At 34.7% G+C, this 1153433-nt stretch overlaps 54 protein-coding genes, 5 long non-coding RNA genes and 1 other non-coding gene across 71 annotated transcripts; 29 read left to right on the top strand and 31 right to left on the bottom strand.

The window, feature by feature from the left end:
• Positions 1 to 14139: 14139 nt before the first annotated feature.
• On the bottom strand, positions 14140 to 15637 carry Optix (optix). Its single transcript, XM_090109525.1, has one exon. The coding sequence runs from the start codon at positions 15613 to 15615 to the stop codon at positions 14794 to 14796; it is 822 nt and encodes a 273-aa protein (XP_089965651.1). The 5' UTR covers positions 15616 to 15637; the 3' UTR covers positions 14140 to 14793.
• Positions 15638 to 35591: 19954 nt separating this feature from the next.
• On the bottom strand, positions 35592 to 39896 carry LOC149902691 (uncharacterized). Its single transcript, XM_090109687.1, has 2 exons — positions 38780 to 39896; positions 35592 to 38503 (listed from the first exon to the last, which is right to left on the bottom strand). Exons 1-2 carry the CDS (start codon positions 39894 to 39896, stop codon positions 35865 to 35867), a joined length of 3756 nt encoding a protein of 1251 aa, XP_089965813.1. The 3' UTR covers positions 35592 to 35864.
• A 5892-nt stretch (positions 39897 to 45788) lies between these two features.
• On the top strand, positions 45789 to 59168 carry defl (Integrator complex subunit 7). Its single transcript, XM_090109637.1, has 17 exons — positions 45789 to 45939; positions 46010 to 46424; positions 46638 to 46750; positions 47035 to 47168; positions 47639 to 47827; positions 48460 to 48617; positions 49493 to 49616; positions 50044 to 50249; positions 50640 to 50828; positions 51534 to 51664; positions 52380 to 52612; positions 53230 to 53378; positions 54314 to 54515; positions 57246 to 57463; positions 58068 to 58152; positions 58581 to 58775; positions 59032 to 59168. The coding sequence occupies exons 1-17, from the start codon at positions 45852 to 45854 to the stop codon at positions 59086 to 59088; spliced, it is 2886 nt and encodes a 961-aa protein (XP_089965763.1). The 5' UTR covers positions 45789 to 45851; the 3' UTR covers positions 59089 to 59168.
• A 727-nt stretch (positions 59169 to 59895) lies between these two features.
• Positions 59896 to 61747, top strand: LOC149902689 (tsukushi-like). The gene is made up of 2 exons (XM_090109538.1): positions 59896 to 61028; positions 61351 to 61747. The coding sequence occupies exons 1-2, from the start codon at positions 59920 to 59922 to the stop codon at positions 61610 to 61612; spliced, it is 1371 nt and encodes a 456-aa protein (XP_089965664.1). The 5' UTR covers positions 59896 to 59919; the 3' UTR covers positions 61613 to 61747.
• Positions 61748 to 69397: 7650 nt separating this feature from the next.
• Positions 69398 to 75288, bottom strand: Vang (Strabismus domain-containing protein Vang). Its single transcript, XM_090109638.1, has 6 exons — positions 75217 to 75288; positions 74886 to 75037; positions 73334 to 74305; positions 70910 to 71091; positions 69986 to 70098; positions 69398 to 69748 (listed from the first exon to the last, which is right to left on the bottom strand). The coding sequence occupies exons 2-6, from the start codon at positions 74972 to 74974 to the stop codon at positions 69440 to 69442; spliced, it is 1665 nt and encodes a 554-aa protein (XP_089965764.1). The 5' UTR covers positions 74975 to 75037; positions 75217 to 75288; the 3' UTR covers positions 69398 to 69439.
• A 2713-nt stretch (positions 75289 to 78001) lies between these two features.
• On the top strand, positions 78002 to 83311 carry LOC149902687 (uncharacterized). The gene is made up of 4 exons (XM_090109648.1): positions 78002 to 78536; positions 81113 to 81957; positions 82526 to 82661; positions 82960 to 83311. The coding sequence occupies exons 1-4, from the start codon at positions 78077 to 78079 to the stop codon at positions 83244 to 83246; spliced, it is 1728 nt and encodes a 575-aa protein (XP_089965774.1). The 5' UTR covers positions 78002 to 78076; the 3' UTR covers positions 83247 to 83311.
• Positions 83312 to 84514: 1203 nt separating this feature from the next.
• Positions 84515 to 89272, bottom strand: LOC149902686 (SCY1-like protein 2). The gene is made up of 6 exons (XM_090109435.1): positions 89064 to 89272; positions 88160 to 88995; positions 87317 to 87989; positions 86786 to 87005; positions 86511 to 86687; positions 84515 to 86133 (listed from the first exon to the last, which is right to left on the bottom strand). The coding sequence occupies exons 1-6, from the start codon at positions 89188 to 89190 to the stop codon at positions 85404 to 85406; spliced, it is 2763 nt and encodes a 920-aa protein (XP_089965561.1). The 5' UTR covers positions 89191 to 89272; the 3' UTR covers positions 84515 to 85403.
• Positions 89273 to 90526: 1254 nt separating this feature from the next.
• Positions 90527 to 91291, top strand: amrt (TM2 domain-containing protein 2 amaretto). Its single transcript, XM_090109454.1, has one exon. It carries the CDS (start codon positions 90633 to 90635, stop codon positions 91170 to 91172), a length of 540 nt encoding a protein of 179 aa, XP_089965580.1. The 5' UTR covers positions 90527 to 90632; the 3' UTR covers positions 91173 to 91291.
• Positions 91292 to 91944: 653 nt separating this feature from the next.
• Positions 91945 to 93858, bottom strand: RpS13 (ribosomal protein S13). Its single transcript, XM_090109580.1, has 3 exons — positions 93708 to 93858; positions 93428 to 93555; positions 91945 to 92271 (listed from the first exon to the last, which is right to left on the bottom strand). The coding sequence occupies exons 1-3, from the start codon at positions 93728 to 93730 to the stop codon at positions 91967 to 91969; spliced, it is 456 nt and encodes a 151-aa protein (XP_089965706.1). The 5' UTR covers positions 93731 to 93858; the 3' UTR covers positions 91945 to 91966.
• A 1646-nt stretch (positions 93859 to 95504) lies between these two features.
• LOC149902683 (uncharacterized) lies at positions 95505 to 96406 on the top strand. Its single transcript, XR_016457460.1, has 2 exons — positions 95505 to 95787; positions 96216 to 96406. It is a non-coding gene; the product is annotated as an uncharacterized LOC149902683 (long non-coding RNA).
• Positions 96407 to 97842: 1436 nt separating this feature from the next.
• On the top strand, positions 97843 to 98427 carry ND-B15 (NADH dehydrogenase (ubiquinone) B15 subunit). Its single transcript, XM_090109392.1, has 2 exons — positions 97843 to 98067; positions 98145 to 98427. Exons 1-2 carry the CDS (start codon positions 97930 to 97932, stop codon positions 98355 to 98357), a joined length of 351 nt encoding a protein of 116 aa, XP_089965518.1. The 5' UTR covers positions 97843 to 97929; the 3' UTR covers positions 98358 to 98427.
• A 1200-nt stretch (positions 98428 to 99627) lies between these two features.
• Positions 99628 to 104295, bottom strand: Trs31 (trafficking protein particle complex subunit 31). Its single transcript, XM_090109500.1, has 5 exons — positions 104033 to 104295; positions 103595 to 103721; positions 103234 to 103317; positions 102973 to 103071; positions 99628 to 99806 (listed from the first exon to the last, which is right to left on the bottom strand). The coding sequence occupies exons 1-5, from the start codon at positions 104182 to 104184 to the stop codon at positions 99708 to 99710; spliced, it is 561 nt and encodes a 186-aa protein (XP_089965626.1). The 5' UTR covers positions 104185 to 104295; the 3' UTR covers positions 99628 to 99707.
• Positions 104296 to 108485: 4190 nt separating this feature from the next.
• Rab39 (RAS oncogene family member Rab39) lies at positions 108486 to 110911 on the bottom strand. Its single transcript, XM_090109446.1, has 3 exons — positions 110682 to 110911; positions 110261 to 110612; positions 108486 to 109252 (listed from the first exon to the last, which is right to left on the bottom strand). Exons 1-3 carry the CDS (start codon positions 110787 to 110789, stop codon positions 109044 to 109046), a joined length of 669 nt encoding a protein of 222 aa, XP_089965572.1. The 5' UTR covers positions 110790 to 110911; the 3' UTR covers positions 108486 to 109043.
• A 573-nt stretch (positions 110912 to 111484) lies between these two features.
• LOC149902679 (uncharacterized) lies at positions 111485 to 113651 on the top strand. Its single transcript, XM_090109372.1, has 4 exons — positions 111485 to 111793; positions 111878 to 111992; positions 112356 to 112548; positions 112894 to 113651. Exons 1-4 carry the CDS (start codon positions 111727 to 111729, stop codon positions 113527 to 113529), a joined length of 1011 nt encoding a protein of 336 aa, XP_089965498.1. The 5' UTR covers positions 111485 to 111726; the 3' UTR covers positions 113530 to 113651.
• Positions 113652 to 115277: 1626 nt separating this feature from the next.
• Positions 115278 to 251157, top strand: LOC149902677 (uncharacterized). Its single transcript, XM_090109639.1, has 14 exons — positions 115278 to 115580; positions 167770 to 168162; positions 240298 to 240432; positions 240710 to 240887; positions 242103 to 242354; positions 242920 to 243168; positions 243428 to 243687; positions 244092 to 244233; positions 244590 to 244730; positions 245434 to 245591; positions 246123 to 246193; positions 246300 to 249022; positions 249309 to 249461; positions 249853 to 251157. Exons 2-14 carry the CDS (start codon positions 167804 to 167806, stop codon positions 250105 to 250107), a joined length of 5076 nt encoding a protein of 1691 aa, XP_089965765.1. The 5' UTR covers positions 115278 to 115580; positions 167770 to 167803; the 3' UTR covers positions 250108 to 251157.
• Positions 137223 to 140841, bottom strand: LOC149902678 (uncharacterized). Its single transcript, XM_090109641.1, has 4 exons — positions 140608 to 140841; positions 140068 to 140185; positions 139808 to 139933; positions 137223 to 139731 (listed from the first exon to the last, which is right to left on the bottom strand). Exons 2-4 carry the CDS (start codon positions 140177 to 140179, stop codon positions 137546 to 137548), a joined length of 2424 nt encoding a protein of 807 aa, XP_089965767.1. The 5' UTR covers positions 140180 to 140185; positions 140608 to 140841; the 3' UTR covers positions 137223 to 137545.
• A 13421-nt stretch (positions 251158 to 264578) lies between the features above and the next one.
• Positions 264579 to 266162, bottom strand: LOC149902676 (uncharacterized). Its single transcript, XM_090109621.1, has one exon. The coding sequence runs from the start codon at positions 266121 to 266123 to the stop codon at positions 264735 to 264737; it is 1389 nt and encodes a 462-aa protein (XP_089965747.1). The 5' UTR covers positions 266124 to 266162; the 3' UTR covers positions 264579 to 264734.
• Positions 266163 to 284702: 18540 nt separating this feature from the next.
• Positions 284703 to 285555, bottom strand: LOC149902675 (uncharacterized). The gene is made up of 2 exons (XR_016457459.1): positions 285197 to 285555; positions 284703 to 284943 (listed from the first exon to the last, which is right to left on the bottom strand). It is a non-coding gene; the product is annotated as an uncharacterized LOC149902675 (long non-coding RNA).
• An 11233-nt stretch (positions 285556 to 296788) lies between these two features.
• On the bottom strand, positions 296789 to 312380 carry adp (WD and tetratricopeptide repeats 1). Its single transcript, XM_090109389.1, has 13 exons — positions 311937 to 312380; positions 311751 to 311862; positions 310053 to 310231; positions 306335 to 306548; positions 305342 to 305468; positions 303918 to 304027; positions 302994 to 303224; positions 302502 to 302629; positions 301527 to 301771; positions 300239 to 300395; positions 299241 to 299409; positions 298739 to 298893; positions 296789 to 297612 (listed from the first exon to the last, which is right to left on the bottom strand). Exons 1-13 carry the CDS (start codon positions 312131 to 312133, stop codon positions 297609 to 297611), a joined length of 2028 nt encoding a protein of 675 aa, XP_089965515.1. The 5' UTR covers positions 312134 to 312380; the 3' UTR covers positions 296789 to 297608.
• Positions 312381 to 314268: 1888 nt separating this feature from the next.
• On the top strand, positions 314269 to 319829 carry LOC149902673 (coiled-coil domain-containing protein 130 homolog). Of its 2 annotated transcripts, none has more exons than XM_090109665.1 (5): positions 314269 to 314358; positions 314542 to 314867; positions 315427 to 315554; positions 315940 to 316072; positions 319331 to 319829. In XM_090109665.1, exons 2-5 carry the CDS (start codon positions 314556 to 314558, stop codon positions 319808 to 319810), a joined length of 1053 nt encoding a protein of 350 aa, XP_089965791.1. In that variant the 5' UTR covers positions 314269 to 314358; positions 314542 to 314555; the 3' UTR covers positions 319811 to 319829. The 2 variants fall into 2 exon arrangements, with proteins under 2 accessions (XP_089965791.1, XP_089965792.1); XM_090109666.1 differs by having other exon boundaries at positions 314269 to 314406.
• Positions 319830 to 321306: 1477 nt separating this feature from the next.
• Positions 321307 to 367430, bottom strand: LOC149902670 (intermembrane lipid transfer protein VPS13A-like). The gene is made up of 53 exons (XM_090109685.1): positions 367290 to 367430; positions 366347 to 366747; positions 365732 to 365943; positions 365149 to 365323; positions 364553 to 364826; positions 364127 to 364373; positions 363798 to 363928; positions 363301 to 363495; positions 361782 to 361990; positions 359325 to 359469; positions 358763 to 358899; positions 358134 to 358403; positions 357577 to 357755; positions 357026 to 357255; positions 353683 to 353825; positions 352696 to 352830; positions 351889 to 352057; positions 351010 to 351156; positions 349266 to 349391; positions 348954 to 349020; positions 348698 to 348855; positions 348166 to 348373; positions 347867 to 347978; positions 347574 to 347792; positions 346844 to 347037; positions 343435 to 343563; positions 342840 to 343202; positions 342353 to 342624; positions 341776 to 341949; positions 341108 to 341421; positions 340546 to 340693; positions 340127 to 340340; positions 339714 to 339827; positions 339426 to 339513; positions 338665 to 338806; positions 338212 to 338346; positions 337737 to 337978; positions 337401 to 337537; positions 336850 to 337140; positions 336141 to 336304; positions 335255 to 335497; positions 334403 to 334675; positions 329892 to 330023; positions 329471 to 329613; positions 328107 to 329327; positions 327557 to 327761; positions 326698 to 326812; positions 325459 to 325569; positions 325040 to 325063; positions 324182 to 324324; positions 323735 to 323880; positions 323092 to 323218; positions 321307 to 322580 (listed from the first exon to the last, which is right to left on the bottom strand). The coding sequence occupies exons 1-53, from the start codon at positions 367428 to 367430 to the stop codon at positions 322446 to 322448; spliced, it is 10569 nt and encodes a 3522-aa protein (XP_089965811.1). The 3' UTR covers positions 321307 to 322445.
• LOC149902672 (uncharacterized) lies at positions 332287 to 334053 on the top strand. The gene is made up of 2 exons (XM_090109664.1): positions 332287 to 333289; positions 333748 to 334053. Exons 1-2 carry the CDS (start codon positions 332309 to 332311, stop codon positions 333958 to 333960), a joined length of 1194 nt encoding a protein of 397 aa, XP_089965790.1. The 5' UTR covers positions 332287 to 332308; the 3' UTR covers positions 333961 to 334053.
• Positions 362404 to 362487, bottom strand: TRNAL-UAA (transfer RNA leucine (anticodon UAA)). Its single transcript has one exon. It is a non-coding gene; the product is annotated as a tRNA-Leu (tRNA).
• Positions 367431 to 371822: 4392 nt separating the features above from the next.
• On the bottom strand, positions 371823 to 373767 carry fsd (transmembrane protein fates-shifted). The gene is made up of 3 exons (XM_090109474.1): positions 373510 to 373767; positions 372679 to 373277; positions 371823 to 372167 (listed from the first exon to the last, which is right to left on the bottom strand). Exons 1-3 carry the CDS (start codon positions 373541 to 373543, stop codon positions 371850 to 371852), a joined length of 951 nt encoding a protein of 316 aa, XP_089965600.1. The 5' UTR covers positions 373544 to 373767; the 3' UTR covers positions 371823 to 371849.
• A 456-nt stretch (positions 373768 to 374223) lies between these two features.
• Positions 374224 to 502150, top strand: Liprin-alpha (PTPRF interacting protein alpha). The gene is made up of 27 exons (XM_090109667.1): positions 374224 to 374743; positions 462136 to 462237; positions 464797 to 464961; positions 466562 to 466636; positions 467031 to 467135; positions 468180 to 468251; positions 470067 to 470234; positions 470835 to 470954; positions 476376 to 476501; positions 477813 to 477982; positions 478682 to 478838; positions 485577 to 485690; positions 486432 to 486515; positions 486907 to 487059; positions 487811 to 487915; positions 489334 to 489408; positions 491377 to 491555; positions 492074 to 492118; positions 493718 to 493904; positions 495251 to 495387; positions 495894 to 496013; positions 497170 to 497252; positions 498594 to 498752; positions 499059 to 499173; positions 499873 to 500029; positions 500930 to 501046; positions 501954 to 502150. Exons 1-27 carry the CDS (start codon positions 374495 to 374497, stop codon positions 502047 to 502049), a joined length of 3435 nt encoding a protein of 1144 aa, XP_089965793.1. The 5' UTR covers positions 374224 to 374494; the 3' UTR covers positions 502050 to 502150.
• LOC149902668 (uncharacterized) lies at positions 438516 to 442218 on the top strand. The gene has a single exon (XM_090109330.1). It carries the CDS (start codon positions 439124 to 439126, stop codon positions 440639 to 440641), a length of 1518 nt encoding a protein of 505 aa, XP_089965456.1. The 5' UTR covers positions 438516 to 439123; the 3' UTR covers positions 440642 to 442218.
• On the top strand, positions 482628 to 484168 carry LOC149902667 (uncharacterized). Its single transcript, XM_090109381.1, has one exon. It carries the CDS (start codon positions 482628 to 482630, stop codon positions 483990 to 483992), a length of 1365 nt encoding a protein of 454 aa, XP_089965507.1. The 3' UTR covers positions 483993 to 484168.
• Positions 502151 to 509636: 7486 nt separating the features above from the next.
• Positions 509637 to 515455, bottom strand: LOC149902665 (ribosome biogenesis protein BMS1 homolog). The gene is made up of 2 exons (XM_090109255.1): positions 514466 to 515455; positions 509637 to 512201 (listed from the first exon to the last, which is right to left on the bottom strand). Exons 1-2 carry the CDS (start codon positions 515367 to 515369, stop codon positions 509674 to 509676), a joined length of 3432 nt encoding a protein of 1143 aa, XP_089965381.1. The 5' UTR covers positions 515370 to 515455; the 3' UTR covers positions 509637 to 509673.
• Positions 515456 to 515906: 451 nt separating this feature from the next.
• LOC149902664 (protein Aster-B-like) lies at positions 515907 to 539880 on the top strand. Its single transcript, XM_090109684.1, has 7 exons — positions 515907 to 516111; positions 525374 to 525484; positions 535549 to 535630; positions 536724 to 536822; positions 538008 to 538161; positions 539260 to 539417; positions 539698 to 539880. The coding sequence occupies exons 1-7, from the start codon at positions 516068 to 516070 to the stop codon at positions 539878 to 539880; spliced, it is 831 nt and encodes a 276-aa protein (XP_089965810.1). The 5' UTR covers positions 515907 to 516067.
• A 4331-nt stretch (positions 539881 to 544211) lies between these two features.
• Positions 544212 to 549156, top strand: LOC149902663 (uncharacterized). Its single transcript, XR_016457482.1, has 3 exons — positions 544212 to 544309; positions 546707 to 546785; positions 549081 to 549156. It is a non-coding gene; the product is annotated as an uncharacterized LOC149902663 (long non-coding RNA).
• An 824-nt stretch (positions 549157 to 549980) lies between these two features.
• On the bottom strand, positions 549981 to 555741 carry LOC149902662 (uncharacterized). Its single transcript, XM_090109574.1, has 7 exons — positions 555209 to 555741; positions 554632 to 554838; positions 554435 to 554530; positions 553513 to 553608; positions 553221 to 553319; positions 551852 to 552958; positions 549981 to 551143 (listed from the first exon to the last, which is right to left on the bottom strand). Exons 1-7 carry the CDS (start codon positions 555258 to 555260, stop codon positions 549981 to 549983), a joined length of 2820 nt encoding a protein of 939 aa, XP_089965700.1. The 5' UTR covers positions 555261 to 555741.
• Positions 555742 to 558035: 2294 nt separating this feature from the next.
• Positions 558036 to 559782, top strand: LOC149902661 (uncharacterized). The gene has a single exon (XM_090109575.1). The coding sequence runs from the start codon at positions 558063 to 558065 to the stop codon at positions 558915 to 558917; it is 855 nt and encodes a 284-aa protein (XP_089965701.1). The 5' UTR covers positions 558036 to 558062; the 3' UTR covers positions 558918 to 559782.
• A 1127-nt stretch (positions 559783 to 560909) lies between these two features.
• On the top strand, positions 560910 to 582356 carry LOC149902660 (uncharacterized). The gene is made up of 10 exons (XM_090109683.1): positions 560910 to 560964; positions 561151 to 561360; positions 561757 to 562378; positions 567445 to 567601; positions 568231 to 568338; positions 569325 to 569517; positions 577470 to 577595; positions 579664 to 579832; positions 580383 to 580512; positions 582078 to 582356. Exons 1-10 carry the CDS (start codon positions 560910 to 560912, stop codon positions 582162 to 582164), a joined length of 1857 nt encoding a protein of 618 aa, XP_089965809.1. The 3' UTR covers positions 582165 to 582356.
• Positions 582357 to 590747: 8391 nt separating this feature from the next.
• On the bottom strand, positions 590748 to 595813 carry RpS27A (ribosomal protein S27A). The gene is made up of 4 exons (XM_090109210.1): positions 595707 to 595813; positions 594091 to 594223; positions 593332 to 593527; positions 590748 to 590985 (listed from the first exon to the last, which is right to left on the bottom strand). The coding sequence occupies exons 2-4, from the start codon at positions 594213 to 594215 to the stop codon at positions 590839 to 590841; spliced, it is 468 nt and encodes a 155-aa protein (XP_089965336.1). The 5' UTR covers positions 594216 to 594223; positions 595707 to 595813; the 3' UTR covers positions 590748 to 590838.
• Ip259 (NSA2 ribosome biogenesis factor-like IP259) lies at positions 594505 to 595780 on the bottom strand. The gene is made up of 2 exons (XM_090109209.1): positions 595707 to 595780; positions 594505 to 595352 (listed from the first exon to the last, which is right to left on the bottom strand). The coding sequence occupies exon 2, from the start codon at positions 595330 to 595332 to the stop codon at positions 594553 to 594555; it is 780 nt and encodes a 259-aa protein (XP_089965335.1). The 5' UTR covers positions 595333 to 595352; positions 595707 to 595780; the 3' UTR covers positions 594505 to 594552.
• Positions 595814 to 596261: 448 nt separating the features above from the next.
• On the top strand, positions 596262 to 608400 carry LOC149902657 (E3 ubiquitin-protein ligase Mdm2-like). The gene is made up of 5 exons (XM_090109309.1): positions 596262 to 596395; positions 598602 to 598664; positions 603231 to 603349; positions 603715 to 603906; positions 606151 to 608400. Exons 1-5 carry the CDS (start codon positions 596368 to 596370, stop codon positions 606832 to 606834), a joined length of 1086 nt encoding a protein of 361 aa, XP_089965435.1. The 5' UTR covers positions 596262 to 596367; the 3' UTR covers positions 606835 to 608400.
• An 8397-nt stretch (positions 608401 to 616797) lies between these two features.
• Positions 616798 to 636234, top strand: cib (thymosin beta cib). 2 transcript variants are annotated; one of them, XM_090109279.1, is made up of 5 exons: positions 616798 to 616962; positions 632813 to 632965; positions 634098 to 634211; positions 634736 to 634849; positions 635320 to 636234. In XM_090109279.1, the coding sequence occupies exons 2-5, from the start codon at positions 632824 to 632826 to the stop codon at positions 635457 to 635459; spliced, it is 510 nt and encodes a 169-aa protein (XP_089965405.1). In that variant the 5' UTR covers positions 616798 to 616962; positions 632813 to 632823; the 3' UTR covers positions 635460 to 636234. The 2 variants fall into 2 exon arrangements, with proteins under 2 accessions (XP_089965405.1, XP_089965406.1); XM_090109280.1 differs by lacking the exon at positions 634736 to 634849.
• Positions 636235 to 638153: 1919 nt separating this feature from the next.
• LOC149902655 (deubiquitinase otu-like) lies at positions 638154 to 649091 on the top strand. Its single transcript, XM_090109519.1, has 14 exons — positions 638154 to 638384; positions 638463 to 638560; positions 638635 to 638789; positions 638940 to 639401; positions 639471 to 639764; positions 639868 to 640046; positions 640642 to 640737; positions 641382 to 641472; positions 645583 to 645786; positions 646204 to 646337; positions 647308 to 647423; positions 647692 to 647790; positions 648154 to 648308; positions 648838 to 649091. The coding sequence occupies exons 1-14, from the start codon at positions 638154 to 638156 to the stop codon at positions 649089 to 649091; spliced, it is 2568 nt and encodes an 855-aa protein (XP_089965645.1).
• Positions 649092 to 654910: 5819 nt separating this feature from the next.
• On the top strand, positions 654911 to 661754 carry LOC149902654 (regucalcin-like). Its single transcript, XM_090109378.1, has 5 exons — positions 654911 to 655048; positions 656841 to 656997; positions 660101 to 660310; positions 660720 to 660932; positions 661139 to 661754. Exons 2-5 carry the CDS (start codon positions 656841 to 656843, stop codon positions 661477 to 661479), a joined length of 921 nt encoding a protein of 306 aa, XP_089965504.1. The 5' UTR covers positions 654911 to 655048; the 3' UTR covers positions 661480 to 661754.
• Positions 661755 to 662234: 480 nt separating this feature from the next.
• On the bottom strand, positions 662235 to 681322 carry LOC149902653 (regucalcin-like). Of its 5 annotated transcripts, none has more exons than XM_090109286.1 (6): positions 676623 to 676757; positions 665753 to 665909; positions 665073 to 665276; positions 664381 to 664596; positions 663383 to 663495; positions 662235 to 662494 (listed from the first exon to the last, which is right to left on the bottom strand). In XM_090109286.1, exons 2-6 carry the CDS (start codon positions 665907 to 665909, stop codon positions 662270 to 662272), a joined length of 915 nt encoding a protein of 304 aa, XP_089965412.1. In that variant the 5' UTR covers positions 676623 to 676757; the 3' UTR covers positions 662235 to 662269. The 5 variants fall into 5 exon arrangements, 4 of the variants coding, with proteins under 4 accessions (XP_089965412.1, XP_089965410.1, XP_089965413.1 ...); XM_090109284.1 differs by lacking the exon at positions 676623 to 676757 and adding an exon at positions 672791 to 672865; XM_090109287.1 differs by lacking the exon at positions 676623 to 676757 and adding an exon at positions 671787 to 671905.
• Positions 681323 to 681985: 663 nt separating this feature from the next.
• Positions 681986 to 688198, bottom strand: BckdhA (Branched chain keto acid dehydrogenase E1 subunit alpha). Its single transcript, XM_090109310.1, has 8 exons — positions 688108 to 688198; positions 686925 to 687193; positions 686348 to 686604; positions 684104 to 684269; positions 683459 to 683659; positions 682580 to 682698; positions 682341 to 682488; positions 681986 to 682124 (listed from the first exon to the last, which is right to left on the bottom strand). The coding sequence occupies exons 1-8, from the start codon at positions 688162 to 688164 to the stop codon at positions 682046 to 682048; spliced, it is 1296 nt and encodes a 431-aa protein (XP_089965436.1). The 5' UTR covers positions 688165 to 688198; the 3' UTR covers positions 681986 to 682045.
• Positions 688199 to 689576: 1378 nt separating this feature from the next.
• CycK (cyclin K) lies at positions 689577 to 694456 on the top strand. Its single transcript, XM_090109343.1, has 3 exons — positions 689577 to 690158; positions 692182 to 692368; positions 693936 to 694456. Exons 1-3 carry the CDS (start codon positions 689644 to 689646, stop codon positions 694395 to 694397), a joined length of 1164 nt encoding a protein of 387 aa, XP_089965469.1. The 5' UTR covers positions 689577 to 689643; the 3' UTR covers positions 694398 to 694456.
• A 2946-nt stretch (positions 694457 to 697402) lies between these two features.
• Positions 697403 to 714215, bottom strand: Pez (protein tyrosine phosphatase non-receptor pez). The gene is made up of 10 exons (XM_090109293.1): positions 713318 to 714215; positions 711556 to 711722; positions 711025 to 711229; positions 707899 to 708044; positions 706049 to 707519; positions 705270 to 705488; positions 704547 to 704720; positions 703165 to 703318; positions 702498 to 702673; positions 697403 to 699169 (listed from the first exon to the last, which is right to left on the bottom strand). Exons 1-10 carry the CDS (start codon positions 713948 to 713950, stop codon positions 699041 to 699043), a joined length of 3474 nt encoding a protein of 1157 aa, XP_089965419.1. The 5' UTR covers positions 713951 to 714215; the 3' UTR covers positions 697403 to 699040.
• Positions 714216 to 717587: 3372 nt separating this feature from the next.
• On the bottom strand, positions 717588 to 722824 carry Coprox (oxygen-dependent coproporphyrinogen-III oxidase). 2 transcript variants are annotated; one of them, XM_090109314.1, is made up of 9 exons: positions 722621 to 722824; positions 721990 to 722218; positions 721643 to 721708; positions 720544 to 720701; positions 720204 to 720334; positions 719428 to 719554; positions 718894 to 719057; positions 718215 to 718384; positions 717588 to 717825 (listed from the first exon to the last, which is right to left on the bottom strand). In XM_090109314.1, the coding sequence occupies exons 1-9, from the start codon at positions 722701 to 722703 to the stop codon at positions 717712 to 717714; spliced, it is 1242 nt and encodes a 413-aa protein (XP_089965440.1). In that variant the 5' UTR covers positions 722704 to 722824; the 3' UTR covers positions 717588 to 717711. The 2 variants fall into 2 exon arrangements, with proteins under 2 accessions (XP_089965440.1, XP_089965441.1); XM_090109315.1 differs by lacking the exon at positions 721643 to 721708 and having other exon boundaries at positions 722621 to 722819.
• A 53-nt stretch (positions 722825 to 722877) lies between these two features.
• Tomosyn (syntaxin-binding protein tomosyn) lies at positions 722878 to 950687 on the top strand. Of its 2 annotated transcripts, XM_090109312.1 has the most exons (26): positions 722878 to 723480; positions 882896 to 882993; positions 895704 to 895886; positions 908913 to 909047; positions 923361 to 923424; positions 924238 to 924454; positions 924786 to 924861; positions 925602 to 925756; positions 926262 to 926425; positions 927081 to 927211; positions 928675 to 928754; positions 929198 to 929421; positions 929683 to 929790; positions 935838 to 936016; positions 936655 to 936838; positions 937794 to 938499; positions 939278 to 939367; positions 942860 to 942976; positions 943223 to 943345; positions 943448 to 943557; positions 943707 to 943926; positions 944049 to 944157; positions 945064 to 945153; positions 946070 to 946165; positions 946350 to 946474; positions 948758 to 950687. In XM_090109312.1, the coding sequence occupies exons 1-26, from the start codon at positions 723358 to 723360 to the stop codon at positions 949015 to 949017; spliced, it is 4167 nt and encodes a 1388-aa protein (XP_089965438.1). In that variant the 5' UTR covers positions 722878 to 723357; the 3' UTR covers positions 949018 to 950687. The 2 variants fall into 2 exon arrangements, with proteins under 2 accessions (XP_089965438.1, XP_089965439.1); XM_090109313.1 differs by lacking the exon at positions 945064 to 945153 and having other exon boundaries at positions 722886 to 723480.
• Positions 747940 to 865607, top strand: LOC149902648 (uncharacterized). Its single transcript, XR_016457453.1, has 5 exons — positions 747940 to 748069; positions 761570 to 761593; positions 801317 to 801388; positions 830850 to 830966; positions 865463 to 865607. It is a non-coding gene; the product is annotated as an uncharacterized LOC149902648 (long non-coding RNA).
• Positions 878239 to 882193, bottom strand: LOC149902647 (basic juvenile hormone-suppressible protein 1-like). Its single transcript, XM_090109527.1, has 5 exons — positions 882074 to 882193; positions 881199 to 881332; positions 879912 to 880745; positions 879549 to 879709; positions 878239 to 879317 (listed from the first exon to the last, which is right to left on the bottom strand). Exons 1-5 carry the CDS (start codon positions 882168 to 882170, stop codon positions 878291 to 878293), a joined length of 2253 nt encoding a protein of 750 aa, XP_089965653.1. The 5' UTR covers positions 882171 to 882193; the 3' UTR covers positions 878239 to 878290.
• An 8306-nt stretch (positions 950688 to 958993) lies between the features above and the next one.
• On the bottom strand, positions 958994 to 973804 carry fmt (phosphatase 6 regulatory subunit 1-like protein fmt). Its single transcript, XM_090109682.1, has 20 exons — positions 973615 to 973804; positions 973353 to 973432; positions 972998 to 973271; positions 972644 to 972808; positions 971873 to 972068; positions 971400 to 971508; positions 970856 to 970999; positions 970570 to 970815; positions 970284 to 970529; positions 969779 to 970053; positions 969305 to 969432; positions 969042 to 969106; positions 964566 to 964811; positions 964262 to 964498; positions 964006 to 964114; positions 963475 to 963501; positions 963311 to 963366; positions 963098 to 963147; positions 961395 to 961661; positions 958994 to 960810 (listed from the first exon to the last, which is right to left on the bottom strand). The coding sequence occupies exons 1-20, from the start codon at positions 973672 to 973674 to the stop codon at positions 960149 to 960151; spliced, it is 3642 nt and encodes a 1213-aa protein (XP_089965808.1). The 5' UTR covers positions 973675 to 973804; the 3' UTR covers positions 958994 to 960148.
• Positions 973805 to 976758: 2954 nt separating this feature from the next.
• Positions 976759 to 979692, bottom strand: LOC149902644 (putative ATP-dependent RNA helicase DDX10). The gene is made up of 3 exons (XM_090109475.1): positions 979483 to 979692; positions 977075 to 979200; positions 976759 to 976933 (listed from the first exon to the last, which is right to left on the bottom strand). Exons 1-3 carry the CDS (start codon positions 979609 to 979611, stop codon positions 976780 to 976782), a joined length of 2409 nt encoding a protein of 802 aa, XP_089965601.1. The 5' UTR covers positions 979612 to 979692; the 3' UTR covers positions 976759 to 976779.
• A 292-nt stretch (positions 979693 to 979984) lies between these two features.
• On the top strand, positions 979985 to 990597 carry CtsL1 (cathepsin L). The gene is made up of 7 exons (XM_090109167.1): positions 979985 to 980118; positions 981386 to 981487; positions 982723 to 982925; positions 984346 to 984508; positions 988060 to 988265; positions 988683 to 988881; positions 989836 to 990597. Exons 2-7 carry the CDS (start codon positions 981395 to 981397, stop codon positions 989995 to 989997), a joined length of 1026 nt encoding a protein of 341 aa, XP_089965293.1. The 5' UTR covers positions 979985 to 980118; positions 981386 to 981394; the 3' UTR covers positions 989998 to 990597.
• A 210-nt stretch (positions 990598 to 990807) lies between these two features.
• Positions 990808 to 999486, top strand: LOC149902642 (uncharacterized). Its single transcript, XR_016457479.1, has 4 exons — positions 990808 to 990888; positions 995317 to 995401; positions 998405 to 998501; positions 999398 to 999486. It is a non-coding gene; the product is annotated as an uncharacterized LOC149902642 (long non-coding RNA).
• On the bottom strand, positions 994476 to 1001048 carry LOC149902641 (zinc finger C4H2 domain-containing protein). 2 transcript variants are annotated; one of them, XM_090109553.1, is made up of 5 exons: positions 1000877 to 1001048; positions 1000480 to 1000651; positions 999445 to 999623; positions 998490 to 998609; positions 994476 to 995429 (listed from the first exon to the last, which is right to left on the bottom strand). In XM_090109553.1, exons 1-5 carry the CDS (start codon positions 1000933 to 1000935, stop codon positions 995303 to 995305), a joined length of 657 nt encoding a protein of 218 aa, XP_089965679.1. In that variant the 5' UTR covers positions 1000936 to 1001048; the 3' UTR covers positions 994476 to 995302. The 2 variants fall into 2 exon arrangements, with proteins under 2 accessions (XP_089965679.1, XP_089965678.1); XM_090109552.1 differs by lacking the exon at positions 994476 to 995429 and having other exon boundaries at positions 998181 to 998609.
• A 304-nt stretch (positions 1001049 to 1001352) lies between these two features.
• LOC149902640 (uncharacterized) lies at positions 1001353 to 1012380 on the top strand. Its single transcript, XM_090109554.1, has 11 exons — positions 1001353 to 1001741; positions 1001811 to 1002278; positions 1002406 to 1002501; positions 1003226 to 1003645; positions 1003726 to 1004016; positions 1004138 to 1008172; positions 1010305 to 1010397; positions 1010461 to 1010704; positions 1010957 to 1011051; positions 1011276 to 1011404; positions 1011764 to 1012380. Exons 1-11 carry the CDS (start codon positions 1001604 to 1001606, stop codon positions 1011866 to 1011868), a joined length of 6114 nt encoding a protein of 2037 aa, XP_089965680.1. The 5' UTR covers positions 1001353 to 1001603; the 3' UTR covers positions 1011869 to 1012380.
• Positions 1012381 to 1016410: 4030 nt separating this feature from the next.
• On the bottom strand, positions 1016411 to 1027530 carry cathD (cathepsin D). Of its 2 annotated transcripts, none has more exons than XM_090109179.1 (10): positions 1027404 to 1027530; positions 1027113 to 1027199; positions 1026721 to 1026847; positions 1024837 to 1024960; positions 1020500 to 1020618; positions 1019379 to 1019488; positions 1018899 to 1018985; positions 1018370 to 1018526; positions 1017678 to 1017884; positions 1016411 to 1016578 (listed from the first exon to the last, which is right to left on the bottom strand). In XM_090109179.1, exons 2-10 carry the CDS (start codon positions 1027172 to 1027174, stop codon positions 1016417 to 1016419), a joined length of 1155 nt encoding a protein of 384 aa, XP_089965305.1. In that variant the 5' UTR covers positions 1027175 to 1027199; positions 1027404 to 1027530; the 3' UTR covers positions 1016411 to 1016416. The 2 variants fall into 2 exon arrangements, with proteins under 2 accessions (XP_089965305.1, XP_089965306.1); XM_090109180.1 differs by having other exon boundaries at positions 1027302 to 1027459.
• A 4896-nt stretch (positions 1027531 to 1032426) lies between these two features.
• LOC149902638 (uncharacterized) lies at positions 1032427 to 1046985 on the bottom strand. The gene is made up of 10 exons (XM_090109414.1): positions 1046849 to 1046985; positions 1046549 to 1046669; positions 1045753 to 1045946; positions 1043271 to 1043553; positions 1036973 to 1037249; positions 1035554 to 1036636; positions 1034906 to 1034947; positions 1034379 to 1034557; positions 1033175 to 1033447; positions 1032427 to 1032750 (listed from the first exon to the last, which is right to left on the bottom strand). Exons 1-10 carry the CDS (start codon positions 1046929 to 1046931, stop codon positions 1032628 to 1032630), a joined length of 2658 nt encoding a protein of 885 aa, XP_089965540.1. The 5' UTR covers positions 1046932 to 1046985; the 3' UTR covers positions 1032427 to 1032627.
• Positions 1046986 to 1047268: 283 nt separating this feature from the next.
• On the top strand, positions 1047269 to 1053645 carry LOC149902637 (uncharacterized). Its single transcript, XM_090109407.1, has 5 exons — positions 1047269 to 1047545; positions 1047902 to 1048046; positions 1048619 to 1048827; positions 1052362 to 1052544; positions 1053128 to 1053645. Exons 1-5 carry the CDS (start codon positions 1047480 to 1047482, stop codon positions 1053335 to 1053337), a joined length of 813 nt encoding a protein of 270 aa, XP_089965533.1. The 5' UTR covers positions 1047269 to 1047479; the 3' UTR covers positions 1053338 to 1053645.
• Positions 1053646 to 1063478: 9833 nt separating this feature from the next.
• On the top strand, positions 1063479 to 1093875 carry LOC149902636 (uncharacterized). Its single transcript, XM_090109610.1, has 6 exons — positions 1063479 to 1063645; positions 1088263 to 1088469; positions 1091568 to 1091771; positions 1093049 to 1093120; positions 1093409 to 1093621; positions 1093736 to 1093875. The coding sequence occupies exons 1-5, from the start codon at positions 1063580 to 1063582 to the stop codon at positions 1093616 to 1093618; spliced, it is 759 nt and encodes a 252-aa protein (XP_089965736.1). The 5' UTR covers positions 1063479 to 1063579; the 3' UTR covers positions 1093619 to 1093621; positions 1093736 to 1093875.
• Positions 1093876 to 1098382: 4507 nt separating this feature from the next.
• LOC149902635 (uncharacterized) lies at positions 1098383 to 1106547 on the bottom strand. Of its 2 annotated transcripts, none has more exons than XM_090109472.1 (5): positions 1106353 to 1106547; positions 1104046 to 1104255; positions 1100697 to 1100897; positions 1099166 to 1099350; positions 1098383 to 1098760 (listed from the first exon to the last, which is right to left on the bottom strand). In XM_090109472.1, exons 1-5 carry the CDS (start codon positions 1106410 to 1106412, stop codon positions 1098628 to 1098630), a joined length of 789 nt encoding a protein of 262 aa, XP_089965598.1. In that variant the 5' UTR covers positions 1106413 to 1106547; the 3' UTR covers positions 1098383 to 1098627. The 2 variants fall into 2 exon arrangements, with proteins under 2 accessions (XP_089965598.1, XP_089965599.1); XM_090109473.1 differs by having other exon boundaries at positions 1099166 to 1099347.
• Positions 1106548 to 1107087: 540 nt separating this feature from the next.
• jef (major facilitator superfamily domain-containing protein 6 jef) lies at positions 1107088 to 1118816 on the bottom strand. Its single transcript, XM_090109379.1, has 7 exons — positions 1118703 to 1118816; positions 1116996 to 1117688; positions 1110486 to 1110678; positions 1110180 to 1110347; positions 1109790 to 1109939; positions 1109451 to 1109564; positions 1107088 to 1109161 (listed from the first exon to the last, which is right to left on the bottom strand). Exons 1-7 carry the CDS (start codon positions 1118789 to 1118791, stop codon positions 1108565 to 1108567), a joined length of 2004 nt encoding a protein of 667 aa, XP_089965505.1. The 5' UTR covers positions 1118792 to 1118816; the 3' UTR covers positions 1107088 to 1108564.
• A 3659-nt stretch (positions 1118817 to 1122475) lies between these two features.
• Positions 1122476 to 1148769, bottom strand: LOC149902633 (glutamate receptor ionotropic, kainate 2-like). Its single transcript, XM_090109242.1, has 17 exons — positions 1147897 to 1148769; positions 1147276 to 1147430; positions 1143303 to 1143458; positions 1140368 to 1140719; positions 1139917 to 1140029; positions 1139326 to 1139487; positions 1139028 to 1139252; positions 1138058 to 1138121; positions 1137781 to 1137926; positions 1137383 to 1137544; positions 1137036 to 1137235; positions 1136754 to 1136955; positions 1135587 to 1135672; positions 1135429 to 1135510; positions 1135281 to 1135329; positions 1134992 to 1135107; positions 1122476 to 1123507 (listed from the first exon to the last, which is right to left on the bottom strand). The coding sequence occupies exons 1-17, from the start codon at positions 1147955 to 1147957 to the stop codon at positions 1123049 to 1123051; spliced, it is 2790 nt and encodes a 929-aa protein (XP_089965368.1). The 5' UTR covers positions 1147958 to 1148769; the 3' UTR covers positions 1122476 to 1123048.
• Positions 1148770 to 1153433: the final 4664 nt, after the last annotated feature.

Raw genomic sequence — 1153433 nt, 5'->3', positions numbered from 1 at the left:
GTTAATAATAAAATAAAAAAAAACGTGTGGCACTCGGGGACTGCCGCGGTAAAGCTATTGCATGCTATGCCTTCAAGCCACACCTCCGTGTCCGTCGGAGTGGGGAGCGTAAGGTTTTTTCGTTACGGAATTTCTGGATTCGGTCCCCGCGCTCAAGGCCCGCGATAGAAGCTATGCAATAGCTTAAAAATAAAAAATAATAAATAATTTATCTTACCTTAACTTTATATTTCGCTATAAAATCAACTAAAACACTAAACAAATTTATCAAAATTATATCTTTGACATCACATAATGTCCTATGTACCTACTAGAAATCTTAAAGTAATAATTAGAAATTATTATTATATAAAATAACTATACCTACCTATATTTTAAGTTGATACATTAATTGAAGATATCGTTTTGCAAAATATAACGTACCTACACAAGCTCTTTACTTTGCAATAAAAACTAAAGTTACAAAAACTATTTTCCCTCTTTTTATCAGATTATAAGAAACAAAATCGTGTTTAATGGCCAAATTAATTCGCACACCATTTAAATACCAATTCAACACATTGACTAATGGACATTTAGAAGTATGTAGATCACATCCTAAATCTAATTAACTATCTTTATAAGGAACCTAGGGCATGCCACAATGACTAGATTTGCATAGACCTCAATACCTAGTACCTACTTGTGCATTTTGAAATGACCTTTCATACTATAAGTAAACACGTAAACAGTGTATTTTTAAATTGCTGAAATATTTGTTTTTTATAACATAATGTTTTTTATTTGTTTAAATTAAAAAAATAACTAAATGTTGTCATGAATGTAAGAAAAAGATGCAAATATGAAAAGGGAGCATAGAATACGAATAATAACAGTTTGTAACTAATGGTAATGGTACTAATATTTTATTTATTTTAAATTATATCTCTATGTCCTACAATATCTTGTAAAATAAGAACTTAAAATAAGAACTTAATATGATTTTAAAGTCTCCTTTACAACAGCTGTTTAAATACTTATGTTTTTGATAATTTACTCAAACAAAAACTGCCAAGTTTATTCATTTTATGATAATAATAACACTTGAAAAATAACAATTTCGAGTATAATATTATGATTGTGTCGCATATTATTTTATATACTTCAAATATAATATGAAGTACTCTACACTAAGTGACAGGTTCGTTAAAACAATAGAAAATTATATTTACCCTCTATATTCTTTATTATTAAACTCTTTTGTTTTACAGAAATATGTCGCTAAAAACGTTTTAGCACGTTATTAGTCATACACTAAACTGCTGCGCATAATTTGATAGACCTTTTTTTTAAACGATAGCACTTTGTTTGCGGATCACGTTCGAGGGGTTTTCTTTTATATAGTTTATTAATTAAAAGTTTAATGAGTGTGCGTTCACCTTAACTTATTGGTATGCGACTACCCTATGTTAAGGGTCGTTGCTCATTTAGCAAATAATTAAATTTTTAAGTGAATTAAGTGGATGTTAAGTGAATGGGTAATGTAAAATTTGTTATAAGTGCCTAACTTGCATTAAATGTTTTTCCAACTACCTATAGATTAAGTAGTAACTTAATCTACAGATAAGAAAATTTAGGTAGGTACCTACCTGATTTGGAACTAAAAATATCTCAAGTTTAAAAGAGGATACGCATGTAGAAATAATACAAAGTAATATGTTTATGAATATAATTTTATTAACAATTTTTACTTTAATGACTGTATTGAAGTCGATATTTACAATTTCGTAGTCATAATATAATACATTTTTACAAATCTCTCGATTCTATAGCTATTATATGCTAAATATATTTAAATAATGCACAATATAATATATAAATATGTATATGAAATGTTTCGTTTATATTACAGATCCTTACGAGCTGGTAATCTGAATTTTTATTTCTCTTCTGCTCTCCGTAACTATGGAGACAATTAATTGGCTTTGTAAAATCTACAAAACTAAAATAATAACGTATGTATACTTTTCAGTAAATCAATCAGGTTACTTTTATAATCCCTAGAATTAGAAATTGAAAGTAATCTGTAAAAAATCATTTGACAAGTTTTCTCTATTTACCTACATGTAAAAGCATTTAAAAATAAGCCTCGCAGGAATACCTACATTTTAATAGATATTAATTCAAAGTAGCTGTAGTATCAACATGATGAAATATAAACGAAACACATCATTTGAAACGGTAATACTTAGTTACAATTTACAAGCAACAAAATTGTCATCACTTTCATAAATTCGATGAAAATGTATTGAAATGCTATGATACGGTGTTAGTTACTAATTAATATTTAAATAGTAATTGTTTTATATATTCACCTGCTTCATAAATATTTAAAAGAACCGAATTAGTGAATTTTTTACGCATTTATTTATGAAGTACTTATAAAAAATTAAATCAGTTCTTAGGCCAGTATTATCGCTAGGTATAGTTAGAGTTTATACAATTGACTATGAATTATCCCATTCAAAACTTTAGGATAATGCTTAATAGTTAATTGATAACGATTAATATAATCCTAATCTTATATATAAAAATGAATCGCAAAATGTGTTGGTAAGCGCATAACTCGAGAACAGCTGAACCGATTTCGATAATTCTTTTTTTATTATATTCCTTGAAGTACGAGGATGGTTCTTATGTAGAGAAAACGTAAACATGTACCTACCACGGGCGAAGCCGGGGCGGACCGCTAGTCTTCTTATATATAAAAATGAATCGCAAAATGTGTTGGTAAGCGCATAACTCGAGAACGGCTGAACCGATTTCGATAATTCTTTTTTTATTATATTCCTTGAAGTACGAGGATGGTTCTTATGTAGAGAAACGTAAACATGTACCACGGGCGAAGCCGGGGCGGACCGCTAGTTAGGAATAATAATAAGTACTTAAATCATCATACATTGTAAAATCAGGATAAAATGTCGTTACCTTCTAATTTTTACAAGCAATTTCACTGATAAACTTTTCAATCCTTTATTGATTAAACGCATATCACAGACAAACATACATACATGCATACAAAAATTGAATGCAACATGATGTTTAAATTGAGAGTACATTTTTTCATAAATATAAAAGTTTTAAAATGTTAAGAAAAGACAAATTTTAACGTAAGGCAGCATTTGAAACCGTGTCTTTCACTTCATCGTAGGTAAGCCTTTGACAGGCTACCTAAAAATTTTAATTTCAAATCCTACTTAGATAGGTACCTATTTGTAAAATATAAAGAAACAAGAGTGAGTTTCAGTCATAGACAACCTTGTAGACAACACATCATATTCGCTACATTGGCTACAACTATTATAAACGCCAAAATTTACGAATATGGATGTTCGTGTTTTTTATGCAAAAATAGAAGAAATTTAGAAAGAGATAGATTAGGTATAGTCTGCATTAGTACGCAATGTCTCTGTAACATCTCTGTTTTTATATACCTAAAAAATAGAATATAGATCTTCGCGCGGCTTCGCTCGTTTTGTAGAAAACTTACACAAATTATGTACGAAGACCTTTCTCAAGAACCATTCTATCTACCTCTGTCCCTGTGTATCTATGTTAAATGTTTAAAGCATTAAGTAAGCAAGCATACGGACAGACAGCGGCAGCATTGCCGTGCAATAAACTTCACGATTAATCTACAAAATTAAATGTAGAGTCCGGATGATAATAAAAGAATATTATTGATGTATGTATGATTGTACCTATGGACACAATGTTTTCATTCAAGCATTGGCGATTAATAAAGGTTTTATTTATGTTTATATTTGTTTCACTTTTCATAAACATAGCCAATACATATTATCTATAATCACTACATAGTATAAAACAAAGTCTTATACTATGTAGTGATTATAGATCTCTGTCCCTATGTGCCTATGTAGGTATACTTAAATCTTTAAAACTACGCAACGGATTTTGATGCGGTTTTTTTAAATATATAGAGTGATTCAAGAGGAAGATTTTAGTATATAATTTATTATGTTTTAGACAAAGCGGGCGAAGCCGCGGGCGGAAAGCTAGTAATAAAATAAAAATAACCTTTTGTAGCGTAAGGAGAGTAATGATTTTGACTAGCAGACTAACTGTAAACTGGTAGGTTTTCATTTGTATTTTGTGATTCTTTCAAACATAATAAACGCTTACATTTAATAGGACTTTGCAACCTACACTTTATTTCTTCTTCGTGAAATCTTAGTTACACCTTAGTTATAAAATATAGGTAGATAGTGACGTTCATTTTATAATGTGTGATAACTTTTAAATGTGTTTTGACCTGTTATACCTAAGTATTTGTATACCTAATTCAAACATATAGTTCCTATCCTGTATCCTTAAAACTTTTCGAAATCTTAAAAGAATTCTTCAGGATATTAATCAATGAAATCTTCATTTTTACGTTTTCTTATTAGATATAGATAACTACCAATGTTACTGATAGAAAAACGCTTGAAGATAATTTTTCGGATAGTATGGCAAGAGTATAAATTTAAAATTTTCTTACAACATCTATAAAACTCAAGCGCATCACACATTAACTCCATCTGTCATTTTTTATATTAATATTTTTAAAAACTTGATTCTTGCACAAAGTTGTCCATTTAAAGATTTTCAAAATAGTCTAAAAACGTCGATTAGGCATACAAACATAGAAACCTTACAAACATACAGGTAAAGCCAAAATGAGCGTGTTAAAAAAGATTTTGAAAATCGATGTATTTTGGATAACCTAGGTTTCAAAAAATAACTGCAACAAAAAAGAAGCATAAAAAAAAGAAAAATTTTTAAAGAGTAGAAAAAATTCGATCATAAACATTTAAAACACTAGCTGCGCTCCGCGGCTTCACCCGCGTGGCTCGCCGCTCTTCAGTTTTATTACTATAGTATTGTAAAGACTTGCATGTAAATGTATTATTACGTGCAAAGCCAAGTCGGGGTCACTAGTGTAAAACATACGTAACACATTTAACCTAACCAACACCATAAAAGTATGCATAACTCTTGTGCAGACGAAATGAGTCAATAAATTAACACTAACAGCAAAAAATTAATAATACCTGGCGCCGATTTATTAAAAACTATGAATCAGTACATTATGTATGTATTTATGTTTATGAATATTAATGCATTCTGAAATAGGCATTGTAATTATAACATGACATTATATGGAGAACTGGTTGGACAATGGAGAAAGCTTCAATTCAATGTTTTGTATGTACACAAAGACACAGAGTAGGTACGCATTTCATCCTGGAACTCATACATTTACTGAACTAGATTTTGGATCGTCCGCGTCGTAATACGTAGGAATTATTCTATTCATATTATTATGACTAGCTTCCGCCCGCGGCTTCGCTCGCGTGGTGTTTTGATAAAGGTATGCCTATGTTCTTTCTCAGGGTCTAAAGATTGTCTGTGCCAAATTTCATCAAAATTGGTTGAGAGATTTAAGCGGGAAAGCGTAACAGACAGACAGACAGAGTTACTTTCGCATTTATAATATTATTAGTAGGGATTAGGTGACCCGTGCCTACTTCACTGGGCCTATATTTATTTATATTTACGTTCAACACTGATGGATTTTCATACAAACTTATAGAGATGCGCCGAATAACTAGTGGTTTCACCGAATAACCGAATACCGAATACTATTCGGTTAAAACCTTACCGAACCGAATATTCGGCCGAATTATTCGGTTCAATGTTTTGATGTGTTTTTATGCGTAAACCTTAGTGCTTGCAACATGAGCGGACGTAAAAGATCGCGAGCTTGGGACTTTTTTGATGAAATGCAAGAGGACAAAACAAAAGTTAAGTGTAATTTTGTGTGATTGTGTTATTTCTCGTGGTGGAGTAGGGCGCAGTGCCAGTGAATGTTGACTATAGTTTAAAAAATAATGTCATATTCTATTAGGACTAAGTAAAAGCATTGTCTTCAGACTTCAGGATTTAAAGTATAATAAATATTAAATTTCGTCGATTGTGCAGATGCGAATTTTGAAGTTCTTTGGCCACATCACCAGAAATAAGGATTCCTTGGAGAGACTTGTGGTGCAGGGACAAATTGAAGGCAAAAGATCGCGAGGCCGCTCACCTACACGTTGGACCGACCTTATCGGTAAAACGACCCAGTCCAGCCTTGTAGAATGTGCTCGCAATGCTACCGATCGTGAGAAATGGAGACGTATTGTTGGACAGGGAGTGAACAAAGAAGTGACCACATCTAACAGGAATAGAGCACCATCACCATAACCACGACAACTCTGTCAAGAGTGCACGAATAAGAAGAAATATTAAATACTGATTAAGTGCTAATAATTATGTTGATGTAAATTTACAAAATAAACGTTGATTTGAAATGTAATGATTGTTTTATTTTATATACCTTAGGTTCAACACATTCTTCATAGGATTTCTTTTACTTGTGTATAGTATGAGATAAATCATTCATAATATGAAGTTATTTATTTAGTTCTATAGCCAAGAAAGTAGAAATACTCATACTGAATATATTCGGCACCTAAACCGAATAATTCGGCCGAATACGAATAGTGACAAAGATGCCGAATATGCCGAATACCGAATATGTATTCGGTATTCGGCGCATCCCTACAAACTTATATGTCATTTTACATTCAAATCGTGTAGGTACTTACTGTACTAGTTAACACTATGATTTACATTTTACACTATGATGAAAATGCTCACTTATATATATATATATATATTAACTACTAGCGGTCCGCCCCGGCTTCGCCCGTGGTACATGTTTACGTATTCTCTATATAAAAACCATCCTCGTACTTCAAGGAATATAATAAAAAAAGAATTATCGAAATCGGTTCAGCCGTTCTCGAGTTATGCGCTTACCAACACATTTTGCGATTCATTTTTATATATAAGAAGAAGATAGGTAGGTACCAAGTTTATCAACGCACAGACCAAAATGTGCATTGATGTTTCAATGTTGGTTTGTTAAATATGTAATGTAACTATTGCTGTATAATTAATTAGCAAACATATTCTTATAATTGACCATACTTAAGAGAACACAGCGGGGCTAAATACCAAAAACACATTTTATATTTTGATATCTATTCTCTCAGAGCTCTCGCTAGAGCATTATTTCGTGATCCTTTAGTGTAAACGAAAACTAGTATTCAGTGTTGGTCACTATTAAAACATTGCATAATCTTTTCGAACGCGTAGAGCGTAGAGCAATATTTCGTTGTTCTTATAGTAACAACGAAATATTGCTCTACGCCTGTTTACCCTAAAAGAATTTTACATAGTGAGGTTAGAATGAGCATTCGCTCGTTTGATGTAATATGCAACGTAATGAATCATTTTTTTTTCTAGGAATCTGCTATCAATTCCTCAATTTTTCGTAAGATCCATTGGCCATTTTCTCCGTCATTATACCTACGATTTTCGATACAAAAATGGTCAAATAAATGAATTATTTTTTCAATTGTTAAATAATTCATAACTAATATGAATTCTTTTTAAATGGCTTCTTTTTACAATTTCGAATGTTTCGTAGGTAATGTGATCAGTTTAATTATTTCTTGTGCCTATTGCCTACATTTCAAAAGGAAATAGATGTTCTGATTTGTAGAGATTTCAATACATAATATATTTATTAATTTTAAGTTCTATATAGATAGAGTGGTCTTTTATATTTTGACATATCTATAGGTAGATGATTTTAAAAATATCTTTAACATTTACCTAAATATTATGTGCATGCAGCTATATTAACCCGCTTTTATTAACTACACATGTATGTTTGTATTCATCCAAATCCCTTAGACTCGAATTTCCACTCTAAATCTGACCAATTTCCACTCTAAAATGGTCAGATTTAATTTAAACTTTGTGTGTTAACATTACAATTTCATGAATTTATCTAAATAATGGTGTTTTAGATTTTATTTTAGAGAATTTATTATTTTTATTTTGGTAGGTAGAAGCTATACCTACCTATTATAGCAAAAACTACACTCAAATCCACAAAAAATCTTTATCCTACATTTTACTTTTTAGACAGCTTTGAAACTGTAGTAACCATAATACAAACTTCAACGCGCATCAAACATTTCAAGATAAATTTAGTTTTTAAATGTATTTTTTTAAATACAACAATTTATTTATTAATATTTCAAAAATTATGAAACATGTGAAAGTAGGTAACTCTATCTATTCTTGACATTATCGCGATTTAGACTACAGGCCTATGTTGAAAAATTTATGGATCATTTAAACCACCAGGTGACCTATCTAGAACGATATAAGAGCATAAAATAATAAGATTCAGCACTATATGCTTGTAAGCTGTCCACCTGAGTGCAGATGAGTAAATAGTATAGATTTATTAATCATGTTTCCTGTTAATAGTGTAATGAAAATTTGGGGAGTGCCTGGCGATCTGCACTACAGGCCTATCGCAAACACAAGTCCTCTTGTTTTATGTTTAGTTGTACTTTTGCACGCCTCATAAGCGAAGCGTTGAGGTGGGTACTACTGTCGCTTCGCGCAAAACATCTGATTTTTCAAACTTAAAATGTCTTTATGTATCATACATTGCACTTGTAAGATAATACATACACACACATATTAAGAAAAAACACTATTTTTAACGTTCATGATATTTTTGATGTCATTTTTGTTATTTAAACTAGTTAAAAAACAGTTTAAAAAAGTTCTGTCTTGGACGTCCGTGTGTCTGTATGTGCGGATCCTTTTTCTTGTTAACACGATAGCGACCGAAATACTTTACTAATCGAGTCTTTTTTTTTCTCTTACGCTTGAGTATGCTCAGGAATAGAACCCTTTCATTTTTCAGGGTCTGATTCGATGTGGTTTAATTGTTATTAAATAAACAAAAATAATAATTAAAAATATTTATTAAAAAAAAATTATGAGGCGTGCACTTTTGGATTTTCCAAATTATTTTGTAACTGTAGTACAAAATAAATGATTTATTATTATTATATTATTTACATAAGAAAATATTTTGGATACTCCGCTCTTAAGAAGGCAAAGAGCTATGAGTATCAAACAATCAATTTTAGTTCACGCGATGTCACAAAGCAAGTTTCCAATAAAAATTGCATAACTACTATAAAAGGCGGTCGGTGCTCATTGATAAAGATACCTCATTTCAAAACGAGTCATCCAGTGACTGGTCCATTGTAAAAACATTACAAATATGTAATTGTAATGTGTTCTTTGAAATAATAGCGATTTCCTATACATGGTTTCCCGCCAACTGATCGCGCGGGAAACGTTGTAGGAATTTGTTCAAATGTTGTGTTTATTTATTTATGTATTTAGTCTAGCGGCTTTGTCTCAGTTATTAATCAATACTAATATTATAAAGCTGAAGAGTTTGTTTGTTTGTTTGAACGCGCTAATCTCGGGAACTACTGGTCCGATTTGAAAAATTCTTTCGGTGTTAGATAGCCGAATTATCGAGGAAGGTATATATCATCACGCTACGGCCAACAGGAGTGGAGCCACGGGGGTAAAACCGCGCGGAGCAACTAGTGAGTAATATACATTCAAATTCGGGCTGTGGGCTAATGTGTTACCTTCAACGAATTTTCGGAAAAGCTCAACGTTGCGTAAGTATCTATAATCTATATATTTCCCTGTATATTACTATTACAGTTCGCAGTGAATCCATACTAATATTATAAATGCGAAAGTAACTCTGTCTGTCTGTCTGTTACTCAATCACGTCTAAACTACTGAACCAATTTGCATGAAATTTGGTATGGAGATATTTTGATACCCGAGAAAGGACATAGGTAGGCTACCTTTTATTGCGAAATATGTACCACGGGCGAAGCCGGGGCGGACCTCTAGTTAGATATATATATATGTATATATCTGATGTGCTAAACAATTCTTTAATCTATCTCTGTAGGTACCTACTACTAAATAACATCATGTTTCGCTCAGTCGTTTACCTAATAGATACCTATGCAAAAAGTGACACTAACATAAAAAACTGACTGTGACTTTATACGCGATTTTTTGCGAACAAATTGTTAGGTATTTATTAAAAAAAGTGTTTTGTCATTGAGAGATGGCGGGAGATCGTGCGGAAAGCTGTGTCCGCCTCTACCACCGATGTGGACGTCTCAACGTGACCACGACCACTCTGCCAAGAGTGAATCGACAAAGAAGAAGAAGTTTTGTCATAAAACTCCCGTCAAAATCGATCCTCCCGATTCGGAGGTTAGCCATAACAGACAAAATATCGTTTAGCTACCGTAAGTACCTTCATACCAATACCTATATAGGTATATATAATGTACAGCATAATATAATTGGGAAAATATACCTATAGGTAGAATTTCAAAATTTTAGGTTATATATGAAGTTCCATGTAAGAGGCAGATGTATTTCACATCTGCGTAACCAATTGATGTTAGTGTTCAATGTTCATTATCAATTAGTTTTCATTATCAATGAGCTTAACAAAATCAAGTATTTTTGCTTTTTAAATCGAACCTGGAACCTCTGGGGTATTATGCTAACTATTTCACCAAGAAATCTCTCTCTATAGTATAGGTAGGTACTTAAATGATTATTAAATTATTGTTTAAAGTTAAGATGTATTAGATTATAATAAATACATATAGGTACCTAGGTATATTTATATTTTTACGACAAAAGTAGATAGCGTCATATTTTCGTCTCTACATACCTACCTACATATTTGGAAAAAACTAGGTAAATATCCAACAGTGGATCCATTTTAAATTTCAAAATTAACGTTATTAAAACTATGATTGTCTGCTGACTTCTATTATTTTTCTTCGTCAAAGTAGGTATAATTTACACAGTAATTAAAAAAAATCTTATGAATGTTGCTATGATAAAAAATAATTTATAATTATATGTGTGTATTCCCCTAACATAATTGTGTTCGCAAATTGAATAGTCGTAGATAATTATTGTAAGAGCAAAAAAATAATTATTTTTTATCGATAACTATCTTTGTTGTGTAGGAACTTTATAATAAACGGTTTAATAATTCACAAGAACTTATTTCCTGATAATGACAAATAAAGAGCAAGCTTTTGAACTTACTAGTTTTTATAAGAATTAAAGGTAGGTATTTCATAAATATTGCAAGAACAATAAAAAAAAAATGAAGTAGGAAAAAGAGTTACTACAGGGCAACTAAATACCTACTTATGAGATAAATAGAGATTGGAATGATAATTTTATCTGTACTATAATTACCTAAATAAAGTTGATAATTTGTTAGAATGTGTTTTTCTTTCCTTAAAAATAGTGGTTGGATTTTATTATTTTGAGATATTACAGTTTATAATTTAGTTAAAAAAATGTAAATAACAAACGGCGTATTTACTAAAAAATAAACAGATCAATACGTACCTATTAGACTAGGTACTCAATAATTTTCATATACCTACCTACCTACATAATATCAAGTAAAGCGGCCATTCACACCTTGCATATCATTGTACGGTAGCTCTAGTAGGCCAGTAGAAATCGACACTAAAAAACCCTAAATTCGCAAAGCACGATGTAGATTTGAATTTTTGGTATGTTGTTTGGATCAGTTAGGGTGATGTAAATCCCAATTTGCAACTTCGAAAAAGTTGTGCTCGCTGCGCACCACGTGATAAACTGCGAAAATTTTGGACTTTTTTCACTTTTTGCTCTAAAAGTCATAAACTATGCGTTTCCGACAAGTATGATTCAGTACATAAATTAAGGTTATTAAATTTGCAACAATTTAAGCCTAACCGCAGCTCTCTAAACCTTATAACGACTAAACTGTGGCCATTCGAAGATGGTTCATTTTTCCGGAAATATTGAAATTTTTAGTTTTGCTCCCGTTTGAAGCAAAATATTGGCAAAAACCGCTCGTTCTATGAGAAGTTCGTATAATAAAGTTGTAGTGCATTTAATTTTCTTTCATAAGAGCATAGAACAAAGTCTGTGAGACAAATAGTTCACTCACAATATCTGAAAAACAAAAAGAAGGTAGAAATAGATTTTTAAAGAATTGAAACTGAGGGCATATAAAATCATAAAAAGGATAATACTTTTTCATTTGCAGGATAGGTAATTAGCAAAATTACAAAGATAATTAAATTTGCAACAATTTAAGCCTAACCGCAGCTCTCTAAACCTTATAACAACTAAGCTGTGGCCTTTCAAAGATAGTCAGTTTTTCCCGAAATTTTCAAATTTTTAGTTTTGCTCCCGTTTGAACCAATATATTGGCAAAACCGCTCGTTCTATGAGAAGGTCATAAAATAGAGTTGTAGAAAATTTAATTTTGTTAATTACCTATCCTGCAAATGAAAAAGTATTATCCTTTTTATGATTTTATATGCCCTCAGTTTCAATTCTTTAAAAATCTGTTTCTACCTTCTTTTTGTTTTTCAGATATTGTGAGTGAACTATTTGTCTCACAGACTTTGTTCTATGCTCTAATGAAAGAAAATTAAATGCACTACAACTTTATTATACGACTTTCTCATAGAACGAGCGGTTTTTGCCAATATTTTGGTTCAAACGGGAGCAAAACTAAAAATTTGAAATTTTCGGGAAAAACTGACTATCTTTGAAAGGCCACAGCTTAGTTGTTATAAGGTTTAGAGAGCTGCGGTTAGGCTTAAATTGTTGCAAATTTAATTATCTTTGTAATTTTGCTAATTACCTATCCTGCAAATGAAAAAGTATTATCCTTTTTATGATTTTATATGCCCTCAGTTTCAATTCTTTAAAAATCTATTTCTACCTTCTTTTTGTTTTTCAGATATTGTGAGTGAACTATTTGTCTCACAGACTTTGTTCTATGCTCTAATGAAAGAAAATTAAATGCACTACAACTTTATTATACGAACTTCTCATAGAACGAGCGGTTTTTGCCAATATTTTGCTTCAAACGGGAGCAAAACTAAAAATTTCAATATTTCTGGAAAAATGAACCATCTTCGAATGGCCACAGTTTAGTCGTTATAAGGTTTAGAGAGCTGCGGTTAGGCTTAAATTGTTGCAAATTTAATAACCTTAATTTATGTACTGAATCATACTTGTCGGAAACGCATAGTTTATGACTTTTAGAGCAAAAAGTGAAAAAAGTCCAAAATTTTCGCAGTTTATCACGTGGTGCGCAGCGAGCACAACTTTTTCGAAGTTGCAAATTGGGATTTACATCACCCTAACTGATCCAAACAACATACCAAAAATTCAAATCTACATCGTGCTTTGCGAATTTAATGTTAATTTCCACTGGCCTATAGGTACAGAAATATTTACGTAATAGTCACTATTATAAGCAAATCCTCCTAATATTATTAATGCGAAAGTTTGTGAGGAAGTGTGTGTGTTTGTTACTCTTTCACGCAAATACTACTGAACCGATTACAATGAAATTAAGCACACATATAGAGGGTAACTTGGATTAACACATAGGATAAGTTTTATCCCGGAAATCCCACGAGAACGGGGATTATGTGGGGTTTTCTCTGAAAACGCGGGCGAAGCCGCGGGCGGAAAGCTAGTTAGTTACCTATAAAGTAAAATTTCTAAAAAGGAGCTAACACATTAATTGATATAGAATATTGTAACTTGAAAGAGAGGATAATAAATTCAATTTGAAATACCTACATACACAAACTGAAATTAAAATGTGTTAAAAAAAATTAAAAATGTTTAGTGCCCATTTGTTTATAGTGAAATAAAAATGATTGATTATGTATTGTATGTAAAAGAGAACTATAATTATTTTACGGCATTACTATGTGCAGTATTTGAAATGCTATAAATAATTTTAATTATTGTTATGGTGTTGTTGACTCTACATTTTAATTATCATGGGTAAGAGATATTACACATTATTCAATTAAGTGTTTTAAATCAAAACAGGATTAAAAATAGTTTACCTTTGAAAATGCTTGTACCTAACTACGAGAATTTTCTTTTTACTGAATTTTTTGTTAGTTGCGAAATAATTTTTTGCAAAAATTTCGAGTCATCGATATTTAAATGATTGAAATATTTTTATAAGTCTACGTAACACATGCACACAGGAATAAAAGAAGATAATCTGGTAAATAAGTTTTAATAAAGTATTCAATCTAAGGCCAACAACATACGCAAGTTCAACTTATGTACAAATAGGCCTAGCGTTATATTCACAAGTTTATAATGTCGTTCAGTTCAGTTCTATTTAATATTTACATCTAACACCATATCACAGCATTTCTCTACTAAAAGAACTAATATTTACCGATAAAATAAATTACTTAAAACATAATAATTGTTGCGTTTTACAAATCGGCTGAATAAGCAGATACGATCAGGTACCCTCTGTTAACTCTAAAGTACCGTGAACATAATTGTCTACAACTTACTCTAATTTACAACTAAAATTTGATATGATAAATAAATTCTTTAGGAAATATTGGTAAACACACAAATAAATGCGTTCGGAAAGGTCAGTTTCGTAAATCGAGAACGATTCAAATAAATATTTGTGGACTAACCGGCGCTCGCTAGATCGGCAATTTGCTCGTGCAAACATTCACTATAATAGTACGTACCTGACGCGGCCCTCAAGCACAACACTTTAACATTTAACCTATAGTAACTATACAGCTCACATCACAAGATTCGTCTATTGCATCGTCACTGAACGTCCGCGAACAGACGGCGACATAAATTAATATCACTGTATTTACACTAGCGGGCGGGCGGCCGTCACTCCTCGTCGACGTTGATCTCCGAGTCAGCCGAGTCCTCGTCGTAGGTGGAGGAAGAGGCGAACCCGCGGCCCAGCACCGCCGAGCGGTTCTTGGCGGCCGCCGCGCGGTCCCGCTGCCGCCGGTTCTTGAACCAGTTGCCCACCTGCGTCGGCGTCAGCCCCGTGGCCGCCGCCAGCTCGCGCTTCTTGGTCGGGTTGGGGTACGGGTCCTGCAGGTACCACTCGCGCAGCAGCGACCGCGTCCGCTCCTTGAAACAGTGCGTCTTCTGCTCGCCGTCCCAAATCGTCCTGGGCAACGGAAACTTCTTTCGCACTCTGTACTTGTCGACGGGGCCGAGCGGCCGGCCGCGGAGTCGCTCCGCTTCTTGATAGTGCGCCTCGAGCCAGAGGGCTTGTAATTTCGCGTGACTTGAACGTTGAAACCGGTGTCGCTCCAGGATGGAATATAGCTCTCTGTGTCGGCCCGCGTGGAACGCTACCACGGCCCGCGCTCGAAGGACCGCTTCGCAGCGCTCCAGCTCAGCGACATTCGGGTGAGCGACCGGCAGAGACCAGAGGAATCGCGCCAGCCGCTCGACATCACCACTCTCTTCCAGGGTTTCGCACACGGTCGCGACCTGTGCCGCGCTGAAGGACAGCGTGGGCAGCGGCAGCAGTGGCGTGGGCGCAGCGAGCTCGAGCGCGGACAGGGACAGCGGCGGCGGGTCGGCGCAGTTGGCGGGCTCGGCGGCTCGGTCCGGCGCCGCGGGCCCGCGGTGCGCCTCCAGGATGCGCGCGTGAAGCGCCGCCGTCGTGGACTCGTCCCAGGAGCCGCGCATCGGTACGAGTGTGCGCGGCGGAGTCGCGCGCCGTATGAGCCCGGCCGGCGAGCGGCGCTCGGGGGCGTGTTGGGCTGCGACGCGATTGGCTATCGGTTACCGTCGCGGTGGCGCGCGGGCCAATCGTGAGCGCGACCGCCCGGGGGCCGGATAGCTTTCAACCGCGCGGCGCGGCGTATCCGCCGGCCGCGTTTAACGAGGGCGGCGGGACGGGGCCCCCCGCGCCGCCATGATCCGTCACGCACACCGCGCCCGCCGCCCCCCGCGCCCCGCCCCCCGCGCCCTGCCGCACCCCGCGTCCTGCGACCGACGCGCCGTGATCCCGGTGCGTCGATACATTGCAAACCTGCAATTAATAGCCACCATACACTCATCCGGGTGGATTACGCGCATTTATTTGCCTCCTGATCGATATTAATAAACCGGTCAATTATCGTGCATAACTGTACCTGAAGATGTAAAATTAAACAGTTGCCCTTTAATCGAAAATAACTGGACATGTAAAAATGCTAAAAAGATAGATAATTATTATATCAATCATATAAGGATCTAATTGATTATGACCGCCAGTCATAACATGCTTGATATAAATTATACATACATTTTTTACTTCTTATTATTAACTTGTAAACATATTTATATTGATCATTTTATGCTTTTACATAATAAAACAATTTCCTTTTGATAAATCAACGTTTAACATGAAGCTCTACTGTGGCTCTACATTATTTTAATGTTAAAATGAAACCATTGCACACATCACAACCGCCACCAAAAATCATCTTCCAGAAAATCAACCCCAAAAACACAACACAAGTACCAAATCCGTGCAATCGCGCTACACAGAGCGAGATTTCACCGTGAAAGCTTTTCTAGAGTATTACGTTATTGAACGGCAAACCACACCCAGGCTCCAGGTGCCCCCCTCCCACCCCCCCGGGTAGTAACCCGAGGATTATATGTATTTTGTTATAATGGATTTTTATTAACTTGAGCGGTATTGTCGGGTGGAAAGGATTCGGAATTACATGTCTTGTTTAGTATTTCAGATTTATGGTTTGGAGTTGTGTGGGTAAATTGAAAAGTGTCGGTACAATAGTACCTATATCTATACGCAGGTGTATATTTTTCTGTTTTAAAGTAAATTAATTTGTCTTGTGTTGTAAATTTTTTCAGCATAAGGCCCTGCGCAGACGGCACACTTTTTGTGCGATCGAGTCTGCGGCGCACAAAAAGTCTGCATGGCGCGCAAAAAGTCGGTCGCGGATTTTTCACAGACTCAACGCACACGACGCACAATTTCGATCATTTTGTCGGCAGAGCTGTAGGGACGTAGACGCTATGGAAATCGTGTAAAGTGTGCGCCGTCTGCGTTAGCGCGCGTTGAAGCAAACGTTCAATTCTTTTCACACACTTTTGTGCGGAGCGGCGCGGTGCGGTCTGCCCGAATTACACGGATTTTTTGTGCGCCGGACTTTTTGCGCGTCGTGTGCGTTACTGCATATAATTTCATAGGTTCTATTTTCACAGACTAAAAAGTGCGTCACGGATAGTCTGTCGTCTGCGCATGGCCTAAGATGTCGTTATTAATCATTGAGTTACTATGTACTACGTAGGTACTAGAGAGGCCATCGCTACTACACTTTTTATAACACGAGTTAGAGTCAATCGTCTCAAACCATTTTTTTTTTGTTACATTGATTGGTTTTAATTGATAAGTTTATTCATTTTTTTTTTAATAAGATAAACAATATTTATTTGTTACATTGATTGGTTTTAATTTATAAGTAGGTAATAAAAGGCAGAATATTTGCAAATTGTATGACTCACTAGCCGCCCCGCGCCGCCGCGCTTATCGCACAGATTTTGTTCGTGGTGTCCTCTCTATAATAATACCTCAATGTTATTAATTACCTATACGTAGGTACCTATCTAGATAGGTATCTAGTTCTGTGGTAGATACTAATAGATTTAAATGTAGGTACCTACCTTACAAATTTAAATAGAGTCTCACGTTAGATAGAGATATCTTTGAGACTTTTTTAAATCACTATTTTTTGTTAGTCGTTAAATTATATCAGTATGAATAATATTTATCTATAACTAATATTAGATATGTAGATACCTAGGACCTAGGTACCTATATAATTACCCACAATAGGATATTGGAGTAGGTACATACCTACATAAATATCGAGATTACAATTAGGTACCATTAGATTATTAGATATCTACCTAATTATAGTAGGTAGGTAGGTACTATTTCCGTTAAATATAAATTGTTTCATTTAATTAGTGGATGATTATAGTTTCCGCAGATTAAATTATGGGGTGTGAATAATTACAATTATTTAAGCGTAACAATTTACATCACTTGCAGAATTAATTGACTTTTATAAGTACTTACTTACGTACTTTGTACGTACCTACTTAGGTACCTACCTATCTGCGTATTTGTGTTTTTTTTTAATTCTTATGCTTAGGTAGGTATAACGTTACCCATCCTAGGTTACATTTTGTCAAGTAAAAAAAGTTTAAGGTTCTGTTAAATATATTTGATAGGTAGATACCTATAGGTACAGCTGTACCTAATTAGATGATACCGACACTTTTTGAGTTTGATTTAGGTACAAGAATGTAATATCATATAAGTAGGTAGGTATTTGATCATGATGAGGTACCTACATGTTACCTATTTGATCATTCTTTTTAATATCTAAAATTTAGTGTAGGTAAGTGTTGTGTTTCAGTGTTAGATTATAGATATGACTACCGTATTTATCAACATTAATATCTAATTTTTCAATTATAATCGTTTAAAAAAAACATGTTGAAAATATGGCGCATCCAGACACCTCTACCTCAAACTCCTACATTTGAAGTACATTGTAGCAACTTTTGGAATAAATTTGAATATTCTAAGACAAACACAAGTTTCGGAATTAATGTAAGCTGCTAAGCAGATTTGCGGAGTGCACTCATCAAGGGGGTAGCTAAAAATGCTAATCTGTGGCATTTATTTTGCCAGTCTGTGGGAGCTGTCAGTTGACATAACACCCGATCGCGCCTTACCTATTTGTATTTTTAATTTAAGTTCTATTATGTTATCTACTCTCTAATTAACTGAGTAATTTTGAATAGGTGTATTGAAGATGATATCTACATAATATTACCTATTCAGAGATGTAATTTTTTTCTATCTAGCTGTACCTAATTATTTCCAAAAAAGTTAATTATGGAGAGACAAATCGAAATGAACATAGAAATTGTTATAAATATCTTTTTCTCTACCTACAATTACGAACGAACGAACTACTACTTACATGATAATAATTAATAACTAAGTTATTAGCTAAAGTCAATTTCTGTTATTTAGACAGGTAGGTACCTACATCTCCTTAAAACTACAAGATAATAATATCTATAACACATGTAAATGTGGAATCAATACAGGGTGCTTTGTTTGGATATAAAACCGGGGGTGTGGTCTGCTGTCTATGATTTATGGTGCTTATAGTGTGAAAGCTGAAAGGAATCTAATTTTGTCGAATCTATCCTAAATCCTGGACTCTACAGTTATTAGGTATTCTGTGACTCTACCAAAAAAAATGTTTTTTTTAAACCTACTATTTGTTGGTTGATATTTTTGAGCCAAACTTTCTTTTGTAAGCCAAAGTATACCTATTGCGTCAACTAAAAACATAGGTCCTACCTACATAAAATTCCGCAGCACATTTTGAAAACATCCATCAAACAAAAATAGACCTAACAAAGGCCTATTTCCAGTAAATTTCGTCGAAGAATGAACTTCGAATCTAACAAAATAATATGCAGCAGTTCAACAATATGCTATTTTGAGAATTTGAAAGTAAAATGAAGAGGCTACTGTGTCGCAACATAGTATCATTTTACTGCCTCCTCTTGCTTGAAATGTACTCAAAAACCAACTCTATTGTAAAGGCATAAGGGTTATCATTAATATAAATGGGTTTTGAAAGGGTTTAAAGGTAAATTTGTAAGGAAAACAATATGCAATATGTCTGAAGAGGTTTTACGATGGCATATCGTTTGCGAATAACTCGGTAGCCAAGAGAAGGATTGGACTCAGCTAATGGCCGATATTTATGGTTTTGAATATTTGAGATAAAATTTTATGACGCTTTTAAAGATAGATAATTGTTATAGAAAATTTTGTTTTAAAAGTATCTACCGACTTGCAATGACTTTTAAAAACTAAGTTTGTTTAAGTCATACGCCTTCGAGTCCCCTAGCTTATTTTATTGTTGAAAATATTTATGGTAATGACTTGATGAAAGACAATCATGTACCTATGCTGACGTTAATACACTGGAACAGTAGACACAAATCAAAATATATCTCAAAATTATTATACAGGAATATTTTATAATTTTGCTGCGACTGGTAGCTAGTCTGCGAAAATTCAAAATACCTGAAGATATAAGTAATAGGTAAGCAGTTAACTTAATTAATTTCTTTAGTAATTCACAGATAGGTATAAAGGCATCAGAAGACAGATTAACTAGCTTCCTAATTCTTTATAATTTTTAATACTATTTTACGGTGCATTGACATCAAACGAACATAGAGCTAGAGCAAGAGCAAGAGCTCTTTTAGTGTAAACGAAAACTCGTATTCAGTATTGTTCAGTATTAGAAATTTTCGAACGCACTAAGAACAACGAAAGAATGCTCTACGCCTAGGCCTGTTTACACTAAAATAATTTGACATAGGTGTAGGTACCTACCTATAAGTTGGGTTATATAATATAATGAGCATTCACTCGTTTATTCTAATTACACACTTGTCAAAATATTGAGCCTTACCTCATCCTAATTTCTACATACCTAACCACAAAACGATATTGTCCAAACAAAAACAATTCCCAAAATGCCAATCGAATTGAACAAATGAAATGATAATAAAGGATCATCAAACCGCTTTGTGTATAATTTAGTGCGTCCAGGCACATCGGCCGGTCGGCTGCGCTATAAGAATACCAAAAATGAGAGTCAAATGATCGGACGGGATTACTTTAGGGCCATTGCAGTGGCGGGTAACAACAAGTCTATGCGGTTAGAATAAACTTAATCTAGTAGGTATACAAAAACATTTTTACTAATATTATGAAGAGGTGAGATTTGAATAAATTTTACAGAATAGAAAAAATTTGATCACGAGGCGGGATTCGAACCCGCGTCTTTCACCATTGCAGGGCGAGATTTGTATTTTTGTATGTGATGAATAAACTCAAAACTTACAGTAGGTAATCATTTTAACATTATTTTACAATTATAAATCTGCATCTTTATATCGAGAAGGATTTATATGATATGCTATACATAATTCAACAACAGATTATGATCAAAAGGAGCAGAGCAGCCATGAAAAAATTAAATTGTGTGTCACTACACTACAAGATACCTACCTACCGTACCAATATGATGAGATGGGTTTTATCTAGGGACAAGCGATTTACCTAATGAATTATGGAAGAGATTGGACTATTTAGATGGAAGAGAAGGAAATTAAAATGTATTTGAATTGATAGGAGGATACATATAAATTTGTGTGATTTTGCGTTAGAATAATTACCACCAGAATGTATACGAATTCCACATATTTAGCGGCCACAAACTAACCCTTGCATCACGGTTAGTTACTCGGCCACAGGCGGGTCGCGGGTTCGATGTAATGGCGCATGAAATTACCGCGATGCTCACATGGCTCATGGGACATTCCGGGACATCAAAGTTGACTTCATTTGTGATATGACTAAGTGAATGCTATTTTGATTGAGGGTTTTTTAGCCCTGAGGTATGGCGGTAAATTGCATCATAAGATATGTTTTGACTTTTGACCAATGGTTTGCAAAAAAAATGCTCTAGGTATATACCTAGTTATTGCAAAAACGAAGGAATCATTTATATACCACGTACAGTATCCCTATTCCTGCCAGGACTAAAATAATGAACTCTGAAAAGAGCTTGACTGAACTAGAACTGCAATATTAAAAGCATATTTCGTTCACCATAATTATCTGAAATTTAAAACTACTAAAAATGTTCTTACAATCGAAACAAGAACCGACACATTTATTTCCAAAACTACCAAGAAAGTCACAGCTTTTATTATTACAGAACCATCTAGAACCCAATTTAGCATAACCATTTAGCTTTACCATTTGCAGTTTGTGACAGTAGATATTCATACGCAATGTGCCATTGTAAGGGAACACCTATGGGGACATTTGCAGCCTTCCGTACTACGCATATGCGTGTGGTAGGTACAAGTGGTGAGAGGTCAGCGAGTGGGTGAATTGTGGTAGTAATATTTTAGATTGTAAGTGAATTAGAATGAATAATAAGATGGTAGTAGGTATTCGATGATAGGTATACCTAAGTGATATTACAAAAAATAGCAGCTCTAGAATGTTAATATGATACTGTTAATTCGGTTTCGCGTCATTGCTTGATTTTGAATATCAATGAATGCCTTCCTTATGAATAAAACAAATTTATGCGTTATTATTTAAATAATACTACTTTTATATATTATTTTTTATATTATTTATATACTTTTATATACTTTTATATATTATTTATATATTATTTATTTATTACATAGAAAGTAAAGAAAGCCCTTATCATCGCTTATAAAGAATCTCTGCTACAATAATAACCAGAAAGAAGAATATGGAATAGAAGATTATGCTTCTAGTAAAGTATTATATTTTCTGCTTTAATAAGTAACTATACCTACTGAGTACCTACATGTTTACAATTTACGTATAGGTACATATCTGAAACTCGCGTGCCTTCCACCAAACGCAAACACCATACAATTCGAGTCGTCCTTTGTTCAGCGGCAGTTTAGCAAAAGCAATTTGATGTTTTACACAGTAGGTAGATATGGACTCGGCGCGAATATCTAAAGTCTGAACGGAACTGCGAAACGGGTTATTTCTTGAGAAATACTATGGAAATGCTTTGTGAAAATATATGACACACTACTATTGATGTTCAACGAAATGGCATGACTTTCTTTGTCTGCTGCTTTAAATGTTTTGTTATTTATGTCGTTTAACTTGATAATAAAGTATTTCATTTGCGACAATTTTGTGTTTCATTTGGTTGTAGGTACCAGCTTTTCTTTCTATAGTAACGTATATTTTTCTGTTTTCATAAATAATAAAAAGTAAAACAACTAAAACCCAACTACGACAAAAAACGACGCTGAAAAAGTATAAAACAAGATTTTCAGAATTCCACTATGTAGAGATAAATTTTCATGTTTGGAAAGGCGTAGTCACACGTTGTCAAAGTGCTACGGTAGATATTATATGTAACGTGTGACTACGCCTTTCCAAACATGAAAATTTATCTCTACATAGTGGAATTCTGAAAATCTTGTTTTATACTTTTTCAGCGTCGTTTTTTGTCGTAGTTGGGTTTTAGTTGTTTTACTTTTTATTATTTGTACTATTTTGGTGTTAAAGTGTATTTTTGGCGCATAATATTGACAAAAGTTAAATTGATGAACTAATAAAGAAGCTATGAACGAAAAGATGTGAATTATATGCAATCAGCCCATGAATACCTACAGGTAAAGTCACAAGCAAATGCTAGTAATATATATATATTCAAAATGTGCAAGTAAAAAGCTTTCAAATGATACCAAACACGGCATATTTATCTTAACTTTATTTTTTTAACTCTGTATGTTTTGTCCGCTAGAGGGCGCCACATTAAATTTTGTGAAACCCCATATAGCCTATAACCAGCGGACAATTAAGACGCTTCTAATGATATGTCATTTGTCGAATTCTGATAAGTAGTTTAGAAGTTACGAGGGAACAGATGAACATACATACATACATACATACATACATACATACATACATACATACATACATACATACATAGCCTGTCAAAATCATAACCCTCCTTTTGCTTTGCCGTAGTCGGGTAATTACCACCTTTCCACTCTACATAGGTATGCCCATAGAATATATTTTATAGTTTTGCATAGGTAGGTAGGTACCTACATATTTAATAAATCTCACAGTTTATATTATATCTAGGTATGTATATCTAAATATACCTATTCTTTAGTTTTTACCTACAATTAGGATTATTATAATATAATATGATGTTACATATGTATTTTGTAAAATTAAATTGTAAAACTGACATGATTTAAAAGAGCAACTATAGAGTTCACAGATAGAGTTTCTTGCCGGTTCTTCTCCGTAGATAGGTATCTACTGCTTTCCGAATCGATGGTAAATATTAAAAATATGTAATGACGTTTCAAAAGTGCTTCTCGAAGAAGTCTAATTGAATAAATAAATGTTTGAGTTTGAGTTTATTACTTACTTACTAAGAATTTGAAAAATTCCATAATTCGTAGGTACTTAACCCTTTTTAAAGATGAAGTAGGTGTCAATAACTCTACAAAGTAGATACCTATTAAATTGTGTTACCTACACTCGAACAACAGTTAAAATTATATTTTGACAAACATTATTCTAAAAGTAGGTATATTTATAAGCTGGCAACATAGGTAATTCACGTAGCAACAGATAGGTACCACAGACATGATAGGTACACACAATCCATCACGACTGGTCGCACAAGTTCCAAATACGCTCAATTAAAAAGCAAATTAATATTTGGCAAGCATTTGCTACCACTTAGCGGAAAATAAACGACACGCTACATTTGACAGCACAGTTATAAGCGAAACAGCGTCATTAAATGTACCGAAGCTCTTAAAATCTAAAATATTCAACATCTTTTTAATACTTTTTCAACTTCTCAGGAACCATTTCTATTGCTAATTGCGAAAACGATGTCCATTTAATGTGGACTAATGTATAGAAAACTAAAAAATATGAGTTCTCAGAAATTAGTGATTGCAATACTAAAATGTATTTCAGTCACGCTTTTTATAGTTTTCTGTTATTTAAGTTTTCAAGCTAGTTGGTAGTATTTAGATGCATTAAAGATAGTCCTTAACTAAATGCGTTGGTAACCGCAGCATATTCAGTGGTAATGCCCGGGTACGGATCGACGACCACGTTACTCTGATTCATGAGCATTCTGTAACATGTGCTTACGAAATTGTGGATATGCGAAGGTAGGTATATTATACTGTATTAAAGATGGCTTTAGAAATAGATCTATACATAGAGATAATTGACAAACGACTGGATAAACAATCTATACTAATATTATAAAGAGGAAAGGTTTGTATGTATGTATGTATGTATGTATGGTTTTCACGCATAAACTACTGAACCGATTTTGATGAAATTTGGCACAGATAATCTTTAGACCCTGAGATCTTTCTCAGGGTCTAAAGATTATCTGTGCCAAACATAGGCTACCTTTTATTGTGAAATATGTACCACGGGCGAAGCCGGGGCGGACCGCTAGTAACTAATAAGACCATAACTGTCGAGAGTCGTTATCGTATTCATAAGCTCTACCTAGTTTAATAATAATTCAGTATTACTTTTACATACTACGTGGATGCGTTTTGCATATGAATAAATAGCTTATGAAAGTCCTTTCAGTGAAATCATAATTCTTATGTACATTTACCTATATTAAATTGCTTTTATTAGTGTTTACATATTCAAGCATTTAGACACAGCTATGGTAATCAAAAGGTTGTTTTAGTGTTCTATTCGGGCCTTGATAAATAAATATAGAATAAGGCTTCATTAAATATATTTTTTACATTCATCCCAGCTGTCCAAACTTACCTATATCTCATCATCCTTTCCCATGAACGTTTAAACCTGCACCTCATAACTTTCGCAAAGCAAAACCGCACAGTAAAAAGTGTGTCACATAAACTAATCAGCTGGTGATATACGGCGACGGGGTCTAATGGGCCTGTGGGTGCTCAATCACCCTTTGTTGTGCGTCTGCGGTCTGTGACACTTCGTGTTTTTGATTAGCCCTTCGGAGATGGAAAGTTGTATGCTAGGAACGCGGCCGCTCAGGAGATAGTTGGTAAGATATATGTACTACTAGCTAACCGCCCGCGGATTCGCCCGCTTTGTCTAAAACCTAATAAATTATATTCTAAAACCTTCCTCTTGAATCACTCTATCTATTGAAAAAAACCACATCAAAATCCGTTTAGTAGTTTTAAAGATTTAAGCATACAAAGGGACATAGGGACAGAGAAAGCGACTTTGTTTTATACTATGTAGTGATATGATAAAATTGGTGTATAACAAAGTTGTTGGGAGGTCTTTGTCCATGGAGCATTAGGATACTATAATTCGTTTTATAAAATAGGACAATATTGTTAAAAGTAAACAATATGAGTTCTCAAAGTACTGAACGAAATTCATTACCTATCTTGTTTAAAACTCTAAATAGTGATCATTTATTTAAAGTCATTTATTTATTCATCATCATATATCATATATTTAGCACCAAAATCTGCTTATTTTGAATTAAATATAATCGAATGCAACTGTGATTTGAAGCAGATGTGGTGGTTTGGGAATAATATTGAATTAAATAGTGAAAGCAAAAGGGTTAAGACTTTTGAAATATTTATTAGATATATAAGTTGTGTTCGTATATCAATATAGAGGTGTGTTATTATTGACAATATTTATTATCAGACCTATACTATTTATATATTCAAAGCTCACTGCCAGGGATTGTACTTTGTTGCTTTTAATTCGAATACGACCTTTATTCACCTGAATAAAAAATGATTTAATTTCTTCAGGGGATATTCAAATAGTTAGCCCTAGCACAGATAATATAATAGATACTATACAAGTAGCCATAGTATAAGTATAATAATGTACCATGACGTATCTATAATAAGACGCAAGGAAAAAAATAACCAAAAATGAAACACGAGGCTATAACAGTGCGCTCAGTGCTACAGTCGTAAAATGGTATCTAACATCAGCATTCTTCCTGGAAACCGTCCAACTTTTACAATACTTCTCCAATAGAAAGGTTAATATTTAATGAACCATATTTACTCCCTGTAAAACAAAACCACAGCCGTTTCAATGGATTAACATTTTCACCACATTATCCTACAATATGGTTACCCCTGTCAGCTGTCAACTGTCAATCTTTGACAGGATTTGTACCCTAATATTTTCCGTCCTTCTCTAACGTTGTAGTAAAGAGGGACAGAGGATGTTTATGTTATTGAAACAGATTTAAAAATCAGTGAGCAATGGACAGCGAATTTAATAGACAGAAGGGATTTCATGAAGTCGGTTTTAGCAGTTTTAGGGTGTGAATTTTTATAGACGTCTAGACGCGTCTACAAATAATGTTTCATCTTTTGAATGTGGAATATTTTGTTCTTTAAATATTTAAATCTTTGTACTTATAATGTGTTTGTATTTGACTACAAAGATTTAATAAGATGAAAGAAAATATAAATGGATAGAGAGAAATTTATTTTATCTTAACCGGGACAATATGAAAAATTGTATTAAGAAATATGGAGATTTCCACTAAATAAAAATAATTACAACACAAAACAATAGTTATTAATTATATTTATATATTGCACGCCTCATAAGCGAAGCGTTGAGGTGGGTACTACTGTCACTTCGCGCAAAACATCTGATTTTTCAAACTTAAAATGTCTTTATGTATCATACATTGCACTTGTAAGATAATACATACACACACATATTAAGAAAAAACAATATTTTTAACGTTCATGATATTTTTGATGTCATTTTTGTTATTTAAACTAGTTAAAAAACAGTTTAAAAAAGTTCTGTCTTGGACGTCCGTGTGTCTGTAAGTATGTGCGGATCCTTTTTCTTGTTAACACGATAGCGACCGAAATACTTTACTAATCGAGTCTTTTTTTTTTCTCTTACGCTTGAGTATGCTCAGGAATAGAACCCTTTCATTTTTCAGGGTCTGATTCGATGTGGTTTAATTGTTATTAAATAAACAAAAATAATAATTAATAAATATTTATTAAAAAAAAATTATGCGGCGTGCACTTTTGGATTTTCCAAATTATTTCTTATTTTCTTCAGTTAAAAGTATTACCTAATGCATTAGCATTTAGCAGATCTACTTCTATCTTTCTAACTAAGTAGCCGACCGTTAATATTTAAAGCAAAAATTGTGAAAAATACGAGAAAGGGTAATTTATTAATCAGTAATGGACTCTCCATTGTGTAAACCAAAGTAAATCATACATTAACACGAACGAGTGTTATTTTTCTAATCCCAACCTTTTACCACATCTAATATTCGTATTATGTATTTTCAGTTTTATCAATTAGCAGTAGAGTTCAAATTTACCTAATTCGATATATATTTCAAATAAAATTTGTCCCAAGAACAATTTTCCATACCACCTTCCAAACAACATATACATCTTTAAGCGCTTGTAATAAGGGTTATATTCGTTTGGCATTTTCAGTTTTATGGGTTAAAAATGGTGGTATTATGATAGAGGGTTGAACTAATCGCTTGTGGGAGCCTGGCTTATCGGTTTACTAGAATAATGTTTATGTTTACTTAAAGCTTATTGCGGGCATAGGGTCAGTATTAAGCATAGATTTGTTTATAGGCATGGTATATTCTAATGGAGAACAGATTACAAGGGATATAAAATATACGAAAAGATTAATATCAATACAATGGGTAAAAAGCTTAGTTTCAAGGGGAAAAGTTCCAATTACAATCTATTTTTGTTTTTCAAATTCAAATTACCTACATTTATTTGCACGAATGCAGTTACATGTACCTAGTTGTTGTTATTACCTACAATATTAAAGCGCTAATTACATTCTACCCACAATATGGGTGTGTAAATACTTATTTAAATATGTATAAATAAATTAGATACCCAAATTAAACTAATTGTTCGTTTCTCAGTTTTGTACTACTTACACAAAATTATAGTTTATGAATCGAATTTAATTGAAATCAGTCCAGCCGTTATCTATTACTAAGCAACAGAACATCTTACGACAATAAACTCTTTGTTTCGTTTTTAAAAACAAACACATATTATTTCTCATATAATATAATCTGTGATAATTGACAACAGACGAACGATCCTATTGTACGCTGGACCATGATCCGTGTCAGTATATAATCTGATGTCGAACAAACTACATCAATACATCGTTTAGTTGGAAATCTGTTTTTAAAAACAAACACATATTATTCCTCATACATATAATATAATCTGTGATAATTGACAACAGACGAACGATCCTATTGTACGCTGGACCATGATCCGTGTCAGTATATAATCTGATGTCGAACAAACTACATCAATACATCGTTTAGTTGGAAATCTGTATTCAGATGTAGGCTTTTTAAAATTGTACTCTAAATAAGTTGGGACAAGTTACAAGAAATGAGAGAATTAAAATATTTTGGGATCATTATTTTGCAATCATTTATCATTTTCAACCAAACAGCTGACCAGCTATATAATTATGCATATAGCATAGATACTATATAATAGTCTATAGACTATAGACTAGCTAGAAGTCGCGGCTTCTCTTACGTTATACCCACAGGTTATACCTGTTAAAATAATGCCTGCTCTTCTCTCTAGACACTGTTTTCCAGTGGTAAGAGATCAATTTATGTTATGACGATTCAACAAAGAAATGAAATCTGAGGCACAAAACTGTATCGATGACATCGCCATACCGCTTTCGCTTATACTTTACACTCAGGCGCATACCATAAGCGGATTGCGAGGCATTATTATCACGGGCGGACGCCTCCGCGATCGACAGCGCATTGTGACCGCTCACCGCACTAATCCTGGCGATTAGACGATAATCTGTGCCAGATACTGAATTGTAGAACCTTTGTGGTAGATGTTTGAAGGAATACCTACAGTGTAAGGACATCTCTCGAAAGAAACTATGGTATGAAGGACAAAGTGTAGGTATGCTAAAAATTCGTTTCGTGATATTTCATATTGTTATGAAGCGCGAACAGCAGGATTTTTTATTGTTTTAAATAAATTAATCGGATTATTATGATACAGGATATTTTGGATTTTTTAATATATACACTTGTTTAACTGATAAAGTATACGGTAGCATTTAGAATTATCCGTAATGTTTAATTGGTCGGAATAAACGCGTTAACCTCGAAACCCAACACCAGCCTCGGGTTACAACTTAGGTATAAGTTAAATAATTTAACGAGATAATTTCATCAAGTTGTGGTTAGTTTGTATCTTTATAGCTGATTTCAATGATCTTTCATTTAGAAAGTTAAAAAACTTTTTTGGTCAAAAATTTTGTACCTACTTAGTTACCTACTTACAAAATTAGGGGGATACCCCGAAAAAACTTTTCCCAAACCATAATTTATTTCAAAATAGACGAAAACAACATATGATGTCCATAAATTATCTATACTTACCTACGTAATGTATTTATACAAAACTAGGTTTCCGCCCGCGGCTTCGCCCGCGCAGTCAAAGAAAACCCCGCATAGTTCCCGTTCCCGTGGTATTTCCGGGATTGTGTCATTTTCTCGGGATAAAAAGTAGCCTATGTCCTTTCTCGGGTATCAAAATATCTCCATACCAAGTTTCATGAAAATTGGTTCAGTAGATTAGGCGTGATTGAGTAACAGACAGACAGACAGAGTTACTTTCGCATTAATTATAATATTAGTATGGATATGCAGGTTTATTGCTGGGTACCATTAAAAAATCATCAACAAAAATCAATTCACATCATATTCACATAGGCTTTCGAGTACCGACGGTCCCTACCTCTACTCAGATGTTTAATCCAATATGCACAGTGTAAAAAAGGTATGGATAAATAAAGATTTTTATTATTTTATTTTTTTATTATATCTATAATATAAAACTACTTCAATTACCTATTACAATATGGTAACGTTGGAACGCGGTCTTTTTTGTTGAATTAGATTTTTTGGTTTAACAGCACTCTAATGCTTTATAAATATATTTTTTTTATGTACTTACCCACCAACCACCTGCATTCCCCATAAATTTTTCCTCTACATCTTTACAAAACTACACAAAATTATTAACAAATATCATGCATCTATCCAACATGGCGTCCCCTAAGCGACATAATGACAAGCGACAATGATGTCGCGACGGGGCGCTTCCGTTGCAATGGCCGAAATTATTTATTATGTTACTTTTATATTGGATACATATTTACACCATATTATACTTGACAAACATAATCTCACAATAACATGGAACGGACGATCTTAAATATATCTGTAGAAGCGCTTTTAAATGAATCAAAAGCGTCAAATAATTAGGTAATGGTACCTACAGTTAAGGTGCATACTGCATGTTTTAAAATTATGTACATATAATAGTATCTGTTTGACAAAATTAGAAATAATAATCAGAAAGCAAAACAAGTCTCACCTGACTTGACTGATAAAATGAAGCAACAAGCTTTCAGTTTATAAGTTCTTCAAATGTATTGAAACATAAATAATTTTAATTCTACTTCAAGTAGGTACCTAGTTGCGAAGTAAAGAAAATAATTAGAGAGAAATATATTTAATTTAATATTGAATATTAAGTTGAATAGATTTTTTTTATTATTACAATTATTAAGAAATTATATTGCATAGTATAGACCTATTTGAAAAATGCCTATAATAAAAAACATTAAATATAATTATCGCACTAAACCCCTTGTTAATCAAATCTCATTTAAATTCGATGTAAACACAATTGCGTGAACGTCGCTTAAAACAAACAAATCGGGGCTCATATCAAAAAACGTATAACTAACAAAACCAAACGAAAGCTTCGTACTTACAATTTTTTGTTTCTTGTAAATTCATTATTAAGCACTTAACTCTGTAATAATCCGTTATCGCTAAAAGAAATCAACATTCATACAGTAAAACTTGAACATTTCTTTGGATATTCATTTATGTATAATGGGAGAGAGTGCTAATTCACATCGCATCAGATTATAGTCCAAGAGACTTGCTTGTAATTGCTTAGTAATCGTGGTTCTTATTAATATTGCTTTTTTTTACTTGGCTAAGAAGTAATAAGAGTTATTGAAGGAAAATGCGTTTAAGAATTAAACTAATGACAACGAATAAGAGATAAATTGTAGTTTTTATTCACAATTTTCACCCTCTATAGTTCTAGAAGCTTTTAAAAGCTCAACGAATCTATACTGATAATATAAAGCTGAAGAGTTTGAGCGCTAATCTCAGGAACTACTGGTCCGATATGAAAAATTCTTGCGGTGTTAGATAGCCCATTCATAGAGGAAGGCTAAAGGCTATCATTACGCTATGACCAACAGGAGCGGAGCCACGCGGGCGAAACCGCGAACCGCAGATATAAGTGTTAGATATAGGTAGCAACTGTAGTTCGGTAGACTATTAAAAAATCTATGCTTTATTTGATATCTAAGTACTTAGAGATAGAAGATTTTGACATCCTTATTTTTATTAACTAGCTACTTAATGCAAATTTTGAAAAAATATATTGAAAAAAAAATTCAGTGTTACCATCTCTTACACTAGTATCTAGGATCGTCAGTCACGGTGTTGCCTTTGCGCAAGCACAAACATTATGCATATTCTATTGAAAGGTACATTATAACAAATGTTCACAAGATATTATATTCACTTGTATAATAACAGTTTTGTATCTACAACGTGAAAGCGTCTTTGAGTTCCATCTCTGAGATATTATTTTAATATATCTACATATTTGGTACCTACTGTTATTTTGTATAAATAGTACAAGTGTGAATGAAATAGGTAGGAATAGAAGTTGTATAATGAAAAATTGCCGAGGTAGTTTATTAGAAATGATAAATTTTGTTAAACGGTTATTATATTTTTTATTTGTAGGTATGACCGCATAGACTTTATAAAAGAAAACGTAGGTAATTACGAGAGGAATCATTTAGAACCTAGACGGAGTTCGCTGATAATAATGTCAGATAGACTTTAAGGATAGCGGTTGAAAATGAGTTTGTATTTATTTTTATCATACTCTTAGGGTAGACACAATACATAAAATTTATTTATTAACTATAATATGACTTTATTTCAAAAACCTACAGTTTTTATTAAAATGACTCTACGTTTTAATCGTGTAAGAGGCAACCCTAAACATAGACTATAATTTAATTATTTAAACGCTCAAAGAAGATTATTTAATTCCACAGGACATTTTCTATTGCCAAAGAATGGTATCAAAACCAACCCATAGCATCGAATAACACCACGAAATATGATACTAGTCTCTTATGTTAACAAAAATAAGACAAATTACAATGAAATAAAGATCATTTTTCTGTGAAAAATATACTTATAGTGGTATATTGTAAATGTCGAATTACGATCAATTATTTGACCACAAATAGAGTCAAATTACCTGGCCCGTCGCTAGTTATTTAATAGATTTTAATCTATCTCAATTTTATTGTAGAGAAAATTACAATTTTGCTTTTTTGCAAGTAGGTAGGTAGGTACCTAACTTTCTAATGATAGGATATTGTACCTAACTGTTCGAAATGTAGACGGGATATTATTTTTTTCGAATAAACTTATAAACTACCTACCTAGGTAGCTAATAGGTACTGGACTAATATGACGTAGCATGCATACAAAATTTATAGTATGGCGTAGTATACCTACCTACCGTAATATCAAGATGTTTCATAATTGCAGGTTACAAATGGACAACGAAAAGTGCCGTTTACTAATACAATTGTATGGCGCTAATAAATTTTTGTGGAACAGCAAATCCTCCCAATACCACTGCAATAAATCGCTGAGGTATGATGCGTGGGTAGAAATCAGTAAGAAAATGGATATACCTATTCCTGACTTGAAAAAGAAAATGACTACACTTTTGGCGTCCTACAGAAGAGATGTTCGTGATGGATCGCCTGCCGCGCGCGGCAACTACGTTCAACTTAAAATATATCTACATATTGGCTCGCACAGCAAATGAACGTCAACTCTGGTCGAACATTGGCTCGCGCGGCTGCCGCGCTTAATTTATACGCACCTTAACACTATCACCTTCCTACACCTTCATACATACTTCATACATCTCTATTTTTAATCTAAAATAATATGACAGTAGGTACCTACTCGATAATTATTTTAAACTCAATTATAAAACCATTACCCGTAACAAAAATTAAAAAAGAATACGCAGCGGGATAACCTACTCATATAAAAATAATATTACAACCATTTTCTATTCCACAGCGCTATTATCGCCACTCGTAACGACGAATATCTAAAAATAATAATATCGCTCATGCCCCACTGGTTACATAGTAACGTGCATATTAGTAATTTGATTTATTAGTCACCCCCATGCCGACAGCCATTACGTCGGAACGACTTCCCTTCGCTCCAATTGTACAAGTGTAATTTGTTCCTATGTATTGTAACTTATGTACGATTTACGAACTGAATGCTCAAATGTCAATTGCATTTGCAACGAAAAAAAAGTACTTTTACGCGCCTTTTTTCTTTTTTTTTAGGAACGGTTTTTGACGCACAGATAACATAATCGTTCAAGACATTGCTTTATAAATGTTTTGCTCCAGAAAAAATCGATTACAGCCTTTTAAATTCAAATAAGAATTTAAGACGATACACAAAAAATAATCTACTGCTTGGCGGGCGGAGTCTAATAGCTCGCTATCGCGAACGCGGGTGTCATTCTTGCAAACTCGCCGCGCTGCCGCTGGCCGACTCGGGACAAACATGTATGGAGTCGTCATACAGTTATAATATTCTTATACATATATTTAATTGTTGATTTATTGGTTTTATTTTCTTGCTTATAAACAAATAATCTTCTTTTTAACAACTACTTAGACATTATTAATAATTATTATTATTTCGTAATGTTTACTTTATTACAAAATAATACAGGTTATAAATAATCTTTAAAATAACAAAAAATATTGTTACTCTGAAAAAATGAAATGGTACTCAATAACGCGGACTACTGAATGGATTTAGATAGAATTTGATGCTGACGTAGATATTACGTCATGCCCAGAAATGAAAGGTAATATTTCTGAAAGAAGTTATAAACCCTAATTCTTCTCAGTCAAAGTCAAGAGTGGAAGATATCACTAATACAGTAAAACTGATGCGAAACTTTGGATGTTAATTTGTATATTTTTTTGTTAGTTGTTACTTAATCACATCAAGACTACATTACCAATTTTGATAAAATATAGCTAATTGCCTGGATTTACACAAAGGATACTTTTTATCCGAACTGAACACTTCTGTGGGATAAGACAGGATTCACGATATAAGTAATCTAATTCCACGCGGGCAAAGCCGCGGTCGGAATGATATTTTTTTAAATAAAAAAATTGTTTAAAAAAAACACAAAATATATTGACGCATGTATTTATTTTTTGCACTCTATTATAATTGTAATTATTCATTACAAATAATCAAAATAAAATAGCCAGAACAAAGTTAGGCCCTGGTAGGGTAGGTAGGCAGGTACAGCAATGTGAGACGAACACTGGCTTATTTATACCAATAATATAACGGTTTTACATTACAATAAAACCGATATTATGTGCCGAAAAGGAAAACATACAGCATTGTTATGAAGCAGTGTATACTCAACCATAGATACGGAATGATTTCCATAGACTACATACAACCTCTAGTTCCAATTTATTCCGCTAGACGTCGTCGCTGTCACCAGCAAGGTGATGGGGGAACCAAATTCATTTTTCGAATCATAGTCTTCACCAGGAAGGACTTCCTGCAATGCTGTATGTTTTCCTTTTCGGCACATAATATCGGTTTTATTGTAATGTAAAACCGTTATATTAATGTGCCTCTGGAAAACATACAGCATTGTTATGAAGACGTGTTTGTTATCTGCTGGTGAAATAAAAAGACACAACGCTATGATGAATATAAATATAAAATAAAACTACTACTTATGTTCTTATTTTTATTTTCTAACATTCAAACAATATATAGTATTTTAAATGTTTTCTTACTTGTAATCACTAAATCATGTCACATAAATATGCACAATATTTTAAGTTTAATTAAATTCAAATAATATACTATTTTAAGTAGCCTTTAACTTTGAATCAATATACAATCAATATAACGTTACAATATTCTACAAAAATATACACAATTTATTTGTTTATTAATTTTCATTGAATCTATATTCTATGATAATGTAAAAGTATTAAAAATCAAATTTCGATTATTTTCATTAGATAGTTCAATTTCACGACAATAATGTTTAAAAAATGTATTGGAGGATTTCCAATTTCCTCGTGATAATATTTCGTCTATAGGCTGATTCTCCAGCCATCCTAATGATGCTACCGCCGATCTACAGCTGCCTGGAGAAGCATTTATTCCGCTGTCTCTGAGTACAGAGCGTACCCAATTCCCAATGACTGTACGGGAAGCAGCTTTAGTTTTATTACCGAATGTTATGAATAGGTTTTTTAAATTATTAGCTTCACTACGTTTTGAATAACTCTTTTGTATTAAAAGCCGTACAAGAGTAACTGGACAGATGTTTTTATCCGGATGTTTCGCAAGTTTCCAAGCTGATTGACGAGAACTATGAGTATCTGTTTTTGAACCAAAAGCTGGTATTAGGTAGATGTTTTCACCATTATCAAAGAAACTGTTATCCGATATATTTAACAATGTAAGGTCATGAACCCGTCGGCCCGAAGCCAGTAATAATATCGTAGCTGTTCTACGAGAAATATCAAATAGGGTATCCTTTAGCGGGTTAGACGAGAGCCATTCAAGAACAGTTCTCGGATCCCATGTAATCAACGGTCTAACAGCCTTAGGATTACAGGCACCAATTGCTTTAAGGGTATGTTTAATAATAAAATTTGAAAATGACTCTTTTTCTATATGAGGACCGCAGAATGTTAAAATAGCTGATTTATGGACCAATATCGTGCTGTATGATAAATTCTCTTTGACGTTAAGGTGTATTAAAAAACGGGCGATATCCGCTGGCTTTGGACATTTTGGATTTACTGAACAATTGACACACCAGGATAGCCATCTTCTGAGGGCTGGCGTATATGTTGATAATGTGGAAACTCGCCAGCTTTTCTTTAACAGGCTCTTTTCCTGCTCAGACCAATCTTTTATTAGTTCGCCCCACCCCCAATCTTCCAAACTTTCAGGGTTAATGTCTGCACTTGTGGTGGGGGTAACAGTGTTGTTACATCTATCAGCACTTCTGGCAGGTTCCTGATCTGGTACGGATGATCCAGGGCTCTGGCCTTCAGGTCCTGGAGCCAAAACGCCTTCGGCCATTCTGGAACCACTACAAGATACGTTCCCGTTGCACTGTTTAGATGTGCTAGCACCCGTGGTATGAGGCTTGGCGGTGGGAATACCCATGCTAGCTGATACTTCCATGGCCTGCTGAAGGCATCTATATAACTTGCTGATAGATCTCTGCAGTCTATCGACACGTATTCCTGTACTACTGCAGACTTTCTTGTGGCAAACAGGTCGATTTGGGGTTGTCCCCACTTCTGGAACACTTTCGCTGTCGCTCTTGGTAATAGATGCCACTCTGCTGGACGTTTTCCTCGTGATAGCCTGTCCGCTATTATATTGTACCGTCCCGGTAGGTAATATGCGCTCACCGTTATCTTGTAGCGGTCCACTATTTGTAACAACTTGGAAGTTAGTGTTAACAAGGCTATCGATCTCGTCCCCCCTTCTTTCCGAATATAAGCAATCAGTGTCCTGTTGTCCGACTGAATTAGAACGTGTGCATTGCGCAACAGTTCTACATTCTTTTCTATAGCCGTTACTACTGCGTATAGCTCTTTTTTGTTGCAATGCCACCTTCTTTGACGGACTGACCAGACTCCTGACATAGTCTTCCCATTCAATTGGGCTCCCCAACCAAAGTCCGAAGCGTCCGTCGCCAGGAAATGGGTGGCAGGTTTTTTGTGTATTGGCATGCTGTGCCGGGTAGCTCCGCGCCACCACGTCATCTCTTGTGCCACAATAGCTGGGACTGGCAGTTTCTGTCGCGATCTCTTCTTGTTGAAGCGTCGCAGAAAGATCTGCATTCTGCGACAATGTAATCGGCCCCGCGGGATAACGAAATTTGCAAAATTCAGTTGACCCAAAAGGCATTGTAGTTCTCGAAGATTTACCTGTTGTATCTTCAGAACCTGAGCTATGGCGTTGTCTAACTTGTCTCTCCTTTTCTCTGGTAGTGACATAACATTTTTTGCAGTCTGCCATCGTATGCCTAAATATTCCAAGTCTTGAGTGGGGGTCAAAACCGATTTTTGGTAGTTTATCTGCCATCCCAGATATTCCAAGTGCCGCACGGCTTCCGCAGCCTGACGACATAACTTGGACTGGTCCTGATTGACCAGAAGGAAGTCGTCCAGATACACTAGAACTCGACAACCTTTTGCACGCAAGGTCTCCGCGACCCAACATGTTACTGAAGAGAAAAGGTACGGTGCTGACGCTAGGCCAAAGGGTAGGCACGTCATTTCGTAAAGTTGGAGCTGGTAACTTATTCTCATAAAAGGCCGGTGAGACTTGGCGCAGGCCAGGTGAAAATAGGCGGACGAGATGTCTAGCTTTATCATCCAGTCCCCAGGCTGGAGAAACTCGGGAACTGTGGAGTGCGAAATGAGGCGAAAGTGCTTTGCCTTTATAAATTTGTTCAGCTCCCGCAGGTCGAATATCGGACGCATAGTGCCGTCGCTTTTCTTCCTCAGAAAAAGCTTTGAAATAAAACTGGGAGTTCTTTTGGTGACGATCTGCAGTACACCTTGATCCAGAAGCTCCTGTATTGATTGAGACATTGCAGGGGACGGGGTTGTTGAATACTGTTTCATAATTTCCTTTGTTGGCCTTATTAATGGCGGTTTTTTTACCAGGGGCAATCGAAAGTGTGTTATTGCCGAAATTATAAACTTGTTCGCGCCCAAAGCTTGCCAACGGCTCTTGAAAGCTTTTAAACAACCCCCCCTGAAGTGTGTCGGATAGTCACTTCCTCTCTTCTTTGTTTCGAAAGGAATTATTTTTAGTTTGTTTAAAATTATTTGTTTTTTTAAAAGTACTTTGCGAATTTTTATATGTATCTGGAGTAACGTTTTTGCTCGAACGGTATTGAGCCTTGGAAGTAGAAGGTAACGAATTCTTGTACTTCTTTTTAAGTGGTTCCGTTTTTTTATAAATTTGTGATTGTGAGGGTAGTAACCAAAAGTGAGGACCGCCTAGCGATTGTATAAACGTTAAGAGTTTGGTCTTATTAAATAAATGTTCTTCGCTCGGAGGGATATTCCTAAGCGCGCTTTGAATATTTTTATCCCTAATTCCATCTAATAATCTTTTTCTCCTAATTTCGATACACTCCGCTCTTTTACCGCACACAATTTGTAATGTTTGTTCCGATAGCTTATATGACGGAGATGTAGTACCAAACGCGTCAGAAATTTTTTTAAAAAGATTATCAGGATTAAGTTCTGATTGAGAATTGTGGGCCCAATTAATGAGCTCCTGTAAGCCCGATTGTAATAGTTCCCTTTGCTGTAATAATGCATTTGTAATCGCGGCCATAATTTCTTCGGTTGATGATAAGAAATCTTTACCCTTGTTTAAAGAACACATTTCGTCATTAATTTTTAAACTACAAAAACCTGGTGCGGCTAGCATGTCCGTTAATGCTTTGGAATAGCGAATATGAGGCCACGTTGGCGAATTAAATTGTTGAAGCTCGATTAATTGACGTAATAATTTTTCATTTGCGGGCTTAAGAACTTTTTTCTCGTCAAAAACCGTTTTACATACGCCTAAATCTATTGATTTGTTTGCACTCGTTGATGGCTTCGACAAAAATTCGATATTTTCGGTTGCGGGTACTTCAACATTATTATCAGACTCAATTATGTTTTGAGCACTTTGTTGCTGCATTAAATAATTTGTAAGAAAACTGACCTGGGCATATAGTGCGTCGATCCGAGGATCGGCGGTTACCTCAGTACTCGTTTTTTGTTTCTTGGTCGTCGGCACGTCGACCTCCGGGTCCGAGTCGCTGTCACTCGAACTTGAAGTACATTTCTTCCGTTTGTTGTCGCTCCGGCTCGCTGACGAGGGCGAAGCAGCAGAACGATGGCCTTCTGAGCCCGTCGGGGCCCCAGAAGGCGCCTCGAAGTCGTTGTTAGGTGGCGAATTCATTACGAACAGTAACGGTTGACTTTGAAAAATTATTAAATTATTCACACACTAGCACTTTTGAACACTTGTACACTAGTAATGCTTATTGAAACGACCGCCTATGGCGAGAGTACACAACGCTATGATTCGAAAAATGAATTTGGTTCCCCCATCACCTTGCTGGTGACAGCGACGACGTCTAGCGGAATAAATTGGAACTAGAGGTTGTATGTAGTCTATGGAAATCATTCCGTATCTATGGTTGAGTATACACTGCTTCATAACAATGCTGTATGTTTTCCAGAGGCACATTAATAATGTATTATAAACATTAAATTAAGTTTACTTTCTAACAACAAAAATACATAATATTAGCTAATGTGAAAGCGAATCAACCAATCATCACACAAAAATGAAATGTGCACACAAATATTCATCCAAATCGGTTGAGACTGCAGCGCCATCTTCCGGGCCCAATTGTGTTTCCAGATCACCCAGGAACTCAATTTAATATACTTACACAAAATTTTTCGAAATGAAAACTCACATTACTATGTAAATATGAATATAAACCTGTTTTATTACTAAGCAATTTCCCGCACAGGTGTAGTAAGTATAAATGAAATAAATATCAACATCAAATTCTTTATACAACATACTTATCTAACCACCTTCTAAGAAATGTAATTCTTGAAATTATTTCGTATTTTTTTTAAATATAATACTACTCCAATGAGCTCCTGTTCCATATTATGTCCGCCATACTTCCACTAAGTTCACCATGATTTTTTATTTCTTTGCACTTTGTTGCTTTTTGCTAAAAATGGAATCATGCGATAAAACCAGTAGAGCTTTGATAACATACATTTTTGACTGAATAAAGGTACTTACGAAGGAGTGGATTCACATTGTGAACAATCAGTGGGTTTATTTTCCTTCTGGATTCCGGATTTCTGAAAAGATTATTTATGCTATAAATGAAAAAATCTTACACATTCGTTATGTACTTAAAACAGGGGTACATATCAAACATCGTCTATAATACAATTATCATCAAATTTAAAATAAAACCAACTTACTTCATTAATTTGTTCCAATTGTAAGCATTCTTTTTCCTCCAACCTTTATGTTTCTTCTTCTTATTTTCTTTATCGTCCCCATTTGTCTTATCGTGTTGTCACCCTTTTTTACGATTGCGCGAGCGACACAAGTTCCCCGTGTGACAGCCGTAGCGGGAATGACTCGTGCAGCGATCGGGGTAGGAAGGTACAGGGCGGCTCTCGCTATATTGGCTGGTCGCGCGCTAATTTCAAGTATTTCTTGTTTATTTCAAAACCATCGCATATTTCAAAATTCTAACACGGTAGACGTATAGGTTGTATATTTTATAGTTAATATCCAAAAAGTCGTAACTTTACGTTTGTTATTTTGAAGATGCCAGAGATTAAAAAAAAATAACAATGATAACTTTGTATTTTTTTTCTATCGAGAAAATATCATGGAATCATGTTTCTAAAACGGTAGACGTATTGTGTTACTATTGAACTTTCTTGTCAAGAATTTTCATCACGACAACTTTAATAATATAAAAATTAGGAAGGTTTGAAAAGGGCCGTAAATGTTAGAAAAATTAATTCATCACCTTAACACATTAATATTCTCCAACAAAACGGTTGTGAATATATTTTAAGATACGAAGTAGGTAAGATTATGAATAGGCTTGTAAAAAAAACAAAAGACGACATTAGCAGCTTAACATTTATTTCTTATAAAACCAAGGTGTAAAGATACGATCAAAACTACAGAAAAGGTTTATCTTAACACCGCAGAACAACTACAAAAGAGATTACACGATGTTTTGATTGCAGTAGTGGGCTTTCAACACGTCATTTTGTTTTTTTTTTACCAATCATTTGGCTTTATAGACTGTTTCCAGTGCTTCTTTTTTTGAAAATTGTTTTGGTTATTTTGAAATGAGATTGTTCTAATATGTTTAAATATTTTTTTCTTCGAGACAGAAAAATACAAACAAATTGTACCATAAATTTATGGTACCTAATGTACCTATCATATGCATAGTGTGGAAATATAGTAACTGGAAAGTATTTTGCAAGTGCCAGGTAAGTAATCAGATTGAAAAAAAGTATTTTAATTTTGAATTTAATAATGTCCGAATAGATAGGGTGTTAAATCTCGCACCAAACAAAATTTAATCATTACACACAACATTAAGATGTAGGTACCTAAATAAAAAACAACTATAATATAATATCACGATATCCATAAATAAATACAAAATAATTCTAAGAAAGTTTAGATAAACATCATGGCTTCCCAAGCTGGCGTCATCGTTGACACCAGTGGCCAAATAAAAAGTAACACAATTTATTGTGTATAGGTATTATGGCGGGATAATTCTGTATTATTCACAAATAAATAGCAGGGGACCGTGAATACCATTGTACCCGTGTCATTGTCACTCATATTATGTGCTAAGTTCACTAATGCTTTTGGGTTCCGTTTACAAATAGTTTTAAAATAATTTTAATTTTGTACATTGAATAATGTGAACTATTAATAACATTCATAAAAATATAAATAGTTCAGTATAAAAAATACGCGTTAAATTTTACTTTTGAATTTTCATATACATATAATTTTTAAATAGTCTTTAAAAACGAATTGGTTTACAAAACGAAAGTAATATATTTTTTTTTTCTTTATTTACATCAGAATAAGCATCATTGGTTGTATTTTAAATAGCTCTAACTATACGCTTGTACAATGCAAACGAAAAGTACAGAACCCAGTAGAACAAGTCGATACGAACTTTAATTTTTTTTCTATCAAAAAGATTTGTCTCCTCGAATTGGGATTAGTTTGAAATCGGCTCGCTGGCATCACGGACAAATATTTGCCTGACACTTAAAGCATCATAATCGGCCCAGGGCATGATCGCACCTATTATGATATAAAATAATATTGACATTAAAAGAGTCTATTATCTCTCTCATTCACAAACATATTATATAGTAGTCACAAGGGGTATCTTGATCTTTATAATTTATCCAGTTTTATTAATATGGTAGCTAAAAGCATAAATAATAAAGAAATGCATACAGATGATCATTGATTCTCCTTCTTTGTTATGGAAGTTGGTTAAAATATCTTAATATCTTTATCGTAGGTACCTACATAGTGCAAAACACAATATGTTTATATAATGTTACAGAAATTTGTCAAGATAGCACGGCATTCGTATTAGAGCTTCTCTAGATTGACTAAATACAATTTTTATGGTCGATATCTGCATTTCAATAAACATACATATGGTTTACAATAATTAAGAACTTAAAATAATTTTACTATCAGGTCAATTTCAAGGTGATATATTACTATTATTTGGAGTGCATTAAAATAAGTAAACCAAAATAACAAAAAAAGATATCCAACCTTTCGTGGTTTAAGATAAGCAGTGACTAATAACCAAAATACCCATGAATCTTATCACCGAACTAAGAATCTTTATGAAAAGGTGTAACACTGATAATGATGCCCAAAGTAATCCGCTCATTCAATGAACTATTGTACTTAAAACCAGAAGCTTTTACAAAAGAGAACGCGATTTTATACCTTAACGCCTTGAACAAAAGTTTGCCCAGTTTTTATGCCACCATTTGCATTAGACTTTAGTGCTGCCATTGTTAAAACTGGGTTACCAGTTTCTATTCAACTTAGTCATGTCCGGAGTCCATTACTTTTGCGTGTTTCGCACAATTTGAAAAAAAAATGTAGTGACAACACTCTTTTGTTCTTATCCGGAAGGATTTACAGCTTTGCGGAGATTAAGCGGAGATTACATTGAAACAAAAGTTACTTCGCCGATGGAGAATTCATTAAGTCGATCTTGCACAATCCGTATTTTCTCTATAGCACTTTCCCACGAAACTTTAACAAAATGAAAAGTACCAATATATTATATTACTCCATGAAAAGTAGTTAGATACTCAGAAACAAAATACATAGAATCTGTTGTAGGTATCTGTAAAAAAAACATATGTTGCCATGTGCCTATATTTTAATTAAAAAAAATATAAGTAAGTACTTTTAGTTTAAAACAGAAAATATATAAATAAAGCTTTTGTTTTTTAAAACGCACAATTTATATAGATTTCACGGTGACTTTCCCTACCAAACTGCATGAATTGAAGTTTGAATAAGAGTTTGAAACAAACGGGATCTGACTTCTGAGTCTAATTGTAATTAATTTTGAGATAAGTATAATCCAATCCAATCGCTAAAATTAATTCGATATAAAAGTGCTATTTTATATTGTTTTTATACATATAATAAAATAGCCTATGCTACTCGGTAAAGCCGTAGCTTATGAAAAAATAAGCTTTCTTTTTTCAATTTATCCGTTACATTCAAAAAAGTAGGTAGGTAACTACATATAATCCTTTCTCTGTAAGTATAGATAATAATCTATAGTGTAGATTTGTATTAGAATACAATAATTGAAAATGAGATAAATACCTATCCATACTAATACATATTATAAAATGCGAAAGTAACTCTGTCTGTCTGTCTGTTACTCAATCACGCCTTAACTACTCAACCAATTTGCATGAAATTTGGTATAGAGATATTTTGATACCCGAGAAAGGACATAGGTTTTATCCCGGAAATCTCACGGGAAGGGGAACTATGCTGGTTTTTCTTTGACTGCGCGGGCGATGCCGCGGGTGGAAAGCTAGTATACTATAAAACTGATAAAATCTATATTAGATAATAACTATAATACATACCTACCTAATATCTATACAATTCGCATCTTATTGTTCTGTGTTCATATATCTTGAAGCCAATTTACATAAAAGACAAAATTGTAGAGCTCAAAGACAAATTCGCCATTTAAAAAATCATTAACCTAAAATATACGAATAGAATACACGTTTCACGTTAATGAAAATCTTGAACCGAATTCAGCGATCTCAAAGATTACAGAGGCGGGTAATTTCCGTAATGGCGGCATACAGCTCCGGTGACACAGGCAGTTGTAATTACCCACACTCGTGTGACTAAATACCCGATACTATGGCTAATTTCAGGCTTCCATCTGAGCTACGGTGACAAACTATTTGCACGTAATTGTTTGATGCCAATTAGATGTGTTGTGTGAATAATGATAGAGATTCTCGTTCTACACAATAATATCGTTTTAATGTAGCGTAGGTAGGTACTAAAACTTAATGGTGTTCATTTACTTCTATAATTTGTAACTGCTTCCTTCCAACATATTATGTGATATTAATATTAAAATGAAAAACAAAACAAATCTTGAATATTTTATAATTTGATAAAACTACGTGGTCTCATTATGGGGTACTAATTTTTAAGATAAGTATTAAAAAAAAGGCTATGATAGAGTCAGTCACAGAATATTGGTTTTTAGGTATGTTTTATAGATAATATGTAGTATGTAAATTATATATGTAGGTAGAATATACACGACATATTATTATGATTCAAGATAACTGGTGCCATCTGTTTTCTCCATAATAAATGAACCATCTGGATCTTGGTGACATCTATAAGCCGACTAACGAATTAAAATATATAGAGGTTCCATAAAATATCTTTAGAGAGCACTGTAGTCTGTAACGTAAAAGATTTGTCAAATATTTTTCTTAAAATTTACACATTGTATTCAATAAATTGTATATTATTTACGTGCAACATTTAGTTTATTTTATAAATATTTTTTTTAAAGTACAATTTTTCAAAATATAATGCGTAAAGCGGATTAAATGACAACAAATCATTCTCCCCTCCCTCTACGCAACAAATATTTGACTGGCGAGTGGCGACTGCTGTCAAATGCCAGTTGTCATTTTGCCGTTTGAACGCCTCTGGATTTTATTTATCTTTATTTGTTGTTTTCTGAATATTTTAATAATAAACAAACTATAAAATATGATTGGTGTGAGATTAAATACATTCAACGATAATGCCGGTGAGCCGGAACAAGATGCAAATTCTGCATTAACTGAACTAGACAAAGGTAAACATATTATAACCTTGCGTATATTATTTTTCAGTCACAACCGCTGCTATAAATTATTGTTTTACAGGTCTCAGATCTGGGAAAGTTGGCGAGCAATGCGAAGCGATCGTTCGTTTCCCGCGTCTTTTCGAAAAATATCCATTCCCGATTCTAATAAATTCGTCATTTCTAAAACTATCGGATGTCTTTCGTATGGGCAATAACTTCTTGCGATTATGGGTTTTACGGGTTTGTCAACAAAGCGAGAAGCATTTGGACAAGATATTGAACGTCGACGAGTTCTTAAGGCGGGTTTTTAGTGTGCTCCATTCTAACGACCCTGTAGCCAGGGCTTTGGCTTTAAGAACTTTGGGAGCGGTGGCTGGTATCATACCGGAGCGGCAGAATGTTCACCATGCTATACGAAGAGGCCTGGAGAGCCACGACAATGTTGAAGTAGAAGCTGCTATTTATGCCACTACAAGATTTGCAGCACATTCTAAGTAAGCATTACATTTCAATCCAAATCAATAAATTTACGAAATATCTTACGATTTATCTTATATCGACAGTCGACACATACTCAATATTGTAAATAATAAGTTTCATTATACAATAACCTGCTGTTTTAAAAATTGCCAATAAACTATGAAATATTAGATAATCTTTTGTTGTTCTTGAAGTAATTCTTAATGTTTTATTAAATTTGTTTGCAGCGCATTTGCAGTATCCATGTGCAACAAGCTATCAGACATGGTAGAGTGTGAGAGTACAGGTGCAGAGCGGAGGGCTAAGCTTGTGAGAGCTCTAAGGACTGTTCATGGAGGAGGTATAATTATTTTTACAATTTCAATTTAAAAAAATGTCAATTCTGTCAGTTTCAATAAGTGTAATTGATGTTACAGTATTAATGGATTTCTTATTATTTTAATAATCAGATGTTTTTGCCTCTAAGTAAAAATATTGTGACTTACATGAAATGTTGTTTTCAATAATTCCATATTATTTATCAATTTATTTATATTATAATTCAGAATCATCAGATCTCAAAACAGTAGAGACAAAAAATACATTTTCTATTAGTTTTCCACTAACATTTTCATACTTTTCCAGCTGTTCGAGCGCAAGGGGTTTTAAAACTTCTCCGATCACTCTTGGAAAGGTTCCCTTCATCAAGTTCAGTGAGGGCAGCTATAACAGCACTTACTGCCATTGCAGCAGACACGGTTGTTCATGTGCCTGATCAGGTATATTGATATTCTGTTACTAAAACACTTTATTCAATAGAGAAAATTATTGTTAATCCCTCAGTCCCGGAATCACAGACACAATAGAAAATCTATTGTGTCGCGGCCCGATCGGGCCGCTCGGTGGTCAATGGGTTAACTGAGCACATCAAAATATTATTTAGTAGCTGTGCCCTGTGATTTTACCCGCAGTGCTCCACTCCTGTTGGTCTTAGTGTGATGATATATTATAGCCTTCCTCAATAAATGGGCTATCTAACACCGAAAGAATTTTTCAAGTTCCGTTCCGTGACGGCCGCCTCTTTTTTTTTAGTATTATACGTATATTCCCTATTTTCTATATTAAGAATCTGGATAACTTGATAATTATTTAACAATTCTGCACAAAATAAAATAAATATTTAAAAATTCATGCTTTTTATTAAAATCTGTTATAACCTAACATAACTTACAACCATCATCATTCTCAGGTGGAACTCCTCCTCAGTCTAGCAATGAACGATCCTCGATCAGCAGTTCGTAAAGCAGCCCTACTTGGGTTGCGAAAGTTGGCAGAACACGCAGCGCTATGGTCAGCTGAGTCAATACAGGATCTTGTTCGAGCGGCCAGTGAGACACAGGACTCGGAGCATACTATGCTGTGCTTGCAGGTTATGCAGGTATGAACTATGAATCATTACATTAATCTTGCATTTGATATTAAGTTGTATACCATTCAAACATAACCACTATACCATTCAATATAAGTGATGATTTTTTTATAGAATAGTAAAAATTTGATCATGAGACGGGATTCGAACCCACATCTGCGCCATAGGCGAATGTTTTTTTTTTGTCCTATTGGTTTAAAATACATGATATGAATCATTACATTAATCCATTTGATATTTAGTTTTATATCATTCAAATGCTTTATTTTATAGATGATATTTTTTTATAGAATGGCAATTTGATCACGAGACGGGATTCGAACCAACGTCTGCGCCATAGGCGAACGTTTTTTTTTTGGCCTGTTTGTATAAAACTTCTCCACGATGATATGAAAGAAAGATAAACAACCAAATACACCTAACTAATACATATTATAAATACGAAAGTATACGTTTGCTTTATTATGTTGCAATGATTTTGCATTGTGGCGATAATTAGGAAGCTAGAATAACATAAGCTACTTCATTCTACAGAAAAATCGTAAAAATCGCATTTCCATTGCAATTACCTTTGCAGGCAAAAACTAACTAGTAAACTAAACTAAACTAACATGCATTAGAATTAACATTTTTCTCTACAGATACTAGTAAAATGCCCAGCGATCTGTGCATCAGCAGGCAGTCCACGAGTGGGCAGTCCCAGTGCTCTGCGGCAGTTCTGTTCTGATGCTGCTCTAAGTGTAGATCTGCAGCAGGCGGCCATTGCTTCTGATGTGCTCACCAGGGTCGTGGTGCATTGGTGAGTTGATCATATAGATATGGGGCAAATATCTGTGCATCAGCGGGCAGTCCACGAGTAGGTAGTCCCAGTGCTCTGCGGCAGTTCTGTTCTGATGCTGCTCTGAGTGTGGACCTGCAACAGGCTGCCATTGCTTCTGATGTGCTCACCAGGGTCGTGGTGCATTGGTGAGTTGATCATATAGATATGGGGATATTGAAAATATACTGGGGTACGGTAATGTTAATAGAGCAAATTCAAATTCAAATATTTGTATATTACGTTTAGTATAAAAGTTGGGTAGTGCGAATCTATATGTAACTAGCGGTCCGCCCCGACTTCGCCCGTGGTACATATTTACGATTTCTCTACATAAGAACCATCCTCGTACTTCAAGGAATATAATAAAAAGAGAATTATCGAAATCGGTTCAGCCCTTCATACGTGATGACGTGACAACGCGTAACGGGTTTCATTTTTATATACATAATAATATATAGAATGTAAATCGTACGTGATTGTGTAGTGTATAGTTCGAACTTACATGCAATTGTAAATCGTACGTGATTGTATAATGTGTAGTGTAAACTTACATGAAACTAAATCATAAGTGATTGTGTAATGGGTAGTGCGAACCTACATGAAATTGTATGTGGGTCATGATTATGTAGTAGCACATATATGTTATCGTCCCGTTACATATTGCCAGATTGTATCCTTATAACGCATCAGGTGCTAAAAAAATTAATATATAAATACATTATATGTATATTAATCTTTTGGATTCAGAAAATCAGAAGAGTGCATAAATACCAGCTTTGATTGACGGAACATATAAAATAGCATCACATTCGGCTACATTCACATATAATAATAGCTTATTTTTTTATATTCAGTTACGAAGAAACTCTACCAGTGGAGGGAGCGGATCTCATGCTGGCTTTAGAATCTCTCGTTATTTGCACTGGATACTCGCCGGAACAGAATATAAAACCTTTGAGGATTGCCCTGCGTTGCTTGGTAAGGCTCTTGTTTTGTGTGTAAAGTGTTGTGTTAGATATATATATTATGTATATGGAAATGTTAGAAATAATCGCTCCTTGCCGATATGAGCTACAGCGACTGTTATGTGTCTGTCGTATATGTATATGTGTCATCGATACATTTATTATTATTATTTGTATAAATAAGCCACTGGTTCAAATCCGGCTCGGAGGACCAAATACGAGTTTTATGTCCAACATTCTATGCTCTTCAGAAATATACTGTATCTTTAATAGAGATAAGTTTTTATAAAACTGTTTTTTTGTTATGTTTTGTCTCTTTATTTGTCTGTGTGTGTATTGTATGAATGTACACGCAGACACAATATATTACACAAAATAACAAAGAAATAATGTTAATATTGTTTTAATGAAACTTTATTAATAATTCAAATGTTTCCAAGGTACAACTAAGCACAGCGGAACCTACATTATACGCGGAACGAACAGCCGCAGTAGTGGGGGGGCAGCTATCTATCGGTGTGGTGGGGGGTAAGGAGCCAGTGGGGGGGAAACGACAAGTAGCGTTATTGGAGGCTCTTGCAGCGTTGGCTGGATCGCACATTGCGCCTGCGTTGAGATATCTGATGCCAGCGTTGGATGCTGCTAAGTGAGTGCCAATTGACTATATAGTGCCAAAAATATTGTGTGTTATGCGTCATTGGCACAGATTTTTATACTATGTTATACATTTTTATTCATATGTTTATATAACTAGTATATTTTAATATACCGCGCATTATTGAATATTTAACTTTGCTTTCCTTGTTTGAATTGCCTTGTTTTAAATCACCCACGTTATGTTTACTGTTAGAGATTGCTACCTATCGATGAGGCCACCCTTTACTTATTTTAAATGTATGCTGTTATGTTTTTTTATTTCTAAAGAAATAAAGAATTTCCATTCATTATATTAATAGATTTAATATTCCACTATAATTATAGCTATAAACAAGGCCTTTCTGCTAAATATGCCTAAAAAATTAACCAATTTCCACAGAGAAGCAGCCCGAAACGACCCGACCTACGACGGTACGACCCTAGTACTGATCTGTACTGTGCTACTCCAAGAGCGAGCTCGTGCTGCTCTCACCATGAAGCTGCAGAGTGGATGGATGGACAGGATCCTGGAGGCCATAGCGGGGGCTGATGGCTGGACGAGATATAGAGTGGCTAGGGTTTGTTTGAGGTGGGTAAATAATAAATAACAATAACCTACCTAACTAGCTGTGCCGTTTCAACCGTGTAAGAAATATTTCCTCTATTTTTGAAGTGAAAACTTCTTTAGCGGCGTTGGGTATAAAATCTTAAACTCCCGTCAGGACACGTGACCTGATCGAAAAAGCGTAAGACGGATGGACATCAAACATGCTCAACGTTAATAATCAAGTTTTCACTTCTGCCGGCACTCCCGGAGTGCAATCCGTCTTTTTTTTTTCATTCATTGCTACTCTACTCACTTAGCGTGGTGTTTATTTTATTATTATGTAAATCGCGTTATTAATATTATTTTTTTAGCCGAGTGTGATTTTACTTTCACTCAGCCTTTTTAAACTAAATATTGAACTCAAACTCAAACATTTATTTATTCAATTAGACTTCTTATAAAAGCAGATTTGAATCGTCATAACATTTTTTAACATTTACCACCGATTTGATAAATGTAAGGCCGCCTCTGACCTCTGTCCACCTGCAAGAAAACTTCCGCAAGAAATGTCCGACAGTCTGTCTGACAGTAGCTTGCAAGTCTAATTCCGCGTTTCCACATGCAAGTAGACTTGCAAGTTGCTGTCAGACAGACTGTCCGACATTTCTCGCGGAAGTTTTCTTGCAGATGGAAACGCGGCCTAACAATGGTTACTGTGAATCTTTGAAAAAAAAATGAAACTCCCAGGTACGGTCACCACAAACTAGCGGCTGAGATACTAAAGCGTCTCTCACAAGAAGCTCCCAGCGAGTCTGCTCAGCGCTGGCTCACAGCGCTGTACCGAGCTGCTGATGCTGACGCTACGCTGTTGGAAGTCGGTCAGTGGTTTATATTTGCACTGATATTATAAAGAAAGGTTTTTCTTTTATTACGAATAAAAAATTGTATAACTTGTTCGACAGCTTTAAAATTTTGTGAAAAACTAAAAGTCGCGTTCTGCGTAGTTCCCATTCTCCTGGGATTTACAGGATAAATCCTATGTTCTATCTTAAGTCTCCAATTATTTTTTGTATCAAATATCATCCATATTGTAGGTAGACGCGAATATATTTTCGAATTTATAATATTAATTTGGATTCTACAGTAACGTTTTTCAGAATTTTATGAATTTAATTATATTTGAAATAATAATCATGGTCACTTTATTTATTTATTCATTTATTTCAGGCAACAAATGTATTTACAGTCAAAGATTTTAATATTGTTGCATTGCGTAATTATTGCAGTACTAAGGGCCGATTTTTCAATGCTTGGATAAAACTTATTCGTTGAAACATATAAAACTACTATTTTAAAAACGTATTCTAATTGTCCGTATTTGACAGTTTACGTGACATTTTAATATTATCGTGTAATACTTTATTGGACGGATAAGTTTTATCCAAGCATTAAAGCTCAATGTATGTAAAACGTGCAACATAAATACAATTGTAACTGTGTAAAACATATGTATGGTTTTTAAATAAATATCTTATTCATTTTTTTATTTTTCAAGCATTGAAAAATCGGCCTTAAGTAACATAACCTCCTCAGGTATTAGCGGTCTAGAAGAAGCAAGTGCCAAATGGGAACTGTTCGGTTCTGCCGGCGTGTCAGCCCGCGGGGGCTGCTCCGCGGGCTGCAGCGGCTGCGGGGCGTGCGAGCCGCTGGCACCGGCCTGGGCTGCTGCGAGAGCTGCTGCTTTGGCTGCACTGGCAAGAACTGCTGCAGCTGCGAGGGCTGTGTGTACTCAGCCACCTCCAGCTATAGCACTTGCTCACGCACAGGTCTGTATGTTTATAGAGGGGAAGGGAAGAACGGTGTGCACGTAGCCCGCTCCGGCTATAGCGCTTGCATATGTACCAGTGAATAAGAGAAGGATTTAGACGTAGATGGTGTAGAGCGGCTGCACTCGTTCGTACAGCGGCAGCTGATAGGGCAATATCCAGCTACCGCTGGCTATAACGCTATCGTATTCGTGGTTGGGGAGGGTGTGTGCGGGCTGGCAAGAAATTTTCCTTTGTTTTGCTCATGTTGTTCTATGTATTCGGAACACCTTTTCTAAATAAACACATTTGTGAACATATATCCCTATTATTATTAACTGGCCGGTTGGCTTGGTTGTTTGTGGCCCTGCCTTCCAAGCCAGAGGTCGTGGGTTCGATCCCCACCCGAGGCAAATATTTGTGTGATGAACATAAATTTTTGCTCTGTGTCTGGGTGTTAATTATCTATATAAGTATTTATTTAAAATGATATACATATGTACGTTTATCAGCCATCTGGTTTCCATAACACAAGCGAAAGCTTAGTATGGGATCAGATCATGCCGTGTGTGAAAATTGACCCGAAATATATATTTATTATTTATTTATTATTTATTAAGATTCCCCCCCCCCCCCAGGCGGCCCGCGACCCCGCCGCGCGTGCCGGCGCGTGCGCACACGCACTGCGGCGCGCGGCACGTGCGTTACACGCGGTAGCGGCGCGCTACGGGGCCATCGCACGCACTGCGTTCCATGCGCACACCTCTACGCTGCGGCTGTTTGATGTGTATCCTTTTTCAAATGAAATGAAAATGTGAATGAACATATGGAAATTTAAAAAAATTGGTTGTCTGTAAAGTCGGTTTACTGACGATAGTTGAACGTCACAACGTCCGATTGTGCTTCTTTGTCGCTCGCTCCGCGCTCTCGCTTGCACTTCAAGCCTTACATGGAACGCCTCAGAGCGAGGTAACGCCGCATGAGTCATGTTTTTCGTGCGTGCAGCCGGCTCTATCGAATTATAAGACGTTGTCACGTCAAAAAAGGATCTTAAAAAATATACTTTTACTACTTTTTTATTTACGTCTACACTTATTTATTTATTGTATAATAGGAAAACGCTTGACCACGATCTCGCCTGATGGTAAGCTGAGATGTGACTTAAGATGGAACGCGCTTCCCTACAAGGTACATGTTCACTCTTTTCTTGAAAAAAAGATGAGCACTTATTATAGGTCTTGGCGCTTAATGAGAGAAAAGTCGTTACGTGCGCACTAACACATTATCACGAACTGTCTTCCTTTTACTTACAGACATAATCATAATAACCATAAAATAATAATAAGCAAAATGACCAATTTTAGTTTCACGAAGTGAACAATGAGAAACTCGTAGTGAGATAGACGACCATGACCTTGCAAAGTCATGTGTCTGGTACCGTAGCATTATTAAATTTAACAATATCTATATTGTATTCATCACAATTGAATAAAAAAGACGGATTGCACTGGGGGAGTGCCGGCAGAAGTGAAAACTTGATTATTAACGTTGAGCATGTTTGATATTGTATCCGTTTTACGCTTTTTCGATCAGGTCACGTGTCCTGACGCGAGTTTAAGATTTTATACCCATTACAGAAAAAGTGCTCAACGCCGCTAAAGAAGTTTTCACTTCAAAAACTAATTTTGTGAAGTTTTGCATCTTTCCTTGACTCCGCCCCAGTTCGCAATACACCTACAGCCAGTTGGCCCAACTCATAGAGCGGATAACGATGTCACAAGTGGAACGACCAGAACTGACCAATAAGGAAATGAAGCCCACGAGTCTGGAAGAAACTATAGCTTTGACCCCAGCCGCTGCTTTGGCTGAAATATCGACTAAACTGTTCGATAATCCTACTACTGGGTCCGGGATTACGCATAGGGTAAGTTTAATGTATTTTTGGAACACTTATATTCAATATGAGGTATATTGTTAATCATAAACATGTCACTAATAGTAAGGCCAGAATTGGTCAGCAAGGAGATGAAACTCATCGAAAAAAACATATTGTACTTGACGATGGAATCATTTCAACTATACCTTTCTTCTTGTTTTCTGAATAGTTATATAGTCCATTGGAATGTTACATTTTTGACTCCGAGTGTCTTTTACTCGTCGCAATGATGAGGATTTCAATTATGATGGTATTTTGAACACGAACTAACTTAAGAGGGGGCATAAAGCAAAATAACCAATCTTCTATTAGATGATACGTGTAATATTCAAGATTTTTTTATAGAGTAGTAAATTTTAATATTTTATGTTTTTGATTAAACAGAATCGTTGAACATATCATCTAGTTTGATATATATTTTATTTTTTAGATTTGGTCGTGAATATTACACGTATCATCTAATAGAAGATTGGTTATTTTGCTTTATGCCCCCTCTTAAAGCTGAATGCGAATTATTATTGTATCTTCCGTCTAATTTGACAGAATTAATAACTATACTGACTACTGTACTATACATATTTTAATTATTGATAATAATAACAGGTTTCGCATAAGCCTTTTTTTATATACCGCCTATTGCGTATACTCAATGCCTTTATGATACTGACTATAGATTGACTGACTAATGACTGTATGTTACTGACTATTGACTATATGCAACTGACTAATGATTATATGGTACTGACAAATGACTATATGGCACTGACTATTAAATATATGCCTATCGTGGGTCGCCTCAGTGTTCAATTGGGTTCTATCAACTTATGAAGTCATTAAGTCATTTTATATGCTGGACTACTAGGCCAATAAAATAAAAAATGACATATCAGGTGATATTGAAACGTTTCAACTTATCATCACAACAGCACGCGCAGATATGGATATGGTATGATGTATGTACACCGTTATTGTCATATATTCTAGATAATATGTATTTTTAAAAAACTTTATATAATGTATGGTGACCGGTCGGCTTAGTTGCCCTGCCAAGCCAGAGGCCGTGGGTTCGATTGCCATCCGTGGCAAATATTTGTGTGATGAACATAGACGTTTGCTCTGTGTCTGGGTGTTAAGTATAAGTATTTATTTAAAATTATATATGTACGTTTATCAGCCATATGGTTTCCATAACATGAGCGAAAGCTTAGTATGGGATCAGATCGTGCCAGGTGTGAAAATTGTCCTGAAATATTTATTATTATGTATTTACTAGCTGCGCTCCGCGGTTTCTTCCGCGTGGCCCCGCTCCGGTTGGTCTTAGCGTGATGATATATAGCCTTCTTCGATCAATGGGCTATCTAACACCGAAAGAATTTTTCAAATCGGACCAGTAGTTCCTGAGATTAGCGAGTTCAAACAAACAAACAAATTCTTCAGCTTTATAATATTAGTACCTATACTCCAGTCAGTCAAGACAATCAATTCACAATAATTCCAAAAGTTTTCAAACTTCGGTCAAGTGATTGGTACATTGGGACGACAGTTAATCTCATTTTGCAACCTTGTCCGCAGTCCGGAACATTGTTAAAATTGCAATTAAATTATTTTTTGCTGTATGGTCGTGAAAAAAATTCCAAAAGTTCTGCAAACTTGGGGAAGTTTTCGATATAATATTTCATATCACGTATTTTTGCAACCGATCTCAGTGTACGGAACATCTTTTAATATTATGTTTTTTTTTTTTATTAAACCGAATGAGGTTGCAAATTTGTAATGCATCAAAATAGATGTTTTCGAAGTTTGCAACCAAGTTCCAAAACTTTTGTAATTATTCCCAGACCACCTTACTCGAAAAAATGACCACGAATCTAATATTATATTATAAAGGCGAAAGTTTGTAAGGATGTATGGATGTATGGATGTTTGTTGTACTCTTTCACGTAAACACTACTGAACCGATTACAATGAAATTTAGCACACATATAGAGGGTAACTTGGATTAACACATAGGATAGTTTTTATCCCGGAAATCCCACGGGAACGGGAACTATGCGGGTTTTCCTTTGCAAACGCGGGCGAAGCCGCGGGCGGAAATCTAGTTAAAAATAATTATGAATAAACATGTTCCGGTCAACGAAAAAGGTTGCAAATTTATACAACCGTTCGGTATATATTTCCGATTTCTGTGTCAAGTTTGCAGAACTTTTGGAATTTTTTTCACGACCATACAGCAAAAAATAATTTAATTGCAATTTTAACAATGTTTTTATTTTTGTTGTCAAATTACTAATTGGCTACCTAAAGTTTTGATTTGTCCTTTGCCTGAAGGTTGCCTGGCAGAGATGGCTTTGAGCCATAGGGCCGCCATTTGTACATTTTGAATGGTTTTGTTGTACTTTTATTTTATAAGACTCTTGTACAATAAAGAGTAAATAAATAAATAAATAAATGTTCCGGACTGCGGACAAGGTTGCAAAATGAGATTTATTGTCGTCCCAATGAACCATTCACTTGACCGAAGTTTGAAAACTTTTGGAATTATTGTTAAATTTTCGATTTCGAATGTCGATTCTGACTGATGTACTATAGATTATGATGTGGTGTTGGACTGAATGACGGACGGACTGACTGATGAACTGAACTGACGACAGACTGACGCTCAGTCCTAGTCCTAGTCATAGTAACCTATGTCTTACTCAAATAACTAAATATGATTAGCACGCGGAGGCTGTGCTAGCAGCGGTGGCCGCTGTTGGCTCGGGTCTCGGCTCCGGTGCGGCCTGGTCCCGCGACGTGTGCGGTGCGGGCGCCGGTGCGGCCGCGTGGTGCCGCGTGGCGCTGTCGCCGCCGAGCCGGCCGCCGCCCGCCGACCACGCGGCCACGCTGCCGCTGTCGCACCGCCTCGCGCTGGGGTTGGAGGGGGTCGTGCTGCGCGGGTGAGTGCACACATACAGACATACACACACTGTACACACACACACATGTGCACGCATTGTGTACTTGTGTGTGTGTGTACAAACATACAAGCGGGTGATAAGTGCAAAACGGCTATACACACATGCACATGCGGGCGATGTGTGCAGGGCCGATACAGACATTTACGCGTGATGGGCATACGCACATACAAGCAGGTGATATGTGCAGGGCGAAATACACACATGCGTGTGACTTGTGCACAGACACATACACTTGCGTGATGTGTGCAGTATGCGAACAAACACACACACGTGTGCACGTGATTTATGTAGCGCGAGCGCAAACATACATACGATGAACAAGCACACAAGCAGGTATGGTTACACTCTAACACATATACGAATATATGCAAACATAGATTGAGGACAAAAAGAACAAAAACCATACCTACATCACACAATACTATTTCAGATTAAATATCTAATAGTACATACGCACACAGTTATGTATGGCCAAAGAATGCATAGTATAAATCTGCAATGTGATTAACTTACAAATAGTTTCAACATATGCGAGATAATTTAAAACTGTTTTAGTACTAATATTTTTTTATTTATTATTTAGGAACAGTAAAAAGAAGCCGATGCGACAAGTGAAGGGTGTTCAAATAACTGTAACAGCCACCCCACACCCGCGAACCAATGAAAAGGTAAGTTAATGTATGTTTAGATCTTATATTAGTTACACCAATAAACAATACTTTTTGAAGTGAAACTTCTTTATCGGGGTAGGGAAAAAAAATTAGTATAACATTTTTTCGTTACGCGTGACAATTTTCCGTTACGCGCCATCTTTTTCTTATCGCCACACGTGATTCGAAGTATTTCTGTAATGTTGCATATAGTAAATATTTTTTTGAAAAATAAGGTCATAAAGAAGTTTCACTTCTTACGTGTGTACACTAGTACACGCACACTTTTTTTTATTTAAACATAACTTCTTATTCTTATACTGTTGCTTTTAGCCTTTTCTTGTATTGTTTTAAGCATATAAATATATTTAGCCTGAATTTTAATCGGTGCTTTTTCTTAATACCTCGTCTAATATATTTTATACCATAAATTATCCCTCTTTCAGACGGTAGAACTCAGCAACATACCGCCCATCCTCTGCGGGGTACAAACAGTGACCCCCGTACGTGACTTCTTTAGCGCACAGCAGCTTGTGAGCGTGCCGGCCGCCGGGCTCTATACTGTGGCCGTTGAGGCTGCGTTTGTTGATGAACTGGGGCAATTGTGGAATACTGGGCCTAGGACCACTATTGTTATTAAGGTAAGATACAAGAGGTGAGGAAGGGACTCAACAGTTAGTAGTAAGTGTATTTCAGTTAGTAGTCAGTGTTGAATAGTCAGTTGTCAGCGTTTTGTAGTCAGTTGTCAGCGTTTTTAGTCAGTTGTCAGCGTTTTATAGTCAGTTGTCGGCGTCAATCAGTTATCAATCTAAGTAATCAGTAATATTTAACGTTAAAAAATATTGAAATAAAGCTTGTATCTAAAAATAATAATGTAATTTTTTTATTTTATTACAGGCACATGAAGAACCAAGCACAAAGGGAAACACGCAAGCTACTAGAAGTCGTTTCTGATATTAAATTAATTATTTTGATTTTTGTATACCTAAGCCTAATTATGTAATGAATATTTCCTGTAAAATAAAGTTTTCTGTAAATAATAACTAGCTTTTTATTTCTCACTCAACACATTCACAAATTTATTGATAAAAGATGCCAATATTAAAATTATACCTTTTGTACTTTTATTACTTCTTACTAAATTTACTGAATAACAATTATCTTAAAAGTTAAAATTATTTCACTTTCAGTTCAATATAATATTATATGCTTGTGAATGCTACTTGTGAATTTCCATATACACGATAATAATGAGATCATAATATGCAAATATTTAGCCCAAATGTACATAACTATGACATCAGTGTTAAAAATCCATGCAAAATCTTGACATTTTTAAAAATTGCGATCATCCTAATTGAGAAGTCTGTCGAATACTAATTGACTTAAATCGTAAAACAAACGATAGGTATTTCCTCTTTATACTAATAGTTAAGATAAAACTAACGAAGTCATTAGTTATAAAAATCAAATACAAATTCATAGCAGGTATCATGGAAACTTTTACAATTAAAATCTCCATTGGTAGTATATATATATTAAAGCCGTTTAATCTATATACCTACTGTTCTAATTAGCGCGTATAAAAATATACCTCATTGATAACAACGTGTCGTTTTATCAGACACAAAGCAGACCAATTTTCTCTCTTTGTTCTTACAAAACAGAGAAATGACCAATAATCAGTATCAGTGATAACAGTTATCAGGTGTGTTGATAAGAAATTCGCCTTACAATATCAACTCACAACGCAATCGAACCTTGCCGAATGACGACCTATATACGATGCGTTTTTTCCTAATTCTCGCCTTTGTGGCGCATGTGCATAGAGTTCACAGTTCAACATTATGTGACAGTGATTTGTGTGTTTGTAAGCAAAATAAAAGTGAAAACGATGATATTGGTGAAGTGGTCGACTGTTCCTATTTTCCCGCAGTTTTAAAAACGAACCATAGTTTACCGAGTGCTGTGTTTTCATTAGATTTATCATGGAACAATTTAACTAGTATTAATGCGACTCCTATTTTAAAATCATCAACGCTTACCGCATTGTATTTAAACAACAACAAAATCACTGAAATTGCCATCGACGCACTTCGATTACCGCAGCTAAAGCGGCTGGATTTAAGTAATAATTATCTAGAAGCTATTCAGAAAGACACATTTAAAAATATAAACAATTTGGAGTATTTAAATCTCGCGAACAATAAATTCCACTCGCTGTCTGAACTCTCATTTCACCACCTTTCAAATTTAAATGAAATCATATTAGACAACAACAATAATTTAGGTCCAAGTCTGAAAAGCAAGAATTTGTTCGACAGAAACGGATACGGATTGACTAATAAAATACAATCACTATCTATCAGTGGTATCAACTTACGATCTGTTTACGACAATTTCTTTGTTGACGCATACAATATAAGAAGATTAATTATTTCTAATAATAACCTGACTGAAATATTTGAATTGCCGTTCACGTTAGAGTACTTGGACCTATCAGATAATCCCATTACGGAAATATCAGGTGAAGACTTTTCAGAGATGCCAGCGCTGAAAGAACTTAAATTAAATAATTTGTGGATTGAAGAAGTTCCCGCTTATACTTTCGCATTTTTACCTGGGCTAACAAGCTTGCAACTTGAAAGAAATAAAAATTTAACCACGTTCAGCGAGCTAGCGTTTGGCCAAGAAATTTTGGAAGACGCAGATGATTTTGCTCTAGAAAATTTATCAGTCAGAGGTTCGAGACTCAGCACTTTATCCGAAAAGTTAGAGGTGCCTTTTGGTCATCTGATCCACTTGGACTTGCAGGGTAATCTATGGAAATGCGACTGCAACTTGAAATGGATAAAACGGCTGCAAATTAGCAATAAAGAATCTAGTCATTTACGGTGAGTCTAATTATTTTACATTGGAAGGTCAATTAGCAAACATGGAAATTATCGCATTTCCGATATTAATGCTAATTCCAATAAATTTTGAGAAATGGTTTCTCTTTGCACGACGCGGCGACGCGGACGCAGTGAAAAATTATACAGAATCATTAATGTCAAAAATTACACTTTTAAATTATGTAAAAGCTCCGTTTTTTCCAACATAATTTAAAAGTGTCCTTAGTAACTACTAGACTATTTTCTTTAATGTAAGTGACCTTACATTAAAGAAAATAGTCCTTAATACAATTGTATATGATAACATTTCCCTTATTTTCAGTTGTTACACGCCACACGTGCTATACAACAGTAAACTAATGGAGATCAGTGAAAAATACTTGGTGTGTCAAGTCAAGCAACATTATGTTGGAGTTACAATCGGCGTAGTTACCGCGTGTGTGCTCCTAACTGCTATAGCGGCTTGGATATTCCTTTATGTGCCAAAGAACCCGGCTAAATTCATTTTTCTGAAAGATATGAATATGTCCACAGCTGGGTACAGTGCTCTACCCGTCCATATGGGTTTTAGAGATGCACCATAATTATTATAGATAGGTTGTTTAGGAAAAGGGTTCGGAGATAATAAACTAAGGCTGACATTAAATAACTACTAAATTAAGTAAAAATGAATAATTATAATTTGATGGATTAAAATTTTCAGTAAAAAGTGAAAACAAACACGGGAGTTATGAGTTACTGAGAGGAAAATTTAAAAAAAAGGATAGGACAATTTTTAAATAATGATATCCCACATAGTGAGGTGTTACATATTTACATTTGGAGAAAAATAAAGAGTATTTTATATAATTTCTCAGTATTTTATTGACAAAAAACCTATACGTATCTAGAAGGATGTTGAAGTTGTGATAGGAACAAAACAATCTTCAAATCGATTAAGTGGTTTCGGAGCCTGTTCATTTCGAACAAAAACAGAATTAAATCTTTCCTTTATAAAATACCAGCTATCTGGCTGCTTCGCCCGCTTTGTCTAAAACCTAAATTATATACAAATTATCTCTACGATTTGCATTTCGCCATTACTGTGTTGACGATATGTAAAATCTTGGTGTAGTACATAAATTGTCTTCTAAAGCAATTTGACGCATTTTTTAACGCGTTCAATATTTAATTTGGGCAAATAATAAAATCAATAATAATAAAATATTTACCATAAATTCGGATAATGCCATCACAGTTCTATATTTTTTCAACAATAGTAGTGATGCCAAAAGGTGTAAGGAAAGAAATAAATAAAAATACAGATCAAATTCACTTCATATATTTAAAAAATACAAAAGTGTACAAAGTTTACAATGATTACATAAACTTGTGCTTCGTTGAAGGCGTTTGTGCTTACAATTTATGTATTTATTATTCAGAGACTAGCTCTATACACACATACATGTAAAATTATCTAAAATTACTTATAAATATAATTACATATATGTATATTCAAGCAGGCACAAGCGTTTTACAAAAGGCTGCATTTGAGCACTGTTTTATCAGTCTATATAAAATAATGTTACGTCACAGAAAAATCAAATTAAAATAGAGATACCTAATTATTTAGATAAAAAAATTATAATGAATTAACGATGATTCACGCTACAACTTTTAAGTAATAAATCCGATTAAAAGATTACAAAATTACTTTATATTTTCTATTTAATATTTTTCAGTAATTTTAAATAAGGCGCGTACACACGATTTTTTATAAATGTTTTAAAGCGTCAGTAATCCTTTGAAATCATTCTTATACTATTACCATTCTTTGGTTATTTGAGCCATGCTTTTATAGATATGTATGTATATTTTTGAAGTAATACTTCTTTAGGCGCGTTGAGAGTAAAATTTCAAGTCGCGACATGGCAATACCGTCACGTCATGGAGTAAGGCGACGATTTCGGTATCTTTGAATCTTGCCAAAGAAGTTTCACTTCTGACACGTGTGCTCGGCACACACGCTCGTTTTTAAATTTTATTGTGATGTTTAAATGATTATTCGTTTTATAGTATTTACGCTATATAAGTATGATTTTTGCCACAACCTTAAAAAAAGATTTTAAGCAGTCTTTAGAACTTACAATATATTTTGTGATATTTGACTCTATAATTTATATTGTCGCTATTAGGATAAGTATTATTGATATACATAGTTAATTTACCAGTCGACGTTTATTTATTATTTGATTCTATTTATCCAAACATAAAAATAAAACAGAAAATGAGAAAAAGAACTATTATTTGAAAAAAAAAATATTCAATGACATTGGTCCACTGTTCTTTTGTGTTACTACACAAAATTCAAACTTAATGGCGGCTCGGAACATCGAAAGATCTTATGCGCAGAAAACAATTTTAGTTATTTACCGGAACGTTAAGGGTCGGATACCTGTGCGCTCGTATATTCGCAGCTAACCTCCGAACCGCCATCATTAAGTTTGAATCGATAATTTTGATTGTATTACATATGAAAATTTATGAAAAAGATTTTGGTTTGAACTATAATGTTAAGTATAAGAAATTGCCAGCATCAAAAAACATAATATTGGAAGAAAAAAATCCTTACTCAGAATTATATCGACATTATCAATAAGTTTAGTTAATAAACATTATAAAATTTATTAGCAATAATTGTATTCTTGTACGCAACAGCATATAAATATAGTTTATAATAAATACATTATTTCTATGATATGATCTTAATAAGATTCTACAGTGTGGTTTCCCATACATAAAGAAACTGGTTTAAAACAAAAATAACTTTAAATTTAATTTACTGGTATGTGTTATGAAAATATAAAATATTCAAGTGTTACCTTTTCCATCCTTTAAAGTAAATTCCATGACTTATTTGTTGAGTATTAAAAAATCTATTTGTTTATTTATTTAGCTACATTTTACAATTGTACACAAAACATTAATAAATGTGATTATACATTTTATATTTACATTAATAGTCAAGAAAAAATTACAAAATACATATCTTAGACTATACATTTATTACGCGTCTATATTTTTCTAAATGCTGTCCAAGAAGCCAAAGCCATCTTCCCTAAACATAATACATATTCCAATTTATATAAAATCTTTACATCAATTTGTTTTTTAAGAATTATTGTTTCATCAATTGAGATTGTAAAAACTACAACAAATTTGAAATGCAGTTTATTTATTATAATTTTAAACAAACTTTATTTTATTAGAATATAACAACTTTATTGTATTGGTTACGACCCGATACTGAATGAAACTGTTTAATTTTATTCATATTTGAAATAAAACCTTATGGTACATTTACACATTCGTGCGAACATTGCGCTCGCTTTTCGCCTCGAGATTCGTATTGATTCTTCCTTCCACATAATAAATGGGAAGACGAATGTTTCAACAGTGATTGCCACTCTTATACGAATGTTCGTCGAATATATGGTCGAGTCACGAAGCGAATTAGCGAACACAAATGTAAGGGCACCAAAAATTTTAAGATAACGTAATAATTCAAAATTCAGAAAGTCTATGGCAGTGAATTGTAAATAATACTAACTATTGGCTTATATTTAAAATACTCAAGTCTTATCACTTATATTTAATAATTTACAACTATGTTTGTGCTATAACCTTAAGGGCTTGGTCTAGTAGTGCAAACAAATGCATCCTGTCATCCTATATGTAAATAATACAAATGTACTAAGGGAAAGTTGCTCCACTTAATTTTTAAAAATTAAATCATTCGTATAATTTAATATTCGTAATAAGTACCAAAAATGACAATTTGAAACAATTTTCGTGAAAATTACACCGGGTGATTTTTTTTTATGAGTACACAAAATTTGAGAATACTTTCTATTGATATCTTCAACTTCATGTTTATATAACTGATCAACTTTTACAAAGAAATTTGGACGAAATATAAAAAAAAATAAGCTTTCCATACAAAATGCATAACTCTATACATTTTTGTCGACCTAAGTTTCTTAGTGAAAGTTGTTCAGTTTAACTAATAAAACGGATAAACAAATTTTGTATTTAATAAAAAAAATGTAATGTTTGTGTTAAAAAATTATAAAATATAAAAATACGCAAATGAAAACAAAAGATATTTATTTCTGACTAGCTTCCGCCCGCGACTCCGTCCGCGCGGATGTCAGTCTTCGCGTCTTCTACAGATTTATTATATTATGTATAATATATAGATTTATATTGATAAACCTAATAAATCTTTTGCTAGCATTCTGATGCTTTATCGGTTGCACTGGATTTATCTCTTTTTTTTCAATCGCTTGAATGATATAGGATGGGTCCTTGATGGGCATCGAATGCTGAAAGTCTCGAATCAATCAATTCTGACAGTAGGCAATTTATGTAAAATCCAATAATGGTCCATCATTTTATTTTGCCTAAACGTTACATACTTTTTTATATATTCTATTTTATATATTCTATTTTTAACGAATGATTCACTCCAGTCCAAACAGCAAATAAGCAGACTTCTGCTTCTGCAACGTTTAGTTGTCCCTGAATTTGGAAAAAATAGTCATGATTCTTATTTATGACAAAAGTGTTATTTTTTGCATTGTATTTCAAATATTAAATTTTTTTTTAACCGCATCTTCCGCATTCATGTCTTTTGCCGGAATTAGACATTTAACTTCTACTAGTCCCATTTTCCCTTTTTGATATGGGAGTGTATAAAGTAAATTTTTTTGATATTTCTCGTTATACTTTTAAAAAGTTATTATTGTCATTTTGCTCATTAGGTAAAGTAATTTCGATATCAGTTTTAAGTTTTTTGATACCTGCAATAATAACGTCATAATCGCCTGCACATACTTATCGATTACACCCTGTATACAATCCACCATCCACATTCATAATGTTTTCCTGTCCTCCTCTCCTTTACGCTGTTCACCGATACATTTTAAATGAGTAAATCTGCTACCACTGAAGGATGTTTCATTGTGATCAGCAAATTTTCACCACTGTTGTCGATTATTTGTTTTTCATTTTTAATCAGCAATTGGGAATCATCAGTTTTGTTTTTTGCAGATTGGTGATGTACCCTAACAATACGTCGAAAAGGGAAAGCATCAACGAATTATCGTTTTCGTCCTCTTTTTTTATTCTTCGCGTCTCTGTTACTTCTGTTTGTTTAGTTCTCAACCCCACTGAATTTTGATGATGTGATGATAATCCATTCGTTTTAATATTGGTACTTGGAGTTTTTTGGTAGTTTTGTAGTTAGACTAAACTAGAAATGGTGGACTAAATTTGTCAGCGCGTCTGTAAGATCAGAATATAAAACCAACATCCTGTATTTAAGTTACAAAATTAATAATCAAACAACATGCCGCTACGTTGAAAATGACTAGAAGAAAAAATTAAAACACCTCGGATCAATTTTGGAGTAAACAAATCATTTTCCCCGTATGGGGATTTCCCCGGATGAACTTGGGAAGTTCAAGTTCTCAATACAAGTTTATATTATATTTCGTATTTCTCAAACGAAAAATAAACATTTTTGGAACTTCAAAAAAATTATATTATAAGAAAATTTATGAGCTTACTTTAGTTTTAAAGAAATATATATACATCCCTTTACTGACACCCCGTAAAATAAAGAAATTGTTGCCAATCACCTTTGCAATCTATTTGGTTTCATTAACTTTATGTTCGAAGATAATTTTTTTTCTAGTAGTTACACGCGTATTTTTTTCGTTTATTTTCCATATCGAAATCAAATGTTTAAAAATACGAATATTTGCACAAAACTAAGATAAAAATAATCAATTAACAAAAATATTAAATTTAATGAAGTAGAGCAACTTTCACTTCGGTATGAAGGAAAATCGAGCGTAGAGCACACGTCAGAACGCTCCGGCCCAAGGAGCGCGACTAAAGAAATTCGCTAGGATTTTTCCTTATTATTTTAAATATTTTTTTAATATTTAAAGAATTATCAAAATTCAAAAAAAATTTTTTTTAAAGGATTAATACTCATTGGTCTTCAACCAACTCGAATAAATTAATGGAAAAAATAACTTTTAGCAGAATTTATCAATAGATTTTGTAAGGCAAAAAATGGGAAATTTAATGAATTTATAACGCTCTAATTAAGAAAATCATAAGTTTTTCGGCAATTGTATTCAGCAGTTTTTAATAACGACTATATAAGGATAATAATGCGCTGATCAGATTATGTAAATTGTAATCGGTTGCAACGTAGTGAGTGCACAAACTTAGCTCGAAATGATTTTGGGGGAAAGAGACTTATCTTGAAGGCCTGATTAAGGTAACATAAAGTAACTTTATAAATGTGAAAAAATTCACGCGCATTGCGTATATAACACTAATTGATAAACAAGGAAAAAAAATTCAGTTTATCATTTCGTTAGCCGGGAAAAAATTGTCAAATAACTTGTTGAAAACGCAATTTTGCTAGACTGCAGCCTTAATACTAACCTAAAATATGACACAATGTACACTGGTTTAAATGCTTTATTAGTCTTTATAATTTTATTGTGTACATAATATGGCGCAACAAAAAGAAAAAAAAATCAATGTTTATTTTTCTAAACATATGGTTGCAATTTTCACCAGATCATTTATGGGTTTAAAATTGCTTGAAGCATTAGAATATTCATAAAAAGTTGGAAACATGCTTGTAATAAACAAGCCATTTTTATTTTTATTATAGTATGTTGACATAATTTTATATGTACTCATTTTTATATTGATGAGATTCCTTGAGTATTTAGTTGCCTCTCTTATGGCCGTTCCCAATATCTAATCTATATTCGGTTTGACCCAACTAAAGATAGAAAAGGCTATCTATATTTTGTTTTGGTGTCCCAGTAAGCTTACTAGCGATGTGCTAACCTATCTCTGATCGCTATCTATCGTCTGGAGGACTAACTGCTTACTAGAGGCATGGACGTATAAAAAAAGACGGACGCCGTATTACGAACAAACAACGTGAAGCCACCATAGTAAGCTAGCGATCGTGTAAAGACAATGAACACGCACACACTCTCACCATAGTAAGCTAGTCGGCCGCCATTACGTCGTGAACTACCGACTGATTAACTGCGTCACTGTTTCACAAAAAATATTTAAAATGCCGTCTTGCGTGGTTAAATGGTGTCGCAACAGTACAATTTTAAATAACAAAACACAAGGGATTACATTCCACAGGGAAGCAAGTTATTTCTTTTATTTTTTAATGACAAAATTATTACGGCAAAATTTATAGAAAAAAATACAGCCGCCATTGTCATCAACACAGCTGTTGCCATGGCAACATGGCACACACACATGGATGTTTCGCCGCCATTACTAGGCTTCACTCAATGTTTAGGCGATATACCGTCCGTCTTTTTTTATACGTCCATGACTAGAGGTATATTTTTCTCTTTGAATTTGTCTATTTGAGCGTCCCAATAACGTTTTGACAGCTGTCAGCAAGTAATGGCCGTTCCCAATATCGTATCTATGGGCGTATTCAGAAAGAAAGCTTGAAACTTATAAGCGCTTATACGCGCTTATCGGTAAGCGCTTATCGGCGCTTATAAGTTTCAAGCTTTCCTTCTGAATACGCCCTATCTTACGATAGATAGAACCTTACTAGCTATCGGAGATAGCTGTCTATCTATAACCATAGTTTGAATATTGGGAACGGCCATAAAATCAGAGTAATATCAATAGTAATCTAACTATAGCTAATAATATTAATTTTTGTACGCAAAGCCCACTTAAACCAATTTAATACATGTAAAATGGCTTATTGCATGCATGATTGATTGCATGATAAACAGTAAAAATACTTCAACACTATAGAAAATGATACAGCAATTCCATACATCAATTCCATTTTCAGAGATTGCACATTCCTTAAGTCTCCAATTAAGCAAAGCTTAATTTGGTTACATGTGAAATATATAATTTACAAATATTTCATACATTTATGATTTATAAGTATGAAAAACATAATACATGCATTTGTCCAAAATATTTTCTTCAAATTTTTTATCATTTTAATTAGATTTACATTAATATAAGTATTTAGCAATGATATTACCATGAGTCAGTAATGTGATTCAGACCTTTACTTTTCAACTAAATTATTTGGGACACATGAATACACACATTCCCTTTTTTCCTTATTTAATAGATAGCCCCTATATTAAACCCATCACTACTACACAGTTACTAAGACATTTCATCAATCACAACACCACACTATCCCATGTCACTATCCCATTTCACTATCCCATACCACTATCCCGTTTCACTATCCCACTTCACTATCCCACTCCACTATCCCACTATCACACAAGTCGCATATCCTCCCTGACACAAATCTCCTCGTGTCAAACAGACGTTTCACTATTTAACCGCAGCACAAATCTATTGCTCTTTGGATCGACAACCTCCTCACTCAAGTTGAACTGAGGCAGTTGTTTGATCGTGCATATGAGTGATATATCCCCTTGTCTGAGTTGGAACTCGATATTATCTGCGAGTGGTCGAGCTAGGAGGTCATCTGATATGAGTGACCAGCGTTGTTCATGCCTCGCTTCGTTCTCTGCGGCTAATACTGGACCTTCCACAAGGAATGGTTCAAGGAACGCTCGGGGAGAGGCATCTTGGGATAGACATCTGGCGAGGTGGGCGAGTACCTGAAATGAAATGAAATAAGATGTAAATGTAAATAAGTGTCACATAAAAGTATATTTTTCTTATTTGAGTACAACTTCATAATGCCACATATGTTATTTGTCTAATGAAAAATAAACATACTGTTAAGAAATTAATTAACAAAACGAGAAAGAAATTAATTACATACTATTTTATTCAGATATTATCAACTTCTACATATTACATATTCTTAAAGAAGTGACATAAAAGCAACTTACAGAATCAGCAGAATGTCTGGGCTGCTGTCTCGTGGCCCGTAGGTACTTCTGGAGCGCCCTAGCTAACGACGGGAACACCGCTTGTGCCGCTTCGCGAGGGCCTAGCGCTCCGCCTGAAATATAAGACATAACTTTTAAATCTATTCAATTAAAAAATAATAGAGAGATATATAAGTTTGTTGTTGCACCCAATTTGACTAATAACTAGCCAGCAACAAAACGAGAAAAAAAATCAAAACACCACACCTATTCACCTTCATCCAATTTTCATCACTCGCAAACATGACCACTGACAAAAATACAAAAAAAAATCCGCGCCAATTCACTTTTACTTTCAATTTGACACCAACCTGGTCACAAACAAATAAAAACGTGTGTGGCACTCGGGCACTGCCGCGGTAAAGCTATTGCATAGCATGCCTTCAAGCCATACCTCCGCGCCCGTCGGAGTGGGGAGCGTGAGGTTTTTCGTCACGCAATTTCTGTATTCGGTCCCCGCGCTCAAGGCCCACGATAGAAGCTATGCAATAGCTTAAAAAACAAAACATCACACCTATTCACCTTCATCCAATTTTCATCACTCGCAAAGTGTATTTTCATCACTGACAAAAACACAAAAAAAATCCGCGCCAATTCACTATCACCTTCAACATTACACCTAACTGGCCACTAACAAAAAAAAAAAAACAAAAAAAAGACGTGTGGCACTCGGGAACTGCCGCGGTAAAGCTATTCCATGCTATGCCTTCAAGCCATACCTCAGTGCTCGTCGGAGTGGGGAGCGTGAGGTTTTTCGTTACGCAATTTCTCGATTCGGTCCCCGCGCTCAAGGCCCGCGATAGAAGCTATGCAATAGCTTAAAAACATTTTCATCACACACAATCCTGGCCACAAACAAAAAAAAACAAAAAAGAAAAAACTCACCATTTCCTGCCATTCGCACGCGACGCACATGCGCGAAAGCATCCTCAGCCGCTGTATGGAGCCTCGCGCGGCGCTTCCGCACGCGGCGCTCGCGCTCCGCCTCCTCGTAGTAGCGCTCGTTGTGCGCGGAGCCCGAGTCGCGGCGCCGGGACGCGCTGCCCGTGCACGAGCCTGTACCGCTCCTAGTAAAATAATTTTAATTCTCGTAAAAGTCAACAAAATATTTTTTATTTCTTTCCACCGGAGAATCCCCATGGTAAATAGATTTTTCATTGATCTAAAGAGTAGCTTATGCTACTCTCTAGCATCCTTAAACTAGGTACATATCTCTGGACATAAAAATCATATCTTAAAATTGCTCTGTTGCAAGTCACAATATGAAATAAACAGAAACAAACACAATTTCACATTTAGAGTATAAAGAATTTTCTACTGCAGGCTATGTTTTGAAATAAGAACGATATTGTTAATTTATTTACTTAATGTTAAATTTAAACGAGAACACATGCAAAACATACACATAGATCAAATTTTTCATAACTACAACATAAGTAATATTTATGAAAAAAGAAAATACATATTTAATAACTATAGTAGAGCCATTTTAATAGGCAACATTTGACAGTTCAACAAAATTCAACAATGTAACCTAGTAACGACGACATTGAATAACATGATATTTCGTTTTGTTAGAACTGCACATTTGCTTAACTTTTTTCAAATACGATTACATATTTATAATAATAATGACCGATACAAGTAATTTTAAGATTTCATTTTACTGATAAACCATTCTAAACATAATAAACAATTTCTGAATTAAAGAACTGACGTCGCTACAATTTTGTGTCAATAAACCTTTTTTCTTTTTAAATACCAGAGACGTTACTCTAAAAATCGAAATCTGACATCTAGAATCGAATGTATTGATTACTTCTGAATAAAAATCATCTTATATTAATAAATGTGTTTCAAGTTCGATTGACAAATGTTTCAAGTCAGTATCGATTAATTCACTTTAATCGATGTTTTTAAGCAGGTTACCTCTCTTCAAAGATAAAATTGATAGACGTCAAATGTTGCCTATTAAATTGGCTCAACTATAGTCTGGTCATAAGTTCTGTCATTATGTTAGATTTTCAAATTTTTAATGTTTACCGCAAATTTCTTTTTCGCGTTCGATTTTTGATTATTTTACGCGTTAAAAAACGACACATTTTATTAGAATAACGTATTTGTTACAATGTTGTGGACGCAAAAAGAAGACAGAGTCGCTGTTCTCGCTCTGCATCGTAGCGGTTACGCGCCAAGAGAAATTTTTAGTTTGCTTTAAAATTTACAAATAACACAGAGATTTTTTTATTGCACTATAAAACGATTTTAGTAAGATTCAAGAGTAGAAGATAGGAATAGAAGTGGTCTTTGTCGTACGATTTGGACGACAGCAGTGATAAATGCAGTAAAGGTGCGAATAAGGAAAAGTCCGGTGTGAAATCGAAAACAGTTAGCACTGCAGATGGGCTTTAGCACTACCACAGTTAAAAGGGTGTTGAACGAGGACCTAAGACTATGGGCTTATTGTAGAAAAACATCGCATCTTCTTAACACACGTCTGAAGAAATTAAGACTGGATAAATGTCGCGCTTTACATAAACGATACGCGAGAAAAATGTATCGTGAAATCCTGTTTTCAGATGAAAAAATTTTTACAGTGGAGGAGTGCTGCAACAAACAGAATATCAAAGTATAAACCCACAGTAGTGAAGAAGCGTGTCAACGTGTATCTCGTGTCCAATGCGGCCATCAACCCTTATCAGTAATGGTTTTCCTGGGAGTGTCTTATTTTAGCCTAACAGAAGTGTTTTTCTGTGAATAGGGTGTGAAAATAAGTTCCAATGTTTATTAAAATACGGTCCTGACAAACCTCGTAAAACCTCCTTTCAGACCATGTTAAAAAATCAACATTGGATATTCCAGCAAGACTCAGCACCTGCCCGCAAAGCCAAGAGTATCCAAAATTGGCTAGCCGCCCATCAGATTGACATCATTCGTCATGAAGATTGGTCATTTTCTAGCCCGGACCTGAATCCTCTGGATCATAAAAACCGGTAATATTTAGAGGAGAGAACCTGCGCTAAATCCCACCCAAATTTGTAGTCACTCAAAGCATCCATTATTAAAGTAGCTGCTGAAATAAACATGGACATGGTGCGTGCTGCGATAGACGACTGGCCGCGGAGGTTGAAAGCTTGTATCGCAAAACATGGATACCATTTTGAATAATTTTTATACGAAATTATTAAGTAATATGTAAGCTTTATTGCCACATATAAAACAATAAATATATAAAAGTAACTTTTTGTTTATTTAATAAAACATATGTGACAGAACTTATGACCAGACTAGGTATATTAATTTCCTTACCTTGGCTGACCAGTAGACGCATTAGTATTGGAATCCACTTCATAAAACTTTATACTAGCTTGTGCCTTCCTTTGTGACTTTGATATAGGTATCTTCTCCAAATATGGGTTATAAATTGGAAACTCTGTATAATACTTCTGCAGTACCCATACAGCCGCTCTTTGGATACTCAACTGGCCAATAGCATATGACCTACTCTCTCCATCAGGACTCCTCACAATCTTAATATAATACAGTGGTTCTAAATGCCTTATCTGCATCAACACTACAGCTGTATAATGTATAAACAATAACGTATCAGAAAAACTCGATACATATGACACTAGAGACTTATAATCATCTGCCTCCTCTCCGACTGCTAAAGCTTTCGTCGCTTCAGTAATTTGTACTATATAAAACAACCAGTACGAAAATGTACATACAGCCAGTACGACAAACATAACTGCTCTAAATACGAATATTCTTGGTAATACTGCATTTCTGGGGCGCAAGAAAACGGCCCATACACCAATGGCTAAAAGAACTAACTTAAATGCTATAGACAGCAAGATTCCTTTACATTCTCCTGTACAAGATAGCAACTGTATTCTCTGACTGGGTTGTATTGCCATATTATCTGATAGTCCAGGGAAAAACCCTATTTTCGGCAACACCACCATGGCCAAGGGGCTTACAAAGGAAACAAATGACAGGCCCAATGCCACTGTTGTTGTAAAATATCTTGAACAGACAAAACCTAGTCCATTATCTGATTCCATCGGCCAGTTACTAACATCCTCCATTGATTGTGAGCCTTCTGAAGTATTCCCAGTGACAGCAGTGGTCGTTTCTCCCCAGTTTTCATCTTGGGGAAGTATTTGTACTTCTATAACTTCCTGGCCATCTCGGCCAATTTCTGGGTTAATATTTACACTAGTTTGGAATGGCGCCATGCTACTATCTATACAGTCTTTTCTTTGTGACTTGGTGCTTCTGGAAAATAATGAAAATTATATAGATTACAATTTACTGTTGCACAAATAACTAAAAAAATTTGCTTATTAACATACACAAACTCAAGTCATTAAACTAGCTCAACTAGATATTGGACGGTTAAGTTTTATCCAAGCATTGAAAAATCGGCCCTTAATAATATTCTTATAGCCTCTGGCCCAAACTTATAATGCAATTTGTCATATAGGCTCATATAATTATTCTAATATTACAACTTTTCTTCTACACAGGTTTTATGAAAATTATGAAGTGCGGATAGCTAGTAGTAACTATATAAGAACAGCATAAGAGAGGAACTTATGAAAGAATATGTATACATATTTACTAAATATTTTATGTTTAATATTAGTATTTATAGCTTTGCAAGGAACGAAACTATAAATTCGGTTACTCGGTACGGAAAGAGTCAATGACTCTAATTCTCTCTATAATTCTTAATCACAGTTCTTCATTGAGATATATTGACAATTTTTAAATTTTAAAGCATCACTATATTAACTTCTTGTATACTTAAATAAATATAAACACTTTTATGTATTAGGCCGTTAAATAAACAAACCTTGTACTACGATGAGTATTGTGTGTCCGATGTCGAGAACTTCGCCGCGAACGGCTACTTAATTCGGATCGCACGGATTCCGTCTCCATTATACAGATATATCACAGTCACGTCCTCCCGCGCCTTACCCATGGGCTAATTTCTTTATGGACCTGCAATAATCCACCGTGTAATCACATCACGAAATCGGGGCAATTAAAATACTTGCTACTCCACAGAGCATGATTGCGGACCAAATCCAGTTTTCACACAGAACACATTGACAAAGTGCACATATTGATTGAAGTAACTAATTATAGCATTGACTGAAACACTGCGGCACGTAAATTACCATTGCATTATTGATATTTATGGGATTTTCTAATAGGAGCGTCGTTTACAGGTGTCGTCTTGGAGAATTCATATTGAGTATTGTTCGACTAAATTAAAAACAAGTCATGGACTGCTAATTTTAGTTGCTGTCTGCTTCCGATACGTATAAAACAGTATCTTGCTATCTCTCTCTTAAATATTTACGGCTGTCATATATTTTGCCGTATTATTTTCGTTTGGAAATCAAAAATTCTTTCTCAGTGCTACTGCTACCCTCAGGTGCTACCCGATTATCGTTGCAAAATTTAAAATATCAAATCTAAATGCATAAATCACAATAAATTACTGGTACTGATGAAATATGTAACATATATTATTTTTCATAGGGCATGAATTATTTCAAAAAGGAAACTAAACTTTTAAGATTTGAAAAGTATCAACATAGACTAATAGAATCTATTATATTCTATTAGTCCATGGTATCAATGAGGTAAATTCTTAAGCGTCTTATTCACGGTCAATCCCCGACGTACGTCGGCTCAAGGCCGCGGTGCTGGATGTATCCTACCATAGAATACAATTAACTCCTTATCCTACTGACGATCGTGCGCGCATCAAGCATGGCTAGGGTTGCCAACTTTTATTTGAAGAAATAGAGTATATCTGATTTTAAAGGAGGTAAATAAAGAGTAAATAAATATTTTTAAAAATGTATTTTTTTGTACTTTTTGCAGTAACTAAGAATTTTTCATTATTTTTAAATGAATTATATGAATGATGAAGAGCTCATTTTTAATTAATTTTTAATGAAGCTCGGTTTCTCTCTTCCAGCCACTTCACATTCATGACCGAAAAGACTCTTTCAGTAAATGCTAAAGTGGCGGGAACAGAGTATTTTTTTTTAAACAAACAAATTCGTCAAGATATTTTTTTTAAATAAATTGCCATTTTTCTGCAGTGGACTTTTGCATAAAATCTGTGTTATTCAACAATTCGCCTTGGAGTTCTATAAAATAATAACTTCTGAATATAAACTGTCCATGTGTACAAGGTTGATCCAAAAGTAATGATAATTGGGATTTCCTGTGTACATAAAAATCAAAAATAACCGTTTCTTGCTTGCTCATGTACTCACTAAGTTATCACAAAAAAATCATATCAATAGGCCACGTTTCCAAGTATTTACATTAATTTCTGTTGGCAACACTAATCTGCTGTACGTCCGCGCTAGCCGCTATTCACTGTCCATCTGCACGACGTTCGCGGTGGTGGGGGTGCTTGCTGGATGAAAAGTTGGTCGTGCACATCCAGCAAGATAATAATAATAATTATTGACGTACGTCAACGCTATTCACTGTCGTTTTGCGTCGTGCATCGTGTATGACCTTGGCGGGACGTACGTCAAGATGGACCGTAAATAAGACGCTTAAGACGCTTTAGATCATTAAAGCGTCTTATTCACGGTCAATCCCCGACGTACGTCGGCTCAAGGCCGCGGTGCTGGATGTATCCTACTGACGATCGTGCGCGCATCAAGCATGGCTAGGGTTGCCAATTTTTATTTGAAGATATAGAGTATATCTGATTTTAAAGGAGGTAAATATAGAGTAAATAAATATTTTTAAAAATGTATTTTTTTGTACTTTTTGCAGTACCTAACAATTTTTCATTATTTTTAAATGAATTATATGAATCCAAACATTCCAAATCTAAATTTATATATTTCGAGAGCTCATTTTTAATTAATTTTTAATGAAGCTCGGTTTCACTCTTCCCGCCACTTCACATTCATGACCGAAAAGACTCTTTCAGTAAATGCTGAAGTGGCGGGAACAGAGAGTATATAGCTAATCATTTTTTTAAACGAACAAATTCGTCAAGATATTTTTTTTTAATAAATTGCCATTTTTCTGCAGTGGACTTTTGCATAAAATCTGTGTTATTCAACAATTCGCCTTGGAGTTCTTTTAAAATAATAACTTCTGAATATAAACTGTCCATGTGTACAAGGTTGATCCAAAAGTAATGATAATTGGGATTTCCTGTGTACATAAAAATATAAAAAAACTGTTTCTTGCTTGCTCATGTACTCACTGAGTTATCACAAAAAAATCATATCAATAGGCCACGTTTCCAAGTATTTACATTAATTTCTGTTGGCAACACTAATCTGCTGTACGTCCGCGCTATTCACTGTCCATCTGCACGACGTTCGCGGTGGTGGGGGTGCTTGCTGGATGAAAAGTGGTCGTGCACATCCAGCAAGATAATAATAATAATTATTGACGTACGTCAACGCTATTCACTGTCGTTTTGCGTCGTGCATCGTGTATGACCTTGGCGGGACGTACGTCAAGATGGACCGTAAATAAAACGCTTAACAAAAGTTACTTAATGATCTAAGGGTAAATTAGACCATGATTAGACCCTATCACAAAAATCTAAATTAAGAAATTAAATTTAATGGGAAAAATAAAGATAAAATATGCACGCCTCGTATCTTTCGTATTGAATGAGTGATTTTAGCTGAAGTTTAATAATGGTAGTTGAAGAAACTAAATGGGTTTATTAATTTAAAACTAATTAGTTTGTTATCTAATTCATGGAACTATGATAGCTGTTCATTGTTGTATGAAACATAATGGAAATTGGAAACACATTCGAATGTATTTCTAAATAACTTTTTTAACGCACGCTCATGTTGTGCCATAAATTTAAACAATTTTTTGCAACTTTTTATGTACTGACAACACTAAACTGGCGGCAATTCGAAAAATATAGAACATTTGATTACGACTGAAGATAATGATAAGATAACAACACCTACTCAGAGATAAAGTGTTACCCAGATTTATTTTAGTCATGAAGTTATTGTGAAAATGGAGGAAACCAGGAACAGGCCAGAAAGACGGGAGAGGGTGGAAGACCTTCATTTGGACAGGGTGGTGGCATCACAACCAGAAATAGGACCTACACCTCCTGACGGTGGTTATGGATGGTTGATATTGTTCGCTGCAGTGATATACAATGTTACTGCACCAACCTTATTGTTGCTATATGGATTAGTGATTTTGAAATCACTGCGGGAAGAAGATCATGAAGAGGGTGAACGATTACGTATTTGGGATTTAGATACCGCCTTAGTGCCAGTTATTTTCACTGTAATACGTTTGTTATTAGAGTCATGGTGTAGGGCAGTGGCGAAGACGTTTAACATGCCGCGTTTTACAGCACTGTCTGGATTGTGTATGACCGTGGCTGGTGTTCTATTGTCAAGTTACGCGACCAGTATCTATTCTAATGACCACATTGTGAATATATTTGCAGGGATACTAATTGGTAAGTAAATAATAACACTGACTTACAAATAAATAATCACAGTTATTCTGGTTGAATTTATCAAAATCTGTTGATCCGTTTCACGGTTTACAGATAAGACATGAAATTATTTAAATATGTTTTGTAATTAGGGGACTTAATCCATTTAACTGGTGATGATGTTATTTTCCTTTACTTATTTGTTCCTGCCTCATAAAAATGTAAAATAATTTAATACGGTTATCGCAAAAACTGTTTAAAATAAAACAATGAGATCAAGGTGTTAAATATTACGTGAAAAGTCATTGAATAGACTTCAATAGTATCATTTGCGGCTTTGTTATTGAAGGTCACGACACAATAAATAAATGACAAAATCGTTATTTACTTAACTTATTACTTGCAATATGTTTCCGTAAATTAGTTCTAATACTAAAATTACTTTTACATTGTTAAATCTCATTTCATATGTATGTAGTACATTTTGGTACATTCTTCGTACATAATAATGACAAAGAAACTATTACGCATTCTGATAATTTTTCTACGATGTTAACTTTTTAGTAGGGGAGACCGGGGTTCGACGTTCCGATTTTGGAGTCGGAGGCAATATAAATGTAATAGAAATGTTTAAAATCAACGATTCCTATATAAAATGGTGTATAATTTATCCTTGTTTCAAATTGTAAACTTAAGTTCTTTGAAATAAGCATATATTATTGCTCAGGATATTTTTTCTGAAAAAAGTCGACAAGGAACAACACGCCCCACAAAGGGGCTGGTTGTTCCTCAGCTGAGGTAAGTTGTTCCGCTTATCAACTCCAGTCCCTAATTATGTAGTATTAGTTGGAAAGGTATTATATAAAATAAATTAGGTGTATAATTGAATATTCATTACAGTTTTATTTAGAAAAGTACAAAATCTTAATGTTCTTTACAAACTTTTCAACAAAATTAAAAAATGTAATGAACATAACTGCAAACATATAATAATAACAAGTGTAGTTGAACCTTATTAATAGATTTAAGAGTAATAAACATTTTTGATATTACTCAACCAACTTTGACAAACGTTTGCTTGTAAAAAAAAACAAAATTATTTATTTTAATGAAAACACAAAAATAACAAAGTTTAACATTTCGAGCTATAGTTTCTTAATTCAGTCTTATAGCAATGACTTTACTGAGATCAATAATCTAAACTTATAACCTACTCTGGAAAAACAGATCCATTTCAGTTACTTAACAATAATATTCAGAGTCGTCGTCAGAATTACAATTTTGACAAACATAAGAACGAACATCTTCAGATTTCAGGCATTTTGAATGAGCCCAATTCTTACACATGACGCATTCAATCCATTGTTCACCTGATCGTGAGTTGGAATATAAATTGCAATATATTAGACAATACCATTCCATGGTCTCTTGTCTCTTCTTCACTATTACTTCCATGATTATCTTCTTGCAGTAGTTTCCTTTTCACATTTTCTTTAACATTTGCGGATTTACTTGCCAATTTATAATTTCGCTTGTTTTTACCAGTTACTTTATTCTTTCTGACTCTTTTTTCAACTTCGTTCGTCTTTATTTTACTATTGCTCTTTACTTTCTTTTCTTCAGCCAAAGCATTCTTTTCAGGCGTATCTGTCAGTATCGCTGATTTTCTTATTCGTCGCTTAGTTGTTACACACGATCTTGGCGGTGCTTTTGGTAAAGGTTTAATTGCTTCAGGCTCAAAAGCTCAAATTAAACCTTGCCCCGTTCGGTTTTTCGGTTATAGTTTCTCATCCTAAAAGAAAGTTTTAATTTTATTATTAACGTGTTCGTTACGGGGCAGGTTGTTCCGCGGAACAACTAGCCCCCCACCAGAGGAACTTAGAACCCCAAATTTCATTTTCTAAAGTAACATCCAATTATGATAGAATACCTTTGAAAAAGCCAAAAACGATACTAAAAAGTTAATCACTATAGTTTGCTCGACAGATAATAGCAAGTAACACACAAATAGCTAGAAAATTGATTGAAATAGACCAAAAAGTATGATGACGAAAAAATTTACTTACGTGATGTTTGAGTGTCACCAATCGACTACCACGCTAACACGCGTGCAGACCGTCACTAAAATGACTGACGAAAATGCGCGATGATAAGATGTTTCGCGATGCACTTCACACTTATTGCTATCTCTTTTCTTGGCGGAGCTATTTCAATCGGAACAACCTACCCCCGGCACTTTGAACCCCGGCCTCCCCTATTTGAAGGAAAATATTTCAAAAACCTTGTGCCTTGACCTTGTTTAGAGACAACTAAACAAACCTGTTTTAGTCTGTGATTATTATTATTAATTTATTTTCATTAAAATAATATATTGTGTAAAACCAAGGTCGACTTCGTAGATGATTCTATTATACCAACGTACCTACATTTGAATATGAGTACCTACCTAATAAAAATAAAATATAGCAGACTATGAAGCTTATCTACTTTATTGCTACCCATAACTTTCTAATTAAATATGCGCCCTATCGAAATAACGCAACACTCACGATCAATTTATAATTTTTAAAAGTATTAATGAAAAATAATATTTTCAGGTATCGGTTGCGCATTGACCGGCCAACAGACAGACTTGATTATCACACACTACTTCCGAGAAAGGCTGACTATAGCTCAGCGCATAATCAAGGTGGCACCTGTGATAGGAAATGTCCTTATGCCGCTACTGATTGGCTATCTCTGCACCATTTACTCAAGCGAAATAGTCGTCATGATATTTGGAGCTATAATAATGCAAAATTGCGTGTTCCTAGCTTCGTATACAAGACCCGTATACATAGAAAGGGTGATACGTACTACATATAACATGATACGCGATGGGGCTGAAGATGACGATGAAGTTATATTTTCCAACCAAACAGAGACAGTAACTAGAACTAATCCCGTAGCAACACAAGACGAAGATGCTAACGACGTTGTAGTATTCAAATCCAGAGAAAACGCTAGAGAGATAATGGATCCCAATGTTGAAAGTGGGCAGAGTAGATTCTCATCAGATTTCAGCGCAATGTTCGATAGTTCAAGGTCCAACAGATTTTCGTCAGATTTCGGAGCATTGGACATTACCAGTTACAGTCGTATAAGTGGGTATCAAGAGTTGGAGAGTATAGATAGAGAGTCTCAACCTCAGCCTTTGTATCGAGAGACTACGGTGAACGCACCATCTAATGGTCTAGTGTTTGCTGCAGAAGTAACGCCAGGTACTGCAAGGCGTACTGCGTTCTTGAAGAAGAACTTAATAACAGTGGCTAATATGCTGAAGGATGTGAACTTTTATCTGTACACGCTTCTACATTTGTGTACCACGTATAGTGTTCTAGTGTTAAGTGTTGTTTTCCCGCCGTTGATGTGGGAGCAGAATCCAAGTTTAAATGTTTGGACGGTGGGTATTATCTTATAAATCTCTTCCCTCTCGTTTATTTACTCATGAATATTTCGCAAACAATGCATCCAGGTTGTTTTTTCGAAACGTAGGATAATTTTATAATTTAATTTAATAATAGGCACCTACTCCGTGCACAGCGAACATGAAATGCCTTTACTAATTAACTTTCAAAATAATGTCGTTTCACAATGTTTTACCAACACAAAATAATTTGAGCTAATCTTCTTATATATAAAAATGAATCGCAAAATGTGTTGGTAAGCGCATAACTCGAGAACGGCTGAACCGATTTCGATAATTCTTTTTTTATTATATTATTCCTTGAAGTACGAGGATGGTTCTTATGTAGAGAAAACGTAAACATGTACCACGGGCGAAGCCGGGGCCCGGGGCGGACCGCTAGTTGATAATAATTTATTAAAATGAATAACATGATAACATCTTTGAAATAATAATTGCAAATTCCATTTCAATGAATTATAGGGTCTTCATTTTCTTCTTCGTCTTTATTCACCATTTGAAGCAAGCATAAATAGTTTAACAAATTAATTACATAATTTTTCAGATATCATCGTTAACATCCATAGCGCACGCAGCTGCTCTTATTTTTGTTATCCTTTGCGTCTTCTTGCCTGAGAATATAAACGAAAAGGCAAAATTGTGCACTGTATTTTGTGTATGCGGCGCAATCGGATTCTATGGTAAGTTGAGGCTTATTGAAAATATCTCATCTGTATAGTTATACAATTCAAATAAAATTTCAAAAATAAGTAAAACATTAAAAAATAACTTATAACATAAAACAAACTAACTAGCAAAATTTTTAATTAACAATGATAAAAGCGTCTAAATTCCAGCACTTTTTATCACTTAACTATTCAAATTTTTATTCGTAGATACACATTTACATTTTTAAATGTTTTCGTAAAAATTACTGATACAACTGGGAATTCCCTAATTCCATAGGGCATAGACAATAACAGGACATTTCATTTACAGGTGTTACCCTATCATCGAACAAAAACTACCTAGTAGTTTGGTGCATGTTTTCCAGTCTCGCCACTGCAACGTGCGGCGTTTTACAACAATCTTTATACAGTAGTACATTAAACGAATTTAGTACAACCGCTACAGTTACTACTGCAAATACTATAGTAGCATTTATTATAATGATTTGGGCCGTTTGTTACAGCTACACGTATCGCACGTGTTTCTTTATCGCTAGTCTTTTACAGACTGTCACGGCTGCCGTATTTTTAGTTGCGTCGTTTAGACGACGGAGGTAGTTTTAGATTTCTTGCGTAGATATGGAGTTATTAAAATTTATTTTTGACTAGCTTTCCGCCCACGTCATCCCGCCTCAATCTTAAACTTAACAAATTATATTACTGTATCTATCAAAATGCCATCAAAATCTGTTTCGTAATTTTAAAGATCTAAGCATACAGACACAGACGGCGGAAAGCGACTTTGTTTTATACTATGTAGTGATTTATGTTAAGTATAAGTTTAAGTTACCAATTTGAAATGTGCTGCATAGTGCAGTACAATTGAGGCTGCACACATCTAACTTATTATGCAATAGATGTAATATATTTTTTATTTATTTTAAAGATAATGTTATAGATATAAAACTAAAATATGCGTGGAATAATAATTTATTTATAAGAGATCATAGTTAATTGATGGATAAATAATGTACAAGCATAAATTCATAAGATACAGGAATAAAATTAAATTACATATATCATTGACATACAGTATGTAAAGTACCTAATAAATAATTATTAAAACTAGGCGGTAAAATAAGCTATAGTTATAAAAATATTTATACAAATTAAGTACGGTCTACATAAAATGTGAACCAAAATTTTGCTAATGAAATAAAATATGTTTTTATACAAAATTGTATTTTCTTCAATACCTACCTTAAACTTAAAACATTTTATAGCTAATTAAGCTAATATACATATATCTTTATAACTAAGTAGTACTTTACTACACACTTTAATAATACCATCGTCATGATAAAAATAACAACTTATACAGAAATCTTAATACATAACACCATGGACGTATAAAAAAGACGGACGGTATATCGCCTAAACATTGAGTAAAGCCTAGTAATGGCGGCGAAACATCCATATGTGTGTGTGCCATGTTGCCATGGCAACAGCTGTCCTGATGACAATGGCGGCTGTATTTTTTTTCTATAAATTTTGCCGTAATAATTTTGTCATTAAAACATAAAAGAAATAACTTGCTTCCCCGTGGAATGTAATCCCTTGTGTTTTGTTATTTAAAATTGTACTGTTGCGGCACCATTTAACCACACAAGACGGCATTTTAAATATTTTTTGTGAAACAGTGACGCAGTTAATCAGTCGGTAGTTCACGACGTAATGGCGGCCGACTAGCTTACTATGGTGAGAGTGTGTGCGTGTTTATTGTCTTTACACGATCGCTAGCTTACTATGGTGGCTTCACGTTGTTTGTTCGTAATACGGTGTCCGTCTTTTTTTATACGTCCATGCATAACACTATAATAATGATATTTTTGTACACATACATAATGATAGGAATGTAGTTTTCAATCATAGCAACATTACTTATTTTTTTTATGTTTAATGCAAAAATGATAAATTACTGAACGAATTTTATAAATACTTTCATAGACTTATAGTCTTTTATTACCACAAGGTCAAACCATATAAGCCAAGGCGAATTTAATTAAGTTATTAATTAAACATTGGAAATATAAACATTATGAGTGAGTGTAATTTACTTACAAACATAATTATAATTAATATCAATCCCACAAACTATATTTTGTTAAAAGTATCAAATCAGTTCCAAACTTCTAAGACTAAATATATTTATTTATGATATATAGATGATTGCGATCGAAAACATAAATATATAGCTTGACCGCAGTTGCTGTAGGGCAGTGTAGGTATGTGCGGTGAGGCGGGGAGCGGGTAAGAAAGAGCACGAGTGTGAAGTTAGAAAGAAACGGAACGGTCGGTACACATATACAGCCCTACAGCCAGCGCGGTCAAGCTATATCATGAATGTGGTGATAAATTCGAGAATAATTTAATGGCATTTTTTTCTGAGAACGGATGCAATGTACTAACATTCCGTCAAAATAAATAAAATAAATATATACGTTAATGTGAACATTTGTATGTGGGAATTTTAACGAATCATAAGGATGTTCAGGACGGACCAAGCCTTGTTTAAATTTGTATCAAATACATATTTTGTGGAAAAAGTTACGTAAAAAGAATCATGAGAAGGCGGCATGTATGTTCGCCAATATAATTTTAAAACTATATAATAAAAAGTAAATAAATAAATTATTAAAGGAGGACAGTAAAATAATAAATAAGCTTATTATATTGATAGCGGAAACTGGTATTCTCAACAAACGAACGGGTACACTAACCAAGTAAATCCATCATTTCACTGTTACTCAGTTTTTTAGGATTATTATTGCTATTACTATTATTTTGAGTTTGACTCGGTAATAGAGATTCGAAAGCCGACCAATCTTGTTTCATACTTTGATTCCCCGCCCATTTATTATTAAAATTACCACTTGGCGTATTATTATTCCAACCCGTACTTGGCGGTAAGGCCAATTGACTTTGAAAAGCGTAACCCATTGAATTATTAACCATATTACTATTACCAACTTGATTACTACCCAGATTACTACCCATTGTATTGATTGAATAATTGTTATTCATATTCATTGTATTAGCCATTGAATTATTACTCATATTACTACCAATTGTATTACCGATTGAATTATTAATCATACCACTGCCCATTGTATTACCGATTTGATTATTACCCAGATTACTACCCATCGTATTACCCATATTACTATTACCAGTATTACCCATTAGATTAATCGGATTCCTTCCCATTGGAAAACTATTATTATTCGGGCTGGTATTTCCCATTAGAGTACCACCCATATGTCCCATAGAATTATTATTTTGTGATGGGATTGGTTTTGCCAACTGAGTAAGATTGGATTGTAGGAGTGAGCTGGTTAAATCAATAGTTTGGGGTTGTGGTGGTGGGATCGGTTTGGGAGTGGTAATGGCCGTTGGTGGCGGTTGGCGGGAGAACTTTCGAGCTGTTTCTTGCTGTTGCGCTAGGCTGAAAAGAAATTGGTTACGTGAGTAAAACAAAGGATTTTTTTTTTACTTGTACAATTATAATACAGTAGATTGGAAGAGGGAGGTTAATATTCATTGATAATTAAGAGGGAGGTTAATATTAATTGATAATTGAGGTTAATATTTATTGATAAAAGTTTTGAGATTTTGAGTGACAATTGATCCTACAAATCAAAAGAAAAATCCTATTAGATTATTTCAGGTGTCATCATACGAAAGAAAGATTCAATTTGGAAAATCTATAATAAAGTATGACTTTAAAAAGATGTCTAGAGATATTTTATTCAGAATTACCTTTATCTTTACTATGTAATTACATAACATACAATTTTAACCAATCTTAACAAATCTACTCACCGCTGCTTATCCTCCATACTTAACGACACACTATCGCTAACAGTAGGCACTTCCTTCTCTACCGGCTTGCTAAACGAGAATGGATCTATACCGAGGCCAGAGAACATCTTGTCGATGTCCGTTTGTGGCCCCGGCGCTGATACAAGCGTGTCTGAAGTTAGCGCTTGTTCCATTACCCTGGTAAATAAATTAGTTGAAAATTGGTAAGAAGTTTCACTTCTGACACGTGTGCTCACGAGCACACACACATAAAAATATGTGTTACAAAAACTTACTTAGATTCATTCTGTATAGAATTCAATTGTTCCAACTTCGTTCTATGCTCCGCTTCAACTTTCGACACCATTTGCTTGACAAGTGATATTAGTGCGTTGAATTGATTTAAAGTGAGTCCGTTTTCCACACACAGTGGTATGAGGAATGGTAGCACTTTTGTAGCCATTACTTCTTTTGTGATCCCGAGTTTTTTGTGACTTAATGTTAATTTGTAGATGCCTGAAATTGAATTAGATAAGTTAAAATATGTATTTATTACTAGACCTGATTTTTACTACAACTTTATTATTGCATCACTATTCCACATTTATTATTATTTTCTTGAAGTATGTTATTTTGATAATAATATAAGATACAGTAGAAAATTTCTGTGAGTTTTAATTACTTATTTATATTAAAAAAAATCTCTATAATGTCTTTGTTGTATGTAAACTCAAACCTAGGAACTCTTACAATGCAAAATTTCAATCTAACAAGGCAATCAAAAGAACATATTTCACAATCTATCATTACATAAATAATGAACTTACCTAATATACCCATCAACACAGCCGGTTCTCTAGATGGAATCTGCGGCAAGAACGGAATAATTTCATCCAATACCAGCCACTTATCCAAATGTTCTAACAACTTTCCCAAACACAGCAAACAATTAACTCTCACAGACAAATAATTTGTGTGCAAACAAAGCTTTTTTATACGCGGCAACAATGCATTTTTCATAGCCGGATAATCAATTAGTGACGCAAATGTTGGCAATACTGATAAACACAATTCTTGTATTTGTTGTGCGTCAGATTCTAACGCTCTATACAGCATTGGAAGTATATCTGTTTTGACTTCTTCTCCTGGCGTGAGTTTTAACAATAACTCCATTTTTTGCATAAATATCAGCAATATTTGTATCGGTTCCTGAATTAACATCACTGGCTTTAATACGGGTAATATATATTTTATGTATTCTTCTTTAGTTGAGTTTTCCGCTATTAACAAAACATTAGGTAGTACAAACGGTACCATGGGTGGATTAACAAACTCTTTAGTTAGACATGGCAATATTCGGTAAATGCATATTCTGTGAGGCATTTTCTGGATAATTTGTGGAAGGCCTTTGTAGAACTGTGATTTTTGCAGATTATCCCATTGGAACAATGAATCTAAGTAGTTTAATGTTTTCACACCTACATCTTCAAAATAGGGTATCTGTAATTAAATAATTAAAACATATAGAACAAGCTGTTACATTATTATATCAGAATTAAAATGCTTTTACCCAGCTAAAATATGTATTATAAGTTATAACAATAAACTTTAACAATAATTGAAAATAAATATGCCTTTTTACATTTAAACTTAAAAATACTAAATGTTACCTTCAAAAACTGATGTGGATCTGGTCGCAACTCTGGTGTGATATTCAACATAAGCTTCACATATTCCCTCAAACCCTCCGCAACACACAACAACCTTGACGCTGGCAAGTTCCTCATTTCATTAGCGAACCTTTTAAATTTGGTATAATCTCCAGTAATGTTGCCAAGTGTCTGATGCCCTGTACTGTGTAAAGCATAGACAAGCATGCCCATAGAGTAAATGTCACTTGCAGGGGAATGAGATGCAGATAATATATTCTCTGGTGCCAAATAATCCAGACTTGGCTGTGTTAAAGCTGGCATTGCTTGGCAATACTCATTGAACGGCCAATAAGGTGCAGCCCCTGGAGGACTCTGGTTCGACACACAGAAATCGAAACCAAATATTTTCCAAGCACCTTGCTGGTTCACTACTATTGATTCTGGACATATGTTCTGGTGCAGAAGCTTAACGTCATTGTGTAAGAATGCTAAGCCCTCAGCTATTTGCATGAGACCATATTTAATCTCAACTTCATAGAGCTTATAGTTGACTAGGTGGCTAGGTATAGGTTGTGGCATGTTTTCTGTGTTCCCTAATATATTAGCCAGACTGGCAAACACTGGTTCTGTAGCAAATGCTAAACTCTCTCTGCTCTCTTCTAAACTGTGTTGCACTGTTAATATTTGTGGGTGCCGCAACTTCGTCAATTGTATGATCCCACGTTTTAAAATGTCCAGCATTATATCTCTGTCTGCTTTTGACCATCTGTCCAATTGTTTCTTTTCAAACACGAATATTGATGCTTCCTGCTTTGTCGATTTCTTATAGCCTTTATATACTTTCCATAATAAGCCTAAAAACGAAACATAGTTAAATCTATTGTTCAATACATCTATGTTTAGTATTTATATTTACATTTACCTGGTCCAGCGCTCGCGATAAACTGAGTTGCTTCGAATTCTCGTGTTACTGGATTTCCTGGTAGTACACCCGATAACTGCGATACTGTACTTGTCACAGATGAATAGAACTTATTAAACACCTCCATGATTACAACAGTATTTCAAATTTTAAGAAACAATGAAAACATTACAGGAAATTATAGACATGAATACAAGTCCGAAAGAGGATCGAAATCTCAAAATGTCAAATCAATTAAAATGACAGTTGACAATTATGCAAAAGTTCGGAAATTTAATTGCATGTTCTATATATTAGTGTAAATAATCAATCAATAAATCTTAGCTAATTGTTACTAAATATACATTATTTAATATAGATTGACACGTTTCAATAGAAAGTGAATACTAATCCTTGACTTCTTATCTTCTTTCATTCCACAGTTTCATTCTTTGTAAATCTTTAAATATTTTGCACTAGCCAACTTTTGTAAATTGTGTCATATATGATGGTGGCAGTACACATGGGCCCAACGTGTTGGGCCAACGGGTTGGGCCAACGTGTAGAGAGCTACTTGGCGGTATGTTGGCTTCATTAGCCTAGTTGGCGCCAATATCGGCAGGCCAACCGAATGTTGTCGGTTTTTTGTGCACACATCAAAGGATCTTGGCGCGCTCCGCAAACAGCGTTCACACGTTGGTGTCTTGTTCAGTTTGTTATTACGCGTCAGCGGAGACAGTATAGTTGCGCGTCAATTGAAATTTACGTTTAACCATGTTCCGATAGCGATGGAGGCCCGAGGCGCCGATGTGGACAAGCAATGAGGTTTTACAATTCGTAGAATTGTATCGACATGAAGAATAATTTGGAATCCACGGCATGAACTACACAAAAATAAAAACCAATCTCAATAAATTCGATGTTTTATTTTCTATTTATTATATTATTCTAGATGTTTTTCTTATCTCACTTTCATACAATGCGATAAAAAAAATGAATATATTTATAAAATGAGTAAAATAGTATTAAAAAGTTACTTATTCTTAAAAATTAAATAACAATATACAATGAGCAAGGTTTTGATCAAATTGTGCTTTATTACATAAATAATATTATCATTTAATATAATAATATTATATATAATCTTTAAAGTTTCGTTTAATAGGTAATTAAAATTAAATTAAGTGTAAAATGTACACATTTTGAACATTTGAAAAAATCTTAACATAATAATGTTTTATTTATACAGAAATAAAAAAAAGGACAATAAAGATTGGAAAATGGTATCATCGCAGACGGCAGAGTACACTCATTGTTATTGATGCACATGTACGTAATAATTAAACGCACTGTATAAATAAATTGCCGCGGCTGCAAGAACTTCTACGGACTACGTCCATCCTTGAAGCGCCAATGCAGAATGATCAGTTTTTCCCAACACGTTGGCCCAACGCCTTGGCCCCATGTGTACTGCCGCTATGACGTTGACATGTTATTGATATATCAAAAATTGCTTACAAATTTGCTTTCAGAAAGTAAAATAAAGTTTTGTTAAATTATTCGCAATGATAATATATAGAGATTAAAATTATGCATTCGCATCATTTCATATTAGTTCTCATACCATTATTTACTATTTGTGTGGCTGAGAGCGACCCATATTCAAAAGAACCATACCGCCCACTGGGACCTTTGGTTAAATGTAGTTTTTTACCTTTAGAATTTCTCGACTGTGATGAGCCTGTCGATCATAAAGGTAATGAAACAGCGAAGAAAGCAGTGAAACATGGCTGTGTCAAATTCGGCGGCGTTAGATACGAGGATGTTGAGAAAACAAAAGTACAGTGCAAAGCCCTCGATGGAATCGAGTGTCATGGAAGCAGAAGTTTTCTTCGTGACGGCTTTCCCTGTGTTAGATATTCCGGTCACTACTTTACTACGACTTTAATATACAGTATTCTGCTTGGTTTTCTTGGCATGGACAGATTTTGCCTGGGACAAACTGGTACAGCTGTAGGAAAACTGTTAACTTTGGGTGGTCTTGGCATTTGGTGGATTGTGGATGTCGTGCTATTAATAACTAATAATTTACACCCTGAAGATGGTAGTAATTGGAATCCTTACGTTTAAGAAAGTCCTAAATGCTATGATATGATAGATAAAGAAACAATTGTATATTATGTCAAATCTATATTAGATTTATATGCTTTCTCTCATGTTTTGATTATTATAAGAAAAAATATTGAAAAGTAATATTATGTGAATATATTGTAATAAATCATGTTTATGAATAAATATTATGTTATATTTGATATTTTTATCTTTCATTTATTGATCTTGCTGAGATTTTTCTTCGTGTGACAGTCCTTTATCATTCTAGTAACTTATATCTCATCAGTCTGTATGTAAGCAAAACATATTTTGTTATTAAAATTTTATTGATTCTGAAAAATAGTGAGATAAATGGTGTAAATAGGTAAATAGTCATGGACAAGAATATCAATATCTTTAATTGAATTACACTATTATTATATCTGCCACAATTGTTCAATGGTCTATTTTCATTATTGATTGAAATGTTTAATCATTTACACATAAATAAATACATCAATACATTAATACATCAGCTTATCATTAAAATAATTTCATCAAAATTTTAGTAACAGATGATAATGTACTAATTTTTAGTCTAAATTTTATCTTGTTTTGAAACTCAGAAAATATTCAATTGAAATAAGTGAAGGAAAGCAGTACCTACATGAAATGTGTCAGATAAAAGAGGTCTATATTTTCAGAACAAAACTACCTAAACAATTAAATGCATTTGATTATAAATATAATAGAAAAAGCTGTCATTTATCAACTTTGATTCCTCACTGATAGTTTAAAATAAAACACCAAGTGTATTTAAGAAATTTATTAACTTAAGCCACTAAGGCAGACGCCGTGCTCGACTCATATTTCCAGTTGGGAGGCAGCACACTCTTTGTCTTATAGTAACGAGCGAGTCTGTGAATTCTTGACTCGACCAGAATCAGCCTGAACTTGCTGTCCTTGTCCTTCCTGTTGCGTTCCAAGTGCTTCCTCATGGCGACAGCTTTCTTGATCAGGTAGTAGAGATCCTCGGGTAGATCCGGAGCGAGTCCCATAGCCTTCATAATACGGAGGATCTTCTTGCCTGTGACAAATCTGACTTGTGCCACTCCGTGGGAATCCCTGAGCATGACACCTGGAATTGTAAATGTTCTATTTAGTTTGTAATATGAGGATTGTGATGTGATAGGTAGGTAGTTTTAAAAAATGACATTTCTTGGTTTGGTAATGATAATTATTATTTGTCAGATATTTGAAAAATTAAAATTAAATTTACAGATGTTAAGATAAGGGTAACATGTACATCCTGTAGAGAAAATGTGTTAAAAGACATTTAAGTTTACAAATGTCTAACAATAACAATTACATACAATATTGGGTGTTTTTAGAAAACTGGTAAAATAGGGTTAATAACACCTCTATCAAATTGTTAATAAAATCTTTTAAATTATGAGATAAACATAATGTCTTATTAGATTACATTTTACAATGACTAAAGACAGTTACTATACAGTAACTATTATTTGCTTACACTAGTAAATGCTTCTAATAGTACTCATAGAAGTAATAACCATTACCATAATTGCAAAAAAATGTAAATGTAAAGGTAATGAAATATTATCATTAGATCACAGATGTGATATTTAAAAGCTTCTTGTAATTTGCAGGTTTTAGAAGCTTGTTATAAGCCACTTCCAAACAATACTACACTGTTTCATCAAAGTTCATATATATTAATGAAATAATCATAATATTGTGATGCTTATTGCATCCTTTGCAACTAACTGTATCTAGGAATTTAGAGCTACACATAGTTTTTGATTTTTTTACACATTTAGTAATTTATTACACAAATCTTCCTATTAATGTATGTTTGTTGTTTTTTAAAACTACCATTTCTAATCTGTACATTATAAAGCAACAGCAGTAATACATATTGGAATACAGAGGTATAGAAGCTTATCAACAGACAAAATTTTAAAAAATAGTGTGGCTGATGTTTTTACTTGTAAAATTGGTGAAAGTTAATTTTTGGTGGTGCTATAGAATTATTTTACGTAATCTTTATAACTAGGTATGTTGCTTATTAAAAGACGACGGATGATTTTATAAATTTTGTCACCAGTACAATCTTACACACCTCATCGTTTAATTTCAAAGAAAATTTGTGTCGTTCGTATATAGGAAATCGAAATGTTAAACTTAGCGTGGAAAATATAATACAAATTAATTAAATCATAAATTATATGAATACCTAGTTATATACAGGAGGATTGACGGAATCTACTCACCAATTTGTGAGGGAGTAAGACCCTTCTTGCCGAACTTAAAAATGTGTTCCTTAACATCATCAGCGGTAGATTTTAACCAAGTTGGTACACTTCTGCGATAAGGCAGTGCTGATTGGGAGATACCCTTGCTGAAACACAAAAAATACACTCGTAAGGCATGCCATGTGTGCCAACATAGGTTATGTTTTCACCAAGTTTATTAAACCACTCGAAAAACTGAAACTTTGCTTTGCATGGTAGACTTATCATTTTACACGGTTTAAAAATCAAATAAAATTACCCAGGTGCGTGCATACGACCCATGGTTGCGGCTTTTTAGAAAATCGCCGATCTGACAACGACAACAAGGGGAATCAAAAAGATGGTTTCTTCTGCTCCCGGAAATGAACAAAACTGCTTTGTCTATGGTTTAGTGTTGTCGAATAGATTATACCGGTTTTTTGTTTATTTTACAGATTATTACAAGTTTTAATAATTAAATATCTAAAACTATTTCTTTTCAATAATAAAGTAAGCATTAGTTCTTTCTAGTCAATAGAAATTAAGTATGTTCTTACTATACTGAATATAAGCCTTAAATAATAAATAATTAATCATTCAATAAAAAACGAGCGCAGTTTCAACGTAATAGTATTATGTATAAGATTTTGATTAAGAAAGTCAGTGATTTTTTTTAATACGTTATTATATATTTAAAAGGTTGATATGACCATAAAGAACATCGATATTGATATCTGGGCAAGATGACTTCATCACACAGAACAGTAAAAACAAATAGAAGTGTGATGTGGGCGTGGCCCACGTGTCACAAGTGGTAAGATCACCTAACTTGCTCTCAGTTGTGCGCAGAAAAATATTCGAGTCGGTTGTCAGCTGTCAAACCTTTTTTCCATATTTATTCATTAATTAGGACGTGTTGTTCAGTATTAGAGTGCAAAAATGATAGCAGACGATATAATATCAGCAATGGAGGCATTTCATACCATCGGCAAGTCTTATTTTTATTTATTTTACATATATTTTATGTTATAACTTCGCTTGTCCTAATTTGTCAAAATTGTACACAAATATCTAGTCAAAATTAACCTTAACCTATAAGAAATTAGTACTATTATAGATTGAACAGCAAACAAGACTTTCTAGAATATTATTGCAATAAACAAACGAATGTCGGTTTAGTGATGCTTGTGGCGTATATCGACAGTATCGATACTTTAGAAAAGACAAACATTATAAATATTAAATTTTATTTTATTTTTCCTTAGCGTTCATTTGTCCAATTTATTTTATAGATTTCCCAAAGAGGCTTATTTAAAAGAGAAATGGATAAATGCAACGTGACGAGTTACGGGATTTCGAACAGCACTAAGCAGTCTAACAAAGGCCACCGTTACATCAAACCTACAGCAGTTCAAGATTTAAAATAATGCATATTTTCTGTTTGTATTTTGTAAATATAGATTTATAGTTTATACTATTCTATTCCGTTTTTTATTTAACAATAATAATATGAAAAGACGTACTTAGTAGTAATAAACATACTCCAAAATGTGACGCATTATACTATACTCATATAATAGAAAGAAATAAAAATGCACAAAAAAATATTTATTTGTGAATTATCGATAACAAGGCTGACATCCCTTAGAGCATAGCATCAGATAAATATCAACTTAATGTCATTAATGTTGAGTGACACAAATTTCAACCTTATCTCTATGTGTTGAGGTTCAAAGTTATATCTATCGAAAACTAACGCCCTCTGTTGTGGATTGTAGCTGAATGTTTTCGAATTTGGAATTTCTGAGCAATGAGAAACAAAACAGCTAAAATACCTAGGGATGTTATACTAAAATAAACCGTAACATGGTGCGTTAGGGTACATATTGAAATGCTGAATTTATAACCTAAGTCAGTTTCTACTCAAATTAATCTGTCCAATCAAAGACATAGTTTACTTGTAGTGTACTGTATAACTATCGGTTTAAATGTGTGGGTTTGGCGACACTGGTTTTCACTCAGAGGAATAAACCTATAGAGTTCTTATATTGAGACAGAACAAAATATATATTTTCTAATCTACTTACTCTTAGTCAATAACAGCATAAGTCAGATTGAGATAGCGATAGAGTATCTGCACTGTCTTCAAACGTAGCGCGCCGGCAGTCAGTTTGTTTTCCAACCAGCTGGTGGGCTCAGTGCGTCAAGTGTTTTTAACGAAATATTTAGAAAATATAAAGTGTATAGTGTTTCTTTTTATTTGTCAGTGTGCTAAAATGACTATTGTATGTTTAGCTACCGGCTATTACTAGTCGAATGGGAGTTTTGGATGAAAACAATGAAAAAATATCTTTCCATCGGTAAGTGATTTTCAGCAAATTGATAAATATTTATGTTCTAACCCTATTTGAAGGTTTTATCAAGCGCTTTTTTATAAGTTTATGTTGTAACTGTAACATTTACCCACTTTCTGGGGTTGTGGAATACAAAAGAATTAAATAATTTTTAAAAAATGTCACAATATTATCAAGTTTGGCATTTTGTTTACCACCGTAGTGTTGTAACACATCTAGCGTATATTATCGATTTATGACAAAAATCTATTTCATATTAACGTTGATTTATTTATTTTGTTTCTTATATCAGATTTATATGTAGTTGTTGTAGCAAATAATTGATGTAAATTTTCTACAGCAGGAAAATAAAAAATACCACGTTGTTTTATTTGATTTATCTGTTTAGTTTGTTGTTTCTCTTTTAGATTATTAATAAATTCATTTTGTTTTAGATTTCCAGAGCTAAATAAGAAATGGGTATAAAACATGAGACGTGTAGATTGGACGCCGTCGAAATTTGCTAGATTGTGTTCACTGCATTTCGAGCCTGCGTGTTATCAAGATGGATACTCTAGAAGAATTGTGCAATCTTACGCTTACGTTTTTTTTTGTTCCTTTAGATAATAAATACATTTGTGTGTGAGTGAATTTTTATTTGGAAATTTTTTTACACATTTACTTTAAATGTGTAACTATGTGAAAATTAAACGGTTGATTAAATGACAGTTCTCATAGATGAGAAACTACTATTGAAATACATATGTACTTAATATACATGCGTTTTCAAAGAAAAACCCGCATAGTTCCCATTCCTGTGGGATTTACGGGATCAAAAGTAAATTTTCCAAATTTCATTGTAATCGGTTTAGTAGTATTCGCGTGAAAGAGTAACAAACATCCATCCTCACAAACTTTCGCTTTATTAGTAGGATGTAAGGAAAATGTTTTCTTTAAGACTGTCCTTTTATGAACTTGTTAAAATTCATGCTGACTGTGCCTTTCTCCTCACTCCTTTAACTTTATTGATCTTTATTTTAAATTATGTAGTTATATTTCAAGTTTTAAAATTTATTTTAAAATATACTAGCTTTCCGCCCGCGTTTTTAAAGAAAATCCCGCACAGTTCCCGTTCACGTGGGATTTCCGGTATAAAACCTATCCTATGTGTGTATGTACAAAATTTCATTGTAATCGGTTCAGCAGTGAAAGAGAAAGTTATCCATTCTCGCATAATTTCGCATTTATTATATTCGTAGGATTAAACAAATAATGTATTCAACTGAAATTTATGATTAATTTTGTTTTTTTTATTATTTATTATTTCACGAAACCGTAAATGCAAAATGCATTCACGATTTTATCGATTGAAGCACATCCCATCACTATCACCTTCTATCTATATAAATACGTACCTATAGCACACCCCGGACACTCCATACAAAATGATCGTTTTGACAGTCACACTGTAGAGACTGCAAATGTGTGTGTTAACGCTTTATGGTTGGCACATTTGTGACTAGCGTAAAAAAAAATTCGCGTTTTTCTGATGAAATACACAATATCTAAAGAGTAAACAGCACAATATCTAACCATTTTCTACGAAAAACGATAATCACAAATCCAAAATAATAAAATTACTTTAAGTCAATTTGATTAATGTTGTCAATCTTCGTTGCGTATCGTCCTTGCAGAAAAATATGGCCCATTTTATGTCTGATCGCGCGGGGGTGAGGTAAGTTTAATTTTGGCGGGAGGCGGAGAGTGTCCGTTCTGTAGCGTTTAGCTACTATTATGTATTCTGTGCCTATAGTAAAAATGGTGCCATGACTATGTTGAAACGTAGCTTGTAGTCTATAGCTATCTCATTCTTTCTTACGACGTTTTCTTTAGATAGAGAGAAACAAATATATGTAAATTGTATACGCTCGATACAAGTACTCTATAGGTTTATTGCTCTGAGGGTTTTCATAGTAATATGACATTAAAGCACTTCTATATGTTTTTACTGTTCTGTGCTTCATCATCACCATATCATCACTAATCGAAACATTGTCAAACGTATTTGACACTTGCCTATTCCAAATGTCTTATGTCACGGTGACATTATTGTAAATAGCAAAAAGGCTGTATGGATTTTTAAAAGAACTCTATATAATTGGTGCTAAAATGGCCGAGAAATATGGAATATCGGAAGCCGAATTCAACCTCATCAAACAACAGGCTGCAAGGCGTGCTGAATTACGCCGTGAATTCTTAAAACAGAGAACAAACCCTTTCAAACATGCTGCGGAAGCTGGTTATGTTGTGAGTTTCATTACGTAATTTATTATTAAGCATTTTATTGAGATATATGAATAATTACTAACTTTTCTTCCTTTCAGTTCGACGAAGGACACCAAAGATTTATTTCTATGAAAGTTACGCAATTTGAACATTTTCAACCGAACCGCAGGAATGCTCTTTTTGGAATCGGAGCTATTGTGATCCCAATGTTTTTGTATGGATACATGATGCATAAAGAGCGCTCGGACCGCGAGGCGAAGGTCCGATCTGGAGAACTTCGTTATAGAGACAGGCTGTTCAAGCTCCAGTGAATTGCCATTCTGTTTAAATACGCTTAGATGTCGAAAAGTTTAATATAAATAAAATCAGTTGTTTATCTTATGTCTTCTATTATTTTCATTCAAGGAAAACTCAGTGTGTACACTTGTTGAGATGTTCTATATTCAAACAAATTTGACATTTTTTCTATTCTTAATTTATAAATTTGACATAATACACAAACTTTTGTCAGAAGTTATTATAATTCTGTCAATATAATTTAAATAAACATAAAAAAATGTGTGACTACGCTTTTTCTGATATTGAATGTAAAATAATCAAAGCTCAAATAGAGAGAAGAGCCAAATACAGGAAAGAGTTTTTGAAAATGAGAACTGATCCATGTAAACATAGTCAGGAAGCAGGATATGTTGTATGTATTAATTAATATTTAGCAGTCAACAGTATTCATTAATATTATGTACACTTATATTATGAAAAAATGAATTGCCAAATTCTGCTAATATTTTTTCGTGTTTGTCAACATCTTATCGGGCAGCAAGTTTTTTTTATCTAAAGATTTGATTCACCTTTGGTCGTACTGTAAGAAACTAGTGCTTAGTTACACGCACGCTTCGTTAAACAAGCAGACATTTAGAAAAATAAAAAAACTCACAAATTTCAACAATATAGGTTGTAAATGTTATGTAGATGGCTGTGGTGTGGCTGTGGCTTGTATAAATTGTTTTTTTTTTAGTAGATACCTACTTTAAATATAATCAAAGGAATATTTCAGTTCGACCCAGCCCTGCAGCGTTTTATGTCAATGAAAACATGTCAATATGAGTATTTCAAGCCAACCGTGGGTAACGCAGTTTGGGCAACATGTGCAGTCGTAATTCCTATGTTCACTTACGGATACCTTATCTATAAAAATCGTTCAGAAACCGAAGAAGCTATACGCAGCGGTAAACTTCGATATCGAGACAGACTTTTTAAGTTACGGTAGATTTTGAAAATAAATAAAAAGACATGTATTCACGTTTTATTGCTACAAGCGGATATTTAGATAACCAAGAAAAAATATTTAACCAATGTTTAAATGTGGAGGTTTTTATATAAGTTTGATAGTTTAATAATTAATTACATTTTTATCTGCAAAATTGATTGCAAATTTTATAATTTGCAATCAATTTTGCATTTTATATTTTTTATTTTATAATAAAAAATTTCAACTGAAAAAAAAAATTGTACACAATAATTTTACATTGAAAACAACAACTTAAAATTTTTTTAACTGAGGATAAATTGAAAACTACAGAATGACGTAAACAAAACATTTATTAGCATTTTATACATATTACACTTTAACATAAAATTACAATCTACATGTAAACTAAAGCTTATCGATCGTCCAGCGATTTGTCTCTGGCTATGACTCCATCGTCAAATTTGACCATATATGTTGTTCCCTTGTGCCAATGTGCAGTTACCTTTGCTGGCTGTAAAGGAGAAATATTTGCTTCACTACATGGTATAAAACAAAGTCGCTTTCTCTGTCCCTTTGTATGCTTAAATCTTTAAAACTATGCAACGGATTTTGATGTGGTTTTTTTAACAGATAAAGTGATTCAAGAGGAAGGTTCTAGTATATAATTTATTACGTTTTAGACAAAGCGGGCGAAGCCGTGGTCGGAAAGCTAGTTAGCAATAAAAGCAGCACAATATATTTTTGTAAGAAATAGATTCTGATGAAACTTAGGCGATTATCACACTGCCACGCACCACGCTGCATGTTGCGTGACTGCGTGTTTAACGTTACTTGTAAGTATCTCCGTTTGTATAGAAAACACGCACAGTCCAACACACTGAAAATGCAACCACGCGCGTACATGCGGATCACGCGCATACACGCGGAGACACATGGATCCCCGCGCGTAGGTGCGGGGCGAGACGCAAGGTATGGCACACCGAATCCCGCAGTGCCGCGCGTCGTGAGAGCGTTTTCACATTATCCGATCCGATATCGGATATCGGACGCCGATAGCCGATATCCGATATCGGGTACAATTTTCCCTTTCACATTGTCCGATAAAATCCTTCCGATATCATCATGAGTGTTGCCAGAAATTTTTAGAGAAAACTACACTAAATTGCCAGTTGATAAAAAAGGTATAATTAAAGAAAATTCAAATGATAGATCATAGTTGTACATACATTAAAAATAACTACGTAAAAAAAAAACAACTTCAAAAAAAGAAAAGTAAAATGTAGAAAAGATTTGATATTTAATTACTGCATATTATTTAGATGTGCTATTTACTAAATAGTTTTGAATTTTGATATCGGTCATTTGTATAGTATATGTTAACACATTATAAATTAAATAAATTTATATCAATACCTACTACAACCTAGTATTAGTTAATAGTTTTAGTAATACATATTATGTATCAGTAAATACCTTTCAAAATCTATTAAATGTATTTTTAACAAGACGTACCTAGTCATTTAGTCATTTTTTCACTATATCACTATATATATCAAATAGTTTTCATCGTAGTGGCACCATCTATTACTTGTAAGATTTATTAGTCGTTGAGTTATTGAATCATAGGTGGCGATATATTACAACAACTCTAATAAATTAGTTATGATAACTAGTTGCCATAGCCCCATAGTTGCATTTGCCCCGGTTGACCCTACATTTATAAAAGTTCATGTAGTACCTATGATAAATTTATTATGTGATACAATCTTTGTTCACATTTTCTATTCTTTTTCTTATTACACTGTAAATAATATTGTCACCCGTTCAAATATATATTTTATAATATGATAGTTGTAATTTCCTGTAAGTAAAGATACATAAATTATTTTATTGTCATAAGCAATTATTTTAGAATTAAGAGTTTTCAAATATTCTTTGTTGTTAATTCAAAATAAAAATAAAATCGGTGTGAAATCTCCTCCTTTTTTTGAAGTCGGTTAAAAACAAAGCACTCAATGACAACAATAGGTACAATAAACAGCACAACCACAGAGCACAACCAACATCCGAGTAGGAGGAGGAGCGAGGCAGAATGAGTTAAAATAAAGATGATAGAAACTAATATTTTCGAAGATAGATATTTGAATTTAAGAACGCAATATATTTTTGTTTACTTCAGTTCAGCCAATTGCCGTATATTTTAATACGGTAATTAAAATAGCTGCCGTATAAATCGTATTTTTAATGCCTATAAATACTTAAATGTGTGTTTTCTAAATAAAAAAAGGTTTCTTTTAATAGAAAGGATTTTAGGTTAAAGCAAAGAATTTTTTTTAAGATTTAGCGCCATATAAGAGTGAAAATACACAAACTAGTGCTTTTTTGCTGTTGGTATACTGCATAGAAATCTAAATAACAAGACACATAGAAGTGCTAAAATGTCATAATTCGTATGAAAACCGCTGTCGCCAAAATCAACACATTCAAACCGAAAGCTAAACAGTACACACAAGTAAACTATGCCTTTTATTGGACAGCTTGATTTTAGTGAAAACTAACTTATCTATTAAATTAAGCTTTTGAATATGTATCCTAACGCACGAATTTACGGTTTATTTTAGAATAACATCCCTAAGTATATTGAGACTTTTTGCTCCAATACGAACAAACGTGATAATAAGAATGGTCGACTGTGTCATTCATTGTTATTTCGATTACTATGGTGACGCTCGTAATACTTGTAAATATTCTATAATTTTAAGGAAAAACGGCATTATTTCTAAAAAAAAATATTTTCCGATGAAATATTATTCCTTTATAAGTATAATTACAACTTGTGGAAGAATTTCCGCAATGGGAATTGCTGAAACACACCATGTATACACTCATACGTCTCCAGAGCAACTGAACAGTGACGAATGCACTGGTGTTGTGCAAATCACCTGAGTGGCGACAAGGTCACGCACGCTTACGACTTCTAGTGTCTTGTTATTTAGATTTCTATGGTATACTGCCTTTTCGAAAATTGAATTGGCAACACTGAACATTATCGTCCGATAGCTCACGGGCATATCGGTGTCGGCTCCGATATCCGATATCGGATCGGACAATGTGAAAGACAGGCACATATTTCATACATTTTACTTCCCTCCGATATCGGATATCAGCTATCGGCTTCCGATATCCGATATCGGATCGGATAATGTGAAAACGCTCTGATGCTCAGTATTGTACGACCACCACAGAGAACGGCGAATAAATGAGGGCCGCCGTGCGTGAATCTACAAACGCACCTACGCGCGTGAGTGCGCAAAAAACCCGCACGATGATGCAGATCTGCACTCCCGCAGGAACGCGTGTAGGTACTTCGACATGCAACATGCAGCGTGATGCGGGGCAGTGTGAGGATCGCCTTAATGTAACCATTTTGTTACTTTTATGTGAAATCTCTTGTCCATTTTGAAAGTAGTAAGCCGTAAGGCGTAGGACAATTTTATAATTAAAATTTTATGTTGTGTTTATATCATAGTTTTTGCACTATATCTTCTTTTAATAAGAGTAATGACAATCAATTCATAATGTAGTCAACAATTTAACAAACTATTTATACAGTTAAGAATGGTGAATTAAAAATAAACTATTTCGTTATGTTAAAAATGGTGACTTATGTTACTTACAAATCCGCTTCTAGTGAGCACTGCTTCTATAATACCAGCATTGAATGAGGCACAGTTTAGAGACCCTTTGTCCTTTGGTACACTTATAAACTTGTTTACCTGCAAACAAATTATTTTCAGATATATTTATACATAGAAATCTATAAACATGAGAATTAAAAATGTATGTTTGTCCGATCAGTAATCAAAATATCTCCAAAATAAGGAAATATTCTATGGAAAATAAAACTTTTACTAATTATTGAATTAAATCTTACATACCAAAGCATCTTTCTCAATAATATAATAAGTCCTTTCATCATCATTGGCATGTTCCAATTTATCGGCTTCTTTACCAAATAATACCTGAAGTTTTAAAATAAAGATGTAAGTGGGTATAATAAAATAATACTAAAGTAAATTAAACAAATTAAGCAGTTGTTTCTCTTCCATTATCTAGCGTGTTAAAAGCCTAAATGAATACATCTAAAACATATGGAATCTTTGATTATTAACCACTTGACCACCGAGCGGCCCGATCAGGCCACGACACAATAAATTTTCTATTGTGTCTGTGATTCCGGGGGATGAGGCATTAAAATAATAAAAAATTCGTAAGTTTAATTCAAGTTTTGTTCCTTACCTTCCAAAGTGTTGATTTTACAAAGAGCAGCATATTCAGTAACTTTATTTCACGTTTGCTGTTCCTCTCTCTCACAAAATATAGATCTAATACTCTTGTGCCTACATCTTGGCCCAGTTCAGACAATCTGAAATTTTATAAACTCTAGTTAGTTAGAATACAGATTGATTTTTTTTAAGACCTAAAATGTAACCACATACAATAATTAACAATAGAGCAATAAACAAAGAAACATGCACATATTATATAGGGTATAAGAAATCACTATAAAATCAGAGTTCTAATACTGTTACTCTTTCTGTTTTTATAAAGAATATCAAATAAATGTATGTGTTTAAATATAATAATTCTATTGTTCGTAAGGTAGGTGATATGGTTACAGTTGGTGTCAGCCTAGTTAAAAAAATCTGCATATTCATAACAACTACAATAACTTACTTATTTTGTAGCTCTTGGATGGAATGCGAACGATTCTGACAATATTGTACTAATTCTGAAAAGAAAAGGGCGTAAATTGCTAACGAGACTTCGCCCTTGCCTTTACTAAGGGGCTTGTCGAGTATTGATGATTTTGAACGACTAGATGACATGATGATCACACCTAAACATTTAAATTATGGCTAAAACTATTCTTATTTAGTGTAAAAAATCATTATTTATTTCAGAGTTCAAGCGTAAACTCGAGAAATTGTAGCTTGACAGTTGACTCTTGACAGTTGACACATAAAAATATGTCATACCGATTTGACAAATTATAATAAAAAAAAAATGTTTTTTTTTTCTTTCCTTATTATGGCAATAAGCACTTAGCAGTTTAGCACAGGCAATAAGCGTGGCAAGACAACTATTTGCCGATGTAAAAAATTGTTACCTAAGAAATTTATGAGAAGTACTACCTAAGAGTACTACAGAAACAGACGAAAAATATTTTACTCCTCCGGCTTCTCCCTCAACTTCTTCTTAGAAAGATATGATAGGTGATAGGTCTAGATACGAGATAAGAAGCTCCGTTAGCAATCATTTGTAACAAAGTGCAATCTAAGTTAATATGGCATATATAAAGTTCTATGATAATAGAAGATTCAAACACGATGATGATGTATACTGTACCGATGCAGTAGGTCCGTAAGTCTCGGCAATAGGCTAAAATTTTTCAAATAATAGGTATATTTTTTTTGTAAAATTTCGTGAAATAGAGTCCATTGGCCATGACCCGAATCAAAGGATAGCGTTAAAATTTATGTCATTATAATTTAACAAATACATCGCAAATAATGAAATTAGGTCACCTCGTTATCTTGTGTAAATTAATTTTATTTAGTTTTGCGCATCCATACTTATGAGAAGAAGAGGTTGGTTTGAACGCGCACGCTAATCTCAGAAACTTGTTCTGGATTTAAGGATAAATTTAAAACTACCTTAATATAATAATATTACTTAATGTAGGTATATAATATTTTTGTAAACCTACAATACAGAAAAATATTGAGGTAGTTTTAATTTTATCCTAATTCAGGTTAACCAGCCTCATTTTATTAACAATTTCAGAATAACTCACTGAATAATATAATTAATAGATCAAGGACTATAATATGTATATGTCGTGGCCATATCGTAGATTTGCTCATTTCATGATATGATCGATCATTTCGTGAAATGGTCGCATTTTATGAAATGCTCGAATGTCTATTGGCCACATCATGATGTGGTTTGGGCAGATCAATGATAAGAAATCGTTTCTCGATATGGCCAACTAAACGCGCGGTTTTTTCATGAAATGATCAAAATTATTTGATCATATCGTAAAATAGTTACATTAATTATTGGTAGAGGCGCTGCAAGCGCTGTTTATGTGATAAGATGGCGGCCGCTGGCAAAAATTTAATTATTCGCAATTTAAAACTTCATAGTTCGTTTTATTACAATCCGTTCACGCCGGAATATGCATGTCCTCAAACTTCTCTACTCTATTCTTTTCTGTCCTAATTCCCCTTCCTACTTTAAATCTAATTTTAACTTCCTTACAACTGATACCTACTCTCTTAGATCTTCCAACAATCTTTTGCTTAGTTTCCCTATACACTCAACTAAATATTACACCTCCTCCTTCACTGTCACTGCAATCCGTTTATGGAACAACCTACCTGAGAGAATTCGTTGTGCTCAATCAATAAACTCTTTCAAGAATATGCTGAAAGATTATTTCCTTTCCCTCTAATTGTAGTATTTATGTAATTTTCGTATTGCTGTTTGTATCTGTAAGTATGTGTATGATATTTGTATATGTATGTATGTATGTGATTATTATATTCTATACGTATATAATATTTATGTATATGTGTTACTATATATTTTATTATTCAAATATTTATAACTCATGTTAATTATTGGCTCACACTACCGAAGTTATTATATTTTTATCCTCTACCCGACGGTTGCCTGGAAGAAATGGCTCATAGCCATAAGGCCGCCCACTGTATGCCGATTGTATCTTTTATTTTGTGTCGTCTTAATTTTGTATTTCCTATACAGTGAAGAATAAATAAATAAATAAATATGAAGAAAGTCATAGCAAATAATTTACGACGAAGAGGTTCGAGTACTATGGAAAATGCGGATATTTTATATTGAGGAAAAAATGCGTCTAAAATCCTTTACATAAATATATTTACATATCCTATGTTATTATAATTGTTCCTTTTTTTAAAAAAGCGATTCGCTTCTGGCACTCGCCGGCCGCTACCGCGGCACGCTCGCTTTGCTCGCTCGGCTCGTGCGTTCTTTATTAAAGTCTAACCTAACCTAACCTAAATGTTTTCTATTGCAAAAACCATTCGCTTCTGGCATTCGCCGGCCACTGCCGTGGCACTAACTTATATGACAATAAACAAGTTCTAAAAATATTCAGAATTTTTAAATGTTTTATGGACTTTATATATTTTATACGATCTGGCCAAATGTGGATGACCATATCGTGAAACGTTGACGATTTAACGATCTGATCAAACCATGTTGGCCATTTCATGAAATGCGACCATTTCGTGAAATGGCCACTCATATCATGAAATGATCAAATCTACGATATGACCACGACATATATAAGTAGATACTGTAAAACATATATTACGCCGTTTGCACCCTGAGTATGTAGGTACCTTTAGTTCAAAATATATTCAACTACCCTCAACTGCTTTATGAACTACCTATATTCGGTAACTTTTAAATTTTCTTGGTCGGGCCGGAATGGACATGAATATTTAAAAAAAAAAATTAAAATCTTACGTCGATTCCAAAAGGCTATTCAGGACAGTATTATTACTTTGTCCTGGGATAACAGGATTTAAGGACTCTTCTAACTCTAACCTAAAGCGAGCGCTGGTTTCCCCAATACATTCAAACGCACAAACGGTTAGCATACTTTGTGGTCATAAATCTATATTATAAATTATTCTTATTTTTAAACTAATAGTTGAAACTCTATTACATATTTTATAATAACATTATAATAATACTAAAATTTCAGTTTTTATAGAAGTACTTATCCAATCTGGAATACTTAACTATAATGATGGGAAATCAAAAATACATAGTAATTTATTTTTATCTATATTTATTAATTAAAATTAAAATAACAACATCAATTTCGTGTCACGTAATAAAATATAATACGTCCATGTACATTGGACGGTAAATCCTTTCCTCACAATATTATAGTTACACCCCAATTTTATGTTATTTGTATGTTCGCACCATTACCTTATATGCAAATTGCAAATATTTAATTTTTCGTATAATTAAATTTGTGATGTTTCATTACCAATAATTAAAGGCAGATCCTTTTTTTATCATCTGGGGACAAATCCTTGAGCTAAACAAATTCTCTTTATTGAACAAGTTCGAATTCCGTACCTGTGCTTAGGGATACTTGGCCATGCAATGGCGAGGCGTGATATTTGGCGCAAGTTGGCGCACGATATAAAGTGTTTAATATTTTGGAGGATGTAATAATTAGAAAATTAGGTGATTAACTGCATGAAACTGCTGGGACGACGTCATATTTTCCATCATCCATGTTGGGGAAATATTTGCAGTGCGCACTATAGAATACAGATAATATAACTTTAGTACTGTTTGTCTGTAGGTCAGAGTAAAAATGTTTGTATTCAACATATTCAAATAAAAATCACATGTAAGGAATAGTACACAATATACCATTTAGATTGTTCTGAAATCACAATTTATAGACTGCATATATTATGTAATAGACGAATCACGAATGTAATTCGATATCGTAATATACTATTGCGCCTTCCACGAGAAAATAAGGTGTATATCATCATAATATCTACAATAAAATACACTATTTTATAATAACGTATAATGTTAAATGCCACATTGTATTTTTCTAATGTCATCACAGTTTCAGATACAAATACAATAAATATTTTGCATTGAAATGTTTCTAAAACTTAGCGTCGTTTATTCATTATTTTATAATAAACATTTTTGGAGGTTTGAAAAATTACGAAACAAATCCATAACATGTTGCCAGAATAAAATATTTTATTACATTGCCATTTTAAAGACTCTGAAATTGATTTTATTTAACTCTTACAAAAGTATGTATGTTTCATCAACAACAACAGTACTCTTAAAGATTAGACTATACAATACAAATTGTTATTTTGCAGGTACAATTTTTTTCACTACACTTTGTAGATTTTGTTAGTACATGTTAACTTAAATTTAAAAATTGTGTAAGTAATAAAAATAAATAACAAAAGATCCAACTCTTTGGCTGTATTGTTGGGATTATGTATAAGTGCTAAGTAAAAATTATGTACATAAAATAGAAAAAAGTGCAAAATTTTCAGTTATTGGCACTATTTGTTAGAATAATTTCTTGTATGCAAATACAACTAATGTCAGATTGTTCTTGCTATCTCTTTTTACTATTGTAAGTAATTTATGTGTAAGAGCGAAATAGCGTTATAATTTCCAAATATTTTCAGACATGTGATTTATGAGCGTAATAAATTATTTGTGCAATTTTAAAGAGAAGCATATTTTTTTGCCTATTGAATCATTTAGTACTTAATTCTCATATAAAACAATAATTAGTATTAAAATAAAATTAGTTGATTAGAATGAAATCTAATTATAATATATGTTACTATAATATACACTATTTTAACATTACTGTGCATCATATCTACATTTCTTGCGGTTAATTTACGGTTATATAAATTACAAGGGTTGCCGTTGATAACAAATAATTTTTCAATATTTCACATAAGTCAAAACCAACTCAAAAACCGATATTAATCTTATACTCAACTTTAAGAATACATACCAAATCAAATTAAATAAAAATTTTAGTACAAAACGTTGCAAGTAAGGCCACCCAAACATTATTAAATCGGCAACCCCATTTATTTTACATACAAACTTAACAGCAAGTTGACTGCACCGTTTCCGCCTCTAGCAAGTTAAAGTCCATGCCATTAGGTCGGTTGAAACCCGTCTTGATGCCGTCCCACCCGTCTTCTACCTTGTATTCACCGGTCTGTATACGATTGTATACCTCTTGAGCAACTAGTATGAATGCCTGTTCGACATTTAGCCCCGTTTTCGCTGACGTTTCTACGTGATGTAAACCTGGAATATTCATATTTGATTAGAAAATTATGATATTGTTTATTAATGTTGCATTAATTAAAAAAGTGTATGTGCCGAGCATACGTGTCAGAAGTGAAACTTCTTATGCAAGATTAAAAGATACCAAATTCGTCGCCTTACTCCTTGACGTGACGGTATTGCCATGACACGATCTTGAAGTTATACTCTCAACGTTACACTTTAAAAAATGATATTGTGTATGTTTGTTTAATTTGTACTACTATATATTTCTATTATTATTATATATTTGTGTGATAGCTCATATTTTTTGTTAATATGTAATATGTAGTATCAATTAAAAAGGGTGGAAAATAAATTTTATATTGTTAATTTTACTGTAATTATTGAGGAAAAAAAATATAAATATTATGACTATGCACAATTTGACTTTGAAATAGATTAATCGAAGATGTTATCCAAATAATGTATTGCAATAATTATAATTTATTTTCTATTAGGTATCAAATAAATAAAACCAATGAAGTAAATAATTAAATTCAAGGACATATAATATTTGGAAATTGAACCTTGAACATATGCATAAGCACACTAGGTGAGGCCTACTTACATTGAATTTAAACAAACGCAAGGTCAATATACATTTAAGAAACATTGTAGATTAAAATTTAAGAAGTAGTACATTATTTGCGAGAAAAATTATATTTTATCTTCATAAATTTGTCATATTATGTGTTCCTCTTTGGTACAATATTTAGCATTTGAGAAGTTGATTTATTATTTCCTACTACACCATTTTTTCTTTCCTACTGCATACCCTTGGCTTCATATAGGACTTTTTAAAATTAAACATGTCTTTGTCAACATAATGGTGAAACAGGTAGTGAATTAGAGGTCTCCTAGTTTTTTTATAAAGATAAAAAGATATTTAACCTTGGACCTCTATGATTTAGAAATTGATATAAATAGATACAATATGTGATATAAGTAATATAAATATTGCAATTTTACTAAAAAAAATTTGCTTACCATTTTCTTCAGCAAACATTCTAGCTTCTTCACATGAGACCTCCCTCCTTGCACCACTTTTGTTGTCTGTTGCAACCAGATCTATCTTACAGCCCACAAGAGCAAACACTGGTCTGTGGGGTTCTATATGTCGTTTTGCCTCCATCATCCACAAGGGTATGTGTTCGAAACTTGATCTATTACACACATCGTACACTAGGAGAGCACCTACTGAATTCCTATAATATGATTTCGTTATTGATCTGAATCTCTCTTGTCCAGCAGTGTCCCAAAGCTGCAGTTTAATTCGCGTTCCATCTTGCACTTCGATTATTCGCGCGAAGAAATCAACTCCAACAGTGGGATCCGACAACTAAAATGTAATGCGTAATTTACATAACGTTTTCGACAAAAATATATCAACAAAAACAAAGGAAATTACCTCTGCGAATTTTCCATCTGTAAAATACTTTAGCAGAGAGCTCTTCCCCACTGTGCTGTCACCGATTAGAATAAGCCTAAACTGGTAATCAAATATAGGATCAACCATTTTCTAACATGTAATTCTTTCGTTTCCTAAAATAATTTACGTATTTAGCGTTTATTGAATATCACTGCGATTACTGCATATTACAGAATACAGATCACGCATAATATGCCAATGTCATTTGAACACATTGTCTTTGGAAATTGGAATTACAAGTGTGTCTCTGTCTACGGTTTCTCTGTCTACGGCTCGGGTCTACGGTCTACGCTGTAAAAATGTAAATTATACAGACCACGGACAGAGTATTTTACCATCTACTAAATTAGAATAATAGCATTTGTTTGAATAAGGCAGGCTTGGCCTGAAGTTTAAATTTAATTAAAGGATTATAAATTGCAAAAAGCGACGAAAAATCACAGACTCCACAATCTGGAACACGGCTGGTTCCAACTTCCAAGTTCCAGTTTGAATTCGAACGGCAACGTTTTAAAATCAGTGTACAATCGCTGTTCAGCTTGAAATTCGCGTAATAATTATAATATTTTCATGATGTGATTTGATTATTGATTCTGACAAGATTCTGACTGATAAATTGAGCAGTAGGTAGAAGGCATCAAAGGACCATGAAATTACTGAAATTAGACATTGTTGCATATTCATTATTTGATATTTCAGCAAGCGCGTTGTAACTTGTAACTCGTAAGTTGCAGGCTGCAGCTGGCAATCAAAGAGGATATAATCACTACGTTTTACTGGCAATACTCAAAACTGTCGAGAAACGACAAGCGAAGACTTTTACTAGATTTCTAATATCGCTTTTCTATATTTTTCGCATAAAAGTAGTTTTAATTATTCACAATTAGTAATAAATATAATTATGCAATAACCAGCGAACAATATATAAATAAGTCATGTGAATATTTTGTGAGTGGCGTACCTATGTGTAAATAATTTGCTAGTGTCTACAGAAATCCCGCCGATTGGTAATAAATTGTGAAACATGAGTTTTAGTCAAGGCCTAGCTAAGATTAAGGAAAATGATGATAAACATAAGTCTACTCCCATCGGTTTGTATTGAAATATTAAAAGGATTTTGAATTAATTTTGTTTGTAGTTTTATTTTGAGAGGTTATGTGGTGTTAAATTTTTAGCTAAGGTGGCGCCTGAGTTGAAGCAAAATAGCGACGCTGATACACAGATATCCAAAACATGTGCTGTGTTGGGATGTGAGGATTCGAAGAATTTCAATTCGGACTCATTTTTTCCGTAAGTCTTTGGCCATAACATTATTTAGACGAAATTTGAAAATTTCCAACAAACCTTCCCTGTGAACATGACAAACCTGAAATTGACCAGATTTAAACATTTATGTACATTCTCTTCATTTAATAACAATAATAACTACATTTATTGACCCTAAACAGATTGTTTTTCTTCCATATATTAGATCCATTATAAATAGATTAAGTTTACACTCTATCATTCTAAAATAAAATTATAAATTAAAATGGCACAGAGACAGACTGGCTATGTGATGGCTTGTTACCTAAGATTGACAATGCTTTTCTGCATGTAATTTATGATATTAAAGTTTCATAATGTACAAAAAATATCAACCACTTGTTATAGATTTCCCGAAGATCCCAATCTGAGGCAAATATGGACAGATTTAACTGGCAGGAACAATTGGACGCCAACAGATTATTCTTACATATGTGTGCAACATTTCTCTGTGGATTGCTTTGAGTGTAACGCAAATAATGTTGTAGTCCTTATGAGTAAGGCAGTGCCCTCGCTGAAGTTGCCTAAACATGTTTTAGAGGTATGTTTTTACAAGTAATAATAGAAAAAAATAAACATTTGGTTTATGGTTTTTACTTTTTGGTTTTTACCATATCTTGAATTTATTTTGCTATACTCTATTACGTCCTTGTGTATAAACTTATATTGATATTGTAGAAATCATTATTGTAACAAGAAATACATTATTGCATTTCTTCAATTATTATATAGCCAAGAAATTAATACCATTGAGATAAGTATAAATCATATACCTATAATTTACTACAACAATTTGAACTGTTTCTTAAATTTTTTATATCATCTAGATTTAACGTTAACATTAAAGAAGTCATTTAAACAAAGTTTCATACAAATTTTATTATAGGTTGAATACATAGATGAAGACACACTAGACAATGAAGATCAAGAATATTATTCCGATAATGAATATGAAATGGAATATGATGACAACGACAAACCTTTAACGAACGGACCCACACATTCCAGTAAAAATGAGAGATTAGAGAACACAGAAATCAATGTTGAGGTGCTGAAACTATTTTCGGAAGTGCAGAAAATGCAAAAACAAGCCGTACAAATGAAAGAAAAGTATAGGTATACAATGCGGGCCTACAACCGACAGAGTAGATTTCTAACTAGACTCAAAGAGGTTATCGAAATGAAGAAAAATATACTCAACCAAAAGAGACGGAAGAAGTCAAGAATATTGTTATCCTTGCAAGATAAAATGAAGGAGGATACAAACGGTTTGGTTCTAGCCATGCCCACTAGACATACGGACGACTTGAAGAATTTCGCGTTAAGTGTGTATAGATATTCCCCACAAGCATACATTTATATAAGGAATACATTAAGAACTCTATTACCAAGTACTGATATATTAGAATCATGGATTTCCTCAGGATATGAACCAAAAAATATGCTTACAAACAGTAATTTAATTAGGGTGGTGTCAGAACTGACCGATACAGAATTAAATTGTAAAGTGTCTTTACGTTAGTGTAGATAAGTTAAATTTTACTTGAATTACGAATATTTCTGATATTTTGCAGATTTCTTAAGTTTTTGAAGATTAGAATTGATTATGGACATTCACATCGTAAATACATATTTTTATGGTCATAGTGTATTTTATTTTATTCTCTTGTATATAAACATTATTTTTAATTGCACCTGCTTATTATTATTCCATATTATTATTTATATATTATTTTCATAGACAGCAGTGTTGGTCCAAACAAAAAGTGATTTGTACTCAGTTTAACGTTATCACCATTGTAGTTTCGCATTTTATTCCGATCATATTTATTAATTATGGAATCAGCAGTATGTGCTATAAGCAGATATTGTTGCCTGGCACATTTGACTAAAGAACACATTCAAATAGCAGATTTGAATGATGTTTTTTCTTTTAAAACGCTTTTGATACGTTTTTTTTTTAATCTATTGGCTAGCAAGTTTATTTTGATGTTTTTCCAGTCTACCCAGTGGTCACATAATATGTTTTTAATTTTTACGTGTTTATTACATACTAGCTTTCAGCAAGTGGCTTCGCCCGCGTAAAGAAAAACCTCAAACTTTTCGTTTTACTCACAGTTTTATTATTATGGTTCCACATGGAATTAGTCTGTCGAATTATTACATCTTCCAAGTTTTCCACCATTCCATCCATTTCGTTCTTTAATGCTCTAAGATATCGTTACTTCGTCATTTTAGTAATATGTATGTATTCTTGACGCATTTCAGAAATGGGATAATTTATGGGAATGTGATTCAGTGTAAAAATTGAAATTTTAATTCATTTTAAATTTGTAAACAGCCGATTATTGAAGGGTATTTCTTGTTTTAGTTCAACTCATAAGTTGATGTTCTAAAAATATTTTAACAAATTAATACATCTGCAAAATAAATATATGAAAATCCAATCAAAAAGATTTATTATCTTAAGAATAAGCTTTATTTAAATTCCAATATCTTCAATTATAATTGGCGATTCGCCATTCGAATAGAAATATTTGAAGAATGAATACTAGAATGCAAAACTAGAATCTCTGGATGCTAAACTTAGAATGCCCTGGCCAATTTTCGTAGAATGACTAATTGTTTATGATGAGTGTGTATTTCAAAATCGCAAAATATATCTTATGAACTGCTACATTTTGAAACCGGTTCAGAAAAATTTTTGAAATGAAATAGATATATAGAAGATAAGCAGATGTTTCGAAAACCTGACCAATGCTTATTTTATTGACCAAGGTTTGAAAATAATTGAAAGATTTCCTTAACTATAAGTAGATTCGAAATTGGATTAAGTAAGAACAGATACGTTATAGTTTTAGGTAAATAGAGCATATCAACAAGAGCCGAAACATATAATATTATATAATAAGAGATAATTTATGCTGCTCTACGAGTGAACATGCTCTGAAGGCCTGACTCTACCGTAACCGATATTACCTTTAAATTTGCGATTATTTCCTACTTTGAAGATCTACCTACGTATTCATCTGAGTAACAACTCTACAATGAGGTAATGCGGGGTTATTTGCAATGGTATATAGAGTTTACAATGTTTGTTAACAGAGTCACCTAGCCAGAAACAACGCAATGTGTTCAAGCTACGGTAGAGCAAGCAACCTGCGTGAAAGTTTGTAGAGTTTAGAGTTTGAGTTTACGGACCAGAAGGTGTCGCTTTTACAAACTGCTCGGAAAGAGATGGCGATATCGTTCCGAAGAGAACGCAGCCAAACAAACGATTCCGGTCCAGTGCTGTGATTCCTTCCTCGTGGGTGGCGGCGTGTTCGAAGTGCGAGAGTTCTTACGTCGCGCACCAACGAAAATAAATTCCCATCTGTTCAAATATTGTGCAAGTTTTTTGTTATATCCTCCAGAAAATGTTCTGAAACCGTGTGCCACCGTGCCGCCCGCTAACTTGGTGTTTTTGTTAATTTTGTGTTGTGTTTTGAGTTGAGGTGTTTTTTTGTTTTCATATCCGTGTCTTGTGAATGGATCTGTTATAACGCGATTATGAAGGCGTGCGCTTCGCAATAGGTACGTAATATCTTGCATACTTGATTTATTGGTTTCGTATTGTGAGCGTTGAAGCCTTAGATTTCATTTGAATAGTGTATTATACTGATCCGACCCGCGTCCGTCGCCACTAACTGGACTTTCGCAATCGTAATTCTTAAAGCGTGTGTTGCATTCCTTAAAAGTAAACCACTCCATAAATGACTTGTATTCAATCGGTAGTGGTACGTGTAAACCGCTCTATGTATGACCAATAGCCCAATAACAATTGTTTTATAAATTGTTCATTTATTATTCTAAGCGCGTTCGATTCATTTCTCCTACTTCGTTTAAGGTAAAGTTAATAATTTCTACTCATTACAAGCCATAGGACGTGGTTGTATTTATTTAAATGTAGAGAACTTCAGGGGTCATTAATTATAAGGCTGAGACAGCGCTAAAATTATTAACCATAAAATAAAGTATTTCAGAAAGTTTCTGTAAAATTATACCCATAACAAGTCGTCTCTAAACGTAGACAAATAAAACGAAATAGCAGCCCATTTATTTCAAGTGTAGGTAATAATTAAAACAGGTAGGTATAATTAATTTAACCTTTTTCGCGACCGTCTCTTCGCTCTAACGATTAGCGTAAAAACACAATATATATCTCAGTCAAGTTGGAAGTTAATTATTACTTACAAATTAAATAATTACATTAGATACTCTTGAAGATATTATTTATAGGATATATTATGCTCTAACTTTTTTATTCCAATTTAAACTTTACCAATTTCACACTTTACGAGGACATCTCGATTGAGATAAAAATGAGGGATCAATAAGGATTAAAAGCGATAGAACTCTTTTCAGAGATTAGTCCGAGTTCGATTCTATATCGAAAATTAGTGAAATGAGAATTTTACGCAACATTAATTTTTCGTGGGTTGTTTTCACGGGCTCAAAATGAATTTTACATTTTGGGCGTTATTATAATATTAAGCGATGCTGAATTTAATCCATCATTTTTTTCTGGAATACAATATAAGTGTTAGGGAGTCTGATGGATTCTCTGTAACGTATTTTACGTTTCACAGAGGATTATAACGTTTTTTTTTGTATTTTATCTTTGAACCGACACTGGAACACAAAATTACTAGTAATGTAGAGTTTTCTGCGTTCGTTTGTCCCTTTTCTCGCTTGACCATAAAATATAGAGCTCGAATACCTAGTTTGTTAAATGTATTCATCTATTGAATCAACTGAGACAGGTCTATGCAATTTAAGCCATAAATGTTGGTTAGACACGATTGTCTCTATATTTTGTGAATTTTATTTTATCAACATCGAATAGGTTATAAAGTTACCCTCGAAATAAAAAGGTGCTAAATCAGTACTGTTAAGTAAATAATTAAACCAAATGAAGCATAAATGAGGTCATAAACTGGAGAGGTTTAAGCAACATTGACTCCTACTGCTTGATGCCAGATGGTATTTAAACGCACATTGGAGTAACAGCGTTACACTATTGACTACTATTGTCCTGGCCGTGGTACAAACATTTACTTACCCGGGAAATGCTAGGTTTACGTACAGATTTACATCAGTTTATTCAACATATACGATGTACGATGTATTTTGAAATGTAGAGTTCAATTGTCTTTGCAAAAAGTGAACCTTAACCTATTTTCTTTCGTAAACCATCTAATAAAATATAAACTCGAACAGGAAAAATGCCCTTAAATACCACATAAGTAAACACTTTCTCAGCATTAAACACATGGATATGTTAAGTACTCTACCATTTAGAAATTAAAGATTTTAACGGATTTTAAACGCCATTTATTCATTATATTATAAACCCGATGTTTTGCACACTTTACAGCTAGTGTGGTAATATAATTGATAAATATATTTTAATATACGTAACGTAGTATCGAATACAAGAAAATATTGAGTACTCTACCAAATTCTCGCTCAATCCTGGTCAGTCCCAGGCCAGTATGTTCAAACAGATGGAACTCGATTAAACTTACGTGTTCACATTAGAAATCCCTTCCCCTGCACGGCGTCTATAATGCCGCTGCAATTAGCCGTTTAGCTGGCTTCCCATTACACCGTAGTGTAACACGTGCGAAGTATAAGTAGTAAGTAAATATTACCTGGGAATGGTGGGAACTTGGGAAGGATTGTTGCAGATTAACGTAGTTGATAGATTTAAGTTCGAGTTAATTATTTAAAGATTTACGTACAGTATTTCGGAGGCGATTATTTTAGTTAGGTTAGTTAGGAAATAACTGTATTTTGCTTATCATTTAGTTATTAAACATAAACTATAAACGATAAAATACTCTACAATTTGATACCGTAAGGCTAAAAGCTTACGTAAACTTAATAAAATTGGTTAATCAACAAAAGCTCTACCAATTAATTGTACTATGTGACAAAAACAAAACTTGTAGAAATTCGAATGGTTTGCTACAGTTTGGTGTAAGTAGTGGTCATTTTAATTTCTGCCCAAGTGGGATCCGCATGATAACCAGGGGTACGTTAATTGCTCCAGGTAGGTATTCGTCATTATCTTCTTGTTCGAGCTGGTTGCTATGCAGATTGTACGTGGTGCGTGGTGGTGTTATATTTGTTTACTTACGTAGCTCTATATCGACATGCTTGTAATATATTTAAAGTTACAGTACATTTACAGCAGTAGCGTGAATACCTTAAATACATACCTATAATTTACATACAATCTATAATTATTTAGGACCTTACTCTCTATAATCATATCTCTATCACTAAACATAATGTTTTTGCGTTATCTTCCGCTCTATCAGATATTAAATGGACTATTGTATCACGGCATAAATTATATCTTCATTCAGTGTTAGTCATCCCGAAAATGGCTAAAGTATCTATAGTTTTATAGCTTGTAAAATCTATGATGTTAACAGCCCACACAATGCGTATAAAGGTATGGGTATAACTTAGGCCAATCTCCCATTACGATACGCACAGGCGATTCAAGTATCCTGCAAGTCTCGGAGACTAGTCGCCGCGGAATATCTCACATACATTGTATGTACCGGTAGCGTAGTGTGCGAGCCTACATACAAATGTATGAGAGATACTCCGCGGCGACTAGTCTCCGAGACTTGCAGGATAGGTTGAATCGCCTGTGCGTATCGTAATGGGAGAATGGCCTTAGTCTACTATTCTCACGACTGAACCATGTAACTGGAAAACAATAGTACATAATTGTATTAAATGTTCATCACCGTTAAAAGGACTCTATAGCATTCGCACAAAGTTTATTTTCGCAAGATCGCATCTTCGTAATAGCCTTCCTGTATCAGCTGACCCATGAACGTTGTGGTTATTGTATAATTATATTTTATTATTCATTATTTACCTGCGATATGCTTGATAAGGTTAAACTGGGATTTCGCGTAAAAGGTTAGCTTTGGATTTTAATGTTTGTGTGGTCAGTTTAATTTATGTAAGAACAAAATAATTGAGTAGACAGTAGAGGTAATAAAAACAGAGCTTTTTCTCGAAGGAAGAAATGCGATAGCAATAATTCAATTCAAGTCTGTCTGTCTGTGTTCCGGTTAAACGTTTTTTAAGGTTTATTTTAACTGACAGTTAGTTGACGTAGTTGCGAGTAAAATCCAGTAGGTATTATCATTAAAATTATTGGAAAAAGTATTGATGCCCAAAATTCATTTTCCGTTAATAAAAGATTGCCCACAAAGAATTGGTTCCCGGAGAAAACGTGGGAATCGAATAGAGTTTAGCATATTTTTCTTTCGCGGATTTGAAATTTCAACAAATTAGATGGAAGGACCCACTTATAAATATAATTTGACTTTGATTAATTTAATAAGGTCCTTTCCCTTTTATTTTCAATTTATATGACCCACGGAGAGCGGAGCATTTATTAAAAAGATTTTTAATAAGTACCCGGTCAAAGAATTTAACAATGATATGTAATTTTAAAATAAATATCATTGTTAAATTACTCTTTTTCTGGGTAAAAGTTCTTTATGTTTTATTACTGATTCATGCATTTGATTATTTTACTCAAGCAATATAATTTTCACTTAATTTTCATTTGTCTCGCCTCTTGTTTGCGATATGTTCTTGTTAAAATATTTAATTATAATTTTAAAATAAGAATAACGAAGCAAATATTGATAATTAAAAATAAATTTAAGAGAAAACTTTCAAAGAGTTCAGCTGCCTTCTCATTTTTACAGAGTAAACACTTTTTAAATTCGGTTTAACGAATATAATGAGAGACTGGAGCTGCACTCAGAAGAGTAAATTTAATCTTCTCGTTTAAAACTTGTACAATCTTAATTATAATGCTACCCGATGAATTTTGAACTGCTTTTTCATTTTTGATTATCCTGTACAATTTTCTCTTAATAGAATTCAGTAATTATTCTGCGATACGTTTGGAGATAAAATAAAAATTCCGATGTTCAGTCGCTTTTACATAAACAATATACCTAAGTAAAGTTCATGATCTTGGCAACTGGCAAGCCATGGAACAGATGAGTAGAGACCTTTTCATAACAGAGACAAATTAATCGCTTTGTATCAGTAATTTTAAATGTTTGAATTGTCCATACAAAACAATTATTTTATTATCGCGTGAAAAAATTACTAAAGTAGTTATTGGTAAAACCACAGTAAAACTATATGTTAAGACAATTCTAAAATGCTTCTAGAAGGCGTCTACTGTGTAAATAAATGTTTGAGTTTTTGTTTGGGTAAAGGACTCCACAGAGGGGACATGGAATGTCCTTTTCTAGAACGTATGATATACTTTCACTATGTTATGATTGATCGATGATTGATGAACGTTTATGGTAAATGCGTTACTTTACGAAATGCCAGTTTGATTCAGGCGTGCGTTAACCTTACTATCGATACGAATGTATTGGTAATGGGGTGACAACAAGCGCGTTTTCGTATGAAGAGCTTTATCTACTGGACCAGAAAATTAATGTATGTACAGGGAATAAGTATAGACTTCTTATGTAAGTACCTATATTAGATTTTGTTCGAGACTTCGCCCAAAAGACTTAACTTTGTTATTAGGTATAAGTACCTTGAACTGATTGAAACAAAATAAGCATTAAAATGACGAAGAAGTAAATCTACACGTAAACATAAAATAACAGGTGAAAAATCTTATAACGTATTACGTAACAGACTAAAAATCAGCACTGTTCGAGCACAGAATAAATAGGTTCGGGTGTCAAAGACTCAAAAGCTCGGCAGCATGGCTGAGTCTATCCCGATTGCCACGGTATGTTTTTGATTTTTTTTTTGTGAACGTTCTCTAGTTTGAGTTGTGTCGCATGGTAGCCTGTTATCTTCCATTTAATAAAAGTTTAATAACGCTACAAGGCCTATTGAAATAGCTCAAATAAAGCCTTGACGTCGCAAAAATATATTTTCTCATATCTTCCACAAACATCGATCCAGATTTTATTATACGAATAGAATCTAACAATATATATGCAAATATAATTTACCCATAATCTATATGATCCTTTTCGTCCGTAAATGCCGTAGATATTGGATGTAAATGCTCATTAATTTTCAAGAAAGGCACGAGGGCCCTTCTGATATCCGTCATTTCATCATTCTACAGAATAGGGATATATTTTCGAATATTTTTCGCGGGAAATGGCAAAGATAATAACGGGAATAGAATTAATATAATCGCATTTCGATTCGTGTCTCGTGAACTTTTGAAAACATATTATTCTTTGACTTAATTTTGAATATAGTGTTAGAGCGTGGCTTCACTCGCACGGTATTTGGATAAAATAATGGAATCTCATCAATTCATAGAGAACCAGCATGTATTTTCAGAATAAATCTCTAATCTACCATAAGTCGCTTAAAAACTCTTTGCTCAATTGTTATTTTTCGCAAGATTTATGTAGAAAAGTTGACCTTTGCGAAAGAAAAAGGATAAAAACTTCTTGCAAGTGCTTTCCCGTGCTCTGTATTTTGTTATAGTTAAGTAAAGCACTAGGAAACTTTTAGAATATAAACTAGTTACTAGAAACTATTAAATCTACACTTCACTAACTGTTATCCGTGACTGCGTGCGTAGCGTAATAAATTCTTCATAACCTTTATTTATATAAAATCCTAAATGTATCTGTTATTCCTGGATTTATTATAGAAAATCGATGTACATATTTCCAAAAAAGGCTTAGTTAATTACTTACTTACTGCATAAAAGTTTTCTCATTAAAATCTTAAGAAAGGCAAAAGATTTAAAACTTTATGTCTATTAATTAAGTATATTATTTCACCCTTCATCTCGAGCACTTTAAAGCGTTCTCACGTTCAGTGTTGATTATGAACGCAAAATTAAACAAGAAAGTAGCAAGTTTAATCCAACATTCTACGTTATAAAAAGACCGATGTAGGGCAGCCAACACCCTTTCTTTTGAAGCTGGCCACAATCGTATTGTCCGCCTACTGCATAGGACAGGGACAAGGGACAATAATCAGTCCTTGCATGACTTTCTGGCTATGTTTGTGAAAAAAGATGCTTCTTTTCGTCCTTTAGAAGTTTAGAGTATTTATGTACATGGTACTGTGGAAATTAGTGCATTTTTCTCGTTAGAGTATAGGATGTAATGATCGAAGCTTTGAACAGATAGCGAAAATAAAAACCATAGACTATGGTAGATAGAGTCGTGTAATTTTACTCTATATTGTGCTCTATGACCATAGAGCACTAACAAAATGTTAGAGTAAGCTTTACAATAGCTAAACGAATAAATGTTGGGTACAAATGTTTAAATGAGTAATTATATGAAAGTTTTCGTGTAGGAGTCGTGGCGAGCCTTGTTGGCAATTAATTTTGGTAACGTGTGCTCTGCAAATATAATCCAGGGTGGTATTAAAATATTTTATGATATAATTAAATTATGTTAGATGGTTTTATAGGAAAAGTATAGGTGGGATAAAATACTGTTTTATTACTAGAAGCAAATAACAACTGGACATTGCAACGTTATGGACAAATAATAAGTGTTTAGGATTTTTTACTTCACTTACCTATGTACTTTAAATTTATCGTTTTGTACATACTTGAGCTTTGTATATTATCATAAGATTTGTAGACAGCAGTTACCACATTACAAGTTTCCTAAGTTCTCAACCAAACATAGTTTGGGACCAAACGGCGCGGCGTTGTGGTAAGCGTCCAGAAACATTTATTTATACAAAACTAGCTGACCCTATGCTTTTGCCAAAACACCCTTTAGTTTAACCATAGATAATAATATAATACTATACAACATACTTTTAAAAAATAAGTACAGATTAAAAATTGATGAAGCTGTTTCGTAGATTTTGGCTTGCACACCTCTTAATTCAATTTGTATAAAATGTACCTATTTAATAAATATCTGTCTATAAATTTTTCCCCGGTTCATAAACTTCCTGCGTTTTATTATTTTTCTGAGGCACCACTGCTTTCGATCTATTACTAAGGATTATTTATAGACTTTGACCCTATTGTAAGTATACGACGGGAAGTCTAATTTTATCCATTTCATCCAATATTTTTACTAACGCCATATTTATACCCCACCCACACTAGAATATAAACTTCAATGGAAATTAAACTTTAAGCCCTTTGTATAAAGTTTATATTGTACTTTCGTATAAGATTACGCTTTACGGAAGTTGTATCGCATTTAAGAATTTTTATGTACTCGTTATTAACTACATTGGTTTTGTTTATTTGTGTTTGTAATGATCTCATGTCGAAAGACTTAAAGGATTGTTTGGTTTGGCGAAGCTTGATTTCCATTGCTTCCAAATGGGTTAGGAAAATGGGAATGGATTAATATAATGGATACGTTGTGTGCAATATTTTCAAAGTTCTATAAGAATGTAAAGTATCTATTTAATATGTTAAGAGTATATAATATTTTAATTACAGCTTTACGCATACTTTTATTCAAATAGTTTTAAAAGTACATACTACTTTTTACTACTTGAAGGCTTTACAAATAATATCAGTGTAGTTGTTACCAAAGATACAATAGAATAGAAGTTTAATGATAAACAAACACTGGTATACATGAACACTCAGAAATCTAGAAGAGCTGTAGATGCGTTGAGAGCCCTAAGGTTGGTTCTTGGAACATGACAGTACTTAAACCCTTTTTATAAGAAACGAGGGAAAACGAGAGAACGCCCTGTATCCATTTTTGCATTTGCACTGTTCTGGATCGAAGGTTATGTCAATTCAAATTTATGGTCCTTTTTAATTTATTATTTCTGTTTTTTTTAACTGCCAGTTCGAAAATTTGCGTTTGTAAAAAAATCGATAACTTTTTTTTATTTCTATTATCTATGGTATGTTAATCTACGGATCAACTTCGGACTGATTGATATGGAAACCAATAAAAACATGCAAATCCGTCTAGATTAAAATGGAACACAAAGCTATTTCTAAATCCCTTGAAAATTATTGTTAATTAGACACGTACCGACTGCAGCATGTGTTAATTCAACAATAATTATGACCGCTTGAAATAAATTGGTCTACACCTGCTTTGCTTTAACTTGCTCTCATCAGCTTAATAGTTTAATGTTTTAATTGTGTTTTTGTAATAAGGGCGGAGATTTCTTAAGCATTTTTGATGAGCTGAATTGCAAGACATGAACTTAATTGTTATTGTTAGTCTAACATTAAAAAAAAATGTGTGCGTGTACTAGTGTACACACGTAAGAAGTGAAACTCCTTTATGTCCTTATTTTTCAAAAAATAATTTACTATATACTTACAACTCTACAGAAATTCGTCGAATCACGCGTGGTAGGGATAAGAAAAAGATGGCGCGTAACGGAAAAATGTCACGCGTAACGAAAAACTGTTACATTAAATTTTTTTCCAACCCCGATAAAGAAGTTTCACTTCAATAAAAGAAGTCCGTGGAAAATAGGATGGTAATATATTACGGGATACGGTCAGTAGCTTCTAAATTATTGCTCTAGATATGTAGGTAAACTTAAACGAAAGTGTTTCATTTTTTTTTTCATTATTGACAGGTCAAATAAAAAAAGTATCCTATTTATTTATTGCATTTATTCAAAATTCAATGATGAGCTAGATTTTCTGTCCAAAAGGATAAAACCTGGAAAACATAAATAAGCCCAGTTAAAACTAGTATTTTCACGTCGAGCGGAGATCTCTCGTCCGTAACTTAACGAACCTTAGCTTGTTGAAACCCAAAAAGGTCTGATGAGAAAATCCCCATTTTGCTTGTATTCCCCAGAATTGATATTTGCGGACGATATCGATTGTTATAAATAGCCTCGGTCCCGACGGATCATATCAATTTTTCACAACAGTGCCTCGATCAACGAGCCGTGTGTTGTACATGTTGCGGGGAATAATTGGGTGAAGCGGCGGCCGGCGAGGTCAGCATTTGGATGGGTGGATGGGAAAGTATAAGGTTGTTTTTTTATTATTCTTACTTGAGAAATAAAAGTCTCGTGTTTACAGCTATCCTGTTATTTATAAAACTACCTACATATCTTCCTACTTATTAGTCATTGTAAAATTTAAATTGAAAATCTAAAGAAAGAAGACTCACATACTTTCATCGATTTTCCTTTATAAAACGTGTTTCAGATTTTGAGCTTATAAAAAATTAGTCATAAATTTTATTCAAAATCTAGAAAAGTATTTATTTCTACGGATAGGACAAAAAAGGTGTGGACGAAAAAGACCCACATAGAGATATACCGCTATAAACGATGCAGCCATTTCCGCTTTAAAATTCTTTATTCTAGAGCAAAATTGCGAGTGAAAAATTGCGCTTCAAGAATTAAATTACGCAGCTATCACTGTTCTCACTTATTTTACACGTCAATTATCACATGAAACTCCCTGCAAATATGCTTTGAGCTTGTCATAAATAGCCCCGCTTCTCACAGTTTTGTCATAGACATTTTAAATTAAATTTTACTCGTGCGGGAAAGGGACTGTATACATTTAGCTAAGTTTTGTTGTCTTTTATTTTTAATATTGGAGATATCTTTCTTGCTAAGTGGCATTCAGCGAAAAATATATCAGGTAATAATATTATTATACATAAAAGAGGCAAAATCAGAACGGAAAACTGTTTTTATTTGAAATCATTTTCCCCTATAAGTTGAATATAAACAACGATTTCATTAAAACAAAATTAATTTCACAAATGATTGGCTATTAGTTATTACAAATTCTGAATAACAACATTTAGGCTAAGTGGAACTGATATAGCATGACCAAATCAATTAATTAAGAATTGTTCACGTAACTCTATGTTTGGAATAACAAAACTCATGATTATTTTCATATGAAAGAATGTAGAGCGTCCCTAATATAACTGCGAAAAATTTGCTCGACTTACCGACACAATTGTAGCTGAAACTCAAAGAAACGTCCAACTATTCACAGAATTCATTTTATTAACGCCGCACCGAGGGAATGCAGCAGACATTTTGCAATTTAAATTATAATATTATGTCTAAGATTATGTCATTACCGAGATTTGCGGGCTCTCATAATTACTCTATGTGTGGGTTACGTCTGTACTCTATGCTTTGTTGTATCTGTGATTAAAATGACAAATGCTTTATGTTGCCAGTTTCATTATGTTAATAGCCTTTTTAATTACTTTGTTTATTTTAGTAGTTCTGTGACCTGATTTCGCGGTTTGTTGTAGATTTTTATCTTAAAGCAAACGTGACATCGATAGTGATCTGTTTCATCTTGATAATACTTGAATACACTATTGGTTATTATTTAATGAGATAAGTTCTGTGAAATATTTAATAAAATGACTTGTAGAGCTAAAATTAAAATGTACCTGAACGATCTTGGGTGAAAAGTTTTTTAAGGATTGTAAAGTTTAGTATCTTATATGAACAAGTTATTTATTTCAAAATTAACTCTTATACAACTCTAAATAGCAAGAATTTGCTAAAATTATAAGGCCGTTTTGTAAACGCATTAAATATGTTAATTGAAACATTTGAAATGAGATTAAATTCCTCGTTTTAATATTGTGTAAGCCGCAGTTATATTTTAAACATAAATTGAAAATTTACATTCTTATTTAAATGTATTCTTACAAGATTCTTACAATAATAAATACATTCTCGAATCAAAGATATCGATTCCCCAGATTGACAGACGCTCGAAATGTTTATTTTTATTTACAAGTAAGCGTTGAAAGATAAATGAACACTGAAATGCCGTAACTGAGAGTGGATGAGTAGGTACTTTAAAATATTAGTTCCGACGTCAATATACGTAGGTATATTTAATTGAAGGCGCTGGAAATAATATTTTAGCTATTTTGTAACTCTTTTTTGATCCACGTGGATTTGTAAATTGTAATAGGCTGATCTAGTTATTTTACTTGTAAAATTATTTTTTTTATTATTTGTACTAAATTTCTTATAATTACATGATTATATCGAACAAGTATAGTAATATCAGAATTTTTTTTTGCTTATAAAAATGAACTTATTTGAACGATAGTTTACTGTTTAAGTGTCTATTACATATAACTAAAGTTATTTTAACATTATACATAAACGTATATGTATAATATAGGTACATATCTATCAACCCGCATTCGGCCAGTGTGGTGGATTAATCCTAAACCCCTCATGGGATAGCAGCTGTAAGCCTTGGTCTCTGCAGTTAACCCTCTACATTATGATAATGACATAGATTATACCAAGCTTTCTACGTAATAATATTCTCGACTGGCCCACATCGCAGTTTCTATAGTCTATTAACTTGAGTTTAAAAAACAAATAAAAAGATTATGGTCTCGAAGGTTCGATTGAAAAAAACTTGCGTGATACCTTTTATGTAAAGTAAAAAGTACGTAATGTTTATTTTGCTGTACGTATTACGAATCGGTTGTGAATTTTTAGTACATAATTTACTTATGTAATTATTTGGAATTAAGGGAAGATTTATTGAGGGCCTCACGCAAGTAACGATGGATTGCTAATTTTATTTTTACATTTAGCCTGTACGTGCGTGGTGAAAGACATAATTTTATTAATGCAAAACCGAAGGATGGCGTAGAATTTATTAAACTTTATTTTATGTGTTCAAAGTAATATTAAAATTAATTTTATATCAATTTTGAATCTACAAGAAAAATACTTTATTTTTTTTCTTGTTTTATTTGAATAAACATAAACCGATATAACCTGCTCTTAGATCGAATAATCTTTGTACTAGGTGCGTCAAATATAGAAACAGGGGAATAGTCGCAGCCATGACAGTTTTTCCGCGCCCTTTCTATTTTTTCGGGCTTTGATTTATTGCGTCTGGCAACACTAACAGATGTTGAGGTTTATAGTGAAACGCATTCTGCATGTGAAACTATTGTTTAAGAAGGCGCGTGTATTTCATGGTGGTAACACTGAGTGTGTTTGAAAGAGCTTTTGAAATGGAAGTTTATAAAATATTACCGTAAATTTTGCGTATTTTCTAACGTAACTTTGGGTGTACCTACCACCTACCTACCTACCTACCTATCTCTATATAAAAAATGTTGAATACTTAATATTATAAAACTGAAGAGTTTGTTTGTTTTTTTGAACGCGCTAATCTCAGTAACTACTGGTCCGATTTGAAAAATTATTTCTGTGTTATACAGCCCATTTATCGAGGAAGGCTCTATAGCCTTAGTAACTATGTACTATCACAAATATCTGGTAAGACCGAGGGGCAAAGCTAGTATCTATATGTATATATAAATTGTAAGTAAGTATTGTCGCATATTATTTGATATATTATGGGATAGGAGGAATCTCCTGACTAGGTACAAGAGTTTATAGAAAACTAGATTATTAAAACAGAGAATCTTGCTCTATATACTTATTTAAGACATTTCTTGGCTGATAAGGAACCGAACGTTTATACGCAGTCACAGATAATATAATACTCTTCTAGACGCAGCGTAGAAAAAACATTTCAATAGCGCGATTCAGAAGTGTCCGCTACACACCGTGTCTGATGTTTTATTGCACTCTATATAATTTGTTTCAGCACATGCCAGACGCATTCTTTCGATAATAACGCAACAAGTTTCATATAAAATCGATTACCGACTGACGTGTCGTAAGTCTCGTAACATGATCATTTACTTTTGCCATTTTGAAAGATTAATGTTTTATATAATATTTTGTAACGGTTTTTTATTATTGTGCTGTACCAGTTTCTCTGGTCGCTGGTGTGAAAAGTGTTTTAAGTGGTAATCTATCAAATGCTGTAAATTTGTAATTAAGAAAGTTACAAAAAATATTTTCAATAATCCGTTCCGTTTATTCACTTGTAGATAACACAATATTGATGATCTTTTTAATATAATATAAAAACTGTTTAAATATTGAAGAACTTATAATAGTCTCACTGGAAGGAGTAGGGACGAGAATCTAGTAATATGAACGTAACAAGTCCATGTACTTAGCTATATAAAAATAAAATTCACATAAATTAAACAACATCTTTTAGGTACTATCGTAATTCGTAGGCAAGATTTTTTTAATGTTTTGCAATAATGTAAGCCGCTGCCGATAGTAAAATAAATAATAATGGTCACAATCGGATTAAAAGCATGATATTTTTGTATTTCCTGTTATTTTATTGTAATTTTTATAAAAAATATTTTTTTGAAATTATAACTTCTATAGGTAGTTTCAATGAATGTAAGCACTTGTTCTTAATGCAAATACGAACCTACTACTTAGAAGTTAGAACTACCATTCTGCTATTTTTATAGAATAAAAATGAAATACATAGTGATGCAGTTGATTGCTCTGAATCGAGATTTGCCTCCATGGTTGAAATACTAATTCCTCTATCAATTTTCTGGTAGGATTCTTCTTTTTTTCCGAGGTTAAAGATTATGATAAATAATACGTATTGGCATATTTTTTTAAATGGTAACTCCACAGCGAATATACAAGTCGTTGGTTTATATCAAATGTTTGTGTAAGTGTATTTAAGTAAAGACAGCGAACGTCCAATGTTTGAGCTGAATGTATTTGTTTGTTTGTTTGCTGCATCCTATGTGGAAGCGATTGCCAGTTATTTATTTAGTCTAGAAAGTACTACTGCTGAAAATCTGTAAAGTATTTTCTATATGTGTGTTAGAAAATAAATTAAATTCATGCTATAATTATGTATCTCTATTATTATGGTTAACTAACAATAATAACATGTGTTTATACTCATTAAAAACTATGTATTACTGTAATAAGGTTGTAAAGTAGTACATATACTTATAACTAGCTGTGCCCCGCGGTTTCACCCGCATTGCTCCGCTCCTGTTGGTCTTAGGGTGATGATATACAGGGTGTAATCGTTAAGTGTGCACAGGCGATTATTCCGTAACTATAACAGATATCAAAAAACTTTAAACTGATATTGAAAGTACTTAACCTAATGAGTAAAATGGCCATAATAAATTTTTAAAAATAAAACGAGAAATATCTAAAAAATTCACTTGAAACCCTCCCATACATTTAGTATGAGATATGACTATCCCATGTACATGAGTTGATCCAAAAGAATGATAATCAATATTAAACCAGGTCATTACAGTTACAATATTTCGCTAGATAGTCTTCTAGATAATATAATATAATATAATCTAACTAGATTTTTTTTTTCCAAAACTTAGAAAAAAAAACTTTGACTTCATCCGTAAAACCCCTCAACGCGGCCATCTCTTCGCTATCGTCTTAAAATTTTTTGCTAAGACGGTGTTTCTTGAGCCGAGGAAAGAGATAGAAATAACTAGGAGCTAGATCTAACAAACAGGGTGGGTGTTCAAGCATTTGGAATGCCGATTTTTGAATGGCAGCCATTGCAACTGACGCTTTGTGATCTCGTGCGTGGTCTTGGTGAAACAACATTCAAGCCCGCAGTTTGCCATGTCTCTTTTCCTTACTAACCTACCGCAATGTTTTAATATGGTCTGTGTAGCAAGAGCCCAACATAGTGGCTACCTTCTTAAAATATTCCACCAGAATTATTCCTTCGGCGCCCCAAAAAACTGCCGCTTTAATCTATCCCACTAATTTTCACTTTGAATTTCTTCATCGTCACTTTGGAAGCTCGCATCCAGGCCATTAATTGTTTCTTGGTTTCACCATAAACATGGTGAACCCGGGTAACGTCCATGGTCACAAATCGTGCCAAAAAATTATCCTGATCTCATTAAAAATTTAGTAATTCACCCTCTAAATATCGAATTGTTGTTTCTTCTTTTTGTCGGCAAAAATTCTGGCACGCACGGTTCACATTCAAATTAATGTAAATACTTGGAAACGTGGCCTATTGATATGATTTTTTTGTAATAACTTAGTGAGTACATGAGCAAGCAAAAAACAGTTATTTTATATTTTTATGTGCACAGGAAATACCCAATTATCATTACTTTTGGATCAACCTAGTACATTTAATATGAAAGATTTTAGCGTCTTCTTTCTTTTTTTGGTTTTCTGCTTAAATTACTTCGCAAATTTGAAGGGAAGTTCATTTCGAAACTGCAAATAGAGCTCCTCATCGTATTGCACAATGAGGACGTCACTTCGATAATCTGCTATGAATACAAAACGTATGGGAAATAAAATGTATGGGAGCGTTTAATGTAACATGTTTGGATATTTCTCGTTTTATTTTCAAAAATTTATTATGGCCATTTTACTCATTAGGTTAAGTACTTTCGATATCAGTTTAAAGTTTTTTGATATCTGCAATAGTTACGGAATAATCGCCTGTGCACACTTAACGATTACACCCTGTATAGCTTATAACCTTCCTCGATAAATGGGCTATCTAGCACCGAAAGAATTTTTCAAATCGGACCCGAGATTAGCGCGTTCAAACAAACAAACAAACAAACTCTTCAGCTTTATAATATTAGTATACTTATATTGTCTGTGGTATATTGGAAAAATGTGCGTAAGTAAAAGTACCATGTTTTACATTATTTACCTTTATCCTTGATAAAGAAAAGGCGAGTAATAATAATGATGTTTCTCTACCAAAAGCAAAAACGTTCTAGCTGAACAAAATACGTAATTTTCTTAACAAGAAGCATCGATGAAGTCTAGATGTTTCTTACGCAAACTTACAGACATTATTACCCAATGACCGTTTCGAGCCTTGCTTCCTATTTATGTAATAATTCGTTCCGCTATTGTGTTGTTTCCTTAATTTATTCGGTACACTTTCTATGTAAAAAGTTTATTTATATAAAATTATGGTAATTTGTAATAAACATTGTTGGTTCGATTTCTGTGTAATTGTAAATCAGGTTCATAACAGTTTTCTGTTGTGACTTAATATGTAACAATTTTTTATAGTAAACTAACATTTTCCGTAAAAATTAGTAGTTAGATTAAGTTGTTATTAGGAAGGTATGTAGGTAGCGATTTATTCTAATGCTGGCGATAGATTTTATATTGAAAAAACCACGGGTAAAAGTAAGTACCTATTTCTTTATAGAACAATTTTTTTTATTACATAAGGTACAATACACCTAAGAATCATATTAGTCTTTGCGTGAAAAAGTAATAATGCTATGCTCCTAAACTTATGAGAAAGTTCACATTATTTTTATGTCGTCGTCGGCATGTAGTCAGTAAAGGAGGTATTGGTCCGCCTGATGGCAAGAGCTACCACCGCTTATGAACATTTTCAGAGGTCCTTTGCAGACCTTACGCCTTTACAAATGGATTGGTGACAATAAAAGGTATGGGATAAAGAAAGGATTGACGAATTGAATATAGGAAAGCACTGGGAAGGTAAAGGAAAAGAATGCGCGTCTTAAAAATTGCCTCCACCACATTAACATATAAGTGGTTGGATAGCAAAGGTTATAGTAATACATGTTGCATACATGTTGCTATATTAAACTAGAAAATATAATTAAATCGATTGCGATACAATCTTACCGCAGTCTGTCCTCCATTTATTATTGTTGTGGGAAACTGTTAGTGTGGCATATCACGAAACCAGGTTAGTGAGACATTTTAAACTTTGGTATTTGTATATTTGACCGGACAAATGTTGTTCTGATATAAATCTATTATCACTTATGGCTTCCCTTATGTTTACCTAGGTATATATTTTTATAAATTATTGAATAGATAATAGAAAATCAATCAATATTCCAAATTCAAATTCAAAATTATTAACACATTATTAATGCATTTAATAAAAATATTTAAAAAATACGTAGTTTTTTATGTTGACCGTCTCTACCTTAGTCTCTACATTGTACTACTCACATTTTACTTTCAATTATAGCGATGTGTAATTTTTATCGAAAGCCTTATTCAAGAAGTAAATTAAAACAAATTCATCTCTTATTGCTCCTCGTATCAGTAGTAATTTTATTTTAATTCCTTTAAAACTACCATATCTTAAAACTAATACCATCATATCTTTTTATAATATAGAATCATTTAACATATACAGCCAAGGTCAGAAGTTAATGTTTATGTATTTATGTCCAAGAGACAATCAGGAGCCATAAAACAAAAAAAGTATACGGGCGTGAGTCACCAAACGATTAAAATTAAAAAATGTAGGTCAAAGAAAGCAATACAGTTGCCGATATGAGCGTTGCAAGTTTGCAACAGGCTCGAGACTGTTGTCTATGGATGAATGCGCGCCATTGCGAACTGTCACTGTCACTGTCACTCACGTAGCGCGGGAACGTGCGCCGCCTGCGAAATTGCATAGAAAGGGGCCCATTAGCAGCTCTTTGAATAACTGGAGAAATACTTCTGTTACTGGATACCTGTAATATACAAGCATTTTTTCAAAATTTCATACAAATCTATTGAAGTACCTACACAAAAAATATAAAGGAATGGCTCGTTATATTTGAATCAAATTTAAACCACATAAAAATTTATAAGAAAAAAAAAAAAACATTAACACGCTTATATCATGCTTCACCTGCATGTTTTTATGATTGTATGGTTATTGGAGATGAGTGGCTGATATGGAAGGTTCGCGATAAATGATAATATATGTAAGTAATTAAAAGAATGTCAGTATGTTACCGTATTTGCGTCTATGCGCGACGAAACGGAAAATATGTCTCTAGTTCCTTTTATTTTTCCTTTCAACTGTAGAATGTCGAAACAAGTGCATTTTAAGATTACTCAAAAATAAGTTTTAAATAGCCATATCTTCGAGTAAAACCTGATAGAGTTTGAGTAGATTTTAATGTATTATTTTAAGTTAAAACAATGAGTATTGCTGAAATCACAAAAGCTAGTTTTCATTAAAGTCGTGTCTTTTGTTTTTGAATAATTGGCTTCACTTTATTGTTTATAGTGGTTAGTTACGCTTTTTCGCATTGTCTTCTCGAATTTGAGTTACAATTTAATGACTCAATAAAATTTGCTCAATTTGAATAGATAGATATGTAGGTACTAATGAAAATTTGTTAAAAAATAAAGAACATTGCCGCTTGAAATAAGTTTTGAAAGTCTTAACATAATTTAGAAGGACAAATATTAAAATTCCGCCGAGGCGCCAAAAATCCCTTAATGATAATAATTGGGCGCTTATAAACACTCAAGTTTCGAGACGTTTATTATAAAATATTTTAATTGCGCTAAAACAATAAACTCGAAGTCGTTCTATTTTCTAAAGTATACCGTCCTCAACTTGAGCAATATACGGATGGAGGCATTTAGCGGGCCCTTTTGCGTAATTATAGACTTAGTGTAAATGGGAATACAGATTATATTCGCGCTCGTCAAGGGCCTCACCTGTGCCATTTAAGAGTTGTGAACTAACGACAGCTTCCGTCAGTAATCAGGTCACGTTCCTTTTTTGAAACGCGCTTGTCGCGTTCGAACGCGCTAGATGGCGTTGAGAAATTGAGACGTGAATGGGGGTTTTTATTCTCTATGGCACGCGTATCTATTCATAGACGATTTTATTGTGGCCATAAATATTGCGGAATGCTAGAAATGATTGCAGTTCTTGAAATGGAGTCGATTTTTCCCTTTGTACGTTCCTGATATTAAACTTCCATTGAGTTGAAAGAGACGCATTAAGCGAAATAAATTTCCTTTTATTATTTTTACAATACATTTGTGAATTTTTGATATCTTTAGCCTTTGGTAAGGAGTACGTTCAGGGTTGCAATTAATAAAGGTAAAAACTGTACTTTGAACATTTAAAAGTTGTCGTTTCACGAGAAAACTGTTGCTTATAATTTAACAGTTTCAAAGCGAAATGAAATCCCAGCTGCTAATTTAATTTTCCCTAGAAGTGTTGAATATGTTTTGGTAGAATTAAGTGATTCTTGGAATAATTTCACTTCCTGTGGGTTAATTAATTCCGAGCTAGATTCTATAGTTGTTATCGTTCGATCTTTGTCAGGAAAGAGCTATTATGATAATTATTTTTTTTCTATTAACGACACGAAACTTGTGTGCGTTCAATTATAAGCATGCAATTAGGGTCATGTGGTGCATGCAAATATCGATTTTCCCGGTATTACAGTTGAATTATTTAAGTTTCAGTAGAACCTAAGGTTGCAGTTCGTTTAGTAATTTTTACAAATATTACCTATAATTAAACTTTTATACATGTAATATTATTTATACCTAGGTAAAAAGACTTCTAGAAGACTCCTAAAAGGTCCTAGAATAAGGACGGATATTTTTTAGCATATATATGTTCACAGTAATCTCCGTAACTGCTAATCCCATTTTCTTTTCCCATCAGAAAAGCTACATTACCCACGTGTGCTGTAAGCTAGTATTTACCTGTGAATGTGGAAACTAGGAATAGCCACAGATAATATTATTATTATCATACACTTTATTCAGCACGAAATGTATATGTTACGGCTAAAGGTAGGTGAGAACATAAACTTAAGATTAGCCGGCTAAACTTAGGTTTATTTTCGACGAGGTGTTAATGTTAGTTTGTTCTATCTTTAGCCGGCTAAACTTAAGTGTAACCGCAGGCCCGTGGCTAAAAATGTCGGGGTGGGTAGATTTGGTTACTATAATACATGTAAGGAACAGGGCGAGTGTTTTCTGGCACTTCGCCGGCTGCTGCCGCAGCACGCTCGCTGCGCTCGCTCGGCTCGTGCGGGTCTTAAGAGTTCTAACCTAACCTAACCTAGCCACCAGCTTTCTGCCCTGAGTCGGGGTGGGTAGATTTGGTTACTATAATACATGTAAGGAACAGGGCGAGTGTTTTCTGGCACTGTGCGGGCCCCTCAAGCCCTCCACCGGCCCGGCGCTAACCAAATCTACCCACCCCGACATTTTTAGCCACGGGCCTGCGGTTACACTTAAGTTTAGCCGGCTAAAGATAGAACAAACTAACATTAACACCTCGTCGAAAATAAACCTAAGTTTAGCCGGCTAATCTTAAGTTTATGTTCTCACCTACCTTTAGCCGTGACATATACATACAAAAAGAAACAGGCAATATAATGTAAAATCTAAAAGGCGGCCTTTTCGTTACTGAGCGATTTCTACCAGGCAACCTATGGGTAGGATTTTTAATTATAAAAAGCGGAAAACAGCAATGAAATTAAATTTCAGTAATTAGGGAACTAATATAATACATGCGAAAGTTTGTGAGTATATGAATGGATGTTTTTTACTCCTTAAAGAAAAACTAATAAACGGATATGATTGAAACTTTACAGTAATATCTATACTAATATTATAAATGCGAAAGTAACTCTGTCTGTCTGTCTGTTACTCAATCACGCCTGAACTGCTGAACCAATTAGCATGAAATTTAGTATAGAGATATTTTGATACCCGAGAAAGGACATAGGATAGGTTTTATCCCGGAAATCCTACGGGAACGGGTTTTTCTCTGAAAACGCGGGCGAAGCTGCGGGCGGAAAGCTAGCAGGTTATACATTAGATAGATAGGTTATAGTTTATAGATTGGAACAACACACGAGATATTGTTATACTTGATTTTGCCAGTGGGTTCGTCCGCGGGTGCAACAGCACAATTAGTTATACTGTTTCATAGCTTAGATGTTGAATTTCAGAGCTAGTAATACCTACCATAAAGTGAAGTCCCATGTCCCCTAGTGGGGTAAGGGGCAGATGCATTATACATCTGTTTCACTGATCGATTTTCTTTAGGGACAAGTAGGTGATCAGCCTTGTATGTCCTGCCAGACCGAGACATTTTTTTTCGCCTCCTTAGTAATACCATAGGTACATCTTAAAAGTTAAAGATGTTGAATTTTCCTAGAGAATTCTTAGTCCCGCTTTACAAGTGCCGCCCTTGGCCCAGTCTGTCTGTTTTAGTGTTGAATGCATATCGCTGCCCGGCAAAAAAAGTGTCATAACTTAAAAATGACTAATTCGAGATAACGAGACTTTTAAGATTTTTTACTATTTACTGCATTGATAATGTAAAAATTATGGGAGTTAAATAACTGAAATTTTTTTTACAAATAATATGTTTATTAACACTTCACATAGCATAAAATTTTCAAAAGAATTATAATTTTTTTTTAAGAAACTTTCAAGAAATATTAAATGTCGGATATGTTATGACTCTTTTTTTGTGGAAATTGAACATATTTTGGGAAATGATACTCTTTTTATAGGATGAAGAAATAAAACTTTATTTATAAAAATGTTTAAATTTACTTTTACAATTAAAAAGTATTACTAAATAATAAACTTCTTATCAAAAAAATCTTATGTCTAAACTCACATGCAGCAAATTGCAGGTAACAATACTTACATTATAATAATCAGCTAAAAGGAACTAAAAAAGGAACTTCTTGAATGAAACTTTAAATATTTTGATTTCTAAGTTAAAAATTAAAACAATATCAATCAAAACAAGTAACAACCCGTAAATAATCCAAAAATTATCAGAAATCTTTTGGAACAAAACATTACTTAAGGGAATTATAAAAAGATTCGTAAAACTGCGGAATGTGATTATTTCTTAATAATTCGTGAAGATCTTTTAGTTTGTTTTCTTTGAGTTTAGGTTTAGATCTGTAGGCCAATTTCAGAGTTATTTGGTTCAGATTTTTTTTTCGTGTTAAAACTGTTTCGGAATATTGATCATCCTTATAAGAAGTTTTGTAAAATAACTTAGTAGGATCATCTTGCATTAATTTAAAAACTTTTATTTCGGAAATTTTAAATGTTTTTGTTATTCCAATGTCCTCAGATAGACGCTTCAGAGAGTAAAAATCACGATATGCCATTTCTGTTACGGCGTAGGGTCTGCCCTTTTTCTTAGCGCATTTTATCGCTTCCACGTACTGACTGGGTACATAAATTGGACCCGATTTCAGTCTTTTCTGAATTTGCTTTTCAATTGTAGAATGCACGGAGTCCGCTTCATTTTGTGTGTGGCCTGTTATTAGGTATTTGTGCGTTATACATCTTATTTTAGGGAATTTCAATAATGCGAACAAGTAAACAGAAACAATAAACCGATTCTTATTCTGACCGCAGCAGTTGTCGGAGTAGAATATCAGATCTAGTCCAGGTCCATCGTAATTTAGCAGTGTATTTTCGATAAACTTGAATACACAAGATCCTATTTCATCAGCTCCGCGGTTCGCTTCTCCCTCATGCCAAAAGAAACAATCTGTTTTATCATTACCTATTTGTGAAATAGTAAAGTTCAAAGTATTAAGCTTGGATTTGTAGTAAAAAATAGACGTATTTCCTCGTGGAAGTTGTAGCACAGCCTGTAAGTCGTAAATTGCGACAATATTATCTGGTCCAACGTTTGTTTTATCTGCGTCTTTCTCTTTTCTAGACAGTTCCTTCTCTTCAATGTGTTTTAAATATTCAACTTCTAAGTTTTCCTTCGCGCTTCCTTGAGCATTTTCATATCGTACGCATAATTCGCACCTATCTTTTTTTGGCTTAAAAAAACTGATATTGAATTCTCCGTTAAATATCCTTGAATATAAAGTTTCGTTTGCATATGGCTCTTCATTCGATTCGCAAAGGGATTTATAATCTCTGTAAAGATCACTAAGTGATTTTCCTCCATCAATATATTCCCTCGATGAATCTTTTCGTATGTAATGGGATTCCATACGCGGTATTGATTCGATATGTCCTCTTATACCCTGTCGAATAGACTCCGCAACTTTTTTATGGTTACTGTGCTTACCTCTCATATCTTCTTTCAAGAAACCATCTTCAGACTTGGCAATCACAGTTCTTATAACACGATCATTAATATCTAATGTTGCTCTGAAAAAAGTTTTGCATACTCGAATAGTTTGTGCATCAACTTCAAAATAAAAACTGTGGTTAACTTTTCTGGGATGAGCTTTACCGGAAAATCTGAATGCAGGGATGATCGGTTTAATATGCTTATGAATAAAATTGCGCTGTAGAGACAAGTCTCCTAATTGCCAATAACAATCAAATATTTTAGTTCTCATGGCATCCGTTATTTTTTTAGAACACTCTAATTTGCATTTTTCACCACACGGAGGTTTTAAAGATCTTGCAGGAATATTTTTTCTTGACTTAGAACGAGAAGTGTATGGCTTTCCGGTATTTCTCATTGTTTTTGCCTTATTTGTCAACCATTCGTCAACGCAGGATTTACGTTTTTTAGTAGATTTATGCATGGGACTCTTAGCCCGCTCAGAAACTTCATTTTCGACGTTTTCTTGTTCACTAGGCAAAGAGGCAAATACCTCATTGGAATTGGATAAATTGGAACTAGAACTGCTACTGCTGTTGCTGCTACAGTTGCTACTGCTACAATCGGAAGTCGATGAAGATGAATTGGAGGATAAAGACATCCTTCGCTGGAGTATACATTTAGACGTAGATGGAGTCTGATCATCGTTTTCTATCATGCATCCGGATTGCCCAAGAGTTTCAATAGTTGCAAAAGGTTGCGTTTGTTGCTTCTGTTCCATAGCCGAGAAATGGGAATCTCGTCTAACACGCTTTCTTGCTGTTAGACGACTAAAGCTACTATCTGAGCTTGAACTTTTATTAATACAATTCATTTCGAAATTTGGGTCTTTTACGCTATCATCGCTATCTTCGAAATAAAGATTTTCTTTACATTCTGATTCCTGATTTACATCTAAAACAAAAAAAACAACAAAAATTAAGTCTCAAACCTATAAACAAAATCCTTAGCTTACTATCAATCTGCGTACCTTTACAGGAAAGTGTATCATCCACAATGCTTTGACCTTCACATTGGGTATCGACGGAGTTTTGTTCTAAAGTTGCATTTTGTTTAAAACATTCATGAGTTTCTGAAGTAGGCTTACTGTTTGTACCTAGAAATGAAAAACGGCTATGACAGAAAGAAGAGGTACATACTAAAGTCATAATAGCTGCTCACAATGTTAATTATTACGTTACACGACTTACACATACCTATAAATACGAATATTGCTGGTAAAATACTAACCTTGCTCCGGATCATCCCTTCCTATAGATATAGTTTGAACATTACTAGAAATGTTTTCTTGGTCTTCCCTACGCGCCATTTTTACCAACAATGTCGCACGACTGGTCTTCATGTTTTCCTTGAAAAATAAATCAAAATAATATAAAGTAGGTATAGTCAGGAAAGATAAAAAACAGAAAGAACTATTCGCCTCAAATCATAATATTTTTTCATGAAAACAGACAGATAACAAAATATGTCACTTGTATAAAAACACTAGTTAAGATTTTTTGCAGAAAGAACGAATTAATACAACATAAAACTTTAGTTATTGTTACGTTTTGCAATAACAATGTCATTAAATGTGTTATGACAATATTACCTTATCTTTTACTAAAACATACACCTTAAACTGTCTACTAAAGCGTACCTACACAGGTTATGACTATTTTCTTTAAAATATTAAGCACTCTACAATATTTTTTCGTCGAGAAAACTGTCATAACACAATTTGATGCACTTTTCATGTTAGAAATTCTATTATAAACTTATAAAACTTACCGATAGAAAGTCACAACACACGTTAATACACTTTTTTGGCAACACAATACACAACCGCTCTGTATCAATACAAATGTGACACTGTTCATGCCGGTCAACTGTGCAAGACGTCTTAGTGAAAAAGAGAACTTAGCTCCATCTCTCGGCAACTAAGTACAACATAATAATGACGATTTTACAGAAGGTAAATGACGCATTTGCTATTTAAATGGTACAAAGATGTCAAAACGTAACTTTTATGTATTATGACGTTTTTTTTGCCGGGCAGCGATATGAATGATAAGAAGCCCGGGGACACTATTTTTATATGTGAGAAGAAATGAGCAGAGATTGTTGAAGAGTGTAGGGCTTTTTAATTTATATCAGTGGCTATAATTATTATAGTCTTGTTAATAAAAAAGTGTAATTAAGATAGTGTAATCTTAAATATTCTTAGAATGAGCAATCGATTAAATTAGAAGGAAAAACAAAATAATTGTATACTGCTGCGTGTAAAAGCAAAAAAAAATGGTGTTATTTGTTCCGTAAATTGAAAAATTAAACGAATACATCATACTTACTTATAATATAATAATTATTACTCATTAAAGTCATACTGAATGATTGCATTATTTTATGAAATAAAAGTATCTACTAAATATATTTCGTAAATTACGTACTACACGATATATTTTTTGTATTGTAATGTTCAATGGTATGGTACAATAAATACTTTAGTAAATATATTTTAGAATAAGTGAAGTACCTATATAGAAAGGTATTTCAACCTAATATAAGTAATTTAACCTAAAAAGTATAATTCGTTCATCTGCTCATTATATTCAACTCCATCTAACAATTACTAAGCACCTTATTAGTCCATTGAATAAAAAGTTCTAGAGTGCGTGAGTTAGTAACGTAAGATGTTTCTTCGGAAACATGTCAAGAGTCCCTAGGTAATAAACATACTAAAACCCCGGGCCACTAGGAGGAGCCCCGGAGTGGGGGGAGGGGGGAAATGGGTCCATTTTTTCATTTTTCGCTTAAATCTCAAAACCGGTACATGTTAGAGAAAAACTTTCAAGGAAAAGTTGAAAGGCCATAAAATTATCTACAAGTTGTACCTACATCATTTTTTCCTATATCCTACCGTTTCTGAGTTATACGCAGTAAAACATGATTTTGGCTCAAACAATTTCCACATCAATCGATCAAAAAATATTTCTTTCTTCCAAAAAACTCAAATGTGCAACTTGTGTCCGGTACTGATAGATTGCTCTTAATTAGGTCTATAATTGGTAAAATAAACACATTCCTCCATGGAAGCCTTTAGGAGGAATCGATTGTCAAAATATTATATTAGGGCAGTTTGAGTTACTGAACTTGATCTTTTTATTTTTTTCTTCCAAAAAACTCAAAAGTGCAACTTGTGACCGGTACAGATAGATTGCTCATAATTGGGTCTATCATTGATAAAAATACCAGATTCCACCACGGAGGCGTTTACGGGGAATTGAATTTTATTAGGGTAGTTACGATACTTGAACTTTTTATTTTTTTTCTCCAAAAAAACTCAAAAGTGCAACTTGTGACCGGTACTGATAGATTGCTCTTAATTAGGTCTATAATTGGTAAAATAAACACATTCCTCCATGGAAGCCTTTAGGAGGAATCGATTGTCAAAATATTATATTAGGGTAGTTTGAGTTACTGAACTTGATCTTTTTATTTTTTTCTTCCAAAAAACTCAAAAATGCAACTTGTGACCGGTACTGATAGATTGCTCTTAATTAGGTCTATAATTGGTAAAATAAACACGTTCCTCCATGGAAGCCTTTAGGAGGAATCGATTGTCAAAATATTATATTAGGGTAGTTTGAGTTACTGAACTTGATCTTTTTATTTTTTTCTTCCAAAAAACTCAAAAGTGCAACTTGTGACCGGTACTGATAGATTGCTCATAATAAGGTCTATCATTAATAAAAATACTAGATTCCACCACGGAGGCGTTTACGGGGAATTGAATTTTATTAGGGTAGTTACGATACTTGAACTTTTTATTTTTTTTCTTCAAAAAAACTCAAAAGTGCAACTTGTGACCGGTACTGATAGATTGCTCATAATTAGGTCTATCATTGATAAAAAAACCAGAGTCCACCATGGAGGCGTTTAGGAGGTATTGAATTTTATTAGGGTAGTTACGATACTTGAACTTTTTAACTAACTACCCTAATAAAATTCAATTCCCCTAAACGCCTCCATGGTGGAATCTGGTATTTTTATCAATGATAGACCTAATTATGAGCAATCTATCTGTACCGGTCACAAGTTGCACTTTTGAGTTTTTTGGAAGAAAAAAAATAAAAAGTTCATGTATCGTAACTACCCTGATAAAATTCAATTCCCCGTAAACGCCTCCGTGGTGGAATCTGGTATTTTTAGCAATGATAGACCTAATTATGAGCAATCTATCTGTACTGGTCACAAGTTGCACTTTTGAGTTTTTTGGAAGAAAAAAATAAAAAGATCAAGTTCAGTAACTCAAACTGCCCTAATATAATATTTTGACAATCGATTCCTCCTAAAGGCTTCCATGGAGGAATGTGTTTATTTTACCAATTATAGACCTAATTAAGAGCAATCTATCAGTACCGGTCACAAGTTGCACATTTGAGTTTTTTGGAAGAAAGAAATATTTTTTGATCGATTGATGTGGAAATTGTTTTAGCCAAAATCATGTTTTACTGTGTATAACTCAGAAACGGTAGGATATAGGAAAAAATGATCTAGGTACAACTTGTAGATAATTTTATGGCCTTTCAACTTTTTCTTGAAAGTTTTTCTCTAACATGTACCGGTTTTGAGATTTAAGCGAAAAATGAAAAAATGGACCCATTTCCCCCCTCCCCCCACTCCGGGGCTCCTCCTAGTGGCCCGGGGTTTTAGTATGTTTATTACCTAGGGACTCTTGACATGTTTCCGAAGAAACATCTTACGTTACTAACTCACGCACTCTAGACCCCCCTTGGAGGGACTCATTCAATGGACTATATACACTTAAAAAGTTACAAAGGGCCGAGAACATCAGAGAAAAAATCAATCTAAGAGTACTTTTACTTGAAATACAATTAACTAGTACGTGCTCAGAGCCGCTTGAAGTTTCAACAGGATTTTGGGTGGAAATTTTTGTCTATGCTTTTGGAAGAGATTAATTATTCTTACCTCTATTAATGGTTATGATTGATTTGCAAGTTATTTAGTAATGGGAGTGTTTGAAAGGGACAATTATTTTACTTAGAAACGCAAATTATAAATTACTATATTTCTTCATCATTTCACACTATATAGCTTCATTCAGGTTTACTTTATGGCATGATATCCAGCTAACAATATATGTATTCACTGTAAAAAAATGTGTGTTCAATCTTCAACATTCTGCTCCATAACATCAAGTATCGTTTATTCCTTACACCTATTACCAGTAATAAAAAACTAAAAAGATTACTATCATGCCACAACTACAGTAAAGTTCCAAGCAGATAATCCATGGGTTTCTATAGGGGGAAGGGGGAAACCCTCACTGTATTTAATCCGGAATTAAGAGGTCGTTTCTTTCCAAATGGACATGTATTAGGGAGCAATCGGTCACTCTTTGTTAGCAACCTTTTTATTTTGATAAGGGATGACAGAGGTAGGAAATTAATGTTTTTATAGATATCATTGAATTGTCACCGATGATAGAGGGTTAGTTTGTGCTTTAGTTTTAGGTTTTCGAAGCTTGAAGTGTAATAAATCACATTAAAATGTATTATGGTCTTGAATTTTAGCCGTGTTGTTATATTTATTTAAGATATGATGTACTTAACAGTTAACAGTCTTTTATTTTTTTTTACAAGAATAATGTGTAAGTACCTAAATTTATTTTGACCACGCGGGCGAAGCCGCGGGAAACAGCTAGTCACTTTATATGCCACCTACTTAATTTTGTTAATATGTACATTGTAACGTTATTCAATAAAACTCAATTTATAGGATTTTCTCCATTATTCGACAAAAATTTAATTATAATGTCGTTCACAAGCTTCTCTTTATTTCTGTTGAGTGTTGATATATATGACGACATTTACAGATAAATAAAGAGTAATGGAAAATTACATAAAACTTGAACAAGTGCGGAAAATTTTACTTGAAAATAGCTGGGCTGGGCTGGGAAAATAGTAAACCATGCAATCAAACAAAGATCATCATAAATCAGTATATTTTGTCTATCAATATCTCAAATTTACAAAAAATCATTCATTTTATGTTAATATGTCACTACAAACATCTGGAAACGCACGAACTTTTCCAATAATAACTCTGTAATTCAAATAAAACTACACTTCTTTACAAGCTGGACGAGGTAATACAAGTTTGTAATTTCATAGAAGTTTCATATCTAAGGGTTCGATCTATCTTATCGATAACTGACATATACATTGATAGGAAACTACGTAACTCGGTTGTAATGCATCTTGCTGACATATTTTTCATCCCGTTACATTTTCATTTATATTAATACGCTTATCTTCTTGAACGTAACTTAGAGTTTTCTTAGCATATTGCAATAGGTATACATTTAGTGCTGTTTTCGTATTACAATGCAGATTTGTCGAATGTACATCATCTCTATAAGGGCAGTGGAAAATGAGGTAGAGTCGTTAGAGTGAATATCTTAGGACTTAGAATACAATAATAGACAATTGATTTTTAATAATAAATTAAAACGAAAGAATACTAAGCTAAACTAGAGTAAAACCGACGGATACGACGGTCTGTCCGTTCCATTTACATCACATACATTTCAACTATTTTTTGTTACACCTTTTATACCTTGTAAATTACATATAAGTAGATATTTTGTAATGAGGTAAGAAACTTTATATTTGTTACAAAAACCAGTAAATGTCTTCCGACCACGTGGCACTAAAACGCATGAATATGTATGGAAGATGATCCATGGGGCTGGGTGTGGAGAGGTTTCCATATTCAGCAGGCTCCCGGAAGACTGGCAATGATATATTTATTCATACTCCTCTGCATTCAACTGTATATTATTGTGTCAAAAACATATACTTAAACTTACTACTTACCTACAGGTTAGGTTAGATGCAAACGGTAGGTACGTAGGTACCTTTTATTCAAAAAGAATTTGCTATAATACAATTTTCGCCAAAGCTTCTAATGTAAAGCATCATTTATTGTATAATTCATAATTATTTACACAATAATAACGCTTCCTCTTCAAACTGACGTAAACTATATTATGTATTTCACGTGACTATTTACTAATCTGTGGTACTACATTTATTCTAACCTCATTCTTAAGTAAATTGTTACCAAGAATTATGATAATTAGCTACGTAAGAAATAAACCACATTTTTACATTTATTTAAATGCTTACGTATAAAATGTAGGTTAGGTTAGGCTAGACTCTAAAAATAAAAAAAATGAATATAAGTGTCCCCTCCAACTACGCTTACCTATAAGAAAAATGTTGATTAAAATCTATTACTAAGGTAGATTGATGAGTCGACGCGCTTCAAGATGTCGGTAAAGATTTTTATAATTTCTTATTAAAAAAATACCTACTTATTTAAACGTTGGAATTGTATAGTGAATTAATTAATTATCTATGAATATGGTGAATGTACTCTATGCTTTTTATAATTTATCTGTAAAAAGAGTTGTCAATTTAGTCTGTGCTATGAAAAAAGTTAACGATTTTCGCGCATTTCGTTCATTTCATTTCATTCGTATTTCCAAAACGTCAATCCATATTTTAATATTATAAATGCGAAAGTAACTCTGTCTGTCTGTCTGTCTGTTACTGAATCACGCCTAAACTACTGAACCAATTTGCATGAAATTTGGTATGGAGATATTTTGATACCCGAGAAAGGACATAGGCTACCTTTTATTGCGAAATATGTACCACGGGCGAAGCCGGGGCGGACCTCTAGTTAAAAATGAACGAATAAAAGCAACAGTTAACCAACACGTAAACCGTGTTGCTCGTTTAGTTGAAAGTAATGTTAAATAATGGTTTGAGACATGGAATCGTGATCGACCCTAGTCCATTTAATTATTCGGGAATGAGGTCACATTGATTGGTAGGTTTTAACGAGTGTTTGCTTGCACTTTTCGTTAGAAATAAACTTTGTGGGTATAGCAACTATTTTAATATCCATCCACGTTATTACTTTGAACCTATATGAAAACGTTAAAGACATTTCTGATTTCTAATAAATGCTTTTTTAAGAAAATAGATCCCTATAAAAATTTTAAAAAAGCACATCCAATTGAAAAGCCCCAGAGGCTAGGAAGTCGGTTTGTAACCTAGTTCATGAATCCAACTTTCTGTGATAAAAAAGAAAAAGTCTAGACCAACTTTTTAATTACATTTGTACGTAGCTTAAAAGTTTAAAACAAAGTTTGCGGTACGACTGTGTATTCTCCCGCGCTGGTTAAAAGATTTGCTTTTAATTCCTCTTGGAAAGGGAATAATGAAGTATTAAAGACTAGAACGGATTTATAACACTTTTTTCAAAGGAGAATGGGCAAATTGGGCCTGAAACTTGGGCTAAGACCAATACACACGAAATATTGTTTTTGTGATAGATCATTACACATACCTTACGAAAAAAATAAAATAAAAAAATAAATCAACCGGGTTCTTGTACAGTCAAGGCAAAAAGTTTTATTTATTTGGCTATTATTTTGCGCACAATAACGGTGTTTTTAATTCGAGTGAATTAAGTATAAATCTAAATGTCACTGGAGTGACTGAGTTTAACCACAAAAAACGTCTAACTACGTTAAATTATAATAAACACGGTATAGGTACCTGTTACAAAACATAATATTAGTGTATTTCGCTTATTAGAAGGCTTAAGATTAGTACGTATTTGTAAGTGAAAGTGAATTGGAGTAACATAAAGATATTGTCATTGTCTTATAACAGTTATTTATTGCAAAAAATATTATACACAAAGAAATAAAACTTGATGTGACTGTACAAAAACCCGGTTGATTATTTTTTTATATATATTTTTCCCGTTATGTATATGTTATGATCTATTATAAAAACAATATCTCATGTGTATTGGTCCAACTCAAGGGTTCAGGCCCAACTTCCATAGTAAAATGCCCATTCTCCTTTAATCAGACTAACACTACAGCTAGCGTTTACAAGGTAAGACTTTTATTGCGTTTAGATCTCCTAGTTGTAGGATGTACTTTCACAATTGGTGTGTTCATTAAGTTTAAATCCAAATACAGTATAATAAGAGTAGAAGATAAGTATTTTATGCGCAGATGTCTCTAGATGACTCTACTGTACATTATATTATGAAGATATTAATGATTCGAAGCTATGTTTGGTAATAATTGATGCAATCGCTTAGTTCTTATTGGAACCTGCAGTTTCAGGATTATACGTAACTAGGTTTCCGCCCGCTCCGTTTCCGTGTATCAAAATATCTCCATACCAAATTTCATTAAAATTGGTTCAGTAGTTTAGGCGTGATTGAGTAACAGACAGACAGACAGAGTTACTTTCGCATTTATAATATTAGTATGGATTAATTCGTAATTATCTTACTGTAAAGCTTCTTTCTTTTTCGCATTACTATAAAAGTTTTATTTTTTATAATAGATAATCTGATCAGTTACAGCATTAATTGCAGTAACTATGTACAACCCTCTTGACAGTTATATTTTTATTTCTAGTTTTTACATGCTTTAAAAAATGGAATTACCAGCCAACACAATACTATCTCCAGTTCATAGAACACACATTAGGGTCAGTCCCTAATAAAACAAATTGCTTTAGCGGACCTACTGATTCAGAGGCTTGATTGATGATCGTACAATGAATTTTAACGGTCCCTACAAAGAAAAATTACTCAATCAATTATTTTAGACACTTCTGTGTAAATTTTACTAAAATTATTGATAAGGTAAATTACTCTCAGTTTCCTAACAGCTAATATAAGAATGTTTATTACAAAATTGTGAACAACTTTTAGCTTTTTTTGACTGAGTTCATCTTACTCCATTTATTTTTTTTAATTAGTAATCATGTTCTATTGTTTTTACATCTATTACAAATCCTTATTTATGTTAGATGCAAAATGAATATGAGCGTGATGGTACCAGCTCCAGAAAATTGTCAGAAACCTTTTTATGTATTAAGTATTAATGTATGCTTTTTATATCATACATCTCAAAAATAAAATCCATCAGGAAACCATCTACAATTTACCAAGTCATAAAATTCGTAACCGATAACATACGTCAATATGTTGAACAATCGAAGTGTTGCCATAAGCCAACACAGATAAGCATCATATTGCGTGACAGGTTAATTATCTGTATTTTGTACAACATTAAGCAAATCCTTTTCGCGTTGACTTGCTAACTTGACTTAGCTGAAGGTTAGGTAAGGTCGGAAGTCACGAGGTTTAGTGATGTAACTTTTAAATGCGTTTCAGGAAGTTTCTGGGTGCGATTTACAAGATTTATTGTATCTTCTAGCAGTTGTAGTTTGTGCTAGAAATATCCCGATTTTATAAAAAATATATTGAGTAAATTTGATTAGTTAGGTACTAACTAACTTTAACAAGATTGAAGTAAATTTTACTAGTTTCAACATTTATTTACATCAATGTACGCGATATATTAGAACAATAAATTATAAGGTGGACAAGGCATCTGAAGACACAAAAAAATTCAATAAAATCGGTCCGGCCGTTCAGGGTGGATTCAGTAACAAACGCATAGAAGAAATACATAAATAAACATAAAAGTAACACAGTCAAAGTCATAAACACACCAAATATGACTAAAGCAGAATATCATCTAGATTCCAGGCATATATCTGCGAAGTACGTGTCTTGCATAGCTGTCTTGGGTATAGGTAACATACCATCTAAAACCACGAGAATCTTTATTACTATGTATTTACCTGTGTTTTGTTGATGAATATGAATATACATACATATAACTAACTATCATTCAATCCCAATTCCCAGTACTTAAACAAATTCTTTTTTTGAATAAAGAAGTTTCAAAAAACATTTTCAATAATTCAATACCTTAGTTCAATACCATGTTCAATACATATTGTTGGGTGTTACGATTTCACTCAAAAACTACTCGATCGATTTTAAAACTCATTTTACACCTAGAGAGCATTCATTAATTGGCTATTTTTACCCCAGGATAACTCGAAGCTAGCACAAAATAAAATAAAAACATTAATACCGATTAGAGCTGTGTTTAGACCGATTGCCATCTTACAAATAACGGGAAATAAAAATAAATCGTACTTATAACTTTTTCAGTGGAATAGCGGCGAGCGTACTTGGAAAAACCTTTTAGAAATCTAAACGTGATATTTATATTGCTATACATATTATAAAACTAATAACTTTTATAGGGTATTAGCTCTACACCCCGGCTTCGCCTGTACACTGTCGATTGATCGTGCCAATTCAGAAACCCTCGTGGGCTCATGTACAACACGTTGCTGAAAATCATCACATGATCAAATGCATTGTTTATGATTATATAAAGGACATACAGACAAACATTCATTTAAATAATAATGAACATTTAGATCTATAGCGCTACTAATTTTCCTCAAAGAGCCTTTTAAGACGATAGATTACATAATATTATGTAAAATATAACTATATTCTATGTAATATGTATGATGTTTGTGAAAATGCTGACAACTAGAAGATAACAAATCAATTCAATATATTGAATGTAAAGCCATCGTGAATAGTGTGGAAACTTAAAGCTTAGATGGAAATTCTTTGTGTTTGTGCTCAACTATGAAATCTACATCTGTATAAGCTCATTACAATTTTAAATTCGTCTTTAGTTTCCCAAGTGCCAAGTAGTAGAAGCTAATATTTGATTTGACGTCACAAAAAACTAACAGCCGTACAAATAAACGAGTTATAACATTTTATGCAAAGAATAAACTAAGAATAAGGAAAAATCATACAAATAAACACGAAATAAATGTAACCTAGTATAACTTCGTAATAAGTATTCATACTAATGCTATTCCGTCCTTATTACGGCTACCACCCTAGTATAAGTCTGACATAACCGAGTTATAACATATCTTTTAGTACATTGTGCTGTGTTTTACAAGTTTTAGAAACAATTTTCAATCTAAATTTGAGATAATAGCAATGAGAGTAATACGAGAAGTAGAAAAAGTTGAGCAAATTAATAATTTCATTACGTACCTATTGAAATGGAAAATTTTGTATGAAATGTCAAAATATACGAAATTATGAAAAACCCTTTTGATATTAATTATAATGATTTATTTATTTACAACATGCGCCAAACCATACATACATTAAACTTATTTCTAAACTTATCACAATAATATACACTTTCGTTGAAAATATAAATCTTCTAAGCCTGGAGTTGTATGTTTTGAGTAACAGTTATTTGGCAACTCTCTATCTCAAGGTGGGTTTATCTTCTGTTCTCCAGATATTGGATAGCGTTATCTATCATTTGCTTGCATATTTAATGATATATTTAAATTATTTCCAATAAATATTTAAAAAATAAATAAACAGAACATCGTATGATGAAACTTCACAACAAATTCGACGAAGTCAAACGAGCGTCAGCAAAATGACAGCACCAAGGGGTAACCGTAGACAATCTCAATGTATTAATTTTGTGAATGAATTGCGACGTTGCCGCTTCGCGCCTATTGCATAGCGTGAGCATAGATACATCGACGTTATTCCAAATTTATTTGTAAGAAATTATGACATCCTTATTCTTTATTTATTCTTATCATATCTATGCATTGCATAAGGTTTGAATAAGCAAGTTTTTATTTGTACGGCTGTAATTGTTTATTTAGATATAGTAGTGTAGTGAAGTCCCGTGTCCCCTAGTGGAGTAAGGGGCAGATGCATTAATTATCCATACATCTGTTTCACTGATCGATTTTCTTTAGGGACAAGTAGGTGATCAGCCTTCTGTGTCCTGCCAGACCGAGACATTTTTTTTTCTTCGGTTCTACGCTCATGCGTCAACAACTGTACCAAGGAGGCGGTCGTTATTTAGATATATGGGGTATCATTATTTAGGGTAAATTTTGTCGCGTCTTTTGTGTTGTTATAATTGGCTTGTAAACTTGAGAGCTTAGTAATAATACTTAGATCAATAATGTATCGTACTTAAAAAAAAAAAAAAACAATTTTCCTAAGTTGTTAAATTTCGAAATGTCCTTGTTTCTGTACAATTGAAATTAAGCTCCTCAATTGGATCGTGTCAAAATATTATTTAACTTCAAAACTAATTACTATCGATCCCTTTAAAACAGCGTTAAAATACTGAATTTCTCACTTCATTCCTATTATAAAGTAACTGAATCTCATAGAATTAGCCGAATTAAGAAACCCGACAAGGTTGGAGAGGTTAAACGATCCTCTAATTGGGTTCGTTGGACGGACAAATACTCTTTAATGCCTCTGTTTAATTAATAACTAATGTTTCAACGTTAAAATTTACTCTTTTAGGGCTACGTGGGTCCTGCGGTTTCGTTGGTAAATGATTTTTTGTTGTAATTTTAAACATTTTTAAAAATTTATTGAGAATTTCTATAACTTAAGCTGTCAGTCATAGATGGTTGCACGATGGCTGTGTTAAAATCGATCAGTTGTTTCTAATAATAAACAAAACATACAAAAATACAGTCTTACAAAATATCTATATGTATACCATCATATCAAACGGTAGCTTTAGAATAAGTTATTAATTTTATTTATATCTAGCTGTGCTCCGCGGTTTTACCCGCATTGCTCCGCACCTGTTGGTCTTAGCGAGATGATATATATATGCCTATAGCCTTCCTCGATAAATGGGCTATGTAACACAGAATAATAATTTTTCCAATCGGACCAGTAGTTCCCGAGATTAGCGCGTTCAAACAAACAAACTCTTCAGCTTTATAATCTTAATATATATAAATCTCGTGTCATAATGTTTGTCCTCAATGGACTCCTAAACCACTTAACCGATTATAATAAAATTCGCACACCATGTGCAGTTTGATCCAACTTGAGAGATAGGATAGTTTAAACATGTAGATACCACGGGCGAAGCTGGGGCGGACCGCTAGTACTAGTATAGATTAATATACCAAGTTATCAGATATAAGACAAAATTCCCAAGAATAGGTTTACCAAAATTGTCACAACATCTAAGAAGGTCGACAGGACAGTATACAGTGTATATTTGTATGTAAATGTCGCATCGACCCTCGTAAACGATTTTATTGCTGTCATACTGGGCTGAGTACAACACTCGGGAAATATGGTTGAGAATAAAATGCGTTTTATTGCTCTATTCTGGGGCCGACTTTGTACGGAAATCTTTAATAATCGTTCAGGTGAATAAAAACATTTTCTCGTGTCATCTAATAAAGTTTGTTTTATTTATCGGTTTTAAATAAACGATATTATTTATTCAAGAAGTTTAACATAACATAAATATTTTTAAATAAATTTTAATATCATGAATTATGTAATTATTACACAATATCATACTCAAACTCAAACATTTATTTGTTCGATTAGACTTCTTCTAGAAGCACTTTTGAATCGTCATAATATATTTTTAACCACCAATACTAGACGTTCAAAAACAGAAATAAAATTGTTATTATTGAGATGACCCGTTTGTTCCTAAGAGCCGGTTGTTATATGTTAGGCTTCAAAATATTATGTAGGTATTTCCTTGCTAAAGTCGTTTAAAATTCAGACTGCAAAGTACTGGTTTGTCCACTTTCCCTCTCAGACTACTTTCTAGACTGATTAGAGTCTACATTTATATAATTCTAGTTTCAATGCTTCTCGTGTTATTATTTTTTAATATCTGAGTATTCTTTATGCAGAAAATAATCAACCGCTCTGTTGCTAGATAAAACTCGTCAATGTAACAATAGCGTGATATTAATATAGCCCGTTTTATGTTACACAAACATATTATGTACTAGCTTCCGCCCACGACTTTGTACGTGCATCCCCGTTTTTCCCCGTTCCCGCAAGAATTTCGGGAAATCCTTTCTTAGCGGATGCCTACGTCCTAACATCTACCTGCATGCCAAATTTCAGCCCGATACGTCCAGTGGTTTGGGCTGTGCGTTGATAGATCACTATATCAGTCACCTTTGAGTTTTATATATATAGATAACTAGTAGCTTGTTCCGGCTTTACCTGGCTAGAACTTAATTTTATGTTTTTAAAAGTTCCTAATGCAGAAGACAAATCCGTGAAATCAAAAAGCATGAAAATCCGTTCCGTCGTACTTCAGTATACATACTACTTACATCACTTATAAATATATTACTTACTCACATCATTATGTAAATCTTGACATGTATTCCTATAGCTGTTTGTGTATCGTACATATTTAGAGCTTTTCCTCCATATATCGCGATGATAAATTTCTTACGTCGTTGTTATCATATTACAATGCATGCCGAATGTATATTTCATCGCTTTATGAGAGTCATTAGAGTGAGGCTGAATTTGGACAACAGAGTGATTTTACTATATAAAAAAGATATTCTGACTGTACTTTTGTTTAAATTTGTTAAATTTATGTGTTATGTACAAATAAATGATTTATGATTAACATTACAGACAACCAAACAGTCAAATAAAAACACATTTTATTAGTAACTAGAGGTCCGACCCGGCTTCGCCCGTGGTACATATTTCGCAATAAAAGGTAGCCTATGTCCTTTCTCGGGTATCAAAATATCTCCATACCAAATTTCATGCAAATTGGTTCAGTAGTTTAGGTGTGATTCAGTAACAGACAGACAGACAGAGTTACTTTCGCATTTATAATATTAGTATGGATTTGCGAAAGTATTTAATAATTAATAATTAATATTAATAATTAATAATAAATAATATAGATATAAAGGCGAAAGTTTGTAAGGATGTATGGATGTATGTATGTATGGATGTTTGTAACTCTTTCACGTAAAAACTACTGAACCGATTACAATGAAATTTAGGACACATATAGAGGGTAACTTGGATAACACATAGGATAGTTTTTATCCCGGAAATCCCACGGGAACGGGAACTATGCGGGTTTTCCTTTGAAAACGCGGGCGAAGCCGCGGGCGGAAATCTAGTTTAATAATAAGGAAGGTTTATTTTGATAATAGAGTCCTTTGTTTCAACTTTAGCACATTAATTATAAATTAAGGAAAGTCAACCTGATCAAAGGGTTATAAAAAAACTTCTACAGGTGTGAGGTGACGTTTGAGAATTCAGCAGTGTCGGCTTCCATTTTAGTACGGTTAGCAAAAAAGTTTAAGTAGATATTTTCGCATATTAAATAATAATGATAATAATGTGGTTTTGTTTGATAATTTCAGCCTGTATGTTCGAAGGGAATCAAAAATTCACGTTATTAAAAAAATTAATGTTCTACTATGCAATTTATATATGTAGATAGGTAAAACATCTTATGAAATAAATCAAGCTGTTTCGGAGGAGATTGGTTGCAAACACTCTGTCATAATATAGAAAGTAAATATACGTTAACATCTACGTCATGTTTTTTGACTAGAACAACATCGTTGTGGAATGAATTACCATCTGAGGTGTTTCCAAGCGTCTATGACAAAGATACCTTCAAAAAAAGGGCATACAAGTTTCTTAAAGGCCGGCAACACATTCGCGGTGCCCCTGACAACGCGAATGCCTATGGGAGGCGGGCATCACTTTCCATCAGGTGACCCGCCTGCTCGCTTGCCCGCTTAAGTATATATAAAAAAAAAATTGTCCTTAATGGCATTAAAACTTTATATATTTAAACGTTAAATACGCCCATTGGGACAAGTTGGGTCTGGAGATAGCGAATAATTATGGTCTACATGTAGGGTTGGGACGTCATGTAACTATACTTGCTTGTTTTATGTTTTACAACTTGTACACGAGTATAAGAGAACTTCCAACGAAAGGACAGTGAAAACTGGACACTGTATGTGTAAGTTCTAATGTTGATAATTACAAGGAGGTTTATCTTCTTCACCTATACTAATATTATAAAGCTGAAAAGTTTGTTTGTTTGAAGGCACTAATCTCAAGAAATGGTCCGATTTGAAAAATTCTTTCGGTGTTGCCCATTTATCAAGGAAGGCTATAGGCCATATATCACGCTAAGACCAACAGAAGCGGAGCACCGAGCAACGCGGGTGAAACCGCGGAGCGCAGCTAGTTAAAAATACGTCTGTAATCTTGAATTGCCAAAGCTTGTCTTGAATGTCTTGAATGTTGAAATTTTTAAATATTATCTAACTACTTAGATTTTATTTAATATATTTTTTTGCTATGGTCTTTTCGGTTCATTTACCTTTGGAAATGAGAAAAAATAACAAAAGGTTTGTACACAATCTTCACAATTTGTCTAATTACCATTATATTTGTTTATCAACATTTTTATATAATTAGGGAAACCTGCTAGAAATAAGACGACTGCTTATCAATTTTGGGAAACTGATGAAATTAAAAGCTTCTGAGTAAAAAATCGGGGTATCATAAGATGTTATGCTTACCTACGTATTACAAGTTATCTACTGTTTAGACCACAGGTTTAGACTTACTATGGTGACATATGGAATTTCATATATTTCGATAATGGGTATAGTGGTATAGTGCTTAAAAAACATTTTAAGCTATTGCAAGGCTTCTATCGCGGGCCTTGGCCCTTGAGGGCGGGGACCGAATCGAGAAATTCCGTAACGAAAAAACCTCACGCTCCCCACTCGACACACCGATGACCGACGGACTCGGAGGTGTGGCTTGAAGGCATGCTATGCTGTATGCAATAGCTTTACCGCGGCAGTCTCCGAGTGCCACACGTCTTTTTTTTAATTGATCACTGACAAACATTTCTATTATTAGGTATTTTATTTTAACATACTTATTTGAGAAAATTTTCATAAAATATTAGAATTAACTTAAGGCGTGAATCGGGTAGAATGACCTTTTAATACCGAAAATTAACTCTAGTTATAACCGTTTTTCTTCTTAGATTCTTAATGTACATATCTAAAAAAAATGTATATTAAAGTTTCGAATATGATAAAGGGCATGGTTGTTTTAATTTGTTTATTTTACAATCAGGTTTTTTGGAAAAAAATCATGAACTGAGGTAGATTTTTGGCCTTTAAACCAAAACGCTAAGTCAATATAACGTCAATTATTGTAGTATTTTTACAGTGTGTTTATGAAATTGAAACACAGGGCATGGTTGTTTTAAATTTTGATTCCATATCCAAATATCATTTTAAATAATTTTTATACGTACTTTTACTACGGTAGATTCGCGCCGGTCCCCCGATCCCGCCTTGTAAATCGTCGTCAAGGTCGCTAGCCCCTATTAACGCCTTAAGTCAAGTGACCCTTATTTAATTTTAAAATTTAAGAGATAAATGGCGTGGCAAGGGACACACGATTTAAATAATTAAATTTTTGAAGCCATCGTGGATTGTTTAAAACAAATTCAATTTCATCCGTCTGTTTATTATTCAAATTTATGTTATTCTGTCGAGCGGTTTGTGGAATTATTATACTTAACTAGAATTTTCTTTAAGAAGGTTCTCCATTTTAAAATGTCACTGCGTTCCGAGGATCGTGCAAGTTTTGTTTTTGAGTATAATTCTAATGTTTGTTTGTTTGTTAGTGGAAATTCTATTACGTATAGTATAATATAAACACTCTACAGAGAGGAGTAGGTAGTATGTGCAGAAAGTGTTATCAATGCGCGTTAATTTATATTTGATACTTAGCAAACCGGGCGAACTCCGTTTCGCCACCAGAGACACATTTTCTTTGCTATAAACCATACGGAGCCCGAGACCTTTCCAACGAATGCAAAACCGTGGAAATCGGTTCGTGCGTTCTGGAGTTATAGCGTCAGGAAAGAAAACCCGACTTATTTTTAGAAAAATTAGCCATTTCCGGATATAACAATTTACAGTCTACTTGTTGCAAATAACCTCCCCTACCACCTCTTAAAAGGATCCGGTCTAATTACCAGTAACCCTGTATAGTAGATAAACGGGAGTAAAACAAAATCACTATAAATACAATTTATCGAAAATAAATATTCAATGTATTTAGGATGGTACAACTGATACAAATGGGGAAAAACTTATTAACTATATACAAGATATAAAAGACAGCAGCTTATAAACTATTATTTTGTTTTTAACGAGCTTTTATAAGCTCCTGACGAACTTTGCTAAAGTTCGAGCGAACAGTTGACAGCAAAAGTTCATTTTAACCTAGAATTTTACTGGTTTCTATTCTAAAGATGAATGAATGATGATAAAATATCTGCAAAAGAGCCTTTATTAATTAATTTTTATATCAGAAATTAGGATTTTAACAGGATTATAGAGTTGATCAAGAATTTTAGAAGAAATGATTTCTCTCACAAGTCACAAACAACAATAATTCTGAAATATTATAATTTGGTGGATCCAACAACAATGACTCAGCGGTTTTTCTTGAGCGTTGAACCGTGTTAAAAAATATTGAACCTTAAATATTCAAAATTCGTGTATTTTACAAAGGAAATGACAAAAGACTCATTCAAGTTACCCAAAGCAAACTTCCTTTGTAACGTATTATTAGTTACACATCACTGGCAAAGTACACAATTGTTCCTCTCAAAACAATTTGCATTAAACCTTAGTCCCTCAAAATCGTACGATTATTATGAATTCGCGCCGAAATACTATAACAATAGAGGTCAACGCCCGCCCACCTGTCATATTTCATCTGTCTCATTCACACTTATTGCAATTCTAATTGCACATCCCTTTCTAGCTTCACAAATGGCGCAGGCAGTTAGTTTTGGTATGAATTATTGGTTTGCTACACGTCTATTGTTTATGAAATAAGATTGCAGAATCGTAAAATAAACATGCGATTTCAGAACGTTGTGTTTAACCTAAAATAGGTTTCTAGCTATAGGTACTAATCTTTCATTATTTACAAAACTGGCAAACATAGTGAATGTTTACTTTAGAAGATTGTTTGTTTCTAGGTATCCTATAGAATTTAATGAAAATATTAAATCACGTATTTGAACTTATTCCGCCATCCGCTTTTCGCTGGGGCGATATCAATCTTCGAGTTGAGATATGAGTATTCATATTTGATAAGCTGATGGTAACATTCAATGCGTAAAATGAAGAGAATTTTAGTTTTGCAGCTATTTATTTATTTCTGATTCCTTACAGCTATTCTTACAATAATTACATAATAATAAATCCTTAAATAAATCAAATACGCCAATTAAAAGGAATTCCATTATGAAGTAAATTCAATTTAAGGGCTTGGTCTAGTAGTGCAAACAAATGCATTCTGTCATCCTATATGTAAATAATACAAATGTACTAAGGGAAAGTTGCTCCACTTAATTTTTAAAAATTAAATCATTCGTATAATTTAATATTCGTAATAAGTACCAAAAATGACAATTTGAAACATTTTCGTGAAAATTACACCGGGTGATTTTTTTATCAGTATACAAAATTTGCGAATACTTTCTATTGATATCTTCAACTTCATGTTTATATAACTGATCAACTTTTACAAAGAAATTTGGACGAAATATAAAAAAAAATAAGCTTTCCATACAAAATGCATAAATAACTCTATACATTTTTTTCGACCTAAGTTTCAGTTTAACTGAAAATTGTTCAGTTTAACTAATAAAACGGATAAACAAATTTTGTATATAATCAAAAAAAAGGTAATGTTTGTGTTAAAAAATTATAAAATAGAAAAATACGCAAATGAAAACAAAAGATATTTATTTCTGACTAGCTTCCGCCCGCGACTCCGTCCTCGCGTCTTCTACAGATTTATTATATTATGTATAGTATATAGATTTATATTTATAAACCTAATAAATCTTTTGCTAGCATTCTGATGCTTTATCGGTTGCACTGGATTTATCTCTTTTTTTTCAATCGCTTGAATGATATAGGATGGGTCCTTGATGGGCATCGAATGCTGAAGTCTCGAATCAATCAATGCTGACAGTAGGCAATTTATATAAAATCTTGATAATGGTCTATCATTTTATTTTGCCTAAACGTTACATACTTTTTTATATATTCTATTTTTAACGAATGATTCACTCCAGTCCAAACAGCAAATAAGCAGACTTCTGCTTCTGCAACGTTTAGTTGTCCCTGAATTTGGAAAAAATAGTCATGATTCTTGTCTATGACAAAAGTGTTATTTTTTGCATTGTATTTCAAATATTAAATTTTTTTTAACCGCATCTTCCGCATTCATGTCTTTTGCCGGAATTAGACATTTAACTTCTACTAGTCCCATTTTCCCTTTTTGATATGGGAGTGTATAAAGTAAATTTTTTAGACATTTCTCGTGATACTTTTAAAAAGTTATTATTGTCATTTTGCTCATTAGGTAAAGTATTTTCGATATCAGTTTTAAGTTTTTTGATACCTGCAATAATAACGTCATAATCGCCTGCACATACTTATCGATTACACCCTGTATACAATCCACCATCCACATTCATAATGTTTTCCTGTCCTCCTCTCCTTTACGCTGTTCACCGATACATTTTAAATGAGTAAATCTGCTACCACTGAAGGATGTTTCATTATGATCAGCATATTTTCACCACTGTTGTTGATTATTTGTTTTTCATTTTTAATCAGCAATTGGTAATCATCAGTTTTGTTTTTTGCAGATTGGTGATGTACCCTAACAATACGTCGAAAAGGGAAAGCATCAACGAATTATCGTTTTCGTCCTCTTTTTTTATTCTTCGCGTCTCTGTTACTTCTGTTTGTTTAGTTCTCAACACCCACTGAATTTTCTATGTTATTGTGATCTTCCATTACATGTGAGTTTTGATGATGTGATGATAATCCATTCGTTTTAATATTGGTACTTAGAGCGTATACGCACTATGCGGGTAGCCGTCCGGCTGACCGCAAGCACAATTATGTACGTAATATTCATTTCTATGCGCACTGTGCGGTCTGCGGTAGCCGCATCGCAGTGCGCATAGAAATGAATATTACGTACATAATTGTGCTTGCGGTCAGCCGGACGGCTACCCGCAATGCGGCTACCCGCATAGTGCGTATACGCTCTTAGAGTTGGTAGACTAAACTAGAAATGGCGGACTAAATTTGTCAGCGCGTCTGTAAGATCAGAATATAAAACCAACATCCTGTATTTAAGTTACAAAATGAATAATCAAACAACATGCCGTTACGTTGAAAATGACTAGAAGAAAAAATTAAAACACCTCGGATCAATTTTGGAGTAAACAAATCATTTTCCCCGTATGGGGATTTCCCCGGATGAACTTGGGAAGTTCAAGTTCTCAATACAAGTTTATATTATATTTCGTATTTCTCAAACGAAAAATAAACATTTTTGGAACTTCAAAAAAATTATATTATAAGAAAATTTATGAGCTTACTTTAGTTTTAAAGAAATATACATCCCTTTACTGACACCCCGTAAAATAAAGAAATTGTTGCCAATCACCTTTGCAATCTATTTGGTTTCATTAACTTTATGTTCGAAGATAATTTTTTTTCTAGTAGTTACACGCGTATTTTTTTCGTTTATTTTCCATATCGAAATCAAATGTTTAAAAATACGAATATTTGCACAAAACTAAGATAAAAATAATCAATTAACAAAAATATTAAATTTAATGAAGTAGAGCAACTTTCACTTCGGTATGAAGGAAAATCGAGCGTAGAGCACACGTCAGAACGCTCCGGCCCAAGGAGCGCGACTAAAGAAATTCGCTAGGATTTTTCCTAATTATTTTAAATATTTTTTTAATATTTAAAGAATTATCAAAATTAAAAAAAAATTTTTTTATAGGATTAATACTCATTGGTCTTCAACCAACTCGAATAAATTAATGGAAAAAATAACTTTTAGCAGTATTTATCAATAGATTTTGTAAGGCAAAAAATGGGAAATTTAATGAATTTATAACGTTCTAATTAAGAAAATCATAAGTTTTTCGCAAATTGTATTCAGCAGTTTTTAATAACGACTATATAAGGATAATAATGCGCTGATCAGATTGTGTAAATTGTAATTGGTTGCAACGTAGTGAGTGCACAAACTTAGCTCGAAATGTCTTTGGGGGAAAGAGACTTATCTTGAAGGCCTGATTAAGGTAACATAAAGTAACTTTACAAATGTGAAAAAATTCACGCGCATTGCGTATATAACACTAATTGATAAACAAGAAAAAAAAATTCAGTTTATCATTTCATTAGCCGGGAAAAAATTGTCAAATAACTTGTTGAAAACGCAATTTTGCTAGACTGCAGCCTTAAATTTAATATTTTAAATGTTCTAAGTAGTCTTATAATGTAAGATTTGATTTAAGAATTTTTACATTTATATTTCATATATTTACATATCAGATTCTATTTCATTTCACGTAGGAATTCAATTCTTTTTTATTAGGTCTGCTCTCAGGAACACATCTGCGGAGTGGCGCATTACTTACATAAAAAAATGGTGCTACATTTCACGTCGTCTAGATTTTTTTAAATATTTTTTCTCCCATTTTGTTTTTCAGTTTAAATTATTTTAATGTTTTAATACATGCTTAAAACATTCTGGTTAATATATGTTTAAGATTCATTAAATCATATAATATAATTATTACATACCTACATACATGTACATTGTACAATGTACATACGTTACATATTAAAATACGAAGGTATCAATAATGTGTAAAAATACTTAATTTTAACTAAAAGTTACGGTACAACAACTTAACAAGCATAACAAAAAGAAAATAACATTAAATCGTAATACCACTATCATAAGTTTACGTTTATTACGCCTGTTATATCACAGATAAAATAAATAGCCGTTTTCAGGCACGAGTGTCGCTAAGGTCATCCTTTGTTACAGATAACACCTCATATTTTTTCAGGCCACATTGTATACGACTTGTTTTGACTGTCGCCGCCTAAATTATTCATTATTCTCCACGTTTTTACCAGTTCCACAAAGTTATGCGACGTTTCACCGTAAATTATTATTTGCTAAAGAAATGTTTTGAGAGCTTTGACACTTCGAATTACGCTGTGACTTTATTAAAGCAGATTTTCAAACGAAATGAAAAAAAAAAGTTCAAACGTAAACGAAATTTTATTAAAGAAAAAAAATCTACACAGATAAAAAAAACAAGGTTATAATGACGTTCGCGCGCATAGTTTGAATTTGGAACAGGCCTGTGTAAACATCCTTCAAAAGAAATAGTTCACCAAAAATGATCTTTACTGAAGAAAGCGTCGTCATCGGCTCGTTCCATATTCGACAGCTTCCAATATAGGACACGAAAGATTGCTTGTTTTTTGTTTGACGTCCTGATTATTTTTTAATCTGTTCTTTTCTGAGATAATGGATTTGTTGTAGGACGCAATAAATATGAGTTTACGCTTAGTTTACGTGATTGAAGAGAAATAAAATACATTTTTTGTGAAAGATTTATACTGATACGAATTTTTTTTTCAATAAAAAATATTTTTTAATATTCAACAAAAAATCTACTACACAAAACAAAGTAAATGTGAACATTATACAATCACTAAACACAAATGAAAATGTATGTCGAACCATGGTCGAACCCTAGAACTATATTTACGGAAGTTAAAACTCTTGTTAGTAGGAAAAGTTCAAAGTTTTGGGATCATTTTCTTAAGGATGTCCGATGGTTTTGCTACAAGTTTAGGATAAATTACGACACATTTTACTTTTAAAAAAGTAGATGTTTTTTGCTGAAAATTGTATGATTATCCGAATTTATCTGACAAGTTGTAATGAACATAAATCATCAGCTCGAAACGATATTACATTTCAAAACTTTTTATAAACAAAATCTCATTTAAAACATGAAAGAGTACATAATAATCCTCATTAGGAATAATATAACAATTTATCACTTGAACAAACAACATGCTTTTACAAAATTGGTGGCCATTTTTATTCATATTCCCGCGCTCAGCGATTACGGTTTTCGCGCGAGTTGTGTTCTTTTTTTCATAGCAATTTGGGCGCCATTTTGTGTCGAAATTTTTGACAAACAAGATTTCTCTCATCGTGTGGCTATCCAAAAAGCTATTTTTAAACACATGCAATTCACGTTTTCCAATTTTAACTGAATTTATAAAATATTATGCATATTTTAAATATGTCCTGTAAAATTGTGATTGAAAATAAACCTTTGCTTATTGACTCTAAATATTTTATAGATAATTACATAAATCTGTAATATTATAATTAAAATTCAATTTACTACAGTAAAATATTATTCGTTTCAATTAAACGTTCGTTTTTGATGAACCTTTACATAAAAATTAATATTGTGTGTCTTGATAATGTATTTAAAGTCACGCACTCATACTTAATTGATGATCACGTAAATATAATTGACACTTGATGATATATTGATATTGGCTTGATATTGGCAAATATAAATCTTCTTTATCTACAATACAGCGTAGATTTTCCGACATTAAAATGGAATTTGGATAGAGATTAGAGAGTATTAACAAAATTCAATAGAATGGAATTGTCTAAATCTGGATTAGTATATTCACTGTTAGAAATTTGGAATATTAACAAAAAAAAGGATTAATCGAATCGACGACTATTGTGCCTTGTGGTTTTATAGATTACTAGCTTTCCGCCTGCGGCTTCGCCCGCGTTTTAAAAAAAAAACCCGCATAGTTCCCGTTCCCGTGGGATTTCCGGGATAAAACCTAGCCTATGTCACTCAGAAATGATGTAGCTTTCCAACAGTGAAAGAATTTTTCAAATCTGCCAAGTAGTTTCGGAGCCTATTCAATTCATACAAACAAACAAACAAACAAAAAATCAAACCTTTCCTCTTTATAATATTTGTATAGATGTATAGATGCATGGACGTATAAAAAAAGACGGACGCCGTATTACGAACAAACAACGTGAAGCCACCATAGTAAGCTAGCGATCGCGTAAAGACAATAAACACGCACACACTCTCACCATAGTAAGCTAGTCGGCCGCCATTACGTCGTGAACTACCGACTGATTAACTGCGTCACTGTTTCACAAAAAATATTTAAAATGCCGTCTTGCGTGGTTAAATGGTGTCGCAACAGTACAATTTTAAATAACAAAACACAAGGGATTACATTCCACAGGGAAGCAAGTTATTTCTTTTATGTTTTAATGACAAAATTATTACGGCAAAATTTATAGAAAAAAATACAGCCGCCATTGTCATCAACACAGCTGTTGCCATGGCAACATGGCACACACGCATGGATGTTTCGCCGCCATTACTAGGCTTCACTCAATATTTAGGCGATATACCGTCCGTCTTTTTTTATACGTCCATGTATAGATGATGGTTGTTATGGTAACGGAACTTTTATTATTTTAAATCTCAGCGGCGGCTCAGCTATAGTTCATTGGATTAGCCACATTAAAATATATATTATTTAATTTTGTCCATTACAATTGGTATGATTGAAATATAAACCCATAGTAAAACTAAATTCGTTCAAGAAAGAAATGTTGGTTTTTGTTTGAGAAATATAAGTACTTACAAGCTAAGCTTACAAGATTACGATATAACAATCAGTAATCTAATAATTATTTTATAATCTACTAGCAATGCCCTGCGGTTTCACCCGCATAGATAGCGATATCGTTACAGTGAAAAGTCTACTATAGGTCGGACTATAGGTTTAATTTTTAATCACATGAAAATCACCTTTACCCCGTCCCGCACTACGGCCTTTTTTTTTCTTTTTTTTTTGTTTTAGTGGGGAAATCTTTCATAGATACCCACGGCCTCCGGGGGAGGGGCCGTGGGTTATGTCGGATTCCTACCGACCAAAACTCCACTGTGTTCCGTCAAGATTCCTCCGTGACCCCCGCACTACGGCCTGCTCGAACAGTATACCTACTATTTTCTGTAGATTGACACTTAAAAATTCGTTATATCTTTTGAATGGAATATCCAATTCTTTTCATTTAAAAAGTATTTTGCTGGTATTGAAACAGTCTATAATAAAACATCATTTAATGGGATAAGGATTAATATATGTGTATGGATAACATGGTTTGATTACTGTCGGCACTTCTATTTACTTTGAAAACGTAAAAAAGTTGCTGTAGTAACATAACTACTGAAGATGGACATATGGTATCGCGGACTTTCTTGTAGATATTGATCCATTCTATAATACCGTAGAACATTTTTTTGTTCTATCTTCAATAGATTCCGCAGCGCACGCGATGACAGAAGTTTTATTGAGGATATTTTTACACCTTGGGTTACATTATTGCATTTTTGGTAAGGATCTCTAATTTTTTTGAAAATGCAATATAGCCTATGTTGCTCAGTAAAGATGCAGCTTTCTAATGGTGAAAGAATTTTTGAAATCGGTCCAGTAGTTTATGCGTGAAAACCATACATACATACATACATACTTACAAACTTTTCCTCTTTATAATATTAGTATAGATGATTAATATAGGATTGTTAATCTAAATGAGAGAGAGAAAAAAGGCTCCAATTCCAGATATAAATGCTTTTATTGAGATGGACTTCATCAGATCGTTTAGGAAAAAGACGGATTGAATGCATTGAGGTATTATAACTTCGTATAGAGAGGACACCACGAACAAAATCTGTGCGACAATCGCGGCGGTGCGGAGCGCGCGTGGGGCGGCTAGTTAGTCATAGATATAAGCGATGTTTGAGACACTTGGCTCTAACTCGTGTTACAAATAGTGTAGTAGCGATGCCCTCACTAGTACGTAGTACATAGTAACTCAATGATTAAATGTGATTTATTTATTACTAGAGGTCCGCCCCGGCTTCGCCCGTGGTACATATTTCGCAATAAAAGGTAGCCTATGTCCTTTCTCGGGTATCAAAATATCTCCATACCAAATTTCATGCAAATTGGTTCAGTAGTTTAGGCGTGATTGAGTAACAGACAGACAGACAGAGTTACTTTCGCATTTATAATATTAGTATGGATATTGTTTATACTTTATTACAACCTAGAGTTTAGAACACTTTTGTTCCCAACAGCGATTGCAGAAAAACAATTGCATTTTTATAACTCTTTATATAGTGAAGTCCCATGTCCCCTAGTGGGGTAAGGGGCAGATGCATTATACATCTGTTTCACTGATCGATTTTCTTTAGGGACAAGTAGGTGATCAGCCTTCTGTGTCCTACCAGACCAAGACATTTATTTTCCTACCACCGGGAATCGAACCCAGGACCTCTCGGTGTTACGCTCACGCGTCAACCACTGTACCGAGGAGGCGGTAATGTATGTTAATATTTTATGATATAGCGATTACAATAATTGTTTAGAATTGAATTAAATTGCGATAAGAATTTTCAGCCATAATTTTAAAATTGAGAAAATAAAAATGTAGAGCCAAAACAAGGCTTAGGTATTTATTATTACTTATATCTACTTATTTACGTTATATATGAAAATGGTTTTATACTTTTATACTTGATTATAGCTATTAAATATAAATTATAAATATTACGAAAGATTATCGTGTAAACAACAACGAAACTATTTTTACGTTCGAATAGATTGTACGCATTTTTAAAATCGAAACGCAAATCAATTGCAATAATACATCGGATATTCAGTTTGCAGCAACTAGTTTTAACTTCAGAAATAATAGAAAACGCATTTTAATATTATATTGTTTATTTATTTTAAGGCTTATTAGCAGAGTGTACATCGATGAAATTACATTAAAAAATATAGAACATCATGGACAAGTGACAACCAATAATTATCAAAATCGGTTCATAAACGACGAAGTTATCCGCGAACACACATAAAAAAAATATATAGTACGGTCGAATTGAGGACCTCCTCCTTTTTTGAAGTCGGTTAAAAAATGAGCACTGCATACACTAAAAATACGTTAAACACATTAAAATATGTTAAAAAAATATTCTAACCATATTTTCCTTTCCAGATCACATTAAATATGGTGGAATGATGCGGGAGCGATGCTGCTGCAGCAGGCATCATCCTTGCCTGGACCCAGCGGCACGGCCAGTCCCAAACCGAACCGGCCCGGCGCAAGCCCCAACTTCACGAGAATAAACAGCCCCTTGACACACGATGCTAAACTCAATAGCCCCAAATTGGGTAATAGCCCCATCCTGGGCAATAATAGCCTAGGAAATAGTCCTATCGCAAATAGCCCAAACTTGAGCGCTAGTCCAAAGTTTGGGAGCCCGAAATTGGGAGGTAGTCCGAAATGCGACAGGTCTGAAGATGACGAAGCGTTGGATAGGATCCAAGGAGAGTTGAAGGAAGGCTGGACGGTGCATACGGGGAGAGATGGAAGACTCTATTACTGCAAGTAAGAATATATTGTACACTGTAGCGATAGCTTACGGGTAAAAGTCTATACATAGTGTATGTTAAATTTTTGTTTTTGTCCTGTGATTTTTATCGAGGACATTTCACATAATTTCGTTTAGTTTTAACTAGATAAGTGATTGATATTTTTAATATTATTTTTTTCAACATCCCTAGTGGAAATATTATTAGTCTGTCTTATTTATTAGGTACTAGGTGACCCCACAATCATTGTTCTGCCAGGACATCCCAATCACGTACCGGTATGAAATACAAGTACATACAAGGACCTATTCTCGTCGTATTTATCGTATTATTGTACATACAAAACTATATGAACGTCCATCGGTAAAAATTAATATGAGTGTTTTGTAAAATATTAGACGTTGAAAACGTCAGTTAAAAATATTACGATTTACGAATTGCGAATTGACCATTTCAATTTTTGTTAATAATGTCGTCAAAAAAGATATATACTTAAATATAATATTGTGAAAATAATAAAATAAAATAGTATCTACGTCGTAATCAATGCATTTTGAAGGAGAAGCGTAAGTAATTAGATATCCTAGGATATTCTAAGTTTAGTAGACTATTTATATGCAGATAACTTGGAGCTTGGAGTCTTTGCTATAGATTTATCTCTGTAGATTATATACAAATCTAAATGATATTCTATTACCATAGTTATGACAAAGACATTGATCACAGCGCGCTTCTATCTTTTAGGGTTGCCACATTCTATATTTTATAAAAAAGTGTCGCAATTGCATTTATGAGGAATTTATTTTAGGAAATGACAAATATAATAAATATTCTAATAAGTAGCAATTTTTTACAATACCTACATGTGTAACTGAATCAAGAGCCAAACACGCAATATTAATTTTTTTGAAATGGTATTTTTTTGTTTTACAAACAATATAATAATTGTTGTTTAACATTTATTAGTTTACTACATTTTCTAAGCTAAATACATATTTAGTATTATTCGTGTGACATGTAAAATTTGACGTTTTAAAGTTATAGTTTTCAATGTTATGACTACCTTTATTACCTTTTCGAATCCTAGAGAATGTGTCTCTAGAATACGAAAAGGTCATACCTTTTCTAATTCTAGAGATAAAACAAAGAGGTACTGGCTTCCTTCAAAGGCTTTTTCATGGCTTTTCCTAACCTTTTAAGGTCAAATTAGGATATTTGTCTTTAAAGAAAATTAATTAATTGCTATATATTTGTCATGAAACTTTGATGTGAGCGTTTTGATGTATTGAATGTAATCGATCGGATTTAATTAAGATGGAGTAAATAATTTAAGGCTCGTATTTTGCCTTCTTCTAATTCTATACTTTGTTCCAAGTAACACATAGAGTATAGTGTACCTACTAACCTACATATTGTATCCATACTAAAATCATAAATTAAATCATTATTGTTTAATCTTTATGCTTTAGAATGAACGAACAAATTCTCATATTACTTTTACGAAGTGTGCTCTACGCTTTCTAAAAGCGAAACTGCAAGGAAAATTCGAAACATCTAACGGGCAAATTAAAAACTATAAAGTAGGTCGCTGTAGTGGATTAAATTTTTCAATAATAGGAGCTTTATCAAAGGCTTGCAACACAATACAAACGGCTCGCGCTGTGTTTCCCGCCATTGTTTAGTGTTGCCATATTATTCGGATTAATGCGTAATATGGAAGGGTTATTAAGATTTTTATACTTTCGTGTAAGCGAGTTAATTTATAACGGCTTAAACGATTTTGTCAAGTGGCTTGCAACTTTGTTATTGCTTTGTTACATTGTAGTGCAAAGCTGATTACGTCACGTGTTTGTGGGGAAAACAAATTGCGTACTTATTGCGTAGGTATTTATGTTTTCAATGTCGAATTAAAAATAAAAGTTATTAAGTGTAATATATTTTGTTTTATTTATATAACAGTACGTATTCATTGTCGCTTTTTGTTAATGAATCTTAGGATATAAAAAATGGATCTCACATAAGAAAATAAATATGTAAATGGAACTTATAAATAATTTTGGACAATAATGATAATTAATAACCATATATGCAATTGAGAGAATTAATAATTGATAGTCCATTAGGTATATATAGGTCGAAACGACTAGAAAATATATAAGTGACCTGTATATTTATTTATTTTCAGCTCAACCAGTTATTTTATTATCTGTACTATTTGAATAATTATTATATCTTGCAACTCTTACGTAACTATTTGACATGTGCAGCCCTGAATTCAAAATGGCGGAAGCACGTCATTCGTTCCCGCCTTCTCTAGATGAATTGAATTGAGACAATGTACGCGGCATCCGTTTGCGAATTATCTGTAAGAACACTCGTTTATCCGATTATCATGATATTGGTTCCGGTTAAAATGATAACTTATAAATGTATGTATTTATTTATAAAGAGGTTTCAAATTTAAACACAAAAAGAAGGAATGGAAATTACAAAGAGGATTATGCGGGCGCTAATTAGAAAAACGTCAACACTAATTTTCCTAATTTTAAGTAAAATTTTTGCCACAATTTTCAAATCATTTTAATAAGACTTAATAATTTATCTTATTACAAGAAATAGGGGGACTTTTGAAAAAGGATTAGGCCTACAAAAACACAAATACCTTAAGTCGTTAATAAAAACAAAATCGGCAAACAGACTTTATTTAATCATTTTATCGATTGTTGCCGCGTAATTACGCTCGCAATTCACACATTTCATACACAATGGTTAGGGAGCCAGGTGCAAATTTGGTTCATTATTTCCTCTCAAGAGATAATTCGTCAGACGCATGAGAGTATAGTATTATAAAGCCTCGTGAACGTCAGCTGGCGCTCGGTTGGGGGGGTGAGCGGTTGTAGCCTCCCACGCAAAAATACATTCATTCATTCATTTCCTCTCAGCTAAAAATTTGTCACATTGTAGCTAACCCAATATCTCAACGAAAAAAAATAGTCAGCTGGTTACAACATGGTGTATTATACGTCAGCTGGTGTCTCGAACATGAAAGTTAAATTTAAAGAAAAATTTATTTTCCGTTATTTCCTCTCAAACAAAAATTTACCTGATGATAGCTTATATGTAACTGTGGATAAATATATATGTCAGCTGGCTGTATCTTGGTGGAAAAACCGTCAGCTGATACGGGAGGCTACAACCGCTCTTCCCCCCAACCGAGCTCCAGCTGACGTTCACGAGGCTTCATAATACTATACTTTGATGCATTTTACTAATTACCGCTTGAGAGGAACTTGGTCATAAAATCTGCTGCTGGCTCCCGGACCACAATACACATTGCTATTATTTCATAACCCGTTCTCATGACGTTTACTTCCTCTGAGTTTTGATTACGATTTAGAAATTAATGAATTTAAAACGTGACCTAGTTATCCTAAAATTATAGCAAACGATAGTTTTTGATAGTGCTTGTTCTTCATTTATGCAAACACTATTGAATAGATTAAGCTGTGTTTTGATATGCAGATAGATTTATTATACTTGCATGTATGACATAATAATATTGAGTGTATCATGTAATGCCTACAGGCGTTGTATTTTATAGATAGTTCTATAGACGATTGCGTGAATGTTTGTTGCTGTTTCACAAAACTTGGCACTTATATAGCTTCTGCTTGTTTGTTATCTTGTACCTATATAAACTACTGAACCAATTTATTTGAAACTGCCAATAAACATAAGAACTATTGTTAAACAATCATAAAATCTAAAGCAATACAATCACAGTCTTTATTTTCTAAACAACGCTTTACTATTGTTCTCACATCGCAATGTCACATTAACGCAATAAGGCAGAGTACTGTGACGTATAGTGGCGTATAGTCGCGTATAGTGGCGTATACCTAATAGCGTATAGGCGTATAAAAGCTCTTTTATTACGAACACTGAAACTGTAAACCTGTCTCGATTACAATCGGCTTTGTTCCATGAAAAACGATGCGACACGAGAACTCTAATCTGTGTATTAAATAGCTTGTTTTCGCTTCGATTTTGTACTTAAAGTTTATGTACCTATTGATTTTTTATACAAAATTATTGAACCTGTTGCAGTCGAAGCTGAAACATGATAAGTAATCATTTATAGTACATTTATAATTTGAATAATTGGGGAGGATAGGGTTTCATAAATCGTTGTCAATTTAGATTAAGCCGCGAAGAAAAAAAACTACTTTTATTGCCAGATAGAGCTTAATGGGTGTGAAATAAAAATAATTTTTTTATGAAAATTGTCACATGAACTGCATCAGAGGGTTACCGTGCGTAATAGCTAGTGATAAAATAGTCACTAAAAGCATTTGGACACTGTATAAATACATATAAAATATACAAGATGGAGCATCCCCGTGTTTGCACAGCTACTAGGGTCACTTCGGCTCAAGTATACCATCCACATGTATGAGTTTGTATGGGTATATCTGTGGGTATATGCTATCTATTATAATACTGTAAAAAGAAAGAATAATTTTATATATGAATCATCAGGCTATAGTTTGGTCACAATTTGGAATTTAGGCTATAATCTACCAGAGGCGAAATGCGGGTAGGCAGTTGTTAGTTGTTAACCTTTTTAGTTCTGGAGCATGTCAGTTTTCTTAAAATATTATTTTTCTTATGTGATGGAAATGCCCAAATTAATTGAAATCGCACGCTCATTTAGTTTCAAACCTTTGTTATTCAATTGCAATTTTTGTGTGCTAATGGACCCAAAAACTTAACCAATTTTGAAAATTATTAAGCTTATGCAAGATTAAAATAAAGGGCATTTGCATGTGTGTATTTCATTTACAATCGATAAAAATCAAATTGATCTACATAGATTATACATTTATGACCGAATCACATATAAGGCATAGGCTCTATTTTTTAATTATTTCCCCTGAAACCATGCGACTTATCATAACTCATCAATCGAGTAAACCAAATACACATGCTAAGTATTTATTACTGTAAGCTATCCTTCCGTCTGAAGACTTGTTAGAATATCGATCGTGTTGTAGACAACTGTTTGTGGATAATCTACGTTGTTTGCTCGCTGATTCAATGTAATTTGATGTGTGAATACATGTAAATGTGGTGCGAATGATTTTGCTTTGGTAGTGGGAAAAGTTAGAGTTGTCTGTGAATATTAGTGGAATGGAATGAAATAGTAATGTTGATAGAGATGGCGCAGTGGTTTGAATTAATCCATCAGTCCCCGGAATCACAGACACAATAGATAATCTATTGTGTCGCGCCCCGATCGGGGCACTCGGTGGTCAATGGGTTAAAAAGTTATGGGTTCGAGATATGACTAGTTTTATCTGCATTTATTAAAGTACAATGCTCAAATCGACGAACGAAGGTATAATAACTAATAAGGAAACTAGAACTGTCTTAGAACCAGAAAAATCGACTACATGTTATATTTAACAACATGCACAATGCACATGGACAGAGTGGAGGATAATGTTAAATTTGACTTTATTCAATGTTTATATTGTGAAATTGCCACCACTTAACCTCTAGGATTGCAATGGTCATCTGTATACTTAATATATTCCTGGAAAAAAAAATCTCTTCCAGAGAAAGGTAATTAAATTGCTCAATAAATTAAAAGTGAAGTCCTGTGCCAGTCCTTCTAGTGGAGTAAGTATACATCTGTTTTACTGATCAATTTTCTTTAGGGACAAGTTAAGTGATTAGCGTTATGTATCCTGCGAGACATTTTTTCCTCGTCTCCACCGGGAATCGAACCCAGACCCTCGGTTCTACGCTCACGCGAACCACTGCACCAAGGAGGTCTTATTAAATAGGTCAGCTTTTATTTACATAGTAATTATGGTTGATTAATGAATCCTACCAGCGACAGAACTTAAACAATACGCTATCAAGGCGTATATTAGCACAAAATGAAGCAAGCCACTGACTAACCGTTACAGAACCGTCGCAAATTACTTCGTCCTACATAAAACCCTTGTTTAAGTTGTTTTTGTTTAACCGTGAGTTGTTGTTTTAGTTGCATTACAAACGGTGTTTATCGCTAACTATTAAACACTTTAGTGAACACCCTGTTTATTATTAGCAATGTTCCGTTTATACAGGATGTTTTGAGAGTAAATTTCGATTATTTTAACGTTAGGCTTCGAATTTAGATACGTCTTTGCAGTTCGATGTCGTATATGTAACACGATTTATCGATCGCGTAATACTACAGAGCTGTTTTTCATGATTTATTATGTAGTAGAGTAGTAGAGTACCTAAATCTGTTTGTTTTTTTTTTTAATTTACACCAAATAATTTTACGCATTGCGAATTAGATTGATTTCGAGTTATTATTACCTATTGAATTTATATATGAAAGGTAGCCAAACTTTACAAAAGCCTATAGAAAACGTATATAAAAACTAGGTATATTTTTTCTAACGCAAGTACGTAACTTTTTTTATTATAAGCACAATAAACCACTTCTATCCAGTTTCAAGTTAAAATTCTCAAATGCTGTGATATATAACAGAGCTCAAAGCATCTTCATTTTAAACTATATAATGACCAATTCTGATCATAAGGTCTTTTAGAGCCCCCAACGAGGGATCACAGGGCTTCCCCATGAGCCTATAAAAACTTCATTAAGCTATCAAACAAGACTCGTTTACAAATTGAAATTGCACACATAAAATGAGATTTGAGAATTTGAGTAATAAGTTCATTTTAATGAAATGTTTTTTGGAATAATATTTATTTGTGTAAAATTGAACAATAGAATACCAATATATGTTTTATAGCTGTATATCTTCTTTCTTACATAAATGCCAACACTAAAGTCTAAAATGTTAACTGTGTTTGTTGTACCATAAATACCAAGATAATTTACAAAAGAACCTTCTTTTTTGAAGTTGGTAAAACATATTATTTACGAGAACATGGTCAACAATAATTTATCATCATTATTCCAACTATTGATTTATTATTACAGAAGATAGAGCCGTTCATATAAAAATGCGGGTACTTTAAAAAACTTGTATCAAAATGCCACTATGTAAAGTACGGTATTTGCATATTAGACCATGTACATGATTACTTTAACAATTCTAAGTACTGAAAATCAAATATTAGAAAGGGGCCTGCCAAGAATAATTTCTTAATATTTTCTATAATGATATAATATTTTCTATTTTCAATCAAACATGAGTATTACATTATTTTAAAAGTATAAATAACCAATCAATCAATCTATTAATTTGATTCATACGTTTTTCCTTTGTATTCACTTACTAAACTATACGCAAATAGATGCTATCTGTGATGCTATCAATTACGTAGTAACTATTTAATAATATGTGTTATTACGTCAGACGTCATAGCCACAGATAATATAATGATAGCTAAATTCTAAGAAAACCAATTGAGATCTAACTTCTAGTTTGTTTATGTAAATTGTATTATCTGTTACTAAATAAATAAATAAGTAAACGATAATGGTCATAGACAATTTTGACCCTTGAACTATATGTAAGTTGTGTTCATTTAAAAAGTAAAATGATTTAAGGGATTAAAAAGGCATTCATTATATTATTTTAACCGAGCTATCGAAGCCTTTATTACGAGCGTGGTTTGGCAGATAGTTTCTAAACTAAGTCCAGTCAAAATGTTCGTACCTACTCAGCAAAATTCATTGATGCCAATAAAATATTAGATAACACATAAATCATTGCCGTTCGTTACATATTTGTTTATTTAATTAAAGTTTTAACACAATTAATAAAGAGTTCAAGCTCCCAGCAATATTTTCATTTCCATCCTTTTATTTTAGTCCTTCACTCATCAACTAACACGTTAAAACACTCCTCCGAAACGGCTGCACCGATCCTCATGAAATTTACCTATTAAGTAGATCTAAGAATCGGTCAACAATAAGGCAGAACACAGATAGCTAAGCTAGTCTCTAGCGCAAATTCGCAAAATTGACCGATGTAAATGAAGCATGAACGATTGAACTGTATCGAGGTAACTTTCCTAACAAGAAATGAAGACCCTTATCTTCCAAGTTTCCACCTTGGTGAGAAAAATTAACATTATCAATGAAAATAATCATAAAATATTTTATTTTGTGTTATAGACCTTAAAATCCTATATCCTATCCTACTAATATTATAAATGCGAAAGTTTGTGAGGATGGATGTGTATGTGTGTGTTTGTTACTCTTTCACGCAATTACTACAGAACCGATTACAATGAAATTTAGCACACATATAGAGGGTAATTTGGATTAACACATACGATAGGTTTTATCCCAGAAATCCCACGGGAACGGGAACTATGCGGATTTTTCTTTTAAAACGCGGGCGAAGTCGCGGGAGGAAAGTTAGTCTTATAAAAATCGCAAATTCACAAAATTGACCAATATAAATGAAGCGAATCGAAATGTATCGAGGTAGGTATATTATCGTACGTGGAATGTATTCCGTATATCTCTCCCTGGTTGGAGCGGTTTGTTTTCATTACCGCGTGGCCAGAGGCGTGTATCGGAAATCGGCTAACTTGATAAAGGAACGGGAAAATATCCCGGGGAAAGTACACGGGCTCTGATATTTTACACGTGTTTTTGATCGACTTTAGAGATGGTTTTAGAACGATAGTGCAACTATCACTTGTGTGTAACATTTTAGCAATAGTACCTACTTTTAGTTATGCAGGTACTTTTTCGTAATGCAATACATAATTTTATATTTATAAACGAATGAATATCCTACTAATATTATAAATGCGAAAGTTTGTGAGGATGTGTGTGTGTGTGTGTGTTTGTTACTCTTTCAAGCAATTATTACTGAACCGATTACAATGAAATTAAGCACACATATAGAGCGTAACTTGGTTTAAGACATAGGATAGGTTTTATCCCGGAAATCCCACAGGAACGGGAACTATGCGGGTTTTTCTTAAAAAACGCGGGCGAATCCGCGGGCGGAAAGCTAGTACAATCTATATAGAAGGATTTATTGTTATTCAATTATAATTAAATATTGTAAATTCGTTCTAGTATACTATTAATAAAATAATTTATATTAAAGATATAGAAACCCACATAGAAACCCTTTATTAATCATCGAGATAGAATGTACTACGTACTAGAGAGGCGATCGCTACTACACTCTCTTTAACACGAGCTAGAGGTAAGAATCACAAGTCTCTTTAGTCTGTGTCGGACTGTGCCCCCCGCTTGCCGCGTCAACACGTGTTATTGCTCTGTTCAAAATGCCTTCGTGTTTGCTTAGATATTGTTTTAACAGTTCCCATAATACAAACAAAGCCCGAGGAGTGACTTTTCACCAGTAAGTTTCCTTATTATGAGTAAGTCATGCATTTTACTAATATTGTTATCATTTTGCGAAAAATCACCACGCGTTCTGCGTTTCGCGCCATTTTTCATAGACTAACAGCACAGACGTGACACTATCGATGAGTCTGTTAAAAAAATGTAACTGGATTTTTTTAACTATGTATATACAATATCTACTAGGAAAGATTACCGTGGTGTCTAGTACCTAAATATTTATACTTTTACCCGACTACGCAAAGTAAAACGGTAGGTTATATTAAGTAATATTTATTTATTTACCTATTTTTATTTATTAAAAAAAGCCTAATCAATAGTTGTTCCAATAGGATTTATAAATTATTATGCACAACAATTACAAATAAACACAACATTCACAGAAACTAATACAGTAAAAGTTCCTTAATCGCGCTTCCTTTATTCGTGTTTTCACTATTCGCGGATTAAAAAAATGCGACCCAATTTCTATATTCACGTCTAAAAATTTTTTTTATTCGCGGATTTAATAAGTACATACATAATAATAAAATTATTCCAATAGGTATCTTACCCAATATCCTTGTCAAATGGACTAATAAGAAAGTAAAATAGATCTTATAACAAGTTTGCCTAAAGTACATAATATTATGTTCTTAAATGATATCGCCGAGGCCTTTGACACAAGCCGCCTTTGTCGCAAGCCACCTCTGCAGCGATTGATGTTTTTGAGAATGTAAATAAACAGAATGGAAGCAACCTTATAACTCAATAAATAAAGTATATTTTTAAATGTAGTTCCGTTTATACATAGTAAAGTTACAAAAATTGTGATCGAGTAAGGGGGCGTCCATAAATTACGTGAGGTGTACCTCCCTCCCCCCCTGGTGAGATGTCGTGAGAATTTATTCAACCCCTCCCCCATCCTCGAATCTCGCGTGAGATTTTTCAAAATGTGAGTTTCTTATACGTAAACGCCATCAACATTGAATCATCGTATCCATTTAAATTACATCATGAAGCAAAAACTGATAAAACTATTGATTACTACACAAAACGACAAAAGCTTAATAAATTGATATTATTTAAAGGAAATTAAAATACATAGTTTAATATAAAATCCTCGTTTTATTAATTCCCTAGTATCAGTACCACCAGATAGTACCGAGTAAACAGATTGCACAATGTGTCGCATCTGCACGCATTGCTTAATCTTTGAACTTGAAGCCACGCCTCGCTCGTTCCACACGTACCCCACCACATCGGCCGCGCGCAATGTTTTTGTTTGGAATAACCCCTCTAGTAATATATCTCGATGTTATTAATACAAAAATATAAAGACATCAAAGCCGTCAAATCAGATATTACAAAAACGTTTATTTTCCTCCCTTATATCAAAAAGCATTTCTTTTGATCCGTGTTTTAAAAACAAAGCGTGGCTAGATAAATGATTTATCTAAAGTCCCTAAATTGTCCCTTTCTCGAGGATAAGACGACTTAATTAATTTATTTCTTTTCCACGCGTTTAATTCGTTTAAAATGTGTTTGGGGTTTTTCTGGGAAGATGTTTGTTTAGCTTGGGGTTTGTGTATTTATCTTTGCTTTATAGGTCAATACAAGTAATATTTATACTGTTTTAGTTATTAACTAGCTGGTAACGCCAATATAATTAAAATAGTAAATGTAGAAATTAAACGTTTATTGTTTGTGGTGTGTTCCTTCATCCTTCCCTACATACGAGCACAACCAATCATCGCGTGGTCACTAACCACGTGACACGTCCAATAAGACGTGAACGCGACGTTCGTGTCGCTGCAGTCAGTCGGGTTCGCTCCGTTCCTTCGCGAGGTTCGGGACTCGGCCACCGCCGGAGAGCTTCCACGAGGCTCTCTAGATCATCAGGCATTGTGCCCTTGTAACATCACCGGGGTATCCCGTGCCCCGGCCCCTTGGTCGCGCTCACCGCCGCGTGTGTGTTTGTGTGGAGTGTGGGACTGGACGCCGTTCTTGCCCGCCGCGAGCTGGAGGACCCTGACCGCGTGGCGGCGCGTGTGTTCTGGACGCTACTCCCTCCGACGAGGTACGTGCCGTGTGTATCCTGTCTATCCCTCTTTGCTAACACCACGTAGATCTGAATACAGTCCACTTTCATATCGAGAATATATTTACGTATATTTTTATATTGGCGCGACCACTAGCTGTGCCCGCGACTTTGTCCGCGTGGAATAGTGACTGCATAGTAGTTACTAATTAACACACAATTATTGAGTAAACACGTCTTGAAACACGTACTACCATAAACAACTAAATTATAAGTAAGTACTTATTTTACAGTTAAGAAATAAAATAAATAATAACACAAAATAACTGTTAGTAAAATTTATTACTAAACTGAGCTAAAAAAACTTAGGTACAAAAGAGTTCAAAATTTCCAGGGTATGGCTATCCTCCCGCTCCCATATCCTTCTACTTTCACAGACTTTCAACTTTTCCCTTTCACCCCTAGTAAATGGCAGAACCGATTTTGATGTAAACCATGTCTAATTGTACCTATATGTACACGTCATATCCTTTCGTTTGGTGCTCCATTTGGATTATTTATCCCCACTATATCACCCCTAAGGTGCCCTATATGTAATAAACAGATGAACCGATTTTGATAAAACATGACTAATTGTAATTCAGACGTCAATTGATATGCCGCTTGAGTATATTATTTGACCACATTCGATTATTCATTCCCACTTTTACCGCTATAATCCAATAAATGGATGAACCGATTTTGATTAAATACCTAGATGCCTCATTATACTTCTCACGTCATGTCATGCCCTTTCATTTGATATGCCACTGTCAAATATACCCAATTTGACAAAATTCATTTTTTTATTCCCACTTTTATACCTATATCCAATAAATGGATGAACCAATTTTGATAAAATATGTCTTATTGTACTTTACACGTCATGTCTTTCATTAGATACGTCACTTGAGTATATTTGATAAAATTCATTTATTTATTCCTACTTTTACCCCTATCCATACTAATATTATAAATGCGAAAGTAACTCTGTCTGTCTGTCTGTTACTCAATCACGCCTTAATTACTGAACCAATTTGCATGAAATTTGGTAAGTATAGGGATATTTTGATACCCGAGAAAGGACATAGGTTTTATCCCGGAAATCCTACGGGAACGGGTTTTTCTTTGAAAACACGGGCGAAGCCGCGGGCGGAAAGCTAGTATAAAATAAATGGATGAACCGATTTTGATAAAATTTGACTAATTGTTTCTGACAGGTCGTCTATTTTCATTTGATACCTATATCACTTGGGTATAACTGACAACATTCATTTTTTCCATTCCCACTTTTACCCCTATATATAATAAATGGACGAACCGATTTTGATACACTATACCTAAGAACAACTAATGTAACAAAAAAAAAACGCATCTAATTCGTTTTACCCGTTAGCGAGCTACGGTTGCACAGACGGACACGCAAACACACATAGCGGACGTAACACCCCTCTTTTTGCGTTGGGGGTTAAAAATATAATACCTACGACATAATTTAAAAGACATTTTATGTAGAAAATTTACCTAGAAGTAACCATAATGTTTAGACTTATGAGCAAAAAACGAAATAAAGGTCCTTTGATCCCCCTACTACCCCCTAAGCTAAACCCCCCCCCCCACCCCACGGTACTTTCGATATGATCATCTGGACATGTCAAGGTATAACTTTAGCGTATAATTACGTAATAAAGTTATTCATGTATAGAATGCCTTAGCAAATGTTCGCCGTGATTACTTAAATGGTCATAACTTTTTTATTTATGAACCGATTGACATGAAATAAACACTAAATGTTAAGTGAAGCTTACCACAATATATTAGTGAAAACCGCATCTAAATCGGAAAAGCCGTTTCTGAGATTAGCGTGCACGAACATACAGACAAACAGACAAACAGACAAACAGACAAAAAATTTTTTAACTACAGTTTTGGGTTCAGGATCGATTTAATAATAACACCTGCTAAGTTTTTTTTTTATATTTTCATTGTACAGACATCACTTTTCTACGATTTTATTATACAGGGTGTCCCAAAAAGTAGTGATGAACGGAAGCTGGGAGGTAGAGGACCTAGAGAGCTATCCGAATCACCCCCATGTATGTTATGCGATTTTTCGTATTTTCGGAGTTATGACATTTTTTTCAATTTTTCATCTATCGCTGAGTACGATGAGATTTTTATTTATGGTGACGTGACTTATTGCGCTAGATGCTTGATTTTTTTTTGTGTGGTAAGCTGAAAGATAGGCCAATTCAGTATGGTAACATTTACTATCGTTAGATCTTCGAATGGAATAAAAAAAGAATTAAATGCCAAGAAAGATAAAATTACCCAGTATGTTCACAACTTCAAGGGCCCATAAAAAAATAAAATCACATAAAAAAAGTTTTCCATTTGGCTTTTAAAAACTCGCTCTATCTATCAGGTAGCTACCCTAAAAATTTCATTTTATTATTCAGAAGGCTTCAATCGAAAAATTGAAATCTAAATGTGGTAAGTGCAAAAATTTTATTAACATGATGATCATTAAAACCAAATTAAAACCCATAAATAGGTGTTTAATTACCAGAAATTTTTAAAATAACCCCGCTGTTGCTCAATGCAAGTGCGACATCACCGTAAAAAGTTGTCTTTTAAATGTCTGAATGCCCTTTTATCATTTTTAATGGTTTCTTCTGCTACTATGAATTTCCGGGTTATTTCGTCCAAATTGTAGCATTCTCTCAAGTAGCCGAGGTCTTTTTAGTATCCCCATTGAAACAAATCAATGGGGTTTAGGTCGAGGGACCGTGCAGGCCAGGCTTTAAGGCAGGCGTCACCAGCGCATGCGCAGGCTGCAACGACCAATCCATCTTTCAGGGTATCTTTGCCCTTTAGCCTGGCCTCGACGGTCCCCGGACATAAACCCTATTGATTTTTTTCCGTGGGGATACTACAAAGACGAGAGACTGCCACAATTTGAACGAAATAACCTGGAAATTCATAGTAGCAGAAGAAACCATTAAAAATGATAAAAGGGCATTCAGACATTTAAAAGACAACTTTTTACGGTGATGTCGCACTTGCACTGAGCAATAGCGGGGTCATTTTAAAAATTTCTGGTAATTAAACACCTTGTTATTGGTTTTAATTTGTTTTTATTAATCATCATGTTAATTCAATTTTTGCACTTACCTCATTTAGATTTCAATTTTTCGATTGAAGCCTTCTGAATAATAAAATGAAATTTTCAGGGTAGCTACCTGATAGATAGAGCAAGTTTTTAAAAGCCAAATGGAAAACTTTTTTTATGTGATTTTATTTTTTTACGGGCCCTTGAAGTGGAGAACATACTGGGTAATTTTATCTTTCTTGGCATTTTAATTCTTTTTTTTATTCCATTCAAAGATCTAACGATAGTAAATGTTACCATACTGAATTGGCCTATCTTTCAGCTTAGCACACAAAAAAAATCAAGCACCTTCCGCAATAATTGACGTCACCATGAGTGAAAATATCACCGTACTCGGCGATAGGTGAAAAATTGAAAAAAACGTCATAACTCCGAAAATACGAAAAATCGCATAACATACATGGGGGTGATTCGGATAGCCCTTTAGGTCCTCTACCTCCCAGCTTCCGTTCATCACTACTTTTTGGGACACCCTGTATGTATTGATTGATGATGATGATGATGATGATGATGATGATAAATTCATACAATATGTTTTACAATTACAATGTATTTAAAACATAATTGATAAAAATACTCTAGTTTTACCATAACTAAAATTGTTTGAAGTAAGTACATACTTATGCTAACGACCGTTTATACCGTATTTTCAGAATTGAATATCTGCAGAATTTTCTAGAACTCCAAAACATTCTGTAATCTGCAAAGTTTACTGTAAACGACGATTTCCACAAATTTACCTGCAGGATATAGGAATCTAAGTTATAAGCTGTAAGCGATAAAGTTTAATTTACTTTATATCTTTTATGTAAGTTCGGGAACAGTTTTTATAGCTTTGAAAAGTGTATAGTTATAACTGGATATAAAATCTAGAAAATACATCTCAATAAATTTAATCGCCTGTGAATTCATTTTGTTTTTTTTCCAATTACATGCAATTGAAATATTGTTACTATAATAATTTATTTTCTATGATTCTTGATTTCTATATAATCCATACAACTTTTTAACTGCCTTCAAAGCCTGTTTAATAAAATATTTATTGTAAATAACGATTAATATTATCTATACTAATATTATAAAACTAGAAGAGTCTGTTTGTTTGAACGCGCTAATCTCAGGAACTACTGGTCCGTGAAAAAATATTTCGGTGTTAGATAGCCCATTTATCGAGGAAGGCTATAAGCTATATATCATTACGCTAAGACCAACAGGAGCGGAGCCACGCGGGTGAAGCCGCGAAGCGCAGCTAGTGTAGTATATTTTGTTGAAACCGCTACACCTTTTAACTTATCCCACAAAAACCGTGGAGTTTTGAGTCCTCAACTAATTTTCGCCTCCACCAATTGAATTTCATGCGCCATGCCTGTGTATTTATCGTTATAAAAACAGGCTTTAAGCCGATTGTGTGGACTAATCTAGCGGTTTGTCTGTTTGCTGAAAGCCAGCGTAATTGAGGAATTAATGGACATATGAAATTGGGAGGTTTTTAGGAGTTTTGTTGGGAATAAATTATTGGTGATGTAAATGTTTGGTGGATATGATGAAGCATGTTGTAGAGAGGAGATGAAGACTAATAACGATTATATTTAGGTACTAGCGGTCCGCCCCGGCTTCGCCCGTGGTACATATTTCGCAATAAAAGGTAGCCTATGTTCTTTCTCAGGGTCTAAAGATTAATTGTGCCAAATTTCATCAAAATCGGTCCAGTAGTTTATGCGTGAAAACCATACATACATACATACATACAAACCTTTCCTCTTTATAATATTAGTATAGATAGAGCTATTGCTCCGTATGTACCGGTATGTTGTCGTAATCAATGATAGTACCGATACTCTATATTTCGACTAGCTGTGCTCCGCGGTTTTACCCGCATTGTTCCGCTCCTGTTGGTCTAAGCCTTCCTCAATAAATGGGCTATTTAACGGCGAAAAAAAATATTCAAATCGCACCAGTAGTTCCTGAGATTAGCGCGTTCAAACAAACAAACTCTTCAACTTTATAATATAAAAAGTATAAATAAATTACTAATTTAGTGTTTTTGTTTTTAAGTACATAAACACGAAGATATTACTCTATTTAATATTATATATTTTAGAGCGTTGGGGTTATATTTCAGTTCTATTTTGGTAATTCTAAAATTAGATTAACGCTTACATTAGGATTATTGTTGTAAGTTGGGAGATTGATTACTTGTAGGTGTTATTGTAGTACCTAAGTCCTAATCTACATAAGATTACTAACAATAATGTCTGGAATTTTGGGTTTAATTAAATTGTAATGTTTTCTTCTCCTTCAGTGAAATGGAATAAAGAATAAATTTTGAACCAGTTTGAAATTTAATACTGTTTAATATTTTTTTTTTATTAACAGTGTTGTTCATTATGCTAGGGATCTTACAGGAATAGTGGATGATGGAAATCGAAATCCTAATAAATTGCGACTAAGTATTTATAGTGAAATTGAAGTCGTTCTTTAAATTGAATGCACATACCTATTTACCAAAATATCAGGATTAAAACTATCTATCAATTATTATAAAGCAAATTTGTTTACAAATTAAAAATACATAGTGCACTACACTAGCTATAGTTATTATCTGTATTCAATTAATTACCACACAAACAAGTTTTAATGTCTCTAGTGACAGCCCTATTGTGTAGCTGACAGCCCTGATGTGGTGTCGAAGTTCCCCGTCACCCTCCCGCAGCCAAATGTGACAGCTTGACGAGTGTTTGTTCTAGTCAGGGATGCTCAAAGTGTTCCCCTTGGGGGTGAATGGAAGTGGGGTAATGTTGTATGGAATATGTGTGATAGTGATACATTTTTAATGTTTGTGGTGTGATTGTGTATTTTATGCAATTTACAGATACGTAGAACATGTCCAATTATGATTTCTTACACGTATTAGTGATAATCAAATTATTATATAGTAACAACAATTAAAGTACCTAGTTACTTACATAACTTATTCCACTAAAGTAAATACATACCTACAGCTAGCGTGAAATATTTCATTTTATTAAAATAAATTAAACAATTATTCTAAACTTTAATACCAGTAAAGGCGAGACGAAACTAAATACTTCTTAGTTCTTACAATACAATTTAGAACGCTGAAGAAAATAAAAGCGCTCTAAACTCCTTTATATTTCAAGGCATAATAAAACTGCTATTTCACTTGTACAGGGGGTGAATAGTCAAAGTTTGAGAAGCTGTGAGTCTCAGTAATGCCTCTCCTGACGGCTCTAATTAGATTATCTCATGCCGTGAAACAATTTGAAATTGGCATGGATATTCGTCTGGATATTTATCCACAACGTTTGAGCACTGTAGCAGTTTTGGCGCGTGTTAGACGCCATTTTGTTTATTGATATCTGTGGAAGGTTCTCGAAGTTGAGGTTTTGGGGTTTACGTGAGCTATGTTTGTGAACAGGTTGTTACAATGTTTGGATAAATAATTAATGTCACAATTAACATTTTTCTCTCTGTTGTTTCAAACCAGATTCGATTTTGATGAAAATGTAGCTGTTCCCTTGTATCATTTAAAGTTAAAAATAATAATGTATGGGATATTTTCATAAAACAGTTGAAAAAAGGATATTTATTTTAGCAGATTTAAAACTAATTCCATCTGCTCTACCACACAATTTGTAAACAGCTCTTCAAAACTTAATTTCTTACAAATTGTTTATATTACGTAAACTTATAAAACGGAACGTAGAACTTGCTCCGCTTTGACGTCAATCGCTGAATTACGGCTTCTTCATTGAATTTGCTGTTTTCAAACTAGGCTTATTGGTTAACCACTTACAAAAATATGTACGTAAATAATTTTGAACAGTTTTTATAGCGGTTACGTCAGTTGGTGAGAATTGTATTTTTACAAACACCCGCAATGATGAATTTTTGAACTCAAATGATTAGATAATCTACATATTCAATTTTTTTTTCAATATTCTCACAAATTGCATGATTTGAAAGTAATTTTGACAGCAAACTTTTCAAAATGTTGATATGTATTATATTAAGTAATTAATAACAAAAACACGGGTACCTAGCTAATAATAAAACAACTTAAACATATCTCAGAAAACACAATACAAAACAAAACATAAGCATAACTTCAACATTCTAAGAAACAGCCGCAAAATCCAAACACGTATGTTATTATATACGCATAGTACGTAGCTTCTCCAAGTCATGACGTCCTTTACGGATGTTTAATGAAATTTGTGTTGAAGACGAATAGCAATAGATAATACAATATAGATGTAACTAACAACTTGAGTAAACGAAACATGTCGGTTAAATAAGTACACACTAATGTTATAAATGCAAAAGTAAATCTGTTATTTAATAAACTGAACTGTTGCGTTTGTTATCTGTATTATTATTAGAATGTACTCTAATATACACGTTGAATGCATCGGAATATAAAGAGAGATAAATGAAAAGCGGGAGATAGATATCGGCAATTTTTTAACGAAAAAACATTCATATAAATAAAATGGAATGGTGAAAAACCACTCGAGCGATTCGCGGAAAGCGAAACTATAAAAAAAGATATGTAGGGTAAAATCCGCCATTTTATTTATAAAAAAGGCGCTAAAATCCGCAATTTCATATATTGAATAAGTCTTAAACCCAGATTCTTTTAACCATCGTGAAACTAAAAGCTGAAATTTGAAAATTGAAGTGAAAGTTCTTTAGGCGCGTTGAGAGCAAAATATTAAGGTCATGCAATACCGTCACGCCCTGGAGTAAGGCGACAATTTTGGTATCTTTGAATCTTGATAAAGAAGTTTCACTTCTGACACGCTTGCTCGGCACACACGCACTTTTTAAGACATTCGTTTTTTACTTCACAAAACTAAAGAATCAGTCTGAAAACCTAACCCTTCTCTGCGGAGTCGGTTACATCAAAGCGTCGATGTTCATATGAACAGCAATTAGCCGATGTGTTTACGCATTCATCGTTCAATTAATAAAGTTGTGAAGTTCTCGCTGTCAATTAATTAGCATTGTGAGGGTTCACGGGTGCACTAGTTTGATAAGAGTTTGATGGATAATGGTTTTAGTTTTGCTGAGCTTTTGTTCTGTTGAAATTTTTATCATGCTATTGGGCTTTCTATTTCAAGTTTTTGCGAATGTATCCTTTCAATTTCTACAGTTTCAATTTCTCAGATTCTAACACACATGCATACATTGACTGAGTATGTGCATTCTCATCTTAAATGATAAAACCGCGTTTTGTACCTTTAAAACATCAGCATTTAAAAAATAACGTTTGTTCTCCAATAAACACCCTTCTTCAAGGACCTATTTCCATTCGTTAATCGTACAGAACAAGATTTATGCAAAAAATATAAAAATATTTTTTAATACAATAATGTATGGGTAAATTATATAAAATGTCTTCATTTTACTTTTAACACATTTGTACATAACCAAACTACATACATGAACGTATAAAGATATACCTAAATAAATAAAATCTTTATTTTGCCAAAAACATAAACTTACAAAAATATGTACGCTGACTCTTGAACTAGAGTAACTCTGTGTCAAAGATGGAGTGCAAGCAACGCTGGGCGCATAGCTAACTCTCAATCTACAGTAACTCACAGTTTATCAACTCAAGTTATTGTATTAATACCAGGGCCCGTAGACAAAGTAACGATTAAAAAACGATGACGAAGTTAGAAAAGGAAAAATGTATGGGATTGACATTAGATAGACCACGTGATCTAACGCGGCGTATGTCAATCCCATACATTTTTGCCTTTTCTAACTTCGTTATCGTTTTTTAATTGTTACTTTGTCTAAGGTCCCAGACTTGGCTGTTCGCCAGACTCAAGCCGACAAGCTCATGTTGTACAGACGTTTGTTAAAACAATCGTGTTTTGCGGATTAATATCTGTTTAAAAGTAATTTGTTTAAATGCAGAAGTTTGGCAAATCTTTCGCATAAAGCGGAATCTGGCTGTACATTTTAAGATAGATATCTGAATAAATATTAAAAACATTGGCTACTTTTATATCGAATACCACTCAGTGATTCAGGATTACATTATTTAATCGGCAATAATCCACCTAAGTAAACAGCTTCCACTAATTAGGTAAAAACGCTGGAAAAAATTGATATTAAAAAAAAAATTAAGCAAGTATGTAATTTCCAATTACAAAAATCAGATTTTACGTGTTAAACCACATTTAAAAATTACTTCCAATATTTATTAATAAACTCCAAATACAAAACCATTCCAACCGTTCGTCATAACTCAAATCGTAAATCGGTTCCCGCCAAATTGGAAAACCAATATGGCCGCTGCGTCTTCCGCTCCAATACATTGTGAACCGCATGGAACTCTTGACCGTAGTCCGTATGCAAATAGGCACTACATCTGTGTTCTGTGTATTTTACCGGTATATATAATCTGTGTAGAAATTTAAATCAAAATAAGAACGAAATTCATTTAAAATTTATTAAACGGGAAAACATATTTAAAAAAAAAGTTAGTAATTATTCGGTATAATGTTTTTTTAATTGAACTAATATTGCATCCACATAATCAGGAAAATAAATCTGACAAAAAAAAAACAAGAAAAAACAAATAATCTGGAGGAAAACTCACGCAAATAAATTTCCGCTCACAGGTTTAGTGTCGCTTTGAATCGAACATTTAAAGAAAATTCTTCTATATTCACTTCTAAAATAAAAAAAAATCTGGTATAAATGTCGGATAGAAACTTTCTTCATTTTCAGTCCATACGCTAGCCTCGTTTCCGTTCATAAAAAATAATACTGATCCTTTTCTGAATCTTTGATGTTCTTTCTATATTAGGGTAAAATTGACTAGAGATAAAGTTAGATTTCCAACTTCCCTAGCTTATTGAAAAGATTAAGGACAAAGGAAATATGAATTATGAAGTAATTTACCTATAATTCTGCAAATCTATACATAAATAATATACAAGCGTAGGAAAGTCAAAACTTTTCATATTCATATTCTTTTAAAAATTGAATATTTTTTTAAAAGAATATGAAAATAATTTGGAAAATCCAAAAGTGCACGCCTCATAATTTTTTTTAATAATTATTTTTGTTTATTTAATAACAATTAAACCACATCGAATCAGACCCTGAAAAATGAAAGGGTTCTATTCCTGAGCATACTCAAGCGTAAGAGAAAAAAAAAGACTCGATTAGTAAAGTATTTCGGTCGCTATCGTGTTAACAAGAAAATCCTCCGCACATACAGACACACGGACGTCCAAGACAGAACTTTTTTAAACTGTTTTTTAACTAGTTTAAATAACAAAAATGACATCAAAAATATCATGAATGTTAAAAATAGTGTTTTTTCTTAATATGTGTGTGTATGTATTATCTTACAAGTGCAATGTATGATACATAAAGACATTTTAAGTTTGAAAAATCAGATGTTTTGCGCGAAGTGACAGTAGTACCCACCTCAACGCTTCGCTTATGAGGCGTGCAATAGTATGTCGCATTATGTAAGTAGTAGTAGTAGGTACCTATAATTATCACTTACTTATTAGTAAAAAGATGGATTTTATTTTTACTTTTTTTTTGCGTTTAGCGTTTAATTCTGAAAGGATACCTAATATTACGGTCAATCCATCCGACTTGGCATAAATGCATGGTTAAAGATGTATCAAAGCCAGATAGCCTGGCGTGTCTCCAAGTCTGGTAACTACATTACTGTGCCTTTGATAAGAGTATATTTAATTCCTCAACGGGCCGTATCATTTATAAGCAAAATATTCGAGTCTGTTTGAGGGAGAAATATTTAAAGTATGTCAAAATTTACAAAATTTTAAGTTTGATACCTATCAAAAGATGGAAAAATATTTGTTGGAGAAAGAGAAATAATACTGAAACTATTTTCACTTATCGATTCTACAATTTTAAAGGAAAATACATTCTGTTATAATACTTAACACTATTCCAATTTAAGTTTCTACAGCGAATAGAATCTATGTTAATTTTGATGTATGTACCAAGGGGTCGATTAAATTATCTTCAACCCTTTGGCTAATTGACTCTCAAGTAAATTAATCAATTTTCGTTCCTTAGCACGCAGAACTTTTTTCTTAAGCCGACAATCTAATCAAGATGATAATTAAAATTAAATATTTCCGACATCGTCATTAATTTACTTCTTACCATTATAATAATTAACATAATAATATACAGTTATATTAATTGTACATAACTTAAAACCTTTTGATAGTTAAAAATATTTTCTAAAAATACACAAAAATATGTACTTTAGTTAATTTTAACCTAGGCCCTGTACAAAGTATATTGCAGTATAGATTTATTTGACGAGAAATGAAAGAAAAAGTCAATGATATACCTACATTATAGAAATAAAAATATGTTTTCGTTTATTAGGTACAATTTTTCAAATATTTAATATTCCAATATTCGTTTTAAGTTACTAGTGGTATACGCTTATGAAGCCCCAATAATGCTTTTGTGATAGTTTTTTGTCTAATTGTTAAATCGATATTCGAACCTAACTACCGTCGCTAAGTTATTAGTCATAGTTATATTTATTTATTTATTTATTTATTTAAATTAAATACACACAACAGGTCGCGATCTTGCCGGACCCATAGGCGACATATCAATTTCGGGAGCAGAACGCAACCCAACAAAATGTGTACAATTACTACTATAATGAGATACAGCTTACAGTTATTTAAAGCGTGTTACAATAAAATCATAATTAAAAATTCCATAATTAAATACTAGATATAAAAGAAAGACAATTAAAATAATTAAAATAATGCTTTCTTATACAATAATAACAAAATTACAAAATTAGACAACTAGGACATCATTTCACTATTTGACAAACATGTTCTTTAAATATGTTTATTCGATGATCAAATATATCGAAATCGGAAATGGATAAATCATTGTATAAACGGCAGAAACGAGATATAGGGTTATAAAAAGAGGTATTATTCCTGGTTAAAGATAAAGAAAAAGTATTGTTAGTCCGGAAGCGAAATGAAGCATTAAAATTAACAGTTGACAGTAGCGACGGAGAGTGGATAGATGAGTGAACGATTTTATGGAGTGTTATGAGTTCTAGCCTCTGTCGACGCTTTTCCAACGAGACAAGATTAAATTTCTCAAGAAGACTTTCGTAGCTAGATCCACTTCGTCCGATGTGGTAACGAAGAGAAACCAGCCTTAAGCAGAACTTCTGAAGTCGTTCAATGCGTCTGATGTGAATTGTATAGTGCGGTGACCAAATGACACAGTTAAATTCTAGGATTGAACGAATCAGGGTTTTAAACAAATGTAAAAGACTAGATGGTGTTTTAAAACCCTTCGTACGTATAGTACGTATAATTGTTATCAAGGGCCCATCGTAAATAGGTAGTACTTATAGAACCATAGAACATTCTAGATACGATTTGTACTGGCAGTTGTTGTTGGAAGATCTTAGTCTATTTTAGTTTTGGAAAAAGTAAAAGATTGTCCACAAAAAGCTCATTTGAAATCGATAACATCGCCGTTTTTAGCTTTACAACCTCTATAGTTTCAATATTTGTTTGCCATAACTAGACTTATACACTTACTAGCTTTCCACCCGCGGCTTCACCTGCATTTTCAAAGAAAAAACCGTATAGCTCCCAATCCCGTAGGATTATCCTATTTATTTATTTATTTAGAATTTCCAACAAAGGATACAGATTACATTTGTTACATCTAATTATTTAGTACATGGTCTTCTGCACCTTTAATTATAGGAAATTACAGCGTTCAAAATATTTATTACAATTACAATTCGTCAATTTATTAAAAATATTAGTTAAAAAAAAAATTTAAGAAACTTAAGTAATAACATTGATTATATACCACGAAAAGTATTACAATAAATAACAAATAAATAACAAATTTAAAATTACAATTATATTCGTTAAATTATTAAAAATATTATATAATCAAAATTTAATGAGCACTTAATTATACATACAAAATAAATAATTATTAAAAAAAAAAATTACAAATTTTACTCAATTATATTTATGGACAAAGCTAGTCGTCCGCTAAACGGATGAATAAAACAAATTAGTCGTCCGATCACCGGATGAACAAAATAATTTAATCGTCCGATAACATATTCTATGTATTAATCCAAGTTACTCTCTATATGTGTGCTAAAATCATTGTAATGGGTTCAGTAGTAGTTGCGTGAAAAAGTAAAAAACATACATACATGTATACACATAGGTACATCCATTCTCAAAAACTTTCACATTTATAATAATAGTAGGACACTTACGAGTAAAGCCGCGGTTTAAAGCTAGCAACAAACGAAAATGAGAAGATTGGAAACTCGCAAGCGGCGGATATTATTCAACAAATAGGTACAAACAAGCAAAAAGATTACTGCAAATTCAATAGTTTGTATCAGCGGAGTTTAGCCTAGAAAGGCACAGACTAAACAAATTAAATAGGGTAGTCTGGGGCGAACGTGACTCAACTCAGATAACGAAATTTAAAACTGTATGTCACTCTAGACTTCGTGAGATTAATTTTCCTTCAGAATTAAGAAGCTGCTCAGATGATATGTGTCGTAACCAAAATCATAAAATCCTATTAGATAACATGTATGACGAGATTATTTCTATTCTGTCGGAGGCCGCTATTAGTAGTTATAATGTTACCAAAAAGCGTAGATGTAAATACATTACCGGGTGGAATAGGCACGTCCGCGGCGCTCACGAGAAGGCTCGGCTATGTTTTCAGGCTTGGTTGTATGGGGGTAAGCCCGGGGCCGGCCGTCTTTATGATGATATGTGTGAAACAAGGCGCACTTTTAAATCAAAATTAAAGTGGTGTCAGAATAACCAACAACAAATAAAAATGGATATTATTGCTGAACTTCACTCAAACAAGAAATTTGGTCAGTTCTGGAAAAACACCAATAAAATGAATCATAAGCCGGGCCTCCCCGTCAGCGTGGCGGGAGTGCACGAGCCAAGTGAGATTGCCACCTTGTTCTCCCACCATTTCAGGGTGGACTCGCCTCTGGGGCCAGCGCGGCAGGGGCCCGATGCTGAGGAAGGTGGTGAGCGTAGTGTTTATTTTACTACGAAGGAAGTGCGTGCGGTGATCAAAGGCATGGTGAGGGGTAAATCCCCGGGTCACGACAGCCTTAGCATCGAGCACCTGCAGCACGCAGGTGTACACCTACCCAGAGTGCTTGCTATGTTTTTTACCCTGTGTTTAGGCCACTCCCATCTGCCCGATAATCTAATGCGTACTATAGTTGTACCAATCATCAAAAATAAAACTGGTGATACATCGGATGTAAACAACTATAGACCGATCTCACTAGCTACAGTGGTCGCCAAAGTACTGGACAGTCTGCTTGGTCAGCACCTGGATAAACACGTCTCGTTAAACGACGCTCAGTTTGGTTTCAGGCCCGGGCTTTCCACCGAGAGTGCTATCCTGTGTCTCAAGCAGACTGTACAGTATTACACGAGTAGAAAGACTCCAGTCTATGCATGTTACCTCGATTTATCCAAAGCATTCGATCTTGTATCGTACGATATTCTATGGGGTAAATTAAGGAATGAAACTTGTCTACCTAGGGAAATTGTGAAATTGTTTATGCATTGGTATAACAATCAAAAGAATTTTGTAAGATGGGCAGGCTCTCTTTCGGGGGAGTATGGGCTGGAATGCGGGGTGAGGCAGGGGGGGTTGACCTCCCCCATGCTTTTCAGCCTGTACGTCAACCGACTGATCGATGAGCTCAGCAGCACCGGCATAGGGTGTCATATAGATGGAGTCTGCATGAATAACATCAGCTACGCAGACGATATGGTGCTGCTGAGCCCGTCGATTGGTGCCTTACGAAAGCTCTTAAAAATTTGTGAATCCTACGCAGTGGCTCATGGGCTCAAATACAACGCGAAAAAGAGTGAAATAATGATTTTCAGGCCGGACAACAAGCGATACACATTTGTTCCGAATTTCACTCTGAGTGGTACAGCTCTAAACAAAGTCGAGCAATTTAAGTATTTGGGCCACTGGGTCACCGAAGACCTTAAGGATAGTGTGGACATTGAAAGGGAGCGCAGAGCGCTGTCTGTCCGATGCAACATGTTGGCCCGCAGGTTTTCACGGTGCACGGGGACTGTCAAAGTTGCACTTTTTAAAGCGTACTGTCAGTCCTTTTACACCTGCAGCCTGTGGGTTAACTATACACAGCGGACATACAGCGATCTGCGCGTTCAATACAATAACGCGTTCCGGGTGCTGATGGGGCTGCCGCGCCACTGCAGCGCCTCCGCGGTGTTCGCGGCGGCTGACACAGACGGCTTTGCGGCCATCATGCGTAAACGGTGCGCATCTATCATGCGCCGCACGCGCGACAGTCCCAACACCATCCTGCGCGCGCTGGCGGACCGGTGGGACTCTCCGATGCTGGCGCGCTGGATACGGCTGCACGCAGTCGTTTAGTGATTTACCGCCATCATCGGGAAGTCCACCCGGACCTGCCACTTTATGTTTATTTTAGGTTAAAAAAAAAAAAACATTCTTTATTACTAACACTAGTATGTAAGCTCGCAATTGTACTAACACTATATGGATGTAATCTTAGGATGAATCTGAAATAAATGATTATTATTATTATTATTATTATAAACTTCCTTTACAATGGTGTTATCTAGGAACTTGTCGTCTTACGTACGGACAGCAAATTCAAGTTACATTTCATTTATCTTTGTATTGAGTCCTTCATGATCGAGATTGTGGTGTGGAAGACGATGCCGTGTCCGGTATTTAAGTTGAATGGAGAACTGTAATTGATGTAAGTCTTGTAAAACTTTATTCCTAAAGAAATTACCTATATTTATTATGAATTAATTATGAATATCAATAATTAAATGTATTGCTTTATCTAACTATTGTGTAGTAGAAAATGATAAGACCTTACTTCATTATATATATTAGATCCTTATCATCACCATCACTTCAAAGATACGCGAAAAACAACTCAACAAAATTATTGCGAGTGTAGTAATAGGTAGCCTGTCAGATCCGGCTCGAAGGACCAGATATGTTATTATCTACTCTATCTTTATGTATTGAAGTTAATAATATATGTGTTTACACATTTTTACCGTTTTGTTTGTAAAAAAATAACAAATCTTTTTTGCTGACGGTACATGGCACGTAGTTGTCACGTTGTAACTGAAATACGCCGTCGGTCGTCACATTCTATTACGGCGTGGAACAGCATTGAGTAATTTATTTACATGTTGTGTGTTTGTGTTTCATATACATGTACATTTTGAAATTGTAATGAATATATTTACTTTATACGCACGTGTAGAGACAAAATACGTACACTTGTAATCCCACATAGTACAATTGAGAATTAAAATTAACAATATTAATATACAAACAATTATAGAAGGTCACCATAACGTATTATGTTTGATGATATGATATCTATAAATAATAAAAAGAACATATTATCGGAAGTTTGAAAATCAAATCACAATTGGCGAATCAATCGCGTAATAAAGATTCAGAAAATAGTAGAAACATACAGTCAATATCAGTTTGACGGTATGTTTATTTGTACTTGCTTTTTGAAGTCGCAAAATTTAACAAGACAATCCTTTCGTACTTCACTGTTCATTACTAAAATTAAATGAAGTAAATCCCGTTTAAACCCGTTAAATTAACTATGTATACACAAGCACAGCTGGCGATATTTCATCGCACCATAAACATCTGTATTCCGTCGGGAACAGAACTCCAGACCCTTCCCACGTCCACTTAGCCTAATGGTTACTGCGATATCGTTTACATTTATAGCAAAGGTTCAAGGACAAACATGTACGCTATTTTGTACGTATACAGTAGTATGTACAGTAGTAGAGCGTAGTAACACTGCTCTTACAAGTTCGCACGAAATGTTAAAAATAATAAATTCCTGGATTTCAAATGTTTCACAAGATAATTCATTTTTTTTTATGTAGAACATTGGTTTATGCAGTTGAGCGGCCCCGAGTTCCAATATCTCCAGCAGATCCTAACAAAAATATCTCGGTCAGAGCACGGAAGTTAAGTTTAGTAATCTGTGAGAGAAGCCTGATACTACACTTGTAAAGAAAATCAATCAGTGAAACCATACCCCATTACCCATACGTTTTATCAAGGCATATAATATTTTGCAATAATCTATTTTCCTACGTATTTGCATTGCTCTCTTTAAAGTAATTGAGTTAATACAATCCTTGGATAAGACTTATTCGTCGAATAACGTATTAAACTACCATTTCAAAATGTATTCTAATTGCCCGTATTTGACTGTTTACAGGTGACATTTTAATATTATCGTGTAATACTTTATTGTACGGGTAAGTTTTAACTATAGTTGAGCCAATTTAATAGGCAACATTTGACGTCTATCAATTTTATCTTCATAGGGTGGTAACCTGCCTAAAAACATCGATTAAAGCGAATTAATCGATACGGACTTGAAACATTTGTCAATCGAACTTGAAACACATGTCAATAATTTATGATGATTTTTTATTCCCAAGTAATAAATGCATTCGATTCTAGATGTCAGATTTCGATTTTTAGAGTAACGTCTCTGGTATTTAAAAAGAAAAAAGGTTTATTGACACAAAGTTGTAGCGACGTCAGTTCTTTAAATAAGAAAATGTTTATTATGTTTAGAATGGTTTATCAGTAAAATCAAATCCTAAAATTAGTTGCATCGGTCATTATTATTATAAATATGTAATCGTAATTGAAAAAAGTTAAGCAAATGTGCAGCTACAACAAAACGAAATATCTATGTCGTCGTTACTAGGTTACGTTGTTGAATTTTGTTAAACTGTCAAATGTTGCCTATTAAAATGGCTCTACTATAGCGATTGAAAAATCGGCCCTTAAACAAACAATATTTCGCACGATTAACTGCACTGTCAATCTTACTTGTATTTATGTTTCATCTTTTAATTAAATTTTACCCGAGTGAATTATATCTGCTATAATCAAGTATAAAAAATGATGAAGTTTGCAATGATACTGTCCTTCCTGATAACGCTACAAAAATACCTATCTACTTTTTCTCAGATACTTAACCTATATCCAGAAAATTATATGAAAAATGTATCCAAATATCGCAAACTTAATACGAAACCCTTCCTCAATAGTTATAAAAACAGATAAATATCGTACGTAATCGGACACAAGTCCGAAACAGATCTGGGATCAATTTTGGCCCGCAATACCGCCCGGCCATTTGTAAGAGACTTGTGGAGCGTTCAGAGATGGAATGAGCGAGCGCGATTATAATAAAATATATAAATTTATGTAAATAATACGATGTTTTTATCAAAAATCTCTTGCTACAGTTGTATATTGTAATATTTCCTAATACTTGACAACAAAAAAAAGGAATTTCAGTTTGGCTGGTTTTAGTAGGTGATTAATACCAAAATAAAATGATAAATACCAAATCAACTTGACAAAGCTAGAGGTAACTCATTTATATCTATGGCACTGAATCTGAAATTTTTAATTCAAGAATCATTTAATAGAAGTAGAAATAGAAAGGTTTTATTTGCCACCATGTAAAAAAAGATATATAAATCTTAGTAAGAAATATAACACACAAAACAGAAAAAAATATAGCAATGGAGGCAAAAAGGACTCCCCGTCAGCAAAGCAACCATTATTTAAAATGTATTGCTGCACTGATTTTCAGAAGAGGTTTGGAGATTTTAATTCAACATGGAAGTATACTCTTGTATAACAGCATGAATTCGGAGTTTAAATGCGTTAGAATTATCAACATAATAATATAATAGGTACATATTAAATACAGCTGGTGTAAATCATAATAATTTCTATAATCTCGTTCCTTAATTACACATAATTGTGTTTTGTGACGTGATAAGTAAAAAATAAGTTATATTGTTAATTAAATAATTGAAACTCCAGTTTGTTACACAAGTACAATGTCTTTAACTACGAATAACACGTTTTATAAATTTCTTATTTTCGTAGTTTATTAAGTTTTCAGTTGTAAAAAGAATCCTATAACTGATATAAGAATATTATTTATAGCTATTTTGTAAATGTATAAGCATAGATAAATGCATAATAATATTTGCTTTTGTATTTTCTATTCTTCACATGAGTGAAGAGTATTTAGGTGTTAATTAGGAAATAAATATGAATTTAACCTTGTTAATTTACAAAAATGCTTAAATGTTGCGAATTTACCGCTGATATTATGACCTATGTAATTTAAATTATTATCTCCCTTATAAGAGCAAGTTTTAGTTATAATATAATTGAGGAAACGCCAAAAATGTTCTTTATCGCTTACGCTTAGCGGATCGCTGTTCCCGTGAGCTCAGCCTAAGATCTGAAGGAGCGATTTGTTGCGACTTCAACAGATTTGTGAGATATTTGAACTAGATTCCACGGTACATTGCGGGGACAGGCCGTAATTATGTGGTGTTTAGGGCTATTTCATAAATGTCAGTGCTGCGGGTGAAGGTTTGTCTTTTACCCGACTGCGTTATGAGGGTTATGTTTTTGTATATTGCTTCAGCACGCTCGCTTTACAGCCCAAACTGTATGGATTTTGATTTATGAGGTGTCGCTGTTATCATCAGAATTGTGGAAGTGACAAAGGCATAAATTATCAGTCGGGTTTTTTGTTTTCATAATAATAATTCTTATTTGCAGGGTATTGCAAATAAGAATTATTACCTAATTAATTACCTGCGTGATAGCAATTGTTTAAAGGGTTAAGCGGATTTTAATGAAATTGAGAATATAGATCTTGAGGTAATTATTGGCTGTGAAACCAAAACTTTTAGATTTATAGGTACAAAGAAGACTTTTAGATTAGGAAAGTAGTTCTTTTTGGAATCTCTCTCTCTCTCTCTCTTCAGCCTTTTTCCGTCCATTGAGTACCAGCAGCCCTGCGTATATCGTCACTCCACCTTGCTACAAGGCGCCCTACATAATTGGAATATCTCTTATGGTATAAAATAGTCAGTATTATAATATGTACTTATATATTAGTTAGCACCTTGTTCCAAGGTTGTGCTTACTTTAAAGTTAGATATATAAATATATGAAGCTGTAAATATGACGTAAGTGTGGAATTACTTTTGTTTAAATTGCATGGTACTTAAAACAAATTAAAACGTAATTTGTCCTTTTCCATTAAAACTGTAAAATCAAATACAAGAAATCGTAATTAATTTACCGAATTACAAAACCTTAGTAAACCATGAACCTTCTACTCTGGTTCGAATTCACCACATTTGTCTATACTCTCCTAATTTTAAAATATTTATTTACAACATCGACTTTGACAATAGACAGAGGTCGTGACAACCTGTAGCGCCTTATTTATGTATTCTGGAGGGACGCTGGCTGTCGGTTCGTTGCTTCTTGATATCGAAAGAGGATATTATATTGTTATAGTATTTGATTTCAAATTTGAAATATAGCAATGGATCTAGAATAGACTATGGTTTTATTTTTGAAGTGAAACTTCTTTAGGACCGTTGAGAGTAAAATTTTAAGGTCGCGTTATGGCAATACCGTCACGTCAATCTTGCCAAAAAGGTTTCACTTCCTACACCTGTGTTCGGCACACACACTCTTATTTAATCTGTTTATCTTATAAGTGAAGACATCGTGATGAAACGATTTCAATTAATTTCAGTTCGATGTATTAAACAATCCATACTAAAGCGCGTCACACACGGTGAAGATTTTATCTTAAGATACTGTTATATTTTATATTACAGTATCTTAACGCATCCGGTATCAGCGTTCGGACCATCATTTTTCTTTTTGTCATTGCGTACTAAGACTCCTGTAGAACCGCCATCCTGTTACAAATGACCCACAAAATTTCGCGTCATTTGTAACAGGATGGCGGTTCTACAGGGGTGGGTGGTACGCAATGACAAAAAGAAAAATGATGGTCCGAACGCTGATACCGGAAGCGTTAAGATACTGTAATATAAAATATAACAGTATCTTAAGATAAAATATTATAGTATCTTCACCGTGTGTGACGCGCTTAATACTTACATATTATAAATGCGAAAGTAACTCTGTCTGTCTGTCTGTTACTCAATCACGCCTAAACTACTGAACCAATTTGCATGAAATTTGGTATGGAGATATTTTGATACCCGAGAAAGGACATAGGCTACCTTTTATTGCGAAATATGTATCACGGGCGAAGCCGGGGCGGACCTCTAGTACCATATATAAGTATAAATAATTAGACTTGAAATCATTTTATAAAACAGAGTAATCGATTGATATTATACATACATACGGATTCATTATAAGTGGATGATATCGTATTGCGTTCATGTAAAATTTAATATTTAATACGGAATGATTAAAACTCTGCCAATCCGTTCAATTTGCTACGTGGTCTAGGGAATTAATTACTGTTACAATTAAACTATGAAACATTGATTTCCATTTCATTTTATCTGCTTGTGTTTTAAGTTTATAGAATTTGTTCAACTTTAATTAAAAAAATGGTTTATGTAATGCAAAACTTTAGGAAAACATTGCCAGATTAAATAAAAATTAAATATTATACATAACTAGCTTACCGCCCACGGCTTCGCCCGCTTAGCCTAAAACCTAATAAATTATATACTAAAACCTTCCTCTTGAATCACTCTATCTATTAAAGAAAAACCGCACAAAATCCGTTGGGTGATTTTAAAGATTTAAGCATACAAAGGGACATAGGGACAGAGAAAGCTACTTTGTATTAGGTATACCTACTATATGTAGTGATTATACTTAATTATCTCTATAGCTACTTATTTTTCAAAAGAAGTCGTGTTAGTTACACCAATTATTACTCAAGAAAGGTACAACGGATTTAAATGATTTTGGTTTTCGTCTACTAATATTATGATAGAAATCGTAAAATTACCAAAAAAAAAACAATCTTACTGCCGGAGAAAGAGCGAGCAGCTAATTGCAACATAAAATGTCAATTTATTATCTGCCTATCTTCTGTTCATGGGCGTAGCTAGACATCGGCACAGGGTGGGGCAAAAAAAAAAACCGGCCAAGTGCGAGTCGGAGTCGCGCACCGAGGGCTCCGAACAAACCTACTTTTTATTATGTTGTAACTCTAAAATGTATGTTTTAGAAATTTTTCCTTTATCTGTGCTATAAGACATTGCTTTTAACCAAATTTCAAGACTCTGTGTTCACGGGAAGTACAATGTAGGTTTTGATTCCCTTGCGAATGTCGAAATTTGCGATAATTTGCAGCATAAAATGGCTGTATCCTTTGATTGCGTTGGCTTATAAGTTTGATTTTTTCACAGCTTTAAGAGACCGTAGACTTGAGTATTACGATATAAATTTCAGCTTGATAACTCTACGCGTTCCTGAGAAAAAGTGTGTTGACAGACAAACCGACAGGCAGACTTTGTTGTGCGTCTGTCTGTCTGTCTAAAAATACCTTTTTTTCAAGAACGCGTGGCGGTATCAAGCTGAAATAATAATGAATAAATCAAAACAAACAAAAGATACCTACAGCCGTTTATGTTGCAAATTTCATCCTTATATTATATGGTTTATCTGTCTAGTGTCTAATACAATAATATGATTCCTTTTTACCATAAAATATAGGTCTATGTGAATAGAAAATAAACCATTTTAAATAACTCAGTAAATAAAGCAAAACCTTGCACTTCCGTTTTCATGTTTGTTTTAGGTTAATGGTCACTTATTGACCATAAAAACACAAAATGCAGACAGATCCAGGTGGAGCTTTGCTCGCAATCTTATAGTTTTTGACCGATATCTCAAAAACTATCCACTTTAGGGCAAATGTTGCATAGACTTTTTTGTAGAAAGTAAAATTTCGCATATTTTATACCATGTAAATTTTTTTGTAAAACTTAGGTACTATTTACGGTTTATGGCCTATTTGATGAACTGGTTGATCGTTAAAATATTGGATTAATGAATAAAATGCATGTATGTACCTACATAGTTTTTAGGTCACTTTATTCTAGATACAAGTTTTGTTTGAAATTTTTTTTCTAGTGCCCATATTTTTTGAGTTGTTCCACATATAATGTAGAAATGCCGCCGCTCGGCGGGTGACGTGGCAGGCCAAAAATTTTTTATCGGATGTAATAAAAACGAAGAAGAAATTTCCAATGCAAGTGGATTTTCACCGTTTCCGAAACGCAAAATTTTTGATTTTTTTTTACTTATAGAAATTTTTTAATACATTTTCTAAAATATTTTCCTTAATTTTATTCTTGCATCCGAATATAAAATAACTACTCAATATTATTTAGTTGTACGAAATATATACGAAACATACATAGGTACCTTGAAATTTACTATTTATCGCCAAACGTTAAATAACTCAAAAAGCATTAGAAAAAAAGTTTCAAATAAAGTAATCTTAATAAATGGATAATGCATAATATGTATAATTATAGATTAATCCAATATTTAAAGAGTTACTTGCCAAAGATGATTAACCGGCTCATTAAATAGGCCATAAATCGTAAACGGAAAGTTTTACAAAAAGTTTACAAGGTATAAAAGATGTAAAATTTTACTACCTACAAAAAATTCCTTATATTTTTTGCCTTAAAATGGATAGTTTCCGAGATATCGGCCAAAAACTTTTATGTAAGATTGCGAGCGTAGCTCCACCTGGATCTGTCAGCATTTTGTGCTTTTATGGTCCCTAAAACAAAAGTGAAATTGGATGGGAAATGTAGTGAGATTTTGGCTAAATAAAAACAGCTTTGAATGGGGTAACAGTACTACACTACTTTTTCTGGCACCAAAAGTGGTTTAAATCATGTAACATAGAAGCGCAAGCTTTTTGTTTAGATCGTATTTTTTGTCTCGCCTGACAACTTTCGAGTGAGAATTTTTTAACGGATATTAGGTTTTGTAGTCAGTATCTAGGGATAATTACGTTTTTTAGATTTGGTTAGGTACCTTCCAGGTCAGAGCCAGGGTGGGGCAAGTGCCCCACCCTGCCCCACCGTGGCTACGCCCATGCTTCTGTTGTTCACTCATTGTTTACGCTATACATTCCACAAACCCGGATAAACGCAACATATTTATCCGGGAAATTATCATCCAAGGGAAATTGTCATGAAGATCCGGGACAGGGATGATTTAATAAGTGCGGAAAATATGAACAATGTACCTCATATAGATAGTTCTCATATCTATACTTAATATTATAACTGAAGAGTTTGTTTGAACGCGCTTATCTCAGGAACTACAGGTCCGATATGAAACATTCTTTCAGTGCTAGATAGCCCATTTATCGCTGAAGCGAAGAAGGCTAGGCTAGGCTTTATATCATCACTGTTAAGGCCAACAGGAGCGGAGCAATGTGGGTAAAACCGCGGGGTAAAGCTAGTGAAATATAATGGTTGGAAATGATTATCGCGAAATAAAGCACTTGGCAATAAGGACTTGAGTGAAATGCATGCTATCCCGGAGAGTGTGTGGTACAAGTTATGAGAGACACATACATTTTATATTTTTTGTTGAAGCTGTAGTAGGTAATATATGTAGATGTAATATCTGTCAGTTAGTATTTCATGAATTAATAGCTACATCAGTTTTAATTTATTTAAGCATAAAGATAAAGTTGCTTTTCATATGTATGACTTGGTATTTGACATAAGTTTCGAACGGAATATTTTGTTAAATAGATACCTTATTGTTGTTCTCCGTGCATGTTAGAATATTATAATATTTGAAAACGATGTCGATTGGAAAACGATCTATTATGTATCGTTTACCAATTTTCATAGGCATAAGTGTGATATTATATACACCCAAAGTTAGAATAATACATATTAAATTTAATTGAGCATAACATAGTATTGCACGCATCGACTGCAATGCAAATGCCTGATTGATTTAATATATAATTAGCGTAGCTTTAAAATCTATGTAAATGCTGATTCCTGTGCCCTATTGCTTATTTAATTTCACTTAATTTCTTCATGTATAATTAATACCTAACAACAGCAGACATAAAAAAGGAACAATTAATTTGCCTATCACTCAAACCGTACGCACTGCTATATTATGTCAGTATCCTCTGGGAGAGTCCTTTTCCTAACGCAGTTAAAAGGCTTTACGCCTCTAATGAACGCCTCTCGATGGGATGTACTAATTTTTATGAACGTAAGGTAACGGCACCAGTGGTGGACAAGCATCCAGTAATGGACAAAATAAATATTAAATTTAAATATTAAGACCAAAATTAACGTTATATAATTTGGCAATACTTAAAATAAAAGTTTGGTTCATAAGCTATCAAAATACGACATTTCATCTTATTCGGCCAAAATGTTTGAAGATGGCAGAACGTTATGTTTAGTTGCTGCGACTCGTTTCGAAGAAATCCGTTTTTACTAAGAAAATCCTTAAGGAAGTGAGGACACAATTTTGGTTATAAGAATTTTTGTATAAATGTCAGTAAAATTTTATATTACTTTTATTTATAGTAGTTAAGTGTACGAAATATTACACGATTTAGTATCATGATAGGTTATGTTGTTTAAATAAAATTCATCAGTGTCCATAACTGGATTTAATTCTATGGATATATCCATTTATGGACATATGTCGAAAATAAACTTTTTTTAAAGGTATTAATTACATGCGCTTTTCTGTATTGTCTTTTCTTTCTGATTAATAATATACCTATCACGACCATTTCAAACAAAGGGTTCCAATATTGTACAACAATTGTCCATGACTGGATTTGCTTTGGTTCCTATAATGGACATTGATATTTTTTGTTAAAATTACACTAATAGGTCCAACAACATAATATCTATCTAAACATGAAGAATATATTTTAGAACAATGGGTCATTATTGCTGTGCGACTCGTTCTCGGCTTCATTCTCTATCACTGCGTAGAAAAGTCGCATACTTATGCGTATTGTAACGCATCTATCATAGAGAGTTCTCTGATGAACTGTTTGGATCGTTGTCTGCTGCTAAATTTCACCACCATATAGCACACACGCTTAAATTTCATCCACACCATCTTGACAACAGTTTAAAAAAAGCTTTTTGTCTCGTGCTACAATTTGGAATCCATATCGATGGACCGATCAGATTAAGGCTGCTGGCGGATTCAGATTGGCGATTCACTTCACGAGTGTAGCGGAATGCCAGGAAACAGAGAGATATGGCGGAACATCGTGAAGCGGGTACCATCTACCCCCCTAGAGTAATATGACGAAGAAGAAGAAGTCCCAAAATGGATGGAATGGCAGTACTTTTTTTAGTTATATTTTTCATCCCTGACTTATTGAGAAAAAAAACCATATTGGTGTTTCTTAACGGACATAACTCGTATTTAACGATGCATTTGTCCAATTTTGCATAGAAAATGGGAATTAAGACTGTTTTAAATATTATAAGCATGCAAAATAATTAATAAGTACTATTTTTTATAAATACATCTCCGATTTATTTGTATTCCAATCATCATTTTCAAGATTCTATTGATAACTATAAGTCTTCTCCAAGTGTAAATAAGTGGAGAAACGACGTTAGGTACAGTCCATAAATGGGTGTTCATAACTGGATGTTGTCCAAAACTGGGTGTCCATCATTAGATTTCTCACTGTCCAACACTGGTGCAAAAAAGTGGTTTTTTAATTTATAAATAACTTCATTATATATGCATTGTAATCTTTTTTCTAACATTGGTTACGTTAAACTAACATTGAACTAAAGGTATAACTAAACAATATCCAATAAAGTTAAAAAACCTACGAGAAATTTGTAAAAAACTTCAATTTTTTCCTTAATCTGTACAAGACTGGTGCCGTTACGTTATCTGTACTGATTTTTGTTACTTATTTTTATGAAAGAGGGTTATGTTTTTGCGTTTTTTGTGCCTATAGGAACGTGAGCCTGTGATTAATGACCTATATGTCTATGTACTTATTAATTAGTATCCTATATTATAGATAAAAAATACTTTAAACAATTGTTTTTTAAGCTATTGCATAGCTTCTATCGCGGGCCTTGAGCGCGGGGACCGAATCGAGAAATTCCGTAATGAAAAATCCTCACGCTCCCCACTCCGAAGGGCTCGGAGGTGTGGCTTGATGGCATAGCATGCAATAGCTTTACCGCGGCAGTCCCCGAGTGCCACACGTCTTTTTTTTGTATGAAATAAGCTAAGTAGGTACTACACGGATTATGAACAATACTTCACTGGGTAGAAGCGTAGTTTATTCCTTAGTTAATAACTATACATATAATATGGATATATTTAAGGTTGGGTCGCCTAAGATCGGACGCATATGCCAAAAATTTTATACGAACTGTATTTTTAATTTTATTTCTCATGATTCGATGTCGTTTTTCTGTTGCGGTCAACTGTAAATTGATGACAAGAAAATATTGTTTAACCCCTAATTTTTTGGTTTGCGTAGATGCTATCTATCTAAGCAAATTTAGAGCCTAAAAAGCAGACTTTTTTCGACTTACCATAGTGAAGAAAATAACAGTTCGGCCGAAGATCGGACTATGTAGTATCTTCACTTCTATGCGTTTAATAATAATGTTCACATTAGGAAAACATCCGGACTTACGTCCATACATTGAGCATCAATGATTGAGTCAGGAAATTCCTCAAAAAATTTGACAAAGAAGTTTTTTTTTTATTGCGTTTTTTTAGTCCGGTCTTCCCTCCTCATCCTAATTAAGTTTCTCAAACTTTTATCCTCCGTGTTCTAGGACTAAATAATGAAAATGTACCTAAGGTCTGATAGTCATAGCGTCATTGGATAGTTAAATATATTAAAAGTTAATAATTATTGCGCATTATTGCATAAGGCGCAGTCAAGAGCTAAACTTCGGTCCGATCTTCGGCATTGGGAGGGAAGATCGGATCTTGGGTTGTGAACGTCCTAGGCGTAATCAAAGTATACAGATGGAAAGAGGATTCGCTAATTCTGCCCCAAAATAATTAATTACATTATTTCAATGAAAGTTCTCTCCACAATGAGCCATCAAAATTTTGTAGGTAAGATCGGATCGACGATTTTCGCCACAAAATACACCTTTTCTGCTGAATCACCTGTGTACACGTCCCGTCTGGTCGCTGGCCGGCCGCAGAGTGAAGAGAGGGGCAGAACAAAATGGCGGATCTAGTAGTGTTGGTAGCAGTAGAGAATATTGCCTAGTTTGCGAGTTATTCCATGCATCCGATCTTATGTCACATCCGATCTTAGGCGACCCAACCTTAACGGGCCGTAACAAAAGGCTTTTGTATATTGACTTAATTAACTAATTTTTAAATCACTTGTTTTTGTTTCAAGTTTTTTTTTTATTAATTGTTTCCTTTTATTATTTCAAATAATCATAGACGATTAACTGCCTAGTTCACAACACGGGAAAAAAATAAATCGTTGTTTTTCATACAATTAGTACTAATTTGAGCTGTCATTCGTAAAAATTATGAGTTCAAATCGCATTGTTTGCTTTGAAGCGTCGTTAATTATTTAAAAATGAACACGTCACGCGCAGTTCGGAACGTATTTTTTAATTACTTTCAACGGAATTTTTCAGGAAATGGTTGATGATAAAGTTTTTACAAAAATATATGTAAAGATAATTGTTTTACAGGTTCTTGAAAATCAGTTTTTAGCTAAGAAGCAATAATTATAAGATGTCGGGAAGGCGCAATATGTGTAAGTTATTATATCTTGTCTCTTGAAAATCAGTTTATAACTAAGAAGCAATAATTATTATAAGATGTCGGGAAGTGTCAATATGTGTACGTTATTGAAATGGTGTTTTAATATAATTTTTTTAATGTTTATTAGAGTTAGAGTTGTTCAACTGTTAAGTTACTGTTGGTAAATTCTAATGAACCTAATTATCGTTAAATGTATTCTGTTATGTATTTCTCATATCACACAGTTATAATTCCTGATAAGTCATACAATAACAGGTTTAAATAAATCAATACGGGATTTACTGAATTACATATTATATCATACTAGCGGTCCGCCCCGGCTTCGCCCGTGGTACATATGAAAAATAGATGTTGGCCGATTCTCAGACTTACCCGATATGCACAGAAAATTTCATGAGAATCGGTCCACCGGTTTCGGAGGAGTATGCAGACTAACATTGTGACACGAGAATTTTATATATAAGATTAATTTCAATAAATGACCATTATGCCTAAGCTACGTAATAATTTCTATAACCATAGATTATTGCCATTTAATTGGAGAAATGTTGAAACTCTAGTACATCTAGAGGGAGTAAATAAATCAATCAATCGCTAACCCCCCCAACTAACAATCAATCAATCAATCATTCAACAACCATCAACAATAAACTACTAGGTATAATCATTGATAGGAGCTATTTGTCACTTTCTCAAACTTTCTCTAATCGACTTTAGAGGTTTTACGTACTATGGTTTTAGGTTTTATGAAGAACTAGCTTTCCACCCGCAGATTCGCCCGCGCAGTCAAAGAAAAACCCACATAGTTCCCGTTCCCGTGGGATTTCCGGAATAAAACCTATCCTATGTCCCGGGGTAAAAAGTAGCCTATGTCCTTTCTCGGGTATCAAAATATCTCTATACCAAATTTCATGCAAATTGGTTCAGTAGTTAAGGCGTGATTGAGTAACAGACAGACAGACAGAGTTACTTTCGCATTTATAATATGTATTAGTATGGATAAATTGGTCTACCAAGAAACTAGATTAGGATTTTTTTCTATTCTTTATAAATTTATAGATTAGGAAGGGAAGATAATACGTGACGTTTTGTACATTTGTAGAATATTTGGAGACGTGACGCATTTCAGTGTAATTCCATTCCCAGAAGCGTTCCCTTTGATGTGTCTATACATATCTATAAATTACATATGTATATATATATATATATATATATATATATATATATATATATATATATATATATATGTGTATCGGTTTTCTTATAAGTTGTATTTGGAAGTTCCGTATAATTCATATTTACCTACCCTACCATATATATTTTATCATATGCTTATTCATGTGCTATTGATACTGTAATGTTTAATCAGAATCCGTCTAGTAGTTATTTCGTGAAAAAGTAACAATCATACATACATCCATCCTCCATCATCATCATTCATTTATTCATTTATAAGGATGGGATAATATGAAGATTGTAGTTACGTTAATGATATAATAATAATTACCTATATCATAATATCCTATTACTATTTTCGAACGTACCTATTTTAGAATTCCCTTCACGTATTGCTATGGTAGATATTTAGTTGTTTTTGTATAACAATGCAGATTTTTGGAATGTACATGCTTCATCGCGATACATGCAGTGGAAATGAGAGTTTGTAGGCCAGTGGAAATTAACATTAAATTCGCAAAGCACGATGTAGATTTGAATTTTTGGTATGTTGTTTGGATCAGTTAGGGTGATGTAAATCCCAATTTGCAACTTCGAAAAAGTTGTGCTCGCTGCGCACCACGTGATAAACTGCAAAAATTTTGGACTTTTTTCACTTTTTGCTCTAAAAGTCATAAACTATGCGTTTCCGACAAGTATGATTCAGTACATAAATTAAGGTTATTAAATTTGCAACAATTTAAGCCTAACCGCAGCTCTCTAAACCTTATAACGACTAAACTGTGGCCATTCGAAGATGGTTCATTTTTCCCGAAATATTGAAATTTTTAGTTTTGCTCCCGTTTGAAGCAAAATATTGGCAAAAACCGCTCGTTCTATGAGAAGTTCGTATAATAAAGTTGTAGTGCATTTAATTTTCTTTCATAAGAGCATAGAACAAAGTCTGTGAGACAAATATTTCACACACAATATCTGAAAAACAAAAAGAAGGTAGAAATAGATTTTTAAAGAATTGAAACTGAGAGCATATAAAATCATAAAAAGAATAATACTTTTTCATTTGCAGGATAGGTAATTAACAAAATTACAAAATTTGGGAAAGTAGGAAAAAAGATTATACGCAAATAATAATCTGCGAAAATTTTGGACTTTTTTCACTTTTTGCTCTAAAAGTCATAAACTATGCGTTTCCGACAAGTATCATTCAGTACATAAATTAAGGTTATTAAATTTGCAAAAAATTAAGCCTAATTAAAGCTCTCTAAATCTTATAGTGATTAAACTGTGGCCATTCGAAGATGGTTCATTTTTCCCGAAATATTGAAATTTTTAGTTTTGCTCCCGTTTGAAGCAAAATATTGGCAAAAACCGCTCGTTCTATGAGAAGGTCGTATAATAAAGTTGTAGTGCATTTAATTTTCTTTCATTAGAGCATAGAACAAAGTCTGTGAGACAAATAGTTCACTCACAATATCTGAAAAACAAAAAGAAGGTAGAAATAGATTTTTAAAGAATTGAAACTGAGGGCATATAAAATCATAAAAAGGATAATACTTTTTCATTTGCAGTATAAGTAATTAACAAAATTACAAAGCTAATTAAATTTGCAACAATTTAAGCCAAACCGCAGCTCTCTAAACCTTATAACAACTAAGCTGTGGCCTTTCAAAGATAGTCAGTTTTTCCCGAAAATTTCAAATTTTTAGTTTTGCTCCCGTTTGAACCAAAATATTGGCAAGAACCGCTCGTTCTATGAGAAAGTCGTATAATAAAGTTGTAGTGCATTTAATTTTCTTTCATTAGAGCATAGAACAAAGTCTATGAGACAAATAGTTCACTCACAATATCTGAAAAACAAAAAGAAGGTAGAAATAGATTTTTAAAGAATTGAAACTGAGGGCATATAAAATCATAAAAAGGATAATACTTTTTCATTTGCAGGATAGGTAATTAACAAAATTAAATTTTCTACAACTTTATTTTATGACCTTCTCATAGAACGAGCGGTTTTGCCAATAGGTATTTTGGTTCAAACGGGAGCAAAACTAAAAATTTTAAAATTTCGGGAAAAACTGACTATCTTTGAAAGGCCACAGCTGTTATAAGGTTTAGAGAGCTGCGGTTAGGCTTAAATTGTTGCAAATTTAATAATCTTTGTAATTTTGTTAATTACCTATCCTGCAAATGAAAAAGTATTATCCTTTTTATGATTTTATATGCCCTCAGTTTCAATTCTTTAAAAATCTATTTCTACCTTCTTTTTGTTTTTCAGATATTGTGAGTGAAATATTTGTCTCACAGACTTTGTTCTATGCTCTTATGAAAGAAAATTAAATGCACTACAACTTTATTATACGAACTTCTCATAGAACGAGCGGTTTTTGCCAATATTTTGCTTCAAACGGGAGCGAAACTAAAAATTTCAATATTTCGGGAAAAATGAACCATCTTCGAATGGCCACAGTTTAGTAGTTATAAGGTTTAGAGAGCTGCGGTTAGGCTTAAATTGTTGCAAAAATAACCTTAATTTATGTACTGAATCATACTTGTTGGAAACGCATAGTTTATGACTTTTAGAGCAAAAAGTGAAAAAAGTCCAAAATTTTCGCAGTTTATCACGTGGTGCGCAGCGAGCACAACTTTTTCGAAGTTGCAAATTGGGATTTAAATCACCCTAACTGATCCAAACAACATACCAAAAATTCAAATCTACATCGTGCTTTGCGAATTTAGGGTTTTTTAGTGTCGATTTCTACTGGCCTATTGTATGTTGGTCAATTTTCGAATACAAACCTAGTTTCTGTTAGGGCCAATTTTTCAATGCTTGGATAAAACTTGTTCGTCGAATAGGTTTTAACTAAGGATTTAGAAATTAGCCCTTTGTTTATTAATATTTATTAGCAAGTGTTGTCATTTTTCCGTTTTACGCCAGTATTTACTGTACTTATTTATTTGGTAAATGTTAAAAATATGCTATCTCGATTCAAATGTGCTTCTAGAAGAAGTCTAATTGAATAATTAAATGTTTGACTTTTGAGTTCATTTTGGAATCTAGAATTTTGTTTGGCATTTATAAACCATTTTTTTAAATTTCAAACACGCCTTACCCAAATGCAGAGAATAAGTTTGTGTAACAAATATTATGTGTAAGATTTCAATTTGCGTTCCGATTTAAATGTTAAGATGTCAAAAATTGGAGTTGGTTAATAAATTTTTAGAAATTATTCACAAAATTCTCTACTTTTTGGATAAACTCGTTTATGAGTTAGGGTGCTGAATTGGAAAGCACAATATTTGTTTTATTATACCTAATCAACACACCTAATATAATAAAATAATAAAACAGGGTTGTGAACTTGTGAAAATAATTTTCACAAGCCTAGCCTTTTTTTCCTAATCCCTAAATTCTTCTTGATGTGTCCTTCTATTTGATAATCGTTATGTAGATTTATAGATATAGCCACAGCAAATTAGATTCAGAATCGTCGATCAGATCGAATAATTCGTGTAGTTTTGAAAGTTACTACAGTTATTCCTAAAGGTGTCCAGATGAATATACTAAAAGCCCCCGAGGGAGGGACACAAGCCGGCGGCGGGGGAGGGGGGGAAAGGTCTCTTTTTCAAGGTTTTTGCTTGTAACTCGAAATTTTTTTCATAATATCTCTTTAGTGACTTCTACATTAATTATCTACATTAAATTTCCTATAAATTACGTCTCAACATTTTTACTGTACGATCAATACTTTAGGAGATACAGAGTATTAAAGGTAAGAAAAATAAGAAACAACATAGTTTTACAAATTTTAATGATAAAAAGAAATAACATCTTTTTTTGCACGAGTATGCCGACTTATTAGTCAAATTGTGTTTCATCTTCGTCATCTTTATCATTAACATCGATAGGGGGTCCATTAGTACAAGCTCCTAGGCAGCCGTTACAGATAAGACTACACATAATGCCCACTTTTCGGCAACTGCATTTTCCGGAACATCCACTTTTACATCGGCAAAAAATTGAATTTAACAACGCTTCAGGAGCAGGAGGATCCAAGGTCGTGATTGGTTCTAAGTATCCATCGACTCTTCGCTTCCAACCCCATATTTCAGGAGGCAGTTGGTTCCCAAGCCAGTCCTGTACTTGATGGAATACTCTGTAGGCGTGATATTTTGCTGACCCTTTGGTAGGGGGGAGGGAAGAAAGATTCGGTTTGGGCTTGGTACAAGATTTCAGAAAAACTGTGAATCGATGTCTGTTGATCTCAGACTGAGTACAGGGCGCTCGGTATACTGCAAGAAACATTTTTTCTCCGGCTTCTGCTATAACCTCCTGAGTTGACGTTGGGTCATAAAATACAGTTGCTGTTTCCTTTAGTGACGGCTTTTGATCAAAAATCTTGATAATTGATGTTTTTCCCTTCCTGTAAATAGCTGAGGTTGTATCACACCCACTGAAACTACTTCTTCCCTCCCCCCTACCAAAGGGTCAGCAAAATATCACGCCTACAGAGTATTCCATCAAGTACAGGAGTGGCTTGGGAACCAACTGCCTCCTGAACTATGGGGTTGGAAGCGAAGAGTCGATGGATACTTAGAACCAATCACGACCTTGGATCCTCCTGCTCCTGAAGCGTTGTTAAATTCAATTTTTTGCCGATGTAAAAGTGGATGTTCCGGAAAATGCAGTTGCCGAAAAGCGGGCATTAAATGTGTAGTCTTATCTGTAACGGCTGCCTAGGAGCTTGTACTAATGGACCCCCTATCGATGTTAGTGATAAAGATGACGAAGATGAAACACAATTTGACTAATAAGTCGGCATACTCGTGCAAAAAAAGATGTTATTTCTTTTTATAATTAAAATTTGTAAAACTATGTTGTTTCTTATTTTTCTTACCTTTAATACTCTGTATCTCCTAAAGTATTGATCGTACAGTAAAAATGTTGAGACGTAATTTATAGGAAATTTAATGTAGATAATTAATGTAGAAGTCACTAAAGAGATATTATGAAAAAAATTTCGAGTTACAAGCAAAAACCTTGAAAAAGAGACCTTTCCCCCCCTCCCCCGCCGCCGGCTTGTGTCCCTCCCTCGGGGGCTTTTTGTATATTCATCTGGACATCTTTAGGAATAACTGTAGCAACTTTCAAAACTACACGAATTATTCGATCTGAATAAATTAATTTTCCCATACTAATAGTAAAAGTATTATCGAAAACGCTATAGTAGTTCTAGACATTACTTCATACAAATATACTCACAACTTCATAAATACATAACAGTATATAAAATAATACAAACTGAAATATAATAAAATGAAAGGTATGAAATATGAATTTCAGTGTTAATAAATTTATTTACATTATGATCGAGTTCGCAGACATCTTCATTGATTTCTCGATACAGGTTAGGTCAATCAACTTTAAATTGCCCTTTCAATTTATTCATCTTGTAATATAATATTTCAGTTAATTTTTAAATTAATTTTATTTGGGCTCACTAAGGGTTTTCATTTTGTAACCGAATTCTGTAAAAGTTTGTTTCTTTATTCATATCGTAAAACTATAAATTATTATGTATTATTGTTCGTGCCTTTTTTCAGACACATACCTACATTTTTTTAACCAACTTCAAAAAAAGGAGGAGGTTATCAATTCGGCCGGTATGTTTTTTTTTTCTTTTTTTTATGTATGTACACCGATTACTCCGTGGTTTCTGAACCGATTTACGTGATTCTTTTTTTGTTCGATGCGGGATGGAGTCGAATTGGTCCCATAAAAATTTTATTCGGATAGGCCCAGTAGTTTTTATTTTATGAGCATTTTTGTCTGTATTTGTAAATGTTGCAAGTGCAAGTTTGAAGTCGGTTGTTTTTAACGCAGTTATTGACTTGTTCAAATACAACTATATTACACCGGGTTCTATTTTTAATAAAATAAAAATTAAAAATGAAGCAAGTGTTGCAGTTTATTATCTGACTAAACAATACAGAATGCTACGACGCAAGTGATAAATAGGGAAATGTTTCATAATGTCCGGGCATAAGTTATTACTCAACGGAGCTCAGTTTCGCGAGTCTCTATCTTCTCTCAAATGTCCAATGTAATAAAATCAATGTATAGATATTGGATATAAGTCGATGGTTTATGTACTCAGTTTAAATATCGAGTCTAATCTCACTAAGCTTGCGGGATAAATATTTATTTTGCTCTATAACGTAGCTTGGCGTTATTAAATACGAAAATATATTGTAATTATGAAAAATGCTCCTATTTATCACTTTATCGGTAACGCATAATGAAATACTGTATATAATAGAAAAAATATATCCACAGCTTCTTAAATAGCTTTGTTTGTATTACTTTGAAACATTAAGGAAAATATTGTTAAATGTCACAATCCGTTTATCTTTTAAGGATAAAATGGATAAAAATTCATAGTCATATCGAATTATCAACCTCTTTTAAGCCGTTTTACTAAGCTTGTTAAATCTACGGATTCCTAAAAAAGATAAAAATATCACGAGAACATATATTTATAGCCAACCCTTTGAAGACGGGTGACATCTAGAAATATCCGACAAAGGGCTGATTCAAAGGGCCTCTCGCAGTTAATTGGTTTTGTTCAAGGGCCCCTACAGATCCACTTAATTTCTTTTGTTTTTGAGGCTTTTTATTGTTAAATACATAGTATGCAACTTTGTAAAAGATCACATTTTACTCGCGTTCTTGTCATCGCGTTTAAGATGTTTAGATACAATGTTTCAACCGTTTAATCTTCTTTTAACTTCACGATCAAAAGCGGATAATAATCTAGAAAAGTCACACTTATCTTTAATGCATACTTCATTAAAATAATTTTAGCAATAACGTCTTGGTATAGAAGTGGTCGGTTTTCTAACAGGTTGTTTCACTTTCATCGCGGGTTAATTTTCATTTAGCCTGTTTTCCAACAATTACTAACATAGTTTTATGTCTGCTTGAGAATATAATTTAATAATTATAGTTTTAACAATATATGTAAAGACATTCAAGATAAGATATCTTGATCGTCCATACTACATTATTACCTATTTAGAAAGAAGCTTTTTAGGGCACATTATGTCACGAAAACAAAACGTGAAGGGGTTGAAAAGGAACGGAAATTTGCTGATCTCTGTCGTGAGATAATGAGATGAATACGTGGAATTGTGGGTGGAAAGCTAGTTCTTATATATTTGCAAAATATATGCAAATTTATTGTGGGCGGTGTAAATTGAAAATATTGCTTAGATTTGTAAATTAGAAGAGGCGTTGATCATTGAGTTTGGTCGAGGTTGTATTAACACACTGAGATATATTGGTGACATATCGACAGATTTATTCCTACTATAGGCAATGAGAAGGTTAGTGTTGAGGTAAAATAATTTGTCAGTCTGTCTGTTAGTTTCAAGTTCTCTTTGAATATCGTAATGGACCAAATAATAAATAAGGTCAGTTTTTGTTATGCCCGGTTGTAGGTTACAATTTACAAGCCCACTGCCCCAATTATAAACAATGCGTGGGTATTATTAAAAATGCTCTTTTTATTAAATGACCCATAACCATGACCTATACGAAATATTCATTTAAGTCACTTATATTAGCAAGCTGGCCCCGGTTTTACCCGCATTGCTCCCATTGGTCTAAGCGTGATGATATACAGCCTATAAACTTCCTCGATAAATGGACTATGGATCTAAAACTGAAATAATTCATCAAATCGACCCGTGGTTCCTGAGATTAGCGCGTTCAAGCAAACACTTCAGCTTCATAATTTTAAGTATAGATAACAGCTGAACGGTTTGATTTGTCTTCGCGTGAATTATGATACTGATATAAATAAATAAAATAATAAATAAATATTTCAGGACAATTTTCACACACGGTACGATCTGATCCCATAGTACTATAAAGCTTTCGCTTGTGTTATGGAAACCAGATGGCTGATAAACATACATATATAATTTTAAATAAATACTTATATAGATACTAAACACCCAGACACAGAGCAAACATCTATGTTCATCACACAAATATTCGCCCTGGGTGGAAATCCCGACCTCTAGCATGGAAGGAAGGGCCACTACCACCAAGCCAACCGGTCAGTCAATGACTGTTATAATAACTGTTCAAACTTTTAACAGCCTACCCGGGTGGAACCACGGCAAGCGACTAGTATATAACAATTTACATACATACGCAAGGACAATCGTATGTAAGTACGTTTCACAAACGCGTTGTCTGTTGAAACCAATCAATATTTATTGGTTAGGAATTTTCAACGCGAATGATATTTCACTTGGCGGTTTTGTTGACCCGATTTTTGATTATGTTTTTTATTGGATAGGCCTTAGCCTTTGTTTATTGATGATTATACCGCAATCAATACTGTCTGTGTGTAATGTTCACGTCAGAATATCTATTATTTGTTCTAAGTGAATTTTTCATTGGAATTTTTAAGAGTCTTTAAAACAATTGCGTAATTTTTGAAAATATTTCTTAGAATTTGTAGAGATATCATTGCACCGATTATATTATTTCTGTTCTATTTTGAGCCATGCTAATAAAAATAAATATTAAAATGCTATCCTTATGTACCTATATACAATTCGCAACTATTGATTATATCTTCTACAAAAAGACAAAAAAGAGTCCTAAGCAAAAATTTGCAGTTACATAACTACTAAAAAATAAACCACACCTTTTTGACATGTATCCCGTGCAAAACTAACAAAAATTACGCATCATTTATTACAAGTCCCAGTCTTTTCACAAGTCCCAGTGCAAAATCCGAAAAGCCAAGGTTGTAAAAACCCGCAACCCTACGCTAAGCACGTGGTGAGTACCTACTCTTGAATATTTAACGAAGTGCCTATTGTCCTGGCACAATGCTTTGCGGCTTAATGTACACCCTAAACAGCTTTGATGTTAGCTGAATACGCTTTACTATATATTTAGGTAAGATAGAGAGATAGAAGTCCTTATGTGGTATGGGGTACATGTATAGGTTTAATTTTGACGTGACAACGTCTTATAATTCGGTAGAGCCGGCTGCACGCACGAAAAAACATGACTCATACGGCGTTACCTCGCTCTGAGGCGTTTGAAGTGCAAGCGAGAGCGCGGAACGAGCGACAAAGAAGCACAATCGGACGATGTCACGTTCAACTATCGTCAGTAAACCGACTTTACAGACAACCAATTTTTTTGTCAATAGGGAGCGCTTTTTCATCACCTTTCATCCCCAATATCGATCATTAGAACAGATGCATCTGCAATATTTTCTTTACGGATAACTAGATTTCCACCTGCGCTTTGCCTAAAATCTAATAAATTATATACCTACTAAAATCTTCCTCGACAAACACTCTATCTATAAAAAAAGACGGGTTGCACTCCGGGAGTGCCGGCAGAAGTGAAAACGCGCGTAGTAGAGGGGATAGCTGTCTACTCTCCATCCGTCTTACGCTTTTTCGATCAGGTCACGTGTCCTGACGCGAGTTTAAAAGATTTTATACCCATTACAGAAAAAGTGCTCAACGCCGCTAAAGAAGTTTTCACTTCAAAAACTCATCAAAATCTATTGTGTAATTTTAAAGATTTAAGCGTCGGAAAGCTGTTATTAGTATGTGTTCCGCCTGCATTAGGATCGAATTAGGCATATATGTATAATGTATATATATAGGTATTTTTATCTGAGCCACCACGCGAGCGAACCCGCCGCTATAATTTTATAAGGTACGTACAGTCACAAAAATGTATAATATAATTATAGCTTCAGGCTTCTTTTACGTCTGTAGTCTTGTACCTCGTATTTCGCCACTTGAAAACCGCAAAATAGTTCGCCATAACTACAAACTAGAAGAGTAGAAATGCCTTTGAGGTGTTGGAGAGTCTAGACTTTACAGATTGTATGTGAAGAACTGAATTTTTCGGGTTTACGAGTATAATAGGGACGTGGATATATTCACGAGTGATAGCGGAAGCGACTTAATTTATACGTGATGAAAATAAAATCAAAACATTACTAACAAATTAAGAATACCTATGTTATATAAAATGTTACTTTGCTTCAGAATGAATCATGGTCGAGGTTGTTCATATCATATTTCGTATAATTTACATAACTTTTATTTATAAACATTTGAATTTACATTATTTTGACAGTCTTAGTGACAAATGACAATCACGAATTCATTGCCACACCAAAAAAAATCGCTCACTTATGCAGTGTTGTCACACCACCAACTCAAAGAGACTCAAGGTGTCGGGATAACCACTTACAGTGGGACTTATGCGCTAATGAGAGTTGAGTCCTGGCACTTAGGTATGATCGTGTGTATACGTTCAGTAGTTTTGGCGGTATTCGTGGACAGATTAAAGGAATAATGGTGTTATAGCGTTATATAGCCTGTTAAGAGGGGTATAAAACGTTTGGTTTTATCACGAAACATATTTTATTTTTGGTTGGATTGGTCTTGAATAACACGTATCATTAGAAGTGACTTAAATCATTTGTGGATATAGAAAGTGGGCGTAGGCTACTCACTATCTAAACCTAATAATATCAACGATTAGTAAAGTTACTACGTATAATAAAACTGAAGGTTTTGTTCGTGCTTATGTCAGGAACTACGAGCCCGATATCAAAAATTCTTTCACTGTTCCATACACAGGTTCCATATGAAGTGATCCCTAAATGCTATAAGCTATATAATATTATATGTACCACGGGCAAAGCCAGTATTAATTAATGTATGGTAGATGAAAATCCATGCAATTTTTTACTTAAAGCCAAAGAATTTTCGAGATCATTTCATATGAATGAGAATGAAATTTACCTACCTATATGATTTGAAAAGAGCATCTGATTCTTGCCGGCTAATCTCTGTAGAAACTGCTTTCCGAACCAATTTTTATTCAAACTTACGTACTTGAGAAAGAATTCTAGTTGAATAAATATGTTGGATTTGACTTTATTTTTCAGTAAAATTTATGTGAACGAATGTATATTTTTTTCAATACAACTTTTAAAAAAGAGCGTGTGCCGAGCAGAAGTGAAACTTCTTTGGCAAGATTCAAAGATACCCAAAATCGTCCTTACTCCATAACGTGACGGTATTGTCATGACGCGACCTTGAAATTTTACTCTCAACGCGCCTAAAGAAGTTTCACTTAAAAAAAATTGTTCTAGTAATCTTATCATAAATTATTAAATATTATGTAGTTAATACATGGCTAATGGTTGTTATTCCAACATGTAACAACTAAACAAACAATTTTAAGGTTTCCTTTGATTTACATAACACAAAAAGTAATTAAACGATCTGAGTACGGTTTCGTCTGAAATTGTGATTGATTGAAGATTTGTTGTGAAATTAATTAAGTAATTTAATCCTTTTTGTTTCAGGTAAGTTACATCTACATATATCATTACTGCTGTAAGGTAAAAATTAAAAAAAAAATATATTGATACTAACTACAGAAATATTGATATTACAGAAATATTGATATTACAGAAATATTGATATTACATTGATTTAAATATTCTAAAAGGTTTATAAAAATATCAATTTTTGACTCAGGATTTGTCAACCTTTTCGTTTTTAATTGATTGAAATTTAATTTGTGACAAAAATTAATTTCAATTCTTAATATATTTATCTAGCTATGAAACATTAATATAATAACTCTCTACGTAACTTGAATTTTTTAACCTAAAACCATCTCTTTCCAGTACCTAAAAATACATCATATAAAAAGTTAAAAAAATAAACCACAAAGACTCTGAGCGTAAAATTAAACATGCAATCCTGGCTGCAATATTTTCCATATATTCGACTGAACGTTTTGTGTCACCGCCAGAACGGGTCAGCGTTTTAGCTAGGTTTTTAATTGGAAACCTAGATAGATAGAAGTAGAATTTAGTTTGCCGTGTGAGAAAATAGGACTAGTAGTAGGAATTTGTTATTACTTTAATATAATGATACAATTTAGCTTTTAAAGAATTAAATTTGATACAGAAAATAATTTTTTATTGCATGGAAAAAAATATATCTAATACTAGCTGTGCTCAGCGGTTTCACCCGCATTGCTCCGCTCCTGTTGGTCTTAGCGTGATGATATATAGCATATAGCCTCTCTCGATAAATGGGCTATCTAACACCGAAATAATATTTCAAATCGGACCAGTAGTTCCTGAGATTAGCGCGTTCAAACAAACAAACAAACTCTACAGCTTTATAATATTAGTATCTAGATATTAACGTGTTTTAATTTACAAATAATTAGAGAACTATATAAACACCATTTTTTTATATAACAAATCTGAAAAGTGTCTCCTCCTTCTTTAATAATGGAAGTAAGAAAGCAAGAGTGATTACCAAAAATGAATCTTACTAATTATACAGAAAATATATTAAAGTAGATGAATATATTATCACCCTGTACAATATACCTATTATGCTTTTGGTGAAGAAAGCAGGGCCACTTAATTAACGAAAGATTAATTGCTTTTTGTAATTAAGATCCTGTAACATTCTGCAGCTAATTTATATATTACTAGATTTCCGCCTGCGGCTTCGCCCGCGTTTTCAAAGGAAAACCCGCATAGTTCCCGTGGGATTTCCCGGATAAAACCTATCCTATGTGTTAATCCAAGTTACCCTCTATATATATCTCTCTGTGTGCTAAATTTCATTGTAATCGGTTCAGTAGTTTATGCGTGAAAACCATACATATACATACATACAAACCTTTCCTCTTTATAATATTAGTATAGAAGTATAGATGGTATTTATATTTCCTCTTTTACTGGATTTTTCTAGAAGCTTAAATTCCGTGGTTAATGTAAGCAAATAAAAAATAGAATCTTGACGTTCTGATTAAAGTTTCGGATACGTAGGGAATGTGCCGATTACCATTTATATACCTACGCACGAGCAAAAAGTTTGTTATTTTATGTCCTAATGGATTATGTATGTAGAAACAGATACATGCTTTATCTTTTCTGCGAACTGACTAAATAACGCTACATAGGTACGGAAAATTAAACAACATAAATTTGTTTAATATGAGATAAGAATCACATTGATCGAATGGTAATGATGATAACATTTATAAATAAAGTTTGGCAAAAGTGCACGCCTCACACGTTTTATACATAGGAAACCTAGAAGGAAACCGTAAGAAAAAAAGTAGAAGAAATTTAAATAAGTAGTTTTCAAGATTTAAGCATAGGTACAAACACACAGAAAGCGCTAAACTAAGCTAAGCTTCGTTTTATACTTTAGCATATTTTCTTAGTTATAAGTCAAGATCCTTGAAAAATAAACTTTTTTTAACTTAAAGCCGAATATACTTAAATTTATGAAAAACAAACTCGATATAAACTTATACATGTAACATTAGTTGGAGCGACGTTGATCTGGGTCTTGCTGAGTCACAAGATGAATAGTTGCGGAGATTTCATCTCAATACATTATGTTATTTATACTGTAATGTATGTTGTACACAATAGTTTAAAATGCAAGGAACGAACTGACATTGTTAGCCTTTCTGTAGAACGGACCATTGAACTGTCCTGTGTGGAGCTGGAGCGTTATATTATTGTTTGCGTTTATAGACCCCCTTCCAGTGACTATAATATGTTTGAGACAGTCATGGAAGAAATATTAAAGCGTTTAAGTAGGAGTAAAAAAAAAGTTATAGTATGTGGTGATTTTAATATTGATATACTTTTACAAACACAAACGGCAACACGAATTGTTAATTTGTTTCAGTCATTTAATCTGTATATACTTTTTAATGAACCCACACGAATTACACCTACTTCTGCAACCTGTATTGATAATATATACTGCGACTGCAACTGTTTAGAGAAAAATATTCTCAATACACTCACTTCGGATCACTGTGGCCAGAAAGTAGTTTTTGAATGGGATTGTTTACCTGAATTTAAAAGAATTAATGTTAGGCCTATAACTAAAAAAGGCATTAATAAATTTAGAGATAATATTAATAAAAGCCTGCCCGTACTGAATGATCAATCCTGTCATAATAATCCTTGTGAAATGTTTAAAAATCTTTTTAATTTAGTGCATAATGAATTTGAAAAAATATTTAAAGTTAAATCTTTAAATATTACCAAGGATTTACCATTTAGTAAATGGGCGACACCTAGCATACATAGGTGTAGGATCGTTCTTTATGAGTTATATGGTATGAAGCAATATAATAAAGACCCATCTTTTCTTAGTTATGTTAGAAATTACTCAAAAACTTTTAAAATTGTTTGTTTTACTGCGAAGCGTTTGTATATCAGAGATAAAATACGCGACTCCGATAATAAAGTTAAAACAGTTTGGTCTATTATTAATGGTGAAATGGGTAAAAGCAAATCAAGTAATACCATAAAACTTGTTAATAATGGCATGGTTATTGACAAAAATGCTGATGTTGCGCTTGCATTTGAAGATTTCTTTAGTAGTGTCCCTGCTAGCATTACTAATAATTTAAATTCGTCTTCAGCACTTGCAGAGACCTTTTTGAGGGACCATGTTGCGGGGTGCAGCACATTATTTGAATTGCGACACGTAACTGCTAATGATATTGTTACAGCCTTTAAGACACTAAATTTAAAAAATACTTGTGATCTTTGGGGAATGTCCGTAAATTTAGTTAATAATATAATAGAAAATATTGCGAACAATTTAGCTTTTATATTTAATACTAGCTTTCCGCCCGCGGCTTCGCCCGCGTTCCCGTAGGATTTCCGGGATAAAACCTATCCTATGTCCTTTCTCGGGTATCAAAATATCTCTGTACCAAATTTCATGCAAATTGGTTCAGTAGTTAAGGCGTGATTGAGTAACAGACAGACAGACAGACAGAGTTACTTTCGCATTTATAATATTATAGGTACTACGTTCACTTGAGATGGAGTAATGAAATTATTGATTAAAACTGCAGTTCATTGAAAATCTTGGTCGGTAAAACTACCTTGTTAAGACCATAATAAAACACCTAACTTTTGAGGTTTTTGTAATTGTTACAATTACAGTTGTAACAATAAAAGCCATCTTTAAATATTATTGTTATATACTATTTAATAAAAAGAAGATGAGTAAAGTATGAAACCGTCTTTCATGTCTCGACTTAATGCAAAAAGCAATTGAGTTACCAAAATTACCAAATTTCATTTTTCTCGAACGAACACTAGAAAAGCTCAATAAAACAATTCTACCCGCAAAATCCTTAATTTCCCCAAAAACTAGGAAAATGCAATTACCTCCCACAGTGAAATATGTCCTACATAAGCAAAGGTCACATAGTTGCGTTCTCCGGATTTGTTCCCTTCGTAATTAGATACCACCGCAATTACACTTTACGTTAGACACGATAAAATGTACCCTATTTCGTAAGAAATAGAGTTGAATTTACTGTGTCAGTGTGATAGGGTTCTACAATATCTATGTCAGGTGTAAACATGGTTTGCGGTTGATTTTGTGGGCGTAAGGGTCAACTGTTTATAGTTAGTTATAGGTTTTGGATAAATGTAAGAATTATTTGAATTAGTTCAGACAGTATTGTAATTAAAAAACAGGCGTAGTGTCAAATGAAGGACAATTTGTGATGACCGTATCTCTTTTCATTTTTGTCTGTTTTGCAGAGGTTTTATAATTAATTATCAAGTATCCTGGTGAAATAAAATTAAATAATGATCATATTAAAAAAAAAAGATAAAAAACGCTACCTAACACAAATTAACTTTAAAATTTGCTCACGAACCTATCCACCCTAACCACCTCAAATAGACATAAAACTTAATGAACGTTCCCAATTAACGTTCAAAAATCGAACGCTCTTCCCGCCAATACTCGACCCCGGTCCCCGGGGGAGAAATACAATGTTAAATCGTGAAATTCACTCGGCTACAACTTCTTACGCCCACAGACTGCTCCCGATCGAAGTTTTGCACTTAATAAAATCCTTTTTGAACACTCGCTGAGTACATATCCGGTTTTCGCCGCTTCCAACCGGCCTGAACTGGATTACGTCGAGTATATTGCAGTGGAATCGTTTTTTAATGATCATTGGATGGTTTTGGTTATTATTAACTGGGCGGATATTGTTTCTGGTGTAGCGTTGGCTGAAAATAAGAAAATGGAAACGTATTAAAATTTATATGGAAAATGTAATGTGATGAAGAGTGAGTTATTAGTTAAGTATATAAGCAAAATTCTTAAATTGTAAAGCAATAGTAACTTTATTCTACGTCCGTCGTCCGAGGACTTATTTCTTTAAGAAGTACGTCCTCCCTTATCACCTAGCAAGTATATTAATTACCCAGAGCTAGTTTAACGCAAATTTCTTCGCAGGTTCTATGCTCTTATAGTAAAATAATATAAAATTCTCGTGTCACAATGTTAGTCTGCATACTCCTCCGAAACGGGTGGACCGATTCTCATGAAATTTTCTGTGCATATCGGGTAAGTCTGAGAATCGGCCAACATCTATTTTTCATATGTACCACGGGCGAAGCCGGGGCGGACCGCTAGTAGTAAAATAATTGTAACAGACTGAATTACTTTCGAATTCAAATTCGTAGTAATATCAAGGATGAATTTAAACTACAAAATGTTAATATACCTCAAAGCCTCTCTGCCATACTACTATATAAATTCTTGAAGGAAGTATTGCTTCTTTGCCGTCAGTGAAGTATTTTAATAAAATGTCCCCTGAAATTCTTGTAGAGCAAGATTCCGATTACATTTGGTCGTGACGATAAGATTGGTTTCGTCGAATGAGTTTATTTTGACTGACTGTGGAAAAGAGTGTTGGTCTTTAATTGATTGTATTATTGTATTAAGTAGATGCTAACATGATACTTAAATATACGTAAGTATCTATAAAGTATGAATATCAACATCCATTGTAGATACAATTAATGATAACTTAAAAAACTTAATGCTTAGTTTTTTCACTTTTATTACATTGACGATATATTCGACTTCAAATTATCTGATTCGATCAATCGTAATGAGAATGAGCAATTTAAGCTCTCTTACAATTATTTTCATTTTAATCGGTACATACAGGTTGCACGATGCGATATAATATCGTCATGATTTAATTTGAACCTACTATAAAACGCGTGAACGAAGAAATTTGTATATCCTTTTTATTTATAAACTGAAACCGCTAGAAGGCATTTCTTAAAAACTTGAACATTTTATTAAATAAGTTAAGTTTGTCTTACAAGAGTAATCTTTACAATATCTTAGGTCCGATGTGGTTGAGACAAATCGGGAATATTTTCTTTAAATAACTTTATTTCGTTTGTATTTTTTATTTTCTTATTATAAACATGTAATCCACACGTCCGTTTTTAAGGCTCAACGAAGGCCGTAGCACGTAGACAACTTCTGACAAGCCTGTTATTATAAAAATAAGTTATTTTCGCAAATACTTTTCTAAACATTTTTTATCTTTCATTACATTTTCTCTTGATCTCTCTATCGATCCGTAGTTCGACTGAATCGATTTTCCCTTCTTAATAAAGACGTTTGTAAATCAATATAAATGGTTAAAATTTTTCTCCTCGTGTTACAAAATTTATAGTGAACATTATTCACACAATTAGCTGTTAAAAGTAAAACAAACGAATGACGTTATCTACAGCCCTAATGCCCTACAGCTGGATGCAGTGTCAGGCGCGGTTGGATCGGAAATTAAATGCCGGTACACGCGAGTTGCCTTCACTCATGAGATTTAACCATTTTTAACTTGGTGCTAGAGCGATTTGAAATGAACTTATTTTCCCGTGTAGATGTTTTGGTAGCGGAAGATTTTCGCGTCACGGAGGAATCTTTGAGACCATTTCTTTTTCATAATATGGATTGTGGACATAGATTTTAGTTGTTTGATATTAAGAAAGGTTGTTATCAAATAAAAGTGGATCATTGAAGATTGAAGAAGTGACGATTGGATATAATATAAAAATAGGAAATTCAACATTCATTACTGTCGACATTTTGGACCCTATTATAGATATGAATCACAAATTTAAGTTAAGGTTTTCTAGTAGGTATAACAATCACTCACATACATTGATGTTTTATAAGAGTTATAAAAAAATAAAAGATTTATCCGATAATGAAATTGAATTATACGTATCTAATTAAAATTAATTGGATTTTTAGACGAATGAAATGACGTGCCCGTTTGTTTCATCTCAATATGTGTCTAATGAGTCTGCGTATTTCATTACATTTTCATCAAAAACGATTCTATTTTGACGACACTTTCACTCGCCAGTTTATAATATGTATAAAGAAAACTACTAGCTACTTTAAGAAAAGTGGAAACACAGAGAAACCCGCGGGCCTCTATAGTATGTTAACAAAAACCTCATTAGGCAGCTCGTAACTTACACCACACCCAATTTACCTCCCTTTAAATTACACCTAACGCATTTGTTTGCAAATAAAATAGCTTTGATTTATTATGGAAACGTTCATACATACATTATATAAATTACGAGTATATTATATTATCTGTGATATAAATTCCTTTATCTGTGGTTTCATTCACGTGGAACTATATATTTATTTAGAAGCTAGATAAACCGCGAAATATAAAACTTATAAAAACAATGTTGAATATGTATATATTTTTTATTCTTTTTTACACACGTACCTAATTTGTGCAAACATGATCATATTAAGGTCCGAAAATCATAAATGAATTTTAAAATATCCATAAGTATTTTTCATAATAACTTTTTGTAACGCAAACTAATTTTAATGTTACTTCTTCAATCAATAGTCTCCGTTAACTGTAGATCGATTTTCAAAATTCTTTTTTCGCCCATTGCGATCCCAAACTCTGAACATGGTTGATATCCTAGCTTAATTCATTAAGTTTTAAATAAACATTGATTTTTATGAGAATCTCTTTACAATGTGATAATGCGTTGTTACATAAAAGTTTTCTCTTTGAAACGTTTGACCGCAAACCAACCGCAAACTAATATATTTTTGACATTGACAGATTGACAGTGTGAACGTAAACAATGAACATTGGAAACGAGAGTTGCCAGTAAATAAAAAAAGGCTAGCTGGTCATCCGGGATGACCTGGGATGAGGATAAAAAAAATGTATTCTATGTATTGCATTGGAACATTGCTTTGTGTTGGTGAACAAATTTTCAGTCAGTTTTCAGTTTTGCATAAAGATATCATTAAAACGAACTACAAATGATATCCTTTATCTTGGTAGGTATGGAGTACATCAAATATTAAAACTACGATTTATTTTGTTTTAGTAGTCAGAGTATATTTAAAATTCCACACATTTCTAATCACATCAAAAGTTTGTAGTTCACATAGTTACCTATTTTCTATTAAAGTACATAAATCATTTCACATATTTTATTTTATCAAGTTCCACCAGACTATTTCACTGTCAAATACTTTCACAAAGAACAAAGTGGTAACTGGTTAAAATATTTATTAATATCTCTACCTTCATCTTCTTTATATATAAAATTCTCAGTGTGTCGAGTTGTGTCAAATTCTATCAAATAAGATGACGAGAAATTTCTTTTCGAAGCGTCGACTCTGTTTATTAGATTCTATATCGTTTATTTATAATGGAAAGCTCGTTATGTTACAAGGTATAAAAGGTATTTTTATGCTGGCTTGAATATAATAATTTACGTGGAAGGCATGAAAAGTTTCACTTTATTAAAAACTAGCTTTCCGCCTGCGGCTTCGCCCGCTTTGTTTCAAACCTAATAAATTATATACACTAAAACCTTCCTATTGAATCACTCTATGTATTAAAAAAAACCGCATCAAAATCCGTTCCATAGTTTTAAAGATTTAAGCATACAAAGGGAGATAGGGACAGAAAAGCGACTTTGTTTTATACTATGTAGTGATTAAATTATCAAAGATTATTCAATTTACTTTCAAGGATGTGCAATTAATAATTTTTTATTTATTTTCCGTTTTAAAGGTAGATCGAGAGATTTTTGGCACTTAAATATATTTTATTCAGCTTATGTATAGCTGAGACTTATGAGTTAAACTATCTTGATATTATATTCTTAGCTTTGAATTATTAAGCTTAGTGTTAATACTGTTAATATCAATGTATTAAATTATACATAACTTACATCACAGTTACCTCATTACTAAATTAGGTACCTGGTTTACTTTACTGGTGAAATATTTTTTAAAAACGCTTTTCTTTAGTTTATTATATTCTATGACCAAAACATCGATTTTTTATTAAATCTCATATAAACAACGGCAGCTAATTTAGGTATTGTCATGATAATCAGGCCCTTATAGTGTGTCAAAAATTCCATCTAATTAAGTAAAGGAAACAAAGATGAAAGGATTAAAGGGAATGTCAAAGCTGTGCTAATTCACGAAATGTAGGTTTCATCTTGTTAGTAGATAGGTTTCTGGTTTCAAAAACACAAGAAATACAGGCTATACCTACAAAGATGTGATGATTTTAAATGTCTTTAAATGTAATAGATGATTTTTTTTAATAAAAATAACTAAAGCAATCATAAAAAAAAAGATTATTCAAAAATCTAAAAGAAAGATGCGACGTAAATAGAAAACGATCGCTGTTTTAAACATGAGTTAAAAATAATAATAAACATAATTACAACAGAATAAAGTCTAAATACATAATAATTTCCTTGAAGTCAGTTAAAAAAATCACGGTGATAATATAATCACGCCGAATTTAATTTTGATTTTGCAGTGATTTATAACAGTGACTTTCGCAGTGATTTTTCACTGTTACAAGAAAGTCCATACTCGGTTGGCGGTAAAATTATATAGGATTGGATTAATAGTTTTAGGAATCTCGCTCGAAGCCACGTTAAATCGTTTTCTTCCCCTCAGGCCTCAGGGACTTGTCGCATCGCCATGACTTTATTACCGTTTTCATACCTTTATAGTCTAGGGGCTGCTGATGTTTTAGCTTTCATAATAATATATCAAATTATTTTATTATGAGTGGGATTTATTTTCTCAGTAAATTGAGCTACTTGTTACGCCAGATAGATTTACCTTTTAGTAAGGACCTATTAGTGAGAGTTTTGTCATCGATGAAAAAGCTGGATAAATAAACTGAAACGTTATGAAAAATTTACATTTCATAGTTGTTGTGCTGTAATACTGATCGAATATTATATTTTCATATTCAATTAAGATTTAAATGATAAGAAGTTGTTTTGCTGTTACTGACTCTTAAATTTTAACTACTACGCCCTAAAACATATTATACATAAATGTGGAACAGTGTGGAAATTTTCGATGGACCCTGGTCGAGGGAAAGTACTTGAAATACTGGAGATAGCAAATTTTGATGAAAGGAAACATTCCTTTATTTTTAAAAATGAGTAGAACTGCATTTACAGATTTTCGAAAGTTCATTGCTTCGACCGGGAATCGAACTAACTTAAAATGAAAAAAAAAATGAAATTTGTTATTTTATTCTTCAAATCGAAGCAAATAGGCTTAAACTAGTCTTTTCTGTGAGTCTATTTTATTTTCTATTTCTTTTAAAAAATAAGGGAATGTTTCCTTTCAGCAAAATTCGCTTTCTTCAGTTTTTCAAGTACTTTCCCTCCAGGGCCCATCGAAAATTTCCACACTGCATATTAAAAGGCACTGTGAATCGTGATACGCATAGTCAAACCAATAAATAAAATGCCAAACTATAATAACTTATCAAACCTTTTGTGGTCCCATATCCTGCAGTCTCTTTGTATAGGTTTGAATAAATAGATTTTATGAAGTGAATTGCAGTATAAAATTGCTTTTGCGTCTCTGAGGAGTTGTTGTATTGTAAATTCATAATGAGGACTATAAAACCATTATATTTATTTAAAAGTTGTCAAATGTTTAATTTTTTTATTACACGCTTTATATTAGCTTCACCTGTATGTTTGTATGTTTGTAACCGACTTCTTTGGGCGCGATTTTGACCCACTTTAAACGGCCAGATTTCGTTCAAACTTTGTAGATTTATTGAGGACCGATGACAATACACTAACTTGATAAAATAAATAATAGTTAAAAAAAAAATACGCGTTTTATAGAAAACCGAACTAAAAGCGTGTTTTTTAGTTTTTTTAAACTATTATTATTTGAAGTGGAACTTCTTTAGGCGCTATGAGAGTAAAATTTCATGATCGCGTCATGGTTATACCGTCACATCATGGGGTATGGCGACGATTATGGTATCTTTGAAATTTGCCAAAGAAGTTTCACCTCAACCATATTTTGTGCTTTGGATAAGATCCTTAGGTATACCTACTAGTAATTGATGCTACAATATTAACAAACAAACATACAGATATTATATCAGACAGAATGGTTATATACATTGTATCTCACCTACACATATTTCGCGTTTTATAACCTTTAAGAAGGAATCACTGTAATTTGTGAGAAAGAAAAAGACATTCCCTTTGAAAAAAATCCGTTTCTCTTTATATAAAACTAGCTTTCCGCCCGCGGCTTCGCTCAGATAGTTGGTTAGTGGTCTGAATCCTAATATATACCTACCTTCCTCTTGAATCACTCTATCTATTAAAAAAACCGCATCAAAATCCGTTACGTAGTTTTAAAGATTTAAGCATATATAGGGACATAGGGACAGAGAAAACGACTGTTTTATACTATGTAGTGACTTATTTATTTTAATATCTATAAAACTCATGCAATCTTTATAGATGTCACTATTCACCTGCTCCTGTAATTTGATAAAGTTTACCATTCATTATCTGTAGTTATAATGGACGTCCATTAACTGCCATCAAAGGTGTAATGAAATATTTGGTTGGGGCGTGAATGGCGGCAATTTCGTCAACATGGCTGCCATTTTGATTTTCGCGATTTGTGATGTATTAATGTCATTCGTTGTATTAAATTAAAGGTTAATTGCAATGAGTTTTTTAAATTACTGTTATATTGTTAAATTTGCATAGTAGTTTTTGCAAAAGTACTGATGTAAGATTTAATGATAAATTTGATACTTCTACATGGCTTGCCCAAATTAACTGTTACTACTAATAACTTTTAGAAAACATTTTTTTGGAAAATAGAAAGTGTGTTAGTTTATACAGTATTTGTTACTTAAATTCTGATTATGCGTTAAATACCTACATAATATACAGCGCTATAAGCTGTAGATATATTTTATGTTCAAATTTTGTGATCAACATACATAACATTCATATAAACAATAAAAGTGAAGTCCCATGTCCCCTAGTGGGGTAAGGGGCAGATGCATTATACATCTCTTTCACTGATCGATTTTCTTTATGGAAAAGTAGGTGATCAGTCTTCAGTGTCCTATCAGTCCGAGACATTTTTTTTCTTCGTCTCCGGAATCGAACCCAGGACCCCTCGGTGCTACGCTCACGCGTCAACCACTGTACCAAGGAGGCGGTCATGGTCCTTCGAGCCGGATACACAATGCCCGGTCCTAATTCCCATGCAGATATACCAATAATACCATGCACGTATACTATAATATCTTCTATTATCAACATAGATTACTAATCCCAGCTATGTACTTACCTATACCCTATCTATGACATTCGACGAACATTGATTTGATTACCGCATTCGTACTATGTAATGGAAATCCCGTGTTCATACTAATTTCCCTCATTACTTGCAATTTGGATCGGTTAGTTCGATCATTATAATATTTCGGACTAAATTGTATTGTTCAATAGGTAGATGCCTATAGCTAATCTTCCTCAGAAAATAGAAATACTATTGAATCTGAAAATACAATTTATTACGAACACGGAGTTTGTTCAAATTATTGTAATATGAATTAATAATAGTAGCATAACTATTTAGCAATATGTGAGAGTGGTTAGATTATGGCGTTGGGTTATTAGATTATTTAAAAATCTATATATGAATGAATATATGAATAGAAACGGAAGAAACAAATAAAAGATTCTGTTTTTAAAACGAGACAGTAAGCAACATAGCATTCATCTTTTAAAACTCTTTGATTATCTCGATAGATACCACAGAGTATACACAGCAAGGCGGGAAAACTCTCAAACTTGGCTCTTGAATCTTTATTCCCGCTAAAAATAATTGGGTAAAAGTAAGCGAGAAATCTCAACACCGAATGAAATAAAGCGACAAAGTGAATGGCAAACAAATATAAACTTTTGCCGTCTTTAAAAAGGTATCAACCATTAGGTACATTCACGATCCGACCCGAATCAACAGTAAATCGGGAATGCGTGAATGTAAGATTTATTTTTCAGACCACGGCCTCGGGGCAAATTGAAAGTTTCTTTTAAGTTTATTTGCTATGTTAAGAAATTGGGTAGTTTTAGGGCGCGTTTGCTTTATTTTATAGGAGACTAGCTTTCCGCCCGCGGCTTCGCCCGCGTTTTCAAAGAAAAACCCGTTCCCGTAGGATTTCCGGGATAAAACCTATCCTATGTCCTTTCTCAGGTATCAAAATATCTCTATACCGAATTTCATAAAAATTGGTTCATTAGTTAAGGCGTGATTGAGTAACAGACAGACAGACAGAGTTACTTTCGCATTTATAATATTAGTATGGATGGTTTGTAAAATAGATCTCGTTTTTTGCTTATTAAAAGTTAAAACAGATAAAGTAAACTGTTTATAAAAAGAAGAACTCATTTTTATTTAACACCCTTCACCTGAAATTACAAAAGTTAATTACCTACGCGTTCTGTTCTAAGTTTCTCGTATGAATGAGTAAAATAAAAGTTGTAGTTATTATCATTAGTGGGTGTAATGATTGCCTGAATTTTCGATCTAAGTTTTTCAGTTGAGAAATATAGATTTAAAAGAACATAACAAGTATGATGCTTTTTACTTCATTTCTACTAAATGTTATTAGAAAAATTACTATATTTATTTTATTTTATTAATCCTAAACCTACCTAGTTAAACATCTATATTCTATAATATAAGCTAGATGACCAAAGGTTATCGAGTTAAATGGAGTGAGTCGTTCCGTTCGGCTGCGCTCAGCGGATGTGCTAAGTATATCCGATGTTGATAACATTTACACGAGGTTTTCATGTACATGGGATATTAAATAATAACTGGTTGTAGTTAAAATCGCAGGAGAAAATGTACAGAATAGGTATTTATATTAAGAAGTACCTAAACATTTAACACCCTTTAATAATTGGCTTAAGTTTTAATGTATTGTACATATTTATGTTCATATTAAGTAGGTAGTATATGTTTTAATTAAGCTAACTAAATGTTAACACTTCCGTTATATTTATTGGAAAATGTCAAACACCTGCACGACTCATAATTTGAGACACAGTTTTGAGATATCCTAAACTCTTAAGTATTCATTAATGAAATACAGTAATTGCTTATTATTCCATTTGAGTATATGGATTAGAAAGAGCCATTATACATTACGTACCTATACAGTATGTACCTACATAATACACTAAATACGGGTAAAATAGAGTAATGCTCCAACCACAGCTCCATCTATACTTCAAACTTAGGTACATAATTTTGTTATTTTTCATTTAAAAAGTTTGTATCAAAACAATTCTTGTTACACAATATCTAGTATTTGTATTGAAAATCGGATTCAATAGTTCAATAGATACAGAGTTAAATGTACCTACTAGCAGTACCTAGTTACGTGAATAGAATGTATATTAAACTATACGTAGTCAATATTAAATAACTTTTCTTACATCGAGTATGTAATACCTATAAATTACGAAATAACCTGAAACTTCGCAAGCGCTCATAACACAAAATATTACCCAGTGGTCTACATAAAGGAACTTTTCCTTTTATGCGTAAACAATGACCTTAATATTTTGTGTCATATTACTAGAATTATATAAAACTAGCTTTCCACCCGCGGCATCGCCCACGCAGTCAAAGAAAAACCCGCATAGTTCCCGTTCCCGTGGGATTTCCGGGATAAAACCTGTCCTATGTCCTTTCACGGGTATCAAAATATCTTTATACCAAATTTCATGCAAATTGGTTCAGTAGTTAAGGTGTGATTGAGTAACAGACAGACAGACGGAGTTACTTTCGCATTTATAATATTAGTATGGATTAACTAGTTGAACGCCCCCGTCACTTGCTATGAGGTAATTATGTGTGTTTAATTATAAATAATTACAGTGTAGGGTAGCTACTATGATTGATATGCTTCATCAAAATTAGCTCAGTCTTTTTGGGTGATTCAAAGTAGCGAACTGATAGAGAGCATATTATCATTAGCAAGATACAGTCTTCCTGTAACTTTTCTTGCGGGCACTTGGAATTGCCATAATATTTTTTGGCTTTCAATTCAAACTATCTCTCATCCCAATTATAATCAATATAATATATTATATATTTTTATCATATTAGATTTATAATTCACAAACAACAAACATTTAAAAATAGCTTCAAACCGCACTAAATAATAACAAAACCAGTTCACTCCCTCAAAAATAATTTACCGGGTATTATCCATAGGTAACGTTTTATCCGGGAAACAAAGGCAGTTCCGGACAATAGCCCAGCCTGCCCCCGTACCATGCTGTTAAAGCAGTATTATTTCCAATGTGGGAAAGGGACAGCGCTATAGGTCGTATAGCGCTATCCCTTTCCTACACTGGATATAATACTGCTATAAGAGCTCACGGTTTATTCCTGTTTTGTGGTTGATTAGTGCTCTGTAACCACTGCATTTTAATTCTCCGTTATAACGATAGTAATCTCAAACTCAAACCCAAACATTTATTTATTCAATTAGACTTCTTCTAGAAACACTTTTGAAACGTCATTACATATTTTAACATTTACCACCGATACAGAAAGCAGTATCTACGGAGAAGAACCGGCAAGAAACTCCATAAGTAGTTGCTCTTTTTAATCATGTCAGTTTTACAATATAATTTTACAAAATACATGTAATATCATATATTAGAAGTAATTAGACGGCAAAAAGTATTACTGTGATAATATAACAGTTTGAGTTTGAGTATAACATACGTAGTACGTAGTATTATTATTAGTCTGTGGTATAACTATGCTTTAAGATACATGAGAAGGAATTGGCATTGGTTTTAAATTGTTAAAAAATTTATTAGATGGTATAAACTATTAGATTTTATGACCATATATGATATAAGTTATAAGAAGACGTAGTAAGGAAGTAATAATTCGTTTTTAATTGTATACAAAATTGCGACAGATAGAGCTTTATGTTTTCGAGTTCATGTTTGTATCTTTTTAGAGTTTTTAGTGTCAGGCTTGCAGCGTAGCATCCCTCTGTACATGCTCTGTACACACGCTTTTAACAGACGTTTCCAAAAATGGCAAAAAATTTTTGCTTACCGCAGCATGTCATGGTTTTGTTTAGGTACATTAACAAAAAAATTGTTCCGTAAACTTGATTGAAATTTGAATATGTTTATCACACGACTAACGACCAAACGATAGCAATAGAAAGAATAAAAGAAAGAAACATTTATTATATAATAAACACATTCATAGCCTCTATATACTACCATATTCCATATACTAATATTATTCCATAGATATAATACTTATGTATATATTTTTGCTTCAGTTCCCGATCGTCGATAGATCAAGCGATTAAATTATGCACACAAAGTTGCCCGGTTACTGCACTAACTTTGTTAAAGGCTAAACTGTATGCTCCACTACTCTTATCTTATATTGAATTTCATATTTAACTAATCGATATCCTGATATATTATGTATATTAAGTAAGGATATACTATGCTATGAATTTTAAGAAATCGCTGAACTTTTTAGTGTCATTTGCGGGTAAATTCGCGCTTGATTCGCGCTTTCCACATTTTTCGGCAAAATACTCGTAGTTTTTAGTATTTGAGCCGATATGTTTTTTGGAAGTTTCCAATGCGGATCGAACTTAAGTATAAATTTTCATTTAACTATAATATCTTCTCATCATCTAATTATTGACCCTATATTTCTAAATTCAGTTAATATTTTTTTAGACAAAGTGCAATTTTCAATAAAATCTATAGTGTAAAATCAAGTGTTTCACGACACTTCATTTAAGTAACCTTACCAACTTCTAAATACACTATGGCAAAAAGCCACGCAAAACAAATGAACCGATAAATTCGCTATCTTAAAATAAAAGCCTCTTCTAAAGCAATTGAAAAGGCAGGATTTAATTTAACAACATCAGAGAGATCGAATCGAGAAGTCTTTCTAGCGATGTAAGTAATTGGTGCTTTCCTATCTTGAAAACTTTATGGTAAGATTGCTCATCGCTAGTTTGTTGAACGAAGATTTCAGTTGAAAGCTCGCATAAATGATTTGAAAAGATATTCGATTGAAATATTGCATCTTAATTGTAATTTCTACTAACATGTAGATACCTAACTATTCCGTTGGAAGTCAATTTCTAGAATTCAAAAGATATGAAATTTTACAATAAAAACATTTATTTATATTGTTATGAAGATAACATACTTAATAAAAAAATGGCGTAATGTTTTTGTTCTGAAAAGCTTTCTGACGCTTTCTGGCTCTACGTTATAATACTTTACGTAGAATGCATCTAATTGTTATAGAAATAACAAACAGTGTGGCTTACACACCCACATAATAAGTCTTTTACAGCTTTATTTCCAATTTAAACGTTAATTTCATATTTTCAGACGGATAAAATAAAAAAAAATAAAATCACATTTCACGCAAAACATACCTAACTACGTCTAACCTTAAATCGTTTGCACCAATTGAAACAAACCATTTTATTCGAGCATATTCCCTCCATTTTCTATTTAGAAAATCTTCACGTATTCCAAAGACCCTCCTGATCAATTTACCTTGTATTCAATTGTGTTTCAATTGTTCCTGCAAATAATGTTATTGTGTGCTGTTTAAGATATACATACATCATTTATTGTAATAAGGTACGGTCTATCAGTTGAAGGGTAAAGGGTAAATTACATTTATCGATTTTTTGTAAGTAGTTTATGGGAAAGAAATGAATGTGCCTGTAATATGTTAGACTGAACTTGCTTGTGTATTCTTTTGGATGGAACTTATGTTCCCAGCGTTCTATTTCATGTGTAGCCTTGTCATTAATCATTATAATTAAGACATAGCAGCTAGGAATAAAATGAATTAGTTTACAGCGGTATACAGACTATTGATTTGTATAAAAAATTAAAAAAAAATGTACGAATCTAGCTCTAGCTCGTAAGTAGAGCAAAAGCCTTACCCGAAATTTTGTGGGTCATTTGTAACAGGATGGCGGTTCTACAGGGGTCTTAGTACGCAATGACAAAAAGAAAAATGATGGTCAGAACGCTGATACCGGATACCTTAAGATACTGTAATATAAAATGTTACAGTATCTTAAGATAAAATATTATAGTATCTTCACCGTGTGTGACGCACTTTACTATTATCTTTTTTGCTCAAGTTTTTAATACCTTATTAAAAAAATTTTATGAGGAATTGTATTACATTAGATATCTATTTAACGGATGATAGTCGAAATATTTTTGTTGAACTACCTTACGTATAAACTACCGACCTAACTACCTACGAAATAGCTGGTATAGAATATTAAAATACAGTCTACATTTATTCTAGCGGACAACAGCACGAACCGAAGCTCATTTCTAAATAATACGCCGTCAATCAATAATCATAGTAATAATATCGATCAAACAACACACAATACTCCATAAATATTAAATATGTCTAAAATAAATTAAAGAAGCTTTTATAATAATGAAACTCAAGTCCAGATGTAAGAAGACATTATATTTAAAAGTTCGTTATGACCTCTGAAGCCATATTGCCTTGCACTAAGCTGAGAATCAAAATTAAATTTTATGAGCGTGTTGGATTTTACGTTGTATTATTATATGTTTATTATAATGTTGTATTATAAGAAACTTTTTTTAATAATTACCTTTGCAGTTAACTGCAAGTTTTGTGCGTTTTTATAAAAAGTTTGTGCGTTTATTAAAGTGAAACTTTTATTACATCGTCTCAAACTTTTTGGTCTGTGTAGCGCATGTCGCGTGTATCGCATCGGCAGCCGACCGACACGCGACATGCGCTACACAAAGCAGTGTTCGGAACCGTTTGAACAGTTTCACTTTTACCGTGGTTTCATAAAACCACACAACATTTTTTATAGAAAGTAATATTTAACGATCAAATGAAACAGTTGTTTATGTCCTTATTGAAAAATGTCAACGATAAAAATATTTATTACTGATTATAATACAAAGAAGACTTCGATTGTTTTTCAATTTCCTAATCGAAACGGATACCTATAATTCTATCAAAAGCAAAACGATTAAAAACCGTTCAGCTGTTCATGATTTACAGATAGTGTAACAACCACGACTTTCTTTTTTATAAATATTGTATAGATTTTAATGTTTTCCTGTGATCTTTTCAGTCACATCACGCGAACAGCAAGCTGGCTACCACCAGTGGAGAGCTGGTGCTGCAGAGAACCCAGTAGCCATGATGAGGAGCTTCCGTATGGATGGGAACAGGCCTTGGACAGCAGGGGCAAACCGTATTATATCAAGTGAGTGTACAAGAGCCATTTAAAAACTAAAATAAAGATACGTTTAAAAAATATCGGTTAACCTATCTTCAACGTCTCGTAAAATAGCAACGGTAATTGTTATTATCTTCATTTACACCGAAAGTTTTATTTGCATCTGGTATAATTTGCAAATAGTATAGCCATTAGTACCTTAGGGTGAATGAACAAGACGAACACGAGTAGATAATACATCATTCTCAGTACATTCTTACTGTTCATTTAATTCCTCTCAAAGAAATCCTTTCCAAAATTCCAGCCACGTCAACAAAACAACCACCTACGTGGCTCCAGAGAGCACATCCCACGAGACACCGCCAGCGCCTCGTGATGTGGTGCTCGAGCGGGATCCAGAGCTGGGCTTCGGGTTTGTGGCTGGGTCGGAGCGGCCTGTGCTAGTCAGATTTGTGACCGACCACTCGCCTAGTGTTGGGAAGGTAAAGTCTTGTAGCATTCTTCATCTAAAATGTCTGTTTGATGAACGGATGTATTCAGGACAAATATTTCAGGACAATTTTCACACACGGAACGATCTGTACCCTAGTATGGGATTTGTGGACCACCATTTTTGTACGGCATCTGTGTCATACTATTTCAATAATGATTGTAATCCATTATTCCGCAACGCCGTACAAAAATCATGGAAACAAGGGGGAAAAATCTCTACCTGTACTTTCGAATTCTCATCTGCACTCAGGTGGACAGCTTACAAGTGACGGCATAGTGCTGAATCTTATTATTTTATGCTCTTATATCGTTTTAGATAGGTCACCTGGTGCTTCAAATGACCCATAATTTTTTCAACATGGGTCTGTAGTCTATATGTAAGTAACTTAAGATTGTAATAAGCATGTAGTATCATAGTATAATATATAAGTCATATAAATTAGACTATATTTCTTAGAATCGTTATGTTGACACTAAATATATGCTTCTGTTGTTATTCACCGTTTAAATTGTAGCATGTCCCTGAATAATAAGCATATTGGACGAAACTGCAGAGAACAAAGTCAGATTAAAAACTTTGAAAGCACGTACAAAATGCTTTAAACTTTGCAATTGGAAACTTTGTATGTCATAGTCGGTACTTAGGAGCCGGAGAATTTAATTATAATGAGTTTTTGATCATTTTGAAAAAGTTATCATAAATTTGATATTTAGTTTTAGTATTATTATAAATGAGAATCATGAGGCGGGATTCGAACCCGCGTCTTTCGCCTACGAATGTGTATCTAATATGTACATGGAAGTTATGTCGGTTGTGTTATTATAACATAAATTAAATCAGTCAAGTGGCAAAAAAAAAACTTAAAATGGAAGTCCATAAAAAGCTTTCCTTCAGTCTGCAGACCTTTTACAATAAAAACTGAAACAATAACTTTTATTGTGATGTAACTCATAAAATATGAGCAGTACAGTGTTGTTTAAATAAATATACATGTTGTGAGCATATTTAAATATTATTTAATGTAAATAAGATTCGCCTGAAGAACATAATATTTGAAATTTATGTGGCTTTTGACATCCTCGTTATAGAAAACATAGAGAACCACGTAACTCATAATGCGAGAAATCTCTTCCAAATAAAGTAAACAATTATAGCCTTCCTTCTAATTTATCATTTATCATGAATCATAATTTACAATTCCCAGCTCGAACCCGGCGACCAGATCCTGTGTGTCAATGGAGAAGACGTGAGCCTAGCCGCTAGAGAGCATGTCATCTCCGCAGTACGAGCATGTTCCGACAAGGTCACGTTACGCGTCTGCCAGCCAGCGAGGAGCGGCAACCCGGCGAGGAGGTCCGCGTTCCTGTCTGCTGCTAAACGTGCAAGGTTACGAGCCAGGCCTCCAAGGGTTCGGTTCGCGGACTCTGTGCAACTGAATGGCGCTCCTATGTATCCGGTATGTTTGTTATATGATGCTTTTATTTGTCTGAAACTATTAATCGAAATTTGCTTGATGAACTTCATGATATGACTTTGTAGTAGGACAGAAATAAGCCGAGCGGAAAATTAATTAAACAAAAAATTCAGTGGCAATACATAAAGTTTAATTTGTGTGTGAAATATTTGTTATTCTATGTAAATCATCACTTATTGTTTATTAAATAAAAATGCAAGCGAAATAATTTCGTCCTGTATAGTCAAGCAAGTTTAATAGGTACCTAACATAAACCAAGCCAAATAATTTAACTCGTTTGTATTATATACTAGCCTTCCGCCCTCGGCTTCGCTCGCGCAGTCAAAGAAAAAACCCGCATAGTCCCCGTTCCCGTGGGATTTCCGGGATAAAACCTATCCTATGTCCTTTCTCGGGTATCAAAATATCTCTATACCAAATTTCTATCTTCTTTTTATGCAAATTGGTTCAGTAGTTAAGGCGTGATTGAGTAACAGACAGACAGACAGAGTTACTTTCGCTTTTATAATATTAGTATGGATTCTAAAGTCAATTTTTTTCATTCCAGCCATCAGCATTCTCTCTCGGCGACCTCTGCCTGCCACCTATGGCGAATGTCCTCAAAGTGTTCCTGGAAAACGGTCAAACCAAATCCTTCAAGTACGACGCAACCACCACCGTCGCTGATGTGGTCACCAGTTTGAAGGATAAGCTCTGCATTACCGCGGAGGAGCATTTCAGCCTTGTGGTGGAGCATGTAAAGAGCTTGAGACGGAATAAGTTGACATTACTGGATCCTAAGGAGTCTTTAGCTAGAGTGAGTAGAAAGTTATATTATTTATTAGATGAAACTTCCTTAGATGTATGTACCCACATTTCAAAAAGGAATATTTTTATATGATTTCTCCTGTTCGCTTCACCAGTAGCATTTTACTGTAATTTAGTAGTGATCTTCTGACTTCTATCCAAAGGCATAGAAGCAAAATATTTACAGACTATAGATATTTAGATTTTACATACATACGCACATCGAAAAGTAGTTGTGAAGTAGCTTTAAAAGCTTGAAAAATTTCCAGATCGCCTCCCGCCCCGGCTCGCACAAGATGCGCTGTCTCTACCGCATTGTCTTCATGCCGAGTTCCGCAGCCGACCTCGCGCAGACGGACCTCGCAGCGCTCGACTACCTGTACATGCAGTGCTGTAACGATGTCGCCCAGGACCGCTTCGCCCCAGAACTGCAGCCAGAAGTCGCGCTGCGGTTGGCAGCACTGCACATACATCAGCATGCGCTTGCGCATAATATGTCGCCAGCGAAATTGACTGTTAAGGCTGTTGAGTAAGTAGATAAAAATATAATAACTGCAGTCTGTATGAGTAGAATTAAGGATGGAAATGAAAAAAGCTGCAGACTCCAGCTAGTACTATAAAAGTGGCAAGATTCTTCATATAAATGAAAAAAAAAGACGGGTTGCACTCCGGGAGTGCCGGCAGAAGTGAAAACTTGATTATTAACGTTCAGCATGTTTGATATTTTGGAATGGTATCCGTCTTACGCTTTTTCGATCAGGCCACGTGTCCTGACGCGAGTTTATGATTTTATAAAGAAGTTTTCACTTCAAAAACATTTGAATGTAGAGAGTTTTATGAATCGGTCTAAATGCTACATTATTACGACGGGAAAATGCACTGAAAGAAGTCTAAATGAAAACGCGACTTAAAGTTTGTTTCAATTTATTTCAGACGAGAATTCGGTCTAGAGCGGTTCGTTCCGAGCAGTCTTCTAGAAAGCATGAAGAGGAAGGAGCTGCGACGTCTTGTGGCGCACTTTCTGAAACTCAATGCGCAGATGACGGGCAGTCAGCGGCAACTTACGCAGTTACAGGTAAATATGGATAAGTTTATATCCGCACAATTAGCTATCTAATAAACTGTACAAAACTAACGTTAAGAAACAATTGAATATAGAAATAAAGATTACGCCTGTTAAATATGAAACCGGAAAAATAGACGCCTGTGGATATTTTAAAATCCTACTTCATGAATAAAAAGTTTAGTACTTACGTATAAAATAATTCTCAGTGCTTGCATTCTCGTTTAAAAGATAACTTATACTTAGTTTAGTCCATAGTAAAAAAGATAAAAACACGAGTCAAAAGTTTTCACTTCTAATATTATGTAACATAAAAAGTAAACTATCTCCGTAAATTGCTTTTACTTAATATGAAATCACAATTGCAGGCAAAACTCCACTATTTGGACATAGTGGGTGGTCTCCCGAGCTACGGAGCGAAATGCTTCAGCAGCAGCAGACCAGAGCGAGTTCTGTTGGTGTCACCGCGCTTTGGCTTGAGCCAGATCGTTGGCAGAGGGAATTCTGTGGTCAGTATTTATTTTATTTTAATTTTAATCATTATCCACCACATTACCTAAGCAGTAACAGTTAAATTTAAACACGTTTTAATAATTGTAAAATCTATTATTTGTAAAATAACGTCGTGCGACGTGTAAATTTGAACTGATTTTAATAATTTTAAAGTGAAACTTTTATTACATCGTCTAAAACTTTTTGGTCTGTGTAGCGCATGTCGCGTGTATCGCGGCTACCGAGTAGGTATACCTACTCGGTAGCCGACCGACACGCGACATGCGCTACGCAAAGCAGTGTTCGGAACCGTTCGAACAGTTTCACTTTTACCGTGGTTTCATAAAACCACACAACATTTTTTTGCTTTGTTGATTGTTTCATCTCTGTATTTAATCTAAACCAACAGAAAAACTTCTCTTTTCTTTTAAAATGCTTAAGCATCTTTCAACCTTTCACATCAGCATTCCATTTGTAGAGGCGTAAGGCCTGCAAAAAATTCTCATGCCTCTGCAAATGTGCAAGCACTATACGCTTACTAACAGGAGCCATACCAGCTCATTTGTCAACAATAACATCATCATCATCAGCCCATTTACGTTCCCACTGGCCTCCTTTGAGGGTACAGGCCATAATCCACCACGCTGGCCAAGCTGGCTGGTTGGCGGATAACAATAACATACCTACAACAAAATCTTTAAAACCTAATTTCCCTTTCAGCCACAATCCATAGCATCTCTCGAAGAGGTAGAGAGCATCCGAGTGAAGAGTGAGTGCAGCAGCAGCTCGGAGGTCGCCATCTTTCTGCAGCGGGACCGCGTGCTCGCGCTGCTCATGGATGAAAGGGACGCTGGCGAAATGCCGCTTGTTATAGCTGGGTATGGCATCTTGGTCATTAACGGATTAATATTATTACGTAATAATTATTAACATTAATAACGGATCTAATTGTTTCAAATAAAATGAATAATTTGTTTAAGGAGCTTCTGTAGATAGTGTATTTAGTATACCAATTATATTATTTAATATCTACATATATATACTACTAGCGGTCCGCCCCGGCTTCGCCCGTGGTACATATATGAAAAATAGATGTTGGCCGATTCTCAGACTTACCCGATATGTACAGAAAATTTCATGAGAATCGGTCCACCCGTTTCGGAGGAGTATGCAGACTAACATTGTGACACGAGAATTTTATATATATACTATATACTATACTGGAACCTTCCTTGAGAACCACGCTATACATTGGTGAAAACAACATCATTGCATTAGTTTTGTAGTTTATCACGAATGTCGAACAGACGGACAGGCGCTATATTTTAATTTTACAAAATATGTTGAAAGCTAATTTGGATATTCGATTATACAGTGAACAAAATAATAATGCATAATATTTTTTCAAGGTACTACAAACTTGCAACTGGTAAGGACTTACCCGTTGAACAGGAAAGGGAACCAATGACAGAAGATATAGGTAAATATTTTCTATTCAACCATAACAATCATTTACTTAAGAATTCATTTATCATTAACTGTTTTGCAATGTGCATGATAATCAATTCTCGTTCATACTATTCCAGCGCCGCCATATTTATCACAACACAACGTGGTCCCAGCAAAATGGAGTTATTTGTACTACGACGATCCCGTGTCGAACTCTAAAAAGCACTTCGCGATATTCACAATGCCTCCGCCGTACCACTCCACGCCCGACCAATCAAAATCTCTCGACACCAACATGAACTCGAATATTGCTAACAGAAATAATAGCAATAACTCTAGTCCTTTATTAGGATATGATAAATCAAACTTTGGTCCCGAATTACACTTCGAGAAATGCAAACGAAACGATAGCTTTAGGCTCTTCGATCCCAATGACACATGTTTCTTAGATGATGGCATGGGCTTTGATCTACAAAGCGTTTTGTCCATGGAACTATTAGAAAGCGCTAACAATCCGCGGCTGGTTGAAGCGAAAAATGAAGCAGTATTAAGAAGAGTGGCGGAAATGCAAAAGCTGGTTGAAAATTCAGAACAGTACTTGACTCAAAACTGTGATGTTTACAATGAAAATGGTACAATAAGAGACGAACTGGTAGGCAAAGAAACAAGTGTAGATCAAATTGAAAGCGATACTGAATCTATCAATAGTAAAATGTCTGCTGCGGATGACGCACCCGGCATACTTAAGCATAGTGATTCTTTATTGTTACTAACTGAAACAATTAATCAGGGTTTAAGCGTATTAAGTGTACCTGAAAGTAACAAAGACAATGTTAACGATTTAACAAAAAGACAATCGCAAGGTCTTAGTGCCATTTTGAATAACTGTGGTTTGACTGATGCTCTATTGGCTCTCAATAATGATATGGTTTACTCTGAAAGTGACAATGATTCTTCATACACGCCCACTAGTAGTCCTGTACGAAAACATCTTAACAAACCAGTTAATAAGAGTGTTAGAACTAGTTTTGGATTAATGAGTCCAGATACTACAAACACAAATGACAATAAAGAACCTAATTTAAAAGAATACCTAAAGCAGCTTAGAGAAAAAAGTAACAGAGAGGATAACGCTGCAGAGTTACCATTTTTCTTCCAAGAATCAATAGACAACGACGCTGAGCTTATAGATTTAACATTAATACCTCCCCCTCAAACGCCCGATGAATTAGACTGCGCCACACAAGTGCCTCAAATATTACCAGTTGTTCCGCCTTCATTTGCAGATGACAACAACGTGGACGAAACAGATAGTAGTCCAAAAGCAAATGAATTAGAAGAATTTTTAGCAAATGTTACGATTCAACCACCTACAGTTAAAGTGACGCCAGCAATTGAGCTCACTCCTGAAGAAATTATGTCGTATATAATTCCTCCGCCACCAACTTCAAGCTCCTCTAATTTAGAAAAAGATCATGGATATGTAAATCAACTGGAACTAATTGACCAGAAAAATGAACAAAATGGAACAAGTGATGCAAAACCAGCTAATGGTGAAGTAGTAAGAGGAGCGCTAACCGTTAGTGAGATTAGGAATATGTTTACTGCTAAAACTTTAAGTGACGCTAGAAATAGTCTGCTATTAAAAGATAAAAGTAGTAGTCAAGGCAAAACAAAATCGGATTCTCCCAAAGGAAAAAGAAAAAGTATATCTGGCGAAAAACAAGTCAACGGAAACGCACATGTTATAGAATATCCTACCGTGGAGAGAAAAGGTATGTTTTCATGCTGTAGTAAAGATAAAAGTAAGAATGAAGATAGCGATGAAACTGAACAAATTGATGGTAACCTTCATAATTCCGATTCAATGCCTGATGTTTGTGAAGTGCGACCTCCTCCACGACGAAAAAGTGACGAAATTAAAAAGCCTCCCGAACGACCGCCTAAAACACCCCCTACTCCCGCACCTCGTCCCAGATCCAACTCCTTTACCTGTACAAACAACGAATTAACAGCTGTCGAAATACCAAATAACCATTTTAGCACTTTAAATAATAGAAAGTTAAACTATAAAGTGGTTTGCGACATAAATGAAACTCAGCAACAGACCCCGCCGCAAGTACCACCCCGATTAGAAAACAGAGTTCTCTCACCCCCTCCTCCGATCATGTTACCACCCAAAAAGCCCCCTTTACCTCCAGTACCAAGTATAGAGGTTTTACGAATGAAAACTTCACAGAAACTGTCACCAGTGCGGATGGAACGCCACGCGAGCATCGGCTCACCACATTTCCAAAGAAACCTTAACACCTACCGAAATCTCGAATTAGAAAGTAGACTGACTGACGAAGAAACAAGTATACGTTCGACACAAACCTACAGTTCAATGACGCTGCAAAATCGTCACGTGCGCTCGAATTCGGAGACGAAAAACACAATATTAAAGAACAAAGATATGACGGCTTTGTCGTTATGTTCGCCGCAAATGAACCGCCGTTTCAGCAACCGGCCTGACCTCTTGAACGGTGCGCCGTGCAGCGATCAGAGAGTGTTCAGTCCTCCTCTTTCCGAACGAAAGTCTTTTAGGAAGGAAAATGCTAGCCCCACTACGAAGAGTCAGAACCACGTGCGGTTTAAGGATGAAGTCGTGGATGATATTCCGACGCCTCCATCGCCTCCGACGGTGAAGTTTCCGGAATTCCAAGCTGGGAACAACGGACACGTGTCTATAGAGAATCTCTTGTGTAAGACTGAAGTAGCGGTGGACGGGCTGTTGCAGAGGCTGCACCAGGTGGCCCAGAAGTGCTCGCATCAGCATGCTCACGGTGGTGGTGAAGATATAGATGAAGTTAAGTTTCAGGTATGTTCTAATTATTTAATATTTATAACGTGCACTGTTATCCCTTACACATTTTTAAAAGCTTATTTTATTTTAACATAGGCATTAGACAATTTTAGAGCTTTATCAATTAAAAAAACTGTGTTCTTCCCAGCATATTTTTTAAACATTTTAATTAACACTACAAAGTATAAAGACATCACGTTCTAACTACATTTATATTTTACTAACTAAAATCTATTACAACATTATGATAAACAGAATTTATCTTATCTTGAATTAATTAAAACATAATTGTCTTTAACAGCGCGCTCGTAGTGAGCTAACATCGTGTGCAGTATCCCTAGTGGGAACATCTCGCACGCTAGTAGGAGCTCTGGGCGGGAACAGCGGCACCACTGCAGCATCAGCGCTCGCTGACTGCTTGGCGCCGTTGAGGAGGCTTGCTGATCTTGCTCAGGTATATATTTGATTCTTCCTTTGACATGTTATACTTATATAAATAAACTATTACTTATTATTTGGTCTGGGCGGTGGTAATCGCTCGACATTAGATTAGTTTCGAGTAGTTAGTATGGATTGTGATGAATGTTTGTTACTTTTTCATGCTAAAATAATGTTGATTGTTTGTATACACTTATATTAAGACAATAAATGACTGATAGATTAGATTTTTATCCTAATAAGATAATAACAACAGTGAGCAGATTAAGCAAATTAATTAAACAATAAGCAGTGCTTTAATCAAAATTTAAAGAGCTGGTTAAAAAGCATAATATGTCTCTAAAAACAAATGTTGAACTATAAATGTGTACACGTATTTATTTTATTATAATTAATTTATTTTACAGGCACTCGGCACACACACCTCCGCGCCTCTACAAACGCGTAATCTTGTCCTGCGCGTCCACGATGTGACTGCGGCCTTCAAGGAGCTGGCTGGTGCTGAAATGGCACAAATCATTCATGAGCACAACACAAAAGCCTCCCAAGGTCACGGCCAAGACAAAAATTCCACCTTAGAAGGACAATTGGCTCTACGCGCTGAATGCCTCGCTAATGTTCTGGCAACACTACTCAGAAGTTTGCGCGTGTTTTCGCCGTAACCTTGGGTGACAGCTGTCAAACTCGCGCCAAAATATTGCGCCACAGATAATAATTAACCGCTTTTCACAACAGAATAAAAATTATTATTCGTGTAACATTGATTTAGTGTACATTATTTTATTACCGTTACTAAAATGAGACCAAATAAATTTAGGTATGTTTGTATAATTAATGTAGCGACATTTTGTTAGTTAAGTTGTAGTTTTGTAAATTTTAACATTCGTTAATATTAATTGTTAACTTTTAATGTGTTTGTTTAAATTTTATTTGTATGGCCTAAGGTGAACGGATCTGCAATAAATTCTGGACGGACGTTTTTATGTATTTTGATAATGTTTAAGGAAATGTAGAATAAAGATCAGGTCTTCCTATATCATGACATCATTTAAAACGTCGGCTAACCAGTCTGAATCCGTAGGAGTGTTACCATAGTAAATAATTATCTGTATAACATACCTATCTCAAAATTAAAATAATCTATGATGTATATTTTCTAAACTTTTAGCGCTGTAACTCGGCGCGTTAACTTACTAAAACTAACCATATCGTTTTAAAATGCTTGCATAATGCATATAATATTTACTGCAATTGATATTAAATACCACAATAATGCAATACTTTTTATTCTGGCTGGTTTATAATGTTTAATTACTCTTGCATAATAATTGCCTGCATAAAAAACGCGATGTGCTAATATTTCAATATTGGTGCTATTATAAAATTAATTTGAAATCTTTTTATACAAGTTTATAGTCTGTGGGAACCATGCTTTTGCTTTTTTTTTTATTTTATTTTAATGTTGTAATGTCACCTATAAGTACAATTTATTTTGCAATTTTCCTTTAGCCAAAGATATTTTTTCCAAGAACCAACTAAAGCATTTCTTATTCATTCCTTCTTTACTTAAAATAAGTATAAACTGACATAATATATTGAAATGTATTATTATTAGAGTGAATAGAACATATGTACTTCATAAAGATTTATTCAAAATAATATGTTTTATTCATTAGTCCAGGTTTACGCGTTAAATATAGTAAATATTAGTATTATCTGAAAAAAAAAACAGATAATTTATACCTACACTTCATCATTAATTTAGATAACTATTTTAACATGGAGTATATTTTTTTAAACCGATTTTCTTCATTTTGGCTTTGTCGTAGCCAAGTTAGAAAATATTATTTTAGATGACTCAAAAATACAAGATTCAGTTATCAGATAATCAAAACATTATTAATAAATTTTTAAGCTTTACTTTTAATTTAACACAAATTAAAAAATAAAAAAGACGTGTGGCACTCGGGGACTGCCGCGGTAAAGCTATTGCATGCTATGCCTTTAAGCCACACCTCCGTGCCCGTCGGATTGAGGAGCGTGAGGTTTTTCGTTACGCAATTTCTGGATTCGGTCCCCGCGCTCAAGGCCCGCGATAGGAGCTATGCAATAGCTTAAAACCAGCATTGTGGAGTGTTTCAAACAACCTTGGGACATTTTATGCATTTTTTTTCTAATATCTCTAAAAAATAAATTACCTACTTATTTGCTATATTTAATGCGTAAACATGAGGATTAATGTTATAGCTAAATCGTTATATACAAGGTATCATATATCACACCAATTTATTTATTGTTTAAAATATCATAATGCTATGCATTTGATGTAATAAAGTAATTACAGTATATGCGTTGTTTTATTTTTTTCCTTTAGTTACTATAAATACGAAAATATAAAAATTAAGTTAGTAATAGATTGATATGCTTTAATCAATGAAATTTTAGCTTTAATTTAGTGAAATCTAGCTATTTTTTGCTTTAGTCTATACATTTTTATCCTGGTTGAGATCTAAGCCAACCAAAGTCAAAAAAAGTATCATTTTTTCCCCATAGTTTCACCTGAACCATCCTCTTTTTACACGCTTTATATAAGCTTCACCTGTATGTTTGTTTGTAACCGACTTCTTTGGGCGCGATTTTGACCCACTTTAAACGGCCAGATTTCGTTCAAACTTTGTAGATTTATTGAGGACAATACACTAATTTGATAAAATTTTCTATTTTTAGTTCGGTTTTCTATAAAAAGCGTGTTTTTTAGTTTTTTTAAACTATTATTTTTATTATTTGTATATTTGGTTACTGTGACTCAGGTGTCAACATAATGGGCGAACAGACGGTTTGAAAATTAGCATAAGAATTGTTTGTAACAAAGCAGTAAATACCAAATATACAAATGAGTCGTGTACACCAACTACTTTTAAATGTTCCCTGCAAGTACTCTGTACAAATAGGTAGGTACTCTATACTACTAATAATAAAATATTTAATATTATAGGTAAATTGTATTTCGTATAACACATATTTTGTTGAATACAAGTTTCTTGTAAAGAGAAAAGATTAGATTTTTTGTGTGTTACGGTTTAACTACAAAACGACTAGACCAAATTATAAAATTTATTTTACCATTAGAATGCTCTACAATACATCTCTACATAGGCATCCTTTACATACAATCTTAAGACTTCTAAAACAATGTTATATATTTTACTATATCTAATGTCTATGTAAAAATACGGAATTTCTCGATTCGGTCCCCGCGCTCAAGGCCCGCGATAGTTCTGAAGCTAATTATGCAATACTTAGCTTAATAAAAATAATTCTAAACTGGCTTTTTACACTTAGAACAAAAATAAGAGCCACTAATTAAAGTCCAATCATAAGTACATTGTACTACAGATAAAAAACGTAACTTTATTACATAGATACATTTGTCATCAGGATGCGCGCAGGATTCTCACACGACGCGGACCGGTCTATTGCAAATAGAAGCCTGTGTCTAATACTTGCCTTGTATGGTTCCGTATGTTATTATTTAAGAAGCATTAGGTCAACTACGTTAAAACCGCGCAAAAAGAACTATGTTAGTCCCGCGGTTGGTCTTGGAAGGTACCTATCATACGAACTTTTGCTATTCTGTAATTATTATAGACTAGCGGTCCGCCCCGGCTTCGCCCGTGGTACATATTTCGTAATCAAAGGTAGCCTATGTTCTTTCTCAGGGTCTAAAGATTATCTATGTCAAATTTTATCAAAATCGGTCCAGTAGTTTATGCGTAAAAACCATACATACATACATATATACAAACCTTTCCTCTTTATAATATTAGTATAGATTAGTATAGATGTAGTTAGAAAGTATTGTACTTCAGACTTCGCACAAATGTACGTAGTTTATTTTTGCACAGAATATAGGGGAGACCGGGTACAAAAGTAACACTTTGTACTTGTACCTTGATTTCTGACTGGGTGTTACTGTTATCACTAAATTAATATAACCATATATAAATTTAGTTTATATTCTTTACACTAGCACCTCAATTTATTATATTATGTAGTGTTTTATATTCATAAAGTAAATTTAAAAAAAAATCGTCAGTTGTTACTTTCGTCCCCGTAAGCAGGTCGAAAGTAACACGTCGTGGGTCGAAAGTAACAAGACAAAGGGGTTGGTAATTAATACAATATTATGATGGTAAATCAACAAATTATTTGTTTAAAGACTTTGTATTAATAACACATATCAACTTTTGTATTTTAAATATAATACTTGCAAATATAATACAAAACAATCGATAAAAAATATTCGAAGTTCAAGTCATGAGATTAATTAAGGGAATCATTCTTTTATAATTAAAAATTCTGCATCCCGCATCCATCTACTAGCATTCCCAGCTCCAGCACAACCAACAGGACCCTCGGCAATACGAAAAAAGCGGAATGTGTTATCCTAGAGCATTAATGGCAACAGCAACAGTTACTAATTTTCCAGGCTCTGCTAAGGTTATGGCACCTACTAGTTTAATCCCTTTTTAATCTATAACTTTGCTAGGTTTTTGGATGGTGGTCACCCCTGTCTCGTCCATATTCCAAGTATCTTTTGGCTCAAATTGGTACCTTTCCCAATACCTCAGCAAGGTTATCAAAAAAAAAAATATTCACATTATGCTCGTTGATGGAGATAACTGAAAATAAACTGCAGAGCACTCGATTAAATAGTCGCGTAGATTACTTTACTTGTTATTAGTAAATCTAGATTGACGCAAGGTAGCTGCACTAGTATTACGGCTTATATTTTTTTTTATAAATCTATATAATGTTACATGGCAAATATTATATTTTTGCAAGGCCTCTAATTGTTGCACCATCTTTCAAAATGCTCTTCAGCCGTATTGGTAATTCCTCGATCAATAGTTCTAATGCGTTGTCGCGGCATTCTGTTGAAGTAAAGATGTACATAAAAAAATACATAATCATAATGGGACAAAAATAACATGTTACTTTTGTACCCATAGGGCTATGTTACTTTTGTATCCGTCTATATTTTTGCCAAGACGTGCAACAAAACTTTAAAACGGAACGTGCTACATAAAAATGATTATGATCAATGTACAATTACTCTAATCAAGAATGGATATGCAAACATTCAGATTTCTATCATCCTTTTAAGACTACGTAAACGGTTAATAAAAAAATGTCAAAAATCTTACTTTTGATACGTGAAAACACGTAGCGTCCTGTCACACAGCCTAACAGCGAGTGGCGCACGCGGCGAATGAATACAATTAAGGGGGATGCTCTCGGCTATCGCCTGACAGAGGCTAAGCGGTGTTCGCCCATTGGATAAATCTGGAGAGCATTTGTTACTTTCGACCCACCGTTACTTTTGTACCCGGTCTCCCCTATATTTTTTTAAATGCGAAATACTTTTTAATATTTCTTAAAAAATACATATATAAATGCACGTAATTATATTTAAGTATTGCATCAGATTGTGTCAAATTATATTTCCTGCAGATCTCTAAACTAGTGAGTGAGATGATCTTACGAAACAAGATGAACAGAAATAGTGCAATTATTAAGTCGGTGACCACAGCCAGCTAAGATATGAAAATGTGATATCTTTGGCGTGGTATAGGTAGGTATATATGTAATTTTATAATAAATGCTGTTCATAATTATACATATAAGGATAAAAAGAAATGAAACCTACAGGGTAGGTATTTCCGGAGAATCTTGAAATTTGGTATGAAGCATGTATGAAGCTGCTTCTTATTCAACAGATAAAGAAAAAATGGCGAAATGCATAATTAATGTTAATTTACAATATGTATTTAATTAAAAAATACATGTTCGTACGAAATTCTGTTGATTGGTTTTTCTTTTCCACACTGTTGCGTGCTGTTGCTATTTTAATGTGGTAGGTAAGTACTTATCCAGCATAAAATTTTACTCAATTTTTTTTGTTGTCTGGAACCTCCGAATTCGATATATCTCTTATCCTTATCTAAGCTACACACTTGATCTCTTAATATATTATATCTTTTACTGTGTGCAAAACCACCAAGTCCAATGTTTACAAATATGGCGATCAAAGTTAACTGAACTTGATATTTTTTATTTGAAACCTGTTAACGTCGATACCTTGACACAATGTATTCAATTAAATAAATAACCTAGTATTATCTAGATATCTGACGTGTCTTTACTAGCTTCTTTTTTATATTTAAAAGCTTTGAAAATCGACATTAAAATATTAGTTACACAAAAACAAAAAAAAAGTCCATAATGCATAAGACTCAACGAAAGTCAAAAATTATTTTTCTGTACTTAGATGAAAAGATTTTCTGAACGAAAAATAACTACACAACATAAAAAACTTAAAGAGTATGTTTTACCGATAAACATAGATTTTTCAAATAGAAAGCTCTAATAAGTATACGAAAGATAGAAATTCAAAGAAGAATTAATAATTAATATTTAATAATTAATAATTCAAAGAAGAAATCAAAAGAAGTAATTATTATAAAACTCTATTTCACATTCTCTGTGACCATATTTGACAGACTCTACATTCTAATTTATCTTATTTTGTAAATTGGTCTCCATAAATTTTTTATATTGTTGTATTTCATAAACTTTGCTGGTGGATTTAAGAATTAACTCTATGTTTTATTCTGTCTTCTTATTATAATTACATTAGGTGAGAGAATGATACACTAGGACAATATTTAACTGCTAACCATCTTATATATAAAAACCGGCCAAGTGCGAGTCGGGCTCGCGCACAAAGGGTTCCGTAGCAGCAAATATAATAAATTACAGTTAAATCAACCTATCTCAAAAACTATAAGAGATACTTTGATCAAACCAAAAATCGTTGAAAGAGTTAATTAGCATGCATCACCTCTATTTTTTTTAGAATTTTATACCCCGTAGTTATAAAAATAGAGGGGGGGGGACATACTTTTTACGACTTTGAGAGCTGATATCTCAAAAACCGTTCACTTTAAGAAAAATGTTTTTTAGAAAACTTTATATCATTTTAAAAGACCTTTCCATTGATACCCCACACGGGTATGTACATCGAAAAAAAAAATTTCATCCCTCAGTTACATGTATGGGGGGCCCCACCCCCAATTCTTTTTTTTACTATTTAGTGTCATATTTTTGTAGCGGTTCATACAACACATATTCCCATCAAATTTCATCACTGTAGTACTTATAGTTTCCGAGTAAATCGGCTGTGACAGACGGACAGACGGACAGACGGACAGACGGACATGACGAAACTATAAGGGTTCCGTTTTTGCCATTTTGGCTACGGAACCCTAAAAATGAATCGCAAAATGTGTTGGTAAGCGCATAACTCGAGAACGGCTGAACCGATTTCGATAATTCTTTTTTTATTATATTCCTTGAAGTACGAGGATGGTTCTTATGTAGAGAAAACGTAAACATGTACCACGGGCGAAGCCGGGGCGGACCGCTAGTAAATTATAATTATTTAGGATAAGATATAGACATACTACTTACTTACCAAATAAATGGAGAAGGTAGTAGGTATGAACTTCGATAAACCAGGGAAATATCCTTCGTAAAGTCCGTCCGTCTATACATCTACTAATATAGTCAAATTCGTTGTTTACAACACAAAACATCACCTGTCCTGCGGAAATGTCTCTATAAATAGCACTAAACATTTAACAACTTGTACAAGCATTTAGTATACCGTTATAAAAATGTACGTTGCATATTTTGGTGACGTAAATCGCATCAGTGTTAAAGGAACTTTCAATTGATTTTGAAAGAAAGAAAATCTTCTTTCTTTCTTTCAATTGATTTTGTATAAAAAGGCTCTACAAAAGTATAAAGATGCCTAAAATTATGACTAACGAGACTTCCGTGATTTGGTATCTTTGAATCTTGCCAAAGAAGTTTCACTTCGGACACGTTTTTTTTTTTGAAGTAAAACTTCTTTAGGCGCGACTAGGGAGTAACTCAGATTTATTTTCTGACGGAAGTAACGCTTACTATAGTCTGCGTAGTTTCCGCCATTTAAAAATAATAATTCTGATTGGTTGTAAGTATATGTCATATACTACACGCTTCTTGACTTATACGCCAGCTAGTGGCAAATATCATAATCAATTAGGATTATTTATTTTCAAATTTTCAAACGGATCAATTGTGAATAGCAAAGTGAATGAAAAATTCAACAGTTTTAAAAACATTATTTTAAATTGCAAAATTTTTTGAAAATCTCTAAATATACTTGTTTATTTATTACTTTTAAAATAAGTAAATTAAAAATAAAAATAAACATGTTGCGGATTATAATCAATCTATTTTAAATATTGCTGAAGACAAAGTAGTATCCATAGCAACAGATATGTATATAGGTTGTCATTCAGTTGAACAAGAAGCATATGTAGGCCAACAATTTCATAAAATGTCAGTTATTGATACAGGAGGATCGCCTTATGAAATCATATTAGTTCTTAACAAATTTTACATTATTACAACCAATATTGATGTATCTGATGGCTTAGCCAACGGTTGTGTTGGAAAGTTAGTGTATATTGAACGTGATGACAGTGATAACATCATACGCTTATGGCTTGAGTTTCCTGGTAAGATAGGAGAGAAAATTAGGAAAAAAGCTGCCCATCATATTCAAACTCTAAACATTAGTAGAACAGCAGTCCCAATTTTACGAAGATCGTCATCTGTACCAATGAATAGAAATAAGACAATATTTGCAAAGAGAAATCACTTTCCATTAGTATCTGCTTGTGCGCTTACAATACATAAGTCTCAAGGTGGTACTTTTGATCAAATCGTTTATGAATACAATAAAAGTCACAGTCAGCAGCTGTTATATGTAGCATTATCACGAGTAACTGATATAAATGGATTGTTCATTGTCTCAAACACCGATGACAACAAATTTTATCATGGAAGAAAGCGTCCAGGGGGAATAGTTGATTTACAGTGTGAATTTGAAAGACTTTCAAATTCTCGCCTAATAACACAACAGGAAGAATTATATAACCTTGTAAATGAGAGTAACATTACACTATTTTCCTTCAACTGCCAAAGTTTACGTGCTCATGTTTCTGATCTGAATGATAAAGTATTAAAAAGGTCCACATTGCTGTTATTTTCCGAAACTTGGATGAAAAATGACGAACAAATTCTTATTGAAAATTTTTATTGCGTTACCCAATACAAACGACCCAACTCAACTGCTGGTGGAGTAGCTGTATATCATTCATCTACAGATACACTGAACAATGTAACACCAATTCAAAATATTTCACCAACTATATTATCACAAATTTCCGATGAGGTTTCACAAATTGGTGACATCGCCTTGGTTCGATGTGTTAATACGAACGACCAACCTGTGATTATCGTTGTTATTTATATTTCTACAAATACTAGCCTGACAAATATCATAAAATTTATTCATCAGCAATTACTTCACTTCACAATTGAAGGTTCTCGACTTTTAAATAGTAATTATCATGAATTACCGATGATTCTAACTGGAGATTTTAATGTTAATTTTCGCTCTCAGGAATCTCAGCCGTTAATTGATTTTTTAGAAGAAAAATTTGATTTATCTATGAATACTTCTCGACTTCATTCAACAACGCGTTTCGGTACAACGATAGATGCTGTATTTTCAAGAAAAGTAGCAAATTTAGAGAGTAAAATTTATGTTTCACATTATAGTTACCACAAACCTATAATTTCGTACGTAAGAAATTATGATGACATTCAATTACCTGTTTCGAATGAATAATATTAATATAACATTTAAATAATCTTTGTAAAGCACATGAATAATAAATATAATTAAATTATAATATAATATTTATTTATTGAAGTAAAACTTCTTTAGGCGCGACTAGGGAGTAACTCAGATTTATTTTCTGACGGAAGTAACGCTTACTATAGTCTGCGTAGTTTCCGCCATTTAAAAATAATAATTCTGATTGGTTGTAAGTATATGTCATATACTACACGCTTCTTGACTTATACGCCAGCTAGTGGCAAATATCATAATCAATTAGGATTATTTATTTTCAAATTTTCAAACGGATCAATTGTGAATAGCAAAGTGAATGAAAAATTCAACAGTTTTAAAAACATTATTTTAAATTGCAAAATTTTTTGAAAATCTCTAAATATACTTGTTTATTTATTACTTTTAAAATAAGTAAATTAAAAATAAAAATAAACATGTTGCGGATTATAATCAATCTATTTTAAATATTGCTGAAGACAAAGTAGTATCCATAGCAACAGATATGTATATAGGTTGTCATTCAGTTGAACAAGAAGCATATGTAGGCCAACAATTTCATAAAATGTCAGTTATTGATACAGGAGGATCGCCTTATGAAATCATATTAGTTCTTAACAAATTTTACATTATTACAACCAATATTGATGTATCTGATGGCTTAGCCAACGGTTGTGTTGGAAAGTTAGTGTATATTGAACGTGATGACAGTGATAACATCATACGCTTATGGCTTGAGTTTCCTGGTAAGATAGGAGAGAAAATTAGGAAAAAAGCTGCCCATCATATTCAAACTCTAAACATTAGTAGAACAGCAGTCCCAATTTTACGAAGATCGTCATCTGTACCAATGAATAGAAATAAGACAATATTTGCAAAGAGAAATCACTTTCCATTAGTATCTGCTTGTGCGCTTACAATACATAAGTCTCAAGGTGGTACTTTTGATCAAATCGTTTATGAATACAATAAAAGTCACAGTCAGCAGCTGTTATATGTAGCATTATCACGAGTAACTGATATAAATGGATTGTTCATTGTCTCAAACACCGATGACAACAAATTTTATCATGGAAGAAAGCGTCCAGGGGGAATAGTTGATTTACAGTGTGAATTTGAAAGACTTTCAAATTCTCGCCTAATAACACAACAGGAAGAATTATATAACCTTGTAAATGAGAGTAACATTACACTATTTTCCTTCAACTGCCAAAGTTTACGTGCTCATGTTTCTGATCTGAATGATAAAGTATTAAAAAGGTCCACATTGCTGTTATTTTCCGAAACTTGGATGAAAAATGACGAACAAATTCTTATTGAAAATTTTTATTGCGTTACCCAATACAAACGACCCAACTCAACTGCTGGTGGAGTAGCTGTATATCATTCATCTACAGATACACTGAACAATGTAACACCAATTCAAAATATTTCACCAACTATATTATCACAAATTTCCGATGAGGTTTCACAAATTGGTGACATCGCCTTGGTTCGATGTGTTAATACGAACGACCAACCTGTGATTATCGTTGTTATTTATATTTCTACAAATACTAGCCTGACAAATATCATAAAATTTATTCATCAGCAATTACTTCACTTCACAATTGAAGGTTCTCGACTTTTAAATAGTAATTATCATGAATTACCGATGATTCTAACTGGAGATTTTAATGTTAATTTTCGCTCTCAGGAATCTCAGCCGTTAATTGATTTTTTAGAAGAAAAATTTGATTTATCTATGAATACTTCTCGACTTCATTCAACAACGCGTTTCGGTACAACGATAGATGCTGTATTTTCAAGAAAAGTAGCAAATTTAGAGAGTAAAATTTATGTTTCACATTATAGTTACCACAAACCTATAATTTCGTACGTAAGAAATTATGATGACATTCAATTACCTGTTTCGAATGAATAATATTAATATAACATTTAAATAATCTTTGTAAAGCACATGAATAATAAATATAATTAAATTATAATATAATATTTATTTATTTAAGTTAATATTTAATCATTTCAGTGATATATGTCGTCAACGCCAAAGAAGTTTTACTTCAATCGCGCGTAAAGGTTACACGCACACACTTTTTTTTAAGTTAATATTTAATCATTTCAGTGATATATGTCGTCAACGCCAAAGAAGTTTTACTTCAATCGCGCGTAAAGGTTACACGCACACACTTTTTTTTTGTGGTGTCTCTCAATGTTAGCCAGAAGGGCTTCTACATTTTAACGCGGACGCGGGGGTGAACTGAAGGTTCACCCTGGTAGCGACATGCACAAGGGCGTCCCCCCTTGACGGGGACCACGAACCTCGGCTTGAGCTGTCGCTTGAGTGGAGGAGGCCAGAAGGGCCCTAATCGGACGGGTTCGGACACGTGTGCACACGCTCTTATATATTTATTAAATGTATGTAGTTCACTGATCACTATTCACTAGTCACCATCCATCATCTATCAATACATTGTACTTAAACTATATTAAGTAAATGAAGTATTTTACCTACCTACACACGACGTTTCGAATCGGTAATACTAAAAAAAATTCATAAACACTTGTAAATGCAAATATGATAGAGTTTTTACCGGTTTTTGAAAATACCGGTTCAAACTAGTAAACGTAAAAAATTCACTTTTCATCCGTTAAACTCAATGCACAGAGCAAATAAACATTAAAACGTCAAGATAAGAGCCCATTTATCGAAGGGCTAACGTAATTATTGTATAAAAACGTTAAAAACTATACAATAAGGTGTTGGCGTGTCATTTGTGTGCGACTCTTCTGTTTGTGTGTCATCTTTAATTCAAGTTAGTTATGTGGGGCACAGAGAAATGGGGGTATAGATACATGAACGATTATTTTTGATACCATTAAGAGCTTCGGTTAAGAAGAGTAATGAAGTTATAGAGGCATTTAAAGTACCTACACATTAATCTTATGGTTTGCTCTTGTTTGCGGGAGTGAGTTTAGTCGATTAACACCAAGTCAACCTTAATAGTATTTATACTATATTATGTGATACCTAATACAAAAAATATCACGGGAGTATCCGGCGCCATCTTGTTGATCTGAGTACTAGTAACTATATCGTATTATAATATTATCTGTGACTACCTGTACCCTGCGGTTTTACCCGCAGTGCTCCGCTCCTGTTGGTCTTAGCGTGATAATTATATAGCCTATAGCCTTCCTCGATACATGAGCTATCTAACACCGGAATAATTTTTCAAATCGGTCCAATAGGTTCTGAAAATAGCACGTTCAAACAAACATACTCTTCAGCTTTATAATATTAGTATAGATTTCAAGTGCTAATTTACCAGTACGCTACTGAAAAACCTATATAAAAACCTGAAAACATAACACTACTATCAATCGTTCGTAAACCTAACATTGAGTAGGTATATGTAACATGCCTAACTACGCTATAACTAAAAAAATGTCCATTTATATGCGGTTTGCGAACCAATAAACCCTGCCTGCGCAGTTTATGTGGTTATTGAAATTCAACGTGGATTTAAACCGCGCTCATTCAATAGCCATTTATTATTGCCTCAAATTGACTGGTAGTCTAAGAAAATTGCAGCCAATTTACCTATAAATACAATACAGCTAGCATCACTGTATGATGTTGCCCCCTTGGTTTGTCCCATTGTTCTAGTGGTTGCTTTATCGAAATGTCTCAGATTCGAGACGGAATCAAAGGATTCAAATTTTTCAATTTTCTGAAGCAACCCTGTCAGAATTTGGAGCAGATGGATTCTTATATTAAACAATGGTTAAATCTTACTACTAATATTATAAATGCGAAAGTTTGTGAGGATGTGTGTGTGTGTGTGTTTGTTACTCTTTCACGCAAATTCTACTGAACCGATTACAATGAAATTTAGCACACATATAGAGGGTAACTTGGATTAACACATAGGATAGGTTTTATCCCGGAAATCCCACGGGATCGGGAACTATGCGGGTTTTTCTTAGAAAACGCGGGCGAAGCCGCGGGCGGAAATCTAGTTGTTTGTATTTAACTCTTGCAAATTTTTTGATTGATCGATTCTTGAATAAGTGCAATCTGTTTATAAAACTTTATTCATAACTAATAACTTCTCATTAAAGTGTTGTTGTATGACAATAAAACAGTATTTCTCTATATTTTTAATTACTCTGCACAATTACTCTGAAAAGGTCAGTGCGCGTTTCAATTAATGAATTAAATTCCAAATGCCACGATCGAGACTCGAACCTGCGCACCATCGGTAACCTTTCAATACTAACATAACTGTTCCGTGGAGACAATTAGATATCGGTCAAGTCCGTGCCGATTCTAACTATATAAGCGCTTATTATGTACTTATTTTATCTCCTGGCTTCACTTATAATTTACTTATAATTTATCTCTGATTAAAAAATTCTACGATGTAAGTATATTAGATACAAAAATACCACCTACCTAGCGGTCCGCCCCGGCTTCACCCGTGGTACCTACATGTTTAAACTATCCTATCTCTCAAGTTGGATCGAACTGCACATGGTGTGCGAATTTTATTATAATCGGTTTAAGTGGTTTAGGAGTCCATTGAGGACAAACATTGTGACACGAGATTTATATGTATATATATACTAGCTGAGCCCCGCGGTTGATCTATTCCCGATTCATCCGGATAAATTTGATTAAATATTGAAATACCTATGATATTTTCCCCATTCATCCGAAGAGTAAATGGTATGTCCGATTCATCCGAGAGTTTTAAAGATAGTTATTAATAAAAAAAGTGATGGAGGGTTGACAAATAAAACAAATATTTTAATTATGTAAATATATATTATTTCTTTGTAAAACTTTAAATAGTAAGATGTAACATATAATATAACACCAGTAATACAGTACCATAAAAATCAACTTTAGGACTTATCTATTATTCTTCCTGTATAGGTTTGATACATATAAATCTGGATATACAACTATTTGTTAATTCTTTTTTAAGCTGTAAACAGTAACAAATACAATATTTAAATTACTACATTAGTAATAAAGTGTTACAAAATCAACTTTAATGCCTATTGCCCTTTTTGTAAGTATAGGTTTGATACATACAGATTTGGATAATAATATTTTTTAACTAATACACTCAAAAATCAACTTTAGGACTTATCTATTATTCTTCCTGCATAGGTTTGATACATATAAATCTGGATATACAACTATTTGTTAATTCTTTTTTAAGCTGTAAACAGTAACAAATACAATATTTAAATTACTACATTAGTAATAAAGTGTTACAAAATCAACTTTAATGCCTATTGCCCTTTTTGTATAGGTTTGATACATACAGATTTGGATAATAATATTTTTTAAGTAATACACACAAAAATCAACTTTAGGACTTATCTATTATTCTTCCTGTATAGGTTTGATACATATAAATCGAAAGCCTATGATGTATAAATTTCAGACTTTAATATTAATAACTACGTTAAGTTGCAAATTTTTTCTAAGCAATGACCCAAGGTAATTTCACAGTTTTGATGCTGCGTAATTATATGAGCGAGACGTTTATCAAAATCTATGACATTTTTGTTTCTATATGAAATTGGAATACCCTGTTCAAATTGTTTTATTTTGAGATCAAATTCTTTTATATTTTTCAATAGGAGATCTAAAAATTTAATAAATGACGGTTTTGCATTCGATATTCCTTTATTTAACTTTGAATGCCACCCTTCTAAATGATTTGTGGTCCTGAATCTTTCACCGTAGAATGACCATTTTCCGAAAAAACTAGATTCAATCCAGGCGTTCACAAAGTAGTCATTAAAAGCTAATATTTGCCCGTTATTGGAACAATCTTCCATTATATATAAATAACCATCACTGATTAAGTGTTGTGGCAGAAGTGATAAAGCGCCACAGATTGCAACGTGAGCTTTATGTACGGGATTTTTATTTAATTTTAATTCTTTTGCTTTTTTTCTTAGAGCACTTTTAAAATGAAAATAACAACCTACAATTTTACAATTAGGCATTATTTTTTGCATTGCGTTCATAGCTGCTGCCTCGTAATCAGATTGAAATTTTTTTGGATTCCAATCCGGCACTTGCGACTTTATTATTTGAAAAAGGATTTCATAAGTAGCCTGTTTCTTATTTAATAATAACGCGTATACCAGCGGGACAACGTTAGATGTTTCTTCGGAACTACCCAAATCTCCATGGATTGTGTAAAGTTGGTAGAAGGGCTTAGGACATATTTTAAACGTACCATCTGCAAAAATATGTTCAACTGTTGCTAGTAAGTGCTTCGCATTATGTGTTCCAAATACTATGATTCTGTTCCTTTGGTCTGTATAGTCAGCCAGCAATATTTTGTCTTTATATGCATCTGGGATTTCAACGGCAGAAGCAGTTTGAAATGTGGTTCTTTTCACTCCCAGTGCTTTATTTCTGGAATGGTATAAACTGTTCTTTATTGATGTAAACTTCGGTATTGTTGCTACTAGGTCGAGGCCAAAATCAGCGAGCGAAGACATCTCATTGTTGAATAACGTTGGTATTGGGTCTGATTTCGTTGCAGCTAATTTTCGGCATTGGTTCAGTTGTTTCTTTATTATGTTGGCAGCAAAATTTGGTTGGCATGTATGAGGATCATCACTCACAACTAGATTGTTTTTTGTGACTACACGTCCACGACATTTCCGAGTTTGCCACTTCACACAACACCAAACAGTTGTACCGTTTTTGTTTTCGCGTTTTTTGTTATGCTGATAGCCACCACGCAATAAAAGAAGTCCTCCTCGTTCTGATTGCTCAAAAACTAATTGAGTCTGACTGGAACTACTAGGTTCACAAGTAGAATCCATGATAAACTAATCCAAATCGTAGGCAAAACAACAAATCCGATCACGAGCAAGGGTCAAATGTTCAGAAAGTGATTACAGTAAGTGATAGTAGAGATGTTTCCTGATCGCGAGCGAAAAGTCAACTAAATTTTCATTTATGCAAAATATGTGACATAATTTTTAAAAAGAAGGGTGGTTTTGCGTTATGATGCCGACAAAAGCAAAGTTAAAAACTTTTTACATTGTCTTTTTAAAATTAACAATTACATTTAAATAACAATATTTTAACAAATACTAATCCATTCCGAAAACTCTCACCAGTGTTATCTATCCCATCATAAAACCCCTTTTATGCAATATAGAGCTCGTATTTTTAAATACCTACCTGACGCTCTGTAGCCCTTTTGTTCGGTTGCCGACTGCAAAATTCTCGTAATAAGAACAATTGGTTAGGCACACTTATTAACATTTTTTTGTTAATATATAATGGAAGAAGGGAAAAGGTATTATAAAAATATGGTATCTACCTATATATATATATATATATATATATATATATATATATATATATATATATATATATATATATATATATATATATATTTTTTTTACAGGTTGGTCGTGTCACCTGACCGACGACAAATAAAAGATTTTGAATATTAGAAGATATTATTTTTGTAGTAAGTAGGTAATGTTTTTCTTTTTAGTTTTTTTTTGGGCATTTTAGATAATGTAGGAATAGATTCGTACAGTTTATCTTATAAAAATAAATTTAAAAAAAACCGACTTCCAAAAGGTAAAAATAATAAACCTTCCCGACTTCTAACACGTACTTAGAAGTCGGACAGGTATATTCAATTCACTTTTTAGTGTTGTAAGAAGGGTACAACACGAAATTTCAAGCGAGAATTCGTTACGTATGTAGGTACTTCTTCTTCTTTTAAAAGTCGGTTAGTCTCTATCTACATTCGTATGCAAAGTTACAACACGATACGTGCAGTAGAAGTTAGTGTACATCGTCTCGCAAGTTCGAGAAATCGACCGATTGTCTCCGCCTGGAAACTACTGGATCGATTTCAAATATTCTTGAAATGGGCCCACTCGGAATATATTTCGGGTCGAATGTAAAAAGAATCACATCAATCGGTCAACGCGTTTGGGCGCTATCGATGTACAAACACACAAAAAAACACAACTCGGCAGTTGAGACCCTCCTCCTTTTTGGGAAGTCAGTTAAAAAGTGAAAAAATATTGTAAAAAAGTGAGTACTTGTATTTATACATACATATAATTTGTAATACCTAATACAGTATATTAAAAATATGAGTTAATATATTTTAAAATATTTTTTCTGCTATCTATACTTTTTCTTGTCTTATTTAAGGATATTTTCATGCCGGATGAAAAGGGAATATTTTTTCGGATGAATTGGTAATTATATAATTATAATTTGGATTTCGGATGAATCGGGAATATTTTTTCGGATGAATCGGGAACTAAAATAATTCGGATGAGTTTTGCGGATGAATCGGTAATAGATCCCGCGGTTTCACCCGCGTAGCTCAGCTCCTGTTGGTCTTAGCGCAGAATCGTAGCGTGACTTGGCGGGGCCCCGTATAAAAATTTGTTTGGGGGCCCTTAGGAAGTAAAGATTTCTCACAAAAGCGCACATTGGGGGCCCCCTTGGCGCGGGGGCCCCGTATAATTGATACGGCAGATACGGCGGTAGCTACGCCCCTGTCTTAGCGTGATGATATATTATAGCCTATAGCCTTCCTCGATAAATGAACTATCTAACACCGAAAGAATTTTTCAAATCGGACTAGTAGTTCCCGAGATTAGCGCGTTCAAACAAACAAACAAACTCTTCAGCTTTATAATATTAGTATAGATTAAGATTTGCAGATTTAACAAACTGCTTCTTTAAAAAGCTTTCAGTGAAACCATTGAATAAACTTCAGTTAAAAACTAATCACAATCTGGTAGTTATACTACAGCCCGGGTTTATCTCTGACTAGCTGTGCCGCGCGGTTTCACCTGCATTGCTCCGCTCCTGTTGGCCCTAGCGTGATGATATATATTATATAGCTTAGAGCCTTCCTCGATAAATGGGCTATCTAACACCGAAAGAATTTTTCAAACCGGACCCGTAGTTCTTGAGATTAGCACGTTCAAACAAACAAACAAACTCTTCAGCTTTATAATATTAGTATAGATAGATAAATAGACAAATATAAAGACTATGCCACTCAAGAATAGACTTTTTCTTCTGGTGGCTTTCGTCTTTTAGTTTCAGAATGTAACTTCAGAAAAAAAGATCACTTGATCACATCGCTTAACAAAACATTAAATAATATTAACCCTTATTATTTATCCTTATTTTTCCCAGCATCTATTTTGCTATAACTCATTCATAGGCAAGTAGCAGGGAGGGCTGAGTGCAACGTCCCTCCCGACCGGTTCCTAATCGTTGAGACTCCTTGAGAAAAACTTAGAATAAATACTGCGACTGGCGACATGCTCCCGTGGTATTTTAACCGATTTAAAATCTTTAGGGATGATATAGTTTATAACAAAGACAGGAGATATGGGGATGGAATAGTATTGATGTTACAGGACATGATAAACAAAATAATGTATAGAAATGCGACTTATTTTTAGTAGAAATAGATCGCACTAGTCTTACTTACTATCCTACACTAATATTTACTACTTAGTACTTATGTACTTATATATTAGGTATCCTGTTATTATTGAAAAAAGGCAAAATCTTATTAAATTTTAGTCATTAAATCTGCTTAAGCATGCCTTGCATTCTTGCATGCCAAGATTTATGTAAGCAGTAACTAATCTTATTACTTTAGCAGACTCTGTTGAATCGTGTTAGTATCGATCGTTTTAGATATACGATTTTTTGTTCCATCATTGTCATGAAATTTAATTTTATCATATTGTTAGTTATCTGTAAAAACTACCAACTTTAAGTATGAGGTTGGACAGCTTTTTCAAGCAGAAATTTTGCAGGCATGCAAAGCTATTTTTAGAGGAAATATAATCTTCCTATTGGAACTGCTACTAGAATTGTTAGCCAATTTCTAATTTTAAGTGTGTGTAAATATTAAAAATTTCTGGTAATATTTGTTCTATCTTCTATGCCAGTAACTTCTTAAGTATTTAATAGGTTTAATTATATGTTATTAATGTCACAGCATGTTTTTCATCGCATGCAAATAAGTTTTTCATGGCATACCATACAGGATCAACTCGACCTTCTCACGCCAAACTTGGTGATAATTATTTATATGAACTGTGTTTATACCTATATAGCAACGAGTTTATTCTAAGCCTAAGTTATAAACTGTTTTTTTATAGCGGGGTTAACGAACGGTATTATTTTTATTTCATTAGTACCTATTTACATAACAATTTTGTAGATTACACCTGGTTAAAGGACTGCAAAATTTTTTGGTACGTAGGTACCTGAATATTTTTTTAGGTTTTTAGACTCCCCAGTGCTTATCTGACTTCTTCTAAGTTTTCTTTAAGATTACTTATGATTTTAATTATTTATTTAAAAACGGATAAATAGGTATTTATAGAGATAATAGAAGTGTGACTAGACATAATAGAGGGAGACTCTACCACACTGTACCTAGAAATTGAATGTGTGTATGGCATTTTTCATTAAACTCTGCATTTTCGGATCCTTTGATTTGGCCCGTTTTTATTATGTTATTATATAATCTAACACTAACCTCACACTTGGTTGTAGTATTAAACAATAATAGGCCTGTAGATGTAAAGCTTTTTGCCGTGTTTGCAAATTCATTAATATCTGTTAGATGTTTACGCTTTACAATTTACAAATATCTAGTTTTTTTTTTCATTTCAATGATACACACATTTTTGAATAAGCGTCAATTTAATTTGCAAAAGTCGTATATTTTTCCAATAAGAACAAATCTTTATCTAGGTACTTAGTGATAATTATCGAAAAGATGACAAGGAAAGAAAAGTTACAAAAAATAATATTCTAAATGGCACATTTACAAATAAATAATTACTTACTCCTACTACTACTCGGAAGCTTACAATATCAAAGTTACATCAATAATTTCGCACTCAATCATAGCAAAGTAAATGAGCCGATAAGTAACAATATAACCGACTTATAAAATAAACAATGCAACGAGTTTATAATTTATTTTACTGATTAGTTTTTATTACTGCGCTCCGTCTATCTTTTTACGATTCACAAACCTGAACTTAGGCTTGCTACATATGGCGCGGTTGGACGGGTGGAAATGTTTAATTTAGACTTTAGTTGAAAAAAAACGCGAAGAATAAGTCAAAACAACATAGAATTAGAAATAATGTAAATATATGCAAGTATTTTTTGCTTTATCACTGTTTGAAATTTCTATTTTTCTCATCAATAAAAAAGGCACAATAATTATCTGCTTAGGTCCGGAAACGAACATTTTTTTTTGTTATTGAAGAATATTCCAAAAACCATTAAAAGCTCTGTGACAAGTAGGAAGGTACATGATGTACTTCCATAACACAGAAATATTGTAGAAAATAGAGGAAAATAAAATACAACTGCCATATACTTACACATTTATTTATAAATCGATAAAAAAAACTCATAGATACAAACGCACCCACCAAGTTTTAAACTTACCAGGTCTAAGGAAAGCATTTTTGCGCATTGCTCGATGGAAAACCGGAGCACTGGTAGTCAGATTTATCACTCTTACTACCAAAATTTTTTTATATTAATAGTTTTCCAAGTGACTGCTAGAGGCGCTGTGTAGCTGAAGAAAAGTGTAAATACTGAGGAAACTATCTCGCGGCTGTAGAGCCTCAGGTGGTGATGATCTTGCGCGTTTGGGTAATTTAAGGACCGTGTAAAAAACAGCTTAAAAACGCGTCTAACCGCCTCGTCTGTAACCATCCTTACTCTCGTTGGCGGTTGGCGTTGGTCAGTAAAGTACTTTCGCCGAACGTCGGCATTTCTCCCCAAGGACACACAAACCTGTCTCGATGTGACGCTTCACCGCACCCGTATTATTTTACACTAATTTTATTATTACTTCAAACCTCATTTAATTAAAAGCTTGTAAAAAAAAGGTTAAATATCATTTGCGAAATTACATCGGATTTATTAATAATAGAAATAAATAGATATATTATGTGTAAAATACCTCTAACGTAATAAGTAGATTATTGTATAAAAAAATATTTTTATGCAATATTCAATGCAAAAAATATAAGTATGCTTAGTATTTTAGTGATAATATATCTATCTATGTTGTTTTACTCATTTCTTCTATCTATAGGTATGGAAATTAATTGTTTAGTTGAATAGGTGTCGTAAGTCTGATGAAAAATCTTAAAATATAACATGTATGTATTTGAATTACAAAAACATTTTATAGGCCTTTACTTAAATTGGGAGTTTTTGTGGTTAGAAAAAAAATCTTACTTATTATTGCAAAAATTATTTTGCATAGTTTTAGGCTTCTTATATACCTAGGTATTTTGTTTTTAATTCCATTGATATTTAAATACAAAATATACAATATACTTTTGACTACGTAAAAAATACTTGTTAATTCCTCTTTATATTCTTTTTTTCAAAAATGAAATAAATTCTATCAATTTCAGGAATTACATAATATTATATCATTAACTTTTTAATATAATATTCCTTCTAAATTCGATTAAATTTTAACACACAATAACGTAATATTGCATCTTTCACACGTGAACTTTATCGAAAGCACGTGGCTTTCATATAGTAAGTAGGTATCTGCAATTTTTTTAAATACTACTTTAACATGATTTATATGTAAAAAAAACATTTCACATTGAATGTTACTGAAATAAAAGAATTTTTAAATGCAAATTTAATTTGCAAAAAAATTGCTACGCTTAGCATAATATTTGCAATTATTCGCTAAATTATTTCCCTACGATGGGCTATAATTTATTGCCTATCAAAACTGCCATCAAACGTAGAGAATAAATCAAAGTCTTATAAACCCTACAATCACTTCGCAGTTCTACCTGATGCAAGAACTACCAGCGCCTTCAATGCACGAGAGCATATACGTCTTTTAAAAGGGTTAAATCCAACAACAAATAAGGAAAAATAGACTTTAAATGATAACATTAAGGATTAAATTTCACTGATTCAGTGCTGCCAGTTAAGTTTTTATGGTAGAAAGTGGTAGGCTGGTCAATAACTGTGGTGTAGCAAAAACGTAAGCAGACTAAGACGACATTCCTTGCTTCTACAAGGAACATTAGCTGAACGAATGTTAGAATGTCTCTCATCGTGGTATATGAACAGAATTTTTATTTGTTGATGTGAATTTGGTATAATTACGCACTAATTCCAGCTGGCTGATTTAAAAATGTTTTTGTCCGGAATAATTTGGAACGTGAATAAAATTATATGTGGAAATTTCGTTGCTGCGTTTAAATATTTAATATATTTTTTGTTTTTCATTCACAGAAGATGTAAATATGAGTAGTTACTCTTCATTATTCATTTATTTATATGCCTCTATGATTTAACTCAAAATCAACCTATCGATATCCTTTTCTCTATTTCTCGGCAAAATTATAATCATGTTTCCTATTATTTGAGCCAAAATAACAGATTAATAAGGGTGTTTTGTAGCAAAAATACTAATTAGGTAGTTCTAGAGCCCCAATTACTACTACCGTTTTATTCTATTAGCCACCACTTATACCTAAATTATGCATAATTTCTGTAACTGGTTCACGAGAAATTTTACAAAATTAGGCTTATTTACACCTATTTGGTTTATATTTTCTTCACTAACGTTATACATATAAGAGTCTATTTTATTGTTTAACAGTATGTTCAACAGACTGGTTATATATTATTAATTAATAGGTACCTTATTTTCTCTATTGTTAATATATTTCTGCTCAAGTTGGCGCCATTTTTTTGTCACAAAAACCTGCGCTGTAAACAGGGGCTATACAGCAACATATCAATACATTTTCCATCATATAATGCATCATTTTTCTTGTATTCCGTTTGTATAGCATCTAACGCATCAAGGAATGGTGCACAGACCATATAGGGCACATGTCAATTTATTGAACGCAGCCGATGGCCAGTTCCCGCGCATTTCCAATATGGCGGAGAGCGACGTCATTTTTTTGCTTCTTGCCGTATATTTAGTTTATTATTAGACGTGCAATGTTTAGTTGTGTTTATTGTGATATTATATTTCTTGTGGAATCATGGTTTCTTGTTAAAAACCATTATTTATAATGCACTTTTTAAGTTGTAAGGAGGATTGGGTTACCGTAGAAAAAATGATTACGAATGAGGGAGTCTTGGACTCTCGCAAATATCACATTTGTTTGTAGTTATGTAGACCATAATGAGTAATATGACCTGCATTGAAGGACACTTAGTACTAACCTTATTTTCATCTGAATAAGTTAATGCATAATAGCATAAAATTTCTTCTTACCTGTGGTGGTTCTTCCTACAAATAAAAAAATAGAAGAATCGTCTGAATTATATAAAACTAAACTCCGACTGGCTATATCATACTTTTTAATTTTTATTAAGTAGGAAAAATGGAGTGGTAAGGGAAGAGAACCAGCTTTTTGATCGAGAGCCATTTCATAGATATGTACCCGTTAACATGACATTATCATCCAAAAGTTCTTAGCAATTATCCAACATTTTATATAGGTTAAGATGTCGAACCCTCTATTGAATTTATTAATCCATCTATGGACTAAAATGACGCTATATTGGAATAAATTATCCAACGGGAACAATTATTTTATTTAACATTTAGCAATAAAGAAGCCAAGTGGAAGCCCAATTAACCTAACTCGTAACACATAGGCATCTAATGAGACCTGAAATACATAGAATGATTATATAATTGGTCCATTTGCATTCAATGTGGAATATTCCAGAATCTATTGGTCTAGGACTCTAAGATCCAAATAAAAAGCTCTTTCGGAAGAATTGGTACAAATAAGAATTAAGGATGTAGCAGCTTACGACTACAACTGCTTTCTGTGAAATATCTTTCAGAAATATGTTTTAAATAGTGGAAAGAAGAATGACATAGGACAGGGTAGAGTGTAGAAAATGACTCTACATTTTCAATTAGACCAATTTATGCAGAAAATACGCAAAAATTTATAGTTATCCATTAAAATACAGTAAAATTATTTCCTACTTTCCATCATCTACAAGTTTCTAAACACCAGTGCTATTCGCAAGTCGCTATCAAGACTCAAGTGAACTTTATAAAAATTGTCGTCGAACCAGTCCACCATCTTGCCACCCCGTTGGTTTGGTCTAACGTGCATTTTAATCGTATTTCTATTAACAGTTTAATGTAAGATCCTTCCTTTGAAATAAGGGTATATCACACGTGAACCGTTTTGCAGCTACGTTTTACAAGTAACCAAAAAAGGTTATAAAGCTAATACGCCTATAATCTTATATATAAAAATGAATCGCAAAATGTGTTGGTAAGCGCATAACTCGAGAACGGCTGAACCGATTTCGATAATTATTTTTTTATTATATTCCTTGAAGTACGAGGATGGTTTTTATGTAGAGAAAACGTAAATATGTACCACGGGCGAAGCCGGGGCGGACCGCTAGTTTAGTATATTTTCTTTATTATCGCGTTTTTTTACCTTTTAATTTCTAAATCAACATAAAATATGGAGCAGACAAGAGATAGGTACAGATAAGAAGATAAAAAATGGCCGCATGTGTTATTACTTTTTATACATGATAATATAATTATACAGAGCATCAGCATTTTCCATAATCGCACCATAATCATCAAGTTTTTATCAGTACTTATATTTTTACTCTGTGCAACATTGTAAAATTAAGTTTATTTCACGAAAGATGCCACATAATTTACTCCGTATTCACGTTGATAAAACGCTGCACCAAAACCATTTCATTCACACAAAGAGTTCCGTGACATACCTACATACTTCAGTTTTGGAAAGACCAAAGAATAAATCAATTTGGCAAGCACACTCCAATATTATAAAATAAAAGTCTTTCTTTTGCTTCATCATCAATATATTTTAATGTTTATCTTGCCCAGTTCTTCCCCTTAAAACACATCGTCCAACCGCCGCGTTTTTCTTTCGTCTGAGCCTGCAATATTCCGGTTATATCCTCATCTCTAATAGAAGTATTACTCAGTTTTTTGCCCTCACAGATTGCGCGGCTAATTGACGTGAACGTGAGAAACCAGGGGGCTGAGCAGGTATTCAGAAATGCTGAAAATATGCCAATAATTCCTTAGTGATATTGATGATATTATATGGTTGATGACTTATTTGATAATTATTAAATACTAGAGTCGCTGTTTGTCAAGCGCTTTACGATTTTTTTTATTAAAGGTGGTAATTTCCAATAGGATTTTTATCCTTTCGTTTTATACGACGACAAAATGGAGTTAATGATTTATCTAAGTTCTAGTTAGCAAAAATTCAACCAAATTGGTTTCACACATAAGACTGTGAATTATTACATAGGTATATACTTAGACTTTACCTTTATATTGATTACCTTAGTATTTCTTCAGTGATTGTGTCTGAACTCCTCCTAAACGACTGGACCGATTTTAATGAAATTATTACAGAAATTTCTTTCTTTTTTATTTAAACTACCTACATGATTGATATTACCTATGTACATCGGGATACTGCTTGCTCAACCTCACAAGTTACTCGATTTTGATAAAACTTCACTTAACCTACAAAAAGAGAGATAGATATCTGTAGATTCTTTTAACTGGTTCAACAAGTGAACCCCAGTTTATCAGGTCGTTAAAATAAATTGCATTTATCATAGAAACATTAACTTAATCCATAGTTTATCTCACTTCCGTAGCAACTAACAGACAGTTAAGTTGTAACCGTTAAATTTAACCACATCATGTATACTTCATTAACTTGATGGTAACTTATTAAATAACTTGTTATCACATGCAATAGAAAATGTGAATAAAATCTGCTTAACCGAGTAAAGCCATGGGCTACAGCTACTTATTAAGTCTAAAGTTCTAAGCTTTTTTATATTTTTTATATTTCTATACTTTTACATGAATATAAATTGTAAATTGTATATTGAAATATGTAATTTTAAAGTTAAATAATAAATAAATAAATAAATTTTTAGTTTTTACCTTACATTCAGAATTAGGTACAAAATTTACGTATTCTAAATCAGAATACTTCGTATAATTTCCACACGATTACGAATATATAAAAAATCTGTTTTTAAACTTTTACAACTAAATAGTAAAGCCGAAATTGATGAAAATCCATTAGCATAATTTGTATTAACAGAAAGCTTTACCGAAAGCTCCCTAGGAAACGTCTATATCTTATCTTATTACTTGCTGACATATATACACATTTTAAGTGATACATTTATGGAATTCTCAAATTTTCGTCAAGCTACATAAAGAGTTTAAAGACTCAACAATTAATATTTTCAAAGTAATCAATGAATTCAGCAAATCGTCAGGAATGCCAACATTGCACACAATGGACGCCTTTTCATCTTGCAAGTGACAAAACGCATATAACTCATGATGTTTATTTCACGGCATATCCGCTGCCCGTAGTTCTTAGTTTTGACTAACTCTTGCCTCAATCACACCATACGAGTTGTACCGTGGCTGCAATTACACCGTGTTGTATCTTGAATTTAGCCAACAATTAAAAAAATATCTCTTACATCGTTTGTTACGTCGTTTAAGCCCTTTATGATTTTAAATTACTTCACTTCGCGTATTATATTTTTATCGTGAATAAGAAGTTTTCATTACGAAAAATGAAACAACTGTGAGAAAGTTTTTTATTATGACAGCTTTTGCGCTTTTGTTTTATTCAAGTATTTTTTTGTGTTTTATTGTAAAGTGTGCAATTAATAAAAAAGCATAACATAAAAAAAACAAATTCTACAAATAATGTTGAGCTTTCTGTTTGGAAATATCTCTATTATTTTTATTCGATAATCTTTAACAAAGCTCCAAGGAACTTTCGCATTCGATTCGATGTGCGGATCAAAATTATTTAAAGATAGCAAAGACAAAAAGTGCTTCAGTTTTTTTAATATTACAAACGTTATAAAAATATGTATAATAAATATATTTTTGCAGAATAATCTTATAGGAATCAAAAAAACCTATGAGAAAGTCATAATTACAAAAATAAAATTGCTTATAAGTAGACAGATTTATTACACTCAATTACTTGTTTGATTTTAATAATAATTAAAATTAAAAAAGGAAAACAATAAAATTCTTCTTCCACTTTTACGTTGATCTGTAAGAAACAAAATGTTAAAACCCTTCCATTCGCACATGGTAACATTTGAAATACACGTGGCAATACCAGACATAAATAATTAATAAAAAGGACATATATTTCCCTAAACATTGAAGCCCCAATATTAATTAGTAACTAATATACATTTTAAACTTATTTAACACTAACACACTAACTAATAAAACTATATTTGTTACAATCCCATGTAATATAAGATCGCGTGGTTGTGTCCGTGTCAGTAGGGATGTCATAAAGTAAATAGACTATTCACTACAAAGGTGGGAGAAAAGCTCATGCAATCAAAAAGCCACATGTAAGAGCTATAAGGTTTTTGTCTTAACGTTCACTTACTCAACTATATTTTCCTAATAAACAAATGAATTATAGCCAAACATATTTTTCACTGTAACTTGTATGATACATAATATAAGGATACAAAAAGAAAAACTCTACCATCATTACTAAATTTCTGTCAAAATATCGGAAATATACTTGTGCCATCCCTAGTACCACACATGCACTTTATGTGACTACACACACACACTAGCACAACGGCGGGCAACGTCCCTAACTCGAACCAACCAATAGTTATGTTTTATTTATACTTTCTTAGCTTACGGGACGAAGGGATAGAGTCGTATGTGAGTTTTAACTTATTTTTTAAGTACTATTTTTTTTTAGTTTTTATACGAACAAATTATAGCGATTCATTCAATCTGATTTAAAACTTCCTTCAAGATGCAGTAGCTTCATATATTATTGTTTTTTTTTTTTTATTTTCATGCATTTTTCTGTTCTATGTTTTGCACTGATGCTACTATGTGTGCATCCACCTAATGACTACGGGTCAGAGCGCAACACATAAACAAATGCTACTCGACTAGAATATAGAACATATTATCGTCGCTGTTTTATAAATTTTGTTTCTCTAAAAAATTTTCTGTTATAAGCAAAGATTTGATAGCATTTAATTTATTTTTGAAAAGCTTTCACAGACGGAAGCATTTCAGTTGGTCCATCTATTGATTTCTTCAAATCACCGATTTGGAATGAAACTAGTTGAAGTCCCGTAGACAAACATTTGATATTTTTTCTTAAAGGTTCCCTTCCCTAAAGGTTTTACCCGCATGTCGATGTCACAGTCCATCAACTTTTTTTTAAGAATCAATAAAAATCTTGCTTGGACTATTAAATGCTGCATACGTATGGTAGCAGGTACCTAAGTATGAAGGGGGGTTGTAAATGAAGATTTTCAACTACATTAAATTTTATGAAACTTTTATTGTTTCTTTTATTATCAGCCTATTTTTCATGCAATGTCATATCACTAAGCTGGTCAAGTGCGGATTTCAGATGGCACATGTGAACTTATGATTCTTGGATATGCCGGTTTCCTCTCAATGTTTACCTACGTCTCTTAGAATATTTAAAACAAAATATTTCCATCACGTAGTCATTGGTGATTTATCCAAGCAGAACTAGTATACAAGCTTATAACTTACAAGCTTACCTTTTATAGAATCGCTTAAACTCCTCTTAATTCATAGCTACCACCTATCTTGATTACCCATTTAATATTTCACAAACACCAATTCATCTATTCCAATTAGAAAACCCTAAAAAAGTCATTTACAACGTTATAACTTCCAATCAACATAGCATTAGGACCGTGTCTGTGTCACGTCTCCAGAGCTGCGCGTGTGTGCGTGCGGCGCAGGCCCAGGTAACCGGGATCTGCTGCGCGGGAAACGTGGCGTCCATTTTGAAATATGAAAAATACATTAGAAACAGCTCTTAACAGAATCTTACTAGTCAAGTAAACTCTCATATTTTATCCATCTAGCAAATGTGTTAACGTTGATAATAACCTCGTGCACACATCGGTATAAAAAGTAGCGCCAAAATCTTGCAAGAAATTAATTATGGGAAAAAAAGGAAAGGGGTGCGCGCGCGGCGGTGCGCTTACGTAATTTCACGAGCGAGGTCTCTAAGCGCAGTGGGGCTTCGGACGCCGCGCGACCCGGACGTCCCGTCCCCCGCCCCTGGAAAGCCCACAATAAATAATTTTCACTTAACACTTAACTTGTGATGCGCAAATATTTCTGTCATACGCCATTAATCCCGTTTCCCGCCCACTGAGTGATCGCTATGTGCTGTTGTGTGGAGTTGTGTAAGTTTATTTTATTTATAATATAATTTATTAATCTAGCTATAAGTAGTTCGTTAATAAAGATAAAAAATTAAAAGCTTCATAAAATTTTTCTATAGGAACTTTCATCCGAATAAGCTCTATTGGTCTCTACATATAGGTCACATGTCTCGTGTGATGCTCCTAAGAATTTCTTTTACTTTTTAAATTCAAATTTAGCATGACTTTTTATTTTATCCCATAATTGGGGTCTTATAAGATTTGTAAGAATTTTTTATCTGTCTCTATAACTAACAACTCTAACATATTTCTAGGTTCTCACATGTGGTGATTTGCAAATCGTTTTCATGCTTAAAATAAAATATAATTAACAACTGAAGCACCGACAGACATTTAATTTTAATTTTAAAAGTTCCAAAAAGCCTCCACTTACTAGTTCTAATTTCAAGTCTAATTTATTAGTTCCGATAAAAAACCTCTTTAATTAAACTCTAGATAATCTGTACTCATAAATGTCAAACTATTTTACCGGCAAAAAAACGTAAAAAGCACGAGTAAAAACTACTTAGATATTTGTAGCGTGGCGGCACTGACGCTGTAACACGTCAGCAACCTAACCTAGGCCAACATAGGCGTCAGAGGAGTTCATTACACTCGGTCACGGCCGTACACTTTCTAGCTACGAATTATTCTTGTTTAGACTGCGTACAGGAATTCTAACATAAGCGAGCTTGCGCGCCGCGCTTTTTGTTTTTTTTTTCGAACCCGGCGCAAGGCGTTCTATGCACCATTATGACACTATTTATGGTTCCCTAGAAAAGGATAGGTAAGGGTTTTATGCTCTTTATGAGGCTGGAAGTTTATGTGTTCGTGGGATTCTTATTTCAAATTCATATCAGAATTTTCAATAAGATTTTTATAGTGAACTTTAGACATTCACTTACAAAAAAAGATGGATGATGAATAGTAAAAATGTTTTGACTATCGAAACATTTAATCAAAATAAAACATTTTAATCATTTTCTCTCAGAACTACACGAAATTCAAACAATAGAACACGCTAGTGATGTTACCGATATCGATGAAAGCAACAAAAAGCGCCATTACGGAAGTAGGTAGAACTCATTAATTTGCTAACGTTACCCTAGGTCACTGATCGACGCCGGTACACGACCGCCTACGAATATAGCCGACGTCACTGCCAATGTTAACATAGTAGCGTAGTAGGTATGACTAACTCATTCATAATTTACATCACATTCGTTTGGACTTACAAATGTTTTGTACGAAAACAATGTTCGATTTTATTTTTAGACACTATAATATCGTGTGTTCCTTTTACCCTTTCCTAAAAACAATTATATATTTTAAAAAGTTAGTTTTAAACGCTATAAGAAATAATACAGTCTCCAAGAACATTAGTATTAAATATAAAAGTAAAACGATAAAGCCTAGTTCGTTTAGTTCATCTAAGATCGTAAGACCAGGTCGTAAGAACTTTAAAGTTTTAAAACAGCAATAAAATGTCAATATTTCACAGCTCTACATTGCATGTAGAGACCCTAAATATAAGTACCATAATGTTTAAACTAAGTATATCTTTGAATAAATTATTATTTTAATTATCTCAAATAACTAAGACTAGATCTAAACTTGAAAATAATATTTTTAGCAAGATCATGAAAAAGCGACGTAAACCGCATATATTTATTTCTGAAAAACTGACTACTATTGGCTTTTTCTCACAGACAATGTCATAAATGAATACTTTAACTATCATTAGTCACCCCTATAATTAAATTTAAACGTTAGTTAAGTTCAAACAGTAACCACATACAGCTTTCATTCTGAATGTGTGTGTTCGTTTTACATGTGTGCGTAGGGTGGTTCGAGTCCTTGGCAGTGAAATGTCAAACCGGCCGGCGATCGTGTCGTAGTGATGTAATCAAATTAATGGCTTGTCGATAAACTTCGCGGCCAATAATTGTTACAAATATTTAGTGCTGTGATAAAAATTACGTGTGGCTTTGTCATAAGAAACTGAAACAGGCTTTTTTAACTCGGTTCTTTTATAGCGCGTTTTTTACAATTTATTATCGTTATTAATAGCGTGTAGAATTAAATTATGAAAGCTTGAGTTATTGTCGTTGCAGTTAAATATCGATTAGCGATAACTACTTGTGAGTGCCGTCCCTTAGCAACAGAAACCTGTCTGGCAGTCAACATTGACCTACGCCTAGACACTTAGTGCCCTATCCTATTCGCTTGGATGACTTTTTCCCAGTGGGGAGGGTTTCCTAGAAATCCTAACCAAATAACATGTTTACTTAATATTATAGCATTCCTTTTATGGCGTGCTTCGTTGTGCAACAATTTATGATGTTATTTACTGTAATTTTTTTATCTGTTAGTTATGGATTATAAATTATTCATTAGAAATTATAAGTTTAACAGAGTTTATTTTGTTTGCTCTATTGTTAAATACAGTAACTAGGTAAGTGTAATGATTACCTGTATGTTATGTTTTATGAAAATTTATTCATTTTAATTTTGTTTCTCGTTACAACTGAAGTATCACTTCGATAATTTTGAAAACTTGTTTGCCATGGCGCCTCACTCACACTAGATGTATCGATATCTAGGATTGCGACACATTTCATCGACAAGTCAACACATCACTAGATTACAAAAAACCCGTCTGACTACCCCTAGAGTTAACCCACTCGCTCGAACGCGCTTTTTACATTACAGCTGGGTAAAGTCAATGTCTTTGTCTGTTTTTTATTGAAAACTGCTGATCCGTTTGGTATGCGGTTCACGTGCTCGCACTTGTGTTCTATTGGCTAATTGGTTGTTAATTTCAGTGTTTGCAGTACGTGGGTTCAGTTATTTTGCAATTTATTTATTGTTACGTATGAAAAATGTATGTAAGTAAGTAGGTACTTTATCTAGTAACTGATATAGATATAGAAAATAATTATACAAAATCAGCACATCTTTAATTCGGTAATTATTAATTTCTACAATTCTCATGATATAATGTCTCAATAAGAAACTTAATCAATTGCCTATGCTAAAAAAATAGTATACGGAGGTCATTTTAAATCATTTTGACTGTAATAAACAGTTTGAGTTTGAAAAATATGCAGTAATTAGTCGAGTCCTAATCAATTTTAGGTATATGTAGAATTCTCTTTAATAGTAACAATTTCAATAAATTCTTCGCTACTTGTAAGTTTGTACGCGCTAATATCAAAACAGGTAGGTACCTATGCCGATTTGGATTCAAATATTTACGATGGATAATTAAAAAAAACCATAGATTAAAAAAAAATATTGAAAATAAGTGAAGTCCTCATGGGTGAAGTAACCATAAACTATAATAATGAATATAACCTTTTCCACCCTCTATCACATACAGACAAACAAAGATGTTATTATTATTTTCATAAAAAATAGCATTACTGATAAGTGATAACTGAGCGCATTGATTTAACCGAGTTGGCTAGACGGGCAATTAGGGCTTCAGAAACCCTATGCACTAGTCTAGATTACCGTCTACCCCTCTTGACCTTGATAAGGGTCAAGGTGAAACCATAAATATATAGTGTTTTCATTTTTTAAGTCATCTTGAATTGAAGTCATGGTATTGGCGTTATTTTGAAATAAAACATCGTTCGTCTATGACTTTCATATCATTTCGTCTTTTGAATTATATTGATCGTATAAATTTTAACAAAACTGAGCTAATTGAGCTTCTTGTTACATTTAATAAAGATGTGGAACAAATATTAAAGTTTTTTTTTTTTATTTTAACCGCCAAATTTGAATACATTCTGTATTCGCTCTATGTCTGCGATCGACGTCACAGACAACTGTCAGATGAAAAAAAAACATAAACCGCAAAGTTCTAATTTCAAATTAGACCTTATTTTGGAAGACAGTTAAAATTAGTGCGCATCTGCATCCGCCATATGTTTTTCATAAAGTTTTTTATGGTTTTTACCGCCCTTTGGGGTGTAAATGTTTTAATATTGTTTTACACCCTTATTGAAAACTAAAAATATATCCTGACCATCTGAGTAGGGGTTAAAGATTATCAACCGATGCTAATATTTAACATTTTTACTAGTGTAATTCCAAGACCATAGGCAAAAGACTAAAATTTGCAATTAACTGTTAAAAAAATCTGCTCACAGACATTTTTTAAAGTAATTTAAAGGACTAGGTACTTTGTATATTTATCATAATAATGTCGTCAGTTATCTGTGCCTGCTATACATATGCATATCTGTACCTAACAAAGAAAACTAAAGTAAAAAATTAGATTCGTAGACAAAGAATCCAATAGACACCGGCAATGCGTGTCGCAGAAAGAGATAAAAAAGAATACGTCACAATATTTAGGGTTACCATGTGAGGGAAAATTTACCCCGCAATTTGTAAGATACAAATCTCTCAATATCATTATTCACATAACATAAGTGGATAATAATGAGATATCCACATTACATACTTACATGTTTATACTAATATTAAAAAGAGAAAATGTTTGTAATTATGTATGTACATATCCATGTATGGTTTTCGGAGCGCAGCTAGTATATAATAAACATATTACTTTTAGATGGGTAATACATATTATGTATATACACATACCTATATATTATATAATCCATACTATATAATATTATAAATGCGAAAGTAACTCTGTCTGTCTGTCTGTTACTCAATCACGCCTAAACTACTAAAACAATTTGCATGAAATTTGGTATGTAGATATTTTGATACCTGAGAAAGGACATAGGCTATCTTTTATTGCGAAATATGTACCACGGGCGAAGCCGGGGTGGACCACTAGTATATATAGTGTATAATATATATCATTATCATAATCCCATATAAAAATGTGTATGTAATGATAATGTAGATGAAAACTCGATTGTTCATTATTTTTTATAAAATAAAATAAAAAAAATAAAAGAATGTTTATTTTCGTAAGTATTAACAGATACACACGTTAATTATATTGACCGACCCGCGAACGCGCAAAAAAAACGAAATTTACTTAATAATAATTTATTGTAATAAAAAAATTACATTTAAATTATCTCTAACTTAATTAACTACGTCCCTCCGGTTCAATGTTGGAAGTTGGAACCAAGAGTGTCCATTGTCTTCGGCGGGGCAGCGTCGCGGTGGTGGTGATTGCCGTAATACTTTCTAACCTTCGGTTTTGGTTTCCAATCTGTTCATCCTGTAGCTACAATCCAAATTTGTCGTAAATTATCCGGTTCAGGAAAACTGGAACAAGCCATTGAATATTTCAGATATTTAATTAAATACACACTGCAGAATATATATTATTATTTCCCATAATAGTGGGTAACAATTTGTAGAAAAGTTGGCAACACAAAATTTTTTAGGTTAAAATTTATAATTGTTATTTTTGTGGTTTTTAAACAATGTATTCAAGTCAACAGCACGTGATACACAATATATTAACACGCTGAAATATCATGAAGGCCTATAAACTGATAAAGAGTTGTATACTTACGAGTGAAAAGACAATCCAGGCATTTTCGTTCCACTATCACTTTAACACCCTTTAACGCTACACCGCACCATGGTATTATTTTATAAGGTATTAACAGTAAGTCTAAATCATTAAAAACCAAACATACCATGAATTACGTAACTTAGAACATGTAAAAACTATATTTTTAGGGAAGACGATAGTTAGCTGTCAAACTTTGTTTAGCAAAGTAGGTTTCTTTTCTTGAAAAAAGTGGCACGCTGGGTGAAACAAAAAATTTTATCGTTCTCTCTCATTTCTTTACACAACACCGGCATAAGTTGCTCTTTTTCTTGTGTGAATGCGACATAAACTATCAATTTGTCTATTGGTTTCTCTGTCTACGATTAGATTAGTGGGATACACTATTGATACTACATACTTGCCATACAGGAAAATTAATATTATATGAAAATCGATCAGTTAAACAGATGTCAATTGCATCATTATCACAAGGGCCACGAACCTTCATAATATAAGAGCCCACGATGGCCAGACTTTCCTTTCTTTCGGAAAGTTGAAAGTTTCTCTGTATATGTCTCCTATACAGATAAGAACGACCAGCGACTATCAAGTCTGGGTTATGGTTACTTTGGCAGGAAACAGGTAGTAAGGGTGTATAAAATTGTACCTAACTTTCATTATAGTTTAAAAGCTAAATTTTATATATGTTACTTGGGGACCTATAAAAAGACATTACCTTAAGAGCCAGACAGTTTTCATGGTTCTTACATCTAGCCAGACACATTTAAAAAATAACTAACATATCATCAAATTCACATAACTACCTAAAAGCGTAACAAATATGAAATAACCCACTAAAAACATTAGTTAACTATAATTATTAAAAAAATAAAAGCATAATATATAAGTAATAAAGTTATTACTTATCTTTTACTTAGACTTATGTTGATGGAATTTCACGTATCCCGATGACTTTTTTATTGTGTCATCGAGATACGTGAAATTTCATCAACATAAACCCCCGTAAAAGATAAGTAATAACTTTATTACTCATATATTATACTTTTATTTTTTTAATAATTATAGTTAACTAATGTTTTAGTGGGTTATTTCATATTTGTTACGCTTTTAGGTAGTTATGTGAATTTGATGATATGTTAGTTATTTTTTAAATGTGTCTGGCTAGATGTAAGAACCATGAAAACTGTCTGGCTCTTAAGGTAATTAATGTCTTTTTATAGGTCCCCAAGTAACATATATAAAATTTAGCTTTTAAACTATAATGAAAGTTAGGTACTATTTTATACACCTTCACTACCTGTTTCCTGCCAAAGTAACCACAACCCAAACTTGATAGTCGCTGGTCGTTCTTATCTGTATAGGAGACATATACAGAGAAACTTTCAACTTTCCGAAAGAAAGGAAAGTCTGGCCGTCGTGGGCTCTTGATCTATCACTGTAGTCTGTAATTTAAATTATTAAGGTACTCCAAATTTCACTCCAAGGTGAACGTTTTTCCTTTTTATTTTAATTTACTCACATTCCTTAGAGTCTCTGAATTCCAAGCTTCTGAAGGAAAAAGGCTTAAGGCCATAAATCTGTCTCAGATAACGACAACGTTTTTGGTCTGAAGTTATATTTAAAACCAGTTAAAGTATAGTTAAGCTGAATCTTTAGGTTAGGCAATTTATAATAGAGGATATTTACACGCTTTATATTAGCTTCACCTGTATGTTTGTAACCGACTTCTTTGGGCGCGATTTTGACCCACTTTAAACGGCCAGATTTCGTTCAAACTTTGTAGATTTATTGAGGACCGATGACAATACACTAATTTGATAAAATTTTCTATTTTTTAGTTCGGTTATCTATAAAAAGCGTGTTTTTTAGTTTTTTTTAATTTAATCCAGTTTTTTTTTCTACGGAACAAAGTCCAAACTAGCATTACGATTTTTTCAAGTTATCAAAGCGTAATAATAGATCATTTTTCATCGCGTCATGGCAATACCGTTACGTCATAGAGTAAGGTGACGATTTTGGTACCTTTGAATCTTGCCAAAGAAGTTTCACTTCTAACACGTGTGCACGGCACACACTCTTTTTTAAGAATGTCTTGCTTTCTTCCTTTCTTAATGTCAAGGTGGAAACCTAAACTTATCCCTTATGAAATAACAAAGGCTTCTTAAAAATGTACACTATAGAACTGCGTAGGTACTTTTATTTGTTCTATTTTATCAATCCTTGGCAACCCTAGGCCAGAAACTGGTCCGGATCATACGTGACTACAAAACTGCATCTTTTTGTCGTTAATACAGAGGCACATTGTTTTATATTATACTCAGTTAGTGCACAATACTTCTTTGTTCTTTGTACGTTTCGTCTAGGAGTCATATGTTTCATCATTCCTGAACGAAAGGGTCTATTTCAACCGGAATATCTGCATTTTCATTTAATATGTCAATTTAGTAATTCTTCGTAATCAAGGTACCATATGAAGTTTGTGTACCAATGTGTTCGATTGCGTACATTCAGTTTCGATATTGGATTAAGTGAAGAGGTAATTTCGAAAAGCATGCAGGAATATGCAGAATTTCTGCAAATTATTGTAGAAGTTTGGATGTCATGCGACACGAAAAGTGAACTAAATATTGGTTACTTTGAAAATCGTTACGCCGAAACTCTATTTGGTACAGATATACCAATAATTGCAGCCAGTATAAGCTACTGTTAACACCACTATTTTAGTTAAACTTCGCTTGTATTATACCATGGAAAATTGGTTCTTATAACTTGCAAATACTATTTTTGTACCTGGTATATTATAGTGTACTTAGCATAAATTATTGCGTGCTGGTATCTATACCATATAGTAAGGTATCAGGATAAAAACCAAAGTTTGGCGTATATATCTTGATAAACGTATTATTAAGGTACCGAGCCTGCATTCATTATTTGTCACCATTTTCATAATCAGATTGCTCAATTACTTCGATGAATTAAATTGTATGAAGAAACGAGAATGTCTTCCCATATATTACTTTCTTTTTTTTATATAATTCACCGACGACTTTTTGTGCATAAAATTTCTAAATATGTGTCTATATATTTTGGCTTTACCCTGTGCGATATGTCAAGCAACATTCCCCGATTCAAACATGTACACACGTATACAGACACGTGTACATGGATATTATTCTCTATTCATTTATTAGTATTGAAAAAAAAACTGCCTAAAGTTTATTCCAGTTAAATATTTGTATATATATCCCCATAGGCTAAGGAATCCTAGATGAACACAATGCCTGTCTGTGTGAACTGAGTCTAGACGCACAGACTTACGTCAGCCGAAGATAAATGTATAAGAAAAGGGTTATCTTAATCCTATCCCTTCAACATTTATAACAATTACAAAAGACTGTAGGTACTTTAAAGGACCATCTATATTCTATACACGAATATTGTTTCCCAAACTAATCAAGACTGATAATTAACACATAAACGTAAATTAACTGAAGCTTTTAACTTTTTCCTGTTAATTAGAATTGATTCTGGATAAAAGAATACAGTTAATTCATATCATCTCATATAAAAATCCTTTAAATAAACTAAAACATTAGGTACTAGTAGAATTTATCACTTCATAGGTATAAAAAAATACTTCAAATAAACTTAGAGCATCACTCGTAGAGTTTAAAATTTAATTTAGAACCTACAAACTTTTTCAGATTACGTATTTTTATACAGACATCTTCCATAGCTCTGAAGAGAGCGTAATTGAAAAAAATAAAATAAAAATGGCGTCGTAGGAATCTGCTTCCTTTGAGAATACAAAAACAATGGCTGTGGGAAGCTATGCTAATAAGCTTCTTATCAGAAATATTAATATATGAAATGTGCATGCTAATATTTTGCTAGCGTTGCATTTGCATATTTTTATTCAGCTAAGCAATAAGCCGCTTAGCTAGAGTTGCTTGTAAAATAATTTTATTTTTACTTTGAAAATTAAGCTTTTTACAATGAAAATTTTATTTCCGTTTTCAAAAAATAAACTGTATCAAAAGTATCTTATTTTCATGGATAGGAGGTTAATCGTGGTAATTACCTCGGTAAAAATAATGTTGAAAGGTCACGGAAAAATAAAAATTAAATTTTCCTTTTCATTCGTTTATTAGAGAAGTTACAGTTTAGTTTAGAATATCCTCGTTACTCCAGGAAAACTCGTTAGAATAACCTACATAATGAACTTCCAACCCTCTGAAGCTTTGCCCGGTCAGTAAAATGACTTTTACCATCAACTAGTGGAACATCAAAAATCGAAAGGACAATCTAAGCGAGTGGCCCGGCGGGATTCCATCTTACTTTCATCACACGCCGCCGACAAAAACCGGCATACCAATATTTGCTCCTAAAATTCCTGTGCACTTGTCGAAAAACAACACAAAGACGAAAAAACTCAAACTCGATGGGAATAAAAATGAGTGTGCTCTGTTCTGTATTATGGATTCGAAACACGGCTATTCTTTTGGTAAAGTCGCATTTGTTTTACGGTTAATATTCTCTATTTAATACTTTTGTAGGGCTGTCAGAGATGAGACTGGCCAGTGAATTGGATACAATTTGAATGTGCTTTTGTTGTGCTACGAGAAATATTGTCACACGTGCGTCATTGTATCGCTAAAGATGCGAGTCTAATAATAATAAAGGTCTATAGTAGCATTTTACTCTGCGCAACATTTATAACTTCGTTAAAAGCCTCGTCACTCTACACTAACTAAAATTCCGATAAGAATTGTCCACTCCATTAAAGACAGCGATTAATCAAGATTAATCTGCGACGCTACAAATTTTCAACACGTCCGTATTACATCTGTTTTACGCAACATCACAGACAAACCATAAATAAAGCAAGTGCCAACCCTAACCAACTAATTTGTGTAAAAAAGCAACAAAGAAAGCCCTAGCGCTCCAGTTGAGCAAACGCTCCGCGCCGATGCGCCCGCGCCGCCCCTATCGGCGGGGAGGGACAGAGATAGCTGCTGAACCCCTTGCACCAGAGCGGGACGGCGATGCTGCAAGAATCGAGGGTTCCCGATCGTTGACGTTAGACAGAGACGCGCATACGATCTATGCACGTGTTTGAGAGAGATGGAAGAGTTGCATAGGATGCGACGGTTTCCGATCATTGACTCCTCTCAAGGTTATCATGTAGTGGGCGCTGCCGTGACCTTGAATACTTTCTTTTGAGGTCGAAATGCTTACGAAAACTGACCCAGTTACCATTTCACTTTTCTCAGTGAATTCCTTTCGTTTTGGTTTATTATTGCATTTTTTGGTCCTATGTTTAAAAACTTTCATTGAGCTTTGGTTAAATATTCCTCAGAAAAGCAAATAAAGTATCCTGGCATTACGTAGCTGGTTAGTTTTTTGATTCTAGCAATCAATATGTAACAAGTCAGTCAAAAAAATATAGTTTGCCAATTCTGTATTAAGTCTTAATTTATAATAGATTAATAGAGTGCTCTACATCTCCATAAACTCTACTCAAATGATATATTTGTAAAAAGTAAAAACTGAAAAGACTCTCCTTTTCTAGAATTCATACGTAAAATAATAATTGACGAAACTGTTAACTCTTAAAAGGTAGTAGATATAATAAATATATCTATTTCACAGTTCCCAGTGTTTTTTCACGACAAACATACTCGTAGCTGTACAAAGTTTGATTTTCGCAATTTTAACTCTTTACTCTACGCTTTCGATTGCTTCATTGTGTATTATACAGACACATTTTGTAAGATTTTTTTTAAATAACCTTGCTATTAACATGTAGCTGTTTTTAGGTTTGAAGAAAGATTTAATCTTACTTATAATTTTAAATGTTTCGTTAATTTTGTAAAATATTGAACGGTATCTATAAATTTATTTGTTGGACGGTTGGTAGAGTCTGGGCATAACCAAATCGAGTTACATAAAATTATTCAATATAATACAATTATGTACTTAGTTATATTATACTAAGTCTAATTTTGAATTACCTATCTTTTCTTGATAGATTTAAGTTATGGTTTAAGGTACCTATATAACAAGATTATATTAAATCTAATTAATAATAATAAGACTTGATAGGTATCAACAAACATACGCAAATAATTGCAATACGTTTCTTCAGTGGCATAAGCAGATCCGTAAGAACCTCATAAGCCGTATTCATTTCAACACTAGAGATTGATAACCCGACCTACCCCATAGCATATCTTATAATAATATTTGCTCCTTATCTATCTTTATCGCATTTATCTACGTTGGGATAGGTCAGGATATTGAAACTTGTTTGAACTGGATCTATTAAATTTATGAGCATACTTTGTAGAAATTTATAAAGCTTCTAATCTCGTGTTTTTAATTTACAGCGTTCAAACTTGGACCCGTGATAGGATGAAGACAGGTTTAAATAACTTAGGTAAAGGTAAAATACATCTATTTTAGAATTAACATCCGACACTGATATAATATTAAATGTATTTTAATTAATCTAGGTATATTTTGCAATATTTTTCGTTTAATTGTAAAACTAGGTAGGTACAGTATCTATAGTGAAATGCAAAACACGTGAGATATCCATAGCTGTTCCTATTACCAATATTTACATTAACTGTACAGGAGACAATGAGGTTTACTTTAAATAACAGGAATATGATTATTGATTAATCATTATAATAATAACTTAAACAATAGATCAAAACACGCATATGTAGATAATGTAGGAAGGATTGTTTTTATATCCTTATAATAACAAATATTCTAGTCCAGTTCTATAATAATTTAAACAAATTAAATGTATAATTGATAGAACTGCATTTAAATCTTACACGTTTCAAGTTTATTTCTACTATAGAAATTGACTTTACACAAATTATTTCAAAATAATTCGATTATATTTTTCGCAAATATTTTCCTGAAATTTCGTGATTTTTAGCATGGTAGCAAGTTCGCTTGTAGTAAAAGCCTGTCATCAAAGAAAATTTCATAATTATTCAGCCTTCAGATACCTAAGATTTTTTCTCTTTTAGTTACCTGTTAGGACATACAAAAATTTAACCACGTGTTGTTGACCGGTAGGGTTTCAAACACGTGTGTTAATGCGGGTTGCATCGTAACCCTAAATGCATTGAAGACATAAATAATTTCCTGTTTTAATTAATTCTGCCTTTGGATATTGAATATTTTACAATGGATTTGAAATACGTGGGTTGTGTTTGATAATATGTATTATGGATTTATTAAAGAATGACTAGAAGATATATATTAATTTTATTATCGAATTGTCGAACGCTCGAACTTATAGGTACAACTCGATGTTCAAACCCCCAATTTTGAATATACATACATTATACTCTGTCTAAATAAGATTATACGAATATTTCTCAATAACAAGAATTAACTCTATAAGCGGGATATAAATATACAAATACAAGCCGAAAACAGTCTGTGTAAGACTGTTACACAGAAATTTGTAGCGAATAAGAGTTACCTACTCGAATTTATTGGTCTCTTCCTTGAAGTTCGCTGTAAAGGTCGCTTCGCTTTTTTTCAAGTCGGTTAAGAGAATTAAGCCCATGTTTTAAGTCATGTAGATGCAGAAGCTAGCGTACATTTTAATGCTGAGGCAGCTCTGTTCCCATAATGATTCAACACAAATCTTGCGTGGGCGCACCTACGCGATTGCTCTTTGTTAAAATATAAACCGTAATCAATTGAGATAGGGTCCAAATTGATACAGTACTTCTTCCCATATCAATGATAGTCACATTACAAGCAGAGATTCATACTAAGGCAGTTAACATGAGGCTTGTCAGAGTTGTGTAGGCGTTTGCTTTTTTAACAAAAAAATATGTATTATAGTTGTTGTTTTACTGGTAGGTAATTAGACAGTATAGGTATTTATTCATCTAATAAGTTACTGAAGCCTAGTTATAGCAGCTTATTTTTTGTAAAAGTAGGACTAGAGTAGCCTTATGTATTATGTTATTACAACTAATCGTTTATCTTAAGAATACATCTAATAATCTTTATAAATAGGTAGGTATGAACAATATATAGCAAAATGTTGTTATAAATAGTTATAAAATAGGTAGCTAAATAAACAACGCAAATTGTAAACTAGAAGATTTTTTTTTCATCTTCTTGATCGATGTTTCATGACAATGCGCAAGATAGAGTTGAATATGAAATTTCACAATAATTATAAATGTTATATGCAAATACCTACTTCAATATCGATACATAATATTCCTTTTATTTCATTTCAGATTACATGAAAATCCGAAGACTGCAATTCTGTATCTCCGCAGACTGCAACTACGAAGACTTATCTTGCAACTAATATTGTCTGCAACCGTTACTAGGCTAACTCCACCCTCTCTGCAGCTTTGAGGAGCCATCTAGCAGTACCTATAGGTACCATAATATATGCAACCGTATCTGGGCTTGGTAACTCCACCACCGTTGGCGTTACTCATCGCCAACGGGGTAAGAGTTCCTGCTCCTAGACGCGATGCTCTACTGTGGATCTCTAGAGGAATATAACAGGAGTTAGAAGTTATGAAGAATTGCATGATAGCGAAAAGGTGTCTCGGGGAAATGACGCAAGCAGAAGCTTGCAAGTAATTGCCGGAATTTGAAATAATATGCTGCTAGGATATCATTGTTTAATATTTTTAAGTGTTGTAAATGTTATTTATTGTTTAATACTTTAAAATTTGAAAATATGAACTGTCTAAAAATAAGTATGTAGGACTGTAGCCTGTAGGTATATGGGTAGTAATTACTTATCTCTATTTAGTTAATTTCTTGTATTTTGTTTGATATAAGGTAGGCTTGTGTGATAATAAATTCCATACTAACACTTGTTATTAAATCGGAAGTTTAGGATATATCCATAAGTTTGGATAAGTAGGTATAATCTTTTCCCCTTATTAGTGTAGAGAACAGGAATAAATGATTTGTCAGTCTTGCTATACAAAAATGTAATACATATATGTATAATGTTCCACTTATTATTAATTTTGAAATATTATTGTTTCTTCATATCATCGCAGCTCTATCTATTATGTAAAAATCAAGTCTAAAGGGTAATTTGCAAATAATATTACCTATTATATATTTAATAACTCAGGCCCCGGAATCACAGACACAATAGAAAATCTATTGTGTCGTGGACCAATCGGGCCGTTCGGTGATCACTGGGTTAAAGGGTATAAAATAAAACCAAAATACAGTTAAAACTTAGTTTTATTTACACAGCCCGATACTAACGTATTACCTATAGACTGTTAAAAACAGTTAGCCAAATCGCCTTACACAATAATAACATAAAGTTAATCACTTTTACATAATTTTGTTTTTATTACAGTTACTGATTAAGTATGAGTTATAACTTTGTAGTCATGGAATATCTTATGAAATTATTTAAGGAGATGTTTTAGGTTCTTCTTCAATTTTAATCTTAAAATAATTATTTTGTTCATATTCAGCTTTGCAACGTGCTGATATAGTCACTGATTGCTTATATAACACATCTTTATATGTTTTTGCAATCTGTCAAAATGACATTTCACGCATATGCGCCATTTTGTTTTACCATATCTGTCATAAATAACTGTCAGTTATAAGATAATTCTCAATGCTTTCAAAACCTGGAACATCACCTTTCACAATACATATTATTTATTTATCTATTATACACAATAAGGTATCCATTATATTGCTTAAATATTACGGACGTCAAGTCTAGCTAACGTGTTGCCTACATGGAAAAGTCAAAAGGACTCATAATAATTAACGATACAAAAATATATCCTTTGAAAGAAAGTTTAAGAGATGAATATAAGTTAGCGTTCTTACAGACGAACGGCAAGTTGTGAACGGCAGCCGTCGCCACATGTCGAAGTAGCCTCTGCCGCTCACAACCTGCCGTTCGTCTGTTAAAGTAACTATAAATATAAGGGTAGGTGAATTTGCCGTTTATTTCCGTATATTTTTATGGGAAAATTTTTATTTGGAGTTCTGTAACATGTCTGATCGATATTTTTTATGGTCTCGTTTTTTTAATTACTTGGTTATGGTTTTAGTTTTTAGGTTAGGTAGTTTATCTCCCAAAATGGGTTTATCGGATTGTGCACTAAAATCTACTGAATCAATTGTATTCCGTTAATAAATAATTAACAATTAAGGCGATTATTTCAACCCTCACCCCTACAAATATGTAATAAATCCCTAGGGCCTAGGTTGTCTATAAAACCAACTTCTAGTATACATATTTTATAGTCTATGACCACTATAACTCTGTGAAAATGACATTTCCATAAACAATGCAAAATAAATTAACCTATCTCTTTCTGTTATTCAGTTACGTCATTTGCTAGAACGAGAAGGCCAATGCAGTTGTTCAAATGTAATAAGTATGAAGAGAATACAAACAATAAAAATTAAATTTTAGACCTTCGAAATAATAACAGCTTGTGAGTAGCATGTTCATAAAAGAAAAAAAAACATTCTCAAAAAAAAGACTATCTATATTTATAATTTTATCAGTCTCACTAGACCGTAATCGACATAACATAGAAATCAAAGACTTTACAACGAACATAATAAATAGCGTGACTTATTCATTCACTTTTTTATTGCTTATAAAAAATAAAGAAGATATCGATCTCGAGCAAAGTCAAGGGAAATGTATTGTAAAGACTTTTATAACGAACACTCGCAGAAAAACAAATAGGTATCAAAAATATTATAATAGTTGAAAACACGAAGTCTAGGATAGGGTAAATGAACCAAATAAACACTTGGTTTTTTAAGGAAGACGTGATGCATGTGTGCTTACTCATAAACTTTTGATCATCATCATCACAACGTAAGTTTTTTGCATCTCTCACATGCAAGTCATTTGAATTATACAAGAAAAAACTCAATTAAACGTTAGATTTAAAAAGTTTACAAGCATGAGGCTAAAGGTGTAATAACTGTAAGCTTGACAAGCCTGCATGAACATTTTTACGTTTACAAGTGTAAAATATTAAAAAGGAAAATTATATACTTTTGGGCATTTTGCAATGAAAAAAAAATTATATTTTAAAAAGCATTCAGTATAGAAATAAACTGGTAATATATATAAATATTGTTCATGTTAGCTTGTCAAGCGAACAGTTACTAGGAAGTTGTATGATTATGATGTAGGATATATTTTAACTAGATTTTACAAAGTGGATATGACGGTATTGGCCCTATATTATAATATACCTATGAAATAATATGCAAAGGGTCTAGGGTCCTCAAGCATTGTTTTAGAATGTTTCTCTTATATATCTCGATGATCATAATATACATATTATATCGGTATTTTCGTATTACAATGAAGATTTGTCTTGTATGTTTCACCTCAATACGTGCAGTGGAACACAGCTGATTTTTTTAAAGAGCACCAATATGCTTAACTATATCGATTGATAATTAATTGGATAAAGGACCAAAAATTTGAGAAATGCATGTATTTGTCGTATTTATTTAAATAGGTATACTAAAATACTCTAATAAATAAAACAAAAAATATATAGAGTTACGCATTTATTACATGTTTATTTACGAACAGTGGACCTATGTATAATTTTTAATTCTTATATTATCTCTAAATATATTATTTACCGTCATACCGACTTTGCAAAATATTTGCGAAGTCTATATTATTTGCCTGAACTATATCTATTAATATCAACTGTATTGATATAGTTTCAGGAATTATGGAGTAAATAAAATACAATTGCGTATTCGTATACAAATTTGCGTCAAATAATTAGTCGATTCGGCTAATTCCTGTGTACCATTTGACTTAATTGGTAACCGATAGTAAAAAAAAAATATTCAAAAAAAAATCACAATAAAACACTAAGGGCCGATTTTTCAATGCTTGGATAAAACTTATCCGTCCAATAAAGTATTACACAATAGTATTAAAATGTCACGTAAACTGTCAAATACGGGCAATTAGAATACGTTTTTAAAATGGTAGTTTTATACATTATTCGACGAATAAATTTTAACTAAGGATTGAAAAATCGGCCTTAAATTAAATAAGTTTGAGTCTTAACAAGGGCCTTTACCCTACTCTCGGTTGTGGAACTAAAATCCGTGCCAATAAAGGATCGAATCGACATATCATATCACCATCTCACTTGTGACATGCTGTCTCGCTCGCACGTATGCAAACCCACCGTTTTTAAATACGATCCATTATCGGCGCGGTGTTTAACATAAACTTAGGAATCAACATTAACGGGAAATGTTATATATAACAACAAATAATATAATATGTGTATGTATAATAACTATTTACATTTGACTCGAATCCACCCATAGGCTTGGTGAGTTTTCTTTATCTGAAATTAAAAAAAATTATATTAATTTACTAAAACTACCTCGTTAAAAAAAATTGTACTATGTTTTGATTCTTTTTTGACTTAAAAATTACGATATTCATCAAAAGTTCGACATTAATTATTAATTTACATATGAGAAGTACTTAATAGTTATAGAAAGATTGAGAATATAAGAGTGTGTAAGACATTATTATTAACTGATATATGATTGTATGACTGACCGGTTGGCTTGGTTGGTAGTCCTGCCTTCCAAGCCAGAGGTCGTGGGTTCCGATTCCCACCCGGGGCAAATATTTGTGTGATGAACATAGATGTTTGCTCTGTGTCTGGGTGTTAATTATCTATAAAAGTATTTATTTAAAATTATATATGTATGTTTATCAGCTCTCTGGTTTCCATAACACAAGCGAAAGCGGGATCAGATCGTGCCGTGTGTGAAAATTGTCCTAAAATATTTATTTATTTATTAACGTCCACAGAGCGAGTAAGTGAAACGCATGTGCTCGCGCGTGTGTGTACATGTGTGTGTGTGCGCACTTGTGCGTGTGTTTATGCGTGCGTATGTACGCGCTCGGACGTGTTTGAGTGTGTGTGTCCGCACGCATGTTTTAGAGCGCACGTATGTGTTTGTGCGTGCGTCTCTATACTCGGATTTTTAATTAGACAAAGTAAACTGACGTTTACTGTGTTGTTAGTTTTTGATGAAATAAAAATAGCGTTGTCACAAAGTGAATGGTTGAAAATCGGGAATGAATGAAATTGCATCGATCGTCTAGTGAATATTTAGTGTGTAACAATACATTATTTACAAAGTGGCATTAGCTGCTGTCAGTATACTTTGTCTAATTAAAAATTCGAGTATATGTGTGCTTGTTACAGTTACATATTTTGTAAAATTAAATTGTAATACTGATATGATTTAAAAGATCAACTATGGAGTTTCTTGCCTGTTCTTCTCCATAGATACTGCTTTCCGAATCGGTGGTAAATGTAAAAAAATATGTATTGACGTTTCAAAAGTGCTTCTCGAAGAAGTCTAATTGAATAAATAAATGTTTGAGTTTGAGTTTGTTTGAGTTTGAGTGTGTCTGTCTGTATGTACGTGCGTGTGTATGTATGTACATACGTGGCGCGGCAGACGGGCGACTGCAGGTCGCGCTCGGGCCCGCCGGCGAACGAGATGTTGAGCAACATCGCCTCGAACGGGTCGCTGCGCATGCGCTGCTGGTTGGCGGCAGCTGCCGTTACACTGTCCACTAGACGGGACTCCGCGGTGCCGTCCTGCAGACAGACAAACAGACATGAATATATATGTTACAGTCAAAACCCTGAACCAGTCAATATCCTTATTGACTTGTTTTTATCTGATAAAATCAGTTAATAGGGATATTGACCATGATTCCTACTCGAGTAGTAAGATGTAATTTTATTATTAGTATTTATATAAATGTAGAACCTCGAAAAATACGCGGGCAGACTGAAAATCAGCGCTGTTCGGTCGTTAGCCCACAGCATGGCTGAGTCTGTTCCGATTGCCTAATACATGTTTACTTTTTAAGTTAAGATAGTCTAAGTTTTTGTTGGCAATAAAGCTTTTTTTCCTTCTTTCTTTCGGAGTATATAAATACCTCGGATTTAGGGCTCCAGAGCCTCACCACGGCCTCAATGCCGCTGGTGGCCAGCAGGAACATGGACGGGTGCAGTTGGACACAGTTCAGTATCGACTCGTCCGCTCGTAAACAACGCACGATGTTGCCCGAGCGACGGGACCACACGAACATCGAACCGTCGTCAGATCTAAGGAAACGATTTAAGGGTGGGTATAAAGCAAAATAACCAATCTTCTATTAGATGATACGTGTAATATTCCAGACCGAATCTAATAAATAAAATATATATCAAACTAGATGATATTTTCAAGGATTCTGTTTGATCAAAAACATCAAATATTAAAATTGCTCCGATAGAAAAAAATCACGAAGCTACCTCTAATTTTCACACTTTTACGTTTTCTATTTGACATGGTAATACCTATTATGATTTTTATTTCATAAACAATTACATTAAAGCATTTACGAGGGCTTTGTCAGAGCATTTTCTGTAATTACTTTCAGTTTTTGTTTTAGCACGATAAAACACTTTTGGCGCTCTTTTTTTCGCGCTTGGTTTTTTGCTTTATAATGTTTTTTTAATAAAAAACCTTATAATAAATCAGGATTACACTTTACGCGCTCCCAATATTAAAATGTTAACGTGCTATAGCTTCTTCCCAGTTTTGCATCAATCGTAAACGCGATTAATACTATGTAATAATCTGTAAACAACATTAAATAAAATCTGTGATGTCTTTTCGACATTTGATGCACGATCAACAAAAATTTTAGTTTTTATTCATCATTTGAATTTTTTATCAGTACTTTAGAATACAATATGATGACCAAACCGTGATCAAAAAGCGATCGACCTTTGTCGAATCCCTAGAAAATAATTTATTTTCGAATTCTTTCTCAATTCATTAACCTTCGACCATTTTTCTCGGTTTTATACCCACACCCAGTCTAGCCATTTTTCCTGGATTTCTATACAAAACTTACTCATTCTAACATTTCATTTTTACAATACTCACCCAGCAGCCAAGAAATTAGCATCTGGCCCCAAAAAGTTGGCTTCCTTAATATCTGTAGTAGTATTACAGTGTCCCAAGAAACGATGGCTGTAATCCAACGCGGAACTACGTAACTGCCTCTCTAGGGCACTACCGGTTTGCCCTTCTTCTTCTGAAGCTGAAAGGCAACCTGATTTATTCGCCATTTTTGAAAATATTTTTGAAGTAAACTTCTTTATCGGGGTTGGACAAAAATTTTGTGTAACATTTTTGCGTTACGCCGTACGCGTGACATTTTTGCGTTACGCTATACTCGTGACATTTTTAAGGTCATAAATAAGTTTCACTTCTTACGTGTGTACTCTAGTACACGCATACATTTTTTTTTTGTTATGGCAATAAAACAAAGAGACAAGGTGTTATAACTTATAAGGTCTATATATAACGTATGATTTTTTTGGTTACAACTTGGCGTATATACGATACTACATGCCTGTTACAATCCTACTTCCTATCCTACTAATATTATAAATGCGAAAGTTTGTGAGGATGGATGTGTATGTGTGTGTTTGTTACTCTTTCACGCAAATACTACTGAACCGATTACAATGAAATTTAGCACACATATAGAGGGTAACTTGGATTAACACATAAAAAAAAACCCGCATAGTTCCCGTTCCCGAGGGATTTCCGGGATAAAACCTACCCTATGTCCCGGGGTAAAAAGTAGCCTATCTCCTTTCTCGGGTATCAAAATATCTCTATACCAAAATTTCATGCAAATTGGTTCAGTAGTTAAGGCGTGATTGAGTAACAGACAGACAGACAGAGTTACTTTCGCATTTATAATATTAGTATGGATAGTACAGAATAATGTAGTTAAATTATTATAATTAAACGCCCTTAACAGTTTAAGATATTTAATTTCGGCCGCTTCCTTGGTACAGTGGTTGACGCATGAGCGTAGTAGCACCGAGGGGTCCTGGGTTCGATTCCCGAAGAAAAAAAATGTCTCGGTCTGGCAGGACACAGAAGGCTGATCGCTTCCTTGTCCCTGAAGAAAATCGATCAGTGAAACAGATGTATTATGCATCTGGCCCTTACCCCACCAGGGAACATGGGACTTCACGTTTAACAATTTATGAACTCTATTTGGTCTGCACCGAAGTCAATAAGGAGCCATAGTACTGAAAAATCTGGATTTTCAAAGTTTCGAAGACGCTGATAACAGATATTGTCTCTTATATACGAGCACACTCCGGCCTTTGGCTTAAATTTGTGTTCAAGTACAAAGCCCTAACTCTCCTACCTTCATCTGGCTGCGTTTCCATTGACTCCAGGGCAACATTTATATCCTTTTGCAACAAAAACACCGCATGGCTGGTCGCATGTTTCGGGAACTTGTCCTTAAAGTACAGCAGGCACTCGTGGGCTTCTCTAGCTCGTTTGAGGTCCATCAGACCCTTGGCGAGACGAAAGTGAGACTTCACGTGATTTGCGTCCAGTTTTATTGCTTTATAGCAGTCGCGGATCGCCGCGTATGTGTCGCCGGACCTTATTCAAATCAAAATTATAAATAAATAATAATAAAAAATGTTGTGTGGTTTTATGAAACCACGGTAAAAGTGAAACTTAGGCACAAAATTGTCGTATTTGTACGATAATTATCGTACGGTTCGACCGTCACGCGACATGCGCTACACAGACCAAAAAGTTTGAGACGATGTAATAAAAGTTTCACTTTAATAAATATTTCAGGACACGGCACAATCTGATCCCATACTAAGTTTTCGCTTGTGTTATGGAAACCAGATAGCTGATAAACGTACATATATAATTTTAAATAAATACTTCTATAGATAATTAACACCCAGACACAGAGCAAACATCTATGTTCATAACACAAATATTTGCCCCGGGTGGGAATCGAACCCACAACCTCTGGCTTGGAAGGCAGGGCGACTACCAACCAAGCCAACCGGTCAGTCAAATTTAACAATCAAAATTAACAAGAATTGATTTATTTTATAAAATACCCTCAAAATCAAACAACTAAATGGGCTGCTGTACTTTTTTTACATCTGTCAAAAAGTCTCTGTCACCTACTCTTCTTCTTTGTCTTGACTAGGAATCGAACCCAGTACCACATTTATACAACTTTAACCAAGCTACCAAAACAAAAAAAATAAAATTCTTGATAGTATTTTAATTTTTAAGCTTTCTTTCGCTTATAAATATTTGGAAAAACAATTCAAATAAATTGCAAGTAATAAAAAACACTAACCATCCCCTCCTCATAAGCGCGGCCGCTCTGTTCGAATATAAAATGGCGCAGTTCGGACACTCCGATATGGCGACATTGTACAATTCTACGGCAGCTGAATAATTGCTCCTATTTACTAGCTCATTGGCCTAAAAAAGTACAAAAATATGTATTATAATCAACAATCAAAATTGATTCTTAAATCCATTGTAAATAAGGTTCATTATCGTGTTGTTTAAAGAGGAAAATCGAGAAACAATCGATATCAAGCAAAACTGATACTTCTTAGTATGGACATAAAGTTTATATTTGATATAGACTTTACTTGGAAACAAAATAAATATTGGCATTCAATACATTTTCTCAATCTTTTTTTTTAGGGCAGAGCAAGCAAAATGGCAGATGGGCCATCTAATATGGTCACGAAAAAATAATTTTATAAAGTTGATAATATTATGATAATATAAGTGAAATACTTAACAAAAATAGCACAAAAATCAATTATTCCCTCACCATTTCCTTCATTTGCTGCACTTTTTCCGGCAACTGTTGATCCACGGTACCGTTGCTGCCCTCAATAACGGTACCGTTATTGGTACCGTTTTTGGTATCACTTGTACCGTTTTTGGTATCGTTTTTCGTACCGTTCTTGGCTTCACCCTCGCGGTACCCGTGATTGTGTTGGATTATAAAACTCTCTACGAAGACTGGCCGCCTTGCTGAGTTTATGTCGTATAAATATATCTAAAAATATTACATATTATATTAATTCACTGTCAACTTTAGACGTCGACAATAAAATATGCCAAATAAAAGTAGTTTGTATGTTATTCTAGTGACTTGTCAACTTTAATATCAAACTTTATGGAAATAAATAAATATTTCAGGACAATTTTCACACATGGCACGATCTGATCCCATACTAAGCTTTCGCTTGTGTTATGGAAACCAGATGGCTGATAAACATACATATATAATTTTAAATAAATACTTATATATAGATAATAAACACCCAGACACAGCAAACATCTATGTTCATCACACAAATATTTGCCCCGGGTGGGAATCGAACCCACAACCTCTGAATTGTAAGGCAGGGTCACTACCAACCAAGCCAACCAGTCAGTTTAATGGTTTAATAGTACTTGTGTTTAAATTTACAACATTCAATGAAATTATAGCTTAGATTGTGGAAAAAAGTAAAAATGGGCAAAGTTACAGTTTCTACTTTCTACTAAAGGAAAATACACTCCTTTTAAATTTACAAATAAATAAATAAAAAAATAAATAAATAAAATCTTTATTTGAATTCATACATTAAGTTACAACTTACAATAGATTGGGGTTCAGGCCCCCTTACTAGGTATAACCTGTATTAAGGGGACCTGTATAAACTTTTCAATAGTAAAATAGGTGAGATATAATAATATAATTAACCTGTTCAGATCCCAAATTGACGAGCAACTCGTTCCCGTCGTGGCTGAAAGCGATATACGTGACCGCTTTCTTTGGATACGTGTGGTCGTTTGGCTCCATTGATAAATGACCTGCAAAATCGGGTAAAAATTAAAATTCTTCAAAAAGCGTTTATTCTGCAATTATTTAACATCACTACACAGTATAAAACAAAGTCGCTTTCTCTGTCCCTATGTCCCTATGTATGCTTAAATCTTTAAAACTACGCAACGGATTTTGATGCGTTTTTTTTAATAGATAGAGTGATTCAAGAGGAAGGTTTTAGTATATGATTTATTATGTTTTAGACAAAGCGGGCGAAGACGCGTGCGGAAAGCTAGTATCAAATATAAAACAAATATCGACGGTGAATACTCATAATAATTCAAAATGTGCGAAATTTTTGAGTTAGATTTACAACACAAAACTGCACAAAGAATGAATAGCTATAGTAGAGCCATTTTAATAGGCAACATTTGACAGTTCAACAAAATTCAACAACGTAACCTAGTAACGACAACATAGAATAACATGATATTTCGTTTTGTTAGAACTGCACATTTGCTTAACTTTTTTCAATTACGATTACATATTTATAATAATAATGACCGATGCAACTAATTTTAGGATTTGATTTTACTGATAAACCATGCTAAACATAATAAACATTTTCTTATTTAAAGAACTGACGTCGCTACAATTTTGTGTCAATAAACCTTTTTTCTTTTTAAATACCAGAGACGTTACTCTAAAAATCGAAATCTGACACCTAGAATCGAATGCATTGATTACTTGGGAATAAAAATCATCATAAATTATTGACATGTGTTTCAAGTTCGATTGACAAATGTTTCAAGTCCGTATCGATTAATTCGCTTTAATCGATGTTTTTAAGCAGGTTACCACCCTATGAAGATAAAATTGATAGACGTCAAATGTTGCCTATTAAATTGGCTCAACTATAGTTTAATAACCTAATCTTTGTTTAATATGTAAAAAACAAGTTTTTAACAATTTTCAATAACTCTTACTTCTTTCTCTATCTCTCTCTTTTCAACCATATTATATTTCTATTCTATATTATATAAATCTCGTATCACAATGTTTGTCCTCAATGGACTCCTAAACCGATTATAATAAAATTCGCACAGCATGTGCAGTTCGATCCAACTTGAAAGATAGGATAGGTTTTAGCCCGGAAATCCCACGGGAAAGGGAACTATGCGGGGTTTTCTCTGAAAACGCGGGCGAAGCCGCGGGCGGAAAGCTGGTATTTCTATAATTATATTTACTTTTCTATATCTACATATCTCTCTCTCTCCAACTGTCTCTCTTTCTCCTTCAATCTCTTCTATATTCCTCTCTCTCCAACCATCTCTTTCTCCCCCTATCTCTATCTCACTCACCAGGCGCAAAGTACTGCACAGCTGCTCTCGGTATATTGTTATCGGGATCGCCGTGTCCCGCGCGGGAACACCTCACGTTCTGCCGCTCCCACATTAGCCGTGACATTGGTGCGTTCATTTGGAAGTCCTGTAAAATAATATTTAATGTTAAACAGTTTATGAGTATTAGGACCAAGAAGCTTATATCTAATACACTGGAGATTTCAGTATGAACATTAACTTGTAACAAGAAAATATGACGTTGAATGACGCCTGTATGTTTTTTATCCCTTTCACACCAACTTGCCAAGTTAGGTGTGATCTAGCCTGCCTAGTGCAATCACCAGTGTATTAGATATAAGCTTCTTGATTAGGACCGATTTCAATTCTTGGTTAAAAGTTATACATCGAAGTATTAGACAATATATAAAACTCAAAGGTGACTGATATAGTGATCTATCAACGCACAGCCCAAACCACTGGACGTATCAGGCTGAAATTTGGCATGCAGGTAGATGTTAGGACGTAGGCATCCGCTAAGAAAGGATTTCCCGAAATTCTTGCGGGAACGGGGAAAAACGGGGATGCACGTGCAAGTCGTGGGCGGAAGCTAGTAATATAAAATGTCGCTTTGTAAAATATCAAGTTGATGACCGTTTTCATAAAATGTTATTAGACGAATAAGGTATAACCAAGGATTGGAATAGACCCTAAATAGAATATAGTGTGCACATTGGACGAGCGGTGGAATATTAATTAAATTTTTTTTGAATACAGATTCAATAAATATTGATACATGAACACTTTAACTTTAAAAATGCATATACATATTATGCATGGACATACTATAAACAATTGGACTCACAATCCAAGCGGCGTTGCATAATAAATCATTGAAATAAACCTTATTTCATGGCAATAACGTTCAAAGTCTGTATACACAAAACTCTGCCCACTACACAGGCAGAGTTTCCAACAATTTTTACACGTTTTAAATAAAAACACCTCGCTCACCGCATCACCAACCTGCAATCTTCCCAGTTTGATCATCCTTGTATCGTACAATCTCACATAGAAGTCGTTAGCTCCAACTGCCAACTGGTAAGGACGGCGTGGGTTTACAGCCACGCACTTTGCCTCCGCATATCGGCCCATGTGATTGAGCAGGTTTACGAGGACGTTTGCGCAATCCGAGTTGCAACGGTGCGGCATGCGCAGATCGTGCTGCCTGTTGTCGAAAATGAAGCATGATTTTACTTTTTTTTCTGAATTAAGATTGATTTGATTATGGTTAGAGAAAGCTATACTAATATAATGAAGAGTTTGTTTGTTTGTTTGAACGCCCTAATCTTCGGAACTTCTGGTCCGTTTTAATTAAATGGGCTAATATCATCTCGCTAAGACCAGCAGGAGCGGAGCACTGCGGAAAAAACCGCGAAGCACAGCTGATATCTAAAGAGGAACTAATTTAGTGCAAGTAACACTCATACACAAATCATATATTAAAATATCATTAAAAATATAGGGTATATTAAATAACCCAACTTTTTTTCTAGGAAAATATAGTTCTAGCCTAGTAATTTGGAATATAAACAAGAATGCATTAGGTATTCTATAAATGGAATATAATATACATCCTGACAACATTGTTGATCGCGCTGATAAGTCCCAAGGCAAAGGTTTCCTATGCACAAAACGTATTTATAAGCACTAGACCTTTGAACCTTAGCACTTAAATAGAGCTCTACGTATGTTTGCAATAATGCATTGAAAAATATTCCTTTTAAAATCATAGTTAGTTTTTAGAATAAAATGAAGTTATTGGCATTTGCGTAGTAAAACAAAAATTATAGATAAATAAATTACTATCTGTGCTATTATGCTGTACTACATATTACTACATATAAGCCCTGCCAAGTAATATCCAAATCGTTAAGTGATTTTCAAGGAAACGAGTAACAAACATACACCAATCCTCACTTACTTTCGCATCTATAATACATATATGCAGGAGCTAGGATGAAAATTAAATAATTCATTTAGTTAGAAGGCAATTTAGATTTTAAACAAACAAATGGCTTTCGAATTCAGTTTAATATACGTCGACGCTGCTTGTTAAATTGCGCAATTGAAATGTATTCAACAAATTTCAATTGCGCGATTTAATAAGGAGTATTAACTACTAAATGTCTTTAAAATCAGTCGGGTTATCATTTGAATTAGTATAGACAAAATACCATACGGCCTATTTCTTATTCGGTCTGTAGAAGATACTACATAGCCTATTTCTGACCCTCAGTCAGTGTTGATCGTTACAATGTACTATAATTCGATTAAATCATGCAGCAACAATGAAAGGTCAAATGCCTATCTAGGGCGTATGCAACTAAGGGTTAATGCATGGATGACGTCATAATAGCCACACTCTAATATAAACTTCTAGTTTGCTTTTCACTTTGTTTTATTTACATAGTATTCAGATAATGAGTAATTTATAAGAAACTAGCTTTCCACCCGCAGCTTCGCCCGCGCAGTCAAAGAAAAACCCGCATAGTTCCCGTTCCCGTGGGATTTCCGGAATAAAACCCATCCTATTTCCCGGGTTAAAAAGTAGCCTATGTCCTTTCTCGGGTATCAAAATATCTCTATACCAAATTTCATCCTAATTGCTTCAGTAGTTAAGGCGTGATTGAGTAACAGACAGACAGACAGAGTTACTTTCGCATTTATAATATTAGTATGGATTTCAAGCTTAGCCAGGGACTCAAACAGGCAAATCACTGTTGAATGAAACCGAAATGAATAGCTTTCCAGCTATTAGAATAGCTTACCGACAGAATATAATTGTCATATGCTAACATAAGTATTAACGAGAATCCGAGATAGTCAATTTATTGGCAATATTTTTTCAGCCCTAGTCTTTTTATAGAAATGTGGTACCGGTGTAATTCATTCTTATATTTTTTCGAAAATAACTTCTGAGTTCAAGTCATTTTCCCTTAACAAATAGGATGAATCTACACTAATATTATAAAGCTGAAGAGTTTGTTTGAACGCGCTAATCTCGGGAACTACTGGTCCGATTTGAAACCGAAAAATTATTTCGGTGTTAGATAGCCCATTTATTGAGGAAGGCTATATATCATCACGCTAAGACCAACAGGAGCGGATCACTGCGGGTAAAACCGCGGAGAACAGCTCGTTATTTTTATAGATGAAGCGCAAGATCTAAGCAATTCATTATGTCGTAACTCGAGGGGGTTAAAATAAGGGGTGGAAATTTGCATAGAAACGGATGACGTAAGGTATATGTAGGTGGAGTGCATGCTAGTGAAGCCTTTTTAAATATCTTTTCCGACTTAAAATACGTGATTGAGTCATATGAAATAAGTGAAAAAGTACTTTATTGAATCTATTGTTAACAGTCAAGTTAATAGGTTTAAAGGTTCATACTTAAGTTGCATTTAAATAAACTTGAATATAAATATATAATGGAGATTAAAATAGCTTGAAAGTGAATGTATAAAAGTTTTACAATTATATGAAACAAACAATATTTTTCTTCTCAATCATGATCCAATGAGCAAATTTATATAATATAAAGTACCAAAACACATACTAAATTATGTCCGAATCTGTGAGGACAGAACATAATTCTATTCCTTGTGAAAACTAACAATAAAAATAGCTTAGTCATAAATAAAATCAATCAGTGTTATAGACATGTACATATACTGCACTAGCTGCGCTTCGCGGTTTTACCGGCGTGGCTCCGCTCCTGTTGATCTTTGCGTAATGATATAATAGCTTATAGCCTTCTTCGATAAATGAACGATTTGAAAAATGAGCAATTTTTCAAATCGGACCAGTAGTTTCTGAGATTAGCGCTTTCAAACAAACAAACTCTTCAGCTTTATATATTATATATAATATATTATTAATATACATATATATTATAAATAAATAAATATTTCAGGACAATTTTCACACACGGCACAATCTGATCCCATACTAAGCTTTCGCTTGTGTTATGGAAACCAGATGGCTGATAAACATACATATATAATTTTTAAATAAATACTTATATAGATAATTAACACCCAGACACAGAGCAAACGTCTATGTTCATCACACAAATATTTGCCCCGGGTGGGAATCGAACCCACAACCTCTGGCTTGGAAGGCAGGGCCACTACCAACCAAGCCAACCGGTCAGTCAATATTAGTATAGATATGCCGACATACAATACTTTACAGTTCACCATATCAAAAACACAATATTCTAAAGTCTTAACAGTCACAGAACCAATCCGTCCTCGCCAGCGGACCACAGCAAATCATTAATCAATATTCAACTCATTCTATCCTCATGGGCCCTTTTTGGCAGCATTGGCCGAATAGTGGCAATCACGATAGTGTAGAGGACCTAAATGTCTATGATCGGCCATTATTGTAGAAGTTTATTTATAATCACCACAAACATCGACAATCATTTGTTGGGCCAATGCTGCCTATTGTGAAGATGGGCCATTAGTTATTTTATTATTTATTAATACTTTATTGCTCTGAAATAACTTAACTAGAAACTTAATCCAATTATAAATTAAAACAAATGGCGGTCTTATCGCTAAATAGCGATTTCTTCCAGACAACCAGACGTACGGAAGGAAGTTAGTTTGAGGAGAGGAATAGGGCTGAGCTTAAATATAATAAGTATTTTGTTATTACTTACAGAACCAAACCATCCTCGCCGGCAGACCACAGCAGGTGTGGTTTGTCCGGTGCCACCGCCAGCCTCTTTACCCTACCGCTGTGACATGCACACTCTAGTAGAGACGTCCCTCCGCAAACGTTGCGCGCACGAACTGATCCGTCCGCCGCACATGTTGCTACTATGTCCGATGAGAGGAACTGGAAAAGGCAAAACATTTGTGAGGAATTGATAAATATGGAGCAATATTGAGTGGATAGTTTTAAATGTGGGTAGATGTATAAAATAGAGTAGATGTAAAAAATAACATTTTGCATTTACGCGAATAGACACATGTGGCTAAATTATCTGATGAGAGGAACTAGAAAATACGAAATATATTTTTGGAAAGGTAACTTGTAAAGTGCTCTAAAAGTAACGATACTATAATATAATATATAAATAAATAAATGTTTGTGTTTGTACCCCTAGGTCAGTATCTAGGGGTACAAACACAAACATTTATTTATTTTACTGGCTTCTTTCACATGCAATGAATGGAATGAAATGTTTATCATAAAATTAATATGGGTTGAAAAACCAATAAGTCAGAATAATTTAATTTCACAGTTTTATATACTGCATAAATCATACAGCACTTTTCTCTTGAATATATAAAATATGTAGTCAGAAATCTCAACAGCCAGTACATTGTATCTATAAAGCAATTAAAATCAAAAACATACATTAAGGTATTATCTGTGCAATTTATAGATATCATTAATGAAGAAGTTTCAATTTATTATGTCATATATCTGATACAAAACATTTTATAAATTTGTAAACAAAACTTGATGTTTTGATACACTCATGTGTCATACTTATATTTATCAAGCGAACATATTTACACATTATCCAATTATGAACTATGGAAAGCAGAAAATCAATAATAACAAAGAAAATCACTACATAGTATAAAACAAAGTCGCTTTCTCTGTCCCTATGTCCCTTTGTATGCTTAAATCTTTAAAACTACGCAACGGATTTTGATGCGGTTTTTTTAATAGATAGAGTGATTCAAGAGGAAGGTTTTAGTATATAATTTATTAGGTTTTAGACAAAGCGGGCGAAGCCGCGGGCGGAAAGCTAGTACATAATAAAAGGTTTAATTATTTCAATTAAACCAAAATAAAGGACAAGTATTTTATTTCAAATGGTGTTGATTGACTCCAATTGAGAAATATTGTTTCCCTTGCACTAGAATATGCAAACATACACACAAATGAGTATATTTTTCTTAGTTATTCTAATTCTCTTATCTTATTTTGTGTCTAGATGATGTTGTGTGAAATGTCAAGGATTCTTACTCTTTTTGACTAACAAACAACTACCTAATCTTGATGATAATTTTTATTGTAAATATTTGTATATTTTTATTTAAAAAGGTAGGTAGTAAGTAGGTAAAAGATACAGATAATTTACTAATATTAAAAAACAGTTGCCAAGCAAAAGATCACAATATTATCAGATAATATCAACAATAAATTTCCACTTATACATAAATAATTATTAATTAGTTGTTTGAAGCTGCTAATTTATTATAATGACATATTTTGTTAATTAAATGGGAAAAATATAAGATTTAAGTACAATTAAGTCACCATTTTACTGACTATTAAAGCAAGCAACATTTTTAAAGTACACATTGAATGAATTACAGAAATACATATATCCACTAACCTTTACAGAAAATATGTTCCCTGTGTGTCCTGTAGTTATATTGTGAAGTTGCTTATACCGAAAGGGATCCCACAGTATTACGTGAAGATCATCAGACGCGGAGGCCAAAACACTACGACGCAAATGCACGTATTAGTACACATTCTTTGAAATATAACGCACTCCGTAGATTATACAAGTACTTACGATCCGTCTTTACTCCATTCAAGGCAGTTCACACATCCCATATGCCCATGAAGCTCGCTTTCCAGACCTAATCTGTCTATCATACTACGAGTCACAAGAAGTCGGTTCTGGAATTTACGACCAATGTCCCCGCGCTCCCGGGCCATGGTCAGCCCCAGCGTCCCCTGCATCCAGGCCGGCTCCTCTCTCCTCCCCATGGCGGTGACTTCTTCACAAACTCCGAGAAATCATCACAATCTGAACGAATTACTAACTACCTACGGCTCAATCTATTTATAGTTATAAGCATTTCCCGAGTCCTTACTGCGTAAAATACATTAGATTATGTACAGTACAAAGCTTTTTAACACTAATGACTAAACTTCTATTTAACTAGTTTATAGAACAATGAAAAAGGTTTTTCACTTCAGAGATTTTCTTTCGAAATATGCAGAGCTGTCAAACAGCTGTCGTTATTGCCAGTGCCATATTGTTTTGTATTTTACTAAAGCGTCTTATTCACGGTCCATCTTGACGTACGTCCAGCCAAGGTCATACACGATGCACGATGCAAAACGACAGTGAATAGCGTTGACGTACGTCAATAATTATTATTATTATCTTGCTGGATGTGCACGACCAACTTTTCATCCAGCAAGCACCCCCACCACCGCGAACGTCGTGCAGATGGACAGTGAATAGCGCGGACGTACAGCAGATTAGTGTTGCCAACAGAAATTAATGTAAATACTTGGAAACGTGGCCTATTGATATGATTTTTTTGTGATAACTTAGTGAGTACATGAGCAAGCAAGAAACAGTTATTTTATATCCACTCAAGTGCGGGACGACCGGGAGCCGGTCGATCCACATTCAGGGGCTTGTGCGTTGCGACCGGCTCCCGGTCGATCAACAGTCGTGGGTTTTGCGTTCGCTTTATAAAACGGTCTAATAACCTTCCTCTTTCTAACTTATATGACATGTTAAGGAAAGAACAGGCTAGCTATAAATCAAGATAACAACATAACCACATGATTTAAGTGGCCCACTTTTCATGACACATTGAGTAGGTAGTTTTTTGTACAAAAAAATAAACAAGGAATGTGTAAAAAAAATGTATGGGAGGGTATGATGTTTTTATTTTCTCGTAAGAAGAGTGTAACAAAGGATCAATAAATATTAAAATCTCACTGAACAGCTGTTTTCATTTTTTATTAGCAGACAAAATGTAACAAAAATTACAAGGGTACATTTGCTTTGACTTACAAGTTGTTTTTATTTATTTATATGTTACCATGTTTTGACAAGGCATAGACTATTTTATTATCTATGAATATACATACTTGCAAATGTGCTATTGATAAAGGAATCTGAGATAATCGACTTTAAAAAAATATTGGACCGCCAAAAACCCCAACTGCGGCGGCACCGGGAGCCGGTTTCGCACAAGACCCGATTTTTGCAAAATGGCTCCCGCACTTGAGTGGATATTTTTATAGGAAATACCCAATTATCATTACTTTTGGATCAACCTAGTACACATGTTTATAATATAAACTTTATATTAATAGTTAAGTTTATATAAGTATAAGTTTATATTCAGAAGTTATTATTTTAAAAGAACTCCAAGGTGAATTGATGAATAACACAGATTTTATGCAAAAGTCCACTGCAGAAAAATGGCAATTTATTTAAAAAAAATGTCCTAACGAATTTGTTTGTTTAAAAAAATGATTAGCTATATACTCTCTGTTCCCGCCACTTCAGCATTTACTGAAAGAGTCTTTTCGGTCATGAATGTGAAGTGGCAGGAAGAGAGAAACCGAGCTTCATTAAAAATTAATTATAAATGAGCTCTTGAAATATATAAATTTAGATTTGGAATGTTTGGATTCATATAATTCATTTAAAAATAATGAAAAATTGTTAGGTACTGCAAAAAGTACAAAAAAATACATTTTTAAAAATATTTATTTACTCTTTATTTACCTCCTTTAAAATCAGATATACTCTATATCTTCAAATAAAAGTTGGCAACCCTAGCCATGCTTGATGCGCGCACGATCGTCAGTAGGATACATCCAGCACCGCGGCCTTGAGCCGACGTACGTCGGGGATAGACCGTGAATAAGACGCTTTACATTGCTTGTCTATTCTTTTCAATTGATTTAACATTTTTAAAAGCGCCTGATTCGAGTTACATTTAAAATATATTTAATAATAAAGTGTAAAATTAACATTTTAAACAAATCAAATGTTGAATTATAAAGAAAGATTGTATTCAAAAGATTTTTTAGTTAATCCATAGATAGTAGACCACAGAAATAATTTTGATTCACTTTGATTTGACTGTTTGACAGATGGCATAAAAAATAAAAATAAATAAACGTGAAAACTGAAAAGTGAACCTCTTTTTTTACAATTTCTTTAATTTTAATTATTTGTAACATTTTCCTATAACAATTACTTACTTGTTATATTAATCAATACAGTAAGGATTTTATAAAATTCAGAACCTAATTTGATAAAAAATTTTTTGCTTACCTTGTTGCTTGATAATAATTTTATTAGTAAAACTTGTACAAGCAGCATTGTATAATTTTAATAACTATTCATTTCTTTTCAGGCGTATAAACCAAGATGGGTGAACGTAAAGGCCAGAACCATTACTACCCCCCGGACTACGATCCAAAAGTCGGGGGGTTGAACAAATTCATGGGCACGCATGCTCTACGAGAACGAGCTAGGAAACTACACATGGGGATCCTTATTATAAGATTTGAGATGCCCTACAACATATGGTGTGACGGCTGCAACAATCACATTGGTATGGGTGTAAGATACAACGCAGAGAAAACTAAAATCGACATGTATTATAGTACTCCGGTATATCAGTTCAGGATGAAGTGTCACTTGTGTGATAATCATTTTGAGATAAAGACCGATCCTGGTGTAAGTATGATATTATATAAGTATGAGCTTGTTTGTATTAAATACGCTATTCTCAGTAACCACGGAACCGATTTGAGAAATTATTTCACTGTTAGATAATCCATTTAACAAGTAAAGCAATATATCATCACACTAAGATCAATGTAATGCGGGTAGAACGCAGGGAACAGCATTATTTCACTAGTATTTTATAAGAGAAAAGGTAATGTCTGTTGTGAGTTGTAAGTTCATGGAAGTATGCTGTAAATTGTCTCTATTATTGATCAATTTTACTTGAAACGAGGAGGGAATAAGGTTTGTGAATATTTTGGTCTCCTTGAGAGATCAAAATTTTTAATTGTGTGTGAGAAGATATTATATCGCAGGGATTTATAACATCACGTAAATCGGTCTAACTTTTCAAGAGACGGCTTATAAAACAGACAAAACTAAAAATTCTTGGTTCAGACAATATATTTAGCTTTTTTTTGTATATATTTTTATTCCACATAAATAAGAGACAATATTATGTATGAAATCATTTGTATATGTATATTAAATTCTAAAATTATTCTTTCAGAATTTAGACTATGTGATAGTATCTGGTGCAAGGCGACAGGAGAACAGATGGGACCCCACAGAGAATGGCCAGATTGTGCCCGAGACCAAGGAAACTCAGATGAAATTGTTTGACGATCCTATGTTTAGGTTTGTTGTTGTTTTGCATTATCAAATAGGTATATGTTTTAATGTATAATTATTTTGTGGGTGTTGTATTTAAAAGACTACAGCGATTAGCAGTGTAGAATAGTAACTGTCTTATAAGAAAATGTATCAAAATTTATGAAAAAAAAAATTATTCAAAAATTATTTCCATTTTAAACTAAAATAAATTTTGTTTACACCATCCTCCTTGAAAAGCACAGTAATGAGCATTCTAGATGCATTAAGAGCAAAACCTAATATACAAGCACTATTTACTTGTACCAAAAGTGCTACTGTATCTATAAATTCAGTTTTGGAAAGTAAACAAAATAAAGAAATACACTAACATTTTGTTAAAAAATATTGTTAAAATATTTACTTATTACAGACTGGAACACAAGACAGGCGATGAAGAAGCGAGCAAACTTGATAAGCCCAGGCTCGGCAAACTTGTGGGACGAAATGAAAGTGTGTGGAAAGACGATTATGAGGCCAACTGCGCTTTGAGGAGGAACTTCAGAGTGAGTCAAGTATAATATTATTTACTAGCGGTCCGCCCCGGCTTCGCCCGTGGTACATATTTACGTTTTCTCTACATAAGAACCATCCTCATACTTCAAGGAATATAATAAAAAAAGAACTATCGAAATCGGTTCAGCCGTTCACAAGTGATGCCGTGACAACACGAAACGGGTTTCATTTTTATATATAGATTAATAACTATTGCGCGCCGTGTAAAAAAATTACAGTAAAAAGGATGTTAGTGAACTTAGCAGATCATTTTTAGCAGATCAAAAAAAAATGTGAGTTCTTATCGCGTGCAGTTGAGTTGTACAGTTCCTGATACTTTTTAGAAATACTCGCGTAAAATGAAACACTCGAACATTTATTTATGTCATATTTCATCACGCCGTAGCATCATGCCGTAGCATCATGCCGTAGCATCACGCCGTAGCATCACGCCGTAGTATCATGTCGTAACATCATGCCGTAGCTTCATGCCGTAGCATCATGCCGTAGCATCATGCCGTAGCATCGCGCCGTAGCATAACGCCGTAGCATCACGCCATAGCATCACGCCGTAGCATCATGCCGTAGCATCACGCCGTAGCATCATGCCGTAGCATCATGCCGTAGCATCATGCCGTAGCATCACGCCGTAGCATGATGCCGTAGCATCACGCCGTAGCATCACGTCGTAGCATCACGTCTTAGCATCACGTTAAGCCGGGTCCAATTCGGGTTTTTTCAAATGTCGTTTGTAAAGGTAAGAACGCCAGAACTATTTCTAAAAAGTATCAGGAACTGTAGAACTCAACTGCACGCGATAAGAACTCACATTTTTTTTTTGATCTGCTAAAAATGATCTGCTACGGGAAGTTGGCAGATCATTTTTTCAAATGTCGTTTTTTGAGGTAAAAACGCCAGAACTATTTCTAAAAAGGAACTGTAGAACTCAACTGCACGCGATAAGAACTCACATTTTTTTTTGATCTGCTAAAAATGATCTGCTAAGTTCACTAACATGTAAAAAGGCCATTTATAGGTATACTGAAGTGAATAAAATGGACCATTTATTTTATAATAAGTATAATTTATTACGCTATATACAGCTGTGGTGGACGTAAAAATAGAAATACCATACACAATGAATGAGTCATCAAATTTATTTAACATTTGTGCATCAACATATTAGAGATTAAGCATTATTTCATATGATATAGAACACCCGTTTATGTAGTTTTTTAAGAAACTAGCGGTCCGCCCCGGCTTCGCCCGTGGTACATATTTACGTTTTCTCTACATAAGAACCATCCTCATACTTCAAGAAATATAATAAAAAAAGAATTATCGAAATCGGTCCACCCGTTCACGCGTGATGCGGTGACAACGCGAAACGGGTTTCATTTTTATATATTTAGATTAATAACTATTGCGCGCGGTGAAAAAAATTTACAGTAAAAAGGCCATTTATAGGTATTCTGAAGTGAATAAAATGGACCATTTATTTTATGATAAGTATAAATTACGCTATATACCACAGAACATATAAAAGAGGTTAGAAAGGCATTCTAGGCGGGGCAGACGCGCCAAGGACATGAGCACTGCTCACATCTACGCGATCGCGCTGATTAATCACTCGCTATCTGCAAAATTTACATTGGTTGTGTGCATGCGTATGATTCGTTCCATTTTAAATCGCGTGATCTCGCGGCGCTGTGATTGGCTAGATGGGGCGGACTTGGCGACACCCACAGGCGACACCGGTTCTTATACGAACGGCGAATTATTGCCATTCTAACCTCTTTTATATGTTCTGTGCTATATACAGTGGTGGACGTAAAAATAGAAATACTTAACACAATGAATGAGTCATCAATTTAACACTAGCTGTGCCGCGCGGTTTCACCCATTGCTCCGCTCCTGTTGGTCTTAGCGTGATGATATATAGCCTATAGCCTTCCTCGATAAACAGGCTATCTAACACCGAAAGAATTTTTCAAATCGGACCAGTAGTTCCCGAGATTAGCGCGTTCAAACAAACAAACAAATTCTTCAGCCTTATAATATTAGTATAGATTTGTGCATCAACATATTAGAGATTAAGCATTATTTCATATGATATAGAACACCCGTTTATGTAGTTTTAGAAGAAATTGATTAATTGAAATCAAATTTTAGCTTTAATTCAGAAGTCTGATTTCCGAGTGTTTGCAGTCTAGACAACAAATTAGAAACAGCACGGTTCGCGTGTTCCAAAGTCAAAACCTGAATACCGCCAATATTTTTTTCTTCTACAAATACTTGCACCGTTTTTTAAAAGTTCTATCAACATTTTCTGAAAATTAATTTATGTTGCAGTAAAAATAAGAGTAAAAGTAAGAGTTGTGAGTTTGTGACCCATCAACTAGGAAAATAATTTTAAGATTACAAAAACTGGAGTTTAACAGGAAAATTGCAAACCATTTAGAGTATTCGATAAAAATGTATTCAATGCTATAGTCTATTTCAAAAGCATGGTAGTTCTGATCAAGTGCCTAAAAAAGCTCGACCAAGAAAAATTACTGCTCGCGAGGATAGGTAAATGATTGTTTAGGCAAAGTTTTGGAAAAAAAGTCGTTTTTCCCGTTGTTTCTTATAGATAAACATTTGTATTTGATTGTTTTTTTTTTATGTAGATGAGCGGAAAGAATATTAAAATATATTTTATTTTAAGCAATTTTATTTCCAAGTAGAATACGATTACTACAAACATTAAAAATGACTGATAAATTGTCCTAGAGATTTGCAGTGGAAAAATATTCGTAATTTCGACAAATCGTAAGTTATTGAGATAAATTGACTCGATAATCGATTTTTTCGATTAACCGCATTCAATCATTTTCTGGCTAACTACAAAAGAATATTTATCTAGTACAAACCTTTAAGGACCATTTATTAGTCATTTTTACCGTTTGCAGTAGTCAAAAAATCTTCGAATCGGAAGTTATTGAGATATAAAATGTTTCGAAAATCGATTCTTTCGATTATTCGAAAGCAATCAATTTCTGACTGTCTACAAACAAATACTTTCCACTACAGACCTCTAGACGCAGTTATCAGTCATTTTTAACGTTTGTTTTGTAAGCTCGCTGTAAAGTGTTCGAAACGTCGGGATATAAATAGGTATTGTTTATTTAAAAAAAATGCGTTATAAATTGCGTTATCAAATCTTTTAATGTTAAACAACAAATATCTATTTTCTTGTCTCGTAACACCATTTATTTTTATTGTTACAGAAACGCAGAAAAGAACTAGAAGAATCTGTGATCAACGACGGCTTGCTACTCGCGAGATCTTCTCTCGATATAAATCTTCTACCAGAAAACGAAGACGATAGAAACATGGCGGCCCTCCTTGCGCTTAGACCTTCTAGAAGTATAGAAGAAAAACAGACTGTGACGAGACATAAAATCTTAAACGCGCCAGCCCTACCGAGTTCTAGTGGCCTTCTTACAAGCTTTGGGGGTTTAAAAAAAGAAGAATCGCTAAGTAAACAGGCTGTTTTGACAAGAAATGCGCTTGGGGTGGTAGTTAAGAGAAATAAAGTGGAAGTTAAAGATTTAAAAGAAGAAAGTGTTCTAAACGATAATGACAAAAATGTTAATGAAAATAGTGCAGACGTTAAAGGTGAAGTTACCAAGAGTAAAGATGTAGAAACTAATAAGAAATTGTCTTTGGTTGGCGATTATAGTTCTAGCGGGGAAAATTCTGACTGAAGGCTTGTGACCTATATTTGAAAAAAATTTTGGAAAATCCAAAAGTGCACGCCTCATAATTTTTTTTTAATAAATATTTATTAATTATTATTTTTGTTTATTTAATAACAATTAAACCACATCGAATCAGACCCTGAAAAATGAAAGGGTTCTATTCCTGAGCATACTCAAGCGTAAGAGAAAAAAAAAGACTCGATTAGTAAAGTATTTCGGTCGCTATCGTGTTAACAAGAAAAAGGATCCGCACATACAGACACACGGACGTCCAAGACAGAACTTTTTTAAACTGTTTTTTAACTAGTTTAAATAACAAAAATGACATCAAAAATATCATGAACGTTAAAAATAGTGTTTTTTCTTAATATGTGTGTGTATGTATTATCTTACAAGTGCAATGTATGATACATAAAGACATTTTAAGTTTGAAAAATCCAGATGTTTTGCGCGAAGTGACTGTAGTACCCACCTCAACGCTTCGCTTATGAGGCGTGCAATAACAAGCATATTAGAATAATAAAGATACGGTTCTTGTTACTGAATTTCGCTAGGTATTAAAAATATTTTCTATATAAATATTAATTAACTATCACAAGTAGACAAATATAAACTAAATGTTTGTTTCGGCATATTTTTACTTATTCTGCAAGGATTGGTTCATCTTATGTCATTAACAGCCAATCAAAATGCAGAAAAGTGACACTAAATATATTATCCAATCACTAAATGTGTATATTCTCAGTCATGCAAAATGCATCTAAATAATATATATTGTTATACTAAATTGTAAATATAAAAGGTTAAAATAAAAAACATATTCCAATGAAATCTTTTATTTCAATTGCTCTTAAAAAACATCAATAGGCTTCGTCGATACAGTTCGATGTCAGCTGAAACTCGACTGATCTACACTATAACATCAAGAACCACAACAATTGCTTAAATTATACTTGAAATACACAAAACAATGCTTTTTATACTGAAATACTATTGCTATAAAGATCTATCTCTAGTTTTTAAAGAAAATTACAAAAAATATCATAATAATTAATAATGATAGGTGTAATTAGTTATTGAAAAAGGAGGTTAAAATAGATTTATGAAAATGTGTAAACAAAAAAGTGAAAATGATTAAAGTTATACAATTAAAAAGAGATACAGAAGCCTCCATAAAATATAATAAAAGAGACGAGCTTTAGATCCTTACAGCATATAAAAGCGTAGTTATAATTCCTTAGGCGCCTTGAAAAAAACGCTAATATGGGTGATCTACACCCCTGAATAAATGATGCGAATCAACTGTGAACTCTTATTTATAAAATACAAAAATATAAGGAACGATAAATAAAATTATATCGATTACAATTTCAATTTCTTGAAGTGACATTTTCTGTTATAAATGGTTTGAATTACGCAATTAATCAAATTAAATTAATAATAATTAAATTAATAAATCTATTTAACTCTTATCTATAATAACTAAACGATAATGACTAGTTTTCAATAAACTTTGAAGAAGCGAAGTAATATGGTCAGTGAATATATTGTAGTAGTAAAACATTTTTTTCGGTAGTTCTGTAATAGTACCTATATACTTTTATTTTTTAATTGTCAACAATATAAAAGATGGCGGTCAGATGCGTGAAATGTCATTTTGACAGAATAATAACTTTTTAATTTAGAACACATTTCGGAAATAAACATGTCGCGATTAAATTATATTATTTTCCATTCAGGCTATTTGGTTCTTCAAATAGAAATATATATTTTGGGGTTTCCCGTATAGTAACATATTTTAGAATTTAGCGAAGGTCACTGACCCAATCCAGTGCTTAGCACAAAATATAACAAATACAATTCCTACATCTACTTAAATACACAAATATTTAAACTAAACAAACTACAGTCAATATCAAATAACCATTAATAAACGATACGAGTCCATTTGTGCTTCAATGCTCAGCGCAGTATCAGCTTTCTTTAAGCATATTATTTTTTAAAAAGATATTAAATAATATCCTTTCATTTTTTTGCGTAAATAATTTGTTAGATAGCAAGTCAAAAGCCTCTTATATTTTTTCACTGCCATAGTTAAAATATAAAAAAAAAATATGAAAATGATCGAACACAGATATTGTCTATTTGTAAATATTAATAGTCGTAAGTCTCTTGCATTCTGCAATAACTGTTTACTAACTTGAATGATAGGTATTATATTAAATCAGTAAACGTACCACTTCATTGTGAAATTTTATTACAAAATTTTCCTTTTTTTAACAAATTGTAGGTAGGTACATCATTAAAGAAATAATGAACAGATAAATAATTAATATTATGAAGTAGGTAGATACTTTTGCAAGGGACAAAATAACGATGCACTTTACTACAAGACTCGAAAATGATAGAGTTTTGAATAGAAATTGACACTTTCCAATTATAGTATATTTTAACTTTCAACCGTCTTAAAAGTTTAAACATTCGTTAACCATTAAAAGACTTTTATGTACAACCATTAGAAGATTTATATGTATTTTTAAACAGATGGATCAAATTTGAAAAATGCACAATTATTTTGTCCCCCACTTGTACAAAGGTCTCAAATAGATAGTATCTCCTCTTTTTTCTTAAAATAATTGCGTTATTCATTACACCGTGTATCCTCAAGAGCCTGTACCAGCGCACACTCAATCTTGCTCCGTAGCCAACTCAGTACTTCTGGGTCTTGGATTTCTATCGCCTTTTCATCCGTTGAAAAGTAGCTCACGTGCTCATCCTGCAATATTATGTTTTTTATTTATTATCCGACCTCGAAAATTAATCACTTAACTGTTGAATAATTCCTGTGTAAGTATGAACTGCTGTGATATTGAATTGGAAATTTAAAAATTGTTATGATTGTGATAGAAACATTGACACATTGATAAATAAAATATCAAGGACTTAAATGTTTGACGATCACGCTAGTATGTAGCGTGTCAACGCATTTAGTGTATGTGTAGAAGTGTGTGCACGCACTAACGCGCGTTGTTGCGTCTTGTGGATCTCGATTCTGAATTTTATATTCAAAACCAAAATCACACACAACTGGCTGGCTGTTCTTCCAAAATCACGTAAGTCACACACAACACTTTACCTAATTTCTCTCTGTACAACCGGTTGTCTGGAAGAAATCGCTATTTAGCGATAAGGCCGCCGTTTGTTACAATGTATCCTAGATTAAGTCTCAATTTGTAATTTTTAAGAGCAATAAAGAATTAATAAATAAATAAACACTGGCCGCTCACCTGCCGCACACTGAGCACGAGGTGCGGCGGCGCGGCGGCGGGCGCGCCGAGCAGCCGGTGCAGCGGCGCCGCCCACTCCGCGCGCCACCGCCCGCCGCGCCCCGCACACCGCACCACGAACACGTGCCTGCAACACAACATCATCATCATCATCACCATCATCATCAACATCGACATCATCACCATCATCATCATCAAAGAAAAATACAAAACACTACCGGGTGTCCCACCGTCGGTATACTAAGCTCAAAGGAGGTTATAGTTTTGCATACGCTGAGTACGTAAAAAATACTTATAAAACTCAAGACGCATTTTTTTTTCAAAAAGATGAATTCTTAAAACTCTATGTGTACCCCTAACACGCATTCCGCCCAATTTTGCCACCAGCACGTGAGCTTATCGTTAAAGATTATGTTTTCATAGACAGAATGCTCATATTAGCGAAGCGGTATATGCCGGCTGCACGAAGCTAGAGAAGAAAACATGGATTTTAAGGAAAAATTTAGCAAAAAAATTTTGACGTAATTTTGTTGTTTAAGTATTTTTTACGTGATCAGTGTATGCAAAACTACTAGTCCCTTCGCGCTTAGTATACCAATAGTGGGACACCCTGTATAAACATAGTACAATACACAATACTAACTGTGTGGTAACGAGTACAGTAGCAGTTGAGGTCCGCGATAGATGCGCATGCGCAACATATCCGTCGGTGTCGGCGTAGTGCCCGCGGCACAGCTGCGCGAGCAGCGCCGCGCCGCGCGCACTCCACGGACTGTATGCGCGGATACCCTGAAAAGTTATTTTTCAGATAATATCAGGGTTTCTTGCCAGCTCGTCTATGTTTTTTTTTTACTTTAATTGCATTTTATTTCAATTTGATGTCATACATATCTTTGAAATCAACTAGTTCTACATAAGGTTGTACAAATCAATTGTTCCAAATTTTTTTTCAACACAAGATTCACAAATATTCGTAATGACGTAACAAATAAGTAATAACACAAGGAATTTTATACAATACATTTACTATGATCAGACATGAATAAATAGTGTACAATGTACATAATATAACATTTCCCGCCAAACGCACCTCAACACTAGAGCAGTCTCTAGGCAACCGTCGCCTAGCAACCAGCCCGCCGCACCGCTCAGCACACGCTCGCAGCGCGGCCTCCGCACAGCCCGCGCCCGCGCGACGATACTGCGCGAGGCGGGACACTTCGCGGCATATGTCTGGTAATACCCAAATCAATCATTTCACGTATGATATTCCCTTGTAATTCATTTTACAAGAGTAATATGTAAATACATAGGGATTTTAAATTCTTCAGTTAGAAAAGCATTATGAAAAAAAAACGATTTTAAAATACACCTACTTATGTAGATATTAATTACTTATGTTTTTTACGTAGATTATAATATTTTATAGATACTTTAATTGAAGTAATTCTTAAGTTGGTTATTTAAACTGCGCTATTTAAAACGACAGATTCAATCAATTCGCTGCGACATACATGCACAAGTTATTTCGAGTTGTGTATAATTGTCATAGCGAAGTGAAAAGAGAAGTAATAAAATAACGCAAAACGTGCAATAAAAACATTCCAATTTTATACAATCGTGTGATAAAGTAATTTTTTTAGGTTGTTAGTGATTATATAATAATTGTTATAACAGTTGTAATACTCTACGAAGAATAATCAAAGAGCAATAATAATGTTACTGTAGTGAACTCTTCAAAATCATTTCTCATATTTTTAAGTAGTTCATTAGCTAATCGTTTAAAAGTATAAAATGTAAATACTTCTAATTTAAATTGATTTCAAATATATCTGTAAAATGATAAATTCTTTCATTTATTATTATATTCAATATATTATTTTCTTCTTGACTGTACAGTGTGAATGAACGAACGAATGAATGTATAAAACATGCGTCCAATACTCACATCGCACCACGGCACTATCGTCGTCTACTCGTCCAACAGAGAACAGACAGAAAGTGAATGATTAGAAGCGAATTATTTGATATTTCAACTACATTGTATAAAAAGAGATGTTTCATCCGGGTATATTTTCTTCCCGTCTAATTTTGAAAAACTATTTTAGTATGGAAATTTGGAGTAGTAACCTTAATCTTGGTTCTATCCCTGATAAAGTGATAAATATTTCTTTACTATGAAACATCTCCTTCAACTAAGTTACTACCACAATAACACTTATAAACATTATCAAACTGTAATTAAAACCCATAAAGATCTAAAAACTTACAAGACTGTACATGAAAAACATAGACCGTATTTAAATGAATGGTATTTCATTTAATGAAATTTATAATTGTAATAAAATAAATAATAACAATTCTAACCAAAAGTGGGTCTTGCAATAATCCCGGTGACGGCGAGTGCGACGCTCGCCGGGTTCGTTTTGTTCGCCTCTATCACAGCTTCAGGTAGATCGTCGATGATCTCGCTACTTCCTGCAAATGATTAAATTATTTACATAAATCTTTAGTAACTTTGTACATTTAATGTTATTAGTTAGCTCTTATTTCATTAATTAATTAATTCGTTTCATTATTAAAAAATAATTTGGAAAATCCAAAAGTGCACGCCTCATAATTTTTTTTTAATAAATATTTATTAATTATTATTTTTGTTTATTTAATAACAATTAAACCACATCGAATCAGACCCTGAAAAATGAAAGGGTTCTATTCCTGAGCATACTCAAGCGTAAGAGAAAAAAAAAGACTCGATTAGTAAAGTATTTCGGTCGCTATCGTGTTAACAAGAAAAAGGATCCGCACATACAGACACACGGACGTCCAAGACAGAACTTTTTTAAACTGTTTTTTAACTAGTTTAAATAACAAAAATGACATCAAAAATATCATGAACGTTAAAAATTGTGTTTTTTCTTAATATGTGTGTGTATGTATTATCTTACAAGTGCAATGTTATGATACATAAAGACATTTTAAGTTTGAAAAATCAGATGTTTTGCGCGAAGTGACAGTAGTACCCACCTCAACGCTTCGCTTATGAGGCGTGCAATAACTCTACTTCAAATGTATTCCTAATTGTTTGAGAAGGTTTCATTTGATAGAGAATCAAGCACTTTTTGTATATTGGTTTTATATTTACTGCAAAAAGCATTATTTTTAAAATGATTTAGTGTAAGCAATGAATGAATAATTACCTAATTAATTAATTATTAATGGATGAATTAGGGAATGAATTATCAGTGAATGAATGAATGGGTGAATGCATGTCGAGTGAATGCATGAGTGAATGAATGAATAAATAGGTGGATGACGGATGGAGTTAATAAATCAAAAAAAAGACGTGTGGCACTCGGGGACTGCCGTGGTAAAGCTATTGCATAGCATGCCTTCAAGCCACACCTCCGAGCCCGTCGGAGTGGGGAGCGTGAGGTTACTACGTTACGGAATTTCTGGATTCGGTCCTCGCGCTCAAGGCCTGCGATAGAAGCTATGCAATAGCTTAAAAAAAAATTGTTTGTTTTGAACAATAAAAACACACATTACAAAAACTTTATGAACGATGGCACCCATAAAAGCTTAAAAGCTTAAATACACATATACCTAGCGCCGTTTTCGCACTCTTGTGTGGTGTGCTGGTGGCATGCGGCTCGCTGGCCAGCATCCGCGCCGCGCCGCTCAGCACCGCGTCACTTGCTGACGCGCGGCGGGAGAAACCCTGCGGCATGTTACATGTATAGTAGTTACTTAGTTAGTTGGTAAGTTAGGAGTTCGATGTTAGGGTGTGGTAAAGATTATTTAATTTATTTGTATTTAATATTTTTGCTTTTATGGCATTGAAATGCTTTCTAAATATAAATTTATAAAAAATAGAAAAGAATCGATCACGAGGCGGGACTCGAATCCGCATCCTTTCAAGCCAATCTGGGTTGGTCAGGCGTCCGCTTATATTTTTTTTATTTATTATTATTCGAAACAAATTTACGTTCATACAAAAAGTAGATTTCGCCGCTGCCGCATCACCCTCGGATTACTTGTACGGTAAGTCACAGTCCACATAATGCTATAAAAAAATTGGTTGTCTGTAAAGTCGGTTTACTGACGATAGTTGAACGTGACAACGTCCGATTGTGCTTCTTTGTCGTTCGTTCCGCGCTCTCGCTTGCACTTCAAGCCTTACATGGAACGCCTCAGAGCGAGGTAACGCCGTATGAGTCATGTTTTTACGTGCGTGCAGCCGGCTCTATCGAATTATAAGACGTTGTCACGTCAAAAGTAGATTCGGCACATTCCCGCCGTTGCGGTACGCTCGCTTTGCTCGTGCGGTGGTTCAAAATCAACAACAACATACACATAACCACACCACAACATAACCCACATCCCCAGTAAAAACTTAATAGATACTCAATAATTAATATCAACATGAATTCAACTATTTTAAAATTGCCACTAAAAATTCAACTCTACAACTTACAACATAAGGTTCATAAAACTGCCTCAGCGCTTTCGTAAAGTCCCCGATATAGCTGTACGGGTTGCCCAGTATCTTGAGCCCGAGGACCAGCACGTAGAACTGCTGCACGAGCTGCAGCCAGTAGTGGCGGGAGGCCGCGTCCAGGAGACAGGGGATGGGGAGGGGGGTGTTGCGGACCTCGAAGTAGCTCATTCTGTAGTGGAAAATATAAGGAAAAGTTTTTAAATTTGGGTAAGCGATATAAATATTGTATTATTTTTTTGTTCAGTCTTTCTAGTCCAGTCCATACTTGCAACAGAATTGCGCTGCCATTACTTAGGCATTTGATACATAATAAGCATAAATTTACAGGCGATAACAATAACTTTTCAATAAGTATCAATACAAGATTAAAAACCATGAGGAAATAATCTTAAATATGAAATCCGTTATTGGAAATTAGTCACTTAATATAATAGAAGAACAACAAATTGATCGAAAAATGTCAATTTTAAGGTTTTTTTTTGAATAAAAATGTTTTAAGTTTCAGCTTACAAACCTGATCACGACATCCTTCATGTCACACAACGATGAGCCCCATGAATTGAACAAGTACTCCAAAAGGTCACTATTGAACAGTTTCGGGCGGTTTTCCTTTTGCCCACCAAATTTCCTGCTCGGACTCCCAGCATCTTCACCAGAATAACCCCTTGATGATAGACTTAACACTATCTTGATTGGAGACAAGTGCACATATTCGAAAATAACATTCCTTTGTGCGTTTGATTGACTCTTCATAGCAATTACTGGTAAAGGCATATGCACTAAAGCTAAATCAGCTCGCAATCTAACCGCAGGCTTTTCATCCACCTTCCAATGATTCAAAATATCAAACACGTGATTAACAAAACCTCTATCTAAATTAACACAATACTCTTGTATAACAATCTTTAAGTTTTTATAAATATCTTGGTTCAAAGATGGCCTATATTGTTTGAGAAGTTCAATTTCTACACTCGGTTTTTCTCGTATCGACTTCAAATGTGAGGGCAAAGGCGCTGGGTACAGTACACACGGGAACACAGCTTCGTGCAACTGGTTATCTATCTGGAGCCTTTGTAGCTTTAAATGGCAGTACGTATATGTTTCTGATCTTCGTAATTGAAGCCAGACACCTGGGTTGTACGTCCTGCGTAATTCAGAGAAGAATGGCTTGGTCATTTGCATCTTTTCCAGGTCTATGTGAATATACTCTTTAAGCTGACACTTTTTCATGTCTGCTTGGTAGTTATCTTCGATCCAGGCTGTTAAGTCTGGTGCTAACTGTTTCCATTTATTACTGACATTGACTTCCCAGCGTGGCAAGGAATCGGATACGCTGATGTATGATAATTCCTTGACTCTGTTGCCGGTTTGGACACAAACGGATAAGCTTATACTAGATAGGGCCATGTAGATTTCGTAGTTGCTCTTCTCTGCATACATGCTCATTTTATATTGATACGCTATTCGTTCGTCTTGTGTTAGCGCGAATACTCTTTGGTACCCGTCCATGTATGATATCCAGTAAACTATAACTTTGTCCTTTCTCATTTTCTTGGTTTTGCGAGCAGTTTCTGGTTGCTCAGAAACGTCTGAGTCATCACTGCTGGATGACATTGGTTCTGGGGATTTTGGAGTAAGTCTCTTTAACGTTGACGATAGTTTGGACGTCACACTGTTCGTCACTACGAGTGTGGAATGTTTTACTGAGTGGAAGCTTACTTTTTCTTGACCGTATCTGGAAATAAACAATTTTCTTTATAACGGATATAAAACATGAAATTACCATTAACTAGTTAAATTATAATGATGCTTCCTCGAATAAAACATAATAAAGCTATAATATATTTCTTATTAGATCATTAAAAAAACGTTACTTACCCGTCTTGAGAGAAATTCGCTGGGAAACCTTTACCCTTGTTATTATAGATATTCCAAAGGAGATTCCTCTCTTTTAATGGATCATCCCAAGTGTACAGCATTGATTGGTACGGACTTAGTAGAGCCACTTGACCTGAATCCGCCTAGAAATTGAAAAAAATATATGAAAAATCTATAGAATACGCATAAGCATCCTAGCTAGACAAAGCTTTAATTTGCTCTTAAATTATTCAAGGAATATAATAAAAAAAGAATTATCGAAATCGGTTCAGCCGTTCTCGAGTTATGCGCTTACCAACACATTTTGCGATTCATTTTTATATATAAGATTAATCATTTACAGAAGGAGTTAATCGAGCAAAACGAAAAAATAAAGCAAAATAAATTATGAGTTTTTAGTAGTCTTCTTTTTTTACCATACCTGATGTAACTTCAAGAAGAGATCTTCGCACAAATTGTCGATACGCACAGGTGCGTCACCCGTGCGGTAGTTCTTGAAGGTAATGGTGTAGGGCCGGTCTGTACCACCCGTCACTTCTACGCATATTGCTGACTGGAATGGAAAAAATTAGGTACTATTATACACTAATAAATTTAAATTTTTAAAAATTAGAAGAAATTCGAACCCGTGTCTTTCGGCAATTCCGGGTCGAATCTCGCCTCGTGATCGAATTTTTTCTTATCTTTAAAAATTTGTATTTATACACTTGAATGATATAAATCTAAAATAACAAATTCACTTATCATGTTCCTTAGGTATATATGCAATTAATGAAGTTTAGGACATTGCTTAGAGCATTAAATCAATGTACATTGGTATGCACTTTATTCAACAAATTTGACTAAGTTTAGTTAAAGTGTATTAAATATTAATAAGTAAATGATTTTTATAAGATTTTAATTGCTGAATAGACGTTATAAATATAAAACTGAAAAATACATGAAATACCAACGAAAACTTAGAAAAAACATGTATGTTTATAAAATTAACCTATTTTAATGATAAATAGTAGAAATTCAATAAGTACTACAGGTAAATTAGCTTGGAGAAATTTTTGCATATGTAGTGGTGTGTATATTACTCAGATCTTAGAGCGCGTTTCCACTATATCGTTCTGGCCTATACAAAAATGTTTCGATATCCTAACATTACTATTTAATTTTATACTTATTCCTAGCAACACTTTTGTTTTCAATAAAAACAAGTTTTTATTTGAAAGAAAATGGTTTTGACTTTATAAAAAAAAATATATCATTCAATTTCACGTCCTTGAGTAAACGACAAGGCGACTACCGTGAAACAATAAAATATCGTGTCCATAATAATTTGTTTCATAATTAATATTTGACCATAATAATTACGAAACAAAACAAATAAATAAATCGTCACTTGATAGTGGAAAGTGGAAACACGCACAAAACCAGAATAAACCAGTTTACGCTGTCCGCAGGTGCCACGTGCAGTCGTTTGGTACCGTGAACATAAAGCACACATTTCATTCAAAAATTATAATTATTACGTACTTATAGACCGGGAGATATTGACACAAAATTTCGAGTCATTTGTAACAGGATGGCGGTTCTACAGGGGTCTGAGTACGCAATGACAAAAAGAAAAACGATGGTGTGAATACTGGTACCGGCGGCTTAGTCGCGTGGGCGTTAGTCAAACTCGTCGGAAAAATAACGAAAGTCACGTTTGACTTTGACTTTGACGCGAAAAAAAAAATTTGCAGATTTTCGGCGGTATGGCGACCATTTGGAATCGTCCGAAAAGTATTGCATGGCGATTTTCGTAAATGGCTGCACGACGTTGGTTACCTGTGCAAAAGTTAGCCTGGTACAAATGGTTGAATTGTTTTTTTTTAAATCAACACATTCGCGTCGGTATGGCGGGCTGTAAGTCACACCGGAAAAGTATGGCATGACACTACCGCCTACTTCTTTTTTATGGGCTATCGGTAAATTCTAAAATTTTTGTGTTACAAATTGTTTGACTTCGCTATTTTTCCGACGAGTTCGACTAACGCCCACGCGACTAAGCCGCCGGTACCAGCGTTCACACCATCGTTTTTCTTTTTGTCATTGCGTACTAAGACCCCTGTAGAACCGCCATCCTGTTACAAATGACTCGAAATTTTGTGTCAATATCTCCCGGTCTAGTTAATGTAAAAGTTATACGTATGTTAAATGTGCAAATATTAAAATAAAGTCTCATCTTTTTCAGAGGAGAAACACATATAGTTTAATTTAAAATCCCTTATATATATAAAATAAAAACTAAAAATAAAATGTTGTTTTATTTTATTTGCTAACCATACACTACCACAAACGCAAAAATTTCTCCAAGCTAATTTACCTGTAGGTATTCAAAAAATCGCAGGATAATAAACAAGAACGTAAAAGGATGCGGGTTCGAGTCCCACTTCGTGATCGAATTTTTTCTATTCTTTATAAATTTATATTTATAGCAAAGACATATTTATGACTAGCTTTCCGCCCGCGGTGTCACCCGCCTTTTCAAAGAAAAACCCACGAGATTTCCGGAATAAAACCTATCCTATGTGTTAATCCAAGTTACCCTCTCTGTGTGCTATATTTCATTGTAATCGGTTCAGTAGTATTTGCGTGAAAGAGTAATAAAACAAAACATAATATTAGTAGGAAGGATAAGGAAATAAAACCAAAAAAATGAATAGCTTAACCTTAAGCTTAACTTTTATTATGTAGGTCAAATTCAATTTTATGTAGGCATTCACATAATAATTCACAGGGTCACAAATTCTTATAAACACGTCATTTACGAAAGTCGATTATTCAACACATTTACATCACTGGATGTCACGGGCTCGTGTTTACTCGTACGCTAACTTAATTTACAACTTTCATTCACGCACGTATAAGGTGCCGGAAGCTTTCACCGCCTCTCAGTTTTCAGGCGATTCGCGTCAAAAAATGTTGTTCAAACTCATTTTAGTGTTATGTGTGATACAAACGTGTCTCTCCCGTTGTGATGAGTGCAATAACGATTATACGCGAATAAAACGAGCGAAGTATTACTCCAACCCGCCACCCCGTTTCTATAGAAAACCGCCCATGAGCTATCCAATCAGAGGACCTTTTTCATACACACCTCCACCAGGATATATGGATGATGGTGATAAAAATTCTGGACCTCCCGCACCTTACAAGGTCAGTAAACCCAAAGAAGGCTTGGGGGATGAAGACTTCCAAAACCTCATTAAATATTTATCAAAACAAGATTTAGATAGAATTGTCGAACTTGCTGGAGAAAAACTTAGACATACGGAAAGATTTCCAGCACCGAACGAAAAAAATGTGTTTAAAAATGGTGAACTAGATTTTGATCCAAGTAAATTAATACCGTTTACAAATGACGATCAAAAACCCAGTAATATAGAATATAGTAATCCACCAAATTACGTTCAAATAAGACCTGGAAGTAGTCCGGACAATAATCAAGTGAATCCATATTTGGAACCTGAAGAAAGTAAACAGATTTCTTATTTGAACGGTCACATTCAGAAAGAATTAAATAAAGTTGAATACCAACAAGTTGCACAAAAGGGACGGGATGATGTTATTTTCACTGATAGTGAAAGCATGAAAGAGGAGCAATTACCTAGACCACAGAATTTAAGAGAGGAAATTGATTATGAAGCGTCATATACGAATAATGTGCCTTCTATTGTACAAGCACAATCTTATAAATTAGAAAATTTCGCTGATTTACCATTAATGAATTATGATCATTCTAAATTAGAAACGGTTAATTCGTACAGTGTCCCTCATTATACGGTAAGTATTGATATCGTGAAAGGGTTTAAATAACCTCTATGCGCTGAAATGCCTTTTAAATAGGTATACTTTTTGCAATTGGCTGAAAATAAACCCGATTTTGTTTATGTTAATTATATTCGCTAAAATTACTATTGTAATAAGATAGCTTAATGATAACCAATCAACTCTTTAATGTAAGTATTAAGCAATCGTCTTTTATTTCGTTGAAACATTTAGTTTCGAGATTGTTAAAACTATTACACTACATTATTATCGATACATATAGTAAAATCGTTTGATATAAATTTATTAAAAATATTGTAGGATTCAACATTGATATTATAAGATGTCAAATTAGATATTACAATATGCTGTCCTATCCTAATTTAAATAATAAACCCGATTTTATTTCGATCGTTACCGTAACTATACATAAATATTATTTTAAATGATAACCAATCAACCATCCATTACAGGTAACATCATCAAGAAATCAGGAATCGCTTGCAGTTCCACCACCATCCTTCCACGTCAACACGAACGTGCAAACCAATCAAGTAGCCCAACAAAGCGATGCTCATCTCAAAGCTATCAAGATCTGGACCCACAAGTCCACTGGAACAGCGTATACTTTGCACGATGATGGTACATTGTCTTTAGAAAGACCATTGCCGAAACGTCAATTTTAATTTAGTGAAAATGTATTTATTTTATTTTTAAGTGTATTTTACGAGAGCTTTAAGTAATTTAGATGAAAATATTTAATACGTCGCGTTTTTAGAAGTGTGTTTAGTTGATATTCTAAAATAAACTATTTTTCAAGATTTTTTCAAATTATTTATTTAACTTGCAATTGAAATACGCCAGATAGAAACCTTTTAAAAATTTTCATTGTACTCAAAAATATTTTTTTTACATGAGAGAGACCCTAATGAACTCACCTCCTTGTGAAATGATCCTCCACGATCAGAAAGTGCTGCGTCATGATCATCTAATTCACAAAATAAATCATCCTGTACACTCTCTAAGAACTTACCCCCTTATCCATCCTCAATACTGTAAAATGATTCTCCACGATCAGAAAGTGCTGCGTCATGATCATCTAATTCACACTTCTATCTACACACTCACCCCCTTATCCATCCTCAATACTGTAAAGTGATTCTCCGCGATCGGAAAGTGTTGCGACACGAGCATCGAATCCCGGTACTTGCAGTGCATCGCCAGCGAGTCTGTCTGCGGCCAGAAGGGAACACACTGCTGCGGCGCGAGGTCCATCCAGAGGTCCGCTGCTTCGTTCTCCTCCATGTAGCGGAGGTGCTTCTTCGTGTCGTTATACACGATGAAGTATGGGAGGAGGGTCACGATTTTTGTTAGTTGTGGGGACAGTTCGGATAGGGTGACCTGTATTGAATTACATTCAGTTAGTAAGTACCTAAACAAAAACTCTTCAATTTTAACATAATCTTAAAACAAAAAAAATATTTCGCATATAATAGAAATACAGATGTAAGTTATACGTCCTAACGAATCTTAATCTTAATCTTAATTCTTAATACTATTATAAAGGCGAAAGTTTGTTTGGATGTATGGATGTATGGATGTATGGATGTATGGATGTTTGTTACTCTTTCACGTAAAAACTACTGAACCGATTACAATGAAATTTAGCACACATATAGAGGGTAACTTGGATTAACACATAGGATAGTTTTGATCCCGGAAATCCCACGGGAACGGGAACTATGCGGGTTTTCCTTTGCAAACGCGGGCGAAGCCGCGGGTGGAAATCTAGTTAATTAATAAAGTAAATAAGTACACATATTTGATTTAAACAGGAAAGAAAAATAGCACACAATAAATATAAACGTAAAATAATACAAAGCAATGTATAGACCAAGAAAAGACAGACATACCACACAAGCTACAAACAAATCATTAGCCCCAGTAAAACGCATCATTAAAATACACCATACATCTCACCTGCAACAATATGCGATAGTTGATCTTTCTCTCAGTATGCGCACACACCAACAACCCCGGTGCTGCAGCAGCAAGTGGAGCAGCCCGGGACCAGCCCGACTGGTGAGCCCTCACCCGTACCCGCTCTCCCCGCGCAACCCCCATCACCCCCGATCCTGCGACCCCCAACACCCCCGCGCGACCACCCCCGCCCGTCCATAGTAGCGGCTCCTCGCTCGCTTCGTAGCACACGTCTGATCTGCCCTGTATCAGCGATACAAACAAATATTTATAGTTTTTTCTGGGCAAAATATTTAGTTAATTGTGGTTTTTCCTAACTTGATCAACACACGTTTAATATAACAACTCTTTTAAAAATAGATAAGTACATTTACGTTGTTAATTCTTAAAATTATTAACACCATAAACAGATCATGTCCAATATTTAAATTTAATTACATTTAAGTTTGTCAGCTAGATCATGAACCAGAAAAAAACAATTATAATCAACGGCCCCAAATGAGATCCCTGTGGAAATCCTGCTGGAATTGTTTTTCCCTAGAAATTTTCCGGCACATCGTTGCACAAGTTAATTATGGATATAATATTGATATCGAGTCGTTATCTTTATCGATGGTGCGCTTAGGGCAAATTATCTTCTTACTAGTTAGTCACTTCAGATATTTTCACAAAAAAATAATAGTTCAATGAATCAAACGCCTTGCTGAAATCTGTTCATATACTAGCTTGAATAAGTTTGATATGCTAGTTAGATATGCGAGATATTTTATTAAAATTACAATTTTAATTAGGAAAATGTTTCATATTCTCTTTTCTTTTCATTTTCACAAAAAAATTAACAAGAGATTACAATCATCTCATAAACCTGATTACATTATTACATTACCTTGATCTGCAACGGCAGCGCGGTCTTGTTAACCAGCCAGTATGGCGCGTAGAGCAGCAGGCGCGCGGTGGGCCCGCGCTCCAGCCGCGCGCGCACCACCAGCCGCTTGTTGCCGCCCTCCGTCTCGCATTCCGTGCGCATGCTCACTGTGCACTCGCTCATTTCTGTAACCACAGACTATATTATGAGCTCTACATTGCTATCATTAGCATTATCATGAATAAAGCCCGCAGAATATTTATTAACCTTCAAATTCAAATTTCTTTATTTGCAGAATGTAGATTTACAAAGATGTTAGGTAGGTACATATTACATCGACTCTTAAACATTCTGGCTCTTAATTTAGCATGCAAATATATTATAAATTACAATAAACAATTTTATATTACACAACACCAGATCCCATTAACATTATATATATTAAAATTATAGCAGCTATTATAAACTTCTAGAATCTAAATAGAATAAAACTGGACCGTCTATTTGTAATCAAACTTAATTCAAATTATTTCGTTACACACGAGTTACGGACATACATAACGCTAACACACGTGACACTAACACACATGACACCAGACACTAGCAATCGACATGCCATTATGATCGACATTTAACTGTAACTCGAGTTAAATGGAATGCACAAACCTTTAATTAATAATTATAATTAAATCTGCAACTTTTAAACATTATAATTTAAAACAATTCTCACCTGGCGAATACGTGAACCGTCCAGTCCACGGCAATCCCAAGTAGTGCACATCTAGCGTGAACTTGATCTGTTTCCCCGGGGGCAGTGTGTACAAGTGCGCTCTTTCTCCCGCCTCGAGCCTCACACTGAGTTCCTTCCCGGGGACACTGAGCCCGGATATCAGTTCCGGGGGAGAGTGTAGCGTGGCGTGCGCTTGGAGCGCGTGCGGAATGCGGTTGTGGATAGCTAGTGGCGCCAGTACGCGGACTAGCAGGTTGGGTATGGAACGGGATATTGCGTTCGATTGGCAACCTGGAATAGTTCGTGTGAGTCACTTTAAAATTATCAGAATCTGAACATAAAACTGCTAAATACGATACAATGAATAAAATAATTTTGTGAAAATTGACAGAAACAACTTTATTGCACGAAAAAGGAGATGGAGACATTTATTTCATCGTAATATTTCTGAAACTAAAACATAAAATAATTAAAATTTAAGTATGTGTATGTTTTCCTCTTTTGCATTCAGTTATTATACTTTTAGTTATTTCACCTAAAAAAGAACTTACCTTCAACAGGTAATATCCGCATAGCGAACACACTAGGATCACTATCTTCTAGAGCGGGACACACGATGTCTCTTGGTGTCTCCAGATCTCCTACTAGATCCATCCACCATATACCTTGAATACTTGCTTTATAGCCTCTGTAAAGCAATTTAATATTAAATGTTAAGTTTTTACCCTTTTTGGTCGATAAAAAAGCTCTTAACTACGATTTCGCCTGATGATAAGATAAATTTTAATGTTAGTAGTAGAGTAAGAATGTTTGAAATGTAGAGCACTGATTATAACGCGGTTTGGTTTCTTATTACGTATATGTATAATGTACAATTAGATACTCACTCAAAATTAGTAGGCAGCAGGTAGAGCCTACAATGGTAGGCAATGTAGAGCGGCACATTATACGTATCGTGTGGCGCCAGAACGGCCAAACGCAGCAACCCACAGAAGGGGTTACGAACCGACCCCACACAAGTGACCCCCGCAACCCCATCAATTTCAACCCCTGTGACCCCTGCACCTGCCGCTTCTAACTCGGATTGGCGATAGAGCAGCTCTACAGCGTATGAGGTTTCATTGCGAACCTGATACAATTCATAACATAATATTATGAAACTATTTTCGGATAAGTGGAAATATAGAATTATTCGAATAAATTTTGAATTTGAACGCAATTGTCTATCGCTTGAAATGAGTTATAATCAAAGTAGTGCATATTTTTAATTTATATTTATGGATAGTGCAAATAATACTCTCAACCGATGTGTTAAAATATATTTCCAATAGCGTATACAAAATATACATAACTAATACAAACCTGCAATGGTGATCTGACAACAATTTTCTTCGCATTATACTTAGCGGTTCTCTCTACGGCCACATAGTACCGTGTTCCATTCTTACTCGGATTTAATACGTGTAGTTTGGATACAGCACGTTGGGGACAGTGGATCTGAAATTAAGTTATTAAGTTTTCATGGGGTTACATAGGGACATCATAATATTGCTGTGTGACGTATTATGTTGCGTGTGACGTGTAGTGTCGTGTGTGATTTCTGGTGATGTGTGTCATGTGTCATGTTATGAGTGATGTTGTGTGTCTTGTGCTACGTGTTAGTGTCATATTATGTGTAATGTGTGATTTCGAATGTGTTAAGATTTCATGTTTCATGTGATATGTTACGTCATATTTGATGGCACATAATATATTTTTTCGTCTATGCCCAAAATCAAATTTCACTTGATAATAGCAGTAAACATAATAACTCACGGTGAGCGGATCGAATCCTTGCAACCGTATGTGCAGCGTGTGCGCAGTGAGACGCCGCTGTAATGCGGCGGGCGAGCGCGGCGCGCCGGGGGACCCGCGCTGTGTGCCGCACTGAGCGTTGGACCCGAACCCACCCTCGAAACTGAACATAATATAATATGCTATTCGTATAGATGTACTAACGAAACTGGACACGATAATAAATAAATAAATAAATATTTCAGGACAATTTTTACACACGGCACGATCTGATCCCATGCTAAGCTTTCGCTTGTGTTATGGAAACCAGATGGCTGATAAACATACATATATAATTTTAAATATATACTTATATAGATAATTAACACCCAGACACAGAGCAAACATCTATGTTCATCACACAAATATTTGCCCCGGGTGGGAATCGCACGACCAGTGGCTTGGAAGGCAGGGTCACTACCAACCAAGCCAACCGGTCAGTCATCTCTCATCAGTCGATCTATCATCAGTCAGATAATATGGTACTCATATAATTATCCACTTGTTATCATTGAATGATAGGAATGGCGAAAGGAGGATGGGGAGAGTGATAGGTAATCAGGGAGAAAGTAAAAATGGAATGTGCTGTCTGTCTCATAAATTCGAATTTATGTGACAAATTTCAATTTGGACGTGATGATTACAATGCTATGTGATGATGACACTTAAAAATAATTTGAAGAAAGGAAGGAAAAGAAGAAAAAGCCAAAATGTTATCAATAATTTACAAAACTATTTCTTACCAGTCCCATTCATCACTAATATCAGTCATCTCTTGTTTGGTTTCCTTTTCCATTTCATCCAGCAAGTCAGCACCAGATGTATCGCAACCTAACATAATTAATAAAAAAATCAAATCATCAAGGTATACTTAAATTATTTAATTTTAATTTCATGCCCTTACCAGCACTAATATTGCTACTATAATCAATTTCTTTACAATATAATTAACATCTCTCTTACTTTGACTTTGAAAAAATATTGTTGCCTTCCAATGGTAATCAACCTACACAACAATCTATCAAACTCACCAGGAGTACTCGGTCTGCTAGTATCTATATCATAATCAGCGGTGGCTATGACGCGGTCGTTGCCAGGCAAGTCTGTTTCGTTGCGCGCACGCAGTTGTACTGTTGAACCAGGCCCTGTATAGAATAACTGCGGTTTTGTCACCGATACTAATAAAATGGTCCTTCCTTCTTAAAACATGGATAAACATTTTTGAACATGGATGGACTTTCGAGGACACCAGAAATCGAAGTAAATATTGCTGAAAGTTATACATATTAGAAATAAATTTGGTTCTAAAGTGCTATATGCTTCTTTTGACACAAAAACTTTAAAATAAGCAATCTATATCGTTTATGACTGCGTCGTGATCATAGCATTCTCCTATCCATAACTGTTGCAATTTGAAGCATGTCAGCAACGTATTCATACTAACCAATATCATTAATAAGCTGCAGCCCATTCTCCGCGGTCACTATAGCCGTGACCACAGCGTTTCTATCCGTAACCGCGTCCGCGAGTGCCCGCAGCGCACGCGCAGATGCCGGGCCCAGAGTGAAAGATAGTAACGAACGAGATTCAAGAACTACGTAGGTGCATAGACGGTTATCTTCTGGTGTTGATTCTACGCTATCTTCTCTTTCTGGCTCCTAGAAAAAACATGTTAGATGACTGGTCCATTAATTCGATAAATTTATTCGTTTAATCTGTGGAATGATCGATTAAAAACCGTATTTTACATAAGAAGTTTTCACTACTTCAATTTTAATGAGCTTTATCTCAAACAAATTAATAATTATGCCTCACTTTGTCTTCGACGTTTAAAACCAAATTATCAATGAAAATATAATTTACTTGTAAAGTAACCGATTTCTCTTCTTTTTTATCATCAGCATCAGCGAATGTTTCCGGTGTCTCCTCCTCCTCAACTTCTTCTTTATCACTCTGTTCAGGTGCTGATGAATCTTCATCGTTGCTCATTTCATCGGCACTTGATTCACTACTGTAATTATTTCATTCATCAAAATAAAATTGTATGCTTATGAATTAACCGCCGTTTATTTAAAACTAGCTTTCGGCCTGCGGCTTCGCCCGCGTTTTCAAAGAAAAACCCGCATGGTTCCCGTTCCCGTGGGATTTCCGGGATAAAACCTAGCCTATGTTACTCGTGGATAATGTAGCTTTCGAATGGTGAAAGAATTTTTAAAATCGGTCCAGTAGTTTATGAGCCTATTCATTACAATCAAACAAACAAACAAACAAAGTTTTCCTCTTTATAATATTAGTGTAGATAGTGTAGATAGTGTAGATACACAAACATTATACGTTTCATAATAACTAATTATTTCACTTTTCACACACAACAATTACAGAAGTATTGAACAAATGGTTCTCTTAAAAATATGTAATAACTTACTCTATAAACAAATGTCCCATAGCATACGACATTTTGTCTCTCTTTTCAACATCACTATCAGAATTCGAGTCATCCGCATCAAGCGCTCTCAAGAACGACATACTAGTTGTCTCAAAATCCATATTATATTTTCTCTCTTTTTCATTAGGATTTCTCAAGAAAGTCATTTCATTATCAGTATCAGCTTCATCAGCTGATGTTTCAGATTCGAATTCTTTACGCTTTTTAGACTTCTTTGTTTCAGGAACGTGATCGGACATTGACTCTTCTTGTTCATTTGTATATAGACGTGCTGACATTGGATAAGATTTTGCCTGTAAGTTGGATATAATTATATGCTTTTCAAATACATCGATAGCGATTTGTTTTTGATTTCATAAAAAATATGTTTTTTTTTTATATTTCATACATAAACTATAATTTTTAATGGTGAGTGGTTTGCATTGGCATATTATAAATTTCTTCTCCTCAGTGTTAAGTTTTACATTTGTATCTTTTTTTGTACAAGCGTGCATAAAAATAAATGTTTATCTTTTAACAGTTCGATCTAGTAACACCAGAATTCAACTTTGGTTCATCATCCCACTACTACCACTTAACTACCCCCAATACAACTTAATTCAAAAGTAACCAATTTGAACCAAAAACCTGCAGCAGTCCCACATTACCTGAAACACCGTAGCACTGATCTCGAACGGCACTTGTGTGTTCCCATCGAGCACGGGCTCGAGCAGCGGCTCCCACACGTCGAGCCGCTCGTTGTACGCGCTCGCCGCGAGCCGTGCCGAGCCCCGCCCGCGCGCCCCGCCCGACCAGTCGTACAGAGTTAGCTCTGTGCTTAGCTGTTGATGATGTTTTACGTGTTAATACTAACTTTAATATTATAAATGCGAAAGTAGCTTTGTCTGTCCGTCTGTCGGTCACTACTTCACTACTTCACGCCAGAACTACTGAACCGATTTTGATGACATTTGGTACAGAGATAGCTTGAGACCTGAGAAAAGGATAAGTCTTATCCAGGAAATATCACAGGAACGGGAGCTATATGGGTTTTTCTTTGAATAAATGAAAAAACAATAATCATCAACAAAAAATATATCACCCACGATATCATTTTTGATGATAAAATTATAGCTCTGAATTTATCTGTGACAATAATATTTTCGTTAAACAATATACTTTTCGCAAACCTTACGTTAATATGGATTGAAAAAATAATTACGATAGCTGTTATATTGGTCTCACCTTTACCAACAGCACTGGTATCCTTACAGTCTGTTCAATTTCAAACATAACTCGTATAATGGGCACGATCACATTCAAGGTCTCTGTCGGTTTACCGGGCGTAAACTTCGGCTGGTATGTATCTTCATGATGGAACGGTAAGTATGGAGCCACCTTCTTTGGTGCCCAGAGATCCTCATCATGCTTCTCTGATTGTGGGTTGTAAGTGGAAAAGTTGAACATCTCTTTCTCGTCTGGTAAAGCCAGTTCGGTTGTTACTTCTTCTATTATGTCTGTAAGTACACTTCGGATATTAGTTTAATAAATAGGAAAAAGTATGTCCTATATGCGTATACAACACTACAACCAGATTCAGGTATTTAAAGAAAACTCAGCACAATAAGTAGCACAATAAATTGCCAAAGCTATTTGAAAGGACACCTTTTCAAGATGATATAAGGAAAAAATTTCAATAATTCATCGATAAATGATAATGATGAGTACTCACCCATTACTGTATGAATCGTAGTCGCTGCAATGTGCATATCGATTTCCGATACCGACAATTTAACTTTGACGCCTTCCTCGATACTCTTAAAACTCTTGGAGAATTCCACATCACAAGGTTTCAGCACTAATTGTGGTGGAAGATTCTTTAACTTGGACTGTAGTTTAGACATCACTTGAAGACCAGCGAGAGATATGACGAGGTTCTCTGTATTTGAATGGAAAGAGTAATCTACGAGAAGTTCTGTGCGCAAGAGCAAGGCATGACCCTCTGTTTTGTTGAGGTCTGTGAAGAACATAATCTCGGGCTGTCTGCATTGGATGGATATTGACAGGCTTGGCACTTCCTCTGATACTGATGTTGCTGTTGAAAATTAACGTTTGCGATTTTTATTCAATTCACAAAATTAAAAAAAAAAACGTAATGATTGTGGAAATTTGTCAAAATTTTATTTCGTTACACATAATATCATACTTAAACAATAACTGGAATCAAGTTATTTTTTATTTATTTAATTAGATCCGGCTCGAAGGACCAAAATAAAAATTAACAAGAAAAAGTTAAATCAACTTATTATATTCCTTAGGTAAATTACCGGCAGAAAAGTATCCGCTGGTAGAATCACTAGAGCTGGGGAACCGGGCAGCGCGGTTGTTGTTAGTGCGGTGCGGCGCGTCGCCCACGTAGCCGTGGTTCACTACACCACCGTCCATTGTCTTGTCACCTGGACGTAGCAAAATTAATTTTTATCGCATCAAAATACGAGAATCTAAAAATATTACTTCCTGACTATACAGACTGTCCGGTGAAATATACTTCGAACTGAAAGAGGACTCGATTTCCGTTTAAATTATGTAATAAAAGTTTTATTGTCCCAATTTCCCTATACAAATTAAAACAAATTGTGAAAGCACAATGTCTGCTTTATTTGTGTGTGTGTGTGTGAGCTCACCGGGCAGCGCGCTGAGCAGCGTGTGCGCGAGGTGTATGAGGAAGGGCGGCGCGAGGTTGAGGCGCGTGCGCTCGAGCCGCACGTCCGCGCTGTGTGTGTGTGAGCTCACCGGGCAGCGCGCTGAGCAGCGTGCGCGCGAGGTGTATGAGGAAGGGCGGCGCGAGGTTGAGGCGCGTGCGCTCGAGCCGCACGTCCGCGCTGTGTGTGTGTGAGCTCACCGGGCAGCGCGCTGAGCAGCGTGCGCGCGAGGTGTATGAGGAAGGGCGGCGCGAGGTTGAGGCGCGTGCGCTCGAGCCGCACGTCCGCGCTGTGTGTGTGTGAGCTCACCGGGCAGCGCGCTGAGCAGCGTGCGCGCGAGGTGTATGAGGAAGGGCGGCGCGAGGTTGAGGCGCGTGCGCTCGAGCCGCACGTCCGCGCTGTGTGTGTGTGAGCTCACCGGGCAGCGCGCTGAGCAGCGTGCGCGCGAGGTGTATGAGGAAGGGCGGCGCGAGGTTGAGGCGCGTGCGCTCGAGCCGCACGTCCGCGCTGTGTGTGTGTGAGCTCACCGGGCAGCGCGCTGAGCAGCGTGCGCGCGAGGTGTATGAGGAAGGGCGGCGCGAGGTTGAGGCGCGTGCGCTCGAGCCGCACGTCCGCGCTGTGTGTGTGTGAGCTCACCGGGCAGCGCGCTGAGCAGCGTGCGCGCGAGGTGTATGAGGAAGGGCGGCGCGAGGTTGAGGCGCGTGCGCTCGAGCCGCACGTCCGCGCTGTGTGTGTGTGAGCTCACCGGGCAGCGCGCTGAGCAGCGTGCGCGCGAGGTGTATGAGGAAGGGCGGCGCGAGGTTGAGGCGCGTGCGCTCGAGCCGCACGTCCGCGCTGTGTGTGTGTGAGCTCACCGGGCAGCGCGCTGAGCAGCGTGCGCGCGAGGTGTATGAGGAAGGGCGGCGCGAGGTTGAGGCGCGTGCGCTCGAGCCGCACGTCCGCGCTGTGTGTGTGTGAGCTCACCGGGCAGCGCGCTGAGCAGCGTGCGCGCGAGGTGTATGAGGAAGGGCGGCGCGAGGTTGAGGCGCGTGCGCTCGAGCCGCACGTCCGCGCTGTGTGTGTGTGAGCTCACCGGGCAGCGCGCTGAGCAGCGTGCGCGCGAGGTGTATGAGGAAGGGCGGCGCGAGGTTGAGGCGCGTGCGCTCGAGCCGCACGTCCGCGCTGTGTGTGTGTGAGCTCACCGGGCAGCGCGCTGAGCAGCGTGCGCGCGAGGTGTATGAGGAAGGGCGGCGCGAGGTTGAGGCGCGTGCGCTCGAGCCGCACGTCCGCGCTGTGTGTGTGTGAGCTCACCGGGCAGCGCGCTGAGCAGCGTGCGCGCGAGGTGTATGAGGAAGGGCGGCGCGAGGTTGAGGCGCGTGCGCTCGAGCCGCACGTCCGCGCTGTGTGTGTGTGAGCTCACCGGGCAGCGCGCTGAGCAGCGTGCGCGCGAGGTGTATGAGGAAGGGCGGCGCGAGGTTGAGGCGCGTGCGCTCGAGCCGCACGTCCGCGCTGTGTGTGTGTGAGCTCACCGGGCAGCGCGCTGAGCAGCGTGCGCGCGAGGTGTATGAGGAAGGGCGGCGCGAGGTTGAGGCGCGTGCGCTCGAGCCGCACGTCCGCGCTGTGTGTGTGTGAGCTCACCGGGCAGCGCGCTGAGCAGCGTGCGCGCGAGGTGTATGAGGAAGGGCGGCGCGAGGTTGAGGCGCGTGCGCTCGAGCCGCACGTCCGCGCTGTGTGTGTGTGAGCTCACCGGGCAGCGCGCTGAGCAGCGTGCGCGCGAGGTGTATGAGGAAGGGCGGCGCGAGGTTGAGGCGCGTGCGCTCGAGCCGCACGTCCGCGCTGTGTGTGTGTGAGCTCACCGGGCAGCGCGCTGAGCAGCGTGCGCGCGAGGTGTATGAGGAAGGGCGGCGCGAGGTTGAGGCGCGTGCGCTCGAGCCGCACGTCCGCGCTGTGTGTGTGTGAGCTCACCGGGCAGCGCGCTGAGCAGCGTGCGCGCGAGGTGTATGAGGAAGGGCGGCGCGAGGTTGAGGCGCGTGCGCTCGAGCCGCACGTCCGCGCTGTGTGTGTGTGAGCTCACCGGGCAGCGCGCTGAGCAGCGTGCGCGCGAGGTGTATGAGGAAGGGCGGCGCGAGGTTGAGGCGCGTGCGCTCGAGCCGCACGTCCGCGCTGTGTGTGTGTGAGCTCACCGGGCAGCGCGCTGAGCAGCGTGCGCGCGAGGTGTATGAGGAAGGGCGGCGCGAGGTTGAGGCGCGTGCGCTCGAGCCGCACGTCCGCGCTGTGTGTGTGTGAGCTCACCGGGCAGCGCGCTGAGCAGCGTGCGCGCGAGGTGTATGAGGAAGGGCGGCGCGAGGTTGAGGCGCGTGCGCTCGAGCCGCACGTCCGCGCTGTGTGTGTGTGAGCTCACCGGGCAGCGCGCTGAGCAGCGTGCGCGCGAGGTGTATGAGGAAGGGCGGCGCGAGGTTGAGGCGCGTGCGCTCGAGCCGCACGTCCGCGCTGTGTGTGTGTGAGCTCACCGGGCAGCGCGCTGAGCAGCGTGCGCGCGAGGTGTATGAGGAAGGGCGGCGCGAGGTTGAGGCGCGTGCGCTCGAGCCGCACGTCCGCGCTGTGTGTGTGTGAGCTCACCGGGCAGCGCGCTGAGCAGCGTGCGCGCGAGGTGTATGAGGAAGGGCGGCGCGAGGTTGAGGCGCGTGCGCTCGAGCCGCACGTCCGCGCTGTGTGTGTGTGAGCTCACCGGGCAGCGCGCTGAGCAGCGTGCGCGCGAGGTGTATGAGGAAGGGCGGCGCGAGGTTGAGGCGCGTGCGCTCGAGCCGCACGTCCGCGCTGTGTGTGTGTGAGCTCACCGGGCAGCGCGCTGAGCAGCGTGCGCGCGAGGTGTATGAGGAAGGGCGGCGCGAGGTTGAGGCGCGTGCGCTCGAGCCGCACGTCCGCGCTGTGTGTGTGTGAGCTCACCGGGCAGCGCGCTGAGCAGCGTGCGCGCGAGGTGTATGAGGAAGGGCGGCGCGAGGTTGAGGCGCGTGCGCTCGAGCCGCACGTCCGCGCTGTGTGTGTGTGAGCTCACCGGGCAGCGCGCTGAGCAGCGTGCGCGCGAGGTGTATGAGGAAGGGCGGCGCGAGGTTGAGGCGCGTGCGCTCGAGCCGCACGTCCGCGCTTGCTGCCCGAGCTGAGCGGCGCAGTGCCAGCTCGAGCAGCGCGGGCCGCACTACTGCGATACCGCCTGCTGAACGCGACCCACCGCCTTGCGACTGGAATATCCTACATACACAAACAAACGTACAGATACTATCTGTGATACATCAGCCCCTACAAACTTAGATAAGATTTGCCGGTTGCGTAACGTCTTATGTCCTGTATCTGACATCGCTGAACTACGTTACTACCGACCTACATTGAAATATTGATTGTAAAGTTATAATATAACCAATTTATAGTCACTAACGCACAAAACGTTCCCCTAATGCCTCCTCCTTGACAGATTTGTAATTCATTGATTTGCATTTGATTGCGTTGATCACCAAGACGTATTTCTAAATAAAAATTATCTTTATGGCCATTTGCTTAGAAAGTATTTAAGATCGCAAAAAGTGAGCAGTAAGAATTGATTTGGATTTAAATAAAACAAATGTAGAAATAGTAAAATATTTACGCAAAAATAAATCATGTGGAGTGCCACAAGGAACTGCCTTGGAGCCTCTTTTGTTTCTTTTATATGTATCTGTTGTCACAAATTAAACTCGAAAAATAATTACATATTTTTAAAGTAGCTATATTTTATTTTTATATACACACACCTTCTTATAACAATAGTGGTATCAGGACGAATATCTTCAATAAGCAGACTCTGTAAGCTGGCCTTCATTTCCATACTATTGTCGGAGAAATAATCAAACACTACTGTCATTTCCCCGGTAGTTAATTTTGCGAGTCCATGGTTCAAATCCCGGACAGGTGAGCTTAAGACTTCATCAAGATCTGAGAATAATTTCAATTCTACGCCTTCCAGAGTGAACCTGCAAAATTGTGGTGTTAAAAGAATTCTGGAAGTATTAGATTTTGGAGTACATTTTCATTTCTTATAATGTACCTTATAACAGATTCCTTTCTTATAGGTTCTCCTTGCGCAAAGAAGGCTTGGAGTTTCTTTACCTGGACATCAGATGGAGCTAGCTCTACTGGCGAGCTTGGTACAATAGCACCTGCAAATTTATAAGCATTTTTATCATTTTCCATAACTCAACGCAGCTTTATAAAATTCCCAAATTTAATTTTATTGTGTTCAGCGTTTAAATTTTTTTTTCTGTCATAATCCATATAAGTAAATATAAATTTGAAATTATCTTCAAATAGATCTTATTCTCCCGAATTCTTAAATTTATTACTCACCAATATAATTCCCCTCGCTCAAATTATCAGTCCAAACCGCGAACAAAGTGGCCAAGTCCTTTTGGCCAATATTTATGTTTACGGTGTCCATCACAATATCTGCTTCGCAAAGTAATAAGTCTCTATATGCGGCTATGGTCGCTACTTGAGCGTATCCTATTGTACGCTTTAAATCACATCTAACGGATATCGATTCTAATATTGGCTCCTGTAAATAATGACCAGAAATGCATTGGCATTTATTACTTGTGGATGATGGATTTTAATATAGCACAAGAAAATGCAGTGGCAAGATGAAACTTTTTTAATTCAGAAAGCCTATAAACTACGTTCTAAATACATAGTTAAAAGTTAACTACGTTCTATATTTGATATCAGCGGATGAAGATTGGAAGAAAATTAATCATTTGTTCACCGTAAAATACGACGAATTGATTCTGTTTCACAACTTTCAGAAAAAAGTAAAGCATAAATACAAGAAACAATATTATGTTTTCTGCATGAAAACCATTCATCAAAGCCTGAACCGTACCTGAACTTCAAGAGTACCAGCCAACGTCATAACAGCTCTCGATAGTGTAATATTATCAAGTTTAAACAATACATTGTCGATAACTGGACTCTGTATGGGACTGTTCGCCTCTTGACTTATGTTGACTGTCTTGAAGAAGTTCTCTATCATCAGGTCACCTGTCACGATGAATACCACAAACAATTAAATAGCTTTGTCACCAATAACATTTTATAGAGGAAACAATAGTCTAGTGATGCAGAAACTCAAAACTTACCTAAATTGAATACCAATAGATTTGGAGACGATGGCTTTTGAGGTAGAAGCAAGACTGGTGCATGAATCTGTAAAAAATATAATAACACTATAAAATATTAGAAATCGCAATACTTGTATTTGTTTTTCTTAAATAACCGAATAGATTTAAAAAACAGCTATCATTAGAATTCTCTCTTATGCTGGTCAAATTGCAGTTCTTGATTTTAATGATCCACTCGAATAATTTTTTGGCATTTTTTACACGACTTTGATTCACTCGCAGTTCGCACACTGGAAAACAACCTTTTTGACCCAAATAACTAACTCTCACCTCTATAGCAAGACTGACTCTCAGCGCAGAGGTTCGCAGTTCAGCGGCTTGTTCTTGCGCCGCTCTTTCCGCCGCTACTGCCGCTTCAGTCGCTGCTGAACTTGGAACAAGTAGTTCCAAGAATTGCTGCAAAACTCACTTTAGATGTAAAATACCGTTTTGTGATTTATTTATAACATTCGAAAGACTTATAGGTACCCAATTTCTCAGCATTGAGTTATCTAAGATATTTTTCTTAGTTAGCATCAGCTCCCTTGACATGGATTTTTTAGTCGTTTTTGTCCTGCGTTTGATTAGGACACACTGTTTGTATATTTTTTTGTATTTTCTTACTTATTTTATTATTAGATACTTAATATTCTGTGTATTTATTATTTATTTTTGTTTGTGTGCATCTAAATATTTGTTTTATTCTCAATGTAACATTTGTATTATTAACACGTTCACTGCGGCACCTAAAATGCCAAACTTACCGTTGTTGCGGCATGTCTTCCATACTTCACATCGGCAAGTTCACCACTGTGCGTCATGAGCCATTTTTATCACATCGCACCTTCTGACTTTGAAGGTTAATAATTTCATGAAATTTCAAGATATTTCAAAAAAAAATTTTTCAGATAGTAGTATATATAGTCTAGTATATACCGCATAAATAGCTTTTAGTTTGACCCAATAGTTTAAAAGATATGAGGGAAAATGTAAACCCCTGATTTTGTGAAAAATTATTTGCCATCCCGCACTGCGTTGATACGGCATGTTTACAGTAATAGCGATGGGAAACACTGTAAAATAAAACATCGATATCGATATAAATCAATTTTGTATATTTCAGTTAACAGATAACGAGATCGTCGATACAAAAAAAAAACACATATAAAACAAGGTACTTGATAGAGTACTATCAGGAAATTGTTCAGTAACTTTTGTTTTAATTTGTTCAGTAACTTTTGTTTTAATGTTTTATATTATTTTCACAACTGTCATCACATTTTTGCATTTATGCTACGAAATAAAAGAAAATAAAAAAACTAAAGCCTCTAAGGTATCATTGTCATTTAAAAATTTGATAACGACGCGTGCCGTTCTGGTACATCACTATGCGAGACTGACACGCGGCGCGCTCGCAGTACAGTGCGGCATGAGGTGCTTGTCCATGGCAAAATATTTGACGTACCGCACACAAAAGAAACAGTTTCTTTTCTATCGTTGTGTCCAATATTTTGCCATACGATTTTTAAACTAAATTGAGTCCTACTTCAAACTGTGATCACAAAAATATATTTGTCTCTTTTCTAGTCATTGATTAACATATAAAAAACCTCGCCGCACCACGGTGAAAACTGCGATTTTGGGCGCCGCACTGTGGTGTAGTCGCTGATGGCCCGATACTGGACATGCCGCAGTGAACGTGTTAATATATTTTTAGCTAGTATTTTCAAAATACTATTTTTTACTATCCCAATGTAGGTGCTGTGCTGACGCAGGATTTTCGGTCGCGTCGCACATTCACATAGCGTCGCCCCCTAGTTGTCCCGTAGCTCGCGCCACCGACCCACGTCTTGTAGTTAATAAATTAAAATAGTATATTTTTGTGTAATTTAAAAGAATATATAATTTCCATTGACTGCATTCTTTATTTTCATCTCCCTACACACAGCTACACTAAACCAACATATCTTTTTTCCGTTTACTTCATGATTTACAAATATTTTTTTCTTTCCCCAATTTGTCTGTCTGCCCTCACCTGCAGGTTATACAGCAGCGAGCAGAACAGCACGACGTGCAGGCGGCCCACGTGCACGCGCAGGTCGGCACGCGGCCGCGACCGCACCCCGCCCGCGGAACGCACATACTTCAGTTCTAGCACTTTGTCCTCGTCTGGCCAGATTAGCTGCAATATTAAACTTGTGACGATGACCTGTATTTACTATAATGAAATAGAAGTGCCGACTAACCATGTTATCCATACACATATATTAATCCTTATCCCATTAAATGATGTTTTATTATAGACTGTTTCAATACCAGCAAAACAATTTTTCAATTAAAAAAATTGGATATTCCATTCAAAAGATATAACGAATTTTTAAAAGTGTCAATCTACAGAAAATAGTAGGTATACTGTTCAATACAATGAGCAGGCCGTAGTGCGAGACGGGGTGAAGGTGATTTTCATGTGATTAAAAATTAAACCTATAGTCCGACCTATAGTAGACTTTTCACTGTCACGATATCGCTATCTATGCGGGTGAAACTGCAGGGCATTGCTAGTATTTACTATAATGAAAAACTTCAGCTTTTACAGCACATTAAATGTATCTGAATATATAGAAAGTTCGACGATATGTGACACCCGCCAATCCGCACTTGGCCAGCGTCGTGGATAAATGCTCATAGGAGGCCCGTGTCCCAGCAGTGGAAACAAATATGGGCTGATGATGATGATGAAGAAAAAATGTATCTGATAGCATGTATTTTCCATGAATTGAAGTTAAGGTAGCGAGATTATTTTCAGCTTGATGTTACATCCTTTAAAATTTTGGACATAGTACTTTTCAGGCTAGTACCTATTATACAGATTACACCATGCATAGCTTATTTCTAGAACCTGTACATTACTTACCTTAGGATACAAAGTAGCATCAGAGAGATCGTCCAATTGCAGTGAACCCAGGAACAACCTGAACACCAGTCGATCATCAGCTCGAAACACGCAGTCACTGTCCAGTGACCGCGCCCGCCACTCCACTGCGCCGTCTGCTTGCCAGGCTCGGATGGATACTGATGATATCCTGGTGAAAATGGAAGAAAAATATTTTTGAAGTGAAAACTTCTTTAGCGGCGTTGGGTATAAAATCTTAAACTCGCGTCAGGACACGTGACCTGATCGAAAAAGCGTAAGACGGATGGATATCAAACATGCTCAACGTTAATAATCAAGTTTTCACTTCTGACGGCACTCCCCCAGTGCAACCCGTCTTTTTTTTCATACAAATTCAGTAACAAGCTTGAAGACGAATAACTTCAAGGAAAAAGATTGTGAGAAAATTAAGAAAAGTATGGAAATGGAAGTTAAAATTCAAAATTATTTATTGTGATTCACAGATTAAATAGAGCTGAAAGAGTATTGTAATTCGGTAGATACCTAAATTAAAAATTCATTCGATTTCTAGTTATTGATGTTTTCTAGAAAGGACAATTTATGAATAATTAACGATCTCTTGTGAAAATTATCTAAGACCAATGGAATGAGAATTGAAAAGAAAATACTTTCCCGGGCATCATTTGTCATTCTCCAAAGAAAAAATATACAACAAAATCATCTAGTACGTGATGGAGAACAATGTACTGCAGTGATCCATATGAATTTAAAGACGTCATTATATTTTATACTATGGTATGAATAATATTCAAAGAAATATTAACTAACCGCATGGAATAACTAAATTTGGTAGCTCCAGGAGGCACCGGCGTGTCAGCTTCTGGTTGCATCAGTAAATCCCACAATCTCTTTGTTCTTGGTAGCATCATACCTTTCATGTTAAGTGCATGGCGCTGTTGTACTCTGCAAAGTTTTATATGTTTTTGTATTATATAAGTACTTAATTTGGGTTTAATTAGGTTTTCTAACAAAATCATCACAATTCATTTGTATTTTTTTTAGGCCAGGTTCTTTATATTCTGTTGTTTAAATACACCTAATATTAATAATACAATTCAAAATATTATAACAAGAACTACAGGCAAACTAGAACTATATAAAGTCATCCATATTTATTTAGAATTATTTACACAGTACTCCAGAATTCGATAATAGCGTGAATTCGGTCAAGTCGAAAAATTTTATTTTCACTGTGAAGGAAGTAAGTACTACATGTCTCTGATGACTAAAAAGAGCCAAAAAGAAGCAAAATTCGGTTGGACAAATAATAATATGGATGTAAATTGGGACATGTGACGGTGTGAATAAGTCGTTTAATTGGGCACCAGAGCGTTTAAATCTATTGGACATGAGCATGTATAAATAAAATGGACACAAGTATGTATAAGTTCGTCATAAGGGTGTATAACTGTATAAGTACAAAAAATATACACAAAGGTGTACAAATCTATTAACATATTATATAAGAATAGAAAGCTATATGTCTAATTGTATATGTAACGTAAAAGTCTTTTTAACACACATAAACAATCTAGTGATACATTAGAAGGTGTTTTGATTAAAGTGTAAGTCAATTGACACAAATGAACATTAAAAGCTGTAACGGTGTATATAAGTCAGTGGACAACAAATATTAAGAATAGAATAGAATAGAAACACATTTAATCCCAAAAAATGATACAGTACATTAAATTACAGACAACACTTATACCTAAAAAAAAGTATAACATTACATGTAGACGTATTAATACTAACTTGCCCGCCAAGTACGCGATGTACTTCATGAGCGTGTGCAGCGCGGGCGCGTGTGCGAGCAGCGCCACGTGGCCCGCGTCCGCCACCAGCGCCTGTTCCACCGCGTGGAAGTGCGAGCGGAACTCGGGGCAATGCGCGCGCACCTGCACACGTATTTTTTTTTTAATAACGGTCCCTCATAGGAAACCGTTGTGTGGGAACATACGTGTATATGGGCTGATGATGATAATGAATAAAATTTAAACTAATGACCACAGTTACAAATACATATTACAAAACATTTAAAGACCCTAGAGTAAATACAGCTAATATATTTTTTCACACAAAGTTTATTGACATAGATTTCGCTATGATTAAAACACGGAATGATAGAATTAATGTTTATAGGTCGTTTCGTAAACAATGTACCAAGACGTACTACCGTTTTATACGCGCGTAGAAGCTCAATTTTGGAAGCGCAAAACAAATCATCATTTATTTGTCAGAATTAAAATTTTGCAGGTGGTCATATCCTTACTAATATTATAAATGCGAAAGTAACTCTGTCTGTCTGTCTGTTACTCAATCACGCCTAAACTACTGAACCAATATGCATGAAATTTGGTACAGGTAAATTAGCTTGGAGAAATTTTTGCGTTTGTAGTAGTGTATGGTCAGCAAATAAAATAAAACAACATTTTATTTTTAGTTTTTATTTTATACAGGGTTACTTGTAAAACACCAGCAACCTCGCAGGACAAGATAGCTAACATCATAAGTAACAACATTTGTTCTACGACTTTTGGCATAACGCAATAAATTATTTTTAAATGATTTTTTAAACTTTTATTGTACTCTCCTTACATTTGTAAGTCTATGTTCTATTAATTATCGGATGGACGACGCGACGCCCCCTTCCCCCTCTCGTTCGCTTTTTGTTTACGTAATTTTTGGGAGGCGTAGAGTTTATAATATTCAGACGGAAAATTAAATGAATATTTATTTTTGTATGAAAATAAAATCTAACAAATTATCAAAAGTCGAAATGTTGTTACTTATGATGTTAGCTATCTTGTCCTGCGAGGTTGCCGGTGTTTTACAAGTAACCCTGTATATATAAGGGATTTTAAATTAAACTATATGTGTTTCTCCTCTGAAAAAGATGAGACTTTATTTTAATATTTGCACATTTAACATACATATAACTTTTACATTAACAATGTTACTAAAATGAAAAATTTACTAACCTGAAAAAGAAACGACATTTAAAGTTTAATTCTTTAGTTTGAGAAGTCAAAGGCTTGCCTCGACCATGTTTTAACACTGGAGCCATATTGAATTAACAATATAAAGTTACAACACTTACACACAAATTAAACACTAGTTATGGCCCTGCCTTCATACAAAACTGCTGAATACGCCGTTCGCACGGGAATAGAATGTGGATGCGATTTCCCTTAGTTAGCATCCAAGCTTACGTCTTTATAATTATTAAACTGTATAAATTCATATGTTACCTAAAATAATGTTACCTATATAAAGTATCTAGGTGTGATTATTGACAGACACCTTACCTGGAATATACAAACTGATTTAGTAAAGACACGTGTGAGAAAATTAACCTACATTTTTAGAAAACTAAGACTAATTGCAGATATCAAAATGATCAAAATGACTTATTTTGCTCTTTGCCAATCTATCTTAAACTACTGTCTCATTTCTTGGGGTTCCGCAAAAAAATGTCATCTTATAAAAGTTGAGCGCGCGCAAAGAGCAATTCTTAAAATCATCTTTAAAAAGAATTTAAGATATCCAACCAAAGAATTGTATCAAGAGGCTGGTTTACTGGTGCGTCAGCTATACATACTAGCAGTAATACTAAAATTTCATAAAATAGCTCCAAACACAATTATAACGAACGAGCGCACTCGAAGAAATCCTGTATGGAGGAAACATTGCTGTAATATGTCTTTCGGTAGCAAGGCGTTTATATTCATGGGACCTTACTTATACTCCATAATGAACAAAAAACTAAATATCTTTCCTATGACCAAGTTCCGCTGTAAAAAATATGTTACAAATTGGCTATTTAATCTAGACTACTTAGAAACTGAAACTCTCGTTAGCATAATATATTGATTAAAATATAAACTTACTATTAAAATAAACACTCATACAACATCAACACATACACACACACATATACACGCACGCATACACACGCATATATACACACACTTAATACTTAAAATGGCAAGTAAAGTTTGAAATATTTTTTATGTAATACGATGAAAGAGATTGAGCCTCACAACACAGGGGATCCTAGTGTGGGGTTCAATGCAGCATATGTAACTATATTATGTAACATTTTTTGAAACTAATAAAGAAATTTTTCATTTTCATTTCATTTTCATTCTTTAACTCCGGTCTGCATCGTGCAGACATGGGTGTAAAAGTCTCATTTTAGCTATTAAATGTAGTTTTTAAGTACATCTGAGTTTTCATTTGGGGCCTCCGGCTGCGGGACATGTAATTCACTTCAACAAATATTATAACAATAATAACAAATAATAACAACAATCAACAAATACAAAATTTATCAATTAAACTACGTACATAATAATTATAATTTTTGAATGAAATGTGCTTTATGTTCTAACGGTACCAAACGACTGCACGTGGCACCTGCGGACAGCGTAAACTGGTTTATTCTGGTTTTGTGCGTGTTTCCACTTTCCACTATCAAGTGACGATTTATTTATTTGTTTTGTTTCGTAATTATTATGGTCAAATATTAATTATGAAACAAATTATTATGGACACGATATTTTATTGTTTCACGGTAGTCGCCTTGTCGTTTGCTCAAGGACGTAAAATTGAATGATATATTTTTCTTTATAAAGTCAAAACCATTTTCTTTCAAATAAAAACTTGTTTTTATTGAAAACAAAAGTGTTGCTAGGAATAAGTATAAAATTAAATAATAATGTTAGGATATCGAAACATTTTTGTATAGGCCAGAACGATATAGTGGAAACGCGCTCTAAGATCTGAGTAATATACACACCACTACATATGCAAAAATTTCTCCAAGCTAATTTACCTGTATGGAGATATTTTGATACCCGAGAAAGGACATAGGCTACCTTTTATTGCGAAATATGTACCACGGGCGAAGCCGGGGCGGACCACTAGTATGACATAAAGCATCTTTATCATTCATTAATTATAAAATATGAAAATTACATCGACTGTATAAAAAAAATAATGTTTGTCATACCAAAATTCACTCAAGTCGCTATATTTTACAATTTGTAAGCGACTCATCTATAATTATGTACTATGTATTTCTCTTTAAGCTCACCTTCCTATACAGCAAATTGAATAACTCTCCATCAGTGGTCAGCAATTCGAGATACTGTCCATTATTGCTGTGATGCTGTTTATCAGTCAGTAACGCTGAACCCACTGACAACTGTATTGCTGGACCGAACGCCATTAGAGCTACATCGAGACATAACTTGGTGACACTTAACATGATGTAGGGCTTGTCTACTTGCTCGCTCGAACGGTTTAGGTTTATTACTATTTCACCTGCGAAAGGAAAAAGGATACATTTTTCTTAAATCATCATTGTGAAATTTCGTGAAGGATAGGAATCATATTGCGTAAGTTCACGACCATGTTTACAATGATAGCTCTTTATCAACATGTTTTTTCTATACTGCAATAGACTTACATAGCTCTAACTTGATTAGATGTAAAAAATAATTTTATCATACTAAAAATTTATCATATTTTTTGAAGACCATGTATCACCAATCAAATGAAACAAACCCAGAATAAACAGCTGTTCTCAACTTTTTCAACTCAAAAAATATTACACAATTTAACACATCTCTACAAAAATCTCACCAATAATAAACCGTAGCAAAGTCCCGATATTATTACTGGGCGACACATTGTCATCAAAGCCCGGGAGGTCCACGGACCTCGCGTATTCTTCAACATCCTCATCACTGAGGTCCGCGGGTGGGAGGGATTCTACTGTGGGGGAGTGGGTTGGACCTCCGTCTGCTTGGGTGTCGGGTACCCTGTGAAGAATTCAAACTCATTTAATTATTTAACTAGATTTCGTTTAGTAGCAGAAAAATGGTGATCTGTGACGTTCCCAGATTCATTAGAATTAGATTATACTGCTTCTGTGCATGTGTTTGTTACCGAAAAAATGTAAAAATTTCTTCGTCTTATATAAAACTTCATATTCTTAACCAAAATGCACTATTAAGAACATAATAAATGGAATGGAAGAAAAACCTAAGGTGATGGAGCAAAATTAATTATTATTTCCACTGCAAAAACAGTACCTCAGAAGCTATTGACAACATTCCCACAAAGTACTGTGGTAATATTCAGTTTTGTAAAATAATCGAAACACGTCAAAATTCGTATACCAAACAGTAAAAACCCACCTATTCCTGCTAAAATACGCGGCCACGATCTTCCTCCTCAACTTGACCAGATCTCCGTACCCTGGATCTGCTAATATCCTGTCCCTTTGCAGGGTTTCCACCAGCTCAGGGTCCATGCAGTCTTCCGTGTAGTCTCCGGAGTCCATGAATGATACTGGCACAGTATTGGGTACGGGAATGGGCAAGTTATCCAGGAAGTCCAAAAGAAGACTTATGATACGGTCTGAGATGTTCAGTTTCAGGCTTGAGAGGGATATGTTTAGTTTGTATCTGTAATAAAAGACAAAAATAATAATTGAATAAAGAAAATACGAATTAAAAGACGCGTTTTATTTATCAACCTATTATTTTAGTAAAGTCACGCAAAAAAAATATTTTCAATAAATTCGAAAGAATAATACAGATTTTCTACCGGCATGTCTCTTATAATGCACTTAGAAAAACAACGCTTTTAGTATAATTTGCAAATAAGGCAAAAGCTACTTAATCAATTTAGTCGATTTTTGGCAGGAAAATATTATAGAGTATGATAAATTATGATATATGTAGCACATTAGTTTATCAAGCGAATATTATGCGAGTGAAGTTGGAGGCTCAAGCTAGTAATAAATAATAGAATTATTGTGTACCTAGGCAATAATTTATAATCCTTTCTGATACTCGTGGAGAATACCAGTTGACTCTTCACGCGTGGAACAAGGTGATGTTCAGAATCACCAAGTTTCCTGGACTCCCGCCATGGTTCGTTCCAATCGCAGAATAGAATCTAACACAAAATACCTACATAAATTAATGAGCAAAATACATTTAAATACCGAAATAAGATTACAAGAAATTCAAAATATGAAATTTATTTTTAGAATATCGAAAAATTACACGTTTGTACTTTGAATTTTCTGAAAAATCTAATCTCCTCTGTCTGAAGCTGACCGAAGCTTTTAGCATTTAGCGTGATGAAAACACAATTTTTAAGAATTGCTATAAATCTTTGCGTAGAGCTTATAATACCGTTTATTGTTCAATCTTTTCGTTCATCATTCGTTTCATGTAGCCTGTAGGATATTTAATTTTTAATTTCAAAGTAGTGTCTTAAAAAACATTATAGGTATATCTATGTAACTACATAGATACATAATGTTTTCATAATGGTAAGCCTTTTATAAATAAACAAATACATAATTTTATGAATACCTGAAAAGAGCACTCCGCATGAAACCGATCATACAGTTTCTCCTCCAACTCCATACATGTCGCGTCTTCTAACACCAAGTTAGGGGGTTGTAAGTCCGTCTTTATTATTATACGGTTCACGTCTATTACAATGAGTCTGCCGGGTCTGGGGAATGGGAGAAAATTTGTAGATTTATTGTTTTTATTGTATTTTAATGTGTTTTATAAACATTGAAAAGATAAAAGAAAATATCATGTGGTGGGTCTTGATAAAGAATCGCTAGGCAATTGAAAAAATATAATTCTTACATCTGAAAGAATTAAAAAATGGGTTGTTGCGCTAAAAGGTTAAGATTTCATTAAGAACCGAACCGAATAAAATATGAACCGAATTTGATAAATAATAATAATTAATGTAAGTGTATAAGGTAAACGCAGCTATCAACGACCCATCGAAAATCTGAAGGTATTACCGACCTATAAAAGTAATTCGAAATTTAAACGTTTCCAGAACTATTCTAGCTATAGGTAGGCAAAGTTATACACGAATGTATTACTTGAGCATCGTATACTTTTACGTTAGTGTGAATAACTGTGCAAAAAAGAGTTAAAATACGTAAGTTGCTGCGGGGTAGCGTGGACGCAGGACGTTTTGTACTGTTCCCTTGTTCCTTCGGGTAAGTACTGTGATTTATCTTTTTAAGACATTTACAAACAAATGACATCTATACTTTAGTTTATATTACTAAATGTCAATGCATTTAAGTGTCAACTTTTCATTTCTTACAACATTTTATTAATAAAAAGTAATTTGAAACGATAAAACTTGAAATTAAAATGGGACGGTGTTAGCTTCACCAGTTTAAGTCGTGGCAGGTATCAACGACCCGTAAGTCGGCAATGGCAGCAACGTAACTTTTTGTTTTAATTTTCTTTTATGTTATTGTATCACACTAACACAAGTGGTTTTATGGACCAGTTTAAATCTAAGCTATGAGTCTTCATAAAAATCTATTAGCGACTAAACTTTTTTGTCTAGTGTTTATCTTTTAGCGTTGTCAATTTATGCAAAGTTATGATATTTTTCGAGGATCGATATCGAATAGTTACAGTAGTAAATCATTGTTTTTTTGTTCAAACAATATGCATTTGTTCATATTTTGTATGACATTAATCAATTATAATCTATTTTATAGTCTGATGGTCAAATTAATTAAAATAACCATTTTTTTATGGGTCGGTAATACAATTTAGATTAATACTTACATACTTTACCGACCCATGTGGGTCGGCAATAGCAACTATAGGAAGCTATTACCGATCGAATATAGATTGTTTAGTTTCTCATCTACAAATTCAAATTCAAATTGCTTTATTTGCAGAATGTAGAATAAAGATGTTTGTAGATACAGATAATATTGATCCTTAAACATTCTGCTTGTAGTTGAGCGTGCAAATATATTTTTACTACTTTTATGACATAATAGGTGCCTATTAAAAAATGCTTCTTCATGGTTAAATTAACATAAAACATATAATTATATTTTTTTTTCAGAAATATGGAGCCACAAAAGCGGCGAAAAGTATACAGTAAAACACAACTCGCCGAAGCAATCAATCAAATAGCATAAGGAAATATCCTAGAGTTTGAAATCCTTAATTTAATATATGTACATAATATATTAATAGTATTATGTTGATTAATTTAAAAGTTTATAATTATTTAGTTCATTACTAAAAAGTACTCAATTGTTTTATTAAAAATAACTATAATAAAAAAATACGAATATATTTGCATTTTTATTTCATTTTATTAAGATCGGTAATCATCATCATCACTAGCTTCTATACATTCCATTGCTGGAAAAAGGCCTCCTCTCACATACGATCGGGAATAGCTGCATAAAAATCGTTAATAGCTTCACAGCCGTTTTTATGGGTCGGTAATTGCAACAATCGACTAAGTCACATTGAAAATTATTTTTTACAAGATAATCATTTATTAGAATGTATTTGCTTCAATAAAAACATTTTTTATACATAACACTAGCATATAAAATGAAACTATAAATCTTTAGAAGAACCAGTATACTTAAAAAATATGGTTGATTTGAAAATTGCCTTAGAGGGGTCGTTAATACCTGCGTTTACCCTAGGTTGATCTTTGAAATTTTTCATAAGTAAAAAATGTATCGTGTAAATCATTGAATATTTTGTAGCGTAGAGATTTTTGTACATTAAATTAAGGCAGGTCGCAGGTAACTAAAGACATCTCAAAGTATAGGTACTTATAAAACTAAATAGGTATGTAAATCGTAAAATCAAGTTTGTAGGTAACAAATTAATTATTAAAAGCTCTACTTTATACTCCAATGTTATCCTCGTTGAATGAATAAATAAATGAAAATTTTATTTGTTTTAAAATAATTCATTTTTGTTAATATTATGCTGATATTATTATTATAATGACACACTTACTTATGCATACACCCATGTTCCGGCACAAGCACAGTCGGTCCCTTGACATCCACATTCAAGTTAAACACCTTCTTTCTACTAACAGCATACGCAAGCACCGACTTGCTGATGTTCCCAGCTTGTTCCAAAGCCGTGGACACTTCTTCTAGAAGCTCGCGGGAACTCATCGAGTGCGTTTGGAAAAAGTTTATCAATTCTGTTATGCCGTGCTGTAAGGTATAAAAAAATTAATGTGATTTAGGTAAAATTTTGAAATAATGTTTTAAATGTTCAAGAGATTTGAAAATATTGCTCTGTTGGACGTGTCTACGCCTGCATAAGGATAATAAAACGTAATTTATTTTCAAATTCAAATTTATAAGATTGTAAAGAATAACTTATAAAAATGTATAGCTAGACGAAGCCGGGATAAGAGGCTAGTTCAAAAAAATATTTCAACAAAATACAAAAGTATGCTAACGAAATATATTGTTTCCGGAACAATGGTTGTAAAAGTGTAACAAAAACTTTATACCTAATTAAAAAATGTAACGAAATTACTATACACTTTGATAGTATTAAAATAACCAAAATTTATAAGCAAAAATAATAATAAAAGATAAACAAAAAAAATAAAAAGCTTTGTCAGGTGTGGGGTTCGAACCCACGCTCCCTCTCGGGAACCAGAGCTTAAATCTGGCGCCTTAGACCACTCGGCCAACCTGACTTGACGAAGAATATTGAAATTTTAGTACATTATCCGCGTATAGAAATTTCTTAACAAAATAGCAGTCCAGTCTGTAAAATCAATAAACATCGAAATTCGAAACAGTAAATAAATAATGACTTCATGATTTTGTTTTATATTTATTTCCATGTAAAATTCAAATGAAAAGCTAGGCGATTAAAAAGTAATGACGAATCGAATTACCGGAACAATTATGTAAATAGTAAATACATAACAAGAAATTATTAAATTGCTGTTACTAACAAAAATTAGACACTGACTTATTATCGTGATATTATAAACAAAGTTTAATTACAATGTATGTTTGTAAAGCTTTTTATCCAAAACAGATAAAAGCTATTAAGTATGCCGATAATTAGTATTAAAAATTCGGTATGTTTGGTGTGTGTCTGTCCGTCTATTTATTCTCGACATCGTTGGCTGGAAACATTTGAACGGGACTTTTCAGTATCATAATAATATAATACTTGTCATTATAACGGGTAATTTAGACATCTTTGATAATGAGTAATACAACGTCCAGTTAAGTTATTTTCCTTTGTATTAATTCGCTTTCAAGGGTAGCAAGGCCGCCCTGTCCGAAGGTAATCGTAGCTTACCTACTTAGGTACTTACGAGCAATGAAGATTATTGTTTTCATTCATATTTTAATACAGTCCCTTAAGCTCTTACCTCCACATACCTACACCAATTGTACAGCTTCACTCAACTTCCCGATGCCAAGAGCCTGGTTATCAATATACTTACGTGATCCTTAACAAAATCGTCCTATTTTTCCACCTGGAACCTTACCTCTACATACACCAATTCCACGGGCTCCATCAACCAGGTAATACCCAGGTCTGCGTGACTATTTATCGGGTTCCTTTCCACATCTACCGCGATAGCTGTTCCCATGGAAGACTCTCTGGCTGTTATCAGCATGTGGACCAGTTCGCCGTCTGAGGAGACACCTTCAACTACCAGGTTGTCTGCTCGGAGTGATAGCTGGTGGGGAATATGGTAATGAAATTATATCATTTTCAGAGGAAACACAATAGTTGGCAGGATAAAAGAAACTCGTTAAATATTTGGGTAAAAAATTTAATGCAATCTTATCATATTTGTTTCTAAAATGGAGTTAAAAATAAAATAAATTCAATGGAAAAACAACATAGATTGCAAGTTTTTGAAAATTTTAAATCAGTTGCACATGTACAAGGCTAACTTCAGAAAAAGATCATTACCGAATTATGTGACTATGAAAGGGGTATGAAAATATTATAGAGCATTGTTATAAAAAAATGTACCTTATACGCTTTAGCCGAAGGTCTAGTTTCAAGTGAAGCCAGGAACTGTGTCAAAGTCACCACCAGCACCTCTTTACTTCTATTGATTAATGTGAGAGAACAGTTCGCCAGAGTTAGGTTTAGTTTGTGTTCTGTAAGTATTTTTTATTTAGTTATAAAATGTATGGTTTAATCAAAATAAAAGAGATATTTTTTTCGATATTCTTGATTCAACGTCAGTTTCAAAATCATGGAAATAAAATAAGGAAAAATCCAATTCTGAATCAGTGTGGCTAGAATCTTAATTCTACGTCAAATTTTAATTAATCACACCTTCAGAAGACACTTACCAATATACTGCTTAGATTTGTCTTGCCTTGGAGCCCCTTCCACATACCCTATCAGCTCACACACTTTCTTCTTCTCAGGGCTAGATAAATGGCTCCAAAGCGTTTTATTCCTCTCTGCCTTTACACAGAGTTCCACTCGAGACTTTTCATTGTCTGAATCGCTTTCAGCGTCTGACGACCCTACTACTTTCCACCAGTCGAATTCTGTTTCCACTACATCTATACTTTCTGGCTCTTGGGATAAGAGCTGAAAGAATATTTCGGATTTAGTAGTTAAGTTTTGCCTGGGATCGAGAAGTAATACTTTATATTGTTTGCAAGCTACCTATGATCAGTTACGGTCGACTTCTCAATATCTTTTGTTAACATTACAATTATTTTAACTCTATTATTTGTTTAACTCAATAAATTCAACTAATCACGTACCTCAAACTTCGCCTGTTCCCTTGCTATCACAACTGATATAATTGGCAAGTTATCTTCACACTTCTGCAAGTCCATCTTCAGCTCAATATCATTGGGACTCCGCAGTAGACTCTTATAAGTCTTCTTGTAGATATTATAGTTCTCTCTGTGCTTTTTAATGGCTGCCCAGGTGTAGGGGCGTACTCTTTGTTCTAATACTACGTTGTAGGCATATTTCCACCATTTTTTTATACCTTTCGATAGTGGTATGCCGGGGTGCAGGTGGCGGTGTTTTCTAGAGTTATCGAGAGCAATTATTTCTTATGATAAGAAAAAAATAAAATGCTGTAGGTAATACCTATAATTTCGCTATATTGTGGTATTTTCTAAAGAATTGAGTACAGAAAAAGTAACAGAACAGAATAGTCAACGTTACTCAGTTATGATAAGATTACGATCGAATATAAAAAGAGGCATTGAAACAACTACATAATATACTCTTCGTTTCATAGTGAATTTAAGAAATGGTTACATGTTATACTTAAAATTATTTTCTGGTTAAGTTTCATTACAAAAAAATTTACTTTAAAAACAAGATCTTAAGAACATCGTCTAACCTGTTAAGCTGAATCCTCCTAAAGGAAGCGAGCAAATTGTCAATAGATAGATACTGTCGTCTGGATAATTGCAGTGCGCTGTCTTGCAGTACTGCGTCCAGTAAGAGTCGCGGCACTCGCGCCTCGCCAGAGCGGTTTATGAGTACTTTGACTTTACATGTCACTGGTTTGAGTACTGTAACGTGTTTAAATGTGTTAGTAAAGTATTGTATTGCAGTTAATTTGTAATTTGCTTTACATGTAAATGGTTTAAGTACTGTAATGTGTTACAATTAGTTATTAATGTACCTACTGTATTGCAGTTAATTAGTAATTTTACTCTACGTGTACTGTAATGATTTGGGAATTACAAATTGCAATTCAATTTTAGTTTTATAGCATCCCAATTCTACGCTTTATATTATGCTTAAATAATAAATAGTAAGAACTATTGAACATATATGATTAAAGTACTCATGTTGGTTTTTTGTATGCAGTTTGTGAGCAATAATCGTCATTGTGCAACAGGCGTCTTCAATTTCAAATACAGTATTTAATTTCAAATTGAAAACCATGTTTTCCCCAAACATTGCCATATACTCACGAAACTCGAAATCCTCATGATGCATCGAGAACTTATCCAGCCCAGTCAGCATATAATGCTTCCAATTGTAATACTGCATGGGGGTTATATTGGCTATTTCCACATCATCGAGTGCTGTGGCTGTAGGGTTCCAATAGAGGGAGAGGGATTCGATCCGCATCATTTGGTATACCGTGGATGCGTTCGCTGGCGTCACGGAGGGCTTCCATTTACTGGAAACAGGAGTTATAACGTAGTTTGTATTGTTACGTTTTGATGGAATTGCATTTTTGACGATTGTGACGATTTGATGTTTGGAAAACGGTCATTATTTTTAACAAGTGTGTTTAAATAAAAATAAGTGAAGCGTTTTATTTTAACATCAAATATCCGAAAATTTAAAATTTAATTTGTAAAAGTAACTAATTAAAATTTTCATTTTGATACTTTAAAGTTTAATCGATAAGTTTCAAGGCAATATTGCTAAAAATTAGAAATATTGTTCATTAATGTTACTCACTTAACTAAGAAGAATTATAACAAAAGCTCTACCTATGTTATATTAATCACATCAATAGCGTTGTAAATAATATGTAATTCATTAAATATACCTATCTACACAGTAGTAACACTTACCTATTAGTAGTCTCAATCGACAAACTCTGCAGACAGAGTCCACACGCGAGAGGTCCATCCTTAGAACTGATAGAGTCCTCATATCTCACATGAACATTCCGTATATAAATCTGAAGATTATTCACGATCGCCGTGAACAGATTCTCAAAGAAATTCTGAGGTCCCTTCAGAACTTCGCTTTCTGCTTCCAAGTCCTGTAGTATTTTCCTCTTTGCCGCTCTGGTGAGACGTTTCTCTCTTTCTGGGTCGAAATAGCTGTTGGATATTGCTGGACCAACCAGGATGAGGACATCTTCAATGTTAACTACTACTGGTTGTGTGTATAGACCAGACCAGGGGATTTGTAGGTTGACGCGGCCGATTGTACCGATTTTCACATCAATTGGTAAGTCTAGTTCATACTGAAAATATTGGTAAGTTTTCGTTACTGTTTCTACTTATTATAGAAATTAACACTTGAAATTGGGGAGATTTGAGAAAAAATTGTAGAGTCGCACGTTACTTAACTAAGTACCTATAGATATTTGGAACAAATATTTTACGTTTTAAATACTACGATTAATTAAGTTTATCATTATCCTAAATATGAGCAAAAAAGAAATAAAATCGTTAATGTAAAAAAGGCGCACTTTTCGAAGATATTTTTTTTTATTAATCGCTCGGCACTCGTTTAGCAGATCGCGATTGGCGGGCTGCTATAATTCTAACCGGCCAGTACTTTTCAATAGCATAATCATGTATCATGTATGTAAGTAGATACCTCTTTTGTTGCAATTTAAATGCAATTCAGTAGTTACCAAGTTCGATATAGCGATATAAATAATTTAATCGTATGAAATATTTTATTCCACCTTGCTATTTCGTCATTGATTGTTGATTGATCAGTATCGATAAATTAAAATAGGTATTATTAGTTAAACAAGTGTATATTAATTCCACATACCAGAGCTTCAGGTTTCAGCTTCAACTCAGTCAAGTTAACATTCCCGGAGAAGATGCCCACATTGAGATTCTCTGTATCCAGATCCTGGACATATTTCCCAAGCAGGCGGTTCAGGATGCCCGCCACTGCTCCTTCGAACATGATGCTTTTTTTCTTTGTCTTTAGAAGTTAAATCCTGAAGAATTAAAGTCGATTGGAATCGCAGTATGATAGAGCAAAAATATATTTGATTTTGACGTAATTTTCATTAATTACGCCAAAGATTTTGAATTTCACTATTCTTATCTACATTACGCATACCTACATACCAACATGTGAATACGAAATTAATTTGTATACATATAAATTAAAATAAAAACGATCAGCCCTTCATTTAGTATTTTAGTAAAGAGTATCCAAAAAATATCAGATTATATTATAAAAAGCTTTGATTTTGTAATAATACCTACATAAAGGATAAAGCGAAGGTTAGCTTAAATTTACTCTATTTCAAAGAACTTTTATCTAATTGGGTTCCAATCCCTTTTATAATACCCGTCCTTTGAAAAATAAAGCTTTTCATAAGTATTTTCCGAAAGCTATTTACAACCTTTGATAATAGTCTGATCCCGTGTTTTCAGAGAAAATGTGTTTACTTTTTACACCCACATACTGAATAAGGTAAGTAGATATCACTACATAGTATAAAAAAAAGTCGCTTTCTCTGTCCCTATGTCCCTTTGTACGCTTAAATCTTTGAAACTACGCAACGGATTTTGATGCGGTTTTTATTAATAGATAGAGTGATTCAAGAGGAAGGTTTATATGTATAATAACATCCATTAAATAGTAGTAGAAGTACTGTTATTTTTGAGGTTTCTAATGTGATGTCGTAAGTAGTTACATTTTTTCCGCTTACATTGCAAACGCATGCTGAACCCTACGAGTTTTATCAAAATATTGTACTAAGTATTATACACATTGAAAAGTTCTACAGAAAAGTCCGCGATGGTATATATGTCTATCTCTTATGGATAACCCATAATAACTTTTTGAAGTGAAAACTTCTTTAGCGGCGTTGGGTATAAAACCTTAAACTCGCGTCAGGACACGTGGCCTGATCGAAAAAGCGTAAGACGGATTTTTTTTTAGCCCTTATATTCCATGCGTAAGGATACCATTCCAAAATATCAAACATGCTGAACGTTAATAACCAAGTTTTCACTTCTGCCGGTACTCCCGGAGTGCAACCCGTCTTTTTTTTAGAAGGGGGTGTATGTAGTGTGTGTTATTATTCGCAGTAATCGAATATCGTAAATTCAGCGGTTTGTGGCGCGGCGAATGGCGACACTCCTGCGAGGGCCAGTCGCCTGCCACTCGCCTACCTAAGTGTAATAAAGTATAAATTTATAAATTTAATAAAGTAGTTCAGCATATCCGGAAGTGAATGGATATGAATGTGATTTTTGTGTCAATTTCACGCAAAATCTACACAGTCGTTTTGAATAAAATTTGCTATGCAGATTGATTGGAATGAAATAACCATTGGCCGTAAATAGATAACACGTTCCGTTCTAAATTTCTGATACAATGTTTTTTTTTTTATAATTATGTAATATTATGCTCATCTATCTATAATACTTTCAATAATAATATTATAAAGCTGAAGAGTGTGTTTGAACTACTGGTCCGATTTGAAAAAAATAGCCCATTTATCGAGGCTGCTATAGGCTATAGGCAGTAGGCTATACATATATACATATTATATAGCCTAAAGCGCGATGATATTATCATCGAGCTATAAAACCAACAGGAGCGGAGCCACGCGGGTGAAACCGCGGGGCGCAGCTAGTAAAATTATATTAAAACTTTTCCACGTGATGTTTGTATTTCTAAAATAATATTCCAATGAACAGATTTTACGGACCTTATTGTAATTTCAAATTCGAGGTAGTCCCGCTTTGATAGGTACATATATTGAAAGTTTCATCTGAAAAAATAATTGTTTTGTCGCACCTAGATTTTAATTGCAAAGCATCGAATTACAATGTAAACTATTTGTTTAGTAAACCGAGAATTTACCGTGTGCTATCCTCGATACCGTCGTCGTCTTGTATCCATTAAAAAAGTTCTCTTACTGCGTAATATGGACGTTAAAAATAATAATTGAAACACCAAAATATCTATTACAAACAGTATTGGACGCGACCACTCGTTGTTTACTCAATATTTATTAAAGTGTGTCCTATCTTATCTGATTAATATCGATAATCTGTTGGTAAATGTTAGAGGCGGGAATTTTGTATTGTTTTTGTTAAAAAGTTTTTTCTTATTTATAAATTGCATTTTTTACCTATAGGTAGCATAAGAGTTGATAAAATATAGGTAATAATTATATTTTTACAGGGAGATGAGTAAAAGTCCGCCATCTTTTAAGCCGGTTTATTTTGTAAGTTTACCTATTTAAAAAAAATATACCGCAAAATGAGGCTTCTTTTAAAATAGGCAAATTACGAGTAGGAAAATATTTCTAGAGACGTCATTAACCCCGTTTTAGGACGAGTGCATTTTAATTCAGGCTAAAAGTAAAATGATACCATTTCTGGCATTGGCCAGACTGGGCTCTTTAATAGCCTGCCAGAATCGAACAAGATTTTACAAATGTTACAATATATCAGCCTGTAACAAAATAATATCAAGAGGTCAAAAAATAAAGCTGTCGACTCTATCAAATCTAAATTCGTATGAACGTGCTACACTATAAAACATCACCTATGGCTACTAGTTATTATTCTATGCCTATGGTTATTATAGGAATAAAACTGTCGTTAGATATATTATCATTTATAACGTTGAATTACGGTAATGACAGTAATAACTATTTGTGGGATAATGTATTATAATATTGAAGTGATCTCTATATTGTTATCTATATTTCTTTAAGTAAATGGAACAAACTGTGTTTCTAGAATTTATTGAAACTCAAGCCAGTCTTTTGCATATTTACTATTCAGTAATTGTTATGAAAGCAAACCTACAGCTTGGCTGAGGTATCACGCGATGGTCGTAAAAATATAGAGCACCGTAGAGGCATAACTTTAGCTCAGTTATTAAATTAAATAAAAATAGTAAAACATAAGATATCTACAAGAACATAATATTAGGTAGAGTACTTAATAGGAAAAAAAAATTCACGATAGACTTATTAATATCTTATGATTAAATTCGATTGTATATTTCGACGAAAGTGGTCGTTTGTATCCAAAGGCTTTTACAAGACAATATTGTTAGAGATATGGTATTTAATGAATAATGCAACAAGATATCGGATAGTGTAGCACATTATGTATTATTGCCATTAAGGTAGGTACCTATTTCTATTTTATTAATATGTATCAAATACAACGTACTTTTTTGACCCAAGACAACCCTCATTAACATATAAGAGCGCAATTACAATCTCAACATTAATCTTAACGAAGAAGTTAAGCCTGTCGTCAAGGAATTCAAATGTTAATGATCAATTAAGATTAAAGGTCGCCGCATCAGGCACGCGCAATATCTTCGAATAATTGATGTTTCCATCACGGAGCGTCTAAAAATAGATTCAAGAGCAAGGACATACTATTGACCTAAACCTAAACCTAAGTAGCCTTATACAATCCTCAAAAATAAAAAGGAAAATACTTTACAACCAAGAAAATAAACACATTTTCTCTATCTACGTTAAATCGTGGGTTTATAACAATGAAGCGGATGTGAAATAGGTATGGAAAAATGTACTCACCGTTACATGATTTTACGAACATTTAATATTTTTATAAGAGAGTGACGAAGGCTCCACCAGGAGTGATTGTTTTTCTCTCGAAACGTCACATAGAGCGCAGGGCCGGTTGCCGCGCATGCGCCGTGATAACGTTCCCGTGGGGTAGGAAGGAAGGCATGCGGGAAACCCGTGATCGGCATTTAATGTCTTCGTTCAATAGATGCGTACTTTCTTATGACGTCATCGCAATTATCTTTGGGGAACTTTTAAAATATAGGAAGCTTTTGTACTTTTAGTACAGGCCATAGCTTAATGGAATGGTAAGGAGAGCATTACGTAAACAGTTCGCTGAACTTAGAGTTCACAATTCAAATTCAGAGCTAAAATTTTAAATATGACGCATTTTTTAAAATGCTCTTCATTATAATTCATCAGCAGATCTTATGCAATTCTCAGTATGTCGGTCCTAACCATAGTCATTACTATTACACAAAATATGATAAGTAGAGAATATAGGACGTAAATATAAATCCTATGCAAATTTAATAGCAATATGTCTGTATGGATATTTTGTTGAAAAAAAACAATAGGCGTCTAAATTTAGATACTTTATCAAAATACGTAATGAAAACACCAATTATTGATGGTAAAGTAAAAATCATCTGTACCTTCTTCTTACATAATTTTGAAGTAACTTTGTAATTCAGATGCAATATGTTTACGAAAAACAAAAAATGATTAAAGTACACAATCATATTTCATAGAGTTCTCATGAAATAAAACACAACTTATTTTTACAAAATATATTATCACAGTCACAAATTAATGTCATCATCACACATATCAAAGAAATCAACATCCAAAACGGGTGTAGAATCTTCCTCCCTTTCAAGTATTGGTGGTTTTACTTCAAAATGAGGGTATTTTGAGTGCCACCAATCAAACACATGCATACTAACAACTGAATCCAGTACTATGGAACATTCCGGAAATAAATTTCTTGATACATTATTTCCTTTGTTAAAACCTAGATGCAGTTTCTGGGAGGAAAACCCTTGGGAGAGTGTGAGACTAACGGTTGATAGTGTGAGGCCCATTAGAGGTGGCATGTTGTATAATGTCTTGCAAAATACCTGTAAAAATAATACTAAAATAAGTTGATAAGAATTAAGAAGTATTCAAGTTAGGTTTTAATGAGCCAGTATAATAAAAGTATATACATAATCAACTTCACATGAAATATTATATTTCAATTTTTAAGACTGAAACAAAATTTAAAAAACTTATGAAATTAGCTTTAAAAACATAATACTTGATTTTACAATATGCACTGAAAAAATCTCTTACAGATTATTATCAATTGTAATTATATTTGAGTTATAAAATATATTGGATACATTTTTCTATACTAATATTATAAAGAGGAAAGGTTTGTATGTATGTGTGTATGTATGGTTTTCACGCAAAAACTACTGGACCGATTTTGATGAAATTTGGCGCAGATAATCTTTAGACCCTGAGAAAGAACATAGGCTACCTTTTATTGCGAAATATGTACCACGAGCGAAGCCGGGGCGGACCGCTGTATTGAATAATTAAAAAAAATACTAATAATATCAACATTTCCACAAACTAAATACCTACTTGTAACACTTTAGTTCCCTCCTCAGGATTGGCGTCCACTCTTCCTGTATCATCCTTAACTATAATCTCTCCTTGCTTCTTAAGCTTGAAGAACACAGACCAGTTCAACTGGCCTTTTGTAAACCATGAGTTTACACACCTCCGCCCCACTAGGGCATGCGGCCGGCTATCATATACCGATTCTTTGGCCGTTCTCTCTAAAAATACATCATGCGTGTTATACAATGCCCGGATGACCCTCTGACGTAGCCCATATGCTCTATAGTTCTCCTCGATACGCAACTTTTTAGGCAATTGCATGTGATTTGCACAATACCGTTTGTACAATGAGTACCAAAACGATTCACGTTTCGTTATAGCATATGTTGATTTATTGATTGCCGCAAAGGTACCTACGTCTTCAGGGTGAACAAACGCAGAGATGAGATACCAAATGATTTCAGGGTATTCTACACCTGGACGATTATCAATGTTATCACCTTCTGAGGTGTGATTACGTTTTTTCTTGTTCGACTTTTTGATTTCAGATGCTTCATCATCAATAACCTCATCTTCAAGATTGCGGTCATGTTCTCTTATATGTGCATATATTGTGGAATCTGAAAATAAAAGTTAACTTTTATGGTAATTACTGATAATTGTTTATTAGTGGTTAAGAAAATTGTAGGATGTATCCCGTAACTTTCATGATAAACTTATTAGAATAGAATAGAATTCATTTTAACATGCGTTGTTGATTTTTATACTTATTGGAAAAAAACTTAAGAATATAACCACCAAGTCTGGAGGTAAATATTCAGTCATGAATTGTTTACACAAAAATACACGTACTTTTTGCCTTTTTTTGACCTTTTTTCTTCGGCATCTGATTGTACCCTTTTTTTCGTAATTATTACAAACGATGCGATTCTGTGCAAGTGGCATTCAACAGTATTATTTTCGCTGATACCCTTTAAATTAATCAGTAATCACACATCTGAATATACCATACGGTAAATTATTTTGGAGGTATTAAATTTATTTTTTATAACTTTGAAAAGTGAACACAAATCAAAATATTTTTAAAATTTCATGTGACATGTGCTGAGTGCTGACTTTGACAGTGACATTAGTAAACAAAATATAAAATACAGATTAAATAAGTTTCATGCAAGGACGATATCTGAGGCAGATTTAATTAATTTTTATATTTATTCTCTTATATTTATTCAATAGCAGAAAGTAAATTTATTTAAAAATGCATGTTTTTAATTAATTATTGAGTTCTTTAGATACGGAAGACTCAAATTTCCCTTATATGCCATCGTCCAACAAATTAGCATTATTAGTTGTTTAAATATTAGATCCAATACTTTTCTTAGGAGTTAGTTTAGACAATATCAAGTTATGTGTATATAATAAAATTCAAATATAATTTTAAGTTACAACATGATTTTAAAAACAATAATTTTGTCATTTCACATTAGCGCGCAATGTATAGTGTTCATATCCGCCTAACATTTTTTTTTACTAAATTCTTTGATTTGACTGACGTTCCAATTCAAGATGGCAGACATGCCGCTTGAACCGCGATAGTATGGAATAGTAAGTTTACGTTTTAGGTGTGTCTTTTTAGAATAATCGAACTATAATGTCGCCCGAAATATTGACTGAAAGTCTATACGAATATATCGACAATGTGAAGCAACGTTCGCGTATTCTTTGTGCTAGGTTTAGGTAACATTTGTGCCGAAACATATGTAAAACGGTGATCGAAATTATTGTGTTATTAAGTGTATCGTGTACGATAGTTATTCGTGTTTGATGTTAAATTAAAATGTGGAATATGATGTGCGACGTGATGCCCACGATATCTGAAGACAGTATTAGTCAACGGAGTTCGCAGTTCTCCGGCGAGGACGCGAATTTCGAACAACTTATGGTTTCGATGTTGGATGAGCGAGATAAACTGGTGGAAAGCTTGCGTGAGACGCAGGAGCGGCTCGGGGACACGGAGCTGCGGCTGAAGGAAGTGGAGAAGGAGCGGGACTCGCTGCAGAGACAAATTGCAGCCAACTTACCTCAGGTCAGTGACTTTTCTCATTCTTAAGTGCATACTATTTTAAGAAACAAAACGTCTTATTTCGCCGCATTCGTTTTGCATATCAATGTTTTCACGACCTTCGATGCAAGTGGTCTAATCCCATTGGGCAATATTTTTGCAGAATGAGATAACACTATCAATGTAAATGAACTGATTATGTCTAAAAGTTAAAGTGTGTTGCTCTTATCAGTATACACTGACTTTTTTCGTCCTTAGTTGAATTTCTCTATAACTTTATTAGTTTAGCAACAAATTTAAAGAGTAGTAAACTTAAATTGATGGAGTTATCAATTAAAAAATTAATAGACTTAGATGGTGTATGTACTGTAGTTATATAATAAGATAAATATACAATTTCTTAATTAGTCTGTGATGTAATACATAGATTTATACTATACTACAATACACAGTTTAAAAAATTGAAGTACAAGTACATATACGTGTATTCATTGCTGAAAAATATTACTTTGAAATGTTATTTAACCTGTCACCATTCAATATACTATTATTTATCGTAAGAAGTGCAGTAGATAGAGACTCCTTACCGACTATAATAATCATCTGAAATGGATGTAAATGACCAAAGATGATGATTATTTATTATATTGCATTGAATACCTTTTTTTTAACAATTTCTAAAACAAAACAATTTAAAACAACCTTTAGCAACTTATCATTAGGACATTATGTGTAATTGCACAAAACATTACAAAGATAATAACCAAGATGTTGTACATTGGGTCAAGGATGCGGTGTGTAACCAGCGGAACGGCTTCAATGTTAAATTGTATTTGAAATTCAGTAAAATAGGTAATTAGGTTTTGAAGTATCTTTATAAGGTAGGTAAGGTACATTTGTGTAGTGATATGAAAAAGTGTTGTAACATTTTCAAATGTTGTTGTTTTGTAAAGTTGATTGTAATGCAGATTTCGTCAAAATATTTTTAATTCAGTTCATCTTAAACACTTTTCTTCAAAAAATCTATGCTTGCAGCTGATTGCCTGTTAACAAAAATCTATTGAATCGTCACCTCTTTGAGTTTCAAGGAATACATTAAACAACATAGATTTAATTTTTAAGTATATTTAGATTGTTACATATTTTTTCAGTCTTATTCAGTGAGATGTTGAGTTTCACGGAATACTTAAATTTTAAATATATAATTAACATTCTCCCAAATTTTTTTTTCATCTGGAGTCCGTAGGAAGTATGGCAAGTCATAAACTGTGAATAACTTGCAGGCGTAAATAAATAGGGATGCTAACATGCTAAACGTCTATATTGCTCTGATTTACAGTCAGTGTGTCACTGGTTTTGTTTACATTGGAGAGGTCAGTGATCCACTTGCATGATTGATATTATTTCTCACCATTGAATCATTCATTATTAGGTTATTATTTTGTTCTCCATTCATCTAGCCTAATAGTTAGTTTGGATTCGATTTAATGAGGATTCTCGGTATATTATGTTGTGATCCATTTTTTGTGGATTAATTTCAACATGTATATCATGGTGTGTTAATTTTTAATATGTTTAGTCAATGAGTTATTTCAATAATTGTTTTTTAATAAGATTTCCTAAGGTGTAGTAATAAATTGTTGTATTGTTATCACAAATCAAATACTTATTGCATGAACTAAAATTTTGGCATGCGCATGTTCATTGAAAAATATTAAATATGCTGACTAGAACATATTATGTAGATTGTAGACCATTTGCATTTTACACTACATATAACTATATGCATATTATATAATAGTTTAGTTAATTTTCTTACTGCTGTCTCTTGGAATTACTAACATGGTTGAAATTTTATCATTATTATAATATTCAAATTAAGGGATTGCATTGTTAACGGGTTTTGATTCACGTCAAATCTTGGAGTTACGAAGTTATAATGAAAAATATTTTCCAAAGACTAATTACCTTGAAGGATGACTGTGTAGTTTTTCTTGATGATTTATGACCAAGGCCAATTAGCTTGCTTGCCGTTTTCTTCGTGGAATGTTTACAAGTTTGTATTTTCTCGTATTTGATCGTATCGGCGTATTTAAAAATCGAGATTTCAACCAATTAATGTCATAATTTTTTTTGTACCTTCATATCAAGAACAGAATAAAACTAAGATAACTACAGCATAAAAGTTAGCCTTTAGAGCAGGCTCCAAGGAGATGTTCGTTTGCAAATATAGCGGACCTAAATCTGACTTCTGATATATATTGTATAGATCCCAAACATCCTATAGACAGATGTTGCCAAACAGTTTTGTGGTCCCCCCCGCACCTCGGTAATTAAATATGGCATACAAAGAAAAAAATAAAAATTTCCAAAACATGCCGTGTGGGGAATCAAATGAAAGAGCTTATTGAGTAGATCACGAATATATAGCATACTATAACATTTCTTACACTTTCTCTAAGATTTTTTAGAAAATTTACGAAAATGCTTCATTTTTGAGTTAACTTTAAACCACTATAGATTGAAAACTCATGAATATATTTTTTAAATTATTATTTTAAATTCAATAGTTCGTAATATAATATAAGTGAGCAATGTGGTGGATTTGATGACCCCTGATGTTTTAAATTGCAAGGCGCAACTTTCACTGAAGTTACCGATTTGAAATCTAATCACACAGAGGCTGATTCAAGAATGTTCTGCCCTTGGTTCTGCCATATTTTTCATTCTGTCTAACACAACGATAGTGACACCGATTTTTTTGTATTAGGCCTTTATTTCTAGCATAAACTTGAAAATATACTCGCCATCTTTGAATGCTCCCCCCACTCTATATGCAACTATTTCACTGTACGAACTATTGAATCGTAAACAATGGACTATTGTTAATTATTTAAAATAATAATTAAAAAAATATATTCATGAGTTTTCAATCTATAATGGTTTAAAGTTAACTCAAAAATGGAGCATTTTCGTAAATTTTCTAAAAAATCTTAGAGAAAGTGTAAGAACTGTTATAGTATATTCGTGATCTACTCAATAAGCTCTTTCATTTGATACCCCACACGGCATGTTTTGGAAACTTTTATTTTTTTCTTTGTATGCCAAATTTAATTACCGGGGTGCGGGAAGGGGGACCACAAAACTGGTTGGCAACATCTGTATATAGGATGTCTGGGATCTATACAATATATATATCAGAAGTCAGATTTAGGTCCGCTATTTTTGCAAACGAACATCTCCTTGGAGCCTGCTCTAGTTTTATCGACGAAATATCAAACTAAAAAATATTATTCATGTAAACTTTTACAAATACATAATATTATAAAATAGTCATGTTTTTTAATCTACCAACGATTCGAAAGAAGAATCGGCAAGAAACTCATATCAAAAACCTTACATTAGGTAAGGTTTTTGATATGAGTTTCATACTAAATTTTCAAATCAGTAAACAAAATGAATATTCAAGTGATTAACGACAGTTCAAACAAAAAGCGGTGTGTAACCCACTCTGAAAGCTATTTCGCCAGTATCGGTGTCATTCGCTGAGTGTTATGTGAAGCTACGGTTGAGTGGCGACGCTCCCATCCCGCATGGTGACGGGCATTGTCCATTGTGGCCATAATGAAGGTCTATTGGAAATAGGTCCACCCAAAAACTTGGCATTATGTGTCCAAGTGTTACCAGTTTTTGTAAATTTCAAAAGGATTGATAAAATTGCGATGTTTACAAAGGAAGAACCGTGTGTAAACCACATAGAAAAGCTACTACATCGCAAATATCGGTGTCATCAGAAGCCACGGTTGAGTGGCGACGCGCCCATCCCGCATGGTGACGGGTATTGACCATTGTTGGGATCATAATGATGGTTTATTGGAAATAGATCGATTCGAAAGCTTCCTGAAATGTGGCTGAGTGTGGACAATTTTAGTTACATTCAGAAGGCTATAGAAATGCGATGTTGTGTGAAGATGACTGTTTTAGCAGTAACAGGTGGTGACTCCATGTTCTACTTATCTCTCTGACCACTTCTTGTGCCGAAATTCTGTCTGTATATTCTGTCTTATACAGCCTTCAGGCAGTAACAGGTGGTGACTCCATGTTCTACTTATCTCTCTGACCACTTCTTGTGCCGAAATTCTGTCTGTACCTATATTCTGTCTTAAACAGCCTTCAGCTGCAGACACAAAAATAATTCAATTAAATTTAAAATAAATTTGGTGTAGTTAGAATGGGGAAACTATCCATGATCAAACCATTAATGAGAAGTTTTATGTAGTTGCAATTAAAATGTACATATTATTATTTCTAGTCATTTCCCACGCATATATTTGAATACACATAATAAGTATTATAAACTGTCCAAGAAAACAGCATCAGGATTAACAACGACCCAGGAAATCTTATCAAATCGTCTATCCAAAACATTGTGGAATCTCATAGTCGCTATCTCGATGTATGTTTGTTTAAATATCTGTCATCGATAAACTGAAGTTAATGATTTCATAATTGATACAAATGCCTCTGCTACTGTTCTTAGAAAAGTTCAAGTTCTATACCGTTGCTTTGCATATATACATACATCCTAATAAATAAGCCAAATTCATCATGTGTGGCCATAATGTTCCACGTAATATAATCGTAAACTAGCAACTAGTAGCACGTTAAAGGATCGCACATACCGTGTAACAATAGCGCTTTGGCCGCTATCCGCGCGGATGCCAGAGAGCGGGGCCCGTTTGTAATTTCCTCTCCTAATTTAGAGTGTGCCAGAAACCCGGCAGCCGTTTATGTAAAGAATATAATCAGTGTGACAACGCAAAGGATGCTATAACGGCTTTGATACGCGTACATGCATGGGGATTAATTAAAATTATAACTACGTCTTGTACATATAAAATAGTGGTTGGTTCACGTTAGTTCACGTGGTTGGTAAAGTTTTAAAAGTTATGAGAAGTAAAAACGAGTTTAATGGTTTTCTTGTTTAACGATTGTAAAAAGAATAAGGACGAAATGGACAATAACATTGGTCATTGCAAGAAAATATGTTTGTTTGTTTTAAAATGACGATCAAACAAAGTTAGATACCAACTTTTGATAATTTTCATCAAAAGTAGGTTCATTAATACGGTTTTATCCCTTTTCTGAACCCAAAGGTTGAGTACCTAAATGCAATTATTTCCTGATGGCATGTTAATGCAGTTGGTATATCATTCCGAAGTGGAAAGCTATGTATGCCATTAAGTGTCCTGCATTTAGATCGAATAGAGATCAATAGTTTTCTAATACGAATCGCATTATACAGCATAATCTATCTATCTATATATATAAAACTCAAAGGTGACTGATATAGTGATCTATCAACGCACAGCCCAAACTACTGGACGTATCGGGCTGAAATTTGGCATGCAGGTAGATGTTAGGACGTAGGCATCCGCTAAGAAACGATTCCCCGAAATTCTTGCGGGAACGGGTAAAAACGGGGATGCACGTACAAAGTCGTGGGCGGAAGCTAGTAAGTTATATAGGTAACTATATGCATGCCACCTACATTATTAGAAATGCAAAAGTATTAAACTTCATATTTTTTACCTAACCAGAAGGAGGGTTATGTTTCGAGTCGAAACACTCCTTGATCCTTTGATGCGGCTTGTAACGAAAATAGCTTTAGGGATGCCATTAGATTTGTGTTAATTGTGTGTGTCAATGGATATAATAAAGAAATTGAAGGATTTAAAAACTTCTGAGATTTTTTTACCCACACTTTTTGTCGTAATTTTGTCCGTATATGCAACTCAAGTCGACGACATAAATTGTTCCCTTTCCTAAGTTTGTGTGTCTGTATAACAAATATTTAACAACATGTTCAATACATTTTCAACAGTTCCACTTCTTATTGAAAATTTTTGCACGTTGTTTCATTTCTTATTTCATGTTCGCGACAATTTTATAAATAAACTAGCGGTCCGCCCCGGCTTCGCCCGTGGTACATATGAAAAATAGATGTTGGCCGATTCTCAGACTTACCCGATATGCACAGAAAATTTCATGAGAATCGGTCCACCCGTTTCGGAGGAGTATGCAGACTAACATTGTGACACGAGAATTTTATATATAAGAAGACAAATAATTATTTAATGATTAGAACTTGATAATGCTTATGCAAGGTCAGGGACCATGTTTTATACAGCAAATAAATCTTAAGTAATATTTCTGCAATGTGAACATTTTGAATGATAATTAGTGCGAAACATACATTCATATTTATATAATTGCTACATGATATGTAATTGCAAACACATTTGTGCAAGAATGTAGATCAATTTGTAATTCGTAAGTGCTTGTTTAAATATAAATAACTGGTCGACTTCCTTTATCAGCACAGTCAAAGAATAATTAATATTACGTTTATAATATTCACCACCTAATTAAATGTCTTCAAATTAAGGAAGGGTGAACACTTGAACAGTGAACACTTTGTCCGTTTTAAAACGATCAATCTATACTAATATTATAAAGAGGAAAGGAAATTTGGCACAGACAATCTTTAGACCCTGAGAAAGAACATAGGCTACCTTTTATTGCGAAATATGTACCACGGGCGAAGACCTTAACAATTTAGAACTAAGTGTTTAAATGTCAGTAGGTATCACATGCGCTTGTTTGAAAACGTAATTTCAATTTAAAAACGTAATAGACCGGTGTTATTATAAGCGTTTTTATCGACAAAATTCTCATGGAATAATAATTCGATGGCCGCAGTTATCAACACACTTCGCTCGCATTTTCGATCCTTAAAATTGAACCTATCAAATATCCATCCATTGGAACTCGTCGTTTATTCAATTAAAAAGTTATTATGTTTTGGTCTATTGAAGACACGGTACCGTTTATTTGCGTGACAACACAAAACGTGTGTGGGTGTCAGTAGTTGTAACCATTGTCCGTATAATTAAACAATTGTCCTATGTAAGCAAAGAACTAGATTTAGGGTGCACTCACACACATCAGTCACCGTCAAGTCACCGATGACTGATCGGTGACGGTTTGTGTACGTATCCACAAACACCAGTCACCGTCATGTTGTCCGTCAGTCACGTCGCCGGTTTGACTGAATCATTGAACACATACATCAGGTTAGTCAGTGATTAGACGTGTGTCACGCTAGAGAACATGTAGCAATTGACGGTAGCACGACGCTGACTGAACTGAGACGTGACGGCACCGGGTGAGTGGGGATAAAAGTATGATACATGTATGGAAAGATTATTTGACGTGCCTGACCGGTGACGTCACTGATAGAACTCGTGCCGGCGACTGTCGTGTGGGAACAGAGTCATACTAGAACTATTGATACATATTTTTTTTTAATCCTGTCCGGTGACGTGCCGTGACGGTGACTGATGTGTGTGAGTGCACCCTAAAGCAAATACTTTTACGAATTAAGCTTGAGTGTATCCCTTGAATTATATGTGAAAATACTTGTAATTATAACGTCTTTAACAGCAATTCAGTTCTTTATAACAGACAAACATCATTCTATCTCGATCTTAAATGTAAGTTTAGCCATGCAAGCAGAATACCTTTAATAATTATTAATAATTAATATTAACAAATCTATATGTACATATATAGTATATAAATTAAACCCGTTTCTCGTTGTCACGGCATCACGTGAGAACGGGTGGACCGATTTCGATAATTCTTTTTTTATTATATTCCTTGAAGTACGAGGATGGTTCTTATGTAGCGAAAACATAAATATGTACCATGGGTGAAGCCGGGGCGGACCGCTAGTGTAAATAATAAGCTCTCTCAGGAATATGTCTTCTCGTATATATCCCAAGTTTGCTCCGTTATCGTTTTCCTATTACAATGCAGATTTGTCGCGATACGTGCAATGGAACACAGGTGAGAGTTGTTAGAGTGGGAATGTGAAATTTCGACCACTGGCACAAGCGTTATTAGTTATTACGCAAGATTTAATATCCTCTGGTCCTAATAACAACTGTTCTACTAGACTCTAGAGCAATAGAAATCTAAACACCCCATTCATACATTTATCACAACAGCCTTTATTCCTTTTATATTTAAACATTACAAAGACCTAATTTTTCATCGCAACGTCCGTTTTTGAATCAGTCTCAGCCTCATTGTTATATTTTATTCCTTTGAATGGATCTTTTGAAACCTCACTCGGCTGTATTTATGAGATAAGTTAGAATTTACTGTTTATTTGCTCAGCTCCGTCTGCGCTTTATGGCAAGTCGGTCGCCTAATTCCGTGATCCTATTAAGATATTTTAACGAAAGATTATCGCCGGTTAAACATGAAGTTGTCGTTTTTCCTTCAACAGTTTTTAGGCTACATTATTTGGATGATGAAAGTTTCTTACCTTTACAACTAGAGCCTGTAATAGATCAACATTAATAAAAGTTGAATTGAAATTAGTAAAAATTTATTAAATTTTTATAGACTTTTGTAACTTCATAAAACCTGACTTTATTTGGAAAAAATAACATATTTTAGGGCCGATTTTTCAATGCTTGGATAAAACTTATCCGTCCAATAAAATATTACACGATAATATTAAAATGTCACGTAAACTGTCAAATACGCGGACAATTATAATACGTTTTTAAAATGGTAGTTTTATACATTATTCGACGAATAAGTTTTATCCAAGCATTGAAAAATCGGCCCTTAAGTTAATATATGTATTTGTAACCTAATAAATATTGTATTGCACGCCTCATAAGCGAAGCGTTGAGGTGGGTACTACTGTCACTTCGCGCAAAACATCTGATTTTTCAAACTTAAAATGTCTTTATGTATCATACATTGCACTTGTAAGATAATACATACACACACATATTAAGAAAAAACACTATTTTTAACGTTCATGATATTTTTGATGTCATTTTTGTTATTTAAACTAGTTAAAAAACAGTTTAAAAAAGTTCTGTCTTGGACGTCCGTGTGTCTGTATGTGCGGATCCTTTTTCTTGTTAACACGATAGTTAGCGACCGAAATACTTTACTAATCGAGTCTTTTTTTTTCTCTTACGCTTGAGTATGCTCAGGAATAGAACCCTTTCATTTTTCAGGGTCTGATTCGATGTGGTTTAATTGTTATTAAATAAACAAAAATAATAATAATTAATAAATATTTATTTAAAAAAAAATATGAGGCGTGCACTTTTGGATTTTCCAAATTATTTTAACGTATTATGTCCTAATGGGTCTGGACCGTACTCAACGATGTGGTTATGTGAAAGATAATTATCATTATCAAGATGATCTGATAATGTTGTTGGCAGAATAACTCAGATAATAATTTGTGTCGTAAATGTTAGGACTAAGGCTGTTAATCGAGGGTATTTTACTATGTATGTACTTCCAGTAAAAATCGCTAAAACGTGATCAAATATCTTTAATGTTATGGGTGCGTTTAGTCTTAAAGTACCTAGATAATTTTGAATGTATCAATAATGACCCACATATACTGGTCAAATGACTTATGGCTCTATAAAGTATTATCTAGTTAAATACAATATAATTACTTGAATGTTAAATTAATGAAACTTATAAGTTTTAAATTTAAACCGTCGGGTGTGTCTCGCAAGAATTTCCGCAACCATAATCTTATCGCCAATAAAACACCGCTAAACCAATAATTGTCCAATACAGTGTAACAAACGATGAACGCGCTGTTTACAGGATGTTAGTTGTAATATTTAAGAGGACTCTCAGCGATGCGTGCCGGTCTTATGAATTGATAAACGGCCGGGCTGCGAGCGGGCACCCGCTTAGCTAAATGTGCGTAATCATTAATTCAACGGACCCATCCGCGGTTCTGTTTTATGGCATTCTCAATAAAACATCGAGCTTACAGCTGCGGTGTGTGGACTGTTGATTCTTTAAGAATAAAGCTTGCACGCGATGGTATGTTGTTGATATTCATCTTCTTATTCCTTATCAGTTACACTTTTTTCTATAGTTATGTTGGGTGAGTCATTAGTTTGTATATCACAGTAAAAGGGAATCTATTTAATTTTCTTGTGGTTATCAAACTTAGCAATTAGTTAATCATATTGCATTTCTACCAAAACATAGGTAGATATTTTATAGCCTTTTCATAGTTATATTTCCGCCAAATCTATGCTGTTTTAGTTGAAGTTTGAAAGAAATATTTATAATTAAGTAAATGTTTATGATACAATCTTCATAATTGCTTCCCACCCACGTCATCCTTTGAACCATCCTATTACCTGCACTTCAAGTTCAGTTATACGCTTACATTATAAAACTTTAAACGATTAATGCGACGTAATTATGAATAATTGAAACCGGTATTTAATTCGAATGAATAGATCCAATGCAATGATATCGAGAATTTACATAACAACTCCGTCACGCTCCAAGTATCCTCATAGATTAGTGTCAGGGTGCCAATAAGGGAGCATGTAGTGTAATATTATTAAAATAAATTGAGTAAACATGGGAGCTAATGATATGGACGTAGGAGTAATCATTGGAAATAATAATAACTAATGTGTTAGACACCGGTACCGTTGCAATTCAGCCCAATCTCCAAATCCAACGGAAATTATGTGCCAATAAATATATATTTTATTATTTACTATTTTCTTATTCCCGACCATACTTATGGTTACAAATAAAATAAAAAAATTGGTATGTGCTGTAGGTGTCTACGCTGACCACCATATAACGCGTACCTACGCGTTCTAAAACATTAACATGTTCTTAGCTTTGAGAAATATAAAATACACAAACACACACGAATACAACAACGAGCCTCGCTGGACCTGGTTGTAAATTAAAATAGATTAATGCTGAATAAATTTAAATCTGATAATATAAGGGCAGGATTGCAGCGCAGACAAATTAGGGATCCTTAGCGCTGGCGCCGGTTAAAAATAGCTGAATCGATACCTCTCGAGGCACGCGGGCTTCCTGCGTGGGATGTGCTGGCCTTATCTGCGTTTGTTTGCTCTTTTTCATTTTTATATGTACCTGGATATTCAATTTGAAAAAATATTCCCGTTTGTCGATTTGGCGAGTTATATTTTTCAATATTTCGCAAATTTCATAGAAAATGTGTCTGTTGAAACATAAATCATTCTCCATTAAGTCGTATCTTTTTAATAGATACATAATCATTAAATAACATGTAGTTATCATTTGAAAAAGGTCTGAAGAATTAAAATGTCCTCTACTTCATTGTAACATTATTATTCCACATACAAAACTTTCTAGGAATTGCGCTTTCATAAATAATTATTTCAGATCGTTATCCGCCTCCAGCTATTAGGTTATGCCTTTCACGAAAAAAAACCTATTTTCCACATGTAATTCCATTGAAAAGTGACATAATGGCCGCGCATTCAAATATTTCTGAATTGCCATCTGGTAGACGACTCCACCTCACCTCACAAAAGGATGGGCCCACCATGAAAGGACCTCGTGTATAATATGTATTGTGAATTGTACTTGGGCCTAGAAATAGGCCCGTTATAAAATAAACAGGAGAAGCTTTTTTAAGGCATGCGAGATGCGTGTCGAAGTATATTACGAGGTCTAAGAGCGTATACGCACTATGCGGGTAGCCGCATTGCGGGTAGCCGTCCGGCTGACCGCAAGCACAATTATGTACGTAATATTCATTTCTATGCGCACTGTGCGGTCTGCGGTTACGTACATAATTGTGCTTGCGGTCAGCCGGACGGCTACCCGCAATGCGGCTACCCGCATAGTGCGTATACGCTCTAAAGGTATGGAAGAAGAGAGGTATGTATAATAGATGAATTAATATAATTTCGCAATTACCAACATGTCCGATGTTCACGTAATTAGGATCGCTTAACTGACTGCTTCGATCGAGAAAAATCAACGTTTCTCTCTATTTTATTTTCTGAAAAGGAAATTTAAAAATCAGCACGTTTTATAATTGAGATATCAAATGTTAGTGAACTTAGCAGATCAAAAAAAATAATGTGAGTTCTTATCGCGTGCAGTTGAGTTCTACAGTTCCTGATACTTTTTAGAAATAGTTCTGGCGTTTTTACCTTAAAAAACAACATTTGAAAAAATGATCTGCCAACTTCCCGTAGCAGATCATTTTTAGCAGATCAAAAAAAAAATGTGAGTTCTTATCGCGTGCAGTTGAGTTCTACAGTTCCTGATACTTTTTAGAAAAAGTTCTGGCGTTTTTACCTTAACAAACGACATTTGAAAAAACCCGACGGACCCGGCTTAACGTGATGCTAAGACGTAATGCTACGACGTGATGCTACGATGTGATGCTACGACGTGATGCTACGACGTGATGCTACGGCATGATGCTACGCTGTGATGCTACGGCGTGATGCTACGGCGTAATGCTACGGCATGTGTTACGGCGTGATGCTACGCTGTGATGCTACGGCGTGATGCTACGGTGTGATGCTACGATGTGATGCTACGGCATGATGCTACGGCGTGATGCTACGGCATGATGCTACGGTATGATGCTACGGCGTGATGCTACGGCGTGATGCTACGGCGTGATGCTACGGCGTAATGCTACGGCGTGATGCTTCGGCATGATGCTTCGGCATGATGCTGCGGCATGATGCTACGGCATGATGCTACGGCATGAAGCTACGGCATGATGCTATGGCATTATACTACGGCGTGATGCTACGGCGTGATGCTACGGCGTGATGCTACGGCATGGTGCTACGGCGTGATGAAATATGACATAAATAAATTTTCTAGTGTTTCATTTTACGCGAGTATTTCTAAAAAGTATCAGGAACTGTAGAACTCAACTGCTCGCGATAAGAACTCACATTTTTTTTTTGATCTGCTAAAAATGATCTGCTAAGTTCACTAACATAGATATCAACTGGTGTTCAGAGTGAAATGTTAGACGTGTCTGAATTCGGTTTCGTTAGTTGCATATTTAGAAATTCGATCGCAGATGTGAACTTTTAGCGCGAATACAGATGATCTAGTGTCTATAAGCGACACATATCTCTGTAGGAGACTGTGTTATATCAGTTTGGCGTGGTGCGATATTTATTGGTGTAATGTTAATTGAATTAAAATGTCGTTATTCATCCGCTGACGGCGTTGCTACATGGAAGTTGCTCCATGCGAAATACATGGAGGTAATTTTACGCTTATTCAGTCAGCCTCTTTAGGGGCCAAAATTCTGAAAAGGTACTACGACTTGGGTGGATTTTTTGTAGATTTACGTTAGTTAATTAAAATAATTTCACAGGAATCTGCAGTCTGCACGTGCCAAATTCGTTCGTCAACTAAACATGGAACTGCAAGTTATTACTTCAAAGCTATTTTATTATTAGACATTATGCTAATATAAGAATATAGTATGTACTAGTTAACCGCTGGCTCTGATTGTATGTCATATAGTTGTCGATGTGGATTGCGGTTAACACTGAGGTTAATTAAGCGAGATCGAGCGGTATGCACTTGTGATGGCTTGTTGATGTCGATGGATAAATGGATGGATTGATGGATTAAATTGTGCAACTTGACATATGTGATGAGGAAATGAAAGACTTTGTTCCGGAAATTGGCCAGATGAAGTAGCAATAACAGAAGAATTAATAAGTTAAAATATCTTGAAGATTAACTTGGATGTTGCTGTAAAACATCGCAATTGTTTGAATTCTTCGTTATATTTGCTTTTACGGTTTCATCTTGTAAACCAACACAATAAATACGCACTTTACAAGTTTTAACACCACGTTAAGAGCAACAATTTCTTGCTAGGTAAACAATGCGGCAAACTGTGTGCCGCCCTGCATTCTCCGCAAGGGTCTTGATTCGGATATAGTTAAACAACTATAGGGTTTTTGTTCTGAAGAGCCCTTTATTGTGTTTTGTACGGTGGGCTCATGTTTGATCTCAAGATGTACGTACTTATGTTACATTGAAATTCTTGGTGACTTCCGTCGGTACAACGCTTAAGCAAGCATGGGAGTGACTTTTTATTGATTTAGAAAACATTTCATGCTTGTGTTTACATTATAAACTCGCAGCACCATGAGATTAGCATTCCATTTAGATATTAATGCTCATAGGTCATAAGTGGAACATAATAAGGGTCAAAATAACGATACATCACCATTCACCGAAGGATGGATGAGGGAATCAAGACATCGAGATTCCTAGATTGTCCGTAACGACGTAAGATTGCTCTATTATTAAACGTAGGCGATAGACGGCTGTATTTAGGCTAACGACCGAGGTACGTAAAGCTGGCGATGAAAAATTAGCGAAATTAAAAAAAAACAACACCAGAATTTGTTGCTTATTTGTTGCTAATTAGTTGCTATAATGACGATTTTGTTGCTCAACCCGTTCGCTGAAAATCAGCAACAGTTCTAGCTTAACGTTAAGGTAGCGTGCAGAAATCGGAAAAAGGGATGGATCGTTGCAAAAATGCAGATGAATTTGTTGCTAATTTGTTGCTGCATAAAAACAGTGAAAATTTTGAATTTTTTTCATTGGCGCCAAAAATAACACTGGCCACGTCAACTTAATTGTCGATTTTCGGTAGTGAAACATAAAAAAAAAATTGTTGCTTCTCACATCGTTCACTGGCTAAGTGTACAGAGCCAGCAACAAAATAGAAACCGGAAGTAGAGTTAATTTTGAAACCGGTTTGCTAGAAAATCGTCCACGCCAGCTTAACTGTCGATTTTCGGTAGTGAAACATAAAAAAAAATTTGTTGCTCCTCACATCGTTCACCGGCACAGTGTACAGAGCCAGCAACAAAATAGAAACCGGAAGTAGAGTTAATTTTGAAACCGGTTTGCTAGAAAATCGTCCACGCCAGCTTAACTGTCGATTTTCGGTAGTGAAACATAAAAAAAAAATTTGTTGCTCCTCACATCATTCACTGGCACAGTGTACAGAGCCAGCAACAAAATAGAAACCGGAAGTAGAGTTAATTTTGAAACCGGTTTGCTAGAAAATCGTCCACGCCAGCTTAACTGTCGATTTTCGGTAGTGAAACATAAAAAAAAATTTGTTGCTCCTCACATCGTTCACCGGCACAGTGTACAGAGCCAGCAACAAAATAGAAACCGGAAGTAGAGTTAATTTTGAAACCGGTTTGCTAGAAAATCGTCCACGCCAGCTTAACTGTCGAATTTCGGTAGTGAAACATAAAAAAAAATTTGTTGCTCCTCACATCGTTCACCGGCACAGTGTACAGAGCCAGCAACAAAATAGAAACCGGAAGTAGAGTTAATTTTGAAACCGGTTTGCTAGAAAATCGTCCACGCCAGCTTAACTGTCGATTTTCAGAAGTGAAACATAAAAAAAAAATTTGTTGCTCCTCACATCGTTCACCGGCATAGTGTACAGAGCCAGCAACAAAATAGAAACCGGAAGTAGAGTTAATTTTGAAACCGGTTTGATAGAATATCGTCCACGCCAGTTTAACTGTCGATTTTCGGTAGTGAAACATAAAAAAAAAAATTTGTTGCTCCTCACATCGTTCACTGACACAGTGTACAGAGCCGGCAACAAAATAGAAACCGGAGATAGAGTTAATTTTGAAACCGGTTTGCTAGAAAATCGTCCACGCCAGCTTAACTGTCGATTTTCGGTAGTGAAACATAAAAAAAAAATTTGTTGCTCCTCACATCGTTCACTGGCACAGTGTACAGAGCCAGCAACAAAATAGAAACCGGAAGTAGAGTTAATTTTGAAACCGGTTTGCTAGAAAATCGTCCACGCCAGCTTAACTGTCGATTTTCGGTAGTGAAACATAAAAAAAAAATTGTTGCTCCTCACATCGTTCACCGGCACAGTGTACAGAGCCAGCAACAAAATAGAAACCGGAAGTAGAGTTAATTTTGAAACCGGTTTGCTAGAAAATCGTCCACGCCAGCTTAACTGTCGAATTTCGGTAGTGAAACATAAAAAAAAATTTGTTGCTCCTCACATCGTTCACCGGCACAGTGTACAGAGCCAGCAACAAAATAGAAACCGGAAGTAGAGTTAATTTTGAAACCGGTTTGCTAGAAAATCGTCCACGCCAGCTTAACTGTCGATTTTCGGTAGTGAAACATAAAAAAAAAAATTGTTGCTCCTCACATCGTTCACCGGCACAGTGTACAGAGCCAGCAATAAAATAGAAACCGGAAGTAGAGTTAATTTTGAAACCGGTTTGCTAGAAAATCGTCCACGCCAGCTTAACTGTCGATTTTCGGTAGTGAAACATAAAAAAAAAATTTGTTGCTCCTCACATCGTTCACTGGCACAGTGTACAGAGCCAGCAACAAAATAGAAACCGGAAGTAGAGTTAATTTTGAAACCGGTTTGCTAGAAAATCGTCCAGGCCAGCTTAACTGTCGATTTTCGGTAGTGAAACATAAAAAAAATAATTTGTTGCTCCTCACATCGTTCACCGGCACAGTGTACAGAGCCAGCAACAAAATAGAAACCGGAAGTAGAGTTAATTTTGAAACCGGTTTACTAGAAAATCGTCCACGCCAGCTTAACTGTCGATTTTCGGGAGTGAAACATAAAAAAAAAATTTGTTGCTCCTCACATCGTTCACTGACACAGTGTACAGAGCCAGCAACAAAATAGAAACCGGAGGTAGAGTTAATTTTGAAACCGGTTTGCTAGAAAATCGTCCACGCCAGCTTAACTGTCGATTTTCGGTAGTGGAACATAAAAAAAAATTTGTTGCTCCTCACATCGTTCACTGGCACAGTGTACAGAGCCAGCAACAAAATAGAAACCGGAAGTAGAGTTAATTTTGATACCGGTTTGCTAGAAAATCGTCCACGCCAGCTTAACTGTCGATATACGGTAGTGAAACATAAAAAAAAATTTGTTGCTCCTCACATCGTTCACCGGCACAGTGTACAGAGCCAGCAACAAAATAGAAACCGGAAGTAGAGTTAATTTTGAAACCGGTTTGCTAGAAAATCGTCCACGCCAGCTTAACTGTCGATTTTCAGTAGTGAAACATAAAAAAAAAATTGTTGCTCCTCACATCGTTCACCAACGTTCATAAAACACAGCGCGCAACCCGCACCCGATTCAAATCAGTCGGCAGCGAGCCTTTCCAGAGCTCTCCTTGACCCCTGTTGACCTTTGCTGTTCATAGTAAAAGCACAGGTAAAAGGATAGCGCAAGCTACGATAGATCGAGTAGATTTTGACTTGCGTTAAATTGAACAAGCGCTCTTAGACAATATTATAGTATATAAGTGCTTTCGCGGTTTTGCGTACAAAATAATATTGTCATTGTAGTACCCTCGGACGGTGAAGTGGTGAGTGTACCAAAGTACATGAAGATTAATAAGAATAATTATTGTGTTATCGTCTCCTAAAGCACGTATACACTTCTTTGCAAGAAAAACGGGCATCTTAGATTTTCTCACGTATTTTTAGTATAAACAGTTGTTAAAGGAATTTGATGCAATAAAATAAAATAAATATTATTTACTGCTGGCGTGGACGATTTTCTAGCAAAACGGTTTCAAAATTAACTCTACCTCCGGTTTCTATTTTGTTGCTGGCTCTGTACACTGTGCCAGTGAACGATGTGAGGAGCAACAAATTTTTTTTTATGTTTCACTACCGAAAATCGACAGTTAAGCTGGCCTGGACGATTTTCTAGCAAACCGGTTTCAAAATTAACTCTACCTCCGGTTTCTATTTTGTTGTTGGCTCTGTACACTGTCCCAGTGAACGATGTGAGGAGCAACAAATTTTTTTTTATGTTTCACTACCGAAAATCGACAGTTAAGCTGGCGTGGACGATTTTCTAGCAAACCGGTCTCAAAATTAACTCTACCTCCGGTTTCTATTTTGTTTCTGGGTCCGTACACTGTGCCAGTGAACGATGTGAGGAGCAAAAAATTTTGTTTTATGTTTCACTACCGAAAATCGACAGTTAAGCTGGCGTGGACGATATTCTAGCAAACCGGTTTTAAAATTAACTCTACTTCCGGTTTCTATTTTGTTGCTGGCTCTGTACACTGTGCCGGTGAACGATGTGAGGAGCAACAAATTTTTTTTTATGTTTCACTACCGAAAATCGACAGTTAAGCTGGCGTGGACGATTTTCTAGTAAACCGGTTTCAAAATTAACTCTACTTCCGGTTTCTATTTTGTTGCTGGCTCTGTACACTGTGCCAGTGAACGATGTGAGGAGCAACAATTTTTTTTTTATGTTTCACTACCGAAAATCGACAGTTAAGCTGGCGTGGACGATTTTCTAGCAAACCGGTTTCAAAATTAACTCTAAATCCGGTTTCTATTTCGTTGCTGGCTCTGTACACTGTGTCAGTGAACGATGTGAGGAGCAACAAATTTTTTTTTATGTTTCACTCCCGAAAATCGACAGTTAAGCTGGCGTGGACGATTTTCTAGCAAACCGGTTTCAAAATTAACTCTACTTCCGATTTCTATTTTGTTGCTGGCTCTGTACACTGTGATGGTGAACGATGTGAGGAGCAACAAATTTTTTTTTTATGTTTCACTACCGAAAATCGACAGTTAAGCTGGCGTGGACGATTTCTAGCAAACCGGTTTCAAAATTAACTCTACTTCCGGTTTCTATTTTGTTGCTGACTCTGTACACTGTGCCGGTGAACGATGTGAGGAGCAACAAATTTTTTTTTTATGTTTCACTACCGAAAATCGACAGTTAAGCTGGCGTGGACGATTTTCTACCAAACCGGTTTCAAAATTAACTCTACTTCCGGTTTCTATTTTGTTGCTGGCTCTGTACACTGTGCCAGTGAACGATGTGAGGAGCAACAAATTTTTTTTTATGTTTCACTACCGAAAATCGACAGTTAAGCTGGCGTGGACGATTTTCTAGCAAACCGGTTTCAAAATTAACTCTACTTCCGGTTTCTATTTTGTTGCTGGCTCTGTACACTGTGCCGGTGAACGATGTGAGGAGCAACAAATTTTTTTTTATGTTTCACTACCGAAAATCGACAGTTAAGCTGGCGTGGACGATTTTCTAGCAAACCGGTTTCAAAATTAACTCTACTTCCGGTTTCTATTTTGTTGCTGGCTCTGTACACTGTGCCGGTGAACGATGTGAGGAGCAAAAAATTTTTTTTTGTTTCACTACCGAAAATCGACAGCTGTTAAGCTGGCGTGGACGATTTTCTAGCAAACCGGTTTCAAAATTAACTCTACTTCCGGTTTCTATTTTGTTGCTGGCTCTGTACACTGTGCCAGTGAACGATGTGAGGAGCAACAAATTTTTTTTTTATGTTTCACTACCGAAAATCGACAGTGAAGCTGGCGTGGACGATTTTCTAGCAAACCGGTTTCAAAATTAACTCTACTTCCGGTTTCTATTTTGTTGCTGGCTCTGTACACTGTGCCGGTGAACGATGTGAGGAGCAACAATTTTTTTTTTTTTATGTTTCACTACCGAAAATCGACAGTTAAGCTGGCGTGGACGATTTTCTAGCAAACCGGTTTCAAAATTAACTCTACTTCCGGTTTCTATTTTGTTGCTGGCTCTGTACACTGTGCCAGTGAACGATGTGAGGAGCAACAAATTTTTTTTTATGTTTCACTACCGAAAATCGACAGTTAAGCTGGCGTGGACGATTTTCTAGCAAACCGGTTTCAAAATTAACTCTACTTCCGGTTTCTATTTTGTTGCTGGCTCTGTACACTGTGCCAGTGAATGATGTGAGGAGCAACAAATTTTTTTTTTATGTTTCACTACCGAAAATCGACAGTTAAGCTGGCGTGGACGATTTTCTAGCAAACCGGTTTCAAAATTAACTCTACTTCCGGTTTCTATTTTGTTGCTGGCTCTGTACACTGTGCCGGTGAACGATGTGAGGAGCAACAAATTTTTTTTTATGTTTCACTACCGAAAATCGACAGTTAAGCTGGCGTGGACGATTTTCTAGCAAACCGGTTTCAAAATTAACTCTACTTCCGGTTTCTATTTTGTTGCTGGCTCTGTACACTTAGCCAGTGAACGATGTGAGAAGCAACAATTTTTTTTTTATGTTTCACTACCGAAAATCGACAATTAAGTTGACGTGGCCAGTGTTATTTTTGGCGCCAATGAAAAAAATTCAAAATTTTCACTGTTTTTATGCAGCAACAAATTAGCAACAAATTCATCTGCATTTTTGCAACGATCCATCCCTTTTTCCGATTTCTGCACGCTACCTTAACGTTAAGCTAGAACTGTTGCTGATTTTCAGCGAACGGGTTGAGCAACAAAATCGTCATTATAGCAACTAATTAGCAACAAATAAGCAACAAATTCTGGTGTTGTTTTTTTTTAATTTCGCTAATTTTTCATCGCCAGCTTTACGTACCTTAACGACCGGTGCTATCACCGATCTGGTAAAAGAATAGAACCGTTCTAGATTAATTAATGAAATAGATTTACAATTTTAATACTCCCTGTGCGATGTGAGTTTAAACTAGAGTTTGGTTCCTTTTTATTTTTCATTTTTGCATTTGCAACTATGCCGGCGAAGCAGCAGTCATCATCTAAAATAATAAAAAATCATAATCTTATCACATGCATGATCTGCTTCTGAATAGATGTGAAGGCTTATAATTATAAGGAACATCAGAACATTGACAAAGTATTCTTATCTAAGTTATCTATCACACACGCTAAAGCATATCGTCGGCCATACTACAAACGTACGACTTACGAGACCTCCATCGTGGAATGCAGTGAATGAAATCGTAGGTATAGGTAGGACCGGTTGTCGCGACCTTGTCAAGGCGGTCCGGTCGCTGCGATACTATTGTGGGGTTTTTCTGACCGTTGTCACATTGCATCGTCGCTGTCGGATGTCGTATCGGTTTTTTGTGAACGGTCTATTGTGTTCGAACACGGTGGGAGAATTGTGTTGAGGCAGTCTTGGGTTCGTGCCTGAAGTAGAGATACTTCTGCATTGTTTATATATTATACTTTTACATATTTTTTGTAAAAAGTAGAAACAAAATATAGTTTCATATGTTATGCCGGGTCCAGACTGGTGAAACGTAACATGCAATGTAACATGCAATGAAAGAATTCACCGTCCACATTGCTGCAATGTATCATGAAAGGTAACACACTTTGTAACAATTTCTCATAGTTTGGACGTCTTGCGCGCGCGAATTGTGCATTACACGCGCATGCTACGAGCATTACAAGCCGCGCGCGGAGCGATCCGAAATTTGTCGGTTTTTCGACGAACACAAAGGGGCGCGTAGTGTGCGCGGAGCAGCCAATTTGGACGGTCGTTTGAGAACGCAACGAACATCGAGGACGAGACTGCGTGGAATGAGCAAAAGAAAGGGTCTTCGGCGTGTTTTTTTTGAGTTGATGTATTATTAATAATGAAGTACTGATAATCGTCATAGCAAGAACGTGGTCTTCGGACTCCATGCTTCGTGTGATCTACCGGTTTGACGCGCACGAAAAAAACGTGTATTGAAGGGCCGTGTTCGCGGCAGAATGGCGGAAACAGACGAACGCGGGATGTTCGTAGTGAATGCGCGTTATGAGCGCGCTATGCGTCCACACCAGCAGCGAACATGCAATGAAAGGCAGAATGTTACATTGCATGTTACGTTTCACCAGTCTGGACCCGGCATTATAATTATCATTGATAACTATTTTACTTGCAAAATAGATAGGAATGATATTTATACCTACTGTTGACGATGTTTTATTGACGAACGAGTTCCAGAAATAATTCTGGCAAAGATTTAAAATTTATTAATTTGTAACAAGTAGATAAATATTAATGGCATAGTAAGAATGAAAAGAACGGAATTCAACCATTACCACAACTATCATCATATACAAACATTGAATGCGTATTTTTTTTTGTTTCGTTGCCCAAGATTTTACTTGAGACTTCCCATAATGATCGCTCTGAATAGTTCCTTTGTTCCTTTTATCAAGTCGCAGAGATGCTGTTATATTTTTGTTGATACATATTGTTTTGAGAAAATTAATGCGATTGTAATTTGAAGTACTAATTATAAAAAATTAAGAGCTTATACATGTTTTTTTTTTAACAATGGCAATAGGTATAAATAAATAAATAAACAATTCGTCAAATTCGTTCAATTTATAAATTCAAAACTCATAAAAATAAATTGAAGTGCATTAAAAACAACTAAGTATGTGCAAAAAACGATACAAGGGCGTGAAATTGTAGATAGATAGAAATTTATGATGAGCACAAAATGCACGTAAACGAATATACAAGAGCAAAAGTAGTATTAATTATGGATAATTAAGAAATTTATTTTTGAGAAGTTTTTTAATAAGTAGTTATAAAATTATGTTATGTTTACCATCTCTTATACTACATGTCTTGTGCGGCGCGCTCTGAATCACGTATGACCGCCTATCCGGTGCACTCCGGGCATAATCCGGAATCCGGATATTATAGCACGGGATATTGCGAATAGCGTAAATGTGTTTATTTATATGTTTGTTGCATTCTCATTTAATAATATTTTTAAGATTTCATTCATAATTTTATGGATCTAATCTTCTTTTGCTTTATTATTATTTATTATTATTAATTATTACACACATAGAAGACGGAGAGAGAGGAATGAATTTTGATAAAAAAAATATTTATTTTTACTAACTTATATCAAAATTCATTCAAAACACGACCAATGGGAGCGGAGCAATGCGGGTAAAACCGCGTTATAAAATTGAAAAAGATGAAATATCGAAATTTTATAAAATGGTTTTGGTATTGCAAGCTCAAAATATAAACCATTAGAAATGTTTTCCATATAGGTATTAGATATGTCTGTACCAGAAAAAATCGAGCTAAGCAAAGGTAGTGTACAAATTCTTCAGGTGATTTAGTTTCAACATACTGTAGCGCCCCTAGCGGCCACTTGTAGGACTATTTCCTCAGCGTAACCTTTGGTGACATAACAAAGGTTTCGCAAAGCAGCCACAGTCGTAGTTCTAACACCCTGCGATAGGTGGCGCTAGTACAGGCATTTTTTGCTAAACTAACCCCTTGTACATTTTTCAAGATTTGCATCGGTTTCCTTGTGAAATACCTAGATGACTTGATTACATATTGAAAAAGAAGGCGTGTAAGAACGCATCATATCAAATGGTATAAAAATAACATAAAATGAGAGGTTTTTTTTTTCAAATTGTGTTTTCCCAGCTTGTTTCATAGGTATACCTACCTATACCTTACATAATGTAGTGAATACTTTTATTTGTTAAGCTCACGTCAATTCCCTTTTCTAGATAACACTACCTCGATCTACTTTCAGACAACTGACTAGTTTTTACGTGATTGATCTAAAAACATAGTTAAACGACCTTATTGCCTTTAAAAAGTTCGTAGTACGTTGCGAATTATAAAAAAAATAACATTTAATCAGATACTTGCAAGGAGAAATAATGTAATCGGAAAAAATATAAGTAGGCGTGATGTAAGAAACATTGTAAATCTATTCCTAATTTACGTAAAATTTTCATACTTAGTTCTCGTCGCGGATTACTTAGTTACATTTAAAATACACTTCAAGTTTCTTTAAAAATATTATTCCTATTCTAAATCCGCATAGCCAGCTTTATGATTTATAAATCAGTCTAAAATTAGTGGAATATTTGATTGATAAATCCATTAAAACATTAAACGCGCCTTTGTTAATATTATGAAAATTTATTAATAATTCTGGCATCATCGCCCGTGAGAAATTAACTGGCTTGTAATGTAAACATTAGCATTTTTGTTAACCATTAACACCGTGTCGGGTGAAAAAATATCTTATATGCCGTCTTGTATATTACAATAATAATTAATAAATTGTATAAAAAAAAATGAACATAGACATCGGAGCAGGTTAAATGATATGTTTTTTTATTACTTCATAGTTTATTTGCTCTATTTAAAAAAAACTCGTTATTAAGCGAAGTCATTCGATTTCTTTCGATTTAGAAATAGAGTTATGATTTTTAAAATATAACAAAAATGGGACAAATATGAAAATGTAACAGACAGTAGTTATACGTTTGGTGTAGGATTGTTACAAGTACAAGAAGTTTATGTGATCATCATACGTTGATATGTACAATCGCTTAGTACCTGTGTATAACTTTAATACAAAGATTAATGAATGTACTAATGCTCAAATTATTCGTCGGGATATATGATTAAGTACCATTACCTACTAACTAGTAATATCTACGGATTGGCATTGACCTTTAATCTTTGTTCGTCATGTTCTATGCTTCATCGTTGATTATCTGTGGTATTTCCGATTTTGTCATAGATACCTTTATATTATGTTATTGTTTGAATAATCAAACTATAACATGAACTTCATCTTTCAATTGAGGGCAATTTAGTGTAGGTACCTACAAACAGAACAAATAATTATCATAGTCTTATTTTTGTTTAAATTAACTAGGTACGGTATAAGATTCAGAGATTGTGTTTGAATCCCTTTGAGGTTCCCCAGAAACAGTACCTACGTTAATAAACACGGATTCACCCGAAACACGCTACTCCACATCTGGCAGAACGCGTGGCGGTCAAAAGGCTATTTGCGTGCGCACACGCAGAGTTCATTCATTTTTGTTGCCGCACTAATTTAGAACGCGCGCGCTATATTGACAGATGCTCGCCGAGCGTGGGCGCGCTCGGACGTGTTTAGCGTAATTTTATTGACTTGTAGCTTTATTAGTTTTAAGAATTGTCGTAATATACTATGAGATGTAAGGGAAATTAATAGCTGTCTTATTTTGGTTTGATGGTCTTAACGTTTTTGGTTGGATAGAAGTGTCGCTAATTAATTATTTTTTTACATATATATATTTTGTTATAAGACTGTTTATATTTTAAGAATAGCTTGTTTAATAAGATCAGGGATAGTAACGTAACATTCAAAGAAATAAACAACAAATTAAAACATTTATCTTTATTATATACTTATTAATTATTTAATTATTATTTTTATCCGAGTTTTCTATATAAAAGAGAGCAGTATAAGTCTACAATCTACCCTTGGAACGTTTTCATGAAATTAAGACCGTAATAATTCCACGTGCTATCTCCGGTTGAAACTTTTTGTTGCACCCTCACAATATTCTCTATTCCCGCTATAATTGTATTAAAGTGTCGCTTATTGTTGCAGGTAAAACATGAGTCGGATTATGCAAGTTGAATCGTAAGTTTGGACGACAAAGAATTAGATGAGAAGATAATGTAAGTTGAATGAAGGATTTTAGTTGGCTTGATGTGATTATTATGGCAGATAAGATATATATATATATATGTATATTATCATGGGATAGGTTTAGGTATAGGTTGAAATGAAATATTGCACATAGTTTACAACCACGTCATCGAAGTAACGAGTTTTATTGAGCACACCTAATAATTATTTCAAAGGAAAGATACTGTTGCTACTTACCTGTGAAAGTATTATTAAAATTTGTGCATCCGTCTTAAATGTAATATTTTACGTCTCATATATTTAAATTAATTTACACTTATAAGCTATTAATGAACTAATATCGATTCACAACGGATAGGCGATGATTAATAAACTTTTCAACGCGCATTCGGGAAGATTTATTGCAAAACCCGCATCGACTCGCGTTAATCTCAATGTGTAATTAAATACCACCTGTGTGGATACATTTATATAACAATACTAGCGGTCCGCCCCGGCTTCGCCCGTGGTACATATGAAAAATAGATGTTGGCCGATTCTCAGACTTACCCGATATGCACAGAAAATTTCATGAGAATCGGTCCACCCGTTTCGGAGGAGTATGCAGACTAACATTGTGACACGAGAATTTTATATATAAGACTAGCGGTCCTCCCCGGCTTCGCCCGTGGTACATATGAAAAATAGATGTTGGCCGATTCTCAGACTTACCCGATATGCACAGAAAATTTCATGAGAATCGGTCCACCCGTTTCGGAGGAGTATGCAGACTAACATTGTGACACGAGAATTTTATATATAAGAGATATATAAGATAAATCGGGATTTATACGCATTCTTCTTGTTTAATATTGATTGTTTATGTTCTTTAATTTACAACAGTCCCCGATTTGGGAACGGGGATGTGTTGTCTGGTTTTACTTTAAATTATCTTTATTTCAACGTGGTCTAGAAGAAGTTAATGGTGATGATTAGACATCGGATTATATGCATTTGCATATTTGCATATGCAAATGCATAAAACTCGCTAATTACGGTGTTAGTGCATATTTTAGCCTTTTTCCCCAATAGTGCATATTTCGTTAAGTAACGGGAGTTTTGATTGGTCGACTAACCTTTATTAGCCAATCAGAACGCTCAGCGAGTAAACAAACCCTATTTTGGCATGGTAAAATGGCGAAAAATTACAAAATGGGCTCCATTTTAAGTAAATTTTGAGCTATTCAAAATAGGGCTAGATTACCCTAAAACTTAAAAAACATGGGTTGAATTCCAAAAAAGGGCTAGATTTAGCCCGGAAAGGTCTAAGGTGGCAACACTGGGCTCGCGGGTGACAAACGTCACAAATTTGCGCTCGAAAATTAAGTAAAAATGCCTAATTGTATATTGGCACAAAAACTATACTAAATTTCATGAAAACTTCACTGTATTTGTACAATCTTTGATTTAAATATATAAAATAACTAGCGGTCCGCCCCGGCTTCGCCCGTGGTACATATTAAAAATAGATGTTGGCCGATTCTCAGACTTACCCGATATGCACAGAAAATTTCATGAGAATCGGTCCACCCGTTTCGGAGGAGTATGCAGACTAACATTGTGACACGAGAATTTTATATATAAGATAAAGGTTTTTTGATTTTGTATTGTGCATATTTAAGGCATATCAGTCGTTTTTAGTGCATATTTCGGCCTTTTTTAGTGCATATTTGCATGCATATTTTGGCATTTTGTTAGTGCATATAATCCGATGTCTAGTGATGATAAACGGTACGGTGATACGGTGGGTGATATAGTTTAATGTGTTTACTGTATTTTGACTATTCTTAAGCGCTTCTAGGAAAGCCTGGTTGAATAAATAAATGTTTAAGTTTTAATTTGGTTCGGAAAGCAGTTCTTAGATGTCGGAAGAAGCTTAATGAAATGGGATAGTTGTGTCTTTGAGTTTTTTTTTTATTTGTCCCCGATTCGGTTCGAATTGCGTAAAGTAGGATTAAATCATTAACAACGGCCACTGGAAAACATTGCTGCAATGCAGCTTATACTAATTGGCTTATTTTATGTTTTCAAACCACTTTAAAGTTTCAACAAGGAACACAAAACCAACATATCCAAGTATTGTATTCGTAGAAGAAAAAATGAAGCAACTCAGCATATACCTGCTGCAGCCTGTAATAAATAAAAAATAGTTTGTTTCATAACACAACTATTGTATATACACACAGAAATAAGCTTTGAATCTAATATCTAATATATATTATAAAGGCGAAAGTTTGTAAGGATGTATGGATGTATGGATGTTTGTTACTCTTTCACGTAAAAACTACTGAACCGATTACAATGAAATTTAGCACACATATAGAGGGTAACTTGGATTAACACATAGGATAGTTTTTATCCCGAAAATCCCACGGGAACGGGAACTATGCGGGTTTTCCTTTGCAAACGCGGGCGAAGCCGCGGGCGGAAATCTAGTACAGTATAAAGAAATTGCATATTATAATAATGGAACGCAAATTCGCAGCACTGTATTTCAGTGGATCTTTATGTAGTTTTTAAAATTAAATTATCTAGGTATAGAAACATTATCAGCGGTTAAGCAAACGTGATAAGCAATATATAACCACTTTGAAAGCATTTGCCGACCATTAGTTATGGGCTACATTGACGAGAGCGCACTCTAATTAATGTTCAAGTCGGAATATTTTACTGAAACGCTTCACCAACTAGCAATATTAAATTTTAACCGTCAGTTTATTTCATTCATAATTTCAGTCCATTTCTTCCGAATGTATTTATTTATTAAATATATTAATAATTATTTATGGCCATTGGACATCACATAAACAGCTTGGTAGTTTGAGCCTCAATTATTAATGTGATTTTTATTACACGAATAGGTAATAAAAGAGGTAAAATACAAAGTAGCTACAAAACACAAGGAGTTATAGGTACCTATGTTGTTGTTAACTATGGTCAAAACTATGAGTATATAGTATGTTGTGTAAAATTGGTCTGACAATAAATTTAAAGTGCCCTTACACTCGAATATTGCAGGTCGTCGTAAAAATTTACAGGTCATAAATCTAGTTCTCTTTTTGAAGAGTCTAAAAGAGAATTACGCAAACGGTGGACGTATTTTTATGGACCTAGACGATTTTATTTGTTAACAAATGCGTAGATATACAGTGTGTACATAAATAATGTTCTTAAACTATATTATGTTAAAAGAAAAATATGATTCCTACTAGACTTATTACAATTACAAGCCCACAACGAGATAAATCTCTTGTACATAGTACATACTACAAAAATAAATCTTAGTAAAGTACATAAAATTGGTATTGTATCTTAATAGGTAGGTAATATATTTTAAAGTACTATTAATATTAGAACCTATATCTTGCTGTGTTATGGTTTTGAATACAATGCAGAGGCGGCCTTAGGGGGTGGCGAACGGGGCAATCGCCCGGGGCCTCGCTCTTGCAGGGGCCTCGCGCAACAAGCAACCACCCAAGCAAATTTAAAAAAAATGAAAATGTGTGCGTGTACTGAGTATGTTCATGCGTGTGTATGAAGGAAACGACGATATTATCTCGGTGCTGAAATACATAATAGAAAACAAATTAACTGAAGTTTACCCCACTATCGAAATAGCCCTGAGAATTATTGCCACCACACCTGTGACAGTTGCGTCTGCTGAAAGGAGTTTTTCGAGGCTTAAAATTATTAAAACATATTTGAGGAATTCGATGACACAAGATCGGCTTTCAGCCCTTGCTATTCTTTCAATCGAAAGTGACGTAGCTCATTCGTTGGATTATTGTGCTTTAATTAAAGATTTTAGCCTTAGGAAAAGCCGCAAACATCAATTTTAAAATTTATCATCTCTGTATTTGTTAATTTGGTAAATCTTTCTATGTATAAATATACAGGGTGTCCCAAAAAGTAGTGATATACTGAAGCTAGGAGGTAGAGGACCTAGAGGGCTATCCGAATCACCCCCATGTATGTTATGCGATTTTTCGTATTTTCGGAGTTATGACATTTTTTTTTCAATTTTTCATCTATCGCTGAGTACGATGAGATTTTTATTTATGGTGACGTCAATTATTGCGAAAGATGCTTGATTTTTTTTGTGTGCTAAGCTGAAAGATAGGCCAATTCAGTATGGCAACATTTACTATCGTTAGATCTTTGAATGGATTAAAAAAAGAATTAAATTCCAAGAAAGATAAAATTACCCAGTATGTTCACCACTTCAAGGGCCCGTAAAAAAATAAAATCACATAAAAAAAGTTTTCCGTTTGGCTTTTAAAATCTTGCTCTATCTATCAGGTAGCTACCCTGAAAATTTAATTTAATTATTCAGAAGGCTTCAATCGAAAAATTGAAATCTAAATTTGGTAAGTGCAAAAATTGAATTAACATGATGATTAATAAAAACAAATTAAAACCAATAAAAAGGTGTTTAATTACCAGAAATTTTTAAAATGACGCCGCTGTTGCTCAGTGCAAGTGCGACATCACCATAAAAAGTTGTCTTTTAAATGTCTGAATGCCCTTTTATCGTTTCTAATGGTTTCTTCTGCTACTATGAATTTCCGGGTTATTTCGTCCAAATTGTGGCAGTCTCTCGTCTTTGTAGTATCCCCACGGAAAAAAATCAATAGGGTTTATGTCCGGGGACCGTGGAGGCCAGGCTAAAGGGCAAAGATATCTTGAAAGATGGATTGGTCGTTGCAGCCTGCGCATGCGCCGGTGACGCCTGCCTTAAAGCCTGGCCTCCACGGTCCCTCAACCTAAACCCCATTGATTTGTATCAATGGGGATACCAAAAAGACCTCGGCTACTTGAGAGAATGCCACAATTTGGAAGAAATAAACCGGAAATAATAAAAATGATAAAAGGGCATTCAGACATTTAAAAGACAACTTTTTACGGTGATGTCGCACTTGCATTGAGCAACAGCGGGATTATTTAAAAAAAATCTGGTAAGTAATTAAACACCTATTTATTGGTTTTAATGATCACCATGTTAATAAAATTTTTGCACTTACCATATTTAGATTTCAATTTTTCGATTGAAGCCTTCTGAATAATAAAATGAAATTTTTAGGGTTGCTACCTGATAGATAGAGCAAGTTTTTAAAAGCCAAATGGAAAACTTTTTTTATGTGACTTTATTTTTTATGGGCCCTTGAAGTTGTGAACATACTGGGTAATTTCATATTTCTTGGCATTTAATTCTTTTTTTATTCCATTCGAAGATCTAACGATAGTTAATGTTACCATACTGAATTGGCCTCTCTTTCAGCTTAGCACACATAAAAAATCAAGCATCTAGCGCAATAATTCACGTCACCATAAATAAAAATCTCATCGTACTCAGCGATAGATGAAAAATTGAAAAAAATGTCATAACTCCGAAAATACGAAAAATCGCATAACATACATGGGGGTGATTCGGATAGCCCTCTAGGTCCTCTACCTCCCAGCTTCCGTTCATCACTACTTTTTGGGACACCCTGTATAAATATTATAAAACTCAAATTTTATTCATTTGTATAACTTTATCATTTCTCCTCAAATATGACAAATACCTAAACCAAACAACCAGACCTACTTTCGCATCACATACATTTCACAAAAAGCAAAGGGCCTCGCAAAGGGCCTGCCGCCCGGAGCCTCGCAATGGGTAAGGCCGCCGCTGATACAATGATTCTATTTCAAGTTTAAAAACCTAACGATGGATTATTAGAGTCATCCCAAAAATCCCAAACTTCACCATCACCATATTCAACACGATCAATTCATAAGCTTATTAATTCGTTGAAAACAAAATTTCCATCGTAAATCAGACTAGCGCGTGTCCAAAATTCTGATGGGTGTTCAGAATTCATCGCACGCGCTCATTGAGTAAGATAAGAGTGGCCGCGGTGCTCTCGGAGATTTTGTCTTTGCCTTTTATAAAGGTATTATTGATATATTTTGGAGGACTAGTACGTAATGAATAAAAATTGTGATCTCGAAGGTAGGTGAAATAAAGAGAGGAGGTGAGGGTCGAACGTTTATGTTATAATTTGGATAAGCGGCAGGATTTAGGATTATCTAGGGAATAGATTTGTTAAAGCCTGAAGATAACATTATCTTTTTTTTTATTTGAGAGATTGATGTTATTTTATGAATTAGGTAGATGATGATACAGAAATTTATTATATTATATTTCTTGTAAATAACTGGTGGGTCATTCTATTCAGTCGACGCAATTATTTTCACCATTTTAATTGTCTTTAATATTTATTTTTGTTTAATATATTAGTGTGATTGTATCTCTATTCGTGATAAAAGTGATTATTGGTATAAATAATAACTTTTGTTAGCGTGCAGATAATCAATTAGTACCAACACAATATAAATTTTATCCCTAACATGCAAATTATTCCAATATTTATATTTCTTGATATGGTAAATTAAATTTCAAATTTGTCAATGTAGGAAAACCAATTAAATAGGTAGTACAACCCCGAACTTATAGCTTCAACCGTCCTCCTCTCGTAAAATGATTCCACACAGATCGAACGATCAAAATCAGAACTACAATCGATTCCGCAGAACGCGATAACTCGTCTAACCTTATGACGTCATAGGCCGGGCCAATTGTACAGGACACTCGACCTCAAATACCAACTATATGTAGGTACTGGTATACCAGTTTTCATTTGGCTTCAAAGGAGTCCTCCGATTGTGATGCTGCGGCGGTGGTCGGCGCAACAATGCAGCCTTGATTGATCTGTGACGGTCGACGGTTTGTGTTTATTATCTGTGCAGCGATTGCTATGTTCTGTGGCACGGTTAGTGCTGTAGGTATTTCATGAAATGACGTATAGTTAACATGTAGGTATGGGTACAAGTCCCTGATAAAATGTGTATAAAGTTACTATAATTGTAATAGTAGGTAAAGTAGTAAACATTTGCACCTTTGGTAAATTTTTATACATTTTATAGCATTTTATATCATGGACAAGTGTTATCGCAGATTATTGCTTTAATAAGCGTAATTCGTTATATGTTATTAACAAGTTCATTACGTAATACTTTACACATAAGTTAGATAGCTTTAAATCCGATGTAATAAGGGTATCGTTTTAACCCTTCGGGGCTCATTACGTGATATGATCCGTTATATGGTGACATCGTTTGCTCTGACCAAATGATGTGTAAAAGAAGTATCTACTTCGATACATTGAATTCATGATTTGTTTAATAAAATTCACTATTCATACTTCTTTTTATAAGCTGTCGTGAAGAAAAAAATATTCAGTTTCATTTCAAAAAACATTATTATATTCTGAAGACGAAACTGTATTCTATTTTTTTAGATCTCGTTTTAAGAAGATCTCTCTATTGTTTCTCTGATAAGCGTGCTTTAAGAAAAATTAGGTTAGCCTCCGTATTTTTTCCAGAAATATATTTTTCTCATCAGTCTAGATTGAATTTTGACGTTTATATCTCTTTAATATTATTCCTACAACTTATATGCTTATAAAAATTTGTTTACCACTAGGTACTATTATGATGGAGTAGATACAATCAGCTTTTTCTCTTGAACTTTTAAGTCTAATCAGATCCCTACTATATTAATTAATATTATAAATGCGAAAGTAACTCTGTTTGTCTGTCTGTTACGCTTTCCCGCTTAAACCTCTCAACCGATTTTGATGAAATTTGGCACAGACAATCTTTAGACCCTGAGAAAGAACATAGGCTACCTTTTATCAAAATACTATACTATACTATACTTTTATAATAATACGGAAGCTAGTATTATATAAGTTTTAAAAAGTACCTTCAAGTAAACATTTAAATTGGTGTCTCAGCTCAATTACTATTCCCAGAGGCTTAATTAAATCCTAACGACAGTTGTATCTCGGTGTAACCGCGTTCAATGGGTTTTTAAGTAATTAAACTAACTATCCTGCAGGTCTGAGCCACGATAGTGCTAGCTTCGATTTATTTCATAGGCCATTTACTTGGGCGCTGCTAAAGCGAATTTATGGGTTGTTGGAAGCTCCCTTGCCTATATCGTGGATGTAGATTTGTTAGGTATTAGTGTGTTTTAGATATGAAGCTCGTTTAGATGGAAAAGTTTATCTTATCCGTGATATGAAGCATGAAACCTTTTTTTTAGAAACATTCAATTTAATTTACTATATTATGGATTTTTAAGATGTTCTAAATTTATGTTATTTTAAGTAATGTAAATTTTCTTGTATTTGTGATTACTCTATATTACGTCTCGTGTTTTATTTAGAAAATTAAAGCGCACGTTTGCCAAGTCGCCTATAGTGCGAGTAGCAAATTTTTTATAGAAATCCTATTTAAAAAAATCCCCTCAACAAGTGATACTGTATTTCGCAATAAGTTATTTTAACACGTTTACCCAATTTGCGCGGACCAATAGAATGTTCCACCACCGTAGGTAATGGATTTAACGCGACGAGTGAATGGTCCAATCAGAGCGGGTTTCCTCAACGCAATTATCTGACTCGCTCGCCACTGGACCACAGTATAGAGAATACGAACAGTAAGGCAACTAAGCCGTACCGATAAAATGAATTACTTACGCACCATTGAAGCAATTAGGCCGTTACTTTGTTAATTGTATCTTGTCATTACGTGGTTGATGGACGGATACATTTCGTGCGCTCTATAAAGAGTGCACTCGCTACTGTCAATACCGCGACGACTATTTAGAAGACTCGTCGACGCGCATGTTGTTTCTAGGTAGTTTTATGTACTGTTATATTCTGTTTACTGTGGCTGTAATGACGTGAAATGTTATACGAGTCAACTGTTAGAGGATCTGCCTTCGAGATGCAGTGGTTGAGCTTTGATTACCAGCTAGTTTGTGTTGTTTATGTCTAAGTTTATATTATGAAAGGGAAGGTTTTGTTTTCTTTGTTTTGGTTGAACGTGATAAACCAAAGATCTATCGGTTCGAATGGAAAAATAAAATGTTTGGATTATTATTTGTCGAGCTGCGACGACTGGTGAATAATGAAAAGAATATGTGTTGTGTGAAATAATATTTTTATTTAGGTGCGATGAGCTATACATATAAAAATAAAATAATTAACTTTAGTCTATTGAAATTTTAAAAATATTGCATGATACACAAAGAGTATTTGTTATGTTTGTTGAGGAAAACTAAATTATGCATCAAACTTCAATTAATATTCCTTGCACACAAAAGTATCGAATTAACACCATCAAACAAAACAAAGTAAAGTTCACACTTCCGTGTGTATCCTATCAAAACATTAGAGTATCTCGTTGTAGGGATAGAGATGGAGGTCCCAATCGAATCATGGTCCGAGCTGCGGCTGCGAGACCCCGGCGCTATTATCTCTGATGTAAAAGGAAAATTTGATCGATTCCACTTAATGCTCTCGCCGGGCTCGCTTTTAGGGTCCCGCAACTGTTACGCGATAAAACGTTGATATTTTTTGAAGAGAGTTTTTTTTTTCGTTTGGTTTCGCGTCAGGTGTTGTGCTAAATTTGTTTATGATTTTGAATTTTATAGGTGATGCTTATTTTTGTAACATACTTTCTCTTGCAGGGAAAAGACCGGATATAACATTAGATTGTATAAATCTTGGAAGTTTTTATGTAGAACATTAAGCATCTATTTTAAGTTTTTAATTTAAAATAGCACATGTTTGATTTAATATGAACTTGAGAATTTATGTAAATAAAAGAAAAATGTAAACTTGGAAAATGTGTTCTTAAATTTTACAGTTTTAAAGCGAATAAAACGCGAGATGAAATTAAAAATAAAGAAGCGAACATTTCTTCAGTTTTAACAAGAAAATGGCAAATTCAAAGCGATGCTATCAGCGAACCAATGCCTTGACCAGCCGACCTCGTTCGCGAGAAGCCTCCTCCGTCACGGCAGATAGATATCGTGTCAGTGGGATTCCCTTTGCGGCCCATAAAAAGGGTTAAATTTGACCTGTTTCGTTATATCTCAGGACAACGCTTCGCTCGCGTAAGATTGTACGATTTGCTCTGGTGATTTAGTGTGTAGAATGTAGCACTGAATTATAAGTGAGAAAAAGTATTTTATTTGAATGATTTTGTTTGTTTGGTTGAATATTACCATGTTGTTAAAATTCTTTTTTTTATTACCAATTACTATAATACTTCACCAGTAGTGTGGTTACAAGTAATTGACATTTTACCTGGATGCATTTGTTATTTATTGCAGATATCTTCATTAACCGTCCATATTCAATTCAATAAAAACTTTGTTGCATGATTTACCTTTCAAAGTAACAAAATATTCCATCATAAAATGTAGGTACAAAGTGCCAAGTTTTCCACAAAGTATATTCAGTATAATGTTCTATGAAACGAAACACACCTTTGTCGGCAGCGCACATGCTCTCTAATGCACATATCGTATGCACAAAAGCGTTAAAACTGGTGTCAAAAGGTACTATAGTGGTAAATACTTATTGACTGTATTACTGTACTTATATATATAGTTTTGAATAATACTTTTAGAAATTTCAAAACTGACCTTTTTAGTGTTGTGTTGATAGGTCGTACTTAATTTATTAGTTTAATGTATTCAAATCATTTTTTTCTGTCGTAAGTACCTAAAAATATTTACAAAATTACTAATATCGTTTACTAAATTTGTAAAAAGTAAAGAATAACTGTAATATAAATTCCGCTTTGTTTGTCAAATATAATCTATTATGTAAAATCAGATCGTATTTCTTCTATTCATTCTGTACACGTAAAATCTGTTTAATGCCCGGCGAATGCTCATTTAGCGCAAAATTAAAACAGCCAAAGCGTAGAATTAGCCTAGTTAGCTACGACATAATCCTGTTGCTACACTCGGCGTAGCCCGTAGTAGAGTCTACGGCCGCGATGCCGGGTTGACGCTACGAGTGCTACGGACCCGCTACGGCGTCACGAGTTCCGTTCGATTGTGAATTTTTGTGATATATTTCGTCAAAATGTGACTTGTGAAAAGTGAACCTGTTTGAAAAATAAAAAAGGAAAATTAAAATATAAATATAGAACATTTCGAATTTAAAATGCTAATTATACGTATGATTATTATGTTACGAGTGTCGGAAACTCGTTTGAATTACTCGTTCGTCCGCCGTTTTTGCCGGAGCCGCTTTGAAAGTTAAAACTTTTCATTAAACATTACTGCTGTTTTACTGGAGAGCTAATTGTAACCCGTTTTGCGAGAACGGTACTGTGTTTAATAGTATTAGCGGCTTTATTACGTGTTTTATTGTAATTCTCGTTGTAGTGATATTGTGGAATACTTGTTCGTTGTATTTGATAAATAAGTGATTTATTTAGAACTTTTAGAATTTTATAAAATTTGCAATGCCCGCGATATCATTTGTAATCTTTAACCATTGTTAAACATTTGGTGACAATTAGAAAACTTCCACTAGTCTTTTCACTTATGGAAATTTACAGTATTGGAGTGGATTAATGAAATCTAATCAATCTCAATATAGTGTATATTTTTTGTAAATTCATTTTTGTAATAACGAAGCTAATAGATTAGCTAAATGCATATTATTTATCTTGTCTATACATAACAAAGCCATTCATTTAATTTCGAATATAATTAGTTCCAAACATGCAAATCAGCTATTGCATTTGTTACAATCAGTGACCAATCATAGTGCATTAGTGTTCGGTTTAAAATGGTGGAAGGCATGACGGCCGGTGTATTCTTCGCCGCGAACAAAAACGGCAATGGATACCGGCTCTCGGAGCGAGGGGTGCACACCCTGCAGCTGTTCTTACGGGAGCACGGCACGGATTGTATCAAGCAGCTTATGCAGGTAAATTCATGTCGATGGCAAGTAGGAGATATAGGAATAATATAGTATCTACGATAAAGTACGTGATGAGCTATGTGATAAATGCCAGAACGATCGCGCGTTTATTAGTTTCATCTGTATGTTTGTATGCAAGCGACTCTTTTTATCTAGATTTTGACCCTCTTTTAACGGTCAGATTTAATTCAAACACTGTACCTTTATCAAGTTACCATACAATTATGTCATCTTGTTATTTTAAGAATTCTAAACATGATAAGTGACGATGCACGTATTTTGATAAACAACAAAAAATATTGCTACTCTAACATACCTAATAAGCATTGACCTATTTCCATTTTTCCCTATATTCCTTATTTAGCCTATTCAAAAGCTTGAATATATTTAATTCAAACAGTTTACCTGTTAAATTATAAACAAACCCTGCTGAGCATTATTCCTTCCATACATTGTACTACATTAACGTTTCGCGTTTGTCCTCTATTACCGAGTCATGTTTATTATAGCTACGTCAAAGGCGAACGTTGTTTGTGCCGAAGTTTGCTGAGCCTCGGAGATGCATCGCTGCAGCTGTGCTCCTTGCTCTTGCGCGACTTTGATCTATCACGTAGAAAGTTGATTATGGATGGCTTCAGGCTGCTGAGCTGTTGGAAATTTATATGAAGATAGCGATGTTAATGTGTCGAACATTGTTGTGAGGAAAGTGTAGTAAATGATGCTAAAGATAATGTTCGCCATAATTTATGACTTATTTTTCCGATTATTTAAATTCGCTAACGGATATATCCTTAATTAAATAAAGCACGTTTTCTATGAATTTGTCTAGCTATATCCTTCGAGTGCTATCTTACGTTGTTTGCATTTACTACAAGCTACAAATAATTGTAGTAAATAATTGTAAGCAATCCATAGTTTTCGGTAATAATAAAATAAAATAATAAAATAAAATCTTTATTTTGCTTTAAACATGGTAATGTTAATAATGTAGTCTTCTTTTGCTACAAAGGTAGTATTCATGCTACAAGAAGATTCTTTTAGAACACAATGGAATTATACTTTGAAATATCGACATACGGTCATCGATTATAACTTATTTATTAAATTGGATGCACATATAGATATGTCCTTACTAGCTCGTAACAGCATCTGTAGGGGTTCTCAAGAAAAATATCATGCTTGGAATATTTATCCCTCAGGAATCGCGCATTTTCCCGGATTAAAAGTAACCGAGTAAGCAAAGGAACGCTCATTGCTATACGAAACCGGGACAAACCAGCAACTGTTTTCACTTTATTATTTCTCCGCTGAGACTCTATTTTTTTACATGTTGCTGTTATTAAGCACGTATACAGGGTGTAATCGTTAAGTGTGCACAGGCGATTTTTCCGTAAGTATTACAGATAACAAAAAACTTTAAACTGATATCGAAAGTACTTAACCTAATGAGTAAAATGGCCGTAATAAATTTTTAAAAATAAATCGACAAAAAAATTATCTTTAAAACCTCCCATACATTAAGTATGAAATATGAATATCCCATATACATTTAATATGAAAGATTTTAGCTTTCTTTTTCTTTTTTGGTTTTCTGCTTTAATTACTTCGCAAATTGAAGTGGCATTTTCCACGCTTTTTCCGGACATTTATACGCATTTCACGCATTTGCCGGATATTTTCCGGACATTTTCACGCATTTTCCGGATATTTTCCAGGGATTTTCCTCGGTTTTTCCGGAAATTTCCACGCATTTTCCGGATATTTTCCAGACATTTCAGAGCATTTCCCAGGCATTTTGCGGTTATTTTCCGGGAATTTCCCAGGCATTTTCAGGAAATTTTCCGAGCATTTCCCGGGGAATTTCCGGATGTTTTCCAGACATTTTCCGGACATTTCTCAGGCATTTTTCGGGGATTTTCCACGCTTCTCCCGGACATTTTCACGCATTTTCCGGATATTTTCCGGACATTTTCACGCATTTTCCGGATATTTTCACGCATTTCCCGGATATTTTCCGGGCATTTTCACGCATTTTCCGGATATTTTCCAGGGATTTTCCACGGTTTTTCCGGAATTTTCCACGCATATTCCGGATATTTTCCGGAAATTTTCACGCATTTTCCGGATATTTTCCGGACATTTTCACGAATTTTCCGGATATTTTCCAGGGATTTTCCACGGTTTTTCCGGAATTTTCCACGCATTTTCCGGATATTTTCCAGACATTTTCCAGGTATTTTCCGGGAATTTCCCAGGCATTTTCCGGGGATTTTCCGAGCATTTTCCAGACTTCTCCCGGACATTTTCACGCATTTTCCGGACATTTTCACGCATTTTCCAGGGATTTTCCAGGCATTTTCCACGGTTTTTCCGGAAATTTCCACGCATTTTCCGGATATTTTCCAGACATTTCCCAGGCATTTTCCGGTTATTTTCCGGGAATTTCCCAGGCATTTTCCGGGGATTTTCCGAGCATTTCCCGGGGATTTTCCAGACATTTTCCAGACATTTACAGGCTATGTCTGGGAAATATCCGGAAAATGCCTGGTAAATATCTGGAAAATACCCGGAAAATGCGTGAAAATGTACGGAAAATGCGTGGAAATGCCTGGAAAATCCCCGGCAAATGCCTGGGAAATGCCGGGGAAATGTCCGGAAAATGTCCGGAAAATTCCCGGAAAATATCCGGAAAATGTCCGGAAAAACGTGGAAAATGTCACTTCAAATTTGCGAAGTAATTAAAGCAGAAAACCAAAAAAAGAAAAAGAAAGCTAAAATCTTTCATATTAAATGTTTATGGGATATTCACATATCATACTTAATGTATGGGAGGGTTTAAAGATAATTTTTTTGATATTTCTCGATTTATTTTTAAAAATTTATTAGCGCCATTTTACTCATTAGGTTAAGTACTTTCGATACAGTTTAAAGTTTTTTGTTATCTGTAATACTTACGGAAAAATCGCCTGTGCACAAGTTTAACGATTACACCCTGTATAATTAAAAATAGTTCTATGAATAGAGTAAGCTCGATACTTCGCCAAATATTCAAATTATATACAGTTTTTATAGATCGTAACTAAATTGCAAATATTTCTTTTATTACGCATGCTTATGATAACAGCATATAATATCGTTTACCGCAACGTGACACCTCCGTCATTCGTCTCCAGTTCCACAAGAATGAGTGAAATGCGCCCAGCAACATGTCTCATTACACGCTAAAACTTTGAATGCGCAAATGAAATTAGTATTACAAATGGCTGAATAACACTAGAACACGTTTCGCGAGAATTTTGTCGGAGAGTAATTCCGTACACAGTTGGCGCGTCGTTAAAACTTTGTTAGCATCGTCTTAACAATGGGTAGTGGGTACCTATACCAACTATAAGTGACTGTTCTTGGTGTAACTTTGCGCTTTTTGTTGCAGGTAAATCGTGGTGCTAGGTGTAAGTGATTTGTGGAGAAGACGAGCCTGTCTTCAAGGATTTTGTATTAGTGGGTCATGTAGGTATAGAAGGTTGCAGGGAGACAAGGATAATCAGCAACACAGCAAATCAACATTGTGATATTATTATTTTTTTGCTTGATGCGGTAGCTGCACATATTTTCAATTTCTGGAACAATTTCAATCATTATTTTCATAAGCATAATAAGGAATCTGAATTAACTCCAGTCACATTCCAATGTGAGCATCTTTTAAATAACAAGCAGTTAAAAACTATGCCATAACTAGCTTATACCCTCTGAAGATAGAGAAAATTCAAAATACTCAGGTATTCGAGTTTATCTTAGTCAGTATGTTTTTAAAGGGTTATAAAATTTGAATTTGTTTGGTTATAAATTCTTTAATCTCCACTCGCTTCGGTTAACCGCACTCCAATATTCAAACTCGGTAAAGTGCGGAGTTATTATAAAATGTCTCGGAGATGTCCTTCGGTTGCGTCTTAGACATAGAATTTACTCACTGTGCAAGGGGATAATAAAAGAATATAAATTGACAAGTGTTAAGGAAACGTCCAGATATGTTCAAGTAATTATCATTGATATATTACTGAAAGTAATACTGATATGTTGATAAAATATGAGATCATAATATTATTAATTTTTATCTAATCTCCATGCTTCAAGGTTGTCGTTATGCATGAAATGTATGTCATGTACCTAATTGTAATTTTTTTGTACATATATATAAAATTGATCATGCATAAGTAGCAACAACTGAAATTTAAGATGTAGGGGGTGTTCTTTAAAGCATTCATAGTTATGAAATAAATTTATTCACATGTAGGTAAAATACATAGTTATACATTGCTGTTATGTGCAAAATATGATCAGCACAATTCACCATTCGACATCAAAATATAAATTCAATGTGTGAATTCTTTACAACAATCAAGATAACGCCGTAGTTATCTCCATACACAGTGAGTATTGTACCGCCTTTTACTGACCTCCAAATCTCCTCGGCTGTAATCGCTGGACCGAATTAAATAATTCCGCATGGGTCATTTCCGTGAAATTGCTGAATGGTTGATTCATAAAAACCTTTCTGCAAACGTTCGAGGGCAATTGCCTCAGGTTCCCGGTTTTTGTTGCTATTACATTATTTCTAGAACAATTAGGGACGGTTTCGAATGATTAGGCTGTTTTCTAATGTGCAAGTATTTGGTCTATACATGCTTCGTGATTAGTTTAATAGAATTATAATCTATACTAATTAGGGAATGCAATCCCGATCCCGCGGGATCCCGATCTCGCGAGATCTCGTGTAATTTTTCGGGATCAATCCCGACGCATTTTATGACGAGATCCCGTTCGAGATTGACGGGATTGGGCGGCAGTGGTCAGCGACGCAACACACAACCACTCGGGGCGCAAGCGGCTTCTAAAAGTCCTTTTGCACGTATATCCACGTCCACGAGCTTAGACAAATTAGAATATACCATTAAAAAAGAAATGGATTTGTTTGAGTGTGGAGGAACAAGCGGGCGATTTTTGCAGTTTGCATACAGGGTGTAATCGTTAAGTGAGCACAGGCGATTATTCCATAACTATTATAGATATCAAAAAACTTTAAACTGATATTGAATGTATCTACTATACCTAATGAGTAAAATGACAATAAGAACTTTTTTAAAGTAAAACGAGAAATATCCAAAAATGTTACATGAAACGCTCCCATACATTTGATTTCCCATACATGTTGTATTCAAAGCAAATGTTCGAAATGGCATCCTCGATATGGAATACCATTGTATTCCACATCGAGCTCTATTTACAGTTTCTGAATGAACTTTCATTAAAATTAGCGAAGTAATTAAAGCACAAAATCAAATAAAAAAACAAAACCTTTCATATTAAATGTATGAAATAGTCATATTTCATACTAAATATATGGGAGCGTTTCAAGTGACATTTTTGGATATTTCTCGTTTTATTTATAAAAAGTAAATAATGTCATTTTACTCGTTAGGTAAAGGGCTTTCGCTATCAGTTTAAAGTTTTTTGAAATCTGCAATAGTTACGGAATAATCGCCTGTGCACACTTAACGATTACACCCTGTATAATTGCTTCGCCAGTGGCGAATCGCCTCGCTGTTGCCAACCAGCGTTGAATCGGAGAAGGCATTCTCAGCAGCGGGGTACATTGCAACGGACATTAGATGCCGTTTAGCAGATGAAACTATTAATACCCTTTGTTTTTTAAGGAGTCATTTAACATTTTCAAAATCACTTTTTTTCCAAATTCCCTTGAAATAAGCTTATTGTTTTGATTACCTAATTTATCTTCGTTAATTTCTTTACAACCTGATTATTATTTAGTTGGTAAGATTAAAGAATAAAGGTTTTTATTTTCTTTCGAGTAATATGTTATTTGAGTTAACCTTACAAATCACAAACAAGCAGTTATTAGCTTTTTCAGTCATCTGAACTCAACATTTTTTTTAAATTAGACGGGATCCCGAAAATTCCGGGATCCCGCGGGATTGATATTTCTAATCCCGCGGGATCCCGAATTTGCAATCTCGAGTCGGGATTGCATTCCCTAATACTAATATTATAAATGCGATAGTAACTCTGTCTGTCTGTCTGTTACTCAATCACGCCTTAACTACTGAACCAATTTGCATGAAATTTGGTATAGAGATATTTTGATACCCGAGAAAGGACGTAGGCTATCCCGGGAAATAGGATAGGTTTTATCCCGGAAATCCCACGGGAACGGGAACTATGCGGGTTTTTCTTTGACTGCGCGGGCGAAGCTGCGGGTGGGAAGCTAGTTACTTATATAGGATGAAAATTTTGAGTAAAAGAAAAGTGTATTCGAAATACATTACGGGATGATCTGTGTCAAACATCAATATTTGATCAATATAAAATACACAAATAATCATTTCAATACTACCTGAAATAATATCTGGATAATCATGGTAAAAGAAAAATGTTTGGGTAGTGGGAGCCTACAGGCTAATTTGATTTTATAACGATAACTTCAAATAATATTATGGTATAAATTATCAAGCAAGTTCCACGGAATGATGGATCGGGCAATCGAGACGAGTTGAAACTAATCGGTGCTCGCTGTGATCGGGTTACGTTAATGGACGTAAAATGTTTAGGGTTCTGCACACGGAGCGTTTGGAACGCTGCTGAATCGCCAACATTTTTCGCCTTGTTTGGAAAACAAACGCTCCATGTTACGGTAGCTTATTGCTGCTTGCCTCGTAGGACCGGATTGAATAAAGAAGTATAACCAACTATTCGATTTATAGAATACACATTGTATAGATATGATATGAATGCAATGCTGGACACAACATACATAGACTCTGTCCTCGTTTTTTGTAACGGATTTAAAAATGTTTAGTGTTGGAAATATAGTTTTATTCCTTGAATAAATCTTCATTTAAATTTTAAAATGTACACACATCATGTTTTCTTAATACTAGACTAGTGAATAGTCTATTCATTCTTATAGTTCTAACAAATGTCCACAGGATTTTGTGACAAAGTTATTTCTCTCGTGCGACATATCAAGAAAGGTGAGGAATATTTGAAAGTTCTCGTACAATCGTTTGCAACGGACAGCGTTGTGAAATGTTGTATTGAGCGGGAGCTCGCGATATTACACATTTCTACTTGCAGCTTCGATTTTATTGCATTGCTATACCGTGTACCTGCTGCTGATGGTAGACAACTGAAAAATAAGGTAGACGGAGAGAAAATGTAAGGACAAAACGTATTGTCAAAGGATTTTATGAATGTCTTTTGTAGGGAAAAGACGTATAAAAGTTTGTTTTAAAATGCTTAATTTTTTTATACCTAAACCTTATTTGACTGGTATTTACTGCAAAAGACCCATGCATTTTAAGAGGACCGTCAGCAATCGTAGAATATGTGATCATGATAAATATCATATCTGTTCCATAATTGGATCTATTCACAATACTTTTAGAATCTGTAACCATCTGCACCCAGTACCTTATTAAATTCACAATAAAGCAAGCAATTTTACTGTCGTTAAAAATTCAAAATGCAACGATACCTATCGTTATGAAGAAGGTTTCGTGTCCCGACTTTAAACTAAATTGCCTTACTTTCCAAATTTGCATTGGAAGGAAATGTTTCGGCAATTTTAATCGACTCCAAAGGTGAAAGTACCCACTTGAGAACGTACTTTTTAATTTATTTCATCTTTTTTTTAAAGCTTAGTTTTTGTATTAGGTATATATAACCTTTTCCATTTTGTAATAGTAACCTGTAAATGAGGTGACGATTGTTTTAACTGCCAAATTACACGTGAAAAATAACAAATTATTTAAAAAAGGTACTCGACCTTCTTGATGGAAACATGTCGATAATTTGGAAGTTGCTCATGAAATATAAAAATAAGCCTAATTAGACCATCCAAGTCTACCACGCTTAGCAACTCGCTCTATATCAAGTACAGAATTCAAATGCTCCGATATCCAACGACAGAAATATAAAATAAATGAACTATAGCCTTTGTCAAAGTTAGACAAAGAGCCACAATTAGGCTATTTACATGCGATACGCTCGACCTGCCTTGAGCTTTGAGCCAATACGAAACCTATTATTGGATCCAGTATTATAAGTTTATCTTTAACTCTATCAGCTTTGCGTGATGGATTGTCGTTAACTTTATAAAATGTCGTTAATTCTGGCATCTTATTTATTGTATCACTAGCTTTCCGCCCGCGGCTTCGCCCGCATTTTCAAAGATAAACCCGCATAGTTCCCGTTCCCGTGGGATTTCCGGGATAAAACCTATCCTATGTGTTAATCCAAGTTACCCTCTATATGTGTGCTAAAATTCATTGTAATCGGTTCAGTAGTTTTTGCATGAAAGAGTAACAAACATCCATACATCCATACTTACAAACTTTCACATTTATAATATTAATAGGATGAATATGATCATAATAATAAAATTAAATATTTTAATTTAAGAGGTCTATATTTAGTGAGGCAATTTAGTTCCATCATGAATATTTTTAGAAGCCTAATTAATATAAGGATTCAGATCTATTTACACATTAGCAAGCTTGCAAAATACTTAAAATATTCAGATAATTATGAAAAGAGGTGTTTACTTTCTCAGAATTTCTTAGAAACCCCGGGGATATGTTGACATAATTTTCGGCATAAACAGTCAGGTCGACGACACGTCTTGGAAAGGCGCAGATGACGTTATGCTGCGTACACACCCTCCTTACTTAGTTTCGTCGATATTTAAGACTTCAGTTTTTATGGCATTCAGCTTACACAATACACATACTTACTCATGTATCTCTTACGTTTATTAATTAGCCAGGGCGGGAGAAACTTGTTTTTTATGAGCTGCTTTTACGTTTCATTTAAAGATTGATGTTTGTAATGTCAACGATGTGTGTGTGATAAAGAGTCATTTCTTTTAAGTTTTGGAAAAAAAACGTTTATTTTATGTGTTTGATATTTGGCTGTGATAAAATTGCTATTTTGCTTCCACTACTGTCACAAAGATACGAACAGCTCAGAATTCTCGTGCGAACATCGAATGGTATTCGGTTCAGTTAATATGCACACAGCACGTTTGGTGCTCTCGAAATGGCCGCGTAACCTTTGTTCCCGGCGTCTTTGTTCCCGCGCCTTTCGAGCCTCAATACATCACTTTACAGCTGCGCCATGATTGCTCGATGATTTAACAATTCGGTTCGTTTTAGTGCGACTAGCGGGTGTCGCGCGAGCGGTGGTGATACTGAGTGTCACTGCTTGTAAAGGACCTTTTGAATGATTGGTAAATTGTAAACTAATAGCCAAGAATATTGGTTAGGTGGACTTAAGAAAACGATAGATGCATTGTATGCCACTATCGTTATTGATGTAATTTCTTGAGTATCTTGTTATTGTTGGGAGAGCAACAATTGATTGTTTTTTTTAGTACTTTTTTAAGTTGGTTTATTTTTGAAATACCTTAAATTCTCTACAGAGACCTTAAATACAGAACAAGCTAACAGAACCGCAGCCAAGTTGATTCAACTTAACTCACTGCATGCGGTAATTAAGTTAACAGTTCACTGTTGGAGAACTTTCAAACAAACAAGCTTGCATTGCACAATGTATGTGTATGCTTTTATAGGTGTATTGTTTTCTTATTGGAATTTAATTTTGTTACAAGGAACTCGGCATACATAAAGTATTATTGTCCTATTTGTTTGATTTCAAGTTTCCAGTGTCATTTTCCGATGACCAACATACAATCTTTATTTTATGATTTACTCCCTCCGAAATACAGGAGCTTTCCGAAACTCTAGTTCATAATTTTCTCATTAAGTTCCTTCGAGTTAGTTAACTGTGCGAAATTGATCAGATGCTATTAATATAGATAATTGAATACTTGATGCCTAACCACATTCCGACCCTAATTATTTTATAGGTACTCCTATCCTTCGCTAATAGCATTTTGATCCAGGCATAATGATTCCATCGAAAATAAAAGTAAAGACCCACAGCTATCTACCTGCATAGATCCACAATTAAAAGTTTCAATTTTAAACAAGTTAAATCCGGTATTTACATCGCAGTTAAATCGAGTCCAGGAAGGTTCGTTCACGTCGTCAAAGGCACGTGAATCGTCCTCCAGCTCAATCCGGCCAGAACACGTTAATTACGCGATTTACTGAATGACGGTAGGAGAGAATTTTTGAAAATTATCCCCCGATGCGACGGAGTTTCGAGTGTTGACGATTGTGACGCTCAAAAAATTATTCTCGACAAATAAGCCGCTCGCGAAATTTTCGCATTTGATCCACTGATGTTTTTTTCTGACAGTAAACATTCGCTTTTGACGCGGACAATGCGAATTTTTAATGCTATTAAAGCTTTTCGAAATCTGTTTCATATTTTAATTTTTTGTGTATTCAATAACAGTTGCAACGTTTCGCGTCTGTGCTGGATCAAGAACTCAAAGAAGTGAGACCTGATAGTAATTATACATAAAGAACAAATGTAGCTATTTTACTGGGTTCATTTTCTGGCACACATGAACACGTATAGGTTATTCGTTAATCATTAATTTCCTTACATAATTAAATTTAAAATATTATAGATCAAACAGTACCTACTAAGTTATTTTACAGGTAACAGCAATGACATAAAATATGATATTCCGGTAAAACTCAAATCGTGTCTAACTGATCACTATAACCATAATATAATGGACTTAAATACGATCGCGGGCTAAAAAGTTTTCGCTAGCGTGATTACAATCGTGTTTGTGTCCGCTATTGATCGACATGTGTGATGTGATGTTCCATTTCGAAACGGAACTGGATATTTACAGAATACTAGCTTACCGCCCGCGGCTTCGCTCGCTTTGTCTAAAATCTAATAAATTATATACTAAAACCTTCCTCTTGAATCACTCTATCTATTAAAAAAAACCGCATCGAAATCCGTTGCGTAGTTTTAAAGATTTAAGCATACAAAGGGACATAGGGACAGAGAAAGCGACTTTGTTTTATACTATATAGTGATGATGTATTTGATATTTTATTTGTGCTGGCAATAAAGTATTTGCGCCCCGCTTGATTTTATTTGCACCTATGTTTGTTGCGTTTCCGTTCGTTGTTGGTGCTGTTCTGCCTCTTGTGTTGTGCCCATGTTGTGCCGCTAATACAAAATCTTTATTGTCCTATTTTGTATTCAGTTATCATGGTATCGGCCTATTAACAGGCTAACAGCTCTATCAAAATAGGAAATGTAGCAAAGTATAGAGCAAAGATGAATATCATCATATACCTAATTGGTAATTCAATTAGGTACTAATTTAGTAATATCGTTTCTATACATATAACACTCAAAATCTTCACCATGGAGAAGAATATGTTAAAAAATTTAAAATTTAGGTCGACAGAGGGTTCTCTAGTTCTGGTGTGTATAAGTTTTATAGACCTTCTTTCACGTATAAAGAGAAATGTCGCACAGGACGAGCTTTGCTTCGTAAGCGTAAGATGGCGCTGAACCTAGTGAACCGTGAAACGTACTTATTTTTCTAATATGTATATTATTTTGACTGAATACGTACATTGTATATTAATACCACTTGGTACGTATGTAGTGAATGTATCAATTTGGTCAAATGAGATATATCATACTAACTATCGCAAATTGCAAGCAGCTGTACGGCTTCTGAAGCATTACAAATTAAATGTTCTGACTGATTGTGAATGTCTATTTTTGTTGATGTGATAGTTTTCAGGCTTATGATTTTGTCTAAAGGAACTCCCAGTTCAAAAACCATTGTTTCAGAGTCCATTCATCCTGGTAGGTACATGAAGTAGATTTCAACTTCCCTCTTATTGTCATTATTTTATTTCAGCAATAAATAAAACAATCTTTTCTGATGTGACGAGTTTGTTTAATTTAACAAAACTAAATACTATACACAGATGCTCTTCTCTATCTCCATACGTATTTTTAAAATTTAACTATTATTTGTGAAAAGAGATGCAAGCAAGAAACGTGTTTGTAACATAATGTAATTACATCTATTCAAAGCATTCGTTCAGCGAACAGTGGGCGGGGTTCACGTCGAGTCTAATGATACGAGAACGTTATATTAAACGTTAATTTAATTACTTGGGAATGTGGACAGGGACGGACTGAGCGCTATTTCCTTGGGTAAATATTTATTTATAGAAGTAATGTACAAACATTGGTAAATGTGCTTGATATCCTATATTTTTGGCCGATTGAATGATTTAACATGTGTAAGTATAGATATTAATTAAAAAAATACACTTATGTTCAATAACACTAAATTGATGATATTTTCGATTGGATATGAAATAAAATCAACTTAATAGTCATCATTCAAACAATTATTCTTATCATCATTCATTAGATATTCAAATTAAAAAAAATCGTTTCAATGACGCGATGAAAAAGCGTATTAGAAAAGTCCCTATTTCAACATTAGGTATGTTGCATAAATGAAATAATATGTATCCTATACATATTTAATCATACCTTCAAAGGAGGTCGTAGATGTTTCTTAGAAAACTGAAAGCTTTACTTACAAAAATATTAACATAACCCTAAGTAAAAGCTTTCGGAAGGTGAATAAATTATAACTAATCCCTTGAATCAGAATGACTGAATTAACATCGCGTTCGTAAGGCTTTACCAATCAATCATCATTATTATATGTTAATTGAAAATAGGTGTAGGTATTTTGTTGCACTAATGGTAAATAAAAATTCTGCCTGTAAGTGACTTCATACGGAGTCAAACTTTTGATAAGTGACTGTTATTTCAGAAAAGCTTGTACAAGCTGTAAACGTTGTATGAAGAAAGCTTACAGAACAGTTGGATCTATAGCTGTGGGGATGGGTGAGCACGTAATAATTAACAACTGGTTTGGTAAAAACAAAACGATTAAACAAAAACATCATATTTATCAACAGTATGACATGCATCTGAAAAACCACATTAAAATAAGCTGTATTTGATTAAGGGCTTTTCTTTATTAATCAGTCGAACGATCATAGTTCGATCACAGTTCTCGATCAATTGCTCGGCTCAGCTTATACAATAACTTAAAGCTACGTACAATATAAATTACGTTGACCATACTATTATAAACGTATGCCGCGCTCCTGTGTAATTGTAGACTAATTATTATCCTACCCTTATTGAAACGAAACGAATCCGTCTCTGTCCATCAATACTGCTAAAGATTGCATCCAGAGCAAGTGAGTCGGAAGTGACGTAACAATATGGGACCACAGTCGGTCCGATCATAGAGGCATAAGGAATAGAGGAGTAGTCCAGGCACGTAGTAACATGGCCGTGGGGCGGGAAACGGTGAAAATATGAAAGAAGTTTAACACTGCAGGTGCCGGACTGACTTGCTTATTCGGTAATGTTGGCTTTTAGATTTTAAGATATTGATGTCATTTTGAAGGTGAACATTATTGGTATGTCTTTGGTATTGTTAAATGTGAATAGGAAGCAGTGGGTATACATAATTGTTAAAGCAATAAACTTCAAAAGCTATAAGTTGTAGCATAAATATGCTGCTATATCTTGTTGCATTCAGACCAAAGTCGTTTCGATTAATACTAAGTACTAAGTATGAACTTTAACTTATTCAATACGAAAAATAATGAACCGCATTCTTCAATACGAAAAAGAATGTGTTTTTAAACCCTTGATTAACCTAATAATTCTATACTGTCTTGCATAGAAATACTTCTCTAAAGATTAGTGATAACTTCTTCAAATTGAATTAGTTTTTGGAATTATACCTATGAAACATTGTTTACGTGAGAAAGATTCATCTCATACCTCGTTCGGTTGTTTCACCTGAAACTTGGTAATAACTTCGCGAAACTTATGAATATTAATACAATAATTCAATCTCGAGATACATTAAGTTTTGTAAAACTATTAACATTATAATGCTTGCCGTCTTTGGGAAATTTTAAGTGGTTAAGAAGTGTTTTGGTAATATGTACCTCGATATAATACCTTGAAAGGTCAGCGAAGTTAACCTTTAATTTACAATATCAATTGTTTGAAATGTAAAGAATATTAACAAGAAGTTAAAGAACGATATTATTAAATAATACCTCAAAAGAAACCGATTAAAATTATGTTAAAAATACGGATGAAAACGAGTCGATTAAAAATGGAGTATAATTGTGATCTACTGTCCCCCTTCCTTGTAATAACGTATGGAAATAAACATCAAAAAGTATTAAATAGGCTATCAGGGATATTATCATACACTTTTTGCTAGTTTACTTTTTACTTGACTATAAATTCGTAAGTTTCGCGATATCCACACTGATACAGACAGTAATCTAGTAAATGATCGATGAAAATACCCGACTTTCGTGCAGAAAGTATGTCAAAGTATTAGGCTAGTGTAGCGATGGACGTGGGTTAAAATTTACTGATACTTTAGTTTTATTTTAGTACCGACGATATATCTATATAACCTGAATACTTATGTAGAAATAATATGTCAGGTAAAGGCACTAAGATTAAACTTTTAATACCACGTATTAGTCTACCAAAAACAATAGCATACTTATCATAAATACATAGGTGTCTTTAAGATATCGTTCGATTGCTATCAGACAGCCTTATATTGGATCTTTATGAATTTTATGTAGCCATATTGATAGCAATATCATGCTTGTGTACCGTCGATATATCCCTCATACACCGATTGCATGCAATCACATCATACAAGCCCAAGCGTGTCTTCTATCGAGACAATGTCGCAGTAAAGAAGTAAGTCTACGGCCCATTATGTAACGCTGGGCGGCACGAGCTCAACACATAAAAACCCGCGACGAGTACGTTTTTACGAACGCACGTTTGTTGCTCTTGAAATTTGAACAATTTCGACGTTCTGCGACCTTCGCCTCGTGTGTGTCACAAATCTTATATATAAAAATGAATCGCAAAATGTGTTGGTAAGCGCATAACTCGAGAACGGCTGAACCGATTTCGATAATTCTTTTTTTATTATATTCCTTGAAGTACGAGGATGGTTCTTATGTAGAGAAAACGTAAAAATTATGTACCACGGGCGAAGCCGGGGCGGACCGCTAGTAACATATAGAAGATATTTGAGGTGGAATTCTGGATCTGTGATAATATCTGTCGTTATTAAAATTGTTTTGTAAACAATGCACTGTATAGGAGGTACATTAGGTAGGGTAGTTGTAAATGAATAGAATATTCGCAATTTTATGTTGTATAGAATAATAGAAAGTGACATGTTTTTCGTAGTAAAATATAAAGAGCATAAAAGGCAAATAGGTATACTAGGAAAAAATAATATACTTTTGCATCAAGTTTTAATGTAAACTTACTGTTAAAACTTGCATTCTATAACTTTGTTTTGTAGTTTCGTTCTGAATCTAAAAAGCACCAACTCTGATGAGCTCATTAACTTTTACAATCAAAAAGTTTCTTCGAATTTATAATTTTTTCTATAAAATTTTGCTACAAAAATCTATCTTCATAAAAAAGTAGCGGCTCACGAGATAGTTCGAACATAGTTTAGAACTTTTATTTTTCTAATAATGATTCCAACCGTTATCTTCCTTATACGTTACGTTTATTATCGAAGGGAAGAGCTGTTATTACATGGATATATGTATTATATCCATACTAATATTATAAATGCGAAAGTAACTCTGTCTGTCTGTCTGTTACTCAATCACGCCTTAACTACTGAACCAATTTGCATGAAATTTGATATAGAGATATTTAGATACCCGAGAAAGGACATAGGCTACTACTCCGGGAAATAGGATAGGTTTTATCGCGGAAATCCCACGGGAACGGGAACTATGCGGGTTTTTCTTTGACTGCGCGGGCGAAGCTGCGGGTGAAAAGCTAGTATTAAATAAAGTAGAAGGTATTATATAGTTCAGTATTCCAGGATTATATTAACGTTTCAATAGCATCCATGTCCACCTATGTATGCTAGGAGGGTTGTTAAAACTTGAATTTCAAATAACGAGCTGTACATTCTTCGTCCAGTCAAAATTTTCTTGAGCTCGAGTTCACGAGATTTGTATAACTAAAATCAGCTGAAGCTAATAAGGCCACTGATTTTCTGACTCATACCATATTACATATTACCATACTACACATTTTTATAGATACTATAATTTAAGTTGTGTTTGCTTCCTATTTTACTCTTATTTCATGTGTTATTAAATGTTCATTGATAGACTATTTTCTTTCTTATAAAGCAATGAACACACAAACAATGTGACGCACACTGACAGGCGCATACTTGAGACATGTTACAGCGTCAGTGTCAAACCATAATTAGATGTATTTGAGAGCGGTCCCGATGTGTTGATTGCCGCTGGTGGGAATGCAATTAAACTTCACCGCTTGTCGCGTGTGCTCTGTGGTTAATGTGATGAGCGGTAGCGGGAGCGGAAGCGGAAGCGATTTTAAGAACCTTCAATTTTAAATTCAGTGCTTGGTAATAACTGTGTCGTTTCGAGTGGCAATAAATGCGAAATGTGGATGATATTTCTTTCAATTATTTTTACACAGGTACCTAAGCATTATATAAAAATTGTAAACAAAAATGTGGTGTTTGTGTTGATTTTATATATTTTAGAAGTGTTCAAATTCTTAAAGCTGAACTATCCTTCTCAATACAAGTTAAAAAAATCATAGAATATGCTGCAAAATTGTGAAGCGTTCAAAGTAAATAGTAGAAACGGAAAGTATGCCATTGCGAACGAAAGTATTCGGCACGCGTGTCCGCGTCAACGATTCGGCACATCGCTCTCAACTCTGGATGGACTTTTATTGGCGTTTAACTTTTAGTCCGAGTTTTAGCCGGCAAATGGTAGAGCAGTTATAGCTATATAGTAGACAGTTTTATACCTAAAGATTAGACAATAGAGAACCTCGATTAAAGATATGGGTATATACAAGAATTGTTCGTTTAAAGGAAACTGTAAGTTCTTAAAAGTAATACCCAAGTATAGACTGTAGCAATGTCACAAATGACGGTAGCGCTGATAGATTAGAACAGAAGAAATTTTATTAATATACCTAAAGAACTGTCTCCTTCTTTGAAGTCGGTTAATAATAAATAGAATCCCACGTTCAACTACGACACACACTTTGATGCTATGTTGCTGCTTGCAGTTCGAAAGTGATTAAAATGATACAATATACATTAGCTCAAGTGAGCATAAGCGAGATCAACGAATTGATGCAAGTTCACTTTGTTGCACGCCCGCCGACAAACGTTTCATTTGTAATGAAATATTAGCGTTCGTGGTGTACAGCGTGATTAGTTTATAGCTGCTTGTCATCCTTTGTAGAGACCATTTATTGGTTATATTATGTCAGGTCAAAGCTGGATCGGAAACTATGTGAAGCGTCAATAAATGGTGGTGTCATTTTACTGTAAACAGTAGTTCGTTTTCGAAGTTCTAAAACTTGAATTTTATCTTATTACTTTTTACTGGATGCCATAGAATTTTTACCAGTAAATTACTTACACGAACTATTGACTAGTTACATTTGTGCCTTTGCATACAACGCCCTTGCAAATCCTTCCACGTAAAGGCAATCAAAAGGAGGCTCATTTGATCACCAGCAAGCAACCTCATAATTGTCTCCAGGGTGTACAGTGTACACCTTGACGTGAATTAATCAAATGCCGACGGCACACGGATCGGTGAACAATTATACCTGAGATGACATTCCAAGGAGTAATTTACTCACTTGCTAGGTTAAGAGTTTAGACATATAAAATTGGATTGGCGAATTCAGAAGACATGTGAAGGCCCAGTATAACGTGACTAGTTACTTTTTGAAATAATTAAATACTAATTTACTTCTTGAACTGAATAAGTATGATTATTATTTAGGGAAGAGACAACAGCTATTTTTTTATGTTTTAAATTTTGATTCTCGCAAAGATTAAATTATTATTTAATGATGCATTTTTCCTAGCTCTTATCTTTCGATGATGTGATATATTATTAGGATTCCAAAAACACAATATTTTTCTAAATTAGTAAATTGCATATTTTAAAACGTATGTTTTTATTAAAAAAATATATTGAAAAAATGTTATCATCTTTCTTCTAGATCTATGTTTGTAATGAGCTCAATTTAGCAGTTGCTTTTTTTGGTTTCTTTATCATCAGTTGATGAATATAACGTCGTTTTCGTTTCCATAAAAATACAATATCTATGTCAAAACGCGAAAGGTTAAATTAAAACTTTCCTCCTGGAATGAACCTGTTAATAAAAAATGTTTCTCTTGTTTATTTTACACCTCTCCGCTGCGAATATTACGAAACTGTAAAAAGTATTACCTTCCTTCGCTGTGTAATAAGTCAAGTTTTGCGCGTGAATGGATTTTCTATTAACTTTTACTTTTTAGACGCAGGCTATTAGATATTAAAATTCATTTTAAATACATCATGCTCTCAAAACCCCAAGTAAGTACGTGTGGAAAGTGGAATTAGTATAATTTTAAGATTTATTATCAATAGAAAACTGAATAATTTCGTAACTGCGAAATTAAAATCCAAAAAAATAATGGTATATTACACTATGTACACAAGCCACCTACCTACGCTATCCAATTCCGGTCAAAAATCAATTTTCATAAAAGTTCATAAAGCATACCAGTAAACATACCTTCGAACTACATTTAGCAACGCATCGATAACCTTACTTATACTACATCTGCAGCTCGGACGTGGAGCTTAGCACGCATGGCGAACTTTCGCCAACCCCCGCTCGAGTCGAGTTGAAAACAAACCTAGCCTAGATGAAGTTGATTACTTCTACGTGTAAGTAAGGCTGCGCTCGGTCCGTCAGACCGCTCACCGCACGAGCGGGGGCGTCAGATCAGCGGGAAGGCCGCGCCGGCCGCCCGCCTCGCGCTATCTAACATTCCAATTTTAAAATTACAGATTAAAAATAAAGGACAATTGTTTCGTTTTTTAATATCAGCCAGTGAACACAATGTGTCGATGAAGGTTTTATATTTTGTGAATGTGTGCGGATTTTAACGTGTTGTTTGATCGCTGTGGTAATCGGATATGTCGTGAAAAGTTTTAATGATGAAAACTTATATTAATGGTGTGTCAAGTTTGGGTATGAGTTTAGCAACAGGCATCGCTTTGAGACTGTGGGACCAATTCGAGTCCTTATTATTTAGGCTTAGAAAGTTTATGGTCGGTATATTTTACTGGTCCATAAAACGAAGAATATTTTTTATGACGCTCCTTAGCAAATTTTATCACAATAATACAAAGATACTTACTTCTATTAAACTCTTTATAAATCAAATTGGATTCAATTTTATATATGATACAACAAATTTAAATGTGAAGGTAACTAGGTACGCACAAAAAAATAATCAGCATAAAATTCCAAGATAAGCATATACCTACAATATACATGAAGCGTAATCTTATATACTCACTCAGAAACGTACAGGAGAAATGTAATCAAAGACGTTGCATAACAAGTTCCGCAGGACAAATTCTTGCAAATGTACACGCGCCATGAAATCACGACCCCGTAACCGAGTGAAGATACAATCCATAAATACAAACGTTCCAAATTTAATGATAATAAATATTTCAGGACAATTTTCACACACGGCACGATCTGTTCCCATGCTAAGCTTTCGCTTGTGTTATGGAAACCAGATGGCTGATGAACATACGTACATATATAATTTTAAATAAATACTTATATAGATAATTAACACCCAGACACAGAGCAAACATCTATGTTCATCACAAAAATATTTGCCCGGGTGGGAATCGAACCCACGACCTCTGACTTGGAAGGCAGAACGGCAACCGGACAGTCAATTTAAATTCTAACTTTTTTTATCTTTGCCCTGGCCGCTTGACCCTGACGCATGTTCATTTGTGTACAAAAATGCAACGTATAATAGATATTATATGGAACGAAATCACGGAACTCCAATTAGTGGACGGAATCTTAAATAATAGCGGATTTAGCAAGTAATTAGCGCTCATCTCGGTTATTAGTGATATTGTGAGCTTTTCCATCTGGTTGATCGTATTATCGTATGATCGGATAGTCGTACCAGATAATTGCTAATCCACACAGCATTGATAATTGATTTGTCACTAATCAGACTAAATTCAAATCGAAATGCTAATACAGATTCAAAAGAAATTGATAATACAAAATCGTTTTAGATTTTTGAAAATATTTTTTATAATGAAAGAAATTAAAAGTACACGATAGATAAAGTAATGCAGTCTATTTTTATTTTGAAAAGATGTAGAATAAATACCCATTGCCGATTCAGAAATTAATTCAACAGAACTGCATCTAAAGTTGTTTGTTTTGCGTTCGCTTTCCGTCGGATTGAATTGACTTTGTAAATATAACCGGTGCCTTATATAATTGGAGAGTATAATTGAAGTTATTCTAAATGAAATAAAACCCTTTAAATGTAGCAGCTGCACGACGGTTTATCTCAGGAGATAAAATAAAAACAAGTTTTTTTATTCACTAGTTAGGTATCTCACTAGCCTACTTTTCTGAATTTTATATTTAATAAATTTTAAACAGGCTCTCTTGTCAGTAGGTAATGTACGATTCGCTGCTTATCTTCTCTATTTTTCTATGTTTATATTTAAGGTTATTTAAACATGTGCTTTTGTCAGTAATTTACGATTTTTTTTAATTGCACTGTAATATGCATTCGCACTAATTAATACCGTTTATGTATGATTTGTCTTCACGTGGCTACGTATACATAAAAATTGGTTGACACATGAAAATTAAATACCTCTAACATTTTTCACTTATCTAAGTTTATCGTACCTTTTTATGAATTACTTATTTGTCTAACACTATGTTACCAAGTATTATCATAATCCTAATAAACTTAATAGATAAGAACCTAGGATACCACAGTATCTAAGACGAATCGATTCATTTTCCGCACCGTCGCTTGCGATACTTCGTAATTATTGCTAATGTTGTCTAGTCAGCTGGATCTCGATCGTGTCATGCAATTGATTAGCTTATGCGTGTTGTGTATTGGCTACGAGTGCCTTTAATGTTGTATAACATCATATTATATGTGTCTATTGAAGCAATAGATGTTATGGGTTATAATCTCTGACTAAAAACCAAAGCTCTCTAGACAAGACGAAATTTATTGCTTTTTAATGAATACAATTTTAAATTTATTAAAAATATTGCAACAAGTGAAAGGAAAAACGGCTATGAAAACCAAACGTTTGAACAACGACATGTGATAGCTCATAATAATAATAATGATTAATTACATTGCTATAAAATATTATAGCAAACATAAATTATGTCAAATATTATCATAATGAAAGGTTCCGAATTGGTTATCCTGTTCCTCATATGTAACTTAAAATATTCTAACAGTTTGAAATCTTAAAATCGGCGTAATCACAAATGCCTCGATACGCACCCCAGCATGGCCGTGTTCCAAATTTCCGCGCTATCGGATACTGTGTGCACATAAATATTGTGTCCTTTATGCGCCGAAAATCAGCCCGTAAACAATATTAAACAGTTACAATGTAATTTGTAGGTATAGTCCATTTGTTTCCGTTAATGTAAACTTTTAAATGGTCGGCTTCGTTTTAATCGGAAATACAAATCAACATGACATGATTGCCGCTTGCTTATAAATTTAACGTTCACAAAAAACATTGAACATTGAACGAAATGTAAAAGTGAACTACGAAACTACTTAAAAGTGACTCGAATTCTTTCTTTCAGAGTCTTCGTGTAGGAACAACTTTTAGAATCGATTTAACAGTTCTTAAAATCAACTCGGCGGGTAATTTTAGAGTTCGACGTTGTGTAGTATGAATAAATCAAATATACCCGTTTGAGGTAGGATATTACGTAAGTTCTGAAGTATTAGGAGTCACGTCAAATGAGATTAGATTTCAGCTCTTCGAACCACGAAATTGTATGTACGAGATTCGATTTGATATATAACCATAAATACACAATGAGACGGGGGCTTAATAAAATCTATTAGTATTTTCTGATATGTCGCATGCTATTTTCGACTTGACTAAATAAAGATGTTTTCGGAAGGAAAAAAAGTTGCTGAATAGCACACGCAGTATATTAAACTAGTTCCTGTATTGTTCTCTCTCACTCGTGTATTGTACCCTCAGCAAAATAGTCAAAATATATTTCTACATATTCCGATTGTGGGCTTGCGAGCCACAAAATACGGTTGGGTAAAGAGAAGCGGTGAAAAAGTTCTACCACGATATACTGGGGCCACCTGCTACCAAGAGTACAACTTAAGTTAGTAGCTTGGCTCTAAAATAGTTATAAATAACATTGGAAACAGTGGCTGTAGATACGGTAAATAATAATATAGGAAGGCCTGCAGATGACACGATTGAAATTGTAAAAATGTGTTATAAAAATGTGAAGAGCCAATAAAAACTGAACAGCGTAGCATCAGTTTAGATGTTTATTGAGCTTGTTTGTTATACTTTCATAACATTTTTTCACACACATACAATCATGTCGATAATATTGATTCACGTGTAGGTTTTGTAGTAAAATTGCGCTTTATAAAATATGTTTATAAGTGTTAAAAGTAATATGTAGACCAAAATTTTGCCTAATCTTCAAGAACTGCAAGACATTATTTGCAGAAATACTAATCTCTTTCAATACATCGGGCTGATCAGTCTTGACGGTACAGTTAAATAAATTCTCACTATATCTAGGCGTGATAAAACTAGTTTCCTCTATATATACAGGATATGTTATTAAAACGTTGTCCACAGAGCGATCGCTATAGCTTTTCCTGAACACATTGAGTTGGAGATCCGGTCTCCCAGCATAATTGCTTTAGGTCCGTATCAAAGAGAGATCTAGAAGAATATTCTAAATAGTATTTACGTAACTATGTCATGTATGGTGTAGAATGCAAACGTAATATGTGGCTGTAAAAAAAGCAAATATGTAAGAGCATATTATGTCAGGAAGTGTAACTTGTATTTGATAGTGTCTATACTATATGAAACGTGGCAGACTTCACACGACAAATAAGAATAGTCATAACAGGAAGGGAAAGTCTATTTAAAAGAGTGCGTGCTTACAACTACTAGAGGGAGGAAGACAGTCATTCACTATACTAATACTGTCGACTACAACAATAATGTACCTACCGACAACTTACAGGCCAAGGACACATTGAAAACGTTTGGTGTCCGCCAAACGGGCGGCTTTATGAATCCAAAGCGGTTCTTAACGCACATTGTCGAAACCGCGAGCCATATTGCCACTTCAGGTGGAGAAACAAGTCTTTGAAAATAGCTGAAGAGCCCCCGAGATATGTGTGAAGGTTAACACTGAACGAAGTTTAAATAATCCTAACCTCGACCTGGCTGGAGTAGCGGAATGTCGCATCGGTGCTCTTTGTCGAACATTTTGTGCATTTATATGTGCGATTGATGTGTGAAATGCGAAATAAGCTGGAGCTTTTTTTAGGAATGCGGTGTTACATATTAGATATTATTTCGCGAATAAATAACAACATTCTATTCGAATTTATCACAAGTGTATGTGTCAATTAATAAGCTTATTTTCTTTTCAAGTCTTCTATCAGAAAGTGGTAATGATAAAATATTCACGTAGCGAAGAAAAATTGGCAAACAAGTTACCTCTTTGTAGTGAGTTACGTAGGCGCTGGTCAAAGAACAAATTCTTGAAAGTTTGATGCAAAAGCGAAAATTCGCAAAATGTGCACAGAGCGGTACATGCAATATCCGGTACTGGTGGAACTTGCTGATGCTGGGAATTAACTTGAAATTGTTCAGAGCGTAATCTTGGTATAATTTAGACGCTTTTCTAAGGTTGTATGCAGATGTGTGCAGATTAGATGCTTCGTATTTCCGAATTATTGAAAATAGGTTAATACTCGATATAAGTTAATAGTAAGCTTGCAAATCAAGACAATAAATTTTGTGCTAACTTCTTTGCCAAATTATCCATCTTTTTCATAAAAATGAAAGTCCTTTACTGGCAACATTTAGGTACTCCTCTTTATACTGCACTATCTTCAAGTCACTATTCTGTCTGTAATTTGAATCATGGTATTTTTAAATGCTTTCCCTATGTCAATGTTTACGTACATTACGTCGAACGCACGTTGAATTACGCATCAGGATCATTCAGGCGGACAAGTCGCAGTAATTGCTGCGATAATCGCGAATATGGTAATATCGCCGCTTTGTCGCGCACCGCACGGGCCCACAAAGGGATTCGCCGAATATGCAATGGAAATTAAGTCGGATTGTGTGTGGCCACCGTTCGATTCGATTTACGTGGACTGATTGATAGGTTGGGTGGAAAAATTGGGACTTGGATTATATTTGATTTGAAAGTCTATGTGAATTGATGATAGATGGTCTACGATTCCGTTTATCATTTTGATTTTTGACTATTTTCATAATTTAACATTTCATATTAAAGTTTTACCTAGAAATGGGTTTATCAGTTCTTAGTCTAGCGGGATATATCCTGATCTTCATATATTATGGAATCACAACATACATCCAATGCTAAATCTTGAAGTTCGCAAAAAAATAAGTAACAAAACAGCCAGTAAAAGTTTAAATGAGATAATGACGCGTGTCTCGTGCAGCAAGCCTGATGTTGAACTTTTATTGGCGAATATCGAAGATTTCAATCTTACACCAAGTCGATTGCGGGACGGATAATTTGTTGAGAAGGCTCTTGGAGGGACTGGCGTCGGCCGTCGAGTCACGTGAACACTCATTTACGATCGTGAATTGTAAACGAATTGGGGTGGTATGTCGATCTTATGTGCTGAAGGAAATAATTTTGGAGAAAATTATAATTTATAAATTAAGTCGTTATATTTTTATGTAGGTTATTGTCTGGTTTTTGTATGCAGGTCAATCTGGTTCTATAAGTATTTTTTAAGAAAAACGAAATCAGTTCAGCTCTAATACCAACCTAGGTCTGAAGACGTTAATTAACGCTAATTGTGCAGCTGGAACACAACACAAAAACGAGCTCTGCACACTTTTTAAATAAATGTTACGTGCAGGAGGAGCAAAGTTTATTATTTGCACGTAATCCGATCTCTTCACTCATAGTTTAAACAAGTCAACATCGTGGAATGTTTAAGCCGCTTGCGCCAGACGCTCTTTTTATTCTGTTAATATCTTGAACTTTGCTCCGCGCCGTGAACTCGGCAAAGAGTGGTTTTATTTTTAATGAATGCTGTTTACAAATTTCGCTGATTTAAATGAATGAAATCGGCGGGAAGGAGTCGTCTTAGCGCAATCTGTGTCGTGCAACTAGTTAGCGCTTATGGCAACTGAAAAGATTAACATGAATAATTTAATGGCGCTTTAAAAGTGACATATCACACTAGCGGATTGCGAGCGGTTTCAAAGCGGAGCGGGTGCGCAACGAATACGTTGCGGGCGCGCAACGAACACGCCGCGGTTGCGCAGCGAATTCGTTGCGGACGCGTCATTTTGTATACTCTCGCACAAAAGCCAGCCCTTCCGCCTTGCCTAACTTCCATTCAATATTTCCATCGTTTCTGTAGCACTCAATTTTTTAACCGTACTGTGGAAATGCACTTACTTAACAGTTAACTAAAGATGTAATAACAACTGGAGTTGTTAAAAAAAGGTGCTATAAAATTGAATTACTAGGACTTTTAGAATGTACCATACATTCCAAAAGTATGTAACGACTGACCAGTATAATCTCTCCCATAGCAACGTATGTTATAAAGAGATTTTGTGAACCTAATTATGAGCAAAGTGATAGTGAGTTGCTGGTTGCTTGATAAAATTTTCTATTCACTGCTATTTATCTAATAATAAGATAGCCCTGTTTTAGTTAAGGAGCTTTAACATTTATTTCACTAATGAACTTTCTTAATGAGCAATTAAGTTATCTGATTGCATTTCGACCAAGATTTAATAGATAAAACAATACCCTAAACATTAACATGTTATGAAACTCGTAAAAAATAATGATCTCATAATTATTATACTATCACAAGTTATAAGTAACAACCAGCACGGATTCCATTTTGTTAATGAGTGTACATGACTGCGACGTAAACGTTGCGCATCTGCCACGCGTCCGCAACGAATTCGCTGCGCAACCGCAACGTATTCGTTGCGCACCCGCTCCGCTTTGAAACCGCTCGCAATCCGCTAGTGTGATATGTCACTTATACTTACATTTTTATAATGTTTCAAAGAAACGCTCAATGACACTTGAAGCCCAACAAAAGGAGAAAAATAAAACATCATTATAACGATTGGGCTTATTTTGAAATTAAAAAAGTTTCGTCTCACCGCCCTAATTAATACGGGCTCACAGGGGTAGGATATCTGATATCACCTTCCGCTCGTTCCTTGTTTAGAAGTTTTTTTGCCATTCGCCTTTACAAGTGTTTAATGGAAACCGGTTCTGTATTTTAATTAGATGAATTTCAAAGTTTCCAACGATTACACGCTAGAATAATTCCGAAGGATGCCTCTTTTCCTCAAGTATTATACCATTGTGTGCGAGTTTATACAGATCTCTGACAGATGTCAACAGCTGAGTGAATATCAGCTCCTTAGTTTTAAATTCAAAAATCATATTAAATTCAATAATTACTTGTAAAAACAGTATAAATTAGTAATAGTTAACTATCTTATCAACGTACAAGTGTTATTTAATGTGAAATACGTATAATTACGTGACTGAAGCTGCGTTTTGTATAACGTGGATGTCAACGGCAACGGAAATTCAAATTCGAATTTCTTCTTGGATAAAACCAGGGGAGTACTAGTTTTAATATATCTTATTTATAGATACACACAACATTCACATTCATTTAAAGTTTAAACTAATAACACTGCTCATATTTTATGAGTAACGTCACAATAAATACATGAGCGCATAGTTATCGTCTCACTTTGCTTGACAAGTTGGAAGCAATTTAGAGGACAAAAACTAATAGCTCCAGACAAAATATACTTCAGTTCTAATACAAAACCTATATCTTATCCATTCACTATCTACTCTTTTCTTATAATTAAACCATATTAAGCCTATCTAACACAAGCAAAATTGTTTTAATTGTATCATATTATTATATACAATTTTTAACATCTATTTCACCTGTTTCAGCAACTAAAATTACAACATGCTGACCCGCAAGGCAGTGGCCAAAGATATGGAAAACAAACTAAAGGCCACACTACAGGATTTAAAGGCTTCTCAATCCCTGTGTGAACAACTCTTGCTGGAGAGAGAGGAACATGAGGTAGAAATCCAGCAAATAATAAACAAGAATACTAGTCTGAAGGCCGAGCTAGCTGAACTCCACACTCAATATATGGACAGCCAAAACAAATGCACAGCCCTTCAAGACCTTGTCGACAGCTTCCAACAGTGTTCCAATGACCATGAGAAGGCTCTCAGTCGTATCGCTGAACTGGAATGCAGTTTAATGGAGGTTCAGGAGGATAACTCCAAGCGGCTATGCAATTCATCCAACAGTCTTTTTGGTGAACTGCTTGAATGTGGACAGTTAAGTGGTTTTGAAAACAGTAGAAACATTAAGTTCAATTCACACAACAAATTGAAAAAATATCTTAGATTAAGTAAGTTTATAAAACGTACAAAATCAATTATTAGAAATAGATTTTCATGGAAAAATGTAGTACAATTACAAAATAAAAATAACAGTCTTGTGAAAGAGTTAGATAGATATCATAGGGACTTAGAACATTATAAAATGATATATGAAGTGGAAACTACTGAACTGAAGGAGAAAATAGACTCATTAAATGATACATTACTTGACCTCAACCAAAAATATTCTGCTGCCCAGTTACAAATTAATGAACACATAAAAGAGGCAGATTACCTAATTAAGTTAAGCAATGAAAATATGGATCGTTTCGAATCTCTAACCAATAACTATGTATGTAAGTGTTCAATAAGTGACAATAAGCAACAGTCGCCCCATAAGCTAATTGACTGCACTGATATACATAGTATTCAATCAACGGCAACAATTCCATCTACTAAAACGAAACATCTTTCCACGCAGGAAATTATTGTGTTGTCAGACAATATTGGTCAGGGATTTGGCGCTTTGCTTAACAATTTGGGGCATAAAGTAACTAATTTTTGTACTCCTAATGGTTCATTTACATATATCATGAATTCATTAGATAGTTTTACTTTTAATGAAAATAGTATTGTTATTATATTATATGGAGATAGTTTTAAATTAAAAAAACATGACATAGATATAGGATTTCAAAAAATGTTAAAAATTAGTAGTGAGACAAAATGCAAATTTATGTTGTGTACATTACCATATTTGCCTGGTTTGACACAAAATCAATATAAATTTATCTATAATATTAACTTGAAATTATATAATTTAACAAATCATCATAGTGATGCATTTATATATTTTGACATAAATTCTTGTATTAAATCTTTTTGTTTGACAAAGAATACAGTGTATCTGCCATTTAGATATAAGAGAGAACTTGCTATGTTAATAGCATATAAAATTATTAACCAGTCTGGTACATGTTTAGTATCAGACCCTGGATCTACTATAATTTTATGTAGTAGTAATTATATACATCAACCTAGTTTAAGTGTTGTCAGACAATCTAGCCCTAAGCTAGATTTAAACTAGTTTATAAGACAACAGCTAAGCAGTCTTTTTCTATTGTGCATCAAAATATTCAAGGCTTGGCTAGCAAATTATTAGAAATAGAATTATTTTTAAATCATAATAGAATTAAAATATTTTGTGTAACAGAACATTGGCTTAAACAATGTCAGTTGTTAATAAATATTGATAATTATAAATTAAAAAGTATATACTTTAGAACAAACGCTATTCATGGAGGTTCTCTTATTTTTGTACACAATAGCTTAAAATGCAAGGAACGAACTGACATTGTTAGCCTTTCTGTAGAACGGACCATTGAACTGTCCTGTGTGGAGCTGGAGCGTTATATTATTGTTTGCGTTTATAGACCCCCTTCCAGTGACTATAATATGTTTGAGACAGTCATGGAAGAAATATTAAAGCGTTTAAGTAGGAGTAAAAAAAAAGTTATAGTATGTGGTGATTTTAATATTGATATACTTTTACAAACACAAACGGCAACACGAATTGTTAATTTGTTTCAGTCATTTAATCTGTATAAACTTTTTAATGAACCCACACGAATTACACCTACTTCTGCAACCTGTATTGATAATATATACTGCGACTGCAACTGTTTAGAGAAAAATATTCTCAATACACTCACTTCGGATCACTGTGGCCAGAAAGTAGTTTTTGAATGGGATTGTTTACCTGAATTTAAAAGAATTAATGTTAGGCCTATAACTAAAAAAGGCATTAATAAATTTAGAGATAATATTAATAAAAGCCTGCCCGTACTGAATGATCAATCCTGTCATAATAATCCTTGTGAAATGTTTAAAAATCTTTTTAATTTAGTGCATAATGAATTTGAAAAAATATTTAAAGTTAAATCTTTAAATATTACCAAGGATTTACCATTTAGTAAATGGGCGACACCTAGCATACATAGGTGTAGGATCGTTCTTTATGAGTTATATGGTATGAAGCAATATAATAAAGACCCATCTTTTCTTAGTTATGTTAGAAATTACTCAAAAACTTTTAAAATTGTTTGTTTTACTGCGAAGCGTTTGTATATCAGAGATAAAATACGCGACTCCGATAATAAAGTTAAAACAGTTTGGTCTATTATTAATGGTGAAATGGGTAAAAGCAAATCAAGTAATACCATAAAACTTGTTAATAATGGCATGGTTATTGACAAAAATGCTGATGTTGCGCTTGCATTTGAAGATTTCTTTAGTAGTGTCCCTGCTAGCATTACTAATAATTTAAATTCGTCTTCAGCACTTGCAGAGACCTTTTTGAGGGACCATGTTGCGGGGTGCAGCACATTATTTGAATTGCGACACGTAACTGCTAATGATATTGTTACAGCCTTTAAGACACTAAATTTAAAAAATACTTGTGATCTTTGGGGAATGTCCGTAAATTTAGTTAATAATATAATAGAAAATATTGCGAACAATTTAGCTTTTATATTTAATAAGTGTTGTGACTATGGTACATTTCCTAATTTATTAAAGCTTAGTAAAGTTATACCTCTATTTAAGAAAGGCGATCAAGAAGACTGTAACAACTATAGACCTATCTCGATTTTACCAACATTAAGTAAGGTATTCGAAGTTAAAAGTTAATATTAATATTATAACAATAAAAGGTGCTTGATAAAAATGGAGATACAATGTTTCACAAAGAATAGGTAAATAACAGAAACAAAAATCAATCTATGTACATATATTCTGAAGTCTTTTTTCATTTAACTTCAGGTGTCGTGACCACCTGAAAAGTATGATTTCTACGTAGTTTGTGTCTATAGAATCCATACTTTTCTCTATTGTGCCTATTCCTCGGATTTTCTTACCACCCCAGTTTATATTTGTCTTAGTTTTAATCAAAATTTAAATAATCCGAGTAATAGTTCTGTTTCATTTGAATTCATACGCATTGATTAAAATGAAAAGAATTGTCTTTTCATTATAATTTTATTGTCAGTCTTTATCTGTTGCTCTATTTCAATTTATATTGGTCCTTTTCTCACTCCTGAAATACAGCGAAAGCTATATTGGGAGTCTGGGGTCTATACAGGGTGTCCCACTGTTGTTATACTAAGCTCAAAGGAGGTTATAGTTTTGCATACGCTGTGTACGTAAAAAATACTTATAAAATTCCAGACGCAGTTTTTTTTCAAATAGATGAATTCTTAAAACTCTATGTGTACACCCATAACAAGCAACCCGCCCAGTTTTGCTACCAGCACATGACCTATCGTTTAAGATTAGGTTTTCACAGACAAAATGCTCACATTAGCGAAGCGGTATATGCCGGCTGCGCGAAGCTAGAGAAGAAAACATGGATTTTCAGGAAAAATTTAGCAAAAATTTTTTGATGTAATTTTGTTGTTTAGATATTTTTTACGTGATCAGTGTATGCAAAAGTACAAGTCCCTTCGCGCTTAGTATACCAATAGTGGGACAACCCTGTATTATGATGTAAGGAACCTTGTTCAATAAATTATTTTTTTTTTTTTTTTCATATTAATTACTCAATTATAGCTTTTGTAGTGTTCTTCTGATTCTGATTAACATGAAACAAATATAATAATATATCTATAAGTAAGTACCTACTGTGATGAATTCGTTATCATTCGATAAAATAACAGTACCATTATATCATGTTAGTGAACTTAGCAGATCATTTTTAGCAGATCAAAAAAAAATGTGAGTTCTTATCGCGTGCAGTTGAGTTCTACAGTTCCTGATACTTTTTAGAAATACTCGCGTAAAATGAAACACTAGAAAATTTATTTATGTCATATTTCATCACGCCGTAGCATCACGCCGTAGTATCATGCCGTAGCATCATGCCGTAGTTTCATGCCGTAGCATCATGCCGTAGCATCACGCCGTAGCATCATGCCGTAGCATCATGCCGTAGCATCATGCCGTAGCATCACGCCGTAGCATCACGCCGTAGCATCACAGCGTAGCATCACGTCGTAGCATCACGTCGTAGCATTACGTCTTAGCATCACGTTAAGCCGGGTCCAGGTCGGGTTTTTTTCAAATGTCGTTTGTTAAGGTAAAAACGCCAGAACTATTTCTAAAAAGTATCAGGAACTGTAGAACTCAACTGCACGCGATAAGAAATCACATTTTTTTTTTTGATCTGCTAAAAATGATCTGCTAAGTTCACTAACATCATTATATCATCGTTAATATTCCTTTCATTTAAGAAAATCATTTTACCTTCAAACGCCATATTTATATTGAAGCATGTTAATTATTTTATCCTCCGTTTGCGTGCGTCTCGATATTTGGGTAAATTTTGGATACGGAAATCGTTAGCGAATTCAAAGGTTTTTACTTTCTTATCGGGACTTCGTTTGACGTTGCAAGACATTCTTGAGATGAATAGAACCATATAATAACAAAATAGACCGAAACTATGTAAAATATCTATATTTGTTGGAAAGTGGATATTTTCTTTCAGGATGCGTGCACAGTTTTGCAATATATTAAAAATAAACTACTGGCAATTGCAGAATAGATGTTAGTGGTGTATTTTATGATAATAAGAATAATTATTTTCTATGTCTTTGAAAAATTAATTCGAAATATCATCCAAAATTAAACAACTAGATTAGATGTTTGCTAGCTTTTCATGGTTATTGACCGTTTGCGTTATTCCTTTACCATTGGCAGTTGTATATCAACGAGATATCACAATTTAGCACGGGACTATTAATCCAGGAATTGGGTTATGGTCAGCCATTTTGTTATAACTGACGATTCCGCCGTCAACGGCTTATCGAGATTCGATGCTAGTGTTTTCGGTATGTACGTGTGTAGAGTAGCATTTAGGGCATTGATTGATGCTTCCACGCGTCCCTTTCGATGATGTGTAGACGGATTTCTCGATTTTTCTGCCATCAATCATGGAATACCGGACGTGATCGGATGATGGAGGGAATGTATGCATGTAGGTAAATTTTTACAGATGGAATGTATTTTTCCAGCTAACCAGCTGATTTTTTTGTTTTCAATTAGTTAATTTGTATTTATATAATTCAACAGACATATTGTCCTACAAATTGCGTAATAAATATTTGAGATCCATCAAATCAAAACATTTTATCCTTGTTACCTCTGTAAGCTACCACAATCGAGAGTTTCGTACAAGAAATTATTGGGCGTCTTATCTAAATAAAGCTACTCACGGAAAATTAGCTTGATAGTAATCAAGTGCAAAAATGGGCGATGGATTCTCAACTATTAGTGTGTTGCACTTCTTATCCGGTGATGATTTACGTTCAAAACATTTGAGAAATTCCAATTAAAAACTATTATAATTCTTCGGACTGAAAAACTGGAAAAACGTGAAAGTAATAAAATGAGCATGGAATTTATCAAAACAAGTGTCCTGAGCGTCTTTTTAACCCGAAATCGCCCGCGCCTTTTGTTAAATAAATTTGGAGCGTAATTCTATTAAATAAAACTTCGTTATTAAACTAAGTTATGGTAATGGCGCAAAGCCAGGCAGCCTGTAAGATATTTATTATTATTTATTTCATTTGAAAGCTTCTGAAAAAAGAGATATGGGCAGGATATTTTTATGAATTAATTTCATTGTTTAATTTCAATAAACGTTGATTTCCCTAAAAATATGATAATCCGTTTCAAATATAGGTTTTTTTTCGTTTAAATTTGTAATGTTACGAGTAAAGTTTAGCAATTTTAACCCGGGTCAACCTCTTCAAAGCGAGACGCGCTAATTAGATTACCGCTAGCAACGTAAATTGTAGATTAATAAAATTATTTAAATTCTGGTCTTATTTCCCTCATACATTTTCATATCACACGCTTAACGTATCACTCTACAAAGGTTTATGCATACTGTTACAATCTGTGAGTGAATTTGAACTTCTCTACCAAATTGAATATCATAATTTTACATAAATTTTGTTTAGTGAAGGTGTTGAGTAGGGATGTAACGATACATGATTTTGCCGATACGATACCGATACCGATATTTGTAGCAATGTATCGGCGATACCGATACCGATACCGATATCGATGGCTTGGTAGAAAAATAAATAGTGCTTGCAATGCATAAAAAGTTACCAACATTTAACAGAGACAACTGTTAATCGTATTCTTATAAAAATGCCAAATCAAAAAACAACAAAACCATTTATTTTAGTATTATTATTTTACAAAGTCAGTTAAACTTTAAGTAATACACATACAATCAGTACCTAATAAAAGTTTACTATTGGTAGAGTTTTTTCAGAAAACAAAGTGCGCACGCGCGGGCGGCTTCCGCATTGTTCATTGGGCGCGGGTTTTTGAATTTTTTGATATCAAAAAAATTGGTTGTTTGTAAAGTAGGTTTACGATCGAGATGTTTACGTGATAACATAATGCAGTGGCAGCGCTCGAGATGAAACAGGAGATCGGTCCGTCTCTCTCTCGTTATACCTGCGATCGCGCTCGTGAGGTTTTGGTGTGACACAAGTTTATGAACATGTCACCCGACTAAAACGATTTTAAAAACGTTATCACGTTAAAAATTAAAAAAATTCAAAATTATTTATTTCTTTCCTTTACATCAACAAATTTGTGATTGGAACACTCCTAGTAAGCAAATAAAATGCTTGTGTCAGGAGGTTCCGCTCTTCCTTAACACTATTACAGAAACAGAAATAAAACAATATGAATGAATACAATGCAAAAACATAAAAGAAAAGAAATAATTTAATAAAAAAATATCGGTATCGGTTGATTTATTATCGGCGATACCGATATATCGGCTTGCCGATATATCGGCCGATATATCGGTATCGGTATCGTTACATCCCTAGTGTTGAGGGAAGGAAGGCTTTTATTTAAACAAGGTATGGGTTGCGTTACATTGTTCATATGCTTACAACAGTTTCTACAACTATGTTCTATGATTTAATATAATATTAAAATTAATTAATTTTTTTTTTTGCTTTTCTATATTAATATGCCTTTCTATATTAATCGCATTATTTTTTTGCGTCATATCTTATTCATGGTTCTGTTCATTTTTTTTCATTCGGAGCATTATCGTGAGAGCCTTATAAATGTATTAAAATAAATGCTCCTGCAACATCAGGATACATTACAATAATATAAAAAAATGAAAACCATTATCCTTATAAGTAGAGATTGACATAATCCTTATAATTAAATATGTTATAAATTGTTTGTTTTGTTTAATTGTTTGTGAGAAATAAGTAGTTTATGAATAGCATGCATGCATTAGTAAAAATAATTCCTTATCGAGGCTATAGGTAGGTTACATCTGAAGCACTTAGTAGAGTCCTATGATTACATCGAACCACTTAAAAGCCTCCCACTATTTAAATTCCCATTTTCCACACTGAAGCACTATTAGCACAAGCCATAACTGGTCATTAAAACCGAAAGGTGTTCGCTAACGATCCGCGGGCGCAGGAAGGGTTGCACGATTTTCCATACAATTAGCTGCAGCGGGTCAAGGGTGGCACGCCTCGATGCACCCGTGTTTATTGGGTTTCGGTGTAAGTGTACCATAATAGGTACGGCACGTGTAATGACCCCGCAGGAAAGGGTTATTCTTATTGCAAATTTTGGCTTCTTTTTTTTTCTAGTATGTTCTTAGTAACACGTATTCGAATATTTTCGATAGAGCAAGGCAAGTGTTACCTGTTTTTGAAATATTTAAGAATTTGTACGGAGGTTGTAATCTCGTTGGCACGTTCGTTTTTTAGATTGTTGCCGTGTCGCCACGATAAATTGTTATTACACTACTACTACGCCTAGATGTACACATTCAAAAAAGTATTTATTATATTTTGCGAATGTGTATATAGATTTCCACACAAGATTTGACTTTCTATACGTATATTATAAAAGGGAAAAGCTTTTGTTTATCTTTTATTTTTTTACGTAGTCAGTTAAAGCTAATCGATTTTAAAAATTCTAGGTTTACCAAGGAGCGCAGACGACATTTTTCTCCGCTCTACTCGGACGAAGACCGTTTAAAAATATAGTTTACATTAAAATAAAACATACACAATGCCACTCGTGCTAATGGCTCGCAGCATAAATGGTTTTGTTAGCATTGTTTTTGCGCAAACCTCGCCAGGCTCGCTTGAACCCACTCGGCTAGACGGTGAACCTTTTAGCTTTCAACCACTGCTCCACTGCTCCATTGCACTGACCGACATTTTGTCAAATTACGCACTTGTCGATCGTGACAAGTGCGTAAATTGATGATAGGTAGATATTTTTTTAGATTACAAGGAATAGTCTTTGTAAATTCGAAAGAAAAAAACGTTTTTATTTTCCACTTGAAGGTGTAATTGTAAAAAAATTAAAGCCATATAAGCATTTTTTTACGTCAGAATCTTGAAAATAAATTAATATTCAATAAAATAATTAAGGGCCGATTTTTCAATGCCCAGATAAACAGCTAGATAGACTTTATTCTTCAGTTAACAAAATATTCAATTTTTCAATAGACGAATAGGACTTATCTATCCAATAACTACGTTATTTGAGGAATAAATCTATTTGCCGCTCCAACGGCCAGATAGCGCGCTATTCGACTGTTTGGCGTTTGAGTTGACAACTGACGCGTCAAATTTGAGATATTTTCGTATGTCATAACATAGAGCGTAGAATTATTAACAATTAAACCTCTTTCTATATAATTATTATCAATTAAAATCATATTGAAATTGATGTTTTTGATAGTACTGATGACCATGCCATTGAAAATTTGCCGAACGCTGCCTTTAAGTATGTCGTTTCCATCGTAAAATATATAAATTGAAATACAAATTTAACCAAACTCTTTACTCGAATCAAAACAACAATCAACAATCATAGAAGACAAGTGCACTCCTGACGTGAGTCATAATGACGGTTGTTGACAAATTGCAAGATTTGACTCTATCCCGCTCTAACTTGACTAATTTAATATGTTTGTTTCGCCACTCCGAGAGCAGTGCTGCCAATATGGAAATATTTGGTCAGATAGTTATTCATCAAATAAATCACGATTGAAAAATAGGCGAGCCGTAATGAGTTAGATAAATAATTGAATAAATCTATTCGATGGGTATTTATTAGACTGTTTATCTCGCGATTGAAAAATCGGCCCTAAATAATATTAAATTAATATTATAAAGAGTTCTGTCAAATACAGAACTATACTCAAATTGTTATAATATGATGTACAAACTTTTATAATATTAAAGTATGTATTAGGTAAGTGCTTTAAGAGGAAATTATAAACAAAAAAATCTATTTTTCAAGGAATCTTGGGAGCTAGATAAGTAATGCGTATTAAAGACGATGTTTCATTTTACGATGTTGTTTTATTAAAAACTTAATCAAGCGAAACTGAAGAATCTGCAAAAATGATACGCTAAGAAAGTTTTATGTCTTTAAAAAGTATTACATTTTTTCCAACCTATTTAGTTAGAGTCTGTTTCGAAAACAAATATCTTAAAGTGCATATGTTGAATGTAAAAAATCCAATAGTGCGTATATTTTTAATGTAGGACGTTCCATAGTGTACCTAATACCTATTGTGTATCGTATAGAATACTGAAAATAATATGCACGCTTTTTTTAATGAAAAAATTGCTACCACTGATGTATCGAATTATCTCCTAAACCAAGCATGTGAAGAGAAAATATCGTGTATCGATTGCCTGCCTCCGAAATTGAATTTAGCCAGCATATCAGATTCAATTAGTTCATAGAGGGGTGTTAAATATTCGTTCCGAGCCTCTGCCTCTAGCGTGAAACGGGACAGTTGAATTTATTAGTATACGCCGGACGGTTATTTTTGTTCTAGACTAGTTGCACTGCATTGGATTGTTGTTCTAGAAATAAACTGTGGAATAATGAAAATTTGTTTTTGATGTGATAATTCGTGAAAATGAAGCTATCTATGCTATATTTCATTTTATACAAACTAGTATAATTTTAACAAATTTTTAAATGTATATATAATAGATCATCATTATAACACTTTTTTTTAGATATTTAATAACAAACCGCAAATGAATAGTAATAAGAATTATAGTCGTGGTAAACATAAAAATATTACTGTAATATTACTGTTAGGCTTATACCATTGAGCGAAATATTTGCTTTGAGACCAGCTAGCTCAGCTAGCTTCATATTGCTATCTATCGAACATGTTACACATATTATAGTATATGATACTAGATTGATTGCGATCCATGGTGACCCATATAGCGATGCATCTAGCGATATTAAATCAGTTGATAGTATTGAACTTCAACTAAATAGTTCACATTATGTAACGTAATATTACCTACTACAAATTCTTTCTACTTATAAGTAGAAAGTGAATATTATAATATTCATACGTACTTAAACGAGTTATATAGTTTAAATGATCGTGTACCTTTGAATTAAATCGTAAGAAACAAAAAAAATTTCTTCTTTATAATATTATAAATTAAAAAGACATATAAAGGTTACATTGTGTTTCTGTATATAATCTGGCTAGATAGCGATCGGTCGTGTCGTATCTCTCTCAAACCTTCCTACTGAGCGCCTCTTGGAAGCTCTTGCCTAAAGGTTGCGTTACAATTTGTTACATCTAGACGTCTTGGTATTTTTATAGTGTTATTATTTTAGTGAAAATGTTTGTAGGTGTATAAAATTGTTTAGAGCAAAACTAAAGAAGATCTTACTCTGAAATGTAGATAACATGTACCTATGTGTTTAGTGTTTACATTTTATCAATCAGAAAAGTGGTTTATACTATAAACTGCGGATGTTAGATAAAGTTAAATATACGTATTCAAAGAGCAAATCAAAATATATTTAAATCTTTATATACAGGGTTACTTGTAAAACACCGGCAACCTCGCAGGACAAGATAGCTAACATCATAAGTAACAACATTTGTTCTACGACTATATTGAGATAATTTGTTAGATTTTATTTTCATACCAAAATAAATATTCATTTAATTTTCCATTTGAATATTATAAACTCTACGCCTCTCAAAAATTACGTAAACAAAAAGCGAACGAGAGGGGGAAGGGGGCGTCGCGTCGTCCATCCGATAATGAATAGAACATAGACTTACAAATGTTAGGAGAGTACAATAAAAGTTTAAAAAATCATTTAAAAATAATTTATTGCGTTATGCCAAAAGTCGTAGAACAAATGTTGTTACTTATGATGTTAGCTATCTTGTCCTGCGAGGTTGCCGGTGTTTTACAAGTACCTAACCCTGTATAAAAATGAATCGCAAAATGTGTTGGTAAGCGCATAACTCGAGAACGGGTGCACCGATTTCGATAATTCTTTTTTTATTATATTCCTTGAAGTACGAGGATGGTTCTTATGTAGAGAAAACATAAATATGTACCACGGGCGAAGCCGGGGCGGACCGCTAGTGCTATATAAACGGATGATCTTCAATGCTTTGTAGATACGGTAGTCGAGCTACTCTGACTTGCAATGTATCTTGCAATCATTATCACACTGAGATATCTGTAATCTACCTCAGATATACAGTATAATACGGCTATTAACCTGCCACCTTCCCTGCCCTTATATATCACCTTAACGGCATGTGTTGTTTACCATTACAAAATATGCGTTACTTGTATTTGCTACGTAGTTATTTATAGGTATACATTATTCATTATACCCTCGTCAGTCTAGATTTCGTGTGCTACAACCTATGTTACTCAATAGTACAGGTTTTGTAGGAATACGTATTTTTAACACGCTTTTATTAGTTTCACCTGTATGTTGGTATAGGTAGATCCAACTTCTTTTAATTCGATTTTGACCCACTTTACAAGGACAGATTTAGTGTGAATTTTGCTCACTTGTCAAGGAACAGTGAAATTACAATAATTTCATGTTCTGTAGTTCTTTAACTATATTTTTTTCTAAAGGCTTTGTTTTGTTACTGAGAAAATTAATATTGTCTGTAACCAAGCATAATCGATAATCGCTTACCTAAATACCTAATTTAATTCTTAAGCTATGCCTATCAAGATTCAATAGATGCGAAAAGTTAAAGCTGTTTGTCTATTAATTAGGAGCGCAGCGACAGACAGACGGTGAATAATATCCCCGACAACACTGCAATTTCAGTTTCAATTTGTGTTTCTTTTGTCGCCATTGTACGAGCTCCCTATTGTTTAATACACTGTTTTACACTTAATTAGCTATGTTTGTTCGTATGGTTGCTTGACCAGACGATATGTGAGATGTTAGGGGTGTTGTGTATCCACTTGGTGTTGCGAAAGGGGGACATTGGCTAAAAGTGTTAAGAAGATATGTATCGAAAAGGTCTTACAGCTATCTTAGTTTAGGCAACATATAGGAATAGGCATAAATATACCTGGGTCTTGACTCTTGTTATTACAAACTCTTCTTTAAATATTTTCTAGTCTATCGGTTCGCAAAAATGAGAGTAATGGTCTTACTGTTCGTAGTACGTACACATTAAGCCATAAGTTTAACATGGTCAGTATTTTAGAGACGTTTTATAATTTCCAAAATATAATTACACGGAGAAACAATGTACTGCAGGATCAACTATATCTCGCCTGTCATATCTATGTCCAAGTTATGCCTTTGTTTTGCTAACTCCACATGAGCAAATAATGGAAAGCAAAGTTCAAATTTCTCTCTCATATTAAATGCAAACATATATGCTTTTATATGAAAACCTCTTGTACATAAAACATTGTCCAGGAGAATATAAAACTAATCTCTGGAAAGAAAAACAACTCCATTTAATAAAAGGGATAAAAGAAAATAAAGTTTAATAAAAAAGAGTTAATTGTTCTGTTTTGTTGCGGCTTATTAATTGTCTTAGATGCCGTGGTTGCTAATTGTTTCTATTCAAAGGGTCATTTATTAAATGTTCAAGCAAAAAAGAATTGTATTTATAAAACTTTTTGCGTAATGCCAAATAGTGTTACTAACTAAAAAGCGTTGAAGGTATAATACTATTAATTTAAATGGAAGAATAAAAAAATAAATTGAATCTTGTGAGTGTCTCTAGATACGGATGATATTTACTTTATCGTTATTATCACAATGAACATGCCTGTTGCCAAACTCATACACTAACCAATAAGCTTGTGCACAATATCGTGTGCGAATAAACACAATACAAAACAATGAGGACGCCACAAAGTGCAACATAATGGTTCGGCCACACAGCACGTGAGAGCGCGGACACGCGAGGGATGGTCGCGCGCGATGTTGCGCGGCGGCGGCGCGTGCGCGTTGCTCGGCGCGCCGTGCTCGCGCAAGAATGGCGCTGTGTGCACGTGTCGGATACACACGGCTCTGCTGCAGGTGAGCACAGTCGCATAATGGCAGGGTCACATGGAGCTATAGGTAATGTTGATACGAAAGTACATAGTAGACTTTTTTACAAGGAATATCATGTTCTTTTATTCAAGGGATAGCGTGACTGGCACACACCTCGTGTGCTCCAGTAACACACATATTGCAGGATATGCAAATGGAGACATATACCTATTAAGAACTTACAGATATAGTTATTGCTATGGATGCGTATACTTTTTAGGAATATTGCCACATAGGTTATGTCTATCCAAATCACAGTCTCCTTACGCTTATGTAGACAGTAGAGGATATAATATAAACAAACGGGAACCATCCCTATCTCTGAAAAATATTTCGTAAAAGGTGGATATTAGCATCAGCTAATAGGTAAAATTCTTAAAGAAACTCCGTGTTATTTATTTTATAAAGAAATATAAATTTCACTAAGACTAAAAAAAATATTAAATGGCTTAAAATAGACAAATTTACCACGTCTACACCTATTAAATTTATTTCATATCCTTTTACGACGCGCTAATGTACACAGTGGGTTCCCTAATTGTTATTTACTTCTCATATAGCTGTATATTTTTTAAACTAATCCCTTTTATAGACGATTGTCTGTACTTTTACCCCTATAAGAGTAAAATTAATTGACAAAAATGAGTTGAGAAATAACTAGTACTAACTACTTGTAACATTCTCAACAGATAAAGGAAACTTTTAGCTTTTTAAACTATTAATTATTTTGCAATATCTACTAAGTTAAACCACTTTGCCGTCACTTTATATTCTAAAATGTGGTTCCACCAAGGAACTAACAACACAAAGTACCTATAAGTTATAATTGTTTCGCGATCCGCAACAAATTTCCTGCTGCGGTGTCTTTAAAAGTATACCAAGTTTCTATCTAGTTGAAACTCGATTATTCGTCAAGTTTTCACTCGATATTTAACGGGAGATTATATGGTTTCCATTCACAAAAAGAGCATGTGTGCTGAGCACACGTGTCAGAAGTGAAAATTCTTTGGCAAGATTCGAAGATACCAAAACCTTCGCCTTATTCATGACGTGACGGTATTGCCATGACACGACCTTGAAATTTTACTGTAAACACGCCTAAAGAAGTTTCACTTCGAAAACATTTATTTTACACTGAAAAACGTTTTAATAAATAAATACGTCTTCACCAAGAATGAACATTATTTTGATTAACGACGCGAAAGACGCCATATTAAATTAAAACAATAATAGCAGAGTTAGGAATTACGGGTATTGTTTTCTGAGCAAATAGAAATGTGTATTGCTTTCAGGGGCTTATTTTTATTTCCAACTTTTGCTGTCCGTTGATAAGATCTATTAAAAGGAAATAGGATTAACTATATGTTAGTGATATTGTTTATTATCCTTTTGACCGCCAGAGCAAAAACGCATCGCCGTGCCCTCCACGCCAAGCCACAAATTCAATGAGATAACCTTGAAAATAGTAGGGAGTCCAAAATGTTATCGATAAACATAATAATTCACGTCTGAATATTTGAATAAACAGCTTATAACACAAAAATAATATTTATTTAACCTCATCTCCTACTGTAAAAACTTAAGACCACATTTATAGCAACTATCAACAAAAAAAATCAACCTTTTGAGATACAAAAATACACATAAAATTGCAGCAAGTTACAGCACTATTCTCTATCAGTTACGCCCCATTGGCATGTATACATGCCAATGGCGCAGGCAACCATCCTTTTTTTTATAATCTCTCGCTTCTGATTAGGGATGTGTAGCTGTATATTATTATAACTTATCGAGTTTATTTATTAAGTTTATATGAACTATAGGTATTATTGTGGAGTGTTTATTTGTAAATATCAAAACAACTATTACCTTTAAATAAAGGGAATTGCATTAAAACTACATATTTATTTTCCAATCATTTAGTTTAATACTTGAGTTATTACAAATACTAATTATATGTAGGTACCTATTTAGGTCAATTACCATATTTTAATATGACATAGCGACAATTTGTATCATAAGAATATTCTAATAAAGGCACTGATTAGACTTATTAGGTAATAAATTTTGAAAACTGCTCGCTCACTCGCCCGCTACTCGATAAAATATTTTTACAACTTTCCGCACTTAACAACACGGCACGCGCTTACGACGTCACCAGTCCGACATCTATTCATGTCAATGGCGCAGAAGGGATTGCATATCGATACTGTGCTAGGGATGCGCATGATTGGCGAAAAGGAAAATATTCAAATCAACAATATCCACAATATAGACAATATGGTATTATACCAAAGAATGTAGTATTTACCTTTGATCTCAGTGACTAAGCTTATATATTTTTTTTGTAGTTATTACAAAAATTAAGCGAATTAGAGTAATTTCGCTGAAATTTTAATGAAGTTACTTGAATATTACACTACATCACTAGTAGGCACGTATACATGTCATTGGCGCGAGAGAACATGCTTTTTTAGCCATTAATTAAGTTATTTTTTGTCATCAAATATTTGAATAACTACTTGGCAATTTTGTTTACTGTGTACAATTATGTAATAACTGGGGATTCAGTTCATAAACTGTATAAATAAAACACGTAAAAGTAAAGGTTTAATATGTTTATTTTGTATTTATCTATGATCTGTTTCTTGGCATGTATAGGTGTCGTTGGCGCACAGGGCACGATTGCGCATGACATCTATAGATGTCATTGGCGTTCAAAAGGTTATTGAGGAATTAAAAAGGTACACAAACAGTACAAAAATACAGAAAACAAGGGTTCTATTATAGAAATAGAAGATTACAATTGGTACAGAACATTATAATTGGTACAATCACAAAGAAGAGCATATGTAGAATTAAAACGTCTGTTTATATCAGAAAATTTCAATCAATGCAAACATCGCATTCCCTGTCTTACTACATAGAAACTCAGTATGTGAATACTTTGTGCTTTAAACCAATTGAACTTGCTCAAATAGTTAAATTAATTTTTCTGATGTCTATACATCCTTAATCCAAATACAACCGAATATTCAGTGTTGTTGATGACTCCTTTGTTATCAGTTAAGTAATACCCTCATCACTGACAACAAGCAACAAGATTATAATTAAAATACGAACGCAGCCGCGTTACAGCGCTTTGCGAATAGAATAGCTTTTGTTTTTATTTAAAATTGCATCGAGTGTAAAGTTTACCATCGCATTCCGCTATTGCGAGGAGTGTATAATTATCCTTTCATTCTCCTGACGCGGAAACATCACAGTTTATGAAATAAAAAGTTTGCTTTTAAAATAAAAGCCGTGAAAGGACTGAGCAAGATTTTTGTAGAACAAGCGACGCGGTCAGTGACCGTTCGCCATGTTTAATTTGTGCACGAAACGTTTGCTCGTATGGCCGGATTGTTATCGCTGATTAGGTATACGCTCATATCAGCTGGCACAATGGGCTCCCGGTTTCTATATTGTAGCCCCGCTTGTAAAAAATTCAGTCTTCAATTTTTTCGTGCGTGAAGATGCGACACTAGCTATCGTCCCTACAAAAGACTTTTGACAATGACTCTTGAATACTTTTATGAGGAAGCCTATATACTTTTCTACAATAGCACTGAAATTATCGAAATTATGTTGTTTCAGTATTAACCTTATGGGTAGGTAGGTATTTTGATACATCATTCGAAAAATTTCCATCGTCAAAGTGCACATATAACATTAACGATATCCTATCAGTTAAAGTACCTCCATAAAAGAATATAACAGACAAAATGTACCGCCAAAATTCGACGGCACATTTACCTCAATAATACGGTCGCTTCACTCAATTATCCACAGTATCTATCGAATTTTGCCAATATACTTACGACCCTTGTGATGTCCTTGCGGAGAGATTTTTAATTACCGTCGAGAACTCTCAGCCGCTCCCCAAAGGCCGCACGAAGGACACGTAAATATTACACAGTCTAAGATGACCCGAGTTTCGCCACTTACGATTCCATCAGGCCGGCTCCCCCGGGGGCTGGGTTACGCGCCTATTAAAGAAGTAACGCGCTGTTATGTGTCTCGTGGTACGTATAAAATATCCAAAACGTGATACACGTAGCGTGCCTTATGCTGTGTTAATACTGGAAGAGTTAAGATTGTTAAAAATGACAAGACGATACAATGTATTCATTAAAATCCGCCGCGGGAATACAATTTTGAGATTAAAGTATATTACGCAAAAAATATTCCCCGTCACTAATTGGTAGCAGATGTTCGAAAAATAAATAAAATCCGCTCCGAAGGACCTTTCTTAATTTGTTAATTATGCGTATTTTTAAAACGATGTGGTACATTATGAGTTACATTGCACTAAAATATTACACACATAATGCTTTAATATGATGATGCCATTAAAAAAAAGCTTTCTTTCCTACAAATGTTCTATTTTTATCTCATCTTTAATTAACGTCGTGGCTTAGTCTGAACACCGTAATGGTGACCTTTCGTGCGAGATTAGTGACTGAAAAATGGCCTTTAGCGATCCGACATCCGGCCGTCAGGTAATGACCTCTCATCTGTCATCGGAGGATAAGGTGGGTGTCATTGAGAATTACCTATTTCTCAGTTAATAAAAGACGTAGCGAAGGAGAATCTAATTCACGTGGTATTACGTTTTCTTCCCTTGTGTGTGGGCTAAAGTAATCAATGAGGCACGGTTTTTTTGTTCCCTATTGTATGATATACTTTTGTTAGTTGAGGACATTGAGAACAATTTATTTATAGATGCCAATTTTGTTATTGGTCAAGCGAAATTGTAATAAGATTATTACTTTAATATCGCTATTGCTTGAGAAAACTATCTGGAGAAAAATAATATTTATCTTGTTGATTTTATGAGAAAATATAATAAATATACAGTTACGTAACTAAGGAATACTAACTTCAAATAAGTACCACTTTACAAGAACTGGGAAACTGGGTAAAATGCAAATATACAAGTATTAAAAGATACAAAAATTAAAATCGGTATTGAGATCAAAAATACAGGTATCAAACAGGAGACAGAAGTCGATAGTCGGATGTCGTGAGTAATTCATGTAAAGAGATTCAAAGCGACTGTTGTTACAAAGAACTTTGTATTTTCTCTTCGTCGTGTTCGTTTTGAAGTTTGATAAGTTATCGATGAATGATTAAAAAACTTGAAACTTATTCAATCATGAAAGAAGCGCTTTTTAATCGTCATATTTATTGGAAATTATCAATAAATTTGTCGCTCATTTTACAGGGCTTGATGATGTAGGAAATAAAATGAATTAAAAACAGCTCAAAGGATGTTGTTAAAAGAAAAATTTCTTCTAACAACTCAGTAGTTATGAATTACAATATTGCCTTCGCAAAATTATACGCAAATCGCTCACTCCAGAATCCGCAGAGTAATTATTTATTTATTCGCATCGAATTGAAGCCAACGAGCAAAAAATTGTTCCCCTCGCTCCGCAATCAGGAGAGATGGCGGGCTGAGAGGTTCTAGTGGTTCGGGTGCAGGAGTGGAATCGTTAAACTCTGTAATGTATACGGATGTTGGGTAAAATTGTAGCCAAGTCTGTGTATTCCAGTGCCAAGTGGTACTGTAACCAAGCAGCTGGTGTATGTCCTTACAGATAGGGATGTTCATATGTAAATATGAGATTTTGTACAAGTGGTAGTGTTACCAAGTGGTATTGCAGTACCTGGTGAAGGTATGTCTATGATCAAAAGAGATGTTAATACGTGAAGAAGATTTTGTAGTGTAACTAAGTCGGTGTATATTGCAGTGCCGAGTGAAGGTATGTTTCGGTAGATATGCAAAATGGATATTTCATGGTTTGACTGTAGAGTTTGATTGCTTAACATTAAATGATAAGACTATTAGTTCAAAGAACACATGATCTCCTGTTATTTTTATACGCAGGAAACTATTTTTTCTACTGGGCTCGTTGTGATTTAAAATAAGTTATTGTTTATATTTCATTAAATCTAGAAATACAATGTAAAAACAAATAAAACATTTGTCGCAACTTTACCTACAGTGTTAGTGTTTGTACAATGTAACACTGTACAATCACTAGTAAAATGCAACGTTTATTCCGGTATCTCTCAGCGCCGTAAAATATTTAATTGAAAGATCCAATTAATTATGTTCACCGTCAATATCAATATAAGCTCCCTTGCCCGGGCGTGTCCTATCCGACCTCCGACCGCGTGGTAAATTGACACCATTGGCACAATTATGTATTGAGCTCGTGTTTGTTTGTTCGTCATTTTGAGGGAGATCGTAAAATCGTTCTGGCATACCACCTGGGGTATCAGTATATGGAGCGCTTACGGCTAGTTTGGACAGTACACGTACCCGTATGCACCATACCCAATGTTTTATTCGGGACAGTAAACGAATTTTTATATTTTGATAATGTAAATTGTCGCTTAATTTGGCCACAAACTCCCATATTGTATAGAAATAAAGCATTATACTTGGTAAAAGAAATTGTATAAAGTTTTTGGCCAGATATATTTTATTTTATTTTTTAAAACATAAATGACACAGCATTGTGATTTCTGAACGTCCTTAACTCTGAGAGCGTCTCTTTAAAAATACTATAAATTCTATTGTTTGTTTCTTTCATATGCGTTAACTATGTTTGCACGTTTTTTCTTACTATAAAAATAGCCTAAACGTTTTCATATTTCATGAATCATAAAGTCCAATAGAGAGGATTGAATACGCAATACGGGATTCGGTTAGAATGAAGGGTTGCGATTGAATTTGATTTACCGGCATCATTGGGTTTATTGGCTGTGAAGTTTGAAGCCAATCGTGTTATATTTGCTTCTGGGATGCTGATGATAACATTGGATAGGATTACACAAGATTGTTCATATGATTTAAATTCTCTTTGGAAACTATGATTGACCGTGACCATTTCTAAATCATCATCTAACAATACGATTTAAATACGCACGTTTAGTACTGTACTAGTATAATCGTCTAGCCTATCATATACAATTAAAAGAAAATATACTTGCCTTTCTAACTATATACGTATATGATATGCACGAGGTCTCTATTATAATACCAATTACTCCAGATACAATTTCTACGAGTACTTCTGTGTTGTGTTTCATGTATAGCTTGTTCCCGTAGAACCATTAGGTGGTTTATGCTCCTCTTTTATGTGCAGACCTTAAACAAGTCTGTAATATTCAACGGATTCGACTGGCCAAGTTCAGCCAGCACTTAGCCGCTACGTGCAATGGAAACTGATTATGTTAGCATACCGTGTGAATGGATGAGTGCGCTTCGTGGTCTGTTCTTTTACAGAAGATTGTTTTAAGTTTTGTATGAGGTGTGATTAACCCATTGAGCCCCGAACGGCCCGATCGGTCCAGGACACTATAGATTTTCTATTGTGTCTGTGATTCCGGGGCCTGAGTTATTAAAAGGCTGTACGGTTAATCATTGAATTCATTTCATGATCTAAAAACTGAGTTACACCACCATTTCGTATTGCTCTGGTCAGTAAGAACATTAGTTTATTTAAATAAATACTATGCACAGATGTTTACACGATAATTAGTATTTTCGGTTGTGTTTCGTTGTTAGGACGGCAATTAATATAACGACCAATTGACAGAACTTAAAGATTGTGTTAAAAGAAAGAAAGATAAAAAAATTCAAAAATATGTTTCCTCTTCCAAACAGTGTGTCAAACATAATTATTAACGTGAAGTATACCAATTCATCCCACTACTACGAAACGATGAAAATGAACTGTTTCCGTCTACACTATACTGAGAACAGACAAAAGTTTCTCTACCATAGCAGTTAAATAATCCAATTTCATTGATAAACGGTGAAAGCCGGCTGAAGGTTTCAGTTAACGCATCAAAGCGATATCTCTCGCTTAGCGGATCTCTGTGAGAGCAAACATTGGATTCCGACAAGTCGGTAAGATATAGGGTGCGATGTGAGTAGAGAGGTTGCACGCTTGAAGCGATTTTGAAATTGTATTACCAATTAGAAAAATTGGGTTGTTAACTTGAAAATATTGAATGAATTATAAATTAATTGAAAAGAGAATTATCCTATTAGTTTACAGTGATTATAATCATTATACCTTTTTGAATTAGAATATTGAATGTAATTTTATAGAATGTGCTTTTGGCTAGTACTTCTTTATATTCGTCACGTTCATGAAAACTAATATGAACTGGATGGTGGAATTATGTAGCAATATTATATCATTGGACAAAGTCCGTTCCCATGTCAATTAAAAACATAATATTCTCGAACTATAAACTGATAGAAATAAGTATTCAATCTCGCTTCCGCTCGTACAGTGGTCTCTCCCTATTTCTAAACACGCTGCTCGAAGCCGGAGGCGTTAATTTGACGCTTTGACGGCGTTCCGGCCCAGATGAAGGAAATGTGTTGTATTTACACGATCACATCTCGATCTTTGTCCCGAGCATTTTCTTTGATTGTGCCGTTAGCTGGAATTTATCGTGACGATGACAATAAAGATTAATTTTTATTTTAAATGGAATTGCTATTTGAGTTTTATTTTTTTCAGTGTTGTAGCAATTTATTTGATGTTTGTCGATTGAATTGCCAAAAAGCGTGTAAGAGCGGGGGCACACGATGCGTTGCGGCGGCGGTGCGGCGCCGGAGCGGTGTCGCTGCGTCGTCTTACATAGAAATATCTGTGGCATGTCACACGATGCGCTCCGGCGCCGCACCGGACTTGTAACCACCAAGACGAGGCGGGGAGGGGTGAATGCGGTGCGACGTCGGAGCGGCACCGCTCAGTTGTTTTGCGTAACAAGGAAGGACACGCTGTGCAACGCTGCTACGACGCCGCTGCGACATAACAACGTTACGGCGCCGCACCGCTCGTGTGCCCACTGACACGGTGAAATCTTTGCGGTGCGGCGCCGCAACGCATCGTGTGCCTGTGCCCTAAGGTTCTCAAGGTTTAATCTTCTAGAAGTCAATTAATGACGATATGATTGCAGTCGTGCCTCTTGTAATTGTTAATATTTTCTTATTATAATATGTATAATTAAACATTGCAAAACATAACCACATATTAATTTTGTTCGCAGGAGTTCGCAACACTCACGAAGGAGTTGAACCAGGCGCGGGAGCAGCTACTCGAGAGGGAGGAGGAGATATCGGAGCTAAAAGCGGAGAGGAACAACACCAGGGTCAGTATTTATTTTATTATTTAGCTCTTCGATAAAATTGTACATAGAGGAAACTGTAAAAAAAAGCTTAATATATAAGTAGTACTTGGTGTTTCAAATTAACAACTATTAGGGTCGATAATCTGCTTCTAGGCTGGCGTATTCCAGCATAGATTGCAACCTTCAATCATTTAAAACAAGTAGATAGGTGTGTACACAATCCATTACAAAAATGTCTTAAAACTACCCTGTTTCGTTTTTGTTTCAAACAAAGTTAAGGATTATTCAGAAAACACACCAAAGGCAATAAATTTTAACGGCCTGTGCTAGCTGGTCAATATACACCTAAATAAATTCAACCTTATTCGGCTGAATAAACATCCGAATTATTCCGATGAAGTCAGATTTATAAAGCACCATTTTTGGAGGATATTTTTGTGGATGGATTATTAGTTAAAATTCAAGATCGTATCACTGCTTAACATCTGGTAGGATAGTGGTCAACGTCTGCCTATTGATTATTAAAAGAATATGCAATGCAAGCTTAACAAAAGACTGCTTAGTAAGGAAGAAAAGAATATGTTGCACAGCAGTATATAAAACAATAGAATATAATTTAAATAATAAATGGAGCGAACGAGGCAACTCAGACTCTACATGAATATAATGTTTGTTCTCCAAATGTGGCGCATGTGTGGAGCTTATTTCTAATTACGAGCAGTTGCTGGGATGATAAATAAAGAATTCTAAATAATTAGGTTTGTTACTGTACACATACTTCTATTTATCATAATACCAGAAAGTTTATTCGTATAAACAATCGTTATTAGGTATCCAAAGTATGATATTGCAAGAGCAGTATCTTTAGATGTTAATCCTTTCCAAAGACCCCATAGGCCAAACCATAAACACGGATTCTCGCACCCCAATATAGCGATTCATTGATACCAAAAGACGCACCTGAGGACACCGCAGAGGAGCGCTCGAGACCTCTAAATTTCAATTCAACTTATCCCATAAAGAAGCTAAAATGGGGCGTAAACAATTTCGGTTGCGCTGTATTCCCTGGAGGTGGGGTTTTCATGGTTGGAGTAGGTATTTGTGGAGATTTCGTTTCTGCGTGTTTTTTATTTTCTAATCTCTTGATGATCAAAATTTCTATAAAACATTTGTAAGGTGTGGAAACCAATGATAATTATAAATACTTTACTTCAATGATCATGTATTAAGCTTTTGACTGTAAGTTATTCATTACAAAATTCTTATTTTCGAGCATCATACTACACACTTCGAGAAGATACTAAAAAAATAAATTCTGGCCTTATAAATTTATCTTTAAAATTAAATAAAGTTATCAAATCTATTTCTGCTATGTTCAGGTATGTTGCAAATTAATATAATCATGAATAACAAGGTATGTTAGCAAACCTATCCTGTATATATTTCGTCTTAGTAGCTCAGGTTTGCGCATACCCAATTGTAAGGTTCCCGCAAATATTTATACACATACATTATTTAGCATCGGCGTCTAGACGTACACATCTGCTGCTTTATTTTATGTACTTATTGTTATTTTATAAGCTACTAGCTTTCCGCCCGTGGCTTCGCACGCTTTGTCTAAAACATAATAAATTATGTACTAAAACCTTCCTCTTGAATCACTCTATCTATTAAAAAAAAACCGCATCAAAATCCGTTTCGTAGTTTTAAAGATTTAAGCATACATAGGGACATAGGGACAGAGAAAGCGACTTTGTTTTATACTATGTAGTGATGGTCATGTAACTTATATTGTCTGCTGGTTTCGAATAAGAGTAGTTAATTGTATAAGGGGAAATTTATTAGGTAATGGTACTTTATTTTGACCTTTGAATTTTGTCTAGTCGTTCCTCTGGTATTTTTCTTGCATCCCTCTTATAAGCAAAATTCAACACATATGCATAGCTACGCCTCTGTAAATGTTACAGATGTTAAAAGTAAGCAATTCGCGATGATTTTAGAAAGTAAATATCATAAACGAGCACCGACTAAAACACTCAAAGTTCATTAATTAAATTTAAATGAAGCTTGCCTCTCGTAAACCGAACCTTTAAAATTTTAAATTGGTGTTTACTTCATTTTCTGACTGAATATAGGTTAGACATCTATTTTCAATTATGCTGAGCTGAAATTTGTAGTATCAAAGAACATTTTTAGTACAATTACTTATTATTTTAATAACAATATTAAAAAAAATGAAAAATAAGAAACTTTAATTTTTTCTTTGAAAAAATTTCTTTATCTTATTCTTAGGCTTATATAATAACTTATTATTATTATATAATATTTGTATAATAACGTGTGTTTGTTAAATGGTATCTATAAATAGAAGACTTCACTACACTTCCGATAGTGCTGAATTGAACTTCGACACATAACTTAAATCAGACAATATAACAAAATCATGTTTCCAGTTGCTATTGAAACACATTTACTTATAATAATTATATTACGGCATCTTATTAACAATGATGTATTGACTTTAAAACAAACTTCTCTCTGACATATAAAATCGCTATAGCAAATCAAAAACAATTGCAGTTACTATTGGAGCACCTAGAATGTCTCGTGTCGCGGCACGAGCGCTCGCTGCGCATGACCGTCGTGAAGCGGCAGGCGGCCGCGCAGTCGGGCGTCTCCTCCGAGGTGGAGGTGCTGAAGGCGCTCAAGAGCTTGTTCGAGCACCACAAGGCGTTGGACGAGAAGGTATGTGTGGAAATCTATAAATATGGGCTATCGGCCGAGAAAGGCACATGTAATATTTTCCTTGGTCACGAAAACATTGTTTGAACTGCCTCCAGATGCTGCTCGCTCTGTGGGCCTAATGACTTTTCAATAGAATAGACAGGTTATACACCAATAATTATAATAATTTCGTATTTTAAAAATGGCATTCTCTCTCATGCATATATCAAGCATCTCGCCAATTTCAGAAATATCAGTTTAGGGGTTTAGGTTCACACCTAACAAATAGACAGATAAATTTAATTTGGCATTAATAATGCAACAGGATGTGTCTTTGGTCAGTATTGATTTTCTAGTCGCTGAGATGTCGCCCAAACACTGTTTAAAGCACCCAAGAGAGTGATAGAATACTAAAAGGAGAAGCATGTGTGCTTGGTTATTTATAACTGTCTCTAAGCAGGAAACTACTGCTCGAATTGAGCTGAATTGTCGGATAAGATGACGATTTAAAAGCGATTTTAATAAAATGTAGTTGAAATGTTTAAATTTAGATTTGCATACATGTATCGTCTCTGGAAGAATGATCTTTGGTCATGACCATATCGTCAATGTATGTAAGGATGATGTTATACAATTCAATTGGAGACATATCGACAAACCATGGAAAATAAGCACGCATAGTTCGTACTTTTCATATTCATACATTGTCAATTTAGTAAATAATTTCCCATCTTTCTATTCCCTATTGTTGTACCTATTTTTTGTGCACTATATTTTGATGATATCCACCAGCAACATCAACTTAAACGATAACTTCGTAAAATTATTGCCACACTATTGAGTCTTGTCGGATGCGAGCCACGCATTCTCGCCTCCAACAAGGAATTTCATTCTAATAAGATTATGAACCGAGGGGAATTTCATAAGGTTACGGTAAATTATTAAATATTCAATTTTAATATAAAAAGTGGTACACTCACTTTGCGTAATTTCATAGGATAGGAAACAACCTACGCTTTACCCTACGACCTTATATATTTACTCATGATATTATTATGATAGAATTTTAAATCTTGAAATAGGGTATTTCAATATTTGTCTTATATGAATTCATAAATAATAATATCTCTTCGGGGAATGTTTAACATTTTCCTATTAATTCATAGATTTTCAGTTTTGCGCTGTTTGAACGAAATGTCTCATTGTGTTGAAAAGCCTTGCATGTATTTTAGAGTTATTTTTATAACGAACTGACTACATAGAATTATTGTAGTTTAAGACTATGTATTACAAGTTTAAGAGAAGTAGTAGTGTTTTTAATAAAAGCTTCTTCAATTTTCAAGTCGCTTATGTAATACGGCTCCGTTAAAATTCAATATTCGATAACAACGTAAAAGCGAAATCTACTCTCACTGATCAAAGTCTAAAGTTCGCGTTTCTTTTGCCAAAGCGAAGGTATTTTTTTTCAGATTTTCGAGTTATTTGCGTTGAGATATGGGTGTAATTTTACTTGGATGTAATATTTCCAATGTTACTGAAACAATATTAAATGTTCTAGTTCTTTCTTTGTTTTAAAAATAATTTATAATCAATATTAATACGATTCTAATGTGTATTTCAGGTCCGGGAGAGATTACGAGTGGCGTTAGAGAGGAATACAGCGTTAGAAGAAGAATTGGCGTTAACCAAAGAAGAAGTTAGTATTTAAATCTACTATTTTTATTAAAACCTTTATTCTATCTATCCTTGCATTTTCATAAACCCATAGTAACTTTACCGAATTTAATAATTTATGGTCTACTAGCTGACCCGACAGACGTTGCCCTGTATTCACGTGAACTATCAAACCCATAAAGTATACATGGCCGTTTAAATGTATTAAATTATTTAATTACTGGCGCAAAATGCTTAAGACTTTTCAGCGTTAACCTTCTCCGGATAATTATTACAAAAATATGCATTAAACATTTTCTATCATTGAAAAATTGTGTGTATGAAATAAATATATGTTTTTCATTTTCATTTTTCATTATACCATTTTTTATTGCACTGACCAAACTGCTACATATAATAACATACCATACATACAGTTGCAGCAATACAAAACCACATCGGGGCAGGACGACAAGCCGAAAGAAAATGGCACCGCGTCCACCGGCTCGCCCGAACAGAACGGCGAGCAGATACAGGCTAAGGTGACTAGTTTTGTTGTTCTATATGTGGGTAGTTTGAGAAAAATTTGTAAAAAATCGTTTTGTGTGTAGTTTAGATGTTTAAGGGGGGGAGATGTATGTGGGAGGGTATTATAGGCCATCCACACGTCTGCAGAACAACGTGACAAACAACGAACACATAGGGACAGCACTATACGAAAAAAAGAGATGTACTTATTTCCTTCTCGCTTCTATGTATAGCGCAGTCCCTATGTGTTCGTTGTTTGTCACTTTGTTCGGCAGACGTGTGGATGGCCTATTATTACAAGATTGTATGTCGAAGGGAAAAATGATAAAAAAGTGTAGGTAGTTTTGAAGTTTGTGAAGTGGGTGAAAATGGCAAAAAATATTTATAAAAGATGGAAGTAGTTTGTTATGACTTTATTTTTAAAGTATTTTTTTTATATATGATGGTCAATAACTATTTTGGGAATTTACCATTAAACTCAAATTTAGGAAAAATTGTATATGTAGCCCATGGTAAGTAAAATTCATCTATAATGACTTCTTTTACATCTTTTTTTTAAATTTAGATGTGTTTGTGTTAAAATAATGTCTTATTAAAAAATATTCTTTGACCTCTAACAACTGATACGATTTTAAGTGTTGATTTCTCGTTTTTAATCAATGTGCTTATGTATTTGTCTTTTTACTGATTTGAATTCCACAAAAGAAACTATTTCAATATTAGGGTAGTCAGCAAATGAATTGTTTCATTACTATTATGTTTAAAGGAATGTTCGTATGATATGCAAAATAATGTTGGAATAGTTTTTTTATGTTAGATGAAATACTAGACTTTAATTGATATTAAGTTTTTATTACGGTGTTAGATTAGTTCTTGGCACGCCTTTCGCAAAAAATATAAATTTACTATCATCTAACTTTAATTCCAATTTAATGGTCTTGTTTATCAAATTTCAACGCTAAATATGAATTTGAACCTTATATTCTTAGGAAAAGAGTTGAATTTATATTTTTCCGCGAAGAGCCTGTAAAAACATTTTATTTTGGTGGTTGGCACAGGAGTGTAGTGTTAACGGTGAGTCGGAGAGTGGCAAGAAACTAACTGAGCTACAAAACACGATCGCTAAACAGGTCAGCATCATATTGGCCTTACAATATACTTGCTATATCGTGGACACGCCCTAATGCTTTATCGAGACATACTAATAATTAACCAGGCATAAAGAACACATGGAGATACAATATAATAGTAAGGATGATAAAATTAATGCAATGCGTAAAGTAAATCAATTTTAATAAGTCGCTAAATTGTAATGCATAAAAAATATTATGACCTTTACAATTGAATTTGCAACATAGTAGGTACCTAAGACACTAATATCTAAATCAAAATCTCAACAACAATACTCGACATGAATAGAAATAATAACCCTGTGATTTAAAAAAAAAGTTGTCTTAGGAAGTTTTCCATAAAAGCACTAGGGCGTGCTATATCATATAAATATATACTTGTACAAAAACACTGGCACCTACATTTTACCGTATGGTCATTACTTGCTTTATATACTAACATCATAAGCATATATGTATCATATATGTATACATAAAAAAAACCCCAACACTGATGCTTTGTATTATTTTAATTATGAAAATGGGCTGTTTTGACGGTTACAGTGCCTGGCGCTTAACCATTTCAATTGTATTAGTATTATAGAATAACTTTTAAAATCGTTTTCAAGTTTCAATTACTTTTCAAGTCAAATTGACGTGATACATCTGCCCGCTACACCTACAGCTCTAATTTGACTGTCTAATAGTTTTTAAATCATTAAATATAATCACTCCTTGCCGATTTCGGCTACGGCAACTACTATGTATGGTCGACACAGCGGGTCATTAAATATGCTAATAGTTTACTAAAAACTGCGTAAAAAGTCATACTTATATATGCTTAACTTTAGAATATTAAAGAGTTTAATAGTTCTACATTTAAATCTTATATAAAAAATGTACTTGTCAAGAGAGCCTATTACAGTATTAAGGAATATATGGAAGATAAAAACCCATGGAGGGTTGTCGCGTAAAAACCACAGGACAGTTCTTTGGTATATTATGATAATATATTATGATATTACATATTATGTAATTTGTAAAATTGTAAATCTGACATGATTTAAAAGAGCAACTATGGAGTTTCTTGCCGATTCTTCTCCGTAGATACTGCTTTCCGAATCGGTGGTAATGTTAAAAACATGTACTTAATGACGTTTCAAAAGTGCTTCTAGAAGAAGTCTAATTGAATAAATAAATGTTTGAGTTTGAGTTTGAGTTTGAATAATATTCTCATGCAAGTAATAATCATCAAGACATCAAGTGTAACAACATACATAATATGAAATATATAACATTCACATTGGTTTGTAGCAGTAACAACATACATACTGTATTTAGTTCACTAGTTATATACACAGCCATATATATTCGCTCACCAATGACCTATATCGTCTTATATACAACGCATAATGCATGCACGTGTCACCATCTTTGTAATTATTTTTAGCTTACATTATTTGTATGTGTTTACTGAATTTAAAACTAGGCTGCTTTTGCTGAAATTGTGATTGAAAAATTTAGAAAAACCAACTTTCATTTAACTTCTAAGCAAACACATAATTAAGCTGTTGCTGAACTTCAATTATTGTATTAAATAAATAAAAAATACTGATACTTACGAAAAGCCATTAATTTGCGATTATAATTCCATAGTTATTATCTATATACAGCGCCTAGACATTTAAATTTTGATTTGAAAATATATTTTAACTACAGCATATTCCATATCCCAAAGAAAACAAATTTATAAAAATCCGGAATTTCCAAAGTAAACGCAGCCTAGTTTCCCACCTTTCAAATCACAAAAACTAAACCAAAATTAAAAATTTCCAGTCAGCAGAATTAAGCTCGTGGCAGCGGCGCGTCGCAGAGCTGAACAACAAAGTTACGGAACTCGAGGAGAGACTGGGCAAAGGGGAGAAGGAGTTGGTGAAGAAGCAGGAGGAGTGTGCGAAACTGCAAAGGGATTTAAGGGAAAACGTCGCGCAGAAGGAGGATCAGGTATAGTAGCGTTTGAACTTCAATTTTTATACAAACAGCAGAACTCTACAACTAAGTGACGGAACTCGAGGAGAGACTGGGCAAGGGGGAGAAGGAGTTGGTGAAGAAGCAGGAGGAGTGCGCGAAACTGCAAAGGGACTTGAGGGAAAACGTCGCGCAGAAGGAGGATCAGGTATATCGTATATAGGATCAGGATAGCAGCGTTTGAAGTTCGATTACAAACTAACTACGTGGATAATGCTATAGAAAAACGTTACTGAAACTGTCCTTAATGTGTTTGTATTATTCTACTCGAAAAGAACAAAATCAAGCTTATTGCTTTAAGATGGAAACAGCGAACCAATAGCATTAATTTTTAAAACCTTTTATTTTTTTTATTCTTAAATGAACACCAAATACAACCTTATCCAGTTGAATTAAAGCTGCATTTAAAGACTCCAAATCATTTCCAAGTCAGGATGTTTATTTGTATAACTATATTTGCAACATAATGTTAATTGATATGCAATTTTCAATTCTATGTACATGAAGATTAGTACTAATATTGAGCAAAATATTTATCTTTATCCAAATTTTACTTGAAATTCATATATTTTCCAGGAGGAAAGGATAGCAACGCTCGAGAAGAGATACCTGAACGCGCAACGCGAGTCGACTTCACTCCACGATCTGAACGAGAAATTGGAGCAGGAATTGCAGCACAAACAGGCGCAGCTCAAGGTGAGTGGGGGTGGAGTCGCTGTTCGTTTGACATTTTTGTGGAACCATCATTGGTGCACTGATAACGTCTCTAATGATGAGGGGTATGCCATGGAGGGTGTTTTAAATTGCGATTTTTCCTAAAAATGTTAAAAAAAAATTTTTTTTCAATAAATGTATAGATATTTCTGGTAAAGTCTTTAGTAACGATAAGATATCAGATATTAGAGTATATGACGCAATTTTTAATATGTTTTCAATGGTATACCCGATTGTAGTATAAAGTGTAACCTTAGATTTGTAATAACAAATAACTCTCCATGAAGTCAGTTCGAAACTAATAAGTAATATACTAAATTAATGATAACTAAATTCCCAAATGTTGAGGCACATCGAGCTTAAGAAGTTTTCTGATTTGTGTTCGTGTGATATTTTTCTTTAATCAAATATAATATTCATTTCTTGTCAGTTGAGCTTCTATTCTAAATTGAGATGGTTTTGAAAACAGAAAGATACAATTCATTTTTCATAATTCTCGGTTTAATTGGAATTTTATAATAAGCGAAGCAAGTTTCGAATATTATACACATTTTAAATTACTGGTTAGGGAGCCAGAAGCAGATTTTATGACCAAGTTCCTCTCAAGCGGTAATTAGTAAAATGCATCAGAGTATAGTATTATAAAGCCTCGTGAACGTCAGCTGGCGCTCGGTTGGGGGGGTGAGCGGTTGTAGCCTCCCACGCACGTAGGAAAAAAAAATACATTCATTCATTTCCTCTCAGCTAAAAATTTGTCAAATTGTAGCTAACCCAATATCTCAACGAAAAAAAATAATCAGCTGGTTACAGCATGGTGTATTATACGTCAGCTGGTGGCTCGAACATGAAAAAAAAAATATTATTTTCCGTGATTTCCTCTCAAACAAAAATTTACCTGATGATAGCTTATATGTAACTGTGGATAAATATATAAGTCAGCTGGCTGTATCTTGGTGGAAAAACCGTCAGCTGATACTTTGAAACTTATTACATAGGAGTATCTATTGCCAATTTATATGCATCAGCTGACTAGATTTTCCTCAACTTATTGCTAGCTGATTCTTTTATTTATCGCATCAATATATTTTTAACACTCTCACTCACAAATTTTCATCTGAGAGGAAATGACGATATCTTTATGGAGTTTCTTGCCGGTTCTTCTCCATAGATACTGCTTTCCGAATCGGTGGTAAATTTAAAGAATGTAATGACGATTTCAATTTTATTTCTGTTCCTTGTGCCATAACGGTGTCTTATCTCCTACTCTTGTGTGTAAGTCTGCGTTTTTGTGTACATATAAAATATTATTAAATATATACTGTGATGGTACAGTGAGGATACCAGTATTCTTAAAGAGATCTCTTAGTGAGTCCCTAGCACGTAAATTATAATATATAGAGCGTATGGCTCTTTTCTGTAATATAAATATAGTTTCTATATCTGCAGCCCTGCCCCATAGTAGAATTCCATAGGACATAATGCTATGAAAGTAGCTAAAATAAACCAATCTAGCCGTGTCTTCATCGGTGAGATGCCTTATTCTTCGAACTGCATATGCAGCTGAACTAAGCTTAGCAGCGGTGGTGGCAACATGGGCCCCCCATTGTAGCTTCTCATCTAGTGTCAAACCAATCACAAGAAAAACAGTGGAATCCACAGGGTATAATACCTCCCCGTTTAAAATAATATCCCTTTTCACCTTTTTTACATTTGGAAGGATAAATTCTACACAATTTGTTTTTTTTTTTTGCATTTAATAATAAATTATTAGCAGTGAACCAATTGGATATGCGTACCTAAAAGAGCAGAGTTTATTATATTGTTTTTTTTTTATCGAGTAACTAGTTCATTTATTGCTAATTGATTATTTAATTATTTAAATATATAAAATTATTTGATTACATACTTATTCGTTTCAAAAATATTGATACTGAATGTTTATTTCAACTCAACTCTTATGGTGGCAGTACACATGGGGCCAACGTGTTGGGCCAACGGGTTGGGCCAACGTGTAGAGAGCTACTTGGCGGTATGTTGGCTTCATTAGCCTAGTTGGCGCCAATATTGGCAGGCCAACCGAATGTTGTCGGTTTTTTGTGCACACATCAAAGGATCTTGGCGCGCTCCGCAAACAGCGTTCACACGTTGGTGTCTTGTTCAGTTTGTTGTTAGAGCGTTTTCACATTATCCGATCCGATATCGGATATCGGACGCCGATAGCCGATATCCGATATCGGATACAATTTGCCCTTTCACATTGTCCGATAAAATCGTTCCGATATCATCATGAGTGTTGCCAGAAATTTTTAGAGAAAACTAAACTAAATTGCCAGTTGATAAAAAAAGGTATAATTAAAAAAAAACAAATGTTATAAATCATAGTTGTACATGTACATTAAAAATAACTACGATAAAGAAAAACAACTTCAAAAAAAGAAAAGTAAAATGTAAAAAAAGATTTGATATCACAAATTACTGCATATTATTTAGATGTGCTATTTACTAAATAGTTTTGATATCGGTCATTTGTATAACATAATATACTTTATGTTAACACATTATAAATTAAATAAATTTATATCAATACCTACTACAACCTAGTATTAGTTAATAGTTTTAGTAATACATATTAGTAAATACCTTTCAAAATCTATTAAATGTATTTTTAGCAAGACGTATGTATGTACCTAGTCATTTAGTCATTTTTTCACTACATACTTTTCTTTTTCATATTACACTGTAATATCCTAAAATAATATTGTCACTCGTTCAAATATATTTGTTATATGATTGTTGTAATTTCCTGTAAGTAAAGATACATAAATTATTTTATTCTCATAAACAATTATTTTACAATTAAGAGTTTTCAAACTTTGTATTCTTTGTTGTAAATTCAAAATAAAAATAAAATCGGCGTGAAATCTCCTCCTTTTTTTGAAGTCGGTTAAAAACAAAGCACTCAATGACAACAATACAACAAACAGCACAACCACAGAGCACAACCAACATCCGAGTAGGAGGAGGAGCGAGGCAGAATGAGATAAAATAAAGATGGTAGACACTAATGTTTTCGAAGATAGATATTTGAATTTAAGAACGCAATATATTTTTGTTTACTTTAGTTCAGCCAATTGCCGTATATTTTAATACGGCAAATAAAAATACCTGCCGTATAAATCGTATTTTAAATGCCTATAAATACTTAAATGTGTGTTTTCTTAATAAAAAAAGGTTTCTTTTAATAGAAAGGGTTTTAGGTTAAAAGCAAAGAATAGCATAAGAATTTTTTTAAAGATTGAGCGCCCTATAAGACTGAAAATACACAAACTAGTGCTTTTTTGCTGTTGGTATACTGCCTTTTCGAAAATTGAGTTGGCAACACTGAACATTATCGTCCGATAGCCACTGGGAATATCGGTGTCGGCTCCGATATCCGATATCGGACCGGACAATGTGAAAGACAGGCACATATTTCATACATTTTACTTCCCTCCGATATCGGATATCGGCTATCGGCTTCCGATATCCGATATCGGATCGGATAATGTGAAAACGCTCTTACTCGTCAGCGGAACCAGTATCGTTGCGCGTCAATGAAATTTGCGTTTCCGTGTGGTTTCCGTGTTCCGATAGCGATAGCGGAGCAGATGTGGACAAGCAATGAGGTTTTACAATTCGTAGAATTATATCGACATGAAGGAATAATTTGGAATCCACGGCATGAACTACACAAAAATAAAAACCTCAATAAATCAGATGTTTTATTTTCTATTTATTATATTATTCTAGATGTTTTTCTTATCTCACTTTCATACAATGCGATAAAAAAAATATATATTTATAAAATGAGTAAAATAGTATTAAAAAGTTACTTGTTCTTAAAAATTAAATAACAATATACAATGAGCATGGTTTTGATCAAATTGTGCTTTATTACATAAATAATATTATCATTTAATATAATAATCTTTAAAGTTTCGTTTTATAGGTAATTAAAATTAAAAAAAATTGGAAAGTGGTATCATCGCAGACGGCAGAGTACATTCATTGTTATTGATGCACATGTACGTAATAATTAAACGCACTGTATAAATAAATTGCCGCGGCTGCAAGAACTTCTACGGACTACGTCCATCCTTGAAGCGCCAATGCAGAATGATCAGTACGCCAATGTGTAAACAGGAATCTTGATATCCTTCATTTTTTCCCAACACGTTGGCCCAACGCCTTGGCCCCATGTGTACTGCCGCTATTATATTGAAGCGTAATGTCGAATAATTAAAGATATCGTCATTTCCTCTCAGATGAAAATTTGTGAGTGAGAGTGTTAAAAATATATTGATGCGATAAATAAAAGAATCAGCTAGCAATAAGTTGAGGAAAATCTAGTCAACTGATGCATATAAATTGGCAATAGATACTCCTATGTAATAAGTTTCAAAGTATCAGCTGACGGTTTTTCCACCAAGATACAGCCAGCTGACTTATATATTTATCCACAGTTACATATAAGCTATCATCAGGTAAATTTTTGTTTGAGAGGAAATCACGGAAAATAATATTTTTTTTTTCATGTTCGAGCCACCAGCTGACGTATAATACACCATGCTGTAACCAGCTGATTATTTTTTTTCGTTGAGATATTGGGTTAGCTACAATTTGACAAATTTTTAGCTGAGAGGAAATGAATGAATGTATTTTTTTTTCCTACGTGCGTGGGAGGCTACAACCGCTCACCCCCCCAACCGAGCGCCAGCTGACGTTCACGAGGCTTTATAATACTATACTCTGATGCTTCTGACGAATTATCTCTTGAGAGGAAATAATGAACCCAATTTGCACCTGGCTCCCTAACTATACGCAGTTGACATTAATAATTTCTTGATATAAAAAAGTAACATGCAAAGTCCGAATGATTAAGTCGTTCTGACTTTACAATGACTTCTGAAGTCCGATGTGTATAACAAGAGTCGAGTCCCGCGTTCGCACATTGCATGCACCGGTACCGATAGCGCTCCCCATACCGCACACCCACCGCCATCACATGGTTATCATATCTGCAGTGTTGTGACCTAGCAGTGACCTTGAATTAGTACCTATAATTTTGTAACTACAACTACATGACGTATAAATACCTATAGCTTTGTGATTACAACTATATGACGTCATCGCACCGTCCGCTCGGCACTGTGACACATTCGCAGCCCTGTTGGTTACCTAGCACGTATGGAGTGCGTACTGAGATCCTAGGCGCGTAGGTATAACTTTGTAACCGACTTTAAAAAAAGGAGGAGGTCATCAATTCGTCGGGTATATATTTTTTTTGCTCGGTATGTTCGTATGAAGACTGAAGGAACACTGTAGATATCATTACCGTGGCCGTTACGTGTAAATATTCCGCAGCTTCAAGAAGAGAAGATCGCGGCGATCGAAGAGAAGTTGGAGCTGTCGACGCAGAAGTTGGCGCAGATGTCTTCGCTGCCGGAGATGGAGGAGCAGCTCAAGGCTCGCATGGAGGCGCTCAGTCAGGTGAGCCGGGCCTTGGATTGTGGACTTTGTGACGTGGGGATAGGGTCGCGTTTTGTTTTTTATATCAGAGCAAGCAAAGGAGCAGGTGGGCCACCTGATGTTAAGTGGTCACCACCGCCCATAGACACCTGTAACACTTCAGTGTTACAGGTGCTTTGCCGGCCTTTTATGGACAAATAAGCTCTTTTCTTGAAGGCCCCAATGTCGTAGTTGTTGTTTGGGGGAAGGTGGAAGTTTTGGGTGGAATTGATTCGGGTAAAGATAAATCGAGATTTTAGGAAGTATTGGGCATTTATAATAGTTACATCTGAATTAGGTAATTCTGGAATACTTGTAATAATAATTTCATAATAAGATCTATATTGGTAAAAATTATGATGTGAAAGTTTTAAACAAGACAAAAATCAACACAACACATATTTCTATTCCGCTAAAGATCTCAAAAATGACATAGCATTAAACTATCTAATTCTAAGAAATACTTAAACAGAAATTTAACTGAATTGAAATAAGTTTTGAATAAATTGGGGCTTATAAAATGAAGTCCATATGACAAGGTCATCTTTAGTACTATAATACTGTAGGTTGTTTTGTTTCACTCCCATCCGTCACGCGCTTTGCTGTAGAGTCGTTATATCGGGAGCAGGATAATAATTTGGTGCTAGGTTTGTGTTACTTACAAATGTGTTTTTGTTATCAGGTAGATGGGTTGAGGTATAGAAGAAGTAGCAATCATTGTCATATTATTTTCATAGGTGTTTCTCTTATAATTACAAAATAATGGTTGTTTTGCTATAGGGTATTTCCCAGGGTAAGAAAATTTCTGGGTATTTGACAATGTGTGACCCAAAGGAGTCATGTGCTAAATATCTATTGCAAATAAAGTCAGCCTTTAAATCAGTGCCAGAAGTGATAGTATGACCGTTCGTTTAATTTCATTATAATCTTTCATGTGCTTCGCCTTCAAAAGTAAGCTACATTTTTACATGTGGTGCATCCACTGTGACGTTACTTGTAATTCGACGATTTTTTTCAATTCTGCAATACAATAAGAGCTATTACGCACTGTCGACCAGTCGCCTGGACGACTGGACTTACTCCTGGACGACTGACGACTAAGTGCGCAAGCCCCTATTTAAACTATAGTAAGTCACAGTCGCCGGCGACTGAGTCGCCAGCGACTGGTCGACAGTGCGTAATAGCTCTATACAACATGGGTTTACGCAAAACGTGTCCAAACTTTTCTAATTTGTGTTTAAATAAAAATTAATTATTTGCAATTGTATCAAAAGTAGTTGTCGATCTTTCCAGGCGCAAGAGCGACATGGATCGGCCGAAGATCGCATCCAGAGGCTCGAAGCGAGCGTGGAAGAGAAGAACGCTGAGCTCATGAGGCTGAACCAAAGGTTGAGGATGAATGAGGAGCACAATACACGGCTCTCGGCGACCGTGGACAAACTGCTGTCTGAGTCTAATGATAGGTATGTTTTATTGGCGAGTTGGTATTTGTGGAAGAAAAGATAAGATTGATGTTGATGAGTTTTTTTTTTTCGGATTTTTTGAAGTGAAAACTTCTTTAGCGGCGTTGAGCACTTTTTCTGTAATGGGTATAAAATCTTAAACTCGCGTCAGGACACGTGACCTGATCGAAAAAGAGTAAGACGGATGGATATCAAACATGCTCAACGTCAATAATCAAGTTTTCACTTCTGCCGGCACTCCCGGAGTGCATCCCGTCTTTTTTTATTTTTGCGTGCTGAGTGAATGTAGATTTTAGGGTAATAAAAATAAGGTGCAAATTTCAGGATAATACGAATTGTATTTTATCACTTTTATATCCAGTTTATTATGTACATACAATGTAAGAGCAACTGAGTCACCTTACAGTTGCAATACACCCTATTAGTTGAATAATTATTTTTTTTAGCCATTGTTAAAATCTAGTTGAATAATTAATAGAGAAATTTGTAGCCATAGTAGCCATTGTTAAAATCTTAAAATCAATAATTTCAAAAGAGCCTAACATTAATTCGACCTGCGCATCTATTAACGCATGTTATGAGGTCAACAATAAAACTTATATTTTTTTTAGCTATATGGTACTTCTTCTTCTTCTTATGGTACTGTGATTTCTTTTGTTTATTTTATTAGCATTTACAAATTAAAATTGAAATCCCCAGACTACAAGTCCACCTCAAGGAGAGAATGCACGCGCTAGAAGAGAAGAACGCGCTGCAACAAGAGTTGGAGAAGACGCGCAAATATGCGGACGAGTTGCTAGCAGACAAACAGGAGATACTCAAAGAATTGGCCAAGTGGCGCATGGAGACAGAACAGGTATGTTATAGGGGAGATTTGACATTAGGTGTCTTGGAAGTTAGGTTAGAAGATGCGGAAGTTGGCTGCAAGTGGAAATAAGAATGCTACTACAGGGTGTATACAGGGTGTAATCGTTAAGTGTGCACAAGCGATTATTCCGTAACTATTGCAGATATCAAAAAACTTTAAACTGATATCGAAAGTACTTAACCTAATGAGTAAAATGGCCATAATAAATTTTTAAAAATAAAACGAGAAATAACCAAAAATGTTACATTAAACGCTCCCATACAATTTATTTCCCATACATTTTGTATTCATAGTAGATTTTCGAAGTGACGTCCTTATTGTGCAATGCAATGAGGAGGTCTATTTACAGTTTCTAAATGAACTTCCCTCTAAATTTGCGAAGTAATTAAAGCAGAAAACCAAAAAAAACAAAAAAAAAGCTAAAATCTTTCATATTAAATGTATAGGTTGATCCAAAAGTAATGATAATTGGGTATTTCCTGTGCACATAAAAATATAAAATAAATGTTTTATGCTTGCTCATGTAATCACTAAGTTATCACAAAAAAATTATATCTACAGGCCACGTTTCCAAGTATTAACATTAATTTTAATGTGAACAGTGCGAGCCAGAATGTTTCCCGACGAAAAGAAGAAACAACGATTCGACATTTAGAGGGTGAATTTCTAAATTATGTCCTTACGCCGTTATTCGAGGCCTTTTAACAATAATGAGAGAGACATCTTTGATTTCCGGCCGACATTACGTAGTTGTAGTTCCAATTATCTCCACAGAGGGCCTCGTTGTCGCGCTTCCGTGTTTACCAGAGTGACGTTTGTACAGCTAAGCTTATAAATAACGGTTATCGCAGTAATTAGCTCATTGGCGTCTTAATTTTCGTACCGACAGTATATCTTGGGATAACGCTGTTAGCGTTCGTTTATTATCCTTTGGAATAAAAGTTGTAGTTTGCTATTATATTACGTTTTGAAATTAAAAATTTTAAATATTAAAATTAGTAACAGTTTAAAATTTAAATAGAAGTTGTCGTGTAAAGTGTATTTAAAATGAGTGACGGAGGTAGTGAGAAGATGCCAAATGATAATTTGGTATCCAGCGATTGTTCGTCGTCGTTATCGTCGGATGAAGAGGAGGTCGTACGTTCACCTAAAAAGACGGTTAAAAGAAAACGAAAAAGCAGCAAACCTAGTAAGAACAAGAAAACACGTAAGGAAAATGAAAGTTTGTCATTACTTTCAAATCAGGTCAGTGAAATACAGCATTTTCTTGCGAATTTCTCCTCTAGTTTTGGCTACTACCCGCCGGGGTATAGTTATTGTTCGGATGGAATTAATTTAGATAATTGTGATCATGTAAGCGAACCGGCTGTCGAGCCGAGCGTTTCTTTTAACTTCGATTTGACTACAAATTTAAAAGAGCCAACCGTAGCAAATACTTCAACTGAACATTTGCAATTATTAAATTCTCTTCAACATTTTAATTCGGAGAATTGGACAAACGTACGTTATGCCGATATTCAAAAATTGTATAACGCTCGTCCGGGATTTGTTGATCTTGAAGTAAACGATGAAATTAAACAATTCGAAAAATCTAATAATTTAATTGCAACTGAAAAGTCGTTAAGTGCTATTACTCATGCGTTAATTATGCAAAGCGATGCGTTAAAAAAGGGCGTATCGGAATTGTTACAATGGACTAATGACAGTGAGGAAATAAGCAAAGAATCCTTGCTTTCTAAAATTAAAGAGACATTTTCGGGCAGTTTTCAAAAAATTTCTCTTGATTGCTTACAATTAGTATGCGGTCGACGAGCGGATATTGTTGAACAAAGAAGGGATTTTTTCTTAAATCTGGTAAAAGATAAGTTTTTGAGGGTTAGTTTAAAAAAGATTCCGCCTTCTTGTGAATATATTTTTGAAAAGGAAGCATTTTCTGAATTTTTAAAAATAAATGGCGGTATTAATAAAATTTTTTCGCAAAATAAATCCTCCTTTTCTGCGCAAGAAAAGCGAGTTATTTCTGGGTCCCAGGCTGCGCAACCTGGACCTAGTACGTTTATTCAAAACCAAACCGGTCGCTCCTTTGCACCGTTTGCGTTAAATTATAATAATAATAATAATAGTTTTAGACATTATGCACCTCCCAAAGGAGTGCGTCCTAATTATGACTTTAATGAGCGTTTATTTCGACCTCAATTTAGATCACAATTTAAGCAAATGCGTTTTAACCGACCGCAATCTAACAGTACTAGTGCCTCGCGTCCAAGAGGCAAAGGTGATAAAAGATTTTGACTATTTACAGACGTTTCGGGGGGGCAGGTTAACGGAGTTTGTGAGTATTTGGAAAGAGAGGGGTGCTCCAGAAGCACTTCTAAAAATAATAACAGGTTACAAAATTCCTTTTCAAGCGAAACCGCCCTTGGTCATGCCGCGCCATACCAAAGTCCACTATCAAACTGTTCCATCTGTCGAGATGGATTTGGCAATAAACAATATGCTAACCGAAAATATTTTACAGCATGCCCCCGAAACGCCCAGTTTTTTATCTACCCTCTTTCTAACACCAAAAAGCGACGGTTCAATGCGTCCAATTTTCAATTTAAAAAGACTGAATCAATATCTCAAAGTAACGAAATTCCGACTAATTTCGGTACATCGAGTTCCAGATTTTCTACAGCCGCACGATTTCATGGTAAAAATCGATCTCACCCAAGCGTACTGTCACGTGCCCGTGGCCGTGAGTCATCGCTGCTTTCTGAGGTTGATGTACAAGGGCCAGATGTTACAAATGACCTGTTTACCATTTGGGCTCGCAACAGCACCCAAGGTTTTTGCGTCCCTGACGAACTGGACAGCGGAATTTCTGCGCGAAAAAGGTATTCGAATCATTGTTTTCCTCGACGATTTTTTAATTGTATGCCAGGACAGAGCCAAGCTCGTCAACCAAGTGGAGTTCGTGCTAAAAAGTCTAGAGGAGCTGGGCTGGAAGGTAAACACCAACAAATCGATACTCTCACCTCAGACCTCTTTAGAATACCTGGGTATAGTATGGGACACGTGGCAGAACAGGAAGTGTTTACCACAAAACAAAATCCGGAAAATAAAGGTAAATATTTCACATCTATTGGAGAGTCAAGTCATAACTTTGAAAGAGGCTCAGAGTACTGTAGGCTTTCTAAACTTTGCCCGTCTCGTTATACCCCAGGGCCGGCTCAATTTCCGTTGTCTTTTAACACTTTCAAACAGACTGCTGAAACACCAAGGCCGAACGTCGTTTCATCTGCCGCAACAGGTGGTCAAGGAGCTCAATTGGTGGTTGGTAAATTGCGAGAAGTTCTCTCGAATTCATCCTCCCTCAACCACACATTTCTTAACAACGGACGCGGCGGATTCGGGTTGGGGGGCCGAGCTAAATGGTATTCATATGAAGGGAGAATGGGTGGGCGCAGAAAGCTTACTTCATTACAACCAAAAGGAAATGCTCACTGTTGTCAAATGTTTAAGGGAAGTGGGTCCTTCTCTGATTCATTCGTCAGTTCTTCTACAGTGCGACAACAAAGCCGTTGTAGCCTACTTGAAAAACGAAGGGGGTTGTCGGTCGGCGGAACTGATGAAACTAACTTACGAAGTTTACCATCTGTTAGACATTTTCGACATACATTTGATTCCTCACCACATTCCAGGCAGTTACAATATGGAAGCAGATCGCCTATCGCGGAACATGTCCCCCGCGGAATGGCATCTACTACCATCAACGACAGATCTAGTGTTTGCGAAATGGGGAGTGCCAGATGTAGATCTTTTCGCTTCAACACGAGCTCATGTGGTACCCAAATATTATGTGAGTCTAGACCCACGGGATCGACAAGCATGGAAACACAACGCGTTTGCTTGGGAGTGGACCCTCAGGTTAGCGTGGGTATTTCCTCCTCCGAGTGTCCTGCCCCGAGTTTTGATGCATCTCAATCGAGCGAAAGGTATGTACCTAATAGTAGCACCGAGGTGGCCGCGGGCATTTTGGAGAGCAGATCTGAAGTCGCGAGCGATAGCACCACCCTTCACCGTCCGCCACCTGGAGACCAAACTAATAGATCTGACCACGGGTCTCCCTCCACCAAAGGTAAAGAATATGGTTCTCGAAATTTGGAAATGTGGGGGTGGTCGCAAGCGTTAGAAACATGGTCAAGCCAGCAAAAATCGCTGTTGCGGTCAGGATGGCCAGGCTCTACTCTTAAAACGTATAAACCTGCTTGGGAACGGTGGATTAATTGGTGTTTAAAACACAATGTCGACATTAAGAATCCAACAGGATCTGATTTAGCCAAATATTTAGCTGATTTACATTTAGTCGAAAAACTTGCATATAGGACAATTTTAGTTCATAAATCAGTCGTGTCCACTTTATGTAAAACGGAGGACAATTCTAAGTTAAGTTCGAATATTTTAGTAAAACAGATTTTAAAAGCTATAGCAAATACTAGCCCAAAATTGCGCGCGGGTAACATTTGGGATACCTCCATTTTGATATCGTGGTTAACTAATCATAATGTGCAGAATAGTAGTAACTTGTGGGAAATTTCACGCCGTTGTGCCATTATATTATTATTGTGTTCAGGTCGTAGAATACATGACTTGACACTTTTGAGTGTTGCAGAAGGCTTTTATGTAGATAGTACCATAGAAAATTCTATAGTTTTTTGGCCCAAACATGGATCTAAGACTGACTCGGATTCATATGTTCAATCGGGTTGGAAATTATTGTCAAACGCAAGTAACTGTAATATCGACCCCGTATTTTGGATTAGAAAGTTATTAGATCTGGGCATGGATAGGCGTAACTCGGCTAACGTAGATAATTTATTTGTAACCGTTTGTGGCAAGGCGAAAGCCGCTTCTAGAACTGTAATAGCTGGTTGGGTGAAATCTGCTTTGAGAGAGGCGGGTGTTGAAGCTGCTCCTGGTAGCGTTCGATCAGCTGTTGCCTCTAGGAGCTGGTTAGACAATGAATCTATAGATAAAATTCTTGCAAGGGGAAATTGGAGGTCACAAAATACCTTCAAAAAATATTATAGAAAAGAAGTGAGACCGGTTAATAATCAGAATAATTCTTTATGTGCTCTGTTTGAGCCCTTATCACAATAGTAAATTGAAATGATTATATTAATATTTTTTTTTGTAAATAATCACATTGGCGTCTTGTTTACCAGGCGAAACCAAACAATGTCTCATTATTGTTTAAAGGCCTCGAATAACGGCGTAAGGACATAATAGTTGAGTTTTACTTACCATTAAAACTCGTATTATGTCCAGGAGCCTTATTCGAGGCCTTACATTTATTCCTGCCTGGTAGTTTGATTAAATAATTAATAAAATTAAATTATTAAAAATAATGAGACTCAATGAGCTAATTACTGCGATAACCGTTATTTATAAGCTTAGCTGTACAAACGTCACTCTGGTAAACACGGAAGCGCGACAACGAGGCCCTCTGTGGAGATAATTGGAACTACAACTACGTAATGTCGGCCGGAAATCAAAGATGTCTCTCTCTCATTATTGTTTAAAGGCCTCGAATAAGGCTCCTGGACATAATACGAGTTTTAATGGTAAGTAAAACTCAACTATTTTTAATGAGATCAGGATAATTTTTTGTCACGATTTGTGACCATGGGCGTTACCTGGGTTCACCATGTTTATGCTGAAACCAAGAAACAATCAATGGCCTGGATGCGAGCTTCCAAAGTGACGGTGAAGATTTTCAAAGTGAAAATTAGTGGGATAGATTAAAGCCGTAGTTTTTTGGGACGCTGAAGAAATGTGGAATATTTTAAGAAGGTAGCCACTACTACACAGGGCTCTTACTACACAGAACAAATTAAAAGATTGCGGGTAGGTTAGTAAGAAAAAGAGACATGGCAAACTTCGGTCTTGAATGTTGGTTCACCAAGACAACGCACCAGATCACAAAGCGTCAGTTGCGATGGCTGCCAATCAAAAATCGGCATTGAAAATGCTTGAACACCCACCCTGTTTGTAAGATCTAGCTCCTAGTTAATTCTATCTCTTACCTTGGCACAAGAAACACCGTCGATACAAGAAATTTTAAGACGACAGCGAAGTGATGGCCGATTTTGAGGGGTTTTTGTAGATAAAGTCAAAGTTTTTTTTTCTAAGTTAAGGAAAAAAAATATCGAAGTATATTTTCTAGTTAGAAGACTATCTAGAGAAATACATAATTATTTTAACTGTAATGTTAACCTTGTTTAATATTGATTATCATTACTTTTGGATCAACCCATGTACATGGGATATTCATATCTCATACTAAATGTATGGGAGGGTTTAAAGTTAATTTTTTAGATATTTCTCGTATTATTTTTTAAAATTTATTATGGCCATTTTACTCATTAGGTTAAGTACTTTCGATATCAGTTTAAAGTTTTTTGATATCTGTAATAGTTACGGAATAATCGCCTGTGCACACTTAACGATTACACCCTGTATAGTGCCCTGCTACGTCCTTGATTTCCTATTTTTATCGTTATTACGAGGCGCCGATTTTGAGGCGGCGGATTGTGTACGTGTAGAAATACCAGGGTTATTTTTTTTATAACAGGCACTTAAACATAGCAATTTTTCCACTTAATAGTATTAGGATAGATTTGGCCAGAATATATTGAAAATACGACGGAATAAATTTGATTTTTGATTTGATCTTTATTACAGATGAAACGGCAAATGCTCCAGCAAGAGATCGCATTCAACATCCAACAAACGGACGCCCTCACTCGTTCGTTATCTCCCGCAGCACCGCAACCGCCCGCGCTGTTCCAGCCTAAGGTGAGACATACAGACACACATATATCAGACATCATAATATATTAGTAGTTCTAAATTTAAAACTTATATAAAAAATGTACTAGTTCAGAGAGCCTATTACAGTATTAAGGAATATATGGACGATAAAAACCCATGGAGGGTTGTCGCGTTAAAACCACAGGACAGTTCTTTGGCATATTACTATAATAATATATGATGTTACATAATATGTAATTTGTAAAATTGTAAAACTGACATGATTAAAAAGAGCAACTATGGAGTTTCTTGCCGATTCTTCTCCGTAGATACTGCTTTCCGAATCGGTGGTAAATGTTAAAAATATGTACCTAATGACGTTTCAAAAGTGCTTCTAGCAGAAGTCTAATTGAATAAATAAATGTTTGAGATTTGAGTTTGAGTTTATCTTGCATATAATATTATATCATGCACACACACACAATGTACTCATCATAAAGTGCACAAATTCACACACACGCGCATAATACTGCATACAAGCATACGCAAAATATAAAAAATGGTTGGTTTTATGTCAGTTTACAATCGTGATTAAATTTTATTTTCAACTCTACTTGTGACATACTACAGAGCTAACAACTATTTGAAGCAAACTTTTCCCTACAAGTTATGCTATTGTTTTGGCTTGGTATAATTTTGTAGCTCATATTATGTTCTACGCTTAAATTGAAAATGAAAAATATCTACATTCTCGTTAAAACACTAATGATAGAATGAAATTTCCAGTTGGACGGTTCGTGGGAGAAATTACAGCAAGCGCACGTGCTTGCGAATGTGCAACAAGCGTTCGACGTGCCTAGTGATGCGGAGGTAATTTAATTTTATTTATATTATGTTTCATATTGTTTATTTTGTTAATAATTTCGATAAGAACCACATTTTGACCGTGATCTTGCTATGGTAGTAATTTAGATGCAAATATTTCATCTTTGGCTATTGCAATCGAAATTATTTTTTTATACTTTACCTACTCTATTGTCGTAACCAAGAATGTAAAAAAAGTGTTCATTGTTACTTCCTTGACTTATTTAAGTGTGATTTTTTATATATTGCAATCTGGGGCAACAATGATGCAAAATGGGGCAAAAATGTTATTAGAATTGGAAAAATTTGGGTACAAACCAACTTTTTCCAATTCTAATAGCATTCTGGATGTATATTTCTTCGCAAGAATCTTAAACCCACTCATGTTACGTTCCAGAACGACGAGTCGGAAGGTGCAGAGGGACACACAGACGCGGCTGCGTTAGCTTTAATGCTGCAGGAACAACTCGACGCTATCAACACGGAGATACGGCTCATACAGGAGGAGAAACAGAGCACTGAGGCGAGGGCGGAGGAGCTTGAGTCTAGGGTATGTTTGGATATCTGGTCACAAAGTATGAAAAATAAAAAGATTTAGGTTTTTGAAGTGAAAACTTCTTTAGCGGCGTTGAGCACTTTTTCTGTAATGGGTATAAAATCTTAAACTCGCGTCAGGACACGTGACCTGATCGAAAATGCGTAAGACGGATACCATTCCAAAATATCAAACATGCTCAACGTTAATAATCAAGTTTTCACTTCTGCCGGCACTCCCGGAGTGCAACCCGTCTTTTTTTTTTAAATTTTGCTTTAGAACTTGTTGTGACAAAGTTTTGTCAAATTAAGATTTTCATCACTTCGCGTGGTAAATACCTATCCCTACTTGGGCCGCTGGCGACCCTTACCACAGACGGTCGCCGATATTCTTTCGTGTTGCGGCTAGCCTTGTGGGAAAGGACATAACCTGGTTAAAATGCTAATCCATTTTTTCTATTCATTATAAACGCCAATTTTTTGAATGTCATAAAAATATCAAATTCAACTGTATTTGTGATACAACAAAAAGGTCTTGTTCCATTGTTACAATATTGTAATCATTGAAATAATGTTTTCGTATTTGTTTCGCGCGTTGTGTCCGTTAGACACATAAAACTGAAAGTTTTAGTTAAGTTGGTCAGGCATCCGCCCCGGATTGGCGTGAAAGGATGCGGGTTCGAATCCCGCCTCTTGATCGATTTTTTTCTATTATTTATAAATTTATATGCTAATACATATATAATAACGAACGTGTCTCATTACAGGTGGGCAGCTACGAGCACATGAACGTGGTGTCCCGCCGGGCGGAGTCCCCCCCCGCGGCCGCGTCCCCCTCCCGCCCGCACATGCAGCACCACAAGTACCACACCGTGAGTGTATACACACACACACACACACACACACTGACATACAAATACATACGCGACATAGAAAGGTAGACTCACACGTACACCAGATATACAAACATTTAAAAAAATTGGTTGTCTGTAAAGTCGGTTTACTGACGATAGTTGAACGTGACAACGTCTTAAGGCCGATTGTGCTTCTTTGTCGCTCGTGTCAAGCGAGAGCGCGGAGCTATCGCTTGCACTTCAAGGACATGGAACGCCTCAGAGCGAGGTAACGCCGCATGAGTCATGTTTTTTCGTGCGTGCAGCCGGCTCTATCGAATTATAAGACGTTGTCACGTCAAAAATATGATTGTGCATTTACGTGCGCTTACGCACACTCACACTACGCATATACGATCAATATACAATATACATACTCATATTATACATATACATTCAACTAAACCATGCTTATGCATACACGTGCACACACACACACATTAGCAAATACCACACCAACACACATATTATTACACTGACAAGCAACACCGTTTCACACACGCACTTACAGCAAGTACATTTGTAAGTAATATACAGGGTGTAATCGTTAAGTGTGCACAGACGATTATTCCGTAACTATTGCAGATATAAAAAAATTGGTTGTTTGTAAAGTAGGTTTACGATCGAGATGTTTACGTGTAATAGTTACGGAATAATCGGCTGTGCACACTTAACGATTACACCCTGTATAGAACAATGACACTTTCAACACTTATTACAAAACCAAACTCTTTTCTTATTACAAATATTATGATTATTTTTTCGTACTAATAATCGTATTATCTAACAAAAATACCATCTAGTTTGTATTTAACTTAAAATTAATAATAATATAACTAAGTTAGATCACGTTTGCGGTTTTTACTTCATACAATAGCACCGTTTCATTTTGGTGCTTGGCGCTAATGATAAAATTGGACTGTCTGATAAGATGTAGGATATTGTTTGCAAAAATCGATGTAGAAGCAAATGGATTCTGATTCTTTCCAATAAATACAAATAAAATCAAACAGAGAATGGGTTAGTTTTCTGTAATACCTCTACACTTATTAACTTAGTTAGGTATAAGATAATAAGATATTTTAATATGAACAAAACGATTTTTATCAAGAAAATGTAACAAGACACGATGAATATAAACTCAAACATTTATTTATTCAATGAGATTTTGAATCTTATAAAAGCACTTTCATATCGTCGTATTTTTTACATTACCACGTTGTTTCACCATATATCAAGTTGAATGTATTATGCATCAATGACAAACGATTTCAATCTTTATGTGTTACACATAAAATCGGCGTCCATTTGGTTCTAAATCGTATCGTGTATATTCTAAATCATATATGTACCTAAATATACTGGAGTACAAGAGAACGTGTGTGTGTGTGCGGCAGGCGCCGGCGTCCATGTCGCCTGCGCACGCGCACTACCGCGCGCCGCCCGCCTCCGAGAGCCTGCCCGCCAGCCAGGTGCGTGCGCACTGCGCCCGCTGTGCCCCACTCTGTCCCCTAGCGTGCCCTACCCCACTGTACCCTGCCCTGATCGACCCTTATTGGTTGTAACATACTCTATAGTGCCCTATTGTACTATACCATGTTTGTACCCTACCCCACTGTATCTTACTCTATAGTGCCCTATCCTATTGTACAATACAATGTTGTGCCCTTCTTTATTGTACCCTACCCTGATGCACCCGACTTTGTTGTAACATGCTGTTTAGTGCCTACTGTATTGTACCCTACCCCGCATTTCCATATTATTTAGTGCCCTTCTTTATTCTACCCTACCTTGATGCACCCTACTTTGTTGTAACATTCTCTATTGTACCCTACCTTGTTGCACCCTACTTTATTGTACCCTACTCGATTGTACCCTCTTATATTATACCCTACACCATTGTGCCTTACTCTATTATATATATAGTCTTCTTTCTTCCTGCACTCTACCCACTTAAACTCGAGATGGCTTCCTTTGTATGCTGTAAGCACCGATATCAAAAACGTAGCGCTGCAATATGCCCTTCTACATTAACGGTTACATTGAATCGTTTCTGGAAAGAACTGGCAATTTATCCTACCCCTAAACGTATTAAATCCTAAAACATTGAGCATTCCCAAGATGGCCTAGCTTTTCAATTTTTACAATCTCCACAATAGCACTATTTTAAATGACAATTTTCACTCAATCGTTTAAGAGAATCCCCTACACTTTATTATTTTGTCACATGTCTTTCCTCACATTGCCCTCAAAATTCCATGTCTGAACATCCTTTTACTCCCATCTCCTTTAATATATCAAGATTCAGCGTATGTGTCACTGTTGCTAGTTCACAGTAGGCCTGGTATTTGTCACAATGCAATATATAGCTTTATTTATGTAGAATAAATATATCTTCAGTAAAAGTGTATAAAAATATGTACTGCCAAGGCTGTGCGTTCCGAAAATATTGTTTAGAATCGGCTAAAGCTTTTGCTTTAAGTGTGTATATAATTATGTGTATTATATTGGTTTTGTCTCGTTCCTATGACTTGTTTTTGTATTTAGAGGATTTTAAACGGATATAAAAGTTATAAGTCGTGATGTCGTGACAAAGATCCGGCTCGAAGGACCATTAAATGCAATATTAAAGTATGTACATATTTGAACGGGACATAACCATATTTAAAAGATTTTTATGGACGTAGGTTTATAATATGGTAAAGTTGTTAGGTATGTAATTTTTGCAAATCGTGTTGAAATATTTATGTATTTTTAGTAAACTTTCACATTGTGTAGTCATTTATTAAAGAAATGTATTGTATGAATATATTTATATTACATAATACGTATATTTCATGTATATGATAATACACAGTTTATTTAATTATTTGTATTGAATTATAGCTTGTGTAGCTTCATCCTTGTAAAGTAGTGTTGTGAATTTATTTGTAAATACTTAGAAAATTTTGATGTAAACATTAATGTAAACCTTACCTTACAAGACCACATTAGTTACATACCATAGATTTTTTAAGATATTGCGTAATGTACATATGTAATTTCAAACACTTTTATGTAGATGATAATGTTTTATAAATAGATCCATGTAGATAGATATTTCCCCAAATATTTAACGTATTGTCTTTATTTTAGTACTTTTATGAGTATTTAATAGATAGGATCCTTGAATAATTTTGCCGTAAATAATTACAACACTTTTTCAACAGTTTTTGTACCAAAAAGTTGTCTGCTAGTGATAATTTTATGAGCAATTAATTTACAACATATTATAGTAATTTTAAAATCCACTAACTTATCAGTTCCACCTGTTTATTAATTTTAACACAAAACAATTACAACCAGTAAAACATAATCTATTTTCAAATCACAATTGCATCTTACCCCACTATTAGTCCACACGCACAATCCACACAGATGTTAGTATAACACAACAACAGTTGCAGCTGTGCGACGAGGGCGTGGGCGTGGGCGGCGTGGGCGTGGGCGCCGGCGTGGGCGTGGGCGAAGGGGCCGAGTCTCCGCTCACGGCGCGGTCGCTGCGACTAGAACGGGCGGCTAGAGCGATACACGCGGAAAGAGATAGACTGAGGACGCACTACCCGGCGCCGTATGACTCGTGAGTATACCGTGGGGGGGAACGTTATAGTTATAGGGGACTATAATATGATCACGAACTATAAATAATTTCGTATATGGACCTGGGGGTTACCATGATGGCTTAAAGCCATCTTATTTCCAGTGTGGGAAAATGATGGCTCTATATATTGATCTGTCATTTTTTACACTGCTTATTTTCTTAGATATAGTGAAAAAAAATCTTTGTATGACCTCTCTCGGTCTCTCTTATGTAAAAATATGAAAATGTTTCGCGATACGAATTTCTTGGTTCGACCGCACTTTATCCTATTAATCTTTACTAATATAATGAATTTGACACTGTGTTGTAAAAGACATTACAAATGGAATGCATGAGCGATTGTATTACATAAATGAAAATGGAATTGGCAATTATTTTTAAGGCTCTATAAGTATATGGACTAACAGCATGGTTATTGGTTACAGTTATTATTTCTAACAATATTCACATTACTAAACCACCTTACTAACCAATATGTTTTGTTCCACGCTGCACAGGACCTCAATAATGTCGGGGAGTATGGCCCGGATCCCGATGCACAGGTGTTACTCTGAACCTTTACTAACATCTAGATCTAAACGATACCTAACTTTGAACCTAGATCATGTGCCATGTGACTGTCAAGAGAAACTGTACAGTTATATACCGCATATGATGTGTATTAGATCGTCGTTTTTCAATGTCAAAGATAGGGGTTACTTGTTCCATCATTTTGGATCTTCTGAGGGATATATTTAGTATATGCAGAGATTATATTTTTTTTATCTTCACATAGTTTTTTTATATCATTTTTATATGACTTTCAAAAATTTAGTTTCATTCATTACTTTTTACAAACTTATAGTATATTTTATAACTTATTATTTTTTCATAGAAGATTTTATTTTATAAAATGAATAAGAATACTTTACATATCATATAGTTAATTTCACAAACATTTATTTTTATATCAATATTGTGTATAAGTTTACTTAAAATCATTTTGTATTATATTTTTTCATGTGCATAATATATGGAATTACTAAGGATGTTGTTTTATGTCTACCGTCAACTAAAATTTCATTGCAAAAGTAAACGGTACGTGTTTCTGGTGATGTATTTATTTGCCCCCCCTTTCCTTTAGCTGCACTTTATGGCTAAAATTACATCCACAGTAATTCCATTTTTATTTCTTGCAACATCGATTATTTTCCGACGTATACCCGCAAAAGTTTATAAACTTATTTCTCAAAATACAGGTAGTGTAACCATTATCGTTTCAGAAAATAATCGATGTGAAATAGCAATATAATAAACATTTTTCATTTGTAAAAATATACTATTCTAGTAGCACATTCAACATTCACTTTCGCTAATTTCATAATTTTTTAATGTATCACTTCAACATTTTTATTGTTTTACACTAAATTCTTCCATCAATTCATGCGCTCGCTTCACAGAAGTTTGTCCCCACTGTTGTCCCCAGTGCTAAATTGTACATTTTAAATCACGATACGATTTATTTATTACTCTACGTTTCTTCCAACAAAAAATTTCACTTTCACTCTTATTTCTTAAACACAAAAGTCTTTTCTTAATTAAATCTAGTTCTTACTATTATTTTCCTCCGTATTTTCTAATTTCCAATCATTGACGTACAATCAACAACTAGACACACAATTGTCTTTTAAAAATTCGGCAAAAAACGTCCGTGCCGTTGTATACAACGTATAAAACGTTACTTCAAATTGACACCTTATTTCGTCGCAATAACGTTCAATGTCTATTGAAAACGCTCAATAGGAAACTCTAGGTATAGTTTTGCTTCATGATTGTCAGTCTACTTTTTTTTAACATCGATATTTCAAACTTCCAAACTCTATACGATTGTGTGTCTGGTAGTTTATTAGACGTCAATGCCAATATAAAAAAGACGGGTTGCACTGGGGGAATGCCGGCAGAAATGAAAACTTGATTATTAACGTTGAGCATGTTTGATATTTTGGAATGGTATCCGTCTTTCGCTTTTCCGATCAGGTCACGTGTCCTGACGCGAGTTTAAGAATTTATACCCATTACAGAAAAAGTGCTCAACGCTGCTAAAGAAGTTTTCACTTCAAAAAAACCCTATCCCACGATACTAACCATGTATCCCCCTACAGCAGTTCAAGCCAAGAGTCCCTGGGGGGTACGGTGGGCCCGAGCTGGGGGGGCGCATCCCCCGGGCTCCCGAGGGTCTCCTCTGCAGCATCAGCGGTGTCCATAGCGTCCATGCACCAGCAGAAGAAGAGGGGCATCAAGAGTTCATTGGGAAGGTTCTTCAGTAAGAAGGATAAGGCTGGCATGCCGGTATGTAGCTATTACATCTTACGTTTAATTGTTTTTCAGGGTTTTCTTAACCTAGTTAATAAATAAATAAATAGTGGTCCTAATAAAATAATACTACAGCTGAAATTTTGTATTTGTGTTTCACACATGACATAATCTATCTTGATACATACTTTGTTCCTATCTATATATATATATATATAAATGTAAAATGAAAAGAAAAGAAAAAAGCTGATTGATTGTTCCTATCTATATATATATATATATAAATGTAAAATGAAAAGAAAAGAAAAAAGCTGATTGATGAATGTTTGACGATTTTAATAGGACGGTAATAATTTGGTTAGATGTGGCAATGTACTTCAATTTATAAGCAGAGATTTTAATGCGGGCAAACAATTATGTTTTGAATGCGGGTAGACAGAGATGTTTATATGAGAAAGTCCATAAAAATGTTACAACTTGATTTTTAACATTTAATCGATTAATTTTGCCACTTTATATTTGTTTCTTGATGTATATGTTGGCTACATATGATAAAATACATACACTAAATAAAAATAGATAGATATTTTAATGAAAAATTTATGTGTGTTTTCTTTTTAGCAGATATAGGCCTTATCCTAGATGGTAAATCCATACTAATATTATAAATGCGAAAGTAACTCTGTGTCTGTTACTCAATCACGCCTTAACTACTGAACCAATTTGCATGAAATTAGCTGATTGATGTTCCTATCTATATATATATATATATAAATGTAAAATGAAAAGAAAAGAAAAAAGCTGATTGATGAATGTTTGACGATTTTAATAGGACGGTAATAATTTGGTTAGATGTGGCAATGTACTTCAATTTATAAGCAGAGATTTTAATGCGGGCAAAAAATTATGTTTTGAATGCGGGTAGACAGAGATGTTTATATGAGAAAGTCCATAAAAATGTTACAACTTGATTTTTAACATTTAATCGATTAATTTTGCCACTTTATATTTGTTTCTTGATGTATATGTTGGCTACATATGATAAAATACATACACTAAATAAAAATAGATAGATATTTTAATGAAAAATTTATGTGTGTTTTCTTTTTAGCAGATATAGGCCTTATCCTAGATGGTAAATCCATACTAATATTATAAATGCGAAAGTAACTCTGTGTCTGTTACTCAATCACGCCTTAACTACTGAACCAATTTGCATGAAATTTGGTATAGAGATATTTTGATAGCTGAGAAAGGACATAGGATAGGTTTTATCCCGGGAATCCTACGGGAACGGGTTTTTCTTTGAAAACGGGGGCGAAGCCGCGGGCGGAAAGCTAGTAAGTTATAACAGTAATCTCATCATGATATAATTCATCCAGGTACAAGGTCAAAGCGGTAGAACGCTATCATCAGTATCATCCCTGGGTCTCTCATCGCTAGCTGATGATGACAGTCAGCAGAGTCAGTTGGCTCAGCAGCCGATGCAGCATCAGGACTATGCACGGACTAAGAGCAAGTGGGTAGTGGGAGGGATACGTGGAAAAATAAAAAAAATCAGTTGTTAATTTTTTGAAGTGAAAACTTCTTTAGCGGCGTTGGGTATAAAATCTTAAACTCGCGAAGGACACGTGACCTGATCGAAAAAGCGTAAGACGGATGGATATCAAACATGCTCAACGTTAATAATCAAGTTTTCACTTCTGCCGGCACTCCCGGAGTGCAACAAAAGTTTTTTTTTTTATATAATATGTTTGTTCACTTGTAAACCGTTCTCTTTTTGACTGAGTACTCGTTCATCGTGGACGATTTCTAAGAGTACCCGCGGCTAAAAAAAAAAGGTCACTGGTTGACCCCGCATAGGTTTCCTTAGTGGGTTAACAAAGGATTTACAATTTATGTGTAATTATGTGAACAAATTGTGAAAAATAAATAAGTTTTTGAATTTGAATTTTTATTTTGTGGTCGCGTCGTGATTCCGACTCGTACTCGATCGATTGTTATTTATGATGTGTATGTTTCCAGGGAGCGCGACTACCGGCACGAGCTGCTGGGCGAGGCGATGCGCGCGGGCACGCCCTTCGCGCTGTGGAACGGGCCCACCGTCGTCGCCTGGCTCGAGCTGTGGGTCGGCATGCCCGCCTGGTGAGTACCCGCCCTTAGCCCTGTGCACACGTGACCCGTTCGCGCTGTGGAACGGGCCCACCGTCGTCGCCTGGCTCGAGCTGTGGGTCGGCATGCCCGCCTGGTGAGTACCCGCCCTTAGCCCTGTGCACACGTGACCCGTTCGCGCTGTGGAACGGGCCCACCGTCGTCGCCTGGCTCGAGCTGTGGGTCGGCATGCCCGCCTGGTGAGTACCCGCCCTTAGCCCTGTGCACACGTGACCCGTTCGCGCTGTGGAACGGGCCCACCGTCGTCGCCTGGCTCGAGCTGTGGGTCGGCATGCCCGCCTGGTGAGTACCCGCCCTTAGCCCTGTGCACACGTGACCCGTTCGCGCTGTGGAACGGGCCCACCGTCGTCGCCTGGCTCGAGCTGTGGGTCGGCATGCCCGCCTGGTGAGTACCCGCCCTTAGCCCTGTGCACACGTGACCCGTTCGCGCTGTGGAACGGGCCCACCGTCGTCGCCTGGCTCGAGCTGTGGGTCGGCATGCCCGCCTGGTGAGTACCCGCCCTTAGCCCTGTGCACACGTGACCCGTTCGCGCTGTGGAACGGGCCCACCGTCGTCGCCTGGCTCGAGCTGTGGGTCGGCATGCCCGCCTGGTGAGTACCCGCCCTTAGCCCTGTGCACACGTGACCCGTTCGCGCTGTGGAACGGGCCCACCGTCGTCGCCTGGCTCGAGCTGTGGGTCGGCATGCCCGCCTGGTGAGTACCCGCCCTTAGCCCTGTGCACACGTGACCCGTTCGCGCTGTGGAACGGGCCCACCGTCGTCGCCTGGCTCGAGCTGTGGGTCGGCATGCCCGCCTGGTGAGTACCCGCCCTTAGCCCTGTGCACACGTGACCCGTTCGCGCTGTGGAACGGGCCCACCGTCGTCGCCTGGCTCGAGCTGTGGGTCGGCATGCCCGCCTGGTGAGTACCCAGCCTTATACACTATACAGGGTGTCCCGATACATGTGTAGTAGGCGCTAAGGGACGTGTTGCTTTTGGTGTGGTTATTGCGTAAAAAATAGTTAGAAAAATTCCTGACGCTTTTTTTCTATTTGATGAATTTAAACTCAATGATCATATTTCTCTTTGTCTTAGTGTTGTAGTGGTAGTAGTGTCTCTTCCATTATAACTTAAGTGCCTCCCATTACAGGTACGTGGCCGCGTGTCGAGCGAACGTCAAGTCCGGCGCGATCATGTCCGCGCTCTCCGACCAGGAGATACAGCGTGAGATCGGTAAGTAGGTGCACGCACACATACATATGTGACGCGTGATACATAGATACCACATACACACGTTTGATATTCAAGGGACGTAATACATAATGATATAGTGTTACACGTACAATGTACATATTATGACACACATTACATGACACTTCCAACGACGTTTATGGTGTCAGAACACGTGTCGTGAGTGTTCACGACACGTGAAAGACGACATTTCTGACACTCACGACACACATAATTGACGACACTTCTGACACTCACGACACGTGAAAGACGACACTTCTGACACTCACGACACGTGATAAACGACATTTCTGACACTCACGACATACATAATTGACGACACTTCTGACACTCACGACACGTGAAACACGACACTTCTGACACTCACGACACGTGAAAGACGACACTCTGACACTCACGACACGTGAAAGACGACACTTCTGACACTCACGACACGTGAAAGACGACATTTCTGACACTCACGACACGTGAAAGACGACACTTCTGACACTCACGACACGTGAAAGACGACACTTCTGACACTCACGACACGTGAAAGACGACACTTCTGACACTCACGACACGTGAAAGACGACACTTCTGACACTCAGGGCGCGTTCCCACCGGGTCGTGACGACAGATAATCGTGTAGTTTTAAGTGTCGTGGCTTATATGTTTAAATGGAGGTGTTCACATTTAGAACGACACAATTTACTGTCGTCTACAACAGTTTTTGCAGTGACGACACTTTGTCGTGACAGTGGGAACGGCAAGCACGACAGTCGTAAAACGATAAAAAAATCGTGGACGGCAACTCTATGTAGACGAACACGTGTTTTCCCTTCCCTCTCGCACCCGCGCGCCCCTCGTGTCTGTACTCGGTTTGCTTTTCCCAACCCAAGCGAACGCAGAGGCGACTAGATTTGTAGCTTGCTGATGATGCGAGCGATCTTAGCGATCCAATGGGAACAGCTAGATATGACAGTCGCTAAACGATAAAAAATGTTGACGACAAACAATCGTTATAATGGGAACAGGTAGAGACTACAGTCGTCGAACGATAAATTAGTCGTTACGACATAGTGGGAACGCGCCCTCACGACACGTGATAGACGATATTTCTGACACTCACGACACGTGAAAGACGACACATGTGATATAGATATATCTGACACTCACGACACACGTGATAGACAACATATCTGACACTCACGACTCGTGAAACACCGAACTATCGCATTAAGGCCTATTCATACTAGAGCTCTAGGATATCGCTCTTGTTTGAATAAGCCTTTAATTCTTTTGCTATTTCCTTATTGCCAATGATCGTATGCTCGTGCGCAGGCATCAGCAACCCGCTGCACCGGCTGAAGCTGCGGCTGGCGATCCAGGAGATGGTCTCGCTGACGTCCCCGTCCGCGCCGCGCGGCACCGCCTGCGCGGCGCTCGCCTTCGGGGACATGAACCACGAGTGGATCGGCAACGTGTGGCTGCCCTCGCTCGGTGAGTGGGGGGCAGGGGACGGTCGTGTGGGGGGCAGGGGCACTGGCAGGGTTATATCTGCAGCCCTGTCACTAATCTAAAAAAATCCACAATAAGAACTTTATCGACTTCCACCACGGCTCATTCTTAAGTATTTTTAAACGAATTCCCATAATATTAGGCAGATAACTATGAAAACAATAGATTAGATTTAGGAACACTTCAAATTTACATTTTGCCACAAATAAAACCGCCATAGTGCAGTATCAAAAGTGAACATCATAACACCTCAAAGAAACCCAGCTAATCTCGATCCCAACATTCCAGGTCTCCCCCAATACCGCACCACGTTCATGGAGTGCTTGGTGGACGCGCGCATGCTGGAGCACCTCACCAAGCGGGACCTGCGCACGCAGCTCAAGATGGTCGACAGTTTTCACAGGTGACTGATAAAGTGGCAGCCGTGTGGAAAATTTGATTTTGTTTATAATCATGTGTGGTCATGTGTGATGATGTGTAATCATGTGTGGTCGTGTGTGATGCTGTATTATCATGTGTGGTCATGTGTGATGCTGTATTATCACGTGTGGTCATGTGTGATGCTCTATAATCATGTGTGGTCATGTGTGATGCTGTATTATCACGTGTGGTCATGTGTGATGCTCTATAATCATGTGTGGTCATGTGTGATGCTGTATTATCACGTGTGGTCATGTGTGATGCTCTATAATCATGTGTGGTCATGTGTGATGCTGTATTATCACGTGTGGTCATGTGTGATGCTCTATAATCATGTGTGGTCATGTGTGATGCTGTATTATCAGGTGTGGTCATGTGTAATGGTCTATAATCATGTGTGGTCATGTGTGATGCTGTATTATCACGTGTGGTCATGTGTGATGCTCTATAATCATGTGTGGTCATGTGTGATGCTGTATTATCACGTGTGGTCATGTGTGATGCTCTATAATCATGTGTGGTCATGTGTAATGCTGTATTAACATGTGTGGTCATGTGTGATGCTGTATTATAATGTCTGGTCATGTGTGACTATTTGTAATAATGTTTGATCATGTGTGACGCTGTGTAATCATCACCTCAATGAAATCACTACTCAAAAAAATAATCGTAAACTGAACAGGACGTCGCTGCACTTCGGCGTGGCGTGCCTGAAGCGGGTGGGCTACTCGGTGCGCGCGCTGGACGAGCGGCGCCGCGCGGCGGAGCACGGTCTGCGGGACGTGCTCGTGTGGACCAACGAGCGGCTGCAGCGCTGGCTCGCCGCCATCAACCTCAAGGTGAGCGCACACACACACACACATACATGCATACACATTACACATACAAACAATACTTATCCATATAGATGCATGTACAAATACATGAAAGTACCAACACATCACAACACGAGTACGAGATCACGTACGCATGCGCATACTTGCGCATACTTACGTATCCGCACTTAAGCGCACACACGCACTCAAACTTAATATTCACAGAGGCAACGAGTCATTACAAATTAGATTTTTAATGTGTATACAGGGTGTAATCGTTAAGTGTGCACAGGCGATTATTCCGTAAATATTACAGTTATCAAAAAAACTTTAAACTGATATCGAAAGTACTTTAACTAATAAGTAAAATAGCCATAATAAAAAAAATAAAACGACAAATATCTAAAAAATTATCTTAAAACCCTCCCATACATTTAGTATGAGATATGAATATCCCATGTACATTTAATATGAAAGATTTTAGCTTTTTCTTTGTTTTTTTTTTAATTACTTCGCAAATTTGGAGGGAATTTCATTTAGAAACTGTACATAGAGCTCCTCATTGTATTGCACAATGAGGACGTCACTTCGAAAATCTGTTACAAAATCTGTAAATCATGAATACGAAATGTATGGAAAATAAAATATATGGGAGCGTTTAATGTCACATTTTTGGATATTTCTCGTTTTATTTTTAAAAATTTATCATGGCCATTTTACTCATTAGGTTAAGTACTTTCGATATCAGTTTAAAGTTTTTTGATATCTGCAATAGTTACGGAATAATCGCTTGTGTACACTTAACGATTACATCCTGTATATGTGTATGATATGAACCAAAAATTGTAAAATGAAATTTTTTAAATTTGTTTTTCAAATGTAAATAAGCACTATTTCAATACATTGTTTGTATGTCTGTTACAGGAGTACGCACCGAACTTATCAGAGAGCGGTGTGCACGGCGCACTGATCGCGCTCGACGACAACTTCGACGCGAACAGTATGGCGCTCGCGCTGCAGATACCCACGCAGAACACGCAGGTATGTACTTAGAAACGGGTTAAAGATAAATAAAAACACCAAAATAATATTTATTTATTCACCAAAATAAATATTGTACCCTTACGAAACACGTGTTCTACATATAAAAATACTAGAATATACAACTTGAACATAGTTATCAATTTTCATATCACCTAGAACTAACTTCATGCTGTTAAATTTAGGTGTCGGTGTGCGCGCGCATCGTAAAAATTCACTCTCATCATTTTTTCCATCGCGCCAAAAGAAGTATAATTTCAAAAAGGACGTGTCAGAAGTGAAACTTCTTTGGCAAGTTTGATAAATACTCAAATCGTCGCCTTACTCCATGGTGTTACGATATTGCCGGTATTGGGATCTTGAAATTTTATTCTTAGCGAGCTTAAAGAAGTTTCACTTCAAAAAGAGGGGAAAATAAAGCACACTTATCTATGAAAACTGTGCTAACATAACAAAATTTAATGATTTTATTTGTATTGTTTTATACTTTTTTATTCAATTTTACCACTTGGATTAAGACTTTAATTAAAAAAAATCTAACGCTCACTATAAAAAATGTTGAAGTGACTCATAAGAAAACTCGAAGGAAGTTTACCAAGGTTCAAAATTAAAAGAAAAAAAATTAAATTATGTTCTTGTTCATAATTTAAAGGTGAAATAAAGATTTATTGACGTGATAACGTTTTTAAAATCGTTTTAGTCGGGTGACATGTTCAGAAACTTGTGTCACACCAAAACCTCACGAGCGCGATCGCAGGTATAACGAGAGAGAGACGGACCGATCTCCCGTCTCATCTCGAGCGCTGCCACTAATAAGACGTTATCACGTAAACATCTCGATCGTAAACCTACTTTACAAACAACGAATTTTTTTTTGTTTATTTAATAATGTGTAACGGTATTACAGGCGCGGCAGATCCTCGAGGTGGAGTTCAACAACCTGGTGGCGGGCGGCACGGAGCGCACCGCGCGCGCGCCGCACGAGCACGCGCCGCCCTCCTGACACCACGCCATCGACTAGCGCGCCGCACCACACCACTGACGCACCACAAGCCGCACACGCCGCATGTGCAGCGCACGCCGCACGTGTGGACCGCGTCTGATGTGCACACGCCGCATGTACAGCGCACGCCGCACGTGCGGACCGCGTCTGACACGCCACACGTGCGGACCGCGTCTGACGTGCACACGCCGCACGTGCAGCGTGTACGGGACAAGACGTTCGTGCAGGATACACGGGATACGTCGCAAGACTAACCAGCTGCACGTGCAGCACACGCCGTAGATACAGCACACGTGCAGCGTGTGCGAAACAAGACGTGGCTGCAGGATACGCCGCACGACCTTAATCAAACGCAGATATGACTCTGGTGGCACGTGTCCTATCTAAAGGACACGCCGCACTTGCAGCACACGCCGTATATACAGGGCACGCCGTACGTGCAGCGTGTGGAGTCTCGGAACAAGTCTACGTACGGACGTCTGATGCGTAGCGTACGCCGCAACACCCGCACGTGCTGCATGTACAAGACAAGCTGCAGGTACAGCACACGCTGTTCCTTCAGCACAGACATCAAACGAAATAAGAGCCGCACATGTTGCAAGTCCAGGACACACCGCATCTGCAACAAAAACAGAGAAAACATGTTGCACATATAAGTGAATATAGCGCGTATACTATATAATATATATTCTAAATAGACTGTACGTGTCGGGTGGGCGAATAAAGTGCATATAACATAAGTGCCGCATATTCAGCACCTGCCTCACGTGCCGCATGTGCCGTACGTACCGCACGTGCGTTAGTGTTAAATAAGCAAAGTACGGCGTATTTAGTATTGGTTGTAATGTAGGTACAGTCAGCGAGAGTATAAGCAGTGTTTCTATTAAGGCGCGGTTGTTTTGTGAGTACAGTCAAGTATAGATGTGGATAATGCTAGGTTTGTTTTTGTATTCGGTATATGTGGATATAGGTACAGTCAGAGAGAAAAGTGTAAACGGTTTTGTATTGTAACTGGATGGTACAGTCGAGGAAAAAATGTTTTTAATATTTCTTGAATGTACGTACAGTCACGGTGATAATAATAAATGATGTTATGCATATTTTTAAATATGTATTCTAATAAAAATACGATAAACCAATTTTTGATGATATATCAAATTTAAATAATGAAATAATAATAAGAATCCGTTTCTTATAAAACTAAGGTGGCTGTATGTTACGTTTAGAATTGTTTTTATATAAATTCCCACAAAATACCGTGCCGTGATTATTTTAGTATCCACATGAATGTCTGAAGCTGGTCTCCGAGTGCGGTAAACTGGCAACACTGTTATTCGCAACGGTACTAACTAGTCAATAAGGCTCCGTGCAGACAGAGAGCGTTCTGCGTTGTATGTCTGCGCGGAGCCTAAACCGCGACGTTCGACTGCCAGTGTTGTCATGTAACAGCGGGAATGTTCGATAAGAATGAATATAAATAGGTTCAAATGTGTATATTATTGATAATAAAATTAATAAAAAATAATACATAATATAGCGACGCTTTACGTATGTAACAAAGTGCTCTAACGTAGATTTCCTATGTACTTAAATAGAAATGTATTCCAAAACTTATCTAAAAACTTCGCTTAGCTGATATTTCGGGGGACGTTTTGTTGTTGTTTATGCCGCGTTGCCATGGTAACGTGTGTTCGTTGCCAAGGTGACATGTGGGCGTTGCCATGGTAACGTGTTGGCGTTGCCATGGTGGCGTGTCGGCGTTGCCATGGTAACGCTTTTCGTATCGTTTGACATCGTAAGTGCCTGACTATGTGTCAGTGTGTGTGTACATAGCTATATATAGATCGATGTGTGCTTCTCTATTGTATTGTTACACGTGTGTTTGGAGATGGTTAATATATTATACAAGTTTGAATATATCGAATTTTTGTTCGAAATTTAAATATAATTTGGGCCGTTGAGGTTTTTACGATCCAATAGCAAATTTTGTTGTGTGACAAGGACAGAGCTACGAATTTATGTTGCCTCCTTGTCAGCGAACGTGAAATAGTAGACATGATGACGTCATAACATTTTGTTTTTAACCGTCTCCAAGTACAATGTGTAAATGTTTGAAAGGAATATTTAATACGGTATAACTAATAACATTTAGATAAATCTGTTTATACACTATGGTATAATTTTAACTTAACATTGTATAAAATTTTTAAGCGACGTTGTTTTATATTAATTTTAATGGTACGTTACTATAAGCTTAACAGTGCGAACAAACGCTTACAAACCGTTGAGGTATTATTACTACGTATAGAGAGGATACGAACAAAATCTGTGCGGGGCGGCTAGTGAGTCATACACTTTGTAGATATTCTGCCTCTTATTACTTATAAATTAAAACCAATCAATATAACAAAAAATATTGTTTATCTTATTAAAAAAATATGAATAAACTTATCAATTAAAACCAATCAATGTAACAAAAAAAAATTGGTTTGAGACAATTGGCTCTAACTCGTGTTACAAATAGTGTAGTCATGTCCTCTCTAGTACGTAGTACATAGTAACTCAATGTTACAAACCGATTTTTATTATAAGCCCAGTTACAATGTTTTTTAACTGTACCCACTATGTAGTTACTATTTTCAATGTTATTTCTTTTAACAAGGTTCCGAGTCTCGTATATATATAAAATGTTGGACGTGTATGTATGTCCGTTTGTACGGACACACGGTTAGAAGCACACATGAACTAGTCTCATGTACAGTGTTGACGAGTTTTGTAATCTTTTATAATATATTAGCTAGGAGGTATTTTGTTAATGTAGTTCTGACATCACTTGTGTGCGCGGGTGTACGGTGGTGGCATTTTATTGTTTATGTATTGAAATAGATTTTGAAGCTATATCAATTTTGATATAGCAGTTGCGTGGTATTGAAAAATTAAATAAAATTTTAATTTATTGGTAGCCAATTTTTTATCCCAAAAAGTGATACATTTATAGTATTTTTAATTATTTTTATTGTTTTATAGATATGTTTCTCCCAGCGTACACCGGGCACACAAAATAGATATAAAATTCTACTATTGTATAGCTAATACGTTAATTTAACCGAATCTATCGTTGTACATATAATATACATAGCGTTTATATATTGTAGCAATACTTAGCTAGGACGTGTTCATATTAGACCTTGTTTTTATAATGTAACGCTTAATTTATTGGTAGACTATTATTTATTATTGGCCTGTGTTCAATTGAACTTTAAAAATAACATAAATTTTCCTATCTACTTACCCCTTACTTCGGTTAACAACTACGCGTTTGAAATGTATCCAAAAATCAACTACTTTATTAGTCGGAATTAGTTGAAATTAAAAATTTTTCAGGTTCAATTAAATCCACGCCAAAGAATTGCTTCGCAGTTATCGGCAAAGGAATACATATTACCTCATATTGTCTTATTCTAGCGGTTGTCGAGAGATCACAATGTAATTGTATATGTACCTAAATAGTTGTTTTTTAGTTGGACGGTCAAGTGCAAAAGTCCACAGCGACGGCGGAAATAAAATAATCACTTTTGTATTTGACTACACCCTGTATAGTTTTATCGATGCGATGTATAATATTATATGAACAGTATTATAATGTTTAGATTGTGGCCACGCACGCGAAACTTAGTGAAATTGACGGGTTTACATTTTGGAGTGGGGTTTGTTCATTGCGAGTTTGGCGCACAAGTTTACACGTATCGAGTGCTCTAGGAAATACGGAATATATATCGGAATGTGCAAAGCCAAGTGACCACAATGTATCGAGTATTTTTCACTTCCAAAATATTTATTGATGATGAATTGTTTTATTAAAATGTTTAACTCATCACACGGCTTGGTTATTTTATTCGCCCGAAATGGCCGGTGGTCACATTATATTAGTGCTATATAGTTAAATTGCGGTGGCTAGTCAAATCGTCTCGGTGTCCAATACCGATGTGATTGATGTTGCGTTCCCGGGGACAATGTCCGGGGACACTCGCTCGGGCGTCTCGCGCCTTATATCACTCGTACACATCATTCGTTCACGTAAAATTATATTTGTGCATATTATAAAGAGATATTTATTTAGTTCGGCGCTTCGCGAGTAAACGCGCACGTCGGATACTATCCAGTATCGAGATTGACCGTCGGTTTGTATATTTACAAGGACAAATTTGATGTACTTTTATTTTTAAAAGTATTAAAAAAAAGTCTCAAGGTGCGCGATCACTCGCGAGCGCAGTGTTAGTATAGCTTATCGGTGTAGCGACAGTCGTATATTCGCGATTCCTTCTAAATTACCAATCGTTCCTCAGATCGCTGACAATCTCGCGTAGCATCCGAAACTCCACAAGTGCCAACGAACGGACACAGCTAGAAACAATAATTAGTGTATATTTTGTATCAATAGACATTCCAGAACACCCTGTGGCTCGCGCTACCAAAGAGTACAGTTACCCTCGTAAGGAATTTATGTTATATAGGACGTTAGACGAAATGTATATAATGTTTGCATGTTGACTCGATGGATAAGACATTCCAGGCTTGTGCGAGTTGCGATGTCCACTTGGATCGATGTCCGGCGATTGTGTTGACCAATGTACTCTGAACTGTGTAACCTTTGTAAGACTCGATGCGATCACGTACGTTATGCATGATCATAAGAGGTAAATACAATTTACACAATATTATGACTTGTTTTATTTCTGTGAATAACCCCTATTTGGTAAAGCTATATACAAACTATTGAATTCCTTAAATGAAAATATCTACCAACTGAGCCATTTATGGACATTTAGTAAATTTTAGAAAATATGTCATCCATGTCTTTAATGGTGATAACATTATCAAAAAGACTCAGCTATAGCACGACAGCGTAGCACTGCATTTACCTATTACAATTGCAAACTTAAAATAAATTAGCCCTTCATATACAATATACATATTATACGAGTCAATATATTCTGCTAATACAAACAGCTGAAGAGTTTGTTAGTTTTCTTGAACGCACTAATCTTAGGAACTACTAGTCCGATTTTAAAAATTATTAATTTCATTGTTAGATAGACTTCCATATACCGAGGAAAGCTATAGCTGCTATAAATTTATCATCACGAAGAGACCAACAGGAGCGGAGCAACGCGAGGACGCAATTATGTGAGGAGGCCGCACTGCAGTCCTACTGAATAAGATATTATAATTATAAAAGATAAGATTTTTATTACGTATATGATAGCCAGACATTTAATCGTAATCCTAGCTTATATTATGCACTATTTAGCGATGTAGGTAATGTAGAAAAAAGGCATACCTAGCCTGTTAGATTTAAATAGAGATAAGTCTAACTGAATCCAAATAAATTTCATGAATATCAGTTGGTTTAGCAGGAGTTCAGTGACCAAACTATAAATATAATCACCAAAAACCAACCAAAGTAATCGAACCCACGATCGCATACTTGACGCATACAGTATAAAATATAAAGTAACACAAAAAATATTATGTCTAGGTATACTTAATATAAATATTATAAATGCATCTCACTATTTTGCTAATGCGATTTCCAATCTCGTGAACGATATACCTATCTAAGTACCTGAAGTAAGTGAAAGAAAGTAAAAGGAGGTACAACATATTATTATCTCTTTAATATAAAAGAAAGTAAGAAAATAAATTTATTGCCAAAAACATTACATAAGTATAAAATTTCTCTTAGAATTAAATGAGGCAAACGGCCTCAGCGAAATGCTGCACAAAAACAGCGCTAATTTACAGGCTGTAATATTATCGAAAAGTCGGGTATATTCAATAGATACAATATCAATTATACTTACATTCATCTGTACATATTTCGAAATAAGTATTACATACCTAGTATAAAGAAATTTAACAGTTCAAGTTCTATAAATTTAATAATCGAAAGCCATCATCATCATCCAATACAGCGTTTGAAACAAAGCTTTGCAAAGTACCTAAAAATATGTTGGCCGCATAGAATCATTCCGAAACTGCTGAATGGATTCAAAATTATAAATATAACTAAAAATATGTTGGCGTTTTTGGCGAAAACATGCATGTGTTATTGCTTTAAATATGTTCTGTGTTTTATTGTTAGTAGATGATGCGCAGGCTCTAGGTGCCAGATTCTAAATGGCGCCAAAAGGCATATTTAACACCAAAGCAAGATACCATGCAATCACAGTCATTTCATTAAACAGATATATTATATAGACATTCATCTATATTCTATAGAGTAAGTTAATAGCAAAAAAGTCGTGAAAACAAAAATTGAGTCAAGTAGTCTCAGACTCGCTAAACTAAAACTAAAGAAGCTAGAGCAACTGCAAATAAATTGGTCACCCATCCAATTGATAACCTTTCCAACTGTTGCTTAACCTTGATCTTTTATACAGGAACGGCATCGCGACAGACAGAAATAGCATCGCGACGGACGATTGATCCTTTGGGGGGGGGACCACTGGAACGGCGAAACAATTAGATAGTTAATGCATATTATGTATTTGTTTAAATGTTTTACTTTATAAGATGGACTTTTTGTATAACTAACTACTTAATGCTAAGATTTTTTGGAAATAAAGACTTTATCAGCACTATTGACTTTTATTTATAAAACTGTTCCCCTTGTAATAAATTAAACTCTGCTTCTAATTTATCTAATAGAGGAATATGTTATATTTAACAGGATAGGATTTAGCCTTTAGATATTCCTCTATTGTATACTTCAACCCTAATACCAATGGTATAAAAGACAATGGGAAAGTTTGTTTGAATCGAGACTTTTTTTATATTTTTGCATGAGCCAAAACTACTGACTTATATAAATTTTTGCTTTAACTATAGTTTCGTAATTGATTTTTCATAAAAAGATTGCTATGTTCTACTCTCGGTGTAATCCATTTTCAGTCTAAATCGTTTCCAAATGGTTTCGATTAGGTTTTTATGAAAATCGTTTTTACTCCTATATAGGTGTTATATGTGTAATAATTAGTAGCCTACACTGGTTTAGTTTTTTTTTTTGTTATTGTTTGGAAATTATTAACCTAATAAATTACATACCTTAGTCCAGAATCACTCTATCTATTAAAAAAACTGCATCAAGATCCGTTGCGTAGTTTTAAAGATTTAAGCATACAAAGGGACATAGGGACAGAGAAAGCGACTTTGTTTTATACTAATCTATGATGATGATGATAATAATCTTTAAGACTATGTGTTACGCATGTTACTCGACCATTGCTTCACTCGTTGCATATTTTCATTTGTTTCTTCCTTTGCTATTTTTTTCGCAACAAAAGAAATAAAATTTATGTCTATCTGTAAAGTATAAGGTCTAATCTATCTTTGTAGTCTGTACCAAATTTCATCAATATCAATTCAGTGCTTTAATAATAGGAAATTTAAAAGCTAGTTTATATTAATAACGACTATCCAGGATTCTTTACTTTCATCAACAACATCGCTCTTTGGAGCTGAAACCTTGATACAAAAATACATAATAAAACCAAATTCAATGTGAAGGATAAATAAATTAGCGCATTAAAATATTACAGTAACAATCGTTTATTAACAAGAATTACATTTGCGGTTTCTTTTTACTAGATGTTTTGCTTAAATTCCTACAAATCTTCTTTTTCAACTCTTTCTGTCTCTTTATCTTCCGCCATTCTTCTTCTTCTTGCTGTTTCTTGAACTTACTTATTCTTTCCTTGGTTGCTACCCTTTGATCACTCTTTTTCTTTTCGTAATTAGTTCTAATCATTTTCATAACATTAGATACTTTCTGTTCATACGGGCTCTTGATTACTGCTATCCGTTCTCCGAAGTTTTCTTTAGTATTCTTCGTCGATATCTTATTCTGTTTATGTTTGGGCTTAAATCTATAAGGCAGTCCCTTCTGTAAATTTTTAGGAATGACTAACGGCTTGAAAACTTTAGGCTGTCTGACAATCTCTGTGTACATTGAATCTGTGTTTGCCTCGCTCTTGATATTCTTTTCGCGTTTCAGTTGTCCCTTCGTCTTCATTCCTTGCCATGCGTTTTTATTTCCGATAGGCAATAATAGATTAACAACCGGCGCGTAAAATTTAGTCACGTCTACTTTGAACCACGTTCTACAAAAAATTATATCGCTCATTTGTATTTTGTCCTCGAACGTCGCACGGAACGCACCTTCTGGTTTGTTCAGTGCTTTCTTTATCTGTCCCCTTATACCAGATACTGTCTTTATTCTGGCTCCTTCAAATTTCGCTACTTCAAGCGTACTTGTGAACATATCTTTAATGAACGCAGTCTTTTTGTAAATCTTTAGAGGCGTTCCGACCAATTTGAGTTTTTTCATGATTTGGGTAGACTTGTTGATTTCATTTACACTTCCGGTAGCTGCAATCCTGAAGCCTAATTGTTTTATCTCATTTGTACTGTTAGTGACTGTTTGCAATGCAAGAAAACCGGTGTTTTGAGGTGTGATGGGTCCATAGAAGTGCATGTTACACGTTACATGTTCTGGCGTATATTTCAAATACCTACACTTAAGATCGTCTTCGATCTTGGAATAAATGGGCAAAGTTTGGAACCGTCGCCAACCCAACGAAATTATCAATGGATCATTTGTCTTTAATATCTTCTTGTACCATCTGTGTTTTTTCACTTTGCACGAAACAAAACCAATGTTTTGTTCTGCCATGTTTAAAGCCCCGATTAGGATTGGATAGCTCTCGTCGAAATTGGTAACGAACTCAGAAGGCATATTTTTAAATAGCATTCTAACATATAATCCTGGTCTAAATCCTTCAACTTCAACTCTCAAACCCTCATCTAGATTTTCGAAAACTGACTTGTTTAACTCAGATTGTTTTAAAGCTTCAGCTTTGAGATTTTCGTAATATGAATGATCACCTTTTATTCTATGATCATCAGGATTATCATATTCTGCATCAAATTTAGCCTTCAATTTTAGTTTTTTGTCAAGAATTTCAGATTTTGTTGGTTCACCTTTTCGTTTTGAACCCGGTTCGGCTGCATTATCTTCAGCTTCTTTGGCTTCATGTTTTTCACCCGTTTCTAAATCCTCAAAGTCACCGTACATGTCATCGTCACCATCACTTGCATCATCTAATTTCAGAAGTTCCTCTGCATCTTCATCAGCAGATCTTTTCCCAGTAACAAAACTATTAATCAATGCTTGTTTATTGGCTTCACTTGTCCAATCTCTAATAGTTGGTTTATCTAATGCATAGAAAAATGAACATTCATCAACATCTAGTTGATCTTTATGCTTTTGCTTTGTCTTTTGAGAACTTGTCACTTTTTTAAATAAACCACCAATTTCTTCTTCACTCTCATCTTCCGATTCTTCTTGTTTCTGTGTCTTAGTTTTATTTCCAACTTCAAATTCGCCATACACAAGCTTCATTATATTCTTTGAAGTTTTCTGTCGCTCAAAATATGCCATTGTAGCCTTTTCACCTAGCTTTTCTTTCCATTTAGAACCGAAATCTTCTTCATTTTCGGACTCACTATCATCATCAGAGCTATCATTGTCTTTGCCTTGTTCCCTGCCTCCATTTACTTCTTCTGTATCCATGTCATCACCATCTTCATCATCATCATCGTCATCTTCAGAATCTGACTTGTTTTCCCAAGGTAATTTTGCACTCGCCTCTTTTTCACTTTGGTCAATGCCGCTGTCATTATCAGAATCACTTTCACTTCCTGCCTCTGAGTCATCAGAACTTTCCTCGTCATTTTTATTTTGCTTCAAGTATTCATCATCCTTTAACATACTTGGGTATATAACAGCACCGCCGCTGAACAGCTTAAAGCCAGATTCTTGCATTTGCTCATCAACAGTTTCTTTTGACTCCACAACATTTTTTAAAAGTGCTTTCTTTTCGTTTGTTTCTTCATCTTCTACTTTATGAGAGTGAGATCCTTTAAGTTCAATGTACACAGCATCTTTATCATACACAATGCCTCCAACACCAGAGAATGGAGCATATATTTGTCTTTCTCTCTCCATGAGATGTCTCTTCTTTTCTTTACTTGGCAGTGGACATGGATCTGGTAGATATGACAGTTGACTTATTTTCATGTCACCAACACCTGAAACATACATTTTGTTATTATTATCTAGACTGATATTATACAGGGCTAGGGCAGGTCATAGGGTTTCGGACTGATTTGACTATAATGGGTGGATTTGAATATATACAGGGTGTCCCATGATGTAGTGATATACTGAAGCTGGGAGGTAGAGGACTTAGAGGGCTATCCGAATCACCCCCATATGTTATGCGAATTTTCGTATTTTTGGAGTTATGATTTTTTATTCAATTTTTCACGCCAAGTACGATGAGATTTCTATTCATGTAGTAAGTCTTATTATATTTATGTATTCAATAAACAAAATCGTACGTAAAATTAATAGAGTTTGTTGTAGATGATCAAAACATTTATTTTTTTAAAGAATTTTAAAATCTTGTTTTCGAAAATTGATTTTTACGATTATTCACATTTAATCAATTTCTGGCTAAATACAAACAAATATTTTTCAACTACAAACACTGGGACCATTTATCAGAGATTTTTAACCAGAGAACAGTAAAAACAAATAGAGGTTTGAAGTGGGCGTGGCCCGCGTGTCACTAGTAAGGTGAGCTCGCCTTACTTGCTCTCAGTTGTACGCAGAAAACACTCGACTTGTTTGTCAGCTGACAAACCTTTTTTCCATAGGTATATTTTATTCATTAATTTGGACGTGTTGTTCGGTATTAGAGTCCAAATTGATAGCAGGCGAAATAATATCAGCAATGGAGGCATTTCATACCATTGATAAGTCTTATTTTGATTTATTTTACATATATTTTATGTGATAACTTCGCTTGTCGTAATTTGTCAAAAATTTATGAAAATATCTAGTCAAAATGAACCTTAATCCATAAGAAATTAGTACTATTATAGATTGAAGAGCAAACAAGACTTTTTGGAATATTATTGAAATAAACAAAAGAATGTCGGTTTAGTGATGTGGTTGGTGCGCATATCGATAGTATCGATACTTTAGAAAAGACAAACAAATAAACAGGTATTTAATTTTATTTTATTTTTGTTTAGATTTCATTTGTACGATTTATTTAAAGATTTTTCAAAGAGGCTAATTTAAAGGAGAAATGGATAAATGCAACGAGTTAACTGGATGCTGACAGAATTAAGCATTCTAACAAAGGCCACCGATACATCAAACCTATGGCAGTTCCATGATTTAAAATAATGCATATTTTCTGTTTGTATTTTGTAAATATAGATTTATGCTATTCTATTCCGTTTTTTATTTAATAATAATAATATGGAAGGACGTACTTAATAGTACCTAATAAACATTCTCTCTTCCACCACACATTCTCACTCTCCAAAATGCGACACACTGACAATTGAAACGCACAGAAAACAAAATTAATGCCCTCTGTTGTTAAATAGCCGAAATAAAACAGCTCATATAACTAGGGATGTTATAAATGGTGAATTTATTAGCTAAGTCAGTTTTTACTCAAATTAAGCTGTCCAATTAAAGGCATAGTTTACTTGTAGTGTACTGTTTAGCTATCAGTTTAAATGTGTGGGTTTGGCGACAGTGGTTTTCATACTAATAATGACATTATAGCACTTTTATTTGTTTTTACTGTTCTGTGTTTTTAACGTTTATAGTAATCATATACCCTTCGGATTCAGTTTTGTGTAAAAAATAAAATTTTGGAAAATGAAAAATATATTTTTCTGCTGAACTACAAATGAAAAAACTGCACTACAATCAACTACAGATGTTTATCAACAGATGTTGATCAGAAACAACCGGAAAAAAATATTTTTTGCAATTTCAGGGGACAACTTTTTTTGCTAATAATTTTTTTTTTTGCGCAAATGGACACAAAATATGTGATTATTATAAAGTCAAGTTCACATAGTCTTTGCTAAGGTTACATTCAGTTTAAACACAACATAGGAGTCACGCTTTTTTCTGTATTGTTTTTGTTTAAAAATTATTGAAAGTCATAAAGCAATAAAAAAATAGAAACCCATCATTGTTCTATTAATTGTAAAATTTGAAAATATTTTGAAATAGATACTTGATTATTTATATAGTTAACAGCTGTGCCACGCGGTTTCACCCGCATTGCTCCGCTCCTATTGGTCTTAGCGTGATAATATAGCCTCGATAAATGGGATATCACATTAAAGAATTTTTCAAATCGGACAAGTAGTTCTTGAGATTCATTCATTCAAACAAACAAACAGCTTTATAAACAAACTTCAGCTTTATAATATTAGCATAGATTATAATATTTTTTAATATTAAATAATTTATTTACCTGCTATGTGGACTGTGGATTCCTTCATTAACGGCACACCTCTCACATATCCATACAAAACTACATCTCTGCTAACTTTTGGATCCTTTCTTATATTCTCCTGGTTGGTAATATCTTCCATTCTATCAGCCAACATGTAAGCATGAGTGGTTCGCCAACTGAGAGCTCGAAACTTCATAACTGATATAAATCTTGCTAAATTCTTTATCTCATTCCTCAAATACTCTCCGTGAATGATACCTGACAAGTAAAACAACTTTGCTCCTGAATACACTTCAGTCCAAAACCTGTGCTTCAATGTTTTCTTTGTCATTTTTAATTTCTTTGCATTCTTTATCATATCCAAGTGAGTCAACACGCCCATTATTTTAGGCATACCATGCACTTGGCAAATGTTGAGGAACTCAAATATCTCCATTTCAAAACCAAAGCTCGCGTCACACAGTAGAAGAACAAGGTCTGCACATTTTGCGATGTCTATCATAGAATTCACGTCATTGTTACATTCGATCAATGTTATTCTTCGTTTCTTCGATGTGACGATAGTTATAGGACCTTTAGTGCTGGTCACGTTTGTCTTAATGAAACTTTTGATTAAATTGTTTATTACAGTCGTTTTTCCCACTCGCGGTGGTCCTACAACAGCAACGATGATCGGCGGCGGCTCCAGTGGAGTTTTATCCACCTGCGGAATATGCTGCTTCTTTGCGATAACATCTTCCTTTCTGCGAAACTGTCTTTCAGCGCGAACAACGGATTGAATAGCGAATGCTTTTGGATTTCTCTGCCGCGCACTTAGGTTAGATTGATCGACTTGATTTTTCTTTTTCTTCTTTTCCGCCTTCCGGCCGGCATGTTTGGCACGGTGAGATTTTTTCTTATCAAAAATGGCATCGTCTGCCATTTTTGATTGCAGCGTGTTAATTTAAACTGAGGGTAAAATAAAAATTTCAGGACCAAAACATTTAAATTCACGTGTATTCTATTCTGTCACAGACAACATATTATGTCATGTGTCAACTGTCAATATATGTTTGACATTATTAAGTATTACCATTAATAAATAATACTTTTTACTGAACTATTTTTTTTCTTGAGCAGATCTCTCTTTTCTTCTTATTATTATTAATTATTCCCGATGTAAGTGTCAGAAACCAAAGTATCCATTAGGTATTATTTGCTAGGAATATGATATATGCTCCATTTTTGCATGAGGCAAGTTTATTAGAAGATAAGGAATAATATAATGAGGAAGTCACGAAAATAAGTACTATCAGGAATCAGTTATTAATATAAAAACCTACATAATCTGTAATGTCACATAAGATCTCTTCATGGTCCATGGATTAATCCTAATTTTCTTACATTTTATTTCGTCGATAGCTAAATAAGGCAACATTTATAAAGCAAAAAAGTCAAACGTCAAATGTCAACTGTCAGTACAAATCTTGGAATCGATGTTGCTTGATCTCTATTCTTTTGTGATTGTTATATTTTAGTATATGATATCGTCTATGTGGACTATGAAAATAAACAATAAAAACATAAATGATTGCTCTCCAGTGCTAGATAAGAAAGCTTACTAAGTACATTCCATTTACCATGACTTCCTCGGAATTAGAGAGCCGAAACGTCCCGATATCCATGTAAGTTAATAAATGTATTGTTGATAGTGAAAAGAGTTCACGGTTTCGTGTGTAAATTTTAATTAGTTAAAATTTCAATATCCTTCAATTAGCGTTAAAATAAATTTACAGTCGTCACTTTGTTTCGTTTGCATTAGATAACAATAGCGCATGTTTACTTTATAAAGCGTTAAGTATTAGTGTGCATATTCATTTCTTATTAGCATTTAGTTGAATAACTATAAAGTGTGGAAAACGTACTATGCGCCCATATTTTATATGACGACGAATATTTATATCTATTTGTTATATCCTCTTATTTTCCTTAATAACAATGCTTTCCCTTTCGTTTTTTATATGCAATTACGAATAACAAATATAACGCAAATGCTGTAATATTGTAATCTTTTGAAATGCACAGATCAGTTCTAAGAAAGTGGGAGGTAACATGATTTGTTGCTAATATTAAATAAACATCTTATTTCGTTATCTCATGTTCGTCATATAAGATAATACTTGGCACCAAATAACTGTCAAACATTCACATTCAGTACCACAAATAATTATTACAAATTGAAAGAGACACTATTTTAATACATGTGAATATACTATAATATATTGTCTACAGTAGAACTCCAATTATCCGAACTCCGACTATCCGAACTCCGACTATCCGAATCGCCGATTATCCGAATCACAAAAAATTGTCCAAAAAAGTCAAAGTGCGCTATTATTCTTCCCCCCGCGAAGCCAGTGTTTGCGCGTCAAGTCTTGACTTGACTTGTTGTGCCTACACTGACTTGAGATGTTTAAAAAACAATGATTTTTATTTCTAAACTTGTACATAAGTAGGTAGTTACGCATCCACCCCAACCCTCTGTATTAGGTTGAGCAATAGCCTTCCGCTGGCCTCGGCAAGACCACCGGAGAGTTCTTGCAATTTAGCATAAGCGTTGCAGTTATTGAAAAACATTTATTTCGCAATAAGGTATCGATTGTATCATTGCATGTAATTCTGGCATTAACATTTGTGACTCCAAATCGTCCACTTGTTATAGTTAATAATTAAATAAGTTTAATTTTAATTTAATTTTATTTTTTTTAAAAAAGTCAAATCGCTCCCGCAAAGTTTAACTGGCGCAGCCGGTAGGATAGCCATATAAGGTCTGCATGTCTAGAGGTCTTCAAAATTAGCCCTAGAACATTGCTATAAAGGCCGTGCTATCCTAAAAGAACCGAAAAATAAATTTGTTAAACGACCACGACGAGGACATGGGATCGACGATCGGTTGGTGAGTAAAACTTTTTGCCATCCTTTCTGATATATTCCTATATCCTTTTCACGAGAGTGTAATTTTGACTTTTAACTATTTTTAACTGTTATTTTGGGATTGAACGTCTCGCATTATAACGGATCTGGTTTTAATATGAAATTCTATTAAATCAGTAATTAGTTAGTTATACGTAAGAAATATCGTGTTTAATTCTAAGAAATTGTCTTGCATAAAACTCTGCACAGACTAATTAACTATAGAGTGTAACTTAAATAAAAGTTTTACATAAGAAAATTAAATGATTTTTGCATAAATAAATATTAATATTAATTGATTTAATTGATCTCAAAATCGATCGTAATTCAATTAATGATTTTTATATTTTATATGTGATTTTATAACTTATTTCAAGTTTTAATTTTTATAGTAATTGATAACATATATTTCTTTTATTGTGCTATATTTTAAGAATTTTTATTACTTATATTGTGTTTTAAATTGATTTCTGTGTGTGTGATTTTTATAATTCGAAATTATTGTAATTGGTTAAAGACTTCAGAACTTTAATTACTCTGTACTTATTTAACATGGAAAGCGTAAACGTAATAACAATTCCGAGTGATATGTTAAAGCTTATTCCTCTTTTTGGTGGAGACAAAAGAATTTTGAATTTATTCTTTCGAAAATGTGAATATATAATTAATAAATTTAGAGGGCATGAAGAGCAGAATATTTACGTTTTACATGCCATAACTAGTAGATTAATAGGCGATGCCGCCGCGTTATTATCCGAGCGCGAAGATATTAATACTTGGCCGGCGCTAAAAGAATTACTGGAACAACATTTTGGCGATCCGCGCACTGAGGATTGCATAAAAATCTCTCTTGAGTCCTGTAAAATAAAATCCGGGGAAAGTTATCTTGAATTTTGCAATAGGATACAGAATATTAGATCGTTACTAATATCGAAGGTTAATTTATCGGTAGATACGGAAATTAAACGCGCGAAAATTGCGATTTATAATCATACAGCCCTGAACGTTTTCTTGTATAATTTGCCCGAAAACATGGTGCGAATTGTTAGACTAAAATCGCCTAATACATTAGAACAGGCTCTAGAAGTTGTGTTAGAAGAAGTTAATTTTCACGAACAATATCAGTCGCGCAATCGTACCCATAATAATACAACGGTGCCCCAATTTTTACAAAATCCTCAACAAAGATTTAATTTTGGGACACCAAATGTACCTCAAAAATTTGGTTTTAAATTCACACCCCAACAACCGTTTAATAAAAACCCACAATTTGGTTATAAGCCACCGTTTAATAAAAACCCACAGTTCGGGTATAGGCCTTCATTCCATCAAAATCCACAATTTGGTTACAAGCCAACATTAAATCAAAATCCACAATTTGGTTATAGGCCTACATTTAATCAAAACCCACAACTTGGTTATAGGCCCCCTCAAACTTTTGGTATGAAGCCACAGCATTTCGGTCAAGGACCTCCTCAAAATAACCGCTTTGAGTCTACTGACGTTTCCATGAGGACGGCACCCCCTCGACCGCAAATAACTCAGCAAGGTTTTAGACTGAATGAAACCGACATACATAATGACAATTTACTATATGACAATTATTACTATGACTATAATCCTTACGACTATACGAATTACGAATACGATGAGAATGATATTTATATACCCACTGACGATACTGAAGACATTAATGTGCCTCCGTCTGATGAAGAAAATTTTCAAACGGAAGCCTCTACAAAGGAGAAATCATAGAATTAAATTGCGATCCAAATCTGAAATTGCCACACATTTATATTCCTGAAATTAATTCCAAGTTTATGATTGATACTGGGAGCACGCGATCATTCATCAGCCCCCGAATTGCCTATCAATATTTTCCGAATTTTATAAAATATGAACCCTTTAAAGTTATAAGCACCCATGCATCCAGTCAACATGACGAAGTTATAGAAATTCCGCTTTTTCCAACGTTAAATACCCCTGACGACCACAAATTTCATTTGTATGACGTAGACGAACGCTATGACGGACTTATTGGTAATGACCTACTAAAAAAAATAGACGCAATAATTGACCTGAAACATTTGCTACTGAGAACCAGGAACACAGACATCCCCATCATTAATAATAACTTAGATTATATTATCCACTTGCCACCCCGATGTGAACAGAAGGTAAAAATTCCTACCGACCTTCACTCAGGTGTTGCAGTAATCGACTTTAAAGAATTTAAACCCGGAGTAAGAATGCCCTCAGCACTAGTTAACTGTAATAATGGCTATGCGACAACAATAATCCAGAATAGCGTAGAATCACCCATGACTCTGAAAATTAACGAACCTCTTCAAACATCAGACCCTTCCGATTGTAACTTTGTACATAACGACAAACACAACGACAACGAAGATGACGAATTACTCAAAAATAATTTATCAAAGCTGAGACTTGACCACACTAGCGAAATAGAGCGTAATAAGATATTCGCCCTATGTCACGAATATAGGGACATATTTTATTGCGAACAAATCCCATTAAGTTTTACAAACGAAGTTAAACATAAAATTAATACCAAAAACGAAGACCCGATTTTTGTTAGACCGTATAGACAGGCTCCTGCGCAAGCAGATGAAATTAATAGACAAGTCGAAAAATTACTTCAAGACAATGTAATACGAGAATCACATTCCCCGTGGAATGCTCCAGTTCATTTAGTTCCGAAGAAGCGCGATGCTTCCGGATTAGTTAAATGGCGTATGGTAGTTGATTATCGAAGGCTTAATGACGTGACTGTTGACGACCGTTATCCACTTCCTAATATTACTGACTTACTGGACAAACTTGGTAAGAGCCTCTACTTCACAACACTTGATTTAGCAAGTGGTTATCATCAGATTGAGGTAGACGAGCGAGACATTAAGAAAACAGCCTTCAGCACTCAGTATGGACACTATGAATTCCTTAGAATGCCATTTGGCCTAAAAACAGCTCCTGCTACATTCCAGAGAGCAATGGACAATATATTAAGAGGGCTACAGGGAATACATTGCATGGTCTACTTGGATGACGTAATTGTATTCTCCTCTAGCTTAGATGAACATATATTAAAATTAAGAACCATTTTTGACCGACTCAGACAGACAAACTTAAAGGTACAACTAGACAAATCTGAATTTTTACGAAAAGAAGTAATTTACCTCGGACATACTATTACTAAAGACGGACTGAAACCTAATGACGATAAAATTACTGCGGTACTTAATTACCCGATACCCAAAACAACTACTGAGATCAAATCCTTCCTTGGTCTTATAGGATACTATAGACGGTTTATTAAAGATTTTGCACATGTAACGAAGCCCTTAACATCTTGCCTGAAAAAACGGAATAAAATCATTTTAGATAAAAATTACATAGACGCATTCAATAGATGTAAGGAACTCTTAACGAATGCACCACTTTTGCAATACCCAGACTTTGAAAAACCTTTTATCTTAACGACTGATGCGTCTAATGTTGCGTTAGGGGCAGTATTATCACAGGGCCCCATTGGAGGCGATAAACCCGTTGCATATGCAAGCCGCACCTTAAGTGACACCGAATCACGCTATAGCACCATAGAACGCGAGTGTCTAGCCATTGTTTGGGCTATTAAACATTTTAGGCCTTATCTTTATGGTAAGAAATTTATGATATATACAGATCACAAACCTTTATCATGGCTTAACTCTCAAAAGGATACAAGTAGTAAACTGACTCGTTGGCGACTTCGACTCCAAGACTATGATTATGAAATAGTTTATAAGAAAGGGAAGCAAAATCTAAACGCGGATGCTTTGTCTAGAATTAGGGTTAACGCTACGCATTCCGATAACGAAAACGAATCTATGGTTGTTAATATAGACGATAGAGACAATAGGCCAAGAACGCGTAACGACTCTAGTACAATTACTATATCAGAACGCGATTCTAGTGAAACGATATCTATTCCCGACTCTGAAACTCTATCGGCGATGAGTTCTCCTAGAACATGTGACTACCCAGTCAGGTCACCATCTGTAACGTCGAAATCGGATACAGTTCATTCAGCTAATATTGTAGAATCGTCCGGTATACCTATATTACATGAAGCAATAGACACAAAACCAAATCAAATTTTAGTATATACGTGGTTTAAGAACGAAATGCAAGTTCACGACCTTTCACGTGAAAAGCAAAAGGTTTTAGAAGTATTCTTGCCTACTAATAACCCAGATCTAGTAAAACAATTTTTAAAAGAGTATATTAAACCGAAAGTTAAGTATTTCATTTATTTCGAAGATGATGAACATCGCAAACAGTTCACTAGCATTGTCATAGAATTATTTAGAAAGGATACAGTATTGTTATTTGAATGTACGGAGCGTGTAGTTTTTATAGAAGATGAGAAGGAACAAAAGGCTATTATAATAAAACACCATCAAGGCAAAACGTGTCACCGCGGTATTAAAGAGACTCTAGCAAGCATACGTAGAAATTATTTTTGGCACAATATGCAGGAGACTATTTCAGCCCTTATTAATGCCTGTGAAACGTGTTGTAAAATGAAGTATGATCGTAATCCCTTTAAACCTATTTTACAATTAACTCAAACACAAGACGCGCCGTTCCAAGAAATATTTATTGATATTTTTCAGATAGAAGGAAATTATTACTTAACTATTATCGACGCATTTAGTAAGTTAGGTCAAGCCATTCCAATAGACAATAGATCAACGGCAGAGGTAGTGCGTGCACTCATGAAGTATTTTTCATTTTACGGCACTCCTAGAAAGATTAGTTCAGATCCCGGTAGTGAATTTAACAACGAGCTAATGAAAGAATTTTTGAATTTACATAAAATTGAGCTTCATATCGGCTCACCTAATAATCCTAATTCAATGGGATTAATTGAGCGTTTACATTCGACCATTAGTGAAATTTATAGATGTGCGAAATATGAAGAGAAATGCACGGATGCAGCATCAGTAATGATGTATTCAATTATTGCCTATAATAGTTCCATTCATTCAGTTACGGGCTTAACCCCTTTTGAAGTCGTATTTGGTCACACGGATTCAGGTAGCTTATTTAACGCTGATTTCGAGCAGCATTATATACAGCAATTGGTTAAGGACCATGCAAAACGTTTAAAGATTCTATATAAACATTTAGCAGAGAAAATGATCGAAACTAAGCAAAAGGTAAAGGATAGGAGAGGTGGTGAAGACCAAATCAGTCTCCCTTCAGGAAAAATTATATTTGCGAAAGACGTTAATAAGCGAAAAAGCAAGGATAAGCCGCGATTCCATAAAGCTAAGGTTATAGGACAAGGTTCAAGGAACGTTATACCGATAGAGATTGGTAAAAGGAAGACTAAGGTCCCTATTATAAATGTAAAACGCCCTCCGCAGGTGGTGTTGGCTGATAGTGATGAAGTCCGCGCTGACCCTTCAACTACAACCTCTTAAACATAACCGGAAATTTAGACTATAGTGACGCAATTAGATACGATAAACTTACAGCTAAACTTGAAAACGATCAGACTATCATTAGAAATAAAATTACCTTAATATCTAAAATGCTCGATAGTTTTATCAATTCTACTGAAGTCTTAAATCAAAATTCTAATATATTAGATAAGCGTTTAAAAATTGTAGAATCTATGATTAAGGAATTAGCATCTATAATAATCATTGGGTTTATACTACTTATGTTGTAAGCCTTTTAAATTTATTTGTTAGTAATTTTCGTTCTATTTTTATAAAATTAGGAGAAATAGAGACTGCTCTAGCATTTAGTAAAGTATCCATATTACATCAAAGTATTATTAATTCTACTGAACTGTTGCAACATTTAATTCTTATATCTCAAACTGAAAATTTAGTGTTTAAAGCGAGTGAGGCAAATTTAGTAAAACTAGAAGAAACTATTAATGTTAAATCGTATATTAAACAAAACCAGATTACGTTCATAATGGAGGTTCCAATTACAGATAATTATACTTATAACTATTACAAATTATACTCTTTACCTATGTACCGTGCATCCGATAGTAAAACCCTATCCATTTTTCCTAAATATCCTTACCTGTTGGCAAAGGGGATGAAATACTTACCGATCGTAAAACCGTGCCGATCGCTCGCTGCTGGAGAACAATTTCTATGCGATGAACAAAATCAAACGCCATATCCTGAAACTACTTGCATAGAACAACTGCTTAAATTTGAAGGAAACCCAATGCACTGCGAACAACAGCTAATCAATATAGAGAATGTGAGAATTCAAAGAATCACACCTATAAGTTGGATACTTTTCTCAAAATACAGAAATACTCTGACTCAAATTTGCAATGGTGATGTCAGCAAATATCCTGTCGTGGGCACATACATAATGACCATCGACGAACCATGTAGCATCGAGATCCAGAATATAACGATTCGCCCTCACCAAGTAATCACTGAGAATGATCCTGTAGAACCAACAAAAATTATAGTTTTGCCGCAATTACCTGTGAATAGAACTCCAATATTATCCAGTACACGTGTACTCAATATGCGAGGCATCAACTTGGACGAAGTTAAATATATGTCAACGATATTAAAGCAATCAGTGTTCAGTGATAGTGAAATGGTTAACAGTGAAAGAAATTTTAGATTCAGTGCTACTTTAGGCTATACGTCTCTATTTTTAATCTTTGTACTTGTAATTCTATTTTTACTTTACTTACTTCGTTATAAGATATTAAATGTAACATGTCTGCGAAATCATCGGATAGTTATTAAAAATGAACAAACCGATAATTTCGCACTTAAGGAGGGAGGAGTTACGCATCCACCCCAACCCTCTGTATTAGGTTGAGCAATAGCCTTCCGCTGGCCTCGGCAAGACCACCGGAGAGTTCTTGCAATTTAGCATAAGCGTTGCAGTTATTGAAAAACATTTATTTCGCAATAAGGTGTCGATTGTATCATTGCATGTAATTCTGGCATTAACATTTGTGACTCCAAATCGTCCACTTGTTATAGTTAATAATTAAATAAGTTTAATTTTAATTTAATTTTATTTTTTTTAAAAAAGTCAAATCGCTCCCGCAAAGTTTAACTAGGTACATTTTATTTATATATTTGAAACATGTGAAAATTTCATGTTTCTTTCATTTAATTCAATAAAAATATAGTGCAATATCAAAACATAGCTTTTATTCTCTCCAATTTCAAATTACAAAAAAAATCCGATTATCTGAATATTTGATTATCCGAATCCCGGTCCCGGTCACCCGGTCCCCATTAATTCGGATAATTGGAGTTCTACTGTATTAAATTAAAGTACTAGCTTTCCGCCCGCAGCTTCACCCGCTTTGTCTAATACCTAATAAATTATATACTAAAAACCATCCCCTTGAATCACTCTATCTATTAAATTAACCGCATCTAAATCCATTGCGCAGTTTTAAAGATATAGGGACATAAGGACAGAGAAAGTGACTTTGTTTTATACTATGTAGTGATACTGGTTATTGAACCTGAAATACTACAGTAGGTAATAATTATTTCTCTCTACTGCACTCTCAGGGTCTGGATCCACAAATACATTATGTTTATCTTAAATACCTAACACTTCATTAATTTCTTACCTATTCAAAAATAATAATTTATAATCAAACATATAAAAATAAAAAAATCTCCACATACTTCCCATCTTATAAGCTCTATAGTCTATACTAGCTGCTCCGCGCGGTTTCACCCCCGTGGCTCCACCCCTGTTGGTCGTAGCGTGATGATATATACCTTCCTCGAAAATGGGCTATCTAACACCGAAAGAATTTTTCAAATCGGACCAGTATTTCCCGAGATAGCGCGTTCAAACAAACAAACAAACAAACAAACTCTTCAGCTTTATAATATTAGTATAGATTAAAACTGTAAAAACTAATTACATGTTTTCCTCTTTCAGGAGAAAATCAGTGGAGAATCTTGTAATATCATCACAAGATGCCATCGGCCAGAGCATCAGCCAGGCTCTCAGTATTTCGGGAATGAGCAATCCAGTATATCAAGAAAATAAGTGAGTACATTTCTAAGTGAAACTTTTATTACATTGTCTCAAACTTTTTGGTGTGTGTAGCGCATGTCGCGTGACGGTCGGCTGCCGAGTAGGTATAAAGCAGTGTTCGGAACCGTACGATAATTATCATACAATTTGTGCCTAAGTTTCACTTTTACCGTGGTTTCATAAAACCACACAACATTTTTCATATTTTTCCTCTTTCTTAAATATAAGGTTTTCACTTTTCAAGCTAAGTTGAATGTTTTTAGTAGTATTTTTTCTTGTTGATGTTGTGACTTGTTGTAATTGACTACTGGTGAAATAATTTTGAACTTTTTTGTATAGAAAAAGATCTGTATTTTCATTTTCAAAGTGACATCCTTTTATACCAATTATGAATGTATTGCAGGACAATTTTTATCTGGATGTATAGTCTCTTTTATTTTGTTGTTTTTCTTGTATAAATGTGGTTTCAAACATATGAGGTTTAGTTATATAATTAACTAGCGGTCCGCCCCGGCTTCGCCCGTGGTACATATTTTCGTTTTCTCTACATAAAAACCATCCTCGTACTTCAAGGAATATAATAAAAAAAGAATTATCGAAATCGGTTCAGCCGTTCTCGAGTTATGCGCTTACCAACACATTTTGCGATTCATTTTTATGTATAAGAAGATTAATTACGATTAAAATCTAATTTAGTCTTCAATTTTGGATAGATAATAATTGATCATAAATAGATTATAAGTCATATCAATAAATTGGAACAATCATGTTGATATTATATTTGCATCGGGTTTTCTAGAACAAAGTGCAATAAAAGAAATAAAAACAAGATTTGAAATTTTGCCAAATAGTAGAATATCTGGCTTGGTTTCGGCTTCCTTAACTTGAATTATTGTCAAACCACTTGGAACGCTATGTACTGAACAAATTTTAATTTTACAACTTGTATGAAAAATGTGGTCCCTCTTAAACTCGCGAGATTGTAAACTCTCATAAAATTGGGCTCCTAATCATTGTCTTGCAATTTAACACATTATTTATTTTTCATTAGATTACATAAGTAGTGTATGTACTTTTGCACGCCTCATAAGCGAAGCGTTGAGGTGGGTACTACTGTCACTTCGCGCAAAACATCTGATTTTTCAAACTTAAAATGTCTTTATGTATCATACATTGCACTTGTAAGATAATACATACACACACATATTAAGAAAAAACACTATTTTTAACGTTCATGATATTTTTGATGTCATTTTTGTTATTTAAACTAGTTAAAAAACAGTTTAAAAAAGTTCTGTCTTGGACGTCCGTGTGTCTGTATGTGCGGATCCTTTTTCTTGTTAACACGATAGCGACCGAAATACTTTACTAATCGAGTCTTTTTTTTTCTCTTACGCTTGAGTATGCTCAGGAATAGAACCCTTTCATTTTTCAGGGTCTGATTCGATGTGGTTTAATTGTTATTAAATAAACAAAAATAATAATTAATAAATATTTATTAAAAAAAAATTATGAGGCGTGCACTTTTGGATTTTCCAAATTATTTACTCTTTGCCAGATTTGATTTTTTGAGTTCAGGTCATATAATTTTTTGTCAACAAATTTTCTTCCAACCTTTTACACTTTTTGTTTCCACTTATGATGTAGTAGGATTTTATGCTTTGTAGGAAAATGATATACACTGTTGCATGGATTTTTTAAAATTCATACAGAATGTTGAAATTAATAAAAATAATTGCCATAAAATGTAATATGAAAATCACACTCTGAAACAGATATATATATGTATGTTCTAAAGGTCGACTATTCTTTCAGTATTTTGGATTATGTGCACAAAAAATTTCAATTCGAAATTCCTTGTTCTGTTTCTAAGCTTTATTATCTACGGATCACGGTTTGAACTCGGCGTGCAATCGTTAACATTATCATTCGCACATTACTGATTACGGATAACAATAATTGTTATTTATTGTGCGCGAATTTGCGTTGTTCACGCGTGTTTTATAATTATATTGCACCTTAGTTCCGTCCTGTTTTTTTTTTGTAGCTTTTTCAAGATTGTTGCGTTTAGTTTGATTAATTTTTAAGTATAGGTAAATCGTAAGTGGAGATTTAAATGTTTCATGGCTATATTATGAAGGCTTTATTGTAAAATTAAAGTGTATTTTTGTGACAAACTTAAATAATTATTATCAGCACTATTAAGAGTATATCAAAATGGGTATAAAAGATGTGAATAGTGATATGTGTGCAGTGAATTTTGCTCAAACAGAGACCAAGTGGAAAGTGCTATTTTTCAAGTGAGTAGGAATAAACATTTGTTTATTAATTATTTTAAAGGGTCACGAAGTCATGCTTGGTTAAGTGTAGGTAAAAATGATGAATTCTAAACAATACCCGCGACCCCTTCACTGAAAGCTCAAGTACAGTATAGTCCCGTAGCCCATTGTAGTCTGACATAACCCAGGGCTAGTACCCCGAGGGCTTTGCTATGCGTAAATCTTCGTAACAAAAAGGTAAAGCTTGATGTTCTGTGGATCAGAATAGAAGTATAATCGGGTATAAATAAATAATCTTCGTTTCATTCAATAAAAAATGTATTATTTTAGATCACGTAACAGAAGAAAAAAATAGTTTGGAAAATCCAAAAGTGCACGCCTCATAATTTTTTTTTAATAAATATTTATTAATTATTATTTTTGTTTATTTAATAACAATTAAACCACATCGAATCAGACCCTGAAAAATGAAAGGGTTCTATTCCTGAGCATACTCAAGCGTAAGAGAAAAAAAAGACTCGATTAGTAAAGTATTTCGGTCGCTATCGTGTTAACAAGAAAAAGGATCCGCACATACAGACACACGGACGTCCAAGACAGAACTTTTTTAAACTGTTTTTTAACTAGTTTAAATAACAAAAATGACATCAAAAATATCATGAACGTTAAGGGTGCACTCACACACATCAGTCACCGTCACGGCACGTCACCGGACAGGATTAAAAAAAAATATGTATCAATAGTTCTAGTATGACTCTGTTCCCACACGACAGTCGCCGGCACGAAATCTATCAGTGACGTCACCGGTCAGGCACGTCAAATAATCTTTCCATACATGTATCATACTTTTATCCCCACTCACCCGGTGCCGTCACGTCTCAGTTCAGTCAGCGTCGTGCTACCGTCAATTGCTACATGTTCTCTAGCGTGACACACGTCTAATCACTGACTAACCTGATGTATGTGTTCAATGATTCAGTCAAACCGGCGACGTGACTGACGGACAACATGACGGTGACTGGTGTTTGTGGATACGTACACGAACCGTCACCGATCAGTCATCGGTGACGTGACGGTGACTGATGTGTGTGAGTGCACCCTAAAAATAGTGTTTTTTCTTAATATGTGTGTGTATGTATTATCTTACAAGTGCAATGTATGATACATAAAGACATTTTAAGTTTGAAAAATCAGATGTTTTGCGCGAAGTGACAGTAGTACCCACCTCAACGCTTCGCTTATGAGGCGTGCAATAATGAGATATCAATATTTTATTCTCAATCCAAATTGAAAAACTTAATGCGTACTTTGGGCATATTGCTTTCTATTATTCGTTGCAATCAGCCGAGTTGTTATTATATTACTTGCTCCAGTTTTGTTTGCGAAATATTAGTGAAGATAAAAGGCAGTCTATATTAATTCTACTCAAACCAATATTTTTTCAACTAGACTTAGTTTAGAAGCTCCTTAAAATCGAATCGGAAAAATGCCTTCCAATGGTTGAGTCATTTTAGTCACTTAACTCATATAATATAGCTTTAGAAAATGTGATTTGCTAAAGATATAGCACGATCCTACTGTCTAGCATTTAGCATTGAGCCTTTTTGACACAAAGTTTATAAATTTGTTATGAATTGAAGGTAGTTAAATTCAATAAATGTGTCCACTGACCGGTTGGCTTGGTTGGTATAGTAGGCCTGCCTTCCAAGTCAGAGGTCGTGGGTTCGATTCCCACCCGGGGCAAATATTTGTGTGATGTTTGCTCTGTGTCTGGGTGTTAATTATCTATATAAGTATTTATTTAAAATTATATATGTATGTATGTTTATCAGCCCCGGTTTCCATAACACAAGCGAAAGCTTAGTATGGGATCAGATCGTGCCGTGTGTGAAAATTGTCCTGAAATATTTATTTAATATTCCACAGAAACAACTTAAAACGGAGTTTTGTTAATCTTTTAGGTATGAGGTAGGAAATTATATAAAAGGTAAACTGAAGCCAATGCAGACAGTAAATTTATTTTAAATAATAATTATTGTAGAGTAGAGTACACCTCAGTCGCAGACGAAATTGTTTTACCGATTCTTCTCGGTTGGACTAACATTTATATATACAAGAAAAGGGCATATTTATATCTCAAAGGCCGGCAACACATTCGCGGTGACCCTAACATCGCGAATGCTTATGGGCGGCGGGAATCACTTTCCATCAGGTGACCCGCCAGCTCGTTTGCCCGCTTTAACGATTAAAAAAAAATTTCAAGGTGCTAGTGAATACATAATCTCAAAAGTTTACATGAATAAGTCGGTAGCTCCCCGATTTTTGGTAACAGCAACAAAATATCAATCATCATAAATCCTAATAATAAACATTGTATTATTTAGCAAATTGATCGACCCGAGTGTTATCGCCAAGGTTGGAGTTATTGACCAATGAACTGTCGGCTATCTAATGTAATCTAATTGGTAATGGTCGACCAAAAAAGGACTCTAATTAAATATCTTTAGGGTACTTGATTGAACACACTGGATACTGGAAGTCGCTGCTGAAAATAAGATTTTATACGAATAATAGTGATTGGGAATTAGTGATTAATAGAGACATTCTCAGCTTACCTATAACCTTTTCAGGGCTACTAATTTACGCCTAATATACTCTTCTTTACCATTTTGCTTTATCTGCTAATTCTTTTAACTAGTTAAAGATACCATGCGGAGAAAGAGGGTCTTTGATAAATTTTATAACATTTTTCTATCAATAAGATTTTCGGGTTCAAATAACTTCTGCGATAGAGTCGCCAATTAGTAAGTTTCGATATGGTTTATGAGTTTCTTTTTAACCGACTTCAAAAAAAAGGAGGAGGTTATTATGTACAATAAAGTGTTTAATTGTAATTATTTTATTCGGTGCACATTTTAAACTAACCTACCTAATACCTATAGCGGTATTTTCCTCATCTGACCAAATATTACGTCCAAAAAAATGTAGGTGTGGATTGTTTTTTTACTGCAATCAGTAAGCGTAACTGAAATGTGCTAATTTTAAGTTAGAATCTACACGACGATTTAAAACAAACACAATTTATTCTAGTCATCTATGATCGCAATAACCAAAAATAAAATAATATAATAAAATTGATTTTTTTTTGTTGAACGCGCTAATCACAGGAACTACGGGTCCGATTTGAAAAAATATTTCAGTGTAAGATAGTCCATTTATCGAGGAAGGCTATATGCTATGTATTATCGCGTTAACACATAAAAATATAAAACCGTAGTGCCGGTAAGAATAATCAAATTGATTCAAGAACTGCATCCATAACTTTAATCCAACCAATACGTATTTCTGGTAGTCGTGATTCATTTCTTTGTTTTTAATTTTGACCAAAATAAATTACACGAATCGTTGTAAACGTAACGCCGTCGAGGCCACCTCTAAATCATTTATTGTAAAAGACTCGGTGAGTAATTGTAAATATATTTTGTAGTTGTTGAACTCATGGCCGGCTCCAACATTTGAATTCGGTTGTAATATTTAGGTGAGATTTTTTTTTGTTTATTGATAGTATGCGCGATTTTGTGTTTGTCTGGCGTGTTTGTCTGGCGTTTAAAAGGAATAATAAGAAAGTTATCAATTCGTCATACATGTGCGTCATGTAATTGCAACGGTTAATCATAAGTAAATGATAATCTTTTACAGATTGGAAAGTGGAAACGTATAATATGCAAAATGTTTTGTGCATAGAGCTTATTAGATAGTCGGTATATTTTCCAACAAACCGCTTTTTTTTTCTTCACCATAATTTTTATGTGCAGTTTTTGGCATATATCAGAATCCATATTGATTAGCGCTACATATAGAAATTATAAATCTATGCTTTATAAAAGAACGCAACGCTATAGGTACCTACTTATGACGCGACGATGAAGTGACCTCTAATTATAGGTACTATCATTAGGTGTCAAATTATGAACATCAAATCTACATTAATATTATAAAGAGGAAAATTTTTAAGTATGTAACGAATGAACTCAAAAACTATTCTATTGATTTTAAAGATTAATTCAGAAAGTTACATCCTTTACCGCGTTACATAGGCTATTTTTTTTCACGCGTCAACCTGGGCGCAGCCGGAGTATGCAACTAGTATTTAATATGTCAGGTTATATAACTCATACCTTCAAACATACCACCTAAAATTTTCTCCGCTTTTTCGTTGTTAGTAAAAAATTAAAACGACTTTACAATTATTACATTGACCGGTAGGTAAAGGATCCTTAAGGATTATGAAAATGATTAAAATTTAATTATATTCTAGAAGGTAAATGAATACGCCACAATGTTAATAACAGATTAATAAATTATATTTTATTTACCTTTTGTTTCATTATATCTTAATTAATTATTTTATGTAAATTAAGACAAAAATAAATCTGTGTAAATAATGTATCAAATTGATGATATGAAGGCCGAACACGCTGAATTTTGGATATAAGATAAGATTTTGAAAAGCAAAATTAAATATGTCCACCAAAATTGAAAATATACTTAAGCGTAAGGAGAGGAAAAATCTTCCCGCTTCCGTTTTTCCCAGAAACTACAATCTGGATTTATTCGAAAGAAATTGGAATAGGCATTTATTAGGTAAATATGCTCCACCCTAGACCACGCTTTTCGCTTTCCATCAGGCGAAGCGTTGCTCAAATGCTTGCCCAATCATAACTTTAAAAAAAACTCAGTGCCTACTTATTTTAACTGCACTACTTTCGAATAGTTCACAGCGAGCGTTTTTTGGTGAAACCTCGTAGAAAAAAATCATCAACACTTATTAATGCATATTATAAGCATAAAAAAGCGTGATGCTTAACACCCACTTAAAGTTGAGTAGCGTTTGAGTTCCACTCATGTGCAGCGGTGCTACGTGACTGCGTCATGGCTCGTTGCTCAGTTGCAGAATTACCGAATTGTCTTGCTTTTATTGTACCTAATCATTTTATTGTTTTTGTCAGCCAATGAATTTGGTTTCTCTTAGTTAGTTTGATCTGGACTTGATGACGGTGGTAAATGTCTAGAAACATAGTTTTTGTGAAGGCACTCAGTGTTGAGCATATTATAATGTTAACAATAACGAGTAATTCAGAGTATGACTCATGTTATAAAAATAAAATATTTATTACCTATTTGTATTGAAAATACTTAAAAACTACTTTGAAGCTACATTATTCATAAGTTATGAGTATAAACAGCAATACATTTTGATAATGACAGTTCCTGCTGTTGATATGATTCAATGATCGATCTTCCTCTATTTACCTACAACTTACTGGGGCATGCACCCGGGTTTACCCGGTTCCGAAAAACCCGGGTAAACCCGGGTTTTTTGATGATCTTGAGAACCGGGTCTGAATAGTATGAAACTCGGTTCTCCCGGTTCCGAACAAAACATTAAAATATAAAGTATTATTTATATTTTGCTGCATTATTTTAACAAATTTATTCTATCTGGCAACGTCAGACTCACGTGCATCGCGAATTTTCGGTCCACGCCTCAAGCGTGGCTCTGATTGGTTGTCTAACCTTAGATGCTATAAGTTTCCTACGGGTGTATTACCAAAAAAAAAAGTAGGCTTCGAAAATGACAAAAATTAGGCTACTGAAATATTTTTACTAGATTTGTCGAGAATTTGAAAAGCTGTTAATTTTCATATAATGATCCAGTCATGTTTTTGTTTTTGGTATCAAGCTGAAATTTATATCGAATACTGAAGTCTTTAGTCCCTTGGTGCTGTGAAAAAGTCAAACTCACAAGCCAACGCATCAAAAGATACAGCCGTAAATGCTGAAAATTTTCGCAAATTTCGACATTCGCATGGGACTCAAAACCTACAGGGTACTTCTCATGAACACAGAGCCTTTAAATTTGGTAAAAGTAACGTCTTATAACACAAATAAAGGAAAAATTGCTAGAAACTAGGGATGTAACGATACCGATACCGATATATCGGCCGATATAATCGGCAAGCCGATATATCGGTATCGCCGATTATAAAACAACCGATACCGATATCAAACAATTCAAAAAACCGCGCCCAATGAACACACTTGCGTGCGCACTTTGTTTTTTTAAAAAACTCTACCAATAGTAAACTTTTATTAGGAACTGATTGTATGTGTATAACTTAAAGTTTAACTGACTTTGCAAAATAATAATACTAAAATAAATGGTTTTCTTGTTTTTTGATTTGGCATTGTTATTTAAAAGAATACGATTTACAGTTGAGTCTCTGTTAAATGTTGGTATCTTTTATGCATAATTCACTATTTATTTTTCTACCAAGCCATCGATATCGGTATCGGTATCGGTATCGCCGATATTTTATTACAAATATCGGTATCGGTATCGTATCGGCAAAATCATGTATCGTTACATCCCTACTAGAAACATAAATTTTAAAGTTACAATATTATAAAATATAGGTTTGTTCGGAGCCCTCGGAGCGCGAGTCCGACTCGCACTTGGCCGGTTTTTTTGCTTTACAGTTTGCAGATAATGAATAAGGATTAAGTTTACTTGTGATATTATGATAACAACTAACAAGGTACTTTTATAAGACTGATAAATCGAAGAAGTATTGAAATTTTGTTTCTTTATTAATTTAATAAAATAAGACACTAGCCGCGTAAAATAAAAGGCCCATCAGGTACTTTTTCAGTTACTTTTGTTTAATTTCGTATTTTTTACCGAGGTATTATAAAAGAACCGGGTAACCCGGTTCTACCCGGTTCCGAGCTCGATTTGGAACCGGGTTTCAGAAACTTGGAACCGGACTCGGTTCTGCATGCCCTAGGTGAGTGGGTAGAGGGAGTGAGTGGGAAGTGTGGGTGGGTGGGTAGAGGTGTGAGTGGGTAGAGGAGTGAGTGGGTAGAGGAGTGCGTGGGTAGAGGAGTGAGTGGGAAGTGTGAGTGGGTGGGTAGAGGAGTGAGTGGGTAGAGGAGTGACTGGGTAGAGGTGTGAGTGGGTAGAGGGAGTGAGTGGGAAGTGTGAGTGGGTGGGTAGAGGAGTGAGTGGGTGGGTAGAGGAGTGAGTGGCTGGAGGAGTGGGTAGAGGGAGTGAGTGGGAAGTGTGAGTGGGTGGGTAGAGGTGTGCGTGGGTAGAGGAGTGAATGGGTAGAGGAGTGAATGGGTAGAGGAGTGAGTGGGTAGAGGGAGTGAGTGGGTAGTGTGAGTGAGTGGGTCGAGGAGTGAGTTGGTGGAGGAGTGAGTGGGTAGAGGAGTGAGTGGGTAGATGGTGTGGGTGGGTAGAGGTGTGAGCGGGTAGAGGAGTGAGTGGGTAGAGGGAGGGAGTGAGTGGGTAGAGATAGTGTGAGTGGGTGGGTAGTGTGAGTGGGTGGGTAGAGTGAGTGGATGGGTAGAGGGAGTGGGTGGGTTGAGTGAGTCGGTAGGCTAAGTGAGTGGGTGGTTGAGTGAATGAGTGGGTGAAGGAAAGCATTTTCAAAACATGTGAATGTGTTTCTTAAATGGGATCCTAAAGTATGTTGTATGATACTTATACAGGGTGTCGCCTAAGACCAATAGGAGCGGAGCAATGCGGGTAAAACGGCGGAGCACAGCTTGTTGTTCATAATAATAAACTTTAATTACTTTCACTGATAATATAATACTGTAAGAAATATCACGCGTGGTCGGGTGAATTTACATACAAAAAAATAATATTTAAACGTCCATCATACATTTTCTATGTATACTATCAAAACTCCTGAATTGCATTATATTAAACTCGTGTTCATTTTATTGCAGAAATCTGTCACGGTCACCGTCTCCATCGCCTCGAATCACGGAACCCAAGCAAGAAGTTAATACAGACAGTGAATATGAGAGAGTGAGTATAGCTGTTCTTATTCCAAGTAAAACATAACAGAAAAATTAGTTTTTTTGAGACAATAGATAAAATGGTTAAAATTAATTGAAGAAACCACGTTGATATACAATGAACAACTCACACACAGTAGCGTTCAATATTATTCGAAGAAAAACTCTTCCTACCTGGCTATGTGTTAGGCAGTGTTTTCTAATGAGCAATACAATGGATTTTGCACCTTACTGCCACGGAAAAAGTTGATAATTTAAATAATGTTTATACACTGCTCGCACATTTTTTGACGACCTTTTAATAAGTGATTGGTCTAATTGTTTACACTACATACGTCAATGGTAAAGTTGTTCCTAGACGAAATTGAATGACATGCAAATTATGTGCTGGTAGACTAGATTGATGAACATTGCTATTTCTTGCAAGTATGATCGATTAGATCGCTGGATGTCACGTTACTGTTCCACGCACTCCTCGGGCTGGACGCGAACTATGTAAAAATGCATGATTTGTTATATCGGTTACCTACTCATGCAGAATGACAATTGTCATTACATGTCACGCTTGCATTACCGTTTCAGGACAACATTTGACAGTTCAACAAAATTCAACAACGTAACCTAGTAACGACGACATAGAATAACATGATATTTCGTTTTGTTACAACTACACATTTGCTTAACTTTTTTCAATTACGATTACATATTTATAATAATAATGACCGATACAAGTAATTTTAAGATTTCATTTTCTGATAAACCATTCTAAACATAATAAACAATTTCTGAATTAAAGAACTGACGTCGCTACAATTTTTTGTCAATAAACTTTTTTTTCTTTTTAAATACCAGAGAGGTTACTCTATAAATCGAAATCTGACATCTAGAATTGAATACATTGATTATTTGTGAATAAAAATCATCATAAATTAATAAATGTGTTTCAAGTTCGATTGACAAATATTTCAAGTCCTATTAATTCACTTTAATCGATGTTTTTAAGCAGGTTACCTCTCTTCGAAGATAAAATTGATAGACGTCAAATGCTGCCTATTAAATTGGCTCGACTATAAATTAAATAGTACGTTTTTATATAATTGTAGAGCGACTTATCGCTCAGCGTGCCGCTGCACGGCGCCGGCGACGTGCCGATTGGCGTCGATGCGGCACTCGCTGCGGCGCTCAAGCCGGACTTTAACAAGGTAACTATTGAACATACTTGACTAATTACGTACGGTGAAACTGTGGAATAACTATGACATTGGGGCCTTCAAGAAAAGAGCTTATTTGTCCATAAAAGGCCGGCAAGGCACCTGTAACACTCCTAGTGTTACAAGTGTTTATGGGCGGTGGTGACCACTTAACATCTGGTGGCCCATCTGCTCCTTTGCTTGCTCTGACATAAAAAAAAAAAATTAATGCTACTTTGTATGTATGTTTTCGATATTTCATTTGGTGTTATTTCCCCTAGGGAAGTTTTGGTGTGCACTCACATGAAATAGTTATAGATATATAACTAAGTACCTACTGGATTTTCTGGATTTAAGGATTAGGTATCTTTTACCTATTCTATGTTATCCAGGGTGATATTTTGTAATGCCACCTGAAGGGAAAGTACTCTTAATAGTGTAACAAAAATCTCGAGAAAAAAGGGAAAATCTACCAAGCATTACTTTTTAAATTAAAAAAAAAATTACACCATGCAATTCTATTGCATCGATTTTTAGGATCAATAATTATGAGTATGAAATATCTCTAAGAAACTTGATAAATAAAAAAGAGCGTGTGTGTCGAGCACACGTGTCCGAAGTGAAACTTCTTTGGCAAGATTCAAAGATACCAAAATCGTCGCCCTACTCCATGACGCGAGCTTGAAATTTTACTCTCAACGCGCCTAAAGAAGTTTCACACACAATAAAAATGTAGCTGGCTGTGTATGTGTGTGTTATTACTAACCAGTAATTGAAGTGAAACTTCTTTATCGGGGTTGGAAAAAAATTTAGTGTAACATTTTTTCGTTACGCGTGACAATTTTCCGTTACGCGCCATCTTTGATTCGACGTATCTGTAAAGTTGCATATAGATAGTAAATTATTTTTTGAAAAATAAGGTCATAAAGAAGTTTCACTTCTTATGTGTGTACACTAGTATACACACATTTTAACGTGATAACGTTTTTAAAATCGTTTTAGTCGGGTGACATGTTCAGAAACTTGTGTCACACCAAAACCTCACGAGCGCGATCGCAAGTATAACGAGAGAGAGACGGACCGATCTCCCGTCTCATCTCGAGCGCTGCCACCAATAAGACCATATCACGTAAACATCTCGATCGTAAACCTACTTACTTAACAAACAACCAATTTTTTTTTCCTTACTTCCACCAGCAGCTATCCAACCCCGGTTCCCGCAGCTCTGACGGCAGCGGTCGAGCCAAGAAGAAGAGCTGGTACAACTCGCTGTACCCCACGTACAAGAGCAAGTCGGAGGACTTCAAGCGGCTGTTCAAGGACCTGCCCGATGACGAGAGGCTCATAGTAGGTGTGTTAGTGTCACTTTTTTTGGAAAGTATAGGATGGGTGGGTAGAGATAGTATAATTGTTGTAATGCCTACCTGTGTTAAATCTCTATCTATACTAATATTATAAAGCTGAAGAGTTTTTTTGTTTGTTTGAACGTGCTAATCTCAGGAACACAGGACAGGTGGTAAATGTAAATAAATATGTAATGAGGATTCAAAAGTGCTTCTAGAAGAAGCCTAATTGAATAAATAAATGTCCGATTTGAAAAATTATTTCAGTGTTAGATAGCCCATTTATCGAGGGAGGCTATAGGCTATATATCATCACGCTAAGACCAACAGGAGTGGAGCACTGCGGGTAAAACCGCGGAGCACAGCTAGTTGGATTTAAAATTGTATAAATAACATCGTGCGTCTTGCGCCCAATTTTTTATAAGCAACCTGTCATTAACGCATTCTCTTTTCTATTTTTCTACATTCGCCTTAAAAAATCGCTCTGTTGCACGATGCAGCCAATATGTAAAATCGAATTATTTGTGTATTGTAATTACTAATTAGTTTATATATTTTGATCGCCTCCTTGATACAGTAGTTGACGCGTGAGCGTAAATAATAAAAAATATAAAAACTCTATGTATCGCCTTCTGTGTCCTGCCAGACCGAGAGATATCTATTATTCTTTAGGGACAAGTAGGTACTTGTCCCTAATGAAAATCGATCAGTGAAAAAGATGTATGCATAATACATCTGCCCCTACCCCACTAGGGGACACGGGACTTCAGTTTTCTAATCATTTTATGACTATGCATTATCCTATTTTGGTTGGCTTGGTTGGTAGTGGCCCTGCCTTCCAAGCCAGAGGTCGTGGGTTCGATCCCCACCCGGGGCAAATATTTGTGTGATGAACATAGATGTTTGCTCTGTGTCTGGGTGTTAATTATCTATATAAGTATTTATTTAAAATTATATACATATGTATGTTTATCAGCCATCTGGTTTCCATAACACAAGCGAAAGCTTAGTATGGGATCAGATCGTGCCGTGTGTGAAAATTGTCCCGAAATATTTATTTATTTATTATGACTTAAAATTGCTTACAAAATCAATTCTTCATATAGACTACTCGTGCGCACTCCAACGTGATATACTCGCGCACGGTCGGTTATACGCGTCACAGAGTTACCTCTGCTTCTACGCGAGCATCTTTGGTTGGGAGACATCTTTAACGCTCAGGTGGAAAGATGTCACAGCTATTACTAAGGAGAAAACTGCTTTGGTGAGTTGGGGATGGATTAACATCATCATGAGAATATTTGTGCAATATAGGCTTACCCTTTTTGTCTTTGATACAGAATATTTCTGAAGTAAAATAAAATTTTTATAATTTCTAAACTTTTAAAATTTGTATATAAATCTCGATAGCATGTTAATTTTGAACAATTTTTATTTGATCGGCATTAATTTATTAGCACACAAATTTTCGATTAATTTCCATAGCAGGATTATATTTGAAAAACCCACTTAATCCAGTAACTAAAAACGTTCCATTGTTGCAGGTGATCCCAAACGCGATCCTAGTATGCACGGACACAGACAAAAACTTCCTAACCTCATTTTCTGGGCGGGACAAAGCGTACCTGATGCTATTCCGAATCTGGCAGAACGCGCTTATGGACCAGCCGCTCACAACCAACGAGATCTGGCAGTGGGTGAGTTGTTGTTGCAATAAATATGCCTAAAATAAAAAAAAATGGTTGTTTGTAAAGTAGGTTTACGATCGAGATGTTTACGTGATAACCAGAGGCGGCTCGTGACAAAATTTTATGGGTGTTCACTTGAAATAAAACACTGAAAATACATGGTGTAAAGCAGTACAATTTATCAAAAAAATTACTTATAAAGAAAATGCATACGTGATACGTCTTTCTTTTTGGTGTGCAAAAATATCTATAACTTAAAGCGACAAGACCGATAGACGCCAATTGCAGTTCATTCAACAAATGGTACCGAGATTGTGAATGTTTTTTCATCTTGATTGAAAGATGAGCTAAGTCGTCAACGCCCGTTTCAGTCCAAGCACTCTCACCTCCGCCGGCCGCGCCCGCTTTGAATAAAAGACACGGAAAACAAAATAGTTTGTTGCTTTCATCACAACCACACAACCACACACATTTTCACATATTGTTCAGATTTAAACACACGCGTATATGTTTTCGTTTTTGTCGTACATTTTTGCGTTCAGGCCGTGGCGGTCCCTTAGCTTTACATTCAAGCCGAATTAGTAACGTTTTATCACACTTTTTAATGAACTTACTTACTTACTTACTTACTATCTGGCGCGGTGACCCCAAAGTGGGTCTTGGCCTCCGACAGCAAGAGACGCCACTTATCCCGGCACGGAGCGATGTTTTCCCAGTCTCTTCTGTGCAGTGCCACTAGATCGTTGGTTACTTGGTCTGCCCAGCGATACTTAGGGCGGCCGACTGGCCGGCAGCCTGAAGGACGTCCCAAGTAAGCCCGCTTAGCAGCACGATCATCTTCCATTCGCATTACGTGGCCTAACCATCGTAGCCTGTGCGCTTTCACCTCTCCTAAGATGTTCGGTTCGCCGAAAAGTGTCTCTAGCTCCTTATTTGTTCTCACTCTCCAACTGTCGTCACCTGAGCGGATCGGGCCTAGTATTTTTCGAAGTACTTTGCGTTCCGTTACGAGGAGTTTCATTTCTTCCTTTTGGGTGAGCGTCCAGGTTTCGCAGCCGTACATAAGTATCGGCCTTATCACAGTTTTGTATATTCGGAACTTTGTACGTCTGCTTAATAGTTTGGACACAAGTATCTTGTGTAGGCCTGCGTTACACCGCAAAGTGTTTTGGACACGAAGTTCGATCTCCTCTTCTCTACTATTAGTGTCGGTTACAGGACATCCAAGATACTTAAATGTGGCTACACCCTTGAAGATGGAGTCTCCAACGGTAAGATCTTCCCGCTTTTGTCTTGTATTTCTATATCTGCGCATGTGCTGGTACTCCGTTTAACGGTGGAGTGAATCTAAACGGACAGCACAAGGTTATTGGATATGCTGACGATCTTGCAATGGTAGGGGAAACAAAGCAGCAAGTGACAGAAGCTGTGGCTTGCCTCAAAGAAGAAGCCGCAAAGATTGGGCTGAGTATCAACGATACAAAAACGGAGTTTTTAATGAACGCCACATTATAATTATTGTTCATTTTAACACTCACAAGTAATACTGATAACTACAGGCTATTTCAACACGTATTTTATAATTTTAATTAGAAAATTGCATGAATCGCGCGCGTGCATTGAAGTTGACTCGAGTGTTTGTTTATAATAAAGAAGTGGTAACTGGCAACGTCGCGCCGCGCGCGCAATCGCTGTCCTGCCGGGCGGTAAAAACGAACCGGCAACGTTTGCGGGTGCGGCGCTCCGAATTTTGCTACTTTTCCATAGAAAATCTTTTGTTTCACGCGCAGGGCTCTGGCAAAACCCACTCCTATTGGATTTCGTATTAGGAAATGTACTAAATCTTTTTTCATTGGAGCGCAATCGTGAGCGCTCCGCTTCGCGCGTTACATAATACAGTAGGTATTATACAGGTGTATGGGATGATGGAATGATGGATATATTCATTGGTATTAACAGTAGTTTTAAAGATTACGATTGATTTTAAATAGTAATAATTAATGTTAATAATTAAATTAAGGACTATGATTTTATTATAATTATTTATGGGAGTTCACTGCACCAGCGCTCCTTAGGGCAAGCCGCCTCTGGTGATAACGTCTTATTGGTGGCAGCGCTCGAGATGAGACGGGAGATCGGTCCGTCTCTCTCTCGTTATACCTGCGATCGCGCTCGTGAGGTTTTGGTGTGTCACAAGTTTCTGAACATGTCACCCGACTAAAACGATTTTAAAAACGTTATCACGTCAAAAGGGGACAATATTATCCTACTATACAAAAAGTGGGATAAAATCTTCCTAACCTCGTTTTCTGGGCGGGATAAAGTTACCTGATGCTGTTCTGCATCTATAAAAACGCGTTAATGGACCAGCCGCTTACAACCAACGAAATCTGGCAGTGGGTAAGAGGAAAATAAAACAAGATTTTTCCCCACATAATGTGCTAGAAACAATGTTAAAAAGGTGCCTTAAAAAACAAAATTCCTTACAAAGTACATAATACTTCTTGCAATTCTATCGGGCATAAAGATTTAAGGAACTATAACTACATACAGGGTGTTGTACACATTTGGAAGAAGCAAATCATTTATTTGACGAGACAGTGCGACACAAAAATATATTAAAAATATTAAAACGTAAAAAATAAACAGTATGGTTTGTTTTTCGCCGCCTCCTTGGTACAGTGGTTGACGCGTGAGTGTAGTACCGAGGTGTTCTGGGTTCGATCCCCGGTGGAGACGAAGCAAAAAACTGTCTGGGTCTGGCAGGAGACAGAAGGCTGATCACCTACTTGTCCCTAAAGAAAAATCGATCAGTGGAACATATGTATAATGCATCTGCCCCTTACCCCACTAGGGGACATGGGACTTCACTCACTACGGTTTGTTTTTCAGGGATAGAATTTAGCTTTAAAAAACCTAGAACGATGAAAATTCTGTCAATTTGAAATAGGATTATTTTAACATATAATTTGTTGCACATTATAAAATTTTGCAAAATTTACTGGTGTGTACACTTTACAAAATGATTATGTAGATAATTTAGATTTTTACTAATCTTATCATTTAGTTAGATCTTTAGCCTAAGTAGCCTCCATTAATCAGATGAACGATGAAAATGTATATTCAAAATAGGCGTACTTACTAACAAGCACATGCAAATAGATTTTTTTTTATCAGAATTTATCTCCCTTCCTTGCTACATAACTTGTAACAGTTATTTATAAAATGCTATTTAAATCTCATAAATTCACACACACTTCAATCTTGACCCAACTTTTTTTGCCATCGAAAGTGTTCAATTTCCTTAACAAAAATCAACATCGCAAATCGTAAGTTTCTTCTTTACAAATGTATGCACATAATTGAGTGTGGAATATTTTGCGCGTTGTTTTGACACGGAGATATTAGAATTACAAAGTTTACGGATCAACACACCCATTTATATGTCCTTGGAGTTATGTAGTTGATGCCTTTCGCCCTGGGTACGATTCCCGGGGCAAAAAATGTTATAGAAATTGTTAGGTTGGTTAGATGGAAAGATTTTCTTTAATTTTTTCCTATTTTTTGGACTATAATGTTGATTTTATCGATTGAATTATACGGATTATAGTTAGGTCTAGATGTGGTTTTCGTTAATTTTGAAATGATTGCAAAAAAAAAACATTTTTTTATTTTATTTTTTGTTAAAAAATGGATTCAATTCTGAAAAATTCAAATAATTCGTAATGTGTCGCATTAGAAGTGCCGATGAAATGGTAATGTGAGTGTAAGGACTACATTTCGAGTAGTAGCGAATTCGTTTTTGTAAAGGATACGCGTTTACTGTAGGTTACAGTTTTCTTATAAATTATATTGCCTAAATATCAAGTTGGTAATAGGGTTGGACAATATGTGATGGTGAGCAATTTGATTAACGATTTTTTTTTTATGTAAAAATGTGGGGAATAAGGAATTATTTCTATTTGGTAGTATAGTATTTGGAGCTTCAAAAAATTTACGTAAATAGTAGTTTATGTAAAGTAGAACGAAAAACTAGTGTTTTACTACCAGTTTTAATCATTTGGGCGGGACGAGTTAATTTTTAATCGTCGCCTCCTGAATCATAGTTTATGAATTTAAAAATTTAGAAGGACAGACAGAGAGTTCGGTGGGTTGGCTAGTCAGAGAGTCACTAGAGAGTAATTAATGTTGATTAATCAACGAATGTTTTGTATAGTAAATATTATAACGTCAACATACAATAAAATTTATAATAATATTATATAATAATTAAAATAAAATTATATTTATCTGTAAGTGATTAAAATGTATTCTTTTGGAAATAAATGTCTTTAACCGTTAAATTAACTGTTTTTATTCGCATCAGGTTCACACATGTTACGGCGAGGAGCTGGGGTTCGATTCCGACGACGAGGGATACACGCGGGAAGCGCCCGACGAACCGACACAACCGCCCGACACGTCAGAGGTAAGGATATAACACACATACAACTGCTTATGTAACAAATATACATGTAACAACTATATACATACATAGTTGTTACTGTAAAGTTAGTTGATGAAGTCAATAAATAAAATATTGACTGACTGGTTGGCTTAGTTGGTAGTGGCCCTGCCTTCAAAGCCAGAGGTCGTGGGTTCGATTCCCATCCGGGGCAAATATTTGTGTGATGAACACAGATGTTTGTTCTGTGTCTGGGTGTTAATCTATACAAATATTATAAAGAGGAAAGGTTTGATTTTTTGTTTGTTTGTTTGTTTGTATGAATTGAATAGGCTCCGAAACTACTTGGCAGATTTGAAAAATTCTTTCACTGTTGGAAAGCTACATCATTTCTGAGTGACATAGGCTAGGTTTTATCCCGGAAATCCCACGGGAACGGGAACTATGCGGGTTTTTTTTTAAAACGCGGGCGAAGCCGCAGGCGGAAAGCTAGTTATCTATATAAGTATTCATTTAAAATTATATATATGTATGTTTATCAGCCATTTGGTTTCCATAACACAAGCGAAAGCTTAGTATGGGATCAGATCGTGCCGTGTGTGAAAATTGTCCTGAAATAATAAAAATATTTATTAAATAAAAAAGAGCATGTGTGCCGAGCACATGTGTCAGAAGTGAAACTTATTTGGCAAGATTCAAAGATACCAAAATCGTCGCTTTCAAGCAAGCAAACTCTGTAAAATGATTAGATACTGATACAATTTGTACTATTTTTGTATTATATTTTTTTGTTATAGTATGTACTTGGTTTGTGCAGTGTTGTAAATAAATAAATAATTTCCGAAATCGTTTGAGAAGTAGTAAATCAATTGATTTAGTTACCTTTATCTCAATTAGGATAACGTCGCTAATTTGTTTGGACACTTTAATCTATACAAGTTTTTACAATCGTTATGCGTCATACAGATACAGATAAAATAATAAAATCTACATTTTGAGATATTACTGATTCAAAATAATTGAAATACGTTTATTATTTTTCTCGTTAATATATGAAAGTTGTATAGAAATAGCTTGTGTACATGAGTTTTCTTTTATTTATAACTAGCTGCGCTTCGCGGTTTCACCCGCGTGGCTCCGCTCCTGTTGGTCTTAGCGTGATGATATATAGCCTATAAACTTCCTCGATAAATGGGCTATCTAACACCAAAATAATTTTTCAAATTGGACCAGTTGGACCTAAAATTAGCGCGTGCAAACAAACAAACTCTTCAGCTTTATAATATTAGTATAGATTAACAGAAATTTTAAGCGTACCTACCTAATTTATGAAATATTCTACGACGCGACGTTCCAAACGACAGAAACAACTTTTTTCACTATTTTTATAACAATCGGCAATATTACATTTATTAAAACTTTAGACACTATACAATAAGCCATATTCTTTCAATTTACTATACTGAAAATACAATTGGATCATTAATATCGTACATTCGTGCACCTGTTGATACACTATCAGTGTATCAGTGATTCAGTGATAATACAACGAGCGATAAACATTCGCAATGCTGACATGGTGAGGATCGGGCGTAAGAGAAAAGTTAGTAAATAATAATATTATAAATAAAAATGTGGTTAAAGTAAAAATATTAAATGTTCGTCAGCTCCTGGACTAGGTTACGTGTGTGTGTGTTTTGTACCGATTTACTTATTGTTTTATGTCAGTTTTGTGTGAAATTGAGGAAATTAGGGTATTCAAGGCATGTTGGACAAAATATTGAATAAGTTGTAAAATATCTCAAGCTTTTATGTGATTTTAAATGTGACATACATATAGAATTGATACATATGGTCAAGTTTTTTACATTTTATTTCATTGCATACAAAAAATAACTGTTTTAATAATTAACTATTTTAATAATAATTTTCTTAGTATGACTAATGAGTTTAGTTGTTGTGTAAGCTTTAAAGGTGTTTAAAGTGTGCATTATATTTTATGTGAGTTTAAAACATTTACTTATTAAAAGAACCGAATGATCATTCAGTCTATCAATCAGCAATAGTTCAAACTTCAATCGGTTAACGTCTGATATACAAGCCAATCGCCCGGTGAATAAACTCAAAGAATAACTACAAAAATACAATAAAACATATGCATTATTTTGGAAATTGCATATGCAAAATGTACATTGTTCGACAAGATAGTCATTCTTTTCAAACTTTATTGAAGTGTGCTTTAGGCGCGTTGAGACGAAATTTCTAGGTCGCATCATGGCAATACCGTCACGTCATAGACTGAGGCGACAATTTTTTGTATCTTTGAATCTTCCCAAAGACGTTTCACTTCTGACACGTGTGGTCGGCACACACGCTCTATTCGTTTCAAAGTTTAAGTAAGTAAAAACTATCGGTTTACAGGAGGCGGTCGATTCGTCCATGGAAGTGGGGGGGATCGACTCGCGCGTCAGGGACCTGAGGGAGCTGTCCCCTCCATTGTGTAAGTATTTATTATTAATACGCCCCGGCTTCGCCCGTGATACATATTTCGCAATAAAAGGTAGCCTATGTTCTTTCTCAGGGTCTAAAGATTATCTGTGCCAATTTCATCAAAATCGGTCCAGTAGTTTATGCGTGAAAACCATACATACATTTCTTCTTTATAATATTAGTATTGATATTTATTTAATTACTAGCTATGCCATGCGGTCTATCCACATTAATATCATAAAGAGGAAAGATTTGATTGTTTGTTTTTATTGAATATGCTCCGAAACTACTGGTACGATTAAAAAAAATTACCATTAGAATCCTACATTATCCCTGTCGAACATATTATAATATGTGAAACTAACTTTTATTAACGCACTAGCTATACCCCGCGGTTTTACCCGCGTGTCTCCGCTCCTGTTGGTCTTAACGTGATGATGACCTTCTTCGATAAATGGGCAATTTAACACCAAAAGAATTTTTCAAATCGGACCAGTAGTTCCTCAGATTAGCGCGTTCATACAAACAAGCTAAGCTTTATGTTATTTGTATAGATTTAATTACTACCTTTCCGCCCGCGTTTTTTCAAAGAAAAACCGTCATTGTCACCGTTACTGTGGGATTTCCGGGATAAAAAGTAACCAATGTCTTATTCCGGGTTCAGCTACCTACATACCAAATTTCATTGTAACCGGTTCCGTAGTATTTGCGTGATAGAGTAACAAACATCGTTACAAACTTTCGCGGTTTATTATGTTAGTAGGATGTAAAAACATCGATGTATGACCCGCTGTTTCACCCGTATACAAAGGCAAAGTAAAAATTTCATGCTCTTTGATCCTGGGTCTACAAATATTTTTAAATATCATGCAATGTGGTTTACAACCTATCACACTAATAATTGTATTTAATGTTTGACATTGTCCAGTCTTACTATATGTATAGGGCAATTCTTTTAAACGATAATAACAGTGAACATTACTTGGAATTTAGCCACAAAGAAAGCTTTTACGATACAAAATATGCAATGTAACAATGTAAAAAATATTCTCTTTGAAAAAGCAGTTATCTGTCATTTATCATAGGGTTAGTGTTCGTGTTTATAATCTCTGAGTGAAACTTCATTCATTCATTCTTTTGATAATTATTTGAATAAATATCTCGTTATACTTTTTCATAATTCCAAAGCTCTCAAGTAAAAACAAAAGTAAAGTGAATTTGTTAAGAGCAAATGTTAAAAATGTGCTCAAAAATATTAAAAGAAAGCTTAGAAGACATTTTTATAGCTGTCGACAATTTAGTTGTTGGATTAAGGCCTACAGGAATTGTGGAAGGTGTTCCAGTAGTCAATAATTATACTTCTATGGGTATATTTTTGTCATTTTTCATCCCCACAGTTCCCTATTTATAATTAAGTAATTAACTGATTTTAAACGCGATTTATTAATTACTAGCTGAGCCCCGCGGTTTCACCCGCATTGCTCCGCTCCTGTTGGTCTTAGCGTGATGACATATAGCCTTCCTCGATAAATGGGCTATCTAACACCGAAACAATTTTTCAAATCGTACCAGTAGTTCCTGAGACTAGCGCGTTCAAACAAACAAACAAACTTTTTCAGCTTTATAATATTAGTATAGTATACATATAATATAAGGAACTGCCGTTTCGAACACTTTATAGCGAGCGTCGTCACGTGGTGACTGTAAAGTGTGAAATAAATAAAACCGTTAAAAAATCTTTAATTTCTTATTGTTTAATGCTCGCATAAGATCAAACAAGAAAGTAGGCTTGTTAAAAAAATATCGATACATCGAATTTTAATTCGATAAATCGATATTTTTTGCCGATATATTGTTAACCGATATATCGATATAAAATATCCATATCGAAAATTGTATCAAAAACGATATCTTGGCTAAAGTCGCTAGAATCCAAAGCCGTATAATGAAAATGAAAAAATAACTGTATAGTCTATGACTTTTTTGTTTTGTTTAATAAATACCTTCGTTTCTATTGAGATATTTGTACATTAAAATAATTACATTTTGTATAAAAATTACAATTGATATTATTGCGCTAGGCTAGCCTAAATACACTGTTATTTTAAAACCACAATTTTTTTTTTTTTAATTTTGCCGATATATCGATATAGGTATCGGTAATTTTTCCGCGATATATCAATTCCAATATTGATATTTTATTTAAATATCGATGTATCGATATATGGATATTTTTTTTCACTTTCGACATCCCTACAAGAAAATACTAGAAGAGATGTTAATAAATTTTGTGACGTTGTTCAAGTGACGAACGGCGATGACGGCGACGCGCTGCCCACCGACATGTCCGACACCAGCGAGAGTGAGCCCGATAGAAACAGGTATACACACATAATAAAGTGACCACAAAGATACACATAGACGGACAGACAAATGTATAAACGTGCGTACACAAATATACAAGCTTACCCTAAATACTATGCAAGACGAAGAAAAATATTTATTTATTTATTATTTATTTAACCATTTATTGTACCAACACCATTTAACATTACAGTATATAATATAATATAGTTGTATAGATTCGAGGTAAAGTACAAAAGGTGACCCTATCGCTTAAAAGCGATTTCTTCCAGGCCACCTAAGGTAAAGGATAGATATATGTATATGTATGTGAGAGAATCATAACAGAGTAGTTGTTATGTGGCTATACCTTCCTACAATAATGTACTCTAAGATGTACAACATAATGTCGATATTGAATTGATATGAAATGCATGGGCTTACGGGCCATGCTATGGTTTATATTCCTTGAGTCAGTAGCTCGATGATATAGTCTCGGTCAAAGACTACTATGTATATACGGACATAGACAGGCAAGTCAGCCATTTTTTTTAAACTTCAATACACTGCCATCTCGTTTCCAGCTGCCGAAACTTTTGAAATCTATATAGCTATACGCACTAGGTACGTATCTATTCTATACATTTCTGTTTGGTAGGTACTTGGTATTCATGGTGGAAAATCTCGATTCTGACGCCAAATTAAAACTTAATGGCTTTTTTGCACAAAATTAAATATAAATACGTATGCAACAAAAAAACTGAAAAAAATTGGCGCCACAACCGAGAAGTTCCACCAAAGAAATGAGAAGTAATAAAGAAACCAGTATTTTTAAATAATTTATTGCAAATAAACAACAAAATTATACATTTAATATCATATCATTTTGCCTTTTCCTCTTCCTTCCTTTATTTTTCAAGTAGTGCCTGTTTGCTTTAACTTTCATAGGGTCATTATTATCCCAAAAGGTAACTTTGCCAGCGAGAATATTGTTGATTTCTTTGCACCAAGCATGAATGAAGAACATTGTACTTTTATTTATAATGTACTCACACAATGCTTCCTTGTGTATAGTGCAAGTTAAAAAGGTGTTAGTAGAAATGTTCACACTGACTATCAGCTTTATATAATTTAATAAATTTTTTTTATTTGAATTTTCTTTGAGAATTTCAATACAAATATGTTCTACTTGGGCAAAAAAATCAAACAATGTTCTTGTAGGATAGCACAACCAGTTTTTACCCTCATATTCTTTCATTTTTATGAATTTGTGGAAAGTTTGTAATTCCTTTTCTTCCATATTATTTGTGCAAGTGTCGCAGTTTTTATATATATTTTTTTTTGCAAGTCGTGCTATCCATCCACTACAATATCCTATTGCTGCGCTTCTCTCAACATGTTCGGGAGTTTTGCTCATTATTAATTTATCTGTATCTACGTACTCTATACATAAATGATCATTATTAATTTCATCTTCACATTCAGCTGATATCATTTTGTCTACGGGTTTCATTAAAAAATGTTTTAATGATTGTAAACATACACTGTCGTCTTTTTCACAGTTTGAACCAACTGAATGTGAAGATGAAATATTATTAATTAATAATGTTTTGTAAGCTGCTTCAAATGCAGACGAAGTAGGCATAATATTACTGCAACCGTGAGCTCGAATTGCCCCAAAAAAATTCTCCAAAGCATCCTGATTAAAGTTGCGCAGCAATAGTGAGTTTGTACCTTTAGAGCTTAAATATTTAGCAACTGCTTTAAACCCCTCTATAGTTTTGACCCAGCTAGATAATGAAGGCACTACTCCTTTATTATATCCATTTATAAATTGCATTGATTTAAGAATTGGCAAACTTTCGTTCCACAATTTGTGGTGAGGTGAGGTTGGAGTTACGGCAGACCTATAGATTTTTCCTTCCCTCACTTGGCTGTAACTTCCATTGACACTATCAAAAAGGTCGTCGAAAAACATCAATAAATCTGCTGTGTCCAAGCAATCTTTGTCAGTTGCCCCCGATTCTGTAATGAAACAAAAATATTTATATAATAATTTTGACCTACTTTACGTAAGCATTGGAGGTCGCTGTTTTGGAATGGAATCAATAATCATCTTAAAAAGCTTATAAGAAAGGTTCTGAGAGAAATAAAATCCGATTTTTAAGTGATGAACTCAACTGATAAATGTATTTTATAGGTATTCACAGACATAATTATACAATATCAGTTTAGACATATATAAAAGTCAAACATAACTATCTCTTAGAGATTTATTTTTTATTTAACTTTATTAGGAAGACCAACAGGTGTACAAGTACCTACTATAAATAATGATATAGATAGTAAGTATGCATGTTTATTAGGGGTAACGTATTTTTCTATGGAATAAAGAAATCAGTTTATTACAAACCAGTTCAGTAGGTTAAATGATTACACTCTTTTCGTACGACACCCACAGGAAGAATTGTGATGGACCGTTATAAGTTTTACTGTGTGTCCGATTCAAAATAGATCCACCCTATGACTTCCAATATTTGTCGTAACAGCTGTGTTCTACTTAACACCCATAATGTGTGGAGATTATAGCTAGACCCTAAATGGTATGATCACCTTCGGGACCGTGCCCAGCAGTGGATTATTGGCTAATGATAATGATTCTAAGCCACAACCACATAGCAATCAGAAGATAGCATTAGATTAATGTTTAATATGTATTAAAATGATAAATACCTGCCATGAATCCAATGGCTACTCCAACAGACTTGCTGAATACTTGTGTGCAGTGTTTTACCCTCATCTTCGGGATTTTGTCCGGCAACACGTGTTGGGCTGTTAATTTTGGCACCAGCCTGACGCCTTTATACCCAGGGGCTCTATTGTACAAGGCCACAATGTGGTCCCATTTTGCGATGCATTCCTTGCCCTTCATTTTGAATTTTAAATTTTTAGAGATTAAATTATTTCTGACCCCTTTTAACAGATGTGGTGGATCAAAAATATGATATATTTTTATATCGCCCACTTCGAAAAATTCTTCTTTGAATTCTTGTCCATTTCGTATGTATTTTTGCTTTGTTTCATTTTTTAATTTGTTGATCGCTGCAATGTTGGAGGCACCTTGATCGCAAACAGTTGCGCAAATTTTTAGGCCCGTTTCGTGAACTTTTTCGACCACTGTTTTTATTTGTTTTTTTAAATCAACCGCCTTTGTGCTTCCACTGCAATAATAAAAAGCCAGGGGTTGCTTATATTTTTTTACGACTCCTCTGATCATAAACACCAAAACATGATCACAATACTCAGTTGTGCATGTTTCACCATCATCTACAAACCCAGTCATCTTGCAATTTTTTTTGTCATATGACACACCTGGTCCGATTGCCATCTCGTCAAATAATAAGGCACAATATTTATGCGATTCGGGCATCTTATTAACTTTCTTTTTTAAATGTTCAAAAATAATGTCATTAATTCCAGTTGTCAAAGAAATTTTGGACAGCAAATTTTGTAGGGTTCTCCTGCTAGGTAGCACACACAATTTGCTCAGTAATCTATATGATTTTGGTGATGGTTTGTACAAAGACAATGCTAATATTTTTTCATCTAATGTGAATCTTCTTCCACGTTTTTTCTTCCCACTTTGTGTGACTTGCATTTGGCAAAATATCTTTGCAGTCGATGACATTTTCTTTGAAATGATGCCAAAAGCTGCTGTTTTTGTAATTTTTTTGGCCAGAATATATTTATTTTTGAAAGCAGCCTTTGTCTTCTCAGACTTTTTCAATTGCTTGAGAAGCTTTTTATATTCTTGGTGTTGCGCCAAAGATACACCCATATCTGTAAAGTACATTATAATACTTTTATTTTATTTATTTATAAAGAGAATAAACATTTTTCATATTTGAACGTTTAACTTATACAATAAATGCTTTAGTTGTTTTTTAAATATGACTTATAGCCAAAAATATGACATAAACAGTCTAAGAGCGTATACGCTCTAACAACTATTTTCTGTTACATCATTTTCGGACAGTTAGCGTCAAAATTGAATGATTCCCTTCCAATCACCCTATGTAATTCTTTATTATTTAAGTCATACCTTTTAAGCGTATTTTCTTTTGCAGCTTACTGCATTTGGAATTAATTACTTTAAATTGTTTTGGTTCTCCTTGTGTCTCCTCGTTAATCTGTCCTGGTCCTGAAAATAAATTTTAATTTATTATTTTATGCCACCAACAACATGTAGGGTTCATCAAAATAATAGGGAGTCCCATGAAGTATAAAGAAAGTCCCAAATTGTTTAAACGTTTTATCGCGGCGTCATGCAGGGGGGCTGGCAAAGTGTTGTCATAAAGCTTTGATAACTATGTTGAGTAGAGAAAGGTACTAACCTGATATTAGATTATCTGCCTGAATCTTTTGAGAATCTGATGTAGCAGGTTGGATATGTTCCGTAGGTTTGTCTTCAACGAGGTGTTCTTGTAGACCTGAAAATATATATTATATATCTTATTTTAAGTTAATATCTAAGTAGCATATTGCCGGGCTATTAAAATTGCTAATATTATAACTAGCAGAACCCTGACCCCTGTGGAGCCTTTTTATTCAAAGTTTTAGGGTACTATAAATTTATTACTATATTTTATTTTATTTATTTGGGATAACAAACAGTGAAGTATTTATTGATAGTTACATTGTGTAAAAAAAAATACATTAGGTTAATGCTTAATTAACTACATTATCCAAAGATTACTAAAATTAAAATGTTGAAGTTATAGGAATTTGTCAGTGTTTATGTTGTTACTAAAGTTGTATTCGACAATGTCTCAAGGACTGAACTTCGAAATCTGTTTGTAGTTAGCGGAAATATATTGGTATTCATAAATTTACTATTGTTGGATTCTAGCATTTTGCGCAAAGGTGCACGCGCACCGGGATTTGTCCAGCACCTCGCGGTGTAGTACAGCCTGCGCGCACACACTAGTATGTGTGTAGCCTATGTTGTTGATCAAGTCTGTACACTTATATTTGTTATGACAAAGACCGTGCAGGAACATTGCCGAAGGAAGAGTGTGCCTGGACTGTAGTTTAATCATCTTATGCTTACATATAAAAGTGCGTCATATGAGATTTTTGGCTCTGTAGCATCGATGATGCATTGTATGAAGAAATTATTAAGGGACTCTAATTTAATTTTGCATCTTATAGTTTATTCAAAAACTATTTGGTCCAGTTATTTTAGAATCTAGAGTAAAAGCAGGACTTTGTCACTCAAAGCTATGATTTGTATATTCAGCGGAGAAAGATACTAACCTGACATTAGACTATCTGCCTGAAACTTTTGAGAACCTGATGTGGCAGGTTGGATATGCTCCATTGGTTTGTCTTCAACAAGGTGTTCTCCTAGACCTGAAAATATAAATTTATTTTAGGTTTAGGCAATATTGACATAATATCTATATAATATTAAGTTGCTTAGTGATATTTATTGTATATTTTTAAATTATTACCTGGTATGTGCAGAACAGGAATTGCCAATTTGCATAGTCTGTTCTTTGGATATAAATGGACATTTTCAAAATGTTTACGACAAACACGTCTATTGTTATAGACAGAAATAGGGTCAGATGATTTTATTTCTCCACCGATGTTGGAAATCCAAGTTTTAAACTTGTCTGCATTTGTTTCCGGATGCGGAAATCGATGTAGAGGCATACCTGAAAATGAAATAATGAAATTGTTTCAAATAAATAAATGCAAATTATTATTACATGCAGTATCTATTAGTAAAATGACATATTTAAATACCCCAAAAATAACCCACTGACCTGACCAAAGAAAAGTGAGGCAACGGAATGGCTATTTATATGCCCATCTGAAAGCATGGGTCATCAGGTTCTCTTGTCCTAGCCAGCTCGAAGCAACATCACAAATAAACATATTGTTTGTCCGTACGGAATTCAAACCCACAACCTCTAGTTTAAGAGTCCTAGGCTCTAACCGCTACACCACTTAGGTAGTCTAACCTGGTATTTTAAAAACTCAATTTGGTCTGTATTTATCTAGCTATAATAGGTAGATACTTACCATCTTCTATAGTCACTGGACATCCAGGTACACAGCAAGATTTCTGTGACATGATTGCAGTTCACTGTTCACAATTATGGGTCCAAACTGGCCTATGCTCACAGGAATTTCACAGTTGCAGTTTACTGTTCACAATTATGGGTCCAAACTGGCCTATGCTCACAGTAACTTCACAAGTTCTTGTTCTTCTGAAACGACGACGGAGGACGGTTGTCAACTCAACGCGGACGTACGAAGCAGTGTTTTACGCGGCACAGCAACACGGAGGAACGAATGTTCAACTCAACGCGGAGAGACACACGGAAAACCACCAGAACTTATTGCAAAAAAGAAAATGCGCAAGAGCAAAACACGATGTTGTGCAAATAAGACACATTCGCCATTTGCAATTTATCTAGTAGTGTTGCCATTATACAAAATAATATTTTCCCCTTTCTAATAATTGACACCTGTAAAAAACAATTAGGAAATGAAAAAATTCTCCAAAAAGTTTTATTTCATGTCTGTTAAATTGCATTTAGTGATAGATTGTTTCTCATTTGTCGTAAATTTTTTTTTATTTACTAGTGACCTCGTAGTAAACTCCCCAAATAATGGCTAAATATTTTAGTGTAGCAAAACTCAATTTTTAGTACAAAAAACTGAGGTACAGATGGCGCTGTTCAGATTTAAAAATGGATTTTTTAATTAATTCTAAGTTGCCATAGCATGGTCTCGGTACTACCATCGACCGCGCAAGGTGTGCACACTGAGTCATTATTTAATATTATTTCACATATCTACCTAATTATAATTAATTATGAAGAGTTATTTAAATTCTCCGACAGCAGCGGTGGGATCGGCACTTATTACCCCCGATTTGCAAGTGAGTGAAACGAGTGATAGTGTTAGTGAAGTTCAAGAAGAAATAGATAGTGTTAATGAGGTTCGAGAAGCACCAGAGTTTCCACCAATAAATCGTGAGAATGTTAACATAACAACAACATCATGTGTTGTGTGTGGGTTTTTCCAATAAAGCATCATGTCGTGCGCATCCCTGTTAAAAGAAATGGCAGATACACTTCCCGAAACGAAATATTTTGTTTCCGGGTCTAATGCATAAGTAAGGAAGACCCACTACGAGGCCAGCCTTCATCTACCTGTGTGGACATTATTTTTAACGTGAAAAGAAGCTAAGAAGCGAGAGGAAATACCTTTTCGAGATATGGTATGGTAAAAAAGGTGATCGAGTTTCAACATACATCGAGTGCTCCACTACAAAGTTGGCGCTAATCGACCGGCTGAGAACGGGCTGGAACTATGCGAATATAGTAAATTCGTGGTAGAAGGTATTGCAGATGACCAGGTATGATCTGATTTATTATGATACACGCCGATTGATTTTGTGGGTCTTGATAGACATTTTGGCACAAATCAATTAAAGCGTCGCATGTTGCACATTGTTTGCTATAACTGTGTGTTCACATGTCATTACAAACGTGACGGTAAATCTCGCCTATGAAACAAAATCAGTTAGTTTAATCATTAAGAATAACAAAGGTCCGTTGAATATTTAAGAAAAAGTACAACAACGCACTTATAGTCATAAATTTGGTCACATAGAAGAGGTTTGTTTTTCTAAGCAACGGGCGGCACGCTCTTTAAGAAACAATACCCTGTTAATGTGTGTTTACAGCACGATACCCTGCTTACAGTCACAGATGTTGCCGGCGTTAAGTTCAAGTGCCTTATTGACAGCGGGTCCGATTGTTTTTTTTCTTTTTCCTTTGTAAAAGGATAGCCGCGGATAACATGACCAGGCCTCTAGAGTTTGTATACACTCGCGTAACAAGAATTGGCACTGTATCAACCTATTCATTCGCCCGTACAACATTACCTATAACTGTTAATGATGTAAATATTATGAGCTTTGGTTGTTGTAGACTTTCGAGTACTTTCGGGGATGAAGTAACAGGTTGAGATGTTTTTACTAGAGCCGGACGTAGTTTGATTATGAATAACAATGGGAGTCAAATTATTCGTGAATATAAAATAAACAATATTTGTTTTTGCGGAAAGTAATTTTGAATCTATAGACACGGATTTAAATGATTTTAATGATTTTCATCGTGTCAGATCCATTATTGAAAGTAAAGCACAAATTTTGTGAAATGGGAATAAGACTTGTGAATACAACCCTAGCACAATCTACAGTTCTTTCAACATTGATAAGGTTTTGTAATGCCCTTGTTGTTAACCAAGGACTAGATAAATTACATGACTTCATAGCTACTTTTTATAATCAACGATGTTCTCGAGTTTTCAAAATCATAAGAGGTTACATTCTTTTGTTTAAAAAGAGTATTGAAAGTCTCGCATGCGCAGAGTTTTCATTTAATTGGAATAAATGCAAATTGCTGTTGCAATATTGAATAGGTATTCACCACAAGGTTTCATAACATCGAACGGTAGACTTGTTAGATAAAAAAAAAAAATAAGGCTCTTGCTGAAGCATTACTGTCAAAAGAACGTTAAAATACGCGAAATATTTTAGAATGATAAAAAAAAAGTGTAGGGACACACATATGCAATTCGCTGACCGAGCTTTTGTATATGTGTGCGTCCACATTGTTTCCCCGACGCTTTCTACATTTTATTAGAATTATTATTTAGTAGTGCTCAACGGCTAGTTCTAACAACACATATATTGTGAAGAGTAATAAAGTGATTAAAGGAAAGGCATTATTATTTGGGCAACCTTCGGGTACAGAAGCACTACTCGACATTGGTGACCCCGACAAAGAACAACAAGAAATTATAATAGAATAAAATATTATTTTGACGAAGATTTATTAGAAGAATTTAAATTTTAAATATGACGATGCCTACATCAAACCTTGGAGCGATGCCGTCGTCGGAAGTTTTCGCCGTTACAGTTTCGTCCCGGATACCAGATTTTTGGGTGGACCAGCCGCGTGTGTGGTTTTATCGTGTGGAAGCAATTTTGGCCCCGCAGAAATTAGGTGACGAAAGCAAATTCGACTTAGTCATATCTAAGTTACCGAAAGACGTAATAGTACAAATCACAGATTTTTTAGAAAAACCGCCGGACACAGACAAATTCCAAAAATTAAAAAATAAACTTTTAACATTATTCGAGGATTCCAAAAACCGTCAAATAGAAAAACTAATTGGAGAAATGGAATTGGGAGACCAGAAACCCTCCCAACTATTGCACCGGATGCGTGACCTGGCCAGGGACAAAATTCCAGATGATACACTTCGAGTTTTGTGGCAGGGTCATCTGCCACCTACAATTAAGGCCGTCCTAGTGGTCACTGAAACAAAAGACCTTAACAGCCTAGCAGTGATCGCCGATAACGTCGCAGAAGCCACACGTTCCAATCAGGTGGCGGAAGTTAGACACAGGAGTTCCAGTCACGAAGACGTTGAAGTAGCCACCCTTTCAGCGGAATTGGCGAAAATAAACGTGCGCCTTGCTAACATCGAGCGCTCGCGATCACGAGCAATACATCGACGACCAAGAACACCGTCACGCAATCATCGAGAGTCGTCAAGGTCATCTTCGAAGCGACGTCGTCCCGGCGGACCCGACTGGTTGTGCAGCTACCACTTCAGGTTCCGGCAGCGCGCTCACAGGTGCATCCAGCCGTGCGCGTGGAAGAGGAGCCCCAGCCCCAGCGCAGCAGCCGCCCAGCCGGAAAACTAGACAGGCAGGTGCAGACTACGGCGGAGGTCTGTACCATCACGCCGTGCAGCCGTCTCATGGTAATAGATTTAAACACTAATTTAAAATTTTTAGTAGATACCGGTGCCAATGTTTCCGTTTTGCCCGTATCTAAAAATCCATTTAAATATCATAAATTATGTCGATCAGATCTTAAATTATACGCTGCTAACGGTACAGAAATTGCAACTTATGGCATTAAATCAATTGTTTTAAACCTTAATTTAAGAAGACCGTACCGTTGGGATTTCATTTTAGCAGACGTCAAACAGCCAATATTGGGAGCTGATTTTTTAACACATCATAAATTATTAGTTGATTTGTATCGAAAAAAGTTAATTGATCAAACTACCGATTTACATGTATTAGCCTCCTTAGTTTCGTGTACGCAACAATCGCTGAATTCTGTGTGCAAAAGTCATCCGTATTACGATTTATTAAATATGTTTCCGGACATTACTAAACCGATGTCGTTTAAAGAAACTACATCGCATAACGTTTTACATTATATAGAGACGAGCGGCCCACCTATTCATGCTAGAGCTAGACCGTTACCCCCGGATAGATACAAAAAGGTGAAGGAAGAGTTCAGGGTTATGCAAGAATTAGGTATCTGTAGGCCTTCTAAAAGTGCTTGGGCTAGTCCGCTTCATATTGTAGTTAAAAAGAATGGCGAGTTAAGGCCGTGCGGAGATTATCGACAGCTCAACGCAATAACAAAGCCCGACAGATATCCAGTTCCGCGATTACACGACTTTACTTTTATATTGGCTAATAAGAAAATATATTCAAAAGTGGACATAAATAGAGCCTATCACTGCATAAAAGTTGCCCCATGCGATATAGAAAAAAAAACCGGTCAAGTGCGAGTCGGACTCGCGCACCGAGGGTTCCGTACAAACCTGCAAGCTTAAAGATATTATAGACCTGAGTATTTGGTATGAATTTCAATTTAATACCTCTACGCGTTTATGAGGAAATGGGTATTAAGTTTAAAATTATTAAAAAAATATATTATGTGATGTAACTAAAAATTTATGGTTTTCGTAATTTTTCCTTTATCTATGCTATAAGACGTTGCTTCGTACCAAATTTCAAGATTCTGAGTTCACGGGAAGCACCCTGTAGGTTTTGATTCCCTTGCAAGTGTCGAAAATTTGCGGCATAAACGGCTGTATCTTTTGGTTGCGTTGGCTTAGAAGTTTGATTTTTTCACAGCTTCAAGGGACAGAAGACCTGAGTAATTGATATAAATTTCAGCTTCATACCTCCACGCGTTCCTGAGAAAAAGGGTCTTGACAGACGGACGGACGGACGGACGGACAGACGGACAACAAAGTGATCCTATAAGGGTTCCGTTTTTTCCTTTTGAGGTACGGAACCCTAAAAACTGCTATTATTACTCCTTTCGGACTTTTCGAATTTCCCCGTATGAGTTTTGGCCTAAGGAACGCCGCACAAACGTTCCAACGTTTTATGAACAATACCGTTTTACAAGGTCTCGATTTTTTATTTTGTTATTTAGATGACGTAATAATTGCCAGCGAAAATGAGACTTTACATCAAGAACATTTGAAGTTAGTATTCGAACGTTTCAATACATACGGCATATCTATAAACTTAAGCAAGTGTAGCTTCGGACAGTCGCGTATAGAATTCTTAGGTCACGAAGTGAGCGTAGATGGAATTAAACCGCTCAAAGATAAAGTCGAAGCCATAGTTAATTTTCCTAAACCCGTTACAGTATCGGATTTAAGACGATTTTTAGGGATGATCAATTTTTATAGACCACATTTACCTCATTTAGCGTCACATCAATGCGAACTTAATAAATATTTAGTGAATTCTAAGAAAAATGATAAATCGAAAATTATTTGGAACAATGTTAGTGAAAATGCTTTTGTGCAATGTAAGATAGGTTTACAGAATGCCGTCACATTGTCACATCCCCTTTTAGATGTTCCCTTAGCCTTGATGACCGACGCTTCCAATACCTGTATGGGTGCGGTATTGCAACAGCGAGTAAAAGGTAAGTGGATACCCCTAGGATATTTTTCCAAAAAATTTTCGCCTACCGAACAAAAGTATTCTACTTATGATAGGGAATTGCTAGCGATTTTTCAAGCTATAAAATATTTTAGGAAATTGTTTGAAGGCCGTCCTTTAACTATATATACAGATCATAAGCCTTTATGTCATGCATTTTCTAAAATAGGTAATGACAGTAAAGAAACGCCTAGAAGGACGCGACAATTACTTTTTATAAGTGAATTTACGGTCGACATACAGCATATTAGCGGTAAAGATAATATTGTAGCCGATACTTTATCGCGCGTAGAAACAATTGTTTGCCCGACTGTACTCGACTTCAACGAACTTGCTGACTCGCAAGCGAAAGACGAGTACTTGATTAATATGACACGAAGTGGGCATAGCGATAATAATGTAAAGTTTAAGAAAATGTATTTACCGACTTGTAAAAAGGGAGTATATTGCGAAGTTTCAAATAATATTATTAGACCTTATTTAACAGAATATTTTAGAAAAATTGCTTTCGATAGTGTTCACAATTTAAGTCATCCCGGTATACGTACGACTCGGAAGATGGTCACTAAACAATTTTTTTGGCCTAGTATGAATAAAGATATAGGGAAATGGACCAAAGCGTGTGTATCATGTCAAAGGTCGAAGATTTCGCGTCACGTTGTTTCAGATATAGGAAAATTCCCGGAAGTTTCGCGATTCGAGCATATCCATGTGGATTTAGTTGGTCCATTGCCGACATCTCCACAGGGATTTAGATATTTATTAACAATTATAGATAGATGTACGCGTTGGCCTGAAGCATTTCCCGTTAAAGAAATTACTGCAGACGTCGTTGCTAAGCATATTTATGAAGGATGGATAGTTAGATATGGTTGTCCCGTCCGTATTACTAGTGATCAAGGACGTCAATTTGAGTCGAGTCTATTTTTAAAGTTAATGTCATTTTTGGGTATTCATAAAATTCGTACTACGCCTTACCATCCACAAAGTAATGGCGCGGTGGAAAGATGGCATAGGTCGTTGAAAGCAGCCCTTATGGCGAGACTGCTTAGTAGTAATAAAACGTGGATAGACGAATTACCCACTGTTATGTTAGGGTTGAGAGCAGCAATACGAACTGATAGTAATGTTAGTGCCGCAGAATTGGCCTTCGGTAAAACTTTACGTTTGCCTGGCGAGTTCTACGATAGTTCTACAAATGACTGTGACGTAAACGATCCTTATAGTTTGGTAGAAAAAATCCGTGAAACTATATCTCAGTATCGCCCGACGAGAGATAAGACGAACGCAAAGAAAACATTCGTTTATTCCGATTTACAAAGTTGTAGTCACGTTTTTGTTAGAGACGATGCAGTTCACAGGTCTCTAAAACCGCCTTACGATGGTCCTTATCAAGTGTTAGAACGTAGTTCTAAAGTTTTTAAAATACAATTTCCCGATAGAGTCGCACGCATTTCCATTGACAGGTTAAAGCCAGCCTTTATTATAAAAGATGATGTTGATGTGGAAAATAATATTGTTCCACATAACACTTCTTTATCGAAGTCGGTTCAGCATGCGCCACCCATAAGCGTAACTAGGAGCGGTCGCGTAATACGACGACCCGTGCGATTCGCGATATAGAACTTTCACACAGTATTTAGCTATTGTCTTTAGTATTATGTGTATTGTAATTAAATTTATTATACTTGTGTGTTATATACCTTTTTTTTTTAGAATGTAAGTTTATATTCGTTTACATGTAGCTTTTGCGTTTTATACAAATTTTTATACATATTAACAATTGTTCAATATTTATACAACGTTTTAAAGTAACTTAATTTGTTTTTATCGTTTCATATTGTTAATCATTTCATTTTATGTTTTACGTAAATATGATTAACATTACATTGCATTGTGCATATTTTACATTTTTGTATGTCTATTGCGAAAGAATGAAGTAATGCGATAGTTTTGTTTTTGCGCATTGAAGATGCCTATTTAGTATTTCCTGTTTTTGTACTAGATTATTAAGTAAGTTATATATCGGATTACATAGGTATAAGAAATATGTATTACGAATTAATATGTGTATTGCATTGTTATCACATTTTGTATTTAACGGTAATTGTTGTTTGATTATTTTGTCTTTTTATAAAATTTTTTTTGGAGTGTATAATTTTTTTGAAAAAAAGGGGGGGAATAATGTAGGGACACACATATGCAATTCGCTGACCGAGCTTTTGTATATGTGTGCGTCCACATTGTTTCCCCGACGCTTTCTACATTTTATTAGAATTATTATTTAGTAGTGCTCAACGGCTAGTTCTAACAACACATATATTGTGAAGAGTAATAAAGTGATTAAAGGAAAGGCATTATTATTTGGGCAACCTTCGGGTACAGAAGCACTACTCAACAAAAAGATTTCTGCTTCTTTATTAACGATCTTCGTACAAATCTCGTTGTCGAAGTACACACAGATTCCTGTTCAATAGATTGATAGTGGTTCAGTTTTCCTACAAGAAAGTAATGATCAACTTAAAAGTCGAATATTATCAAAGAATCACTGACACAGAAAGTTGTTATCATAGTTATTAAATAGAGTTAAAATATTTAAGAAGACCTCAAGCATAATCAATTAAGTGTTAACATTTTAAAATATTAACAGACTGAAATAGTCTCAAAGCATCATGTCATAAGAAAAAGGTTTTCTCCTCGTGTTCATAGATGATGGGCTTACATACAAGTTTTTCATTTCGATGTCGGTACTCGGTACCTACGCAAGGCAAATCCAAGAATACCGCATGTAGATTTTATTAGTAGAAACTAGTTGTCTCCACATAATGTTCAATTTGGGCAAAAAAAAAAAGTAAAGATTCGCGACGACTACAAGCCGAACATAAGTTGTTGATCCGAACATGTAAAGTAATTGAAGCCGATAAAATGATATTATTGATTTAAATTTAAGGTGTCACATATGATAAAAAAATGCTTGCTGTTGTTGACGCATTTACTGGTAAATATTGTCACCTAGCTCCTGTTAAAAATGTGTCTCCAAAAAAAAAAAGAGCATGTTAAGCGCTTTGTTTTTGTTATCTTATTTAAGGCGCTGAAAGGAATAGTAGCCGATCAAGCTACGTCATTCGCAGGTAGCGAACTCATAGACTTGTGTTGACAGTGTCCTTTTGAGTTTTACAAAATTACAAGCGGGATGAGTTGCGCTAACGGGTTATTTTAAAAGGTTTATGTCTGTTCTTAAGTTCATTGTTTCATTATCGCTGAAAATCATGAACGTAGATAATGGTATTCTACAGTTATTGGCGAAATTCAACTTACTTTGAATTGTATTGTATGAAAGAAACGCACAGCACAGGCGACAGCCCAATGCAATTGTCTATAGGCTGCAAGACCACTACGTTATAATGATTTAGTACGAGTGTCAACACTTTAAAAGTTAACCTGTTTGAAATTAGAAATAACTCAAAAGTCAGGATGGACGAGCATTTGAACGTCTATAAGGCTCGTATTGAAAAAAAAAAGCATTATGTTTAATGTTGATGATTTTGTGTTAGTAAGAAAGAAAAGCCGATTGTAACATCAATGTTATTTTACTTGTTTTAACAGTCATTTATGATTATTGAATCGTCGGGAGGTAGACTATGACAATGTGATATCGTCGGTAGTGGCAAATGATATGGAAGTCGGTGCGACTTTAGAATTTTAGACTTGGTTCAGTCTTCGTAAATTAATTATTAGTTGTTACTCTGCCCCAATTGTAAAGTGTTGTTATTATACCTAGTATACATCAAGTTATAAGTGCAAGGTGGTTTTGTGTTTTCCTGTAAATAGTGTCACTGGACGACAAATTGATGACGTGTTATACGATGTTAATTACTAAGTTAGGAGAGAAGTTCTCCAGTCCATGCAAAATAATCTAAAATTTGCGATAACGAGAGGTATCGAATCGAGTCTCAAACTGGAGGCCTCAGTTGGAAAGTGAGTCAATGAATAAAAAAAAATGTAGTCCACAAGTTACTCCTTACTTCCAGTAACTTCCAGGTTGCCTGGCAGAGATTGCTGTGTGTGAGCAATAAGGCCGCATATTGCGTAAAATATTTTTACCTTATAAGTCTGTACTAGATTTCCTTACATTGTTTTGTACATTAAAGTATTATTAATAAATAAATACATACTCCGTCTAATTTTATTTTTGTTTTATTTTATTATTTTTACCTATTTATTCCTTCGGTTGTTACATAGTTCCGTATAGTTAATCTAAGTATTACACAAAAGTTTCATAACACACATGCACACCACACTTTAATAGCTCAATAATAGCTCTGTGTTTGACATAGCAAGACGTGTATGTCATATTGTACATTGGAAGCTCCGCGCTTCGTGTAGTTGTGGGTAGCGCTTGCGCTCCTTGTGATCACAGTACATGGCAGGCTCCGCGCTGCATGTAGTTCCAGATGTTATGGGTAGCATTGCGCTCCTTGTGATAACAGTACATGGCAGGCTCCGCGCTGCATGTAGTTCCAGATGTTATGGGTAGCATTGCGCTCCTTGTGATAACAGTACATGGCAGGCTCCGCGCTGCATGTAGTTCCAGATGTTATGGGTAGCATTGCGCTCCTTGTGATAACAGTACATGGCAGGCTCCGCGCTGCATGTAGTTCCAGATGTTATGGGTAGCATTGCGCTCCTTGTGATAACAGTACATGGCAGGCTCCGCGCTGCATGTAGTTCCAGATGTTATGGGTAGCATTGCGCTCCTTGTGATAACAGTACATGGCAGGCTCCGCGCTGCATGTAGTTCCAGATGTTATGGGTAGCATTGCGCTCCTTGTGATAACAGTACATGGCAGGCTCCGCGCTGCATGTAGTTCCAGTTGTTGTGGGTAGCTTCAAGCTCCTTGTAGTCACAGTACATATGAGGCTCCGCGCTGTATGTAGTTCCAGATTTTGTGCGAAGCATTGCGCTTGATGTGACTACAGTACATGTCAGGCTCCGCGCTGCATGTAGTTCCAGTATTTGTTCAGAGCTCTACACTTACAATATAATACACACACACACAATACATTCAAAGCTTCGCCTTTAGGCGACAGTAGCAGTTGTTGATATCGCCGATGATGACGATGATGAGTAATCATTTGTGAGTCGGTGTGAAAAGTTACAAACCGTGAAGGGAAAAGAGTTTGAATACAACAAATGAAATAGCGACGCAGAAGAAATCTCGCAAAATTACTTGTCGAATTGTTCGCGCGAGAACGCGCTCGTTGTCAGAATGGCCGTGTGAGAGAATCATAACAGAGTAGTTGTTATGTGGCTATACCTTCCTACAATAATGTACTCTAAGATGTACAACATAATGTCGATATTGAATTGATATGAAATGCATGGGCTTACGGGCCATGCTATGGTTTATATTCCTTGAGTCAGTAGCTCGATGATATAGTCTCGGTACTACCATCGACCGCGCAAGGTGTGCGCACTGAGTCATTATTTAATATTATTTCACATATCTACCTAATTATAATTAATTATGAAGAGTTATTTAAATTCTCCGACATGTATAATATTTTTTAAGGATAGATATACCAGGTAAAAGGTAAGACGTTTGACGAATTTAGACAGGAGCTCCTACTTATGAAACTGAACAACTTTTGTTCTACAACTTTGCTGAATTCGTAGAAAAAAATTTGGACTTTGTATGGAAATCGGTCAGCTGATTAGCGAAGTTTCCTTACAAAGTCCAATTTTTTTTTACGAATTCAGCAAAGTAGTAGAACAAAAGTTGTTCAGTTTCATGAGTAGAAGCTCCTGTCTAAATTCGTCAAACGTCTTACCTTTCACCCTGTATAATAATTTTTTTTATGGAACATTGACGTACAAAAAGTGCGTGTGCCGAGCACCCGTTTCAGAAGTGAAATTTCTTTGGCAAGATTCAAATATACCAAAATCGCCGCCTTACTCAATGACGTGACGGTATTGTCATGACGCGAAATTTTACTCTCAATGCGCATAAAGAAGTTTTACTTACTACTACTTACTCCTGTGGCGCTGAAACCCCGAAGTGGGTCTTGGCCTCCGAGACGAGAACTCTCCACCTTGCCCGGTCCTGAGCGGTCTCTTGCCAATTGTCACTGGCTTGAAGCGCACTCAGGTCCCTCTCCACTTGATCGCGCCAGCGATACTTGGGTCGACCCACCGGCCGACGGCCCGAGGGACGGCCCAAGTATGCTCTCTTCAGACCTCGCTCTTCACCCATTCGCTCTACATGACCAAGCCAACGCAGGCGATGCGATAAAGAAGTTTTACTTCAAAAAAATACATACACACGCAGAATCACGCACACACACACGTACAAATACACACAACTTTTTTCAACCTCATAATCCAGGTTCTTTCATTATTTCAAAAGAAAGAGTAAGTTAGTCCTACAATTTGAGATAAAAAAAATCCAATTTTCATCACCAGCGGTGAAGAACACAAGTGCACATCACCGCACACGGGCAAGGTGCTGCTCAAGGAGGTGTTCCCGTTCAACATCGACCAGCTGTTCACCATGATCTTCACCAACTCCCAGCTCAACTTGGAACTGCTGGCCGTCAGGGGGGCTACTGATTATGTGCAGGTAGGGGTTTTTGACGTGACAACGTCTTATAATTCGATAGAGCCGGCTGCACGCACGAAAAAACATGACTCATGCGGCGTTACCTCGCTCTGAGGCGTTCCATGTAAGGCTTGAAGTGCAAGCAAGAGCGCGGAACGAGCGACAAAGAAGCACAATCGGATGTTTTCACGTTCAACTATCGTCAGTAAACCGACTTTACAGACAACCAATTTTTTTTTGGATTGGATTAGTGATGCGATTTACGTTTTGGATTGTAGATCAATTTATTGTAATAAGTATCGTTAAATTAATAAAAATGAGATACATAGTTTATTTATGACTTTAACTTATATGACGGAGTTTATCCTATTTTATGTTTGTGTCTGTTAAAAATTTTCTGTCAACTCGCTGACATAGCCTAGCGGTAGCAAAACAAAAATGCATATAATATTATGTAACTGTCGAAAATAGTTTTGATTGATGCCTTGAATCACCAATAGTTACATCATCACTGCATAGATAGTGAAATAATTAGCGAAAAATAGGCCAGGAAGATCTAAACGACAGGTGTGTTTTGTTGACTTTGAAACAGAAAATATCAAAAGTCTTATATTTTTTCGCAATAATATTTTGTTTATTTGTTATTCCAGTCACCATGGCAACCGGCGGGCGGAGTCAAGTGCCGGCAAGTGAGCTATACGCTGGGACTCACTTCGGGCCCTATAGGGCCTAAGGAAGTGCACGTAAATGAAACCCAGGTGCGTACACTAGACTTTAGTGCACTTACACTAAAGTGCACACTACACTTAACTAGACGCCCGCGTTTTCAAAGGAAAACCCGCATAGTTCCCGTTCCCGTGGGATTTCCGGGATAAAACCTATCCTATGTGTTAATCCAAGTTACCCTCTATATGTTTGCTAAATTTCATTGTAATCGGTTCAGTAGTTTTTACGTGAAAGAGTAACAAACATTTATACATCCATACTTACAAACTTTCGCCTTTATAATAGTAGTAGGATGTAGTGAACATTATAATACACATAAAACTTTACCGTAATTGTCGTTTTTGCTTAAACACTTTGAAATTTTCTTATAACTGCATTTAAAGAGACGTTTTAACAAATAAAGATTTGTGTTGTTATTAGTACACTACACTTTAGTGCACACTACACTTTACCACATTCATTTTTAAATAAAATTTTGCATTCAAAAATTTTGGCAAATCGGTCTCTAAAATTATTTATTGTTGTTACTCCAATAAACGAGTAATAAATAACCATTCATGATGAATTTGGCTTGCATTATTATTATTTTTTTGTTAGCACCGCTATTTAAAGTATGAATTTACAACTATGACGTAACCCATATAACGCTCAGTTTATCCTATTCTTTATTGAACAGCACAATATAAATTTATAAAGAATAGCAAAAATTCGATCACTCAGCGGGACTCGAACCCGCATCCTTCCGCGCCATTCCGGGGCGGATGCCTGACCAATTCAGCCACTCGTGACCCGCCAGAGCGATAGAATTTATTATATTCTTTCAGTTTTATGTGTCTAAGAGACACACCGCGCGCCATCTATTGAGATGATTAACAACCATCTCAACCAATATGAAACACTTTTCAGTTTTTTTCTATTCTTTATAAATTTATATTTATAAAGCATTTGAATGCCATAAAACCAAAAATATCAATTTCAGCACAATATGTATATCAAATTTTATCTTTCCCCACCACAGACAATGAACAAATGTTCCAAACCCGGCTACCTGTACTCAATAAACATCTCAAGTGAGAACTCGGGCATCCCCTACGCGGACTATTTTAGTGTCGAAGTGCATTATTGCTTCGAGCGAGTCCACGATACGAACACAAGGCTCACTATGTACGGATGGGTTAATTATAAGAAGAGCATGTGGCCTATGGTTAAAGGTAAGGTTTATGTCATTTTTTTTTGATAATTTATTCAATTTTGCAAAAATTTTTTTTTGATTTTTTGGGATTTTTTTATTGTTACGTTGGTTGTAAGCGTGTCTCGCTATAATTCGTTGTTTGTAGTCTTTGGCAAGTTTGAAATAAATCACAATTAAAACGAAACGCCGACGTTTTGCAATTGTATCAAAAAAATCACAACAAAAAATGTCGTAAAAGATTTTCAACGCTTATAGGCTTGCTTAATATGGTTGTAGAATCGCACCAAGCCGAAATAGCGGGTGGCTTCTACTACATTAGGGAAAATTACGTTAACACAAAATCGATGTTCGGAATATAGTGAGCAGCAAAAACAATGCACCACGTACCTTGGAGATGCTGCAGCACTCGATGAATTTGCGCCCAATCATCCGATGCGATACACGTGTTTCAATGGCCGCCGCGCGCGCACACAGCAGAGGAGCGGCTCGATCGAATGCGGAAGTACAAGTAATAATTTGACAACCTTTGTTTGGATACTCTGTGCCAAACATCGATAATAGACACCACGATCAATTACACGGTAACGAAACATCCCGCCCACCAAAATGCCTATGGTATTTTCTGGTCAGACGATAAATAGAACATAATGGGAACGAGAACGATAAGAATGATCCGCATAATTATTGATGATACTTATTGATTACGATAAAAACTAGTTACCTAACTAATTGATTCTGTATAACACGATAGATGTTACACAGACACGATATCTTATTGCTAACGATAACTTAATGTCTAGATACCTTACGATACTAAAAGAAAGATAAACGATTTAAGCTAGTCCTCGATTGGTAGAGGGCATAACTTAACCAACGGTCTTTGAATTATATGATTTTTCGCTGTTTTAACTACTGCAATCCGAGCTACACCATCAGAACCGGGTAAAAGATCCACTACTCTGGCAAGAGACCATTGTAGTGGCGCACGATTTTCATCCTTAATTATCACCATTGAGCCTATCTGAAGCGGTTTAAAATCCTTAGTCCATTTGGCGCGTTGTGTTAGTGAATTAAGATACTCGTGTTTCCATTTGGACCAAAAACTCTGGTGAAATGATTGTAACAACTGCCACCGATGAAGCCGACTTATATTAACATTTGATAGATCTTCATCAGGGACAGCTGTCAAAGGCTCTAAGGTAAGGAAATGGCCTGGAGTTAAGACCGTTAGATCATTTGGATCCGAACTGATTGCACAAAGCGGTCGCGAATTTAATACTGCTTCGATTTGCACGAAAAGCGTTGTAAGTTCTTCAAACGTAAGAACTTGATCACCAACTACACGAAGTAAATGAGATTTAGCCGCCTTGATTTGAATTTCCCATACACCACCGAAATGAGGAGCTGATGGAGGATTGAACTTAAATTCGATCTTTTCTAAATTAGAAGCTTGATGCATAAGAGACGATAATTGATTTCTTGCACCGATAAAGTTTGTTCCACAATCCGCGTGCATCACGTTACATCGACCACGGCGTGCCACAAAGCGTCGTAACGCAGCTATAAATGCGTCAGTGGACAGTGTAGACACCACCTCGAGGTGTACTGCCTTTGTTGTAAGACAAATAAAAAGACAAAGGTAAGCCTTTTCAATCTTAGCACCTCGATGTGGGCCTAATTTAATACGAAACGGTCCGCCGAAATCGACACCTACTACAGAAAATGGTTTGACTTGATTAACACGGTATGATGGTAAATCACTCATAAACGGTTGTAATGGCTTCGGATTAGTTCGATAGCATTGTATACATTTGCTTAAACGATTGCGTACAGTACGTTTTGCCGATATGATCCAAAATTGTTGAAGAAGTAAGAAATGCGTAGTATTGATGCCCGGATGCAAGTAGTTACGATGAATGTTGTCGATAATTAAAAACGTTAATGGATGATCAGACGGTAGAAAGGCTGGATGCCTTTGTTCGTATTCTAAACCTGCGCGTGAAATTCTACCGCCCACCCTGAGAATACCTAATCGATCGATAAATGGATTGAGTTTTCGAAAAGGTTTCGATAAAAGTTTGTTTGATTTAAGATTAGCAATTTCGTTTGAAAAGACCTGACTCTGTACATGTTTAACGATTTTTAATAATGCGTTATGTCTTTCAACGTTATTAATGAAATTATTACGATTAGCTTGAGCTGGGGTTCTAGAGTTATTGATAAAACGATATACAAATGCCAAAATGTTAACGATTGTTTGAAATGATGAATAACGATTAAGTAAAGAGTCAATTATTGTTGGTTCGATTGGAGCTCTCTCTTCAGCGGAAAGAGCTACCTTACGTTGCTCCTTCTCCATAACGACCTTCTCCTCATTTGATGTGACAACAGCTGTATCCGTAGGCCAAGTATCACTACCTTGGGTTAACCAGCACGGTCCCGCCCACCATAAGGCATTGTGCACAAGCTCACTCGGAAATAAACCTCGTGAACACAAATCAGCAGGATTATCACCTGAGGATACATGATGCCACCAGTCTGTTGGTGTGATATCCTGTATGTGACTGACACGATTCGCGACAAATGTTGTCCAACGCGAAGAATGAGAACGCAGCCAAGACAAAACGATAGTTGAGTCAGACCACAAATATACAGAATCAATATGAATACGAGAAAGATACGTATCTTTTACAAATTTGTAAAGATCTGATAGAAGAACTGCAGCACAGAGCTCGAGTCGTGGTAACGATGTATGTTTAAGAGGTGCAACTCGAGCCTTAGAGCAAACGAAGAAAACATGAATATTACCAACAGCATCTGTAACACGTAAATAGATGACAGCTCCGTATGCAAGGGTAGAACTGTCACAAAACCCATGTAGCTCATACGATACAGCATCCGTGCATGTAAGTTGCCGAGGAATTAGAAGTTCACTCAAAAGATTAAGTTGAGTGCGATGTTTGTTCCATGTATTGATGATCTCGTTAGGCGGCGTTTGGTCCCATCCAACGCCGAGAATCCACAACTTCTGAATTAAACATTTTGATTGAATTGTGATGGGAGATAAAAAACCTAACGGATCGAAAACCCTAGCGAGTTCACTAAGAATTGAACGCTTAGTACATGGCCGATAAGTAGATTCAATTTCGAAAACGAACGTATCTGTGGATGGATTCCATTTAAGACCTAATACCTTAAGAATTTGATTATCAGAATTGTCTAACGATACGGATCCAGTCAAACAACTATCACTGGGTAGATCAGACAATAACTGCGGTTTATTACTAGCCCACTTCCTAAGTTCAAACTGTCCACACTTAAAAAGTTTAATAACCTGCGACTTTGCTTCCTGAGCGACCTCTAACGATGAAAATCCTGTTGTGACGTCATCACAATAAACATCAGACAGTAGTACTCGTTTTGCGAGTGGATAAGAATCTCCCTCATCTTCAGCAAGCTGTCGAAGAGTACGGCAAGCGAGAAACGGAGACGAAGCTAATCCATATGTGACTGTATTTAAACGATATTCTAAGAGGGGCTCATCAGGAGAACTCCTCCAGAAAATGCGTTGGTAATCACGATGTTCTTGCGCTACTACAATCTGTCTAAACATTTGACGAGCATCAGCCATGAAGACAACGTTGTGTTCCCTAAAGCGTAAAAGTAGATTTAAAATATTCGGTTGTAGCTTTGGGCCGATAAGTTGTGTGTCATTCAGTGACTTAGAATGCATATCCTTCGCAGAAGCGTCGAATACAACGCGGAGGCGTGTGGTCGCAGAGTCAGGGCATAGAACGCAATGATGAGGTATGTAGTATTTTCCTGTGCCAACTTGTGCTACAGGAACGACTGTCATGTGACCACTTTCGATGTAATCAGACATAAAGTCGACATATTGCGATTTTAACAAAGCGTCACGTGACAACCTACGTTCGATAGCATAGAACCTACGCAAAGCAACTTCGCGAGAGCCCTCAAATGTAGGTTCTGAATTATTCTTAAATGGAATACGAACAATATAACGCCCAGATTCATCACGTGAGTGTTCATCAACGAATTTACGTTCGCATAATAACTCATCTGGAGTTAGCATTGAATTTTGCGGTACCGAATCTAATTCCCAAAAACGATGAACTAATGAATTTAAATCATTATCGATTACAGGCAACGTCTGCAACAGACTACTACATGAAATATTAGTTTTACCTAGAAGTAGCCAACCAAAGATTGAATTAAACGCGGTAGGTTGGTTGACACCTCCCTTGATATGTTGATTAAGAACAGAGTCAGCGAATACATCAGCAGCAAGCAAAATGTCAATGGGACCAGGTATATCGAAACCAGGGTCCGCTAACGGCAACGATTTAATATGGGACCAACTTGATGAATTAAGTTGAGCGATAGGTTGATCGCCACATATTTTAGATATGACGTGCATATCCAAGTTAAATAGAATTCGACCGTTAGTGCCGATAGAACAAGTGACGTCACCAATAATAGGTGCATCCGCTTCCCCTATGCCACTAATTGCCGCGGTTGTTGAAGCCGGCGTTAAATTTAAAAGTTTTACTGCTGATTCCGTTATGAAATTGCTCTGACTGCCCGTATCAAACAGGGCACGAAACGATTGCATATTACCTGAAGCATCCTTAACCTGAACGATAGCTGTGGCTAACAGCACTGTATGATTCGTATGTGACCTTGACACCAGCGACGACCCGATTTGATTTGATTCGATCTTAGTGTTATGATCGCGATGGAGTAAGGTGTGATGTTTACGCTTACACATACGACACGAAAAAATAGATTTGCAATTTTTTAATTGATGTGATGGCTTCAGGCAATTAAAGCACCAATTGTTTTGAGTGGCAATAGCCATACGATCGTCTATCGATTTACTAATAAAATCTTGACAAGAAAAAATAGAATGCGACTTAAGGCAATACGCGCAGCTACTTGAATAAACTTTAGACTTATCGTTCGAATTACCTCGATTGTTCTTTGCAACAAGTGCATTTGAATTGAAACGTTTCGTTGATTGATTTTGAGTAGTCGAATGCTTTAAAGATTTGTTCACACCAGAAAAATGTGTATCTCGTAATAAGGCTTCGCATTTAGAACGCAAAAACCCCCTTAATTGATCATAAGACGGCAACTCCACGTTAGAATATTTCTCCTCAAAATCGCGGCGTAAGTTCTTGTCTAATTTTGATAAAATATGGTAAACTAAAACAAAATCCCAACGATCTATCGGTAACTCAATAGATTTTAAAATATTTAAATTTTCATCGAATAAGTCGAGTGACTTTTGAAACTCAGTTGCGTTGTTATGCATGAAGTTAGTGTTTAAAATATCTTGCCAACAAGTAAAAGCTAATGTTCGTTTACATTTATAGCGATTAATAAGAGCTTCATACGCGTCGCGATAATATTCGTGAGTCATAGGGAACGCCTTAACCACCGATAACGCATCCCCGCTAAGAGAAGAAATTAAATAATGAAACTTTTCCGTGTCCGAAATTGACGTTGAGTTATGAATTAAAGAATTAAACGTATCATTAAACACAGGCCACTGCTTGATATCGCCCGAAAAATGTGGCAATGTAATTTTAGGTAAACGGATATTCGATGAAATGATGTTCGAGTTAATCGAATTATTTGTATCATGTTTAGTTAAACTAATATAAATAGACTGTATCTGAAAATATAATTCATCGAATTGTTCCTCAATTTCAGTTTCATTATCCGCGTCGTCCGACAGATCGAGTATATTAAAATGAGCATTTTCGAAATTTGAAACGATTTGTTTAATTTCCTGATGATACGATAAAAATAGGTCGTATTGTGAACGATCACTCAAAGCTGCATTACCTATTTCTAACGCCTTCGATAATCTTCTATGTGCTATAGTACGTTTTCTACGCAATGTCGATAAGTCCTTAGTCGTATAATATTCATCCACCGATTTAGATTTTAATTTTTTCAAAGAACCTAACTTCCGAGTTGAATGTTTAGTTAATAAAGACATCTTGTTAAATTTAAATTTATATATCGAATAAACAAAATGTAAAAACGTTTAAACACAAACAATTAAATAACAAAGTTAATCTTCGATGTAATTTTTCAAACAATGAAATAAAATGAAACAATGAAATTATTATTTCACCTTTACGCATATGAAGTTAAGGATGAAAATCGCATGAAACGGTAATGTGAATGAATACAGATTATAACTTACAATAACAAGTTAAAGTGATGATGCGCTGCGCGAGCCGCTGGAATGTTCGACGTTCGATTGTCAATTTACCCCCGAGTGTTAATATAAAATGAAATTATTTTATATTACGATTTAACCTAATATTACGTTTTAATATTAGTTATGTAGTTAGGATAAACTGTAACGTGAATGAATTATGTTTTGGAATGTGAAATTACTATAGGCCTGTGTAAAATTAAGCACCGATGAGATATGTGATTGCTTAACTAGTTCCTACAATAATTAAACGCTTTGACTTGTACTTCTGAATATGTATTAAGTTTTAGAATATGAAATTGTTTTAAGCCGTATGAATTTAAGCACCGATAAAATAAGTGTTTGCTTAAATAGATCTTATAACAACTTCCTACTTTGTTAAACAAAGAACCTAATACGAACGGAATTGAATTTGATTTTAGATTATGAATTACGTGTGACCAGTAATACCATAAGCTTTTGAATATGATAATTGATACGCAAATTCCCGGGTTTCGGCACCAGAAATAATGTAGAATCGCACCAAGCCGAAATAGCGGGTGGCTTCTACTACATTAGGGAAAATTACGTTAACACAAAATCGATGTTCGGAATATAGTGAGCAGCAAAAACAATGCACCACGTACCTTGGAGATGCTGCAGCACTCGATGAATTTGCGCCCAATCATCCGATGCGATACACGTGTTTCAATAGCCGCCGCGCGCGCACAGCAGAGGAGCGGCTCGATCGAATGCGGAAGTACAAGTGGCGACCACAGATTAAGGTCTCGACTGTCGTGGTGCATGACAGTTGCAAAATAATTTGACAACCTTTGTTTGCATACTCTGTGCCAAACATCGATAATAGACACCACGATCAATTACACGGTAACGAAACAATGGTCGATTCTGTATATATTAGGTAAGTCTATAAGCCACAAGGGGCTGTCCATTAATCACGTGAGGCTCTAAATGGGGGGAGTTCTCCATAAAAAATCACGAAATATCACAAGGGGGGAGGGGTAAAGTAATACATCCCGTGTACTTATTAACGTTTATTATAGTATTTAATTTTCTATAATAAAATTATATGAAATTTAACTATACCAGATTTTTTATAAATAAAAAAATAGATTCTTTGCAGGTACAAACAAATACACGTGATATAGGGGGGGAGGGTAGTCTTAAACCTCACCACGTATCACCAAGGGAGAGTGGGGGTCAAAAAGTGCAAAAAAACATCACGTGATTAATGGATGGCCCCTAAGCCAAAAAAGGATAAAAAAAAGACGGGTTGCACTCCGGGAGTGCCGGCAGAAGTGAAAACTTGATTATTAACGTTCAGCATGTTTGATATTTTGGAATGGTATCCGTCTACGCATGGAATATAAGGGCTAAAAAAAAAATCCGTCTTACGCTTTTTTGATCAGGCCACGTGTCCTGACGCGAGTTTAAGATTTTATACCAAACGCTGCTAAAGATGTTTTCACTTCAAAAAAGACGGGTTGCACTCCCGGACTGCCGGCAGAAGTGAAAATTTGATTATTAACGTTGAGCATGTTTGATATTAATCTGTCTTACGTTTTTCCGATCAGGTCACGTGTCCTGACGCGAGTTTAAGATTTTATACCCATTACAGAAAAAGTGCTCAACGCCGCTAAAGAAGTTTTCACTTCAAAATATTAGGCAAGTCTATTAGCACCATAAGCCATGAGTAGTAAAACAGTTAAAAATTGCAGCATTCCTGGAAAAGAACACGATAAGCGGCATGGAGGAGTTCAGCCGTTTGCTAGAGAGCCAGTTGCGTGCTCAGCTCGCGCCCGCCGCGCCCGCCGCTCGTGCGCGGCGGCGGCGCAGGCATGACGGTATGCATATACATACACACACAATACGTTATAGTACATACATGATATTTTAATAATCATTTAATTATTAAATAATTATAATATTTCGTATCATATTCAAAACTAGCTTCCGCCCGCGGCTCCGTCCGCGCGGATATCCGTCTTCGCGTGGATGGTTTATTTCTCCATTTTGAGTAACTCTGACAATGACATCTTATAAAAAAAGAATCCACTGCGGGTAACGCAACGTGTGTTCGCGGTTCTACAGAACAATGTCCATGGATAAAACTGAAAAATTAAGATTTATTTTTTTCCACGTATTTTCCAGGATAAAAAGTATCCTATTTTATTCCCAGGATAATAAATTATAATAATACCAAGTTTCATCGAAATCGAACCAGTCAGCATATTCAGACAGACAGACAGATTTTTTAATCACATATTTGGATTTGGTATCGATCCAGTAACACCCCCTGCTATTTATTTTTTCAATATTTTCAATGTACAGAATTGACCCTTCTACAGATTTATTATATGTATAGATAACGATCAAAACAACACAAAAGCATTGGTGCGTAATTATCATTTCTCTCGCTGTACTTAATATAAATTATTTATATTATATGTATGAATATTATACTATTGTTACGTAACATATTCTTATTTGATTGTGAATATATATTTAATACTGTATCTATTATATATATTATATGGACATATCTTTACGCAGGTAATTTATTTACTGTTATATTTGTTTTATTTCTTTTATAAATATATATATTTAATGCTCTACCCTTCACCTTTCCTCTAATTTAATTTCTCTCCGTACGTCCGGTTGTCTGGAAGAAATCGCTGAATAGCGATAAGACCGCCAATTGTTGTAATGTATCCTTAGATTAAGTATTATTGTAATGATTCTAAGAGCAATAAAGTATTAATAAATAAATAAATAAATAACACCTGCGCTGACTCACACCACTCGAATCGTTTTGAACGGACTTCAGCAGTTGCGGGGCATTCTAGTCTTGACTTTGGTCGAGTAAAGATGTCTGAGAAATTTATTAAATTAGTAATTATTTACGAAATACAATTATGCACTAACATACATATGTTGGAATACAGACACAAACACACACACACTGACATGTTTGCTGACACCAACATGCCTGTAAACATAATAACACTCTATTTAAAATCTAACTGTGCGCACAAAAAACTAAACCATTTGAGTTTTTTACTTAATTATGTTCATAAATGATTAGATAATTACCGAAAGCAACCTTTATTTAATTTTATATGTTTTATTAATCTAATTTAATATTTTATGTGTTTACTTTATACGCTGCATCCAGTAAAGTGTGAGGAAATATACGGTAATTACTTTTTAATTCATTTTTAACAATGTTCTTAAAGTTAGAGTTAGGAGTATACGCCACTGAACGTCGCTTGGATATCAGTTGACAACGTTTTAACAGGTGATTGAAGGTATAGTCTGGCCAGCCAAAGCTGAACCCAGTAAAAGGCGGCAAATTTAAAAATATGGACCTGGTAACATCGGCTTAGTTAAGAAAAAAAAATTTTGTTACTTTTGATATTCCTAGAGGTGATCATAGTATATGGGTACATTAGGTACACAACAAATCAGGATTTAAAAGTTATTAAAGGATGTGGTAGCCCTATCAATAAAACATTTGACTTACATTATTTTTTTTTTGTATTTACTAATCATTGTAAATCTTCGTATTTACTAATTATTATAAATAAAAGCTGCCGCACAGCATTCTTTATAGTTTTACCCATATTTCAACATTAAAACCAATAAATTCGCAAATAATTTGAACCTTTTTTCAAATAATTTGAACCAACAAAACTGACAACTAACTACGCAGAAACGCCATGTTATCATTCCAGATAGTGTGGCCGCTACAAAAAAAAACTGGGTTCAGCTTTGGCTGGCCAGACTCTATTTGCTTATAACGTATGTCATGTCAAACTCTGCCTAACACAGCCGTAAGCAGAGTTTACCTTCGGACAATTTTGAATATTGTTGTTTATATGTATTTTAATTTTCATAAATATATTTTCACAGTATCACCACCACTCTGCCCCGCGCCGGTAGCAGCCACACCACCGACCACCAGTCGAACGCCAAGATGGCTGCTAATATCATTGTTGCTACTGTTGCTACTCAACGCGCTACTTTATACGCAATTGTACTACTATAAAACGGAGATTGATATGGAGGAACTGCATTCGAAGTGAGTAGATGTGATGAAAGTACAGAGTAAATAAGATTTTTTGTGTCGCCAATTTAGAATGAAACTTTGTGATTAATTTAAATTAACAGGTTCGATTATAATTGAAGTGAAACTTCTTTATCGGGGTTGGAAAAAATTTAGTGTAACATGTTTTCGTTACGCGTGACATTTTTCCGTTACGCGCCATCTTTTTCTTATCCCTACCACGCGTGATTCGACGTATTTCTGTAAAGTTGCTTAAAGTAAATTATTTTTTGAAAAATAAGGTCATAAAGAAGTTTCACTTCTTACGTGTGTACATTAGTACACGCATACATTTTTGAAGTGAAAACTTCTTTAGCGGCCTTGAGCACTTTTTCTGTAATGGGTATAAAATCTTAAACTCGCGTCAGGACGCGTGACCTGATCGAAAAAGCGTAAGACGGATACCATTCTAAAATAGCAAACATGCTCAACGTTAATAATCAAGTTTTCACTTCTGCCGGCACTCCCGGAGTGCAACCCGTCTTTTTTTATTATTATTCAGTGTAACCATATATGTGTCTGTCAGGCTGAGCGGCGCGCGGTCGGCGGCTGCAGCGGAGTGGTCGGCGCAGCTCGCGCGGCACACGCAGCGCCAGCGCCGCCAGCTGCTCGCCTGGCGACACGCGCTCGCCGGCACCGTGGCGCACCTCGCGCAGGTGACGTAGCGCCAGCTGCCCCACTTGCCCCACCAGCTGCCCCACAAACTGCCCCACCAGCACAACCAGCTGCCACACCAGCTGCCCCAACGACTGCCCCACCAGTTGCCCCACCATCTGCCCCACCGGCTGCCCCACCATCTGCCCCACCGGCTGCCCCACCATCTGCCCCACCGGCTGCCCCACCATCTGCCCCACCGGCTGCCCCAACATCTGCCCCACCGGCTGCCCCAGCATCTGCTCCACCGGCTGCCCCAGCATCTGCCCCACCGGCTGCCCCACCATCTGCCCCACCACCTGCCCCACCGGCTGCCCCAGCATCTGCTCCACCGGCTGCCCCACCATCTGCCCCAGCATCTGCCCCACCGGCTGCCCCAGCATCTGCCCCACCGGCTGCCCCAACATCTGCGCCACCGGCTGCCCCAGCATCTGCCCCACCGGCTGCCCCAGCATCTGCCCCACCGGCTGCCCCAACATCTGCCCCACCGGCTGCCCCAACATCTGCCCCAACATCTGCCCCAACATCTGCCCCACCGGCTGCCCCAGCATCTGCCCCACCGGCTGCCCCACCGGCTGCCCCAGCATCTGCCCCACCGGCTGCCCCAACATCTGCCCCACCGGCTGCCCCAACATCTGCCCCAACATCTGCCCCAACATCTGCCCCACCGGCTGCCCCAACATCTGCCCCACCGGCTGCCCCACCGGCTGCCCCAACATATGCCCCAGTGTTCGGCGCAGCTCATGCGGCACACGCTGCATTTGTTACTTGACAACAATTGTTTACACAGAATTTACACTATATAACACAGATACAGTCATTTCTCTCGGCATGCCACGTCCACACTGACCGGGCAACATTTAATTCGCAAAGCTGCTCTGGTAAAGTTTTAATAAGTGTGCACATTATTGCACGCCTCATAAGCGAAGCGTTGAGGTGGGTACTACTGTCACTTCGCGCAAAACATCTGATTTTTCAAACTTAAAATGTCTTTATGTATCATACATTGCACTTGTAAGATAATACATACACACACATATTAAGAAAAAACACTATTTTTAACGTTCATGATATTTTTGATGTCAATTTTGTTATTTAAACTAGTTAAAAAACAGTTTAAAAAAGTTCTGTCTTGGACGTCCGTGTGTCTGTATGTGCGGATCCTTTTTCTTGTTAACACGATAGCGACCGAAATACTTTACTAATCGAGTCTTTTTTTTTCTCTTACGCTTGAGTATGCTCAGGAATAGAACCCTTTCATTTTTCAGGGTCTGATTCGATGTGGTTTAATTGTTATTAAATAAACAAAAATAATAATTAATAAATATTTATTAAAAAAAAATTATGAGGCGTGCACTTTTGGATTTTCCAAATTATTTTTTTTTCTAGGCTTAAAATATCTACGTCTTCATTGAACAATAAACAAAGATCGCAATCACGCTCAAAAATTATCTTTACTAAAACTCTGCCGACGCGTCTATTGGGCAGACTTTTCGAAAGAGCACGAACGTCTTCTTCTAATGATTGCATAAATAAATTGTTTATAATAAAATTATTTCCTTTACAGACGGAACAAGCGCTGGCCAAATTATTAGAGACTATAAAACCGGTTCTGGAAAAATCGGAAAATGAGGAACAACACGGCGAGCTCTGAGCGGCAATCAGTGTTACAATATTGTCAATTTAACTTTCAACGTTTGTTGGAGTGTGGTGAAGTGATCAATGGTATTTTTACTTCAAAAACAAGATAATTTTCATATGTTTACTGTTAATTTGTTTGTTTGAGACTGTACATTATATAAATAAGTAATACTATTGGACGTAAATCTAAAAAAAACGTTATTCATGATAAGATTTATCACTGTTTAAAATTATCGGACTGTTTAAAATTTCCGTAAAATCTTGTAGGTAGTCATTATTATAAATATTTAAATATCAAAATATAAGATTTCATTGGTCTAGCAACACCACACAAAATGAAAAAAAATTACGCACATAAATTTGTTGAAAATTTATAATTACGTGTCAAATTTAAATATCCATTATTATTACGTAATAATTGGCACTTGATGTTGGAAATTGTAATCGTTTTAGATTAAATACGTTATCTACCAAAAAAAATTGGTTGTCTGTAAAGTCGGTTTACTGACGATAGTTGAACGTGACAACGTCCGATTGTGCCTCTTTGTCGATCGTTCCGCGCTCGCGCTTGCACTTCAAGCCTTACATGGAACGCCTCAGAGCGAGGTAACGCCGCATGAGTCATGTTTTTTCGTGCGTGCAGCCGGCTCTATCGAATTATAAGACGTTGTCACGTCAAAAATTACGTGTGTCACTCGAGGACTGCCGCGGTTGCGCTATTGCATAGCATCGCATTGCTGTGCCGGTTGGAGTGGGGGGTGTTAGGTTTTTTCGTTACGGAATTTTTACATTCGGTCGCCGCGCTCAAGGCCCGCGATAGAAGCTATGCAATAGCTTAATAAAAATTTTATGCATGTTTCATAGTTGTAACTGGCAAGAAACTGCAAATTAACGTTAGTATTTCATTTCGAGAGAAAGAAATTGTAAATAATAGAATAGTTCTAACAAAATAACGTACGTTGCTTTAGTTTGGAAGTTACAAATGTTGAAAAATAATATTATAATTCTTTTTTTTTTCGTCGTCTTAGATAATTATGGCAATATATTTAATTTTAAATATTGAGACCTCTTTTATAATTTTTATAGTATTTGATTTATTTCAACGCAAATAGATTACGCCAAATAAGTAGGTTTTAAGGAAGTATTCATATTATTATTGTACCAAAAATAAAAATCTTGTTGGAATTTGACGCCAATTCTTAAAATACAAAATTCTTTAGTTGGATAAAAAAGTGTGGTTTGGGTGATATTTTCGAGTGTCGTCAGTCGTGTGAAGAAATTAAAACTTAATAAGGCCAGAAATACTTATATTTCCATGTTTTAAATTTTATTTTTGATTTAATTCGATTTTACAAAGTTTATTCAAAAAATTGGTTTAGGAATACATATTCCGTAAAAATAATATAAACATAATATGATTAATTTGAGAAATTTAGTAGATAATGTTCGTGGAATAAAATATATACTTTAAAAGGTTTCATAAAACAGGTCTGTATGTGTATATTAGATTTCAAATTGACTTTAAAATTTTAAAATATTGAAAAATGTTCTTTCTATAATGTTAATTAAATAAAAGTGAATTAGATAATGTAAATTTACAAAACATGCATCACATTAATATTTTTGTAGAAAATAATATTCTAGACTTGGCATTTCATGTTGAGTCGCACTTCGGCACTTAAAACTTCTTGAACGTCCTAAATAAAAATGTACCTATGTTAATACTTATATTATGTCTATAGAAAAGTACATAAATATAGGAAAGTAATGTGGCCAAAAAGAAAAATATGTTCTATGGGGACTTTCTAATTTTTTTAATTATCTTTTTTGCAACTGTGTTTAATTTAAAATTACTTAAAGTTCATCAAAAAATTTCGATTTTTCTTTTGTGAATATTATCTTTAATCGGATTTACTAAATTTCAAATAAAAAACAATAATTTTGAACTGTATGTACGTTAATGCCAAATCAAATTAGTACTAATCTTTCTTGTGTCTTTTTATACTTTGTGTATAAATATTGCACGCCTCATAAGCGAAGCGTTGAGGTGGGTACTACTGTCACTTCGCGCAAAACATCTGATTTTTCAAACTTAAAATGTCTTTATGTATCATACATTGCACTTGTAAGATAATACATACACACACATATTAAGAAAAAACACTATTTTTAACGTTCATGATATTTTTGATGTCATTTTTGTTATTTAAACTAGTTAAAAAACAGTTTAAAAAAGTTCTGTCTTGGACGTCCGTGTGTCTGTATGTGCGGATCCTTTTTCTTGTTAACACGATAGCGACCGAAATACTTCACTAATCGAGTCTTTTTTTTTCTCTTACGCTTGAGTATGCTCAGGAATAGAACCCTTTCATTTTTCAGGGTCTGATTCGATGTGGTTTAATTGTTATTAAATAAACAAAAATAATAATTAATAAATATTTATTTAAAAAAAATTATGAGGCGTGCACTTTTGGATTTTCCAAATTATTTATTTCTGTTGTAATTATGTGTCAATTTAAAATTGAATCGTGGTTTGATGTGATTAAGTTAATTTTTAGTTTTAAGTTAAGCTTTTTATATTTTGAGTAATTTTTTGTGTAAAATGTGTATAAATAATAAATGTTTAAATGCTGGCAACATTTATGTAAAATCGTAGTTGACCTCCGTACCCTTAATATATGTTTTCCTAATAGATTAAATTATGATTAAATGTGTAAATTATAATTGTATTTTCTTGTTATAATCGTGTAGTGGAATATTAATATAAAAAGAGATGAAAAAAAATATTTCTAAAATCGTTTGTTGTATTAGATCTCCTCTGACGAATTTTGGTGCTGTTAATTTTTAAATTTGTGTGAGCTTGTGTTTCATTGTCTCTGCTTCTATTTTGTCTGTGGAATTGTACTAAAATAATGGATTGGTTGTGGGTTTGTATTACTAGGCGGCATACCTTTTCCTTGTTTTTGGAGTGTTAGTTATTTTACCAAAAACATTGCACCGTATTGCAATCATAAAGTCTATTTTATTATCTATAAATATATTTTTAACTGCATTTGCAATTTAAAGAAAATGTCTTTATTTTTCCACTTTTATGTAGTTGTTGGGACCCTTACAATGCTTAATTAGGTATTTAGAGTGTTCGACGGCATTTTTTATTGCATCTGTCTAATAGGTTAAATTAGAATTTAATGTGGGATCTAAGGGTAATGTTGTTAAATGAAATGAAATAGGGCCATTTATATCCTGTACAAAGAATAATATAATTGTGTAGATGGTATCCGATGTAGCAACATTCCACTGTGGATCTGATAATATCAATGTGCAATATAACCTAATTATAAATATCATGAAAATATATCTACAAAATAGTAATATATCTTCGCAAATAATTCTAAAAATATCCATCAAGTAGTTGTTAATTAAATTAGAATCAGAAATAGAAATTACCAAAAGGTGAAACCCAACGCTTTAGAGTCCATAGACAATTCCTATTAGTTAATGTCGGTCGGTATGGATCTTGCCAAATCTGATGCATATTGAGATTGCACAAAATTCATCCAAGTAATTTAAGCAATAAGATAGACAATTATTATATTCTCAGTATTGAATAAATATTTTATTGAATGTCCTGTGTTTTATTTTATTTTACCCGTCAACCCCTTCCTTTCTCTCTACACTCCATTATAGGTATTATGTTTTATCATGAATCACAGCAATTACACCGATATACATCTTAAATCAAATAGGTATCAGGAATAATCAAATCAAATCTATATTTATTAGTTTATAACTACAGTATGCATAAAGTTATGGACTACCCATTAGGCCCGTCCCAGTGGAATAAACAGACATCTAAACTAAGTAGGTATATAACGCAAACTCCCCAGAAAATTAAACAGAAGTAGGTAAATACACAAAAGCAAAGCGAATATACAAAAGTAAATGTAGTCTTCTACTATATGGATTCTAAAACATAAATAGCTTTCAATTAAAATTTCTAATTAAAATTTAGCCAGATTATTTTTAATATAACCAGATGCTTGTTCAGATTGACCCAGGTGAATCTAGCCTACTAAATGTACGCCGGACGTTAATCCTATTAGTAGACAATGTTCGCCGTTACCGTAGTTGGCTGTGCCCATGGGGCGTCTCACCGATAGACCCGCCAGCGCCACCATACTTTATTTTGGAGAGGCAGAATCAAGGCAGCCGGCAGAATGCATGTATCGGTTATTTTTTATAATTTGTTCCTACATTGGTATCATGTGATGTAGTATTGAAAATTACTAGCTGCCTCCAGGCCCTCACGCGGTTTCCACCCGCGTAAAGGAGTTTTTCATTTAAAATAGATACGCTTTTATTAGCTATACCCGTAGGTACTTTTGTATAGCGAAATAACTCGATGATATAGAATATGATATATGATGATAGCTTACAGAATTTTATAATAAATACTTAGTTCAGGACAATTTTCACACACTGCACGATATTATGTTCCCATACTAAGCTTCCGCTTGTGTTGGAAACCAGATGGCTGATAAACATACATATAAATATAAATTTAAATAAATACTTGTTTAGATAATTAACACCCAGACACAGAGCAAACATCTATTTTCATCACACAAATGTTTTTCCCGCGTGGGAATCGAACCCACGACATCTGGCTTGGAAGGCAGGGCCACTACCAACCAAGTGCAAGCTAACCGGTCAGTCAGTAAACTCAGTAATCAAGTTATAAACCGATCCATCGCTATTGGAGTTCATTCATTACAAATAATCTTTCCTCGTCATAATATTATTTTGTGTAGAATTAAGTAGGTAAATATGTGTGTGTGTACTGTGTGTGTAAAATGTGGCAACAGTGCACGCCCCTCTTCTGCCTGCATTGCTCGCTTCGCTGCGTAGAGCCACATCGGCATGTAGATTGTAGAGAGCAGTTACTATTTTGTTAATAATTATTGCAGGTCCCCAGCGGGAGTTTCGAATTTTTTTAGAACTTTTCCGTTGGAGGAACTTCGTAAGATATCATTTGATATGATGATAATTTTTCATGTTTTGTATTTTACATGTTTCGCCTATAAGTTTTTTCAATATAATTTATGACATTCTTATAATTTTATCGTTGTATTACCTTTTAATACCTACTTATCCACTTTAAATGAAAATGTGTAGGTTTCAGTTAAGCTTGGACACTTTATCACGGCTAGCTAAAACAATTTGGTATATTCAGGGAAATATGTACATAGAGAGCATAACTGGTAGTTAGCTTGCGCTATTCTAATAAAATGATTTTTGGTTGGCAGCTCTCGGACTCTTTCGGACTAGGTTCAAGCCGTTTCATGTTCGTACCGTCGCGTACCTACTACGCGTACGACGTACGACATGGTACGACTAATAAATTACATATTATTATTGGTATAATGCGACGACAACCAAAAAAAAATTTCATCCAGTCGAAATTTAAATTGTGTAAAACATAATTAAAAATAAAATATAAAAATTATCTGTGGTTCTGGTGATTGGAAATAATTTTTTGAGATCAATTGCTGAAAAAATAGGTTTTTCTCAGAAACGGTGGCTCCTAGAAAAAAAATGTAGGTATTTAGCATCAAAGGGGTTTGAAAATTTTTGTATGGAGCCTGGCACACCTACTGTCCGCCATTTTGATTTTTTTTTCGATTTTGCGTCGCACTATAAAACTTGTACATATATTAGTTCGATTGCTGAAATACAGACGAGCAAAAAATGTTAAATAGGTAATAGTTTTTTTTACTCTAAATTACTAATACTACAAACATTCATGCTAATTTGATACATTCTGAGAGATATTTCAACGATTAAAATATATAATACAAAAATGGAATTATTTAGTAAAATTGTTTTGCTCGTCTGTATGTCAGCAATTATTAACCTTTTGAACGCCAATGACATCTATAGATGTCATGCGCAATCGTGCCCTGTGCGCCAACGACACCTATACATGCCAAGAAACAGATCATAGATAAATACAAAATAAACATATTAAACCTTTACTTTTACTTGTTTTATTTATACAGTTTATGAACTGAATCCCCAGTTATTACATAATTATACACAGTAAACAAAATTGCCAAGTAGTTATTCAAATATTTGATGACAAAAAATAACTTAATTAATGGCTAAAAAAGCATGTTCTCTCGCGCCAATGACATGTATACGTGCCTACTAGTGATGTAGTGTAATATTCAAGTAACTTCATTAAAATTTCAGCGAAATTACTCTAATTCGCTTAATTTTTGTAATAACTACAAAAAAAATATATAAGCTTAGTCACTGAGAAAAAAGGTAAATACTACATTCTTTGGTATAATACCATATTGTCTATATTGTGGATATTGTTGATTTGAATATTTTCCTTTTCGCCAATCATGCGCATCCCTAGCACAGTATCGATATGCAATCCCTTCTGCGCCATTGACATGAATAGATGTCGGACTGGTGACGTCGTAAGCGCGTGCCGTGTTGTTAAGTGCGGAAAGTTGTAAAAATATTTTATCGAGTATTGCCGAGAGTGTGAGTGCCTTTATTAGAATATTCTTATGATACAAATTGTCGCTATGTCATATCAAAATATGGTAACCTACATATAATTAGTATTTGTAATAACTCAAGTATTAAACTAAATGATTGGAAAATAAATATGTAGTTTTAGAGCTATTACGCACTGTCGACAAGTCGCCGGCGACTGTGACTTACTATAGTTTAAATAGGGGCTTGCGCACTGTCGTCCAGGAGTAAGTCCAGTCGCCGGCGACTGGTCGACAGTGCGTAATAGCTCATAATGCAATTCCCTTTATTTAATAAATCGAATTCTACAAGTTTTATATTGCGACGCAAAATTGAAAATTAAACAAAATGGCGGACAGTAGGTGTGCCAAAAATTTTCAAAAATATTTCATGAGCTAATAATGTCAATAAATTAGCGATAGCAGTTTCTATTCCTTGGCATTATTCTATTCGTCTGCTATACAGCTAGCCACTAAAAGATTATTCTGTGTCTGTACTATTTAGTTAGTTTAGTAGTACTTGCTCTGACATAAAAATATAAAATAAATAGGAGTCGAATGGTGTTACAAATAAAACGCATAAAATTTTCGAGAATTTCATTTATTTACGAAAAGTAAAAAATAAATGTATAAATTTATAAAGAATAGAAAAAATTCGATCACGAGGCGGGACTCGAACCCGCATCCTTCGCGCCATTCCGGGGCGGATGCCTGACCAAGTCAGCCACTCGTGACCCGCCAGAGCAAACGAATTTATTCTATTCTTTCAGTTTTATGTGTCTGAAGGGACACACCGCGCGCCATCTATTGAGATGATGGCGGGTCACGAGTGGCTGAGTTGGTCAGGCATCCGCCCCGGAATGGCGCGAAGGATGCGGGTTCGAGTCCCGCCTCGTGATCGAATTTTTTCTATTCTTTATAAATTTATATTTATAAAGCATTTGAATGCCATAAGACCAAAAATATAAATTCAACAAAAATAAATGTGTTGATCTTCGTATCTGCTATCTTCGCTCTTGAAAAGGGTGAATACTTACCGTGCTTGAAAACAAAAACAGCTTATTCTAAGTTAATTTCTCAATCATGTTGTCAAATAGTTTGATATTTTTGTAGTGTCTGTTTTGTCTCATATTTATAAAAAAAAATCTTATGTAGTTGTGTGTATTACTTGTTTATTGAATATCACGTGTTTTATAGATAGTATGGATTGTAATATTATACTTTTTAGTGTAACCTATCATTTTAACTTGCTTTAATACTAAATTTTTAAATGCAACAATAATCACAGAAAATACTAAAATTTAAATGTCTACTACGTCAAGTTACTTGTTTATCGTTATTCGTTACCATTACAACAAGCAATAACTTGGAGCCCTACTAAAGGATATAATAATCATGAAAAGGAGATACTATAGGAAAGAGGAATGCAAAACATAATATAGCTTTTTTAGCCCTTAATTTCATCACAAAATCAACACACACTACCTGTCACCTATTTTTCACCATTCACACTGGGAGAGGTAACAATGATTACAGGCAACTAACTGGTCTTGATTTTAAATGGAAAATTTTCAACTACTTTATCAAATAATTATAGGATAGGATATTCGAAATATGGAAAACAATAATATTAAATTCAATTGAAAATTATATGAAATTAAATTTTATCAAAATAAAACATTACTACTTGATATTTAATAAAAACTGCTTTACTAAAGGTCAGCGACAACGGGCCACAGACCATAACCACTGGAGGCCAGCTATAGCCACTTGATTTTTGTTATTTTCATATATTATGTATAGACACACCACACACATGTAGTCGATGGCGACCACTCGCTAATGAAGTGTCCGCGACAAAGTATAGGAAAACATGTGTCAAGTGGCTGTCGCTGGCCAACAGTGGCTGTGGTCCGTGGTTCGTTTTCGCGACCCCAAACTGAAAAACTACTACGAATTAAGCTGACAATAGCAAAATACACAACTAATACATCCACAACACATTCAAAACCTTCCACACACACATCGGAGTAAATAAAACACACAAACACTCTGACACTGTGTCAAGATTTATTCAAATCCATCATACACAGCGGTCGGAGCACCACACATCTTCATCTTACACTAAGTAGCGGGTATTCATTTGTCATCGTCCTTGAAGACCATGGTGCTATGGCACTTGCCGCAGTAGTGCCTGTCCTCCATGACGGCCATGAACACGCCGGCACCGCACTGCTCGCCCGTGCACTCACGACGCAAGCGGTGGATCTTACCGTTCTCGTCAACCTGAAAATGTTTTTGAATAAATGTAGTTTTTGTTTATTTTAGTAGGATAATTGTGATACTCTAAGACCATTCCTCCCATTGCGATACGCACAGGCGATTCAAGTATCCTGCAAGTCTCGGAGACTAGTCGCCGCGGAGTATCTCACATATTAGCTAGTTCAATAAAGAAACGAATCTTCAATGGCGGCCAAAGCTGACTTTGACAGATGGTAGGATCAGCAAAAAAGAAAATAAAAATAACGTAAATTGATAATTATTTTATTAATTATTTCAAATTGTTTGTTGACAAACTTTTTTGTTATTGTATTTGTGTATTTATATGAATTATCATATTTAGGTATACAGAATGTAATAAAATCCCCATAATACTTGTAATAAGCCCATAAAACTGAACAACTTTTCCCAAAGAACATATTTTGTCAAATTCCAAGAAAACATTATTTACTTTCACAAATGCATAATTGTCATTGTAAATTTATGATAAAAACTATTATAGGGAAAATCAAATACATTTTAGTGATTTTATTTTTCCATTTTTTTTTGCATACCGTACGGCCGTGTGTGAGCGAGAGGGAATGATAAGCGCCGCCATTGAAGATTCGTTTCTTTAAAGAACTGACTAATACATTTGTATGTAGGCTCGCACACTACGCTACCGGTACAATGTATGATATTCCGCGGCGACTAGTCTCCGAGACTTGCAGGATACTTGAATCGCCGGTGCGTATCGTAATGGGAAAATGGCCTAATGCGTTTATACTTATTTCAAAAAGAACAATGCTTTTAAAATTCAGTACTCTTCCATCACTTTTTTTATTTTTAATGTTGTTAATTTTTGTATGTTGAAAATAAATGTTTCTTTTTCAATAAAATGTAAGTACTGTATAACAGTGTTTTATTTATTGTGATTTTTAAACCATCACCATCTATTCAAAAAATAATATGTGAAGTTTAGCAGTACTAAAAAAACATGTTTTCAATTAATCATGTTTCAAAGGACCATCTTACAAAGCAAACAACAAAACACATGTGATTCACCCTTTTCTCCTGTCAAGCAAAACTGAACAAGTTTGTCCTCCATATTATAATGAGACTAAAAGGACAAGTTCAAACAAGTTTAAGGGCTGTTAAATATTTATGTTTCCTGAACTGACATTCCAATCTCAGGTCACAACATGTTGAGGTATTTGGAAATTCTAAGAACTGAATTAAATGACTAATCAATGATGTGCAATATGTTTGCACATGTTTTTTTTTCTATGAATCACTAATTTCATATTCAAATTTTATACTACACAAATTACTAAATTTTATATTAACCTAACTATAAAATATTCTGAAATAAACTGAAATAGGAACATAATTTTGCCGATAATATTAATTAATTTGCATCAGAACATACCTATAACCTTTTCTCTATTTTTATGAAAGTTGGATGTTTAAATTTATGTCATTTTCTTTATAATGTGTAAAAAAAAGTAGAATGTTCCTAAACATTTAATTCAGAGAAAGGACTTGTTCACAAGTTTTTTACACTAAAATAATAATGACATGACATTGATAATTAACTAAAAACGTAAAAAATAAAACCGGCCAAGTGCGAGTCGGGCTCGCGCACAAAGGGTTCCGTAGCAGCAAATATAATAAATTACAGTTAAATCAACCTATCTCAAAAACTATAAGAGATACTTTGATCAAACCAAAAATCGTTGAAAGAGTTAATTAGCATGCATCACCTCTATTTTTTTTAGAATTTTATACCCCGTAGTTATAAAAATAGAGGGGGGGGACATACTTTTTACGACTTTGAGAGCTGATATCTCAAAAACCGTTCACTTTAAGAAAAATGTTTTTTAGAAAACTTTATATCATTTTAAAAGACCTTTCCATTGATACCCCACACGGGTATGTACATCGAAAAAAAAAATTTCATCCCTCAGTTACATGTATGGGGGGCCCCACCCCCAATTCTTTTTTTTACTATTTAGTGTCATATTTTTGTAGCGGTTCATACAACACATATTCCCATCAAATTTCATCACTGTAGTACTTATAGTTTCCGAGTAAATCGGCTGTGACAGACGGACAGACGGACAGACGGACATGACGAAACTATAAGGGTTCCGTTTTTGCCATTTTGGCTACGGAACCCTAAAAAGACGGTTTGCACTCCAGGAGTGCCGGCAGAAGTGAAAACTTGATTATTAACGTTGAGCATGTTTGATATCCATCGGTCTTATGCTTTTTCGATCAGGTCACGTGTCCACTGTCCAGACGCGAGTTTAAGATTTTATACCCCACGCCGCTAAAGAAGTTTTCATGATAAAAAAAACTTTATCAACCCACCTTGTAGAACCTAAGTACAGCTAGCTTGACCTTCTTCTTCTTGTGCTTAATCTTCTTAGGTGTGGAGTAATTCTTCTTCTTGCGTTTCTTTGCACCACCACGCAGCCTCAACACCAGGTGGAGTGTGGACTCTTTCTGGATGTTGTAGTCTGAGAGTGTGCGGCCATCTTCTAACTGCTTGCCGGCAAAGATCAATCTAGTGGACAATTTTATATTAGTATTTGATCAATCAAAAATATAGAACTACTTTTATAACATACTAGGTTTCCGCCCGCAGCTTCGCCCGCGCAGTCAAAGAAAAACCCACATAGTTCCCGTTCCCGTGGGATTTCCGGGATAAAACCTATCCTATTTCCCGGGATAAAAAGTAGCCTATGTCCTTTCTCGGGTATCAAAATATCTCTATAAGTACCAAATTTCATGCAAATTTGTTAAGTACCTAGTTAAGGCGTGATTGAGTAACAGAGAGACAGACAGACTTTTGCGTTTATAATATTAGTATGGATTTTATTATTAAAAAGTATATTCATGAATAGTTGTTGAAAATAAATGGTATCAGAAAATTTAATGGCTTAAAAAATGAATTCCATTTTTGTTTTACACGAGTTTTTATCTTAGGAAATTATCAGTTTTCAATAAAATAGTACCTATGTTATATTTTAATTAATTATAGTACTTTACATGATTTTTAGGTGTATTACAAAAAAAAACTTTACATTAAATTCTAATTTTCATTAAGTATAATTAAAATGTTAATACCTCTGTTGATCAGGAGGGATTCCCTCCTTATCTTGGATCTTGGCTTTGACATTTTCGATAGTGTCAGAGGGTTCCACCTCAAGGGTGATGGTTTTCCCCGTTAGGGTCTTTACGAAGATCTGCATCTTGGCTCCTGTTAAAAAAATTAGCAATGTTGTAGATACTAAAATATGATTGTAAAACAAAAGAGTAAAATATGCTTTACCTTTTGGATAAGTAAAAACAAGATTTACCCCATTGTGAATATTGATCAAATGTGTAATTTCATATTTAATTTTATGTAAATTCAAATAGTGTCTGTATTATATGGATTGTTTACTTGTTGCGTAAGGCTTTCTATGCAAATAAGTTGACTAACTTTTAGAACTAAGCTAATAAGGTGGGTTAAAATTAAGGATAAAATAAAACATGATGCTCTGTTCAATTTTTATTATCAGAGAAAAACAATTCATACAATAGATTTTAAACCAATAGAATAGCATTGATGACACCATCATTCTCCGGGTTGTTGGTAACTTGAGCGTACTTTCCCCAGACAACTTTGCCAGCCTGAGTCACAAGACCAAGCTCGGAAATGTTCACTTCAATAACTGTACCCTTTGTTATTACCCCAAGACTTGTGTACATCTGTGAACTTGGATTCTTCTTAACTCCAATAATCGGCAAACAGAATGTTGCTTTCAATTCTGGATGTGTTACATGTGCCTTTTTGAACCTGAGTGCCATTGGTCGAATGAACCTCTCGAACTTTGGCGGTTTTCTTGTGAAATTCTCTCCGACAAATGTGACTTTAGTGACCATGCGTTTCCACGCTTTCCTCTTTGATTTACCAGACTTGAGGACTTTAAATACTTCTGCATCAGCTTGTGCTCTTACTTTTGGTATTGGTACATCCCATTTACCGGCTTTTTCCTTTCTTTTCTGTTTGATCATGTTAGACAGAACCTTAGCACGATTTTGGACATCTCTGTCAAGGAGATATACGGGAAGCGCTCCTTCGCCAACTTTCTCTGTATTTTGTCGCACATTTTTCTCTTCGTGCGCTTTGATCTTCTTTTTCATCTGAATCTTTTCATTGCGCCGCTCTTTGTTATAAATCTTAGCCTTGATACCGCGTAGTTTGCGCGCCTTCTCGGCCCTCTTGTGAGGTTCACGGGCCTCCTTTTTTCGCTTACGCTCTTCATAATCAAGTCTTCTACCATATAACTTTTGATGGCGTTCAATGTATTCGTTCTGCGGCATTGTGGTTGCTTTATCGGCAACTACAACAACAAATTGTCACCTTATCAATAGTTATGGTGAAATTATGGGTCAACGTGTTATAACCTCTTCACTAAGTATTTCACTTTATTGCTCATAAAATTAACAATAAATACGGAATCCGAATTAGTTTTCTTATTAAAATGATATATTCGTGATGATATTAAGCGAAATTCGAAAATAATCCTCAAAAATGCTACGACACGTGCCACTGTTTTCGAAAACTTATTTAAGTCCTGAATAACGATCTAAATTATTTAATTTATTTCCCTACAATAACAAAAACTCACGACACAATATTTGGTAATAATTTTTCACAATAAAATGCAATAACTGATAAAAACATACAAACTCACCTTATGCCGACACCATGCCACAAGGAAAAGGAAATTTTTTGAACAACTACAGACTATAGAGTAACAACGTACAGACTATGAATGTTAACAGATTATATTTATGTGAAGTGTATTTATGGTATATCATAATTTTATGTTTATCGATAAATGATTTGATTTTTGTTTCTTTGTTTCAATATTTTGTGAATATTTTAAACACATCCCAATCAATTTTTCTAATTCTTTCGCTCTAAAAGTTAAAAGACCCAATTTTAGATTATTACAAATTATTATTACACATGGACGCTTAAAATTATATTAATTGAAATTTGAAGATTTAAAAAATGTTACATGATAACTGATCGTGTTTTTAAATATTTATTCTTCCCTATTTTTTAATTATAAGCTTCTATTATATTTTTTATTTCATCTCAACAGCTGCAGCATCATCATTCATCATACAGCATATTGTTAACTGGCAATAATTAGTTGACAGTTGAGCGTAGTGAATCCTGGCATTTTGTCTCTGGTTGAATTTTATAGCTTTCTTTTCCTCCATCATACCAAAAACGAGCTCAAACTAGTCTTTGGTTCAAACCAAAACGAGTCTTTTCTTCATACGTTGTTGTAGTTTACTATCCTGGAGTTAAATTACTCCTTATAATTCGACCGTTTTCATATTATGAATATAACAGCGTCCTACTCTTCAGGTATTATTGTGTTTAATATTATACTATGTGTTGTTTTGTTTATAGGTTACGTGAATTCCGTAGTATATTTTGAAGGCCGAAGTTCGTTCATTATTTATTTTATGTGTTGTTCATTGCGTGGTGATACTGTGATGCATACCCAAGAAGGGTAAAACTGTACATTATAGGGCGTGGAATTTGGGGGTAGTGGGGGGTGGAGAGAGGGGGGGTGGGTACTAGGAACTTCCCCTGTAAAGGGGGGGGGCGCGAAAATTAATAGTTTTCGAGATATTTACAAATTAAGTTTTGGTCCGCCTAAAGCAAAGGGGGCGCAAAGTAAGGACTTAGAAAATTTTTGATCTAAAGTGAAAATTGTATAGGAATCATAAAATACATAATTTTTACAATTACTGTACAATTGCTGTACAATTAATATTGGACAGCGCTAGTCGTCCGCTAAACGGATGAGTAAAATAAATTAGTCGTCCGATTACCGGATGAATAAAATAATTTAATCGTCCGATAACATCTATTTATCTATATAGTTAGGTTATCGGGGTTTCTTTAGAGAACTGCCGCACGTATTATAGGTTTTTTGTGGGGGGAGGAGGGCACACGTAGGTATTTGATTTTTTTTTGCGCGTCGACGGAGCCCCGCTTCGCGGGGCTCCTATTTCTGTGTAGTTTTTTTTTTTAAAGAAACCTAACCTAACCTAACCTAAACTAGATTTTTTTTTGCGCGTCGACGGAGCCCCGCTTCGCGGGGCTCCTATTTCTGTGTAGTTTTTTTTTTTTTAAAAACCTAACCTAACCTAACCTAACCTAACTTGATTTTTTTTTGCGCGTCGACGGAGCCCCGCGAACGCGGGGCTCCTATTTCTGTGTAGTTTTTTTTAAGAAACCTAACCTAACCTAACCTAAAGGCTAACCTAACCTAAACCTAACCTAACGAATTGAGGGTGAATATCTCCGCCATTTTTGATTTTAGAGAAAAGTTGTTCCTATAAAACATGCTTATATTAGCGTTATCTTTACGATAAAACAATAATAAATAGGTGTTAAAATGACACCAACTCCATCAAAAGTCCTGCGCCCCCTTTGCTTTAGTCCAACCCAACTAGCTTTAGTGTTAAAAGGTTATCTAGTAATCCGAATAATCGGACGATTAAATTATTTTATTCATCCGGCAATCGGACGACTAATTTATTTTATTCATCCGTTTAGCGGACGACTAGACACTTCGATTAATATTTTTGTTAAATTATAAATTGCGAATATTAATTATTTTATTTAATCTATTTTACAAAAACTATACTTAATAATAATTATTTTTAATGTTGTTGTTAAAAAATATAAAAATTTCATAAATAAAATTTAAATTATAATATTTTTTTTGTTAGATAGAAATGTTTTACCTGAAATGAAACGCGTTTGACAATCGCTGTAGGTCAATTTGACACTGTCATAACAGTAAGTTCGGGTTTCAAAGATAAAATGGAGTAAAATTTTCCGATTTTCAAAAATTCGTGACTCAAAAACAAAAAGTTTTCGCGCTTTGAAATTTCAGATTTAGGTTCCATAGGACAATAGCTAACCACAAAAAAAATTACGACTCTCAACTCCACGCCCTATAATGTACAGTTTAGCCCCAAGAAGTAATGTAAAAGGTTCTTCTGAAAAATGTATTCAGGTATTCATTTCTTATCTAACATACTTTAATTATTGTGCCAAAATTGTTAATGCTCTTTGGATTGGTGAGTTATAAATTAAAGGACATATAGAAGCGGGAAATTGAAATTGTTATCTAACCAAGATTTCTATTTACATTTTTATTACACTGATTATATCTTTCAGGTTTTAATATTATTTCAGATTTATTACTGAATTAAAATATTCTTTGGTTCCTCTGTAGTCAAAAATCAGCCATATTTTTGAAAAATGTATTAAGCAGAAACTAAATTATGTTTAAAAGTGATATTAATTCATGAACTTTATGAGTGATTTTAATAAATACAATTTTAAGATCTTAATTCTTCTACATAATTCAATTTCAGAAAATTTTGATTTCTCTTTCTAACATTTACTTTTTTTAATACTTAGCCTTTATGCTTCATTTTGTACAAAAAATTATAATTCTTTTATTATGATGTCTACTAAATAAAAAGACACATTAAAATAAGTATTAAAAAACAAATTCGAACTAATAATTATCAAATTTTCCTTCTAGAACCTTCATGGAGCAGGCGTTGTTCAACGGAGACCATTTTCAGTATACAAGGAAAAGAAACTGGTATGTATTGTTTTATCTATTCTATATATTGTAGTTCTGCATGTTTTTGGTTATGGGGGTTATGTTATATGTATGTAATTATTACTCAAATTTTTTTATGTATTATGATGTTGTTAGTATGTAATAATGTGACTATTATTATTAATATCCAACTTAAATGGCAATTGCTTAAGCTATTTACATTGAAGTTAATTAAGTTGAATTTTAACAACTTAATTAGTTAATTAAGTTATAACATCACAATTTGTAAGAAAAACAATGTCTTTCCATATTGATGAATAATTTCAATCGTATTGTGTTTTAAAATTATGCTGTTTATAGTATATACTTATAAGGTTTTTTTAAAAATATGTAGTTATAAATCATTATTATTATGTACATAGTATATTTTTTGCGAAGCATGACATTGCACAAAAAATATAAATCAAAGCAGGCATGTAGCGTTCCATGTTTTACAGTGCAAAAAGCTAACATGAATGTGTCGGCCGTCGGGAGGTTGCTATAGGTGGAAATAATATTATTTCTTTTATTAATTTGCTCAGATAATATGATTATGAATTAATGAAGACATTTTTAGTAGTTGGAGAAAATTATCTATGTTCAATTGTTCGCATACATTAATTACTAAATAAGGCCTGTAGTTAAAATAGTGAATAAGCTTTTAACATGCTTTTATTCTTGTTTCATTAAAAAAATACTGTTTTTTTTACTTCTATATACTTACTACATATTTATTTTGGATAAGAGTAATTTTTTGCATGTTATATAATCATCAATTGTCTTTGCTTTTGATTTTTTTGAAAAATATTGATGTACATACATAATGCTTGTATATAATTATGTTAACAAGTACTTTCAAACTCCATGTAGTATAAACAAGTTATAGCTTGCATAAGTGTCACACACTTTAAGCAGTATAACTAAGTAATAACTTTGTTTTCACAAATATGTTTAGAATCCAACAAAAAATTACAAAAAAGGTTAGGTTAACTTAATATTTTTTTTTCGCTTATTATTTCTGAACACAAAGACAGTTTTGTATTTATGCTATCAGTAGAAGTAATATAATTTACTCAAATTAACATCTGTTATTCAAACAATTTTATCAACATGATAATTTTTAAAACAAAAACATGTTTTGATAAGTTTTGTATACCTATTATGCATTTTGATATGTTATTTTATGTCAGTGGTGTTTTGAATTCATTAGGTTTTGTGTTGCTAAATATTTGCTCTATGTACATACAGTTGTGAGAATATTTCATAATATATTACTGTTTCTAATAACAAAATATTATTAAGCTTATTTGGTCGGCTTCTTTGATCATAAAACAAATAAATTTTAAAGTATTCCTGTTTTATGGAAAAAATGCTTGAGATAAGTAAATAAGAGTTTCTATATGAGTTTGGCCAGTACTATTTCAGAACTATAATATTTAAATAAAACCTACACACTGTACACTTAAGGAACTGTGTCCAAATCTATTTGTTTTGTTATTAAGCTCTTTTAATAAGGATTTGCTACATACTAAAGCAGAAGTAAAAATCGACTTTGCAAAGTCTGCAAACAAACCAAACTAAACTTTTTTTTTCCAAACCTAAAAGCTTCCTAAATATTGGAAACAGGTTTTAAAGAATCCAATTCATTATTATCTCTGACATTGAACTTACTATGTAAGTTGTGACCTTGACAAAATATATCGTAGCTCCTACCGTACTACGTCATACAATGATACGTTTTGCATATGTATATTACATTTACAAGAAAGCTTCTCTTTGTTACTGTACAATTGTATAAAACAGGCATTTATTTAAAACGTTTGCAAAAAACAACTTAACAGCTTCTCGTGACGACTGTACTGGATAGAACAGGAAAATAAACAGAATTTAGAGTGTAGGAAGCGTGTTTGTACATTCGTCGCGTCATTCGTGAGTCAAGCGAATGTGCAGACCTGTTGGGACTTGTCTCGTACAAGGCATTGCACCGGACACTGCAATGCGTATTTGAAACGCTTTGAAGTTAGGTATGGTACAGCTATTAGCCAATTTTGGACGGGTCTAATTGAATATAAATGGTACGAGACACGAACGCTCTTTTTATACCTACTTGTGATGATTTCATTTATATCCCAGAGCATTTAAGCGAATAATAATTGGTGACTAGATATTTGAGCTTCAACATGTATTCTATTACGATTCTAGAAGAACTTCTGAATCGTCATAACATAGATTTAACATCTACCTACTGCACCGGTTCGGAAAGCAGTTTCTACAGAGAAAAGCCAACAAGAAACTGTAGTTACTCTTTTAAATTGTACCTACCGCGTTTTAAAAATAATTTTGTAAGAAAAGAAATGGACCATTCATTGATTGTTCATCTTTATATTATATTTTATCAGAAAAAAAGTATTGCATTTTTTTTTTTGTATTGCACATACATTTATTTTTTTGTATTCATATCAAAAAAGAATAGAGAAGAAAAGGCTACGATTTGAGAAATTTCCATCATTATTGGGATCCTCAGATAAAAATAAGCTTATACCTATAAATGTTTTTAGAAAAATATGCGCTGATTGCGAAGCTAACTGAACAAAATATATTAAGTACGTAAGGTTTATAACTAACTTGCCAAACATTGCTTGGGGTATCCCCATTTTTTGCCATCACCGTCCACTTCGCAGCAAATATTTACTCAAGAAATTCCAGCATTCAAAATTATTAAATACTAGCCGTTTGCCTCAAAATTAGACCGGGTTGACCTGCCATGAAAAAAAGTTTATTTTTTATATGTAAATATTTAGCTTTCTATCGAACACAGAAATGTTTATTGATAGTATTTGAGTCGTTTGCCAACAATTAAAGAAATCTTTAAAATATTAAGTACAGACATATCGAGCGCATACACTAACATTTATCACGCATTGGTAAGAATACTAAGAATGTTTATTTTAATATCTAAAGACGTAAATTTAACCCCTCGTTTTCACCAAGAAACAAGTTAAATACTAGTTTGATACAAAACTTGTAGAATACTTTTCAAAACATAATTATTTGTTTTATACATGTATTGAGACTGTCTCAAACATTCTTTCGTTCACACTTTGTAGCCAACAAGTACCTATTTATACAAGTATAAAACACAATTTGCGTTTACACTGAAGTCTGTGACATGTTAGAACTTGTCTGATCCATTGATAGCGTTCTCACCTACAAAATACAGTCGTGGTTTAGATAAGTATTGTTTATTTTATTGCAATTTCTGTATAATACTAGTAACAAACAAGTTTTAAACTTTATCCATGTTTGTTGGATAAAGTTTTCAACATACATACATCTCACAAAAGTTTTTTTTTATTGATAGAAATCATAAAAGTGGGTACGACTGAATTTGTCTCGAATTCTACAAGTATTGCTACAACAAAAACAAGAGATCATAAACATGTAGGCAACTAGAAGTTTTCAACCAATAAGTTTCGTATAAGTTATCCTACATGTATCAAATTTTGTATACAACATGTTTTACACATGTCTATGAGAAACGAAAATATTGCATCAAATTTGTAAAATACATGTATTATACTTTGGTGAAAACGAGGGGTAATGCGCGGTGGCGTCACTCTCATTAAGTGCAAGTACTAACATGTCTGATAATGTTGTCAGATTGACATGGTGCTCGGGACGCAGCCAGGATGGAATCTGAAGATCGAATTAGCTATTAAGGATATCATCTAGCTTTGATGCTTTGTTGATATACTGAATATTGTCAAAAAATTATGAAAAAGAGACGAAAAATTGTTTTTTTATTTGTATATATTTTATCTGGATCAAAGTTTCAGTAAATCAACAAAATCATGAAATATAGCTTCGCTCTGCATCATAAATCATCGTGCTATTAAAATATTTTTTAGGATTTAGATAATTTTATTTGATATTATTATCTAACATAATTAGATGTTTGTAACACGTGGTTGTGCATAAATCTATGCATTCGTAATATGCAAATGATTAATTCGTTTTTGTTCTTGTTTTGTTTTGTTTTATGTCTTATCAAAAAGGAATGTTTTTTTTTATCTGATTTGCGCATGACCATCATATTTTATAAGATTTTTTGTTGTTGTTTTTAAAAATTTTGTTGGTATTTGTTATTGAATTTGTAGATTACTTAGTTTTAGTTTGGTAAGTAGCGTGTTCTAATGTTTGTCATTTTATCTTGTATTTGTATGGTTTGTGCATGTGATGTAATAATTTGGCGTTTAAAAAAATAACTTACAAAAAAAGATACGATTAGACAGAAAAAAAATATACACATGAAATATATGCTAAAAAACTACTTATACTGGAATCGAGTAAAAAAAAAGAAAAAAAAATCGAGGTCAAATTAAAAAAAAAGCATTGAGATTTAAAAAAAGACTAAACAAAAGTGTCTGTTGTACAAAAAAAAGGAACTTTCGAGCAGCAAAAGCGACAGCCGCCAGCCCGGAGCATAGACAATTCAACGCGGCGCCGTGGCACCATAGACAACCGGTGTTGCCCATAAGCAAATGTTCAGTTTATCGATATTTATAGATTTTGTGCGCGACACGAGCGACACTGAGCTCGGCAGCGATGCGGAGCGCGAGTTTGAGCCCGCGACCGAGTCGGAGGACGACGGGCCGATTGGCTGCGAGTCGTCTGGACAGAGCGACGTGAGTGTTGCCACTTATTATAACTTTTATATTGCATTTGACTCACAATACAATCTTATTTATTTTATTTATTTATAACACTTTACTATGCTAGTTATACAAATTACTTAAAACTAAAACTTATAGCTAAACTAGCACAGAGGGCGGCCTTATCACTAAAGAGTGATCTTAATCCATCAGGCCCCGGAATCACAGACACAATAGAAAATCTATTGTGTCGCGGTCGGATCATACTGTTTTGGTCAAGTTTATTAATATTCAATAAGAGATCCGTTAATTTTTACTACAACTAAAAGAGAAGAGAGTATAGCACTTTGCAAATAAAGCAAAATACCTCCACTAACCAACCACACATCTAATTTCAGAACGAAATAATAACGACGAAAGTGATCGAAGTGTCGGTCGGCGACGATGGCGAGTTGCAGTTCGCTGACTCGGAGCAAACTGACTCTGACGGCAGCGATAGTGAAATGGACCTGTATGACTACTGGCTATGCGCGCAGTGCCGGGCTGAAAACAATAACCCGCTGTATAGATACTGCGAAAAGTGTTTCAAGGTTTGTTGAGACGAAAAATGGGATATTGGAACATTCTAGAAGGTGCAAGCGAGGTGTAGAGGTGCTGTGTTTCAAGGTTTGTTGAAAATAATGGTGGAATGTTCTAGAACGTGCAAGCGAGGTGTGGAGGTGCTGTGTTTCAAGGTTTGTCGTCTTTAGTACATGGGGTGTACTGGAAAGCAGGAGCAGAAGGATAGATTGGACAATGCAAAGCAGAGAAAAAACAGCTAAAGTTACTGGGAGTAGTTTCTAGGTTTGATCTAATTGGTATTGTGTGAAATGCTCTAGAAGGCATCTGAATGTCAGATTTTATAGTGCGAAGTCGAAAAAAGACATCTATGAAGGTGCGGAGTACAACTACTGATACAATATTTCAAAGTTTTGGTAAGTGATATCTTCTAGAAGGCAAGGCTGAAAGGTCGATTTCATAGTGCAAAGTCCAGAAAGAAGTTTTTTAAGGTTTGTTGTGAATGGTTGTGTGTGGAATTCTCTGGCAGTACGTGGGCCACACTGAAAGTTTTGCGTAACTCATAAATAAAACAATTTATTTGAGTAATATTACATTTACTACTTTTTAAAGTATTCTCCGTTACATTTAAAACACTTTTTCATACGTTCAAACAATTTCTGGAGACATGAGGACCATTGGTCCGAGGGTATGTTTTCTGCGTGCTGTTTGTAAGCAATCACGGCCTCTTCTGGCCACGTAAATGTCGAACCACTCATTGAATCTTAGATTTTTGGGAAACCGAAGAAATAGTACGATGCTAGGTCAGGACTGCGTGTGGCATGGGTCACGTGCTCTATGTTTTCATTAGCCAAAAATGACTTTGTTTTGGTCGCGGTGTGCGCCGGAGCACTGTCATGGTGCAACAGGATGCAACCTCTAGGTCGCTTTTCCCTCATTTTTTCTAAGACATTGGACAAACAAATAGTGGTGTACGACTCAGCATTAACAGTATATTGTAGCTCAAGTGGTATAGTGCAGACAGAACCCATCTTGGAGAAAAAAAACGCAATCATTTGTTTGTCGACCCTTCTCACCTGCCTTAATTTTGTTGGTTTCCTGTCACTTTCAACCACCCCCAAAGAATATTGGTGATTTATTTCTGGAATATAACAATATATTCATGTTTCATATCCTGTTACGATATTATCCACAGCATTATAATGTCCGTGATTGTACTTTAATAGCATTTCTTTACACCAATCTACTCGATGTCGTTTTTATTCTGGAGTGAGTTTGTGAGCAATCCACTGGCAATCAAGCTTCCTAATTTTGAAATGTTCATGTAAAATTTTCTGAATTTGGCTCATACCAATCCCCAAATGTCCCCGAATCTCCTAATAAGTGATATGGCAAATTTCTTAAATTAGTCGTCTGACGGTAGCCATATTTTCCTCCGTGATCGCAGTTCAGGGTTGACCTTCACGAATGTCATCATGGAGAGAAACATGGCCGCGATGAAATTCAGCATATCAATGCCTTACAGTCCTCAACTAAGGTGCTTCCCTCCAGAAAGTATTTTAAAGGCGAGCAGTGCAAGCTTTCGGAGAAAGCGAACTTTTAAAATCGTAAAAAATCACCGCCCTAAAATTCTTTCGTGCTAGTTCCATTTTTGCTACGGATAACGAACTTCAACTTGAGATAAAAAACAATTGACAAGTTCTTCCCGCCCAATTTTTTTTTCTACAACTAATGAGACTTCATATGTTAAAAAAATATAACATTCAAAATTCAAACATTTATGGGTGGCCCGCAACGCAAAACTTTTAGTGTGCACTAGGTACGAGCAAAATTTGAATGCGAAATATAGCTACCCGCTATAAAACCTATTATAAAGGTGCTGGGAAGGGTTTTAGGATTGCAGGAAGAAGAATGATATCTGAGAGAGTTCTCAAAGGTCCAAGCCAGGTGTAAAATTGCAGAAAAGAACCGACTTCAAACATTCAATATTTATTTCCAATATACATACATATTATTTACTTATTATGGAATTTTCTCATATAATTTTATTAATCATTGACTATTTATTAAATATATTACCCCTTTTTTATGTATCATTTTATTTTTGCAAATGCAATAACATTCATATAAAATTATCTACATATTTTTATAATTTTAAAATATTTCTTACATTTTTATTTATGTATTTCTTATCATTGCTATTTTTATTGCGTCCTTACTAACCATTCTTCACTTTATTCTACCACCTTATTAAACTCACAACCCATGTATTCTAGGTACGTAAAAACTTCTTCCCGCCGAGACCGAAGCGAAAATCGCGACGTAACAACCGACTAGACACAGACTTGCAAACGTTCTCCCAGGAATCCGGGATATCCGTGAAAACCGTTCCGGATACTGACATTTTACCGGTCAAAGAACATTTGCCTGACTCTCAATCGGTTCCGGATACTTATCCGATTCAAGATACCGATACGGCAGATCCGGAACGGTTCGCGCGAACGCTATCCCAAGACTCCGGCGTGGAGTCGGCTTTCAACAGCCAAGAGTCGTGCCAAGAACGGGTCAAGAGCGTGCCAAATGTGATATTAGGTAGGCGCAAACGGCGCGCGGATTCCGTCGACCGGAACAACAAACGGATCCGGACCGACTACACGGATTCCGAATCCGACGCGTCGGTTGCCGACGTACAGCCCATAGTCAAAATGGTCAGCGATCCCGCGCTAACCATAGACAACAATATATTACCGACCGATGTGTTGCTAAAAGATAAATTAGAGGCGAAAGACGACATGTGCATAGTTTGTTTCGCAGAGCCCAAGTCGGGCGTGTTCGTTCACGGACGGATAGCGCATATATGTTGTTGTTATAAGTGCGCTGTTAAAGTTTGGGCCAAAGCGAAGCGCTGCCCCGTGTGCAATTGTAAAGTTAGCAATGTCCTGAAGGCGGTTGTTATGTAGTTTTTATTTCCAATTTTTTAGTATAGCGCCATCTGTTGATTGAATTTTGCTCTTCTCTTTCCGCCGTAGATAAGGAGTTAGGGATAAATAATATGTTTGTTTTCCCCAAAGCATAGAGAATATTTACTGAACTTGTCGCGCACAATTCCACATACCCTGTAATCCCCTTTTTTCATTTTTTAATCGATAAAGTTAAAACCATGTTTCTGGAATGTATAGCAAGTCAAATATTTGCTATTAACAACTATTCCACATGATTAAAAATTAAAATCTAGTACAAATCATAAATTTTGTTTATTCAATCAACAGATGGAAAGTTTTCTTTCGTACGATAATTTCTTACATGTCTGTTTTTTTCCCGTTAATTTCTGATTATTAACAAAAAAAAAAAAGTTAACGGCTATATTTTTTAAAGTGACCTCATTATAAATATAACAAATTAAAAATATATCGCGTTACATACGCCACGTGTGCCTTAAAATTATATTCCAATTTCGTTTTTTTTCTATTAATTTTCTTAAAACATATCATTTAAAAATATTAGATAAATGTGCTTTAATTACTTGTTAATAAATGTAAATAACATTTGTCCACCGAAAGAGAGAAATAATATATTTTGTTTAAACGTTAATTAGGTTAGGTTTTGCATATTGATATTTGAGAAGGGAATTTCCAAAAAATATTGCAATGATAAAAAAGGTTCTAGGTTAGGTATGAAAAGAGGCCAGGAATATTTTATAGAGCGGTGTTTATATGCCCCATTAAATAATTCTGCAAGAATGAATGTCAGTTTTCCTTGTATATAATATACTTAAAATTAATTCAGTTAATGCTTGACAGTTTTAGATGCTGAAGTTCAAAGGTGATAGATTTATTAATTTTCGTTATATCACCATGTAAAGACGTAGGATTAAAACGCTTTTGTTATTATATGTTTCTTGCAAAAGCAAATTGTATATTATTGTTTATGGCTTACTGTATAATTGAATAGCCGTAACAAATTCAGTATATTTTATCTATATTTACTGTCCCCTTACTAATTAACTTTAATATATATTTTAACTAATTACAATTTTGTAATATCTTTCAAGTGAAAGAGTGAAAATGAAAAGGATAAACCTTTCATTTTATATACTTAAGATTAATAAAACTGGAAGTGAGTTCCAGATAAAAATCATCGTTATTGCATTGTGTTATCTTTGCTTAGATTTGTATAAAAAAGTTATATTAATTTCCTTAAAAACATTCTTGGTCTTTATCCTTTATTATAATTGATTACGCTTCTTAAATTATTAGTTCATTTCTTGCTTATAATCAAACCCACCATCTTTGCCTACCGCACAGAAGATCTATTAATTTGTTAAGATTAAATTTTATTTTTCTTAAATTCTATATAAAAGTGATTAAACCTAGATTAGAAATAAAAGCCGGGAATAGATCTCGTAAGTTTATGTATAGTAGACGTAATTTTATACTTTGTACGAAAAATGTAAACGCATTGAAAAAAGAAAGTTACATTGAGTTAAAAAAAAGAAAAACAGATAATAAAAATTTTATTTCAGGCAACACGTGTTTTATTTTATTGTCCCCCTTCCCGGTGTAACACATATTTTTTAATTTTTAAGTTTATGGTTTAAGTATATTTTTCGTCAAAAAACTAAACCGGAAAAATTACATACAATGAATGGCATTACCTTACTTAGTCGAAAGTTCTGACGTAGCAAAGCAAAAAAAACCTTCTGTATTGAGAACATCCTTAAATTGTTAGTCCTTAGTTGAATAAAACAAAGTCCCAGCTTTATTATATGAGTTTTGGTATTATTGTAGTGAAGAAAGCTTCAGGTTCGATTCCTGATGGAGGTCATATTCAACTGTTGTGGACAACCTTTGAGGAAAATATGAATATTACAGAATAAATAGATTATAATAGTTAGTTCTACTTTCAGATAGCAGTGCAATAATTTAAGATTCTTTGATAGTATTCTTATTTTATTGGTTTTCCGTTATCTACAAAATAGAAAATCCTGGATTCTAGAAGGTCTAATAATATCTCGAGATTTCTGTCGAATGTAGGTAACCATGAAAAGTCATGAATTCATAAATCACATAATATAATATATCAGATTATTATTGACTCATATACAACACTAGCCGCTCCGCGCGGTTTCACCCCCGTGGCTCCTCTCCTGTTGGTCGTAGCGTGATGATTTATAGCCTATAGCCTTCCTCGATAAATGAGCTATCTAACACCGAAAGAATTTTTCAAATCGGACCAGTACTCGAGATTAGCGCGTTCAAAAAAACAAACAAACTCTTCAGCTTTATAATATACAACATTGAAAAGAAAGGTGTGCGTTACCCAGGCAAAATGTTTTGCTTTAGAGAGATGAGACTTAAACAAATAATTAGTGTATCATGAGGAGCAATTTGTTTACTAATAGCAAAATTTGTTTGAATTGTAGTTTTTAAGTTATTTAAGAAAAACAAATTTTGCTGGAGTAACGTTTGAAACGTTACCCAGGCAAAATCGTCTTTCAAAAATTAGTTTCAGCACGGAACCAAATACATGAATAGATAGCTTTTGTTGAGTAGTAAATGTTTATAAATAGCAAAATTTGTGTGTGGTATAGTTCTTTAGTTATTTAAGATTTTGCTGCGGTAACGTTTTGGGATTTCCCAGATCTCGAAAACGGCTCAACGCAGAAGTTTGAAAAAAATACCAATAAAAGACCTTAATTTGTTTAAATTTGTTTAATCATTAGTTTTTGATTTGGTTGACGTAAACCAATGTAATTAAATGGTTTCAAAAATCAGAAGAAGCGGGTTTACATGTAAACCAATACACTTATAACCAAATAAACAGCTGTAAAAAATACCCGTGGTTCGACGCTTGTTTACAGCAGACATTTTAGATTTCATACTTTACACGTTAAGAAGATAAAAACAAATTTGATTTATTTTAGACTGGTCGTACTTTAGCGATCGAATACGCAGTTCCCATAACATTAAGAAACATGGCATACTTTAAACAAATTAAAATGATTCATGAAAATTCTTTCCTGTTAATTTCAGCCTTGAATTACGGCTCTAATGAAAGTTATCTCAAAAACAAGAATATGTCAGCAATTCTCTAATAAGCCGACCAAATTGAAAAGGTCACGTAAAAGCGACTGCACCGTACGTACGGGTAATCTTCGCAAATTAGCAGCTTGGTAACCGATGTTTTGTACAGTTAAGCAGAAAAACGTTATTCGTGAAGCCGATTTTTTAATATTTTTTAAGTGCAGTACCATATTACTGTTAACCTGAATGATATACCCATTAATATAGAGTTAAATGGCCAACAGTACAACAGATTTTGGCAGTAATTGATTTTGACCCACCATCAAGTTCCACATTGATTGGACATTACAGAGCATACTGTTACAGAACGAAAACTCAACAATATGAATGTTACGATGATCTGTACTGTAAACTACAGAAATGCAAAAACTCCATAATGCCACATTTGATTATATATTCATTAGTGTAGGTAATTAAAACGTTAGAGACTGGAAGCATAAAACACATAATTTTATACGGTCCCAATGACCACACAAATTTTATTGAATTAGGTACGAATCTGTGATTATGAGTGATATTAGTAGTTATTAATGATAAAAACTGTACTGTTTCCTATATTTTTAAATAGGTACATAAGTGTAAAAGTTGTTTATTTTTTATATAATTGTTGGAAGATTTTTATTATATTGTTGTTTTCTCATTTAAAAGTTTTGTGATTATATACATTTTTTATAGAATATGCTCGAAACCGTCCCTCATAAGGGCAAGAAATATAGGCAAGCCGATAATACATATTTTGTAAAAAAAAAACATTAAATGTGCTTTGCACATTACACACACAACGCCGACTCAATTCCAACTCAAGTCACACTGTGGTATTGAAATATGAGCTTTATGTCGTGTTACTTAGAGTGGATATTTCAACATTAAGTTAAAAGAAGGTTACGACGCTTTGACAATGATTGGTTCACGGGTTATCCACCTGTGGCAGTCACATGTAATGTTAAAATATTCACTCTAAGTAACACGTAACAAAACTCAAAAATGTTGATACTAAGGCAAAGCAATACATATAATTTGTATGAGACTGATTTTTTAAATAAAAATAATGAATCTTAACCATTTTATTATTTTAACTAACCTGACCAGAAAACTTTTGTATTCAACTGTACTAACAAAACATCTATATTATCCTGTTCATTTCAGATGGTTGCGCTTATGTATGGTGCGGTCGCTTTTATATGACCTTTTCAATTTGGTCGGCTCATTAGAGAATTGCTGACATAATCTTGTTTTTGAGATAACTTTCATTAGAGCCGTAATTCAAAGCTGCAATTAACAGGAAGGAATTTTCAGGAATCATTTTAATTTGTTTAAAGTATGCCATGTTTCTTAATGTTATGGGAACTGCGTATTTGATCGCTAAAGTACGACCAGTCTAAAATAAATCAAATTTGTTTTTATCTTCTTAATGTGTAAAGTATGAAATCTAATATTTCTGATGTAAACAAGCGTCGAACCACGGGTATTTTTTACAGCTGTTTATTTGGTTATAAGTGTATTGGTTTACTTGCAAACCCGTTTCTTCTGATTTTTGAAACCATTTAATTACATTGGTTTACGTCAACCAAATCAAAAACTAATGATTAAACAAATTTAAACAAATTGAGGTCTTTTATTGGTATTTTTTTCAAACTTCTGCGTTGAGCCGTTTTCGAGATCTGGGAAATCCCAAAACGTTACCGCAGCAAAATCTTAAATAACTAAAGAACTATACCACACACAAATTTTGCTATTTATAAACATTTACTACGCAACAAAAGCTATCTATTCATGTATTTGGTTCCGTGCTGAAACTAATTTTTGAAAGACGATTTTGCCTGGGTAACGTTTCAAACGTTACTCCAGCAAAATTTGTTTTTCTTAAATAACTTAAAAACTACAATTCAAACAAATTTTGCTATTAGTAAACAAATTGCTCCTCATGATACACTAATTATTTGTTTAAGTCTCATCTCTCTAAAGCAAAACATTTTGCCTGGGTAACGCACACAAAAGAAAGTACTTATGTAACTAGGTACAATATTTAGCAATAACACGTATTTTCGGCAATCAATAAGCACGTACCAAAATCAAGGACATTTGCTAATCAAATTAAACCAGGCGCTGCCTACGCTGTAGAGTTCGTTCGAAGATCAAGGTGAAATGTTTTGACTAACACTATATAGATACTAAATGTATCTCATAAAAGTGAGGAATGACTGAATTTATAACTGGAAATACATGATTATTTGCTACGATGTGTTTTCGTACTGCAAAATTATTAACTGCTTAATTCGAAAAAGAGGTAAGTAAACCGTAAATCAGAAAGAAATAACTACACTGTAGTCCGCTTTTTATTCCATTTTTTCCTATAAAATTTCGTAAGAGTTGATTTATTTCGAATAAACAAGATTAAATATAGATCGACGAATACACGAAAGAAATAAAAGAAAGACTGAAACTGTATCTCTAGAGCAGACATAAATAATTTTGTTCTAGTCGTAAACATGTAAACACATTCTTTTCAAATGGGGTCAGGACAAACTAAGGACGCAACCAGACGTCCAGACATTAATTCAATAAGATTCAGCTCTAACGAAAAAGAGTCTATTTTCTCAGACCTAAGTACCTTATTATTATCGTAGGAATCATTTATGCAATTTATTTTTAACCTTCTAAAGGTAAATTTTTAAACAAACTAACTAGGTATGAAATTTTAGATTCATAACTAGGTAACAGTGCAATGAGAAATTATAAAATGTTTTTGTCTTTGAATTAAATTAACCAAAGCGTAACAGCTCTACCTAGAGCAGGTTACATAAAATCATTTTAAATTAAGCTTCGTTTAGACTTTAGATAATAAAATACATAATATAATATAGTCTAAAACATTACTAAGTTTTTATTTTTACGACGAGCAATTTCTCAGAAAACTTTAAACTCACGAGCAATTATTGAAAACAGACCATTTAATGATTTAATACGATGACAATCAAAATTTAGAAGAATAGCAACTCCTGTATTTTTTCATCAAATTATTTTAAATTGATATATAGCCTTATAGCCTTCCTCGATAAATGGTATATCTAACACCGAAAGAATTTTTCAAATCGGATCAGTAGTTTCTGAGATTAGCGCGTATAAACAAACAAACAAATTCTTCAGCTTTATAATATTAGCACAGACTAATAATAATATACTACGTATATTATATTAGCATAGAATATACAGCCTACGTTTTTAGATACACCACGTGCGAGGCTTGAAAATAAATACAAAACAAAACTAAGATATTTATAAAAGAGAACCGTGTTATGAAAGTTTTCTGCAAAAATAATCTAATCTGCGAGTGACCGATAGCACTTCAAATACCGTTATCAAACAGCCGCTTATCACGATATCGCTACGCAATAAACTTCACCAACTTAGTTCACCAATTTCGTTTAATTTCCCATTTTCGCTTAGTTACATTCACGATTAATATTTATTAGGTTTGTTTTTGTGCAGTTTCAAAGTATTGGTATTAATTTTCTTAATAGACCAATATACATACCTACTAATCTAAGTACCTATCAAAGAAAATGCACACTGTTGCTTCTAGCGAAAAGAACTAGGATAAAATACGGCATGGAAAATATACATTTTATTACTGCTAACTTACATATTTTTGAATTGAAACTTCTTTATGCGCGTTGAGAGCAAAGCTTCAAGGTCGCGTCATGGGAATAACGTCACGTCATGGAGTAAGGCGACGATTTTGGTATCCCTGAATCTTGCCAAAGAAGTTTAACTTCTGACACGTGTACTCTTCTTTTTAAATGTTCGCATTTATTATATTATAAATCCTGCAAATAAGAAATTAACTTAAATCATTCTTGACATAGAATACAAGAGCGACTAATTAAATAAAGGTATGCCTTAATTATTCTGAAAGAGCTAATTAGTAAGACTGCCTTGTAACATTACCTACAACTTCCGTAGATCTCGGATCTTTGTTCGCCGATTAAATTGTAATTAATAATCTATCTACAGTTCCCGCATCACAAATACAAATCAGTGTGCAGTTGGTAGGTACTATCCACATAATACCACATTTTAATTTAATTATAGAAGTTTTAATTAGTAACTCTGGAGTTATTGATTTCTATTTTCTATATACTTATTAAACATTTCATAATTAGAATCATAATATTATAAATTCTAATATAATACTTACTTGAAATCAAAAAGTTCGAATTCAAAAACGTTTCAATAATTATATTAACCTCTTCAGACTCGAATTATGATTAAATTTCGTCGTTATTAAGTAGTTATTACTCAGACAAATTTCTATTATACGTTTATTCTTACAATAATTCAGCGTGACGGCTATAGCCTATATAGGCAGTAATTTCAGATGGGCTTTTGGTCTGAATATAAATGGTTTGGGGAGGGGAGTTTGTCGCGGTTCCTCCAATCCACCTCATCCCCCTCTAAGTACATAAAATTCGTATTCGGTCGTATAAAAAAAAATTATACGTAGATTGTTCTAGATTTCCATATAATAGATGAATTGGGTATCCTAAACCCTATTATTAAAATTTTAGATTATTCCCCTTTCTATAGAATTTAGGAGCGGGAAGCTATCCGGAAGGTTAAGGTCGACGAAAAAAATCAATGCCCGCCCGCATACTATGATACACCTACCTATTTGTGTATTTGTAGTCTCGTCAACGCACATAGTACGTTTGAATATTATGTATATCTAATCTATGAGGCTACAGGATTCTGATGTACTATAGAGATGATTTTTGTGATTTCTTTATTTATTTAATGTAATTATTAAAGTATCAAAACAACACCTTATCAGATTACTAAGATAAGAATTACAAACAAATGATATTTACATATGGAAAAATATGTACATAATTATTCGTTATCATCATCAATACATATAATAAAATTCTAGAAAAGTGGTGTCTGTACAATGAAAATATGTAAAAAAAAATTAGCAGGGGTTATTACTAAATCGATCCCAAACCCAAAACTGTTGTTAAAAAAATTTTTGTCTGTTTGTCTGTTTGTCTGTTTGTCTGTTTGTCTGTATGTTTGAACACGCTAATCTCAGAAACGGCTTATCCGATTTAGATGCGGTTTTCACTAATATATTGTGGTAAGCTTCATTTAACATTTAGTGTTTATTTCATGTCAATCGGTTCATAAATAAAAAAAGTTTTGACCATTTAAGTAATCACAGCGAACATTTGCTAAGGCATTCTATACATGAATTACTTTATGACGTAAATTATACGCTAAAGTTATTCCTTGACATGTCCAGATGATCATATCGAAAGTCCCCAAGCGTGGGGGGGGGGGGGTGGTTATGCTGAGGGGGTAGTAGGGGGGGTCAAAGGACCTTTATTTAGATTTTTGCTCATAAGTCTAAAACCTGCACAAATATGTAGCATTATGGTTACTTCTAGGTAAATTTTCTATATAAAAGGTCTTTGAAATTATGTCGTAGGTATTATTTTTAACCCCCGACGCAAAAAGAGGGGTGTTATGTCCGCTATGTGTGTATTGCGTGTCTGTCTGTGCCACCGTAGCTCGCTAACGGGTAATACCAATTAGATGCGTTTTTTTGTTACATTAGTTGTTTATTATATTATATAGGGGTAAGTGGGAATGAAAAAAACGAATGTTAGTTGTTAATGTAGGTTGTTAATGTAGGTTATACCCAAGTGATATATCAAATGAAAATAGACGACATGTCAGAAACAATTAGTCAAATTTTATCAAAATCGGTTCATCCATTTATTTGATATACGGGTAAAAGTGGGAATAAATAAATGAATTTTATCAAATATACTCAAGTGACGTATCTAATGAAAGACATGACGTGTAAAGTACAATAAGACATATTTTATCAAAATTGGTTTATCCATTTATTGGATATAGGTATAAAAGTGGGAATAAAAGTTGTCAAATAATATACCCAAGTGGCATATCAAATGAAAGGGCATGACCTAACGTGAGAAGTATGATGAGGCATATTTAATCAAAATCGGTTCATCCATTTATTGATTTATAGCGGTAAAAGTGGGAATGAATAATCGAATGTGGTCAAATAATATAATCAAGCGGCATATCAAATGACGTGTGAATTACAATTAGTCATGTTTTATCAAAATTGGTTAATCTGTTTATTACATATAGGGCACCTTAGGGGTGATAGTGGGGATAAATAATCCAAATGGAGTACCAAACGAAAGGATATGACATGTACATAATATATAGGTATGATTAGACAATAGACATGGTTTAGATCAAAATCGGTTCTGCCATTTACTAGGGGTGAAAGGGAAAAGTTGAACGTCTGTGAAAGTAGAAGGAATATGGGAGCGGGAGAATAACCACATCCTGGAAATTTTGAACTTTTCTGTACCTAAGTTTTATACCTAGCTCAGTTTAGTAATAAATTTTACTAACAGTTCTTTTGTGTTATTATTTATTTTATTTCTTAACTTTATAATAATGTGTAAGTACTTATAATTTAGTTGTATATGATAGTACGTGTTTCAAGACGTCTTTACTCAATAATTGTGTGTTAAGTAGTAACTACTATGCAGTCACTATTCCACGCGGACGAAGTCGCGGGCACAGCTAGTTTTAAATATACCTGTACATTAGAAAATGAAGCATTAGTTTAAAATTTAAATAGATCAACATTAGATCAACCGTTTTTCGAAACTGTTGTTTGGAGGCACTTTTGTTTTATCTGTGTCAACGAGTGACGCTTCACGTTGATAGTTGTCCTTTAATTTCTTTGTATTGTTTAAACGATAACTTATGTGAATGAATCATCGAACGTGGTACATAAGCATAATAACTATAGGTGCGACGAACTGCCGGCCCGCGCCCGCCACCCCCGATTTATCGGTCCCGCATACTACCGCTGTAGTCTGTACTTCAATACAGACAGACAGTCGCATTTTGCCCGTCGAGCGCTGTGTACGTGATTTTTCTACGTAACCAAATAAATAGGTAAGTCATCTTTTACTTTTACTTGGCTGTTTAATGCGTTTCCTTTGTCCATTTAAAATAGCGGAAATATTTGTGAATAATTTGACATTCCATTTTTAATTTCCGTCGATTTTAAAATATCGAGTTCGATTTTTAACTTTTAAAAGTAAAGTTAGCGTTTCATATGTTTTGTTTTGTGTCAATAACGGAACTTATTTCGCCGGGTGGGAGCGGTTGCATGACTTCATCTACGTATACGGTTTTTAAAACAATCTGCCGTTGCGTGTACTTTTGTTCATTTTATGCATTGAACGATAAAGACACGGATAAAACATTCCCTTTAGTATGAGTAATACGAGATGACCGTGGTTACTTGACGGTAAACAAGGTTTTACGTTATTATATTACCCACATCTCTGAAGTTTATTGTAATCGAATAATTTACGTAAATAAATCGATATTTGGAACAATTAAATGATAGTGTGAGGGTGACTTTATTTAAGGGGGAGCACTCGTCGGAACATTGCATGAGTCATATTAAATATTTCGTGCCGAAAATATATAGACCGAAATGTAAGCTAGAATATCTATCTTTTATGGTTCGCTTCCCATCGTGCAAAGTTATGTTAATAAATACAATTACTCCGTACCGGTTAACAAATGGTGTCGTTCAACTCAAAATCCGTTCATCACTTGAAATAAATCCGATGCAGATATTTTTGGATAGGTATCACATTTTTCTGAAATTAAAAATAAAAGGACGTTAAAGGATACGCTCGAAGTGTATCAGAGTTCAAAAATAGATATCTGACTAATGTTGAACACATGCTTGACACATCAAGCTGTTTTTAAGCATTTCAATTCAATCAATACTTTAGGACGTGAGTCAAAAGAATATGTCATAACAAAGTACTTAAGTAGTTAGGTACGTGACTTAATTACTAACAATTTATTAGAATTAGATTAACTTTTAATAAGGAAAGTGGAGAAGTTGGAAAACCCGTGTCAGTTTATGGCCATAAAATGTTTATAGCTTCAACATAGCAATAAATTTTGAGAGCATTGATACAATTTCGGTAACTGGGTAAGTTTCGTTACATAAATTATTCTATTCATTAAATTGATTCGTGTACCACTCTCGTTTTATTTAACGCATAAATAAATAACTTTATAACAAAAGACATGAACCGGTTTCGATGTAATGACAGACTTTCCCACTTTCACGCATCAAAGCGTATAAATGTGATCGTACACGAAATATTTAATTGATAATTACTTCAATTAAGCCATCATTTGTATCAATATAATTAGGAATAGATCTACATTTGATTAGAAGTAGGTGCAATAGCGCTAAAAATAATAATTTATCGAAGTTACATTTGAATGTCTATCATAAAATGAGAGTTCATCTTCGTAATGAAAATATTTTTCCTATGATACAAAATATTTGATAAATTATTTCATAAATTATAACCTGAAGATTGATTGAAGTGAAGATATTCCATGCATTACATAAAAAAAAAATCGTCGATGAAACATACAACAATATCTTTAAAATTTTAACGACTACATACAGTTTGTTATTGAAATATTGCTTGGTGATTGAACTTAATATTTTCCTGTAACCTAAACTTATTAGTTAGAAAATGAATCATTCTTGTATTATTGTGATAACAATTAATAACATAAAACAACTTCATGTTAATTAGTTCTATCAACAACTGTTTAATTCAATTAAATATATTTAAATGGAATACGTAAACTGAAGTAATTGAACAACGATTTTTTGTTAACTTAAGTACCATTTGTAACATGATAAACAAAACTACAAATATAATTTACTATCCACTTGCCCTGGCTTTGCTTGTGTTAATACTGTTAACCCTGGATAATAAAAAACAGAACCTAAGTTACTCGTTAAAAATATAGCTTTCTAATGGTAAAAGTATTGTTAAAATCGATCGAATAGTTTTTGTGTAAAACAAACAAACAAAAATCCTTTTCTCTTTATAATTTAAAAGGTTTAGTATGCAAGAAAAAATTGCGTAAGAACTTCCATGTACAAATAGTACTTGATCGCAATTATAATCTGCTCAGACAGGACAGTGGCCTGTGAGAGAGACCTCGAAGGGTGGAAAGGGATGCAAAAACTTCCCGAATGGAATCGATTGAGAGCAAACAACCCTAATACCTAAGCGGGGGTGCGTTGCAGTGTTGAGCACATGTTGTAAAATATGTAAATTTAACTCATGCAACAGTATACGCTATAAATATGACGAAACCTCATTCTTCCTACAACAATATTTGTCCATTTTTTCGCTAAAATATGCAAAAAAACGACTGAATTGGTTGAGAAAAAATATGGAATACATATAGCATATGGCATGGAATAATATATGGTTTTTTTAAACAAAACTATAGATGTGATGCAGTTTAAACTATTAATAGTTTAAACAATGTTTTGAGTAAATCACTAAAACACAGAGATAGTATTAATGAAATATACATATTTATGTGCATTATAAAATTTATTATTAAAATAATTTTAGCGCGTCATGAATAGATTATAAAAAATAAAATAGCTTATGAATTACGATTCTAGCAGTGCAACGAACTTTAAAACATAAATATGAATTAATTACTTAAATGTTACCTTTTAATTAAATAACAATAACCTAACATGGTATTCTGTTTATTTCGAAGTAGTTATCCATTTATATTATAATCAAAGCGTACGAAAAAGGGGCGAATACACCTACAAAAGTTAGGCATTTCAAGTCCCTACGCATCTAGATGCTATGTATTTCCGAATATCCCTCGCAGACACCACCCTAGGTAGTAGGCACTCCACTGCGGTCCTGGAGATCGATACTGCGAGGGGATAGCGCGCTTTGTCAGTAATAATATAATGACTTTAAATTCGTTTGTTGTTGTAGCTGTTTTTTACGAGTCATGTATCAAATTTGAGAATTTAAACACCAATGAACGATACTGTACATTGAGAATACAAATCTTTTAATGTAAAAGATTGATTCAACACTTAGATTCAACATGACGATATGAGCTTTTGATCATAAACAAAATCAATTCATATTAAAATGAAATATTTGACTTTTTACCGGAATGGCGTAGCTTCCCCTTAAGCTTCTAAAGAAGTTTAAACACTGACATGTGAAAATAATATCATAAACTTAAAACATCCCAGTTAGCATCAAAATAAATTTAATTAGTGCGGTGTTAGATTTTTTAATTATCATTGAGTGTTTCAATGGATTTGCTATAACGTTTTAATTTTAATGTATTTTTTTTAAATTCCAGGCCTTGGCTCTTTTTTGTTACATTTTACTGCCTACCAAGGGCGCTATAAAACCTTGGAAAATGGATGCGTCAAACGGAATGCAATGTTCCGCCATTTTTGTTCTTCTTAGTACGTGATGGAATAGAATAAATTCAATATAGCATCGAGCGTGTCCATTTACGTCGATCGATCCATTATTTATCAATACTAGAAAACAATTGTTTTTCTCGTCTATTCTGTAGTTATCTGTATGGTCTTATTGTGGAGATTTAAAATTGAGCAGGAAATTACAAAATTCCAGTTAAACTGCGTTTTATTAATACTTCGGAAAGTTGTAGGGTCTAAATTCAAAGTTGAGAAATTAAATGCCAAATAATAATCTCCTGCCATTTACTATAAAATTGAACGTAAGGTTTATAAAATACAGCATCACCCTTAATTTTTTTATGAGTTCATAATAACTAATAATCTACTAAATAAAAATAAGTCGGGTTTTCCTTCCTGACGCTCGCGCTATAACTCCAGAATGCACGAACCGATTTCCACGGTTTTGCATTCGTTGGAAAGGTCTCGCTCGGGCTCCGTGAGGTTTATTATTTATAGCAAAGAAAAGGTGTCTCTGGTGGCGAAACGGAGTTCGCCCGGTTTGCTAGTTATTAATCATAATATGTACATATTTTTGAAACATGTGGTGGTTACAAAAGACTCGATGATTCTTGAATATTTCCGTATTATACAAAATGATTACTACGCTATCTATAATCGATCGTAAGATACATATCGGTGATCTATACGTGTCGATTGCGTAAAACTTAAAACAAAGCATTCCTGTACGTGGTTAAAAGTAAGTCTAGACTGAAGGTGATATTGCGTACAAAATAATTAATGAGAAATTCGTAAAATGATTACGCGGCAATTATTTTTTGTGTAGAAATTTGTTATTAGGCACAAATGAAGGCTGTTATGGCTTTAATTTGTATTAAAATTGGAGCTCCAGTAAAAATCAACCCTAGAGGATCAATGTTTTTGGCAGTGAAACTGCGTGAAACAGATCTAGATATTACTGAATAATATTAGTCGTACAAAAATTCTAAAGGTTATGGAGATTACATATTATAAATTTACTTAAAATAATATTTATTTTAAATATCTATCGCTCGCCGTTTTGATGTAAATATTATGTGATTGTAATCTCGAAAATTGAAATGTTATTTGCTTATTTATGAGAATTTGTAAATATGTTCGACTTATCTTACTTATATCAAATCTTCCAATCAGCAAGTTCGTTATTTGTTACAGTATATTCTCGGTAATAACAGTCATCATATTAAATGATGATTATTCACTTATTATTCAATTAATTACAAAAAAACAGTGTTTGAATTAAAAATAAAAGATGAATTTTAAATTTGGAACTAAAAATTATCCTTTGTAGTTTTTTTTTCTGAAAAAAATGGCCAGGAATTATTCCATATTTTTTCCGTAAACTTAATAATGGCGGGCATTAACCATTTACTTAATTACTCGTTGATGAAGCCATACCGCACCAATACGAAAATGTGCTTTTCCTGCTCGAGTCATCGGACTTCCGACTCGAGTGAATTCCTGTTATTTGATATATCGTGACTCCTTGTAACAGATGCTTCCATAATAACATACTTCTTGGTATGTTTATATAACAGTATTTCTTTAGTTTTTGACGAAAGAAATAAGGAAAAATATCATAAAATTCACAATTTCACAAGCGACTTACCTCAAATCAATCTTGGTTTATACTTTTTACACTTTTCGTCAAGAACAACAACTTCACAGTTAAAATAATTAAAAATGAAAAGTGTTGCCAGTTTATCGTTTCAAAATTGCACACTAAACCGTGTAATTTTTCGAGTACATAAATCGATATTCTTAATTCAAAAGTTCACAACCATATCGAGTTTTCCATATACGGTGAAAAAGTCATACGCAGTGGGGTCACCTTGTTGACAATCGAGGCACAAGGCTGTCCGCCATTTTGGTCCTGTCATACTAGAAGGAATGCGTAGTATATTAATAGAAACAAGGTCGTGTAGAGATTTGCAGATGACTATAAGCAGCTATACGTAGTCTGGAATTGTAGATTTAGATAATTTTAGAATCCAACTAGAACGAATGCGATGGCGAGATTATCTGTGCTTCTTGTAATGACCAAGATTTTATATCGCGTTTTAATGGATGCCATTACCGCACCTGTCTCTGTAAAACGACAATTTACAGCATGTCTATAATCTTAACGTATTCATGTTTGTGTTTGGTTGATAAAATCACATAAATAATTTGGGACAGCCATTAAAATTCGGAGTATTGAGCTTGAAAATAATTGCGAGCCTTAATTAACCTGATGATTATTTTATAGAATGGTAAATATATCCTCTTTTACCATTTTTATTTATGAATAAATAATTTTCTAATTGTTGCTATTAAGGACTGTGTTCTGACGATTTCCATCGAAATCCTGTACCTAATATAATTAAATGACAACATGAAATTTAATAGAATCAGTCATAATATAACGGTGTAGTAAAATTATACAGTAGCTTTTAAAGATATTTAATAATTTATACTCATTTCCAGTTGGAAACTTCGTTTTATTGACTTCGTTAAATGACGATTCGAAAGTGCTACTAAATAGTAGTCTAATTGAATAAATGAATGTTTGAGTTTGAGTATTATCAACTTAAATGAAATGAATCAGCACGATTTCGTATTTGTGTTTATTTAAAGCTGTTTTTCTATTTCATGAAAGACGAATGTTTGTTTAGGTGTAAAATGCGAATAACTCATCTACAAATTTCAGTAATAGTGTTTTGTCATATTATGTACCGTTGTTGTCAGATGTATTTTCGTTTATATTCAACATGTACCTATATGTAGGTATATAAAACCATTTAAAATAAATTGATTCCAATTGGTTTATTTGAACTAAAGAACTGTATTTGTACTTAAAAAAGATCATGCTATTTTTTTTTATGTTTTACATTCACCGTTTTAGCAACGAAGTTTTTATCAAAAGAAAATGCAAAATAAGACCTGGGTCGGGTACATTTATCAGGCATAATCACTCGGATTAGTTCGACGCTCTAAGCCCCTTCAGTGAAATTTTAATAATCTCAAACTTTCTATACTGGGGTTCGCATACTGACTCATTCGCTTGCTGAACATCATAATTGGTACCGAGGGGTCTGCAGAAATAAAACGAAATCTAAATTTCCTTGATTATCTCGTGTGGAGACTTGCTATGTTGATCAGATTAATTGTATATGTAAAGGAGATCGGCATAACTAGAGCTGTTTAACTAGCAACTAGTTTTTATGTAAGATGTAGCTTTACTGTAAAGATTTGTATTTCTGCTCGTTTATACCCCCATGTTTGGCAATTTAATAGAGAAAAACAATGGAAACAGCTTATGTGGGTCCTAAATAGGTAAAAATACCTATTTATAATTGCTTTAGTTGTGGCCAAAATTCAAATCATTAAATTGCGCTCTCAATTGCAATACTGTCTCACCTTTATCGTGAAAATACTGTCCAATTTATTGAATACATTATGCCCATATTTAACCAGTTAATTAAGCAAGTAAAAAAATACATGACTAATATTCGCGAACCGCCGGCGCCTGTGTCGACCCAAAAAACAACTTTGTTAATTCATTGCTCTCAAGTTTCCTTTAATTATTTGTTATAGAAAGCCTTATAAAACAAATTTGACTTATTTTACCCTTGGAGGGAAGCCAACATTTATTGGAATACTCCAGAACATATAAAATTTGATTTATATGATATTATCTTGAAAGTATTGAGGATATTCGAGCATTAAATATGTGATCTCATATCATATTATCTCAGTTTGGCACGATTTTAAGTACCTACAGAATTTACAATATTTCAACCAAGATTTCGATTTATAAGATTTTTGTAGATCATTCAAAATAAAGCATCTTTACGATGAACCAAATACAAACAATGCCATTAATACGATGTCATAAACTCCAATTAAGTATTACCACACTCAAAGAAGTGTTGTACAACGATCTCTTTCATGGCGACCATATGGCCGGCCTTTTTTTAATCTCACGATCAATTTTAAGCCGAACTTGTCTTACCGTTTACGGCTGTGGAAAGGCTGACACGAGATAACTGTTTATGTACAATGGCCGGTTGATTTTAAGTGCAACATATGATACATAAGGCAGTGACTCCGTGAACGATTGTTTGAGAGTACAATATGTTGATTTCGTAACGCGTATGTTCGTAAGTATTTTTTATTAATTGGACTAGGTGGCGCTAGTGCCATACGTAACATCAGCTCTCAAGTTTTTTACAGTTTAAAATTATTAATAGTACAAAAGTTAATAAAAAAGTGTGTTCAAATTAACAAGTAATCAGTAAATAAGTGCGATTAATGTTATCTTCGTCAACAACCTGCGATTTACGTGGAAATACGGAATTCAAAACCATCACATACAACGACCGTTACGTCAAATTTGGAACAAAGAAAGTTGGAGACAGAAACTATATTTAAAGTTTAAACCTAACAAGTAGTAAGTAAAGTATCGGAAACAAAACGTAAGTAAAATAAAACGTAAGTAAAACACAATTATTAGAGATATTAACGTATAAAATTGACATTAAATGTCATTAAACAAAGAACAGCTGACCAACAATTAAATTATAAAGTAACACATTAACGTTTTGAATATACATTGTACAACTTTATTTGAAATTGAAAATGGATAATATTACTATCCGAAAGAAAACACTCCCTAAACAAAGGTCTGAATCAAATTTACAAGAAATATTAAATGATTCTTTCTTAAGTTTATCCAGCTCAAGTTACACAGATTTATCTACAAAGACTACCCAACATATATCTACTCCAAATACTTCAATAGTGTTTAATGAGAATCAAGAAATAAACAAATTACAAACCGAATTAATATCCGCACAAGAATCTATCTATAACCTAACAAAACAATGTTATAATCTTAGACAGACCTTACACGAAAGTGAGAAAAAAGTGCAGAATTTGATTAGTCTAATATTTAAAACTAAATCAGATAAAAAATTTACAAGAACAACATTGAACAAAACGCCTATAAAACAGACAATAACAAATATAAGTTTTAAAACACCACGGCACTCACCTTTAAAATACTACAATGAAAATATATTTATTCACAACACTTATCCTAAATTCAAACAGAAAACATTTACTAACTTACAAAAAAAACACAATTCTCAAAACTTTACTACAGATATGGGTTTGGACAAAAATACTTTGAACTACAACATTACTAAGCCACTAATAATAAACAAAGAATGTGACGGTACCGACAAAAATAAAATTACTAATTGTCAACAAACCATAACAGATGTCAGCACAAAGGTAATGAAACGTAAAATTATAATTATGGGTGATGAACGCGTTAGAAATTTGTCTATAAATATGCTGGAAAAACGAAAAAATAAGTGGAATGACTCTTATGAAATATTTGGCTTGTCAAAACCGCATGCTTCTTCTAGCGAAATATTAAACAGTTGTGAAAGTTTTATAAAATCTATGAATCATGAAGATATATTAATATTGGGCTTAGGTTCCAACGACAAAAATCCATATCAACTTATTTCAGGTTTACTAGACTTAATGGGTAAATTAAAAAATAACAAAGTATTTATTCTAAATGTTAGATATAACCGTTACCTAAATGAAAAATTATTAAACGCACAAATAAAGCTATTTTTAAGAGGCTTTAAAAATTGTTCATATATTGATATTGACGAAGATTACAAATATTATAATTCAAGAATTAATTATATTGAAAATTTAATAAATAAAATAAACATAGAAATTGACAGCATTGAATACTCGAATACATTTTTAAATACAAAAAAGATCTTAGAAAGGCTTTCTTCGTCAAAAAAATGCAGTTTGTTAAAAAACAATGGAAATAAATCAAATCAAGTAAAAAAAGGTACAATTCCATATTATTTTAAAAATACAATAAATGAAAACACTTTAAAACTGAACAGTGAGGATACATCAAATAGTAATATATTGCCGAACAATAAAAACTTTTCATCGAATCCAAATTTTTTTCGTCCCTAAATCCAGTTATTTGACAATATTACATCAAAACATAGCCGGAGCCATAAATAAGTCAGAAGAGCTGTACTTGGCAATATCTCAATTAAGTAAGTCCCACATTATTGACATTATATGCTTATGTGAAACATTTATTAGAAAAGGAAATGAACAGCTACTCAAATTACCAGGATATAAGTTGATATCATCGTTTTCTCGCAAACAAAAAAGAGGTGGAACATGCATTCTGGTCAAAGAGGACATTTCATGTACTAGTCTAGACTTTATAAAGGATCTCGGTTGTAATTTATTCTTTGAGTGTTGTGGTATAGAGTTAAAACATTTAAATACAGTGATAATTTGTGTTTATAGAATTCCAAGTCAAAGTATAGATATTTTTATTGAAAAACTTCAACTTACACTGCAAAAAATTGCAACTAAAAATAAAAAAATAATAATATGCGGTGATTGGAATATTGATATTATTAAAAAAACTAAGTTTTCAGATGAACTCAATACTTTACTTCAGAACTATAATATTGAATGTTTAATAAAAACACCTACCAGGAAAAATTCATGCATAGATCAAATAGCGACAAATATAAAAAGAGGCGTAACCGCAGAAGTACTTCATCTTGGTTTATCAGACCACGAAACTGCACAGATATTAAAAGTAAATATGACTAAGCCCAAATTAAATGTGTCCTGGTTTGAAACAAAAAGAGATTACAGTAAGCACAATATACGTAAATTTTGTGAGTGCATGGCATCATTGAGTTTCTCTGAAATACATGAATTCAATAACTTAAATGAATGCTTTAATACTTTTTATGAATTATTCCAACTGTTTTACAATCTCTGTTTCCCATTTATTAGGATTAAGAGAAACACAGGAAAACCTTACATTAATTGGATAACCAAAGGATTGAAGAAATGTTGTGTACGAAAGCGACTACTATATTTAAAAAGTATATATTACAGGAAAACATTTATAAATAGTTGGGGTTATTATATAAAATACAAAAATATTCTAAAAAGGTGCATTCTTAAGTCAAAGCAAATTCAATGTGAAAAAATTATTAAATTATCAAAAAATAAAAATAAGGCTTTATGGCACATGATATCTAATAATATTAATGACGAAAACAATATTAAAGAAATAGAAGAGATTGTAGTCAATAATAATGTATACAACTCAATGAATGATATATGTGAACAATTTAATAACTTTTTTATTAACATAACAAATCAAACGAATTTTAAATATGATGCAACTCAAATAAAAACGACATTGACTACGGAAAAATGTAATACTATATTCTTGACACCAACAAGCAGTGACGAAATTCTAAAAGTAATAAAATCCCTAAATAACACGAATTCCGTAGGAACAGACGGTATCAGTACAAAAATATTAAAGGCTTCCAGTGTACATATTTGCAAACCGTTATCCTTTCTTGTCAATTTATCTATGGAGCAAGGAACTTTTCCTAATGTTCTAAAAACATCAGTTATAAAACCGTTATATAAAAAAGATGATCCAAAAGATATTAAAAACTACAGACCGATAGCACTAATTCCAGTTTTATCTAAGATATTTGAAAAGGTAATTTTAGAAAGATTTCAAAATTATGTTGATAAAAACAAGATATTAAGTCGGGAACAGTTTGGATTTAGAAAAAATAGTTCTACTTCTTTAGCATGCTTCGACATGATGAAAGAAATTATTCAAGCCTTTATTGAAAAAAAACCAGCAGCCACCATATTCTTAGATATGAGCAAAGCATTTGATTTTGTGGACCATCAATTACTCTTGTTTAAGTTGGAGAAATATGGGATAAGAGGAATTGCTAAAGAATGGGTAGCAAGTTACTTAAATGATAGATATCAGTATGTGGAGATTCATAAAATAATAAATCAAACACGAAATTCATATAGGTCAGAGAAAAAAGTTAATAAATCAGGTGTACCACAAGGAAGTGTGCTCGGCCCATTTTTATTCCTCTTATATATTAACGATTTACCGAGATCAGTGAAACACAAAACAGTTTTATTCGCAGACGACACTACCCTTATTGTTAAATGCACGGATAAAAATACATATGAGAGAGATATAAATACAGCATTACATAATATAGTAAAATGGTTACAAAATAATAATCTGAAAATAAACTTAGTAAAAACAAAAATAATTCAATATTATACAAAGAATTGCACCAAAATTAATCTAGATATAAAATGTAATGATCAAGTAATCGAACAGGTAAAACACCATAAATTCTTAGGTGTTCTGGTAGACGAAGGTCTAAAATGGGACAGTCATATTGAATATATTTGTGATAGGATAAATCGTTTCGTTTATGTATTACGTCGCCTAAGAGATACTGTATCTATGAATGCTGCAATAAATGCCTACCATGCATATATATCGTCGATACTATCTTACGGAATAATTCTTTGGGGACAGTCTTGCGAGGTGCGGAAAGTATTTGTGGCACAAAAGAAATGTATCCGAGCCCTGTGCGGATTACATCAAAGGGACAGTTGCAAACCAATGTTCGGTAAATTACGTATCCTTACACTGACCTGCATATATATAAGAGAAGTATGTTTATTTGTTAAATACCACCCAGAATATTTTAAAAAGAAAGGAGAAGTAAATTCGCATATGTTAACGAGGTATCAAAATAAACTGCACTTTCCAACATGTAGAATAAATCAAGCAAAAAATAGTGTGATATTTATGACTATTACAATATATAATAAAATACCGGATAACTTTAAGGATCTCCCAGTAAATATATTTAAGAAGAAACTGACGAAATGGTTAATGGAGAAACAATTTTATGATATTCAAGAACTTATTACATTGCGGAATCTGTGACAAGGAAGAATTAGTGACGTTTAACAATAGTGATTAGTGACGCGAAGAATTTGTGTAGTGTTGGTGTAGTGTAATTTAACTTATTTCCATTTAAATATTTGCACACCCAGAAAATGGGTAGAATGTATTAGCGCGTTAACATTGTAATAACACCTTTTTTGTAACTACATTCTTGTAAATAAATGAAATTTGAATTTGAATTTGAATTTGAATTTGATGATAATTTTGCGACGAAGTTATTTAATTGACCTAAAAACTGTTAGCCGTCTCTAAATTAGTTTCTTTTTGCAAGCTGGTAACACCTACTACAGAATTATACTATCAACTACCACAGACAATAACACTTTTCCCCTGTTATGCGTCATGATAACATTTCGAGAAATAATTATGATCGGGTCTGTTATTTTGCACAACAAAGTAAATTTTATTTAAGTATGACGTGTATCTGTGACGAATTTAAGGTACCGATTAAAAAACAATGAACGTGATTCACACTTAAATGACATCGATTTGACCATTCAAACGGCTTGATAGTGAATATTAAAAACGTATTATGTTAAGGTTTTGAATTACAATTATAAAAAGTCGAAAGCTATTCAAAAATAAGGAATAAAAATCAGCCAAACAACTTCCCTAAGTTGTTGTAGTTTCATTGTTTAGTTGGTCCCATACAATTTTAACAATAGGATTTTCAAAATTACCGTCTCATAGTGAAAATATAATATTTAATATTATATTTATAATAACCATTGCTTACCACGTCATTGGCGTGATGTCGGTTAATTTTTATGCCAACTAGGTAAAAACTCGCAAAATTGGAAAGCGTTATTGCTTTTAATCGTAACACGCTACATCATTTTTAATCGCAGGCAAAAAATCTGTCTGATCGAATGAACAAAAAAGTTTCATCCACAAATTATATTCATATCAGCTATATGAATTCATTTAAATATCGTTCAAATGACTTTCCATTTTACACCTAAACACGAATTTATAGCAATAAAAATAAGCTTCATAAAATGTTTCACATGGATATTGCAGCCCTGTTTTGTTCTAAAATGATATTTTAATCTCAATGCCATGAAAATATAATTTTCATGTAAATTATATTTTCATTTCATGGAACACATTACCCAAAGAGAAATTGGACTTATATCCTCCCTCACAAACCCCTAAAAATTACATAAACTCGGCCATAAATTTCATAACCGTGTTTTTGTCATAAATTGTATTCCCCTAACTGTAATAAAACTAGTTGTAGAATTGAATTATGTATTGAATATCGATGTAACATGTGTGTACCAAAACCAGAACGATTAAACCTGCTTCGGCGCTGCATAAGGTTTTATACTGCAAGCTCATAAAATATTTATGTACTTACGTGTAATTTACAAATTATTAACAAAACGCATTGATATCTATATAGATGGTGTACTGTGTAACAATATCATTATTGTGAAAGGATTATAGAAAAAATATTCTATTTGAACTAGCAATTGTCATTTTGCAGTCTTTATATTCGGCAATTTAGACCGTATACAACTGTTTAGTTCATCCGTTGTCTAAAATATGCACCTGTTCTTACATCACCTGTGCTTTCAAATTTAGGGTAACGACAAATAGTCGTTTGTCTTTAGAATCCGTCCGTGTTTCATCGTCTGATATGGTTAAAAAACTTTTTTGTCATGTTATCGGGTAATGTTTACAAAACGGCAACCCCAGTCAAATGTCATCTGTTTAAATGATTCGTTTCCTTTGTTATTGACGTCATTTCCTTACAATTCTTCTTCGTATCGCAGAGGAGCCACATTAAAATAATTAATATGACACTTCTAGTGCATTTACGTCAATTCACATTGAAATATTATGCCTTATAAATATATCGGAGATTCGTTAATTTGATTTATGTCCTTGCACAAGTACATGTTTACTTTTAATATTTAAAAGCAATTGCTTGTGCTCTTGGCACACGGTTTTATCTTTCCCTATTTATTAATAACAGGACGATTTACTGTGCAATATTTTGCTTTAAATACGACAGTAATATACGTCGGTATTATTCTAAAATTAAACATACACAATGGACATAATACCACAGATAAATACTTCGTTCTTTTTTTGAAAATTTCAACATAATCCCACCAATTTGGTTGAATGCATATCTTAATTGTCACGTTTTTTAGCCTTTTTTACGTAGGCTAGACGAGTCCATTCACTGTCTGCATAAAAAATGAATAGGTGATTATTTGTAAAACCTCAACCTCCCTCGTGTCGTCGAACAAAGGCTGTTTCCCTCGTGGACAGGATGTATTGTAACTTATTATTATACAGTAAGCTCAACAATGTCCGATGTATTTTGTATTCTGCTATTGTCTGTCTACGGTGACTGATATCAGTCATGCATTTACTTTTATAACCAATCCCATTGCAATGGATTTTGTGTTTCCATACTTAAGATTTATAGCAAAATTGTACGGAGTCATAAAGTTGTCAAACGGCGTTTAATATTATGCTCTTGAATAAAATTTTATCGATTTTCTTCCATAAACCGGTTTTTCGACGATATTGAGATAATTTTATAAATAGAAATGGTCGAAAAAAGTTAGTTCAAAAAGAGATTCTATTAGTCACTGTCATGATTATTCATCTATCAATGGTGTACATGTGTGAGTGAGGCATTGCCCCGAGAAAACAGTTAGTTTTGCACACAAGCACCCACTTTCTTAACTAACGTTAATTTCTTAATAATCTCCCTTGCAATATGGAAAATAAAAACATTCCAGTATTATTATTGTTACCTATATTTAATAATTGACGTCATTTATTGATAATTTTGATACTGCATTCAAGTGCGATTTCAAGGAAAACGGAAATAATTGGATTCATATGACACCTTTCGGGTTTTTAGACCTATAAATTCTATCATAACTCTAATATAATTAAAATTCAGTTATTTATACAGTTGATTTTTTGATTGAACGATTACTATACGCAGCGATTTACTTTTTTGCTTTTACGAAACGTCTGCACTTGTAAACAAATTAAAATGCATTTATCCCTTTAAGTATCATTACTCTGGAATGTTCCAAGCTTATCACTTAGGAGCATCGCAATGAAAGGTCCATTGTTGTTAATGTAAACATGTATTTCGTATTGGTCTACATAATGTGTTTACGCTTGATTTACTCGGCTAATGCAGCGTAGACCGTCAAGAAATACTCATACTGATGATTCAATCGCGTTATGTTTGCATAGTATTTTGTAAGTACATAAAAAAACTTTACTCATAAAAATGATATGATATGTTATAAAAAAAAATGTGTCTGTGTGAAAAATGGGTCAGGAAGTGTTTTCAATAAATACACAGGCAACATTATCGAATATAAATTTTTAGTATTGGCCGAAATTAAAAAAAAAATTGCAGGAAAAGAAAAAAGACATGAGGCGGGTTTTATAGCCGAATTCTGAATTTGAAATCCTATGAGAACCATCGAATGGCCATCTTTCATATATTGTTGTATTGGTTAATATCAATTGATATAATTAATAACCCAATTGTTATTTGTCCATAGATCTCAATACAATGGCCTGCTCAGTCGATGCCCCCTCCCTCAAGGACCTCCCAAAGGTCGCCACGGACCTCAAAAGCCAGCTTGAGGCTTTCAACCCGAGCTGCCTTCGCGACGTCGACACTAATGAGAAAATAGTTCTGCCATCCGCAGAAGGTAAGGTCTTGAATTTTAATGGCTTCATTAGTTTTGTCTATTGCAGAAGGGCTTTTCAACTGATGAGTTGAGTTGAATTACATAAATATCTGGTGTGATTTAGCAGATTTCTGATATTGTATTTATTTTTTGTTGTTATTTATTTGTACACAAAGCATTTCAATAATTTAAACTTAATATTTACATGCTCAATTTGTTGAGTACAATTATTGAAGTGAAACTTCTTTATCGGGGTTGAAAAAAATTTAGTGTAATATTTTTTCGTTACGCGTGTCATTTTTCGTTACGCGCCATCTTTTTCTTATCCCTACCACGCGTGATTCGACGTATTTCTGTAAAGTTGCATATTATAGTAAATATTTTTTTTAAATAAGGTCATAATGAAATTTCACTTCTTACGTATGTACACGTCTAGTACACGCACACATTTTTTATAAATATACGACGTGTTAAGATTGACGTCCGTAAACTAAGTCTTAGGTACGCTATTATTAAACGATCTAGTCGTACATTTTTAAACAGACGTTGCAAAAGAAAAGCAACACACGGCTCTACTTCAAGGGGTTGAACAATTTCAAACTTCGTGTTTGAGGAAAACGGAAACGATTGAAAAAAATGTACTGCCCAACGCACTAGGTATTTTGTGCGTGAAGGAATGATTGTTGCCATGCAAGCAATAACAAATAATGACCCTGTGTTGCATCTTTTAACAAATCATCATCATAGGACATCCTCTAATTACGCTTTCAGTGTAACGCCCCTAGTCTATAAATTGTACGAAAGTTTTGTTTTGTTAAAAACTAGATGAAACGTTGACAGAACGCCTCAATTTTCAAATCATTAACCATTAATTCAGTATTACAATCATGTTAAATTTTAATACATATTATGTAGTTGCCTTTTTATAAAACTTTCGTATATCAATTCGATGTTATTAATCTTAAATTTACGACATAAAATATTCGGTGTTCCATTATTTTTGTAACAACACAGAATTTAATTTCCATAAAACATGTTTTTTGCGTTTACTAAAATACAAGAGCACGGTTTTAAATTTTAAACATAACCTTTTAACGACCACAAACAACTAGTTAGTTCGTTAAAAAAGTAACAAATTGTCTATTGCTTACAGATGTTGCCACTGAGAAAAATCAAAAGTCCCTGTTTGACGGAATCGAAAAGTTCGACGCAACGAGATTGAAACACACCGAAACACAAGAGAAGAACCCGCTTCCCGACAAAGATGGTGCGTTAGATATTATATTAACGCTTTTGTTAATTCTTTTATGAATGTATTTTTTATTTTATTAATAGAATAAAACTTTACGCTTTAGATTTTACAAAGCTTTAGAGAGATTAAAAATACTATAAACCTAACTTAGTTTTATTTCTGCACATGAAGTTATAAAGCAAATAATTACTTTCTGATTTCTTAAATATTAAATTTATTTAATCAACATTTAAGATCAAAATATTTGGCCATGTTATGATTTGTGCATAAGCAAATAATCTACATCTGCCATAAAGATGCAATCCAACATTTTAAGAGCCACTTGTTTATTTAGGTACAATGCCATTATTTATTTCTATCCGTATTATACTTATTTATGATAAAGGCTTTAAATATTCAAAATAATCGTATATACGTACACGCTTTGAAATGTACATGAATGTTTACAATTTTACATAAGAAAAATTCTTTCGCTTCATTTATTTACGCATGTGCACCATTTTATTTAATGCTTATGCGTTGCACGATGCTTATAACAGTTGTAGCAGCTGAGAAGGCACACCAGAATCTACTTGACGGAGTCGAACATTACGACAAAACCCAAATGAAACACACCACGACGGAAGAGAAGAACCCCCTGCCGCCAATCGAAGGTTTATTTATATGCTTTTTTTATATTTTTGCGCCTGTTATAGCCTAATTTATTGCACGATATGTGTGACTTGTTGATAATGTGTTGTGTTAACATCTAGATATAGGAGATAAAAACATCAATATGTTGGAAGTAAAGAATAGTTGAAGTTATCAGTTAAAATGTTCTTATTTTTACCCACGGTAATACTATTATTTCCAAATCTAATCTAGGATTCAATTGATATTATTATTTTTTTTCTAATTATCTTAGTATGAACTTTTTGATGTTTGATTATTGGCTCCCGAATTCCTACACTTTAATACTGAGATAAAAGTTCTTCGAAAATTCATACATACCAAATTTTCAATTAAAATGGTTTCTTGGTTGCAGCAAAACACTAATATCTTCACGGTTCCCTAAAGAATATAAGTTAAAAAGATCTCAAATCGTCACATAATATTATGAACTAATAAATCCTCCCTCCAACAGCTATCGAAGCGGAGAAAGAGAAGAACAAGTTCTTAAACGGCATCGAGAACTTCGACCCAACCAAACTGAAGCACACTGAGACGTGCGAAAAGAACCCTCTCCCCACCAAGGACATCATCGAACAGGAGAAAACAGCCTGAACTGTCCCCCACTTATTTATCGCAACTATATCTCGCTAGTAACGCCGTATTTTAGTAACTATAAGTTTTATCATTACGGGAACCGGCCTGTGCTGCCAGCCACAAATATTCCCCCACAATGTTGGTAACTCGGGACTGCTGACTCGCAAGCCGGACTTCCATTAGACTATAGGAACCAAAATTTTCTATGTCACTTTTAACGGTATTGGATAAGTGTATTTTACGAGCATTTTATTTAATTTAAACGAAGTGTAATTAAGTATCTGTACTGATTTTTATTTAAGTGAGAACGCTGCACTCCTTTGTTTTATTTAACTACAATAATAACGTACGTTTATTGTATATTTGCGTTCGCGTTAAGTATTCTACGAATGAGATTATCTGGTAATAATGATATTATAAAAAATATAATCATTTGGGAGTGTGGTTACCAAGACTGTTTCGGATCATTATATTGATTTGGTTTAATGCGCATTGATAATTTCTTTATGTATAAATATGTACAATGAAAATACAATGCGCCATAGACCTGGTTTAAATTAATTTTATTTATTTTGATACAACTAGTAATAATAATATTAATGCTCAACGTGCAAATGTAATTTTCGAAACATATTTTACTTTCTTGTGGTGAACAATAAATTTTATACTATTATAACTATTGCAATAACCATTTTTCAATTTTATATAACGCTAACGATGCCAATAAAACAGTCTATCGAAATTTTGTATGTTTTACAGACGGTGCTTTTTATAAATATAGAATTAAAAAATATTTTTGTTTTATTTACCTACTAGCAACCCTGCTCCTGCAGCAAATTTTTAAAGTAGTGAAAATGATCGTGTACTTCGACTTTAGAGCATTGTTGATTGTACCAACTGTAAGGTGTACCAATCTAAAACTAAATATCATCACTTGTAATCTATACCAACAATAAACTTGGAGTGTCTGTTTTTAATATTGAAATAAATTAATATGCGAATTTTTACTAAATACATAATATGGATGTATACACTGTAGGTAGGTATACCAAAACAGTAATTTTTACAATTTTGGCATGTGTATGTCTGTTTGTTCCGGTTAATCTCAGGAACGGCTGGACCGATTTTGACGGGACTTTCACTGACAGATAGCTGTTGTTATAAGGAGTAACTAAGGCTAATTTTTATATCGAAATTCCCACATGAAGATACACAATAGGATTAAAAAAGAACTCATTTACGCACGCGGGTGAAACCGCGGGAAGCAGCTAGTCTGCGAATAAAAATATAATTGAAATTGTAGGAATCATGGAATCATCCTATTGATTTTAACGGTGCGCTTTGCCTTTAATTACACACTACCAAATGCCAATCACAATTTATTAAGGAAAGTATTATAATATTGTACCATGATTGTACCCTTATAGACTATAGTGCTAATGCCAGGTCAAAGGATTTGCATTTAAAATAGGTAGCTCTCTGTAAAAATGCTTGACAATAAAGAAGAACAATAAAAGTACCTATTAATTTTAAAATCCATGCTAATAACAGCTACATTGTTACTTTCGACGTTGAGAGGCTGCAAAAAATTTTAAATAATTTTTTATCGACACTTTAGGTCTTCTATAGGTAGACCGCTGGATTCTAAAAATTGTCAAATAGCGAGTAATATACATAATCTTAGTACATAATATTATGTTTCCAACATCACTGTATCGGACCGTGGTATCAGAGGTAAAAGTACGTTTTATTTTTTTTTAAATATATTTTTAGTAGGGGAAAAACATGGCACAGAGTATTCGCGTTACTTAAAATCGTTGCATGTTCAAATTTTAAATTGTTTTTTTGTTTGTAGTAAACAAGTAGTAAATAATAAGTAACTATTATAATTTTTTTTTCATATTGGAATGCTGAAATATTTTTAATAAAGAGTTTCGAGTGTTCGAGTTAGGAATGTTGGAAGAAAATATATAGAAAATCCTGAGAAAAAATCTGATTAAATGGAATCCACACTAAGTACTTCTAAAAAATATAAAAGTAAAGTAATTTATAGTGTTATATAAAATTTTCAAAAAAATTGCACACTAAAATAAATTGTCCTTATTTGTACTTTTCTCTGTGGTGCACAATAAAGTATTTTTGTTTGTTGTTTGTTTGTTTGTCCATTCTTATAAAACTAAAGTAAAAAAAAATTCAGTAACTGTTAAATTTTCTAAAATAATTTTAAATATAATTTGCAGTGAAATGACACATTCATTGGTAACATTGTTGCAAAAATGCTTTATTGAACGCATCGACAAGATGAACGTGTTTTGATTTTTCCTTCCCGCCGGCTCTTGACGGTTGCTTTTGGCACGTGCAATTTTTTCACACAAAGTAAAATAGAAAATTTTCGCTCTAATTAATAGTTAACACTGATGCTGATTATCGGAAATTAATCTATTCGGTGAGTGTCTTGTAATATTCTTATCTATTTGTGTTTTATTTCGTGCGCACGTGTTTGTGTATCGTAGACACCAAAACAACCATTTGCATTTTGCATTTACGAGACATAAAAGCTACGATATGGTTTTAAAAGAAGGTAGAAGCGTATATGTATATCAAACAAAGTGTTCATAAATTAAACAGAAATCGCACGTGAAGGAAACTCCGAATAAGTTTATAGTCGTCATTTGTTTTTGTTTACCTGCAGATTATTAGCAGTGTTTAGCAATGTCACCATCACCGATCCGATGCCGTGGGCCATGGAAAATACAAAAGCGTTCATCAGAGCCAGATCGTTGGCTCGACGAAATGGGCTTTTTTCGCAAACATACAGCTAGAGACTCCAGCTGCCTTTTTAGGGCAGTATCCGAAAACATATACAACACACAGCGATACTATCACACAGTTAGAATAAATTGCATAGAATTTATGGCTTCTAACAGGCATCTTTTTGAGGGGGTACACAAGTTTTCTTTTAATTATTTTCTTTATACTTTTTGAGTTAATATATTTTCACATTAGTGTTTTGTTTTGTAGTCATTGAGTTGTCCCATTGAAAATTATCTCAAAGAGATGTCGAATCCTTCTGAATGGGGTGGAATTATTGAGGTGTCAGCCATGAGCCATTTGTATAGGTAAGAAGTCTCACAGAGTTTTATTTAATAATCTATTGATCTCTTTGTTTACCGCTCATTATAATATCTTGCAGACGAGACTTTGTAATATTTGAAGCAAACAAAGGTCCACAAACAAATATCTGCAATGGTTATGGCAATACTATATATTTATTCTATTCCCCTGACACTAAACACTTTGATGCAGTATACACCAAAGAATTTATTAACAATTCTGCATTCTGTCAATGTAAGTCTATCCGTTCACATAAATAAACAACATTTTAAGGTTTTCCAATTAATTTTATATTTTATTTTCATAACATTACATTCTAATTGAGTTTTTTTTTCTTTTTTATGTTATGTTCATTATAAAATAAATATGACAAATGTTATATAGCACTTGTGTACGAACTTCTGTATGATCGTGTGTACCACCTGGAGGACTTGTCTTATGCAATTGAAAAAATGCTTCATGATAAAGTTTCAAGCAACCACATTGAATACTTCCTCCCTGAGAATGTGGAGCGATGCAAGAAACAGAAAGAGAGAGCTAAGATTTTCATTGAAGAAAGTAATGAAGATGACAAAGATAAAAATAATAATGCTCTTACATTGAAATGTAAACATCATACCAATGATGTTGAGAAAGCGAGTCTGTTTAAGGAATCATTGAGCATCTTTGTGTTCAACCGAAGCCTCATACAGCTTGAGAATGTCTGTATCAATTGTCTAAACGTAAACAGTGCTAAAGTACTGCTTGATAATGGAATAACACCATTTCCTTATAAAGTAGCAAAGGCGTTAGACCCTGACATTTATCGTAACATTGAATTTGATGTCTGGAGCGAAATGAGAAGAGGTACTTTATAATTCAAATTGTGAAATCATTTTTAAAACAATCAGCTTTATAGGGATGATATATTTACAGAATTACGGTTTGGAGCTCGATATTCGGATGGCACTACTTTGCAAGTAGGCGTTAAGTGCTTATGCAAGTTAGACGTAGACCAGGCTGTGCCGTACCATTGTCATATTCAGGAAATGGGACAGGATGGTGGCCCGTGCTTAGTTTTTATCGAAGAACTGGGAGAAAAACGTATTGTAAACTTTGATCAATTGGAACCTCTCCCAGTTGAGGAAATTAAGCCTTGGGCACCTCCATATAGATACTCTCGAGCTAATTCTCAACTGCTCAATCTTAGCCAAATGCTACAACAGATAGGTTTGTTATACTAAACATTTATGTACACTTATACATATTTCAATAAAATATAAACTTAATTGTCAATAATATACTGCATACTTCAAATAGAATTTTCAATCAGGTAACATCGCGCGTAAACAAGGCTTAAAAGCTAACAAGAAATCTAAAACAGATGAAATGAGAGTATCTGAGAAGGATAAGAGTAAAATAGATTGGAGCGAGGACAAAACAGATATGTCTTACGGCACTTACTATCCTACTTACCAACATGTGGACTATTATAACTTTCAACCCCTACCAGTTAGTGAAGTAGATAGGTGGTAGAGTAGGAATTAGGATTATAAGCATCACACTTGTACATTTTTCTTTAAAAATACATGAAAACATACATATACCTATCTACAAATATCAAACAATACAAGTGATTCAAAACTTTATTAAACTATGCGTTTTATATTTAATTTTTAAAATAAAGAACATAAGCCGTTAAATAACACCTTTTATTATTTAAACGCCTTTAACGTCTTTTATTATTTAAATTACAAGTGCAATGCTTATGTTTAAATCCATATCGTAGCTGGGTTAGATGTAGTTGTGATTAAGTTGTCTTTGTGGAATATTTGGGTTAATAAGTAAATATAGTAATTAATTATTTTATTGTTTTGGGATTATAGTGTTGGTAGTCATAATCAATTAAACGGTGTGGGTTTGTCAGTATTGAAAAAATGTAGTGATAAAGATTGATCTTCTACTATGTGTTTTAGTATGTTAACATCTTAGTTTATTAGTTACCAAGTACATAGTACAAGATTAACTTAGTTTCGGATTAGGTAGAAATGTGTGAAACATTCTAGAAAATTGATTAGTCAAATAAAAAAAAAAATGTATATTTCAGGTTGAAATAGAAGCGGTTCCCCTGATGGTGGACTGTAGGACAGCGGGCGCTCCGCCCCAAGAAATTAACGGCTCCGCGCCGGACAACCACACTCAGGTATTCACCATTTTTACATTAATTATGTATGTGTATATTTATTTGTGCCCTGCTCTACTCCTATCCTTTACTTAATTTCTCTGTGTACAACCGGTTGTCTGGAAGAAATCGCTATTTAGCGATAAGGCCGCCGTTTGTTATAATGTATCCTAGGTTAAGTCTCAATTTGTAATTTATCTTGAGCTATAAACCATGAATAATTATCATTTACTAGCACAATTTGTCTGCTCCGAAAAGGATTATTGCTTCCTATTTTTGCATTTGCAACTGTCCGTTCTTCGTTAATATTTCATTAACAGTATTTATCATTTACAAGCACAATTTGTCTGTACCAAAATGGACAGTTGTTTCTGTTTTTGCAAATATCTATTCTTGGTATATATTCAACTTTGAGCATAATATGTAACCTAAATGTAATGCACCACCACCATAAAATATGTAATCCTTATGTATTTTGGGTTGTCTGGCAGAAATCGCTTACAGCGATTAGACCGCCCTCTGTACCTATTATAACTTGTATCACTCATATTTTGTAATCTTGTATTTTTGTGTGCAATAAAGAATTTTTCATTCATTCATTCATTCAACTTTCATTTGTCATAGTGTGTTGTTAAAATATAGCCTCGATAAATAATTTTTAATAGCAATCGGGTGGTGGGGACGTTGGCAACACCGTCAGCTCGTCCGCTCGCGCCTCCACGCCCGCTACCACCAATTCTATCACCACTTATACTGGTAAGTCACTTGTACCAACAAGTCACCTACATACATTTTGCAATTACTTTTTATCTTGTACTAAATAAAAAAGCATAGTCGTAACATGATTATTTATTCAGGATTTATAATTTTATTTATTTTAATTTTGTTACAACTTACATTATGGCAATAACATATTAAGTTTATAGTTTATAGGTTAATAGATTTTCCATTTTGTTATAAGTATTTATGGTTTCTTTATTAAATAAATAAATACATAAATCCATACTAATATTATAAATGCGAAAGTAATTCTGTCTGTCTGTCTGTTACTCAATCACGCCTAAACTACTGAACCAATTTGCATGAAATTTGGTATGGAGATATTTTGATACCCGAGAAATGACATAGGCTACCTTTAATTGCGAAATATGTACCACGGGCGAAGCCGGGGCGGACCTCTAGTAATAAATAAATATTAAAGGACATTATTACACAAATCGACCTAGTCCCATAGTAAGCTCAATTAAGGCTGCAGTCTAGCAAAATTGCGTTTTCAACAAGTTATTTGACAATTTTTTCCCGGCTAATGAAATGATAAACTGAATTTTTTTTTCTTGTTTATCAATTAGTGTTATATACGCAATGCGCGTGAATTTTTTCACATTTATAAAGTTACTTTATGTTACCTTAATCAGGCCTTCAAGATAAGTCTCTTTCCCCCAAAATCATTTCGAGCTAAGTTTGTGCACTCACTACGTTGCAACCGATTACAATTTACATAATCTGATCAGCGCATTATTATCCTTATATAGTCGTTATTAAAAACTGCTGAATACAATTGCCGAAAAACTTATGATTTTCTTAATTAGAGCGTTATAAATTCATTAAATTTCCCATTTTTTGCCTTACAAAATCGATTGATAAATACTGCTAAAAGTTATTTTTTCCATTAATTTATTCGAGTTGGTTGAAGACCAATGTGTATTAATCCTTTAAAAAAAATTTTTTTTGAATTTTGATAATTCTTTAAATATTAAAAAAATATTTAAAATAATAAGGAAAAATCCTAGCGAATTTCTTTAGTCGCGCTCCTTGGGCCGGAGCGTTCTGACGTGTGCTCTACGCTCGATTTTCCTTCATACCGAAGTGAAAGTTGCTCTACTTCATTAAATTTAATATTTTTGTTAATTGATTATTTTTATCTTAGTTTTGTGCAAATATTCGTATTTTTAAACATTTGATTTCGATATGGAAAATAAACGAAAAAAATACGCGTGTAACTACTAGAAAAAAAATTATCTTCGAACATAAAGTTAATGAAACCAAATAGATTGCAAAGGTGATTGGCAACAATTTCTTTATTTTACGGGGTGTCAGTAAAGGGATGTATATTTTTTTAAAACTAAAGTAAGCTCATAAATTTTCCTATAATATAATTTTTTTGAAATTCCAAAAATGTTTATTTTTCCTTTGAGAAATACGAAATATAATATAAACTTGTATTGAGAACTTGAACTTCCCAAGTTCATCCGGGGAAATCCCAATACGGGGAAAATGATTTGTTTACTCCAAAATTGATCCGAGGTGTTTTAATTTTTTCTTCTAGTCATTTTCAACGTAGCGGCATGTTGTTTGATTATTAATTTTGTAACTTAAATACAGGATGTTGGTTTTATATTCTGATCTTACAGACGCGCTGACAAATTTAGTCCACCATTTCTAGTTTAGTCTAACTACAAAACTACCAAAAAACTCTAAGTACCAATATTAAAACGAATGGATTATCATCACATCATCAATATTCAGTGGGGTTGAGAACTAAACAAACAGAAGTAACAGAGACGCGAAGAATAAAAAAAGAAGACGAAAACGATAATTCGTTGATGCTTTCCCTTTTCGACGTATTGTTAGGGTACATCACCAATCTGCAAAAAACAAAACTGATGATTCCCAATTGCTGATTAAAAATGAAAAACAAATAATCGACAACAGTGGTGAAAATTTGCTGATCACAATGAAACATCCTTCAGTGGTAGCAGATTTACTCATTTAAAATGTATCGGTGAACAGCGTAAAGGAGAGGAGGACAGGAAAACATTATGAATGTGGATGGTGGATTGTATACAGGGTGTAATCGATAAGTATGTGCAGGCGATTATGACGTTATTATTGCAGGTATCAAAAAACTTAAAACTGATATCGAAATTACTTTACCTAATGAGCAAAATGACAATAATAACTTTTTAAAAGTATAACGAGAAATATCTAAAAAATTTACTTTATACACTCCCATATCAAAAAGGGAAAATGGGACTAGTAGAAGTTAAATGTCTAATTCCGGCAAAAGACATGAATGCGGAAGATGCGGTTAAAAAAAATTTAATATTTGAAATACAATGCAAAAAATAACACTTTTGTCATAGTAACTAAACGTTGCAGAAGCAGAAGTCTGCTTATTTGCTGTTTGGACTGGAGTGAATCATTCGTTAAAAATAGAATATATAAAAAAGTATGTAACGTTTAGGCAAAATAAAATGATGGACCATTATTGGATTTTACATAAATTGCCTACTGTCAGAATTGATTGATTCGAGACTTGAGTATTCGATGCCCATCAAGGACCCATCCTATATCATTCAAGCGATTGAAAAAAAAGAGATAAATCCAGTGCAACCGATAAAGCATCAGAATGCTAGCAAAAGATTTATTAGGTTTATCAATATAAATCTATATATTATACATAATATAATAAATCTGTAGAAGACGCGAAGACTGACATCCGCGCGGACGGAGTCGCGGGCGGAAGCTAGTCAGAAATAAATATCTTTTGTTTTCATTTGCGTATTTTTCTATTTTATAATTTTTTAACACAAACATTACATTTTTTTTATTAAATACAAAATTAGTTTATCCGTTTTATTAGTTAAACTGAACAACTTTCACTAAGAAACTTAGGTCGAAAAAAATGTATAGAGTTATGCATTTTGTATGGAAAGCTTATTTTTTTTTATATTTCGTCCAAATTTCTTTGTAAAAGTTGATCAGTTATATAAACATGAAGTTGAAGATATCAATAGAAAGTATTCGCAAATTTTGTGTACTGATAAAAAAAAATCACCCGGTGTAATTTTCACGAAAATTGTTTCAAATTGTCATTTTTGGTACTTTACGAATATTAAATTATACGAATGATTTAATTTTTAAAAATTAAGTGGAGCAACTTTCCCTTAGTACATTTGTATTATTTACATATAGGATGACAGGATGCATTTGTTTGCACTACTAGACCAAGCCCTTAAGGCTTGTGTTGTGGGTACTAGGCGACGATAAATAATATAAAAATGAATCCCAAAATGTGTTGGTAAGCGCATAACTTGAGAACGGCTGAACCGATTTCGATAATTCTTTTTTTATTATATTCCTTGAAGTACGAGGATGGTTCTTATGTAGGGAAAACGTAAATATGTACCACGGGCGAAGCCGGGGCGGACCGCTAGTATTTTATAAATTCATCACACAAATATTTGCCCTGACCGGGGATCGAACCCGGGACCGTCGGCTCAGTAGGCAGTTACTTTACCACTGCGCCAACCGCGTCGTCAAATCTAGCCCGTACAATAGTTATCAGAAGAAAAAAGTGTGTTTGTACAATATTTAAATCTAAATTCAATACTATCTCGTACTATCTTGAGATTTATTTGAATTCATCTCATCAAACCTAGTTATGTATAGTAAAGTTATAAAAATTGTCTTCATATTATGTAAACATTATTTAGTCTTCACTTAAGAAAATTGTTAAAAAGTTAAAACGAAATTGTTATTATGTAAACACGAACATCATTATAAACCTCAGTGGTCACAACTCTACACTTATGTTTGTGAACCTTATTGTTTCTGATAATAATTTAAAAAAAAGACGGGTTGCACTCCGGGAGTGCTGGCAGAAGTGAAAACTTGATTATTAACGTTCAGCATGTTTGTTAGTTTGGAATGGTATCCGTCTTACCCATGGAATATAAGGGCTAAAAAAAAAAGTCCGTCTTACGCTTTTTTGATCAGGCCACGCGTCCTGACGCGAGTTTAAGATTTTATACCCAACGCCGTTAAAGAAGTTTTCACTTCAAAAAAACCTTTTTCATTACGCAGGTGGGAACCCGCCGCTCACGCACATGTCATCGAGCGTGCCGTACAACTGCGCGCCGTACATGTGCGGCGTGAAGTCTGTGGTGTGGTGCGCCCCCCACTCGCCGCAGTTGGCCGGGGCACATGCCCCACCCCCACCCCCGCATGGTGTCAACCCGCACGTGTATAAGAGTGTGCAGGCTAATGGCGCGGATCTGCCTATGAACGGTGGGTTTTAGGGCAAAGTGTAGTGTAATTTTTGCCAGTTTTTGTTGGTGAAAGCTGCGTTGAAAAGGTTAGTGTAAGCTAATGGCGCTGATTTGCCTATGAACCGTTTGTAATTTTACACAATTGAATTTACCCTTGAGGATTTAATTTTAACTTGGTTTGTGTATGATAAAAACTCGAAAGTTTTGCATCAACAAACATGACACAAGAATGATGGCAAAAAAACATGATTTTAAGCTATTGCATAGCTTCTATCGCGGGCCTTGAGCGCGGGGACCGAATCCAGAATCTCCGTAACGAAAAAACCTCACGCTCCCCACTCCGACGGGCACGGAGGTGTGGCTTGAAGCATGCAATAGATTTACCGCGGCAGTCCCCGAGTGCCACACGTCTTTTTATTTTTTTTAATTTGAACAGACATCCCGACACTCCGCTACTACTTCAACCTGGGCGTGGAGTGCACGTGGGCTGCGTACGGCCCCCCGCAGCCCCCGCCCCACGCGCCGCACCACCCGCCGCCGAGACACTACTCGCCCGCCGCTGTTGCACAGGTGACACTCACACTCACACTCACACTAACACTCACACTCATACTTACACTTGGACTCACACTCACACTTACACTTATACTAATACACATCAAACTCAAACTCAAACATTTATTTATTCAATTAGACTTCTTCGAGAAGCACTTTTGAAACGTCATTAAGTACATATTTTTAACATTTACCACCGATTCGGAAAGCAGTATCTACGGAGAAGAACCGACAAGAAACTCCATAGTTGCTCTTTTTAATCGTGTCAGTTTTACAATTTACAATTTAATTTTACAAATTACATATGTAACATCATAATATATTATAGTAATATGTCAAAGAACTGTCCTATGGTTTTTACGCGACAACCCTCCATGGGTTTTTATCGTCCATATATTCCTTAATACTGTAATAGGCTCAATCATCGTCACTTAAGCACACACAAACGCACACTTACTCCACTTGACAAATGACACTTAATCCAACACTAACACATCATTACTTAAGCGCACACAAACACTTATTCGTATGCTAACAATCATTCTGACACTAGTGTATATTCTTTATCCGAACCGCGACGGACTGAAAATGCTCCCTGAGTGTGTGCAATATGGAAGTCTTCAAGCGTAGAGTGAACAGCCCCCCTAGACAAGTGGCTTTCTATTAGCGTAAAGTTCAATAGAATAGATTATGAATGTATGAGATTGAAAGCCACTTGTCTAGGGGGGCTGGTACCTTCTAGGGAAGCGCGTACGGCGTACCATCTTAGACCACATCTCAGCTTAACATCAGGTGAGATTGTGGTCAAGCGTTTCCCTATTCTCAATAAAAAAAGTATATTACTAACTTTAAAATTCACACTAACACTCCGTCAAGTGCATACACACACACTAACACTTTGTTGCACACTACTACTTATTTAAAGATAAACAACTGTCGTAAATATTCTCAACTCACAAATATTAAACATTGCTATTGTTTTTAGGACATGCAACAAATGTCGCTGCACGAGAGGCCGCACGACAAGCACAAGCCGAACGACAAGCCCCTAGGGCCCTCTGCGCCTAAGGGCAATGGGCAGAGGCCCTTGCTGGGGCCACGGTATGTATCATCATTATCATTTTAAATAACTTATTGAAAAAAAATATATTTCATTGTATTTTATTTATTTAAAAAAATATTTATTTTTAAACAAAGCCCTTGTTTACTTCTGGTGAAAGAACTTTTGGAATGGTTTGAGTTATTTTTGGAACAATTAATTACAAAAAATAGTACCTTTTTTGCGACTTCATCCAATGTTATCGCTCACAAATGCTTTATATTATTACTATCTACATGTAAATATCTATACAAAACAAAAATTTTGCAGTTTCAAGCGCGGCAACAACCAGGACAACAACCAAAGCAACAATCACAACCAGAACAAAGGGCACAACAACAACATGTCCAACAAGGGACCTAACAATCGGTGAGCTGTTTAATATGTGAAATAGTGGCTTATTAATGAATTTATTATTTATTTATTTATTATTTATTTTAGTCTAAATGCATGCAAAGTGGATCATCTTTGTTTTTTCGTATGTATACATATTTGATTAGAGACTTTGTGATTGTTTTTTTTCTTAACTGGCTATGTTTCAGACTTTCAAAATCCAAAATGATAATAACCAATAGCTCAACACAAACATTTTATTCAATTGGATTTCTTCACATTTTTCACTTTTGAATCGTCATAACATATTATTAATGTTTACCAACGATTCGGAAAGCAGTTTCTATGGATAATTGACTTATTTCTTAACAAGTGACCATATAGTATGTTTATTTACAGCCGCAACTCATACGTAGACAACCGCACCCCCTCGTACGAGGAAGGCACGGTAGGAGTGGGGGGAGGGGTGGTGGAAGCGCCCTTACTGACCTTCCCCTACGCGCCCTACCCCCCGCCGATATACCCCGTGCCGTATTACCATATTGATGAGCCTGGTGAGTCAAATATTTGAGGGTATCTATATAAATTTATAAATTTGAGGGTATTTTTAAAATTAAAACAAAGGCTAATTAGAAAAATTAAGAAGTTTGAAAGACGATTTAGGTTTTTGGACTTTAATAAATGTTTACAGCTGTTTATAGATTAATATGACAAAATTCAGAATTATGTCTTATATTATAGTTCTATTATGTTAGTGTAAAATGATATTATACCCTAAAATCGTATTTTTAAAGCTAGAATTTCAAACTCTCGTAGAATATTCTTTTTTTTTTTATATTCATAATAGTATTTAATATACGAGCTTTACCAATCACCATATCTCGCTGAATTATATATTAGACTATGCATTAGACGCGCTGCGAATAATCACTTTGTTAACTGTGCAGCAATAGTACGTTAAGTAAGTAAAACAATATTATGCTGATCTAGCGCTGCAGCGAACTTCAATTATAACAAACATGAACAAAATCGTTCCACAATCAAGTCTATGCAAGATTATACATATCAATATAAATATTCCAGCTATGATGGGCATGATGAGCGGCATGAACACGATGGGCTACATGTACGAGGAGGGCATGGAGTTCGGCGTGCAGCCCGTGTACCCGCCCTACCCGCCCGTGCCGCACCCGCACACGCCGCACGTGCCGCACCAGCCGCACACGCCGCACCCACAAGTGCCGCACCAGCCTCACGTGCCGCATGTGCCGCACGGACAGCATGGACAGCATGTGCACCAGAATGTGCACGCTCAGCCGATACATGAGCATAAGTAGGAGGATATGGGGATAAGGTTAGGGTTGCCACTGGACTAGTTTTACAGTAGGGAGGGTATTTTTTTGAGTTAAGTAAATTTTTGTTATTTGTAGTTGTAGCGTACAGTTGTGTATAGTTTTGTGGAGATAAATTTTAGTTTTGGTAAACAATAAATATAGTATTTTCTTGGTTTAAAAATCTTTTTTTTTTTGCTATTTTTTAATTAAATTGTTTGTATTTTGTACGTTCCTGTTATTTCTTATAGTATTTTATGAAACGTTTGTTTTATTTCACAGTTTAAATAGTCTATCCAATTATATGTATCAGTGGCAACCCTAATTATATTACTCCAAATCTGATAGTACTTCATTCAGTAACATTAAAATCTGGTATTCATAACGATTCTAAATTTTGCTCGAATATAATTTTTAAAGAATTTTCTACAGCTTTAACTACATATATGAAACGCGAAACCATATAATGTTAGTAAATATAATTTCCCGGTAAAAATACTAGATTTTAGTAATCCTGAATGAACTACTTTTCAGATTACGTCGAAGGCTAACGTGCTATATGTGTGTGAGACAGTGATCGCCACTAAACATAATTTTAAATCTCATTTGTATCTCAATCCATGTAAAACATATGAATCTCACTGATATTTTACTAATCTACTGTATAAAAATAAGTCGGGTTTTCCTTCCTGACGCTATAACTCCAGAACGCACGAACCGATTTCCACGGATTTGCATTCGTTGGAAAGGTCTCGGGCTCCGTGAGGTTTATAGCAAAGAAAAGGTGTCTCTGGTTGCGAAACGGAGTTCGCCCGGTTTGCTACTTCTTATAGATATAAAAATAAACATACATAAAGAACAGTAAGTTTCGTTTATGGGTATTATAAAAAAAAGTATGCCAGTATTATACAGTAATTTAGCGTTAAAACTCGAAGATCTCTTAAATTTAAAATATGTCATTAATAAAAATCTATTGCATTTTTCACATGTTCCTCTTTGATAGGCGATCACTGTTCTTATTTAAACGAATGCTCAACTTTAAAAAAACGATATTTAAAACAACCAAGTAACAAAAAAATATCATAAAAATTATCTAAATAAATGAAAATATTGTTAATTTCAAATAAAAATACAGATTTTTTTTTACAGAAAGGTCTAAAAATACAGTTTTTTTTTTTTTCAATATTCATAATATGTAACATATTTTCATTTATTTAGAATAACGGATCCGCCATTTTGACATATCGGAACGAATTTTTGGCTTTTTTTTTTCTATTTTGGATCTGAAATTTAAAATTACCAAATAAGCGTGTACTTAAAATAACATAAGTTACAAAACGGTTTTAAATAAAAAGCAACGATTTTGCCATCGAAAACATTACATTTGAAATTTTATAATAAAAAAATAAAAATACCTTTAATAACAACTTAAACCGAAAAAATATTCAATAAATATGAACGAAAAGTTTCCGTATTGCAAAAATGATTCGTATTTCATACGCCATTGAATTTAAATTACAGTTTAATAGGGTGACCATATATTAATTTACTACACCGTCAAGTAATATGGTCATCCACTTGTATTATATATATAAATAAAAAATATAAGTGTTTGTTGGTCTGGTACTTAAGGATTGAGATTGCAGTTGGACCAAAGGGCTAGCACCTGTTTGTGGCTGAAATATAAGAAAAAATCGATTTTTTTAGCCTTCGAAGAGTATACAAATTCTATTTTAATTTATTTTGACGGTTGAACGCTTTTAGTTAACAATTTTTTTATATTTTTTACCATTAAAACATCACATTTTAAAAGTCTACGTAGTCTATGTTTAAAAAATACTCATAGCATATCATATAGAATGGATTTTAAGAAATATTTCAGCCATAAACTAAACATCACACAAAATTAAAAATATTCGATTGATTTTATTCAAAAATTGCCGTGTTCAATGGTGCTGTTGAATATATGAAGGTTGACAGGGTTCCGTAAGATTTTAGTAAGATACGAAGTTATACACTAGCCATGTAGGTTCTGTATCATTCCTTACTTAAGCGTAATTAAGTTTAATGTTACGGTAACGTGGAACGATGGACTGATATATAACTTGGAAAACTTAAATGACTTATCCCACTTATATTATAAAGGCGAAAGTTTGTGAGTATGGTTGTATGTTTGTTACTGTTTCACGAAAAAACAACGAGACGGATTTGGATGAAACTTAAAAGTAATACAGTTAACATATGAGATATAGAAATAGTTGTTTTTGCGTCCGCGAGTGAAACCTAATTATTTTGTTAAGGTTTATCAAACAGTATTCCAATTTAACGTACGTATATAACTAAATATGATATAGAAAACAAAAAAAAAAGTATTATTGAAGAGTAATTGAGTAAAATCTGTATTTTATATTAGTCTCCCTCTTTCATGATCTCCACACACTTTGTTTATTACTGAAGTATTAATTATATATATCAGTCCATAGTTTTTCATGATTTTAAAACCCACATACGCGTTGATCGCGCTATCTCTTAAACGGGATAGTCATTATATTACGTTGTTCCTAAGTCGAGTCAAGTTAGAAATTGTATTCATTATTACGGGCTGGTTAAGAAATTCGTTAATTTTAACATGATTTAGGGCCGATTTTTCAATGCTTGGATAAAACTTATTCGTCGAATAATGTATAAAATTACCATTTTAAAAACGTATTCTAATTGCCCGTATTTGACAGTTTATGTGACATTTTAATATAATCGTGTAATACTTTATTTGACGGATAAGTTTTATCCAAGCATTGAAAAATCGGCGCTTAAGATGACAAATAAGACAACAGTGATTTTGAGGAAGAAAGTAAATGTTTGGGTAATTGATAAAGAAGATTAACATCATTTATATGCAAGTAATGTCAGTTGTTTCAATTTTTAATTTAATATTTGTAACAAAACATATTTAAATGCCATATCATTAGTGAATATTTAGTTTGAATCTCATCAAATTCAATCTTAAATTAAAAAATGAACAAACCAATTTAATTACCTACATACAATTAGCGTATTTCTTATACCGCCCTTTAATATCAAGTCCATCTTGTATATGCAGAATCTCCACAAGATAATTATTCCATGATCTCATTCGAGTGTGGTTAAAATTGGTGCTTGGATAGCAGTATGTGCGTCGTTGGGGTCCAAAAAAATGGTTAGCGGGGCTTTTTTATGTCCAAGTTGCATGAAAACAAAACTCCGTTATATCGTAAAAAGAAAGAAATAAAAACATTTAAAGATTTTGAAATGGAGTTTTAAAAACTACAATTAATAACTGCCATATAAAACACTCAAGTCAAAATATTGGTTGAATGCAGGTCATATACCAACCGGATAGCACTGAATTCTAGAATTTATGATCCAAAAATATTTTTTGTGATAATTTTATTATTATTAATTCCCAATAAAAAGAGAAATTTCCAAGCATAAAGGCCCCATCGAATAAAATAAGTTTATCTGTACATTTGAATAACTAGTCTTAGCATTTATACAGAATGCATTTAATCTTTCCTTTGGAGATACGTCCTACAATTTTTGAACATTTTATATGCATTTAAATGGAGAAACAGCAAGCGAAATTTCTAGCACTTTACATGATTGCCATAAATTTTGACAATATACGCGCAACTAAATTTAAGAAATATTTTTGGAGGGTTTTAAAGTTTTGGCTGTGATTTGGAAGTAAAATTTGGAAGGTATTAGGTCGGTATTGGCGCGAAAACCTTTAACAATATTCGGCTATGTTTTTTCCACGTATATGTGTATGTATAGATATTAAGTTAGATTTCAAAACGGCTTTATCTAGATTTATTCAGGATAATAACGGCAACTTCAAATTCACTTGAGTTATTGTTTTAAAAACAAAATTCTTTATTCCATTTTTACTTACAGCTCTGAAATTGGTCTAGTGAAGCTGTTTTAAAATCTAACACTTCGTGTGTATAAAATATAGTAATATGTGTCTATATCTAGGTGTTGTAAGTGCTAAGCATAAAATATGTCTGCGAACTAGTAATATTATGAGATACATTATCTGGTCAGATAATATGAAAAACTAGGGTTCCGAAAGGACAGAGACAAGTCGCGCAAAACTAAAAAGTCATGACAGTGCGGTGTAGAAAAAGTTCGCGCCAAAATAAATGTCATTGATGCTTATTGCTAGTTCACAGACTATAGGGCGTATTCAGAAAGAAAGCTTGAAACTTATAAGCGCTTATCGGCGCTTGTCATGTTCATATATTTTCCTGTCATTTTCCTGTCAGTGCTGGTAACCCGCGCAGGAAAATATATGAACATGACAAGCGCCGATAAGCGCTTATAAGTTTCAAGCTTTCTTTCTGAATACGCCCATACTATTACTATATTATACGTGTCTCTTTAATCTCTGAATGTGTAAGTGTTGTAAATTAGTTTTTTTTCTAATATTAAAGTGAGGTTGTCTGCAAAAACTCCGCCCAATAATTTTCGATTTGGATTTCATAAGAGAACATTTATTATATTTTTCATAATAGGTATACCGATATTTTGTTTGTACAGTGCGTTGTTGAAAAAGTTTAAAAAAGATAAAAAAAAAGTTGTGTGATTATATATGTGAAGTGTCTCGGTGTCTCAGTATTTGTTTTAAATATCTAGGGGTTAGTTTTATGTTAGTTGTTAATTCATGTTAGTAGTACTTTTTAGTTATTTTTGTAAGATTAGTCCGTTACTTTAAACAAGTCGAACGCCGTTGAAAGTCGAGAAATGTGCCAATTGTTTTGGCGTAACTGCCATTCGAACAAAATTGTTGTCCATAACAAGTAAAACTGTATACGTAACAAAATTGTGTTGTGAATATACTTTAAAGTTAGATGTATGTCGTAATTATATGGTTGTACAGAGCTCAAAGAGTTATTCCGCCTGTGGAATATAATTTGTATTTTTTTTTTCAAAATTCCCTTGAATAAAGTAAACTGTTTTTTTCAATTGTTTGTTTTATTTACATCCTTTGGTTTTTCCTTCGTGTCTTTTATATTAGAGTTAATAATAGAACTTGCGAGACGCCTGATGGTAAGCGATCAGTGATATTTGCAGAGGCCTTAAGCTTTTATGTGGATTGCAATAGATTGTTGAACAAATAATAAATAAAATATGAATATGGGAAAAGACTGAGATGGGTTAGGAAAGGATACAGTCATTTAGTTTATACGTTTTATCCAATTATATTCATTAATTACCTACTGCAATTTTCTAAATTCATTTCCCAATTTTTTTAGTCAGTATAATTACCTACTTATCGTGGAATTACTGAAAGGCTACTGGCAATACTTTAAAATCATAATATGAGGTCAAGTGAATTATTTTCATTGACTCGAATTACATCTTTGAATGGTATCAGTAAAAGCAACAACACTCAACTAATTATCTTTAGATGTAACTGGCCGTGTATGAACACAATAATCTCCACAAGAGCATTGTACCGTGATATTTCTCTACATTTAATAAAACTCTAAAAGTGTCTGTATCGATAAATATCTTAAAAAAAAAGGACTTGGGGGTTTTAAGAGGTACAATTCTGTTGTTCTAATCAGCTTCTAGAACTTTTCTCTATTTCCAATATGCTTGATTGATTACGCAAAATGTATAACGTGGAATTGAATGAAGTTTAATAGGAATCGCATAAAATATTACCTAGTTTTATTTGAGACTTAAGGTACTTAACATTTACATATTATCTACTATGGAAACGTAGACGCGTGCGTAGCTAGTATAATAATCTTACATACATAATATTATATACCTATTAGCAACCACACGCATTGAGCGTGTCAACTCGAAAGAATCTAAACTTGTTCACGAAGTTAATCGCAAATAGGCGACCAGTTATTACGGCCGTGTTTCTTGTTGAATTTGTTATTCAAAATCGGATGTTATACGGTTGAAAGGTAAGTTCTATAAATCTGTAAGCATTTATAATATTTTGTTATTTGTTAATCACATTATTTGAACGGGAATATATTTAAATGATTACATTGTTTGCACTGGATTCTTTTAGTATCCATTCGAATAATTTTAATGGAAATTGTAAAGGTAAGTATCTTTTAATACGTTTTGTTGTTGAGTGCTCAGTGCACAGTAATTATTATTGTACTCACTGTGTCAATGGATGGGATATAATATAGATGCGATAAATATTATATAGGGTCAACCGGGGCAAATGCAACTAAAAAATAACAAGTTTCAAGTTTGATCGGTTGCAGTTATCTCCTTTTATATTTGGTCATTTATTTGACCCATATAGTGATTTTTGTATTTATTCAAGATTATTTTCAACCAATCAAGCAATACAGTAGTCTTATAAATAACTGGTAGTGAGAATATTTCCTAAAATTGGTAGAAAAAGTTACATTAACCCCTAGTCGGGGGTAAATGCAACTAACTGCCATAGCTCTTCTTCTATTTCATATAAAACAACGAATATAGAATATATTTATGAGATTTCATGTTATTCATAGGATTTTGAACTGGATTACCGTGTAGCAAGGACGAGTTTTCAGAAAAAATCTTATTTTTCTGATTGTGGGGCAAATGCAACTATTTGTTAGAGAATTAGTGTGGGGAATGCAAAAAACTTATTCATCGATATATTTTTATTATTCTATATATATATACAATAACGTTATCTATACAATAACGTTGCGATCGTAGATGGCGCCGCATTATTTAGAGGAAAAACTCATGTACCTACTTTGATTTACCACTTTAAATCGCAACAAAAAAAAATAACAGTGTACTACCTACTAAGTCAATTTTAGTTTTTGGTCAGAACAAATAATATTCTTTGTGTTAAATATTGTTTAAAACGTAAACCAAACAAAATACGTTTATTAGTTAATCAACCGTTTACTAAAAATTACTTGAACAATCACAGAACTATCCTACCTATCGTTTTTAGTTACTTATATTCTTTAACCACGCTTTATCTAATTTGAATTTTACTTATGAACCCGTCTCTGGGTATAATATCGAAGAAATAATCGATGGTTCTTCTTTAATTAATCATAAAGAAAGTATATTTTGACTACCAAGAAGGATACATAATAAAAATATCGATACTGTCACATCACTAGTGTTTTTAGTTTCATACAAAAATATAAGGGGCTATTGTAACTAACCTCACAGTTGCAATAACCCCACAGTGAAATTTTCATGAGGCAATTGTAACTGCATCAATAACACAAAATAGAGTCAACTAACGCACTAAAAATATAAATGAAATAAGCTTAACGGCTAGTGATAATCGTGTCCAATCAAAAACACCTGCAAAAAATCACTCCTAAACAATTTTTTTGTCTGCAAAAATCGACACCTGTTTTTACGCACACCAACTTCAAAATAGCGGTTTGACACAATGGCCTATCAATCAAATAGTTTTCATCGTAGGGGCACCATTTATTACTTGTAAGATTTATTAGTCGTTGAGTTATTGAATCATAGGTGGCGATTTATTACAACAACTCTAATAAATTAGTTATGATAACTAGTTGCAATAGCCCCATAGTTGCATTTGCCCCGGTTGACCCTACCTATGTATTATTTTAAGAACTTAATATAAAATGTAAAAAAATGATAGCATTTCGTTTATAATTTTGTATTGCTACATCAGTTAGACTTGTTGTAGGTGCTTAAATGTTTCTATAAAAATAGTTAATTATTTAATACATTTTGTAACCACAGATGTCGGTTAAAGTAGAAAAAATATCGGATTCCCTGAAGTTAGGTGAAGGACCTCACTGGGATGAAAAGCAACAGGCGTTGTTTTTTGTTGACATCGATGGGGCTGCCATTCATAAGTATGTTCCTAGTACTGGAGAACATACATTCGGCAAACTTGGTATGTAGTTATTAAAACCATAATAGATTAATACATATTAAAAATTTCATTCAGTAACTATTGGGTTGAAATAAATAAATTAGTTACGTAAACGTAAAAAATAATTGGCATACGGTGTAAATCGATACAAATAAAAAAATTTAATGTCTACTTATTCGTATTCTAAATAATGGTGTTTTTATAAAATGCTCTTATTTAGAAAATGAACAACAGATATAGCTATGAAAGGTAAGCAGGTATATCATAACAACAGTAGGTTGATGAATTTAAACCGTTTGTACAGCTAAAACGGCTGGACCGATTTTGACGGAACTCGGATTGGCCGATAGTTAGTAGTTGATGTTATAAATTATGATAATTTGCATGGTGCACAAAATAAAGTAGACTGATGAAAATTTTACCATGTTGGATAAGAATAATTAATGTCGATAAATTTATCATTAAAAAAACATTTAAACATATTCATTCCGTTTTAAAATAAACAAAGTGAACTGTAACACGTTGTGTTAATTGATAAGGGCAGCCTAAAAACACTCACATAATAGGTACCTATTTTAAATATTCAGTAAGTAAGATAAGGTAACGGCACCAGTCGTGGACAAGCATCCAGTAATGGACAAAATAAATATTAAATTTAAATATTAAGACCAAAATTAACGTTATATAATTTGGCAATACTTAAAATAAAAGTTTGGTTCATAAGCTATCAAAATACGACATTTCATCTTATTCGGCCAAAATGTTTGAAGATGGCAGAACATTATGTTTAGTTGCTGCGACCCGTTTCGAAGAAATTCGTTTTTACTAAGAAAATCCTTAAGGAAGTGAGGACACAATTTTGGTTATAAGAATTTTTGTATAAATGTCAGCAAAATTTGATATTACTTTTATTTATAGTAGTTAAGTGTACGAAATATTACACGATTTAGTATCATGATAGGTTATGTTGTTTAAATAAAATTCATCAGTGTCCATAACTGGATTTAATTCTATGGATATATCCATTTATGGACATATGTCGAAAATAAACTTTTTTTAAAGGTATTAATTACATGCGCTTTTCTGTATTGTCTTTTCTTTCTGATTAATAATATACCTATCACGACCATTTCAAACAAAGGGTTCCAATATTGTACAACAATTGTCCATGACTGGATTTGCTTTGGTTCCTATAATGGACATTGATATTTTTTGTTAAAATTACACTAATGGGTCCAACAACATAATATCTATCTAAACATGAAGAATATATTTTAGAACAATGGGTCATTATGTGCTGTGCGACTCGTTCTCGGCTTCATTCTCTATCACTGCGTAGAGAAGTCGCATACTTATGCGTATTGTAACGCATCTATCATAGAGAGTTCTCTGATGAACTGTTTGGATCGTTGTCTGCTGCTAAATTCCACCACCATATAGCACACACGCTTAAATTTCATCCACACCATCTTGACAACAGTTTAAAAAAAGCTTTTTGCCTCGTGCTACAATTTGGAATCCATATCGATGGACCGATCAGATTAAGGCTGCTGGCGGATTCAGATTGGCGATTCACTTCACAAGTGTAGCGGAATGCCAGGAAACAGAGAGATATGGCGGAACATCGTGAAGTGGGTAACATCTATCCCCCTAGAGTGATATATGACGAAGAAGAAGAATTCCCAAATTGGATGGAATGGCAGTACTTTTTTAGTTATATTTTTCATCCCTGACTTATTGAGAAAAAAACCATATTGGTGTTTCTTAACGGACATGACTCGTATTTAACAATGCATTTGTCCAATTTTTGCCTAGAAAATGGAAATTAAGACTGTTTTAAATATTATAAGTACGCAAAATAATTAATAAGTACTATTTTTTATAAATACATCCCCGATTTATTGTATTCCAATCATCATTTTCAAGATTCTATTGATAACTATAAGTCTTCTCCAAGTGTAAATAACTGGAGAAACTACATTAGGTACAGTCCATAAATGGGTGTTCATAACTGGATGTTGTCCAAAATTGGGTGTCCATCATTAGATTTTTCACTGTCCAACACTGGTGCAAAAAAGTGGTTTTTTAATTTATAAATAACTTCATTATTTATGCATTGTAATCTTTTTTCTAACATTGGTTACGTTAAACTAACATAGAACTAAAGGTATAACTAAACAATATCCAATAAAGTTAAAAAACCTACGAGAAATTTGCAAAAAACTTCAATTTTTTCCTTAATCTGTACAAGACTGGTGCCGTTACGTTACTTAGGACAATTAATACATAATAGATAGACTTTTGCGATACAACAAGTCTGAAGTGCCTAGTTGTTAATTGTTTGGTAATTTAACAATTGTTACTATTTTCAAGGTTAGTCTGGACAAGGTCTAGACTAGACCTATGATAACAATTATGAGTTACAATTAATATAACATATTATGACAAGATCTTCAATGGCGCCTTTCTAATGTAGTAGATAATAGATTGTAGAATGAACACTTTACACTTATTGTAGTTACTTATTAGTTTTTAGTTGTTACGCCGCGCTTTGAGATTGTACCTACTCATGTACATGAAGTACACATGTACCTCCATAAAGATGTAGAACTTTTTGACTAACTAAAAAGATAGCACTGGCATTTTAAATTAGAATAATTTTTAATATGTATTGTATTATTTATGATGTTCTACAGTCTATACACTGTACATAAAAGGCAGTTTAATTTTATTCAATACCTATCTACTTACTGATAAATTGATAATTAATGCAACTATCTGCTAGATTTCGTCTGCGTGTGCCCACTTCATGATTGCTTGGTTTAGAAAAATAAATATAATAATTAGGTATGATATTCACATCCATAACCATCTGTTCGTTCAATTTATTCTGACAAAGTCACAAACAAAGTAGTTACCAATATCTGTTCCAAATTCCAGCAAAAACGGAATCTACAAGTATACTAAAAACTACCAGGTTCACAAAGTCATGCCTGATTACCAGTAATGAGTTAATTATCGACGATCTATTGTCTTTGACTTGGCATAGTTTTTATCTTTACAAGACGAACTATAATACCTTTAAAATATTTCTATTCAAAATAATCCACCATATCATTTTCAGACGGCCGGGTAGGATTCGCAGTTCCAGTCGAAGGTACAACAGACCAGTTCATAGTTGGTGTTGAGAAGACGTTCCAGGTTGTTCAATGGGACGGCAAGAATGACAGTAAGGTGACTGTAGTGAAGGTCCTGGGGAAGGCGGACCAGGATGTGGACGCCCCCACCAGGATTAATGATGGAAAAGCTGACCCGCGTGGAAGGATTTTTGCTGGTATGCTTTAGGAATTTAGAACTAGTTATTTTCCGTCACTCGTTCGTTTTACCTAGTATAGTTTAGTATTATCACAGAATACTTAATGGTACAGTTATTATCATTAGCTGTGGCTATCTTCTATTTTATATTTAATAAGTGCATAAGCGCCTCTTGATGCGTCGATCTTGATTATTTACTAGAAAAGCGAGTAAAAGTTATACAAAACAATAAACGCTAACTTTTTTAGTAAATATTTAAAATACCTACTCGCGGCAAACCTAGCACAAGAAGAAGAAAAACATAAGCAACATAATTTTTATCTACTTATAGGATAGTTACTTTTATCTACGATTGAATCTGTTTCTCGAATTACGATCACAATTCAAAATAGCAGTAGTATTACACAATTTGCATTATTGTTTTTCAGGCACTATGGGTCACGAAGTGGCGGGTGAAATTGTTGCCAACTTGGGCTCGTTCTACCGCATGGATAATAGTGGAGCCATTGTGAAGCTCTGCGATAAAATTAGTATATCAAACGGACTCGCGTGGGACTTGAAGGAAAATGCAATGTATTATACTGACTCGTTTGACTATAATATACGCAGATATGATTATAATGTGGACACTGGAGAAATTTGTAAGTAATTTAAATTTGTTCTACTTATTTTCTTTATGACAAAATCATTACTCCAAAATCTAATGGAATGAAAAAACTATTTATTACACAATTTAATTTATGGCATTATATCATTCATTCTTCATTGGATTTCGAACCAATTTTTGAAAAAAGTTTTATGCATATATACTTCGTTACGTATTCAAATTTAACGAAATTAATTTTAGCCAACATGAGATACATCTTCGACTTCAAGAAGAACGGCATCGAAGGTCTGCCAGACGGAACAACCATAGACAAGGACGGTAATCTATGGGTTGCGGTCTTCTTCGGCTCCTGTGTGATTCAAATTGATCCCCGTACGGGGAAATTATTGAAAAAGATCCCCATTCCAGCTGAACAAGTGACCTCCGTGATATTTGGCGGTCCTAATTACGATATTCTGTTCGTTACAAGCGCTTGTGTTAACATAGATAATAAACAGAAACCCGCTGCCGGTTGTACGTACATGGTAACTGGGCTCGGTGTGACTGGGTTGCCAGGTTATAATTTTAAATTACAAGCATAAAATTGTACCTAATCAATGATATTAGAAGTAAAAAGGTGAGGCTTTGTGGATAGCTTACTAACACAACATTCGATCTTCATAAACGGCACTAACGCACATACGATTAGATGTCAAAGCAAAATGGCATGAATCCTGGAGAGCCTTTTTACACTTTTTACTTGTTATGAGTTGTTGCAGTACTTTTTACTTGTTGTTTCTACGATGTATACTGTGTATTATCATTGTTAATTACTGTTTTATATTAAAGTTTATTATATAACTTGTTTTACAGCACATTTGACTTTTATTTGATTGGGTAACTAGTTCCTTTAATAATTAATACCTAATTATAATTGTAAATTATCTTTTTTATTGAACAATGTTATTCAATGATATATTATGTAACTATTATCCTATTTAGCATCTATAGAAGTTATTAGTTTAAAATATAAAATCAATTATGATTGACGTAACCCTACAAATGATATCTTTGACTAAGGTTACTAATTATGGAAAGCACATAATTATATAACTTTGAGAGCATTAAAGAGTACACATTGTTACCCATTACCCATTCATACCCAAAAATTATAGAAAATAAAAATTGTCATTGTTACGAGGAATTCGAACCCTTGCAAAATGTGACGATTAATTAAATTTCCATTAAGAAATAGATTGTGTAGGTGTAGCAGTGAATATTTCTAAACATATTTAAAATCAACATATTCTTTCTCATTTTGTTTCCCATTGAACCGATATCAAAATAAAACAGCAAATGCAGAAAATCATTTAATACACTTTATTACATAAATTACAATAACTTGACGCTAACACTGGGGTGCCCTTTCACCCCAAGGCCGGTGACTTCGAACGTGGCCCCGCACGGTGGGGGTTGTTCCTCACCCCGGTTCATACATGCTGACGTCACGTATAGCACGTCAAGATTTGGACCTCCAAAAGAAACTGATGTAGTTTGTAGCGCAGGAGTGGGGATCTTTTGGAGGAGCTTACCCGCTCTGGGGTCTACTTTGATTACCTGAAATTAGGAGGTACAAATTTATTATTAAAATTGTTAAAAAACCTATGTTTATACTGATATTAATTATTAACCCATTGAGCCCCGAATGGCCAGATCCGACCGCGACACAATAGATTTTCTATTGTGTCTGTGATTCCGGGGCCTGATAGATTAAAAAGCTGAAGAGTTTGTTTGTTTTGCACATGCTATTGGGACCACGGGGCCGATTTATTATTTCATTTGTTTATTTCATTAAGGATCACCAACATGACATACACTGATAACATAGATAATTTTAGTAATTAAAAGCGTAGACTTAGTGCTGTCACAATTATTGGCAACCACCACTAACAAACTTTTAAATCCAAGAATTTGAAATAATTTTACTGTTAGAAAATAAATTTATTGAGGAAGGTTATAAGCTATTACGCTTAGAACAATAGGAGCAGAGTAATGTGGGTAAAACCGCGGAGCGCACCTAGTTATCTTATAAAATACTATTAGCACAGACTAATAATAATATACTACGTATACAACTATTAGTGAAGTGATATTTATGTAATAATCTATACATATAATCTGTAGAAGGGTCAATTCTGTACATTGAAAATATTGAAAAAATAAATAGCAGGGGGTGTTACTGGATCGATACCAAACCCAAATATGTGATTAAAAATTTTTTTTGTCTGTCTGTATGTGAAGGCATCACGTAAAAACTAACGGTTCGATTTCGATGAAACTTGGTATAATTATACCTTATTATCCTGGGCATAAAATAGGATAAGTACTTTTTATCCCGGAAAAATACGTAGAAAAAAAATAAATCCTAATTTTTCCGCGCGTACGGAGTCGCGGGCGGAAGCTAGTGTCTAATGAATTTTGACAATCAAATAATTATTTCCTCACCTGTTTCCCATCGAAGTTAGCAATCCACAGGTTACCATCCACATCGATAGTCATACCGTCCACAATGCCCTTGAGTCCGTGGTCTTTGTACACGAACACTAGTCGCGGATTCGCTGCAAGATAATTATTGATATAAATGTATTAAACAAAAATAAAAAATAAAAAAAGTATGCTTATGCAGGTTTGAATACCAAAAAAATCGAAAAAAAGTGTTTTTCCTTTACAAATACTGTTAATAAAGAGATGTGTGGCACTCGGGGACTACCGCGGTAAAGCTATTGCATGCTATGCCTTCAAGCCACACCTCCGCGCCCGTCGGAGTGGGACGTTATTCGTTACGGAATTTCTCGATTCGGTCCCCGCGCTCAAGGCCCGCGATAGAAGCTATGCAATAGCTTTAAAGAAAAATTTCTCTTTCTGAGAATTTAAAATATTAAACTATGTTTTCGCAAGTGATTAATCTTTTATAATTACTATTTTTCTACATTACACCCGTATTTTTTTGTAGTTTTTTAAACATTATCACACAACTCATCAATTTCTGATTTTTACTTTATGAAAATACTAGCTTCCGCCCGCGGCTTCGCCCGCGTGGTGTTTTGATAAAAGGTAGCCTATGTTCTTTCTCAGGGTCTAAAGATTGTCTGTGCCAAATTTCATCAAAATCTGTTGAGAGGTTTAAGCGGGAAAGCGTAACAGACAGAGTTACTTTCGCACTTATAATTTTAGTAGGGATTAGTAGGGATAATAATTTTACTTTTAAGTATAGATTAATCAAAATAAAAAAAATTGGTTGTCTGTAAAGTTGGTTTACTGACGATAGTTGAACGTGACAACGTCCGATTGTGCTTCTTTGTCGCTCATTCCGCGCTCTCGCTTGCACTTCAAGCCTTACATGGAACGCCTCAGAGCGAGGTAACGCCGCATGAGTCATGTTTTTTCGTGCGTGCAGCCGGCTCTATCGAATTATAAGACGTTGTCACGTCAAAATTACTTACAAATGTCACCAGTCTCGATATCATAATCGTATCTCCTAACTGCATATTCAAAAGAGTCTGTATAATAAAAGGCCTTTTCCTTTACATCCCAGCAGAGGCCATTAGATATATCGATATTGTCCACCACTCTGTGTGTCTGTCCGTCGGGGTCTACGCGATAAAGGGACCCCTTCTTTAGGTGGAACTTGCCCGGTTCATACTCGTGACCCATTGTGCCTGTAATGTACAAAATATTTGAGTAATAAAAACAACTCAAAACTGTAATAGACATCAAAGTACAGTTAAATTTGTGAGAATATGTAGTTATTAGAATATGTAGTTTAAAAAACTTAATATGTAATACGCTTGAAAAAGGTAAACTCATGAAATGGTATTGTCACCAATCCTTGATGTACAAAGTTTGAATTAAATCTATCCGTTTAAAGGAGGTCAAAATGGAGTTTAAAGATGTCGATCATACAATCATACAAGTGAAGCTTAAAAAAGAAAGATACTGAATATCTGAAATTTTCGATAACGGCTCAGGTAAAAATATTTTTTTGAGTTTTTTCATGAGGTCAACAAACATTTCCGAGCTCCAGAAAACAACAACCTACATAAATGAACATACAACGCTACACAACCACAACCCTCACCATTATTTCACACCCCGAAAAAAATCACAAAAAATACATATTTTTTCACCAACTTACCAACAAACAGCCTTCCCCTGGGATCAGCCTTAGCATCATTGATCCGATTGTCCGGAGTGTGTTTGTCCAGCTCTGTGATGGTCTTCAACCGTTTTGCTGTACCGTTTTCACCATCCCATTGAATTACAACCACTTCGCGTTTTAACCCCACCACGAATTGGTCCTTTTTACCCTCTACGGGGATTATGAAGCCAGGCATCGCGTCTGGAAAGAGAAATAATAAATTGTATACAACAATAAGTAACATGTTATGGTAATAAATGTTATATTTAATATTCAGAGAACAGAAATTTATTTTATTTAAAGAAAATTATAGTTTTGGCGATAGCCGATGTTGCATGATTTCATAAAAATGGAAATCAATGCATTTTTCCTATATAATTGAAAAAAGTTACGAATATTAGACGTAGTCAGATTTTTGCCCTTTTATACTTAATTTTTTATACATAATATTACATAATTATTCTTCTAACTATATTTCATTTTTGTGCCCTGTGTGTTCTGTATCTTAAATTTAAGAAAAAGTAACAAATTTTGAATTAAATCTGCCCGTCTAAAGTCAAAATCGACTTTAAAAGAGTCAGTTACATAAAAACATACCAGTTAAGTTATTGGCTAATAAAATAAAAAAATAAAAGAGTGTTAAAAATTCCATCCGAAAACTTAGTACAACCACTCACCCAACTTAGACTTGGTGTGTCTCCCAGTACTGGGCACATACTTGTGCACGGTCTGGTCGAAGATGCTGACGAAGTATAGCGCCTGGTCCTCCTTCGACCAGTGCGGACCCTCGCCGAGCCATACCGGCTCTGTCACGGGTGTCACTTTTATCGACATCTGGAAAAGAAATAGAGAATTTTGTACTTAATAGAGAAAGATACATATGAAATACATATGTTTTTGTATTCTCTTATTTATTTTGTATTTTTTTATTATATTTGTACTTTCTTTGTATGTAGGTGCCTAGTAGGTGTAATAGGGAGGTCGCGGAAGAATTCCAACCAATACCCGCGGCCCCATCATTAAAGCGGCTCGACGGAACACAGTGGGGTTTTAGTCGGTAAGAATCCGACATAACCCATGGCTCCTTCCCCGGGGGCCGTGGGTATCTACGCAAGATTTCCCCACTTAAAGAAAAATGTAATAGATAATTATTTTTAGTTTTTCTTGTAGATGATTGGAGACTCGATACTAAGTATCGTATATACGTATATTACATTTAGGGGTAATCTCTAGATTTATTGAACGGATTTTTTTGAAATTCCTTAATTCCAGATCTTGTAATTGGACATCCATTATTTTTTTACATTACACGATTTATGACACTTTTATTACGCGTAAGAGGAATTGTAGAGATATACTTAAATTACTAGGTACATAGTAATACAATTATTCATAGTTATACTGCACAAAATTATATAATACACTAGCTGCTCCGCGCGGTTTCGCCCCCGTGGCCCCATTCCTGTTGGTCGTAGCGTGATGATATATAGCCTATAACCTTCCTCGATAAATGGGCTATCTAACACCGAAAGAATTTTTCAAATCGGACCAGTAGTTCCCGAGATTAGCGCGTTCAAACAAACAAACAAACAAACTCTTCAGCTTTATAATATGTATTAACTGTATAGATTTGAATGAATACACTCCATAGTCAATGGCTTACAAATCGTAAATCTACTATGTAATGTTTGAGTAAGGTCATCTGCTCGCAAATTAGTTGCGAGATAGAAAACAATAGCAGGCATATTGTATTATTTGTATTGTTCACCTGTAGAACGTGTTGCATAGAATTTTAGATGATCTATGAAAATAAATAACGATTTTTTTTTTTTTTTTTTTTGAAAAAAAATCGTAATGACTAATAACCTCGAGTTTTCATTGAATTATTAAATTCAATTCCTATACGGATTTTTTTCATAGTCAAAAAAGGTAAATTAATTTATAAACAGTGTATTGTATTAACAAAAATCGTTTTAATGAATTTAGATATAAATATCTAACTAATAACATATTAACTTTGAGGAAAATGATGAGATCGGAATGTGATGAAGTATTTGATAAAAAATAAATTGCTTTGAGGTAGAGGTAACAAACTAACAAGTTAATTTTTGTAGAGATGTAATTATAATTGCGTTTTAAATTCGTTACAAATCTGCCTTGTTTTATACATATGCACTAAGCACCACAGCCTTAAATAACGTAAAATTCTATTAAGCTTCAAGCAAAGCTTCTCTCAAGCAAAATATTATAACTCTATTCCCTATTATATTTTATAGAACCATAGAATACAATCAAAATAAAATACCACGGACGCAACGGTAAAACGAAAGACGCAAGTTCCAATTTAAATAACTGTATTTTTTAACACACGAAAAGTTAACCACGTAACTATTTCATTCTAAACATTTTTTACACACACATTTTATTTTATTTTCAAAATAAAATATAAGTACCAAAGGCCAAATAGCAATATCATCAATGAAATTAACCCGGACATAAGGTAAAGCAACTTTTTAAACTTTTTAAATGACATACCTCATCTGCGTAACTTGAAACTTGAAACTTTTGAACTTAACCTGCGTGTGCGCACGTCCTACATTCGCCAACTAACGGCCACCACTAGTCGGATATTTATAAACATTGATGACGTCACTAGTGATGGGAAACCATAGTTACGTTGTTTTTATCTTATTAAGGTCTAGCGTGATTTCCGAAAAGACTATTTCCATGTTAGTGTGAGTCAGTCAAGTTGTGATTTTTTTTAGTATGTATTTTAAAACATGTTATCTTTATGTCAGTAAGAATGATATAATCTGATTTATGAAGCTGTTAAATAACATAAGTCGCGACTGTTGTTCAACCTACATATTTAAGCCGAGGACAATATAACGCTACTCTATTATAATCCAAATCTGTAAAGACAGTTTGAAATTAAAATAAAATAAATAAAAATAAAATAAAAATAAAATAAAAATAAAATAAAAATAAAATAAGCCTTTATTACTGTTAAATTTTACAATAGTTACAACTTTAGTCTTACTTTAATCTTTTACAATAATATAATCCATATCTGTAAAGACAGTTTAAAGTTAAGCTACGGTAAATAAACTCAAAAACATGAAACTATAGATAGACATTGAAATCAATGGAGGAGGAAAAGGAGAGGATATTCAACCAGTCAAATATGGGTCACTGGGTCACCTGACGTCAATTTGCGGAAACATGGCTACTCTATCGATTAATCTTAATCACTTTGGCTTCAATTCATAAAATACGCACATCTACACATTCATAACACATATTAGCAAGATATTTCCTTATTTTTTCAAATCAATTTGATTTAAACGCGGAACTTTTGATAGAACGTTTATCCAGTACCATTCTTGCGATGAGATTTTATTCTGTTTTATTTCACGAACCTCGATTCATTCCTCCGACAAATCTGTAGTAATACGAAAAGCGGATTAGTGGTAAGGCTCTTAATTGCCTGCCGTAATATATAGAGAAGGACTTTAGTTGCCTTTGCCTGTGAATAATTAAATGAAATTAAGGCCCGTATTAATAAACCGTATCTCAGAATTGAGTATGCTCTTACGTAAAACTTGTGCTGTCACTTGGGGTTGCGTTACCAGCTGTGAACAACACTCGGCTCTTATTTGCGCCCTTGTGACGTAACCGCTATCACGATCGGCTCCCAAACAACGACGTTTATGTTCCCGCTATTGCGAGCGATGAAAATATAAACATTGTCATCTTCTCATAGTTTTCTGACAATTTTCTTTTAGTGTTTTTTCCTTAAAAAAAAATTGTCAATATGATTTTCCTATGAAGATAACCCTACGTCATAATTTACTCGACGCAGGATAAGTAAGTGTCTACGTGACGACGCACTAGACACCATAAGTTAATAGGATTATACCGGGAAAATAAAGTAAAACTGTTGAATAAGTTTTCCAAGAATGTGGGCCAGTAAGCCTCGCATCTTCTTGTTACCTCATCGTGATTAGCCATAAAGATTGAGGTAATAAAACAATTATTATTATATAATAAATTGATTATGGTATTCGCTAAAGCGCAAATGGTTATTTAAAAGTTTTCTATCATAATATATTATTCGGGAGTTGTTAATATGTTGGTTACCACAACTGAATTTTATTAGGGAAAATGTTGAGCCTCTCGCTAAAAGAAAAGTACTCACGTTAAAATTTAAATTAGCCTCCAAAGTGCGATTTGCACAAGCTTCTCTTATATGTATGTCCTAGTATGTATGTATAGAGTAGGTATAGGATTCTAAGTATTAACCCTAGGTGTGGACAAAAAATGATCCGTGAATGGCCCGTTTTTCACTATGGAAATATGGAACTCTAAAAATGGCTCCGGTATCTATACATATTAAAGTTTAAACAAATGATGTTGTACTTAAGGTTGGACAAGTACTGTGTTACTAGCTAGTGTTTTTGGATGACAGTCACCACTTTACAAGGTAGTCATGCTCCTTCACTACTATCTCTAGCTTACTATAACTTAAATGGACCATAGAAATGAGCTAAATCAATGGCCATAGCAACAGCATGACTATTCCCTTAATCTATTTCAGATGCGATGACTAATATTGGAAATATCTTCATGTCAATCAGCTTTATCTTTGATTCCATATCTAATATCTACTTTAAAATATCTTGAAATAAGTAGCGAATTTTGACATAATATGACAAGAGTTAGCAAAGTAATTTAACAACTAACAAAAAAAACTTTTTTAGTACCTAGTTAAATTACGTTAACTATATTAACAAAATATTAGCTGAGGACTTTATTTTATTTTTCAAATTGACTGTGTATTTTCAAATTTTTTACAAAATAAAAAAAGGAAACCAACAAATTAAAGATTCAATGAGATTATTGCAGTTTTTTGTTGTTGACAAGTAATTTTTAGATGTCGATCTATGTTTGGATTTCATCATTTTCAATCTGATGTGAACCCCAATGCTTGAACTTTATCGTGATTTTTGAGACCACTTCCCTTATCTTACCTCGTGTTTATATAAGCGATATTGATTATTGATTAACATTATTATGAAATATTGAATAATAACCACACATAGAGTGACATTTTTACTATGGTTTATTGGGGCATATTTTCGCACACTTTTCAACCCTCGATTTCTTTATGGACAGAGACCATCCTAAGGGTCGGTGCATCCCCATCGTTTGATTAGGATTTTGCGATATGCTATAATTGATGGTAATGGTAATACTAGAATGGTAAAACAATAGAAAGTTATAACATGTATTTAAATTGTCTAATAGAAGTTAGTCGAAATCAAATTTTACTTTTCCTCTACAGAAAAATTAAATTCTTACACTATAAATGTCTATGAAACCATAAACATGTAGACCATAAACGAGGTAATTTTATCTGATAAACGTTTACTACAATTTAGATAATAGACACTACTTACTTGCTAATTAGCGCGAATTCACACCTTGAAACCAACACACCATTTATTAGATCGATAAAGGTATTTAAATATATATCACATAGTATTTAGGTAACCCATGAATAGTCAGAGATACCGAAAACGTCCTGACATCGTCATTCTATTGCACAAATTATTTATTACGATTAGGATTTTAAAAAACGACCTAAGAATTCTCATATGAAATGTGAAACAATGGTGATGAGGCATGAGCAGGCATGATACAGATACTCGATAAGGGTGAATCTTGCATAGATACCCACGGCCGACTTCGATATTTTCCAGCACTAAACATCACTAGATAAATTAGAAAAAATTAAATTTTAATTTAATTTAATTTATTTATTAATAGAACAACAGAGGTCCACTTGTAAGTATTATTTCTTAATTACTATGTTAGTTTACATTGTTTTTATACAGTTTAAAGAAATGAAATAATCTGGTTTTCAATTCATCCTTGAATTCCGTTATCTAATCCAGCTAAATATTCCTTGCAATCTATCTATGTATAGTATAACTGTAAATCATATACTATACCAATATAAAAAAGTTGATTGAAAGTTTGTACTCTATTAAAAGCTGCTTTCTAATAACATGTACGTAGACAGCAACACATATTTCATATTTACTTTGTTGCTAGTGTTAAATTTTCCAAAGGGTTCTTACATGAAAAAATATTAATGAACAATTAGACTGAAATTAACACCTTATAAACATAATATTATGTATGTGACGTTTGCCATTCGACTTGCTGAAGAAACCTCAGAAAGGAACTGGTAAAATGATGAACTGATGACATGCTGATGACCAGAAGGACAAAAATGTTTTGGGTGATATATATATTTTTACAGGTTCACAACAAAACGCTAGACACTCGTCGAAAATAGACATAGACCTTTTTAAAATAGATTTAGGCACGCCATTGAAATGACCGTGACTTTCATACATTTTTGCTCGAGGCATTTTTGTTATTGTTTTTTCAATAGAATTCGTTAAAGCCAAAACAAAAACATACTACTTACATCTGGTTTGGGCTAAGAAAGATGGTTGTTTTCTCTTGTTTTTCATTTTATGCACACATAGGTATTTGAAAAATTTAAATATTTTAACGGATTTAAACGAGATTTGTTCTCTGTGTTAATTATAAATTCACCCACGTTTTGACAACTGCACCGTTAGGTACAAACAAAAAAAAATACATAAAATGGTAAAAAAAACATCAATTTGTACCTACGATTTTTATTAAATTAACCGCCAAGGAACACGCCTACATTCCACCAATTCATATATTATTCTCACAACGATAAACCAAAACAAACATACATAATAATAGTTGACGGTCAACTATTTGATAACACGACTTTCTATCGGGATCATCGCACTTTATCCACGCAGTAGTAACTGCCGCTAAAGCTCACGTTTTACCATGTCTGTCTGGTTTAATTAATATGTGGCCTTGAATTTTTTCTATGTATTTAGTACCGAAATAAGCGGACAATTGTTAAAACATATGTTTAGAATTTTGCTTTTAAATAAACATTATATTTCTTATTTAACAATAGACAAATACAACGCATATGTACTGTAAAATATATTGCCAAAAAATATATTGCAACTTCGTTTTTGTTTGATTAATTAAACATTTAAATGAATATAAATCATAAATATTCTCTTAGAAAGTGTGCTTATAATAATTATTTGAACATTATTATGTACATTGTTGATGGTGTTGTAAGTTTAGAAACAATATAAAACAATAATGTAAGATTATGTTGATCTCATCACACTTTATTATCTGTGCCACCTTAGATTTTCGCGCCAATTTATACCAAACTGAACAATCTTCAATTTTTTTATCTAATCATTATATAGATATTTTAAGATATCATTTTTCATATATTTTAAGATGAAGAAGAGAAAGAAGAAAATGAATAAGTCATTTTTCATTCATTTTTCATGAATAAGTATAATTTCATTTAAAAATTACAAAAACTGTATTAATATTAAGCTATATTTCAATGTTGGTTCTACTTATTTAAATACGACTACATAAAAAAATATATTTTGGCATTCCATGAAAAAAACGTCTTTTTTTAAACTATTTTATCTACACACTTTACAATTGTAATCTTAAAATAATCTTAAATCTTGTTGTAATCTTAAAATGGAGTATAAACATAGAGTTAAGTAGTATTTAAGTGAATCCAATATCCTAAATAATAACAACAATATATTTACCTTTGTTAACAATCTCGTCAACACAAGCGGTAACAACGACTGGCACCTATGGTTGTATGTGAACTGCGTTATCTTTTAGTTATATACCGACTTGTATCTAATCATTGAGATATTACGATAGGGCTGGCACGTGGAAGTTTTGTGTGAGAATAGGGTTGCTTCTTATCCGTTTTGGGTAATGTATGGCAGATGATATTTGTGACAGTAATGAAAGAAATGTTAAATTAGATGTTTAGTAAAATGAGATTTTTTTAAAGAAAAGAATAAAAATTATAACCAGTAAAAAGTTAATAAATATAGGTGGATAATCAAATAATTAGTATCTCTTTTACGGGAGAACAGGGTTGCCATAATGTGTATGTAGTTTTTTATAGCATTGTAATGTTTTTTGAAGTGAAAACTTCTTTAGCGGCGTTGAGCACTTTTTCTGTAATGGGTATAAAATCTTAAACTCGCGTCAGGACACGTGACCTGATCGAAAAAGCGTAAGACGGATACCATTCCAAAATATCAAACATGCTCAACGTTAATAATCAAGTTTTCACTTCTGCCGGCACTCCCGGAGTGCAACCCGTTTTTTTTTTTAAGTTTTGGTAGAGTAGGAATTTTGTTTCCTTATGTCAAGGCAACCGAACTGGAGGTTCGCCTGATAGCAAAACATCACCATTGCCTATGAACGTTTGCCGAAGTAGGGTGTCTGCAAGTGTAACTTTTAAGGAATAAGGGATAAATACATTGTCCTAGATTTTTATGACGTTAAAAGAAAAAGCCTATCACATGATTATTATTTGTAAATAAAGAAATTTTTCCTTTTCCTACCTCATTCAGTATTCGATACATCACATTTGTCACATTTCAACCGAAATCCATACATACAAAACAAAAACAAATAAAACTAAACCATAATTATACTGAACTTTGAACAAATTGAAAATCTCTAAATTTATAAATTTATAAAAATCTCTAGCATATTTTTCATCCTAATTTCGTTAGCGGTAAAACATTTTTGAAGTGAAATTTCTTTAGGCGTGCTGAGAGTAAAATTTCAAGGTTCCGTCATGGCAATACCATCACGTCATGGACTAAGGCGACGATTTTTGTTTTATTTGAATCTTGCCAAAGAAGTTTTACTTCTGACACGTGTGCTCTGCACACATGCTCTATTTTTATTTTCAGTAGTCCATTTTGAGTGCATCTTCGACCATGCCTCTTCGAGATTACAAAGGAATTTTACTCGACCCTTTATCGAGAACATTTCCGTTAATGGCAGTGAGCATAATGAGGTAAATGATTGTTTTTGTTTTGATTTATTGGAATATTTGGGGCTCATTTGTGTTCTGAATTATTGAGAGTTTGTTTATTGTACTCTTGCTACTTTTAAAGTGCAGTTTTCCTGTAGTAGGAAGCATAAAATGTTAACTTGTAGTAAAAATGAGCTTTTAAACTTTAGTTAGATACTGTAGGTGAACTATTCAACTGAATACTTTTTATGTTTCTGCCTATTTGGTACACCAATAGAGAGGCAATGCAACCCTCAAAAAATGACTCAAGTCATAACGTCCTCTAAAAGGTCCTAATTAGTACTAGGTCTAGTTTAGTGTTTTGTGCCAAAAGTGTTACTTTTTGGTTCTAAGTACGATTCCAAAAGTAACTTCAGTAACTATATCTTCTTAATATATGTATATGTTATGGACCAAGTGATAAATTGGGCAGTATACATAATGCACGGGCATTATGAAAAATGCCCAATATGAGAGTGCAATTTGATAATAATTATTCAAATAATCAAATTGACCGGGCATTATACATATTGCCCATCACCTTTTGGGCAGAGTAATACAAACATATTTAATTACTATTTTTTATTGTTATTGTCATTTAACTTAAAATAAACTAAATATTAAACCACTTAAACAATCAGGCTCATTATTTGGATTAATTACCAAGGACTTCTACCTTAAGAATCCACTAGTTTTTGCATTTAAAACTTAAGGAAAGTCATATTAAAAATATAACATAAAATATAATTAAATTTAAAACAAAAATTTCACAACGGCGGACCGCTAGTATGTTTTATAACATTCTATATCACCGATGCAGTTAAGTGCAGACTGCAGAGTTTATTGCAACAATTTATCTAGACAATGTAACTTACACATGATGTTAAGATAAATCCGAAGATAACAGGACCACGGGATAAATCGAGATAAAATATGTTTATCTAGACATTTCTATACAAATTGACGATTGTGAGATTATAGTTTATAATACGAGTTAGATAAAACTATTTGTTTTATTTTATTGTATTAAATTGTTTTGCCTAGATGGGATTACGCGAGTATTATAACAGTTAAAATTAAAGACATTGTAGGAACTATGTTTCTGAATCGCGCAATTGAAATGTTTTACCGTCTAGTTTTTTTACTCCCAACTAATTTACCACAAAATATTATTTACTCCAAGAAGTTGTAGTTTTCTCAAATTACCTAATTTTTTTTACGTTCACATACATCAATGATTTTTGTATTTTTCGATTTGTATTGCTGCATAATTAATGAATGGAAACCTATATTATAAATTAATAATATTATAAATTTTTGGAAACAGGCCCATGTTGAAAAAGTTAGGGCCGGCGCCCACTGCCGGCACGGCATGGCATGGCAGGGCAGAGGTTTTTATTACTTATGAAGTTATTTTGAATCTTATTTCAATCAGTTTGGAATTCAAGTTACTTAATTTCGATGCCACGATGCCGCGACGTGTTGCAGGATGCTGCAGCATGACGCGGCACGCCGCGGGATGCGGTGGCATGACGTGTATTGCTGTTTCATTCCAAGGGATGCCGCGGCGCGCCATTGCATCCCGCGAGGCGTATGCGTCACTTTGGGGTCCAGTAATTATGATTACTAGCTAGTTGAAATAAGGTTGAAACTTATGCAGCATTAGCGCGGAGCAAAACTGATGGATGCCAGAGTGGCTGGGCTTTTAGCAGGATGCTACGGCATGCCACTGAATGCCGCGGGATGCCACTGCACGCCGCGGGATGCCATTGCACGCCGCGGGATGCTCTGCCGTGCCATGCCGTGCCGTGCCGGCAGTGGGCGCCGGCCCTTATGGGTCATTTGAACCACCAGGTGATCGTTCTAGATAGGTTAGGTTTAAGTTATAGACTACAGGCCCATGCCTGTAGTCTAGTCGGCAGACGCCGGAACGACCTAAATATAGGTAAATACTTTCGACCTAAATATTTTAAAAAACGATATCACAAATCAAAATTGACAAACGGGGACAAATTAAGTAAATAAAAAACTTATTTTTGGAACGTTATTTTTGGAATTGTCTTACATAATCTTATCACAGACAAGCTAATCGTCCAGGAGATATTGCAGTAGGCAAATAAAGATGAACAGATGATATAAGTGCATATTGCAGTTAATACAAATATAATATAACCAATATTCAATTGCTATCGTGGTCTATTAGCCGTTATTTAAGCGATTAATTTAGCCCAAACGAAAATAATTACGTGTTCGAACATCTGATGTTGACAGGAAAATATTATATGAAACTGTTAGTTTAAAATCACACTTCAAGTAAAAATTTTCAATGATTTTAGTTACTTACATTGGAACTAGAGAACGTTTTTTAATTGAAACTTCTTTATGCGCGTTGAGAGTAAAATTTCAAAGTCGTGCCGTGGCAATACCGTCACGTCATGGAGTAAGGCAACGAGGCAAAGAGTTCGGTATTTTTGAATCTTGGCAAAGAAGTTTCACTTCTGACACGTGTGCTCGGCTTAAAATATTTCTTTATAAAACTAAGATAAACTTACCAGAGCTTTATTGGCGAACTTCTTACATCGTCATCTTTCTTTCTTATATAATATTTTGTAGCTTGTTAGTTTCTAGGTCTAGGTATTTCCATTAATTCAATACCTTTACCATAAATACATAGAGTGATCGTATGTCTGAAAATAGAATGAAAATTAATATCACAATAATTTTCCCAAAAATCGTTTAAGTATAAGGCGGGAATTAGCATTTTATTGCTATAAAAATTTAACAGTCAATATTAGTTGAGATTAAGGCATTCGTTTCAATAAGATTAAAAATTACCTAAGTCTTCTACAATACGGTTTTTTTTCTGGAGATAGACTAAAAGACTATGCCAAAACATCATACATAAGCATCCATTTAATGTGTTACTGATATCTCCTGTAATGCGTCCTAAACTCTCTATGAATTTGATATTTTTAGTTTTATGGCATTGAAATGTTTTATAAATATAAATGTATAAAGATTTAAGATGAAAAATCGATCACGAGGCAGGATTCGAACCCGTATCCTTTCACGTCAATCCGGGGCGGATGCCTGACCAACTCAGCCACCCTCTCTAAATACTCCTTGTTGAAAATTCGAAAAAAAAAAACTATTGTCTACTTATTATACAGGACTATACATATACGCCTGTGAACCAATCAACAATAGAGTTGATATATTCACAAAATAAAGAATCATTCTAAAAAATAATGATATAATTCTGGTCAGCTAATACTTACTCATCACTCCCAACGAGGTCCATGCCCTGGATATCCGCGACATCGCTGAAAACTTGCGACTTAAAATCGCATTTAATCTGGTCATCGACTATAGACCACTCAAACACCGTCACTCTTTGGTCTATCGACGTTGACAACAACAGATTGTCGATGATAATGACACCTGTCACTTGGGAACAATGGCTGCTAGAATTTGACCAATAACAAATACTTTTTGTACGATCACTCATCACTTTGAAGTACGCCAGTTCCACCGCGTTGTCGTCTCCTCCAGAAGCCAATAGCAATTCAGTATCAGATAACGCTTTAGCATAAATCCCGTTTATACCGGATTGGTGAGTCATCAAAGTAGATATTGGTCTATCTACAAGTGTTAACGTATTCCAGAACGAAATTTCCCTTTCGGTTGAGCTTGATAGAAGAATTTTCGTATTTCCAACGTCAACAACTTGCGTGTTTAGTATGCAAGTGGAATGATAAAATATATCGTTTATTTTACGAAACGATTTAGTATTCAATTCCAATTGAAAGACTCGTAAATTCCCATCCGAGCAGCCAGCGAATATCACATATGTATTGTCATCTTTGCTGTAATTTTCTAAAGCCATAATTCTCGTTTCTGGATCAAAATCTATTTCCTCGTTTCTGAACATTTTGTTATATCTTCTTTCTACATCTGTCCCATTTATCATGTGATTGGCCAATTCTTCTGTAGTAACTTTTATTTCTCCATCTACTTTATCAAAAATGATTTTATTTACGCAAATCTGTGCTCGTCCACCAGCTGATGTAACCAACAGAGTTCTATCGTCCAATTTGTTAATTTTTAATGCCCTCACATTTGATAAATGTTTTAAGATAAGTTCATCTTTAAATTCTAATGCAGAATTTGAACTGGATACCCTTAGAGTAGTATCTTCACCACCCGATATATAAAACAACGTATCATCAAACTTGTGGGTTACCAAGCAATTGATTTCTTTCGAATGCGTCCCATTTACTATGTTTTTAGAAACGATGTTCTTTAAATTAAACCTCTCTAAGTGAATGTTCGCTTCTTTTATATAGATGAAGCTAATAAATTCATCGAAATTGTCTTCCTCTTTTCCAATATAACGTAAAACATCCCAGGACCTATGGCCTCCTCCACAAGTTACTTCTAAAGCTCTAACATTGTTTTTTACATCATAAACAACAAAAATGCGTTCTTGGAAGCCACAAATATATCTATCATTCGAATCAACAAATTTTTCAACCCATTGGAAATCTAAATCTCTATTGTAATTATGCGATAAGGCACTTAAATTGAAATATTTCATAGTCCCATCTCGGCCTGTACTGATAAATTCATTTTGTCGTACATTTATCGATGTCGGACCATATCTCCCATGCACGCGTTTAAAAGTTCTTACAGGAGATTTTTGTCCTCGAACGAATACGTGTATATTTCCTAAACGATCTCCAACAATAAGATTGTCAGAACTGAGAGCGCAAGACGTTATCCAGCGCTCTTTACAAAATGGCAACTCAAATTCAGCGAACACGTCTAATTTGTTACCACTCGTCGTAAGAACTGTAATTTTACCCAAATCAGCACAAAACACTACATGTCTATTTAATATCCAGTGCATGGAAAGAATTTTACCCATATCTAACTCTGTATCAATGATATTACTAATCATTGGTGGTCCTTTGCAATTTTCGATAAAAACATCAAATTTCCCCGTCATATCTGCGACAGCTATCAATTGCCTACACGACGATACACTGATCAATTTATACGTAGATTCGTGTTTTAGTTTGAAGGCTGTTGAAGATTTTGAATCGACGGCATAATAAACCAAATCATTATTTTCGTTCATGGCTATTACGTTTCGTCTTGCAGTGAACACTATTTTCTTTGGCGTGCCAATATCTACATTAAGAGTATCACTGTTTTTGTTATGTTCGCTTAAAATAGAAAGTGGATGTAATATAACGGCACTATCAGCTCCTCCTGTAACTAGGTGCTCTTCATTTGCATCTAACGACCAAATACACGCGTTAGCATGAGCTGGGGATTTCTTAACCAAATTTCCTTCTAAATCCCAATAGCATATAGCTGAATCTTCACCTACAGATATAACTATATCATTTACTATACAATTACGCATCACTCTAGCACCATGACCATATAATTCATGTAACGGATGAATGTGTACATTTTCCCAAAATGCTTTTGTATCAAAAGTGTGGGTAGTTTTGTTTTTTATGGACCAGATATGAACTGATCTGTCATCTGATGTGGTCACTATGATTCCTTTCTTGGGATCGCAGCTTATGGAGAATATGACTCCCTAAAATGGGGAAAAAAAATTTTAAATAAATATTTTTTTTATTTACTCATTCATAGACATGATGATTTATTCTCTCATTCAGTGTAAAAGTGAGATTGTGCATACACCAGCCAGAGATTGAAAAATAAAAATTTAAAAGAATGTGCAGAGCAATTTTTGCAACTTTGGCAAATTAACCAAACAAAAGCATATGCTTTAGCAAGAATTACTTGTAATACAGTACAAGAACATATTGAGAATAACGCAACTAATTATGAGAAAAGTATAATAACTATAGTAAGTTTCAGAATTTAGTTATGTATAACAAAAATCACAATATTAACTAATTAATTTAAAGATTATATTACTTATAATCTCTAGTCTAAAACAAGGTTTCAGACAAAGCGGGCGAAGCCGCACGCTCAAGTTATAGTAAAATATAAATATTTGACCTATAAAAAAACTTATATAAATACCAAATCATACCTTGTGTCCCCTCAAATAATGCATCGGTTCCTCGTCCTGATAACTGATAAGAACTTCTGAGAACACAGTTCCACTGAACACCAGGACACCATCATTTAGTGGTAACAGTAAACCACTGTACAGAATGGAGTTATTTCTGTTCTTGTATTGTGTTTCTAGCGATCGTGTTTTTGTGTTCCATATCTGGAAGGATAAATGTTTAAAATGTTTTTCAGTACAAAGAAATATAATGAAAAAATTCAAAGTCCAGTGTACTAAAGAGATTTATGCGTTAAGGGTATTTTATAAAAGATATTTTCCCTGTTGAGTATCAAATCCTATTAAATATTAGTAACATTGCTCACATGCTAAGCATGATTAAACTAGCTACGCAAATTAAAATTAAAAAATTATAATATAATAAATTCTGTCAGACTGCAGTTGGTTGAAAATTTTTTAAGGTACATCAAAAGGTTATATGTATTATAATTGGCTTGAATATAACCGGCCGCTTTGGTGTTTTGGATTATTAACAATTGTGATCTTGACTTGGCCTCTATAACTAAGTTCATTGCAAATAATAGTTTTAAAAATATGAATATTATATAATTAATATATTAATTTGAAAGATTTTTTAATGATGTTCCTATTTCTTAATACCTAAATATAAATATACTAACTTGAACCACATTATGAGCAGTCAAAAGTGAAATTTTGTCATTAGAAGTCCATATTCCTGAATGCAACCAATCATCACAAATAATGGATGTGAAACAGCAAGTAAACTTGATATCTTCCTTATTTACTGCTATTATAGTGAATTGCTTCCCGCCATAAACCAAAATCTTGAATTCTTTTTTCAAAGGCATAATACCGTATATTTTTTGACCTTTTAAGACATGTAACCGTTGTATTAATTTGCTTGAATTTTTTTCATAAACGTGCATATAACTTCCTAATCCTGGAAGGAATTATAACGATTAAATAAAAAACTAGGTTAGATAGTGTTTACAAAGAAATATTCGAAATTTACCAGCTAGAATGAAGTTATCATATAATTTTACACTCGTAACATCAGTTCTTGTTAATAAAGACATGTTTAACCCAAATTATAAGCAAAAAATATAAAAAAATATGAGAAACAATGACAATTTTAGGTTATTCGGTGTTTTGATTTTCAAAATTCAAAACCAGCTGTGAGCGTGCTGTCAGCTGTGAGCTGATTTGAGTTTTGACTTTGACATAAAACTATGTTTCAGTGTTGCCTATACCTACATATTTGAAAACAATTTGAAAACGACAAGAAAAAATGTATATTAGAATTATTATTATACCAAATTATAACATAGTGATTATAAGTTGGATTAGGTATATCATTAGTTACACAGATTAGGTAAATATCCATTGTTCAGTTATATTATTTTTCATTTTTTTTCGGCTTTCCTAACAGTTTTATTCAATAGAGCGATACGACTTCACACACTTTACGCGTGTTTACTCATTTCTGTTCACATCGACGCGACGCAGACGCGGTGTTGATGAGTCAGAGGTGTTCGGGCACATGAATAATATGTAACTTGAAAAAATGAAAAATTAATAATGATTTCCGGATTCGGCTCTGCAGTCTTTTAAATCCTAAATTAAATAAATTATTATAAATGTTCTGAATTAGAATAACAAAAGTGAAAATTCATAAAACATGTATTAAGTATTTCTAAATAGAAACTAAGTAAATCAATTTCAAGGAGAAATGCGCTTCCTTTCTAAGTTCTAACCCACGCTCCTATCATAATTTTAAAATTGATTTATTATATTATATGTATTAGAGATAGGATATTGGTTAAATAAAAGTTATATTATATTTATACAAGAATTTATTAAATAAAGGTGGCGAAGGAAAATTTTAATTAGATTAAATTATTCCTTTTGAAAGTTATCCAACGGATAGTGCTCGCCATTTTTCTTCAGGTGCTGTTCCAGTTGATTCATTTGTTTTCTGTAAACAACAATTTAATTATCATTTTAACAGTTTAATTTCCTGTTTTAAATGTATTTATAAATCTTTACATTAACAGTTAAAAGAAACCATAATTTATATTTTTCAACCTATAAAGCTAAGCTTTTTTGTATTTTCTAAGTTGACTGGCAGGCCAAATTACATCTTCAAAAAAAAAAACAAAGCTGATTTTTTTATATTATCTGTAGAACATACTGTAGTTTTGGCGGCATATCGTAATACACATCTTCGAACATTTCTTTCCAATGCGGTTTCTTTTTCTTTTCGGCATTTTGCATTGTTCTTACGACAATATCTCGAGATTCTTTTATCAATGCCTTGTCTGCTTCTTCATTCCAAAGACCTGTGGATATTGTAAGAACAGTATTATTAAAAATCTGGTAAGGTTTTCGTACTTTAAAATTTAATGTAATTTATTTAATTGTGAATTTTACCTTTACGTTCAATATATAGGCGTAATTTTTGTATCGGATTTTCATCAGTGGTCCACTTTTGTATTTCTTCTATAGACCGATAGGCTGTGCTGTCGTCAGACGTAGAATGGTGACCTACCCTAAACAAAAATAAATTTTATATTGATAAAGTAGCGTAATTATTTTAGAAAAGATGGACAGAAGTACTTACACTAGTAAATTAGAAAAGATTAGAGGTGTGAGTGAAAGTAAGTACCTATTTTTTTCAAATTAATGCATTCATTCTCTACTGAGAGGATTAAGTTAAAATTTAAATGAGAATTGATAAAGCGCTGAAAAATCCTTACATAAGTAGCTTTTATATGTAACTGATCAGTAATCCAAACCTGTGCGCTCTTGTGCGCTGTGCGGCCCGGCTTTTTCGGGAACCGAATGTTTGCGCCGGGCCTAATTACTAATATCGCTAGCTCGTTGATCTCATATACAGCGTGTTCATGATTTTGGGGTAACTTTTTCGTGTAAATATTTGTATACTGAGTTAAAAGTGTATACTTACCTTTATTTTGTTTTTCTACCTCGTACCTATAGAACATAGCCTCAATTTAGCTTTTTTATAATTATTTTGTGGTGAAATTTTTTGTGTAAATTTGTGTACTTACTAAGTTAAGAGTATAGGATACCTATCCTATATATACTCTTAACTTAGTACACAATGTAATAAGCATGTACTTTATTTTGAAGTGAAGCTTCTTTAGGGGCGTTGTGAGTGAAATTTCAAAGTCGCGTCATGGCAATACCGTCACGTCATGGAGAAAGGCAACGATTTTGGTAGCTTTGAATATTGCCAAAGAACACTTCTGCCAAGTTTTCTCGGCCTACACGCTCTTTTTTATCTCATACCTATAAGACATAGCCTCAATCAGCACCGGCTTGTTCTTAACAGCCATTTCCTTAGCGGCCCGCACCGCGTTGTACACAGCGAGCGCGTCCGTCCCGTCCACGCGTATCGTGTTGATACCCAGCGAGGGCCCGCGCGCCGCGATACCGTCACCCCGATACTGCTCGCTAGATGGCGTTGATATCGCGTAGCCGTTGTTTCTGCTGGGGATTGATTGAGAAGTATTTTTGATGATGATATTCTTAAATGAGGTGTTTGAAAATACAGTTTTTGTGTATGGGCATAGATCAATCCATGTAATTATTTCCGAAAAATATTTTATATCAATAAAAACAACTAATTACGCAGGTAGATCAGTTACCCCGTATGGTTGGTGATCTATAGGTTAATAGTAATTATTAATATTTAGTATCATAAAACATTATTATCAGTAACACGCACACACTTTTCATTTCGCTTGCATTAATGGTAAGTTTAAAGTTATATCCTTTCATATGTTTATAGAAGTATACGTACATAACTCACACTTAGATCATATCTCACATCACACATGACGTCCACAATTTATTAATGTAAAAAACTTACTTTATTATACATATTAATAATAATTTATCGCCGTATCTCTAGATTATTAAATTTATACTTACCAGAACAAAATAACGGGACATTCAAGAGTAGCTGCAAAGTTAAAAGCAGCGAACGCGTCACCTTCAGAAGCAGCACCTTCACCGAAATAACAAATAACACATCGATCATTGCCTGGTTGACGCTTGAAGGCGTAAGCTGCACCAACTGCTTGTGGCATTTGTGTTGCTGGAATATAGAAAGAAGACTATTTGATATATTGAATTGGACGACTCTGCCATAAATTGATGTATCAGATAAGCTGTTAAGGTATGATGTTGATGATGTTTACAGTAACTAGTCATTAAAATAATGCCAGCTGTTAATATACAGGGTGTACCAAAAAGTAGTGATGAACGGAAGCTGAGAGGTAGAGGACCTAGAGGGCTATCCGAATCACCCCCATGTATGTTATGCGATTTTTCGTATTTTCGGAGTTATGACGATTTTTTCAATTTTTCACCGATCGCCGAGTACGATGATATTTTCACTCATGCTGACGTCAATGATTGCGGAAGATGCTTGATTTTTTTTGTGTGCTAAGCTGAAAGATAGGCCAATTCAGTATGGTAACATTTACTATCGTTAGATCTTTGAATGGAATAAAAAAAATAATTAAATGGCAAGAAAGATAAAATTACCCAGTATGTTCACCACTTCAAGGGCCCGTAAAAAAATAAAATCACATAAAAAAAATTTTCTGTTTGACTTTTAAAAACTTGCTCTATCTATCAGATAGCTACCCTGAAAATTTCATTTTATTATTCAGAGGGCTTCAATCGAAAAATTTTAATCTAAATGTGGTAAGTGCAAAAATTGAATTAACATGATGATCATTAAAACCAATAAATAGGTGTTTAATTACCAGAAATTTTTAAAATAACCCCGCTGTTGCTCAATGCAAGTGCGACATCACCGTAAAAAGTTGTCTTTTAAATGTCTGAATGCCCTTTTATCATTTTTAATGGTTTCTTCTGTTACTATGAATTTCCGGGTTATTTCGTCTAAATTGTGGCATTCTCTCAAGTAGCCGAGGTCTTTTTAATATTCCCATTGAAACAAATCAATGGGGTTTAGGTCGAGGGACCGTGGAGGCCAGGCTTTAAGGCAGGCGTCACCGGCGCATGCGCAGGTTGCAACGACCAATCCATCTTTCAGGGTATCTTGGCCCTTTAGCCTGGCCTGCACGGTCCCCGGACATAAACCCTATTGATTATTTTCCGTGGGGATACTACAAAGACGAGAGACTGCCACAATTTGGACGAAATAACCCGGAAATTCATAGTAGCAGAAGAAACCATTAAAAATGATAAAAGGGCATTCAGACATTTAAAAGACTACTTTTTACGGTGATGTCGCACTTGCATTGAGCAACAGCGGGGTTATTTTAAAAATTTCTGGTAATTAAACACCTATTTATTGGTTTTAATGATCATCATGTTAATTCAATTTTTGCACTTACCACATTTAGATTCAAATTTTTCGATTGAAGCCTTCTGAATAATAAAATGAAATTTTCAGGGTAGCTATCTGATAGATAGAGCAAGTTTTTAAAAGTCAAACGGAAAACTTTTTTTATGTGATTTTATTTTTTTACGGGCCCTTGAAGTGGTGAACATACTGGGTAATTTTATCTTTCTTGCCATTTCATTCTTTTTTTTTATTCCATTCAAAGATCTAACGATAGTAAATGTTACCATACTGAATTGGCCTATCTTTCAGCTTAGCACACAAAAAAAATCAAGCATCTTCCGCAATCATTGACGTCAGCATGAGTGAAAATATCATCGTACTCGGCGATAGGTGAAAAATTGAAAAAATCGTCATAACTCCGAAAATACGAAAAATCGCATTACATACATGGGGGTGATTCGGATAGCCCTCTAGGTCCTCTACCTCTCAGCTTCCGTTCATCACTACTTTTTGGTACACCCTGTATTATATACGTTGTAGTTACTATGGAATGAAATTACATATATTTATCTGTTACTATGTTCTCATCTTAATTTTTTCGTAGGAAGGAAAGGAATTTTCTTCTTTATAATATTATGTAGTCTCATATACGATGATTGTTTTTGTTTGAAGAGTTTATGGGCCATTAAAACCATGTATGGTATATCGCCAAAAACCTTCATAGATCGGTAATTTTTAATCTGGTTGCATAGAACTCAGTTACAGTTATATATATATATATATATATATATATATATATATATATATATATATATATATATATATATAACTGTAACTGAGTTCTATATATTTACCTAAAGGACTGGATATAGTGACGATATTCAATTGGTTGCTGCCATAGTGCACTGGCATATGTCTTCCCTTGCCAGGATCTTCATGATTACCATAACACTGGTTCACCAGTTCTGATATAGTCATGCCTCTATATAAGAGTACTCCAACTTCCCTGTATTGTGCGAAGACCATATCTCTAAGAGATAGAGCGGCAGCGCTGCCGACATGCATGCCTTCTTCGCCGTAGTTTGTCATGTAGAATGATATACGACCCTGTCTGAAATACATAAGTACATTTTTATGTTAAAATGTAGATGGTAAAGGTCATTAGCATTACAGATGATTGGTAGTACGAGTTATTTAGGCAAACATAAACTATTAAGTACCTGTGTTATTTTCGTGTTAGTACTGAATTTATTTTTTCTTGTCAAATGCTATATAAAGCATATCAAGTTTTAAATCGATAAAAGTTCATATACATATTATTATTACGTATAATATTGACTTGTTTATTAAAGGGATTTTTAATGTCTTAATTGAGCCAAGTGATTTCCTTCTGCTTGAATGAACACAATGGAGGTACTTTAATACGATTACCTTTGAGACTCATACAAGATTTTATCCATTTGATTCAACTGTATCATTGTTTTATACATATTCAGCAGTATATCTTTATCTAAGTCTGGTTCTTCACTCCCCACTATCACCTCGCCGTTATTATCAAGCACCCTGTATATTGGTATCGGCTCGTAATTGCTTTCGTTCAAAAACTTCATCTCTGTAACGTACGGTGCTCTGGCGCCGGGGAATTCTGCAGTTTTCCCGCCATTTTGTTGGATATCCGGTCGCGTATGCGTTGACAGAAGCTGAAATAAAAAAAAAACGTTATAAATTACTGAATACACGATATTTTTACATGTGATTGTTTGGTTTTCTTTCGTGAGCGGTGAGGTATAATTTTGTGTAGAGATGTTTAGGCAGGGTGACGGTAATTTAATTTTTATCGGGATAAATACATAATTTATTTTCCGCAGAAGCAGACAAATCCGCGGTCTAGACTCTAGTTAATATAAATAGGTAGGTACTTAAAAGTATATTTGTATGTTTAATTCGTGGGTACCATAGTTGGGTACATAAGTAATATACTTTATAGTTATTACAAGCGTAAGTTGTATAGCAAAAATCCATGTTCTTCTCTAATTAAAAGAAACCTCTTGTTTAATTTTAAGATACCTATCTTATCACTGTCATTATCTTTGCTCTGTTGTTTCAGCTAATGAAACTACATTACGTTTGTAACAAATGTGTAAATATTCGATTTATTAACATAATCACTTAAAAATAGATAAGCTTAAAAAACCTTGTATAATCTATGTCAAAGTAATTAATTAATTATTAATGTTATTTCGCAATTAAGTGTAAACTTTATTTTATTATCAAAAACCTGAAATAAACAAGCTAACAACAAAATTTAAATAACAATGATATTACAGAATAATAGCTATCTATTTTTTTTACAAATAAATTAAAGTATCATTAGATTAATGTAGTTACATATTAAAACGTTTTAGGTTATTACATGAACGAATCATGTAATAATTATTATCATCTTTTATCAATTGTTTACAATTTTCATTATTCTCGCATTATAGTTTTGCAAATTACAATAATAATTACCTACTGTAGTTATTGGTATTAGCTCTAACTACAAATGTAATCCATCTATTATCCTGTAATCCTACAAAAGTATAGACTAGATTATGGAGATATTAGAACCTACCCTAGAAGAACGGAGCGCAGTAAATCTCAAAAAACTAACACCACTACGCAGCGCCATGTTAACTACTGAGAATAATATGTATTATGTTTGTATAATGAAACATTAGCAAGTATGATAAGGGGCATAGCCTTTATCGTACGGCGGGAGGTCAATATTTATCATTTGATTCTTTATTTGTAAGTGTGACGTTACTTTCATGTAATAAACGCTTTCAGTTTCAATTTACTGAATTTTTAGTACTTAGTTAGTTAAATGCGTGTATTTTTTAAATCTAAAACCCAATGAATGTGTTTATGTACCTATAATTTAAAACATAATCCTTTTTACGGGAAAATTATAAAAATTTTAAGAGGTTAGTTGACTGATTTTTTGGGCACATAGTTACTTTGACCGAAATCGGTAACGTGAACTTTTTTTCTTTTAACTTTTGAGAATTTGCCAAATTTGCTTTAAATTTTTCGTTAGGTAACTTAAATAAAAATCCAAAGAACCCTTTTAATGAATTAATTGGACAATTTTTACAAAAGTCTTGCAATATTTCGCATTTCCTATATAGTCATTTGAAAAGCCCGCGAACGGCCACGTGAAATTTCGGGTTCTGATTTAAACAAACTTTTGGATCTTGATTGAAACAAGCGGTCATCCGAGAATGTGCGTTAAGCCGGTCGAATTAGACATTTGAAATACCAATTTTGAATAACATAGCCAAATTTTATAACAAATACAATTTTAGAAGTCTCCATCCATCCTATGTGTGCAACAAAAGTTATTCGAAGTCAAAGGTCAAAATTTGAGTTTTTAATGTGAAACTTTTATTACTGTATCGTCTCAAACTTTTTTGTCTGTGTAGCGCATGTCGCGTGACGGTCGAACCGTACGATAATAATTATCGTACAAATACGATAATTTTGTGCCTAAGTTTCACTTTTACCGTGGTTTCATAAAACCACACAACATTTTTTAAGCAATTGCATAGCTTATTAGTTATCGCGGGCCTTGAGCGTGGGGACCGAATCCAGAAATTTCGTAACGAAAATAACCTCACGCTCCCCACTCCGACGGGCACGGAGGTGTGGCTTGAAGGCATGCTATGCAATAGCATTACCACGGCAGTCCCCGAGTAGGTACCACACGTCTTTTTTTTTCTCGAAAATGGTAAATGTAGTTTTTGTGTTTATCGCTAATAAACAGACAGACAGACGCCGCGCCGCGGAGGATTTGTTTTATATTATTGTAGTGATATTTAAACATACATAAAACAAACTTTCGTGCAATACGTTATGACTCCTAATAGGGTAATATTTTATTAATTTATTTTATAGGTGGCTGATAAATCATCTTCATTTTATTTTAACATTATTATTTAATATGTATTTATATTGTGTTTTGTATTATGTTATCTGTGTCTTATTTGCAACTGGTATTAAAAAAAAATAAAGGTCAATTGTCACTGTCATTGTCATTTCAGTTGCAAATAAATGGCGGTGGTGGTTAGTGACGAGTCAGATATATTTTTATAGTAAATAAATTATAATAATGCCCTATTGGTATTACGATAAAAAGGATTTGCAGAACACACCGTCATTTCGAGATGGGATCCCGAGCGAAACGGAAAATCGGTACAGGAAGGAAGGCGCGCGCTTTATCATCGACACAGGGTCAAAGATGGACTTAGGTTATAATACAGTAGCCACTGGTGTTGTTTATTTCCATCGTTTCTACATGTTTCATTCGTTCAGAACATTCCCAAGGTATATAACAGCATGTTGTTGTCTGTTCCTCGCGGGGAAAGTCGAGGAGACACCAAAGAAGTGTAAAGATATAATAAAAGTTGCCAAATCGTTGTTGAATGAGCATAAGTTTAGTACGTTTGGAGATGATCCGAAAGAGGAGGTGATGACCTTGGAGAGGATATTGCTGCAGACGATCAAGTTCGATCTGCAAGTGGAACACCCGTATGGTTACCTGCTCAAGTATGCTAAGTGCCTTAAGGGAGACAAGGCTAAATTGCAAAAAATGGTCCAAATGGCTTGGACTTTCGTTAATGATAGGTGAGTACTTTAAAAACTTATAAAATATACTAGGCTTCCGCCCGCGGCTTCGCCCGCGCAGTCAAAGAAAAACCCGCATAGTTCCCGTTTTCGTGGGATTTCCGGGATTGCGTCATTTTCCCGCGATAAAAAGTAGCCTATGTCCTTTCTCGGGTATCAAAATATCTCCATACCAAATTTCATGAAAATTGGTTCAGTAGTAGTAGTTTAGGCGTGATTGAGTAACAGACAGACAGACAGAGATACTTTCGTATTTATAATATTAGTATGGATTAGGAAATATTCCAATTTATTTTTTAATCTTGGATTAGAATAGTATAAGAATAAGGGTAAAAGCTCATACCCAGAAGTGTTTGATAAATTTTTATACATAATACTTTGTGCTTTTTGAAATTCAGAGTAATATTGTTATATATTAAACCATATTTATAAAGCATTTATGAGCTGAGCTGATATTTCATGCCTTTATTCATTATTTCTTTCATTAATCAAAAACCTAATTTATTGAGTAACATTTAATCAATATGTGGCTTATGATTTTCTGTTAAACACAAACCCTATATACAGTAGAATCCGTTTATAATGACATTGAAGGGGAATATAAAACACGTCATAATAAACGGACATCATACAAAGCATTTTGTAGAAAATAAACAATCTCCTGTTTTTGTTAGTATTTAATACAGAGAAACAAAATAGAGATGCCTACACATTGAGACTCAAAACAAACAAAAAAGAAGTGTTGTCGGATATCACAATTTTCCCAAACAGAAATTAGTGTTGAAAGTTTTAGAATTCATTTCGGTCAATATGACCGGACAATTCATTAAAAATTGGTCACAATAAATGATATGTCACTATAAACGAAGTCATTTTATCCCACTTTTATTAAGAATTTTATATGAAAACCAAACTTTGCTGTGTAATAAGTCAAGTAAGTTTGCGTCATAATAAGCGTTTGGTCAATATAACCGGAGTCATAATAAAAGGATTCTACTGTATTTTCACTACACTCAAGGATGTGATACTTAGAGATTTATGATGAAAGAAATTAACATTATAAGGTGTGAATATTGAATCACTACTGAGTTATTTTATGTAAAGTCATGATTAAATTTTTTTTAAAGAAGTTTATGCAAGTTATGTACTTGAATGTATTATAATGTATGGGCTATATGGACGCCTATGAATGTGTGCAATGTGAATGAATTGAATTTACCTTATCAGTGGCACGCAGAACTTACTTGAATTACATAATTAGCTTTTTATGAATTACATAATTATAAAATATAGTATACAACTATATTTTACAAGAAAATAATTGTAACTAGTTACTCAAAATATGAATTTATGGTTTCTATGGTAATTGCAATGCCTACTTTCCTACTGATATTATATAACAAAGTAGAAAATAACAAACACAATAATTATGTTTAATCATTTATTGTAATCTTATAACCAGAGTCAACAGACAAACCTGATCTTTTGACAATACAAACAAAATTTAAGACAAAACTAAAGAAAGGTACAGTTCGATACAAACTTAATGGCGGTTCAGAAGTTAGCTGCTAATGCACAAGCATGCAGGTATCCTTATCCTGCACCCTTAACATTCAGGTATCCGACCCTTACAAATTCAGGTAATATCTAAAATTGTTTTTTGCGCATCTGATCGTTCGATGTTCCGCGGCGCCATTAAGTTTGAATAGTACTGTACAATAACGATACATATATCAAAAATGTTGTGTGGTTTTATGAAACCACGGTAAAAGTGAAACTTAGGCACAAAATTATCACAGACCAAAAAGTTTGAGACGATGTAATAAAAGTTTCGCTTTAACATAATAAGCATGCAGCACATTAGGTGGCCTGGAAGAAATCGCTTTTAAGCGATAAGGTCACCTTTTGTACTTTACCTTGCATCTATATAAATATTTATATACTGTACATTGTAATGTTAAATGGTGTGGTACAATAAATGGTTAAATAAATAAATAAATAAGCACACACATAAAATTTTCAGCTTATGCACAACGCTCTGCCTCCAATGGGAGCCAGAAGTAGTGGCGGTAGCGCTAATGTTCCTCGCGGGCAAGCTCAGCAAGTTTGAAGTTGTGGACTGGAACGGGCGGGCGCCCAAACACACGGCTTGGTGGGACATGTTTGTTGAGGATATTACCATGGAACTGCTGGAGGATATTTGCCATCAGGTATGTAGATTTTGTAATAATAATTCATATAGTAAAAAAAAAAGACGGGTTGCACTCCGGGAGTGCCGGCAGAAGTGAAAACTTGATTATTAAAGTTGAGCATGTTTGATATCCATCCGTCTTACGCTTTTTCGATCAGGTCACGTGTCCTGACGCGAGTTTAAGATTTTATACCCAACGCCGCTAAAGAAGTTTTCACTTCAAAAATGCTTAAATATGTACACTTAAACTCATGAAATGCTACAAAGTTTGAATTAAATCTCTCTGTTTAAAGTTAGTAAAAGTCGAGTCTTAAGAGTCAGTTACATGCAAACATACATGTGAAGCTAGTAAAATTGTGTTAAAAATTGAATCTTTGTGTATAAGTTGTCAACATACAGTGTGGAAATTTTCGAAGGGCCCTGGAGGGAAATACTTGAAATACTGAAGATAGCGAATTTCGCTGATAGGAAACATTCCTTTATTTTTAAAAAGAAATAGAACTGCATTTTAAGATTTTCGAAAATTCACTTGCTTCGATCGGGAGTCGAACTAGCTAAAAATGAAAAGCGCGAAGTTTCCTTTCAGCAAAATTCGCTATCTTCAGTATTCAAGTACTTTCCCTCCAGGGCCCATCGAAAATTTCCACACTGTATAAGTAGGCGAGATTTATGTATATTTTTTGAGAGAGGTATTATTTATTTCTTTTATAAAAGCATCAATTTTTATCAATCCTGGTGTTGATGTTTGTGAGCATACTATATGGAAATTAAAAGTTGCAGTAATATATTTTTACATAATTTGAGCATTTTTACATTATTTTGAATGTTTAATGAATATTACAATAAAAATAAATTTCTGTGTTTAAAATCATGTTGTAACAAACCATTGAATGTGATGTTCGACCGAAATAAAAACACCATTATATAGATTCAAATTCAATTTTGGAAAAAATAATTTTAAAATCCCACGACCCATTTTCACAATATTCACTACTTAAAAAATAACTATAGTAAAAATAATTTCGTGATACGAGCTTGTAATTGCAATTAAGTGCAACAGATAATTTTTAAATAAACAATTCAGTGCAACAGATAATTTTTAAATAAACAATTAAGTGCAACAGATAATTTTTAAATAAACAATTAAGTGCGACAGATAATTTTTAAATAAACAAATAAGTGCAACAGATATTTTTTCAAATAAATTAAAAACTTATAAGAAAAAAAATTATGAAATACTGTAACTGAATTGTTTCTGTAAATGTTTATGATTTTGTCATACATAATAGTAAATAGTAAATGGTATTGTAATTACTACAAATAGTTAAGAAATGAAACTAAGTATAGATCTGTTTATGTATAATTATTGTGTATTTTTTCTGTAAATGACTCTTTGTTTCTAATAAATAAAATATGTAAAATAAAATGATATAAACAATTGCTTGATGTTCTGTTACAAGTAGACTACAGACTTTACAATGATGTGTCTACCAGCACCCTTGTTTAGTAATATCTATTCTATCTAAGAAATAAAACCCATTTGAATTTACTGTCAAATAATATAAACACTTTTTTCTACATTGCAGGTGTTAGACCTATACTCTCCGCAGACGCAGCCGTCGGGCGGCGACTCCCCGCCGTCCCAACAAGGCGCCAAGCCGCCAAAAAACGACAAGAAGCCCTCCGTTACACCGCCCACTTCCGCATCTCCTGTCGCCGTCACTAAAACCGTCACACCCGTTAAGAATGGAGATAAAATCGAACCGCCGAAAATTGATATGCGGTTCACGTACCCGGGCTACCCGGCGATGCCCTACCCCCCCATGTATTCCGCGCCGCCCCCTACCATTCCTCCCCCTAGTCGACTTCCAATCCCCCCCGGTCCCCCCTTGCCCATGTACCCCGAGCCTCCCCCTGGTCCCCGGTATCCCCCCGTGAACGTTCCCCCTCCGAACTACTTCCCCATACCGGCTCGAGGCCCCCTCCCCCCACGCGGCCCTATCCCCCCAGGACCGCCCCCCCCTCGACCGTACTATCCGCCCCCGTAACGGAGAGCTAAATTTAAGTTAGGATATAATTTTTTACTGAAATATAAGTATAGACTGGATTTGATGTTTTATTTTTCTTTCAAATATGTTCTATAACTGATAGAACTACAATTAATTATCTGATCAATCAATCATACACTAAAATGTCAAAAGTATATGTAATTTTCTTAATTGGTTTATGTGGTTTGGTTTTTGCATTAACCAAACATTAAATTAAGTTTATATAGAAAGAGTACATAAAACATAATACATATGTCGTGGCCATATCGTAGATTTGCTCATTTCATGATATGATCGATCATTTCACGAAATGGTCACATTTCATGAAATGGCCAACATAGTTTGATCAGATCGTTAAATCGTCAACGTTTCACGATTTGGCTATCCACGTTTGGCTAGATCGTATAAAATATAAAGAGTCCATAAAATATTAAAAAAAATCAGAATATTCTAAAAACTTGTATAATGTCATTTAAGTTAGTGCCTCGGCAGCGGCCGGCGAATGCCAGAAGCGAATCGTTTTTGCAATAAAAAACAGTTATGTTAGGTTAGGTTAGACTTTGATAAACAACGCACGAGCCGAGCGAGCAAAGCGAGCGTGCCGCGGCAGCGGCCGGCGAGTGCCAGAAGCGGATCGCTTTTTAAAAAACAAACAATTATAATACTATAGTAGAATATATAAATATATATCCTAAAAGAAAAAATGCGTCTTAAATTATTTTATTTAGGCCTCATTTTTTCTTCAATACATATAAGATATCCACATTTTCCATAGTAGGTACTCGAACCGTCGTAAATTCTTTGCTATGACTTTCTTCATATTGTTATTAAACGAATTATGAAGTTTTTAACTGCGAATAATTAAATTTTCGCCAGCGGCCGCCATCTTATCACATAAACACAGAGCTTGCAGCGCCTCTACCAATGATTAATGTAACTATTTTACGATATGATCAAATAATTTTGATCATTTCATGAAAAAACCGCGCGTTTAGTTGGCCTTATCGTGAAACGATTTCTTATCATTGATCTGCTCAAGCCACATCATGATGTGGCCAAACTAAATTGGCCATTTCACGAAATGCGACCATTTCGTGAAATGGCCAATCCATATCATGAAATGAGCAAATTTACGATATGGCCACGACACATATATGAGTTACAAATTGTACCTCTACAAAACGATGATCACAACCACAACGGATTACTTTCGGATCACAACTATGATGATAGGTATCTATGAAATACAAATACATAATTAAGTGCTCAGTGGCATCGCTAGCAAAAGCAATACAAAACGCACCATTGCAGCATTGCAAGCAAGTAGGTAGGTACATACATAGATTGAAATATTTTAAAGAATAGAAAAAAAAACAATCATGAAGCGGGAATCGGGATATAAATCTGCATCTTTCATAGCGACTGTCCATTCGCCGCATAAAATCCCCACCTGCAAACTATCTTTCGGTTTTAATCTTGTTTTAATTATCTCTATATAACTTCTATATAAAGTTTAAGTGATATTGCAAATTCAAAGAAGGCATTTTGGTTCGTATTTCCTGTAATCTAAGCTAACTAAAAATATTAATAGACCTGACTACTAAAAATGTAATCACAACATCTGAGTGAGACAACGGAGAGAATTTTTTTTCAAAACTTCATCTAAGTACATACTGTATATATTCTCTGTCTGTCTGATGCCCGACTGGCTGTATTATAAAGATTCGACTAGTTTTTCTCTTTTCAGTTGTACATTGCATTTTGCAACGATAGTTAAACTATTGTGATAGGTATCGAACTTGGCGAAGCCACTTGGTATAAATAAAAGCCATGGTTAGTTTCGACGAATAATAATTAATCAGCAAGTTAAGCTGTGTAAGGGGCAGTTAGTAAATGGATGGGTGACCACTAGCGCAGTGGTCACCCATCCATTTACTAAGTAAGTAAGTATCACGCTCAAAAATTTGTAAGTTATTTGGCGATTATTTAGTTACTGTTACAGATTTCTAATAACTGATAATATGTTATCTTAATTATGTGAGATATCAATAACATTCTCATTAACTCAGTCATTCTACTGGACCTTAGTTACAGATTCTTATAATGGTATTAGCCAGAAGGTACATATCATTTTAATTGAATTAAATCTGTATTTTATACATTTTAACAAATGACAAATTATAAATTTTTACGGATACTAAGTAAAGATTTTACATTTTGTCGATTGTCGTTTACCTACTTTTTGCAGTTCTGAAGTTGTGCATTGGGCATTATTCAGTTTACAAATGGACTTTCAATATAGTATGTATCGGAATAATTAAAAACATAAACCTATATAACCATAAAATGTTATTCTAAAAAAATAAAGCTGAAGACTTGATTCTATGTTTAAACACGCAAAATTTAGGAATTATTGGTTACTTATACGTATTTCACAAATTAGATCACTGGGTATTTGGTTAGAACATTTTTAAAAGAGTAGTAATCAGTAGAGTAGTTTTTAAGTTGAAACGGGACAGAAAAATAAACAGAACATCAAATCTTTCCTCTCCATCTTATTGTTATCTCTATGTATATTATAAAAATTAGGATAGGACATAAATAAAAAAAAGTTTTCAAATAAGTAATTTATTTCATTATTCACATTCACTTAACATACATATAAAATTAAATTTATACGTAGCGAATTATAAACGTAAAAAATTGAGATATTAGTTAAGGCCACATACATTTCAACTTAAGACTAAGCATTTGTTATTTGGTAAGTGTATAGGATTATACAGTGAGAAAAATGTTTGAGCACAATGTTTCTATTATAAAGCTTTTAGTGTAGTTTTATAAAGCAACGATATTCAGAATTGAAATATGAATAATAAAGTACTAATTTTATATTAAAGTACAAATTATCATACTATAGAATTAAGAAATCAGATTGATTTTTATCAGTGTGTTTCTACTTTCTGTTGTTTTAAATAATTGACGAAGAACTGACTTTATTTTATTAATAGAATATGATATCTCAAAAGCGCTATTAAAAGAAGACTGTTAAAAAACAGAAAAGTTTGGGATTGAATATATCAAAATAAATGTAAAGTAAATGTAAATGCGTGATGCTAACAAAAACTTAGAGGTGATGACTGAATTAATAATACATTTGTGCTATGGAAGTAAATATGAAATCGATTTAACGAATATACAAATACAAAAGGCCTTAACTTTTACAGCTGCCATAGGACTAGATAATAACAATACAAAAAAATGAACACAATTTTTATATAAAAAAAAAAACAAATGTGCAAAAAAACAACGCAGTGACTAAATACTACGATTTTTAATATAATTTAATACGTTCCATAATTTTTATCAATACTGACGAGTTATATATAATACAAACGCACAATCCACAAAATAATAAAAAATTACACAACTAAGTTAAACGATTATAGTTGGGTGTTATTTTGAAAAAGTATAAAAAATCTATCTTACATTATATACGTGAAATTTGCATCAATACAACGCTAATTCGCAAAAAAAAGCACTTGACAGATAAAAATAAGATTTATGGTGTGTCATAATTTTGACGTTTTTGAAACATTGAGGTATTATTATAGAGAGGATACCACGAACAAAATCTGTGCGACAAGAGCGGCGGCGCGGGGCGGTTAGTGAGTCATACAATTTGAAAATATTCTGCCTATTATTACTTATAAAAAACGGTTTGAGACGATTGACTCTAACTCGTGTTAGAAAAAGTGTAGTAGCGATGGCCTCTCTACGTAGTACATAACTACATAGTAACTGAATGTTTTGAAAGTATTTTTTTTATGAATAAGCGTTTATTGTGCAAATCATTAGACGTATAATAAAACAACAAAGGCACATAAGAACGACATCAGATCGTGTATAATCTCCGATTTAAGGCACATGGTTTCACTTAAACACTACAAGCATGGAAACTAGAGTTTAAACTTAGCTTAGCGGTTAAGGCACCTTAAATTATACAGGTTATAAACATTAATAGGTACAGATAATTGAACTGTACAATTCTCAAACGTATGAAAAAGAATAAATTTGTAGTAATTAAAATACTTTTTTTATTAATTAAATACAGATTAAAAACAAAATATACAAGATACAAAAAAATGGCAGCGCCGTGTCAGTCCTAATTAATTGAATATTATAATATAAACATTTATATCATAACGATTTTAAATCGTTATCGACTACATTCTGAGCAAATCCATTCCATTATTTATCTTTTAAATTCTCATTTACCAAATATACTATAAATTCGAAATGTGTATATGATACATAAATATATTTATTTCCTATGTATTATAAATACCAATTATTGAAACATTTAATGATAATAATCAAATAAAAAAATATGCCCATATATACCACACAACGTACATTCAAGTAATATTGAAACAAGACATAGATTTGTCATTTGTGGCAACACTATTACAAACAATTCAATTTTAAATCATCTCAAATAGTTAATACCATTAAATTGCATATTCGTATTTGCGTTAACAATTAATAAATATCTCATTATTAATTCAACAAACAGACGCTACTATAGTACCATCTCGTTCTAACACGGTATGTTAGAGCGAGATAGCATGCATTCATATAACAGTCTAAATAAGTCTAGATTGCTTTAAATACTGTAAAAGCACTTGGTGAAGGAATTTGTATTGATGCACGTTTTCAATAAGATTCGCTCTTTGCTGATGTAACATACTTATGGTACGCGGGATGTCCAATTCCTGGAAAATAAAGGAAATAATTATAATATTGATTTTTATAGAAGCTCAATTACTATTAATCCCAGAATCGAGAATTATATCACAGAATGCTGTCCCAAGCGACAAGCAAATTTCCACGTCACTCGTCACGTTGCTAATAAGCGTTCAAACAGACGAACGGCAAGTAGCCTCTGCCGTTCACAACTTGCCGTTCGTATGTAAGAACTCTAACATAGAATGCTGTTCCATGTCACAAGTAACATTCCTCGTCACGTAGCACGGTGCTTTAACAGGTCAGGGAGCTTTTACAGGTGCTTTAACAGGTCAGGGAGCTTTTACAGGTGCTTTAACAGATCAGCTGTTAAAGCTCACTAGCTTTAACAGGTGCTGTAACAGGTCAGGAAGCTTTTACAGGTGCTTTAACAGGTCAGGGAGCTTTAACAGGTGCTTTAACAGGTCAGGAAGCTTCTACAGGTGGTTTAACAGGTCAGAAAGTTCTAACAGGTACTTTAACAGGTCAGGGAGCTTTAACAGGTGCTTTGACGGGTCAGGGAGCTTTTACAGGTGCTTTAACAGGTCAGGAAGCTGTGTGGAGGAAGGAAGGTGGAATTCCTCCATCGAAAAAGGGAGGATCCTCGACCAGTCTACTTGACTGGCCGGCCGTGAAGGCCCCGATGGATGATGTCGGAAAGTTGTATATATAGCTCTGTAGCGAAAACATTTCGCTTGCGCGATTCAGAGCGAGGTGTCGCTACAGGACTCCCCTCCGAGACCGGAGGTCGTAGTACGAGTTGCCTCGCCAGTGCCAGGTATGTTCCAGTGAGTCGGAACAGGAAGCCGCTAGTTCACAGTGAGTCGGAACTGAGTGCGGTGATGCTGCGTGTAATGCTCCAGTGAGTCGGAGTGTGCAGTGAGGGTGGCTGTGGAGCTGACCAGGCATGCGCGATCGCACGTGCTAGTGGACAGTACTCCATTTGAAGCCGAGTGCGCTGGCTGGCGGGCGGTGATCGTAGACGGGTAAGGGATAGGTAGGTGGGCATGGACATCATGGATGGACAGAAGGAGTTGTGATCACGTCGGGGTCACCACTGTGGAGGAAGGAAGGTGGAATTCCTCCATCGAAAAAGGGAGGATCCTCGACCAGTCTACTTGACTGGCCGGCCGTGAAGGCCCCGATGGATGATGTCGGAAAGTTGTATATATAGCTCTGTAGCGAAAACATTTCGCTTGCGCGATTCAGAGCGAGGTGTCGCTACAGCTGTAACAGGTGCTTTAACAGGTCAAGTAGCTGTAACAGGTGCTTTAACAGGTCAGGGAGCTTTTACAGTTGCTTTAACAGGTAAAGGAGCTATTACAAGTGCTTTAACAGGTCAGGGAGCTTTTACAGGTGCTTTCACAGGTCAGGGAGCTTTACCAGGTGCTTTAACAGGTCAGAAAGTTGTAACAGGTACTTTAACAGGTCAGGGAGCTTTTACAGGTGCTTTAACAGGTCAGGGAGCTTTTACAGGTGCTTAAACAGGTCAGGGAGCTTTACCAGGTGCTTTAACAGGTCAGGGAGCTTTTACAGGTGCTTTAACAGGTCAGGGAGCTTTTTCAGGTGCTTTAACAGGCCAGAGAGCTTTTACAGGTGCTTTTACAGGTCAGGAATCTGTTACAGGTGCTTTAACAGGTCAGGAAGCTGTTACAGGTGCTTTAACAGGTCAGGAAGTTGTAACAGGTGCTTTAACAGGTCAGGGAGCTTTTACATGTGCTTTAACAGGTAACGGAGCTTTTACAATGCTTAAACAGGTCAGGGAGCTTTTACAGATGCTTTAACAGGTCAGGAAGCTGAAACAGGTGTTTTATCAGGTTAGGAAGATGTAACAGGTGCTTTAACATGTCAGGGAGCTTTTACAGGTGCTTTAACAGGTCAGGGAGCTTTTACAGGTGCTTAAACAGGTCAGGAATCTGTTACAGGTGCTTTAACAGGTCAGGGAGCTGTTACAGGTGCTTTAACAGGTCAGGAAGTTGTAACAGGTGCTTTAACAGGTCAGGGAGCTTTTACAGGTGCTTTAACAGGTAAAGGAGCTATTACAAGTGCTTTAACAGGTCAGGGAGCTTTTACAGGTGCTTTCACAGGTCAGGGAGCTTTACCAGGTGCTTTAACAGGTCAGGGAGCTTTACCAGGTGCTTTAACAGGTCAGGGAGCTTTACCAGGTGCTTTAACAGGTCAGGGAGCTTTTACAGGTGCTTTAACAGGTAAAGGAGCTATTACAAGTGCTTTAACAGGTCAGGGAGCTTTTACAGGTGCTTTCACAGGTCAGGGAGCTTTACCAGGTGCTTTAACAGGTCAGGGAGCTTTACCAGGTGCTTTAACAGGTCAGGGAGCTTTTACAGGTGCTTTAACAGGTCAGGCAGCTGTTGCAGGTGCTTTAGTAGGTCAGGGATCTTTTACAGGTGCTTTAACAGGTCAGGGAGCTTTAACAGGTGCTTTAACAGGTCAGGAAGCTTCTACAGGTGCTTTAACAGGTCAGAAAGTTCTAACAGGTACTTTAACAGGTCAGGGAGCTTTTACAGGTGCTTTGACAGGTCAGGGAGCTTTTACAGGTGCTTTAACAGGTCAGGAAGCTGTAACAGGTGCTTTAACAGGTCAAGTAGCTGTAACAGGTGCTTTAACAGGTCAGGGAGCTTTTACAGGTGCTTTAACAGGTCAGGGAGCTTTAACAGGTGCTTTTACAGGTCAGGAAGCTTCTACAGGTGCTTTAACAGGTCAGAAAGTTCTAACAGGTGCTTTAACAGGTCAGAAAGTTCTAACAGTTGCTTTAACAGGTCAGGGAGCTTTTACAGGTGCTTTAACAGGTCAGGGAGCTTTTACAGGTGCTTTAACAGGTCAGGCAGCTGTTGCAGGTGCTTTAATAGGTCAGCGAGCTTTTACAGGTGCTTTAATAGGTCAGGGAGCTTTTACAGGTGCTTTAACAGGTCAGGGTGCTGTAACAGGTCAGGAAGCTTCTACAGCTGCTTTAACAGGTCAGAAAGTTGTAACAGGTACTTTAACAGGTCAGGGAGCTTTTACAGGTGCTTTAACAGGTCAGGAAGCTGTTACAGGTGCTTTAACAGGTCAGGGAGCTTTTACAGGTGCTTTAACAGGTAACGGAGCTTAAAAGAAAAACTCGCATTGTTTCCGTTCCCGTGGAATTTCCGGGATAAAACCTATCCTATATTACTCGTGGATAATGTAGCTTTCGAATGGTGAAACAATTTTTAAAATCGGTCCAGTAGTTTATGAGCCTATTCATTACAATCAAAGAAACAAACAAAGTTTTCCTCTTTATAATATTAGTGTAGATAAGCTTCTTGATCACACACACACCTGGTTAGTATCCAACACGTGCAGCAGCAGGTGAGCAGCTAACGCGGTGCCGCTGCGGCCGGCTGCGCGCGCGCAGGTCACCACGAGCGGCGGGTTGCGTGACGTCACCGCTTGCTTGTCAGCTGTGGCGTCTGCTTCGCTGGCTAGACGCAGCCCGTTGAGTTCGGAGAGAAACTCTGTAAAGCACGTTTGTAAAAAAAAATATATTTGTGAATTGTATTATTACCGATCTGCATTTAATACATGAAAATGATTATATGTCAAATCTATTATTTTTTTGGTTTGGGATGATTTTATAAAATTACATGTACTACAAATTGACAAATAACAAGAAAGGAATAACATTAACATTATAATAATGTTAGATATGATAATGATATCTAATAACATTTTTTTCTATTTTCAAGCTGCTGTTTATTCACTAAACAACACAAATTCAAATTGTCTTTATTTGCTGAAAGTAGTTACATAGCTGAGGTACAAATTTTAAAGGTTCTTAGACATTCTGCTCGTAGTTGAGCGTGCAAATATCTTAAATTATAAATTACATTATACATAATACTTCACACAACACTAGATCTCAATAGGTACATTGCAAAATTATAGTAATAAAATGATTATTTCCACACAAAACAACCCCACAAACATAAACTTCCACTATACTCACCAAGAAACCCGCTCACATCCTCCATAGGCGCGGCCACATGGAACCTAGTATAGTGCACATGCCATAGATGCCGAGCTCTACCACCGCGTCGTACTCGCACGCGCACCGAACCGCCCCACGGAGCACGGGACCACGCACCGCACCATACTTGGAACTGTGCATACAAAAATACAAAAACTTTATTGCTACTAAATAATTTTGTAGATAGTACAATGAACTATTCTCCACACTAGGATTCCCTGTGTTGTGGAGAATAGTCTCTTCCAGCTTACATCTATATACACAGTTTACACAGAATTAAAATAAATTCATACATACGAAAATACATAATACAATATTCTAGGGCCCTTAGTAGGTGAAAACGGCAAACTGGACTGTTTTCTATGAGCTATAATTGAAAATACTGAAGTTTTTTCGCACTGAAATTTCTAATACGTAAAGATAACAATATATAAGTTGGGTTGTCTGGCAGAAATCGCTTACAGCGATAAGACCGCCCTCTGTTCATATAACTTCTATCACTCTATTTGTAATCTTGTATTTTTGTGTACAATAAAGAATTTTTCATTCATTCATTCCTTCATAAGTATATGCGTATTAATGACATAGTAGGCATGGATCCGGCTCGAAAGACCGTATTCAGATACCTGCAGCGGAGTGGAGAATACAGCATTGTATCTATGACACTAAGAATTCTACGCGTGTGTACACGTACATATGTGTGTGTTGAATAGAATTTAAAAAAAGTATAGTAAACATGGATTGATGGACCATATGTAAATAGTGAGCTGTGCAAATGAATGTTAAACTGCGGTTAATAGCACTGCACGTCATTAATATGCGTTAAATAATCGAGTAAGAGTGAATTGAGATAAAGATCCGGCTCGAAGGACCATATATGTAGATATGAATTTTTGCTTTACCTTATGAGTGTTATACAGTGTATTCAGCACCGCACTTCACTTAGAATTGCTCGTGGTAAGTAGTGAGACGTGGATCCGGTTCGAAGGACCATTTTAAGATTTTATTTGTACTTAAAACTCAGGTTCGAAATATGATTTCTGGCGAATTATATTCATTAAAAGTATTAAAAGTATATTGAAACATAGACCCGGCTCAAAAGACTAAATTCAAATGTTTATTTAACAAAAATAGTTGAATTATACTACTCATTAAATAAAATGCAACATAATATGCTGAGTGGTCGAGTATACTCAACCTTGAAATATGGAGTGCGTTATATTGAGATAGCTCGAACAAATTTGAATGTTGAATAGGCCAATTTACTCATAAAATATACATTTCAATAAAGATCCGACTCGAAGGACCTACCTTACAACTACCCTACCTATCTAACAAATTTTCATTTTCTTGACCCTTACCTCGCCATAATCCTTAGAATGATGGTCAGGCGGTAAATACTTGGGAGGTTCAGGGTCGACTAGCGCCATGAGCCGAGCGCCAACTTGCCACACGCACTCCCAGAGCAGCGCCGCTTGTTGGACTCCACCCGATTGCGCTACCACGTAGAAGCGTTGCGAGTTGCCGACTGTCATCTGGAATTATTGGTCAATTTTTGCTAAAGAATGTTCAGGGGAAGTTTCGTTTAGGCAATTAGACTTGATAGAACTTAATTTATAACGATACTTTAAAATTTATGTTAAAGGTAAGGTCTAAATAGGATTTGACATTAATACCATAAATTTTATATTTTACGGAGTATTTTTTTATTGTAACTAACGTATTGTTCATTCTTCATTGTACCAGACACAATTTAAAAATTTCGCCTGTATCCTCTGCATTTTGATGCCTAGGGAATTTAAATAAATGAACTGGATATAAATTAACTTTACTGGATCATAGAGAAGTTCATAGGTGACATTTTATACCATAAATATTTCAAGTTTAGATCGCAAAAGCTTCTTAATTAAACAAAAACAATTATTTATTATTACATTTCCACAAGTACAAAATCATACTTTTATGGTATTGAACTTAAGCCATTACTTGAAGATAGAACAATTACCAACTAACAAACATCATCATCAGCCCTTTACCTTGCTGGGACACATACAATTAAAACATAAAATTCCAAACTACCTTACCGTAACATGCGACGCGTTGATATACCCATGCGGGTTCTCCGGGGTGGGGTGCAAGCGGACCCTATTGTCCTCGTACGGGAGGGAGTCCCCACAGTTGTAGGACGCGTACTGCGGTAAGAGGGCCGTACGGTACTCGCCCTCTACTTCCCTCCCTTTGGGGATTTGCTCGAACGCGAACGATAGCTGCTCGTCAGACATCTTGCGTTCGAGTAATTGGCACTGGGAATTGTGCGAAATTATTTATTATAGTTTAGGTTGTGGTAAATAGACGAAACAGTCTGATGTTTCAGTTTTAAGTTTGTTTCATGAATTGTCAATTTATCTCACACTAGCTGTGCTCCGCGGTTTTACCCGCCGTGCTCCGCTCCTATTGGTCTTAGCGTAATGATATTTAGCCTTCGCTAAATGGGCTATCTAACACCGAAAGAATTTTTTAAATCGGATAAGTAGTTCCTGAGATTAGCGCGTCTAAACAAACAAACTATTAAATATATTAAAAAAAATGAAACAATTTTTGAACAAAGAACAAAACACAATTTATATAGATGAATCAGAAGCAATAAAAAGCGAATTCACGATAATGACACAAACAATTTCTTGATAAGTATAATTAACATATGAATTTCTATTTCATTGTAACACGATATCATTGACATTAAATAATCGCATTTATAATTATTCACAAATGCTTTTTTTGTGTTTTTGTAAAAATACAGCTTGTTAATCGGTTTCTAAATGGAGTGATAAAACAATACTACATTAATAATGCAATAACTCACCAATGTTTCTTTGGTAATGCTCGGTGGTAGCGGTTGGAACTTGGGCAGGCCGGTCGACCAACGATGCTTGTTCGCTGGCTGACTTGCCTTAGCCCGATCCCTGCCTAAAGTTGCACTTTTAACCTCCTTATTCCCCCTCCCCATAAACACCCCCCACCGGCGTCGCTTCTTCTCTTTATTGCTACTTTTACTCGCTTCCAACTCAACGCTAGTGCTGTACGTCGAATTCATTATCGAACTCGACAAAGCACTGTCCGTTGTCGTGTGCGACGTATCCTGAACTCTTATATCAGGTATACTTATCGATGTCACGTTATCCACCGATTTACTAATCGTGTTATTGTTCGATATTTTATGCGTCGACAGGCTCTGATACGGCGTTTCGTCGTAGTCCTTTTCGTCCTTGATGGAGAGCTTGTCGATGGATAGAGCGGGGTCGAATTCTTTGTTTATGGTTCGATTCGATATATTCAAGTCTTTTGGCACGCTCGACTCTCTGACTCCTTTAATGATTTGTGCGTTCACGTAGTGACTGTCGTTATCTATTTTAACGGGATAGCTTGGCACGTTCGGGTTTCCGTAATTGTTTATCGTGGGATGGCTGCTGTTTCGTTCGTTCAGCCGTGCAATTTCATCGGTCGTTGTTAAGCTTTGTGCTCTCTCCCTTATCTTCTGTTCGCTCTGCCACGGGAGAGGAACGTTTTCATATATCGGCTCTTGCGTTTCGTTGTGCTTAATTTGCGGTAGCACCAAATGCCTCTGGTAGGATATCCTTCTCATGGGCATCGAGTACATAATATTCCCTCTTTCATCGTAAACCTTTTGGATGTTATTGGAAATGTGGTGAGGATCGATTATTATGTGAGGATTCGGGTCTAATACTGAGGGAAGATTGTTGTATGTACCGTGGGTAGCTGGAAGGATGTTGGGTCGGCCGTAATTTAGGACGTGACCAGGATTCACGTAACCTAAATACTGTCTATTGAGGGCAGTGCGTGTGGAAACTAAATCTGGACTAGAACCGGACACGTGGGAGTTAATATAACCTCTGTGGTAGTTCAGAGCTTGACTAGCGACGGCTAAATCTGGGGTCGAGTTCGATGCAAGGCCGTTGGACGGGTAGGGAGGGGGAGGTTTGTAAACATTGACGTAATGTAACGCCGGGTCTGTTTGCACGTTAGGGTTCACCGCTATGGGGTAGTTTCCTACATACTTTAGACCATACGCGTAATCATCAGAGGCAGACACCCCTTGGTTCACTGGTACGGTATGTCTTGTTACGTCAGGGTAGTGGATTCGGTGGATATCGGGATGGGAACCATAGACTAGAGGCTGGGCATTCGTGTTTAGGAGTTGGGAATGTGCGTGATGGTTCTGATATCGCAGTTGCGCTTCAGCTCTTTGTTGTTGGTATTTTTGCTGAATGGCTGTTTCGTAATCTGGCGCGGGCCGGTATGATGGTAACAGTGCTCTAAAATAAAATAATAATGATACAAACATACATACATACTACAATTACAACTAAAAAAATATTTTATCTATTAAATATATATTTCCTTATGAAAATCAAGGAAATATTACACGATACCAAACAACATAGCTATCATCAATAAAACATATCAATTCTCTTGAATTATTTCAAATTCAAATTACAATTTCAATTTTAAAAAAGATTAGTACAATTTTTATAAATTTTTAAATAAATAAAAGTCTATCACGAGGCGGGATTCGAACCCGTTTTTATTTTATTCTAATCGTTCGGTTTTATTCAAAAAATTATATTTATAAAGCATTTGAATTTGAAAATTGAATGCTATAAAACTAAAACATAAAATTCGTATAATTCTTACCGATTCCGGGGCTGCGGTCTATTTTCAGCCAGCTCCAAGCACGATGTTGAGTGCGCTCTGTGCGCCGCTGTGAGAGGCTCTAACCGGGAGGCGCTACCTGTATCCCTTACGTCTAGTTCTTCGCGACTCTCTGATAGACCGTGCTCCTGGAAGAACACATTTGATATCGTATAGCAAATGGAATTGATTTGAATAATGGAATAAGATATGTGGGTAGTTGGATTGAATCCAGCATAAGGCACATGCTTAGTAAGTAACCTGCTATCGATTTAGTCGGTATCATTATTAGTTTTGAAAATGTACTTTCCGTAGACAAATTTAAAGATTATTAAATAATATGTCATTCGACAGTATTCCAAAAACTAGGTGGAAGGAAAAAAATGTGTGTCAAATAAAATAAAAATGTATATAAAAAGATCTCAAATATTCTTCAAAACGAATAGTCAATAACTCTTTATAATGCGAGAGAGAATATAGAACAAAAAAAAAGTACAATATTTTAATAGGATCATAGTTTTTGAAGCAGAACCAGACCATTTACAACCCCGCAAAATGTGAAATTGTGCGAATCGTCTTTAACCACACAATTAAATCTTGGCATAGCTTAACAGATGCACACATATACTCTTAATACATAATAGCATAGACTTATGATAAAAACCAACAATTCGCAGCACATAGACCTAATTAGCGGCGTCATTGAACTTGACAGACGAGTGCGCTTGCAAATTGCATTCAATTATCATATTTCCCCGATACAACAGTTACGAAGACGTTCTAATGCGTGTTCCTGCTAGATCTCGGAGATGTGACAATGGAAGTTTCGAGAAACTATCTTAATATATATAAATCTCGTGTCACAATGTTTGTCCTCAATGGACTCCTAAACCACTTAACCGATTATAATAAAATTCGCACACCATGTGCAGTTCGATCCAACTTGAGAGATAGGATAGTTTAAACATGTAGGTACCACGGGCTAGTTTATGCATAATTAACGACGAGTCAGTAGGTGTACGTCTAGTTTGGGATTTGATGGCATTATACATCCTATAATATTTAAGTAGGTATATTATTGGTCAATGGCACGTTTCTAAATAATCAGTATGCACAAAATTAAATAGGTCGTGAAAACATCAACCGAAATATTTATCTACAGAATTAAACTTCAGAAATGTCGTAAGAACTAACAAATAAATTATAACAATGGTAGATAAAGAAAATGGTACATTTATACTCACCAAAAATTACATAGCCGTTTTAGAGTTAGACCTATATATACTTCGGAATAAAGAACGGATCAACTAGTATAATAATTAATACAAGAAATAAACCATTCTTCGTAGATCACAGTTGCAAATGGTTTTTGCAGTGAGCAATTAAACAAGCGACTTTCGCGATGACGCGTTGTTTGTAAACTTTTCTCGCGATATAAATAATGTCTCGTTAGGCGATGGAATGCGTTGGGTACATTTTGATTGATTTATTTAGTTGATCTATAGTAATATTATAAAGCTGAAGATTTTGTTTGAATGCGCTAATCTCTGGAACTACTGGTCCGATTTGAAAAATTATTTTGGTGTTAGATAGCCCATTTATCGAGGAAGGCTATAGGCTATATATCATCATGCTAAGTCCAACAGGAGCGGACCAATGTGGATGAAGCCGCGGGGAACAGCTAGTTGTACAATGCACGTTATACTGCCCTGCTGATGATCTCCGAAGAGAGATAGAGAGATATTATAGGGTTCGTTTTGCGTTGCATATTATAGTAACCCGTGTCTCCTGAACATTTGACAATTCTCCATAAGTTCCAATTCTCCATTTTGGCCCCTGGCCAAAATGCGATCAGAACTATATTCTTTGTGCTATCTGTATTAATAAATTTCTGGTCGAAGGACCCACATTATATTCCTTAAGTTTTGTTTTGCAAGGAAAATTGACTGATAACGTTCAATTTTCAGAGCATTTTGTAACTACATGCATCAATAAGTCAATACTAGGTATATAATTCTTATAAGGATAACGGAATAAATCGATTTGTAATTCAATGTAAATTTAAACTGTTATTGATACGAACATCCTTTACATTACATCCTTTAAAAACTGCATTTATTGAGGATTCCTCGTTTATAATATTATATTGTTTTTATTGTTAAATAGTAAACTATATTGTGAACATGTGAAAATATCGCGTACTGTGAAAATTTCTAACGACGCGACGCACGCTCACCAGCGGCTGCTCGACTTTATAATTATTTCGCATTGTTAGAATTTCCACTTTTTACCAATATACTTGTTATAAGGTAATAATTACTTGGTCATTTTACTATCAGAATATGTATTTACTTGTCCATATATGTAGTCAGAAATTTTTGGACAGTTTTAACAGATTTTTTATTTCCTTAACAGAAAAATGTACTTTTTTTATCGCTTAAGCAGGCACACGAGCTGGCGGGTCACCTGTCACGTACTGATATGTTTCGAAGTCGTTAATAACTATGTGATAAATTGCAAAAAAGCAATTAAAATTACATACGTATCAAATTGCTAAGCCTCTCAAAGTCGGTTAAAATGTTACATAAAACCTTGTACCATAAGAGATTGAACAGATAACAAGTAGGAAGCATTGTAAGTGCATAGAACAACACTTTCCGCGAGATTGGGCGGCAAATGAGCCGTGTGAGATATAGCCAAGTGTGAGAGTGATTTATCATTTCACAGATCTAAGCATAAATAAGGACAGACAACGTAAAGCGCTTTTTTTCATACTATGTAGTTAGAATTATCTTTTTGTATATGTACTGTTTAACGTGTGTTGTGATGTTTAACAGTTTATAAATGTGTGGTGGTCAACGGAATAGGAAACTAGCAGGACGATTTCGATTTAAAATTGTATATGACCGATTCACTTTATTGCGTTGTTTCAGGGATATTATAGCGAAAAATATTAAATTGATTCAGAGAAAGAAAATTGCAATGAGAGGGAAAAATCAGTAGCCGCTTGGCCAATGCAGTTCACTTGGCCAATGCAGCTCACTTGGCCAAGGCAGCCCGGCTGGTGCAGCTCACTTGGCCAATACAGACCGCTAGGTCAATGCAGTCCGCTTGGCTGATGTAGCTCACCTGAAACTTGGGTCGGTGTTCATCCCGCGGCGCGCTGAGTGCTGCCTGATGGCGCATGTAGAACGTGTGCTGATGCACGCACATGCGCCACACGTACTTCCCATCCTCGGGGGAGGGCAGCGCGAACGCCGCCGACTCGCCCTGCTGCTGGCACTCAATGCTGAACGTGCGCTTGTGGTTTATCACGTTCGTTATGTCCATCCACCTGGTTTGGGTGGTAAAACACTCGCAAATGATCTTTTCTAGCAAGAAAGTGCAATAAAACTGTTCCTAGAGTACGAAATATTAAACGCGCTTATGTCGTAATAAAAAAGTCATATTAATTAAAAACGCATTTACTTTATAGCAATCGATTTTAATCATAGCGGCTTTTGAAGCTGCAAACTACAGCTATAAATTTTATTACATATTTACTTATTTATTTATTAAAAAGAAAAATATATGTAACATAAAGTAATTCAACATTCTCATCGATATTGTAGCAAATTACAATTATTTCCTTAGTACCCTAAAATATATACCCTAACTTACCGATAAAAATGTGGAGTATCACTAGTATCAGTCAACACGCGTATACCAGTGAGGGATATTGCGATGGTGACCTCGCTCTGGTCGCGCTGGTCCTTCGCCGTGAACATCTCCTGCCCGTACCCTCGGAGCTGCTGGCATGTCGTTATGAAGCCTTCTTCTGCTTGTGCCTAATTAAGTATGAGGATTATAAGGTTATTTGGCGAGAATTTGACCAATAAAGTGAAAATATATTTTTTCAGAGAGTATCTTGCTTATATTCAAGAGAAAATTAGAATAAAAGTTTAAAAATTTCTTTAAAAAAAAATTATCTCCGTTGAAACAGGAAATGAAAATGAAAAAAATTCAGGCATACTATCAAAAATTGTATTCCACAACACATTGATTATATACATTCATAAAAAGTAATACTTCTAATCTAAGTTACTTTATTTCACATAGCAAATATTGTCATACATTTATTTATAACATATTGCGGCAATTACAAGTGACCGCACCAAAACAAATATACCAAATTATCTATTTTAAGTTTACAAACATTGTGTCACTGATTACAGTTGTAGCTGATAAACCCGCCCTGCATTTCGCAAGCTATCGATGACTAATTGTGAGATAATGACCAATATTTAGATCAATGTGTTCCATGGATATACTTTTTGGAGTATCAAGTTTTATCAAAACTTCTGGCAGGTGCTTGATAAGTTTAATAGCATAGTAATTTTACATTAAAACAAGCATAGTACTTTTGAGCTTAGAATAAAGTTAGGCGATGCATACTAGAAAACCTACAACTATTAACACAAAAAAGAAATACTTAGTGATGACTTTTAATTCAGATATTACGATATTATAAAATGGTTGATTAGATTTTAATCATAGTTAATAGTTAATACACATATTTCATACACAAGTGTTATTTTTACATGAAGATTGTTCGCTAAATTATTTTATCTACTATGTACCATACTATATATTTTTAACTAATTAAGAAAGTATATTTTATGTTTTGATTATCAGACTTAATTTAAATTCAATAGTATCATTCAACTTTCACTTTACAATTATCTTGTATAATTTTATGCTATCTTCAATTATTTTTTAAAATGTTTAGAATAAACACACATTTAAAATAGATTATTTTCTTTTTAATTAATTAAAGTATAATAATGATTCAAACAAATACAATAAAATAATATTGTATTTAAGAAACCAATTGTGTTTAAGAAACCAAGCAATGTGTTTTTATCTTCTAATAGCGAGATAGAAACAATACTAATTGAACAAATAATTCTCATTTTGTAATATGTGTGTTTATGTTTAATTGTGAATAGAAATAATAATATTTTTGCTTTGTTTTGGTGAAATTTTACATTGGATAATAAAAATCTTAACATTTTTATAATTATTATTTATTTTTATAATTTTATAATTATTTAGAAATTAAACATTCCAATTAGATTTTATAAAAAAAGTATAATAAAATGGTTTATTAATTATACTTTCATTCATGATTTTGGAAAAGTATTCATTATTTCATTCCACATACACATCTGGCTTCATTCGAAAATAAATAAACCTTGACCTATTTTAGTTCATTCAATGTTACTGTTTATATGTGCCAACTAAAATATTTACCAAGCCTTACAATCATTTGTACTCATTTTAGAATGCAACCAGTTCTTGGATTAGAGCAGATCCTGACTCACTTTCACAATGAATCTTGAAAAGGTCAAGGGAGCTCTCTAGGCTTAATTTTAATTCTTACCTGTGACATGTTATGTAAAGACATATGATGCTGTATCACAGCGGCAGTCAGCCATTCGAGCCTTCCATTCTCTGCTAAACTACTGCTATCAACTATCTGGCCCCCATCTAACATTTGCTTCGGAAAGGTCAACAGATTCTTCAAATATTCCACTGTATGCCTTTCCCGATCATGGTTCCCGTACTCCGCCTGTCGGCTGTATGAAGCCAACACGACAGCTTGCTGGAAGTCGCAAATTATCCGGCCTTCAACCAGATCATTTTTCAATTGCAAGAAATAGTGATACCTCGTCACCTCATCCGTTATTAAACTCGTGCCAGATATCACATAGTACATGACACGCAAGTAAAGCTGGTGAGCCGACGAATATTTCTCTAGCTGACGTTTCAACGGCCTGTCCAACTGCACCCATCGCGGCTGCTGACTGCGATTCACGTAGCGCAGCCCGAAGAACTCCGGCTGATTGATCGCCTGCCTCTGGCACACGTTGTCGAGGCATTCCTGGCCTGTGCTGTCCACCGACAACGTACAATCTGCTATTCCACCGTCGAGTAATTCGACACTTATCACGAACAAACTCTTTGACGCAACATTGTACTGTCGCGTCTTCTTCAATTTCAACTTGAAAGGCATCTTCTAACGTTACCCGGGCCCAATTAGTAAAAACATCACGAAACTAGCGTTACGTTATACATTTATGGTAGAAGAATGTTGAAAAAGACGCATCCGTTATACGCGCTACATTATATATTATGGGTTTGCTAACAGAATGAGTTATAAACGAGGTTTTAATACTTAAAGTTGATATTCTGTTATATGTGGTTGATAACAATAAAAAATGCTAAATAAACACATCACAAAATAAAAAATTCACAATATTGCGGGGCACTGGTGAGCGGTGACATGACAAATGACAGCTCTATGAGTTGCCATGTTCATAAAAATATTGCTTTTATGTTTTTGGTAGGTTTAGGTAGTCATACGCTCCGTCCATGGTAGTCTTATGGTAGTCATCACGTAGTCATCAAGTAAACCATTCATATATAATATTAAAACTATAGTTACAACGTTTTACTTATTTGTCTGCCTATTTTGAACCTATTGTATTGTATATCGGTCAGGGATGTAATGAGTTAAATGTTATTGTACATGACTATTGTTCCGCCCCAGCTTCATCCGGTGCAAATATAGCATGTTATATTATATACTCAGGGATCACCAACATACAACACGGTGAAAGAATTGTTGAAATCAGGCAAGTTGTTTCTAAGATTAACGATTTCAAACACTCTTCAGGGTTATTTTAATAGTTTAGACTTTATATGTATATCTTACGATCTCGTAAAATAAAATCATATAGAACATAGCTGTTATTATTTATTCTACAACTAGCGGTCCGCCCCGGCTTCGCCCGTGGTACATGTTTACGTTTTCTCTACATAAGAACCATCCTCGTACTTCCAGGAATATAATAAAAAAAGAATTATCGAAATCGGTTCAGCCGTTCTCGAGTTATGCGCTTACCAACACATTTTGCGATTCATTTTTATATATAAAGAAAGATTTTCAATTATACAGGGTTACAGGTTAAGTCGACCTATTCCTGTTAAGAGCGTGTAGTAGGGGTCAAAACAAACTGATTTGATCTTATAATACCATATCCAAAAGTTAGCCGTTGAAGAGTTATTGCAATTTTAATTTTTTTCTTGAAAATGCCACTTTATCTTCGCATTTAGCGTTTAATTTTTTATTTTACTTATTTGGTCTCGGTTTTTTTGAGTTTTTATGTAAAGGTTGAGTTAAACAATAATTCTCAGCAATAAAAATCCATATCGCTGCAAACAATTCAAAGGAATGGCTTTTAAACTAAAAATAATAACATTAAAGTAATTAAGTTAACTCGTTTTAAACAAAGATATTGAAAAAAATCTCTATGAAAATGTGTCTGCAGATGTTTTTAAAAACATGTGCATGTTCTTAGCTATGTAAAAAGGTATGATAACCTCAGGTAGCATTCGAAGATTCCAAGAAATCGGGGATAAACTTGGTATGGGGAAATAATTCTTAGAATAGCTCATTAACATCGGTCTAGTTATTATCTGCCTATGCGAACAATAAAGGGTTGTGCCGCGTGATTATGATGTCTCACTCACACGCTGCAACTATCTCGCTTCCACCTACTGGAGAGAGCGAGCAAGGTGATGGACGAAGCTGTATGGGGCGAAGGATGCCGCTTTGTATTTTTTAGTCTGCTTATGTGATTCGTCCGTAGTAGATGCGATTTCTGTGCTCCTCTGTGTATTGACAACGCGACTTGGCTTTCTTTTTGGACTGATTTTCTTCCGATTCTGTGACCGTGGCTCGAAACTGGACTTTGATTTTTGCTTGCGATTTGAATTTTCAAGATGAGTTCGTATACTAACGAAGAATATGCTGACATTTTGATGTGTTACGGGTTTTGTCAAGGTGTATCTGCACATGCTCGTGCGGAATACATGACCCGCTATCCTGACCGTCGTGCACCAGATGTTAGTGTCTTCGAAGGGACCTATCGTCGCCTTAGAGAAACTGGTTCGATTCTAAGACGACGAACAGACGTCGGTCGGCCATCTGTCCGGGATGAGGAAGACGAAGAGGAAAATGAAATTAAGCGATTTTTTCGAATGGATCCCATGACATCAACAAACATTGTTGCCCGAGAACTTGGTCTGTCTCAGTGGAAAGTATGGTTCACAATGAACACTTCAGGATATTACCCATATCACTACACGCCCGTGCACGTGATGGAAGAAGGAGATCCTTTAAGAAGACTAGATTTTTGTAGATTCATGTTGAATGCGGATCTGGAAAACCCCTCGTTTTTCAAAAAAAATTTATGGACAGATGAGTCCAAATTTGATCAAGACGGTATCACAAACTACCATAACGCTCACTATTGGGCTCCGAAAGCACGTGGCAATCCTAACAAGAAGATTCCAAAAAAATCACAAAGACGATTCAGTCTTAATGTGTGGATGGGGATAATTTCAAATAAATTAATTGGACCATACTTCCTTCCGGACAACCTAAATGGTGAAAATTATGAGACCTTTCTGCGCCAACATTTAAGCGACCTACTTGAAGACATACCCCTGACTTTGTTAAGAGACATGTGGTTCCAACATGATGGCTGCCCTGCACATTACAGAAGAAGTGTTAGAGAATGGTTAGACATCAACTATCCAAACAGATGGATCGGAAGAGGTGGGCCCATACCATGGCCGGCTAGAAGTCCAGACCTAACCCCAATGGACTTTTACGTATGGGGGCATATGAAGAGTCTGGTGTACAATGAGCCGAACCCGATTCCATCTGTTGATATTTTACGACAAAAAATTATCGATGCAGCCAATAAGATAAGGAACCAATTAACAACTGGGGTAGTCAAGAGTTCTCTGCGGAAAAGGTTTCGAATATGTGTTCGCAATAGAGGAAGACATGTTGAGCAGGAACTGTAAAGTTTTTAAGAAAAATAAATTATGACAAAATTTATTCTGATGTTGTACTTTACTAACACTGTCCCATGTTTATCCCCGATTTCTTGGAATCTTCGAATGCTACCTGAGGTTATCATACCTTTTTACATAGCTAAGAACATGCACATGTTTTTAAAAACATCTGCAGACACATTTTCATAGAGATTTTTTTCAATATCTTTGTTTAAAATGAGTTAACTTAATTACTTTAATGTTATTATTTTTAGTTTAAAAGCCATTTCTTTGAATTGTTTGCAGCGATATGGATTTTTATTGCTGAGAATTATTGTTTAACTCAACCTTTACATAAAAACTCAAAAAAACCGAGACCAAATAAGTAAAATAAAAAATTAAACGCTAAATGCGAAGATAAAGTGGCATTTTCAAGAAAAAAATTAAAATTGCAATAACTCTTCAACGGCTAACTTTTGGATATGGTATTATAAGATCAAATCAGTTTGTTTTGACCCCTACTACACGCTCTTAACAGGAATAGGTCGACTTAACCTGTAACCCTGTATATTCATGTTAATGTAATTATTAAAATTGTTTCATGTTCAGCAAATTATTATTGGGATGAATCATCAGACACTACGTATGTGTAATGCAGGAAGGTGTGTGTGTATGTTTCTACATCCATTGTGTGAATGTTTATTTTCTTACAAGAGCTCTCATATTTTGTTTATTCTTCGGCTCTATAATCCTAAATTAAGATAGACACAGGATTCATTGTAACAAAGGAAAATAAAACAATCTTTATAAACATCAATAAATTTTACTATAAAATAGAACATATATCTCATAAACAATTTACACAACCCTAAACCATAAAGACCAATGATAAATGTACAATGTGATGAATGGCAACACTCGCTCTACTTAAGCGGAGGCTCTGGCTTGATCAACTTGCAGCCAATCCCGTGGCTCTTTGAGTACTTGCATTAATTTATCTTCAGGCGAGTTCGGTTTTGGCTCGTGCATGTACTCCCATTTCTGAAAAAAATAATTTTAAATTATGTAAAGCATCAAATAAATTTAACCACTAGAATTTACAACACACAGAAACATTGTCACGTTTATAAGCTATGAATGAATTTAATACTCAAAGTCTTAGATCATTAAGTAACTTAATGTTAAGTTACTTAATGATCTAAGCTCAAAGTGGACTTCGATATATCATTGTTCGGCACTTTATTTATGTTGTATTTAACATCTTATTCTATTTGCTCCCCATTCTTTTCAATTCAAGAGAAAATATTAATTAATTATTAATGATTGTCAATTTCATTCAAGACATTATTAAGAAATACCAGTAATTGTTAAGTATTGAAATAAATTATTTATTTGCCTAATCTTAACTAAATAAAACATGAAAAACTTACAGCATTCAACGGCAACGACATCAATATAGACTCATATCGCGCTTCGGGCGTGAAGAGTCCAAACTTAGTTCCTCGATCGTAAATCAAGTTGAACTCTACGTATCGCCCTCTGCGTAATAATTGCCATTGTCTCTCGTGGTATCCGTATGCTTCGTCTTTACGCTTTTGTACTGTTGAATAAAGTTTATGTCTTATTATTATACATAGTTTGGATCTTATTTTAAATTGGTTAGTTAAAATATGTTACAGGACTCAAAATGTATCAAATTAATTAGCTGTCAGTAGGAATACACTTGAAAAACAAGCATTATTATAATTTTATAACAATCTCATTATTATTCTTAACAATATTATAGAAATAAATTTCTATATCTGCATAAAACAAGTCCTCTAAGATATAAAAATATTTGCATACATTAGCATTGCTAAGCATACATGCATTGGAATTTAATATACGATGATATCATAGTAGGCACTCGGCATGAATACTAATGCTATAATAATTTCTACTAAAATGGTAGATTTTTAGTACCCCTGTAAAAACGAGTACTAATATTTTTCTTATTCACATAAGCACAATGAAAAATATGTATGTACTATTTATGAATGAGCTATTAAATAAATAATCTACAGAATTACTGAACCGATTTTGATATTTTTTCCCTAAATTATTACTTACCAATGGGAATATAACTGGGTATAACGGCCTCTGCACAAGAGGTGACAAATGCAAAAGCGCTCTTCTGGTCTGGAGTGTCGACATCATCGAAAAAGATACCGCCGACGCCTCTACGCTCAGCGCGGTGTGTTATCGTGAAATAATCGTCGCACCACTTTTTGAATCTGTGGAGAATAATTTCATATAAATTGTTACCATAAACGAAAAAACAAATAGATGTCGAATTAAATTTTTTAAATAGATATTATTAATTTAGCGATCATATTATTATAAAAACATCCTTTTTTAGTTGATCTGTAATTTTTTATTTGACGAAAAATTTTGCAATTGATAGGCTCTCGTATTTTTTTAATAACGACAATAAAAAATACCTTGACAATAGTTATCGTGCTTGCGCTTATGGTCAAATTAACATATCAATAGAAAAAAAATGACTTTCTTAATTTTAATTTCAGCTAAAAATACAAAAATAAGATATCTCTTGACACTAAACAATCCTCGGGTTAAAAATTGTACAAATTAAAAAATCCGCACCTTCCATAGTAAGATTTGTCGTGCGAATCGCATGCGTGTTTCAGAGTGAGATGGAAATGTCTTGCGTCCTCTTCGTTCAAGTAGTACGGGGTCAAGTCAGTGCCGCCTCCGAACCACCACTGTACACCTGTTTAATTGTTTTTATCAATACTATGCTGATTTTATTTATTAACACAGGCTCCACTTGTGTCAAATTACTCCTGATTTTTTAATACATATACGGCCTTACTTATAAAAAGTTAAACAATGGATAAATTTCTACCATTTTCTACTATAGCTTTGTCCTGCTCTTGCTCACATGAAACGTCAATCATAAAAACAAGACAGGTTATTGCAATAACTAATCCATTGCTTAGCGAATGGGTAACATTTTATAAGTAAGACCGATACAATATAATTTATATAATAATATCACGTTTTTTAGCTTTAAATACGAAATGTGACCAATGTACAGATAATTATATAATACTAGCGGTCCGCCCCGGCTTCGCCCGTGGTACATATTTCGCAATAAAAGGTAGCCTATGTTTTTTCTCAGGGTCTAAAGATTATCTGTGCCAAATTTCATCAAAATCGGTCCAGTAGTTTATGCGTGAAAACCATACATACATACATACATACACACAAACCTTTCCTCTTTATAATATTAGTATAGATTGATAAGTTTAATTTTTTAACATTCATTTTAAGTTAAAAGACCTCAAAATTCACAATTTAAATATTTATGTAGGTACATTTTATCATGTCAATACAATCATATATCAAGTGTATCTTACCATTATTATCCTGCACTTCAAAATATCTATAGTTGAAGTGTATAGTGGGTACCATTGGGTTTCTCGGGTGAATGACAGCGCTCACACCAGCTGCGAAGAAGGGCAACTCTTTGCCTTCAAAGTTTTTGCCTCTGGAAAAAAGTTATTTTCACCAAAAGTTATATAACTACTTATTTGATTTTGTGTACATGCAAACAAAAAAATTATTTACGAAACGTTTATAGCGAACACGGTCACAGGGAACACGGTCACCTATTTCGCTAAATTTAGTATTAAAATAACAAATGAAAATCACATTTAAAGTCTTCAATTTCAAACATATTTATAATATTAACTATACCTTGTTCTCATTTGCTGCACAGCTGCAGGGGGCAGTTTCCCGGACACCACAGATATATTCACCCCGGCTTTCTCGAACACTCGACCATCTTGCAGTACGCAAGTAATACCACCCCCGCCCTCTTTACGAATCCATCTGTCTACGCGGAATTTTGCATCCTGAAGAAATTATAAAAAAAAAAACATTTATTGAAGTGAAATTTCTTTAGGCGCGTTGACAAGCACTTTTGAATCGTCATAAAATAGTTTTACCATTTACCACCGATTCGGGAAGCAGTTTCTACGGAGAAGAGCTGGCAAGAAATTCCGAATATAAAAATAATAAAAAAAATGTGTGCGTGTACTAGTGTACACACGTAAGAAGTGAAACTTCTTTATGACCTTATTTTTAAAAAAATAACTTACTTTAAGGAAATTTACAGAAATACGTCGAATCACGCGTGAGGGATAAGAAAAAGATGGCGCGTAACGGATAAATGTCACGCGTAACGAAAAAATGTTACACTAAATTTTTTTCCAACCCCGATAAAGAAGTTTCATTTCAAAAATATTATAGTGCATTTACATACTCGTATTCGCCTTGATTCTGGACGAAACGTTCGTATAAAAGTGTAGTCGCGAACCATTATTCATACTTTCGTCTTCCCTTTGTTTACGTCCGAAAAACCGCTAACACACTAATACGATTATGCGAATCGCAAGGCCAATAGCGAATGCACCGTTTACAAAGTTTCGATATTACGCTGCTCGCTATTCGCGTGACTGTGTAAATACACAATGAGAAGGGAAATTATAGAAATAGAACTACAGAGGGGGGAAAAAACCACATTTGGCATGCTTGCTAGTGAAGAATCATTTATCTGACTGTTAAAGTAAATATGCAACAAGGTAAGAAGAATTTTTACCTAAAAATGGCTTTTTTAATTTTAAATTGAGTTCAAATGTTAAAAACAGTACTTTTTGTGTAAACAAAAATGAAAATCCATTGTCTGTTCAAGTTATTTACATCCGTTATTTACATCAAGTTATTTACATCCGTTCAAGTAATTTAATCACGAGTAACAATAAAAACATAAGTGCCTTAAATTAATATTTCATACCGGGTATGGTACAAACATATCACTGTCATAGTCTAAATCTTCATCTCTTTTCTCATCTTGCCAAGCCTACAATAAAAAAAATTGTTATACTTCTTTATTTTTTTAAAGTTAATCTTTATATCAATTTTAAAAATTATGCATCCTATCCTGTCTCAAAACTCAAACATTTATTTATTCAATTTAACTTTTTCTACAAGCACTTTTGAATCATCATAGTTTTACCATTTACACCAATCTAATCATATTAATGACATACTTTAATATTATCTATGAATGTAATTAATGTTTATCGTCTCTTCAAGTTTATAAAAGCATATCAAACTATCACTAACTATAATAAAACTTACTTCATCTTCCTCTTTTTCCAGCGCTCTACAGAATTCTGCTTGTATCCTCATTATTAACAATTCCATCTGTGTTTTCATATCATTCTGATTCTTCTCTAAATGGCTGATGGGCGTTACGGGCTCCGCCATGTAATTCTTTAGCTGCATTACTTCCTTCATTTCTGCTTTGTTGTTCTTACTTTGTTTATAAGCTATGTAACCAGCGCCTATCACAGCCGCACAGTACGTCCTTTGTTATCAAAAACATTCAAACAATGATTATATACACATGTATTTCAATTGTTTCAGAAAAATATCAATAATTGCTTGAACCTCATTTTAATATGTAATTAGTAATTACTTTATGCACGCTACAATCTATCATCGAAGGTTATTTAATGTGTCGATAATTTTTTAAACGTTACATATATTTTTGTATTATTTTTTTGCTGAGTAAGTGTCAATAGTTTATCTGATAAGAAATCGACAAGAAATATGTCCTAAAAACAAAATTCTAAGCTCTGATAAGCTACTTTTTAGTCATAACTATGGCTTGATATATTAGAAAAAACAAAAATTCCATTTAAATTCCTATTACGGATGTTAAAGTTGGAATGTTATTCTAATAGGAAAACAACAACAAACAACTTACTTTATGTGCCGATCCCTAATTTTCTTGTAGCTCCCAACATATGAGAGTGTTTTAAAGCTCCTTACTGCTATTTTGTACGACATTTTTGTACAATTTTACGAATATATACCGGTATTTTGTGAGTTTACGTGATTTGTGACATGAACACCTTTCTATCGCGATGCTGAATGACGTTTGGCAATTGGCACTTGGCACTTTGGCAGTAAGTTGACAGAAACATTGTCACGTCACTACATCAGCTTGTTTGCATAACATGCGCCACCTGTCGCCAAACGCTCGAAGCATATCTATCAGCTGTGAGTTTGTCCGCAAGGCGTATGGTGGAACTTGTATGCGCAATATGCGTTCATCTCTTTCCGTAGCACGTGCGCTGGGATCGATCGACCGAGTCGGCCTCTTTCGAGTTTCGAGTCAGTACGCGATAGCTTGTGTGACGGCGAGTGTCAGTTGAGTTTGTTGTGCGCGTGTGTAGTCGCTCCTAGCTATCGATCCGTAGCCAGACCGCATTGCTGTACATTCCGGAGGCGGTGCCTCGCCTAGTTTTCGTCGATCTCCGACGTGACGGACGCGTGTCGGCGTCGGCGGCGGCCCGGACTGCCCTGCGCAGTAACAGCGCGGGAGAGACGGCCCTCTCTTCTGCCAAAACCGAATCGCTGTCCGCGGCGGACGGCTGTGATGTAGCCGGGGCCGGTGAACGTGCGGCCTTCGGACAAAGGAACCGCGACTCTACATTCGCGATGAAGAAGTTCACTTTCAAGGGGGTGTTGGACGGGTTCCGCAGCTCGGTGCAGGCTGCTCCGCGCGGGACGGAACAAGAAATACAGGAGACGCTGCGCTCGGAGCACTTCCAAGTTAAAAAGGTAAGTCGCTCCTCGGCCCAGCACTGCGAGGATGGAGCGTGAGTCGGAGTTGGCTGCGTATTTAAAGTCCTTCGCATGCCGCATTGACAGAACGCATCGCGTGTACGGTGTTGTGTAAACTTTACGGTCCGTTGACACGACATCTCCACGCACCAAAACATTTATACTGCGCTGTGCTGATTCTATCCAAGAATAACGTTTCGTAAGCGAAAGCAATGCAATTACGAGTTCGCGACTCCGTTACGCTTACGTCAGCGTCCTTGGCCGTGTCATCTGTTAGCGCAATAAACATAATCTTCTTAACTTCCACTTTAATTCCTAATAGACTTACGTTTAAGGTCGTCCGTCAGTTGTCAATAATCGGGCCTTGTTGCCTGCAGAATTACGCTGATATTGGACTGATAAGAGATAAGATAAATGCACTCAATAATACGCGAACCGCGGCGTGGCTTTCAATTAGTTTTTTTATGTATTTATACACAAAGTTGTCTAATATAACTGTGGATATGTGTGTCTACTGCCTAATGTAAATATTATTTGCTCATTGACAGCAGCTCGAAAAGTTAGTAATATTATTAAGTTTGTTCAGGTTGGTTTCGATTCTTATCAAATAGGTTTATTAAAGTACAAATGACGATAAATGGTTGAATTAGAAATAAACTGGGCACTTACTTGACATTTTCATCATTAAGTGGTGAAATGCTGTTTTTTTCTTCATTAGAAAAAACGTTTTCGGAACAACTTACCTACATAAGTTAATATTTAAAAATTAAAATATTAACTGTCAAATGGTACGATTGACGGGAAATTAAAATTCCGTCAGTTCTTGTCACCGGTAACCACTACACATGAATAAAAAAAAATTGACAGCTCTTTCTAAATTTAAACATCTAAATTGTTCCGATTTCACAAGAACTGTCATTTGTTGATATCACGGGGTACGAGACAACTTTGATTACCTACCAGCAATAAAGCATTGAGACCCCCTGAGATAAGTAATTACACCAGCTTAGTATTCCATTAAGCGAAATGGGTCAAGGATCACAATTTTACTGTCCCGTATGGATGAAGAACTTTTAATGGCTTCATGCTAACTTTTACCGTCTCTATCTTTTTCTATGATGTTTTGTTTGTTTAGTTAGTACCTACCTACTTAGATTTTGTTTCGTTTCGAAAAAAAAAAGATTTGGTAATTTAATTAAAGCTTTGATGGCACTTGATTTTTTACTGGTAACATTGCGCACTCTTATAACAAATTTTTATATGTAACATAGATACCTATGTAGAGTGCAAAATATCGTTGGATAGTTTAGATTCTATTATATCTTTGGTTAGTTATAAGTTATAACTTATAACCAGCTGAAAATAACGGAAGCCCAAAAATTAATAAGTCCAAATTAACATCTCAAAATAGATTAAAGCACTCGAGACGAATTTTGAAATTTAATTACACTTTCAACAAATACGTCCGCTACTGAGTTTCAGGAAAATTTGTGTGAAAATCTTTCACTGTAACTTATTACGGCTTTTCGGAAACTTTTTAGCTTTCCCGTCGGCGAAGTATATTGACGGCCTTTTTTCTTATAAAGATTTCTTATTAACTTTTTTTCACGGCAAATTTAATTTCCCGTCTCTTACACTGTTTTCCGACTTCATTTTGGGTTTAATTGATCGGAAATAATTTTGATTTGCGATGAGAAAGTATACTTAATGAAATTTATTAAATGTTGACTATATTATTATGAGATTTCATTCTTATGATGAATAAAATATTTATTAATTCCCATGACTTAATGGTCTACCGAAAGTGCACGACATTTTTTAATTTAAGCCGTCAGTAATTTCTCACAACAAAATGTTTAATAAACGTCGCTATGTATGAAAATCGATAGATAAGGAGTCAAATTCGTGCCTAGTCGTAGTTAGATAAAAATAATAACAATGGCCTCCTCTCATGTATTTGTTCGTACAAAAAACGCAACAATACAAACTTAATTTTAATATAAAATTAAAATAATTTAAGTTTAAGTTTTACCTGTTCCGATGCGATTTGAATGAATCGGTGTCGATTTCATCTCTTGAAATTTTGAAATTACATTTTCACGCCAAAATTTATCGTAATCAATTCAAGCAATAACAAATTAAACGAATTGTTAAAGTAACAGCAGACACACAGGTTACTGTAATTTTAATATATTATTTTTTTTTTTCATAACAGATAAGTTAAATTGAGAATAGACAATCGCTCCACAGACTAAAAAGTCTTAATGAATTTTCTTTAAAAATAACAGAGTATTATTTTTATAATTATTTGAAGTTTTAGAAAGATCTAATATGCGTGGTTAAATTTAGGTAAGTTATAAGATTCTTATTTGAATCCTGACGAACCACATTTTTTTATGTAAAATATCTAGAATGCGCTATAAATGACAATAAACTTGTTAGAAATAGATCGCACCAACATGGAACTCGATTTAATATGATTTCTAATAGAATAATTTATCAAATATAGAAATAATTATAAACGGTTTGTAATAGGTAAAATATGAAGCACACAGACGGTTAGGTACATACATTTACTTACTGTCTTCTAGGAGTCTTAATACATTTTCTCATTAAATACTAATTAACGTTGATAAAAACGATCCACGAGTGCTTAAATGTACATAAATCGTGAAATACATATTTTTGAATTAGTTTAACTTGCTTCACAGAGTTTTTTAATTCTTCTAATAATGTATGTATAAAGTTACTGGAACATGTAACAGTTTTATTATTTTATATTTTCAAAATCTATAACCAAACGAATTGCTTCCGAAATAATTTATATTAAAATAGTTGTGCACGCGTTTCTTTGATTCTTTTAAATAATGATTTTGTGAACATATTTCTATTGGCTTACCATCTACGGAACTTGGTGACTATGGATTTGTGACAATACAAATTTCATCAAATTCCTTTCAGAGGATGGAAAACCAGGTACTGAAATAGCCAAACATTTAAATATGACTTGTGGCTTGAAAAGCGTCGAAAATGGCGATAATCCACAAGTTTGTCTATTTAATATTTATGCTAATAACATCCCCAGGGGATCTCGTCGCTGGAGCGGTAAATTTCACCAGACAATATCACTTTCATGTCATTATTCCGGGCGTCGTTTGACATTGCGGCTTATACCAATCCAATTAACGGAATTTTTGCCTGGCTCGATCTTTATCGGGCTGGCTTTGAAGACATTCGGTGCCTTTGAAGTGGTTCGTCAAAGAAACACTTGGATAATTTGTGTGGCTGTTGGTGTGCAAAGTTTTTATAGGTAGAGTTTCAAGAATAAGGGCACAGCTAAGGGTTCGTGTGGGGGCGTATTGGGTATCTTCTTTGGAAACGCGATAACGTTCTTAATGTAACAGTGTTAGAAGTTTGTGTATTTTCAGGATTTGAAGTGAAACTTCTTTATCGGGGTTGGAAAAAAATTTAGTGTAACATTTTTTCGTTACGCGTGACATTTTTTGAAAATTACAAAAATACAAATTATTTTTTGAAAAATAAGGTCATAAAGAAGTTTCACTTCTTACGTGTGTACACTACTACACGCACACATTTTTTTGTAAGTGTTACTTTTTATACATATAGGTAACTTTATCAGAAGTCCAGATTAGAAGAACATAGGAGTATTGATTATTCTGTATCTTAATTTATAACGAGATGTTTTTAATAAGATTTACTATCGTTAAAAGCATATTGTGCGCTGTGACTTCATGTTCAAAATAATTTATTCGAACTCAGAAGGACCACAAAATATTAAAAGTATTATATGAAACCATAGTGTTCAGATTCTCGTCTTCGCGACGCCAAATTGCGATGGTGAAGGATTTTAAAGGTAGTAAGTATGTGAAGGCTAACTGAGAAATAGCTTTTGGATTACACGTTATTTCATTCGAGTTTAAAAAAAGAATAGAAACAAATCGTGTCTATATTGAATTATAAAAAAATCCTCTTATGATTAAGAATTAAGATATTACAAAGTATCCATCTTTTCTAAAATTCGATATTTTATGTAAGTCCGTTTGTCTTTAGTACTTACATATTATATTATTGTAGAGATACCTACTGCAGTGTTTGTACGTATATTCATTTTGTATTTTGCTCCAGTGTTATTGCAAAAGTTTGTTATTATTTTTCACAAGTTCTGCAATATTTTACAGCTTCGGTTTTATTACTTTGATACAGGTTGCTTGGAATTTGAAAAGAAATAAATTGAATATTATTTGTTGAACTTGAATAAAGAAATATTACAAGAATATTACATATTCTTTGATGTATGAAAATTAAATTAAATTTTAATATTTTTTTTTATAGGTATCCCAGTAAAGTCAGGATTCAAAAATTCTGTTTGTTTTATTGATAATCCTCTTTTATAGGTACAACATACGTTGTCCAGACATACACATATACATTTTGACGATTCATTATTATTTATACAGTGTACCTAGCAGCTAATTACATAGTTCTTATGATTTTCTTAAAGTCATTTTAAGGATGCCAGAAATAAATATGATAAGGTTACATATGAAAATTTGAGCAAAGGACTTAATAACCATTTGCATTCGATGAAAACACATGAATAATAATTGAAATTGTCAGTGATAATTGACCGGTGGTCTCGAAGACCAACCGTTGTATCAGGATGTCTATTATTACACTTGTTCTTTATAAAGGTAAGTAAGAAAGAAAGAAAGAAAGAAAGAAAAGACATTTATTTCTAGATAAAGGTACACACACAAGAAGAAAACACAAAATAGAAGAAAAAAGAAAGTACGATAGGTACATTTACAAACATTATACATTATACATACATTATATACATTTACAAATTAGACATAAATTAGACGCCATGTTTGTTGAGAATCTGGTACTGTGTGTGCACTGCATATCCAGAAAAGGGTCTTGACTCAGCTTTCTGCCATAATCGCAGCAAGCTGCGACTACAGCGCTGGTATTCTGTCAAGACCGAATGGAGGGTGTGCTTTCGACTTTCCACTGATTTGCTACAGAAAAATAATATAAATAATAAATAGATAACTAATACAAATAATAGATATTAATAAATAAATAAATATGAATATGAATTTAAATGATAAGAGATGCGGTGTTGATTGGTTGATTGGTGCTTTAAATACTATGCAGTAACTACTGTTCTGCCAGAAGTAGATGCTTTAACTTTTGTTTAAAAGTGATTTTGGATCGAAGTTGACGCAGAGGCGGCGGTATATTATTCCAGCATTTTGTGGCACAGTATTTAAAGCAACCACGAAAAGCCATGCTATGATGCTTCGGTACTGAGAGTACATCAACATTAGATCTTAAAGGATTCCGGCTTGTGTCCTTACGCCAGACAAGCTTCTCAAATAGATACAATGGGCGTTTAGTTTTCACAAGATCAAACAGGAAGCATGCCATGAAGAGCTTGTGTCTATTCCTCATGTTAAGCATCTTTGAAGAGTTAAGAAAAGGTGTTATGTGGGACCTGGCAGGAATATTAAAGCAGAATCTGGCACAGGCGTTCTGAACTCTTTGCAAAAGCCTCCGTGACCGTTCCAGTAGACAAGACCCGAATACGTTAATGCAGTAATTGAGTCTAGAAAGGACAAGGGACTCGCACAACACAATTCGGAGATCCGTATTAATAAAGGGACGCAACTTATACATTACTTTTAAGTTTTAGACGATAGAAGCACCCTTTAACAATAAGTAAAACCCCACTAATAAGTATTTCTTAGAGATAACAAACATCAAAGTTTGTAAGATTGAATGTTTGGATGTTTGATACTTAAAAAAAAATATAGAAAAATGCTGACGAGATCTGTATGAAATTTTGGCACAAATGTAGACAAGTCTGGAGTCACACAGGCTTCTTCTATAATGACAAGTTTCTTGTATCGAGCTTGAACATAATATTATATTGTCTTGTTTTACATTTTAAATTGTGTTAACATCTTTAGCAGCATCACTGTTCTCAGATATTTCCTATTCATAATAAAAAAAATGAAACTAAATTCATAATAGCAGCATCACTGTTCTCTGACAATTTCCTTTTTTTAATCGAAAGCAGGAAACTAAGTTCTGACAAATATGAAATTGAAGCTTATAATATGAATTCAGAGTATTTATTACAATTCTTAATGAAACACTTGGTTAAATTTAAATATTGGAGAGGTTTGGAATTAGAGTCGGGTTGAACGGGTAAATGTAATTTCCTGAAACCCTTTTGCTGAATAATGACTTTTATAAATAAAACATACAATCCACGTTTGAATACTTGGCATTTTGATATCTTTTTAATGTCATAATTACACTTTTTTTTTTGTAATATATTGACGTAATTGATGTGGTAATGGTACTAATAATCTAATTGACTTGAGACAATTAAATGAATACTGTCGTGAACTACATGCTTCATTATTTATGTATTTCTAAAAAAATTTGGTACATATTCACAAAATAGTAAGGAAAAGAAATAAAAATTATATTCGAATTTTAAGAATTTAATCATATTATCTTAACGCTATGATTCAACATCGACTATGACTCATTATCAATAAATAATTCAATAACATCTTGTCGTATATCTCGTATTTTATCCTGTTTATGGATGTAGTAACTTTAACGTGTAATATGACCTACCTACATTTTTTACCTTGAATCATTTTAAACTAGACTTATAAACTAGATAATCAGAGATGACTACTCATGTAAACTATGATACCTAGTTTTATAAGAAAACTAGAATTCGTTTGTGTATTGCTATTTACATTACACGTATGACGTACCTAGTACCTATTCCAAAGTACCTTAATTATTATTCTATATTATTGCTAAAGCAGTAAATGTTAATTTCACCGTAATTTCTTTACGGTTATCGTAAATTTTAATTTATCTTATATATAAAATTCTCGTGTCACAATGTTAGTCTGCATACTCCTCCGAAACGGGTGGACCGATTCTCATGAAATTTTCTGTGCATATCGGGTAAGTCTGAGAATCGGCCAACATCTATTTTTCATATGTACCACGGGCGAAGCCGGGGCGGACCGCTAGTTATTTATATAGTTATTTAGTAAACTCGTTCTAAAACCAAAAACATTATTTCAGCCAAAATGTCACGAAATAACATCATTTTAACACAGTCGTACCAGTGTATTTAATTAAATATAAAATAATACATATGTAATATATACAGTCATACAGATTACATATCTATACTATAATACATATTATAAAGCTGAAGAGTTTGTTTGTTTAAACGTGTTTATCTCAGGAACTACTGGTCCGATCTGAAAAAATCATTTCGGTGTTAGATAGCCTATTTAACGAGGAAGGCTATATATCATCACTCTAAGATCAACAGGAGGAAACCGCAGGGCACACCTAGTTATAGCTATTTAGAATCGCGACTCCAAAAAATTATATTACATTTTAACGTAAGTAGTTGTCTTGTAACATCGTAATACAATAACTTATTTAATATAAAACATCCAAGTTCAGTGACCCACTTATCATGATGGCGGTTTTTAATTACAATCCCACGTAACAACTCGAGGTCATGGCCGTTTACAATTAAATAATATCATTGTAATGCCCTGTCTGAGATCACAATAAACGTTATTTAATATCTGTCTGTCCTTTAACCCTTTTAGTGTAAATTAAAATCTAGATAATTATATGTTTATTAATATTAAGTAATGCTTATACTCTCTAATTTTAACTAACGGATTGTGTTAATTCATTCACTGGAAAGCTTAAAGATACATTATTCCTGAGCTAACTAGTATGTATTTAAACTTTATTTAAACGATAAAATTAGGGACACTTTGTACAGTTTAGTCAAGCGTTATAACAGTTAATATTTACATTATACAAAGTTTCATGCTTTACTTAGATAGGAGTTGGGATTACTTGTAAAATCAATCACAACCTAACCTTTGACATTAATAATTTCTGTATACGTTCAAGTAACGTATTAATTATAAGTTATATATCAAAACTTTGAAGGCTTACAAAACTATTATTGTTAGTAAATAAGGTAGCAATTGTGGTAGCAATGATGATGTAATGAAGTTGATGACGTCACAGCGTTACCTCCTGCCGCGTGGAGGTCAACAAACAATGCAAGATCGTAACTCCTTTTAAATGACAATGTATCAAGATCAGGGTTAAAATTGTTACTGATTTTAATTCAATAAATAAGCAGATTATCTTTTGGAATATAGAGCAAAATACGATACAAAACATGTAAGTGTTCGATTTCGTCAATTATTCATCGAGGAAATAAAACCTTTTCTCGAAAGCTTATTGTTTACAAACATCACAGTGAGAGAGAGAGAGAGAAAATCTAGACCATAGATGATTTAATGTAGAGACGATACATAATGTTTGTGAAGTAATTCCAATCAGCCGTTCCCGTGATGACCTCTCAAAGACATACTTTGTATTTTTTAATTTATCCATACATACATTAGTATTCATTTAACACAATCTGTATTTACAATATTAATCACTTTGTAGAAATAATATTCTCGCACGCATAAAATGGATACTACAATATTTAATCTTTAACCTGTAAATGAGTCATAGAACTGTAAACATTAAAGATAAGGACATGCAATCTCCACAATGTACATAATATTTAAGAGATGTCGCAAGATAAGTACCTGACCCCCAAATAGCAAATATTTACTGTTAGTCTCGATAATTAACCGTGTATTTACTTTTATGTAGTATGCGTTTTTTCGTTAGATAAAAGCATTGTTTTGGATAAGTGTATAAAATGATAGTAATTTTTTTCTTGCAAATTAATTTTTATAGGCTTATATTAACATTGCCACACGCCAAGTGTCAATCACCTCAAGTCATTGATAGTTAAACAATCTGTTTACTTTAATTTTCATATAGTAGGTAATTGTTATGATAACTGATGGATTATCTAAACAGAACATATCAATAAACTGTAAAAATAGCTTAAATTTTAAGAAAATAAGTATGTATTAGTTATTCACATGCTTGCGAGAACTTATAATGTGACCCACATGCATAGTTTATAAACGATGTCTATTATGAAATAATGATATTATTATCTTTCGTAAATATATGTCACATTCCATTTGTCAAGCTCCATGTATTCGTTCGCAATATAATTTAATTATTATAATATGATCAATAATTTAAATATAGGAAACACTTGTGCTTTCTAGATAAAGAAATGTTTCATTCTAAAGAGTCTCAATTTATTTACATGTCATACAGATTGAGATTGTTTTATTAACTAGCTGACCAATTAACTTCAACTCTCAAAATATACTTGTTCTACAATTTTCGCATCACATATTCGATGCTTTACTTCTATTTGTCGTAGCGTGATGAAAGAATTTATAAGCCTTACCTTCTTTTTAACTAATGACTACCTATCTACACTAATATTATAAAGAGGAAAACTTTGTTTGTTTGATTGTAATGAATAGGCTCATAAACTACTGGACCGATTTTAAAAATTCTTTCACCATTCGAAAGCTACATTATCCACGAGTAATATAGGATAGGTTTTATCCCGGAAATTCCACGGGAACGGGAACTATGCGAGTTTTTCTTTGAAACCGCGGGCGGAGCCGCCGGCGGAAAGCTAGTCTAAAAATAAATCTAATCTACAAGATCCTGAGATTAGCACATTCAACCCACCAACCAACCAAACAATTTTTTCAGCCTGTTGTAGGTCTATTAACTGTCTGTCTTTATAAACTTTCACTTGCTGTCTCGGGAAAAATAGCTCCCGAAATTTCCAATGAGGTTTAATAAACATTACAAAAGTGTTAAACAAAAGTTTATCACAAACTGCGATTAGCTCACATCCGCGCTGCAAGGCCGTTCATATTAGATATCATATACCAACCTTATTACATGCTGAACGTTATTTAATATTGCTCTATATTGACGTTCCTGAACATACGTAGTCTAAATATCGTTTAGAAGTAAAACAAGAACTGAATTGAAGACTGCAATATGCAAAAACGCGAAAACTTCAAAAAAGTCTGAATATTTTTTGAGTAAAACCATCTTGCCGCCAATTCATACATTGACTAGTTTTATTGTTTTTTAAAACGCGCTTGATTGATTTCGTAAAAATTGTATGTGACATCGAAACGGCATCAAATTAGGTCGATTACAGTTGCAGGTGCGTTTTCAAAAACCGAAATAGTGACGTATCAAATACCGATACGGTATGGCGGCGCGGCGGTACGCGGTCAGCTGTCAGCGCATCTGACGCTGCAATTTGTCAAGCGGTAGTAATTGTTGATGATGTTTTGATATCCACGACGGGATTATCGCGCTGTTCACTGTTTGTGTTTTTGTGGGTGACATTTGGAATGTTATAATTGTCATTGTTTAAAGTGTTCTGCAAAACTGAGTTGTATTGTACTTGTATAACTTTATTTGGTTTCATTAATAAATTCATTTATATGTCTCTTATTTTACGATATTAATTGATGTATGCAAATTTTAATCATGTTAACGTCTTACTGGTAACCTCACAATTCATACTACTACTACTAATATATCTCATAAATTTTTGTGAGGATGTGTACCTAGATGGATGTAAGTAGTGGTGAGTATCTCGATACTCACTAACGAAAATCAAAGCTACTTTCCTTATTTGAACTCTGTATTCGCAAAATCCAAATCGGGTGTTAAGGAAAAGAAGTTACTGATAAGAGCACATTCCCTAACATCTTTAATCTATCCTCACACATTCAGTTAACGTTTCCGCATAACATACCGTAACGAAACCGACACCGTTATCCGCAACGGCAACGATACGATTACATCCGTCTCCATCGGAATAATGTGATATACCCGTAACCCGTACCAAATCGAAAACCTTACGAGCGATTTAATTTGCGCTCAATGCTTTTGCGTGGAACGAATCGTGCAAGCGAGATAAATGTATGTATGTTCTGTTCGCTCGCACTTCTGTTTTCGTAAGTGGAATTCGTTATAATGGAGGAGAAATTTTAAATTTAGAAATATTAATGAATGCTTTTTTTGAATTCGGAAGTTTATTCTTTTGTTTTATTATATTTTATTTTGTTTTCGTTAGAATGTAATATTTAAGTAAGTAATGTAATATTGTAAATGTAATATTTTACTGAAGTAATTTGGCTTAAACGAATTAATATAGGTAAGTAGCCTACTTATTACATAATATAAGTTAATGTAATTTTACATGGTAAATATATGTATTCTCCATGGACTATACAAATTTGCTTGAATTGATTTATTTCAGTCGGGAAAACTGTGAAAATGTAATAAAAATTGCTTCATCATTTATTTGCGAACCAGTTTTCATTTTGAATAAATCGACCTTATCACTGCTACGAGTCTGGACCGTACGTGTACGTGCCCTTCACAGATTAAACTACGCGGTCACCCATCACTAAACTGACCGCGACGAAACATCCTTGACCTTCGAAAGTACCATTGAGGGAATAAACCAATTTGTGCTAATCATGCAGGTCTATAAATGTAAGGGAAGCAACTAATAATGGATCTTTTTGTTTCCATTCATTAAACGTTGCGGTTTGTGTTTAATCGATTAGTGGTTAATTGAGTTGGTGTCACGTTAGTATTTGATTAATCAGATTCAGATCAGCTGTAACTGGAAGCTGTATAGTTGGAGTATCGATATTATCTAACCACAGCATCAGACTCAATATTAGCCGCTGTTAGCTGTATAGTTGGAGCATAAAATATTATCTAGTCGTACCACATGGGCAAATAAATAGTACAGAGACAAAGCTTCTTAAGAACGTGCATAATTCTTACCTAATTTGGTAGGGCTGCCACAAATAAAATAAACGGGGATTTACCTAACGAATAGTAAAGACATTATTTTTCATAATCATATGAATGTCCACGGTATTCCACGAAATAGTAATTCCGTCCGATTCATATACAGATTTAAAAAAATATGGGATGGTATTAAAAATTACAAATCAAAATAAACATGTATAACATTTTGTAACTGAATAACAGTTACTTATTATTTGAAACTATTTTTCCTTTCGTTTTACGATTTTCACAATAATTATGTATTGAATAATATATTAAAGTATACATTTTATGTGGTAATTAAAATAAACATGACCATATGTTTATTTCACAAACAGAATATTATAGAAGCATGTGCGTAGTTATTGTTTTATTATTTGAAATTATCGGACTCAAACTCAAATATTTACACATCCAACTGGACATTGTAGTACCTATAGGTACAGTCTAATGTATAGGTACCTACTACATTACTACATTACATCCGTGAATAAATTCATTTGTTAAGTATAGTTATGATACTTAAAAACTGAATGTATATCTGAAATTTATCGTATTGTAAGTGTCTTGTATTCAGATGCAACAGGCGTTTTTGAGTAACAAACATTCAAACTCAAAAACTTCGGTCTCTATAATATCCATCCATGCTACACCCCACGGGATACCATCGAATAGCTTTCAAGTTTAAAACATTCTGTACATTAAAGATATTTAAGATTCTATTAGAGCTGTTTCAATATTCCGACCTTCACCGACGAACTTGCTGCATCTTCTTATATATAAAAATGAATCGCAAAATGTGTTGGTAAGCGCATAACCCGAGAACGGCTGAACCGATTTCGATAATTCTTTTTTTATTATATTCCTTGAAGTACGATGATGGTTTTTATGTAGAGAAAACGTAAATATGTACCACGGGCGAAGCCGGGGCGGACCGCTAGTTTTTAATAATATTAATAGCTACCGTTCGTGGCACATTACGTAAGTGAGCTTAGAGTTTTTATTGTGAGCCATCTTGGATGATTTTATCTTAAAATATGAATTTATCTTCACTCTGAATAGGCTAAACCGTCTTGGAGCGTAGTTTTATGATAAAATCTTCATAGAATGTTAATACCTTTGGCGACGCTCCGTCAAGTTTGCTGAAAGGGTCCGTAATTCAGTGACTGCTTCTTAATGAATGCAGGAATGTTTATGTGGTGTAAATAGTGCTTTACTTGGTGGAAAACACTAGTTTAGATCTTAACGTGTATTTAATATGGTTTATTTTTGGTCTGCGACTGTATTATGTCGACATTTGTTTAGGTGAAGCCGTGAAGGTGATTGTACTCTTAAGGTATTAATGAATATAATACTAGGTATGTAGCAAATTTTAATATAATTATGCTGTGAAATTATTAACAAAATATACCATGTTTTCCATTTGAGGGCGAACTTGTTGGCCTCAGGCTTATATAAAGTACAAAACCGAAATATTGATGTCACGTAAATATGTAGTTATGTTGCTCGTTAAAAGATTGAAAGTATTGTCCTATTATTTTATATTGTACCTGTTTCTATTTAAAACATATTGGACGTAATAAAATAAATACTTGGACATAATAAAAACGGTCCGAAGACATTTATTACGAGAAATCTGGAGAAGTTCAATGGACTGAGGTTAAATGGGCGAATGAATCTAATTAAATTATCCCAGTCAAGCCGAAGTACTACTTCATGATCGGAATTTCGATACGCTTCAATGGAATAAGAAGATTCCTTAACGACCCTAAAAGTTACATGAGATCTTCAGTCATATTTGTTTTCTATCCATCCTATGACCTTACCTTTGACATCTTACTAATATTATAAATAAAAAGACGAAAGATTGTGAGGATGTGTGTGTGTGTGTGTGTGTGTGTGTTTGTTACTCTTTCACGCAAATACTACTGAACCGATTACAATGAAATTTAGCACATATATAGAGGTTAACTTGGATTAACACATAGGTTTTATCCCAGAAATCCCACGGGAATGGGAACGGGGACTATGCGGGGTTTTCTTTGAAAACGCGGGCGAAGCCGCGGGCAGAAAGCTAGTTTAATAATATAAGTATATTGGAAATCCTCATTTTTCTGATGTTGATTGAAAGATATTATTTTACAACTTTTTAACATGTTAAGTTAAAATGTTAAGATGTTAACGACGATGAGTAAAAATAAGGTGATTATGTGTATGAGCCAATTGATAATCCACAAATTAAAGAATCGGAAGTATCACAATAAGAGAATTCAAATGAAATAATAGTCAAAAGTGTAATTATTTGGCAATTATCCTTAATTGAGATGACGGACACTGATGAAAGTGCTATTAAATTTAAGAAAATTGAATTAAAATTCTTAATACTTACTCTATTATAACTTTGCTATCAAGTACTAGAAACATTTTCCCCTCTACTTGACTGTAAAGTCGCTTAAAATTAAAAACCGGCCAAGTGCGAGTCGGGCTCGCGCACAAAGGGTTCCGTAGCAGCAAATATAATAAATTACAGTTAAATCAACCTATCTCAAAAACTATAAGAGATACTTTGATCAAACCAAAAATCGTTGAAAGAGTTAATTAGCATGCATCACCTCTATTTTTTTTAGAATTTTATACCCCGTAGTTATAAAAATAGAGGGGGGGGGACATACTTTTTACGACTTTGAGAGCTGATATCTCAAAAACCGTTCACTTTAAGAAAAATGTTTTTTAGAAAACTTTATATCATTTTAAAAGACCTTTCCATTGATACCCCACACGGGTATGTACATCGAAAAAAAAAATTTCATCCCTCAGTTACATGTATGGGGGGCCCCACCCCCAATTCTTTTTTTTACTATTTAGTGTCATATTTTTGTAGCGGTTCATACAACACATATTCCCATCAAATTTCATCACTGTAGTACTTATAGTTTCCGAGTAAATCGGCTGTGACAGACGGACAGACGGACAGACGGACAGACGGACATGACGAAACTATAAGGGTTCCGTTTTTGCCATTTTGGCTACGGAACCCTAAAACTATTAAAAACACAGATAATTAAATATTTTTTATATTTATAATTATTCTAATAGAACAACAAAGAACTGAATATAACTAAAGGTGTTTAGACGTTTGTAATTCAAAAGTAGACTTTGAAGAAAACCTAAGCATGATAGATAACAATACCCAAAAAGAAAAATAGTTTAAATAACTATAAAATAAGACAAACTCATGAAATTATTGTATCGGTTACAAATAGTCTTAACAAATTAGTGAACCGTGAAGCTAATCTATGCGTGATAAAAAGAACTACATAGCACAGATAAAGAAAGGTAAAGCGCAGTCCACACGATACGTTGATCGCAATCTACGGTAAGACAATACACGGTCCCGGTCGCAAGGTCGCGGCCGGTTGGTTCGGTGAAGGCCGGGTCGCGCTCCAGCTGTGAACGACGCCGTGTGATCGCGCCTTGTTCATTTGTGACCATGATTAGTATGGTTTTTTAATAATATAATTTAGGATGATATTTTATATTGAATAGAGGATACAGAATCTGTTATATCATCCCAATTTAAATAAATAATAAATTAAATAAAATTCATTTATTTCAGGCCACTTAGCCCATGTAGTATTAGTAAAATCGTATTCTAGTGTTAACGCTTAGATTACAAAATAAAAGACAGATGGAGCGTTGCCGAACTAAACCGAATGATTTATCGTCATTTTCAATAAAGCTATGTGTGCTGTCATTTCGCCGCTGCTCTGTACGAACACGGTGCTTCTGTGTGCGTGTAATGTTACCAGATATTGAAAAATTTCCCAAATTTTTCCCCGACTACGGAAAAAAGAGGGTTATGTTTTTCGAGTTTATGTATGTATGTACAATATTTCTTTGACACGCCCTGCAGTATAAACCGTTGGACCGATTTTGAGTTGTGCGGTTTCATTGCAATCATTTGAATTATTATGTTAGTGGCGGTAGTGACGTAGGCTATAAACATATAGTTTTAATTTTTATTTTAATATTATTTCGGGTTTGTTGATATTTTTTTATAATATTATAAAAAATTCTTTTATTATATAAAGTACCTGCCTACTAAAGTTATATATAGATAATATAGACAAAATAATTGTGTTCAATTTTTAATTGAATAAATTACATAAAAAAAATGTGTGCGTATACTAGTGTACACACGTAGGAAGTGAAACTTCTTTATGACCTTATTTTTCAAAAAATAATTTGCAACTTTACAGAAATACGTCGAATCACGCGTGGTAGGGGCAAGAAAAAGATGGCACGTAACGAAACGAAAAAATGTTACACTAAATTTTTTTCCAACCCCGATAAAGAAGTTTCACTTCAAAAATTTTCAATATTTACTATAATAATAATATTATTTTTATTTTTTCAAAATATATGAATGCAAATAGCGGTAGTTTTTAGTCGAGAATACCGGACATTTTATTTTCATCATAACCATCATGGAGTTCACATATAAATTAAATCGCTAGCGAAAACGACTATGGCGTTTTTAAGCTTTATAAAAGTAACAAAATAATGTACATATTATGCTTATTAAAATAATCTAATAATGATCATGAACCTTTAGTGCACTTTACAAATAATCACATTCACGATCGAAAAATCCAACAGCATTACCCTGAAGATCTTTTAACCGTTTTACCAATAAAAATGGCAAATTAATTTTCAAAATACTGGCAGCATACGTTGAAGTTTTGTATTCCTTCATATCTGTAAAATTATTATTCGTATAAAGAAATAAATCAGCCAAATAATCTACAGAAAACCTGTGAAACGATGTTTTATCTTTTTTTTTTGTTTTCGGGAACAAATTTTACAGCGTTTTATTATCACAAGAAAGCATTTTTTTACTAAAATTGCAAACCCTTTTTGACGTATTGCATGACACTATATTATGCGCTATAGCACTGGAGCAGCGACGTATTTGCTTTTGATTTCGTATTTTCTTTGACAAGGGCGACGGGCGGTTGTCATGCTCCATCTGTATTTTATTTTGTAATCTAAGTGTTAACGTATTACAATTAAATTAAGTTACGATAAAAATTAATTTCTTGGATATTAAATTTTATAATCATAGATTAAACTATTTTTTCTGGGAAAGCAAACAGACTGACAGACTGGGCTAGACGGTAGTTATTGTGGTAGTTATAAACCTAATTTTGAAATTACTAACTGTGACGAATGACATACTATGAAAGTTAATAATTTTCCCATTTTAATAATACTCTACCACGAAATACTGCATACTGTTTAAATTCAACTTCTTTGAAATTAAATTCTGAAATATCGTTGTAGTTTTCATTTCTAGCGTTAAGTATCGTGAATATTTTGTGATATAAGTTGGAAGTTGTCTGTCAGTTATAGCACTGCTACGGATTTGAATTTAATTTAATTAGTAGTTACATGATAGAAAAGTTATAATACTAAGATTAATTGAAGGTATATTCAATATATATATATATATATATATATATATATATATATATATATATATATATATATATATATATATATATATATAAAACCTAATAACCTTGATAATTTATCTAATGCTATTATCACTATAAACGCGGAACTTGCTACGATAGTAACATCGTGCGAGCAATTCGGCCTTACAATTAACCCTTCCAAAAGCCAAGTGACCATTGTTGGAAGTCAGTACCTTATTTCGGAGATTGACTGGGGTGTTTTGCCTACTGTCAAAATTGGGTGTGTGGATATTCCTTTTAGTAAACAAGTTAAAAATTTAGGTGTGATTATTGATCAAACGCTTTCTTGGTCTCAACATCTCCAGCTACTCAGTCGTAAATTATATGCTGCATCTAGCTCTTTACGACGCCTTCGCAACTTTCTAACCATACCGACAAGGGTTATGTTAGCACAGTCCCTTCTCCTTCCTATTCTTGACTACGCTGATGCTTGCTTTCTCGACTTAACATCTGAGCAATTGGATAAGCTTGAGCGACTTCAAAATCATTGCATTCGGTTCGTGTACGGTCTCCGTAAATACGACCATGTCTCTCACTTTCGTAAGAAGCTCAAGTGGCTCCCAATCCGCCTTCGCCGGAATGTTCATTACCTACAACTTTTGTATCGAATCCTTTTCAATCCCAAATCTCCTTCTTACCTAAAAGACCAGTTCCAATTCCTGCACTGTGATAACTATTCTCTCCGATCTGTGGACAGGTTAGTGTTATCTATCCCTTCGCACCGCACACAATTCTATGGTGGCTCCTTTTCTGTTACTGCCGCCGGTTTATGGAACTCCCTGCCCGTTAGCATTCGAAAAGCTCAAACATTGTCTAGCTTTGCCAAACAAGTCCGAGGCCATTACCATAACGTAGCATTTAACTCCGATCAGTAAGTTCTATATTTGTATGTTTTTATAGTTTTATTTTATTATATGTTTTATTTTATATATGTATTATAAATATTGTATGTATTTTATGCATATGAGTATGTATTTATATGAATTAGTAATAATTATGTATGCATATATAAGTGTATATATTTATTATTTATGTAGTTGTGTACTTCTGACCTACCTCCTCCTTTATCGCTTCACACAGTGGGTTGCCTGGAAGAGATCACTCTTTAGTGATAAGGCCGCCCTCTGTGCTAGTTTAGCTATAATTTTTAGTTTTAAGTAATTTGTATAACTAGCATAGTAAAGTGTTATAAATAAATAAATAAATAAACCTACTCTATGTGTTAATCCAAGTTACCCTCTACATGTGCGCTAAATTTCATTGTAATCGGTTCAGTAGAATTTGCGTAAAAGAGTAACAAACACACACACACACACACATCCTCACAAACTTTCGCATTTATAATATTAGTAGGATTATTGATGATAGGTACTATAGTCTGGCATTTTAAAGTAATTGTAATCATTCAATCAATTTGTTTTACGCATTATCATTATGATTTAATAATCAAGCGATTCAATTCAGTTTCTTCATAAGTATTTAGCGAGTACTTATCTAAAGAAAGAATTCTAAACATGCTGTCTTCGCTGATAATTACCATCCACACACACAGAGATAATTGCCAACACATTACGTAATCATAAGACAAAGCTATCACGCACACAAGCGTATAAATGTTGCCACTTAAAATAACCTAAAAAGTAAATACTAAATACCATTTCAGTTTGATCTTAAACAAAAAGAAAATCAATCGACTTAGCGCTATGTTGTCGAATACTTAATTATAAACAAACAGACAGCGTTGATTTTAACCCAGATAAGGATTAGGCTTTTAGATTGAATGATTACAGAACGGAAAGCCATACAAAGTTAGTTACAATAAACAAAGACCCAAAGAAACAAAAACAAACTTCGCCAACCTTAATGGACTAATCACTAATGTATACTATATAACATTATAATGCTGAAGATTTTGTTTGTTTGTTTGAGCGCGCTAATCTCAGGAACTACTGGTCCGATTTGAAAAATTCTTTCGGTGTTAGATAGCCCATTTATCGAGGGAGGCTATAGGCTATATATCATCACGCTAACACGAACAGGAGCAGAGCAATGTGGGTGAAACCGCGGGGCACAGCTAGTTCGAAATATAGTGTACAAAAAGATTGAGTAAATCAATAAATATAACTGCGGAGTGAGTCCCTCCGGAGGGGACCTCCCGATCGTTTTCCGATCGAATGATTTGTTCACTAGAGCATTCGTTATCCGTTACTGGAATTTGAAATGGCATTTTTATGAACATTTAAATGTACACGATATTTGCAATAGTTCTAATCGCTTCCAGCCAAGAGAGTTCACAAGAGATCTTTTATATGGCATAGGTTACCTGAATATAAGTGCACTCTCATGGTCCGATAGGGTGGAAGGTCGACGCAACCATACAGAGGCATTAGGCAACAGGTCTGAGAATGAAAATAATGAATAAATCGCATTTAAAATCCGTTAAAAATCTTTAATTTCTAAAGGCCTGTGATTTACAAAATATAGTTTCATTTATTTCATAACCCATTTGACTAAGCGTAATGAGATACTGTTATTGTACCTATAATAATAATTAATAACGAATCGCAGTCTTAACATCAAGTTTTCAATTAATCCACCTTTTAGTAGGTATAATGTAATTAACAGTAAATATTTTAACCAGTTATCACAGAGATATGATACTATACAACCTGTAAAAGCTAACTGAGAAGTTATCGTTGGTAATGGTGATATTTAGCAAACAATACGGTCAGTGAAGCTTGTATCAATATTAGTTCTTGCAAGGAGATGCTGGATAAATAACATTTATTGACACAGTTTACCAGAAATGTAGTCTGAATATTATGATTCCGTCCGTAGTTTCAGATGCAGCTTTAGTCAACAAGAATTATTAAAGAATAGTTAAGTTTAATATTCACACAAAAAGCATCTTTTCCCGGCTTCGCTCAGGTTGATCGGGGACAAACAGAAATGCAGCTTATGTTGATCATTTAAATCGATCTTTATTATATTCCAAATTGTAACAAACAATTAAATATTTCCTCTTACAATTATTATAGAACAATATAGTAGGCAGTATTTCATTGTTATAAATTCTTTAGCTACTGAAATTTCCATATCTGCATCATGGCCGAAATGTAAATTTGGCGGCATTCATAATAATTATAATATATCACAGCTATTTCATGCCCACGTTAATGGTATCATTAAATGGTATTTAAGTGGGGATAACGGGCAATGCTGGCGACTGTGGGGAAATAAGGGACTTTGGAGTGCTCCAGGTATAATTTGAGGGGAAAGTGGGCTGATATATGTTGTTATTAACGTATGTATATTGTTTAGTATTTCGTAAGTCAACGCCTACGTAGTCGACTTGACGACGGAACAGAATTAGATTTATACATATAACTACCAGTAGGCTTTTAAAAGATACTTACGTACATCTTTTAAAAGCCTACTGTACTGTACGTATAGCGTAGCAATAATTTCATTTAATAAAATTACTCGTTCTAGGACCGTAACGCATAAACAATATAATATGTTTCGAATGATATGATATCGTATATTGTATTGTGATTATACTAAAAACAATGATAGCAGAAATGCATAATTCTGATTTTGTTTTACGGGGACAGCCATTCCAATTCGCTAGGTTTGGTAATCACCTTAAATTCTAAAATATCTCGCATTACCGTGATTCAGTTCTCACGAAGCTCGACAAATCCAAGATTAAGTTCTGAAACGAGAGTATCTCAAGATGACCCAGAAACCCTATTCTAATTTCCCCTAATTCCCATTTTTAGTATGCAAGTGCAACAAATGCAATTCGCCTGATAGCTTGTACAATAGTTTAACTAGTCAGGCGGTAGTTTGGTGTTTTGCCAACTAATTTAAATGTAGGAAGGTCCTCGTGCATGCAAAGGGTAGACTAGATGATAGAGGGTAGTCTGTTAATGAAACAATTTCATTATTTTAGCAAACTTTATCAACAGAAAAAGCGAAAAATTTAAAGATGTTAATCAAGCATTCACGTGAATTTTTAATTTATATATCGGCTCGCACGAACGGAAACTAATTTATTAAAAGTGAAATGTAAAAGATTGCTATGCGGTGTATCGATCGTGTGGATGCGCTATAATCTGCCCCACACCTTGAATCCGGCCGTATTATTGTCGTGACCCGTGCCTGTGATTATGAAAAAAGTAATTTACGCGCGAATGTCAAAATTGAAAATGGAACGTCACGCCAATTTTGGATTTATGTCAACTTGTTTTTTTTTATTACTAGTTAATATTACAGAGTTTGCTATAGATTTGTAATAAAGGACAAAGACTGAAAATTTTGTTATATTCTTCGGTTTTTAGCGTATTCTCAGGTTTTTGTTGATGAGAGCGTAACATCATTTTTACCGGTAATAAAATATTTATGTGTATCATATGAAAGAGTTAAAGAAATAAATCTTTTTTCTTCACTGAACAATTAAAAGGAAACGAAAATATTCCAAAAATTATCATGACATAATTATAATAATAGTACTGAAACCACAGACTGAAACCTATTGAGACTAGTTAGCAAATAAACGGTTGTTGGTATTAATCAATTATAATAGGGATCTACTAATTAATTAACTATTGAAACAAAACTATATCAATATTTGGATTAAATTCATGATTGAAGATTATAATTTAAAGCAAACAATGCAACTATTATATAAGGTAAATGTACGTAATTCCGGAGTACTAAGGCATTCTTAACTTTCCTAGCAATTTCCAATAAAGCAGGAAAAAATTGCGAATTGAAGTTAGTTTAGTCGTAAAAAGAGGTTTTCAGATAAGCGATTGATATGTAACACTACTGTATTTAAACTATTTTATAAAAGTAAATGTAATTTTTCTGGACCTCGTAAATGTCCGTTATTACGGTATAAAATTTGACTTTCCAGGTAATTCCGTAAATGGGTGCTGGTAATTCCGGCATAAGCAGAAAAATGCCGTTTATCTGCAGGATTACATGAAATATTAAACATAAATTTAATGTGACGAGTTCTAAATAAAACAACTTTTTTACTGTAGGAAAACAGTTTATTAAAATTTTTAGGTAGGTACCCATTTTACTAACAAACCTTCTTCTATCGATGACAGGACTGTTGGAGCTCCTGCTGACTCTTGTTTTTTGTATTTTTTATTAATTTTGTCATGCAATGTCTGATTGGGTATGTTATATACCTTAGATGCACGATATAATATGGTCATGGTTCCATTTTTTAACCGACTTCAAAAAAAGGAGGAGTTTATCAATTCGGCCGGTATGTTTTTTTTTAGTATGTACACCGATTACGAGGATTATCCGAGGTTTCTGAACCGATTTACGTGACTCTTTTTTTGTTCGATGCGGGATGGTGTCGAATTGGTCCCATAAAAATTTTATTCGGATAGGCCCAGTAGTTTTTATTTTATAAGCATTTTTGTCTGTACTTGCAACAAGTGCAAGTTTGAAGTCGGTTGTTTATAACGCAGTTATCACTTGTTATATCCTCTAAAGCTTGGGCGCGGTCCTCGATGGAGTAGGTACTTTTTGTTTGACATTTCGACCTGAAAAAAAATTAAAATGCAATAGCTCACTCAGGTACTTTTATATCTACCGTAATAAGAGACACAGCCAAAATCAGTGTAGGTAATTGCGGTAGTCACATTAACATAAATTTCTAACGAGTAACTCTTCTTAACAACATAAAATGACTTGAATTGTATAGGAATGCAATCATACTAGTAATAGTTACCAAAAAATATATTGGAAGATACAAGTAAATTAAACAAATTAATGATTTTGTACCAATGTTATTTATGACGAATCTGTTGAAAGTAAAAAAATGTTTTCTCTTTACACACGTATTTCATAACATAGAGAAATAAAATCGTAATACGTAATTTGATTCCAAGAAACTATGTTATATATTAGACCTGTAACAGCTTTTTTCGTTTACTTATCTCATCTCGTTCCTGACAAATTACAAAAAACAAAATCACCTTCCTTTCCTCTATTCCGTAATTATTACGTAATAAGGGACACGGTTGGTTTTTGGGGTAGGTAATTGCGGCAATCAGAAAATTTCAATTTACTCGCTAAAAACTAAATGAAGTAACTTGAAACGGTAATCAATCAGTTTGTTTTAAAACCCTTAAAAATAATTACATTACTGAGTTATGAAAATACTTACATATCACTCGCAATATCCTTATGAAAATCCGCGCGGTAGCTTACGCGTACGCAACACACCCACTACCTATATGGCGGTTTGGCGCAGACAGACCGAGGGAGACGTGACAACTGAGCCGATGATGGTTACCAGTTCTTTTTAACGCGTGTAAAAGACGCTCTACTGTACACACATAATAGATAATTTTATAACTTTTTGATACAATTAGAAGTTTTCTTATTTTTAGGCCTAAACCGAAAACTTACGGAATTTCGTACACTTACGTAATATGGTACATCTACCTTACTTAATCGTATTAAAGTATTTTTTGCTTTTAAACCTTGTATTGTAAATTGATATTCAATGATTTTATGGTAAGGATATCATTAAATTTTGTTTATTTATCAGCATATCTGTACAAGATTTTGACAAATGAAATATTAATTTTGAGATCTCGATCGTTGTCGTTCACTTTGAACAAATTCACGTTGCACATTGGTTATTTCGTGGGCAAATCGAAAATATTTTTTGTTTCCTAATTAATCCTTATAACTATTCTAATCTTAAAAAAAATAATGAGACCATTTAAATTATAAATTACGCCATAATAATAATTGATAAGAACCAATTATTTTAAAGCAATTTACAGTGATTGATAAAGCGCGTTTACATTGTCAAAATTAACTAAATCAATCTAGCGTTGTTTGTGGTACATAATTAGTGAAATTGCGTTATAAAATTTATCACAGCTGATAAACATGACTAACTAGATATTATCGGGGCTTGTTAACGAACTCGTTAAAATCATATCGTTTTAAATTTTGCTTTTTTAAACTTTTAATTAATTCTTCCTGATGAAGTTGTGCTCATTGTTAGGAGTTGAAATGAATACTGTGAACGTGTCCTGATTTTTAAACTGTGAACGTTTTTTTCTTTTTTCACTTTTTCTTTTTTCTTTCTAACCGGCCGGATACAAGTACGTTGGAGCTTTATGGCTATTGTAAGTTTTTAAACATTGATTTTTTTTTATATTCTTTCTTTATGGTTTCGAATTTTTAGATTTTAATTTGTACCACAGATTTGTACGAATTATGTATTCTCATTCTCATTCATTTAGCAAATTTAAATGTATTTAAATGGTTTATAAGTTTGTTGATTTAATAAAGTTCAGTAATTTGATTATTTCTCAATTAATAATTTCTAACAATTCTCTATTTGAGTTCATCTAGCCATCAATTAAAATTTTTATCGAATTCTGTATTAACTTTGGCATTGGTTTTAATAATTCTAAGATGCACCCACTTTACAAACTTAGTCGGACGACGTTCTTGAGTTCTCACTTGACCGGTATCTACATGCGCTGCGTTTTTCAAGGCTGTGGTCGGATTATACCTAAATAAAATTGATTTTACTTATTAAACATGTTACTAATATCATGTCTGGTGCACTACATACAAAAGACGATTAATGCCATCCGTCTACCAATAGATGCCGCTAAGTGTATCATTTTAACCAGCAAGAAACAAAATTAGATTTAATTGCAATTTCATTGCTTTTTATAATTTTTTACATACTTTTGTAAATGGAACCTACCTATTTAATTTAATTTTCACTCGATTTTAACTAATTTTACAGAAAAGTTTATATTCAAAACAACGCCATCTCATGAAACTACTATAAACAAGTTATTCTCCTCCGATTTGGCGATGCTAAACGAATACTAGATGGCACTAAGACGTTTTTACGTTACTTTTCACGTTTTTAACACAGACTAATAATAATATCACAGACCACAGACTAATAATAATATATGTACTACGTTTTTAATACATAACCTCATTGCCTTTGCAGTACCTATAAAAAATATTGTAAATGGGTTAAAGCCGTTATTAATTATTACTAACTGCGTTCCTGTAGCGGCTTATATTAGGTAGGTACCTAGTGTATTGATCGTTTTCATACGAAAAATGAATTGTCGGAAAACTTGCGAGATTGTGTGAATATTTGATTGCAAGATCTCATTACAAAATAATATACATAATACAACCTATACTTAAACCGTAGTAAGTATATTATTTCTAGTCACATTTAATTATAAGTATATAAATTATAAATAAATATTAAAGGACAATATTACACAAATCGACCTAGTCCCACAGTAATCTCAATTAAGGCTTATGTTGTGGGTACTATAGTCTGTCCACTATAAGCTTAGATGTATAATCTAAGGGCGTATTCAGAAAGAAAGCTTGAAACTTATAAGCGCTTATAAGCGCTTATCGGCGCTTATAAGCGCTGGTAACCCGCGCAGGAAAATATATGAACATGCGCTTATAAGCGCTGATCGGCGCCGACAAGTTTGTTGTAACTTGTTGGAACTTGTCGGCGCCTATCAGCGCTTATAAGCGCATGTTCATATATTTTCCTGCGCGGGTTACCAGCGCTTATAAGCGCCGATAAGCGCTTTTAAGCGCTTATAAGTTTCAAGCTTTCTTTCTGAATACGCCCTAAGACTATAAGAATTGCTTTTTGACAGCTCGACGGGTGATACCAGAAGTGATGTTCAAAAGATTATCGATTGTGATACCATTTCAATTATAAATTAAAAATATTATCATAAATCGAATCAGGTACGTAAATAATAATTACAACGTAAACGTACTAATAAGATATGTAATAATAAGACCACATATCTATGCATTGTATGTTAAAACTAAACTAAACTAATATTTTATTATTTATTGGTTTCTATCTTACAATTTGGTTGTCTTTACGTTTAAATTATATAACATAATAGAAGAGTTATTCTGCATCGGATATATTTTACAGAGTATTTCTATCGATTATTATAATCTATCGACCCATCATTGAATAATTCTGTGTAGACATCACTAAGTGGGCGGGACCTGTCCATGAAGAACGATAATTATTTGTATGACATTTTAACATAGACAATACAATCCTTCATAGGCGTGAAGCTGTCAAAAAACAAATAATATAATGGACAGAGTATAGACGATGATAAATATAATTTAATATTTTATAAATACATATATAGATAACACCCAGACCCAAAAACACATAATCAAGTTCATCACACAAATATTTGCCCTGACCGGGGATCGAACCCGGGACCGTCAGCTCAGTAGGCAGTTACTTTACCTCTGCGCCAACCGCGTCGTTAAGAATATCAAGAAATCATCATAATGATAATAAATCGAAACTAAAGTTAAATACCTACCTACGTCATCTTGTTTTATTTTCTAAATAATCCTATCAGATTACCTTTATATGAAGTATGAACCAAAAATTTTTGAGGTTTAAACCGTAGAAAAGGTTTTGAATGATCCTTTGCGTTTTTTTTCTTTATGCGCCTAAAATTAAATATTTCGACATCGATTCCCATAAGAATGAAGTATTTTCCCGTTATAAAAAGTAGCCTATGTTCATCAGGTAGGTATAATTTTTGCTTCGAATGGTGAAATAATTTTTCAAATCAATCCAGTAGTTTCGGATCCTATCCAATACAAACAAACAAACAATCAAATCATTTCTGTTTTGTAGATAAATACGAAAGTTACTCCGTCATAGTAGGACAAAATAGAAAATAGTGGGACCACGAGAAAATAGGTATTCCCGCACGCGTCTGAACCGATTTTGACGGAAATTTCGATATACATACACGGTACATGTACCTACGTTGAAAAAGGACATCTCAATTTTGTTGCATAAATATTAGTTGGATTCAAGGTGTAGGAACAGGGATTGAATAAGTCACACGGTTGAAGCCGTAGAATGAAAGTTGGTAATTTATAAGATTAATTTATTGTAAAATAAACTACTTCATTTTACTTAAACATATTCTATTTATCATTCATTGACTTATCATAAACTTTTGAGTCTAGTTAGGTACTAGTACCTATTATGTGAAAATTTTGAAAAAAAAATGTTTTCTTTAGGAAATTATTAGCATATTACCTTGTCTTGTCATTAATTTATTTACCTACTTGGTAATAATCGGTCGAACACTTGTTTAAAATTTATTTTCCTTGTCTTTTCCAGGTAATCTAAATTATTTAATTTTTGCAGTAGGTAATTAATTCATTTCGGCTTGAACAGACAAGGCCATTAGGTGAAGCGAGATTGCCAAATATGGGTGATCTGTAGATTGCCGTCCTGCTGTCGAGCGTTCGCGGTACGGACGCCGCGCTGTTGCCGCACCGTGCATTTTGTATGAAAACAAACGACCGGCCGTGCGCCGTACGACAAACGCACAGCTTCGGCACTGTAGCGACTAGCGGTCCGATACGAAACGCATAAATTGAAAGAGCCATAAGTGTTGGAACAACATTCCACCACCATTTAACCAGTTTAACAAATATTAATAATTTTCGTTTCCAATACCGGAGACATATTTTAAAATCCTGTTCTAACCCTGCATTTGTATCGAATTACAGTTTACACATAAACTTTAATTAAATATTTATTTTATTTACTGGTTATAATATAACATAACATTATATAGACCGTTATTTTCTGCCTATTTATCATTATAATTATAAACATTGTAAGTATATGTTAACGGAAATGTATGTAATCCGTCATTGTATAAAATTCCCAGGAAATGTATATGTAATTCCTAAAATCGCATGGAAATGTGTGAAATAAATTATTTTATAGTACACATTTCCTAGGAAATCCATACATTTCCTAACTAACAGTCGGAAATGTAAAACATCTAAGATATTGGAAGGTACGCGGGACGAGGGGTATGTATGTCGCAATCGGATTGTATAATCCGCCGAATTACAAACGGCCGGCATTTTGTAATATGCCGAAAATTCGTAATCAGAATTTTTTTTGACAATAAATAAATAAATCGTTTATTTGCAAGTAAACATGGTATACACAGGTGTTAAGAATAAGATACATTATTTCAGCATGTTTAGCCGTTATTCAACGGCATGCAAATACATTTTACATTAGATATACATTTTATATTATGTCTTCTTAATTTTATTTTATTAAAATCAATTCATTTGTTATTCATTCACATTATTATAATTAATATTTCACAATTCATTCATATTCATTACAAAAATTACATACATTATTACAAAATCAATATTAAGATGCAAGTAGACAATGTTAATTACGAGTTTAGATTTTTGGTTTGGATAAGCGGGTGGGTTCGGTTAGGTTCGTGTTTTTTAGAACTAAACAGAAATAGGAGCCCCACGAAGTGGGGCTCCGTCGGCTCGCGACCGTCTTTTTGTAGAATGTTTGAAAAAGACGAATTTCGGCATATTACAAAATGCCGGCCGTTTGTAATACGGCGGATTATATAATCCAACTGCGACATGTACACGGGGACAGCAGGACGAGGGGACTGATTACCTTAAGGACGCTGTCACAAATCTGCGTTACTCAAATTTAGGTATTTAACGTCGCAACGTGGTTCGCGGGACATCACGCTCACGTAAACATAGCGCAATCCATTTTATAGACCATCTTCATACTTGATATTTTTTTTTTATATTTTTATTGAAATTGATTCCAGAAGATTACTGGGAACTTTAAAAAATTCATTTTGTTACTTTTATTAGTAGGTACGATCCTTATAAGTATTTTAGTGTATTCAACCAACTTAAAAAAGTGGGACTATTTTACAACAATTTGAATATGAATTGTATTATTGTATACAATATCGAAGCTTTTTAAGAAATATATAAAATACTTTTTTAAGAATTATTATCATACATAATATTATGTTACCGGCAATATATTAAACCCGGCATTGTATGCAATTCTTAGTAAATGTAGGTATGTTATTCCGAGAAACAGTCGGAATTAAATAAATTAAATTCGTCACATTATCTATATCTTTAAATCTGAACTTTTCCTAAGTAGCAAACACATTTGCAATTGTGGGTGGTTTTTGGGGTAGCTATTAACCAATATGAGGTCAAAACTAAAATCCAAGATGGCGCCGACGAAAATTTGAAATCTTTTCGTCATGGGTGTCATTTTCAAGGAGTTGGAGTAGCTATTAAACAATATGAGGTCAAATCCAAAATGGCGCCGACGAAAATTTGACATCATTTCGTCATGGGTGTCATTTTCATAGTTTTTGGGGTAGCTATTAACCAATATGAGGTCAAAACTAAAATCCAAGATGGCGCGGACGAAAATTTTACATATTTTCGTCATGGGTGTCATTTTCATGGTAATTGGAGTATCTATTAACCAATACGAGGTCAAAACTAAAATCCAAGATGGCGCCGACGAAAATTTTACATCTTTTCGACACGGGTGTCATTTTCATGGTTTTTGGGGTAGCTATTAACCAATATGAGGTCAAAACTAAAATCCAAGATGGCGCGGACGAAAATTTTACATATTTTCGTCATGGGTGTCATTTTCATGGTTATTGGGGTATCTATTAACCAATATGAGGTCAAAACTAAAATCCAAGATGGCGCTGACGAAAATTTTACATCTTTTCATCACGGGTGTCATTTTCATGGTTTTTGTGGTAGCTATTTACCAATATGTGGTCAAAGCTAAAATCCAAGATGGTGTCGACGAAACTCTTACATTTTTTCGGCATGGGTGTCATTATCAAGGTTTTTGAGACAGCTATGTAGGTATTACCAAATCCCCAATGTAACCGTCGATAATTAGGTATATTTTTCTTACTCCTTTAAAGTAAACTTAAATAAAATAACTAAAACGTTAACAACTACAGTTTTGTAGAAAGTCTTAAAAAAAACGATCGATTTTAAAGAACATTGAAATGCATATGCATTTCAATGTTCTTTAAAATTGTGTGTTGTGTTTTATATTACATTTCTAAATTCTAAATATTAGAATTTAGAAATGTAATATAAAACGCAACTCTGTGGCAATCATCATCTGTGTTTATATTCTGACAGATATTATTAACTTTAAATATATTCGCTAAACTTTTTTTAAAATAAAGTTTATCTAAAACATTTAAACGAAGATAATAAAAAAAAGAACGTGTGTGCCGAGAAAACGTGTCAGATTCATAGATACCAAAATCGCCGCCTTGCTCCATAACGCGACAGTATTACCATGACGCGATCTTGAAATTCGACGACCATCTTGGATTTTAGTTTTGACCTCATATTCGTTAATAGCTATCCCAAAAACCATGAAAATGACACCCATCACGAAAAAAGTCAAATTTTCGTCAGCGCCATCTTGGATTATAGTTTTGACCTCATATTCGTTAATAGCTACCCCAAAAACCATGAAAATGACACCCATGATGAAAAGATGTAAAATTTTTCGTCGGCGCCATCTTGGATTTTAGTTTTGACCTCAAACTGGTTAATAGCTACCCCAAAAACCATGAAAATGACACCCATAACGAAAAGATGTACAATTTTCGTCGGCGCCATCTTGGAATTCAGTTTTAACCTCATATTGGTTAATAGCTACCCCAAAAACCATGAAAATGATACCCATGACGAAAAGATGTAAAAGTTTTGTCGGCGCCATCTTGGATTAGAGTTTTGACCTCATATTCGTTAATAGCTACCCCAAAAACCATGAAAATGACACCCATCACGAAAAAAAGTCAAATTTTTCGTCGGCGCCATCTTGGATTTTAGTTTTGACCTCATATTGGTTAATAGCTACCCCAAAAACAATGAAAATGACACCCATGACGAAAAGATGTACAATTTTCGTCGGCGCCATCTTGGATTTCAGTTTTGACCTCATATTCGTTAAAGCTACCCCAAAAACTATGAAAATGACACCCATGACGAAAATATGTCAAATTTTTCGTCGGCGCCATCTTGGATTTTAGTTTTGACCTCATATTGGTCAATAGCTACCCCAAAAACCATGAAAATGACACCCATGACGAAAAGATGTACAATTTTTGTCGGCGCCATCTTGGATTTTAGTTTTGACCTCATATTCGTTAATAGCTACCCCAAAAACTATGAAAATGACACCCATCACGAAAAAAAGTCAAATTTTCGTCGACGCCATCTTGAATTGTTTTACCCCACCAATCTATTCAACAACCCATAAAAAAGAGCATCTGAAAAGTATCAAATATTTCAAATCACGAAAACGACAGTGCACGCACAATAATCTTTTTCTAATTCGTTTTATTTTTGGGACAAGGAGCGATACACCCGTCCTTCCAAGAGCGCTTCTGAGCGCGGTCTGACGACCCGCGAGAGCAAAATGTATGAAGAAATCAAGAAGTATTTTTTTAGCTAATAATTGAAATAAAATTTTGATTTAGATACAAAAAAATTATCAGAATCTATAAAGGACTGTAATATATCCCTCAATAATTTATAGGTAAGAAGATAGATTAGGCTTTTAATTTTCTTAAAATTGTACCGTTTTCGCTACGACGCCGTATCTGACAGAATATCAGTACTTCGTATTAGAGGTCAATTTGCCAACATCTCCTTAGTAAATGTATACGCTCCTACAGAATTAGCGGAAGACGAAACTAAGGATCAGTTCTACGAACAGCTCGAACTGATATATGACCAATTACCGGGCTACGACATTAAAATAGTACTGGGGGATTTTAACGCCAAAATTGGAAGGGAGGATATATATATCCCAACAATCGGAACACATAGTAAACATACACACTCTAACGACAACGGGCTAAGACTTATAAGTTTTGCCTCAGCCAAAGCCATGGTAGTCAAAAGTACTATGTTTCCGCACAAGGATATTTATAAGGGAACTTGGCGATCCCCGGATGGATACACAATCAATCAGATTGATCACGTAGCGATCGACGAGCGTCACAAAAGAACTGTTGAGGATGTAAGAACTTTCCGCGGGGCAGACTGTGACAGTGATCACTACTTGCTAGGAATAAAACTAAAATTTAGAATCAAATCAGTAACAAAACATTCACAAACCGCAGAGGACAGAATTGATATAGATAACCTAAAATCACAATATATGAAAGAAACATTTCAATTAGAACTGAGCAATAGATTCAAAGATTTAGACGTTAATGATCCGATTGACACAGTATGGGAAAATATAAAGAGCACGGTAAAAGAAATTGGTTTTAAAGTATTAGGGAAGGTCAAAAAGAGAAAGCGGAGGAAGTGGTGGAACCAAGAGTGTGAAGATAAAATGCAAGAAAAACGTCACTATAAGGTCCTGGCGGAACAAGATAGGCAATGGATTGGAAAATACTCAGAATGCGGGTTACAGCTAAAGAAAGCTATCAGAAGAGCCAAAAGACAGCACTTTGATGACCTTATACAAAACATGGAGTCATTCATACGAGCCGGTGAATCGAGGAAATTCTACAAGGAAGTTAAAAACACAAAAAAAGGATACCAACCCACAACCCAAGTGCTGGAGGACGAAAATGGTGACCTCATCACTGATAAAGACGACATCAAGATAGCTTGGCGAGAGTATTTCCAGAACCTACTTAATTGCCCACCCCCTCAAGTTGAAATTACCAGGGAGACCGAGGACAACAAGGAAGACGTACCCACTCCCACATTTGAAGAAGTGCACAAAGCAATCATGCGGCTCAAAAATAACAAAGCACCAGGTATTGACGGCGTGCCTTCTGAAATATGGAAGCAAGGTGGGGCGGTGATTCAATCCAAGTTGTACGAAATCCTTAGAAGGATATGGGAGGAACATATACAGCCAAAAGATTGGAATACAGGGATCATCTGCCCAGTTCACAAAAAAGGTAGCAAGAGGAAATGTAGCAACTACCGCGGAATTGCTCTGTTGCCAACAGCATATAAAATCCTGTCGTACATATTGCTGGATAGACTGGAACCCTACGCGGAAAAAATCCTCAGTGATTATCAGTGTGGGTTCCGTCGAAACCGAAGTACGATCGACCAGATTTTCCTCCTCAAACAGATCATGGAAAAGAGGTGGGAATACGCTCTGAGCATGCACGCGCTATTTGTAGATTTCGAGAAGGCTTATGACAGCATTGATAGGGGCGCCCTGTTTACAATTTTAAAGGAGCTTGGTATCCCAGCCAAGCTGGTGGACTTAATAAAAACAGCTATTGGAGACAGTAACATGCGAGTGAGGGTGGGCAAAGAACTATCAGAAGAGTTTGCGGTGCTCACCGGATTAAAACAAGGCGATTCTCTGTCGCCGGTGCTATTCAATTTGGTACTGGAATATATCCTGCGGAAAATGCTTGCATTGGACTGTGGAGTGTTACTAAATGGAAAGCACTTGGTGATTGGATATGCCGACGACCTCGCATTGCTTGGTGAAAACCGTGACGAAGTGGGTAAAGCCGCTGAGACCTTAAAACAAGAAGCTGAAAAGGTCGGACTAAAAATAAACGGAAAAAAGACGGAATATCTCCACATGAAGCGCTATAGGAACACACGAACTCAACGCCAAAACCTACAGGTTGGAGATACGACGTACACGGGAGTAGCTAGCTTCAGATATCTGGGTTGCACGATAACGGATGCACATACTAGAGAGGAAGAGATTAAAATCCGCATACAAAATACCCTCAAGTGTGGTGCTGCCTTGCATAAAGTCCTCGTGTCTAGGCTTCTGAGTAAAAAAACCAAACTGCGGATATACAAAACGGTTATAAGACCAATACTTACTTATGGTTGTGAAGCCTGGACCCTAACCCAGAACGAAGAGCGTAACCTTTTAGTCACAGAACGAAAGCTTCTTAGGAAAATCTTTGGTCCTATCAGACAAGAGGATGGAAGTTGGAGAATCCGGAAGAATGCCGAATTAGAAAAACTCATGGCCGAGCCAAATATACTTGGGGAAATAAAAGCGCATCGCCTGCGTTGGCTTGGTCATGTAGAGCGAATGGGTGAGGAGCGAGGTCTGAAGAGAGCATACTTGGGCCGTCCCTCGGGCCGTCGGCCGGTGGGTCGACCCAAGTATCGCTGGCGCGATCAAGTGGAGAGGGACCTGAGTGCGCTTCAAGCCAGTGACAATTGGCAAGAGACCGCTCAGGACCGGGCAAGGTGGAGAGTTCTCGTCTCGGAGGCCAAGACCCACTTCGGGGTTTCAGCGCCACAGGAGTAAGTAAGTAAGTAGTACCGTTTTAGACCCCATTTTTTTGCATTTTATGCGATCATTGTGCTGGGAAAATCGTATTTCAGCGACAATTTTGTATGACGTCGTACAATTTTTATAAGATGATCGTAGATCTGAATATATTATCTTTAAATTAAGATATTACTTTGTTCTCACGTGTAATTGCTTTGAGTTAAAATGGTACCGTAAAATAGCGTTTTTTGTTAAAAATCGGTAATAGCACCCTTAAATAAATGAAAATTTGATTTGATTGAATATAAGTTGATTTAAGAAATGTTAATTAGTAAGATAATATGAACATATTATTATTATTTTACGGTAAGACTGTTACCCGATTGTCTCAATAAGTGCTATAATAAAAAAAAATAACAACGTGTTTTATTACAGAAATCATTTACTTTATATACATTTCCTAATACGATATTGGAATTATATATAATTCCAAGGAAGATTATACATTTACTAGGATATGTATGCATTAAATAGTTTATTAAACAATATTTTATACATTTCCTAAGTGGCAACGGCATTGTACACATTTCCTATTAGTTTGAGACCCATTCGTAAATAAGTCTTCAAATAACGTTTGTTTTATTATCTCGAAACTGCAATTAATAAAAAATGAAAATATTTTTTTTTAATAACTAATAAAAAATATCCTGTCCAGGATTTTTCCAGTCAAACCATTTTTAATACACTTAATTTATTATAAAATTGGTCTCATTCTATTATCACGCCGTTGCATTTCGACTTATATTCGGATCTTAGACCACTAGGATTTGTATACAATTCCTTGATTTCATACATTTCCGGTAACATAGTTATACATAATTTCATTTTATTTATTTACATTAAGTATATACATAATTACATACTGATATTATATCTACCTATACATATATATATATGTATATATATGTATATCATGTTTTAACTGATGTATTTATTTATTAGTATTTATCATATTAATAGAAATATATCTTTCACATAATATACTCATGTTAAATTATCATTATATACAATTCTAGACTGAAACTCCAATAGTCACTTGGGGTCACTGAAAATCAGTGGTGGTGAGGTATTAATCACCTTGCCATCATATACTGAGTTGGCTCCATTTGTCAGGTCACTCACTGCCACATTACAGTTCTTAGGAATAAGATTATTTTTATTTAATTATTTTTCTTTTTATTTCTTTTTGTTTTTCCTTCGTTTATATATGTATCTCGTGTTGTGATCTTGACAATAAATGTGTTTTATTTATTTATTTATTTAATGTCCCTTACTGCATGCTTTTCATGCAGTTGTCCGCACCATATGTATTGTGGTCTTTGTCCATACACACTTTCTCCAAAGCCCTGTTTTGGTCTTGTTTGATGTATAAGCTCCTGTATATTAGTAAAAGTTAATCAAATATTTAATTCTTATTTCTTGAAATTTGGTATAGTATTCTTTGTGTGATACAAATCAAAACCAACAGTCAGGTTAGGTAGACTACAATTTACAAAACTGGCAGGGTTGCCATGCAATGGTTGGTGGTTAATGAAACACTTGACTCGACTGTAAGCTTGTATTGAACTGCTTAAACTGTAGAACAACAGGACTATATATTCTAGACGCACACATACAATAGATTGCACACTACACTGTAAACTGTAGAATTAATATTAAAGACATAGTTCACTATATATTTTGTAGTCTTTGATTATTTATACAACAGACTAGAAATAAATACTATGTATGCGATTATACCTATTCTAGCCATCCATTTTAGTGTTCCTTAAAATTAAGTACATCTTAGTCAAAGGACAACTTATTGTGTGTTTGCCCGTAATGCACTCATAATAATTTTAAGTTGAATGTTTGTCATTCTTTATGTACCAAACACAGTCACGGCCACGGCGCTCATTCCATTTTACTGGTATTAAAACAGATGAAATCCTTCATGATCCCATATCCTTCTTAGTAGCAAATGTAGAAATCCCTTTCTTGTGTCTACAATGTTTTTGTGGAGAATCGTATTTACATTTGGGATGGATTAATTCTTCTCCTCTCTTGAACAAATTTGTTATTGCGAACGTGTACAAAATATTATGTTGACAGTTGACAGTTGACACTTGACGCCAAAGACTTGAAAATAAAAGGTACGTGTACATATATTTACATTAGTGCCATCTAGTGGCTCTGGAAGGAAAAGAACATCAAGTCAGTGTTTAACGTGCCATCTAGTGTGTTAAAAGCAAAAGACTAAGAGATATAATCGAACATGTAGTACGTTATTTCCCCACTGGCGCTTTAATTGCGTAAATTCATAGTGCAACTTTTTTTGTATGGAGTGCACCGTCTGTTGTATACGTAGTATATTATTATTAGTCTGTGGTAATATCTACTAGTCTATGCATACTAATATTACCTATGAATGCGAAAGTTTTTTGTCTATCGGTTATATTTTCACGATAATAAAACGACAATACAGTTTTGAATGCAATTTGTAAATAAAATAGTTGAAGAACAAGAGACAATTATAGGCTACGTTACTTAAAATATTACAAGGCACAGCTGTTATGGGAAATATTCATATTTTACTTATTTACACATGTATATGAAATACTATTACAGGATGGACCTAGTACTTGAATTACAGTAAATAAAATGTAATAAATGGTTCGACCCTCAATTATTTGTGAAAGTTCACAAGTAAATATAGTAGTACCTACGTAGGTTACGCATAGTGCTGGTGCATTATGCCATGTGCGAGGTGAGGGCATACATTTTAATTGCTACCGTCTTAAAGATTATGTAATTTATTTGCGTTTCAATTATAATTGGCACATTTTTTGTGAAAGGTAAGTTCATTGTTTTAAATGTGTGTAAGGTTTAAAATGTAGTTAGACCATATCTTGTAAGATATTTTATTAAGAACTAGCGGTCCCGCGGTTTCACCCGCGTGGCTGTTGGTCTTAGAGTGATGATATTATATAGCCCATAGCCTTCCTCGACAAATGGGCTATCTAACACCGAAAGAATATTTCAAATCGGACCAGTAGTTCCTGAGATTAGCGCGTTCAAACAAACAAACTCTTTAGCTTTATAATATTAAGTATACGTAGATAAAAAAATATAAAAAAAAGTTTTTTTAGGTACCTACCTCGAAAATTCTGATGCAAGTACTGTTTCACTTAGTTGAATTTACCAGGCCTATTGGTATAAGGTAAATATATTCGTATTTCCCTAAAGTTTTTACACGTGCAACTGTCATATCTTCAAACAAATCTTGCTAGCGAATGTTTCAGTTTTTCTCTTTACTACATTCGAAGCTTTGGCTCGAAAGCTGAACGGTATCGCTAAATAAGCCGTCTACTTGATTAATGGCTGCCAGGCATGAACTTACTCCGATTACTTTGTGTTGCAGGTAATGGTGCGGTGACGTCATCTGGTGAGCTAGATATTGACTTTTAGGCTAGAAAAGTCTTCATTTATTTTTATTTTTGTACGAACAACAAAGATTTTGAAACAATAAAAATGTACAACATTACAGGTAGGATTGCATACCTAATGTTGTTTCGATATTCGAAGCGTTTGTCTTAATAACAGCAATTATTATTCAAATTGATCGAATGTGTTGAAATTTTAAATTATGAATCTTTATTTATTGAGCAGTTTATTAAATGAAAGTATTAATGGATTTTAGTATAGTATAGGTAATGGTTAACGTTATGTGACTTCATTTTATTCCGTCACATACCTACGTACATATCAATTTGTATGTCGTAATTCAATTGCTACCAGTGAAGGTTACCTTTTAGTGGCATTAGCGAAGTCTTACAAAAATGTTTCTAAACAAGTAATAATTCATACGAAGAAAACTTATTGTAAAAATATTTTGTAGAGCTATTTTAAATCAATCCTTCACAGCTTTGTAATTCATAGAAAAATTTATAGTTGATTTGACATTCAATATTATTCAAAAAATATTCATAAATATTAAATTATCAAAAATAAATAGTGTATACAGCCCTTATAAAAACCTTTGTGTACAAGCCCTATTGAAAAGCCGCATCTTGAGTAGCGACTTCTCAAATAGAATCAAATCAATTTACCTCCCGCACTCAATTGGCTGAGCACGAGCTGGATTGCTTTTTATTTCTACCCTCTTTGTATTCGCGTTCAGTGAGTAATGTAGGAGTTTTATTTCTATTCTATTATATATTCTATTATATTTTTTGAGTATATTTTTTTTGTGGCATCATCGTTGATGCAACGGCCGCGGCAGTATAAAGAAGGCGTTGTGTTTTTTCTGGAAATGTTAAATTTTCTTTTAGATAATTGAATGATTTTAAAAACGTTTGCAAAATGAGATTTTGCTTGGCTATAATATTTATACTTACATAAATGTAGTACCTACATAGAGCTACAAATAAATATTACCTAAATTGTTTCATGCCCCAATAGATTTGATAGAGATATCATGAGAACTGACTGAGGTGAAGAAATGACATGGGTTAAGCTTATTTGCCTTGTCTTGTCTATTTTTATTGATATCACTGGTCTATTTGTTACATAATACTTTTTATAACTCGAATAATGGACTTGTTAATAATACTTTCGGTTCTTCGGGAATGTCAATGGCTTTTACAAATATTTCAGATATCTTGTTTAACGCTGTTAGTACACCGACGCATTCGCGTGCGGCAGCGAAACAACGAAAAATCTGTCAGTAGTATGGCAGGTTTTCGCATATGATATGTCTCACTCTAGCACATAGATAGATGAAATAGTTGCGTCCTTGTCAGTATTGTTTCGCAAGGAACTGCGAAATGGCCATTACACAGACGCATTGCGAAAAAGTTGCGAAAACATTGCTGTGTACTAACGTTCCGCAGATATTTCGATACGCAGTAGTTTCGCATAGATTCGCTGCCGCACGCGAACGCGTAGGTGTACTAACGGCGTAAGTTCCCGTGAAATAATTGACATAAATCGATGATGTTTTTACTAGATGAATTCAATATTTTAAATGTTTTATAATTTAAATATGTTTCCGTTTTATTAAATTATAAAACACCGGTTTTGTGTATGATATGAAAAATCAAACATACCCTGCACACGACAGATTTAAAATTTTTATGTTTTTGTTCATATATTCGTCAGAATGCAAACGTGAACCATGCACCAGCTATGATTAACTCCTAAATTAAACCTTAGCGCTGCCAATATTCAGTCGACTCGGGTGAACTGAAATTAATACCCGAAGCTTGATAAGTTTCCGTTCTCATATACGTGAAATTATATCAAAGTGACGTCATCAATCCATTACTCTAACGTAGTACAACTGTATTTATATTCAAATTGTGAAAACGAGCACTTTGATTGATAAATTGGGGGGAATGCGAACTGACAGGCTTGAGGTCTGAATAATGAATTTATGGAACTTAGAAGGCGCGGACTCTATCAGAAATTGATAAGGGTCTATTAGTATTCAATAGGAGCGAGGGCGATCTATCAAAGTGCCGCTTTTTGTCACGTCTGCGTTACTGAAAGCAAATGTTTTGAGCTTATAAATAATTTTCACTCAAACTTCACGTTCAGGCATGTTTTTATCCTGAGACTGCGGATAAATGAATTTCTACTTTCTTGTCGATATTTCTCTTTGATACGTAAAAGGTTGGAAATTTTTTATTGCGACAAAATTTTGACATCTTTTTTGACAAGAAAAAAAAGGAAACGATAACTTAATAATTTATATTTTCAAAAAGAATACAGATAGGAATAATCTTGCTCATTATTTAGTGAAATTCTATACACATGTCACTATTAATTTATGTTTATATTTATCGGCCAATATATCGTACATGGATAAGAACTACAAAATCTTTACAGACAAAAAAACTACAGAAATCCCTCGACAAATGAATCTGGTTTCCAGATTTCAGAACAGAGCATTGCTATTTCACAGTTGCCAAGGCTTAAACAATGGCCTGTTTACGACGCGACTGCGGCTGAGGTTTGTGTGTAAGAGGATTATTCGTGAGGAGTGCCCTCGGCTGCGGCTTTGCTGTCGATGACCAACAATGCCTCTAACCTTGGGACGAATGACCGATATACGACACTTTTTGTGGGTTTCACGGTCTCTTTATTAAGCAAATTAGAGTGACGTGTGTGGCGTGTTTTATAGGATATAGGTATATTTATTATTGTTATTACAATTGTAATAAGCAAGAGTTTTGAATTTTTTTTAATTGTATCATCTTCAGAAAATAAGTAATGGTTTCGATGACAAAAAGTTGTCTTCGTCAGCCTGTGAACAGGTATTTTTTTTTTATTTTTAAACAGTCCATCATTATTGCGTGTTTGTAGGTGTCATAATTTGTGCATGATGTTTTCTGCACATGAAATAAAAATTTGAATTCTTATCTCGAACGTTCAATTTTTCTAATGGTTCAGAAAAATTGAACGTTCGAGATAAGAACTACTCTTGTATCTGCAAAGAATTACAAAGCGAATATTCAAAACATTTACGAAATACAATTGTTTCAAAAGCCAAACCGTGGAGTTGTAGAAAGTTTCCCAAACGATCAGAAAGTATTAACTTTCGCAAATACTTTGATAGAAAGATCCCAGTTGAATTTGGCAGCATTTGTAATGATTGAAAGGCGGTTCACTATTCGTTAAGGACCACTTGCCGTTTCAAAAGAAGCTTAAACTTTGTCGATGGCTCGTCGACTTATTGACGAGTTCTTTGGAAATTATCTTTTTGATAAAACCTGGAAATCGTTTGTGGAATTCACGGAATTATGAATAATTTTACCAAGATGTTTTAGTTATTAATGACCTATAAAGTTATGTGTTGTATCAATTATTGTATCAATTAGGTACTTACCTTCTATATTTATCACCATGTTCTATTTCTCGTGTACGTAAATATTGTTGCTCTTAGCTTGTTTAGTTGAAAATAATTCTTCAAATTTCACTTCGAGAGAAAATGTCGTGAAAATGTATACAAAATTTAGCTTTCTTTGTTCTCCCAACAACAAACATTAAAAATTGTAGATATGTAAATAGATAAAAGCTGTTTTTGCTTATTAAATTAAAGTTAACGAATTCTCCTGCACGAGAGCGCGCTAGTTTAGAAGAAAAAATAGGTTTAAATTGCTGACACGATTATGCAAATATTGCAAATGGCGGCAAAAGCGCGCGAAAATGTCGCTGAGAAAATATGATTTTTGGGTTTGCACAGATAATGTAAACCTTGAAATTTGGTACATATAAAATGTTTTAAAAGATGTTGAATAGTAATTTATTGCATTTAATTTCATGGATAGGTTTTTTATGTAGGTACTCTCTCTGTAAGTAGGTATATTGTTCTTTGCATTTCTAATCATTATGTGTTTTGTATATTGCTGATTCTATCTTTAACCTTTACCAAGAAGGTAAACAAATACATTTTTTCAGAGAGAAGGTAACGTGCGTTCCACCTTGAAAATACCTCCTAAATAAATTCAATTACCGAAAATCCGCTACACAAAACCTGTTTTATGATTTCTATTAAAAGGCAGAGTGTTATCAGCGCGACACACAAATTGATATACGAGTTTATGACATTTTTTACGTCGCGCGCGTCATGGCGGCCCGTCGCCGACAGATGGCGTGCTAATAAAACTGCAACAACGTGAGCGGCATTTTAAAGCCCGCAAATATAATTTTGCCGTAAAACTTCGTATATTAAAACCCAGTTTCTAGCTATAAATAGGGCGAACTTTACTTTGCATTCATGTGAACAGAACTGGCTTGCATCTAAAGCTCGTATTTTAATCTAGCTAAGTCTAGTTTTAAATTTTCACCACAGATAATTTCGCATTTATGTCGTACATTAGTGTGCTGATGGTAATTATTGTTTTTGTTTGTTAATGGCTTAAAATGTGCTCTGATTTTATCTGGTACGAAAAGTACAAATGAAATGAGTTCCAATTTTTAATGTATCGCAATTTATTTTTTGTATAGGTAAATAGTACGTATATTAATAATTATGCTTGGTAACATCATCTGCTGTGTCCACCTGGGTATCCACCCAAAACCCTCAAAACCTAGATAAAAACCTCAAAAATATTATAGGTTTATACTTTGTATCGGTAAAATATACTATGCTACGCAATCCATTACTTACGATAAAATATTTCTTATTATATTAGTAGGAGCAAATAAATAATTCAGAATATTCACCTACTTTTATAAGTCGGCTAAGAAAATAATATCTCAAGCCGAGGTGTATAAAATTTACGTTTATCATAACGTAGGTAGGTATACAAATTCGTAATAAAATTTTGCAGGCGAGTGGTTCATTCATAAAATTCTAATTTTATTGTTAACGTCCTCGAGCGGAATGAAGATTATTTAGAAGGCCTTGGCAGAATGTCAGTAAGAATATTTACGTGTTAAATTATGTGTATTTGTATGATTTGAATTTTATATTATACCCGTTTATCGTAAGGGTAGGTGCAACATGGATTAATGCTATATATAAAAATAGTAGCAACAGTGGTGATACACGCTACCTACATTTTATCGAGACAAGCGGTTGTTTGTATATCGGAGTTTCATAAAGAAGTGTTTTTATTATTAAAAAAAATAAATAAACCACAAATGTAGAGCCACCATATTCGATACTAGTTATTAAACAACTGAGTTTTAATAATTTAACCACCTATTGATGATAATTTAAAAACAATGTGAAGCTTTTAAAATTGGAAACATAAAACATTGTTTTCACGCGGTTGTGTACAATCCAGTGGATTAAGCTAGATTTCATCTATGCATATTTTATTCGGTATCCACTGAACTGGCAAATAAGTTTTGTTGTGCAAAATTGATTGTTTTTAATTTAAAAGCTGTGGTCCGGATAGCTTTGAACAGGTAATGGAAATTGGACACCATGTTGCTAGTTAGTAGTTTTTTAAGTAGACATGGAACAGCGTTTGTGATTTGCTAATGTCCTCATTTTTAAACTATTCAACATTTTTCTTATTTCATATTTGTCATGAAGTTAAAAGTTTTTGTAACCATTTCGTTTAAAAATTACTTTTTGTCAAAAGCATTGCCGCGTGTGCTTTACCCTTGGCTTTACCCTTTACCTGATGGTGGTGTCGAAACAAAACATACACATATTAATGTGCATTATTACATGTTAATCCCTATTTAAGAATTAAGGAAGAATACAAACGGATGTATAACAATCATTCTAGACATTTCCACAACGCATGTTCCCGCCATTTTCCTGCACGCATCAATATGGCCGCTTGTCGCTTCCATTATGATATTTGAAGGAAATAATATAGCAATATTCGTGAGACGTAATAAAACCTGAGCGGCCTCCCGTTTTATGAAGCCCCATTTGCCGAGAGGTTTTTGAGTGAAATGATACGCTTGCAAATATGCCGTGTACGAAATGATTTTAATAAAAATGCTTTACGGCCAGTCGTGTATATGTGGAACCTCAATTTGTTCCTGGTTAAGATGAGTTTTATCTAAATTGTTGGCTTGGAGAAGATTTATTCTTATTTCGTAATGAGCGTGATGACGGGAAGTATAAAATGCGCTCCTGTGAATATTGTAGAAGCAACTTTAGTAGGTACGGGCCGATGTTTATAGTTTTCTCGATAAAAATTCTATAGATAACTGTTTGTAAATGCAAACAGGTTGTGAAAACGGTAGAGATTTCCTTGTTTAAAAGTTTTCCAGATATAAATTTGTAATTTCTAAATGAAGACGAAATTTATTGCAATCAAAGCTAAAACCAATCTCTATCAGGTTAACACTATTAAAGCTTAGGCTTCTAAGCTTTTCTATTCATTATATTATGGGTCTTGCAAGTTTTTTTTTTATGTCAGAGCAAGCAAAGGAGCAGACTAGAAGTTGACTATTATTTGTTATTCTCACTGTAGGATGAGACCCAGTTGTCTTATAACGGCGACTAATGGTCGGGACATGCAGGCATTGCGTCGGCACTGACTTTAATAATGCTCTATATAAGTGGGTATATTTGAACACGTACAAATCGGGATTAATAATTGTGTTCCCGGCGCCGTCTGTGCTTTATTTGTGATTTCTTTGCTATCTACGGTTTTCTGTGTGTACGTATGGTGGTCATATAGTGGATTAATTTGATTCAGACTTTTGATCCATGTATCGTGTGTATATGGTCTATGACCTATGCTATGTATCAGGAAACTAGTCGTCACTTGCGTTCCACTGCACGCATCGCAATGAAAATACAGTTTACAAATCTGCATCGTAATGCGGAGGTTACAATATAATCAAATGTATCATATTTGAAGGGCGCAATAAATAATACGTAGAAGACAACACACTATATTTTATTAAATTATAGAATAATATCCTACCCATATAACCTATTATGAATAATATACGACTGCTCTACTGCGTCTGCAATATAAAGTATAAACTTCTACAAGATACATTTAAGAGCTAAAATGAAAAATCTTCGCGTTGTAACGCGGCGTTTCTCACATAAATCTCTTGTAAATGACAACTGGCTTTCGCATTATATCGCCGTGAGAAATAATAAACAAGGAAAAATAATTTATGACCTCGCCTTAATATTAAGGACTTGTGGACATGTCATCAATTGTAAAAAAGTGGATCCTATTGTTATTACAGTTTGCGTAAATCGTAGGATTTAAATCACAAAAGCTACATTATTTACAAACACGCAAACATATAAGAAAAGGTACGATGATTAAATTTTATAAATTTTTTATTGTTGCTAATAATTTAATTTAAATTATCATAAAAAAAATCGAAAATAACGGTTGACATTCCAGACATGAGACAACCCTCATATTTTTGTTGACTCTTTTTATATTATCTAAAGGTTTCTATCACGTTTCTATATACAACTAAATAAATACAATCTATTAGAACAATAGTGTTTCGATTGCCATGTAACACGCGTTTCGCAAATTACATTTTGGCGCCAAATATACGCCATCATTGATCTGTTCCCGCCAAATTGTTACAATTTTGTTTTGTTGGAATATTCTCGAAAAGCCTCTTATTGAATAAAAAGCTCCTCGATCGTAATCGAGGTTCCTGAGGAATTTCTGATATGACAGGGTAAAACAATTCGTCTTATGAGTCAATTATGTGCGAATTTGTTGGTTCGAATATTGTTTCTATATTTGGAGCAGCGGTTATTGTATTGTTTTAAGTTCTTGACGGTTCTGTGTGTCTTCTGGTTTATTAGAATATTTTTTTTTAACAAAAGTTAAAAGAAATAGTCCAACTCAAACTGCTTAACTTTTTAACTAGGCCTTGTAAATGTTATTTGAGTAGATAAATTGTAATGCGATGCCATTTTACATTATGTTATTGTTATTAAAATGCGTTAATATTTAAAAAATATTTGACGATAATAATAATTTGTGTATAAGGACTAGTTGCTGAAATAAATTATTTGATTTTGAATTTGGAAAATCATGATTAAACTAAACGTTTGTATATTTACAAAAAATATTTGTTCTTTGTTATAAAAATAAAATAGTTTTTCAAATATATATCACGGAAGCCAGTACCTTAGTAGGTATTCGGATGGATAAAAGAGACTTATTCTATTTTTTCCCTCAGAACCTTATCAAAAGGGATAAAGCCAATAAGCCGGGGCCAAGGTCCGCGTCCCATGGGCCATAATGTGATTTGTGGGACGCGTTGGGACAACTTATTTTGGGCCGAATGACGTGAGGGCATAGATAAGGAGGTTGGTTCGGTATTTGCGAAAGTTTTGTCTTATTTTGTTCAATACGATATTTTTGTGATTGAATACTGATCGCTATAAAACATTTTTTAAACATAGAGATGGATATTATTTTATATTAGCATGTGGTGAGATTGTAGAAGGTAAGAGTCAGAAGGTTACCTTTAAGAATATTCATTTTAAAGACAAAATTTTCAAAATTTACCGTATTTATGTGATTTTTCTACTTACTCGTTAATTAAAGTTGCTTCAAGCGTAGAGTGAACCGGTACCTACTAGGGAAGCGCGTACGGCGTACCATCTTAGGCCACATCTTGCTTTCCATTAGGCGAGATTGTGGTCAAGCGTTTCCCTATCTACAGTAAAAAAATGACTCAAAACATAATAATAAATAAATAAATAAATAAATAATGGATGTTTGATATGCGTACAAGTTAATATCTCATTTATATCGCCAAATGATAACCGACTACTAATACTATAGATAAAAGTAACATTAGTCATGCAATCGCTTTCAATACAAACCCATGCTGCCTTTATTGGTAGCACGTGACTATTAAGATGTTATACATGAATTTATATTATGTACTAGGTTTCCGCCCGCGGCTTCGCCTGCGCAGTCGAAGAAAAACCCGCATAGTTCCCGTTCCCGTAGGATTTCCGGGATTGTGTCATTTTCCCGGGATAAAAAGTAGCCTATGTCCTTTCTCGGGTATCAAAATATCTCCATACCAAATTTGATGAAAATTGGTTCAGTAGTTTAGGCGTGATTGAGTAACAGACAGACAGACAGAGTTACTTTCGCATTTATAATATTAGTATGGATATCTACTTATTATCCTCAGTCAGAAATAAAGATGCTACGTTTTATGAGGAAATATACATATAAATAACGATTTATTTTTAGGTACTTATATTTTTATTCGAGTTCCGGGAAACTTCTCAAAATGGGTATCACATATAGTTATTACAGAGAATTATAATACATGGCTATCTTTATTTCTGTAATACACCTATAGAAAATATGAAAAAATATAGCGGCTTTTTTTTGAAGTTGGTTAAAAAGATACGATTGTCGAGAATAGATAAGCAGCTTCGTATGATACCTATCTATATGTTAATAGTAAAAAAAATATTTTCCCGTAAACATTTCCATTTACAAATTCACCCTCACTGCATTAGGGTTAAAATTGTGTGAAATATTCAACAAATTAGGCCATTCATTATGCGGTGACGGCAAAATATGGGAAGCGGGACAAACGTCGCTGAAGGAAGTGCTTAATATGAAATGTGCTTGTGTATTCATGAAGGATACACAAGCACAAGAAGCTAGAAGCGTGCGATGTGATTGAGGCGTTTTAAATCGATTTATTTGACTAAATCGTAAAGAAGTTTCATGCATTCCAATTGGCCTTTAATGTTCATAAATATTAATTTTATTAAAAAATTATATGACACCAAAGTTGCTTGTACGATATTAACTCAAAAGTTCTTGCCGGTTTTTAACCTAGGTACAATTCTTTACAATCTTGCCATCGTTAATTATCTTCACCATAGTATTTCTAATCGCAATGCACTTGACCAAATTACGAAAATGAAAAGATCCTTTGCAATTAAATACGACATTTCATCAACGATTAAAAATCTGAATAATGCTGACAGTCCGCTTTAAATGTAACTTTCCCATCTGAATTAATTCCATGTTTTAATAAGCTTCTATTGAATTAAAATGTGCTTCCATGAAACATTTTGTACAAAACGTTCCGATGTTGCATCTCCGAGTGCACAAACACACAGAGATAGTTAAAAAGTACATTTAAAAGCGGAACAAGAACCAATAAAAAGTTAAAACAACTAGAGAGCTATCAAACTACGCCGTTAGCACAATCTTTGTTCTTTTCAGTTCCTTTTGTGCGATATTTTGCTCGTTTTGTGTTGCGCTCTTTGCGATAAATGCACAAAATAATTACTAAAATGCTTTATGCTCAAAGTTTCTTTACGGCTCGCTGGGCTCGTAAGTTGCGCTTTGTTTTCGCGTTTTTGCGCCGATCGCTGCTCGCGGCAGCAAAGCGGATTGGCAGGCGATTAATATGAAATCGAAAGAAAGAAAACATATAAACTACTTCTTATTAACGATAATTATAACGGTAATTGTTACGTTAATTAAGATAGATAAAAGCCGTGAATAAAATTGGACTGGCATCGATCATCATCCATTAGAACATTGTAAGAGTTTTAACATAAAATGTTTGTCTAAAAGCATTATTTTCATCTCCGCGAAAAAGCGACAATCTAAATAGCATTTCAAAGAAACGTTTGCAGTAAATTGCGAAAAATATTAACTCGAGAGAAAGAAATAGCAGCTATCGATGTTTCCGCAATTGTTGCGCAAATTTCCAATTTCGCTCGTTTGGCTAATCATTCGTCTTTGGCTGAGTCAGCCATTGTTTTCTCATTACCCGGCCCTTTATTAGCATGCCTAACGATGCTGACTGAGCAATATTTGAATACGAAATGATACAAGGGAAATGTGTTTACAAAGGATTAAAGGCTGGTATTTTTCAGTTACGTATTTGTTAAGGCGGTAATTATAGCGTTATAAAGCACGTATAAGCTTTGTGTCTGATAATCTTGGGTTATTAAAGCTGATTTTGTTTAATTTAATGTAGCTGCAGTTCGTATTAAATTATGATGAAAATGCGAATGTGTGTAAATGTTTGCAAGCCTAAGGCATGGAGAGAGAAGGTTTTTGCTGCGGACTGCATTTCGGTTTTGAACAAAACAGTTTTAATGATAACGTGTTCAAAGTACATATGTATGTACAAATGTACGTATATCTCATAATAATGAGCTTATTACTTACATTGTACCTGCTTGTTAATCACAAAGTTCAAAAAAAATATTATACCTATTAGCCGTTATTACATACACTGAATTATAGAAATATTTAGTATAACACGTATTTCTTTCATTTACGCACGTCTATTGATACATTTTTCGCTATTTCAGCTAGCTATTGTGAGATAGAAACACAAAGGAAAACCTCCAGGAAGCTGTCTCGGCTACGCTGACAGTAAGCGCAGTGACAGGTGTAGACGCGCGTTTCCCGCCTCGCCGCCATTTTCTTAAGTAGGCTACGTCAGATAAATTCAAAATGGCGGACTATGGGAAACGCTGTTGTGCGCTCAACTGAGTTGTGATTTGTTTAGTTCTCTTTTAGTGATTGAACAATAAATAGTTTGTTTAATAGTTTGATCGACGAAAGCTCATGAAGTTTCTCATATTTTTTTTTATATTATTTAACGAAAAGCTTTGGTGGATTAAAAGGAGAAGAGAATGGATAATGAATAATTTGGGAATATATTTTTTTTATGATTAAATAACAAAGAAAAATATAATTTTAGGTTTTATAGTGATATAAACACCTATAAGTATTTTATAATAGAAACAAATCTTCACAGTAACAGTATAAAATACGTAGTACGTTATACGTTAATCAAAGGTTCAAGCTAACTTCGTGCCAAATTTGGTCAATCAATAATTTTTGCGTGTTACATGCTTCACATTTGGGTATACCTACAATCTTTTGATTTTATATTTTCGTAGGATTAAAGGGCCATAAGATTAGGTTAGGTCCACCGATCGCCCATCAGATTAAACGCCGTAAGTGGGGCTGGATTGGCCACACGCTACGTAGAGACCCGGAACACATACCAAAGCAAGCTTTGGATTGGAATCCCCAGGGAAAACGGAAACGTGGCCGTCCAAAGCTCACTTGGCGTCGTACCGTTATCGCAGAGGCCAAGTCAATTAGAAGGTGCTGGAGCGAGATAAAACGAGCTGCCCAAAATCGACACGCATGGCGGAGTACTGTTGACGCCCTTTGCCCCCACTAGGGGCCTTAGGATATTAAGTAAGTAAGTAAAGGGCCATAAAATCACACAGCTCAAGCGATATATTAAACGCGCTAAGCAAAATTGATTTCAGAGCGCCATCTTGCAAAGTAGACATCGTTGTCTCTGGTTTGTCTATTGTTTGCGCTCTGAAAGTAGGCTACGCTGTACACGACGACGTGTTTTATCTGTGCCCCAACCGTCAATATTGTTGAGCTGTGTGCTCAGTTTGCCGCGCTTTCTGAACTATAAGGACAGATAATGAAAGTTCGATTTAGGCCGCTTGGATTTTATAAAGACGATAATATGTTTCATGTATGGAATATGTAAAGAGGAATATAATACCTATATTTTAGGTGAAGACGTAATAACAGTTGAAAAAAATTTGGAAAATCCAAAAGTGCACGCCTCGTAATTTTTTTTTCATAAATATTTATTAATTATTATTTTTGTTTATTTAATAACAATTAAACCACATCGAATCAGACCCTGAAAAATGAAAGGGTTCTATTCCTGAGCATACTCAAGCGTAAGAGAAAAAAAAAGACTCGATTAGTAAAGTATTTCGGTCGCTATCGTGTTAACAAGAAAAAGGATCCGCACATACAGACACACGGACGTCCAAGACAGAACTTTTTTAAACTGTTTTTTAACTAGTTTAAATAACAAAAATGACATCAAAAATATCATGAACGTTAAAAATAGTGTTTTTTCTTAATATGTGTGGGTATGTATTATCTTACAAGTGCAATGTATGATACTTAAAGACATTTTAAGTTTGAAAAATCAGATGTTTTGCGCGAAGTGACAGTAGTACCCACCTCAACGCTTCGCTTATGAGGCGTGCAATACAAAAACTATATTTTAACTGGGGCGGCAGGCTTATGGCTAAGTAAAATATCCTTTTATTGAGGCTTTACTGAATTATTTTGGGATTAAAAAAGACGTGTGGCACTCGGGGACTGCCGCGGTAAAGCTATTGCATGCTATGCCTTCAAGCCACACCTCCGTGTCCGTCGGAGTGGGGAGCGTGAGGTTTTTTCGTTACGGAATTTCTGGATTCGGTCCCCGCGCTCAAGGCCCGCGATAGAAGCTATGCAATAGCTTAAAAACACTATAGTGTAGTAGGTTTATAATTTTGAATACTATATATTAAGTCGTAAGTAATATATCAAATGAAAATCGGATTAAATTTGCAAATCTGACCCATAAAATGCTAATGTGTTTATTTAGGTATGCAGAGCAACAAATGTGCTATTAATAATTTTATTACCATAATTTATTATAGATTTTCAGTGACTAGTTTCGTGCCTCTGTTTAATCCGCGTATGCGCAAAACGGGCAACAAATTTGTAGTAGGTAAACTATAAAAGCTATGTATGGGCAATACTTTTGAAGTGAATTTTCTTTAGGCGCGTTGATAGTAAAATTTCAAGGTCGCGTCATGGCACTACCGTCACGTCGTGGAATAAGGCGACGATTTCTGTATCTTTGAATTTTGCCAAAGAAATTTCACTTCTGAGTTCTGACATGTCTGCTCGGCACAAACGCTCTTTATTTGCTTGAGAGATGTTTATCTGAGATTCATATATTATGTATAGATAGATATATATATAATAAGTATATTATAATGAAATGGAGTTCTAGAACAAACACGGTAATCCCCTTTTGATAAATTATGTTAGCAAATAACGTGACATCAGCGTAATTTGCAATTTGTTTCACATTCACGGTTTTGTGCTTTTATTGTGCGCCTTTTGAATTTACTGAAAATAATATGTGGACTTAGTTTATATTATACATGTTCATATAATTAATTATTGTTTCCAAATTATGTTTTGAAATTAAAGTCTTTGATTTATTTATTACTAGCTTTCCGCACGCGGCTTCACCCGCGTTTTCAAAGAAAAACCCGCATAGTTTCCGTTCCCGTGGGATTTCCGGGATAAAACCTATCCTATGTCCAGGGGTAAAAAGTAGCCTATGTCCTTTCTAGGGTTATCTCCATACCAAATTTCATGCAAATTGGTTCAGTAGTTTAGGCGTGATTGAGTAACAGACAGACAGACAGAGTTACTTTCGCATTTATAATATTAGTATGGATGAAATGAAATCCTTCCTTTTATTATTTATTATGATTATGATAAGTAAATACCCTTGGTTTAAACAAACTGTGCTTATTATTAACTCTAGTAGGTATATTATTATAATATGTACTAATATTATGTATAATATGTACTAATATTATATATGTACTACATAGCTAGCTTAGCTACTAGCTTCATTTGCGGGATGGAATCTGTGTCGGGTATAATAGGATGCTGTATTGTGGAGGTGTAAATATATTTGTAAGGGAAAATTTAAGGATCAAATTTTGTAGACTGTAGACTCTACAGTGTAGGGCGTAGTGCTTCAGTTATTGTTTTTTTTCGGAAATTTGAGGTTTTGAACATCAAAAAATATTTATAAGGACTATATGGGAATCTAAGGACATTTAGTAAATTTTGTTGTTCGAAATTTTGCCAAAAACATAACAGTGATTAATCTGTGTTTCTGGTATACGTTGGTAAACAAGTATTCTTGAAGAAATTGTAGCTTATCCATTGTGATACATAATTAATGCGAAAAAGATAAAAATTACATTCACACATGCAGATAACTATTGCACCACACTGCGAAAGAGCCGAAAACGAATGAAACCTTATAAAATACAGGCTATAACCCGAATTTAAAGTTCATCTCACTACATAAATCGCATTTTATTTCCCCTGTAATGTGTTAATTTGAAAACGAACAATGTACGTGTAAGCAAATAAAGCAAATAAGAGATAGCTTTTAGAAAATCCATTGGATTAAAGTTTGAAGCTTTGTGTAATCCATTTAAACTTGCGCAGTTCCGATTTACGGCTCCAATTCATTGTTTACGTCGTCTATCCGATACTGGCTGTTAACCGCGGTGTTACTCGTTTATGTCTGATCCAATCTGTGGAAATGGTGAACCTTCAGCTTTTGTTGGCTTGATAAGTTTTTATCTGATTGAATTTGAATGCTTGTGTAGCAAACTTTTGTATGCGTAATTTCGTGTAATTCAGTGTAATATGTAATTTAAACGTGTATTGTTTAACTTTGATGTTTATGATTAATCGCTGTTTTTGCTGTGTTATGAAACAATTCATGTGGCTATTGAATAAATTCTTAGTTATCGATTTTAAAAGCAAAGAGCGAGAGCCTTCAAATAAGCAAGGGTTTTTTTTTTAATATCTACCATTCATAAATATCTGTAGAGACTCGAATTCTTAACAACTTATTACAGTACTTTGTCAACAACTTTTTTAATCTGTGTCACGTTGTTCCTATTCGATTTGTCATTTTGTCATTTTTTTTCTGTGGTACGTTAGTTTAATTCGAAATTCGCGCATTTGCCACCAAGTCAGGTCACAGGTAATCTTATCTCACGCGCCAACTCCCCGGGAGATTGCGTGCAAATTTACGACATTAGGCTTTGTTCCATCTGCCCACGAATTTGCGGAAACTGTTTCTGAGACTCATTCCGTTCGTTCGCCGCCTTTGTAATGAGTTTGAGTTTTATGACTAATGGAATCGCGCGTACCTTAATTTTTAGGTATCATATTTGAAATTAAGCTTTTACTGTCTTACCAAAAAAAACTAGGGTTTAACTTTAAGCGCGGGTTCTCTTTAATCTGGTTGTGTCGTATTTCACATAGACAACTATAAAAGTGACAGATCCCTGGTTTAAAGTTAGACTGTGTTTAAATTGTTTTGCGGTAAGACCATTAATGTTCAGTCGACTGGACTGTAAGCGTGTTATCGTTATATTCCAGAGCAATTAGGTTACAGTACCCGCTTATAATAATCACATCCTCATTAATTTTAATAAGGTTTTAACCTTCCCCAACCTTGCAACCTATTCTAAACTATTTGCTAAACACCAGCCATTTGATGAGAAGCGGAGCAGAGAAATTGTTGCCCCTTGAGAAATTCGGGCACGGTATTTGGGCGGCGCGAGCGAAGCGGGATAAACAGAATCAGTTATTAAGCAAGGGAATACAGCGGTGTGGACTTGCTGACGGGACTATCAGTAAATAACCTGAAAACGGCAAAATCAACGAACTAATATTTAATGGGATTATTATGACTGAGTAAGTTCTAATTTAAGTTTCGTGTTAGGTTGACTCCGCTTTTGGATATTTGAACGTGTTTAAAAAATAAAAAGACGAAAATTTTTAATTGTAAGATGATTCACTTACGTTAAATGTGATTGATTTGAAGGTTACTTTCACATGAATTGTCACAACATCACCGTCCTTTACTGTAAATAATAGTTTCAAATAACAATAACGAAACGACATCGTATTCGTGATATTCGATATTTTGTCATTAGCTAAATAGCCGAAAATTATTAGGAATATGTATAATCACATATCTGATGTCCGATACGGCATAAATAATGCAAGTACGATGTTGAGGTCAAATGCGAGGTCACGGGCCAGTATTAGTTAATTGGAGACGCGTGTGGCGATGATTGTATCATACACCGTATTGGTATCATTATTTCCTTAAATATAGCAAAATAGAATTTGTAGGATACGCCTTTGTTGGAAGTTTTCTTTCAATTATTGTAATAAATGTAATACGGGATTCATTTTTGGTAGATATTTTTTAAGAGTAGATTAATAACCGATAGTTTCTTAACTCCTTACTATGGACGTATTATTTTGGTTAAAAGGATCATTTTAAAATAGCTTTAGAAGCGAAATCCCAAATAAAAAATAGTTGTGAATAAATAGCAGTATAACATCAATCAAATTGAAAGACATTATTACATTTGAAGTGAAGATATCAATCCGTAATAATTGTGGTAGGTCGGTACATGTTCTTACAAATAGTACTAGAAATGGACCTTTACATTACAGAAATCTCGTACGTTGTTGACCCACATAGAATATAATAATTCTAACGTCGTATTAGTTCAAAAGTTCTTGTAATGTTTCAATAAGAGAAGTTCGTAAGCGATGTTTATAGGTTGAACTACTTTGCGGGAAAAGGCTCGGACGGAAAATAAAATTTTCAATTTCAAACTGACCGAACTTGAAAATTTAGAGTGCATTTGCAGTTCAATAGATTTAGATATTAAGCCTGTTCGCTGAGCCGTGGTTTTATATCGAGAATATGGCTGATACGGTCTGTATTTATTTAGCTACAATAAAACTTTTGAGTGCTGAAAAAATACACGCAGTTTAATCGGTCGGTTTTTTGTTGCTTTTATATGGTACAATTTAATAGTGTCGAGTTAAAACTACACAGAAAATGTAAATAATACTAAAGTGATGTTGTATGTACGTACTATGTGACAAATTTTAAGATAATAAGAGTCACATACGAGCAGGTATCTATAAAATAAATGCATAGTTTGAAATATATAGACACTGGGTTACTCTGTGAGGCTGGGAGATGCCTTCAATCTAGGTACATAACGGCATGTTATTATAGGAGCATAATAAAAATAACCTTATTTCTTATATACGCTACATTTCTTTACGCGGTTTTGCCTGTGTCCACTTAACGCTATCACGCGACAACCGACCTAGAAATTTCAATCCTCTGTTTCACCCATTTCAAGTTTTGTTATCGCAACAGAGAATGGCCTATGCCCTTTTATAAGATCTTATATATTTGTTTTGTAACTTGGTTCAATCGTTTCAGCATTTAACTGAAATACAAATAGTTAATAAAAAAAAAATGTGTAGGATGCTTAATAAATTAATGTTTTTCCTAATAACTCAATTTATAAACATCGAATGAAATTGTTAATGTTAACTGTTTAGTCTTATAGTCTATTACTAATCCGGTAAATATTAAAATAATTATTAGGTAGATAATTTTTCACATATAAGAGCGAACACAATTAAAAACGTAAATAAAAAGTAATACCTACGCTACGGATTGAGATGCTACGTAGTATTTTGGTAAGGCCGGTTAATGATTAACAACTTTGTTCAAAGTTGGTTTTAGCGTAGGTAGGTAATCTGTACTCCCAAGAGCTTACAATGCTTTTAAAACTTTGAATCAACTCATTCGTATTTAAGTTATTTCAATGTTTATAACTCAAAAGGTCATGTCTTAAGTTACTTTATGTATTTACTTACATAATTATTACCTACTTGATGTACGAATATGATGATTTTTTATAAGCTTCGTTAATCTTAAATTTATTTGAATTTAGAAATATTTAGAGCATAACAAAAAAACTCGTATCTGGAATTAGTACGTAGATATTTAAACAATAATTGTTGAAAACCTTACAGGAAAGTTAAATTTTTGAGGCATTAAAAGCTCTAGTTCTTTTTGGATTTTCTATAAAAAAGCGCTAATAGTATTAAAAAGCCAAAAAAGATGCTTTCTCACAAGTTCAGGGAATAACCACAACAGTATATATATAGTTTTATTAAATTTAACCTCTACGAAGTACGAACTACTAAGTTACAATTGAAAAGTACAATTTAACGAACTCCCGGCATATAAAAAGTCCCTGTTTACAGTCACCACTGAGAGCAACTCGCGAAAGAAAGACTTAATGGAGAAAACGTGTTCATACTTTCTACCCAACTTTATTTGAAACCTCGTATTTGTGCAGTTATCATATATTTTGATATTGGGAGAAATTTAATTTAAATGCATATATAAAATACATCTAAGTTTAAATAAGTTTTTATTGCTGTTGCTGAAAATTTCAGCCATTGATTAAGCAGTTATTGCGTGAATGTAGAACCGACGTTTTAATCTCTCTAATAATAATCTATGCTATTAATCCACGATTGTATGATAAATCTAACATCATCGATATTATGAGGACAAAGATTGACAGTCAGATATTAAGTTTATATTTTACCTTTATAGCTTTCGGACCACATCAATCCGTTGAGTTGTTTTAAAGATTAATCATAAATAGCAGTCGCTTTAGGAGACAGCGATTTACTTTTCTATATATTATACTGATTATAAATTACATAAAGTTATACATAGCCACTATTATTTCCCAATTTCACATAAAAGCAATCTTCCGTAGAATGTATGTCACAGGGCGCGGGGGTGTGACGTGCATGAATTATGGCAGTGGTTTCCCTCCACCCATTAATTATATGTCTCTATTCGATCTATCGGCAAGAAATCGGGTAGGATCGGGATTTTAGATTTTTTGTATTGGAAAGAAAGAAAAAACAGTTATTAGATTAGATGGTTATGTGGTAATGCTGTACATAGATATTACAGGAGAGAGAGAAGATATGTTAAAAATGTAGGTAGCTACAACAGTAGTGGAATACTTGCATGTATGCAAGTATTAATAATTTAATTATTTATAATATAGTTTCAAATACCAATTTCAGTTATATTAAGTTGTTCTTCAGTAATTCTGAATTAAATAAAATTAAACTAACGTAATTTTTTAGTTTCTTCTTGTTCGCCTTGATAGTTTGTGGTTTAACTTGTAACGTATAATGTGGTATAATTTTGTAATCGTTTACCAAAATGACATAGACGTAGTTATAACTTTAAAGAGCTTACATGCTCAAGAATTTCTTAGTTTAAATTATATTGCAAAGTTTAAAGTTTAACTATTTCATATTTAAGTTGTTAGTTGGTCGAGCAACAATTTCGCTTGTAAAATTTTTAAACTTTTCACTGCTTAATTTGTAACAAGATATTTTTTGTTTTGCCCGTTTTTGTTTTCTTACCGTAAAATTTATAATGAGCGTGAGATGAGAACATTTTTAATATCGTATGTAGAATTTTCTTAAAATATTCGCTGTATATTATGAGAAGGCAATTACACGCTGTTTCTTGGAATTTATATATTTTTCTCCGTTCGTAATATTAATTTCAGGATGTTTCTTTTATACGAGTACTACACGAGTGTGATTCTATTTTTATTGTATTGCATGTTTTATGAATGAACCTTTTTGTTATTTCAAAATACGATTTTCGTATACTTTAATACATAAAATATACTCCTAAAAAGTATACAAGATATGTTTAGAAATATATCTAGGTACAGGTATTAATATTTATTTGTCTTTTTTCCGGCTTATCGAAATTGAAGGTCTAATTGTCAATCCCTACTAATATTATAAATGCGAAAGTAACTCTGTCTGTCTGTCTGTTACGCTTTTCCGCTACCTCTCAACCGATTTGATGAAATTTGACACAGACAATGTTTAGACCCTGAGAAAGAACATAGGCTACCTTTTATTGCGAATATACCTTTTAGGGCGAAGCCGGGGCGGACCGCTAAAATATATATAAACCCTTTGCTACGCTTTCAATTTACTCAAAGAGACGATCAATATCATCATAATTTCTTATTGGAATCTAACTCGACTGAAATTGACTAAATATACGATCATATTATTTACATCCAATCTTTATTTAGGCCCCAAGCCAGTAATTCAGCCTTCAATAAATAATTCGACTGAAGCCTCTCTAAATATTTCCTTTGAACCCTTTTAGATTACGTCCGAATAAGACGCTGATAAAATATTTTGTGGGCTCTCAGAAATTAAAGCTTGATCTAACGATGTCGATATATTTATAAGTGGTAGAGCTTGGGCTTAAGTAACCCTTATTAGCTTTGGTGGAACATATAATCGCAAAGCATCGCAGATGAAATGTGACCTCTGACTCTGTAAACTTGTTTCATTTGTGTTAATTCAGTGAAAAAGGCTGATGATGTTACGAGATGGAAATTTTGTCTTAAATCTTCGTTATTTTCAAAAAGTCTTCCTTGTTACGCCTTTAAATAAAATACCGACTCGTCAGCTTACTTCATAAAAGTGATTTATAATAGGCAATTTTATACATTCCTAATTAAAACGAAAGAGATAAAATGAGAAAAGCATCAAGAGTGAAAGAGACAGCAGTCGTATTGCGTCTTGTTTTACGAAAAATGGCGCGTATTTCATCATTCCCGGAATCCAGAAAGTTCCTAATAGATATTTAGCGTTATTGCTGAGAATACGGGAGTTTTATTCAAAAATATGATTCGACGCAGCTGTACGAAATTGAATAAAAGTTTGTCTCGTAGAAACTTTGTAAATAAAGCGAAGTGAGCGCTGCAAGCGTTTCATTTACAATGGCTTAGATCAGCTCTTTGGTAATACAAGAACTCTATCTCTTTTACGTTGTTCACTATAAATGTTTAAGCAAATCCTTGGCATACGTTCAGTTCTTTTTACCTAATAGTCCGGGATACATCGCCCATTTTTGCAAGTGATTACTATCAAGCTAATTTTTCGTGAGTAGCTTTATTTTGATGAGATGCCCAATAATTTAATGTACGAAACTCTCGATTGTGGTAGCTACCAGAGGAAACAAGGATAAAATATTTTGATTTGATGGTTCTCAAATATTAATTACTTACTAACTGAATGTTTTTTTTGTTCAATCTCAAGATAATTATCTAAATTATTCAAAAAAATATTTGTCCTACAAAATCTATGGTTTGATCAAAGAGTCCCCTTTCCAGTGTGTATCGATAACGAAGTCATCATAAATGATTACTAACAAGCTGATTTTTTTATTTTCACTTATTTAATACTTATATAATTCAACAGACATATTGTCCTACAAATTGCGTAATAAATATTTGAGAACCGTCAAATCAAAAATTTTTATCCTTGTTACCTCTGTAAGCTACCACAATCGAGAGTTTTGTACATGAAATTATTGGGCATCTCATCAAAATAAAGCTACTCACGAAAAATTAGCTTGATAGTAATCACTTGCAAAAATGGGCGATGTATCCCGGACTATAACAGTAGCATCCTTTTGTACAACAAATGCCATATCGTGACTTTAAAGAATTTTTGACACAATTTTTTTTTATTTAACTTGACTTTTCGTTAACGTAATTAAAAATTAAACACATGTACACATTATTTCTTCTTGGAATTGAATTAATACAGCACATTTTGAAGATTGCAAATCCTGACGTATAATATCACATACTATTTCCCTAGTTCAGGAATTCGTATTCAGCATTAATCCAACATGACATATAAAGAAGCCCTTCCAGTGCGATACATGTCGGATTACCAGTCACCACTACCTATGCAAAGGGGTTCGCTAGCAAAATTCCACTGTGCAGTAATTAAAAGGAATCCAGACGAAATGAAACTGCACTGCAAGCAAAGAATACTTTAATCACATGTCAAAGGAAGCAAAAGCCCCATATTTGTGTTTCTTGCGGAGGGCGGCGCTCGTCAACGTTTTAAACTCGGTTAAAAATAAATTATTTGAAGAGTAATTAAAGCGGACGCGTAAATGCCGCACAAAGCGAGCAGAGCGGTGGCTAGGGTTGTCACCATGGAAAAAAATTATAAAAAGTGATACGTGAAAAAAAAAACGTGAAAGAAAGCTTAGATGTGTTTACATATTGTTTTCGTAAACTTGCGTAAAACGAGAAATGGAATAATATTCGAAACTTCAGTAAAAAAATTGTTCTTCGATTTATAAGCTCCATATAAAGTATTTTATAACAGCCGAAATGACACGATTGTCCGTTTATATGCATTTTTATGAATGATAGTCATAACATAAGGGAATGCTTATTTTGTAAACGCGCAATAAAAATTAAGAAAAGCTAAACACGACATGGAGTTACTATGTACTACGTACTAGAGAGGGCATCGCTACTACACTCTTTGTAACATCATCGCTTAATCTAAGACTCACTAGCCGCCCCACGCGTCACACAGATTTTGTTCGTGGTGTACTCTCTATATGTAGTAATAATACCTCAATGAAACATGACAAAAATATGTCCAATCCATTTGAAAACATCTTAAGCAAAACTTAATGATAACTCATTAGTTAAAGAACATTAGTTAAAAACGTGAAAGCGTAACAACTTACAGACAATTTAATAACACTTTTGAGTAACAACTTTATTAATTTAATCTTTACAAGACATAAAAGTTAATTTACAAACGGTTGACTTGAACAAGCCTCGAACCTACTCATTAAGCAAAACTTGTCGAACGTAATTCGGTTGAAGTGTTAGTCTCTGCTTTAAATAGATTTTAATGAACTTTAATCACGCCTTTAGCACTTAGTTGAGAGAAATAATTTAATTACGAGTTTTTAAGCTGAACTAGCTGTGTGCACGTGGTTTTGTGCATATAGTAGATATCGTTAAGTCCGTTCTAGTATGATGATTAATGATTGATCGTTCTAATGATTTCAAATCGAACCTGATTCATATAAAAATGTGTGCGTGTACTAGTGTACACAAGTAAGAAGTGAAACTTCTTTATGACCTTATTTTTCAAAAAATAATTTACTATATGCAACTTTACAGAAATACGTCGAATCACGCGTGGTAGGGATAAGAAAAAGATGGCGCGTAACGGAAAAATGTCACGCGTTACAAAAAAATGTTACACTAAATTTTTTTCTAACCCCGATAAAGAAGTTTCACTTCAAAAATCAGAAAATTGGAGTAGTTTTTTTTATATTTACGTTCAATAACCATACTGCAAACTTGCTTTATAAAATGTATTTTCACACGCAAAGCCGCTTGCGCTAGTCAGTATAATATAAGTGTTAATGATTTTCGACAGCCCTACGAGAGCCCACGCAACTGGCGATATACGCACTGTGTTCAGTATATTTTATTCAGTAGGCTGTAGATAAACGTATCTACAGCTTACGTCAATCTCATACATTCGTAGTCTATTCTATTGAACGCTACGCTAACAGAAAGCCACTTGACTAAGGGGGCAGGGACCTTTAATATTGACGTTTGAATTAAGTTGCGGATTAATCTCTATTTTATGTTCGACAAATTGCGTTTCAAATCATGTGAAATGTACGGTAAATTGCGTTAACTTTTAATCTCTTGTTAGCTTATCCTTCCGTTAAATTAAATTTTAAGGTATGTTTTATAATTATGTATGATTTAAAATACACGAATTTCTTTAAATTGCATTATTAACGAAAGCTTTGAATATAATCTTAAAATAACTATTCAACCATTGTTAGCAGAATAACGTAATAAAGTCCCATTATTCTGACTCGGATTAATCTATACTTAATATTATAAAGCTGAAGAGTTTGTTTGTTTGAACGCGCTAATCTCAGGAACTACTGGTCCGATTTGAAAAATTCTTTCGGTGTCAGATAGCCCATTTATCGAGGAAGGCTATAGGCTATATATCATTACGCTAAGACCAACAGGAGCGGAGCCACGCGGGTGAAACCGCGAAGCGCAGCTAGTATATCTATATAATAGAAACACAATACAATAAGCAAAACTAAAAAAAAATTAAAACAGTTCGAGTATTAAAACGTGTATCTAACCGCGCGTTTTAGGTCACGGTTGCAAAAAGAATGACCTCTAAATAATATCACTATTAAATGACATTGTCTTTTCGTTCATAATTAAAACTACTAATGCTTTAAATATCATTACCTAATTATACCAGAAGCGAAGTTTTCACAAAGAGCTTATGCGGTATGGAGGCTCGTAATAGCGTTCTGCATTTCAGTTATTAAAATGTATCATTTAAATGTTTCCATGTTTCGGGACGTGTGTGATTAATAACGAATGTGAATTAAGCTAGGGAAGCGTATATTTCATGTTGTAATTTTGTAGGGAGGGTTCCGTTTGTGGTAATATGTAGTACACTTTTGTTGCCTATACAGGGTGTAATCGTTAAGTGTGCACAGGCGATTTTTCCGTAAGTATTAGCAGATAACAAAAAACTTTAAACTGATATCGAAAGTACTTAACCTAATGAGTAAAATGGCCGTAATAAATTTTTAAAAATAAATCGAGAAATATCAAAAAAATTATCTTTAAACCCTCCCATACATTAAGTATGAAATATGAATATCCCATATATGTACATTTAATATGAAAGATTTTAGCTTTCTTTTTCTTTTTTAGTTTTCTGCTTTAATTACTTCACAAATTTGAAGTGGCATTTTCCACGCTTTTTCCGGACATTTTCACGCATTATCCGCATATTTTCCGGAAATTCTTGACAGAATACCAGCGCTGTAGTCGCAGCTTGCTGCGATTATGGCAGAAAGCTGAGTCAAGACCCTTTTCTGGATATGCAGTGCACTGGATATGCAGTGAAATTTTCCGAGATCCCTGGCATTTTCCGGGGATTTTCCACGCATTTCCCAGACATTTTCCGGACATTTCTCAGGCATTTTTCGGGGATTTTCCAGGCATTTTCCACGCTTCTCCTGGACATTTTCACGCATTTTCCGGATATTTTCCGGACATTTTCACGCATTTCCGGATATTTTCCAGGCATTTTCCACGGTTGTCCCGGAATTTTCCACGCATTTTCCGGATATTTTCCGGACATTTTCACGCATTTTCCGGATATTTTCCAGGCATTTTCCAGGGATTTTTCAGGCATTTTCCACGGTTTTTCCGGAATTTTCCACGCATTTCCCGGATATTTTCCGGACATTTCCACGCATTTTCCGGGGATTTTCCGAGCATTTTCCACGCTTCTCCCGGACATTTTCCGGACATTTTCTCGCATTTTCCAGGGATTTTCCGGGGATTTTCCAGGCATTTTACACGGTTTTTCCGGAATTTTCCACGCATTTTCCGGATATTTTCCGGACATTTTCATGCATTTTCCAGGCATTTTCCACGGTTATTCCGGACTTTTCCACGCATTTTCCAGGGATTTTCCAGGCATTTTCCACGGTTTTATCGGAATTTTCCACGCATTTTCCGTATATTTTCCGGACATTTCCACGCATTTTCCGGGGACTTTCCAGGCATTTTCCATGGTTTTTCCGGAATTTTCCACGCATTTTCCGGATATTTTCCAGGGATTTTCCAGGGATTTTCCAGGGATTTTCCAGGCATTTTCCGGATATTTTCCGGACATTTTCATGCATTTTCCAGGGATTTTCCAGGCATTTTCCACGGTTTTTCCGGAATTTTCCACTCATTTTCCGGATATTTTCCAGGGATTTTCCAGGCATTTTCCACGGTTTTTCCGGAATTTTCCACGCATTTTCCGGATATTTTCCGGACATTTTCACGCATTTTCCAGGGATTTTCCAAGCATTTTCCACGGTTTTTCCGGAATTTTCCACGCATTTTCCGGATATTTTCCAGGGATTTTACAGGCTATGTCAGGGAAATGTCCGGAAAATGCCTGGTAAATATCTGGAAAATACCCGGAAAATGCGTGAAAATGTACGGAGAATGCGTGTTCCACGCATTGGGAATTGGGAAATGTCCGGGAAATGTCCGGAAAATTCCTGGAAAATATAGAAAGAAAGAAAAGAAAGAAAGAAAAAAAGCTTTATTGCCAACAAAAACTTTGACTAACTTAACTTAAAAGTAAACACGTATTAGGCAATCGGAACAGACTCAGCCATGCTGTGGGCTAACACCCGAACAGCGCTGATTTTCAGTCTGCCCGCGTATTTCCGAGGTCCTACATTTATATAAATACTAATAATAAAATAAAATTACATCTATAATCATCTATATCCGGAAAATGCGTGAAAATGTCCGGAAAAACGTGGAAAATGTCACTTCAAATTTGCGAAGTAATTAAAGCAGAAAACCAAAAAAGAAAAAGATAGCTAAAATCTTTCATATTAAATGTATATGGGATATTCATATTTCATACTTAATGTATATGTAGGGAGGGTTTAAAGATAATTTTTTTGATATTTCTCGATTTATTTTAAAAAATTTATTACCGCCATTTTACTTATTAGGTTAAGTACTTTCGATATCAGTTTAAAGTTTTTTGTTATCTGTAATACTTACGGAAAAATCGCCTGTGCACACTTAACGATTACACCCTGTATATTGTATCGCTATACCTATGTATTTTGATGGAAGTGATTTCGCTGACTTACTTGGCTGTTCTAATTATACAGGGTGTCCCAATATTGGTATACTAAGCGCGAAGGAACTAGTAGTTTTGCATACACTGATCACGTAAAAAATACTTAAACAACAAAATTACATCAAAATTTTTTTGCTAAATTTTTCCTGAAAATCCATGTTTTCTTCTCTAGCTTCGCGCAGCCGTCATATACCGCTTCTCTAATGTGAGCATTTTGTCTATGAAAACATAATCTTAAACGATAGCTCACGTGCTGGTGACAAAAATGGGCTGGTTGCTTGTTAGGGGTGTACACATAGAGTTTTAAGAATTCATCTATTTGAAAAAAAATGGGTCTGGAATTTTTTAAGTATTTTTTACGTACTCAACGTATGCAAATCTATAACCTCCTTTTAGCTTAGTATACCAACAGTGGGACACCCTGTATAAGATTTTCCTTTCTAATGTAAAAAAGCTGTATTTCCTGTTTCACGTTACGCATGGGGAACGCTTTAAAAATTAATGTTACAATATACGTATTGTGGGCTAATTTTACCAGGATTCAAGACATAATTTGTTATAAATAGACATTTAACAAATTGAAAGCTTCATACGCAATAAATAACTCACCAAATGTACTATATTTTGGGAAAATAGTTAAAAAAAATTATTTTCTAAATAAAAGCTCTCTCGATTTCCGTATAGTTTTAAGCTGTCTCAGATTTGAAAACTTAAGTGGAATAACGAAAAATACTATCTCTGCATCATTAGTGTGACGTATATCAAAGAAAATGCAAGCTTGCGACAAATTTGCTAGAAGCATCTGCAAGTTTGACAAATATTCCGTAAGTTTGGGAAGTGTTTCTGAAAATGTAAGATGACAAATGAGCGGTGCGCATTGCGCTGCCATTTTTTTAGGAGTTTGTGCAATGGATAATATTATGTAGATAGGGGTCAAGGATGGTTGAAATGACAGATGAATTTATTGGAAACTTGTCGGTTTGGTTTCATGAATTTATCAGGGCCAATTTTTAGTCCACAGCCTTTTAAAAATAGCATCCTAAGCTTTTATGTCACAAAATCTTAATGTCACATTTAGTTATTTTTGTTGTTTAATTATACTGTAATAATGGACTTACAAACAAGAAACGTGTGTTAGTATTAATTTAACTTCAACTTTTTGAAAAGGTTCAAATGTCTGTATTTACACTTACAATTTAGTACAAAAATAGCGAAACGAGAATGTAAAGTGCGCTAGAGGGCTCTCCACTCGGTTCCGCCGAATTTTCAGCACATTTGAGTTAATTGATATGAAACACTTTTGGCCTTGGACGGAGCTGTTATAGTGGCCGTTTAATTTTAATGTTTTACCCACATTTACCTGTGTTACATTCGCTTTCATTGCGCGCGGTTTCGTAATATTTGAAGCAGAAACACCAACAAGCAAACAGGCGTAACCAAAACGCATTGTTCTATAAAAGTTCTTGGTTACATTGTGTAGTAAATTAGATAAATATTAATCTAAGTGTGTACACGATTCAAATACAAATACACTTCTAAAAGAAGACTATTTGAATAAATGTTTAAGTTTGATTAGTGAACTGACTGAAGTATTAATGTACTTATTCTATTATTTCCAACAAAGACAGAACATTTATGCAGAGATAAAGTGGAATAAATGTTAAGACAGTACAAAGCAAAATAAGAAAAAGAAAACGTATCTAATTGTTTTATAAATTCGAATTAAAGAGCTCCTTAAAGAAATCTATTTGAAATAATAAAAATACAAGTTTGTTATTGCCCTGGTAATTGGTATAATATCTAGCCCGGAGCAAGATTCTAGTCTTAACCTCCCATTTATCTTACAGATGGATATATTAGGACGTTTATTACAAGCTGATAGTTATTTTAAAAATATACCTGAGCAATAAGGCCGTTCCCCGTTCCCCGGCACTCTAATGAGGGAGTTTTATCTTAATAGTTTTTATTGCGAACCCGCCTTTTTCTCATCGTGTTGTATATTGGCTCACTTTGTACGTTATTTTTTATCAGGTATATTTGAATTGCCGTGTGCTTTTTCATACATTTTGTTATTTTATATTTAAAGTCGCTATCACGGCTTAGAGCAATCTGTTGATGTCTGAATATGGGCGGGATGTGTTAATTTAAATTTTAGCATTACTGTTTAAATAAGTAGCTAAAATATGATTAAATATTTTAAAGAAAAGACAAAAATACTCTAAATGAGATAGTTTAAAAGTTAAAATGTTTTCGTTCGCAGCGATAGGAACGGGAGAACTTGTAAAGTTCGCTAAAAGGTTTCAAATGAAATGCTAATGAATATTAAACTTAACGTGGAAGTGTTATGTAGTTAGTATTCAGTTAACGTCTAGGTAATTTATTAATGTTTGATCTAAACTAGATATTTTATAGGGCTTTTGATGTGTTAAGATGGAGAATTGAAACGTACTGAGGACAGTATAATAATTTAAACACTAATATATTATGATAAATGCAATAGGTAGAGTGTTTATCTATTAATATAATGTACTTTATTTTTAAAAATGCCATTAGCTATGTGTATTATCTTGCCAGTGCAGCAGTGTAAAAAATAGGCCTGCTTCTCCTCCCAAAATTTTTTATAGCGCGGTTAACTTCATTCAACCTATATTTACTTTTTATTTAAATAAAATAAACAATTTTCTTTTGGGGTATTATTTGCATTTATAATTTGCACTTGGCGTTCAAATAAATCTTTTCTTTCTTATTGTTTATGCGCAAATAGGACAATTAACGTCTTCTGAAAAATCGTAGAACAATTAATTAAAGACAAAAGACTTGCACTTGAGTGAAATGCTTGCACTCGGCTAAAATTGTTAATTATTTTTACACAAAGTACAATGGCAAAGAACTGGGAAATTGTTTTAAGATTATTTTTAATAATTGCTAAGTATTATAGGTTACTATTTGGTTAGTATGAAAAAAATGAAGAATCTTTATATAATATGTACCTACATAAATAATAGTAATGATAATCCTATCCTACTAATATTGATAAGTTTGTGAGGGTATGTTATGGCCTATGGGTGTATGTTTGTTTCTCTTTCACGAAAAACTACTGAACCGATTACAATGAAATTAAGCACACATATAGAGGGTAACTTGGATTAACACATAGGATAGGTATTATCCCGGAAATCCCACGGGAACGGGAATTATGCGGGTTTTTCTTTGAAAACGCTGGCGAAGCCGCGGGCGGAAAGCTATAGTGCTATATAATCTTACAAGCAGTCGCTTAGTACGTAGTAGTAGTCTTTTTGTATATTAACCAATTACCAAGTCCAGATTTTTACGAATACTGTAATAAACGTTTTCTATCAATTCTATATTACGATTTAAGCATCATAGAAATAGTCACGAAGGAATTTTCCTTCACCGAAAGGCGACCAAGTTACATTACAGTCATTATATACCAAATTCTCACAGGAAAGTCTCGCTTAACAAAACCCAGACAATGATAAAGATACATCTCTCGAATAAAAGACAAGAACTGTTAACAGTCCTCGCTAATTTCACCCAAAGGGTAATTACAGCCACTGGCTCTTAATTACAGGACACAATAGACCCTGTATCAAAGGATTGTAGATAATTAACAATTAACGTGAAGTTAGTTGCGCTTCCGAGTGTTACTTGCAAAGGCTGTCGCAACTGAATAATGTTCTCACAGTTATTCGTGTTAATTACGCTGTTACATGCAGATTTTAGTTGTGTGATTTGCTGCTAATTGAGACGTAATGAGCTGTTTTTATGTTTGTTGGTTTAGATGGTCTTATCTTAGGTTTTGTAAATAACTATTAATCTACTAACCTTAAAGTCGCACGAAATGTGACTTCAACGGTGAACAATCAGTTTGTAATTGAAAATTATTCATGTACCTTCCTAAAATTATAAAATTAATAAAAACTCCAAAATATACAATTACCTATTAGCGCTAAGATTAAACTCTAGGTACATACCTGTTACCACGTTGCGTAGCACCTGCATGTTGATTTAACAAAATATAATAATGCAATATTAACTAAGTACGTCACCACTTCAGTACAGCCAGGCACAATTACTTTATTCACATAACGACCAAATCTCGCATTATGAACAAAACCACGGCGTGTTGTTTATTTCAATCGAATATAAAACAATTAAAAAGCAACCGAAACTTCCCGTGAAGTGCTTATGAAAATACGAATGAATCGTATAAATTAAAATAGCACGCGATCCGCGCGTGATTACCGCGACAGACGACTGACAACGTCTTTTCACGACTACCCTCACTCTGGCTGAATTGAACACATCGCGTCCACTAGCTACCCTCAATATAATAATTATTTTTGTTCTATTCCGAACAGCAATGTTATTAAAAAGTAAACAATAAACAAGATTTAAGTATCATGTTCTAACACATAACTTCTACGTGCAACCTTTATATTAAGAATTATATAAAAGTATCCTGGAATTCCACGTCAAAACTTGTACGTTACATTGCATGAAATAACGCCTTACTTTATCCAGCGTACCCATATAATATATTGTTGGCACTATTGCTACAATCTGCCGACGCGTTGTCGCAAGATTACGTTCGAGAGGCGCTCGATGAAGTGTCACGATCTAATAACATTGTGCAGTAGCGTGCACATTTCGCTTTTATTCCTTTGGAATTACACTCCCGTTGCTCTTGCAGTTTTTATGTAATGGATAACGATTTTGATACTTTCAGTGTTTAAAAGGATGTTGGGGAACGGAATTTGCTGAACTGTATATGAAGTAATATGATTTACATACTAAGGAAATTAGGAACTGAAATGATTAGTTTTAAACATCAATTCAGCAGATTTTATTCTAGTTAAGAATGATGTACACACCGTATTCATCTTTCAACGCGTCGAAATTTTCACAAAAGTTTCAACAAATATACAAGTAGATAATTTTAATTTTCAATTACCGTCTTTAAAGACAAATACACACTTTTTTATACATCTTGTGGTATCTATTATGCTCAGATAAAACGTTTTACATCGTACAGACGTTTCCCATTTCTTCCTAATGTTCTCAACAACTCGAAATTTCTTCGTCGTTGTTTTGACCCCGCAAATTGCTTCCCTAATTCTATGAAATTGGCCTGTAAATTTAACAACTTTAACTGCACTCAAGGAAATAAACACGTCTAGAACAGCGCATGCTTCTGGATTCTACAGTCTCTGCAGGGTCGTATAGATATATTACTATAGTGCAAGCACGTAGGTCATGTAGTGGGTTTATGTTGGTGAATTATTTGAGCAATGGTGTAAGTTTTGAATGCGAGTTCCGGGTGTACGTTGTTTTGTATATAGGGAGTATTATGTGATGGTATAAAGTTTTATTAACTGGGAGTTCCTGTGGGAGACATTATAATGTCTTCTCTATATGTATAGAGCAGCCGTTTCAGAGAACTATGTGTTCTCTGAAACGGCTGCACATGTTCTCATGAAATTCTGAGAATCGGCCAACAACAACAACAATTTTTATATAAATAACAAAATTAAATTTAATTCATATTATAAACGATTTTCAATAAAAAAGTAAGTAAATATTTAACGTATAAAAGGCAATTTCTCGTATCTTGAAGCATATATAAGGATCATGAATGCAAACAAGATTTAATAGCTTTTTCTGTATAAAAAGATTGTTACATAATAGTTTTCAATATTATAAGCTATAAGCGATCTTTTCTGTTGACTCACAAGGGATTTGTATCCCTCTTAAAACTGTTTACAAAGTATTCTCTTGGGCTTGATTTTGCGCGAGCATTATTTTATTCTGATACTAAATACTTTTTAACAGTCTTGAATGCGATTTATCTTGACTAATATTATAAAGCTGAAGAGTTTGTTTGTTGGTTTGCTTGAACGCGCTAATCTCAGTACTACGAGTCTGATTTGAATAATTATTTCACTGTTAGTTAGTGCATTTATCGAGGAAGGCTGTACAATATCATGGTAAGACCTTTAGGAAGAGCAATACGGGGCACAACTAGTTCACTATACAATAATTATAAGGCGAGGTATTTCAACGCGCCGTTTGCGCTCCTCGCTCCTCGCGTCGGCTGTCAAGAAAACGCTGGGCAACGTTAAGTTCTGAGATATAATATATTGTATTTAATAATTACAGGGCTTCAGTTGAAAACCAAAATTTAGCAAGTTTTCTGCAGTACATCAAAATACATATCCTTATATAAAAATTATTTGCAAAATCAGAAATTTTATTATTAAATAATTCTTTTTCGATTTTTATTTTAGCCTATTTTTATGATTTTATATGATCGAGCAAAATACACGTGGTTGTGTAACAAATTAGCACACTTTTTCGGCAATATCTTGAAGTGTATTGGTTATTTTTTCTAAAAGCGTCATATAATTGCAAATACATGAAAAATTTGATCTTGCAAACCAATTTTACTCCGCTTCGCTGACGGGACTCCCCTTAACGTTCCGTCAATAGCTACTATTAAGTATTCTGTGGTTAGGTGTACAAATCTGTGAATATAATTCAATATAGTGACCTAACTAAAACACGTATTCCTTACAATAATTCATGTGAATGTGGATAAGATATAGAAATGCCATTATGTGTGAAAGTTTACCGATTAAGGAAACAATGTTTTGTGAGAGCTTCGAGATGGTTTCGAAGTGTCTCGTCCTGAATTATTCATTCACTGTTCGTATTGCGTTCGCAAAATGTCATTTCGTTTCATTATTATGGACGTACCCTGAAATAGATTGTGGTGGAAATACTTTTTTCGAAATGTATTGCAAATTGCTTGTAAATTGTTACTTAGCGTTGTCTTCGTTGATTGACATTGTGTTGTTGTTATAATTTGCATTATTTAGTCTACTATGGGCTTGTAGCTCTCTGTGTGTCTTGCACTGTCAATGGATAAATCGCTTAATTATTTTCTATAAAATTAAAAGCGCTGGAAGATATATTCTGCTTACATATTACTTATACTCGTTTAACTATTGATTGTTAGGTACTTTGCTTTTCTGTAAATTTACTTAAAAAAATTAATCAGCTTTTAAAAATGTAAAAAAGGATTTATTTTAAATATTAACGCGTTACTAAATTTCAATATAAAAATATTGTAGTTTATTCCTTTATGCTATTGAGATAGCTTTGATAGAGCCTTTTAGAAAATGTTTGTTATTTCATGCGTTCATATTTGATCGATATTTTAAAAACGTTTTACAATAATTTTGTACGAGAGTATTTTTACTTTTATAAAAATATTCTGTTGGTGATACATTTTACCTATTCCTGTACCTATACCTGTTTCAAAAGGTAACAAAAGTGGGCATATTAAACACAAACCGATGTGGTTATTAATATTTACATACTAACATATTTATTAATTTAATTTAGCAAAACCATTTCGAATGGTTATTACGGTTACAATGGTTCATATAATATCGGTTACGGTACCTTAGGGGACCTCTGAGGGTCTCTAAATACATAGGTATAACATAAACCTTGCTTCGATTGTATCTTATCTTTAATATATACCCTGCAAGGGTCCGTCCAGTGGTCGTTATGTCTTTTGATATAGGATTTATGACATGCTGACGCAAATTGTAAAGTGGTTGGAGTTTTTAACTATGTGAGAGTATAGGTTTGATTTTAATGACTGGAAATAAATAAATATGTTGCCAGATTTAAATAGTGTTTTCTCGTAGAAGTAGTTACCTATCATATGTATTAGTTGCTTGTCTCGGTTCGGGGGTTCACAAGGAATAGAAACAAAAGCGAAATCTCACCTATGTCACTCAGGATTACAAATACATACATACAAGATTTTGGTGAAATAATTTTGGAAATCCATTGGGTATGTTGATTTCATTCGTTAGAAACATTCAAAATTCCTAAGCCAAAATTGTTTTAACATACCATTAAAATAATAGATATGTATATGAAATGTTTGTTTATCTGTGGTCTAGTTTTGATAGCACGAGCTTTGCTTATTTAGGGATGTAGTTTGAGCTGTGTGGTGTATTTGAGAATGTTATATTTACTCGTATGTTTTGGCTTTGTTTGTTCATAGAAATGCATATGTTTCGCTTGTGGTATTTGAACTATTCAATTGTGAAAATACAGATCTCTATACATCTAGATAAAAGTATATCATGAGTTGAATCACAGTTCAAAATTGTTTATTTGTTTGGAACCATCGTCGTAACAACATCTTAATTTCTAATATTATTAAAAGTATACCTTTTTACTCACTTAATTTTATAGCTGCGATAATTTGTAAACGATTTTTCTACAAAGAAAGAAACAAAAGACGTATGTAATTACTCACAAAATAAATATATAGCCATTATCAGGCAAGCAAAAAAGTTTAATACAGGTACACAATCCTTAAGTAAAAGCTGCTAAAAGGATGCAAAGCATACTACAAAAGTATACATGCACTTCACAAGCTCAGTGCAGTTATCGTGATCTAAACTTGGCGAGAAGTTACACCTCCAAGGGATTTTATACACTAAGGATCGAGTTTATTGCGTCTAGATAACTTATCTATGAGCTTCCTCTCTCTATAGTTATATAAGTTTAATAGTGGCTTTACTTTATGAGATAGATAATACCGGTTTAAAGATACAGTTAAGTTTAAACGACAACTATGGAGTTTCTTGCCGGTTTTTCTCCAACCGGAATCGGTGGTAAATGTAAAAAATGTTATGACGATTCAATAGTGCTTTTATAAGAAGTCTAATTGAATAAATAAATGTTTGAGTTGGAGTTAGTTATTGACGGAGAAATACAGACAGTACAAGTACAGAAGACTAATAGTGAAAATGTTAAAGAAAATTAATCAGTTTTAAATAATGCTTATTACATAAATATGGAAGCATGTTGCAAAAAATGGTTGTCTGTAAAGTCGGTTTACTGACGATAGTTGAACGTGACAACGTCTCAAAGCCGATTGTGCTTCTTTATCGCTCGTTCCGCGCTCTCGCTTGCACTTCAAGCCTTACATGGAACGCCTCAGAGTGAGGTAACGCCGCATGAGTCATGTTTTTTCGTGCGTGCAGCCGGCTCTATCGATTTATAAGACGTTGACACGTCAAAAATTATCCTACAAGAGAGCGTCACGTTTCTCATCATACGTAAATATAATGTAGGTAATGTTATACCTACGTGTTATGCATGCTGCGTCACGCACGCATGGGGTTAAGTACCATATTAAATATCACATAGTTTCAAAAGACAGATTCACAAGAGTATATTCATATATATACACAGTCACTTTTGTCGAAGATGTGCATTTTTTATGACGCTATAAAGATGTAATACTAGAAATAACTAGACATTATCACATCTGTAACATTATATTGAAGTTTCAGCATCTGTCAAGCAATATTATCGAGATGAGTATCGTCAAATAGGCGTTAAGAGATGGCAGCGAGCCAAAACCCGGCACCTGTTGTCAATGTTCCTCCTGGCACATTTACTTGAGATAAATATTTATTTCCAACGATGCTGGGTCAGCTGCTATCGCTGAGTTGTCGTAGGTCTGTTAATTGGGTTTCGTGGCTCTGGTAGAACAGAATGAAGTATAGTGTTTTTCGTATTTGGAAAAAGGTGTTTGTTTAATCTATATTACTTTTATAATAGGTCTCCTTAATATTTCCAAATTCTGATAAGATTCATTGGGTTTCGATGTGATTTGATAATACTTTTTACTACATTTAGAAAAATATTGCAATTATCAAAAATTTAACTACATATAATAGGTAAGTACCATTCATAAGTGAATGATATAAACGAACATAATCCCATAGAGATTCATATTACTAGCTGCTTAATGCAAATTCAACCGCATCAGTAAATCTTTTATTGCTTTTATAAGGGAAAAATATTAAACTTAAATTGAGTATATATATATATTGTAAGGAATGATTGAAATCTGTTTTCTATCACAGAAACTAGAAATAGAGCGATTGTCACGATTCTACCGTATTTTATTGACTATAAGTCGATACGGAGATATCAGATAAAAGCAATTCGTTCGGGACATCATTAGTTTTGAACCGTATTAAAGGAGATATTGCCTTTGATCTGCGATGTGAAAAATACGCTTATATTTGGGCAAACGTTTTCTATTCTAGAGTTTCTGTCTGTATCCATCAATGTAATATGAAATTGAAGATTTTCCCGTCAGATCAAAATCAGGATTCATGTAACAAAAAAAATTAAATACATAAAGAAATTGTATTTTAACTTATTTAGGTTCAAATTTTCGTTGTAAGACAATTAAAGTTTGTAAATTATAAACTACACCTTACGGTAAAAGCCCCTCCTATCTCCCGGCCTTATAAAGTTTTCATCTAGATATATTAAACCCTCATTCCTTACCGAGATTTGTTTGTCAAGCTGCTTGATTGTAATCTCTGATCCGAGGACAAATGAGAAATGTTTGGAGATGTGAAAAAAAAGTTATCTGTCAATGTCACTTTTGCCGCCTTTTCGCGTTACCTGGTAATGTCAAGTTTCGCATTGCAGAGGTTTTAGCGCGCTAATTCGACCGCGCGATTTTATCTATGGTCTCTAATGTGATTAGAGGAGGCGATTTAGACAAAGGCCAATCAAAGGCCTTCGAAGTAATGTTCTGTTGGTTCTATTTTAGTTGTGGCGTGTAAAAGAAAGCTTATAGTAGCAATCGATCGTGTAATTGAGGTTGTTTGCAAAAAACTTTATGGTTAAGGTTTATTCAATTGTTGGATACAAGCTTATTATAACAGTCAAAATATCTTCGTATATCTGTAGATTATACTTTTATCTTCCATTTATTTAATTTAAAAATATTGTTTATTTATAATTGATTGAATTTAAAAACTCTTTGACAATTTAAGTTCCGACAGATTTATTCTCTACTTTATAAAAATGATTAAGCGTCCGGAGCGTTGGATTAAATATAAGAAGCAGAATAAATCCTATAAAACTGTAAACAATACAGAGATAGTCACGCGGATTATCCTCTAAAGCCATTGTAATACTTAATAAGATTTCGCTTCGTCTCTCTTATAGAGAAACAGTTGCTGTTGATGGACTTTTCGAAATTGAAATTACATTCAATGAAGTTTAATTTCCTCATTGAATGGTCCAGTCGAGATCCAATTTTCTCAATAAATAACGTCTATTAAGGAAACACGACACAATATAAGTACGCTCGGGAGTTGAAAGAATGGACGTTATTTGTCTTTGCAACGGGTTTGCGTTTTAATCCAGTGTTTAAAGTTTAATCAAGTAAATTCTTGTCAGATATAATTGTGTGATCTGTTATATGAGAGGATTTTATTTTATTTATGTTTGGAACTGAATGCAGCTTCATTTAATAAAATCTTAGTTCATGATTGACGTATTATCTCCAGCTTTCTCCGTATAGGTGTCTGCTTTCTTTGTATTCTTACCGTGTTCCTCGATAATTGAACAACGTTTAAGAGGTTCATTTCATATCAGTATAATGTAATTAAAAAATAGTACACAGGTTAATATAAATAGTACAAATATAAATTCAGCTGCGTAACATTTCATAAGTAAAACATTAAAAACAATTCTTGGGCTATGTAAGTAGAACAACGCAATTCATTGTACATAATTCATATACAAATAATTATTTAACACATTGTGTACTTAATTAAAAATACGTACACAATAACTAAAGAAATAGCAGAGGTTTTCTACACTACAGCATTATAATTATAAGGTAAATAGTAAGGGTAAATTTTGTAGAGCAATGCTAGATTCTAACGTCACAGCTCTTTTTATAATCTTAACGAGATTTTAAATGGCTTTATTGTGTGTAGCAAAAGGAGTCGTGAAGCTTTGAAATAAGATTCGGTTAGCTTTGAAATAGAATAACATAAATAGGGAGGGTGGGTGTTTTTCGAAGTATTAGGTACATAGCAATGTGTTGTATTTTTTTTATAAGATTGTGGTTTTTCGTTTATATTACATGTCTGTTATTTGGTAAGAAACATTGCAACTCATAAATCAATTTAGTTTTCATTGACGAATTTTATCTCAATTTATAAATACCTTAAATTTTACAATTACTATTTCCCACAAAAGTTGTTAGATTTTGAGGTTGAGAGTATTTTAAAATATATTTCAACCGTATGTGAATCACATAGTATCACTACCTGCGTATTATATTGTTATTATCACTACATAGTATAAAACAAAGTCGCTTTCTCTGTCCCTATGTCCCTATGTATGCTTAAATCTTTAAAACTATACGCAACGGATTTTGATGCGGTTTTTTTTAATAGATAGAGTGATTCAAGAGGAAGGTTTTAGTATATAATTTATTATGTTTTAGACAAAGCGGGCGAAGCCGCGGGCGGAAAGGTAGTCATTCATAATACATTCACGATTATACACCCAACGGAAGACAAAAATTAACCCTACCTTTATAAGCAGGGTTTCACTAACGGATCCGTAGCTAATACGCAATAATAAACTTTGGAGTTTAAATTAATATAATTTTATAATAAACAAACTTCTCTTTTCCGCAGGTAAGCAATTATGAGTGAGGAGCGAGCCTTAACTAATTACAACTAACTCGCAAAACAACGAAGGCTTCAGGGGTGAGTCGGTTTCAATTTTATAATATCCTGTTCAGAATTTGTAAGTTCGGCGGGCTTGTGATGGATTCATGTTTTTGACACTAGTTGAAGGTACGGTACTTAAATGTTTAGGTTAATTGATTCAGGGGTACATTAAAAAATGATAAGTTTCTTTAATACATTTAATTACGTTACCTATATTTATTTTGTACAAATTCAATACAAATTCTGAACAGGATATTATTGTGTAGTTCTTTAACAACTCCATCTACATTACATCTCATCAAACTATAATTCTGACATAAAGAAAGTTTCCAGCGTTTCGATGTTTATACCAGGATTTTAACATAATAATGATGAACTTCTTAGAATACTCGTATTATTCACAAAACATATTAGGACAAAAGATTCCCTTTCTATCTAAACGAACCCATTCTAAGCGTGTCGCTAAAAGGAATAAGATTACCAAATACGAGAATCACGTATGCCCTGTCCTCTCTAGCTGGAAATAATTGAATCTACGATCAGTTGGAACGTGTTAGCGTCGCTGATCATAAGGCGATTACGGTGACGTCATCGATCTAGTGATCGGAAGGTTATGTAAGTTACTATGTCCCAGGTTTATGGGCTGGTATCGTACTGTGACTTCTCTGCTCTGTGGCCTCTTCTTATATTAAAAAGTTGAAAATTGTGGAAATACTATCTAAAGTTTTCATTTTGTTTATATTCTGCATCATTACAAAGAAATAAAGTTATTACCAGAAACGTTTTCTTTCATTATTGGAATACATTAATTTATCTTAAATGTAGCAAATGAACGTCTCAGCTAAATGCTACGAAACGCTACGAAACATGATCGAAACAGCACTGATTTATATACTTGTTGCGGTAACTGAGGTTTAATATACCACTATATACTCATTAATTTATTATTCAACGATGGATTGGTATGACAATGGTGTAGCATATGTTTAAAAGTTGAATATATGATTACAAATATTTCTGTCACGATATTTTACTTCTTATCGAAATTAAAATCTTTATTTAGTTCTTTAAAGTAAAGTGAAATTATAAATATTACACAGATAAAGAGGTGAGCAAATTGCGCTGGCAAATAGCTCGTTATAATCTTATGAAAATAAGTGTGCTTAAGCGTGATGCGATCTTTGAGCGTGCAATCTAGCTTATCGATTATCGAAATCGCGAATTTCACTTTACTTTAAAGTATTACTTTCTTAATTTATTCGCATATAAATAGGTAGGTATAGTTTTAATTTACTCTAGTGGAAATTAATTGAAACGCCCGCATTAAGTCTTTCGAAGTGAACACAAAATGAATAATTACGCTACAGACACAAGGTATGCACATGCCATATGCTAAGACTTTAAACATGATTTTAACATTCATGAAATGAGTGCGCATTTAAATACACGGCGGAAGTAAAATGACAGTGTCGACTCGTACTCGGTAGCGAATTTAAAAGGCAAAATCGGACTCCCATGAATATTCACCTGGAAACCGCAGCGAGCCTGCTGAGTGTTGACGTCACTGCACTTTTGTTTTAGCGCGATATTCACTTCCTTTTGTGGGAAACGTTAGATGAATTGCGCAGAAATATCAAACTTGACAGGCCACGTAAGTGGTGTGAATGTGAAGTGGGCGAATTGTGAGGTGGAAGGTTACAATGGATACGCTTTCCAAACAAAGATGTATGGAAAAAAATAAGATGTGTGTTTCTTTTCTGAAAAAGCGAACTAATAAATCTAACTGGGTCGCAAAAAGATCACGACACTATCTATGTTATGATAGAAATAGGAACGATGAATAAAACATTTGTTTATAAGCATTTAGGTACTATGTAGTCTGAAATATACTTCTTCAAAATAAAAATGATTTAATATACCTATTTAATATTTAATTTATAATAAAAGTTTTAGTAAAAAGGATGAAGAATTATGACCCATTTGTTACGTATAAAAAGTAAAAGTATTGTCGGAATACACCCTTCAAAAAATTCTATTGTGAACGATTGTTCACTGTAAAACTTCTCAGTATTGTTCAACGCAAAAGTTAGAGACATTTTTTGTTGAATTTTGTGCGTGTACTTATAATACAATCATCAAAATGTTCTTTTCAAGGTTTAAATACAAATCTCTTTTATAAATAATCCTTTTATATTTGTTCTTTCTTACTTCAAGTAATTTCAGAGTGTCCACAAAAAGTTGTACAACACGATTCGAAAAAGACTGAAAAAAGTTTTTTAATTAATAATTGTTTGAGTTGAAATTGATTCTACAAGTTTGGTTTTATTATTCACTAAATAGTATTTATGAAACAAACGGTTTATACAAGATTGTTGCTTTATTGGAAGCGCATTACGAGCAATGTAATTAATATGAATTAATAGAGCGCAATAAATCTGTATACGCCGCTCCATAAACTTCATCAATCTCCGTCTAGTTAATCCCATTAGATGAATGTATTAACGCTTCCGTTTGCGATAAATGTATGCTTGGACGATCAATTTGATATGTTTTGTTATTACTTATTCTGTCTTTATGCGTATTTATGTGTTGTGCTTTGCTGTTATTTAGAATGAAAGCTAAATAAGAATAATGTAACAGACACATTTCTAGATTCGTTGTTCGTCGATTCGTGATTAATAAATAGTTAGAAATGAAATCGGTAATAAACAAAAGCTTATATTCAATTTTCTATGCTTTATGAGATAAGACGTACTAGGTAGAGACAATACTGCTACACTATTCATATAATAGACACGCTACGCGTTTGTGCTACGATTGTAGCAATGTCTACGAGCTTCGTAGCATGTTATCGGTATTGAATTATTCATTGAATTTGAAGAGATCGTTCTGTCTTGGTTTTAATATTTTAACATATTTGCTGTAAGAATTGTTTTAGAATATTTATCGCTTTAAATTTCCCCGATTTTAAAAGTAAAATTGATTTTCTGGATGTTCTTTGTATTAGTCTGATATAACTGTAAAACACGAGAAAGAATTGAAACTTGCATCGTGTGTAAAATTTCACGATGCTGTGCAAGTTTCAATTCGATTTTCGTGCGAAGCTTCATTGATTAAAATCCAATCTTTACTGTAATATTTTTCTTTAACTTTTTGAGTGAAAAAAATTATTACTGGAGCCTCGGTTACTTGTCTCGATCACTGATAACATATAGACCTTTGTGCAATAATATATAATTAAAGAAATATTCGACACTTTAATTAGTAGTTTGACACTAATTAATATCGCATGTCTTTTGTAACTCTATCGCAGTTGCTCTACAAAGTTATTCAGTGAGGTGCTAATTATCGGTTGCTTGTTGTTGTAGTGTGGATAATGAGACCAAGTTCGGAATCAAAGACTCGGTAACAAGGTGTGACGTCACCGTCGCGGTAACTTTAAATAATTTGATAGAGCCGAGCGAGGAGACTGATAATAAACAGGCTTCTGTGTGAGAGTTCAACAATGCGATATTATTATGAAATTCTTAGAGGGTGAAATTCAAAATTCCAAGCTTATACGGTTGAAATTCCAGATCTAGTAGGTAAATAAATTAGTTTTCTTATACAATACATGATACGAATAAGTCGAAAGACTTGGTAATATACCAGTAATACAGATCTTTTGTTATAAGCAGTTGTTTTAATACAATAAACAGTAGATTTCGTAGCTTTTGTCTTCGTGGAATCTCCCAGTACGAATAACTCTCTTTGTGTTCGTAGACGCTGCTACGGCACGTAGCACCTCTACGGAGATAAATAGACTCGCTCTGTGCTTTTCGTTCACGATATTCTATTACGAGAGCATATTACTCGTTTAGTTCATATATCATTGTTACGCTAAATCTAATATAGACATAAATTTTAATTTATAAATTGTCAATAAGTAGTTTCATAGCAATTACAATTCTCGGTTCGTGAATAAAGTTACATTTTCCAATAGATTTTTTAAATACAAATTAGTCATAAAGGTTTATTGGAACAAATGTAATCTAAGATTCCAATAAAATTTTATAAAAACGGATTCTCTTCACAAATATTTCTTATTCTACCCCCATTTAGTATCCAATCAATATAATGAAAACTTTTGTGAATAATTGAATAAACATTTTAATAAATTGTTCACATTATTTTAATTTACCGCTCTCGCTTCTGAGACCCAACCCTTAGTAACAAAGTTTGTCTACGAAACTTGAATAGTTGGTAGCAGAGAGGTGAGAACTCAAATGTCTTCGTTAACTACACGACAAGCATTGAGTTATGAATTATATGCTTCGGATACATACACTATACAGGCTAAGCACGTTGTACATTATATGGTGTACCTTAGCGTTAAATTTACATATAGATCGCTTCTTGGTTTAAGTTGTCTATTTGTGCATTTTATGTGATGTTATGATCATCCCACTTGTATAAGGGTTAAAGAATATTATGTTTTATAATAGCATGGAGTCGGTTAAAGGTGTATGTAATACCGCATCAATATAACCAATACTTAAATCCTCTTTATGATTCGAAAGCTTAAAAATAACATAACAGTAAATAAAATAAAATATTCCAAAAGGAAAATCGATCAAATAAATATGAAATTTATCTCCAAAAGAAGAAACGACGGTATTTTATTTCAATCAAAAAGTAACAGTACCAATTAATTTAAAGAAACAGAAATATTCATTGCGAGCGGAGCAATCGCGAAGCCAAAAGGTGCTCCAAATATTATCTCGCCAAACTCGTATTTTCGTTTAATATCTCAAATAAAATATTTTATATCCGACTACTGTGGCGGTATATGAAAATTACAATTAATGACAAACGCCAGGCGTCGCCGTGTAATTAAAGTGTAATTAAGGCCTCATAAATGTTATTTAACGGTTTTTATTACAGCAGCGATCGACTGTGACTGACAGCCACTTTGATACCTCCATTTTGTAATGATTTAAAATAGCTCTCAGTTTTGTTCAATGGATTTTGAGCGCAACTTTATTAGCTTGGAAATTAAGTATCGATTTTTTTATTACGTTGGTAAATGGTTCGATTGATCTTTTTATTTGATTCGTTGAACGTTTATAAAATGTTGAACGTAGTTTTAATAATTAGAAATGGTATTTGCGTTGCTTTAAAATATTGTTTTTTGACAAGAAAATAAATTCGCCTACTGCTTTAGCCAAACAATAATTTCTTGTAATCTATTTACGTCGATTAATGAATACCAATAAGATTGGCATACATCGCATTTAAGATAGTTAATTCGAGCTGTTTGATCAGAATTGTTTTACCTACTTAATAAATGGCGCAGCTTTGTCCCTAAAATTTAAAACGATTAAATAATGTAGATATATAGTATACTTTATGGACATAGAGATACAGATATATATGAGGAATATAAAATAGCAAATTCTAGACGAAATTGCACCTAAAATATGTAATATTTTAATAATAAAAACAACCCTATCCACACATAGATGAACACACATGAAACAAATATGATAATCAAGTGACTGGAAATGTCTGTCACTGTTGGCTCACCTCAACCGCACTCAACGTTGAGAGCCCTCCACTGTCCCGACAGGTGGTACGGGGTGCACGCACTAGGCTTAAAATATAGTATGGGGAGTTGTTTGGATGGTATAGTCATGTGGGTATGGATTGCTCATGCTTTTCCATAACATGTTCAGAACATTTTGGCTTTGGTAACTTTTAGGTGTTTTTTCTAACAAGTGAAGAGATGAAAAAGAAAAATATTTTTTATAATGACATACCTAAATCAATCATTTAGCAGAATTAATTTTCTATGCTGCATAAAATAAAATAAAAACCTACAATTAGCGAACTTTGCAATAATGAACAAAATTTACAAGTTCGATTAAACATTACATAATAAATGAGGCAACAAGAGTTGCTCACTGCCAACTATCTCTCGATCTCAAACGTACTTGATGCAAAGCTTTTTAATAAAGTTTAAAAAGCGTTTGCCGATAAGTTTAACAGGTACGTGGTATTTCAACAACATAATATAATAAGTCGGAAATTACTTTTTTGCACGCCATTTATAGTGACAATACCTATATGTGATAAACATATTATTTAAAATAGTTCTAATAGACACCTTAGTAACCATAGGTACCTATACAAGTGAAATAAAGATATTTGATTGGAGAGTTCGTTGGTAGTTTAACATAAAAACTGTGATACAATTAATTTATTCGATAGTTTTTAACGTGAGATATTTTATAGATAAAGGTTTTTTTTAATAATGAGATAAAGTTACTTTACATATTGTTTTTGTTCGAACATAACGAAGCTTCTAACTTTGTCTATAAAATAACATGAATGTAAAATTATTTTATCTACTCGCTTGCGTCGAAAATTTGTAGTATATTTCAGTAACGATACACCTTCATAGTCTAACTTCTACCTTCAGGGATACATATGTATCGGAGTTCATTTTGTATTCATGTTTACAATTTTTGCGTAACTTTTTGCTATAAATAGCTTTCAATTCTGTGTCGTACAAGGAAAGTTTTTGAGTACGTTACAGCGTAAGAATGTTTGTTCTTATTCAGACTTCACTTTGAACTGTTTCATAACGGAAAATGCTGGTGTTTTGAAGGATAATTAAGACTCTAAAGTTAGGTAAAAGGTTAAAAAGGTTAGGTTACGTTTTAACCAGACTCAGTAATTGGATTATGTTCTTCAAGTATCACTTATGTATGCAGGTATGTTTCTTTGTTTGTGATTCATGGTGAATTTTAGATTGAGAACTATTGTAACGGCAAATTTTTGGCTTAGAAATAACATTGGCGTAGTTTAAAACTAACAGCCTTTTTTATATTTATGAATTGTGATTTGTGATTTAATGCCTCCATAAAATTAAATACATCAATATTATTTTAGTACCCCTTTACCCTCATTTTAATGGTACATCCTTTTCAAACTTATATTTATAAAAGACTAGCGGTCCGCCCCGGCTTCGCCCGTGGTACATATTTCGCAATAAAAGTTAGCCTATGTTATTTCTCAGGGTCTAAAGATTATCTCTGCCAAATTTCATCAAAATCGGTCCAGTAGTTTATGCGTGAAAACCATACATACATACATACATACATACATACAAACCTTTCCTCTTTATAATATTAGTATAGATTAACAGCAAACTCTTGCCAAATATCCAACATTGGGTACCGAATGATTTTCTTTAGCCAATTTAATTTAAAGGCGAAGGCTTCGTAGTAAATGTAAACGTTGAAATTGAGTAACGGCAAACAAATCCCCTTCGTGAATATTTACTAAGATATAATCCTTTTAGGAATTCGTCTGAGAGATGCGCTTGAAGAAATTTGCGTAGGTTTTCGATGGAGCAGGGTGGAAAGGTATTGTTCGTAGCTTTTTACTTTCCTTTGATTTTATTGATGTGGAAAGTCTTGATGAGAAGGTACAATTTGTTGAAATAGATTTTTGTGTAATGTTTTCAACCATGATAATCCGTTAATGTCTTCTCAAAGAAGTAAATATTGTTTATTTTTTGTTACGAGTATGGGTGTATTTTTTTAACTACGCCTTTTGTTTTATTTTGATTAAATCGCTTCCTAGCACTCGCACAAATCTCATATTATAATATAGCCAACCTTATGTAGCTACTCATAAATTTTTCAGTTTGTTCGGCTTCATTTAATTATAAATTGATAAGTATAGATTTTCTGAAGGCTCAAGATTACGCGAGGCATTCGGATCATCAACAAAAATGGCAATAAAGTCGAGTTACAAGTATCTAAAGGATCAGCGGTAAAATATAAGGATATTTCTCGGGAGGAATTAATCCCAGAAATGTTAGTTTATTTTTACTCGAAGTAGGTACTCCTGTCGAGAGAGATCTTATCGACGTTTTGTGGAAATAGAAGCTGTCGTCTTGAAGATATTCAGCTCGCTTTCGAAATTGTGCCAGGATTTTAGCTATATATATGCATTATATATTATAACTAGCTGCGCCTCACGGCTACCAGCATTGCTCTGCTCCTATTGGTCTTAGTGTGATGATATATAGCCTATATCCTTCCTCGATAAATGGGCTATCTAACACTGAAATAATTTTTCAAATCGGATCAGTAGTTCCTGAGATTGGCGCGTTCAAACAAACAAACAATTTCTTTAGCTTTATAATATTAAAGTATAGATTAGTTCCAGAAGCATTTTCTAAAGGTCTTCTAAATTTCGACGTATACCAGCTGAAACGAACAGTCATTAGAAGTTAATGTGGTATTTCTTCAAGTCTTTTTAACTTTTCTGCGCAACTTTCCGATGTTTGTTTTATAAGGACTACTACCATTATTTGATGGTAAGCTTCTTCAAAGAATGATCGCGTTTAAAGCAAATCCAGATTCATACATAGATTGTTTTAAAATATTATTCCTAAAACATTCATTTTCTAGCACTAAGAATGTCTTGTGTTAGAGGAATATTTATGAAAGCATCAATTAATACAGAACTCAAACATTCATTCGTTCATCTAACCTTCTTTTAAAAGCACTTTTGAATCGTCTTCGCCTTTATACAACCTCGTTGAATATACAAGATGTCCGACTATCTGTTTTCTTTCATTTTCAATTATATTCCGTTTTAGTTTGAATAAATAACTCTTGATATCACTGTAATTGTTATACTTTTCTTCTTGTCTCTGTTAGTTTAGCGTTAATTAGTATAGTGTTTTTGTCGTTTAATTTGAGGTTACAGTGAAACTAGTTAAAAGGATGAACAATAATTATGAAACTAAAATACAATATTGATAGATTGCTGGTTTTATAGTGATTTTATAGTTCGATGTATTAATTGTATTTTCTGTAATTTTTTATATGGTCTAATCAGATGAATAACAAGTGTTTTGTATAAAATATTTATAGATATAAAAAGATACGTCACGTGGGTTGGTTAGAAATGTAGTAGGTATATCTAATATTTAATATATATTATAAAGGCGAAAGTTTGTAAGGATGTATGGATGTATGGATGTTTGTTACTCTTTCACGTAAAAACTACTGAACCGATTACAATGAAATTTAGCACACATATAGAGGGTAACTTGGATGAACACATAGGATAGTTTTTATCCCGGAAATCCCACGGGAACGAGAACTATGCGGGTTTTCCTTTGCAAACGCGGGCGAAGCCGCGGGCGGAAATCTAGTTAAAAGATATAACGCGCGTGGGTTGGTAAAAAGTCTTAGCTTTACAAATTACTAATACAAAAAGAATGATATTTTATATATTCAGTACGAGTCTCGCGGGAAACAGAATAAAAGTCAAAATGTGTTCAGTTGTAATTCAATAACGCATCATCCGATTTCTTGTTAGAAAGGAGGAACTCTAAAGAGTTAATATTCCAAAATCGTCTATCTGTTTAATATTTCAAACACCACACAAATAACGATTTATTAAACAAAAAGGTGCAAATAAGTTTCAATATTTCATACCTAAAACTTCGTAGATTATTCGTAGATCAATTCTTACATATTTTATATTCTACTAGCTTTCCACCCGCGGTTTCGCCCGTTTTGGCTAAAATCTAATAAATTATATACTAAAACCTTCCTCTTGAATCACTCTATCTATTAAAATAATCGCTTGAAATCCGTTGTGTAGTTTTAAAGATTTAAGCATACATAGGGACATAGGGACAGAGAAAGCGACTTTGTTTTATACTATGTGATGATGTATAATTATAGAAACGTAACAAACTAAAACGAACGAGGAGTTAAAATATCATTACCTCGTATGAGTTACGGGGAAGTTTAATAGGATTATTAGTTTCCCGATTTAGTCACGTCAGCAGTCTTTATATCTATGTTCCCGGGGGACGACGTCCATTCGACTAATGGTTTTATTCTCGGGTATAAAGGAGATCTGCAATTTGGTACAATGGCTGATTTGTGGACGAGAAATGTGATAAGAATTGTTTGTAGTGTGGATGGTATGTGGGAATGAGATTGTAAATATTTTGATAAAGAAATAAAATGTTGTACCTAAATATGTAGTAGTTTTAATAAAAATGTATGCAATAAGATTGAGCATCAAGATACATGTGCATTGTATATACAGTAGGTAGTAGGTAGAGTGAAGCTATGATATTTTTTGTTTTTAATTTAAATTAAGCGAGATTGAAATGACGATAAACAAACGAAATAACAATGTTTTACTAATGAACAGAAAAATGAACGTAAAATAAATACGTCTATATTTCAATGAACAAATAAAAAAAAAATTTCTTACTCATTTTTTATCGTAAAAGTTATCAACTTCTCTCACATTCGAATCAAATCTATCAAACATTCAATCTTTTCAACCTTTAACCCGAAGATGGATAACGCAATCCGTTCACTCATGAAATAACATTCGTATCGCAATGTTTTTAGCGTATTCTAATAAATTAGCCGTGTGAATGTGCCCCGGGGAGTCCCGGGCGGGTCACACATCTGTGCTCTTTGTTTGCGATCTCTTTAACTTGGAATATCACTTTTCGGCCATCTTGTAGCTTGAATACAACCCGGCGAAGGTGCTTTTATATCGTAAATTGTAAGTGAGATGAAATCGTCAAAAGGGCTCGCTAATTTGCCTGAGTGTTTACAGTTTTACATAAAAATATAAAGTTGTAATAACCGCAGTCAGAACTGGCTTAATGTTAATGTTCTTGTATTGCAATTATAATTTGATTTCTTTCTTTATTGAGTATATTGTTGATAGATTGAATTGCATCATAAAACTACTATATGCTATCGATTTGGAATATCGAACCCATACTCTTTTGCACGCCTCATAAGCGAAGCGTTGAGGTGGGTACTACTGTCGCTTCGCGCAAAACATCTGATTTTTCAAACTTAAAATGTCTTTATGTATCATACATTGCACTTGTAAGATAATACATACACACACATATTAAGAAAAAACACTATTTTTAACGTTCATGATATTTTTGATGTCATTTTTGTTATTTAAACTAGTTAAAAAACAGTTTAAAAAAGTTCTGTCTTGGACGTCCGTGTGTCTGTATGTGCGGATCCTTTTTCTTGTTAACACGATAGCGACCGAAATACTTTACTAATCGAGTCTTTTTTTTTCTCTTACGCTTGAGTATGCTCAGGAATAGAACCCTTTCATTTTTCAGGGTCTGATTCGATGTGGTTTAATTGTTATTAAATAAACAAAAAAAAACTCGGATGTTTTTTTTTTTTTTTTTTGAAGTGAATTTTTATATTTATATTGAAATTGATTCCAGAAGATTACTGGGAACTTTAAAAATTCATTTTGTTACTTTTATTAGTAGGTACGATCCTTATAAGTATTTTAGTGTATTCAACCAACTTAAAAAAGTGTGACTATTTTACAACAATTTGAATATGAATTGTATTATTGTATACAATATCGAAGCTTTTTAAGAAATGTATAAAATACTTTTTTAAGAATTATTATCATACATAATATTATGTTACCGGCAATATATTAAAACCGGCATTGTATGCAATTCTTAGTAAATGTATGTTATTCCGAGAAACAGTCGGAATGAAATAAATTAAATTCGTCACATTACCTACTTATATCTTTAAATCTGAACTTTTCCTAAGTAGCAAACACATTTGCAAATGTGGGTGGTTTTTGGGGTAGCTATTAACCAATATGAGGTCAAAACTAAAATCCAAGATGGCGCTGATGAAAATTTGACTTTTTTTCGTGATGGGTGTCATTTTCATGGTTTTTGGGGTAGCTATTAACGAATATGAGGTCAAAACTAAAATCCAAGATGGCGCCGATTAAAAATTTACATCTTTTCGTCATGGGTGTCATTTTCATGGTTTTTGGGGTAGCTATTAAACAATATGAGGTCAAAATTAAAATTCAAGATGGCGCCGACGAAAATTTTACACATTTTCGTCATGGGTGTCATTTTCATGGTTATTGGGGTAGCTATTAACCAATATGAGGTCAAAACTAAAATCCAAGATGGCGCCGACGAAAATTTTACATATTTTCGTCATGGGTGTCATTTTCATGGTTATTTTGTTCTCTTACGCTTGAGTATGCTCAGGAATAGAACCCTTTCATTTTTCAGGGTCTGATTCGATGTGGTTTAATTGTTATTAAATAAACAAAAATAATAAAAATAATTATTAAAAAAAAATTATGAGGCGTGCACTTTTGGATTTTCCAAACTATTTAATAATGTTATGATTTTTCTGTGTCTTAAAATTATCTACAAATCCGGTAGATCTGCAGTTATACCACAAGCACATCGCAACGAGATATTTCAACATTTAAATTTTTTTGTAGCTTTGAATTAGGTTACTAGTAAAACTCTTGAATGCGCACCACTACCCTGCTTTCTAGTCCCAATAAATTCACACAAGAATTCATTTAAACCCGCCTGTACGCTAGGTACCTAGTAGGTATATAAGACAAAGCTGTCACCGTCTAATCTGCGAAGCGTGTATAATCCCCGAGGCTTCCGCTAAGAGTCCGTAAAACTGCCTTTTGCGATAACGGTGCCTCAGAGTAAAGATCGTGAAAAAATTTCACCTAACAACCTTTGCTTCGTATGTTTTTTGGCTCGAACATGAAACTCGACGTTTCAGGGTAATTCTGTTCAGTGCCTGTTTTATTACAAGCCTGGGTGTGCTGGAGGCGATAAAATAAAGTTTAAATATGATGCTAGAGTTGCTCGGCGTTTTTGTTCGCATATATTTATGCGAAGACATATTATAAAAATTATTCAGTTTAAAGCCAAAATCTGTAAATTAAGTTGTAAATTGTTATGAATTGATTATAGAGATCATACAAAACTTAAATACTACAGTTATTTATCATTAAAATCATAAACGAACTTCGTTCGACTAAATTAAATTATAATATTAATGAATGTAGGTAATTTTGTGTTCATTCTGTAAAGATTTTGAAAATAGTTATTTAGCTACTTATAGCTAAAAATATGTTTTACATTTCGATGCATTGTAGCACTTTAAGCTCTATGCCCACTGCGTCACCGCGGGATAGTTTACGAGGCGTGGTAGTACGCAGTAATTCTTACACTTGGTGGCTTGCCAGCGGTGCTGATTTGGTGCATGTGACCTCGTTTGGACTTGGATGATCGGGAAGGTTTTATTTGATTTGGAAATTATACCAGTGAGGTGCTGGCGAACTTGCGTATAAAGGTTCTTTTGTATGTTAGGAAATCTGAATTTAGTACATACTGCTCTACGTATACTTAATTCTTCATTGGTTTACAAGAAATAATAATTACATTATCAATTTACTTGTGTGTTCATGTTTTCTTCGTGACAAGCTATGAGCAGATGTTTTACCCATACCCTACCTCTCTAATGTCGCATGAGAACACATCTGTGCCTCCCGCCTTTGCCTGACAAAGTAATTAATTTAATTTTCCCACTTCGCTAGATAAATCATCTAGCGCCTAAACAAAGTCAAATATTGAAGCAGTTTAAATTGAGTTTGATTTTGGAAAACACGAATTAATCATATTACAGCATCCGAAATCTTCAAGGATGTTTTTTGTATCATCCATCATCCAATTTGTCGTCGATAAGGGAGGCTATTCGATTGTTCCCTCGCTTGATTAATGAATAAATCTTGATAAGAGGAAGGACTCATTTATTTGGCTGTAACCTGAGATTTCTTATAAGTATCATTTGAAATGGAACCCTATTTTTCTGCAATATATTTGGAAGGTTTGTAATAGATGTTTTATATTTGTGTGAATTTTTTTTTATGAAAATAAATGATGATACGATGTGACGCGATTTATTTTTCACTCTGCGATCTTTTTTAAACTTATATCTTTATTTTTCAATCCGGTGCTATCTACTAGTTACTACTATATCTTTGTTCATAGAGAAACCTATTTAGTTAATGCATTTCAAGCTATTAGTGTGATGATGTAAGAACTGAGAGTGTGTACGACGGGAGCCTGGTATGACACAGCGGCGTGGCTTTGTGATTTACGAGATTCATTTCAAAGGTTTAACTAGGTTATTGTGCGTAGGTATGTAGGTTTTTAATCACTACATAGTATAAAACAAAGTCGCTTTCTCTGTCCCTATGTCCCTATGTATGCTTAAATCTTTAAAACTACGCAACGGATTTTGATGTGGTTTTTTTTAATAGATAGAGTAATTCAAGAGGAAGGTTTTAGTATATGACTTGCATAGATTCTTATTATTGTATATTGTTATTTCATTCTGTGATTTAATTCTTCAGTTTTTCGTCTGATACAGTGTAATTTCCTCATTTGGACCTATTTATGCAAACAGGGACCAACCCACATTTTTTGTGAAATTGAGTTAAGTACACAGATAATAGTATATAATTTATTATGTTTTAGACAAAGCGGGCGAAGCCGCGGGCGGAAAGCTAGTTAGAATATAATAATTGTAATCGTTTGTTGTAAAAGACGAGAGAGTGTCTGTGTGTAAATTGTAAAAGAAAGTCGGGTTAGTTACACCAGTTATACCTAACTTACGAACGGATACGGGTTATACTCAGTTTTGGTATGTTGGTTGGTTGGTTGGTTTGGTTTTATCGCCGTTTGTTGTAGCTACGACCTATTTACACATTTATCTTCTTATATTAGAAATAATACAAATAATAATACAAATTATGAGCCAGTTAAGATTACAAAACAGGGTTATAGGCTACAGCTAGTTATTTAAAAAAACATTATTATGATACCTACTTTCTTTCTTACTAAATATAGGTAATATAAATAATTATGGCATGTCAAACATTTCTCTCTAATATAAAATAATTTGGAAAATCCAAAAGTGCACGCCTCATAATTTTTTTTTAATAAATATTTATTAATTATTATTTTTGTTTATTTAATAACAATTAAACCACATCGAATCAGACCCTGAAAAATGAAAGGGTTCTATTCCTGAGCATACTCAAGCGTAAGAGAAAAAAAAAGACTCGATTAGTAAAGTATTTCGGTCGCTATCGTGTTAACAAGAAAAAGGATCCGCACATACAGACACACGGACGTCCAAGACAGAACTTTTTTAAACTGTTTTTTAACTAGTTTAAATAACAAAAATGACATCAAAAATATCATGAACGTTAAAAATAGCGTTTTTTCTTAATATGTGTGTGTATGTATTATCTTACAAGTGCAATGTATGATACATAAAGACATTTTAAGTTTGAAAAATCAGATGTTTTGCGCGAAGTGACAGTAGTACCCACCTCAACGCTTCGCTTATGAGGCGTGCAAAAGTAAAACACCAAAGAGGTCACGGTATACCTTGTAAGGCGTCTGTTACGCGATCCATTATGTCACAATCGTGAATATAACTAAGATAACGTAGTTTTCCTTTTATCCCCGACGATGCAGATGTAACACATTGTACACAGTGACGTAGACGTGTGATCAATGAATAACGATGACCCGTCGACCCGAAGTTACTGGAGCAATCTGTTTATGTTTTATCTTTATTATGTAGGTACTTATAGGTATAGATACTTATTTCTCTTGTCAGGGCATCACGCATGTCGTGATTGTAAATTTCAGGAAAAGTTTGTAATGATAATATTTACATATTAACTTTTCTAATGCAATCGAAGTGCTTGACTATATTAATTATTATTAGAGAATGTATCTACTATCTATATTGCTTCTATAATTTAAATCTTATTTTTTAATAGCTTAAAGATTAAACCAAACTTCCTCGATAAAAAAAGCGTTATAAAGGTAAGGTGTAAGAGCCATTACAGTATTTTAAAATTATCTATTGCGTGAGTAAAACTTCATCATGATAATTTATATAATTCTTAACATAAATGCAAACATAGCAATAAATTCATAAAGCTCACAACTAAAACACTGAATCACAAACAACAAGATAAACATTATGAATAATGAATGAATGAATAAATTTACCAAGATAAAGTTTTGGAGTCGACGCCTCTGCGACAAAAAATTATACTCTTTGGAAGTGTAAGTTATTGACACCTCATCAACAGGTTGTAGATAGCTATCAGACTGATTTTTGGCACCGATACTAACTTTGTGGGTAAATAGAAATAATAATAAGTGGTTCTTTAGATTTGGAGAATTACAGTGTTTATCGAGTGTAAGAGTATTTCCACAGTATTACCATCCTACAGTATGGCGACGAATGTACTTGTGCAGAGAAACGGAGGGGAACTGGCGGGGGGTCGGGCGACGCGGGCCGCTTAATGCAATCACGCTGAGTTTGCATTAACTATCGCGAAAGGATGACGCAGTCGTATTTTTTGTGTAATAATTTTATTATACAAAGGTACTTACATATTCTATTATGACGCGCAAAAACTGTTCCGTTTACGGATGTAAATCTACATTGAAATCCCAGAAGGAAACAATATTTCAGAAAGATTGTATTAATTGTATCTGTTGAATTAAAATCAAAGCTATGTTACATATGTTGTCCTCATTATTTTCTAATCAGATTGTACATCCCAATTCGAATGCATTACTTAGTTAAATGGTATATACAATTAAGAACATCCAAAAATAAAGTGTCCACGTAAATAATATTTAGCAGTGCAATATCTGTAATTATATATTTATGAACAAATAATTATATCAGATTTAATAATCGCAATTATTTTGAATGTACATATGAATAAATGATTTCATCATAATATTAATAATCAAAATTGTTTTATTTCCCATTTGTTGCAACCCTAGCGTATTTTCGTGTGGCAGCGTAAGTACCTACGCTGGCGGCGGCATCGCGCGACATCAAAGGCGATTCCTTACTGTAGGAAATAATATTGTAATACTGTGGTATTTCTTCGATAGGGTTTTTAGTGTCTATATAGTTTGATGAGTTTTAGGTTGATAAGTATATAATAAATAAATATTTCGGGACGATTTTGAATTTTCACACACGGCACGATCTGATCCCATACTAAACTTTCGCTTGTGTTATGGAAACCAGATGGCTGATAAACATACATATATAATTTTAAATAAATACTTATATAGATAATTAACACCCAGACACAGAGCAAACATCTATGTTCATCACACAAATATTTGCCCCGGGTGAGAATCGAACCCACGACCTCTGGCTTGGAAGGCAGGGCCAACCAAACCAACCGGTCAGTCAATATATGTATGTATATAAGTTTCATTTTATTTGTAAAAGTAAGTGTACCTACATATTAATTAAAGGATTTTTAAAGGATGAATTCAAAGTCAACTTATTTTACTGTCTTAATTATAAATTTAGTTATAAATCGCATGTTGAAAGGTATCCGAATTCACGAAAACAAAGAGAAAATGATATAAAATTGTCAACCATAAAGATCATACTTGAAACCTGAATCTTCTAATAAATATCCATGTATCTAACAGCGATAAAATAGGAAATACGAATTGATATTGAAAACTGTTATTCTTATTGTTCGCATTTATAGAGGATTGTGTCCGTCCATTGATATATAGGACGTTTCTTCACCATTATAAGGTTCTTTGTTACCGGACACCGCTATTTGTTAGATCGTATAAGATATAGAGGTAAAGAGACCTGCTCTATTTATTAAGCGAGATATAAATCTGCACATCTTATTGTTGTGACGCAGTTTTAGCTTGCGTTGTCAATTCTGGGTTGAAAAGTTGTTCTAAGATATGCGTGGGCTTTTTTTTCTGTGTGTTACATACGGTAACAATTATTATAGAAAGATAAGTAGCTAAAAGGTAATAAAGTAAACTTCAAACGAAGGTCCAAACTTTAATGATTAAATCTCACCTCAATGCACAAAAAAAGGACAATAATTAATTTGGGACTCTACATAATTAAAATAAATAATCTTGTGAGCACCGATATGCCTGTATTTTATGGCGTTCCGCAAGGCAGTGTACTCGGACCTAGTCTATTCTTAGCCTACATCAACGATCTGTGTCTTCTAAATTTAGACTGTTGTAAAATAATTACATTCGCGGATGACACAGTCCTGCTTTTTAATGGTACAAGTTGGAGGCATGTTTTTCACAACGCGCAAAGTGGTTTTCAAATCATACTGGACTGGCTTCGTTGTAATAAACTCACAATAAACCTTAAAAAAACTAAGTGTATTAACTTCAGTTTAAAAAATGATGTTTTGCCGATCGACCTCTCAATCAAAGCTCATACTTGTACTTATAACAACATAAGTTTGTGTTCTTGTCATACAATTGAGATTGCTAATAATATTAAGTACCTAGGGGTTATTCTAGACTCCCGTCTGACGTGGCAATTGCATATCAATAATTTGTGTTCTCGTACTCGTAAACTGATCTGGACCTTTAAAAAACTACGACAGGTAGCTGAACTTAACCTACTTAAAACTGTTTATCTTTCTCTCTGTCAGAGTATACTTAGGTATTGTATTGTAGCTTGGGGTGGCACCCATAAAACTATTCTTCTACCTTTAGAGAGATGCCAGAGGTCAATACTTAAGGTGTCAGCTTTTAAGCCAGTTCGTTTTCCCACAAAGGATATATATAATTTATTCAATGTATTATCTATTAGACAACTCTATATATTAGACACTGTCCTTAAATTCCATAATCTAATAAACATTAATGTAAGTTTCTCTAATATAAACTTAACTCAGCGTTCAACTAGAGATGTAGTAAAACATCAAACTTTCAATACGACCTTTTTCCGTAGGCAATTTCTATATTTGGGACCACACTTATATAATGTAATAAATAAAGAGTTGAAAATATTTAATTTATCACGATATAAAAGTAAAAAAACTATAACTAAATGGCTGCTCTCAAAGGATTACTACTACACAGAAAATGTAATTATCTCTAAAACCCGCTGTTAACGTGAGAGTCTATATAAGTTATTCAAACGTAAACACATTCTACTCATGCTCTTCTACCATTACATGAACCCACACTCCTCCAATCAACACACGTAAGACATGTCACACACACACACACACACACACTCACACTCACACACTCATACACTCACAAACACACCCACAGACACAACTTTTACATTATATATATATATATATATATATATATATATATATATATATATATATATATTTTACTTTATTCTCTGTTTAAATTACGTCACTATATTTCTCAACTGTAACATGGAAGGACATCGGTACCCGTAATACAGACTATAGTCTAGTACGGGACCATCGTTTTTGTATATTTTGTAATTGTGGTTGTGAAATAAAGATATTTTTATTTTTATTTATTTAATCTCTTTCCAGTTTCATGTATGTTATTTTTCTAGATTTTGCTATAGGTGCACAAGGTAAGTTTTGTTATCAAAATCTAGAGAATAATCTTTTATTTCCCGGTCATTTAACATGCAAGACAATAGAGTATCTGCCTCACGGAGGCGTGCCAAAATCTTTGTGCTTTTTGAGATAGACCGCTTTTGGCGGGTTGCCAGCGGTCGTCTCACTTCTACTAAATTGTCGAAAATATAATTTTTAAGGTTCCGTATCTATAAAGGTATAAAAGATAAAATTCTTATGCATCTCTGTCAAGATATACAGACATATGACAAAAACTCAACACTGTAAATTGCATGTTTGTATCGTCACGTTGGTTATCGTATTGCTATAATAATTCTGAAGAAGTATTCTGTTGAAATTTAATAGATATCATTTAATTTCCCTACTAATTATGAACCTTCGTCGATTTTAGTTAACTTTTCTAATAATCCTGTTGGTAACAAAGCAAGATAAATATTTCTTCTCCAAGGATAAACGTAATTAAATTACTAAGCATTTAATTCATCTAAAAATCGTATTCGAATATGAACGGTTTGTTCCGTTGAACATTCGAGAAAACAAGGCGAAGCTTGAACATAAACAATTAATATTAACTGCAAATAGCTGAAGCGTGAAATTGTATGACTAAACAGTTTTCATGTAGCGTTTTCGGATTACAACTTTGACTTTGTAGTACATGAAAAGTTGTTAAGATTGGTGAAAATTTGAATCAGTTTTTACAATATAGGTACGATTAATATAAATAGAGAGATGCCAATTATCAAAATTAAGCATTGTTTACTAAGGCCTTTGATAATGGGGTTATATTTATAGTAATAAGTACCTTATGTGTAGGTACTAATATTATAAAGAGGACAATTTGTGTCGTTTTTATGTTATGGTTTATTTGTTTTTCTTTGGGTTAGATTAGGGATATCATCATTTTATAAATTAATATTTAAAGGTTTTACTCGTAGTTTCTAAAACCATTATTCCATTCCATTCTTAACATATTAGGAAGTACGGCTATTTACTTGCGAACTAGAGATAAATCAAATTTGCGAACTAAATGTTGAATTAAATTCGTATTAAAACTTTCCAAACTTTAGTACAGGATAAGTAAAGCATGTAGAATATTCAAGTGAAGCCGGGTCCTACAGCGGATGTGCATATATCATTTAGCGACCACTTTTTGACCGGAAATTACGGTTCGTGTGGGGAACATTCTGAGCTTTCAAACATGGCTGTAATGTAGTTTTAAAAGCGATTTGTTTTGCATGAAAAATGTGTTTTGTGTTTACGGATTTTGATGTATGATTTGTAATAGGTATATGTTACAGTGATTTGTAAAGGGAATAAAAGGTTTTAAACTGGTTTGTTGTGGTAATGTTACCTACCATATATTATATTGTATTTACCATAGGTAATATCCACGCTAGTAAAAATAAAAACATAAGCTACGTATTGACAGCCGTCGTTTTTCGGTCAAACAGGTAAAACCATTATTTTAGTTCATGTAGTTTCTTGAAATAAAAGCTTTATTTCTATTATAACATACATGTACATATGCTTGTGTGTGTAAATAACGACCCAAGCTCGGCCCAGTTTGTTCTGCGAGCCAAATCTACTATTGTTGTCCGAATTTACGAAAATTACTCGTGTTAAATAACCTCGGAATTCATAATTTAGCTTGTTACATGGAAGCTTATTAAATGAATTATTAAACTGATAAACAGTGTGTGTTTGTATATTGTAAATCTTAATTCCTCCACACTTTTGAGATTATTTAGAAATCCACCAGAAAATACATTTCTGGCTTTATTAAAACTACCCCGTCATTTGCAATTTCCACAATGTCACTTAAATTGTTTACTCCTACAACAAAGTAGTCAGATTCACATTTGAATTCCACAGCACACATGCTCATTCTAACCCCACTATGGCAAATTATTTTAGTGTAAACAGGCGTTCATTCTTTTGTTGTTTTTAGTGCGTTCGAAAAGACTATGCAATATTCTAATACTGAACAACACCGAATACAAGTTTTCGTTTACACTAAAAGATCACGAAAGAATGCTCTAGCTCTATATTCGTTTGATGTTAATGCACCGTAATTGAACCAAATTCTTCAGTTATTCACTTGTCAATGTTCACATATAGTCGGGGATTATTCCATTTCCGCAGTTTTCCGAGCGACTACCCACGCGTATTGTCCGAATTACGGTAAGTTAGATAAAGTTTTGGTCTTGGCGTTGTTTGCGGTTTAGTTAATGTAACAATGTTTTGCTAAACTACCGAATACTTGATTAATGGAAATACAAGTTAATTTCGTAATTAGTTTTATAAGGGAGGGAAAATGGAACTTTTTTAATAACTAACGTTTGAATGTTGTTCTTACATGTCCTTTATTTTTATGGTTGCCTGGAAGAGATTGCTTTTAAGCAATAAGGCCGCCTATTGTACACTTTCCAATTTTATGTATTCTCTTATTTTAAATTCCTGTTATATGTACAATAAAGTGTCATAAATAAAAATGTTGCTGGGTAGTGCTAAATGTTCAGGTATCATTACTTGTGAGATTTGGACGATGATCTAGACTCCTAGAGTCTAGACGAATATTAATGTTAATAGAAATTAGAAGCCTTAATTCTTTCAATTTATATATTCGCATGATAAACTGTATCTGTCAATGTAGATACTAAAGACAAAAATAGAATTTTTATAACCTTTATTTTATTTATTTATAACCTTTACTTTGTTTCTGTTAAACGAAATACAATTTAAGGGTTATTATTTGTTAAAATTGAACGGTAAAAGTTGAAATGGCGGCCGTAAATCAGAATTCAAAGGGTATTTATCGGCCATTTGCCGTTGTCGCTGTGTTTATATTTTTATACGGTCGTTTGGTTTGTTTGCATTTCTGTATGATAACAGTAAATTGCTTTGTTGTTATATCTGTATTAGGTTGTATTCTCTCGTGTATCATTGTAAAGGTTAGAAGGTTTTATGGTGTGTGTAAAACGACGATCTCTAGAGATTATTTTTAACCCTTCAAATTCTGTTTTTTATAAATAATAAATAGCGAGTTTTATTTGAGCGACAATTATGTGACATTACGGTTCAAAAAACACATTTCTGCAAGCATTTCTGTAATACATATTATAATGTCTAAAAGATTTATTGTCTACTAAAATCAGTACAGGATGTTTATTTACGAAAATCTCTTTCAATTTAATGTGAAATGCTGTCGAATGAAATTAAAAAATAAGGAAACCCGACTAAACAATTCAGATTAGCATAATGCTTTTGAATAATAATTTGTATTCAGCTCGTGTAAGATTTTAAGTTTTAACGCTGATGTATTTTTGTAGAATACAGATTTTTGGTAATTATTAACGACGTCCCCTTTCACTTTAATGTCGAGAATTCTTTGATTTTTTTGGACGTTTATCTCTTTTAATCACGACTAAGTCAAGCGTAGGTTTTGTTTAAAACTATAAAATTTAAACAATATTTAAAACATTTGAGCAAAGATCATTTACAACATGTTATTCTAATTTTTGTAATAGCCAATAAATCACCCTGTACACTGTACAGCAAAAATAGGTTAGCAATCTTCATAAATATTTAAGTACAGGGTGTCCTGTTGCCATCATCGGGATCACCACGTGGCCTTATGTCGGAGTTTCGGGGTTTTATGTAAAGAACATTGCTTTATAACGTGAGCAATCGTAAAAGTTTTATTATTTTCGGTTCGCTCTTGGAGATAGATGTATATTTATTTCGGTTTTTTAATATTGATTAACTTTAGGCGTAAGTAAATTCAAATATGGGTTATGTAGAGTTTTTCATATAAGCTAAAAATTTATAATTTGTTAAGATTTCGTTTAAAAAAACAGTAGTCAAAAAATTCATTATATTTTACGTAATGAATACGCAAATTTAATATCCACATAATCTATTAAGTTAAAACAATAATTTCATGTTTAAAATAACACGCGCCTTCAGAAATTATTACAGCCAAGTTTCCGTAAGCTCTGTTTGCGGATATCAATTTAAATATGCTAATGTTATGCTAAAATAATGCAATCGATGCGACGTAATGATATTAAGTTATCGTAGGTATACGTTTTTAGTTTTTACAGAGGCCGTATTTTAATTTGATAACGGTGAATCATATCTATACCTTCCTGAATATTAATGAGAGAATAAATCAATGCAAAATGAAGAATAAAATTATTAGAAGTAATGGAAATTCATAGAATAAATCAATGCATAGATTGTAACTATATGGATGAGTTATAGTAGGTATATTGGAATTCCCGGGACAAAAATAAAAAAAACTTATAGCTTTTGTATTTTGAAAAAGTCTATTAGCCTTTTCTATACGAATTAATTTTACAAAGTCAGTAAATTGTATTTTTTTATATACTAGGTATACATTACAAATATGAGAAATACATCATAACAAGGTAATAGCTAAGCTTTAAGCTCAATAAAATACCTGAAACCTATTTACACAGCATCCAATCTAATCCAACCGTACAGGGAGTCAAACGATGATATACCTAACTACTGTAAAGTCCAAGGCACGTATAAAATCATTACATGATGTTTGCTCGAGCTTTCAAAGGCAGTTACAGCTCCCTGAGGCCTGACAGTATCGAGTTAACATCTAGGACAGGGATTCAGGGAAAAAATGCTTTTCGGATAATTTTGTTTAAACTTTTATGATGCGGACATGTAAGTAATTGTTGATGGTTTTTGTTATAGTAGTTTTGTATGTTTGTAATGTTTTAGTTGACTATAATAATATATCAAGGGAAAACTGTCCAAATTAAATAGTTTTATCCGATATAAAACTATTTAATTTAGACAATATTCCCCTCATGAAATAAAGTCGGGCACGATCTCATCGTTATTAATAGATAATTTCTTGAACTAACTGAAAGAAAACACAAAAGAAACTTTATAAAACTTGTTAATTACACAACTTTTTGTAACACTAATATTTTCCGACTAAAGCGATCGAAGCAAGTTTCACGAACTTCAAGCAACTTCCGCGTACACATAATAAAACTTTTGCTTTGTTTATGACGAGTTTCCTCAACTTACTGGATATATGTAACAATACCCCACTTTATAGTTTCACCGCTGCATGCTCGTTTTTTGCGCATTCCTAGCTCTGACTGGCCGCGGCAAGTTGTAATGGAGTTGTCAAGTGCATGAGTTTACGTATCGAAGCGTTGCGGCGCAAGTTTTGAGTGCGGGAGTTATGTGAAGTGCCTGACTTTAGCTGTTTGCAGACTTTATATAGTTTGTGTGCTTGATATCTAAGCCGCAGTACTGCAAGTTGTAAATTTTAATTAGAAATGAGAAATTAAATTTCAAAGTGCATTCACAATTCGATTAAACATTGTATTAATTAAACTGGTGTTTCTATTTGATAACCAGCTTACTTCACGTTTAAATGAAATAATAAATTAATTAAATCACATTTTCCACCTCGTTAAGCATTTAATAAGTAATGAATTACCAGACTTCAAATATAATAAAATCGTTTGCATGTATTGTGTACCATATAGAGTAAGAGCTTAAACGTACCATTACATGCTATTACGGACAAATCAGGGCACGGTTGTATAACGTATAATGCATCTTTATCTGAATCGCGATAACTAGCATGATCATCAATACATATAATAAAATTCTAGAAAAGTGGTGTCTGTACAATGAAAATATGTAAAAAAAAATTAGCAGGGGTTATTACTAAATCGATCCCAAACCCAAAACTGTTGTTAAAAAAATTTTTGTCTGTTTGTCTGTTTGTCGGTTTGTCTGTTTGTCTGTTTGTCTGTATGTTTGAACACGCTAATCTCAGAAACGGCTTATCCGATTTAGATGCAGTTTTCACTAATATATTGTGGTAAGCTTCGTTTAACATTTAGTGTTTATTTCATGTCATTCGGTTCATAAATAAAAAAGTTATGACCATTTAAGTTATCACAGCGAACATTTGCTAAGGCATTCTATACATGAATTACTTTATTACGTAAATTATACGCTAAAGTGACATGTCCAGATGATCATATCGAAAGTCCCCAAGCGTGGAGGGGGGTGGTTATGCTGAGGGGGTAGTAGGGGGGGGTCAAAGGACCTTTATTTAGATTTTTGCTCATAAGTCTAAAACCTGCACAAATAGCATTATGGTTACTTCTAGGTAAATTTTCTATATAAAAGGTCTTTGAAATTATGTCGTAGGTATTATATTTTTAAACCCCGACGCAAAAAGAGGGGTGTTATGACCGCTATGTGTGTCTGTCTGTGCCACCGTAGCTCGCTAACGGGTAATACGAATTAGATGCGTTTTTTTGTTACATTAGTTGTTTATTATGTATATTATATAGGGGTAAGTGGGAATGAAAAAAACGAATGTTAGTTGTTAATGTAGGTTGTTAATGTAGGTTATACCCAAGTGATATATCAAATGAAAATAGACGACATGTCAGAAACAATTAGTCAAATTTTATCAAAATCGGTTCATCCATTTATTTGATATAGGGGTAAAAGTGGGAATAAATAAATGAATTTTATCAAATATACTCAAGTGACGTATCTAATGAAAGACATGACGTGTAAAGTACAATAAAACATATTTTATCAAAATTGGTTCATCCATTTATTGGATAAAAGTGGCAATAAAAGTTGTCAAATATACCTAAGTGGCATATCAAATGAAAGGGCATGACCTGACGTGAGAAGTATAATGAGGCATAGGTATTTAATCAAAATCGGTTCATCCATTTATTATATAGAGGGGTAAAAGTGGGAATGAAAAAAACTAATGTTGTCTGTTATACCCAAGTGATATATCAAATGAAAAAAGACGACCTGTCAGAAACAACAAGTCAAATTATATCAAAATCGGTTCATCAATTTATTTGATATAGGGGTTAAAGTGGGAATAAATAAATAAATTTTATCAAATATACTCAAGTGACGTATCTAATGAAAGACATGACATAATAATATATAGTTATAATATTTTATCAAAATTGGTTCATCCATTTATTGGATATAATATGTAGGTATAAAAGTGGGAATAAAAGTTGTCGAATATACCCAAGTGGCATATCAAATGAAAGGGCATGACCTGACGTGAGAAGTATGACGAGGCATTTTTAATCAAAATCGGTTCATCCATTTATTGATTTATAGCGGTAAAAGTGGGAATGAATAATCGAATGTGGTCAAATAATATAATCAAGCGGCATATCAAATGACGTGTGAATTACAATTAGTCATGTTTTATCAAAATTGGTTAATCTGTTTATTACATAAAGGGCACCTTAGGGGTGATAGTGGGGATAAATAATCCAAATGGAGCACCAAACGAAAGGATATGACATGTACATAATATATAGGTAGTTATGATTAGACATGGTTTAGATCAAAATCGGTTCTGCCATTTACTAGGGGTGAAAGGGAAAAGTTGAAAGTCTGTGAAAGTAGAAGGAATATGGGAGCGGGAGAATAACCACATCCTGGAAATTTTGAACTCTTCTGTACCTAAGTTTTATAGCTCAGTTTAGTAATAAATTTTACGAACAGTTCTTTTGTGTTATTATTTATTTTATTTCTTAACTTTATAATAATGTGTAAGTACTTATAATTTAGTTGTATATGATAGTATGTGTTTCAAGACGTGTTTACTCAATAATTGTGTGTTAAGTAGTAACTACTATGCAGTCACTATTCCACGCGGACGAAGTCGCGGGCACAGCTAGTTGTTACTAAAGGCCGTGCCTACTTGTAGTTCCGTAACAGTTAAAGTGAATATAGAATACAGAAGTATTCATATAAATCATATGTTTTCTGATAACGTTTTAGCCCAAAAATATATTATAACTAGCGGTCCGCCCCGGCTTCGCCCGTGGTACATATTTACGTTTTCCCTACATAAAAACCATCCTCGTACTTCAAGGAATATAATAAAAAAAGAATTATCGAAATCGGTTCAGCCGTTCTCGAGTTATGCGCTTACCAACACATTTTGCGATTCATTTTTATATATAAGATTTATAGTAGATATAAAGTTGCCTTGTTTTTGAACGCTTTGCAGCAATTGTATGCTAGGTTTAATTTAAAAAATTGTTATGATGGTTAATTATAAAATGATCAAATTATTTCTCTGATGGATGAATTGTATGCTGATCCTTGTTTAAATTTGAAAGTATTTTGCATATTTAATGAAATATGTTATATGTAATTCATTATTATTGTACTTACATTTAAACGTTTTATTAAAATGTTACTATAAACTACGGCTTACCTTCTAGGTATTAAAACGATACTAAAGCCTCATCCATTTATAACCACGCACACTACAATACCTAACACGCAAAGTAATTTGCCATATTAAAAAATTCAATACCAATTCGCAAGTTTAGTATTCCTCGGAGACAACTCCGGGGTATCGTCCAGGGCTTTGACTTGAAGATACTCCGCCTAATTGTGGAATCCCCGGGACGTCAGCGGGATAGCCCGGGATAGATTTATGGCACGCCCATCCTTGTTTATTGTAGTCGTGATTTTTATTTGGACACGTATAAAAAGTGGTGATGCGGTGACTGACAAGTGGACCGTTTGTGAATTGACGGTTTTTGACAAATGCTGTAGCGAAATTTTGAGTTTTTACAGTTTTTATGCCATCGGAATTTTTATTAAAATGAAATAACAGAACTAGCAACTATTTAACAAGTTGATATTACGATTTCAATGGATTTAATATTATGAAAAACATAATAATTATTCGCGACCAACTTACAGAACAATATAATACAACCTTTAAAATATTGCTTACCTATTCAGTTAATTCTTCATTGTAATTTCTACTCTTTCGACGAATTCGATATTACCTATCTGCTATCAACAGGCATCTGTCACAATAGGATATGACAAAAACGATATTCTTCACAATAGGATGTTGGATTGGAACAGATAAAGGCGGGAAACACGAGTGTGTCTGCGTCGGGAATCGAACCGGAAACTGGCTTTGTGTGCCGCCGTACAGGAAATTACTACGGTGTACCTATACGGCTTTGATGTTGTTTCGTTTGGAAATGTGGAAGACACCTGGGTAACTATGATGTCTTAAAGCTATTTCAAACTAGCTGCGCTTCGTGATTTCACCCGCGTGGCTCCGCTCCTGTTGGTCTTAGCGTAATGATATATAGCCTATAGCCTTTTTCGATAAATGGGCTATCTATCACCGAAAGAATTTTTCAAATCGGACCAGTAGTTTCTGAGATTAGCACGATCAAACAAACAAACAAACTCTTCAGCTTTATAATAATATAAGTATAGATGACAGCATGTCTTAAAGCAGTATTATTTCCATTGTGGAAAAGTGACGGCGCCAGACAACTAAAGCATAACCATCAGTTTCTGGGAAGGTTATAGGTGTTTTTTTTTTTTTTTGTAAAGAAGAATAATTATTACACGTTAGAAATCGATTCGAATTGAAAAGTAATTTTAAGTTCAAAAATTAAAAAGTAATTAGGTATAATGAACTTTTATGGTGCTCTGAAATAAAAATTGAAACGATATTGGCTACATTTAACTTTCTTGCAGTCTATAAAAGTACACAAGAGGAAGTACAATATTTTTAAGATCGTTAAACTGTCAGTGGGTTCAATAAAAATTGTTATCACATAAAATATGCAGGCGTTTCGGAAAGCGGCGCATAAATTGTCGCAAAGCTTTTGGTTGTGGTTATCTCGCATCGGAGGCTATTTATGTGCAAGATATTATGTAGATTTATTTTTATTAACCGACTGCGAAAATAGGGTGGTTCGTGATATGATTGTGTTTTTATTTGTGGGTCATACAATTTGATTTGATATAATTTTCATGTAACTGAAATAATATACACGTGTAGATATTACTTTACCGTTTCAAAATTTATATACACAATATTTATTCGTGCATTTATCGAATGATGTCTTCCAAAATTTTACTTTTATTTTGAAAGATAAACCATAACAACAGATACCTATGTGAAGAACTTACGCAATGGTTTATTGTACCGGTGAGCGAATAATGAAACCTCGATTAAGTATTTAAATTAATTCTATATTTCACTTTAATAGCAGAAAAATATTAATTATTTTTATCTTCTTTTCAGGTAAACACCAGAAATATGCCAGAGTCACTTAAGGTATTTAGAAGAAAGAAAATGTATCTACAACGCTAAGGGAGGATCACAACCACCCCATCCAATGAATGGTCGTTAGGCCCCAATGTATGTTTTTGTGAAGTTGTTTTTCAAGTCAGGTTGAATGTACAATAAACGGTAATTGCACTATGTAGGTTAACATGTTAATACGTGGATGTAAGCACCTATAGTGCTGGTTATAAATATAGAACACTAGCTTTCCGCCCGCGCTTTGTCTAAAACATAATAAATTATATACTAAAACCTTCCTCTTGAATCACTCTATCTATTAAAAAAACCGCATCAAAATTCGTTGCGTAGTTTTAAAGATTTAAGCATACAAAGGGACATATAGGGACAAAGAAAGCGACTTTGTTTTAAACTATGTAGTGATGATAGTGATTATTAGTAGTTGTTGTTAATTAGTATGTTCTTGGATTTGAAATAAATCTATTTTATATGTCTATAGATTCGCACGGGTGTAGGCAAAGATAATAAGAATAGATTTTATGATACGTTTGTTAGTATTTCAATAGTATCAATTTAAAGAAGAGATATTTAAACATTAAAACCAATTTTCTTCGATAGATGCTGTAGTTTAACCGGTCAGCAAGCTATACAAACATGTTCTGCAATTACGTCACTCGCATTATGAACTACAAACATTACTATTGATTATCGCTAATTGTTAATTACACACATTAGTAACTTGCCGAGTTGCTGACACTCCCGGGAATACGTGTAATTGAGAACAAAGTTTCGCGATCGGAACGAGCGTGATTGAGTTGAAATATTAATATTTTCAATGGAAAATGTTATTAAAGGGACTTATTTTAAAGGATCAAGTTAAAAGCTTAGAAAGTGTGATGTCGTTGTTTAAATTGTTTGTAATTTTAATGTACGTGTTCAAGCAATTAATAAATGAATTTGAATTTGAATTAAATAATAAAATTCATGAGCCATATATCTTTTTTCAGCAATTGAAAAATAGCGCATTTTAAACCGATGCAGTTTAAGAACGATTTTCTTAACAATAGATAGGTATATTTTTATAAAAATAAAATAATGTTGCGGAGCTGATAATATAATTTGCACGCCATATTTTATGGCTAATGTGTTGATTCGACCTATAATGTAATTTGTTATCTTTGTACACACATTATGCAAATAAAGAGGGTTATTTATTTATATTACAAACTAGCGGTGCGCCCCGGCTTCGCCCGTGGTACCTACATGTTTAAACTATCCTATCTCTCAAGTTGGATCGAACTGCACATGGTGTGCGAATTTTATTATAATCGGTTAAGTGGTTTAGGAGTCCATTGAGGACAAACATTGTGACACGAGATTTATATATATTAAGATATCATGTTCAGTTTTGGTTATCACGACATAGTATAAATAAAACTAAAACTAAAAAACACGCTTTTAGTTCTGTTTTCTATAAAACGCGTGTTTTTTATTCTTTTTTAACTATTATTTATTTTATCAAATTAGTGTATTGTCATCGGTCCTAAATAAATCTACAAAGTTTGAACGAAATCTGGCCGTTTAAAGTGGGTCAAAATCGCGCCCAAAGAAGTCGGTTACAAACTTACAAACATACAGGTGAAGCTAATATAAAGCGTGTAAAAACAAAGTTGCTTTCTCTGTCCCTATGTCCCTTTGTATGCTTATATCTTTAAAAATACGCAACGGAATTTGATGCGGTTTTTTTTAAATAGATAGAGTGATTCAAGAGGAAGGTTTTAGTATACAATTTATTAGGTTTTAGACAAAGCGAGCGAAGCCGCGGGCGGTAAGCTAGTAGATTATATTTCAATTAATAATATAGTGAATCCCTAACCAACAACGTCGGAGTTGTTCTTAAAGTGAGCTGATTAACAAAATTTAATAAACAAAGTTTATATCGAATATGATAAGTAATATCATTTCCAAAGGGTAGTTTTAGATTATAATTATGGGTATTAAAAGCTTAAACATCGGTCGTTAATTAAAATTAATGTCCATTTTGACCATTTCACGAGTTTCCTTAATATACGCGATCCTAATTTGGATTTAGGTATTCTTAAACTTTTGAGACTGTGTATTTTAGATTCATCGTAATTACATATCGAAATTATGAATATGAAAATATTTTCAGACTTATTACCAGTTTCTAATGTTCTGGATATCAAGAATATTTCGGTTATCAGTTAAAATGACTAATATTGTTTGACAAAAGGTAGAAGTAGAGTTGATTAGGCTATCTATTAGTGACTGTATAAGTAACTTTATGTGAAATCGGCTTAGTAGTTTTTTGCACGAAATTCCAACAAGCTATACAATGAAGCGAGCTATACAATGAACGAGCCTTCCTCGATAAATGGGCTATCTAAAACCGAAAGAATTTTTCAAATCGGACCAGTTGTTGCTGAGATTAGCGCGTTCAAACAAACAAACAGATAAACTCTTCATCTTTATAATATTAGTATAGATATAATGAGTGTTACGCTTAAATAAGCAATTACTCGTGTAAATAACTAATTAAACATATTAATGAGACGGCCCACAGAGTCTGATTTATTCAGTCGGAATTAATGGCTTTCACAACCGTTAATGACATCCAACAATATATTGACGGGTATATCATGCAGGAGATATAATATAGATATCATTAGAATCTGATTGTTGTGTTTGTGTTTATATTGTTAAATCTATTGTAGAGGAAGGATTAATAGAAACCATCAACTATGAGTTAAAGCAGTAACCTTAATCTGAGAAAAAAAGATATATTTACAATATTCACAATGTAATATACCACTTGCATCTTCCTTTACTGGCTCGACCTCTATTTAATTTTAATTTAATGTTTTGGCTATCCAAACTACGAAATATACTTGAAAACATGTAGGTACTTATATTAATTTTCAATTGAAACGCAGCGACACGTGTAAAACTGATACATTTATGATTCATTTGTTTAATATCAGTTGACATAGCACTTGCCTATATTTTTAGTATCTATCGAAACGGATCCGATATTTCATAAATAAAGCAACGCCCGGCGCCGTATGGAATATGGATACACTGCGAATGAATAATTCACACGAAGACCCGCAGTTTGAACATTTGAATAAATCTCTAATGGTTGCTGATTTGCTTTTTATATTTATGTAGACTTGTGATGTATTGTTTACAGTTTAATTTTTATAGGCTTGTCGTCGCCCATTGATGAAAATATATCTAAATATATCCTATGTTACATACTTTGTAATGTTAAATTTGCAGCTTTACGAATTATCATAATCAGTCGAGTAGTTTTTGAGTTACATCATAGTAAACAAACAAACACGAAATCTGTATAATATAAGTTTAAAAATATGCCGATGTAGACAATTTCTAAATAAAGTTAACAAAACTTTAACTAGTCATAATAATATAGCTATATCATTTTACCAAACTACAACAAGAAGAGATTGAGAATAGAGAAGAGAAGCAGAGAGAAGACAGAAGGAGTGTCAGACGGAGCCCGGCGTGTGATCTTATTGGTAGTGTGATTGTAATCTATCATAAGACACACGCGGCTCTGTCTGTCACACCATCACACCATTACACAACGTGCGGATGAAGATTCTAGAAATAAAAGAAGAAGTTTTGATAATTTTACAGATTCAATTTAAGTCGATTAACCCATTGACCACCGTAAGGCCCGATCGGGGCGCGACACAATAGATTTTCTATTGTGTCTGTGATTCCGAGGACTGATGGATTAATGTAATATTAATAATCCTATATAATAACTAGCGGTCCGCCCCGGCTTTGCCCGTGGTACATATAAAAAATAGATGTTGGCCGATTCTCAGACTTACCCGATATGCACAGAAAATTTCATGAGAATCGATCCACCCGTTTCGGAGGAGTATGACTACTAGATACTAGACACTATTGTTTGTCAATATAAGTTTTGCATAAAAAATCCCTTAGGGCTCACATTGTAATTACTATGGTAAACTCGGTTAGCACGTCGACTTTAAGTGAGCGAGAGATTTTACTTTGATAAGTTTTCTAGTTGATTGAACAAAGCTCTGCTGGCACTTTATAAGTAATTCTGATACCGATGTTTGCAACTTTGTGGTTTTTCCCATTGTTTTACTAATCGAATATTGAAATATCGGCGAATTTTATGTTTATAATTACGTGTATTTCCAAAGTAGATTTATCTTTAACTAGCGTTCCGCCCGCGGCTTCGCCCGCGGCTTCGCCCGCTTTGTCTAACCCGCTTTGTTCCTCGTGAAACACTCTATCTATTTAAAAAAACGCATCAAAATCGGTTGCGTAGTTTTAAAGATGTAAGCATACATAGGGACATAGGGACAAAGAAAGCGACTTTGTTTTATACTATGTAGTGATGTGACACCTTTAACTGGATAGAAATGAACTCTACATATTTGTTAAAAGATAAATGTGTTGATGTTTATATCCTCGTATAAGATAATGAAAGATTGATGAAAATATTTGTTACATTTATAAAAATAATATGACATTACATAATTTAATGTGTGTTTTATACAATAAACGGTTATCGCGCGATACGTGAGTGAAGCGAGCGATTAAGCGATGCGGGCGTAATCTTGTGATATTATTAAATTTTATTTATCGAAATAAATTATTTTGCATAGTTGTATTTCAATAACAAATAGTCAACATTCAACCATTATAGTTATAGGGTAATGCACGATTATTGCAAAATGTATGATTTTCTACCATTTAATCGACAAAAACATAAACCATGTAAATAAAAGGTTGCACCTAAAAGCATTTCTGAAAGTCATTCTGACTAACTTAGTAACTCGATGGCTGACCAAACAGAATTTAACTTCATTAATTTACCACCTCGTGCATCGAGTGTACCTTTGGCTTAATGTGGATTTAAGGCATTTATACATTTTCAAAGGGGACTTTAGTGCTCTGCTCTAGAGACTGGGTTTAGACAAATTGCTTGTTTAAGTCTCTTTTGGTCGATCCTTATATAAATACAAGTCGATTTAATCGAACATCGTTTGGAAGAAATGCGTTGGCATTTGAAATTAGTAGTATATAATATTATCACGTATGAATATGGAACAAAATATTAATAAAGATCGTGTTCATCATTCTTAAATACAGTAATATATCAAATTTTAGATGTTTTGTAAATATTTTTGTATAAATATATACAAAAATATAAGGAATATCTTATTTCGAAGAACGAATTTCTTTTAATACCTACCATATTTCCAAGACGACACATTTTAATTCTATTACTTTTCTCCATTTGTAGATGTACGCCACTAAAGGGGCACGTCAGATTCACGGTCGTTAATTCTATTTAAAACAAGTAACAAAAGAGATACGTTTCTTAAAATAAAATTCTTACAAACCTTTAGAAATGTAAAAACATATTCTTATAAATCTTTTCTATATTATGTTTTATTTTAATAACTTTTAATTTAATAATTGAATTCCCTACTCAAAAACAATCACAAAAAGCACTAACCAAAGACAACTCGAAAACAAATTCAATGCATATTAATTGAAAAGTTAAAGTGCACAGTTAGCGGAGTGCAGTCTCTATTGAAACTCGATTGAATTGCTCCAACTCGAATTGTTCTCGAAATTGTTTGACCCGAACTCGCACTGTTTGTTACTCAATCGACGGTCCTTTGTCGCCGAATTTTGGGGACGCCAACGAGGGTATAAAGTTAGGTGTATAACTACGTTGGGAAGTCGTTTCGCCACGAGTGAATGGCTTGGTTGGTAGAATTTTAGTTAGAAGTCTACGTAAGAAATCGTGTTTAATTTTACTAAAATATTTGTATTACGTACTTATTGAATGTGTTATATTATTATTTATATTTTTTGTGTGTAAATTTTATCATTATGTGTGTAAAACACAACCAAAAAACTTAAAAAAATATGTAATTCGGCTTGAAAATGTTGAAAATTCATGTGCTAACGTGTAAATTTAAATTGAATGCACAAAACATAAAAATGTTACTACGCCGTAGCGCTACGGTGCTACGGCGTAGTAACATTGCCTACGTGTGTCATTTGGTTGTAAAACATTGTACATGTTCAATTTTACAGGAAAGGCTTTAAAATAAAATAGGATTTGAAAAGGACAGTTTGTGTTCTTAGTTATTGATAGTTTTAAGTTATATTTATGAGGAGAGGAGAAAACAGGCTGCAAAGTAAATTAATATGAATAGATAATACGGAAGGGATTAGGGGAAAACAAGATAATCGTATGTAGAGCTAAGTTAAGGGAAAGGAAAACAAACATATGAATGGGTTTACCGAATCGAAAAACAGTTGCGGACTTCGATCAGTTCAGGGACTAAGGGTGCATTTTTACCAATAATACGCGAGGAATGTGTTTTTAAATAACCAATACTATCGCCTCAAATGCTAAATGCTCAAACTTCAAACTAAATGAAGCGATATGATTGGTTATTTACAAACACAACCCTCGCTACACATCCTCGCTTATTATTGTGGAAATGCACCCTAAATCTAATTTTCGCGAATCGTAACACATTTAAACTTCTGTAGTACAAAAAAAGAAAATTGGAATATAAAAACTATTGAAAAACAGTCGTTATAGAAATGAAATTTCACGCCAAATTGTCATATTGCGTGTTTGTATGCGGGTAGTGTGAAATTATACCACGTATGACCTATAGCACCCCATAGTTTTATATCGTAAGGATTGTAGACGGTTGGTGTGTTTTTTGCTAATTATTCATAATTTTATGTATACTTGATACTGGTTTACATGTTTGTTTGATACAATTAATCCATGCATTTGTTTGGAAATAGAGTATTGTTATAGGTAATTCATAAAAAGGGAAGTTGTGATGGTGTAGTGTTCTTATAAGTAGGTACTTTATCTATACCGTAACTAACGTAGCTACAATATTGATGAAAGTACTAGTTAGAGACTGGAATATGTCTAGTAATAATTACTTATATATTCAATACTTTAAATTAGATAACCTATGCTAATATAAACTGTGTAAATTTATTGATACTTAATTTTACACAATTATTATACGTTTAGATATTTTTAGATATAAAATGGTTTTATGACAGGTTTAATTGATAAGTATACGATAATAGATACATGTTTATTTAATCCAAAATATGTTGTACAATATACTTAATTATTAATAATGTAATTACAATAAATATGTAGAATAGTTTAGGTCTATGTAGAATACGGCAGGTGAGCTAGCGATGCGAGCGAGAAGCCATCCGCTCTTAATGTATGCTAATGTCTCTATTCCCTAATGAATTGCTATAATACTAGCTTCTATATATCCCACTGGTATCATGATTTGTTATTCTCTAACAACATCTATTTAATGTGTTTATAATTCTTAGTAAAACATTTCTAACGAAAAAAGAGCGTGTGCGCCGAGCACACGTGTCAGAAGTGAATCATCTTTGGCAAGATTCAAAAATATATCGTCGCCTTACTTCATTACGTGACGGTATTGCAATTTTACTCTCAAAACATGGGTTAGATTGAATCCATTAAAGTCTTTAATTCGTAAAAGATAATAAATATCTAAAAATAATCTGTTACAACGTTGCTTACATTTTATTATAAAACCTCACAACCAGATGAATAATAAATGTTTTTAAATAAGCGCTTATATTCGTTTGAATAAATATAATATGTTATATTAATCAATGATGTGAACGATAAGAGGATTTTCCCTCATTGAAGATAAAATATGAACGTTTATTTCGAAGAATTTTACTCATCGTACAATTTTATTTTTCCTTCAATATGTCGTTTCAAATGTATTTAATGGATTATATACTCGAACAAATTTAAATAAAAGTTAGCGATTTTCACGACGGGTGAAAAGCGTTTTTATCTATAGAAATATCACTGCGATATGAAAGAAAGAAAGAAAGAAAGAAAATACATTTATTTGTACCGATGCACATTAATACATAAAAAATAAATAAAATTAACTTATAACTAGTTACAACGGCACAAAATGGATAATATCCACTCAGTGCTTTGAGAATCTAAGGACATATACGACACTTAGATTCTCCACTGATTTTCAGTGGACACCACATTGACATCCTGACAGTGGCAGTGTACATATTATGAAAAAATAAAAATAAAAATAAAAGTAATAATATAATATATAATAATATAATATAGTAGATAGGAAACATATATATATATATATATATTATAAAGAATTATTACTTACATAACAGACAATAATACATTCTACAAGAAGATACAATACTAATACGCGATACATCATAATTATAATTAATAAAAAACAACTACAAATAGAATGATTACCAGAGCCGTACCGAGTCACGTGTTTGGAGCCCCGACCTCAGAACCTTTATATATATGCTATATTCTTCGCGTTTGTGTGAAGGAAGCGGCGCTTGCAGGAAACTCTGACGATACCTGTCTTCCTTTGAACAAAACCGTTTTTCTGAAAGCTACGAGAAATGTATTGTCAGTGACGCTTTGTACGAGGAGTTTCTCGTGAGATAAATGTGAAATGAGTTTTTATGTCGTTGTACGTGAGGTATAAATTTAATTTTAATGGCAGAAAATTAACATTTTTACTTTTTACCGAATGTATTTTTGGATATGTTTGGATATCAAAGTTTTAAAACGTAAAAATTGTCCATGAGATAAGATTAAATCAAGTTTTGGTGTTTTTGGATTTTTCAAAGAAGAAACAAACAAAGAATCTAATCATCTCTTTTATTTACTAGGAAATGTACATTTGATATAAAAGTATATTTAACGAACATACGTTCTTGGAAGCAAGGCCGGATACAATCGTCAATTTCCTGTTGATATGTACCGTGTAATAGCCGGAACGACTAAAGAGCATTTCGATTGTTCTAAACTGCAGGTATTTGAGCGCTGCTCGTGTTGTTGTTTGGGGAAATGTTGTTAGAGTTGTGTTTAGATTGTTGCCTGGAGCCTGAGAGCTGAAGTGGCTGTAATGTCTTAAGGATGTATTGAACTTGCTATCAAGTAGCCTTTAGTAAGCGGTTCGCTTATAGTTTTTCGTTTATGTGCGTTTAATTGTTGATGGTTATTAAGTTTACATAACTGAATGAATAACTTATCTGATTAAGGTTAAACCGTTTTAAATATTATTAACACAACTTAACTTAACGTTTTCATTATTATTCAATTAACTGACGTAGCTTATGATTGACGATGAATTTGACGTAGTAATCCTGCCAAATTTTAAACGTTAACGCACAGTATATTATTAATAGAGCAATAGCAATTAGGTAATTTAAATCAAGGTATAATATTCACAAATTGTTTTAATTTATCTTTATTTACATTCACTCCCGGGCCAGCTAAATATTACCAATTAGCTTTAACAATTTTTACCTGTCTGTTAAACAGTTTCAGAAGCTAAAGCTTTTACACGTGCAAACAAACAATCAGAATAATTGCCAAAAAACGGATCAAATAAAAGGGTTTTATTAAAAGCTGAACTTTAATCCAATATACGAAATTAATGTGTGTTTAGGTTACGGAGCGATCGTAGTTACGTGACTTGTCGGGATTTTGGTGTTCATCATGTTAGAATTTTATATATTTTCAGGATTAATTAGTTCATAAGTTATAAACTTTTTATCAATGGCTATTTACAAAAGTATTAAAATATTAATTTAATTTCTCCCGAAATCGCTAAAATACAAAGACAGTTCAAATCAAACAAAGATACAAAAAATATTTAATCGATAAAAATAATTTCGCACTACTTATATTACTTTCTCTTCAATAGCAGAGAAACCGATATTTTTACACTTTAAACGGTTCCAAATCGAATACAGTTCCGGTTAACCCGCGGACCAAGTGAAATAACATCGCATTCCTCGCATATTGTTGCAGCGAGACCGCAAAGCTTTACAAATTGAATTTAAAACGAAGTATTCTTCTAAAATATTCCATGTGATTGCAAAATATAGCAACTCGGACGGAATTTCAATTCGGCTGCGGCATGACGTATCGATGCATGCGCAAACTGGATTTAAACATCAGTGCAATAAATCTTTGTAGTTCGTATATTGAAATTATTGTTGGTAGTTTGTTGTATGTTGTTATAATATATACAGGGTGGCCCGTTTTCAGTGGTCCAAAAATTTTTTTCAGCTTGAGAGCAGCATGAGTAATCATTTAAAATAAACTTTAGTTAAGCGAAAACTTATGGTTTAGAAATTATGAATTTTTTTTTTAAATAATCCGGAGTTTCAATGTTTTTGACACAAAACTACTCTGTTATGAAAACTACTGAACCGAATTGAATGAAATTTGGTATAGGTATAGCGCAATAACCTACCTATCGCGCTATAGGCTCATCTTGTGTAAATAATTAAACAGCATTTTTTTATTTTAACTTTTTCTGTAGTTTTTTGAATTTCTCGGCAAAATGTCGATTTTTCGAAAAAATCCTATGAAAAAAAAATGTACCACCAAGGTTTTGCTGGTACTGCTAAAAACTACCTTAACATAAGGTTATTCTTTACACAAAAAATCATAGTTGTCCTTCGATTGTAACATCTTCAAAAACAATATCATGTGCATTAAAACATGAAAATCGAAAAATTACGAAATTTACCATAATTCAATTTTAATCATTTGGAACGGCCAATTTTTGATTAAAGAACCATTTATTGCCATAAAAGTCGTTACCTACAAATCAGTATTCACATGGCTATAAATTATAAAAGTTAAAATGAATGAAATAAAATTTTAACCTGCTAGCCAAGATAACTTTACTTTATTCTAATGTCAATTTATTGAGTTTTTTTTTTTGTTATTTAGTTTTTAGGTTTAAATCTTAATAAAAGGTTTGGAGAATCAATAAAACAACATAAATATTAATTAACATATTGTTTATTTTTTACAAAAGGTTTTCGAAACATAATCTGCATCTGCGTAAGAAATTTCTTCGCAGCCTATTAAATGGCTGCCGGCTTGAATTTATGCCTATAAATAACCATAAATTCATTATACATAGGTACATTTGTATACCAATTTATGGTATTATACCATTTAATACCATAGGTTCATACCTATCCGGAGAGGAGGATCGGTCGCGGTGGCACCATCCACTGGCCAGCCTGTTCACCCGACTTGAACCCTGTTGATTTTTTCATTTGGGGATACTTTAAGGAGATTGTGTACGCACGGGAGAGCTTATCGGAGCAAGAATTGGAGGAAAATTCAAGTGGCTATAACAGCCATTAAAGAAAGCCGGCAGCCATTTAATAGGCTGCGAAGAAATTTCTTACGCAGATGCAGATTATGTTTAGCGAAAGGCGGACGGCATTTCGAAAACCTTTTGTAAAAATAAACAATATGTTAATTAATATTTATGCTGTTTTATTAATTCTCCAAACCTTTTATTACGATTTAAACCTAAAAACTAAATAACAAAAAAAAAAACTAAAAAATAATTTGACATTAGAATTTAGAATAAAGTAAAGTTATCTTGGCTAGCAGGTTAAAATTTTATTTCATTCATTTTAACTTTTATAATTTATAGCCATGTGAATACTGAATTACTGATTTGTAGGTAACGACTTTTATGGCAATAAATGGTTCTTTAATCAAAAATTGGCCGTTCCAAATGATTAAAATTGAATTATGGTAAATTTTGTAATTTTTCGATTTTCATGTTTTAATGCACATGATATTGTTTTTGAAGATGTTACAATCGAAGGACAACTATGATTTTTTGTGTAAAGAATAACCTTATGTTAAGGTAGTTTTTAGCAGTACCAGCAAAACCTTGGTGGTACATTTTTTTTTTCACAGGATTTTTTCGAAAAATCGACATTTTGCCGAGAAATTCAAAAAACTACAGAAAAAGTTAAAATAAAAAAATGCAGTGTAATTATTTACACAAGATGAGCCTATAGCGCGATAGGTAGGTTATTGCGCTATACCTATACCAAATTTCATTCAATTCGGTTCAGTAGTTTTCATAACAGAGTAGTTTTGTGTCAAAAACATTGAAACTCCGGATTATTAAAAAAAAACATCATAATTTCTAAACCATAAGTTTTCGCTTAACTAAAGTTTGTTTTAAATGATTACTCATGATGCTCTCAAGCTGAAAAAAATTTTTGGACCACTGTAAACGGGCCACCCTGTATAATAGTTACAGTAATTTTTAGTTATTGAAATTATTTAATTTCCGGTATGATTGTGATATTAAACCTATTGTAATCTATTCATAATTTGTTAACTCCTAGCGTATTCGTGTAGAATTCAACACAAGGCTTATTTTTTTTAAAGAAGCAGATGAAATGGATATTGGATACTCATAAGAAGAGAAGCCATTAGCCACTTTAATTGTATTCGAGCATGCTTTAAGTTTTAGTCAAATGAGGTCATACTTGAACTACGAAGTTGATCGCTATTTTACGGTAGTAGCATATTCAAATATTTTATATTACTTTAAGTTTGTGTATGAATAACTTTTAATCATGAATATCAATTAATCGCTTATATTTATCGAAGTGATACAATTAATGTTAAAGATATCTATTAATTAAACTGCAACTGCAAAGGCACGTATAGCTAATGCACTTCATGTGCATTAAATCTTATGCAAATTGTCTAGTTAGTACAGTTTCATATTTATATTTAGGTATTAGAACAATGCACGACCTAAATTGAACTTCAAAAAAATGACAAAAGAACGCGCAGAGAGCGGTATTTTTCCGTAATTTTCATTATGGCCATTATACTATAAGTACTAAAAGAGACTGTCGGAGTTTTTAGCAATAAATTTCTCATAAAATAAAAATGATAAGCGGTAATTAACTCAAGTATATTCCAAGTTGAAGGCGACTCCAAGTTCCGGCCGAGCTTATAAATTATACCGCGATTTTATGCGTAATTATTTTTATTAAGCCGTTTTATAGTCTGTGTCTTGCAAAGTTTAATTAATTGCTTATAATTCTAGTCATGTCGCATCTTTTATTAGTTGCATTTATAGCTGTTGAATATATTAAATTGTCTTATTAATTAATCCTGAAAACGTGGAGTGTTTATTTAAAATATATAAAACTTTCTGATGTCGTACTACGTAAGCCAGCAATGATATAATATTAGGAATGTCGGTCAAGCGTAGCATTGTATACAGCCTAGCTACAGACAAACCAACTGCACAAATAAGCTTTCAAACACAAATGCTCGCACTTAGGAATGATTTCAACGGTTTATTAGCATACTACATAGCATATTTTAAACAACATATAGAAAGAGAAATTTAGGCATTTAATGATAATATAATTTATTATGATGTATGCCGACGAAAAATATTTATCTAACGCCAATAAAGTTGGGTAGGTACGACAGCTAGTGATAAATACAAAAACGTCAAACATTACAAAATTCAAAAATGAAGTGGAAAAATGGTAGATGATTGAATTTTCGTGTTCCAAAAATGGTGTTGACAGCTATTCGAGTGTTGCCAGCAAATTGATAATAATTGACAGCTCTTCGTCTGTTATCTGTGCTTCAAGTTGAATTTATAAAAATTGATCGAGACTCATACTTGGAAATATTGTTTCAGATATTTTTGGTATAAATGAGCCTCGTTTTAATCATGAATAATGGAAGCTTTTAATATTTGATTCTCGCGATGATGTCATTATTAATTGAAGTATTCAGTTTTCCTGTTAATATTGAAATTGATTTGTTCTTTTCGTCTATATTGGATGAGTTGTGATTTCGTATCTGATAGTTTTTAAAAGTTTGAAAACTTTTATGTATAATACATAACGAAATTTATAAATTTATTGGTTAATTTGTGTATGATTTAGGTATATAACTATGATTTATGTGAAAATTCATCATTTATTTAAAAACTTAAAACGAAGCTAGCAAATATTATCTATACTGTTTTCATCACTAAAGGGTTGAAGAAACCCTGACTCTGATACAAAACGTCAGCAAAACTGTTGGCGACACGTGTGCTTCAGGTAACAAAAAACGCCACGTTTTCAATATAGTTTTAATAAAAGAATAAATCTAAATAAAATAGTTTATTTTATAGCGTTCAGAATTCACTGTTAGTTTTGTTTGCGATGCCGCAATACGACAAATGCTCGGTTTCTTTGTCAATACGAACGGGAATGTTTATTCTGTGCGCAATAGAGAGCATCCTGTATATGAGAGCTGAATTTGGAAACGGATTCGCGGTTTGTTATAGTTGTATTGTTTGTTTTATTGCGTTATAGAGGCGAAGGAAATCTTTGAGGGAGTGGTTCTGGATTGGATTTAAAATAGATTGGTAGAGTTGTTGTATAATATTAATTATGTAAAGATACCGAGTAGATCATTCTTCGTTATTTTTTTTTCTGACGTTATAGCAAAAAAATTACTCAAAAGAAATCATGAAAATCGGTAGATTTTGACATTTAAAACGAGTCGACTTATACTTATAGCCTGAAAACAATTGACGGCAAGGCACAATTAATAGACTACATAATATAAGTACATAATCTTCTAATATATAAAATTTCCGTGTCACAATGTTAGTTACCATACTCCTCCAAAATGACTGGACCGATTCTAATGCAATTTTCTGTGCATATCGGGTAGGTCTGAAAATCGGCCAACATCTATTTTTCATACCCCTAAGTGATGAGTAAGGCAGAACAATGTTTGCCGGGACAGCTAGTGATTTATAATAAGTATATTTATTAGATAGGCATACAACATTTGATTTTTTTTGAAAAAGTACCTAGTAGTATTATACAATGATTTCACATACATAGGCATATACATTCTGAAAACATTACCCCTTTTTGCACAGTCGTATAAATATAACTCATTCAGCAAACCGCACAGTTCAGTTTCCGTGCGTCATAATGAATGCAGTCTGTTAATGCAAGCATAATTATACGCCCTCTGGCAGACATGTTTCTTGTGTGAAGGACCTTTTATACGACTAACGTTTCAAATAATATGTTCAAACTAATGTTTCAATTCGTTGATATTTTTGTTGAGCGCTAAGCGAGATAACATGATTGAAAATAATTGTATTTTTTTTTTAAGTGATTCAAATCATTTTGAGAAATAAATGTCTCCAACCGTAATATTTGAACGTATTTCGTAACGCGTATCGTGTCATTCAAGCACTTTTCACTAAACTACGTACACTAGATTAATATACCGACTTGTGTAAACAACAAGGTAACCGGACTGTCAGCACATTCCTTTCCTTTGATACTCCATAATATATTAGTCTATTCACTCAAGATTAATATCTCAATATATGTATATGCCAAAGTTTAGCTATTTTAAAGAACATAACATTTCGAAACTCGACAAACGAACTAACTAAATCAAAATAACTATTTTTTAAAACACGAAAAGAATAATTCTTTAATGATGAGTTCTTTCAATATTTTCGTTCTTTCCCTTTATGTGTATATCAATAATATGGCTATGTTTATTTGTAAATATTGTTCCTGTTAATAAAGATACAATACATTATTACACACGCTGGAACAAACACAGTAAAAGCAACCCTTACATCGCAAACAACAAATGTTTTCATGGGGAATGCTCTTTGTTTAATGTCACATTTCCTTTGTAGCGAGCCGTACGATGTTCTCTCGGTAATTGAATACACTATTATCTATTATACTATACTCCTTTATATGTAACGATGAACAAAGGAAATTGTATAAATATTCGCGCAGGTAGCTTCTTAATTGGCACAACTCACGTACAAGTACGAATACCCAATTATTTGACAAATTTCGTGTACAATATCGCGTTTAATTGTCACTTTCAATAGATTGCTGTCTCTTGTAATTCGTCGGCCGCTCGGTTGCCATGACAACGGCCAATTAGAGGCGCCACTGTCGCGTGAAGTTAATTCAAAGCGTTTGCGTTGACGCTGCGGCGCGGGGACTGTGTGGCGACGCCTTAATTACTTTTTGGGGGCATTGAATGATGATTTCGATAGTTTATAGGCTGTTATTTAAGCTGTGTTAACTGGGTGTGTAATTATTCCGTGAATATATTATAAGGAAGAAGATATTTGTGCTTAAAAATATTGTATTCTGCTCTATAATTAATACAACTTGAACACCCGATAGACTACCGAAATAATATCTGTATGTCGATAACCATTTAACTAATTTATCGCTTTTGGAAAATACGCATTCGCTCGCGTTTAATTTTTGCATTAAAGTAAGAACATGATTTTAAATTGCAAATCATGTTTAGAGATGTAATTTTTGATCTCAATATGCACAAATCCAGTTTTAAACTCTAATTACATTATTAGACATAATAATATGTTGGATTATTATACTTTTATAGCTCTAGAATGCTGATTAAAAACATGAGCGACAACCTAATCAGCCCCAGAGCCAGATTGACGTAAGCTGTAGATACGTTTATCTACAGCTTACGTCAATCTCATACATTCGTAGTCTATTCTATTGAACGCTACGCTAACAGAAAGCCACTTGCATAGGGGGGCAGAGCAGTATTGCTGTGATATTCTAGACATTAGATTATAAAAGATATCCTTTCGTCATCGTAATTTCTCTCAATCCACACACAAACACACAAGAACAAGATAAAAACTAACGTTGTTCTAAGAAATGGAACATGAAAAACAAGCGAGTCGCAGTAACACGAGCGCCAAGTTATTTACGGCGAGTGGTGTTAAATAAATCAAGTTGTTGCAACCATTTATCGTTGCGGTCGCGTTTGATTTATTTCGAAAAGAATGCATGTGGACTTGGCTGACACTCTAGCGCTTGGAGCGACTAGCTGAGGGAAAACAGTGGAAAAGACAGCACAAATACAGTGAAATAAGTAACGTTCGAACAGTGTAATAATAAAAGTCAGCAGTGCGTTTCTCATTTGTTAGTAGTGAAAGAGTATGGAAGACCTTTCAAAAATGAATTATTTTTTAAAGAAGTCATATTGAGGTTTTGTTGAATTTATTAACCTTTTCGTCTGTTAGTTTAATCGGAACGTCTGATAATACAGAACGTCTGTTTGTTTCGATATTAAATTGAATTCCATTTTACATTCATCAACCGCAATTTTGCTCAACTAGATATCAAATTTATTCAACAATTAAACAATGGTGCAAGAAATGCGAAATGTGAAATAATATTCCAGCTGAAACCGGTTATAACTGAACCACTCCGGTGCAAACCGCGCCATCAACGCTTTTGTTCCAAAGAGCTTCGCGGTTGTTGCAATGCAGTCTTGATTTTATCTTGCTTTTAAACGTTTTGGATTGTCTGTATGTATTGCTATAGAGTATTTAATATGAAGAGAAATGTTTTAAATAGTAATATTAGGCATTCGAAACATTATTGAAGGGACATAAGGGATGAGAATTATTTATTTCCTACTTTTTACGATTAGTCCAGGATCCTTCGCCCATTTTTGCAAGTGATTACTATCAAGCTAATTTTTCGTGAGTAGCTTTATTTTGATGAGACGCCCAATAATTTCCTGTACGAAACTCTCGATTGTGGTGGCTAACAGAGGTAACAAGGATAAAATTTTTTGATTTGATGGTCCTTAAATATTTATTACACAATTTGTAGGACAATATGTCTGTTGAATTATATAAATATTAACTAAGTGAAAACAAAAAAATCAGCTGGTTAGTAATCATTTATGATGACCTCGTTATCGATACACATTGGAAAGAGGGGACTCTTTGATCAAACCATAGATTTTGTAGGACAAATATTTTTTCGAATTTAATTATTTATTAAATTATCTAAATTATAATTAACTTGAGATTGAACATAAAAAAAATCAGTTAGTAATAAATATTTGAGAACCATCAAATCAAAATATTTTATCCTTGTTACCTCTGTTAGCTACCACAATCGAGAGTTTCGTACATGAAATTATTGAGCGTCTCATCAAAATAAAGCTACTCACGGAAAATTAGCTTGATAGTAATCAAGTGCAAAAATGGGCGATGGATCCTGAACTAGATCGCTTTAAAAACTTAAAAAGTAAGATTTTTTCTCGAATTTTTGGAGTTGGACTTTGGATAAATTATCATCTGTTTCATTTAATTAGATAAAAAGTGCCAAATATTGTAATTTTCTATCTCGAATCCATGAGTATCCTTTTAATTTCAGTAAGTACTTGTAATACCTAAGGATAATAAATTATAGCTACGAATATAAAGTAGGCGCAGAAATCTAAGATTCATTATGCTATTATCTCAACAGCTAACCTCTTAAAACTTTTTAATCGTTTCTAATTATTTTAAATTAGCTCTACATTATTAAGAAGTATTATAAACAAAAATAAACACGATTATTATTTTAATAAAACGTTAGAGAAAGAAATTCTCTGTTTTATAGTAGTTTACTTAAGTCTTAGCCGATATTTTGGTAATATACTAAGTAAGGAATATTAAAGTAAGGCTCTCGAGTCTCGGTAAACTTCGTATCTTTGTGAACTTGAGAGAATTTTCTACTAACAGGAACTGGTAAAAGCTAAAACATATTATTATGTTTAATTTTTCGTGTTAGTTAATATGTTGCTATAAACAAGGCTTGTTTCAGCAAATTATTATTTTTTTATTTTTAGTATAAACATTAAACTATTATTCCACTTTAGGGTTTGGTATTGAAAGAAAGGGCACATTTTACCCCGAATTTAGATTGGATAGAGATATGAAATATAGAAATAATTGATGTTTTATTTTACTTTTCACAGCCATTGTATAATGAAGTCCGAACTCTACCTTATGATTATTTTATTCACACAAAAAAATCCTCTTTTGTCGCAGTCGGATAATAAAAACACACCTGTAAGCACAAATAAATAAACCTGTCAAATATCAAGGTCGCCCAAATCATTACTATTTGCACAATAAAATAATGCTGCCAAATTGTGAAGCAACCCAAGGCACAAGGCGCTGATTCCCCCCGGGGCTTAACCGTTTTTTCCTGCGTCTTGTAATATCTGTGCAATATCTTTCTCATCGTTTTGGCGGGAAATACAGGCTACTTCTCGGCTTATTGGACTGTCAGGACTGAGTCATGTTGGGTAGGTTAGCGCGGGTTGTAGTTTTGCGATATTGCACGGTGGAATAAGTTGGATAACAAAGGTAGGCAGGAATTAATGTTTTTATGAATCAAATATTAGATTGAATAAGTAGATTAATGTAAGTTTAGTAGTATTTTTTAATTAATAGATATGATGTTATACTTAAATAAGACATAAGTACTATATAAAAAGATAAAAAACTATACTTTGACTGCATTCTGAAACACAAAGCTACAAAACATACTTACGAAACTTAAGGTGATTGCAACGATCTGTTCCCAGCCAATATCCCGCTAGATGGCGCTGAATTCTACATTTCTAGTTTATTTGAGTTTTTGCGTAATTGGAATAGTCATCAAACCTAGGAATAGTCATGGCGGTTACTGAATATTATATTTTATTGAAATATGTTATATCATTGCCTTAAAATCCACCCAATTCGGTAAAATTATGCGTTTTAACATCTGTCATTGCATACAGGGTCGTTTACACACACAGACGTATACAAAAATGATAAAGATTTAACTCTAGATGGCGTGAATGTAAAGCGCGTCACACACGGTGAAGATACTACCTATAATATTTTATCTAATCTAGTAATATTTTATATTACAGTATCTTAAGGTATCCGGTATCAGCGTTCTGACCATCATTTTTCTTTTTTCGCTGTAGAACCGCCATCCTGTTACAAATGACCCACAAAGGAGAATGACCACGGGTGGTATCGGTAAAATTTTAGTTGTGCCACGTATTCGTTATATTGTTAATTCCTATTTGTATTTATAATGATCATATGTATCAATATTAAGTCTTAATTAAACCGGATAAATTGAAATAATAGTAAAAGTAAAAGTTTTTCTTTTGAAACATGTATGAACTTTCGCATTAGTAGGAAGTAGGATTGTTATAAAAATAAAAGTTATATTTGTTGGCGTAAACTATTTTATTGTAATTTTGGGAAATAAATAATGTCAAAATTGATTACCTACAATAAAACGCAGTTTTATTTTATTACCTACATTACACTATTGTTTTTTTTTTATCAAAACATGTATTTGAAGTAGCAAATATGATATTATGCTGATCCAAGCATTTTCACTCAAAACTAATATCACTAATGATTTGTAAAAGTAAATTATTTCAAAATACATTTCATAACCAACAAGTAAGAATAATTATTCATACAACAACAAATCAAAAACACTATTTACTATGGAAAAAAAACCAGGAAGGTGAAAAACATATTTACGATTTCGATGCACTCGACTTTTAGTAAAATAATAGGTAAAAATATTATTATGGTTTTGATCACAGACATATCTGTGGTTTTGATTTTAGCTACTAGTATCAGAAAGCTGCGTGTTCAATGCACGTCGGGGTCCCACAACTGTGGAGGAAGGAAGGTAGAATACCTCCATCGAATAAGTGAAGTTTCTCGACATACTCGATTTGCCGGCCGGCCTCAATGAAGATTGTCCGAAAGTTGTATATGTGCTCTGTAACGAAAAAATTTCGCTAGCGCGATTCAGAGTGAGGTGTCGTACAATATACCTAATGAAGTTTTTCATCTTTTTATTTTACTGCAAATACAAAATAAAAATTAAACAATGGTAATGTAAATTCTAAACAAACTACTACCAAAATACAATTAGAACAAAAATCATTTGACTTGTTTATTTCACCCAGAGGCCAGAGGCGGCTCGTGACAAAATTGTATAGGTGTTCACTTGAAATAAAACAACGAAAATACAATAGCGTTCGGGATGATTTATTACAAAAAAATGAGCACCACATTTTATAAATGTCTATAACACTAAAAATTACAAAGTACAGGCTATTTCAAAACGAATTCAATGACTAGGTATCAATAATTAGTAAATCACCGAATTTGCATTCGCGAGCGTAGGTATCCATAGTGTTTGTCACTGACGGTCACTGACCTCTATAACTTATAGTTATAGAGGTCAGTGGTGTTTGTTGTGTAAACATGTATGTATTTGAGTAGTTAGTAGCATATTATATTCTGAATTTCTGATCCATGCCTATTCACTCAAAACTAATAACACTAATGATTTGTAACAGTAAATTATTTCAATAGGTAGGTATTTGAACATTTCCCAACAAGACGTAAGAATAATTATTCGTAGGTATACAAGATACAATAACAAATCTAATACACTATTTATTATTTTATTATTTACTAGCGGTCCGCCCCGGCTTCGCCCGTGGTACATGTTTACGTTTTCTCTCCATAAGAAGCTAGAGAGCTAGCGCAAAGCTACCTGTATGTATTTGACCAGACCTGGATTTTTGTGTGTTGATTCCCCTATACCTACTATACATGAGATGAGGAGTCACTAAGCCCAGAGTGGTGGACGGGGCGCGCGCTTAGGTAAGACAGGTGGAAATTTTTGGCGAACTTTGAAACCATTTGACCACGTCTGCCATTTTGATATTTGAAAATAGATTATTATTACTATCGGAAAATAACAATGGCAGACCATTATCACGCGGATAACATTCTGGCAGACACTTATGAAAGTGCTGAAAAAAATACAATTTTGAAAGTATTTGACCAGATCTGCCATTCATATATTTTATTTATTAGGGTCTTAAAAACTTATTTTCGAAACGGCAGACATTTTCATTGCGTACAGACTTCAGCAGACAACAAAACTTTACAGACTTCAGCAGTCAACAAGACTTAGCTTCTACATGGTCAGATGTATATATGTATTACGTTCCCTGACCTTACATCAATGATTTACTTTATTAATGTTTTTATGGTCATTTACATTTAATTTTGAAAACTATGGAATAAAATTTATAAATTTGATGATACAAAACTAAATATACATTTGTAAAGAATCTCAAATATAAAGTTGTGTTGCAAATAACAAATCATCATTTAAATATTTAGTTTATTTCTTTATTTAAGAAACAATTAACAATTACAAAACAACATAAAAAAAACACGCATGCATTTATTGAAATGTTCATTCATCATCACTATCGTATGGCGTTGTGTGACTCGTCTTCATAATCCATTGAATCGGATTCTGTAAAAGTAAAACGTAAATTATATAATAAAAGAAATGAGTCATTATAAACTTACCTAGTAAGGCAATGCCTTTGATGTCGCACGATGCCGCCGCGCCGCCAGTGTAGGTACTTCTGCTGCTACATGAAAATATGCTAGGGTTGCAACAAATGGGAAATAAAACAATTGTGATTATTACTATTATGATGTAATCATTTATTCATATTATGTACATTCAAAACAATTGCTATTATTAAATCTGATGTAATTATTTTTTCATAAATATATAATTATTATTAATTACATAATATATTGCACTGTGAAATATTTACGTATCACTTTATTTTTGATGTTCTTAATTGTCTTTTATAAAATTTAAGTGACGCATTCGCATTGGGATCAACAATCCGATAAGAAAAGAATGGAGACAACATATACATAGCTTTGATTTCAATTCTACAGATACAAAATATACAATCTATCTAAAATGATACAACGGATGTTTCCTGCGTTTTCTCGTCAAAATACCGAAACAACGTAATTATTGTATAGTAGTTGGGCGTGAAAGTAAAAAAACAAATGAAAAGTGTTTTCCATATGATTATTTATTAAATTTACGCGATTAAGAATAATTTCAACGATACAATTTAGTAACCGAGAATTCAGAGGATTAAAGAAAATACCTGCCTGATCATTTTATCAAACTCTAAAAGAATTATGGTTATTTCGCATCACTCGGTTTATTAGTTTGGTAATAATTATTAAAGGTAGTTACAACCCTAGCCATTGAGTCGAACGGTAGGCAACACAATATCGACTTTGTGCGGGTACATATGGTACATTTCTTCTTGCTGTGAAGCGTAATGATTTTTTAGGCTATTTTGAATCAGCTGTTCTAATTTAATTCTAGAAATTTATTAAAACGTGATTTTCTTAAAAGTATATTATGAGTTTATAAATACCTCAACCAATAGTTATTGTGTCCTATCCTCATTTCTTTATATCTTGGTAGTTAACTAAAGTGTTAAATTTACATAACCTCAACAACAACATTTACACTGCCACTGCACTAAAACTAAACTAACTAGCTCTCTAGCTATAAGAACCATCCTCGTACTTCAAGGGATATAATAAAAAAAGAATTATCGAAATCGGTTCAGCCGTTCTCGAGTTATGCGCTTACCAACACATTTTGCGATTCATTTTTATATATAAGACTAGCGGTCCGCCCCGGCTTCGCCCGTGGTACATGTTTACGTTTTCTCTACATAAGAACCATCCTCGTACTTCAAGGAATATAATAAAAAAAGAATTATCGAAATCGGTTCAGCCGTTCTCGAGTTATGCGCTTACCAACACATTTTGCGATTCATTTATATATATATATACTAGCGGTCCACCCCGGCTTCGCCCGTGGTACATAATATTTACGTTTTCTCTACATAAAAACCATCCTCGTACTTCAAGGAATAAAATAAAAAAAGAATGATCGAAATCGGTTCAGCCGTTCTCGAGTTATGCGCTTACCAACACATTTTGCGATTCATTTTTATATAATATGTATAAGATAAGATTATGTGAAAATAACCAGGAAGGTGAAAAACATATTTACGAAAACATAGTAACATAATACCTATGGCTGTCGCTACAATAATTATATTTCAATTTTATCTTTTTATACCTAGTAGAACTGGCCGACGAATAAAAAAAATCGTATTAGAATAAATACAATAAATTACGGAACAAAAAAAGGATTGTAACATGATTGTAACTGAATTGAAATTGAATTGAAAAATTGAATTGAAATGTTTGTTTCTGGGCGCACCGTTTTCGACGACGCGACGCGCGACGTAAGCGTATAGGTATAGGTACCTACTTTGCTAAAACAAACTAATAAAATTGTGTGTCTGTCTGAAAATTCGGAAAAGCATATTTTGCAAGTTTGTAATTACTTTGATAGTTTACCGATTTATAATAATTGTAATTGTAATTGTATAATATATAATTTGCAATGTGGTGAAATTTCATAAAAATCACGGGCCAATTTTTTGTTTTGAATCCCACCGAAAATATAATTGCGTTATTAGAATAATTAATTACTATACCTACCCACGATCAATTATTACAATATAGTCTCAAATGCATACTAGAGAAATATTGCAATTTGATTCAATTAAAATGCATAGCATACAAAAATAAATTCACAACACAAGAAATTCCGCGCGCAAATCATAGCGCGTGTCAATGAAATCAAGAATGTTTTATATCAAGCCGACGCGGACGACGACGCGACGCCGAACAAAAGTACCTACGACGGACGACCACGCTTCGAGTTGCCAAACAACATGAGTAATAAATTGTTTACAAAAAAAACAAGTTTTCCATTTTTCTGTATGAGTAGACAGAACTTCAAAACGCCACCTGCTACGGTTTATATTATGAACGATTGTTATAAAAATAAAAGTTATATTTGTTGGTGTAAACTATTTTATTGATCAATAATTTTGGAATTTAAAATTGTCAACATTGATTACAATAAAACGCAGTTTTATTTTATTACACTATTGTTTTTTTTATCAAAACATGTATTTGAAGTACCATATAATATTATGCTGATCCAAGCATTTTCACTCAAAACTTATATCACTAATGATTTGTAAAAGTAAATTATTTCAATATACATTTCATAACCAACATGTAAGAATAATTATTATTATTCCTACCTACAACAACAAACCTAAAACACTATTTACTATGGGAAAATAACCAGGAAGGTGAAAAACATATTATTATTTACGATTTCGACGCACTCGACTTTTAGTAAAATATAGTAGGGAAACATAATATTATGGTTTTGATTTTTGCTACTAGTATAAGAAAACTGCGTGTTCAAACTACTTGTTTGTCTGTCTGAAAATTCGGAAGTACTTTGGTAGTTTACCGATTTATAATAATATTGTATATATCGTTGTTTAAAAAATATTCAAACACAATAAAATATGATATATGTACTGATTTATCACTGGTTTCAGTGATGAACTGATGAGTCAATTATAGCCACTATACTTTCGTCATACGTGTGTATGATTGATGTGATTTGCAACGTGGTGATATTTCAGAAAAATCACGGGTCAAATTGTCCCACCGAAAATATAACTGCGTTATAAGAATAACTATACCTACGATAAATTATACCTACATAATACAATATAGTCTCAAATGCATACTAGTGAAATATTTTATTTGAATCAATAAAATAAAAAAATAAATAAAAAATAATAATAATACAAAAATAAATTCACAACACAAGAAAATCCGCGCGCAAATCATAGCGCGTGACAATGAAATCAAGAACTTTCGAGCCGACGCGGACGACGAAGGAGCCTAACAAAAGTACCTACAATCATAGGCGGCTCGTGACAAAATTGTATGGCCGTGTTCACTTGAAATAAAACAACGAAAATAGGTACCTACAATAGCGTTAGCAGTACAAAAAAAATGAGCACCACATTATAAATGTCTATTTATACACTAAAAATTATAGAGTATTTCAAAACGAATTCAATTATTATTTAGCAATAATTAGAAAATCCCCGAATTTGCATTCGTGATCGTATTCATATTGTTTGTCTACACTAATATTATAAAGAGGAAAACTTTGTTTGTTTGTTTGATTGTAATGAATAGGCTCATAAACTACTGGACATTTTACCAATGTTTGCAAGTTTGTGATTACTTTGATAGTTTACCGATTTATAATAATTGTATACTTATATCATTGTTTAAAAATATTCAAACACAATATGATATAGGTACTGATTTATCACTGGTTTCAGTGATGAACTGATGAGTCAATGTTAGCCACAATACTAATCACTTTCGTCATACATGTGTATGAACTATGATTGATGTGATTTGCAATGTGGTGAAATTTCATAAAAATCACGGGCCAATTTTTTGTTTTGAATCCCACCGAAAATACATATATTACTAATTGCGTTATTAGAATAATTAATTACTATACCCACGATCAATTATTACAATTTACAATATAGTCTCAAATGCATACTAGAGAAACATTGCAATTTGAATCAATTAAAATGCATAGCATACAAAAATAAATTCACAACACAAGAAATTCCGCGCGCAAATCATAGCGCGTGTCAATGAAATCAAGAATGTAATTTTATATCAAGCCGACGAGCGACGACGCCGAACTAAAGTACCTACAGTACCATTTACCTTCAGTGTACAATACAGTTTACAGACCTACGACGGACGAACAATAATGAGTAATAAATAAAAAAAAACATAGTTTCTAAGGTCATTAGTTTTATTTTATTTTATTGTTATTTTCTTTGAACGATTGGAAATGAAATTACTCAATTTTTACACAGAACTTTGATTTATTAGAATTATGCTCATTATGCATAAGATAACGAACGCGAATGCACGACATCTAGCGCGTCAATGTCTAAACATCGCCTTTCGTTTAGACATTGACGCGCTAGATCTGTAATAAGTATATAGTCTATGCGCTAGATGTCGTGCTTTATGTCGTGTTTCGCTTGGCAAAAGTCACGCACACTACTGTAGAAGTGTCAAATTTTTCCGGTATTTTACTGTTGTTTTTCTAAGTAAATATTGTAAATTATTGATTAAAAAGGTCGAACGCGCACACATTTCATTATAGAGAAGTGATAAAATGATTAGTTTTAAAGAAATAGTGTCTGTGTTAAGTGTTTAGAGGTAATCAAAAATGTATGGAGGGACGGTCGGAACATCAACCTTAACAAGATTGGCTAAAAAGGCTGCAAATACATTGAACAAAAGACTGATCTACATGCGATCACTACTGATACCTAGTAATTACCAGCACACTTCTTTTATGTATTTATTTGCATATTTCTTGCAATATACCTTGAAAATGTATGTCAATCTCAATAATCTCGACCAGGCCACAACCCCTTCATTACTGGTTGGCGGTTGGCGCAGTGGTAAAGTAACTACCTACTGAGCCGACGGTCCCGGGTTCGATCCCCGGTCAGGGCAAATATTTGTGTGATGAACTCAATTATTTGTTCTTGGGTCTGGGTGTTATTATCTATATATGTATTTATTAAATATTATATTTATCGTCGCCTAGTACCCACAACACAAGCCAATTGAGCTTACTGTGGGACTAGGTCGATTTGTGTAATAATGTCCTATAATATTTATTTATTTATTTATTTATTTACTCTATCATAAAACGAAAGTACGTATCCAGTGACCTATCACTCTAAGCCATAAAAGCTATTATGGAAGAAGATTAATAACAGCATCTTTGATGACGTCAGCATGTTACACGCGTGACGTCACGGATGACGTCATATGCCATAACGCGTTGCTTAATCGAGATGGCATTTATAACGAAGCCTCGTATGCTGTTAAAGTGATCTCTTATTTATAGATGGTAAAAAGTGACGTTACAGCTGTATATGTCATTCTCTAAGTAAAGAAAATTCATTCGAAAAGATCACATTAATAATACGTACAAATGTTTTTCTAAAGCCATCTGTAGTCCACTGCAAGTATCTAAAGATACATTCGAAAAAGAAAAGTTTTATTTTCCAAAAACCGGCGTGTTCTGCATGAAATTTTAAATAATTTACAAAGTCTTTTACATCGAATTTCAATTTGTATTCCCATTTCCACAAAATACCAATCAATTTTACATAGTATACAGTGCATAATTTACTTTGATAAATAATTAATTTTATGTAAAAATATCTTACAACGGATTTAATCGCAATATTTTATTCAAAAACGTTTCCGTGGAACAGTTTGGTTTACGTTTCATTAGTTTTTACATGTTTTATCTACGTTATTGGAAATATGGAATAATAAATTATTCAGGAATAAGCAATTGTTTTATTTATTTATTTATTTTTATTTATTTATTTATTTTATTTATTTATTTATTTCACCTTACCACCACCAATATAATATTACAATGTAACAATTTTAGTCTTTGAAATCATCAACAAAGATTCGTAGGTATAAAAGGCACGAGATAAACTTTGTGACATACAAAATATGCTTGTTCTTAGAGTATAAATACTGAAATTACATACAAAAAAATGCCATAAATTAATTAAATGCTTAACTCATACATAAATTAACTAAATACACTCTACTATAAAATTCTAAAAACTATCCACAACAATTTATTATTTAGTATATTTATATTTATATATTTACCTCCAGACAATTTACAAACATCAATTAATCTATTTCAGTAAGACACAGTAATTATTACAAATAAACATAAATTACTTCCCTCCGTGCTAGTCGCTGACGCCACTGTGTTACAGTAGGGAAGTTTATTTTTATTTTATTTTTATTTATTTATTTTTTGCAAAGTTTACACTACGGTTTAAAGATATAAAACTTATGAGGATAAACAATAATTAGGTAACTTTAAGTAATACGTGTACTAAAAGGCACTAGCCACAAACAGTTTTTCTGTCTCGTTGTAGTCGAGGCTAAGCAGAAATTTATCCAAGGATTTACTGCAAAGGTATCTACTCATTTCTTTTATTTTAATTTTATTGTTAATGTAATTATACAAATAGGGAGCAATATAATATGCAAAATTTTTCGCAAAACGAGTTTTACAACCCGGCACACAGTAAATCTCTTCAATGCGGGTTTTTCTTTTTGTAACAACGGAAGAAGATGGAGGAACTGTGTGCTGCTCCAGGACTATTACTTTGATAAATAATTGCCTCACAGTCAGAACGCGGCATTCGGTGTACAAGAGATTTGTTGGATATCTAAACGGCTTAAATTGCAGTACTTTTAAGATACATCTCTGTGTGCGTTCGAGCTTAAGAAGTGTTGTTTTGTTTGCGCCACCCCAAGCCGAGATACCATAATTAATGAGCGATTGGCACAAAGACTGATAAACGATTTTGTTCGTGGTTTCATCCTTAAGGCGTCTTATTTTTTTAAAAATTGGTATAAGTTTACGTATTCTACTTTTTAAATCATCTATTTGCGGCTTCCAGTTTAAGTTTTTATCTATTGTTATCCCTAAGTATTTTATAGTATCGACAGGACAAAGAGTATAGCAATCGCAGTTTCCTACATTTAAGCACGTATGCGCCTTTATGGTAAAATTTTGGGGAGGTCTATTATTATTTTTAAGAGAAAAATTTATATATTTAGTTTTTGTAAAATTTAAAGTTAAAAGATTATGATTTAGCCAATTTATTACCAATCGCATGCCTGATTCAGCTGCCAAACGAGCAGATTCCCATGTCTCCCCTTGAAAAACAATAACAGTATCATCAGCAAAACTTATTAACTTCGCGTCAGGTATGTGTAGATTACATAGGTCATTTAGGTATATTAAAAAGAGCGTAGGGCCGAGTACCGATCCCTGAGGAACGCCAAAATTTATGGACCGCTTTTGACTCCGTACATCACCAATTTTAACAAATTGAGTCCTATTTGATAAATAATCTCTAAACAATTCTAGAGGGGTACCACGAATTCCCATTGATTCAAGCTTTGCCAGGAGCAGGGGGACAGAGACAGTATCGAACGCTTTCGCCAGATCCAAAAAAACACCCAAACATTTTATCTTCCTGTCTAAATTGTTAGCAATAAGAGACACAAGAGTATTGATAGCATCACTAGTCGATTTTTTTGCACGAAAGCCAAATTGATTAGTCGAAAGTATGCAATTCTTTTCCAAATAATTAACGAGACGCTTGTTAATAATCTTCTCCAGAACCTTTGATATGGTTGGCAAAAGTGAGATAGGGCGATAGTTGGTTATACTGTCTCTGTCTCCCGACTTGTAAATCGGCACTACTTGAGATTGCTTTAAACGATCAGGAAACACACCCGATGATAAGCATATATTGCATAATTGCGTGATCGGTGGGCCAAATATAGCAAGATTTTTCTTTAAGAAAATAGATGATATGCCATCATATCCTGAAGCATAAGTGTTTTTTAAAGACAAAATTGTACTAGTAACCTCCACTATATCTGTTTCCAACAAAACAAATGAATTAAGTGAAATGGCGCCTTGATTATTTTTAGATTTGAGCTGAATTTCTGATAAATTTAGTTGATTTAAAATATTTGATGCTAATTCATTACCTATATTAATAAAGAAATCATTTATAAATTCAATAGAATGAACTGGAGTGTTCTTAAGTTTTAATAAATTTAAAGCATTATCAGGGCTTTTTAATGAGTTACTGTTTATATGGCAAATGCGTTTAATAGTTTTCCATGACTTTTTAATATCTTTTCTGTTATTATTAAGCTCAATTTTATCATAGTTGTTTTTAGAAGTATGTAAAATATTACTGCAATGATTCCTATAGCGTTTATATATGAGTTCAAGTTCCTTATTATTTGGATCGTTTTTGTTTCGGCGGTGTAAAATATCTCTGAAACGTATACATCGCAGCAAACCTGGTGTAATCCAGGGTTGTAAAATAGAATTTCTATTGGTTTTTTTAAATAATCGGGAGCTATCGCTTATAATATTGCCAACGGTATCAAGTAATGAATTAGTTAGACTATTAGGATCATTTGTAGATAGTAGATTGTGCCAATCTACCAATGAGAGTAGTTTGGAAGCTTTTGAGTAATTTATATTGGTTGTAAAACATGTTGTCTTAGCTATACTAGTTTTTTGTTTGTTAGAAAAAGTAAGAAATATTGCAGAATGATCCGTTATTGCAGACTCACATACAAAAGTAGCCACTTTTATATTAGATTTTACGAAACAGTGGTCAAGACAGCTTTTACCACGTGTAGGTAAAGAGTGACTTGGTAAGAAACCGTGACATGCAAGAAAATCTAGATATTCGTCAGATCTTTGATCAGTGTTCTCATTACTGATGTCAATATTTAAGTCGCCAATTATGTAGATATTAGGAATAAACCTTAAGTTACACAATATTAAGTCAAAAGAATGCAGGAATTTGTCTATTGTCGCAAAAGAGGGAGATCGATAAATACAAACAAAAGCATATTGTTTTGCAATAGTTATAATTAGACCATCAGCATCATCCAAATTTGGTTCAACAACTTCGATATCAGTAATATTATTACGTATGTACGCAGTAACCCCGCTGTTTTGGTTTATATGTCTTGTAGTGTTGTAACTATGATAGTTCTCTAGGGGTGGAACAAAGTCATAGTTTTTTAGCCAGCATTCAGTAAGTATTATTAAATCGCACTCGAACGCACAACGTGACAGGAAAACCTTAAATTCCAAGAAGTTTTTATTAATACTACGAATATTTTGAGTAACAATTTTAAAAGAGGAATAAGAAGAAAAGCTGCTATCATTAAGAAGTTCCGGATTAGCAATTAAACAAGAATTACCCACTCCAAACTCACTATCAACTTGGTTCCCTAGTGTTTCCACATCGTTTCTATCCATTTTCCAATTTAAGAATGTATGGAAAGTATTTTTGACAGTTATTTCTGGGGATGAGTGAGTAATATTTAGTTTTTTTGGGTCTTCTTGATAATTTTAGGTACTCCATTGAAGTATTTTATACATAGTTCTTGTTCACCTTCTTCAATGCGACGATTCATCTCTTCTCTTACTGATAATAAATGGGATTTTTGCGCGGGCGTTTGGTCAGAATACATAAAAATATTTTTAGGGAGTTTAGTTCTATTTCGCAGCAGAACTCGGGGAGTGTCATTCGAATTAAATATCACTTTTATCGGTCGACTTTTATTGGGAATGAATTTCCCCAACCGTATGCACTTTATTGGTTTCGGGCAATTTTCGTATATTGTCGAGATAATTTGCAAAACTTTTTCATAGTCATATGTGGTTCTAGAATTAAAATTTGTATCAATTTTTTCCGAAATACCGACCAAAATTACATTTTTTTCACGCTCATTACGCTCCTTCAATTCCGAAATTAAGGTTTCATCAATAACGCTTGTTGTTTTTATTTTGTCGTGATCAGGTAATAATTTTATTTTTTGAAAGTTGTTTTCTAGGGTTGAAATTCTGTTTTCTGACGAGATTAGACTAGAACGAATTTTTTGAGAATCACATTTCAAGTCATTTATTTCTTGGGTAAGCGATTGCGTTACCGAGTATATGGCAGTTATATCTTCTTTAATGCATGATATCTGTTGGCTCAATTTAGTTAAATTTTCATTTTGATCTTTGGCGAATTCTTGGAAAAAATTCATGATTTCAATACGAAAATCCGCTAGGTCTTTTTTAAAATCTTGTTCATACGTGCGCTCCTTTCTTTTCCTTATGTTAATATTTGAATTCTGTGTTTCCTCCATGCCGTATCCACGCAAATTCGGTGTTGATCCGCCTCCGCTACCGCTGCCGCTTATAAATGTAATACTCGGCGGCGTGTGTTGCAAACTCATAGCGAAAACCTGTTTGTTATCGTAAATATACTGCACGGGCGTTTAGTAATAACACTTCACTCTTAGTATGAATGTACTTTTGTATAACGTCAATGGCAGGTTCGATGTAGACTACGTAAATGTTCATATAACGTTTTATTAATTAATATAGCTCAACACACGTTATTTCAATGTAGATAACATCCGTAGTGAATAGTATCGACGAGTTTATAGCGAGTCAGACCGTGTACAGGCGCCGATAACACGAGTGCATCGCGCTGCGGCCGTGCGTTAACTCATTTAACTCGTAATTAAACAGAAACCCTTTAATATGCAAAGCTGTTAAAAATAACACATTGGTAGGTCCGGAGTTAACACTAAAAGGTTGCAATAGCAAATCAGGGACTTAACTTTCTCTCAGCAAATTTCTTTAAATGTGAAAAAAGCATATAGCAAAAAAGCATATATATATTTTAAATACATTTATGTATTTAAAATTGCACTCACATTAAAACATCTAGGTATCAAATAAAATACTTTATAATATTAAAAACTTAAAAAGTCTAAAATATATGAATTACTTTAAAATAGTTTTAATCTCCAATGGCACCTTGAAATGAACGTAGCAAGAATAAAATGTATTGTGAATTTCTTGTATAATGCAAGGTGACACTCCATTGGTGTCGCATCGATGTGTCGTTATATTGTTGGCGACAGAAATATAGGTTATAATATTGTATGAGAAATATATACGAGTAGGTATATAAATGTAGGTTTTATAATTTACTAGCTTACCGCCCGCGGCTTCGCTCGCTTTGTCTAAAACCTACTAAATTATATACTAAAACCTTCTTCTTGAATCACTCTATCTATTAAAAAAACCGCATCAAAATCCGTTGCGTAGTTTTAAAGATTTAAGCATACAAAGGGACATAGGGACAAAGAAAGCGACTTTGTTTTATACTATGTAGTGATTTCATGAAGTATATCTTTGCTCTACATCGAAAACATTCCATAATAATTTACGATACGCACTTACTTCACAAAATCGTAAATCCAGAGACTTATATTTCAAATAGGTATATTACTTTTGTATAATATTTAAGTTATGTACAGATTTTATTAAAATATTAAAAGTTTTTCATAACGGTTTGTCTGATAAAATTTCATCCATTGTCAATTTATTTTATTCGGTTTCTTAAACCCTTTCAAAGAAATACGATTTCCATTAAATATCTCGTATTTTCTATTAAAACTTTTTATCAACATCGGCTCACGGCTGGGAAACTTGTACATTTTCGTTAAAATGCCTCCAATAAATATGTTTTCTCGAGAGTATAGGTTCAACGGATTAAAAAAGTTTTGATGAAATAATGAGATTTTCTTAAATATTCAAATGAATTCTTATATTCTATTTGTATTTGCGTATAAAGAACTTTCTTATGACTTACAAAATGTATTAAAACTTGAAGATCACTTTATATAACGAAGAAAGACTTTCGTGAACTTAAATGCAAACATTTATTAATTTCACCGAGCTCTTTTGGTAATATTAAATATTCTTGAATATTCTTGATGTAATATTATCTACACTACGCTACTCTTCACTACGCTATTGTTTCGGTATTAGCCTTCCTCGGTTAATGAACTATCCATTAACCGAGGAAGGCTATAGGCATATCATCACGCTAAGACCAACAGGAGCGGAGCCACGCGGGTGAAACCACGCAACAGCTAGTTGATTAGAAAATAAGTCGGATGCTGTATACAGGCCCTGAGCCCTTTATTTCTTCCATTGACGAATTGAAATTAAATGAAAATGTTCATTTAATTTATGGAAAATTTCAAGTAATATTTCATTAATTATTAATCATATTTCAAGGTTTAATTAGCCTTCCAAATGTTCCAATTCCAAACCTTTACTCGAATGTTATGCAAAACAAATGTTACATTAATCCAAACATTATCCGTTTCATCATGCAGCTAAAAGCCTCTAAAACCGACCTTCATTTGTTACAGGTACAGCCTCTAAGGCCGCGGTCGTGTGTGGGCGGAGCGGACTGCAGAGTTAACAGTATTAGTTATATAGAAACATTAGTATAGGCACTTTTTAAGCGAAGAATATAAGTTTACGAAGTTAACGCACATCTGAGGCTAAATGATATAGCGTATTTATGTTTACACGTAATAAAAACTGAAATAACCATGATATTATTATTAAAATTGCAGTCAAATCAACGAATCGTTTAAAATGTTGTTAATTTATTATATCACAACTGAATTATACATTACGTGTTAAGTACATGTCATATGACACCAGAAAACTGGTTATCCTCGACTGCTCCAACTATATTTATTCAATCTTTTTCTTACTCAGTCGCGTCGTTACGACTCGAGTAGGTAAATAGGTACCTACTCAGCGTTTAATCTAATGTTAAAAAAAATATTAAAAACTTTCTCTTAAAACATATTTTTTTATTTTTGTTTTATTAAACTAAGTAAATATAAAATTTTAATCGCTTCCGCTTATAGCTGACAGTAATCCCTGTACATGTCCTCTCCCTTATCTAAGAGGCTCATTAGGCCGGCTAGCACACCACTGGGAACACAAGTATGGCTATTTAGCAAGTTATTTTCAAGTTTAAGTCATTTTATGTTTAGAACATGATGGTGCAATGTTTTCATTATGTACATGCTTATTTATATGTTACTTGAAAGTAAAGTCTTATATTTTATTTTGGTTTTTATTTTCATAAGATATTAATTAACCAATGAATAAACTATGCTGTGTGTAATGTGACTAGGGGCGTATGAAGTTATTCTCTTGATTCAATTATAATTAGTTAAAAGAAAAATAAGTAGGGCGGTTCGAATTACACGGGGTCAACATTAATTTATATAAAAATTACAATATTGGAACCCAGAATGTAAAACGTAAGAATTTTCTTGGAACCGACTAAATTCATAGCTATAGTCTAATTTTGTTGTTGACACCTAAGTTAACCGATTGATTGGTATAGGTACAATATAAAAGGATAATAATTTACTCAATAAATTCAATAAGTATGGTCTTATAGAGAGATAAAAACAAATAACAGGGCTCTACAAACAATTCAATCTACACAATCCTTATACGAAGCAATAAACAACAATTTCTCAAGTCACTCGTATTATCAAGTCATCAGTGAACATATAAAAAAGGTGGCTAGCCTGAATAACATTATTAACTCCACACTGTGACAAAGGTCACAAATTTGCCCAGCGACGACTGACCGACGACCTGACCGTGGGTAATCGCGCGTATGTTTGTAAGTATGGTCTTTATTTGCTAGGGACGCATCGTTAAGTTTCTTTTGAGGCAAATTGTTGAGTAGATCGGTTTATCGTGTGTTAACTGGACGGAGTTTTTCGCTTCGCTATCTATGTATATGCGGGTGTATGGAATTTTGTTATGTTGATTGGTGCATTGGGCATGATTTTATTATATACTAGCTTTCCGCCCGCGGCTTCGCCCGCGTTTTCAAAGGAAAACCCGCATAGTTCCCGTTCCCGAGAGATTTCCGGGATAAAACCTATCCTATCTCTCAAGTTGGATCGAACTGCACATGGTGTGCGAATTTTATTATAATCGGTTAAGTGGTTTAGGAGTCCATTAAGGACAAACATTGTGACACGAGATTTATATATATTAAGATAATAAGTTCTATGTGATGTAAATAAATAAATATGGAAATTATTGTATGTTTTTTCGAATAGAGGCGGATTAGAAATTCGAAATGAGCAGACCACTTTGCAAGAAGAAATTAAATTAAATGCGAAGAAAATATGTATGGGAAACAGTTATTACCAGTAGCTACTAGTTATTATTCAGTGCCAGTGGAAACAAAGCTTTAATCGTGATCGATTTAAAAAAATACATAATATTTTATTATAATACTAGCGGTCCGCCCCGGCTTCGCCCGTGGTACATATTTACGTTTTCTCTACATAAAAACCATCCTCGTACTTCAAGGAATATAATAAAAAAAGAATTATCGAAATCGGTTCAGCCGTTCTCGAGTTATGCGCTTACCAACACATTTTGCGATTCATTTTTATATATAAGAAGATAAGATTATAAATTAACAGAATTATAAAATTAAAATTTCGCACAACCATCAGTCAAGTTTGCTACAAACAAATTTTCGACGACTTACAAAACACTTTGCTTAATAGTCTCTCCATTTAAGTAGTAGTGCCCAAATCCATCTCTCCGTTTTGAATGAAACGTTTAAGTTCCCTCCTCCCTTAGAGCCTTTGATGGAATAACGCGGAGGTACTCAACGGGCCCTTGAGTCTAGTTGTTTGATGATAAATATTGTTCATGGTGAAAGGGGAGGGTTGTTATCGACGAGGATGTGTGAAAAATGTTGATGTTTTGATATAATGGCTTCTATGGTTATAAAATGGTAATGGAAAACGGTGATAATTTGCTATAGCTTTAAAAAAATGAATATGCAATTTAATATCTACGATATAGTATTGGTACAGTTATTTTAACTGTAAATGTAGGTATAATAAACTGCCAAATAACCAAGTTAATACGAATATTTGTGAAATTCTTGTAAAGACCGACTTGCGATTAACAAAATAAGTCAATTCCAATCAAATATAGAGATACTGAAATACTATTTATACGGATTTAATTTTGACTATCAGAATCAGGTCATGTCCATTTATATTGAAGCTCAATATAGACTCTGTTTGACCCTGTTTCATTCTAGTTAAACAGTACGACAAAAAGAGACACAATGTAAGTTGTATTGGTTAAATAAATTTAAAATTCTGTTCATAAGTAGTTTTTGATTGCAAACAATCATATTTGATTTTATAGATAACCTGTTTAAACAATTTTGTTAAAAGCATTTCTGACTTACGGACGAAATACGTCGTAACTCTCTTACCAATAAATAACATCCAGACCCTCTAGAACATTGAAACGTCGCCGAAAAAACGTAAAAGGTGCAATTTATCAAACGATCGACGGCCGCTGGCTCACCGTTTGTTAAATAAACAAAGAAATTAATGGAACCTGGCTAATCCGGGCTCGCCCGGCGTAAATTCTTCACAAGCAGGTGCAGACCCGGGCTGTCACACTCGACAGGCATAATCCCTTGATGAATTACCCACAATATTTCTGCTACGAAGGTGGCAATAGTGGCCCACTTAGTGTGAACGTCAGTCTTAGTTGAAGGTGTTAAACATTTTTTGGACAGCTGCTTGTAATAAAACCCTTTTTGGATGTTGGCATTTTTGAGACAGGAAAGTAAAATGTTTATTCTTGTGAAATAAAAATTACCTTTCCAAAGTAACTATGTCTCTATATTTTACCAGAAAACTTCAAATATACACTTAATATTTTTTAATGATTTCCGTACAATGATATCACAACCATGGGATATGATATAGGTATCAATCTCTTTAGTGTTATTGTTAAATATTACTTTACATAAAATATCGTTTCATTACACAAAAACTAGAGCTCATCACATTCATTACAACATCCATTTTCCTGTGTTCCTATTCATCATTTCTCAAGCATAACGGAGAATCTTCGGAGTATTTAATCATGTCTAAAATGAAATAGAGTCGCGTGATCATCCGTAAACAAAACGATATTGTTGAGGATCCCGTTTGGTGAACAAAGGCCGCAGAATCCAGCCTCGCTCGAGCTTTGCATTGTTTTCATCTTATTTAATAGAAGGTTCATTACAACGTTCTAGAAGCTTCTGTATTGGGTTGCTTGTAATGCATTGAGATTGAGCTGTTTGACGTACTGTTGTTGATTGGAATAGATGGTGTTTGTGCTTTGATGTAACGATGTTTGGTACAGGTAATAGAGTTGAAGTGTAAGTGTGTATTGTATAAGTGTAGTTATTTGAATATACATATTATATACAGGTAAATACCTATTAATAAATGAGTTGAATGAGTGTTCGCATAAACTGCTCCTATGCGTTAAATTCAATTTCGTAGTACCTTTATATGAGTTATATTCCATAATTTAAAAAACTATACGATAAATGCCAGCATTAGAATCATCAATATTGTTTTACAGTCACATAAAAACCCCAAATCAAATTCAGAAAATTGCGATATACCCAGCACATAAACAGGTCCCAAATAAAATAAAAAAACTATATTAAAAAAGGTTAAATGCAAATGTTTCAAAATGTCACCATAAAGCGGCAGATTGTATCAACAGACGTGATAAGTTGCGACTGAATGCAACAGTTGGCCAACTGTTGCCGCTTACCCTAATGTTGGTTTAAGCTATTAGCTTGAAAGTTTCCTCAAGACTTCCTTGAGTGATAGAGACGCGAATTTGTGTTTCTTTTATGTATGCAGAGTACTAGAATACAGGAAAACTATATGAAAGTTTTGGTTTATTTTCAGACAGCATTATGTAAATTTATAGTATTTTACATATTGTCTGTTTAATGCGTCATAATACTTAAACAATAAAAGATTTTTATTGTGTGCGATATTTATTTATATTCTTTACTAATATAATTTAATTTAAACTCGTTATTGCATTGTTTTTTTTTTGTATTATGTCTTATTTTTTTAAATAAAGCTATTAATTTAATATGAACGTGTTTTGTTTTATACCTATTTTAGTATAAGATATTATACCATCACCTATATGTATAAAAAATATAAATATAATATAAATATTTCTACAAGTATTGAAATCTTCAAAAATGTAATCGATCACAAACTAACGTTAATTTGTGATTGATTCTACTTTATTAATCCAGTATTTTCTTAATTCTAAACAGTTAAATATAACAAAAGAATACATAAAATATACGATAAATTATCGTCCCGACGATAAATCGTCACGTCTGAAAGGCGACCCTATTCAGCCGATGCTTCCACACCATTTCACACGAAAGCCTTCACTCGTTAGCGAACTTCCCTGTTTTCCCTTCGCTTTGTATCACAGCCAAAGAACATTGTATCTGTTACAAATTAATGAAAATAAAACATACTGTCTAATTACGTTTAAATATGTCAAGTTACAACAATTAGTTTCATAAGTTACCAATAGATGGCGACACTTTAGATTTGCATCGCACTAGCGAAATGTTTTAATGAATACGTATAAGAAATTTCATGTCGATTATCTGCCTTGTGTATCTTGTGGATCTTGTGTAACTTGTGTAATATTGTGTTAAAGTAAAAATAAAGTAATTTAAAGTGTTGAGTGTTTAAGTGAATCCCGCCAAAACGTCATTTTATAAATGGTGCCGAAACCTAAGATGGACTTTGGACTTTGAAAGACTTAGAAAAATTTCCGATAAGTAGAACTTGTAAAAATTTCATATTTTATTATATGGACTTGGAAAAATATTTGAGATTTTATTCTAAGGACTTGGAAAAATCTGATACTTTATTATATGGACTTAGAAAATATTTGAGATTTTATTCTAAGGACTTGGAAAAATTTGAGAATTTATTATATGGACTTTAAAATTTCTGGATTATTCTATAGACTTGGAAGATTATTGAGACTTTGATAATTTTAGAAGTAAAATTTATAAAACTAAATTATTAATATTTAAACTAAAATGGCTTCAAAATTAATTAAAAGTCAAGCGGATTTGTTACTTAGATTAGAAAAGGCACAACAAAATTTTAGGAAGAGTCCGAAAAGTAGAATCACTAAACAGTATTTGGAAACTAGAATAAAAAATTTGGAAGATTTTTATTTGGAATTTAAACGGAATCATACAGAGCTAATTCAAATAGTAACATCGGAACAACGAGAATCCTTGACATATTTTATGGAAGACGATTATGACAAGTTTGAAGAAATTTACATAGACCATATGACTGAACTAAAAGAAAAATTTGAAGAAGTGCCCAATAATCCGATATCAACATCAATAATTAATACGATGACAAGTGACGATGTAAAACTACCAAGAATACATTTGCCAACATTTTCGGGCAAATATGAGGAGTGGCAAACATTCTATGATATGTTTTTGTCGCTAATTCATAATAACGAAAAATTATCACCGGTGCAAAAGATGCATTATTTAAAGAGTGGTGTCTCGGGAGAACCTGAGAATTTATTAAGAAATTTTGCTACTGTTGATAAAAACTACCAAGAGGCTTGGAATCAATTAACAAAAAGATACAATAATAAAAGATATAATTTAAATGCTGTTCTAAAAAAGTTATTTGGACAAAAACAAATTAATAGTGAATCTGCACAAGCGATTAAGCAACTTTTGGACACAACTACATCAGTATTACAAGCGCTAAATAATATGGGAATACCAACAGCAACTTGGGATGCAATTGTAATTTATTTGGTGGTTTCAAAGCTCGATGTACAATCACATAAACTATGGGAGAATCAGATAAGCCTGTCGTGTGCCGATGAATTGCCAACTTGGTCACAGTTAGTGGATTTTTTAGAAGCAAGATTTCGGAGTTTAGAGATGGTAGATTCTGGAAAGCAACCTATAAGACATGAGACGTCACAAAAGAGGCAATTGGTTAAAAGTTCTTTTCACGGAGCTATCCTACAGAATAAGAAGACAGAGAATGTATGTTCAGTTTGTGGAGACAATCATTATATAAATGCATGCACACAGTTTAAGAAGCAAACAGTAGAAGAACGAAGAAATCACGTACAGAGTAAGGGCTTATGTTTTAATTGTTTGCAACCTACACATATTGTAAGTAAATGTCGACAGTCAATTTGTTGCAAGAAATGCGGACGTAGACATAATACTATGTTGCATTTAGAGAAGACAGGATTCATTGAAAACACTCAAAGGACACAAGAAGAAAATGATGGGATTGAGAATAAAACTTCGTCTACGCTAGTAGAATCAAAGATTGTGGCAAATTTTGCCAAAAGAGAGCATAAAAGCTATCATGTTCTGCTAGCTACGACACTACTTAAGGCTCAGTCAAATAATGGTAACTTATTTATGGTACGAGCATTGTTGGACCAAGGCTCGCAAGCGTCTTTTGTAACTGAAGCAACTGTTCAGTTACTCGGTCTTAAACGTACATCTGTTAATAGTTTAGTATCAGGTCTGGGAGATGGTCAAATGCATATTAAACATGTAGTAACCCTATGTTTAAAATCGCGTCATAACTCAGAATTTTCTATTAATGTTAAGGCTTATGTATTAACTTCACTTACGTCTATGCTTCCATGTGTGAAATTAGATGCTCCTAAATGGCTCGAACTCGAGAATGTAGAATTAGCGGACCCAGGTTATGCAACACCAGGTAAGATTGATATTTTATTAGGGGCAGAAGTTTATGCTGAGATTTTATTAACAGGTATGATGAAACAACCCAAAGGAAATTTAATAGCGCAGAATACGGTCTTTGGTTGGGTTTTATCGGGCAAGGTATCTGATTCACTTTCAGATAAATATAAGGCTAACAGTTTTCATTTACAGGTTAGAACTAACGATGATTTTTTGAAGCGTTTTTGGGAATTAGAAGCTGAACCAGATATGATTGTTAAGAAATTTACAAGAGAGGAACAATTGTGTGAAGAGCTATATGAAAAATCAACTGTACGAAATCGAGATGGAAGGTATGTTGTTACATTGCCATTTAAAAATAAGGATCCTGAGTGCCAGTATGGAGAATCGATGGATATAGCTAAGAATAGATTATTCGCTTTAGAAAGAAGGCTTAAGAATAATTCTAAATTATATGAGGAATATAGACGAGTAATAGAAGAGTATTTAGTTCTTAATCATATGTCTTTAGTCGAAGAAGATGATTTAGATAATCCAACGGCTGTCTATCTTCCGCATCATGCTGTTGTACGGGAGGATAAAGATACGACAAAGGTTCGTGTAGTTTTTAATGCTTCTAGTAAGGGAACAAATAATGTGTCATTAAATGATGATCTTATGATTGGACCAAAAATCCAACAAGATCTCAGACATATATTAATGAGGTGGAGAACCCATCCCATTTGTATAGTGGCTGATCTTGTCAAAATGTACCGTCAAGTACTTATTAATCCAAGACAGACAAATTTTCAGAGAATTTTATGGAGAACTTTACCGGATCAACCAATTAAACATTTTAAATTGCTCACTCTAACATTTGGAACCGCGTGTGCACCATATCTTGCTGTTAAAACTTTACAACGTTTAGCAGAAGATGAGAAACTCAAATTTCCAGTAGCATCAGAAATTACTAAAAATGATTATTATATCGATGATCTAATGACAGGTTGTGATACATTACAAGAAGCTAAAATTATTTACAATGAAATGAACAAATTAATGAAATCTGGAGGATTTACACTTCAAAAATGGAGTTCTAATTGTAAGGAATTATTAAAATATATTGGAGAAGATAATAAAGAAAATGAAGAATCTATGCTAATCAAGGTTGATAATATGGTAAAAGTTTTAGGAATTTCATGGAATCGTAGTTCAGATAGATTTGTTTATACAATCAATTTACCGGAGATAAAATTTCCAGTCACGAAAAGACAAGTTTTATCTAATATTGCTCAAATGTTTGATCCAATGGGTTGGATTGCACCAGTAATCATTGTTGCTAAATTATTTATTCAAAAAATATGGAAGGCGCATTTAGATTGGGATGATGCATTACCTGAAGATTTGAACGAAATGTGGCTTAACATACGACAGCAATGCAAGGAAATTCAACGAGTAGAAATACCACGGTGGATTTGTTGCACTAGTCAAAGTCATGTTGAACTTCATGTCTTTTCAGACGCATCAAGATCTGCTTATGCTGCTGCAGTTTTTATGAGAGTCATCAATCACGATGAATCCATACATGTCAGGTTAGTATCAGCTAAAACAAAAGTAGCACCGATAGAGAAGGAAGTTTCTATACCTCGTTTAGAGTTATGTGGAGCTGTGCTTGCTGCGAAACTTGTGAACGAAGTATCTCAAGTGATGAAGGTATGCAAAGATAACATTTACGGATGGACTGATTCTACAATCGTTTTAGCATGGTTGAAGGGCGGTGCAAGCAAATGGACAACATTTGTAAGTAATCGGGTATCAGAGATTTTAACTATTATGGATTATGATCAATGGGGTCATGTTTCAACCGAAGCCAATCCTTCTGATTGCGCATCTAGAGGTTTGACTCCAACGGAATTACTTTCTCATTCACTATGGTGGTACGGACCGGAATGGTTGAAGAACAGAAATATTGAAATGAAAAATCCAGAGATAGTAGATACAGATGAAGAAAGAAGACAAGTATCATTAATAGTTAAACAAGATAAAATTGAAGATTTTGAATGGTTAAAATTTTCTAATTTGACTAAAATGCTAAGGGTAATTTCTTATTGTCGAAGAATATTACTGAAGAAGGAAGAAAGAAAAATTTTGCCGAAGTTTGTAAAAGTAAAGGAAATGAATGAAACATTAGAGAGATGTATTAAACAGGTTCAAAGAATTGCGTTTGATGAAGAGATCAAGGATTTAGAGAATAAAAAGGATATACCGAAGAGAAGTCCCCTTCGTACTCTTTGTCCCATTTTAGATCGAAATGGAATATTAAGAGTCGGTGGTCGGATTGATAAGGCTCACGCAAACCATAACACGAAGCACCCGATTATTATGCCAGCTAAGTCTCATCTTACCCAGTTGTTAATATCGGATGCTCACGAAAAAACTTTGCACGGTGGACCGCAAATCATGATGAATTACATTCGGACAAAATATTGGATAGTACGCTGTAGGGATCTAGTAAAACAACATTATAGGAAGTGCCTCACGTGCTTACGATATTCGAAAGCAGCGAGAGTGCAGTTAATGGGACAGCTTCCAGATACTAGACTGAAGCCTTGCAAGCCATTTACGGCAACTGGTGTTGATTATGCAGGCCCAGTCAATATTAAGTTTTCTCCAGGTCGAGGGGCAAAGTCTTATAAAGGCTACATTTGTCTTTTCGTCTGTATGGTCACAAGGGCTATACATATTGAGGCTGTAACAGATTTAACCGCTAAGGGGTTTATCGCCGCTTTTAGACGCTTCACGTCTAGACGTGGACGTTGCCAGGATTTGTTCAGTGATAATGGCACAAACTTTGTTGGTGCGGACAAACATTTACGAGAAATGTTTGACTCTGCTAAATCTAATTTACCTAATGAAATTGCGGAACTTCTTACATTAGAATTTACGACGTGGCATTTTATACCACCGCAATCACCTAATTTTGGAGGGATATGGGAGGCCGGAGTGCGTTGTGCTAAGAACCATTTGAAACGTGTCATAGGTGACAGTATTTTAACGTATGAGGAATTAGCTACAGTACTATCACAGATCGAAGCATGTCTTAATTCTAGGCCAATTTCTGTTATTAGTAGTGAAGCAGATGACCCTCTCCCACTGACCCCAGGTCATTTTTTAATAGGTGAACCGGTTATAAATATAAGTGATCGTAATTATGATGATTGTAATATAAATAAATTAGAAAGATGGAATGTTATTCAAAAAATGGTAAATAATTTTTGGCGTAGATGGTCTAAAGAATATTTGGTTACTTTAAATCAGAGGTATAAATGGAATTCGAAATTAGAAGAACCTAATATTAATGATATTTGTATAATTAGAGATGATAACGTTCCACCTTCTAAATGGATTTTAGGAAAAATTGTAAACAAACATATTGGATCAGATAATTTAACTCGCGTTGTAACAATTAAGTGTAAGAATGGATATTTAAAACGACCGTTAAGTAAAATTAGTGTTTTGCCTAAATAAAATGATTAGTTAATAGAATAGAATATCTTATAAAATTGTTAAACTTTAGAAGGTCAGTTGACTGAAGTGTCAGATGTATTTTTTTGGTTACCAGTTTAACGCCACTACGTTGATGTATCACGGTGGGCGGTTACGTTTTGTTTAGTTATGTTTTGTTTTGTTTAGAGGTATATTTTAGTTGTTTTTTTGTTACGGACTAGTCCTTGGTGGGCGGAATGTCTAATTACGTTTAAATATGTCAAGTTACAACAATTAGTTTCATAAGTTACCAATAGATGGCGACACTTTAGATTTGCATCGCACTAGCGAAATGTTTTAATGAATACGTATAAGAAATTTCATGTCGATTATCTGCCTTGTGTATCTTGTGGATCTTGTGTAACTTGTGTAATATTGTGTTAAAGTAAAAATAAAGTAATTTAAAGTGTTGAGTGTTTAAGTGAATCCCGCCAAAACGTCATTTTATACACATACTTTTTATTTTATGTACTGTATTTGAATAAAGGAATAAAAGACAGGTGAATTCCTGTTCAGTGTTACGATATTTTTTTTTCTTTTATCTCGGTTGTGAACTGCGGTAAAATAACAGGATGAATTCATTTGATTTAGTTTTGTGTTATCACTGGGGAAATGTCTTTACTTAATATAATTTTCTGTTGCTTTAATATTTTTTGCGGTAAAAGAAGATGATAAATAAATCAATTGTAATTAATAACACTTTAAATAATGAATAGCTGAAATGAATAGTATTGATAATAATATTTTTTTCACACGTGACTTTCGACCATTGTCGAACTTGGCCATATCTTTCACTACATTTACGACACACAGTAAGTTTTAAATCGTCTTGTAAACAATACATACAATACTATTCTTCATTTGGCTGACAAAAATCTTATAAAAACTACTTATAAAGCTCTCAACAATTTCAATAATCTCCAACTAGTATTTCATTACATTACTGGAATAGTCCTGATCGAGGACTGATAGCAGTCCCAAGATTAATCTGTCAAGTACAAAATGATCAATTTGTTGGCTCTTCCTTTGTCGCGATAAGCTCCTGTTTGACAGATCGTCTTCAGTCGACAAATGAAACGATTTTATCGTGGACAATGCTGATAGAGGGCTCATTTGATTGGATGGAAAATGTATGAAACGGTCAGGTAATACTTTGATTTCAGTTGTATAGATTTTGGTATTAAATATAAATCGAATCGACTCTGTATTTAATTAAGGGATGATTAAGTATCACAAATATGATTTATAGTATTAAAACCATACACAAGCGATCATGTATGTTTTTAAACATTTATAAAATTTATTTTCCTTTGATAAATCTTTCTTTTTAACCTAAATAATTGTATAATAATGAATTGTAATTGTGTTCTTCATATTTCACATAATATGTTATGAAATTGAGCAATGAAAGAATAATACACATCGCTTGCTAATTAAAGTTCGAAACGATATCACCCGCTATAAAACTGTTGACCCGTGCCGAACAAAAGCCTCGCCACTAGAAACAGAGCTAAAAGGCAAAAGAGAATACGTGAGTACAAAATAACTTCGTGGCAGTTAGCAGAGCTTGTAATTAAAAATTCCGAAGCTAGTGTACCGGTAACCGGTAGTGTATTTTGCATTCTAATCGCTAGCGAGCCTCTCAGATGGAAATATTGGTTCGCGTTGAAAAATTTAGGTTATTCCAGCGCTATGTTCAGATTGTTTTTGCTGGCTTTTCCTTTTTGCAATTGTAACTTTGTAATTTGTTGAGCACATTTTTAATTTTACATTAACAGAGGTAAAATCTTTGTTGAAATAATTGTTGCTTAAAAATAGTAGAGATATAAGTAGGTATGGTGGAGGTCGGTGTGTTTTGAAAGTTTATTATTTAAGAGCTTTGATGTGAACTTAGTAATAAGTTGTTATGTAATTAGTTTATGAAATTAATTATTACTTATTTGGAGTTTTCATCAAGGATAACAAAAGGGTTTACAATAAAAGAGGTTATAAATTTGAAATAATGCTATATATTAAGTGCTAATGCGTAAGTGGCGGTTTACATTCTCATCATCTTGTCGGTGCTCATCATCATGACGTCTCTGTAGGACCATCTGACGAGCATGTCCTTGTCCCAGCACGTGAGGTCGTCGCGCTTCATGATCATGTCGGACATGTCGATGTCCTTCACTGTGTTGGAGGTGGCCATGTCCTTGTAGAACACCTTGACGTCGGTGAACTTCATGTTGTTGGTGAAGAAGGTAGTCATGTCGATCTCCCTGTCGAATGGGAAGCCGAGAGGCATGGTGTCGAAGCACGTGGTCCAGCGGCAAGTGTGACGGTCCTTCATCATGTTCATGTCGATGGTGTTCATGACGAGACCGCTGCGCACAGGGGTCACGATCACGAACATTTGTAAGTCGAGACCACCGACGTGACCGCGGGGAAGAAGCAGCCTGTGTGGGAAACCGACGCGGGACTTGTGCCAGAAGCTGTCGAGCACCTTCTCGTAGGTACCAGTGGTCTCCAGGTCCTTGTCGAAGTAGCGACGGGTCCATTGCCTGTCACCGATCACGCCGTGCATCTCCATGGAGTCCCGGACGATCGTGTTCTTGCCGGTCTGCAGTTTGTACAGGAAGCTATCGATTTCAACCATGTCGTTGCGTTTGTCGTTGAAGGTGAGGAGACGGCCCATGCAGTCGAATTTAGGTCCGAGGAACACTCTGACGACGGCATCGACAGCCTTGTCAGATTCAACGTCGATTGACACCTTGAATGAGTGGTGGTTGAGGCGGCGCATACGTGCGGCGACAACAACGTCAGACTTCTTCTTTTGGATTTCAGTTTCGTCCAAGTACAGAGCGTTGGTGATGTCAACGTCGTACTCATCCATGAAGGTGACGAGCTTGTCGGTGGTAATGCGCTCAACTTTGACGCCGGGGAAGTCGAGTTCGTTCTTGGTGTATTTGGGCAGGAAGTTCTTGAAGAGGTCAGCGTTGGCTGTGATGCGCTTCATGATTCTCCAGAAGAGTGGGTCACGCAGACAAGTTGTGTACATGTCCAGAGCGGTGGGGATGTATGTGAACCTAGCAACGAAAATAAATCTGTTAGATTTTGATTTGATAAAACTAAAAAAAATATCAAAATTAAGAGATGAATTTAAAGTTTTAATGTAATTACTATTTGTCAAAGATGTTGAAATTCAAATGATTACTGAAGATATCAAATTTATAATTGCTCCCATAAACAATATATGCTAATATACCTTATTTATAAATAATAACTTAATGGAAACTAGAAATAAAAGAAATTCTTACTTCTCGAAGTTGTATGTTCCGTAAGACAGTAGTCTTCTGAAGAGATGCACAACGTGGATGACCTTTGCGTCGTCGTTAACGATGCCCAGGCCGCCCAACAACATCCTAGCGAGGTTCTCGAAGTCTTCGGCCTTCTTAAGGCTGATTACTGTTCCGTCACGCTGTAAAGGAAGTATAATCATAACTCAAACTCAAACTCAAACTCAAACATTTATTTATTCAATTAGACTACTTTTAGTAGCACTTTCGAATCATCAGAGCGAAGCATAAAATATTTATGTTATACTGTATTTTTATTAAAACTTGCAGCTACAATACGAATAACTTGATCATATTATAATTCCAATTATAGAAAATACTTACTCTTTCGATTTTGCCGCTAACGATGCCTTCTCTGATGATCCTCTCAATGTCTTCAACGTACAACCTTTCCTTAACGTTGTATTTGTGGACAAGCTTAACGTTGTTGGGACGGACGGGCATCTCGTCACCGGTGTGCAGGCGGATCTTGGGCCAGTAGCCGTGGTTGTCGACATCGTCGAATTTGACCATGGTGATGTCGCACATGTTGTTGGACAGACGCTCCAACCTCAAACGAGCCAACAGCTGTTTGTAGCCGTACATGGTGATCTCACCGCGACGCTCCTTGTTTAGGTTGTACGTGTCGTCGATCATCCAGTATGGGTAGCTCATGTGCAGGTAGTACATGTAAGTGTTTAGGTCGATATCCTCGGTGAAGTAGTTGAGGCGGTCGTCCTCGCTGAGAGTGTGGCGGACGCCCTTACGCCAGTCGATAACCATGAGGTTCTTGTCGGTGACCTTAATGCCGTAGTAGTCGTAGACGGCGGGGTCGGTGGCGGACTTGGACATCTTCATCATGAATGCCTTGTGCAGGATGTGGCTGTCTACGAAGAAGTAGGGGTAGATTTCGTAGGGGGCGGGAAGGGTGATGCCGCGGCAGTCGTGTCTGTGGAAGACGGCGCAAGTAAACGCGTAGACGAACATGCCACCGTTGATGCGCTCCCTCAAGAAGCAAGCGGTTCTGATGAAAGTGTCGAAGTCCTTGGCGAAGTACAGCATGCGGAAAGCGACGATGGCTTGGTCCATGTGGTGGAAGTTGGTGTGAACGAAGATCTCACCACGTGGGAGCATGCCCATCTTGAACACCTCGATGAAGCGTTTGACAACGTCATCTTTCTGAAAAGTCACAAAAAATGTCTGTAACAACAAAATATTCAACTTGTTTTTCTTAGGAACGCTCCTTGCTCTTTTAAAATCATATCAACGAAAAATATATATCACATCAATTACTTGCCATAAAAACAAGTTTATATTTATTGTTTTATTTGTGTTAATTAGTGATAACCAAGACAATTCAATGTTATAAGAAATCAGTCACTAATTAACAACATTTCAATTATCTTCTTATCGAGTGTTACTATGTCAATATCATAACATAGTGTAAAAAGTAACTTTCTCTGTCTCTATGTATGCTTAAATCTTTAAATCTACGCAACCGATTTTGATGTGGTTTTTTTAAATAGATAGAGTGATTAAAGAGGAAGTTTTAAGTGTATATTTTATTAGGTTTTAGACAAAGCGTGCAAAACCGCGGGCGGAAAGCTAGTATTGTATATGGTAATAACTAACCAGGTATTTGTCCATATTGTCTTCAAGCACGTACTCACGCGCGACCTCGCGGATGTCATCGTAGATGGTCGGCTGCAGGATATGGTTCAGTAGCTTCCAGCAGTACAGCTCCTTGGTCTTGATGTCCACATTCACTGCAAATATTTAATCTCTTATTAGAAATCTTTAGTTGCTGGTATATGTAAATTGTAGTTAGAACGAAGTTGTATATGAATTTTAAGTGAACAAATTATGGATCTTTAATAGACTTTTAATAAATATAACTTCAGTTTTCTTAGAAATTAGACCCGTAAAAATAAATAATTTGTTATCTGAAATGGAATATTTACAAAATTGAAATGTTTTATTTATAATAATTTTTTACAATCTAAGTTGACGATATTAAATATCTTCAGTGATATTAAATATTTTACGTTAATAACTATCTGTCTACGAATAATTCAGGTTAATTTTCTAAAGTTATTAAATTTTGATAAAGTTTCAATTAATCTCTACTGAGAAAACCATTTTTAAAACAGGCCACGATTCATTTAGAACTCCTCTATAAGTTTAAAACTGCTCTATTATTAAAAAAATATTTTTCATTATTCTTTTTTGTTTGTTACTGTATAAAAACTTTCCTAAAAAAATGCCGACTGATTGAAATTTTATTTTCCTAATAGGAGTACTCCAAATATTTACCGAGTAAAATGGCTATATTTTATTTCGATACTCCTAACAGCCAGTAACAGCTATAATATACAAAGCTATTAAAAATAGTTCTTTTTCTTTTCTCTAACTATCCCGAATCACAGCATCTACTCGTCTTTATATATATCTAATTAGTATATACCTACGATTTAAGTCGTATAAATATTTAAAGTAAAAAATCTCACCTAAGGTCTCCTTGCCAATGACGAAGTCCTGATAGTTATCCCGAAGGGTGGTCGCGGCCGCCGCGGCGACCAGTGCCGCTAGAACCAAGAACCTCATGTCGCCTGCACTCACTGAATGTGCTGAAGATACCCCAGCCTTGCCTTATATACGTTTCTGGAGATATCACACGTTTCTGGAAGTTATCTTTTGTTTTGCGCTTTCTGTGATACACTCTGACCTGAGATAGAGTCAGGTGTTGCATTTTGGGTGGGGTATTGTTTATTTTCTAGGTTTTGAGGTACTTATGATGTATGCTATAATGTTAGTATGTAGTTACTTAATATTGAGATTATACATTTGAAACTTTGTGAGCATAGACGGTTATTATTCTTTCCCGCATTTCCCGCATTTCCCGCAACAACAGTTAATCGTATCTGTATTAAATTTGGTAGGTATATAGTATTATTGTCTAGATTAAAACATAGGCTTCGAATTTATATAAGCGATGCGAGTAAGCTTGCCGTTTACGACAGGTTCTCGTTTTTCAGTAGTTTGTTCCGTTGTTAAGCAACTAACTGGTAAACTGAAAAATGTTGACTTTTCAGAACAATTTACATTTCATCCATCAAAATTACGTATTATTTACAAAATACATCCAATTAATCATCAAACCAAACGTAAAGCTACGATTATACGTGAAGATAATATTAATTACTTGCATACTCCAGCTTCACATAACAAACCTTACTAGTGTAACATCTAAAAACACAATCAGCAGATAGATAAGTAAAACATCTAAGATCAATCAGTTCATAGATATTCATATAATACTTTGTTCGCAGACATTCCGCCACGGCTTCCCGTTCTCCCCCACGGCGCTAGCATGGGACCCGATACAGAAGCTGCTCGCCATCGGAGACAAGACAGGCAACCTCAGGATGTATCCTTTTCAAATGCACTAGCTTTACCTTGTTGTTTCGCTCGTACAACTGAAGAGTGATAAAATATTAGATTTGAAGATTTTTGCTGAAGTTTTATGTAGGTAATCTTAATCTTAATTCTTAATACTATTATAAAGGCGAAAGTTTGTAAGGATGTATGGATGTATGGATGTTTGTTACTCCTTCACGTAAAAACTACTGAACCGATTACAATGAAATTTAGCACACATATAGAGGGTAACTTGGATTAACACATAGGATAGGTTTTATCCCGGAAATCCCACGGGAACGGGAACTATGCGGGTTTTCCTTTGAAAACGCGGGCGAAGCCGCGGGCGGAAATCTAGTGATATATAAATTAAATATAGTATAGCAGTATATTTTTGTTAGCAATGGAAACTGAATATAAAGCTGAATTATAGGTAGATTTTTCAACTACTAGTTTAGCATAGGTACCTTAATTCGAGAGTATCGCAGTGACAATTTTAATAAATACATATAATAATATGTAAGTGACTTATTTTTTTTAAGAAAAAGAACGTTTGCTTGTTAAAAGATAACATAGTACATGTATTATAATATACAATTTCTATATTACAACTTCATCAAAGTTCCAAGGATAATTAATATAAATATACCGTAATTTGAACAAGAAGCAAGTTTGTAATATGTTATAAAGTTTCAACGCAGGCTGCTCCCACAGTTAAGGCTTAATCTTTGATGTAATTATAAGCCTATATCAAGGAACAAACTAGCTATATAGGCCAGTGGAAATTAACATTAAATTCGCAAAGCACGATGTAGATTTGAATTTTTGGTATGTTGTTTGGATCAGTTAGGGTGATGTAAATCCCAATTTGCAACTTCGAAAAAGTTGTGCTCGCTGCGCACCACGTGATAAACTGCGAAAATTTTGGACTTTTTTCACTTTTTGCTCTAAAAGTCATAAACTATGCGTTTCCGACAAGTATGATTCAGTACATAAATTAAGGTTATTAAATTTGCAACAATTTAAGCCTAACCGCAGCTCCCTAAACCTTATAACGACTAAACTGTGGCCATTCGAAGATGGTTCATTTTACCCGAAATATTGAAATTTTTGGTTTTGCTCCCGTTTGAAGCAAAATATTGGCAAAAACCGCTCGTTCTATGAGAAGTTCGTATAATAAAGTTGTAGTGCATTTAATTTTCTTTCATAAGAGCATAGAACAAAGTCTGTGAGACAAATATTTCACACACAATATCTGAAAAACAAAAAGAAGGTAGAAATAGATTTTTAAAGAATTGAAACTGATAGCATATAAAATCATAAAAAGAATAATACTTTTTCATTTGCAGGATAGGTAATTAACAAAATTACAAAATTTGGGAAAGTAGGAAAAAAGATTATACGCAAATAATAAACTGCGAAAATTTTGGACTTTTTTCACTTTTTGCTCTAAAAGTCATAAACTATGCGTTTCCGACAAGTATCATTCAGTACATAAATTAAGGTTATTAAATTTGCAACAATTTAAGCCTAATTAAAGCTCTCTAAATCTTATAGCGACTAAACTGTGGCCATTCGAAGATGGTTCATTTTTCCCGAAATATTGAAATTTTTAGTTTTGCTCCCGTTTGAAGCAAAATATTGGCAAAAACCGCTCGTTCTATGAGAAGGTCGTATAATAAAGTTGTAGTGCATTTAATTTTCTTTCATTAGAGCATAGAACAAAGTCTGTGAGACAAATAGTTCACTCACAATATCTGAAAAACAAAAAGAAGGTAGAAATAGATTTTTAAAGAATTGAAACTGAGGGCATATAAAATCATAAAAAGGATAATACTTTTTCATTTGCAGTATAAGTAATTAACAAAATTACAAAGCTAATTAAATTTGCAACAATTTAAGACAAACCGCAGCTGTCTAAACCTTATAACAACTAAGCTGTGGCCTTTCAAAGATAGTCAGTTTTTCCCGAAAATTTCAAATTTTTAGTTTTGCTCCCGTTTGAACCAAAATATTGGCAAAAACCGCTCGTTCTATGAGAAAGTCGTATAATAAAGTTGTAGTGCATTTAATTTTCTTTCATTAGAGCATAGAACAAAGTCTGTGAGACAAATAGTTCACTCACAATATCTGAAAAACAAAAAGAAGGTAGAAATAGATTTTTAAAGAATTGAAACTGAGGGCATATAAAATCATAAAAGGGATAATACTTTTTCATTTGCAGGATAGGTAATTAACAAAATTAAATTTTCGACAACTTTATTTTATGACCTTCTCATAGAACGAGCGGTTTTGTCAATATTTTGGTTCAAACGGGAGCAAAACTAAAAATTTGAAAATTTCGGGAAAAACTGACTATCTTTGAAAGGCCACAGCTTAGTTGTTATAAGGTTTAGAGAGCTGCGGTTAGGCTTAAATTGTTGCAAATTTAATTATCTTTGTAATTTTGTTAATTACCTATACTGCAAATGAAAAAGTATTATCCTTTTTATGATTTTATATGCCCTCAGTTTCAATTCTTTAAAAATCTATTTCTACCTTCTTTTTGTTTTTCAGATATTGTGAGTGAACTATTTGTCTCACAGACTTTGTTCTATGCTCTTATGAAAGAAAATTAAATGCACTACAACTTTATTATACGAACTTCTCATAGAACGAGCGGTTTTTGCCAATATTTTGCTTCAAACGGGAGCAAAACTAAAAATTTCAATATTTCGGGAAAAATGAACCATCTTCGAATGGCCACAGTTTACTCGTTATAAGGTTTAGAGAGCTGCGGTTAGGCTTAAATTGTTGCAAATATAATAACCTTAATTTATGTACTGAATCATACTTGTCGGAAACGCATAGTTTATGACTTTTAGAGCAAAAAGTGAAAAAAGTCCAAAATTTTCGCAGTTTATCACGTGGTGCGCAGCGAGCACAACTTTTTCGAAGTTGCAAATTGGGATTTACATCACCCTAACTGATCCAAACAACATACCAAAAATTCAAATCTACATCGTGCTTTGCGAATTTAGGGTTTTTTAGTGTCGATTTCTACTGGCCTAATATACGTTTCCTAATTTAACTACCAAGATTTCCTTGCTTTGCTTCAATATATCATCTATTTATACTTTAATTTCATTTAGTTTCTTAATATTATAAAGCTGAAGAGTTTTTTGTTTGTATGAACGCTCTAATCTCAGAAAGTACTGGTCCGATTTGGAAAACTAGCTGTGCTCCGCGGTTTTACCCGCAATGCTCCGCTCCTGTTCTTAGCGTGATGATATATAGCCTATAGCCTTCCTCGATAAATGGGCTATCTAACACCGAAAGAATTTTTCAAATCCGACCAGTAGTTTCCGAGATTAGCGCGTTCAAACAAACAAACTTTTCAGCTTTATAATATTAGTATAGATTATTCCGGTGTTAGATAGCCCAGTAATAGTAAAACCGCGGGGCACAACTAGCAGTGGATAATATAAAAGAAGGGAGACACCTACGTTAAAGTTTTGATTTGTATTTTATTAAGCTCGTAAAATGTATTAATAGTTATTTTATAGAAAGAAGAAAATCTTGGAAATACGTATATTACGTTAGAAAATAAATAAAAACAAATTACCTAATGTTGATAAGAATAATAACAAACGGTAACCAACCGCTGATAAAGTTCATTATTCTGACCTCCAACTTTGTTTCACTTTTTGTTGTCAACTGGATTTAATTGTGTAGAGTTTTATCTCGGATATTCGGATAATATTACAATGTTGCAAGTGACTTTCATCACATATTATGATATGTATGTATGATTTTTAAATAAATGAATAGTATTTTATGTAACCTTTTTTGTGTTGTTTCAAGCTTAAAGAGTGACATATCAAAAAATCCTGAACGTTTCCATCGAAGTTAACTTATAAGAAAACACAGACACCTAGTCGTAACTGTTTTTGGTTGGGTTTAGAACTTTCTTCACAAGATAATGTTAAAATATGTACCGTACCTAATAAAAGTTGGAACGAACTTTTTCACGTACGTAAGCCATTCATACCTACAAAATAGACAAGAATCAACCGAACTCATAAAATTGCATTTCATAGGAACTTTAAACGAAATCTAATATCTAATATCTAATATCTAATATTCTAATATCTAATATTCTAATATCTAATATCTAATATATATTATAAAGGCGAAAGTTTGTAAGGATGTATGGATGTATGGATGTTTGTTACTCTTTCACGTAAAAACTACTGAACCGATTACAATGAAATTTAGCACACATATAGAGGGTAACTTGGATTAACACATAGGATAGTTTTTATCCCGGAAATCCCACGGGAACGGGAACTATGCGGATTTTCCTTTGCAAACGCGGGCGAAGCCGCGGGCGGAAATCTAGTTTATTATAATTACTGCCATGGGAAATCGAACCCAGAACTTCTCAGCAATAAAGAGTTAACCACTGTACCATAGAGCAGTTTAAAACAATATTTTTAATTACAATTGCAATTAGTGATACAGTGAAATATTGCTGTCCTATGACCCGCGTATCGAGTATTTTATAAGTATACTTGTTATTCTGAGGTGTTGTCAACTGAGGAACTTTCCCCATCGCAAGGTTAGTCAACTTTTTTATCAATACAAGAAGCTCGCCCCGGCTTCGCTTAAGTTTTACTGATAAGATGTGATGTAAGGAAATTAATTTTAATAAATAAGTTGGTAAAATTTTTGTTTAATTAATATTTGCTAGTATAATTTAAGGATTTTTTTTATTGTAATGCAGCTATAGTTTATCTTTACGCTCAAACTTTGCCTGTGTATAATTCTACTGGTATATGAATCCTCGTAAATTGCAGGAATAAGAGAATTTCCCAAAGGAAAAAGATGAGTAGACGTGAAACAAAATCTCAAACGGAACTTAGTAATAGAAATGAAATAAAATGATAATTTATTTAGTTTTTATAATAAATTTCACATACGCACAATTCGCCAACAAATTGGCAGACAAATATTTATATTATGTTTACTTAATTTTATAATTTGAACAGTCTTTACGTAAATTAGTAAACAATATATTGTTTACTAATGTAAATGTTTGATCATTTTACATTAACATAATATCACAGTTATTATTATTATAGATATAAATTCAAGTACAGCAATATTACAATTTTAATTATTAGGTACAATTTGGTTATTACAATATAATTGATTCCTAACGTTATTATTTTCTCCATTACAAAATTACATTTATCGTTTCGGTAATTATAATCAAAAAAATTCGTATAAGCAATAGAGACAGTGATTGATCAGCCACGATTTTAATTTTTTGTGCATTAAATTTTTTGGCAGTTCCCTTATATGCTTTGGTATATGGTTAAATATCCTTATACACATCACACTGGCATTCTTTTGGTAGAGTGCTGAACGGCAGTAAGGCATCATTAGGCCATTCTCCCATTACGATACGTACATGAAATTCAAGTATCCTGCAAGTCCTCGGAGACAAGTAGCTCCGCGGAGTATCTCACATACATTTGTATCTCGCACACTACGCTACCGGTACAATGTATGAGATATTCCGCGGCGACTAGTCTCCGAGACTTGCAGGATACTTGAATCGCCTGTGCGTATCGCAATGGGAGAATGGCCTGACGTGTGAGTCCCAATCTAGAGTTATCTTTCATGTTTTTAAAAAGTTCACCGTGTTTTTTGACAAATAAACATATTTACTTGTTAACATTATAAAAACAAACACGATAACAACAGACACATTTCTATGAAATAACAAAGTATTTTATATTGAAATAACCTTTCAAGGAAATAAACATAGGAATAATCCACAGAGCGGGCGACGTCGGGTCTCCATCTATATTTAGCTGCGACAGCGTCATCTTAACATTTTTCTCCCTTTCAATTATAATTATTTCACTTGTTAATTCTGAAATCTTTTTTGAATATTCATGACGATTTGCGAGGAAATTTAGGTGAAAAATGTTGGATAAGTGAGACTACTTTTGAGATTACATCGCCTTTCATTAGAAATTTGTTGAAGCTGTACAGAATATTAAATGTAATTGTGTATTAAAAATGTTCTTATACTTGTAGAATATAATTTATAGGAATAAAGACCTGTGTCCCTGCAGTAGAAACAAAATACGCTGATGATGACAACTGACCCAATTTTAAATATGTTTCAAATACAGACCCAAGATACTACTCAATTATAATCGTAATTACGTGAAAACTAAGACGATACATCTTAACTTGAGACGTAATTTCATTATCTTGGAATATTTCGAGTACACCAATGGGTAGCGTAATGTAATCTTGTACTTGGAAATGAAACTATAACTCGCGTAATCCAATAATTTTCTGCTAAACTAACACTAAATCAATTTAATACCCATCAGAATTTATATTAATGCTTGATGTGGTTAGATTGAATTCCAGCTCTATGATGGAATATGTTAATTACGTAGTTATGATTAAATTTTGCTATGAACTTATTATAATTGAAGTAAGTGCTTGATATAGGCATAAACATACAAATAAACAAACCCAATCAGATAAATAAAACAATCTTCGTTACTAACCATACTAATATTATTAATGCTAAAGTAACTCTGTCTGCTACGCTAACGCTTTTTCGCTTAAACCTCTCAACCGATTTTGATGAAAATTGGCACAGACAATCTTTAGACCCTGAGAAAGAACATAGGCTACCTTTTATCAAAATACCACGCGGGCGAAGCTGCCGGCGGAAGCTAGTCAGATAAATAAAACGAACTACTTCGTTACTATAGGAAGATATTGTAACTAAAACATTCTTTACAATCCTTTCTTATTATTATTCTCAGTTCAAAGAAACGTTCAGAAACTTGAAAGCAACTCCAAAAAACAGTCATTAATTTATCCTTTCAAATGAAATCAAATTAGTCATAATCCCAAAGTACAATTTCGAATTAATCGCTGAAATATTTTATCTCTCGATGCAAATTAATCGCTTTGACGCCGAATAAAAAAAACCTTATTAATTATTCTATCGGCCGCCATTTTGTTGATCGAACGAGAAAATGTCTCTTGAGATTTTAATAAAACTTTAATGAAAAGCCAAATAAGTTTATTGTTGTATTGAAATGTCGTCAGAAAGGCTTATTGGACGAAATAATGAATTTGATTGTCATTTTGTCTTTTTGGAAACGTTTGTGTTTATATCTACTTTATTGTTTTTATAACATGTGATATTGTTAGCTTTCTTTATTCCACTGATTAATGCAATGAGAAAATATATAAAATTAAAATATTTCCATCAATTATATTTTCCATTCCATAAGAATTTACATATTTAAACATTGTTCAATGAAAATTACGTTAAATTTTCATTGAATTCAATTTAATGAATATCTACGTAATAAAATGAAATTGTGATTCAAGCACAGTTATTGTATAACTTGTAATTAATGCAATTCATATTTATTTTCCTACCCCTGTAATTTCTATCATATAATTATTAAAATATATACCTAATAACGTATAGGCGGGTAAAAGCTAGCCGCATAACGTCACACGTTTCCGTTTATTCCATCTTATTGTTTCGCCGGAAACACAATAGCGTCCCTTTATTGTGACGTAAAAGCGCACTTGTTTCAAAACTCCATTAAAACATTAAAATGTTTCGCAGAACGTTCCCGGCCCATTCACATAGCAACGAAATGGCGGCGCTTCCGGTACATTTAAGGCTTCGCCGGAAGCAGCTATCTCCGCTCCACTTTCCGTCGCACTAAATTAGTGTGGACTACTTCATACTGGCTTCTCGCCAACAATCGAATATGCCATTATTTGTTATGTCTTTGAATCCCACGTCCCCGAGTGGGGTATGAGGCAGATGCATTTCACATTCTCACTGTTCAATTTTCTTTACGGCCAATCTTACAGACGCCGTGATTCATCGTTTACAATTTTTGACTTACAGTTCAAGCTTAATTTAATTATTAGATATTATGAGCTTAATTTATTACGTCAAAAACCATTTTAATTGTAGACGTTAATTGTATAAAACTCTGTATTTAATATTGATGAAAATAATATATTCTACTTACGACTGACGATGAATTTTAATTTCCAATTTCTACAAAATTTTTATAACTGAACAAAAAATATCAGTGTTTTGTCACTATCACTATTTATAAGACAATCGTATAAAATACAACAGATACTCCAAGGTTTCCATTAAAAACCAAACGTTCAATTAACTGTTAATACTTGGATACTATCTCAATTAATATTGTGAATTATTAAGTCACCCCTAACTGCCGTAATCTCGCTTCGACCACTAACCACAATGAGATCAAATCGTTAAGATAGGTAAGAACCTTATGATTTATCACAGCTATTTGAAACTTAGCAAATTTAAGAAATTTGGAAAAGTACTTTACCGCAAAAAAATAAAGAAAATGTATCAGGAAATGAGAAAGTTGTTATTCTCTGTTTTGACGCTAAATGACCGATCCACTTTTGATTAATTAATGTTATGTTGGAATAAAGGACTTTTTGAAAGAAATGTGTTGTGTTACTTTTTAATATAATATAGGAATAGGCTACGAATTGAAAATCTCTGTATTTCCTAAGAACATCGCGTCGGGTTTGAAATTTGAAGTACCCACGAGCGAACGAAGTCGCATTTCGAAAGTTCTACAAATCCTTTAACACCAAATAAGGAAATACTCTACCGTGAACATACATACACATATACCAAGAAACGGCTAAACACAGAAGCTCACACTCAAGCACGTTCCAGACGGAGTCGAGTCGCACTTTGTCATTTGATATGTTTAGTTACGTCTTTTTGGTTACATTATCTTATTCCTATAGTATGGTGAAGGATATTGTTTTTTTTAGGTATATATTTTGTTGTGTATGGCTGTATCGTGTAGTATTGTCATACTTTTGTTAAGGAGATTCTATCTAATAATGAAGTATCCATTTGTTATGAGTGTGTTATCTCCAGATTTGAATCGTTTTATATACATACTAGCGGTCCGCCCCGGCTTCGCCCGTGGTACCTACATGTTTAAACTATCGTATCTCTCAAGTTGGATCGAACTACACATGGTGTGCGAATTTTATTATAATCGGTTTAGTGGTTTAGGACTCCATTGAGGACAAACATTGTGACACGAGATTTATATATATAACGATTATTAGTTTAACAAAAACATATAAATACACAAGTATCAAATAAAACATACATATTCTTCGCTTAGATTATAGTTATCTGTAGATTATATAACTTCGAAAAGCGGTGGTTTCAAAAACCGTAAAACGCGATTGGTATATTTTTAAATATTTTTTTCCTATGTTATGTCTCGCACATGCCACATCATAATCTCATTTTTTAGTTGAAAACAGACGGGAAATGCATCCCCATTCCTTCAATAACAATGCGGCATAAAGCGAACTAGGTTAATATCCTATATATATATATATATACATATACACAGACAATGTGGTTTATATGATAGCTGTTATCACCATGATAATGTTTTATGCATGACTCTAAATAATGTCGCTGAGAGCTTTTACGACCTCTTTACGGTATTTGATGGCATTCGAACGTCTTCAGTGTAAAATTTTAATGATTTAAACATTAATTTTCACTTCTTGAATGATGAAATGCTTGTAGGTTGTGGAGCTGATAAATTTTATAACTGTTTTAACTACCTACATCGATATTATAATATGGAATCATAAAATATAGAGTCGTATTTACGAATTAGATATATAGGTTATAAAAACAATCTAATTAGTAATTGGGTCGTTATAATTTGCCTTTTCATCTGTCTAGGGAACAAACATTCACCCATCAATCCAAATGGTCGAGCTTATAATATTACTTTAATTCGCACATTTATTAGCTAGCTTTCCGCCCGCGGCTCCGTACGCATTTTTAAAGAAAACCCCGTATAGTTCCCGTTCCCGTGAGATTTCCGGGATAAAACTTATCCCATGTGTTAATCCAAGTTACCCTCTATATGTGTGCTAAATTTCATTGTAATCGGTTCAGTAGTATTTAAGTGAAAGAGTAACAAACATACGCATACACATCCATTCTCAGAAACTTTCGCATTTATAATATTAGTAGGACAAACCGCCGACTTCTCATCGCAAACCAAAAAGTTTCCAGCGTTCAGTAAACAAAACATTCATTATTAATATTAAACATTAGCTTTAAGTTCAGAAACATTCAGACAGTTCAGCTCGAACACTGAACCTTCAGTAAAGTTTGATGACGGTTAATAACATCTGTTGTTTTATTTCAGGACCATTCCTATTTCATATATATGCAAATTAGAGAATAAATTAGCTTGTACAAAATATGTTAACCAGGGTTTTGTACGCATTACATTCTGTTTGCTAAATACATACGCTTACATGTATGAATATTGTAATGTGTAATTGAAACTGGCTTTAGACTTTTCCTTTGTTTGTTCTTTGTGTGACAGTTTTGTTGCTGTTTAATAATATTCCAAGTAGGAACGATTACACAATCAAATTTATGACTGTTATGTATATTCACGGAACTATTGAACTGCTCCCATCTGCGCTCGTAACATGCATCGTACGAATATAAACGTCTTGCATACAAATTTCTTTATTACATCTCCTTCAAGTTTTATTATGTCTATATTTGTTTTATTTACTTCAATCTCGGTTACAAATTCAAGTACATTGTGTATTTTATTTGTTATCTGGGAATCTACTCGAGTATCACATAACGCGGCTATTTAATAATTTTTTAAACTTATAATAGAGTAAGCAAGAGCAACTGAATCCTTTACAAGGGAAATATATACATTATAAATACATGCAAAGTGGGGTCGCTCTCATAAATTCGTGTTCATAATAATGAGGAAGCCTCCAACTTCTAATTCAATTTAACTCTGCTTCTGTATTAATCAGCATATTTTAAAATGTACGTTATAGCAGTGGCCATACTGGGAAAAAGTTAAGCAGGACCTACAGTAAGTATATGTATTCTTTTAAAAAACTTTTTAGGGAGTTAATTTTTATACGTTATGACATTTTGGCGATTTTTTCGAGATGTTATATGAACCACTTCGACCATTGAAACATTAAAATATAAAAATACTAAATGGATCACGTTTAAAAATCCGTTATAATGCTCAGGCTCCTGAAAAACAGTTTACAACTATATTAGGAGCCTGGGTCATTAAATTTTTGTAAGATATAATGGTGCAAATAAATGATTTATTATTATTAATGCGTTTTTAATTTTTTTAACCTATCACTTCTTATTCATAAGTATAGACGCGAAATAATAACAGAATTTAGATACCGTTAAAGTTACCGTTAAGTTACCGAAAAGGTATGTAGAAGTAAATTAGATTACATCCTGGTTGAAAATACCCAAATCTTCGAAGGAATAAGAAATAAAAGGTTTTGGCACTTTGCCAGAAATCTGGAAAAATGTATATCGAAACAGCTGTCACACACCTGCCTCATACCCCACTCGGGGGCAAGGGACACATGCTCCTCAAGTGTATATAATCGTAATATTTTATATCTTCGTAGAGATAACATTACCGTTACTTATTTATACCACACGTGTGTCTCGAGCACTCAGAGATAATGTGACTTCCTGTGGTAATGATATTATCTAAATCGGATCAGTGGTTCCCAAGTTTGATCGGATGTTTCAAGTATAAGCTCGTGATCTAATAATATATTATGACAGTTATGTTAGAAACCCATATATTGTAGCCCCATTAGTAAATATTTACTACATTTTGTAACTATGTACGTACGTATTAAAAATAAAGTCTCCTCCAACGAATTAAAGACCTTTACAGACTTACAAGATTATTTATTTATTCTTTATACAACCCAACCTTTCGAACGCTAAATATTTGCATTTAATATTCGCGTTAAATCAAATACAACACTCCATATCCTTTATCTCTGCACAAAATATACCCCACAACAAAACACACATCCTGTATATCAAAGGCAATTTACCCAAAACGGATGATCGCAAAGATGCGTTCGGTTTGCAAGCAAACGCTATCACAGGCGACCACTAATCACATCTATTTGCCGACCATTCTCTGTTGCCCTTTGAGACGAACGTTGTTGGGAATACGATGAAATTGTGGCACGGACGGTCGATGAATTTCTAAAACCACCGGCTGCTAATTTTTATTACATTTACGAAATTGCGTGATAAAGAATCTCTACATATTTTAGAATTTAATTAAGCCAGATCAATAAATACTACTATATGTGGGAGAAAATTTTAGAGTACCTAAATTCGAATTCAACATATATATATATAAATATAATAAACGTTGTTTATTAGCTTTCTTACCTTCCTGTATTATTATCACACGACTGTATAAAAAGGAGAGTAATATTTCGTATATAATTATGGATGCGAATCTCTGTTTTGCACTTTTAGGTAGAAATTTCGGGAAAGTTCTTTAGTTCGTGTTTAAATGTATTAAAGCGGTTCCGTTTCATTTTGATCTGATGTTAGTGGTAGATAGTTACATAGGTTCCATAACAGTAGTAAGTATTGGATATAATGAGTTACAATTATCTTTAGATATACTTAAAGCTAGGACGTCGTTTTCTCTGCTATATCTCACCTACCTGTATCTCGCGGTATTGTTACAATTTCTGTGTTAAGCAAGCCAATAAGTCCTGAACAGCACGCAGTCTAGGCGGGCCCGGCGTGGACGCTCACGTGCGCCACGACAACGGCGAGGTGGTGCTGCACGCCAAGTTCCTGGTGAACGACGGCGGGCTGGTCACCGCCACGGCTGACGACCAGCTGCATCTGTGGACCTTCCGCCAGAAGCCGCCGCAGCGCGTGCAGTCGCTCAAGTTTCAGAGGGAACGGTGAGAATATAAGGCTACATTATATTACTATTACCTATTCGATTATGTTATTACATGACTACTATAATTGTTAATCTACAGAATATGATACGAAGGTACCTTTTTTGGTAACGGATAGGAAATCTTCTGAAGTTACTCTGTCTTTTAGAATATAATACCTACAGAGCGTCATAAGAATATGGCTAGAAAATAGTCATAAAAAATTTTGTAGGTAGATTAGGTAGGTTAACACTCATTCTACAAATTAATTAAGATCACATAATAATATCAAAAAAAAACGCGAGAACATTTCTCCAGCTAGGACTACAGATTTTTTTCATAAAAAGGCGCGCTAGCCACATATACGAACATACATTAAAAAAAGCACAGATCTTATTGCACAGATAATACAAGCGCGTGGATCACAGTTCCCGCAGGAGGTAGTCACAACGGGGTTTAGCGTTTAATTAATTCCGCAGGTAAACGCACCCCGCCGACCCCGTCGTTTGTCATTCCCCTAATTACCCGGGTTTAATCGGGCGCAATTGATTGCGTTTCGGATTTATCTTCATATTTTGCATTTGATGCTTTAATTTAGATGTACAATCCGGTTTGTGCGATATCGGAACGTACTTACCGTTTGTCAACGGATACATTTTGAGCACAATTTTGGCGGGATTATTTTGAAGCTTTTGTCTTACTTTCATCATATTATACTTGTACCTACATATATTTGATTAGAAATATTTTAATAATATGTAAGATTGGATAGTTCTACTAATATTTTAAGCAGAAATATGCAATGCAACTTCTCGAGACCCTGGGATAGGTATCGTGCATCCCATACGGTCTAACACTTAATGATATATTGCTACAATTTAGCTAAATTTAATTAAAATATCATCAATACCAATTTATACTATACTAGGTTACCGCCCGCGGCTTCGCCTGCTTTGTCTAAAACCTAAAAAATTATATACTAAAACCTTCCTCTTGAATCACTCTATCTATTAAAAAAACCGCATCAAAATCCGTTGCGTAGTTTTAAAGATTTAAGCATACAAAGGGACATAGGAACAGAGAAAGCGTTGTTTTATACTATGTAGTGATATGTTCTGTAAATTATTAGTAAAATTCAATATTCATACAATGTTATAGTTGGAAGTATTAACTTGTCATAAACAGCGCAATTGCAATCAGTTTACGTTGACATTCTCAAACTATTGAAGCTAAATTCAAAGCAATATTTGCACCATACACCCTCAAGCGCTGAAAGCTTTGAGCATAAATTCGATAAAAGCACCCAAAAGCGCTGCAGCGATCGATCTTGTTAGATATTGACTCTATTCATAGTTCATACTGAATGGGCAAACATATTTAAATATGTTTTAATTTATGCTAAATCTATCATATTCATATACATAAATGTCTTTTTTGGTGCAAAACCATTATAATTAATATTTTAGCACTTGCATTATAATATTTTCTAAATAGGTTATTTGAAATTTTAAATTGGCAATGCAACACACCAAGTAGTCTTCATGATGAATTAATTGAATGTGGACAGTTAAGTGGCTCTATAAACTTTAAAAAAATCAATTTCTCTCACATAAGAAGTTAAAAAAATATCTTAGAATAAGTAAGTTCATCAAGCGTACGCAATCTATTGTTAGAAAGAGTTCTTTAAAAAAGATAGTTCAACTAAAGAAAGACAACATAAACCTTGTTCAGGAGTTAGATAAATATGATAGGGATCTAGAATACTATAAAATGTTATATGATGTAGAAACAACTGAACTTAAGGAGAAGATAGACTCCTTAAGTCAAATGTTAACTGATGTGAACCAGAAATACTCTTCTGCCCAAATGCAAATTAACGAGCATATACAAGAGGCAGATTATCTTATTAAGTTGAGCAATGAGAATATGGATCGTTTTGAGTCGCTGACCAATAAATATGTATGTCAGTGTTCAAACAATGACAATGAGCAACCGTCGCCCCATAAGCCTGACTACACAGACATACATAGTGTTAAACCCACTACCACAATTACAACCAGTAATACTAAATACCTTTCAAAGCAGGAAATAATTGTGTTGTCAGATAATATTGGTCAGGGATTTGGCGCTATGCTCAACAACTTAGGGCTTAAAGTTACTAATGTTTGTACGCCTAACAGTTCATTTAAATATATAATCAAATCACTGGATAATTTCAGCTTTAATAAGAATAATATTGTAATTATATTATATGGGGACAGTTTAAATATAAATAATAAGGATATTGATGTAGGATTAAAAAAAATGTTAGATATTAGTAGTAAGACTAAATGTAAATTTATGTTGTGTACCTTGCCATACCTACCTGGTTTAACACAAGAACAAAATAGATTAATTCATTATATGAATTTAAAATTGTATAACCTAACAAATCATCATCGTGATGCATTTATTTACTTTGACATTAACTCATGTATTAAATCTTTTACTTTGACAAAGAATACAGTGTATCTGCCATATAGATATAAGCGTGAACTTGCTATGTTAATAGCATATAATATTAACCAGTCTGGTACATGTTCGGTATCAGACCATCAATCTACTATAATTTTATGTAGTAGTAATTTTATACATCAACCTAGATTAAGTGTAGACAGACAATCTAGCCCTAAGCTAGATTTAAACTAGTATATAAGACAACAGCTAAGCAGTCTTTTTCCATTGTGCATCAAAATATTCAAGGCTTGGCTAGCAAATTGTTAGAAATAGAATTGTTTCTGAATGATAACAATATTAAAATATTTTGTGTAACAGAACATTGGCTTAAACAATGTCAGTCGTTAGTAAATATTGAAAATTACAAATTAAAAAGTATATACTTTAGGACACAGGCTATTCACGGAGGTTCTGTTATTTTTGTACATGATAGTGTAAAATGTAAAGAACGAATTGACGTTGTTAGTCTTTCTGTAGAACGGACCATTGAACTGTCCTGTGTGGAGCTGGAGCGTTATATTATTGTTTGCGTTTATAGACCCCCTTCCAGTGACTATAATATGTTTGAGACAGTCATGGAAGAAATATTAAAGCGTCTAAGCAGGAGTAAAAAAAAAGTTATAGTATGTGGTGATTTTAATATTGATTTACTTTTACAAACACAAACGGCTACACGAATTGTTAATTTGTTTCAGTCATTTAATCTATATAAACTTTTTAACGAACCCACACGAATTACACCTACTTCTGCAACTTGTATTGATAATATATACTGTGACTGCATCTGTTTAGAGAAAAATATTCTCAATACATTGACTTCGGATCACTGTGGCCAGAAAGTAGTTTTTGAATGGGATTGCATACCTACATTTAAAAGGATTAATGTTAGGCCTATAACTAAAAAAGGCATTAATAAATTTAGGAATAATATTAATAAAAACCTGCCCGTACTAAATGTTCAATCCTATCCTAATAGTCCTTGTGAAATGTTTAAAAATCTTTTTAATTTAGTACATAAAGAATTTGAAAAAATATTTAAAGTTAAATCTTTAAATATTACCAAGGATTTACCATTTAGTAAATGGGCGACAGCTAGTATACATAGGTGCAGGAACATTCTTTATGAATTATATGGTATGAAGCAATATAATAAAGACCCATCTTTTCTTAGTTATGTTAGAAATTACTCAAAAATTTTTAAAAAAGTTTGTTTCACTGCAAAGCGTTTGTATATCAAAGAAAAAATACGCGACTCTGATAATAAAGTTAAAACAGTTTGGTCAATTATTAATGGTGAAATGGGTAAAAGCAAATCAAGTAATACCATAAAACTTGTAAATAATGACAGGGTTATTGACAAAAGTGCTGATGTTGCGCTTGCTTTTGAAGAATTCTTCAGTAGTGTCCCTGCTACTATTACTAATAGTTTAAATTCGTCTTCAGCACTTGCAGAGACCTTTTTGAGGGACCATGTTGCGGAGTGCAGTACATTATTTGAATTACGACACGTAACTGCTAATGATATTGTTGCTGCCTTTAAGACGCTTAATCTTAAAAATACTTGTGATCTTTGGGGAATGTCCGTAAATTTAGTTAATAATATAATAGAAAATATTGCGAAAAATTTAGCTTCCATATTTAATAAGTGTTGTGACTATGGTACATTTCCTAATTTACTAAAGCTTAGTAAAGTTATACCTTTATTTAAGAAGGGCGATCAAGAAGACTGTAACAATTATAGACCTATCTCTATTTTACCAACATTAAGTAAGGTATTCGAGAAGTTAATATTAAACCAATTGAGTAGTCATTTTGCATCTAATAATTTACTGCACACCAAACAGTTTGGTTTCACAAAGGGGCGCTCAACCACAGATGCTGGAGTTGCACTTCTAACACATATATATAAGGCATGGGAAAACTCAAAAAATGCTCTAGGGATATTTTGTGACCTCTCCAAGGCATTTGACTGCGTTGAACATTGTACTTTGTTACGTAAACTTAATCACTATGGAATTAAAGGAAAAGCCCAGAACCTCATAGCGTCATACCTGCATGATAGGATACAGACTGTAGTTGTTAATGGAGAACGTTCTAGCGGTGCGTCAATTAACATTGGTGTTCCACAGGGGTCAATTTTAGGTCCCTTCTTGTTCTTGGTATATATCAATGATCTTCCCTATTATTTGCAGGATAGGTGTGAAATAGTTCTGTTTGCAGATGATACCTCATTAATTTTTAATGTGGATAGGCATGACCCAAATGTTGACGAAGTGAACAGTGCTCTTTTACACATATCTGAATGGTTTACTGCCAATAATTTATTATTAAATGCCAAAAAAACCACTTGTGTTGAATTTTTACTTCCTAATGTAAAAAAGTTGAACAGAGATATTACCTTGAACGGGGAGGTATTGCATCCTACTGAGTCTACTGTATTTCTAGGGTTAACATTGGACGAGAAACTACAGTGGGGAGCCCATGTCAACACCGCTGCTGGTAAGCTCAGTTCTGCTGCATATGCAGTCCGAAAAATAAGGCATCTCACCGATGAAGATACGGCTAGATTGGTTTATTTCAGCTACTTTCATAGCATTATGTCCTATGGAATTCTACTGTGGGGCAGGGCTGCAGATATAGAAACTATATTTATCTTACAGAAAAGAGCCATTCGCTCTATATATAATTTACGTGCTCGGGACTCACTAAGAGATCATTTTAAGAATACTGGTATCCTTACTGTACCATCACAGTATATATTTAATAATATTTTGCATGTACACAAAAGCTCTGACTTACACACAAGAGTAGGAGATAGACACGATTATGGCACAAGGAACAAGAATAGAATTGAAATGCCATTTTTCCGATTAGCTAAAGTTAAAAATTCATTTATGGGTCAAGGTATACGCTTATACAATAGAATTCCTCACAATATTAAAGAGTTTAGTAGTTCTAAGTTTAAAACTTACATAAAAAATGTACTAGTTCAGAGAGCGTACTACAGTATTCAGGAATATATGAACGATAAAGACCCATGGAGGGTTGTCGCGTAAAAACCACAGGACAGTTCTTTGGCATATTATGTAGTTAGATATAAGTTACATATTATGTAAATTTATTGACATTATTTAAAAGAGCAACTATGGAGTTTCTTGCCGATTCTTCTCCATAGATACTGCTTTCCGAATCGGTGGTAAATGTTAAAAATACTATGTAATGACGATTCGAAAGTGCTACTAAATAGTAGTCTAATTGAATAAATGAATGTTTGAGTTTGAGTTTGAGTTTGAGTTTAAATCTCAGACACTTCGTATTATCTATATTTCCATACTAATTTTATTTTCTAATTAATTGTTTCAATTTGTTATACATTAAAGATTCATAAATTTTGATGCGACTAACGGATTAATGAATTGGATTGATTAAATCTAAGATAGTCCCTGTTGATTTGAGTTTTAATTATTAACAATGTTGGAATTAAATCATTTTCATTTTCAATTCGCCAAAACGAAAAATTATTTTGATTATGAAGCTTTCTTATAGAGGTTAAGTTGAATCTATGAAATATTATTTAACTTAAATATAAATTGTTATTTATTAAATTATTACCGATAAAATAATCATTAAGATATCGATTCATCTTCATAGTAATTCGATTAACGAAATTAATATCACAACGCATAATGAATACGTAATCTGTAATATTCGATACGTTTCTGTAATTATTCATGAAGAATACATATTGAACAAGAGGCTTAATTAAACTGACGTAACGTATGAAATCCCTTTTTATTTATTACGTGCATTTCAACAAAACGATATTTTAATCTTGTTCATTATACATTGCCAATGTTTAAATGAAACAACGCAACTTTGGGGGCGTCCATAAATTACGTAATTAGTCAAATCTCATTTAACCTTACTTTGAGGACAGGGGGTCGAGTCTCGGTAAATATCAGGCAAGTTTTCAAAAAATAAAAAAAACACCTCACGTAATTTATGGACGCCCCCTTTGTAATTCAAAAGCTTTTTATCTGCAATGAATGTAAAACTCAATTCTGTTCGTATTTTCTCTTGTCTGTTAGCGGATTATCTTGAAGCACTTAAAACTTTGCCAATATACCTTGAGAAGTAAAATGTTTAATAAGAGCCGTTATCCTCGATAGCTTTTTCATTAACGGCGTGTTTATGAGAGTTTATGGCGAGCGGAGAGACGAGATGTCGGCCGTAAACTTGCCTCGTGGCGTATTGGTTCATGTAATTTCATGACAAATTGACGGGAATATGTTTTTTTTTTATAGGTTTATTTAATTTTATGTGATTGATACAAATATAACATAAGTACCTTTACTTTAGGTTAGCCTGCATTTTAATAACATCTTATGCGATATGTAGGCACCTTTAATTAGGAAATACATTACAAGCTTAAAAATTCTTTAAAGCATAATTAAGTCTAAGAAATAATTTTACATGCTTAACGGCGCGTTTTTATTTTAATTAAAAAAATATAAAAGAATGTGTACATATAACATACCATATAGGTATTTTCGATATTCGTCTTCTTATATATAAAATTCTCGTGTCACAATGTTAGTCTGCATACTCCTCCGAAACGGGTGGACCGATTCTCATGAAATTTTCTGTGCATATCGGGTAAGTCTGAGAATCGGCCAACATCTATTTTTCATATGTACCACGGGCGAAGCCGGGGCGGACCGCTAGTAATACTATATAATATTACTCAGTTAATTGTCGTAATCGTAATGTGCCCCGCCCGCTAGATAACATAATTGATAAGAACTTATTGTCATTGAATTATCGCAAAAATTATCAAAATGCACCGGCGTAACAATGTTGCTTTAATGTTTGTAAACAGAGATTAATGCTGCACTTAATGTTATTATTCGGTTATGTAAAACAAAATTTAAATAGTTGCATATATAAAATGGGTCATAAAACGACTGACCGGTTGGCTTGGTTGTGGTCGTGGATTCGATTCCCACCCGGGGCAAATATTTGTGTGATGAACATAGATGTTTGCTCTGTGTCTGGGTGTTAATTATCTATATTATGTTTTATTTAAAATTATATACGTATGTTTATCAGCCATCTGGTTTCCATAACACAAGCGAAAGCTTAGTATGGGATCAGATCGTGCCGTGTGTGAAAATTGTCCTGAAATATTTATTTATTTATAAAATAATAATTACTTTGGATGTGAATTAATTTATTTAGCACATGCGCGTGTGTTGCACATCTCCTATATGTATTATATTATTATCATATATATTAAATTTAAATTCAAATTTAATTATTATCTGTTGTTCATATTATCACCAATATTGTTTATATCTAGCATATAATTAATATCCATAGTTAATATCTAAGCAATTGGTACGCTTCGATTGAATTTCACAGCAACGCCAGGTATTCGGTATATATTATCTAAAATCCACGATTAATATGCAGTGTAACAAAAGCTCCCCTCACTCCCTGGGAGGGGGGGTAAATCAATTCCCCACCCCTATTTGCATACAACGTGAACAGTGAACATCCTTGTTGTCACCGCACTTGATGGAAGCGTACAAAGCATTATTTGTAAAGCGAGTACATTGGATTTGAGGGATTAGCCGCTTGCCGTGGTTTCGCTTGGATTCGTATACACAAAGACTGAAGTATTTTGTATAACTTTTGTGTGTGTTTATGAGATGATATTTTAAGTGTAACTGAATTGAAATATTTCACTGGAAGAGGGCGCTGACTCCTGACATACAGGTTTTACCTAGTTTGGGAGTCAGAGACTTCAGTATTTCAAAATGTTGTATTCTATTGTCAATAAAGAATTTTTATTAAAAAAAAAAAAAAAAAAAAAATATCAATTCTGTCGCGAAGAATTTCAGAACAAACTTCATTTGTTGATTGTTCTTTCGAATTATTGTATGTATAATTGTATATATTTTTATGGAGCTATTCTATTTTGATATACGTTAGTCAATTTGCAGTATTCAGTAGATATCAAAGCTTTATATTATCAAAAATATTTACGAATAATAAACGAAAACCATTTTCATGAACTCCAACCCTTGAATAAAAGAAATCTACATCAGTATTTCTTCCGTATAACGTATTCTTATGTACAAACAAAAAACTTATCTAAAAAAAAGTATGTCGTGACACAATACTTAAGCTTACATGTTCAAAATACTGTCGAAACAAAGAGCTTATTGGAAAAAGGATTGTTGAAAATTAAATCCCTTCGTACGTTGAGTTTTCTGGAAGTTTTTAAAAGAACGAAAATCTCTTGAATTGTTTAGTGGATGTGGCGTCTCCGTTCGAATACTTAGGTACTATGTATTACTTACATCTAGTTTATTTTTGGTTTAGACATTTCCTTTATTAGCTACAATAATCCAGGTTCACACAAATGTAGAGATTGGTAAAACATGAAAGTTAATTTTTTGGTGCAGAATTTTCTGCTATAAGTACATATTAAGATATTTTAATTAGACTATTGCAAAGATATAAACCATACTTACTGTAAACTGAGTGTAAGTATGTCTGTATACTGTTTTGAAAACCGAGGCGTGATTTGGAGATAATTTCAAAAGCGCTCTATTCATTATAATTTATAATATAATTATTACGTTAAAAAAAAGAATTTTGTTTAAACACCAAAGCAGTCCTTTATTTGTAAATAACACATGTTATGTCGAAATCAATGTACTGGGGTTAGAATAATAAAATAAAACATATGAAACAGGCGTGTACTCGTAGAGGAAAATGGCGCGAAACCCGCCGACACGAAACAAACATGAAAATCGTAAAATTTTACAAGGACTCGCGTACTGAATACTCATTCTTTTAATTGGTCGTACTGTGGATATTGTTATATTTTGTTTACTATTTGCAATATTTCACGTTGAACTTTGAAGTCGTTGATTTTTTTGTTTCATTTTTTATACAGTAGGATAAAATTGTTAAGTTTTATAATGACATGCTTCTAAAGTTTCAAGTATTCACAATCAAACAGATAAACTATAAAATAAAATAATCACAATGAAATAATAACCACTATGCAGGTATAAGATTACAAAAAAATTTAGGTTTCTGAATGAATGAATGAATTAATCATTCCTACCCTAAATATTTTAAAGCATTGTTGCAAAAGCAAAGACAATAAATCGCAACAATGACCACAAACAAAAGTTTCTCGATGTTTAATCTATACAATCTGTGGAACAAAAGCGCGGTTCAACAAAATTATTTACTTTGAAACGTCAATTAATGCACAGCACTTTAGAAAAAAAAGCTTTTGCAAATTTTTCGCTTTAGAAGAGTCAAAAGGTCGCTGTACTGACGCAAATTGCTTCTATTATGTCGTGTGCGGGATCTGAAATTGAAAATTATTTTCCGGGAAAATTTTGCGCGTGTAATTTCATTAAAAATCCGATTTAAAAGGCTCTTCCGTGTAACGATTGACACGTTTGTATGGAAATATGAAATGTGTACATTTTTTATTTATCGTTCATTTGAATGCGATTGAATGGCGTTGATTAACGCTTGAGAGTATTCACAGATTTGGTATTTATTGAGGATAATTTTTATGATAACACTCGATTTGTAGTTATTTTTTTTATTATTTCTATATTTTCAATATCTTGCTACAAAGTTTTTATGAACAGTGCTAAATTAGCTCTAGTAGAATGGATAAAAACTCGTGTATTAAGTTTTACATTTTGTAGTTGATGGTAAAATGTATCGAAAAAAACCCTAAATGTATATAAAAGTTAAGTAACTAGGATAGGTAATACAGTAAAAGCCGTATCCATCATGTCGAGTTTGCTAGACAGATGAGCCCGACCAAAACATTTTTAGAAGCATTTTATAGTCTGTTTATCACCATACTTTTAAAGATCCAATGTTCCATCTATTATTTATAATCTGTGAAAGCTGTCAATAATTCTATGTAGCCAGTAATTTCACGGTAATTGTAAAAGGAGAAAAAAAGAAATTAAAGTCAAACAGTTGCTTTATTCAATGTTTTATCCAAATCTGTATTTTAATTCAAAATCAGAGATATTATGCATAATACAGGCATGTGGAGGGAACACTCATAATTTTAACGAGTACCGCCTATTGACAAATACGTGTTGGTAATAAACCATAGTTACTATTATGATATTTAACAAGGGTTGCCAACACTTCATCATAAAAATATAGTATTTTCCAAAATAAGGTGTAAAAAATATAGTACATTTAAAAAAAATATAGTATTTTATGGAAAAACAAAAAAAAATAGACAAATATATATTTATTTTTATAAAAACTATATTTTTTTGCACTTCTTGCACTGTGTAACAGCTTTTTGTTTAAAATAAAAGTGTCAAGCTTTGTCACATTCAATTATAAATCAAAAGCTCATTTTTTATTAATGATACACTACTTCTGTTTCTTTCTTCTCGCCACTGGTTTATGCGCAATCGGCAATAGGTTATATGACTTAGCCATCTTAACAATTAAAAGGCGCGTTCTTATTTTTTTTTTTTTTAATGAAGGATTTGTTTGTAACATTTGTCGGTGTTGAAAATATAGTATTTTTGCGTACTATATATGTTTTCAACAGTATATAGTACGCAGACCCGAAATATAGTACAATACTATATATTATAGTACGGTTGGCAACCCTATATTTAACTGGTGGCAGTAACGGTTAATTTTATCTGTTTTGTTGTTATTGTACACGCGATTTAACTATTACCAGCCGTGGTGGTTGGTGGTGATATGGACTATTTCACTTTATTTAATTTATTATCTGTGAACGTTTATGTCGCTAAGTTTTTACTGACTAAGGCCGTATTCAGAAGGAAAGCTGGAACTTATATGCGCTTACCGGCGCGGTCAATAATACTAAAACTAATGAAATGGAATAAATTAGTTTTAACAGGTTCTTATAATTATAAATGTTATGTTTGCTATTTATAATAATCTAAGTTATCAAATCCGATAAAGTTGAAACGACATCAAAACTTACTTCAAAGGCGAACATTAATTTTATACTCAAACAACACAAGACACACACTCATGTGCAAGGTTTTTAATATTGGTTCGAAAAGTTTATAAGAACAAACAGAAAACTCGTATAGCAACAGATATTTAATTTCCATGTTCATAGCAATTAACCATTAAAATACCTGTATACAAATATAAATGTTAAACCAGGAAATAATCTACATACATGTAAGTTCTGTAAATCCTATATTCAGATTTGAGTAATATCTACCTAGAGCCACAAATATCTTCACATTCATGCCTTCAAGAGTTCTGTGCTGAAACATAAAAATACACTGAATTAAGGCTTCCTTTATCAAAAAATCTGTTGAAAATATAAAATATTATCTCCCGTCGTAACGTTTAATTGTACCTACAAAACGTGCAATCTATTGGACAATCTTTTGTTATCAGAATAACATTACCATATAAATGCTAATCGACAAGCTACCAGTGTAGAAAGGCAACTTCCATATCGATTTCCCGAGAATTCATTAGATAACAGATGATACAAAGTTTGTAGATTCTTTGTTTATCTTTATCCTTTCTTTGAAGATTATCCCGTAAAAACTGATATCCGATGCTGTTGATGCTCATAATAATAAATTTAAAAACGGAATACACAGGTTATTCGATTTGTGTACAAATATGATACAACTTGTGTATTGAAATTAAAAGTAAGGACTTTAGGTGATTAGACACGTCATTCCGTTAAATGAATAAAAAAATTTACTTTTTGTGAGGGACTCTATATTGAAAGATAAATTTATATAGAAATTTTGTACCTGTCTAAAAAATTAATCTGTAAATATATTATCTATAAACCTCAAGTCTCTGGCTGAATATTACTTATAAAGTAAGCTATAGGCTATAAATATCTTAGGCATCTTATCTAGGGAACCGTCTAGCTTTAAATTGGGTCTACACGAAGGACTTATAAAATATGGACTATAACACTGTATTTATAGCTTATTATTCCGACCTTTGAGATATTTTTGAACAAGTTTTATGATGTATTTTGATATAAAAGTGGTCTTAAAATTTGTAGTATGAGAATTTCTAAATAATAGATAAAATATATAGTTATTTATATTTGAAGCGGGTGCTATATCGTGTAGAACTGATGGCTCTTGAAGACTTTTTTTGAATTCTTACAAAGCAACATAACATTTTCATGTTCATACATAGAAATAACAGGAAATTTGAATGAAAACAATTATTAAATCCGTTCGTAGTTAGTTTCATTAACTAATATTGTACCCGTAAAAGAGCGTGTGTGCCGAGCACACGTGTCAAAAGTGAAACTTCTTTGGCAAGATTCAAAGATACCAAAATCGTCGCCTTACTCCATGACGTGATGGTATTGCCATGACGCGACCTTGAAATTTTACTTTAAACGCGACTAAAGAAGTTTCACTTCAAAAATTAAAGTTTTTACGCCTAACTTATGATTAACCATAACTGATAACGCACACTAAATAATGTTCGTTCCATCCACAGGATAACAAGCCTGCACCTGCCGTTACAATCAAAATGGATCCACGTGGGCACGGAGCGCGGGAACGTGCACGTGGTCAACATAGAGACCTTCGCGCTGAGTGGCTACGTCATCAATTGGAACAAGGCGATTGAAGTGTGAGTACTCTAATTAGACCGGACTCTCAGTGGAGTTTCGTTTGCAAAAATAGCGGACCTAAATCTGACTTCTGATATATATTGTATAGATCCCAGACATCCTATAGACAGATGTTGCCAACCAGTTTTGTGGTCCCCCTCTCCCCACCCCGGTAATTAAATATGGCATACAAAGAGAAAAATAAAAATTTCCAAAACATGCCGTGTGGGGTATCAAATGAAAGAGCTTATTGAGTAGATCACGAATATATAGCATACTATAACATTTCTTACACTTTCTCTAAGATTTTTTAGAAAATTTACGAAATTATTTATTAAACTTGAAAATATACTCGCCATCTTTGAATGCTCCCCCCACTCCCCCATGCAACTATTTCACTGTACGAACTATTGAATCGTAAACAATGGACTATTGTTAATTATTTAAAATAATAATTTAAAAAATATATTCATGAGTTTTCAATCTATGGTGGTTTAAAGTTAACTCAAAAAAGGGGCATTTTCGTACACACAAATATTTGCCCTGGGTGGGAATCGAACCCACGACCTCTGACTTGGAAGGCAGGGTCTCTACCAACCGGTCAGTCGTCGTATTGTGTAGAGTATTGTCTAACGGTGCATTTAGATCAAATGAATGCTCATTCTAACCCCACAATTTCACATTATTTTAATGTAAACAGGCGTAGAGCATTCTTTCGTTGTTCTTTGTGCGTTCAAAAGATTTTATGCAATGTTCTAATACTGAACAATACTGAACGAGTTTTCGTTTACACTAAAAGATCATAAAAGAATGCTCTAGCTCTATGTTCATTGGGTGTAAATGCACTGTTATGTCTATGTTATTTAATTGCTCTTTGCAGTTTTATTAGCAGGTACTGTAAAATATGAAGTTTATTATTATTAAATTACCATAAACTGTCATTGATTTCACACTTAACAGTCACAATCAAAGAAACGGTAATTGCGTGAATATCAATTGAAATTCATTGTATCGATACAATATATCTGAATCTTTGAAATAATGTTCCCTTGTTGCTAATGAATCACTTCGTAGAAGCGATATTAAACGGAAACTATTCAATTAACAGCTAAATAAAGGCTCTAATTGCCATTTATTATTTCATGTAACAAATTCCATTGCAAATGAAAGGTTATGTATATAATCGGGTAAGCCATACCAAAGAGAGCTCGACTCAGTTACGACACAATCAGCCTTGTTAGCCGAGCAGGACAAAGCGACGATGGGACAAACGCACCTAATTGGTTTACGAGATTAGATGAATAATAATTTATAACACAGAAATGTGGAATAGACCACAGATGAGAAGATATAGTGTAACCAAAGTGTAACACTACACACTATTCTTATTTGTTGTCTATTCGACGTTTAGAAGTAGCGGCTTTTGACTCGTATTATAAGTAGTTAATTGATTTTTCGATACATGGCTTATTAATTCGACATATTTGTAACTATCTGTAATATATTCTCTCGTTATTAAATATATTTTAAGCTCTTGATTCTAAACTGAAAAAAAACACAAATTTTAACAACCTCACTTAATATAACCACGAATTAATCACAGTATCGTAACAAAATTGTAATTTAAATAAACTACATTAATCATAAATAACAAGTTTTGTTAACTTATTATTCGAATCGTTTCGCACAGTTAGGGCAGGCACATGACTCTGATATCTAATATCAAAGTTAAATGGCTATTTGACTTGCCGGTAATCCCGAGGCGCCTTCAGTAATCGTTTATTTACGCCGTACTAAGATAAACAATTTTGTTTTCCGATTGACGCTTCTTAATGAATAATTATTTGATTGGAAGGAATCTTTGACGAGGTTTTTGTTAGAAAATATATATTCTAAGAATACTAGAACTTTTTAAGTGTATTAAAGATTTTTAATAATTTATTTCCATCGTAGAGCAGCCAAACGTTGTCCATCTAAATTTATGTATGAGATTATGATCAATAATTTTATTATAGTAGCAATAACTCAATAACTGAATTATGTTAAAAAATTAAATAAGCATTTTTTATACAAAGAAAACTGTCGTATCACTAGCGTGATACCTTACTTTACTTCAGTATTTCAGTACTCAGGTCACTCGATTTGTCATTGAAAATTCCAACCAAAAATCCCTTTGTGGCAGTGCTTTGGCTTGCTTTGATTGCGTATGCCGCATGGAACTGGATGTATTTTTGCGAAAGCGTGTCCCAGAACATGCAATATGTTTTTTATAGAACGAACGAAAATTAGTTTTTTATAACATAGGATCAAAAACATTGTAAAAATATTACTCCGTGCAAAATTACAAATTTAATAATTTTCAGAAGACATTTTATGACTTACAGGTGACTCTACTTTGTAAAATCTAATAAAATGAAACCTAGTACGTTCTACAGTACCTATTAACAAAATCATAACTACAAAATAGCTTTTAAAACTGAAATGAGAACGCCATAACTTCGTATCGTTGCGATGCGCTTTACGGACAATTTATCGTTCATCATTTCAACTGCTGTAGTGGGTTTTTAGTTTACTAGTTTAATGTGATTTCGTTGGAAACTTGTCAAACGATTGAGGATAATAATTGCAAGTATTTTTGTTACATATTACTAGTATGAAGGCGATTATAATATATGTACAGCAAAACAGCAGAGATACTCAACGCATATTAAATACTAGCTTCCGCCCACGACTTTGTACGTGAATCCCCGTTTTCCACGTTCCCACAAGAATTTCGGGAAATCCTTTCTTAGCGGATGCCTACGTCCTAACATCTACCTGCATGCCAAATTTCAGCCCGATACGTCCAGTGGTTTGGGCTGTGCGTTGATAGATCACTATATCAGTCACTTTTTTGTTTTATATATGTATATAGATTAAACACTGAAAGAATTTATGCCTCATCGTGAAATAGGCTTCAGCAATCACTTAGATATTATAAAATACACCCACAAGCATTCCTTGACAAATTACACTCATACTTCCGAAAGATAAGGCAGCATTACCGGGGGGAAATTATTCGGAAACTCAAGTTTAGAAACACGACACGCGCGAGCGGAGCCGGGCGCGGAAAGTTAATGAAATTACAGGGAAAGGCTTCAAAGGTAAACAGGAAAGCGTATTTACCCGGGCGGCGCGATCAAAGGCCTGTAATTACCTGTCTCGGCTTGTTTGCGCCCGCCCTACAATTACTGGGGACTCGCAAAATCACAGTTTTAAACTTTTTTTTTTCTTTCAGGGATTTAAAAGACGTTAGACGCGACTTTGTGAGTAGCGCTGAGAGTAATAGCATTAGACTAACTGACTTTCCATTTTCTTCATTAACTCTCTCTTTGCTGAACTAGGTGGAAATAAATCTATTAAATTGAACTTATTACAAATTCAGGTGACTTCAGTCTCTATGTAGAGAATGGTTGGTCCTGCGGCTTCGTTCGCGTGCAACTGTCATCTTCATTCTAGCCAATTATAGCTATTTTGGACATGAAAATACACACTTTTCATGTATAATAGGAATAAATCGAAACGAAAGAGTCCTATTGCCCAGTTTGCACAAATCGTGACATTTACAAAACTTTGATCGGTTCGTTCAAACTTCGGCTTTTATGCGTAAACCCAGCGAGTGAAGCCACATAGCAGTGCTTGTTTATCACAAGATTTTCAGTCTATAATATTCAGTACTAGAATACAATGACCTGACTCTCGCTGGCCGTAAATATTAATGTTTCGCGGGCACAATGCTCGCTCGTACCTGCTCATACGGTATCTCACTTTTATTAACCATTAAATTTTACTATTTCAAGCTCTCCGTGTTCTATCTACGGGTTTTAATCGTTTTTGTGTTTTTGGGAATGATGTGCAAATATATTGACCGTATTTATTGTTATACGATGAGTTTCAATTTTGGTAAAATGAGGACTGGAATCATTATTAAATTATGGTTTCATTGATCTCATTAATTTTGCTAGATATCAAATCAAAGGAAACAGAAGGCGGGTAATACGTAAATCTTCCAATAAATAGGTACGAGAATAACTATAGACATCAATCAATCTTTGAAGCAATAATTTAAACAAAATTTATTATTGATTAACATAGATTCAATTTTGCAACGTACTGTTACACTTTCACGCTAAAATAAAATTTTGATAATATTATGAAAATAGGTAACAAATGCTATAAAACCTTTTGCAAGGCCCTTCCTCACATTAAACAAAATATTATCGTCAGAGTATAATGGCGCAACAATATGAAAATTAGCACTCAAGCGACACGGACAAAACTAGCTTGTAATTATATAAAAGCCATAACAGAAAGTGAAGATACAGTGATGAAGTTAATTACAGCAGTTAAGCAATTAGCCTCTCGTCTCATTACAAGCGAGTGGCTCTTCGTCAGAACTTAGCGCCCACTGGAGTTTAACGAGACAGTCAAGTAACTGGTTATACTATTCACACTAATAAAGATAAAGAATTTTTTAAAGTTTGTAGCGGTAATGAGGTAAATGTGATCTTATACACGATTTTTGAGTTGCAATATTTTTTTTTCTTAGAAATCAGGTTCAGGATGGAAGAAATCGATATTGTTATAAACCTTGTCTATAAAAATAAAATTCCTTGTTTGAACTGCCTGAAGTGTTTATTTTCGCCTCAAAAACGTAGTCAGTGTACCTATTAATTTTTGTAGTTAAAAATATACTGAGCTACATAGATATCTTTTTACTTAAAGAATAATTCAACTCATTTAAATACAGGGTAATAGTAGAACATTTTAAACGCATATATTGAGAACTGCAGTGAGCCGCCCACGCCGCCCGCCCGCCCTCGCACGGTCAATATTTAACGCTTTCGAGTTATGTAACGCTCTGCTTTAACTGCCTTCATCCCCTTTTATCTGCTTGTATTAAATGGGTACAGTTTATTTTGGGACCCCGAAGTTTAATATTATTTATTGTAGAGATTTGTAAATATGGAGTTAATGAAAAATGTAAGCTTCAAAATAGCACGGTAAAGGCTACGCTTAAACTTATGAAACCTTACCTTAAAATAATTAAAATTTTCATATTCCCGAAATGTATTTTTGGCAATTAAAAATGGTTCTACAAAGTTTTCTGCGTATGCGTTAAAAATTTGTTTACCTGACATTGTTACGTTCAAAATATAAAAGAAAAACTGATGCTTCCCTGTGATCCATTGAATTGATCACAACACAGACATAACGGCTAACCCTAAAACCTTTCCTATCACTAGTAACGAAGCCATAAGCGCCCGACTGGACCCCTATAAAACTATTTATGTGCCTCTTCTCACTACAATGAAAGTTTACGGTTATTGCTCTCTGTGACAACCTTATCTAATACATAGTGCTGTCTTATATATTTTGCGGGAAGGTTTTTAAACTGTGACTTTTAATTCATCGCATTAATAAATTAATGAAATGGTGAAATAATTCTAGAAATACAAGAACATTAGTTTAACTATCCTTATTTAAAACTAGCGCCCGTGGTACATATTTACGTTTTCTCTACATAAGAACCATCCTCGTACTTCAAGGAATATAATAGAAAAGAATTATCGAAATCGGTTCAGCCGTTCACACGTGATGCTGTGACAACGCGAAACGGGTGCGGACCCGCCGCCTTTTTATAGCTCCCGCCGCGAAGCGCGTCGAACGCGGCAACTGATACACAAAAATAATCCTTATGGCATGTAATTCACGCGCGATGACTTATAGCGTATTTCATGTATAACTTTGGTGTTTCTACACCGATTTACATGATTCTTTTACTATAACCTGCCCAGGAGTATTTATTTATTTATTTATTTATTAGGTTTACCAGTAATTGTTACACAAAATAAACAAGTATATAATATATGAAATTAATCTTAAAACTAAGTGTACAATTTAAGGTAGGTAAACACCACATGCATACATTTAAATTTTAAAAGGTTTTATACATGAAACAAAAAGTTAATCTAAAAACTTAAATTAAGTGATGGACAAGGTACTTAAATTTATTTAACCTAAGCGAGAACATATCTAGATCTTTAGCAAATTCATTGTAAATTCTACAGAGTCTAGGAATCGGAGAACTGGAACCAAGGACAGTCCTACGTAATGGGGCAGATAGAAGGTTAACGGGATTTCGTGGATATTTAAAAGGAACTTTAATTTTAAATTTAGATAGCAACGCCGAACAGTTAATATGACCATTTAAAATTTTAAATAAGTACATTAAGTCTAATGCGTTTCTTCTTTTATCTAAGTTTTTAATTTTGAAATGAGTTAGACGGTTATTATAGCTTCTCAATTCCTTGGATTTTCCTACCGAAAATGCAAGATGTTTTAGAAAACGCTTTTGAATTCGCTCTATTCTGAGACTGTGCACTGCATAATGAGGTCTCCACACAACAACACAGTACTCCAGTATACTGCGCACCAGCGTATTGAATAATATTATCTTGGTTTCAGCTTTTTGGAACGATTTGGTATTTCTAATAATAAAACCCAAAGATTTTGAAGCCTTTTTAATTATGGCATCAATATGAGGAACAAACGTCAATTTTTTGTCCATAATAACCCCTAAGTCTCTGATAGATTTCTCAACTTGCAAGTGAGAGCCATTCATCGTGTAATAGTGGATGATAGGATTTGTCTTACGTGTGAATGTAATGTGCGAACATTTTTTGATATTCAGCTCCATACCATTGCTTTTGCACCACGCGTACAAATTATCGATATCATGTTGCAGCAACAGAGCATCATCCGTGCTATTTATAGTCATTGTCAACTTAAGGTCATCGGCAAACATGTAAGGGGTCGAGTTAAGGAAAACATTTGGCAGATCATTTATGAAAATGTTGAACAGGACGGGCCCTAGGTGCGAACCTTGCGGCACACCTGAAGTTATATCATATATATCAGATTTATAGCCATCAACAACAACATAGAAATACCTGTTAACCAAATAGGAGTTGAGCCATTTAAGAAAATGGCCTGTGAACCCATATGAAGATAGTTTGTGAATTAGTACACTATGTGAGACTTTGTCAAAGGCTTTGCAAAAGTCCGTATATATGACATCAACTTGCCCATTAGCATCCACAGATTCAATAGTATTTTCTATGAATAGAACTAGGTTAGTACTAGTAGACCTCGCAGTAGTGAAACCGTGTTGGTAATCGGATATATATTTTTTTATGTAACTTTGAATATTTGGGCATACTATACTTTCAAAAACTTTAGCCAAAGTTGAGAGAATTGAAATGGGCCTATAATTACAAACATTATCTTTAGAGTTAGATTTATGGATGGGAACAACCTTTGTTAGCTTCCACTTATCTGGGAATATTCCAGTGCTAAGTGAAAGATTAAATATTCTATAAAGAGGAATAGCTAATTGGTCCGCACATTTCATAAGAAAAATAGGGGGTATGTTATCAGCTCCTGACCCTTTTGAAATATCAAGTTTTATAAGCTTGGTGATAATAGTATCTTTGTCAATATATAAAGAAGGAAAACATTCAGAATTATTAATCATTACATTTAAATTGGTGGATGGCATATTTCCGTCCGGAATGTTACTGTTTGGGCAGTACACAGAGTGGAAATAAGAGCCAAACAGATTGCAAATATCCTCTCCAGTAAATGCTGAAGTCACTCCATTTGACATACATTTTGGATAGGTACTAGATCCGTTTCGCTTAGATTTTATATACGACCAAAAATACTTTGGTTGTTCCGTTATTTTATGTTCTATTCGACTTATATACAATTTATAGCATTGCTTGGACAATTGCTCACAGCGCTTACTGCATAAACGAAGGGCTATTTTATCCATGGGGTTTCCATAAAGGTTAAATTTTTTAATGTACTTGTTTTTCTCCCTAATACATCTCTCTAGTTTTTTATTAAACCATGGAGGCTTATTGCGTTTTTTGTTTAATATTGTAGGTACGAACTTTTTAATTAAACCATCCATATGCTCGTATAGAATATCGACCATCAGGTTAGGATCCTTTAGGTCCTTAAAAAGTTCCTGCCAGTTTATCAAATCTAGCTCCGAGTTAATATTCGTATAATCTGCTTTATTAAAATTAAATCTGACAGAATTGTTCGGTTCTAAGTTGCTATCCAAACTTAAATTCAATGTAATATCAAGTGGGGGATGATAAGGATCAATTTTACACAAACAATCTGTAGCTTCTGTTACAAGACAACCAAGTACATCCACAAAAATTAAGTCCAACAATTTGTTATTAAAATTACGGACATAATTACTCTGTTTTAAATTATTTAAATGTGTAAAATCTATAAAATCTTGATATAATTTAGGATACGCGTTGGAACGAGAAACATTTAAGTGAGACCAGACCAGTATGAAGAATAATTGTGCCAAATTTCGTTAAAATCCGTCGTGTAGTTTTTGTTTCTATAACGAATATACAGACAGACAGACAGACAGACAGACAGACAAAAATTTTACTGATTGCATTTTTGGCATCAGTAGCGATCCCTTATCACCACTTCATAGTTTTTTTTTAAATATATTTCATGTACAGAATTGGCCTCTCTACAGATTTATTATAAGTATAGATTGAAATTACATCGATATGTTTTCAGACAGCTACTCAACTTCTTGTTATTTTAAAATGATTAACTTATCTATTAGTTAAAACAACGTAAAAATTATTATCAGGTAAAAATCAAAAATCGAAAATTTGCTATATTAGTTAGTGATAATAATAAATATGCTATAATGGTAAATCTAAAAAACTTTCTCTCGTTATTTGTTTGTATTACGTAAAGTGTAAAGTGTAAAGTCAACATCCATCCGTCACGAAGTTTTGCGATTGTAATTAATATTAACATTGAAACTTTGCAAGCAGAAGAAAAACGCTTTAAAAGCAGAATATTGTAACTTATTCCACCCCTTTAATGTATACTGATGCATTCGATTTTGAATAATTGAAAAGCGAGCGAATGTAAATCAGTTATCGGCGTGGGACCGCAGACCGCGCCGTGGTATGCGCATAACGAGATTCATTAAATTTGCACCAACATGCCCCTAACTATTGTTGTAATTTTCTATTCGATATTAAATTACACATAGAATATTTTGCAATACAAAATAACGCATCGATGACGGTATAAAATTTCAATACATTTTATATATTGTTTAAAGTGTAGGCGCGTTTGCAGTATATAATTTACATGCAATTTTAATTGTGGAATTCATTTATATAGATCGTATAATTTAATTCTCATAATTGTTTTTGACGCTCTATATTATTTGCAACATATCTTTATTTTTCATATTTAAAATAGCTATGATTCAAAATGGAGTCTCATTGTCAAACAATGATAAATTTCATAACAGTATTAGCAAGCAATTAACTTTTTTAATTACTCGCTTTAAAAATGCACCAATTAATAACCCAACCCTCACTGAAAAACGCATCAACGAAACAAAAACACGTCCGTTAATTGTATACTAAATTAAAAAGGTGTTTGAAAGCGTTCAGGTGAACGGCCGCGGTTGATGCAGCAATAGCCGGGGGACAAAGCTAGTGTTAATTGGTGGGAAGTCCCCGGGGCAGGGACAATTAAAGTTCGTTACGGCTCGCCCCGGGCGGCCCGGGTCCTTCGATTGTTGCGATCCATTGTGCCCCTATTAACGGTTGACGGTGTTTGCGCGGATTTGCGATTGTCAAGTTTATCTTTCATTGTGTGGGGAGGTAATAGGTATTGTTATTTATAATATACATTTTAATGTGTGTGTAGGTTGAGCAAAGAAAAAGGCAGGATAGCTATACAATTTATCTCTTGGATAGAATGTTATGAATTTGAGGTATTATTTATTGAATTGTATTCTTTCAATTACTTTTACTATACAGGGTGTAATCGTTAAGTGTGCACAGGCGATTTTTCCGCAAGTATTACAGATAACAAAAATCTTTAAACTGATATCGAAAGTACTTAACCTAATGAGTAAAATGGCCGTAATAAATTTTTAAAAATAAATCGAGAAATATCAAAAAAATTATCTTTAAACCCTCCCATACATTAAGTATGAAATATGAATATCCCATAGACATTTAATATGAAAGATTTTAGCTTTCTTTTTTTTTTGGTTTTCTGCTTTAATTACTTCGCAAATTTGAAGTGGCATTTTCCACGCTTTTTCCGGACATTTTCACGCATTTTCCGGATATTTTCCGGGAATTTTCCGAGCATTTTCCGGGCATTATCCACGCTTTTTCCGGACATTTCCACGCAATTTCCGGATATTTTCCGGGGATTTTCCGAGCATTTTCCGGGCATTTTCCAGGCATTTTCCACGCTTTTTCCGGACATTTCCACGCATTTTCCGGATATTTTCCAGACATTATCCAGACATTTCCCTGGCATTTTCCGGTGATTTTCCGGGACTTTCCAGGAATTTTCCGGGAATTTCCCAGGCATTTTCCGGAGATTTTCCGAGCATTTCCCGGGGATTTTCCGGATGTTTCCCAGACATTTTCCGGACATTTCCCTGGCATTTTCCGGGGATTTTCCACGCATTTCCCAGACATTTTCACGCATTTTCCGGATATTTTCCAGGCATTTTCCAGGGATTTTCCACGGTTTTCCGGAAATTTCCACGCATTTTCCGAGCATTTCCCAGGCATTTTCCGGTCATTTTCCGGGAATTTCCCAGGCTTTTTCCGGGATTTTTCCGAACATTTCCCTGGCATTTTCCGGGGATTTTCCACGCATTTCCCAGACATTTTCACGCATTTTCCGGATATTTTCCAGGCATTTTCCAGGGATTTTCCACGGTTTTTCCGGAAATTTCCACGCATTTTCCGAGCATTTCCCAGGCTTTTTCCGGGAATGTCCCAGGCTTTTTCCGGGCTTTTTCCGATCATTTCCCGGGGATTTTCCGGATGTTTTCCAGACATTTTCCGGACATTTTCCGGACATTTCCCTGGCATTTTCCGGACATTTCCCTGGCATTTTCCGGGGATTTTCCAGATATTTTCCGGGGATTTTCTGCTGGCTGTCAGGGAAATGTCCGGAAAATGCCTGGAAAATTCCCGGAAAATGCGTGAAAATGTCCGGAAAAACGTGGAAAATGTCACTTCAAATTTGCGAAGTTATTAAAGCAGAAAACCAAAAAAAGAAAAAGAAAGCTAAAATCTTTCATATTAAATGTAGGTATATGGGATATTCATATTTCATACTTAATGTATGGGAAGGGTTTAAAGATAATTTTTTTGATATTTCTCGATTTATTTTTAAAAATTTATTACCGCCATTTTACTCATTAGGTTAAGTACTTTCGATATCAGTTTAAAGTTTTTTGTTATCTGTAATACTTACGGAAAAATCGCCTGTGCACACTTAACGATTACACCCTGTATATTATATAAAATATAGAATGTGTGTAATATCAAAATGGACTTTGTTACGTTTTGTAAGTATAGTGTAAATCTGGCAATGGTAGGCACGTTAACATATGGAGCTGTTAAATACAAAAGGTTCAACAAATTTGGTATAATAATATTGAAACAACAATATCGTAAAGCCCCACAAAACACCTGTCATAAAGGAGGGTATATCTGATATCCGGAAAATTTCCGGATCTCTAATGCTGTTATCGTGCGCCCATAGAAAGTCAACTAACCGTGAATAAATACTTAATCCAACAGAGGGCCTTTTAATATTAAATAATACTTCACTTCAGAAAATTTAACGGTGAAAGAGGAGATTGTTTTACGTAATTTTTATCGTTTAATAATAGTGGAGTAAAGTTCTTCATTTTGTACTTACCTAAATGAATATTCTCTACATTTTCTAATGTTTAAAGTAAAAATAAAATCTATCATCTTCAAATCACAGTTTAGTCATCATCCCATACAATATATCATTATAATGGGTTCAGTTGTTTCAGTTGGACAACAGACACCATTTTATAAAAAAAAATTGTTACCATGTTTCATATAAATATCAGTCGTGAACCTCGTCTTAATATATTTACAATTCGTTTACATTTTCCTTCGCTAACATTATTCATAATGCATCTAAATTCAGCGCGTTAACGACAGAGCTTTTGTTATTTTACGAGATTGTTTATGACCTAACTAAAGAGCTATAAAGATAAACGTACTTATGTTATAAAACTACAGTAAAATAACAATTCATAATTTTACACGTGGAGAAGTTTAATGCTTTCAAATTCACTTTATAAAGTATGAATACAGTTGAACTTTTCTACAGTTTGATCAGCATGATTTGGATATACATATTAGCAGTCTGCCCCGGCTTCGTCCGTCTTTCAAATACAATCGTGTATATTATGTGCATGTCCTAATGGCAATGGAAGTTCAATATATCGATGCTCAAAATGCCTACAAAACTTTAGCTTTTTATTTATATGTACGGAAAATTAAAGGTTTATTTAGCGCGATATAATCGCGGATGACATCCGATACAGCACAATATCATAAAGCGAGCATAACGTACTTGACATTACAACATCCGAGTCGATCACAAAATGGCGACAATAAAATATCAATTTGCGTGTTTACGACTTACACGCTCGTTTGACACCGCCATGTTGCCATAAATCCGCAACGACACGCGAAAACTGATGGGAAATAGACCAAGTTCAACAGGGAATGTATTTTCAATATTGTGCCGTACTTATGTATGTATGTATGTACTTTTCCCACCTTTTGTTGTGATTGTATAGTTTTGATCTCCTTAATTTACTAATGGGCCCTCTTACTAATGGGTAGCATTCGCCCAACGAATGATCGTGATTGCCTCTACTCGTCCAACGTTAGCCATTGTGAAGAGGGCCCATTAGACAGCGTAACATTTGCCAACCTGCATTAATTGGCCATAGGAGTGGATTGTGGCTGGCCACATTGGTCGCCTGTGTTCCTATAGTGGAAACAACATTATGAAGAAGATATGTTCCATATGAAGGTTAAATACCACTATACAATTAAACATAAAGGAAACGTAATATAACTTAAACATTGTTAGTAAAGCATAGTTTATTCAGCTGCAATGAGTTCCTAAACAGACTGAGAATCCTAAACACACTCGTCTGTTATTTCAATAGAGGAAACTTCGTTGTAATTAAATGTAGTTCTCGCAAAATGTTATAATATCTCTTCATAATTAATGGAAATGTCTGACTGCAGAATATTGACTTAGTATATTGGATTAGTCCTCCGTTGAATAGTCAGTTTGATACGTTTCTGTTTCATGTTATTATGTGAAAAACAAATGTTAAAAATATCAATAACATAAATCACCAATATGTTTTCAGACGTTTCTTCGGATTTGTACTAAAATTATCATAATTTAGTTAGATTTTTTTAATTTAAAATTGCTAATCATTTAGAAAGTCATAAAGATACTTTAAAAAGTGGTTCATGAGATGATTAAAAATCGTGTCTTAATGTATTTCTTACTTAATATTGACATCAAAAACTAACTTTTATATTAATTACAAGATTAGACATTCCCACAGCAAATCAATATCATCGATATAACATATATTACGTCTCACCACCCAATCTTAAGTTTTACCACCTTCACTATATCAGATTTACAGCCAGTAATAAATCAAGAGAGTTTACACGCGGTTGGGCGGCGCGTGAAGGGCGGGCGGCAACAAGTGGCGCCCGCCCGACGTGCCTCACTCGCTGTACTAATGATCTAATGTGGCAAAAATGTAGTCTTGATTTCGTATTGAGTGTTGGTTGGTGGGGTAATTTGGGCTGATGATAAAAAGATAATTTTCGCCGATATGTTAACGAAATAAATAACAAGAAATTCGTAATACTACAGTAATTTATTTTTTGGTATTTGAGGTAGAGACATCTGTAATCAGAAAACATAATGTACTATTAAAAGGTTACATAATGAAAACTGTTTAAAAATCTGTCTGTAAAACCGATTTCTCGTCTTCACAACACATTTGAAATATATTATGTTCATACAAATCGGAAATACGCAGTTATTTAAACTGCAGAAAGTTTTTCAGTCCATTCTAACTCTTTTACAAGACAACTGCACAAAGCCGAGTACCATCTACACGAGGACTTGATGTTCTTAGCGTTCCTTGAAGTAAAGTTTTAGAACACTTATTTATGCTAACTTTAGAAGGATACATAACAACTACGTTTTGAACTGAAAACGCTGCATAACTTTGATTGTCTTGTCTTTATTCTTCTCAATTTATGCGTATAAATTATTATTTGACATACATAATAAATATTATTATTGTATTGTTACAGAACGAGACCAAACCACCCTGGAGCAGTGGTGGAAATCAGTGACAACCCTTTAGATGCCAGCAAGGTACTATCTTTATATATTACATTATATAGAGCCGTTCTAAGAAATATAGAGAATCAATTATTTCATTAATACTATCAGGAATTTTTGACTTTCATTGATTTCAATACTGGCAAGGTTTCAGTTTGAATCGTCATAATCGTCCTAATTTCTTGCCTGATTTTGAATAAATCGAAATCTACCTTCCTATTCCAGTTCTGTCCGCATTTTGGTAGCCAAACCAGCCATATTGTGGCAAACCGCATTCAACTGTCCATTTGGAATGCTTGACATCTATTGCAATTTGCATGATTTAACTATATTTAACTGTATTTGGGAATCAATGTGTTTGCAGTTTTAATATAACTTGTGTAACCTCATCGAACCAAACTTTTTTATACATAAATTATCCGCTATCAGTCTGCCATATTTGTAATCTATAATTACTAAAGAACAGAAAGATGAGTAAGACATATACCAAACCCAAACAAATAAGAATAGACTGTGTACCTTGTTAGTTTCGGAGATAAATAAAACAACTAAGTGACCAGTTTATAATGAAGCTAATTACCAACTGAACAAATACAGTAAAGGCAAAATATATTTCATATGTTAGATGATACAGGACCATATAATGTGCAATGTGCGTACGACACAGAATGCTCTAAACTGACGTAGACTTTACCACTTAAGCTGCGTTTCCACCAGAGATCTGCGAGGATGCGTAGCGAGGGTTTGTAAAGAACCAATCATATCGCTTCATTAGCGATACTATTGGCTCTTTAAAAATCTCTTGAGCCTTATGCTCCCCTATCAACATAAACTTCACATTCCCAGCTACTAATAGCATTCGAGAGCGGTCTCGTAGTAGTATGGGACTTGCGCGCCCGAGCTGCGGAGTGGCGCGGCTACCTCGGCACGGGCGGGCCGGGCGAGGCCGTGCGCGCGGCGGCGTGGCAGCAGGACGGCAAGTTCATGACGGCCCACGCGGATGGAGCCCTAGCTACCTGGACTACCAGGTCACCACGGCCCTCGTCGATGTCGTACCCGCATGGTTAGTGTAGAGATATAATATAGCTAATTCGAAGTTGAAAGATTTGGTGTTGACTGTTAAAAGCGTTTGCGAAATTGTTTTAGATAGTGGGAGTGGTAGAAACTTTTAGACATTAAATTTAAGATGTAAGCAAAATTATGTGTCGTTCTTACGTTATGTGCTAATGTACTATATGTATTGCACCAGGTTATCATTTTGTAATTTAACGTATATAAAAAGATAATATAATATCATGTCACCATTTCGACAGACTTGTTAATTTTTTTTCATCTGAATATTTTCTAGAATACTAGTGTTTGTTAGACAATAATAGATGAATGTATGATTTCAGCAAAAGCAAACAAAGACGGAAAGCTGGAGCCCTGTAAACCTATACATAGATTAGAATGGAAAACATCAAGAACTGGGTAAGTTATGTTTTTGTAAAAGTTGTAAAAGTAAAATTGACCCCGGATTTGATTAAATGAGGTAATAATCTATCTATTCTTGATCAAGACTATATCTTTAATCTATTTATTTCTTGACACGATCCGAAATAATATCTAACACTAATATTTCTAATGCACCTTATCTGTACCCGTCTATCTGTCTTTTTTTTAATAGCTTACTCACACTAAGGTTTGACTTAACTTATTAGCTAGGTATTGTACTATATTATAGTATTCTTCTCTCGACACTTCGTACATTGGTGAAGGTCGCTAGAATCACATTTATAACTTTTTTTGTCTTGTTAAAGTATTCATAAATTTAGAGAACTAACTGACCCGCACAACTTCTGCCCTCAATACGAATATTTGTTTCTCTTTCGAACCATTTTCCATTGATGCTAAATTTCTAATGTTTTTGTAGTTTCAAATATTAGCTCGTTTAAATAAACAATCAACTCGTTTAAAAAAAGGTAGGTACAGATTCAAAAACATCCCTTTACAGGTACTTCTTTTTAGAGTTCGGTACCGAAAGGTTAATACGAGACCCTAAACTATAACACGTAGACGCTTATTCAAAGAATCCTTAGAATATATATTCACTTGCAAGTTTTGCTCGTAGTTGATAAAATTAGCTATACGGAACCCTTGTCGCTAGTCCAACAAATGTTTTCCCACTTTCTATCACATTAAAATTCATATCGATCTTTATCCATTTTCAGCGAGAGCATGGTGATATTCTCAGGCGGGTTGCCCACGGACAAGGCGGGCCGCACGCACAGCGTGACCGTGCTCAATGGCAAGAGCACCACGGTTCTGGAGATGGAGCACAGCGTGGTTGACTTCGTCACGCTCTGCGAGAGTCCACACGCTGCAGGTAATAGAGTGACAACGTGTTGGCTAGTCCACACACGCCACGTATTCTCCACATAGCCTCCTTCGGACGCTTGCGTATGCAAAGTAAATACTTTGACCTATAGTCGGCCACACAGACCATGCAACATCGCAGGGTAACTACAACGCAATCATAACATTCCGTCAAGCTTTTTGGTAAAAAATAATCCGAGTTAATTTCTTCATTTATTCATTTTACTCTGTCTGTCTGTATGAAACTGAATGACGCCGCGTGTGTACACTATGACTATTGGTAGGTATGTTAAACGACGCACTGGCTGCGCTGATTCGACGCACGCCGTCTGGACTGGCCCTGATTTTCTTTTACGTGTGCGTCGATATATCAAACACTATTAGATATCGATATATTTGTCAAATTCAAACAGTTATTTATTAAATAAGACTTCTTCTAGAAGCACTTTTGTCATAACATAGTTTTAACATTTACCACCGAACCGACAAATAACAACAGCCATTACCTGTTCCAGACTACCAAGAACCATATGCCATAGTGGTGCTACTACAGAACGACCTGGTGGTGATCGACCTGCAATCCCCCGGCTACCCGTGCTTCGAGAACCCCTACCCCATGGACATTCATGATTCGCCTGTCACCTGCTGTTCCTACTTCGCGGACTGCCCTTCGGATTTGGTAAGGATACCTCCAATATATGGTTATTCTTAAAAATGTATTAAGGATATAGACTTTGACTTATAAATATAGAGCTTCTACGCGTGATTTCATTCTTGTGATGACAGACTGCGATGCGAAGTGCCATGATTCTTCCAGATTCAATCGTTTGTACAAAAGAGTATTAACGTGAAACCTTTTTTTCACACATCAATTCACAAAAATGACAGCAAATTATTTAAGTAAATTATTTTTATATTTAAGTAACTTAAAAACTATCACGGCCACTACCAACTCTATTGTTTAAATCGTCAATCAAATATTTACGGTCTGTAAAAACCAGCACCATTACAATAAAAATGCATTTGGAATCGCTCTTTGTGCTATGTCTTGATTTATTTTTCATCTATACTATACTTAATATTATAAAGCTGAAGAGTTTGTTTGAACACGCTAATCTCAGGAAATACTGGTCCGATTTGAAAAATTCTTTCGGTGTTAGAAAGCCCATTTATCGAGGAAGGTTATAGGCTATATATCATTACCCTAAGACCAACAGGAGGGGAACAATGCGGGTGAAACCGCGGGGCACAGCTAGTCGTATCTTTCCAGAATACCAAACAATATGTCTTTTTCTATGTCTATATTATTCAAATATACTTTCAAACTATTCCAGATACCCGCATTCTACTCAGTTGGTCGGGCCGGCAACAAGAAGGCCGCTGGCTTCAGTGAGAAACTCTGGCCGATAGATGGTGGCGAGTGGGCGCCAGCTTCTTGTTCATATAGCGAGATTATACTTACTGGGTAATGGGATATGCAACTATAGACTCTATTAACATGTAGCATAAGACCTGTTTCAATAAATATCTTAAAGCTATTTATGATCTGTTAGCGATAACGGCGAGTAGGGGAGCGAGGGGCTAGTTGTAATAATTTTCAAAAATACTTTTATATCTCGCGATATCTTGGCTAGCTTATCATCAACTAAACTTTGATTGAAACTTTAACTATTCTTCTATTATGTTAAATCGAAAAAATATAAAAAATCCAGATAACTTTTCCGCAATTACTGTTTTATTTAAAAAAGGGAAGTGTTACAACGTACCGCGTGCTTGGGGTTAGTTGTAACATCTATTGGGGCAAGTAGTAACATCAATTAAAAACAAAAATGTGACACCTTCAATCATTTATTTTTTTCACATATCTAATTATTTTGCTTTGTTTATAACAATAACTAACTAAGTACTTCTAAAATATGTATTTTCTCATTAAATAATTAACTGAAACATACTTTTTATATACTTAATCAACAAATTAACGATTTAAGTTTTTAACTAGTAAGCTAGTTTCCTTATTTCGATAGGAAGTAATCCAAAGTATATTTCGGCACACTTAAGTATATATATAGACATTTTACGTTCTTCTTCTTCTGTGAATACTTGTCTAGGCTTGACATAACCTACTTTTGGACTTTCATTGCTCTTCTTCTTCTTAGTATTGCCCGCTCTGTCTTTCCCTTATACTCTTTCATTCTAAATCAAAACAAATATGGTATGTCCTGTATGGTGGAACTCACAGCAATCTGGGGGCAAGTTGTAACATGTTACTACTAACCCCGAGATTTTGTTACAACTAGCCCCTAGGTATAATTTTTAATATTTATCAAGATAACTATTAAATCAACTTAGTAATTTTAAAAACAATTACAGAACATCATTAATAGTTATATTCTATCATCAAATAAAATATATACAACTCTAATTAGTCGTAAATAGTAAAGCCAACCAAAAAGTTACGAAAGTGAAATAATACGTTAACTGGCGCCCATGAAGCCCTTGCACACATCTAGCTAATCATCTGGCTGGCAGGACACTGGCTGTGATGAAGCGGTGTGGCCAGTTATAATCGTAAGATTCAGTAAAAAAAGACGTCAATAAGGTTTACATTATTATTGAAAAAGGTCTGTTACTACTTACCCCTGTTACAACTAGCCCCTTGCTCCCCTACTGGGCACCCGCATATTGTTCGTGTAGCGAGATAATACTTACTGGGTAATGGGATACGCCATAATAGACTTTATTAACATTCATGATAAGGCACATTATTGAAAATTAGATATTTAAAAACTTTCGCTGTCGCTAGACATGCAATTATTCGCTATAACTAATTTTTCCTATTCGTATAATTTATTCGAAAACACTTTTATTTATACCGAGTTCAATATTATTTATTTATGGTTGAATAATGAGTTTTTGTTTTCTTTTCAGGCACGCTGATGGTAGTGTAAAGTTTTGGGATGCTAGCGCGGGAACTTTACAAATTTTATACAAATTGAAATGTTCAAAAGGTAAGTAAGTTAATTGTCATAATGACACCATTGAAATTTATTGAAGAAAATCTTAAAATATTAGGTCAGTAAAAAGGTACATTTATAAAAATATTATATTGCTATCTTGTTAGTTTAGTATGATAAATAAATAAAAAATGCATATAAGAAACATATACTCGTATCTTGAATAAGATGAAGTTTTTTTTCATATCATGATCAGCCTCGCCTTTACGGCACGACATATATGTATACATAGTGCTGCGGTTTATTGTCACGCACACAACTATTGCTAGCTATGCTCAAGTAATTGTTGCGTCTCATATTTACGTACGACGACGTATTTCTGTAAAGTTGCATATAGTGAATTATTTTTTGAAAAATAAGGTCATAAAGAAGTTTCACTTCTTACGTGTGTACACTAGTACACGCACACATTTTTTTATTTATTTTTGTTCCTTCAGTGTTCGAGCGGCGTAGCGGCAGCGGCGCGGGGGTATGCGGGGCCAGCGCGGGCGCGGCTGGCGGGCTGGCGGGGCCGAGCGGGCTGGCCGGCGACGAGGACAGCCCGCTCGGCATCCAGCACGTGGCGCTGTGCGCGGAGTCGCGCCGGCTGGCCGTGGCGCTGCCGCACGGACACGTCATGCTGTTCAAGTTCCGCAAGCAGGAGGTCACCGCGGAGACGCACGTGAGTGAGGTTTATAGGTTGTAGGGGGGGTCATTTGGTAAAGAGCCAAGGAGTACGTAAACACTGGCGATATTGTTTAATTTTTTTTCATTATTCATTTACTAGTTAGTTAATTATTTTCTAATATCGGTTTGTATATAAATTTCCAAATATATTATTTACGTAGGTACGTAGATATTAATTAAATAACGGTTTACTAAAATTTTTACCTTTATTTATTAATACTAACTATAAAATAAAACGTATTTATGGTGATTTCAGGTATTAGAAATCCCTGTGATATCCGATGCAGTAGAAGAGGAGGCATCTCCCGACGCGGAGGGCGGACGCTCCGCATCTTGCGGGCGAAGCGAAGACGAAACGAGACGGGTAATGTAAAAAAATATTCATACGTCCACATAATTAGAAAACATATTTAGCTTCACTAATTAAATTACTTACTTAAATTGGAAATGAGACCCCTGTAGAAATAGTAGTAAAGATAATCAGTACTTTGTGCTTATTCCAGGATTAATCGTATAAACTATACAGGAATTCGCGCGATGTATCAATGTTTGGAATAATAAATATTATGTACATGCACATTGCACAGAGTCCAAATGAATATCGTAACGTGTGTTTTTTTTTTTTTACAAATTTTATAGTGTTTCATAACACAAGACGGCATTGTTTTAAACTATAACGAGACCGTCGTTTCGTGTTATGTGATGCGTCAGACCAGTCGCTTATAGCACTGCCACCGGTTTGTATTTGAAGGTTTTTTTAAAGTGAATTTAAGATCTGATGCAAGTTTTGATTTACTGCAGTAAATTTATGCTTCTAAGCATATTTTTGTCATTTTCACGTTGTTCGGTTTTTTATTAATTACGTTCACGACTAAGACGTCACTTATTACATTGTTTGCTTCAATCAGTAATAAAACAGATTCAATAGAGGAAAGACGTTTCATTTCAACACAAAAACACAGTTTATGCAAAAACGAGCCTTATTGCCGCAACATATGGTCGCATTCGTACCGGATTATCTGAGCTACAATCGAAGAACAAAAGAAGCACCCGTGCAATTGATCGCGATAAGACGCTCATTATACAAAGTTATTTGTTACGAAGTTGTTATTGAAAGACAATATTATTTATGATGGCGAATAATAATACGGAACAAATCATACGTGTTTTGGAAAGTACGGCGGAACTCATCAAAAAAACGCAAATTAACATATCTAAGTGTCCTAAACAAAGACTATCTAAAGGATATATACAATCGAGAATTAAACATTTGGAGGATTATTGGCAAACCTTTCAAAGCGCACACTTAGATTTAGTTAAGATAACGCCGCGTGAACAAAAGGCGCTTTTACCATACTTCGTCAACGAAGAATTTTACATTCACGAGGACCTTTATTTATGCATACTCGCTGATTTGAAGGATAAATTATTGAACATGGAATCCACTGCATCAGCCCTGGAGTCCAGCCATGACAGCACCGTGGTACACATCAACGATCGAGTGAGGTTGCCGCGGATTGAGTTGCCTACGTTCGCCGGGAGCTATGAGGAATGGCCGACATTCAATGATTTATACCTAAGTTTAGTGCACAACAACAGTACGCTGTCCGAGGTACAAAAACTACATTATCTTAAGTCCAGTGTATCAGGCGAGGCAGAAAGTTTATTACGTAATATTAGAATTACTGATGCTAATTATACACAGGCTTGGGAAACATTAAAATTAAGGTACGGAAATAAACGTTTAATTGTTAACTCTTTATTAAAAAGACTTTTTTCTCAGAAAAAATGTATGTCGCAAACTGCTTCACAGTTAAAATCATTATTAGATACTACTAATGAAGTTTTAAATAGTCTTGAAAATTTAAATGTATCCATCGACTCTTGGGATCCGATTATAATATTTCTTGTAGTGCAGAAGTTAGACCCAGAGTCTCATAAAGCGTGGGAGGAATTTGCGTATACAAAAAGTGAAGAGTTACCGAAGTGGTTAGATTTAAAACAGTATTTGGAGTCTAAATTTCGTACATTAGAATTAATTACACCGCCTGTAAGGTCCACTAAAGAACGCGTTTTTCATGTAAGTACGTCCGTGAATTCTGTGAAATGTAATTGTATAATGTGTAATGAGAATCATAATCTATGTAAATGTAAATCTTTTGCAAAACTGAATTGTAATGAACGTGTTGAATATGTAAAAAGTAAGAAATTGTGTTTTAACTGTTTGGCCCCAGGTCATTCGGCATTTAAATGTCGTATACCTTTGTCGTGTCACATATGTAAAAAGCGTCATCATTCTCTTCTACACCGATCAAATATAGGTACAGATTCGTCGGTATCCGAGGTTACTACACAACCGTCGACATCAATGCGGACCGATGTAGATGAGAAGAAGGTGCATACTACAATGACGTCTTTACATAGTCAAGGAGATGGTGAACATAAGGTAAGTCTCTTGGCAACTGCGGTAGTAGTCATTAAAGGTGAAAATGGACACACTACTACTCTCAAGGCACTAATAGATTCAGGGTCACAGGCATGTTTTGTTACTCAACGAGTTGCACAAGTCTTAAAGTTACAGCTCAAGCCGGTTAATATGGTAGTTACTGGCATGGAGTCTTTGAAGGTACATGTAAAGAATGAAGTCAAGGTAAATATTTTGTCTCGGTGGGAACCTAAGTTTGAGTTACCAGTACACGCCTACGTGATGTCAAAGTATTTAAAAATAAACTTACCTTCGAAAAATAGTATTAAACATGAGCTTGTACACTTTAACAATTTAAATTTAGCAGATCCAAACTTTTATGAGTCGGGTTGTATGGATCTTTTATTAGGTGTAAATGAATACACAAAAATTCTACAAGAAGGTTTAATCAAGGGTCCCTCAGGTACTATATGTGCTCAAAATACCAACCTGGGCTGGATCATTATGGGTGGAATTAATATGAAAGTTAACACTATACATAAGTCTTTAATGGTTACAAATTTAACTAGTGATTCAAATATTAATGACTTACTTAAAACTATATGGGAGATAGATATTGATACAAATAGAAAGTTAACTAAAGAAGAACAACTATGTGAAAATATATATGAAAGGACACATGAGAGAGATAGTAATGGAAAATATATAGTTACATTACCTTTTAAAACTGAAAAGCTGCTTTCACCTGAAGGAAACACGAGAGAAGTAGCTATAAGAAGATTGTTGCAATTAGAGAGAAGATTTAAAAGAGATCCAGATCTGAAAAAAGAATACCTGAAAGTTATAGAAGAATACAAAGAATTAAAACACATTGAAGAAGTACCTGAAAAAGAAATAAATAAAAAAGCAGTTTACTTACCCCACCACGCCGTTGTACGCCAAGATAAGGAGACCACGAAGACTCGAGTTGTGTTCGACGCTTCCTGTAAAGGTACTAACAATATATCATTAAATGATGAACTCTTACCTGGTCCAGTATTGCAAGAAGATCTTAGAAACATTATTATGAGGTGGAGAACTCATAAAATCTGTTTCGTATCAGATATTCAGAAAATGTACAGAATGATATGGATGAATAGGAATGATGTGGACTACCAACGAATAGTCTGGCGAAATGATCCAGCTGAAAATATACAAGATATGAGATTACTTACCGTCACTTTTGGAACAGCATCCGCTCCATACCTAGCTGTAAGAACACTTAAACAACTTGCTGCTGATGAAGGTCGTCATTTTCCTGAAGCTGCTAGAATATTAAATGAAGATTTTTACGTAGACGATTGCATGTCTGGTGGTGATAATTTAGAACAATGTATTCAACTAAGAAAAGATTTGACGGAACTATTGCGAAGAGGAGGTTTTGATCTTAAAAAGTGGTCGTCTAATAGTGCAGAATTTTTACAATCTTTAGAAGCAAATGATAGATCTACAAAGGCGCATTTAGATATTAAATTAGATGGTATTGTGAAGGCATTGGGTGTTCAATGGAATTTGGGAACGGATAGATTCGAATACAATTTTAGTTTAGAATCAATAAATGATGATAACGTTATTATAACTAAACGCAATATTCTTTCTGATATACAAAAATTATTTGACCCATTGGGATGGATTGCACCTTGCATTGTTTTAGCTAAAATTTTAATGCAGAAGTTATGGCTTGAAAAAGCAAACTGGGATGAGGATCTTAATATTTTTATAAAAGAAGAGTGGAAGAATATTCGAAATGATCTCCAAAATATAAGGGATATTACTATAGACAGATGGCTTGGAACAGTAAATACAAATTTTGATTCAATTGAAATTCATGGGTTTTCAGACGCTTCGACATTAACTTATGCTGCAGTTGTTTACTGTCGTGTTAGAAATGATGATGGAACTTATAGTACAAGTCTAATTGCTGCAAGAACAAGGGTTGCACCACTTAAGACGATATCATTACCTAGACTTGAACTCTGTGGAGCTTTATTACTTTCTCAACTTTTGAAGCAAGTATCACAATCACTGCGTATACCAACATCCAAGGTTTTTGCTTGGACAGATTCATCAATTGTTATTGCTTGGCTATTTGGTGAACCTTCAAGATGGAAAGCTTTCGTCGCAAATAGAGTAGTTGAGATAGTTTCTACAGTAAACAAGGAACAATGGCATCATGTTCAATCTCACGATAACCCAGCAGATATAGCTTCGCGAGGAATGCTTGCTATAAATCTTAAAAACTGCGACATTTGGTGGAAAGGTCCCACATGGTTAAGAAACAATGAACTACAATTAGAAAGACCAGAATTTATACAAACTGATTTAGAAAAAAAGAAGATACACGAAGATACAGTCACACTAGCAAATACTATACAAGATAAAATTTCATTGAAATTTGAAGAATTTGATACATTAAAAGAATTATTGAGAACAATAGCTTATTGTAAGAAATTTTTAAGGTTTAAAAAGAATAAAGAAGACATGAAAATAACAACTGAAGACATAGATGAGGCATTGAATACTTGTATAAAAATAGTACAAAGGGAAGAATTCGAAGAAGAAATGGATTCATTAGAAAAAGGACAACAGGTGAAGAAAAACAGCAAGATTAAGACACTAAATCCCTATTTGGATGAAGATGGAATTATCAAGGTGGGCGGAAGGTTAGGAAATGCAGACATAAGAGAAGACGTTAAACATCCCATAATAATCAGGGAAGCACCTATCACTGTACCGCAACCAAATTTAGAATCTCTTAAATTAACACATTTATCTCGTTGGCAATATTGTCAAAAAATGTTAAATGATTTTTGGTGCCGTTGGCAAACTGAATATTTGACCAGTTTACAACAGCGAACAAAATGGTTGAAGAAGAATGATGAATTTAAAGTAGGTGATGTTATTTTGATTAAACAACCTAATTTGCCACCTGGCAAATGGGCATTAGGGCGTATCACTGCCAAACACCCGGGGCCAGACGGTTTCACTAGGGTTTATAGTGTAAAAAGCGGTGATAGTATAATTAAAAGAAGTGTATCTAAATTATGTTATCTTCCTATCAATACAGATATCAATTAATCATTTAAAACAAGCGAGTCAATTCATTTCGTATGTAATTGTTCTTTTGCTATGGTATATGTATGTGTATTTGATTAATTATAAAGTGTAAAATGTAAAACCTATCTGTATTGTTGTTATGTGTATAGATACACAAATATTTACCTATTATAAAACTGTCATTAAAATTGTATAAAATTGTGTGTGTAAAGTAAAATATAAATAACAAAGCCTGCAAAGATTGTGTACTTGATAAATTTATTAAAAATTAAGGTCAAAATTATAGTATTGTAAACATATGTTCAATGTAATAAGTATATGTAACATTCAGATTTAAGGTATATATTGATTCTAAGGTGTTATATTTTGTTAATTCATACAACATGCCGCTTTATTTGTAATTTAAGTAGAATAATTCGATTGTTATTTGAAAGGACTAGTGTAGTCCTTTGGTGGGCGGTATGTTCGGTTTTTTATTAATTACGTTCACGACTAAGACGTCACTTATTACATTGTTTGCTTCAATCAGTAATAAAACAGATTCAATAGAGGAAAGACGTTTCATTTCAACACAAAAACACAGTTTATGCAAAAACGAGCCTTATTGCCGCAACACACGTTTTATGTCATAACTCATAACTAGCTTACCGCCCGCGGCTTCGCCCGCTTTGTCTAAAACCTAATAAATTATATACTTAAACCTTCCTCTTGAATCACTCTATCTATTAAAAAAACCCGGATCAAAATCTGTTGCGTAGTTTTAAAGATTTAAGCATACAAAGGGACATAGGGCCAGAGAAAGCGACTTTGTTTTATACTATGTAGTGAAACATATTTTTGTAATTTTCACGTTTTATGTCATAATATAACAGTGTGTACACGTGTTCCAGGCAAGCGGGGCGGTGTGCGGGGCGGGCGGGGCGGGCGGGGCGCTGGGCGCGCGCGTGCGGGGCAGCGCGGGCACGGGCGGCGCGCGGCGCGCGGCCGGCTTCCAGGCCGCACTCGTCGCGCTGCAGCTCGGGCCGCCGCACCCCGTCGCCGCGCTCACCATCAACTCGTCTTACGGCCTGTGAGTTTGACTTAGAAACACATTTATTCCCAAATTATACAGTACATTAAAGTATAGAGAATGCTTATATCGTAAAAAAATGTATAACATTATGTGATGTCGTAATAATATATTATAATACACGCAATTCGAAGACGGTTAAACTGAAAAGTTTTGTAGTGAAATTTCTTGAGAATAAAATTTCACGGCCACGCCATGGAGCAAGGCGACGATTTTGGTATCTTCGAATCTTGCGAAAGAAGTTTCACTTCTGACACATGTACTCGGCCCTTTTTACTCCAACTGACTCATCATGTTAAACATTTATTAATTCAATTTAACTATTAATGTTTAGTTATAAACAGTTTATTTTTTTCATGTCGATAACCTATTTTAAGTTAAGGAAGAGCGGGTCCTCCTGACACAGGTTTTATTTAATCTTACTAGGAGGGCCCTACTACTCCATAAAATTTACAAACGAAATAAACTATTTTTATTTTATTTATAAATTTTAAACTTCTTCTAAAAGCACTTCTGAATCATCGTAACATAGTTTTACCATTTAAAACCGAACAACAACAAAAAATGCTGTTTGTTCAGTTATTAGTCCTGGTACCTTTTACAGTAAATTCTTGTTTTATATTATGAAATCCGTCCAGCATGGCGTGGGGCGGGGAGCGCGGTATCGTGGTGGTGGACATCTGGCGGCGCGTGGTGGTGGCGGCCCTGCCCGCGCACGCGCTGTACCTGCCCGAGCCGACGCTGCGAACCGACCGCCCCGACCGCCCCGACCGCCCCGACCGCCCCGACCGACACGACCGCCGCTCGCCGGACCTCGACCAGGTAACACGTGACATAGACGGAACACGACATCACTCGCGGCGCTATCTCGATATCCGACACACGTACATTCCCACAATGTTGGCATTCTAATTGTATTTTTGACGGCTACATGTATTGTCAGTATTTGAATGAGACCGTCGCACATTTCTATATACTTTATTTTTTATTTCTTGAAATTTCACACATTCGGATCGTCCCACAATTTACGTAAAATACAAAAAATAGAAGATACGAGGTATTATTTATGTTTGAATATGTCTTCTACATAACAAAAATAAGTTTTTACTGTTTTTTTTCACCAGAAATAAACGAATCGAAACAAGTATTTCAAAAAACACATTTACTAGGAAGCCCACTGAACGATACACTATGTAACAGGAAAGTAGTGGAATAGAGTTATTGAATTTAATCTGTAATACACTATAGATGATTAGAGAGTGGCAACATTTTCACATTCGATTTTATTTGCGTATTAATTTCTTTAAATTTTGTGTTGCAATAACCAAAACAATAGCAAAGCGGTTTCCCTGGTTTGCCCTAAAATAGCCTTTAAATATAATTCGAGTCGGTTAAATGTGTAGCGCTAACAATGTTCCCAGCTTGTCCCGTTAGATATCAGCATGGCATTTAGAAATTCTTTACTAGCTTCACGTCACTTCTTACCTGTCATACCACTTTAGCGACACTGACGCTACTTAAAAGTATAAATATTCTTCATTATAACTATTTTATTTACAAAAAACTATCTCGCGTAGAGCATTTATTTGTTATCTTTGTGTCAACGACCATTTCTTGAGTATCATTGCTACGTATTAAACTTTTGCTAGGCCAAATTCATAGAGAAATGTTCGTTGGTCCACCATTGTGTCGTCTAGTCTCGACGCAACACTAGCCGCATACGAACGCGTTTCGTGTGCGGTTATCAACAAAATGATGTATTCCCCTCTCCCTGAAGCTGGAGGAGTCGCCGGGGAGCCCGGAGCCCGCGGAGGAGGCGCCGCCCGACCCCAAGCTCGACATGAGGCGCAAGTCCACGCCTTGGAAAACGTTCAACCTGAAACGGCAACTGTCAAAAGTCGATCTCAAATTAAAAGCCGCTTTCGGTCCCGTCGATAACGAGGACAACGTCGAAAAGAGTAACTCGCAATTCTATTGCGAGCCGACGGAGAAACCGGACAGCGCTCAAGAGTCGAACAACGACTCTCCGGATGGTGAAGAACCTTCAGAAAAAAACACGGAAGAGGACAAAAGTCAATTATCGTCGCCGTTGCGCGTGTGCTCCGATGTCTTCGAGAGAATGCACAAAGAACTACAAGAGAAAAGATCGTCCGACGTCTACGATAGAATGCACAAAGAGCTGCAGGAGAGGTGGCAGGACAAGGATCGAATAGAGACTTCCCCTGAAGTGTCGCCTTCGAAACTCGGCGAAGACGAAAAGGCCGTGAGACCAGATAATCTTCCGTTGTTCGATGAAGACGGGAAACCCACGCGTCCGCCGCGACAGAAGAGCAAAAAGAAAGACGAGAAGGATCAGAGAGACCAAAGGCTTCTATCGGTACCGAACATAAAGTACACTAAACAAGATTCCGTAAAAGACTTGCGGAAGAAGCAGCCCAGCCAGCAGGGTCAGTCGTTCGCGGGGAACCTGATGCGGCGTTTCAGTAAGTACCTTCAGGAGCATCTCCACCTCACTCATACATCATGCGGATCACTCGGGGCTCGGTAGCACTAGACATCTTGACGTAGTGTAGACATTGTATTTATGAATGGTAATGGTTTGGCGATCTTTGGTTTGTTTACTAATATTGTAGATTAAGATAATAGATTTTTAAATCTTAGGCCAGAGTAGTTAGCTTTTGCGTTAATAAATGTAAATAAAAGTGACTAAACGCCATACAATTTTAATAACTAAAAATAATATTTAAATTAAAAAAAATTGTCATCGTGCTTTTCGCTTTTTGTGATATTTGGCTTTTTATTTGTTTTAAGTAATACTATTATATTATAACTATATTATAAAATATGATATTGGAATATAGGTAATTTAGGAATATGACATTATCTATGTATTCGATTATCCAATACAATAATATACACAGTTTAGGTATGTAAAGCAACTCAACGTAACGTTTGGTAATTGATGAATATTTTTCTTTCCCAAGGCCAAGGATTCATCCGACGACGACTCTAACTGCCTTAGATATCTATTCGCAGATCTGTTTGGTAAATTTTAAATTAGTTAAAGTAATGTTTGCATCGAACTTAGGTTTTGTATTGTCGATGTCCGTTTGATATGAAGTTACGCTAAGTAGTGTGAACGCTAGCTGCGCACTCGTAGCCGCTTCTCCACGCAACAGACCTCAGACGTTCCGAGCCCGAGGCGCTCCTCGGAACCTCTCACCCTTCGTGATATCCTTTTGACCATTGTGCTTTCTTCAGGAGAGTTTGTAGCCAGACTTTGCCCGAGAAACGAAGCGAACGTCGGAGACGACAAAAACGAAGAAGTTATAGAGGTGCCCCACAGGATAGGTATGAATACAGAATTTGATAACGATCACAACTAACAGCGGGACCGATTCTTCGAACACGCCTCACTAATCCAAACTTGTCACGGAGGGCGCACGGGTCTAATGCTCTGTACTGTCCGCGTCGTCGTAGCGTCGAGGGTCGATGTTTCGTCGTCAATGTAATAACAATCTCGTTCGGTGGCGGCTCGTTGACATCTTACGTCTCTATGTTCTATGTCTAATCGTTTCCTAAGTTACATGTTCTAACGATTAACCGCCATTCAGCATTAAACGTGTCGAGCGTCCCGTATCAGCCTTCCGCCCGTCTTAGCTTACGCTTTTTTCTTTTATTTTCATCCAACATTACCAGATAGAAAAAAAATAGATAACGCTCATAAAAAAAAAACCATCAATGACATTTAACGTAGACGTATCTACCGGAACGTCACCGGAAATCGGGTGAACGTATCCGCGTAGACCGCTTCGCGCGATCACCGTGTGCCATGTCACCCGCAGCAACGTAACAACGTAATCGGGACGTAACGCAACGTTGGGAATGTGCGGGCGAGCGGAGCCGGACGTGTGTGTGTGTTGTAGATGAACGGGCCGGGCGGCGGCGGGGGCTGGAGCGGCGCGGGCGGGGGCGGGGGCGGCGCGGGGCCGGCCGGCGGCGCGGGGGCGGGGGCCGGCGGGGGCGGGCCGGCCGCGCGCGTGCGCCGCTCGCGCTCGCAAGGTACCCGCAAACTGCACAAGTGCCTGTCCACCGCGTCCGACGTGTACGCCGCGCCCCCCGCCCCACACTCTCTGCTCACCACGCGACAGTATTGCAGTTTTGGTAGTACAGTCACCTTATAAGACCGCTCGACTCGTCTTTCCGTTCTGAAACAGTCGCAATTTCCACTTCTTTTTTGTTTTATTTTCTTTTCGTTTCGTTCGTTTTTGCGTGCCGCTCGATCGACTTCACCGCGTTCGTTGAACGATGATCGATCCTGGAAAAATTGGGTTCATCGCTCCGGTCTCAATTTTCCTATGTCGTACGTGTCGTCGAGCGAGCTCGCCGAGATCTTCTTTGGTTTCTCTTGTTTAGTTCATTTTAAATTTTTATTTTGGTTACTCTGTAAACACTAACTGACTTCCTTCATTACTTATACTTATTTAGCGTATCTTAACGATGTGAATCTGAACCTGTCGTAATAAAGTATAGATAGAGCACAGAGAGATCGAAAATAACTTAAAGACATCTAATGTAATCTGTTCGATTTCAGATACGCAGCGTTACGTATACCATACCAAAATTACAGAATCACAATATCCAACATTAGTGATAAACATAAAAATCGATAAAGTGTTCATCGATAAAGTAACTGTCGCTTTTCACTGAGACTTGCATGTGCCGAAGTCGTGTGTATTCATTTGTATACTTATTTCAAATTTCAGATCGGAATCATTTAATAGGTAATCGAAACAGCAAAACTCACTAATTCCTTCTTAGTTGTCATACCAAGTAGTTTGTCACACGTGACGTTGCTCGTACTCGAGTTACATATGTGTTCAGTGTGTCCGTAAGAGCGACGCAGATGCGCCATCCATTGCAACCGACGTCGTAGCCCCGGCCCGCCCCATGCGGGGCACAGCACGGGGCACAGCTCAGGGCACAGGGTACACACTACTCATTCATACACGTCGCCCTTCAGTGGATGGCGCCTCGTGTCCGGCTCACCGATCAGTCGCAGAGATCATGCTTGTAATATACTGTGATTTATTTGTCGATACAGAACCGCCTATTCCGCAGTCTGTCGCATCTATGGAGTACTTACAAATAGTGCAACCCAATGGTATCCAACAAAAGCATCTATTACATTTACATTTGTTTCATTATGTTTATTTTGTTTTCGCACAAGTAGGTGGTTGTTTATTGTTACTTTCATAGATCGAAATTGTGGCTGTGTTTAGCGATGTTCTCCCACACTGCACTTGCACTACGAACTTGCGGCATGACTTCTAGAAACGATAACGATAAAAGGTGACTTACTACTAAAAACTATTCTCTCTATATCCTATCACTTGCTCAGTGTACGAACGAAATCTCTTTGTTATTTGTGCATTCTGAACGAGGCTTTCCATATTGTAATCGACACGAGAGCATTACTTCTGATTCTTTTTGCCTTCTAAGTTGTGTTTAAAATTATCGTTGAAAAATAATTTATCATAAGCGGTCATATTATTTTTTTCTTTGCTATTTTACATGATTTCCTGTTTTCAATGTTTCGTATTTTTATTATAGACTATTTGATTGATATTTGATAAACGCTTCGAACCAAACCCACTCTGTTGATATTTACACATTTATTATAATCGAGAGCCGTTGGTTACATATTTTAATTTTTTGTTTCTAGCTCGACCACAAAGCAAAAAGTTTATATGGCTCGTTTTTGGCTGCCTCTATATTCGACTGTCGTTTTGTCTATGTATGCTTATGGTATTTTCCTTACTATTGCACTAGTTGCATGCACCACTAACTGATGTGCACAGAACGTTATATTATAATTTGTAAATATTCATTTTATGTATTATATAATATATTTGCATTGCAATTGTTTGTCCGTCCACAAAAGTGCTTTTTACAAAGTTCTTAGAACTTGTATTTAAATGTAGAAACAATATGTGATGTAAACCAAAGGTTTCATGTGTAAAGTGGAGCTCCCTATAGCTTTAGTATAGAATGTAAATGGAACATTTCGCTTCACCAAGACTAGAGATACCGTGGGATCAGCTTCACCGGCTGCAGGGGCGCTCCCGGCTTCGCTTGCCGACCTCACTAACCCATCTTCCATTCTTCCATATTGTTTTGCTCTTGTAACATTTTTATTAATGATTTCGTATGCTTCGTTCGCTAATTCCATTACTTTCATAATGTCTGTCGATGTTAGTGAAATAACAACGTGATTGACAAGGAAATCGGTGTTTTGACAAAATTTAAAAAGCATTCTAATACTGTTTATATGTCAAAACTCCTAATTATCCTGTTATCCCCTCCTAATTAGTCTTATTGTCCTGATTCTAATACTTATTATAACCTAAATTTTAAATTATACGTAAAAATAATTAGTTGTGCAAATAAGCTGAGATTGGACGGGCATGCAATAAATTTCCACTCGTAGCATGTTTCTTTACTTCATCTATTCAATTTTACACCCGACATAATTATCTCTAGCACCTACATACGAATGGGTGGTTTCAGCTAATTTCACAACTGCACTAACACCAATTCTATTGACCCGTAGTTTTTTCTAATCGTTCGTGACAGTAGTTATTGCCAATATTTAAGTCTCTCTACATCTTTTGACGATGGCATTATAGATTTTCAGTTTAACCCTTAAATGACAGCAATTTAACTGCTGTCACCGACGTCGCTAAAATCCCTTGACCATCGTTGAATGGTTATGGGTTTTTAGCTGTGTATTCTGTCAAACGGAGGGATAATCTGTGTGTATTATGTCTACTGGCCGCGTAGACAAGCTGGACAGCTCGTTCTCTCGTTCGCGCTCCAGCAGCATGTCAAGCTTGGAGAACATATCGCAGGAAGGAATCCAGTGTTTGGCATTCGCTGACAGCTATATCAAGAAATCGGGTAAGAAATTATTTGACATAACTTGTAGTTTATAAGAATCACCGAAAGTTTATAAGAGTAGAATAAGAGAATAAGAGTAGCATTATAAGCAACCTGTTCAATAACCTATACAACCAATTGTAAAAATGGCGAAAACTACGCTTTAAGATCAGCAAAGTTGACAAGTTGTGACTGTGTGACCTGACTCATCACTATAATTTGCTAAATTTGAATAATTTTGTAGTTTACTTTAAAAAATATGTTTAGATCCTACATCGTTGGTCCCGACGTTGTGGATAGGCACAACACTGGGGTCTGTGCTGACGATGATGATCAACCTCCCAGACGCGGACTTGCGACACACGCAACCCGTAGTTGTTACGACTAGTGGTAAGTGACATAACAAACCGGATACTTGATTCATGTATTTTAACTAGATGTCTCTCTCTCACACTAGGATTTCAAATTATTAATTATCTTCTTTAATTTCAGGTGGTCCCATCTTTAGGTTAAAAGGGTCAATTTTGACCATGTCTTTTCTTGATTGTAATGGTGCTTTAATTCCCTATTCATATGAAAGCTGGAAGGACGATAGTAAAGATGTAAGTACATACCATACTTAAATATTCTATTTACATTCAGGAATGGAACCCACATGATATTCGCAATATTGACGATATGTTATTTATCTTAATTTACGATATTGAATTTTATCAATGAATGATCCAATTCTCACTGTTTATTTTTTTAGAACCGAGAGCGAAGAGAAAGAACACCAACAAAGCAGAGTTCCTCGGGCAGCGGCAGCCACACGAGCCCCACGCCGCTGGAGGCCGGCGACCGCCAGTTCGTGGTCATCGCGTCCGAGAAGCAGGCGCGCGTGGTGGCCCTGCCCAGCCAGAACTGCGTCTACCGGCAGCAGATCGTCGACACCGACTTTGTTGTTAAAGCTGAGATTGTGAGCTTAAAAGGTAGGTACTATTTTCTAACCGAATTATTAAAATTTTATTCTGGATTATGATCACTGTTCAGAAAAAGATAAAATCGAGCGAGAATCGTGGACAATATGCAGAATCATACTTTATATTCGCAGATAGCGTGTGCCTCGTGAATTACCTGTCGACGGGCCACCTGTCGGCCTACAGCCTGCCGTCGCTCAGGCCGCTGCTACACGTAGATTTTCTGCCGCTCTCGGAGCTCAGGTGAGCCCTTCCCGACCCTTCACACGCGAATAATTCACCCCTTTTTATTCTATTCACTTTTTATGCAGAAAATTGTTTTTGAAACCGTCGATTATGTTAACATAAGTCGAAGAGAGGACACGCTGATTCCAAAAACAATTTTGAAGCTCGATTATTAATAATACTAACCTTTAACGTGTGACTGGCGATCGATATATCCGAATGAGTCGGGTCCCGGACCCGAGCGGCACTCCGCACCGACTGTGGCACTAAATGATAATACAGCTTTTTTTTACATAAACTAGGTTAAACTAGCTTCGCAATATCAGCATGAGAATGCTGTAATTTTACGCTGACAGAGATTAAATTTTTTATCATTTTACAACATCATCCACCGTCGATCACGATCAGAATGCATCTGCTATTTTATCATTTGGGAGCCGACCGACTCCTCTCAGTCGACTCGACGTTAGATCCGCTTGGCGCGGGACCGGCCTCCGGAGAGGGACAAATTTAACATTTTACGATTCGAATTCGTGAGACGCCCCGGTTCTCTGCCAAGCGGCACATTAGACGATCGGGCCAGCCGTAAGGCGCTAGTGGCCGTCGATTTCTAATCACAAAGTAGACAAAATTACGCAAACCTATCGAGCACCTCCTGTGCTTTGGATATTTGGCACACTTTATCTATTTTTTTATTTTCGTTACGCCGGACGAACCGTACACGACTCGAACACAACCTCTGACAATGGAACCACACGAATGCATTCGGTCCGTTTGCCCGGGGATCGCGCACGACCCCGACCGTGCCTGCCCCCCTCCCCCCGCACGCGCCGCAGCGCAGCCCGCCCCGCCCCCCGCCCCCCGCGCGGGGCGCGCTGCGCTGCGACGGAACCATTAACTGACCGGTGCCTGTGTTCCTGGTAGCTTCCAGACACAGTCCAAACAGAGGGGTATCGTAGACCCAATGCTCTCCATTTGGGGCCAACAACTCATTGTTAACGAGGACACGGACCAGTAAGTCTTCGTCTATAGCGGAATTGCGTTTGTCATGTACCCGCCATCATCACTGTGGAGTCGCTCAGCGGCCTCGCTCTCCTTTGTTAGACATGTTAGTGTTTCATGTTACCCGACCGGCTTCGTCCCCGCCCCCGCCGCCCCCGCCCCGCCCCGCGACACCCTCCCTCGATCTGGACGTGGGCGATACATACTGAACCCGATTGGCATTTTTGAATCAAAAGCTGTCAATAATTTAACTATTCTTAATCGACTAATGATATTTACTATCGAGCCTCGAGAAAAGCTCGGCATTCACTCAAAAATAAAATAATGTTACACTATGATATTTAATATACTACATATTGTTAGTCGAAAATGAAATCCGTTCGCTCTAGTCCCACCCCGCTTGCCCTCGCTTCACCCCGCCCGCGCCCCGCCACACACACACCCTCACACACCCTCAACGCCCACACGTATCTACAGTCTCATACTCTACTCTGTACCCGACACTCTCACTGCTGTTCTCTTATCCTTGTAATCTTTCCTTAACTCTATTTTGTTATGAGCATGACAGCTGTTGCATGATCTATTGCCTTCGACTTTATTTCAATGATTTCTCTCCATGTTCGCTTTTTGGTAGAAATAGAGATAATAAAAAACTTTTATTAGTAACAATACTACGGATGCAAATACAGGTGAGATGATTTCATTTATTTTTTTAATAAACAACAGATTTTAAAAGTGCTAAAACTACTAACTACAAGTTTATCAATTAAGAGTTCTGAAAACAAATGATTTTTGTAACATTGTATTTATTTAATTACGATCAAGATTTTGATGAATTATGCAATATCTATAACTATAACTAAACGCATCAGTGGCGTGCGAAGTAGTCGACAAATATAAAATGTGAGTTGTTTGTGGCGTGTTACAGAATAGCGAAGACGTTCTGCTTCAGCAACCGCGGCCACGGGCTGTACCTCGCGTCGCCGACTGAAATACAGAAGTTCACCATTGATGCTGAATTCTGGTACGTTTTTTGTTGCCTTCCATTTTCTTATTTGCTGAGGGTAATCTAATATTAGAAGATTAAATACACTGACTATACCGTCTGGTTTATTAAATAGTTTATAGTTTGCGGAACATTAATTATAAGCAGAAAACTTTAATGTTTTTTGCATCAGCAAGTTTTGAATTGTCTCTAATATTTCCAGTGCACAACTGAACGAGATGATGGGGGAGCTGTTCCTGCCGCGCGACATGCCCGAGCCGCCCAAGGAGAGCTTCTTCCGTGGCCTCTTCGGGGGAGGGGTCAGGCCACTCGATAGGGAAGAGTTGTGTGAGTACTACTAGCGTAATAAAAATGTATTATTATGCATTTTTTGGTAGATTTACCCTTTTTTACTGAATTTCTACTGTTTTGTTTCTAAGTAAAAATACTTGCGTTATAATCCATATTAATATTATGATGATGTAATACTTAAATCTATTTGACTTTTAGTGTTATGCAGTTTTGCTTTCACGGTCAAATTCAAATTGAAATTAATTTATTAATTGTTTAAACACGTTAGAAAACAGTTCCGACTTGGATGCAATTTTGAATAAAAATAGTTGAAAATCCAGTATCTAATTTGGAATTATAAAAATCAAACACAAAAGAAAGCTATCACAGTTTATTTTAAATGCCACGTGTTATGTGAATTTACTTTGTGTGTGAATTTACTTAATGTGTGAATGTACTCTATGTGTGAATGTACTCTGTGTGAACATACTCTATGTGTGAATGTACTCTGTGTGAACGTACTCTATGTGTGAAAGTACTCTGTGTGAATGTACTCTATGTTTGAATGTACTCTATGCGTGAATGTACTCTATGCGTGAATGTACTCTAGGCGTAAATATACTCTGTGTGAATGTACTCTAAGCCTGAATGTACTCTAGATGTGAATGTACTGTATGTGTGAGTGTACTCTAAGCGTGAATGTACTCTAGGCGTGAATATACTCTGTGTGAGCGTACTCTGTGTGAAGGTACTCTATGCGTGAATGTACTCTAGGCGTGAATATACTCTGTGTGAATGAACTGTGTGAATGTACTCTAGATGTGAATGTACTCTGTATGAGTGTACTATATGCGTGAATGTACTCTAGGCGTGAATATACTCTATGTGTGAATGTACTCTAGATGTGAATGTACTCTATGTGTGAGTGTACTCTATGTGTGAGTGTACTCTAAGCGTGAATGTACTCTGTGTGGATTACTCTAAACGTGAATGTACTCTATGCGTGAATGTACTCTAGGCGTGAATATACTCTATGTGTGAATGTACTCTAGATGTGAATGTACTCTATGTGTGAGTGTACTCTATGTGTGAGTGTACTCTAAGCGTGAATGTACTCTGTGTGGATTACTCTAAACGTGAATGTACTCTATGCGTGAATGTACTCTAGGCGTGAATATACTCTGTGTGAATGTACTCTAGATGTGAATGTACTCTATGTGTGAATGTACTCTATATGTGAGAGTACTCTAAGCGTGAATGTACTCTATGCGTGAATGTACTCTAGGCGTGAATATACTCTATGTGTGAATGTACTCTAAACGTGAATTTACTCTATGCGTGAATGTACTCTAGGCGTGAATATACTCTATGTGTGAATGTACTCTGTGTTAAGGTACTTTAAACGTGAATGTACTCTATGCGTGAATTTACTCTAGGGCCTAGGCGTGAATATACTCTGTGAATGTTATCCGTGTGAGCGTAATCTGTGTGAAGGTACTCTATGCGTGAATGTATTCTAGGCGTGTATATACTCTATTATGTATGTACTCTGTGTGAAGGTACTCTAGATTTGAATGTACTGTATGTGTGAGTGTACTCTAAGCGTGAATGTACTCTAAACGTGAATGTACTCTGTGTGAAGGTACTCTATGCGTGAATGTACCCTATGCGTGAATGTACTCTAGGCGTGAATATACTCTGTGTGAGCGTACTCTGTGTGAAGGTACTCTAGATGTGAATGTACTGTTTGTGTGAGTGTACTCTAAGCGTGAATGTACTCTAAACGTGAATGTACTCTAAAAGTGAATGTACTCTATGCGTGAATTTACTCTAGGGCCTAGGCGTGAATGTACTGTGAATGTTCTCCGTGTGAGCGTAATCTGTGTGAAGGTACTCTATGCGTGAATGTACTCTAGGCGTGAATGTATTCTGTGTGAACGTACTCTGTGTGAAGGTACTCTAGATGTGAATGTACTGTATGTGTGAGTGTACTCTAAGCGTGAATGTACTCTAAACGTGAATGTACTCTGTGTGAGCGTATTCTGTGTGAAGGTACTCTATGCGTGAATGTACTCTAGGCGTGGATATACTCTATTATGAATGTACTCTGTGTGAACGTACTCTGTGTGAAGGTACTCTATGCGTGAATGTACTCTAAGTGTGACTGTACTCTATGTGTAAATTTACTCTATGTGTGAATGTACTCTATGTGAAAATTTACTCTATGTGTGAATGTACTCTATGAATGAATGTATTCCATGTGAATGTATTCCATGTGAATGTATTCTATGTGTGAATGTAATTATTATGTAATGTCAACGTACGTGTACGTGTGTGCAGTCGGCGAGAGCAGCGGCAAGCCGAACCGCACGGTGGCCAAGCACATCCCGGGCGCGGAGGGCACGGCGGGGCTGGCGGTGCGCGCGGGCGCGGCCTCCAGCGAGGTGGCGCGCGCGCACCAGCTCGTGCTGGAGCGCGGCGACAAGCTGTCCCACCTGGAGGAGCGCACCGAGCGCATGCACTCGCACGCCGCCGAGTTCTCCACCTCCGCGCACCAGCTCATGCTCAAGTACAAGGACAAGAAGTGGTACCAGCTGTGAGCGCCGAGAGACCGCTTCGGCTTCGACGCGCCCGGCTGGACGCTCCCGGGGAACAATAATTCGATTACAACGGCACGCTCGCTGAGTCGATCGATTTGAATTGTATCTCGATCTCGTTAAGTAACGTTGAAATGTCGGTGAGGGTGAAACGTTTAATTCGATTATTGTCTGAGCGGTGGGGGACCCATCGCGCGGGCAGTGGGGCGCGTCGCGGCTCGCCGTAGAGCTTAGACTCCCGTAGTGTTTACGATTTTACCTCTTAGAGTAACACAATTGAACGCACAACGTTTCGTCACTCGCTCATCGTAGAGCACGTAGTTGGGCCGCCTCGGTCTCCCGCTCGCGAGCTCCTCGCGAACTCCCGGAGATCCCCCGCTTCTTCCCCCGTCGTCCCATCGTAGCGTTAAATCGCTCCCGGCTTCCCCCGTCTCTCGCAGACGCCCTTGTACATACCATTCGCGTTCCGCGACGTGATAATGTAAATAAGATACACTAATGTAAACTTTTTGTACGATTATTCGGTAGCATCTCGGAGTTCCGCGCCCTTGTGGCGTCCCGCGGAGCAGAGCGGTCGGAAATGTGATACAGTCTAAAGTTACTATGGCGGGAATTTCGACTGAACCGGTCGGCGAAGGACGCTCTGCCGTTCTTCGGTTATTTTGTATGGCGATATTTCGTTGAGATGCAATTAAAAGTAACGTTAATATATCGCATCACCAGAGATTATTTAATGTCGCTCCTATTATAATATTATTCTAACGAGTAGGTACGTTTTTATAGCTATGGACGGTCGTAAATGAAACGACGACTGCGATAGTGATAGTCGACGTCGATCTGTATAAAGTATTGATAAAAATAAATGATTAAAATATGTTTAAACGATTGGAGATTTAAGCATTGGATGACAATAATTTTGTTACTCATGTTGAGATTACTTTGACACCGCGAGGTGTATTTCCGTTTCACTTCTCGTACGCTTTACTTTTACTATTATTTATTAACTCTATTCTCTCTCTCTCTCTCTAATGCACACGCGGTTGAGTTGTTCTATGATATATACTAATTTAATTACGTGTATATACAATATGCCTTATACGATTTATCTTCAAGTTAATTAGTTGTTAATTAATATATCTTTATGTATTTTTATAAAGCACACTTCTTAGTCTTTCGGTAACGAAATATGCTTAGTGATAATTTTTAATATTAAAGCGTAACCTGTGGTCGGGGCGCGTCGCCCGTAACGATAGCAATACTAACTGAGGGTTGCCAGCCTCAAGCAAACCAGACCAATCGGTGTCGTATCGGTGTCGCTAGATTAAACTGCTATGTTAAAATAATGTAAAGTTATAACTAAAAGCGTATTGTATATTGCTGAATTAAGAGTCCGCGCCGGCTTTCCGGTCGGGCGGAATGTGGGGAGGAGATATTTATAATGTAGTAATTTTCCATATGTTGAATTGTGGCAACTGTTAGTGTTCCGCTCGGCCGGCGAGTCGAGCGAGCTCAGTATATATAAGTACAGTAGTGGTGCCAGTGCATGGCCACAGTTGACAGTATGGCGATTGGCGGCAGTACCCATGACGTAGCGCCGCTCGTCCCTCTCCCGAACCCGACACGTCATCCGCTAATGTCGCTATGTATTCATTGAATTGTTATATTTTATTGTCCGTTGTTAGGCTAGAGTAGATAATTTTTGAAACAAAAAAAAATCGCAGTCGGATGAAACCCATTAGAAAAGGAGGGGAATATGATAAAAATGTAAGGAAAAATAAATTACGGTCAATCCGAGTTCGGGAAGCGGGAGGGGGGAGCTTTTAAGAGAAAAAAATGGTTTCTCTCGATTTCCGACAAAACTACAAGTCCTATAGAAAAAAGTTCAATGGCAAAGTTGTAGGTAATTAAAAGTTCTATAACTTTTGCATTCACAATTTTTTCACATAACCTCAACATTTAGGTGAAAAATTCAAAAAACCAAGTTTTTGGTCTTTTATTTTTATCTACTTCAAAATTTATTTTTTTTCTACAAAATTTGGTGGAAACTTACTTTATTATGTCCCAAATACACTGTAATTTATTTGATTGAAAATATTTATTTTTTCGCCTTATTTTGAATTAATACCAAAAAAACAACCTAATTTTCAATCGAAAAGTCACCTGTCAAAATATCAGCTTTTTTCAAAAACTTGGGGTGCCTTTTATTCATTGAAATCTCTACTTTCATATGGTGTAAGAAAAATAAACACCACCATAGTAAATATTCTCAGGAAATGCATACAAACAGTGTGAAAATTAGCTTTTACTAAATCAGGCACACTTCTCGAACTACCTGAAATGTTTTTATCGACATCATTTTGCTTTTGAATATGCTGTAAAATATTAAACTTAGAACAGATAATTATTTTTCTTTTGAAATATTACCGAAAAGCCGATACAAGAGAAGTTATAGAGTTCGAGAAGTGTGCCTGATTTAGTAAAAGCTCATTATCACACTGTTTGTATGCATTTCCTGAGAACATTTACTATAGTGGTGTTTGTTTTTTTTACACCATATGAAAGTAGAGATTTCAATGAATAAAAGGCACCCCAAGTTTTTGAAAAAAGCTGATATTTTGACGGGTGACTTTTCGATTGAAAATTAGGTTGTTTTTTTGGTATTAATTCAAAATAAGGCGAAAAAATAAATATTTTCAATCAAATAAATTACAGTGTATTTGGGACATAATAAAGTAAGTTTCCACCAAATTTCGTAGAAAAAAAATAAATTTTGAAGTAGATAAAAATAAAAGACCAAAAACTTGGTTTTTTGAATTTTCCACCTAAATTTTGAGGTTATGTGAAAAAATTGTGAATACAAAAGTTGTAGAACTTTTAATTACCTACAACTTTGCCATTGAACTTTTTTCTATAGGACTTGTAGTTTTGTCGGAAATCAGGAGAAACCATTTTTTTCTCTTAAAAGCTCCCCCCTCCCACTTCCCGAACTCGGATTGACCGTAATTTATTTTTCCTTTTATTTTCATCATATTCCCCTCCTTTTCTAATGGGTTTCATCCGACTGCGATTTTTTTTATCTTTTCATTATTTTTAAAGGCTTCTACCCCAGTCTAGTCCTCGGCGATGTGTAAATGTTGGATGCCAAAGTTTACTATTTTGAAATTGAATTTTGTATATAAGAATTATTATTGTTATAATATTTGTAAACATATTTTATTTAGTGAATTATAGTTTAGTCAGTTCCGCGTGCGACGATTAGAGTTACCTATAGTGACGTGGAATTAATGCGATGAATATGATTGTAACTGTTGTTGTTCCGAAATATATCATTAAAGTTGAATATTTTAAACTGAGTATTTTGTTACGAGCGCAAGTATAAAGTCGGTTGCAAGTTTCTTTCGAGAAATGAATATTTTCGTATCGGTGTTTACTAATTTTAGCGGTTGCAGATTTTATTGAAATAATATAAATAGTAGCTGAATGTATTGCGTTATGATTTAGCGTAGATTTATCTTTCAGTGCTCTAGCTATCTTCCCCCTTTAAATATTTTGGGCTCGTCGAGTCATTAGGACATTTCTAAATTGAAGAACACAATCATGTCATCTCGCTTGCACTTATATCATAATATATGCATATTTCTATGTTAGAGGTAGATGACACTATTTGAGAAAAACTCATTTTATAGACATTTTATATCTTCCTATCCAAAGCTTTCTTATATACAAACGTAGCATGTCATCACTGTAGCAAAGATTATGATTTATTTATTTGATCGTCAAAATCTCATCAAAACTTACAAATCTCACTATAGTAGAGCCATTTTAATAGGCAACATTTGACAGTTCAACAAAATTCAACAATGTAACCTAGTAACGACGACATTGAATAACATGATATTTCCTTTTTTTAGAACTGCACATTTGCTTAACTTTTTTCAAATACGATTACATATTTATAATAATAATGACCGATACAAGTAATTTTAAGATTTCATTTTACTGATAAACCATTCTAAACATAATAAACAATTTCTGAATTAAAGAACTGACGTCGCTACAATTTTGTGTCAATAAACCTTTTTTCTTTTTAAATACCAGAGACGTTACTCTAAAAATCGAAATCTGACATCTAGAATCGAATGCATTGATTACTTCTGAATAAAAATCATCTTATATTAATAAATGTGTTTCAAGTTCGATTGACAAATGTTTCAAGTCAGTATCGATTAATTCACTTTAATCGATGTTTTTAAGCAGGTTACCTCTCTTCAAAGATAAAATTGATAGACGTCAAATGTTGCCTATTAAATTGGCTCAACTATAACGTACATATTTATCTAACGTAGGTATGTTTATATGTATTTAAATGTTTGATGCAAATAATAATTTTGCCCACTGTGGTCTCATTCGGTCATTATTTTATTTCAATTTATTTTATTTCACTTGAAAATATTTTTAAACCATATGTCCGATAATTTTCAAGGCTATTAAGGATCTTTCTTAAATATTAGGAAAAAATAATATCAATTAATCTTCACATACACCATGAAAGTACTTTATCTTAAGAACATCATGTCTTTCACTTGCGAACTTCCATAATACCACGTACAAAAGACCATTAAAAAATCATTAAAATCTCGATCGAATTATAAGTAGGTATAAATACAGGCAACGTTGAAACTAAAAGTGTTGGACAGAATCGTAGCGTGCCTTGGCGGGGCCCCGTATAAAAATTTGTTCGGGGGCTCTTAGGAAGTAAAGATTTCTCACAAAAGCGCACATTGGGGGCCCCCTTGGCGTGGGGGCCCCGTATAATTGATACGGCAGATACGGCGGTAGCTACGCCCCTGGTGTTGGATAAAAGCGTTCTTAACGTACAATTTAAACCATTTTAAACAAATGTGCCCAACGGCTATGGTCCCGAATTATAGGGAATAATGTTAAGTGTTAACCCTTTGCGCCTCTCCTACAGAGTGTGAAAATAAAAGATCCCTTAGGATGTATTAAAAGATTGGATGAGGATTTTTGTTGTATTTATTTCATAAAAACTTACGATTGCTTTCACTATGGAATTGTATTTATTTTGAATCGTTCGACTTTTGTATAATTTGAGATTTTTCTGATAAAATTATAAAAAGAGATACCTATGTAACTTTGTAACTTTTTTTAAAAATTATTGTTTTGTATGTTAGCACCGAGTTGATGACCTTGAACGCTGATTCATTTCGCAATCATGGGACTAAAGTAATATAAGAATTGTAAATAAAATAACAAAATTGTGGCAAATTATAACTTGTTAACGTGTATTGTAGTTTATTTCACGTTTATTTTAGTACGACTGTGTCTTTTCTAACTCCGTAAAGGATATCAACTATACATATTGTATATATTTGACGCTGTTGAATTATATTATTTAGTTTGGTAGATGATTATAGTCATTATATATAAATAAAATATGAAAAATAAAATTATATCAAACTATTTTGGTTGTATTATTTTCCCCTGACCTCTTCCAATAGTTTAACGACTTATGAGTAGATCTTAGGTATGTAGTGAGTTACTACATAATACATTTTGTAAAACTAACTCACTTTCATAAATATAATGATATATCTTAGCTTTAGCTAATATATACAATATACATATACATAATAAGTTACTAGAAACATAAAGTAGCAAATATAAAGTAGGTAAGACGGAGTACCTAGGTAGAATAGAATAGAAATTAGAATAGAATAGAAACACATTTATTCCCAAAAAATGATACAGTACATTAAATTACAGACAACACTTATAACTAAGAAAAAAAGTATAACATTACATGTAGACGTAATAATATTATATTATATCTGTATCACCTCAGGGAAAGGGATTACTGACTCAGCATAAATGTTACAGCTGAGGCTGTAACGCTGTTATTCTGTCAGCACCATATTAAATAAAGAGTCGAGTGACTGTAAAGAGTATTCTTATTTTAATGTAGCGATTACGGACTAAATTATGGTATAAATTTAAATATAATAAAGTATGAAAGTTTTGATGTCAAAAGTAAGTAATGTCAAAAGTAAGTCATGTATGTACATAGTTTGCCAGTCAGAGAGGAAAATCGGCTGAGTGAGTTGAGAGGAAAATCGAGATCAGCAATTAAAATGTGTAGAATTAAAATGAATGAGTGTAGAATTAATTAATTTACCTAGATAATTAATTAATGTCGTGAGGATTTTTCATGACGCTCGCCTTGATAAGTTACTTCGTTCCAAAATCGATGACCCTAATGTCTGAAAATTTGCTAATTTATAATAAATAATTTATTGCCCTAAGTGCTTCTTTCTCACATTAAAATCAGTTCAGCTGTTTCATCCATTGCAAAGATTAATTACTAGCTGCTTTTCCTTTATCCTTTCTCAGGTCTCAAGCCATCGTTATACCAAAATTTGAAGTAAATTCATGAAGTACTTTTTAAGTTTAGCCCGGACATACATACAAATTACAAAGTAACATACAAAGAATTTGACTTCGATATCGATTGTAGTTGTAGATCACGCTACAAGTATTCTTTAAAAAAATATTCAATGTACAGTTTTGACTTTCCTACGATTTTATTGTTTGTATAGATTATGTATAGATTTGCCTTATTAGGATATTAAATAAAAAACAATAGTTTTTCCAATCATTATATATATTTGCTGCTTTCTTTTTTACATTGCTTACAATTTAAATAAGTGGTTAGATCATAGATGCCCTTGTGCCCAAACAACCAATCAAATACCGTTACATTTGAACAAAATTGACGACGTCACGTTTAAAGGCATTCTATTGGCTATTTCAACACAACACATTTGCTGATCGGTTACATTTTCCAAAATAGTTATTTAAAAAACTTTTTGTATTAATTGGGAACGGTAGTGGCGATGGGGTATTTGATTAGCTATTAAACCTACTTTATGAACATATACAAACATACATACAGCGTTCATATAATAATCTTAAAATTAGCACCCTTTGATGGGCGTCGCTCGCGTCACTGTTTCTATCGTTTTCAATTAATTGTCAATTAAATATTTTATTTGTTAGAATGAAAAAAAATATTTCAGTAACAAAAATTTTACGACTGCACTTTAATTATATTAATTATATCACAAACTCCACGTAGCTATCTCACTTTAGTAATAAATTGCATATTAATATATGCACTACTCCAAGTTATTATTTTTCCAGTTGACTGTATACGACAAATATCACATAAAACGAGGAAACACACACTGTGCCGCGGCGACGCTCGTCTAAATTCGCAAATCACATTCCATTACTCAACTACGCTACTTGCAAACGAACCTCTCAAACACAAAGCTAACAATAACATTGCACAATTGCTTTTAAAAAGGCCCAAGTTTTAATGCACTTGAAACACGTTTATGCCGTCTCGCTCTCATATAATATGCCTATCCTTGTCGAATAATACAACAAATGCACAGCCTTGAGCCTCGTGTGGGATATGATACACAATATGTATAGGAAATTCATCATATGTTTTAAGTAAAAACTAATAATAATCGATTCACAGTTCACACAAATGGTCACACTCCTGCCTAATAAATCTTCAAAATTTATATTCCAATTACTACTAAAACTGAAATCATGAACAACAAATATCACAATGTACACAAAAATATACAATTTTAAGTGATTTATTTTTACGATTTTGACCTCCAGTCCAAAGGGTAATATTTTAAATACATCAAATATGCTTGAATGTAAACAACCACAATCGATCTAAATAGGTACATTAAAAAAGGTTACATTGTATACACATTAAAATTAACACAGTATTTTTGAAGTCATCACAAACTACATACATATATTTCATTTGAAAAATACAAATACAATTATAGTTGCTAACGTTTACATTTTAATAATAAAATAACACAGATGATATATTGTTCGATATAATATGCGTGTCGGATCCCGGCACAGATGTACATGAACTAATTTGAGGCCGCTAAAAATTATGTCACGACTCACGAGAGAAAACTGCCACTTTTCCCGAGAAGAGAACACAAATATCACGCAATGGCATACAAAAGTACAGCAATCTCTCGCTCAACATTCACAACAGGGTAACGACCCATCATAACATGGATAAAATTTACGAACCTTACGGGTAAACAAAATTTATATAAACTTGCATCAAATCAAACAGTTTGAACACCAATATCAACAGATAGACAACAAATTGACTACAAGTATAACAAGCAACAGTATTTAATCACTTAAAAAATAACAATCGAAACTGTCTCGATACAGATCCGTGAGAGGCATCTTTGCGCGTTCTGTAGCGACGATCTTGTGTTGCAAATTGCTTTTAAATGGAAGCCCTTTCCTGCCAAAGCTCAGAGTGAACTAAATTATAAGTTTCTTGAGTAGAGATGAGCAGGGGACGGAATTGTGGTGGGGAAGATAAGAAAGATCGCCTCCGATACAATGTTTAGTTCTATAACACCACTCTTACGTATATCGATGAAGTGAACGTGGCACAAACTCCACGAACAGTATACAAATCCCGCTTCACACCGATATGTGACTGATATAACGTTTCGATATGATTGTTACGGAAACAAAGGATATAAACCGTCAAAAGCTAAGCAATTCATCTACATTAGGTACAATATTAAGGCTACGCGTTACTTTATGTACATACCTAACCTAACCATATCAAATTGAACACGTCGTAGCGCCCTGTCCGCGATATCCGCAAGTAACCGCAAGTAATCGCGCGTCGGTCACCAAACCTGACACCGTTTAGGTCTAAAGTTCATAGGCTCTGTTAATTTTTCTTTTTTTCTCGAAAATGCCAGATTTAAGATTTACGGTACATATCCTCAATGTGACCGCAATGAAAGCGTTTAATTCAGAATATCTCTCATAATACTTCTTAGTTTCTGCAAAATATGGGTCGTTGTATCCAGAGTGTATTCAACATTCGACGTTAAGGGGCTGACAAGACCAAATTTAACAGTGATTGCGCTCTCGTTTACTCCCATACAATTGGACAGTGTGCGCAAACGAGAGCGCAATATCACTGTTACTGGGTGGGGCCAGGTCGTAGAAGAAAATTATAAGAAAATATGTGATTTAAGTAAAAGTGTAGGTCATATGTGAAATATGACTCGTTGGAGGTTCAGGTATAAATATGTTGACTTCGTGTTTTAAATTGCAGACCCGTACGTAAAAAAAATAAACACATAGAATCGTTTAATGATGATTTTAAGACCAATCTTTGCAATTATTTTCTATTGAGCCGATTTCTTCCAATTATGTATCGAGTCCGTCCACGGTCTACGAAATATGATGAATATTTTAATTATTTATTTTTATTAACATATTTTTTTTTTCATGGGCTAGAAAAATATCTTTTCTTAAAAAACTGCTCAAATAACTTCAATTTGGTCTTGTCAGCCCCTTAATTCAATGGATACAAAAACACATGTCAATATAAATAAAATGATTTACAAAAGCTACTTTAGACTGTATAAAGGAGCAAGGCAACGGGCGCTCTACCGACGATCGCGAACGGTAGATCACTACTGAGGTCCTTAATTTATTTACAAAATACGACTCTATGTAAATACTGGTCCAATATATTTCACAAAAATGTATAAAACTTTGCACTGTCGGTTCGACTTTTGCGCCGCAGTTTGATTGCAGAGGTACATTCTATTTTTATTATAAAGAGTAAAATGCTAGCATTTAAATGGAGTTCAGGACAGATAAGTTTTATTACAGATCTCTTTAGAATAATGTTTATCGGGAAAGACGATTATTTACCTAAGTGACGAATGGATACTCGAAGTTTCAACTAACTAGACACATTTACATGAAGTACATATATACACGATGTGACTATACTATAATAAGCGCCCATTGAATAAGGCAAGTCCGTGTGAGACTTTTCGTTAATTTCATTCCCTCAGTCGCAACCCTCAAATTGACGTCACTACATTTTAATTAACGATTTCTTTTAATTTCTATAAATTGCACTACGTTAAGTGAAAACCAAAAAATTGTAAAATTGAATCAATTTTTACGTTGCCTTAATTTATATACTTATTTTGAAATCAAATTATATTTTTAGTCAAAATTTGCACACGTAGTCGCAAACGTATTAAAATCGGCAGCGATTTGCGACGAAATACCGAACACCAAAAACTAGATCTTTGCCCATCGCGTTGAGCAAGTATTATCACTTCTATTATTAGAGTATTTAACACTTTGAATGGATTCTCCAAAGTCTACAATCACCGCTCAATACTTTTTTAATACGAAACTCCATATAAGGCAGTCAAACGAATAAAATATTTACATATAAGGGGTATCTCCTGTCTCGCTCTAACAGCGCCACACTTGGTTATGTTAGAGCGAAACAGATATAGGATTTGGATTTAAATACTCTCGCATAAGCTAAGCCGATATTAATTACAGGCTGTGAGCACCACATCGTTGTGTGTATTTAAACAAACGATTTGATTTGGTCTTTATAGTAAAATAATAAGAAAATAAAAACTTACGAAAAATTTCAGCTAATGAACGTCAAATAAGGATTAACATAGTTTTAATAAGAAAGTGATATCTCTAGTCTAAATAGCTAAAAAAGTGTGATCAGTCTGTTAATATTTTTTTTAGTTTTAATGTTTTTATCAATAGTTGCTTTATATCAATAATATAAAAAACATATAATACACATAAAAAGTTCCATCATAAAATTTTAAACTTTAAAATGAATTAAGTACCTATACTTATTCCCAAGAAATGACTATCTAGCAAAACTCCTTCCTCTTTATCAATAGATATAAGTTTAGTAATTTGAATGTTTTCAATGTCTCGTAAAATAAATTAATTCTCAAACAAGTTCTCAGTTGAAACTGAAACATGAATATTGTGAATCTAAGTGTAAAATAAATTTCGTAATTTTAATTATGCACTTTTATTCTCACAATGATCATAAATTGATTTTCTTTAATGTCAAATTAGATTATTTTTCGATGTTATTTGCAATCAAATCGTTTGTTTAACGCACACTACCGGTCCACATTTCGAAGTGACAATAGGAATGTGGGACTAAGTGGGTGTGAGTAAATCATCTCTCGGCCGAACTGTCGTCGCAACTCGTATCGTTGCCGGTGCTGGTATCGTTATTACTGCTATCGTTATTGCTGGTATCGTTGCCATCGTTATTGCTGGTATCGTTGCCATCGTTATTGCTGGTATCGTTGCCATCGTTATTGCTGGTATCGTTGCCATCGTTATTACTGGTATCGTTGCCGGCACTGGTATCGACATCGCATTGGCTATCGTTATCACTCGATTTGGTTTCGTGAACGTTATCGTGGACGGTGTTGGGAGTGTCGCTTGATGCACTAGCGGACGGCGAGATGTCGACTTCATTTTGAACTCTATTCACATCAGCAATAGGGTTCGGTGTTTCTTTCGTTACGCAAATATCATTGCTCTTTTCTTCACTTTTAGTATCGGTGATAACATCTGTTTTACCGACTGTAACGTCAACGTTAGTAACATCACTAGGCGCGCTAGTGTTGTCGGCATCGAGTCCCGGTTTTTCCGGTTGTATCAGGGGTATGGCGATGTTATCGATAGCGTTATCGTTGACGATGGTGGCGATGTCTTGCGGCGCCATGCAGCTCATGGCGGACAGCAGGTTGTTGGTCAGAGAGACCATCTCACCGAACTTCGCGTTCATGTTCTCCATCTTTTGGGAAAGATCGTTCACCTCTGGGTCGTCTGAAATGCATTGAAATATTAACTGTAGTTATAATGAATTATCGCATTTTTTATTTATTTTAACATTAATTCTTCTCACATACGCAAGATTTAGTTATGTACTTTGCTCCTGAGTCACGGTTAAAACTAGTTCGGGAATATGGTGCTTTATTGAATTCAAATGTATGTACTATTTCAACAATAAGACTTTATTTATTTATAGATTACCTAAAAATAACTATGTAACAAATAAATCACACTATAAACAAACGAAATTGGCGACTGTTTTACAGTTTACAGTTCTGTAAAATGACTGCTACGTTTGCGTGAAGAAAAAAAACCTGTTGAATCTGAGCGCAAAAGATATAACTTCTGATCTATCAGAACATAGCTAACAAATAGCTAGCTCTAGCTAACAAAATATTTATGTATATTTATAAAAAGTCCTAAATAATACGTTTTCACTAAAAATCCAAAATATAATATTATATCCTAATAATTCTAATAAAGCTTGTTTGTATATGTATCTGTGCCCGTTTACGTCACTACATGTATCAATGTGAACGTGTTTTTGTGTGTATTATGTAGTATATGAAACAGCTCACCGTTGGGCCACGTGCTGGGCGGCGCGAAGGGGTCGACGGGCGGCGGGCACACGTCCGAGAAGTGCGCCCAGCCCTCGTCCGCGAGGCCCGAGTCCCCGAGTCCCTCGTCCCCGAGGCCCGAGCCCGCTAGGCCGGCGAAGATCTCCTCGGCCGCGAGGTCTCCGCCCGCGAGGCCCTCGTCCCCGGCCGCGTCCCCGCCCGCGCCCTCCGTCCCCGCTCCTGCGCCTTCGTCCCAACCGCGCGAATTTTCGAACATTTGCGAACACACTACTCTCGTATTACTAAAAGCGTCGAGTCTGACTAAAAGCTCGATGGGAACCGACCGTAATAGTTTATCGATTGTATAAGATATTTAAGACATTAGAATCCATAATTCAGATAGGTAGATATAATATGTTATTTTTGTACAATTCAATAAGTTTTCAACAACGATTTGCGAACGATGCTGATAGCTGATTGATAATTATTACTAAGAAAAATAAATATTTTTATACGGCGGTTCCTCCGGTTTCCGTTTATTCAGATTTTAGGCAGACTTTTTACACTTGTGTTAATAATAGAGGCAAAATAAATATCCGATTTAGATGAAATTTGATACACTTAACTTACAAAGGGGATACACTTTTTAAACCGAATATAAAAATGTATTATACAATATAGCCAAATATAAAATAGTAAATTATATATTATGTGTTATACAGTATACTCGTATAGGCCGATTAACGTAACCTGGCGCGTTCACATTACTCACACTTATGCAAGTTCACTATACAGTACTATGTTCAAAATAAATGATTTTGATTCAAAATGCGACTCTAGTTTAAGTGTAGACTTGAATTTGTAAAATGGGTGCGTTGTAAATAAATATATACAAATCTAATTATGATAGCTCTCATAATTTTTCTGTAAAATTATAATTTAAAAGTAAATCAATTGACGAACTTAATTATTTACATATTTTAATAATAATCAATTGGATAAAAGTATAAATAATCATTCAATTATCAAATAATAATTAAATTTCATGTCATATTCAAAATAACGATAAAAACAATACAAATAACACGTGCGCTTACTCCCAAGAAACAAGACTTAACAAGCTAAATCCTAGCACGTATAGTCCATTGAAATGTTACATTTTTTAGGCCTAACTTTTCGTTTTTTAGAGGACGCAATTTTATTTTTTTGATATGTAGGGGGGGTCAGTTTGAAGCTAAAACCAAGTTTGTGGGGTCTATGGCTGCCCATAAGGCCCGAAAGTGCAAGGGAGCGTGCAATATGCTCTATGCTGTTCCCACCTTTTACTACCCCGCTTGCCGCGAAATATCTCGTCGAATATAGTTAGTAGTATAACGTCTTTGTTTAAATTACATCACCCTGTATTTATATTTTATATATAATATTAAAACAATAATTGTCCCCTTCACGCTCATAAGCTAGTCTGCGCGAGAGAGACGGGCAGACTTTTCATGATGCGTATGCAGAATGACGTCACGCCACGCGCGTCTTCACAGACACTACACATGTGCAATGTGCAAATGTGTTGACGTTCCAGCTCTTGTTAATCGGCCTATATGTAACTCGTATGGAATATAACATGTGCAATAAAATCTGGTACAAATTCGAATTCATTTTATTGGCTGAATTTTCCTGTACGTATACGTATATTCTTAGTAACAATTATTTTAATATTTTAAACTTACATTTAGCGATTTTATCGATGATTTCCTGGTCCCTGTCGACATTCCAGTAACTGAAATATTACTTCTATGTAACCAATAGTCCTTATAAAGTAATTTATTTAAATATTTTATAAAAATTAAAAAAAATGAGTAAGGGTCCGGTTCGAGTGAGAACTCTTCGGAAAATGGAATTTATTTAAAAAGCTCGATTTCACATAAAAAATAAACACTCACTCTTCCTCAAATTGCTCAGTACCCAACTGTACGAAGTTCTCTTTGTTCGGCTTCACCTGCAACATACATAAGAAACAATTAACCGATTTGACAAAATTTCGTAAAATTTTCGCTCGCACTTTTTTCGTCATTCGCGTTATTCGCATTCGTCAGTATATTTTTACCTGAAGCTCCCACGGGATTTCTCCACCCTGTAACAGAAAAATAAACGTAAATAACTTTTCTCACCGCAACACACAACAACAACACACAACTTTTCTCTATAATAAGATGCTCCGAGCAAGTTAAAAGTGCCATAATATAGTATATACATAGTGCACGTATCACGTACTGCACGGTTGCGTACTCACGCGTACTGCACGGTTGCGTACTCGGGCGTACTGCACGGTTGCGTACTCACGCGTACTGCACGGTTGCGTACTCGCGCGTACTGCACGGTTGCGTACTGACGCGTACTGCACGGTTGCGTACTCACGCGTACTGCACGGTTGCGTACTCACGCGTACTGCACGGTTGCGTACTCGTGCGTACTACACGGTTGCGTACTCGCGCGTACTACACGGTTGCGTACTCGCGCGTACTACACGGTTGCGTACTCGGGCGTACTGCACGGTTGCGTACTCGCGCGTACTGCACGGCTGCGTATTCGTCCTGCAGCGCGCCGCACACGCCGGTCCTGCAGCGCGCACACTTACGAGCGGAGTGTCGTGCCGCACGCGCAGCGGGTGCAGGCGCTGCGCCACGAAGAGCGCCCAGCGCTGCGCGCGTTCGCGCCAACCCTGCAGCGCGCCGCACACGCCGGTCCTGCAGCGCGCACACTTACGAGCGGAGTGTCGTGCCGCACGCGCAGCGGGTGCAGGCGCTGCGCCACGAAGAGCGCCCAGCGCTGCGCGCGTTCGCGCCAACCCTGCAGCGCGCCGCACACGCCGGTCCTGCAGCGCGCACACTTACGAGCGGAGTGTCGTGCCGCACGCGCAGCGGGTGCAGGCGCTGCGCCACGAAGAGCGCCCAGCGCTGCGCGCGTTCGCGCCAACCCTGCAGCGCGCCGCACACGCCGGTCCTGCAGCGCGCACACTTACGAGCGGAGTGTCGTGCCGCACGCGCAGCGGGTGCAGGCGCTGCGCCACGAAGAGCGCCCAGCGCTGCGCGCGTTCGCGCCAACCCTGCAGCGCGCCGCACACGCCGGTCCTGCAGCGCGCACACTTACGAGCGGAGTGTCGTGCCGCACGCGCAGCGGGTGCAGGCGCTGCGCCACGAAGAGCGCCCAGCGCTGCGCGCGTTCGCGCCAACCCTGCAGCGCGCCGCACACGCCGGTCCTGCAGCGCGCACACTTACGAGCGGAGTGTCGTGCCGCACGCGCAGCGGGTGCAGGCGCTGCGCCACGAAGAGCGCCCAGCGCTGCGCGCGTTCGCGCCAACCCTGCAGCGCGCCGCACACGCCCCACTGCAGCGAGTGGCACATGGCCACCACGTGCCCCATCAGCGCCGCCCGCGGCCGCACCCTGACGCCAAACAAAACACGCATTATACATCAATTTAACCGAACCGCTCGAGGACTCGATTCATAACAACGTGATTTCCGTACGTGATAACTTAGATCATTAAGTAATGGATGGAGCACGCTGGCAAATGTTCTAACTAAACTTTCTGCCGATTTTGGTGCGGGGAGGGTAACTCACACTTTGAAACACAATCACACATTCACAAAAATGCATGCAGCTCGACTCGCTCGCTCGTTTGATGTATCGTTTAACACAAGAACAAAATAGATTAATTCATAATATGAATTTAAAATTGTATAACCTAACAAATCATCATCGTGATGCATTTATTTTATTTGACATTAACTTATGTATTAAATCTTTTACTTTGACAAAGAATACAGTGTATCTGCCATCTAGATATAAGCGTGAACTTGCTATGCTAATAGCATATAATATTAACCAGTCTGGTACATGTTCGGTATCAGACCATCAATCTACTATAATTTTATGTAGTAGTAATTTTATACATCAACCTAGATTAAGTGTAGACAGACAATCTAGCCCTAAGCTAGATTTAAACTAGTATATAAGACAACAGCTAAGCAGTCTTTTTCCATTGTGCATCAAAATATTCAAGGCTTGGCTAGCAAATTGTTAGAAATAGAATTGTTTCTGAATGATAACAATATTAAAATATTTTGTGTAACAGAACATTGGCTTAAACAATGTCAGTCGTTAGTAAATATTGAAAATTACAAATTAAAAAGTATATACTTTAGGACACAGGCTATTCACGGAGGTTCTGTTATTTTTGTTCATGATAGTGTAAAATGTAAAGAACGAACTGACATTGTTAGTCTTTCTGTAGAACGGACCATTGAACTGTCCTGTGTGGAGCTGGAGCGTTATATTATTGTTTGCGTTTATAGACCCCCTTCCAGTGACTATAATATGTTTGAGACAGTCATGGAAGAAATATTAAAGCGTCTAAGCAGGAGTAAAAAAAAAGTTATAGTATGTGGTGATTTTAATATTGATTTACTTTTACAAACACAAACGGCTACACGAATTGTTAATTTATTTCAGTCATTTAATCTATATAAACTTTTTAGCGAACCCACACGAATTACACCTACTTCTGCAACTTGTATTGATAATATATACTGTGACTGCATCTGTTTAGAGAAAAATATTCTCAATACATTGACTTCGGATCACTGTGGCCAGAAAGTAGTTTTTGAATGGGATTGCATACCTACATTTAAAAGGATTAATGTTAGGCCTATAACTAAAAAAGGCATTAATAAATTTAGAGATAATATTAATAAAAACCTGCCCGTACTGAATGATCAATCCTGTCATAATAATCCTTGTGAAATGTTTAAAAATCTTTTTAATTTAGTGCATAATGAATTTGAAAAAATATTTAAAGTTAAATCTTTAAATATTACCAAGGATTTACCATTTAGTAAATGGGCGACACCTAGCATACATAGGTGTAGGATCGTTCTTTATGAGTTATATGGTATGAAGCAATATAATAAAGACCCATCTTTTCTTAATTATGTTAGAAATTACTCAAAAACTTTTAAAATTGTTTGTTTTACTGCGAAGCGTTTGTATATCAGAGATAAAATACGCGACTCGGATAATAAAGTTAAAACAGTTTGGTCTATTATTAATGGTGAAATGGGTAAAAGCAAATCAAGTAATACCATAAAACTTGTTAATAATGGCATGGTTATTGACAAAAATGTTGATGTTGCGCTTGCATTTGAAGATTTCTTTAGTAGTGTCCCTGCTAGCATTACTAATAATTTAAATTCGTCTTCAGCACTTGCAGAGACCTTTTTGAGGGACCATGTTGCGGGGTGCAGTACATTATTTGAATTGCGACACGTAACTGCTAATGATATTGTTACAGCCTTTAAGACACTAAATTTAAAAAATACCTGTGATCTTTGGGGAATGTCCGTAAATTTAGTTAATAATATAATAGAAAATATTGCGAAAAAAGCTTTCATATTTAATAAGTGTTGTGACTATGGTACATTTCCTAATTTACTAAAGCTTAGTAAAGTTATACCTCTATTTAAGAAGGGCGATCAAGAAGACTGTAACAATTATAGACCTATCTCTATTTTACCAACATTAAGTAAGGTATTCGAGAAGTTAATATTAAACCAATTGAGTAGTCATTTTGCATCTAATAATTTACTGCACACCAAACAGTTTGGTTTCACAAAGGGGCGCTCAACCACAGATGCTGGAGTTGCACTTCTAACACATATATATAAGGCATGGGAAAACTCAAAAAATGCTCTGGGGATATTTTGTGACCTCTCCAAGGCATTTGACTGCGTTGAACATTGTACTTTGTTACGTAAACTTAATCACTATGGAATTAAAGGAAAAGCCCAGAACCTCATAGCGTCATACCTGCATGATAGGATACAGACTGTAGTTGTTAATGGAGAACGTTCTAGCGGTGCGTCAATTAACATTGGTGTTCCACAGGGGTCAATTTTAGGTCCCTTCCTGTTCTTGGTATATATCAATGATCTTCCCTATTATTTGCAGGATAGGTGTGAAATAGTTCTGTTTGCAGATGATACCTCATTAATTTTCAATGTGGATAGGCATGACCCAAATGTTGACAAAGTGAACAGTGCTCTTTTACACATATCTGAATGGTTTACTGCCAATAATTTATTATTAAATGCCAAAAAAACCACTTGTGTTGAATTTTTACTTCCTAATGTAAAAAAGTTGAACAGAGGTATTACCTTGAACGGGGAGGTATTGCATCCTACTGAGTCTACTGTATTTCTAGGGTTAACATTGGACGAGAAACTACAGTGGGGAGCCCATGTCAACACCGCTGCAGGTAAGCTCAGTTCTGCTGCATATGCAGTCCGAAAAATAAGGCATCTCACCGATGAAGATACGGCTAGATTGGTTTATTTCAGCTACTTTCATAGCATTATGTCCTATGGAATTCTACTGTGGGGCAGGGCTGCAGATATAGAAACTATATTTATCTTACAGAAAAGAGCCATTCGCTCTATATATAATTTACGTGCTCGGGACTCACTAAGAGATCATTTTAAGAATACTGGTATCCTTACTGTACCATCACAGTATATATTTAATAATATTTTGCATGTACACAAAAGCTCTGACTTACACACAAGAGTAGGAGATAGACACGATTATGGCACAAGGAACAGGAATAGAATTGAAATGCCATTTTTCAGATTAGCTAAAGTTAAAAATTCATTTATGGGTCAAGGTATACGCTTATACAATAGAATTCCTCACAATATTAAAGAGTTTAGTAGTTCTAAATTTAAAACTTACATAAAAAATGTACTAGTTCAGAGAGCGTACTACAGTATTCAGGAATATATGGACGATAAAGACCCATGGAGGGTTGTCGCGTAAAAACCACAGGACAGTTCTTTGGCATATTATGTAGTTAGATATAAGTTACATATTATGTAAATTTATTGACATTATTTTAAAAGAGCAACTATGGAGTTTCTTGCCGATTCTTCTCCATAGATACTGCTTTCCGAATCGGTGGTAAATGTTAAAAATACTATGTAATGACGATTCGAAAGTGCTACTAAATAGTAGTCTAATTGAATAAATGAATTTTTGAGTTTGAGTTTGAGTTAGCCTTTGTTAGACTGCTTAGTGCTGTTCAGCATCCAGACTAAATTAGCCTCTTTGGGAAATATATAAATAAATTGGACACTTTCATTTGTAAGGAAAAATAAAATTTAATATTTATAATGTTTGTCTTTTCTAAAGTATCGATACTGTCGATATGCGCCACAAGCATCACTAAACCGACATTCGTTTGTTTATTGCAATAATATTCCAGAAAGTCTTGTTTGCTTTTTAATCTATAATAGCACTAATTTCTTATGGATTAAGGTTCATTTTGACTAGATATTTGTATACAATTTTGACAAATTACGACAAGCAAAGTTATAACATAAAATATATGTAAAATAAATAAAATTAAGACTTACCGATGGTATGAAATGCCTCCATTGCTGATATTATTTCGTCTGCTATCATTTTTGCACTCTAATACCGAACAACACGTCCTAATTTATGAATAAATATGGAAAAAAAGGTTTGACAGCTGACATCCGACTCGAATATAATTATTAAAATTAATATTAATACAAGCTTTGCCGTATTATATAAAAATAAACATAATATTGTAACCCTTACTTCTTGTCTTCATTAGCTTCAAAAACGTCCATTAGACGTGTCGGCAAATCGTACTCATCTAATATCTGAAAAAAAAAATTATAAAAATTTTATCATAGGTCAAATAACCACATTTGTCGGCGCTAGCCGAACAGTGCTCTGGATGCAATTATTTTAAGTTAAGTGGACCATTCATAAAAAAATAATAATTTAATACGTGTGGCACTCGAGGACTGCCGCAGGAAAGCTATGCTTGAAATTAATAAAATAAAAAAGTTATTGACCTGTTTATAATAGGGTTGCGAATGTGTCTCGTTGACCTCTATGTTGTGCAGCAGCTCGCACACTTGCGCGTGCAGGAAGTTGTTGTGTGTGTGCGTGAAGAACATGTCCAGCAACACGCCCACCGTGCCTGATTACACGATTTATTAATGTTAGGGCCGATTTTTCAATGCTTGGATAAAACTTATCCGTCCAATAAAGTATACACGATAATATTAAAATGTCACGTAAACTGTCAAATACGTGCAATTAGAATACGTTTTTAAAATGGTAGTTTTATACATTAATCAACTAATAAATTTTATCCAAGCATTGAAAAATCGGCCCTTAGTTGTACGGTTAACTAACTGTTCGAACAATAGGACATCGCAGAATGACGACGATGTCGTTTATTTATATTGTATTATTTCAATATGAATTTGATCTTCGTTTCGTTCGACTGCTTATACACACATAAACAAATACAATATCCTCACCGAGGCTCAATATAGCGTTGTGCACGTCCTCCACGTCGGAGACTACGAGCCGCGCGATCAGCGCCGCCACGTGCACGCGCGCCGCGCCCACCGGACCCCCCGCGACCCCCGCAGCCCCCGCAGCCCCCGCGACCCCCGCAGCCCCCGCAGCCCCCGCAGCCCCCGCGACCCCCGCAGCGGGCACCTCGCGCAGCAGAGTCTGGTGCAGCAGCGGCAGGTGCGGCGCCACCGCCAGCTCCACTTCCCGCCCCTCGTCCACGGACATCGCGCTCAGCCTGCGGACATCAGTGTTTTTTATTCGTGACTGTTTTTATGGCCTATATAAGAGTAATGTTAATATCGGTAATAGAAAATTCAGAAGCCGCAGTCGATATACACTGGGCTTAAAATGTCAACTTGAACTCGGTTCTTTTTTTCTATTCTTTAAAAATGTATATTTTTAAAATTTATTTATAAAGCACTCGAATGTTATAATACTAAAACATGTAATACAATGGAACACTACCTGTGCGTGAGCGCCAGCAGCAGCCGGCAGCCGTTGACGACCGCGTGGCGGCGGGCGGCGGGCGCGCACGTGAAGGCGCCCTGCAGCAGCGCCGTCACCAGCGCTGACGTCAGACCGTCACATGTAATACAATGGAACACTACCTGTGCGTGAGCGCCAGCAGCAGCCGGCAGCCGTTGACGACCGCGTGGCGGCGGGCGGCGGGCGCGCACGTGAAGGCGCCCTGCAGCAGCGCCGTCACCAGCGCTGACGTCAGACCGTCACATGTAATACAATGGAACACTACCTGTGCGTGAGCGCCAGCAGCAGCCGGCAGCCGTTGACGACCGCGTGGCGGCGGGCGGCGGGCGCGCACGTGAAGGCGCCCTGCAGCAGCGCCGTCACCAGCGCTGACGTCAGACCGTCACATGTAATACAATGGAACACTACCTGTGCGTGAGCGCCAGCAGCAGCCGGCAGCCGTTGACGACCGCGTGGCGGCGGGCGGCGGGCGCGCACGTGAAGGCGCCCTGCAGCAGCGCCGTCACCAGCGCTGACGTCAGACCGTCACATGTAATACAATGGAACACTACCTGTGCGTGAGCGCCAGCAGCAGCCGGCAGCCGTTGACGACCGCGTGGCGGCGGGCGGCGGGCGCGCACGTGAAGGCGCCCTGCAGCAGCGCCGTCACCAGCGCCGCGCTGCGCAGCCGTGACGTCAGACCGTACTCCGTTTCACTGCAACGACGGTGCTCAATGGTACAACGTTATAACAATTCAGATGTTCCGCTCAACATACGCCATATAGCGTAACCGCTATTTTTTATTTGTTTTAAAGTGAAACGCATGAAATATGCCTTCGTGTGTGTTACGATATTGCACAAATAATACGGAAAAGTGCAAAGGAATAACTTTTATCGGTAAGCACCTAACTAGATAATAATTTTTAAAACTTAGTTAGAGCAAAAAAATGGCGCACAGATTTTGTTCGTGGTGTCTCCTCCATACGTAGTAATATTATCTCAATGTTCATAGGTGCTTCTAGGAGTGTACTTTAATAAATGTTTGATTTTGAGTATAAAAATCGTGAGATATTAATAATAATAGCGAGGTAGGTATGGTTACGTTAGGTATGGACCTAAGTGTTATATCTGGAGCGGCGATGGCCATGGTCATATCGCAGAGCAGCGCCGTGGCGTTTGCGGACGCTATCGCGCGCAAACGTAGTTTACGCTCTTCTTGTATACCTGGAGACGTGACAAAATGTGAGCGATTAATTAAACATTTTATACGCTTCAATAAATTTTTATTATTATAAATATTGTCCATCATTTTTCTATGCTATCTATAGAAAGTGATAACAATTCCAAAACTAGCAACAGTTTTGGAATTAACTGATGATTACTTTATTTTTTAAAAGTATGTATATGCATCAATCAACAATGTATATGTAATAGCAATCACTCAAACCAAAATCAGATTGGCAAGAATAAAATTATCCAATAAGAAATAACTTTTAGCTAGAACAATATCACACTGGAATAACTAAAACATCATTTGTTTTCTCTGAAATAATCTACTGGGAATAAAATCAATCAATGCTATACATACTATTATCAGATTCGCTACTAGTGTCGACATGGTTGTGATTGGTCGCCACCTTCTCGCTCTGCTCGTTGAGCCCTTTCTCCACATCGCTCTGTGTCTCCGACGTGACAGGCACCGGTGCTGGTTGGATCTCTTCCGGCTCATAATTACAACACACTATTTGTATCATCTTCTCCAGGAATTGATGTTCGTCAAGCCACTAAAAGTATTAAATAAAAACTTGGACAATGTCAAGGGACATCCGGATAGAACGATGTTTAAAGTGAGAGAGAGACAGACAGAGAACCACGCGCACGCCGCACGGCTTACAACTCTAGCAAAAAGTGTCGTGACAACTTTTCGTAAGAATTTTTTCCGTCTAGCCCCCTTTCACAACGCGAGATAAGGAACTTTGTTCCAATATTTATCTTTGTTGAAAAACAATATTAAATACATTTGGTATAACCCGAGCAAATAGCGAATAGATCTGAAGATGGCGATGGGCACTTATATATTATAGGGTTGGCAAATTAAGTTCTCTTGCATCGTTTTTTTGGTTCATCCATTTGTTTTTAAAATTTGTAACAAAAACTTGACCAAAATAAATAATAATCAAATGTAACGCAAACAATATAACAATGTGGTTATAGTACTGATACAAAGGATACGTACCAACAAACAATTTTTCAATTTGTCAAAATTCAAGCTAACAAAGTCACAGTCATTTGAGTTAATTAAATAAACATACACAAAAGGTTCATTTTTTAAATTTGTCTAGACAAATATAATACTTACCTCCATAATTATTTTGTCAAATGGATCTGAAAGGCCTATGAAATACTTGAATGTGTCGGCTATAGCTGATGTGGAGATATGCCTCAGGAGATTGGGCAAGAAATCCTTTCGAGCTTTAAAGAAATCTAATGCTCTAAAACACACTATGTGATGTAGATAACAGTCCTGCGAAAAATAAATAATTTACTTAGAATATTTTATTAAATACAATTTTTCATTAAATTTTGCAAACTCTACTTAACTTGGTAACTCAATATTGATACAAAAACTGAAATGATTATACCACCAGAACTAATTGTCAAATAATCTGTTTTATTTATCAGTATAACTTGTAACATCTGGAAATCATCTAACCTGTTTTGGACTCCTTTTAAGCAACATTTCAACAGTTCTACTGAAATATGAAGCCAACAGAGGATTGAGAGGTGGCTCCCTGTTCACAAAGTCACAGAGTCTGTTCATTTGCACTGGGTCCATGCACAGTCTGTGGCTGAGTGTTGACAATTGGCTTGTTAAAACCTCACAGGCTATGTTGGCGTGCCGGTACTGTGACGTCAGCTCCACATCCTTAGGTGGCTCTTCTGTTATAAGCGTTATAAGCTCCGCCAAATTTTCTGATCTTGTGAGACTGAAATAACAATATTTCGTGACAGTAAACTGGATTTGTTTGCTTAACGATAAACAAGTATATCATATGTTTGATATTTACAACTGTATTAGAGCCTTGTTGTCCGCCTTACACTCCTGCAGGATATCATCCGCCTCCAAGATTTGTGTCAACGTTACGTTCTGCAAGAAAATTACCGTTAATCAGAATGTATACTGCCTTCTTTGCACGTAATGTTGTAGTAAAATGAATTGTTCGTGTAATTATTACGAAACCGTTAGCAATATATGTGTAAATCATGAGGTATTATTGAATTCCGAGACGTCTGCACCTAACCACCAAGGCAAACAACAAAAACACCAACCTCCTCTTTTAAAAGGAAATTCAACTCCCTCATTCCCACATAATTCGCACTCCAGAACATTTTTACAATTAAGTACAATTTGGTAAACTATGCTAAATCCATATAAAAACTTAATTTTTTAAAAGATTTCAGCGCTTTTGTGATAAAAAAGTGCAACGATCCGTTTTCTCAGTTCTGACAAGAGTCAAGACAGAAAGTACCAAAAACAATGAAAGAGCTCAAAGACAGTGAGTGACATGTTAACCAGGTGCTACCAGTAGGAAATATTTTTTGTAAACTAAATAAATTCTCAAATAAAAGATAAATAATTATAAAAAAAGTGCACGCCTCATAATTTTTTTTTAATAAATATTTATTAATTATTATTTTTGTTTATTTAATAACAATTAAACCACATCGAATCAGACCCTGAAAAATGAGCATACTCAAGCGTAAGAGAAAAAAAAAGACTCGATTAGTAAAGTAGGTATTTCGGTCGCTATCGTGTTAACAAGAAAAAGGATCCGCACACAGACACACGGACGTCCAAGACAGAACTTTTTTAAACTGTTTTTTAACTAGTTTAAATAACAAAAATGACATCAAAAATATCATGAACGTTAAAAATAGTGTTTTTTCTTAATATGTGTGTGTATGTATTATCTTACAAGTGCAATGTATGATACATAAAGACATTTTAAGTTTGAAAAATCAGATGTTTTGCGCGAAGTGACAGTAGTACCCACCTCAACGCTTCGCTTATGAGGCGTGCAAAAAAATAACTTAGTGGCTACAACATTTTATTCTCTTTCTTTCTTGTTATATGCACTAAGCACATACTTAAAATATTAAGCTGAACGATCTCATACAAACACAGCATATAAAGAACCACTTATTCAAATTCGCACATTTTTTGTTGGACAGTCCACATTTACTGTTCTGCCTATTAAAAAACCGGCCAAGTGATCATCATCAAACATCAAATTCCAAGCAATAATAGTATAGGAGGTAGCAACGTCCTCGAGAGATGATTTTAGAACAGGTGGTTTTTTGATATACTGCACTATACAGGGTGTAATCGTTAAGTGTGCACAGGCGATTTTTCCGTAAGTATTACAGATAACAAAAAACTTTAAACTGATATCGAAAGTACCAAAAAGTACTTAACCTAATGAGTAAAATGGCGGTAGTAAATTTTTAAAAATAAATCGAGAAATATCAAAAAAATTATCTTTAAACCCTCCCATACATTAAGTATGAAATATGAATATCCCATATACATTTAATATGAAAGATTTAAGCTATCTTTTTCTTATTTGGTTTTCTGCTTTAATTATTTCGCAAATTTGAAGTGACATTTTCCACGTTTTTCCGGACATTTTCACGCATTTCCCGGATATTTTCCGGGAATTTTCCGGACATTTCCCTGACATAGCCTGTATGTCTGGAAAATCCCCGGGAAATGCTCGGAAAATCCCCGGAAAATGTCTGGAAAATCCCCGGAAAATGCCAGGGAAATGTCCGGAAAATGTCTGGAAAACATCCGGAAAATCCCCGGGAAATGCTCGGAAAATCCCTGGAAAATGCCTGGGAAATTCCCGGAAAATGTCTGGAAAATCCCGGAAAATAACCGGAAAATGCTAGGGAAATGTCTGGAAAATGTCTGGAAAATATCCGGAAAATGCGTGGAAATGTCCGGAAAAAGCGTGGAAAATGCATGAAAATGTCCGGAAAAAGCGTGGAAAATGCCACTTCAAATTTGCGAAGTAATTAAATTAGAAAACCAAAAAAGAAAAAGAAAGCTAAAATCTTTCATATTAAATGTATATGGGATATTCATATTTCATACTTAATGTATGGGAGGGTTTAAAGATAATTTTTTTGATATTTCTCGATTTATTTTTAAAAATTTATCACGGCCATTTTACTCATTAGGTTAAGTACTTTCGATATCAGTTTAAAGTTTTTTGTTATCTGTAATACTTACGGAAAAATCGCCTGTGCACACTTAACGATTACACCCTGTATACTGTCTAGGAGTACTAGTGTTCTGTGATACTGTCTCTCTGACTGTCTCTCTTGCTCTATCCGTAGGCCGCGTTTCCATCTGCAAGAAATGTCCGACAGTCTGTCTGACAGCAGCTTGCAAGTCTACTTGCAGGTAGAAACGCGGCCTTGGACTTGCAAACTGCTGTCAGACAGACTGTCGGACATTTCTTGCGGAAGTTTTCTTGCAGATGGAAACGCGACCTTAGGCTTAAAGGCTTTGTCAGATAGGACGCGTATTTTAGCGCTGCGTAGTAGCGCTGCAGCGTCCTGTTTTAACGTCGCGCTAGGCTTCGTCAAACAGAACGCTTTAGCGCGCGTTAGGACACAGTAATTGATATTATTAAAGCTGCATGTTGTTTACATAATTATTACTTACGAACAAAACAAGGTACAGCGATATTAACTCCGGAGTCGGAAGAATTTTTTACTTACCAGTTTCATTAATTTCTTCTCCGATTTGTGCCCACAATTTTGCCTTAATTGATATATCTTTATAGTTTATATGAACTATCCTTCGTATTATATAAGCATGGATATTTTCTAACCAATTCTATCAAATTTTCGGTCATTATGCAGTATTTTATTATTATTTTACGCCTATTAACGCCGACGCTAAAATAAAATTTGTAAAAAAATACAACACCCGACGTTAAAGCGTCCTAACGCCGCGACAGAGCGTTGCGTACTGCTAGCGCCGGCGCTCTGTTTGACGGTATTCTACGATGGTAGTAGAACACATCTTAGCGTCATATCGCGGCGTCAACTTAACGCTCTGACGCGCGCTAAGTACGCGTCCTGTCTGACAAAGCCTTTAGAGTCCGGGCTGTCTGCAGCGGCAGTGGTTGCGTTTATTAGTGCGCATCTTATGTGCACAGGAAAATATCCTTAACTTTAAAGTCATTTTTTAACGTGTACTTAATTTTTAATCTCTTGCCTTTACATAGATCCATCAGACACACATCAGACATAAATTTTTTATTGCAAGACGTTTTTGTCGTTGTAGAATAGGTGCTATACGCAATTTTTTATTTCGTTTTAATAAAAAATTCAAATTATATATCGTTCTTAAATTTTGAATCTGTATAATATATTTTGTAGGTAAATAAAAAAAGAAAATAATGGTAACAGAATAATTTATTATTTTCGTTTTGATTGAAGTAACTGCATTGCAAGAGCTTCTGCCTCATTGACTGATAATGTAGCAGAAATATCTTCAATTTTCTTGATCTTCCGTGGTGTTACACTTTCTTGAGGAATCCCTTTACTGTCAATTAATTTCCGTTTTGTTGGCCTGAAAACAATGGAAATAACACGTTACTATTTGTATCAAAAACACAATATTGATATTCTCACCATTTAGAAAACATTCTACAAAATTTTCAACACTTAAAGCATTTTTATTGGAGTAACTCACTCATCAAACTAAACCTACCTGTGGTATTTTTGTTCATCTTCATCACTGGACATTGACTGAGCATCAGATTGTGAAATATCCCTGTCATCAGCACTATCTTCATCACCACTATCATTTTTCTTGTCATAGACCTTATCAGGATCCGGTAGCCATGAAAGATCTGGTCCTTCAGAATCTGACTGACTGCCAAAGTCATCTTTCTCACCTTCTTCCTCTTTCTTCTTATTCTTCAGTTTTCGTTTTTGCTCTTTGTGCTTAGCCTTCACTTTTTCTCTAAACCTCTGTTTATCATATTTATCTTCCTCCTTGAGCACTTCTTTAGCTTTCTCAATATCTATACCACCAACATTTTCATTCACAAATTGTTTGGCCAGCTCTGACTTAACATCTTTCTTTTCATCTTCTATAGCTTCCCCATCTTCAGTGAACTTTATTGTTGTATTAACCTTAATTTTCTTTTTAAGTATTTTCTTAGCTACTGCTGCTTTTGTGAGCGGCTTTTTCTTTTTTGATGACTGTATTTCTTCAACGGCAGCTGGTTCTACTTCTACATTATTTTTCTTAACTTGAAGGAAGTCATCTTCATCACTATCAGCATCATGGTGGAAATCAAAAGTAGGAATATCTTTCTTTTTACTTTTAAGTTTAATTACTTCAGCTTTGATAACTTCCTCTGTCTCACTTTCATCAGAACCAGAATCAGAGGCTCTTGTTTGTAATTTCTCAATAGCTTCTTTCTCTGCTTTTTCCTTTGCTTTAAGCATGGCCTTATCTCTTTCTAACTTTTGTAAAAATCTAATTCTCGGTGGAACAATTAAGCCAAGAGACTTGGCATAGGCATCTGTATCTAAATGTTGTACATTAAAAATATCTTTGTTTTTCATTAGGAACACAGACTTTAAATAACTTACAAATGCCCTCTGAGCTGATTGTTTAAGTTCTGTGTTGTCTGAAAGAAGAGCTTCTATTTTGCGTTGTGGAGACATAACTTTTGATGGATCTACTGATATTTTGTTAATAGGAATTTTGCTTTTACCTAAATCTTCAATGAATTTTTCTTCATTTGGCAACAACATTAACAATCCTTCTCCTTTACCTAACACCCCTCTTGCTGTTCTTCCTGCTCTGTGTATGTATGTCTCAACATTTTCTGGGCAGTCATATTGTATGACCCAATTGACGCGGGGGAAATCTAAACCTCTAGAAGCTAAATCTGTTGCAAATAATACAACATTTGATTTCCTACAGAACTCTTGGTAAATCCTTTCCCGTTTCTCTTGGTGAAGAGTGCCATATAGAGCCAATAAGCTCACACCTGGTCTTAATTTACAGAATAGCTCATACACATATTTGACTTGCTTGCATGTTGCCATAAAAACAAGAACTTTTTGTTTTAAATGATTCTTAATAAAAGACCACAATATGCCCACTTTTTCATCAATCTCACACACAATGTAGCTCTGTTGCAATGATTCTGGAGTCACAGTTTCTGCCTGCTCATGTGGTGCAACATAAGTGGGGAAGGATAGACTGAGCCTGGCCAAATCCTTCACAGACTTTGTTTGAGTGGCTGAAAACAATAATGTTTGCCTTTTTGGTGGTAAATTTTCAATGATGGCATTCATAGTTGTCTCAAAACCCATATCCAAACATCTATCAGCTTCGTCCAAAACAAGTATTTGAAGACTGCTACAGTCAAATAGAGGATTTTCATCCAGATGCTGTAACAAGCGACCGGGTGTGCATATAAGAATATTAATTTGATCCATCCTCTTACGTTCAAATTTTAGATTTTGCCCTCCAATTATCAAACCAGCGGAGAAGTCATGGTTGTGTCCAATTTTTCTTAAAGTTTCATAAATTTGATATGCTAACTCTCTTGTAGGTGATATGACGAGAGCTCCAACACCATCAAGTCGTGTCCACTTCTTACAGAACAGTGATTCTAATATTGGTATTAAAAACGCTAATGTTTTTCCGGACCCAGTTTTTGCAGCTCCCAAAATGTCTTTCCCTTGCAAAGCATACCCGATTGCTTGTCTTTGAATATCAGTGGGTATATTAAAATTGTTTTCTTTAAGCCCTTTCAGAGTTTTTTGGGATAATGGAAAGTCTTTGAAAGTTTTAATTTCTTCTGGTACTATCTGTAAAATAAGAATGTAATTATATAGTATAGTATAGAATAAAGTCGTAAATAAATAGTTATATTTGACAGAAACTATTATAAAAATATCCTAAATATGTAAAATCACAGACTAATAATAATATACTACGTATACAAGTAAAATAAAACAATTTATATACTTTGGTGGTAAATGTTAAAAATACTATGTAATGACGATTCGAAAGTGCTACTAAATAGTAGTCTAATTGAATAAATGAATGTTTGAGTTTGAGTTTGTTTTGAGTTTGTTTGCTTTACTTACTTTATCATATTGACTCTGTAAATATTGTATAGCTGCATCTTCTTCGACGCTCCGTTTTTTCCTGGGCTTAAATAGCTTATGCTTTGCTTTTTTCCCTTTCTGTTTATCATTATTACTTTCTTTCTTCATGTTTTATCTAAATATATTTTCCATTAAAAAATAAAATCAAAGAACACATTTACGAAGTACGAACCCACATGTCGATTAGCAACTGACATATGACAATAGTTTGACTTTGACTATTGACATATAAGTTCTATGCTATTGACATATTCCAGGTCCTAAATGTAATTATAATAACTAAAAATTTCAGGTATCATCTAATGATTCAATATATTGATTTAAATTAAATATTATGGCATGCATAAATAATAAGCGTCGTAATTAGTTATACTTTAATTTATTATTTGGTGCATCTTTTGATTCATCTTCATTTCCGCTTCTTTATCTATAGCATCTCGTTCACTCATTCGTTTATTGTCTTCTTTTTAAATCAATTTGTTCAAGTCATTTATTCAACGCTTCGTATTCAATCGTGGTGAACGTTAGTCGCTAACTATAAAATAAGTGAAATTTGTGAAAGCTCGTAATTAAGTAAATATTAAACAACTGCACTGTTTATAGTAAAAAATAAAGGTGAGCTTATAAAAATATTTATACTTTAATTTAATGTTTTTTTTTTGTACTTGATATCCTCATTGAATAAAGGTATACCAACGTTCAATTGTTGAGTCATCCAGGGATCGAGATTTTTAGCGTTTATATTAATAATTCATACCTACCTTCTTTTTATATATCGTTGCATCATTCATTAATTATTATTCCTGTGCAATTTTACACTGAAATATTTGATCATTTACCATGTACTAACTCATTTTACTCGAAACTGTTTACAAACATAGTTTCATTGTTATGAACGACGAAACGGGTTTATTTTTTGCGTAATAGTAATAGGTATTGAATACAAACTGGTTTGGAGTTCGAGGAAAACGTATTTGATACCTATTCTGATTCGTGCCTATTAAATTTACCGAAAATTTACTCCTACACGGTTTACTTTTATACTAGATAGGTACTTAATTTTATTGTTGAATTGTTTTTTTAAAGTGACTGGGTACCTAGGTTTCTTAGTTTAATCAGGGTAAAAATAATAAATAATACAAGGTACCTAGGTATATCTCGATAGATAATACATATTATCCATTGTACATTCTATGTTCTTTGTTTGATTCGCTAACCAAGAACGAGGTCATCCTAGGTCGGGTGCACACTGCACGTGTAAAGATTTCAAGTTACCTACACTAGGTATTATTTTCCTGCAACGTACCTATGTGAATAATAGATTAAGAATAAAGAATTAATTATTGTTTATATCTTTCACATTATCATACCTAATTTTTAAATATTATTGTTATTATTTGAAAATGTAAAAAACGCGCTTTAGTACCTACCGGAAAAAGGAAGCAGTTTACTTTATAATGCGAATAATTCCATGTTTAAATCAATTCTGATTTCTGTGATACTTTAAATAGGTAATCCCGGTAACCCGTTAATATAATGAGTATTGTAATAAATCCGTACCGTTCTTGAAGGTAGATTTAAACTAAAAATATTCGCTAATGTTACATCTGTAGTGTAGATAGGTACCTATACCTTCTATTTTTATTCGTAAGATACCTACCTATGCCAGACTAAATTCAGTTTACAAACACAAAAAATCACCACATCACAGAAAATTACAAATGAGAACACCTACCTCATCAATAAGTCAAAGAGCAGAACAGGCGGTCTTAACGTTCAAACAGTGATCTCTTCCAGGCAACCAGTTTAACCAGTAACAATCAAGTGTGGACTTATAAAAAGAAATAATTCACAAAATAATTGATTGTTTTTTATCCCAAAGGTAATAAAGATGAAGAGTCTGGCAGTGGTGTTGATGCTGGTGGCGGCGGCCAGCGCGGTCAGCTTCTTCGACCTCGTCCGCGAGGAGTGGAACGCCTTCAAGGTAATGTTGTCATCAATTCCTCATCTATTTTTCCTTTTCCCCAATTTTATAGACACTCAATGACACAAACTGTACTTCCTAATTGACGATAACACACGCAATTTCGCTATTTTCCGCAATGTGTATGCTGGGTTGTTATAACTTGTAATTAATTAAAAATACTAATAAATTACGTAAGTATGATTCTCATTATTAGTTAACTAGGAACCTATAGAAGTTTGATCCTTTTATCGATGTTAACAGTTAAACAAAAAAATCATTTGTTTTGGTTTTATTTTTAATTACTAAAATTGGGATTATAAACAAACCAAATTGCTCGAAAATCGTGTAAAAACAAATATTATATTATTTAACTCAATTATTATTATTGATGTCGAATGACGTTAGGTAACACGAAACGAGTACAAGGCCAGGGTGACAAGAATTAGGTACTTAGGTCTCACCGATCATTAATTTTCTCACCATTAATAATTTCAGTTTAATTCATTTAAAGTGAAATATAATGATAAGTTCACTAAGAATGAAGTGGTAGTGATATATTTTGCTGTTTCATTTTCTGTTGTTTTGTTTGATAAAAATAAACAAGCATTTTGTTTATTTTTATCCACGAAGATGATCATTTCCTTCATAAAACTGCATTCGACATACAGGACATGTTTTATTTTTTTATGCGAGTATTACCTACCTACCTACATACCTATATCGAGTATGTTTTTTGGGTAATCTCAATTACGCGATGTCGTTTACCCCAGCCTTGAAGAAGGGTTTTTTGACCCTAGTCTCTTTGTTACGTATCTCATGATTTTCATATAGTTATATTAACTACATTACCCTTTATAAGATAGCCATTTACATTGGATAAGATAAGCTGTTTATTAAGGAAGTGCAGGCAAACATCGTTGACTTTGATAAGGAATATACAGGGTGTAATCGTTTAACCTAATGAGTAAAATGGCCATAGTAAATTTTTAACGATTACACCCTGTATACAACGCTTATATTTATTTAATCTAACTTTAGTAAGAGCATCCTTTTAATAATAATGGATGGTTTAGGCATGACCATATAGCAGACCCAAAGATATGGAAGTTTCTTTAGGATATACCTAGCAGGCTGATCAGTTTTCCCCTAACAGAGGCGAACGTGATGAGACGTTATGTTCCAAATCCATATTTATACTTGCGTTTTCTGTACACATTCCTTGTCTGGCTAACATTAGCTCCTATATTGTTCAGCTGGAACACAAAAAGGAGTACGACAGCGAGGTGGAGGACAAGTTCCGCATGAAGATATTCGCCGAGAACAAGCACAAGGTAGCGAAGCACAACGCTAAGTACGAGCGCGGCCAAACCAGCTTCAAGCTGAAGCCCAACAAATACTCCGACATGCTGCATCACGAGTTCGTCCATACCATGAACGGATTTAACAGGACTGTCAAGTGAGTGACATAATGTGCTCAAAACAAGCTCTGCTTTATCGCTCTCGCTAAAGTAACCAAAATTCTGATAATAAGGCGTAACTTTTTGAAGATTTTTTTGCCTATTTATATTTAAAGATGAAATTTTCCGCCAAAATTAAGCTACAAATTCATAAATTCTTAACTACGCGTTTATTAATATTAGTGATAGGTAATTTTCGCGAAGATTGAGCGTGGTTCGATTTTGAAGACATTTTCTTAAAGGAGATAAAGTTAAAGGATAAGACAAAGGTCAATACTCTTGAATACAGGACCATAAGTTCTTTGACATAATCGAAACAGGATTATTATCAGGATAAATTGGATTTTCGAACCCTAACATGATCGATCCCAAGTTCACTGACCATTCAAATGTCAAGCCAATTATATTTTTTATACTCTTTGTAATGCTATTAACGACGAAGAAGATGTAAGTAATTCTTTATACTTCGTTTTTAAATTCTTGTTGAAGTTAATATTATAATAATTATACTAAGTAAATGATATCGATGGCTATGATTTATGAATCGGTAGGTGTTTTGGACTCATATCGCCAATGTTAAATAAATAACGATAAGACGTTGACCAACATTTCGGCTGCGACATTGTTTGATCACAATATTATGTTTATATTTTGTTATCTATCGTATATGTCAACAATCGTGTAACAGCAGATAGTACAGAAATAACTTGAAAAATATTTTTTGCTCACTGGTGGTGTAAAAATGCTGTTTTGATCTTGTGATTATGATAAACTTAAGTTTATAAACAAGATTGTACAGTTAAATACGTATCCATATATGTTTTACGCGTGTTTGTACACAATGTTGATAATAATTTTCATGGTTAATGATGATTGATAACAATTTCCATATAATTCGAGTGAATAACATCGTTTATTATAACGGCGATGTACATTCAGTTTTTGCACTGTCTTGCATGTAAATGACTTTTGATTACAATATATTATGACATAATAAGCTTGGATATTGCGATATCCATGATGAGTTTTAAGATGCATGCGTTTTATTGTTTTAATTATCAATAAATTTATTTGTTAAATTACTACGTAATTCTTACTCATTATCCCGCCTCATAACAAAAAAATCCATCCTAGAAATTTATCAATTTTTTTTTTACTTTTAACACATCTTTATTTATAACTAGCTTCCGCCCACGACTTTGTACGTGCATCCCCGTTTTTCCCCGTTCCCGCACGAATTTCGGGAAATCCTTTCTTAACGGATGCCTACGTCCTAACATCTACCTGTATGCCAAATTTCAGCCCGATACGTCCAGTGGTTTGGGTTGTGCGTTGATAGATCACTATATCAGTCACCTTTGAGTTTTATATATATAGATTTACCTAAATCCTATTTTTTGACCAATGTCCTCGACACAGGCACAACAAGGGCCTCTACGGCAAGGGCCAGGAGGTCCGCGGCGCGAGGTTCATAGCGCCCGCCAACGTGCAGCTGCCCGAACACGTGGACTGGAGGTCACATGGTGCGGTCACTGATGTCAAGGACCAGGGCAAGTGCGGCTCCTGCTGGTCCTTCAGTACTGTGAGTATACTAATATTATAAACTAGCTGCTCTGCGCGGTTTCACCCCCGTGGCTCCACTACTGTTGGTCGTAGCGTGATGATAATATATAGCCTTCCTCGATAAATGAGCTATCTAACACCGAAAGAATTTTTAAAATCGGACTAGTAGTTACCGAGATTAGCGCGTTCAAACAAACAAACTCTTCAGCTTTATAATATTACTAGCGACCCGCCCCGGCTTCGCACGGGTGCAATGCTGATACTAAATACACTACAGAAAAACTGTGAACGTTGTATATAAAAACATAGCGGCCCGGCCGGCCGGTACCGCCGCAAATTCTACGTCCCGCAATTTTTAATATCTTCGAAAATATTCACTTAAATCATACGTTGTAAAGGGCCATATAGATCTATATTAAATGAACAATGTATTCAAGGTATTTAATTGGTTAAGGATTAATGCTGTATTGGTGAAAATCGCTTCGAAAATTAGCTATTATTTGTCGTAAAAAGTAAATGACAAAAAAATGTTATTGTGGGTTATCCATAAGAGATAGACATATACCATCGCGTATACTTTTCTGTAGACCTTTTCAATGTGTATAATACTTAGTACATTATTTTGATAAAACTCGTAGGGTTCAGCCTGCGTTTGCAATATAAGCGGAAAAAATGTAATTTTTTACGACATCACATTAGAAACCTCAAAAATAACAGTACTTCTCCACTATTTAATGGATGTTATTATACATATAAACCTTCCTCTTGAATCACTCTATCTATTAAAAAAAACCGCATCAAAATCCGTTGCGAAGTTTCAAAGATTTAAGCGTACAAAGGGACATAGGGACAGGGAAAGCGACTTTGTTTTATACTATGTAGTGAAGTATAGATGCGAAAGTTTGTGAGAATGGATGGATGTTTGTTGCTCTTTCACGCAAATACTACTGAACTGATTACACTGAAATTTGGCATGTAGGTATCTTAAGACCCAGAATAATACATAGGCTACTTTTTATCCCGGAAATCCCACAGGAACGGGAACTTTGCGGGTTTTTCTTTTAAAACGCAGGCGAAGCCGCGGACGGAAATCTAGTTTGTAAATGTTTTTAATGGATACGTTATTGCTTGTTAAAATGTAACTTACTAGGGAGTAGGTGTGATTATTAGAATTGAGGGTAGATTGAAAATATTTCCTCCCTATTAACAATTATTTAGTTTCCTCCGTATCAACAATTATTTTCAATTGTTTGAATTGAATAAACCTTTATTTTGTATAAAGAAAAAAATGGACAAAAACGAATCGTCATCCAGCATGTAAGCAATCACGACATGGTTTGAAAGTTTACTGTGTCATTTCCTTGTTAGCGTGCCCCATTTCTGTGAATTGTATTATTCATTGTTTTAACAAAACAATAACATTCTCACATTATGTATGTATTGAAGGGAATATAAACGATTAATTTTTATTTATTAATATTCCAATATATGTACAGTTATTCTAAATAACGTTATCGTCTGGAATTAATTATTTTTATTTGCGATTTGACTAAACAATAAACATCTAAATACACAATTAAATTCTATCAGTGTAACCAACATGTTCCGGTCATTGTTTTTAAATATTTACTCTAAATGATTCATACACATGATAAATAAATTAAACAATAATAGTAGGTTAATATAAGACGAAATAATTTATTATACAAATAAAGACGTTATTTCATCAGGCATTATTTTACCTATAAATCACTCGTGTGATCGTGTCATGATCTGATTAATAATTATAAATTTCTCTTGATACAATGTTTGTAGGTATGTATATAAACTTTGAAACGATTTAATATAATTAGATTTAATTTAATTACTAACACACCCTTAAATGTTAAGGGTGTGTTGGCAGATTTATCAAGTCAGTACTCAGTAAGTAACAATGAATTATTCTGAAGTGATTCATATTCGATAGTCATTAGTCAGAATTTGTGCATAACCCCGATAGTCCACAGATGTTAAATATCCAATTACAGTACCATGATTAAATATAAAGTATAAACGATAATATTAATTACAATCACTTAGTCATGCCACTCGTCGATGAGCCACGTGATGACTATATTAAATGTAGGTACATACATGAATATGTATTATTTTTCGCCTAGTTTCCTTATTATTGTTATAACGAATGTTATCGGTTGCTTTGTTTAACAATAACAACAATTAACGTATTTGTTTTTTTTTTATAATTTACACGTATATCTTATGAGATATTATAGTAGAGCCATTTTAATAGGCAACATTTGACAGTTCAACATAATTCAACAACGTAACCTAGTAACGACGACATAGAATAACATGATATTTCGTTTTGTTAGAACTGCACATTTGCTTAACTTTTTTCAATTACGATTACATATAATAATGACCGATGCAACTAATTTTAAGATTTGATTTTACTGATAAACCATTCTAAACATTTTCTTATTTAAAGAACTGACGTCGCTACAATTTTGTGTCAATAAACCTTTTTTCTTTATAAATACCAGAGACGTTACTCTAAAAATCGAAATCTGACATCTAGAATCGAATGCATTGGTTACTTGGGAATAAAAATCATCATAAATTATTGACATGTGTTTCAAGTTCGATTGACAATTGTTTCAAGTCCGTATCGATTAATTCGCTTTAATCGATGTTTTTAAGCAGGTTACCACCCTATGTAAATAAAATTGATAGACGTCAAATGTTGCCTATTAAATTGGCTCAACTATAGGTCGTATATAACGATTAATAGGGATGGAGCTTTTTCAGTTTTGAAGTGTTTTTTTTTTTTTTTTTGTTGGCGATAAGTAGTAGTTTAAATATTAGCAGGTTCATTTCCAAAGGCCCTCTAAAGTCTAAAATTTTGTTATATTATGCTTTTGGATACTTAGGCACTTGATCCCTAGATAAACTAAAAAAATAAGCATGTTCGCAGAAGAGAACCGCATATTTATAGGTTATTCTCTGTAGTCATACTTAATATCAGTTTTTATGAAGCTACCGCGGTCCGCGTTGTTCATATAACTGTAATCCTCTAATGAGGGAAGCCAGAGTAATAATCTATTGCGCAGTTTGTAGAATAACCTCTGTTCGTTTCTTACAGTGAGGGCATTGTAAATGAGAAATTTTGTTTATACATATATGATGAAAATTATTGCAAGTACCATTTTAAGGACATGTACACAAAATTACACTTAACAATGTACGCAGAGGTCTTATCGTTGAGAGCTCTTCCAGGCTTGATGTCGAATTTCATATAATTTTAATAATGCAAAATATAATCACGATTACCCAAATATCAATTAACATGTTGTATTTCTGCCATTACAAAACCGAAAAGTTCACATAGATGATCTATTTCATGTCTTCCAATAAATATGTATTTCGCATCGCAGGTCATACTTCTCACCATTTTCTACTGTATTAGGGTGGCATGATCATGTTTGATCAAACCCTCGTTAATAAAATAAAGTTAAAAAAAAATATATTATTTTGCAAGTTTGAAGCAATTTGCTATTATCCCCCAACCAGACGGGTGCGCTGGAAGGCCAGCACTTCCGCCAGAGCGGCTACCTGGTCTCCCTCTCGGAGCAGAACCTCATCGACTGCTCCGCGCCGTACGGGAACAACGGCTGCAATGGAGGCCTCATGGATAACGCCTTCAAGTACATTAAGGATAACGGTGGTATTGACACCGAGAGGACCTACCCGTATGAAGCTGTTGATGACAAGTGCAGGTTAGTAAGGGGGAGGTTAGAGTTGTTTTTAGGAGGACATCTTTGAAAATGTTTGATTTTAGGACTGGTTGGGATGGTAAATAAAATCATGTGGTATTAAATTAACTTTTTCCAATTAATTATATGATGAATCAATTTTATGCAGTTTGCATTGTTTCTTATTGCTTTATTTTGCTTTATTTTTCAATAAATGGTCCCTGTTTTCTTTTGCATTTGGCGTTTCGCCGTTCCTTACAAAGGTTTAGAACTCAGTCTGCCCCTGAACACGCTTGTTGTAAAACATCAGAATAATTGTGTTTCTACTACGTAATAATTATTATTTCTCGTCTCTATATACTTATATATGTACTTATCGTATCTATGTACTTATATATTATGTACTTACTGTTTTACTTTATTCTCTTATATATTCACCAGATACAACCCCAAGAACTCTGGCGCCGATGACGTAGGTTTCGTGGACATCCCAGAAGGGGATGAAGAGAAACTAAAAGCGGCCGTGGCCACAATTGGCCCAGTGTCAGTGGCCATAGACGCGTCGCAGGAATCCTTCCAGATGTACGCTGAGGGAGTGTACTATGATGAGAACTGCTCTTCTTCCAACTTGGACCATGGGGTGAGTGGATATTTTTGGGGTTTGAAGGTTTCTTGGTGTAATTAATGTAAGTGATGTATGTAAAGATGTGGGTAGTTTAACAAATAGTTTTTATGAATACCCGCATTGTCAAAAAATGTATAACCTCTTAGAGGCTTATTCAAGGTGATGCGTAGAAAAATATAATAAAAATTAAGTCCGATTTCTCATACATATCCATATTATGAAACTACAACATGCACTATAATGTACATGGCGTGACATAATTTTTACACAAATGCAACAGTCATGACATCATTATTAGTTCTTTTAAATCTTTATCATTTGCTGTAAACACATTATAATAAACATAACAATAATACGTTTATTAACTTCGAAAATATTATTTTTATTTCGTAAGATGAATTTTTCCTCTAAAGAATAGGTATTATGTTTACATTGTGTGGATAATTGATTGCAAGAACATTCTGATTCACGTAATAATCGTAACATTTTGCAAGGAAATATTATGTTGATTGATTTCATTTTCACGTTATGCTTATTACTCTTTGTAAAATTAGTTTTTCCTACTTATATTATAAATGTGAAAGTTTGTGAGAATGGATGGATGTGTGTACGCATGTTTGTTTACTTTCACGAAAAACCTACTGGATGGATTAGGATGAAACTTTACAGTAATATGTATTATTTATACATCAGAATAACACCTGAGTTATAGAAATACTATATTTTGCCCGTGGGCTCGTTCGTCGGGTGAAACCACGCGGCACGTTTAGTTAATTATCCATTGTCCTCACCGAGAAATTGAAATTTTTGGTGCATATCCATTCTTGAATATATAAAGACACATATTACATTTACGAGATAAAACTTTGATATGTACATTAAGGTCTGCTAAACTGACAAAGACATTATATTAGCTGGTGTAACATACACATTACTTATGCATATACTTATATATGATTTGATCACCAGGTACTAGTAGTGGGGTACGGCACGGACGAGCAAGGTGGTGACTACTGGCTGGTGAAGAACTCGTGGGGACGCTCGTGGGGCGAACTGGGGTACATCAAGATGGCGCGCAACAGGGACAACCACTGCGGCATCGCGTCTGCCGCGTCATACCCGCTCGTGTGATGTGACACATAGCGTCAGTGGGCGTCACACGTGTCAGATGGCGTCACAGTAACATAACACGATAAAATCATCGACAAGTCGGATAGGATAGCGCCATATGTGATACAAAACGTTAGACAAGATACAACCCGTCACACGCGTTACGACGCATCACGACACGTAACAAGTTGTGATTGTCACGCGACACAATCTAACACATTCCATATATACAATGCACATTGTGTCACATAATATAAAATTCTTAGCTTACAAACACGTCTGACGCCTTCACACGTGATGTGACGCCCATACAATCTATGTACGCTCTCTCAGTTATAGACTAAATACTAAACCTTGCGTGTTCAATGGTTTTTTTTGTTTGATTACGTATCGCGATTGGGTACAATGAAACACGCAGTTAGTTACAATGCGTCTTTAATTAAAATTTATGTTTAATTGAAGATAAGTGAATTATAATAAACCAGTTTATTTAAATCTCAATTCATTTGTTAGTTTTAAGATAATTTTAAGAAATTGTTTTATTTTAAATGGAGACTTGTGATAATGTAGCGTTATGATTATTGTAAAAGTTAAGATAATAAAAATGAGAATTTTTATTTATATGCATTTTTTATTTACCTATCCTTATTTTTATAAAAAAATAATAGTAATGATTGTTAAAAGGCTGGCACACTATATTACCATTGATATTGCATTTGTTTTTTATCACTATCTATCGGAACTGGCACCAACTATGAACCGCGTCTTCTGCTTTGGTGTACGTAACTAAACAGTCACTTTGCATTTAGACTAAGTACAACCTAGTTTTTTAAAGTTATCGCTTGAGCATACTCGTAACATAAAACATATATCTTCTAATTTTTAAATTCTTAAGTACGTATTTAGGTGGATGTAAGTACATATACATATTACGATTTTTATAACTGCTCTGCGGCAAAGTTAAGAAGTAGGTAGTTACTGTTTTCTGCGGGACACTGCTATCACAACATATTAATTGAAATCTTTGTCTGGTTGTGGATTCTATAATAAGAACCTCTAATGCCTAACTAACTTAGGTACCTAGCTTTGTAATTAATAAAAATATCATCAATCATCATCCCATTAGATAATGAAAAAAATATCAGCGAAAAGAGAAAAGGCGTACCTATCTACCTAGGTAAATTTTAATTGACACTAATTGAAGAATGTCCAGCAGTGGACGTCCCACAGTTGAAACGAACGAACGAATTTAAGAATCATTAATGAAAATATGTATGTAGATCTCAATCATTGAGCTATTATTACTACGTAAGTGCCTATACGAATTACAAACTTTCTACGAACAATATCAGAAAATCATAATATCGATATAGTTAATTCGGCTAATAATTAATTGTAAAGAAATAAAACAAAATTCACTTAAGTAATTTTTCAAACTGAATTTGAATATTTTTTCCTTGGATTCCAGATTTTTTCATTGTTAGCTCAATTTTTTTTACAAAATAGCGGGCAAGTGTCAAACCTTATTAAAGTGACGATCAACGATTAGCTAGTGCTAGAAGTTTACTGAAGCTGTAATAACTGCTTTTGAATAAGGTAGGCTCCACATGTAGGCTCTGTCACATTTTATTACATTTAAAAAATCACTCTATTATCGATTTGTTAGTGACATTAGTAGGTATTATTTAAATGACGAAATCATGCAATTAATTGCGGGTAAAATAGTGGGAAATAGAAATGGCGCGTAATTAACACAGATAATGTCCCACTGATATCGGTGACCCGACCCGGTCGACTCACGTGACTCGTACTCGATTGCTTGTGACACACATTGGACAATTATTATAATCTAAATAATATTTAGATATTCAAATGGGAATAGATTCATTTGCTAAATGATATACCTATTAGTTGCGCATAATATTTCTGTACAAGCCTGAAAATCAGTTAGAAAACTGGCATTGTAGTTTTTGGACATTGAGTTTTTCGTCACTTCTGATTGTTACACTGTGACATTATATATATTTTCTTATCTTATCATGTTGGTTCTCTTTAAATGTGTGTTCATTATTATTATTTCTTTCTTTCTCTAATCCAAATAAGTACTTTCTAATGCTTATATGAAGCGAGTACAAGTACCTAGTTTAAATCATTTAATGTAATATAAAAAAATAAGCAATAACTACCATCTCTATAATATAATACAGTTATTAACCCACACTCACATCTGACCTGATACTTATAAATAATAATAAAAATCAATAAACCAGTAATTACGGGCAAGCAATAAAAGACGTTTCCACATTTAAGATATATTTATTACAAAACAATATTCACATTAAGGTATATTTACAGTAATCTTCGTTCATTTCTCCCACACAACGCCCCCAAGGGTTACAGACACAAATACACCTACTTGCTAAGGACTAGAAATTAATTATACCTACAAAAATAGTTAAAACAAGTTAGTTTGAAAAAAAGGCAAAGAACTCAACTGCGCCAATTTTATCTTCATATTTGAACGTAAATTGTACGTCAAATCTTATTTTTAACATACTCAGGGTTAGTCTTATAAATACGACAAAAATAAAACGAAAGTCGAGCCAAGCAATGAAATATACATACTCCCGAAGATCTTTTTCTGGCGTAGTTGGGTAAAAATGGTATAAGTAAATAAATAAGTGACTAGTAACATCCTAATTAGTTACTAATTATTTTAATTAATGTTTTTTTTTTTATCAGAATCTCTTTGCAACATTGCAATGTTCTGTTGTTATTTTTATACTACGGCCACACTACCGTGATATGCCAATAATTATTGCCACAACTTTAACAACCACGACTTATGGCCATAATTCTACAATGCCAATCAATATGACAAATGGCGGTAGGCAATAGCTCCGGCGGCGGTATTCTTTCGCACATCAAAGAAGATTACCGCGGTAATTATTGCGTATGCGGCCACACTACCGTTTGTCCAGTGTGCAATATGAGCTCACCGGCGCGGCGACGCACGTATCGATCGACATGGAGTGGTCAAATGAAAAAGCGCTCGATGGCGCAAATTTTTGGAATTCTTGGAATTCTTCTCTTTGGGATACCCAACAGAAGAACTATAAAAATCGCAGTGTACACAATGATGCGTGGCGTCGGATCAAACAAAATTTATCATTTCCAAGTACAATAGATGATTTGAAAAAGAAAAAATCCTTTTTAAAAAGAAAGAATCCTTGATGAATTATTACAGAAACCATATTATATATTAATTATCAACTAATATTTTTTTTTGCTGCGGTAAATGCCAATAATTACCGACATATCTAGGTAAACTGTAGTGTAACCACACCAGTTCATGCAGTAATTTAGACGGTAATTTAATGCCATAATTATTGCGCTAACAGCCCGGTAGACGGTAAGGTAGTGTGGCCGTAGCATTACAAAACATTCAAGTAATGTTCGATAAATCAACTAAATGAATTTTTTGTTTTATCGAATATAGATCCTGACACAAAAAGCTCGAGAAACGAAAAAAAGTTCGAAAAATACTAAGTTAGACAAATACTAAATTATAATCTAATCTTAAAACTACATATAAATAAAATTAATTACTATGTACATAAATAAATTGGCACTTATTTTACAGTTGGCAACAGCTTTATATAAATGCTAACATTGAAGAAAATCAATAAATATTGCTGCATTAAAAAAACTGGTCTGTATGTTTTAGGGAAATTGTACATAGGTAATATATTCTTTGAAAGAATAAAGAAATGCAATGTATGTGAAACTTCTATATACACACACTAAAATAAAATATGTACATTGTACAGCTCAAGCGAGTATTTGTACAAAATAAATAGGTACAATATAAGAATAGCTACAACTATTTCAAAATGTAATTCGTGCAATTTACTTTACTGTTAATCCGTACATTAAATCTGATTTTATATTATTACTAATTTTATCTAAGGATATGGTATGTGCTGAAATTAACAATAACATTGAAATAATAAAAATATATAATAATGTTTTAAAGTAATGTAACCACTGCAAGTGAAAACTATTGTAGGTACTATGTAAACGGTGTGCGCATTTTTTTATATTATAAAAATATAAAAAATGAAAGTAGACATTTACAGTAAATAGTACGTCGCGTAGTTATAAATATTAATGTGTAGAGTGTAGACATTGAGATAATATTAATAAGGAGACGACACCGCCTACATCACTTATGTTCCACTCAACATACGTCATGTGACGTATGTTGAGCGGTATTTTTTAATGGTTTTAAAGTGAAACGCATCAAACATGCCTTCGTGTGTGTTACGATATTGCACAAATAATACAAATAAAACGGAAAAGTGCAAAGGAATAACTTTCATCGTTACTTGTACCTAACTAGATAATAATTTTTAAAACTTAGTTAGAGCAAAAAATGGCGCACAGATTTTGTTCGTGGTGTCTCCTCCATACATAGTAATATTATCTCAATGTGTGTAGAAAGCTTTTCTTTACTTAAACAAAATTATCAATAAAGTTTAGACCCTTAATATTAATATCAAATTCCCAAAATTTGAGTCGCATTCGCTATATTTCATTTGTGTGCCGAAGACAGAGACTATAGAAAGATTACGTTTCATTGTTTTTTTTGTATGATATTTTATTAATATATATTAATAACTGGGTCTATATAGACCCAGTTATTGTTAGCGATCGTAATATACGAAGTCTAATTTATTTATCTCACTCTAACATTTCTGTGTTTAAGATAAGGACAGACACACAAATATTCTTGTTAACTATTAAGATAGAAGCTTAGTGAAACAACAGTTTTATTCTTGCTGGGGTTAATCAATAGCACCCTTCTTTGGTTATAAACAAAAGTTCCGCCATTACTGTATCACATTGATCAACTGTTCATTAAAAAAACCATACATTTCAAAAGTGTTAGATGAAGACAATTATCTTCTTCTTCTTCTTCTCTTATATATAAAAATGAATCGCAAAATGTGTTGGTAAGCGCATAACTCGAGAACGGCTGAACCGATTTCGATAATTCTTTTTTTATTATATTCCTTGAAGTACGAGGATGGTTCTTATGTAGAGAAAACGTAAATATGTACCACGGGCGAAGCCGGGGCGGACCGCTAGTTTTTTATACAATCAAGTTGTACAAGTTTATATCCTGCAATTTATATTTAAATTTAAATTATTATATAATTGTGTGTATGTAAGCACGCCCACAAATGAGTGGGTTTCCTTTTCAAAATTGTTACTGTATGTTAGATGTTATTTATCCGGCTTTATTTAAGGGTAAGTTAGTGCACTATTTCTTCTTAGGTTTCTTGGGGTTCCGTGAGCGGCTCTTGGCCTTGCAGAGCGGGCAGATCGGCGCGTTGCGGTGGATCTGCTGGTGGCACGACAGGCACGACTTCATCGGGGGAGGCTGCTGCCTGCTCAGCCATTTAACATTTAAATCCTACTTTATAATGCAACTTCAAACTTAAACATTTATTTATTCAATCAGACTTTGTTCAGAAACGCTATTGAAGTTTTAAAATACAGAAAATACTAAAGTACTAAATGGTAAAACTATGTTATGACGACTCAAAAATGCTTCTAGAAAAAATCTTATTGAATAAATAAATGTTTGAGTTTAATAAAAATACTCGCAATACGAAATAAAGCCTCTTATTCATGGTAAACATTCGTTAAGCAACAAAGTTAAACATGTTGGGGGATTGCTGGCAACACTATGTATTGTGTTGATTACACATGTTGAAAATCGAGAACATATTTTAAGCAGTTTCCAGCAATCCATACTAATATTATAAATGCGAAAGTAACTATGTCTGTCTGTTTGTTACTCAATCACGCCTAAACTACTGAACCAATTTGCATGAAATTTGGTATGGAGACATTTTGATACCCGAGAAAGGACATAGGCTACCTTTTATTGTGAAATATGTACCACGGGCGAAGCCGGGGTTTACTTTAATCCATAAATAAAATTCATAAAATTTCCAATTTTAGGAAGATTAGAAAAATGATTTTAACAATAGTTAGGGAAATTTCGATTGACAGAAATTACGATAAGACAGGAAAAATTTCCATAAGTCAGGAAAATTTCCATAAGTCGGGAAAATTTCTATAAGCTGGAAAATTTCCATAAGAAAGGAAAATTTCTAAACGCCGGGAAAATTTCTATAAACAAGGAAAATTTCTATACGTCAAGAAAATTTCTATACGTCGGGAAAATATCTTTAAGCTAGCAAATTTTATATAAGCCAGGAAAATTTCTATACGTCAGGAAAATTTGTATAAGTCAGGAAAAATTATATACGTCAGGAAAAATCCATGTCGGGAAAATTTCCAATAGAATGAAAAATTTCTATACGCCAGGAAAATTTCTATAAACAAGGAAAATTTCTATAAGCTGGAAAATTTCTGTTTGCCGCGAAATTATATAGATAAGGAAAATTCGTATTAAATTTCTATAAGCCAGCAAAATTTCTATAAGCCAGGAAAATTTCTATACGTCAGGAAAATTTCTATACGTCCGGAAAATTTATATAGATACGGCAAATTTGTATATGCCAGGAAAATGTTTATAAGCCAGGAAATTTCCATAAGTCCGGAAAATTTCTATACGTAAGGAAAATTTCTATACGTCGGGAAAATATCTTTAAGCTAGCAAAATTAATATAAGCCAGGAAAATTTCTATACGTCAGGAAAAATTCTATAAGCCAGGAGAATTTCTATACGTGAGGAAAATTTCTCTTTGCCGCTATACGTCGGGAAAATTTCTATAAGCCAGGAAAATTTCTATAAGTCAGGAAAAATCCATAAGTCGGGAAAATTTCGACAAGACAGGACAATTTCTATACGTCAGGAAAATTTCTCTTTGTGGGGAAAATTTCTATAAGTCAGGAAAATTTCGATAAGTCAATAAAAAATAATATGAAAGATAAATTATGATAAAATACGTATTAGGCGATAGAAACGATTCGACTATAAATTTATATTTAAACATGGTATGCATAATAAATAACCTTATATTTTGTGTTTCTCGGAAATCTAGTATTATTTATAATATATTGTTTAACAAATGTTTATTATTAATTAGTCTTCATTTTGCATTTCAAGTATTGCAATGAATAAATTACGTTTTTAATTATGACGTTATAACTTATATTCAATAAATAATAGAAAAAAGAATGAAAAACACTGTTTATATAATAATTAAAAATAACATTAAACAATAAAAACATAAAAATCGCAATGATTTGTATTAGGGATGTAACGATACATGATTTTGCCGATACGATACCGATACCGATATTTGTAGTAATGTATCGGCGATACCGATACCGATATCGATGGCTTGGTAGAAAAATAAATAGTGAATTATGTATAAAAAGTTACCAACATTTAACAGAGACAACTGTTAATCGTATTCTTTTAAATAAAAATGCCAAATCAAAAAACAACAAAACCATTATTTTATTTTAGTATTATTATTTTACGAAGTCAGTTAAACTTTAAGTAATACACGTCATACAATCAGTACCTAATAAAAGTTTACTATTGGTAGAGTTTTTTCAGAAAAACAAAGTGCGCACGCGCGGGCGGCCTCCCGCATCGTTCATTGGGCGCGGGTTTTTGAATTATTTGATATCAAAAAAATTGGTTGTTTGTAAAGTAGGTTTACGATCGAGACGTTTACGTGATAACATAATGCAGCGGCAGCGCTCGAGATGAAACGGGAGATCGGTCCGTCTCTCTCTCGTTATACCTGCGATCGCGCTCGTGAGGTTTTGGTGTGACACAAGTTTATGAACATGTCACCCGACTAAAACGATTTTAAAAACGTTATCACGTTAAAAATTAAAAAAATTCAAAATTATTCATTTCTTTCCTTTACATAAACAAATTTGTGATTGGAACACTCCTAGTAAGCAAATAAAATGCTTGTGTCAGGACTCAGGAGGTTCCGCTCTTCCTTAACACTATTACAGAAACAGAAATAAAACAATATGAATGAATACAATGCAAAAACATAAAAGAAAAGAAAGAATTTAATAAAAAAATATCGGTATCGGTTGATTTATTATCGGCGATACCGATATATCGGCTTGCCGATATATCGGCCGATATATCGGTATCGGTATCGTTACATCCCTAATTTGTATACAATTAATGAAGTTACTTACTTGTTTTATTTTAAAGTATAGGTAAGAATATAGATTTCTCAGAATAGCACAGTGATGTGGTGATGGTATGTGAATAAAAATAATTTTCTTTTTTATTACATCACACATACATACATTTCATTAATTGTATACAAATCCTTCATTTGCAAGCGAAATAAGCGTGCGGGGCGGGGTTGTGTAAAAGGAAGGAGATGTCAGAATTTTTATTTTGCAGAATTAGGGTCGGAATGGTGTGTCGGAGGGTGTCAGGGAATAAGGTCGGGTGGGGGGATATCGCAACACAAGAGAACGGGGCGAACCTCAGCGAGACGGTAAGGAAATCTTGTTGTAAGGCGGACCTGAAGGCGGGTGGCGGCGGCGGCGGCTTGCGCGGGGCCGGCGCCGCGAACGGGGCCGCGCGGGGCAGCGCGGGGAACCGGCTGCACACATACACGTTTAGTTTTATACCACTTTTATGCATTGTTTTAGGGCCGATTTTTCAAAGCTTGGATAAAACTTATCCGTCCAATAAAGTATTACACAATAGTATTCAAATGTCACCTAAACTGTCAAATACGGGCAATTAGAATACGTTTTTAAAATGGTAGTTTTATACATTATTCGACGAATAAGTTTTATCCAAGCATTGAAAAATCGGTCCTTAGTGTATTTAATATGAAAACAGTTGATGGCATGACATCTATATTATACCAAAATTAATAATACAACCAAACAATATCAGCACACATTTTCATACCATGTTTTAATAAACTTCATTACCTTTCCCGATGATTGATTATGCATTAGTTGACTGTTCCGAATTTCATCAAATTTAGCAGTGAAAATCTAATAGAGGGTCTATACAGTGAAAGTTTACACAGTTCCAATCTTAATCTATACTAATATTATAAAGCTGAAGAGTTTGTTTGTTTGAACGCGCTAATCTCGGGAACTACTGGTCTGATTTGAAAAATTCTTTCGGTGTTAGATAGCTTATTTATCGAGGAAGGTTATAGGCTATATATCATCACACTACGACCAACAGAAGTGGAGCCACGGGGGTGAAACCACGCGGAGCAGCTAGTTATATTATAATTAAATTGCCCATAAGCTTTTTTCATCTACCTAGAAAAGTTATCTCTGAAGCTAGAAGGTTGTTGTTTCTATATTTATATTTTGTATGTAGTAATTTTTTGTATATACATTAAGTAACATTGAAGTCCACAAGGTGCTAAAGCATGTCAAGTAGCGGCTGCAAGCGCAACATATACCCACTCGGGCGTGATGGGGCTGCCCTCCTCCTCGTGCAGGTCGGGCAGGCGCTCGAGCCCGAGGCACTGCCGCCGCAGCAGGTCCACCTCGGCCTTCAGCGGCCGGTAGTCCTCGTGCAGCCGCGACGCGTTCGACAGCTTGCGCGACATGCTCTCCTCTGTCTGCTTTATCACCGTCTCCATCTGGAATGTGTGGCCATCATATTCGTGTATACTATCTCTGTGTATGATAAAATACATATCAGAAATTTAATTTATACTTGTTAAGATTGAAATTTATAAACAAACTGTTAAAGAACAACATAATTGAATTTTTCTATTATTATTAATTCATTATTCTTTTTTTTTATGTATATGTGTAAATGCAATCTGTTCATAGAACATTCAGCACTTGGTTATGAATGTATTGAGTTTCAACTTTCAATACATTCATAACCAAGAATTCATTATTCATTACAGTAAATAATAGTTCTTCAAAATAGAGACGACCCAGTAAAAAGTGCTATACTCAAACATAAACATACTTAACCTGTTTTGTTTTTACAAGAAAAACCATTTTAATTAAATAAATACAAATCAAAAGTTACAGCTACTGTAATTTCCTGTACTAATTTATCATCAAATCCAAACCCATAATATATGTAATTGGACTACAATAGCTAAGCATGTGGTTCCATTGAACAGAGACAACACAAACAAACACAGTGAGTAGTTACAATCTCTGCCAACAATAGCTCGCCACTACAATAACAAACTGTACTGATGCCACCTGTTCTCTTAAATTGATCCAGTCATAGAAATATAGGAAATGTAAACATATTCTATACTTAGAATTTATTCATTTCTTATTGTTTTTATATTTCCAAGATTTTTTTTGTATGTTTTCATTATTTCCCTAAACAGCTGGACTTAAATTTAAAAATTATATACCTATTTAACAACAACTATTAGAAATACAAGTTAAAATAAATGAAATATGATGGTATAAAATCATTACAACCTTTGCTGAGCACAAAAACAGCAGAAATACAAGACTCACTGCATTTATATCAGCGTGTATTTGCCGCAGCTCCTCGACGTGGCTCATCTTCTCCTGCTGCAGCAGTTCCATCTCTCGCTTGTACTGCGCCAGACATCGCCCTTCCTGGTCTCCACTCCGCACTTCCGTTAGTATGCTCCGCTTCAGACGCTCCAAGGTTATCGTTTTATTTCTGTTTGTAAAGTAAAAACAATAACGTACAATACCGCGTTACTTCCTAATTGTTTAATAACTTCCATAAATACACATAAATATTGTGTAGTAAATGTTAAACGAAACTAAAACTATGTATTTGCTTAATATTTAAGCTTTATTAAAATAATTTTTGTCAAGTGTTTAAATATTGATCGAAGGTCCACAGGTGTGAAAGCATTAATAATGTGAATGAAAATCATACCTAATTTCTTTCATTGCTTCCAATTTATGATATATCTCTCGTTCGTTTTCAGCGGTCATTCTTTTTTAAACACTAGTAAATAATATATTTAAATGAAAATACAAATCACAAAACAATGTCCATCTATATCAAGGCTCAAATTAAAACATACTAGTGATGTGCACTGTGAAGTGAACACGAAATAAAAATGACTCGGTCCCAGTTCATTAAATCAAATCGGAATATCGACATTTTATTTATACAGAATCGTCACCAAAGATCGTCCCTATGCTTATCCCTATGCTACTTTCGCTTTGCATTTGTGAATCTTTAATCACATTTATTTATTAAAATTGTGCACAGCGAGCACAATAATTATTGTGAATGATTGGATGATGGAATAAAAATATTAAATAACAATAATTTTAGACAAAAATCATTCTTTGTCTTTATTTTATCTGCCGGTATAGAAACAAAATGTCTATGATTAGACTATATTGAAAATGGCCGCCTGATCATCGAAAGCGGCTTGCTGTCAAAATATAAAAATAGTTTTTGATAACGCGTATGCTTTATTTATAAGTAAATGTATAGTTTTCATGTATTATTTAATTAAGTAAGCTGAATGAATTCACACAGTGTCATATCACACAGTTTAGGAATATATCTGCAAAGGAAGTTTACAACTTTGCAAATTGCTTCGTGTCGCGCATACTGAAACAGTGGTCCGTCTTGTTTACCGTTCAAAATGAACGAAGAAGGCGGTGATGATTCGCCGTCACGGCCAAAACGAAAAATAAAAAAGGTGATGATACTCTCGTCTAGCTCGGATTCTGACAGTGAGGAGAGCATCGGCGTCACAAGGACACGTAGAAAAAAATTAAGGGTGAATATCCTATTTGTGTAACTTATCAGATTTGACTTTTCGATATATATAATTTATAATCGTTTTCAGGTTGTGAGTGAGAATGAATCGAGTGATAGTAGCGGCAGTTCAGTCGTATGCGGCACTCGTCGCAGGCGCACCCTGCCCAAGCTCCGCGACTCGGAGGCAGAGAGCGACACTTCGGGTTGGGCGAGCGACCGCTCCAACTCGAAGCAAGTGGCATCCACATCGAAAGCACCTTCTGGGTTTGCCTCGGATAGTTCAGAAGGAAATTCTGACAAGTGCTCAATATGTTTGTTGCGCTTTAAAAATCAAGAAATCGGTACTCCCATAAACTGTGAGCATATATTCTGTTTGGATTGTATAACAGAATGGTCTAAGAATGTAAACACGTGCCCTGTAGATAGGATAACATTTGAATCGATAGTGGTGAAAGCGTGTATCGGTGGACGAGTGTTAAGAACTGAGCCTGTTAAAGTAATAGAGAGACGACCATCGGTTGATATATTAGTAGTAGAGGAAACTATTGTATGTGAGGTAAGTCATTTAATGTATATATAGGTATACAATTGAATATTGCACAATAATATTTGTTACATTATTGGTGAATCTCTATTGTGCTTAGACACATGTTTAACTAAAGTAAGAGTGAAACATTTTTCAGATATGTAGCAGGGGTGATGATGAAGAGTCTATGTTATTATGTGATGGCTGTGACCTTGGGTATCATATGCAATGTCTCACTCCTCCACTCACAGAGGTATAATACAAATCTTTCTGTGTAAGAAATAAATAAACAAATAAGGGTGCACTCACACACATCAGTCACCGTCAAGTCACCGATGACTGATCGGTGACGGTTTGTGTACGTATCCACAAACACCAGTCACCGTCATGTTGTCCGTCAGTCACGTCGCCGGTTTGACTGAATCATTGAACACATACATCAGGTTAGTCAGTGATTAGACGTGTGTCACGCTAGAGAACATGTAGCAATTGACGGTAGCACGACGCTGACTGAACTGAGACGTGACGGCACCGGGTGAGTTGGTACATGTATGGAAAGATTATTTGACGTGCCTGACCGGGGACGTCACTGATAGATTTCGTGCCGGCGACTGTCGTGTGGGAACAGAGTCATACTAGAACTATTGATACATATTTTTTTTTAATCCTGTCCGGTGACGTGCCGTGACGGTGACTGATGTGTGTGAGTGCACCCTAATACTTATTCCTCCTAGTTATGCTTTTCATGTAGAACATATCTAATTTATTTTTTACATTGATAGCAATAACCATGAAAACATGGTATTTCATTACTATTATAGAAAAAATATGACTCATTGGATATAGGTGTGGTAATATGATATCAAAATACAAATATATCTTATATTTTAAAGCAATAATTTCTTAAAAAAAATGAATGTTGAATATTATATATAGACAACATTTATTTATTATAATAATAAATTCACTATCTGCAGGTGCCAGCTTCTCAGTGGCTGTGTCCGAGTTGTGATGATATTTATGATGCCATCAATTTGTCAGAAGTGGAAGATCTGTTCAGTGATATTGCAGATATCAGTAGACCGCTAGGGCCTAGACCGGCCCCTCTCCGAGCGCCCAGGAACGTAAGGAGATCGGCCAGGACCCAAAGCAATCCTGACCAACCCTCGACCTCCAGCGGGAGGAGAGGCAGCAGGCTCAGTATTGAAGACATTCCCACTTCATCCAGAGGTTTCCCAACAACCAATAGGAATCGCTCCACAACAACTGGAACACAAAGAAAAAGGAAAAGAACTACTCGTAGAAGAACAAGGAAGGTTTTGATTGAGTATGAAATACAAGAAAATGGAAAGTTTCCTGTGACCCGTAGTGTGACACGAACTGTTAGGAGGAGGAAGGTATGTTATATCACTAGACTCTCTGAATAAAGAAAATAGTTTTTAATAGAATTTATTAATTGAAAATATTTTGATTACAGACACGTAAAAGACAACCTCGAACAGCAGCAAGGAGGTCACATGTTAGAGCCAGCGTTAGAGCTATGCTTACCTCTATGAAGGTGGATCAAGAAATTGGCCAGTCTTCTAATCCAAGAGGCGTCCAAGACTTGAGAGTCGGTAGACAACGAGCGGGCATCCCCACTCTCAGCATATATGGAAATACTAATCAGTTGGAATATTTTTCTGATGATGAAGTGGATGTATCAGAAGGAGCTTCCACAGCAGTAGCTATCAGACCTACCTCCAGCATACTTAGTGCTTATAGACAGGTAGAAATTTTATTATATTGTAATTTTTAATGTACATGAATTTAATGACCTTATTGAATTATAATATAAAATAAATATTGTTTCTTGGAAGTATTAATTGTTGCAACTGTACTTTTTTCAGGCAAGAAGGAAAATGATAAACATACCATCTCCAACGCATGCCTCATCAGCACCTGATTTACTCTCAAATATTTTGGAGAGCCAAGCTCTCTTACATTCTAAAAATTCTATTGTGTCTGTTTCTGTTGATGGCAATGTGAATATCAAATTACAAAGAACTAAAACTTTGCCATCAAATAAAAGTCCAGAAAGAGCACAAAAAGAGAAAAAACTAGACTTGACAAAAACGGAAGAGGCTGTTAGAGAAGTTCCGTCTTACCCGGGACAGTCCCGCGGGGGCGGGGGCTATCGCGGAACCTATCATCGCGACCAAAATAACTTTAACAGGGGAAACTATGACAACAATTACGGAAATTCGTATCAGAACAGACAAGGCAGCAATAATATGTATAACAATTATCAAAACAATAACAATATGCGACGTGATTCAGAACCAGAATTCTTTGACAACTATCGGCGATCCCACCAATTTTCACATGCAGATGATTCATACTTTGATAGGACTAGACGTAATGCTCCAAATGATGCTAACAGACAACAAAATTTTTCCAACACTCCAAGGCCTAATGAGCAGAATCAAGGGCGGTATAGTTTGGGCCCACCCTGGCAACCATATGGCAATGCACCGCCTGCTTCTAGACAGGATATGCCTCCCACTGCAGCTAGACATTCATTTGGTGGATTTGAAAATCCTCTTGATATGAGAATGGGACAGATGCCTCCAAGAACATCAAATATTGATTCATTTTCAAGAGTAGAAACTCCTCAGCAAGAAAAACCTCAACCCCAACTTTATAACCCTCCTGTCGAAACCCAGTCATTTGAACCTTTACCTCAGCCACCAATGTTCAATTTTCCAAAATCAGGAGAACTGGAGAAGTCTGAAGACGAGAAAAGTGATTCTGGTCTTGTCATTGATACAGAAAAGTATGATCCCACCGACCCTACGAATGACGATGACAGTGGAGACGAGCACAAAGATTTGCCGGAACCTTCGACAGCTTCTGTTCCGAGGGTTGCGGAGATCCCAGTTACCGCACCCGCAGTCGCAGTGCCTCTGCCGCCGGAGCCAGCGCCGGCGCCGCCGAGAACTGTACAAAGTATTTTAGCTGGAATAGACACAAGTAGCATGAATGTTCCTGCAAATGTGCTGGACAGTGCAGTGAGACAAGTTTTAAAGGAACATAGGAATTTAATTGTCCCTGCAACAGACACTCATAATGATAAGAGCGATGAGGATTCGGAAGGCGACTGTCCGAATTTCTCAATTTACTCAGCAACGAGTGTACATATAGCTAATAATACGAGTATTTTAAATGACGATGTAGTGCCCGAGGAACCGCATCAGGATGGTCTGGAGGATCTCGTCCAAGAGGACGACGATGTGTCCGATATACCTTCACCTGCTAAATCCGATAATGCTTCTGATGAAACAATAAAAGCAGAAACAACACTCAATAATAATAAATCCTCCACACCCACGAGTTACGAAACTAATGTTATGAGTAAAACTGAAGAAGAATATAAAGAAAAAATATCTAAACGTTGCCCTATTACGACAAATACTCGAAATCCTATAAAAATCAAGATAAACACCCCTTCTTTGATTAAAAGAGTTTCTTTGTATGACGAAGAAGATACGAATCAAGATGTTAATCCTACAGAGAGTGATGTTATTGAAGATAAAATGGAATCTGAAAATCCCGCCAGCCCTAAGTTAAGTAAGGAACACGAAAAATTATTTGAGGAGAATGAGGTAACGAGTACAATATGCAAACAAAACAAGGAAGTTAAAGTTAAAGTTGATGTCAATAATGTAAAAGAGAATGTTGATCAAGAACTTGAAGAAAAAATTAAATTATGCGAAGAAATAAAAAAGAGCGATGAAACTGTGAATAAAAAAGACGAAGACATGGAAGTTGAAAAAGAGAAAGATTTTCAGGATGATAATAAATCTGACAAATCGCATTCAGAGCACGACAATGAAATGTCCGATACTGAAATATGTTTCAACACACAATCGCCTAAAGACGAAAAAAATAACGAGAAAGGTGAAGAAAATGTAGAAAAAATGACAGAATCGATCAGTGAAACTGAAGATGAAAGAAGTTACACGCCCTGCTTAGACGAAAACAAACCGAAAGACGCGTCTTTTGAAATCGATAAAGATAAGGGTCTAGAGGGGCTCGACACGGAAATGATATCGGAAGAGGAGGGAAACGAAATGTTCTCCGAGAACGAGAGGCCGTCGTCCGCGCAGTCGCACAAGTCGCCGCCCAGGGCCAAACCCGTCGAGGAGCCGCCACCCGAAGTCGCCGAGAAAAAGAACAAGAAAAAGGGCGACTCGAGAGAGGACGGAAAGAAGAAGAAAAAGAAAGAATCGAAGAAGGAGGCCAAAGAGAAGAGTAAAAGTAAAAAGAAGACCGAAATCTCTTTCAAGAAACTCAGTAAGAGCGGAAAAGAGAGAAACTACAGGGAGAGAGACCGGGACGATAAAAAGAAAAAAGACAGAAGATCCTCGAGCGAGGCGCCCGAAGTGAAAAAGAAGATAAAGGAAAAGAGGAAAGATCTCGAGCGCTACGACGTCCGCACGCTCGTCACCGAGAAGCGGAGGAAAGTGAAGGATCCGTTCGGGCGCGACGTGTCCCCCCGCGCGCGTTCCCCCTCGCTGTCCCCGCGCCGCTCCGCCTCGCCCGAGCCCCGCGCGGCCGCCCGGCGCCGCTCGCCCGCCCGCGCGCGCCGCACCGCCTCGCGCGGCCGCCGCTCCGTCTCGCGCGCGCGCCGCTCGCTCTCCCGCGCACGCCGCTCGCTGTCCCGGGCACGCCGCTCCATCTCGCGCGCGCACGCGTCGCCCCGCGCGCGCCGCACGCCGTCGCGGCCGCACCGCTCGCCCGCGCGCCGCTCCGTGTCGCGCCTGACGCCGGTAGCGCTGCGCGAGTCGCCCCGCGCGCGCCGCTCGCCCGCCCGCCGGCCGCGCCGCTCGCCCTCCGCGCGCTCGCCCTCGCCGCGCCGCTCCGTCCAGCGCAAGCGCCGGCGGCGCTCCGCCAGCCGCGCCCGCCGGCGCCGCTCCGCCTCGGGCGTTGCGCGCGTTCTCGGCAAAAAGAAGAAGCGGGCGCGACCCGACCGCTCGCCGACCCCGCCGCGCCGCCGCGTCGTCGAATCGCCTCGCCGGAAAATAAGAAGGAGCGCGAGCCTCGAGCTGTCGCCGGCTCGTTCGATGCCGTCGCCGTCGCTCGACTCGCAGCCGCCGTCGCCGCGCACGCCGCCGCCGGAGCCCCCGGAGGAGCCGCCGCTGCGCGTGGCCGCCGAGCGCGCGCGGCGCCGCGAGCTCGAGCGGCCGCGGCGCCGCGCCCGGGACGCGCCCGGCCCGTCCAAGGAGGTGTTCACGTCCGGCGACAACATCCTCGTCAGCGTCAGCTTCAAGGACCAGCAGCGAGGCGAGGAGGAGGAGCGCCGGCGGCGGCGCGAGAGCAAGCGGGACCGCCGGCGGCGCCGCCGCAACCCGCCGCCGCCCGAGGCCGAGACGGCCAAGCCGGTCGCGATCATCGACCTCGACCGCTCGCCGTTCCGGGAGCTGACGCCGTCCCCAAAGAATGTGATAGTGCTGAGCGACAGCGAGCCCGGCGAGAAGGACGCCGCGGAGGCGCCCGTGGCGGCGCCCGCGCCCGCGCCCGCGCTCGCGCCGGCCGAGCCGCACGCGGCGGGTCCCAAGACGCCGCCTGAGCCCAGCGCGGAGGGCGGCGGGCCGCCGGTGGCCGCCGTGGCCGCGGTGCCGGCGCCGGCGGCGGGCTCGCCGGGCGCGGGCGCGGAGCCGCGCTCGCCGGACGCGTACGACCCGTTCGAACCGACGCGCTCGGCGTCCGCGTCGCCGGCGTCGGGCCGGTCGGGCGCGTCGCCCGCGTCGGCCGCGTCGGCGCCGTCCCCCGCCGGCCCGCCGCCCGACCCGCCGCGGCTCATGACGCTGGAGTCGGCGCAGCGCACCAACATGTCTGCGGACGACGTGCTGGACCGCCGCCCCGTAACCCCCGCTGAAAAGGTAAATAGAGCGCCTGACGCGTATACCCTATTCAGTATAAAAAATTGTCAAAAACGTTTTTATTTTATAAATTACTGAGTTAGATACAAAAAGACTGCAAAGATGTTATTGCAGTTTTTTTTTTTGCATGAAATATCAATATTAGACCAGGGTCGATAATTATCTTTGGTTTATCTCGATTTCCGACAAAACAAGTCAAACAGATACAAATAAAAAAGTTAAATTAGCAAAGTTGAAGGTAATATAAAAAGATCTACAACTATTTAAATTGATTCCCGACTTATAGAAATTTTTCCGACAAAGAGAAATTTACCTCACATATAGAAATTCTCCTGGCTTATAGAATTTTTCCTGGCGTAAAGAAATTTTCCTGGCGTATATAATTTTTCCTGACTTATACAAATTTTCCTGACATATAGAAATTTTCCCGGCCTATAGAAATTTTCCCGACGCATAGAAATTTTCCTGACGAATTGAAATTTTCCTGGCTTATATAAATTTTGCTAAATAAAGAAATTTTCCCGACGTATAGAAATTTTCCTGACGTATAGAAATTTTCCGGACTTATGGAAATTTTCTTGCTTTTAGAAATTTTGCTGGCTTATAATTATTTATCTATAATATTATTTTTTATTGACTTATCGAAATTTTCCCCACAAAGAGAAATTTTCCTGACGTATAGAAATTCTCCTTTCTAATCGAAATTTTGCTGGCTTATAGAAATTTTCCCGACGTATAGAAATTTTCCTGGCTTATAGAAATTTTCCCGACGTATAGAAATTTTCCTGGCTTATAGAAATTTAAAGAAATTTTCCCGACGTGTAGAAATTTTCTTGACGTATAGAAATGTTCCGGACTTATGGAAATTTTCTTGTCTTAAATTTTCCTTTCTTATGGAAATTTTCCTGGCTTATTAACATTTTCCTGACTTATACAAATATTCCGTATCTATATAAATTTTCCGGACGTATAGAAATTTTTTTGGCTTATAGAAATTTTGCTGGCTTATAGAAATTTTCCCGACGTATAGACATTTATACAAATTTTCCTTATCTATATAATTTTGCGGCAAAGAGAAATTTTCTTTTCTTATGGAAATTTTCCAGCTTATAGAAATTTTCCTTGTTTATAGAAATTTTCCTGGCGTATAGAAATTTTCCTTATGGAAATTTTCCCGACATGGATTTTTCCTGACGTATAGAAATTATCCTGGCTTATAAACATTTGCCTGACTTCTACAAATTTTCCTTATCTATATCATTTTGCGGCAAAGAGAAATTTTCTTCACGTATAGAAATTTTCCCGACTTATAGAAATTTTTAAGATTTAAAATATGTATTTGTCGCCTTATTAGTAGTATACTTATACTTATATTATATAAAAGCACCATGTTTTTCAAATCGAAAATTCCCCCGTAACAATATCAGCTTTTTCCAGTTCAAAAAGTGGGGGGCTTTTTGTTCTGTGTACTTGGGACATAATAATAATGTTTGGGTAATTTTTCACCAAATTTCGTAGAAAAAAAAATATTTTGAAAAAGTAAAAATTTTGATGAAAATACAAAAGTTGTAGATCTTTTTATTACCTACTGGCGGTCCGCCCCGGCTTCGCCCGTGGTACATATTTCGCAATAAAAGGTAGCCTATGTTCTTTCTCAGGGTCTAAAGATTATCTGTGCCAAATTTCATCAAAATCGGTCCAGTAGTTTATGCGTGAATACATACATACAAACCTTTCCTCTTTATAATATTAGTATAGAAGTATAGATAATATATAGACAACTTTGTCATTTAACTTTTTTCCATAAGGCTTGTAGTTTTGCTGGAAATCGAGATAAACTATTTGTTACTCTAAAAAGCTCACGAACTCGTATCGACCGTAATTTATTTTTTCTCCCTCCCTCCTTTAATGTTTGCTGTTTGTGCTTGTTTGTCCCTGGCCTATATGACGAAACACGTTTTAAAATACATGATCTTTTTTCATTTGTTCGATTTTACGATTAAAAGTTAAAAGTCAAACGGTCGAAAGTCTAGCACCAACAATTCAGTATTTTTTGTGTTCATTTATTGCTCGTATATAGTGTTTGGCTTCTATCGAACGACGGGTCGATCTTTATCCCGCCACTCCTGCAGGTGCTAGCGTTGCTGCAGTCGACGCGCGACGCGTCGCCCGAGCCGCCGCCGGGCGACGAGGCGGGCGGGGGCGCGGCGGGCGCCGGGGCGCCGGCGGGCGGGCCGGGGGCGCCGGCGGGCGGCGCGGGCGCGGGCCCGGGGGCGCCGGGCGAGGAGGCGCCGCCGCCGCTGCCGCGCATCGTGCTGCCGTCGCCGGGCCGCGCGCCGCCCAAGCTGTTCCCGGGCAAGCCGTCGCCCATCAAGTCGAACCCGGTGAAGCCGATGGCGCGGCCGCCGTCGGAGCCCGGCTCGCCGTACTCGCCCGGCTCGTCCGACTTCGGCGACCTGTTCGAGCCGCCCGCGCGCCGCCGCCGCGCCCTCGCGCCCGCCGCCAACGCGCACAACGCTTACAAGAAGAAAGGTGAGCCGTTTGCCGATTTGTTGACCCCCCTCGGTGATGCTGAATAGCATAAATTTTAACGACATTAATGTTAACATATTATATTACACATATTTTCATTTGAGCTAAATTACCTTAATTTTAAAATCTAATGAAAACGTGAATTCCTGATACTAAATAATGGAAAAAATCCAAGCTCTATTTGAAATTACCGTAATACTTTACGTTTATCATAAACGTTACTATTTTATAAATAAACGTTCCCTTTTGCAGGTAAAACGCAAGTGGGCGTGAAGATAGACGAAGACAACCTCAAGATCCTGGACGACCTGCCCAGCTCCGCCGTTGAGATGCAGGTCAAGAGCAAGGTAGCTATAATTGCTACTCTTACACCGATCAACTTATTTATAATTTTAAGATCTTTTATCTCTCTGAAAATAAGTTCATTGACGATCACTACTTCAAGTAAAAAAAAAAAAGTATACTACAGTTTTTAAAATAAAATGAGTATTCCATATTCAAATACTATTCTATTATATTTTTCTTATTTTTTCCTCTGCACATTGTATAACGGTTGTTTTTCATTCGTTAGTTCCTGAAGAAGCTGAACCGACAGGAGCGCGTGGTGGAGGAGGTGAAGCTGGTGCTGAAGCCGCACTACAACAAGAAGCACATCACCAAGGACGAGTACAAGCAGATCATGCGCCGCGCCGTGCCTAAGGTACGCTACAACACTACATCACGCCATGTTACATTACATTACATCAAGTTACGCTACACTTAACTACATCACGCCACGTTACACTACATTACATCTGTCTACGCTACACAACGCAACACTACACCACGCTACGTTACATTACATTAAATTACGCCACGTTACATTACATCACGCCAAGTTACATTACACCACGCTACCCTACACTATACTACATTACGCCACGTTACATTACATTACATCACGCCACGTTACATTACATTACTCCATGTTACAGTACTCGCGAAAATCGATCAGTATCACACCAGGGTTGACTGTGCTGTACTAGAAAATGTTACATAAAGCATATGTGTTGTTTGCAGATCTGCCACAACAAGACGGGCGAGATCAACCCGGCCAAGATCCAGTCGCTAGTGGAGGCCTACGTGAAGAAGTTCCGCAAGAGACGCAAGCTCGGCCTCGCCTAGCGCTCCCCGAGCCCCCCTAGCCCCTACGGGCGATGTATTCTAATTTAACGCAACGTTTTATTTAAATAAATAATATAATGTAAATCGTGAATGAATTTGTTATTTATCGAATCGTATCTGTTGTCGCAGAGATATATTGTGGACCTTATTTATTAGTTACGGAACGCCCTCGGCCGAAACGCGCTCGATATTTTTTTAACGACTACAATGACAGGGAAGCGAATGCGTTTGTAATATTTAGTTATCGAGTAGTTTAGTGAATACAGTGTCGATAGCGCGACTCGGTCCGACGCGGCTTGTGGCATAGCTCGTAATGGATGAAATGTGTATAATTGTATCCATCTATATTTGCAATAATTAACTTTGTACAAAAATTCATTCACTGCCACGAGAGATCACTTAAATAGAAATATAAAATATAGTTCAATTATTTAGTTACGAGATATTGGTTAATATTATGTTTAAGTTAATTAAGGGGTAGTGAAACAGCTAATAAAATGTTAATATTCTTATACATTTTTTATTTCACTCTCATCTTTCACCCATTTTATTTCAAACTCATAGAACGTCATCATATGCCAGCACCAAGGCCAGCACCCATCATCACTATTCACCTCTTTTCCTTTCCTTTCTTACCTATCTTTAGACAAACCTTAAAAGGCAATCAATTCCTTTACTGAAAAAAAACGATACATAGCCATTAATAATCACTTTTAATTTTATCATTTGTCACGTTAGCTATAAGAAATAAACACAGAATTATTTTAAAAAATCATGTTTATTTCAATTTAATGCTAGCTTATTTGTTCAATTTCCAAAATGACACTTAAATTTTCACAATTTCGTTACAAGTTAAAACAACCAAAAAATAATTATTCTCAGATCTACTCAATATAATTCAAAATAATTCTGGCAAATAAATTTTTCATTTCATTTCAATAAGTACACAAAATTTCTCGAAAATCAAATTTTTTTTCGTAACTAACATTGTGACACGAGTATTTTTATTTTAATATAACTAATCTGTTAGCTTTATGAACCGTTAAAGTTACACAATGAAATTTTCAGAGATGAAACCATAGAAATCTTAATAACAAGACACATAGAAGTGCTATAATGTCATAATTCGTATGAAAACCGCTGTCGCCAAAATCAACACATTCAAACCGAAAGCTAAACAGTACACACAAGTAAACTATGCCTTTTATTGGACAGCTTGATTTTAGTGAAAACTAACTTAACTATTAAATTAAGCTTTTGAATATGTATCCTAACGCACGAATTTACGGTTTATTTTAGAATAACATCCCTAAGTATATGAGACTTTTTGCTCCAATACGAACAAACGTGATAATAAGAATGGTCGACTGTCATTCATTGTTATTTCGATTACTATGGTGACACTCGTAATACTTGTAAATATTCTATAATTTTAAGGAAAAACGGCATTATTTCTAAAAAAAAATATTTTCCGATGAAATATTATTCCTTTATAAGTATAATTACAACTTGTGGAAGAATTTCCGCAATGGGAATTGCTGAAACACACCATGTATACACTCATACGTCTCCAGAGCAACTGAACAGTGACGAATGCAACTGGTGATGTGAAAATCACCTGAGTGGCGACAAGGTCACGCACGCTTACGACTTCTAGTGTCTTGTTATTTAGATTTCTATGGATGAAACATTTCTGTTACCGCTCTAACAACAAAATATATAAAATCTAGGTTAAGCAACGGTTGGTACGGTCATAAACTGGATGGGTAACCAATTTTTTTTGCTATTGGTCTTTAGCTTATTTATTTATTTAAATTAAATACACACAACAGGTCACGATCTTGCCGGACCCATAGGCGACATATCAATTTCGGGAGCAGATCGCAACCCAACAAAATGTGTACAATTACTACTATAATGAGATACAGCTTACAGTTATTTAAAGCGTGTTACAATAAAATCATAATTAAAAATTAAATAATTAAATATTAGATATAAAAGAAAGACAATTAAAATAATTAAAATAATGCTTTCTTATACAATCATGATAACAAAATTACAAAATTAACAAAATTACAAAATTAGACAACTAGGACATCATTTCACTATTTGACAAACATGTTCTTTAAATATGTTTATTCGATGATCAAATATATCAAAATCGGGAAATTTTTTGGATAAATCATTGTATAAACGGCAGAAACGAGATATAGGGTTATAAAAAGAGGTATTATTCCTGGTTAAAGATAAAGAAAAAGTATTGTTAGTCCGGAAGCGAAATGAAGCATTATGTGTACGAAACAGTTTAGTGACACTAGGCCACAGTATTACAATATTTCCTACTCGCACAGGACCATTGCAATTCTCAAGACAGTCAAATAAAGAAATTCATTATTCTTAAGTCTAAAATAATAAAAAACACAATCTGTATAAAGACTATCAAACTGTCGAAATATTATATTTTATCGCAGAACCAAGCGCAGAACATTTCAAGTGTACCAGAAATATACAGCCAACCTAACCTCTCGTAGGCTTAGCTCGTAGGTAGGTCTTAACAGTTTTCAAAGAGGATTTATTTTTTATGAAATAATGAATTTAAAAATAATCTACTCAATACAAGTGTGCAAAATATTAACGCATTGAACCATTTCATATTGGGAAGCTTTTAGGGGTAAGTATAGATGAAAGTATTCAAGTATTCACTTGTAAAAGAACATCAAGCATTCCTCTTTTTTAAATTTAATGAACCGTTCCTCGAACAAGACGTTCGATGCTTTGTTACAACCCGACGACCGTAAACGGTTTAACATTTTGCCGAGCAAAAACACCAATGCGAATGCGGGCAACACAGCGCGATCATGCAGATGTCTTCTATTGCAAGAACCAATCCAATCAAAACTCAATAATTGTTCTGAGCATTAAGACAGAGTTTATTTAACTTTTACCCTTACATGTAAGAACGTTACACGTTACCTAGATATGCTCGACATGGAACCATAATATAATGTGATACTGTTAATTTTTTTTGATCACGTACTTCACAGCTCCGTTGGTTTGCTTGCCAACGTATCAGCTGTCGGTCAGGAAAAACATATGAAATTTTGAAATCTTAGGTAATAGGTCTAATATTTGAGTTCAAATGATATTTTCACAACGGCACACAATAATAACTAGTAGCGTAGACCAACAGCAAACCATCCAGTTTATGACCGTGCCAACCGTTGCTCAACCTAGATTTTATATTTGTTGTTAGAGCGGTAACAGAAATGTTTCATCTCTGAAAATTTCATTGTTAGACCGGGTATAAAATTGCAAAAACAGCTTAATTTATTTTGAGAATTCTTTCACCAATACTAATCTTAATTATTATTCATGAATGTATTGGCATATATTTTATTTTTGATTGGTGTTTGCAGCTACCCGCTAGACTTAAAACTTAACAGACTTTTGTCATTGTCGAACGTATTTAACCAAATAATAAATAAATAAATAAGGCATTGAGAGTAAAAATAAAACAACATTGTTTAAAAAAATATATTTATTGAAATAAAAAATAAACTACATCTAAAATAATAATGATAAGAGAGCGCAAGAAGCAAGCTGACAACACTGCTCTAGCTTTGGTTCCGTAGTTCCTAGTTTAAGAATAAAGACTTAATAACAAGCTACAATAGAACTGGCATAAACACTAGTCTACACAAACTGCTACATCATATCGAAAACGTTCTAATCGTACAATGTTTAATAGTATATTTCATATGCATTATAACTAATATAAAAGTTATGTAAACGAAGACAATTTTTTCGTATGTCGATAAAAATGAATTATTGATGTTTACGGTTTCATAAAATAAAGGTCGATATGTGATACATCAAAACTTATCTGGTCATACGTAATAATAGACTAAAATGAAAGTTTACTTCCATAAGAAACAATAATTACTAAGATATTTTATTTTTCATTTGAATTCATACATCTTGTAGGAGTAGAATTATTTTAAACGAATTATATTTGAAAAAGCAAATCATTGTCTGGATGCCAGTGATGCGTAATAAAGACGAGTATTTTGTCTATGGCTTTGTAACTTTTACATGTAAGAAATCTAGTGTGTTACGGAAATTAAAAGATCTTCAGAAATCTACAACTATGGGTTAATTAACGTAACGGGTTTGTGATATATTTTAGTATCTGTTTTAGACTGGTTTTGCTGTCTTTTTCAACTTCGTGTCAGACTGTGTGTGAGATTTTAGTATCTAGAGTGTGTGTATGTCTGTGTCTTTTTGTGTCTACTGTGTATTTGCTTGTCTGCGTGTGTATTTACGCACACACAAGAACTGTGTGTGTGTGTGTATGTGTCTGTACGTCGGTGTGTGTGGAATGTTGTTCACTTGCCGTATGTGTGTGTGTGTGTGGGGGGGTGGTGTTCACTTGGCGTATATATGTGTGTGTGGGGGGGAAGGGGTGTGTGTTCACTTGGCGTATGTGTGAGGGGGGGAGGGGGTGTGTGTTCACTTGGCGTATGTGTGTGTGTGTGGGGGGGGTGGTGTTCACTTGGCGACAGCGAAGCCGATAGCCCTGTTCTTGACATCGAACTCGGTGTAGTAGCGGCCGATGAACACGTCCCCGAGGATCCAGAGCGGGCCGTTGGGCGGCGGGATGTCCAGCCCCATGAACCCAGACAGGCACACCGTCTTGCCGAACTGAGACACCTGCGCAACAGACAAACATTCAAAATGTAGCACTTGTACGTGGAAACATACATAAATTGGTCAAAGTGCATTATGGCTACGGTTCATCACATAGTTTCAAAATTTCATTATATACAATTGAATTGAAATAGTGAAAATTTAAAATGTATATAAAATTTTAAATGGCAAACATCGAAAAACTATTATTTAATCAATGTATATATGTCGTGGCCATATCGTAGATTTGCTCATTTCATGATATGATCGATCATTTCACGAAATGTTCGCATTTCATGAAATGGCCAACATAGTTTGATCAGATCGTTAAATCGTCAACGTTTCACGATATGGCCATCCACATTTGGCCAGATCGTATAAAATTTAAAGAGTCCATAAAATATTAAAATTCAGAATATTCTAAAAACTTGTTTAATGTCATTTAAGTTAGTGCCGCGGCAGCGGCCGGCGAATGCTAGAAGCGAATCGTTTTTGCAATAAAAAACAGTTAGGTTAGGTTAGGTTAGACTTTGATAAACAACGCACGAGCCGAGCGAGCAAAGCGAGCGTGCCGCGGCAGCGGCCGGCGAGTGCCAGAAGCGGATCGCTTTTTAAAAAACAAACAATTATAATACTATAGTAGGATATATAAATATATATCCTAAAAGAAAAAATGCGTCTTAAATTATTTTATTTAAGACGCATTTTTTCTTCAATACATATATAAGATATCCACATTTTCCATAGTACTCGAACCGTCGTAAATTCTTTGCTATGACTTTCTTCATATTGTTATTAAACGAATTATGAAGTTTTTAACTGCGAATAATTAAATTTTCGCAAGCGGCCGCCATCTTATCACATAAACACAGAGCTTGCAGCGCCTCTACCAATGATTAATGTAACTATTTTACGATATGATCAAATAATTTTGATCATTTCATGAAAAAACCGCGCGTTTAGTTGGCCATATCGTGAAACGATTTCTTATCATTGATATGCTCAAGCCACATCATGATGTGGCCAAACTAAATTGGCCATTTCACGAAATGCGACCATTTCGTGAAATGGCCAGTCATATCATGAAATGAGCAAATTTACGATATGGCCACGACATATATACCCTCAGTATGTAGTCAGTGGGTTTGAGCTCAAACAGTTTGCCGGCGATGTTGAGGTGCACGCTGGGCAAGTTGGGCAGCAGCGAGCAGTCCACCGCGAACTGACCGAACGCGATGGGCGTGGCTCCGATAGCGCGGTTCAGACTTTCCACTTCTTTAGTGGGGCCGGCGATCAGGGACGTGCCTGTGTCGGCAATCGCCTCGCAACCCTGCGGTAATGGGTCATTTGTGTAAGTTAGCTATACATGTGGACCTACAATAGATCCTTGCGGAACGCCACGCAATTTACTTTAGGCGATTGTTTCATATTTATTTAATTTATTTTAGAAACAAACAGTCATTTACAGGAAAAAATACACAATAATTATACATAAACAGACCTATAGAAATATTGTTATTTATTCAATAATTTGATGTTTCGTTGGAGGATTTGGGATATAGGGACAAAAATATAAACAGAGCTTTAGTAGGCTGAAATTGAAAATTATAATAAAATTACCGTGTACAATTATTGCTGTTTCATTTACTCACTCATTACTTACTAATTCCTACTATCTTTCTTTCACTACTACCTTCAAAACTTGTAAAAATAACAACCGTACATATAAATTATACACAAATAAACAGTGCAATTAACACAAACACCGACTCGCACGTCCGGGTACTACGCACCCGTGCCCCGGGTGGAGCTCACCTGCTGGCAGAGCGTCTGGTTGTTGACGCTCACGCCGTCCATGCGGAACTGCCAGTAGGTGTCGCGCGACAGCGGCACGCGCGTGAACTCGCCCGCGAAGTGCGCCGGGTCCGACCCACCCAGGATGATCTCACCGCCCTGCGCTGCCGACGGGTCGCTGACACCCCACACACGTTAGATACACTTCATATATTGAGCGGCTCGAAGAACCATTATCATATACATTCGGTTGCTTAGCGAGCGACGTAAATGAGGGATTCGAAGAACCATTTTGACCATTTTCCATTAACCAAATATAGATTTTAAAAAATTTAGTTAAGAACCAGTTTACTATGATTTCTTCGCAAGTACACAGTTTTTTAACCATTATTTTAATTATAGTTATTATTTTAATTTCAATAAAATTTTCTATTTCATTCTAAAAATAAGTAGAATTGCATATAAAAATATTGACATTCAGAAGTGTTTTTAAAATAAAGTCAAAATGATGCCATACTTAAAGCTTTATTAATTTATCTATATCACATACCGGTTAAGATAGAAAGAGAAGACAGGCTGCACGAGCCCCTGCGCCACCATGTTGTCGAACACCGGAGTCACACCGTCTACGGCAATACTGGAAATAAAACTATACATTAACACTTTGTAATATAAAATATTACACGCAAATAATCTATTGGTAAATCAGCTAGAAATACATTAATTAAGTTGAACAATATTTTTACTGATCTTATTAAGATCCGGCTCGAAGGACCACTAAATGTTTAGCTGAGTACATTTCAGGTGATAAATGTTGAAGAACTATAACTTACAAGCGCAACACACAGCATGTGTTTGCAGATCATACATATCTATGAGCTTTTAATGTTGATAATACGCACGATCTAGAAGTCTAGCTCAAAAACCGGTGAAAAAAATTATGTAAAAAACATTGATTTATCATGTTATTCCCAGTTGGTTTATCCCATGCGATGCGTGTAAGCAGTAAGCAGTGAGCAGTGAGCAGTACCTGCTGAAGGCCATGCCGAGGATGCCGTCGAACTTGGCGGCGACGAACGCCAGCCCCGGCTCCGACAGCGCCTCCGCGAACGTCTGCCCCCGCACCGACAGACCGCCCACCTTACACACATCACATATATACATTAGTGCATAATACATCGTACAAGCATATGTTAATAATGTAGGTACAATCAAACAAAACTTTTACGAATAAATATAACATTTCTATACTACATATTTACTGTGTTAGCAGCCTTATTGTAATAAGTTCAACGAGATTGTATGCTTGATTTTTTGAATAAATATTTTTTACTTTACTTTTACTTTATAGATGCCAAGTCGATCGAAATAGTACATATTTTGTATTTGTTACCTACTCGTCAATAAGGAACCTTTGTAACCTGGACTTCAGAACTTGTGTATATTTGTCACCTCTTACAGAATTAAACAGTAAATATGCTATTAAACAGTAATTACTAATTAGTAATTACACTTAATAGACATTACTCATTATTCATTAATTTTGTTGTGTTTAAGTAGAAAATATAGTTTTTGTTAATGCATGCAAATACTTTCCATACACAATGAAGTGTGAAATGCTTCCTTAATTATGGGCACTAATGTACTAACATAAGGAAAGTCTAACATGCTAAATAAATTTATAGAAAATTCAAATTCAAATTATAGCTTAAGGTACAATGTATAAATGTATTTTTGAATAATTTTCTCTTAATTTTTTTTTGTATTCAGTAAAAAATTCAAATATTGCTCAACATTCAGCTTAACTATTATAATGACAGCATATCTGTCTGAATGACTGACCGGTTGGCTTGGTTGGTAGTGGCCCTGCCTTCCAAGCCAGAGGTCGTGGGTTCGATTTCCCACCCGGGGCAAATATTTATGTGATGAACATAGATGTTTGCTGTGTCTGGGTGTAAATTATCTATATAAGTATTTATTTAAAATTATATACGTATGTTTATCAGCCATCTGGTTTCCATAACACAAGCGAAAGCTTAGTATGGGATCAGACCGTGCCGTGTGTGAAATTGTCCTGAAATATTGATGTGTGAATTTGTCCTGAAATATTGATGTGTGAAATTGTCGTGCAATATAGATGTGTGCACTCACGGTGACGTCATCAGTGGAGAGGAAGCCGGACAGCGAGCCGGAGCCGTAGTGGATCGCGAACTCGGTGCCGTTGGCGCGGTACGACGACGACTTGCTGCTGTCGTACTTGCTGTGCAGCACTGCACCAGACACGCGACCGATTATTGTTGTATACCAATTATATGACAAAACAAATACTGAGTAATAAGGTAACACGCAAAACAGCTGAACATTAATTATCATTCTTTCATACAAATATTTAGTTCAGCTGTCTCAAATATAATTTTTGTAAAAAGAAGTTTCTTTATTTTCTGAATCACGTAGCTTGTGAAATTAAGGGCGCGTATAAAGTCAAATTACCAATCAACTTTTAGTTGATACGTGTAGTATTCAAGACCAAATATAAAAAATAAAATATATGTAAAACTTGATGATATTTTCGATTATATTGTCAGATCAAAAACATAAAATATTGAAATTGACTCGATAGAAAAAATTCACGAAGTTACCTCTAAATTTCACACTTTTACGTTTTTTACTGGACATGGTAATACTTATTATGATTTTTTTTTCATAAACAATTATATTAAAACATTTGCAAGATATTTGTCAGAGCATTTTGTGTAATTACTTTTAGTTTTGGTTTAATCACGATAAAACACTTTTGGCGCTTACTATATTTTTAATTACGCAAGAAATCATCTTCCATCGCACGTTCCGGGAGCTAAAAACATAATTCTATTTCATACATCAGACGCTATCGCTCCGTTGAGACGAGTAGACCACGCTAAAATTGCTGCGCCGTGTTTTATAATTACGCCGAATATTGATTTGTTGAAAATGGTAAACAACAAAATGAAAAGACTTAAGAAACGAGAACTAAAGAAGATTCAAATTGAAAAGATAACTAAATGTCGAAGGTAATAATGTATATAATGTATAATATAATAGTATTGTTATAATATTAATAAATAATAATTATAATATAAAAAGATAAGTCTTGATTTACCTATTTGAGAAAGTTTAGTTTCTGTAAAATAATTTCCGCGGGCTGAGTATTGACGCGATAGCAGCAGCAACTATAGATAGGTAAATAAAATTCATAGTGGTAGGTACCTAATTCTTACAGTCGCGGTGCAATCAATCAAGTCAAGAAAGATTTATATTATTATTATTACTATAGGCAGATCCTATGTTCGCTCCAGTAAATAATAATATAAATAATATCTAAACCGGTTGTGAATAGTACATATATATTATATTTACAATCTGTATTAGATAATCATACATAACATCTATACATAGGTATAACAAATTCGTACGAAAGTCAAAACTGTACTTACATTGAATAGGTATTTTTTTATAATATACATATGTATATGTATATATATAATATATTCATAATCTGTATTACATAGTAATATGTAGTACATATCTATACATAAATATAGTTTTTAGAATTTTTGTATGTCTGTCTGTATGTATGTCTGGGCTCTAATTTTGGTGCAGATATAGCTTGAGACCTGAGAAAGGTCATAGGATGAGTTTTATCCCGTAAATAAAAAAAAACTGTCTGTGTTTGTCTGTTTGTTTGTACACGCTAATCTCCGGAACTACTGGACGGATTTGATTTGATGCAGAACCGCAACAGACCACCTAAACTATAGATTAATTTGAGAAAGTTTATCCAGGCGAGTTTGGATATTATTATTTGTGTAAATTCTGTAAATTCGTTTCCGCGAGTTGAGTATTCATGCGACGATATTTATAGATACCTACATTCATAGTGGGTACCTACAATTTACAAAGACACTTTTTATACTTAGTTATGTAGGTACCTAATTCCTACGGTCGCCTTGCAAATGCAATCAATCAAATTGACCCTGTTTGAAAGTAATTTACTAATTTCACAGAACAATTTTAAATTTGGAAAATGTGGACCCTCACTCTCAACCTGTGTCTACTGACTATTGCCACGCAGAAAAAAATACTCCAGAAAGGTACCTGCTAAAGTTACCAGCTCTCGATAAAATAATACGTAAATTTCGAAGAACTTTGTAATATTTTATAAAGGATAATTTTTATTTTTATTTTTAGAATAATTGCTGAGTCGAAAAATGTCGTACAATCTAATAGTCCATTGAATAAAAAGTTCTAGAGTGCGTGAGTTAGTAACGTAAGATGTTTCTTCGGAAACATGTCAAGAGTCCCTAGGTAATAAACATACTAAAACCCCGGGCCACTAGGAGGAGCCCCGGAGTGGGGGGAGGGGGAAAATGGGTCCATTTTTTCATTTTTCGCTTAAATCTCAAAAACGGTACATGTTAGAGAAAAACTTTCAAGGAAAAGTTGAAAGGCCATAAAATTATCTACAAGTTGTACCTGAATCATTTTTTCCTATATCCTACCGTTTCTGAGTTATACGCAGTAAAACATGATTTTGGCTCAAACAATTTCCACATCAATCGATCAAAAAATATTTCTTTCTTCCAAAAAACTCAAAAGTATAACTTGTGACCGGTACTGATAGATTGCTCTTAATTAGGTCTATAATTGGTAAAATAAACACATTCCTCCATGGAAGCCTTTAGGAGGAATCGATTGTCAAAATATTATATTAGGGCAGTTTGAGTTACTGAACTTGATCTTTTTATTTTTTTCTTCCAAAAAACTCATAAGTGCAACTTGTGACCGGTACAGATAGATTGCTCATAATTGGGTCTATCATTGATAAAAATACCAGATTCCACCATGGAGGCCTTTAGGAGGTATTGAATTTTATTAGGGTAGTTACGATACATGAACTTTTTAACTAACTACCCTAATAAAATTCAATTCCCCGTAAACGCCTCCATGGTGGAATCTGGTATTTTTATCAATGATAGACCTAATTATGAGCAATCTATCTGTACCGGTCACAAGTTGCACATTTGAGCTTTTTGGAAGAAAAAAAATAAAAAGTTCATGTATCGTAACTACCCTGATAAAATTCAATTCCCCGTAAACGCCTCCGTGGTGGAATCTGGTATTTTTAGCAATGATAGACCTAATTATGAGCAATCTATCTGTACCGGTCACAAGTTGCACTTTTGAGTTTTTTGGAAGAAAAAAATAAAAAGATCAAGTTCAGTAACTCAAACTGCCCTAATATAATATTTTGACAATCGATTCCTCCTAAAGGCTTCCATGGAGGAATGTGTTTATTTTACCAATTATAGACCTAATTAAGAGCAATCTATTAGTACTGGTCACAAGTTGCACATTTGAGTTTTTTGTAAGAAAGAAATATTTTTTGATCGATTGATGTTGAAATTGTTTGAGCCAAAATCATGTTTTACTGCGTATAACTCAGAAACGGTAGGATATAGGAAAAAATGATTCAGGTACAACTTGTAGATAATTTTATGGCCTTTCAATTTTTCCTTGAAAGTTTTTCTCTAACATGTACCGTTTTTCAGATTTAAGCGAAAAATGAAAAAATGGACCCATTTCCGCCCTCCCCCCACTCCGGGGCTCCTCCCAGTGGCCCGGGGTTTTAGTATGTTTATTACCTAGGGACTCTTGACATGTTTCCGAAGAAACATCTTACGTTACTAACTCACGCACTCTAGACCCCCCTTGGAGGGACTCATTCAATGGACTATAACCAAATTAATCAAAATAAAGTTCTGGAGGAATGTGTGTCGTCGACTGCGTATGTTTATTTAAAAATAGTATCTATACTCGCTATTTTGACAGACTTTTTTTACGGATTCGTGCTCTATACTGTTTCCCTAATATTGTTTTTTTTTATATATTACATACAGACAGTTTTTTTTATTGTTTTATAATATGTATAGATTATCATTAATAATTATAAACAAATAATAATAAAAAGACATATTACATAATTTGTGATGATTTCAACTTCACTGTTTTATACAATTATTTTAGACAACATACCTACCTACTAACTACCGAAAATACGCGTTGAACGAGCGAAGAATATTGTGTATAATTTAGCGTGCGATGAACTTTACGTACGTTGGATGAGCCGGGTGTATGAGGGTATTGTGAGGGCGCGCGGCATGGCGCGTAATGGGCGAGGCTTAATCGTAGAATTATCTGGCTTTATACGCCCTCTTAAAATGATATTTGAATCTCTTAACTTAAAGTAGTATGTATGAGTAAGTATGACTAAACGGACGGGTTTCCATTTATGCCGTCCGCGTGCGAGACGCATTGTGTTTACGCAGGAGTGACAGAGATAGTATCAGTACGAAATTCTTCGTTTTCCGGGACTACTTCCGGTTCTAAAAGTTGAAATATTACTGCAAATTATTAATATTAAAAACTTAAAACTTCGATATTCTACGTACGACAAGCGATGTTGGTATAGTGGCACTTCTTGGAGGGCACCCACAGGTTGGAGGAGCCCGTGTCGAACACAACCTTGAAGCTCTGCGGCGGGTTGCCGATAGAGATCGGCCCGTAGTACTGCGCCTGTAACAACACACACTTCATCGTATTATATCTAACTAGTACATATGGTGTGTTCTAGTAGAAATTAATGCTCTAGAGAAATTCCCATGGGAATGAGATTTTTTACCGTGGTAAAACAACGCAACGTAGCCTATGCGGTATGCCACTCTATCCTGATAACTAAATCCAGACTCACAAATCCTACATACTAAATCGTTATGACGCGAAAGCAACACAAACAAATAACACTTTGGCATTTATGAGTAAGAATAAGAAAAGAATGAATGAATTTGCAATTTTACAAGCTATTTACGAACCGTCAAGGTCAATAATATGCAGGTGAATGACCTGATGTAATCTTATTTACACAACATTTGCCGAAAAAAATGAATATAAATTCCATTGTTTAAACTGAAAAACTGATTTAGGTCAAAATGCGAAAATCGTAAGTTTGCTTATGGAATTTTCTAATAAAAACTTAAAACTATTTATACTTTGTGCTACATGAGAATTGTTAACAATACAACAGTCTCAAGTAGCGTGTCGTTTATCACGATGACCGCAATTTGTCGCGTCATTCATTCCGTTTTATTCCTTTTCTACAATTTCTGATACGTAAGCACGCGAGGCTTGTAAAACCTAAATATTTGTTAAAATATCTTACTACTTATTATTAAAATTTTTATATACCTATCTGGATGGATTGAGATATGCTTTGAACTGAGATTCATTTTCTAAAGAGTTATTTACTTAATAATATTATAAGTAAATTGGAAGTTAATCGCATTCAATGACTAATTAAAGCAAGCAAGGATAATTTTTATCGTAAACATTATGTATTATTTAACAACAAGTTATATATTATACACCCGTATCAATGACGATAACCCTAATTACATTAACTGCATCAACCTATTTTCCTGCCTATTCAACATTTTTCTCACAGCCTGCTGCTTTGCTGCCTATATTGCCTTTTTCATGAAAAATGCGGCACTTTTCAGTCTACATGTTCTTCCATACGATTTGACAAGGCTTTTTTATATACTTAAGTAAGCTTTTGAAAAGTTTTTAAGAGAGTCTGCGACGATATTTGCGCGCGATAGAATATTTCAATGATGAGCCAGTAATTGCATGTTGTAGAGGTGTTCAATTTGAGATTAGATAATAATAATAAAGGGTGAATATACATCTTATTGTTTTCTTAGATTTGACTTGTAAAATAGGCGATAGCCGGAGTCGCGGCGGCGAGTGGAATAACCAATAGCGCGATAAGCGACGCCGGGTTATCGGCGTAAAGTAAATAATAAATATTGTCTACATTGCTCGCTCTGATAAAAATAACAAGCATAAATATAAATAACTTTATTGCGAACTTTACTATTTAGTGTCAAGTTACAAGGATTCACATTTAATTAAATTACATTCCTTCTGGTTCAATACTTAGTGTTCATTAAGGAAAAAAAACAATTACAATAAAGTAGCAACAGGACTATCAATGACTATTAAAATTATTATTTCAAATTCTATTGTGGAACAATTATTTCAGAGTTGTTATGGCCACCTTCAATTTTATTTCAATCGAAGCAAAACCTATTTTCTAAGCTAATTTAAGTATTTGGTTAATAACAAGTATAATATAGTAATGAGTAGGTAGTTATGGTGGTTATATTAGTCACATTAGATAACCACATATAAGAACATAGATTTGCTTGTTCAACTGGAGTCCCGCTTTGCTATATATGACTGAAAACAAAATACTTAGTAGTAAGCAATGAACATACATCGAGGTAGTTGGAGAGTGGTTCAGGGGCCGGTCCCTTGGCGGCGTACTTGAGCCGCGTCATGTGCAGCTCCGTGCCCACCTCGTGCAGGTGCCTGCGCACTGTCTTCATGCGGTACAGAGGCACCCTGCATACATGACAAACAAAATTAGAGTAAAAAGAAAATAGGTGCGCCATGAAGAGAATAAATAAACTATTGCACTGTGGCAATTGATCGTAGAAAATGTTGTTTTTCATTATCTAATTAAATAAGATTAGCATTTAGGTATGTACTAAAGGAGTTACCTACTTGAAATTGGTTTTGTAAATTCAATTATAGATTCATTACGGATAAATACAATACTTTCATTACAAAGACTTTTACATAACTACGTATATTACCGATTACGTACCTTTGAAAGTCGGCCAGGCATGCTGTTACAGCAGCCAAGAGTATTATCCAGGATTTTAACATCGTAAGTGCAAGTCACCGCTAGATTCTGAAATTACCAATAACACACAAACAATAAAAAATTGGCAGCAAAAACAACTAAATAAAGTAAAGTACATAATTTACAATCATCAATACTATTTTTACATACTGTTAAAGAGGTGACACACTTGCGATTTGTTTCAATTAATGAAAAGAAGTTAGAACTTAGAAGCAATACAAGTGCGTATTTAACAAAAACAAAATACAATACCTAATCGTATTACCGGCGCACAGAATAACTGATTTATCATCAATGATCAAAATATTTTTCCGGCGTTTGACAATTATTGTAAATTGACATTACAAGTGACGTTTATACAAACAAATGACATTTCATTTAACATTGCCATTTTATTTTTCTTAATGAGTATTTTTCGATAAAAGCATATAATAGCAGAAGCAAGAAGATAGCACAGGAAGATGCTCGGTAGTTCTCATAGCATAATAAACTGTGATAATAAAACTATGATTTATTATAGGTACTATGATTAATAATAATCAAATTAATTTTAGTTCCGTAAAAGTGTGTATCCCGTCTTACATTATTTATTTTAACTTACCAAAGTTACGATAACAAAGTTAATTATCATCTACTATAACAGTCTACAGTGCTACGGACAATGCTTAACGCTCCAACGGAATTCTAATATAGATATTAAGCAGCACGTGTACTATAAAAATGCAAAAACTTCATGCAAAATATTTTAAAGAATGCAGGTATGGAAGGCATGTTAATAAAATATTAAGCCTTCTGCAATGGTTTATGGAAGGTACATAACATAACGACATAAAATATATTTACTCTCATGCGATGCATATCTCACAGGGGAAAATGTAGGTTCTGTATGGACTGTATGGTTCCTTTAGAATCTAAGTACATATTTTGATTTCTAATTACCTGATCCATGCAATTTCATCGGCTCGCAATAGTAATATTTTTCCCATTCTTGCAACATTTTTCATTGCAGCCCCGTTTCTATTGGTCGTAGCCACAGCTGTAGGCGTGGCGGCCGGAGGGTAATGTGCTGTGTTTGTAGCCTGTCGTGAAATCGTGATCTATTCAACACAAAAATAATTTTCCAACTCGAACTAGTAGTCTGATATTATGATTGTATTATGAAGCTCTCCAGCTTTATAACAATTTAATATTTATTAAGAATTATTGTTCCTAATTTTCACTATCTCCCACCACTATATCAGCAAAAATTACGATGAAATGAAGGTACTTATAGGGTAGGAACAAAGAAATAAATATAAATAAACTATTCTACAAGTTATATATTTTATTGATGACAATCGGACTAGTAAAAGCATTTATTCTGTAACAAACCACTTTAATTTCAATAATGCAACTTTAAAAGAAAAGTACCTATTTTGTGCTGGTTCTTTCTGATCTACTTTTTAGGTATACTACGAGAATTTTAGCCCCGTCTGAATCGGGGCAGGGACCGTAGTGCTTGTCTACACTTGGCCAATTCGGACAGAGACAGATCGGTAAAATTTATAAAATAATACACTCCATTTTATAATTAGAAACCAAAATCTTTATTTTTTCCACATTTACAAAATAATAATATACATAATATTACAATTATAAACATTGAAACCGTCACAGTTTTTTGCATTTTATGCATAATATTGAAAACCTACAATAACTATGGGAAGAATTTTCAACTGTTCATCTACATGATTTATGTGTTGACTGTACTAAATATTTCACATAGCATAGTACTATACCTGTTTTACAAGACTTTTATGGAATACAATAAATTTCGTCATTTTAGTGTTCTTTAGTTATGTGTCCTATAAATTCTACCAAACAAAACTAAATTATAATATAAATAAACAATCCATATGCCAATTATTATGATAAGCAAAATATATATTTTTTCTAAATAGCTAATTTTAATTTGTTACACTTATAAGCATTACAAAACACAAATATAAAATAAAACATGTTCTTACTCGAAATTAAATTTAGGAATCAATCCAGAGATGAAAACACCGACGCCTGAGATCTATTACTTCCTACTAATATTATGTGTGTGTGTGTTTGTTACTCTTTCACGCAAATACTACTGAACCGATTACAATGAAATTAAGCACACATATAAAGGGTAACTTAGATTAACACATAGGATAGGTTTTATCTCGGAAATCCCACGGGAACGGGAACTATGCGGGGTTTTTGCTGAAAACGCGGGCGAAGCCGCGGGCGGAAAGCTAGTTAACAATAAAGTTAAATTGTTGTAGTTAACATTATGAAGCGCTCCGTATACAAGAATCAATTGAAATGAACTCAAATATACAATGCGACCTGAATACAGATATGTATGTCAGACAACATACGATTATTAAGTTTACGGTATTCGAAAAGAAATATGAAAAAACATGATTTTCGAAATGCAATACAATACAAAATAATTTGGAAAATCCAAAAGTGCACGCCTCATAATTTTTTTAAATAAATATTTATTAATTATTATTTTTGTTTATTTAATAACAATTAAACCACATCGAATCAGACCCTGAAAAATGAAAGGGTTCTATTCCTGAGCATACTCAAGCGTAAGAGATAAAAAAGACTCGATTAGTAAAGTATTTCGGTCGCTATCGTGTTAACAAGAAAAAGGATCCGCACATACAGACACACGGACGTCCAAGACAGAACTTTTTTAAACTGTTTTTTAACTAGTTTAAATAACAAAAATGACATCAAAAATATCATGAACGTTAAAAATAGTGTTTTTTCTTAATATGTGTGTGTATGTATTATCTTACAAGTGCAATGTATGATACATAAAGACATTTTAAGTTTGAAAAATCAGATGTTTTGCGCGAAGTGACAGTAGTACCCACCTCAACGCTTCGCTTATGAGGCGTGCAATATGTACTGTAGAGAATTTAATTAAGTTATATTCAAATAATTCTTTCTCCATATATAAATCATTTATTTAAGCTCCCATCCCTTGTAACATGTGGAGTAAAGTGAATATTTGGTAATATTGTCTTTGTTTTAAAAATACTGATACTTTCAACACACACATTTGCCATTCACTGAATATTAAAAAATATTCCTTATTTCCTTTTATATTTTTTACAATTATTTACAACTTTATGTACAATTTCTTAGTTCCTATACATTTAAAAATTTGCATTTCTTTTTAATTATCCTCATTTAAATTTACAAAAATGTTAAAAAAAATTCAAAATGAGCATTACATACACATATAATAATTAAAATATATTTTTTTATTTTAATGCATAATATAAAAATAAATTACCCAAAAAGTCAACTGTTATGGTTTATGTTTTACTCACATTGAATTAATTTTTATTTTTCTTATATACTTATTGAGAAGCTTTCAATTTCAATTAAACAGTTAATTCTTCTGATTCTTTAAGTGGAACTGAAAGCTAATTTTCTAAATTTCAACAAACATTATTAAATTATATTCATAAGGTCTTATTGAGGACCTACATTAGTTTTTATGTAGGTCCACAATATTCAAAACAGCACAATTTTATACATATTAATATTGTAGTTTGGTGGTTAAGTCTATGGCCTCAGGCCTACTGTACACGTAATGCGTGATATACGCACGTCAAACGCAAGCTTTCGTCAATTGAGGATTGCAAGAATTACTAATTGTCGACGTTGCCGCGCCGCGCAAGGAGCGGCTAACGCGACGTTGCCGCACCGCATAGCAAACGGCTGATGCGACGTTGTCACTAATTGTCGACGTTGCCGCGCCGCGCAAGGAGCGGCTAACGCGACGTTGCCGCTACGTACGACGAGCGACTGACGCGACGTTGCCGCTCCGTGAACCTACGTTTCGTTTCTACGCAACATGCATTGGCTTGCAATCGTTAATTAATGAAAGTGTGTGCGTCACGCGTGTATTACGTGGAAAATAGGCCTACTTATTTACTAGACTTCTGAATAAAAAAAGGGATTGTTGGTACGGAACTGGAGGCCTGATATAAACTATAATTGTCAATATTGCTGAAAATAATATTGATATTAATTATTAATTAATTATACTTACATAATTATTTATTATTTATTAATTTACATTGTCGTGTATTATATACTATAAATGAACAATTATTGTATATATCTATAGAAATACGTACATATTGAAAATAAGTAGATTATTGATAACATAGAACCTGAAGTGGGATAACAATGGAATTTATTAGACATCTAGTTTACTATTATATTATAGTAATATCTGCTATCCATCCAAAGGCAACTTTAGGCGGAATTGTGTGCACTTTACTCTGAGTGTTCATGAAGATGAATAGTATTGGAGAAAAAAAGATTAATTTTGAAAGTTAACAATGAAATAATAATTAGTGATCTAAAAATCACTATTTTACAGAACACAAATTACTCTACAGAAGTAATACTTGTAGTGTGTATGTAATTATCAGCAATCTATTAAATACAAAAAATTCTGAAAAAAAACAATTAAAATTTGCCTTAATTGACACTTCATCTTCATTCACACCACTATTACAACTAGATCATAATCTTAGTCAACAATAATGTACATATATACACAGGTATATGTATAGATCTTCACTTAATATAGCACTGTTTCTATAGAATCCAGTAGCACCATGTATGTCCACTTTACCTCATACATTTACACCTACAGTAAGGTATTTGACTTACACAGTTCTGCACAAGCTAAAAACATATTGTTTTATAGTTTTTCCAACAATAATTCTTTGTCTATTAGTACATTATCACTCATTTATGTCACTCATTTATGAACACTTCACGCAGCATTACAATTTAGAGTCACTTATTAATTTTTATGTTCAATAGAGGTATCTTTTTACTGCACAGGGACAGTATCCGCAGGGGTATTTGATTATAGTAATTTGTATTTCTTTTTGTATAAAGATCTACTTTGTAGATTCTTTTTGTACTCCTTGCAGATAATACACTCTTGTGAATATAGTCCGAATATAATGTGTCCCTATTTTATATAATTACTTGTTATTTATATCGAGGATGTAGCATAGTCCAGTCATGATGAGGAGCAATGAAGTATAGTGTCAATTTCCATTTTTTAATATATATTTGCATAAATTGTTGTAGTATGTGATATGTAATTCGTATTGTTTTACTCATGTACCACCTATATTATATACAAACTAGAGGTAGTATAGAGATGTGCTACTGATGCACAAAATGTCAATAGCATGGTTTTTTCTTGTTTCTTGGCACACTTATAACACACGTTTCCTGTTGTGTAGCAATTATTTCACGCTTGCAGTACGAAAATAGTCTTCCTTTACGTATGTATTCACGCACTAGCAGTCACTCATGTAGGATCTATGCCGGGATACCCGTAGGGGTGGCCTCTATGGGTATATTCACATAGCTATGGTAATATTCACATATAAGTTAGAGTAGAGTCTCAGCTGAACTCCGCAATGGCGGCGGGCCGCAGTAGCGACTCGTCGTCCGACAGCAGCCGCATGTGGAACGAGTTTATACTTAGCGGCTCCCCTTGGATTATCTCTATGTTACCGCTGTTCGCCTGTAATAAATTAGAAGTTAGCGGTTAATAGTTGTTTAAAATTTTGGGTAATTGAATGATTTTAGAATTATTATGGTGAATTCAATATATCTTCTTATATATAAAAATGAATCGCAAAATGTGTTGGTAAGCGCATAACTCGGGAAAGGCTGAACCGATTTCGATAATTCTTTTTTTATTATATTCCTTGAAGTACGAGGATGGTTCTTATGTAGAAAAAACGTAAACATGTACCACGGGCGAAGCCGGGGCGGACCGCTAGTACATAATGAAATAAAGCCAGTTCTACACACATACAGTTTCATTTAAATGTTATTATCGTTTAATGCTGCTGCTTTAAATAATAAATTCTAACGCTATTTTTAATCAATCTGCAAAATGGGACTGTACTACTACTACTGTGTTATATCAAAGGATATGTTACCAGAAACAGCGCAGCGAGTGTAAGATGCGCGGGATGCGTGCCGTGCTCTTGGTTCTCTGCACGCAGCAGCTCATCGATATGCTTGGCGGGCGGAAGCGAAGCGGGCGAAGGCGAAGGCGTGGCGGGCGAAGGCGTGGCGGGCGAAGGCGTGGCGGGGCGAAGGCGTCGTAATAAGCGCGCGGCGGTCAGCTGCACGTCGGGCGCTGCTTCACTGCTGCGCGCTAATACGCTCTCCCGCCATAGGTACCACTCGGGGTTCTCATTTAGTGAACTCTGCAAGTTTCATATAAATGTTAGGACATAAATAAATAAATAAAGCTTTATTTGTTCCATAAGAATAAACAAATTTTAGTAAAAAAATATTTAAAATGCCGTCTTGCGTGGTTAAATGGTGTCGCAACAGTACAATTTTAAATAACAAAACACAAGGGATTACATTCCACAGGGAAGCAAGTTATTTCTTTTATATTTTAATTACTAAATTATTACGGCAAAATTTATAGAAAAAAATACAGCCGCCATTGTCATCAGGACAGCTGTTGCCATGGCAACATGGCACACACACATGGATGTTTCGCCGCCATTACTAGGCTTCATTCAATGTTTAGGCGATATACCGTCCGCCTTTTTTTATACGTCCATGGTGACAGTATTACTTTATGTAGCAGATTCACTTTTAAGTTACTTAGCTGTCCCTGTACTATAAATATTATGCGCGTCTCCTAGTGTATATGTGTACTATTAAGCTTTTAAACTACAAAAGCTGTTAGGCCAGTTGGCTTATCTACTATACTAGCTGTTCTGTGCGGTTTCACCCGCATTACTCCGCTCCTGTTGGTTTTATCGTGATGATATATAGCTTAAAGCCTTCCTCGATAAATGGGCTATCCAATACCGAAATAATTTTTCAAATCGGACCAGTAGTTCCCGAGATTAGCGCGTTCAAACAAACAAATAAATTCTTCAACTTTATAATATGTATTAGTATATGTAGTGTTTGAGTAAAGTATAGGTACTATATCCCCGGATGTCTCGGGTTCGCGGGTAGTGGGGAGCACAGTCACGCAGCAGCCGCGGGCGTGAGCGGACGTGTGTCTACCCCAGTTACTGGCGACGTAACGAGCCAATCCCATCCCCTGCGTATACGAGTGTGAACTCGTATCTACAGTATAGATTGTTCGTTAGGTGAGTCGCTCGCACTCACAATATTGTGGTCTGATTGCGCGGGCGCGTGGGCGGGCGGGTCGGGCGCGGGGTCGTCGCTGCAGCAGCTGAGCTCGAAGAAGCCGTCGTCGTCGCTGTCGTCGGGGCGCCGCCGCCGCAGCTCGGCCTCCGTCGCGCCGCGCCCTGCTGCCGCCTCCGAGCCCTCCCAACCCAGGAAACCTGCAACACCACATACAGTTCAGTTGGTTGCCTGGAAGAAATCACTTATAAGTGATAAGACCGCCATCTGTGCTGTGTCTTTAGCATAAGTCTTCTTTTTGGATTTTTTTGTTTGCAGTACAATAAAGTATTTAAGTAAATAAATACATTTAACTAACAAATTAATTTGACTAACATAAAATGTATTTGTTTATTAAAAACCATGTTTGTACACAAACAAGTTTGTTTAACTTTATGTTTATTGCATATAGTCGCCACTTAAATAAATCCGTGTTCCTTATACCAACAAAAAAATATTATAAAGATAGAAGGGAGACAATTATGTCAAATTAATAAATTATAACTCACCTCCGACGTCAGATCCATTGGAAATATCGAATCCTTTAAATTCTGAAACAATAACATGTATTTATAATAAGTATGTAAAAATAATTATCTATAGGAATATTGAAAAGCAGAATTAACATTTGGCTGAACTTGCATTTGAGTCTCAAGATGATTAGAATAGAACAGTTTTTTTGCTTTGGACAATTTTAAAAACGGTTTGTTTACAATTTACAGGCTTTGCAAAGCAAAGCAATGATGTTTCCTAACTTTCGATCTTATTGTCGTGTGCGAGTATACACAATACACATATTACATTATGCATATGTAAAATTACATGTATACATAATGCGCATGAGTATGTTATGCAGCACAAAACATATCCATGTATGTGTAGCGACGTGCGTACGTCCGTGTCTGTACGTGTACATGTATATGCGTGCTGTGTGAGTAGGTGCGCTCGTTCGTGTGAGGGCCCGTACATGTGTGTTTGTGTGCGTACGAGCTTACAGTTTGTGTTTGCACGAGTGTGTGTACCTGTTTGGTCCCTATGTTTCCGTGACCGCAGTCTACGTGTACATGTATATGCGTGCTGTGTGAGTATGTGCGCTCGTTCGTGTGAGGTACATGTGTGTTTGTGTGCGCACCAGCAGTTTGTGTATGTGTGTGTACCTGTGTGCTCCGTATGTCTCCGAGTCCGCAGTCTCGCGGCGAGCACGGCCCCGCTGCGGCGCTGCACCACGCGCTGGATCCAGCGCTGCGGCACGCTGAACTCGCTCAACGAACAGCTGCTCAGTGTGTGTGTACCTGTGTGCTCCGTATGTCTCCGAGTCCGCAGTCTCGCGGCGAGCACGGCCCCGCTGCGGCGCTGCACCACGCGCTGGATCCAGCGCTGCGGCACGCTGAACTCGCTCAACGAACAGCTGCTCAGTGTGTGTGTACCTGTGTGCTCCGTATGTCTCCGAGTCCGCAGTCTCGCGGCGAGCACGGCCCCGCTGCGGCGCTGCACCACGCGCTGGATCCAGCGCTGCGGCACGCTGAACTCGCTCAACGAACAGCTGCTCAGTGTGTGTGTACCTGTGTGCTCCGTATGTCTCCGAGTCCGCAGTCTCGCGGCGAGCACGGCCCCGCTGCGGCGCTGCACCACGCGCTGGATCCAGCGCTGCGGCACGCTGAACTCGCTCAACGAACAGCTGCTCAGTGTGTGTGTACCTGTGTGCTCCGTATGTCTCCGAGTCCGCAGTCTCGCGGCGAGCACGGCCCCGCTGCGGCGCTGCACCACGCGCTGGATCCAGCGCTGCGGCACGCTGAACTCGCTCAACGAACAGCTGCTCAGTGTGTGTGTACCTGTGTGCTCCGTATGTCTCCGAGTCCGCAGTCTCGCGGCGAGCACGGCCCCGCTGCGGCGCTGCACCACGCGCTGGATCCAGCGCTGCGGCACGCTGAACTCGCTCAACGAACAGCTGCTCAGTGTGTGTGTACCTGTGTGCTCCGTATGTCTCCGAGTCCGCAGTCTCGCGGCGAGCACGGCCCCGCTGCGGCGCTGCACCACGCGCTGGATCCAGCGCTGCGGCACGCTGAACTCGCTCAACGAACAGCTGCTCAGTGTGTGTGTACCTGTGTGCTCCGTATGTCTCCGAGTCCGCAGTCTCGCGGCGAGCACGGCCCCGCTGCGGCGCTGCACCACGCGCTGGATCCAGCGCTGCGGCACGCTGAACTCGCTCAACGAACAGCTGCTCAGCTTTATCAGCACCTCTGCAAACGATATGTTATTTAAACACCACACTGTCACGTGAGTGAGCCAATGTGAACTGTTTATTTTTCTCTTATAAATTATTTTTCTTCCTTTTTTATGGTTATGTCATAGCGAAATCTATATTCAAAGTAGCTAGCGAATAATTTATTTATGTAAATTGACAAACATAATGAATATGTACGAATGTAATGAAACATCAAATGTTTGTTGTTGTTGTCTACTAGTAGTCATTTGAATACAATTTATTATTCAGAGACACATACAATAATTTCAATACATATATCTTTAAATTAAAACAACATATAAATTTAATTATTATAAGTCCTATAAGCTACCTTCGCACACGAGCAGCTTGGCGGCGCCGCAGACGTCGGGCAGCGCGTCACAGCGGCGCTTCCGCTCGCGCTTGGCGGGCGGCAGCGGCGTGGAGCAGTTGAAGGGGGAGGGCGGCAGGAGGGGCGAGGGGGGCGGGGGCGTGGCGGCCAGCTGCGGCAGCGTGAGGGGGGGCGCGGTGGGGGGCGCCGGGGGGGTGGGCCTAGTGCGGAGCTGCTCCAGCAGCTGCGGCCCGCCGCGGTACTCCGTGCTCTCTAGCTCCTCCACTAGGAAACCACCCTGTAGATAGTTTGTTGTGGTTATTGGCGATAAATTATAGTATTCTGTGTTTAATTTTATTTCAAGGACTCGACAAAAGTTTAATCGTGGCACACACACTACTGTACAATTTATTTTAGCTGTATACATACTTATTTTCTTACATTGACTTTTTTCTAACAGAACAAGTTCTATACTGATGGAAAGTTGCAAAACCTAAAAATATATGTTGTTATTGCAATAAAGGTTGGTTTTGAATGATGCTTGTGGCTTGAAATAAAAATGCGTTCTCTCAAGACGATCGTTTATTTGCTACTGACCTAATTACACTTTACAATCATAACATGCCGCCCACCAAAACGGGTTTTAACACAAAACTTACAATGTAAAACAATACAATAGGTAAGGTAAGTTCAATTAAACATAAACAAACTTATTATATATAAGTTATTCATTAACTGTTTATTTAATTGATAATTGGCATAACTTAGTAACGGAACGTTTTATTATTTTACCGCGATATTTAATGCTATACACTCGACAAATACCATCTTCTCCAGGATGTTTCTCAACAATGCGACCAAGGGCCCATTTACTGGGTGGTAAATTATCTTCTTTTATCACAACCACATCTCCTACGTCCATTTCAGATTGTTTTGTTTGCCATTTTGGTCTTTGTTGCTGTCGAGTTAAATATTCCGACTGCCAGCGATACCAGAAGGTTTGTACTAGTTTTTGCGTGTGCTGCCATCGTGATAAATAATTTGTCTGTAAATTTGACAAGGTTGGGGTTGGGATAGTAATTGGAGCTTCACCAATTAGGAAATGTCCAGGTGTGAGCACATCTACATCATCAATATCATTACTGGCCTTTGAACACAGTGGACGTGAATTTAAACAAGCTTCAATTTCACACAAAATTGTAGTCATCTCTTCAAATGTTACATTTGTGTTTAATATTCTTTTGAGGTGGTATTTCATTGATTTCACTCCCGCCTCCCAAAGACCTCCAAAATTAGGACTGTAGGCAGGAATAAAATGCCACTGTGTACCCTCTTGTGCTAGAATGTCTGCTATGTTGTCCTTGAAATTGAGACCAGCCTGTGACCATGCTTCTACTAATTCCTTGTTAGCTCCAACAAAATTTCTTCCCTGATCACTCCAAATATCTGTGCACCTGCCTCGTCGTGCTACAAATCGTCTGAAAGCACCTATAAACGATTGTGAGGACAGATCGCCTACTAATTCTATATGTATGGCCTTTGTGCACATACATACAAAAATAGAAATATATGCCTTTGTAGTTTTCACACCTCGTGCTCTAGTCATTAATATATCATAGGGACCTGCAAAGTCAACACCAGAATTTATGAAGGGTCGTGCTGGAGTGACTCGTGCTTTAGGTAAGTCTCCCATAAGTTGACAACTACTACTCGCTTTAAGTTTAGCGCATATTATACATTTATGTATATATTTTTTGACTGTTGACTTCACCCTCAGAATCCAAAAACGAGCTCTTAAATAGTTTAACGTGAGTTCCAAACCCCCATGCAATGTTTTCTTGTGCGCATCTGCGATGATTAACGTGGCCAAATCGCTTTCGGAACTAAGAATCATCGGGTGTTTCGAATCTAAAGGTATGTTCGCGTGTCTTATTCTACCGCCCACCCTGAGAATGTGAGCCTCATCTAATATTGGATTCAGAGAAAGGAGTTTGCTGTTTTTGCTTAAATTTCTTTTATTCTTCAACCTTTCTATTTCTTCTGCAAAATCCTTTCTTTGTTCTATTTTTATTATTCTTTTTAATGCATCTTCCATTTCTATTACCTTAATGCCTTTATCAGTTGTAATTTGTCCCCTTTTGTAATTCAAAAATCTTAAAACATACACTATCACTCGTAGCATTTCCTGTAAAGAATCAAATATTTCGAATTTTAGCGTATTTTTAATTGTGTCCTCGATTTTTAAATTTAGCATAATAGTATTCTTTCTTTCTAAGTCCGTTGAATCTGGATTACCCTTTGCAAAGGGAATATCATCAGTATGTAGCCATTTTGGCCCATTCCACCATAATTTATTTTTTATTAGATCAGGTAAGTTTTCTCCTCTGCTTGCTATATCCGCAGGATTATTTTCCGATGTTACGTGATGCCATTTTTTATTCCCTATATTATCTATTATCTCAACTACTCGATTGCTCACAAAAACATTCCAACGAGCTGGGTCACCTGTTAACCATGCCATAACTATCTTTGAGTCTGTCCATGCAAAAATTTGATTGTTAGATATTCTAAGTGCTTCTTGAACTTGTGTAAGTAGCCTAGAAAGAATTACAGCTCCACAAAGTTCCAATCTTGGCAAAGAAACTGGTTTAACTGGAGCGACTCTTGCCTTTGCTGCTATCAACCCGGTGTGTATTTGTTTATCATTCATTATTACTCTCAAATACACAGCTGCTGCGTAGGCCACCGTAGAAGCGTCACAAAATCCATGAACAGTGATAGTATTCATCGAATCCTTAAATGTATGTAACCATCTTTTTATTTTCACTTCATTAACCTTTTCTAATCCTTTTCTTAATATTAACCATTCCTTTTTTATTTCAGGTGATGTCTCTTCGTCCCAAGCAACGCCTTGAACCCAGAGTTTTTGGATAATTATTTTTGCAGGAATTATTGTCGGAACCAAAAAGCCAAGAGGATCGAATAATTTTTGTGCTTCGGCTAATATTATCCTTTTAGTTAGTTTTTCAGGTGTAGTTTTAAATTTTAATTGATATCTTAATTCATCGTGGATCCGATTCCAGGTAAGTCCCAAGGTTTTAATTATTCCTTCAGTTTTTATATCTATATTTGTTTCAGAATTAATCTGAAGTGGTTTCAATTGTTGTAAAAACGATTCACTGTTTGATGACCACTTCTTGATCAAAAAGCCACCATTATTTAATATTTGTGTTATTTTGTTTGCAGAATCTACAGCTTCGTCCACCGTGTCTCGTCCAGAAATCAAATCATCTACAAAAAATCTTCCTTAATTATTTTTGACTCGATATCATAATTTCTACCTTCATCATTAGCTACCTGATGCAAAGTTCGAATGGCCAAGAATGGTGCGGATGCGGTGCCAAAGGTTACTCGCAGCAGTCTATAGTCTCGAACCTCATCACTTGGATTATTGCGCCACAGTATTCTTTGATTATCTTGATGGTCACGCTCAACAATAACTGCTCTGTACATTTTCTCTATGTCGGCAACAAAACAAATTGGTTTCAATCTCCAACGCATAATTAGGTACCTTAAATCTTCTTGCAATGTCGGTCCCACCATCAAGTCGTCGTTAAGGGACACATTATTCAAACCTTTACATGACGCGTCGAAAACTACTCTTGTTTTAGTAGTATCCTTGTCTGTTCTCACGACCGCATGGTGTGGAAGATAGACAGCTGCAGTATCTTTATCGTCCTCGGAAACTTCTTCTAAATGATTCAATTCGAGGTATTCTTGAATCACCTTAGCATAATCATCCTTCAACTCTTTATTCTTTTCAAAGCGCTTCTCTAAATATTCTAGTCTCTTTAAAGCTATTTCTCTTGTTCTCCCTTGAACTACCATAGGTGGGTCTCTTTTCAAAGGCAACTTCACTATATATGTTCCATCTTTAGTTCTCGAATGTGTTGATGAATAAATTTCTTCACAGCGTCTTTCTTCAGGTGTTAATTCACGTTTAGTTATTGGTTCTAGTTCCCACAATAGTTTCATCATTTCATCTATCTTGACATCTAGACAATGAAGAGAAATAACGTTATTGTTTTCGTATTGTGTGTTTGTTTTTCCAAATATAATCCAACCTAACATTGTATTCTGAGCGCAAGGAGTGTTTGGTGGACCCTTAATTAATTCTCCTAGCATAATTTGTGCGTAAACTTCGACTCCCAATAATAAATCTATCTTCCCGGGCTTGTTGAAACTTGGATCTGCTAAATTTAAGCCCTGAATGTGCGGCCAATCACCAATTGGTATTAACTTATTTGGAAGTTGTGTTGTAAGTTTGGTAGATATAACATACGCATTAACCTTCAGATTAAGTTGATCATCATACCTTGAACCAAGTTCAAGTTGAATCATATGATTTGTTCTTGTTAATGTGGACCCAACACCTGATATTGTTCCATTGACAGGCAACCTTTTTGCCTTTATGTGTTGAGCTGCTCTTTCACTTATAAACGTCGCCTGAGAGCCTTGATCGATCAGAGCACGTAAATATAATACTTGTCCTGACGTCCCCTTGACAGGTAAAATAGCAGTTGCGAGTAACGCCGTAGATGGTTGTGTAGCCATGTGTGAAGTTATTGTAGCATCGCTACCATTGACCTCTTCTAAAATGTCATCTTCTTCATGTTGTTCTTCTACATTAGTATGCAAAGATAATTGTGTCGAGTTTTGATTTTCTTCTTGAGTAAAGCTTTTCTTTCCAGGTTCATGAAGGAGGGAATGATGTCGTTTACCACATATTCTGCACGATGCCTTGTGATTACAATATATAAGTGTATGGCCCGGTACTAAACAATTATAACATAAACCTTTTAATTTTGCGAAGGCGCTGCGTTCTTTCGGTTGTAGTTTCCCGTATTCCTTACAATGACTAAGAATATGATTATCTTTGTTGCAAAAAATACAAATTTTATCATTAATATTCGCGACATGATATGAGCGTTCTTTTAAAGTTCTATTGCCTGTCGTTGTTAACTCTAAAGCATGAATTCTTCCTTCTAAGAACGTAACCAAATTATTGAAAGTAGGAAATACATCAGATGTTAAGTTGAGAGTTGAACTAACGTAATCTTCCCATTCTTTATGCGTTTCGTGGTCTAATTTTTGAGACGAAATAAACAACAAAATTGGATCCCAAGACTCCGTGCAAATCCCTATATTTTTTAAACCAATAATACATTCTTTAGTTACATCGATAAATGATTTTAACTGACTTGAAGACTGAATTTGAACCTTTTTTTGCATAAATAACTTTTTTAAATATGCATTTAATATTAGTCGTTTATGACTATAACGTTTTTTGAGCGTATCCCAAGCTGGAATATAATTGTTTTCAGTAGTTTGATAATGCTTCAATGTAGCACTAGCTTCGCCTGTTAGACACAATTTTAAATAATGTAGTTTTTGAAAATTATTTAGATGGGTATTATTATGTATTAATGTTATAAAACAGTCCTCAAAAACTTGCCAATTTTCATAACAACCCGAAAATGTTGGTAAATCCATTCTAGGTAATTTAGCTTCCGACGCAACCCACTGCACTTCTCCTTTACAATCCGCTACGGCCGTCGAAGTACTTGAACTCGATTCCAACAAATCCGTTAATTCTGTCTTCAACAAAATGTATTGTTCTTCGCACAAGTCATATTCTTCATTTACGAAGTATGGTAATGTTGTCCTTTCCTGTTGCGGTACTAACTTTAGAAGAGATCCATGAAGACCCTTAAACGCTGACCAATAATCGTCTACAACTTGAGATCTCACTTTCAAATATCCCTTTGTTAATCTAGCTTTTGGGGCTTTTTTGTGATTTATTAAAGCCTTTTTAATCAAAGTAGCACAATCCTCCAGTTGTTCTAATAATTGTTCAACCGACGACATAATTACTTTTGTAAATAATTTTGTTGTTAAAACTTATAACTTCAATTGTATGAATCAGTCGCGCGATGACTTGTTGTTTTCACATTCACAATATTGCAAACTTATATTTGCTCACTGCAACTTATCCGGCTCGATTATGGACCATATGTTATTGCAATAAAGGTTGGTTTTGAATGATGCTTGTGGCTTGAAATAAAAATGCGTTCTCTCAAGACGATTGTTTATTTGCTACTGACCTAATTACACTTTACAATCATAACATATGTATTAATTAAACTTTTCATTTTGCTGTGATTTTAGCCCATTCACAGTGACAATGTTAATACTAATTGTCTGTGCTTTAAAGTTACTTCGATTTAATTTAATTATTATCACGTAACAAATCCCTTACTTGTAGTCTCCATCCCACATGGAAGTCAGCCAGCACTCCGATGGGTTCCCCCGCGGCATCCTGCAGCTGCACGTCGGCATCAGTGAGCTGGCGCGGCTCCAGCTCTATGTACATGCGCGGCAGCGTGGGCGGGGGGCGAAGCCCTGCGCAGTCCCGCCGGCCGCTAGAGCTGGGCTCCAGTGCTATCGGCGCGAACTCCTCGGGACCCGCTTGGCCTCTCGTCCTGCGTCTGTTCGCTGATGATGATTGCACCTGTTCTGCATCTTCGTGCACTGTTTCTTCTCTGGAAAATAGAACATTTTATAGAATTTAGAGACAATACAAACTCGCAAAATTGTCAAAATTTGCTCTATTAGGTGTATGAATACTAGATTTGTAGCTTCAAGATGGTAGAAAGAATAGAAAATATGTAATAGAAGTTTATAAGTATAGAAAAACAAACATGATAGTTACCATTGTTACCACATATGAAAATTGTGGATAGAAGTTAGAAGGAGTTTTAAAGGATACCTATAATTTAAATTAAATTTCCTGGCACTTATGCAGTTTGGCACTAATTTTTCATAAAAGTACCAACAGAAAACACTTAATATGTTGAAGATTACTTTATCAAATACTGTTTACCAATTTTTCTAATGGTACAATTATTTCACCATAAAATTGTAAACACTGTTAGATTACAATCTCTAGGATAAATTCACACCACATTATAATCTGTTAAAAAATTGGGATCCATAACATCTATTTGCAATTTAGCACCTTTTTTCGGTAGATGATAATCTATTCATAGGGAACTTTCAAATTTTGAATTGGGTTTCGATACGATTTAGATTACGTTCAGTTTGTTTAAAAACCACACAGAAATAGGACCGTCGACGCGCAACCTGCACCTGATGGACGTTTTGGAAAAGTAAATTATCTGTATAATACATAACTGCGATATATTCGTATTATATTTTAAGAAATATAATGCGACGAATTGCAAGCTAATGGATATCTTTATGGATCACAATTTTTCGACAGTTTTCATTGTCGCGAGTTAGATTACAATATAACAGTTTCTACAATCTTACCGCGACACATGCTATTACTAACTTTTGTTAATGTCTGATGACTTTAGGACAGTTATTACAAATAATTAAAAGTGTTCCATCTAAAAGGGTGTTCAGCGTGTTGCTTGTCATCAGTAATTGAGCCAATGACATCCAGGTTGCACTATTTAACAACACAGACTTTCAAATTAATACTGATTACATATAATATTTCCAGTACCACTCAAACAAAATCTATTCAAGATTAGGATCTTCATTTATCATAATTTCAAGTTTCAAACTTACAAGTTTGATATACACAATATCTGCATAAACTGCATAATATATTATGGGTTGAAAGAATACATTGAGATTTAGTTACTGTACAAATAGGTAAAAGTAGTGAAATAGTTGTTTTACAATAAGGTTATCCCACAATACTGCAATAAAAAAAGAAGATAATATGTATACAAATGGTATACAATATACATACCTAGTTTTGGAATGGAAGTCTTACAATTTTAAAAATAAATCAAATATTTGACTTAATAAATTTGATTTGTTTTAATAACAGCACACAGACACACAGATAGGCATTGTAAGTACATGTATATTGTAAACCTATGTTTTTTTAGTTGTTGAAAATGGGCTATATAAATATACTCGGCTTACGGTGTGTGCTAACAAAAGAATACATTGAGCTTCATATCTTCTTGTACTATCAAAATTGTTATTTAAAGTAGGGCTATCTTCACAAAGACATGAGATCATTTCATACTTGCTATTCACTCAATGGAGAATTAGTTTTTGTAAAATTAAATATGTATTTCTACAAACATTTAAATGTTGAACAGTAATTGTAATTTGCAACACTAAATAGAGGCTGTAGATGTGCGAAATTACAAATTACTTATCATTTATCAAATGCAGATATTATTTGGTAATTCAAATCACCATACTGTCAATAAATTATAATATACAGTTCGCAAAATTTGCAATACAAATGAAGAGGCGTATTATAAAATTTGATAAGCGTGGCCGTCTCACAGAGAATTAACACTTGTATTTATTTTACAAAATAAGATAGATAATAGCGCACTACTCGGCTCAAGGTCAGCACATTCACTCAATTGTTTAATGAGTTTTGGCAATGTATGTTTGGAAATCATTTCCCCTTTACGCTCTTATCTTGTATTACTAACCACAAGAAAACTTAATGTAATTTATAAGGCTATAGTTTATAAATGCAGAGTGCATTTAGTAGAACATTTTTCTTATTTAATTAATCATCCAAATGCATGATATTTATTGCTTTGATTAGATAAGAGATTATATCATAATTGATACTTAAATTTGCATTTTACACGTTTTAAATATTTTAGATTATAATAACCTTTACACATCTGAGTATTATAAGCTTAATTAAAACTAGTAATGCAATAAGTACTCACGCTATGCTATTATTTAACGAGTCACTGACACTGAGCACATGTTGATAGAGGAAGTCAACTTTCCGACTGTAAATGTTAGCAGACTGCTGCAGCAACAGAGCGATCTCTGCAAAGTTGGGCTCTGTGGGGCTCGGGTCCTCCTCACTCTGCTCCAGGGCATGCAGCCCCGCCTCCGTCAGGTATTCCTCCAACAACTACAACAAATATACTATATAATACTAGAACATAATAAATATATATCCATGTGGAAGAAACATGTATGAGAACAAATAAATTGTGAATTCAATATGTGTATAAATATACTAATATTATTGTATATTATAATTATATATATGGAATTGGTTAACAATCGGTTTCGCTTCAATGTTTTTGTAACTATTTTGCATATATGCAATTTCAATAAAATTTGGTTATTGCATGCATCTTATTACCTCAAGGTCATCTTTCTAAACAAGGCAGCCATACAAGTTTTGTTTAGTTTATAGTTAATATTAGAAAATTGATACCAAATCTAACAACATAATTTTGTTCATATGGCTATAGTAAATTTAAAAATGGATAATTTTAAAAAAAGAAAGGACTCTGAGTGGCTTTCTTTAAAATTCGTTCATACTGTTATGAACTATTTACATTAAAAAAATTATAGCTATTTTGATTCAATATTTGCATGTATGGAAATCATTAATGAAATGGAAAACAAATTTGAGGAAGGCCGTATAATTAACAGACATTACATTTTCAATAAGATACGGGGCTCGCTGAAGTCTGGAACAGGGACGCGAGCATCGGGACTTACCGCGCTGAGGTCCGTGTCGAAGTTTCGGCGGACGTCGCTGATGGGCTTCATCAACTCCGCCACTATTTCTTCTAGTCTTTGGGAATTCATGCTCCAACGTGTGTCTCTCCTCGATATTTTCCTGTAAACAACACGCTTCCATTGATAACATTACTCGGTAGCGTCGCGGACATAACACAATGTTATTGCTAGTGGCGCGAAACTTTCTGTCAAGAGACCCCAATTTTAATTTTCAAACTGTGTAACACAAACTTTCACTATAAACAACGTAAATATACTTTTGTAACGGTTGTAACTTACATTAACCTATCTTCGGTATCATCCTCCATTTTACAAACATAGAATTGAACGATTAGGAAGAACGTAACATAAACGGTGGCCATTTATTTATGTTTTCAAGAGGACTTTCCATGTTCGCTGTCAAAACTTTGTTCGTGTTCGCGCTCTCGGTAGTATTGATTATCTATGCATCGAATTCTACTTCGCTTAAAATTGTTTATGTCAGTCATCTCTAGATTTATGGTTTACATATTATTCTGAAGATTTTCTTTTAAAATAATAACTATTTAATAATAAATTACTATTACTTAATAATTATAAATATGCTAAAATTCAATTTAACATTTTCCATTCCATAATCCATGGTATTATATTTTATCTTTGGCAGAGGCAGAATAGTTAACAGATACAAAAACAATTTCCAGCTTTCAGAATTCAGCTTTGAGTTTTGATTTGACCTAAATTAAAATATGCAAAGGAAATGGCAATGGGAATTTACAAAATAAATAAAAAGTAATTTATGTTACAATTTTGCATAGTTTGAGCAAGTTTCCACTTGTCTGGAGGTTAGCTTTGCTATAAAAATCGAAAAGAATACGAAATACATAAACTGTAAGCTTCCCGTGCAAAGGTATCGTATAATACATAAAACATGGGCATGTCTAAGTGTTATTCCTTGATGAAATGTTTGTTAATACTCTTCAATGTGATATTTTTGGTAAGTCCCTTGATATATTTACCTTGTTTATTTCATGAAATGTATGATCTTACAATATAAGAAAGATAATGGCTTATTTTTACATGAATATTAAAAACTGTCAACAATGTAAATTGTAAACATTGTATATGTACCTACAGCTAGTACTAAAAGTAGGTATAATGTCCAGAATAGTTAAAATAAAAATATAATTATATTATTAAAAAGGTATTAAGGCAAAAATTAATATATTTCTTAAATATTAATTATTTTACAAAATTTAACTTCTAGCCATTTATAGTTAGGTTCAATATAGTTTTCTTTTCAGTAATTAATGAAGTTGGTAAGTTGTTAGTAAATATTTGCAAAAATTCCAGTGTGTGGGTGTAGGCACATGTGCATTTGCCGGGTGGGCTCTGTGGGACGGTCGCGCAACTGAGACAGGTTCAGGGAAGGCCGGCCTCGGAGCCTTGGCCATTTGGGGCTTGACTCTCACCCTCGGAGCTATCACAGCACTTGCAGGTATGAAATGCATTATAATTTAATTTATTAAGTTTTCTAATTCAACTTTAATTTTTATGTCTATATAGCATTTTTCACAATTTATAAACAATATAGAAAAATTAAGAAGAAAGCATGTTGAGCCAGTAACTTTTACTTCTACCATAGCGTAGGTATTTCTTATATATTTTTAAGTTTCAACCAACACATTTGTCTGTTGGAATTATAAGTGATATAATACTATAATGACAAAATAATTGACTTTAAATTGAAAGCTTTCTTTAATTTGATATTTTGATTTTATGGCATATGGCTCGCATATTCTGTCAATACGGGGCAATGCCTTGACTAACTGGGTGATGCTGTCAGAGCAATTGAATTTATTCTACTCTTTCAATTTTATGTGTCTAAGCTAAGTTGTAATTGTTGAAATGGTTTTTTACAATTTTATGAAGTTAGAAAGGAAATATTTTTATTGAGGATCATGTGTTGCGAGCCAAATGTTGCCTTGTGAACGCGGCTCGAAACAAAGTCTCCAGCGTCAATTCCGATCAGCTGTCGCTCAACAAAATTTGTTTCGGGGGGTTGTGCAGGCGCGGTGCGCGGGTCGGCGTCGCTGCTGGCGGCGGCGTTCGCGCTGCTGGCGCTGAGCGCGGTGGCGGAGGGCGCGGCGGCGTGGTGGGGCGCCGCGCACCTGCCCGCGCTGCGCCGCGCGCTGGCCGACCGCCTCGCGCACACCGTGCGGCACGACTACGGCCGCCTGCCCGCCAGCACGCACGTCGTCGACGCGCTGCAGGCCGGGGTGAGCAGGCTGCACGTCACATTGGAACTAATCTAGATAAATGCTATCATTTGTTTTGTCGTTATCGCCATTAACCTGTCGACAGAGGCTCACAGACAATAAATACATAAAATATTTGGTCATTTGTACCAGTGTCTGCAGGGATGTAAAGTAGTAACGTTGACACTTTCACACACGACACTTTACATCCGACACTTTACACTCGACACTTCACACATGACACTTTACACATGCTGATTTTTTGTTTGTGCGCTTTCATGATTAAACTCAAAAACCACTTGACAGTTGATCGATTATATTTTTTTTTCCTTTAAGCTCTATAAATTACCTGCAAAAATAGCCGTTTTTAATTGTGGTTCTGGAATAGTCATGCAATAAGCATCTTTTATATATTAGTTTAAGTAGCTTTCCGACAGCGGCTTTGCCAGCGTAGTCAAATAAAAATCGTGGGATTTACGGGATATGACCTTCTTAATCCATCAGGCCCCGGAATCACAGACACAATAGAAAATCTATTGTGTCGCGGTCGCATCTGGCCTCTCATTGGTTGAGAGGTTAAGAGCTCAAGCTATCTCTGAACCAAATTAGCAGTACTTTTTGAGATTAGCCCGGACATACATATAGACAAACAGACAAAAATTCTAAAAAAAAAAAAATTGGCTTCGATATCTATTGTAGATCACGCCCCAAGTATTCTTTTTTTCTTTAAATGAAATTTTCCTGGCGTATATAATTTTTCCTGACGTAGGTATACAAATTTTCCTGACATAGAAAAATTTTCCTGGCTTATATAATTTTTCCTGACGTATAGAAATTTTCCGGACTTATGGAAAATTTCCTGTCTTATAGAAATTTTCCCGACTTATGGAATTTTCCTTGACGTATAGAAATTTTCCTGACGTATAGAAGTTTTGCTGGCTTATAGAAATTTTGCTGGCTTATAGAAATTTTAACGACGCATAGAAATTTGCCTGACGTATTAAAATTTTCTTAGCTTATAGAAATTTTCCAGACGTATAGAAATTTTCCCGACTTATGGAATTTTTCCTGACGTATAGAAATTTTCCGGACTTATGGAAATTTTCCTTTCTTATAGAAAATTTCCCGACTTATCGTAATTTTCCCGACTTATGGATTTTTCCTGGCGTATAGAAATTTTCCTCACTTATAGAAATTTTCCTGACGTATAGAAATTTTCCTGGCTTATAGAATTTTTCCTGACGTATAAAAATTTTCCTGGCTCATAGAATTTTTCCTGACGGCCTGAAATTTTCCTGGTTTATAGGAATTTTCCTGGCTAACAGAATTTTTCCGGGCGTATAGAAATTTTCCTGACGTATAGAAATTTTCCCGACGCATAGAAATTTTCCCGACGCATAGAAATTTTCCTGGCTTATAGGAATTTTCCTGGCTTATAGAATTTTTCCTGACGGATAGAAATTTTCCTGTCTTAGGGTGCACTCACACACATCAGTCACCGTCACGGCACGTCACCGGACAGGATTAAAAAAAAATATGTATCAATAGTTCTAGTATGACTCTGTTCCCACACGACAGTCGCCGGCACGAAATCTATCAGTGACGTCCCCGGTCAGGCACGTCAAATAATCTTTCCATACATGTATCATACTTTTATCCCCACTCACCCGGTGCCGTCACGTCTCAGTTCAGTCAGCGTCGTGCTACCGTCAATTGCTACATGTTCTCTAGCGTGACACACGTCTAATCACTCACAAACCTGATGTATGTGTTCAATGATTCAGTCAAACCGGCGACGTGACTGACGGACAACATGACGGTGACTGGTGTTTGTGGATACGTACACAAACCGTCACCGATCAGTCATCGGTGACTTGACGGTGACTGATGTGTGTGAGTGCACCCTTATCGAAATTTTCCTGACGTAAGTATAGAGATTTTCCTTGTTTATAGAAATTTTCCTGGCGTATAGAAATTTTCCTTTCTTTTGGAAATTTTCCAGCTTATAGAAATTTTCCTTTCATGAACAATATCATCATCATCATTTTTATTGAAAACAATATTCTTATATTTTATTTGCCCGCGGATTCCCCTGATGTTAAATTCGCATTAGTATGAGTCGTTTCACCGCTGTCAAAAGTTACCCATGGCCATGTCACATTAAAACGAATAAACACACTTTCGCATTTATAATATTACCCATGGCCATGTCACATTAAAGCGAATATACACACTTTCGCATTTATAATATTACTAGAGGTCCGCCCCGGCTTCGCCCGTGGTACATATTTCGCAATAAAAGGTAGCCTATGTCCTTTCTCGGGTATCAAAATATCTCCATACCAAATTTCATGCAAATTGGTTCAGTAGTTTAGGCGTGATTGAGTAACAGACAGACAGACAGAGTTACTTTCGCATTTATAATATTAGTATGGATAATATGATAAACATTTCATTTCATTTACTAGAAAGCTTCCGCTGCTAAATCTCATTACATCATTCAATATTGTAGCAATGTTAATCTGCCCACAGATAAAGTTGATCTCTAAAACAGACACTATTAGATCTACATACTACAGAAAACAAGGAGTAAAGTAATACAATATGTTAACTATTCTATTCAGTGGACTGTAGTTGCAGTCTATTGTGTTGGTTCTAGTTTCGTAACCGATGGCCGCGCCCGCTAGGCGCTACGGCGTGTTTGCCATAAATTGTTAGCTGATGTTTATCGTCATTCCATTTTTAGCTTTTATAGCTCATTTCTGCTGCAACTCGCCAGGAAGTTGTGTTTATGTGTCGTGCTTTCACCTCTTTAACAATAATAGCATGGGATAAACATTCCCTTTGTTCTTAACCGTGCCGTAAGTGTAGTTCATTTTGATGATATTCTAGTTAAGAAGTTTTATAAATAGTCATTCATTTTATATATTTTAAAATACTAACATTGTACAATTAAGCTATATTAAGATTCATATTTAAATGATGGATATAAACTTAATTTATCATAACATTTTGAATTGGTTTTAGTAGACCATAGGTTATTGTGGTAGGTACGGTTTTTTTTTATAAAGTATGTGAATATACGTTTTTCATTAAGAGAGACATTGAAATGAAATTAATGAATGAAATTAAATATACTTTTTTGTACTCCATAAATACAGTTAATCCATACTAATATTATAAATGCGAAAGTAACTCTGTCTGTCTGTCTGTTACTCAATCACGCCTTAACTACTGAACCAATTTGCATGAAATTTGGTATAGAGATATTTTGATACCCGAGAAAGGACATAGGCTACTTTTTATCTCGGGAAATAGGATAGGTTTTATCCCGGAAATTCCACGGGAACGGGAACTATGCGGGTTTTTCTTTGACTGCGCGGGCGAAGCTGCGGGTGGAAAGCTAGTATAATATAAAAAAGGGACATTGCTACTAATTCTTGATAGTTAATTTTGTAGCGAAAGCAATTTTCTGTTTTATAGCATTTCTACATGTGATCATTTAAATCTATATTGGTTTTATATTTATTTCTATGTACTTTCCAACAATTCCAGTTGGAATGTTGTGGCTCGAGCAGTGCTCGCGACTGGCAGCACTCGGCGTGGGGCGTGGCGGAGGCGCTGGCCGCGGGGGAGCGGGGCGCGGGGGGCGCGGGGGAGGGGGGGCAAGGGGATGATACATTGGACCTCAGTGTGGCCGCTGAACCCACGTACTACTATGTGCCCGAGTCGTGCTGTGTGGTGAGTTACTATTGCTAGTGTACAGAAGATAGTTATTTTGTTTAGTGATTATTTTGACTCGATAAATTACGAATTAAAATCAAGTTTTTTGTTTGATACACATATTTTATGATTTTGTTCTATATATAGTATGTTTTTAAATTGTGTGTAATGTTATAAAGTATTAAGTGTATTCGTACATTTTGATTAGTTTATGGTCCTTCGAGACGGATTATTTGAAGACAAGATATGACTTTTTATAGCATGCTCTTTTTTGTGGTTAGTTTTGATCGTCAAAAAAGCTTTTGTTTATCGTTTCATTAGATTAAAAGACGATCCATGCATATTTGATGGTAGAGTGGAAAATGAAGTATTTTTAAAATGCAAATGTTTGCTTACAGATATATGCTTTTAATGTAATCAACAAATGAACAGACTCACGTTATGTGGTAATCGAGGTTGTATTAAAAGTTTATTTATTTATTTGGAGATCTTACAGAAACAATTAAAGGCGTATACATAAAATAATGTTGTTGTTCAAAATGCTCTCTAATAAGCTTATCAGTTTTATTCAAGTAAAAGCATGAATGTGTGGTTGCAGAGCCCCTCGGACGTAGCGGCGTGCGGGTCGGCGCGGCGCGTGGCGGCGGCGTCGGGCGGCGCGCTGGGGCTGCACGCGGCGGGGTGCGGCGCGCGCGCGGCCGCCGCGCTGGCCGCCGCCGCCGCGCTGCTGGCCGCGCACGCCGCCGCGCTGCTGCTGGCGCTGGCGCTGTGTCTGCGCGCGCGCCCGCCGCCCGGCTACAAGGCCTAACCGAGCCGAGTGCACACGCGCGCAAGGAGGGAGTACGACGTGTAGTGGCCGCACGCTCACACGTACACGCGCAGAGAGTGCAACATATAGGGCGTGCGTACTCGTCACACTCACACATACATTGTGCATATTATGACACATGGTGCGTGTCTACACTCACACATGCACATTGCGCACGCGCACGACCCGTCGTACTCATACATACACGCAAATACACCCGCACATGAGTAGCGCTCGTACATACAAAAGATTCATACGCGTAATACAAACAGCCCGCGTCTATTCGCAACGTCGATCACACATATGCATTGTACCGAGAACATCACACCGTGCGCCCCTCATACCATACAATCACAACACATACACAGTACGCACATTATGTCCGCAATACACAGGCTGGCGCCTGATATAAAACAGTATTTTTTTCATTTTATTATAGCAATGTTCAAAAATAATATTTAATTATTGATACAAAATTGGACACAATTATTGAAGATAAAATTTGTACCTCTTTACACGGTGTGTTCTATGTGAATCTTAAAATTAAATGATATTTCTCAATACCCTTATACAAATAATAAATTTGTGTGAATCCAATACTCGAATAAGATCAAATATTATATAAGAATTTATGACAAAAAACCAGGGTCTAACGATATCTCTCATAAGTAAAAACAATTTCCTTGCATTATATTGTGCATCTCTAATTTACAAGTGTGACATGTTTTTTTTTTTTATATTTTAAACGATTTTTAATGAAACGTAAAGACATCACAATTAATAAGACCATTTTTTATGTAATAAGAAAATGCCTTAAAATTTAATTATTAATTGGGTTATATAAATACACAATAAATATATCTGGCGAAGTATACGATCCACCGAACATTCTTTGTTAAGTTATTTGTGTATAGTTCAGTTAACTAAAGCTGTATTGAATATTGCCTTATCATTCTATTGCCAAAATAAGATACAACGACACTTAAATATAAAAACGTCATTTTAAAAATGTTACAAATTTTTATCCATAGAGAATCTTAATTAGCCCATGGAGTTGTAATATTTTTTGGCAAGAATTGACCTACCTTATAGAAGAAAGTCGAGAAAATACATTTCAAGAAGGTAGAGCTTAAGTTAATAGAACTGTAAGTGAGGAGCTAAAGTTTCAGTCAACTGACTGATTTGTGTTGACACTTGTAAGGCGAGGGTACACTGGGGTTCTTCATACCATAGAGAACAGACTTAAAATTAAAAAAAATACTTTATGTAATAAATTACTATACTTAAGTGAAATCGTTTAAAAAAAATGTTGTCGAATTACACCAAAGTTTTAGCCAAAAAATCGTGATGACTGGTGATTACACGAAAACAATTAAATACGCTATAGATGATTTCAAGATGGAAACTTAAAAAAATCATAAATATAATATAAGCTACAATTCACTGCCCTGAAAGTGCTCTTTTTAATAATTAACTAACCTACGAGTCCGCGCCTAACCCGGTGTCCGCGCCCTCTGTGTCAAGTTATAATAAAAATGCATTTATTTTTGTTCCTATTTTTATATTATTTATACAATATATTTATTTACACTAAGACTAGAAACGTAAACACGATATTGCTATTATTATTATTATATTTTTTCCACAATTCACCCACCTTACAAAAACTGAAGCGTCGTCAACTTGAATAAATACGATCAGTAAAATTGATAGTAATCTAGATAGTTACAATAAGAGTGTAAAACCATTCGAGTTTTATCAAAATTTTCATATTCTACATTCTACAAATAATATATTTATATTAGAGTAATTGGAATTAATCGTTAGCTGTAAGTGGATAACCAAAACGTGTGTTAGATGTAAGTTGACATTTTATTATTGCGTATGTACTTATAGTTATATTTAAATTTTATTTATTACTGAGTCGTTTGAACTATTTACATTATACCATGTTAAATTGAATTATATTGAAGAAAAAATGTCTTTCTTCACGATTTGGATACAAGTAAATAGTTTGAATAGACTTTTTCAATAATTTGGTAATGAATACCTGATCTGAAACGAAGACTGTTCCGAATACTCCGCAACTGCCGCTGCAGCAAGACTGATTTATTTACTTTACCCGCGCGATACACAGAGTGCCTTATTTCGTCCTCATCATTATGACCATCATACTCATCATCATCATAATAATCAGAATCGTAATCATCATATTCATAATCCCGTGCTCTCACTGTAAGAATACAGCTTCCCTATAAGATAAAAGTTGAAAATCAAAATCATGAAATTGGGAGGGCGTTGATCGATAACATTATCCTTATCAGTCGCACCCTTGTAATTTTCCATAATCGCGCGAATGTAAGACGACATTTGCAAATGTTTTTTGCATACGTACATGAACGCAAATATTTGTATTTGCACGCAACTGAGTAAACCGCTTTATAAGACCAACTTTACAAGAATATTTTAATCACAACAACAAATATTCCACGTATATTGTTATTATCCTGGTATATAGGTAGGTACGTTAAATTCAAGTTCATTATTCCACCATGACTTGCATAATTACGCACTCTGTGTTGACGCGTTACCTAAGTACAAATTGTTACTGATATTTTACATTATAATAAGTTGTTGTTGGTTTATAATTTAACTTATGTTTAGTTGGACTGATTTATTAATAACTGTATTACGAATATGATAACGCGCCGGCCGCATTTTGTATTTTGTGTGAATCATTTTTATCTAAATCATTAGTCATGCTGTCTGCTGATTATTTCATTGCTTTTGGATAGGATTTACAAAATTAACTGTTGACGCAAAAAAAATATTGTCGTTTATTTATTTGAGTAGTTAGTTCATGTAGTACAAAACTGATATTTTTTAAATAATATGACATAGGAAAACTTTTCCTTCCCTTACCTGAATAAATAAATAATATGTAATTAGGTAGTCTCATCGGCCGGCGTCCGAGAGTAGCTGTAGTTTCGTGTGCTAGTAACCCTTTGTAGATGTAATGCTGAATTTTCATTTAAGAAAATAATGTCGGACAAATATACATATTTAGTAAATAATTTATTGTTTTCTTCATTAATAGTCGTGTTTTCTTTGGTGAAGATTCAGCTGAACGCGTCGCGATTTTCGTATATTTATAATGTAAACAAACAAAATTCTAAATATGGTTGTTTGTAAAATCGAATGTAGTATAATAAGCCAATGTTCATTTACTTCTAAACAATAGGAACAAGTTATTAAGTACTCTTTTAATTCTTGTAAGAATGAGATAGTATAATTAATTATTTTATAAATTATTTATAATACTATAGCCAGTACAAATCGCGACGCGTGCCACCAGTGCCATGTAGCGTGTAAAGTGTTCTACCAGGAAGTAATTATTGTATCAACACAAATAAATGTCTTTAAATAATACAACAGCCTTTTATTGGAATTCCTATTAAGAAGGAGAAGAAAATAAGGAGATTTTAAAAATATGTTAAGTTTTCTGTTGTTACAGACATAGATTATAAACAGTAAAAATAAGTCCTAATTTCAGAAAGGTCCGTTAACCGCTATTTCTTCATAGCGAAACAATACGTCGCTCATGTATTAAAATTTAAAACGATGAAATCAACGTAAAACTCAAACATTCATTTATTCAATTAGACTACTATTTAGTAGCACTTTCGAATCGTCATTACATAGTATTTTTAACATTTACCACCGATTCGGAAAGCAGTATCTATGGAGAAGAATCGGCAAGAAACTCCATAGTTGCTCTTTTAAAATAATGTCAATAAATTTACATAATATGTAACTTATATCTAACTACATAATATGCCAAAGAACTGTCCTGTGGTTTTTACGCGACAACCCTCCATGGGTCTTTATCGTCCATATATTCCTGAATACTGTAGTACGCTCTCTGAACTAGTACATTTTTTATGTAAGTTTTAAATTTAGAACTACTAAACTCTTTAATATTGTGAGGAATTCTATTGTATAAGCGTATACCTTGACCCATAAATGAATTTTTAACTTTGGCTAATCGGAAAAATGGCATTTCAATTCTATTCCTGTTCCTTGTGCCATAATCGTGTCTATCTCCTACTCTTGTGTGTAAGTCAGAGCTTTTGTGTACATGCAAAATATTATTAAATATATACTGTGATGGTACAGTAAGGATACCAGTATTCTTAAAATGATCTCTTAGTGAGTCCCGAGCACGTAAATTATATATAGAGCGAATGGCTCTTTTCTGTAGTAGCGTAATAATGGTGAGATAATAATTTTGGAATGAAAGTTATTTAGCCACAGAGCAAATCGCCTCGCGAAGCATTTTCCGAGGAAAGCGGCGCGCGGCGCACGCGCTCATAGAGCAGCGTCTTGCGAAAAAAGCTCCGGAATTAGATGAAAAAGAGATCTAGGTACATAATGACTTCTGCTAAATCTTATTAATTCTAATTATATATATTGATTCCAAGTCATTAGCGTTAATGAGAGTCAAATGGATTAAACACAAAACACTAATTCCTTATTACACGACAGTATCAATGTTTGACAGTCCTCGACAGACCTCGCAGTAGATATTACGAAGTACACTAGTTTACTTAGTTCCAATTAAAATGCAACACCGTACCTAATCCAATTTCTAACCTTGTTCAGATGAATTGATTCTTAAACGTAATCACACAACGAACGATCAGGGAGACCTTAACGATTAAAAAAATGTTGAAATACGGTAAAAACAATAATTAACATCGATTGTAGCACAACTATTATTCGAGATAGTATATTATGTATTCGAGAGCATAAATACGACAATATTACGTGTGTTTTGCCTTGTAAATAAATTGGTACATGATATACCTAATAAAGTACAACATATTATAATGAAATTAATGTAATTTTCGAAAGAATTATAGGTATGTACCTACTAATATTATAAACGCGAAAGTTTGTAAGCAGAGATCAGGGATGTATGGGTGTTTGTTAACTCTTTCACGTAAAAACTATAGGACGTATCAGACGGATTTGGATGAAATTTTAAAGGTAAGTACCTATATGTATAAGTTACGCATCCGAATAACACAATATGAGCTATGAAATACTTGATTTTGCACGCGAGTTAGTTCGCGGATGAAACCGCGCGACACAGCTAGGTTATTTTCCTAAAATTTTTTTAAAACCTTTTGCGAATTGCGTTAGTAATAAAATATGTATTAACATTCATATTATTTTGTTATCGCGGCGGATTACATCATGCAGCATTGCAAGCTGACGACGTGCATTCGGTCCGCTCACAATCTGATCTGCTGCAAGCGCATCAAAATCGCATTTGTATATCATGTTGTAATATTTGCAACACAAACTTTTTATACTTTTGTTACATCACCATTTCTTCTGTAATTGCTAATATTACGAATTACATTCACCACTGAGAGTGTAGATAACTACAATACGGAAACGTATTTAATACTTAAACACGGAATTTGCCGTCAAAGTTCACGTGTAATAATTATTTCCATACTTATAATAATCATGATATAAGTAGTTTAGGAAAATAATTAATGCAGAATAATAGAATATAATAAAAATATGATTCATAAAGGAACGCACTCTGATCGTGGCCCAACTACTTCTCCAGTGTACTGGAGAAATGTCGTGAAATTGTTAATACTGTATTTTTATTATAAAAAAATAATATACAGGTTGATGATAATCCATACTAATATTATAAATGCGAAAGTAACTCTGTCTGTCTGTCTGTTACTCAATCACGCCTAAACTACTGAACCAATTTTCATGAAATTTGGTATGGAGATATTTTGATACCCGAGAAAGGACATAGGCTACTTTTTATCCCGGTAAAATGACGCAATCCCGGTAATCCCACGGGGGGAGCGGGAACTATGCGGGTTTTTCTTTGATTGCGCGGGCGAAGCCGCGGGCGGAAACCTAGTAATTAATAAAAGAAAATATTTGTTTATTCAATTATATCTACTAGTTAGTTACGTATTAATTTCACATTATTGTTTTAACGCTCTCATTCGGAATTACCCCAATGCATTATATCTTGTTCTAGTTATTTTTATTTAAAAATGAAGGTCTATAATGTGAATCGAGATCTTATGAAGGACCCTGTAGGATATCTTCCTGTTCTCCTCCGTATTTCCACAATGCGCTGCTCATCATAAACTCCATATAGAAATGGCCTTGTAGAAAGTGCAAGAGTATCATCATCTAGCCGCTGGAACGTTCCTATAATTGTCGCTGATTGTCTCTTGAGTCCCCGCGGCGAGATGCGGCGGCCGGCGAGGTCGCGGCTTGTGGTCACCTAATGATCTTCAATTAGACGCAATCAGCGGCGACTCGTTTGCGAGCCGACGATGCCGAAATAGCCAAGTTATTGATTGAAGTATTTATGTCATTTGGATTCGGTGCCTATTTGTTCGGCTTGCAAGTTGCTTGCCGCCCGACAACAATACAAAATAGAGCACGATTAATATTTTTAAGTTTATTTCCACGCATGTGTATGATGATAGTATAGGTACTAGGGTTTGGGTCCCGGGACGTCTCGTGTCTCGAAGTCCCGGGACTTTTTGTAAATTTCGTTGTCTCGTGTCCCGGGACTTTTGGGTCGAGACTCGAGACGAGACACGATAGTCGTATGTATTGTATTAATTTTTATTTTCAACCGACTTCTGTTGAAAATGAGAGAGTGTTTTCCTTGTCCGGTGGCGTTATTACAAAAATCAGAAGCAGATTGTCGGACAAAGCTGTTAATGCTCTGATTTTTTTAAAAGCCTATTTTATAAAATCAAAGTAATTTTATTTTTTTAACTGATTAATAATTTGAAAGACTGATTCAAAAGTCTGTTTTACAGATAAGGAAACAAATCTGTAATTATAAAAATTACCAAATTATGATTAATATGATTATGACATGATATTAAAGTTAGTATGATTGTTCTTTTATTATAATAATATTTAATAATTGTTTTAAATTAAAAGTTAATCTGTGATTATAGGAATAAACATACCAATTATTTGACATATTAAAGTTAAAACTATTGTGATTATATTTTATGTTTAATAAATGTTGATTTAACCGATAATTAATGTTGATTTAAAAAAAAAATCCCTTTTTATTAATACGTTTCACCAGAAATCAAAGTTCAAATTTTATAATTAAAAAAGTCTCGAAGTCCCGGGAAGTCCCGGGACTTTGATCGTAGCCTGTCTCGTGTCCCGGGACGTTGAAACTGTCGAGAATTCCCAAACCCTAATAGGTACGTACTCTTTGTTTTGCCGGTATTTGGAAAATTTCCAGGGTGGTAGCCCAGCTATAGGTAGAAAGTAGAAACTCATAAAAAGCATTCTACGATTAAGTAGTGCAATTTCACTGCGAATCGACCTAGTGCGATTATAAAACTAAAATACCTACCCAATATAAATAGGTCCTTTCATATAATTAAAACATAAAGCAAATTTGAATTTGAAAGTAAATGTTCACGTAACTACATAATATTATATGGACGGTTAGTTATCTGCCATCATAGCGCAACACTCACCTTTTTTTTAAAACATTAAAAGAAAAGCTTTTAGGATTGTTGTACCACCTGCTGCTTCTGCAGTCTGCTGCTGTGTTCCCGAACAACGAAAGCTACCTAATAAGGCTGATGGTAGTCTTCTAGTTCACGGAATGTAAGAGGCAACTCGTCCATTAAAATATCATTTGTGGCTATGAGACTGTAAAGTAGTAACCAATTGAAATTTGTCTTTCTTTTTGCGATAAAATGTTTTGCAACTATTGTTCCGTATGTTTTAATTGTACCTAAGTACATAGGTACTACCTAATGATATTTAGTTTTATAGCATTTAAATGCTTTATAAACGAGAAATTAAGTGTATCACGAGGCGGGATTGAATCATTTATATTCTTTAACAATTTCTAATGCTGGCGCTACACATTGGCTTCAAAGTTTGAGCAAACATTTGACCAAACTTTGAAGTGAAAACTTTGACGCAAACACGATTACAAATATGCCTGCTAGACTTGTTTTCAAATGTTTCACGGCACAGTTATTGCAAAGATGGCTGATAGATCGGAATTTTTGTTGTCTCTTTAATTTTTTTTAAATTATCCCTATACTGGGTTAGAAGGCTATTTCTCTTTCTTTTTAGTTCATCTACCGTAAACGGTAGTGATAAATTATTTTTTATTCGGACCCATGCGTCGTTTACAACGTTACGGTTTTTGTGGTCTTTGTTTTTTGGATCCCATATGGAGGGTTCCGCTTCAAGTAGCTGAAGAAATTCGATAACTACATCATTACTCCACTCCATTATGACACTCAAAATATACACACACAACTGCTCCGGTCAGCGGCGCGCGCGTTACTAAGCATTGCAACAAGTGTGGCAGGGCGCACAAACTTTGAAGCAACTTTGAAGTTTGATTACTTTGATGTTCGCAGAAAAACCGACTCGACTCGGCAAACTTCAAATATGTGTTCAAACTTTGAACAAATAGGCAAATGTCAGTGCCACACTTCGCGACTTTGTAGGTATTTGCGTATTTGATCACATGTCTAGCGCCTGCATTAGAGCGAGCGCGCACGAGCAACTTTGTCTCCGCAACTATTTTGTCTCCGCAACTATTTTGTCTCTTCACCCATGGGCTAGTATGAAAGTGCGCGCACGTAGCGACGCAACTCCCCATACAAATTGATGGGAGAGACAAAATAGTTGCGGAGACAAAGTTGCTCGTGCGCGCTCGCTCTTATATTTATTTTAATTGTAATTCTGAAAATAAATACATATACAGGATGGAAATTACTTTCCCTCTCGGGCCCATTGAAAATTTCCACCCTGTATAACAGTGAGACAATAGTAAAATTTTCATGGACTAAACTAAACTTAAAAATATTTATGACTTGGCCGTTATGAGACGACGAAAGCTCAAAGTTAAACAGATCGTAAACGAGTGATCAAAGGGGTAGAAAGTTTAGCGGGGGTGAGGCGCGGGGAGGGGCGGCGAGGGGCTCACCACCGCTGCTTCACGGCTTCACCCCTCCGAAACTTCACTAAATGCATAAACAATTCATTTGTTGCAATTCTACGTGTTGAACCTTTAATAGTTGATTTTTTTACTTAGTACATAATATTACGTACTTAAGAAATTATACCTACTTACTTAATAAATCCATCTTTAAGATTAAATTCCTGAAAATATTCCTATGTACGTAGTTAGTTAAATAATAATTATTAATTAACTATTATTTCGTAGTATATTATTATTAGTCTGTGCTATTATCTATTTTTTGGATGTATCATAGGAACTTAAATTATTACAGGCGCGGTCCCAGCCTGACTTTGGGGGGGGGGGGGGGGGCACGCGGCTGGAAAGGCATGCAACCTCCCCCCCCCAATCGTACTCGCCAAATATCGCATTCAATAGAAGTGATAAGCAAAAACTTGAGAAAATTATAATATATACCTTTTTTTTAATTTTACAAAGAAAAACCGGCCAATTGCGAGTCGGAAGCCGTTTGCTGCAAATTTTCGGAAATTTCGACATTTGCAAGGGATTAAAAACAGGTTTAAACGGAACTATAGATGTGCCAGTTTTTTTTATATATTGTACAGTACCTAAGTATAAGAATTTTTTTCGATTAATTTATCGAGTACGATTTTGGGGGGGGTCATGTCCCCCGTGACTAGCCCCCTGGGACCGCGCCTGATATAAGCACATACATTAATCATTGGTTTCAATATGTAGGCAGGGCTCATGGAGGATAATAAATTATTAATCAAGTGTGGCCGAAATTGGGCAAAAGCTTATTTTTTATTGACTGGGTCATAATATAAGTACCTATTCAGCAGCCTGTATAGTGTATACCTACCTATAGTAACCTCATCTAACAAAATTCGATGTGCATCATGACTCATGAGTGTCACATCTTGTTCGTAACCTAGTGGTTGGGACTTGGGGTCAGCGGGGCGCGTTCCCGAACCCCAGTCCCAGTTCCCGAATACTTGAAAATATATCCCCGCTCGGCTGTCGCCCTGCGCCCCGGCAAAGCGGGCTAAGCACGAATGTCGAACCGCTTTTCGAATTTCGCCCAGTGCCTTATGAGGCGTGTTGCGAGTAGGACGCGCGCCGCCGCCGGAAGTTGAGTGTGTCTCGATGTGCAGTTAGTGTCAGTGGAAGCCCGGAGCAGTGCACGTCCAGCCGCCAGCATGGGCTGCGCCAAGGGGCTCTGCGACGCCCACAGCGTCTTCATCTTTATCAACATAGCCTTCGCCGTAAGCTCCTCTGTTCAATCTTGTACACATTCCTTGCGCTTTGTGCAATTGATTTACTGAAAATTAGACATGTTTCACAGGGGATTAGATATAATCCGATACCCTGGTTGTCATAATTTTAACATCTAAAATAAATACTTCTAAAATAATTGAAGGTTTATGTCATGATTTTAATTTCTATAAACGCGATCTTAGCTAGAATCTTGGTAGAATATTCAATTTATTTTAAATTTTATATATTTTATGAATTAAATTTAATTGATTACATAGGTATCTTGTTAAGAGGCAATTTACTTGGTCTATGTTATTAATTTAATTTAATATTGGCGATTGTGACGATATTACGGCCTTCAAAATATTACACTTGAAAAATGTAAATATCCGTCCCTCCGACCTCATGATTTGCGTGTTTCTATGGAATTTGAATATTAATTATATAATGCGTATTCATTATATTATGTACATTATTTTGGCCAGGGTACAAGCACAACAAGGCATTATTGTGGTTAGACAAATGATCGCAAGTCATTTTGTACGCTTTGACATAGTGCAAACAATCGAACGCATACCGTTTGAAAAAATGTGGAAGTCACGCGATCAACAAAAAACGACTTCGGGCGAGGGTCGGCCTGGCCTCTACCTGTAGCTGCAGGAAGATTCAGTCATACCACAGAATAAAAAATAAAAATCTAGTACCTACCTGCAGGCAAATTAAATTAGAATTTAATGTAAAAAATAAATTGAAAAAACTGGCAGTTTTTAGGCCAACTGATGTATGAAACATAACTTGGTAGGTACAGGGCATTGAGAATTGAGATACATGTACTACGTACATACCTACTACGTAGTACGTATATTAACTCAATGGTACAGGGTGATATAGGTAATAAACTTAATTATTATTTAATTATTTTTTGATCAACGACCTTTTTTCTTTCTAAATTAGCCTATAAGAATCTTCTTATATTATTAATTATCACCTTATTATAGATATAAATTATGGATATGAAGGAAATATATTTTTTAGTCCTTATAGTAGTCCAATATATTATTTATTATACCTACTTATTATTATGATATGTTACTGTAAACAAAAAATAGCAATAAAATTGAACAAGAAATTGATAAGTTACGTAGCGAAGTCGAGTTCAAAGGGTCGAGGATACGAGTTACGACATCGCGCAGCTGAAATGTATAATAAATAATTTATTATGTTTATTCTGTCATACAAACATTACTTATTTCTTACTAGGAAAATTTGTCCTTTTTGGTTTTCTTATCTTAATAGGTTTATTCAAAAAAACTATCTTATCTATCTCAAGGTGTTTGCGATTTCAGAAAAAGCTTTTAAGTTTTGTTAATTCACAGGTGAAGATGTACCTACATATAATATCATAATCTTATGCGTCCTCGACTCTCGTACCTATCCACCTGAAGACACAAAAAACACATTAAAATCGGTTCAGCCGTTCAGGAGGGGTTCTGACTTCTGTAAACATCACGTGCACAGAAGAAATACAAAGATATCAATCAACATCCGGCCTAGATTTTGAAACGTGACTAAATTACCTTAATAACATACTTATGGGCCTTATAGGTGCTTATAGTCATGGGAATTATATCATTAGTCAAATACCTACTGCTGAAATATTAGATACCTACGTAACTACCTAGTGTGTCATCCTGTATTCTGAGTGTGTCATCTATAATATCCAAGTTAAAAATACTGGAAATTTTCCCATAACTTTACCAGTAAGACTTACTCGAAAGTCGTATTAATCATGATTCACGTAATTGTGGAATTATTGGAATCCAATAATAATTAGGTCTATTGTTTTTTCTCTGAGATTTCAAGGTACATCTTTATTTATCATTTCCAACTTACCGCTAATTAAATCGTCTATGTATACAAACATTAGTACATGCTCCGAAACTCTACTTATTACTACTAACTGGTTGTAGCGATTTACTTCCGAGTATCAATGTGTTCCAACTTAATGTACCTAGGTACCAATTCATTTCCAAGTTCCTGTTTGTTTTGCAAATGCGTGGGTCACTGCATAATTTGTAAAGGACTGGAGATTGAGCCGAAGTAATTTCTGTTGTATAAGCTAACTAGCGACCCGCCCCGGCTTCGCACGGGTGCAATTCTGATACTAAATACACTACAGAAAAACTGTGAACGTTGTATATAAAAATTAAAAACATAGCGGCCCGCTCCGGCTTCGCACGGGCATAAAATAGATAGCCGGGCGGCCGGCCGGTACTGCCGCAAACGCTACGTCCCGCAATTTTTAAATCTGTAATATCTTCGAAAATATTCACTTAAATCATACGGTGTAAAGGGCCATATAGATCTATATTAAATGAACAATGTATTCAGGGTATTTAATTGGTTAAGGATTAATGCTGTATTGGTTAAAATCGCTTCGAAAATTAGCCATTATTTGTCGTAAAAAGTAAATGACAAAAAAAGTTATTGTGGGTTATCCATAAGAGATAGACATATACCATCGCGGACTTTTCTGTAGACCTTTTCAATGTGTATAATACTTAGTACATTATTTTGATAAAACTCGTAGGGTTCAGCCTGCGTTTGCAATGTAAGTGGAAAAAATGTAATTTTTTACGACATCACATTAGAAACCCCAAAAATAACAGTACTTCTCCACTATTAAATGGATGTTATTATACATATAAACCTTCCTCTTGAATCACTCTATCTATTAAAAAAAACCGCATCAAAATCCGTTGCGTAGTTTCAAAGATTTAAGCGTACAAAGGGACATAGGGACATAGGGACAGGGAAAGCGACTTTGTTTTATACTATGTAGTGATGAGCGTCTAATCGCTCGCCTCGTTTACTCCATCATTGTAGTAACGATTAGGGAATGCGTATTGAGCAACATTTCCGGTTGGGCTTCCTTATTAACAAATACTATTGGGACATCTTAAATCTAATAATAATCAACTAATTGTATAATAACGGTTCGCTTTTGCAGGCTTTTGCAATTTTATAACAGTTTTAGTCGCAAAGGACAGCGTGGCCTTGGCCTCTAGTGTTAGCGATTCAGAACAGAGGCCGGAGCCAAGCGAAGCCTCATTGCATATCTGCACAATTCATTGTATTTTCTTTTGTACGTTTCGCCAACGAGCGTGCGCCGAGCATTCAGCACACTGCCCCTACAAAGACTCTTCATTTAAATATCGCCGTTTTTAATTTAGAACTCACTTTTAAAAATGAAAAATAGTAAATTGTTGAAGCGATAGTTGACATTGACCATTTCTTATTATAATTAAGCAAAAAAATACGGTTATTGAATTCGAGCCAAAGGCTATACAGGGTGTAATCGTTAAGTGTGCACAGGCGATTTTTCCGTAAGTATTACAGATAACAAAAAACTTTAAACTGATATCGAAAGTACTTAACCTAATGAGTAAAATGGCCGTAATAAATTTTTAAAAATAAATCGAGAAATATCAAAAAAATTATCTTTAAACCCTCCCATACATTAAGTATGAAATATGAATATCCCATATACATTTAATATGAAAGATTTTAGATTTCTTTTTCTTTTTTGGTTTTCTGCTTTAATTACTTCGCAAATTTGAAGTGGCATTTTCCACGCTTTTTCCGGACATTTTCACGCATTTTCCGGATATTTTCCGGGGATTTTCCGGGGATTTTCCGAGCATTTCCCTGGCATTTTCCGGGGATTTTCCACGCATTTCCCCGACATTTTCCGGACATTTCTCAGACATTTTCCGGACATTTCTCAGGCATTTTCCGGACATTTTCCGGACATTTTCACGCATTTGCCGGATATTTTCCGGACATTTTCACGCATTTTCCGGAAATTTTCCATGGATTTTCCAAGGATTTTCCACAGTTTTTCCGGAAATTTCCACGCATTTTCCGGATATTTTCACGCATTTTCCGGATATTTTCCGGGCATTTTCCAGGCATTTTCCACGGTTTTTCCGGAATTTTCCACGCATTTTCCGGATATTTTCCAGACCTTTTCCACGCATTTTCCGGATATTTTCCGGACATTTTCACGCATTTTCCGGACATTTTCACGCATTTGCCGGATATTTCCGGACATTTTCACGCATTTTCCGGATATTTTCCAGGGATTTTCCAAGGATTTTCCACAGTTTTTCCGGAAATTTCCACGCATTTTCCGGATATTTTCCGGATATTTTCCAGGCATTTTCCAGTCATTTTCCACGGTTTTTCCGGAATTTTCCACGCATTTTCCGGATATTTTCCAGGTATTTTCCGGTTATTTTCCAGGCATTTTCCGGGGATTTTCCGAGCATTTTCCACGCTTCTCCCGGACATATTCACGCATTTTCCAGGGATTTTCCAGGCAATTTCCACCCATTTTCCGGATATTTTCCAGACATTGCCCAGGCATTTTCCGGAAAATGTCCGGAAAATTCCCGGAAAATATCCGGAAAATGCGTGAAAATGTCCGGAAAAAGCGTGGAAAATGCCACTTCAAATTTGCGAAGTAATTAAAGCAGAAAACCAAAAAAGAAAAAGAAAGCTAAAATCTTTCATATTAAATGTATGGGATATTCATATTTCATACTTAATGTATGGGAGGGTTTAAAGATAATTTTTTTGATATTTCTCGATTTATTTTTAAAAATTTATTACGGCCATTTTACTCATTAGGTTAAGTACTTTCGATATCAGTTTAAAGTTTTTTGTTATCTGTAATACTTACGGAAAAATCGCCTGTGCACACTTAACGATTACACCCTGTATATGTATACCTACATAATATTATTATGTGCAAAAACCTGTTGTTGGAATGCCACACACATTACTTGCGTCACCAATATTAGTTATTAAATTATTATATATCTTTATAAGTAAATGTGCAAAAACGCTTAGATGTAAAATGTAAAATGTTTTTAGATGGAGTAGTATATCGTTAAAATGACTAATGATTAGGAATACAAATATTTTCAATGTTCTTATCTCTTAGAGATAGGTACCTGCTTATTGTACCTACCTCATTTGTTAAAGATTGGAAAAAATATACCTAATGATAATATACATTATACTATAAGTACATAATAACTCAATGAAGAATATCGACATTTGCGATCACAAGAAATGGCTGTGTAAATAATTAAAAATAATAATTCAAATAATAAATATATGTATATTCAAATCTAGGTACCTATTAGTTTTTAAACCGACGTATCTGATTCAAATCGTTACGGGTTGTTGAGTAAATAACGAAGTATGTAATCGATCGCGAGAACAAGTTCAAGATCAATCGCACGCTATATTATGGCAGATATAAATAAACCCGTTACGACTTGCATCATGTTTCTCGCCGAGCCCACGTGTGCGCCGTGGCCGTGGGACCGGTCACGGTGTCACCGGCCGGCTCAGCAAGCATGTCACTGGCCCGTCGTCCATCACTGCGGTATTCGCACACTATCGACGTTTAGCTTTGCATTTATATCCTTATCGACATGCGAATCTCATCGATTATTGAGCTTTTTATTGCCCAAAGTTTTCATAAAGAAAATATAAACTTATCTACTAGCTATAGGAATTTAACTTCTATCGGTATATTTTCCATTGTTCTGTACTCGACCACTAGTTCTAAACAGTTGCGTCACAATTATCTACGTAATATGCGTAAAGGCGTAACTAGGACAGCCGTTATCTTTATAAATATAATCCTCTGTTGATAGTCGTCTGTTGCTTGTTTTGATGAGCCAATTTTATCCGCACCTTGCCTTTGTTCACCCAATATTATAAGCGTGAAGCAATGTTGTATATAATATTACAGTAGATAATCATATTTCAGAAGTGTCTGTTTACTAAATCGGTCGTTTTCGAAGCCCAGCTATATACATTGACAATGTTTGTTTAAATAGATAACGAGCTTCATAAAATCCTATTAATATTATAAAGGCGAAAGTTTGTAAGGATGTATGGATGTATGGATGTATGGATGTATGGATGTATGGATGTATGGATGTATGGATGTTTGTTACTCTTTCACATAAAAACTACTGAACCGATTACAATGAAATTTAGGACACATATAGAGGGTAACTTGGATTAACACATAGGATAGGTTTTATCCCGGAAATCCCACGGGAACGGGAACTATGCGGGTTTTCCTTTGAAAACGCGGGCGAAGCCGCGGGCGGAAATCTAGTATCTTATAAACGGTCTTACATGAGTAACGTACGTACCGTGGTCCGTGTACATCCTTTAGCAACGAATAAAAGCAATAACAATGCCAGTGCCTGGCACGATTGACAACTTAAAATGTATTCAGAGCTCGTCGATCAAAATTGAACGGTATCGGAGACGCGCGGCTATTGCGGCCTTTTGGATTATATTCTTGTCTGGTCTAGACTCTAGGCGTCTACGTGCTTCTTACTTTAGTTACTTTCGATGGCAATTGCTAAAAGCTCAGTTGTTTCCTTCCTGTTGTACTGGTTGTTACGAATCTACCTATAAACATATTATTAAGATTTTCGGTTTTTCTTAAAACTTTGCTTTTTTCGGAGTATGTTACTCACTATGTGATTTTCGGTAGGATACGAAAGCATAAGATCTTATCAGACTGAAACACACACATGTGTGACACATTCATACCTATAGTTTTGTAAGATATAAATTTATAGCATATCAGGCATACATATAATTATCTCGATGATATCAGGTGTTCAAATGACAAATATAATAGCCGATAAGCACAGGAAGGGTGCGTCAAGTTCTTTGTGCCGCATTTACTTCTCGGAATGTGGTATTACTCCACACTACACTTATTATAACGTATGTACTAAGATTGTGAGCATATTGTAAGTGGCGAAGAGTAAAATAAATACAATTGAACATATTTTATGGCCAGTAAACGCAAATGACAATAATAAAGTACGAACAGAATGTGCTTACGAGACATTCGTATCCGTTATTGCAAATTGTAATGACCGAGTCAATGCGTAGGTTTCATTTCAATACGAATATTTATGTAGCTCTAATAACACACACTTTATCATTATTATAGTTTGTAATGCCCGTTAAAAACCAAAAGCTGCACTCAATATACGTAGATAGTATAGGTAGATGATTTATTGGTTTTTCATATAAGTACATGAGATTTGTACATGAGTGTTTCATCAGAGAAAAGATGACACACATTTGGAAGTCCTCCAGCTCTAATCTACATCCCAGTGCTAAGATGTGTTAGCGCTTCGAGGAGGTCACCAAGTGAGCAACGCCTTGATCTGTAGTAGTGCTGAGAGCGGCGCCGGGGTCGCGCACGAGTTAAGTGATATCTGACCGCGAAGCGTCTCCAAATGTGTCAAGGGAACTCTGGCTCGCAATCATGTGCACTTATTGCTAAAACATCAAACATTTTAGTCAGTGGGTATTAATAACTGTCATTTTAACCGGTATAATTTGGGTATGTAATGGCTTGGAAGTCCTCGCATTATCAATGTAAAGAATAAAATCCGTTCTGCTATTAGTTTAACGCAATATTAAAACTCATGAAATACAAATGAAAAAAAAGACGGGTTGCACTCCGGGAGTGCCGGCAGAAGTGAAAACTTGATTATTAAAACGTTGAGCATGTTTGATATTTTGGAATGGTATCCGTCTTACGCTTTTTCGATCGTCACGTGTCCTGACGCGAGTTTAAGATTTTATACCCATTACAGAAAAAGTGCTCAACGCCGCTAAAGAAGTTTTCACTTCAAAAATTGCAATTTATAAATGCAATTAAAAACGATTGATGTGAATGAGAATTCGAGGTCAGCAACCTGGTCACGTCGATATTCTGTAACTTTCTGGAAGCTAACGCTGCAGCTGCTGAAAGCGCGACCAACTTTAACGTTTTACTGCGAAATGTCACACTTATTTAACATGGGTATTTCGTAGATTTGTTACGCAAAAGCAATATGTGACAATGTAGGTATGCATTTTTTTAAATATTCGTATCTCATCTTAAATTCCAAGATAATTGTAGGTTTTGGCTTACAAGTACATAATATACATTATTCTGTTTACTGTGATCTTCACGGGCATCTTATGTATTATTATTGGCATAAAAGTAGACCTATTAAATTTTTCTGTTTATTGTGATATACCTAACTATAAACAAGGTTCAAGGAGAAGGATATCCTTGTCCTCGGCACACGGGTAAAGAAAACTCTGTACAATATTACGTCACAACTTATAACAACACACATTTGGTGTTGACTATCAGCTGAGTCAACAAATATGTGTTCTATCCATCGAGTTATACTATCTCGATGGTTCTATCAGCTGATATCGTGTTACTCTACTTGCCGCCTACATTTTATTAGTTGCTATAAACATTATTTAGTTATTAGTATTAAATGTTTATTACACACTTAAACATTTTGCGTAAGTATATCAATTATCAGGTAGGAGCTAGGGAGATGGTATGTTAATTTACGTAGGCTATTCCTTTTCCTGTTTTATTGAAATTTAAATAATACAATTAAAATTGTTTATGTCACGATCTAAATATACCTAATTATTATTAATTTCATTTTTGTGAGTGATGTCTCTCCACTATTGCTCCACTGATATTGTTATTCACGTGACATGAAACCAATTAGTGGTATCGAGCAGCGGCGGCAGGCGGCAGGCGACAGAGCGGCTGCGATCGTTCAATAAAATGTACAACAGCGTACTACAACATAATATTTATTTATATGAATAGTATATTTCACGCTGTCTTTCAGCATTTATTCGGAAATAACGAAAATACTTATTCAGCATTAAACTTCAAGTTCTTCTGTATAATATGTAGGTATAAGGTTTTAACTTTGATCATTTGAAGTAACTAACATTAGATAATATGTAATTTATAGAGGAGTTTTTAGTGATAAATATTGCTATATAGAAAAGAGAAGAAGAAGAAATCTCAATAGTTATTGACAATGAGGAAATTAGGTTTCAGTAGAGCAATTAAAAAGAAGACTCATATGAATAAATCAAAAATGTTCTCTAGGAATGGGACATGTAATGCCGGCTCTTGGCAGATGTGTGATGGCAAGGTTCTGCATGTTTTATGCGAGGAGACTCCATGTGTTCGTGAAACTGCTGTTGACAGATCGTGCCATATATTAAGCCGGGTATCCATTAAGGTTTACCGTGGTTTGCGAACGCGCCCGCTCCGCAAACCAAACAATGGATACGTCGTGATCGCGGAGCGCGACTGGAGTACGATCGGAGCACGGCGGAGCGCTCGGGAAGCCGTTTTTTGCGCGATCTCAAAGGGGAGCGCAGTTTGTTCGTGGACGCGAGCGTGTGTTTGTTAAGTTCGCGAACATGGAGTGGTCCGATGAAATGATGAATATATGCATTATTTCATTATTATTGATGAATATATGCATTATTTCATTATTTCTTCTTCCCTTATACATATTAGCTTGCCAAAATCGAGGAGGTTGTTTGTATTCCATCACAATATAATGTATCAAAATATAAGCTGCACTTCCTACCAATTCTGGAGGCGGCATGTTTGCACCGACCGTTTGTCTGTCTGTCTACTGGAGACCGGAGCGCGGAATTTAGCGCTCCGACAGGAGCACTGATGTTGCAGCCTAAGTGTGTACACTGTACACGTCCACGTTCGCGGAGCACAGAGTGTTCGCAATCCACGGCGAACCTAAGTGGACACCCGGCTTTATGCGTGGTTTTCAAACTGCGTTTGAATAAAATTATTATATATTTTAAACAAAATAATATAATAATAATACTCGTAGTATGTAAACATAAAATATTTCTAGCTCATAAACGTATGCAACCGCAATGACCTCAGTAATGACTGTGGTTATCCATATCAAATATTAATATTATAAAATGTGAACTTAACTGCACACTGCACGCATTCTGAATTAAAATACAAAGTCTGGGCTTCGCCTATTTCAATTCCAAATTTCATCCAAATCTAAAAGTTCTAGTCCTGAGTTTTCCAGGGCTGAAACACGGAAACAGGGGAACACTTCATATTGGAAACATAAGGAAATACTGCTAAATTATTATAATCTCCTCATTCAAAAATACAGAATTACCCAGTAATAATACCCTTTCAAAGTCAATGTTCAACTTTTGAATACACTTGTCACGGTTGTGTAAAATTTATGTACAATCTTTAAATATGTATGAGTATTTCTAAATAGTTGCCTAATCCACTGGCACAAACACGGAGTTACAGGAAGGCATCAACTAATGACCTGATCCTAAAATCTGCAATAGAAAGAGGCGTTTAGCACAAATATAATCCCAATTAATTACTATTATATCGCATCACACGGAGATGTAAGGGATATTATGATAGTTGGACTGTGATTAATGACACGTGTTACAGCGAATATGACGCATTGCTCTTGAGCTGTCGAGTGTGGAGTGTGGAGTCTCCTTGTGGGGAGTAAACAAGCTGTCGTGTCGAACTAGTAACTAGAGAATCGAAGTTAATTGACGTATGAGTATGCTAGCTCCTTCTTAAGGCGTGAATCGGGTAGAATGACCTTTTAATACCGAAAATTAACTCTAGTTATAACCGTTTTTCTTCTTAGATTCTTAATGTACATAATATCTAAAAAAAATGTATATTAAAGTTTCGAATATGATAAAGGGCATGGTTGTTTTAATTTGTTTATTTTACAATCAGGTTTTATGGAAAAAAATCATGAACTTAGGTAGATTTTTGGCCTTTAAACCAAAACGCTAAGTCAATATAACGTCAATTATTGTAGTGTTTTTACAGTGTGTTTATGAAATTGAAACACAGGGCATGGTTGTTTTAAATTTTGATTCCATACCCAAATATCATTTTAAATAATTTTTATACGTACTTTTACTACGGTAGATTCGCGCCGGTCCCCCGATCCCGCCTTGTAAATCGTCGTCAAGGTCGCTAGCCCCTATTAACGCCTTAAATATTGAATGCGGTTGCGAAAAAATGACTGATAGGTACCTATTTAGAGTTTTGAAACTGGAAACCTTTTATGTTTTTTTTTGTACATTCTAATTGATATACCTATTCCTGTCTAATTTAATTCATTGCATTAAGAGACCCTCATGTAATTATTGTTTTAAATTAATAAAAGGGACCACTGCAGAATAATTGCCTTACTAGTAAACGAGTAAAGCATTTTTGGCAGTGCTCCTTAGTTCAAAGGTTCAAGTATATTTATTTTAAAGATATTATGAAATCCATTATTCCATTGATCAATTGAAGTGGTCCGTCCAACATCTGCGCTTAACGACCGACAACCGGTAGGAGCGAGCCGGTTTTTACCACATACCGCTGAGCAGACCCTTCGCTTTCTTTTGCCTATTTGAATTTCACTAGATCTTAGAGAAAATACCCATTTTATATTGGAAATAAAATATATTTTGTATGTAGCTACTGGGTTTGAAAGATACAGGGTGTAAAAAAGTGGATATTAAAATAGTAGGAAAAGTATTATCGAAGGAATGCATTTTAATGACGCAGCAAATTGCGTTCACCAAGAAGTGTTATTCTAAGAAATTATGATGACAATAATGGCATCACATTATAATATTCAGTTTTGTATAGAATTACTAAATTAGAATAATAAATTGCATATTTTGGCATGTTATATATATGTACATATTTCATTTAAACATAATATTATGTACTTACAAAAAATCATAAACTCAAAACTCAAACTCAAACATTTATGTATTCAATTAGATTTAGAAGCACTTTTGAATTGAAAAATGAAAATGAAAAATATATTTATTTAAAAACCATATGTTTTTACACAGATACACTTTGATTGACGTTGCACACTTTACACATATTGGCTTAATCTAGGTTTATTAAAAAAGGATTACCTATAGTACCCACACTAGGCAAGCCTGTATCGTGGGCACTGAGACGTTTTACCAAAAAACAAAATTAGATGTCCTCGGTATGATCAACTTACACGTACAAAGGCATTTTATCACTTATAAGCTACAGGATAATAAATACTGAAGATACTAAATAATACAATTAACATAATATTTTATAAATAAAATAAATAAATATATTTATATATACATATATATAGATAATTGTCTTTACATATTTATTTTTTTACATTTACCACCGATTCGGAAAACAGTATCTATGGAGAAGAACCGGAAAGAAACTCCATAGTTGCTCTTTTAAATTGATGTCATTATACAATTTAGTTTTACATAATAACTAATAAGTAACCACATAGTATATCATAATATGCCAAAGAACTGTCCTGTAGTTCTTACGCGACAACCCTCCATGGATTTTCATATTATATTCCCTGTAATAGGTATACGGCTTAGATCAATCTAAATTCTAAGGCATACGGGGTGTAAGTTAGGGTATTATAAAAAAAATGTTGTGTGGTTTTATGAAACCACGGTAAAAGTGAAACTGTTCGAACGGTTCCGAACACTGCTTTGTGTAGCGCATGTCGCGTGACGGACCAAAAAGTTTGAGACGATGTAATAAAAGTTTCACTTTAATATTAACAGATAACAAAGTAAAAGATTTCGTCTCAGATGATTCGATTCGTTGAACAGGTTTCGATTGATTCATAGCAAAAAACTTAACGATAACAAGTACCTAGGTAGTTATGATCCCCGATTGGAGGATGTTGATCTTTCTTAATTCTTTGCCCAGAAACTTGTTCATTAGGGTTCCGTACCTCAAAAGGAAAAAACGGAACCCTTATAGGATCACTTTGTTGTCCGTCTGTCCGTCCGTCCGTCCGTCTGTCAAGACCCTTTTTCTCAGGAACGCGTGGAGGTATGAAGCTGAAATTTATATCAATTACTCAGGTCTACTGTCCCTTGAAGCTGTGAAAAAATCAAACTTCTAAGCCAACGCAATCAAAAGATACAGCCGTTTATGCCGAAAATTTTCGACACTTGCAAGGGAATCAAAACCTACAGGGTGCTTCCCGTGAACTTAGAATCTTGAAATTTGGTACGAAGCAACGTCTTATAGCATAGATAAAGGAACAATTACGAAAACCATAAATTTTTAGTTACATCACATAATATATTTTTTTTAATAATTTTAAACTTACTACCCATTTCCTCATAAACGCGTAGAGGTATTAAATTGAAATTCATACCAAATACTCGGCATACATTTAAGCTTGCAGGTTTGTACGGAACCCTCGGTGCGCGAGTCCGACTCGCACTTGGCTGGTTTTATTTTTTGTTAAACCTACAAATAATAGTATCTTCTAACCTAACACTGTTCTTTAATTTAACAGTATTGTTAAACTTATATAATAACAAATTGCTGATTGAGAGAGTATTTAAACAAACTAATTATCACATTTTTAAATTTGATTGAATTGAACCTAACATTTAACTAACGCCTTATGCTAATATAAATAATATTGCATTGTTAATTTAGTAGGAACATAGTAGACAGTGCGTGCGTGACGTCGTGAACACAATTACGTGGACTCCGACTCGACTCGATATCTAATTGGATAAAGCTGCGCCTAATTTATGTCGCTGCTCCAATTCTAGATTACTTACTCACTATTATATTTTGACAAGAATTTATTTTTTTCCGGTAACATTCTGTAGTACCTAAGTAGTTAGTAGTAAATTTTTTGTTAATTGGATTATGATTTATGATATAGAATGTATAAAATACTTGCTTCTATTCCTAACTTCACTATTGTGATCTAAGAAGTATACATGCAATTATTCAATTATCTATTGGTAATTACACGTAGGTAAGATCAACTACATTATAATGTATGTTTTATATAAGTTAATGGGTGAATAATAATTAACAACTATGATAATAAAATTAAATCCATAAAACAAAATTCTATACAGTACCGAGTACGATATATTATATGAACAAACTGTTCGTCTAGTTTTTGTAAAAAATATAAGTTTTGTATTTTTGTTTGAGTGGCTGTGGGTCAATCATGCAACTGACAGGATTTGATCATTACTCTGAGATGACGTAGCGTAAGGCGAGAGGTCGTTAGCCCCGCGCCGAGACGACGCGACGCTCAGAGTGCAGTCCCAGAGGCCAGGATGTGTGTATACTGTATACAATACATTCTGAAGAACTTAAATAATAATGAGAATGACTCAGAAGTTTTGATGAGTAAAATTTGTAAGTTTATTTGGATGGTTTATTGACCCGTGGTAGGTTAAATAGTACGATGAACTAAGTAATGAACAAGAATGTCGGTCAAGTATGAAGAGCATGCGCGCGAACGCACGCCGACGCCGCACGCCGCACGCGGCCGCCCGCCGCCCGCGACACCCGAGCCGGGGCTCCGCCACCCCGATCCGGTGACACTGCATGTCCGAGGACACTACACAAAACGTTAACTATTAGCCTTACATTATTTTCTTATACCATTCTATCTTCATCCATTCGCGGTAAACACAAAAGCACCCCATTGCTATTAGGTAAAGTGTCTCCTTCTCTATAATACACTAGCTTTTCGCCCCTAATTTTAGGTTAGTTATGTTTACGTTTTTTTTTTCATAAAAACTATCCTATCTCTCAAGTTGGATCGAACTGCACATGGTGTGCGAATTTTATAATAATCGGTTAAGTGGTTTAGGAGTCCATTGAGGACAAACATTGTGACACGAGATTAATTATTATATATATAGATTTGCATAGTTTGTAAGTGCATTAGTGAGACGACATTATTATTTTCCAGTTTCATATTTTTACTGTAATATTTGAGATTTTGAACTTCATTTTATTGAGGTTGATCAAAATGTATAAATTGTTTGTATCGTTTTATTTCTTCATAAGAGTAAATATTATGTTTTATGTTATTGTTTGAAACGAAGTATGCATGATAGATTAAAAACCACTGCATCAATTGTAAAAGCAATTTACGATAGGTATAACTGATACAATGAATGCTGCAAGGTTTTCAATCGAAACAAAAAACCGTTCATTTGTGTTATAACTTTATAAGACGAAGGAGATAATGAGGAACATCAGTACAATAATTATGGTAATTAATTATTGTATCCTTTAGAGTTTCCTAATGAAATGGACTTTAATATAAGTAAATAAATCCTCAAGCGAAACTGTTTCTGAGTGTCGAAGCAAACTTGTTTCTTCAATTGAAACTTCCCTGGAGCAAGTTTCAGAATGGGGTAAACTAAACCTTGTCGAATTTAACCCCAGTAAGACTCAAGTTTGCGCTTTTTCCGCGAAACGGTCCCCATTCGTCAATTCACCTCGCTTTCAGAGCACTTCCCTTAATATTTCGTCGTCCATCGGAATTCTTGGTGTCGATATTTCGAGTGACGTGCAATTCCGTGGTCATCTGGAAGAAAAAGCAAAACTGGCCTCTAAAAAATTGGGCGTCCTCAATAGATCGAGAAATTACTTCAAGCCAAGTCACCTCCTATTACTGTACAAAGCGCAGGTACGTCCCCACTTGGAGTACTGTTCTCATCTATGGGCTGGCCCCGCAGTGCCAACTTCTTCCACTTGACCGCATTCAACGTCGAGCAGCTCGAATTATCGACGACCACAGGATAACCGATAAGCTTGACCCTCTATCATTGAGAAGGGACTTAGGGTCTCTCTGCATATTCTACCGAATTTATTATGGGGAGTGTTCTGAAGAACTTTTCGACCTCATTCCTGCAGCACAATTTCACCACCGCACATCTCGTCACAAAAACCTCTACCACCCACACCACCTGGATGGTTGGCGAAGCACAACCGTGCGCTTTATGCGCAACTTTCTTCCGCGTACTGCTTTACTATGGAATAAACTACCTAAGTCTGTATTCCCGAACAGCTTCAATATGGACACCTTCAAAAAAAGAGCTTACAGCTACCTGAAAGGCCAATAAACTACCTATTCCCTAATCCACCGATGGCATATCCTATTTTACCCTATACACCACTAGTTTTTAATCAGTACAAAAACTTTAAGGACATATTAGCGAATACATTATTATCATATGTATGATGTAAGAATTACATAATATCGATAAATAGCAAAGATATAACCATTTGTTTATTTAAGAAAGTCTCACTAAAATCATAGACACATTGCAGAGTTCATTGACTTATTCGTTGATAGTATTACCTAACCTTGGACAATAAAATGAAACAAGACATGTAGGTAGTTACTAACTTTATTTAGTTTAATTCCTAAATTCAAATCTCCCCTTCATAGGTACTTCATCCAGGCTTAGGACCGGCATAATTACTTTTTACAATAAATTAAATAGGTACGTAGGTATGTAATTACAAAACAAACAATATCAAAATAAAATAAGCTATTCTGTATTGAAAGAAAAAACGATTTTGGCGTATTTAAGAAGTTAGAATCAGCTCTATTTACAATACCTAATCTGTATTGAAAAAAAAAACGATTTTGGCGTATTTAAGAAGTTAGAATCAGCTGTTTTTACAATACCTAATCTGTAATGAAAGAAAAAACGATTTTGGCGTATTTAAGAAGTTAGAATCAGCTGGTATTTACAATAATCTTAACTAACCTTACAAGTATTTCAATTGTCCTTCAAAATGTCCACCACCATTGTCAATACACAGACGTGAACGTTTTATTAAATTGTTTTTTAACGAGAGAAGTACCTACGTTTTTTTGTCTTTTCACTTCATCCAATATGCGCTGTTTTAATTGTTCGACACTAACCGGCTCACTTTTGTTCACTTAATTTCACTCCACAAAAAGAGGTCCAAGGGTGTGAGATCAGGTGAGCGAGGAGCCCAAGCTGCAGGCCCGCCTCGACCGATCCACTGACTTCCAAACTCCGCTGTGAGAAATTCATGAACCGCAGCGTTATTCGACATTCGTACTACGTCGAGGATCCTCTTCAAAATACGCTAGTACATTACACGAAAACATTTTGTGACAACGCCTGCTGGTAAGCATTTACCACGGTTCGTACATTTGGCGATCGAGCGTTCGGGACTCGGGTACTTCTTATCTGTACATACGTACTGCTGCACTCGCATTTTCTCCACTCAAAAAGAACGCACGAAGCATAAGTACATAATCCCGTGATGTGAATTGATATGACATCGTACCGGGAAGAACGTAAACAAACGCGACGAAAAAAAGCAAGTTTTCACTTCCGCTAACAATTTGGCACTGTTTGTCGCGTTGGGGCGGGGGGCCGTTGGGGTGCGACGCGGGCGCAGGCCGCAGAGGGAAAGGGGGTGGCGGGGTGAGGAATGGGCGAATGGCGAGCTTGGACGCGAGTTTGCCGGAATTTATCAATGGATCTGTGCGACGGACATACTCGAAATCGTACGCTAGAAAATTACAACACAATACCTAGTGTGGGTCATTGATTAAATTTAGGTTTAACAATTTTTACATATTTATGTGGACAATTTTGGGACATTTCTGTTTGTTAGTGTTTTTAATTATTTCTTACACAAGTATGATTGGTTAAAGATACTTAACACCCTGTAAAATTTTTTGTACTGATTAAAAACTAGTGGTGTATATTTCCCTCTTCTAGTAGGCAACACCCGTAACATCAGTTGCGGTAGTCTATGGGCGGCGCACTTTGCTTACCACCAGGCAAGGCGTCAGCTCGTTTGCCTTCTTATGTTATAAAAAAAAAAAAATAATTTGGAAAATCCAAAAGTGCACGCCTCATAATTTTTTTTAATAAATATTTATTAATTATTATTTTTGTTTATTTAATAACAATTAAACCACATCGAATCAGACCCTGAAAAATGAAAGGGTTCTATTCCTGAGCATACTCAAGCGTAAGAGAAAAAAAAAGACTCGATTAGTAAAGTATTTCGGTCGCTATCGTGTTAACAAGAAAAAGGATCCGCACATACAGACACACGGACGTCCAAGACAGAACTTTTTTAAACTGTTTTTTAACTAGTTTAAATAACAAAAATGACATCAAAAATATCATGAACGTTAAAAATAGTGTTTTTTCTTAATATGTGTGTGTATGTATTATCTTACAAGTGCAATGTATGATAAATAAAGACATTTTAAGTTTGAAAAATCAGATGTTTTGCGCGAAGTGACAGTAGTACCCACCTCAACGCTTCGCTTATGAGGCGTGCAAAAAAATAATAATACAATGCTTATGACTAAAATAAAGTACTAAAGACATGCTGTTGCTAGTCTATTCTACGATAACGAAACGGATATGCAATTTTCATGATTCTTTAATAGAGCAGATGTAAAATAGTGGGAATATTATCATATTTGAACAAAGCTTTTAGTCGTTTGCGCGACTGCGAAAAAAGTGTGCACTTGTTTGCTTTTCCTCCTTCATTTTAGAAGCTTTATTTTAATTTTTCATTGTGCGTTTTACGTACGAATTTCGAGCCTAATTTGGATGAAACAATGGATTTGAAGAATAAAGGCAATTAAGATTACCAACAACAAGCCGACAAGTTGTCAGATGTCGGCTCTGAATCTCCGCGACAAAGCACACGCTGCAGCTGATAGCATCTGCAGTTTGCTATCTTCAAACTCACTAAGTACCATAGTAGTAAGTAGTTATAATAGATACCCATTTTTTAGCTCTCTAAAAAAGTTTTATAGAACACTCGCTTTCTGCTTTCGTCTTTGTTCATATGCTCTACAATGGCTCTACAACTCGCACTGTTAACTATATTGATTTTTGAATTTTGTTCAAATAATAAATATTTTAACTTGACCTAAATAAATTTGAAGTTTGTCTCTATTTTAAACATATCTTAATATTATTATTCTTCTTTTCTTAGCATTAAAAATATTTGGAATGAAATATTATGATAAAATAATAAGCCTCTTAAATTTAAGGTGGCTTCATAATCCGCTCTTCCTTTCACAACAACGAAAGTGCTTGTCGTTGCCCGCCCCTTGCTCGCCCACAAAGTTGAAGACATGGTTGAAGAGAACAAAATTTAATCGTTGCTTTTGTTTGAAATCAAAGTGAAAAGAATCACTTGGTTCCAAGTGGCCCTGAAGAGAATGCCTCGCAAAATTCGTGGAAAATGATACGTGTTTCTTGTTCGTTGGAAATATCGTATTTGATCATTGTTATGCTTCGCGATCAAATTATACTCATTGTCAGCTATAATTAATTTCGATCAGCAATTATCGCTTCGACCGCGACGTTATATAAGAGTATATATTTACACTTTATGATATTTTTATATTTAACTGATACGCAGGCGCGTACAGTACTTAGGTGATTATTTTTAGTAAAAAAATCTCATACGCTGTCTCTCTTCATATTTTCACACCAAAATTACTAGTAAAAAGTTGCACAGAAGTGATTGATAGATAATAAAAGCCGCCTTTGGAAAGGGAAAAACCACTGGCGACCGAAGCATTTCGGGTAGATAGTAGATACTCAATGGAACATATTTTATTACCATTAGTCCATTGAATAAAAAGTTCTAGAGTGCGTGAGTTAGTAACGTAAGATGTTTCTTCGGAAACATGTCAAGAGTCCCTAGGTAATAAACATACTAAAACCCCGGGCCACTAGGAGGAGCCCCGGAGTGGGGGGAGGGGGGAAATGGGTCCATTTTTTCATTTTTCGCTTAAATCTCAAAAACGGTACATGTTAGAGAAAAACTTTCAAGGAAAAGTTGAAAGGCCATAAAATTATCTACAAGTTGTACCTGAATCATTTTTTCCTATATCCTACCGTTTCTGAGTTATACGCAGTAAAACATGATTTTGGCTGAAACAATTTCCACATCAATCGATCAAAAAATATTTCTTTCTTCCAAAAAACTCAAATGTGCAACTTGTGACTGGTACTGATAGATTGCTCTTAATTAGGTCTATAATTGGTAAAATAAACACATTCCTCCATGGAAGCCTTTAGGAGGAATCGATTGTCAAAATATTATATTATGGTAGTTTGAGTTACTGAACTTGATCTTTTTATTTTTTTCTGCCAAAAAACTCAAAAGTGCAACTTGTGACCAGTACAGATAGATTGCTCATAATTAGGTCTATCATTGATAAAAATACCAGATTCCACCACGGAGGCGTTTACGGGGAATTGAATTTTATTAGGGTAGATACGATACAACTTGGGCAGTGTTGGACTCTTTGCAGCGAGCCCAAATTGATTACCGCTATATCGATGTGCTGAGGTGTATCTACGAAACCGCTTCGATGACCGTTCAAGTACAAGGGCAGAGTACAAGATCAATCCAGTTGCAACGTGGAGTAAGGCAAGGTGATGTTATATCGCCAAAGCTTTTTTCAAATGCGTTGGAGGACATCTTCAAGACACTCGATTGGAAAGAACGCGGAATCAACATCAACGGTCGATACATCTCGCACCTGCGCTTTGCAGATGATATAGTTATAATAGCGGAATCCGTGCAACAGCTTGACGATATGCTGAACAATCTAAACGAATCTTCACAACGGGTAGGCCTCAAGATGAATTTGGACAAGACGAAGGTAATGTTCAACGCACACGTAGTCCCAAAATCCGTGATCATTAATGAATCCACGCTTGAGGTTGTGCAAGACTATATATACCTTGGCCAAAACATCCAGCTAGGCAAACACAACTTCGAGGTGGAAGCCAACAGAAGAATTCGTCTGGGTTGGGCAGCATTCGGCAAGCTTAGCTACATATTTAAGTCGTCAATCCCTCAGAGTTTGAAAACGCGAGCATTTAACCAGTGCATCCTACCTGTAATGACGTACGGAGCCGAAACGTGGACTCTCACATGCGGACTCATCCATAAGTTCAACGTTGCGCAGCGAGCTATGGAGCGAGCTATGTTAGGAGTTTCTTTGTCTGATAAAATTCGTAACGAGGTTATCCGACAAAGAACCAAAGTAACCGACATAGCTCGCAAAATAAGCACGTTGAAGTGGCGGTGGGCTGGCCATGTCTGTAGGAGAACAGACGGTCGATGGAGTCGGCATGTGCTCGAATGGAGACCACGCACAGGCAAGCGTAGTGTAGGACGCCCTGCGGCGCGATGGACTGACGACTTGAAGAAGGTGGCCGGCATTGGGTGGATGCGGTATGCCGAGGAAAGAGAAAACTGGCGCGATCTGGGAGAGGCCTACGTCCAGCAGTGGACGGGAATAGGCTGATGTGATGATGTGATGAGATACGATACTTGAACTTTTTATTTTTTTTCTTCCAAAAAAACTTAAAAGTGCAACTTGTGACCGATACTGATAGATTGCTCTTAATTAGGTCTATAATTGGTAAAATAAACACATTCCTCCATGGAAGCCTTTAGGAGGAATCGATTGTCAAAATACTATATTAGGGTAGTTTGAGTTACTGAACTTGATCTTTTTATTTTTTTCTTCCAAAAAACTCAAAAGTGCAACTTGTGACCGGTACTGTTAGATTGCTCTTAATTAGGTCTATAATTGGTAAAATAAACACATTCCTCCATGGAAGCCTTTAGGAGGAATCGATTGTCAAAATACTATATTAGGGTAGTTTGAGTTACTGAACTTGATCTTTTTATTTTTTTCTTCCAAAAAACTCAAAAGTGCAACTTGTGACCGGTACAGATAGATTGCTCATAATAAGGTCTATCATTGATAAAAATACTAGATTCCACCACGGAGGCGTTTACGGGGAATTGAATTTTATTAGGGTACATACGATACTTGAACTTTTTATTTTTTTTCTTCCAAAAAAACTTAAAAGTGCAACTTGTGACCGGTACCGATAGATTGCTCATAATTAGGTCTATCATTGATAAAAAAACCAGATTCCACCATGGAGGCGTTTAGGAGGTATTGAATTTTATTTGGATAGTTACGATACATGAACTTTTTAACTAACTACCCTAATAAAATTCAATTCCCCGTAAACGCCTCCATGGTGGAATCTGGTATTTTTATCAATGATAGACCTAATTATGAGCAATCTATTTGTACCGGTCACAAGTTGCACTTTTGAGCTTTTTGGAAGAAAAAAAATAAAAAGTTCATGTATCGTAACTACCCTGATAAAATTCAATTCCCCGTAAACGCCTCCGTGGTGGAATCTGGTATTTTTAGCAATGATAGACCTAATTATGAGCAATCTATTTGTACCGGTCACAAGTTGCACTTTTGAGCTTTTTGGAAGAAAAAAAATAAAAAGTTCATGTATCGTAACTACCCTGATAAAATTCAATTCCCCGTAAACGCCTCCGTGGTGGAATCTGGTATTTTTAGCAATGATAGACCTAATTATGAGCAATCTATCTGTACCGGTCACAAGTTGCACTTTTGAGTTTTTTAGAAGAAAAAAATAAAAAGATCAAGTTCAGTAACTCAAAGTGCCCTAATATAATATTTTGACAATCGATTCCTCCTAAAGGCTTCCATGGAGGAATGTGTTTATTTTACCAATTATAGACCTAATTAAGAGCAATCTATCAGTACTGGTCACAAGTTGCACATTTGAGTTTTTTGGAAGAAAGAAATATTTTTTGATCGATTGATGTGGAAATTGTTTGAGCCAAAATCATGTTTTACTGCGTATAACTCAGAAACGGCAGGATATAGGAAAAAATGATTCAGGTACAACTTGTAGATAATTTTATGGCCTTTCAACTTTTGCTTGAAAGTTTTTCTCTAACATGTACCGTTTTTGAGATTTAAGCGAAAAATGAAAAAATGGACCCATTTCCCCCCTCCCCCCACTCCGGGGCTCCTCCTAGTGGCCCGGGGTTTTAGTATGTTTATTACCTAGGGACTCTTGACATGTTTCCGAAGAAACATCTTACGTTACTAACTCACGCACTCTAGACCCCCCTTGGAGGGACTCATTCAATGGACTACATTGTATATGGACTGTAAAAAGCGCTATTTATCTTAATAAGCAAAAACATTGCAAGTTCAATTATAGTGATAATAACTCAATTGGCTGCGTGTTAGATATAAATAAAATACAAAGTAGGGAAATTGGTACTAATTGTGCGACGCAATCTAACCTCGCGTTTAGTAAAAAAATCGTATTGTGTTAATCTATCAATATAAATTAAATAGGTAGTGATAATTTGTATATGATACCATAAATGAGTAAAGATTAGATTATGTATTTTATACTTAGATATTATATTCTACGTTTAGGTACAATATCTCAAGTTAAAAAAAATATTCTTGTATTATCCTACTTCACTAGGTGTACATCATCATCATCACTTTTTTTTTTTTTTTTTTTTTGTGTGGTGTCTCTCAATGTTAGCCAGAAGGGCTTCTACATTTTAACGCGGACGCGGGGGTGAACTGAAGGTTCACCCTGGTAGCGACATGCACAAGGGCGTCCCCCCTTGACGGGGACCACGAACCTCGGCTTGAGCTGTCGCTTGAGTGGAGGAGGCCAGAAGGGCCCTAATCGGACGGGATCATCATCACTACATCACTACATAGTATAAAACAAAGTCGCTTTCCCTGTCCCTATGTCCCTATGTCCCTTTGTACGCTTAAATCTTTGAAACTACGTAACGGATTTTGATGCGGTTTTTTTAATAGATAGAGTGATTCAAGAGGAAGGTTTTAGTTTATAATTTATTAGGTTTTAGACAAAGCGGGCGAAGCCGCGGGCGGAAAGCAAGTACGTCATATAAGTCTTACATACGTACATTGGTTTTGATATGTAAAACAGATCATTCGTTGTTGCCAACAACATGTTAACTGAAAGGTAGATGGAATGTTAATGATGTTCATCGGATGCACAAACGAAAGCTTTGTGCTAGCGGAGCGGAGTCGCTAATCTCCCGCTACTCAGTACTCTCCTGCAGTCTTGCAGTCCGAGTCAGCACTCGGCTGAAGGAGACGATTCACGAATACCAATGTCATCGTATCATGCGATGAGCGGGTCGCGAGGTCAGGCGCTTGATAACAACACTCATGTATGATGCTCATTTATGTTTAGTTCAACCATAGTTCAACAGTTTTCATTTACAATGTTATTTCAATAATTGCAAATTAGAATTAATCTATCTAATCTTTGTTTTAAAACAAGACCATTATCATAATTTGATGACGTAACATTCCTTGTTCGAACTGTTGGAGTGCCGTTGCTATATTTTATATTGTTTTAAACCCGGAAATAGTCTTGCTCTCAAGTTTTTTGCTATAAAAATTTCCGCACTCAAGATTTTTTTAGGTACCTACCATTATTGGTCTTAACAATTTTATGGTTTTAAGCATCTGTTTTTGTACTTATTCAAGATGTTTGTTTTAGTTTATGAAACTCGGACGCTTTTTCTGTAGAAACCAATACTTCCAATACTAAAATCAAAAATGTTTCCATTTGATGATTTGAGGTCGGCGATGCATCCACTATCGTTTATGACAGCCTATATAGTGTTTGTTGAATTTGCCCCCAAGTTTCATCAGATAGTGGATTACGAGTATATTGTTAACTATGTATAGTTACTATTTACTAGATAGATGCAGCCCATATTTTCTGCATAACAACGATACTACGGCCTATTGTACCTACATTTGATACCTTGAAACTGAATTTCACACATTGTCACAATTCGCATAGGAACATTCAAATGAAATATGAGATTCGTGATAGTGATTCATCGGTCAGTAACCGTTCACTTTGTTGCGCGTTGCAGATGTACAGCGGCGCGCTGCTGGCGACGGCGGCGCGGCTGGCGTGGGACCCCAGCACGTACACGTGGTTCCGCTTCCTGGCGCAGGCGCAGTACCGCGTGTCGACGGGCTACGTGCTGGGCGCGGGGCTGTGGCTGGCCGCGCTCGTGTACCTGGCCGCCGCCGCGCTGCGCCCGCCGCGCCGCGCCGCGCCCGCCTGCCTCAACACGGTACCTCCTTTTGAACTCTTGTTTTGTTGCTTTTGGATAGGTATTCAGGCAGTTATATTTTACGTTCAACTGGTCGATCACCGTGGGCCACCTTGGCGCTTCTGTCAGCGAACGTAACAAAGAGCTTTCATTAAAATTGGAGATAAAAGATCGGAATATAAAATATCTCAAAGAAATCCTGTCCGCTTTTTTTGTATTAATATTAGAGTACCTAATTTCAATATATCGGTGAATATTGATCAGACAATTTTCCTAATTTTAAATTTATGGCCTTTCACAGGTGTGCTACATGAGATGCCTTAATTAAATTGCGTATTATGTGATATTAACGAGTTTTAACGCTAGCTACACGCTACTTCAGATACGTTCCTGATACAACGTATCTATTTAATAGTCAAAGGTCTGTTCGTTGTAACTTGATGCTGATCTTTGACGCGCAAGTAGCAAATAACAAAACATCAGTTATGACCAGAGGCGGCTCGTGACAAAATTTTATGGGTGTTCACTTGAAATAAAACACTGAAAATACATGGTGTAAAGCAGTACATTTATCAAAAAAATTACTTATAAAGGAAATACATAGGTACGTCTTTCTTTTTGGTGTGCAAAAATATCTATAACTTAAAGCGACAAGACATTCGTAAATGTCTGTTGTTGCTTTCATCACAACCACACAACCACGGTGTTTTCACATAATATTGTTCGGATTTAAACACACGCGTAGGTATATGTTTTCGTTTTTGTCGTACATTTTTGCGTAAGGTCAAGTTCAGGCCGTGGCAGTCCCTGCTTTCAATTCAAGCCGAATTTGTAACGTTTTAACACACTTTTTAATGAACGCCACATTATAATTGTTCATTTTCACACTCACAAGTAATACTGATAACTACAGACTATTTCAACACACGTATCTTATGATTTTAATTAGAAAATTCCCGAATTCGCATTCGCGCGCGTGCATTGAAGTTGACTCGAGAGTCGAGTGTTTGTTTATAATATAAAGCAAAGAATATACTACCACAGTATTACCATTATTTCCTACAGTAAGGAATCGCCTTTGATGTCGCGCGATGCCGCCGCCAGCGTAGGTAATTACGCTGCCACACGAAAATACGCTAGGGTTGCAACAAATGGGAAATAAAACAATTGTGATTATTAATATTATGATGAAATCTTTATTCATATGTACATTCAAAATAATTGCGATTATTAAATCTGATGTAATTATTTGTTCATAAATATATAATTACAGATATTGCACTGCTAAATATTATTTACGTGGACACTTTATTTTTGGATGTTCTTAATTGTATATTATAACATTTAACTAAATAATGCATTCGCATTGGGATGTACAATCTGATTAGAAAATAATGAGGACAACATATACATAGCTTTGATTTTAATTCAACAGATACAATTAATACAATCTTTCTGAAATATTGTTTCCTTCTGGGATTTCAATGTAGATTTACATCCGTAAACCGAACAGTTTGTGCGCGCCATAATAGAATATGTAAGTACCTATGTATAATAAAATTATTACACAAAAAATACGACTGCGTCATCCTTTCGCGCTAGGTAAAGCAAACTAAGCGTGTTTGCTTTACGCGGCCCGCGTCGCCCGACCCCCGCCAGTTCCCCTCCGTTTCTCTGCACAAGTACATTCGTCGCACTACTGTAGGAAATAATGGTAATACTGTGATACTACTCTCTATCGAGAGATGATATAAAGAGTGGCAATGTCGCGCGCGGCGGTAAAAACGAACCGGCAACGTTTGCGGGAGCGGCGCACCGAATTTTGCTATCTTTCCATAGAAAATCTTCTGTTTCACGCGCTCAGGGCACTGGCAAACCATCTCTTTCACTCCTATTGGATTTCGTATTAGGAAATGTACTAAATATTTTTTCATTGGAGCGCAATCGTGAGCGCTCCCCTTCGCGCGTTACTGTATAAATACAGTATTATTCAAGTGTATGGAATGATGGATATTCATTGGTATTGACAGTAGATTTTTACGATTACGATTGATTTTAAATAGTAATAATTAATATTAATAATGAAATTAAGGAGTATGATTTTATTATAATTATTTATGGGAGTTCACTGCACTAGCGCTCCTTAGGGCGAGCCGCCTCTGGTTATGACGCTGTAAACCGCAAACATTCTATAATTCAAGCTTAGGCTTTGTAATCGCTCAGCCACCGTTCTGCCAAAATTGCGAGACGGATAAAAAGCAAATCTCGTTATGGTTTGTTAGCGGTCGGCTTCGTCCTCAACGTCACCGTCCGCGTTTGATCACGCAGCTATTTTTTAACTCAATTTCACGAACAACGTTTTCTTGGAAATCATGAATACAATAGCTAATTGTTTAAAATTAAGCGTTCAACTGAATAATTATGCAAACAGACGAAACAAATTAATATTGATTTTTATAAATTTCACAGTAAGCGTTAGGTAATACCTATTTCTCCTTTTAATATAATTAAGAATTATAAGCCATGCTTATAATTCTTAAACAGCACGAGTCAATAATTGTTTTTGAAATCGAAAAACATTGAACTGAATAAATCATGGAATTAAATATAGCGTTTGAAAACAATATGAAAGGGAATTTTGTGTACGCACATACTTACGGCTAATCGTTATGAATAAACAAAATGTTTCAACCGTTAACTTTAATTAAGTTGCCTTTAATCTTCAAGTGCTTGAATTAAGTATACTTTATTTAAACACAGTCACAACAAATGTATGCATAATGTGCGCGTGTGGGTATGAAATATTAACCCGCGATATTTATATTTGATTAAAAGCGAATTATATAATTCATAAGATCATCATCAGCCCATAATATACGATCCCACAGCCCACTGCTGGGATACGGGCCTCCTATGATAGAGTGCCGGGTAAAGATATCATAGTACCTCTATATTCTACAATATTTCATGTTTTGTTAATCTGTTTTACAATTGACACACTTCTTTAAATTGATTTTTACGAAATGATAGACACACATTGAAAACTTTAGGGGTTTAGCACAGATAGTGTGCTTCAATAAAGTTTTTCATAATGTTTACATTATTTGTCGGTTTCGTAGTACGCGGTGGGCGTGGCGGTGTTGGCGGCGAGCGAGGTGGCGTACGGCGCGTGGATGGCGGCGTCGCTGGCCGAGTGGTGGCGCAGCGCGCCGCAGGCCGAGCTGGCGCGCCACGGCATGGACCTGCTGCACGACATCAAGCCCGCGCTGCTGGCCATCGACCGCTACCGGGACGTCGCCCGCCCCATCTACGACATGATCGAGGCGAGTGCACCACATGCCATCAGCCATGTCATAACCACTCTCTTGCAATCTCTGGGGGAGGCCTATGTCCAGCAGTGGACTCGTACGTCTGAGACGACGACTCCCTTGCCATATATAAAGGTTTTAAACTAAATTGCTTTATTTCATTCTAAAAGCAAGATAAAGGTGCATAACCAGCCACTTCAATTTTGTAATTGGAATATATTACTGAGTATTAAATGTTTACATTGTATAATAATTTAAAGATACACAAAATTATGAGCTCTGAGCGACATACGTATTATCCAACAGTGATACGGCATACAGCTTATAAAAAGTTAAACATGTGACATTAGAGCACATAATGTTAGAGTAAGCATTGCATTGTCATTGAATTGAGTTTGTCTTTGTGAAGCAATTGAGATCTATTGATCCATGTGAACTGTATAATTGGGAGTGTTTACCCGCGCCTCACGTCTCATCAGTTTTGTATTTTACAAAAGATGCGGAAAACCACACATTATAAGAATTATGAATAATTATGACGGTGCAATCTACATTCTACAATGTTTAATAGTGTATAATGACTAGCCACATATTTTATAAATTACCGGTCAAATGTGGCTACTTGACCACATTTTTTTACTTTTTGTGTTAAACTTTTATTAACATTTTATGATTTGTTCATGTCATGAATGATTTCATCATTCACTTTTACTAGGTATTTCTTTAAAATATATTGAATCTGACATTATTTAATAACCGTTGCGACACCTATTACTAATTTTGTTTGTATGTACCATGTGTTTAATTAACTTTGATCGATGTACATGTTCGCTATTTCGAAATATCCGATTATTCAATGATTCTATATAATTTATGAAAACATTCGTAGATGATCGGCGAAAACAATGTCACGTTTTTCCCTTATTTAACAAATTGTGATTCACCTCCTGCCAAGAATTTTAGCATGTAACTGGTTTTACCACATTGAAAAACATACACTACGAAACCAGCAAAAGTGATTGGGTTGTTCAATAATTGTTTTTGTTTGTTTTCAATTTGTCATAATATTGTGATATATGTTAAATCAGTTACACTCTCAATTTTAACTTATTAAATTGTAATGTTAGGTACATTACAATTTGATAAGTTAAAATTGTTGTTCAACCTGAACATCTTCGTAAGAAAGGTTAGATAGTTGGGATAGTATAGGTATAGTTTTTTATGAATTATTTAATTAGATTGAAATGACATAAAGTAATGTTGAATGTAAATAAATGTGTGAAATGTTTCAGGAGGTGGAAGCGCGGGCCCCGAACAACGCGGTGGTGATAGCGGTGTTCGGTCTCGTCGCCTTGATCCTGCAGGTAGCTGTTGATTACATTCTTATTAACTTATATAATATTAATAAATTAATAAATAAATATTTGCTTTTATACACCTACATGTCATTACTCATTATGTACGTATATATTTATGTTCTACCGTACTTTTATTCTTGAGTTTAATGCTTTCCGTGGTAGTCTAGAGAATATACTAGAAGAAATCGCTATGTAGAGATACAAAGCATACCTATATGAATTAAATAAATAACATATTGTTTAGTTAAAACTTATAAGTAAATTTATTATAACATATTTTGTTGACTCGTACAGATAGCAGCGTTTATAATGGCGCGTCGCCTGGCGTGCGCGGCGCGCGCGCGGCCCGCGAGCGCGGCGGGCGAGAGCGGCAAGGCGGGCGGCAGCGGCAGCGCCAGCGACGACAGCGACAGCGAGCGCGACCTCGACTCGCCGCGCAAGCCGCCCGGCTGGCACAAGTCCGCCAACCTGCGCATGTACACCATACTCGACAAAATTTTCTAGCAGGTATGGAATTTAAGTGGAAAATTTCGTTACTTAAAATTGAGAATTGGGTATTTTAGAAGATATTCATAAATTATGTTACATAGGTATAATAATTAATAACATTGTGTTTTTCAGGAAGAGGACGAGTCCACTCGCGGCAAACGTCGCGACAGTGGATCTCGTCCTAAAGTTTTGTCGCGAGTGGAGAGCTTCGACGAGGTCGGCGAGGAGAGCGCGGGCCACTCGAAGCGGCGGGGGCGCGGGGCGCCGGGGCGCGGGGCGCGGGGGCGCGGCGCCCCGGCGGAGGGGCGCGAGGCGCGGTGGGACGCCGTGCAGGCGCAGTTCCGCGCCACGTGCGCGCGCCCCTCCGCGCCCGCCGCCGTGCTCATCCTGCACGCGGACCTCTAGCTCCGCCGCCTCTAGCTCTCCCGGGGAGCGTAGGGAGCCTGTGCAGCATACGTTTGGAACTTTACCTTGTGCCTACTGTCTTGCGCATCGATGATCTTCCAAGCCGACTCTCAATATGCATCTGCCGATCTTTGGCGAAAACATTCCATTTACTTGATAGTTTTGCTATGCACAAAGTTTCTTAAATATTTAAATACAGTACCTGTCCGAGTAAATAATGTGTATGGTATTCGAGTTATTTAAAAGTTTCGGTTGAATTTACACGAAACCTATACCAAAAAAAAAAAATACTACAAAAGGATGCATTACATACTAGGATCGATATTGAAACATACGAACGAGCCCCTCGACCCTCTTGCGTGTCGATTCTTGCCACTTTGCGGACTCACTGCATGCAAATGCATAGCGGGTACTTATGCTATGAGCCTAGGGCCAGATATGTATTTGAAAAACGAATTCAAAAATACTTAGCTTTGCGCCGAAATCAATGTTCGTTGGGTATGAATTACAATAATTAGCTTGTAAAAATATAATAAACTATTTTCAATAATTGAAGTGACTTCAAGGAATAATATAACTATAACAATAAAACTAGAGCTTGGAACGATTATCCAAGGTCGCCTCGCAAAGCGTATCTTATCGAATTCGAGAAATTGCCAAATGTGTCATCTTACCTGCGAGTAGCGGTGGAGTCGCAGTCAGGCTAAGTGCGATATTCCTAGTGTTCATATTATACGTGTGAGATTTAACGAATTAATTCAAACGAAAATGAGTTTACGGACACTGCCATTGATAGAGGAGACTACTTATAGTTTTTTAATGTCCTAAAATATTTTTTAGAGTAAAATTTATTTAACATAAATTGTAGTTTGTCAAGTGTCCTTCTGCTCGTTTTTTAGTATATAATTTGAAAAAGTTAGACCGGGAGATATTGACACAAAATTTCGAGTCATTTGTAACAGGATGGCGGTTCTACAGGGTTCTTAGTACGCAATGACAAAAAGAAAAATGATGGTGTGAACGCTGGTACCGGCGGCTTAGTCGCGTGAACGTTAGTCGAACTCGTCGGAAAATAGCGAAAGTCAAACGATTTGTAACAGTATGGCACTTATTTTTCCTGTAAGTTTGAGGATCAACGAATATAAATACAAAATTTCAAAGATCTAGGTGTTGGAAATCTTCACTTATATAAATTAATACTAAATTAATTTTTCAAGTATGACACATCGAGATAGAATGTACTACGTACTAGAGAGGCGATCGCTACTACACTCTCTTTAACACGAGCTAGAGGTAAGAATCACAAGTCTCTTTAGTCTGTGTCGGACTGTGCTCCCCGCTTGCCGCGTCAACACGTGTTATTGCTCTGTTCAAAATGCCTTCGTGTTTGCTTAGATATTGTTTTAACAGTTCCCATAATACAAACAAAGCCCGAGGAGTGACTTTGCACCAGTAAGTTTCCTTATTATGAGTAAGTCATGCATTTTACTAATATTGTTATCATTTTGCGAAAAAATCACCACGCGTTCTGCGTTTCGCGCCATTTTTTATAGACTAACAGCACAGACGTGACACTATCGATGAGTCTGTTAAAAAAATGTAACTGGATTTTTTTAACTATGTATATACAATATCTACTAGGAAAGATTACCATGGTGTAGTACCTAAATATTTATACTTTTACCCGACTACGCAAAGTAAAACGGTAGGTTATATTAAGTAATATTTCTTTATTTACCTATTTTTATTTATTAAAAAAAGGTTAATCAACAGTTGTTCCAATAGGATTTATAAATTATTATGCACAACAATTACAAATAAACACAACATTCACAGAAACTAATACAGTAAAAGTTCTTTAATCGCGCTTCCTTTATTCGTGTTTTCACTATTCGCGGATTAAAAAAATGCGACCCAATTTCTATATTCACGACTAAAAATTTTTTTTATTCGCGGATTTAATTAGTACATACTACATACATAATAATAAAATTATTCCAATAGGTATCTTACCCAATATCCTTGTCAAATGGACTAATAAGAAAGTAAAATAGATCTTATTACAAGTTTGCCTAAAGTAAGTACATAATATTATGTTCTTAAATGATATCGCCGAGGCCTTTGACACAAGCCGCCTTTGTCGCAAGCCACCTCTGCGGCGATTGATGTTTTTGAGAATGTAAATAAACAGAATGGAAGCAACCTTATAACTCAATAAATAAAGTATATTTTTAAATGTAGTTCCGTTTATAGTAAAGTTACAAAAATTGTGATCGAGTAAGGGGGCATCCATAAATTACGTAAGGTGTTTTTTAAAATTTTCTGCACCTCCCTCCCCCCCTGGTGAGATGTCGTGAGAATTTATTCAACCCCTCCCCCATCCTCGAATCTCACGTGAGATTTTTCAAAATGTGAGTTTCTTATACGTAAACGCCATCAACATTGAATCATCGTATCCATTTAATTAGGGCTATTATAAACCAATACTCCAAAATTCGATTACATCATGAAGCAAAAACTGATAAAACTATTGATTACTACACAAAACGACAAAAGCTTACTAAATTGATATTATTTAAAGGAAATTAAAATACATAGTTTAATATAAAATCATCGTTTTATTAATTCCCTAGTATCAGTACCACCAGATAGTACCGAGTAAACAGATTGCACAATGTGTCGCATCTGCACGCATTGCTTAATCTTTGAACTTGAAGCCACGCCTCGCTCGTTCCACACGTACCCCACCACATCGGCCGCGCGCAATGTTTTTGTTTGGAATAACCCCTCTATACATATATCTCGATGGTATGACAGCACTTTTTCCCCCTACTAGAAGTATGGCAAATATAATAATGGTCACATTTTATCAAATACTCTCCAAAAATCCAAATGCAATACTGGTACAAAAAGTTTGGCGAAATAAAATTTTTTTGCAGATTTTCGGCGGTATGGCGACCATTTGGAATCGTCCGAAAAGTATGGCATGGCGATTTTCGTAAATGGCTGCACGACGATGGTTACCTGTGCAAAAGTTAGCCTGATACAAATGGTTGAATAATTGTTTTATTTAAATCAACACATTCGCGTCGGTATGGCGGGCTGTAAGTCACGCCGGAAAAGTATGGCATGACACTACCGCCTACTTTTTTTTTTATGGGCTATCGGTAAATTCTAAAATTTTTGTGTTACAAATCGTTTGACTTTCGCTATTTTTCCGACGAGTTCGACTAACGCCCACGAGACTAAGCCGCCGGTACCAGCGTTCACACCATCGTTTTTCTTTTTGTCATTGCGTACTAAGAACCCTGTAGAACCGCCATCCTGTTACAAATGACTCGAAATTTTGTGTCAGTATCTCCCGGTCTAAGTGTACAAATGTAAAGCCTCACTCGCTGTGTAATTCGTCAAAAGAGAAACATCTTCCGCCTCTAATCATTCCATTAAATTACTATTTTTATCAAAACGATTACGTAGCGAGTGAGCCCAGTTCGAGTTCACCCGTACCTATTGTGTTCGTCGACAAGGCTAGTGGCCTCGTGTTATAGAAAAAACATTATTAAAGGTTGTTTCGGAACTCCAGTGGATAGAGCCTCATCGAAACATTTCCTCGATCGAACGTTAGCTGTAAAACAGACTGCCATATTGTTTATAGTTAGCCAGTAAGTGCGGTACCAGAGTACTGACCTATAAGTGATATCTGTAGAAGATAAGTCATATCAACGTTGAAACTTTTTATTGTTCTTTTTGCATGTATTACTTTAATACGTAAGGTATTTTTATGTACTAAGGTTTTCTATTTAATTTTGGAGTGGTGCTGAGACACTGCATTTCGTACGTAGATTTATAATAATAACGTGCACAACGGAAGGAGTCGTTTCTTATAGAACTTCTTCGACATAATTTACGTAAATATAGTTAAAAACTTAAAAGTTATCAATGTGAACGTAATTAAAATGTACAGGCAGTTCAATCCCGTACTCCCACTCTTCAGAGGAAACAGTTGTTATTTTAATCACGTTGCATTGAAGCGTTAGTGAAGTAAGTCATCTTCCACAATATTGTAATGGTTGTAGACACGTGGTGCCAAATAGCTTTAAGGACCGCCGCGGCCCGGCTCGCGGGTCCACACTCAGCGGCGCATCGAATCTCATACTCTACTTTTGTAATAGTATTAATCAAAAAATGTTCACGTATGTTACTAGACAATAAGTAATGGCGCACGTCGCCTCAAACTAAAAGATAAGACTATTCAAGCAATAAAGGAATATTTTTATACTGTTCACAGGCTTTCATTTATTCTATTTCTACTTCCCCATCCTATCTTTTATCTATCTTTCTGATAAAGAATTAAGCTAAAAAAATTGATGATAATAATAATTATAATTTATTTTATTCATTCACATTAAATTTAATGTACATAAAATTAATCCAAAGATGCATTGCACAGTCACTTCAGTCTTATATAATATCGAGGCACATAACACCGTTCCTTATAGCTGGCCCGAGGTCGAATCGTTTCGATGGAGGTACACTCGGTCACAGCGACCGCTAGGTCACGCCATGTTCACACCGTGGTCGCGGAACGAATTGACGCATTGCCAGTGAGCTAGGTGAGGTCACAGCTGGCCGAGCGTCCGGTGGATGACGATCTCGTGCGTGTGGTCCGCCGGCCGCTTGTCCACCAGCATCAGCCGCCCGTTCTTGTAGACCGCGCGAGGCTTGCCACGCCCGTCTTCGCCCTTTCTTAAACTGAAAGATATAATTTACACATTACTTAATTTGTTAGTAGTAGTTAGTAGGTATATATTTATTATAAATTCAAATTGATAAAGTTACGTTGGTTATCAACTCGAGCTTTTAAAGCATAAGAAGCGTAAAAGCTTTAAAATAATCTAATTCTTATCTCTCGTTCCTATCTTTACCACGAAACGTTGCTACACTCTAACGACAATATTGACGAGCTCTCTAATCCCCCCTGTCTGGGGTAAACCTTACTGCTTACATTTATCATTGTATTTTACGCAGTATGATATTGCAATTTTACATTATCATACATCTTATCAATAATGAAGCAGAACAAAGACAATCCCCACGATATAATACTGCACTTTTCATGATGGTATTATTGTGGTACTATGCATCATGTATGTTTACCTGAGTGGGGTGGTGGAGGTGACGAAGGAGAGGCTGGTGTAGGAGTGCGAGCGCGGCGCGGCGCGCGGCGTGCCCAGCGCGGCCAGCAGCGCCAGCAGCGCCGCCAGCAGCTGCAGCGCCGCCAGCACGCCGCATGTTGCCGTCAGTATGGGCACGTTGTGCGGCAGGTCCGTCTCCGCTTCCTGCTGAACATTACTTATACGTCAGAAATGTATAATATTATCCTGAAATAAAGATAAGGGCTTTTTGTGCCGGCCGTATGTCGAAAACTTCATAAAGTGACTAAAATTAAACTTTGAGCAGTCTTCGAGAAAGCAATAATTATGTCAAGTCATTTTGCATCGAATGGTATGCTATATGTATATATGCTACAGCCAAAACCCTGAACCAGTCGATATCCTTATTGACGGTTATTAAGCTTATAAGGGCGTTTGACTGATTTTATCTAATAAAATCAGTTAATAAGGATATATGTCTCTATTACGGAAACTATTTTTTTTTGGTATCAAAGGGCTCAGGCCTCAGGATCTCATATCTTTAGATCTTCAGAACCTTCAGAACAGGGTACATACTGATCTTAATTTATTACATACTAGCGATCCGCCCCGGCTTCGCCCGTGGAACATATTTACGTTTTCTCTACATAAGAACAATCCTCGTACTTCAAGGAATATAATAAAAAAAGAATTATCGAAATCGGTTCAGCCGTTCTCGAGTTATGCGCTTACCAACACATTTTGCGATTCATTTTTATATATAAGAAGACTAGCAGTCCGCCCCGGCTTCGTCCACGGTACATATTTACGTTTTCTCTACGCAAGAACCATCCTCGTACTTCAAGGAATATAATAAAAAAATAATTAACGAAATCGGTTCAGCCGTTCTCAAGTTATGCGCTTACCAACACATTTTGGGATTCATTTTTATATTAAAGACTAGCGGTCCGCCCCGGCTTCGCCCGTGGTACATATTTACGTTTTCTCTACATAAAAACCATCCTCGTACTTCAAGGAATATAATAAAAAAAGAAATATCGAAATCGGTTCAGCCGTTCTCGAGTTATATGCGCTTACCAACACATTTTGCGATTCATTTTTATATATAAGAAGATTATTAATGTCAACTCTATGTATATTAATTATTAGAGTACCTAGTTAGTTAGATGAGTAGAAATAAAATTGGAATGCCATTTTTCCAGCTAAAGTTAAAAATTAATTTATGGGTCAAGGTATACGCTTTTAAAATAAAATTATTATGTACTTCAAATATTCATATACAATTTTGAAAAGCCTCTTGCAGAGTTTCCTGCCGTTTCATCACCGTAGAAACTGTTTTCCGAATGGGTGGTAGTTGGTAAAAATATATGTATGTTATGATTTTCCAAATTCCAATGTGCCTCTAGAAGAAGTATATTTTATTGACTAAATAAATGTTTGAGTTCGAGTTTTAGAATACGACTAGCGTGTCGTAAGGTGATGTTTTCTGATATGTTCATGGCGCTAAGCATAATGTGGCAAGAAGCGCAACAGACCTGAATGAGGTCGTTGAGCTTGTCGGGCAGCGGGTGCCAGTGCGCGAGGTGGTCGAGCAGCGGCTGCAGCAGGTCGGCCAGCGCGGCGGCGCGCTGCAGCTCGTGCGCGGCGTCCGAGCGCGCCCACACGCGCGCGCGCGCCCACAGCCACGCGCCCGCCGCCGTCTGCGCCACTAGCACGCTCCCCACTCCCGCCGCGTACTGCACACCACACAAACGATATGTATACTCACTTTAAACATGTTCAATATTACACAAAATAAAACTTACAGAATTCTATGAAGGTAAAACTAAGTAGACCACGACGTGATATGGGAAAAAAACTGCGGTAAAAAAATTGATGGGTTGACATAAAGAAAAACAATTGCAAAAGCAAACAGAAATAGATAAGAATTAAATATACAACGGAAGACATAATATTATGCAAAGGGCTAACTGATGATTTTTTTTTACTCACTCTTAATTTCCCTTTTTTATCTCAACTTTATACATATTTATTATATCTATATCTAGATACTAGCTGAAAAAAACCGGCATAGTTCCCGTCCCAGTGGAATTTACGGGATAAAAAAACATATCGAAAAGCCGAACCTCATAGCGTCATACCTGCATGACGCTATGAGGTTCAGACGGTAGTTGTTAATGGAGAATGTTCTAGCGGTGCGTCAATTAACATTGGTGTTCCACAGGGGTCTATTGTAGGTCCCTTCTTGTTCTTGGTATATGTATATCAATGATCTACCCTATTATTTGCAGGATAGGTGTGAAATAGTTCTGTTTGCAGATGATACCTCATTAATTTTTAATGTGGATAGGCATGACCCAAATGTTGACGAAGTGAACAGTGCTCTTTTACACATATCTGAATGGTTTACTGCTAATAATTTATTATTAAATGCCAAAAAACCACTTGTGTTGAATTTTTACTTCCTAAGGTAAAAAAGTTGAACAGAGATATTACCTTGAACGGGGAGGTATTGCATCCTACAGAGTCTACTGTATTTCTAGGGTTAACATTGGACGATAAACTACAGTGGGGAGCCCATGTCAACACCGCTGCAGGTAAGCTCAGTTCAGCTGCATATGCAGTCCGAAAAATAAGGAATCTCACCGATCAAGATACGGGTAGATTGGTTTATTTCAGCTACTTTCATAGCATTATGTCCAATGGAATTCTACTGTGGGGCAGGGCTGCAGATATAGAAACTATATTTATCTTACAGAAAAGAGCCATTCGCTCTAAATATAATTTACGTGCTCGGGACTCACTAAGAGATCTCTTTAAGAATACTGGCATCCTTACTGTACCATCACAGTATATATTTAATAATATTTTGCATGTACACAAAAACGCTGACTTACACACAAGAGTAGGAGATAGACACCCTTTTGGCACAGTATTACCATCCTACAGTATGGCGACGAATGTACTTGTGCAGAGAAACGGAGGGGAACTGGCGGGGGGTCGGGCGACGCGGGCCGCTTAATGCAATCACGCTGAGTTTGCATTAACTATCGCGAAAGGACGACGCAGTCGTATTTTTTGTGTAATAATTTTATTATACATAGGTACTTACATATTCTATTATGACGCGCAAAAACTGTTCCGTTTATGGATGTAAATCTACATTGAAATCCCAGAAGGAAACAATATTTCAGAAAGATTGTATTAATTGTATCTGTTGAATTAAAATCAAAGCTATGTATATGTTGTCCTCATTATTTTCTAATCAGATTGTACATCCCAATGCGAATGCATTACTTAGTTAAATGGTATAATATACAATTAAGAACATCCCAAAATAAAGTGTCCACGTAAATAATATTTAGCAGTGCAATATCTGTAATTATATATTTATGAACAAATAATTACATCAGATTTAATAATCGCAATTATTTTGAATGTACATATGAATAAATGATTTCATCATAATATTAATAATCACAATTGTTTTATTTCCCATTTGTTGCAACCCTAGCGTATTTTCGTGTGGCAGCGTAAGTACCTACGCTGGCGGCGGCATCGCGCGACATCAAAGGCGATTCCTTACTGTAGGAAATAATATTGTAATACTGTGCTTTTGGCACAAGGAACAGAAATAAAATTGAAATGCCATTTTACCGGTTAGCCAAAGTTAAAAATTCATTTATGGGTCTACGCTTTTACAACAGAAATTTAAAACTTATGTAAAAAATATATTTAAAGTTCAGAGAGCCTATTATAGCATTAGGGAATATATGGAAGATGAAAATCCATGGAGGGTTGTCGCGTTAAGAACCACAGGACAGTTGGCATATTATGATATATTATGTAGTTTGATATAAGTTACATATTATGTAAAGTTGAATTGTAACATTGACATGATTTTAATATAAAAGAGCAACTATGGAGTTTCTTGCCGGTTTTTCTCCATAGATATTAGATACTGCTTTCCGAATCGGTGGTAAATGTTAAAAATACTTATGTAATGACGATTCGAAAGTGCTTCTAAAAGAAGTCTAATTGAATAAATAAATGTTTGAGTTTGAGTTTGAGTTTATCCTATGTCCTTCCTTAGGTATCAAGCTATCTTTATACCAAATTTGAAGTAAATGCATGCTGTACCTACTTTTCGAGTTTAGCAAGGACATACATACACACAAACAGACAAAAATTCTAAAACTGTTTTTTTGGCTTCGATATAGACTCACGCTCCAAGTCTTTTTTTTTTTGAAAAAATATTCATTGCACAGTTTTGACTTTCATACGATTTCATTATACATGTATGTAAAGATGATTTTACTTATATTATAAGAGCTTTTTTGTTTTAGTATGGCTGATACAATGCTCATAAATCATAATATTATATAACATAAAAACAGTGCAAATAATATGTAAATATACAAATAAAACGGGTGTAAGACATAATATAGTACGTGTTATTTTCGTTTGATGCTGATACAGCTACATTGATAAGATTTGATCGATGACCGTGTACATTGTGGATTTTTATATTACGATTATAAATTATTTGTAGAAATATTTGACTCATACAGGACACAGGTGCGTCACAAAGGTGACTGTTTCGAATAGAAAAAAATCTGTTACAGGAATGAAATGAACGCTTTTTAACCAAAGCTTTTTTCCATTATTTTGTAATATGTAGTTTGTTTCATGCACTTTCGATAAAATAGACCAGAGTCGATAATTTTTGAAACCAAAGAAAAATTACAGTATATAGTATGAACCCCATAATAGAAAGGAAATAGACGGGAATAGGATAAAAATAATGAAATTTGTGTGTATTGTAGAGTCAGTCACATATTTTATTGGCTAAGTGGATATATTATAACAGTGTATAGTGCACACCACATAGAGCAGCAGCCTCCTGAGCTGGAGGCGCCTCGTGCGCAGCGCCAGCAGCGCGAGGTGCGCCAGCGCGAGCAGCGACAGCGCGGCGGCGGGCAGCAGCGCGGCCGCCACGCGGAACTCGCGCGGGAACAGCTCGCGCGCCGGGATGTACAGGCTCGGGTCCCAGCGGGCGCGCGCCGCCAGCACCAGCCCCGCGCCCACGAACACCTGCCGCCAACCATACACACCCACCTCTCAACTCTCCTTCATACCATGTTCATACATACAAAATCGGCTAAGTGCTAGTCGGTCTCGCGCACCGAGGACTCCGAACAAACCTATTGCACGCCTCATAAGCGAAGCGTTGAGGTGGGTACTACTGTCACTTCGCGCAAAACATCTGATTTTTCAAACTTAAAATGTCTTTATGTATCATACATTGCACTTGTAAGATAATACATACACACACATATTAAGAAAAAACACTATTTTTAACGTTCATGATATTTTTGATGTCATTTTTGTTATTTAAACTAGTTAAAAAACAGTTTAAAAAAGTTCTGTCTTGGACGTCCGTGTGTCTGTATGTGCGGATCCTTTTTCTTGAACACGATAGCGACCGAAATACTTTACTAATCGAGTTTTTTTTTTCTCTTACGCTTGAGTATGCTCAGGAATAGAACCCTTTCATTTTTCAGGGTTTGATTCGATGTGGTTTAATTGTTATTAAATAAACAAAAATAATAATTAATAAATATTTATTAAAAAAAATTATGAGGCGTGCACTTTTGGATTTTCCAAATTTTTGTTATTATGCTGCTTTGTTACTTTATGCTTTTAGCAATTTTTCCTTAATCTGTGCTAATAGACGTTGCTTTTTACCTTTATTTTTGACTAGCGGTCCGCCCCGGTTTCGCCCGTGGTACATATTTCGCAATAAAAGGTAGCCTATGTTCTTTCTCAGGGTCTAAAGAAAGTCAGTCTGTGCCAAATTTCATCAAAATCGGTCCAGTAGTTTATGCGTGAAAACCATACATACATACATACAAACCTTTCCTCTTTATAATATTAGTATAGATTATGTGTGCATTGGAATTAGTACCCTGTAAGTTTTGATTCCCTTGTGAATGTTTTAAATTTGCGAAAATTTGCAGCACAAACTGCTGTATCTTTTAATTGCGTTGAGAAGTTTGTTTTTTCACAGCTTTAAGGGACCGTAGACTTGAGTATTCAATAGTATAAATTTCACCTTGATACATCCATGCGTTCCTGAGAATAAGGGTCTTGACAGAGAGACTGACAGAAAAACAGACGGACAACAAAGCGATCCTACCTATAAGGGCTCCGTTTTTTTGAGGTTCGGAACCCTAAAAATATGGCAGTACTTCCCTTCTTTATTCAATACTAGCTTACCGCTCGCGGCTTCACCCGCTTTTGTCTAAGACTTAATAAGTTATATACTAAAACCTTCCTCTTGAAAAATCTATCTATTAAAAAAACGCATCAAAATCCGTTGCGTAGTTTTAAAGATTTAAACATACAAGGGGACATACGGACAGAGAAACTATGTAGTGACATTGTACCTTATTTTCAATAATTCAATTAATAGATATAGAATAAGCACCCTAATTTTCAATCAAAATATCAGTTTAATAAGTTTAAGTGCTTTTTTTTCGGTGAAATTTCTACTTTTCGCGGATGATGAAAAGAAAAAATTACATTTCAGAAGATTTACAATAGACATCTTTTTTTTCACCATTCTACCTTTTCTGATAATTTTCATCCTACTAGTTAGTAGGTACCATTAATTACTTTTTTATTTTTTTAAAGGCTTCTTTCTACTCTGGCGTAAAATATTACTATACTTTTTGATTTTGAGTTCGTATAGATTAGTTTGAGCTAAATGTGTTCGTGATACATACACGTTATTTTATGCTCCGTAGTTGAATCATCCATACAAAACTTAAAAAAGTGTATGACGTGTCCGCGTTTCATAAAGGTTCGTAAGAAATGGTATAGTAATATGTATTTATAGTTGCTTATTGAAATACGATACGAGTATTGATTAATTGATTTTTCTGAGACTAGATGGCGCGTAGGTAGGAAATATCTGCTTGCTAAAATGGCTTGCATATTTTAATAATAAGCTTGTCAAATTAAACATACGTGTGATGTTCTGCTCGTTTTATTCACTTCTTATTAGTAAAACATGTGGTAAAACTTCATTCATGATTTTATAATCTTGAAAAGGGCATGAAGTGTAAAAAAAAACTGTAGATAAGATTTCTTAGCGAACCATCATTAGAGGGATGTATTGGCACAAACCATTAGGAGGAGGTTAACGTGCAGCAGGAGCGTCGGGGCGAGCTGCTGGGAGCACCCCATCGTGCCGACACACACACACGCCCGTTACACGCGCACACCACACTCGCACTTTGCGGATACACAATAGACACTATCACAATGTTCGGAATACTACAGGCAATACGCCTGACGAGACTCGCGCCGGCTGCACGACGTGCTCTCCTCGCTCCTAGGAAGAGGAGTCATGTAAATAATCTTATCGCTTATCGTGCTTATCATAAATTGAACGTTTACCATTGTTGTAGATTGTACGGCCAAATATCATACTTGACATACATATCACTTTATTATTTGAGATTGTTATAATACTGAAATTTTGTTTAGGTGCCCAGTAGCACCTTAGAGCATGTAGAACGTTTCCCAAACTTCTTTTTCATAATAGTGCAATTAATCAGTGATACTGGTTAACTGGTTCGTTACATAGAATATAAGTAGCTATGGTACGGGAGCTAGCAACGTTTAAAAAAAAAAACATTTTAGTATAGTTGGGTTTTAGATAAGTATACTGTTTCTCTTGCTATTTCGATTAGAGTCTGGGCTGTCTGGCTGGCGGTAGTGGTTGCGTTTATTAGTGCGGACAGGAAAATATACTTAACTTTAAAGTCCTTAATTTTTAATAGACGCGTAATTTTTAATAGACGATAGATATAAAAGATGTATTTTGAGGTCTTGGGCTAGTAAATAAAACTAACAAAGAATACTTCAACATTTATTATTCGAAATTGAGAATGTCAAATGTCCGCGAGCGACGCAGCGCACAGGTGCGAGCCGCGCCGCTGCGGCCCAGTGCAAAAATATATAACTGTGCCGCTTACAATGCGCAAGGAGTACTTTACAACAAATGTATATCATACACCATATAGCTATCCATAAATATCTACTTCATAGTCAACAAAAATAATAATTATAGTGAGGTGGTCGCGTCGTCCGATCCGTGCGGCTTGCTGCGTCTCGCTGCCGTACGTCGCGGCTCGGGACGGGCGACAGCGACAGCCTACTGCGTACATCTACTCATCACACCATGATATGACATCGTATATTATACTTGTACATAAATAGAACATACAATTATTTTTATATGAAGTACTCTCACTCTGTCTGTATGAATTGAACTAAACACAAAACGGCGACAGTGAATACGTCGCCTAGCGACAAGGTACAGAGATGTCTACATTATATCTACAAGGTATATAGTCTATGAAACGTCCATAATTCTAGTTAACGATAAAGTTTACAATAATAAATATACGTTTTTGTGTGCGCTACGGCCGGAGGTCGCCAAGCCGCCACTGAGGACTTGTCGCAGTAAATAAATAAAACATCTAGTGGTCGAGTAACAGTAGTATTGGACAACAATCATTAGCCTACATTGATTACTACGTGAGCGTCGCAGCGGCTCGCGGCGGGCCGCGCGGGCGCCGGCTGACGGCGACTCGCTGCTACGTACATTCACTGTTCGAAAACACTTTACATTAAACACTATACATAAAGCAACAGTCATTTTTAAATATTTTTTACACCATAGACATCCAAATGGTAAAAAGGTATTGTTTAATACTTTCGAGTAAATATAATAATTCTAACTAATATTTTATTTTATTTATTTTTCAATAAAAAGCTCCATAAATTTAGTAGGTTACAATAGGAATAGGTTACGAGAATACCACTCCTTATACGCGATTCCACATAAATATCGAGGGACATTCATTATTTTAATATCTCACATTTATTTAATACAAAATAAATGAATAGAACCATGAAACATTAAGATTTTATGTAGGTAATAATATCTAATAATAATTAATACGATCATATTATTTTAGAGCAATTTTTTTTTAGCTTTTAGTCATTTTATGGGGCTCACAGAGATTTAGGCAGGTTTGGATTATACACATTTATACAATAATATAAACTCCTCAGATTATACTTAATGCCAGTTACATCAGAGTTCACGTCAACCTTTAAATTGAAATTTTAGAACGTATTGAACGATGGACAATGCTTTCGTAGGTAAATTTTTTCTTAGATTTATTCAGATCCCAATGAAAAAGAAATACGATCATAGAATATTTATGGCGACCGGTTTCATTAACATCCTGTCGTATAGGCATGATTCTCTTCTGGAATAACAAATTAAGGTAAATTAGACTATGAACATGCAAGAGTCGGGCGCTTATCGGTAGGAGGGCGCGGGCGCTCGGGGCGGGTCGCTCACGAAGGGGTTGGCGGCGCGCGCGCCCGGCACCGCCAGGCTGTCGCCGGCGAGGCTCTGCGTGGCGCCGTAGTTGTCGTGCGCCGCCAGGTCGGCCAGGCGCGTGGAGGACAGCGCGCGCGGCAGCGGGTTGGACGGCACGCCGTGCGGGGCCAGCACGCCCGCCTCGGCCACCGCGCGCGCGTCCTCGTCGGGCGCCACGGGCGGCGCGCCGTCGTCGCCGCGGAAGTTGACGAACGCGAAGGCGGCCAGCGCCACGGCGCACAGCAGCCCGTAGCCGGCGAAGGTGCGCGTGGTGCCCCACTTGGCCACGGCCACGCCGCCCAGCACGGCGCCGCAGCCGCGCCCCAGCCCGTGGTGCAGGCCCTGCAGCACGCCCTGCGCCGACGAGCGCAGGCGCGCGGGCGAGCCGTGCGCGATGTACGAGCAGCACGCCGCCCACACGGCCGCGTGCGTCACGCCCTGCACGAACTCGAACGGCAGCACCCACCACGGGTCCGTGAGCCACGAGATGTACAGGAAGCGCACCACGTTGCCGGCCAGCCCCAGGCACAGCACCTGCGGGTCGACGACGGTCGCTCTTACTGTGTCTTCTATTGCTAAATCTATCTTAGCATATAGTGAAGCAAACTTTCATGCAATTTGGCATATCTATTAACAATATCCTGTTTGTTTCTGGAAATTAAATTTTGAAAGATCATAATAATTTATAACCTGCCTAATTATAACAATATAATATGTATTATACTCTGAAATGTGTACACTGTACGGGAACAAATTTATTAAAAGTTTGAACTTATTGATTATTTGGAAACTGAATTATAAATATTTCAATACAAATTCATACCTTCACATGCCCCATCTGAGTGATCAGTTTGAAGCTGAAGAAGTAGGCGAATATCTCGGAGATGTGGTTGATCACAGAAGCCACTCCGAACAACGTTGGCGACCCGCCGATGTCCTGCAACGGAAGAGACTCATTTATTCTGCTATATAATGTGAAAAAATTGTTATTTCGATTCGACAATGTCGACCGAAATCCTCACTGGCAATATTTGCAAAATCAAAGTGAAATATGACCTTACAAGTCATGTTTCGGTCCTGTTCTACCTAACCACAAAAGATTAATCCGACGACAACCCTTAAGTACGAGTGGTTAGGTATTCAAATTAATTAATTTTATTACCTGGAGATGCCAAAATAGGAACGTAAAGATGAGGCCGATACCGAAGCCCATAAACCAGGCGACAAGCAAGAAGGAAGCCGCCTTCACGTTTTGAAACTGCCGCAGGACGGTCACCCACTCGGGCATCTCGCGCGTGGTCTGGGCGAATACCTGTGAACAATTAACGTTTGATCATTTTATTCTTCATCTAATTCCTTAAGATAACATTTCCTGCAACAACTGTTCGTATAACTGTTATCTTTGTGACATACACCAGTCGGGACTAGTCGACCGAATATGTCAGTGTTTATGATATATTCGGATAGATCATTCTATTGTATTTATTTCGAATATTGGGGTTCGCAAAATAATAATAATGTGAAGCTAGTTTCCCAAGAAGAGCTCGAGTACCTTCGCGTGTTGCAGCGGCGGCTGCTTGGTCGGCGGCGCGCTGGTGTCGAGGCCGGGCAGCTGCAGCTGCGCCGCCAGCTGCTCCTGCAGCCGCTCCTCCTGCGTGGGCTCCACCGCCGCCGACTCGGCGGGCGTCTCGATGCTTATCGCCTCGTACTTAAACTTTATCTGTAAAATGCGTTCGACGCTCTCAGTTCACTAATAAAACGACTCGATACGAACAATATGTTTTTGGATTATATCCTGTAACTGTGCCTTATATAAATAAATAAATAAATAAATATTGCTAAGAGTCGGGCAATTCACCTGCGTGGCAGTGATGAGAGCGGCACCCATGAGCACCGAGAATGTCGCAAAGCAGATGGTGTAGTTCTTCTCGTAGCGCTGCGGGCCCCCACACGGGTGCGAACTGAACGCCGTGCTGTGGTCGAGAGCGATGCCCACGAAGAACATGGCCAGCCCCCAGCCAAGCGAGCCGAACATGCGCTGGTGTCCGTACCTTAGCGACAATAATAATTATTGATGTCGTAATTAGTGAACATGTTCTGTTATAGTAACTAATCATTCTACGTTCATTTTGTTAATTAATAATATTTATTGTATGCTATGTAGTTATAGTAAAAACATGAATGTTCTACAGGGTGTCCCAAAAAGTTGTGATGAACGGAAGCTGGGAGGTAGAAATTCATAGTAGCAAAAGAAACCATTAAAAATGATAAAAGGGCATTCAGGCATTTAAAAGACAACTTTTTACGGTGATTTCGCACTTATAAATACATTGAGCAACAGCGGGGTTATTTTAAAAATTTCTGGTAATTAAACACCTATTTACAGTACTCCCAAACTGATAATGCGCATAGAAAAATTCGTCACTGTCATATTCCCCGAGCCTCCGAAGACGATATGTATATAGAGTGGTTAAATGTATTTTCTTCATGTTTATTACAATTATGAGTTTCATTGTGATTTTATGGTAAAAGAGATAAGTAACGAAATTTGTTTCGATAATTCAATGTAAGTTAATAGCGAGGATAAGCCACACGATTGCGAATATATATTTGTTGTATTGATTTACTTAGAAAATTCTATACTTAGAACTATTAAAGTGTCTTACTGAAGCTGGCGTAATGATGGATGTATGGAAGGTTAAAATAAGACAAAGTTTATATTAAAAAAAAATATTTTCAAACACTGGTTTACATTTAAATTGTGAAATCTAATCATTAAAATCTCAGTCCAAATGATTAACAGAATCAGGGATTATCTCTATTCCTGATATCGTAGAATAATCGGAACTTTCATTATGCTCTTATTAATTTTCACTTTCCCCACTGCTATCTGCTACCTGTGTAAATAATCATTTTACCGGAAAATTCAACTTTGAAACAAAACTAAGAAGGGTAACAGCAGCTCTATATAATTTCATACAGAGATAATACGTGCGGTCACGACCAATATATATATAAAGACGACTGACGGATTTTTGAATTTTTTGACTGACAGGCTACCGTCACCTATCGCCCGAATTGTTTTCGATTGTGTATGACTCTGAATTGACTCCTATTTCTTTCAAACAAGGTGCAAGATGCAAGTGCATTGTTTAGGGCACTTACGATTCAATGATTCGGGGTGATTCGGGTGTTTCGAAAATACGATAATTAGCGAAGATCTGCATGCGCATTATTAATTTTGGAGTACTGTATTGGTTTTAATTTGGTTTTAATGATCATCATGTTAATAAAATTTTTGCACTTACCCCATTGTACGATTACCTAATCGTACAGACAATAGGTACATGTTCCCGGAATGCAATGCGTCGATGGTGCATATTTTATTATATTGTAATATTAATTATTATTTTAACACACAGTTCAGTTCGCCATCGGATTCCGCACCGTGCGGTGCGTCATAAAACCCCATCCCAATCTCATCCCATTAAAGTTAATAATAAATATATCTCTTTATCCCAATCTCATATCTTATCTTTTACCCCATCTTACATTGATATATTCATTTTTACGGGGTATTTTTTAAAGTTGAGATTTGTGAGCACTGATCTAGAAGCGCTCTCGTGTTAAGGTGAGATCCATCTGCTGTTTGAACCTTGATAATTGCAGTAGCTAGTAATAGGTATTTCGCTGGGGTCACATGGAAGGGATACTAATGTGTTCATATTTTCTTGTTGCTGGCGTAAAGGTTTCGAACGAGGCACGTGTAACCTCGAACGTGACGCATGATGAAGCTCCACCCGGTACGGAGTCCGAATGCGAACTGAACTGTGTGTTAAAACTTAAATTAATAATTAATACAATATAATAAAATATGCATCGACGCATTGCATTCCGGGAACATGTATTGTCTGTACGATTAGGTAATCGTACATGTTCCCGGGGGAGAAAAAGGTGAAGGTTAGTAACTTGATGAAAGATGAACTTAAAACTAACAAGGTGATATTACAATTTTGTGTCTATTTACTAAATGATTGTGTTAGTTATGATTACAAGATGAAGATACAATAATTATAAGATTAAGATACATTTGTTCTTTACGATAGGGTTACAAGATTATGTTACAATTGTTTTTTATAATAGCGTTACAGAGATTCACTTAAGTTGGGAAGCGAAAACACTCGAATGATTTGGTCATGTTTATTTACGCGCACAACACACTCACTATTTCACTAACACTTATCACATAATCACTTTTCACTGGGGTTGGAGGTGGCCGGGCGGGGACCGCGACACTGGTCGCAGGCTCCACCGCCGGCTCTGTTGAAGCTCGTCGACGACGCAATTGTTTCCAAAACGTTATTATTTCCACAAACAACCACAACAACCAGGATTCCAATTAACATATACTCATACAGCTCCCATATCAAACGAATCACTCATAAATAAAATGTTATTATAATATTCCATTTCGCCGAACTCGTGCGCACGCTGTAATATTATAGCTTCGCATTGTGTTTAAAATATTATGTTCTCTTATCATGGTACATATTATTTTGAGATATGAATTCTATGTTTTCGAGGTTTTAATTTCTTCCTTATCATAGTCGGTAGATTCATTAATAGTATTTATGTTATAGTAATTTACGAAGGTAACAGTGATAGCTTAACAATAGATCGTTTCATAGTAAGATAGTAAGATAATTATAATCATCACATTATTTTATAATGTAATCTCATCTTGTAAAGGGATCAAAGATTTTCGATATTTCGGACAAAAATTGTCGCTTTGTAGGATTTGAGATCAATTCCGCCGTAAGCCCGTACTTAAATTGGCGCCATCTAACAATTAGGATTTGAAGGTCTTGTTGCAGATTAGGCGCTCTATACATGAGATCATTAAGGGTTAATTCATTTAAAGTTTTCGAGGATGCTTCGAACACAACTCGCAAGGTTGTAACTTGTAGTTGATGACTCTGCGCGTAAGGTGCGCGGTAGGTGGCCACTGGGCCTTAAGTCGGCGTCCGACACACAGGGTATCATATGTCTGAGTTCTTTGTATTCCGATATGAATAGCTTATTATCGCGTGCTAATTGACGTTATTTTATTAATTTGTTTTCTAATTGCTTAAATTAGGCGATACATTTAAGATTTTGACGCACCTAATTTTTCTTCAAAATTTTCTTTTCTGGTAAGGTCTTCCTGAGATAGATTTAAAGTAAGATTTAGAGTAAGGTACATCCTTCATTTCCCATAACTGCTGGATGTGCTATTTAAATTAAGATTACATTGATATATTGACGAGGTATTTTTAAACTTTGAGATCTGTAAGCGCTCTCATGTTAAGGTGAGATCCATCTGCTGTTTGAACCTTGATAATTGCAGTAGCTAGTAATAGGTATTTCGCTGGGGTCACATGGAAGGGATACTAATGTGTTCATATTTTCTTGTTGCTGGCGTAAAGGTTTCGAACGAGGCACGTGTAACCTCGAACGTGACGCTTCCGGTGTCATATTTTGTGACGTGAAACATTCATGTAAAAGGGTATTATGATTTTTATTACATTGCTTACACAATATCTTTGAAAAGCATTTCATTCCTTCGTGGTAATGTAGGCAGTTGAGGCAAAGTTTCATGTTTTCAACCGTTTTTCTTCGCTCATAAGGATGCATTTGTAATAACGTCGGACATGTATAAAGGCGATGTTCGCTGGAATTGCACATCGGACACCGCTTGCGTTTTACATTTGTTATAATATTACTGGAATACGTTCTTTGTGAAATAGCATGATTTGTAAAATATGGATTATTAAAACTCTGTTTAAATTTATTATCATAATTTTTAGAAAATGATGATTGATTATTATAGTTTCTTAAATGTGTATGCTGATTGGATGGTTGATTAAATGCTTTTGTAGTGTAGCTTTCATGCTTTTTTCGTGAGGTCTCTAGAGTCATAAACTTAGTTTCTAAATACTGTAGAAAGTCTTGCAATACAGGTACCTCTCTGGGCGACTTTAAGGATTGCATATAATCATTGTATGTCTCTGGGTCTAACTTCTGAGATAATATACAAACAAGAAAAGGGTCCCAAGATGATACGTTAATTCCAAGGTTTTCGATTGCATTAATGCTCTCATATGTTACATCATGAATCCGTTTAATATGTTTATACGACTGATATTGAATATTAGGGATATTTAAGAGATTATTAAGATGAGATGTAAAGATTAGTCGCTTATTATCGTAACGATGACTGAGAATATTCCAAGATATGAGATAATTGTCGGAGCTGATTTGGAGATGTTGTATCATTTTTTCAGGCTCGCCCTTAACTTTACTCTTAAGAAACTGTAACTTTTGTGCATTAGATAGTGACGGATTATTGTGAATAGTTTCCGTAAATAGATCTTTAAACGAAACCCATTGCATGTAATTTCCTTCGAATGTAGGCAGCTCTACTTTTGGGGTTGATTTTTCTATATGAGATAGAGAATACATCTTTTTATTAATATCTGTTTTTAACTTATAGTAATGTTTTTCATAATTAGTAAATTGTTCTTCATATTCTGCGTTCGTTCCGCTCAATTCGTTTTCTAATTCCCAATGCAAGGTATCAATTGCCGACCAGCGGATTTGCAAGGACTTTAGGATATCCTCAAATTCCCACTTTTCCGATATAAGATCAAGATTTATGTTTGAAATAGTTCGCATAAAAGCCTTAAAATTAGTTGTTTGTTTTTTCATAAGCTCTTCCGTTTTATTCATATTAGAGATATTGTTGGGAGGTTTTTCTTGATGTTCATTAGAGATTGACGGGGTTTGAAAGGTTGGAGGTTGTAATTCAGGGGTTTCTAAAGATTTATAATTCTCTAAGGCTGTCTTTATATGATTGTATTTTTTCTTAATTTGATCATATCTATTGAATGCAAAATACTCATGAGAGTGATCATTGAAACATAGAAGTGTCATGTGGTTGTTGTGGAAGTCTACAAAATATTTTTCTAACGTTTCTAATCGTTTTCGTATATAATCGGAAGTCTTTCGCTCCGCTCCATCCTTTTTAAAGTTTATATGTAGCTTATCCAATGCATCTATTAATTGCTCTTGGGTAGCTAAAATATCCTCCATCGACATGTTTCAAAATAAGAGATAAAATAAGAAACCTTACTTGGTTAGCTTCAAGTTACGCTTACGCCGCGCCGAGATGTGAATTATTCCGTCGATGTGTAGAGATGTGATGCCTTTCCAGGGCACCAGGGTTGAGATATGTAGATGTGTGGTGCCTTCCTAAAGCACCGAGGTTGAGGTGTGGTGTCCCCCCAAGACACCAGGGTAGAGATGTGAAGATATGTGTGGTGCCTTCCCAAAGCACCGAGGTCGCGATGTGATCACGGAAACCCGAACCACGCACACAAACACAGCACAAAATTTATGCACACTTTTTGTCCCGGTCCCGCAATTCACCGTTTGCTCGAAGGACCAATGTAATGGGATAAAAGATAAGATAAGAGATTCAAGATTGAGATCTGAGATATTTATTTCTTAACTATATTGGGATTAGATGAGATTGAGTTTTTTGACGCACCGGGCGGAGCTCCACTCCGCCCGGTGCGGAATCCGCTGGCGAACTGAACTGTGTGTTAAAATAATAATTAATATTACAATATAATAAAATATGCACCATCGACGCATTGCATTCCGGGAACATGTACCTATTGTCTGTACGATTAGGTAATCGTACACCATTTAGATTTCAATTTTTCGATCGAAGCCTTCTGAATAAGAAAATTAAATTTTGAGGGTAGCTACCTGATAGATAGCAAGTTTTTAAAAGCCAAATGGAAAACTTTTTTTATGTGATTTTATTTTTTTATGGGCCCTTGAAGTTGCGAACATACTGGGTAATTTTATCTTTCTTTGCATTTAATTCTTTTTTTTATTCCATTCGAAGATCTAACGATAGTAAATGTTACCATACTGAATTGGCCTATCTTTCAGCTTAGCATACAAAAAAATCAAGTATCTAGCGCAATAATTCACGTCACCATAAATAAAAATCTCATCGTACTCAGCGATAGATGAAAAATTGAAAAAAATGTCATAACTCCGAAAATACGAAAAATCGCAAAACATTCATGGGGATGATTCGGATAGCCCTCTAGGTCCTCTACCTCCCAGCTTCCGTTCATCACTACTTTTTGGGACACCCTGTATAATTTTGATCTTAATATCTCTGTATGTACCATGTTTTTATGCAATAAATGATTTATTTATTTATTTATATTTAGTACAATTAATATGTTGTGTTATAAATTATAAGATATCTCTTCTTTTGATGTTAGAATGTTTAAAAAATGACGATTACCTATCGGCATCCTCGCCGAGAAGAGTGATGACGGCAGAGTCAGCCAAAGTGATGGCAGGGGCGCTGAAGAACTCGCCGATCACGACGAGCAGCAGCAGCAAGAAGAATGTCTTTTGTATATTCGGAGTCGTGTAGACGATGAAGGAATGCAGCGGAGTGACCCATTTGGAATTAGTGTCAGGGTTGTAATTTTCGGCGTCGGACACGGGCAAGGGCGAGCCCTCGCGCCCCGCCGCCGGGCCGTGGAAGGAGCGCGAGTAGGTCATCTCGTCCTCGTCGTAGCTCGGCGCCACCAGCACGTACGCGGTGCTGTTGACGGGCTGCACGCACGCCACCGCGCTCGGCTGCACCCAGCTCAGCGGCAGCGTGAATATGATCCAGGCCCCCAGCGAGGCCAGCAACAGAGTTCGGCCTTTCTGCCAGCGGTCGGCGAGCCCGCCCCAGAAGGGCGCCGAGAGGAACTCCACGAACGGCCTCGTCCCGATGAGGAGCCCGCACTGGCCCGCGTTCATGCCCATCTGCTTGAAGTACACGCCCATGAGCGGAAACAGGGAGCCGAAGGCGGAGTAAAAGAAGAAGTAGAACGTCTTGACGGTGAGCAGCTCGGGGTCCACGGTGCCCGCGCCGCACATCATCTCCAGCAGGTCGCTGCGCCCGCGGACCTTGTGCGTGGCATCCTTGGGGGCGGGATACCTTTGACGACATTGTTAATCATTAAATAAGTATAATATTTTATTCATTAACTAGCGCGGCTTCGCACGCCTTGTAGAAAACTTAACAAATTATATACAGTAATTGGTAGAGTAATTTTTGAGGAAAGTTTTAACTTTCCTCAAAAATTACTCTACCAATTACAAAAAAACACACCAAACTCCATTTGCATGTAATATGCCGATTTGACAGCGACAACCACTTTGTTTTATACCTAGGTTTACCTACTTTGTATGAAGTGATATATAAATTTCTTATAAATATATTTGGTATCGAGTGTTTGTATTAATCAATTAATTAAAACATATTTATAGCTTAATTGTAATTTAGGCAAAATAAACAAAATAAGAAGTTGAATGAATATAATTAAATTATAATTGTTAGCTCTTAATATTTAATATAGTCGAGGTCGTTTTCCAATTTATTCAAGTGGCTACTATAAGGACATAAGGACTCTCATTCCATGCAATTTGATAAATATGTTATTAGGTACCTACTTATTTTGTATTCACAAAAGCAATTCGATACAATACTCATTAGTTCATTACCTATAGGAAAACTTGGAAAGTTCTATTCTATCAGTTTGATTTCACTATGCCATGTTGATCTAGCGTTTCGTACTTAAGTTAAAACTAATGTATCTCAATTACAGAAACGGTAAGGCACAAATTATTGGTTTATCGTTACATAAAATGGCTACCTCTTTTACATATTATTATACCCCTGCTTCGAAAGAACAATTGAAAACGATGACGTAAGATAAGAAAAGAGAAACTTAGCAGGTATCGAACGATACATGTTATTTTTACCGTGCAATTACCACGGGTATGAATTTTTGTACAATTCATGTTCCGATTTTGTATTTACTGATATAATATTCATCTTTAAAAGAATAATCATTAGATATTTTGGAACGATTCGTCAAATGAATGTTCGGTCACACGCAAGAGGTACAGGCAGGGGTAGGGAGTCGGTCGGGCGACGCGAGAGGCGCACCTGGAGGTGTCCACTTCGCCGAACTCCTCGGGGTTGACGATGGGGCGCGCGGCCCCGGCGCCCAGCGGCGCTGCGCCCTGCTGCTCCATGCTGCACCGCGCGACTGCCGCCCGCCGCCGCCGGCCGCCGCCGCCGGCCGCCGCCGCGCGTCGATAGCACCGCGCCGGCGCGCTGCCGCTGCGCGCGCCGGCCTCACCTGACGTCACCGCTCCCGGAGTATTGAGACCTCACGTTATACAACGTTTCTGAACGTTTCGATAACGGGGTATATCAAAGATTGTATTCGATCGATTCAGGGCATTAAATATGATCCAGAGTGGAAATTCAAAAGTGGAAAATGAGACACTTTCACATTGAGTACTAAAAATAACTGAAGGTCAAAAATATAAAATATTTCCAAAAAAATTAACTATTATTAATATAGCGGTATTATATTGACTTTAAGAAAGCCACATTCCTAAAACAAAACACATTACCTACTGCAGATCCTGTGAAACTATAGAATGAATTAAATTGTTGGGTTAGGTATATTCAAAGTATAACCACACTATTACACAGGGCCGCGCCGACCCCCGGCAGCGCCTGTGTGCGAAACCTATGAAGCGCCTCTTTTTTTATAAAAATTCAATGCGCACCTTACACACACTCACTTTCAATCAAATGATTGTTCATTTGTTTTGTTTTGCCTTAGCTATCTCGTTCGTTAAAATCGGGGAATACCCATGACCCCACCCCCGGGCCCCGCTTGCGTCGCACGCATCGCATCGGGTTGCGTTCAGAAACTCACTCATTCATATTTAGTCCACTCATTATATTATACATTTAAAAAAAAAGTGAATTTGCTCATCTAATTTATTGATATATTGTAGGGATACCCAGAAAAGCTTAACTTGAGATTTTCGACCAAGATTTCCTATGAGCTTTCGCCGCCATCTTAAAAAAAAGGTGTAAAATTTGTTTTTCGGCAATAACTCGGCTATCCGATGAAATTCGGAAATCACTTATAAGACACTTTTTGTTCCTTTTTTTATGCTCTACAATTAAGTCTAGACCATTTTTTCCGTATCATGCATCGTTATCGAGATATTGATCGATAAAGTAAAAAAAATGTGTGCGTGTACTAGTGTACACACGTACGAAGTGAAACTTCTTTATGACCTTATTTTTCAAAAAATAATTTACTATATGCAACTTTACAGAAATACGTCGAATCACGCGTGGTAGGGATAAGAAAAAGATGGCGCGTAACGGAAAAAGTCACGCGTAACGAAAAAATGTTACACTCAATTTTTTTCCAACCCCGATAAAGAAGTTTCACTTCAAAAATTCAGGACACATTTTTAGTTTTTTGCTTTTTTTTGTTTAGGACATAATACATATACCTACATTATGTATAATATGTATCTAATACATATACATGTATTTAAAAAATCGTAGAATTCGAACTTGTAGAGAATATTCAGACCTACAATTTTCTTTTTGGAGTTTTTTAGTTGGACATGGACAAAAATTACGATCTCCAACGCGCCGCAGAGTCGGTGAATTCACGCTCACCGTCGAGCGAGCTGCTCGCTCGGTTGTGTTCGCATGGCGAATCGAATGGGAAATTGTTAAGGAAATTGATGGGATAAAAAATAAGTACATAGACCAGACTTTAGAACAAATTAAAGATCACACTTAAGTATATTTTTTAAACAAATAATTTGTTTGTGCAGTAAAAAAAAAGTTGAACTGTACATTTGAGCGAAAAAAAGTACAACACACGGTAAAATGAATGAAAAATGGTTTCAAGAAAATTTTGTAATTGAAAAAATGCAAACACACTCGTCAAAACGGATGCCAGGTCTTACAATAATTTTTTACTTTATCGATGGATATCTCGATAACTATGCACGATACAGTAAAAATGGTCAGGACTTAATTGTAGAGCATTAAAAAAGGAACAAAAAGTGTCTTATAAGTGATTTCCGAATTTCATCGGATAGCCGAGTTATTGCCGAAAAACCAATTTTACCCCTTTTTTCAAGATGGCGACGAAAGCTCATAGGAAATCTTGGTCGAAAAACTCAAGTTAAGCTTTTCTAGGTATCCCCTACATTCCACAACATATCAAAAAAATAGATGCGCAAATTCACTTTCTTTTATTTGCCTTTTTTTTCGGACGAAATGAGTGGACTAATTTCATACTCATACAAACTCGGCGCCTCTACGGTTTAAAATAACTAGTACTTTTTCTCTTGTTCAAAGAACTGCCGCCGTTTTAACGTTGAGCTCGTAAGGAATGTAAACTAAAACCCTAAACGTAAAATGAAACCATAAACGTGAATAATAATAAACATTAAATATTGAGAGACTTGTTCAATAAGCGTTATAGATGTTTTGTTGTTTACAAGGCCTATGTTGCGTCTATTGTACCTACTTACTTGTCGATACTCCACTACAAAAAACAATCATATAGGTAACAAAAATAATTTTGGTGGCAGTGGCGGCGCGGCGCCCCTATTGTCTTGGCGCCTGTGTGCGCCGCACACTTCGCACACAGGGGCGGCTCGGCCCTGCTATTACAATATAGGAAATATGGTAATACTGTGGTATAACACTGATTTAAAAAAGAAGTGGTTCCTTCTCAATTTGACTGTAATTTTTTTTTGGCGCTTGTTACCTCGGATCATCCTCGGAACTATGTCTGGATGCACCGATTCTGATGATTATTTTTTTAATCGATGCATTTTGTGAGAACATTTACTATATGAATTTAAAGACAATTTGAATATACCTAGTATATTTTTAATACGCAATCAGAAAATAAGATTTAAATGAACAATCCCCCGACTTTTTGGAAAAGCTTATATTGTGACGCGAGAATTTTTGGTTGAAATTTAGGTTGCTTTTTGATATTAAGTAAAAATATGTATTTGAAATAAAAAAATACAGTGTATTTGGGACACTATAAGATAAGTTTTCACCAAATTTCGTAGTTTTAAAAAGATAAAAATAAAAAATAAAATACTTGGTTCTTTGAAATTTTCACCAACATTTTGAGGTAATGTGTGTGTGTGTGTAAATAATGTGAAAACTTTTTATTACCTTTTACTTACTTTGCCATTTAACTTTTCGCCATAGGACTTTGTAGTTTTGCCGGAAATCGAGATAAACCATATTTTACTCTTAAAAGCTCCCCCCTCCACTTCCTGAAGTCGGATCGACAGTATTTTATTTTTCCTTTTATTTTTATCATATTCCCCTCCTTTTGGTTTCATCCTACAGTTATTTTTTTTTTGGTTTCAAAAATTATCGACTTTGGTCTATACTCTATTTATATTATTGATTAGTTTTCAAAATTCGAGATCAGTGATAGTGATACTTTATTTCATTCAGTCGAATTTTCAGATTCCTGCGCAAATTCCAGTCCAGTTTAACCGCCTTTGATTCAAAGAGACATTGCGTTTTTTATAAGTTTCAGCAAGTTTTCAGCCTGTTTCAGCTGCGATTTGTTTTTCTACCAGAAAGAGAACGAATCAAAGATAATCAAAGGAGTTTTTACATTATTTTGGGTTTTAGATACATGGAGCTCAAAGTAAAAAATTTATATGAAATAAAACATATTTTTATTTTTTTATTTTATTTTTTTACATACATAGATATATATATATACATATCGGGGTTCACCGTCAGTAAATACTTATATTGGCATATTTAAATACATTCTTAGTGCAACTTTAAATTAACAACAATACTATTTAACACTTAATTATAAGATTCACAAATAAAATCTATCTTAAACATTATTAAAAATAAATGTGGCGTTTCAGAAAAATGCATGTTAAAAATCCCTCCAAAAATTCTATAAAATTACACCGTTTGCAACACTTTCTGCTGTGACTCGAAATGAACAACTATGAATGTGCTCTTTAAAATAATTTTTATGGTTTAATATTTGATCTAGTGCATTTATCCAGCAATACTATTTAAAACAGATTGGAATATTCCTTCATCTGGATACACAGCACTAGAAAGAGTGGCACAGGGTGTAATTTTATAGAATTTTCGAAAAATGTCGAATACACAACTTGCATTTTTCTGAAACGCCACAATGTCCTCTATCTCAAGTTACCAAGTTATTCTTTCATTACGCCACACCCCTTTACCTCCTCGAGAATGGCTAAATGCCCGTAACAACAAGATTATCTTCGTCTAAAACAAGCGTATCTACGACTGTCAGCCAGCGATCGTCGGCTGTCTGAAGGCAGGACATACTTTTATTTTGATCATAGGTTATCCAGTCCAAATTACTCCGAAAGCTGTATAATAAATGTAGAAAGAACGTCCACGGTAAACTACGACAGCTATCTGGGCGTCGGTGTGGTGTGTCGAGCGAGGCGCAAGCTGGCATTGTGCATGGAGCAGCGGCGCGCGCTGGGCCGGCGGCTCGAGCGCGCCGAGCGGGCGGAGCGGGCGGAGCGGGCGGAGCGGGCCGAGCGGCGCGACGGCGAGCGCTGCCCCTCGCCCTCCGCGCCGCCGGCCGACTCGGGCGAGGGGCACGCGCTGGGCGGGCGCGGTGCGGGCGGCGGCAGCAGCGGCCCGCGCACGGGCTTCTCTGACAGGTCGAAGCGGAGCACGAAGCGCAGCTCGGCCCAGTAGCTGGCGGCGAAGGACGCGGCGGGGTCGCGCGGCCGCCGCCACGCCGCCCACGCCAGGTCGCAGCACGACACGACCACGCCGAGCGCGCACCCCACCACCAGCACCAGGAACAGCCCCAGGAAGTTGCGCATCGTCATCTCGTCGTTCGACGGGTCCGCGTTCGGCTGCGCGTTTTGTGGAGTGTATTAATAAAATATTGTGATATTATTTTTTGTTCCCCTACCGTACATCGTTTCGTAGCCATATTAGTATACTAGCTGTTGCCCGCGACTTCGTCCGCGATTCCTTCGTTTTACGTAATTCGTCGTTTTAAAAAAAAAAGTAGCCTACGTCCTTCCTCACGGTTCAGTGGTAATGTAGCAGACATAATATTAACTTTCATATTTTAGTAGGGATATATTATTATACCTAATATGAAATCTACTGCTGTACTATTGAAAAATATCACAATACGGAACATCTACATTCGTGGATGGAGCCTGGGCACAGTATTACAATATTTCCTGCAATAGGGCAATGCCTTAAATGTCGCGCGATGACACTCACACGTGACACTCACACGTCACTCACATGTGAAACGCACATGTGACACACGTGACACTCACATGTGACACTCGAGACTCTCACACATGACACGCGTGACACACACATGACACACACGACTCTCACACGTGACATACGTGACATTCATACGTGACACTCATACGTGACACTCACACGTGACACACACACTTATCTCACACGTGACACTCACACATGACACTCACACGTGACACTCACGTGACACTCACACGTAAAACGCACACGTGACACTCATACGTCACACTCACACGTGACACACGTGAAACTCACACGTGATACCCACACGTGACACTCACACGTCACTCACATGTGAAACGCACATGTGACACACGTGACACTCACACGTCACTCACATGTGAAACGCACATGTGACACACGTGACACTCACATGTGACACTCGTGACTCTCACACATGACACCGTGACACACACATGACACACACGTGACTCACACATGACAGACGTGACATTCATACGTGACACTCACTCGTCATACACGTCACTCAAACGTGACACAGACGTGACACGTGACACACGTGAAACTCACACGTGACACACGTGACCCTCGTGACACTCATACATGACACGTGACACACACGTGACACACACGTGACACACGTGACTTTCACACGTGACACACGTGACTCTCACACGTAACACATGTGACACACACGTGACTCACACGTGAAACGTGAATGTCACATGTGACACACATACGTGACACTCACACATGACACTCGTGACACTCATACATGACACACGTGACACACACGTGAAACACGGGACTCTCACACGTGACACACGTGAAACTCACACGTGACACTCACATGTGACACTTGTGAGTTGTGACACACACATGACACACGTGACACACACGTGACACACGTGACTCTCACTCGTAACACATGTGACACTCACACGTGACACACGTGACTCACACGTGACACACGTGCTTGTAACACGTAACACACATACGTGACACTCACACGTGACACACGTACTCACGTGACACACGTGAATGTAACACGTAACACACATACGTGACTCTCACATGTGACACGTGAAACTCACATGTGACACTCGTGACACTCACACGGGAAACTCGTGACACTAATACATGACACGTGACACACGTGACATACGTGAATCTCACACGTGACACACGTGACTCACACGTAACACACACGTGACTCACACGTGATACACACACGTGACACTCACACGTGACACACACGTGTCAATCACACGTGGCACTCACACGTGACACTCACACGTGACACTCACACGTGACACTCACACATGTCACTCACATGTGAAACGCACACGTGACACTCGTGATACTCATACATGACACGAGACACACACGTGACACGTCTGTTTGTCTGTAGGTATTTCCGGTCTAATCTCAGAAAGTACTGCATGGATTTACTTCAAATTTTGCATGAATATTACGAAGAGGTCGGGTCAGGATAGTATATACATATTATGATGCTATCACCTTCGGTGGTGGAGCTGTGAACCTTTATTTTTCTTACGTATTCTGTGACCACGTGTAATCTAACGACGCAGTATAAATGTTGTTTTTGAGTAAGCCATGTTATTATTGCACGCCTCATAAGCGAAGCGTTGAGGTGGGTACTACTGTCGCTTCGCGCAAAACATCTGATTTTTCAAACTTAAAATGTCTTTATGTATCATACATTGCACTTGTAAGATAATACATACACACACATATTAAGAAAAAACACTATTTTTAACGTTCATGATATTTTTGATGTCATTTTTGTTATTTAAACTAGTTAAAAAACAGTTTAAAAAAGTTCTGTCTTGGACGTCCGTGTGTCTGTATGTGCGGATCCTTTTTCTTGTTAACACGATAGCGACCGAAATACTTTACTAATCGAGTCCTTTTTTTTCTCTTACGCTTGAGTATGCTCAGGAATAGAACCCTTTCATTTTTCAGGGTCTGATTCGATGTGGTTTAATTGTTATTAAATAAACAAAAATAGTAATTAATAAATATTTATTAAAAAAAAATTATGAGGCGTGCACTTTTGGATTTTCCAAATTATCTAGCTTTACACTATAGAAACTACGTGATTTACGTAATTTTGGCTGAGAAACATGTTTAATGTGTCTTAATTAAATTAATATTTCATGTGAATATACTAAATTTTTACAAGTGAGGGTAGATGTTTATTATTTGATGTCAAACTAGACACCATAGAATTGTACTCAAACAAAATTGCCACCCTTCAAGGAAATTGAATTGAATTGACACCATTACAGTAAATTTAATGGTAGATAACAGTGTTCATTGGTTACATTTTTAAAAATCTTCGCGTTTTGTGATTTTTCTCCTTCTTGCGTTCCCACAAAAGGTAAGTTGTAACTTTTATATTTATTTTTAAAATTATAGTAGACTCATGTTTTCAGTTAGTTATATATTTGAGGATAAAATCAGACAATGATGAAATTTTGTTGTGGTGCGTTGGGAAAAGGAGGACACGGTAGTTGTTGATAAAATTTTATTTGTTAGTTGCTTTTTTATAGATTTACAGTTACTTTTGTTTTTTTTATTTACAGATTCAATGTTCATAAAATTTTACCGCCTTTGGAAGAATATATATGCTGAAAATGTTACAACACCACGTGAAAATTTACGATTTGCGTGAGGAGGTAGTGGAAATTAGTAACCTTGCGCGTCGTCAATTGTTGACTAAAGTTAATGTCCAACTTTATGGTTCAATCATTGGAAGAATCTTGGGTAATTTTGGAGAATATTTTTCGGGAATGAGAGAAGGGGCAGCCATCCACCTACCAAACTACTACCTACGTTTTAGTACCGAAAAAAAAGTTATTGCTAAAGGAAACGTAAATTTTTAATCATTTTTATTCGTAGTTTACTGTTATCTGATTATAATATTTATCGTTATGGCTATCGCGGTACAGTTCGTACCTACATATACTCATCACCCAGGAATTTTCAACTGAAAAAGAAGTTTTTCTTTGATTGGTAGTTGTTTTATTTATTTATTTTTAATAATTTGACATAACTAATATGTTTTATATTTGCCCATTTTCATTATATTTTCAGATAAAATATATCCATCATAACTTTGTGTGTATCATTTATCTATACATAACCCGTAGACCATCCGTAGACATATTTTCTCATCGCCCCATTTAACTTCCCTGACGGTCCTGGAATTCAGCTTTCATAAAATTTATAAAAATTTAATGTTTTGTTTTTGTCTTATATAAAAGCTCCTTTTTAGATATAAATAACAAAAACGACTTTTTTTTATTAATATTTAGTACCTTGGGAAGATATTATTATCTATGTGTTAAAAGAACTATACATGAAGGAAATTATGTAACGATTTTATACAAAAACACAGAATATTTATTAGGCGGCCTTATCACTTAGCAGTGATCTATTCCAACTTCCAACCAACCGGGGCACAAGGCAATCATCAGCTCAATAAAATGAAGAGTAGTTGTTATTTATTCTTTAAATTTATAGGTTGTAATGTGCGTTTTCTGCATAAAAGTTAGCATCGTAGTTTATATCATAGTTTTGACACATTCAAGTTCCAACATAACCCTCAAATTTTTGAGCAGAGTTAAGCAAGATAATTTAAAAAATGAGCCGTGTTAAGTATTATAGAAAAAGTAACATCGTTGATAATGATAATTTTTTCATCAATTACATGTTGTTAGTACAAAATAAACATTGACTGTTAATACTTTTGTGTTACTAAACAAAAGTCAATGTTTATTGTGCTGGGTGTTGGCAAAAATAATATTATATGTATGTTCACAGTGAAAACACCATAAGGAGGCATTTTCATTTTTCATGTATCTTTAGATAATAAGATTTTTTTTGTTATATACATATATCTCTCTCTTTGTCTCTGTATGTTTTCCAATAAAGAAAATAAAAAATAAAATAAAATATCACGTGTATCATGTGTGACATTCACGTGTGTCACGTGTGAGTGTCATGTGTGAGTGTCATGTGTGAGTGTTACGTGTGTCACGAGTGTCACATGTGAGTTTCACGTGTCACGTTTTATTGAGCTGATGATTGCCTTGTGCCCCGGTTGGTTGGAAGTTGGAATAGATCACTGCTAAGTGATAAGGCCGCCTAATAAATATTCTGTGTTTTTGTATAAAATCGTAACATAATTTCCATGTATAGTTCTATTAACTTTTCTTGTATAGTTCTATTGTATAGTTATTTATATTATATTAACTTGTATAGTTCTATTAATTTTCATGTATAGTTCTATTAACACATAGATAATATCTTCCTACTCTCAATCTCCCAGTGCAGTGTATCTATAACGCTCCATCGCGAGTTTAATTGCTGTACTACATCCTCACGAATGTCAATTCTTTTGACACCCTAGCTATATAATTTTTAATTTCCAGGTATAGTGTCTTACAGCGGTCGTACTTCCTTCGGGCGAAGTAAGGGCGCTCCCTGTCTTCGTAGGGCAATAATTTTTTTTGATTGGCCTGATACTCAGACCAATATGATTCCAAAATGTCTAACTTCTTTTTAATATACCCTGAAGACATTTTCCTTTCTTCCCCATCCTTTTTTAAATTAATGTAAAGCTTTTCTAGGAACGAGAAAAGCTCCGATTGTGTTTCGTAAATGTCCTCCATGATGTTGTTAGTTAAAAAAATAATGGAACGAACTCACTTGTTCTGGAACTGTCAACAGCTTTACAACTTACACCCACTTGTTCACTCACTGTTACTCACAACACTAGCGCGTCAGTCCGGCGGCGCTGATTCTCAACGAGATACGAGAGGCGTAAATTCCCGAATCCCTTGATCCCGCTCCGATAGCTCGAAGGACCAAAATGTAGGGCGATATACCCAGTGGTGGGCTGCGTGGCGGGAGTTGGAGGGATTTGTTGTAAAATCAAACTAAAATTTACACTGAATACTTTATTTCTAAAATCACTGCTATTCACTGTTACTGGCTAATGTTTAATTGTTAATGCTATTGTTATTTGTTATATTATATTATGTTAATTATTCTGTTAAATAAACGTTATGTTATATGTTTAATGTTAAAATGTTACGCGTCGCGACGGTATATAATGTTGTTTTGTGGACTGACTAATTTAGGTTAAACGCCGCCCACGATACCTAGTATCGTGGACTAGGCTGTACGGTGGTCATTGCACCGAACACAAGGTACTAAATATTAATAAAAAAAAGTCATTTTTGTTATTTATAGGTATCTTAAAAGGAGCTTTTATACGTGAAATATGAAAATATGTTATGTATAGATAAATGATATACACAAAGTTATGATGGATACATTTTATTTGTAAAATGTAATGAAAATGGGCAAGTATAAAACATTATGTCAAATTATTAAAAATAAATAAATAAAACAACAGTTGTTTTAGTAGTTACTACCAATCAAAGAAAAACTTCTTTTTCAGTTGAAAATTCCTGGGTTATGAGTATAATATGTAGGTATGAACTGTACCGCGATAGCCATAACGATAAATAATATTATAATCAGAATATAACAGTAAAGTACGAATAAAAATGATTACTTGTACACAATAATATGTGAGTGCAAAATTTACGTTTCCTTTAGCAATAACTTTTTTTTCGGTACTAAAACGTAGGTAGTAGTTTGGTAGGTGGATGGCTGCCCCTTCTCTCATTCCCGAAAAATATTCTCCAAGATTACCCAAGATTCTTCCAATGATTGAACCATAAAGTTGGACATTAACTTTAGTCAACAATTGACGACGCGCAAGGTTACTAATTTCCACTACATCCTCACGCAAATCGTCAATTTTCACGTGGTTTTGTAACATTTTCAGCATATATATATATATTCTTCCAAAGGCGGTAAAATTTTATGAACATTGAATCTGTAAATAAATAAAATGTTGTGTGGTTTTATGAAACCACGGTAAAAGTGAAACTGTTCGAATTCGAACGGTTCCGAACACTGCTTTGTGTAGCGCATGTCGCGTGTATCACGGCTGCCGAGTAGGTATACCTAGCCGCGATACACGCGACATGCGCTACACAGACCAAAAAGTTTGAGACGATGTAATAAAAGTTTCACTTTAAAAAAAACAAAAGTAACTGTAAATCTATAAAAAAACAACTAACAAATAAAATTTTATCAACAACTACCGTGTCCTCCTTTTCCCAACGCACCACAACAAAATTTCATCATTGTCTGATTTTATCCTCAAAGTCTAAATATAACTAACTGAAAACATGAGTCTACTATAATTTTAAAAATAAATATAAAAGTTACAACTTACCTTTTGTGGGAACGCAAGAAGGAGAAAAATCACAAAACGCGAAGATTTTTAAGTAACCAATGAACACTGTTATCTACCATTAAATTTACTGTAATGGTGTCATTTCAATTCAATTTCTTTGAAGGGTGGCAATTTTGTTTGAGTACAATTCTATGGTGTCTAGTTTGACATCAAATTATAAACATCTACCCTCACTTGTAAAAATTCAGTATATTCACATGAAATATTAATTTTGAATAATTGAAACCTTAAATGGAATCTGGGAAGATATGGGTTATTTAAATAAGTAATCATAATATTTAAATTATTAATTCCTTAGAAATGTTAAATGTGTTGAATGTAAATTGATTTGATTTTTACGAAATCTCTTAGATGGCGCTGTTTCAAATTTGTCTTTATACTACTAAGACACAATATACTATGTTTCTCAGCCAAAATTACGTAAATGACGTAGTTTCTATAGTGTAAAGCTAGATAATAACATGGCTTACTCAAAAACAACATTTATACTGCGTCGTTAGATTACACGTGGTCACAGAATACGTAAGAAAAATAAAGGTTCACAGCTCCACCACCGAAGGTGATAGCATCATAATATGTATATACTATCCTGACCCGACCTCTTCGTAATATTCATGCAAAATTTGAAGTAAATCCGTGCAGTACTTTCTGAGATTAGCCCGGAAATACCTACAGACAAACAGACAAAAATTCTAAAAACTATATTTTTGGCTTCTATATCGATTATATAGATCACGGTACAAGTATTTTTTTTTTAAATATTCAATGTACAGTTTTGACTTCGCTACGATTTTATTATATGTTTATAGAAGATAAAAATGATCTTCACGACAGAAACTTGTGCATTTATTTTGGAATGGATGGATCTAATTTCTTCATTGCATTTATCGATTTCTTTTGCAAAAAAAAAAAAATCAATATCATCATCATCATCATCAATACATATAATAAAATTCTAGAAAAGTGGTGTCTGTACAATGAAAATATGTAAAAAAAAATTAGCAGGGGTTATTACTAAATCGATCCCAAACCCAAAACTGTTGTTAAAAAAATTTTTGTCTGTTTGTCTGTTTGTCGGTTTGTCTGTTTGTCTGTTTGTCTGTATGTTTGAACACGCTAATCTCAGAAACGGCTTATCCGATTTAGATGCGGTTTTCACTAATATATTGTGGTAAGCTTCATTTAACATTTAGTGTTTATTTCATGTCAATCGGTTCATAAATAAAAAAGTTATGACCATTTAAGTAATCACAGCGAACATTTGCTGAGGCATTCTATACATGAATTACTTTATTACGTAAATTATACGCTAAAGTTATTCCTTGACATGTCCAGATGATCATATCGAAAGTCCCCAAGCGTGGGGGGGGGGTGTTTATGCTGAGGGGGTAGTAGGGGGGGTCAAAGGACCTTTATTTAGATTTTTGCTCACAAGTCTAAAAACTGCACAAATAGCATTATGGTTACTTCTAGGTAAATTTTCTATATAAAAGGTCTTTGAAATTATGTCGTAGGTATTATATTTTTAACCCCCGACGCAAAAAGAGGGGTGTTATGTCCGCTATGTGTGTATTGCGTGTCTGTCTGTGCCACCGTAGCTCGCTAACGGGTAATACGAATTAGATGCGTTTTTTTGTTACATTAGTTGTTTATTATATTATATAGGGGTAAGTGGGAATGAAAAAAACGAATTTTAGTTGTTAATGTAGGTTATACCCAAGTGATATATCAAATGAAAATAGACGATATGTCAGAAACAATTAGTCAAATTTTATCAAAATCGGTTCATCCATTTATTTGATATAGGGGTAAAAGTGGGAATAAATAAATGAATTTTATCAAATATACTCAAGTGACGTATCTAATGAAAGACATGATGTGTAAAGTACAATAAGACATATTTTATCAAAATTGGTTCATCCATTTATTGGATAAAAGTGGCAATAAAAGTTGTCAAATATACCTAAGTGGCATATCAAATGAAAGGGCATGACCTGACGTGAGAAGTATAATGAGGCATAGGTATTTAATCAAAATCGGTTCATCCATTTATTATATAGAGTGGTAAAAGTGGGAATGAAAAAAACGAATGTTGTCTGTTATACCCAAGTGATATATCAAATGAAAAAAGACGACCTGTCAGTAACAACAAGTCAAATTATATCAAAATCGGTTCATCAATTTATTTGATATAGGGGTAAAAGTGGGAATAAATAAATGAATTTTATCAAATATACTCAAGTGACGTATCTAATGAAAGACATGACGTGTAAAGTACAATAAGACATATTTTATCAAAATTGGTTCATCCATTTATTGGATAAAAGTGGCAATAAAAGTTGTCAAATATACCTAAGTGGCATATCAAATGAAAGGGCATGACCTGACGTGAGAAGTATAATGAGGCATAGATATTTAATCAAAATCGGTTCATCCATTTATTATATAGAGGGGTAAAAGTGGGAATGAAAAAAACGAATGTTGTCTGTTATACCCAAGTGATATATCAAATGAAAAAAGACGACCTGTCAGTAACAACAAGTCAAATTATATCAAAATCGGTTCATCAATTTATTTGATATAGGGGTTAAAGTGGGAATAAATAAATAAATTTTATCAAATATACTCAAGTGACATATCTAATGAAAGACATGACATGTAAAGTACAATAAGACATAATATTTAATCAAAATTGGTTCATCCATTTATTGGATATAATATGTAGGTATAAAAGTGGGAATAAAAGCTGTCGAATATACCCAAGTGGCATATCAAATGAAAGGGCATGACCTGACGTGAGAAGTATAATGAGGCATATTTAATCAAAATCGGTTCATCCAATAATTATATGTAGGGCAAAAGTGGGAATGAGAAAAACGAATGCTGTCTGTTATACCCAACCCCAAGTGATATATCAAATGAAAAAAGATGACCTGTCAGAAACAATTAAGTAGTCCAATGTTATCAAAATCGGTTCATCCATTTATTTGATATAAGGGTAAAAGTGGGAATAAATAAATAAATTTTATCAAATATACTCAAGTGACTTATCTAATGAAAAACATGACGTGTAAAGTACAATAAGACATATTTTATCAAAATTGGTTCATCCACTTATTGGATATAGGTATAAAAGTGGGAATAAAAGTTGTCAAATAATATACCCAAGTGGCACATCAAATGAAAGGGCATGGCCTGACGTGAGAAGTATGATGAGGCATATTTAATCAAAATCGGTTCATCCATTTATTGATTTATAGCGGTAAAAGTGGGAATGAATAATCGAATGTGGTCAAATAATATAATCAAGCGGCATATCAAATGACGTGTGAATTACAATTAGTCATGTTTTATCAAAATTGGTTAATCTGTTTATTACATATAGGGCACCTTAGGGGTGATAGTGGGGATAAATAATCCAAATGGAGTACCAAACGAAAGGATATAACATGTACATAATATATAGGTCTGATTAGACATGGTTTAGATCAAAATCGGTTCTGCCATTTACTAGGGGTGAAAGGGAAAAGTTGAAAGTCTGTGAAAGTAGAAGGAATATGGGAGCGGGAGAATAACCACATCCTGGAAATTTTAAACTCTTCTGTACCTAAGTTTTATAGCTCAGTTTAGTAATAAATTTTACTAACAGTTCTTTGGTGTTATTATTTATTTTATTTCTTAACTTTATAATAATGTGTAAGTACTTATAATTTAGTTGTATATGATAGTACGTGTTTCAAGACGTGTTTACTCAATAATTATTGTGGGTTAAGTAGTAACTACTATGCAGTCACTATTCCACGCGGACGAAGTTGCGGGCACAGCTAGTAACAAATAAAATTATACTATTATTTTTTAATAATTACAGTAAGCCAATATTTTTAGTAGGTTATTTCATATTATTTGTTACACTTTTAAGTAATAATGTGATGTTGATGATAATATGTCAGTTATTTCTTCAATGTGTCTGGCAAGATTAATTAAAAACCATGAAAACTGTCCGGCTCTTGAGGTAACATTTTTTTATACTTATCCAAGTAACATGTATAAAATTAGCTTTTATAGTATAACGAAACTTAGGTACTATTTTATATACCTCTACTACCTGTTACCTGAACTGCCCAACTCCCAAGTAACCACAACCCAAACTTGATAGTCGCCGGTCGTTCTTATGTGTATAGGTAGCTTGTAGCTACTAGTTATTATTCTGTGGTATAGGAGTTAGGACAGATATACATAGAAACTTTCAACTTTTATAAGGTCTGGCCGCGTCGTGGGCTCTCGATCTATTCCTAATACGTTTCAAGATTTATGTCCATAATAACTTTTCCTCACAGTATATTGCTCTTTTAAAATATCCAAGTTTCATCACTGGTCGCGAAAGTTCATGCCGACGCCAACTTTATTAAACCTCTTTGAGCAAATTCGTGTCCTTAGTTCGTGTCACATGTTTACTTATAACTAGGGAAAAACAATTATGTATTTTCAAGAGAGAATACGGAGAGCTAACAATAAATGAAAACCCGTGAACAATGAACATTGTGGACTAGTAGCCGCTAGTAGTGCAGCAGTGAAGCAGTGCAGCAGTGCAGCAGTGCAGCAGTGCAGCAGTGCAGCAGTGCAGCAGTGCAGCAGTGCAGCAGTGCAGCAGTGCAGCAGTGCAGCAGTGCAGCAGTGCAGCAGTGCAGCAGTGCAGCAGTGCAGCAGTGCAGCAGTGCAGCAGTACCTGGCAGGCGCCGCCGCCGTGCTTCTCCTTCCACCAGCGGTGCTTCATCTCGCGCAGCACGCCCGACTCCTGCAGGTTCAGCAGCGCCAGGTTCATCGAGTGCCGGTACTGCGAATCTACACGTTGCGGACGTATTAGTGCATTTAAACACTTCGATCGATTCAAACACGTTAACGATCATTTCAACCCAAATATTTTCAAAGTACGATGTGGTACAACTACGAACTTAATATTTTGGAAAAATCTGCTAACAAAATAAACATCGGCTGTCAAACGACGGTTAACTTACTTTTCTTCATGGCAATTCCGTAACCCTTATTATCTAGAAGCTCTCCGACCTAAAAAAGAATTAAATATTAATTACAAAAAAAATTATAACAAAGATGTTCTTTAATACATGTATATTAATATTAATACGCGTCGTTATTTTTACCGACCATAGTAACTTCACAGTTCCGCTCAATGGTATACTCGATGGTGGTAGACTCCGCGAAGAATGCGTACTGTTCCTTCATCACCCTGATAATAAACATTGCAATAAGAAGGTGGGTACAGTACAAAAGATTAAAAGTCAGTGTGATTATTTTTTTCTTACTTTTCTATTCCTGCTTCATTGGACGATGGCATTTCCTGCTGCATCATCTTTTGATACATGCTTTTGTACAAATCATTGTTCGAAAGCTGAAATAAATAATATTAAGTTGTAAGATTTTGTTTTTGTACTACTGTATTAAAGTGTAAATAAATAAAATGTTTGGAGAATCGAAAAGTGCACGACTCATAAGTCATAATGCTCATTCCTTCGCCGAAAAGAAGAATATAATTTTAGTTTCACCATTTTCAATATCAATATCCGCATATAGACTGGGGTAGAAGCCTTTAAAAATAACGAAAAGATAAAAAAAATCGCAGTAGGATGAAATCCATTAGAAAAGGAGGGGAATATGATGAAAATAAAAGGAAAAATAAATTACGGTCAATCCGAGTTCGGGAAGTGGGAGGGGGGAGCTTTTAAGAGAAAAAAATGGTTTCTCCTGATTTCCGACAAAGCTTTAAAATTTCCGTCCTATAGAAAAAAGTTCAATGGCATAGTTGTAGGTAATTAAAAGTTCTACAACTTTTGTATTCACAATTTTTTCACATAACCTCAAAATTTAGGTGAAAAATTCAAAAAACCAAGTTTTTGGTCTTTTATTTTTATCTACTTCAAAATTTATTTTTTTTCTACGAAATTTGGTGGAAACTTACTTACTTTATTATGTCCCAAATACACTGTAATTTATTTGATTGTAAATATTTATTTTTTCGCCTTATTTAAACTTAATACCAAAAAAACAACCATTTTCAGTCGAAAATTCTCCCGTCAAAATATGAGTTTTTTGCTAAACTAAAACTTGGGGAGGCTTTTGTTCATTGAAATCTCTACTTTCTTAATACTTAGTGTAAAAAAATAAACATTTCCATAGTAAATGTGCTCAGGAAATGCATACAAACATGAGTGTAATAAAGAGTAAATTATTTTTCCTTTCATTTTTATAATATTCCCCTCCTTTTCTAATGGGTTTCATCCTACTACTATTTTTTTCACTTTTTATTATTTTTAAAGGCTTCTACCCTGGTCTATGACGGGAATTTTATTTTTTGTATTTCTACATTTCTTTCCGGTTTAATTTTCAGGAATCAATCTAGAGCTATATCGTCGCGTCGTATAGAAATATTGAAAAAGTAGTATAAAAGGAATATATGAATACAGCTGCGATACCTCAAAGAAAGTGAAGGTGGAACCGCCAGACTTGGCGCCGTAGGTGATGCCGAGCTCGTTCTCGGCGAGTTCGCGCACGTTGTGGATGAGCTCGTTGGACGTCTTGGTGCCCAGCAGCGTGGCCAGGTTGGCCGTGTACGAGTTCACGATCACGATGGCGAAGATCCACCACGCGCTGGCCACCGCGCGCGACCCGTACGCGCTGCGACACAACGGGACCGTTCATCGTCATCGTCTAGGCATCGCGACTCGAGAGCGAGAATAGGCAGACGAGATACCGACACGGGCGCAATTTCGGAGCCCTGCATGAGCACGGCGCCCAGGATGAACCAGAGCGCGTTGGAGATGGTGAACTGGTTCTCGAGCGCGGCCGGCTCCTCCACGCACGGGTACGGGTTCTGCCACTCCTCGGGGCACAGGCGCCCCACGGCGTACAGCACCAGCGACGTGCCCAGGTACGCGAAGCCCAGGCACAGCCACACCTGCGGGCCGCGAGCTGTAGCGCTATTGTATGCGATGCGACATCAACATTTAAACAGATTTTGAGTTATTACTTTTTTCTCTTAAACAATAAATGTCACTTTGTCTACACGGTAGCGTAGAATGAAAGGATACGATGTAGTACGAACCCCGCTGGAGAAGGGCAGCAGGAAGGCGAGCAGCGCGGGCTTGGGGGGCTGCGGCTTGCGGAACAGGATGCCGATGCCCAGGTTCATGAATGGGGTGGTGAAGTCCACCGCTTTCTCGCGCTCCGCGGTTATTGTCAGGTCCGTCACCGCGAAATCTATGTCCTATAATATACGTTAACATATAATTCGATTATCAGAAAATTTTGCGTTCACACTGCGTTATGAACAGTGAAATTGATTTAGATTGTTACCGATTTAGATTGTTACGAGTAGGGAGGGTAAGTACGTAAATATACGAAATTCAGAGTAAAATTTTAATTGTTAAGTATGAATTGAAGCAACGACATGTGACAGTATAAAAATATATTTTTGCCATAAATATATAAAGCGGGCATCACGTTATCCTCCATGAGGCGCTTCATCATGCCGTCCCACTGGCCCGTGGTCTTGTTGTAGGAGCCGTAGCGGCCGTCCGGCTGCTCCAGGAACGTGTAGTTGAACTGCAGCTGCCGCGCGAGCCGGTCGATCAGCTCGATACAGAAACCTGGTTTACCATCAGAAAAATTTATGCAGTTCACGCTTCACATCGTTTAACATATCGTAGTTGATAGATTTAATTTCTCTTCTCGAATGCTTTAGAAGAGAAACTATATCAAGCGTAGGTATAAAATAAACCTTCGTAGCGCTCGTTGCCCGCGAGCCGATCGGTCGACTGTTGTCTCATCACGTACGGTTTATTCTGAAAAAAAAAATAAGAATTCTCAATAGAAAAAATATGTATCATTTATATACAGGGTGTCCCACTAACGGTATACTAAGCGCGAAGGAACTTGTAGTTTCAGAGCAGACACTGATCACGTAAAAAATACAAAATTAGGTTTTTTAAAATTTTTTTGCTTAATTTTCCTTAAAATCCATGTTTTTTTTGAAGTGAAAACTTCTTTAGCGGCGTTGAGCACTTTTTCTGTAATGGGTATAAAATCTTAAACTCGCGTCAGGACACGTGACCTGATCGAAAAAGCGTAAGATGGATACCATTCTAAAATATCAAACATGCTCAACGTTAATCAAGTTTTCACTTCTGCCGGCACTCCCCCAGTGCAATCCGTCTTTTTTCTCTAGCTTCGCGTAGTCGGCATATACCGCTTCGCTAATGTAAGCATTTTGTCTATGAAAACATAATCTTAAACGACAGCTCACGTGCGGGTGGCAAAGTTGGGCGGGTTGCTTGTTAGGGGTATACACTATACGCATAGAGTTTTAAGAATTCATCTATTTGAAAAAAAAATGTGTCTGGAATTTTATAAGTATTTTTTACATACTCAGCGTATGCAAAACTATAACCTCCTTTGAGCTCAGTATACCGACGGTGGGACACCCTATATACGTTCTCGTTATCGATGAAACGTTTACAGCCCGCAAATAATATAGCGGAGCGCAGCGCAAAGCATTTTTCATCGTCTTTCGAAAAATTGCAAAGAGAATGACGATGGTGTATCAGGCACGGTGAGCATGCGCTTTTGCGCAGTCTAGCGCATTCTCGGGTAGGGCCATCATGTCGCCCATCACGCTTCGCGGGCTGCCCTCCGCCCTGCGCTCCGCCATATGTGCGCCGGCCCTTAATCATTATAAGAAAAGTACCTACCGGGGCGATGAGCACGACGAAGGTGCGGTTGACCATGGAGTCGCGCGGCGGCGGCGGCGCGGGGTCCCGCGGGCGCCAGGCGAGCCCGTCGCGCGGCGCCCACGCGGCCGCCGTGCGCAGCGCGCCGCCCGCGCGCAGCTCGGCCGCCTGCAGCGCCACGTCGCGCCGCGCGCCGCCCGCCGCCCAGCGCAGCGGCAGCTCGCTGCTGGCGCCGCCCCACTCGCGCTGCAAGCACAAGCGCGTCACTGCCCTGCCCTGCCCGGCCGCCCGGCCCCGCGCCGCGCGCCGCGTGCCTCACCGAGCGTATGTAGTTGAGCAGCGTGTCGGCGTGGAAGGCGGCGGCGCCGCGCTCGCAGGCGCCGGGCGCGCCGGCCGGCAGCCGCAGCAGCGCCAGCGCCTCGGCGACGATGTGCGCCGCGTCGTACGCCAGCAGGAGGGCGGTCGGCGGGTTCGCGACTATCTACGAATAATAATATTTTGAGACGTAACTTTTGATTTATTATTTTTGTGGATGAATAGTTGTCCCTATTTCCTGTCAGAACATGCTCAACTGTCGAATACTATAAAATGACGCTTTCCTTTGGCGTGGCGCATTCGTACGAATCATGCCAGGGCTCGGACGTTGTTTATATGACCCAACTACCCTCAATTTATTAATAGTGGTTGACTTGCTGTGATTTGTTATCTATCTACACCAATTAGGCAGTTGTGTAGAATCGCAGTACATTCAAACTAATATTTAACCCGGCCTACCGTGTAATTTATAATAATTTAATCTTAGAATTTAATAATAACAATGAACTCGCTAAAAATATTAACGGACGGTCGTTATTTTGCGAATGTAACGAAACGATACGATAACTGATCGAATGATTCATTTTATAATTACTTGCTCGATCTCTTCATCGTCGGCCGCATCACCTAATCGGTTCTTGTACTCTTCGCGCCAAGCCTCCATCGCCTGCACCACAGCCGCCGACTGCGGGTCGAACAGCCGCAGAGCTGGGACATGAAGTGACACATGTGGACACCATTTGTATACAAACTTGTGTAGTATAAAGTATTCAATTTCTAATATTATTAAGTAACTAACTAATAACTAATTTCTTTTTCACCCTCATGACGAAATCGAACAGGAATCATGATTTTACGTATGATATGAATATGTATAATAAAATATAATTTAATTATACATAATATGTTTGATACAATATTATACTCGGTTTTATAATGCTATTAATTATCGTCGCTATAATGAATGTATAACGTTTGAACACAACGCATAAGTGTGCAGGTTGTATGTCAGGCTGTGATGCAATACTATAAACAAATGTGCGCACCGGTAAGGTTGGCGCCGCCGTGGCTGTAGTCGTCGAGCGGCAGCGTGTGCAGGTCGAGCGCGGGCAGCAGGTAGGCGTGGCGCTCGGCCAGCAGCCCCACGCGCTGCGCCGCGTCCAGCACGCGCACGCTGCACGCCGCGCCGCACCACACCACGAAGTTGACCGCGCCCCACTTCTTGAGCACGAGCAGCAGGTTGCGCAGCGCGTCGTCGTCGGCCGGCGGCGGCAGCTGGCGCGCGCGGAGCGTGAGCTCGCCCCCGGCCGGCGCCAGCTGCGGCAGGGCGCGCGCGCTGCGCTCGTGCAGCACCACCGCCTCGCGCCACCCCTTGGCCTCGCACAGCGCCGCGATAGCCTGCACACGAATCTAACTTCGTATCTCTAACTTACAGTACTAAATTAACATATCGCCGTCCCCGGAGAATAAAATGATAACTGCAAAAACACAACTTTTCAGGAAAAATAAAAAACCAATAATCTATGTTTGTTTGTTTGTTTGTTTGAACGCGCTAATCTCGGGAACTACTGGTCCGATTTGAAAAATTCTTTCAGTGTTAGATAGCTCATTTATCGAGGAAGGCTATAGGCTGTATATCATCACGCTACGACCAACAGGAGTGGAGTCACGGGAGTGAAACCGCGCGGAGCAGCTAGTTTACTATAAATTGCCAATCAATAGACGTAGAGAGATAAAAAAGGCTAAAAAACAAACGGAACGTCAAACGGAAAATTAACGGTAAAAATAGTGACAACCCTGACATTGAATTCTTTGAAAATCTATATACTCCAGTCAGTCTAGACATTCAATTCACAATAATTCCAAAAGTTATCAAACTTCGGTCAAGTGAATGGTACATTGGGACGACAATAAATCCCATTTTGCAACCTTGTCCGCAGTCCGGAACTGCAATTAAATTATTTTTTGCTGTATGGTCCTGAAAAAAATTCCAAAAGTTCTGCAAACTTGGGGAAGTTTTCGATATAATATTTCATATCACGTATTAAATTTGCAACCAATCTCAGTGTACGGAACATCTTTTAATATTGAATATTAATGTTTTTTTTTTTATTAAACTGAATGAGGTTGCAAATTTGTAAATGCACCAGAATAGATGTTTTCGAAGTTTGCAACCAAGTTCCAAAACTTTTGTAATTATTCCGAGACCACCTTACTCGAAAAAATGACCACGAATTAAAAATAATTATAAATAAACATGTTCCGGTCAACGAAAAAGGTTGCAAATTTATACAACCGTTCGGTATATATTTCCGATATCTGTGTTAAGTTTGCAGAACTTTTGGAATTTTTTTCACGACCATACAGCAAAAAATAATTTAATTGCAATTTTAACAATGTTCCGTACACTTAGATTGATTGCAAATTTAATACGTGATATGAAATATTATATCGAAAACTTCCCCAAGTTTGCAGAACTTTTGGAATTTTTTTCACGACCATACAGCAAAAAAATAATTTAATTGCAATTTTAACAATGTTCCGGACTGCGGACAAGGTTGCAAAATGAGATTTATTGTCGTCCCAATGTACCATTTACTTGACCGAAGTTTGAAAACTTTTGGAATTATTGTTAAATTCTCGATTTTCAATGTCGATTCTGACTGATCTAATATCTCGTAATAACTTCGTGGTTAGAATGTGGTATTTTTGTCACATGTAGACCTCAGTTCAAGGCTTCTTTTGGTACTAAACAGAGCTTCTACTAACGCCTGCATATAATATAAAAAATAAAAACGAAAATCAATAAAAATTACAATACTTTCGCCTATATCGACAATATCGAAAATTTCAAAAAGGGATAATTTGCGCCTGTAATCACTGTACCTATATGTATATTAGCAACATAATAAATTATCTAGTGTATCTTTTTTTTTATACAAATTCGTCGGCCGCGAAAATTCCAATATTTTAATGATATGATCATTTACCATAATATTCTGAATACTATTTAATATTTTTTTAAGTTCAACACTACGAAAAATACTCTGAACTCTCTTCGATCAGCCGAAAGTTCCTCAGTGCACTCATTTCTACGCGCAACGATATCGGTTTAATATTATAAAGGGCGTAGATGCGTTACATGTAAGTAATAGTTCGCATAACGCACATGTTATAGTCATATCCCGAAACACAATTTCTTCGCGGATGGACTGGTTTATCTTAGGTTTGGGAAATGCCATAGGGCAATCATCGAAATACATATTTTGAATTTCGCCCTTTGACTGAAGTATTTTTACTCAAACCTAGGAGCTGACCTAACTATTCAGTCAAACGTCGAATGTAAATTATGTATTCTATTTCGGTTCATTGGCCTAATCAATTCTAGAAGCGACTGCAAAACTCGGTCAAACGTCTATCTATTTTTTTATTGAAACAATAAACATTAAAATCAATGTCTGACCATGTCAGAAAAATTATTATTTTTTCATTTTAAATTAAGTACCTACTTCATAAATGATTTAAAAAATTAAAAAACAAAACAAAAAGTGCGTTTCTCTAGGGATTTTTTTCATATTTACGAATAAAAATGGTGAAATGTGCAGTTCGATCTTGCAAGAACGATACTAGAAAAAACACAAAATTGAAATCCAGTATCACATTTCATCGATAAATCGATTGTTGTATTTATTTTTATGAAAATAAATCTAGCATCGTGAAGGGGAAGTGGGAGGCGGACGCCGGACACGCGCAGGCTCGCTCGTGCTGTCGTGCACCCTTCGCGCACCTCACTGCCGCCACGTGATCGTAGTGATGTGACTTGACCAACGCTGTACTCGATAGTTTACAAGAAGAACTGTATTTTAACATATTATTTATTTAACTTTAAAATTAAAACTCTTTTAAAAATGTATTAAAAATAATTTTGTGAGTACTGAGTTAAGGGATGTGTTATTTTGGAGAACATAAAGTATGTCTAACCTCAGCCAGCACGTCGGGGTGCGGGTAGAGGGCGAGCGCGGCGGGGTCCGGGTCGGCGGCCGCGGCCGGCTCCGCCAGCAGCAGCAGCAGGCCCGCGCGCGCCGCCGCCGCGCCGCCCGCGCTGGCGCCCAGCGTCGCCTGCGCGCCCTCGCTCGCCTGCCCGACCGACCGGTGCGAACAGATCCATATTACTTTCTAAATTGGCAAATCTCAAAATCGAATCGCTGAAAAGTATCACACTGATTGCATTAAAGTTTCAACTAGGTATCTAGTTAACTACACTATAATATTTAAAAGTTACGACGGTCAACGATTTAAATCGACAACCATGCTAATCGCTATGCATCGCGATCGGTGAAGACAAGGTGAAAACAGAATGAAAATCGGATAGCGAAAAGACAGACTGCGTTTGTCCACTACAAGGAATTTTACGGTCCGGCATTCCGATTTTTTACGGTCCGGTATGGCACGCAATTAATCTAAATACTAGCTTGTGCACTATACGTAATTTTACTGTCCGACATTTTACTTTTCCCTATTCCGGATGGTTTTTTGAGTTTACGAGTCGCTGTAGGTATAATTGTTTTCGAGTGCCCACTTGCTTGGATTTTACTCTTTTTATTGCATATTATGCCAATTGAAAGCAAGCTCTTGTTTTACTTTCTTTTAGCTGGCAATGAGATTTGAGAAGTCGGTATTGTTATTTTATATACATTGACCAAGCATTGACCTATAATTATTATCTAAGTAAGTGTTGGTAAGTTAAAGTTCAAGTGGGAATAGATTTAGCTCCTCGTCACCGATTAAAATAAATAAGTGAAACACGCATTTTAAATCTCTTACGGAACTTTACTTTTTATTATAACGAAGTAATATAATATTTCACCTTCTATATTTTTACTCGTTTCTTGTAAAATGCGAAAACAATCATTTATGATAGCACTAGCGGTCCGCCCCGGCTTCGCCCGTGGTACATATTTACGTTTTCTCTACATAAGAACCATCCTCGTACTTCAAGGAATGTAATAGAAAAGAATTATCGAAATCGGTTCAGCCGTTCACACGTGATGCCGTGACAACGCGAAACGGGTGCGGACCCGCCGCCTTTTTATAGCTCCCGCCGCGAAGCGCGTCGAACGCGGCAACTGATACACAAAAATAATCCTTATGGCATGTAATTCACGCGCGATGACTTATAGCGTATTTCATGTATAACTTTGGTGTTTCTACACCGATTTACATGATTCTTTTACTATAACCTGCCCAGGAGTATGAAGAATAATTGTGCCAAATTTCGTTAAAATCCGTCGTGTAGTTTTTGTTTCTATAACGAATATACAGACAGACAGACAGACAGACAGACAGACAGACAGACAGACAGACAGACAGACAAAAATTTTACTGATTGCATTTTTGGCATCAGTAGCGATCCCTTATCACCCCTTCATAGTTTTTTTTTAAATATATTTCATGTACAGAATTGGCCTCTCTACAGATTTATTATAAGTATAGATTATACCGCCATACTTCCTTGAACTGTACCGCACTGATCCGAGTAAAGACGGACAGGTGCACAAGCAATTCATCGGTTTTTTCATTCCACACCGGACCGTAAAAAATCGGAATGCCGGACAGTAAAATTCCTTGTAGTGCACAAGCGCCCTGACAGACGCGGCGAAGTGAAATATATGTATTGTTATGGTGGCAGTACACATGGGGCCAACGTGTTGGGCCAACGGGTTGGGCCAACGTGTAGAGAGCTACTTGGCGGTATGTTGGCTTCATTAGCCTAGTTGGCGCCAATATTGGCAGGCCATCACAATGTTGTCGGTTTTTTGTGCACACATCAAAGGATCTTGGCGTGGTCCGCAAACAGCGTTCACACGTTGGTGTCTTGTTCAGTTTGTTGTTACTCGTCAGCGGAGACAGTATCGTTGCGCGTCAATGAAATTTACGTTTCCATGTTCCGATAGCGATGGCGGCGCCGATGTGGACAAGCAATGAGGTTTTACAATTCATAGAATTGTATCGACATGAAGGATTAATTTGGAATCCACGGCATGAACTACATAAAAATAAAAACCATATGACTCAATAAATTAGATGTTTTATTTTATATTTATTATATTATTCTAGATGTTATTCATAACTCACTTTCATAAATTTGCGATAAAAAATGAATATATTTATAAAATTAGTATACAGGGTGTCCCACTATTGGTATACTAAGCGCAAAAGGACTTGTAGTTTTGCATACACTAATTACGTAAAAAATAATTAAACAACAAAATTACTTCCATGTTGAAAATCCATGTTTTCTTTTCTAGCTTCGCGCAACCGGCATATAACGCTTTTCTAATGTGAGCATTTTGTCTATGAAAACATAATCTTAAACGATAGCTCACGTGCTGGTGGCAAAGCTGGGTGGGTTGCTTGTTAGGGGTGTGCACACTACACATAGAGTTTTAAGAGTTCATCTATTTGAAATAAAAAATGCGTCTGGAATTTTATAAGTATTTTTTACGTACTCAGCGTATGCAAAACTATAACCTCCTTTGAGCTTAGTATACCAACAGTGGGACACCCTGTATATATTATACAGGGTGTCCCACTATTGGTATACTAAGCGCGAAGGAACTTGTAGTTTTGCATACACTGATCACGTAAAAAATACTTAAAAAAAAATTGGGTCCAAAATTTTTTGCTAAATTTTTCCTGAAAATCCATGCTTTCTTCTCTAGCTTCGCACAGCCGGCATATACTGCTTCTCTAATATGAGCATTTTGTCTATGAAAACATAATCTTAAACGATAGCTCACGTGCTGGTGGCAAAGTTGGGCAGGTCGCTTGTTTTGGGTGTACACATAGAGTTTTAAGAATTCATCTATTTGAAAAAAAAAATGCGTCTGGATTTTTTTAATTATTTTTTACGTACTCAGCGTATGCAAAACTATAACCTCCTTTGAGCTTAGTATACCAACAGTGGGACACCCTGTATAATAGTATGAATCACTTACTTTTGCTTAAAAATTAAATAACAATATTATACAATGAGCATGATTTTGATCAAATTGTGCTTTATTACATAAAAATAATTATCAAATATCACCAATTAATACATCCGTCCATACTCTTTTAAGTTTCGTTTTATAGGTAGTTAAAATTAAATTAAATGTAAAATGTACACATTATAAACATTTGAAAAAATCTAAACATATTTTTTAATAATGTTTTATACAGAAATAAAAAAAAGGAAAATAAAGATCGGTATCATCGCAGACGGCTGAGTAGGTACACTTATTGTTATTGGTGCACATATACATAATAATTAAACGCACTCTGTAAATAAATTGCCGCGGCTGCAAGAAATTCTACGGACTACGTCCATCTTTGAAGCGCCAATGCATGCATGCAATGCATGTGTAATGCCGCTATTAGACGTAGGTAACTTTTGATTTTATTTTTTTGCGGATGAATAATTGTCATGAATTTAGTCACATTTCATGTCCGAACATGCTTAGCTGTCGAGTAAAATTCTGCTCTCTTTTGAATCGTGGCGCATTCGTACCGCGTACGAAATTAAGAATCGTGAAGTCGGGAACCTTTCATGATACTGCTTTGATTTTTAAAGTAAACTAAATCTTTACCAACATTTTTTGAATTGGACTTTAATAATATAATCTGGCTAGAGGTCATATTTACGCCAAAAACCGACGTGGGCAATGTTGGCAATAAGTGCAGATAACTTTGCCTGCCCTCAAAAACAGACAAAAAATGGATTAATCATTAAATGTTGAAGAATAATGAAATTTGCTACAACAATATAATATGCACACGATCTAAGAAAAACATATTAAGTATGCTAACAGAAAATACTAACATTTCCATAGAATTTTTTTGCGGAAATTGAAATTACTTATTTAAAAAAAGTGGGCAATGTTGGCATATTTCACGGTAATAATAGTTCGCACACCTGAGCGCAAACGTGCGCGGGCACGGCGAGCGGCTCGTGCGGCTCGGCGGGCGCGGCGGGCGCGGGCTCGGGCGGCGCCGCGCCGGCCCGCCGCAGCGCCGCGTCCACCGCCGCCGCCAGCTGTGCCGCGCGCTCCGGCCGGCTCTCCACCACACCTGTCGGCGACGCTGTCGTTAGTCGTCACCTTATCGACCATTGCACAATATGAAAGCCTTTCGTGAAATTATATTAAGATAAAATAATATGGACTAAAACAAAAAAAATAGCTGAGCGAGTAACCGAGTATTAATCGGGGCACTAACAATGTTGGCAGTAATAATTACATATTATTACAATATTTTTAAAAAGTTTCTTCATGATTCTTCAGTGATTTCTTTATGTGTCTTTATAATTATTAATTACATAATATAATGAACTAGCTATGCCCGCTCCCATTTGTCTTTATAGTGATGATATTATGTAGCTTTTAGCTTTCCTCGATAAAATATAACACACATTTTCAAATGGGATCCGTAATATCTGAGATTAGCGCGTTCAAGCAAACAAACAAACTGTATAATACATATTATTAGTACATATATAATTATAGGCTTCTCAAAAGTTTGGCTAATTTATTCTTACCGATGCGGACGTCCTGTGCAGCGCTGAGGACGACTGTCACCAGCAGGATGAAGAACATCATAATGTCACATTCACAACAATTGGTTAATTGTAATGTGCATATTATTTATTATTATTATAACGTCACGTGTGTGCCTCGTGCCGGCGCAGTTCGATGCGGCGCGTGTCTGCGGCTCTGCGCGCCCGCCGCCCGCGGCTCGCCACTCTCCGCTCCTCACATTGCTATTTTCAATCTGGAACACGTCACGTCGCGTCTCGCCACCGAACACACACATCTACACAAATACCCTATTCCATTTTGTCGTAACCGAAATGGGTTAACTTCAAAAGTACAATATAATTCAACACAGGTTTGGTCAGTGGCCATATTAGCGCCACAAACGAAAAATAAAATAGACGCCATGAGACCCTACCGCAGTAAACTGTAAAACAGTTTCATCATTCTTTATACTTGCGTATGTATGTATAATTTTGAATGTATTATAATTAATTATTAAGGTTACGATTTTTTTAAAACGGTCACTTAACACTTTGTACGTTCGAAATTCAAATAAATCGCGCGCGTAAATTCTACGACACTGTACCAATTTTGTCATTGTTTTTACTTTTTTCGTATCAATCTCGATTTTTTTTTAATCTTTATTTAACGAGCCTACTCACAATATGAATATGTCGCTCAGATACACACATACTTATAATATTTTATTTTTTTATAATATTTTACACGCTAATAACTACATAAATTCAGTAATTGAATAATAATAATTATATCTAGCTACAAATTTAAGGAGACTGATCCGAGGCAAACCTTATTTTATATAATTTGATGATAAGTTTTATTTCTTTCGCATGGGGGTTAGATAAAATAATATTAATGTCAGCAAACGTTTTTAATATGTTGTTACACTCGGATGATTTTAATTTTTTATTACTGAATAATTTTAAATTGAGTAGTTATGTACTGAAGTTGTAATAAAAATTGACAATTCCTTATTTAAAACAAATGTTTATTAAAATCTGGAAAAATTCAATGATTCGTGAAAATAAATTGTAAATGAACAGTCAGTAGTGTCGTGCGCGAGAGACAAGACTTTGTGTTCCATTGTTGTAGTCGTGGTTATATTATATAATAATAATAATAAATAAGTGCGTAGGGATGTGACGACCCCATCGCCCACGGTTGGAATATCTATTGTCTACGTGACAACAGATATTCCACCCGTGCAGTCAGTTAACCCGCAGGACACCTTGTGGCGGGGTGTCGGGGAGCAGCGACCCCGCGGGAACCGAGTGCTCCCGGGGGAGGCCCCTGTCTTCATCTCCGGCTTGCCTTCACCGGCTGGTCGGAGTGAAGCCTGACGAGGACAGGACCCCCACCTCTGGCTTGCCTTGACCGGCCGGCCAGAGTGGAGTCGCGAGAGCTTTTAGCTCGAAGGGTGGATGCGAAGCGTAAGTGGCGAGTGGGCACGTGATGCTGGACCCTCAGGGAGCGCGTGATCGTCGTAGTCCAGGGACGCCTCTCCACCCTTAGCTGCTCACAATATGTTGCCCCCTTGTCGCACTATTGCAGCGACTTATTTCGGGGGCCCATACAGTGACAGGGCGAGTCACCACCTGCCAACATATTTTTACTTTCTTTTAGTAGAAAGGCAGGCCATAGTTTCCCATAGTCCCCGATACCAGTCCATTTAGCATCCCAATCCATAGCCCAGTTATTAAATTTCCATACCCTGCAATAGTCCTACATCGGCCGCGGACTGCCTAGGACTGTATCTCTATAGTGCAGTCATGGGCAGGCTGCGGCTGGTGTCCCACAACACATTAAAATTCTCGAAAGGGCCTCTGCGTGTTGGATCCGTGTCCCCACGTAAGCCTTCCAAAGATCCGGGTACCGTCCTTCTGGTGGTACCCGAGTATTATGGAACAGAGAAACATAATAATAAATAATAAATAAATAAAATATTTATTCACAAACACATGTTTTTTTTCAATACCTGTACAGCTATGTCTGATAAAGAAATAATCTATACTATTACTAGCGGTCCGCCCCGGCTTCGCCCGTGGTACATATGAAAAATAGATGTTGGCCGATTCTCAGACTTACCCGATATGCACAGAAAATTTCATGAGAATCGGTCCACCCGTTTCGGAGGAGTATGCAGACTAACATTGTGACACGAGAATTTTATATATAAGACTAGCGGTCCGCCCCGGCTTCGCCCGTGGTACACATGAAAAATAGATGTTGGCCGATTCTCAGACTTACCCGATATGCACAGAAAATTTCATGAGAATCGGTCCACCCGTTTCGGAGGAGTATGCAGACTAACATTGTGACACGAGAATTTTATATATAAGATAATATATAAGATAATATAATCTATACTTACTTATAATATTATAAAGCTGAAGAGTTTGTTTGTTTTTTGTTTGAACGCGCTAATCTCAGAAACTACTGGTCCGATTTGAAAAACTCTTTCGTGTTAGATAGCCCATTTATCGAGGAAGGTTATAAGGCTCTATATCATCACCCTAAAACCAAAAGGAGCGTAGCCATGCGGGTGAAACCGCGAAGCGCAGCTAGTAATACATAATGCAGTGGAGGCTCAGTCGTGAGGACTTAGTACTTCAAATCGATAAGTAGGTCGATCACGACCAGGAAAGTGTGCATGAAATTGATTTTTCAATTTATCTTGAGCCGCAAGGGCATAACAACATTACTGCTAAACGGTGAAGGAAAATATCGTGAGGAAACCGAGTACCGACATGTCGAAGAATCAAAAGTTCGACATGTGACATCTACTAACCCGCACTTGGCAAGCGGTAGATCCTGTACCCTCATAGTAGGCCCGTGTCCCAGCAGTGGGAATGTATGTTGGCTGATGGTGATGATAATGATGATGAATAATGCATACAGAAAGAGAATAATAAAGATTTTTCGCAGTTTGTGGGTTATGCAAAAAATTAAAATTTTCAGAGTTCTGTATACGGTGCTATTTTATGAAAATAATTTGGAAAATCCAAAAGTGCACGCCTCATAATTTTTTTTTAATAAATATTTATTAATTATTATTTTTGTTTATTTAATAACAATTAAACCACATCGAATCAGACCCTGAAAAATGAAAGGGTTCTATTCCTGAGCATACTCAAGCGTAAGAGAAAAAAAAAGACTCGATTAGTAAAGTATTTCGGTCGCTATCGTGTTAACAAGAAAAAGGATCCGTACATACAGACACACGGACGTCCAAGACAGAACTTTTTTAAACTGTTTTTTAACTAGTTTAAATAACAAAAATGACATCAAAAATATCATGAATGTTAAAAATAGTGTTTTTTCTTAATATGTGTGTGTATGTATTATCTTACAAGTGCAATGTATGATACATAAAGACATTTTAAGTTTGAAAAATCAGATGTTTTGCGCGAAGTGACAGTAGTACCCACCTCAACGCTTCGCTTATGAGGCGTGCAAAACCCTGTGAAAAAACCTGACTTGTGGACGACCGAGATCGCCACGGTTTTTGTTAGAACAGATTATTTTGATGAGACGTCCAATAATTTCCTGTACGAAACTCTCGATTGTGGTAGCTAACAGAGATAACAAGGATAAAATGTTTTGATTTGATGGTTCTCAAATATTTATTACTAACTGAATTTTTTTAATCACTTGCAAAAATGGGCGATGGATCCTTCATCCTGAACTATTTGGGAAGATAAATAAATAATAATCCATTGAAATGTTACAAATTACAATTTTCTTTTTTTTGTAAACAGGGAACATTTTACCCCAAACCAACTCTCTCCCTACAAATTCCCCACACCTAGGGTTGCCATTGCAACACCCTGGGTGAGTTAAAATTTAACATTCTCAACCTATTAAAGAATTCAGACGTTTCACAGAACGTCTTGTTCTTAGCTTCTGGAGCTAAGAAAAAGACGTATCAGTGAGACGGGAGAGACCAAAGAACCTAAGAACCAAGCGTCCAAACAACAAACGAACCAATGATCTATGAACCAACCCTATATTTAGATTCGTTGCTACACTGACCCTTCTATATATGGACTCGAGAAAAAACAATTATAGTGCGATACAGAAATACTTTAAATAAATTACCGCCATCTATAATCACCACTCAAGTAATATTAATTATATCGAACGATCTGTCGTGAACACTCCATTAAGCCATTTTTAGGACAGTACTATAGAAATGACGATTAAAATAAATTTTACATTAAATTAATTTTTATCTATTTATGCGTTAATATTTATTATTTATATAATGAAAATGTTTATATTTGGAAACAAGGCCATCTATGCGACGGATGAAAAACTTTAATAAACGCAGCAGCACTCTGTGATTAAAGTCCACCCAAAAGGGCCGGGGTTCGAGCCCGGGTGGGCATGCTAATTATTATTTTTTAGTTTATCTGCGAGTTATCGACATCAGATCATATTATAATTTATATACCCTATTTAGATGTATTGTGTGGATTTGTAGTGTATTTTTTTTATCTTTTAGACTCACTTAAGACCTTAATATGTAAAAAGTAATTATTATTATTCTTTATTCTTGTAAATTACTGCTTAGGGAGGATAATAGTTATAAAAGGTAGTTACAACTTATTTTTTTTTTACATTTCTATATTAAAATATAATACATTAAACTACATAATATAACAATTTTAAAACAGCATAATTTTATTTTATTTTACTTGTGTACGTGAAGTTTTTGTTGTTTTTACCCTAAATACTTCAAAGACGGTGTTAGACAAGGTGTCTTAAATAAAAATAAAAGTAAATAACAAAATAACTACATAAAAATAATTGTTCAACCGAGTTTTATAGTGCGGATTAGCGTTAAAATCTTATCTCGTATATTTTATTAACCGTATGTTCAATTTCACTAAATTTGGTATGTATAGATTCGCATCAATAAGAACTTTTATTTGAAATTAATATTGTGAAAATTTATCAACCCGCTGAGGAGGAGTAGGGGCAAATCACTTCCAAAAGCGCTAAATCTCTCCCTCTAATAATTAATTAACCAGTTAATGAATATTATTGATTTTGGTGTCTACGGATGCGCAATAGCGAGATCTATCGTTTGATAATAATTTCATGAGCATTTGCTTACTTGTTTAGGAGAAAATGAGGAAAATCAGGTTGGGTGCCACCTCTCATATCTATTGAACTGGGCTATGCACCCCATTCAATTTGGTGTCCAGGGATGCGGCCCAAAAATTCTTTTCATTTGATACCAAATTTGCAAAAATCCGCCGAGCGGTTTAGGAGAAATCGGCGAAAAACGAAACGCAGCGAAGTCCACATCACTTAGGCACATCAACTCGGTTTGCACAATTTTATACCTATTTTTTTTAAATTTTTTTTTGAATAGAAAAATGATAACTGAAGGAGAATATTTGAAAATTTTTGAATTTGGACTTCTACAAAAGGCTACAGGAATATTTTAAGTTCCTGTTTTTTTTTTTTTTTTTTTTTAAGTTGTTATAGAGAAACCTACCCAGGCCAGAAA

Source organism: Colias eurytheme, chromosome 14 (genome assembly GCF_061535395.1).
Source record: "Colias eurytheme isolate Ceu_HAF_F1 chromosome 14, ilColEury1 Martin Lab GWU primary, whole genome shotgun sequence".
Classification (NCBI taxonomy): Eukaryota; Metazoa; Arthropoda; class Insecta; order Lepidoptera; family Pieridae; genus Colias; species Colias eurytheme.
Note: the sequence above shows the minus strand (reverse complement) of the source record. Positions and strands in the feature narration are given on the sequence as shown.

Bases quoted from the DNA above. Each gene is read 5' to 3' on its own strand.
- Optix (XM_090109525.1), bottom strand. From the start codon at position 15,615: ATGCGCGGCTCCTGGGACGAGTCCACGACGGCGGCGCTTCACGCGCGC.
- LOC149902691 (XM_090109687.1), bottom strand. From the start codon at position 39,896: ATGAATTCGCCACCTAACAACGACTTCGAGGCGCCTTCTGGGGCCCCG. The intron at 38,504-38,779 runs GTACTTTTAAAA...CAATCAATACAG, and splicing joins TACATATAAAAATTCGCAAA to GAGCTTCTGGATCAAGGTGT.
- defl (XM_090109637.1), top strand. From the start codon at position 45,852: ATGATTGGTGTGAGATTAAATACATTCAACGATAATGCCGGTGAGCCG. The intron at 53,379-54,313 runs GTATCCTTTTTC...ACTCCGCCCCAG, and splicing joins ACGCTGCGGCTGTTTGATGT to TTCGCAATACACCTACAGCC. The intron at 54,516-57,245 runs GTAAGTTTAATG...AAATATGATTAG, and splicing joins GGTCCGGGATTACGCATAGG to CACGCGGAGGCTGTGCTAGC.
- LOC149902689 (XM_090109538.1), top strand. From the start codon at position 59,920: ATGCGTTTTTTCCTAATTCTCGCCTTTGTGGCGCATGTGCATAGAGTT. The intron at 61,029-61,350 runs GTGAGTCTAATT...CCTTATTTTCAG, and splicing joins AAAGAATCTAGTCATTTACG to TTGTTACACGCCACACGTGC.
- Vang (XM_090109638.1), bottom strand. From the start codon at position 74,974: ATGGAGACGGAATCCGTGCGATCCGAATTAAGTAGCCGTTCGCGGCGA. The intron at 74,306-74,885 runs GTTTGTTTATTT...ATTATTTTCCAG, and splicing joins AATACTCATCGTAGTACAAG to AAGCACCAAGTCACAAAGAA. The intron at 69,749-69,985 runs GTAAGTTGCTTT...ATTTCATTTCAG, and splicing joins CCAGACATTCTGCTGATTCT to GTACTCGCCCACCTCGCCAG.
- LOC149902687 (XM_090109648.1), top strand. From the start codon at position 78,077: ATGGAGGAAACCAGGAACAGGCCAGAAAGACGGGAGAGGGTGGAAGAC. The intron at 81,958-82,525 runs GTGGGTATTATC...ATAATTTTTCAG, and splicing joins CAAGTTTAAATGTTTGGACG to ATATCATCGTTAACATCCAT. The intron at 82,662-82,959 runs GTAAGTTGAGGC...TTTCATTTACAG, and splicing joins CGGCGCAATCGGATTCTATG to GTGTTACCCTATCATCGAAC.
- LOC149902686 (XM_090109435.1), bottom strand. From the start codon at position 89,190: ATGGAGGTGTTTAATAAGTTCTATTCATCTGTGACAAGTACAGTATCG. The intron at 87,990-88,159 runs GTAACATTTAGT...ATTTAATTACAG, and splicing joins ATCCACATCAGTTTTTGAAG to ATACCCTATTTTGAAGATGT. The intron at 86,134-86,510 runs GTGAGTAGATTT...ATTTCTTTTCAG, and splicing joins AGTATGGAGGATAAGCAGCG to CCTAGCGCAACAGCAAGAAA.
- amrt (XM_090109454.1), top strand. From the start codon at position 90,633: ATGCATTCGCATCATTTCATATTAGTTCTCATACCATTATTTACTATT.
- RpS13 (XM_090109580.1), bottom strand. From the start codon at position 93,730: ATGGGTCGTATGCACGCACCTGG. The intron at 93,556-93,707 runs GTAATTTTATTT...TTTGTGTTTCAG, and splicing joins GGTCGTATGCACGCACCTGG to CAAGGGTATCTCCCAATCAG. The intron at 92,272-93,427 runs GTGAGTAGATTC...TTACAATTCCAG, and splicing joins TCTTACTCCCTCACAAATTG to GTGTCATGCTCAGGGATTCC.
- ND-B15 (XM_090109392.1), top strand. From the start codon at position 97,930: ATGGCCGAGAAATATGGAATATCGGAAGCCGAATTCAACCTCATCAAA. The intron at 98,068-98,144 runs GTGAGTTTCATT...TCTTCCTTTCAG, and splicing joins CTGCGGAAGCTGGTTATGTT to TTCGACGAAGGACACCAAAG.
- Trs31 (XM_090109500.1), bottom strand. From the start codon at position 104,184: ATGTCATCTAGTCGTTCAAAATCATCAATACTCGACAAGCCCCTTAGT. The intron at 103,318-103,594 runs GTAAGGAACAAA...TTAAAACTTCAG, and splicing joins TAAAATCAACACTTTGGAAG to GTATTATTTGGTAAAGAAGC. The intron at 99,807-102,972 runs GTAAGTAACATA...TCTCCTTTACAG, and splicing joins TGCTCACTAGAAGCGGATTT to CCAGCAAAGGTAACTGCACA.
- Rab39 (XM_090109446.1), bottom strand. From the start codon at position 110,789: ATGGTTGATCCTATATTTGATTACCAGTTTAGGCTTATTCTAATCGGT. The intron at 110,613-110,681 runs GTAATTTCCTTT...ATTACATTTTAG, and splicing joins CAGATGGAAAATTCGCAGAG to TTGTCGGATCCCACTGTTGG. The intron at 109,253-110,260 runs GTAAGCAAATTT...TGAATATTCCAG, and splicing joins AATGTTTGCTGAAGAAAATG to GTTTACATCACGTAGAAACG.
- LOC149902679 (XM_090109372.1), top strand. From the start codon at position 111,727: ATGAGTTTTAGTCAAGGCCTAGCTAAGATTAAGGAAAATGATGATAAA. The intron at 111,794-111,877 runs GTTTGTATTGAA...TTAAATTTTTAG, and splicing joins ACATAAGTCTACTCCCATCG to CTAAGGTGGCGCCTGAGTTG. The intron at 112,549-112,893 runs GTATGTTTTTAC...ATTTTATTATAG, and splicing joins TGCCTAAACATGTTTTAGAG to GTTGAATACATAGATGAAGA.
- LOC149902678 (XM_090109641.1), bottom strand. From the start codon at position 140,179: ATGAAGACCAGTCGTGCGACATTGTTGGTAAAAATGGCGCGTAGGGAA. The intron at 139,934-140,067 runs GTTAGTATTTTA...TTTCATTTCTAG, and splicing joins AAGGGATGATCCGGAGCAAG to GTACAAACAGTAAGCCTACT. The intron at 139,732-139,807 runs GTACGCAGATTG...TTTTTGTTTTAG, and splicing joins TGATACACTTTCCTGTAAAG to ATGTAAATCAGGAATCAGAA.
- LOC149902677 (XM_090109639.1), top strand. From the start codon at position 167,804: ATGCTGCTGCAGCAGGCATCATCCTTGCCTGGACCCAGCGGCACGGCC. The intron at 243,688-244,091 runs GTAAGTAGATAA...AATTTATTTCAG, and splicing joins TTGACTGTTAAGGCTGTTGA to ACGAGAATTCGGTCTAGAGC. The intron at 244,234-244,589 runs GTAAATATGGAT...TCACAATTGCAG, and splicing joins GGCAACTTACGCAGTTACAG to GCAAAACTCCACTATTTGGA.
- LOC149902676 (XM_090109621.1), bottom strand. From the start codon at position 266,123: ATGGATTCTACTTGTGAACCTAGTAGTTCCAGTCAGACTCAATTAGTT.
- adp (XM_090109389.1), bottom strand. From the start codon at position 312,133: ATGGGGAGGAGAGAGGAGCCGGCCTGGATGCAGGGGACGCTGGGGCTG. The intron at 311,863-311,936 runs GTAAGTACTTGT...TTTGCGTCGTAG, and splicing joins GAATGGAGTAAAGACGGATC to TGTTTTGGCCTCCGCGTCTG. The intron at 299,410-300,238 runs GTGAGTATTGTA...TCGTTTCCTTAG, and splicing joins GCTAATTTCTTGGCTGCTGG to ATCTGACGACGGTTCGATGT.
- LOC149902673 (XM_090109665.1), top strand. From the start codon at position 314,556: ATGGGTGAACGTAAAGGCCAGAACCATTACTACCCCCCGGACTACGAT. The intron at 315,555-315,939 runs GTTTGTTGTTGT...TACTTATTACAG, and splicing joins TTTGACGATCCTATGTTTAG to ACTGGAACACAAGACAGGCG. The intron at 316,073-319,330 runs GTGAGTCAAGTA...TTATTGTTACAG, and splicing joins CTTTGAGGAGGAACTTCAGA to AAACGCAGAAAAGAACTAGA.
- LOC149902672 (XM_090109664.1), top strand. From the start codon at position 332,309: ATGTCACGGGCTCGTGTTTACTCGTACGCTAACTTAATTTACAACTTT. The intron at 333,290-333,747 runs GTAAGTATTGAT...CATCCATTACAG, and splicing joins ACAGTGTCCCTCATTATACG to GTAACATCATCAAGAAATCA.
- LOC149902670 (XM_090109685.1), bottom strand. From the start codon at position 367,430: ATGTTCGAAGGAGCAGTGGCGGGCATCCTGAACCGCCTGCTTGGGAAA. The intron at 359,470-361,781 runs GTAAGTGTGTCA...CCCATTCCCCAG, and splicing joins GAACATGGGTGTATGCATAA to ACCCGGCAGACTCATTGTAA. The intron at 349,392-351,009 runs GTGAGGGCAGAC...TGAGTTTTGCAG, and splicing joins CGCTGCTGTATAACCTGCAG to CAATTCTTGGAACTACTTGT.
- fsd (XM_090109474.1), bottom strand. From the start codon at position 373,543: ATGCCGAAGAAAAAAGGTCAAAAAAAGGCAAAAA. The intron at 373,278-373,509 runs GTACGTGTATTT...TTTTATTTTCAG, and splicing joins AGGTCAAAAAAAGGCAAAAA to ATTCCACAATATATGCACAT. The intron at 372,168-372,678 runs GTAGGTATTTAG...TTATTTTTACAG, and splicing joins AGGGAACTAAAGTGTTACAA to GTATTTTGCAAGACATTATA.
- Liprin-alpha (XM_090109667.1), top strand. From the start codon at position 374,495: ATGTGGAATATGATGTGCGACGTGATGCCCACGATATCTGAAGACAGT. The intron at 464,962-466,561 runs GTATGTGTGGAA...TGTGTATTTCAG, and splicing joins ACAAGGCGTTGGACGAGAAG to GTCCGGGAGAGATTACGAGT. The intron at 486,516-486,906 runs GTAATTTAATTT...GTTACGTTCCAG, and splicing joins ACGTGCCTAGTGATGCGGAG to AACGACGAGTCGGAAGGTGC.
- LOC149902668 (XM_090109330.1), top strand. From the start codon at position 439,124: ATGCTGACCCGCAAGGCAGTGGCCAAAGATATGGAAAACAAACTAAAG.
- LOC149902667 (XM_090109381.1), top strand. From the start codon at position 482,628: ATGGGGAGTGCCAGATGTAGATCTTTTCGCTTCAACACGAGCTCATGT.
- LOC149902665 (XM_090109255.1), bottom strand. From the start codon at position 515,369: ATGGCAGACGATGCCATTTTTGATAAGAAAAAATCTCACCGTGCCAAA. The intron at 512,202-514,465 runs GTAAATAAATTA...TGTATGTTTCAG, and splicing joins ATCCACAGTCCACATAGCAG to GTGTTGGTGACATGAAAATA.
- LOC149902664 (XM_090109684.1), top strand. From the start codon at position 516,068: ATGACTTCCTCGGAATTAGAGAGCCGAAACGTCCCGATATCCAT. The intron at 535,631-536,723 runs GTGAGTATAGCT...ATATAATTGTAG, and splicing joins CAGACAGTGAATATGAGAGA to AGCGACTTATCGCTCAGCGT. The intron at 539,418-539,697 runs GTGAGTTGGGGA...CCATTGTTGCAG, and splicing joins CTAAGGAGAAAACTGCTTTG to GTGATCCCAAACGCGATCCT.
- LOC149902662 (XM_090109574.1), bottom strand. From the start codon at position 555,260: ATGTCACAGAAATCTTGCTGTGTACCTGGATGTCCAGTGACTATAGAA. The intron at 553,320-553,512 runs GTTAGTACCTTT...ATTTATTTTCAG, and splicing joins GGCAGATAATCTAATATCAG to GACCAGGACAGATTAACGAG. The intron at 552,959-553,220 runs GTATGACTTAAA...TGTACTTTACAG, and splicing joins AAAGAAAATACGCTTAAAAG to ATATGGGTGTATCTTTGGCG.
- LOC149902661 (XM_090109575.1), top strand. From the start codon at position 558,063: ATGACGATGCCTACATCAAACCTTGGAGCGATGCCGTCGTCGGAAGTT.
- LOC149902660 (XM_090109683.1), top strand. From the start codon at position 560,910: ATGACCGACGCTTCCAATACCTGTATGGGTGCGGTATTGCAACAGCGA. The intron at 577,596-579,663 runs GTATGCATATAC...ATATTTTCACAG, and splicing joins GCGGCGGCGCAGGCATGACG to TATCACCACCACTCTGCCCC. The intron at 579,833-580,382 runs GTGAGTAGATGT...TGTGTCTGTCAG, and splicing joins ATGGAGGAACTGCATTCGAA to GCTGAGCGGCGCGCGGTCGG.
- RpS27A (XM_090109210.1), bottom strand. From the start codon at position 594,215: ATGCAGATCTTCGTAAAGACCCTAACGGGGAAAACCATCACCCTTGAG. The intron at 593,528-594,090 runs GTATTAACATTT...ATTGTCCACTAG, and splicing joins ATCCCTCCTGATCAACAGAG to ATTGATCTTTGCCGGCAAGC. The intron at 590,986-593,331 runs GTGGGTTGATAA...AAACATTTTCAG, and splicing joins CTGTACTTAGGTTCTACAAG to GTTGACGAGAACGGTAAGAT.
- Ip259 (XM_090109209.1), bottom strand. From the start codon at position 595,332: ATGCCGCAGAACGAATACATTGAACGCCATCAAAAGTTATATGGTAGA.
- LOC149902657 (XM_090109309.1), top strand. From the start codon at position 596,368: ATGAATATAACAGCGTCCTACTCTTCAG. The intron at 603,350-603,714 runs GTGAGTGTTGCC...ATCTAATTTCAG, and splicing joins AGTCGTCTGGACAGAGCGAC to AACGAAATAATAACGACGAA. The intron at 603,907-606,150 runs GTTTGTTGAGAC...CATGTATTCTAG, and splicing joins ACTGCGAAAAGTGTTTCAAG to GTACGTAAAAACTTCTTCCC.
- cib (XM_090109279.1), top strand. From the start codon at position 632,824: ATGGCCTGCTCAGTCGATGCCCCCTCCCTCAAGGACCTCCCAAAGGTC. The intron at 632,966-634,097 runs GTAAGGTCTTGA...TATTGCTTACAG, and splicing joins AGTTCTGCCATCCGCAGAAG to ATGTTGCCACTGAGAAAAAT. The intron at 634,850-635,319 runs GTTTATTTATAT...TCCCTCCAACAG, and splicing joins CCCCCTGCCGCCAATCGAAG to CTATCGAAGCGGAGAAAGAG.
- LOC149902655 (XM_090109519.1), top strand. From the start codon at position 638,154: ATGTCACCATCACCGATCCGATGCCGTGGGCCATGGAAAATACAAAAG. The intron at 641,473-645,582 runs GTAAGTCACTTG...TTCATTACGCAG, and splicing joins TTCTATCACCACTTATACTG to GTGGGAACCCGCCGCTCACG. The intron at 646,338-647,307 runs GTGACACTCACA...TATTGTTTTTAG, and splicing joins CGCCCGCCGCTGTTGCACAG to GACATGCAACAAATGTCGCT.
- LOC149902654 (XM_090109378.1), top strand. From the start codon at position 656,841: ATGTCGGTTAAAGTAGAAAAAATATCGGATTCCCTGAAGTTAGGTGAA. The intron at 656,998-660,100 runs GTATGTAGTTAT...TATCATTTTCAG, and splicing joins ACATACATTCGGCAAACTTG to ACGGCCGGGTAGGATTCGCA. The intron at 660,311-660,719 runs GTATGCTTTAGG...ATTGTTTTTCAG, and splicing joins GCGTGGAAGGATTTTTGCTG to GCACTATGGGTCACGAAGTG.
- LOC149902653 (XM_090109286.1), bottom strand. From the start codon at position 665,909: ATGTCGATAAAAGTGACACCCGTGACAGAGCCGGTATGGCTCGGCGAG. The intron at 664,597-665,072 runs GTAAGTTGGTGA...TGTACATTACAG, and splicing joins CAGGGGAAGGCTGTTTGTTG to GCACAATGGGTCACGAGTAT. The intron at 662,495-663,382 runs GTGAGGAAATAA...TCCTAATTTCAG, and splicing joins CTAACTTCGATGGGAAACAG to GTAATCAAAGTAGACCCCAG.
- BckdhA (XM_090109310.1), bottom strand. From the start codon at position 688,164: ATGGCGCTGCGTAGTGGTGTTAGTTTTTTGAGATTTACTGCGCTCCGT. The intron at 684,270-686,347 runs GTAAATATATAG...TCTATATTCCAG, and splicing joins CACTATATCCAGTCCTTTAG to CAACACAAATGCCACAAGCA. The intron at 682,699-683,458 runs GTATGAGATAAA...ATTTTTGTTTAG, and splicing joins ATTGAGGCTATGTCTTATAG to GGTAGGTCACCATTCTACGT.
- CycK (XM_090109343.1), top strand. From the start codon at position 689,644: ATGCCCTATTGGTATTACGATAAAAAGGATTTGCAGAACACACCGTCA. The intron at 690,159-692,181 runs GTGAGTACTTTA...TAAAATTTTCAG, and splicing joins TGGACTTTCGTTAATGATAG to CTTATGCACAACGCTCTGCC. The intron at 692,369-693,935 runs GTATGTAGATTT...TCTACATTGCAG, and splicing joins TGGAGGATATTTGCCATCAG to GTGTTAGACCTATACTCTCC.
- Pez (XM_090109293.1), bottom strand. From the start codon at position 713,950: ATGCCTTTCAAGTTGAAATTGAAGAAGACGCGACAGTACAATGTTGCG. The intron at 711,230-711,555 runs GTAAGTTAGGGT...CACCCAAACCAG, and splicing joins GATACTCCACATTTTTATCG to GTGGATGGACATAACGAACG. The intron at 704,721-705,269 runs GTAAGGTAGTTT...CAATAATTCCAG, and splicing joins TCAACGCGTCGCATGTTACG to ATGACAGTCGGCAACTCGCA.
- Coprox (XM_090109314.1), bottom strand. From the start codon at position 722,703: ATGTCGTACAAAATAGCAGTAAGGAGCTTTAAAACACTCTCATATGTT. The intron at 720,335-720,543 runs GTATAGTTAATA...ACTTTTTTCCAG, and splicing joins GTGCAGCAAATGAGAACAAG to AGGCAAAAACTTTGAAGGCA. The intron at 719,058-719,427 runs GTGCGGATTTTT...TATTCTCCACAG, and splicing joins GACAAATCTTACTATGGAAG to ATTCAAAAAGTGGTGCGACG.
- Tomosyn (XM_090109312.1), top strand. From the start codon at position 723,358: ATGAAGAAGTTCACTTTCAAGGGGGTGTTGGACGGGTTCCGCAGCTCG. The intron at 936,839-937,793 runs GTAACACGTGAC...CTCTCCCTGAAG, and splicing joins GCTCGCCGGACCTCGACCAG to CTGGAGGAGTCGCCGGGGAG. The intron at 944,158-945,063 runs GTGAGCCCTTCC...TGTTCCTGGTAG, and splicing joins CTGCCGCTCTCGGAGCTCAG to CTTCCAGACACAGTCCAAAC.
- LOC149902647 (XM_090109527.1), bottom strand. From the start codon at position 882,170: ATGAGGTTCTTGGTTCTAGCGGCACTGGTCGCCGCGGCGGCCGCGACC. The intron at 879,710-879,911 runs GTAAGTATTTTC...CTTCCTTTACAG, and splicing joins TTAGCGGCAAAATCGAAAGA to CGTGACGGAACAGTAATCAG. The intron at 879,318-879,548 runs GTAAGAATTTCT...TTTCGTTGCTAG, and splicing joins GGAACATACAACTTCGAGAA to GTTCACATACATCCCCACCG.
- fmt (XM_090109682.1), bottom strand. From the start codon at position 973,674: ATGTTCTGGAGTGCGAATTATGTGGGAATGAGGGAGTTGAATTTCCTT. The intron at 972,809-972,997 runs GTTAGATGATTT...TATTTTTCGCAG, and splicing joins TTAAAAGGAGTCCAAAACAG to GACTGTTATCTACATCACAT. The intron at 960,811-961,394 runs GTGAGCTGTTTC...AATGCATTTCAG, and splicing joins GCCCAGCACGTGGCCCAACG to ACGACCCAGAGGTGAACGAT.
- LOC149902644 (XM_090109475.1), bottom strand. From the start codon at position 979,611: ATGAAGAAAGAAAGTAATAATGATAAACAGAAAGGGAAAAAAGCAAAG. The intron at 979,201-979,482 runs GTAAGTAAAGCA...CTTATTTTACAG, and splicing joins TACAGAGTCAATATGATAAA to ATAGTACCAGAAGAAATTAA. The intron at 976,934-977,074 runs GTAGGTTTAGTT...CATTGTTTTCAG, and splicing joins GATGAACAAAAATACCACAG to GCCAACAAAACGGAAATTAA.
- CtsL1 (XM_090109167.1), top strand. From the start codon at position 981,395: ATGAAGAGTCTGGCAGTGGTGTTGATGCTGGTGGCGGCGGCCAGCGCG. The intron at 984,509-988,059 runs GTGAGTATACTA...TCCCCCAACCAG, and splicing joins CCTGCTGGTCCTTCAGTACT to ACGGGTGCGCTGGAAGGCCA. The intron at 988,266-988,682 runs GTTAGTAAGGGG...TATATTCACCAG, and splicing joins GCTGTTGATGACAAGTGCAG to ATACAACCCCAAGAACTCTG.
- LOC149902641 (XM_090109552.1), bottom strand. From the start codon at position 1,000,935: ATGACCGCTGAAAACGAACGAGAGATATATCATAAATTGGAAGCAATG. The intron at 1,000,652-1,000,876 runs GTATGATTTTCA...CTTTACAAACAG, and splicing joins GAAGCAATGAAAGAAATTAG to AAATAAAACGATAACCTTGG. The intron at 999,624-1,000,479 runs GTGAGTCTTGTA...CACACATTCCAG, and splicing joins TACACGCTGATATAAATGCA to ATGGAGACGGTGATAAAGCA.
- LOC149902640 (XM_090109554.1), top strand. From the start codon at position 1,001,604: ATGAACGAAGAAGGCGGTGATGATTCGCCGTCACGGCCAAAACGAAAA. The intron at 1,002,502-1,003,225 runs GTATAATACAAA...CACTATCTGCAG, and splicing joins TCACTCCTCCACTCACAGAG to GTGCCAGCTTCTCAGTGGCT. The intron at 1,003,646-1,003,725 runs GTATGTTATATC...TTTTGATTACAG, and splicing joins GAACTGTTAGGAGGAGGAAG to ACACGTAAAAGACAACCTCG.
- cathD (XM_090109179.1), bottom strand. From the start codon at position 1,027,174: ATGTTAAAATCCTGGATAATACTCTTGGCTGCTGTAACAGCATGCCTG. The intron at 1,020,619-1,024,836 runs GTACGTAGAATA...TGTCTGGTGCAG, and splicing joins CTATACCAACATCGCTTGTC to TGCTGCACAGCAAGTACGAC. The intron at 1,017,885-1,018,369 runs GTGAGCTCCACC...CCATTACCGCAG, and splicing joins ACCAGACGCTCTGCCAGCAG to GGTTGCGAGGCGATTGCCGA.
- LOC149902638 (XM_090109414.1), bottom strand. From the start codon at position 1,046,931: ATGGCCACCGTTTATGTTACGTTCTTCCTAATCGTTCAATTCTATGTT. The intron at 1,046,670-1,046,848 runs GTAAGTTACAAC...TGTTGTTTACAG, and splicing joins GATACCGAAGATAGGTTAAT to GAAAATATCGAGGAGAGACA. The intron at 1,032,751-1,033,174 runs GTAACATATCCT...AATTTATTACAG, and splicing joins CACTCGCTGCGCTGTTTCTG to GCGAACAGCGGTAACATAGA.
- LOC149902637 (XM_090109407.1), top strand. From the start codon at position 1,047,480: ATGGGCATGTCTAAGTGTTATTCCTTGATGAAATGTTTGTTAATACTC. The intron at 1,048,828-1,052,361 runs GTGAGCAGGCTG...CAACAATTCCAG, and splicing joins TCGACGCGCTGCAGGCCGGG to TTGGAATGTTGTGGCTCGAG. The intron at 1,052,545-1,053,127 runs GTGGTGAGTTAC...GTGTGGTTGCAG, and splicing joins ATGTGCCCGAGTCGTGCTGT to AGCCCCTCGGACGTAGCGGC.
- LOC149902636 (XM_090109610.1), top strand. From the start codon at position 1,063,580: ATGGGCTGCGCCAAGGGGCTCTGCGACGCCCACAGCGTCTTCATCTTT. The intron at 1,063,646-1,088,262 runs GTAAGCTCCTCT...TGCGCGTTGCAG, and splicing joins TTATCAACATAGCCTTCGCC to ATGTACAGCGGCGCGCTGCT. The intron at 1,093,121-1,093,408 runs GTAGCTGTTGAT...TGACTCGTACAG, and splicing joins TCGTCGCCTTGATCCTGCAG to ATAGCAGCGTTTATAATGGC.
- LOC149902635 (XM_090109472.1), bottom strand. From the start codon at position 1,106,412: ATGGGGTGCTCCCAGCAGCTCGCCCCGACGCTCCTGCTGCACGTTAAC. The intron at 1,104,256-1,106,352 runs GTTTGTGCCAAT...GGTTGGCGGCAG, and splicing joins ACGTTAACCTCCTCCTAATG to GTGTTCGTGGGCGCGGGGCT. The intron at 1,098,761-1,099,165 runs GTAAACATACAT...TATATCTTTCAG, and splicing joins ACCTCCACCACCCCACTCAG to TTTAAGAAAGGGCGAAGACG.
- jef (XM_090109379.1), bottom strand. From the start codon at position 1,118,791: ATGGAGCAGCAGGGCGCAGCGCCGCTGGGCGCCGGGGCCGCGCGCCCC. The intron at 1,109,940-1,110,179 runs GTACTCGAGCTC...AATTGTTCACAG, and splicing joins CGCCGCTGCAACACGCGAAG to GTATTCGCCCAGACCACGCG. The intron at 1,109,162-1,109,450 runs GTATGAATTTGT...GTCGACCCGCAG, and splicing joins CTCAGATGGGGCATGTGAAG to GTGCTGTGCCTGGGGCTGGC.
- LOC149902633 (XM_090109242.1), bottom strand. From the start codon at position 1,147,957: ATGATGTTCTTCATCCTGCTGGTGACAGTCGTCCTCAGCGCTGCACAG. The intron at 1,147,431-1,147,896 runs GTAAGAATAAAT...CGTCGCCGACAG, and splicing joins TGCACAGGACGTCCGCATCG to GTGTGGTGGAGAGCCGGCCG. The intron at 1,137,236-1,137,382 runs GTTCGTACTACA...CGCGGCCCGCAG, and splicing joins TGCTGCCCTTCTCCAGCGGG to GTGTGGCTGTGCCTGGGCTT.